Source organism: Bombus pyrosoma, linkage group LG5 (genome assembly GCF_014825855.1).
Source record: "Bombus pyrosoma isolate SC7728 linkage group LG5, ASM1482585v1, whole genome shotgun sequence".
Lineage (NCBI taxonomy): Eukaryota > Metazoa > Arthropoda > Insecta > Hymenoptera > Apidae > Bombus > Bombus pyrosoma.
Window position 1 is genome coordinate 5387694 of NC_057774.1, and position 1126972 is coordinate 6514665.

Below are 1126972 nucleotides of genomic sequence, written 5' to 3' on the forward strand. Positions count from 1 at the left end.
GTGAAGGGGCCGCCGCTGCCGCTGCCGCCGCCACCGCCGCCGCCTCCACCACCACCGCGGCAACGGTGCCAGCTTCCTGCTATCGGTGCAGGAAGGATGGCGCGCGGCGGCACGGTGCTACGGAGGGGCATGTGGGGTGGATGGATGGCGGGACACGGCGGAGGGGAAAGCAGCGCGAAAAAGCCTCGAGGCTAGCCGGGTGGCATGGCCTCGACTTCTCTCTTCAGAGACCTTCGAATCGTTTCCGCTCAAAGGCAAGACGCGCTCGGTTTCGTGGGTGCCTGCCTGCTGCTCGGACAACGCGTGTGGTCGACGCACTTTTCCTCAAAATACGTCCGGATAGAAACGGTTTTCCGCGCCTCGAAAAAAACCCTGGAAAATCGATCGATTCGTTCTACTACGTCTATACGTATCCGATACCGATCGTTATCCGATCGAAAGCGATCGAGTAATCCATTTTTCCAAACGATCGATCAGGCTTCCGACTCGTTGGTTGATTTACGTTTACATAGCTTCGAACGATCTCGAACGGAGAAACGTTGCTCGCGTCCCGGAATCGATTTGACGTATTAGAACAGACGCGACGTTACGACCGAAAAAGTTACGTACATATACCGCGAGCGTGCACGAACGCCTACTATCCATCAATTATTCTCCTTCGACAGTCGGTATATAGCCTGTTTCTATAAATCAAAGTTATCCGAGTGTTTACATTACTTTCTTGTTTCGCGATTACTAATGGCGCAATAAGAACATGTCGAACAAATCGACGATAAAATACTCTCGTCAGGGAGCTCGTCGTTGGTTCGCGATATCCAACAGCCGAGAGGAAGTTGTTGTCGGCTCGGCGCGAGCTGCACTTTCCTTTCTCGCGTTCGCGCGATCGTCGTTGCGCCAATCGAAAGTATAATAATTGCGAATCTCGCGACCCATGCGATTCTTCCCTCTCCTATGTAATCTTAGCTAATGTAGGAGAATTTGAGCATAGTTCGCGTACGAGGAACGTATCTTTATACTTAATACAACAGTAAATACGTGTACGATGCACGCGGTCGAACGTCCGATCTTTTATTCGCCGAGACTAGAATAAGTGGGTCGCACCATGCAAACTCCGGCCCGGAGTCGCTCATGCATCACGCCGCGCGAGTTAATGTCGCAAGCTCTGACTAACCGACGCGATTTTTCTTCGCGAAACTAGTCGCTCTATCGGCACTCGGTTATCAACGTGATACGTTGCAACACCGGGTACACCCACGCTTTGGTTCGAACCGACTCGTCGTCACGCGACCCAATCCGATGCGACGCGATGCAATTCGCTTCGGCTTGGTTTCGTTTCGCTAACGTTAAGAAAATTAGCAACATAGCGACACGCGTCGCTACTCTGCTCGTCGCGCTTCGAGATCCGATGGAAGAATATCAGAGAAACACGATGTGAAAGCGACCGATCGAAACGACGAGGAAAGCGAGACGAGACGAAACGTAGCACGATGTGCACAGTGCAATCACCTAACGAAAGGCGGAAAACAAAGAAAAGATCGAACGGCAAGGATGGGAACGAGAACGAAGAACGAGCCAAGTCGGGTTTACGACGTCCGACTTAAAACCGTCCGAGTGATTCATAGCGTTCACCGCGTACCGCGTCGCTTCAACGAGATCGTTTCCCATTGGGCGACCGGTTTTGGCAGCGGTCTACGATACACGTGTTTCCAATAAGCTTTTATCGACGAATAAATCAGTCGCGACTTTATCACGAGATTATGATGTTTACGCGCGTCGAATCGACCTCGCCGTCGTCGTGGTCGTCGTCGTTGTCGTTGTCGTCATTGTCGTCGTCTCATCTGTTGATCGTCCTGCTCGCTATCCGGCTGATCTTTCTTACGTCAATCGCTCTTCGTTCTCGCCATTCCCTTTTCCGATAACGTTATCCTTGATTGTTAATCGTCGTTGCTTCGTTTCCGACTCGAACGAGCGCAAAGTAGCGCTTTTTTTGCACAGCGAAAACACAGCACCAGGAAGTCCTCGTGCCGCGTTATCCTTCGCTGGACCGTTGGCTCGAGCCGATATGTATTTGGTGTTTAGCGACTCGCATCTTGAGTCGCGAACAAAGCGACAGCCAAACCGGCTAGCGAGAAAACGAAAACTCATGGTTGTCGGTGTTGTGCGAGTTGCGCACGCGAATCACGACCTCGAGAGCGTTCCACGAACGGGGATCGTTGTTCGCGAGAGGAAATGCCGAGTCGCGTTCAACTCAACCGCGAGATTCGAACTCAGGACCTTGGACTAACCATTGACCTCGATAGCTATACGCTACCTCGCGGTATGCAGCCAGCAGCCAGCAGCATCCTCTACCCGCAGCGCGATTCGTTCGCGTTCGATCTATCCTTCTCTTCTTTCGCCTCTCCCCCATATTATTTCTTTCCTCTTTTTATTTCATTTCTTTCTTTTCTGCCATCTTCCATCTATCGATTTTATTTCTGCAACAAAAGTAAACGATTCTTCTCTTTCAAAGAACCGTCCGCCTTCTCCTCCTCCTCCTCGTCCTCCTCCTCGTCCTCTTTCTCCTCGTCGATAACCGTGTACGTATCATCGGTCTCATCGGCCGATCCTCGCAAACTGACCCGCGCTACGTTTACGCCAAGTCCAATCGCGATCGTAATCCAGGAAAAAGAAACGGGAGCAACGATTTCAGTTCGTTGATCGAACCGATTACGTCGTAAATCACCTGTCTTATCTCGGGCCGATATTTCTTACCTGTGTACATAGTACATAATATGTACACCGATCGAGACGATTCTATTTTATCGTGATTCGAATTCCCGTTACAACGTGACGAAGGAAAAGCAGCAGCAGGATGTAAGTTGAGTCGAAGGTGAAACGCGACTAGTTACGTACACGTAACGATGATTTCGCATGCGACGTTTTATTTGTTCCCAAGATCAGACGCGGCTCCCCGTCTCCTTTTCTCTCTTCTTCGAGTCATTTACGATAGGAAGAAAAGCGTGAAAAACCGATAGATAATGGTTGCCGACGCCGATGCAACACACCATGAGTACGATTCGCGCGATGTAAACAGTAGAATATGGCTGTTGGCAAGCCTGTTCGCACGAGTGGGTGCAACGCCACCACAGACCTTGAGCGATTATTTTACCACTCGCAACTCGGTTCGGTCGATTCGTTTGGCTCCCTCTCTCTTTCCCTCTTTCTTCTTTCCATATGCGGGAGTCGAGGGAACAGAAAGAGAGAGAGAGAGAGAGAGAAAGAGAGAGACAGATCGTCGTGCATTTCGTTTTGGTTCTATACGATACCGTGTCGCTGTACGTTAAATAGCGTCGTAGCATACGCGTTACCTCGAGAAATATAAAACACAAATAAATATGTATGTCACAGCATACTTGTGAACGACCATCTATCTAGCAATCTAGTTTTCGATCCAAGTTGGAGGGGATTTGCAACGAGCGAAAAAAAGCAATCGCCGACTGCAATACGAAACGGCGAGATTCTTCGAAGACCCGGACGAATCATTATCAAGCCGACTAGCACGATATCAACGAAATAGAAAGGCGTTCGATGCTAATGCAACCGTGCAATGTTAATGATTGCTACATTACGACGTTCTTCATCCACCGACAAACAACTATTAATAATTTTACTGCGCGTTATTATCTACGGATTTGTATGCACGGCATAACGCGACGAGCATGATTTCGTCGAAACGAAAACTCGATTATACGCACGTAGATCTACGTAGAGAGAAGTCGTCGTCGACTGGATTGTACACGCGACTCGGAACGCGTGTCAATTCGGCATGCATATGTATGTGCATCGTGGCCGACTCGATTTGTCGCTGTGTATCGTACGAAAGAACGCATCTAGAACATACGAAGAAATGGGAAAGGAGAACGATCGAGCGATGATGATCGGGGGAAACGGGTCTTCGCGTTCGGCGAGATCGAAAACACCACGTCTTATTTTGTTTTTAAATATTTTTTTAATAAGTTCGATAAAAAAATTATATAAATCGGATACTTAATAACAAGGTGAAAGGTATTATAAACAAAGCGCTAAATACAAATGTACAGTTGTTATACATGTATAAAGTTAGTCATTAACTCAACTAAGTCCACTATCGTGTATGATGAAAACTTAAATCTACGACATACAGTTGATAGTTTGTTCTTAGACGCGTTCAGCGCCCCACGTTTCTCTCCACGGTATCCGTGCAAAATACATGGTATATCGTTTGTCCTTCGTTTACTGAAATCGACGAAAATGCACGAGCGCTTGAGACAGTGATTATTTTCTTACGAGCTACATACGTAATAGATAGTAACAAATATTCGATATACTAAAGAAACTGCGAAAAGGATAAAAAAAAAAAGAATAGAATAGAAACAATGAAATTAATTATCGAACTGTTAAAAAGGAAAAGAGAATGAAAAAGATAATAGCGACTAATGCTTGATACTCGTGAATTAATATAATAAAATGATCGTTATCGTTATCATTGACCCCACGTCTCTCATCATTACTCGTCGATTTCAAACGAATTTCCGATTAAATGCGATCGCTATAAACCTTCGTATAACATTTAATCTCGTGTAAAAATATCGGCCACGCTTTCTCGCTGTCATTTTCTCAAGTTTCTTTCGCATTACGTATATATACGTGTGTATACATACAAGGATACAACATCACTTCCCAACAATAATAACAATAACAGCAAGAACGACGACGACGACGATGACGACGACGACGACAGCAAAAAATAAATTTACTCTCGACCACGATCGTTATGGCCTTTGCGTCGTTCGTGCCGTTGTTTGCTGCGCGCGTATTTCGTTAACAATTTATCCTTTTGTTTTTGTCGTTTGCACATTTACAGAGCCACATACGCATAATATTGCACTTTGGTGTGTTTTCGTTTATTTCTATATATCTACGGGAATAAATTACAAACGCTCGTCGACGACTCGTATACGGTTGTGACTTTTTCGCCGTTCGTAACAAGCAGGGATGATCTTTTTCTCTCTATCATCGCGATACGGTTCACTGTCAACGATTTTTTTCGGTGCACGCGATCAAGTCACAGAACGCAATGTCGCCGGTCGCGTAACGCTAGTCATTCAGCAACGCGAATATTCGAGAAACTTTGTTGGCAGATGCGCGTGTTCGCGCTATTTCATTGCGGGTGCAAGAACAGAAAAGAAAACCAATTTGATCGAATGTCGGGAACGTGTGAAACGGCACGTAGACGTAACGAACCGAGATATACACGTAGGCTGAGTTCGATCAGTCAGCCATTTTAGGCGTATTTACGCACGCTTTGCGAACAAAATCTTACCTTCGCACAACATATGACACGAGGCACGACCCAGCCGTTGCGACTCAGCAAACCTTTTCTCTCTTCCTGCGATTCTCGTGATTCGCGTTTGGCTCGATCCCCCAACTTTTGAAAACTGATCGGTTACAGGACATATCTTTATGTCGAAAAATATTCTCACAGCCTATTGAATTACAGATCGGACAAGGCACGACGGACAAGGAAACAGGATAGGATAGGACAAACGAGTAGAATATGGGCAAAAGTGGTCGTTATACGTTATACTTTGGTCCTTCGTATTATACGCGCGTTTATCCTATTAGTCGTCGGGCTCAATGTGTAAAAAAAGTAATTCGCTCTTTCTTAATCCCTCCCCCCCCCCCATTTCCCTTTCCCCGACTATCCCAATGTTTTCGAATTCGAAAACGTGCACAGTACTATCAACATCCCTCCTTGATATTCGTGTCATCCGTTGCATCAACATATCAAACGATGTAGCGAACCTGGATATTGCCCAATGGCGAAGACAATGTTATCGCGGCAATGATTGGCAGTGTCAAGAAAATACGCATCGATATCACAACTTATTATTAGTAATATAATCGATCGAAGAATCGAAGATATAAAGACAAAGACACAAGATATCGTGTGTAAATTTATTCGTTTGGTAATTGTTTGATGCGCGTTGCTGAGCAAACCGATGCAGACTCGGTGTGAAAAAGATATTTTAATCGGCAGTGTAGTCATCAACAAGTCTTGGTACATTGGCGATTCGGTATGCGTTGGCCCGTTGAAAAGATTTGACGTAGATACAAGAGATCTAACGATTGCGTTTATATCGACAATCAAATTACTCGTTGAAAGCGTATTGATACCGCCGTGTTGCGTATCTCTAGAGGTAAATAGAAAATATGAGATCAAACGTTTTACGCGTATCGAGGATTCACGTTCGTTCTAACGGGTAGCGCTATGGTGTATACCGTGTGTGGTACCATTGATGAATCGAGGGAACCGAAGATACGAAGAAGACGGCACAGGTAACAAACGCGAATACAAGAAACGAAAATATAAAGCGATGAGAAAGAAAAATAAGACGAGAAGATGACGAATATTTAAATATTTAGTTGGAAAAATTGCACGCGTCTCACTTTGTATTTGTCGTTAACTGTACACTCGCGAACACTCTCCACATGCTCTCTGTTCCCTCTCTTCTGTTTTCTCTTCATACGCAGGGATGTGGGAAAAGACCCTGTTCTACCATTCGTTTATAGTAATGCCGTTCAGATGAAAATATAGTTCTTAAATCTAATATACTACACAAGAGATATACAAAAAAGACGAGTGCTGCATCTATGTCGCGTCGCGGCACATTCTCGAGATCGTCGAATTAGCCGCAGCCAGCCACCTCGTCTAAAACGTTCGTAGTATAGACGAGAAAGTAGAAACGATATAAGAAGGACCGTGCAGAGTATGCGGACAGTGCGCGTGAGACGAAGAGATTTCGGGACTTTGCACCGCTGAGCGATAGCTTCTCCATTCTCGTTCTTTCAAAACGTGACCCAGTCACTGCCTACACCGATAGTAGACAACATATCTGTAACATCCGGTGTGCAAGAAAACTCAAAGTGTGATCCGCTACTGGAACTGGCCGTTTCGAAAGTATCCAAATCGGTGGTTATCGTTTCCATGTCAAGATCTATCTTGAAATCCGATGGTTGTATCTGCAATAGATCCGTTAGCGAGTAAAGATCCGCCAAGCTCGGATTGTTGGCAGGTTCCTCGAGTTTGACGACCGTTGCGGCAATAGTCGCATCCCCTGAGTTGACGACAATGTTGTTACTGTTAGCATCCAGCGAGTCATCGTTCGACATCGCGTCGCTGACCATTGGGTTCGTCGACACTAGATTCGAAGTTTGAATCGCAGAAGGTGCGACGTTAGGAATGGTAGCGGTCCTGGTAACTATGGTCGAAGAACATTTTGACGACGTACGTTGAGTGCGCTCATTCAGCATCGCTGTCGTTTTGCCGATGTTACTCGTGCTACCGCTGGCAATACCGCCACCGATACTAGTGACAGACGTCGGAGGATTGGTTTCCATTTCCATTTTGATTTCCATATCCATGTCCATTTCTATTCCTATATCCATATCCTCGATCGATTCGTTCTTGACGAGGCTGGTCGCGGTTGTCGGCGTCGGAGCCGCTGTCGTCGTGTCCGATTCCTCTTTGGCCAAAGAGTTGGATCGACGTTCGAGGTGTGAGTGATGACGATGGTCGTGCTTGTGCTGCTGCTGCTGCTGTTGCTGCTGATGATGCTGGTGGCGATGATGATCGTCGTGGCAAGGCGTTCGAGTACGAAAACTTTTTTCCGAAAGTAAACTTATGTCATCGACGGATGTGGAAAAGCTAACGTTAGCTGGATTCGAGGCAGCAGGACCGACCGACGACAGCAATCGATCTTTCGGCTCGAACGTCGTTTCATAATCCATCTCGAAACTAGGTTCCCGTTTGATTTTCCCAACGGCAGCTGTAGTACCGTGTCTGATCGTAGTACGGCGCTCGGTATTTTCCATCGAGGCCGGAGCGGAGGATATGGCGGCAAGTCGGGAGGCGGTCGAACCGCACTCGAGAAAATTGTCTTCGTAAAAACTTGCCGATTCTGGAGAATCTGGCGTAACGCACGATGGACTGCTCGGTATTTTGGCGGTAACGATCGGAGGGGTGGGAGTATAGTCGAGAGAAGGTCTTTTGTCAAGCGCCAGTCTGACCTTCAAACGCGATACAGGTTTGGTACCGCTGGAGTGAGCTTGCAACCTCTTCACCATTGTACCAACCACTCCTGCGTTCGCGGTGCCGCTCGTCGTCTGCGTATTATTGTTGTTATCGTTACGCGTGTGATTCTTGCCCAGTATCGTTCCACCCATCGACGACGACGAGGAAACGCCAGCCCCTGCCGACTTTCGCGGCTTTTTGCTGCCTTCTTTTACTTTCGTACTTATAGAACCACCTCCGCCTCCCGTTGGTTTTGATGCTTTTTTCCTCGGTCTGTACTTGTAATCCGGATATTCCACCATGTGCAACTGTCGAAGTCTTTCCGCCTCCTCGATAAAAGGCCTTCTCTCCGCTTCGTCCAACGTCTTCCAACGTCTTCCTAGCCGTTTACTAATCTCCGCGTTGTGCATGTCGGGCTGAATCTCGCATATCTTTCTCCGCTCGATCTGTGACCAGACCATAAACGCGTTCATCGGTCTCTTAATATGATTAGGATTGTTCTTCTTCGTCTGAAACAGAAGAAGGAGAAAAGAAAATGATCAAAAGATCCTGGGAAAATTTCCCTAGGTATGTATTCGCTGTACGCCAGCCGTTGACCGTCTCGCGTACCAAGCCCCGTGCATTTCGAGTGGACGATGCTCGTAAATTCGTATATAAACGTATAAACGAAGACGTAAGTCGCGTTCGCGTATGCGCATCGTAGAAAGAGAGAGAGAGAGAGAGAAAGAGAGAGAGCAACGATCGCGTCCGTGTAGCGTGTAGCAAGTCCATGTGCGTTCTATACACTGGCGCAGCGATACCAATTTACATACCTCATTAAATGGTAAGCTAAGCGTCGAGAAGTAGATAACACGTAGCGTGCGCGAGCAATCTCTTGCCCATTATACTTTTAGATATTGCGTCGATTACTCGACACGCACTAGAGTGGAAATCGAAAGGGCAGAATGTAGGTTACGAAGGTGATGTGCGCGAGTACAACGACTCTGCTCGCGGTGGATAAGGATCACGTGATACACATCATAGGAACCCAACCGTTCCTCGATGTCTCTTCATTTTTTTCCTTTTCCTTAAAGTTAAACTATTACCGTAATCGGATATATTTATATTCCGAGAAATGTTCGTTAGCCCGTCGATACTTGTACACACGTTTACGATCGTTTGAACTCGAGCTTTCGACTAATAGTCCAACTCCTCGCCTATTTATAATATGGATGCATGTATGTGCGCGTCAATCGCGTTTATTGACGCTTTTACGTCGCGAATCACAAATGATCGGAATCGTGTCTCGATTCACGGCCGCAAAATTAAGAAATAGACCGTCTGCCTATTCAACTGCGAATTCCACACGGGTATTTCTTTACGTCTACCGTTTCTGTAAAAGCATCTGTATTCGCTTAACCTTTATCGTTCTCACCTTTAGCAAACACTTCAAGCGACGTCCCAAAATATATACATATACGCTTTCTTAGATTCTGCGAAGCGAAGAGCGCAAAATATTTTCGGAAATATTTTCGATGGAAATAACTTAGCGAATTTATCGAAAGGCGATCGTGACGAATGAAAAGGAAGAAAAAGATGTTATCGAGCGAAAGAGCACAGATAAATAAGGATGATGAAGGAAGCTGAAAAAATTCAACAAGTACCGCGAAGAAAAATTGAAACGAAATCCAAAGTCATCAGGAATAATAAACGAGAGGGAGAAAAATATATAATCTATTCCTCCGTTCGACGACGGTGTTTTGTTAGTATTTGAACGCTACAGAAATAAATAAGCATACCTACTTTTTTGTGTAAAAACGTTTAGAGGGAATAACCGTGCAACGATCAAACTAGCCACGCGCATGCAAACATTCTGCCTCTCCCCTCTTCGGGGAAAGGAAGAGAAGAATTAGAGAAAAGTGAAAAAAACACGTCGCCTCTTTGCAATTTGTAGAAGACGCGAGCATTAATCCACGATTCGCGACGACCTTTTACTCCTTGCTTCTTAAATCTATAACGAACGTTGTTCCTTCTATCTGTCGACGACACGTAACATGTAAAGTCGAATCGCAATTCTACGAATTGGAAATTAACGAAACAAGATACACGTTACTTTTTCCTTCTCCTTTTTCCCTTTCTCTCACTCTGGCACGTTGTTTCTACCGTGCTTATTGGTATAAAATCAGCCATCACAAATACTATCGTATATGTATATATATATATATTCGTTGGTATATCACCAGGAAACAGTGTTTCGACTATCGTTTTGTTATTGATAATATCCATCTACGGAAGACATTAACACGTACGGGACGACGAGACAAATAAAAACGTCGTGTTCGTACGCGTTCTTCGAGATATCGAAGTTTAAAACGAAGATTACATACCTGTGTGGCATCCGAATACGGTGTCGTCGAATTTTTATCCACAAGCAACGAACCAAACATAGGAATCCCGGAACTAGAGGGACTATCTTGCTGTTGCGGCACCATTTTTGTGCCGAGATTTACAGAAAATTTCGTTTATCACTTCACTTTCGGTCTCCGATGCTCAGAACGATACACTACACTTGGAAAAATTGCGATATCGATTCGTAGAAAATCGAACCTCCCGCGCCAAGAGTATTTTGCGTCTCGCGTCTCCTCGACCTTGAATCTTTCCCCGTGTTTACGACTGTATCCTTCTTCTGTACCTCGTTCGACCAGCTCTTTCTTTTCTTCTCTCCTCTTCCTTCGGCTTTTCCCCTCTTTTTCTCTCCTTTTTCTTTTACCACTACCGTATGTATCGCGGTGCTTCTCTTACCGCTGTTGCGATCACTGGCAGCAACGGCACTGTGCGCGACACTTCGGCGCTTGCTTCGGCGTAAATACGCGAGAGATAGTTTTAGATTTTAGCAGAGAAGCGGTAGACAGATGATCGCGCGAGATTGGCGGCAAACCGCGAATTCGCGACGCACGATAGCGACCACTCTTTCAGGCAGAATCGCAAACGTAAGCGTAGCAGCGGTTTTCCGTAACATTCGCACGCACGGGCCGCGGGCACGCGTTTCCTTTCTTCTCGATCGTCGGAGCCCGTGTGTCTGCGCGTCGGCCGTATTCGAGAAATACGATATGATTTCGATGCGATGCGCGTCTAAGCGCTACACGATGCGGCGCGACAACAAGAAAACAGTTATGTACTGCTATTCAACGCACTGCACACTCTACAAAACACGTATCAAAACACTACGCGTAGCAAGCAGTATGCTCTCGATCACGCGTTTTCTGTGTATGCGTAGAATGATCACGTTCATGCGCACATATACGATGATCCTCAAGATCCGATGGCTGCTCGTCGATCACGAGATGACATTATCGACCGACGTCGCAACGACGCTCGCCCGACGAGCGCTCATTCGCAACTAACTCGCCCTCGCGTCAGCGTTCTACCTCTATACTACGCTCAGCTGAGACGTACCACCTCCCTCCACTAACTCGCGTAAACACGCTGCCTTTCCACTTCCAGCCAGTCGCGATGCAGCCGCTCTTTTCTCCCTCTTTAACCCTGAAACCCTGTACGTTGCTCCCTTTTCTCTTTCTTCTTTCTTCCTTTCCCATCTCTATCCTTCCTCCTCCAACCATTTAAGCATATACTACACTAACCATACTACACACTCCTAAGCGTTTATACGTACGTGCATGTAACGCGCGCGCTTGTTTACGTACTCGTACGACGTAGCTGCACCAGACATAGATCTTTACTTCTTCCTTATCCATTTATTAACCTCCTACTATTTTTCGACTCCTTCGATCATCAAAACATCCATCGGGTCGATTGTATTAGAGTTATTTCTGTTTCTTGTTAATCGTCTTTCCCGTTCTCTACCTTGCCTTATCAGACCCAATCTTGGTACAAAATACAAGATCCGCGATCGTTTAATACGCGCTCGATCGTTGACCGCTATCGTATCGCTCGATATTCGAGTTTCTTCTAAACGCGTCTCCGTCGCCGCTATCTGCCGTTCTCCGGTATCCCGTGTATCGCGAAATGTCGCGATATCGTCTCAATCGTTTTGACCCGTCCGACTTTCGACGCGTCTTATCGCATCTGCGATCGTCTGCACGACGATCGATTAATTTTCATCTTCGATCTTGTCGCTCGTTATCGAAGAAACGCGTTGTTTACGTTGAATCAGGAGGAATAAAACCGATCGAACGTACGACATACGGTAGGGGTCTGTACGATGAAAAATACTCGGATCAAAAGTAAAGGTAAGTACGCGCACACTCGAGAGTAAAACTATCGGCGACTTGTACTCGACTTTTATTTCTCGCAAGTGGACGCTACTTTGAGAGCGACTATCCGAGTCACTTCAGATTGGGTAGTCATTCTCAAAGTAACTCGACGGTATAACTCGCGATAGTTTTGCTCTCAAATGGACGCGTACCTTGGGTAAGATACGGCGCGTATATTTGCGATCGCTGCGACCGCCATGTCGCGCCACGCCGCGTCGCATCGGTCCGATCGCAGGGATCGTGAGTCGCGGCGAAACCGTTGACCCATCATCCTCTCTCGTCAAGGACCAGAACGGAGAAGCGGAAAATGGAATCGAGCCAGAGAGCCGAAGAAACAAGCTTGGAGTCGTGCGCGCACGCGATCGATGGGAGCGGCTGTCGCCACTTAACCGGATGCTAGTCGCAGCTCAAGAATACTAATTGTTTCTTCTCGATGTATGTACGTACTCTCGATGTATGTATTTAGAAAAAGACAAATAGACGGGACAACACGAAACCCATAGGCCGTAATCGCAACGACGGCTATTTCGTTTCCGTTTCTCTGCTTCGCTCTTCTCCGCTTATCGATTACCGGTGTCGATGCCGATAAACGATACCGATATCTGCCGTTCGTACGCGACTATCCAAGCCAAGCCGAGTCAACCGGACGCTTTCGAACTGGGATTCAAAGAGGAAAGTAGCGGCCGCCTACTCGACCGCGAGTTATGCCTTGCGAAACTGTACGATGTACGACTATCGTACGGAACACCCGCGCTCTGCATTTCACCCGTCTGAGTCAGCGTAGCGCGCGACACGTTGCGCAATTCTCCTGCTTGCAGTGCTGTTTGGGACGATGGAGAATTATGGTGCGAAAGTAGGGGTGCGAAACAGCGTTTCTACGCGTATATCTCTATACGTACGTATATAGCAAGATCGTTGGAAATCTGCGCTCCTTATCGACCGATACTTCGCCTCGCCCGCATTCGTCTTTCGTGAGAACCGTAAGAAAAACGATCCGTCTTCGAAGGGTTCCAATGACCCATATACATACGCGTATATATGTATGCGTGTATACGTACGCGCATCCGAATGGTTTCAAAATACATGGTAAAGGTTAGGCGAGTAGATGCCGAGATGTGTAAGCATACACGCGTGCATCGAGGCGCAGGTCAACACTTCGCGTCTCGTCTTAAACATTCGACGACGCTTTGCTCGGAGGAAACGGCGGATCCGGTCGAACGAAACAACCAAACCAGCTGGTTTTCCTTCGTCCCGTGCTGTTCCTTTTTGCGCTTGTGTACATTCTATTCTCTATAGGAAAAACGTGCGATAAGGGGTGCGAGTTTTCCCTTTGGTCGCGAATACTTCGACCAATCGTTTTACTCCGCGACTGTTTGCGACTGAACCGACTCTACCTGGAAACGAATATCGGTCCAGCTGTCCAGCTGTCCAGCAGCTGTGCACTTCACCTGCCCCGTTTGTAGCTGTCTGAACTGTGCGCGTGCACTGTGCGTGCTGCGGACTATTCGGCCGTGCACCAATTTAACACGTCCAACTCGAATCACTTATCGAGGATTCGACTTTGTAAATTTACGCGTTTCCTTTAACTGGATACGTATTTCGGGACCAACGGAAAGAGGCGTTGTTGCTTACGCCAGCACTCCACATAACCTATTTTACTTCTCTTTTCTTCCTGCTCCTCGCTGTTGAGAGAACATCGGAAGGTGATTTCCAGACAAATTACACCGGTCACGGAGAAACGCGTTTTAAGGCACGGTTCACGGTACACGAGACGGGTCGAGAGACAACGATTTTACATGGTTACGTTTCCGGTTGTTTCGACCATCGTAATACACCCTTCATACGAACTTTACCTCCGGGAATCCATCTTGTTTGAAAACTTATTGAAACTAATTGAATCTTATATTTACCGAACGTACTTATCGAGCAGAAGTCAACGATACCAAGTTAATTAAATATAGGAATCTTCCTGTTGAAAAGTTATTACTCGAAAAAGATTGCAAAATCCCGCATGACCTTCTTCCTGCCTTATGCGTGCTAGATAGATCGCCCGTTTTTGTTGATACTACGAACGTAACTGGATATTGTTTCGTGGGAATGGAGAAGTAGGAGGGGTATTAGTTAGGTTATATGTACAAATATTTTTCTGGCAGCCGAAGGGCGGTCGGTAATCCTTATCGAAAATGTTATTTGACAAATCGATTCATATATTGACAATAAAGAGATATTCAGCTGCTTTGAACACGATATGTGTTAGATAAATAATAAAATTTATCGTTTAAATATCGTCTGAATTATCACGTTAAGGTAACTCACACGGTGGATGAAAAATTGCAAAATATTAAAGACTCCTGTTTCCCAAATGGATTCCGAAACTCAAAACAGTCGTACTTTATCTCAATTCATCGAGTGCTATCAGAAAATGAAAAGAAATTGAAAACAGAATGATTTTCAAAGGAAGAGTTCTTCCTTTCCTTCTCTAACCCCCTCTCTAGCAACTAGTTTCGTTTAACTTTTCCATGGATATTCGAACAAGGTCGTACCGTTAATCGAAACGCGACAGCCTTTTCTCTACCAATGTATTTTCCATTTCTCGTCAAGGTTGCAAAATAACTTCGATAGGCAAGTACGAACACAAAGAAGAGGATCGTTGAATCGGTCGGTGACTAGATAGACAAACACACGGGCAAGCGAGTAGGTAAGTAAATAGGTAGGTAGATAGATAAGTAGGTAGGTTGGTAGGTACGTAGGTTCGTAGGTAGGTAAGTTGTCAAGTAGGTAAACAAACACAAGCAGAAAGAAAGAAAATGATGGAATACTAGGCGCTACTGTGGATACGCGACGCGACAAACGATATCGAAGCTAAAGAGAAGTGGAGAGTCGCGCCTCGATTCTCAAACCGTGCACCTGCCTTGCGTTACCGCATGGTATTTATCTTTATCGTCCTTACCTTTTCCTTTCTTGAAACTAATCGGCCAAAGGATAAAAGTACATGGATGACTCGCAGCAACGAGACGAATTTCCCCGCGACTAACGAGTGTGCGATACGAGCCTTACCTGATGGGAAAGTTTGCGTTATCGGTTCGTTCGAAAGATCGAAAGAACAGGTGTGAAACAACGATGATACACCTGCGCGAATAACCGTACATCGGTTCTACTGTTATGCCTCGTGTCAAGGATTCTCCTGTTTTCGACGTAAATACATATGTTTTATTAATCTAATGCATTATTTATTCATGCAATTCGAGACGAAGAAAAAAAAATGGAGGAAATAGTAAAGTTCACATCTTTGCACATTTACTCCACGTTTGTCGTCGAGGACGACGACTACTACAACGACCGCGTCATGTCGATGCATTTGATACGTGACGCACTTCTTTTGTCTCACGCGACCGTTTTTCTATGACAAAACCGTAAACACCGGTTGTGCGATAGCACTTTTCGATGATGCGTTGTGATACGATATCGATACGCTTATTCACGGCGATTGTAAAAGTGGCCATGGATGTGGCTGCGGGTACCCGGATGAATAAAATCCTATATCCTTTCTCTCAAGAGTGTGTACTTTTTTAACTATACATAGCTATGTACATATATAAAATACGTATATACATATTACGTTTTAGAGAGTATACACGTATCCGAAACTATCTCCGCGATTTTTTAGCCAATTTCCTTCTTAACCAGCAGTATCTAGTAACGATAAGTCGAAACATCTGTGATTTTAATTATATACGTTTTCCTACGATCGATAAAGTAGAATACTTCGGGACAGTCGCAGTCGGCTAAACAGAACATCGTCGTTATCTTTCCTTCGCGTGTTTCATTCAATGCGGCTCATTTGAAAATAGGCCAACAGAAATAAAAGTAAAAGTCATACAACTCTTTTCAAACCCTTTTTTCGTTTACGTCGTGCATTGTCTTCAGATTTGCAAATCGACCGATCCAAAATCGTTTACGAATCAGCCGACACCATAGTACGGAATATATACAACGCATGGATACTATATATATATATTAGTGAATCATTTGCTTACTACTTAAGCGTAAAATTCTATTAAACGGGGAAGGTGTTTTAACTGTTTTAAATTTCACTGAATCTTCCTCTAACGAAACATTAATTTTCCTCTTCAGAGCAGATAACGGATAACGAATAACGTATAATCGATTTTCTTTGGAGCGGAACAGACCAAGTTGAAATTCTGTTAAAACGTTAACGCTCTTCGAGGCGAGAGTATCGTAATTTTTAAAAGGTGTACAGGTCGTTGGGTGCGAGCGTCGTTGCATGTGCACACGTGGAACACCACGTAATACGTAGTTCACGATACGTACGAATCTTTCTTTTCTCTTACCGACTAGATCGACTAGTTTGCTTCTCCAATCAATACGATTTAACTATTTTACCGCGTATTTTAAGTCCGCACAATCAGTGCCATCTGTAATCACTGATCTCTTTCGTTTGTCTCTGCAACTCATATACGTGTATACCTCGCTTCTTTTCTTCCCTTTTCTTTTCCTTCCCTTCCCTACCCGCCTTTCTTTTCAACCGCGTGCGCGATCACGTACGCTTGGTCGAGTACAAAAACAATAAATTTTAATTATAACGAGACAGGAATACGACAGAAATACAGCACGAATACACCAGCATGAACACGCGAGAAATATCAGGTCTCTCGAGAAAGAAGCTAACCCAACTTATAATATGCGATAGGTATAACGTAGATTGGGCATGAAGTTTAGAACCAAGTATGTACGATCAACTAATCGACGACCGTTTGCTTGTGAGTAACTCTCCTAACTTCGCCATCGACTGGTTTCCTCTCGATAGGGTTTGATCCTTGGAAAATCGTTAGATCGACTCTTCGTTCCCTGGAGAGAGACAGAGAGAGAGAGAGAGAGAGAGAGAGAGAGAGAGAGAATGACGAAGAGTGAGAGACTGGGGGACGGAAGTTATCATTTCGGAATTGGAAGTTGCTTCGTGGAGTATCTGATTTTGCGACTACTTGATTTTACAGGAAATCGAGGAATCCACGAATCGCCTGTCCTAAAGAAAACGTAAAAACGTGAGCGAATAATGGTGTATGGAGTACGCCTGTAATACCACTACCATTCTTACTGCAGTTGCAACAGCCTACAGGCTTTCTGTCATCTTGCTAAACAGATGTACATACTTACACGTATACTCCTGGCGCCAAATCGTCTCTATCCCGATGAAACGTTCGAAACCACATAAAGAACGTGATACATCGGGCAAACCGGGAAACAATCAGCCGAGGCAATTCTATCGAGGAAACTGTACTGAATTGAAGAGAACCATGAAAGAAATCTCTCTTCTTTTTATAAAGAGAGAGACAGAGAGAGATATGGGGGAGGGGGAGAGAGAGAAAGAAATGTTAACCTACAAAATTTGTACATCGCATGTTCGAACGAAATAATTTTTCCGATATATTTCAATTTAACTTCAACTTCTCTCGATTTCGAACGTTGAAATGAATCAAGCGAGTACACTGGCCGTATCGGATTGATTTCTAGTTTATGTCTCGACAAATATTCCATAAAACCGGGTGGGTTATTTCGTTTTAACGTCTAACGATATCGTTTCCTACGATATTTCGATTCGCACGAGAAGTGCAAATTCTTGAACCAAACGCGTCCTATAAAAAACGAATGAGAGACAGAGAGAGAGAAAGAGAGGGAAGAAGAATAGTGTTTGGAATTATAGGAAAAAGCCACGAGTAAGCGAAAAGGATTGATTTTTTTCCAATTTCTTATCTCCTCATTTTTTCCTTTCTTCTTTCTCTGTTTACTCGCTGTTTCTCTTCGGTTTACCTCTATTGGTGTTACTCGATCTTTCGTTTCATCTGAATTCTTCTCGTCGTGCTTCCAACTAACAAATTGATAACCAATAAATCAATCTCCAAAAGGAAACAGACATAGCCGCGCGCGCCACTGAAATTGATTTACGTAATCGGAAGTGATTAAAAGGTTACTTTAGCGAATGAATAAGATTTCTCCTTTTCTCTCCTCCTCTTTCTCTCTCGTATATTCTATTTCCGTTATTTCCACAGCTCGTCTACTCTTACCTCTCATTAGTTTGCAGTTTCGCGAAGATAAAGAATTCTCGATGTTGCAATATTCTGGACGATCCGTCGCGTCCTCGCTATAGCAGAGGGTGAGTCCTCTCGTTATACAGAAGCGGAGCACTGGGTGATTCCTGATAAAAAGATACGAAGAAAATATGGAATAAAATTTTTCCATAGACACTTCGCTTTGACAAATTTTCAAATTGGATTTTCTCGAAAACGAAGCGTCATATGACAAAATTATATTCTATACTTTCTTCCTATTTTTTGACAAGGAATCACCTCACGCTCGATACGTCCGTCAAACCGTACACGCAATTGATGATATACATGTAGTTAATTTATTCACTCTTTTATAACGCACAAGGTTCGTAACGATCATTTATCTAAAGTAAGCACCACCATTTCAGAGATATTATTAAAATGGACTACATATTGGGTGATTTGCATGCCGACCGACAATGGTAGACGGCGCCCTACGAAAGGGACGAATTATGTATAGACGCCGCAATAAACGGTAATAAGGTGATTCTTGAATTCCTGTAAATATGTATGTTGGATGGAAAAAGTGAAGGAGGAAGAAAGAAAGAAAAAGGAACAAGAAACAAACGCGAAAAGACGAATCAATATGAAAGTATTTCCGTTCTTTATCTTTGGATCCTCGCGATGCGAAAGGAATTGATCAAAACAGAGTGGATCGCAACAGCCGCTTCATCGCTGGAGATCCGAGGGTCGAATCGCGCGGCCGTTCTTTCTTTCACAAAGATTTCAGTTTCCATATAGAGTCTAACATGTGACAATATACAGTTACTCTACTCATATTCGTCTATCCTTTAAAGCAGAATAACTTTTTTCAGATTGAACCAAACGATTTGCATTAGTTCATTAGATATGCGTAAAAAAGATTTCGTAAAAATCGCCATTGACTGATTATTCGAGGCGTTAATAAAAATTTACAAAATACGTTTTGTAGATTTATCTCAGTTACCTGTACATGTTACATGTACTGTATATGTATACTGTATATCTGCTGAAAATTTCGTCGAAATCAGTCGACGTTGCTATGAGTTGCAAACGGTTAAAAATGGTAAAAATGGTCAGTTTTTCACGACCTTCGGCTTGTACATCTAAAGATTCTTACATCTTCCGATGCTTGTCGATTGTTTCTGTATCATCAATGTTTCACAATGATTTCGATGAAATTTTCAGCATGTATATAGGTAACTGGTATAGGTATATAAATCTGCGAAACATATTTCTTAAATATTCATGACAGGCTTAGACAAGAAAGCTGTAAAAATCGACATTTACTATTTTCTCCGCCATCCTAATTGCAATTTTCTCCAAATTTTTCTTCACCTAGTAAAGTAATAGTTTTAGTTTCTCGAAAAAGCTCTTCATTCGGTCCAATGTTGAAAAAGTTATACCGTTTTAAAGGATGGACAAAAAGGATAAGCGTAAGTAACGATATATTTATGGACATATATTACTGCGATCAAAAAGGAAAGGTTCTCGTAGATTGACCTAGTCGAGAAAAACGATCAAAGAATAATAGTTGCGCTTTGATACTTGTTCCTTTCCTCCTCTTTCGATTGTCATTTTAAACTTAAGATTAATCGAATCGATCAGACGCAGAAGGAAAGAGGAACGCGTTTACCATAGATTGCGAATATGACTGTACGAATGAGATTCTCGGTAAGCATATTTTTCGATAAATCGGCACCGATCTAGCAGCTGTCACTACTGCTTCACATTCAGATTTCTTCTTTTCCATAAAAGACTAATTACAGAATCGGACAATTAATATCTTCGTACGCACGCGACTTGAAACTAAAAACCGATCCGAATGATTGTTATCATAGCGAGACTTTCATAGGGTAGTAAACAGTAGCGGCAATAAAATGGTAAGCTTAATGGACGAAACTCGCTCCAGTTGTGTATTCCTCTACGTCCAAGGAGTTGTTATCGATGAATCAAACGTGACTAACGACCAACCAGATGGTATTTTCTTCCCTGATTTTCCTGTTTTCTTTCAAAAAGACTCGAATCGATTCATTGAACCTTTTACATTTATTTAACATTTTATATAGCATAATACGGTTATATGTCCAAAACGCGTATCGCAATATTCTTCGAACGCTATGAAACTTTTGCGAGTTTGGTACACGAGGCGATTCAACTTGTGATTTTTGCTTGTTCTGCTTGTTCTGAAAACAAAGGGGAGAAAAAAAAACCAAAGGAAGAAGGAAAAAATAAGAAACAGGAAGAAAGAAAGAGGACGAAGAAGAATGGTTGATTCGGCGATAGTAGTGCGCGCGGTTGAGTTCGCGTTACGCTCGTTGGTGGTTACCGGAACGATATACGAGAATCGAGGGTAGGAAGCTCGGACGGGGTAGTACACGGATCCGTTTGATTGGTCGAGGAAAGTCTTTAGGGGTACTATGGGGTGGGGATGGGGATGAAAATGGGGGATGAAACAAGCGCCGTAAAGCCGCGGACTTATATAAACCGTGAAGAGCAGAGTCGTATTCGCAGAGCGGGATTCTCCGTCGTCGAAGAAACAATCTAGCTAACGATCTATCTAAGAACGACTCTACCGGTGTTCGTTCGTTTATCGTATCCCGATAAGGTAAGTGCAACTACCTAGTGCAACGTTAGCTTCTTACTTTGTTCCTTCTTTTCTTCCCTTTTTTCTTCGATTGTTCGTTGATGTTAACACGAGATTAAATACGCGTGTCCGTTTTGTCAACTGATTCTGCATACTTCCCTTTGGCCTTTCTTACACTTGTACGCGGCGTAAACGAATCGCAAAGTATACGGAAATTTTTAAAGTTTTCAACAAAAGAGAAGAACGAACGAGTGTCCGAGTTATGTATTTTTGCGCGTGTAAATAACGAAATCGGATCAATCGGTATCGATACATAATATCAGACATATTATAGGAGAAATAAACGTGCGAATAACGAATTTCATCAGGAACCACAATCCTGATGATCATTCATTCTACGAATATTTTCTATCCATATAAATCTCGTAATCATTCCATTGTGGAAACGACGCGTTTCTAAACTGAAAAAATTGCCAACTCCGTTGCTTTTAAATAGAATACGGTTTCCTCCTTTTGTCATCCCCGTTTAACAAATTTTTCGCATTTATAATTCCTACTCTCCTTTTTCTGCTTCACTTACTTTCCTTCTTGTACCTCCACTGTCTCCGACCATTATCCAACCACTGTTTCTCTTCTTCAATGTCATTTCTCGGGTTTTCCTACCGTTCCATTTTTATGCACGCTTCGAATCGAACTCGAAATTAGAATAAGTACGTGAGCAAATTCGCTAAAACGAAACCTGCACGCTGCAATGATTATCGAAATAAACACACGGAGAAATATTCAGTTTCACATAATAAATTCTTTCGATGTTCGAATGAAAGTAATTCGCGACATGTCCGATCTACTCGTTTCACGATGCAAAAATTAAGCGGTACACCGACAGGTAATTTGACTTGTTGCTCCATTCTTTTCGTGACATCGAGCCATTGCATTCGCGATAAGCGTCTCTCCTTCTTTATAAAGAAATTAATAGACTGAAAAAAAGCAATCGAGTTTATGGCAAACGGGTATCGCGATATTTTCTCCAATTCACAGCTGTTCGATTTATCATTTACTTTCAAATAGCAATCTATACGATATTTCCACTTCTCGAATCTTAGTTGGATAAGGAAAACGATACGCGCAGCTGTTCTTCGTGGTTGAATTTTCATGGCTGATCGAACGCGATTCACCCTGTTGCGAGTGTACCGCGTTGCTTAGTCGTCGGAGAACGGAAAACGGAAAGAGGAAAGCGGAAAGCGGAAAATGAAAAGCTGAAATCGGAATACGGGATATAAAAAACAGAATTGCGAAATACGGGGCATGAAAGGTGGTAAAAAAACAGAACAAACGAAAGAGACAAAAGTAATTGCTACAATTCTTTTAATTTCTCGTTATCTGCACATCCCTTTATCTCGCTTCTTTTTTGATTTTCATTTTTCTCGAAGTCCAATATTTTGTTTCGATTTTTCCCCGCTTAAACAAGTTCCAATACGATGGATGGGATAGTCCTTTTAGAATCCCACAGAGAATTGTGATATTTAAACATTTGAAAATGTTTGTGTGTTCGAGTATCGAGTTGTTCTTAACGAATGTAAGTACACGCGTGAAAACGTATCGTCAACATCAATTATCGGAAGCGCTGAATCCAATTATCCTGTGTTACGGCCATTCGGCACGCTGAAAGCAACTCGTGATTGCCTTCCAATAAAATACTAATTGAACGAACATCGATACTAAGAGAAATTGGAAAGCGTCGCTGTAATCTGAAGCGTGCCATAAACTTTCGGGTATTCGTTTCAATGAAAATACAATTTCCTTGTACCTTACAAGCTTCGAATAATCCCAATCACTGCTTACAATATTATTTTAAGAACAAAAGACACACATATGTGTACATATATGTAACGTTTCGCAAATGAACCTTTTTACTGTCTGTTGAAAATCGTAAGAATACAATGCAAAGATCTGGTCGAAAAGTTTGCCACGATCGCTCTTTCCTTCCTAGAATTCCTTCTTAGATTGTGGCTTGAATAGTTTGTTAGTCGCTATAGTCGCGGAGTGCGCCTACCTTTCCCTCTCCGGTAGTTTGGAAAAAGAAAAATAGTAATGACTAAGGACTTTGCGTTTTCTCTTCTCTTTCTCTTTCTTCTTTCTTTTCCTTATTTTTCCTTTAGTTTATATTCATCGGCACGTATCGACGTTCCAACTGGAGTTATAACTGGAGTTCCAACTCGAAAAACGTATATTTTGATCAATTTCATCCTGATCGTTTCTTAACATGCACATATATGCAACGGTGCGTTGAATGAATCAATTAATATTACAATGAAACCACTTTACTTTCAGATTTGAAAAAATTTCGAGGATGCATCAAAGGATGGTATCGTTCTACATACTGTTGGTGGTTGCGGTTCTTTTCGTATCTTCAAACCTCTCGACGAATGCCGCGCCGTAAGTCTCTCATCTCTGGCAATCAATTTATTCATTTTTTCCTACAAATTTGCTTGGTCGATCGATCTTTCGTAGTATCGCTAGTCGAAATATATTGAGACGAAAACGGATGTATGATACGGCACGGAACTACGCTAGACAAGATGAGACGAGATGAAACGAAAGATACTGCAAAATGCGCGATTCATAGCAGGACAATATAGATAGGAACATGAATAAGCACAGTCGTATTATGTGTCTAAGAAACAGAGAAAAAGAGATATGCATACACAAGGTGAACGAAAGACGCATCTGGCAGTGTCAGAAAGTTTAACCCAGTTTCATTTGACGAGGTGTCGTTTAATGAGAGGAAACGGTTCTTCCGTCTATGTAAAAGTAAAGAGACTGCCATTGTTATGTCTTTCTGTTCCACTGTTACAGAGTATCGCGTATGCGTGTATAACCCAGAATGGAAAAGTTATAAATTCGATAGTTAAACGTCGTTAAATGAAATGAGAATGCCGCGAACAATTTCAGCGAAAAAAACTTGGCCGTGTACCCAATGAAAATTATTGTTAGCATTATGCAAAGTAAAGCTCTCAATGTTTCGCAACTAGGCGCAAATGCTTTTGTTAAAAGACATTGACACTTTTACATTATAGACAACAAGGTTACTGGGAGGAAGATCCGGAAGCTCTAATGGAAATAATTAGTCGGCTTGGTCACACCATGATACGTAATCCAGAGCTTGAAAAGTGAGTGAAAAATAACCATTTTTACAAAGTTAATACCAGTGCAATACATATATATTTGGCATTTATTGTAAAAGTTTCGCACTCTAATCACTATCCCTGGTTTCTTTTTACAGTAACAAACGGGGACTGGACTTAGGTTTGAGTCGTGGATTCAGCGGGTCTCAAGCTGCAAAACATTTGATGGGATTAGCAGCGGCGAATTACGCCGGAGGACCTGGCCGACGACGTCGTTCCGAACAACCCTAGATTCAAAAACGTACTGGTTCGCTTGATCAATCTCATTTCGACTTTAAGCTCTAACGTCATAAATGTTTACTTGCACGGGCTCGTTCGTTCGTTCGTTCGTTCGTTCTTTCGTTCCTTTTCTTACCTTTGCCCCTGTTGTAAGGTGATCCTGCAATCCGACAAATTTTGGCTGCTTTAGCCCTTATCAATTAGTGGATCAATCTTGAGTCAAATCGATTTCTCTTTTAAATTGTCGTTCGCGCGTGCAATCAATCATTTCTATCTCAGATCTCTCGCATATACGCGGTATACTGAAGATTTTTGTCCATGAAACATATTGTTGCTTCTTTTTTCTCCGTTTCTTTCTTCTTTAAAATTTAAAACATCGAGACAGTTAAATGTCAGTTACATTCTAGTCATTGTTCTAGTCATAAAGTTATTCCATTCATATTTACGTACCAGAGTGCGTATTCCTGCGTTTACAAGCATATATACCAACATGTGAAAAGAATAGTAAAATAATACGACAAACCTACCCATCGGCGATACGATATACATATAACACAATCAAGCGTTAAAATAGAAACCAACAATAATTATTGGAAACGCACAAGTTTAAATGGTCAACTATGAATTCTTTAATTTATCTTTCAATCTATTAATTTTCGATCGTACCACTTATAGATTCGCTTAGACCGACATCTGTCGTCATTAAAATTTGATATCTATGTAACGACAGTTTCATCCGTTAAATTGTAGCCGATCGTGCATCTATTTTGCATTCATAAACTGATATCGATACCTGTCGTACATGCAGCTTCAATACTTGTACATTGTGTCTATTTCGTTTCCAACTAATTACATACATCATATTGTATTTTCGAACGAATGCTATTCGACTATTAGCGTATCAAACGCTGTTTTATGTAAAATTAACGAAAATAAATCCAATACATATACCTTTCGTTTTTACATTACCTTTGCTATTATCTTTTCCTTATCCTTCCTCTTCTCTCTTTTCCCTTCTTTCTTTTATCATAAACAAAAGAATGCAAGGATTCCGTTAAATCAACCGGAAAAACTAGTGCAGAAAGTAGACAAATAAAGTTTACTAGGATCTTGAAACATTGCTATAGCAGTTACCTCGCACTCATTTTATCCAAAATATCCCCCTTCCTGATAACGCATTTCCCGCCATTTCGATACACGTGTCGAGAACATAAGTATATTACACCATGACTGAGAATATCAAGATATCTTTTTTAATGAATACAAGCTTTAGACTTTTATGGGTCTATAAGCCACATTAACACTATATCAATAATATAACAACAATATCAAGGCGTAAAAATAGTGAGCTTAGAACTAAAAATCCGAGTGATTGCACAATTTGTAATACTAGATCTTAACCTAATGCTCAGTCTTAGTTTTAAATCTAGCTTCATGTTACATCAAGAGTGTTGAATATTAACAATATAACAGCAATATCAAGGTATAAAAATAGTTAACTTAGAACTAAAAATTCGAATAATTGCACAATCTGTAATATTTAATCTTAATCTAGTACTCAGTCCTAATCATTAATCTAGCGTTCTCTCTTTAGTCTTTTTAATGTACATCTAGCTTCAGACTTATGTATTAGAAAATATCAGTACAATGGTAAGGTTTCAGTTTAAAGCTTAGTAAAATCTTTGATGTCTCTGAGTTTTAATGTAATTATTCTCGTTACATGGTGATATATGAAGCTTCTACAAATTTGTCTATATGTTTGATGCTCTGTATCTTGGGTTCTTTAAGAAATATGTGGATTCTGTAGAGCAGAGTCCATCAGTTCTTTCTGTGATTTTGTATAAATGTTTATCTTTTATACCTGTGTAGAAAGCAGGCCCACGAGGCGCAAATTATTTCTTTGATATGAGCGCTATATTCACATGTTGGATCTTGTAATATGCCAATCTTTGTCAAGGAGGCTGTCAGATTGTAGTGATACACTCTAGCTCTATTTACCCAAGTCGGTATTTTCTATTTACCCTAACCTGTGCCTTTTGATTTGTAGGTTGATGTTCTGATATAGTTATTGCAGAATGTAATTTTATCAATGCACCAATTAGATGACAGTATGGGCTCAAATCATTCCTCCAGAGCATGCCTTGCAAATATGCATATACATGTACATATCATAAAATCACGCAGAATTTCTTCCATCAGTACCGACTGAACAAAATATAGATTAGAAATGGAGTCACACTATCTCCTATTAATGGGCAAAGAATATGATGAGTTGTCACTTATAGATAAATATGAATATCTTATGACTACCATCATCTCATAACTACAACTATTTCAGGAAGTAACTCCAGAAAAAAATCCCACAAAAACCAGGAATTCTATCAAATAGTAGGACTCTAAATGCAGCAGAGAGGTCAGGAAGAGAAAAGCATCCTTTATAAAATAGACACACACTCTTCGTAATAAATTGGATCAACTAAAAAAACAAGATGTAGTAACCAGAAAATTTCTCTTTATTTCTAAAAAGAAATAAAGAAAGACAGGGCTTCAGGGACTTTACAATAAATCACGATACCGGATTATATAATCGTGGTCTAAAATGTCGAAAAACGATTCATATGATGTATCAATGATACGAGCGCGCTCTAGTGTTTATATGTCATGCGATCTTTATGATGGAATACATAGAAATCAGAACGAAGTACTGATACTGCTGATATTTCTACTTGTACCCATACGCGCATTTAAAGAAACTGTGCGCTGTTACAAGAAACTCTCTACTTATGTACGTAATTATGTATTTACCAATTAGAAGACATCGCGCGCGTTTCCGCCAAGCAGTTGATTCCTATATTTCATCTTTGTATATCACTCATGTCTTTCAGTAACGTTGTTTTCCTTTCTTCGTTCTTCTATACGTGCACAGTGCACGCACAAGTATCTTTTATCTATCATACGATATACGTATCATTTTTTCTTACATATCATAGATATATACAGAGCTAATGATAACAACAAACGGGACAAATGTCAACGAAATAAGATGAGTGTTCGCGTATCGATTTTTATTTTGATACTCACTCTCACTATCAGTTTTATACTGTTAGCTCCACAAAATTCCGTACGACAGGTGATATTTGTAAGTATATGTATTGTTTTCCAATATACACTTTTTGTAATACAGTAATTGACATACCTTTCTCTTATGATTATTAATCTGTTAATGACTTGGCAGGTTTTTCGACATGGAGATCGTACTCCTACTGAAAGTTACCCAAATGATCCGTATCGGGATTATAAATGGCAAGGGGGCTGGGGAGCTTTAACCAAGGTTTAACAAATTTCAAATCTGTTTTTTATAAATCGATAACCGTTTATTATTATTTATTATCATAAGTGGAATGTTATTGAAAATGCATGCTACCCAATGCATCAATATCACATAAATAAGTTTTCAATGTACACAAACATTATACATAATCATATAATTATTCGATCTCATGCACAGGAAGGTATGGTACGAATGTACAATATTGGTCAGTGGATTCGTAATGAATACGACTCAATAATTGGCAACAAGTATGAGAGTGGTTTGTCTTTGACGCAAAGTACTTACGCGGATCGGTGCATAATGTCTGCTCAATGTTTACTAGCTGCTTTATATCCACCAAACACAGAGGAAATATTTGTGCCAGGATTAATGTGGTATCCTGTTCCTGTTCATTCCACTCCTAGACATTTGGATAAGGTATACGTATCGTACGCCAGCAAAATGCTTTCGATATTAAAACAGCTAGAGAGAGGAAGAAAGATAAAACAACAATCACAATTTTCAGACGATCGTAGTTAAGGCTCCCTGTCCACGATTAGAGAAAGCTTTGAGAGAAGCATACGCAAATGAATCTAAACGTCCAGAATCTCCATCAGCCGAATATTTTCAAGAACTTTCCAATTATACCGCAAAAAATATCTCGACAATCACCGATGTTGAATTTTTGTACAATATTTTGGAAATCGAGGAACGTAATGGCTTAAAATTACCCGAATGGACAAACAAATACTACAATCGGCATATGCGTGAAATTGCAGCCCGTAGCTTAGCTATATTTACAAGCAATACATTACAACAACGACTTCGAGGAGGTACACATATATGAATATCTATATCTTATAACAATTATGATCAAGAAACCATTCTTATCTTATTGTAGTTATTCGCCTATATAAATAATATTTTTTAGGCCCATTACTGAAAGAAATTTTGGAGCGTTTACACGCTTTTAATGATGGTCAAGATACAAGACGAACGTATCTTTATTCTGCTCATGACATAACTCTTGTTAATTTATTAAGAACCATGGGATTCACGAATGAATACTTTAAACCTGATTACGGCTCGACGCTTATTTTCGAACTGCATGTTGCATCCAATTCTGCGGACACAGAACTGAAGGTATTATATATTTCCTACTGAAAAGAATCATTTCTAATCCACTTAATATTTGTTTCGTCTAATTTATTTTCATATTTTCTTCCTTCCTCTTTTTTATTTTTTCTTTTTATTCTTTTATAGTTAATGTATCTAAATGATACAGAAAAAATGACATTGTATCATATGAATATACCAAAGTGTGGCACCCCTTGTCGACTAAAAACCTTAATTAAATTATGGAAGGACGTGCTTCCTGAGAACTGGGATGATGAATGTCTGCTCTTATGAGTCTCTCCCATTAATACACAAAATATATATCTATCTATCTACAATTGATTATACTTGACAATTTATCTTGCAAGAAAGAAACCAAAATTCTCGATTTTCATATATAGTCCGTGATAGTGATAACGCATATAGTCGTAAAACAAAGTATACTGTATCATACGAATCAATTCTAATTCGAGCGAAGCTGGTTAAGATTACTAAATTGGCATAAAATCGTTTAACCAGGATGTGTCCGCGTTGCTTATGCAACGAATGACACTGAATGTTTTGCATGTCTCGTTACGCAATACGAGAACGATTATTTCAAGCACTCTTTCCGTTGAATTCAAATACTCAAATGGAAGATATGCGTGAATGCGTCAATTAAATGGCATCGAGATCGTACCGTATCGACCGATATACCTAGTAACCCTAGTATGTAAGTAATTACTTTTTTATTTCATGTACATATGCATACGTATCATTGAACGGTCGAATCTTCCCTACCTACTGTTCATTAATCACAATTATTTAACATATGTACGTCTACATACTATTTTACAAATAAATAAATGGACTCACAATATTTTTATATTAATATTCAATTTGTATATATGTACATATAATCCCATTGTTCTATTTATATATATGTATGTGATACGATATTATTTTTTACCAAATATCGCTGTTGGTATTATATTAAATCGAAAAATAATTCACAACAATGAAATGTTAACAATTATTTGAACACAATGATTCGGAAAATAAATTATTATTAATTATTTGACTAGCAATGAAATTACATTATCTTACATTAGCTTTTTTCTTTTTTATCTATAATTGTTTTCTTTTTTTATGGATAGATAAGTAAGAGGATAAGTAATCGAATAGATATACACGTATGTATATATGTATGTATGTATGTATGTAATGTATCATAGATGGAATATGACCGACCTCGACTAACAGTGACGCGTAACAGTGCGCTCATTTCAAGATAAAGCTAAACACATGCGTGACTCTTAATGTAGACAGTATGCGTATCTTTTACTTAGTACGTAACTTTACAGAAATACATACGTAAATCATTCATTGGAATGGAGAAGGATTCCTTACTTCTATAAAAGAGAAAGGCTCCAAATATCGTACACTTTTAAATTCATTGGACGATACCTACTTGAAATGTTTTAATAAATGTCTATATATATTTATACCTATATTTTAATAAGTACCTATTTTAAATATAAATTATTCTTTCAATTGTATTTGAAATTTTCGATTGATAGTCTCCATATTATTTGCTCATCTTCATTTATATAATATATTCTCAATTTAATTAATTTCTAATGATTCAGGATAATTTGATCCATTGAAATTGGCTACTCTCAACTATACACACACACACACATATATATATATACATATATACACATATATATATATTCAATAGATTTAATTATATATAATAATCATTGTAAATATTTGTATAACCTACTTCCCATTTATCAAATCTATGTATTTATTGACAATACTCTGTCGAAAAAGAAACATTTACCAAAAGAAAAGGACAAAGGTGCCACATATAAAAAATAGGAAAAGGAGAAAGAGAGAAAGATAGAAATATGTAAGAAAGAAAAAAGGATGAAAGAATAGAAAGGAACGCAGAGAAAAGAGAGGGATAATAAACTAGAGTACTAGAGAATGGAAGGAGGTATATAGTGACTGTGATGATATGCGCAGTCGCGGTATCGATATAGAATTGTTCGCGACGTGGTCTGTTGAGTAGTCGCGCGTAATCGCCGGTTGTTTTCTTACAATTAACGTGTTCGAGCGATACACATTTCCTGTTTCGATCGATCATTTCGTGCTTCAGAAATAGAATTAAATTGTCAAGTTTTTCGAGATTAAATTTTTTGTAGAATACTTAATTCGTTGACAAGCAGTATTCTAGTTACGTTCCAACACATACGTATAAATTACATATGGGCTGGTAAACGTCGTGCTGTCGTGCCGTATGATAGTGTCAGTGTTGAGCACGCCTGTCATTATTTGTGTGTTTTATTGAAATCAGAACAGGAGGTTAGATTTATTTCATGTTATTTTCTCAAATTTTCATCATTCTTTCACCTTTCCTTATTTATTTTCATTATAAGTATATATACGATACATATAATATCTACTTAAATTATTCAAAATAGTAGAGAAGAAGAGGGATATTCGTAATTGTTGTGTTAAAGTTGTGAATCAACATCAAATCTGTATTAAGATTATGATTTTGTTTGGCAAAGAAAAAACGATCGAAGTCATATGAACATAACATTCTTTAGTCATACGTGACTTTTTACAATAATGACTGTAATATATTGTTATATTTGCAGAACCATCTTTTGACTAATATACGAAATGTTTAGCTGGTTAAGCCGAGTAGAAAGCGGAAAACAGGATCTCTTTGAAAATGTTGCTGATGGCCTTAAAAAAATATACAAGTCTAAATTATTGCCACTTGAGCAGCATTACCAATTTCAAGATTTTCATTCGCCTCAACTTGATGATCCGGATTTTGATGCAAAACCCATGATCCTTTTGGTGGGTCAATACTCTACTGGAAAAACTACTTTCATCAAGTATTTGCTAGAACGAGACTTTCCTGGAATAAGAATCGGACCTGAACCAACAACAGATCGCTTCATTGCAGTTATGTACAATGAGAATGAACGTGTGATCCCTGGAAATGCTTTAGTTGTTGATCCAAACAAGCAGTTTCGTCCTCTTTCCAAATTTGGGAATGCTTTTCTTAATAGATTTCAATGTTCTACTGTTGCGTCTCCTGTTCTGAAAGGCATATCTATAGTCGATACACCTGGTATCCTATCAGGCGAGAAACAAAGGGTATGGATCTCTGCAAACTTCTATTTGCAAATCAAGCTTGTATATTTAATTAAAAAACCAGTTTTTCTCATGTTAGGTTGACAGAGGTTATGATTTTACTGGTGTTATGGAATGGTTTGCTGAACGGGTAGACAGGATCATTCTACTGTTTGACGCACATAAGCTTGACATCTCTGATGAATTCAGAAGATTAATTGAAGCATTACGCGGTCATGATGATAAAATTAGAATTGTACTCAATAAAGCTGATATGATCGATCATCAACAACTCATGAGAGTATACGGAGCATTGATGTGGTCCTTGGGAAAAGTTTTACAAACTCCTGAAGTAGCTAGGGTATATATTGGTTCATTTTGGGATCAGCCTTTAAGATATGATGTAAATAAACGGTGAGTTGTTTTTATTTTCCCATATTTTTACTTTATACGAATACTACATTATCTGTTATGTTATTGCAACATAAGCATTTTTTACTTATTATACAAAGCCATTATATGGTTTACACTTTGTGTTATAAAAACTTGTATAGCTTTGTATCTTTCATCATTTCACATCTTTTTCTTTCCTTTCTTTTTAGGCTATTTGAAGACGAGGAACAAGATTTATTCAAAGATATGCAATCGTTACCTAGAAACGCGGCACTTAGAAAGCTCAACGACTTGATTAAACGTGCACGGTTAGCAAAGGTAAGGAAACAAAAATTACAGCCTATTGATTACCGCACCCTATTACTAATCGATCGATATCGGCTGTACTGTTTCAACAAACGATAAAATCTAACGATATGTTGACTTATAGGTGCATGCTTATATAATCAGTGCTTTAAGAAAAGATATGCCTAGTGTATTCGGTAAAGATACCAAAAAGAAAGAACTTATCAAAAATTTGGGCCAAATTTATGATCAAATACAAAGGGAACAACAAATTTCACCTGGTGACTTTCCAGATTTAAAAAAGATGCAAGAGTCCTTAGCTCACCATGATTTTAGTAAATTTAACACTTTGAAGCCTAAACTCTTAGAAGTGGTTGATAATATGCTGGTTAAAGATATTGCCCAACTCATGAGTATGATCCCTCATGAAGAAATCGGTACAACATCAGATTCACTCGTTAAAGGTATCTTTCCATATTTATGTCTTTTGTCTTTGTTACTCACAAAAATATATACCGGACTAGAAGACAAATAGATAAACGTTTATAATCTATTTATTAATTTTTTAAGTTCGTGTGATCTAATTATTTTTCAGTAAATAAACGATTTTCTGAAACCATTCCATTCAGTACAACCAAACGTTAACTTCGATGCTCAGAAAACAGGGATGAATGGGACTATTATTTTCTTGACTTTTTATATTTATTCATCATATTTTTTTATCTTCCACATACCATTTTAGAAGAAAATAAGATTCTATGAAAATCAAATTTTCCTTCCTTTCGTTGTCTTTTTTGATATTCAAATATGATACAAATTTACGAAGTTGCATGATATTTTGTATGATAGGCGGTGCATTCGAAGGCGTGGAAGATCAAGTGAGTCCATTCGGATATAAACGAGGTGAGGGTATCGATGCTGGCGCAGGTGAACCAGAATGGATTGTCAATAAGGAAAGATATAAATACAATTTAATGTTTGAAAAACTCGGTCCATGTGATGGAAAAATTACCGGAGCAGGTAAATTCTTATTACATGTAATGTATTAACTCTTATGCTTAAAACTCAACTAGACTTTCTTCCGATTATATGACGCTTTTGTTTTATGCAAAATAGTTAAAGCTTAAAGCAATATAAATTATTTTCGTACTATATGATATTCTTACCTTTTTCTTATTTTCTATTATTAATAATATCCATTTGGAATCACATTTTCAGCGGCAAAATCGGAAATGGTAAAATCAAAATTACCAAACAATGTACTTGGCAGAATTTGGAAGTTATCCGATATCGACAAAGATGGATTTTTGGACTCCGAAGAATTTGCTTTAGCAATGCATCTGATTCATGTAAAACTCGAAGGTTACGACCTACCTGCAGAATTACCAGATCATTTGGTACCACCTTCGAAGCGAGATACATAATTTAGCTTCAGTATTGTATTCATCTTTTGTGTCAGTTTATCAATATGTTTGATGTACATATGTTTGGTACATATTTGATGCGCACATTATACGACTATATTTATTAATTCGCTAACACAGCATCGCCAAACACATCAATCAATGTTGCTATAATATATTTCTTAAATATTCGAAAGAGTACGCGATATTCACGTATTTTATTTCAATAAAATACGTTATCTTTATATCACATTCAGGTATGCATGATTTTTGTCTAATTAAAATGTGAAAGTGTCAGAGACAAAATCAAAAAATACCGACAGTTTTTATTATAGAAAGGAAAAAGTAACATAACAAATCGGTTTTCTTTAATTTATAATACAAGTTATCTTTCACAAATTGCCTATTCGGTATTCTCAAAGTATACTACGTACCCTTTCGAGCTAAGCTTTCTGTGTTTAAAACACTTAGACTTTTAATAATCTTTTAAATCTAAATTATATTTATATTCTTCTTTTACCTCCTTTAATGTCACGTCAAAAATTAACGTTAGGTTACTACGCAATAAAACATTACAATAATTTGGATATATTCAACAAACTACATATAAACACTCAACGAGTGAACGAACGAACGAATGAATGAATGAATGTGTATTTGTACACTTGTGTGTAATATATTTCTCTCCTGTTCGAATACAGTTGTTGATAACAATATTATTGTTATTGTTATTATTACTATTGTTATTATCATTATCTTTAAAAAAAAGTGCTTAAGTTCATTGCCGCTCTATATATATATTACATATAATAACATATATTATATATAATATATAAATAATCAACTTTAATTTTCTAAATCTAAATATAGAACAGGAAAAATGTATAAGAATACAGATTATGTATTTCCTAATCATATAGCTACGCGTACAAGAAGTACGCGATAAAGCAAATGCAATATTTATTTAACAAACATGTTAATCTGTAATCAAACACAAATTCGAGTACTATTCTATAGTGTAAACACAAAGTTCCATGAAAAGGAAGCGTGAGATATGTAACAATGAAACATACATACCTAGAAAAATGTATAATATTGAATCATTTTATATACGTTCCGACGTTTCACTTATTCTTTACTTGTGCAATATATGCTTTTGGTCAAAATTACAGATTTTAATATAAATGTAATATTATTATGTGCAATCGAATAATAATATAAATATGTTATATTTTTAAAAAGAGAAAGTATTTAAATAAATTTTTTAATAGATCATATTTAAGTAATTTGACGGTGTAACATGAGAAGTAGTCATATTTCGAGAAATTAAATAATGTTCTTTGTTAGCACTGCCACCGCGTTTAATGCATCTTTTTCTGTAGTATTTAAAAGAAATATTCTCATCCGATATCTTTCTTGTACTTTACGACAAAATGATATTAATGGAAAGAAAATTATTTTTTATAATATTCTGCATGACAAAATAAATATGTATAATCGACTAAAACTATCCGAAGCGTTCTTTTCTGAATAATATATGTATATGGGAAAGTAAACATTACGGTGACTAACAACGAGAAATGCATTAAATAAAATAATATTATTTTTCACGAAACATAATTAATATGATGACTACCCATTGCTTATATGTACTTATATATTCCTGACCAGTTCAAGAATTCACCTTATAGTCCGAAAAATTTGATTTTTAAATTTTTTCATGAAAGATTAGTTTCACCGTATCACCGCTAGGTGATTACAGTGATATATGGTCCACAGACTAAACGATTTTTAAATTTGTTTATAACTTATAACTGTAGTAGTAACAGTTGTGTGATATTTAGTCTGATTGACAGATCGAAGTACGCGATAAGTTGTAATTGCAATGACTCATTAATAAACAAATGAATTACATTAAATTAATTAAAAATAAATTACACATTAAACATTATAATATTATGTAACAATATACATTATTTATTGTTATATTAATATACAACTATATATGTATATATATATATATATATACATCATAACATAACTTTATTTTTGCAAAAGTGATTTAGAAGAATAACTAACTCATAATTGCTTGTTTCTTTAATGTACAAATAGTGTAACATGATAAATTAACCTCTATTCTTTTACTTGACTTTTACGTATACAGGTTGACAAATATGTAGGTAATCCCATTTAGACGGCCCATTCAGTATTTAGTAACAATATTTTTGATAAATAAATTCTTATAAGATAGGTATCTAGAGCAGTACATAATTATATTTTGTAAATAATGTATATTATACAAAAAATAATTGCTTTAAAATAAAATGCATCAGTAGATTCAACTACATATTAATATGTAACAACAATTATTAATAGATATATATTATTAAAGAATCAAAAAGATTAAACCTAAACAAAATGTTTGAATCTTTTATCCACATAAAAAAGTAAATGTATAAAAAAGATATTAATTATCTTTTTCATAATTTGAAAAGAAAAAACACAACTTGACTAAATTTTGTTAATATTAGGAGAAGAAAATGAACACTTCATATGTAAATAGAAACTTAGTTAATAATTATTTCTTCTTCATAACTATAAATTTACTTCCTTTGAAAGTTTCAAAATATGTACAATTACGTCATCTATTGTCTTTCGTGTTAAAAGAGATTTTACCATATTATCTTCTATAACAACCATAAATAAACACTTTATGTTTTCCCTTAATCTTTCATCAAAAGGTAATCTACATTCTGATGTTAATGGTTCATGCCCACATCGTCTAATTACAGCTTGTACAATATCTTCAATAGGGGCATCAGGCCAACCAAAGAGCTGTAAAATACATACATATAAACATGTATTAAATAATATTTGATGTAATACAATTGTTATAGTTACAAATACTATTATTGCGATTTATACCTGAAGAGTATCATCATCAATTAATATTTTCAAAAGATCAGCTATGGCTTTTAACAATTCTTCAGTGGAAAATTGAGTAGACTCTCCTTTCTTTGTTTTCTCTGCAGCAACTGTTGCAATATTATATAATTGTATTTGTAAATTCTTTTTTTCGACTTCATCCATTACTTCTTCTAATAGATCACGGTGTTTTGCTTTAATATGCCTCATTAAACAATCTTGACGTATAAAAACTCTATTACATTCAACACAAGATTGTGGTGGTTCTCGTCTATGAGTATTTAAATGAGCTTGTAAGGAAGATTTTGTAGAAAAAGCTTTTGTACATTTGTCACATTTATATGCTGTAACAAAGAGAATATTGTTTAATTAAAGTTCACAAAAATTATAATGTCAAAATTATAACGATTCTGTTACCTTTAACTCCTGTATGAAGTACTACATGTTTAACAAGATCTTCTTTTCTTATAAATTTCTTTTCACACATTTGACATGCAAATGGGGTGGCTCCTTCATGAACAAATTTTTTGTGAACATTTAACCGAGCTTTTCTACTAAATGCTTTCCCACATACCTCACAGTAAAAACCATTTTCACCAGTGTGATGAAATATATGTGCTCTTAATTGAGCAGCCTGAATAAATGATTTAGAGCAATATTGACAAACATGAGGTTTTTCGCCAGTATGAGTTCTTTGGTGACGATTTAAAGTTTCCCGAGCAGCAAACTTTTTTTGACACTAAAATAATTCGAAAATCAATTAATATATTGTATAAAATTAATTAATATAGTACCTACAATATAAATTAAAGTTTTAATTATACAAAGTACAACATTGTAAATTGTACATAATCTGTAATAAAAACTTACACTAATTTTCCTGTATATAGTGCTTGCTTGTAATAGAAAAATTATATGAAGAGATTAACATTACAAATCTACTGAAATTTGTACAGAGTGGGGCATTTAAAACAGGTCACCTGAATAACTTGCTTTTTTTGAAGATAGAAGAAAATGCATTAGGTTAGACTTACTTGGTATGGAGGGACTTATAATCTGATATTACTAATTTTTCTACAGCTGGAGGCATCAAGGAGATACAAAGATCAACGCCGATTTTTTAAATGGAATAGTATGGTTTCTTATTTACGCGAGAGTGGCATCAGTCGACAAATACTTCTTGTATTCTTCTTATATCTTTGTATATTTTGCGAATACTTCACGTTAACAAATTTCACCCGTTCCACATTTTACTTGATAAACAATTAAGTGAAAATGATTTTCAAAAACGTGAATGGGGCTTACGAAAACTACAAGGCGATGAAATGTTCTTGAGTAAAATTTTGTTTACAGATGAGACCACATTTACAAACCACAAAGGAGTTAACTATCACAACATGCACTACTGATCAGTTGATAATCCACGATGCCTGAAAAAAGTGGACAAACAGAGATCTTGATCTATAAACGTCTGGTACGACCTTTTTCATAGTAAAATAATTGGTTCATATTTTATTGATGGCACGCTAAATAGTCGTAAATATGAGAGAATTTCAGAAAACGTTTTGCCAGAATTGTTAAAAGACATTTCACTGTATATATGACAATTCATGTGGTTCCAATAAGGCGGATGTTCTGCTTACTCAGCATGAAATGTTATAGAATTTCCGAACAGAAAATTTGGAGATCGTTGGATTAGTCAATCAGAAAGTAACAAATGGCTGGCAAGACCTGACACCTCTAGATCTTTATTTCTGGAGAAAATTAAAGGAAGAAGTGTGCCATAAAAAACCAACAATCAAACTTGGGATGCAAGAACATATAAAAAGAACCTGCTCTATAATAGATACAAATGAAATTTGTCAGGCAGTACCATCAGTATTACAATGTTTTAGGCTATGTATCCATGATCAATTGTCATTTTAAACACTTGTACTAGCATTAAGTATGTATATAACATGTGGCATGTAAATCAGTGAAGTATTCGAAGAGTGCTCTGAGACAATCTATTTTCTATTGCAGTTGACCTTGGGTAACCTTGAATGACCTTCATAATACTCTACCAAATTATAAATAAGGAACCATACCACTGCATTTAAAAAAACAGAGTTGATCTTCATATCTCCTTGATGCCTCCACCTATAGAAAAATTAGTACTATCAGATTATGAGCCTCTTGATACCAAGTTCAGCTTAATGCATTTTCTTCTATCTTCGCAAACAAGCAAGTTATTCAGGTGACCTGCTTATAAATGCCCCACTCTGTATAATAAGATAATATCAATCACAAAAGAAACGTAACTTGTTAAAATTGAATTTCATTCAAAACTTACATATTGACATTCAAATGGTTTTTCTCCTGTATGTACACGTCTATGTTTCTTTAATGCAAGAGAAGATAGAAAAGACTTTGGGCATAAATCGCATTGAACTGGTCGTTCTCCTGTATGTACACGTTCGTGAATTAACAATTGTTGGTTAGTAAAAAATTCCTTAGGACAATATCTACAAGGCTTTTTTTGTCTTTGAGGAGTTCCAGCATGAGTTCGTAAATGTTCACGTAAATTATCCTTCCGTGTGAAAATTTTTTGGCAAACCTATTAACATATACAATTAGCCTCGAACTTTGTTTTGCTAATTAAATATTATATATAAAACTTACTTGACAACTATATGTATTAAGAATATTTCCATGACATCCAGATTGCATTATATGACGATTTAAATGATACATTCGTGAAAAATAAGTATCGCAAGGCTCACATCTAAAACATTTTAAATTATACTATTTAATGAAATATTCGTCCTAATAGTAAATGCACAGTTACCTGAAAATTTTTTTATCAGCATGAGTAGTATAACGATGTTTGTTTAGTGACTTTTTATCACGAAATGATTGTCCACAATCTTTGCAGGTACACGAATCACACTGCCAATGAATTACCACAATGTGTCTTTCTAAGGATGATTTCTTTTTAAATGATAGGTTACAGTGTTGACATTTAAATTCACCACCACTGTGCGCAGTGCTTAAATCTTCAGCACAGCAATGACATTGTGTATCAGGTACAGGTATAATTATTGGCTTATCATTATAATTTTTTTGATTATTGGAACTGTCATCTGAAATGATCATTTTCCTTGTCTAGTTTTTTCTTTGAAATATGTTTGACAAAATTCTATATAATATATACCTTCCATATTGGAATTATTAATATAGTCTGGATTATTATCTTTCTCTTCATCATCTGACTCATAATTCTCAAGACTCCTTAACTGCAAAATGTTGGAATCATCTTCTTCTCTACATATGTCTAAATGTTCCTTTAGCATCTATCGAAATAAGTAATTTTGTCAAAACGTATTGCAAATTACATTTTACAATTAAGCAATTTTGAATATTTCTACTATTAATAATAATGTCAAAATAAAGTTAAAATCTTACATCTTGCGATTGAAAGATACGATGACATGTAACACATTCATAATCTGTTATAATTTGTATAATTTGACCGTCATGAGCAATAACTGAAAAGCATAATAAAAAAAAGGCTATAATAAATAAAAAAAAAGAATGTAACGCAAAAACAACAAATCTATTACAAAATGAACAAAAGCCATGTGTAAATATATAAAATCAGAAAGTAAAAAATTATCTCTACTTTGTATACCTGTTGTGTCAGTGGATTCTCCTTGTTCAGCAGACATTATAATAGTTTCTTGTACGTTTTCTGGATCTATAAAAATCACACATCAATGTTATAGTAACTATTAAAAATTTCTGTACATCATAGACTATATATTACAATCACCAAATAAATTTTCCAGCGCTGTATCTTCTAAGAACACTGCATCCTCAACTTTCACGATTTCTATAACAGAAATGACGCGTATCATATGCTACGTACTAACTAACATACGAAGTACATTATTTTCATTGGAGAAGTACGGATACCTACCCATTATTTCTTCCATCACTTTTATTCTTGATAATTGGACCACAAGGCAATTGTTTGCGTTATTCGTAAATTAAATATTTTCCTGCAATTGTAGTTCACGATTAAGAACTGAATATATAAATTACAGCATTTCTTTAGCACCTGTATTCACATTAATTTAACAGTAGTAATTTTGATTAAAAATTATTGAGAAGGAGCAGAAAAATACAATCGAAATTGTTGACAATCTTTCAATTACTTTTACACTACAAGCTTCTTAGTCACTTCTACCTGCCCCTGAAGAAATAATCCCTTTAAGCCCAAACGCACATCAAAATGGCCTATGTCAAGGGGCACACAGTGTATATTTTTAATTAACATACTTCCTATAGTTATTCGTAAATCCAAGTTAACAGTAGTTTTAACATATACTTATGTTTCTTTGAAAGTGAAATTAATTTATTATTTATTTAACGAAAATGAAAAGAGAATAATTACTGCATAATATTTAAAGATAGATAATTATCAAATACCCGATGCGGTTAACGTTATTGAAAGTAAAATAATTATTAAATTAAATATCGATTAAATAAAATGTACGTACAAATTTTATATGTATATATATATATGTAATGACTTATCTACTTATTATCTACTTGACATAATTTCTTAAATTTAGTATCGTGATGCCAGAGGTGATACTTATTCGTTGTCGATCGATGATTGGTGAATTTAAATATTTTTTTTTTCTATGTAACAAATCGCGTACGTCGAGAAATCATAGAATTGAGTCTTACTCGTATTGATAATAATTATATTTTATATATATTTAAGTACAAAAATTCAACAATGTATTTGTATTGGCATGTATTTTTATGTTGTAAATTATTACATTGTGATTTATTTCTTAGGCAGTATTGCATTATACATTAGGGAAAATATGTTTTGTGTTATACAAAAAATTTTAATAATATATATAATAAGTAAATGTCAAACACTGAATTGTCACAATATTAATGAACTTTAGGTTTCGCAGATTTAACCTTTTTTAGTTTCTTAAGGCCATTGATATTTGACTTTAACAAATTCCAATATGCTTGTTGGAACTTATTTACGTCCTTAGAATGTATCTGAAATGTAAAATATATTTCATTAATGATGATAGGTTTCATTAATTACAATTAAAATAATAAATATTACATTATAAAGTACACAATACATACAACAGTAGAAATCTTTTTGGATCTTAATGTAGCTCTTACTAAACAAAGAAATTCAGTTGGTGTTGGTAACGCAGGCCTACCTTCTCTTGGTACTGGTTTGTTGTGTCCATTAACTGAGAGGACAGCATTTTACAAATAAAAATTTTACTTTTCAATTATGTTTATAAAATAACAATACAAATACTTACATCTTTTAATAGTAAGTACTACAGAACCAGAAAGTCGAGATTTATCGAAAAGTCGTGTTAATTCCACTAAAAACTAAAATTAAAGTTAATATAAAACCCTTTCAAACTAATATATATAATGTTTTATAGATAAAAGATTACCGTATCATTTTCTAGTAGAACCATTTTGGTAATTTCAACATATGTTTTTAAGGTTTGTCAAATGTAGTAATGTAACACGTTTATGCTGTCAGTATTCGATCATTCGGTCTGTCTAAACGACAACGACAATGATATAACAAACTTAATATAATGGAGAATTTACATGTTAACGACGAAATGCCCCTAACTTCGCACAATTAAATGTATGGTCTGTTATTAAAAATTTGTAACACTTTATATATTTTTATGAATGCTTTCAGAATAGGAAGATTAATTCTATATATTGTAATTAATTCATTATATCGGTATTAAATACTCCCTTTTAAAAATTTATATAATAAAAGAAATGTCGTAATGAAATGTAACACACCTTTGATTTGTAGAAATTGCACTTTTCTTGAGTCAAGTCTTTGGTATTTATAAAAATTTGTTTTTACGTGAATGAAAATTATTAGAAATATTCCGGCAAAATGAATAATACCAGTATACATGTACAAATTTATGAAAGCGTCAAATGTATTTATGAAAAGAATAATAGTGTAGATGCAAGTAATCTGAATCACTTAATTTCTTGTTTGAATGCCACACAAATTGAAATCAATGATTTTTTAACTAGCCTCGTTGAGAAACAAGACAGTTCTGTTGATACAGGAAGTAAATGGAAAAAGTCAATAAGAATAAAAAATTTTTTAGTTGGAAGCCTGTAGGAACTAATAATCTTATTCTTGTCAGTTTTAGATCGGCTAGCGTCAGAAAGCGATTCGGATTTCGAAGACGAAGTTGAAGTTAACCCTAAAAAATCTAAACTGACGGACTAATAATTTTGTAAGATTTCCTTGATATTGTAAAATTTATATAGATTTAAACGTTATATTTTTTGCATTAATCGTTATCCTATAATGTATCGTCACAACATTATGTGTGCTCACAAACAAAAACTTGTAATGGTTAGGAACAATAATCTGAAAATAACTAAACATTGTTAATAAAGAGTGGTAAAAAAATATATTTTTTATTATGTAAATTTATCACAATATATGATAGTTACAAAGTAGTTATAACTTTTCCATCTTTAATTATGTTAATTAATTGGAATTTTATTACAGGTAGAACATGACTACCATACTCACAAATGAAGCAAAACTACGCTATGTAATAGAATGGTTTCAAGAATGGTCTGAAATGCAAAGAAATGATTTCCTGGATATACTTATTGAAGAATGTGGGCCTGTGGGTCTTGTTCATGGATTGGTATCTAGGATGGAAAATTTAGGAAATGACGAAGACCTTATATATGACAGACCAACTCTGTTTCGATGTCGTGTAAAACTCTTTCGAGAATGGAGTTATAATTGGTCTCGGCAGGAAAAAGATTTTTTGCTTCTATCAATCAAAAGTGCTGATGCTGCATTTGCACAAAAATATGATGAAAAGCTATTAACATTAATACGTGATGAACATGAAAAACAATATGGCAGGATGGAAACATAAACAAACAACTTGGAGCATATAATCTTCTTTAATATTGTAGAAGAGGTTTATACTTCTATAATGTCTAAGAATAGGAAAAAATGAAAAAATATATGATAAAAATACAGTACAATACAGTTTGATATTTATATTTGATGTACATTTTGGTATAATGCATAATGAATGCATTATTATATATAAATTGATATATTTTCAATATTTTGTAATAGGTTTATAATAGTTTATACCATAGAATTTAAGATTCATATATACATTCCATAATTATTTTGAAATATTTATTTTCTGAACATACTTTTTCTTTTCTTTATTTACAAGCATATAATTTTTTTTATAATGATATACAAATGTAATATTTACAAATAATAAAAAAATTTATAAAAATATATGAAAAAAATTATAAAAAGTATTATTTTGGAAGTGTATAATATTTTATCCCTATAATAAGAGATGTCAATTTGTCAAATATTATTTATTATTAGTAATGTATTTAATAATAAATTCTTTTAACTTTATTATTATATTCTCTTTTACGATTATATTATACATTTACTTAATATAATCATGATTAAGTTATTGAAAATTAAATACATATATATCTTATGTTTTAATTGCAAAATAAAAAATGAAAAAATCATTCAAAATATAAATGTTTTTGTATATTATTTTAAAAACATTTATGTAATACTTAGAATCTCAACTTTTGTATTTAATACTTAGAAATAATCATTTAAAAGGATTTATAAAAGATTTATTTTTTAAATATTTAATAGGAAACGTACATAAAATATCTTATTTTAATAAAAAAGCGAAATGGAGAAATATCGCACGTTTACTTGCTCTTATAGATTACCCTAAAATTATTTTGGTTCTTGCTGGAGCCATTTTATACATATTGCTTTAATAGCATTTCGACCAAGCCTATCTGATTCCTTCAAAATTTTTCTTATATCTTGTGCTCTTGAATATTTCACAGCTAATAGGTAGGCAGCTTTTAATTGCTTGCATTCAATATATGCATTTATCTGAAAACAGAAGGATGAAAAAACTTTGTTGCAAAAGATCGGAAATCCATTTGTGTATGCAATTTTTGGTCTTACCTTAAGTTCTATGTCAGTTATTAATTTAATAAGATTATAAATATCATTTTTTAAAAGTGAGTTAGTTTCACCATGTTGATGAGTTAATAACAACTTCACACAGTGAGTCAGTACATAATCTGATATAATATATGAATTTGCAATCCCAGACGTATGACAACATTTAATTAATTGTTCTATTGCGGAAATATTGTTTTTCATTGCCAAAATGTGTCCAGTTAGAGAATACACTTTTTGCTGTGGTAAATTGTAATCTAAAATAATAACATCACTTAGATAAAAAAGTAAAGTTACAAAGTATTTAGACTATATACAAATCAAAAAGAGACCTTGAATTATTCTAAATGCTATGCCAAATCCTTCCTCAATATTCCGTCCACAAAGAATGGCTAAAACAGCCAAGTCAATCTTTTGTTGTTGATCACCAAATAATGTTGGTATTTCTAGATTAGAAGAATTATTAGAGTCTTTTTTTGGAAACATGCTTAAAAAGTGAATAGGAGCTCTTCCCTCTTTTTCACAATTTGCTAGAAACTTTGTAATTTCCATTTGTCTGGAAATTGAATTTATATGTTTATCTATCTCTGATGGTTCCATTTCCATTGTTAGAATTCCTTGATTGCTATGCATGGAGCTCGTACTTCGTTTTCTTTTACGACTTAAAATTTCAATTTGCAACTCAGATTCCAAATGTTTTTGGGCGTCAAATAAGAAATTAATTTTAGCATTTAAATCTGAATAGTTGCTTACATCGTTAAGATAAAAGCGGATACAAGTCATTGCAGCACGTATAAAATCTTTCATAAAAAGTTGCAAATGATATAAAATATTCAAGTATTGTCTTTTTTCTAAACTATGACAAATATATATTAAATATTTCTTCCAAATTAATAAATTCGGATCCTTGTTCATCATTGCTTCATGAAGTTTGTCAATACTTCCATTTCTTAAACAATATAAGTAAATTGCATTGAAAAATAAATCGGGTTCCAAGTTGTTTTCTAAAGTAAAAATAAGACATTTATCAAATTCCTCGTGTTTTAAAAAGAACTCTAAAATTGAGTTATAACTTCCATAAGTTAATAAATAATAAATGCTTTCATGATAACAAATATTTTGTACCGTTACAGATGTATTTTTAATATCAAGCTGTCTTTGATTAGCGATTTTAAAGCTTCCAAAATTATTTAACATTTCTTGCGAGGTATTGAACTTATATTGATGAGGATGCTGTACATATTGCTTGTATATGCTTAAATTATCCAATATTTGTAGGATTTCTGTAAGTAATGGCGGATCTTTCAATGGACGATTTTTTGAAAATTCTATCTTCTTTGTGCTTAATTCATCCACTTTAATTTCTTTGTTTTTATTAGTTTCATTTATTAGCTTCTGAGTTCCATTTTTGCTCAAAATTTCTGATTCTTCTGGATATGATAGAATTACCCAATCATCAAAATTCTCAGGCTGTACTTTATCAAGACAGTGGAAAAATTTGTCTCGTGCTTGATTAAAATATCCCATTTTTAAACATGCTTTACCCCAAGTTGCCCAAACTCCTTGTGTATCTAAACATTCTAAACCTGCTTTAGTGCTTACATCTAAAGCAAGAGTCCACTGTTCTTTTTTAATTAAAAGATCTCTCAACCTTCTTAGGGTGTGATCATGTAGACTATCAGAAGGTATTAAATGTAAACAATCAAATTGGACAAGACTTGCAATTAGATCTACTTGCGATAGAAAACGATCACAATGAGCTAGTCCCGTATTGAGACCAAGCTTGGCACATTTAACTTTTGCAGCTACTAATAAGGAACGTATCATTTTAATAATAACTGTGTGATCAACTTCAGGATTTACTCTACCACCACTAACAGGTTGTAGAAGACGTTTCATTTCGTCACAACAATCTAATAGAAAACTATAAATATCCATTTTGTTACATATCCTTACATGAAAGCCTTATGAAATAAATGAAATAATATTTAAAAGTTATTATTACCTAGCATATGTTTGATGTTCGGAATGCAAATTCAGAATAGCTAAACATAAAGAAATGTTTGGGGCATATTCAAATGAAAATTCTTCTCTGATAGTATCATTGTGTTTCTGGTCTCTTGTTAATCGCCAATAATCAAATATTTCACTACTTGGAGTGGACTCTGTTCCTTGAAAAGTGTGCATTTGTAATGCGGTCTGTCGTTTACAGTCGTTACATACGCGAACAAGTACAGAGGGTGGATAACCAGATACTTGCATGCGATGTTGAGAGCATGTTGCACAAATAACTCGGCCACATCTACGACAATGATGTCGTCTATTAAACATTGAAAATATAACATTTTTGCAGCAACTACATTTCCTGGCCTATTAAACAAAAAACATTTAGAACAATCTTAAATGTTACAAACTAATAAGATAGTAATGTTAAAAAAGAAATGTATGTGATTTTACATACCTTATCATTAGGTATCCATTCTTCTTTGGTAGGAACTACTATAGGCATAACAAACTCAATGTTCTCTATTTCTGAAGCAGAATGTTGTACATTTTTTGGCTTGTTTTCAATAGAATCACATTGTAGAGATACACGGCAATCCAATGACTTTTGAGCATAGAATCTTATAATTTTGTCAAAGCTACTTCTTGGGATATCTGTTTGATTTAATTTGTTTTGAATTCTACTTAATATTCTTTGAATACTTTCAAATTTACAATTCATCAGCAATTGTTCTAACATTAATAACGGTTCCTTGATAAGATGAATATATAATGGTCTCTCTTGAACATTTAACATACTTAAAATGTCAATTCCTAGTAGAGTTCGTCTATATTTTATAGTTTCTGTTGCTTTACAATACTGTAATAAATAATTGCAAATAAATCTTAATGAGTCAATAGACTCTAATTTTTTTAAGACAATCTTGCAAAGTTTAATTGACTGATCCAAAGGTAATGCCTGAAAAAACTAGAAAGAACAATATACTTTATTAAAAGCTGAAAATTATTATTTACAATATTAATTTTAGAGTATCTTTTAATATACCTTTAAAGTTTGTTTAAAATTTTGAGATTCATTTTTTAAAAAACCAATTAAAAAATCTTGTGTTACAGAAGGATGTATTTCTAAAGAAAATGCTTGACATTCCATCCATTCCAAACACAATTCAAATTTATCTGCATTGATTAGTGATTTGATAATTTGTAATGGGTCAACTTTTTCTGTACAATAAGCAATATTATACGAAATTTCGTTGGATTTAATTATACAATATGGAAGCATTTTATGAAAAATTAGCACTCTGTGCAAGATTTCATTCAATTGTAACTTACAATGTATAGGTAATTTGTAGTTATCTACATGATATACTGTATGAAGTAATGCATTTTCACAAATATTTATATGCCACTTGTTGATATTATACAATACTGTCTGGCTTAATATATATATATCTTTAATTTGATATAAATATTGCAATATCACCGTATTGAATGTATCTTTTTTTTTCGAAATTATGTGACTGAGAATTTTATCTCGGAAACATTGCAATTCACTGCTTAAAGCAATATGAGTTGGTAAAGCATTTATAAGTCTCAAACAAGCATCCAATTCATCTTCCTTTAACATAAGTTCAAAATGAGACCACAATTTTTGTATTGATATCGCCTCGGATATGGCTGCAAGAGTTTGATTATTTTCAAATAATAATTTCAATTCCTTCGTCCAATATGACGTTAAAAGATTTTCAAGACATGCAGTGCGTTTCAAGTTATCACAACTATTTCTTAAAATAGTAGGATTTTCATTATTTATCCTTTGTAAAAGATACGAAACGACCCAATACTGGCCTTCTAAGTATTGTAATAAACTTGGTCTTATATTATGATTTTTCCAGGTAGTGTTATACTGATTAATTTGTTTATAATTATATGAATTAGAATAATTTGAATATTTCAATATTACATTGTATGAGTAGGAAAGTGGCATATACTGTACAACTATATCTTCATTAAAAGATTTAAAATAATCATTTATTGAAAATAATTTGTTACTGTTATTACTTATCTGTAAATCATTTTTCGAATTCTGAGAAATGAAAGTTTGATATTGTTCTACAATTTTTGGAAGTAACATTATCTTTTGTTTTTCTATACTTTGAGTAGACTTCTCACATGAGTAATAATTTAGATATTCATGAAAAGCATTAGTTAAATCTTCATCCAATGAGTCTGAGTTATAGACCTAAAAATATAAATATCAATAAAAAACTGCATAAACATATAAGTATTTTTAATAAGTCATACAGAAAAAACAGCTTACTTGTATACGAGGTGACCCTAAAAATTCATTAGCCATTACAAAAATTATCCTTGGATCATGGGTAATGTCCAAATCTTGCCAAGCTGGTTCATTAAGTTCTTCAACTTGTATAAAAAATTTATTATCTAACATTATGTTATTTAATAATTTTGACCTAAGTGCAGCAATTGTTACTAAACCCAAATCACCAATTAAATAACCAACTGACATTAATGAAATTGCATGCTGTAAGTTGTTAAAAGGAGGACGATTTCCCCAAATAGTTAAAGCAGTATGTAGAAACATCAGATTCCATGTATTCAAAAGAAATGCTAATGTTTCATTACCCACAGATAATTCACTCAAATCTAAACTTGCAAGACGAGACGTTTTCTTTAATACATTTTGAATTTCAGAATAGTTTAAAATAGTTTTACAAGCATCAGGATCCAAACGGGATTGATTCACGTTTAAATTTTGCAAAATTTGCAACATTTCTGTTAATATCTCTGAAACACATTGATTTGGTCTTTGAAGCTTGTAATTTAAATCCTATAAATTAAGATACTATTATTATTTGGTTATTTAAATTTGTTATACAATTCTCTGAAAATTTTTTATACACACCGACTTAGATGAAGCTTTGTTCAAAACAATACATCCATTTTCCTTACTAATAACAGTATAACTTGTATCTTCTTGATAAGAAAGTTTAGGGCAAGTATTTGTAAGGATACTATACGACAAATTAACTTGTAAATCATGTGCAATTGCTTCAAGTTTTTGTGGCTCAATTTTAAGTTCAAATATTTGGTAACCAAAATAATAATGTAATGGAATTTTGAATAAATCAGAAACTGTAGATATTCTATGTTCAGTTGGAATAATTGAATGTAAAAGTTGTAAGTGAGAGCACATATTTTGCATATATTTCCGAGATCCGCAAGCAACTGTTACTATTTTGCTAAGTATTTTTAAACCAGGCAAATAATTACTATCTTTTAATATTTGATTAATTGTATCTTTATTAGTCTGCGATTCTTTAAATTCATGATGATTAATCATAATATCAGTCCAAAAGTTTTCCTTTTCTTTACATTCCTTTATGCATAATGCAATTCTTGCATCACAGAGTATATCTTCTACAGAAGCCACATTTTTCTTTTCATATAACAATTGACAAAATTTATGAAAGAAGTATACATATTCAGTATTATCAAATGTTTTACACAATTTTAAGTATTTCACTGCAATTTCACAAAGATTCTGTGAAATTGGGTAAGTTTGACTCATTGTTAAAGCCAAATCTAGCGCACATATTGCTAATATTTCATTATTGGTGAGAATTTCCATAGATAATAATCGCAAATTCATTTCTTGAGATACCAAAAAAGTTTCAAATTGACTAGTTTGTCTAGAGGATTTTATACCCTCTTGTGTAACTAGCCTTATATTCTACAAAAATATTATTGTAAGATTAATTACTATTAATTATTATTCTTATAAATTATATTAATTAATTGTTACTGTGTACCTCTAGTGTAGAAAATTGTGAGTTCTCTGGAGATTGATCATTATTTTTCAATGTATTTGCTTGTTTACATACATTTTCCCTAAGTGTACGTAATGCTTTGGAAAACTGCACTTCCCCAGTTAGCTGGGTATTCTTCATATTGCATGTCTTAAAAATCAAAACATATTAATATAGGCATTAATTAAATATGTTATTCCAAAACGTATTTTCTATATGGTTGTTACTGAATGTTTCTGTTTTATCATTACCATTGCATAAAGTTGAGTATTAATACTTTATTAATTGCTATTATTACAATCTTTTTTACTAATCTCTTTCTATGCAGATCAATTTACGAGATAAAAAAGTATTCGAGATTGCCTCTGATAATAAAGATTATGATGAACAAAGTGAAAATGAAATGATACAGCCTAAAGAATTAAGAAATTTAAACCTTTACATAGAAGATGAAAATAGATACAGACCACTACATTCATATGTAGACAGTTATAACAAACATGAAACCATAAATAAAATACAGCATACAAATATGTATTTCCATTTAAAATCAAAAACATGGGAGAACTCTAATATAGGGGAAGATGATGCACCATTTATTGCTGGTTTTAAGGAAAATCTTGATAAAGTAATTACTACTAGTTTATCATTAGATAATGATAAGAATGTAGCTTTATTAATATTTACTTTCAGATTATAAAAGACAGGAATTCAAAATTTGCAAAATAATTCTTCTTTTTCAAAGATAACTAATGTTGCTGCTAATATCAATAAGAATAAAAGATCAGTTTCTGCAAACATATTTGAAGAAGATCCTAGATATGCTGATAGTACAGAACCAGGAGAAGAAGCCTATGACTATGATCAGTTCAAAAAAGAATATGAAGGACAAATTGAAAAATATATGAATTCTAACAAAACTTTGAACTTTACTGATGAGGGAAAACTAGAAGAACATCCTAAAGAGATATTACAAAAATTAGTTGATTTCAAAAATTGTACGAACCTAACTGGAACATTTTATATTAAACCACTAAATTGTTTAATGTACAATTATGAACAACAAAAAGATAAACGTATTGTTAAAAGAACATTACGCAAAATAGGTCTAACTATTAAAGTTTGGTTTTTGATTTATGTATGTGTTGCAGTTCCTTGTTGGTGCCATAGAGGTAAATTATATTATTAAAGATTTCATAAAATAAAAATAGCTTTAAATACATGCCAGTGCATTGTTCTATAGGATGGTGCTGTTGGTGTTTCCATTTTAAATTTTGTTTCCCAAAAAAGAGAATATTATTTGCAAAGCAATATTATGCAAGTAATCCTCCTGGTATATTCAGACAAATTCAAAGAAATGAAGAAGAAGAAAAAGGACCGACTAAATATGAGCCTACTGAGTTTGAAGAAGACATGTATAAAAAATTAGAAGCTGCAATAAAAAACATATAAACATATAAATAAATTATATTAATAAAGTTACCTCTATGATATCTTGTGCTTTTGCATAATCATTTTTCCATAAACATCTAATAATTAAACTTTCTTTTGTTGCTAGCATAAAGTTCACAAATGATGGTTTATGGATGATGTCTTTAGTTGTTATATCATCTGTTGTTAATACTAAACTATTAGAACGTTTTCGCCATTTAGTATTATGTACTAGTTCTGATTCAGAACTATTACTAGATCTTGTCACTGCTCCTTCTGAAATATTACCTTCTTGATAAAAAAATATCTTTTCTTTGGAACAATCGGAAGGTAACTTTTCACCTAATAAAGATTTAGGTTTAAATTTGGATAAATAACTTTTATTTTCATAATTCATGTTAATATTTTTAGTAAATTCCGAAGTTGTATAAAGTTCAAATCTCCATTTAGCATTTGTTATTGCTGCATTGATAGAAGCAATATTGTTCTGAATTTGTTCTTTTTCTTCTATAGATTCTTCTGTGCATGCAGTTTCTGTTATTGAGATAATATCCTCTAAGTGGAATAATATATCTCTCACAGCATATTTGTTACAAATAAAACCTCCTAGATGTTGTTTCATCCACTTACTTTCGAATTTTAATTGCTCATGGGATTTATTTATATAGCCTTTGTCATAATTTTTTTGTGTATGACCAAAGTCTTCATATCGCAAAAAAAGTAAACAAAATATATTTTCTATTACTTGTATTCGTAGATTAAGCGGAAATAACATTTTTATATAATGATCCATATCAAAAAAATACTTTGATATAATAGATTGCTTTGCATCATAACTATTACACAATAAGACACCTTTCAAAGCACTTAAAATGCTACAATATGCTATGAAAACATTTTCAGATTCGCAAACATCTTTTAATAAATCTTTTACTTTTTCATAGTTTTGTTCATCTATATCTGTTGTCATTTTTAGTACTAAAAGACTATCAAAATGTTGTAAAAGATTGAATATCTGCTGTATAGAAAGCTTTTGCTGAAAGTCAGTTGTCTCTGTTATCTCATCATGATATATGTTAACTGTTTTAACATCTTCTCTTCTGCAGTTTAGGATATATTTCAAAATTTTTACATTTTTCCACAGTACATTTTGTAATTCATTCAATGTGGGATCACATAATACATCAAAATTACATTTATGTATTAAAAATTCAATTGAATTACATATGAAATCATAATCTTTCTTACCATTATTTAAAAATATTTCTTCTTGCGAATACTCATGCAAAATTTTAAATAACAAAACTGGCCAAAATGCTTTTAATAATGTACAGGATAGTATTAATGAAACATCATTATATCGTTCATTTATCATTAAAATATAACACATGTCCTAAAAAAATATTGATATTACATACAAATATTTTATAATATCTTATATAGTAATTTATATCCTGTTACTTACCAAAATGTCTATGATCCAATGTAATTTATTATTACTTATTCTTTCTATAAGATTATTCTTATTTAGAATAGGGGCAGAAGCAGAAGGAAAATGAAATAATATTTTCTGAATTTTCAATACATGATTCAAATTGTTATTAGGTTTGGAATGTATATAAAATTCACTAAGAAAAGTACACCATTTTTTTAAAAAGTGATGATCTGTTCTTGAATACAATGCAAATTCAATATCTTGAATATTTTTAGTTTTCAACATCATAGGAAAAAGCCATTTTGACAATGTAGGATCATTAAATTCAACAATATTCATTTTTGAAATAATACATAATATACATCCAAAATAATTGTCATTGTCTGATTTCTGTTTAGATAATTCAAATTCCATCAATTCTTTTATCAGCAAAAAATACAAATTTTGTATATTATAAATAATATTAACTGATGACTTAGGATAAATCAACAATAATTCGTTAAGAATCCAACATGTAATAAATGGATTATCACAAACATTTTGTTTCAAAAGTATAAAATATCCATTCTGTATTTTCTCAAAATCTTCTGAACTTCTTTGTTCTAAACTATTTTTATAGAATGCTAGTAATTCCTGTAAAATGCATAATATAAAATAAATTATGAATATAATTGAAATAAAATATATAAATGAATTTGTATAAATTAATTCAATTTTAAAATACCTGTTGTAAATGTATTGTCAAATTTTTGTACAATTGCAAAGCATATATCATTTGAACATAACTTTGTGGCTTTTCTACATATTTAGTATCTAAAGCTATATTGTTAAGAAGTTTATGCAATAATATATAACTTATCCATTGATATTGATTCTCATTCTGAGAATGACTGTAAAAGTATATAATACAAAAGTCATTATTTATTTTAAATGATTTAAAAAAATATTTTAAATAGTTTTATGTATATACATATAATGTATATGATAAATAAAACATTTTTAATATATAAAATTTCATTATATATACTTACATTAAATTTGTAATTAGAGTTTTTGATTCGACAAAATCTTCAATATCATTGTTACATTGTGAAAAAAAAGATTTGTTATTATTTCTCCGGTAAATAATAAGAGACGTATACCATAATTTTGATAAAATGTATTTATTTATCTCCAATGTCCTTGTTTCTCTTGACATGTTTTTAAAATTTACTTACTATAAAAAATAACCATAGTGCACAAAATATTTCAGTTATACGTTACATATTGACAATACCATTAAACTTTACTTTAGAGGCTAAAGTAAAATTACTGACTTTTCTTTTGCAAGCTTATAATTTTTTATGTATAGAATCCCAAAAAACAAGTTTTACAGCGAGGACTCCATTAATCCAAAGGTTATGATTAAGTTGTCAAACTGAGCATTTTTAAGGTATTTTACATGTTACTTTGACGCCATATTGCTCCTATTCATCATCTGATTGGTCCGCACCAACCATATAAATAAACGTTATACGACATTATATTAGATAATTTATATTAAATAAACATTATATGACTGTGATCCGCACAGATGAGCATTGGACTGAATTTCACCGAAAATTAGTTTGTACGAGGCTGAATCATGATCATATAAACAGGTATCGACACTTGCTAGAGAAAATCGTCCAAAAATTGAATCGTGAAAAATCAACATGGAAGACAAGGAGGTTTTCATTTTACGCATGCGTGACATGCTAGAATGTTTAGACAAATAAGATACAATTACAGATACTGTACTCATCTCCGTCTGTCTCGCAAGAATGCGGACCTTTGAAGAATGTTGACCTTTCATGTTGATTTTTCACAACTAGACACGACTCGATTTTTAAACGATTTTCCCTAATGAATGTCAAGACTTGTTCATATGATCGTGGACTAGACACAACTCAATCTCCGAGCGGATTTTCCTGGCAAGTGTCGCGACCTGTTTATATGATCGTGCTTCGGATTATATGATTTATGCTACACTTGTATGTTTCTACGGTACTTTAAATTAATGGTTAATATTCATTTTTAGGTGATTTTCTTATAATGAATAAAAAGAATATATACAATGAATAAGATTATTAGAACATTAGTGAAAGATTCAATGATACTCCATAAATGGACTATTTTATCAAATTTTAGTAGAATGTCAAGCCACGGTAATGAAGTTTCTAGTCCTCTTTTTACAATCTTTATATATCATGTATACATATCATATGTTTTATAGATGTTTCAATTGTTAAAAATTTAATGACAAATAATGAGATTTTGGACAATGAAAACATTATGAGAAATATTGAAGAAAATGGTAAAAACATGGATACAAAAACTGCTGTTAGAACTATAGATATTTTATATCAAAAGTTCAATAGAAATAAAAAATTAAATCAGACGGACTTCACAAATTCCAAAGGATTTGGAAATATTTGTAAAGTGATACTCAAAGATGTTAGATCTTTAAGCAGATATGATACTATAAACATTTTACGATGTTTACTATTTTTTAATGTTTCGGCTAACAGTGTATTAATTCAAACATTGCTTCAAATGATACGTGTTTCCTTGAATGATTTCACAGTTGGACAGATAATGATTCTATATAGTATGTTATACAATATGGAAAAATCATTTCTGTCCGAATCTTTACTTCGTGCATTACCTTATGCTTTTAAACAGCAAGCTCAAATTGAACTTAATTCAGATAGTACTAATTTGTTTCAAGCCCTTAACTTCTGTTCTGTGATAAATAATTTAACTGTAAAAAGGCATATTCTTCGAATTTTACAGAGAAATAAAAACAAAATAAATTTAAATAATGTAATGCCAATTTTTAATGCAATATATAGTTTACCAAATTTGTGTCTACCTTCTACACAACTTCTACATTATGTACAATATATGATATTGATTAATTGTAATAGATTAAATTTCAATGAAATCGAGCATTTACTTCATTGCATTTCTAAAAAAGTTCTAAATTCGTAAGTGTTATATAATTAAAATTACTTATATCATACAAATATTTATATTATTTGTAACTTTTTTTTTTTCTAGAGAAAAGAAGTTCTATAATGAAGCATTAATAGATAAATTATGTTCTACTGCGTCAATTAGCAATACTACTTTCCAACAAAACTTAATCATCTTACAGCATTTAAATGATATACGCTTTAGTAATATTCCTTTGTTAAATTGTCTAATGGAAAAATATCTTGAAAATACAAATATTTTAGAAAGATATTCCATTAATATACATACATTTATCAAAGGCTTTATTATTGCTGATTATATACCACATAATTGGGAAACTGTAGGCAGAAAATTACAAAATCTTATTATCACTATAGATTGTTCAATACCTAACACAGTGTCTACTGCTTTCCATTTAGTTTCACTAAATTTTTATTGTCCGGAATTAATAGAAAAGTCTTTCATATTATATAATTTTTTTTGTGAAAAAAATTCATTTCTTTTTGTAAAAGATATTACATTATCTGTGTTAAAATTATATTGGTGTGTAAAACAGCTTTATCCTGAATATAATGGATTTGTGCCAGATGAAAGCAAATTAAATGAAATTAAAATTGAACGTGACAGTAGTGAAATATCTTATTTAATAGATAGTTTAAAAGAAGCTGTTGGAGGTACTGAATACATAAAAAGTGGTTTAAGAACAAAATTCGGCGAATTTGTTGGTAAACATATTTGTGAATAATCATAACCAAACATTAACAGCAATGATTTGCAGCTTTAAATCTTTGATTTTTATTATTTTAGATTACGTTGTTGTCATACAACCAGATGGCTCTTTTATGAATACTAATAATTATGATAATATTACATTTGTTGAAGAACTAGCATCGCTAACAGAATGTAGCAAGTAAGAAATAATTTTGAAGTAGTGTAATAATTATTCCATTAATCCAAAAATAATGTTTATTTAAATTTACAGAATTCTCTTTTTCGCTTTCCCAATAGAGGCATATTCTATTAATAAAAGAAATTTATTATCTACAGTGAAGATACAATTAAAAATAATAGAAACATTACCAGGTTTCCACTCCTTTGTTATAAATCCATACCTCTGGGAGAAGTTCTCTGATAAAGAAAAAGTGTTACATCTTCAGAAAGTCATACAATTGAAACAGTACAATTCAAAATGATAGTAGTTCATAAATTGTTTATAAAAAATAAATATAATTTAATAAATATAAAAAATTGTAAAAATAAGAAACAAAATCATTTTTCATACTCCATGTATTATGGTATTTTTGTTATATGATTAAGATAAATATATTTGTTTTAATAATATATTTAACATATTTTAATACACAGGGTGAGGCACCTAAAACAGGCTGCTTAAATATCTTGGCTGTTATTGATGACAGAAAAAAACATGTCTGACCAAACTTGCATGGTAGATTTTTGATAAGTGGATCTGTAGAGGGTCTATGGGTCTACCTATCAAAGAACTATTTACATCAAATTATGTGTCTCTAAACACCATGCAAGTTTGATGTGAGATATTTTTTTCTATCATCAATAAAAGTGGAAATATTCAAATGACCTATCCAAAGATGTTAATATTATTAAAACTAGGACTTTCCAAAAGTTTAAAGAAATATTTACAATGAATTCTTCATTTATGTAACAATTTATTTATATGAAAATATTTATAATATCAACAATTAAAATGTATAATTTCAGAATCATATATTTCATAATATATTTCTACAAAATTTGTATTATAAATCAAATAATTTATGTAGTACTAATTTTAATGTATTGATGAACTTTTGTATAGATGAATATTTTTGCATAGGGATAATGTAAATATAAGTAACATATATATCGAAGATAATAGTTATTAATGTATAAATAATGTATTTCATGACATGTTTCTCTCCTATAATTGTTGATAAGTTATATAAATGTAAGTTGCTATTGTTATTATGAAAGACATATTTTGATAAACACACAAATAATGCTTTTAAACATAGACAATATATTGATAACAGAATAATTAAAATGTAAAATAGCACCCAGTAGCACCATTTTCTGAATAAAAAACAATTATTAATATCACTGATTTAGACCAAATAATTTCAAAGCATTGAAAGCAGTAGCTAAGGCAACCTCTTCTGGAGCAATTTGCATAAATGCTGCTACCATTTCTACTATTGCTGGTAAGGCACATGGTTCATTACGTTGAAAAGTACAGTAACGATGAAGAAATGTCATGGATCGTTCAGTTAGAGCATCTTTAACATGTACAGGTAATTTGCTAGCTCTAGTATTAGGATACATGAATGGAGCATCTGTTTCTACTAATATTCTGTCTAGAGGTGCAAGTCTTTTTTCCAACAGTTGTCTTATTCCGCTATCAGATTTGTCTTTGCATAAATATCCTGTAATTCCTAGATAAAAACCATGGTCTAAATAAATTTGTGCTTCCTTCGCAGTTCCGATAAATGAATGGATTAAAACTGGTGGTAAACAATTTTTATAGTGATTCAGAACTTCTAGAACATCTGTCTGAGCACCTCTTTCATGTATTACAAGTGGCTTAGCTAATTGACATGCAAGTTCTACTTGTTTATGAAATACAGCACGTTGTGTTTCAGGATCAGAAAAATCACGACTATAATCTAAGCCACATTCTCCTACTGCTACACATTCAGGATTATTAGCTATGCTTTCAAGTTCTTGCAAAGTATCAGGATTTTCCCATGATTTTGCATCATGAGGGTGCACACCAGCAGTAGAATAAAGAGTACCAGGATATATCCTAGTTAATCTTAGTGCCTCTTTACTAGAACGAATACTTGCACCTGTTACCATAATCTTTTGTACCCCTGCATCCTTTGCTCTTTGAATTACGCTATCTAAATCTCTGCTGTATTTTTTATTAGTAAGATTGGCACCAACATCAACTATGATATAATTCTCATAACATTGTGTCATAGCTGAGGAAATAGCTTTTTCCTCTGCATTTGATGCAGTAGTATTTTCAGCCATTCCTCAATATTTAACTGCAATATCTGAAATAAAAAATAATAATAATTATTGAAAATGTATATTGTTCATTGTGAAAAATATATCAGTATAAACATAAAGAATTAAAAAAGGTGACAATATTTATCAAATTTTATTACATTTAGTTATTATTGAAATAATGATACAAAGAAAACAATGTATATATGATAGATGATTAAATTACTTAACCATAGTAATTTGAGAAATAAATATAATATGTACTCATGAATTTATACTAAATATTATAATATAGATATTTTTGTAGATACTAACAACAAGATACAATATGCATTTGTTGCCAACCAGTTAAAACTGCTTTCAATTAATCTGAGATGTCAAAATCCGTATTCTTATAAATGATGTAAATGATCATTTGAGATATATGACTATATATATGTATACATATAAAGATATTTTATCAATAAATTCGTAGTGCTTTCTTCTTGCTAAATATTTTTTGGAACTAATACAAAAGCATTACACATGCACGGCACTTGATCATATAACGATACACAATGTTGTCTTGCACGCTATACTACACAACCAATTCTTTCAATAAGTTGATTTAATCAAACACATAGGCTTTTGGTACTGTCGAATCGTACAAGCTGTTACTGTAACAAAGCACTATATGTGTCAATCTCCCCAAGAGACTGTTCTATAATTCATTTTATTATATATATAATACTTATTAAATATAATATATTTAACTTTTTATAGAAAAGTAAAGACATCAATTCCCGTTAAAAGATTGTAATTTAAGATTTACTATTTATATAAATTATATATTATTTATATAGTACATTGAAATTATAGAATAATTTCAATACTTTCACCTTATATAAACTGAATTGGTTAATTTCATATCATAATTGTTACAAGAAAGAATATAGCCTAAAATCATATTACTCAATATACGCGGGAAATATAATTATCATGAAGGTAACAATCTTATGAAACATTTTTATTATTGTTTAACGATGTAAATTAGTAAAATAATTTATTATCGGAATATTAATCTATCATAATAACACTCAATATAATATCTATTTTACTTTCAATTTTGTTTTAATCTTAAAAACATTATATACAACATGTAAACACAATTATTTATTAGGTTATTTTTTTTACAGAAAAGGAAAACAAGACGTCAACTTCTGGCTGAAAAAGAAGCTATTGCTAAAAGCTTAGTTGATAAAGCAAACTCTGTCAAAAATCCCTTAGAGTCCTTAAATTTCTTTCATAAATATATGACAAAGGATAATCAAACTATTGAACTCTCTTGCATGAAAGCCATAGATGCACAACCTAAATGTATTCTTTGGATTTTTGATATTATGGAACGTAATATGAAATCTCTGTATGAACAAAGTGATTGGGGTTGGGATTCAGTCGCCAAACAAAAACAATTAACAGAGCCAACAGCTTGGTATTTAGTAGCAACTTCCAATGAGAAATTTGTTGGATTTTCCCATTTTCGTTTTGATATAGATTATAGGGAAGAAGTACTGTATTGGTATGTAGATCTTGTACATATATTTATAATTTACAGAAGATGACAACTTTTATTTTGTAATTTTTTTTTATAATTGTTTTTCAGTTATGAAATGCAGTTGGAATCCACAGTACGACGAAAAGGACTTGGCCATTTTATGATGTCTGCTCTTGAAGCTATGGCATCAGAAAACAAGATGCGTAAAGTAGTTCTAACTGTACTTAAACTTAACCCATCAGCTATGCAGTTTTTCTATTCCCTTGGGTAAGTAAGATATAATTTATAAATATATAGATATAATTTTATTGAGATATAGAAACTAATAACTATACAACAGAAAATTAATATAAGGAAAATAGATTTTTACACCTTTAACTTTATTACAGAATTTTTAATACTTAGAATGTACATACATACAGATGTATAAAATTACATTTTCTAAAGTAATAGTACGACTAGCATGGAGATGTAATATCTTATAAAAACCCACATTTTATTTTTCAGTATAACTGCAAGAATATGTTTCTGTATTTTTGTATTCATATTTATAACAATATGAATAATAATAATAATAACAATGATAATCAATAGTAATATCAATTAAATATCTACCATAATGAACAAAATTGCAAAAAATATTTTATATTTTTTTCTGTTGAATATCATAATTAAATATCTTTCTTGATAAAAAGTAGATCACAGTAAGAAATAATATCTTATGTAAAAGAGGATTTATATATGTGCCTTATATAAGTTATAGTTTTCGTATTTCATAACAATACGGAATTAAAAGCATATAAAAATAACAGTATCCACTAAATTGTAATTGTAAATCATTTTTTCCAACTGATATTGTTACAGCTACAAGATGGATAAAACCAGTCCACCAGCATCTGATCAATTGGATTATATCATTTTGAGTAAGGCCGTTGATAGTGGAACAATGAGCAGAAATCTTAATTCTTTTCAATGAGTCTAAGTGATCATTAAATTCTACGTTTAAGATTGTGTCTTGTGAAATAAGATTGGTAATATTTGGTGTGGACATAAATTAACAATAGGCGATTTCAACGATGGTCCTACATTATGGAATGTAAGTGGAGCTTTACTAATAACCCAATCATCTATATAATTAAGAAACTTTGTTAAATCAACTTCTACGGATTCGGAAACATTAAAATAACGCAAATAAGAATTATCATTCCAACACATGTCTAAAGCTGCTTGATGTAAAACCATTCCAATACCTTTACCAGCTCCTTCTGGGATAGGAAATACTCGAAAGTTAACAACGCTTAGATCCGCAGGAAAATCGTAACGAAGTGGCGAGAAATACGCATTTAAATTAAAAGGTAAAGAATTATGTGGATGCATTGCAATTATAGGGTGTAATAGTTCTTCTGATGCTAAATGGCCATATAATGAGAGTACACCTGATGGGTGATTTGTTGGTGGTGTTGAAGATATACAAAAGGACTTCTTTTTTTCGAGAACAAACGTGAATATATGATTTGTTAACAAGTTATCAGTTATACCTTGTCCAAGTCCTCTGTTATCATCTTGAAGTAATCGTCTATCCTGCATAATCTGTATAAAAATATTATATATATACAGTGTGTATATATTATATATTCTTACATGAGTGAACAATATATTAGATACATACTTCAATTTGCCCAGGTGCCATAGAACTTACACCTAATGGTTGTGCTGTTACAACTGTTAGTCGAAGCTTCTTATCTTCTATGTATGTACTTGACGCCATCGGATAATAGTTTCCTTGTGTAGGAAGTTTTGGAAATCTTTGACGCTTAATCATCTAAATAATAATCATCCTCTTAAACATATTTACTAGTGATGATGGAATATTTTAGATATTTTTACTTACATTAAGGCCATTTAGATCTGTATAGAATTGGTCTCCTGAAGCTATATCTGTACTTAGTCTCATAGCAAGTTCATAATTTTGCGTTTCTGATATGTTAATTTCATTATGAACACGTAAACCAAGTCCATCAGTACCAGGGGAGTTGTATAATATACAAGTATGACGTACATGTGCAAATTCTACAAATACTTTAGATACAATGGGTCCAGTTATTAAGTGTATAATACATTTATTGTCCATATATACTAAATCTGGTTCTGATTTATCAGGTAAGAATAAATAAGCTCCACTTTTATCTTTACCAGAACCTCTGGTACCATATTTAACAAATTCTAAATGAACAGGTACTGTTATATTACTGACTCTTAAAGCTTTCAGAAGACCTGATTTTCCAAAAGATGCAGATAATTCTGGTCGTTGTGTAATTGAAAATTCTTGTGCATTTGGTATTACTTGAATTTGATTAAAACCTGGTATTTTTGGAAGGTTTATATCTGTATTAAAAACAGTTATGTTCGCAACATGCACTTCCCTGCATACAATAAATAGTAAAAAGTTGAATTGCAAAAATAAATATTTAATAATTCAAAAAATGAAATTACGTACGGTGGAAACGATGATTTCGACAAAGCGTGAATTACGTATGTTGTAATACCAAATCCAGGTACAGTAACCAAGAATGATAACTCATATCTAGCAACAGTTAGTGCAGCTGGTCCAATCCAAATTGGAGAAATCTGACATTGTACTGGTTGACCCATACGGTCAGTAACTTTAACAAATGGAGTGGATACGACCAATGTCTGTACTTTTGTTCTTTGTCTTGGAATAGAATTATAAAGAATAACCTTTTTTAAAGGATTTTCCTCCCTTAATATTAGAACATGTTTGTCTCCTACACTGGTATGGCGCAATCTAAAGCATTAAAACATGAGTTTTTTACAATTATTATTTTATTTATTTTTAAAAATTATTATTTTTTATAAAATATTCATAAATTTTTCTCAAACCTAGATTCATCAAGTGAAATATATACAGCATCTACATTAACAGAAGATTCTTGTGGAGTTTTTAATAAATGAACCACTGATTGTTGTAATACATGCGCAGAATTATTCAAGGCCATTATCATCTTCTTAGCATAATCTATAACAACTTCATCTCTGGCAGTTCCAGTAATACCATCATGATGTTGAAACAAAGAATGCCACATTCTTGCCTTGCTTAAACGTTGTGCAAGAGTACCTTCCACTAAATTGTCATTACCTTTAGTCCAAGCAGTAGTAGTTAATATTTCCGATGCCCTTAGTAAACTCAATAATACACGATCTAATCGTTTGTGAAAAGGCCTAAAATGTATTTAATAAACATGTTGTTGATAGTTTATTATGATTAATTTTAATTTGAGTGTACCTTGATGTATAATATCCGCTCCAATAATGATCATCTCTGTCGGAATATGTGAAGAAATCGCCAGATAAAGTAGGAAATTCGTTTAAAGTATGTTTTTCCCTGATCGCATCAAAGTAGTCGCTTAACGTTCCAAATTTAATTTGAACGTTCATTTGTGAGTTTTGATTCATATAATCAAAAAGTTTTTGATAATTATTAAACTGAGCATCCCACTCAGTAAAATGAGTATACCTAAAATCATCTCCCAATGGTACTAATACCACATCAGTTTTAAAAAGCTGAGATTTTTTACGGTACTGATCCAGTAAGAGAGCAGCTCTTTCTGCAATATTTGATTTAGTTATGGCTCTTGGAGCTATTTTCCATGGACAACTTAGTCCAAAATTTTGTAGTCTATAAAAATCAAATTGACAACATATTTTTGGATCTGGGCCACAAGTGTGTGGCACATCATAACTATAAAATGGCATTACATGTGTAAAGATTTCTGTTGATCCATCATTATCCCATAATTGTCTCCAACGAAATTCTAATTGTTTTCGTTTAGCTAATCTTTTTTTAACTGAATAATGAACTCTTTGTATCAGTACATTTTCCAATCCTGCCTTTTTCAACAGATATGGCATAGTTGGAGAAAGACCAAATGGATCAATAGCCCAACCTGAATTTGGTATATAATCTAGATTATATTTTAACCATTGATGACCCTCTGTAAGTTGTGTAAGCTGAGACATCCAATGAGAAACAGATTCATCTGGCATAACCCAACCTCCTGATACAATTTCTAATTGACCATCATGAATCAAACGTTTAACTAAATTATGAGTTATCTTAGACTGACTTTCCCACCAAAGTTGAAAGAATGATATCTCTGCCCAAATAAATTTACGTCTTCTGTCTTCTGCCAATTTTGTTACCATATTATTTAATATATTTTGTGTTTGAAATGCATAGTATTTCTCAAAGGTACTAAGCCAACCAGGATCATTATGAGAATGTGGAACAACAAATACTTTCAGCTTTCTATTTGGATGCCATTGTTTCTCATCATATGTGATATCCCATCCTTGTTTCCAAACTCCACCATCCACATTATCAAACTCTAATTGTCTATACATCTCTAACATTTGAATGTCAACTTCAGGAATTTTCTGTATGTTAAAATTGCATTTAAGTACTTTTCCTAAATGGGAAGAACTAGATGACATAGGTTGATCAGGACGATTTATAGAATGATCTATAGGTACAAAATGTTTTGCTTCAGCCACTTCCCTTAAAGCATTCATAACTTCATGATGCTTATTGAAATCTTTTTCTAACTTTGCTAATCTATTCTCAAAGTGTAGCCATTGATTCTGAGAATATAAAACAATAAGTTAGTTTTGTTTATTATATATAAATTATAATCTATGGATATTTATTGAATAACTTACATCATTAACAGAAAGTTTAGACCCTTGTCCAGGTGGAAAAAGTGTTAAATCCATTATTAAATATATCATAACGCAGCAGGCAAGAATTAAGCCTGCACTGATGATTGCTAGTGTTTTCCTAGTCCTCATTTTGACACATTTATTTATTTAAATATACCGTTGTTCTCAGATGAACTAAGCTATCAATAACATTTAAAGATTAAATCTATCTGGTTTCGAAAAGAAATATAACTTTTTTTAGTACAAAAATTAGATCTTAACCTTATATGTATGTTTATTTCAAAAATTACATATTTATTTTATTTCATTAAGAAACTAGATATTTTTATTTAAAAAGAAAAAATTGAAGAAATATAAAATTCTGTTCATTCATATAATATAACACATCGGCATTACATTAACTATTATTATTACATTTCTTCAAGATTACACTGTATGGTCTGTATATGACCTCTTGCAACTACCGCCGTCGCCATATGTTTGTATGTAGTCAAGTATACACATATGAAAAAAAGGTTAGACTATTATACGGTCTAAGGCATAAGATAAAGTACAAAGAATATATGTAGTACATATAGGATAATATACGTTTACATTATACGTATGCTAATAAGCTATAAACAGTAGATGTGTATTTAAATTTCTTTTAGTTTCAGTTTTTCATATTCAAAGCATACTTAAATGTACATTTACCACTTACCGTTTATCAATCATTCCTGATTTAACTTTCTTATATTCTTTTGTGGGAAAAGCATAAAAAAAGGTAATTATTTAATTATAAATGAGATATTACGAAAAGTATTCAAAATGAAAAATCGAATTTGTTATCGATAATATTAATAAGCATATTGAATATCGATATATTGAATACGAAGGTCGACGTTTCTCTAGATTTATAGTAATTCATGCTTCTTTTTATTCATCAAATATGGCATCCTAAAATGCAAAACATGACTCAATAAAATCGAAGCAGAATAAGCAAGTTGTTACTGACTTAATAATATACATGATTTTGCATTGTACAGTGCGCTCTTTCGTAGGCTGCATCTATTTGTGCTTCTTGTGTTCGTAATAGTAAGACAGTTTAAGTGACAATGAACAAGAATCTCACAGATATTTGTATTTACAAAAGTATAGAAGATGTTCAATCTAAGAAATTTATATACAATAAGTTGTTGCCTTATGCAGATGAAGTAGAGACAGAAACACAGGTTTTATTAGCCGAAATTAAAGCAAATTTAGGGCGTGCTGTTATGTTTAATGAAATATGGCCAGGCTGCTATGTATGGGTTAATAAATTAGGCCAGTGAGTATATTTATTTATATTATTACATTATTTGAAAGAAAGACAATAATTACATTTTAATTATACTGCTTATTTTAGAAAATATATTTGTAATTTGGATTCATGAATATTTTTTCTAGTTATATAAACATGTATGGATTTAACTTCAGCAAAGAAGATCACATCTTGCTTATAAAGTTATTATATGAACTGGTTACAGTTTCAGAAATGCCTACAGCTTCTACATTTCAGTGTCTTGTTGCATTACTAGTGTTGTTAAAGTAAGATGATTTAACTTTTATGCATAACATTATATAGGATTATCATTTGTTATAAGAAATGAATTTCACATGTTTTAATATATATTTACAGAAAGAAGAAATTTATATCTCCTGATGAATTGGAACTGCCATGGCGACCTCTTTATAATATGATTCTTCGTATAATGAAAGCAAAAGAAAATCGTCCTGAAATGTACCATATTTGTCATCTTTTTGAAAATACAACAGAATCACTTATTATATATGCAAAAGTTTATTTTCCTGTAAGTGAATATTTTTCTTAAGTAAATTAACAAAAGAATGAAAATTAATCTTTTATAATAGTTAAGTGCAACACAGGAGATATTAGATGAATTAAGACCAACTTTATGCCTCACTGATGTCATAAAAATGTCTGAAAGTATACAACTATTACGGTGGTTTTTACCAGTACAATTGCCTCCAAAATACCATTCAATTGGATATCAACTATGGTTTGAAGAATTTATGAAAATATGGGAAATATGTCACAATGCACCAACATGGGAAAATAAAATGATGGACTTAATGGCAGCAGTAGCTAATTATAACATTGGATATATTAATTGGGAACCTTATATACCATTGATGTTCACTAGATTTATACGGTGCTTAAAATTACCAGTATCATATAATAAAATACAAAGACATCATGAAATAGATGCAAGTTCTATAACAATATGGATAGTAGCAGTTCTGGTAAAATTTTATTGAAAATTAAAGAGTATATTTAAATAAAATATCATTTCATATATTGTATAATGTTTCTAGGGAAATGGTTCAAGTGCTCAAACATATCTTGATAAGTTTTTAAAAACGATAGAAACATATTTTCATCCTGCTAATAATGGTTACTGGTTGAGTATATTAAAAGAGATTCTTATGAAGCTTTCATTTTATTTTATTTCGCGTTTGCACAAGTGAGAATCAATAACAAGTTTTAAAATTAATTTTTATAAGTATTTATAAATTTATAATGTATGTCTTATTTATATTATAGAGAAAGGTATGCTGAGCCAACTTGGGAAACTCCCATTCCTGAAGAGTATAAATTAACTGATAGTCATGTTGATGCATTTGTCAAAAGTATGTTGCCAGTAACTATGGCATCAATATTTAATAAATTAAGTGTTAATCATGCATCACAAGCTTTACAATATCTTGCTACTATGAGGCCCAATTTGGTTATTCCATATGTTTTGGATAGAGTGTCTTCTACATTGGATTCTCTCACAATAGAATCATATAAATTGATTGCTACATTAAATTGTATGGAAGCTATAGCTAGGCCAATGGCAGAAGGGTCTAAAAATGTAAATACAGGTGTGGATTATGCTTTCCTGGCTACTTTCTGATATGATTTACTATTTTACATTTTTATGAATTATAAATTTCTTTTGCAGACTATACATACCCAGAAGGACCAAGACATATTTTACCACTACTTTCTCTGCTTCTATCTAGCATTGATCCAAATAATCCAGAAAAGTGCTTTTTAGCTTTCCGTCTTATCTCAGTTTATGCCTGTTTCATACCTATTGTGGATACTTCTAAACCAATCACAACAATAGATGAAGAAAATAGATTAGATTATGAAACAGCGTCTGGATTTGAAGATTTTGTTTTACAATTTTTGGACAAGATATTTTCTTTCATAGATCACAGTTCTCTAGAATTAGTTAGATTAGAAAATTCTGCTGGTGGCGAGAAAAGTAAATTAGAAAAGGTCACAGAAACCGTTCTGTATAATGTGTGCATGATCCTGTTAATGTATATTAATGATGCAATATTTAAAAAGGCTTTAGATAAATTATGCACATTTATAACTGAACGTACACTCGAAATTAAAGTTGCTGGGCAGTTGGCAGCTGGTTTGTGTCGAGTATTTGCCCAAGTTAATGGCAAAGAAACTTTGAGAACATTATTGCCTGTACTTTCACAAACTATCTTAGATATCACGGGCGAAAGTAATGATATTATTAAGGAAGAACATGTGGATGATCGTCTTTTATATGCAATGTTGCTTTTATCTGCAACTGTTACTACAACAGGGAACAATTTACTACCTTATATAGATACACTCACAACAGTTCTTGACCGTGTAGTGATTTTAAACTCTAGAGAAGGAAACAATTTAGCTTGTACATTATTAAGATCAGTCCTTCATTCATTATCTACTATGGTACCATATCACTTTACATCTACTGATGAAATAAAGTACTGGGGTCAAGTTCTGGATATTAATAGCTTAGATGTCAAATGGTACATTCCTGATGAGAAAGAAATGGCTGCAATAAATCGAATATTTTTAAGATATCTTATTCCTGAAACAAGTAAATTAAAGACATATTGTAAACGCTTGACCACATTAAGGAGGTTAACTATTGATCACTTCTATATAATATTTAATGATAATATTCATTAAGAATAGGTGAAATAAAATTATTATATGATTTTAGAGAAGAGTTACTGACTAGCTTAAATATTGTAAGCAGCATTATTGAAGGTTGTGAATCTGTTTTACCTATATATGAAGGAAAACCATTAGATTTAGTGAAATCGTCTTTAAAATGGCAACCTTTCAGGCCAACACTTGGCCTGAAACATGAAATATTAATGCCTAATGGTAGTAACGTTAAACGTTACATTGGAACACTTATGTATAAATTGCAAAGTATAATACTTGAAAATACAGAGGGTGATACAAAAAGTTTATTTGTTTTGATAAAGGTATCTGTTTAAATATACTATTTAGAATAATAAGTTAATAAAGAATATTAAACACATTATAAAATTCTTTTATTCTAGATTTGGGGCTATCTCTTATTAGGACCTGCATCTGTTTCAACTAATGTTTTAAATTATAGAAATATAAAAAGAGCACACAGAATGATGAAGGATATGTTAGTAAGAAAAAAGGGAATAATGGGATCCTTTGTATTACTATGTGCAGAAGTTCAACACAAAACTCGATCATATTTACAGTTTTTTAATTTAACTGAAGCTCATAGAAAAATAATGTTAAAATTATTTAGATTGGCTACTAGTAGGTACTCTGACGTGCGATGTCAAGCTCAACGCGTCCTTTTTCGGGCTTTCCATCATTTGACGTTGTCATCTAGAATCATTATTCCAAAATTACTTGAAATATTGAGGGCGGATCCGGAAGCAGATCATGATGCGTATAAGGTATGGACGACAATAATCATAACAAACAACGTTTAATACAATTTTTTTTAATACTTCATTTTATCTTACATAGGGAGCTCTGAATATTTTAATTGATTCTCAAGAAACAATTATCGAACATGATTGGAATAAACTGAGAGATTTATGGACAACTTTGGTACTTTCTAAACCATGTGAGAAATTATCTATAATTCGCTTGAAAGAAGATGTTGTGAAATATATAAGTAAACAATTTACAACGATCGCTATTACGTCTGAAATACCGAATACATGTTTGGAAATTGCAACAGCTTTATGGAAGACTAGTCCTGAACCTACTTTACCTCAGCCCACAGAGGATGAAATTGTGGAAGGTTCAAAAATTGCACAAGCATTTAATGAAAATAATTTGGCATCTTATAATGGTTTAATAAATGATCTCTTAAATGCCCTTTTGGAAAAAAATTTACATTGGCGACATCGTTTAATGGCAATAGACTTTATTCGACATTTAGTTCACCCAGAACAAATTTATCCACCAAAAGTAGTTCGTTACTTTGTAGGAGCATTAATACACGATTCATTAAGTGAAAGAAATATTGCTCTTCGTGTAGTTATATGTATGTTGCAACAACAAAAAAGAGAACATCCAAAGGTAAAGTACTTATTTAAAGAAAAAATTTATTTTGCAAATAATTTTGGTATAATTTAAACACAAATTTTTTAATTTCAAGATAACTATTGATCCACCAACATCACCAGAACAAAATGAATCATCAGAAAATCAATCTGTGAAGTTCAAACGAGGGCAAAGACCAGACAATGCTTGGCTCCAATATAATTTCGAAACTCGGCCCTTGACTGCAGAGCAATGGGATGAACCCAGATTTATTCATAAGCCATATCTAGGATATTACACATGGCCAAAAAAAATTGAAATGTATGCGCCGACACCTCAACAACCATGTCTAGATCCAAATGTACGAAAATTAACAGATCATGAAAAAGAAATCGATCTCTTTTTTAACGATTTGCAAAATATAAAAAAACTCATAAAATTTTATAGTCTTGAAACAAAAAAGGACAATGACAAATTCAATTATTATAAATATCGTCTTTTTAAAGCCCTTTTTCGTAATCATGGGATAGTATTCCTAAAAAATTTTCTGCCACATTTACATGAGTTGGTGAAGGATAAACAAGAAAGTAGTCAAAGGTGTGCAGCCGAGATTATTGCGGGAATCATTAAGGGTTCAAAACATTGGCCATTTAATATGGTTTGTGAAATGTGGGATTCTTTATTACCAATTATAAAACTTGCCTTAATTAATATGACACCAGAAACTCTTGAGGACTGGGTCCTTTGTTTTTCCACAGCTCAACAATGTAGAGATCCAAATAGACAATACTGGTTACTGGAGCATTTGATGGAAGAAATTTTTGTTAGCGAATCAGAATCGTCTTTTATTGAATCGGGACGATTGTTTATTTTACAAACGACTCTTACTGAACAACTATGGCGGGTTTTGGAGTTATTACAACGTTTGTTGAAACGGGTAGAAGATAGATTATTAGCAAATCCATTTGAAAACGTGAGAGAACGGTTAAGTTCTGTTTTAGTAACGGTGTTCACAAGTTTAAGGACTTCAAACAATCAGTCAGCACCGCAAATACAAGATTTCTTAAATAAAATAGTGCCAAAATTACAACCTCTTGTAGATGAAAATGCAACGAAATTCAACAATGATGTAAAAGATCTGCCTGCACATGTATCTATTGTTAAATCGAACGATCTAAAAGAAATAGGAATAAATGAAGAAGAGAAAGAAAGAGCGATTCGATTACTTAAGACAATTTGTAAATGGATTGTAGATATGAATCGTCCATGGTATGGTTTACCGCCAGAATTGTATCAAATATTTCCAATCATCTATCAGATGGAAAATTGCGAAACAGACGAAGAATTGAAACAGTCTTGTACATCTGCTTTAACAATATATGCACAAGCATTCACATTGCCATGTAATATGCCAGTAGCTTTAGAAGCAGTAGAAAAAATGTCAAAGCATGTATCTTGGTGGACAAGATCTGCTTGTTTGGACTTCCTTCAAGCTTGGGTATTTTACAACATGTGTACATTTTTAAGTAATCCATCATGGGTCAATTCTGTTAAAGATATAGTTTTACGTTTATTAGAAGATGAACGAGTTGAAGTAAGAAAAAATGCTGGCGAAGTACTTAGCGGATTAGTGCATTGTATGTTTATACCCAAATTAGAATCTTTATTGGTAAATATATTTGAAATATTTTTATGATAATTATTACCAGCAGTTATATTTATAGATTTTTTCTAATTTTTCAGGATGAATTCAAGAAAAAAGCAAACATTAAATTATGTAAAAAAGAAGCTTTGAATAGTAATAAGGAAGGAACAAAAAAGAATCTAAAAGCTGATGCTTTACGTATTCGTCATGCAGCTATAATAGGAATGTGTGCATTTGTACAAGCTCATCCATATGATATACCAAAATATGTTCCTCCAATTTTTGAACATCTTCGTGCTCATATGAATGATCCACAACCTATACCAGTTAGTATCCAAAATAAATTTGAAACATGATACAATAATTCATTAAATAATAAAATTCCTCTGAGTTACAGATGACAATTAAAGAGACTTTGGATGATTTTAAAAGAACTCATAATGGATGGAGGGGTGTGGAGGAGTATATGCAACATTTCACAGAAGAACAATTATCTGTATTGCAAGATTTAATAATGCCACCATCCTATTATGCCTAACAGAAAGTTAACATTTTTATTATATAGTAAAGAATTTTTTAGTAATAATAATATAAAAGTCGTGTACATGATATTTAACAAAAAATGTATTGGTATTTCGCTGTGAAAATATACAAAATATAATATAAAATATACAAAAGAAGCCATACTTGTTTATTTAAGACTATCTAAGTGTTAATACAGTTTTAATATGAATTATTATACATAAGGTATATATGTTTCTGCTAAAACAACAAATTTGAATATTTTAATTAAGCTAGATATTAAATAAATGATAATTTACGAAGTTTCATGCAATAAATAGTAAACGCCACTATAATTTAGAAAGTTTAACTTATTGAAATTATTACTGACTACCTCTCAAATTAAATGTTTGTAAACTATTTTATGTTTATACCTTAATTAATATTTTTATTTTTATCGATATGAAACAAAAAAGTAAATGTTATATCATGTAATAATGACTATATGTTCTTTAAGTCTAAAAAATATTTACGCTAAATATAAAGTTTTTCTAGAGAATAGGTTAGACTACTAAAATAGGCTTGAGGTTTTATGGAAAATTCTAGTACGTATATATGATATGATAAAACTCATTTAGATATCTAGTAACTTATTCTTTTAATTCGATTCATTTATATGTAATGGATAAATCTGAAAAAATATACGTCATATACTTGTTTGCAACTTTTTTGAAATTTCAATTTTAAATTTTTCTAGACATGACATAGCATTTCTGATTAGACAATCGTTTCTAAGTATTTGAAGTGGATAAAGAATTTTCAGTAGCTATCTGATAGCAGTTGTATCGCCATGAATCGAATAGTGATATTTGGAGCTACAGGAAATACCGGACTATGTGCTTTAAATAGCGCTGTAAATAAGGGTATAGTCTTATCTACTATTTACCATTTAACTTTGTAATCTATTCTTTCATATATATTAGAAAGAGATTTTAATTATCGAAAATGTAATAAAGATATAAAATATTTTATAGACAGGTAATATCGTTATGATCAATCACTGTATTTGGTTTTGTTTATACTCTCGTTCCGGTATATTCGCGAACGATGATTTTAATAAAAAATATGAAATAGCCAGAAAGGTTTTTGTAAAAATCTTAGACAAAGTACAAGCATATAGTATTTGAAAAATGCAAGTTATGCGCAAAACTAATTTTATTTTGATTATCTTAAAAAATTTAGGATTAAATATAAGAGCATTTGTAAGAGATGAAAGCAAAGTACCAACAAATTTAAAAGATAAAATTGAAATAGTCGTTGGAGATGTTACTAATGCAGAAGAAGTTTCAAATGCAATATCTAATAGGGATGCAGTGGTTGTTGTGCTTGGCACACGGAATGATTTAAGTAAATATTCAATTTTATATGAAATATTAATTTTTCAGCCTACAATATGAGCTTAATATCCATTGCAAATTTTCATTTAGGTCCAACTACAGTATTGTCCAATGGTATGAAAAATATAATAGATGCTATGAAAGTACACAATGTAGAAATAGTATCTGTTTGTTTATCTGGTAAATTTTGCTTAATCTTTTTACTTACAACACATATTGATAATTTTCATGTATTGTTAATTAATATTTTGTTTCTTGCAGCATTTTTGTTTTACAAACCTGAAGCAGTGCCTGATATATTTAAAGATGTAAATGCAGATCACCAGCGAATGTTCGACCTTCTTAAAGAAAGTAAATTAAAATGGATTGCAATATTACCACCCCATTTTACAAGTATGTCATTATTTGTAATTTTGAAGAAATTATTGACATATATTTCATAATTACAGACAATCATTTGTATATATATTTTGTCTATTTGCAGATGTACAAAGATTAAAATATGTAGTAAAGCATGATGAGTCTCCTGGTCGGACTATTTCCATACATGATTTAGGAGATTTTCTTATTGAAAGTCTTCAACAACCAGAACATTATCAGAAAGTTTGTGGTATTGCTAACATTGCATAATATAACAAAAAGTACATTTTGTAATGTGGTCAGAATTAAAAAATATTTTGGAGAATATTTTCGGCTTTTAGTCATATAAAAAAATAAATAGGTAATATGAAAAGGCACCTTCTAATTTGTACAAAATGTATTACATTGAAAGTATGCAGCTACTGAAAAATATTTGTGATTTTAAATATCTATTGGAATGGTTATAATTTCTTGTAAAATATAAGGATGTGTGCATGAGAAGTGTTTCTGTATTTAAAAGCAATTAAAAAAATAATTTTTTAGATAAATAAATAAATAATATACATTTGTGGAATATAAAAGAATCTTGAAAAAAATAAAACTGTTACTGTGATGATAATCTTTTTACCATATGTGTTCTGTGTGTTAAGATACCTAGATCATAAAACTTTGGCATCTGAAAGTTTGGCATTGGAGGTGGTGGTGGACCACAATATTGCGTACTTTTTTCTTTAAGCTTTGCTTTAGTAAATGCTGCACTAGAATATACAACATCATTGATGCCTGATGCTTTAAATGGATCACAGGTTTTATATCCATTTTTTAGGTAAAAAAGTTCTTGGCCTTTAGTTATTAAATATACATTTTTAATTCCTTTCTTTGCTACATGTTCCTCAGCTCCACGTAGTAGTCTAGATCCTAAACCCTGAGATCTACGCTGGTAGTCAATTATCACTAAGACATGAAATAGAAAATTAAATTTGGTTCTTGTTTGTACACTTTCATATTTTTCTCTTTGTTAAACTAATTATACTTACCTGATTGTATAAAACAACTATGACGTAATCGTGGTATTAAAGATATTTTACAATGACCAAGGACTCTGTCCTCTTTGTCTATTAGTATAAGACATGTGGGAAATTCATCGCATGATACATTCAGAAATTTTAACCTATTTTACATTGAAGTTCATTTAATTATTAAATAGGACTTTGTTTAAATTAAGTATTATGATATACCGTGCAGTTTCACTTCTTGGCCATTCAGAATTCAGTAATGTACAACAGTCTGGAATTAGGTCTGGTCTTTTATGAAGTGGTACTATTCTATATTCCTTTTCAATAGCAGTCATATCTTTTCTGTAATAATGAATCATGATAATATAATTTTTGTGCCATTTAATTTAACTTTCTTAGGTTCGAAATATTTCAAAAAGTAGAATAGTAAAAGATTTGCATTATTTTTGTGATAACAGTTATTAATAGAAATATTAAAAGGAACTGAAAAAATTAAAAGATTGTAATAAGATAATGGTAATGAAAAGCATATAGAAATAGATTTCGCGATAATATTACGTAAAGTATCTATTTTTATAGCTATAATCATGACAATAATTTTCATATTTTCGGGGAAAGGAATTAAAAATAACTTGTCATGAAATATCGAAAGTAAAATTTCTTCATATTATAGAAGAAGTAACGTTACAATAAAAATTATTGTTTTATTTTTATATAAATTATGACGTAAAGATATCGGAGAAGAATCCATTAAGCAACTAGAAAGGTTAAATAATACATATTTCATATTAATATACGAGACAAAATTTGTTCGAGTAAAACGGACGGATGGTCGGAGATTGGGATCTATCTGACTGATTGACTCCTTTAGAGGGAAAAGCGTGCAACAACCTGTGATTGACAGGTATCGAAAAATAGAAGGTAACATATGTGAACAAGTGTAATAAATAGCTTGGTGCAGATGTCCTTACCGTATTTTTCTAACTGGATGATGAGAACTTGACACACAAGTTTAAAGGTCACTGTGCTTCACCTATATGTATCCCGTGTGGAAATAGCTTTGAGATTAATATCATCTTGAGCCAAGAATGATACTTCTCTTGAACATATCCCCACTGTTACATAAAATTTTCGTAGCACCCAGTGGTATTATAGAGTACATCACCTCATTTCAAGTCATTCTTCCACTAATACGTCTTTTATCTAATAATCATATCTTTACTTGTTAATCTTAATAGAAAGGAATTTTATACTATATATAAAATATCTGGGAAATACCTGTACTATTTTTAATTTCCAATTACATATTTTATTTTTTTACAAAAAGTTTTGTAGTCTATTTTTTATTTTGTAAATTGTAATGTGATACATTATTAGAATGTTAGATAAGAAAAATTTCATTTTTTATTTGCTTTTTTATTTTATTTATTTTGCTTATTTATTTTATTTCTCTGTATAAAGTATCTCACTGGGACATGTCCATGACCCATTCTCTTTCGAACGCGAGTCTCCTTTTTTGCATTTGACCCATTTTTTTAAATAGCCTCTGTTCTACATATATATGTGAACAATGTCCTGCATTCTTTATTTCGACAGTGATGGTCAATAATTGTTTCTGAATAATACGATTTTAAGAAATTACAGAAAAAGTAATTCTTTTGCATTTATCACTCACGAAAAGAAACAAAATAAGTGTTCATGGAAATTACTATGTATGTATTTCTCATTTCTTACTTGTCATTATTTTGAATTTTAAATCTCAGGATTAATGAGATTTGAGAACCATTGTTGATCCCGTTAATTGTTTACTTGTATCATTCCTGTGTTTCTAATATCTTATTTTTAGTATTTAAATCAAATAAATAATGGTATTCATACAGATTATTTAGAAATATTTATAATTACAAGTAATAATATTGCGCATAAACTCCATTAACGGAAATGAGACGTACAAGCAATAGTACATTATATCAGTTGTGTGTATGAAACAAATATTTTAAATATTTAACAAACATATAATTCATAACATAAAAATGTTGTCTGCAAGACCTCCTGTAACAGGTAATAACATACGGAAATAAAGTTTATTAATACAGTTAATATAATAAACTTGTTTATGTTGTTCCTAACCTCCTACTTTTTATTTCATACAATTAATAGAAAATCCTTTGGGACTTTCTTGGCATGATAGTGCATGGATTCCTGTATTAAATCCAAACAATATAATGGATTACTTTTCTGAAAGAAGTAATCCTTTTTATGACAGAACATGTAATAATGAAATTGTCAAAATGCAGCGTTTAAGTCCTGATCAGTTACAGTAAGTAATATGAGTAAAAGCATTGTTTAAATGTAAAATATTAATAATCAAATATTTATTTTTAGAAATATGACTGGCCTTGAATATATTCTTTTACACGTTCAAGCACCTATTTTGTATGTGATCAGGAAGCAACACCGCCATACTCCTACTTTAGCAGCACCACTTGCAGACTATTATATCATTGCAGGTGTTGTGTATCAAGCTCCTGATTTGGCATCGGTTGTGAGCTCTAGATTGGTACTTAAAATTTATTAAAAATGAGTATTATCAGGACATATTGTTAATTTATGGAACTTTGTTTTATAGTTATCTACAGTACATCACTTACAATCCGCTTTTGAAGAAGCTAGTTCATGTTCAAGATATCATCCTAGTAAAGGCTACTACTGGGATTTCAAAAATGGGAAAGCTATGGCAGCAAAGAAAGAAACACCTGTTCGTGAAGAACCAAGTTCTTTATTTCAGCGACAAAGGGTGGATATGTTACTTGCTGAACTTACGCGGAAATTCCCATTGCCTATTCCAAAGCCAGTGCACCAAGCTATAGAACCTTGTAAATACTTATTTTAGTAGTTTCTTTTGAAGTATTTTAAGCATCAAAGTAAAATTAATTTGTTAATCTTTTAGCAATGGAAATTAAACAAGAAGTAAAAACAGAAAAGAAGGACATGAAACCACCACCAGAAAAGAAACCAAAAGTTAATTAATAAGGGCTTATAATGGTTTAATAAGAATATAAAACCAATAATGTTCTATGTTTATATTGTATTTTATCTCAATTTTTATTTTATGAAATAGGTATTTAGCATTATTAATTATATCTTTTTCGTTAAGTAAGAAGTGTGATGAACTGGTGTGCATGTGAATATATTTTGGCAAACTACTGAATTTGTATGAAATTAAAAATAAAAAATAGAAAATATTTGTCACTTGGTAGTATTTTATTTTTTCCTGCACCATGGACAATCTGGATTATCCACTTCTTCTTCTACATTTATTTTCATCCGTGGAGTCTCTTTCTTCTTAATCTTCCCTTTTTTATTAAATTTGCGACAAAAGGTAGAATCTGGACATTTAATTGTTTCTTTCTCGGATGATGGATGACGAAAAAATCCTTGATGTTTATTTGCTCGCATTAACCAAAAATATCTTGATGTAGCAAATGATCTGATCTATAAAATTACTGTGTTGTTGTAACTATTGAATGAAATTGAGAAGTATTTTGTTACAAACTTTCATATTAATTTGTATAATCGATTTAATATGATGCATTACGTTAAATTTTCAGTTAAGGAAATGGTTATGAAAATATTTTAGAACCTCAAAATGATATTAATAAAATATACTAGTGTTTCAACTATTTTTTAGAGTTTCATTTGTAATTTTCTATTACGAAGAAGAATGGCACGTAAGGTAAAAAATGATATGTGACGGAAATACGTGTCCTGAGAAATACGTAGATGAAAAATTTTTCGGACAGGGTACCTGTGATTCTGACAAAGATGAATTTATAAAAAATTTGAAACACGAAAAGTGCAAAATAATTCAGTTAGTTCGTCGACAAATGCGTAAATTTTATGATACTCAAGTAACATTAAATATCAATGAAAATATTTAATTTGGGATTTACGCTCGTGTATCTTAGAGGAATAGTATGATTTTTTTTTCCCCAGTACAACGCATCTTCAATATCAAATGGATGGCAAACAAGATACATGCAAGAATCGCCAAATATGTCATATATAGTAAAGCGCGAAATGGATATAACAGAAGATAAAAATAAAGAAGCAACTGATGTACCGGGAAGGAGTACAATGTCAGATGATCAAGCATTGTGTTTGCGTACCTTGGGAAAAATTCGAAAAAAAATTTGTATGACAGTTTTAATTGCTGGAATCATCATACTGATGACAGTGATTTACGGCATTTATTTCCGCGCTTATCTTTGCAATAATGGGAAATCTTGCATCACATCCCTTCAGTACACTCACGTTAAAAATGCATTATTTTAAATATGCACGACAAACACGAGAGATTAAGATAAATCGTTGGAGAAGATAATGGATATTGTTGCGATTGTGGGTAAATTTCTCAATAAAATAAGCAAACCATCTAAGACTTGACACAAAATATATTAAACTTGGAATAATACACCATGTGTAGCGTTTAGTTAGTATGCAACTAGTCTTGACGATTTCTAGATTTTTTTTTCAGTTCCATAGATTTTTCAATGATGAGACATTTGACTTGTAAGCAGTGTAACACGTCGTCATGTTCGTACTATGCCATTCCTTCGTGCAATGTACACCAACTCGACGAGGAGACTAGTTGCAGTTCGTTTGACGTTCATCCTCGGTACCCAACATAACAATTATACGGTACGATTGTTTTTTAGGCTTCGAAATATCGGTCCTCTTGATATGTTTCGCTCATTCGTTCTCTCAGATACTTTTTACACACAACTTTCTGGACCGGGTATAGAGTTGGCGATAATGATCTCTTTCATTAAATTACGATCAGCTTTAAAACTAATAGGTTCCCAAGACTTTGTAGAGAATGGATTCAACTATAAAAAGAAAAAGAAAAAAGAAATGAAAAAAAGAAGGGAAAATGATTTACAAATTACATTAAAATTATTAATTATTACTAATACTATTATATAGTACTACTCACGCTGCATCTGTTACTTTGAAGTCCTTGCTTATGAATATCGTACGGTGCAAACAGCGTATCTGGTCGTACAGGTAAAAATAATTGTGGTTCGCGTTTTATCTTTTCCTGGTCTAAAATCAAACTCACAACATTATCCTATCCATACATTATGCATATTATGCGTACATTATAACAGAAATAAAAGCGGATAAACTTTTACCTTGTGGCGACTGTATGATATCTGGTTGATTGTTGAGTGCGTAGTCAGTGACCTGTTTCAACGTGTATTCGACAAAATAAGTATGATCCCCGTGTGTAACATCAAGCATCGAATTATTCCTCGAATCCGGAGGAGTAATTATCGGTTGTTTCATGTAAGGCTCAATATGAACCGGAGAAGTGGTACCTCTGCGTCGGTACATCATCAACATTACTAAAAGTGCAGTAATGCCAAAAGCCATTAAGCAACCGATAAGAAGTAGAATAAGTGGAACCATGCTTACTCCGCTATCTAAAACAACGAATTACCAATAACATTTGATACATTCGATATATGATATTTCTTTATCCTTTTGAATTGCTAGGAAACGCTGAAATTATCTGATAATTTTTTCAAGTACAATTTCTTACCCGTGTGCTTATCGGAGTCCCTTAGCATTATATCCTCCAACAGACTCACTTCGCTTCTTCCTTTCGCGTTTACGGCATAAGTAACGAGATAAAAATGTGTAGCCGGTAGAAGATCCGCTACAGCAATTCTAAATACTGGTACGTCTGCGGACACACTGGATGCATTCACTCTTAAATTACCAGTAAGAACTTCGTACGCCTCTAATCGAAACTCTTGCCTTAATCCACCATCGTATCCCGGCACACATTCCACTTCCAGAATCTCGGAACTTTGATTCAAGGATGCTTTTATCGTACAATTGTTCAGAGGATTTGGTTTCACTGGGAATGTAAATCAAATTGGTTTCTTGTCTGTACGATACAGACATCTGTTATGAGTTATTTATACATAGAAGTTACCTGCTGGAATGATTTGATAGATACAAGGCGCTTCCTGCTTTCCTATTATGTTTCTACCCCAACACGTTAGAGCTCCGTAATCTCTTTCAGACACTGGCGTGTAAACAAGTTCGCTCATTGTTCCGTTATTACCATCGAATTTCGCTGGTGCAACTTCGAAATTCTCGCCGCTATTGTTGAACTCCCAGACGAATTCTACCTCGTTGGGATCAGCGTCCACCTCGCATCGAACTTTTACCGATTCTTCTAACGATGCTCCGATGATGGATACCTCTTTCGCTTTGCACACTGGTGCGACTAAACATTAGAATCGAAAAGATTGAAAAGGAGAACAATTATAGTGAAATCATTTATCAATTATCTTTTATAATATTTATAGTTTGAACATATAGTTTTTTTAAAACTTACATTGTACTCGTAAAGTTACTACTGGACTGGTAGTTTCACCTCGGTCATTACTAGCAAGACACGTGTAATTCCCGGCGTTGTCTCGACCTATCTTTTGCAGCACGAGACTCTGAGTACTCATGATTATTCCAGCTGAATAATTTTGCGTTAACACCGCATCCTATGATTATTTAATAATATTATTAATTATTCTTACAATAAATGCTTACAATAAATGCTTATTAATAACTGGTATTACAACAAGTAAGTAGATAATATAACGAGTAAGATACTTACGTTGTGTCTCCACGTAATTTTATGGTGTTCTGGGTTAGCCCGAACTTTGCACTCGAAATATACATCGTCACCCTCCTTTATTTTTTCTGCATTTAGGGTACTACCCAAGTGTAATTGTACTTTAGGTGGAACTGTGAAATAAATATGAAATTCTTATCTGAACATAATTACCACAAATTTCGGAGTACTCACAAACTACGTTTAATTGAAAGAAATCTTCTAGATACGCGTCTGGCAGTGATGGGTTCTCTCCTCGACACTTGAGGATTTTCCCGTGATCGTCAGGAATCGGTGAAAACATGAGCGTACTTAAGACCACGGAAGTATTACCACCATCGATCACCTGAATGATTAAAACTTTCATAAATAAAAATATCATGACATTAATTACAAATTTGTAGCAAAATCATCGACATATACTTTGCCATTGTGATAAATGGCGTTTCCTTCCATCCAGGTAATTCGTGCTCGAGGATGCGACCCTGTTGTCTCACACGTGATGGAGTAGTCTTTCTCCGTTTCTAGCATCGTCGGTTTTAATAAAATTTTCACCGACAGTGGTTTTACTGAAACGATAAAATGTCAATATACTATGTAAAATTAATACTTTTTATGATACAAATTTTGAATACCTACGATAAACATCTAGGAGAATAGTCTTTTCTAATGGAGGTATGAGATTTGTGCTCCAGGCTCGACATTTGTAAGTTGTGTTACGATGTTCCCTTCTCAATTGAGGTACTGTTAATTTACTGACGACTAAGTTCTTTCCAATTTCCTCCAACTTACTGTCCACTTCTTTCTCGTTGACCAACCAACTAACCACCGGTGTCGGTTTGCCTATGTTTAGAAAACGAATTAGAGTTGATCTTCAACAAATTTAATACCATATTTTTAGTACTAAATAATCAACAAAATAAGAATTACCTCCTCTTACTTCGCAAGATAGACCAAACTCGACGCCTACTTGAAGTGGACCTGCGGTATTACCCACAACCACACCAGAGCTGTCGTAAATTAAAAGCTGATAAGGTGGAACTGAAAATAATTTCGAAATAATTCCAAGAACTTTGAAGATATCCTCACGAACGTTAAACGCCTTTTCTATGTTATACACACGAATTCTTACCTATTACGGTGAGGTTCACTTGAAAATTCTTCGTGGGCGAATTTTTGAAATCTACTCTACACCGGTAAATCCCTTCATCGTCCAGTTGAACCGCTTCCAGAGAAAGAGTAGCTGGTTTCGTCACGGTAACGAAGTAAGCTCTCGGGCCAACCACGGTGCTGTCCGACCAATTCAGAGCTTTGTTAAATGCTCTTCCTCGCACGTCGAAACTGAAAAAGTCAACCGTTTCAATATACCTTTCGAATTAAACGAAGTTCATTATTTCAAATGAATTTTCTAACTAAATCGTCTTTTAACAGAAATAATACCTGTAAATCGGTTTTACGGCGTCATCGCGAAACCAAAGCACCATGTATACGCGATCTTCACGTGTGGACGGTTCAATGTCACAAGGCAATCTAGCGGTGCGTCCAAGAACGGCACTAACTTCAAAAGTTGCGACTGAAAAGAAGATAAATATAGAATTATATTCTTATTTGGTTTCTCGAGAATACATAGCAAATATATAGATTGAATTTTTCGATGGTACCTCGTTAATTGTTTGTTGAATAATTGTAAATTTACTGAAATTTAATGTAAACGGTTGCGATCACTTATGAATTAACGATTCCAGAATATCTATGTACATTATTATTATGTAGCAAATAGTACAAGTAAATATGTCAGACATGTGGCTAATCAATGTACACGAAATCTACTGAAGGCACGGCAATCTTAAGTATTTGGGACAAATACCTAGCGTCCCTACGTTCTAAGCTATTTCATATTGCTGGAGATCGACTTAAGTAGATGCGACCTATAGTTAGTTGGCCAGACATATACTACCGACCAATCTTGCATACATCAACAACTTACATAAAATGTTTTCTTTGCGAAACTCTTTTTTCTACTCTAAAAATAATAAAAAAGAAATAATACCATAGGATCATTCATCTGTTTCTTCAAACTTATAAATTCTGTCATAGAATTTTCTATTCTTCTTCATGAGTATTACCCATTCCACTATTCCACTGCACAGCATAACTTCAATTATAACATTAACAACGTACCTAAATCATCGTCCTTATCCCAGTTCCCGGTGGCGTTCACGTACACGACTACAGCAAGTATGTAGCCGCTGATGATGAGCTTGATCGCGATATCAGCGAGCGCCCCTATCGCCATCCCAAGAGGGAACGGTTTAAGGGGTGAGTTCGGTACATTCAGATCCGCTTTTTGCATAATGTCGCCCCGTACCGGCCTGTCCTGTGGATCTCCTTTATTATCATTCCACGTCGAGAGGTAGACGGCCTCCTCCCACCTCCTCCGTTTCGTGTGCGATGCCCTCGACGAACGTACGATGTCTCGACTCTCTTCTTCTCTCCCTCCTCCTTTTTCACGCTATCTCTCTCTTTCTGGAGTAGTGACAAAGGGACAGGGCGCAGGACACGCTCACCGATTAATTCTGCCGCCGTAGGAACTTTTCGGCCGATTTTCCTCTGCCCGTTCTCTGCTTAAAGCGTACATCGAGAACGGATTGTTCGTAATTCCAATGAATTCCGTATTGACCAGCGATATGGAGATACTTTCGCGTTAGTCTCGTCGTCTTGATCGCATTCTTCTTTTGTTGTCGAATCAAATCAATCTGAATATAAGATACAGCCTTCGTTTTGAGTTAGCTCGATTCATTTGCTTACATCGATTCTCAGGAGGTTGGAGAGCGTGAGAAGACTGCAATTCAAAACCCCGACGAGTCTCGATGGGTGGCAGTTTAGTAGGTCGTAGTACAAACGTGTTTAAAATTATTGTCGATTCACGAGCGTAGAAGCGCCGGCTGTTATTAAACCACCGATGAGCTTCGACAATGGCGATAACGATTAGGAGGACACTTTTATGCTTCTCTTACACCCTCGTATGCTCCCACAGAAATCACCGCTTTCAAGGGTGAACAGTGGGTATAATATATCTTGCACACTCGTCAAGATTTCACGATGGAAGCCTTTGACCGCACTTCGAGAAGGAATTCGTACTCGTTCTACATTCTTCCCCCGTATATAGCACCTTGCTGGAGCTTCGATCATCAGTTTCCCGATTTTCGTCAAGGAAAAAAATGAACGCACAGGGAGGATATTCGACGAATCACCTTTCGCGAACTTTTACGCGAGCACCATTCTCTTGCACTGTTTCGCGAACTGACTGGAAGAAACGTTTGTCCGTTTCGGATAACGTGAAAGCTTTCTCGACATTTGGAGGGTTGTTCTCTGATAAGGAAAGAGACAGTAAGATAGGGAGCAAGACGAGAGAGAGAGAGAGAGAGAGAGAGAGAAAGAGAGAGCCGGCCAGCGGTGCTTCCTCGTAACCGCGTCGTTGCAATGGACACGCTTTGCAGGCGTCGCTAACCCGACGACGATGAGCGCCGATCGATTTTCGTAAAGTCAGTCTGATCTCGCTTCGTGTTTCGACGCTCTCGATTCCCGCACGATATATAACCCCTGTGTGTAGCCTGTTCCGCGCAACGCACACACGCGATAGCCTGCGAATAGCAACGAACCTTCACGACGAGTCGCAACCCCTTCTTTCTATGTAGAAAACGATACGAAAGCTACGTTCAGGGATGTTCATCGAGTTCGAATAACAGTTGGACCATCACGTGATCGGAAAGACCCTTTGATCCTCACGACGATCTTCAGAAAACCAAGGGTTTTTTTTATTATTGATTTAACGTTTTTGTGTGTGAATCCAAACAATATGGTTGTTAACGATATGTCGAATGATCGATATATTTTTGGTACTTCTCGATGAGATACATGAGAGTTTATAGACATTTTGACAATTTTCGTTTAGAAACATTTCGATGTATTGGATAGATTTAAGTAGATATAGCTCTGTTTAGTCAGACGATGAAATAGATCGATAAATTTAGAAATAAAGTATTTTACCTTCTTTGGATATTCACCTATCTTCGTACTCTTTACCCGAAATATACTATGTTCTGAAATATAAAAGATTTCGCCCCGTGTTCGAGGAACTCCACGGGTGGTGGGAAGTGAGAAACTCTCTCCTGTTAATAATGACATTATATTTGAAATAGTAATGTTTACAACATACAATTGCGACGTTACTACAGTATTTTTTTGTCATTTTCTTTTTCTTCCTTTAAGATAATTGATAATGTTCTCGCAAAAAGAAAAAAAAAAGAACGGTCACACGCATTTCGTCTCACGATTCATTCACGGTCGTAACGTGTTTTACAATTGCGTCTATTCTTTCCCTTTCGCTCCCTCTCTCGCACTCGTTCGCCCTTTCTCTCTCTCTCTCTCTCTCTCTCTCTCTCTCTTGCATCCTTCAACTCTTTCGTCGGGGAATGCACGGATTTTGCGAGCCGGGATCCACGTCTAATCGCATGTACTAACGTGTCGAAAAATAAACGGCGAAATTGTACAGTAAATGGATGTTCGGTGTTTCCTTTTTTCTTTCATTTTTTTTTCGTTTTTCCAAGTTTCCTTCGAAGGGGTAGGAGGTGGAGGCAATGGACAATAGTAACCGAGCAACAGGACCGGAAATTAATTTCATTAGTATATTGTCATATTGGTGTCTGCTTTATGTCTAAAACGTTCTCCAGAAGATGGGCGAAACCGGCCCATCGGAAATCTTGGGTCACACGGACTACATAACTCTCCTTTTTTCCTCTCTCGCGTGTTTTTAGCTGATTGCTAGCTGCCACTTCACGCTCGTTCACCTTAACAATAAGCAATAAGAACAGGACTTAGCCAGTCGTCAAACGCCACGTGTTCGATCTGCCTTTCCCTTTCCCTCTTTCTTTTATATTCACTCTATATGCGTGTGTTTTTTTCGATTTTTCCCTTTTTTATTACGCTTTTTCTTTCCTCTTGCCCCTAGCAACGACTACGAGTAGTCTCTCTCTCGCTATATTAAACGTACTGTGACCTATGGACTATGGCACTTGGTGCAACTAGTTCGGATTTCTTGGATACTGCTTATACGTGTAAGGTACTTAATTATTATCATTATTGTTAGTTATTTATATATATTTGTATTTATATATATATAATTTTTATATTTATATATATATATATTTATATGACACATGATAATTCGTGCGTTTCATTATGATACAGGCGTGCGCAAGGCGATACAGTCAATTTACTTTGCGATTTTCTTTTTTTAATCAGACACTTTTTACTACAAAGTATTTTTAATCTTTATAAATCTTATCTTTAACACTTATTATTTCAAACTATTGTTTAAGTTTGCATTTCTTCCGTTTCTTTCAATGAGAAATTGAAAACAACGATTGGAAGAAAGAATAGATCAAGAGTAGATCCTGTTCGAGGATGATTTAGCGTCGCAACGCACAGACGTTTTTGATTTGGTAAAAATACCTTGGCTGCATCGCCTTGGACAAGAGAGTCGATCAAATTCAATTATCGAATTAATATCTTTTATATCTGCTTACGAGCTAAGGGATCTATTATACAGTTGAATAATACAGTTGTTGTCGCCGCGCGAACATTATAGAACGCAGGAAAAGATCGAGTGCGGGTGCGAGTTTTTATATTTGAAAAGGAAATGATCGTGCGTACGCTGTCTTCCTCTCTCCTCACTTCTAGAATTCGAGTCGACATTTCGATCACTAAATTTATTACGTCTACATGCTATACAGTCCGTCGGTTTCGCCTAGAAGAAAAAGAAAGAACGATTCTCTTCTATGTCTATAGGCCATTGCTTGCTTTTCTGTGTTCTTTTCGTTCAAATTAATAATTAAATAATATCATTGTATACCTTCTTTATGTATCCAAAAACAAAATTCATTCTTTCAATTCCTGTGCAGACGTTTCTCTTATGAATTTCCGCATTCCTGTGCATGTATGAGTACCTTGAACGTACAAATACATCGTTTAGCACCGGTCCTTACTTTCTTTCTTTAATCTTTTATCGTGTGAAACGGAAAATAGTCAAGACAAATCCACACACATTTAATACTTTTACAATACGCATAACGTCGTATTGCTTCCTCCGCTCCAATGCATTGGCACTACGTGCGGAATCGTGTCGCTTTAATTTAATTTCGATTAATATCTTCAGCATAGAGTCGTTTCTAGATACATCGACTTAAATTACCTCTTCTTTCCTCCTTTTACTATATCCTTTGATCATTTTGTGTGTCGCGGCAACGTATTAGATTTGACGATCTTACAACTAGTAAACGCGAATTATGTGAAAAAAATTAGTTCGGTTTATTTGTTCATACAAAAAAGTCTCATTGAATACTCATTTAACATCTTATCCCTTCTACCAGTATTGTTGCCGCGTTTACTTTTTCTTCGCGGTATTTCTCTTATGCAACGTTAAAGCGTGGAAATCGAGCTTACTTAGCTAAGAAACAACGAATCGTTTGAACGCGCGTCTCTTTCTCTCTTGTCTACTTAGAAAAGTATCTTCAAGGAGCAAAGTTCCTCGTCTTACGGCTTGTATATCGATATAATAATAATAATATCGATAATAATAATAATAATGATAATAATAATAATGATAATAATAATAATAATTGTTATTCGCCGCTTTTTTCGAACGATATTGTATATACTTAAGTAAGATAATTACGCGTGACATATTTACAAATTGAACTTATTGTACATTTTCACGATCGACGTCTCGTGAAAAATAGATGTTCTCTTCATCTTCGCTTATAAAATCCTTTCTTCTCCCCATCCTGATATCTTGTCTTTCTTCGCTAACTTGCACGCGGTGCAACTCTGAGCGTTTGTCATTTCTCTTCTTTCTCGCGCATTACTTTCTGTTGCCTAAATTTAGCCTCATCATCGTTTCAATACGAATCGTGCAAGTCGTAAAACGCTCTCGTCTATAAGACACTATTATTATAATACCAGCCCTACCATGTATCGATATACAGCGAACGTGATCATCGAATCAAGGAATATACAGTTCGTTCGGTTCGGAAGCACTGAACGCTCTATGCATCGAGAACGCGGCGATCCATTTCGACCGCGATCGATAACAAGTAGACCCGAGAATACAAAAACGATTAACTTATCAATTATCATTTCCACGTATCGGCGTGTTGTACTATATGAAAATACAATATAAGGCTGCGCTTATGCGTTTCACCCGCGAAATCGCAACTTAATCTCCTGTTTGCCGCTTCTTAAACCTTCATCGATTTCAGTGTACCGAATAACAGAGATAATGATATTAACAATATCGTTTAAATTATCGTGCACTTCTATTGTATTTCTTACTGTGTTCTTTTTACAGAGATCAAATTTCAAAAATATTCTTATTCCATTATATATTCTTTTTTTTTTTTTTACAGAGGATCGCAGCGTTTGATCGAAATAAGATATAACTGACATAGGGAAACGAAAAAAGAAGAGATACATTGGATCCGATGGAGGTTTAATGCAATAAACGATACACATCTGTTAATAAAACTGCGTGTTTTCACCGAAACTTCTCTGAATGATATTTGAGCTGCATGAAAAATTCACCCCGGCACAACTTTCCGTTGTAAGATATCGGTATCGATTATACGTAATATTTGTTAAGGGTATATATCTGTTAGATACCGCTGTATGTATACTATAAGAGCTTTTTTAGGTGTACGTTTCTTTAAGGCCATGGCATCTGTAAATCTTCCTTTGTATTACGTAAAAGTGAGAACTATTTTCAAAAAAGTTCGGGATTATTTTAGTCTCGCAAAATTGTCTGTCTCTGTCACTTATGTACTTACAATTCTAATGTATAGTCTTAATCATAACCATTTCCATCCGTGAACAAGCATAGCATTACGCAATCGTATACCTACGAACAATACACAGTTTAACAATTTCCTTCCCTCTTTTCATAGTCCGTGAACGAAATTGCACAAAAAGTTAATGGATATAATTTATATTGTACGTGACAATGTAATTCTTATATGATTCATTGGAAATTCTAAGGAAAAATAAAAATAAAATACGAAAACATGTTTTTTTCCGGTTGGGATATCATTGGATCTGTTCGATTTCGTAAGTTTGAGGCTATTGAAAATTTGCATTCTCCTCGAAAGGTTTCATTTGCGCTTTTACATGATATTGCTGCAAGTGCAACAAAACAAAAAAAGCCAACAATAATTATCAGTATCGATCATAATAAGGATACGAAAAAAAATAAAATAAAAATTACAATTGGTAATAATATATTTTTTTATAATAGTATAATCAATGGTGTTTATATATATATATATATATATATATATATATATATATATATATATGTATATATATATATATATTTATTTATATAATGGGCAAATTAATATTTACAGAATACGTTGTGGCATTAGCTTTTGCGGGTTCATGTTTCACTCTGGTTCTCTTTTCTTTTTATTCTTTCTTCCCTTCTGCTTTGCACAGTTTTATTTATTTATATCTATATATCTCTACATATAGCTTTTCTCCCTGCCGCAAAAACGAAACCGAGAGAACTATGGCAACTAACGTAATTAATGGCAAGTTTTTTGCTGTTCGAAAGATCAGAGTAAAACGTTTCGGTGGATAGTGTACACATGGAATGAAACGACGAGAAAAGAAATAGAGATATTACGAAATAATGCAAAATGAACAAAAAAGGCAAAATAAAAAAACAAGGAAAACAAGAATTGATAAATAAAATGCGCATTAACGTAAGACGACTTAATAATAAAGAAAAAAAAACAAGTTAAAAACACTTTACATTCACAATTGGATAATTCGACAAACAAACATATCGCATAATATACAATAATAAATGAAATTAAAAAGTAATACAATGTAGCACTATTGCAGATTCTCTTTTCATGAATATTCACAGGAAGAATTTTGTATAAGTGCCAATTTTTTTTCAAGCTCTAAATGCTTTATCGAATGCATATGTGTACATATTCGACGTTAAATTTCATTACTCCTTTTTCCTTTCCTCTCTTTTACTCCTTTTTTAATACCAAAGTTTTACAGTACTTCAATGATTTTCTCAGACAACAGAATAAATAAATTCTTCTTTGGAATTTTTCTCTCTTTCTTTTCATATCCAGTGAAGATCGCCTGTTTTTATATTACGAAAGTTACAAAAAATTCAAACATAACAGAGATTTCTATTGCTGATCTCAAATCTTACATTCTAAACATCCAACAACAAGAAACAGAAGAAACATTTGAATCGTGCTGCAGCCGAGCAGTGAATCGTTCGACGATTCTTTTTCGCTCTTTTTGTATTTTCCCCCTTTGTTTTGGAAGTTTCACGTTTGTGCAAAGACATTGTGTAATATTCGTTTTTTCTCTCTTTTCTTTAAATTTTTCTTTATAGATTTAATCTCTCGTGTAACTCTGGACGTGCCTATGACATTTCAAAAATAGCCGGTATGGAAGCCACAGAATCGTTCCACGAGGTTAGCATTTAGGAAAGTAAAATCGTTCGTTGCACGTTTAAAAACGCGTTCCAAACGGCTGCTGCGCAAATCAATGTTTAGAATAAGAATATTATAATTCAACATACTTTGAAACTGTGAGAGGATAGAAAAATCACAGAAAAACGCTCGTTCCTCCTTGAATAATCGAACAATAATAATAATGTCCATGAGAGTCGGTGTTATGAAACTCACAAAAAGGGCACATACATAAAGAGGTCGCCAGTTCTGCTTTTATAATCCAATATTCATTTCTTGTAAATATATAAACACATATTTAACATTTCGTAAATAATACTCGAGATAGTACTAAAAAAACGATCGACAAATAAATTTTGATAAATATATTACAGCATAGAGAGCGTACAAGAAAATTTCGGTTTCCGTTTGATGATGTTCAAGTGTTATAGATTTTTTACTTTTTTTCTTTTCTATTCTTTGTCTTTGTTTTGTAAGGAAATTTTCTTTTTTCTGTAGTTCCTCTCCAAGTTTCAAATATCATTACAAAAAGAATTCATATCTTCCAGATAAATGTTTCTTTTAAACAAAACAACTGAGCATAAAGACTATCACTCAAAAAGAAAAAAAGAAAAAAAACCGTAAAAAGTTTGCGTCCTAATGTGCACATATGAAAAATGCCTTTGACATACGCCCTTAATATTTTCAGTGAACATATCATGTTAGACATTATATATAGTTATACTATGTATAGTATGACACTGAGGTGTATAATACTACAGACCTTAGGTCAGTAAGTTCAAAGGCAATTCTCATGTACCATTATCCATTTTCTACCAAATGATATACAAAAGTACTACATAGGACTGCTGACTTGTAAAATTTTGTTGCGGAAACAAAATTTTACCGCATTGGTTTTGGATATTTTGCCTACTTATTTTAATATAGTATCATTTGAATAAATGGATGTGGTTGCGTCTAAAATTATCGCTAATAGGCGCTTTTTGTTCATTTCCTTCGTACAAGAGCCAATAGCCCTTGAAATACAATTATAGTAATATGATTAGATTTTACCGCTAACATAATATTAAAAAAATCGGATTACTTTAAAAATTCGAGATTACTTTTTTTTTTAAACTGTTCCTTGGACAGTATATCGCTTTTTTTTTTTACTTTTCTCCATAAACTTTTCCTTTTCTTTTTTTTCACTGGTATACATCAATGCACATTATGTAAATTCTTTTAAATTTACTTTTTAAATATAGTATCGTCTTATTATGCACTTTTCCCATCGGGCAACTTAGAGCCATCACTATTCACAATATGGATAGTAGAATTGAAGAACTGTATATGTGTATTATGAGGTACACTTACATTGCAAAAAAGATTCTTAGAATTGTACAGGTCTTTCAGTTTCATTTTGATTATTCCAGTTGTGAATTTTACATATCACATTTTTTAGACATCCGTTTCAGTATGTCATCATTGATCTTCGTTTTGCTTGCGCTCTCCTGCCATGCCTCAAAATTTGTACCACAGATTTATCAAAGACGCACTTGTCTTATCATTTAATTATTGTAACTGCTTCTAATTGCTCTTCCAATTTTTATCTTCAAGCTAGCTGACTTCATTCAGCATGACCAACAATTCCATCGTTATGAATACACCATATGCACTTCTTCATGTTTTTCTCTGTTTTAATGCACTAGCGTGTTAAGTTTCATTCGATCGTGAGTGAGAAATCTTGTAGTGGGTCTTCCTCACAACTTATATGAGGTCAAAGTGTTTTTGTTCAAGTAGCAAGTCATTTATTTAATGCTACTGTCTATTCGCGTTTATTAACGATACGATTATACACAATTTACATCCGCGACACTGTGTTTTATCGTAAGCTTAGAGAATTATTCCTTTTTATCAATGCTGTCGCATTGCACGAACTTTTTCATTGTTTAAACAGTTTTCTTTAAATATCGTCACGATTGTCACGTGTCTTTTTCCTAACGGCGTATACACATACGTTTTTTCTTATTTCCATCTTTTTACACAAATCCACTGCACTTTCTTTGCTTTATATACGAAGTTAAGAATTAAAGAAACTTAATGGAAAGAGTCACATCAAAAGTTTATAGCATGTCTTCGGTTGATTAACATTTAACCACAGTACTTTTTTTTGTTACACGTTTAAATAAATTTGATGTTATCTAATTAATAGATTTGCTTACATAAGAAATCCATTGTCACTTATTTTTCTTGATCATTGACGTCTTTTTCCTTTTTCGTTGCGGAGTTCTTTATTAAGTAATCACAAGAAATATTATTTTTATCTTGTGAAATTGCTTTCAACAAAGAGCAATGAAAAAAGCAAAAAAGAAGTTTCCTAACAATTTTCCTTCCTCCAAATAAAACTTGTGTTGCATCAGATAAAGTTGTTCCTCTGTATCTGACCAAACACAAATATCAATTAACGTATATCTCTTTATATTAAGATATATATCGGAACATAGAGTACTAATTTTTCATAAAAAATATACTATCTCTCCATAATAATGACGATGATGATAATGATAACAGTATGGTTCAACGAACTTTCACTTATATACTCACGAATATAATATTACAAAATAATGAAAATGGATGTGGCAATTTTAATCACCGCGATGATGGTGAAAATGAAGCGAATAACGACAATGACGATGACAATAATAATAATAATGATGATAATGAAATTATCATTAATTGGAATACGTTAACAATAACGGTAGCTTTACAAAATAACAATCACAATGAGGGATGCAAAGGAACAAGTGTCATAATAAAGAACTCAGCAACAAACTACTCCTTGTTTGCAATGCATAAGACTTACAGACTCAATGTTGATTGTTTTATTTAGTTTATGTTAGTTCCTAGTTGACCATAAGTGTATGTGACTCCATTGGTGCCGCACTATCGTATAACGTGTCTGTATCTTGTGTAGGTTCACCCTGAAGTTGACATTGATTACTCAATGTTCCAGCACCACAGTCACAGAAGAATCTGAAAACATAAGTCAATTACCAATCTGTTACATGCAAAAACTTTATGGTACTGCAACATATTTAACATTATAAATTTCTTTTAGTGGATATTAATATTAACAATGATACTTACCGGTCATGTCTAATGAATTCTACGTCATGTCCAGCGTGACAGGTTTTTATGCAGTTTACACAAATTGCATTACGATCTGTTGTATTGCATGTTTGGCAACGATAGAAATCATGCATAGGGAAAGAGGTATATGACGAAATTTTGTATAAACATTGGCCGTTTCCGACCGCTTTTTCAACTGCATCTTGATTATTAAATATTTTATTGCCTGAAAAAATAAAAATCAATGACCATCTGTTCTTTTCATATGATTTAATACTATACATGTAAAAAGAAATATGTTAACCTCTAGTTGTTGGTTGTACTCCACTTGCTAAACATAGACCGCCGAATCTGTTATTGAAAATTTGATTAAATTCCAACGTAGCAGTTGCATTGTTCGTTATTTCGACACCGGCTGCCAATCCATCGAAAATTCGGTTTCTCCTTAAGACAGGATGGGATTGTGTGGAAATAAGCACTCCTGCTTGAGCGTTACGAAATATATCATTTTCTTCAAGGACACCTGCGTCGCAAAATGAAATACATGATTATTTTAATTAGAGAAATTTACTAAAATTAAAAATAAATATAAAATTTACCTTTGCCACCATTAAATATACAAATTCCACCATCTCGCCCATCGAATATTTTGTTTCTTTTTAATGTAGGATTACTATCTGTTTTAATCCAAACTCCAGCCATTGCATTATCAAAAATTTCATTTTGTTCGAGTAAACCTAATCCACTATTATACACAAGAACGCCACCATTTTGTCCACCCCATATTTTATTCCCGCGTATTACTGGATTACTTCCAGTCCTAATATTACAAGACAATTAATATAGAGAAATAAGAAAACATAATATTTGTTTCGTGATACAATATCTTACCTTATTTGTACTCCTGAATACAAATGATTGAAAATATCATTGTCTTCTAGTTTTCCATGTCCATTATCATAAAAATAAACTCCAACTTGTTTTCCGCTATGAATACGATTTCTTCTTAATACCGGCGTCGATCCTGTAGTTATCCAAACACCTGCTAATGTATTTGCATATACTTCATTCTCTTCGATTAAACCTTGTCCCTTTTCATGCACGTATATACCACCATGTTGACCATGATGTATTTTATTATGTCTAACAATAGGATCCGAATTTGTTCTGATTTGTATACCAGCTAATGCGTTACCATAAATATTATTGTGTTCGATCAAGCCTCTTCCTTCTCCAAATATATATACTCCACCTTGATGACCATTATAAATTTCATTTCTACGAATAGTGGGATTCGAATTGGAGGTAATCCAAACACCGGCGAAATTATTCGAGTGAATTTTGTTATCGATAAATTGCCCTAAACCATTCTCATGAACATAAATTCCACCCGTCTGACCATGGTGTATTTCACAATGCACAACCGTTGGGTTAGCACCAGCTTTTACTTCAAAACCTGCTATTCGATTATTATGGATATCGTTAGCCTCGAAATACCCGAGACCATTATCAAACGTAAAGATTCCGACATCCCTTCCGTGATGAATATGATTTCTTCGCATAATTGGATTTGCATAATTCTTCACCCAGATTCCTGCTAATGCATTTCTGGAAATTTCATTGTCCTCGTAAGTTCCTTGTGCATAATCAGTGACATAGAGTCCAACATTTTCACAATCCGATATGTCACAATTCTTCACTACAGGATTCGCTCCTACCCCTGACACGCAAACAGCCGCTCCAACTAAAAAATCGGAGAATCAATAGTAAACTTAAAAATAAATAAATCTAGAATTCAATAAACAAATTATTTTACAATCTAGACGTATTACTTACCAACACTCGAACTCCTAATAATACAATGATCAACCGTGGGACTGCAATTTTCACCAACTTCTAAACAATAATGTTTATGATGCGGCACTGTGCTAGTAACATCTGGGGTAAATTTTAATGTAAGGTGGCCGGCATAAGCTCGTTTTGCTCCTTCTACAAACATAACTGTAGATTCACTTTCTCGTTCTAATATAACAGATTCTGCCACATTTCCGGGTGCTGCTCCGATTAATGCAACGTCGCTGTCGATTACAAGAAATTCGCCTCTATATATTCCAGCATGTAAGAAAACTAGATGTTGGGGTGCTTCTTCTGTTACCTGGGAATTGTTTCCACAACAATTCCCTTGGCCACTTGTAGTTGTGCTATTATTTGATGAGGGGCCACTATTGCTTCTATATTCATCTACATAATCTAATGCTCCCTGAACTGTATTAAAGTATGGCAAATTCCGACCTTTAAACTTCAAATCTTGAAATCCTGGTCTAACATGTACTCCTCTATATAGTTGTCTAAAGCTTTCTTTCCATGGGTTTGGATAGTCTGATTCATCCGGAGAAACAAATTCAAACTTACAAGGTGCAGGATTAAATAATGGTAAATCATATTCATAGACTTGCTGGTAGAGGGACTTCCATAGTTCAGTGTCATTTGCAATTGTTTGAAAACGTTTGCAAACCTGGGAAACTCTACATAGATCTTGTTCCATTAGATAATTAAATATAGTAAGCAACACTTCATCTGGTAACTCATACTGAAGATAATGCGCTGCAGTATTTGTATTTGTACCTGCAAAATAATGAAAGATTTTAAAAGATTCTTTCATTAAAGTAACATCTAAGATGACATTTAATTACTAGAAAACATACCATCTGTGGATAATGAACAAGTCCGCCTAGGTCGTTTTCTTGCTGGTAGAGAAGAAGAACCAAGAGTGGCTCCTATACTACTGCCACCTGAAGGAGGTAGGGCAGAACTGGTACCAGGAGCAGGATCTGGATGAGGTGGACTTTTACGTCTTAGATCATATGGGGATGAGTGAGAGTGTGACGGGGAAGGTGATGGTGCTGCAACACCAGACACGCTGGGTGACGATCCTCTTCCACCACTTCCACCACCACCTCCACCACCTCCTCCTCCTCCTCCCCCTCCACCACCAACTCCACCCCCAGGAGGTATCTGATTTGATGCTGAACATGGCAAGTCGCATGGCTCGGCTGGAAACCAACAATGTTACAACTACTAATATTGCTATATTTAATATTTTAATACATATATTACATACCAAGTGTTTATCAAATTTATAATTAATTTAAAATAAATGAAAGAATAATCGTATATTTTATATTACACAGATAATAATCACAGTCATATTAATTTGTTCTGCTTTATGGATGCATATTTATTTTGAATCTTTTAATCATAATTGATTTAAACATGTTTTGACATCTATATACATTGACAAATTTACATTAAAATCATAATTAATTATTAGAAACATAGAGTGACACTAATATATGAATTACTATTTAATTGACAAGTTTGATTACAAAGGATAAATTTAAGGAATGATATGTAGGAGAGGAAGTAATAAATAGAAATAAAAAACACGAATAATTTATGAAAGACATTATTGTAAATCTTGGAACATATATCATTTTCTATGTTCAATGTATACATGTAACTAATTTTATTTATTATTTACTATATATAGTCCCTGTCTATTGGCACTATATATAACTAATTAATCAACCATATTTTAGGACAGAAGTATTATTATTATTATATTCAGAAAATAATAGCAACATCTGCAATTATGTATTAAGAGTACACAATGTGGTTTGGGAAAGTAGAACATTATACTAATTTAACAGATCTATGGTTAGTATAATATCAGATTGAAAGATGCCTGACCTTATGCCTTGATATTACAGAGAGATTATCGAAATCACAGAAGCATCGGTTGTAAGTTTCGTACAGCTGAACGTTTAATAAATGAGAATTATAAAAAAAAAGGGGAGTGGGGTGAGAGGAATAGACTTTGAGCCGACATTCCAGAGTAAAAATTGACGATCGTGAAGTACGCGATATCATGATCGATGTTAGTAAAAAGAAGGGTGGTGATAAAATTGGCGAGCGTATGTTGATTTTGGGTAAACGTCAATGAGGCATCGGTTCTACGTTTTTCGGCCATCCCGAGTCTGAGAAAATCGTGTGAGAAGACGTGTGGGCAGTGGGTTTGACGGAGTTGTCGTTCGTCCTAATCTCTAAAGTGGGAATAGAATTGATGAGAAGGATTGAAGTTTGAATTCGTAGCATGCGGAATCGTTTGAATGATTAACCAGGGAATATCGAAGTAGGTGAAGGCAAAGAAGTCTTTCGTCGAGACAGGTGAGCAGTGAACCGAGCTCCGGATGCAGAGTTCTCTTACCCGAGGTGGTTCTTGAAGGCAGAGGAATTCTGTTTGCACCTTTTCTTCGGGATCTTCGCACGTAATTGCGCGACGATGTGAACGACGCACTTGGCATTTTTATCGTGCTTCCCGGAAAATTATGCGAGAAACGGTAAAACAACTAAACACTAAACAATGGCGACACTTCCACCGAGCCCAGCGGCCATCTTCTCATTGACGGTAGGACTGCCGACTGGTGCCAGACCGCCAATCGGATGAATTTCTGTTCTCCCCTCTTTCCTCGCCGACCTCCCTCCTACCAAAGCGATCCTTCTCTCTTGCCTTCTACCCCTTACCGATTCCCTCTTCTGCAATGGATCGCGACACAAGCAACCAACATCAGTATGGAGTTATGGAGACCATGGGCCGAAATACCGATTTATCCTGCATAACCGCAATTCTATCATGTTTCGTTTTATCGGTGATGTATGTCGCGAGTCTCTATGTATGGAATTCTCCGTACAGTAGGTATGTATGCCGATTAACAACCGGATAAACGTTAATCTTTAAATGTCCATTTTGTTGAACTGTGTATTCTCTCTCTATCGGTCCTTTAACAGTGAACCACAGGAAACCACGAACAAAGTGTAACTGTATTCACGTCGGCCGAGAACATGAATATGTCTACTCTTTGATTCTCCCATTCACGCAGTCGCTTTTCTGGACAAGAATCGAATCTGCAGCGCCTCTATTGGCCAACTTTTTCTTTCGATTTCTTCTATAATTGGCGCGTCATTTCAAATCGACTGTGTCAAATCACTATATCGATAACTATTTACTGCCAATAATATTGATTTCAAATGTTTAACTATATATTTTTCAAACATTGGAAATTTTATTATAGTTTCGCTTGACATTAAAATCCTAATTCTTTTCGGAGAATTTACTGTTAATCGAAAGTTTTAATTAAAAAGTAATACTTTAAGAAAAAGCGCAAAATCAATAAAACACTAGTGCAACTTTTTTTATTGCAGGGAACATCCTACTGTAATAAAAAAAAGATTTTTTAGCGTTTTTATTATGTCCCTTATATCTCCTGCTTTGTTGTATTTTGGAATAAATGAAAAAGTATTTCAAAAGGTAATTGCATACAATGAAATAATTAATTATATAGTAAAGTCCATATTGTAATTTACAACTTTTAGGCAACAATTTGGGAGTTATTGGGTCTGCGATGGCCTGGTTTAATTCAAGCAATTGTGATACCATTATTATTAACAATGATACTATTTCTAGGGCCAATATGTGTACAAGGTTTCAATGGACTTTGGAGACTATATACTGGTTAGTATCTTGGAATGATTATATAAGGGCCTAAATATTTAAATCAAATAACTTGATAATTATGAAAGATTACTTTATAAATATATATTTAATGATTTTAGAGCCTATGTATTGGCTTGGGAGTGTACGAACAATAATATGGTGGAGAAATCTAGTAGTTGCTCCTTTAGCTGAAGAATGGACATTTAGAGCATGTATGTTACCATTGCTTTTGCAATGTTTTACACCAACTACTGCCATATTTGTATGTCCTTTATTTTTTGGTGTTGCTCATTTTCATCATGTAGTAGACAGGGTGAAAGCAGGCATGAATCTGAAACATGCCCTTTTTATATCTTGTAAGTACTTTCATTTAATTTCAATTTAATCCAAGTATACTATTAAATTTGTCATAATATATTTTTGATGTAGGTTTCCAATTTGCGTTTACGACACTGTTTGGTGCATATGCTGCCTTTCTTTTTGCTAAAACAGGTGTAGTATTTTGACCAACTATTTTTTATTTAATTTTATGTCTTTTTATTTAAAGACAATTTATAACTTTTTACAGGACATTTAGCAGCGCCGTTTACGGCACATTCTTTTTGTAATCATATGGGATGTCCTGATCTTTCTGAAGTTGTTGCAGTTAAAGATCCTTTAAAAAGAGCTGGATTGTTTTCTTTGTTTGTAATTGGATTAGTAGCCTGGTGCTTTTTATTGACACCAATGACAAATCCAAGATTATTTTATAATAATTTATTTTGGCATAAAAATTTTATATGAGTGTGATTTATTTGCAACAATGTCACTAATGTTATGTAAAATTTTTATAAAAAAAACTAGTCTAACTTGAACTGATATCGTTTTAAGAATTTATATTGCATGATATTTTTTAAGAAGTATTTGTTACTTAACAAAATGTATCTCATACAAGTTGACGAGACTGTTTTGCAAATTACATAATAGATATAATTACATATAAGTGCAATTTTATCAAACACAGACGTACTTTTACAAGTTAGAAGCTAATCAAATTCGTGTAATACAAGATTTTTTAGTTCTAATTTTTGTGAACATGTTTTGTATAATGTAATTATTATGCAAGAAAGTTACCATAGGCAACTTAATCATGCAATATAGAACTAATATAAAATCACCGTAGTGCCTCAAATTTAATTCAATTTACATAGTTATAATCATGAATGCCAATAGAACTTTAGGCAAAGTTCTTTAAATAAAAATGTTAATAAAATATTGTATAGTTAAAAGGATATGACATTGTTACAATAAACAGTGTGTTATTTTGAACTGACAAAAATATTGTTATTTCCATAAAAATATATCTTTTTGGAAATGTTTTCTGATATAATGTACAAGTATGAAAAAGTTTTTATTTTAAATTTACTTAACTGTTTTCTACTTACATATACAGAAACATATTTACATTAATATAAGAACTAGCAATACATACATTTACTGTTTATTTAAATCACAGAAATAACAGATAACAGTATTACAATATTTGCCATAAATGTGTATAAGTATTTATATAGTAAAGAAATACAAGGAAATATATAAAAGTTTATATATTGAGATAACATTCTTTTATTCGGAAAACCATTTTAGAACTCATGTGTATGTCATAAATGTGATCAAAAACAAATGTGTATTTGATCTTGTACATTTTGATGCATACATTTTAGTTATAATTTATTGTTGATAAAATTTGATATTTGATATACTTTGAATATATTTAAAGAACTGAATTTATAACATGAATGAATTCATTCTTTTTATAACATAGTAACATAAAATATACAATCGTAAAATCCTTAAATTACTTTAGAACGAAATTACAAATTGTATTTTGTATAATATTAGATCATTTATTGAAGAACAATATGTAATGTAAAATTTCAAGTGATGCAAAGAAAATGCATATTATTGTTCCTTATTTTAACTAATATATCTATTTATAATTATTAAAATTGTTATATTAGGAACTGTGATTGTAAATATTCTTTTGTCAATGATTCGAAATAAAGAAAATCATTTCTAAATATAAAAAATCAGTTCTTAAAGTTTCTATAAAATACATTTTTCTATATTACCTTCATACTTGACTAGGTCCAGGTGTTGCATCAGTACTTTGTGATTGATTAAGAAATAGTACATTGCTAGTTTTTATACTTGGACCTGTAGATATAAGTGATGGACATGGACTAATACATGGCGTCGAGGAATGGCTGTTACTTAAATCACATTGATCTAATAATTTCCAAAGTTCTTCTGGTGTGGGACCACCAGAGACATCTACAATCAACATGTTTGGTATTATAATTGATATTATTTTATTCATTAAAAAAGAAAAAAATAAGAATATTACTTTGAGTAGAAGAGAAAGATGGTTCTAAAGCTGTTGTAAGGTCCCACATTTGAATGGTACCATTGGAATGACCAGTGAATATAAAACGCCTGGGTCTTGAACCCATACGGCTGGATCCTTCACATTCATGCACATAAAAGGAGCTTATAATACTACCATCTACTGATTTGATTACACAGACTCTCTTTCCATTTGACGCTAAGCGTACAAACAATTGATCTGTCTCAGGTACAACTTTTTGAACAAAGACTTGTTCATCATCTTGTTCACCAAATGGTCCTAAGGTTTGAGGTGAAGTAATTAACTTTTGCTTATTAATAACATTACAATAATTTTTCATATAATAACATACCAAAGTCATTTCCAGCATTATAACTAATGCAAGATTCAATTGCTTCTAAAGATACAATTTTAAAACTAGCTTCTGGTGTTGAACCAGGTTGAGTAGAAATCATTCCTCGGAACCTCGTTACCGCCCAACTTCTAACATGGTTATATTCTGAACAAACGGATACTAAATATTTTTCTGACAACGTTACCTACAATATAATTTATTATATATGTAGAGAATTTATAAATTCACTTTAATAGAAGTAAATACGATACATACTTTCGTTACACTACTTTGATGTACAGTAAATGTTTGAAACAGTTGTGGGCCATGTCCAACAGTTTCAGGATGTTGGACAATAACTCGAACACTGCCAGATTTTGTACCATATGCAATTTCAATCCAATTACCACAGACAGCTGTATAAAAAAATTATAAAATTACAGTATTCTACACTATTCTACACTATTTCTTTTTAAAATATTAAAATCTTTTAATGTAACTACATGTCTTAATATAAAATGTAAATGACACGATACCGACATTACATATATTGAAAACTGTAGTAATGAAAGAAGATACATTTATAATATATGTTATATTCGTTAATTAATATGTTCATTTTCGTTAATAATTGACCTATGTACATATTACATGCGTTATAACATGATGATTAAGAAAGAATAAATGTTCATAAACAGTCATTTCGAATGTTTTTTAACTATATTATTTATATTTTAATAAAATTTTATGTATATATACTAGAAAAAACGATAAGTATACAAATATTTACAATGCATATAACGAAATTATAATTATGATGTATGTAATAAATAAAATAATATTGATATGCATTTGGAATTGTTTAAAACAAAGGATAACTATGCAAGCAGAGGTATATGTTGTTTATTCCCTTTCCTTCCCCTCTCAGATGCCGCTATAAATATATTATTATGTCACTTGACATGTAATAAAGTAAAAAAAAGATAAAAGTGTTAATAAGTACAACTGGATGCATAAGGATAGCGGGGTGTGTAGTCTAAGACAAAAATAATTATTAGTGCTTTAAATGTATTTTTGACAGTAGTTGATTGGATATATATTACTATTTCTTTTTGTATGTTCTAATTTAAAGTAATATAAATAAAAGCTACTTCTTTGATGTATGTAAATATAGGATTTTACATAAAGGATTTTAATTAAAAGTGCTATTAAAAGCAATATATGAATATGAATTTGTGCATTGATTTGATACAAAATGATATACTATATCTGGAGAGGAAGGGTATGAATACTAGTATTCAAAGTAATGTGTTATGTTCAATATAAAATGTAGAGAAATATGTATATGTCAATTTGAACTATGGCTTGAATGTGAAAATATTGTAGAACATTGTCATATCGACCCATACTTGCCTTGTGCTATATATCCAGTTGTACGAAATCATGAAGCAAAGAATGTAATAATAAACTCTTATTAATATTCAAATACAGCATTGAACTTTGTAATAAAAAATAGGATACTTGTACTTGAATAAATATGACACTTATTGATGTAAGTAAAAGAAAAATTAGACTTTCTATTACAAAGAACAAATACATAATGAAATTTGTGATTAGAATTAATTAATGATATATAAATAATAAAAAAAGTTGTACAATGATTAAAGAATGTAAAAAAAATATATTATGAAAGTGACGTTTGTTATTACATTCCTCAATATACAAGCAGATTAATAATTAAATTTTAGTCCACTTATTTGTACGTCACTGGAAAAGACATTTCTGTAATAGAGATACTGTAATATTCAATATTACGAACCATAAATTAATTATCATTTACCTACAACTTTTATATTTAACTATTTACCAGTATAATATTGCAATATGAAAAATGAATATTAAAACTTACATGTTTTTGGTGTTAAATATACAGATATGGCAGTAATGGGATCATAGTTTGGATCGCGGTATAATTCAGTTACAAGTAAGTCATTGTCCTTCATTCTTAAAGGAAACTTTTCCATGTCTGAAAATTAATTGTCTATTCAGTGATAATTATAAAATCTATTTTGTTTTAAAAGTATTATAATTTTTTATTACCAATATAATAAATAGATCCATTGTTGCAGCCTAATAGAAGAAACGAACCAGCTGTGTCAAATGACAAAATAGGTACTACATCTTGTATTTGCCAATGATGTGTCATAGCATGCCATACACCGATTTTGTCAGTAGGAGATAGAGCAACTAATTGGCTCCCAATAAAAAATAAATATTCCACACGAACATTTAGATTAAATGTACCAATATTCTTCATTCCATTTGCTGAAATACTCCATAATCTGACCTGATTTCCATAAGAAATCGCAACCATTTTAACATCGCCACTGGTACTTAATTTTGATGTTATTGCCACTCTTTCAATTACTGATTCAATGTGAGGACTAGTAAATGCATGTTGCCAACCAGATGAGTCTTTAAGTCGATAACATGTTATAAAATGAGCATAAGCAATTACAATCCAATTATGATGTGCTTTTATGATCTGAACTCTTAAGGGATCAACCCATGATGAAACTATATAAAAAAATATGTTGTAATACTATTTTTTTACTAGAATCACAAATAAAATAATTATATGTTTACCTTGTTGAGGCCCAAATACTAAACTTATATCATTTTTATACAATTTATTTAAATCTGCTGAATTATTCCTAACATGTCTTAAATCTAGAGATGATGTACGTGAATGTGGTAAGCCTTTTTGTTGGATTCTATAATCTAATGAAGAATTTCGCATATGACTATTAAGTACTCCTTTATGGTTTTGTTGTCCTAAAGTAAATGTGTATTAGATATTTGCAGTAATTAATAAATAAATAAAATTAATGAATATATGTTTTGTACCATTATTATTGTGGCTATTAGAAGTTCCAGGAGTTGTAATTTGGGAGGTAGATGGTACATCCGCTCTGGAATTCGTATTATTGGCAGGACTTCTGCCATGAACAGACACATCTCCTACATTTGATGCAACAGTAGTAGGTTCTTGCAATGGTATACCTTTCCAATTATAATATATAAAATCTAAGTACAATTGCATTTTATATATATTTTTCTTAATTAAAGATGGTTGATTAATCTTACTTGGTGGTGGTAAATAACCATAAAATAAAACATCTCCACAAGAAGACTGAGTTAAATCTTCGCATAGCATTAATCTCTTAACCAATGGAGTAATACCATAATATTCAGCTTCGTGTCTCAATGTTCGAAGATCTACATTCTTTAAATCAATATCCTTTGTACGAAGATAATTTAATATAATAGAAAATAATTTTGGATCTCTATCTATAAATAATGCACCAATTTCATCTCTGTGACTGGCAATTCTGTTACTTAATAAAGCTGTAAAAAATGAATCTGGAACCCATGTTAGCGTCTGCTTTGATGTTGAAAACCTAGATAATGAATAATTTCAGATAATTACGAAAATATCTTAAAAAGTATCACTTTCTAAATTTTATAATAGCATTTAGTTGTCGATTAACAATTACAAAAGATTATATATTTATCATACTATGCCTGAAGGTAAGTAAACGCTTTTGTTTGTACCTTGTTCCACCAACGTTCAAATGTACAATATCACTAAGTCCAAAAGAAGGTGGTACAGCCATCATTATAAATGATTCAAACTTTTATTTTGATGTTGCATGTCTTATTTTAATATTTCTAAAACGAAAAAAGAATTACATTCTACTTTCAATAGGTTATGAACAAGAGAATAACTTCAACTTATGGTTAGCTCCACAGTTGCACAGTGAGTGTCGCTTTAATGAAACCCATATAAGCACAGAGAGGTACCTATCTACACATACAGATGTGTATGTGTGGTATTGGTTTAAATTAAAATCACTGTAACACAAAATTACCTTAGCATGTGTTACAAAATAAAAATTTTATAATTTATACATCAATTAATAGCAAAGTAAACAGTGATAATAAATTGTTCACAATTGGAAACATTTAATTGATTTATAATTATTATAATTTATAATTATATTTTAAATAATTTTAAAAATGAAATTTATTTTTAATTAAGACATTCATAAAACAGGATAGAACAAATTTTTCATTTTGTACTTTTTTTGTTAAAATATTTGAATTATTGAAATATAGTTATTAATGATATTATAAATAATTAAATAATGTATCGTAATGGTATTTTTACTAATACGATATTTTATTTAATAATAGTAGCTTTAGTCGTATAACATATACAAAATTTTCACTAAGAATATAATTTTATTTATAATTATTAACGAATATTATCTTAAATATGTTTTCTATTTACCAATTTAATTAGACTATTTGAATAGATAACATTTGTGCGCGCTTCTATATAGAAAAATCGGGCGCTTCTATTGGTGCAAAATATTGCGAATTCAAATCGGGCGTTCCTATTGACGCAGAATAGTGCAAACTCAAATGGAGCATTTCTATTGGCGTAAAATGTTGCGTCACTCGCAATTCATAGGAGCAATTCTATTGCTGAAATTTGTGGAGTAAAGATTGCGGTAGTACTCGTCGTTATTAGTACTTTCATTTCGACTTTATCATTATTTTTACACTCCCGCCTGCTTCATTTAAATAGTACGTTCTTATTTAATTACTTATTAATTATTATTTGAATAAAATTAAGTGGTTTTGCGAAACTTTCCCTGTACTTTTATCGTTGACTGCATATCTGACGATTAGAGTCATCGATAGTTCATATTACCGGCCTTTGAAATAGAATTTGGGTTCTATTATTGCTTTATTTTATTATAATTTGTTCTATTATTATAAATTTTTGGTTTCATCATACATTTATTTGAAATTGTTGGTTTTCTTTATTGGGTACAGATGGTTACAGATCACTAGTAAATGGCAAAGAATAGGGGTTTACGGATGAGATAATGGACGCCACAGATATTAATTAATTAATAATTGGTCGATTTCTAATGCAAACTTGGTAATGATTGAACTATTACAATAAGCTAAACGTATGTACACGTTTATTTTCCCTTTTATTGGATCAAAGATAATCGATATTTGCTACATAATTGCTATATAACTTACAATTGATATTTAATGACATTATTTTATAAATAGTTGTATAATTTGTTGAAAATATTAAAACAAAAGAAAAAGTGATTATAGAAATGATTTCTTAAAAATATTTCGGGTATATAGATCATCATTAATAATCGGATATATCATTAAGTAATTAATGTTTTTATATCAATGTATGGCAAATTATACGAATCATTTAATTATTATTAGAAGATAGTCTATCGTAATGTTATTATATTTTTATATATTTGTACGAGAAAAACAGTTTACTGTTTTCCGAATAAAATTTGCTCAGACACGTTTCGGTGCGATATATATATATATATACTATAATCACTTCAGTCATGTTTAGTTAAGAAAGTTCAATTTATCACAAGCATTGTCAAATCTCCATAAAGTACAACGTAATATATTAGTAAAAGCCATATTTCAAACTCTGATAACGAACATTCACAATTGAATTTTTCTTGTAGAATTGGTTTCATATTTTAGAATAGTAATAAATATTTGGAAATATGTTAGAAAATATTTTACAATGCATAAACAGTGTTTGTAATATTGCACGTATATTCCATTTTCTTGTATATGTAATATGTATATGGAATACCTGCTTATTGATAAAAAATAAATAATCAATATATGGTATATAAGTTTCGAGAAGCAACAGTATTTCGTAAACAAATGTTCAGCCTCCTTCTCTGCTTCCTTGCTAACACAACTTTTTTTCAGAGAATGTCTGTGACCGCGCGCAATGCGGTTGGTAGAGTCAGTGTTAGCTGCAAAATAACATTTGTAGAAAGTCAGTGTGTTCGCCGATTGTTACTTAACTACGGACGTGTTAATAGTCCTCTTTTTTCTTTTTTTTATACATCTTTTTAAACATTCGCTTTCAGTAGTAGAGTCGCAGGTTTCGCAAGGGGATACAGCCTCTCCTGGAACTCAATAATATAAGTATTCCTGTATACTGTGTTCTAATTAATTTTACTATTCGTATTTTAATTGAACTACTATTAATTTCTATTGATATAAAATTTTAAAGTTTCAATATTGAAATACACAATAAAAATGTTTATCATACTTCATCTTTTCATTATTTAGTATTTCATTATTTCAAATTGTTTGATCTTCGCTTAGTTTTCATAATAAATTAGTCATGAAAAGAAATTATTCATACATATGTATTATTTATATATAATAATTCATATTTTGTTAAAGGTTTATTACTCCTTCCTCTTTTTCCTGTTTCCTGAAAAGAACCTAGTAGAGCTTCAAAAGCCAAAAATGTAAGTAATTTTCTATCTATACTTAATTTTATTCCTTGTTATTTAAATTTGTTATTCTTGAATTGAATATCGTCATTATAATTTTAATAGAGATTAATATTCCACTATTTCAAATTTTTCAGATAATTAACATTTTCCTTCAGAACAAATTATAATATTCCATGTTTAGTTACAGTTTTCTTCCATGGCATTGCATGGCTCCTTCTTGATGACGATCTACACAATGACCTTCCCTACGTCATAGTCTACCATCGATGATTACGTTCTTTACATCATATCGTAAGTCGCATGCATTTTTGTTCCTCCGGTCACTCAATCATGTCGTAGGACAAAAGGTCTGAACCGACACGGGTGATTCGTTGTAATTTACGTAGAATTTTTTGCGCGTACAGTGACTGCGGATATTTGTTATATCCGTGAGTAGTAACATTTTTTCTATGTATTATTTATTAGTTCAGGATAGGTCTTCTTGCATATCGCGTTTTTTTTTATATCAATTACATGATACTGACAAATTTTATATTAATAATATCGATAATAGTACTAACTGATATAAACGATATTATATTAATAATTAATTTGAATATTTGTGATTGAAGATATATTCACTATAATTATTTTTAAAGCCGGAATGTCTATTTACTGAGAATTGCAATAAGTTAATTAAATATTTCGTAGTAATAAAGTCGCATACCCTCCGACTTCGTTGCATCAAAAATTGCAATTATTACATATCTAATGATAATGATAATAATAAGTCATTTTTATTTCACCTCCTGTTTTCTAATGACATTATTTCAAAGGATTTAATTGTTTGCCCTTCATTTTCGAGTTTGGCTATTGATTCAAAATATAAATATAGAGATATTAAAGTTCAATGCTGCCGTCAAAAATGTATTGAATTTTATGTGCAAGAAGAAGTTTCGCGACAGGCAAATTTTGGAATCAAAGCAACAAGTTCTGAACACTGCTTTCGTACTTTCGAAAATGTGCTTTGATGAAGGGATTGCCTTAGGTTGTTTGCATTAATATTTAATTTTGAGTCAATTATTAAATAAATTTCTTACTCAGTATCAGTTTGTTTCTTTTGTAATGTAATTTCAATAATTTATAGTGTCAATTATTTGAATGAATCATATTGCATTGATCTTATTTATGCTATTTTCTATAAATAAATTCAATATTAGTATTTCGGTAAATTATTAAATTAATAATCTAGACTATATAGGGATAGTAATAGAGATAAAGTTTGAAAATGCAAAATAAAGAAAGATTAGCCCGTTAAATACAAATTAGATGCACTAATACGCTTTTTAGTTAGGATTTTCAGGTTTAACCCCTTCCGTATTCAATGCCAGGATCTCACTCACGTGCCCAGGTGCTACTTGGGTGAGAGAAAGGCAATGAGTACGATGACCATTGATTTTATAATGATTTGTAAGCGACTAACGATGAGTTAGCGTATCGTGCACGACGTATTTTCTACATAGTGTGTGTGGTTAGGCTGTGGAATTGCGTCGTTTTGGTACTTCTCCCATTTACTATAGATCTAAATAATAAAAAATCACAACCTGTAAAAACAAAGATTATTTATCGAATACAGAGAATCAGAGATATTAGTATCACTAATTTATTGTTAAATTATAATAAATGGTACCATATTTCGTACCATCTAGAATTTCTTTGAAAAATAAACATACTCTCTAAATTAGAAATATTTGTAATTAAAATTGAGATTAACTTTTATCGCGTTGTACGCAATGGTCGCTAGCCTTCGTCAGTCGATTTCAGGAAAATGGTACGTAACATTAGAGTGTGCTTGTTGTATGCCAAACTCGGGTGTCGGAGGCGTCCCGGGACGTCTCTCTAGTGTAGGCCTTTGCGCCCGGGTTATGTGTGAGAACCGTGGAGTGAATGTGTTGGCGTGCTTGTTTTGCTATCTTTTTTAATCTTAAATATAGGTTTCCGGGTAGGATAGGTAGTATATTTTCTGGTATGATTGTTTACTATAAGTAGGTAGGGCCGGGCAGGTTGGCACAGTCTCTCGTCGGGTAGGCGCGTTTTCGCGTGTCCAACCTGTTTCAGGAAATTTCATTCGAAAAATCGACGGTGAAGCTGGCACGAATGGAACATGCCATCGTCTCTGCCCATCGATTATATGGGCTTTGCCCATCGATTTTTTGAATTTCGCGGTCGTGATCGCGATTGGGTTTCGACACGAACGTTAACATTGCTCGAGCATGCACATGCGAACGGACAGCGATCTCTATATGATCGTTGTTCATCCATGTGTATTTGGATCAGCTTTCGCGATTTATGTTTTTATTTCACCTTTGTACGTTATTTTTTGGTTTGCGATTTAGAAAGTCTCGAGCTTAGATGTAAGTTTCAGCGGGCATCGCGCCCGAAGAAAGAAGAGGCTACGAGCCGAAGAGGCCCGGCAAATTGCCATGCAAGAGGGCAACTACTAATGGCTTTTCATCTTCTGGATCATCCAGAGGATGGAAAGTCATTCTCGTTACTACTTTGTCACTGTACTCGCTTTTAGTATTTGTAGTAGTATTAGTTGTGATTTGTTTGTTTGCCGACGTACATGTCGGCCCATCGTCATATTGGGCTAATCGTGATTTTTCAATTAGCGTTGCGAGTGAGTAAATAAGGTTTGAATTAGAGTTGCGAATTCAAATTTCGCGTTAACAGTTAGAGTTGCGAACCCAAATTTCGCGTTTAACAATTAGAGTTGCGAGAAAATACTCACTTCGGTTTGGATTAGCGTTGCGATGAAAAGACGACCGCGTTTGCTTTAGTGTTGCAAGTTATAAGATGTCGCGATTGTACTCAATATTTTCTATTGTGAATAATTATAAGAATTTATTAAAGAATAGAATTTAAATTTGTCGCGTTTTGTTTTATTTTAAATTGAATTCAAATGATGTTAATTTTGAATTAATTTTGTAGCGTTGCGATTTGGGATCATCGCGCATAATTGAAGTAGTTTTTTTTCATTTATAAATAGTAACTTTACATTAGATTCATTTTAAGAATTAGCGTTGCGTTGATGAATGATCGTGTTCCTATGCGTAGTGTTGCGTCTATGAAATGCCCAAACTTCTTCCACTGAGATTGTGGAAACCTGTTCCTGTTCCTGGATCACCTGATGCAACGAAGACAGTTGCAAAAAGGTGATCAAGCATCGGCAGCTTCGAATGTAGCTGCACTTCGACATTTCGATATTAGCGTTGCGTATGTTGAAGTATGAGTGCATACATTAGTATTTATTAGTGTTGCGTGAATGATTAAAACATCCTACTGCGGTGTATGCTCCCACGAAGTTTTCATTTTTTCTTTCTTTTTTTCTTCTTTTTTTTTGTCACTAACAAATTAAATAGCATTGCAAATATCATAAAGCACTCCTCACAATTTATTTCGAGAAATTTCTATTTTATGATTATGAATTTAGTAAATTAGTGTTGCGAAATAGAAAAATATTTTCCACTCGCGATATGTTCGGGATTCTATCGAGTGGATCGCCCTTCTGGCTATTGGATTTATTTCTTTTTCAGCATCCCTCTGGACGTTTGTTAATGGAAATACTGTTGAACAATATATCTGTTCGATATCGATGAATTTTTTTAATTTGTTGTTGCGTTATTTAAAATTATTATAAATGATCTTATTTCATAATTATATATATATTGTATATTAAGAAAAATGAGAGTTGATATATCAATATGTTTGAATTATATGATGTAAAAATTTCACCGGATCAGAAAACAAATTCTTACTCTTACATAATTATAATCGTCGTGAGGCGACGTTCTACATTGCAAAGGGCGTGAAAAATACTCTGATTTTTTCCGAAGTCGGTATTTCAGAACGCGAAACACGAAGACTCATTTAATATCGCGTTTATATTGTTTTTAGTCAATGATGGTATACATATCACTACTATACTGGATCGATAACGTCGCATGCGATACGAAAATGGTATAGGAAATCAGGTGATTCCTAAAACATGAGACACGAAAAAGCATTAAACGTCACATCTATTCTGTATCTTATCGATACATATATATGTGCGTTTATTTATTATCCATGGTACTTTCATGGTTATCAATAGAAGTTTATGATGTTTCATATTCAGAAATTTCTAACTTTTTGTGTAAGATGGCGTGATATTCGTATTTTAAAACCGGGAATACAAATTGCAGATTTTAATTTTAAATTATATCACGAGGTATAAGAAAAATATACTCAGCATTCTTAGCTACATTCTGCATATCATAATTACGATTATGTGTCGTCCTTTATATTATTTCATCGAAATTATACATATGTACTGAAACTTTTGCGAGGACCGGAATTTGACTTGTAAAAGGAGGGAGAGAAAAAAGAAAAGGAAGAACATTACATCGAATATAGAAGGAAAATCATATACAGTAGTTTTAACAAAGTTGCATATTTTCATAACTACAGTTATCTCTCCACGCGGTAAGCTGTTCCGCCACTCCCAGTGAAAAGAAGTTACACGAAGTACCTAACTATCATAAAGTTTCAATCACTGTGAATTGTCACGATCCTCCCATTGCAGTAGGATAACTATCATTTATGTTTTCGATCGATTTTGCGTTAGACTGCAGCGACATTTTTTGCGATTTTTTGTCGTCTCATTTGTCCAAGCGACTCGTGCTAGAAGTCGTGCTAGAACTCGTGCTAGAACTCGTGCTAGAACTCGTGCTAGAATAAATCTGTTTTATCGTAAGTCATACGATTTGGCAAAGAAACAAGACCGTTTGAAATTCGCATCGAGCCATGGAAATGAGTGATCAACAATTCTCTGGTAAAGAGTACGATGAATTGATTAAACCAATCATGATAACCGCAAAAATAATTTCCATCTGGCCATTGGAGGAGGACAGTAGCAAGGGAACAATATTACTTAGAAGATTCCACTTGTTCTGTATGTTTTTTCTGGTAAGTGCTGCAATACATCGATGTATTATTTAACAAAGGTATTAGGATGCAATAAAATCAAACAGTAAATGTAAGCTCTGATCAAGTAGAATTAACTTCGAGTTAAATGGAAGTCTCGGCGCTATTTATATTCTCGAGATTTAAAGTGGAGAATTAGTTAGTTGATAATTTATTAATTTGTTCGTAGCGAAATTTGGAAAAATGTTTAAAAATAATGTTCTTTTTATAGAATTAGGATTTTATTAAACAATTTATATCTAGCTTGTTTCTTTTGTAAGATTGCTTTTCCAAACAATCTTTCAACGGTAAATGGTTTCAAGTGGTTTTTATAGATTCTGTAGTATTTTATTTCTTCTTATTGAAAAAAAAAGCTTTTTGCGAGTTAACGTTGGTGAACGTTATGTCGTTAAATACCTTCCATATTGACTAATCTCGAATTCATCCCGTTCATTACTGTATCTGATGTTCAAGTAGAATTATCGATTAATCTTTACTTTTAATCTTCAAAACGCTACGAACTTTCCGAATAACCCAATACTTCACCAGAATTAAGAGAATGGTATTGAGAGATTGAATTTTCAGGCGGTAGTGATGTCCATCGCGGTGACAGCCGACGTAGTTCACAATATAGATGACTTGAATGAAGCGACCGAATGCGCACTGATTTGTACAGCATTTTACCTCTGTGTAGTCCGTTTGCTAGTGTACTCGCTCCATCAGAAGGACATGCTCTACGTGGTGAAGACGATGAAAGAGGATTGGATCTTGTCTTCTCACGAAGATCGAACAATTTTAGCGAAGAAAACGATGTTTGCCTTTCGTCTCGCGAAATATTTTATCAGTACCGTGGCTATGACGATTGTACTGTTCATGTGTATCCCGTTTTTAGAGGTATGCGTTTGAATTCAATTGGAGAATTTTAGTTTGAAAATGTCTGAACTCAATGACAGAATTTTAAAACTTGAAAATGTTTTACTTAAACTGCTCATGGATAAATTGTATGCTTATGCAAATTCATATTTTTATGAATATAATTAAGGAAATGGAACTTGAGCACAAATTTGTTTCACTTGCTGAATATTATAACGTGTACTATATATATTATTAATTTCTGTCTACCGGCTACGAAATAAGATTGATTTACAGATAGATAGATCGTTCACACTCTCATTCAACCTAAAAATACACTAGATTCACATCTGTGTAATTTTACATATAACGATAACGTTCGATGAAACATTAAATAATAATAATAAGCACAATTCTGTTGCAGATTTACGCGTTTGGTAGCAACGAAAGGGTACTTCCGTTTCGAGGCTATTTTTTTATTAATCATACCATATCACCGGTGTTTGAGTGCCTTTATTTCTTTAACGTAACAGCGGGTGGCTTTGGCGGAAGTATGATTGCCGGTGCTACCAGTTTCAATCTGGTGGTAATAATGCACGGTTCGGGCAAGTTTGCAGTTTTGCGGAAAAGGCTGGAGGCTCTCAGTGGAGAAGATCCTAATTCTACCGCTATCATGAGCAATTACGTGATTCGTCACCAGAAAGCGATAGAGTGGGCGTCACTTGTCCTATCACGAATTTGCACTTTAATTTGTTGGATGTATGATGTTGTTGCACGGTAGATAGAGCAATATCAGTTGCTATTATTCTGAACTATATTAAATTACAATTTATACTAGATTACGAATGTTTAAATGGGCAAATGCCCATTTTCATGAATATAATTAATGAAATGAAATCTAAATAAAGATTTGTTTCATATATTAACATTTATTTTCTATATTTTTTATAAATTTGCATATTATGTGTATTTAAATTTCTCATAAATGCATAAACATTATCAGTCTATATATTTATCTATAATCATCGTTGTAATAATATCTATTGAGTTTTTTTTTAGTAATTCTGTCGCAGACATTTTTCTAGACGATCAATTACCAATAAGATATACTGCTCTACGTTCGCGTGGAATAATCTGTTCGCAGGTACGCAGATGCACTGGAAAGGATCATAAATGTTCTGGCTTTGGGGCAATTCGTCATTAGCACCGGCCTGATCTGCTTCGCGGGATTCCAGATTACCTCGGTGCGTCCGCTCGATGCTCACGAGTCAAGTCATCGTCGATAAAAAGTGACCTTTCTAGATGATGAAGGACAAGGGTCGCCTGATGAAATATTCGACCTTCTTGAACTCGGCCATTCTTGAGCTGTTCATGTTCAGCTTCAGTGGAAATGGCTTGATCGACGAGGTGATTTTAAAAATTACACTCGCTTTCATAAAAGAAGCTGTTTGACAAATTTTATTGAAAATTCAGAAGAATTTCAAGAATTTAAATTATAAAGTCGTATTGAAATGATCGCTGATCAATGATAATATAGAGCGGAGCAGTGGGTGACTCCGCTTATGGCAGTGGATGGATCGGCAGTAGATTCAGCCAGAATCTTCAGATCATGATGATGCGCGCGAGGATTCCCAGCAAAATCACCGCGGCAAAGTTCTATGCCATGTCCTTGGAGAGCTTCTCAATGGTGAATAAAAATTTTTTGAAGGATCCGCGTTATTTATTATGAGAAAGAGATGGTCGTTTCGCTCGAGCACCCGAAGCTTTTTCTTATGGAATCTTGTCTGTTTTGCAGGTTCTGAGTACGTCGTTCTCATACTTCACGGTCCTTACAGCCACCGAAGGCGATTAATGGTCTCACCAATGAACGTAGATGTTTGTACGACAAGCTTTACGATTGTAGACGGCGTCCCATGATGACTCAACTTACAGAGAATATAAGTACTTTAGTCGTTCCACTAGCCTAAAAATATCCGTGTAAAACAAAGTGTCGACGGAAAGTTCGTGTTTTCTTTCTCGTTCTTAAGATCGATGGATATCTTCTGGTGTAGATCGCATCCAAAGACAATTGGAATCGAGATAGAAATTCTTACAATAAACTAAGAAACAGAGAATTTTTAACGATAAATGATTTAATACTAATCGATGGAATATTTCCTTTCATGATCATTGCTAAAAACGTCTTTTCTTATTTATTACATCTTTCTTCAAGAAGAAGACCTATTTCCTTTTTCTCACAAGATCAGAGGGTGTAGTACAACGCGTACAGGTTGAACAAATTAGACGCGCCTACTACTCATGCTTATAATCTAACACGATATTTACTTAAGCGTGTTTATCAAACATCCGGCTTATTATGAGTATATATGTACGTATCGCGAGACACGCTACATTTACTAGACCACGTGTGGTTCCTTAATTACCTCAAGTAGTACCGATCTATCTCAAGAAGTTTACAAACGTTGAAGATTACGATCGAATAACCAAGCTGTTTCAGGAGAGAATAATAGAATTATAATCAAAATAAGCGTTAATCCAGGGTATCTACTATAGAGGGCAGTAATCCTTCGTTATTTTCAATAACTCGCAACAATTTGCGAGCAAGGATACGACAAGAAAATGCTGCATCACTTAAACCACAGCAGCGGAGTGTCCGCAGGAGTTTAGGCAAAATGTTACGAGTTCGGCCGAGTTCTCTCTCTGGGTGGGGTAAACCATCGGCGGCGTATGGTCTTGGAAGCGACTCGAGGGTATTTTCATCGCACCCGGCCAGTGCACGTACAGCTCCTTTCGACTTCTCTTCTCCGTGTGCATCGTCATTCGGTCGTTTAACGTGACGGTACAAAATGTAACGTGGCCGATCTTTCGACGTTGCGTCGTCTGTTGGACGGTTTCGCTCGATCGCTCTTGCTTGGATGTACCACGGATACAAGCCACTTAACTACGATGGGAGCCAGCTGATGCTAATTATTGTTGTCCACGCGATGGCAATATGGCGAACATCAAGGTGGCAGTTCGTGTAAGACCGATCTCTGCCAGGTGAGTATTAGATCGGATTAATCGCATGATAAAAAGAAATATCAGAAAATATTTGTAACTGTAATTGAAGTTAATCACAGATTCGAACAGACTGGATCTGTATGCGACAGAGTGAAGCGTTTTTGAAAATCGAACGAAACTGTAAGGTAGGAAGGTGCTTTGACTAATGAAAAATATTAGCTGAAAATTCTACGTTGCGAGTTGCTTTTGCCACTAAACTCATTTCTGTTGGTAAGATGTAAATGTATTTTAAGGAATAGGCGAAAAAATCGACGGAGGCCACGTTATCTCTTTCGCCATGTTCCCGATATGCACATGTTTCTTTGGAACTTAAGGTCAAGGTTTACTGTTTCCTTACACACCGCAATTTCATTTTTGTAAATTCAATTTTCTTTCGTCCCACGGTTTTACGAGGAACGTTCGGCAATGGACGGGTGTCTGTTTGGAAGGCAAACAGAAACAAGCGTCTCGGCAATAATTACATATTTCGAGACGGCCGTAGCGAGAAACGAACGGGGACAGAAATCTGGAGGCAGATTTATAGGGATACGCGGTGCGCCTTTGAGTCGCTACTTATGAACTCGTTTCTATACTTAGAAGACGAGGCCAGGACGCGAAAGTAAGACAAACTAACAATTGCTCTCGGCTAGGAAACGTAATAAGCTTGGCCGAAGACAATGAAATTAGGGTCATTGACAAACTATTGTAAATATATTTTTAAAAGCTTCTGAACTTATTTATTTTTCGACCATCCAGAATAGATAAATAAATTAACATGCTATTATAATGGCAGAGGTGTAAAGTTAACGACATTATAATTAACTCTATCATAGTCTTCGAGTTTTTATGTCCCAATTCTGTTATCGAATTAAACATTTTTAATGTTTCATAAGAAAAAGCGAGGAATTGTACACGTTAACAAGGACTCTTATGTGTTTTCCTCAAATTAATTTAAAATATGATTAGGTCGAAAATGATCGAAAAGATATAGTTTAAAAAGTATGAAGGATGTAGATTAAAAAGAAGCTCCTCGATAATTCAACATAGAACCGAATAAAGTATAATAAAGCTTCCACCTTTGCAGCCAGTAAGACCACTGCGAAGAGTGTCGTCGCTGGGTTTATTTAAAGCAGCAAATTTCCTAAGGAAGCCCTTGCCGATCCGGGGGATGTTCTCGCGATAAAGGATCGACCGATCCGTGAAGTGACGTACGAGCAGCACGATACACCGATGACACACGGCCAGACAGTTTAACGACTTGAAACAGGAATAGCGAGAGAGAAAGAGAGGAGCATCCGTTCGAGAATAACACTTGAAGCGACGCCTTCTCGCAACGGAAGAGGACCAAGAGGATAATAACAAACGGATTGCTGCTATTCGCGTACGCTGCCTTGGTTCATTCAAGATCTCCTCTCTTCATCGAGGTTTCCTTGAACCGAGCCATATGTGTTCTTGGTCGCTTTTTGCGTTGATCAGAACGAGTAACGGTCTTCCCTTGAGCGTGTACGCTTGTACGCTTCATTCAGAGCTGTTTGGTCGGCCATTTTGTTCGACGATGAAAGGGCTATCCACGAACGGATGGATCGGCGGGTTGGATCTCTGTCACGAGCTTCCTGCGAATCGACGATTGATGGAATTGATCGATGCGAATGTGAAGTGGCCCTGTATTGAACCGAGTTGAATAGAGTTCCGGAATTATTGACTGGATCGATGATACGATTGTCGAGGATCGAATATTTTTTATTTGTTCGGAATTGATTTGTTTATTGAGTTTGTGTAGGAAAAACATATGATTAGGTTCGTTTTAATTGCAAGGTGAAAGTAGTGAAACAAAAGTTGAAATGTAGAATTCTTATAGAATTGTGCAAAAGCATTTGATGAAGCACTAATTTTCAATATTTTTGTAAATTTGTTCACGCTATGTCTTAATTTGTTTAATTTGATGATAATTTAAAATGTATAGATAATTTAAGTCACGTACAGACTTACTGAAAAATCACGACAACAATTCGTACCTACTTTATTCGTAGGTACAAAGATTGCACAGGATCTAGATAGATCAATTTCGGCGGAACAAACCTGGAAATCATTTCTGATCTTCACGAATAACTCGTACGAGCTAAAGCGTTTTACCGAACAGGTAGTAGGTATTAATTTCGCAAAAACGCGGATACGGGGCACGAAATCGTGACGATTAGAGAGCGAACAGGGCCATGATAGGATCACGCAAGGACCGGGGTTAAAGTACCTTTAACTTTACTGCTTTCTCTGCTCGAATGCGTCACACGCACGCGAGATACCCACGTGTGTACAATCGTCGCTCTTCCAGTAGATTCAAAATTAAAACAGTGTTACACTGATTAATCCAGTGATACACAGGACTGCATACTGTATTCCACGTTGTTAGATAACTTTTTCGACAATTTCCACATTGATTGATTATTACGAGGAAAGTTCAGAGGCTACAAAGTCATAAAAAAAATCTCAACCAGGAAATGATAACAAGGTGTGTATATTAAGGAAGGTTCTACTCTAATAAATATATCTAAAGAAAGAATAGAATAGAATACAAAAAGAATACTAACGCAAAAACTAAAAATATAGTTGTAGTAATAAATGAAAGAACGAAAGGTTTTCGAAAAATCAACTCTTGCAATGAAAAAGGCAATGTAGAAACGTTAAAATAGAGTTTCTGAAATTAAAAAAGGTAGCGCAGGAACTCTCAAAAAATCATTTCAGAAATAAAAGAAAGTAACGTAAAAAGGTCTAAAAATGGTGTGTTCCAGAAATAAAAACGGTACTGCAAGAACACCAAAGTTATTAATATAACTATCATGGAGGCTCCTGTTACTACTTATCTGGCGTTACGTTAAACGTTACACCACAGGACACCAAAACAGGAAACCAAAATCTCATTTGAACGTGGTTCGAATCGGTTGCCCTCGTATCCAGTATACCTTTGGACTGGCTGGAAATCCACAAACGAAAATCATCGATAACATTACCAGACGCGTTTTTCCGATAGATCTTCCGCAGTAGGATCTGATAATCCCACGAGGAAGTTGCTCGAATGTCTCTGGAAATTCCGAATCTGGCCTGGAAGAACGGAAGTTTGTGACAGTTAACTTGGTGTTATCGGTTTCCCCTTCCAAGATCTTTTTTCACGAATTAGCAATCCCATCTGCTCGACCTGCCGAGCGATTCGAATGGAACTACGTCGCCGAATCGAAAAACCATTCGTGGTATAATCGGACAGGGATCGTTGTTTCGCGGCGAGGATTAAATTGCAGGAATTGCCCGATGTTGGTAAGACAGGCTGAACGATCCGTTAATGGACCGTGCTTTGATCGATCGATGACGAAATCGAGCGCCTCAAGGAAACCGGAAACGCTAATGGAAAATAGCGGAAGGGTCGGACCACCGATAGGAATTCGAGAGAATTTTGGAACACGCTCGAATACAAAAGCGATTCGTGTAAATGGTATATGCATCGATGAGTCGATTTCGACTCAGGGAACGTGGAAAAATGTTTTTACGAAGCACGCAGGAGAAAGAATCTTTGTGCCTCTCTGTTCGATAAAATGAATAAAAAATGAATTTGTGGCTTTTGTACAGAAGCCTACAAGTTCTTTGTCGTTTTTCATTTCTGTTTTTCGTAGCAAGCGAAGTAAAACGTGACATTTTTTCTTTCATACAGAGAGCTGAATTTAACTGGATCAGAGGTGGTTGTTCATACGGAGTCGAACGGGATTTCCTTAACAAACGTGAAGGTATCTTCGAGCAAAGCTGGAGATAGTCGCGAAAGAACACGGAAATATGGTTTCGATTACTGCTTCGATTCGTCGAATCCAGAGGCACAGAGTTTCGCGGACCAGGCAAGGATTTACCAGACGCTTGGCCAAACCGTCTTGGACGCTCTTTTCACTGGCTATAATTCCTGTCTGGTGGCGTACGGGCAGAGCGCGTCAGGAAAAACCTACACCGTGATGGGAACCAAGGTATCCTACTATTTCTTGGTTTTTAAAAGATTTCATCCGCGAAGAATTATAGCATGACAATTGTTGAACTTTATGACTTCTGAATGTGTTACATTATGTATGTATCCTATGATTCTTTTGCAAATATTCGTGTGATATCATGTGCACCAAATCTCACAGTCCTCAGTTATTCGTTACCCACAAAAATATTCCCTCTTATAATATAGGTCAATTGAATTATTTTTGGGATAACCCGCGTCACGGCACGTTTACTCGCTTAGAATCCAAGAGGAAACGGCAAATCGGCAAACGATCAAAGGGTAACGCGCATAATTCGGAACGAGGTAACGATTTCCGTGGTAGGTCAGCCTCTAATTGGCGGGCAACGGAGAGAGGCGTTCTTTTTTCCGGTTTCTCCGGCAAATTTCGACCGGTAAATTGAAACTGTTTTTGCTCGGACGGCGCTTAATTAAATTGCCCTGTGGCTCCGTAGCCGATCGCGGCTACATTATAGGAGGGACGAGGAGAGGGACAACGACCGAGCGATTTTTTTAAAAGCGAAGCACGTGTTGCGGTTATACGTCGAGCACGTTCAGTTTCAATTATGGGAACGGAGTCGTTCGATCGCTCCGGGACATTTCGATGACCGATAGAGTTAACGATACGTAATTTTTCCGTGCGATTTCGGTGCATTCGTTTTTGAGAAACGGAACAAAGAGCACAACGGTTAACGACGTTTCCATTTTTTCGTCCGTAGGAAGATCCTGGACTCACGCCGCGTCTCTGCGAAGGAATTTTCGCTAGGATCGAGGAGGAAAGGAAAAACGAGAGGAACTATGGTGTTTCTGTCAGGTAACCAGAATGGAAGATAACTCGTTTTATCTCTTCCGAGTGATAGGAGAAAAACATGATAAGTACATTTCTGTTGATTTTTTGTTTTTAATATCACTTTATGATTAAATTTGTCAGATTCGAAGATGTAAAAGAGTCATCTTCTAAAAGTAGCTGGTAGGTTGACAAAGGATCCTATTTTATCTGTCAATTTGAAAGAAAACAATTTTATAATATTCAATCTCTTGTTGAAAGCGATGAATCCTATAAATATTCACATTCACATATTCGTTTGTATCACGTAAAATATTCTACGATCCAATTACTCGGCTTACGGAGCAAACACGTGAATTTTACTCGAAGCCAACTGAACGTAGATGCGAAGCAGCGTGGCGATAACGCGCATCCGGATTGATAAGTGTGGGAATCTTGCCATTCGCGGCGTCTTTTCGCGAAACGAGGCGCATCGACGAGCTATACGCCAATAGACGATCAAGACATTGGCGGTTGTCGGTCAAGGTCCAGCTGTCGGGTCAATTTTCTTCGTCATTTTCGCACGATAAAGTTGTTTCGTGTCGATGGTCGTCTTAATTTCCATTCGCCTCTTCCCAGTCAAGTCAATGATTAGATGGATTGACAAGTTGAAAATGTAATCCCTCTGTTGTGTGTCTTGTTCGCATTTCAGCGATTATAGGGTTTCAAGAATCCATTTCTAAATCGTTATCGACGAGCGCTTGTGTCGTACTATGTCGTACTATACTGGAATGAAAAGTTTATCGTCCTCTTCGTTATACTTTTTTTCTTGGCTTCCAGTTTGCCGAAGCAACCGGCGTTGGTTAATTGAAAATGGTAATCGCAGGTCTTTCCGTTCAGGAAGAGGTAAAGTTGGGAAGAGGAATCTTTGATTTTAAATAACACTAGCCGAGACCTGACTTTATCTTGAACTGTGGAATAGTTTTCTTCGAACACTGTTGTAACAGCATAAGTTCTAGTTCTGAGGAAACTCTTAATAGAATCTGTTCTGGAGATAATAGCTTCCACCTTATGCAATTGATTCTCCTTTTGACCTTTTTGTTAGATTGTAACTGTTATCTTGCAATGTATTTTAATGCGTCATTATCAATATTGTCACTATCTGTTTATTTCCTTTTGCTTTACAAGATAGATTTTGGTATCACAATGTCGAACTGTTAAAGAAATCTTTTTCGATGGTTTTATATTGTAAAAATGAAAGAGTCATCGAATAACTGGAAATTTAGGTGTCGCTAGACAAAATTGTCTTTAATCAGTGAACAAACATCGAAGTAAAGAGGTCGCGTCCAGTAGCTGTGAAAATATTATACGTCGTCGGGATGGCTAGGGGTGGTTTGACGCCGTTGGAAGGGGGTAGGTAAACGTGTAAGTCGAGTTTAGGAGTCGTGAGGTTCGCGAGCGCCGTGTTGGCCTGGATGTGTCTTGTAAGCTCAGTGCCCCGTGACTCGCAATCGTAGGCGGACGTATAAGCATTGCTCTACCTGGGTAAGAATCTTTTCTCTTGTAGAGCACCGTTCCAATATTCGTTCGCACTTTCATCCCATGACAACATTTCGCTCGCTGATCAATTTAACTTCTTCAGTTTTGCCCAAGTATCGCACGATAAATGGGGGAAGAACGTAGAAATTCAATAGTGTTTTGGTTATTGAAATTTTTGGAAGGATTCTTCCGACAATATTCAAATTACTACCCTCTAAAGTTCCATTTCCATCATTTTATTAACTTTTTTTTATATTAACTTCATTTCTAGATATTATAAATATCTTATAAAACTCTTAAGATATTGTAGATTAAAAATTTTATTGTCAATGAATAATTAATTCTCAATAGTAAATAGTGTCCGATAGTAGAATGTAAAACGCGAGATCTTGTTATTTAAATATACTGCATTAATTTAAGATACCTTAAAGTAAGAAGCGGAAGACTTTTAAAGAAATAGACACGTTCCATGTGTACAAATTTTCCCTCGTTATGGATCCACGGCCGATCTTCGATTCACACTTTCCCTCGTAAACACCGCTTTATTCCTGTATTAAACGTTCGCCGGATTGCCTTGAGCTTGGTGTAAAAATAAAAAGCAGAGGAGTTTCGTTGCGCTGGAACACTCGTAAAAATTGTATTTACCGTTCACGAGAAATATCGATTGCCATTTCCTCTGTGTTTCTTTTTTTTGTTTCTCTTTTCGTTCTGTTTTTCCTCCTCTCTATCTCTTTTTGGTCGTTTCATCGGTGAACGAAGGAAAACGCACGGTTGCCGCGTACCAGTCGTTCCACGCAAGTTTTATCGGCACTTTGAAATTCGTACGTGTAACCGAAACGAGGATGGATCCGCGGAAAATTGTTCCATTGCTCGTGGTTTTTTGGACCGTGTAAAACCAACTGCAAGACCACCATAAAATTCCCCTTGGAAACACGTTGCTCCGAATTTAACGTGTCTTCGTAAATCACTTTGTCGCTGTCCCATTTCTTGTTTGATACCGAATCTTGTCGATGATATTATTTATTACGAAGTGATAAATAAAAATAATAAACGAATTACCGTGATATAAAGTAATTGTTGTATAATGGAAATCTTCGAAATTATTGACAAATAACTGTCGTCAGACGGTTCTGACATTCTCCGAGGACAACGTCGTGTTCGAATAGATCTGCATTTGTAACTCGAGCACTTTTCAGGGGAAAATCGTCTTTCCAGGGGAATAGAGAACGACGAAGGAAAGCTCCATGCCAGCAACGTATCTGTTCGTTGTATTTCTCTGCATGGATTTTTTCGCTCACGTGCACGAAGAATCGCGAGAAAGTTCGCTTGATGTATTGCCGGATAAGCGAATCGGTCAGCTCGAGCGGCGTTTCCTCTTTTGGGCCGCCTCTCTGTCAGTTCGCGACGTAAAATCGTTAAGTGGGTCGACGAAGAAAGTTCCGTATCTACGTGTTCCCTTTTGAACCGTGAATGAAATTCGTGACAACTCTGTGTGCCGACCATTGAAGGATAATTCTACGTCCCTAGAACGTTTTGAATTACATATTCCGAGCTATGTCGTTTTTATATTTTCACCAAACGTTTTAACTATTGTATATTTACCAGTTATTGTATCGTGAGCTACTGTACACAGGTACATAATTACGCTGTTACGTAACTATTAAAATTTCCATCCCTAAAAAGTTGATGACAATTCGTCGATTTTTCGTTACTTTGAACAATATTCTAACATTGACACCATTTTATTTTCAAGTCAAATAAATATTTTCCTCCGAGAGATCCTACGTCGATCGACATCGACGACCGATTCTTTCCCGCGCAGCGTCGATCTAAAAAGAAAGTGTCGTCCCCGGAAGCATTCCAAAGAAACAACGTTTTTATCATTGAGGAGTGTCTTTAAGCTGTTCATCATCTATATCTGGGATCGTGAATCATCCTTTGTTCCGTATTGACCGGTCGGGAAAAAGAAACGACAGATTTACGCACGTCCAGTAGAATCGGCCGGCATCCCCGCGACCGAATACTATAAATCCGCGTTTATACGATCACCGGCAGTTATTAAAAGTGCCACGGAAATTCGTAGCTCGCCTAGGTGAAAATATGCGTTGTGTCGCTACTGTTCCGGTTGTTACGATTTGGTACGATAAAGCTACCGACATCGTCCATTTATGTTTCCTTGCCGCGAGTCGAACCGAAAATACAGCCTCGTCATGACGGATTTAGGGATAGAAATTTTTTAAAACGTTAACACAGTCACCGATCCGCCATTCTCATTCGTTGTGTTTATCCTAGTAGTGCTAATGGCGATGCCTTCTGAAAAATATTTCGCGCACCCTTTAAATTAAAGCGCATCTAAAAGCTCGCAAGGACTGCGTTCGTGTAAAAAATTCGCGCTAATGGACCGACTCATAAAATATACATTTTTACGGGAGAGTTTTCGAACGTCCTGTGGTTTTAGGGTTCTTTACGATTAAAGGATTTACATTTGGCTATGGTGATGGGTCTGTACGTGAAGAATTTGATAGACTGAGTCGTGAAAGATTCGTATACATATAAATATTTTCTTTCAAGCTTTTAATCTTTATGGGGCTTCGGTCTTGATTTTCTACATTTATTTCGTTCTCGTGAGATAAAGTAGTAAGAAATAGGAAGTTGGAAGTAAAGAGAGGATTCGCGTCGAATTCGGGGCTGTTCGTGTCATCGAATATTAGCAACAATGTCTTGGTATATCACGGCTTCGTAATCTCGTGAACTCGAACGATAAAACGCGATGGCATTCTATTATTCTCTTCTATTTGTTTCTATTCGTACATCAGACTCAAAAGCTGGCGTTGTACACAATGCGTATAACAAAATGGCTGAATTTTGCCATGTAACTTGACCGTCCAAATGATAAACCAAAAATTTATCTCTAATTTACGATATTCAAATCGAAGAAACGTTTCCGCGCTTCCAATTGTTGGCGATATTAATACGTTTTCTGCTAAACTCCACCCTCTTTTGATCCATTTAACGTTCAAGATTCAATATATCCAAGTTCATCGCTTTCAGTTCAAAGTACCATCACTTTGTCTCATAAAAGTCTCCTCTTTTTTCGTCGTCGCTTTTCGCAAGAGGATGGGACAACTTCCCGGTCAAAGCGGTTGCCATTTTCGAGTCGCGACTGTCCATTAAAACGCGAGCTCCTCTGACGCAATTAAAGCCAATCTCGCGTTGCTTAATAACGCGAATAATAGAATGTTGCCGCTTTTACGCTCGAAACTGAGCCATTCGCCCGGGAAGGACAGTCGTTTTGCGAGCTTCCTTGGCTCCTTACGTGACTAACTTCTCGCCCAGTGAATCATTTTCAACCGTGCTGCACTTGGAAAACGGGCTTTTTACGATTGCACGCTGCTGCGTGTCGCGAATTACACCGTGAACGTCGAGAACGGTGTATAAACGAATTTACGAGCTTCCTGTGGCTGTCTTAATTCTCTCTTATGCATCTGAAACACAAAAGGACGAGACTTTGTGCGTTACGGTAACGTTTACACGGACTATCGCAATGACGGCTGTAGAAGGTACAAGGAAAAGAATAACTGTCGCCGATAACGACGGTATCACCAAGTTTTGGAAATATTTTTCAAAAGGTGACGACCATGATGAAGCAGAACGTAAAAGTTTATATCGGTAAAGAGATAAAAATGAAAATAATATAGGAAAAAGTTTATGAGAAAGAAGTTCAGAGTGTAGAGGAGTAGAGAACAAGTAAGAAAAATTCGGAAGAAATGAGGAGAAAATAGAGACGATGGAGGAAGAGAGAAAGGAACAGAACGATGGAGAAAAGGAAGTTTGTCGATAGCCTGGTGAACCAGGGAACTAAAATGAATCACAAGCACGGGAAGTGCAGGACGATAGGAAAATAAACTGCATTGGCAGAAAAACTAAAAGGGGAACCACAGTAAGCAGAATTAGCAGTGATCAGATTGTTACCGGGTAGAATCAAGAAAGAGACGTACGCAAGTTCGAATATTCATAATGCGAACATGAATTTTCGCGTGTTTCTATCCACGTGTTATGTTTCTATAGAGAATATAGGAAAGTCCTGGAAAAGTAGAAAACTTGTAAAGTTTTTCTAAAACAGAGGAAGTGACTTTGAGCATCACCTTACACCGTTGCTTAACGCAGAAGGAAAGAAACGAAAGTAACTCCTCAAGTTCCATAAATCTCAGCTTGCATAACAGTTATTTGGTCTATTGACTGGTAAAAAAATGGCTGATAGAGGAAAGTTGGCTATAACAACGGGCTTAAAGAACATCAGCCTTCTGGCAGTCGGGCCAAAGAGGAAAGCACGAAACATTTATTCATTAATCAGCGGGCAAAAGCCGATTTTTCGCGAATATTTCCGCGAATATTTCTGCGGATATCTCCGCGAATATCTCCGCGAATATCTCCGCGAATATTTCCACGATTGTTTCGTGCGATCGGCTTCCACGTTGCGCGTCTAATAAACACGCAGGGAATATGCACGCGCCCCCGGATCGATATTCAGGTTTTGTTGTGCAATTAATTATACCTATTAGCGAATCGTACTCTCGTCAATAAACGCGCCAGCACGATCCCGGGCATAATTTAATTTACGATCTAACAGCGATCCCACCCTGTTACAATTGACACGTTTCGGTAATAAACGCGGTACTGGCTAATGTCGCGCGAAAATTGTCGCACTTTCACGCACAATCGTTAATTCGCGCTTGATTTCCTCGACTCAGGGTGAATTCGCGATGAGGGGAAATTCGGTCGGGCCGTGTCCATAATATTCTTCTTTTTGCGCCGTGTATCAACTTCTTCTTTTGGAACGATTTTCAAAATGTCGAGGGACGGGTTAAGGTTAATTTGAAACTGACGACACACTAAGTGCGTCACCTATGTTCTTCTCCGATACGAACTAACGATCGATTTATAATAAAATCAGGGAAGGTAGGTGTTTCACTTATAGAAATATAAAATTTAAAGAACTTGAGATGTTTATACGATATAAACATTTATTAACGTACACTATCACTTGGTCTTTAATGGTTTAATTTCATTATGAGAAGAAATCGTTGCACTTTTCCAAATAGATTTCATTCACGTTCGAACGTTAAAATATTGGACGAAAAGATGGAAGCGTAACATATACATAAAGTTCATAGGGCCGAGTCAAAGAGAAGCTGGGGGTCGGAAATCAAAGTATCGGCTACATCGTCGTTTACGCGACATTTTCATTTTCGCCAATTATCAGGCGGCCGGGCAATCAATTTGCACGGTGAACGTTCGTTCGCCGGCCCCATGGTGATACGGCCGTACAGAAATGTTCCGACGGCCGGTGTGCTGGATGATTCGTTGGCCGTCAATTGATCAGGAACCATCGTCATTAGGCATCGGGCGTTTAACGTGATTAAGTCGCCGAATTCGTACGCGATAGCATGCCGTGCCGCTCTTCCCATCCGCAATGAAACGGTAACCGATCAAAAGCTCCGCATTACTTATGGCTGATTGATCGATAGAACACTCTCCCTCCTCTCTGTTTCGCCCTGCCGCTCGCTACCGCTTCTCTCTCTTTCTCTCTCTCTCTCTTTCTCATATCTACGTCGTCTGTTCCTTACTCTTTCCCGTTTCAGTCCCCCCCTGCAAGCCTCGCAAAAGCTTTAATTCGACTACGACCACACTCTCTATTCCCAGTCATTACGATCTCGGTCTGGATCGCAAATTCAATTCGACCTGCATTTCGCAGTTTCTGTTTGTCGACCGGTTGCGTCGTTTCGCCGTTTTACGCCCACCTGCTGCAGAGTGTTAGTTATGTCCGGTTTAAAAGCTATCGTAAACTGTGTACACATGGAATCTTCTTAGCTCTGAATTGTCGTAGAACCAAGTGGCTGGAGCAGAGTAAACTAGGACTTTGGCGGAGGAGCTGTACTCAAACATTCTCCATTGTAACATTTTTCCTTCGGACTGTAGCAACGTTGTTGAAACGTACCTAATCTCGTTCTTAGAAGATTTGATTTTAAGATACGATGTACAGAGGCTATAAAATGTATTTGAGTGTCTTTTTATCAAGCTCCACATTTCATTTTCGTAGTATCAAATTTTGGTAATCGTATGAAAGTATTACCGAATCATTCGAAGACTTTTGAAAGTAAAATTCTTCGGTAGATTCAGTAGAATCTCAAAATTGTGCATAACCGTGGTATTGCAAAAGTTTGCTACCAGCCTTGGAAAATATTTAGAAAAATATCAAGTTCCCAATGAACGGTGCTCGGCGAACCTTCTTATTCTCGTTGGGATGGAAAATTGCAACAGTTCGCGGATTTCTGAGCTCTCACGCTGATTCGCGGTCGTGCTCCCAGTGACCCAGTAATCGGGGGTCGATATTCACCGGAGCGGGTGTCTAACGGTGTCTAATGTTACAAGGAATCGCGTGAACGCCGCCGCGTGTGTCTCCGTTCGAATTCGAGGCTTTCGCGCAACCGAGGGTGGTGTGGGTCGACGACTCGTTAAACGTCGCGTGATTACGAAGAATCTGTGGATCCCGGCCGATGAAGCAATCAGCCGGTTGAATTTAAAGAAACGTTATCCAGGGGAATTCCTTCGACCGACTGGGTTCTTCCGAATTATTCGAATTTGAAATTCAAAAAAGAACTCGTTGAGCAAAGGGTGCCAAAAGATCAAGTCCAGTATGGCTATGTATGAGATTTAAAAGTCAGAGCTCGGTCTTTGCATCGAGTCGGCCTGGAAGGAAGGAGCATTTTCTCAATTAGACGGGACTCTCGTTTACATTACGATTAATCAACATATTCGTTGTTTTATTAAAATCTTAGAGTCTAGAGATAGTCATAGTCTGGAGAGAAATCTTCCTATATTCTTGACATTGTACGAATAGATAGAAGATGGATCGATTCTTATTTCGACATCATTCGCCGGCGTAATATCCGGCAAACACGAGAGCTAGCTTTCGTTTCCTCTGCACCCGCCGACATCGGTGAAAACGAGAGCCACTCGACAACTTTAAAGCCTCTGACGAACGACTTCCTCAGGTTTTCGCCTGAATTTCGTTAATTAACACAAATCAATTGATCCTTTCTGTTTGCTTCAAGATTTACAATTATCAGAATCGATTTTTTTTAGTAAACATAATTGGATGATACGAATTGTCGTTAATTTATATAATTTATTAGATTAAAAGCATAGATGTTGTTTGTACATATGTTAATATCGTTCATTGGTATTTTAATTACTCTGAAAGAACGAAAAAGGATAAGCTTCTCAGCGAATTGTTTTTTGAATCAGCTTCGCTCTTTGATTTCGTTTTTTCTCAGTGGAGATTAGAATACTCTCGGACACGAGTAAATTTAGTACGACTAGATCTGAGTCATCTGTGCTTAATTCTAAAACAGAAAAGCTGATGCACGATAGATTTGACCTACTGTACCTGGACGAAAGCTCCTAACCTTTCCGGAAGGCCAAAAAATGGCACAAACTTCTCAGTAGAAAAATTCCCAAATTCTCGTAAAATGTATTTACCGCTTTTTTATTTATATCTGTCGATCTTTCCTTCGACTCGATTTACACGTTTCTCTTCTCTTTCTGTCCTTTTTTCTGATTTCCTGTTAAACATATTGACTCGTCAACGGCGTGTTTAACTAGAATTATTTCGTAGATAAACGTGTCTGAAGAAAAACAGAATGCAACAGATCACGGGTTAAACGTTGAACGGACAAAGGTAGCCGGTTATCTTGGCGAAACTTTAAATAGCTTTTTCGCTCGGCTCCGCGGGAGTCGACGACGCCGATAAAAACAACCGAGTTTCGCGAAGCTACTGGTTTACTCTTTTAAGGGCCGAGCCAGTTTTCTTCTTATTGGCTTGCTCCTGCGAATTTCGAGATCGTAAATGCAAATAACTTACAATCGGAGCATTCGATCGTTATTCGAAAATCGAATTTACAGCTGTGTTCCTTCGCTACGATAACCTTATTCTACAAAACTTTCTTTCGAAGTATGAAATAAAGGATCACGAACAAGAAAATTACTCTGTTATTCCGACTACGAAACACAGAACGAGTAATCGTCGTGGAAAAATTAGTTGTTAATCGAGTAGTCCTTTAATAAAAATGATTATATCATATTCATCCTTAAAGATGAAATATTTCTATCCAAAAACACTCTAAGACTGTATCTATTCGAGCCAAGAAACGAAACTAAATAGATAACTATGCGAGTACACGGTCCGTGTGACCCAAGCACGATCGTGTGAACCGTGAAAGTTAGGAGAAGATCCCGGTAAATTTAGATGCACCTCTTCGTTCTTGTTGCTCCTCGTCGTTTCTCATCTTGCACGCGTGCGAACCAGCGCAAAAGGCTTAGGTGGAACGGTTTTTGAGGTCAAGGAAAGCAACGTGAACAGGCTGATTCTAGGAGTCCGTTCGATTTTCTAATTTCCGGAAGCGTGTTGGTCAGCCATGCCATGGCGGCTCGCGAACTCATTCATACGGTGAACGATGGGCCACGGTTATTCACGGGTATTCCAAGCATTCCTGAATACTTGCAGCGGCTAGAAGTCAGACCACCGACGACCCTATTTACTTGGAGTCCAATTCCACGCCCGGCCCGTGGTCTACGGATGGGATACGTGACGTCAAAAGAGCCGAATCCTTTAGGTCAGCTCAACGATGAGAATTTCAGACGGTTCCGCAGGAAATTCGAAACAGTTTCAATTTTTCAACGCCTGTTCCGCTGATTTTCCGACCTGCAAGCTTTGATTAGTCGACGAACGATATCGGGATCCTGTGAAACCGTGTTTCAACTTTTTCTAACAGAAATATTTTCATCGGTGCCTGTTCTTGCTCTTTGACCGCTTTACACGTGGAACTTTCGTATCGACATTTTACGTTTATTCGATGTGTTAATCATGATGTAGATATTTCCAAGAGCCGTGGGGAATAGATGCACGCTTTTCTACTGTTCAACGATTTGTTGCAAATACAATTAAACTGCATGTGGCCAATTAAAATGCAGATATCCGAGGATAACTTTAGCGATTCAAGATCACGTAGAGATGTCGGGTTTCGGAGGTTGGATTGCTTGCCGCGAGAGTTTAAGTGAAATAGTCCAACACCGCGTTACTTTAATCCTGAAATACTTCAGCTCTTCCTTTATTATTTAAATCTTGAGAAATTAAAAAAGTCAGAAAACACAGACATGCGTACAAAGTATCCTGTCGAAAAACTAAGCAATAGTGAAAAGATACAAAAGGTGTGGGACGAGATTCAGGAGTGGAAAGTGTTTCTGAAACTCCGATCGCTGTTAAGCGGATTTACGATGGCACGTGCGGACGTTTCACGAGCACAGTGGTGCAGATAATGACGTTAAGAGGATCCGGGAGCTTGCGGTGGCCTGGCTGCGAGCACCGTTCGGACGAAAAGTATGCGTCGTGCTGGTTGTGCACCCGATAAATTTGCCCGACCTTCCCGGGGTCCCCGGCGGATTTTCTTGCGCGCCTACAATTCGAAATCGTACTGTTTAGATGGTCGTTGAATATTCACGTGTCCAGTTTAGTGAATCGTATTATCGAGCGTGTTACGTGGAGTTTATCTCTTTGATATTCGGCGTGTGTCGCGTGCGGGTCATTCCCGATTACACCAGACACTGGTTACTTGTTGAATATCTATGGCTAATGCGATACGCCGTTGTCGACGATATGGAATTATTTATTGGTTAACCGCGACAGCTCTTTTCATGGATTTTCGTGTTGGACGGAGCAAGGCAAACGTGACACGTTGTTTGCCATATATCATTGGAATTGTTATTATATATTCTGCTGATAGACGACAAAGTAGACTCCATCAATTTGCTATTGTGGTTCTGAATGAAGAGGAGAAAATCGAGGAGGAAGAAGGAGACAAGAGGATGTATGAATGAAGGGGAAGAAAAGGAACATGTGTTTTGTACTAGAGCTGCTAGTGGACTCATCAATAAAGTAGCACACCAGGCTCTTAAACGTCGGGTAGTAAAGGTTAGGTCAGAAGAGCTATTTGTATGGAGGGGATTGTTGGACGAGGACTTTGGAAAATTCTCTTGGTGTGAATTGTTTTGGTAGAAAGTTTAGAAGCTATTATTCTATTGTCTATACGTTTAAAATAGATAGCTGTTAGGCTTAGGTTTACGATAGTGAGAAAGATATTTTTTAAATGTGGCGTTGCAGTTGGTATTTTAGAGATATTTCAGACTGGAATGTTGATTTGGAAGGGTGAATGTGTAAAATCGTCGCAAATCGATCGGATTCAACGTCGAGGGCGAATCCATCAGCGGCGTCCTGAAATGAATGCAATCAATCAAACGCGATAGTTGGAGCGTAACGCTGGCTGAATTCTGTTTCAGTTACTTGGAGATATATAACGAGAAGGTGAGGGATCTTTTGAAGCCGTCCTCGAGCACGAGCGGATTGAGAGTTCGCGAGCATCCTCGACTCGGCCCTTATGTTCAAGGTACCGCCAATCGAACATTCTATTCGCTTCGAATTCCTACAACTTCGATGATTGTTATCTAAAATAATTGTTGTCACGGAGATTTCCTGCCACTTGACTCGTTCCTTCAGCATTTGACAAGCTTTTCTAAGGATATTTATTACTGTCAATTTTATATAATTCGAGTTTTCAATTTTTAATATTTTTCTCTTCAAATGTATGGAACTCCTTATCACCCGCTCATCTATCCATTCTTTCGTCTTTCAAGTTTCCAAATTTGTAATTCTTCTTCTCAATGATTTCCGTAACAGGACTGACCCATCACGCGGTTCGCACGCTGGGGTCGTTGATGTCCTATGTGGAGGAGGGAACGAAAGCCCGGAAGACAGCATCGACGTTGCAAAATCCTAGTAGCAGTCGCAGCCATGCTCTGTTGACGATCGCCGTTGCAGAGGAATCGCAGTGTGTCGGTAACAGCGTCTGTTCGAGGAAGAAAGAGATCTCGCCACGCGGTGGTAGCAAATTACGGTTGGTCGATCTGGCGGGCAGCGAGAGCGCGGCCACGTGCAGCGGCGTACATCGACTGAAAGTGAGTCACTTCCTAAAAATAATATCGTTGGCGCGAACGAACGAACCGATCGATAGAGCTTTTTGAGCAGGTAGAAATCGGAAAGCTACATGATCGGGATTTCCCTTTCGGATGATTCGATCGTATAGGATGCTTTTATCTTCGGCGAATCGGAATTCGATGAATTGAAATGTGGAAAAAGAATCGAATCGATGAAATAATCTATTTTTTGTTCAGATGGATTCAGGCAATTTAAAAAAAATCACTTTACCAGCGTAAATCTGTTATTTACCTGACTTGAAATGTACTCCCGAATTCCTATACTGATCCTCGTTAATCAAGTCGTGCGAGTTTAAGTACATAAGTCCAATAAGTGATCAATCTGAACGAAGCTTTACGTAATCAAGATACAGTTCTAGTGGTTTTATCCGACTGATCGTATCAACAAGAACGAAATAAAAAAGCAGTGCGTGACACGTGTCTTTGCAGGAGGGCGCGAATATAAACAAGAGTCTAGTGGCTCTAGGGAACGTAATATCAGCCCTTGCGGAGAGAGGCACGACCGGAAGTGGTTCGGGCAGGAGGTTCATCCCTTATAGAGATTCTTCGCTTACTTGGCTGTTGAAGGACGCACTTGGCGGAAATGCCACTACCATTATGCTCGCCAGTAAGTGTCTTCCCTTTGATCTTCCCTTCTTCTGCTCTCACTTTTCCTCACCCTCCCGATATCCATAGCCTTCGAGCTATCCCTCCTTATATCTCTTTTCCTCTTACTTCTGCTTCATTCTTCCCCTCGTTCGTTCGTATTTATTTTTATTAGACGACTCTTCCGTTGTGTATTCAGTTAAACGATGATTTACACGTTGAACGAACAGCTTTCTTTCCACTTTGATTCGCTAATCCGTTTATACCGTTCGTTCCAGATTCACTCCTCCAGATTTCGTCCCGTTCTATTCGAAACGCAGTTACTGCTCCTCCTACTGCATTTCACTCCTGTTCCCGAGGCCCGGTCGTACCAGGATCGCGATATTTAATTTGGGAAGACGACTCAGCTTCCAGGACGCGACAAAAAAAATTGGCCGACGCTCTCCATCCTCTCCTTATCTTCTCAGTCTCCGTTACCACCCACTCACCCAGTCCTTTCCCACCCTTGTCACTACTTAACTCCAGCTTTCCATAAATTCCAGTTAATTGCCAGAGGAGAATTATTATCGCGAGCCTCTGATTCATGAAATTATCCCGGCGATACCGGAGTCCGGACTCGGCCCGGATGGTAATTGGTTTAAATGCTTTTCCAGGCGAGCTAAGGCGCGGAGATTAAAATTCGATAACCGGTGCGAAAGCGTACTGACGGGAATCGGTAAATACGAAATCCTTTAAGCTTGTCAAAGTCGCAGTTCCGCACTGCTCTTTGAACGTTTCACTCCTGTTGGCTGACGTTGAAATGTCCACTCGATGGAACGAAATGCAACAATTCTAGCGCGTAGATTACTTGTAGATAGACCTATACTATTAGTATAGTAAAAAGTTTCTCTCTCCCAAAAGTTTCTATCGTTTTACAAGGAAATAACAGATTCATAACATTTTTTGTTTTATATCATTCTATCGAATTATTATATATTATATATTTCCACTCGTAGTAATAGAACAAAATGGATCATGCATAATTCAATAAAGTAACATAAAACAAAAAATATTGTGCACCTATTATTCCTTTATAAAACGAAAGAAACGTTTGGGACAACCTAATACTTGCATACATATTATCACGGCACACTTTCACCAGTTTCGATCGGTTTTTCGTTTAAAAGAAAGTCAGCGATAAGTCTTTTTCGGTAGTGGCTGGTAGCAACGAAAGTCGGTATTTTTGTTGAAAAACGAAGTTTCGGTAGTAACTCTTGTAAATAGGTCGACCGTAAGTCTTCTAGAATTTGAGTCTTGTAGTTAAATGTGGCATGTAGAGGAATTACGGTACAGAATGGGAAACTCTTTTTGCGTGGCCATCCGTACAAAGGGTGAGTTGTACATTAGGGCAGACCGAGTCTTTCGTAAATCTGACCATAGATCTGGAACGTAGAATAAAATATTGGTTGACCGCGTGTAGCCTGGGAAAAGAGCGCAGATCTCTTGATTTATTTTATAACAAAATACTTTACTGATCGAATCGAATCGGAAGAGCGCGACTATTGCCTTGTCACGGATCAACTCTTTATCTCGTCAAACAGTTTCGAGATTCAGTTCCACCCAATTGAAAAATATTTTTGTTTCACAATTTCCAGTTTATCGACATGGAAAAATTTCTTTTTTTTTTTTGATATTCATACATGACAAGTGCACTGACGGTTGAACCTGGAAAATACCGATCCCCCTGCTTGTCCGGTCATTGTTTCGCTCTACCACGATTTTCGACCCGCCCTTCGCTAAAGCAACATTTTACTCTTTCTCTTTTCGGTTAAACGGGCAAATGAGAATTTATCTGGTGAAACAATAACGGTGATCACCTCTTCTTCGAATTATTCCAATATTTCCGGATGACTGGAAATTCATCTAATGCATCCAACGTGGTATATAATCGCTGGAATCCAGATGGAAAAACGATCGACTAATTAGCACGGTCGGCTCGATACCACCTAAACGGAAGAATCGGCAAATATTCGTAGGCCGGCCGCGATGCGTATAATTAATCGTGGCGAAATATTCCAAACCGATGATCATCGACGTCCAATTGAATTGCTAATAGCATTCGGGGCTTATTATCGTGTCGATGGTGGAGGGGAGAAGGACGTTTAATATTCAGTGTCTGCATTAATGGTTGACCGCGGATATAGTATACGATAGACGTTCGAACGGGCCCTTTTTCTCCCATGACACCTGATCGAATTTAAAATTCCGTTGAAACGTGACGTTTTTCATTTCGCGCAAGACCTGCCTCGAATGATGGAAAACGGAGGAAAATTTGCCTGCCTCTTTTTTCGAGGGCGTCACTTTGCGCTTCAGACCAACGGCTAAAACAAATTTATTCGATCGATTCCACCCTGAAATTCGATTAATCGGTGTTGCAGCGGATTGGATGATAAGGGAAAACAATTTTTGATGACATTTTACCCCGTGGGACTAGTCGCTGCGATTAATTATAAGAGAAAAATAGCGAGGGATTATACGGTGGCAAATCAAAAACCCGACGATAGATGAATGAACACGTACGCGATGCTGTACAGGTGTTGATTACAGCGAGCTTTATCTTCTGTGCTTGATTTTTAGCGATCTCGCCAGCAAGCGGAAGTTACAACGAGACCGCGCACACGCTGCGATTCGCGCAGAGGGCGCAAAGCGTGGTCAATCGGCCGGTGGTCAACGAGGATCCCGTGGCGAGAATTATCCGCGAGTTGAGAGCTGAGGTGGCCCGATTAAAGTCTTTATTGTTAGAAAAGGCAAGTTGAATTTATAACGTACGATGAATGAAAAATTGCGAAGTGATTTGAAAGATTCGAATACATATTAGAGACGCATTTTTCTTGTTATCATTTTGTTTATACCCAAAGAATATTTTGAAGAAAGTTTGATGGAGGAAAGCTTGGACATCCTGTACGTATTAGACGGTGAATTTTTCAAAGCACTCTCACGCATCTCGTAGTTGATCGTACATCTGAAAATTCATCGGAACTGATTTTCTATTTTGATGACATTTGTCCACGTTATATATGTAGATGAGATAATAGAGATAAATGCGAACTGTATGAAAGAAATTTCCATTTCCATCGATCATACGAGCGAACAATTTTCCCCAAATTGACTTCGGAATTCAATCGTTTCTCGGTAGATCGACGATGCCGTTTCTCCACATTATACCGGTATGTGTGTTCATAAACAAACGGCAATAACAGTATTTTTCGTGGCATGAATATTAATAGGAACCGGAGCAAATAGAAAAATAAATTCACAGTTACCGAAGACGAGGAGAGGAAGGGGATAAAATCAGTGGAGGGGGCGGGGGGATCGGGGTTTTATTTATAACCGAAATCGATTCGCCATTACGGGAAATCTCGCGTTGCCCAGGAGTCCAGGATCTGGTTCACGAAGCAATGAGGATAAATCGACCAAGTTTATTATCGAGCCCCAAAGCGAACATAAACTCGTATCGTCGAATCGTCATTACGCAAATGAAATGCATGAATCGTTTATTTGATACTCATTGACCGGTCGCCCGATCCTTCCTGTGGATTGGTCGAACGATTGCTGATAAAATACAGTTCGCAGGTGCGTGCGTTTAACGAGTGATCCGCATTTCCATTTCGCCTATCCGGCATGAGTAGATTTTACAATATCCTTCGATCATGCTATGCGTTATGTAATCGGTCATTAATTAGCCTCATCGAATTTCCCTCGGTCGTTATGATCGCCGTTATTCCTGCCAGTCATCGATTTTCCTCGATTCGTTTCGGACGCGTAATTATCTTAATCAATCCCTCGCGCGTGATTTCGTGGTAACAGTTTCAAAATGACACCTGCCAATCATATATTATTCTGGGGACAGGAATTTCCTCTGATTGTTTATTGGATCTGATTGAGAGTGATTGCGATTTATTGAATTATACCTATGTATGTGGAAGAACCGTGTACTTAAGAATAGAATATGTGAATGAAAGGTATTTGGCAATTGTGGGTTTTCGATGCACGTTGTTCATTATTATGATGAGCAAGAATTTTCTGTGTGATTGCTTATTGCGAGTAATTGAGTTTCAAATTCCAGAGATTTATGTGTTTATGCACTTGAGTCTGAGTATGCGTGCTTAAATATAAAAGAGAGAAGCGCATGGGCACTGAAAGATTTGAATGAACGTCGTTGCCTAACATTCCAACGTTATATTTTCGTCGTAAAAAATCATATTTTACAGAACGAAGAAGCAGCTACGAACGCGTTGTGTTGTTGCCAGAAGAATCGACCAAACTGCAATACGAATACAGATCGATCATCAAAAGAAGCCGAGGCAGAATCAACTGAACGATCCAGCCGGCAAAATTCGGGAGAAAAATCCCAAGAGGAGGAAGCAATAGTAGCTGGATCGAGAATAGAAGAAGAAAAAAGACTGAAGAGCGTCGTTTCAGTTCGAAGATCCAATTCCAGCGACAGCGTTACCACGTACGAGGTCGGTTCGTCCAAAAAGAAATTCGGTTCGCTAGAATTTTTGGCGACGAGCGATCGCTTCAACCGAGCAAAGGTGACGGAGTTGAACGACGAAGAAGACGAAGTGAGCGAGATCCATGAGTCCGTGTTCGTCGACATCCCCACATTGGTTGCGGTTTTGATCAAGCCGGATAACAATCTGCAAGAATCTTCGGTTCAGATCGAGGAGATTTGTTCGGACGAGGTTGTGGAAGAAGAATCGATCGATGTGGATTTCGAGGCGGCTAACGACGATCACGAAGCGTTCGGCGAGTTTGAGAAACTGGACAGTATCGATCACGATGATAGAAGCAGCTCTGTGAACTCGTGTCACACTTTTGGGGACATCGAAGCGGAGGCTTATCAAAATTCCGAAAGTCATCAAGTAAAATCAGCTTCGAAACCTAAGCAAAAGCCAAAGTTTCGTAAGCAGGACTCGGTGCACGTGTTTCCAACCTCTGTTCTTTCCAATCTACACACGTTGAAGAAATTTGGTTCGGTGGAGACGATCCAGAAGAATAGAGATCCTGTATTCTCGTTGGAAAGATCTCATACAAATTTAGAGAAACGTTGTACAGTACCTGATAGAGTGAAGAAATTAAACAATATCCGGGAGATCGATGATCAGAAAATATCGAATAGAGGTAACTGGTCCAAAGAGCAACTTCAACGAAAAGGTAGCAACGATTCGGATAAGAGTCTAAAAGAATCCAACAACCAACCTGGATCGAAGATAAAAAACTACGCGAGGAAGCCTAGTTTGGAGAATCTGAAGAGAAAGACTAGCAAGGATAGCAGTTCGAGTAGTTCGAAAGACGAACAGATTCTGATTTCGAGTCTGACCCGAGATAAACTATTGCGTAGAAAGAATTCGTTAGATCAAGAGCCTTCCATCAGGAGCCACACGCCTATTCAAAGAGTCAAACGCGCTGAAATCGTGGCGGCAGTTACGGAGAGACTGTACTCGAGTAGAAAAAACGTGGAGGATGTTCCAGGGATGCGGTCTCCTCCAGATACAGGCGAGGTAAAGTCTGTGGCCAAGTTGAAGCTGCAGGAGATCTCGAGGAAGATGCTGGGTAAACGTAGACGAGTCTGCGTGGATACTCAGACGGACTGCTCGAGGACTATTCGCATGAAGGACACTGCGTCTCTTACAGAAACGCCACGGATAGTCTGTCAGGATGTTGCAGTTCTAACAGATTATCACCAAGACAGCGAATACGTTTTGGGTCAAAAGACACCTGTTTTGAGAGTGAAAGAGACTGCTACTTCGACGGAGAAACCTAAGACGAACATTGTCAGATGTAAAGACGTGGGAAGTTTGGCGAACGATCTCGAAGAATACGATTACGAAATTCACTCTCCGCGCAATGACTCTGGAATTCTTTCGGACGACACTCAAAATTACGCGGAGAGCAATTTAAGTAGCACAGAGGTGTCTGATCTATGTCAAGAAGCTGACAGAAGAGTGGCATACGCAGAAAGTTCGACGAATACGAGTACGTTCTCTTCTTGTCGTAGCTTTGCGGTACAGACACCGCGACCGGAAGTCTTTGGTCAATCATTACCACAGAACAAAGCTCCTGCCTGCGCAAGACGATGTTGCAACTCCATCAAAGATTCTCAAAGTCATTCATCGATTAATAATTCTGAGAAAAGTGTAATTTCCATTTCACTACCGGATACCATCAACATTACCATCGAAACCATGAATACCGTAGATTCTAGGATTGCTGTGCCGGACAACGAGGCATCGCAACAAAATGCGAAACGTTCTACGAAGGATGAGGAAGCACAAACCAACGAATGGAACGGTCTTCGTAACGAGATCTTCTGTTCGAAGGATCAGACCACATCGACGCCTAGCCAAATCGATAGCAGGGTATTCCGAATCGAGAACATCTTTCAGGACCCTAACAACGCGGCCAAGTATTCGAGAACAGATCCGAATCGAATGCAGGGGACGAGGATAAGGAATTCCATTACTTTCAGGAATTCCCTAGGGACATCGTACGTGCCCCAGTCGAAGAAGCACGAGCCCTCTCCGAGAGAAGTTCACGCTGAAGGATTTATCAGGGATGGATTAATCACGGAGGCGTTTATCAACCGGAAGCGCAGTTTTAATTTGGAAAGAACACCTAGTTCGGCCGTTTACCAGGATCCTTGGAGGAACTGGCAAGTTCCTGTGTCTTTGGTTAACACGATCCATCCGATAGATTCTTCGAAGGGTTTGGGAGTTATCCCATCTTCTTGGCAACCGGAAGTCAGCGAAATTCCGCTGGTCGAACAAAGTTTGTCGCATAGAAACTACGTTGAGGAATCACAGGTGGATTTTGAGATGGATAATATCGAAGAGATCCCGAAGATGAAGTCTCCTTTTTGTAATATTAAATTAAATAATAATATGGATCATGAACATGGTTTCTCAGATGATAGTTTGGACTATAACGAGAATAACGTATGTAGCGAGTCGATGATACTAAAAAGCGAACAGATGGTTGAACAGCGTGAGAATTTTTGTCCACCTGACGTAGTAGCGCATACTAAAAAGGATTGTTCAAAATCTATCGAAGACAAGAACGAATCTATTAACGATTTCGACGACAATCAAGTGGAATTCCCTAAGAAGAATCTTACAGAGTCAACAGAAGCTATTAATATACACGATTACAAATTTTTGATCTTGGGTAGGCCTTGTTATAACTATGAAGAAGCCAATGACGAATCTAATATTTACTTGAATCATGTGAAAAGTTCGGGGAAGAAGAAAGTATCCTTCTCCAACTCCAACGTCCTTGAAAAGAAGTTAACTTGTGAACCATCAGGAACCTTGAAGTCTATCATTAAAAAGAGAATGAAGAAAAACATGTCCGAAGTTCTAAACTCGGTACATTCCTCCAACGATGAAACTGACGATTCTCAGCAAGAGGAAAGGATCAATTTAACCTTGGAAAGCGAACGGAAAGGTGAGTCTGCGAGTTCAGAAGAAGACAAAGAAGATCAGGATTCGGTGAAATTCGAGGGAAATTCGAAGCAGAATCGCAAGAAGGTCAAGTTCTCCGTGGAAGAATCATCGGAGAACACGTGCAGTGAGTCGGACAGCTACGAGAATGTGGAGGAGGAGGAGGAGGAGGAGGAGGAGGAGGAGAACGACGAAGACGACGATGACAACGACGACAACGACGAGACAGAAAAGATTCTGCTCGATCGTGCGGGCAAGAACGTTCTTGAAGAGTATCTGAGCGAGGCGGTGACCTTCATGCGAAATCTGAACTCTATCAGCGAGTACGTGAACGGGACGAGCATGCTCGAGAGGTGAGGAACAATCGCGAAGAGAAACATTCTCGGCCCCGAGTCTTTGATAGGTCGAGAGTCTTCTCGAGAACTTCTGACGGTGCTTTAGATCCTCTCTTGACTCTGCTGGTTTCGATTTTTAGATTAAAGAACCTGCAACGATTGTTTTTGTAGGATTGCGTGCGTGGATTATTTATAAAATATATTTTTATTTCATTCGGTTTATTAATTAGATACCCGTGATACAGTTCTGATTTAATAAAGAAACATTGTATTTTTATCTACATTTAGATCGAACTCTATTTAGATTCAGTTCTTTAGATGGGATATTATAAAATGCAAATTATGTATCATATTTCAATATTATTGCATAATTTGACATTAATGGAAATATTATTTAATTATGGAAATATGGAAGTATCATTAATACAAATTATACATGATATTTCAATGTTGTATTATACAGTCTAAAGTTAATGGAAATATTCTAAATAAATAAATCGATCAATTTTTTTTCAAGAAATCCCTTGTCATGGACATCTGTGGGTTGTGGGCGAGGTGGACAACGAGGTGGTCGCCGACGGAGCTATCTCTCCTCCTGGAATCGCGATTACTCCGAATTCGTAGGTCGTGAGGTCAATCCAAAGAACGACGATGACTATCTAAGAGAGGACGATGATACAATAATGTGCACGGATTCTTACGAGAGGTGTATGAAGGGCATCCAGAGGTTGGAGGACTGCATTCGGAGAGTCGACAAGCACAACGAGCTGCTTAGGAAAAAATATGGCATTAATTGCGAATCTGCTGGCGCTAGACTGGATCTAGCGAGTCCTAGCACAGAGCCTCGCGCGTCGAAGGCGAACGATGATTTCGAGATTCTTCGTGAAAAGGAAAGTCCCTTGGGAAGGGGTTCCAGTGTTGTAGAACAGAAAGAAGAAGACGATTTGGAGAAGAAAATCTTCAATCAGTTGATGAATGTCGCCAATTCCATCCGTTACGGAAATTCTAATAAACTTCAATCTCGTTTACTCGCTTCATCCGAATCTAACTCGAGGAGTCCTAGCTGTGGCTCGAAATTTCGTGAGAAATATCGTTACGCTATGAAAGAACCATTCTGCGGGGATGTTAAAGGAAATTTCAGTTTGGAAGAGACTTCGGACGATCGCAAAGATCTCACCACGTACGAAATAACAGGGAATCTATCCGTTGAAAAGACTTGTTCCGCCGAACAGAAGAACGATGACTTGGACTCTATTATGGAAGAAGATTTCTTACCTCTGAGAAGATTTAATCGTTCCTCTTGGTCAACTGATTTAGATCGTCCAACATTTAGGACAGATAGACAGGACGATTCGAGCAAGTACAGTTTTCTTTCGAAATACAAAGTAAACGATTCAAGGACCTCTGATACCACTGACTCTTTGGGGAAAATGTACAATATAAGGGGAAGCTTCCCCAAGCAACGAGTGTTGACCGACAGCGCGCGGAAAAGATTTCAAGAAACGGACGATTATTCGCGAAGAACCAGGGACGGATGTTGCAGGGTGTGCGCGTGTTCGAAAGATCACTCGGATATCGAGAGTATGCCTGGCGAAATCATGCATCTCAGGGATAAATTGAAATATCCCGGAAGTCCCAGGGCAAGATTTCTGGAGCTTCTTCGGGAGAGGCGACGAATAGTCGAGTGCAGCCGTGGCACGAGTGCCTCTTGAACGCGCCTTCCCTAGTCGTCCCTTTTCAACTGTAAAATGTATTTTTCTATTGTAACGCGTCGTCACAATGTCGACGACGACGTCCTCTTTGTAAATAATAGATTTCAGAACCTTTTGTAACGTTTGTCACCGCACCCACGACGAAATTTAACTTATTTATCTTCTGAGTATTCTATTAAGATCGTGTAATTCGCCCCTGTTCGTAATATTAAATTACTTTCTTTATGATTCTTCTTCTCTTCTCCTGTGGTAAGCCAAAGATTAAGATGGTGATTCATACGTGCATGACAGGCTCATATGTATGAAAATCATCATAGTGGCGTAAATCAAGATTTTAAGAATTGTAATTTAATTTCTTCAGATTTATAATTTATCAAGTTATAATCCGATTATATGCCGCGATACATCCTTATAATTTGAAAAGATAAAATAAATTTTTTATAACGATAATCCTAGATAATTACATAGTGAACTGATTTACAGCCATTATGATCCTACACTTTCTATATGTGGCAGAGTTCACGAATTTTGGTTAAGATGGGGTGTTAAGGAATAATCTCTCTGGAAACGTTCCCTTTAGCTTCCAGCATAATTCGAGGGTATTACGAAATACTGATGCGATTAAATGCTGATACGTGTGGAACTCGAAATTAGGGGATAATTACTCTGAAACTCGTGAACTTTGCGATAATCGAACAAAGTTTTCAAATGAATCCATTGTTTTATCTTAATATCCTTCCTTTTTTCTTTTTCCATGTTGAATCACAGAACAACAATATTTTTATTTTCGTTTCACCGATCAATCTGGCAGAAATCGACGCGCGTTCGTCAATGTTTTAACGACGATTTCGTGGTCCAGAAGGTTCGCGACACGAGCTGTGAGTGAATTACAGCTGACACAAACCGTGTTTCGCGCTTTGTTTGGTCAAAGAGCTGACGCACGTGTTGCCTCGATCCCAAGGAACATGGAAACGGATATCGATGGCATAATCGCGACAGTAATGATCGCGCTTTTCCATCCAGAAATACCAGCATCGACGACAAATTTTGCATTTTTTTCTTCGATATTGTTACAAGATTGACGCACGGCACGATTTTCGCTGGCGAAGCTACAATAGGCGAGAAAAGAAAACGTAAACTTATAAGAATCGACGAGGATAGAATTTTGATGCAGTTACACCGAGGCCGTGCCTTTTTGTCGAATATCCTCTCGTGTATGTTCGCAAACAGGCATCGTTACGCTTGCATCAGCACTGTAGAGAAATACGACGCACCAAACGCGGAACACGTGCCAATTTTCACTCTTTTTCTTCTTCGGTGCTTCTGTATACACCGTTTCAGACAGGGTAAAGAAGCAGGAAAGGCAATATTAACTAGGGGCGAAAAGGGTTAATTTGTTTGTGGATCGTTGATTAATTCTTTGAACGATTATTGCTATACACATTCTACTCTTCATGATGTAATTCAGCAATTCTGAATTAAAATATTAACCCTCGTTGAGCGGGCGTTGAACAACTGTCGTGATATTTTATCAAATACGATGAACGTGTTCTAAAATGTCCTCCAGCGGAAGCGAATTTCATATTCATTAGGAATTCCTTGGAACTTTTATAAGGCGAATGGTGTTAGAACTCTGAAAATAATACAATTAAATGATGTGGAGTCGAACTACAAATTTACCGATGTGAGAATGTAACACGATACACGCGAGTTATATACCAACCACCGGTAGATACAATTATTAGTGCAGATAAGGGAAATTAGGTTAGTATATCAATTCTAGTAACAGTTTGAGTGCATGTCGCAAAGAGGTGGTGACTCTGTTATCTGAGCTCTTCTAGGTCGCTAGAATTTCAATATCCAACCACCGTTTTCCAAACGGTGTCGCATTCTAGCGATCCAAAGTTATTAGGCTGACGTGATCATCGTGAAACGAAAGAGGCTCCGTTATTGCGGTGCTAACTCGCAAAGACTTTGCTCCGCTTACTAATGTTTGTAAACTGAAATTATCGCGTAAAAGGTTTCACGATTAGACAATAGATAGCGACGTGTCAGTGAGCGCAGCCGAGTTCGTTTCAACACGTGACGAGATTCGAGAGAAGCCATAAGGCTGCCGTCTGTAAGAATCATCTATGATAAACATCATTATATATATAGCCAAATTCCATTTGTTTTGCATAATCACTTAATTCGTTACCTTTGACAATTATGGAACTGTTACATTTTATAGACAGTCTGATTTCTTTTTTCTGAAATAAATTATTCGTCGTATTGTTATACATATAAATTATAGCATTAACTGAAAAGATAAGCAAAGTATCTTTTGTAGGAATTTTAACGTTATCTTGAGAAGAGTATCGCGGGAAATAGATGAGATATTTAATAAAGAAAATTCGAAGACGAAATAATTTCGTTCGTTATCAGTCTCTTTGAGTATTATCGGTTCAGTCGGGGTTATCTGTAAACTGAGGGCTAGTTACCATCACGATTCATGATCGCCAGTTGATTTTGGTACGTCGAGGAGTACGTTTCTCTCTGAACTTAACAAAAATTGCAACAAGAGTTTCGAGACGTTTAACCATGGTTCGTTACTATTTCTTCACCGGAATCCGGAGTCAAAGTTCGTCGATTTATCCGTGCACATTTGTTCTCACGCGTTTCATTACGCGACTCGTGCAATTTATTTCTTCGAAACGACAACAAACGATCGATTGGTTGGCGTTTGATCGTGGTGGTATCGCGAGTGGAATATTAATAACGAGCTGTATTATCGACAAAAAAGAAAAGGGAAATCATCGCGGAATTATGACAATCACGAGACTTTCAGCTCTCTTCTCGTGGAAAAGAGGTCGAAGGTTGCGACGATAAAGCACATTACCGCGATTACACGACGCTTCCCGATCGAATAAATAACTCGAACAATCGGCGAACGTGCAGTCAATTTTTGGCACATGTCAGTCCGCTTTCAATCTGACGATCATGAGGGATTTGAATCGAAAGTCTAACGGAGAGGACCATAGCAACGGTCAAGATTTCGATTTGATCGCGGAAAGTAGAAACAACGATATCGACTCATCGACGCTTTACGTAATTATCGTTATAATGTCATGATCATTTGGCAATTATCGTGATAAGAATCGTCGAATGTTGTATTAGCTTTATTCGAGTCGACACGGCTCGGAACACGAGGTGGAATTCGGATACCATTGGGATGAAAACGTGATGTCACCAAACGATCATCTCGGTGATCTTGTCTTTAAAAGACAAGACAAGATCGTGTTTGCCCGCGATATCTTTTCTTTTGGTGCACGGTTTCAATCGATTCGAATGGGTTAGCTCCAAAAAGAACCGAAAAGTCTCGAATCGTGTGCGTTTTTGTCTACAGAACAACGAGGACATGCTCGATCCATACTGCGTCGAGGAAAATCCCCAAAAGATTACTTTCGAGGACATCACTTCTGCTGCGTTCAAAATCAAATGTGGAATCGTCAACACTCCTTGCGTGGTATGACCTGAAATTTGAAAATGTCATATTTCTATATAAAATGTTTATTAGTCTTATCACCATACTCGAATCTTTATGTCACAATATCAAATGAATTCTTCTTTTCCTATTATTTCGTAATTCATATTCACATGACAAATATCTCTCCAACTCAAATTATATTCAATTTTCAGTATAATGACAATTGAGAAGCTTTTCTGAAAAAGAGCTTCTATATCTATATAATAATTATGAATGCTCTATAGATTATTTATAAATTATTTATGGATCATTTATAATTATTATGAATTATCTTCCAGAACTATTAAAATTATCAATCGAAACATAGCTAATATTAAGAAAGTGGAGCCAAATTTTCCAACGCAATTTGTTCAATTCATCGTTTCGTCTCATGGATACTTTGCCAGAAAGTTTCCCGATTTAACACGAAAGAAGGAAAAAATTAAAATATTTCCTATTTGTTGCCAGAAATCGCGCCTGTCAGATGCGATGGGTATCGATTTGTATTTGAAGAAAGACTTCCTCCAAACAACTGGAAGTTTCAAGGAACGTGGCGCGAGGTATGCTCTGGTGATGCTGACCGAGGAACAGAAGAAGATCGGCGTGATCTCGGCCTCACTGGGAAATCATGCACTCGCTCTCTCTTATCACGGGTACAAGCTTAATATACCAGTGACCGTAGTGATGCCGGTGCTGGCACCGATCATGAAGATCGCCGCTTGTCGTCAATACGGTGCGAATGTAATCGTCGATGGTCTGGATATGGGTGAGGCAAAGGGTATAGCGCTGCGACAGGCGAAAGAGAATGGGCTGACGTATATAAATGGGTAAAGGCATATTCTACTTGCGATGATAGCAGTTTGCTGCTAGTTTCATTCGCGGATAACGTGAAATAAAAAGAATATTCGACACGTGTTATTGATGAACCTATAGTGAATAGAAAATGTCTTTTGCTTGTTTCTTTTTTACACGAAAGCGATGTCTAACATCTTTCTCTTACGATATTAAAAAAATCTATTTTGCCGGATTAGCATGTATTCAGATATTTTTCTTTGTTAGCGACAATTTTGAAAATAAGAAAATCGTCTATTACAAGAGCTGGCCATGCAGTAGGGAAGACAAGAGTGTCTCGTTTATATTATTTCAGGTACGATCACCCAGATATTATGGCAGGACAAGGAACTCTAGGTCTTGAGATTGTGGAGCAGGTACCCGACATAGATGCAGTGGTTGTTCCCATCGGAGGAGGTGGTTTGATCGCGGGGGTAGCTCTGGCCGTGAAAACTCTCCAACCAAATGTAGAGATCATCGTGAGTTATCATGGGAATTAAACGAACTTTCAAGCTCGTTCATCCTCTTTTTAACACTTCTTTTTCCACATCGACGAGTATGAAACGTATTTTCGACGTAAACCAATATCGTTTTTCTGTCGGGTTTCAGGGCGTTGAGTCGGAAAGATGTCCCAGTTTCTATAAGGCCCGAAAGGCAGATCGACCTACCTACACTCGTATAGATTCGACTTTGGCCGATGGCCTTGCTGTCCCTAAGGTTGGATACAACGCTTTTGCCACCGCGAATCCGTTGATCGATAAATTGGTCGTGGTGAAGGAAGAGTGGATAGCAATCGCGATCCTGAAGCTGGTCGAGAACGAGAAATGTATCGTCGAGGGTGCTGGAGCGACCGGCCTTGCTGCCATTTTGGCTGGTCAGCTGGAAGAACTAAAAGGCAAAAGGTCGTTTGATGTTGCACATAGTTAATTCAAGAACGAAAGCGTTTCCACCTTCCTGTCGCGTTTCCTATATCTCTTCGATTTCCTTCCTTCAATTTAATTTCAAGCTATAATTCTTTAACATTTCTTCTTAATTTATCAGTGAAAAATATAGTTGATTAAACTAAAAAAAAATCTCTCGCAAATTCGATAATTTCAACAATAACCATAACATTCACTTTGCTTTTCTTTTCTAGAGTGGTGTTGCTTCTATGCGGAGGAAATATCGACACAACGATCCTAGGTAGGTGTTTGGAGCGTGGACTAGCAGCGGAAGGCCGGCTTTTGAAGTTTACAGTGACTGTGTCCGATCGACCGGGCGGAATCGCAGAGCTCTGTAGAATGCTGGCCAGCATCGGTGTCTCGATAAAGGACATCATGCACGAGCGGGCTTGGATTATGTCGGACATCTTCAGCGTGGACGTGAAAGTGGTCTGCGAGACAAGAGACCGAGATCACGCGGAACAATTGAAGAACATGTTGCATCAAAATTATCAGCGGGTTGTGTTCGGCACTAGTGACATGTCCGCTCTGAACTTACCTTAGAGAATGTAACATGTCGTTCTAAATTCGAACTTCCTGCGATCGTCAAATGACGTCAAAGAAAAGGATTCAACACGATTTTGAGTATTACGTAATACCCGTGAAGCTTCTTCATTTCTCTGAGCGAAATAATCTTTTTCTTTTTTATAGGACAGAGAGACGCACTATTTATACGAATATCGAAATACCTATCTCATTGTTTGTAGTTCAGATACAGTTCGAATCCTTGTATATGTCATACTGAACTAGGTTCTGGTCACGAAACAGAGGAAACCGCGAACGTTCCGCATCGATTTCCATTGTACGCTCGAATTATTGTCCCATATTCCTGACTGCGAGGGAAGTTTCTACGCATCGATAAAGACACGACAGCTATGGTTGCTCCAAAAAGCGAGCTGCTCGCGTTACAAACGAGCAACCCCTCTGCGTAATTTGCATCTGAAGAAGGGTGGTTCGATGGCTCGAAATTCGAGAGCAGCCTCTACGCAACACGCGTCACACCGAGGCGTAAACGTACACTCGCGAAATTTATTACTGTTGCCATGCTTTCGCGTTGGTTTGAGAGAGAGAGAGAGAGAGAGAGAGAGTGAGTGAGTGAGTGAGAGAGAGAGAGAGAGAGAGAGAGAAGTGATGAAAAGGAACAAAATTCCACCCTTCTGCTCATTCGCTGCTTTCGTCGCGTTTTATGTCGGGGATACGTGTTGCTACCGCCACCGTATGGATACGATTGGATTTTTGCGTAAGAGGAGGATCGTAAAGCGTTCGTTTACGAGCTCAATAACGACGCAACCCCTTATTGCGAGATGACTGGCTGTTTGACAACTTGCAGCTGCTCGTTTTCGGCGAACTGCGCATTATTCTAATCGTAAGGAATGTGAAGTGCAAAAATTGGATGGAGTTGGTGGGTGAGAAGATCATTTGTACTATAAAAAATATAATATTCGAAATACTACATGGTGTATTGCTATGACTAATAATAAAATGCGTAAATTACGTATTCATCATCTTCGAGGCCAAATAGAAAATGAAATATTCCTGTATGCAAAGTTTTTCACACACGCTTCGTTGAAAAATGCGTATAAATTAGATTACTGTTCCGTAAATGTGAATATTACTCGCGATAACTGTGCTTTAACATAGCTTTTGTTAAAAGTGAACGATGAACAATTTACAAGTAAATTTCCAATAAGTTTGTTTCAGGCATTCGCTGATAACTTTTTGGACTCCAGTATATTGATCGTAATGTAGCTCGAACCAGGGATTATACAACCACTGTCTTTTATCGACTGAATATACACATTTCCACCTTTAAATAAAGTTGTATTCCGTTTCCTAACGACGACTCGCTTGGAATTCTTGTCTCTCAAGCTTACAAGCTCCGACTTTCTCTTAAAGCAACCAATTTCATTATTTCTTCTTATCCTAAGTCAATTTCAGTCTGTTCACGAGAGAAGGGAGAATGAATTCTTCGAAGGAAGTTCACGATGTCACGATAATATTACTCTACTCTGATGATATTACGGTACTCTGCTGCTTAAAGATGGGAATGTTAATATTTTCCGCCGAATCGGGTCAATTTTAAGAAGCAGAAAGATGAATTTTTTGAAGAAAAAAGATGTTAAGATAATTTATGACGATCTTAATATTTTTCAGCGAGTCGAATCAATTTTAAGGAATAGAAAGAGGGACGAATTTTTGATAAAATATTCACAATATCGCAATAAATATTACTGTACTCTAACGATATTACACCATTCTTCTTCTTACAGGGAGGGAATGTTAATATTTTTTCTGGAAGTCGGGTCAATTTCAACGCGGTCGCGTCGAATAAAAAATGAGTCGGGGCAGACTGGCAAAATAAATTTCGCGCGGACCGCGTGTTTTCGCGTTTCTGCTGGAAGCATTTCCATGAGGCACGCGGCTGTCAGGGGATTAATGCATCTTTACGCCGGGGCGACTGCTCGGTTTCGTCGCGTTACACGCTCGAATAATATATCGCACGCGTTACACTGGAGGTATTCCCGTGTCTGGTTTCAAAAGACTCGACTTCTTTTCCTCTTCTGAAGCTTCTTTTCAATGACGGTTGACAATACACGACGATGTGTCACCTTTCTAATATCGGACTGCTGCGGATGAGTTATGATATGTGAACCAGCCAAAGAGGGAAGTAGCGAACAGCCTTCGTCGGCAGTGAAAGATCCGCGGATCCGCTTCTTTTTCTTCATCTTTCCGCGTATCTCGTTTCAGACAGTGGAAAAAAAGGAAGAAAGGAAAAAGAGGAAAACTGGAACATCATTGTGCTACCGAGAATGCTGGTTTCGTGGCTACTGAAGCATTGTGAGATTGTTAGAAAGGAAATGAAGAGATGCGAATTTTTTTAATTCGCCAGCAAACTCATTACTTTGATTAGTAAATTTTTCAACTAGATTAATGACATACGTACATTTAATACTAACTACTTTTGTTTTTGTTTCAGGTTAATGTTGAAATAAGAAATACACATAAATGTAAAGAAGTGAGGATAGTGGAGAAAGAACAGTTCTAAGGCGGTATAAACTACTTGAAAGTGGAAGTTGAAGTTGCCTGTCAGACGCTCGACTCTACGCTTCCCTTATGGACACTAAACATACTTCCAGCTAGCCAATATCGCAACAGAGTTACCGTGATAGTTTATAACTCGAGACATCTACAGACCATCCAACAGCCTTGGTGAAACTTATACTCTCGTCTTTCACGTTGGTTCAATCCCTCCCAGGTAAACAATATTTTCAACTCATAAATCTATATTCTGCAAATACAACTACCTTTCCAAGGGAGTTGAAGAAGTTCAATCACGCGATTCTACTGACACCAATTCTTATCCTTTTGCTGCTGCTCCGTCCGTAAACCTTAAAGCATTGACCAAGCGCAACTTTCTCCATTTCTTGCTTCAGTTTGGCACCTTCCGACCGAGATTGAATTTACATCGAACGGGGGAGCGCGGATTAAGCGCGGGCAAAGTTCCGCCGAATTTTTTTTCTAACCCACCCACGCCCGTTCGTTGCTCGCGCTCTTTTTCCCAGTTTTTTCAATGCTGAGGAGGGGAGAAGCTACGAATGAAACGAAAATGAGAAAGAGAGGAAAGGGTCGTGGGCAAGGGAGACAGAGATAGCGAAAGTGGCGGCGACCTGAATTTACAGCATTTAATATCGGCAAAATGAAGTACGAGCACGGCGGAGAGCGGGCAAGGAGCCGCCATTTTGTGGCATCGATAAATCCATTTTATTGCTCTGGCTTGTAGGTAGGCGGTCTGACTACGGTTACCGGTAGCCTGTGCCTACTCTTATGTCTTCTCAGTGTATAACAAACACTGAATAAAAACCAATGCGAGGGCCAGCAACCCGCGCAGTCGACCCCTCTTTTCGCGGTGCACCGAGAGGACCAACTTTTTTGTTATTTATTCGCTACCCTCGCGTTCGTCCCCCCTCGTACATACCCGTGTTTTGTGGCCATGGCGTCCCCAATTGAGTACTAGCACCTCTTTTTTGCGCTTCATGCAGTGTAACCGGAAGCGTTTTGTTTCTTTTGGGAGAAGAGGATTTTTATGATGATTGCGATTGGTTTAAGGTACCAGTCATACTCTAGAGAATCGAAGCGTTCATGATAAAAATGATACATGCCGTCTCCTTTTAGGAAAGTAAAAGAATACCGATAGTATTTTTAATGCCTGTTCAATACATTTTAATTTTTCACAATCGCTGTCAACATTCAGCGGATGGACTGTATCTAATTAAATCGTGCACTTCATGATCGATATTGTTTTTATAAAACTCGTGAATGCCCATTCTGCAATCAGTCAAAACGGAAATTAATTTTCATATCGACTCCTATCATGTCTGGCCACTAGTATACGTCGTTGTCACTTGAAAAAGCTCGAACCCTTCTTCGATCGTACTATGCTGCTTTAAAAAAGAAATTTAATTTTAGGCTAATCGTGTCGAAATTTCAAAGTCGTTATCGTGAAATACGAAAGAAAGAGGAACTAGAAAAGAGAGAAGCAAGGGTAAAAAGAGAGATTAATCGAAGTTACCAAGGGCAGACAGTAAAACAAGGCGATTAGAGCGCTGCGAAACAGGTATCGACGAATCGTCGGTGAATTTTTCGGAATTAGTCGGAGGGAAACGGTTGTCGGTAGGGGAAGGATTTTCGAGAACGGTGCAGGGCCAGAGTTTTCCAAGATGAAAGTTAATTCCGCTGGATAATCCAGCTTGGACGCACGGGGGTGGGGCCGGGCGTAACGAGGGCGAAGAAAGATCTGTCACCCCTCCTCGTTCCTTTTTCAGCTAAATCTTGCGAGCCGGATCGAGAAGTTCGTCGAATTTATGAGATTTCGGGTTTCGAAGCGCAGCTAGTCCGAGGGGAAAGAGGTCGACGGAATGGAAGGGGGAAGGGGGTTGGAGCTCGGCGAAGGGATTAACTTTGTCGAGCCATTTTGTCGACCGCGAGCGGGCTTTGTGACCAAGGGAAGACACATTCCCAGCAATTAGCTAACCCCGCCTCTATGTCCGTCTGTATGCCGGTGATGTACTGGGTGTTTCTAAAATCGCTGGCCAAACCTTTGGGAAATGTACCCTATTTATCTTGGCGGAGAGTTGGAAGACCTTCGTTCGTATCGAAATCAGCGTTGCAATGTCTCGTTCTTTGGTTTAACGAAGATTTACCGAAGTAGTTGGGAAGCTGTAAAAAATTCCTGAAAATCGATAGATAAGAGAATAAGTAGACGAAAGTCAATTCTCTATAAGACAGGTACGTAATTGGTCTTTGTTCGGCGATTGACTGATCGAAGGCTTTCAGACAGAGGTCGTTAAACGTCCTCGAGTTCTAGCAAGCCTAAGCCACATCAGAGAAAGGTTTTCCAAGCGAACTTGTCAGACGTTGTAGCGAAACTTTGTCGCAAATAACTTGGTTTGGGTGGCGTCTTCTCGAGTCGCCAAGTCCATAAGACTTTTTTCATCCCCTGAACAGAATATTCCGCCGAAATTTAGTCATTTACTTCAGAAACATTCTACGTAAAGGGAGTATGAGGCGTGAGTAAAAAGGGGCGAGGAAAGTGTCGGGACAAAAAGAACGTTTACAAGGGTGGATCAGCCGGTGCAGATTAATCGATCCGTATATCGAGGCTCTGACCTTTTAAGAAGTCTAGAAAAAAGGCATCGTTCCCTACGGCGTCCCTTGGTGAAAACTAAGAAAGTATATATCAAGGATCTTGTATAAAAATGTGTAGAATTGTTCTGGTTGAACGACCCTGCGTAAAAAGAGTACAAACACGTCTCTTCGTCGGAGATTTAAGCAAAGATCTATTCAAGTACGGGTATAAGTCGGTTCAACGCAGAAGGACGAGGCGATAGGAAGAAAAAGAAGGACGAAAGGGCCCCGTGGAAGTTACTTATTAGTTTTTAAGCCGCTTGCATCCCCGTGGAATTAACGAGGAGCAAATAAATCCCGGTGGAAAGGGACAGATTTCGTCGAACGAAGTCCTGCTCCCCTTAAAAGCACGATAATTAACGCGCAGCCTCGTGTTTTCTCCAGCTTACCGGATCTATCGTTTTGAACAACGAATTACGTAGCACTCGTCAGATCCGTCTGAATCATTTGAGCAGTAAAGTTAATGAAAATACACCGCGAGCGGGTGACGTAGCGCCCTGAAATTGAACAACCAAGATCGAAGGTTAAATAAAGCCATTGTTCGAAAGTTCTTTAATTAATAGGACGTTAAGGAGCGGTCGATAAAACGGTTACCGAAATGTCAAATCGGGGAAACTTTCTCGAAGCGATAGGGAAAAGGTCGAAGAAAGGAAAGAAGAATCGTAGAGAGAAAGTTGGTTGGATCACGGAGACCCTAACCTAGACCTAACCCAGACCTAGAAAGAGATTTCGGCGTGGAATGGCAGAGAGCTACAAGAAGGGAGTCGCTTTACCTTTGTACTTTCGTTAATTAAACCACTACCACCACCCCTCTGTTCCAGCCGTTCAACCTTAATTTCGAAATAGGTTACGAGCAGCGGACCGTGCCTTTTCACCGCTCTGGAAACAATCAGCGACCCTTAAAGCTCGATAGCATCAATTTCACCAAGAGAAATTTTGCCAGAAAAAGGAATGAACCGTGTCGTGAAGTGCCATTTATTCGGTTAATCTGCGAACAGGGATCTCTCATTCGTTCTATGGGAATTGCACGAAGTTTCCTTACTGCGCTAATAATTTCTCTAGAAACAAAACTTAATCTTCTATTTTTTACGACTATAATAATATATGTGATCAGTAACAGTAGTGCACTTCAGCACTATATATCACATTATCCATACGCATATAAATCCCTTTAATTAGCGAGAAGGCCGCGAAAGAGTTAAACTCGTAATTTACCACCGTGCGGTGCTCCATACATCATTACAAAATTCTGAGCCACCCTAGTATCAAGTAACCACTGCAACCTATCCAACAGTAACTGGTGGAAATTATTTTCATCCTTTCACCAATCCAATCGGCGTCCCACAGTGAAAAAGGGGGAGAAAAAGGAGGAAATGCGCACGCGGTTCATTCCAGATTGGAGGCGGAATATTTGCTGAGAGTCGTGGCACGCGTCGAGCACTCCGTCCTCTGAAACAGTTTATTCGCTTTATTCCTCCGAATTACAGCTAGCTGGGAGATACGATGTCCGACTCGTGCCCTCGGGTACGAGAGAGTCGGTTCCTTCTCAGGAGTCGAGCGGCTCGCTGATTTGCGAAATTTATTTGTTGGAAAGTTTGCTCGTTAAAAGCACACGTACACGGCCAGCCTTCGCGTTATCAGCCTCTTTCACCTTCTCCCGCGTTGAAACAATGCTCGTAACGGTAGCGGCGCGGCCGGCAGATAAGGTACGCGCGTTTTTTCCACCAGTTCGCCCGCCATTCGCATTTCTCTCGGTTTTTCCATCCTCCGTGTTCCACTGCCTAGTTTGCGCGCGGGCGCGTGTGTGTGAGATGTACAACGGGAATGTTTTTTACGCGTTTTTTCCCCTCGCTGTACATTATCAAATTGGTATTTATCTTTACGATTCTTCGCAATACACACCCCTTGCGGAACCGTTCTTCCGTAATGTATATTGTTCGCTCTCTTTTCCCGTGAATTCAATGCGTTCTCATTGATCGCCGCTGGAATTTTCTCCACTTCTCCATCCACCGTTTTTTCTTCGTCCTTTCGGATGAACATCGTCGTTAGCCGTTCGTTTTGTGAAACTTTTTTTTGTCTCTCAATCTAAGCGGCTGTTACGGTTCTTCGTTTGATACTTTTGCACTCTCTTTGTATACCTTTTTAGTCATAAAGATGTGGTTTTTTACCTTTCCTCATCTAATTCTTTTTTGTTTATTGTAGTTGGTCCCTGCAACTCCTTTATCCGTAAAATTAATTTCCTTGGGTCGGGGAAGTGGTATTTCTTGCTCTCGAAAATGGTGGTGAGATTGTCTGGAGCTACATTGTTTTTGCACCTTGGTTCAAAGACTCGCTCTTTACTATTTTAGTATCTTTCAGATGTTTCGCGATTCCCATTTCAGTTATAATTTTCTAACATTTAAATACAAAGAGGTCATCAAAAGGGAGAACTGTTAAACATCAGAAATTGAATGCGCGATTTTTTACAACAGCCATCTCCAATTTCTATTTCATCTTTTCAAACAAGTTTCCTGTTACTGTTTTCTGCCTTTATATCTCTTCAAGCAAGCTTTCTGCCAAGCTAAATTCCTCACATTCGTACAAAGTATATCGCCACTTTTCAACTTGTAATCATATCCTTACTGCGGATGCTAAAAATTTTTCATATCCGTTTCTAGGAGAATCTCGGGGAAAAATTCTGTCTTGACTTCGTTGAAAAGAATCTTAGGCGAGGGATCGCAATTCACCGGCGCTAAGTCCGTCAAATGAAGCGCAATTTGTAACGGGGAAGGAAGAGCTGGTGCCAGTTTGTTTTCGCTCGCCCCGTCCGCTCTAAATCTTCATTTATCCTCGGTTTCAGAGGGAGTCAGCCAGGCTTTAGGCGCGGCATAATTAGTAAGTTCTTTCAACGTTGGCCAGGCATTGATCAACTCGCTCGAGATTAAATTTTCGAATGGTCCCCTATCGATCTTTCCTAATTACGCGAGAGCTGACTCGTCTCAAGGTCAACGGCCAGCATCGAACAAAGAGGAAACACTTTCTCAAAGAAGAAGAAGCCGATGGACAACGATGTCTACGGATCGTACGGAACAATTAAACGACGGGAGAACAGGGCGATTATATTTCCTCGTTAGCACGACTCGATGGCTACCAATTTGCATTTATACGACATTATTTACTCTCGATTCTGGCTTGATCTCTTTGAGAAATCTCGAACGTTTGTTCGAGAAAAGGCGACGCTTAATCGAAAGAAGAGGCTGCTGAAAATTAGCGGTAGAGAGAAAGAAGCAGGAGAAAAGGAATGGAGAAAAGACAAGGAAAAGGAAGGAAAAGGCTGGAAGGGAACAAGATGAGACACTCGTTGTCTACCAATATTATCGCCGGTCATTATTGAAAATCGCTTCTGTTTTATGATATCGCGCCGGGCGTAATGGCCGCCACCACCACCAAGATCCAAGGAATTGCCAATCTTATCTGCAACGTATTAATGCCTCCTGGAAATTGCTTTCGTCGAGATCACCGTTTTCTAGCCTCTCGTTGCACGAATTTCTCTCTTCCTTCGAGCGCTTGTCCCTCTCTGTGTCGAGTCACAATCTTTTACAAACTAATGAACTATTTCCGAACAATTCAATCGCTTTCCGTAGCACCGTTTACATTATCTTTATAAGAATTATATTTCAAGCAGAACGGTTGGTCGCTGAACGAATTCTCAATGTTGGATCCAGCGATCTTACTATACACCAGGCAACGAACTTGCCTCGCGAAAGAAAAGTCCAGGCATCCGGGGCTTGTTAAACGGGTTGGCTGGTATCCTCGAGACCGCCACTCGCAATCGTCTCACATATCATTCATTTATTCCAGTCTGGCGCCAAAAGAACGAACACGAGATCGCGTCGAGTTCCTCGAAGAGGAAACGGGCACCGCACCGTGGGGAAAAACGCGAAACGCGAAACGCGAAGAATCAAGAGAAAGATTCTCCTCTCGTCGTTGTTACTTTTTGTCTATTCTTTTCTCTTTGTTTGAAAACTTACACACACACACACATCCGAGTTAGCTTTTCTGTTTTCCACGACGAAAATCTCGAGGAAACGGGTCGTATGACAGCCGAGGAGGAAAAAAACAAACCGGGTATCGTATTCGGAAAATGTAAGTCGCGGACGATGCAGTTCCATCGAGCAAGCTTTTTTACGACTCGTTCAATTTTCCGAGATACTCGTTGACAAAAGTCTGCCCTTGTCAGACTTGTCCCTTCGGTGACCCAGTCTTTCAATCAAAACTTTCCCTCGAACATCCTTTCATCCTTCCTATTTCTTCTTGTTACATCGCGGACCTCCAACGTAGAGAAATGAAACACCTTTGAGAAACCCTGTCTTTCGAAACTGACCTCGACTTGTGATACACTCCGTGCACGAGTTTCGCTCATCTTTTCCAGGAGCTCGCTTTTCATCCTTCCTCTCGATTTAGAGATTAAGATGGACGTTTTTAAAGACGGATGCTTGTAGACCCGAAGATTGTTTTTATGGTGTGTTTTACCGTAGTGTTGTGTTTCTTTTTTGCACGTTCGTATTATTAGAAGTGACTTCACCAATACGAATTTATGTAGCGCGTAACATTTTTCAGATCCTATAAAATTTTAAGGTCACTGTGGACGAAATAATGACGGACAAAATATTTCAGAAATGAAGATTTGAAAACTTGAAAATTAAATTTTCACTTTACTGGTTATAATAGGTTAACGTATTAATAAAAACACCTAATACTTTTTCGATCACAATTTTTCTATTTAAGTAGAACTCAGCAGATTCTCCTACTTTCTCACAATAATTTCCAGTAGCAGGGAATTTTTATAAGCCGAAAAATATTTGGGAAACGTGACGTGTCAGTGGAGGGAACAGGCAAAGGCACGTGTGACGAAGCTGACGAGGGTGTCGAAAGTAAACGACGGGATTCGCGACGTGACTCCGGCGAGCACATTAGAATAACGTCCCCTGTACCCAAGCTGCTACTAATTACGCGGAATTTGTATTAATGCGGACGTTAGCATTCCACCATGGCCATCCTGGTTTCCGTTGCCACTGTGGCCGTTGGTTACGTGTCGTCGGGCCTCGTTCCCTCGTCATCATCGTTGTCGACGTTGTTGTTGTCACTATTCTATGTCAACAACACCGATACAAACGGCCTGGTTCGATGGTGGCTCGTCAAGAGACGGATAGCCGGTGGTTTTAACTGCTTGCAGGTGTCCTGTTTGGATGGTAAATCGTTTCGCTCGTTTACTTCCGCAGAGCTGTTTTCGTGATTCTTTCAACCTAAATAATTCTTTGATGTCTCTGAGAAGATATATTAATCGGTTGAATTCTATTTCACGATGACATTCTGTTACTAGATATAATTACAGATATAATTACAGTTGATACTTTATCGAGCGAAATGCTTTATTAAATGCTGGGAACCTCCTGAAGATTGAGAAGTTGTGTGGACATCCACAGAGTGTGCAGTTTTTAGCGATTAGGATATAATATGAAGAACTCAGAAGAAAGGTAATACCAGTGATAAAAGTTGGAGAAGATTGTGGATAAAGTAAACTTTAACAGTGAAATCTCTATGCTTCTGAATATCCAAATACTTTTTCCATATATAGCTTATGAAAGTTTGAGAATCCGTAACACAACTGTCTAGGTAATAATACCAGAATACAGGGTTGTTGGACTGGATGATCGAAGCAGTCCTGTTTATAAGTCGTATATGACGGAAGGAACGTGGTAGGAAAACACGGGGACAAAACGCCGTTGGTCCAAAGACCGGCTGGCATTCGTTAATGAGCGGCGTTGTTACCACTTGCTTTGAGCAATCCACGCGGCCAGGTGTGTCTGTCCGCGATCGAGGTCGTACGATTCGCAGAAAACAATCACGCTCGGTTTGAAACGACTTAGGCGTCGAAACGCGACCGGAAAACGTCTACTTGAACGGCTGAAACGGCCGATCGATATCTCGAAAAAGGTATTTCGAATTTCCGAAGACGGCCTCTTTGCTCTCCGTTCGACCTACATTCGTTTGTTCTTACGATCCCTTTGTTGCAACGCTGTGTGTAAGAAGAAAAGCTGCGATTCGAGAGAGCAAGCTTTGGTTTTTTAAGGGATATCCTGGAATATTTAGAAAGACGAATGCTAAGATATTGCGAGTGGCCTCGTTGACAGTGCCATGGTACCTTAGATGAATAATTTCGAGAAGAATTTAATGGAACGAAAATACCTTTAACATTATCTCTTCTAGTACAGAGAACAGGTTTTAATATTGCTGGCTCAAGAAATAATTATATTCGGTCTTTTCCTTTTGTGTCTTGTATATTTTGCATTTTTAATAATTGGAAGAATAGCTTTACTACTTTTTCATACGAATATTTACATTTACAATATTCACAATGATAATACGGTTTTCGTAGCACGGTATAATAATTCTGAAGTAATAACAATACAAGAATTGTACTATTCCCAAAAGATTTAACACGTTCCGTGTTATACAACGAATAAATGAATCAAACGTGAATAGGCGAAAGGAAAACTAAATAAATAATACAGAACTATATCTGAACTAGTAAAACAGGAGCATCATTTTATAACTAGTATTTCAATTGTTCTCCATCGGAGAAGGTAGAAAACGTTTGCCTAGTTTCATGAGTGACGCTATGGTTGATAATAATTCAACAGATCCGCGCGACAAGTCCGAAGATGTCGTGATACTGAAATATGCAGAAATGTTGGAGAGAAACATCGATCCGATGTTCGGTTTGAGAGGCACCGAATGTTGGGCGGCATACATCGGAAGAACCATTCGACTTTCCAAATGACTGGTGCAATCGACCTTGCAAATGGCAACGATAGCCATCCAATCTCGGTCGACACTCTCGAGAGTTGCAAAGTGGATGGTTACGAGAGCCGAAGGACATCGCACGTGTACGTTTCCGGCGACTGTTTCGATCGAGCTCCAGCTACTTCCTTCGAGTACACGCGCGACACGACGAATCAATAAACAAATCCTCTTACGAAGGAATTTCACGGTGAGAAATTTACGAAAATTGTAACTGTAACTATTGCCTTATCCCAAAGAAAACTATTCATAGGCAATATAAGTAAAATAAAACGAAGAATAAAATTACCTTTGATTTTAAAACCGAATAAACAATACATAACCACAATTGGGGCTGTTAATATGTAAACATCGTACAAAGTACATATAAAATATAACGTACAATCGCAGGAACATCGTGGATCACTGAAAACAGTTTTATCAAAATTTATCAGTCTTATCTTATACCAGTCTTTAACTTCTACAAGTTCTATTCTTATACAACTTCAATTTTATCAGGATTTTGCAGTGAATTAGTGTGAAAGTCGATTGCATGGAAAACTCGAAGGGGATAGCGAAACGATGGTAAACAGCCTTGAGCGACACGTTTACGAGAGGCTGGGCGATTATTTAACAAACCAGTCCGCGAGGACTGTATCTCACCGTTCGCAGGCCGGCACCAGCCGCGATCCTAATTAAGAGGAATGCCAGACTCACAATCCGTTTTTACGTCTTTGTGCGAGCGCAATTGTCGGCCTAGAAGGTATTATCTTTAACGAGGAATTGCGTCCAGCTCAATGATACGTCGTGGAATCTCCTCGCTACCGGGCAGTTGACGATGTTCGCGAACGCTAATCGCGCTATTAGTCAACGTGAATCTTGACCTCCGCCTTAATTAAACTTCCCGTTTCTTTCGTTTACGGACAAAATCCTCTTGTGAACGATTTCACGAGAAACACCGTGAGATGCTTCTGTCATTCGAAGAGTCGAATTCGGTAATTTTTTCTAGTTACTTTAGAAATTCTATGAGATATTTTCTGTTTTCTCAGGGACGAACGTCTCTCAGGGACGTGCCGTAATTACAATACAATAATCACAGCGTAGATATCCATACGATTTGATCCACGCTACAAATTTCTCCCAGTTTCTATACCATATATGAGATAAAAATAAATCGCGAAGGAACTGGAAGAACTAACTTCACTTACTTCCAGCACCATCCATAGAAATCAACTTATAGATATTTAAGAGCAATCCGTTTCCACTTACATCCAGGGATACCAACTCTTCCCTCTGCAAACAGAAGGCTTACACGAAGAACAAGCAGACGATCGGGGATCGTTTAGGCGTCCTTAATACGCAGATAATTCGCCGGGGGATCGAACACGACGGAACACGGACGCGTTATAATTCACGGTGTCCTTTCCGTGGTTAACACCGCGGTCTAGCCCGGAAACGGGACGTGTTCTCCTACCATCGAGAGGGGTAGCGACCGAGAGAAATTATTAGCCTAATCGCAGGGATTGATGGCGCGACTAGTAATGGGTCGGCTGAGCGACCGGCTTTCGAGCTTCCGCATCACGTTCCTGTCACTCGGCTCCACGGTGATTATGGAGATGACATTAACGTCCCCGAAGGGACAGTTACGTCTGCTGCTTCCGGCGGAGGGACGGTGACGCGTCGATTTTGCGAGCGCGATCAACGACACCTCTCTTCCTCCTCCTACTTCCTCTCTGCTAGATCTTGCGAGGAAGCGCGAAACTTTCGTCGAGTTCTACCATGAGTTTCTGTTATTGAATGAGATTTAATCACGGAGTCGCGTACGCGACGCCTGAGACGCTGCAACTCCCTCTTGGAAGGAGAACTGCTATGCTTGTAATGCGAAATCGATGACGGAAGGAAGTTTTCGACGCGCAGGATTGATCATCGTGGGATATTGTTTTGGGATTTTGGTTTCGGAAGGAAGATTATCGTGTTATAAATATGTATGTGGAATTTTTAGGCGGCTTCAGGTAAACTTGGCAAGCGAAGATTTGCGAGGAAAAAATCTGATTTATCGGAATATACTTTACTTGATGAGGATTTTTTGTAAGCATTTACTTCGAAGATCGTTAAAGGCGGATATTATTTATGATTTTGTAGGGTTCTATATCTCTGTCATTAAAATATTTGAAAACTTGGGAGTCTAGTAAACGAATTGTTTGTTACGGCTGCTTTCGGAAGATCAATAATATCGTCAATATTTCAAGGTTCTCAACGAAAATGCGGTTTATGAATAAATATTGGCCATATCGTATCGTATCATACATATCTATCCTTTTAGTTGAGAATCTTGAAATATTGTCGATATCTACATATCGATAGCAATATAACAGATATAACAGATTACGAAAAATTTCGTTCTAGCAAATTAATATCCAAGCTTTTTCTAACGAAAGCAAGATTTGTTTGAATTTCTGCACGCAGCCTCTATTCGTGGAACGAACTTTCATTGTGCGTAAAGTGCAAGAGCATGGTCGAAAAAAGCGAGAAGGAAATGGCCAGACAGGCTGGTCATGGCGACGGAAAAAATTGCGCGACGGCTTTGAAGCGACGCCATCGTTATCCGGACAGTAGCGGGCCATAATTTAATGGCAGCCGATGAACGTCGCTAATAGGTAGTTTCTTTTTTGCCGGGACCGTGTCGCGGCCGAGGATGGGTGTCGCGCGCGAGCGCGCGCCCGCCGGAAGAGAATCAATTACGAGCTTTTAGTCTCGTTAGTTCGCGCGTCGAGGTGACACGACGACGTGTCATCTTTCCTTTTAAAGATAGAAAGGCTATTAATAAATGTCACGCGTAGATAAAGTCGTCCACCTAGCGAACAACCAGCTAGATCCTCGCACACGCCACGCTCTTTCCCGTTAAAAATATTATTTAACACCTGCTGGGAATATTTTTAACCCGTGCCCTGTTAACCATCAACCTTCCTTCTATTTCCTTTTCTCTAAAAGAAAAAGTCAACTTTGAAATCGAAAACGCGAATCGTATAATATCACAGGAACTAGACGGAAACGTTTTTAATGGCGACCACGTGTGAAAGACGAGCAGATTCAGCAATAAGTCAACATGCAAGGGTGGTATACCGGTTGAAATAAATAAATTAACGTTGCACAGGAGAACGAAAATATCTGCTTCGAAACAGAGGATTAATAATCCTGTCGTTCTACCGGAAAGAGGGACGTAGGAGAGTAAGAAGGGAAAAGATAGAAGAAAATTTAAGAATAAGAAGAAAGTAGAAAATGAGGAGAAGATGAAGAAGGAAGGAGAAAGCCTGGTAGAGTGGTAAGGATGGTGAGGAAAGGAGAAGGCGTGATCCAGAGTCTCTGGAAGATGATGCACGAGCTTGCGGGGATGACAGCCGCATCCGGTACTATCCGGGACACACGGAGAAATGCATTTTCTCGGGGTTTATTTAACTGCGCCGCGCCAGACGATAGAGCGTCGCCACTGTTTCCCAGCTAATGCTTCTTACCCAGCTTTCTCCATAGCTTTTCTTTCTTTCTCTTTTGCTTCGATTCACCGTTCACTGTTCCGTCAGAGTTTGAACAGAGCAAAATACCGCACCGCGAGAGGATGACGCACTGGCAGTTGAAATTGTCAGATATAGTATTAAAATTAGAGAGAAAAGGCAACTGTTATTTTAAAAAAAAAAAAAAAAACAGTTGTTAAAATGAAAGCACAAACCGTCGCGAAACACTTATGCTCCAAATTTATAGTTGAACAAACAAAAAGATCGTTACACATACATGTGTACGTATAAGTATTCAGACATTGTGTTCTGGGAAATGTAATTCAGCGTTTCACCGACATCGCACCTATCTTCATTAAACGGCTAATAACGCTCCCGATACGTCGTCAACCCTGTCGAGGCTCTCCATAAATCTTTCACCGTTGCATGGACGATTTTCCGCGAAGCCTCGTAAACACGTGATCCGAGGGAGGAATCGCGTGGCGATTTAATTGCGAGGCGGCGTTACACGACGAGCCGTCGACAGGGCCCTCTCTAAGCTCGTTTATTTCTGGCCACGGTGCTGGTTACTCGCATGTTAAATGTTCTGTCTGCGTTCGAGGATCGGTGCGGCATCGTCGTGTCAGCGGCGTTCACTGGCTGATTCGTTCGATTAACGTCGGGGATGGCAACGTCTGTTTCGCGGCACGATCAAAGCGGTTCGTAGATCCTGTCTGACGACGACGACGACGACGACGCGACCGCGTCTTTTCTCTGTTGCATCTGGACCATTTGCCCGGTCGTTTCGGTGGCCGGTTTTTCGGTTCTCGTTCCCAGAGGATGGACGCGGGTGCACGTGTTTAATAAGGCCGGGAACAAATTGACGCGAGTAAATCAAACGAGCCAACGCGGCTATTTGTTTTTCGGAATCGTTCCGCTCGTTGGATGGAAAGGGAGGAAGAAGGAGGAGTGGTTCTCGGATGAGCACAGTAACCTGTTTGTCTGACGGGAATGCTGATGGGGTCAGAGGAATATTTAAAGCTTGACAAATGTACCGCTTTAATCCTGGCGGGATGGTTAGCGGTTAATATAGACTTCCATAGCTCTGACCGTTTTGACGACTCGATTAAACACCTGATGACATCGATGTAATTAATATATTTCTCTAGAAACCAAATAATTAGCCTTTTGAAGATCGAATTTTTTCAAGTTATGTAGGAAAATTTTTTAGAAACACACCTTTTTTTAGTCTTCTTTTGTAAAAAGGGTATAGTACAACTAAACCTTCAGATCAGAATTTCACCGACGATGAATACTGTGGCTATGATAACGATTGCCACATCAGTTACAGCATCTACGTATTAACTAATTAGGTCGAAGTAGATTAAATCTCGTATCATATAGTAGTACTTTTATACGATTTTAAAAACATGATACTCGTTTGAAAAACGTTTCATTGGCAAATGAGGTTACGTGCCAGTACTTTTTCGTATGTACATTTATCGTTTAACGAATTTAGTTACGTAAAGCATGAAAGGATTAATCAATAAAATCTCCCAATTTCGCTTCCATAGCACATGTCTCAAATAACATCTGAGTTTTATCATCTATTCTATAACCATTATAACTGCCTTGTATAAACTCCAATTAAGAGCAACAATTTCTCATTATCAGGTATACATATAATTCTAAAAATATCGAACCGACGAATTAAAATAATCGGAAACCATGATCGAGGTTCGACGAGAGACGAACATCAGGTTGGATTTGTTTTTCTTTTTTTTTTTCGGTGTCGCGAATTGGGACGTTGTTAACGTTGTCGAAGACTTAATTGCTCGTTGGAGAATTCCTTTGAACTTGTACGTGAGCTGGGCTCATTGTGCGCGTGTTCGTCGCCAGTACACGCCGCGGCGTGCGTCCCTTTCATAAAATTCGTCACGTTCCGGTTTATTACGATTCAATCTCGGGGAAACGCCGGTGCTCTTCGCGACGACAAAAGACGCAGCTCGAGCCGCATGCGAGCAGACGGATCGGGGAAATTCGCGACTCGTTCCCCGTTCGCTACGTGACGAAATAAACGCGTCCGCCTCTGCATCGGGTTCGTTTTATGCCTGCTTGTTTCTCGTAGTCTGCACGATGACGTTCAATTGTGAATTAACATTTCGAGAGCCAGAATGAAAAGACGTTTAGAACACGTGAATCCTCTGCATAATTTTTGCGTTGAATCGGCGAAAGAAACGGCAGAAGAGCGCATAAGAGCACATAAGAGCGCATAAGAGTTCTCGTGAAAGAGAATTTTATACGATTAAAATATGTAGAACGTTTGGGTTAAGCATTAAAGGTGGCCATTGTTACCATTATGCTCTTTAGAATTCGTTTCTACCATTTTTAATGTTATAAAATGACGTTCTTTTAAATAAAACTTCAACCACACGTACTTTCTTCAAAACTTCATGTATTTAACGAAAATTAATTTTATAGAGGGAATTTCATGCATTCATCCCGTCGTTTAATTAGTTTCAATTTTATTTTTTCAACGGCTTCTGACGATTTTGTTTGAATTTAATCTTTGGTAGAAAAATCGGCTGAATATTCTGATTATTCGTATCGACTGGAGAGCGAAATTCAAATATTTCTCTTGTAATACTTGGTGATATTTGACGTCCAAATTGGTTTTGCAATTAAATTTTAACGAATGAACCGCAGATCTGATTAAACGACACGTAAAGTATAAATTATTAAAAAACTGGAGAAGATATTTTTTCTCGAGATATTGAAGCAAGAACAGTTGTACAAAGAGAATATATAGTAGATTAAGAATAAAAGGAAGGACAGTTCCTTTTGGATAGGGACACGTGTTTGCGATGCAGCGGACCAAGAACGTCAGAAATGGATCGTTCGCAGAGGGAAATCGCTTTTTAACGGCTTCGAAACGTCGAAGACGCGAACAAATAATGTGCGAAGCGACGAGATCTGTGGAAGATGGCGCTCGCCACGGAAGCGACCTGAGAACGAAGACAACCGGAAGCCCATCTGTTCGCTCTATTTCTCTGCGTAATGACGCGTTGATGGCTCGATATCGCGCCATACTGTCGTAAAATGTTCCCAGTGACGTTTAATTTTCTCGTTGACAACCAACAAAATATAACTTAGGTAGGTAAACGAAACTTCAATAGTAGAATATCGTGAAATTTTCTACAGAATTCTCGAACTAAATATGTTTCCTCTCGAGAAGAAAACCAAAAAATTAGAAGAACAGATACTCGTACATTTCGAATTGATCGAAACACCGAAGTTGGTCTACTTGAAAACGTTGATTTATGTACCGAGTGTGTTGTTTGCTTTCCAGCACGAAATCACGTTGAAGTTTCGTGTTGGTGGATAATCATCGACCGATTAGAGTGTTGTTAAATGATGAATCGCACAAAACCACAATGAAACATCAATATTCCGCGCAAATATTTTGAAAAGAGCAGGATTTCTTTTGTAAAGCTGAGATTCACGATTATCTCGCTCGTAGACGTGTCAAAGCGATCACACGATGAATTATGCAAATTCATGAGCATTTGCAATAACACTGGCGCCGAGACGACGATGTATACAGGATTATTCAAAATAAATATTACATTTTAGATAGAAGTAGTTTCCTTGGAAGATGGTTTGCTATACAGCTTCGTCTTTTCAACTTTTTACAATTAAATCTCTTTCAGACAGCCTTATTAAATTAGCAATTTTAATCATGGATACGCCATGCTATCTTTCATGCGCCTGATAATAAAATTATGACCTCGTTGAAAATCTTTCAACAGCTCAAACTTTTGTTAATATTCTGACGAGTTGAATTGTACGGGACACGTGTCAACTGGACGGAGATTGAGGTTTCCGAAAATCAAAGCAAACCTTGCGAACCAAACTGAATCCCGTTCCAGCGATCCAGATCGATCGTTGGGATCGCAACACGGCCGACACGTCGGTCGACGAAATTTACTATTCGCTGATCGGGAGAGGTTAAACCTTCATCGAGTCATATCTCGTCTCAGGATTTGGCCGGGCGTTCGTTCGTCCCTGCTCGCTGTCGTTGTAACTTGCAACGAGCTGTCGTGCTGCCGCGACCCGGAACTGGCCAACACAATGTCGGCCCCGCTCACTGCAATTTACTGCTGATGGCAGGTAATTCCGACGGCTGATAATCGCGGCAGCATCCGGCGACCGACTGATCCGCACAATAAATACGGATACCTGGCCAGTCGGTGATTAATGATCGCCAAACGTTGGTTCACCTACGAATTTCCAATATTTGCGACTTTCTTGAATCGTTCGAATCTTCGCATTATGAGGACCCTCGTAATTGTCTCCATTGCGATCATCTGCATAGCCTTTCTCTTTGTTCAGGTAAGAATATAGTACATAATTCTCGTAATTCTCGTAGTTGGTGTCTTTGTTTTTGAAGATGATAGGAGAAGAAAATATTATAAGAAAAAGGCTAGTGAATTTACCAGTCTCGCTCAGTTAATATTGTAACGGGTACTATACTTTAGATGTTTTATATATATTTGGGTATTACGTGCATTATATATAGCTTTGCATCTTTAAATTTCCTATAAATACACGAAAATGATAGTTATCGTAGATTTAGATGTCGTACGATGTACATCCACGGAGTCCAATCGTAATAAAAGTACATTTCCAGCATTTTCGTGTTCACGTAGGTACCATAGAGATACGATAACGTTCTACGCGAACGTGAATGCAACATTTGTTTGTTATCGTTCTATAAGAACTGAAGACATTTTTAGCTTATAGAAAATTGGCTCTCTTCTTAACAGACCGAAGCAGTTCCCCAATTGCAAATTGTGGATTTGATGAACAAATTCGGTGGCCAGGACTCGCTGCTTCGCACCATGACGTCTCTGATGAGTTTGTACACGAGGCTGACTCAAGAGTTTGAGACACTGATCAGACAAGGGAAAAGCGTCAACCAAGCCATTCCAGAGCTAATAAAACTGCTACCAAGTATGATGTCGTAAATTTCATGTCGGCCGGCTCGTATCGTGTCAACCTTGGCCTCTACGTAGATTCGATGCAATAAAAAGTAGAAACGCGGAGAAAGTGAATTTTTTTATTCGATAACCGCGAATGGAAGATGAAGTGGTTGGTTCAGACGTGGCTGACCTCGGTCGCCGGGAAAGATAGCGAAAATTAAAATTTCAAGGTGAGCATGGAGTTGGAGTTGTAAATTAATGCGGCGCGAATCCAGTGGTAGAGCAGGAGGAAGGATGATGCTTGACTATCTTTATGAACGGTTATCGAAGTGGTCTCGAGCGGAATCGGCGTGTTGATTGGATGGGAGCTCGATCAAACGACGCGACTCCTCGAGACTCCACGTGGTGCGCGCCCTGTGTTCGCGATCGAGATCGCGACCGCTTTGCGTACAGTCGGCTGAAGAGTTCCTTCCACTTCCACTTTCACTCTGGCGATATGTCTAGAACCTCTTGCGTCAGATACGGAAATATATATTTCAGAAAATATTGAAGTATCCAATTTTAGTATTTATCACTTGCAGGATGAAATCATGGTACTTGAGTCGGGAACTTAAATTGAAGATTTACGTCAACACGATGAAATTAAGCAATTTAACTTGCTCGAGTTCGATCTTCAACTAAGGAATAATTTACAGGAATCGACATTTACTATTCCACATTTATATTTCGAAGTCCTCTTGGTTACTCGTTTCTTTTTTATATGCTCAAACCAGTGTATACAAATTCAGCTGTGAAGCGATTTACAAATACGGCCGTGTCTGTGTTATCGCGTATCGCAAATTGCGCGCGGATAATCGAAGGGACTGGATCTCTGACGAATTCTAGCGAAAATTTTACGATGTCGGAAAAGCGAGCCGCGAAATCAATTTAGCGAAACAGCGGCTGCGTGTCGGATAAAATAGCGACGACGGATCTCCCGGGAAATTTAGAACTCGACCCTTCCAACCCCTTGCGTTCCTATTTTTCCCGGGGTTGACGCGAATCGAACAACACGGACATTGAACTTCGCCGCGGTTCAACGACTAGTTTCGTCGACTGTACCACGCGTAACCAGGTGCAACGCGACGCTCAGACGTTCTGGAGCACCTACCACTCGGCCGCGACTGCGGAGGGTAGGTAAGAGGGTAGGTTGCAATCCCCGTCGCGTAGTCTGCCACTCTCAATGCCGCGCTGGTAATAACGAACTCTGAGCAAAAAAAAAAACGTCAGCGAGTTTTCGCGGGGAACGTTCCTTCCTTAATTCGACGATGCTATTGTGGATACTAGACGGGTTTGGAAACGTGGTACAGGGGGTAAATCTTTTATACCGGGGTGGAGGGATTTATTGGAGTAGATAATAGGGAATATGAATGTTGCTTACCATTTGTTTGTTATCCGTTTAGTTTGGCAAGCGAGTAGCGTTTAACGTTAACGTACAAATTTTCTTCGCGCTTTTTAATAACCTTCAATAACAGTTAGATTAATACAAATTAAATACGGTTAACAAAGTGTACGAAATATGCGTAGAATTCCATAATAGAAGTGATACGCTCATAATTTCTTCAATAATATCTTAACAAGCAAGTTTTTATATAACTGGAGAAAAATTCTTGAAAAATTTGAAATCAACAAAATGATTTCCTAATTTCACGTGGACTACGTTATATTTCAAAAAGGTGCTTAATATCGACGTCAAAGAGTGATCGAACAATAAAATGAAATCAAGAAATTTGCTTCTTGACACAATTCCATTAAACCAAATAATTTCCCTAGAACGAATTAGATTATGTTTCCACGAAAGTTGCACATTAGCTTTCAGATTTAAACCAAAGCTACTCTGGGTACAAATATCTAAGATATTTCTGAGTCTGCGTCTGCAAATCCTAATATTCCAACAATTCGATTCACGACCATGTAACGATACTTAGAAGCTACGCAATTTAAACAAACGACTCGGTTCCTTCGGTGGAGGATCAGGAACGAGGAGATGGTATAGGGAATGGGAAACGCGTCGCAGGTGCAGTCTGCGAGCAAGGACGAGGACGGTGGTTACAGGCGGATGGGAGCGGGCACGATGTTAAGCTCAAGGGTGGAAGAAACCTCGTACGGAGGGGGTAAGCGAAGTCTCGTTAAAAATACACGCGTGACAAGATCCTTTACACGGCGCGACTTGGTCGCGTGCTGCAGCCGGAGAGGCTGTTTTATGGCCCAGCACTCGTTAGTAATTGAATACTTCGCCGAGGAGGAAACGCGCCGGCCGACATTGTTGTTCGTGGCTTCTGTCTCGCGCTATTCGCTCAGCCACGCTAAACGCGACGATACTCGCACCTGCTCGATGTTCTACCATCGCTTTTACAAGGAGATTTCTGGAGAAAGCGTGCTATGTCTACTTTCCTATGTGCTAACTTGCTTGTAGACTTTCTTTGAAAGCAAATTGTAGAAAGTGGTGAATTAGTAAACTTCTTAAACTTTGCGCTGACATTGACAGGATAAAAAGTCTTTGCCAAGGTTCATAAAGACTGAGTTTTGTTTGTGAGTCCTTTGAGAGGAAATTCCTTTGTTGTATAGCTTATGACGCTATACGGTGCTAGCTGTAGGTGCAAAACTTTTGTCTAATACATGTACCAATTTCTATGCTTGTATTGAATCTATCCGAAATGATCGAACAGATTTGTTTTTTGTTCAAAAACAGTTTTCCCAAAGACAAACAACATTCGAGGCATTGTTTCATTGATATAAAATACCTGGTTTGGTTTACGCTTAGAGTCTTTCTGCCTTTTCCCTGAGTGAAATTTAATGGAATTATAGTAAAGTCATCAGTATCAGTGAAATTGTCAAAGTAGTTAATACATACGAAGTTAAAATACAAAATGTACCTTTTTCATTACTCCGACGGCAGAAGAAGAAGAAGAAGAACGTTTTCGCGTTTCAGGGAAACATTAGGCTCGGTTTCGAGCGTGGAAATTCGATAAGGGCAGCCCGCCTGACCGGCCAATAATTCTGCGGCGATGCTTTTGCACAGACTTCCGGCGAGTCGCGATATATCAGTCCGGCCGAGGCAAGCCGGAACCGGAAACCGTCAATCATAGGACTAAGTTAACGCGGAGTCCGCTCTACTCGCTCAGAGAACCGCCGCGCTATATCGTAACGCGAACTATTTTATGGACCCTTCTCCATCTCCCTTCTACCACCCACTCTACCTGGTTCCTCCTTCCGTGTCGAGCCGCCTTTCCTCTCATTCCCAAACGTATACACTCACGTATACCCACAAGCCATCGTCATCCCCCTAAAATATACTTTCGAACATGGAGCATCGATTTTTTCATAAATAACCGCCCACCTGGCTACCCCTAGCCGGTAAATCTCTCAATCTGGCTATCCTCATCCCTAAACTGCGTCTGGTTAATTCCATCGGACCGCTGTAAGCCTGGATATTGGGGCGGAATCTTCCCGGAGCAACGTGTCTCCGCTTCTAACGGCCTATGTTACGGTTCTTTGATGTACAGCCCAGAATTTTTATATCGGTTATGGTTGGCAATATGTAAGAACGTTTCCAGGGATAGAATATGGGTTGAAGATTGGCTAAACTGGGTAGGAGGGTTATAAATGTGTTGGAGTCGACGAATATGGTTAACACACTCATTGTTACGAAACTATAAAAATTATTTATTATCATGCGACATACGGTAATATTAGGTAATGAAAAGCTGACACCAACGTGTTAGGTATTGAGAAGAAACAGGGTACGAGTAATAACCAATGAATATAAACCTACAATATTACAATATTCTAAATAAAAAGAGAGAAACATCGTGGAAGAATTGAAAAAGTAATATATGATGGATTCGAAGAAGAAAAGTGACGTTGATTTTTTGATATCTGAACGAAACGAAGGTGAAAGAGCGTTGATTACGGAGGAATATTCGTGGGAAATTGAAGAAGTTGGCGCGTGGTAGACCTGGGTTTGATCTATCAAGGAACGTGGCCTGAATAATTGCGCCGATGGGCTCGGTTTTCCTTCGCAGGCTGAAAACGGGCCGTGCTATTTTCTTGCTCATAAAGGTCGAAATTTTACGGAGCGTTTTACGCCCGGTCATTAGCGAAATCGGTGCGGCGGTAGCTTACGTTCTCGCTTTTACGGGCAACCCTTCCGCCTCGGCCACACTGAGAAAATAAAACCAGGGCGTCTCGTAGCCGTTTCACTTTTAATAGAAACTCGGTCCGTTCATCGTCCGAACGAAGAATATAAAAAGGGAAGTGAAAAAAGGGGTAGGAAGTGCGCGTATAACGTAGTATCTATAGGTTGTCGATACTGTGTTGCACGCTTAGAGCGTCGTTGACGTAAATAGAGTGCGGAGATCGTAAGTTAAATACGATCGAGCCTACTCGAAGGCCCGTCTCGAGAGAATGGACCTTGCACGTGACGGCTGTTCGTTCTAGCAACCATAGAACCTTACAACTTCGCCTAAGCTTTCTTTTAACGCGTCTTGTTTTTCTTGGAAAAACAGTATTTTCTTTTAATTCCTCAATTTCAACTTTAGTTTAAAAAAGTTGCAGTGTAGTACAATTTCGACGCTAAATAAAACTATAGTTGGATGTATTAAAATAGTTCCGAAGCATAAAAATATAATATATGGTAACACGATATAGGATAAGATAATTCAATGACTTGTAACGCTGGAGTTATTAATAATAATTGGACATATGTAATGTTCTATATTTTTCCACATTAGAAAGTTCATTTTCCCATTTGTCTTTATTTCATATCTCTGCATTTTGAAATCCTAGTGGTCTTGATTGTGACATTTGAACTTCGTGTCAACAATTTGCTATAAACAATCACAGGAAATTCCTATTCTTACAATAGTTTACCAAAATGAGCACGTATGTTCGAACAAAATACCAAGTTTCGTTTCCACGTGGCGGATCCGTGACAAATTTGTAGCGACATCGCGTCGGTACGTGGATGAGAATGAAAAAACCCATCCGGGTACCGGTCTATCCAGGATGGCTTCTTGAAAAACGGTGATCCCCGGATTCGATCCGGCGGTATTCAATCGGATACCATCTCTGTCGCTAATCCCACTTTTGATGGAAACAAAATTGGTCGGTGCGGTGCGGCGTGCCGGGGCCCGGGGGCCGATACAATATTCGCGTTAGGACGTAAAGCGTCGTTTCCAAGTGTTCCCTCGGCTGAAATATTGCGACGCGTCGCGCATACGCGATGCCCCCTTGCGTATTATGTAGATACCACTGAACTGGAAATAGCAATAACGACCGCTGGATCGGTGACATTTCTGCCTTTTCCCCTCGTCCAACCCCCTCGCAGCTCTGGCTTTATACCCTCTATCTGCCAGCTCGTGTATGTGTTTATTTTTTTCTTCTTTTTTATATCATTTTTCAGTTCACAATGGGTTCAGGTTCGCGACAGAAGGTTAGCCGAAGCGTCCAGCCTCGTCACGAGTCTCCTCGTATTTTTTCCGGGTCACGTGAGTTACGAGGCTCGGCCGCGAAACAGTGGTTAAAGGCGGCGGACTCTAATTCTTCCTGGGCGGACGTTAACAGCCCTGAAAGGATAACCACGTAGCAACGGTACGTGATACAAGATACCGGTGCTGGCTATCTATAATTCATGTAATCAATTGGCGAAACGAAACGATAACTTAGCCGCGGTCCGCCATTCGCTTTTACGACCGTTTCATCCTGCCAGGGACACACTTCCGTGATGGTCGTCGGTTGTAACGTTTATCGGCCAAGCCATGACTCCTCCGGCTAACCGGGACGATCCCAAGAAATTAATAGTTCACGGGATAGAATCCTTCGATGTCGGTTTAATTACTTACTCGCGGTAAACGATCCTGATTCGATTTGACGGTTTTCAAACGGTGGTTGAGATATTGACACAGGGGGATTGTGGCGTTCGTGGATTACACCGGACCCGAGATACCCAGTCTGCTTGGCCTATGTCGTCTTTGGGTTAATAAGATTCGTGGTTGAGATAACTCTGAATTATGATGGATTTGGGTTCCGCAATCGTGATTGCTCGGCTTCCTAATTAGATTAGGCGACCTTAGATTTCAGAATGACAGAGAATAATTGATAAGAGATTCCTTCGCTTATAAAAATCCCGTTTTATTCTTTTGAAGGTAAATTTTCATTCATCGGACTCGTATTTATCAATGCGAGGATAATTGAGAAGACAACTTTTTTAACGAAGAATGTTCTGCAGGAATGATAGATTGATAACAGATTAATATGCTAAGCATTTATAATTTACACTATGTAGCATATTTGGTATTCATAGGATAGTATGCTTCTTCGAAAATCGATGCGTAGTACTTGGTGAAAATTCTCTTGCTAGACATTCCATTATCAAAATATTCTTCCTCCACTATCTACGATCTTCTCCCTATTATAGGTATTCTAAATCAATTCTCTCGCCGTCGATATCACCCGAAAAAGCAAAGGAAATTTCAGGAACCTGCCGCGTTACCTTTTACACCTTCCCTTATTTATCCAGGAAAGTCGATCAAAATCATTGCTTACATTTCGAGCAGGCGGTCGAAACCACGGTTTTCTCATCAAACAAACAGATAAATAAGATTCGCGGATCGGAGGGTGAAGAGGCTGACCCGTGGCAGCGCAACGGAGGGAGCGACGGCCCAAACTTCCAAGGGGAGAACGCAAGCGAGAACGCGTGGCCCGCAAAAACGATCTCTCGAGGGTAAGAAGGTACAAAGGCTGACTAGATGAAGCGCACGGGTATCTAATTCCGGTATCACGGGGGGAAGGAAGGAGCCGGTGTACTGCGAAGGTTCGCCAGATGACTTTCGAGACTCCTTCGCCTCGGTTCTTCCTCATCATCGTAAAGTTTATGCCACGCCGTGTTGTATACGCTCGGCTGCGCTATTACAGCCGAAGGGTGAAGGCGGCAGAGGCTGGTGGCCGCTTCGAGCAACGGCAACAGCAGCGAAAGGAGAAAGGGGTTGAAACGGGAGGATGGAAAGGGTGGCTCTGGTGTGGTAGTCTGCGAGGCGGGCACGTACAGCTTTCGAGGCGGTACGAGACGCAATTTCAGCCGGCTCTTTATGGACCATCACAGACGACGACTAAACTTCGGAGGTGGCCATCTTCCTCCTACAATGTTAACTATATTCCCCTCTAGCGGAGAGACGAAGAGGAACGGGGGCAAAGGAAAGGAAGGGTGAAGTCGACGGTGGTGATGGTCGTAGGCACGGAAAAATTAGCAGGAAATTCGAGACGACCGGGATGAAACGTAGAATACAATATCCTCGTGGCCGCGAATAGGAAAACAATAGGCAGCCTCGAGCTCGAGACCGGTATAATCTTATTACCCGGTAAAATTACGCGGAAATCCTGCTTGCTTCGAGCGAAGAAACCAACCGAGTTCACGGACGAACATCCTCTTCGTTTCAACTCTCTTCGTTTCACCCTTACGTCCCTTTCACCTGGCTGCCCTCTGTCTGTTTCGAGTCGTCTTCTCACCTTCTTTTCTTCTTATGCGTCCTCTTTGCCTCGCATGGAAAAACGTTTTGCTTTCCAGGAATTCGCCTCTTCGCCAAGGCGGATCTCCACCGGTGGCTCGCGTGCGTTAACTCACGCAATTTCGACGCGCGATTTCGGCGAAAGCGAATGTGGCCGGTATTGTTGCCGTTCCCAGGATACCCAACCACCGTACGAGCTGGAAAAAAGGTAACCGTATTTGCATGAAAATATGTGCAGCCGTTTCGAGTTCTCTGAAATTTCTATGGACGGTGAATGAACCTGCCAGCCTATACCAGTGCAGGAAGCACGCGGAAGGGAAATAGGTGTGGCCGCGAGTTCGATTCGCTTTTGCTAACGAGACACGCGTTATTTGATCTTCAAACGTGTCGTCGTTTGACGGGACACAATTTCAGTGACACGAACAGCGGAATAAATTTTTTGTAAGTATAGCGTGTCCGTGAATTTCTCATGGCGATATCAGTGACTTAAAGCTGCGTAGAATAATTTTGTTAAACAAGGCGAGTTATTAGTTTTTGAGCGACGTTATCCGGTTCTAGCAGAGGAATATCAAAGAAGGAATAAATATAGACGGACGTTTTATCGTAATTAAATAGCAATTTAGAAGTCCGGTAATTCCGCCACGAGTTCCTAGTGGTCTAATTGATGAACGTTGATAGTCTTGACTAGTTTGCACAAGCGTACTCGAGGAGGCAGCTGATAGTTTCGAATGCCTGCTAGTAATTCAGTGGATGAAAAGACGGTTCGGTTTATATATCTTGCACGTACACGCGATCTCACGAATTAAATGTAATTTTACCCTGCTCCTTTTGCATCGCGTGCGTAAACAGCGAAACTTTATCGTTCGTTTGGTTTAACTGTATATTTGCTTCGGACTTTCCTTTTCTACCAACTTGCTCTGTTTGAATCGACCGAGTAAGCTCGCGAATTTCGCGCGTCTATTCAACGGAATTTCAAAGTAAATAAGCCGAGTTATCTCGGATAGAGGGAACCGCGTAAGTATTATGTATGTAAGTGAAGTTACGAACTTTGGGAGCGATCGTTCGGGAATCTGTTCCTTTAGAAGGATACAGTAAAAAAGTACTTAAAAGGTGTCATAAATTAGATAGCTTTAGGTACCACGTTGTACAAAAAAAAAAAAAAAAAAAAAAGGGAAATGAAAGTTCAGTAGTAAATTTTACAAATTACGAATTTTTTGATTATCATATTTAACGTGAGATTGCAAAATTGTGGGCAAGAAGTCTATAACTTACAACTTGTAACTTGTAAATTCATTAATATTACTATAATTGGTAAATCGTTGTGCAAGAGGTCGATATTGTTCAAACTTAACATATATGCATTTCTTGTTAGAATTTTTACATTTATAATTACCTTTATTTCCACATTTTTACCATTACGGGACGAAAGTTTTAACGTGTTTTTAATTAGGATTTAGTTCAAACAGGGCTTCCAGTGAGTTTAATCGCGAAGAAATTCCTCGTAGTTTTGTTTTTTAAGGTCAGTTTCGAAGTTTCACAGATCGACTTTAAAAGGTTGTACGGAAGGGGAAAGGCTTCTCTAGTCACGAAATTTTGCGAAGCTGGAGAGCCATAGGTCGTCTGGACGCGACCTAATAAACTCGTTGGTTTCACGGGTGAAACCGGTCGAAGTTCGATGAACGACACTCGAAGTGGAGTCAGCCGGAAAACGAGCTTTCAACGGGCTAGCCGTGGTGTCGTTCGAAAAGAAGAGTAAAAAAGGAAAAAAGAAGAACGATCGGGGGTCGACCATAGTACTCGTGATGAAAAAACAGCGTCGCGATCTTCCTTTATCGTAAATCCTCCGATCGAGACGTGCTCAAGTGGTCATCTTGAGCGATCCGAGGCCGAATCACTGAAAAACGGGGTCAATAATGTGAAAACGGCCGGGTTCCCGGCGTTCGTTGTAAATTCGACGTGGAAGTCGCGAGTTGACGCCTTGTATATATCGATTATCCGTTTAGCTGGCCACTGCAATGCACCAGTCGCTTTCTACGCCCGAACCCTCGTCAATTTGCATTTCACGATCTTCCACACTGAATGATAACCGCGTGCGATTTACATTCTGCCTAGACTCTGTTTTCTCGGTCCTTTTCTTCTGTTACTTGCGCTACACGTTGTTACTTGTTACTCGGATTATCTCGTGCGTTCTACAGATCGTACTTTATTCGCTGCGAATATTTAAACATAAACAATTCCTTTTTCCTTTTTCGACTATCTCTCTCTCTAGAACTAAGCTTTTTTTCTTCCTAACGTTGATATTCTCATTGATAACGTTGATATCGCGTTAAGTACGCACCGACGGCCATAAATATCGAGATATTTACTCATTGCCTAATACTTATGAAAAATTCCCAAAAGACGAAATCTTAGATGTGAAAATCCAAGCAGCTTCATGTTATATTGTGTGTACAGAAACTCTAAGGATCTTCAGGACAAGGAGGCAAGCTGTACACGATGATGCGAATCGCGAATTCGCATTTGCATGAATTCCATAGCGAAACAGTTTCGGCTGGACTAATATCGCAGCGAGCCAGTAGAAAGTTCCCTTGCTGGTCAGACGCGCTCGATGCTGTGGTAAACGGAGGTACTCGGATTCGTTGTTGTTAGTACGGGGATTGAAGCCATCGGGGTTTGGCGGATCGCCCGTTATTGCAGCGGTGAAGTTTCGGTCCAGATAGCTCTCTCGAACCAGGTAGCATCCGAAATTACGAAAGCATTACCGTAGACAATTTGGAAAGCAACGTGTGCACCGCGGCTTATTTAACGTACCTGCGGAAATTAATCCTCCTTCTACTTGCTTATCGTCTATAAGTAGAATCGGTGAATTCGATTTTCATCGTACATTAGAATTGTTCGTAGAAGAGAATGGAGTTGTGGTCACGTGTCATACTCAAACGAGTCTTCTGGGACGATTTACCAGAACGTTAAATATATTCCTTGTGAATGAACGGCTTGCATTAAGTGGAGAGAAGATTCTCGAGAGGTTAAATCGGCACAAGATACGTATTACGTTCAAACAAGCAATGGATTACGGGGAAAAATATTTGAGAAAGTCACAGCTATTTTTCCACGGTAATTCTTCGAGTTTGAGTTGAAGTCTGAGCTCGCTTAGCGTTAGATGTTCCTTTGATAGTATTAGTAGATTTTCCAGTTCATGTTATGCTAATTTCACGCGACGTCAACCTTATAACACGATCATGAGCGGAATGGCATCATCGTACATTATGGTTCTATCGGATAATCTTACCAATCGTCATCGAACGACACTCAATATGTAATAGTGTTATTGGAATGAAAGAGGACCTGAATATAGAAGGAACGAGAAATACGGAAATCGATCGGATCAGAGGAAAGAGCTGGATGTTTCTGGTCGGTAGTAGTGGTAGCCACGATGTCGAGTAATCGACGTGAATTTGAAAGTTTCGAGGGAAGAGTATGTCCCGTCAGAAGAAACCGCTTCTCAGGAAGTTCATCGATATTCGCCCGCTTTCTGCCGTGTTTTCCTGCATTCGTCGATTTTATGGGGAACCTCTGTCGATCATATATCGTTCGGTAATATACCTACAGCAAGCGATTTAGGCGTCAATATTCGAACGTTCCGAAAACTGTGGGCCACTCAGAGATCGAAATCCTCGATAACTTCTTTGAAGTCGAAATGGAATGGATCAGAGAGCAAATGGGAAAAAAGTGGAGTAGAATCCCATTAGTGTACCAAAGGTTGATATATAATATATAATACATAAAAGGATATAAGTCAAAGTGTCCTTGAACGAAAATAAAATCAAGTCCTTGATCTTTTCTCTAAACTGATGATTACATATGGTGTGCGAAAATATGAGAAGCGTAACTTTAGGTCAGATGGATCAGGAATGTGAACTGCCATGTTGAAACAGCAGACGAAGTTTCATTGAACAAGAAACGATGGAATTACGGAAAAAACAGGGAAACAAATAAAAGGGATGGAGAAAGGTGATGGAGGGCCGAGGGTACAGCCGTGTTTCGCCCGCGCGGCGGGGGAAACAATAAATGGCTGCGCTTATAACGAGCGCGATACGGCCGAACATCGCTGCAGGTTGGAATCATAAATCCATGGGGGATTAGTAAATATGCCTACCGGGCGGTGCGTGTTCGTTTCGAACCAATGGAAGGAGCACAGTGTTGCGTAGAGTTTGTTGGAATTTAGCGGGCAAAAAGGCAGAGATTAAACCGGGGATCGACCATCCTCTGGACTGTTGCTTAACTTGCCCGCTTTAAAAATGACGTTAGAGGCGGTTTATGGCCGGCGAAAGGGCTCAGGACCCCTTTGTTCCGACTCGATGGACGATTATGCATTGATCTGTCACGCAAACTGTTCGTACTCGTCGAAATATTCTTCGTTGCGATCAATTGGCGAATCATTTTGTAAAGATATAGGAGGGATTCGGAAATACAAAAGTTTACTTTATTCACACACAACAGCTATACATATATATTACACACTGAAGACCTCGAAAACCTACTCGCACGCACGCTTGTTGTCAACCGTCTCCTCCAGATGCTTCTAACGACTGCCAATCGTTTTTTGTCCCAACTAAGGCCTGGACGGACGCCTTCTGACGCTTACACACACATTCACATGTACAGCGTAAATGTATCATCTTCCTAACACGTTTCCTGATTAAGTATTTAAATGAAAGAAACATGATATATGTAGTACTGGTATTGTCTGTAAAAATTACAATGAATTTTGAAAACGGATCGTGAATAGTGTCTGAGCTCAAAGATGAAGTAGCTGGCTATAGGAATGCAAATTAGCGCTGCTACAGGCCAGAGTAAATTATCTTCTGAGATATTTTATTCTTTTCTATCCTTTGATGTTTAACATCCCGGCATTAAATTATATTTGTCTACACATTTTTTGATTCGACATTATATTTCCGATTGCTACATTTGTACTATTGTATTTGTAATATTGTCACAGACAAATATCGACATCAGGTTGTCTTCATAATAAAATCTAGTTTCTTTCTTTGTAATTTCTAAATACAAATTACATATAATGTTTCGATATTTTACGTCAGACGTAATATCGTTGCAGCAGCGAACGGCGAACGATCACTTAAGTAACTACCAGAAGAATCATAAAGCCAGGGATGAACGAAAGAATAATGAAAGTAATCCGACACACTCCACAAATCGTCTTCCAAATCTTGCGACGAGGAAATTCGTTGAAACGTGGGGAGAAAGGTAGATAAACAATTGGGAAAGGAGGGTTGGAGATCGAAGCTCGGCCCTCCCTCGTCCTTGGCATTAACTCTCATCGGGCGGACTCTGTATATATATAGCGGCAGGGCCACGTCGAGGGGCGGATGTATCCCACTTCCAAGGTCGTTTGCACAGGAAAACGTCGTAGTTGATGTTAATTCACGACGTCAACCCCCGGTGGATCATCAAGCCCATTAGTCGCGCAGCCTGGCGAACCTCCTGGCATGGAAATGGTCTGTTTACAGGATAACGGTTCACTGCGTTTAATTTAGCAGGTTCTCCTCGCCCAACGGAGACGACGACGTTGACAGCGTCGCATTCGAATCTCATCCTCAAAGCGGAATACCGAAGCATGCGGTTCCGAGTGATTACACGCCAGCCTGACTCTTCTTTGCCAGACCTTTCCTCACGAGAAGAAAGTGAAGGAGCTTTCATCGACTTTGGCGCGCACTCAATTATAGATATAGAGCCGACTAACTTTTGATATCTGCTGCTGTATATTTCGTATAGCACCGACACGTTGGATTACGTGAAGTTTCGGATAACGAGTGGAAAATTTCAACTACCTTGGAGTAACGTTATATCCGAATCATAAGGAGTTTGAAATAGTATACCAGTTCAATTTCCTGCCCCTTTCGATTCTTACAGAAATGTGTTGGCGTATTTCGCTCAAAGAGTCGAAAATCTTGGAATTTTAAATAAACTCTGCTCGATACTATCAGAATATCCTACGGAAAAAGAAAGATATCGACTATTTTATCGCTTTAGTCTTGAGCAGTAGCCCTATCTTTCTTCATTTACTTACCTTTACCTGAAAATGTCAGATACAAGAGCAAATATCGTGGAGCAAGAGGCGCTAGACCACAAGGAAAGATAATAGCGCATGAAGATGTCCAGGAAGAGGAAGAAAGGAGAACCGAAAGGGGTGTGCAGGAAGGCACAGCCTTTGACTAGGCAAATGAGCAGCCTCTCATGACGGTCTCTGTCAAACAAAAGAAGAGAGGAGTCAGTGTCTGCGGGTGCAACCCTTACGACGAAACTAGCTCCGTCTCCTCTACCCGTTGAAACCCTTTGCCTCGCTAAAGATGAAAGATGCATGCCAGGACCGCTTTACTCTCGCCTTCTGTAGGCGTCTGCGTTTCGGTGGGGTCCCGATGCTCGGATGCGAGCCTCCAGCCACTTAGCGATACGATCGTTCATAACGGGGCTGGGATTCGACGCTTAAATGGATCAGGAAAGCGACATAGAGCTCTGTTTACCGGCCCTTTCATTCTACCACCGTCTGATATCCATTCTCGAGGATATATTTCCCTTTTGGTGTTCAAGACAAAGGCTCCAGATCTTTGACTTTCGGAAAGAGTAAACAAGTATTGTCTGTTGAGACTGCTGTTTAAGATTGGAACTTTTGGAAATTCGTTTACTGAATTAAAATTATGAAATATTTCGTCGCTTAAATGAGACTCAAGTAAAATCGTTATTTATCATAAAATGTGTTTGCACCATATTTCTGCAGTAAGTGTAAGAGACGTTGATAGAGATTTTATAGTGTACATTTCAATCCTGGTATTCCTCTAGCACGACTGGAGAACGTCACGGGGATCGATACGCGTCTTATACGGAAAGGATCTCGAGGCAATGCGATATTAATGCAACTGGGCCGCAATAAGATTCAAACGATCCGTGCTCCCGTCCCGATGATGGAAGCCGTAGCGTCAGCGTTCCATTGTTATTTCCTTCGCGCGGTGATTTCGACTTTATCGCGGCTAACGCGGACGAAGCTGCTCTTAACCGGAACATTTACGGCCTGTGTTTTCGCTCCGTATTCGAACGTCTCTTCCATGTGCTATGAAAGACGCATCAAAACTGCCGAATGAAATATTTCGATCTTTCCCTGAGTCTGATAGCCGTTGGATGAAGATCTATCGTTCGATATTCCGTCAACGATGTTCGTCTACAGGATTGTTTTCCAACGAATTGATGTTTGATAGTTTGCAAGCATAGAGACTGTGACAAAGTTTATACCGAACTTCAGGGAAATGTAGCGCTCATCGAAATAAGCAAAAATGTTTTAATAATGGATCCGAATATCGTTAGGAAACTACGGAGTTAGAAACTACGGTACGTATTTCTTACCCCTCTGTCAGACTCGGAATAAAACGAACCACAATGAGAGGCTAGGTCACCTTGGTGAAAGGTTACCACGAGCATCGGATTTCTAATTAGAAACTGAAAGCATGGACAGAAGGAAGCTCTATTCTTCGAGGTATCGGCTGTTTATGGCCGACGAACAAGGAAGGAAATGGTCGGGAAACGAGCTATGAAACGGTGCTTAATAAAACGCTCGTAAGAATTCCGACAAATAAGATGCCTCGTAGGTTGGAGCCCCTGGCAGCAATGTCGGCCTCGTCGAGATGTCTTCCAGCTAACTAGATGAACGTTCAATCCAGGATGATCAAAGCAACACTAGCTTGGTATTTACGAGTGCTCCTCCATTGGTGACTTTGACGTAACGTTCCTCCCTGATTCCAGTTAACTTACGCTCTAACGCGCACACGTTCGGAAACGCGGTGTTAAACCCTCTACAGTCTTTGTGGACTTTCTAACGACAAGGTTGCTGAGATAAACACCTTACACCGTATCGTCCCTTCTTCTCGCTATATCTATACAGAAGAAGCACGCCAATTTATTTTCTACTTCCTCGCCCTACGCTTCGCAAAGACTCTGAAATTTCCCAAGTACGCTTTGACCAAAGAGCGTGGCGGCGGGATACAAATATTCGAACACTTTCGGCAGCTCGTGTACATCAGACTTTAAACGATCGATTCTCCACGATACAGTTAGTGGACATCGATCGATCGAAGGAACGTGGTAATACACGAAGGACGGAAGACGCGACGGAAATTCCGAAAAGCTGATGATTCCTTAGGTGAAGCAGGGAGGCGAAGGAAGTCGGTGGTTCGTGGAAGACACAGTTAATGAAGTAGGACGGGAAAACGAACGGCTGTTCCGGCAAGCTGCCTTTCCCGTAGACTAGATTTCGCGACAATGAGCACTTCACGGAATCCCCCTCGACTCGAATAATAGCGCCTCTCGAATGCAACGTGTATACACAGTTGGCTGGCCGGTTCCTTACGGAGGACGATCCCGAGCGCGCGCGGGATCTCCAATTAGAGCAACTTCACCGCGGAGAGAATCGCTAACGAGCTTTGACCGAGAAAACCAGGCCGTATCGATTCCGCGGCAAACTCGACAAGATTTACGGCCGGCACGCTTGCCTTTGAGACTCGCTCGCGGTTACCACAATTGACGTTCCCTCTTGCTCCATCTTTCTCTTTCTCTTTTCCCTTCTTTCGATCTCCTTTGGTACCAACGAAATTATCCAGAGAACCGTTGTGCGTACTGGTCCAGCTTGATTTCTCTTTGAAGTGGAAAATTTAGGAATTTTCCAATCGCTCATCCGAATCTCCTGCCTTTGAACAGAAAAGGATTCTTTAAGGATTCTTTGGAGACGTCTGTTCTTATACTTTAAGTATTCCTATACCTTTGAGAATATTAATTCTTCGTGTTAGAAAATATGTACGGAATATTCTCAGCACAGGTGTCGAAAAGATTGTAACAATACCGTTAGTTTCCATGTACCATTAGTCTCGAAAAGATTGAGAAAAGATCACAGCCGGGATAAAACTATGTTTGTCGATTACAAATACGATCTTTAGTCATCGAAGTCGCCGGGACAACCTTTAGACATAAACGAGAAGAAATTACAGAAGCTGTGGAGGTTGAGCAATATTCTTGGAGCAGGGGCAGAGATTTCTCAAAGGTAGCAATATCGAGCAACCTTTGAACCATACTGGATACCCGTTCGGTACTTCGTTCATTATGGTACGCGCGATCGAACACGATCGGTACCTTTCAGTGGCTTCGTACTCAATAAGCGAGCGGCTGCATAGCTCGGAGCAAAAGTTGCAATTCTGAAAACGACGCGAGCCCCTCGTACGGATTCCGGATTCGATGTATGCGTTCCCGTGGCTTCAGGTTCGGTATAGTACACGTCGATAAGCCAGTAATAAGATACCATTGCCAGCGATGCTCGTCTAGAACATGACTTTAAGGGCTGTCTACGCCCTTCCCCTTCCACCCGCTTTCTTTTCCCAAGGATACGCCTTATGCGTGTGCTCGCTCGTCGTTGCGCGAGGACTCGTTGACTCGTAAGATGCCACGAGGAGAGGCGAGCTGACAGTGTGTCGAGCTGATGCGCCGTTGTGTCGGAGAACCCGCCGGAGATAATAACTTCATACGATGCGCTGGTGGTCCATGCTACGTACGAGCTGTACAACAGAGCGAAATCGACGTAAGCAAAGCCACGGAACAAAGCGTCCGCCAGGCAGACGCAGCCTCTGATCGCAAGGTACCTGATTACCCTTGTAATTAACGACTCTGACTCGAGGCAATTATTTTATATCACCTAAACGAGCAAAAAGGAACTGACGAGAATAGCGTATTTCACATCGAAATCGATGGCTTTGAGTTAGGTTTGAATTTTGAATTTGGAACTCGATGCGAGATGTTTTTTAAAGGAACATTCAGAGTGCTTCTATAGTTACGAGATCTATTTGATATTTTAGGATGGAAAGTTTCTACTATTTCTCATTTTTGGATATGACTACGGTTCATCTTCCATATCTCTTAGGTTCGACCGATTCCCGTTCTACATCCTCGATACCTTGCAGTAAGATAACCTATTCCTCCGAATCTGTAGTCCATCCATCCTCTAAAAGTCTTCCTGTTTCTCTTCTCGGAATCAGTGGGCCACGCGTGAAGGAGCCTCGCCCTTTATTTCTTCGAATCAACGACCCACGTTCCAGCGAGTCGATCAAAGATCCACCCGACGTAGAAGCATTTCTCAATATCCTTTTTCGTATACTTATCCTTCCTCTTTCCAAACGTGGCCTTGTGAAATCTTCTGATCCACGTGACCTATACATTTCGGAACAACGAACAGGGATGAGCTTTCCTTTAAGATTAACAGTGTTAGCTACGTTAGAGAAGTTATGTCGTACAGGTTGTTACGAAATAATATCTAAATATTTGAAATTGGACGTAGGAAAGCAAAGATGACAATAGCTTCGTAGTGATACGTTGAAATGATACTTATAAATAGAAGATCTCAGGATGAGCAGAATATCGCCCAAGTCGCGAGGTGATTGCCCGCGAGAGATTACGATAGCCGATCATTACGTTACATAAAAATGTCCCGGCGGCTCGCGGAATAATCACACGCCTCGAATTTTCTCGGCCCGATCGGCACAAATTTCCCTGGAAAAAGATACGATCGCAACCGATCGGTGACAGGTAAACGTGGGTGAGCACGGCTGACGCGTGTAGGTGCACGCGTGCATGTGCACCGCCGAGGCATGCAGCGATCGTGTAATAAGATATTACGAGAGCAAAGCCACGAGAGGCCGACGGGCATAACCGGAGAACGAGCCTGGTGGTCTCTGCCGATTCTACGTTGCTTCTCGTGCCCATGGAAACCCTGTCTTCTGTCATCTATAGCTACGATACCTTGCGAACATTCGTGTCTCTTCTAGAATTATATATCCTGTTTAATAATCGTTAGGTGTCTTTATTCGAAGTATCTTGGTTAATTAGCCCGGTTTCATCCAAAGTTTCAGCGAAGTTCGTACAACGAGTACTTGTTCTGTTGTAATTTGTCAGATTCGTTAATGAACTCGTGGGTCTTGGGAGGAAACGAAGATGGTGGTGACAGATGAGAAAGTTTCGATTTTGTCTATCTGGAATACCGAGAGTCTATTGATTTATCTTTGTTAAGAATTCGAAACTTGGATATTAGAATTTTGAGTTTAACCCCATTATCTCACGGCGAGCCAATTATCTTTATTCAATACCAGTTTGAACGCACAATGAATTAACTTCAAAGATCATCATTCATCGTTCCCCTCGTACATCGAATAAACACGTAAACACACTGTCAACTTACGATAGTCAACCAACCTAATTAATACCTAGTATCTTCTCTCAACAAGCAACTCCATGATCCCTTTAAACGTCAGTCACGATTCTCCCATCATCCCGAGTCAACGCCGTAAATACGGTAGCCTATGTAACAGCGTCGGATCGTTTGGACAATCTGCATAAGACAGTCGATCGGGGTGGCGCGGAAGGACTCGCGTGAGAACCTCTGCAGGACGCGGAGGATGCGGCACGTCGCCGTGGCGGACAACTGGATGGATGGACGGGACTTGGCTCGGTCGGCTCACTCGCAGCGAGGCGAAGGGTATTATTAGGACCGGGGCCGAACGTAATGACTTAATACTACGAGGCTGCCCTATGCTGGAAACCGTCTGCCTATGCTGCCTCGGGAACGACTCTCGAGTCTCTTCGGGCTAACTTCGAGTCAGCCTCGCGAGTCTACGTTTGTAGATCCATCGGTTTTCTCGGCGAGATTATTGCTTTATCGAACGGAGATTTCGAACGGAGATTGAGTATAATAACTGGCGTTAGGCGGCGTGTATGCTAAATATTAACTTTCTGCCGGAGATGAAACGGTAGCAGATCCGGAGGATCGTAAATATCGAGGGTAGGAATTTAATAATGTTCTTTCTTGATCGGCAGGATCAAGTTCGAGTGCGGTGTGTGAGTGTAGCGCGAGGGAGGATAGCGAGAGCCTAGTGGTTGGTGCTTCTATCCATATCAGGTATAATAGACGCATAGTTCATAGAAAATAGAATGTTGGAAGCTGAGTTTACAGGCTCGTGAAAGCTAGATCGAGCTGAATATAAAGTGCAATACAGATGTTCTTTACTTGTAATAGAAAATGTTCCTTCTTCTCGCGTCTTTAAATAATGTAGGAATCTTTGGAAAGTCGAATCTGTAGAGAGTCGAGGTTACAAGGGATCATAAGACGGAAAATATTTCAAGCCCTTCTTCATCCAATACTCAGGGTAGAACGTATCACCCTAGAGATCGGTTTAAGTCGCGATCCATCCCGTTCTTCCTTTGAAGCGGTCATAGCTCTCGGGAACTCTCGCGATATTCTTCCCATTTCTGCCTCGTGCTTCTAGTCAGCACGTTTTTACGTTCGCCTCGCTTCCTTCGTACCTTCTCAGTTCGGTAAAAACATAGAAAACCGCGAGATGGAGGATGCCATCCCCAGGGACCCTTTATTGGAAAATATTTCTCTGGTTTCCCTTGTACTGTTGGCAAGTTGCGCGCTTGCCGCGTAACGATGGGAAAATTACAACTCTTGGACCATGGCATTCCTTCGCAAGTCTCTTTTCAGGCACCGTTACTAGTTGCGCGACGAGAAAACTAGCAGATTGGTACCTGGCGACAAATCCGCTTCCTCGAAACGCACCGTCCCGGCGTCTCGATTAATCACGAGATAATTACTGCAATTAGATGATTCTTCGTTCGCGTTATATTATTTGCTCGAAGCTACTCCATTTATATCTACGGTATAAGAAGATTAACAAAAAGTAGACAAATAGATACGGAACATAAACAAACAACCGGTAATATAAATAAACAAGTGGTGAATGTAAATAACTGAGAGGAGATGGTAAATACACGCACTGGAAATGCATTCTCGTGTATAATTACTGCTTCGCAAGTAGTTAAATTCTAATTAGCATGTCCTTCTTCTTGCATACATTTGTTAAGTATTCATTTGTTTCCCTGTTACATCTTTAATGTAAAGCGCAGCAGAAAGATTTATTTAGACAGACTATTCTACTTTACAAGGTTTTCGATTATAAGCTCGAGACTGCTTGCAGGAGGTCGCAAATGAATTTTTCTAATTCTTCAAAGATCCCTCGGAAGGGTGGCTCCCTTGTTCTTTTTCTTTCTTTCCGTGCAAAAGGATGACTGGTGGAGTAATTGCCTTAATCGTCCCGCTATCTGGAACACAGCGTCAGGCCATTAATAGCCTCGTCTTGAGAAACTGCTCGTGGAAATGGAGCATATTTTTACTCGACAATAAGATGCCCCTCTGCGCAGCGTTGCGTTAATAATGCACGTTCGCCTTACAAGAACACGTTTTACGAGATTTTCATCCGTTTCACAGTTTGCGACGCTGTCGAGGTATAAGAAACGAGAATTCAACGATACTTTGCGGTCGAGTAAAAACACGGACGACCCAAGAATGAAAAATTCGAAACGCTATTAGTCTTTGCTCGGCACGTTCCACGGATTTTCTGTAAATCAGAATCTCTTGCAGTATCTAGGAAAGTATCCTAATCGCGATATGGTTGGTGGTCGACCGGTTTTCGTGGAATTAGCATAATTACCGCGTCCACGATGGGAGGAATCGACGCGAAGACTAGCGAGGAGAAATTCGTGGCGGGGAACAGCTGTGAGGATGGGATCCTGAGGTATTTCAGAGGGTCAGGGTCCCAGTGTTGCAGACAAAGTCGTCAAAAGTCCAAACGAGCCTCTCGTTTATCCATCACAGCATCGTAGCTTCGGGCCAGCCAGGGAAACACGCTAATCGCGGACCTCTGTGACCCGCCATTTTAGCCCGTTCCCTACCTTTCTTCTTGCAAGCGAGCTATGCGCCTTTGAACAGATTCTACGTTTATTAAAAAATTTGTTTGTTTGTAAGGATTTTGTCAGCTTTCAACGTAGCTTTCGTGGTAACTGGATTTTTCTGGCGACTTTTTCGCCTCGAAACGATACATTTGGGAATAGAAGAAATCGGATCAGAAGATACGGACAATAGGAAGCGTTAATCCACATTATTTTACCATTCTCATCTCGTTTACCTGCCATTTTTCGCCACGTGCAACGCGTCAATATTCGTTTGATCCCCGAGAGCACTGCACGGAATAAAGAAGCGAAAAGTAAACCAGCTTTTGAACAGTGAAGCAACCTTCTCTGGAGTGTCGTTTGTTCGTTACCGGTGTCTTCTAAATCCAGGTTATGACGGACATAATCTAAGGGAAATTCGACGCGTGCTACCGCGAGTACGTCCTTCGTTCGACTTTATCGTCCCTCGACTTCCCATCGATTTCCCTTTTGCCCTCTCGACTCGAGAGAGGAATTGAAATCTTTACACCGTCCCTGTTCGACGTGATTCGAAATAGCGCTCGTTTCTACAGATAAATATATACGATTCACGAGGAAAAGGACGGTGGGTCGTCCGACGGTTGTCAAAAGTCTGAAGAATAAGAGGAACGATGGCTGTTAAGTCGAGTCGCACGACCAGAACGGCCAGAGAAATACGTGGAAGCAATTTCGTGCGGCGCTTCAATAATTATAGTTTGCAGCGCGTAAATCACTTCGCCGAAAGCGTGCTGGCCGGGACGAGTGGCGGTGGCGTCAGGCCGCGCGATCTTTGCTCGAACTAACTGGCCTCCTGGAACGGAAGGCCTTCATCGTTCCGCGGCCGGCTCCGTTAATGTCTTTATTATGGGCGACGATGCCCGCTGTCGGCGAATAAAACGATCTGGCCGTAAAACGGAGTAGAGGAAAGGAGAGAAACCAGTGAGATATAGCGCACCCCCGTTCCTAAGTAACAGGACATTTGCTGGTCTCGTACAAAACGCGATGACCGATCCAGATAGCCAGGGAAACGATCGGCTAGAGTCAAGCTAGATAATGTAGCCTGTAATTCGCCAAATTGGGTTATGAATAATTTTTAAGCAATATTTTTAAGCTATATTTGAAAACAGTCTATTTAACTCGTTATTAGCGACGTGATAAACAGTGAAACATATCGTGTACATTGACAGCTCGAGGACTATATTTTCTACTAGGATATAAGCTCTACGACCTTAAAGTTTGAACGAATTTCCTCCCGTAGTTGTAAGAACGAATATAGAATATAGCATAAGAGGGATTCCTGGTGACAGATTGATCTTGGTACATATACATATATATATATATGGAAATATTTGGTCAAGTTTTGAGAAGGTAAAGGAGGGAAAGGCGCGGGAACATGCAGGAAACGTAGAGTATTCGAGTCACAAATCACGTAGGATCGCGTCAGGGATTGAAGAGCAGTTGAAATTGGCTGACAATCGTCCGAAACGAGGTCATGGAAAAGCAATTGCCACTACGTGAACCGGATCTTGGAAATTCCCGCAAGTGGAAAGTTTGCAGCGGGGAAAATTGAGCTTCCACAAGGGAGAGAAATATTCGGGAATGGAATCGGTTCAAAGGTCGGCGATATACCGGAGAACCGTAGATAGTTTCACGAACGATTAATACACCTGCCGTCGGTGTCGGAGAAACGAGACTCTGTTAAACGCCAATCTATTCACCGGACCTTTGACCGACCCTTTTAATCTCCCTAACAATACGAGAACATGGTTTTCTTTGGCTTCTCCTAGAATAAATACACCCTATCTGCCCTTATCTCTGTTCCAGGATAAAAAAAGATACGGTCGATTCTCTTGCAGCGTAGACACGTTCGTTCTGCTCGTCGAACGGATTTATCGCCGGTTACGAAAGGGGTTAATTACCACGTACGAGATGCCAGTCCCTTTTTGGCTGGGGCGGCGAACAGGTAGTGGAAACGCGTTTTTTTTCGACATCCGCGCGCCAGGTGATATATGCCATTATTATCTGACAGTTAAGGCCATAATCACCGTGGCGCCAGGTAGGATCCGGTCTTTATACGTTCGTGTCCGATAGATACCGTAAATTATAACCACTGATCCTTCTAATCGTCGATCCTTGATTTTTATTTGGATAAAAAATTAGGTTACGACAGGTGCATCCGGATCTTCCAAAAGCGAAACGTCGTATTAGATACGTTTCATTAGATAAATTTTTTCGGTGAAAGAACAAGAAAGTGGAAAAAGAAAAGTCGATGCAAAACCAGCTGACACAATTTCTTCAACTTTTTTCAAGACTCTTCCGTTACGCAGCTTTTTCTCATTACGGTCCAATGTTCAACACGTTTGGAAATCTTACGACTTCTTGGCAAACATACCTCCGTCTGCAATAGGAATAATACTTTATTTGCCAATGTACTTAATAGTCGGGGTATCTATGCATGGTCTGCTCTACAAACTCGTTCCTCTCGAATAAAACACTCGACGCAAAAAGGTAACCGGTTCGTTAATTTTTCCAGGTTTCTTTAATGACCGAACGCAACGTCGACCGCACGTCGATGATCGCGAACGTTTGCCGAGGAACAATCGCCTAACGACTGGTTGGAAGCGTTAACAGAGCTAAACTTTTTCCACGCCAGTCGGGAAAAATACCATTCGGGATATTTGCCCGTTTCGTTCGTTTCGTTGCTCGTTAATGAGCTCGGTAACGTTGTTAATTTTAACGTGGAAATCTGTGTTACCTGTTGAATAAAAGGTTGCTCCGGTAATGAAGCCGATGATTAAAGCACGGTCTCCTATTTTCCACCGGTAATTACCGTATTGCCACGAAGAACAACCAGTTTTTCCCGGCTGCGTTCCCGCCCGCGTCAATTATGCTAGATTTACTTTGAACGTAATTGGGAGCCGCGCAGGATGATACACCCGCGATATCATTCGCTCCAAATCTTCTCGCGCGTACATCAGACGATGGTTTCATCTATTCTCACTTTCATAAATCTCTTTCAGGTGGAGATGGACGAAGCGACGTTCGCAGCTGAGACGATCGGGCGCAAATGCAAAAAATAACTAAATTACCAGAAGTGAAATATATTTTACGGTATTCAGAAGATAAGACACGCTTTTATCCGCTTTTATCTATGGGCGTCTGTACAAATATGAATTTGCATAAATATTCACAGTCCAGTTGTAGAATTTAAAACGGTCGGACTAAAAATAGCGTACCTAGAAATTTCTTCTTGCGAACATTCCAACGATCGATGATACTAGGTTGCTACGTAATAGTCCAGTAATCCTTCTTTCGAAACACGATTACAATTCGTGTAATACCACTTTCAGCGAAGATCATCGCGTTGAAGAAGATTTCGTTCCTCGACCGTAACCTTCACGCTTAAACCACCGACATCATCATCCATCTTCTGACCTCGTTTATCGATTCGCCACGTTGCAAATCTCGCCGAATCGCAACAAACTTGAGTTCTCCTGACGAATTCTAACCTCGTTTCACGAAGGTCTGCTTCGAGAAACCTATTTTGTTTCTCTTATTAGCGGGAACGCAATTTGGTCTACCTGGTCGCGCGCAGCTGTGCCCTTTCCTTCTGCGGTCGAGAAATTACGCGAGTTCCGTCAGTGCACGGATTCACCTGCTCGCTAATGACTCTATCGAGGCCAGACTGTTCTGATCGCGCCGTCTCCACACCTGTCTAGGCCGGTTTCTCCGGAAGTTCTACCTTCTGATTCGTAAGGGGTCTTCGAGTCACGTTAGATTATAGGTAACGGCATAGTAGCCGATGAGTTACCATTTCTTCGATGAGAAAACGAGGGTTGAAGATGATATCTATAATTGCGAGTTGATGAAAGAAGAGTTTTGAGTATTTAGAAAATAGAGTAATCCAGCTGATTACAATTGAGGTGGCTGTAAAAAATTAGGACGTCTATCGAGGTTGGTAAGTGAATAATGGGGATTTGATCTCAATCATTTGATTCCTGTAGGATTCATTTTCCTTCGTTACGAGAGTAGATATGGTACTTTCAATGTGTAATAAAAATTCGCTTACTCTACCCTTGTAATTATTTTTGAGAAGTTTGCTCTGTTCGTGAACTTTCGTTTAAAAGGAAGTCATGGACCAATTGTCACTTGATTAAATAGCACCAAGTAGAAAATGATAAATCCACGAATCAACTCGGATGGTTTCAACCTCGTCAATATCTCCAATAACTAAAATCAATTTAACTTTACGACTCTCAATGTCTGCGATTATTTTATATCATGTATACTACGAGATAGATAGAAATTAATGCGGCGGAATTGCATTAGCGAAGAATAAAATATCTGTACGGTCAATTTCCAGGATTCTCCGTCTGAACTTGGGCTGAATAGATATTCAGCGTATAGAGAGATGGTACTAACGCGGTGGTAGAGAGATTCAAGGTAGTTGCTCGCATGCCGTCTTAAGGACAGAAGAAGGAAGAACGCGGCCTCTGATGGCGTGACTCGTGGCCCGGCGTCGCGAGGAACGGGACCGAGGGAAAATTGGAAATGCGGCTAAAAAGAGGAAAAAGTTAAATTAAATACTTCGCAGTCGGTGGCGAGCGCAGACACGCGCTGCTGCATCGGCCCATCCTTTAACTCGGATTTTTCAATTTCCTCCGGGAACCGGCAGTTTCTTCTTCTTCGTCCTCCTCCGCTCCTTCTTTCGTTCCCTCAGTCACCGTTCCTCCGACCAACGTGTCTCGCCTTATCCACCGTCGGTGTTCGGCCGCTTTTACTTCCTCGCTCTTCTTTTTGGCCCTCGTCCCCGCGAACCGAGTCTCAATGTCACTCCGACGGTTCCCGGTGCCGCAGGCCGCACGATACCTCGAATATCTCGTAGCTTCTTTAAGGTAATCACTTGAGAAATTGCTCCCTTTGCGCGTCGCAGACCTCCCTCCTTCTACCCTTCTCTGCTTGATCCTGCCTTTTCTCGGATTCAATTTCTGCGATGTATCTAACTGGAGGAATCTTGTTCGACTAACGGATGACGGTTAAACGATGGGTTAAATTCTTTCAGCAGCGGTGAGTACCGCAGTTGGAAAGTTTTATCGTGAACGTGACACGTTTGGGAATTTATCGGTAGAAATTGGCGGGCGAAGGGTGAAGATTGGCGTATTGACAGCAGTAGTGGCATGTCTGTGATGATGAACAGATCGTCGCTATCCCCACCAGTTCTTGCAACTGATTTCGAGGAGCGATCTGTTATGGTAGCATTGTTGCAATTAGCAACTGCTTGTCGTCGATTTGACAGTTGGAAATTGATATTTGCGTAGGTAGGAATTGGTAGCTGACGATCCACGTTATGCCTGCACATGCACGTAATTGACTGCTCGATCCGTGATCTGAAATTAATTATCGAGATCTAAATCTCAATTTTTGAAAGAAGCGGTAGCTACCATCGAAGTTTATTCGTGCGATAAAAACCGTTACACTCCAGATTATCCAACGATTATTTTATCGGTTGCTTTCCGAATCTGTGAACCGTGGATTTTGCGATGCAGCTGTAGTCAGCGGAAGTTTCTTGCGTGGTGGGTCAATAACGTTGAAGTTGGCCCCTGAATTCGATATTAATCCAGCGTAAACCGGGAGCAGAAGTATTACGACGGAGTCGGGATGCTGGTCGACCGCTAAATGAAATCTCACGTGCATCTCGTATGAACATCGATACACGGTCTTCAGGGTGTTTATAATTGGCGGAAAGTTGGAAACAAGGGCTCTCGTCTGGCGCAACTTTTGATGAATTTAATTATAAAAAAGAGGCGAAACGAAGCTCGAGATTCTAGAGTGGCCTCTGGCCGCAACTTTCTTATCTTTTTCTGGTAACGCGTTGCAAGTATTCCGCTGCTACCTCAATGCCAGTTTTCAACTACAAACGGAGTCTAAATTAAACGAATATTCCGGCATTTAACACCGTAATATCAAAGCGAAGAGCTCCGATCGTGCAGCCGCCTTTTACGCGATTCGAACGAGAGGAGAGGATAGATCCACGAGGTCTTATGGATCCGAGATTCAGGAAACGGTGGAAAAGCGGAACGACAGGCAGACGCAGAGTGGCGTGAAATGGAAGTCAGAGCACAGACACGTCGGTATCATCGGTGTATAGCGGTCCTGTCAATCAGAGGTCTTAGACTATGGCCGCGACGCGCCAGCAATCTCTGTCGACCCTCGATATCTCGCGACTCCGCCGGAATAAAAGCCTGTTCTGAAAAGCCTCCGCGACATCGACAACCTGCCACCAGTTATTCGTTGTGGATTTCCCGGGTCAACGGACACGCTTCCGTCGTTCGATCCGCTCGAGATCGTGTCTGATCTTAGCGGTAAATATTTATTTCAGTGGCCGATCGAGTGGGACAACACCTGTCGATTGAAACTACATTGTAAAACGTACAATTCAAATATGTGAAATATTACGAGTAATGGGAAAAATCAGTAGACCCCAATTATATAAACTATTCGTCTCTAGGCAAGTTTGTGTAAACGGATAGTTATTATCGTAACCAGTACGTCGGAGCAATCAAACATGCATGTACATACATAGATTTTTATGAGAGTATACATTTCGATCTTTAAATGTTTGATCCGTCGGAACGACAGTTTATCAAAACGCGCATCAACTGCAACCACAGCCTTAGTCGTTTGTGATAACGATAGATTTTCGTCGATCCTATTTACACACTCGCATTCGATTTAAGTATTTGAAATTTCAGCAACGAACAAGAGTAAATAATAGAATAAAAAAAGGATTAAACAATTTTCCATGCACAAAGCTCTGCCGTTCCAAGAATAATCTCGTTGATCGAGTGGATAGATTCTATGCGGTTCTTCGTGGTCGTTCGATCTGGGTCGTCAAACTCCCTCATAGGCGTTTACCACCTTTGTAACACTTTTATACCCGGGAGGGTCTCTCACGCTGCCTTTGAACCCGCCAAGACGGGATAATTGCACGTGACAGCCTGTCGGCGTGGACGCGCGAACGCCTTTTTGCCCTCTTCTCCTCTTTCTGCTTCCCTTCCTGTGCACCGCGCACCTTTTGTTTCTACGCTCGTCTCTTTGTTATTCGCGGCGTGGTGTTCTGCGTTACAAGGCTGGTTTTGAATTAGCGCTCGCGCGAACGGCATTCTTCGACTTTCGCGCGGTTACAGCGAACAATAACGCCCGGGGAAATTGCTGAATCAACTTGTCGCGCGAACGTTTTTCATCGGACAACCGGAGGAATTTGTCGCTCCGGAGAAGGTGGCGATGGTTCCGCGTGGTGCAGCGAAATCTCCAGTGATCTGTTTTCTTTTAACAAGACCAGACGTTAATGTATTCGAGTTTTTATTCCCTTTATTCTTTCTCCCATTCTTCGCGAACAATGTCAGTGTGGAAAGTGGAATATTTTAAAGACAACGATGCGAGATTCGTTATTTACACGTAAGACGAGCGCCGGATTGATTCGAAGATTCGAAAGAGCATTTCTCCGATTTTCAAGCTGCTTCGTCGTTTCACTTTCGTTCGGTCCTTGCACGACTGATAGGTATTTACGATGGCTGCTCGATTTAATCACGATTTATGAGCACGACTCGACTGATGTACGGGCGAGCACGGATCTTCCAGTCACCCAGAAGGCGAACCGACCTTTGTCGTCGCCGACTTTTTTCGCGGTCGATACAACTCTGCCCGGCCGCCACTTTTTCCTTTGATCGCAGAGCCCTGAAACTCCGGCTCGATCGATTAAAACGACCTACAGAGTCAGGTGAAAGAGGGTTGGCTGATAATTACCGGGCCCTGATGATGGAAGTTCAGCTCGTTTGAAATCAATCGACGACAAGTACGATCTCCAGATGCATATTTGTATCTTAGAATACTCAAGACAATACTCTTATGACAATTCCTTTCGAATCTATCTGTCTAGCGTTTACAATTTTGATTTAACTTGTATCATCAAGTTAAGAGGTAATTTTGATTGAATATTTACAAATTGTCCAAGTGAGACCAAGACAAGAGTTTATGGAGAAGAATTTTTCTTCAATTTACTGATATTTATGAACCTTAGCCAACTTTCCGCCAAGAAGAGTAATACACCGTCGGCATCTTAACAGACTTCAATTATTGAAGGAAATAACAAATTTCCAACAAAATAGAGGTTCTAAAAAGCTAAGTTAAAGGACCTAACTATGAATCCCAGCGAAGAAGCATTAGCATGAAAACATCGTTGCTTTTATTAAGAATACGAAAACGCTGGCTCCTCTTGGCTCAAACTCAACCAATGACGTGGTCTGTGTATCCTTTTCTTCCGAAGAAACGGAAATATCGTAGATCATCGATGGCTAATCGAGCTGGTGCCGTTCCTCTCTGGGACGCGTGTGTATCGTTCGAAATAATAAGGGGAATAAACGACGTAATGTATGCACGCTCGCCGCAGGAGATCGACTTAATGCCTTGGTCAAGTTACTCGACCCACCTCCGCCATAAGACACCGTGGCTCGTTCGAACGCCATAACTCTTTTCCCGTAACCTGTCCGCCGTGTAATTGCCGACCTCTGAACACGAAGGAAACGCCGACGACTCCTTCGGAATCTTAAGATGTATTCAGCCAGGATGATTGGTTGGAAAACAAACTCGCCTCCGAGTTGACGATCTCGTAGTCCTCCTAATTTCCGTGGCTTGTTCGATCTCTAATGGTCGCCGACATCTGTAAAAGGAATTTTTAAATCGAGAAATATACGTTTATTAGATTTTCGTCAAAGAATAGTCCGAATATCCTATAATTTAAAATATATGGTACAATAAATTACGGCTACAAACTTGCTAAAACTTGTTATATTTTAAAATATACCACGAACGTTGGATCGGCTCCATCGTCGTAAGAATCCATTCATTTCGTCGAATTATTTCAAATTTAGATATTATATAGTATACATCTGACTCTTGGCGCCATTAATTGCCCAAGAATCACGCTTTGCCTGTAGAACACATACGTTGAAAGAGGCTATCGTTTCGAAGCGGTGGAACGACACGATCGCGCGATACCAAATGTACAGAACTTAACGTCTGGCCACGCGAACGTTCGTGCAGGAAACAAATACGCGCGGTCGCGTCGTATAATAGCGAGGAACACGCGCGATAGACATTGATATCGATACGTTAACGCGTACGGCTCGTTGTGGTCTCTATATTAACCTGATCGCAACGGTGACGCCTGTAATTCGCCTGGCACGATTCGCCTCGGTACTCTCGTATAATTCTTCCCGGCTGTTCGACGCGTCTCTCGTACGTTTACCGCGGCTCGTAAGAATTATTGCCGGGTATAGATCATCCATTCAACACGTCTGAGAATTTGTTTAGTTCATACCAGACTCTGAATGTAACCTTTTTCCACTAGAGCTGTGAAAAGTCTATATTACAAATCGGAGATTCTAAAGGAAGAACATGGTAGAACATATTTTATATATGCTTTACGGAGTTTTAAGAATTAGCATGTCGTTAATTCCATATTACCAAAACTGTTTTTACGTTTGATTCTGAGGCCAAATGTGCTTTTTTATTCTGTTTAAAATTTTCAAAGTATCGCTCGTTATAATATTCCAATATTGGAAGTTTTAAATTATATTGCTGGTCTTACTAATTATATTTTTGAATTCTGTAAGAAGATGACATAAACAGTTGCAAATTCCAAGGCGACTTTCTAGACACAATTATTTTATCTTGTGTTTCTTTACTTTTCAATTTATTGAATCGATTAGCAGGCGTTTTGAGCGACTTAAAATTTTTCCACAGTCGCTCCAAGTTTCCGTAATACAATGCAAAACTTGTCTTCGCACATTCCCTTCCTGCAAATACAAATCACGGCAATATTTCAGAGGCGGAAACTTTTCGCGATCGACACCCTTTAAAATTTAGTTTTGACGTAAATCCTGTGTGTTTCCTGCGGAAAAATGGAGCTCCGGAAGTCGCCGCCGTTCCGGCCGTGCGATAAATAAAAGAAAGTTCCATTGGTCGTTTCAATTTACAAGTTCTTAGCGGGCGAGCGGCGCCGAAGATGAAAGAAGCGAAACACGCTCGAATTTACGGGGAAGTCCCGAATAGATACGACCGTGCGATATTTCAATCGATAGACAACCGACCCGATTCCATTCTCGCGATTCCTCTCCTTTCGGTGCGTCTACGCGTGAACTTTTCCAATGTATTCTCCGGCGTCGTGATTGATTTCTTTCCGCTTGGAGAGATCGATTGCAGAAATCGCTTGGTATCGAACATCAAAATACTTCGAAGCGATTTGGAAGAAGAGGAAGAAATATGGTTGTGGTCTTGAACGGGACCGATTTGTGGAAAACTTGTTGAAGAAAGATCGTCTAGAAAGGTTAGTCGATTATTTAATACAACGGAAGATTCGTTCATAGCGTTGCTACACAAAATATTGAATTTTATGATCATAAACTGTGAGGCTAAATTGTATAGACTGTTTCTAAACAGAATTTAGTAGTAGCAAGGTGGATTAGGGGTTGGACCTACAGGTGGCTATATTCGCGTTCATATGTAAAACAAAGGATGAAGGTGGATATATAAGGCGTGTCAGTTTAAAATATAAATAGGTGTATGCGCGATACGAAGGTTCACCGAGTCGAAAAAGACGAAGATGCGAGGGTAGAGGGTTAATATGATTCGGGTATCGCGAGGGAAATTTCGTAAATGGAGGTATCCTGGCGGTTGAAGATCATTTATCTTTCTTTGCGTATTATACTTTTACTTTATCATCACTCCGCATTGTGAATTTCATTATTCTAAAAAACGATCGACATACATCGAATGTACATAGATCGAAAAAATGGTCGCTTAACAAACACAATGACTTTGCATTTCTATTTAAATTTATCAAATTTCATTCCACGAATCTTCGACTTCTTCGATTAGGTGTATTCTCGCCATTCTCATTCCATCATGTATTCTCATCATTCCATCATGAGAAAGAAACACCCTGTACGTAGGCGTACGCAACCGTATAATGTAGTCAAGCCGTCCACGTGAACCGGAGACACCATCTATCATCCTGATCTCATCCGGCGGCTTAGGCGACCCCGATACGTCATTTTCCAAATCTCGAGCCGGGACGCCTCGAGATTCACGGATCGACGCGGTTTCACGACATGGCAGCGGAAGTCGAGAGGGGTGAGGAGTCGGTGGTGAACGTGAAAAGCCAAAGGCGCACCGGTCGCGTAGGAAATAAAGCCGCATGGAGACGCACCGACGCATTTTTCCTAACCATCAAAAGCGACGCTTCTACCTTGTCTACGTCTTGGATCTCATCCTTCGGATAAATAGTCGCTACCCTCTTGAGATCGTCGTCTTACGAAATATTTGTGCGCTCCTTTGAAAAGGAAGAACGAGATTCGATGCATATTGTCTCGAATAACTTGTTCAATTTTTCCTATTCGTGCAACAAAATTTTTAGACTATCGGTATTATTTAATTACAGACAAATCACGATATTCCTACGAAAAGGGAAGGAACACTTTCGAAAGCGGTAGTTCTTCTTTCAAATGGACTTGGCTTGAGCGAAAGCCAGAAATCTGCCTTAAGAGTCGACTGGATGTATTTATCGATCTCGAGTTAGAACTCTGTTCTTAGCGTTTGAGTTTTAAATGTTTAAAGGCGAAGGAAGATTATCGATATCGAGATTCGTCTGCTTGTAGCTTGTAGCACGACTATTTTGATATTTACGGTACGGTGGTTTAATAACGCGACATAAAGCGACACGTAAGACCGTCTCGATGACGCTATCGAGTTCCCTTGGTTTCGCGACATGGTACACGAGGATGCGTACATGCGGATGGAACGCAAAGGCATCAATTAAAAAAGTCGTGTCGCATTATGCGGGGTTCGATGAAGAGGAACGTGAAAAGGAGGGCTGGAATGCTATTACACGATCTTTAATTGAACGACGTGCTTGCACCGAACACCAGGCTCTTGCAAGTCGCATGCAGTTTAACGTCTGTCTCGCCGTCGCGTCGTCGAGACGACGAGCCGACTATGATTATGACGTAATTGTGAAACTTTTCATAGAAAGTGAAATAACGAAGGGGTAAAAAAATGTTAAAAAAATATTCTTGAAAACCTCCGAATTTTCAAATCTTGTCTATACGAATTTTTTAATATTCCAACGTCAAATATTCAAGTTTCAAGTTTACAAGCTTTTAAATCTTCGATCCGCAAATTTTCAAGATCTAAAATTTTCTCTGAGAGATCCTAAATTTCACGCGAGCGTTCCTATCAAGCTTGAAATCGCCAGAAGCTTGCAGCGGCAGACGCGCATCAATCTTGGCTGTGGGGCTATAAACGTCGCAATTAAGGCAGTCATTACGGTTCCCTCGAAACCAGCCGAAGAACGCGTTCATCGATGACGCGAACATCGTTGGTAATAATCGCAGATCAGTTTCTCGGCCTGTCGAGATAGCACACGTGTGGATCGCGAATCGTCCAAGGGTTAAGTCACTGGAACCTGCAATCAGAGGGAATACGGTTCCCTCTCGAGGACGATTTGAGTAGGAGGGGACGGGAGATGGGAAAGGTGGCGACGTGGATGGCAAACGGAGAGGATGGGCAGACCCGGTACGAATGCGATTCAATACGAAATTGCAGCCCTCTCAAAATTCATGACGATTTATACGCATTGTATGCCGGATGCGGTGGGCGTGTGCGTTGCGCTCGCGGCCTCTCGCTCGACGCACGGTCATATATTAATTACGCCAGCCTCCCTATCGGTTCTGCTGCGCTTATCGACGTACATGCGTGAGTTTTGTTCGATAACGTGTTTTCTTCGTGTTTTTCAATAATTCATCGACATTTGATTCTACCTAATTGCCGACCTATACCGTACAGTGGCTACAAAAAGTATTGACACGTCGCACATACACATTCGTTATAGCATTTATATACCGATTAATCAAGTCCAGGTATTTTGCGTACCGAAAGGGTTAAAGGAAGCTGAGCTTAAAATATTTTCGATGCTATGATATAGAGATTCGTTGATAGCGATATCGATGATCAAAAGAACTGTATGATAATTGCTTTTCGACGGATGATTCGATATCGTAACTCCAGAATTGATCAGAAGTATTAATTATCGGCGTTGACCAAGAGCGAGACGAGAACCCGCCCCAGTGTGTCGAGACAGCGGCAATTCGTTGTCCGCGGGGCTAGTGAAAATTTCGGGGTCCTCGAGAGAAGCTCCACGCCTCCCGAAATTTCAAATTCGATTCCGCCTCCGGCGCGTTTTGCCATTGACTTACGGCCAGCTGCGTCACTCGGGGCGATCTATTCCCATAATTACAAACCGCGTCCCCGGACACATCCAATATTTATAGATATCGCGGGGCAGACTCGCGCGAGCCCGTGGAAACCGCCTCCAGCAGCTCCAACACGACATCCTCGGTAAACAAATAAATCTCTAACGAATTCGTTTCGGCACTATCTCCGAATTGCCTTCGAAGATTTCTAACGATCTCGATCTTCTGACATGACGTGATATCCTCTAATGTTAGCCTTTAAACCTAAACTCCTCCATCATTGTATTAAATTGAATTTGACGACGAATAGGATATTTCACTATAAATTCTGCAATTCCCAATGTGGCAACATACTATTGAAACAATATTCCCCGAAAGCTGGCTATTGCATATAATTCTTTTTTCTAAATAATTCTCTGGTTCGTATCATCCGCAACACTACATTTGGTTAAACTTCGTTTCGTGGCACACATAATTCGTGGTCTATTTTTTAATCGACCAAAGTCAACAGACGCCCAGGAAACTGTGCAACACGCACGAACTTTATAAAGACACAGGTTTTAAAGCAACAATCTGCACGCCTTAAAGCAAGTATTCTCGAATGCTATTCATCGTAAAGTATCGTGCCTTATAAAAAAAATCACAAATTCCAAGAACCCCAACATCAGGAACCCCAACTCAGATACTATACGCACGTAACAGCGTGTTTCACGCGTTTGTATGATTGTAACAACCGTCGAATCCGACCGCGACGCTGACGAAACGACGACGACGAGGGCGTCCCGACGTATAAATAAGCCAGATCTGTCAGTAGTCGGACCAAGAGGGACGCGTCACTGAACAAACTTTGGGCGTAACCGGACAGCGCGTATAAATTTCGCGTGTGCGTGAGCCGCGCTCTCTTTTCTCGGGGATTCGAAGGCGTGCAATGTGCGCGTATCGCGCGTACACGCGTGTACGCGCTCGCGAGGAGACGCGTATATTATAAGCGCGCCGGATGCGCGGATCGGGCGTGCTGTTGCGTGCAACGTGATTTAGTGACGGCCCCGGGGCCTGATGGATCATCCATTGAATGGTAATCTTCGTTCGAGCCCCGGGACCAGCTCCGAGGCTCGTCTTCGCCGACTCTTTCTCTTCGTCTCGTCGCTCCTTCGAGGGTCCCGATGACGTCGTCGAGTTTGCACGCCCGTGGAATGTTCTTTTGGAGAAATGGGCGGGGGTTTGATAGGAGTGGCGATCGTCAAGGTGTGTTTCAAGTGATTCTCTGGGTTTATCGAGGTGGTCTGAGGTTGGCGGTACGATAGAGATCGTCTTTCGACTAATTATTTGCGCCTTCGTTCGTTCGTAATTATTAGCATTGACGTAAAAGGAAAAAAGAATCAACTACGATCGAGGCATGGATCGATAAAATTCATAGTTATATATCCCAGAAGGACGAGACGATACTTCGTCTTCCACGAGCTTCAAGATTTCCCAAGAATGGTACTACGATCTGCGTGTTTCATAGACCAAACACTGCAGAATCGATCGCGGTGGATGGTCCAAGCTACAAGGCCGCGTCGCGCGTGTTCCATAAAACGTTCTCTAAATTGACAGGCGAGGCCTATCGCGTTCTGAACGGTTCTAGCGAAATTCCCTGTGTGGGTACATCACGAACAATGCTCTCCGAACAAAGGCTACGGGAGATGAATATCCAGCGCTACACGACGTGTGTACCACGCTATATAACCGAAGTCGGTGGCACGGCAGCGGGACGAACACAGATATCAGAAGAGTGTGGCTGGTCGAATGGCTAACAGGGCCGAACCGCGAACATATTCGTTTTCTATAAGGAGCATGGCGTTTGGCTAACAGGGTCTATCAGGTTGTGCCGATCAGTCGTTAGCGTTTATGTAGCAGTTGGCAGCCCGTTGCGAGCTACTTTCAAGGATGCTGCTTCTGCTGCAGGTGCTGCTTGCATCCCTTTTTCTTTATTTCTTTTCTTTATTTCCTTTCTTTTTCCTTTTTTCCTTTTTTTTCTTTTCCAGAGCTGCTTTACGTCTGCTCCTTTTTTTCTACCTCTTTTTTTCTTCCTCCCTTCTCGATCTTCTCTCTCTTCTTTCTTCGTCGTGCTCGTTCCTCGACGTGTTCTTATTCTCGTTCATACCGGAGTCGAGGAGGAACGAGTGTCAGAAAGCGACCGGAGGTGTGGGCCAGCCGATGAAAGATACCACCCGGTAATGGTTTATTTAAATCAGCCTAGTGGGTCTTCCATGTGGACCGACTCCGACGAAAAACCTTGTTAGGCCGGCGTCGCTCGTTTGATACGGAGACACCGACCGGTTAATTGACGCTGCGATCTCTCGATCGCTAAATCCACGATAGTCAGCCCGGTCTTCTTCCTTGAAATATAGCAGCCACCGTTGGAGTTAACTGATCTCTCGGATCGATGTCGATCGAGAGTAATTTTCTTCGAAACGATTGCTACATGTGACATTATATAAAACTCCCTCAGCATCGCAAGTGCTTTAAGAAAGATATCGCAAGTACTGTAAAATATACACTGGGTTATGTATAAATAAGCAAACTCAAGAGAAAGTGAAGAACAACGATTGATCGATAACATTCGCGAAAAAAGTATTACTTTATTAAAAGAAGGGCAACATAGGAAATAAAATAAATCCATTTGCTAGGGAAGATTTCAGTGCAGTAGGTGGTCCAAGACTCCACGAAGGAGCGCAGTGCATTATACGAAACATGAGAGCGATCGACATTTAGATAGTCGACTTCGCGCGATCGTCCCGAAGCACGGTGGAATACACATCGGATCGATGCATGCAAGCCGAATTCTCAAATTCGAGTTCTTCTTGCAGCAAACTCGCATTTGCAATTCTACCCATCGCGGTGCAAAATGGTCAGCGAAGTGAAATATCGATTCCCAATGCGAAGGACGTTCTCCTGGCCAGCCAGCGAGTCCCGCGAAATTTGATTTACGCGTAACAACGCGCGCGCATCGTGGCGCGGCCGTCACGAGATAAAGTATCGTACCCCACACACAGTCACGATGCAAACTCATTCCGTGCGAAAGTTGGCACCGATGTTCGACCGCGGAGCCGGTAAACTGTTATTCGCAGCTCTCGAAAAGAAACCACCCACTCATGGCCGGCGCGCGAAATCCTCGTCAACTCCAAACGACTAGCTCTCAAGTTTTCACGAGTTTCACCGTGGAAACGTTACCACGAAGACCCAAATCGACGTCACGATGACTCGAAGAAAACTCCCACGGGTGTCGGTGTTTTAAACGAAAACGTCTAACCGAGCCAAAAGCGTTTTGCCATTCATCATGCCGGAAACCGGAAGCTTTCCGTGTTCCCACTGGCCCTCTAATAACAACGATGGTAAATACGGCTGGAAATTACGCATCCGCGATTTCCACCACAGTCTAGTCTTCGTTGCTCTCTGCTTCAATCTCTTATTTCCCCCTTCACCGTCTTGCTACGAGAGAAGTCTCTCGATGAGTAATAGCCGCGCCAAATGCAGCGATTTCTCGCGCGTCATTAATAAACACGCAGCCGGGCCGCGACAAAGCCGCGATCTCTGTCCGCCCCCTCGAACCACGAACCAAAGTTACCGAAGCGCATGGGGGAATGAGCAATTAGGGACGGGTAACAGCGCGCGATTTACTACGATCATTTCTCGGATCTCTTGCCTCGTTGGAATCACGACTTGCGCGGAGCGAGAGGGTTGTTGGAGTTCGAAATGGCGCTAGATCTATTTTTGATGTGCATTTCATGAGACGTACAATAAGGACAAAAAGTACTGGCACACCGTTGTATTTATTATAACATTTGTACGACTATCTATAGTAATTAATCGAAGGCCACAAGTGAAAAACACGATAAGCTACATTCATGCATTTTATGCGTTTGAATAAAATTCAAAATATAATACAATTTCCATATTATCAACATCGCTGTAGCGGCGTCATCCAAACAGTAGTTGGAATTACCGTGTCGTCACGGAGCAACTACGTGGTCACGCAAGAGTATAAAAAGAAGGGGAAAATTAAAGAACAACGATGAATCGCAGTTGTGCGTCCCGGAGATCCGGGCGTCTCAGAATGAATTACGTGCCAACGAATTAATACCTCTTACACGAACAGCCGACTTGGCAGATCGAGAGATACGACACGTTCGCTGTACCTTACAAGACACGTGAGAGGATACTTTCTTGCTGACCAAAAGTGGGAATGGCCCGAGAACCGACGGCGCTCGTACAATTACCAAAAATTATTCGTCACGTCCGAATCATATATCGCACCACGGGAATTCGAAAAAAACCACTTAAAACGGCAGAAGGAATAATGGCAGGCAGCACGAGACACCCAAGAGCAGGCGATAATTTAGATCGCTTATCGAGATAGAAGACGAAGAGCATCGCGAAGGGAAAGGTGCGAACGCGTCGGAGAAAATGGAAGCCGAAGACCACGTGTCCGTCTGATTTCACGTATCAGTGAGACTTGCGGTCTCAGCCGTGGACACGAGTGTGTCCGATCTCGACCTGCGATACTGTCTGCGTTTTCAACGCGCTTCGTTCCGTGTACCGTTTTCATTCCATCGTGTACAGCCATCGTCTTATCTCGCGCGACCAATCGGTTTTCTTCAGCTCGAAACACCGATAAACCGGCCGAACGCTTTCAAAGGTGAATCTATTCCTCGGATACGTTCGACAGATGGAAAACAGTTATCGAGCTACTAGGGCCTGAGGTGTTTGTCCGAGATAGGGACGCCAGACGATGATATCTCGTGGTGTAACGTGGCTGGAATGGGGGATAGGATTGAAGTTTACTTGCGATCGTATCTCCGCAGCTGGTTATTCGTTTTTGTACTCGAATGTACAGTAAATTGCGTTGTTTGTAGTTACGGGCGAAGAAATTAATTTTGGCTAGAATAGTGTTATAATGTAATTGGCGTGAGTTTCTTTGCAAGAGAATCTGTATTTTAATCACACGGACCCCATCGGTCTACAAATAATTCGCCATAAGCAAAATTTACATGCTAAATGTGCAGCCCAGATAAGAAGCTCGATCGTAAAGCTCGATCGTTTGCTCGATGATAAAGAACGTGTCGTTGGTTAGAGACGTCAAGTTACCGAAAGATTTTTCCCGGCCGGCGTCGTTCTCCCGGCGGACGTTCGAAGTTATAGTTAGCCTCGTAGCCGGTTACGAGGAGAGTTCGCGTGGCGCGCCTAACTTCCGGGGAATCGTAACTTCGTTACCGTTTCGTAAGCAGGCCGGAGTTGTCTCGAATTAGTCAGCAACGTTCCACCCCCGTGGGATTGAATTAATTGCTTTTAAGAAGTTCGCCATGCGCGTCCCGTTAAAAAGGTCTGACATCCTCGCGTGAGACAGCTCGACGTTGCTTCAGTCGTCGTCGACGAGCGATTGATAAAGTTATCGTCATCAAAGCCGGCAGTTCATTCGATTCTATTCGCTTTTAAAGTTATCATTTCATAGAATCTTTTTCCGAAGAGATATTGGCTCGGATTTTTGCATAGCTTGGGAAATCTTCGAGTATGTTCGAGTTGGTGAATATAAACGGTAATGAGTTAACGGGTCGAGACGCGGAAAGAAGGGCGAGTCTCGCAGGATGGCAAGGAAGAAGAAACGGAGGCGGTGCGCTGTGTGTTTTGTCCCATAATTAGTCATTAGACGTGGAGCTTGCGAGAAACAAGAAGTTCGTGATGATGATGGCGGGGAACACGCTACGCTACAAGCAAATTGCTCCATTTAGAAGAAACAAACGAGTAACTATCTCCTGGAGAAGCAAGAAAACTACGTGTTCCTTAATCCTCTTATCGTCAAGTATTGATCAAACGTCACGTGCTTCAAACATTCTAGTTTAATAAGCGATTCTCGACGAATATTAACGAACGAGAACACGTTTTGTAAAATGCAGTTATTTTTCTTTTCTTTTTTTTTACAAGAAACTGGAGCAGCTTTGACGATTCCCTTAAGACACGGGGTTGAAATCGCCGGTGGAAATTAAATTTGGTCGGAAAGAGATGGCCAACTAACAGCAAAGACGAGATCTGGCTGACCGCCAGACACGTTGGTTCACGCTGAAAAATTACTGCGGCTATGACAGCTTTCTTTTATCGCTTCCTAAGCCGAATTGCTTTCTTTCTTTTCGATGGTGATCGATCGAGACTGCGAATATGGAGTGGCCGCGTCCCTCCAAGAAAGGAGCAGAATATTTACCAGCTTCTTTTCTCCGCTTTCCTGTCTATCCCGGACACATGGGCCCATTATTTGTTGCGAAAGCCTAGCCTTTTACTCCTCGTCGGCCCAACCTGTCTACTATCTTCTTTTCTCTCATTCGCGTTCCAGTTCTGTCGGAACTATCTATTTAACATTCATGAAAGACATCGTTAAATAAAGTTAAATAAATAAAGCTCTGTAACTGGACCGCGGCAAATCCTAAAATACTTGTAAAAGGTTTCGTCACAGTTAAACACTAATCCCACTCCATTCAACCTTCGTTCCTTTTCCGAGCCGTCTTTCACCTTTACTTTAAACAGTTCAACCAAATTTTCAACTACTCCTGAGGAAAGTTGCGACTTTTCCATCAATTCGTCGTCCATTCAATTCGAGGCGAGATGCACTTGCAGCGTATCAGATCCATTCTCGACCAGCTGCTTCGTCGTATCAAGATCAATGAAACTATACAAACTACTGGCCGACGAGGTTCTCAGAAAGATACCATCCCGTCCTCATCCCACTACCAACTCCCGAATCGGCCACTACTATCGCGTAGAGGGGTACGTTTGCTAGATTCGCTTGGACCCCAATCGGATACGAAAATCGTGGGATGCGGTCGGTAGCGGGTTGGAGTGGGGTCGTACAAAGCGTCAGGAACGATAAACGCGCCGGAAGAAGGGGTAGAGCAGGACCGAAGGATGGAGAACATGCGCGAGAAGGAGATTGATTAAAACGCTACCGGAGTTCGGCGTTTTCCTTTCACCACTGGTTCCGTTTGTCGGCGACGCTGGTTTCGCAGCCTCCTTCTTCGCTTATCTGTCAACACTTACGTTCGTCGATACCACCGAATAATGGCTACAAAGAGAAAGTAAGAGAGAGGGAGAGAGAGAGAGAGAGAGAGAGAGAGAAAGCAGGGGTTGGTCATTGGAGGTCAGCGAACCAACCCTGACAACAGAAGCTGGCCAGCGGCTAGATGAAAAAAGTTTCCGATCGAATCGAAAAGGCTTTATTATCGATCAGTATGGGGGCACCGCGGTCTTTCCAGAAGAAGTTTTCCCACCCCGGGACTCGTATGCGAGACCGTTTACCCTCTGTAGCCAACCACATGGCCGTTGCTCGCCGAGTCGAAGCGAACGGTGTCTTTGTTTCTGGAGACGGCCCCTGGCGGTTTCCAGATTTCCAACACTGTCGTTTGGAGTTTCCTAGTTGATGGCGAATTGATATTGTTCTTCGACCGAAGGATTGCGTCCCCGTACGTGAACTCTCGGACTCCAGACACCTAAGCGTGCTATCTTCCCCGCCCTACGCTTTGTCCCACTATACGCTATACACTTTTCAACAAGTATACCTCGGTACCAAGAGACCTTATCCGGTTCCTTCGACGAACTATAATACATCAACGCCGAAGCATCGATCAACAGCCGACAAAGGCGAGACCCTTTCCGTTAAAACGATAGCAGACTCGAAAATCTGGTCATCTCTGGTTCCTCAATTTTCCTTCACGTCCATCGAGGATCATCGATGAAAGGGATTCGCAAAAAAGGCAGCCATGGGGGACCATGAGCTTGGCCCTCGGGGAAAACATTCCGAGGTTAAAAGCACGATGAATAGGTCGACCGGCTAGAACTTTGTACATGAGACGGTTACAAAGTGGTCTCGCGAATGTTTGGGTAGTGGGGCGGAAGGGCGCGGCGGATCGCATATATGCTCATCTACTTGGCAGACCTCAGCGAGAGAAGCAGCCGCGCGAATGAACCGCAAGTAGTCGTGATCCGACAATGCGCAGACACGCGACAACGGGCCTCATTAACACCCCAGAAATGATTTCTTCTCTCTCTCTCTCTCTTTCTCTCTCTATATATATCCGTCTTACCTCTGGTTAATCTCTTCTGCAGAGCTCCCCCGGTTCTCTTCAGGCGTCTGCTCGTGCAGAAACGACGTTGGACCTTGTTGAATGTATATTTCTAGTAAATAATGTTGTTTATTTCCATCACTGTGTCCATATGCGAGTGCTCATCTGGCAAATGTACGTAGAGTTTGTATTTTGAGTTGAGTTGAGTTTGATTTCCTTCCCTCTATCTTCATCATCGCAGCAAAGGGTTTCGAGATCTGCGATTTTATTGGATGTTTCATAATCAATTAAAAAGAAGGAGGAAATTGTTTTACGGTTATTTACCGATTCGATTCGACCTTAAATAGAACAGGTGAGAACGAAATATATTCGTGCCATCCATTCCCATAATTTACCGCGCCAATTAAACCAAACTACCTAAAATACTTCCTTGCTCCCTCTCGATCCATTCGTCTTCTCGTGAAAGATCCTCGAAATCGTCCGTTCGAGAATTCGCTCCGGAGTCAACATCCACACCAATCGATACTCCTTTCATTTTTGTAATCGCTTTCGCAGTTTCCGTAATTCGGAACAAGCTTCTTTGTTTGTCTGCTGAATTAGCAGCGTCTGCTATTCGACGGCAGAGACAGCTCAATTTTCGTCCAAGCGCGAGGATGCTTTGGCGTCGAATAAAACAAGAACGGAGCGAGTGTCGAGCGAGCACGGCGGAGTTCGCCGTGAACTCGAGACGTAACCAAATACCAAGCTCTCGCTCTCCTCTTCTTCCGTTCTATGGGAGGGAGCAGCAATTTTCTTAATCCCAGTTGAGAGGCGGGAAAAGTGGAGCGGGATTTCCGCATCGCGAAAACCGCCAAGTCAGCTGATCAGACGGAGATGACTCTGAAATTGAAACGGCGTTCGACGATCGTCGGGCTAACGCCGCCGATCGCCCATCTGGCTTCCGGCCTATCTGCCCGATAAACTCTTATCTCTTGGTTCCGCTCCACGAGAATCACTCAGCTGCCAACCCGTTTTCCAATGAGATTTCTTAAATAATTTCGCAGCACGAACAAGAAAACGTGATTTTCCGATCGCTTCCGTGTTTCTTTCCCTGTCGGGGAAAATATTCAGCTTTGTAATCTCCTAACACGGCTTTACGATAGTATATTGCGTTCACTTACGGAAATAAAAATAAAATACACGATATATTTATAAAATTTTGCAAATATTCAAATATTTTCGTAAGCGACTTTCTCTTGTTTCTTCGTAATAACAACGCGTGAATTGATGTACCGTTTGAAGTGTGATAATGGAGCAATTATAAATAATAATAACGGAGGCGTCGATTGAGTTAAATGATTATTATATTGCGTGAATGAATGCAAATAGTCAAGCATGAAAACGGACAATCGGAACATGATCTCGATGGCAACGGACATATTTTCGTGTGTGTCTATCAACATTCCCGCGACGGGAACTGTGTCAAATATGTAGAGAAGCGAATGGACAGCGATCCAGGTCATCGACAGCTGTTCCCTTTGCGAGTCTAATATTCCAATCGACCGACCAGACAAATGAAACTGTCCTCGATCAGTAGTATAAGGCTTCAAGCTCAAAGGAATATCTACGATATCGAAGCCTACGGACGTGAATATCTCTTTCACTTTAACAAACTAACAAACCTGATCCTGACATCACTCGACCTAGTTGAACTTATTCATGCGTTCCTATCTTTTCGATCCATTGTACTTTCAAAGGAAGAATGTAGAACGCGTAAAAATTGTTCATAATCGAATTTAACGAATTACAAGGTGGCTTGATTGAAATATCCTTTTGACTGAAATTACCCTGCCTTATTTTACTCCCGTTTTAGTAGTTTGAGAACGCTCGAAATATCAAAGAAGGTTGATTATTGGTACAGCGGATGAGGAGAATGCGCGTGTAGAGCGCATGTAGTGTCAGTCAGAAAACGAGGGGCGCGTTGGAAAGTCCACGATCAAATATTCAACAGACGCTGAGCTGCAAAGTGCCAGAAACTCGTCCTGGTGGCGCTCTCCCTCGGGAGATCGTCAGGGAGAAGCGAAAATCCTGCCGGTCGTACCGCCAGCTCCAGCAGACCGACTGGTAGAAGAAATCTCTTCTACGTTTTGCTCTCTGTCCGTTCCTCTGATATCTTTAACCCCCGCCTCGTCTTTTGTTTTCGCTGTCCGAGTAAAATATTAAGACACGAGAGGAAGGGAGATGCGGAAGTTAACACGATGCCAGCCCGCGATTCGATTATCGAGATTGCTACGAGCCGCATGAGTTTGTGAATATCAATCTCACGAAACCGACCTCCCGTTCCATCCCACTGCTACCGTTTTCCTGTGGAAGTTTCACTTTTAATTCGCCTTCGTGACCATCCTGCGCGCTGTTACTCACCGCGACTGACATTTGATCCAATTTAACATAGCTGCAGTCCATGTACCGGGTGTTTCCAATCGAATTTCCTGTTCTTCGGACTGTAGTCAGTTGACTTGTATCGACTTGATGGGGTTACGTTAGTTTTCACGAAACAGATCTTTCGCTTGGAAAACTTTACGGTATCAAAGATTTCCATACGATAATTTTTCTTCGTGTTGAAAATTTTCCCTATAAGCTGTTTACAGGTCAAGAAACTATCTTTGTGTTTAATGGTCGCAATTTGTAGATATATATTCTTAATATCACTTCTCTGAAGAGCAAGAGAATCAATGTCACAAGACACAAGACATACAAGATTAAAATCAACAAGTCTCAGTACATTATCTTACACTAGCCGCGATGTAATTTTCTAGAAACACCCGCGTATTTTCACGTATTCGAGCGTGTTACATGGAAATCGTTCAGAGGGACGAGCGGAGGAAGACGAATAAAACGGTGGGACAGAGCGAGTAGCAAGAGAAAGAGAGAGTTATCGTGGTAGTGGAGATTAGCCTGTAGCCTCGACGGCTGAAAACGGACTCTGCTTTAAATCTTACATGAGGGACGTAATGTCAGGGAAATTCAGAGATGTGATCCATTAGCAACAGCGGCTCTTGGGCAAGGAAACGAGGGGGCGCGTGTCCCACGAGAAATAACCGTAATCGCTATTCCCCCACCGTATACCATCTTTCTCTCTCTGTCTCGCCTCTTCATGGTACATAGTAAGACGAAGACGGACGAACGTGCACGTTTTGCTTCTCCCGTTTACATATTCACGCGAAAGGGGGTGGTTTCTAGGGATGGACCGCGTAAGCTGCTGGCTACTTTCCGAACTGCGGTAAGTAGTGGCGCTGAAAGTGGCTTTCGAACCTCCTCTTTCCGCTGCGATGCATCTATCGACCGATAAATGTGTCTCCTCGAACCATCCCTCCGGCAGGAATTCTTGAAACAGAAAGGCTAAAACTTTGATCGAAGAAATAATTCGTAAATTCGTACTTTCCTCCGAATTGATCGGATAATATCAAATTTCTCAAATAATTATTATATTTCCAGTACTTTTGATTACAATTCTTCGGTTGAACGATGTCTATCGACGAAGGGGGAATCTCAAAGAGATTCTAATCATTGTAACTTATATCGCAGATCTCCGTAAAGGTTTTTTCTTTCTTTCGCTGTAGCGAATTCGAATTGGAGTTGAGAAATCAAATTAAGAAACGGAGCGATTGAAAACACGTGTCGTCACAGCAAAGAAACAAAGGAGGGAAATTCCCCTATTTTTATTTCCATAAACGAACGTCTAGTGGGTATTCTACCCTAAACTCGCGTTAGGCGAGAGATTACAAAGCCCAAGATCCTTTTATCGAAACGTACCTACGCTTAAGGTTTACGCTGGCACAAAGGCCATAACATTCCGCACGATATTCGCACAGTGGCGAATCTTGCACCCCAGTGAAGTCCTAGCTGACGACAAACACAGCAGCCAATCGTTTAATGCCTCTATACGCGTTTCCTTTGCGAGCGTTCATTTTTCGAGAACGGCAATCGCAATAGAATGCGGTTTGGAAATAAGAAAGGGATGCAGAGGGTATGGGGCACAAGGAGGAAAGAAAACCAGAGTGAGTGGCGAGAAGGAACGAGGAAGTCAGAGAGAGAGAGAGAGAGAGAGAGAGAGAGAGAGAGAAAGCGGGAAAGGAAGCGAGATCTTTCGCTTTATGAACGATCGGAATTTAAATTGCTTTTCCACCTACCAACCCCCTTTCTTCCGGCCTCTTCCTTCCTTCCTTGGCTACTGCTCTCTCGGGCTGGCGAAGTTTTCATTCCTTATAAATCCCAATACCCTTTGGTATCGGCCGCGAGAAAAAAGGAGGAGAGCAAAGTAGCAGTCGCGAATGGAATATGAAAATATTTGGCGGGGACCGGTGTGTTTTCCCGCTGCCTCTTTGTACCTCGCGGCTGCACGAACCTTGCTGCCGCTAAATTGTGCTCCTCCAGGGTTGGTTCCGCGTCGTTTCAGTCGAAGATCGTCGTCGTCGTTCGTAACGGAAACGACGTTTTCTCTCCAACTGTCGCCGATCCCATTCGCGACATCCTTTTTCCACAAATTGGAACAACCCATAAACGCATCGACCGTTTCGATAAATCCTCTGAACGGCTGTACGATGGAACAACCACAGCGGTGCGCTACGCTGGAAACGCTAAATCATCGTCAAAGGAACGAACGCCCGCGGCCACGCGATAACTCGAACCAGTACCGGTTTGACGTGGCCAAAAAGGAGAAGCGCGAAAGAACTGGCCGCGAACCGTGCAATTATAAACCGTTCGCGAATGTAACTTGCCACCGACAGAGCAACGTCTCTCTCGAACGGTTGGTGGTTACGGGGCGAGTAACGAAAGGACGAGGCTGGTTCTACCGTTTCGAAGCCTGGGGCACAGAATTCTCCGTTAGGAGACATCTGGTAGCCCGTAATGGCATTGGAAGCGGTTCGGAATTAGCGTAAAAATTATTCGTCACAGATCGACCGGTGTCTGTTTGTTTCCATACGGAGCGAGGGTTCGTCGTTTGGTTGAAGCGGCGCGCGACCAAACGCAACGCGACAAGAGGGGATGCTTTGTCGCTGGATAAACGCGGAATAAAGAGGCCTGTCCCCGAGAGAGACCCAGTTCCAGGATGTTTCGCCTACCTGCAGCTCACCGATACAATCAAAAGGAAATAGGCAGTAATACGTTGGTATACACGGAATCAGTGAGCAGAGTTTTTCGTCGGTATTAAATGCGGATGGCCAAACGACGAGGGGTGGATCCTGGTGAGGCTCAAGGAACCGTAAAGCGGTACTAATTTCTCGAGGTTTAAACCGATGGGCTCTCTGTCAGAGAGAAGCAAAAAGAGAGTGGCTCTGTATGGAGAGCGAAATGAGATTTTCTCTCGAAGGGAATGTCACCGTGTCCTTAAGATAAAGAACAAACCGGGCAAGGGAGCACCTGGCGAGCGAGAAGGCGAACACAGGGAATAAGAGGAAGAAGAAACCATAGGGTAGTGGAGGAGGACTGTCCTTCTCGCTTTGGCATCGAGCATGCTGCATCAAGCCGCTGGAAACGTCCTAATAAAATCAGTCGAATTAATCTAATCTGGACGGCGATCCCTCAGGCCTCTGACACAAAGGATCGCTGCCCTGAGCTAGGTAATTCAATATGATTCGACAAACAGTTTAACTGGGATTACGTCTAGTGTAACTGAGCGGAAGTAATTGGCCCTGACTCCTCTCTTTTCTACTCTTGTCCCCTTTTCTCGCTGGTGAAAACTCCCGACAACCTTTTCCTTCTCTTTCGAATCACTTTTTTAACCGATTGTGTGGCTCGCCTCGACTTTTGCCCTTTAATAGCGAATTAATGCAGCAACGAAAGTAAAATATTTTAACAAACGAACAGAGATCATAAACATATTCTCGGAGAGGTTTAGAAGATTTATGTGGCAGGAATGAACGAATACGAGGGGAAATACTCTCGTTCCTCGACAGTTCTGTCTATCGCGGATTACGGTAACCGAAATTTCCCTTCGCGTCTAGTAATCTCGAACAAATTCTCAACTAGAAGATTCACTCGATCGAGGCAAACAGGAAGTTCCGGTGAACGAAAATTTATTTGTGCGTGATCTGTCTTTAAGCCGAAGGGCGAGTCTCGAAGCGTTGCCCGCAAAGCCAACTAATAATCCGACTTGAATCTCTTGTTCGGGATTTTCCTCCATGCGATCTTCAAAACGAGAATCTGTTGACGGGTATTAGTTGGTGGGTCGAAAACATCTTAAACACTCCTCGCGACAAATCCTTACAATAAAAGAAAACCTGCAATAAGGATGAATCGCATTTCTCTAGCTCATTATGTTTCCACGATGAAATCTTTGAACTTTCTCCGAGTAATTATAACTTTATGCGTTGTATTCCTCGATAACAGTACGTAATTAATCGCATAATTATTAAGCTTCTAAATCCTGTACCTCGAATAATCGCAAAAAATTGTTCGGTGAGAGAGGTAACTACATTTCCTGAAACAAAACCGCCTGCGTGAGAATAGCCACTTGTCGGTTGTTCAAACTTTTCCTTACCAGGCAGCTACTGCCCTCTGAGAGCCAGCGGTCTCGTTATATTTCGCTCTAACGACCGCGAACTCTACCTGGACAAATATTTCTTCCTTTTTAACTGCCCTGGCTAACATACTTTTAGAGCGCAAAAAGAAGAGAAAGAGATTCGTCGATTAAAAATTATTTAAAGAGCCGATTTTCGTGGGCGTGAAGACGATCCGGGTCACAGTAAGAACCATTGTGAAACACCTTCGACTTCTTCGACTCGCGACCCTTCTCGTCCACGCCTCTTCTGTGTTTCACCGGTCAAATCTCCACCGGCGATCGATCGCCATTGTTTGCCGCATGCAAAGCATGATATCTTAACGAGAAACGCAGCCATTCTTTGCAAGCTTGTTCTCCAAACTCCGATACGATCCCAAGAACACGTTTCATGACATTTAAACCAGCCTTGCCAAAGGTAACACCTTATACCAGGAAACCTTAGGCAACCCGATGCTCGACATACATTTATATTGCCCAATTGCGAGCCATTTCGATCGGCAGAAAGTCACTTGTGCCCTCCATGGGTCGTTTCCATTCCGTCAATCCATCCTCGACCCTCTGTCAGACGAAAGGAGGATCGAACGACGCGAGAACACGCAATCTTGTCGACACGGAGCGATCAGCGGTCCCCGAGTCGAGCCAGGATCGCGCCGCTGTAAATCCTAATCTCACGACAGACTCCGTGCAGCTTGTTAATTAGACGTCCCGACGCTGCTTCGATAAATAACCAGGGCTCCAGGCTGGTAATAGGGAGAGGCCAGGCTTCCATAGATAGAAAGCGAAAGTAAATCGCGGAGCAAAAAAAAAAAGAAAGTTGAACTTGGTTATGGAACCTAACGCCGAACTTGTGGCCTATTCTTCAATCATATAATAGCTTTAGAAGAATAGGAACCAAATCTGCCAGTTTGAATAACATTAATTACACCTAATCTGGTTCGTGACAATGCACGCAAGTTTATACGTATTACACGTAACTTTTAAAATTATGATCTCCGCATCGTAAAACTTGTACCTTCGAATTTTCGTCCAAAACTATCGTATCACTTATAAAGAAAAAATCACAAGTTTGATGTATCCCGAAGCAACGTTCAACCAAGAAAAAGACTATCTGATCGAAAGAAGAACGAAGAACGCCAAAAAGTCGAAAGTATAGCAAACCGGAAGGCGAAGCGCGGTTTGCAGGTGGAGAAAAGTTTGAATAAAAGGTCGAAGGTGTGTAGCTGAAGCCGGCTGATTAACTTTTTCGCGTTTTTTAATCTCCGTAAATTATGTAGGAACCGGACGGTAGGTGTGCCTCGAGCGTTAAAGAGTGCGGTATACGCCGGCGGGTATACACCGGCCACCGAGTGCAGCTGAATTAGCAAGATCTATCTCGTTGGTCGGGGGAGTGGGTGGCAGATGCGCCTCCACCCTTTGACCCTGCTGGACGCGACACAGAGTTCAATTATATTTCTTTTCCTCAGCCCTTCCTCTGCTAAAAAAAGAAAAAAAAACCGGTTCTGTGCGAATCACCGTTGTGGAAAAATGTTTTCGAATTTTGCGGCGCGTACTTTGATTCGATATCGTCGATGTCTCTGTTTTTCGCACGCCTGACGGTTGTTGGAAAAAGGCAGACGGGTTCTTTGAAGCGATTTTGAGACCGTGCTGCTCTGTGACGCGATTGCACTTTATGAACTTCTATCGCGGGGGTTGTTTTGTTTTAATCAGAGGGTAGTTTTTAATATCGTGAAATTGTTGAAGCTTCGTAAGATATTGTGTTTTATTAACGTTGGTCTCTATGAGATTCTACAGAGATTAATATAAGGTTTACGTATAAAGAGGATACCAAGGGCTTAATAAAACCTCTTCAATTTACAGTCATCATAACTATGGAGCTAAACCATCCAAGAATGTCTCCGTCTGCCCCTTCAACGAGGACAAGCTCCAAAGATGTTCATCCAGAAAGATAAACAAGCCTATCCGTCTCGATAAGACAGGACGGTGTTCTCTTGTTTCTATCGTGCCATCGCTATTTCTAAGGGCCTTCTCAAGAGTAGAAGGACGCCGTAAGGCAGAGAGAAAAATAAGTCTCCTTGACTGGAAGAATAATATTCGGAACAACGCGTCACCATGGCTGTAATGGTCCTCGTCAAGCCTCTGTCGCCTTCATATTGGTATTTACACGTCTCGTGGGAGTACAGGAATTTTCTTTTCGCACGATGAAAATATTTCGTCTACCGTACATGTATATTTCAATCAAACTTCATTTTATCGTATATTTACTTCACGAAAAAATTACGCAGTGCTTCCAGAAGGAATTGCTCGCAATTCCTCTATGTACTTTAGTCTTTAATAATTAGATGGCAATGACGAGGTTAACTTCGGCAGAACAAAGACTAAAATGTCTCTCCAATTGCAAAGAGACCTGAAAGCAAATTTAGCCTCTACACTTTACTCATTTACTCTTTCCAATTATTTCTTCACCGCGGCGAAAGATCTAATTAAAATCCAGACAATAACTCGCCGCAACCCCTCCGGATCTCCGCGAACCGCACAACTATTTAGCTTCGCCAAACTGATGATCAAACCATCGGGCACACAGCAAATGCGAATCACCGGGATAATCTCGCCGATACGGTTTCCCCTCCTTAACGAATGATCGCACTGAACCGACGATATTATTTCCTCGTAGCATCGCGAATCGGTCGTCACCGGGCAATTCGGTGCGCCGGTGGATTCGACACAATCCAATAACGCGGGCCAGCCTCGTTTATCCTATTGCAATTACCCTTGCAAATGGCGGTGGTCGGTGTTCGCCCGACGCAGGAGCCGCGCACGAAGTTCCCGGACGGGGTTTCGCGATTATGAAAAAAGGAGCAGTCGGCTGGCTGTTATTAGTCGGTGGAATATATTCGGCGTAATAAGCCGCCGTGTTAGTTCTTTCTTATTTGAATTTACGCTCGTCATGGGAACTCGCGTAAAACTACGCGTAATGGAAGATGGCGCCGCTTCCGGCGGAGAGAAGCAACCACTAATGCAGTCGTTCATGGTGACCGACCAACTTGCATTTCCAGCAAGTCCATGACTCGTTTCAGAACTATCGTGGTTCCAGGTATTGCAAGTTAGCGGAAGTTATGCGTTCCTGGCCAAACTTATACTCGCAAACTAAGACACGGTGGATCATGAAAATTGATCGAGTCGATGGAGAGACGGTGGGCGTAGCGGTTTCGAGCTCTTCCCGGAATTGAGTGATAAAACTTGTGGCTCCCGGAAACGCGTAACTCGCGATACTTCTGCTGGACCAAGTACCGATCACGCAGCATGTACGATGTGAATTTCAGATGGATCTCGAGGCAGGAGTAGTTGATTTGTTGTTATGGAGCCTGGGTTGAGTAATCGTCGGGAAGAAGGCGCTGTTTACCGTACCGCTAACCAAGGAAGGAGTAAAACGAATCGTCTATAATCTGCTCCCTTTCCTTGATAGATTTACGCGCTACACGAAAATCTAAAGTAAATCTGCAGTGATATATTGATCGAACGAAGCAGCAATTTTTATCGATTACGAAAGAACAGTGTTTGAAAATGAAATTGCATGCGCTCAATTCGTGAGCTAGAAGGAGAACATTGGAGCAATTTCCAAGACAACGATCTAAATATCGTCGCAGCCTGTTTATTGCTCGCCTATTGTTCCTAGCGTTTCTTTCCATCGAGGACATCCGCGTAATTTCCACGTTGCTGCGCTATAATGAAGGCCGTATAGATGTAGCATGTCTTTCTATCGACGCGATATATGGGACTGGCGAGCTTGTAATTTCAGTCGCAATCCGTCCCCTGTCTGCCATTTACTTTTGCAAGCGAATCGTGAATCAAGACGACCACCGATGAAGCACGATTTTCTCGCTGGCTTGTTGCTACGGTTCACCGTTAGTCGACAAGCTGGACAAACTCGAGTGACTATGTAGATATTTCTTTTCCACTTCTTGTGACATATAGAATTATAGCGGACGCGTTTTATGACGAACTGTCGTTTTGACAAATATATCTGAGCAATGAAATATGTATATAAATTCTTATAAATATTATCCACGACAATTCGTCAGCGTTCACTGTAACTACAGCCTCGATCAACTCTCAAATGTCTTTTCAGGAACGTCGTCCTATTTTCGATTCTTTCAAGATACAGGCAACCTAACTAATTACCGAAATACTTACCTTCGTACCGCATGAACTTTGGCTAACCGTTCAAAGGTAAGTTGCTCTTTTTTCACAACGACCTTCCCGATATTTATATCGCTATGTTTACAGTGGATGCTGACGAATTGTCATTCAAACGTTCAAACACCGAAACGCATACATTCGTAAAAATCTATATATATATATTTGGTTGCTTCGACGTATTCAATTCGTTGAAGGACGCATCCAGTGTAATCATAGTTGAACCTTAATCCATTCTATAACCAACAGCCATAATCGTCGTGCCGCTGACAGATACCAGTTTCATCCTCACGTTCTCGCGTTCACAGAAACGAGTCCTGATGGTCACGAAAACCAAAGAGTGTTCCCGACAATCTCGTGGGTCGCGGAGGAACAAACGAGGATACGTGTTTGCTGATCCGAGCCACTCGAGCGTGACTGAAGCGCGGGGACATTGTGCGATTGTCGCGTTACAAAGACCAGACGAGAGCTTAAGGCTGCCTTAGAAACGAATCTAGCTTTGCCGGCATAAACAGTTGTGACAGATGCCAGGTTATGTAAACAGGCCCGACCGATTCTCGTGCATTGTGTCACCATGATCGGTCGGGGGGAACCGGCGTGTCATTGCTCGACCGTTTTTAACCGGGCCACAATGCCGGGATTTGCGAAATACGCGCTCAGGCCGAGCCTAGATCCGCTCCTCGATCGCTCGACCGAACCAAGTTCGATCTGTTCCTTGGCTTTTCCACTTGGTCGATCGCCGAACGTGACACGATCATTCGTGTTACAACGTTTAACACATATCAGTTTCTACGATCTCTCGAACGTCTTAAAGAGATCCTTTGAGACTTGAGATGGAGGAAGCTTTTGAAAGGTCTTGAATTTGGTTGAGAAAAGGGATCCGGTACGTGTTGAAATAAATAAACGTTACAGAGGCGAAACATGACATGGAGATAGAGCTTTCTTGATTTTCTGATTTTAACATCGCTCTATAATGAAACAGGGGAATTTTAGTACGACGCTACCGACAAGTTGTCAAAGTTTGATGCATGCCAAAGGTGTGATTATTAAGGCAAGTAATATCTCGATACGTAATGGTTCTCAGTTTAGTGCGGTATATATTTGTGTAACTATAGACTACTTCTATGATTATGCGGATTACAAGAAGAATACAACGCACAAAATTGAAGGATGTAAAATTCGAAGAACTCTCAATCCTCTACTTAAACGTTATTTCGCAACACGGAAGTGGAGACTTCTCCGGTGCACGCGGAAGAAGTAGTAATTCGAGCGCGATGTACTGCAGCAAGCAAAAAATTAATGGCACCAGCCGAGGGTGAGCGAAATGACGAGTTCGTGAGACTGATTTCAATTTGAAGGCAGCGGCAGTGCAATCGAATTCGTGGCATATGTTGCGCGTCGTTTACCTCCCAATTTCGCTGAACCACGCTCGATTATGGACATCTCAATGTTTCATATCTTGCGGTCGCCGGTTTTGCTGCAACGAACATCGAAAAAGAGAGAGGAAGGGACCGGTGATCGCAGAAAATTAGAGTGGCTTTCGAACAGGTTCTCCTTCGAGCTCGAATTTCAACAATGTTCCATTCGAAGCTCCAGGCTACCGAACGACCGGCCACCTGGCTTTCTGTTTCGCAAACCTTCGACCATGTTTGCGCATTCATCGTCGGCGTAAACATTCGTATCTGTAAACCTCCATTCATTAACCGTTTGCCGTATCGGCCAAGAAAATTGGTTGTTAACAAATCTTGTTGAACTGCACTCGCCATACGATCGCAAGCCGAAGGTTGACTTCTTTCGACGAATATTAAAATGAGGGAGATAACGCGGTTTTTCTTCGATTATAAAAAGTCAAAATTTCTAGCAGGTGTCGATTAAAAAGGTACCAAAGATCGTACGATAACCACACACTTTCTCCTACAACATCAAACAATTGGAGGGAGTACACACGTGAAACTCGATCACCGATGCATCTCCACTTTAACTACCAAAGAAACTACCAACATTGTTCGCGTTGACTCGTAACATCCTCCATACATCACCCAGGCCCTTTTCTACTGCCGCACAACCCAGTTACCCAACAAACACGATAAGAGATCAAGAACGAAGCCGGGGGCCGGAAGAATCCCCACGACCACACCTTGACTGCCTCTGAATGGCTTGGGGCCAGGCGTCCCGCTGTGATGTAACGAGGCACACGAGGCTGGCCCTGAAAATTAGCGTGATTTTCATGCTGCATCTCGTCGCGATACGCGAACGGACGTTCCAATTTGTTCGAGGCGAAGGGACTCGGGTCGGCAGCTGGACTCGGTACGAGCGGTGTAAGCGAGCGATAACGCCTCGCGTGGTTTCCCGTGAAGACGATTTACCACGTGGCGTTGGTGGATCGCGCTCGGAATCAAACGTTTCTTCCTCAAGAGGCTCGCGGGAGGCCATTCCGGGAACCGCGAGAGTCGCGATGCTATCGGTCCACCTACGTGGCCCACGGCCCACCGACACCTGCGAGAATTCGCACGGTAGGGATAGCTCCCGTATGTGTAATGTACATCGGGACCTGCTGCATATATGTATGTATGCATCACAGTTGCATATATGCATACGTGATCGCGAATAAGGATCGCTCTAGCGATGGGAACGAGGCGTCTTCTACGGATTCGGCTGTTTCGGTGAACCCTGTCGGTTTTTGCCACAGTTCTTCGAACTATATTCTCGATTTTCATATCTTTTCTTGCTGGATCTAAAGTACGCGATATTTTCTCGTTCTTATTACGTAAGTTTGATTATTCTGTGCAAAGCGCACACTTATATTGCCGGACGTTGAAGCTCGTATGACTGAAATAATTCTAGCTTGTTATGCTTATGAAGAAGTTGTTTATACTGGCCTGTATTTTTGGAACAGAGAAGAGTAAACCATGCGTTTCGCTTGTTACGTTCGCGTTTATTGTCTAGAAGCGTAGAAATGTGTAAATTTTGCGGCTTGCAAGAATTCCACGTATACGCGGAAGCGGAAAGTTTATCGAATTCCGTGGTGGTGAATGTCAAAGGGCTGGGATTCCAGGAGAGCATTCGCGAGGAAGCAGAGTCCAGCCCTCCGTGTCTTTAGAATCAGCTTCTCGATACAGGTCGGTGGATCTTCGATGCGTTCATTGTGTAGACAACAATGAGGCCGGGATCGCGACGGGCACGCTAGAGTGACGATGTTAATTAAAATTTCAGAATGTTTTCGAGCGCGGAAGCGGCTCGGAATTCATAACACGCCAGCGAAGCCGGTGGATGCGACGACTCTTCCTGGTGACAAAGGATCTTCACGGGCCGTGCTCTCTTCTCTCCTTCAACGAAAACGTATTTTCATTCGTAGACGATCCAGCTTCCCGCTCCTTGTTTCAGATGCACGCCATTGTCGTTAATCGTCGTTATTGCTTCCCGTGGTTGAGGTTGTTAAACGTTTTCGTTGAGAAGATTGGTGGCAGAAGAAGAATAGGAAGAATATCGTCGCCAATTATGGGCAAAAAACACGTAGCCCTTTCGAAAAGGGATCATCGAGACGATCGGGAATTGTCCGCGTTCACGGCCCTTTATCGACGTTCCCATTCTATCGTCTTTCAGCCCTTTAAAGGCGGTGACTTGCCACTCTCACCGCTACGGAAGACCTCGCTTTGTCGACAGGGCTGTACTTTATGGGGGAACGAGCAATCTGTCTTCATATTTACCAATTTCCTTCTTTTCCATCGTTCTATCAACTCTGCTGGTTATCGTGGAAGGTTATTCGCGGTGTCTTTAGGCGAAAGTCGCCGTACCCAATGACTTTGCGAACTTCGTAATTTAGGTTCACCACTTCGAGACACTTTCAGGAACCTCGGATCATCGCGACTTCTTCTTTGAAGAAGGGGAGTTCTCGATATCGGCGAATATTCGAGAAATTGCTTGCGTTCGAACAAAAGTTCCTCCGAGGTCGTGCTACTCTACGGTTTCGTGAATAGAGAATTCAATTCAATATATGATAGAAATTCTTTGACAAGAATTATATCCTGAAATTTCGTCAGCATATTGAAACTTTAATCGTCGAAGAAGCTAACCAATATTGACGAAGATTTCCCAAAGTCTCTATTCGCTCGAAAATAATAACTTAGATATTGAGTGATATTTTTCCAGTAGCTGAACACCCACGGGACCATGTGCACGAAACAACTCGACTACCGGAGACAGTCTTGTCAGAGTACGTTAGCCTCGAATACGTTGACCAACCAAAATCTTTAATTTCGTCTACTATGCGACGGGTAAGATGGAATATTTGAATTTTTGCTTACGAAGCAGCGAAGAAGGGCTCCTCGGAAGTTATGTACGGGTCTGTCGGACGCACCTTAACGCCCTCACCGGTTCGGCACCTCGAGCACAGCAGGTAGTCGATCCATCGTGGAAGATCGTAGGGAGAGATTTCGAGGCGAAAGAGGGAGGACTGGCCTGGTTCTCGCGTCGCAACGCAACGCCGAAAAGAGCGTGCATAATATGGGTCCGGCATTGTCCTCCGCGAATGGAAAGGCAGAGAGAGAAACGAAAGGAGGGAGTTAATCGTATTGAAAATTCGCGCCCCGTGTCCGACTCCTCCCCGACTGGTCACGCAGTGACGAATCCTGACCGTAAAATCGCGGAATCGTTCACGAATTTACCGTACCAAGGATCGTTCCTTCCTGCTTTTCACGGAAAACCCGACCGTGACGCATTTTTCTAGCCGCTTCTGCTCGTACCGATGCACGGTTTTGTTCATTTCCCAGCTGCAACGTCGTTTTCCCCCTTCACGCTCGTTTTATCCGATTCTCGTCGGCAGATGCCGAATTCCTAAATCGTAAATCGCCGACGAGATCGAAGTGCGACCAACAGACGCGATTGTAGACGGATATTCGTCTTTGGTATTGTAATCCGATGTATATTGCGAAGGTGTTGGATCGATTGAAAATGATGAGCTTTGCGAGGAATTTGCTCCTTTATGGATGTATCGATGTTCTTTGTGGGATTTCTGCATGCCAAAAAATTTCATCTCTGACACAAATATTATCGTCCACTAATATGATAGATAAGCAAAGGAGACCTATCATCATAGTCGACTCCGTACGACTAAAGCAGCGAGGACAATCGAACGAGGATTCGCGCAAATCGATCGATCAGATCCTTGCGATTTTTCCTTGTCGCGCTTAAGGACGAGCAGCCAGTCTACGAAGACCGGGAAATGTAGCGAGAATACGTGACCGGGCCACATCGAGAACTGGAAGAAATGGCGGCGCTCCTTCGCGAGATTGCCACTGGTTAAATTTCGAATTCGGCTACCGAACTCGCTACGTGGTTATCGCCGCTTCCAGCTGGTTGGATCGCGCCGCGGCTAGTCCACCCACGCCGTCTATTTAACAGTACCTACGCTTCACGTCCACCTTCTCCGGCGAATCGGGATAAAGGATTCTCGCCGAATTCAACGGATGGAGCTTAACGATACTCGATGCTTTACAGCGGATATTCGACCTACAACTTTCAATGGTTTTCGTTTAACTAGCCGCCTGTCGATATTTGCTCCGCACGCATCGGCTTCGCATTCTCCACAGTTCTGCTGCTTTCGTAAATCTATAGCCACGTGATTTCTTATTTCTATCCAGCTTCGGTGGATTCTCGATTGATTTAAAAGCAAATCTCCGAATTAATCTTTTATGATTCATTAATTACATGACAAACTGAAACTCTGTTTTATTTCAGTACTTTCTTTCGTTTTCACGTATAAAATATAATATATCATTATTTTACGCTGTGATTTAATTCGGTAGAAACGTGCCAAGATACGTTTCTTCCTTCATACACAAGTATGAAAACTTTCAACGTTAGGAACTTTCTGTACAATTTATCGATAAAGTAATTTATCGATAATTAAGTCAATCCGCGATCGCATTGTTGGAAAAGTGCTATCAAAAAAAATGCAATGATAGCGAGCATCACGGGAAATACACGAAGTACATCGTCATCGATGCAAGTCCTTCAGACTTGACGCGTATCAATCACAAACCATCACCGAAAAAAGCTTGGAGCGATGCGTTTCCACAAGACTCTCTCACGCGATCGTTTCCATTTGTTTTCCCCCAGCGTTTCGTTGGGATAGAAACGGAAATTCCTGCGTTCCGTCGACGAGGCACGCGTTTAAACGTGCGCCAATTGTACCGAACAATAAGTTGCATTTTCCAGTGCGCCGCGGGACCGCGATTCGGTGTTTGCCTTCCGCGGTACACGAGTTACACAGCGTTTCGCCATTTTCCCTCCATTGTGGCCAGCAAACTTTTCCACCAGCGAACAAATAACCGCCGCCGGTTTTTAATAACCGGTTGTTCGAGTTGTCGGAACAAAAGCTCGCTCTGAGTGTTAATTGGGCGGCGATATCGTAGTAAAAGACTAAAACGTTATGCTATCGTACATTTTTAAATTCTTATCTTTTTTCGACAGTTAACATCGAAAGTCGAAGGTAGAAACTTGTGATTTGAATTTTCGTAGAATTGTGACCTCGAATCTACTTTCGATGGAAAACGAAGAATCACGGAAGAGTCGAATGAGAATTATCTTGACTCGGAGGTCAAGAGTAAAAGTTTTCGCCAAGTTGTCCGATTTCAAGTTTCTTAAGGTCGCGGGCTCGGGTCCTATCGACGAGCAAGATGAATAATCGATGAAAAAATCGGAAATTGTAACCTTGGAATCACAAAGATAAAATGAATCGTCGCCAATATCCTGGCCTAGAACTGTAGCAGATCGCGAGCCAGACTTCGGTATTGATAAATGGCGAAGGAAAATACACGAGTCCTATTGGTGCCGTCCATCTTCGACCGATTCAAGGGAGGATAACCCAACGCAGGCGTAATTCGACAATTTAGCGGACGAGTACGGCTGTGTCTCACGACCGATGTTAATCAAACGCAGGTGGCAAATGGCATCGATCGCGGAAGGCCGATTCCCATGCTAAGGAAATTATTCCCTTGTATGGCAAATTCCATTAAGCGTCCCTTCGATTAGGCGCACGACGGATGGATCGATCAGCGCAAATATGCCGCGTAAACAAGCCACGGATTTGCTCCCAGGGAATCTCCAGAATCCCTTTGCGATGGACACGACCGGTTCGGCGAACTGACCGACCGACAGGATCGAATTTCTGCGTACAGTCGATTCGATCCACAAGACGGCTCTCTCCCATCTCGATTCGTTAGCTCTGCGGCTTTTCATTAACGTCGACAAGTCCTCTGCTGACTGTTTGCGGCTACCCCGTTCTGTTCGTCACTCCTCTGCCTTATTATCCGACGTACGAACGTTAATACGAAGATATTCCGTGATCTTCGTCGAGCTTGGCCGTTCTTTGACCGAAAGTATCTTCTTGAACGCGGTTCGCCTCCAAAAGCAATTCGATCATTTTTATACAGTTTACCTTTTCGTTCATTCGTCATCTACCCTCGAATTCCAGGAAGAATGCTACGGGAATTCGTAGGAGCGAGGACATCATCGTACCAAGAAGACGACAACGTTCACTACGTGACACGGTTCGTGACCAAAAGCTTTCGAGGTTCTCGTGTGTACACTTGATACCGCCAATCATGCTGATTGTCCTGATTGTATCCCTGAGCCGTTTGCTCGGCGTGGCCTACGCGCAATAATTATATTAGCTTTGATGGTAGGGACTTCGGCCCATCCCACATATCCTCCCAGGCTTGGTCGCGGTCCATCGGCCCTGACTGACTCATTAGCGATACTCTAGGCAAACAGAAGGGACGTGGATTGGCAGAATCAGGCCCCCAAATTTGTCGGGGGCCGGCAACAATCTGTGGTTACCTACGAAGGGACCTACGAGGATCAAAGACGCACCCCGTTTGTTCCTTTATAATGGCTCGTTTCGTATTCCAACGAGAATTTCCGCTACGCTTTTGACAGATAGTAGCCATCATGTCATCCGTCAGAGTTTGGAACTTTTGGAGCTAATTTCAAAATAGAATCTCAACAATGCGCTGTATTTTTCGACCAACTGGTACAGTATCTCTTTCTATCGCAACGCAAGATGGCAATTTTCTACCTTTCTGTGTTTCTCTGTACATTGCAAGAAGACGCTGAAGCGTGTCCATTCAAATTCTTGGGTGGCCATGGACCTCGCGATCTTTCGCACTCGTAGAATTTCCATTGTTCTACGCTAAATACTCTTCGTTCTCGTGTCAATTACTTCGATCCAAAAGCTCTCGAAAAATTCCTTCATTCCCACGATATTTCTTAACGCAAAGATCGTTCCAGCAGCTGACCAATCAGGAAGCATTCCCCACTAATCACTCGTTCACCTTGCTCCTATTCATAGAGGCGCGCATCTAACGAAGAATTCCTCCTGTTATCTCTAACACGCGTACACACGGCGTCCATAAACCAACGGCATCCGCGACAAGCTTTAAGCTTAACTCGCTTGTTCTCGCTTGTATCGGCGTATAGGTGCGTTACCTGGAGGATCATCGACGAGGCCGTGTCCTTAGATAAATGATAGGACACAGAGGCGGTGGCGTGCGCGTCCATAAGTTCTCCCCTTAACAGGAGAAGCTACTCGCGGGGCCGGATCGGCAACGGACGCGTCGATATGCGCCGTTTACAGGTGGACAATGCCGAATAATCAGCGAGCGTAATGGAGTGCGGCCAGCAGAACAAGAGGGGGAGGGACCGAGGTGAAAGGCCGATAGCGAGACTGTACACTGTACATTGTACACGCCGAACCTGTACAACCGGCCAATACACTGGCGTGCACACGCGTGAGGACCCGTTAGACGCGCACGGCATGTTATTACAACACGCAGCTCCTCTATCGTATCTCCAGTTCGCACGGCTCTTAGTCTCTAATCGCTGCTCTCGCATCTGCACCTCCGAGCCAGGAAGTGCGTCCATCTGGGACGCACCGTCTCCTCCCCTGCCATTACGTCCTCTCGCTTCGTCTCTGTACCTCAATCACACCCCTTAGATCCGAATTTTCGATCGTTATTGTCGGGGCAAGATGGCTACTGACTATGATTGACCGATTGAATTCGGCCGTTCGAAACGTGAACGTATTGCACGAATTTTTCAAGCTTCGATTTTTCGGCCAATATAATATAACTGTCCTGGGGCTTTTGAACGGAAATAATCGTAACGTCAGGCTTCACATTATTCACCATGATCATCGATATTTATTGAAAGCAACAACCTTCAATCCGGTCTGTTTCAGCTGTGCCTCTTCGTCGTTCCTCATTAACTGCTTTCCCATTCATTAGCCGCATAATAAATAGCTAAATAGGTGCTCGATATCTCGACGTCAATCGCGCAAAATTGTCCTCGATCAAGGCACTCGACGTTACCACGATATCTTTTTTAATTGGATTAATGAAATCCGAACGATTGAATCGGTACGTGAAGCTTTTGTAAACCACTCCGCACGAAATAAGACATAAATAAAACATTCGGACCCATTTAAATAATAACGACGATGGCAAACGTGAAATTAAAGATACTTTTAATAAGTTGCGCCGATTCACAACCTGGAGCGATCGAGCGAATCTTGGTTCCTCCTCGGCATCTGCACGCGATGCAGCAGCCTCTCCCTGCTGGGTGGGAAAGAATTACATTGGAATTCGACGATCGCCACCACGGCGCGGTCCGTTTTGTCCCACTCCGTGGCCACCACTTAATTTCCTCCTCCTTTTGCCCTTTCTTTTTTCTGCCGCCATTCTGGCCAGGCCACTTTTTCACCTCGAGACGCGGATCTTCTACGACCGTCCGCTGTCGCATTGTCCTTCGCTCGAGGAAACTTTAATTGGCCCAACGACAGATCGATTTGCCGGCATCGCTAACGAAATCGTTACTCCCACCGATTTCTATCGCGACAGTCGATCGATACGTCCTTCTTCTTCGCGGATACCCTCCGTTGGTTTTATTGCAACGCCACTGAAAACAATGGAGAGGACGTTTTTGCCGCGATCGTGAAAAATTGCTGGTGCTAATTTGTTGGTGCAAATTGTTGCTCGGGAATAGCAATGAAGCGAGGACACAAAGCGTAGGTACAAAGTGTTTCTTGTTTGAAAAAAAATGGGATGACTGTTTAATAGAGAGGAGAGAATTTTAAACGAGCTGTTCTTCGGTCGATTTACTCGCGAAGACAAGGCGACAGACGTGAAGTATTAACAGGAGTCGAGTTATCGGAAATCTTTGATACGATACAGAAAAGTCCCGGTAAATCAATCGGTAGATTGGCACAAAAGACAGGCGTTCCCGCTTTTACAGCCGACGGTGCAGCCCGGATAAAGCTTTAATACAGTAAACTGAATTAAATTCCCTCTCAGATTTATTTATTCCTTCCAGCTTCCTTCGAGACTTTTCTAACGATGATTGATCAACAGGGAAACGCGTCGTAAAAGAATCCCAATGTATCGATTCAGCGATGAAAGAAATACCTAGCAATTTAATCATGACGATCGTCTCATTTCAGTGCCAATGGAGAGTTTCAAAATATTTAATACAACACGTACAGTATGCGCGCAAAACCTTGCCAAGTGTAAGTGTTGAAAGGAACCAATCGAATATTTTTCTTATAAGATAAAGTACTCGTATTCGATGAACTTTGCAAGAGAAAAATTTCACAGGATGTTTCTATCCCAACAGAACCTGCTACAGAAGACACACTTCTTAAAACACATTTACTTTGAACGATCTTCGTTTCTGCTTACCAAGCGAGCAATCCGTGTTGGAACTTAAAGTTCAAATCTCAGGCTTGCCGATTCGTAAATTACGACGCACTCAAGTATGCTCGTATCTGGAATATTTTCCCATAACGTTGTTATTCCAATTCCATGTATTTCCACGTAGCTGGCATTCTTCGGCAAAATTCCAACGGTATTCGAGAAGCGGCGAGCTTGTTCTTTTTAATGTCGCGACTGTCGCTGGCATCGGAAGGTAGGACGACATCTTCCGCGGCCGGTTGCCGAGCGTTCGCGGCACGTCGCGCACATCGATAACGCGCGATCGCCAATATGAATTCCGGGACGATCGCGTCGTAGGAATTGCTGCTTCGTTCTCGGTGTATCCGTAAGCACGGAGACCACAGGTGGATACGATTCGGGGCGGGTTAAAGGCGGCGTGAATGGCTCGTTTGAGATTACTTCGCGTTAATTCGCTGTACGGAATGCTCCATCCCGTACGTGTTCCGATAATAAAATCGATCGCGACCTATTACCCGGCTACGAGTTTACGAAGCTGTGACGTGTATCGAACGTGGCTGATTCCAGCTCAGAGCTTAAGTGGATCAACGGTCAATTACGAAACATCCAGGCTTTGGAACCTTATAACGAACGAGTGTGAAAGATCTCGAGGAATTAGTATGGAAAGCTTCTAAAGATTCATCGGTTATTTGAACGCCAATAAATGACGTTTAATTACCACGAAAGACATTTTAAGATCAATGAATTTATCACGAAGCGGATTACACGCTTAATCGAATGAGAATACTTGCGCGGCCAACTGTAGTTCCATTTATGAGTACAAGTGTTACCGTGGAATCTCGGAGATACGTCCACCTGGATAAGAATTTTCTGACCATCGTAAGATATTCATTGAAATGGAATAAGTTTTACTCTAAACACTTCTTGGAATAACGAATAGTCGATGCGACAGATGCGTGTAAAGCTTCAAGCAGAACACCGTGTATATTGGAAAAGTCACGTTCTACAGATTGTTGTAATATGAAACAGGTGCGTTCTAAGGATTATCGTATACCGTTGTATACTATTCGTAAATATCGTATCGTATAACGTTACGCACGAGTGGAAGGTAAATCGGATTCACAAAAGATGCATAATCAAAGACTTAGGAATACACGCGGAGCGTAGAAAAAAAATTCGCCTGGAACGTTTTCCGCGCGAATCGACGTTACAGCAATTAGAAACGCTCAGGTAGATATCGGTTTCCGGGCCGTTTCTCGTTAGCAGTAAACAGGCAGGGTCGAGAGTCTAGGAGGAGGATCCATCAAACTCGGCCCTCGTCGAGACTCGTTCCTGCGTCCTCCTTTAATTAAGCGAATTAATTAAACGGAAAGCGGACCATAGTTTCGAAGGAGGCGGCAGCTCGCGAGGCTTCCTCGTTAGAATTTCGAAAGAGAGCCGACCTGTAAAGGAACAGCCAACGGCATCGGAAGAGTAAATTCGAAACGTTGGGCGCTTTGTATTCTCTGGAACGAACGCGGCAGAGGCATTGCGGGGAGGGCTACCGGGAGGGAGAAAAAATTTGCGATAAATAGGAGAAAGGCGAGGGAAATAGAGGGAACGAGACGATGGTCGTTCGAACGAAAACCGCAACAGGGCTCGTTTGAACGGCGCCCCATTAACGAGGGAACGAAGAGCGCGCTCCGCGAAGTCATCAGGAAACTCGTCCCGCGCGTGCCCTTTTAATTACCGCGTTCCGTTTCCGAGAAGCAGAAGCACGGCACGCGCATTTGCATTCGCCGGAAGAACTGTTTAGAAGTTACTCCGGCACATTGCACGGAAAATTCCGCCACGGTTATTTAATGAATAAAACGAGAAACACGAGGGGGGAGCGGGAGGTAACCCGCGAGCGAAGTCGCGGAACCAGCCGCGTCTTACAACGTTCAGACACCGTGGAGACGACCGGACGATGGAACAGAGGAGAACATAAGAAGAAAATGCTACGAAAATACCGGAGGAATCTGTTCAGTTACACAGACTAAGACGCGAGATTGCATTTTAATAGAAGTATTACCTAGAGCTGCCTGAACCTCGTCGTTCGCCTGTCCGCCCGGCTGGTAGCCGAACTTCTTCTCTAGTTGCTCTAGACGGAGCTTTGCGTTTTGTGGCTTCGTAGATCCCTAATAAAGCCAGGAGCGACAAAGTCGAGCGTAGATTGGCACACCGACGATCATTGAAACGCGGTAACGTGCCGCCGCGCTCCTCATTTAAAAACCGAGAAGAAAAGCTAGCAAGCAGCGCTGTAATCGACGCAGGAGATTTTGATTTTATACCACCGGTTTTAATAATATCATTGAACCGAAGCTTTCGTTACTCGCATTGAAAGCTTGGAGTCTATCTATCCTGCAGAAATCTGAAACGGTGGCGACTTGGAAAAAGGAAGAGAATCCTTTCGTAGTTGTTTTTAACGTTGGCGGAGTCGATGCGAGATATAAATTGTTATTCGTTTATTTCGCTTTACGTAACCATTCGCGAAATGTATGCAAACTTTGCATCCAGTCGTAGAACGTAATTAGAACGGGACGTGGTGGAGACTTACCTACGAAGATCTCCTGGAGGGTCACCAAGTCCCGAGCATTAGCGTGCCGCGCAGATTCGACAATTAGAGATACTTTTCCGCAGCATCGTAATTACGTTTGTTGCTGTGCTCGTTGGCCACCGTTCAAAACTGTATTCACCACTGAAAACTAGGTCTCAGTTAACCGTCCAAGCAACTCAACGTCATCATACCAGCAAAAAAAGAAACTCGTTTTCACTATCGCACGACGCTTCGTTTAATCACATATTCCTCGAATTCTTCGATCATGAGATTCGGGGAAATAACCAAGAACGGAGGAACGAGCGTGGCTAGAGCTAGAGAGAACGTTGGTTGATCCCAGACGATGATTAACTTGCACGGACTTGAAAAAGTTAACGAATCGCTGACTGCTGGGTTCGCGGAAAGAAATTCCTGTGTACTTAAGCGGCAACAATTCGGGCAGCCAGCAACTAATTCACGGGATTCGAAAGTTTATTTCGTGGTTGACTTAATTTCTGGCCGTTGCCTGCTAATTGCCAGGCCAACTTTTCCACCCGACGCGGGGGTGTCGCTGATCTCCCTCGTTTCCGTTCCACTGTTCCGCTTCCCGATTCGTTGCCGGACACGCGAGACTCGCGCACGCTTTCACGGGAAAACTTGGACGCGTGACTGCACGTAATGCCTCGAGTTTTTGGAAAACGCCTGACCAACCTTTTCCTCCGTTTCGAGGAACTCGAAGGTGATCACGCGATCACGCGTGATTTTCTTTGCAACTTCGGTCACTACCCCTTATACCGGTGCATGTATCCTGAAACCTTGTTTCGTTCCTGGATTGATCGTCCGAAGAATGCTTTTAGGCGATTTCTTTATCTTCTTCTCACTGTTTTATTAGGAATCATCGAAAAACCATGCTGGACAGGATCAGCTCTTAACGCATCCTCTAAACGATCGTCTCTTTTATATCCTGTTTCCGTTCTCTTCCCGCGCATCCTCGATACCAGAAACGTCCGCTCGAACTCGAAGCTCGGAAACTTTTCGCCAAATCGCGGAAGCTTTTGTCATCTAACGCGATACGTTTGAGCGCGTGTCGTAACTCTCGCGTTCCTCGTGAGAAGGGCGCACGAGCCATTTGCCGGTCTTTGTTGTTGGGGAAAATGTTTCAGCCGGAGCAGCGCGTGGAAAAGTTTGATCCGGTGCTCGGGGTGGGATCGTAAAACGACTTTCACCGTAGAATTTCGGTTTGTCAGATACGGAGAAAGGCTGGTGGAGAATAAGGAAGGGAACAGCTGGCGACTTACGGTCGGCGATTTCGCGTCACGGAGAGCTGATTTACTGGCGGCCGCTGTCTTCGGTTTGCAGCTCGCGGGGAAAAATTCCGCCGCGACGCGATACTCCGCTCCGCTGACCGGGAAGAGGAATGCGTTTGATTCGACCATGTCGCGTTTTATTACCTCCAGGCGAAAGATAACGGCGAGGCAAGAACCGGCCCGATCCTTGAAATTACATTTCCCGGAATCCGTCGCTGTATTCTTCCCGATGGTTGCAGGGTATTTTGGTGGTCAGTTGGAAGAATCGGTGGCGATCTATTCGATCCGTGACCGCTATGAGGGAAGATTCTCGAGCAGTCGGGTTTTTGACGTTTCCGTACGCCACGATCATCCTAGTCAAACACTCCATTCGCGTTCCTTTTATTCGTTCTTTTGAATTTACTTATAAATAAGTTATCCGTATTTTGTATTTAGATACATACGTTCATTCCCTTTCGTTCGCTCCTTCGTACGCACGACGATACTACTCGTATTTGCACTCATTTACTCAGTCGTTGTTATGTATACAAGTAGGCAATAATCTACGTTCACTTACGCGGCCGTTTACATTTATACGCGAGTACAAACGTACAAACGATCCATTTTATTACTAATTTCTATGTAATATTTCATTTAGTAATATTCACTACTGTTCTTTCACACGACCGCAATTTACTTTTCTCTGTTAATCATCAAACGTAATATAATTACGTACAGGATGCGGCCGAATAATATGTACAAGCGGCCACGAAGTGATTCCTTACGAAAAGATAAGAACAAAATATGGAGGAAAATTTGTTCATTGAAGGTTTAGTTTTCGAGATTTAAACATAAATTCAAACATCCAGTCGAATAACGAGACCATCGGTCGTCTTCGATAGAAAGGGACGCGTTCCTTCGACCGGAGAAATAGATGACCGGTTTTGTAACGTCGATTTGATCGGGTGCTCAGGCGTGCTTACTGGTGACCGGGGGTTGAAACGAGGCGAAGCAACGTAGGAATCGAGAAGGACGTCGAAACCGGCATACCGGAAATTGCTGCTCGGAAATCCAATTAACGAGCGTGCATCTTTTTCATCAGTCGATATATATCGGTCACATTGAAACGAACGCTTATGCTATTGGAAGCTGGTCGCTCCGATCCATGCAGGTCACAGAGCCATCCATGTAACTACTTTGGACTTACTTCCTTAACGTGCTCGATATGATCGTCTCGAACCGCTTTAATTATTTTATACAAGTTAATTCGCGTGACCGTAGTCGCATACCCTTTTCCAATTATCGATCAAGATCGTTTCGAAACTTTTTAATTATCCACCGATTGCTATTCGCTTGAAAAGCAGAAACTTGCAAATTTTCAATTTCAGAATATATATATAACTTTGACAGGAAAATCTTCGAAGGCATTGCAACGATATAATATTAAAATAATCATAAAAATTTGGTCACTGATTATTTGATTTCCCAGACGAATATTAATCCAACGTATCGTTTTCTTGGAAGAAATACATTTGTAAGTCTTTATGATAAAATCGTAAATTACTTCGATACGTAAGCATACGTATCGAATGACGGTGAAATATGATCGATCTTTCAAAGATTTTTCATCGATCTGTCCTAACTCACAGATCACAGCCTGCAACTATTCGTTCTCGCTCGGAGATTTGTCCTCTGCCATGTCGCCGCGTCTCGTTTATCCCGGTTTCACGTTCGTCCATCCGCATTCCTGTTCCAGGCATAGGCTGGAAACGGTAGCTCCGTGGAAGTTCCAGGAATCGGTGAGCCAGGCATTCCTGGACAGCTCACGGGGGTTCCGTTCCATCGGGTTCTATCGGGATAAACCGTATGCTGCGGGGGAGTGAAGCGGGTGGAGGGAGTGGAGAACGCGAGAATTCCTTCGACCATAGAAATTTTGCATTCCGAGGTCAGACCGCGCAATATCTAGTTCCGCGTTCGCTTCAAAATCGATTCCCTGCTGCTCCTCTCATCCAGCCGTAATGGTTCCTCTCCCCCAGTGTGTAAACTGAATCGAGTCGGTCGAATTTTCTTCACGGGGAAAGATTAAAAGATCTATAGAAGAACCATTACATGGTCGAATTAATTCGAAACGTATCTTTTCTTCCTTTATTCGCGAACAGAGGCAGGTTGGTCAGATTCGAGTTCGAGGAAAGCTCAAGGTCGTTGTAAGAAGATTCTTTCCAAGGGGAGAAAAATAAATTCTTCTCTTAGTCTCTGATTATGAAAACAATCCCTCTTCCGCCGAGCCATCCCCTGACGTGGCCGCAGTCACCGGCCGAATCAAGCCGAGGAGGGTTGAAATAATATTGACGCAGTGTTTTACCTTCCTCCGGATCGAGCCTTCGTTTCCTTCGAACCGCCGTAATAAAGAAAGATCGGCCCGGATGAAATCCGAACCGCGTCTAACGGCGGCGAGAATGCCACGCCATTAATAATCCCATTAAACCGATCAAACACTGCCGGAATAAATCAATAATGGACTTTTACCCGCGAACGAATAATATTTGCATCCCCGCTCTACTCGTGTTTTCCCTTTTTCTCCTTTATATCCTATCTCGCTGTTCGCCCCTGGCCAAGTCGTTTCGAAATTTGTAAACTCGTCGCCAACGACCTCGGTCATTTACAATTAGTTTGCAGTTTTTCGAAATTTTTGCCGAGTTTTACGAAGAAGCGTGCCATCGATGAAGTAAAAGCGAATCGTCGACGGGGATGGGGACGGATCCGAGATGGAAGAAACTGTTCCAGAAGCATTATCCCAAAGCAAAGCTCGTCAATCTCAAGATAACAACTCCCAATCGCCGGAGAATCGTCTCATCCCTCGATCTTAAGATCTCACGCAAACAAGAAAGTGCTCGACGGGTTCCCCAGCCAGCGCGGCGGCGCGTCTCGAGGAGGCACCGCAATCGATTGCGAGCCGATCGGATAATGTCGCTCGTTAGTCGCAATGGCTGTTTTATTGGCGTCATATCGATTCGAAAATAATGAACGCTCGCGGTTTTTACCCTGACCGATCATTCGACTATGGAAACTCACGGTTCAACCACCGTATCGACTCTGAACCTCGCTAATCGCAGAAATGAATTTTATAAAGTGCGATATCGAGTTCGTTAATCATCGATAACCGCTCAACTCGGCCCCACGGAATTCCAGTATCGTTGGAAACGTAACTACTGGCAAGGATTCGGCCATTACGTGATTTAGCAGCGGAAACGCGGTTGGCCGTGGGCCGAGAGGCTGCCGGGAACGCGCGACGAGAGCTTAAAGCTCTATCTCCAAGCGTCCAACGCGATACGTGCAGCATTTCCAACGAGCAGAAACTGGGCTTCCCATTTTATTCTCGCTCTTTCTTTTTCTTTTTTTTTTCATCTTTCGAAGGGACGAAGGAAACTTCGCATTTGCAGCATGAGTAATTTATTGTTATCCAGTGGCTCACGAGTGAACGTTTACCACAAAAAAATTGCATGTGTGTATGTGTCACGTGTTTTGTATAAAACAGTTTGAAATTTCAGTAGCATTGTAAAGAGAATAAAGAAAGAATTTGTTGATGGAATGGATAGAATTCGATGGTGCTTCGGCCGCGATTGCTGGGTCATTGTATAACAAATGGGAGAGAGTATATGGGTAATTAGGCAACGATGATTTATGATATAGATTGGGGAATTTTAATGCTTTCGAGGGAAATCGGTGGATGATCTTTGAAAACCGACTGAGTAATGTAAAACGGCGTGTGGTTTCGATAATGGATTTTACCGATATACATCAGGATGAATGTGGTTATTACGAATGGTTATTATGGAAGTGAGAATAAAATAAAGCTTATGCAGAGAGTTTTTGCAAAAATCGGTTAAAATTTATGTACGTATGGATTATTTTAAGCACGAACCTCGATAATGGTACGAAGCGAAGCTCGTTCTTCAGCAACCATTTCCTCGGAGCTTTTTTTTAAGCTGTGCCGAACAAACAGAGTGGCGAGATAACAGGTCGAACCGAACGATTTTCAACGTGGTTGGTGATTAATCGGATTTCGCGCGGCATGTCTGCGAAATTTGCCATGGCATTTATCAAATTCCACCTTTAAAAACGGATTTGTTACAGCGCGGCCGGCTCGTCGTCCTCGCGAAACTGGCATAATTCATCCCGTATATCGGACCGTGCTTAATTGCACGTAACGTGACCAGTTAACGATTTAATTACGGCATACCGATTCATCCAAAATGGACGCGTTTTCGATCCTCGGTCGAACTCGACGACGTTCGATCGATCATAGCGAGTAGACAAGAATGTACGATACAAAAGTCGAAACAATTATTGATAGCGATACACATTGGTTCGTCAAACATATAAATAAGATTCGAAGTCTATGATTAAATTGCGACTCTTCGTATCGAAATCGAAATCGAGGTGTATCCGCTCTGATCTCTTTCATTCCGACGTTTCTTCTTTTTTTTTTTTTTTTTTTGTTTCATCGAACCACCTGGCATCGCGATACGTTTCCAGAATCGCGGCAAGGCGATCTCGTTAAACCGAAATTTCCGGCTAATCGATTTACATCGATCGAAGAGGAGCCGAAGAATGGAGTAAGAACGGTAGAAAGCGTAGGACAGAGAAAGGACGAAGGCAGAGACACTGGAGAGTTAAGGAGGCGACGGAAAGTCGGGAAAATGGTAATAGACTCGATTACGCGAACGAGCTGAGTCGTACGGGACTCGATTCGACTTGGTCGCTTTGTTTCTTTGCATCATACGGTGTCGCGGTTTGCTGCCTGCAAGTAGATTTGTCGATGAAGTTTACGAATCGCTGATATAGAGTGACGCTTTGCGCAGTCATCCTGGGACTAAAAAGTTCAGACTGAGAATGTTCAGGAATGTTCGTTATGATTTAGTGATACACATACATTGTTCAAAATAATTATAGTATCGTTCTCCGTGTCACGTTGATTCTTTCATCTACTTCGGGTGAATACACAGTTTTTTCAAGATTATCCTCTTTAGTTTCTTTAATATCTTCAATACAATAGAAACGTTCATAGCTTCTCCTAATTATTTTAAGCGGTACATTTTTTATTCGAAATTTCTGCAACGTCTCTGCGTATTTCATCGATGCTTTTATACAGAAGGAAAGTTCAACAGCGAGGAAGTTGAGTTAATTTGCCATTCAGAGATAGTGGTAGATAAATAGATAAAGAGATAGGTGGATAGATAGATAGATAGATAGGGAGAGAGAGAGAGACAAGTTACCCCTTTTTTCCTTGGCTCGAGAGGACACGAGGGCTACGTTTATTTCCAGGCCGAGTCCGTCGGTCGAAAATTGGCGCAGGGCTTCCGGAATACTTCCTTCCGGCTTTAACGCGTTATTAAGCAGGAAATTTCTGCCTCTTTCTGCCAGCTTCGCGACATAATTCATTCCTCTTGGTTTCCCGTCGGCGGATTCGCGTAATATCTCTTCTCCGGCAACGATCCTTCGAAAGCTTTCGTTTAACAACGTTTCCCCTGACGTACCGCCAACGAGATACGTCGATCGCGGCGGGATCGACTCTTCAAACGACATTTGGCGTTTCGAATCAATTCCGATACTTGTCTCTCTCTCTCTCTCTATCCTTCTCTCTTTTTCTTCCTCGTCACGATAAAAGCTCCCTCGATACTTTGAAAGCGTAGCCGATCATTTAAATATTCATGCGAACGTGGAGGAGTCTTAAAGCGAGCGTAACCACCCATTGAAATAGGAAAATAGTTCCTTTGTACGCACAGACGCTGGCGAAGAAAACTGCGGACGAGTGCCAGTTCCTTTTTTACTTTGAGAAACGAATTCTACAGGGTGTCTCTGAGACAAACGATCGAAATTAAGTGTAACAGTGGGAATCCTATTATCGTTTATTTAAAATCCCTTCCGCAGTTTCTGCCAGTCCGTATACCTATCGCTATACTTTGAAAATCATCAGCTCTAAATAACGAGAAAAATAATGAAAATACAAACAAATAATATTAAAACCTCGGTAGAATGTTCGAATATTCTAAGATGCAAAATGAAGCAACCTATTACATTGAGATAATATCGGTGAAACCTGATTTCCGCTAAACATCCGCTTCGCATTCCTAGAAATTCGGGAAATATTTTGCAGGACACCGAAAAAGTCGGCGATCACCGAGTCTTGTCGCCGGCCATTTTCCGTGGAAAAAAGCAAATTTTCCGGTCTCTGGGCGCGCAAGCGTCTCTCTGTCCGCCGCGAAACATTATCGAGTGCGTCTCCACTCTACTCCGCTGCTGTGCGGCACGTACACAGAAGCGCACTCTCCGACAACCGGATCCGAGCGAGTCGAATTAAAAGAGGGATTCTTTTGAAACGAGCACGCCAGCTTTTACACTTCGATCCCCTTTTTGCGCGGCGAGGACGCGCGCGCGGAACCTGCGTCGCGTGAATACGAGAGCCACGGACGCAGTGGCGGAATAAAAAAAAAAAAGAAAAAAAAAAAGAAGAGGAAGAGAAAAGAGGAAAAAAGGTGAGCTCGTTTTATTCCGAAATCGAAGTAACCGCTGTCGCGAGGTCGCCATGACCTGCCCGCCTTTTTCCCCTCCGCTTCCCCCTTTTTTTTATGCCCCTCCGTTAAGGGTGTCCATGCCGGGAATCGTCTGAATAGATGGAACGAGGGAGTTCAGCTTTGTTTCGCTCGATAGAGAATGTTAGGGTTTGGGAATGGAGAATGGACAGCGTTAGGAGGCATGGCTGATTCTCGAATAATGTAACTTCCATTCTTTAGCCGGAGTTTTCATTCTTTATATATAAAAATACTTAAAACGAATGTCACGATATCTTTTACAAATGAAACATTCGTTTTCAGAAAACGTACGCTCGCTACAAATTTCCAAGTTTATAACGTTCGTCGAACACACGATTAAAATTATTAATTTCTATATCTACGGATAGCGGGAGATCAATACGGATGGAGTTAACCGTGATTTCTGCGCGACTCGAATGTAAATGCAGCACGAAGACTCGTTGCAAATCAGTGTCTAACAACTTCCGAGTTCTGCTCTATACCGTACACGTGTTAGGATCTGCTCGAAAACGGGACGATTGAAAAGCAAATATATTCCCGTATTACTCGGAGGAAACTTAAAGGACAAAGCATAAACTCACGAAACACGAGCTCCGTTTCTGAACCGATGGGTGTCAGACTGCGAGGAAGATAACTCGTAAAGCCGCACGGTTAAGAAAGACCTCGATTCTCTCAATTTTCGTCGGATGATCGTTCGCCTAAGTCGCTGACTCGTGAGAACAAGCTTCGGCAAACGTTCCGAGTTGAAAGCTTCCCCGCGGATCGCGGCCGCGCGAACAACGCGAACAACGCGAGGAGAGCGTGAAGGGGTTCAAACGAGGGGCGGAGGTTGCGGCCGACTTGGCGAACGGGTGCAAAGTTTACGAAGTTGCGCGGTCGTTAGTCGTAGGTCGGACTATCTCGCGCCGGGCTCGGAAAGATAAGGACTCGTGAACCGACGCGGATGAGCGAACTTCTACGCGGAAACTTGTCTCGAAACAGAGGCAACGTCTCCCCTAAACGGCACTTGCCGGTCACGGACGCAACGTGCAAAGTTGTCATTTGGCTAGCCGCATATTTGTTCGCCGACCGAGCGAAACATCGGCCTTGATAATCCTCGTCCTGTATCATCCTCGTGCCAAGCACCAGGAATTATCCGATCTTTATAGCAGCTCTCGTAGATGAGAGAGCATCTGTGGAACACGCGTCGTCTACGGTCCATGGTACAGAGACGTGACAATGCGCTAGATTTATAGAACTATCGGGAGACAAAGACGTCAAAGAGTGGCAAAGGTTGTCAGGAAACTGATTAAAAAGCGATTGGAGCGAGAACAAAACGTAATTAAAAGAGATTAGCAAACAGAGATGTTACGGGTCACTGTGCAAACATGTTGCACGTAATTATGCACCGGGCATTATTGCGGCACCGTTAGCTCTGCCAGGGCTTTTTGATTATATTTCCAGCGAGTATTTTCCTTGCACAAATACGCGTTATTTGTTCGACATTCGTTCGTTACGCGCAAACAATAAAGTCGGATCGGTTGTCGTACCGTCGTTGATATACGCGTTCAGTAATGGTAGAAGCCAATTAAAGCCGCTGCTGCGATTACCACCGTGTGTAAGCGATTTTTCCTTCTAATACGACGATGCAATACGCAGAGTCCAGGAGGAGTGGAATCGGGAATCAATCTTTCGTCGATTCCATCAGGATTTCCACGAGTTTTCGGGTCGTTTGACTTCAAAGGCGCAAAGGAATTGACAGAGTGCGGCTCGTAAATGATCCGTCGCGCACACGGAAGAAGAAAGACGCGGAATGGCGCTGGACAAACGTCAGGGATAGGTTCAGAGGGAGTGGATTCAGTCACGTAACGTCGCGTAAACGCATTCACGTGTTCGCGGGTTTGATTCTGTATGGATAGCTGCAGGTATCCGACCGCGTTTCCGTCCGTGAAGACGAAAGAGGGAAAAGGAGAGGAGAAACTAGGCCGAAGGGCGGATACGAGTATTGCGCTGGTCGCCACGGGGGTTTTCACGCGAGAATACCGCCACTGGATGACTTTGCGGAGACATCAGAGGACACGGCTCGCCTTTGTGGTCGAGGGTGTCTTAAGAAGCCGGTGCCGACAAACGTCGAACAATCGATGGAAAACGTTGGGAACCATTCTCGAGGCGATTCGTGGCACCAAATTGGACCACCGATCTTCTGAGAGGCCGCTTACAGGTGAAACGCACTTGTCAAGTTACGGAGTTAGAGTCCGCTGGTCGAGGTTTTTGAGGAGCATCGCACGGTACCGCCTCCAAGAATTTTAAATTGTTGCAAACACATAAAATATGACCCGAGTGAAACGCTTTAAGCTTATTTCAGTCTCTGATCTCATCTACGAATAAAATAGCAATAATTGAAAGTGACGTCCCTGCATGACGATTTTAAAAATACACACATATAATAAAAATATCAGTCTTTTTAACGGATTGCTCCAGGTGTATAAATATCTGTGGACAACAGTCTGTAACAATGATTTTAGTGCGGGCCGAGTATCTTTGGAATTTGTCCTAATTTTGCGGTGTGTATATCTTACGGTGTGTATATACAGTTTATAGATGTATTCGAAGCTCGAAGCTTTATGTCTCGTCCGATATTTCCCCTTTTCTCACCTTTCCTGTTTAACCGATAAAGCGTCGAGGAGACTGAGGAAAGAATCGATTTCCTGCTATTGCCATTAAGTAAAACGTCGAAAGAACGTTCGCGCTCCAATGGCACAGGTTTCAAGGAAGGATCCGGCGAAAGGATCTGAAAAGGACCAACCAGGTCGGCTCGTAAAAGGGAACAGTCATCGAGATTCGCCGGCGAAAAGTTGCCAAGACCAATTTCCCACGGACAACTTGCTCGGATATTCGGCGAATATTGATTGCGTGTCAGCCCTGAGGCATTTCGTGGCTAGTTTTGATTGCAGTCTCGCTCGAGCAACTTCTATCTTTTACCACGTTTCCACCTATAGAATATTCCCGTTACCTTCTCGCGAGAACAAAAGGGCTCAAACCTTCCGTTGATATTTTTAACCACGTCACTCGCACGTATTCGTCTCCGTGTGGAAATTTCAAAGGAAGAGCCGGTATCTCTCGAACGAAACAACGTGTCTCCAGAGGGTTTTTCCAACTGATTCGATCCGACAACGCTTTCTGCCCATTGGTCATGCGATAGTAACCGGACGTGTGACCAGAATACCACACGCCATACCTCTGCAGCCAGTTCCATTATATTTGCCGTAGCGGAAACGATACGCGTTCGAGAGGAGTGTAACGTTGCCGTGAGTGGTTTCGAGAGGCCTACTCCGTTCCGATCACCTTTCGCACGACCTTAAATTCACAACGCGATTTTCTCCGTCGGAACACGTGTGACTGCCTGGTAGTTAACTGTCGAGAGTCGCGTTAAAAGACAACGGGACACTCGACTATAGCTCGCTGCTCTTGACCATCGGAAATTTCTGTAATTTCGTTTCCGGTTTCTCATCGAGGATCTTCTCGAGAATCTGCTGGAGAATGCGCGTAACTACGCTGAAATTCAAACAACGAAACAATTGGAACGTCATCAAAGGCCTCTTTAACGAAGGTCGCGGACCCGGAAGATGAAAAGCTATGCCATCGCCGAAAGAGTCAGAGGGAAAACTCGTGAATGGAATTGAAAAGCCGCAGATGTACAAAGGACTCGGGTTATGGATCTATAAAGGGTGCGAAAGCTACGATCGTTTACGTTAGGGTGCAGCTTCTGCCGCGTTTCGGTCCTCGTTATCGCGTCATGATCGTCGTTTAAACGCGAGAAAGTAGCGGAGGACGGAAATTGGTCGGGCGTGCCGGAAACGACATTTTTGCGACACGAGAATCTTCGAGCAGCCAGCCGGCTAGCAGACGCTAGGAGAGGAAGTCCTTTTCGAGGATGGAGACGTCGCAGTGCAGAAAGTAGTGGTAGGACCAGCGTACAAGCTTCGGGGAAAATTGCCGCAGTAAGTTACATTCGTGTCCGTTACACGGCATCCCTTTTCTGTTACATTACCGTGACTTCCGACAGCTACGAGAGAGTAGGGGGGCCAGGGCGAAGTATCATAGAATCCGACGACAGTGTATACTTTCGATTCTATATGTCGGACGGAAACCTAAAAACCTTCTACGAAGGGTAGAAGCTTTCCTAATAATTTAGAATTCCTGAGCGTGTCCTTCGTAGAAATATCGGAATTCAAACGCATCGTGTTATTCGTTCTCGAAAGAAGATCAACATCTCCATAAAATGCCGTGGTGTCGGCACGACGAGAGACCCTCAGCGACGAAATAGAGAGCGATCAGGAAAAAATGTCGGGTTATCGGGCGGAAATTGGCCGTTAACCGCGTTCACTCGGCTAAGCTCTTGTTCGTTATCATCCGGGTCTCGCTGAAAGCACGGCGAAAAATAGCGGGGCAATTAGCTAATAAATAGTCAAGGTTGCGGGGGTGGATGCAGAGGCGAAGGGTGGAAATAACGACAGAACGTTCCAGCAACGTCGATGTTGGAGGTTATATCGTCCTGTTTGCCGACGCCGCGCCACTTCTATACGACGATGATAACGTTAAATAACTCGTTACGAGGTCTTGCGCGCGCGCTGGCTTCGACGATAATGCGACGGGGATCCGCGGAGGGGCTCGGAAAATCGCTTTGTATGGCTCGTTTCAGCTAACGCGCAGCTACGTGCCTGTCTGCATCGCGACGCCCCATAACTGTACATAATAGCGGCGGGGAATACGCGGGCTTCAATTAATATGGATATCGACGTTTCGCCGGAGTCACGATGACATTTCACCTCGGCCTCGATCTCGACCTCCGTGCGCCGACACGGCCTGTCCCTTTCCATTATCCCTCGCGTTCCACCGAGGACTCGGTTCAACGATATCGAACCGTCGATATACATACAGTGGCTCACGAAAGTATTTAAACGTTTGCAGAAGCCTTTTACAAATGTGTTGGGTACGCGTGTGAGTAATACGCAACCTTTTGAAATTTTATTAGCAGCGTTGAAGTGGTCACCAGTTCTAAGGAAACTCTACATCTGGTCTTTTTAGTTTTCTCAAGCACTGAAGCCATCGACAGCGTACAGACAAAAGACTGGGACGAAGGCAGACCATAAACAGTAGACGAGGGCTTCGGGGGTTTTCGGTTACAGGGTAACACTGCTAGCGTGCGGATCTGGACCAGCTCAAATTATATTCCTCAATTATATTAAAATATATTTTTTACCTTGCAATTTATCCCCGCGTTTCTCTGTTTATACATCTAATAACCTCAACAAGCAGCATAACGAGGGACACGTATCGTTATTACATCGGAAAGATTTGAAACGATGTATTATTAGAAACGACGAGATATTTGTCGCGAGCATACATTTTGCGAAGATCATCGAATATTTAGGCAGTTAATTATTCACCAGATTAGCAAGCCACAATGTTTAGGTATTAGTTACATAGCCACATAATCACTGTAGATTCTTGTCTCACTACGATGTTAATGAAATTTCAATAGAAAACCGACTCTGCGAGGAAGCAGAGAATTAAATAAATAAAGTAGATGCAAGTAGGTACATACTTTTCTAACTATACGCGCTTGACTAAAACGGAGTCTTCCCAAAGAATACATAAGTTTTAGCATCTCTTCGTAATTAATATTCAAGTTTATTCTGTAACGAGTAAAGCTGCGGGATTTCAATTGTTCCTTTGTGCAAATCGATTGAAGTCGTGAGAAATAAAAGACGGTTAGCGAAATGGGTTAGTTGTAACCGACGATGCGAAAAAACAACATAAACGGTCTTAATGCTTTTACAATTACATCGAATCGTCGTTGTTGCTCGTTCAAAGGCCCTTAATAATCCGGTCAGACATACGCATTTTCAATTTCACCGACACGGTTATTCATCTCTTCGCCTCTTCGCGTCATTTCCATACACGTGGACAGTTTTAATATTCCGGAAGAATATTATAACAAATAGGAACGCGGGATCCCTGGAAATATAAAAATTTCACCTTAGATCATGAAAATGACAATCTCTTCTGTTCTATCTTTTCTGTTCCGGGAAATTTAAAAGACAGAGGATATCGGACAAATGATCTTCGTTTAATAGGGCGATAATTCGAGCGTAATTCGTGTCGATGTGTCGCAAACGATCGAACATCGCGTGAAACACGAAGATCGAGATGGCAGCAAACTGATCGACCATTAAGCGCGACGAGATTGAATCTTCGAACGGTATCGGAGTTTTCACGCGTGCAAGAGAAGCGTGAAAGCTCGATTTCCAGCGCGAGTCACGAATAACTTCGTTATCAGCGTATGCAAACACCTCCATCGCGAACATTTAAATTCTCGGCGTATAAAGAATCGAAATTATGGTCATCTATTTCTGCCTGCTCCCCTCTACCGTGCTCGCCAATCGATGATTCACCGCTTAATATTTTACGGATAGATCGGAACAGTATAATAAAATATTTATTAATATTGGAAATTACAACCGCGAGAAGCTATTGGCATTTCCTGTGGTTTGTATCTTTTGGTAATTTCGAATGACATGCAGAAAGATTCAATCAGAGATTATTCTTCACTTTTGCGACGCTCGTCTCGTTCGCGTCTCCCAAGAGTTATCGATTCGACCGCAGCCGGAAGTTCCAAACTCCGTTCATTTACTGGCGTCCGATGATGTTTCGACAGTGTTCGTTGATCTCATAAAAGGCTAAACTTAGTCAAAGTCTTGTTTATAACGAAACATTCGATTACTATTTTCACTAAAAAAGAAAATATGGGAAGAAGAAGAAAGGTTCCTTCGATTTTTAACCTACGCAAAGCGCAATGTCAGACGGTCGGTCTCGTTCGAGTTCATCGAACTTGCCATCGAAAGAAGAAAAACACGGTTGCCGCGAAACGTCGGTTGACGAATAATCGGAGGCACTCGAAAGACGCGAAGAGTAGCACACGACGAGCGTTGGAACGGTTAGAAGTAGGAGAATAGAAATCGAAGAGGACAGAGAGAAAGGCAAGGGGCGAGGCTAGGGATCGATGAGGAATCGAGAGTACGGTGCATCCTCCGATTAATATTGACGTACTGGCTGCAGTATCTCTATATCTCTATTGAGTATTCAGGGTGAGGCGACGCGTTTGATTGGCGCCTCTGGGGTCATTTCGATGGATGAATGGTTCCTCTGTGTTCGACCCTTGTGTCGCCGTGGCTTGCCGAAGGGTTTTCGCGAAAAAAAATAAAATAAAATAAAAAAATAGAAAATAAAAAAAACAGAGAAGACGAAGAGAGGGATGGGCTGGCAGAGAAAGTGAAAGAGAGGGAGAGAAAAATTGGAATGGAGCGTAGATAGGAGAAAAATTGATTGGCCCTTCAGGACGCGCGCTGTCGCATTCGCGAACGAGGCCAGGTACGCGGTGCGTTCGCACTGTTTGTCCTGCGGGCATTCCTGCGTTCGACTAATTTTTCCCCTCCCTTTCACCGATTTCATCCGTCACGCCGTTCCTCTTACCCCTCCACCCTATTCGAGATCACGAAGAACCTCGGAAAAATGGGAAAAAGCCACGGGGAAATGGGAATTGGGAGCAGAATGTCGGTGAATATAGGACGCACCTGCATTGTCAGACGGGCCGCGTCGTAAAGCACGTCGCGCTGCCCGACGGAATATTTTGTCGGCGAGAAACAAAAAAGGGAAAAAATCGGAACGCCCCGCAACGGATCTTCTGGCTGTCGCAGCCGTGGACACGTTATTACCCGCGAAAATCGCGAAAAATTGCCAACAGAAGCATGGACGATCCGGTTTTGCGGAAATGTTGTTTTTATCCACATAACGAGCGTTCTCTTTATTCCCTCGCCCCCTCCCCGTTGTTCGGTCTCGATCGTCTTTAGGGAAAAGGGAGTAGTCGTTAGAGAGCGAGTCTCAGGTGCACCAGAGGAACAAGAACGCGTTTGGTGATTGTCGATGGGAAATATTCGGAAGAGCACCGGTTATCGCCGATCTTATCGATCGTCTATCTCGTTGAATCGCCTTTTCCAGATAAACCAGTGAGTTCGGCTGCTTTCGTACGGACCGCGAAAAAGTTCCTTTGTATAAAGTCTCTATCGAAACTGTGCCGCGTATCTAACGCTTATGCGTGTAGTAGCATACTTTAAAAATAGATGGTTAAATTTTGAAACGATACGGAAGCAAGGAAAGAGATGAGTATGATGCAGGTACGCGTGGTCGAGTCGAAACGCAAATGCTCGATCGGCAAAAGGATGAGCACCCTCTTTAACGAGGACAGGATTGCCTACGGTCCACGGGATAGCCAGGGGATGTAGGTAATTAGACATCCAGGTGTCCCCTGCTTCTTCGCCGCCCCACGAGCCAGGATCTTCGGCGCCCATTGTCTGTTTTCGCATTCACCGATTCGATCACGCTAGGCTAACTCCTCTAACGACCTGACGCGTCGTGTCATTAATGATTCGCCGAAATCGTTGATCTCCCGCTATTCCCACCGGCCGTGAGGGAGAACCGCAGGTGCGAAGACTCTCGAGTTTTTCCCCGCGTGACTCAACCGCAACTTTTTCTATGCGGCTTGTCGAACCGGTAACCGTGAATAAGCTGATCCTTTTGCATACCAGTTTGGGTACGAGTCCTCGGCAACGTTTAGACATCGCTGCTTCTATTTAGTCGGAAATTTCAGACAAAACGTTGTCGCCTTTCTATTCGTATAGAGTACGATGATGGTAGAAATATCTTTATCAGTACCGTTCCATTCGCTTATGAATTTCTTCTCTTGCGTTATTCTATATTTACCCCAGGACAGCGCCAAGATTATGACAGACGTAAAAGAGTACGAAGATTAGATAGAAGTAGATATTTTTATTCATCATCATCATTTATGAATTTCTGTCCTGATATCATTACAAAGGTAGACTTTTTCTACTCTCCCTTGCCAAAGAAGCTCCCCAATCTCCTACATAACACTATATCTGAGAGACTAATTTCCCAACCCTCGGTGAATACCACCCCGGAACCTTCCCATTGCTTGCCAGTTCCCTGAACAATTGAGTCGTCTTCTTTATATATCCCTGGTCGGCGTTAACGCAGCTTTGCAAACAGCATCCCACGAACAGTGGCCAATAACTTACCTTCCCCTCGGCATTCTGCGCGCGTCAAGAGAGCCATTCTCTTCCTTTTCATTTACCCCCGTCGCGATTTTTCCTTGGTGGCCAGGCGTCACTGGGGCCAGAACGACTGAAGGAAACCGGACAGAGGCCGCAATTTCTGACGACTACGCGATCACCGCAGGCTTCCGGCCGCGCTCGATTCACGCTTCGACAGCCACGTGGAAGGAGCGACGTGGAAGGGGCCTGGAGAGAACACACGGTCCCTCTCTGAGATCACAAACACTGGTCATTGTGGATAAACGACGAAAACACGTGGTTTCGGCTTCGTTGAGCTCGAGAGGTCGGAGCTCGTATCGATACAATGACTGGCGTCACGCTTCAGGGCTCTCATCGATGCACCGCTGACCGAATGATCCGACCGTGATTTACACGGTGTACGGTGTTTGCACTCTCGCGCTCTTATACTTGGAGCAAATGTTTTGTCTCGTTTCCTACGCGAGAAACTCCTTTCTCGCGACAGTTGCGTTCGAATTAGTGGCGATCTGTTCGAGAATTACATCGCGATACGATTAACCTACGACCGAGAAGAGGATATTGTTGCGCTATCTCGTTACAGAGAGAAGCGTTCAAGTGCCTTAATACGAATCGAACATCGAGCGATAAACGGCTAATTATAGTCTCTGGAAACCGCCTTCTCTCACGGAACCGTTTAACTTACGCGAGCTGTTATCGCTAGTTAGGGGCATTTTCGAGATATCAGAGTTTCGCGGGTTGGCCCAGACGCGGCTCGGTTTGCCCGTAACCGCACGAGAGGAGAAGAGAACCACCTTTGTGTCGGCAAGAAAGAAAGTTAATTCTTTTTATGTCGGCGACGACGTGTACACAAACCAGTTCTCGGTGGAGAGGAGGGCGATCGTCTAAGGCGTCGGCAGGACACCTGGTCCGTCCGATAATGGCGTCCCGCAGATTCGTCGCAGTCCTTGGATCTAGTTCTGTCTGGAAAGCCACGTCCACGGTACAATTATAAGCTTCCGCTTGGCCGACCATCCTTCCCCACTCTCTCGACCCACGTTCTTCTTAAATTTGCCTCCCTCGCGTTCTACCGCTTGTATTATCTACGCTGTCCCAGGAGCCTGGGCGGGGCTCTTGGACGATATAATCGTCACGGAGCAACGAATTTGTAGCTAGTCTAGTAGGAGCAGGATGAATTGAACCACTTTTGTAGCTCGCGACATTTTATACAAGCGGTTAGAGGAATAATGGACGTCGGTCTGACTGAAAACGACCGGTGACGGTTTTATCGAGACGAGAGAGACGTTCCTTTGTCCGGCGGATGCGACGACAGGCCGTTTCAGCGGGGAATTTTGCGATCCTTTCTTCGCCGATCGTCGCTGTAAGACTCTAGTGGCGCTTAATGGTCGAAAAGTGTGGAAACATTTGTCTGTTGAATACACGAACATCAGTATCCCTTTGAAAACCCTAAATGTTAATACAGTTGAGAGTTTCTTTAAAGTTGACGGAAAGAAGAAGACAGACAGACAGAAGACCGATAGCCTTCTCGTCTTTCCATAAATTCTCTTTCACCGATTCACCGTTAAAAGAGACATCGAGGGATGAGTGCGACGGTCGATGTCGGTGTCGAGGGCAAGGCCAAAGCCACGACCGTCTCTCGAATCGGCAAATCGAATCAGGAAGGCCGATTAATCGGACCGAGCGAACGTTAGCGGAGTCGAGTGTGTCTGCCCGGTCTTATTATTAATCTATGAATTAAGCTCCGTTTAATCTGCGGCAGGGTACGGCGAGCCCTTGGACGACTCTCGAACAAGGGCCATCCTCTTCTCCTCGTCTCCTTTGTACCTTCCGTTGTCGAGGCTCTCGGAGTCGCGGAACAGCATCTGGAGCCACTCGAACCCCTTTCGAATTATCCTCGAATCGGCCGTGTCAATGGAATCGCTCGGCCCTTTAAAGGGAGAGAATCTACCGCGAGAATCCAATTACGTAATATCGTGGCTGCGGTTCGCCGAAGAAGCATCCGTGATTCTCGATGACAGAGGACGAGCTACGGATGAAGTTGAAGGAGAAACAGGGAGAAAGAGGGTGAGAGAAAGAGAAGGAGGGGAGGTCCGAGAACCTCCGGTGAACAGCTTCAGCCTGGCATCCTTCCTACCTCGATGCAGTCTATGGGACAAGCCAGATGAGAATAACGCGCATCTCACGCTGTCCTGACTCCATCTGCCTACGTGGGTGCCGCGCCGTCTCCATCGTACGAGTGGAATCTCCACCGTTTCCCGAGGAAAATCGCTCGATCGTCGATACATAAACCAGCTTAAGATCTTGCTGTAAGATAGCTAATTCTGCGTTTATTACTACATTATGGGAATTTTCATTTTACAATAGCGAAATTAATTATCTAAAAAATTACCAGACGCCCTCTACGATTTAGAGTTACGAGTTTAAAAATTAACGGTACAACAGGTTTCGAGAAATTTTTATCCGTACGAAGATTTAGTCTCGATGGTCGATTTCGTTTATTCATTAGACGCGAAGAAGCTCTTACACGGAGTACGTGATACATTATACGAGTAGAGTGGAGTTTGGCCTTTTAGCAGAAAGTCGCCGATTTTTACGTAACGACGCGGGGCGATGCGGTCGAGGGTAGTTGCGCGTTATCGGCACCGTAACGCACCGTTCTCTCCGGCTAAAAGCACAATCGGCCATCCACGCCATCGTTGGCGCCCGTTATCGTAACATCGGAGGATTCTGCTCATCGTGTAACTTCGATATTGCGCGTGCCACGTTGCATGCCTGTGCCTCGAACGCCACCGACTTCTTCCTGACAAACTTCCCGGCAAAGTTCCAACAACTATTTCCCCATAAGGTTGTTTCGCGCGAAGAGAAATAGTTCGATGGAGGTATATGTTTTAGATGCGCGAGAGACCCTTCTCGAGAAAGTACGTCGTAGCACGAAATCAATCAAAGATCTCCGGGGAACTAGCGCGAATTTCCATAGAAAATTTTCCAACTCCCGATCGAGCCGTAGAATAGAATCCATCGACAGCGTGTGATCGCTAAAAGTGACTTCGATTTTTCCGTTAACTGTCGTCTATTTCACCCGATCAAAGATCGTTGGACCATTCCGTTGTACGAAAGAAGCTTGCCCCTTTAACAAGTTCGAAAAATCGTAAAGTAGATCTTGCGAGAATTTTCACGAAGTAGAACATGCCGGAGAAAGACGAAGCGCAAGAAGATACGGTAATTAAATCGATATCGAGAGTCTTTTATGCGATATCTTTGCAAGGACTGGTGCCGAAGGGTAACGAGAGCGATGCTTCGAATTACGAAAGAAGCGACGCACGAATCGCTACCAATGTTATCCTCTTTCACTCATGCTCCGCTTTCCTCCCCAATCCCTGTAAAGGCTTTTCTTCCAAAGCCTTCTAACCAGCCTCCGTCGCGGATCGCGCCGGTTTTGTTCGATGCAGCCTCGGACACGCGGGAATCTTGCGCGGGGGCTTCGCTCCGACGAATTAATTTCCTTTGTGAGCTCTCAAAGAGCTCGTACTGCGGTTGCTTTCGAGAACGACGAGGTGGGAGGGGTTGATCGCGGAAATCTCGGAAGAGGACGCGAGGGAGCGTAGAGGCCCGAAACGAACCCTCCGACAGACAGGTTGCACCGAATAACTTTTAAATACGATTAAGATTGCCGCTAAGAGGATGATATTCCATTGAAGTCTGCCTATCTTGCCGCGGCTTCTGTCGATCATCGTGCGTTGAAATCCGATGCGATGGACTGGAAGACGGAAACCAGTTCCCTTCTTTGGCTCGCGGTTCCGCTCAATGGAAGCTTTAAGCAGACCTTCCTTCCCCGGGTAGATAGGTCGGATGGCTTTCTTTGTCGTAGGTTTTCGGAACGATGCTTTAATTTGAGAATTGTGATGTGCAAGCTTTGCGGTACTCCGCTCGAGGGTTGTAACAGTATTTTGTATAATAGCGAGTATACGTTGTAGAGTCTCGCAGATTTTTAGACATCATCTTTTAACGAAGATCACGGATGGGTAATCTTTTGTAACATAGGTCGTACAATAAGTTCGTACCGTTCATTTCCCTCTTATCCTTAGAATTATTGAATGAATTATGAAAAATTCAAGTATGAATTATTCGAGATTGTGGACGTATGTTGTACCAATGAATGATTGCTGTTTTACATTATAACGGTTAATTATACCTGTTACTTAAGATTAACCTTTAGAGTGCTGAATACTCGGAGCCTATGCCATCCGTACGAACGGCACGCTGCCAGCGCTGACGATCGCTGTGGACTGAATACTTTTTCGCTATACTGAACTCTGTTGATTGACTATTCAAGGCGCAAATCCTAATAAGTTATAGTAATTCTTCAGCGCGAGATTAAATGATTCAAGAGCGTTATTTTTTAGTATTAATTATTTATTATAAACATTGAAATTTACAATAAACTAGAATTTGGATAGTAAACTAGAAAACAATAAACTAGAAAACTAAATTTAGAAAATATAATACAAGTTAATAATTCAATTGTGCATGAAAAATTTCAAAACAATTATCGATACATAATCCGACATCGCATTTTCTGTCGTTGCTTCTTCTATTTTTCACACAAACAACACATTTTCTTCTTGATAATTGTGTTGTGCCGCCACGATTATTCTACCAAATGTTCAAATTGGACAAATTGTGAATGCAAGGTATTAAATAAAAAAAAAAAAAAAAGAAAAGACAGTTTCTTCGAACGCGGCATTAACATTGAAATACATTTATATTTATCTCACACAAACGTAATAGTATTACTTCTGCGTAGGTGCTCGGAAAGATTGACAAACGCATATATCCGTCCTTAGTCCAGACCGATGGCTTTCGCCAGACGCATATATGCATCCATGGCACTCTAAGGGTTAAGAAACGTGGTTGTAGATTTTCTTAGAATAATCGTTGCTGTATCGATACGTCTCGTTTATAGATTTTTAACACACAAGAAACTTGATATCGTAAGATCGACCATCTTGCTCGTTCATCGTCCCGTTTTAATGAAACACATTGTAGCCACGTAAAGCGTACGAACCATTCGTTAGGCGAAAAGAAGTGTCTTGTCCATGAAGTTACTCATAGCCAGGGAACGTTACTTTCGCTTGAGAAGCTATCACCGCGGATATTCGAAATCCAGAAACCGAATTCCCCAGTGAAAAGGCTGGCCAAGATATATGATATCGAGGCATTCGTGTGATCCCTAGGCATTGGAATCGCGGTTGCCGATACGGGGGTTTGTACGATCCCCAACAGCGGGGAAGAAGCGTCCCCGGCATTGGAACTCGCGAACGAGAGGATGTTAGTGACGCGTGGCTACGTCACGGCGCGGCGAAATTGCTTAATTTACCATGGAACCCGGCGGCTACGGGGAGGACGAAAGGAGGAAGCGCGGAAATCGCGTCGAGAATGCGCCGCCGGCGAGCTTTAAAAAGCCTCGAATTGATATTGAGACGAAATTGGCCGAGGGAGAGAGAGACCGCGGCGAAATTACCCGCGCGAATCGTGCTTGATGGACTCGAGCTCGAAATTCGTCGACGATCAATTCTCCAGTGTGAAATTCATTTTTCCTACACAGGAAATAACGTTGGTAGAGAGTTCGGTGTATTTAATGTTTTCGAAAGGTGAAAAATTTTGTATTCGAGAATTCGTGGCCATTAACTGGACAAAAATCGTTCTCCGGATACGTGGCTGTTGCAATTTAGCCGATAAATTAATGATTTTGATTTAAAGACTAGTTTGTCCACTCATAAAGTAGGTATTTTTGTAAATACATATTACCATACACGGTACAACTACGTATTTAAAGGTTTAATATTACGAAGCTGTGTGGCAGAATTTTATTTCAAAAACGTAAATCGACGCAAAAGTATCCAACGAATGACGTTGTTCATTCGCTTTACGAAGATGTAGCGACTCGCAATTTCGAAACGATGGTTCACCGTGCGAATTGCTCGTTTCCAAAAAAAAAAAGAGAATGGAAAATCGTCCTCGACGATGTTGAAATCGGTAAAACAAAACATTCGCGAGAAGGACCGCGTTAACGGGGAATGTAACTCGTGGGAGTCGAATCCATTGAGTATCGATCTGTGGAAACGCTCGCGTGGAATAGATCGCGTCGCTGGAAGTCTGGCGGTCGCGGCGAAAGAGCGCGACGCGTTGAAATATTTCCCCGGAAGTTGGTACGGAAGCGTGGCACATACCTCTCCTTTGAGAAGCCGGGGGAACGTTCGTCGTCGTGCACGGTTTATTCGCTCGCAGTCAGCCCAGATATCGGGAAAGCATTACGCTCGATGGAAGGATCGCGATGCTCCGCTGCAAATTCATAATTCATCCACGGAGGAAACGACCGAAAACGTTCTTCCGTGTTTACGCGCCGCTTCCTGTTTTCTCGGAATTAAGATGTCTTCTAAGACACAGGCTTCGATCCGTTGGGAATTTTTCACTCTCTTACTACGATTTCCAATTGAACGAGATGAAACATTAACGAAGCTCGCCATTTTCGATGGATGCGCGATTTAGCGAGGAAAAATTCCGAGGGAAGTAAAATATCGAAGCACGAGTTCCGTCGCAACTTTCGGATCATGCGAAGGTATCCTGGCTTGGCGTTACGTACGGCGCCGACTTTCCACATCCGAATTTGACGTCTGTACCGTAGCGTGCTTTAGACCAGCGTCGATTCATCCGCCGCGCTTCGATTTCAGATATCGAGCAGTACATCGCTCTTCTGGATTTCTTCCGTACCGGAGTTTATCATCCATTTCAATATCTCTTCCAATCTTCCAACCAACAAGGATAAATTTTTATTTCTTTCTCTGTACGATCAGCTTGGACGCGAGCAATCCTCCAAACGAGTTCATCAAGCAGGTTAGAAGGTTGGATCGTAAAAATTCGTTGGGTCGATTTGCTTGAAAGCCATCGATCCCATCCGGTTTAAATACGAAGCTTTTGACCATCGTGTAAGGATAAAGCGTGCAGCTATCTTTTAACCCGACGGAATTTCTAAAAAGCGGCAAGAGAAAGCGCTCGTTAAAGAGCAACGAAACGTTAAGAACACGTTAGGACACTGGAAACGCTTGGTACGACCAATAAACCGCGATCCTGTCGATTGCAAGCGAGTGCGATGCGACGGGGCTATTGCGAAATCCACCACGGTACGATAATCGGCTGATATCAAAGGATCGTTCTGGTCTGTCGGGTCAGCTGCACCTGTATCGATACATATGCACCGGACAGCGGTCGAGTTTTGCGGTCGTTCATTACGCGTGAATCGATCCGCACTGAAATGCCACTCGAGAATGAGCATGAGCCACGCGTCTTTAATTAACGATCGTTTAAGGCTAACTGTGTTGTCGACAGATGGGAAACTAGATACCGTCCACAAACTGGAAATAGAATCTCTTCGAATATGATAAATAAAGTTTCTCCGTTGTAAAAATATTTCTTAGTAATCGATCATTTCTATTACAGCATCGTATACATCGTATTCCATAATATAGCCAGCGTATTGTTAAAAACTGATGGATGAAAGACTACCTTTCCAGTGTCGATATATCAAAATCGCGGAAATGGGCGAGAAAAAATCGACGTGTAAAAAGTCATCCACCCGGATGCACAGAATGAGACCTGGCAGGACCCTCAAGAAGGGAACTTGTTTTCAGCACGTTCACCCCTAACCACATCGACCGATCGAGCGAGTTCTTGCTCGTTAACGCACGACAGCCTTGCAAGAAAGGGTTATCGTTATTGTTAATTACCCGCTAGAGGTGGGGTAGAACATTTCCTTCGCTTCTGTGCACTCTGGCAACCTAACCTCAACCAAAATTAATTTCACCCAGTCTCTTATGTAAATTGGACTTTACAGTATTTATACTGTTACAGTATTCGATACGCCCTTTCCAAGGTTCAGAGATCACCCGGACGATTTTTCACGGCGCAGAGAAATTCGAAATATTCCTGGAAGCACGGGACGGATTGTTCGGAGGCTGGGCGTAAATTAGCGAGGCGTTGGCCGAGATTTTTTCCTCTTTTCCTCGACTCCTTTGTCCCAGAGCTGCAGCCATTCCCTTCTCTTTAGGTGGCCCTTCTTCCTGGTCGCTTTGTCGTTCAGGAGAACACGGCAGGTCCGTGCAACTCTACTAAAACGATTATCCTGTCGCGTTCGCGAGAGCAAACGAGGCCACAGCTCGAGCGAGAAGGGCTCCCTTTGATCGGCGCCTTAATGAAAGGATCGCCACGACGACGTCTCCGACCGGTGACCAAACTAGAGGGGAAACCCTCGGTTCCAAGGACCGAAAGACTGCCCATCGTAAAATAACACTCCCGACCTAACGACCTCTCGCCCTATCTCGCTTTCTTTTTTTTCTTCTTTCCTGCCCCGCCACGACTCGCGCCCTGTATCGCCCTTTCGAGAAGCCGAGCGCCTCGGTCAAAGGCCCATACCCACTGGATAATTCGATAATGCAGCCAGTGGGTGCGCGGCCACGCCATCCGAACAACCTTGGGAGTGGCGTGCAACGAGCTTTGATTCGAACGGTCTGAGATTACAGAGAGGAAAATTGGATACCGAATTCCGATGTGCAAGTAGTTTCCGATGCTGCAAGAAAATTAGCCGACCCGGTCAATTACTTCTATGGGAATAGAATCCGTAATCGTTCTGACTATCAATAGAAGCAGATTCGACGGAAGATGCGAATGATGACGGAAGTGACGGTGATCCGTTGGAAGGTTAACAAAGTTTCGTGTGATTCGAGCAACGTGCTCTCGAGCTGGAGACAAGGGCGTGCCGTTTGAAGCGCGGCCCTGACAAATTTCATAAACTCCTACTTAAAATCGTAATTATTATTAACCTCGTTAGGCGAAGGGCGCGGCGAAAATGAGAGACTTTCACGCAGCGAGGGAATAGTCCCCCGAAACGCGGCGTCGAAAAGAGAACCACGCCGTAGGAGGAGGTACGCGAGTGAACAGTTCGACGGGGTGTCTGGCGCGCGCGTTAAGCGATACATGTTCTCACCCTTTGCTTCTTTGTGCGGCGTGACAAAATTTAACGGGCCGCTCTTGTAAGCGCGCCATTAAACAGGAGGGGAGACTACCCCCCGTCGTCGCGACGAAAGCCGCCAATTTACGCTGTGCAGTAGCTACACAGGCCGCTGTTCGAAGGGACCGCCGTGGATGCGGGAAATCTTGCGGGACATAATGGAAAATACGACAGAGAAGGGGAGTTGTCGGCGCCTTTTGCCTCGATTCGGCGACCGGCTTTTCCCGGAAAATATTCCTCGCTGGAGATTCGCGCCCGTTTCTGACCGTCTGGCTGCTGCTTTCGTCCGAAACCGCAAGATCTAGCGCGCTCATAGCGCCGCGCTTCAAAGAATCATGGCCATCGAACAGGCTGAATCCATAGAAAGGTACAGGTTGGAAAATAACCAGGGATCGTGGATTAAAGCCACGAAAAACGACGCCGGGCAACGAGAGCAAAGCCAGGTGGCTTTGTGCGCTGGTGTGTCGACTGGAAGCCAGCCTCGGAAACGACGATACGTTCGAAGCTAATTATCGTCGGCTAATTAACGCGCATTACCGCCGCTGGCTGGCGTGCGGCAGCGTTCGTTATCGCCGGTGCGCAATCAAAAATTTGGGCCACGCCGACGGCCGATTGCCAGCCGGGAGATGTAAATTGCAGCTTCCGTCTCTCGTTATCGTCGCTGCGTAATGCTATCTGCTGTCTTTCTCTCTCTCTCGCTCTCTTTTTTATCCTTCTCCATCTTGTGCCCCTTGTTTTCCTTTCGTTCTTTGCTTTTTTTATTCCCTTTACTCTCGTTCCTTTTTCTGTCTGTTGTTCCCCCTTTTTTCGGTGGCACGTCCTGCCGCAATATTGCGTCGCGAGATTTATAACGACACGGCCAGAAAGGACGCGGAATCCAGTGCGAATCGACGGCTTCTGCGTCCGTGCATCGCGCGCCGTTCGCGATATCGATATGACAAATAAACGTACGAAATCTCCCGTTTCGAAGCTTTCCTACCGCTATATCGGGTTTAACCAGCACGGATACGGACCAGCGTATACTGCCTGCTACCAGACAAATCCGGCCCGGAACAGACGCGCACGGATTTCCTGCTCGATCGCTCGAGAACGATACGCTCGCGATCGTCCTGGAATTATACGCGTTAGCGCCACGGGATTTTGCGTCTATCGACCCTCGACGATGTCAACGACGATCACGGCGTAGACGCGCGAGTTTCGTTCGCGTAATTTGTATTGACCGATCGTTAAATCCTAATTGTACCTTACAAAGCACAGTTTTAATATACATCAAGTAGAAGTTATATCGTAGTAGGTATATTTTTATACTTTTTTTTTTTATCCACCATTGTACATAGAACGCTTCTTTAAAATATTTATTGGACGTTTCTTGGTGAAATTTTCTACTAAACGTTTCAGGGAAGCTTCTAAGCTTGCAAGCAGTCGCTTAATAGGTCGAACGCGCGCCTTCCAGCCGATTACTCGATTTTTCCGTGTCGAGGTGCCGCGATTGTCCCGCGTCGCCGCGAATTTTCCCCGCGATAATTAACGGAGCCCCGTACCGGGGAAATAAGCGATCGCGATCAATTACGATGCACGCTAACAGCGTAACCGATTTGAGGTTTCATTAACTCGAGTAAATTCGGCGCGCGTATTAAGCGCGCCTATACGCGCGCCACCCGTGTGCTTACCGCAGTTTCTGCCGGTTCTCCATTATTTCCGAGTGCTTCCAGCGGTAATTCCAGTCTGGAGAGAACGTTCGACTGCAATTATAAACGCGCCCAGCTGGATCGAATACGAATATGTCTGGGCTATCCCTGTTTAGGCCTAAACAATGAAAAGATCCTCTAATTTCGCGTAATTCGATTCTCCTTTGCCTTATTCCGTTTATAATCCTCCGTATTACTTCGTAGAAAAGTCTTCCACCGTAGAATAAGCCAATTGAAGGTCGCTCCATTCTGATTCGTTCCACTCTTCGTTAATTTCGTTAATTTCGTTATATAAATCGTGATCACGCGAATGCGAGGAAATATTATAAGGCAGAAGGTCAATAATCGAGTTCCTTTGCTTATAACCTACAATATCGCCCTAACCGTGAACGAAAGTAACCCAGAAGGATGTTAACCGAAATGCCGAGTTGTCGTATATTTTTCTCAGTGGCTGATACGGCCAGCCGAAAATACGATATGCGAAGATTTACGAGGCGGTGTTGGACTGTTTTATTAGACCCGTGTTTTTGTGTCAGCGGCCGTTGTCGATCACAATATCGGTCGTAATTATCGCCGGTGGCCGGCATTATCGAAACGTATGGTTCCAATGGTATTCGAAACCTGAAGGGACCGAGGCTCGAGCCGGCGCACGGTGAACGCGAAATTCGACGGGGGAATGGCAGTGCTCGGATATTGGCGAGTTCCTCTGCACGGCGAAATATTCTAACCGCTCGATGCCCGATCGAAATAATTCAGGGTAGACGAGGCAATAGCAGCAGCAGCTTTTAGTCGGAAAAGCTAGCATCGAGAGTGCGTTTCAACCGTTCTCTTGAAATTGTTGCGATACAGTACTCGATCAACAAAAATATCCGAGGAACGTTCCCGCTGATTAACTTTTATCTCTATAGTTTCTATTTGGATCTGCCTTTCCCTCGTTCTCATTTTTCTCGTTGACAGATTTTTTTTTCAATTTCTGATTCGAATGTAAAAAGTCTCTGATAAATATTAATGAAATTCTCGGATGGCCGTTGGCGGATTTATTTTGCCGCTGGATAAGCGTACGAATGAAACAAATTATCGACGGGCAAGCTGCTGCTTCGCAGCACGAATCTCGTTATTTTCGAACCTCTCCGGCTATTTATTGATATTGCTTTCGGATATGAAGCCATCAGCGGTAAAACTAATCGCTTTGTAACTATCCATATTGACAGTGTCCGCTTCAATTGCATCCGTAGAACCGCAGCTGCAAGGTTCTGCGATTATAATCCGGACATACTTTGCTACTCGCGATATCTTCGTAAGCCGCGAGAAGAATTGCACCAGGGAAACGAGTAGTCAGATTATAACTTCCGTTTACGTCGCTCCGTGTTTCGACGTCAAAACTAAGCTACCAGGCAGAAACGGGAACATAGCGAAATCGGGGCAACTTCGTTCCGCGGAAGTTACGTCCTCTAAAGACAGCGAAAACAATGGACGATAGCAGTTTGAAAAGCTGCTTAAAAGGAACTTTAATTAGCGGCAGCATCGGCAGGGAGATGGAAAAAATTTCAAACAGCCGACAGAAAGTATTTCGTGCACGCTGCCGATACTCGCCCGAAATACGTCCGCGACTATGCTCTCTCGTTCGAATGTTGCCAACCTTCGAAATAATCGTCGGCTGACGTCTATCGGCCGAGTTGATGTTAGAATTCGCGGCAAAATACGCGGAAAACTCGATATCGGATGAGTTCGTTTGTTCGACGAGAATGTTCGTTGTGTTTTATCCGCGAACTATACCGGTCCTCTTTTTTCGTTTTTTCATGCATCGGAAAATCTGCAATTTCTTTTCGATTCTTTTTCATTTCTAAAATAGCTATTATTCCCCGAAAGAGAGGAATCCTCGGAAACGGCGAAACCTTTGTCTAAAAACAGAGTAGAGGAATTAAAGAAATCGAATATAAAGGAGAAAGCGTGTTGCATGGATACGAATGTTGAATTTCGTGACAAAGCAGTGGGGTATCGCGGTAGACAGCGCCGACTCGGCGGCTGGAAAATTTAATTTTCAAGACTGTGAAGTCCTGGTAAGCGTGAAAAAAAATATGGCCTGGCAGGACGAGTAAAAACGAGGGGCCGCGATGTACGAGAAAGTAGCTGGCAATTTTCCGCCGTCGAAATACCAAAGACACGCGGCCTTCGTCGCCCCTTGCGCGTTCGGGAACTGCGCCGCTTCAAACGACCAGCTATAGATCTTTTAATATGACGCGACATAACCTCCTGATTGTGGCCCATCAATTTTTTATGTACTTCTCCCCACATGTTAACCAGCTATTTACCTCGAGATTCGAGGGTGGAGCACGCCTGGACGATTCCACGAATTTCCTCTTCCCTTTCGTTTTAGAGGGGGTGGTAGCCGAGCAGAACGAATCACGGGGAATTTTATGGATCGCCATCTGCTTTGTACGGTTTTCTTTCGTCTTGGAAACTAAGGATCGAGGCGGTAGAGTATATTGGCAGCGCGAGATGATCCCGTTTTTCTCCTCCTCGAATCAATTGCCGGGTCCCGAACATATTTATTAGAAACAATTATCGGAAAAGAAAACAACAGGGTGGAACTTTAGCTGCCTTATTACTTTGCTCGTTGTTCGTTAGTCAGCTTGAAAAATCGCGGAGAACGTAACGACCGGCCGTAAAATTTCGTTCGAGCCCCAGCGAACGTTCTCCTCCGAGGGTGAAACTTTCCGTTCGTTAGCCGGGGGTTAGCTGCGCGAAAGGATTTGTTCGTGGAGATCGGGACGCGCCGCTTGTAACGCTCTCCGCTAAGAGATCTACCCCGTGGAGAACGTAGTGGCGATCGTACGTTAATGCTTGCCGGGTGAACGGCTTCTAATCGACGATTTCACCCGCAAAAACTACCCCTACCGATTCCGTCTTGCCGCCATCCCTCGAAGAATCGCCGCGAGAGAAAACAAGCTTAACGTTATTTTACCCCGGCAACCGTTGTTCGTTTTTTGGCCGCTCCGATCGTCGATTTAATTTCCTTGGGGCCTGCTCGACCGGATTAAATCCTTTGAACTTTGTTGGCCAGCTCGCGACGACGTTTCGTTAATTACGCTTCGAATTCAATCGGTCTTCCGCCGAACGATCTCACAATCTCTCGAGGTAGACTTTCTTTCTTTTTTTTTAAGAAAAGAATTGTTTCCCTCTAACGAGCTGCTTTTTTTCTTGCGCGGAACATTCGCAACACTTGGAAATCGTCTTTCGATCGAGATAAGAACGATCGCGGCGATTCCGCGCTACCGGAAAACCGCTTTTTCCATCGAGCGGTATTATCGGGAATCGTAGCAGTAATTACGCTTCGATCGACGACGACCGCGATTACGAGCGGGAACGGGTAATGAAATATGCCGAGCGACCGAGGAAAACGTCCTCGAGACGACCAAGGAATCAACGCCTGTCCATCGAAAATTGATTTACCGTTGCACCTCCCCTCCGACTCGATAAAAATTCCGCGATGTCCGTTCGTGCCTCCAAGTAATTTCACAGGTGACTCGACTTCGCGGATAGGCAACGTTTCATCGTCGCTTGGTCGACGTCAGCCGTGAAATAGACGCAAATGGCGTTGCCTTCTGTTCGTTGACGCTGGAGCACGCGAAAATCGATTTCACCGGTGTATAACTTTGCTGGTCTCCAGATATTCAATCAAAGTGGATCACCCTATAGACAAGGGAATACGTACTCGAGCCCTCGAAATTTCATTTTTGCCCATAAATTCCTACACGTCCATGGGAGGGGGGAGAGGGGAGAGGCAGGAAAAGGAAGAAAGAATGCGAAGTTAAACACACACGCTCGATTCTCGAGAAACGCTGGTGTAGCCATGGCAGGTTTATTTCGGTCACGTTTCGACACAATCAAATGTGCAGTCTGCGTTGAGGCTACCAGTACAAAAACAGCAACCTCGCCAGTCACCACCCCCCAGCACCGTCAAATAGGAAAAACATCGTGGCTAGGATAAACTTTAGCGGAAGGGGAGTGAAAGGGCGGGGGTGGTAGACGGTCTTCAGACGCGCGAAAAATCCAGAGGCACGACCCGCGTTCGTTGAACGGCCAACCCTTAATCTGGGGAACGTTGGATCCGGGCGCGGGCAGAGATTCGACTTTTCGCGCGAAAGAAACTTTCGCAATACTCTGGTGCGTTTCTCTATTCCGGCGACGCCCTTTCTGCACGATCAAAATTTTCATTTCTCAACTTCTCCCTTGGTTCTAATTTTCCTCGATTCGCTAAACGAGTCAGCGCTTGCAAGAAGTCGTGCTTGTCTCTGCGCGTTGTAAGGTCGCCGACGCCGAGTGGAAAGGGATTCTGCAGCGGATATTTGTGATCGATCAAGCATAGAGAGGACAAGTTTAAAGAAAAAGGGACGACGTCGTTGCTTTCGCAACAGTTTCTTCGCGAACGTTCCTCCGCCGTCTTTTTCCTTTAACGAGGAAATTCTAGAAGTTGAGTAGGAAGTTACAAGAAACCGGGAGGAAAGAAGTTCCATCGAAACGAACCATTTCTCCATCCGCGTTTCTTCGATTTTTATAAATTTCTAATTTAGAAATCGACGACTCGGCTTCGTACAAACGAAGCAGCGGGAAGAACCGACAGCCGGTCCCACTAAATCTGATCTTCCTGGGCAACGACCACGTGGCACACGGTACGAGCAAGTTATTACGCACTCGAGCGACGCCAAGCCGGCTTCAATTCCGAAGGACGTGTCTAATGGTAAAGCCTCTTACGAGGAATAATTAAACACGGTCGGTCCGAGCGAACAAGCTTCGGAGTAAGATCGAAGCAACCGTCAAGCAAAACGCCAAAGCTTGGTTGCAAGGCGCATGGCCCTCCTCCTTTTAAGAGGATTTCTCCCATTATTGCCGACTGACCGAACGGTCGATCGAAAAACCGTCCGGCTGATACTACGGTCATTAAATATTCAAGCTGAACGCTGATAATTAATTTGCCGGTCTCGTGAATTCGTAATATCGAACGAACAGGTTCCCTGACTCCTTTCTAATATGCATAGCCCGTTGATGTGAAATTAATTTTCCCACGTGTCGTGCAGATTTTAAGCTGAAATCAATTTCGTGGAATATCTTCGATTTAGTGGGGAAAAAGCGTAACGATGTTTCTACAATAATAAAAGGAAGAAACCTAGGATATTTCAGCCAAGCGAAACGAAGGTGGAGCGGTATGAGAAAGTGGCGGAACTCGTTTAAACGTGGAGGAAGTCTCGAATCTCTTTCTGGCGAGGAGAAATTAAAACGTCGCGTCGCCGGGAGGAACCGACCGAGTCGGCAGACGCGACAAAAGAAAGAAACTGCGTCGGGAGGAGAGAGCCGCGTAGCGGAGTCAACATTAATTTGCGATCGACGTGCATAAATCTCCGTTAGGGCGCGCGTTTACGAACGCCGCGCCAAAGGGGGAGGCGAAACTCTGAAAAAAGAAGGGGCAGGGTAAAAAGAAGAAGGGTATACGGTGTTTACCTCATCAAATTCTCATCTGTCGGAATGTCGACGAGCAGAAAAGGAGGAACGAAGATCCGGCGGACGATCGACTCGTCCTGTTGGCGCAGAAAATTAACAAACAGGCGAAAAAGCGTGCGAAGGAAAGCAGGGAAGTGGAAGAAAGCGTCGGAGGAAGGAGAAACGCCGGATAGGAATCGAAAGGGGGCAGAATAAACGAATGAATCGACACTTTGGTAGACGAGTCGAAACGGTGGCGATAAATTACGAAATTCATCCGTCGACTACGCCCATGGCGGATACCTCCTGTTCAAGTGGCTTTGGCTGGCCATCGATCCGCGACGATCGGCGCGACGATGAATCTCTAGAAGCTGGTGGAAGCTATCGTTGTCTAGCACCAGTTTCGCTATTCTACAGTTGCAATGGAAAAATTCGTATATTGGAAATCGTCCGAGAAAAAGGAATACCTTCGCCTCTGTTTAATTCGTCGCGTTTTCCCTTAATTTGAAACGTACCCTTTTAAAGGTGAATTAACAATCTACGATTTACGCTTATACACTTTGAATGTATAAAGCGTGAAACATTTTTTGCTCGCTTGAAGACTCGAGCACAGTCGGAAAGTACGATGGACTATCCGGTCGCATTCCACCGCGCGAGTCCCAACGTGGACACGGTTTTCGAAATGTCCGAGGAAGTTGGTTCTCACGGTCGAGCAAAAGAGAGCATTGAAGAGGGCACGAAGGAAGGAGCCGATCTCGATAGACAAAGGAGCCATTCTCGATCGCTGTGACGTCGATAGGGGAGGAAGCTGGACGACTCGCGTCTTCCTCCGGAGAATAAAAGGCGCAGCACGTCGGAGATCGTCATAGCCAGTGAAAAATAAAGGGACACGGGCAAGAGTGTCCCTACAAGATAAATGAACCAGCTGGCGTCACGGGTGAAGGCTATGCGACCACTGAATACATTTCCTGTGCAGATATACAGGTAAACACACGTGACCACGATGGAGAACCGGCATTTTGAACGCGACGTTCCTCTTGGTGCATACTTAAACGTCGACGATTGCTATTTTCTCCCTTTCTTTCTACGAGAACGTCTCTGTTTCCGGATCGAGTACGTGATGTCATATATCTTACCAGCGGTAGTAGTTTAATTCAGCAGGTTAGACATTGAACGGACATTGAACTAGTGTCATTGGTCGAAACGGTAAATGTCATGTGTCTACCAAGAAGTCTATCCAACAATAAGAGAGCAAGACAGACGTGCAGCCCCTTATTTGCTCGATTTAAGGTACGAGTCAAAGGGTTGACACGGTAACATCCGATGGAACCGGCCTACGTCGCCAAGTCACACAAAACTTACCTTTCTATCACCGAAAGTCTAAAAGGGTATAAAAAAGAAGGGTGGAGAGGAACGTTTCCCCGTACCGCTATCGAATTACATCGCGATCGTACTCGTTAAACATCCCTTCGACCGGTCGAGCCCCTTATCCTTTCACGGTAACACTAATAATAATAACGACGGCCATAATAATAAGATCGTCGAGCTGCGTCACGAGGAGTCTTCCTGGATAACAACCCCCTTTCCATCTACCTGCGCCCCTCCTCTATCGAGCCCGCGAAACGAAGTTAAACGACAGGACCGAAACTCTCCAGTCGAGTGTCACGGGAATCGAGAGACGAGAGCGCGGAGGGACAGGTATCCTTGAGGGATGGGAACGACGCGAGCGACGAAGAAAAGAAAACAGAGCCAACAAGGAGGAAGGGAAGAGAGACGAGTGACAGGCAACGGGGTGCTCGTGTCTATCTTCATTAGAACGTTCGGTGCATTCATCGTGAGGAGCACGGAGCAGCCGGAGCGAACGAGAGAAAGGGAGAGAGGGCAAACTCTGATGGAACACACAAGAGAGAGAGAGAGAGAGAGAGAGAGAGAGGCAGAAGGAAAGGAAGGGTTAGGAGCTGGCAGGTTAAACCGCGTATATTGTATTCGAATTTCGTATTCCTATTCCGTTAACGCGCTGAATGCTCCGCGTACCTAAACGAACTCGTACGTGCATGTATAATTTTACGCGATTGTACCGGGCTGGGCGGCATTGTGCTCCGAGCTCGGCCCCCATTGTACCCCGAGGAGCTGTCTGTCAAAACTCATAGCGTCAACCGACGGTGCTACTATTAAAGACATTCATACCCTGGTTTTTACGCCGCGTGCCTCCCACCAGGCTAGACCGTAACGCCGCGCATATTCCACGAGAATAGAATATATTAACGGCTATGGCTTGTCCGTGGTTCGAGGGTACCGGCCAAAGGATCACCGGTACCTGCACAGCGCTTGGACGTTTCCGCGGAAGCGTAAACGTTTATTATAGGGAAGCGAGGCCCGTGTATCGCGACCGTGTTCCGGAAGCCGCCCCGTTTGGAAAACTTCCAGCTCGCGATGAACTGCACGACGATAGCTATCTGCCCGTTTATGGGCCAGAAAATGAATTTTTTCGGCAAACCCCTTCCCTCGATCGAGTTGATCGTGCATATTAATTTTTATTGGCTGGTCTCTAGATACCGATCGATGATGAAATGATTTCCAATTTCTAAAGTTGATCGCGAACGCGGCGAAACGTATTGATTAAATTTTTCGGCAACAACCGTGGTTCTTCTGGAGGGAAAAAACGAAAAGATCGATTATCAGAATACAGTTAATTCCGGCTTTAAAAAACTCTCGTCGTTTTGTACGAAGCTTGTTCAAGCAATTCTCTAATACAGTTCCGCACTCGCGATTCTCTTTAATTCTTTGATGCGTTTCATGCTTCAATATCTCTCTGTTATTATTTGGTCTCCAAATTATGAGCGTCATAACGCGTTAATCGAAAGCGTCCAGCATAAATCCGATCAGTTTCTTACACGATCGACTCACCTATGTCTATGTTGGAATCGCCAACGAGGCGATATTTGAATTAGAAATATAAGACACAGAATACAAGCTCTGTGGCCAAAACAATGTTTGGCCATGACTGTTTGGCCGGGCTTGGAGATACGGTGGCCATCCATTTTCCATGGACGCACATGTGGGACTGAAGACAATGTCTCCAAGGAGGAAAAAACCAATTGAACTCAGGCTACCAGCCATATCCGACAAGATTATTTCAGTATTGCTTTTTCGTTTCTTACTTGGACAAGACGTCGTTTTATCATACTTATCTTTCCATTATTATCGTCTATCTTATACATATTGTACTGTCTTTTTTTAGTTATGCGTTAATTATTTCTTGTGTTTTCTGCGTTATCAATATTTTTGACTAAAATTATTCCACGTAACACGGTGATATCGTGATACATACAGTCTATTTACAACCACAATTATCATTCTATTGCATCGTGTCTGGGATTAATGATCTTTGAGCAACGTCGCACCGTAACCGATATAAGCTTGTCAACGCCGGCTCATCTGCTCTCCAGACATTCTTTGCAAACTTAGTTTTTATACTGCAGTGCGTCATCTAAGAATTGGTGCTCGCCTTGTAGCTGAAACCCATCGCACGCTTTATGGCCAATATAACTGGCTTAATCTCGTAAATTTTTTTTTTATTATTTATTTAAATTTTACAATTTGTTCAGTAGGACATTTGGTAAAATATTATAGCTCAAATATACATAGCATGTGGATGGTTACCCCCAGCGGGGTACCATCTTCCTGTTTGTTAGGTTATATCCTTTGTGAGATCTGCTGGGTGTTTCCTTTTCAGTCTTCTTTCTATGCTTGTGTTGATCGTTTCCGCAGCCAGTCGGTTTGGGTGTGTTGATCTTGTAATTTCTTTTTTTATTGTTTGTTTTTAATTTTACAATTCGTCCAGTGGGACATTAGGTAAAATGTTGTAGCATGTGAAATCTCGTAAATGCTAACAATTTCTGCGACAAACTGAACTTTTTCTCCGACTCCTCAACTACCTTTAGGCGCTCTGCTCACACCGCTGTATGTAACTCCTAAAATCGCTTGCGTAATCTCCTGCGAATTAATCTTTTTCTCTTCTTGTTTCGCTACGTTTATCTTATACTTTATCAATACCTGTGTAATCGTGCGTTGTTCGTAACGAACAAATAATAGCGATAGAAAGAGAGGCGAAGTCACCTTTAGCTTTCGGTCGAGCCTGGCCCTCTATGGCGAATCCAATAACAGCGATCGCTTATTAACGATTCAGCAATTTCTTTAAGTGGTCGCACAGAATTATCGTTATTAGCGGTCGGTAGCTGAGCGCCGTTAAAAAAGGACACGGTGAACGATGGTGTTTCTCATGGCGCAGGTGTTATCCGCACCATTTCCGTTAACGATCGTGCCCGATGCTATTTTATTATTCGTAAAATATTTGTGGCGCATCCGTAGAGACGGCCGATGGTGGTGAGATGGCGAGGGTGGGTTGGGACGGAGGACGGTTGGCGTGTTAATTAATTTTTATCGCGAATACGTATCGCGCGAACGATTGGAATTCTCCATTGTACAAACGCGAGTGCGCGATTCCCGCCGATGTTACTCGAATAATAATAAAATTGGTCCTGCTTCATCGATCGGCAAAATGTAATTGCGAATAATTGCGAAAGAGCCGAAACCTTTGGCCGCGAACGAGCCGCTTGCTCGAAACCCCGTGACTAATTAAACATCGCGCCCCGCGAACGCGGAAATAAAATACAAGCCCGGAGAGACTTTAAAGCTTGCCTTTCTCTTTCGCTTTTCCGCTCTTTTTCCATCCCTCTTTGTTCCGTGGCCCGATCCGTTGTTATATTTTCAACGTTAATTCAATTAATTAACGAGGCACCGAAAACCAGAGAGAGAGAGAGAGAGAGAGCGAGCGAGTGAGAGAGAGAGAGAGAGCGAGCGAGTGAGAGAGAGAGAGAGAGGGAGAGGGAGAAAAAATAGAATTCGCCTGACAAGTAGCGTACTCGATCCCGCGAGCGGAGAAAAATCTCGGACAACGTATCGATACGAACCGGAACGACGACTGTAATTACTATGATTGAGCGGATGAAACAATCGACGGCCAGGCTCGGTAACGGCCAGGGCCAGAGAGATCGATAGCAATTTCGTGAAAAGGCAGGAAAAGCGTGGCCCTTTGTTCGACGTTCGTTGCGCAAGATCCGGGAAGCGTAACTTTTCCACCTTGTCCTGTCACCCTCGCCCGTGGTGGGAATACGTCGTGCGGCTCAGTTTTTTATTAGCTCCGTTGTGAAATAAATTAGGGGTGAAATTATAAAGCGGCTTCCTGCCACGTCGCGCCGCCCTCCACTGTTCCTTCGAACGTTCACCGACAACAGCAACGTACAGGCTTCCCGTGCTAGCTTTGCTGCGTTCCGGAGGGTGTAGCGAGGGAGGAAAGAAAAGAGGCGAAGACAGAAGGCGAAGGAGCACCCTCCGAGAATCTGAGCCCATCCATAAGGTTAACCTTCCACGCGATGCCGTAAAAAATCGTTTCCACCCCGCGAAACGATGGGGTGAGGTCGGCTTTTCGGGGCCAGATCAGTCCCGGCCGCGAGCAGAGAGGAAGACGGATACTTCCTCCCGCGTTGCCTGCATCCACCCCGCAGGACACCGGTTATACGTCAATGCCGACGTGCGAGGGCAGGACGAGGCGGGCAACACCCTTCGAAAAATCTCATTTCGCCTTCTACACGGGTTAACACCGAAAACACGTGCTGCCGACTTATGAACTTCCATTCTTAATGGTTCATGAAATTGCCTTATATTTCACGTCCGGCAAACGCGGACACAGAGCGGAACGAATTTCAGAGGGTTGCACCGGTGCGCAGTAGGCGACCGAGACGAACGGCCGAGCTGAAGAAATATTTAAATTTCGCCTTCGAACGTGGCCCACGCCTGTTCCAAGTTACGTCAAATATGTATTTAACCCCGTGACTCGCCCACATGAGGTGTGGTGTTTGCATTCGATTAAAAGCCGTCTATTTTTATCGCCCGATGGTGGAGCACCTTTGTGGATTCTTAGATGGATCGAAGTTGTACGTTGAACAATTTCCAAACACCTAATTTTTTACTCCGATGTAGCGATACATCTGGGGAAACGCGCAGATTGAATCTTTTTCCTCGGCGAATGGTTGTAGCGGCGGTCGAAAAATGGATTTCAATGGCGCAATAATTTCGACGGCCGGTTATCGGTGGCCGATCGGTCGGCTGCATCGAAAGATAATTCACGGCAAACTAATTTCACGAGTGCGCATGTATGACGGTGCATCCGAAAGGTCAATAAATAATGGCTAGATCGTATCGCCCGCGCCGGTTTATGAAGTGCCGTTTGTTTACCCGCTAAGCGTGTATGTCCAGATGAAATTCGAGCGTATCAGTTACCGGTGGACGCGGCCTCATTCCGACAGCCCGAATTATTTACCGCTCAATTTTTCCCGCCCTCGAGACCTTGTCGGAGTGGTGTAACGCTGGATCTATCCCATTCCGAAGATTTACCACGAAAACAGACCATTCGCTAGAATCGAAAGCCACGCCAAAGCGCATCCACGCTTCGTACAACCGTTCCAGATAGCTCGCGATTCGACGATACATCTTCTCCTGACGACGTATTGCTGATAATGATCAGCCGACGAAAAAACATCCAAACGTTTCCTGTGCTTAGTCGTTCGATTCTATAGAGATAAACTCGGCGGAGTATTCGATACGTGCCGCGATACAGCTTTCCCCACCTTCCCGTGGTATTTTCGTGTCGATCGAGCAGCTAGCACGCGTGACCGATTTTCAAGGGTCGGGAACGATATCGCGACCGTATTAAAACGCCAGGAGACCGGCAGGAGACCGGCAAGAGACCGGCAGGAGAACAGCTTATTAGTAAAAAGCATGACAAACGACTGGTGGTTTACCCCGGCTTAGCCTCGTGGACCAACCCCAGTAGGGTCGTAACCGGCATGCAACACGGTGCAACAGTGATATATGGCGATTTTTAGTCACGCCTTTATACAGATATAAATCCCTCCGGTTAACGTGTAGCTCCCCAGATTCCCGTAAGCACGCGGCTCCATATCATTGGCCTGGCCGCCGTCGCCAAGCGACGAGAGAAGTCGTTACGCGGTAAAGTCCCCCTTCGTGGACTGGAATTTTCACCGATTTATCGCGCCGATTAACTACTCTGGGCAAACCTGTTCGCCGTTGCTTTTTATCGACCGAAGACGGCTGAAGGCTTTGATACCATTCTCGTTGGAGAAAACGCGTGCTTCGCACATTAACGCGTTCGTTACGAAGTTACCGCTTTGCTATTTCGTATGTATTTCTTTCCATCGAGACAAACAAAATTGTATTTGTTCGTTGAAACGCGAGAAAACGGAAATATACTGGGCGCTCCATTAACGACTTTTGCACTCGTAAATCTCGGTGCAAAGTTTGCAGGGTTAACAGGCCGGAACGTGTAACTCGAACGTTGATGATACGCATCGGAGAGAGTTCGTCAGAGTACATAATTTTTCGCGACAGACCTTGAATCCGCCAGCGTTATAGTTCGGCCTAAACTTTCGCAAGCAACGCGGACAAGCACTACGAACTGTCCCACTTTGCAGCGAGATTCGAATTGCACGAAGCAAACCTCGTGTACCTTATCTGGCGCGACAGGATCCCCTTGCCGCGGCTAAGCTCATTAATCTTCAGGAACACGCGGTGGAAGGCAGCCGGAAGTCGGTGAAAACAACGGATCGTTGCCACGATCACTGCGCCACGATCTTCGGCCGCTAACAGGCTAATTCGCTAATCCACGAGGGCTCGTCCTCGATCATCATTATGCGCGATTTGTCGGATAGTCCCGAAGGAAGGTGGAAACGGGACCGTGCGAGGCAATGATGATTAATACGCTGCCTCTTCAAGCGGCGAGCTAATCCTCGCTGGAAATGGGGCCACGGACTTTAGAGTAGCGACACCGTTTGCGAATGCAACGAAGAGAGAAACACGAAAGGAGACAGAGAAAGGAGCAAAGAGTTAACGAGCAACCGTGACGGGTATTTGCGTGTCGAACGAAAACTTCAGGCCTACTAAGTGACGACCGGATGGGAACGACACTCCCCCGAATTTAAATACGGCTTAACATCTCTCCGGTGCTATTTATTGCGGCGCTTGGTGTCGATTTGCGACCGGCCAATTATGGCAACGCTAATGGATCTCGAGGTGGAACCGCTGTAAATCACGAAATTGAGCATCGTTCAGAGTTTGCGAGGGGGCGACCTGACTCGAAACGAACCTCCGAGCCGCGGGACCGCGATCGTAAAATCGTTGTACCTAATGGTCCCTCGTGACTCGAAAAGAACAGCCTTGATGGTCTGCGTCCTCGTGCAGGTGTACGACGTCGATTTTATGGCGCGTTCTCTGTGACCGTCATTAACGTTATGATTAATGTCTAATAATATGCTTAATAATTCACGTAAAGCGGGTGAAAAGGCATTGAGAGGCCAAGAACAGATAGAAATCGAAATCGCTTAAAAACGAGTCGAGAAAGTTACAGAGATTGCATCATCGACAGAAAGCCTCTCGATATCAAGTAGATGTATTACGAGCGTAACCTCTCCGAGATAAATCTTTTCCCGAGAAAATCTGGCATGTAATTTTGGAAAGCGAAACGAAGATCGTAGCTGCTTTAAAGAGAAACCCTCTTCGCGCTCGGCAATTTCGGAAGGATACACTAGACAAATTTTCTGGGAGCAAAGTCTATAACGTGCCTCTTTGAAAACACAGGCATTTAAGCGTGACGCTGTAACAAAAGTGTGGAAAGTGCAGCCCTTGACCGTGGGAGGTACTCTATTGAGCCATAACTTCGCATCAGGAGCCTGTCAACGTCCCGCCGTTTCACTTTCTTCCTCCATCCTGTACTTCGAACTACAGAGCGTTACGTGAACGCGAAACACTCACAACCTTGTCTTACAATTGCACGTTACCAACAGCGAAAATTATGACAAAGAGATACTTATCTGGGAGAAACGAGAAATCGATGGCTGACCCGAAGTTCTACTTCCATGGAAGTCGTCTCGGTCTACGGGTGGTAGGGAGGTAACGATGTCATGGTGTGTTTTCGAACGTTTCAGGTAGCTCTGTTCGCAACGATTTCCAAGCTCGTAATCACCGTACAATGCCCCGACACCGACTATAATGGACACGGTAGCGACTCCCCACTACGAGTGATTTAGGATCGCGGAATGAAACTAGCAAGGTTACGACGGTGCTGGCTATTTTACGGGCTGGGGGCCATAAACGACGCGCACCGATCATGCTACTTTCTTACCAGCGACAAAAGGAAAAACGCTTTGTCCTCCGAGCGAAAAAAAACTTCCGGCTGTGTCACGCTCTCACGAATTTTTGGGGAATTTTGTGTACATTTTGTGTACAACGGGTTGATATACAAACATCGTAGATCGCCCACGACAAGATCTCGAGTACACAGCTTCTATTTCTGCGACAAGGTGACTTAAGAGAAAATGATCTTTCTCGTAAATAATTTATATTTGTCCCACGATTTTCTCTCGCGCTATGTTGATTCAGAGCTATCGCAACTATATGGTTATGAACGACACAGACAAGAGCGATCCGTATCTCCATCAATTTGACGTGAAATGCTACAATTTACTGCTTGTAAATATCGGACAATATGTATTTCCTTAGCGTCGGGAATAATAGGATTAAAGAAAGGTGAATACCAGCTGGAAACACAACCGAGGTAATTTTAGCTTGCAGTCGAAACAATGTACGATCTTTGCTCGCTGGTCGTTTCTTTATTTTCCAGAGAAAATTGTAGAGTGAAATGGTTGGATATCGAATGGCGGAATAACCAACGGTGGAAAGTATCGGGGATAACGAAATTGATTCGCCTATAAAAGACGCGGATTTAATTTTAGTAGAATTCGTTGGCGTAATAGCGTGCGGATTTTAAGCGGCACGTGCACTTTGTCGGAGGCAACGGGGCGAGTTTCCGCCGCGATCGTACGCCAACTTCCTCCGCGATCGTCTCTGTTTCGTTGAATTAACGTTTATTAGTTTTCTCGTGAGCGGAACGCGAATTCCGCCGGTTATCGTTTGGCTTCGACTGCGCTAATCCGAAGGCAGGCACGCGATGCACGCGGCAACTATTCCGAAATTTCAGCAGCTTCCTTTAATCTTTCGTTTTATTTGAAAATCGTTCCCTACTCGGTTCCACTTCGCTTCCATCTCGCTTCCATCCTGCATCCGTACTTCGTACCATGGTTCCACGCTTTAATAACTTCGCAAGCTCGAAAACATCGAAGCGACGACAGCTCGAGGCCGAGTCCTTCCGCGAAAACAATTTCCTGGATCCCTCCGGTTACCAGATACCGCTATTCGGTTTCAAAATCAACGCTCGTTTTCGGAAGACGTAGAACGGCTTGGAAAAAGTTGGGATCCCTTGTGCATGTGTGTCCCTCGTCGTGTTTCGATCGCACGCTGTTCCCGCAGAAGCACGTGGCAACCAAAAATTATCCGGCGTTTCCTTTCAGATGATCTGTACCACGTGTTACAGGACTCCACCCGAGGAAATTAACGGCTATTAGCGTTTCCTGCGGTCCCTTCAACACTCTCCTGAATTACAACCTTGTGGATTCTATAAATCAAGGCCAAGCTGCCTGACGAACGATTACCTCACATTTTCTACCGTACGTTCCCTTCGAACGCGATCGAACTTTGGAAAAATTCGTCTTGTCCATGCGTTACATGCAGCTACGTAATACAAACCGTATAAACACAGAGTGCGCAAATTTCGCGACACGAAATTCGTTGACTCGAGCAGAGGCAACGGCAGCGGCATTATTTTACAGGCTGAACCGGGTGCGCGGGGTTTAAAATAGCCTGAGAGGTGGGCAAACACGAGAGCCGTTCGTTTCGTACAACTATGCAGCAATGCTTTATCGGATAGGATTGATATACGCGACGAGCGGCGTGCGCTCGCAGAAACAGGATAACCAATTCAATGAAGCCATATTTTATTAATGCTGCCGGAGAGAAAATACTAAATCCATACAGCGACCTCGTTTGAATCGCGAGCGCGCGCGTGCGAGAAGGGCCGGGATCGTGCGCCGATTATAAAAGGTTACAGGGGGGCGGGCAATCGGACGGGCAGAGGAGCGAATCGGCGCGGAACGCGAGCCGGCTGTTGGCGCGAAATCGCGCGGCAAAAGGGAAACGGCGATAAAGCGACGGTGACGCTTTTAATTCGAACCTCGAACGGTATTTGATTTAGCCTTTTACCGACCGAACGAATGCTCCATTGCGGCCGTATTATTTCACGTGGACGCGCGTACGCGTTGTAGTTTTTACCTGGGAGCAACCTTTGTCATTAGCTCGGTCGGCTAGCGATCTTTGTTCGCGAGCGATGCCGCGAAAATTTACTCGCATCGAGCTCCATTCTTCCAACTTTTACACCAGCACGCTACTCGATCACCGGCTCGATAAAGATTCACCGCCACCTCTGGTTGGTTAACGATCGGCGATGCTCGACCAACGCCGCTCTGATTATTTTACCATTTCGTGATCCAGTGCCAACTTTTGCGTCTCTTTTTTGCACCAGTTAATGAATTTGTAATAAACCACCGAGTTTTCCTTTAACAATTCAACTGACCGAACAACCTCGTGAACTCGTTTGCAAATCTGCAGTTTCATCCGCTGTAAAGCGCAATTGCGCCGTAACTTTTTAACCGAAACCCAGCAACACGAGCCGCGGCATAATTAAATTAACGAAAGCACCGGCTGCAGATGCGGAAGTTGCTTGCTCGCATTTATCCAGCCCGTTTCCGGGAGAATGATCGTCTCTCTTTACGACGACCACGTGTTACCACGAGGAGACGCCGTCTTTGGGAAGAATGTCCCGCGACGTTTCCTGGAGCGTGGCTCTCGTCTGAAGCTTCGGTGGCTGCCACCTGTCCCGGGATCCTTCGGCAACGAATTTTCGCTGACGAAACTAGGGCCAGAAGATCTGGAGATGGATACGGAAATTGGGGAGAATCTCAGACAGCCGGCGGAATATAGCGTCACGGGGCGCGCCACGTGCCGGATACGCGAAGAATACTCGCATGTTTATTCGCCTGACTATTACCCGAAAGTTGGAATATCGGTCAACCACGTTCCACGTTGCAGACAACTTTCAGTGTATTTTCCGAACTGAAATGTCGCGCGGAACCAATGGCGGAATACTATTGAAGCACGAAGATAGACGAAAGTAACAAGATTTCGAGGATAATGGCTCGAATGCTGATTCGAGTTTCCATGGCAGGGTGGTAGCCATTTGGTAGCTAATGTGATTTTAAATCTGGCGATCAGGGGTCTGCCGTTGATTCGTAACGAGAAAATAAAGTCCGAGCATCGAGGCGGATAATACGATTGCGACGGATTAAGGTGCTCTAGATTTTCATTGTGAGCGCTCGGTGAGAGTTAGGTTTCGCAGTAGCCTGCCACTATTTTGAGGACCTATTTGTGTATACACCGGATTTGGAACATTATAATCTTTTCTTATACAAATGGGATTAGGGTCGAGTTTCGAGGTAAGGATTTAGAGGAAAAGAAATCGTCGACAGATTGGACAGCTTAATTAATGCCGTCAGTCACCTGGCAAACGGGTGATTCACGTAGATTCGTCGTCCGATAGGTTGACCGGTTGAACGGGGAAACACGCGACACCTGCTTGAAAATAGCGCTTCGAGCGACGATTTTCTTTTTCCCATTTAGACGTACAAAGACACCAACCACATAGAAGACACCCCTCTGGAGCCGGGAAATATCGCAGGCGGGAAGAAGCGGCGACGTAACGCACGTGTTTCTTTGACCCTTGCGGTTCGCCAGCGCTCGAATGTTTTATAAGGACACCCGTCGATAAATTCACGCGGAACGCTGCCGCACTCCGCCTCTGGGCTCGATAAATTATCCCAGGGATGACAGAGACGTTATAATCCGAGGATGTAATAAAAAGACTGTTCTTGCCGCCGTTACTTAGCAATAATTCGCGTCCGGAAGGTCCATAGGGGCGAGAAGAAAGGGCTGTACCTTAGACAGAGACGGTACGATGAAAGCGGGTCAACCAGGCTGGAGAAAGATGGAGGAAGAAGGAGAGAGAAGACGAGGGTAACTAGCGCGGAACTCTGGAGAATGGAAAAAGGCGAGCAAGATGGAAGAAAAAAGCGAGACGAAGGAAAAAATAAGAGAGAAGGGAAAGGAAGTTTTAGGAGGAGGAGACGAGACAAGTCGCCACTGATGGAAGCGGCGGTGTCGGACAGATGTCGAGGAGAAGAACGCGCACAAAGCTGTGGACTACCGACAATGAAGAGCCGTCATGGATCCAGCCATACCAAAGAATCGGCGCATGATTTATCGAATCGTATTTGTAGGTAATACGGGAAAACACAATCGACCAGGGTTTCGTTCCACGATCTCCACGGAAAAGGAACCGAAGAGGTTCTCGGTGAACTATGTCGAGCCATTGTCGCGTCGTTCGGTGATTGACCACGGACGAACGTCTTCCCTTCGATTTTTGCATCAAATTCCCTTGGAATTCTTTTCGGCGCGATCCATAGACACCTTGGTGGGTTCTCGCGGAATAGTCGTTCTCTCGAGTTTACGTAAATCAGCGAATCGGAAAGGAAGATTAACTGTAGGAAATCATGAAATGTACAAAGTCGAGAGCAGTCGATGAACGGACGACTTGGTAATTGTTTAAAATAGCACGGGACTGTGAATTCGCCTCGGGGCGGCTCTAGAAAACTCTGATTGACTGTTAATCGCGTTTCGTCGCGATCGTCGAGCCACGGAAACGCCTGGGAAAACGAAATTCCCAGCCGACAGTCAATTATGAATCCGCGGCGCCGTTCAGACAACCGCGTAATCTCGTTGCGAAGATCGCGCTGATAAGAACGCGGATCGCGGCTGATTGACTCGCGCAATGCATCCTTGATGAGTCTAGACACTCTGCTTTATGCCTCCGGCTAGGCTCGTCGCCTCGAACCTAATTGAAACGGAATATATTAAACCGTACTTTCTTCTCCGAGTCGATCGCTCGATCCGTTCGAATCTTCGAGTGGTAACGCATTGTTCGTCGTGGTAGAAACATTTGGAAGAATTAATGGATCGTCGTTCGTTCGTCGTTGTTCAAAAATTCAAACGCAGCCTACACAGCTCCGCTTGCAGACTTATCCGGTTTATCGAAGAATTCGCGCAGCAATTTAGGAACGAAGGTATCGATGTCGTTAGGATAATATCGTTTGTTCTACGCGCGTTCCTAAGAGTCCTTAATGAGGCTGTGGCACGTCTGCCGTCTGGAGTCTCAGGTATCCGGCGCGGTGGATCGACAGCGCAAGTGGCACAAGTATGCAAACTATGCGGACGAAGTTCTCCGTCAGCGACGATACACGACCGTGTCGAACGTGTTCCTTTCGCTGCAGGGGCAAGAGGTGCTTTAATGAAATAGCCTCGTTAAATTCTCTGCCGTACACGAAACCGGTCACTGCCATTTTTTCGATCCAACCGCCTTCAACCTCTGTTAACGCTTCCGTTACCGACGTTTCCCTGCTTTCGGGGTGTTCTCGCTTGCGAGTAAACGTCCTAATGCGTTAGCAGAGCTTAGAGGAGGACTCGTTGTTTACCGTGAATGGGCCATTTTCGGCAGGATCCGGCGTTTCAGCGAGAGTAGCCGCTCGAAATAGAACAAATTCGAGCGATAAATACGGCCGCGTTTAAAGCCACGACAAAGTCGGTCACTCGACGAATGGCTTCGCCTCAACGATGTATAGGATGCCCTCCTTCGTGAAACAATAGCCGCGAGCAGACGACAGTATCTCACGATAACGGTAACGACAATAGCGATACGCTCTTGCTATCGAGATTGCTGCGTCACTGAGATGCTTCCGTCCTCGCTGACATCTGCTCCGATAATGACACCTATTGGCGAATCCGATGCCATCCACGTACATTCCAACATACTCCTCGAGATCTCATCCGACACATTCCTTTTCCGTCGAATACGCTCGGCGAAAGACGCGTCTATTTAATGCATCGACGCGAGACATTACAATCGCAAAACGATAATTTCCAGAAGGAGTTGCACGAGTCGAGATCGTACGTTACAGACGATTGTCTCGGTAGACAATGCTATCGTAGCTTAATATCGTGGCATTCGTTTCCTTCCTGCTGAGGGCAGGCCGAGAGACGACGAGACAGTGAGAATCCGGAGTAAACAGGGCGCAACGAGGTCGAAAACTTGGACCGAACTCCGACGAGGTCAGATATTAAAACAACTGCAGAGCCGGCGGGGTTAGGTAAACGGAAACTGTGACAGTTGCTTCCAAAAATATATGAAATTGCTGGCTCGGCTGCGAGGGCTGCTCGCGCGAATTATGCGGGGATTATTAAGTCGAAGAAGGCAGGCTCGTTGAATCAGAGCTGCCTGTTTTTTAGCCGGCGATCTCTTCAACCAACCCGTCTCCGAGATGGAGACGCGTCTGGGATTCAAGGGTTGGCGGTTGGAAGAAAGGCAGAGACTCCGCCCTCTTCGGGACATCCAATTTCTCAAAGAAGTTTACGGCCATGGAAACGAGGAAAATTGCCCGTTATATATTAAAGACGTCTTTAGAACGGTAAACAGAACGACTTCCTGCGGGAAGTTATGCGACAGTCCTTGCCGGAGGATTATCAGACGCGTCTAGGCTGGCTGCTCTTTGACGAAACGCCGTCGTCAACTCCGTCGTCGACGAGCCTTAGCCACGCGGTTTCCTTGCAACGCCGGTTCTCCGCCTAATTTTCTACCCTCGGGCCGCGTTTTGGCGGCCGGTTGCGACGCGACCAACTTTTCGGCAAAAGGATATGAGATATCCGGATGAAAGGAATCCCATCGAGTCTGCTCGTTCCCCCTTTCGTACTACCATTTTTCGCCGCGCCATCGAATCAGCTCATGGTGTTCCTTCGTCGCTGAAAGCGAGCTCCGAACGGCTCGTATCATGGCCAATTACAAAGTACAGGCGGATTATCGAAGAATAATAAGTTTGCACGAGTGACGACGATGTTGTTGTTCGATAGTTGGAGGGAAAATTAGGTGGCGGATAAAGTGGCCGCTCGAGGCTACTTGAACGCGAACGATATCGTTGCAACGCGGAAACGTCCACCGGTATATTCATGCTTCGAACTCTCGCTTTCTTTTTTACTCGCGCTTCCAAGTTTCCGAATTCCGAATCCTCGAGGAACGATACCCGGCCAAGGATACTCGACAAGTTCTCGAAAAGACGCGAGGGACCGATAAAAAGTCAGTCCGCGAGAAATTCAGAGCTGGCTAGAGACAACTTAAAGACTCTCGTTTTATAACGCCAAAAGGAACAGTTGGCGGTGCTGCAAGTGCTACTCCAGCCGAAGTTAAACGCTCGTCGAACGCGTTAATGGATGTTTTCGCGTTTTCTCGGCGACGACGAAGCAGCAGCAAGCTAACTGTTTTTCCATGATTTCTTCGTGGAGAACGCGCTCTCGCCTGGATGCTATTAACTTCGTCACGAACAGATCACTCTGGCACGCGAACGCTTTTCCACGTAGCGGGACGTTGATCGATCGCCCCTAAAATTCGCTGAACCGAACCAACGACCAACCTCTACTCGTTGCTCGCGAGATTTTCGCCACTTCGAATCGGTTAAACGCGTCTCGAGACTCGCGCGATTCTTCTCCTCTCCGAGACTCCGGTGGTCTATTCCTACGGATTTAAAATTTGAATAAAATCATCTCCCATCCACGGCTCGTGTACCCGATATTCTTCCGACGGAAGCAACTACCGAGAGCACGTATCTCGGATCAAAATATTAGCCGCGTTGAATAGGCCACGGTAGGCGGTGGCCGACAGAAGGAGGATCTCTCGTAATATCGAAGTCGTGTAGCACGCGCATAAAGACGGTGCTCGGTAGGTCGGGACGCGGCGGTGACGTTGGAGCCAGCGGCAGCCTGACTTGCTCCGGAAGAATCCACGTAAACGTGGATATAGAGCTATGGGAAGGGAGGAAGGGAGAAAATTGTAGAAGCACAGAGATATCGAGAAATCATCTTCCATCTCTGAACGCGACGTATGAGATTCAGAAGCGAGAGAAGGTCTAGAGACCTGGAATTTTATTTACTGGTGCTACAGGCGAGCCGCAGTTATCGCAATCTCCAATTCATAAAGCTCACACTACGCTTATTCCGGGTGTACTTTTCTCAATCTTTCCAAGAAGGTTTCACCATTCGGTTACCCATTAGGATAAGGTGGAATTATTCGAATCATCCGAACTTCGACGTTTCAAGAATCAACAGTTTGTACGCAGTAGCCAAGCTTGCTGCGTATTGCGAGACATTACGCGAAGACGAGAAAATATCGCGTAGCTTAGGTTGAGCGGGGAAAAAATATGACAAACGAGAAAACAACTGGAACGATCCTATCGTACTTTAACTTCAAATACAACGCCGTAGTTATTTTCGAAGAATTCCGGGCATTCCCGTGTAACTCGGCAATTAACTCGAGCAACGTGTGTAGGAGAAAACTCAGCGACGCGAGAACAAGGGTAAACCGAGGGAAGACACCTCGTAACGTCAGCCTGTCTGCCACGTAACCGCGATCAGTTGCAGCACGAGGCTGGCAATAAATCGTGCGGCAAAAACGAAGGGACGCAGTTTTCCCGACGCCACAGCCTGCTATCGGACCACGAGGATCGGATAGCATCGCGAAGAGAAACGCGTGCACGGGGAAACGACAGCGGACGATGCGTAATACGAATATAATAATTTATGGTGTATCGAGGTATCAGCGCAAGGTGTTGCCAGCGGCCCCTTCTTGCGCTGCCTGTTTCAACCCCCTTTCGCGTCGGCCAAAGCCTTGCTCCGCATTATCTACGCACTCCATACGTACAACCACGTTGAAACAGCTCGGGCTGGCGTGTCTGCGAGGAAACTAATGCGCCTCGCCGGCGAACCCGTCGTCCTGGCTGATTCGGGACACCGGACGGATTTTCCTCGGATGACGCGAAAATCTCGTGAGCCTGGCTTTTGAATCCTGCTGACGAAGATTAAGGACTTGAAAGTTGGAGATCGTCGACACAGACGCGCCGTTCGGGTATTATTGCGAATAGGTTGATACGTTAGTGGCAGATTTGGAGATCGCTTGAAAATTCGTCACAGATTACGAACGAATGGTAACAGTAGAAAAATATACGATAAACCGTGCGATCTACGGGACAAACGGCAGTTCCCGTGTTCCGTCCGATAGGAATCTCCTCAAAATTCTGACAGCGCGCGAAAAATTACAGGAATTTGAGCCGCGTATCGGCTGTGTCTTATCGACGAACAGGAGACACCCAGTACATCGAGGTATCAGGCGCACCGCGACATCGAGTACTGATCAATGCCAGGGGCGCGCGACAAGGCCAGATAGAACGGTGAAATATTATTTCTGCGCGACGAGAGGAACGCGGAGTGGAAAAAGAGGAGTCCGCCCGCGTGTTGCAGCGACGACGGTGAGCCAGAACGGTGCGTATAAAGAGAGAATTGCGACCGGTTGCACGTCGATGGAGCAACGGGGATCTCTCGAAACGTCGCGTATCGCGAATCGAGCTAATTATGCGTGCTAAATTTACGACGGCCCGTAAATCAACAAGAGACTGCATCGCGTATTACTTTCATCCACCGACTGTGTACGCGCACTTGGGTGTTCGCGCGCTCCGTGCAAAAAACGCGCCATAAATATCGTTAAAACGGAAGCTGGATAATTGTCTGCTACTCGTTCTCTTTTACGCGGAATCCTGTAAAGTTCTGTAATAAATTTTGCCTCGAGTGTCGCCCGGCCGTTACTTCTCGCGCCGCCAAACGTAAATTTGTAAGCTTTTCCTTTTATCAACGAAGGCGCCAAATGGATAAAATTAGGCAACGTTAAAAAAAGAAAGGCCTGACGCGTTATTCAACTCGCAACACGCGCACACTGACCGGTACATCCGGAATTTCGTTTTGGTCATAAAAATTTCATCAGCGCGCCGGTTCGCGCTGGTATCAGCGGGAACTTAGGCGCGAGCGTAACACGCGGCCGGAATTAATTTCTCGACCTCGGAATGGCTAATCTGCATATTACGAAATTAAAAAAATTCTCCACTCTAATTCACCCGCTGCGATGAATTCTAATTTGCGGATTCAAGCGAGCCGGCTTACCAGCCGTTTCTTTGCGCTACCGGAGAACTTGCTGATGAATCGTTTTCCGAGCGCGTGCTTTGTTTAATTCCCACCGTGTACAAAAGGGGCGATGTTTCGCGAGAAAGCCACCGCCCGCACCTTTTCCACGTTTCCCTCGTCGCTGGATCGCGCAGCTATTAACGCCAGCAACCCCGCAGATCCACCGTCGAACGGTTTGCTGCTTCGACTCGCGTTACATCCTCGTCAAACGTTCATCCTCCTGCCCCAACGAACCTTTGGCTCGCGTTAACCAGCGCAATTTGCTTCGTAATCTCCGGTCCGTTGATTTATAAGCGACCCACTGACGCGTGCGTATTGTCATATTCGCGGGGACGAAAGAAGGGACCGGGTAGGAGATTCGTTTTTCGAAAGCCTGGTTAATCCGCGTCCGTTTAATCCGTCGCAATTCCATATAGTTACATTTAGTCCGTATACACGTTACACCCTGTATATAGAAGGAGGGTAATAAGTTACATTGTGGATTTCGATCGGTTCTCTATTCGCTTCGAGGATCCTAGCGGAGCTGCGTTTGATGTGATTCGACCGTTCGGGGATTTGGGATCGCGCGCGACCAAGTAAGCCTCTGGAGCGAAATTGTCCGCTCGTAAAGCACGCGTTAATACATATTATTGGCATAGCCACCGCTTGTTCCTGCAGTGATTTGGAGCAACTAGGGATAGAGGATAATAGAGTTGGTGCGAAGAGGAAGGATCGATGGGAGAAGAATATTTAGCTTCTGAATGATAAAGAGAACGAATAGCTTGCGATGACTTTTTTGCAGAGCGTATTTCCATGCCGGTGAAGTTGTTGGTGATTTTTAATAAATTGTTACCACAAAGGAGAATACAGGGGAGAATGTGGCGGATGATACAACGATAAAACAGGAAGACTTATAAATGAGAAGTCCTCCGAGTACAATTTTCAAAGGATCCCACGACATGTTGCGTAAGTATGATCGACGAGAGTTGCATAAAAGATAGAATAAACAAGCGTTTCTCGTTTCCAGAGAAAAATATCCACGTAGAAAACCAGAGAAACGAGGAATAATCTGAAAATGTTAGAAGCGTGCAAACGAACGGACGATAATAACAACGCGATAGAGGAGCGTCCTTCGCTGCGATTTCGGCCGGTGACTTTTACCTTGCTTCCGTTTTAACGGTACCCATTGCCGGTTGTTTAATTAACTTAATTCCCAAATAATTCATATTTTCCAGTGGACAGGCGTGAGAGTAAAGGGGCGCGGGGAAAAGAAGAAAGAATCCTGCTCGTCGGACACGAGCGTACTCAGCTGAAAATTGGTTCGAAACCTGTTCGGAAGCTATGCCACCCACTGCTGCTCACTCTGTTTCTCTCCCCCCGTCTGTTAGCTCACGCAGGATTATCACGCGAGCGACCGAGCCGGCGAACGAACGAGCCGCGAAACTTTATTTGGTTTATTAGCCGCGTCGGTGTTTGCGCTTCTGCCTAGCGTCGAAATAGAGAACGCGCCTCCCGGAAGAGATATTTAATGCTTCACGCGCAAAATGGAACGCGGCTCGGATTATGCCGCGATTTAATCTGCGAATCAGGCGAGGAATTTTTTACGATACCTCGAGCGACCGCCCGTGTCGGGAACAGGCATCGCGATAACATCCACTGAAACCGTATGCAGATAATCATAAAGCGTTTCCCAACGTTTCCCGGTTGACACGCCATTTCGTGGATTATAAAGATTAAATATTTCGAACGTTATTGCGTTCGCGCCGAGCCGAGCCGAGTCGAGCCGTGCGCCACCACGCTATGAAAACGTTCGCTAGGATCGTCGATTCTCGTCGGTGGATCGACTCGATCCGTGCAATTTTTCGCTGAATGCATGCGAAAGCGTGTCTGCCCTGTCTATTACGATCGTTGGGATTATCGACGACGCGAAGGATTGAATTGGAAAGTTGAGAGAGCAATTCTAGATGGGTCTGAATCGCTTGGAAAGAGCTGTCCTGGAAACCTAGCGATCTGGTCGTTAACGCGGGAAAGAAAAGATCGACGTTAAGTTGCATCGCTTGATTCGACTCGCTCGTAGCCAGCGATCGACGATGAAACAACGAGTCTTTGAAGTCTTAGGGAGTAAGAAGGTCAGCCGCGTGGAAATACGGTCAGTCGAGGAGTCGGCCGGAAGTTCGGTGGCGCGGCAAGACATCGCAGCAGCAGAGTAGCGGATAAGAGGACAAGTTGGAGGAAGAAAAGGGAATTCATGACTAGTATCCATTCGCCGTGGAATAGGATATAGGTTGTCGAAAGGAATAGTTTGTGCGCTCGAATAGTAAGGAGAAGGAAGTGGAAGAAGATTCAGAGAGGAGGGTGCAACGAAACGTAGAACGCGGTCGTTTGACTTTCGCGGAATCGAGAGGAATAGAGAGCTCGGAGTTCTTTTGTCCTTTGTTCTGCTTCCAGTCGCTGAACGTTCTTACGAACGGGGTGTCCCTTTCTACGATTTGACAGTCTGTTGGAAATAATCGCCGATGCTGCTACAAAGAAATCAGATTGTCCACTTGTTTTTCATGTACTCGAATATTTCGCTTTATCGCATAAAGACAGTAAAATGGAGGAAACGTTGGAAGATAATTATTTCCTCTGACAGAAATGCCTTTTTAGAAATCTACAAAACGCATTTGTATTCCATCTTTTAAAAGAGATTTTCCGTAGCAAAGAGTGACAGCACGTTGATCGAATTATTGGGGGAATAGAAAGGTCGGGGGAAAGAAGAAAGCGAAACAGGGATCAAAGCGTCGAGGCTAAGGGGGTGAGCCGTCGGACGAGTGGCAATCGCAAGGAGAAAGAATGGCACTCGGTAGTTGGTCACAGAAAAACCCACGTATTTTTTCGTTCGCGAACAATGATCGCCTTAAACGATTCTCATCAGCGTTTTACAAGGTGAATATTCAAAAAAGCAGCCCTGTCGTCTTTGGGAAGACGGCTCCGCGGTTAAGAACTTGAAAGGCAGAGGATGGAAGACCCCGAGGGCGATGGTAATCCGTCAATGGGTATAGTGGCCAAAATCCACCGGAAAAGCGAACGTTTAGACGCGACGCATTGTGCGGTCGAGCGATGGGACAAATTTAGCGTGAAAATATGAAAACTCGCGGACGCTCTTGTGGTCGTTCGACAACGGAACCATCGAGTGGTCGACGTTCATTGATCGACAAATAGTCGATGTACGGGGTGTTCCGAAAGTGAGGATAAGAAATGTCGTTCGAGTCGACGTTGCTGTTCACTACGAATCGCTTATACCCAGGTACATATCCTGGTAGATTTACTCTAAGAAATACGAGAATATCGCACGAATATGCGATACGTACTCGAGCTTTCAAATTTTATAACGATTATTACGTTTCCAGATGAAGATGGAAAGCAGGAAACTTCGTATCGATACAGTCCACTTTCAAGACACCCTGTAGAAAGACGTAGCTAGGATCGAAACTCAGCGGAACAGCGGGAAGAAGTCCTTTGACTGATCCCCATCGCCTGTTAATGCGATTAGGCGAGTGCGTGCTCTTTGTGAATATGCGGATTTTCAGCTTTCCGCGTTCTCTCGCTTCTTCGATCCTGCTTCTGTCCCTCTCTCTATCGACCAGTGCAGTCACGTTTCGAGTTTAACGAACGCATCTACGTCTGACCGGTCACGGGGAAACACCTGAAACGACGACGTCGCTTCACTTGCCATAAGTCTGATTACGTCGTTGGAAAAATTAGCTGCACGGCCAGCAGAGCTGAACGATCGTTGTATTTGCGATTGCGCTAACCAGTACACAAAAATAGACGAACTTACTAATCCTGTCGGTGTAAAGCACAAAACGTTACGCGCCATTGAACCGCGTTCAACGAAAAATTGAGATTTATTGGAAACTATTTTGACGGTTGCAACGGTATCGATGGCGGAGAAGGAATTGAAACTGCCATCTTGACCTACTTGAACGGATAGTTTAGGTTTAATTGGAAAGTCACATGTACAAAAGGAGGCGAGCGTCCGCTTAATCCCCATTCTTCTTCGAGGCTTCGAACCAAAGGAACTCTTACTTAATAATCCTCCGCTGAATGACCCTTCTCTACCTCCTTTCCACCGTTCTTCCCCTCGTCGATCCCTTTCACGATGACCGTTTGCTTGCTCCGTTTCTTTTCTACCCTCGGCGATCGAGCATCAACCGTCCACGATTTCGCCTTGTTTCCCTCGCAGTTGTTTTCTTAATTACACGGAAGAAAGAAGAGGATCATTGGAAAGACGATTCCGTAGAGCAGGCTTAAAAGCCTGGCTCGAAGGAGGTCGTTTGGTAAGAGAACGAATTAATTAAATTCCCGTAGAAGTCATCGGAGGAGCGCTACCCCTGAAATTGGCCGGAACGGAAGCGTTCTCTTGGTTCGCCGCGTCGCGTTGTGCCGGCTCGACTCGGAGCCCGCCGGCGCTGTTACGACGACTGACTGGCAACCGAAAAAAATAAATAGCGATCGCGAAAGAAAACAAATGGACACGGTGAATCCATGCATAAACGTACGAATATGTGGGCGGTTGCTGTTGCCGGCCGATATATATTCACGGGCCAGGTAAAAGTTAATTAAAAAACGTAATGAAACGCCACGAGCGTATCGCCAGGGACCACCGATAATTACCTTCCTCTCCCCGTTGCCCCGGCATCCATTTCTCTCCCTTTTCACGTTGCCGTTCGTCGGTTGTTTCGTTTTCACGAATCGCCAGGTGATCGTGTTGCACCGATGGATGTCTTCATGCGTGGCGAGCACACGCTCTCACCCTGCGTGAAATATATCGATGTAAATAATAAACAAACGCACGGATGGCGCCTACGATAGCGCCGCATCCCCCGTTTCGCTAATTTTCCATTCTCATCTGCCACGCGTCCTACCGCCCCCGCGTAATTTACCGACCCGACTAACTACCCGCTGCCTCGACACTCGTTTCCATTCTCTCGAGCATGCATCGCACATCTCTACCCAAACCAGCCCTCGGTCGTTGCTCACCTGCCCCGCTCAGCTTTAACCCCCCCGTGCGTCGTTATATTTCCATCGTTCATTAACATTTCAGCCGGCATGAGAATCCATGCGACATCGATACGAACCGCGCGGCTGCCCGACACGCGTAATTCGATTTCCGTGCGACGCGAATAAAGTTTGTAGATGAAATAGACACTAACGAGGGTGCGGCTAATAGACGTTTCGAACGCGCCCCGCTCTGGGCCCGGTTATTCCGCGAATTTGTCCGATCCCCGTGGCCCTTCACCACCCCCTACAACCCTCTTTCAGCTGCACAACTGCGCTGTAAAATAATTTGTTGACCGTCTGTAAGTAAATATTTCACCTACACTCTGGTCGGTCAACGGCCACGGGGCTAACGAATATTCCGAAAAGCGACCACACTCTCGACGCGAGCCGCGTATCGCGCGAAAATAGAACGGAAAATTCAGCTGGTTTTGTTTGACGATGACGTACGCCCACCGCTGTGTTTCCACGCTTGATCCCCGCGTCGTGCGCGCGCCAAATCGAATCTCCGAAAGATTGTTCGAATCCCGAACCACGCTTAAGTGGATTGTCAAAGCGTAGCTAACGTTCGACGGTCTGCGAAGTTGGAAATTTGCGGCGGTTTAAGGTCGACGAATGCCGCATTCGATGAGAAGCGATCCGTCGTTTTAAACGTGTTAAACACTCGTTTCATCCGAACTTCTCTTTTCCAAAGAAAGCTTCTTCCTTTTCAAAGAAGAAACGAGCGAAAGAGTGTTGTTCATTTTGATGGCGCGTGGACGAGGTTCGCAATGGTCGTCTGCAACGACGATTTCCGTCGCGATTTCACGGTTTTGCCAAGTGGACGAGTCTCTACGGAGCGGTATTCCGACGCGTGTTTATCGCCGGAGGGTGGCTGAGTGAATTAACCCTCGGCGAAACGGTGGCGAGAACGGTCCTTGAAGTGGCGAGGCCGCTGCTCGAGCGGTGGCACAACGTTTTACGCGCTAGGACCGGCTTAATTAGAAAATGCTTGACCCTCGTAAAGTCTGGACCGAGCATCGGACGCGTTCCCCACCGTGAGACTGCCATCAACGCTTCCAGTAACACCGACCTACGCGGTCACCTCGTGTCTTTCTGCGAATATTATAATCCCCCTGGGGAAAAGGATGCTCTTACGCCTGCCATCGTCGTAATTTCTTTCCCTCCCGCTCGCTCGTGCACGTAAAGCGTTTGAATTCCTTCGTTAACGGTCGCTCGACCCTTTGCAAATTTCGTCTCTAAACGCTCAAGCCACACGGACGCGCGATACACCACGCTCTTCCGACCGTTTTCACCCGATGGTCGTGTCCGTTTCCTGTTTAGCGTTCGCACGGAATACGTCCTTGCAATTTGTACTAGACGTTGTTTGGCAATAGCCTGAAATGCAGGGTAGTTCTTATCAAGCGTTAATGCTCGTGAAATGCAAATATTCTCGTTGAACGTAGAAACGTATTGAGACGAAGCTTGCGTCCGACACTCGTACGTATTTCATCGTTTCGTTACACCGTAGAATATTCGATTGTTTGGAAAGTTCGTAGCTTCTTTCGCCAACTTGTATCGCATAACGAATCGTTCGAGCGAGTAGAATGGTAGTTGGATATAAAGAGAACGAAGGAGAAATATTTGGAGTTCAACGAGCGGAACGTTCAACTCTGCGTGTAACATTCATCGAGTATAGTAGTTTAACGTAATTCCTACAAAACTTATTCAAAAGTTATATGCAAGCGATCGTTTCGATCAACTTGGTACAAATTTTCTCAACATAATACTCGCTTAAAGATATGTGTGTATATATAACGCGATTAAACGAACAACTTGGACAAAAGGGGCAATTAAAGCGTACGTTTTATAGGTGAAACGGAGGCGAGGGTTCGTCAAAGAGACACTAGTTCTCGCGTAAGAACGACGTACCGTCGTCGGCATTGTTTCGAAGACGCGAAGGACGGAGTCGAGGCGGGAATCGCGTTCTCGTCGTAGTCTCGCGGAACAATGGCATCGATAACAGGCTGTACGCGACCGAGATAATGCGAACGACTCGCGGCAGAAGTTGTGAAGGGCGGACTCGTGCGCGAGACATCCAGTTAATTACGGAACTACGGGGACAAGTTTTCCCGTGGAACCGGCTAGGAATCCGTCAGCTGACGCCACGACAGATGTCCTCGTGCCAGCTCCGCTCCGTGCCCGCCCCCTTGCTGCTTTCGGTAATTCTGACAATTTAGCGATTGTGTACCGAGCATAATGGGGGCCCGGAGTTGGCTGGGACCCCACGAGCTGGGGGTGTGGCACGAGCCGCAACGATACACACGGAAAGAGGAAGAGAGAAGAAACGTCTCTCTCCTTATTGTGTTTAAAATCGCTCGTTCACGAAACTGCGCTTTTGTCCAGGCCAGGAAACGTGGGCGCGATTTGTCCTCCCTGACAAGATTATATTAATGCTCGTTATATTAAGGCAACTGTGCCCATTGAATCGAGGGACCGGGTTTGCCAAGACTATATTTGGGGAAAGCAGTGCTGGGAGATTTTGCGAGACGAGGGATAGGGTAATGGCGATCTTCTTTCAAGAGCAATCGTCCATAATCCAATGATCTACGAATGGAACTCGTATATACCTTAAACGCTCTTAAATCCTAGTTTAACGAACTTCTTACAGTGGCCGTAAGAGGTATCGGCTTTTCCAGAAGAAACTTGATCGTAAAGTTTTCCGAAAAGGGGATGGCGCGAGCTATCGTGTCACTGTCACGGGGGTTGGTTTCGTGTGTCGCGGTGATACTGGCAAAGCGTACGTTTACAAAACTCTATAGCCAGGTCCATTGTCACCGTCTCCATCGATCTTTAATCTCGCGCTGGAGCAAAACGTATCGATTGTACTATTGTCGTGCGACGGCCGAGCAAACGATCGATTCCACACCCTGCCAACAGTGCGAACGCCTCCCTTCACATTCGCATTCTTCTGCGTCCGTAGCATTTTCGGAGGGGCCACGGAAACGTGTCGCTAACTGTACTCCGGCATTATTAAGGACGCGTCCCGCGATGCCATTCCGTCGTTCGTTAGCAGCCAGACGCACCCTTCGTTCTACAGCGCCCTTTGTACGCCTTATGGCAATTTATCGGACCAGTCAATCCCCGGGCCTCAGGAATCTCCATTACGTGCCCCCCTGTAAATTACTCGATATCGCGATAAGGCGGTACGTCTTCCCCGCGTCGCGTCGCTTCCAGAAATATCGGCGATCGATCATCGTGAACTGATCGTCAGCCCTTTCATTAGCCCGCGGAATCCGACTTATCGCGTTAACGCAGCTGCCATCGGCGGCGTCGCTGCATTTCTTACACCCTCCCTCGCTCCCTTTCGCTCGAATTTTTCGTTTACCCACATTCCTTCCTCTGTTATCAGGCTCGTTCGGCTATACGGCTTCTCCTTTTTCCACGTTTCGCCGGTTTCCACGGGGCAATTAATCGAGCAAAGTCTTTTTTATTCGCGGTTATTTTTATTGGCACGCCACGCCGATTATACGAATGTGCCCCATTTTCCGGAATGGAAATAGGATGCCGTAAGTCTGACAAATTGTTCGAATCTCACAGCACCGCCGCATCGATTATTATTACCGTTGACCGTAAATAACGCGTTTCCCTATAAGTATATGAAATTAATAATTGTTTTTTTCCTGCCATCTCCGGCTAACGAGAAATCGCTTCATCGGAAAGCGATAACGAGCGAACGGTATTGCGCCAACTTTTCCATAATAATCGTTATCTAAGTAACTTAATCTAACAGCTATTGCCACTGTTACTGTATCGTTTGTGTAGAAAAGCTCGCAACAGATCGTCCGAGCAGTCTCGGCTAAGAGAAACAAACGGAAAAACGCCGAAGGTGTTTAAGACGCGCGAAAGCTGGCGCGACCACGTTTTTCAAGCGGTAGGTAAATTTAAAGAACCACGCCGGGATGCCTACGGTTTCTTCGATTATGTATGCCAAGTAGCTATAGTGTCGTACATACGGGACACGGCGTTGCGCGGCGAGCAGAGCCGTACTTCTCGAATCGCGTGTATATTTATGAACCGGAGGGCGTGTGCACGCGCCGCTGCAACGACGCCAGCCACCTTCTAAAAGAAAACAGTTATTCTGGAAGAGAGTCCGCGCACGATCCTGTTTACCGCTGTTTCCCGCGATGAAATATTTAGCGAAACATTTTCAGAAACAGCCGGTTTCGGCGTGCTGGAAATCTCGCGCCGCCGCAACCGAACATCTGACGTCGTTCGTATTCACTAGAAGCATCGCGAAAAATGGCTGGTTATTTCTTAGACTTTGCAGGTTGATGTAAGACGTACGAAGCAGCCGAAGCCCTTCGAAATCGTCGTTTCGTGGATGTTTACCCACCGCGTACCAGACTGCTAATTGAAAGAATTACGAAGCGTTTTTCAGCCGAATGAAATCGGCTCGTTGCTCACCGACGGGAACAAATTAGCCCATGCATCGGTGTTATCGTTGTGTACTTTTCGATTGCCGTAGGTATTACGGCCGTGGGCTGGGAAAACCATCGCCGGTTCTACAGCGTTTGGGTTATTAATAACTTGGCAAGTAAATGTTTACGCGACAAACAGCGAACTTTACGCCTGATTCCTGTGGAAAAGCGATACTACGAAAACAGATCGAATGGCGTGGCACGGTGGAAAAGTTCGGGGCATAGAGTGCAAGAGGGGATTGAGAGAATCGTGGATGAAACGTACGAATGGCAGGAAAAATATGGGATTTTAATTTGCGTTAACAATGCGTCATCGGCTGACAAATAATAACTCTATTAATTATGTGGCAGCGTGTCCTTTGGGTCCCGTATCTAACACGCTCGACTTGGCCGATAACGAGTTCAATGATATCGACGTCTCGTACCCGTTTCGTAACCGACCGTGTTGGTTTCGACATTACCGTTTCCCCGTGGATGGCGAATGCACGCGAGCGCGCGTAAATACACTGCTAGCAGCCCGGTCCTATTCGCGGATCGAATCTCCATTAATTTCGACGAGCCCCCGTTCCGCTGGAAGCCGCAACATTTTTCCGCTCTCTCGACGCTACGCCCCGCGGCTCAGTTAATTTTTTTTTTTTTTTTTTACCCGGCAACGAACGGCCGCTATTTTTCCGCCGCGAGATCATACGTTACCGAGAGGAACAGAAACGAACGGTAGAGGGAAAGGGCAAGAGAGAACATAGAAGAGAGGGAGCAGGACACACGATAATCAATCGATCGTTTGTCAGAATCGCCGGCAACGATATAATTGATTTCTATAGAAAAATGATTGGCGGATAATGAAGCCGCGTTCGATTGATCCGATGCAAATATAGCGTCGTCGATCGGCATTCGGTTAAATATATGCGGGCGTAATTCCTAGAAATGGGAACTGTGATTGATAATATATTTATTCGAACAATATCCGCGGTTAATTAGGTCATAATTAGTAATGATTGGATAACGGATTCTGGATAAATTTGATTACGCTACAACAATTTTGATTAGTAAACCGTCGATACGCGGCTACGATAATTGTTTGTTATGCGACGTCGACGGGGATCGATTTAAAAAAAGATTCTCTAACACGTCGTTATATCGTTCCAAAATTTGTACTATTTTCGCTCATCTCCACTATCTTTGCTAATTTTTCCTATTGCCCAAAATTGTCGATACACGCGATTCGATTACTAACGATCTACATTAACGAACACCAACGTACATCTCGATAAGCAGATTCGATTTTTTGCCAACTACGATCATTCGCCGAATTTTTCGTACAACGTGCCATTATCGTCAGCTAGTTATTCCGTCGTAAACGATGTCCGTGGCTGTACTGTCGGTTCAATTATGAGCCGTGCTACGGTTTCCAAATGACACTCTACGGTCCAGCCGCTTGTTGGCTCGAACGCGCGCGCCACCGCTCGCGCTCACCGATTCAATCTGCATTATAACCGGCTGTTCCGATATGCGAGGCTGTGTGCTCGATACCTGCCCGTATGAACTGCGGCTACAAATAGCAAACTACGGGGTTAAAGCGGCAGAACCGACACGTAGCAACCCCCGAACTCCGATACGGGCATTACGCGACACGGATTGCTAGAATCTTCGATCAATCGAGCCGGCGAGCTCGTCGAAGCGATTCGACGTTCCAGATACGTCCAGATTCTATGCACAAAGGCGCGTCGAAATAGAAATTTTCTGTCACTGAAGATCGATACGTTCGTTCCTACGATCGTCTCAGTTTCCTTCGACTTTTCTTCCTCCGGCATGAAATACGCTACGCTTAAATCCGCGATATTTTATCGTCGAGCGACAAATACGAAATTTTCGGACAACTTTCGACAAACCTCTTTGTCATCGTCCACCGAATCGTCGTCTTCGTTTAACGAAACTGCTGCCGGGTGTATAAAAAGAAACTCGGACTGTTTCGTTCCACGGAATCACGGCCAAAGAAAACGCGAAGCAGTCCGAGAAATAAACCGATGATCGAAACAAAGAGTCCGCGGGTCAGACAGTTTGCAGTTTCGAGACCGCGAGCAGCATCTGAAACGCATGGAGAAAGAAAGAGGAAAGACGATAAGCTCTGAATACGGTGGACGAGTATCCACGAGATGCGCGCGGCGCATCGAATTGAAACTGCGCTGCCAAATGGGACGCGAGTACAACGTGGGCCGCGTCTTGGCTCGCGGCGGACTCTGGTAAAAGCCAATAATCCTCGAGGCAATAGAAACCCTTCTGGATATCCCGGCGTATTACTAGGGTTCCGTTCTCCGCCGGCTTTCGTCGCGGCGGAACAATCGCGAGGCGCGCATGATTGCACGACTGTGTGGTTACTTGCGACAACTTTTATCGTCGCCGGTGAAAGTCTTCACCAGGAATAATCTGTACAGCGATGGAAAAATCACTTTGCATATTTTATTTTGAATACAGTGTCTATTGTCTTGGCGATGTTTGTCAGACGTAGAGATACCTCGTTAGAGACGATTGTTTCTGCCATCTTGATAAAGCGTTTAATTTCAATGGAAGGCTGGTGCTAGCTTGGCCCTCGGAGTATGTGTATCATCGAATTAAAAAAAAGAAGTAGTGGCTCGTTCCAAGTTACCGTACTTCCGCCAGAGAAACAAACAGATCGCATTACCGTTCGAAGCTGGAGAATGTTTCGGAGCGTTCTCATTTCTTCATCCGGAAAAGGAGTAGCGTCGCTTTCGTTCCAGCTTTCGGCCATTTGCATGTTCTCGCGACGTTCGAAAAAATATACGCGCCAATATTCGTATACGTTGGAGATATCGGCGAAAAGTTGCCAGAGCAGGCACAGCCGAGATGGCCAAGATCCCGAGATTCCGAGAAAATGGAACGGAAACGCGGGACGGATGAACGGCGGCTTATCGATCGGCGGAGTCCGTTAATAGTTTCGCGGGCTGGCTGTTCCTTTCATCCGCACAGAGAGAGCTGCAGAGTCTCTTTCTTTGTTTTACACGAGGCATAGAGTGCCTCGGAGGATGGCGATGATGCCGGAGGGTCGAGCAGAAGCGCACACAACCGCCACTTGTATCCATTACGGCTCGCGGAGTTATGAGGCCGACGTTTATTGGCTAACTTGTAACTCCTTGCAGCCAGTCTGAATTATTCCCCGGTCCTTGCAGAAGCCTCGTAAGTTTATTTCAATTTGGACCCGTCCCGTCTCCCCCTCGTCACGTTCCTCCTCGTCTCGAGCCCTGTCTTTCTTTCCTCCGTCGTTTCCGCTCCGAGATTTATTACGTAGCGGCAGCTACGAATTTTCACGAGGTCAATGCGAGCTCTGGCCAGAGAGAGAGAGAGAGAGAGAGAGAGAGAACGAAGCTAGAGAGAAAAGGGACAATGAAAAGAATATTATCTCGCGAGTCTTAATTCGTAACACCTTCAGGACTAGGCGGTGCTTTGAATCCAAACGTTCTCTGGCTGGCAGTGGAACACAGGCAGCGTCGCATCTCCTCGTAAAGTACGAGCTTAAAGCGAGTGGCGAAACAAAGAAGAGAATTTTTCTGGCCCGTGGATACACCGGAGGGACGTGGAAAGGAACGCGTAGACAAGAAGAAAATAAAGCAGAAGGTGTTAACGAAACGGGAACCGCTATTATTCCAGCTGGTGAATTTGTCTGCGTACCAGGTTTGTTTTCTCTGGTGGGACAGACAGCTATGCTCGTAGAGCTGTGATCGCATGGTAGTGCGTCGCGGATTCGAATCTCGTCGCCCACCCCTCGATTCTTACACGGGAATTTTTCTGGAAATCTCTCGAATATAGGCGAGCTGTAGGAGGACCCCCTCCTACCTTCGCATTTAGACGCAGTAAGTTATTAAACGGCCAGAATGATGACAGTCAGTATTATCTATTTCTTACAATGCTGTTCACTATTCCACCCGTGGAGGTGTTTTAGCCTGTAAAAATCCGGCACTACCTTGCGTCTTTCACGTGTCCTGCCGCGCAGAGAACTAAAGGTGTCTATGAAGATTTCCTCCACGAAAAAAAAAACTTTTTTTTGGCGACAGAAATACGAGGCTGTTCGCTCCTTTTGCGAACAACTTATGATGGTAAAGGAACGGGCAGAAAAGCAGAGAAGTGACGGTGGTCAGGTGGCCTAGGGCCGCGCTACCGACGCGCCCTCGGGCGATGACTAGGAGGGATGGTAGCTAGGGGCAATGGCCTCCCATAACGCCACAGTTAATCAGTTAGGTAGTTTACAGGATTGGCTCAGCGAGAGTGCACTGCCAGTAATTCGCGAGAGGTCTCGGGGCACTCCTGCCAAACGCGTAGATAGGCCATCGTAGGGTTTTAGTCGCTAAGAGTCCGACACTGCTCCGCTGTTTCCCCAGAATGCAGCAGAGTGTCCATGAGGATTTTTCCAGGTGCAAAAAAAAAAGTTTATCTTCTTTAGAAGCGCATGCTGTATCGTCTGCCTCGTTAACGAGACAGTGTCGCGCATCATCCTCCCTTTTCCTTTTGTCGAATTTGCCGAATTTACGTCGATCAGGGGAGCGGCATTGATCAAGAAACGTGGACATACCAGGTCGATGCGAGAATCTCGTCGACGCTTGTATTCCTTCTGACTTTTTCAACTCCTCGAACGAAAACCTTCGCCTCGCTAGGATTAGACGGTGCCTGGGACACGCGAGGTAAATTCGTTTCCAGACTCGCAGAGGTAATTACGCGATAATTAAACCAAGACAAAGAAAAATTCACGGCTATGAACGTGAAAGACAAGAACCGGAACGAGCTCGAACGTCACGTCGTCGAATGGAGAAACGTGAACTTCTATAACCTACTTTCCGTTGTCCATAGGAGATGTAAGAAATATAAGAGGTACCCGAGGAGGCCATTAATTTTGAAAGACATTATTAACCGCAAAATCGTTTAGAACGCTTTATACCTATCTTACGTTCAGGGAAGAACTCCCACGGGATCGTTACTTACTTCTCAAAGATAAATATCCCTTTACCGATTTATTTTTCATTCGAAACCCACGCCCGAAAGCGACGAATAATAAATTTATAATTGAAGCGGAGAAAAATGTTTTCCGAGATTCTTCCCTCCTCTCTCTCTCTCGCTCATTGCGCCAAGATATCTCCCGTGGCCGACAAAAATGTAAAGAAGTTCCTCGTCCATCCGACGATTCTTTGGCAAACGACTCGACAATAAAAACGGCAACAACGAAGCTCTTTCCACGGGAGAACTCGAGTAACATCAACGACTCTTTCTATCGTAGCAACTCTCCGGTGCGGCTTCTTCGCGGTCTTTAACCGCCGCGATATTTTCCACGGCGAAGTTTCGCCGGAGCAGCCACGACGAACTTTTCCCCGAGTATTTCCGCGAGCGGCAGAGCCGCGAGTGCCACAATTATACGGTTTCCCTGGGCATAAAGCTTCTCGAATGAAAGAGGCCCTCCACGTCGTATGTCGCGGTGTAAACAGTTTGCAAGCAACTTTTTCACGAACCAGCCCATTGTGTCCCGGATGTCTCGCGATTTCATCGTCCAGTCCTTAGAAAAATCAACTGAAAGCCGAGATCGACGCTAGAGAAGAAGAAAGAGACACGAGATTTCTCGATGAAAGACAAGGGAAGCGGGTGGCCGTCGGGCGACCGCATTCACAGAAATATCACGAAGTTTCGTAACAACTAGGGGTTGATTCTCCGCGTATCTTGGCGACGCAGTCGTGAACATGCGAGTTTATCGTTCGTTATTAGCAAATGTAGCGCGTAAAACGATGGTGCATCGAAAGGTTGATAAAAGAAGAAGAAAGGGGAGGGGCTGGGAAACGAAAGGAGACAGAAGAGACGAAGAGAAGACGAGAAACGAGTGAATGTGAAAGAGTCGTGAGTGAGAGCGGGGTGAGCCATGGATGAGGCTGATATCGGGTACGCCGAATTTTCGTTGTTTCCACTCCGCTAGTCATTGAAAAACTCGAGGAAGAAAGGAAAGTCTCGGCTCGAGATTCAATTATGCGCCGGAGAATAAAGGGAACATAAAGAAAGACAATCGCGTACATCCCTCGACAGAGAAGTCCGCCCATGACAAGATGACAACTCGCGTGTAATTTGTTTCTCGCGGAGTCAATCGTGCTTCCCTTTTTTCCATAAACTATCGTGCAGGCACACGCGTCAGGTAGTTTCTTAATACACGAGTAAGATCGCAGAAGTCCGTTTATTCTGTCCGGCGTTTCCCGGAGGGCGCATACTGAAACACGGACCGAGCATAACCGAGCACAGTGTACAGAACGTTTCTCGAAGAGTGGTCGGAGCTTAACCAGAGAAACGCACCACGTCAGATGATGCAGCTTTCGCTGATATCAATCAATTTCTTGTAAACGTTGCAAAATCATACAGCAAATAAGACGAAACTTACCATACGTGGTTTCTCCAGCAAACCTTCGTACACGAACGTACAACCGGGCTGTGATCGAACCTGTAGACCAGAGGAAAAGCACGGAAAAGGGAGACGTGACGCGGCCAATGGTCAGAAGATTGGCTGGGAAAAAAATGGCAATACCTCGGAGAAGAGCATTCATTCGGTATTTTATCACGCGGAGGCCGGTCGGTGGCGCAGCAGGCGCGCGATTCCAAGTCCTTGGGGAAGTATTCGGAGGGTTTGGCGGAGGAAATCAGTCGGGCAAGAAATTAAATATTACCCCGAGGAGCGAGGGTGAGCACCGCGAGTTTCGGTGATCGGGTCGCCGTGGAGGGAATTCCATGTCTCGAGTGCTAGCCACCAAAAGGAACGGTCTGGAAGGGGGAGCTTGATACCGCGATGTACGGGCTGTGTCACCGTATCCCACGGGTATCCAGGACAAATAACATCCTGACATGGACGCGGCAAACAAGAAACCGCTCTTCCCCCGTCCGGGCAACCCCGTGTCTCATCTTGGTCCCTTTAAAACGCACCTCGCTGCGTCTCTATTCGTTCGCCCGAGAGATATCGATTCGACACTCTCTCCCCTATGGTTTCACGTCGAAACGAGGCAGCTTCGTTTCGTGCCGGTTCATCCGGTTGTCCCGCGCCGAGAATCCAGCGTACGCAGTCGCCCTGTCAATGTGATCGATCGTCTTAACCGGTAGTTTTTGCTGCGACAATTTTCGTCGGAAATTAATAACACCCTGCCGGTGATTTATTCTACGCAACAGACTCGCGGCCGTGCGACCATTCCGCGCGAGACTCCATATTAATTATGCGCTTAATTAGGAAGCTTGATTAATCGCACGTCGCTGCAACAAGCCGGCGTAAGCGAGCAACAGCCGCGAAACGGGTTAGTTCGTCGGAGAAAATTCGCAAAGACACGCGCGACCGACGTGAATTTTGGGGACGAACGATGGCGGAATGGCGTGGAATCGAGCGGAAGGTGAAAGAGCCACGGCGAGAATGGTGCTAGAGCGGCGCGTTATCCGCACTTTACGGTTCCGTTGTCTGGCGGGTTTAACGGGCGGCTCAAAGCGCGGCCACGTTTAAGCCGGGCGACAGAGAGGATTCTAATTAAACCAGCCGCGCGGTCCTCCGTCTCCACCTGTGTAGTTGCAGTTATTGTTGTAATTATCGTCGACGCGTGCACTCGCAGCGTGGCTGTTGCCGCCGTTGTTACCGCTCTCGCTCCTCCCGTTGTTGTCGTTCTTGTTGTTGTTATTGTTTGTTGCGAAACTTCTCGATCTCGCCTTGGCTGCCGCGTTCATCCCTCGAGTCCCCGTGAGCTCGCGTTTATCGCGAGTTTCGGTCTACCACCAACTTCTCCTACGTATTCCGGTAACTGGGTTTGCCACGGCAGCTCTAGTATCGTCGCGCTTCTAACTATGCTCGAATCGAGTCGTCCACCATGTGTTCGTCCCTTTGGCGAACTGGTTCGTTAAACTTGCCATTTTTTTCGAGTCGCGCGTTATCCTAAGCTCGCTGTAGCGCGTATTACTACCGTGGCGATTCAAAGATTAATTCGAAAACGAAAGAAATATAAAAAATAGTAAAGTCACGTTTTTTGTTAAAACTTTCCTGTTCCAGAATTGCGAATGCCGAATGGCACCATAATGTCGCGTTATTCTATGCTCGCATCGTTTCGTATAACTCGTCAAGGAAATTTATCAAATCTCGAGAGGTATGAGATCCTTTTTAACAGGCGTCTATCGCGCAGCTCTGCGTAATACGGCGAGTTTACATACGCGCGGACGTAAGTAACACGGTTTCGCGGGTTTACAACGTGTTTAGCGCCGTTCCGTCGCGACTCAAAGCAAATGCAGTTGACGAGCTCTTTGTCCCGAGATTGTACGCGATGTCTCAGCTTCCTTCGTGGCCCGCGTTCTCTCGCTTCTTTCTTTGGTATGGCGCAAAAGCTCTTTGACACTGCACGCAAAGAACGTCTTTCGACGCGTTCAGTACCACAAGCATAGATAGAAAGCGATGAGGCGTAGATACAACCTCAAATACCCAAAAATATCGTTCCAGGGATTTTCGCGCCACGAGAATGTTCTATTCTGAAACCGGATTGCTCGTAACGACGCTCGATTCGTTCGGTTCCCCGTTGATAAAGTTTGAACCTACGTTAACACTTTCACACGAGCTTCGTAAAGCGTATTCGGACTTGTTCATCGCGTGTAAAGGGAATTTTGGCCGTTTCGGCGGTAAATGGTTGAGGCAAACAGCGATGTTATTGTGGTTGAATATCTGCTGCACGATGCGACGTGGACAATTGTCTAAGATCTTATTGTTGAACTCGTAAAGGTCTCTGCTCTGTAGCGAGAATTCCAACGCTAATAATCCACAGTTCTTGCAAGCACAGTGGCTGTGAAATTTACCAGGCACTAAACCAGCGTACCAACGACACTCATCCGGCGCAACTTTTACGGTTTTTGAAAAGAGATCGGGTCGAGGCAACAAAGGTAGCTCGTGAGGGAAATTGAACGCGGTTCGACACTGAAGAACAACCGGGAAATTAATCGCGCGATGCTCGAACCTCGTTTTATGGCGTAGTCTAAATCGGCAGCAGGGAATTGCGAGCGTGCCGCGCGACGCCGATCGCCGCCGACGCGACGCTAAAAACTTTATCGCCCGGCAGCACCGAACTGCATTAACTCCGTTCACCGAAAGCGTCGCTCTATATACAGCTTCATCGAATTCGGTGACGAATACCCAGGGGGAAAAGTAGCCCATCGGTGTCGGGGATACCAGCACTCGTCTCCGTTTTCTCTCTTTCGACCATCACCGCTACCCTAAACCAAATCCCTCGCACGACCGCTCTCCGCGTCTTTTTCCTATCTCTCTTCTTTTTCCTGTTTCTCACTTTTTCGCTCTTTCCGAACCGCTCTTGTTTTAAGCGTGAGAGTCGGAGCTGCGGTTCTGACCGAGCGAAAGTTTTCGTTACTGTTCCGCCGTACGATCGTTACACCGGCCGTGTAATAGAATTTGTTGGAGAAGTTGGCCGCGCGAAATGCCGTCTCGTAAAAAATCGAACTACGCTTACGGCGAGCCTCGGTAGCCAACGTTTCTCTCTCTTTTCCTTATCGTTTCCTGTGAAACTGCGTTCGCCGAGATCCGCCCGATCCGTTTCGAATAGTTTCGCGACCCGAGTATTCCTTGTTGTCGATAAATTGAACGGCCACTGTAATCCTTTGTTCGTTACTTTTCCCAACTGTTGGCCAATCTACGGATTTTCCTAAGAAAAAAGACCGGCGAGGAATCGTTCGTTGTTGCCAGAAACGGGATGATAGAATGATTTACAGAGATGTCGGCTTTAAACGGAGGAATTAGTGGGGGAAGGGTGTGCCGTCGTATACCCGCAACATCGATATTCTGGTTATTGTTACGATACGTTCTCCCGTCGCACATTTTCATATTTTATTCTATCAACGATATTAATAACTTCTAATTTAAGGGAAAACCAATTTCCACGAGAATTAATCTTTCATCCGTGGCGCGCCCTTTTATATCCACTCACCTCCTCTTTATGGGGGTGGCGTTGCCAGCCAATAAAATTAATCTCGTTCTATCGACTCCCAATATGAACAGGCTTTCAGAAGACCGAAACGGTCCTCATATTAAAATCCATCGTCAAAAAGAAAGTGATCTTCCTTTGAACGAATTCATCGTTGCGATAGAAAGACATTCCCACGACACGTGTCGGCGACACGGTGCGACCCGACCTGCCCATCGACCTGACAGTCAGTCACGTGGCTTGATTTTCATCAAAGTTTCGTCCTTGGCGCGAACACTGAGCACCCCCGCGGTGCCCAGCGGCGTTTTCTCTTGCAAGAGCGCGTCTACGCACCGCGGGATACCTTCGACACCCGCGTTCCTCGATTTCCGCAACGCAACTGACATTAAACGCGCTTCCTATTAGCGGCACTCGTAAATATTCACGCAGACCGGGGGCGAACGGTTATTAAAATCGCGGGATCAACGTTAAGGACATTAATCACGCGCGTGTAAACGTTGCCGGCAAGCGGGTAACTCGTAGGGGATGGGGCCAACTCACGGCTAATTTCTTTCTCCAGGGGCTGGTCATCGAGGGGAAACGACTCGCGCGTGTTTCGTGGGCGGGGTGACGTAACGATTGCTCTACGAGCTTTATCGACGATAGAAGGCCAGAGATAAAGGACAGACGAATCAATTAGGGGGAAAGTTGACGAGCTTTATATCGTTTCGCCGGAGAAGGGTGCAAAGTAGCCCGAGTGCTGTTGTCGCTGAAGGATTCCGTGTTTCGAGACTCGTAACGACGTGCATCGACGGTTACCGAAGTGGTACTTTGTTTCCTTCTCCGTCGATCAATCGAACAATTAAAACGACGAGACTCGGTCGGATCGTGTGGGGTTTAATAGTCCTATCTTTACGGAGTTAAGTATTTTTTTTTTTTTTTTTTTTTTAAGTAACCGTATTTCCACCGATGCTTCTCCTCGATGGAGGGTACTTCGCGGCTTTGTCTATATCACATTGCTCGGAGAATACGAACGTGAATAACCCTAGCGAAAGACGAGGAGGAACTGCAAAGTCTGGCTGGAAAGAGAATATAATACCGTGTTACAAATGCTCGGCAGATTCTCGCGTTCCTTCCCAGCGTGCTATTCTGCTCTTTGTGTTCCATCAATTTCGCTGCTCGGACCACACGCCATTAACTCCGAAATTTAAATGTACACGAACGTTTAAGCGCGACGCAAGTAGCATCGCTCGCGCTCTCGGCAACGAATCGCGAAATCCTTCTTAGGCGACGAGCTCGCGGAACTTTTTACATGACATCTGGCGAACGTAGACGCCGCAAGGAGAATTGTAGGCGGTAGTTGCTCGTGCAAGAGTCATAACGCGACATCTGGTTGGAATGAGCGAGATTCGAGCTCCGGGGGTGGATAAAGACGACGCGAAAGGAGGAAAGGGAGGTTAACGGCGGGGAGGGGGAGGAGTGGCGCGCGGTCTCGTCGAGAGAGTACGTAGTTTTTGGCGCATCTGCATCGGAGCACGAGACGGTTCACGCGACAAGAAGACGAAGAGAGTACCGACGACACCGAGACCGCATTATCCCGTGTGCAAGGCATTACGTTCTCGACGCCGGTACGTGTCGTACCACGAAAAACACTCTCTCTCTCTCTCTCTCTACCAACGACTAAGCCATGATTTTCGTGGTTTTACACGCCCTGCAGCGTTCCTCGCTCGCGTAATTCGTTTATCGTCGCGTGATGACGACGAAATAATCGCCTCGTAACGTATTCCTGCGTCGTTCGGCGTGGCAAGGAGCGTCAAAGGCGATGCTGTTTGAGGGCAGTTGGCCGAAACGCGCGCCGCTTTTTCGAACGCGAGAACCCGCACGTCGAGATTACGTCGTCTCGCGCGCGTCTCTTGCCACGGCGTTTAATCTCGCGGTCGAAAGAGGAAAATATCTCGATCGTTTATGCACGGATTGCTTTCGTCCGTTTCCTTCTTGCGCGACTACGCGGCCCAGACGCCGTCTGACAGCGGCAATTCCGTCGTCTCTGCGCACACAGAATTCCGTGGCCGGGGCAGATACGCGATGCGCTCACCGTCCTGGAAACCGAAAGAATGCGAAATGAACAGGGGATTCCGTTTATCTCTCAAATAATGTCATCCGCTCCGTGACCGTTTTTATCGAGTAACGCGCACGCGCTCTCCCCGCGCCGACCGTACCGTCTCGCGTCCCGATTCTGTCACGGGAAACGTTACCTTCTCCCGGGAACATTGAATCGAATCGGGTTTACGCTATGCGTCGGGACGTGTGTCGCTGGTTTTCAAAGTACCCAATCCCCCGCTCGAAGAAATTCGAATTTAATTCTACGCGCGAGTCGAACATTCGAGGACGAATCGCTTCTAATAACCACGCTTCGGCGCACCGGTTAAGAATCTCTCGAGGCGTCTGTCGCCGATTCTCGTGGAGAGTCTGCCGTAGAGATCGCTCGGATTTTTACGACGCTCGCCCCGAACAGATAACAACGTGACCGGAAACGCGGCATTTCGACTAATTCGAGCGAATGACGGAAAGCGAGATAACGGAAAATAGGAGAAAGGGTGGCTCGCTACGGACGCCACAACGGTGTGTGGGTGAGTTGCCAACTGTCGCTACACGGGGCCTCGTCGGGTAATCACGGGGCTAAACTTTCTCTATAAATCACGAAACGGTTCGCGGATGTGCCGTTTCTGCGGCAATGGACGGAAGAAGACGAACGGACTATGGCGGACGGGCAAGGACGCCAGTAGGGAATATAATGGATATTAATGTCGCTTCTATGCTGATTTCGCCTGTGGCCGTATACGCGCATCGCATCTTCCTCCGTTTTCGCGTCTCTTTGCTGCGAATTTCTGCATTCCCGAAGCATCGAATCCTGGTTTGCGGAGTATTCGTATCCTATCGTTTCCCCCGTTTTCTTCCGTTTCTCCGCTATTTTTCATGCATAATTCTGCTTTTCTGTGCTTCCTTTTTCGCTCGACTGAAAAGTAGCTTTCCTCCATTTTTTCATTTCTTCTCGCGGATTCTGTCTTCCGTCCTTTTCCTCTACATTGTCTCCTGATTTTTTCACCTCCGTTTGGAGACTCGTTCGATTCGAAGGCCACGGACTCTTCCTGGGAATCCTTCCGTCGGGCGAGCTCTCGCAGAATTATGGACCTCCGGTTCCGAGAAAAGCCAGCCATCGAGATTTAGGTGAGGCACCTTCCTAACTACGTGTCACTCGATCTGCACTCGGCGAGACGACGAAGCTGCGCGCGCTCCGCAACGCCGACTTCCGTTCTCCGGAAACGGAATTATCGAGGCCGCAATGACGTAGAATTTCAATTTCGACGTTTTAAACCGAACTTATCCCTGCCCATTTATTTCTCTTCTCGCGCCGGCTCTTCTTCCTCTCTGCTGTCTTCCGTCTAGGCGACGGGACGATAAATTTCGTTACCTTTGAAACTCGCCTGCCGCCGAGCTTTGTAGCCATCAAACGGTCTTTCATCGCGACGTAGAGCGTCCTCGCTGCACGGCCGCGCGATATCGTTCATCCCCAACGGTTTCCATTCGCTGGCCAAATTGTGGCCAATCCACGGCCATTCGTGCAGCGAATTAACCTCGGCAGCCTCGCGAGCGCCCTTAAACCGTTTCCGCAAACGCTCAACTTTGTTCCTTGGCGCTAAGCTCGCCCGAGTAATTTTATCGTTCGTCTGCCAGCCAGCTGGCCGGCTTCTGCTCTCCTCCTTCGTGACAACTAATTTATTTGGCCACGGGAGAAAGGAACCGGGGGAAACTGGGCAGGGACGGGAAAGGGACAGAGAGGGGAAACGTTGGATCGAAAGGTGGACTACCGCGAGAGAAAAGGATTGCTCCTCCCTCGCCCAAGGAATCGATCGAGCACTCTTCCAGATTTCGCTCCTCCGGAGCCGCTCTAGCCCGTTTTTGTTCCCTCTTTTTGCCCTTGTTCTCCCTCGATCCGTCGCGCCGCAGGAAATTTTCTACCCGCCAACCGGTTAGTTACAGCCTCCTCTTCTTCCAAGACGATTTCGTGGGATTACGTTATTCGAGTTTAAAGGACACACGGATTAAGCACAGTTCTTCCCGAACGTTGATCAGCGGTGAACCGGTGCGCCGGTTAATGTAAAGTATATTAATACCCAGGGGACGGACATCCAGGTGTATGTAGCCAGCAGGAACATCGCATGTACTTGCTAGTGAATCCTCGTTGGCGTCTGGTACACATGTTCCCAGCCACCTCCGCGATATTAATTTATCCGAAGTACAGCGGGCGAGAGTATCGGTGAAGCGCAACCATGTCGGAATTTACATTGACGCGGATTTAGTTAATATCGAACCTCGAAACGAGTTTAATTAAGGCCGGTGTATGCGTACGAGCGTGGATACGATGTCCCGGGACCAACAGTCGGGTGTGAAAAAGTGGAAAAGAGCCGTCGTCGAGTTTCGAGAACGTTCGGATGTTTGCGGAAAGAAGCGTAAAAAAGGTTTTTGGTAAACACGGCGCCGGTCCCTCAACGGGCATGCGATCGCGTTTAATCCGAATAAAAATATCATGGCGAATGCTGTCAAACAACGGGACATTTTTATTCGGATTAAGGGAAGAGCGAATGGAAGAGAGGACGGATGGTTTGCGAAACGTCGTGTAATAACATCCCCAAATAACGGTGGCCAAAGTTTGCCCGGACGCTTTTGTACCGGTCTGTACGCGCGACAACTTTCCTGAATTATTGTTTCGGTTTCGCGAGATAAGCCTTTGATAAACCGTCTCGTGATAAATGTTCCTTCGACAGCGTGGCGACGACGCGTATCGCCGAATCGTCGATCGGTCGAGAACGGTAATGCGGTTTTTTCCGCGGAAATTGAAAAGTTTTCTTCCACCACCTCCTCGCCGCCTTCAGGGGTGCCCGACCTGATAAAGATTTCGTTCGGTCGCGGCTCGAAGAACGCTTTGGGGCTCTGCCTCCGCGAGAGATGAGATATCAAAATTGTTTTAAAGTCTCGATCGAGTTGACGAGTGTCTGCGGAGGTTTGCGACGAGAAATCCTTTCGACGATATAAATTCGTCGCGCTATACAGTTCTCGTACCGATCGTTTCGAAAGAACCTCCATCTTTCGGGAAAAAATCCTGTCCCGATAGTGGGCGCTCGTTGTTTTTTATTTATTTTTTTATTTTTTTCGCTTTATTCGAAGCGTTTAGTTGCCTCAATATTCAATATTCAATAAATCAATATTTTACTTAGCCAACGCGTGTTCGCCCTACCATCGGCACGCAGTGTGCGAAAAATTGGGCTCTGTATCACGGATTACGTGTATGAGCCATCGCTGCGCCTCGCAACCACCACCACTCTCCTCTGTTTTCCGTCAAACTTTCCGATAACTAATTCCATTAACCTGGTATAACGAGGCTGTAACTCGGGATTCGAAGGTGTTTGTTGGAAGGGCCGATTCCGGCAAAAAGATCGATCCATCTCTCTGAAGAGGTGATTGATTCGACGTTGAAATCCAGTATCGCGGTACTTTACCTTAATTTTAATTTTTAAATCGTTGCGATCCATTTTCCAGTCAACACACACGCGGACCGTTTGATAAACCTCGAACGTGACGGAGAAGCACGCGAATTCCGATTTGAAATGGTAAAACGACGAGCGAGTCCACGGCCACTTTCTCCATCGACTGGGGCCGTCACTGGAACGAGTTTCTTCACGGCGATGTCCACTCTCGTAGCCCGAGTGTCTCTCGCGTTCTTCCCATCGTAAATTCGACGTGTCGCCGCAGGAACGCGACGGTTTTATCCACGTTCAGGCGAGAGACGAACTCGTATGCCCGCGATTCCCTTGGACTTTCACGCGCGAGGTGGCCGCGACGCGTGGGCGTCCAACAGTTTTACGTTTATGGCGTGGGAGCGCTTCTAATTGCCGAGCTTGCTACCGGAACGGCCAATTGGATCCGTAGAGCGGAAGTCGTAGCATCGAACGTCGGAAGAGGCGACCATAAACTGTAGTTTCTATGCAAACGACACGCGCAGTGTGTCACTAAGGGCGCCGTATCGACTTCGCTTGTCCCCCGACGTTTGTTCGTCGCGCGCGCGTGAACCAACGCCGAGAGAAATCCGATGAAAATTCGCGGCAATTAACGTTGAAAGTTTTCCACCAGATTCTCAACCAGGTCACCGAACACGGTCGGCCAAGTAATCGAACGGTCATCCCTCGAGTTGGTCATTGCGACAGCGTTTTCTAATCGACGACTGTTTGCTACGAAATCGACTTTTCCCGTTCTCTGTTGCAGCCGTTTTTCTTCTATTTTTTCCTTTTACGTCCATGTGAATTTCGCAGAATTATTGCAAATATTCCACGAGAGCGATCGGGGCGACGCTCGGACGAAGTGAAAGCTCGGCGATCAACAGGGTGGCTTCGGGGGAAACGCGTCCCGAGAGATCTCGAAGGGAGATGGTAAACGAAGGGAAATGGTGAACGAGGGGGAGGAACGAAGGGAAACAAAACAGCGGAGAAGAGCAGAGGAGAACGATCGACGAATTCGTAGGAACCTTTTAGTCCCGGCGGGCCACGCCAGAACAGATTATCCATCCATTATTTTGGGGTGCTTACCGAGGGAGCGCATCGCAGATCGAGAGAGGGTCGACTCGATGGAAAGATGTGGACGGTGAGCCGCGAAAATCCGTGCGGCGGCGCTAGAACGGTCAAGTTTTCGAAAGGACACGCGGCGGATAGATTTTAAACGCGCACGCCGCAGTCTCGTTATATTCCGGTGTGCTGCGCTCGATTCGTTTCCGTCGGTCGAAAGGATGTAATTAATATCGTCGCCCGGCTTTCGAATTTGCGACTGCGCGCAGTTCGTCTCGCTCTGGGCCGCTCGCCCTCTCGTTTCAGCCTGCGGCTTGCCTCCCTCTCGCTCTCTGTATCTCGCTCTGCCACCCTCCCGTGGGGGTGGCTCTCGTCGTCGAGGTTCGAGCCTCTCAGTCGTGCCGAGAACCCGCTTCGTTGCGGGATCACCTCCTCTCTCGGTGAGCTTACCTTTGGCATTCGTGTTCGCGAACACTTTCGTCGCGACAACAACCTCTCCGACCGGCCGATCGCGTGGCCCTCGACAGTTCGCTGGACTCGTGAATCTCCGGAAACCTCGTGTTCCGTTGTTGCATCGTTCGATTACGATCGCCGATAAACACGGTTTCGATTTCGTACCGCGAGACCCATCGCGCGACGAGATGTTCGAAATCCCGGGGACAGGTTCGACTCGCGTAATTTGACGTGACTTACGATCGAACCGTATCTGTCGTTCGTTCGTACCAGCGAACCAGAGACCTGTGCAGCGGCGTGGAAAGCGCGCCTGTTACCAAAACAGAGCGTAGTGGCCTGGAGTTCGTTAGGTGGGAACTCGACTGTGTCGATTTCGCGGATCCACGCCTCTCTGTTCCGGGTTAACGAAGACCGCCTGGCAAAGCGGTGGATAAAGCTAGCGGTGATCTTGCGCGACCTTTTTCCGACGGACGAGGAGCGAGCGCGGAAGAGAAAAAGTGACCGATCGATCCCAGTAATAAGGGAACTTTGCGTTGGGAGCGGTAGCGGCCCGGAGGGACGGTGGTGAATCCGTGGAAAAAGGATCTCGCCACCCTAAGGAGAAGAAAGTGGACGACCCTTCTTGGAGCTCGCGCTCCTTCCCCGTCTGCGAAACTCTTTTGAGGAGAAAGAACGATCCTCTCGGGAAACCGCTGAAGCGCATCGGAGAACCGTAAGAGACCGTTGTCGAAGAGACCGGGAGCGTCGAAGAGCAAACGAGTAGCTTCGCCTTTCTTCTTCCCCTTTTACCTTTAAGGGATCAAATCGCCTGGCCGTCCGTCGTCGTCGCCGATCTCTCGCGATTTTCGTCCTCGCTCGCAGCCGATCGTGGGGCCCGTCGAACGGTGAATTCGATCGATCCAGTTCGGATCGTTGAGATTTCGACGTACAACTCGCACGACATTCGAGGCACGCCGCACGTAGCGTACAGTGGGTAATTAAAGATACGATTAATGGCCCGACAATTAAATATAATTAACTCGAGCGACAGGATACGCGGTGTTCGGCTGCCAATTAGCGCATTAGCGCCTTATCGAACATCGACCGATCGTCTGGCCACGTTGCATCCTCTCGACGCAATAAAATCGCCGTAGTCGACGGACCAGCCTAGAGTTGGACGAACGGGCAAGAAGAAAGGGAAGGGATTGGCGAGAGGTTGCGAGATCTCCTTTCGATCAGCGGATCCAGTAGAACGACGATCGAGCTACCGCGTAACGAGGATCGATTAACGGGTCTAACCGCTGCACTCGTTTCTCTCGACCGTTGTCCCGTGTAAGAGCAACGACGATTCGTACGACCGTTCGATGATCAAGCTGGAGATCGTCGAGCCAAGATAGAAATCCTCGAGAATGAAACGCGTCTGATCCGCTGTGCAAAGTCGGCGAAGGTTTCCCGTTCCGAGACGAGGATGAAAGGAACGCGATGAGAATAGCGGAACGAGTTAGGCAAAGACCTTGAATCTTGGAGAAGTTCAAAGCGAAGGAACGAAGAGACACTTTCGTGGAATAAGCCGGATTACATGGTCGAGAATAGAGGGAAGGGAACCCGCTGTCCGTCGCTGGTTTTCCGTGGAAACGTCGGCAACCCTGAACTTGACGGTTGCACGCACGTTGCTCACCGAACGACACGTCGCGAGATCCTATAGAGAACGGACGAAAATCAGCCAAGGGGAAAAGTGGACACGCCAACTGTCACAGCGAAGAATGCTGGCAGCGCAATCGTGACAAACGGGGCTTCCGTCCAGGATCGAAAGGTAAGTCGCTGCGACGTATATGTACTTTATTAGCGGACAAGATTGGCTGTAGGCGCGCACCATAGCCACGCCGGGAGAAGAATCGGAAAAGGAAGGGGGAATGGGACGGGGAACAGACTCTCACGGGAAATGCCGGCGAAGCCCGAAGCAAAAATTTCTTTATGCGCTAGCTGGCTGACTTGGCGACCTTTCGCTCGTCTCCGAGGAATTTCTCGGTCTATTACTTTCTAACCCTCGACGACCGTCAGACTTTCCAGAGTATCGCCCCCGTAATAGCTGCGCGTTATTCTTTCCTTTAACCGGGGCCGTATCGCGAATTTCATCCTGCAACTTAACCATTCTCGCGTGTTCTTTGAAGTTGAACGAACTTCGTTGATTGCTCTTCGAAATTGCACGGCAGGTTAGTCTTTTCTCTTCTCTTTTATTTTATTTTTTCTTTTTTTTTTTTATTTCGAAATTAACAAGACACAAGGAGCGCTACGGTCATTCGACGATCGAGTATACACGTAGGACGTGATGCGAAACGGCGATGCACCGCGTATAACGTTTATAGGCAAGTAACCACCTAAGCGCTAACCGTGTCTAACGCAGCTTAACTTGGATGATCAAACGAAAACTTCCCGCGCTGCGAAGTTGCCGGTAATTAATAATTTCGAGAACATCAAACCAGGGAGTACTTTCGTATTTACAATATATCTCCGACTAATTCGTATTCCACGGGGACCGGGATTCTCTCTCGGTTATGGGTACTTTCCAGGAAATACGTTTGCGTTTCGCTCTTCAAACAGGTTTGATTTTCCCCGCTCCTCGCCTTGCACTTCGTCTTCCCACGCGACCAACTTATTCCCAAGAGAATTATTCTTAGCAAATTATTCCGTTTACTCGTATCGTTAAGCTCGAAGATCGCGAGAGGCTGATGCCTCTCGAATCAAGTTTAACGCCCCTGACCGATCTCCTGCGGCAACAGCGATTAATTATTTCGTCACCGATGTCGCTCTAAAGAGGTTATCGAATCTCCCTCGAGTACTTAGTAACTTTACGCTGGTGGCACGAGGAGGGTGGCTTTAGCCGGTCGTAAAGCCGTAGAGAGGCTCAGATTTTGCGAGTCGGTCTGGCAATTCCGGTGCACCTGCGTCCGTCGTGCAGCGCCGGGGGGCCAGACAGGGAAAAGACCAGATACCAGGCGCGCAAGAGAGAAACAGAGAGCAGAGAGGCAGAGAGGCAAAGACCACGAGGAAACGGTTCGAGCGCATTATTAAGGACCTCGTGTCTTCGCTCATTACGCCATCCGAGAAAACCGCGCCGTACGTTCTGGCTTATCTCCATTAGGCGGACCCGAATTACGTAGATATCGTATGGTTTAAGTGCGTGTGGACGAGCACCGATATAAATACTTGTCCGTCGCCGATGCGACCAGGTTCGCGGGACCCAGACCGTACGCGGAAACTTTGTAGAACTGTAGCGTGATAAGGGGCGACGATTAAAGACGTCTTTAAACGTATTTCGATCGGGCAACTTTAACGAGAACGGTCGCTCTGATTGCCGCCGGGGGAAACGTCGTGGAATTCGTTAAGGTATCTCGTAACGATCGCGTTCGAAAGATTCGGTATCCCCGTGATATTACGGTTGAACGACGCGACACTGAGCAACGCGACGAAATCAAATGGAAATACATCCTTTTCTCGATGAAAAGGAAGGAAGAAAGGGACGCGTGGCGAACGACGAGGGAACGCGTAGCTTTGCCAAAGAACTCGGTACTCGTTAGAGCGCTCGATAATTGTTTATCCGTGCGGCTGTCAGCGTGATGGCATGGCCGGCAACTGCAAAATAATTAATTAGAAGTCACCTAAAGCGCGTGCCGCGTTTCACGGCAGCCCGTTCGATTTGGATAATGCGTTTCCCGTCCCGTGATTCCGCCGTTGCTTTCCGCAAACCGTGCAATTTTTCGAGACATTCGACCGGCAGAAATTAATTTCGCGATAGACGTGACAGACACAAAGCGGTGTGCAGCTTGCGCCAGACTAATTAGCAGACAAACGATAATCGAACGCGATTTCACTCGTGTTTTGCGTATCGTCCTTATTTGCGGCACGTAATGCTACTATAAATTATTTGAATCCGGTACTCGGTTTTACACCTTCCAACGTAAACACTTACGTACGCATTGGCGTTAATTAACCGACACGTCCCATTTTCGTCGGATCTTTCTCGGAATCGATTCACACTTTCGAACGTATTTGCGTAACGCGCTCGTTAGTATTCGAATTTTCCCGCGCGGGTAAATAGGAGACAGCGACACCCACGCGAGTCCTTCGTACACGAGGGGAACGATCGCTTAAAATTCTGTAGTCGTGTAAAGAAGCATGTAAATAGGCCCGTCGCGTGTGACTTACTAATTCTCGGCTCACGGTTCCACCAAAAATTCCACTCTGTTGCGATATCGAACACGATCTCCCGACACTGCGCGTATTTTCCCTTCCTATTCGCTCACCTATTCGCTCTGGTCCCGTCGACACTAAATTCATCAAATTTTTCATCGTCGGCTTGCCACGGATTGCAGGGAAAATCTGAGAAATAAACGGTTTCCACTTAAGCGCGGCTATCCAAGTGTCCGCTGGTTGTTACTCGGCTCGCTCGGCCGTTGATCCGCCCCGAGGTCGCGGCAAGGTGTAAAGACGCTCTTAATCAAAAGCTTCCCACCTCCGATATTAGTCAACGTCACCCGAGCTTCCTACCGTTGCCGTCGTAATTTCATACTGCCTCCGTGGACTCTCCGCGAGTTCAAACGCTAAGTTACCGCATAAATCATTGCTTTATCGCGCATCCTTCTCGTTAACGGTTTTTTTAACGCGCCGTCGAAAGAAACGAATTAATTAGATATCCGCGTAACGGCGAATATAATGGGACACGCGGTGCTTCTGATCGCACTTCCATCCGCGCCGTTAAAGAAAATTCGCTTACGCAGGGAAAACGAGTCTCTTCGAGCTTCACGGGGAGATTTCACGGTAGCTCGCGTCCCCGAGACACGATAACGATCGCTATTCGAACGACACGCTATCGGGCTTCGATTTCAACCGGCAGAATAACCGAGCTCGCGGGAAACGCTGCTGGCGGAACGCCATGGTGAGCAAAATGAATATTGGCGGAATCGTGTATATGGCAATATCCACTAACGATATCCACTTGTAAGAGGTGGAAGTTAGGTCGCACGAACGAATTACGTTGAAAATTCCAGCTACCGCGTATCTGGCGAAGCGGCACCAAATTCCTTGACAGAGGAAATTCGCAAAAAGAGGATCGAAACGAGCGGACATTCGTTTGAAAAGAAGGAGAAAGGAAGGTAGAAAAACGAACAGGAAAGAAGTAATTTGGGGTGTTGATTTTCGATTTTGGACAGCGTGCAATTAAATATCCCGTGATGGAAAGCAGCGTGGCGTCTGCCATTAGTGGAGAACCAGTCGCGGGATATATCCGCTGGAACGGAGCGGCGAGCCAACGTACGAAAGGGAAGCCCGACGGAAAAATGGGAGGGAACGATGGCCCGGAAGCGACCCAGTTCTTGCTGCGTGGCGCGTCAGATAAATTGGATTCGAGCAGTTTTATCGTAAAACGTTCCTTCCCTGTTCTATCGACGGTGCCGCGATGGCCCGGTCATCACCGAGAAAACTTTAACTTCGGATCTCGAGGCTGGCTCGTCTGGTCGCGACAGCCTAGCAGCGATCTCCTTCGCCTCTCCGCTCCCTTCTCCTTTCCCCTTTACGAGTCAACTTTCCTCGCCTTTATTCTTCCTTTCCGCCATCGTTTTCCTCGCTCTTGGCGACTCGCCGACCACGTTCCTTCCATCTTTCTTTCTTCTATACACTCGGACGCGTTTCTTCGCAGACTCTCTTCCGTGGCCCGACTCGTGCGATCATTTCACGCCCCCGCTCTCCAATTCCAGCGACCAGTACAAATCGGCTGTCCTAATTCTCGCCACCGTTGATCGCGTTTCGTCTAACAAACCAAGACTTGCGAGCTTGTTTTCGAGCGACTCTCTACCGGCTTCGGATAAAATATCGTCGTGTTTATTTTCCACCGGTCGCGATCACGCGCGAGTTGGCCGCTATGATTCGCGCGTGTATATCGTGTTCGAAGGCGGCCGCCTGTCTTCTTATAAAATAGGAGGTCGAGCTGCGCTGCCGGCTGATTCTCGCTGGTAAAGGCCGCGCGTTAATCCAGCGCTAAGTATTATTTAGTGGCGGCGGCCGGTGACAAGTCGATTTAATTTATATCTCGCGCGGGGGCGGTCGCTCGCAGAAATACACGACGTCTCACCAAACATCCACGCGCGGCGAACGAACGTTTACGAGCTTGTCACGTCTCAAAGACGCCTTTGGAGGCGTTCCAACACCTCATCGTTCGGAGGTCGAAACCCTCGCTTTTATATCGCGATCGAGTCGGCAGACTCGAGGGAGAATCGGAAATTGTGCACGTCCCCCTGCGTTTAAATTATCCTTGATCATCTAGCGAAACGCCAGAGACAAGAAATACAGCGGCGTCTGTTTCGCGAATTTCGTTTCAAGCCCACCGTATTTTTCTCTTTCTTTTTATGAATTTTTCGGCTCGTAAGAAAAGGCCACTGCCGAACGCCGGAGAATCGGCAGCTGCCCCCAGACAGAACCTTGCGTTTACGGCGTTAGTTTTTGCGGGTCGATGGACGCGCCCGAACAGATCGCCGCACGCTTCCCGGTAATTATGCAAATAGCGTATCGATTACCGGTTAAATCGCGGACAAAAATAATGCGAAGCCGCGGTCGTCTCGTGGTCGCTTATCTCTTGATTCGTACCGAATCGACTGCAACGTTGCAGTCGGATACGCGGAATTCTTTAAACGTTGCGTTGGAAATTAGGCGACATTAGCGTGATTCGTGATACACCCGTGAACGTCGGCTGGAAACATAACGAAATGAAACACGTAGTTGCAACGGTTCGTTCTTCCTAACTTGCCGTTCGGGCAACGTGTAATTTTCGAGGCATGGAAATGTTTTATAATATTATGACATAGACAAAGGCAACGAGGGGTAAACTGAACGATCGAAACGGCGAAAAAGGTAGGTTCAACCTCCGCAATCAAACAACGATCACGCCCCTTAATGACCGAGTGACTGCTGTTACTCCTTCGTTCGTTTTGGGGGTGGTTCGTGGCACGGGGTTGAAACAGCTGCGAGTGACACCCCCCACTTGTACACATCTCGTCCTGCCGTTATTTTCTCTGTCTCTCTCGTTCTCCACAACCCTCTCTCCTCGTTTCTCTCTAACTTTTGCCGCTGTCAGAGCAACGCGAGACCCTAGCTCGCCGACACCGCTATGCATAATTGCTGCGTCCACCGCTATGCCTAACCCTCGCGGTAGAAATTTGCATTATCGGTGCCCCCCGTACTTGAGAGGGCGGGACGATGGATCCTCCGAGCAATCATTAAGAAATCAATCACACGCGGGCCGATTTTATCGCCACCATGAACGTCGTGTTCGCTGTAAACTCCGGCACTCTTCTTTTAAACGGGCTCGGATATTTTTATAGCCTCGTAAATCATGGTACGAAATTTCACGCGACCTTGACCTTGGAGTGGCTTAGTAAGCAACGGGAACCTTGCTCAGCTTCGATCGACTTTCAATCGAAAACGCAGCTTGCGTATTGCCCATTTCGATGGAAAATCTAAAGTTTCGCGTTGCTTCGAGGTAAACAACGTGAAACGACAATACGTTTTAACCCTTTCCACTGAGAATTTTATTTCAATTTCGTTGCCAGAAGCTCCCAACGCTTTTAAGTATTTCCTCTTTGTTGAGAATTGTGGATCTTGATGGCCGAAATAATGGTATAGGAACACTAAATTTACATTTGGAATTGATATTAAAATAATTATATATTTATTTGTTGGACGATTTCTACGATATTCATCGATACACATTTGCACGCGTCTCAGCACTTTTTTCCATGTTCGACTCTTAACTGACTGAACTGTTTACATTCATCTGTTTTCGAGACGCCACGCGCACACATACCTGCTAACCTAGTCCAGCACATAAAATTATACATATCTCAATAATTTTAAATTTACTTTAACTAAAGGAAGGACAATTTAAATAAATAAAGAAAGAAACAAATTCGCTTAAATACCAGTTTTATTTACACTATTGTTGTATTTTGTAATTTTTAAATGTATCATACGCTGAGGTTATTAGGTGTATAATGAGAGAGACGCGTGGATAAATTATAAGGTAGAAAAATATATTTTAAATACGCAAGTGAAAAGTACAAGGATGAAATAATAATATGAGCTGGTCCAGATCCGCACGGTAGCAATGTTACTCTATAACTGAAGAACCCCGAAGCCAACGTCGTCTGTCGACTGTTTATGGTCTGCCTTCGTCGCAGTCTTTTGTCTATACGCCGTCGATGGCTTCAGTGCTTTAGAAAGCTAAAAAGACCAGATGTAGAGTTTTCTTAAAAGTGGTGACCTTCAACATCATATATTTTGAAACAATTTCCAGGATGCAATCCTGGTTTTCACAAAAAAAAGCTGGGACTGAAAGAATGTCGGGTGGAACCCGACAATGGAGATCCTGAGATAAAAACTGATGTCGAGTCATACTCGACATAGGAGCGTACAGGGTTAATGAACAAGCAAACGACGGTCTGCGATAACGCGATACGGTTCTCGCGCAGCGATTTGCGTTACGGTTCACGTTGCACCGTTAGCTCGCTGACAAATCGCTAGCGAGCGGATGTATAGGAAACCGGATTTCGAAAAGAAGCGGAGTCACGATGTTCTGGGGGGAAGCAGCTTATTCGAAAGCAAGCAGCAGTTCCATGGACTGCGCCGAAAACTTTCGTAATACTCCAGCCAGTGCCGGACCGAGATTACGAACGTTATTTATTTCTCGTCTGTCCGTCCTTTGCAATCGGACCCCTCGAGATTTAAGTCGAAGACGTTCGGTCTCTCACCGTGGGACGGTCTTTGTTGGACGATCGAATGGCGGCCAAGGGATCGGAACGAGGGAAATTCAGAGCGATCGTGCCGGAAGCGCGAACACGAGCGTAGAAAGTAAAGATGAATTCTGCACGGCATCGTCGAACGCGATCGCGCAAAGACGATGGTATTTATGGAAATTGTTTCTGCGTATCGTATCATCCAAGCACTGGTTTCCTCGCCATTATGCTCGACACTTGTGAAAATTACTCGTTATCTCGATATATACCTCTGACTTTCTAGTTTTCCACTAAGAACGCGTGTCTTGTACTTCCGCGGCCATTTAATCCGCTGCTAACTCGACTTGCGACATCGGACCTCGTCTTGGACGATCGAGTTTCTTTCGCTCGACTCGAAATCACCAGTTGCTTCGACGGATCCAGCGTTTCCTCGGACTCTCGGACTCGAAAGAATCGAAAAACTTGCCTGTAGAAGCGCAACGCGACTAAGCACTTTGATCGGCGATAACAATAGTGTTTTCCCAAACAGGTCACGAAACCATTCGGAAGGGGTGAATTTTTATTTTAGCGGCCGAGCTCCCGCGCAACGCAGACGAAATCGAATTAAAAAGGAGTAATAACATTTGCCGCGGTCGTTAGGAGCAGTGCAAGGCCGACATCTGTCGCTCGATGGGGGTCCGGTGAAACGTGGAGCGCGTCGATATACCCATAGATTAGACGCCTACGTTACAGTGCCTCCCCCATAGTTGCGCGATATCGTGGAAGCTATGCAGTGGCACCGTAGGGTAGCGCGGTCGAACGAAATGAAACTGATATGTATGGAAATCACTCGCATCTCTATGTATGAGCTGGAAACGTTACGTTACCGTATATAATACACAATTTTATATGTTTACACGCGTGTGTGTGTCCAACCGGGCATCCGCTCTGTCATAGTCGACGTTTTAATCGATCGATAAAATCGACTGGCTGAGGGAAACGGGTCGTCTCGCCGAACACGGTAGCTGCAAGCCTTTCGCTGCCGCTAGATCAACAAGTTCATCCTCCGCTTATTTTCTCAGCTTTGGAAAAACACGGAAATAATACGGTTCTCGGTGTGACAAGTTGATTCGAAGATTTAGCAAGTTCAACACGGAATCGCGACAAGTTCCATGCTGCGGATTCGGGGCTACGAACCAAGGCGTTTTTGTTTCCGGAGAACTTTCTACGCTCTCTTGCGAGAAACATCGCCGCGAGAAGCGACCACGGTATTCGTTTCAACCTTTGCCACGGATTTTGAAAAATATTTGCTAGGCAAATTTGACCTTCGTCGAAAGGATCGATTTATCGAGCTGCATAAGCGAACGAGAAACGCAGAGAGACAGAGGAGCAGACCTCTGGGTGGGATTCGCCGATTGCCACGCCGGTCGTGTATGTACAAGCGGCGGGACGCGAACAATCGCGCACAAATCACCCGTAACCATCGCGCGCGTGGCCATCAACCATCCTGGCTTGCAAAGCCGCGATGGATCCTTGCATCGCGGATCTTTTGTCCGCGGACAATCCCGTCGATTCCCGGTCCCATGTACCCTCTCGGTAGCGTGTAAACGCGACAGGAGTGCCGCTTTCATCGCTCCAATTCGCGTGCTGGAATTTCAGTCTCTCGCCATAAATCAAACGCTGATTATTTCCGCGGCCGGTGTTCCGTGTGTGTTTTCGTTTTGCCGTGTGTATCCGCACGGCGTTCGCAAATCGCTTCGGTTAGGAGATTCGCGACTTTACGACGTTCCGTAAAACGCTTACGAGATCGTTCCTGTTATGCATGCGATATCCCTGTTTTCCTTACGACACTGTTGCGGTTCGATGGAATGGACGCGCGTATGCGTTCGCGGAATTCAACGTATCAACGGGTCTGTTTGTGCACCAACCGACAAAGATTTCTACGGACCAGTTTCGAAGTTGCGTAAGATTGTGCGAGTTACGTTGTTTGGTCACCTCCCGCCAAGAATCTGCAAACGGTCGACTGAAATCTAGAAGACGCGATAGCGTTATTTGCGTTACGATAGCTGCCGCAGCAGCTGAATATATATACATACTTCTAGCGTTACGTATAATGCGACTATTTAGCTCGCGTAATTAACCGAGTATGTAGGGGAAATCTGTCCGGCCCACTCCGCTCGCTTGTATACGTTTTGGGGTTACGGGGAAATGGACGAGGAACAGGAACGGAGCGGAAGAGGCGGCGGTCGAAAAAAAGCCGAAACAATTTCGTCGATCGAGCGTGTGTAACGTATTGCATGCGTTCCCATGCCTTTCCTGGTAGGATCGGTAAATAACTTTCCCGTTACTCTCGCTGCTTTAGGCAACTAACGAACGTGAAATTAACCGCGGCCACCCGGTAACCTGGGAAATAATCAAAGTAACGACGCTTGAATGCTCGAAATCGCATCGTCGTACGCCTCTTCCTCGTCGCCGACGTCCGTGGTATACACACGCTCGTCCAGACAGTAATTATCGACCTCGTCAAAGAGTCCCTTTAACGCGGTGGTACGCGCAATTAAGTGACATAAGCGACGCCGGCATCCCCGGGTCCTCGCGCTTCGGTCGATCCTCTTTTTAATCCCACCGAGTGGTCCTTCACGACGTATTAAGAGATATCAAAGCCGCTAAATGATTTCCCCTCTTCGCCACTGTCTTCCTACCCTCGAATTTTCGTATTTATCTTTGCAATTTTCCTTCTCTTTATCTTTCCTCTCGTTTCTCTCTTCCTCGCCTTTTTCTTTCATCGCGATCAGACGAATCCCGTCGTAAAAGAATATAAAAAAGAAAGGATATGCGGTCGGCTTGCCGAAATATCCCGGCATTCTTCTTGGTTTTACAGTCCCGAAACGACTATAATCTCGCGCAGATGTGTAAAACCGTCTATCCAAAGTAAACACTGGTAGGCAGTGGATCGATGTTTCGTCGACAGGCTGCGATATGCCTATCGAGGCGAGGCGACGCGTATTCGCCTCGCTCCGTAAATATTGCTCGTGAGCCAAACGATTACGAGTTATCGGTTAGACAGGTCGTGGTGTCGACTATCGCCGTCTCGACGCGACGGTTCCCGGTAGTCCAATCGTTTATCACAGTTGCTACACATGAGCGCAACTTTGTTATCGGAGTGCAAACGCGCGCGTGTCGCGATATCCGATCGTTCCTCGAGGTGTTACGCTCCCGTTGCATTCCGATCTGGCCGTGTCGCTTCGAGCCGATCGTCCACCATCCGACCAGGATGACGTAATCTCGGTCCGTGCGTTATCGGAACATCGGGTCAGAATTTGTTACGTTGAACTCTGCCCTCATCCATCGCTCTCTTTTCCCTCTGACCGGAGTTATTCGAGCGTGTCTCTTGTAACTTTCTTTTCCGATCTGTGGCGATTCGAATTACGGTTCGAGAACGAGTGCAATCGTTAGATAGTCGACGAAGGGAAACAGGATCAAAGTGGGAAGAATACGGTTCGCATCGAAACTGCTTCGTTACGAAGGCGTCGAGGCTGGCGAACCCCTCGACGCACTTTTCTTCTGGTCTGGCGAACAAACAGCTTAAATAAACGCACGTGATTGGATCCGATGTATGCGCATCTGGCTACTGAACGACAGGGGAAAGAACCCGCTTCTTTTTTTTTCTTCCTTCCCACCGGAGGAACACGCCCCGTTGGCCCGCTTTTTCCACCCCCTTCGAGTAGTCTGGAGTAGGCCACTCGGAAGCACGCGGCTTCTTTCATGCGCAAATTCGCTCACGGTGTGCCGCGACTCTCGGCATCCCCCTTTTAAAATTACTGCCGCCGACTGTGTCGCGCGATCACATTAGATTACCCATCCCTTCCGCGAGCGGCCACCCCTCTGTTGGCGCGGGCTCACAGCCGGGTCGTTTGTGCACCGAACAAGACCACTTTGTACATGGATACACGTAGTTGCTTCGAGTCGCGGCAGCCAGGTCGACGGAGGACAAAATTCTTCGATGCCCTCTGGCTCCTCGTTTCCTCTTCCTATTCCGAGGGGGCGCGATCGCAAATTAACGGAATACGAGCATTAGCGCAGATTGTCTTTATTTTTGCTGACGTCTGCCGCTTGGTTGAGGGGACTGCGACAAATTTACGAAACTTTGGACCGCGCTAAGCCGGATAATGGCTCTAGATTTTCGCCAAGATCGTAGGACCGACAGCGAAATTTTCCTCGATCGCGTCTCGGTCTTAATTTCGACTGGCAACTGCCACGTGACAAAGAATTTCGTCATTTTTCGAACGCGCGAAATCGCCGGTCTCTTGACGCGAAACATGCGCGCGAGGGTGACGCGTGTCGTTGACTGAAAGGCAGAATAACATTGGATTACCCATCCCCATCGTCGACGCCCTGCTGGCAGCCCCGTAGTTTTTACACCCTCTTCAACTCGCCAACCACCCCGGAGCACGCACCCCGGCGAACAAACGCGCGTCCTTCTTTCTTGTGGCGCGTCGTGGACGAACGCAGCAAAGGGAAAACAATCTTTGGCGGAAAACAGCGCGTCGAATAATTTATCGGTGGTGGGCCGAAGTTGCAGGGTGTACGAGCAGGGGCCACGACCATCTTGTTATCTATCACCCCGGATTCGCTCTGCTCTTTCTCCGTGCACCCTGTCTGCTACAGGCCTCTGCAAACCAACCGCCAGCGTATGTTCTCGGCCTGACAACTTGCTAGTTCCTGGTCCGAATTTTCCACGGAGAAAGTATTTCTTCTCGGTGCGCGGTGATTTTCGAAAACTTTGCAGGCGGCTCGGGTAACCCGCTACTTTTATGTTGGCGATCTATAGCGGGGAAAAAGTTGTCGGGCACCGAACGATAAGCAAAACGAAGAGAGTTGGTCCAGGATTTTAATTCGGCCGGTAAACGAATGGATTTGGTTTTCGCGCGAGCTAAAAACCACGTTCGTACGATTTTAATCCGAGTAAAAATTTGAGGACGTCGCGGAATTGGATTTGCTGTCGTTCTTCCAGTTGGCCGATGGCACATCGTTTCAGAGGCGGTCTGTAATCGATGTTGAAGGCGTGAAGTTACATAGCGCGGTCGACTAGCGGCATTAACTTTCCGCGTAGGGTTATTTACCACAAGAGTTTGTGAGTCAACGGGCGAAAGGGCGCGGAAAGAGAAACAGCGGGAACCGACGTAAACGGGAGAATAGAAGAGTGAAACGGCGATGGAAGATGAAACGAAACGGAAGATGGTGGAGAAAGACAGAGAATAGAAGGGTAGGTTGGTGTCGACGGTGTGCATTCCTCGATCTAGTTTCCTCTGGGGACTGGAAGGTAGGGTCGAGAGATATCGTGCAACAGAACTAATCAACGCGAGGCAAGAACGATTTCTCTCTCGTTCACCCCTGTCGTTTCGAATAAAAAATAGTTCCGACCGATAATATCGCTCTCGGGAAGATAGACTTTTTTCAGTTTCTCCCTCGGTTCTCGCCCCCTTCCTCCAACGGTCTGTTTATTCTTCCAACCCGATACGAGTAAGCTGCGAATTCCCCGAAGCACTGAAACGACTCGTCTTAAAGCCGCTCGAATATTTTCACCTTTCGGATTAACCTGTCCGAGAAAACGAAGATTCTCGAGGCTGGTTTCCCTCGCGAGATTAATTGGCCCCGTTGTCTGCCATCAGACGTCGTTCGTTCGCTCTCCGACGAACCCTCCACGCGCTGCATACCCTTAACCACATCGCTTTCGAAAGCAGGCTCCGCGATCAAAAGTTCCATCGCGTCGCGTTAACTAGGAAATTCGCTCAAAATGACGGCACGCGAATACGGGTCCAACTGGAAATCGATTTTTTATTGCCACTCGATCACCGTGTAGACGATTGAAGTGGGTCGCCGGGTCGAAACTTCCTGCTGGTTCTCTCCATCGGCCCTTCTCTCTCTCTCTCTCTCTCTCTCTTCTCTCCTATCCTTCCTATCCTTCTCGTCACTCGTTTAACTGACACATCGGCGTGCTTCTCTCGTTCACACGCTAATTCGTGACTCAGTCGGGCAATTAATCAAGTTCATTCGCATGGCGCTCGACTCTGCCGCTCCAGGTTTGGTTAAGTTCGTCGTTGCAACGGACGCGCAGTAACTCGACGATAACTTGGGCTCTCGTGGATGGAAGTGCCCCCAGGAACCAAGCAAAGCGTGCAAAACATCAAAAATGTTGCGTTCACGCGCGCTACTTCGCAGATACTTTGCCAGACAACTTCCTCTGCGTACTCGTACTTCCTCTCCGAGATCCTGTTTTTGCCACTTATTTATTTTCATTCTTAATTATAGCAGCTTTTTAAGCACGAAGCGCTTTCAAATCTTCCAGAAATTCATCTAATGGTAGACTTTTTAATCTTTCGGTTCAATTCAGGTTTGAAGGAGGGAAAAATCGAAGAGACGCGCGGCGTAAGAAGTTAATACGAGGATCGTGTAAACAGGGTCGTAAAGTTGTTTGCTCGTGAAGATCTCCGAAACGACGTAAGTCGAGAGGAACACATATACGTGGAACACGTTGAAATAAATCAATGTTCAAACGTATGTAAGAAGTCTGACGCTAGGATACAAATAAAAAGTATGTCGTACAGAAACCAGTAACGAACAGAAACAGTTGTGTCTGGCGCTACAAAGATGGAACGAAGAGGATGATTCGAGTTAGGCCGGGGAGCAAGGGCCACGAATTACGAGGGCATAGGTAGCGGTGGAGAGTATATGAATGACGTGGCTGATCTCTGACATCGGTAACGTAGCTTTAGAGACACTGCAGACATCAGCTGCTGTTTCTTAAACATCGTTCAACATGTCAGCGTGAACACGCGTTCCAGCACCCGTGCACGCGTTCCGAGAATTCGACGGACCTGCTACGCGACAGGCGACAGTCGATTAATCGATTCACCGTGACCTCCCACAACGTTTCTTCCGTTCGTTATCGACGTTTCACATTGGCTCGATTCAACCATCGACATTACTCCGATTCTCCTATTTTATCGTCGAAGCTGTAAGTATTCGAAGCTTCCTTTCGAATCTTCCATGAACTTTGCGCAATCAAGAAATCGATACTTCGGCACGATAACTTTGCCGTTCGAAAAATTAAGCTTTTCCCCGATAACTTTACATCTCGTTTTCCGCATCGAGGAATTTCCATGCTCTTGGACGAGTCTGTGGTGGAAAACGACGTTGATCGGTTTGATTAGGAATCGATGACCTAGCAACAGTTGGATACCTTTTTATCGCGAAAATTGTCGCAATGATGCGCAACACGGTGGTCGTTAAGATGATTCCCGTTAGTCGTCGTAATGCACGCATCCATTAACAGAACGATGCATATAATCGATGCTCCATCGAGGCTCGTTCGTATCGATGCGATGGCCAAGAGACGGGAAGTCGATAGCGACGAGCTCGTGACACGCCAGGTAATTTAATCGTTTAAAAAGTTTCTCCTCGATCTCGAAGGAATTTCCTCGCGGCTTTGACGTAGCGCCGTCGAGACCGCCCGAGCCTGTCTTCTTAAATATTTGTCGATAAATCGGGAGAAAAGGCTGACAGAAAATTTTCTGCGTTCCTCGTTGTTTCGAAACAGCCCGATACTCGGTCGCGACAACCGAGTTTACCAGATATTTTCACGCAAAGATACAAGTTTTACGAACGAGTCGACGGATCGATCGTCGTAATTATTTGGTAGAAGCTTTGACAAACAAACGAGCGTTCGTTGGGAGAAAAGCGAAGGAAAAGCGAACAACGAGCAACGACCGCGGCAAGTAAGTAACCCGTAACTCGGGTGAGAGTGAAAAAGTTGGAGCGCCGTTAAAAATAACGTGGTCCTTCCTGGCCTGGGTGCCCGGCAAAACTATTGCCGCTCTTCATTCTGAGATTCCACGGAAACCGATTGGTCGACGACTAAATATACCAAGCCGCCGCGAGTATAAATATTTATAAAATAGCGCTGGCAGATGCTGGCTGGTTTTAGTTACGGCACTGGACTCGCTTTCCACGCGTCTCTCGTATAGTTATTACCACTGGCCGCCCTTATATTGGACATGTCGTGGATCACGACCCGCGTCGCCAATTTCTCATTCACGGGCGAACGCGTAAACTACACGGAAAACCTCTACGGTGTATAGAAAGTAAACTCGAAGTTTGAAATATGAAAAGGGGGCGGAGATCCGCTATTCAATTTCATCGTGGTCTTTTTATCGAAGCGGCAACTTTCCCAAAACAACTTGTCCACTCTTGGTCGACTTAGTCCCGTTCTCGTAGACTCGATGCAACCTGAACGTCTGGGATAACCAGGAGAACAGCTATCTGTTAGCGTTACCGTTGTCGCCAGTGCCGTTGCTTTTGGAGGCTGTTTTATCGTGGGTGTGTGTACTCATTAATAATTTATGTTGGAGTAACCGTTACGTGTACCGGACGTGCCGTGTTCCGTCCTGACTTTACCCACGCAAATGCCGGAGCATCGGTGTACACGAATTTCAGATGAGAATTTCAACCGGCAGCCCGTAATTTTTCTTATCCAGCAAACGGAGGTTATAGTCGACGGCAGACGTGGCTTCCAGCTGGGAAGCCACGAATTTGTTGCACGAATTTCCGAATAATTCAGAGACCGTTCTTTGTTCCAGTTTCTTAGTTCGTTTTACTTTCGGCTCGTTTTGCCTTTAGTTTTACTTCGTCGTGATCCAAGATGTTCGATGATAAGTTTCGAGGCTTAGGTTCGCGATGACGAAGCACAAGTACGAAACTTGTACAACACACTTACACCGCCTATTTCTTGCTAATTCTCTAATCAGCGTGACTAATCTCTCCAGTAGGTTCTAACTGGTTTCACTACGATCTTTTTCTTTCAACTAAATGCTAGCTATCTTTCATCAACGAGCATCGCTTCATCGAAGGTCCGATCAATTTTCGTCGTAGCATGACGAACGAAGTTTTTAGACGAACGTATAATGCATTCCTCTGTGGTGTACTTTCCTTTCCAAAAAAACGTCGGTTTTTCCAGATTCCGTCGTTGAATTCCGCGAACGTTTCCGCGCGATTTATTCGCACGCGGTTTCACCGGACTTCCCAAGGCCTATATTTCATTTTTAATATCGCGCGTATGGTTTGCGGCGTTAAATTTCAACACCGGCCGACCACCGAGTGGTGAAATCGCCCTTCGGATCAACCCGATTCCCGATCGCTTTATCCGCCAGTCGATTCGTTCCAGCTCATTATCGATCGATACTTTCATCGCAACTGCGTGCTTCTTGTATTTTTTCCGCTTCTCTACTTCGGCACAGAAGCGATCCATCCCGTAAAAGAATGAGTCAATAATTACATAGGCAATGTGCGTAGTCACCTGTCACGCAACACAACGTTAAATTTCGTGGGAACGATAATTCGTAGGCGTGAAACGGGATAATCGCGTGTAATTAAGCCGTTTGCTTCTTAGCACGCTTTCTTCGACCATCGGTTCGTCGTTTCGGACACTCGTCAACGAACATTTGCGTTTCTCGATGAAACGAGCCCACCCGTTTATTTGGTTTGCTCGCGAACGTTACACCAAGTACGTAACGGTGTGTGTACTTACACGACAACGTGTACGCGTTGTTCACGTATATGCGTGGAGAATGTAACAGCCAACGTTTGCCCGGTGCTTCGAATAACGAGCTGGCAGCTGGTGCTGCACGGAATCGATAAACACCGCGGCGAAAAGTCGCGATTGCTACGCGAAAACGCGGGCGTCTGCGATTAAGGTGTAGGTGCGATGTCGTGAAAATCAGTGAATGGCCTTCGGCAGTGGCAGCGTGCGATTATGACGTAACGATTCCCCGGCAAAACACGCTGCAACTCGCTTCTTCGTTTCCGCCTTTCAATCGAACCGCTCGCAATAATTGCCGCCAGGTAATTTTCAGCGCGTCGATTTCCCTCGATCCGTGCAAGGAACAATGCAATTAATGACGACGAACAACGAAGCTGGATAGCGCGACTTTGTTGTTCCGCGAAATGTGTCACCGAGATGGCGAAGGTGAAAGATTCAGCAACTATCCGAGTCCATTGGAACGCTGATTTTCTTAATTAAAATCTCGAGACTGCCAAAGGCGCGAGATCCTTTCATTTTCAAGCTAGAAGCGAAGTTTTATCTCGTGAGAAACGGTAAATTGCCGTTTGCTTCGACACAACCGGGCCGGATTCGAGTGTTTGCGACTTTCCCTGATCGTAAATCCGCGAGAATCTGCTGCGGCACGGCAATCGGATGAAATTAATGCTCGACAGAATAATTCCCGTGAATTTTTTTTCTCTTTATGCTCGCCGCCCGGCGAACTTCCAACGCGAGGATCCTTTTTGTTCGAACTTAATCCCAGCACCGACCGGAGAAGGGAAGTTTTCTTCCTCCGGCTGCAGCCACCCCCGGTTGCAGAGAGAACCTTCGGAGACTTTAAATTTCGACTTCGCCAGCGCCAACGACCGAGAGTCGAGCGTTCAAACTTTTCATCCCTGAACCATTACTGGATTTCGAGCACAGTTTAATCTCGTCGTTTACGTGGAATAATCGCGAGACGCCTCGAGGATGTGCATTAAAAGTCATACTTCCCCCCCCTGGAATTCCTCATCCTTGCCAGTCTCCCTCGAGTGCTTCGCCGTTTACGATCCTTCGGCTCTGTGCGTAATTTGGCCAAGGCGAGGCAAAACATAACAATTTCGATATTTCGATAACACGTACGATACGCGATCACCGACTACATGAAACGATTCAGCGATGCTAATTTTCCCCGTGAGAAAATATCCGACGAACATGGATGCTCGATAGGAACACTTACGAGTTACCGTGCGAATTTCTGAAGTTACATCTCGGCAGCGCACGCCTACCGCGCAAACGCAACTAGCAGCAGACAGAGGCGATTTTACGTGACACAGAACCGCTCGTGTGACCAACGAATTCGAAATTGGCGAAACCAAAGCCGAATCGCGGCTCGAAGCTTTCGTCGTCTTCGTTTGCTAGTTTCCCATGTTGACGTAATAAGAACACGGGTGAACGATCGGGGAACGTCGAACGAAAAAAAGAAAAAAAAGAAAAAGAAACACGTGATTCGAGTAATCTCGTTATTTTCAGTCGAACGGCATCGCAGCGAACCACGGACGAACGAAAGTTATTTCGCCGGTTACGACGTCCGTGAAAACCAGACTCGGTTAAATGGAAGCGTAATTGACTATGAAAAACAGCATCCATGGAAAATCGAGTGGATCTCTGCGGGGCTGGCTCGGTGTCGATTCGGTTTCGCCCGCTACGTCAAAGAATCGCGTTCCATTTTCTCGATCACCGGATCGCCCCTCCCTCGAGCTTTCGAATTCCAGCAAGGAAATGGCGCGATATTCGATTATCCGTGGAAAATTCGGCGTGATTGCAAGCTGACCGGAACAATGGCAATATTTATCGAGGCGCGCGATACGCTGCAACGTTTACAACGATAACAACGGTGCATTGTGTTATAATAATACATGCTGATGCATAGACGAGAGATAATGAAGGGCGAAAACAAAGACTCGTTCTACTTTTTCAGAGCGATCTGTTGGACGTTACGACCCGCATGCCGACGTTCGTTCTCGTCCAAAATTATCGACTCGTTCGACCAGCCGCAAAATTCTCATCCGCGAATTATCCGCAAAGGTGGCGCGTATTGATATGACTCCCCGATGCGACACTGGGCGCAATTAATCTAATGCACGAACGAATATCGGCGTTGCGCGTCAACGATACGAGTGACAATGACCGGTCCGCGGAACGGATAAGCCTGCAACTGTACCGTTTGTACTTCCGTACGACCGCACCCTGGCCGATCGCTTTGTGAAAGCTATCCATACGCATCCGTGATCAAGGTATCAGCGACGATTTTATCCGACGAAAATCTATGCCGAGGACACGTTGCTCGATTCCCACTCGCCACCCATTCGCCCACTCACCCAGTGGCGTGCACGGCTAAGCCACCCAGTGCTGCCAGTAGCCGGCCACCCTTCTCTGTTCAACGAGTTTAATCGCGTCCTCTGGCGCGCAGAATCGTATAATTTTCATGGAACAGCTTCCGCGTTATTTGAACTACTTCAAGCCGCGTCACTGGTTGGCCTTTGTTCACTCGATACGGAAAATTCGATACTTTTGGCGATTGGAATCGAACGTTGGGAAAATTGCTCGCTGCCTTTACCCTGTCACCGTGGCGCGGCTAAATTGCTCTTCGATTAATAAAATATATGTCGACGAGTATTCGAGTCGGTGAAAAATTGGAGTGGCCGCGGTGAATATGGGCCGTAATATGTACGGCGTTTGACGTTTGCTCTAAGCTTGGCGATTTCTAGATTTCGCCGCGGTCGAGCAAGGAATCGATTTGTTATTAATTTTAACCGATATTTTCGATAACAATAGGAACAACGAGGCTCGTGCCAATTCCCAACCGCGCTGTTTGATTTTTCTCGTTGTTGTTTTAATCAAACTCAAACGTCGCTTTTTATAATGGAAAACAATTTCTTTTGGGACACCCGGCCGACGCTTTTTTCGTTAAAATTGCACGTAACTGATCCAGTCGACGGCTATATGTAAATCGTTCTTGTTTCAACATTTCGACATCGTTCGCTCGCACACTTTTCCATCGTCCGGGTACACCATAATCTCGTCTATAATTTCTCGTTTAGATTCTGCGTAACGTCGTCAAAATCTCTTTCTTCGTCGATCTTTACAACTATAGATAGATATCTGTCAGCGAACGAGTAATAAATTCACGATTATGAACAGCGTTTCGTCGAAACGGGGGGGTAAAATGTGCGGCGGTACGTTGCACGACTCCGCTCTCCCCATGAAATTAATTTCTATTTTGCTGATTGCAGCGGCACTAAAATGAGCCAAATTTGCCAAGCGTAGCCTGCGGCTGCGTCACGGCCTGCCTACAGACGAGTGGCGAGTTTGATTTTTATCAAGTGTATCGAGTACAAACGGAGAGCCCGAGGCAGCGAGCCACTGATCGTCCCTGTGCGGCTAATGGTTCCGCGTGCGAGCCAAAAGAGGACTCGCGACAGGATGTGGCTGCAGCCAGCGAAAAATCGCTGGGACCAGAATGAAATTGCCGAGTGCAACCTGCTACGAAGCCACCGCGTCGCATGAAAATCGAACGTTGTTCGTTCTGCCAATGTCGCAGATGCGTGCACTGTACACCGGCCTCGTATATGTATCGTATATTATAGATATGTGCGTTGCGTGTATATGAACATTTGGTCCAGGCAACAAAAAGGCAAGTCAAAAAACTCTCGAAGCGGAACAGGCTTCTAGCTGGGTCTCTCTGTTTTTGTTTCCTCGTTGGCCCGGAAAATTCAACGTGACACACTGAAACTCAGCGAACGCTCGCATTCCAAATACCGATCCCTGCAATCGGAAATAATGGACTTGCAAGCCTTTTTTCCCCCCAAGGATACGCGTTGTCTCGTTGTCTAAAAATCCTTCGACGCTTCGAGGGGAAATATGGAACGAGGATGAGAGACTGGGCGATAAAGAAAACTTTAATATCCGTCAAAATGCAGCGCGATAACATCGCGACCGGCGAAACGTTCCGATCGAATCAGACGCGGTCCGTTCGAACTGAAAGATGCGCGATATCGTGAAGCGAGGTTTTTCCTCGCGACGAGACAGAGATTTATTTCAAACGGACGACCGTACGGAGAGATTCGTTGGAGAATCGCGGCGAAATGAGAAGAAGCAAGATCGAGAGAAACGCGTTCCGTCCTCGAAGAAGAGGTTCCTTTAACGCGTTTTCTCCGGCTCCCGTCAACTTTATCGCTTCGAAGAATCGTAGGACCGTGTACGAGGACTCGATGCAGTCAAGGGAACACCTACGCTGCTATCCAATCTCGCGTTAGTGGATTCGGCTTGTTTCGCGCTGCGATATGTTTCGAGAAGAAGGAACATCTGGCAAATAAAGCTGGTTGTTGCGCGATTGTATCGCCTGCGGACCATCCTCTAGAATAAAGTAGACCGTTTAAACGCTTCCATTCGATCTTCCCTCTTTGAGCTTTCCTCTTTCGTTTCCACTTTGTAGCGTGGTAGCAAACTGTCCTAACGGTTGTTGAAATTTCGCAACAACGTCGCACCGTCACGCCCGTAAGCCGTCGAAATGCGAGACGCCTCGACCAAGTTGCAAAGAGTTTTGACACCTCGCAACTTCGCCACGATATCGCGCAAAGTTACAAGATGCTCTGGGGCATAACGAAATCTCACAATTGTGTACCACGTACACACGACGCGGTATGTCTCGACGTTGCAAACTACCCTAGGACAGTGTTAATCGTACGTTGACATCTATTTTCCTCGATGTACAGTTTATAGCTTTTCGATGCGATTCCATTCGCGGCTTCTAATTTCATTGGGAAGCCGATAGTAGATGCGCGTAGATCGAAAATCGGTCGATTTCACGCGGCTTTTAAATCATTCGCAGCGTCGTATCCGCTCGGGAAATCAGCAGCCGCCGGTGCTGCTTGTTTCTGCCGGGATTTTACGTATGTCGTAGTCGCTATCGGCGCTCGCACATCTCGAAAATCCGAACACGCGCAGGGCGCAACGGCACGGCGTTAACGCGGATATTAATGTAACCGTGTTCGTGCTTGCACGCCACTCGCGTCCCTATATAATATTCGGGACTGACAGTAAGTGCTAACTCGTCGCCATTTCCTCGGCACCGGCCGTGCGGCGAACGACCACTATTCTCGAGCTACGAGTTGCAACTTTCTCTCTTGCTCGCTCACAGTCGGTTCCGTCGCGTTTTCATCCGCGCCACGTCGTGTTTCCGGTATCGCAAAAAGAGAAAGAGCTGTCGCGACACCACCCGAAACACCACCGCGTTCGCTCTCTGGCGACACTAATTCTGTAACGAAACTGTTTGCACCTCCCTGCGAGCTTCCTTCCATCGCTGCCGCCAGTTACAACCTTGTCTCCGCGTAAATTTAGTCGTTCGTTCGTTTTGATAGTTCGGAATTGCCCTCTTTCCGAGTCGAGACGTCGCTCAAGTTACCACCTTCCCTCGGCCATTCTTATTCAGAAAGCGAAAAATTTATGTGAAATGGGAACAAAATTTTGCTCTCGCGAGATTCATCTATTTTGCGTTTGTAAAAATCGTGGACGAGTGAAATAGGCGCGTTCGCGTACGTCGCGAGTTCGTTTCATACTCGAGTTGCCGTATTCTCAATTATGTGAATTTTTCGTTTGCTTGGAACTCTGTCGCGTTGGCTTCATTTCGGTCAATTTTACGGGTCTTTCAGCGCGACGCTCGGCTCGAATCAGCGCGTGCACCCGGTTTAGCTGCAAAATTGAAATTAACGGTGGAAAAAGCTCGCATGAAAATGCGCCTGAAAAACGAGCAGCAGTCCGGTTCGAGTTTCGAACAGTGGCTCAGGAAAACGTAATTACGAGACGCATAACTGCACGCCACGCGACTTTCTCTCTCTCTCTCTCTCTCTCTCTCTCTTGCAGTAATCAGCCTTGTTCTTTTAATCCATTGGTCAAAGATTCGCTTCATCAGTCTCGCGTACCGCTGATAAGCCTTTGTTCCTTGCTCGCTGTGTTTTTGTACCTCGTTTCCGAGTCATTCCGCCGAAACGAACTAACTTTTCGTCTAATTGAAAACTCTCGCATTGGTGCGACGAGGCCGTTGTTTAACAGTTTTCCGTTCGCTTTCTGTGAAAACGGCCCGCGTTCAAAAGCGGCCATTGCGAATTTATTTTGGCAATCGACGCAGCGTGCATAGCGCGATGGTATAAAACGATGTAAAACGACCACCCGCGAGATTGCGAATGTTGCGACACAGAGACACGCGGTACTGTGGAAAAACCACAGGACCACGTTAACCGTCGAATCTTTCGTTTCCTTATCTCCGCCGTTTTCCGTCATTTTTCGCGGCACACGACGAGTCTTCGCAAACGATCGCTCGTACAACGAGAACTTCACCGAGTCCTGCTCTTGCCGTGATTTCACGAGATTCTCGGCTCGTCGAGTTCTTAAATGTTTGCGATAACGACGACGGTTCGAGCGTGGCGCGAACGAGACGCTGCCACAACGAGAGAGGTCAAAACGATATCGAGGCGCGATTTTCGCAGCGTCGACAGAAGTCGTACACGATCGTTGAACATGAGCTGCTTCGTAGCACACGATGAAACGAGACTTCCCGATACACTTCCTTAAGGAGTTTCGATTCTCCAGTGGCTTAACTCGCCTCTGCTCGCACGTGCCATGCTTACGGAATTCCTTTCGCGATTTTCGCGTTTCTGCAAAAAAAAAAAAAGGAAAAAAAGACATTGCCTCTTTGCCAACGTATAAGTTCGTAACAAGTGACAAACGCGCCAGGTTTTAGCAGAGTAACCAACTCGCTCGCGTCTTGCGGCCGTCGTAAGCTGTTAACGGTGGAACGACGGTCAAAAGAACTAATTTCCAGCAGGCTGAATGCATCTTTGTTTGGCGCGCGCGCGCGCGGTAGTTATGTTTTTGTAAATGGATTCTCTCGGTCCGCGGAAAGAATCGCAACACGCGCGAATAAATTCTCGACTGGCGGCTGACGCGGCCCGGTAACGAGACACGTTACACAGCGAAAGCAAGTTAGCCTTTTGTGCTCCGCGATGAGATTCATAAAATCTCGTCGTCCCTTTCGTTTCGCTGGTTTGATTACCGTCGAGGGATGTGCTCGCGAACCTCCGCGCGACTACTTTATTTGCACGTTGTTCGCGCTGCTATCGCGATGAGAGCTGGGAAAAAAGGGCGCAGGCACGCGGTGGGAGCGGGCGCGAGTATAAATCCGGACAACGACGTGAAACGGGCATAAATCTCCGGTTCAGAACAAAGACTTTCGGAGGCAGTGTTTGCACAGAGTCCGTTAGGCAAACTCAATGGCCGAACGCGAACGACGGCCAACGGACATTCGCGCTTTTTGTTCGTCCGTCCGTCTTCTTTCTGCCCTTCGTTCCCTTTTTTCTTCGGCCACGTCGTCGTTGTCCTTTGCCTTTTCTCGCGCATCTATCTGGCTTCACGAGCGCGGATATTATTTCCTCTCGTCTCTCCCCCGTCCCTCTCTCTTTTGCGTTCGTTCGACGCGGTTAACAGCGCGAAACGACGATTTCCAACAAAGCGTCTCGCATCGACAAACCTACTACCAAGAGCTTCTCCCTTTTTCTCTATCCACCGTCCTTCTCCCTTCGATCGCCAGTCTTTCCAGCCCAGCCTCTGCGATTCTTTTTTTCTCGCACTCGTTTCGCGACACAACCGTGGACGCACACGTGACGCACGCGGTAAAATGGGGTAAGGCGGTCGATTTAAGAACCACCCGAGCCGCCACTTGCCCGACAATGGGCTGTTTAGTATCCCCCTTCGTTGCAATTCGTCCTCTGTTGTTTGGTCGCGCCCCTCCAAATTGAATTGTCGTTTCTTCGAACGGAGAAGAGCACTTCATCCAGCTTCCACGAGCAATTCCCGGTCGATGGAAAGCCTATGCGTGGCTCTGTCTCGTGGTACTCGCTCTCGCGCCGTTTTCCAGCCCCGCGTCACCTACTCGCATTCCCTTATTCGTTCCATTTGGTTGCCTCGCGCGGAGGGCGGATAAAGCGACCGCTCCTTCAATTTGCAAACGAGGGTGTATCTCGAGGCGTTGCGCGCACCTCCAAGCCCAACAGGGCTGTATTCGACGGTTAATTTAGGTGTTGTGTTTCCTCGGGGAGTCGTCTACCACTGTCGACTTGTCTTCTCTTCCCCTAGGTCATTCCCATCCATACGTCGTTGAAAAATATCATCCACGATGGGGTACTGAGGTCGACGAGACCCTTAGCGCGTCGTGCGATACTTTCCAGCTTAGCCGCTACGTTCTTCTGCTTTTCTATTTCCACGGCCGCCGTCTGTTCGATTTGACGAGACTCTTGGGCGGAATTTAACCCGGCTATCTCGTCATCGTCCCGGCAAAATCCTCGCCTTGTTTCGTTCCGCGATGGATAAGCAGCGCGGCGAAATGACGAAGCGTCTGAAGCACTTATCGAAATGACGACGCGCGGATCGATCTTCTCGACACGCGTAAACATCGTCGAGTATCTGCAGCGCGATCTTTACGTCGACTCGTGTCGCGTATTATTCCAGCTCACCCTGTTCGCCTCTTAAGTGGCGCGTCCACACCACGGAGCTCACCCTCCTAAGGACTCGTCTCGTCGATCAAATGGAGTTGCGTCGGAAATGTCACGCTCATAATGCCACTCGACTTTGATTCGATCTGAACGCCAACGAAAACCACTTATACCTACTTTCCCTTCGTTACGGCCAATCTTACGTCCCAGGAAACGTACTTTTCGTCCTGTGGCAAGGATACGGTGAACGACGAGGCAAGACGTTTGATAAAAAGAAGAACGTTATACGTTTACTCCGATCCTGCAGAAATTGTTATCATCCCAAGATATCCGCGACGCGGTAGATCGTGCATTTCCTGATTTCCCGACAAAGCTGTGTTTATACGTGAAACGAGAGTAGAAGATCCAGACGAAGCCACCGCAGGGAGTAAACGTTAAAAGGGAACACGAAGCCCGATGAATAGCTCGGAAGTGGTTGTTCTGAAACTCACGGCACCGCTCTAATTTCAGGTCGGGATGTTGGAAAGGAAGACGCGAGAAACGGTGCCCGCGACCGAACTCTCAGCTCGACAATCGTGTACCGAATGAGTGTCGTCGCGGTGCGTACGTCGCATTGTACGAGCTCATTGTAGGAGCGCATTGTGCGCGAGTTTCTGTTGAGTTCTCTAATGACTCGGGACTGTCTCGCGACAGCTTTGGGTCCCGCCACCAACGACGCACTCACCGACCGTGATCCACTACCTTCAGACTCTCGCTGGCTCTCTGTTCAACCCCTTCTATGTTTATGCGTCTGTCTTAATGCGGCCGCGTAATGGCGGAGTTATGTTTTCGGCGGCCACACGCGAGACACCCTGGCGCGCGCCTCGAGGGTGTAGCTCTCGCTACCAACGAGCCACGAAATTCTCTAGCCGCTATTGTTACTTCGGCGAAAATTATCTTCTCAGAATTCTGCTCCGGTCTAGTCGCGTTTTCCTCTTTGCACCGTCAGACGTTCGTTATCATTGCGGTCGCTCGCGTCTCGCTGTTCCGTGAGACAAACGCGAGCTCCGGCTCGTAAACGTTTGTCACGGAGCCGAAGCGAACGCGTGCTTGCGTCAGGTAGACGAATAGCCCAGCAAACTGCTTCTACGACCGCGTTACCTACATTCTTCCTCGACATAATTAACGGCATTCGAGTATTTTTAGTGGCAGACGAGTCTATCGCAAAATTTTAACGCCGGAAAGCGCATGTCCGTTTCTCAGGCTTTGTATTATTCTTTCGCGATTAGCTGTTCCCCGCGGACGTTCGTTTTCGTCGCGTTGTCCCGGTTACGGCCCGATAAACCAGAGTTTCCACCGAGTTTGAATTAAAACTGTAACTTTCCATTTAAATTGCGCACGCGGCCAATCGCGCCGCGCTGAATTCCACTTCGCCACGGCTAAATTTGAAGCCGCCCTTGTCCCCGCCGCGGGCAACCCGCGTTATTTTGTCCGCCGTCCTCGTCGCGGATTATCACCAGTAATAATAATCAATTTCAACAGCGAGGCCCTCTCGGTCGGTCGGTCGCTCGGCTTTATTTGCCGCTCGTTGTCGGTCTGGCGACGCCTACGATAGAAAACGAGAGCGTTGCTCCGTGGCAGCTCGCAAATCTTTCGTTTCCGGCTCAACGCGTATCCAGTTAAACGACACCATCGCGGCACCGCGGACACGGAACGCTAACTCGTTCTGAATTATGCCCTGCGTGTGACACCGAACTCCGCGTCGTTTCGTCGCTCGCCTACGATCTTCGCCAAGCTACGAATATAGACTACGGAGATGTCGTCGAACGATCAAAATTTAACTGTACCGAATATCGTGTAACAAGCATCACGCGTGCACGTGACAAATGAATACGACGCAGGTTGCTTATAGCTACAAGAATTGCGCGCGAAGTTTAGATTTTGTTAAAACCAGAAGCTGAGGATCAACAGAGATTAAGATCGATTACTCGTCAGAAGATACATCAAGAAGCTACTCGTAATATCGTAATTTGAAAAAAAAAAAAAAACAAATATTAAGAACGCCTCGGATTGGAATAGGGAAATGTCCACGGTGTACGTGTCCCGTTATCAATCACGAGACTCGTTAAACATTGATAATCCATGGCAGTATTTCCCGGCGACCTAGATAATCGACGTCGAGTGGATTAAATTCAGATTAAGATCACCGCTTCCCACGGCAGCAATTATAAGGGTACGTATTCCTTTCGGATTATTCTTTTGCCGGTGTACCGCGATGCTCATTGTCCCGAGCATTAAAGAGAGTCTGGAAGAAGGAAGTGGCGCGATTTCAAGTTGGTCCCAGTTCGCGGAGAATGGCTGGCAGCGCTTAGCAACCGAGTAATTATTTTATAAATATTCCGCTCGTTAAGGCGATATCGGCGAACCGATTTCCTTTTCCCTTAAATAACTTTCCCCCGTTTTCTTTCTTTCTCGTTTCATCCTCGCTTTCTCCTTCGTCGATGAATCGCAGAAAAGATTGGCAAATCTGAAAAAATTGTATTATCGCGGTACTTCTTGCAGAAGCTAACGAACGAGTCGTCGCGGACTTCCTTCGTTTTCCGAACAAAACATGTGGTAGTTTCGTACAATGCAATTTACTCGATCGACAGTCGGCACGTTCCATAGAACGACGAGGCATATTTTCATGCAACGTAACGGCGCGTATTTCCTTGGATGCACGAGGAGGAATTAGAGCGCAGGATAAAGGCGATTCGACCGTTCGAAAGTGGATTAGAGCAGCGAGTAACGCTGAAACCAGAAGAGTCGACGGATGCGGGCGTATTATCCATAAAACACGAGAGGTCCGTAACACGGTGGAGATGTCGTAACGATACTTTACGCCTTTCAGTTCCGTACGCGAAATTCCTCGTTCCTGGGAAGTTTCGAGTTGGCGAGCTGGAGATTTCAATATCCTGCCCTTTGATACCCTTAAAACTCGCCACGTTCGGTCTCCAGATATCTCCAGGTACGATCCAATTCCCCGAATAGAGGGGTTGAAACGAATAGAGGTAGATACACCGCCTTCCTCTTCCTCCTTTTTCTACCTATATACCCAGATACCTGGCGAGTGCCAGCTACCTTATCGTCCCAGATACAGCTTTTGCCTTACCTATGAAACACCTGAATCCGCAATCAGAGATTTAGCTCGCGGTAAGAGGCATCGGGCCAGCATCGAGGACGCGACCGAATTTATTTCAGATTTAAATACGGCCACGCAAAGTACGGCGTTATTATTAAACAGATGGAGGGTAACGTACCTCGTGCACCGCCACACGGAATTATGCAACCAGACTCAGAGGTTCGAAGGATATAGGAAGACGCGTTAACGGAAATTCCAAAGGGAATTGGGGAATCGTTTGCTCGCGGCAGAGAGATCTTTCGTGTAGGTTCGAATGGCTCGACTCGATGCCGCGATCTCTCCGAAGGATTTTAGATTTGGGTCAAACATTCTCCCGCCGATTCATTTTCCCTTTTTCGTTGATTCCATCGGCATCGATACCTTTACAACGAATGTATCACGAATGCATCGGCCCAAGTCCGGTTTTCGTCGGTCGGTTACGACGATACATCCATTCCGTCGTCGAATCAACCGAAAAGATGTACCTTTACTGTTCGAGGATCATCGAGAATTTCACATCAAAGTGTTCCAACATTGAAAGCTCCAGCCGTTTCCATCGTTTAACCTCGATCCACTTTCGCCCGATGAAACGGTCCGCGAGGAAACGGAAAATCAGTAGCGAGAATCGAATGGGAATCCAGTGGATACGGCGGCAATGGCAGCAACGAAGGGCGAGAGAGGGTGGTGGTAGTTGGCCAGGGTTACCGGACGAGCTAACTTCGCCGTCGTTCTTGGGGGGAAGGAGGATAGTGGCACCCTTTGTCGGCCGGCGGCACATTGTTTCCAGTGGCCATAAATTGTCTCGCGACTCTCTCCGCTAGGCTCGAGCTTCCTTCCTTCTCACTCTTCGCTTAGAGAGGCCAGCATCTCTTTCTCTCTGATTTTCTTTACCGTCGTCTAGCTCGATCTACGACGCCGGCCAGGAGGGTGAAACTCGCGTTGCAACCCTCTTTCCACTAAAAGCGGTCTCTCCGTTTTACCTTGACCGTACTTGTTTACGCGACAAAACGCGAACGTCGCCGAGTAAAAACTTTCTTCGACGAAAACGCCCTCCGCTTTTAATCCGTTGCTCTTCCATTCCCCCGTCGCCGTTTCCTTCGAGTCTCTTTTTAACTCGTAACCTTCTCGATATCGGCCGCACTGTTTCCCGTATGCTCGTATCCTCGAGTTACGGCGTTCCATACACCGTCTAAATACTTCTACTACAAAACATCCCCCCATGGCAACATACATTGGCGCATGTTCGTATACATCGTCACGCCAGCCAAGGCTAACCTCGCGTTAGTCTCTCCGACGCCATTTCCTTCAGCTAGCGTCGTCCCTTAGGTGGCATCGCGGTTTCTGCCAACCTTCCATACACGGCTTTCTCCTCTTCGCCTGTTCGACGTAACGTCACTTCTTTTCACCCCCGGGGACCAACTTATCGACTTGGAAACAATATCTTTACCTACGGGAGATCTTCGTATCGCCACTATTTACGTTGCTTACCACCTAGAACGCGCCGTCGACGACGACTAGCTGCTTCTCTTTCTGTTCTCGCGCTCTGCGCTACGTCGACTCGTGTTCGTTCAAGTCACATTCGTACTATTTCACATCCAACTTTCTCTGTCCCTTATATCGTAAGGTAAACGTATTTAGTTGGATTATCCGATAAAATATCGAGTCACGGAAAGCGTGGAAGGGAAACGAAGCCATGAAGGATTGATAATTCATAGCTGTTCGCGAGCGAGGATCCTTATCTGGGATTTCCACGTTTTCAATAGCGAACAATACAGGCAGAAGGCTGTTTGCAGAGGCGCGTGCTTGTTGGGGACGGCGAATCGTGCGACTTAAATCCGGAAGGGTATTACGCGCGTGCTCTTCCCTTTCGTTCGCGTCCCACTCGACTTGCCACTCGAGGGAATCAGAGTCGCGAGATAACGCCTCCTCGTGCAGCTGTTGCCATAAGGGTTGCGTGAACGTCTCGGTCAAAGTTATCTCGCTATTAATTCGATCGGAGCCGCTATCTGCTGCTGTCTGCTCGCGTGGATCCCGATCATTTTTCAACCGGCGTTTCGTCGCTGAACGCTTCGATTCCGCTTGTAGAAATTGCTGGTCGGAAACGGTTTCGGAACGATCGCTCGACTGGCGACTGTCACCCTCGAAATTCGTTCGCTTCGATGCCAGGGAAATTTATCGAACTTTCGTCATTCGATTGGATGGCACGGTCGTTTCGTTTCTCCGCCGCGAATATAAGCTTCTCTTTTTTACGGTTAATCCCAGCCATATCGAACATTTTTGGCGTGCTTCTCCGTTAGAGAAAGGAAAAGACGAACGGGATGAAAAAGGGTGAATTCTTGTAGAAAACGAAAGACATTCTTTGCAGAAGAAATCGAAGTTGCATTCTCTGGTGCAGACAGACGCGCAAACTTTGGATTGGCCGTGATCCAGTCGCATGGTTTATTAGATCTCCCCGCGGGCCAGCCAATCGATGCATTTCGATATTGTAGCCGGAGATTTTATTTGTCTGCCTTTAGACGCTCATCCGTGTAACATCTTCCATCTTATCGAACCGGATTTGGCGGAAACAAGCTCCGACGTTCCACTGCACGATGGTCCAAGGAAAGCGTAGCGACTTTTCATTCTCGATAATCGCGAAAGTCGCGGAGAAAAATCGTAACGACGAATTCCCAGCTTCTGCTGCCTCTTCGGTCTCTTCACTCTTCCCGACTTTTTACCAAGATCACAACTATCCCCGATCGCTCTGTCTTCGTCACGCGAGCCCATCCCTTTGCTACGCTCCGCTTTCTCCTATAGCAACCCCTTCGCGTTCATTTCCTCACACGGGTGGCCGGATGCGGAACCACTCGGAAAGGCGATCCTAAATTTTCTGCCGGTCGGTGGGTTTCAAGGAGATGAAACCAAGCAGGACCCCGGCATAAGAGTCGAAGGACGACTCGGTGCGTAATCACAGACTCTGCCCTCGAAAGGGGTACACGAGCGTGAACGCATACAAAGAGGCAAGTCGACCGAACTTCCCGGACCGTGGGCTGTCTGCCTATGAGCCGTTACACGCTTATGGTCCCGCCGCGGATATGCAAAGTCGGGAAAGCCAAGCGGGGACGATCAAACGTGTGCGTGTAAATATTCATTTGGACGACAGAGAGAGAGAGGCGGAGAAAAAGAGAGAGAGAGAGAGAGGGCTGCGTGGTGAATACGCACGAGTTTAGCAGGGCAGAAGTTGGCCAAGGGAGGGTCGGCCGACGACCGAGGGCTTAGATTATACCGCGACAGAGTTTGGAACCGGCCGTATTGTCGGGGATCTCTGGGTACACAGAGATAATGTCGAAGCAACGAAGGGTTAGCGGTTGTCCTACATGGCGAACCGTGCGACGATGATCTCTAGCGACTCTCCGTGGAGGGTACACCGGTCGTCCTTCGATCCTTTCCCTGCCACGCAATCATCTTTCGACCCTCGGCGAGGATTTCACCCGCAACCCACTAATTGAAAGCTTCTACCACATCCGCGAAGAAAGAAAGAAGGACCGGTGTGTAGCTGAGTCTCGTTCGACCGACGTAATTGTTTCCCAGTAGCGAGGAAAGCGGCTTTTCCTTCTCGTCTGTTTTCCCCCGTTTCCTCTTTTCCTTCCTTCAACGACTTCTCAACAAAGACGTCAGCACGCCTCCGGTTGCAAAGCGAAAATCCGAGAGGGTGGCGAACGCCGGCAAAGCGTATCGGGAGCGTAAACTCTTCTTTAAATTTCCACTCTTTCTTGTATACTCTCTCCTTCCGCCGAGAGCGGCCAACCGCTTTGTTTCTCGCGGTACAAACGGTTCCGTTCAGAGAGCTGAAGAAATCGATATAACGACGCGTCCAGTGGGTCGTTGATTTTCCGCGTGAAAAAAAGAAAAAAAAGATAAGCGCGGAAAGGATAATCGAAGATTAACAGACAGCCCGAGATATCGTTTCCTCTTTTTTCTCTTTTCTGAATTCCACCGGATTTCTCCGCAAAGATTTTCGAAACTCGAGTTCGAAGCAAGTCGTCAACGGCGGAGAATAGACGGAATTTCATGGAGAATCCGAAGGAACGTTCTATCGGTCTTTGGGTGTTGAATGGAGAAAGAGAAGTTCTTCTATTCTTCGAACAGGTGACGTTACTTGCGCGAAAAATCCGCCGCGAAACTTTTTCCTCACCGCGGTGAAGGTACTTAAAGTCCCGTTAGATCGCGCGAGAACGACGTGGAAGTGAGTTTCAAGAAAGTTTTCTCGAATGACCTGCCACGTACACGATCTTTCTTGTGCACGCACGCGTGTGGCTATTGTACGCTGTGTTTGCCATTAGAAATGAAAGAGGGTAAAACGCGCCATAAATTTCCAGTCCGTTTCAACTTTAAGTCCTTGTCGAATAGGGGGGGAAATTTTATGCATTCCGCAGTCGAGTGCCTGTGCCACGTTCGCTGCAGGCAAAAGAAAATTCGCCGAGTCGAAGAAGAAGGCGAAACGTCACGTACCAAACCAGACGAAAAATCCCGAGGAAACTACTACTACCACTACTATTACTGAGCACCGAAAAACCGCACCGTATTTCTAATTTTGCCCTGTCTGAATTTCTAAATGGAACCGTGAAATACAACGTGGACAATGCTCGTATTCTCTCGCGCTTTCGTATCGCGGTTAAGCAGGAAGAGTCGCGCAGAGAGCAGCTTCGAAATTGGGAATCTGGAACGTGGTTGGTTAACTGACGTAGAATCGTGGAACGTTACAAAACCGCGCGACACTGTGCGAGTATGTACAAAGTATTGTTACACTATGAACAAATTGTAGCGGCCCATGACCGTAGAAAAAGTTTCAAGCTGAAACGAGAAGTTCAAAACTGAGATATCCATAATATTGTGCCTTGGAACACTAACGGTGTTTTGAGTTAAAAGGTCTAGAAGCAAAAAAACTTTGAGTAGGTTGTTATTGCTGTTTCTTGTAATCCTCAGCTGCGAGTGCAGCTGTGACTATGTACAAACTACTGCTACACGATGAACAAATTGTAGCGGCCCATGACCGTAGAAAAGGTTTCAAGTTGAAAGGGAAAATTCAAAACTGATCCATAATATTGTGCCTTGGAATACTAACGGTGTTTTGAGTTATAAAAACCAGAAGCAAAAGAACTTTGAATAGATTTTTGTTGTTGTTTCTTGTAATCTTCAGCTAGAGTTACACAAGAAGGTTAACTTTCTGTGGTAACATCCGTTGATGTAAATGTATGAACGCGCTCCCTATGAGATTATTATCCTTTCTTCGATTGGTATAGAAACATTGAGCGAGCAACGATCAAAACCGGCACACAATATCTCTGTATTTGTACTTACACTTATTTTAATACATCTGACAATTACAAATTGATCAACTCGTTACTTTATTAAATAAGCCTACACGTTACGATCGATTCAAAATCTTCGTGCTCGCGGAAACGCGTAAATGGTGATGGTCATGTGCGAGGGAAACGCGAGAAGAAGCGAAGAGCTGAAGGGACGGCCGTGCTACCTTCAAATGAAAACATCTCGCCCCCGTTTCATCGCGCTGCGCCGGGAGGAACGTGTCCCCGGGACACGGGATACTCGGGAAGGAAATTCCAGCGTCGACTCTCTTCTGTGTTGACGAGCACCGCGAATAGAAAGAGTGGAAGAGAACGAGGGCAAGAGACGTCCACGGGGCATGCAAGTTCGTGCAAAGTTGACTTAAAAAGTCAAAAGTAGAGAAGGGGAAAACGAAGCGAGCCAAGTGAACGAGGAAAAACGAGGAGCGGACGAGCGTACAGCCGCCGTCTCTATTGGAACAAACTCTTGTTATTCGAACAGAAACCGCTTCGAGCATGGTATATTCGATAAAATTCACGGCACTGTGCTTCGCTGTCGAAGCAATTACGCTCGCGCGTACTCTACGCGATCTTTCCCAAAGAAATCTCTTTTACTATTTCTCTATCCTCGTTGTTTCGAGTGTCCCCTCGATCGAACGGGAAACTTCAACGAGCATTTGTACGTAACGCGATTGTTATATTTTCTTCTCGTTTCTCTAGCAACAACGTTTCAACCGGCTGAGAAACTTGAGGCGACGTGGCGCGTCTACGCAGCTCGCAATTAAATCTCCACCGCGAACAATATCGCGCGAAGATAACGCCGTGACGTACGTCGCATGTTTTCGCCAAGTGTCGCGGCGCATTTACAACGCGTCGCGGTTACGAGCGATAAGCCGAGTTACGAGTTTCGAATGGATGGGCCCGTGTCTCTGCAGCCTCCGTTACCCACGATCTGCTAACCGAACCCGCGCTTATCAGCCAACTTGCGAATAATAAAGATACGCCGGTTCGCGCGGCGGTATCGCGTGTGTGCGTACCGCGTTCGTCGTGCTCTTGCCCCTGTTTGTCCTTGTTGAAAGCGATTACATCAAGGCTCTTAATTAATGCTCCTTTTACGAAACATTAACCACGTCTTTCAACGTTACACCGGTTCAAACCCCGTCACTCTCGAACGCTCCAAAGCTATCGAACGGAGGCGAAAGTGTGCCTGTCTAGGGATAAGATATCGCGATTCGAAAGATTCGAGGCGTAAACGCGTTCCCCTTTTCAACTACTCCCTCTGTTAAGGTTCGTGAAAACGGACCGTCTTTGGATATAGAATCCTTGTACTCGGCCTGCTCTCTGAGATCTCTTCGATATTGCAGAAACAAATTCCTCGATTTTGGTAGAAGGAGAGGAAAACGTATCCTGTTAGAGTATAGAAACGTTGGTGAAACTGATCAGGTGTCTTTCGTAATAAAGACAGACGCAGTCGGTGTTGAAAGAGGCTTGCAACGAGCGTGTTCGACTCTTGCATAATGCAGCGGCCTCGGTAATGCACATTTTAATTACGTTAGGTATGGAAGGTTGGGCCGTCAGCCGCTAGTATATAGAATGCGAACACTTCTGGTTTAACGGCTACGTATCCGCCCATTATCGGTCCAGCTACACGGAAAATCAAATTCGGATCCGCATTAGCCGGCTGACGAAGGTTGCGCGCGAAGAGAGACCTGACCTCGTATCCAACCCGGTCAATGTTCCATTGCACCCGGTTAGTTCCACTTTGTAATCGCGTAATCGAGTCAAGCACTGGGAAAAAGTCGCAACGTGGCGGTTCCAGCGGCGGGAAAGTCACACCGCCGGAAATTCTTAAAGGGGACAGAGCGGCCAAGCTTTCGTACACAGCCTCGAAATCATTTTGTCCAGAAATCTTCCGCCGCAATCCCGCTGTATTTTGTGCAAATTCCAGAATTCCCCAGCAAACACCAGGATTGGCGAAGTAATTAACCGCAGTTGAACGAAAAGTTTCGTCAAGTTCGGTAGAATGTAAAATCGATTCGCGCGTAAATGCCGCCGTTCCCAGGTAAACAGCGTCGGTTTACCCAATGCTAAGGCTGGCTTATAGCCGGCCGGATGAATAATTAAGCGATGGACCTCGTAATTCTTAACGCTAACCCTCGCAACCCTTTCTGTTCGTAGCTTTCGTGTGGCTCGCGGTAGCCGGAGTTTCGCCGCGGCGCACGATCAAATATTAAAATCTCGGCGGCGAAAGACCATGGCTTTTTACGACTTGGCCCGTGTCTAGACGCGAAAGGTTGTTTTCAGGAAGTCGACGTGGCCGATTCTCGCGTCTCCCTCTTTCCGTGGCGAACACACTTTAATTTCTATCCACCGATTTCACGATTGACATAAATTCCCGCTCCTCAGATAGATTTTCGCCCTTCCACGGAATCTCCCAGTGGGCGAGTTGTTCCGTGTTTAAATCGTTAAATTTCAACAGATAGAATCTCTTCAAAGCTGTGATCACGCTTGCCGTCGACCTCTCTCTCTCTCTCTCTCTCTCTCTCTGCCAGAAGCACGCAGACGAAACTATTTGGAAAGTTAGAAGAAACATGTGAAGCCAGATTATGGTCAGCTTAGCAAACTGTTTGATACGACGCTCTATCGCGCCTTAAAATAATTCCGATCCTCTTGCTGCATGTCCTTTTCTCCTTTTTCAATCCATCTTCGACGCGCGTTCTCTCTCGCCAAGCTGACTGCGAATGGTCGCGTTATGATAACGAAGCCACGCATCGAATCGTGAACGGAAGAGAGTACACGAGCCACGTGCACGCAACCATAACGGAGATTAGCCAAAGCGCGGAACGCGTTAACGCGGTGCACCTAAATCGAGGGTTTATCAAAATAATCATGCGTAGTGGTGAAATAATAACTGAACTGTGTTTCTTGCCACTGATCTGCAGAAATCTGAAATTCTCTTTAACATGCAAACTTACAGAAAATCTTTTACCGTGCCATGCATAGAAACTGGTCTATACAACTGAATCGACTATAACAAGCTTAATGTACATAAGTACACGAATAGTGCGTGACACGGGCACGTGACCATTAAGCAAGACGTTATCGTAATACCGCATTAGCGCATAATACCCAGTGCGGATATTATAATAAGCGGCCCTCAAGAATTCGCTCATTACACGTCCATAAATCTTCTGCCTTGTTTCGTTCGTTCAACAACCATTTCCTCGTATCCGTGTTACGTGCTGCGTTTTACCGGTTTAAACGCGTGGTAATACTCCAACTGTAGCGACATTTTCGTTAATCGCATTCGAGATACGAATTCGACTCGACATCCTGTCAATGACTCATCATTGGAAGTTGATCCTGGCTCTAAGCGGAGATGGTGAATTTAATGAACTGTAAGCCGTGCAAGGACTGTATATTTGAAGTTGCAGGAGTAGCCGGTTCCGCGTGTATCGAGCAAGTCCTACGGCAGAACCAGGCCGTTCATAGAGAGAAGTTAGCCCTCGTAATTCAGAGTTCACGAGGCATTAGCATTTAGTGGCAAACTGTGTACACTAAACACGGATATGGTTTCATCACCGACGCTGTCCGTGTTAGTATCAGTATTCCACGATTCATGAGATGAGCTATCGGAAGGTCGTTTATGGGCTGCCACAAGGAAGGCCGACCTTTGGTACGGCCGGTCTGCCTTGAGTAGCTGGATACAGCTGTTGTAGCGTCCTATCGGCGCATCAAATGCCGCGTTAGTTCTCTGAATTACTGTAACGGTAACTGGCTAACGCTCTCCCCGCTTTCTATCACCTATACGGTGTTCAATAACGAACACGTTCTCCTGACAGGCAGACATCCACGAGTGTTCTGTAGCTCTGGGCTTTGAAGCTTGACACGATTTCACCTTTACACGTTGCATGGTCTAAGAAACGAGAAACGCAAATTTAATATTCCAGCCAGGGCGTGAACTGTCCGATAAAGCGGCCGGAGCTGACAAGCCATTTCTTCGTTAACGTCCTTCGCGAAATTCTTGAAACAAGCGCGGACACCAAGTTCATCCCTTAAAACCAAATTAATCCGGATGGACAAGGATATTCGCTCGGGTCGCACAGCCTCGCAGATCCTCGCAATGGCAAACACACGGAGCCGCTATATCATCGGACGCGCGACACGTCAACACTTAGTCCCAAACTCTCGGTCTACGAAATGCGAGAACGTTTCCGGCGGATGACGTGTCTCGTTGCCGTGGAATATTGGACACGGAAGTGCAGCCAGCCGGTATTTCGCGAATTGCAAAGCCAACCTAGTCGGAAGTCAAGCTACAACTTACCCTTTCGCCACAATGCATTCTCTCGGAGCAGCTCGTAGCGTCGTTGCATTTTCGTCGGATTTTAGAATTCCCGTTTTCCTCGTTGCCATCCGCCGCTAATATCTCGAACATTGAAACGAATTTTCATCGAGTGGAAGCTGAGCGTTTCAAAATGCGCTACGTTTTCTTGGTCTATTCGGTGGAAACGAAGAATTACGTCGTCGTCGCGAAGAAGCCGAAGTTGCAACCCGTTCTAACTTACCGAAAGACGAGAGAACGTAGTCGAGATGCGTGCAACAGCGCCGTCGCTTGCTCCCGCCGATCTCTTTCCCTGTCCTACACGCTGCACCGTGATCCGGCGAGCGACAAAGCTCGCGTATCGCGTGATTCGAGGAACGAAGAGCGGTTCTCGGTCGTGAAACGTATGCCGCTACATGCGACGCTGAAGAATTCGCCGTCGAGAAGATTCCCAATTCTCTGGCGAATGCTTCCGGTTCGCGCAGAGAGGCAACCATGAAAATATTGCATGGCAACAAATAAGAACGTGCTTCTGACATTCGTAGAGTGTCCCGTGCTCGGTATCGAGCCTCCGTACATTTCCCTTGCAACGTCAAAGGCGACGAGTTTGACCTAGAAACAGAAGCTCCAGCTACTTGCCACTTAAAAAAAATTTGCCGAAATTGCTTCATCGACGACTCTCTCGACGGAACAATTGGCGAGTTTCCGCGCAAGTAACCTTTTGCCGGGTAATTGGATAAAAGTATCGTTCGACGTTCATCGGTTAGGAAACCGTACGCAAGATTTTACGAACGAACGATGCCCGATTGCGTGAGGAAACGGTTCGTTCTCAAACAGGAATACTCAATTAATCTAGCTACTCGAAACGAGACCGAAGGCCGACAAACTCTTTTCTCGAGCACAGAAACATTTTACGTGATACTAATTAGTTACGGGAAGTGGAAACCATTAAAGAGTATCGGTCGTGCCACTTGAAGAATTTCTTCGCTTAACGAAGCTTAATTAGTCACCTCATTATCCTGCCGCGCGTTCCACAGGCCTTAACTTCTTATAACGTTCTATTTTAAATTTATTTGCCGAACGGGAGAAGGCGCGACCAACCGTTCGGTTTCGGCCTGGGTGTTTTGGATCCGCCGCGACGTAACTTTCTACCGGGGACAAATTACCCGCCGAGCCTGTCGATCGTCGAGCAACCGAACATATTGCTTTCTAAATTTATCCGGTTGCGAGTGGATCTCTGTTAACGAGATCGCGTCGTAAGCCAAACATTCTTTTAACCGCCACTACATGCTGGGTAAACATTGTGTGGCATGGATCAAAGCGAGTCGGTCTATTATTTGCCGGATCGGTAAACTAACGCGACGTGGCGAAGGGTGCCATGTAGCCATCGATCATACTCGTAATCTCGTAGATGTAAGCGATCAGATGGTACGAACGTTTTAATTAAACTCAGCAAGTTGTCCGTCGAAGACAAATATAGGTGGCCCTGCGTTAATCGAGAACGTATCTCCATCATTCTCCCCCAAAACCATACGATAGTTTATCGGTTAAGCGTTTTTTCTCTGGCGTTTTAATCTTACGGAAAGCATCGGGATCGGCCTGGCAAGTCGAAATAGTCGATAAGGGGCGAAACGTTATCATCGATCGAATCTGTTAATCAAGATAATTGTCCGATAACCTACGCGAGGTTTTAGGCAATCTTTCGGCGCTGCACTTAGGAATAATTGCATTGTTGTATGTCGCGCCTCGTGGATAGGAGCCATGTTGGTTTTAGTGTCGATGCTGATGACGCTGGCCAAAGGGAGAAGGGGAGCCAGCAACCGGGCAGGGTTTCGAACGGCTGGCTGATCTGATTATGTTAATGCATAGCGGACTCTCGATTGATAATTGCATCGGGGATCGCGGATGCGGAGAGCTCGAATGCCATTCAGCCTACACTTCTCGTTCCCGGGAGTGATTATCTATGCTAAACGCTTGGCTCGTTAATCGTCATACGCTCGAAAGGACGGTCATGTGCGTGTGCTGCGTGGCTCTTTTTTTCGCTCGCAAACGTTCGATTCATCGGGGTGCCTGTCACAGCGGACAATCAGAGAGATCCCGCCTTTCGTTCCAATTTGTCGGCAGCCGGCGGCCCAGCTTTCGGACAAATAATCTGTCAGCACTTTGCGCACATGTCATAACCGATAGAGATCAGAACTCTAACGCGTGAGAAGTTACTGTCCTATTACTTACACCTTGTCGTTTGATCGTGCCTCAACGTCTCGCGCAACACCTGTCGTTCCAATTTGTCTAACGACGATCCGAGGGTGCAGTTTGATCCATGTTGATCCAACGCGCGTTTAACGAAGTTTTACGCGGTGGAATTTTTGCGGACAGAGGAAAGCGCAAATTCGGTGAACCCGAGCGAAGCAAAGTTGAACTTTTGTTCCCGTTTCAATGACAGTCGGCCATCCGCGACGTAATTGTGGTCAGGATTTCGGTGACGAATCGCGCGTTACGAACAAAAATGGCCGTGAACCGGACCGTGCTGTTAACGGGGAAAGAATTAAAAATAACGGTGACCTGGTTGGCTCGTGCGCTACCGGGACACACGCGAACGCCGCGTCTGTGCACGCGTGCCAATAAACGGCAGCTTTATTGTTCTGGAAATTAGGGGAATCACGAGTAATGCGGTCTTTTAATCGCACGCTGCATTGCGGAAAGTGCGCACCGGACTTTATCGTCGTTTTTACTACTCGCGCGACACCGGCCGCGAACTATAATTTAAATTTCAATCGGACTTCAGCGTCCGCAGAGCGGCGCGAATTACGAGACGCTTCGTAAAACAGGCAGTGGGACGGCGAAATATACCGATGTCGCCGTTAGTGGCGCCATAAACGCGGAAACTGCGCACTATCCCGTCCGAAAATTATAGTAATTGTCGCTAATTTGACTGTTTAATTAGTCAGCAACGCGACAGAAGTATGCGCCGGAATTTGTCAGGGTCTACACGCGTCCGGCCGTGATACGCTCGCGATCGTTCCTGGATGACGTGTACGCGCATCACCTCATCGTCCCCGCGATTATTTAAAATTCCAACGAAACTGCGATTGCTGCGCCGGTCATGCTTTAATCCGCGAAGCTTCCGCGTCGGGTCCATCCGCTGCGCGAGTTTGGAATTCCCGCGCAACCGATGATATTTCCGGTGCAACGGCTTAACTGCCGGAAGCCCGTCCGAACGAAACGTTTCTTCGAGCGCGTTTTCGACCAGAATCCAGGCCTTTTATCTTGCATTCACGGAAAAAAGAAAACTGTACATCGGTGAATGACGTCAGAGCGGACGTTGAAACGGACAGAGAAAATAGTATCGGAGCGACGCACCATATTACGTACCGCAGAGGCCATTTTTTCGCAGGGTGCAACTTGGTTACCTCGGTTGCATTAATTTACCCTTTGTACACAATTCTCTTTTCCTTTCTTCTTTTTAGCACGCTCGATCGGTCAATTTCGAATGCAAAAAACGCTGGTGAATCGAAGCAATCACTGGCCGACAATGTTTGCGCAGTTAGGCTGACTATGCGCATTGTTTTTGCGCTCTTTGTCTCGCTTGCTTTTCCCGTTCTTCTTTTTTATCTTTCCACGTACAGGCGAACGCGCGTTCGCGTGCACAAACCCCCCGCACACGGTCACTCTTTTTCTCTTTGTATCGTTCTAGTTTGGCCGGCCACCGTTTATTCTACTGTTACGGGCTGTTTAGCCGAATCAATCTCGCGGCAGCACGTGGCTCCACCGACGCCTCTCACCCCCCATCCCGACCCCCTGCTTCGGTCTCTGGCCGGGGGAGGAAATAATTAAAAGTTAGTGTTTACCAAACGAAAGCAATCGGTTGCCCATCAACGGTAACAACTGGATTCAATTATAAAACTAAACGCGCCACCGCTGCCGCTAGCATCGCCGCATGCTCCACCCCCGTCTGCTGACCGAATCGAAGGAAACTGAACGACGCGACGAATCGACGGATATTTCCATTACTGCAGGAGGTAAGTCGAGGGAAACCTGTTAGACTTTCGCGAGAAGACGCAATGGATTTCTGATCCATCGCCCAACCCTCTCCCTGCTCGTCCCATCGAACCTCTTTAATTGGAAATCCACGTGACAATGGCACGCCTTCGTCTTCGTCCACCTCCGTCTCTCGTCTTCATCCCCTTTGACTCTTCTTCCTTCGTTTTCTCATCCTTCTCGCGTATTCTTTCTGTGCGACTTCTTACTCTGATACTACTACCACCACCACCACCACCGCTTCCTTCATCTCCTCCTCCTCTTCATCCGTCACTTCTTTCTCTTCTTCCGCTCGGTCGAGAACGAGAACTCGACTTTTCTCTCGAGAGAGCAAAGTCCAAATCCGAGAATCTTCAACGACTGCGATCTCCGACGGCCATTTAGTCCGTCTCGACTCAATCTCTGGCCGTCGAAGATTACTGGAAAATTTCTCGTTTCGTTCTATCCGCGCGGCGTTAGGTAAACCCCTCCATGACGGCGTTGCTTTTCTTCCAAGGGTGAAAGTGTTAAGACGAGAACGAGGAAGAAAAGGAAGTCACATCGGGGAGACTTAATCTCCGTTCGATCGGGTAGATCTCTAATCTGCTTTCGAACAGTGATTCACGACTTGGAAAGGGCGTCGGCTAACTTAAACAAATTAATTGGAATGCCGCAATCGGCTTTTTCTTCTCTATAATCTCTCTTCTTGTCTTTTCTCTATCGAGCACTCGATGGCTTTTTGTCGTCGACCCGGGAACAAATATCATAGAAATCATCGGTTTTTCTCTGCTTGGTGGAATAACGCGTCCAAGTGGTTGGTGTGCTGAGGTCATCAGCGTAGATCGTTAATCTTGCTATGGAAAAGATTGCGACGATGCTGGTGGAGAGAAACGAGATTGGACTGCTCGTCAATAGACTGCGTGTCAACGATCCAACCGCGTTCTCCCAAAAATCTTGCGGGTCTGAATTAGGGTCGAGAGCGAAGGATCAAAGGACACGTCCAATTATTGGCTGTCGCAAACCTCGAGAGAGTAATGGCGTGAAAAGTGCGTAAATCTATCCCTTGTTCGAAATCTTTTCCTTCCTGATTGTTCGTCGGTATACAAACACGAAATCCAGACAGGAAAAGCGAAACTTTTGTCGTTTCCTTTTTTTTTTTTTTTGGCTGTAACGTACGTCCGAGAGAAAAACCGTTGATTAACCAAGAGAAAATTGAAATTGCGATGTTTCGATTTGTTTTCTCTCCACCTGTCGTGCCCGCATCACGCGAGTTTCGGGTTTTTACGATTCTCGTCTCTCGGTAAAGTTTGTTCAACTTTTTCACCGATGTAAACGGCACAGAGCGTTGGAAAATGCAAGAAAATAAAAGCGAAGAGAAATAAAGGAGAGCGAAAAGGAAGAAAATTTTTCCGAGAAAAAGACCGCAACGAAACTAGAACGTGGATACGTAATATTCCGGGATCGCGAAATAGAATGAAACGGAATAAAAATAAACGGCGACGGGGATTACAACGGAACGATACGCGGAGCCGATATTATGCGGTATTTAAAACTCGATTATTGAAACGCTCGCAGGCCGAAACAGCAAATCCATTTACCCGATTCCATCGGACACAATGTTTTTCGTACACACGGTCAAACAAATCGTTAGTTATAATTCGAACGGTTACGCCGCCGCGTGGTTTACATACCGATCGCAAACAGAATTCCGATTTGTAATGTTGGAACCGGATCGAACGATCGTCGGGTGCATCAAACGAACGTTTAGACTGTTGGAAAATCGCGTCGTGATGCGTTCTAACGAATGAAAACAGGTAACGCGGTTATTGTAACCAGGCTTCGGGCGAAAATATCAAACGGGCGTCGCTAACGGAACGGCGCAAATTTTCCATCTTTAAAGGGAATCTGTCCAATGCTTTGCGTACATACATACGCACGCTCGCTCGCACGCGTCCTGGTTTGTCAGATTCGAAGATAATTATAACAATGGTGGAATTCCCATTTCTACACCAATTCGTGGCTGTGAATGACAAATTACTTATTACCATCGCTTCCGTGTTTCCCCGTGATCATCGGCAACGACTAAATTGCGACCCAAATTCTCCGGCCGACTAATTGAAACGGCTTCCTTTGAAATTTACCGTCGAATTTCCTTTGCAGAATTTGCCCCGACTCACCTCCTGCTCCCGATAATATGACACGGACAAGGTAAACGTGAGCACAGCTCGATGCACGATCGGTAGCACATGCCACGCGACAAAGAACCGATAGTCGATCACAGCGTGTCGATAATGGACCGTGTATTTGTGTGCTCGGTAGAGCGAGAAAAGCGTGGGCGGCGAGGAGAATCGGGCCGGTTAAACCAAACAGCAGAGAAAGAAAAGGAAAAAGAAGGGAAGACGAATGAAGTACATTTCTAGTGGAATGTACTGTTTACGTACATCGTAACACGCTTTCGTGTTACCGACTTTGTACTTCGCCTCCCTCTTGCTACGCTCGAAATTCGGAATTTCACACTTCCGAGTATATTATTGTCTTTATTTATCGATATACGGCTGGGGTCTATTAATGTGCGTAACCTAACGCCTGCGAGGTTAGACAGCATATGCTTCTTACGATTGCAGTTATATTCAATTGAACAAAAAATCCAGAAAATACTTGGAGAAAGCGAAACTCTTGGAAATTGGGTATTTACCTTCCTAGAGATATTTGTCTTCCTAAAGCAAATGGCTTGGGATTTATCGATAATTTTCTGCCGGGTACGGGAGAAAGAATGGCACCGCGAGAACCAGTTTCGGGTCGAAACGTGGCCACGTGACGTCGTTATAAAAGTACGGGCCTTCAGGATGGAACAAAGATTTTCCTGGCACGTGTACTTCATGAAGAAGATCCTATCGCGTATTATACAAGAAATTGAGGCCTCGTGGTAAAGAACGGCCGTTGAGAGCTGCAGGTTCACGTGGCCCCGGCGACGAAATAACGAAAACGATCGATCAAGCACAGCTTCTCCGGTACGCTGGCTCTTTCGCAACTTCATGCGAAATATCGCAAAGTTGCAAAGACTGGCTATTACATTTGGCTTGATAAAAGTTTAAGAAAAAGGGAGTATCCTTTATATTTTCCCGATGGTATCGATGGCCGGCCCGATACCTCTGGGAGCAGTCGATACACAAAACGCTGCAAGTATTTTCACAGCTTCGCGATGTCGGACGTAGTATAGCTTTATTAAAGTAAGAATAAAAAGAGATCGTATCGCGTTCCCTGTTTCGTTTTCTTTCTCCTTTGGCCGCTTCTTTCATAAAGTCACGAAAGAAACTTTTCCAATCTCAACGTTACAAATACCAGGTTAAGCTACAATTGCTCTTCCTCTTTACGCAGACGGAATTGCCCGGGAAAAGGAAGTGCAACTAGATTTTTTAGTCCCTTGTACATTATCTCTTGTACGTACATTCCTTCTTGCATTCTCTTCTTGATACCTCTTTCAAAATTTTTCTTCTTTTTAAATGGAACGAACCGAATTCTAGGTTAGATTATTTAGAAAACGAAAATCCATTGTCTGGAAATCGGGATCGTTTTCACGTGCCACCTAAACAAAGCGAGATTTCATTCGAAAAGGATCAGAAGCGGGGGAAAAAGAACGATAAAGAGCAGCCTGGTGATCGATGGCCGTCGATTCAAGAATGCGTAGCATCCATAGCCGTTTCTTTTGAGGTGGCTCATTTCCTTCGCGAATTCTCTGTCGTTTTCTGCTCCGGCGAGTGGGCCGGGCTTGGGAATGTCGCTTAATTTTAGCGCCGCTAGAGAGAACGAATGGCGGTCTGTGATCTCTGCGGGACATATATTTTCAAGTCGACGGAACGCGTCGAGTGTGCGCCACTGAACCGCAACGCCACGCGTCTCCGATGTTATCGGTCTGGCCGCCGACTGGATATCATCGGAAAACTATAAAATTTACCTAGCACCGCTCAATTTTCCGTAGAATCCGCGAAACCACCGCGTAATTTATGCCATATGATTTATAACGTCTAGTTTACGAGTCAGTCCCGCCATTCTCGCGCTACCTCAAATCCTTTCAAACGACGGCTCGGAATGGAATCACGTGCGTTTGGCACGCCAAGAACGCTTAGACAAATATTCCACATAAAGCGGTATATGACACACGTTTTAGAACGTAAATGCTCGTTACCGCGATACGATGAATTGCCGGAGAATTGCGCCAAAAACAAACTTACCTCCGACGAGATCCTTTTCAACGAGATGTTCAAAGAATAAGTTTATTCGGTTAACGAAGTGTTTACGCAGCGTTCCACGTTGAATCGAGTTGTTAAGAAGGTCTTTGATTCGACGGCAACGTAGTCGGAAACGCAATTGTTATCCGGTTAGGTGGTAAACGGCGGAACAAGTTGAAGTAGCACGGCGTAAAGGGCGTCTCTGGTTGAGCGGGCTGAGAGAGACGCGACGAGAGTGTCGTTCGAGGCGGGCCGAAAAATTTGAATGCTCGTCGCAACAGCTGCACCGACGAGCGTCTGAAGGTGAGACAGAATGCCGAAAATGTTGGCCGCGTTAACGAGCACCCAGGGAGACGTCGACGACAAAACAATTCCGCGGGGAATGCGCCAGCCCTAACTTTATTTATCGGCCGGCCGAACGTAGCCGACGAGGATCTTGCGAGGCGTGTCCCGCGGACCGCGTATCAATCTCTCCGCCGCTGTCTTTGATCTGCTAAAATAGCCTGAGCCGTTGGCAGAGGTTTAACGCGCGGCGAGCACGGGGTCGACGGGGATTCAGCCGATTAAACCCGGCCACCACGAGAAACAGAAAAAAATACCTGAGACTCGCAAGCACCGTACGTTGAGAATACGAGCGAAGTGAGACGAAGAGGACTCCATTACAAAATTTAGAAGATCGTCTGCTCGAATGTTTATTAAGAGACAGAGTGTCGCAAGTCTGCTGTATAATCGACGACTATTGCTACCGAGGTAAGAATAATAAAAAAGAAGAATAAATAAGAAAAATCTGCGGTATAAATTATCGAGAAATAATTTTCCTCGTTTACCGATACACGGAGGATGGTTTATTTCGCGTGGTCGATCGAACAGCCTCTGATACCCTCGTAAGCCGCGAGCCAAAAGAATGAATCAGTCTATGACGAGGACAAAACCAAGAGGGGCGAAGAGGGCGCGGCCAAGGAAGAATAAGAAGAAAGGATCGAGCGTGTTCTCGGTAACCGGCTTAGGTCGATGCAATTTTCGCAAGGATCCATTAAGGAGCTGGCTGCAATTAGTGGGTGCCTTAACAAGGCCATTGTCGCCCAAACCCTTCGCTGTCTTCCGCCAGGATTCCCTCTCGGCCCTTCTATTCGGGGACCACGCGATTTTACTTGCGGATTTAATTTGCCTTTTTCGTAGACACCCCCACCCGAACGAAACGTCCGTCAAAGGGGTGGCTGTGGACGAGCTTTCAGCCGGGATCCAATGGGTAGGGTGGGTAGGGTTATCGGTCGAGCTATATCGAGTTTCATTAAGCGCATTGTGCGCCTGCTGGGGGTGGCTCGTCACACAGGGGTTGGAGGTGAATGTCGAAAAGGAACGGCGGGGGAAAAGGGCGTGGAAGGGTTGTCACGCCAACCAAATGACCTCTGCTGGGGGGGCCGAGGGGTGGAAAGACCCGATGCTCGTGGCAAGCGGTAATTTTCTCTGTTTACCCCATTGTTAACGTACCGTGGCCAGCCGTGTGCGACGGTGGCGCGATGTTGAATTAAAGGTATACCTGTGCAACGGTTGGGCCTGCATTTGCATGCGTTTACTCTAGCACCCTGCGTAAAGTGATCGTGCTAAGTCGATCGTGCAAATTCGAATTTATTAAATCGTCGTCTTTATATCGCAACGAATCTGTGTATATTCGAAAATGTTGTACCTATCTTCGTCGAATTTAAAATACAAGCAAATGGTGGTAACGAAGTAGAAATACGGAGTTGACGGTGAAGAGCGAATAGAAACGAGCAGAATATCGTAACGTGGCGATTCAGTTGACGAATCAGAGGCACGATCGTCGGAGCTGACGAACAAAGGGAACAAGCAGCGCGTGGCGATAGAGGTTTTTCAGAGATTTCAGAACGTTTGTATAAAGCAAAGCAGATGAATCGCGGAGCGCATCGTGGGAAGAAATCTCGGTAATGGGCAAGGAGAGTGAAGTACCTGCTGCGTTACTCTCAATGATGATGGATCTACTTATATCGTGCACCGCGTCCCAGAGTGGATCTCTGCTCCGTGTTAATGGGTGGTGCGCCGTGAATGCAACGTTCCTTCAGTCGTCGTGCGCTTAGCGAACGCGTATCGCTCTAATTGTGAACGATAGTGTACCGTCGTTTGCATCGCTCTGCTTGTCTACTTTGATAAATACCCCGGCAGATTCGCTGTATTAAATCGCGGAGCCACGATAACGATAATCGATATCAGCTTAGCACCGCTATTGCTAGATAAATAACGTAAGCGTTCCTCTTAATTAATTCTTAGCCATCTCGAACGCGGGACAAACATGCGATCGACCATTCCATTAACGAATAACCAGTGCACCTGGCGCGAATCACGCTAATAGGGAACGACGCCGCTAACAGAAAAACCCTCTGACGCGATTAAAATAAACTCCACCTAATTGTGACAGGTGTTCGTTAAACTGACGTCAAGTTCCGAGAGATTAAACATCATCGCGGCTGAATTAACAAGCGGCCTGACGCGATAAAAATGAATAACAACGGCCGCGAAACTGTACGAACGAGCGACATTCGCTGGTATACGCCGCGCTGGTTGATTGTATCAATTAGAACTCGCCCTGAGCTTCTTTATACAATTAATCTTAACGCAAAGTTACTACCGCAAAACGAGCAGCACGTAATTGTCCGAATGACGAGTGAACAGCTCGAGAGACAATTATACGGGCTCACTGGTGCCGCACCTGAAAATGTTGCTTTTTCCACGAATTAAACGCGACCGAGTCGAGATAAAGAACGACGCACGGCATGTATGCCATAAAGAGAGCGAGGAAATGCGGAACAGATTTTACGACTGTGCTCTATTATCCAGCTAGATAGAAGGTGAACGACACACCCACGCCGAGCACATTCCTCGGCGAGCTCAATTAAAATCGCGCTTGCTTTTCTCCCACAATGTAAAATCCAATTTTATTTCGCGATACAACAATTTCCACCGTAAATCCTTCTCCTTTCTGCTAAATGGACTTCTTGCGCGACAACCCTACGATTCGTTCGAATATATTTGCAAATGACCGGATAGCTGGGAAAAAGAGCCGACGACACGCACGTTTAGCTATCATGGAAGAACGCACCGCCATGCTGAGTCAGGATGTCTCTCGTGGCGATGGGAGCTGACCGCGGCTGGCGGCGTTAATGGATTTGACAAGATTGAATTATAGGCCGCTTCGTCGCCGGCAATACGCTCGAAAAGGGACCAGGCATCGGTTCGCACATATCGGCGGCCCATTCGAAAGTAATGGACCGATCCTGGAGGGGAAGATTCGGCGGACACGCGACCGCTGTCGATAATTGCTCGGTGTCGAAAATTCCACGTCGATATTTCGATGAAACGCGGAAAAGCGCTGGAACCCGAGGGGGGACTGTAATGTAACCAAGCACTTTATTGCCAGAGATTTCCTCCGTTCGAAAGGGATCGACTTTACGCGATCGCGATTCCCATCTCACTGGAATTTTTCAAGTTTCTCGGGTTGTCGAACCGAAATTTACGGAGTTGAAGCATCGCTTGAGAATACGTTTAGATATAAATCAAGTGATTCTCGACGCGCTATATTAGCTTGCTGCTTAATGGAGAAGAAATTATTTCTTAGGAGCATCTGGATCAAGATGAAACGCACCCAAGGAAATTAGAAGCTTTCTCGGTAATTAGGAAGGCCGCGTGCAATTTCTCAGAGAGACAGCAGGTAAAGGCACTTGCTTAAGAGAATGAGGGCCGAAGCACGACATTCAGTAGCAGTATTTCAGTTACTTTCATTAGAGTCTCGCCTCCGCGAAAGGCGTTGGGAGATCGGCCAGAAGGGAGGCACTCTGACCTCAATTGGCCTCAAACAATTTGCCTGTTGAATTAGTCTTGCCAGAGTTCTACTTGGTAAGGCCTCGATACCATATACGTGCATTTCGGCTGCATCCAGACCTCGCCGACGTAATTTTCCTATTGCATTAAATTCTCGAGTAACTCGTGTCGCCGTCGTCGCTGAATCGCCACACAGGTTGAACGAACGAAAATTATCGGCGCGTTGCATCTTAAACGAGGAAGTTAGCGTATCACGGCAGCCGACTTCCTCGCAATTCCCCGACAGAAAAGGAAAAACATCGTAGCAAATAAGATGATACTAGAAGCGTAATTGAATCGTCGTTGAAGACGCATCACGACAATGCCACCGGTGGAGATTGGCACCGTTAGCGCTGTATCGCTCCGCGGCATGCGGGTAGAAGCTTATTATTGTTTGATTAACAACCCCAGGAGTTTGTGATATTTCATAAGCAAGCAAAGGGTTGCGCAACGAGATTGGATGGCAAATGTACACACGTACATATACAGCCGCCAGCCTAAGCGCAACGCTAGACGTTTGCGAATTTCCATCCCTATTTCTCTCTTAACGTACGAGTACGCAAACGTAACGCATACCATCCCACCAAAGGTACACAGACTTCCGTCCTATTTTTGCCTGTATCATTGGCAATTTCCCGCGATTTACCACGTCCCTCTTTTCCCAACATTAATTTCGATCAAATTCGAACGAAACGAGGTTACGTTTCGACTATGGATTATAAACTTCGTTGCTGGAGTATAAATTTTCCTGTTGACTTCCTGCTCGCTACTTTTTTTCCTGAATACGCTTCGTGTAACGTATTAATCGATTTTTGTACGCCAACTAGTCGCAGTATAAACAAACGGTCAATGTTGTAACTAATTGTAAGTAGAAAATGTAAACGAATAAACATGAAAATGTCAATAAACAACTTCGAAAGGTAAACAAACAAAGCTTAGAATGGCAATTCTCGACTGTTGTCAAACCAATTCTACAATGTAAACAAACGGACAAACTCAAAATATGAGCAATCGAATTAAGATATGTGTAAATGAATCTTTCGAATTCGTAGTTGCAGTACACGAAATACGTAACGTCGGTCAGTATGTTACATGTCTGTGCATACAGCAGTGTAAAAGACTAAATGTAAAATCGTATGATAACGGCGGTTGCACGATGTGTATTAAATAAAATCTTTGAATCCCGTGCGAAAATTGAAACTAGAAACCGTGGAGTGGAAACCATAGCGTTGCCACTGCTTTAGGCGTTTTCCTTTTCAACGACTGTAAAGTTAAGCGAGATGTTACCGAGGTCTGGCGCTGGATTTCGCTGGTTGTTACTAGCTTCGCTCGAAAAGACCTCGTTTCCTAGCTACTTCGCTCTCGAACGTTTCTATATTCCTAGGAAAGTTGCGCCATACTTGAGCTCGCAAAAATCCTGCCAGTACACAGCTACCACGGCTGTTTCTTCGTGTTCCATCCGGCTTCAATACCATTTTCGAGAGTCCTCCACGATTTCTTTCCCTTCCTGGTCCGTTTCCATATCTAGGGCACTCCGTCGTGAATCGCGACAGTGCATCGACCTCGCAACATCAAACCCGTCACGAGGCTCGATCTCCCGTGTTTCTCTTCGGTCGAGCACGCAGACTCTTGAATCTTGGACATTAACGCTTGGCAATTTTGTCTCGCCACTTGACTACTTTTACGCGACGCTTAAAGAGTTTACACGCCGGTGTAACCTTAAAAGCCCTCAGTGTAAATCTTCACGTTCGCATTCCCGCGATACTGAATAATCCGTAAACGTCAGACCGTGACATTCTTACGGTTGCTTTCAATTTTGAACGCTCGTGTTCCAATACCCGTGGAGTTAACGTTGAGATAGGTACGAATAGATAATTGATAAAAGCTCCTCTAATCGCGTTGACGTTGCACGGTTTGTCGCAATAATTCACTTGCCAGAGGGGTTTGTAAATCACGGAGTACATTCGCGGAATGATACGGTTGAAGAAACCGAGTTCACAGATTTAGGGGAAGCACAGGTATTGTTAACCAACCGGTGGATACATTAATTCTACCTTCTTTCCCTTCAAACGAAACCATTGGTCCCTTTAGGGGAGTATGTTGACACGAATTAAATACCAGTGAGTGACCCGCGACACGGCCGTTTTCTCCACTTTGTGCCACGATCTGGACGCTTGGGAGCAGCGAATCGTTATTTTGCCAGTTTAACGAAATAATTATAAAAGCCTTTGAGGATGCTCACCGGCTACGAACACATAAAACCGTTGATAGACCTATACTCGAAAGTGATAAAATGCGATTCACTTGCATTTCTACAGCTTCGTTCTCATCCAGAAACCTTTAGATCGCACCAACGATAACAAGTTGTATACTTTCTGATTTTGTGACTGCAATAGAAATCAGGAATGAACGTCTCGTCATAAATGTATCGCGTATACGAGAAACAAAAATAGTTTTGACACATCGTTAACCGTTGACTGAGCACGCACGCCATGTAAAAGCTCATACGTATTGCGACTTATAAGAAGCAGATTGGCAACGAGCCAGAAACTATCCGGTCGATGGTTGCTTTCAAATTTATGTTTCTGTAATATCCGACATACTTTGGCTCTTACCCTGCGTTCGAATGGTCTTTTTGTTCGTTCGCAGACCACCCCAGGTAAATTGACGTTTCGCGAAAGAAAGTTGCACGACAAAGAACGACCGTGTTTCGTGGAACACGGATCGCGTTTACATTGTCGATGAAACAGCTATCGAGAATTTCCACTTAATCCTTTTACGCCACGTCGACGTCCGCCATCAATAAAATTACGAAGATTTTTCATAATATTCGACAGTGAAAAGTATAAACACCTGGCAAGTTTCTCCCTATCGACAAACGGAAATCTGAGAAATGGAGTTACACCGTTTCTCGATCTCGAGTCGTTAAATATCATTGGAAAAGTAGGTCGTGTCGCGAGAATAAGAAGAATCGTTTGCTTCTTAGAAAATAGAATTTCTGTGGAAAAGCCATATCGGTTCTCGAGAGGCAAAAGGTATATCGAATTCGCAGCGATAACGAGTCGTCGATAAAATAAATTTGACGTTACAATTTATCGATACGTTCTCGTCCTTTCGTCATTCCTTCCTCCTCTCTCGTTTCTTAACACAGGCTGAATACAGTCGACGCGAAATCCTTCACGGTGCCGCGAACTTCGGCAAAGAAGTACGCGGCTACATGCACACGATCGACTTCCTCATAATATTATAGAATCTCGAGGGCAGGTAACGAACCAAGTACTTGTCCCATAAGTAAATCAGTGTAACAAGCCGGTCTATCCACCGTTCGAGCGGAAGCTCGCAACGCTTCGAGCCGGAACGAAGAAACCTCGAACTTCTTTCATCACGCCTCAGCGAGTTCCTGCAATTCGATTTAAGGGTCGATCCCGTTTGAACCACGGCTCCGACGACAAACGAAATCTGGGCCGATGACGAATTTAGAATTTCAAGTGCCACACTGACTCTACAATCTGAATACTTATGACACCGCAGAGATTTTATAAGGTATTACGACCACGGTAAATAATGCTCTCTCGCTGTCGAATCAAGCTCTTGAAATGAAAAGCTGTACCATTTACGATCGACATCTGTGTCACCTCAAAAGGAAGCTAGAAATTCTAAACTAGAAACGATTCAAGATTAATCGCGAGATTAATCACATAGCCTCATGTAGCCTTTTGAAAAGTTTGCCAGGGCTGCAGGACGAGCTCGATAACCTTCGGAGTGATAAGAATAGAGCCACAGAGAAAATCGAAGGAAAGACGAAGGCGAGGTTGAAATAAAATGTGAGGCCATAACTATCCGGCTCCGTATATCTTTCGGCAACGTTATCTATCCCGGTGGTTAAGCCAGACGCAGACATAACGCCCTTCCTTGGTCGTTGGTCGGCTTAATCCGCAAATCCCAGGGACATGTCCCGATCCATTGGCCCGGATATCCTAGAACGGCGGTAAGTAAAGATCCGAACCCTTTCCCTCTTCCCTGTTGATATAACCTTGACTCGTCGCCTGGCGCCAGACTGCGAAAATAAGGTGATCGAGATCGGTGCGCCTTCGCTTGTAACCAAAGGACCATTTAAATCTATCGAGTTGAGTAATTTACGAAGACATCGCTTTGATCCAATTTCAAGGGGTGCATCCCGCGTGGATCTTTACCCTTTTAGCGCCACCGTTTAAGCGTTTGCGTCAAATTTATCAAAGGTTATTCGCCTGGTAGGAGCAGCACGAATGCTCTGTACGCTCGGGATCTATTTCGCGATCTAATTTAAGTCACCCCGTTGACTTCGCGTTACTTACGACCGTTAATAATTGCCGTTACAACGTCCAGAATAGATCATCACCGTTTTGTGAGGTAAAAGAATGCGACGCGACAACGCAACGAAATTTTCTGCCAAATCAGCGCTACATTTGATAGCGCTTGGTAGCGAAAAATATTTCAAGTTATATTTATTGAGATATGTGTAATTTTGTGTGCTACACTAGATCAGCCGCGTAATAATGACACGCATATGTGAGTATGAGTGTGTTGGAGTATGTGCGTGCACAGCGTCTCGTAAAACAGATGAATACAACTGTTCCGTTGGTAGTGTGGTATAGAAGATGGCGAGGCAAAGAGAATGTCGAGACGCGTGCAAACGTGTATCGACGAAGATCTTGTAAATCACATATTAAATAAGTCTGAAACTATTTTGATATCAATTGTAAGTGTAATCTAAGTATTCCTATACATTTATTTCGGCGATTAAGATCCACAATTCTCAACAATATTTGATACGAATTATCTGTTTCGTTCGGCGCTGCTTTGCGAGTCACTTGTACCTCTGAAGAGTACACCTATGTACGTAAACGTCGGGAAACTCGATTTGAAATGTAATTTCAATGACGGGGAACGCTTCCTCTTAAACGTCAGGAATACCTTATCAAGCAGGAGAACTGCTCCGACGAAACGACGGTTCTACAGTATATTCGACCTAATAACTTTCGATTGCGAATGCAAAAGACCTATAAGCACTCGTGGCATGTACTTACCGTAACCGAGCAAGTTTACCGCATGTGCGAAGTTTCTCGATCGATATTATCAGGAAACTTGTCGATGAAATTAATTGATGCTAATACCGTAAAGAGAGCCACGTCATGGTTATTAGCTGGAGAAGTCGCCCTAATGGCATACTTTGAAGCACTTGAACCGCCAGTCGCCGCGAGTAAGATATATTTTAGTCTCATTCCTCATTCCCTGTGCGTCGCATTCCGGCGAGCTAAGTACCCGGACAAAATCTAGCGAACGTTAGATCTAAGCCTGTCGTTAAGAAATCCCGATTTTCAACCCTCTACGATCGTTCTACCTACGTACCTACCAACCAGCTAACGGTTTTTCGTAAATGATCGGAGGAAGGAAAGAAAAGAAAATATTCACGAAAGAAACGAAATTCGAATCAGGTGATTAAGTGGCAGTTTAGACCGCTTTTACCGAACGATGTCATTTCTTTGCAACACCCGAGCTAATCTGCATAATAATATCGGCGGCGATTAAAAACGTCTACGTGTATCCGCAGGGGCTGTAAATTAATATTCCAGTGAACTTGAGCAAGTGGCTGGAAATACTCTCTCGGACGCAGCAAGAAACTCGCTAAGTCCCGAGGGTTTCATTAAGATATTTCGACCGAGCAAACGAGCCTTGCTTATTAGAGTTTTCGGCATTAATTAGTATACGACAGAGACGAACTTTGAGCGCCATTTGTTTCGCGTAACAGCCCCTCGTTACTTTTCGCTTCGAGTCGTGCAAACGCGTGTCATTATCCGCCATTACCAACGACTTTCTTCCCGACGTTAAAAAGCATACTTAACGAGCGTGACTTAACACCGTCGCCTTTCCTATACGATGCCCCTGTACACAGACGGAAATATTATCAGAGCAACGTTGAGTTTTGTTAAAACGAAAGCCTTCGGAAATCCTTGGAGTTTCTTCGAGCCAGAGCCGAGTTTAGTCAGTCGGCGAATCGATGGCTTTAATTAAGGAAACGTCTTACAACGGAATGGCTAGGTGTGGCTAGGTTAATACCCTAATGTATACGCCACCTACATATGCCTGTATTCATATTCGTACATGCACGCGACACGAGATTACACTCACAAAGGACGCCGCAGAACCGACGCATTTCGAGCTGTTCGCAATGCTCCTTACAGCAATCGACTTAGCAGGAATAGTGCTTTCCATCGTGGCATACTCCGCCGATTCGCGCTATCTACAACGGTAACCTCCTACAATCTCAATCGCGATGTAATCCTCCGAGCGTGAACGCGAAGCGGTAAGAAAAGGGAAATTCGGCAACGGAAAGGAAAAAAGAGAATAAACGGAGTTTTGTGAAATGAATTGCTTATCGACCAACACCTCGCGGTGGCCTATAAAAGTCAGCCAGGTCCTATCTACCCACCGTACAATCTCCCGTTGCCTGCAGGCTCTTACATCGGTTTTCGATCGTAAAACTATTCCGCGCTAGATTTCCTGATTTTATTTACGCTCCGTAAATTGAATCGTCCTTTTTTTTTTAGCAGGGACAAAGGATCGTGTAAATTCGTTTACATACGTACAGGTGAATCGCTGTGTATTTAGATCGATGGAAACACGACCATTCGCTGGCTGTCTAGCGACAGCAAGGTACGATTTTATCGAGTCTATCTACGTAGGAACATCGCCTTCAGTGACGTTATTCGACACTCAAATTCAGGTTTCCACGGAATCGAGTCCGAGAGCGATTTAATCGACATCGACGGCAGGCAGCCGATCAGGACGAAGCCAAGCAGCGAAATTGGCCTGCATCGGGGGCGATCAACAACAGTGCGTGAACGACGTTGTACACGCATTTGACACGCACACCAAGGGGTCCCGTGACGTGTCGTACCGCCTTGTTTCCCACGAGTCTGTCGGAGGAACGGGGGCAGCGTTTGAGGAAGGACGGAGAGATCCTGAGAGAAACACATCGAAAGAGAGAGAGAGAGAGAGAGAGAGAGTAATCCGCTTAGCTCGTCCGCACGCATGCTATGCAACGTCTCTCTTACATTAGAGAGAAGCACCACGAGAGTGCATGTAACATGACCGGAGATATCGAGGATGGAAATAGAGAAGTCCAGTGCGGCGGAAAATCGTGGAACATCGTGATTTGCACGCGTGTCATACGCCTCTCAGAGACGATGATTCATCCAGAATACAGAGCAAGCTAATTTCTAGAGATTACGACGCTTGGAACGATCTCGTCTGTGGATAATTACGATAATTGCTCTTAAAGGTGCGGTTTCTCTCTTTGCTGATTTTCAATCGGTGCGATGTAGCTACATATACGTACGTACATGCACAGTGTGTATCAAAGGAGGAGAAATGGTTACATTGGCTTCGTTCCAGTTGTCGCAATTTTGTATCGTACGCTGTCGGACTAGTTGCGAATTTTTTTTTTTTTTTTTTTTACCGTGTATTTAAGTCAAGGGAATGATGGCCAAAGGGTTTTCGAGGGGCCGCGTTATTAGTGGACTCAATATCCTGAATCCAGTCCGATACCTTCGGGGTATTCCACGCAGTTTGACGCCGGATATGAACGACCGATGTCACGTCACTGACAACGATAGATACGTTACAGGCCGTATTTCGACTATTTTGATATCTGTCAGTCGGCACGCCGGAGATCTGACACCTGTCGAAATTAATCGAGCATAGCGAACACGATCGATGAGAAATTTCTTCGAGTAGAAACGATTTCCAAAACGTGGTACACCGTGTGTTTTAACATTCAGCCTTGGCATACCAATTTTCCGATCGAATTTATGTATCCGTATCTCGGGAGGAAAGAAATATGATAGCATAACACCGGGTGAAGGTACACAAAGAAGCAAAATATCGAGCGAGCTACATCATACGCTATCAGTGATAGGTTAAGACTCACGTTCGGACCACATTGTTCAGGTGTTTGCTTCTGATAAGCTGGGTTATATGTTTGCAAATATGTATAAGCAAGAAGAACAATTTGTAATGAATCAAAGACAATTTCATCGTTTCTGTATTCAAATAACTCTACAACGTTGTTTCTAAATACATATCTCTCGGATTTGTCGCCATTGTCGTGGCGCTAGGTGCATTAAATCGTATTGTTCTTTTGTGCTATGTATATTTGACGTACAATACACAATCGCATCGTATAATACCGTATATAATTATTCCGTACTCATCTCAATAAAACAGACGTCTGGAAATCACGATGCATTACAGTATTACACGATACCACGAGCAATTACAAAGTGATCATCAAACACTGTATTATATTGTACGTAACTGTGCATCTACATGGCAGTACGCATGCGACGCACCTGCGATCCGTAGGAGAGAGTTGGTAGCAACGCGAGAACGCAGGAACTCGTGTTTTCCGTTCCGTCCATGTTGTATCCAACTGCTCACAAAGGTTACGATGAATCGTAAATACATTTATGCCGCTGCGTGCTCACACAACCGTTCAACCACGTTCGTTTATATACACGCACACTATCTAATGTTGCACAGTTCGGCTCCACGGGACACGGTATTCTAAACATACGGATCGCGTAAACATACTTCGACGTCTCAATTAAACTTAAGCTTCGCTACACGAGCGCGCGTCAATCGTGCACGATTTCGCTCGAAACCGTGGTGGAAGTAAGAGTCGCGAAAGTCGACTCGAAGCCCTTCGAGTTGTAATTCACGCCATCTCTCGACCTCAAAAATAACGATTCGTCGTTTAGTTCGATAATAGTTTCGCGCTTTCTACCAGCGTAGTCGCGTAATTAATTTAACAGATGGGAAATAAGTATGTGCGGTATATAAATAAGAGTGACCGCGACAAACGAGACGGATGGAGAGCATTCCATGGACGGCGTAGTGGTGTGGGGAATGAATAAACATCAACATTTCGGTGAGTTTTGTGATTTTATTGTTCGCAGCTTTTGTGCCACCATGATGCATATGGCGTCATGTTCGTTTCCGAACGTAGCTACTTTTATCTCACGATTCAATTCTATATCTGACCTATAAACCTATAATTAGACTTCGTGTGCACAATTGCACGTTAAAATAAACATGACTTTTTATCGTACATAATTGTACGTTTCTCATTTAGTTGTTTACCTTCCCTGGAAAATGGCTCTCTGGAAACAGTTCGATATTTATCCGTTTTCATTAAGTTGTATTAATTAATTTCCATCTGCAAGAGGAACGGGAGTAAAGGGAAGTGGCTGAAGAGAGAGAGATGGAGTTGATATCAAAGTTCAGGATTGCTATATTCTACTTCCCTTGTACCCAATGCGAAATCTATTTCGCTATAATTATGCAATACTACGATAGCGTATATATGTCGTTTAATTTCTCGTAAGAAACAGTCTTGGGTTTGACTCTCGAGCAAAGAATTAACATGAAAAATACAAATTACGTGTATATGTATATGTACATATACGTAACACCGACTGTGTATCCGATAAAAGTAATGGCGGTATTCCATTGAGCGTAATTCCGACGGTAAATACTAGGTGGGAAGTCAACGATTGCGTGATAGTCGTGATATCTGCCACTAGACTTTCATCCTCTGTTCGATGTACACGAAAACGAGCGCGGGTAATGGATCCATTCGTGGCATGTAATTCGAGTGTTTCGCATTATCCACTGCAAACTCGTGTTCGTGTACATCAGCACGAACTGCATTCGGTGCAATGGGCCGCAACGTGCAACACAGCCTGCGCCAATGCATTGATCTTGAATCGGTAAACTGACTGGAACTGGTCATGAATTCCCATGATTCCGCGTCGATACGTTTTATCGTACGTAGAAATTGTTTTCGCTAGCTAACGACCGTCCGTCATGAAATTTCTGTGCTCGTAAGAAAAGCCATAGGGTGAATACCGAAGGGGGCTGATTTGCATGAAAATGTTCCGTTCATGATAGCTCTATGACCCGTATGTAGAACGTATAAATGCGAAATTACGACCAACTATATTTTATGACCCAAAAAAAAAAAAAAAAAATTCCATAAAACTCGCTCACGTTTCTGTTATTGGATTATTTGATTTTTTAATTTGCAACGAACCACTGTATGAAATTTGTTCACGATATTTCAAAAAAATATCGATGGTCGATCTTAAAAACGTATAAAATTTCCATACGTTCTGATTGCATTCACATCGTGCAAATGAAGTTTATAATCGTAGTATAATTCGAAGTATATTTTTTTAAAACGGTAATTTCCCAACGTTCGATTCGATGTTTAGAAATTACATAGATATCTAAGGGATGGTAGCAATTACTCTGCGCAACTGTAATATGCCTTGTATGTATGTAATTGCTCCGGGAAGCTAGAAAGTGAATATGTCCGTGGACGTGTAACATTTAGAGATTACCTGGGTGGCCTTAATAATTGGCTAAAGGCATCTTATAACGCTATATGTTACGTATAATCGCTAAAACATTATTACTGGAAAGTGCTTAAAATATCAATTTTCCTTAACCTTCTCGTATCGAAGATTGATTAAATGTAAAAATTACACTTGCGTATAATGTATGCAAAGGTTAATGAAACATAATGAAACTCAAATTTAATTCCGTTTGAGATCTAACATGAAAAACCTAACGATAAAGTGTTTTTGATTAGAAAAGGCGGAAGAACTTGGTGAAATCGAAGGGCATTAAAGTCAGACTAAAGCGAAGCGTGGAAAATTAATCCCTTGCGCAATTGCGCCGTAAAATGGGTGGAGATTGCGTTTGTCTGTCGTAAGGGGAAGGTGCAAATCCGCGTGGGAGATGCTCGCAGGTTCGGAATCGCGCAACCGTGCTTTCGCTCACGCACGCGAACATAACGCACCCCTGGTCTCGCGCCGTCGTGGAATTTGCATATTTATGACTGTTTATAATGTATAATTGACGGGAATCCGCATACCATCGGGCTGAAGCTACTGGGCTGAAGGCTACACTGCCTTCTGCGAGCCGCCAAATCAGATTACCGGCTTTGCATTTTGGCTCGACCTCGGTCACCATCACCACCGACCGCGACCTTTCCCCGTCTCTCACTTCCTCTTTCTCTTGCTCTCCCTTTCATCCAAAACTCGGTCTCGCGACTAACGCATTTTTCCCCTGAATATTCTTCGGTCCCTGTTTGCCAATTGGCGCGAGGGCCAAACCACCGCTGATTTCTTTTTTTCTTTTTGCAACTTGGTCGCCGGTTGAGGGTGCAATTAAAACCGGCGCGGCGCGGCGCGTGCACGGAAGTGGTTAAGGTCTTGACAGAGCCAGGTCGCTTTTTCACCTGTCAAGTGCCTCATGGACAGACGTGAATTTTACAGCCGCGCAATTATGCAAGAAGAGGAACCGCGCGATGCCCAGCTGCCACTCGCGACTCGTCAACGCGCGCGAGCACAGCCTTCACGCTCTTAAACGTGATTATCGGGACGATGAATTATTCAGGAAGCTGTCGTATAATTGTTTGTTCTACCTCGTCGAGGCAAAAGACTCGTCGAAATCTTGGACGTTGCATCGTGTTAATTTATTTTCGACCTCGTGTTTCGTGAATGAAGATGTGGCTCTTTGTTGTTGCGCTGGTCAATCTTGATAATGTCCGTCCAATCCGGAGGTGGACGCACCTTCGTACTGTCCTCCAATCAGCTTATCCGGATAAAGCGTCGCGACAAGCGGCTCCGACAAATTCACGCGTGACGTTAGATCACCGTCCGACATCTCTTCTAACACAATTGCTCTTACCATTTCACGGTTTCCTGCGTTGCGGTTTAACTCTGGATTCTCTTTGACGTTTCTCGAGCGTTGCATTCTCCGTATTAGATCCTCGCGTGCCAGCAAAAAGCTTAATCCATCTGCAAAGGAATCTTTGTTTTTGCAACTTCGTTTTCAGCTCCATTCGCAGCGCTCGAGAATCCGGATAAAGCTGGTATCGTTCTTCGCGTGGAGCTCGCGAACCAAGCTTTAAAATACACGCGATTTCGCCATTGCTGACGCGAATTTCGCGAGTAGGAATCAAAGTTCCTCGTCTTATTTCACACTTACCAAGCGAACTACAGTACAAAAGTACTACGTCTCCTTTCGCTCGAGGCGCACAACGTTCTTGATAAAAGGTCGCAGCCAGCTAATTTTCTCGTTAACGAGAACGACTGTTTCGTACGCGTGACGAACGAGCTTACGCGCCGTTCTCTTTGCAATTTCTGCACTACGACCGCTGTAAAGTAGCTTACATCGTGTCCGCGCTCGAAAACTTTAGCTACGTAACCTCTGACATCACCTACTTTGCTAAAGCCTTTTCTGGCCAACCAATTTCTGCTACCTCATCCTCTACCGCGTTTCGCGGTCTCTTCCATTGCGCCACAGTTTGCCGGCAACCTGAAAAATTTGTGCACTCGTATCTGTAGCGCTTGTTCTGGCTTTTACAGCTAAAAGTGTTTACTTTTAGGCGAATATGTTTCCAGCGATACTTTCAAGTTTTCGCAACTACCTATCAAACACGGTGCCTAGATTTTGAATAATTTATCGTTGCAAATTTGGTGTTTGAAATTTTGTCTACCGAGGCTGAGATTTTCTTCGCGTGAAAATCCATCGCTCTGTGGGAATAAAATAAACGCTACGAGACTGAGATTGGTAGAACTACAACGGGTGCAAAATTGATAATTCAAATGCGTCAAGATGAAGAACGCGTTGTTGCCGAGTATTTCGTGCGATTCTCTCTATTCAAAGGTAGTAAAACGGATAATAAAATACAGAATGGCCAGAGGTAGTCGATGGTATAACAAATTTTCATGGCTAATGCCAGCACGTGCCCAAGAGTGTGTTAAAAGTGAGAGGTGTAAATTTCTACATCGAGAAACACGCATAAATGTAGAAGCATACAAAGAGGGGCGAATGAAATGGACGTGTACGTTATGCCGAGAACAAAACTTTTGACGGTCGAAATCGTTTAACAAACATTTCGCGATAATGGAATTTCATAGCCGATTCATCGTCAGTGCGTTGCAGCGGTGAATTTTTTTGTACTTTTGTTTCAATGAAAATTAATGGATAACGCGTACGATTCGACGATCCTGAAAATGAGCATAAATTTCACGACATTATACACGTAGCAACCGCCGCACGTTCCGCGGATGCAATTCACCGCATAGAATCGCGGCGTAAGCTTGTGCAATCGGAAAAAGCGTGCGTTAAAGAGGAAACGCGTGCGGAATGGCAACGAAAAAGGGGAAACATGCGAATTGAATAGCTGGCCGAAGCCATGCGTGATATAACGTGGCGACGAGGTCCGAACGGGACACGACAAATGGCTCGCCATTTGCGAAATAACGCATCGATAAACCTGCTGGCAAAACGAACGTCAGAATCGTTTCCTCTAGCCGTTTCAGCCTCGCCTCGGCTTCGAATTCGCCGTCGATTCATTTGAATAGGAGGGTGTGGTCACATCTTTCGAACAAGAAAATGCTCGGCATTTCGTATTCATCCATAAAGACCATGACTTCCCAATGAGAAGCGCTCTTTCCGGAAACGCTCTTGAACTTTCATCGATCGTCGACCCCTCGCCATTATGTGAACGATTTCCTCGAGTTTTGCTTTCTGCCAATAACTCCAATGGACCACCGAAAATTTCCCCAACCTTTTCCGGTGACATAGTCCGAGCCCACGTCGAGAAAATCCTTGCTTCTTCGCCCTTCTTCGCCCTTCTTTGTCCTTCTTCGCCATCTCCTCCCTCGCGGAAACGTTGAAATGTCAGAAAAATTTTCCAGCATAGCCCTCTTTGTTCCGAGAGGTCTTTGTCCAGCCAATGGAAATATTGGCCGCCAACCAAATTGCGTGGCTCTTCGTGTCGCATTCGGCAGAACGAAGGGAAGGAGTGGTACAGGGAATCGGAAGAGTGCTGCACGCTAGCGAATTTGAAAGAGAACGATGGAGGAAGAGAGGGTGGCAACGGGTGAGAGAGTCAGGCTGCGATACGGTGAGAAGGAAGAGAAGGGTGAAGGTTGCACGAGGTAGACATGGGCGTGCCAGGCACTGTTTGGTCTCCAGAGAGAATAGAGAGGGTGCAAGAGCGTCTGGTTGCCGGAGAGTGACTGGATAGATCGGCGTCAAAGAGGGAGGCTGATGTATATGCATGCTACTCCTGGGTCAACGGGATGGCCCGAATTACCATAAACACGCTAGATAGTAGGCTAACTGCCGCTGTACCTCTTCATCCTTGCCCATTCTCCACCCTCTCTGGCCGTCTACCTCTTTCGATTCATCAAACTCCGTCGCGAATTTCTGCACTCTCATTGTTTGCTATCGAGACAAGTTTCGCGTTTTCATAGCCTAGCACGCTGTTTATCCCTTTTACGACACGTTGCCCTCCATTGCGTACACCTTTTTCATTATCTCGCTAACTTCTAACAACATTTCCATTTCAATTTTGGAAAAGTTTCCGTTACATTTACCGAGACAGCAGTCACAGCATTTTAATGCTCGTGTTCGTCTCATCATCGACTCGTACCTATAGAAAAGTTAAATATTTATAAACGTACAACTCGCGAAATTGTCAGGTTATTACAGTCTCCAAATTACAGACTTCGATTAGATATTCTATCTGCCGAGCTTCACGATGATCCGACTTTCACACTGGCAGCCTCTATTTATCGACCTTTGCCGTAGCAGATTACAGGGATCTGTCTCCTTGGTGTTTCTCTCAGTATGCCGGGCAAGGGCAGCCTTTAGCGTGCCGTCAGCTTTATTCGTTCCACGGCCGCGTTTGATCGATTCTTCCGTTCGAAGTCTCAAACACCTAGTCCAAGTTGTTCTTTGAACCCTCTACTGACCTGTAATGGAAGAGAAGATCCGGTTCTTGGACCGTGGACTTTTTCATGTTTCGTGGCTGATATCCAACTTAATATTCGCGTCGTTTGCGTCGTCGCGTATTAAAGGCAGGATCAAGTGGCAAACGTCAGAAATGGAAAAGCTGTTTTACACGTAGAAGAAGGAAACTCTGACGGACGGGAAAATTCTATGAACGCAAATTCGAAAAAGTAGAGGATAAAACAACGTCCCAATGGACGCGTTGTTCGCGAAACGGTGCAACGAACTGAATCTGCATTGCATCTGGCCGCAAAGTTTATTAGTAGAACCGTCCGAAGTTGTCTGTTACTTTCACCTTGCAGTTGCACGTCGTTGCACGCACAAATCACCCGACGCCACACTCGATCGGTTACTTTCCCACAGGAATCACTCCCGACCGAACGCTCACGAAACTGATAACACGATTTGAGACTACTCGGAACCGCAGAGAATTCGTTCGTTCTCCACTTGGCAACTCTGGTTCTCTACGATACCAAGTTGCACGACGCGGTCACTTTTTTTTATCCCTTTACCCTTTACGATTTATTCGATCGAGTTCACGTAAATCTCGTGGACGAAAATGCCGAACGATATTATTAGCAATAATTCCGCGATATTATGGCGCTTCTTCGACAAAGCAATTAGCCCGAGGATCGATAAACGCTGTATCCGACGCGATGCCAGTGACTCGTATGTCATTCGAGCTTTTGTAGGCGGAAAAGATAGTCGCTTTGTAATTCGTATGGCCGTTGAACGCGTTTAATGCAGAGGAAGCAAAGCGAAACCATTAAAAGGGTAGTTGAAATGGCAGAGCAAACTTGCCAAACGTTCATTATCTATTCGCGAGTTGTTTCGATCCTACGTTGCCCAGAATTCGTTTCGCGGCGTCGTATTAAAAACGCATTCAAGATCCTTGGTGAATTTTTTCGTTTCGCCAATAACTAGTGACTAATTAAAGAGAGCGCAAGCAAGCAATCGTCTTTGAGTAGATCTTTTCCGCGTATCTCGAGAAAACGAAGACGGAAATTTCGCAAGGAAAAGTCCAAGGTCTCGACGGCGCTCTCGAATGTTAGTTCGACTCTTAGCGGAAAAGCGCGAGCAGCGAAGCGTGTAGAAAGCGTTTCAACGATGCCTGGCGTTCACCAGATTCTCGGCTGGGTCAGGAAGGGAACTCTAAGGAATGCAATTTTCCTCGGATGTACTTTGTGCTTTCCGTCGTTTCCACGATGAACTTTCTCGTCAAGGCCGATTACCAAGATACCGAGGCCACGATCGATATTGCGTTCGCGAAACGGCCACATTCCTGCACGGTCAATTTCGATGATCTATCGACCGGTCCTTGTCCTTAACAAATTTCATCCAGCTCCCTTATTTATTACCCGAATTCGCGAGCGAGAAGAACAGTTGATAGAAGAACGATTGACAACGTGAACAAACGTTCACGGTACACTTGTGCTTCAGTAGCCATGAATAGTCTTCTAAGCGATCTCTCGCGAATGTTCGGAATTGAAAACGGCGAGAATTTCATTCCACAGTCTCGTTTTATAAAATTTCACGTTCACGGACGTCTTCGATGGATTCCCAGAAGGACACTCGAATCGCGACATCTTGAATCGAATATTAAAGCAACGCGCGAATTTGGTATTATTTTTATCGAGAGATCAGGGTGTGTTTGCCGTCTCTTGTTTTCGCGCGAGAATTAGCGCGAAAGAAGATGCACTGCCGAGATGAAGTTATTATTGGTAGAATTATTTTAGATTAAAATAAGGGGATAAAAGCTCGGCTGGTGTAGGTAGGCCGGGGAAACGAGAGGAGTAAGCTTGAAAGACAGGAAACTCGGGAAAGCAGACAACGAGGAGGCGGACAAAGAGTCTGAGACAGAGCCTACCCGGATAAAACCGCGGCCCCCCTGCGCGTATTCTGCAGACGAGTACGACGAAGAACGAAAGACGGGAAAACGAAACGGCGTGCGACGGAAATCTGATATCCGCGGGGGTGGCAAGACTTTTTAAAGTTATTTAAATTAAATAGACTGTTGGGAAGGTGGAAAAGGCACGAGGGAGGGAGGAGAGAGGAAAAAAAGAAGAAACGAGAGCAAGGAAACGTGGAGGATGAGATAAGGGTTGATTGTAAAGAGGGTAAAGGTCGAGGCGAAGAGAGAAGAAACCCCGTCGGTATTGATAGCGACAACACCCCCGGATAAAATATAACGCGCGTCTCAGCGGAGGGAATTAAAAGGTGTTTCTGCCCCCTTTTAACGGCCTCGCCATCGTCCTCCGACTCGAATACGCAAAAAGCCAGACCCCTTCGAGGTCGATGCCGGAAGAGGGTGCTTCTTCCCATTGAACGCCGCTGTCTGCTATCTCGGTTCTCTGTTCAGTCTTCCAGGATGGAAGAGAACAACAGATAATAACTCCCTTTATACTTCTTAGCTGGTACATCCTCCGAAAACGCGAACACCCATCAACGTTCACGAAATTACGGTCTCTTTGGTTCTATTTCGATACTTGGCGAGTCGTGGCATTGTTCGGTCCGTAGATACCATACTTCAACCGTATTAGAAGTCAGGATTGATTTTCGCGAGACCCTTGTATCTCGCCCCGTACGATCCGTCGTACGTCCCTCGTGCGACTAATCGATTTCACCGCGTCCATTACACGCCGCTGGTGTACAGACTTCGTTTCGTACGCCTGGGATTCTCGAGCCGCCGACAGAGTTCGTAAACTGGTGTATGCTTAGCGATCCGAGTAACCTGATGGATCGATCATCCATTTCCACCCACTCCAGCCCTCTGTCGGCGTAAATAGGATGGTATTAAGTTCCCAATAAAAGTGGGAGCGATTCGAGAACGGCGTAATTTAACGTAGATCTCGAGCTGCTCTCTAGAGGCTAGGCCTCGCCCCAATCCGTAGAGTTCCTGTTACACCAAAGTTTCGGCGGCAATAATGGACGCTGCCAGCCCGAAACTTGGAGTATTGTTTTATCGCTTTTAATACTCACCCTTCAGATAACGCAGAGCAGGTACCTATCGCCTCGTCCGACTTCCATTTCCACAGCCCTTTCCGCTCTTCGACCTTGCCAACCTCGTTCTAACCCCCACCCTGTCTTTTTCTATGGCGCTGCTCCGCGATAAGTGATTTCGTATGCACGAAAGCGGCCCGAGGTTCCCTTAATTTTAACGCTCGTAAAACCCGACCCGTGAGTCACGATTGCTCCGACAAGCAGGCAATTTTTCGGACCGACTTCTTACACGTTACCCACTCGGCTTACTTGATGAGCAGTCGTTCGTGTACTAATTTTTCGCCAGACAATTTATTCCGTCTCTGCGGAGGTGTCGCGACTGTGTTCTAACAAAACTGATCGTTAAGACAATCAATGCGGGACGGAAGAGCGAAACAGTGACGCTTCCTCTGAGCTCCTTCGAATTCGAGCGAAGAAGTAATTAAAGTTGGCTTTCCTAATTAACGTTGCAGTATCCACCGTCGTTTCTCCGTAGCATCGTTCCTAATTGCGCATTGCAGCACACGGCTCGATATGAGCAACGGCCTGACGAGGAAGGCAAGTGAGACGAAACGAGGACAATAAATCAGGTGTAGCGATCAGCAGCGTGACGAAAACCAGTCGCTGTTATCGCAGATGCTAATCAAATAAGATCCACTGAAAGTGTCAAAGTACCATTGAAAATTGACCCCATTCCAGAGTAGCTGCACTGTGTGTTGGTAATCGCCGATAGAAAAGCCCATCGAGTAGCGCTTCTCGATGGAATCTCGCGTTTGATCGCGGACATAAAACAGTGGGTGGTGAATCCTCTCGTATTAATTGAAAAGCCGCGGTAGGGCGCAACAATGAAGGGACCGAACGCGGTCGGCGTTTCCGCATTACGCGGATAATATTTTGTCCGGAAGCGGCCGGGTGAACGTCACCGACGCTGCTGGCCGTTAATTTTCCCGAGTGTAGACCGAAAGGGCAAGTGCGAAACGTGTGTGTGGCCGAGAGGGCAAAGAGAATAGAAGAGAAGGAAGGACGAACGAACGAAAGGGGTGCAGGGGACCGGGGAAAGAGACGAGTCGGTAATTTATGGTAGAAGTTTTGATATACTGCGCATTTAGGGTAGAACTTTAAAATATTAAAATAGCTACGGCGATACGATAGAGGCTTGAACCGCGACGGGAGATTTATCATGCGCGGGAGATATCGTCGTGTATAAAGGTTGCGACACAACAGCAACACCCATCCCTCCGACTCTCGAACGCTGTCTCTGTTTCTCTAACAGTAGCCGACACCGCGACACTTTGCCGTACACTCACACCTACTACGTCTCCTCTATGCCCATGAATACATCGCTGGGTTTAGCTTGGTTCGAATGCGATTTCGCCCCCATCGTGCCTCGTCGCGGAGATTCATACACCCGTGTTACCCGATTCATCGACCCTCCTGCTAGCGCGTGATATTTTAGAGCCGAGGGGAACCCCGAAGCACGCCCGTTCCTTGACCGATACCACGATCGAGACGACCGATCTCCAACGAGAGACCTTCCGTTCATAAATTCACCAACCCGTGCCAAGATATACGCTTTATGAATATGCGTCGCCATAGTTCCTCGATAAGGAAAGGTCCCGAAAACGACGTTATCACGGTGCACGTCGTTGCGTCCTCAATGGTATTCTTTGCGTGACGTTTCTCGTGTCGGAGGGCAAACACAATGACCCACTATCGAACCGTATCGGAATTGCTCGCTCCAGTGAAAAAGATTCCCGGCCGATTAGTTGTCCGAATGATATAGAAAAGTTGCTATATAGTTAGCAACATGTCGCGATGAAAGAGTTCCTTCGAAGAAGAAAAGCCGTACACGACCCGATTACGGGCATTACGTAATCGATGATCATCGACGGGAGGTCATGAATCACGTGGCAAACGACGTGACCTACTGGCACGGTCTTGGTTATACGCGCAACCCTTGGTAGTGGATGGTACAAAAAAAAGCAGCACCCTCGAGGAACGTAACCCTACTTGGTGTAGGGTACGTGCGGGCTGAAAGTGCAACCCAGAACGACGACACCGCGCAGCATGTGGGGCCGCATATGGCGCGTGGCTTGCCATTGTTAAAGGCGCGGCTTACCTAACTGACTTTACGGTTGACCGTAGTTCCAGGGAGAATCCAAGCTGTCCTCCTGGGGCCCATGTGTGCAAGGTGTCCTGGAACGATTCATCGATAACTATCATTGGTCGCAACTCTCGTTACGTTTTTACCGCGTTCGTTCTACGCTGTCGGCAACGAGTTCGAAGAATGGATAAACACGTTTGATACTGAAATGCTTTCAATCGTTTCGCTGGAAGGGGCGCTTTAAAAAGTCGGATAATTTTTCGTCGTTACGTAACGTTACTAGTATCTGGGTTATCGGAGTAACTCTCCCCTCGAGAGGCACGTACGAAACGAACGCGTCGAACGGTCTTGTGATTTCGTTAATTAAATCGATTCATTTACCCGTGAATTCGTTATTATGCAACAATCTTCCCAGCAGCCTCGCCGGGCCAATTCGTAGAGAACGATCGTTACCCCGATTGTGTGGGGTGTTGGAACGTTGGAAGTCGGAGTTAAGAGAGAGCAGCTTCGCGAACAGTATTTACCGGCAAAGAAAATCGTGCTGCCGTTAGTTGCAGGGACGCGCGTCGGGAATTCCTCTTCGACTTAATTGCGTACCGTGCATCTCATCAGCGAGAAAGACGATGGATCCGACTCGGGGCGCTTGGGAAACTGTACCAGGAAATAAATTGCAGTTTTATCCAGCGATAGTTTTCATTTCTCGCGAATCACCGATCGCTCGGGCGAACAATGCGCAATTCGACGCGAAGCTTTTTAAAGTTATCTCCCCGATGGCGCGGAAGGCGACGCTGCCTGCCAGTTGGAAAGTATGAATACTAAGGGGTGTCTGTAATTCACGGGGAAGGACCAGCATAGCAATCAGCGATTCTCTCGAAAAGGAGGAGGAAACTAGGACGCGGGACATTTAAATTATGCATTCCTCCTGAAGAGGAGGAACTCGATAGCGGTGGGAGCGAGATGAGGTGAGGAATAGAAGGAGGCGGTGGTAGTTGGAGAATCGAGCACGCGGCAGCTAGAAATCGCGCTTGCATAACGGATAAGCCTGCGAATCGATATACGCGTCGCATTCCCTTTGCCTGAAACTCAACAGGCTCCGTGGAATCGCAGAAGCTCGAAGCGGGAACGCAGTCGAGTGCATCTTGTTGGTCGATTATCGGCTACGTAACCAGAGCGTATTTAACTCGTTACCGAATCCTCAAACCGCTGCGTGCTCCTCCGACGTACAAACAAGAGCGAGCGTTCGCCAGGAATGACGAGAAGAGGGGCTCGAATAATCTCGAACGCTCCACTTCGTTCTTCGGTTATTCTGCGCGGCTGTTTCCGTTAATTAAGAGCAGTACGTAGCTTGGCCGCTCGCGCTCCGTTGCCTCGCAGCGCAATCGCGTCTCTCCTGTTTCCGCCGTTGGATAAATAGGTGTCCACTTTCAGGCATTAGGAATTCCTCGATGTCCCTTGTAATTTAATCGCTGATACGATACGATGCAGGATGGTTACTCGATAAATACACGAATCACGTTTACGAACCGACGTAAAAGGCGGCGTTTGAGTAGAGGTAAAAACTTTAACACGATGGCGAAACGTCTATTTATCTACAACTGAAAATTCAACTTTCGTGTCGTGTATGCTCGAACTGTTCCCGTCTCTTGGCCTGACCGGCTCTGTTTTGATGGTTAATGCACTTAACTTCCGGATAATCAAACGAACATTGTTTGCCGAGTTACGAAACGCCGTACCATGCGAAATAGAGTTAGAAGCCGCACACTGTGTGCAACCGCGCATATCCTTTGGGACACCGAGAACTGGTCCATCCGACAAGCTGTACGTCAAGTACGTCACAGTCCGGACAACCGAGAGGCGGTGGGACTTGCGGGAACCTGAGGATATTTGAAAAGCGGTCCTAGGCGTCCCTCTTCTACGCCAAAGTTCCGACTTTCCTCCACCTCCTCGCGTCTTTTCTCTTCCGTTCGCTGTTTGTACTTTCGGCCGCTCGCTGGCTTTTCACCGACTGGCTTAACTCGCGTAAACCGAACGACGATAACTCGTTTAGAAAGGTCACTGTCACAGCGCACGCGTTACTCGCTGCTTTACGCGGCTTAATCGCTAGAGTTACGCTTGAAACCGCGTTGAGTGGTCGCTCGTAACTTACCGGAAGTTTGATGATACAATTTAGCGGTCGGATAAGTGGATTGTGGAGCGTTCCCTGTCGCTTCCTGGCGATTGGTTTCCTTTTGTATTGCAGAGATGCGTGACGTACGCGTGAAAATAAACGATATTTCATTTGGATTGAAAACTCGATGATCGTTCGAGCAAGAAAGAGAAACAATGAATGGGAGAGGGTGGGACAGGAAATATTTGCCAATATTATATAATGGGAAGATAGGAGGAGGAAGGAAAAAGGAAGTTAACGGGAGGAGGAAATGGAAAACGAGCTCGTTTATCGGTGTGAAAGGGAGCGCGGAATGGCGAGGACAGATTGAAACACGCGGTGGCTTTATGGAAAGCAATGGGAAGGATGTGTGTATCAAGCTGGTTATCGATAATCGAAATTATCCTGAATTATTATTAGTTTGTGAGTTGGAAGCGATGGTTCGATCTGTCCCTTCCACCGGATTCCATTAGATTATACGATACTGTTCCATCTAGTCGGTCAGGAACGGTCGTCTATTAGCTAAAATCCATTTTAGCCCAACGAAAAGCGAGCACGCATTGGCGCGCGCAGTGACGCGACCCAACTTACGAGCGAGTGGATTAACGGAGAAGTAGGTTGTCGGCGAAGTTTAGATTACGTCGAAGTTGGGCTCGAGCTACGTTAATTTGCGCCAAGCGACGATTACAATAACGTCGCTGATCTCTCGGGATTTCGGCCGGCAAGTTTCCGCGAAATATCGCGGGAGTACGAAGTGTTGCGGTCCGCGGCTGTTCGTAACTTGCGCGCTGTATGTCACTGACGCCTTTGCCAACTCAACGATTTCAGCTAGCTACCAGTTATCAGAAGTTGCCGCTCCGCCTCGATAACAATCTCGCTCTGTCGTCATTTACGAACCGAGTTCTCGATCGATGGAAATATTCCGCTCCCCGAAACATCCGTTCGTGCGGAATCGGTAACGCGAAACAAAGGAGGAATATAAAGCGGCGGAGCGTGGGTTGAAATTTTTGAAAAGCGTGTCTCGAAACGGTAATAACGGAGCACGGGCCTGTTTTATATTCCTTCCCATTGTTCCCGAGCGAAAGATGCGTTCCGCACGCCATATCACGGCAAATTCGTTCGGGCTCGTTCCGGCGGTGAACGGTATGGCCAATCCGACCGCGACCCTCGCCGGACGACAGTTTAATACGCATCAAATGGTCGAGATGCGCTGCATGGGGTAGTAGAATGAAAAAAAATAGGCGAAAGCATTCCCCTTGGTATATAAATCGCGATGGCGTGCAGGATGACGCGTACGTGCCGACTTTGCACGGAACGCGAGCCTCGATTGGCGTTTTGATTTGATCCCGAACGTGAATTGGGTTGAACTGGCTCGGGCTGGCGTATAACACGGGGACACGCGAACTCGTGGCGTCTCCGAGACGTTCGATGTCTTGGAAGGCGCCGCTGGCTCCGATCTAATGGAGACGTTTCCCAGTACGAGACTTGATTTACAATTCGATCGGACTTAGCAATAAGTTTCGTCAGCCGGTATTACCTGTCAGGTGTGTCAGCGGACCGATTGCCTCGACCGCTATTTTGTCGCACGATCGATCGTCCTAGCACCCCTAAACGAGCCGGTATACCTTCCCAGGTGGAGAACGGATGCCGTTGGCATCCAACAGGAACTCGATGCTTTTGCCACCGGCTAAACTTGTATCGATAATTCAGCGCCGGGAACTGTGTGGCTCGACTTTCACGTTAGCTTCCACTCAAGTTTCGCGAGGCTTGGAACAAGTACTTGTCGCGGCGGTTTGAACGGTATGGCCGACGGAAATTTACTTCGTTAGGAATTCGATTGGAACGTTCTTCGACGTTGAACGCGACGACGACGCTTCGATAAGTTGCATCGTCGGTCGATAAATTTTTGACCATCTCGAGCCGGGTGACATACGTAGCCTATGCGATATATCGAGACAAGTTGAAGTATTAACGAGACATTCTGCTACCTTGGATAAGGTCTAGACCATATTCTGGCCATGCTTTCAAGCTCTTATCCTCTCAAAATTCTGTTAAGTCGCCCATTAAAATGTTAGGAAGTACAAAGTTTGACAGCTAACCGACCTATTTTCACGATACTTTTGTTAATTCATTTAATGATCATACGATACAGCATGTGCAATGATTAAAGCACATTTATGATAGGATGAAATTGAACTAAAAAATTCCCAACGGAGCTGAGAATCGTTCCCGATGCAATTGACACTGCAATTACATAATTGTTAATACAATTGCACGAGTGAAACAGTATTTATAAGCTCTCGTTACTGCGATTTGCGTTGAAAATTCTACGTGTTGGGTATTGATATCCTCTCTCAAACTCTCCAAGCCACGATACGATAAAAAAAACAAAATGTCCTCGTAGTTATCGTTTCCATTTTCGTGGCAATTTTCGATTTCCCCTTCGATCTGCAACGATTTCCGTCGATTAAAATGCACGCCAACACGTCCAGGACCACCGAACGGAAATACGATCAACCTGATGGATTAGGTCGCTACCCAATCCAGCTAAACTCATTCCGTTCGAAATTCAAGCGCTGAAAGGAAAATTAAAATCTCTCTGCTAATTTGATTATCGTTCGACGAAATAAACGTACGCGTCCATACCTCTACGCTCTTGGCCAGTGATTTTGCTGCGAAAAACGTACCGTCGAAGTTACAAAATAATTGCTTTATACGAGCTACGGATATACACGATGTAGTACAGCTCTGCGGCTATCAAGATGAAAGAGGAACGAGGAGGACGAGAAACTCCTTTCGCAAAATTAATTCAGGATTAACATTGACCTCCCGAGTTTCGATCGGTGGTTGCGGCCGTGGTGGTGCCAGTGGTCACCGGGATATCAACTATGAAGCAGACCGCGATACAGAAGCAGCTTGGTTACCGTGCAGCGTGACCCCTGTCGTTGTACCGTGTCACGTGCACCTACCACACGTGGTTGGTGGCTTGTCAGTTCTGCGTTTGACAGCGTACACGTGCTAGCTTTTCTCGTGGATGTCTGTTAGCGTGAAGTACGATCACAGCGAGCGCGAGAACTTTCAACGTACTCCTGACTCCTTCGAATAATCCAGAATATCCCCGATTTACAAACGAATTGTTATGGAATTAAAGCGACAAAACTTCGATGTACTGACGTTTAATTGGTGCCTGTTACACGGAACGCTGACAATTCGCGTAGCCGTGGAGATGTTCCAAAATAATGTCGGATTTTCCCAAGGGACGGTGAGGTCTAAATGGTCGGTTTCGAGAGTAACGGAACAACGAAGGCAAAGTCAGGATGTCCCGATGGTTACAAATTTTTCAAGAGAGCCACGCAACGAAAGAGAATGGGAATTTCGGTGTGGTGTCGCGGCCCTAGTGATAAATCCTGGTGAAAGATGACCCTCGGTGCTCCTGGGACGAGGATTTCCTGGCGCGCGAAACCGAGTCCTCGTGCTGTCTAGCCTGAGGGGTGATGGCGTGGGGGTGGTGTCGTGGGCCAGCAGGGGAGGCTTTTGACTCTCTGCCAAGAGTCAGACTCTCGCCCTCTGCTCTTCTGGCATCCTGGCATCGCACGCATCGGGATTAGCGACGTACAGGGCCAGACTACGTTAGGATTTATGAGTGAAACTCCGCTTGACCGCGGCAAATGGTGGGAGGTAAAGAGAATGAAAAGGAAGGATGAAGGAGAGACCAGCGCGGATAGGGATCGTGGCTTCGCCGAGAGATGGAACCGGAGAACTCGTAAAATTTGGCATCTGGCACGGCTGCCTCTGCTTCTGCTTGCCTCTGTTCATTCCTACCAATGTACCTACTTCTTTCGCTCCGGTAGGCTCGGAATAGATTCCCCTCGGAATGGGTTAGCTCTCGCATCCTCCGCTTTTACGATTGGGAATCGGAGTTCCGGTGTTCCACGCTGTCTGAAGTCAAGTGGTCCTGGACGAACGTCTTTATAGACTTTCTTCTTTACCTCTTCCTTTTCTCTCCCTTTTATTTCGTTTGTATTTGGTGCTCTAGGAGACCCTTCTCGAGCATCCATACACCAACCGATTCGAATTAACATGCACACCCGAATGTTTTTCTGCTCGAACCCTGCTCTGCCCGTTTCAGCTCTTCCGTTTTCTATACTCGTAAGGTTTTCGAAATAACCGGACTGCATAACGCTCCTCGACGATGTTTCGCGACGAGCAGCCTCTACCGGAAAGATATCGGAGCTCTCGCGGAAAATTCTCGCGGAACTGGTTTCTCTTGAATTTCATCCTTTGCTTCTGCCTCTTTTTCGCTTTCGAATGTTCTTCACGGTGTCGGCTTAAATCGAGCCGCGGCCACTTCCATTCTGTCTCGCGCGAACTCGATCCTTTGACTCTTCTTCTACTTCGATTTCTCTCTTTTCCCGCTGAAAGCGACTTAAAGACTGCGCTGGAATCCAGAGAGGCGTTCTCGAGAGTCTTTGCTTGTAAATCGTAGCGGCGCATAATAGACAAGCGGCTACAAGTCGAAGCACGGCTCGTTTCACAGCGCTCCGATCGTGTTCGAGTATTTGAACCGCTTGTTTTACCTCGAAAGGCATATTACGATCTTCCGATACTCCGGTAATACGTGGCTAGTAACTTGTCGTACGAAGCAACAGAGGTCGGAGGTCCAAACGCTCGATCGCTCGATCGAGGCAGATTATTCCGCAACGTGACTGATTACTCGCCGATCGATCGATTTATCCAGCCACCGCGATTCGTTCGACTGAATTTTATCTTCCGCGTTTACGATATTCCTGGCCTCCAAGAGCCCTTCGATGTTCGTTAATGCCAGGCAAATTCCGGCAGTCGTATCTGGTTGCAACGTTGAAAAACGAGACGTTCGCGTTGCCACTGTGTTACGGTAGGGATAATTCGTTTAAAACGCCTTAACGAAGTGACTGCGACTATTAAGGCCGGTTTTAATCATCGACATTTGTATCGTCTATCTGTAAATAAGATCTTATCGTTGAAAAGATGATGACATTAATTGAAGATAAATTTTAGAAGCGTGGAATTATTCGCGACATCCGAATCACAACCGTCGATCTTCGTCCCGGAGCTAAATTTAATTTCGCTGTCTCGAGGATCGTCGATCAGGGGATAATTTAACGCGTTTGAAGACTCGTGGGCGGGGAGGTCGTTCGGTAAGATCGATGGCTCAGCGATGGACTGTCGGAGAGAGGATTCTAGAAAGCGTACAGGCCACGCTTATAACTTTGAAGTGTAAGATACACGCACGAAAGCGTATTTACCCTCGTCACCGTGTACAAACATTCGCATATAATTGTACGCCGCGCCACTCTGTCTGTCGCACGTATAAAGCGCGCGTTTACCTAGGTTTACGTTCGCGCGGATGTTCACTTACGCGCTAAGTGGCGAGACACGAGCATTCATGCCAATTAAATCCATTATGTGCGAATTCAGTGAACCATAAGTTACTCCATTTTCCTTCCATTTGCGGAGAAACTCTGTTGCCGCTTCCTAGAAACGAACAAGCATAGTCCCAACGCTGTAGCAAAGTAAAGAAGCCATTCACTTCGATCGTATCTTGGCCAACGATTCAAAATAGAATTACGAAGTTCGTTCGTTCTGGTATTAAGGAAGCAATGAAACCATCGATTCGAGATGTTTCGAGATCATGCCGAAGCGTTACGCTTCACATTGGCCCCAATTGGTCGTTCATTTACGACGGTGAACGACCAAAGGGCGTCTACTGCCGAGGAACGTAAACCACTTTATCGCGATCCTATGTATTTTCGCGAGCACTGCGAGATATCGCGTTTTAATCGAGTCTCCTAAATCTCGGAGGAGGATCATAAAACAGTTACGTCGCCATTAACCTCCGCGAATTTAAGGAAATTATCTTCGTTTAACGTGCATCTAACTGCGCTCATCACGATGGAAGCGATGTGAATATCCTCCTCTCCCTTATTTATCCGGCCAAGCCAATATATAAGCTGTTTCCCGAAGCTTCGCCCCGTTCCACGAGCCTTTGACACCGGGATCCAGATTAAATGGTTGTAGGGGCGGTTGATCGCGAGCCAAATACTTTCATCCGGCCGGCGTCGTGCAAACGTTGACGTTAATTACATCGAACAGCATGGTATCTTGGCGAAGATCGAAGCATTAAGCGCAAGTTTATCCATCGTCGCGTGATGCGAAAAAAGAGAGCACGGGGAACGTTCGTCTCTCGTGTTGGCGAGAGACCGGAGGGAAAGCGGAAGATGCGGAAACATCGGCACGGGACGTACGTAGCTCCGTAACCCGAGCACGGCTTCCTGGGAAATGGTCCGTGAGCCTTCCTCATGTATATCCCAGCGTGCACATACTCGCAAGCTCACCGACCACGTACAAGTCTCCACGGAGCGTCTTATAGCTCGTGTATCTTGCGTCGAGACTTGCCACATCGTCGACCGTGCAAACGTACTGCACACACTGGCGTAGACACTCACCGAACACCACCCTGAAGTAGTACGCGATTACACTCGCTGGTCTACTCTCTGCACTGTCTGTAAGCATACGGCTGTAGGCGCGCATAGGAATACACGAAGAAGTATCAAGGGACACGGCGTATTTATTCGATATGCAGTTATCGATGACTCCTGCCACCGGGGGATGCGGCTATCCAGGTTTCGCTGGAATCGGTATCCTTGGAATATCTTATAGGCAGCGAATAAAGGGATTGGAAGCTGGAAGTTTAATATTCTGACGAGTGATCGTGGCTCGGTATAGTGAGAGAACGAAGAACGGTTCCTTAACAATTCCAAGAGCCGGAAGCTCGGAAAGGGCAGACGAAAGGGTGAATTCCGTAATTTTGGAAGTCGGAGAGCCAAGAAGGTGGCGAACTGCTTGAGAAAGTTACAGTGGAAGAATCAAGTTGCTGGAGTGGCCGGCACAAAGGTATGCGCCGGCTCCTCAGCGGTCTGACGATGAGGTCCTCTCGATTCGAGGAGCAATTCTCGTGAAAGGGAAGAAGCTTAAGTAACGTCTAACTATAGTAAACGTTTCCGATGTGTTCTGTAGTTATAGCTGGGTCTCGGTCATCCCAACAACGATTATTAATTACACCAGACGGTGTCCAGCGACCAGCTGACCCGGATTACGTACATAGTCGCGAAATTACTTTCGGACGTAATATATTATATGCGGAGATATTCGGAGCCTCAACTAGAGGCAAATGGCGGTGTAAATATAGCAGGACGTAACGTTTATAAATCGTCGCAGTTTGGTCGTACCAACGCATTATCCGTTCCTCGTAAATTCATCAAGTCGAAACTTCTTCAAGGCTTCGTCAAGGCGTTGAATATCGATAGTCGAATTAATTAATGAAAATCGTACCACACGCGAATATTTCGATATTCCAGTAAGATTTCGTGCGGGCCGAGGTAGCCGGTTGTGCCGAGGAATCCCGACTGGTGCATGCGGTCACAATGTGCGACACAATACGCGTTATATTCTCCTGCTGGGACCGGGGTTTATTTGCACGCTGGCCTTGTTAGTTTTTCTGATCTGTTTTCTCGCGTACGGTCAGTCATTTCCGTCAGCGAGGGTCAAACTGAAGACGGAGCCAGTGTTCTGCACGTGTACACGTACGCAGAACGTGTTTCTCGGTGTACGTGAATCATCGTACCATTCTCTGGCTCTTCCATTCTCGCCCTCCCTCCCTCTCTCTCTCTCTCTCTCTCTCTCTCTCTCTCTCATTGCCGATGTATGCAAATCCTGTCTGCGAACTTGCTAAGTGCATGCGCAAGTGTATTAGGAAGACGATAAATTGTAGATCGAGTCAAGGAAGTGTTACGGAACTACGGGAAGTTCCGCGAAATTGAGTCAACCCTGGTATTCCGAATTTTACCGATAACCATCGTGGCGTCGATATCTTTGAGTACTTATCTATGTTGCGCCCTTCCTTGATAGCCGTTTGAACGGAAGAACGCGCCGTTTCAATGAAACGCGAACGACCGCGACACAGTTCGGAAGACCTGCGAAATCAATCGCTTCGTTAAAAAGCTAACGACAAACGCGAGCTCGATACCATTCCGCGAGACAAGGACCATCGGCCGTGGAACGCATTGTGTCAGAAGAACGGCTCGTAAATAGGACGAACGAGGTTGACAAAAATCTCGAGATAAAGTCACGAGAAACGACCATCCACTTCCATCGATTCCTCTACCATCGGCCAAGTACGAACGCTTTAACTTCTTCCTTTCGCGCCATTGTGCACGACGCTCTTTAAAAGTATTTTAGCGTCGTTCACCATCTACTATTGTCGTCTCGTACATACGTGCCACAGAGCCGGTGTGTACATGCCAGATATAACGGTCTGTCGCGTGTAAGTGCTATGTGCATGGAAGTCGCGCAACCGATTGAAACTTGCCGACTTTTCTCATCGGGTGGACGTTCAAACAGAAGCGAGCTTATCGTGGATATCGCAGAGAAAGTTTCGAACAGAGCCAGCTTTTCATCGTACACCCTATCGAGCATCGTGTTATCGCGATATCGACAGCCAGCGCTTTAAATTCCCGAAACGATGAACACCGGTTGCGATGGATCGACGTTTGCTCTGTAACACATCCGTTTTCCTTCTCGATGACCCGATCCGTTTTCGAACTCAACGAACGTTTCACCAGGGGATCCTCGCGCCAACGTTTTTTCACGTTTCGCGTACAGATTCGCGTGACAAGAAGGAGAAAGAAACGAGATAAAGCTAGAAGAGAGTCGGTAATTTACGTAAAGATGAACGTTTCAGTTAAAGCATATCACAAAGAGTGAGTGTGACGGAGAGAGAGAGCGAGAGAGAGAGAGAGAGAGAGACTGAGGGTCGAGGAAAGTAATTTGCGGAGGTTAGTAGGAAATCCGATTTACATTTAATGCGAGACGAAAATCCCGCGGACTCGAAACCAACGGACAATTAATGCGTTCCGCAGGTACGCGGAGGGAAAAGGATCGTTAAAGCGTGAAGCTTTCGCCCTCGAGAGAGCAAGAGGTACGCAACAGTAAATTTGCATCCATTTCGAAATACATGTCGGTCTGTCGGTTCGAAAGGGACGAATGGGGGAGAGGAAAGGGTGTCGGTGGATAGCGCGCGAAACCTCCCGCCTTTTAAGGGGAGACTACTCGGGGAATTGAGTAGAAAAGAGGGAGCGCTTAATCGGCTTTAATTGCAAACATCGCGGCGTTTCAGATTCCCGCGAGCATTTCACGGTTTTGAATCGTTGCGCCACGCTCTAGCTAACCCTCGTGTCTCCTTCCTCTTTTTTTCATGCTGCTGTTTTATTCGTTCGACAGCCGCGATCCGAGCGATGTCTACCTGCCGCGCCATTCTTTTTCCTCCCGATTTTTCTTTCTTTTCGTTTTCCAACAGACGAGCAGGCAGACGAATTGTCGCGCGATGTTTAAACTCATCCGCGATTCGTATTAATTCGTACGTCAAGGGACGCACGGGGATGAAATTTAATCAGAAGAGCATCGACCGACACGGCTATCGAAGAAAAAAGCTGCTTGAATTACGCGGAATTCAAAAATTCATCGTGGCACGCGTGTCCGAGCGCTCGTGCATCGACGACAGCTTCACGAAATATCTTACAAATAATTATTTTAACGTAGCGCTGCTTGTTACAACTGTAAATTTCACGTAACGATAAAATGGAGAAAACGCACGAAAATCTCGTGCACCGTGGAACGGGAACCGAGAAAGTTTCATTAACGTTGAAACGTAGTTTACGAGTGCCTAAGCGTTTTCACGACCGAAATGTGCTCGTGATAAAACACTTTTATTCGATTCGAACCTTTTAGCCTAAATTTCCAACGTTCGACGATCGAATTGGGGAATAGAGTTTGTAAGAAAAATACATTCGTACGTAGCAACTCGTAAACCAGTGAAAAGAGCTGGAAATTTCTTCGAATCGAGACTCGACATAGAGAGGAAGATAGGAAAGAAATTCTGTATTTTGCATGACAGAGAACCGAGACGCGAGGTCAAATTCGTCAGCGAAAACGCGAGTAGGAGAATTTTCTTGGACGAATAACGCAACGAACGTTTGTCTCGATTTAGTCTACTTATACGAGATACTGTAAAACGTGAATCGAACCACGTGTGGTGCCAAGAAAGCGGTAGGATGATGCGAGCGAAGAAGAAAAGGGAAGAAGAATAAGGGTGGAAGAACAGAACAGCATTCCACCTCTGCCCCTCCTGGGGGAAATCACATGCTTCCAGGTTTTATGAGTACTCCCACTTTGTTGGCGACCCACGGGAAAGTCTCTCCCCTATCTTACCCGAGACCCCACTTCCCCCCAACAACTCGTACACCGCCTTGCTTCTTCCCCGCGTTTTTCTTCCATCTCGTTTTCCCCGTGCCGTCTCTGTCTTCTCTCTATACGTTCTGGTGTTTGCGTTCTTTCTTCCTTCGCACTCGCTCGTCTCTCGCGGGAGTACGAATGCTTGATCCTTTGTCTTGCCGGATTATGTCGGCGATACGCTTCGATGTTTAAGACGATCTTTCTTCTGGCCCTCGCGAAGCAAGGGGGTTCTCGTAACCGCGACAACGTAAAGCCCGATCTTTAGGACTACTCCCCTAGGTGAGCGACTCTCGGTGTCATCAAAGCGGCGTGGTTTTATGCGAGAACCTCGAAACGATTCACTCTGTATCAGAGGCTTACGAGTAGAACGCTCGGCGGCTTTTACGTTCTCCTGCAGGCAAGAAGTTGGAGCGATGCTGAAATTAAAAATTCTTCCGACCCCGGACGGTATTAATAATTTCCAAGACGTAAGAACGCCGCGTTACCAGCAAGGATCCCGCTGTAGATTCTTCATCCGACTTTTAAAGAATATTGTCTGCGCAACTGAAGCTAAATACACGTTCGCCAGCGGCTTTATAAAGCAATAACACGACAGGTTAACTGGAGACGGTGATTAACGTTGCGATTAATCAGCTCGTTCGAACGCACGCGCCGATTACCAGGCCTTTTATCGAGCGACGCACGAAACACAGGCGTCACGAACCTGCACCCGTACGAGTCTCGTTGCGCGCATTTCGGGAACGTTCGATCGCGCGAACGATAAAAACTCACGCTGACGAATCGCCAACATTTCGTTTAATTTAATTTCAACGGAACTGAGTTGGCCGAACGCGAAATAAAACATTTCTCGCGCCGTTCTTATCGATTTTCCCGCTGATATTACGCGAGCAACATAGAGCATGTTCGGATACCGTGAAGACAGCTGGCGCAGCCCGGAGAAGGGCGGCGATAGAAAAGGGTGGAAAATGGAGACGGAGGCCACCTCGGTGGCATACCTACGTGTACCTACTCCATCTCCAGCGGGGCGTACAGACCGACGGCTAGAATATCGATTGACTACCGTATCCCGATAGATAGCGCGTTCCGGCTCTCCGACCGATTCCACTTCCTCACCCTCTTTCACCCTGCCTGCACGCTCTTTCAGGATTCTTGGGTTGCTCATGCATGTTGGTCGTTCACACCCTTGCGTCTCTGCCGCCCAAAGCCTTCGCCGTTCCGATGCTATTATCACCCTTCTCCAACCTTCTTTCTCCCGCTTGCATCTTCTTACGTACACCCGACTACGTTGCTACTGGAAGTTTGAAGCTTCACGCTCCGATGTATTGTATCCCGAAGAGGTGCTTTACGCGTCCTCTTCTTTTTTTCTAACCCCTCGTTCTCGTCTTTTTCGGCTGACTGGAAGCAAGCGCCAGCCCTTAGTCCGTTTACGCCATTCCTCTCGCAGGATCTCTGAAATCAAGCGGAACATTTTAACGCCGTTAGCTTTTCGAGCTTTCGCGCATTTTTCACCATTCCGTCTCGCATGATCGGCTCGTGCAAGTTCACGATGCCTGTCGAATTTTCCAGGTAATGGACAAAATACGTGGAAAGTAGAAAGGCAAATGTTGGCTTTTCCATAGACGTCGAGGATGGCTGGTAGAGACCATTCGACGAACACGGTTCAACTTAAGAACTTAAGTAATCGATCTCTGGGCCGGTAAGTGCAGCTACGTTGCTACGCTTTGAGGATGGGCCTGAAAGGAACGTTAATACGTGGGAACGTGTACATCGACCCTTTAATTTTCGAGGAAATTCGATCGCGCTCACTGGTCTCGCGAAATAATTCATTGTTTAACGATGTTTGCCCTCGCTTCCATCAGCGTGTTTTAATGAAAATTATACACGGCAAATATTTGAGAGGTGCGTTCATATTACAGTCCCTCTGACACATTAACGAGATATTTTTTAAGGGATGTTTTTCACCGAGCAACCGCACCCCACAACTTGTCAGCTTGCGCGCGTAAAATACGCCGCCCACCCTTTTGTACCGTACCCCGTGGAAAATCGTTTGTATATACACAGCATCCACGAGCGAAGTAGTTTACTAAAATGTCATCTGGCTTATCGAGTCACGCTTGTTCCGTGCGTCGCGATGTAACCCGCGCGAGAATCTCAATTCCGTCTACGTCGTAATCGTAATTTCGCGTTTTTTAACCTCCGCGAAACGCGACGTGACTCGCTAACCGTGGAACAAAACCGACGAGAATTCGTCTCTCGATAGAAAGTTTTCAAAGCGCTACGCGAATAGAAGCTGGCTGTGTTCCTTCGAGTAAAACCAAGCGGCCGCTTTTCATGCTACTTTCTAACCGTACGTTCGATCGACGAGTGTTTTATCTCGCGTCGTCGACAAGAATTTCAACCGCATTTTCCAACTTTCCTCCGCGAAATAACGGGTTACAAATGAACACGGACGGGTTATTGCGCGCGCTGGCTTCTCTTCGCATAGCGAACGTTTACGAGTTCGTCACCTTTTTCCGCGGACACATTTCCACGCAATGATATCAGGGCCACGACACGGTCGAGAATAAAGAGTTATAGCATATAAGTCTCGCCCGTATTTTTCGTTCGAAGAAGCAGGATATGCTTGGCTTGCACCGGTTGCGCCAGGATTATCGTTCGGACGTTTTCCGTCGGCGTAGTAGCGGCGGCCGATATCGGAAATACGATACGTGTCTTGGTTCTCAGAGAATTCCAGATCGAAAGTTGTTTCGCGCGAATGAAAGTCGCAGCTTCGATGCGAGAACGACAGACTTGGAATATCCAAAGATAGAGAGGAAAGGAATGCATATCGTTCTCGTCTGGCCGGAATTATCTTTAACGCTAGGAATATTCGGATGGAACCCGGTGAATTTACATGTTCTCTTTCGTACGATTCCTCTAAGGTTCGATCGCTTTCGAGTCTGATTTTTATACCCCTTTACCACTTGGCTGTCTCTTCGAACTTGAAACTCGAATCGGCGAGCTATTGGAAAAACTCGTTCGTTCGAAAATTACGATCTCCATCGCGTACATTCGCTCTCGCGGTGGCATTTTTCTCAGCTCGAATTCCAGCTTCGCCCGGCCGTGGTATTACGAATAAGCATCGAGAAGGAATGGTCGATGATCGGCATAAAACCACCAGCTTCGCTGAATTCCCTTGCTATGCGGGGGATTCGAACGACGGCCTTAAATTCGGCGAAGTGGTTCGAAGTCGATTGCGAAGGGTAAGTTTGGATCTCTGTTAAGAGGTGCAGAAACAGAGGTGTCATTTCGACGGAACGTCTTCGATAAACGTTCGAGGAATTAAGAGCGGTCGGACCAAGGATGAAAGTCTGACGGAGGTGCGAGGTGGCAAGGGGTGGGTGAGTCGTAGGGAGGATGGGACTGGTGAGCGTGCCTCGAATCGCTTATGATATTGTTCCTCCAACCCCGTAGTTCCGTTCGTTTCACCTTCTTCTCCATCGCAAAGTCTGCCCCGAGCTTCTGTTCTCTTTCTATCGTCGACTGGATAGGATTATCTCATAAACCGTGGCGCCTTTTTTCCTCTTATCGAATAATCAATGTCGCCTGCAGGCAGGGAACACGTTCGCCTGACTGGCATTTTCAAGCGGTACCGACGTGTACCGCTTCGATCATCATCCGATCTGCGAACTATATTATTCTCGTTCGAAGTTCTTGGTCGCTCGCCACAAATCATTTATCGTTTCATCCATCACGACGTCCAATCGCTAGTCTAGATCGACTTATCGAAGGACAGTGTCCCGAAACACCCGCGACTCATCCATCCCCGAATAGGCTTACATCATTCAACGCGCCTCCCTTAATCAGTACAAATGTACTGAGTGCGGCAATTTTTAATCGGCATGCATTATGTTCTGGCCGGTGGAGGCAAGTCTGAAAAACGAGACTTTACGCAGGGTTGACGCGTACAAACTTTGGCACTGTCAACTTCTCACCCTCGCGTCTTCTCTTCTCGCTTTGCCGTGGGCTTTCAAAATCACTGCGTGCATAAGTCATGCTGCTCAAAAACTTCCGCGTCACCCTTGCCGGCAAAGTACGCAGGAGGGTGAGGGCCACGATGGGTCGCGATAGAACAGAGCTCGTGATATATAGAGCGCGTGGAATTATTTATACAGACTGTTCCGCATCGAATCAAAGTCTATTCAGGATCCCCACTTTTCTGCAAATGATACGCATTTTTTCCCAGTTGCGATGTATCTTATACGAAAGTTCAACGGTGTAGGATATTTCCAGCCCCGAAGTTCAACGACTCTCTTCCCCTATGCTCTATCCCCTGAGCTCGCGCGAGGGCTGCGAATATAAATTAGGCGAGGAGAGAAAGCCGTATGTTTTAGACTACACGGAAACGTTAGCCGGCTTCGTGCGCCACGAAGGACGTATCCGGAACTGTAGCCTGTCAAACGGGTACGAATATTGAATTCACGTGGTAAGGTGGAAACGCGTTCTCGAGAAAAATTGCGTCGGACGGCGTGGAAGTTAATTTACGGTCTGATCCTCGTGCGAGTTCGAGCTTCGAATTGTAGTCGCGCGGCGCCAAACTAATCGACCGACACGTCCTTCTCCGCGTATCTATCGAACGAGCGAGGCCGGTTCTCTCTTTCTCCAACCCCTTTTGTCCGCCATCTAACTCCCTACCACCTTCCGTTGCGGTGTCAGTCGTGCGAGATGGTGCATAATCGATGAGTAACAAACAACTTCGCACTCTCGCGCGATATCGTCGCGCGGGGATTCTACTCGCCGTGTTACACTGTCTTCTTCATTCTCTCCCACGCACTTTTATCTCGTGTACGTTTCGACGTCAAGATTTCGATAAAAGGCGTAATTTCCATTAACTAGCGTAGCTTCTCCGACAGAGATCGCTGACATCGGATTTAATAAATCGAGTTCGGAGATGGTCGTCACCGAGCTGGTTCCCCTACAACAATCTCCTTCGCGAAAAAGAGGAGGAGCTGCGCGCCGAAGTTGCTGCACTAGACGCTCGTAAAATATAGTTGTTTGAAAGGGCAAAGGAAAAGCGAGGCTTCCTTTCATTTATGCGAACCCCTCGTGATAGCAATTAGTAATGGTAATGGCCAGGCACGTGATACCGGCGCATAATTAATCCTATTCGTTAACATAATTTTGCATGATAACCGTCTGGCCGCGAGTGCATCAGTCGGGCCGGATATCTCGAGCTAACTCGCTAGAAGTTATCTCGGACGAAGCGGTAAAAAATTATCATGTAAAACAACCCGCCAGCCTCGCCGGCTGCGAAACCTTTGAGGCTCGTAGCTCTTTAGATTCCCTGTTTCTTTTTCCTGTTTTCCCTGCATCCACGCCGTTTTGTTTTGCCACTGGTCAATTTTCTCTGGTCGTGGCCCGTGTGTGTTTCGTGGCTCGTTTGCTGGCCGTTCGACGAGAGACGTGTTGCATCGCGATTGCATTCGACAAAGAGCCATCGGTTGTCTTTCTCCACTGCGTCTCTGATAACGCCTTTGTGTCGTTCCAGCTCTGTTTCGGAGTTCTTCGGCCCGATAAACAATGTCTGCAAATGGGAAGCAAAAGGGACGAAAAATGTGTGATAGATCGTTACACGCGTGACGCACTCCGCGCCACAAACGTAGCAAAGACTCTGTTGAATATATGCATTATAACTCCGTATGGTAACTTCGTGGAAAGGAAAATCACCATCTATCGTGTTTTGAGGTTGTTACGTTTTAACACGCCGAGGCGTTATAAACGCGAGGAGTGGCGTTTTTGCGTTTGCTTCGAAGAAATCTCTCGTCCGTGTAACGAATGACTAAATTAAACCGAAGAGGGATGAAACAGGTATAACAAAGTATCGCGGTATCCTAAAGGTAAATTATTACTTTGCTATGCCGTGCGCACTAAATTATGCGAAATCGATTATCCACGATGCGGAGGATCCACGCGCGTAATCGTCCATAAACAAAACATCAGCTTTGCGTCCAGACGATTACGCGAATTTACATTAATTCGATGCCGTAATTTGACGCGGGAACAGGTTTCCACCGTGTGCATCCCATCATTTTCTACCATCGTCTTTCATAGCGTTCGGGAAGGTGGCGTTCCCAAGAAATCCACTAGAAGGAAACGTTGAAACAGTAGAACAGCGTGACGACGAGACGTTACGGATGAGAGCTACCTACGAAATGGCGTGGACCTCGTAACGACGAAATGGACGAAATGAAAAATCGTGACGCTATGCGGATACATCGAGCTGCGTTTATGTATTGAATCGCATCGGTGAAAGCACTGCGAGCAACCTGTCTGCAAGGAGGACGTCTGCGCGTCGCGACGTCGTGAAAGGACCTCTCGGGACGCATCAGTCCACGCGCGACGCAATGCCTGCCGATTGGTCGAAGGTCATGTAAATAAAAGTGTACGCTTAACTCGACCTTCGACAAGGCAAGGGGTGGCTTTACCAAAGGGGGAAATAACAGTGAAAGACGGGGGAGCAAGAGGGGCTGTAAGTTCGTTGCGAAAATGAAATTACCGCACCGTGAAAGCAGTGCTTTGCATGAAATCGGAGGAAGAGAGAGGATCTCAGACGAAAGAGAAGAGAAGAAAGGGAAGACGATGCGACAACATCGTCGGTTTTCTTCGTCCCTTTTCTCTCCCCTTCGCCTGTCCCTGGCCATTCTAGTCCCGTTGGCGTCGAATAAGTGAATTTTCGCATACTTTAGACTTTTTCAAGAGACACAGGATGCGGCACAGGTCGACGTTGTCTCCTCTCGTTACCATCGAACACCAGACGTCTGCCTTTCCTCTTTGTTCCCTCAGGATCGCGCCGATATAAATGTTTTCTGCTCGGCTGTTTGCCCTTCGAGCCGATGTTTGTCCTGCCAATCGCAGCCGCGTCCCTCTCCCCGTCACCGTTTTCCAGCTGGCAAATAAAGGTATTGCGAAACGTCGTTCGAGTCGCGCCCATATCGAAAGTCGAATTCGCAAACATGTTCGAGATAATGTCACGTGTAGATTGCCGAAGGATCTCGTGGGTCGACTGCGAGGATAATGCGACGAGAGTGAGAACTCCGATCGAGCAAGGACCCTCGGAAAGACACGGTCGGAAGGATGGTGTAATCGAGGGCGACTTTGCATTTTATATTTTCCAATTTGCAGCGAGTTGTCTGGGTCGTTCGAGAAGACGGCCTTTCCTGTCCTCCCCGCCTTATCCCAAGATCGCGATAACGGTCGCACCGGGAATGGTAGTTAGAGCCGCGAATAGAAAGCGAGAGTGAACGAGAGACACGCTCGAGCGAACGAGGAAAGAGGAAGAGAGTTTGTTAGTAAGTTTTATAGACAATCAGTCGACTCGTTAACTGGTAACTACGAGACCCCTTTCCGGCTGCGTTCCACCGTGTTATTTCCATTCGCCTCCTGCTGCCACTCTCCGCCTCCCTCCACCCCCGTCTTGCAGACGTTAGACAGGCCATTCTCGGCCTATTTGACGCTCCCCTTGTCCCGTGAGGGCAACCCTCTCCGATGCTCCGCGCACGAAACTTCCATCCAACTTCGCAACATTGTCGGCTATGCTAATGTCCCGGAATTACCATACCGCGACAACTATGCGAAACAAACAAGCGAAAAATTCTATTCCGAGTCGACGAGATATAAAACGGGGTGTCTAGTTGTTGCAGCGAAGTCGTGTACCGTATTCCCGATCGATCTTTTTCACTTCCACAGACCGAAAGATTTACAGAGGCTGCAGATAGCAACGCAAGCTTCTTCGTTCTAATTCTCCTTCTGATTTTCTTAACGAAACGACCAGTTTCACGGTGATAGATTTACCATCGAACCGGCGGACGATCCGACGATAGCAATTAATCGTGATTAGACGATAATACGCCGTCGTGACGCCGCAGATTCTTTTACCGTTGTCATCGTTCATTGTTCCGCCAAGGAACGGTCCATAATGATTTTTTTTTCTCTGTTTACCCCGCTTCTCGTCTGTTTTCGCCAAGATGAATCACACGAGGTCTCGTTCGTCGGATGGAAAAAAGGCACAAGCGAAGAGATGTTAGGAACAATATTCGGCGCAAATGGATACAAACGAGGTGATTGGCCCCAGCCAATCCATCACCGCGTGCCTCCTCGTTCCGCTCAACTTTTTCCCCTTCGCACCCTCTGCTTGCTAGAAGCTCGTTCTTGCTTTATCCCTCCTCCGCTCCCCGTCTCCCGCCCCTTTTCTTCTTCCCGTTCTTTCTTTCTCTCGGGGGAAGAAGGGTCGCGTGGCTCGAAATAAAACACATCCATCACCATCCGTATGCAGTGTCTGTCGATAAACAAGCCCTGAATAACGTTATGAAGCCGGCCTTTCTCTTTTTCCACGTTTCTATAATGTTCGATGGGCGAGCCACGGCTCGTATTTACGCGCCGCCGAAACAATGGGTCTCGGCCGCGGAATAGAAACGCGCTTATCGTTTTTTGATGCATTCGTCGTTAATGCACTTGCCGCGTAATTTCGCGCTCGCCTTGTGGTTTTGTTCGATGAAATTCACCCCTCGCCACGATCGGAATTGATTCGCGTTTCTCCGTCGCTCCACCCCCGTCTCTTTTTTACCTTTCGCCCTCTAGATGGTTGGATAAAAAGTGGCTGCACGGTAAACATCATCGTTTCCGTGGGATCGGGCGCCGTTGTTGCCGCAAAGGGACAGGTGGCATTTTCGACGAAACCATGAATTATGGGGCAACGAAACGCGAACCGTAACAACTTTACCTGGCAGTTAATGGTCGGTTTTACACGTGGTGCGTGACACTCGTGTCCGCGTTTACGCGCAGTTCGCGCGAATGATTTCTCTGCGTGGCCGTAGCCCCACTCTCCGGTGCGACCAAGCGCCACGTTTCACTTGCTACGGACCGGCCTCGTGAAACGGCGGAACGAAATAAAATTAACGAGGATGGATTTACGATGGCAGCTTCCCGTGGCCGTTTTTCAAACCGGGAAACGGTATCGGAGAGAACGGAATTGCGAGAAGTCCAAGTCGTAAGTCGTAACAGTTATAAAAGGCTGATTTCTTTCGTTGGTTTCACGATACTCCGTGATTAACGTGAGTGTTAACGGTGGAAGGTTTTTAAACAATGGACGAATCAAGATCGTCGTTAACAGGGAGAATATAACAGAATTCTAATTATTATCCGCGTCTCGCGTAGGCCACTCAGCCTTACCGCGGCGGAGCAAAAGTTTCCTTTAAACGGTGCGGGGTGAGTGGTGAATTTTTTATCCGCGGTCCGTTCCCGCTAAAGCAACAGTTACGATTAACTCCGCCGCAAAAGTTCATACGCGGGCCGCTTCACCTTTTGGGAGACACATTTCATGATAACGGCGCCGAGAAAAAATTCAAATTTAATTTGCCCCGACCGTTGTGCGAGAATTACGCGAGCCCCGGGTAAAAATTAATTCCACGGGAATTTCAGCTGCAAAGGGCGAAGAAAAAAGTACCCCTCTTGTTTCTAGTCTTTTTTTTATTTTTTCTAGTTTTTTTTTTTTTTTTTTTTTTGTACGCTATTCCAACCCGGAGGCGGGAATCCAGCCAGTTCGATTCTCCGACCGGCGAAGTCGGGATATTTCGCGTATCGCGGCCGTTATTCGCGGTTGATTTTCGATTAAAATTCCTCCGACACGTAGCGGGCTTCTGGTTGCGAATAATCTGGGTCGGTCCACGTGGGATCGTCCTTCTACCCTCCGTCCGCGGCATTGTTTGTTGTTACATTCTCGGCAACGCGAAATCGCGATAGGCGCGCGATACTCGCCGGTTGCCGCGATTTACGAGTGGCAAAACACGCGAACCGCATTGAAGTATTTCGATGCAAAGTATCAGATAGCGTGACAAATCGGCAAACCTGGATTTAAAAAACTCGCAACACCGTGAATCGATCGTGCAACGGCGATTGTAACTCTTGAAAACTGGCCGCGATAAGGATCCCGGCTACGCGTAAATCGCAACGAAACAAACACCAAATAAAGGTGAAGAAATCGTATAGACTGCACCGCGTTGGTTAAAGTACTCTCCATTTCTCTAACGAACAAGGACGGAAATTCATTTGTACGATCGGGAAATCTGCACCAAAAGGGATAAGAGCGTAGGACACGTTATTCAAGGACGGTGGATGTAAATTACGAATTCTCGGAACGGTCGTTTTACTCGATGAGAAGACCGAGCTCGATTCGGGGTTTGGTCGTACACTCTTTGCGTTCGCCAACTGTCGCAGATTCGGCAACGAGTTTACGTCCAGATGGACACGTGCCGACCGCCCTCGCATTGTAGTCGAAGAGAACGAGGACGACCACGTCGCAGTGGTCCGCGAATTTACCGTGATCCATATCCCTCGTGATACATTCTCCGCGTAGATGTGTAGCCCGCCTCCTGGTCGACGAACGGAAACGTTAACCACCGACGGTGTCTTTCTCTTCTCGAAATTCCCTCGGTTTCCTCGTTTATCCCCCTTTTACGTTCGCTGACAAGCCCCATCTTCTCCGTCTCGTTGCCCGTTGTCTCGCGGCAGTTGCCAGAGCAAGAGACGGCCTCTGGTATTTCAACGAGTACCCCTGGCAAGCATCGCATCTCATTTACATGCATTAAGGAATAGATCACTACCGCGAAGCGAAGCAGCGAAAGGAGGACAGAGACGACGCAAGAGCCACGACGATAGGCACGGCGAGTCGCGGGGGAAGTTTTGTTGCCTTGTAACCGTACGTTGCGCGCGTGTATACCAAGCCCCGGGGAATGCTCGAATGAAATTTATATCGAGAGAAATACGAATAATTTGTCGCGAGTTCCCTTTGAGTTTACTCGAATTCGCTCGTTTGTGTATGCACGCTTTCTTTCGAACGAGTTTCGAAAAACCGTACACCGTGTCGCTTTGCCTTCGCGTCGAAGAAACCAGGAAGCAACTGGGAAGTTTCGTAATAATCGACAGCCAGGGTTCGTGCGACGAACCAGCGGAGAAGCCGTCGCGCCTCGTCTTCAGTCGACTCTCGAGCACCGGGATAAATAAGATCGAATAATTTCTGGATTCGTGCTAGGCGGAGCGCGACAGAGACACGCTCGATAGAATCGGGGAGAGAAGCGTGCCCGGCGTAACGAAGTTAACGTACACACAGAGAATGACGAGGCAGGCAAATCGAGAGACAGACTCTTATTCCGAGAGGAGTCGAGCGGCAAGGAAGAAACTTGTTCCGGGCTACAGTCGGCTCTATTGTCGCGAATTGTGCCGTAAGACGACCGATTCTCGGCAAAGTGACTTCCATCGTTCCGTACAGCGAAGATCGGTAACGAGCTCTCTTGATTCCTTCGACAAAAGGAGCTCCTCCTTAGCCCGAAGACAAAACTTTCCTCTTTCCGTTCGCCTATTCCGCTCTCTGTGCCTGTATGCCCTTCCGTGCTCCGCGCCGACCGACTCGCGAAAGAAAGGTGCGAGTCTGCCTCTGCGTTTACGTAATTGCGAAAACAGCCTCGAACTAAGAAGTTTCCGTGCCGTTATAATTGGCCGATCGACCGAACCTCGAGATGCGAGAACCAGAGACAAAAAGGGGAAGGGTTGGATCGACGCAGGGAACAACGTGAAACGAACGAGGATGGGGAAGTTAAGGAACAGGGAATGAGAGTAGAAGGGGATGGTAGATGGTTGAAATTGCAGTTAAAACAGTGCGTGCAGACGCTGGCGTTCGATGCTCTGGCGCGGCGCAAGATACGACTACTCGTGCCGGGCACATCGTAAAGACATAGCCGTCGAGAGTGTACGTTTCGATTAAACTTCTCAGACGGCAGGAATTATCGCTGTCGCGCGATCGTCCTCGAATATAATTCGTACGTGATGGTTATACGTGTTCCTTTATGCGGCTAAGTTGGAGAACAAGCCACGGGCTAACGCACGATCTACCGGCACACTTTCAGCTATTACGACCCTAGTAATGGACACTGTCGATGAGGTAACGACCGTTCCATCGAGCTGCAGACAGCCGCGATTCTTCTCCGTGCGAGACATCAGACCGTAGTTGTACGCTATCGATCTTCTCCGTCTCTCTTACCTGACGTCGTTAATTTCTTCTAGTCCGATGTTCGCTGAACTACCGTCAGCCACGGAAAACTCGATTATAATCGTGTCTAGGATGGTGAAACGCGCCACACCTAGGATTCCCTGATATCTCCTATTTTCGAATTACCATTTTTATGGCACGATAACGTAGATCCTGCGGCGGAAGACTCCCTCGTGCATATGCATGAAGTTGAAAAGCGGAATCGTACTTAAGGGCACCGCGTTGTTCGATTTACGAGAATTATCGTTCGATCGTGATCTGTTTGCGCGCGCTACTTAAACGTCCCAGTAAACGAGTACAGATACTAGCGTGAGACCATCGAAGAGAAATCTTCTGCGGATTTTCAGCAGATATCGTTCGACGTCCATCTTACGAGAATTAGAATCCGTTCCGTTTATCGACTGGAACCAACTCGAAGTTCATTTCACCGAATCGTGTTTCGGGTCGTTCTTCTCTTCTACTGCATTCCGGGTAATCGTCACTGACTACGATGGATTCACAGCGGCGATACTTTCCCCTGTCTTTCCGTTTTTACGGCGTCGCGCTGTCTATCCTCGTGGAAAACGGAATAACGCCGGGAACAGAAGTCGATTCGATCGAAGACGTTACGGGAAAGCTAACAACGGTATATCGGCAGCGATTATGGTTCGCGTGGGACCGGTTCCATACGCGTTCCAGGACACTGGCGAGGACTGACCAACTCGCTCTTCATTCTAGAAACTTTTCAGAAGCTTGTTGGTTGCAAGAGAACCTAGAGAAGTCTAGATCGGATTTTAACGCTTACGTCTAATCTTTATCTCCAAGAAGCCAACCAAAGCGACACGCGACTCTTGGTTTCCTCGATTAGTCGGATCTTTAATGGCGATACACGGTCTGAATGGCGCTTGAAGATCATACTCGAGCTCGTGCACAGGCGCGTAAAACTCGACGGTTTACGCCGTTAATCGCGGTTTTACGCGAACTCGAATAGCCCTTGAAGAATAACACCGGTGGAACTGCTCTTCACGGTCGTGCGCGCTACTCTCTCTCTCTCTCTCTCTCTCTCTGTCTGTCTTTCTCTCTCTATCTGACATTCGTTGGCAGGGAGATCGTTTGTTAACGGCGCGTACGCTCCATAACCGGATAACCGGATTCGTACTGTTACGGTGTCGGCTTACGTCAGGAGGAAGATACTTACTTCGCGTCGGTAATAACGGCTGGCATAATAGATACTAGTTGCCGTTCACCTATCTGTATCCTGAATAGATCTCGTATAATGCCGGTCGGGTTGCTGCCGATACTACTCGGTTACCGTAAACCATAATAACTCGTAATGGTAAGGCGTGGGAGTGGCGTATATAGCGGTATCGAAGGGGGAATGCGCGAAACGAGAGAAGTTCGTAAAGCGGATGATGCGATGATAAAGGTGAAAAGAAAAGATCCCGATTCGAGGGGTTAGGTCCTAGGGTGAAAGAACCTCGAAAACGGTCTGAAAAAGGTATCCGAGGTACTTTCTTAGGACGTGGAGTCGGGCTTTTGCAGTTTTTTTTACGAAATTTGCATGCGATCTAGACACCTCCGTAACTGCGGAGGCAAGATATTCTGAATAAGGGATCGACTTGTTCGCGCGAAAAAAGGTCGAGATCTCGGTTCTAGGTGGACGCGTACGATCTCCACGTGGGATGCGATCCAGAACGATGAAATATTCAGGAAATTCTTTTCGCTTCTCGGTCGATCCGTGCATCGACGACCGATCGGGGAGATGTTAGGAGGATTTCGCCTAGTTCTCAGCACCAAGCAACTTGGAGTTACTTTCTAAAGTCGCGCAGCTGAATTAAAAAGGTGTATTGAAATTACAGACCCTCTGTGCTCATGCTCTTTTGTATGCAAACTGAAATGGCTATCGGGAAAAATAGCGCGTGGGGAACGTGCGAACGCAGGAAACCGGATTCGTTTGTTTTTGGAAAAAAAAGGCACGCGGCAGTTCATCGTGACGGAGTCACGGAAGCGCAAAGAGCAACATTTTTCGCTGTCCGCGGAACGGAGAGACGTGACGGTGCAACCTGAACGTGGCTAGACAAAAAAACACATGCGCACGCAGACACACGGGATTCCCGTCGAAATTTTCGTACCCCTAATTTATGGGTCTAACCCGGTTCCCTTTTGTCGTCGCCACCCCCTCGTGTACTCCGGCACGAGACTGCTCCCGTGGTGGCAGTTCCGTCGCCCTGGGGATTAAAATAACGCCGCGCGTGCCGAATCTGCCCGAGAATAACGCGGAAATAAAGAACGGCTGAATTAAAAATTAACGATCGGCTGTACGTCACGCATCGAAGGAATCCTGCGAATTAAATTTCCTTCCATTCTATCGACAAAGAGAGGACAGGGGTTGCCCTGTGCAACGCCTCGTACCGCGTCCAACCCCTAAAATAAATCGGTCTTCCCCGGTCCTTTCCTACTCCTTCCCCTTCCCTTTGCTCGAACGCGGACAATCTTTACCTGCCGAACGATCGAAACATCTGCAACGGAGGCACGAAAGAGGGCGGCCTTCCGCCGCGCCAATCGAACGATACACCTACGAGGCCAATTAAGACAGCCAATTTACGGAACTCCCTTAAAAGGGTAGTCGGTGGGATCGTTCGGCAGAACGTACGATTATCGCGGTGGAAAAACGCGCGGCCGGGCTTTTTATCCTGCGTGGCGCGGTTCGTTAGTCGTTTCCCGCCTTTAAGGGCTGTGAATAAAGCGAACGATAGGCCAGCAGCGTTACCTAAAATTTTCTTTCCATCCAGCCAGACGTGGGAGGAGGCGAACTCTTTAGGAAACCGGTGGGTTCTCGAGGGAGCTGGTTAAATTCAGCCACTCGCGGAAGGAGACTTTCATTGAGGTGAGCCAGCCAGTGGCCGTTACCGCGTCGGATTGCACGTAGATATGTATATGCAAACGGGCGAAGCTCGAACTGGCTGAAGCGGAATGCGCATATGAAATTTACAGCCACTATAACGCAGGAAATGCGCCCCCGGCCACCACCCTCGCTTCAGTCAGCCAGACCCAAGCCTACAACCGTTCCGACGTTTCTCCTTCGCCTCTCTGCGCCCCGACTTCTCTCCTTACATTCCATTCTCCGGTTCCGTATCTTTCCTTCTCTTGTCTCCGGCATCGTGCCCGGCGACGACGTCACATCCGTGGGATATTTCCCCACTGCCACGCACACGATCGTCATGAAAACGTCGAAAATTGGAGCGGAAGGAACCTGTCTAACTGGACCTTTAGATAACTTTACATTTTGCTGTAGCGTATAATCTCGTGTTCCGAGCGTACGTTTGCCAAATTACAATTGCGCGATAATCGTTTGCCATTCATCGATCGTACCGTCGGCGATTGCACTGTCCATTTGCGCAACTTCCGTGTTTTCGCAGTGCGTCGTCTGTATTTATTCTTCACAGTTCTGTAACTGAATTTTTCAAGCCGTCGGCTTTAAAATGCTGATTCCTCAGCGACATCGGAGGCGCGAGTTCAAGCGGTACAAATGATCCTTCGGCGACCAGTTGCCGTGGCCGACGCTCGTTTGAAATGCGAAATAGCAGTAGGAGATTTCCACAGTGCTAACGCGTCTATTCATTTTTCATTACGATCGCCTAACGTCACTGCTACGCCCTCGCACCTCATGTATATCTATCGTTTACGTAATTTGTTTATTTGCATTTCCATTTGTCCTATTTACGTTTGTGGCTAGTCCCAGCGTATATACAACGCAACGAATCAAAGGAAATTCTTTGTTCCTGTAATTATCGCAACATTGCCTCGCGACCAACCGATTTTACGATTTTACGACGTGTTCACCAGGCGTACGGCTGAGTCGAAAAAGCGGCACATGGACGAACAGACAAGCGCGGAGGATTTGAAGACTGGAAGGAGGGTGGTTGTAGGACGAAGGTCTCGGCACCTCGTAACCCGCGAGAAAGTCAATTGACTCCCGCGGGATTGAGGGATTTACGGTAAAGACAAGCAGAGTCGTAAAAGAGGCGAGGCAAGGAAAGGTGGTTGTCGCGTAGGCGGGCGGCGGCGTCGTAAAAGAAAGAAAACTTAATATCCTTCATGGTTGCCGTAGGCTCGACTATCGCGCTAAATCTCGAATCCGGTGCGCGACGAAATTCGTTTCTTTGTCGAGATGATGAACAAAGCGGGAAACAAGGGAGGACGAAAAATCAATTTCCCGGCGGTGCCGGTTGGAGCGTAATCTCGAGCCAAACGCGACGGCCTCGGCATATTGGTTTACGTAAAACGACGAGTCCTTCGCTGAACGGCGAGGAGGAAACGATACGCGTAAAATCCTAAACCTCTTAGCGGATGCAAGATGGTGGTCGCAGAGATCGAAAGGGGAGCGCGAGAGCTTTCGACAGAAATTTGATTTTCGGTATTTGCATTTGCGCGCCGCGTTCATGCCGCGTTGGTCACGGTTTCGCCTTGCTGTGGGATTTGTTTCTCGAGCTACGAGCGCTATTACGCGACGAGTGAACCGTGTTTTCTCGCAAATAGTTTAAAGTAAACGCGCGCTGTAACGCACCAACTCGAGAACGTTCGCCGCGTGCTTTGCCAGCCGGTCCCCTCTGCCTTTATTCCTCGTCTAAACACCGACTAAGCGTTTTCTCGTTTAATTTCGCGAAACTTCCCGACGGACGTGTAACGCTAGTGAGAGTAATTTTAATTCAAAGAATTAAGAATAATTTTTTAATACGACGAATACTCTGAATTTCTCTTGAAAACGTTTTGGCAACGGTTAACCGGATATTCTCCTTTATACCTGACGTGTTTCGAGCAGGAACAAAGGCGTGGACGAGCGCAGATTACTTCAATTCGGTCGGGAACGAATGCTGGCTGGACGGGAAGAGAGAATTCTCGGAAGAACGAAGATCTGGCGCACGACGGATCTCGTTCACGAGCTCCTCTTTCTTTTCCATTCCATGCTATTGGCTGGGTGTCGGTATTTTAACCGGCCGGCTCTAATCGTCGCGTCCGTCTGTCAGCACCTCGTAGAGAAAAGGTCAGCACGAGCTCACGAGCGCCACGATGATACGACGAAATCCGTCGCCTCGTGTCGTGCTCGGCTGAGTAACGAACTCCTCGTGACCGTGGCTGTCGTGGCGGAAGAAGCGGTCAGCTGTCTGTCAAAAATCGGCTTCCGCGAGCGTAAAAGCTACGAGAAGTGGCGGATCGTCGCGTCCTTGAATTAATGATGAACACGAGCTATTCGAGTTCCAGTCAGGTTGGCTAAAAGCTTTCTATTTTTTTCCCCTCGTCAAAGCTTCGCCCAACGCGGGGCGAATAAACGAACCCGGGAAAAATTTTGCGTCAGAGCGAACAACGACTCGGATGGAAGATACAGCAACGAACAGGAGCTCGCACGAGTAATTTCATCAGGGTCGCACGCAATGATCGTTCAGGGGTGCGTAAACGAGAACCAGGTCCTCGTGATAAATCGCGACCCATTACAGACGCATCGCGGGAAATATTCGACCAGTCGTAAATAAATAGCGCGCGACTTACGGGATCGGCGGGGCGTGTGCATATTACCAAGCAGAAATCGTATACCGAGGTCGATCGGCTCGTAAGATCTTGGCGAAATAGAATACCCTGCGCTTAAACCGCGTTTTATGGAACATGGAAGTTTTATACGCATCCCTTTATCGCAGGGCGAATAATTTCGTTGCTATATGTAGATCGGAATTACATCTGGATTCGTATTCCGTACACGGTCGGAGTTACATCGTCCGCCAAAGGAAAATAAACTTGAGCGTGAAATTTTTATTCCGTCGGCCTGGATCCGCTTCGTTTCGGCCAGCATCCGAGCCGATAGCCGCCTCCACTCGCGCTTCGGTTCTTGCGGTTCGTTCACCGAAATCGTATTATCCGGCGTGTCGGCCGCCCGATACATCTGGCTCACTTCGATTCACCGAATTGAAATATTCACAAACCGAAATGGATTCCACCGGTCGTTCTTTAATATCCTTTGATTCTAGATGGGGAACTGGCGCGAATTCGCGCGCCAGAGAGAGCCTGTATTTTTAGCACGGATTTAGTGGATGCGGCTACATTAGCGATCCGGCTGAGCCAGCCGAGCTTCGAGACCCGCTTTCGGTTTCATCGGTCCATTGACAGCTGGTTGACGAGGCGTTTCAGAGGGTGCTTCACCATCTAAATATAATGTCGCCGCGAACGTTCTGACAGCCCAGTGACACGCTCGCTGTAGATAGAGTCGAAAGTTAAGGGAGACGGAGGCTAACGTCTGCGGAGCCGATGGTCGGGCTAATGCGTTGTCAGATGTTGCATGCGCCTACGCTCCTGCCATTCCTCTCGCCGCGTCCATTTTTCTGCCGGTGGCGCGCGATTAATGCCACCGATTATGGAGGAAGAATAGCCCCTCGTGGCTTGGAAATTGATTCCCGACAGATGCTTCTGACTCTCGAATTAATTTCCACAGCCTTGTGTCAACGAAGAAACGACGGGGCTACGAACCCATTATCCGCGGCTCGTACGAGATTTATGCGCGGTAGATGATCGCGGCGATTGACAAGACGGGCGTCGTGACGTCGAACGAAGCAACGGGACGCGTCATCCTCGAATAATTTGTCAGAGTCGTGGCGATACTATAATTTCATCGCGTCTCGTCATTCGAGGACTTGAGTTGGCAATAATCGTTGGCTATTTGTCAACGAACGTCTCCTCCTCGTCGTTCTAACCTTCTTCTCTACTATTCGGCAGTGGAATTTTCACGGAAAAAGGCTTCGCGTCGCTGTAACGAGAAGAATCGGGGAAACTATCCGGGAACGTTAGCGTTTTACGGAACAAATAGCCTCGTTGGATAGAGTTTTTATCCTCGAGGGGCAAGTAGGTAGCGAGAAAACACGCGCGGAACGAACAAACGAACGAACGGAACATCTTGGATAAATTTTGCGGTCGGATAAATTTGAGCGTTTCGAAAGCATGTTACGCACGAGTTTGCCGGTAATCAGTTGAAGATGTAATTAAGGCTCGACTTCTGGAACCGTTCGAAGAAAGAGAAGGAAGGCAAAGCGCCGTTTCCGTTGGTGCTCTTGGTAATCGCATCAATCGTAATTGGCCGAGAGTTTAGCGCTTAAAGGTGGTCTGCCGCGTTCATAGACGTCTGGCTACGCGGCACGGAAAAGCCGATTTGTCGGTCAACCCTGGCGAGATCGATTCCGCAGCAAAGGAAGAAAAGTAATGCCGTAGGAAGGCGACTTTGCTAAAAGGGCCATGATCTTTCTCTCTTTCTCTCTTTATTCGCTGGTTCCAACTAGAAGTGTCTTATACGTGATTGGCTGCGTTATTTCCGAGCCATCTCGCTCCGAGCTCCTGTCCGGTCATGCGCTGCTGGATGTGTACAAGGAAAATTGGAAGAGCTTTCGAAAAGAAGCCAAACGGTTGTAGAATTCGCTCCGCTCGGAGCCAAGTCGCTCGCCCGCTCGTTGTACTCGCATCTTCTTCTTTCGCGATTTTTCAATTTCCTCGTATTTCTCGAATCGTACTTCTTCGATGTGTTTACCCTTCACCGACTCTTGCTCTCTCTCTCTCTCTCTCTCTCTCTCTCTCTCTCTCGCATTCTATACATGCCACTGTTTGCCGAAGTTGCGACGTCGAGGCAGAAACGGAGACGAAATGGGAAAGTTTGCGTGTTTATTCGCCTCACTTGTCCCGCCTAACGATTACAACTAGTAAATCGTTCGCAGTTACTATTTTACCGAGCATTCGCGCGATCTAGATAAGTGCATTAAAGTGACTGGCTGCAAGTAAATTACCGATTTCCGATAGACGCGTTTATCCCAAGTTTTAGTCCTCTTCAAACCACCACCCCTTCACCCTTTTACCGTGATCCTTGCAAACATCTATAGTCACATCTTATTGCATCCGTCCAACTATTTCCCCAGTTAGCTCCGACTCTGAAACACATTCCTTGGCTGCAGGTTTCCTAGCATCGGGATAACTCCGGTTTATCCAGGGAAATTGAAGTCGTTATATTCATCTCGTAATTCCATTTCGCTAACTGTTTGCCAGTACCGTGGTGAACGTTTATACGACTGCCTTGGAATTCCAATCATCGAAAGCGTGCTGCTTCATGTTCCGCTGTAATATACCGCGCATCCGGTTTTAGCGCACGAAAATTTTCGAGTTTCGCGTCCGTTGCAACGAGTGCTTGCGGACCTTGGTATTCGTGTGAACCGCGAACGAATTTCGGCCAACTCGGCGAAATCTTCTAAGAAGAAATAATCCAGGGATTCCTTTGACCTAGATTCCGTAGCTCCTCTCGGTGGATGGTCACGTATATCACGTCGATATGGTCAATTGGCACGCCTCGTCGAATTCCATTGTCTTCGGTGGCAGGCGAAGTTTCCTCGCGACTGTTACAACTCCCTTCCTACCCGTAGCTTTCAGCAGTGGTCGTAGTTTAGCCGGGTTTCTGGCGGAAACGTTTCGAGAATTCCCGGGGATTTTTCGTGGAACGTGAATCGCGGCTTTAAGTACAAAACGTCGATAATACCCCCGGTATGGCCACGCCGTCGTTCTACTTTTCTTTGCGTCCAACAAGAACGAAGAAAGAAAGAAAGAGGGAAAAAGGAGGAATAAAATTACTCGAACTCAAAGTCGAGGTTCTGCAAAGTAGACGGCGAAACTTCTTCTCCATCCACGCTGACATTTTCCGACGAACGAAAGTTTACTGTCTACTAGTCCCGCTTCTTGCGACGCCTCTAAACGATTTTAAACAGACAGAAAAACGTACAGATACCCACCTTTCGACATTTTACGCTACTTGTCTTCCGTCCGAGTAAACAGGACGTTTTAACCGAACGTTAATCCACCATCAGCCGTAACAGTACACTTTCCGCTTCTACGAATTGAATTCTCGCGCGGAGAGAATTAACGAAACGGAACTTGATAGGACATTCTTATCGTCGGATAAAATCTGAGCTATGCTTAGCAATTTCCGCGACGCGACCGTGAATTCGTCGGTCGCCAGACGTTCGATAACGATCTCGAGCACGCGTGAAACGTTTTTACTCGAGGCAGGTCGGATTTTAACACGGCACCACTGTCCGCTTACGAACTGGCTCGCGGAGGCTCGCGTTAGCCTTCGCGTTAGAAGAAACGTTTTTGCTGCCACTCGTTCCCTCGGGAAACCGACGGAGAAAGTTTCCTACCGTGCAACTGAGCGAGTGCTTGATTTAGAATGCAAGAAACACCTGTTAAGACGTCCCGTTAAAAATTAAACGCTGCAACCTAGTCGCATTTCTCGAGTCGAAACGTCAGTAGTTGAAAGAGAAAGATCGGCCTTGCTATAGATAGGTCAATAACTTGCTGAATCTTTTTCCATCGTGAGAATCGAACGAAGGAGATTGTTTGGCGAAGATTGAATTCCTTTGGTCCGGCTGATCAGCTTACTTGGAGAAACAGCAGAAGGAAAACGCGTTCCCGCGGTAGGATGAGCTTTCGACCATTGTTTCCTGCTCGGCCACCGGATGAACAGAGCAAATACGCGAGCTAATTTACAGCGATGTTTGCTCGAAAATTCGCGCTGCACCGCGAGCGGTTTGACGCGCGGTTGCTTCGCGGTCGTCGCTCTGAGGAATTTCTGCTCGTTTGCTTAAAAATTCCATTACTCCAGGTCGCTGTAGCCAGAATTCTCGAGGCCGCTTTGTTTGTTTTTATTAATTAAAATCAAACCGACCCCGTCTTCGTTCTCTAGACCCGATCAAATCGGTTCACGAGCTTCGTAAACGTTTACGTGATTTTAGGCAGCGGCCACGCCGAGCAAAATTGAATTTTCCGTTGCCAAGATAAATCGAAATTTCGAAATAATACACGACCGGGATGGTCCTGGGAACCGCACCAGACCACCGAAAATACAGACGATTCTATTAATTCGTTACGCGAAATCGTCCAATCCCGACAGCACGGCGCAAGTAGAAGACGACGAGGGAAAAGCGGAAAAACTCGGCGTGCCGATGCGGACGAGTCTTTTATTACTGCATGCATTTAAATACAAAGCATCTGCCGGTCGACAGCGGTGAGCTTACCACTTGCGTAGAATTCATCGGATGTAGCTGAAAGAAGCTCAGCGCGAGCCGTGTTGCGTGGATGCTCTTTGTGCAATTCGCGTGCCTCAACCCCGGCTGCGCCTCCAACCCACACGCCCCCCTTCTCTTCGTTCCCCCTTCGCTTCCTCTTCGTTCCTTTCTACGCGACGTCCCGACGTTATTTTTCTATCTTCTGTGTTTTATTTTTTTTTTTTTTTTTGCGGCTAAGTATTACGAGTAGGAAGAGTCGGAGGTGGAGCAGCACCGGAGGAACGGCCCAGGATCTCTCGTTACATAGGTAGAAACTCAAAGAAGCTGCAGTACAGGCGCGAGCCATCGAGCGTACGAGCGGGCGGAACGAGCACGGAATATTCCACGAGCGAAGGAACGCCTCGACGGGGATGATCCGCGTTAATAAAGATAAGAGTAACGCCGTGCCGGTTCGCTCGCACGGGGAGAACAGCGAAATTAAATGTTCGCCGGCCGCGTCTCGGATTCGTAACGAGCTGCTATTTTTTAATAGCGGGACGAAACACGGGCTACGACGCATTGCCGCGGAAACGAGCGTGGAAACTGTTGAACATCGCGGATTGAATTTCATCAAGAGGCCTTTCAGCCCCTTAGCTCCGAAGGTTTTCGTTGAATGGGGCTCGTTCCGGATTACTGTTATTATTTTTCGTTTATACGTAATTCGTATACGAACATACAAGCGACACGTTGAAGAACTTTTATATGGAGAAAAAAATATAGCGGAGAACGAGAGCTTCTCCTTAATATCTTTCTATTTTTACATTTCGTTGACTATTTTCTCGTTTCAACAGCGACATCGAATTTCGTTTCGCTATCCGTATCGAGCTTCCACTATCCTAGCGGAACGTTCGAGGAGACCAATCGCACTAATCCATTTCACCACTCGAGTGCTTACTCGAGCGAGCTTTCAAGTGTGCGCGCGAGCTAAGCCGAAGGTTATGGTATCTGTATCCCCGGTAATTCGATTGATAAGGCGCAACGGGTCGATTGTGCGAGTAACGAAGCTCGAAAATGCTCCACGCTTTGTCCCGTGTCTCCGTTTCGATCCTTTGAGGATCAGATCCTCGTTAGATCTCGTTCCTTTCACCACGTTGATAGCGCAAGATGGCGTAGTCGAGTTCGTACAACGCGCAAAAAAGCGAACTAATTACGAGCAGGGGAAAGGAAGATTAATCGACCGATTCGCGTAAGCGCGAACGTTTTAATCGCCGTCGGTGGAGATATCCGAGAACAAAATCATTTACCGCGATGCTGATCGAACCGCGTGAACGGGGAAAAAATAACGCTGACGGAGACACGAAATAAAAAGTAATTATCGACTGTGTCACTCTCGAGGCTCCGAGCCCTTCTCTCCTCTCTCTCTGCGCGGCCGATCGGTTAAAACGAGAATCTCGGTTGAATGAGATGAAAAGCTTGAGAAAAAGCCCCGGTATACGGCTGTTGCTACCCCCCCTCCTCCGCTTTGTCAGATATTTCGTCCGCTTCGAACCATCTGATTCCAGTATTTACTTTCGATTTAATTTTTACTTTCGATACCACGCAATCTTCCTATAACGTGCGTAGTATAAACTGTAGCTTGTTTCGCGTAGCAAGATCAACTTGTATCGTTTACCTGTAATTGTACCTGTAGAAAGAAACAGGTGACTCACATGGCGTCACACGGTAGCTACTTCCGCTAGAGGATGGAGAATTCCAGCATAGTCAGCGTTTAGATACGATCTGTAACGGATGTAATAGAATCACGTAGACGATTCGCCGTCGAACTTGAATACTCGTGGACGCGCATCCACGTCCCGAAGGTCGCTACAAAATAGAGTAACGCGACCCTCGCAAAACAGCTCGTAACGTAGTTAGCGCGGCAGAGTCAACCCATTTGCCGCCGCTAATAACCCTGCTCGACTGAAACGCGAGCTACCAGTCACAGGTACAGGTTAGCTCGTTCTACCTGCTGGTCTCGCGTGTTCTCACGTGCTTATCGCCCGTGCACCGCGCTGGCTATCTGATCCGCCTACTGGACCCTACCTCCGTTCTCCGATGTAGACGTCAGGCCCATCCGCTGCTATCTGACGGCTCGATGGAAGCTGGATCCATCGAATGGAGTCTACGAAGGTGTTTGACGAAGCTGTCGTAATTGGAGGGTCTCAGGTGTTACCGAGGTGTCCAGTTAATGAAACTTTCTTAGCACGTTGAACGAGAATTTTGTAAGATGCGAAGCAGAACGTGAGAGGATCCGAGAATTCAAGGTTAGAGAATTTTCACCCAACGGGACGTGGAAAAATATTTATGGGCGTGTTGCGTGAATTGCCTGTACAGCGTAGCTGCAATGGAAATGAAGGAAAGAGCTTGATAGAGTAGTGTTTGAACGCTTGTTAGCGAGCTACCGCGAGTCTACGAATCCACCTACTGCATTCCCCGTTTACCACGCATAAAGAGACACACGTGAGATGGTCGCGCTAATTACCAGCGCATAGATCACGACAAACCTCGCCGTGTTTCACTTGGCCGAGTAATAAGTTAATTAGGAACAACGCCGCAAGTCTCCAACTTTATATCGTTGCATCTAGCGCTTCTCGATAAGCTGGTCGTACCATTAGCTTGTATTCTGTACGGGGCAATAGTCGTGACTTTCGAAATACTCGAAACTTGCGCGACTTTGGGAGCGGTGCACGAAGACAGCGGACGAAGAACATTTTTCTTAAGCTATCGCGGCCACTAGCATCGATAATACTCCTCCGAATCGATAAGGCACTTCTAGCCTGCAGCTTATATGCGGCCGTTTTTCGACCATAACCGATAAGGCGAATCTTCCTCGACGAGGGGTAGATTACCTGAGGCAGAAGCAGGGAGAACTCGGTGGTCGTGCGAGTCGATAACGAAACGTCGCTCTCGACGTACGCGCGTTTTCCTAGGCGAAAGCGTAACCACGTTACGCCGTACGATACGCACGCTAATGGAGAAGCTAGAGCCGCGAATTCAACCGGAATGTCTCCGGTCATCCAACAGCCTTGCCGAGCGATAGCTTCGAGATACACTTAAGGCTTAATTGAATTCCGACCACCGGCAACTTCGGACTCCACCCTTGGACCGGTGCTTGCCTAAATCACATTGCCATTTACGGGCAGGATGGAGCGAGGAAAGAGGTAGCGAACTCCCACGATCGATGAATGAAATCGTCGTTCGCCGGAACCGTCGTATAACGAAGATCGACGATCCTCACTTTTCCTCCCCCTGGCTGGCGAACTTGCGCGACCAGACCGCGGCGAATAGAGGAGTTCCCTGTTCTCCGTCAGGCGTGGTTGGCCTCGTGATCGGTGCAATTTACAATGGTAGTCGAAAACGTACTAGAATTACCATCTTCCCTGGAGGAACGTGGGATTAGTTAAGATATTCGGTGGAACTGTCTGAAAGAGGGTGGTTGGTATTGTTCGTGGAAAATCGTGAAGCCTGAAACGGAATAGGCCAGCGAGTGGCTTATACAGTGAAAGACGTCTTGCTTTCGTCGTTTGCGACGTTCGTACAGAAACAATTTCCTCAAATTTCTTTTCGATGTCGCTTCGATCGATGGAAGAGTGTCATGCGGATATCGTTCCTCTTCATTCGATCTTCCCAATTCATCTACATGTACAGAGCCTCGAAGCTAACTTACGGAAGAATCTCAAAGTATTGAAAGGAGCTTTCGTCCGAACAGACAGTCGAGAAACCCTTTGAAACCCTGCAAGACTTTTTAATATCTCAAGGGGTGGCGATTTGTTGAAAGCGGCGCGAAAGGAGTCGCGGCCACCCACTCGCAGCTGTATCGAGATAAAGAGAAGTGGTCGCGGTTACTTCCGCTTTACCCGCGCGACTGTAAACCAGCGAGTAAACGTGTTGCTTTCATTGGCGCGATAAAAGGTTATACAACAAGCGGACCAGCGCGAAAAGGGGTGTCGGCATTGACTCCGGAGGAAAAGCACCGAGAGAGTTTCGCTCATTAGCGACGGCCGAGGAAAGAGAAGGTGAAAAGAGGTGAAAGGAGCGCGGCTGGCTTTTCTCGGCGTTGAATGCCGCGCGAAGGTGGCGCGAGTTAGAACGGCCGCGTCACCCTTCCAATCGATCTCGTGATTACTTATTAATTACAGAGCGAGAGCAACTAATCGTTCCGAAGATTCAAAGGGAAGCCCGGCACCGAAATTGGAAGTGGACGAGCGTTATTAGAAGATTCATTCTCGCGAGACCAGCCGGTGTGAGTCAGCAGGATATTTCAGGGACGAGGATAGTTTGCCAACGACATTCCGGTCTCACGCTCGGTTACCCTTCGACGATCTTGTCCGGCGCACAAGCGGACACTCTGTCGAAAACGAACGGCTCGGCGAACTTAATTAATTAACGCTTCCGCGATGCATCGTTTTAACGAGGCGCGTGTCGAAGATAAATTCACCAAGTTTCGTTGAAAGTGGCACGGTGGTTCACGGGCGCTGAAAGAACCCGGGGCTATTATCCTTGGTTTCACGCTGGTTCGCCTATTAATTTCGATTAGCCGGCTCGGTAGCTTCCATTCTCCGACAGGGGAACGTATCGTGGATCGATTTTTTTCTTCGTCCGTGCGTTCTTCGATTTTTATCGCGTTACGAATCGAGGCGTGGTTATGGTGTTCTCTCAACTGCAACTTTCCATCGTTGACCGATCATCGTTGGTCTATACTACGATAAACACGACGCATCCATGAAATGTAGGTATCTTCGGCAGCGAAACCACGCCACGGCCACGTTCTTCTTCCTCTTTTTCTACTTCTCTTAACGATGTTCAGCGAAAGAATAATACGAATCCCAGAAGGTTCCGCTTCACGATCCGCCTCCTCCTTTTCTCGTTATCCCCGCGGCTTTTCCCTTTTCCTTCACCGCCCCCCGTTTCTCGTTCGCGCGGCACAGACTCGATTGTGTTTTTCCTACAGCTGCCTCAGCCCGCCGAGAAACTGCCGGGTACTCTAATCGCGTTCCTCTGCAACGCCCTGTTTCACGTTCCATGCTCGATTATGCGAACGTCGCGTTTACGATTGCGGAAGATCCAAGTCCTGAGAAATTTTGTTCTCTTCCGCGCGGTGGTTTCCAAATGAGTCATCGTGTGTATGCGTGTGTATGTACATTCCGGTTTCTTAGTTCGCATAGGAAAAGAGGATCGAAGCTGTTTTTCAACGCGCGTCAAACGCGCGCGCTTCTAAATCTCACAAAGCGGCAACCGAAGGAACCGTCGCGAGACCAACGCGAGGTGTCTCTTCCGAACGATAGCAACGTCTTGCTATAAAATCCGAAGCATCCTGCAAATATATCGCAGCGTCTTTGACGGTTCGAGCAGAAGAGGAGCGTTTGGAAGCAGCGGCTTTTGAGCCGCCAGAATAAGAGGAACTCGCAGATTCTGACGTCGAGCGTGTTCACAGACTCGTCAAACGTTTTCTCGTCGCAGAATTTCCGCGTGACCTGTTTGCCTGTCTGCCCAGGAGGTCGCTCGCTTTGAATACAGCTTTCGGTGTACGCGACAGAAGAAATGGAAACAAAATGGAGACGAAATTTCATTTCGAGTAACGATAAACTCATTTCTTGCTTAGTTTTACGTCGTTGGCTAGTTTATCCCGCGGAGACGTCGTTGCGCCTTTCGTACCCTCGTCGAACCGTGACGTGATCGAGAGAGGAACAGCGAGATGCGTTGTAAAAGCAAAGCGAAGTGTTGGTTTACGTTCAGACAGTAAACACGGCTCGTCTTGGTCGAGACGAAGTTACACGTTACACGTTGCCGGGCGGAGGTGCCTAACAGAAACGAGCGAGTGCCATTCTTTGCGAGGCCATTTCGTTGCATGACACTCGCCCGCCGTGAAACAGCCTATCAAACGTTTTACGACACGGCCCTCTGCCGTCAGGCATTGGTGCAATTACGCGTGCACGGTTTTGTCACCAAGCCAAAAGTCGATCGGGACAAAAATTGAATGGCACGGAATCCCAGGCTCGCGTCGCTTTACGACGCCAGGTGAAATCGACGGGTAATTGATTCGCGAAAGCCGAAGGCCAGTATCGCGAAGCTTTTCATTCTACTCTTACACGCCTCGGCTGCGAGATTTTGGTTCCATTGAGAAGAGATTCCTTTCGTGAAATCTCTTCTTTCAGAGCGAGCCTCGCCGCTTGTATGAAATCTCGGGAAAAGGGGCGGGGGAATAATTGATTCGGGAATAGTTGATAAAAATAGCTCGACGCGAGAGCTTTTCACCGGTGGCAGAGCTCGATCCATTCAAATCGGCGCGGTAGCAGCGGCTGTAAAGATCCGATAGGGAACAGACAGCGGAGTCGAGGGAGATCCGATGTCCACGGAAGGCGGCGAGATGCAAGTCCGATAAGTGAGAGACGCTTAGGCGAAGCGAAACGAGGATTATCCAAAGTCCTCCGTTGAGTCCCGTGGGATGCTCGCCTCCACCTTCCCACCTTCGCTTAGGGCCGTCTAGACGAAACGTGGTAGCGCGGTGGAAAGGGTGAAAAGGAACGAGCTGACCAGTCGAGAAACCGGTGATCCACCGTCGACACCTACTCGCTCGTACCAACGAACGAACCAAGTGGACGAAAAGTGGCTCGGAGATTCTGAAACGTGAACGTTCGTTGGGCTCTCGCGTTCGGGGGAGCGACCACCGAAAGCCGGATCCGGAGAGAGAAACGTACCGAAGGGAAAATAGAGAAAGAGAGAACGAGTTTCCCTGATAGATTACGCCGATACACCGACGCTCGTCGATTCGTTCTCCGAATAGAGATTCTCGGTTCTTTTTATTTGTCCAGCCTGCGCTCGTTCAACGCCTCGCTAATCCCGCAGTTCGTTTCGGCCGGAGACCGGCCGAGGGACAGCTGGATCGGACTACGCATTTCCGCGGATTAATCCGTCTAGACGTTTCTTCCGATCGTGCCATTGTCTCTTGCAAATTTCATACCCGATTCGTCGATTATTTATTGAAACGGACAAGTGGAGGTGCACTCTTTCCATCAACCTCGAATCCTCCATACCCTAACACAGAACTGCGTGTATCATGCACCACCTATAGTGTTGCCACCAAACCACCGAAGTTTCCATTGTTTGGCAAATTCTCAGGAATGTTGTGAAATCGAGTAAATCCGGTATTAACAAACAAATAGAATATATAAACAAATAAACAAGAGATGAAAAATACAAACAGACGAAATATAAAATAAATATCTAAAGCAAACAGTGGATGCAGTGTCGCCGTACGTTACCCATTTCTTCCAACCACGAAGTTGAAGATACTTTGAATTTGGCGCGTGACGTATTAATTAAATCATCATCGATTCATCTATCGATCTCCCCCGCGATGAAATCAGATGCGGTACGTTATCGACAGGCGAAGCAAAGACGACGTCTCGAGAAGAAGCGATCGATGCCCTCGTTGTTACCCTGTCCGCTCTTTTCCGTGTTCTCGCTGTGTGCCACGATGTTCGCAGCTTTTTTCCACTCGCGGCGTATCCATACGCCGAACGGAGAAGAAACCACGCGAGAAACTAGCAGAGCTGATCCTGCTGAGGCAGCATCTGCACTCTCGCCGCGTGAGCACCGCTCCTGTTAGCGCGCTGCAACGATCGGCCTGAATTCACCACGTTGCAGATCGTCGAGTACAACCTCGAGATATCGTCGCGCCGCATCGAGTGTATCTCGTGGCCGCGACAACGACCCATCGCTGTAAAAACCCACGTCCGTCCCGTGTCGTTCGTATTGTTTTTCCAAGCAACTCGCGATAATAACAATAATGAAACGGCAGCAGATTGTAGTAATTAAGAAGCGGGTTTCTACTTTACGAAGCTGCGCTTCAGAAAATTACGGGTCTTTAAATCGGAATATACGCCGGTTCGCAAGAAGTATTTCAACACTTGCCGATTGAAAAGTTTTATGTCCGTGTTGTATATGATTATGGAGAACCGTGATTCGCGGTGATGCCAACTGGACCAAGTAAATGGTCGATGACGAACGATCGTTGACGTTTTAACGACCGCGTGGTGCGAGCGAGCGGGCCACTTTTTGCCGGAACAAAGCCGGTACTTTTCGCGGTAATTGGAATGAATGGAAAGGTCGATGAAGCGACGGGAGATCGCCGCGGTGATTCGAACGAGACGAAAAAGGAAGCGGGTCGTGACTCGATTTATAGATTCGAAGGGAGAGGTCGAGCGAAAAAAGCGGCTAAGATTCGCTTTAATTTCACCAGCTTCGAGAAACCGAATAATCGTCGCAACCAGCGAGACGGAGCTACGATCTCGATCGACCAATTAATTTCACGATGTATACCGACACGGCTGCGAGGTAGCCTCGACGACTCGGACTTCTTTCACCCGCGAAACACCTGTCCTCGAAAGCTGCAACGTGAGCCCCTATGATGAACGTAACGCGTTCGTTCTCGATTCGCTTTCGCTAAATTGTACGGCGAGATTCGACGCACATCGAACGCAGTCTTTGAATTTTGCAAAAAGCCTATCGCAAATCGATTATATCGCTCTCGTTTTGATGGAACGAATCAGAAAGTAATTCCATTAAGGTTCTTCACAGCCACGCGTTCATTTCGCAGGAGTTTCAGGCGCGATAAAAACGATATCACGACGGTTGAAAGCCAATCGGCGGTGATCGGGAGTCGTTCATTGACAGGCTTCTCGCTACTTTTCCCCTTCCAGACAAGCACAAGTGTTTCTTCTAAAGCTTAGCTTTGACAAGTTTTCGCCGAAGCTCGGAAATTTCTTCGTTTCTGAAACGCTGGCGTGAGTACAGCTTTTACTTTGTCCTGTTTATTTCAACCGAGAACAAACCCGAAGATACAAGACCTTTCAAGAGAAAGCTAAACGTACATTTTCCTCTATTTTATCCTTGAAAGCTTCTTGCACCGCCAATTTAGAAGTCCCGATATCGTTTCTTGGAAAAAGCTCGCGGGAATTTTACGCGAAGCATCGAAGAAACGGGGTCTACAATGTCATCCCGTGAAGCCGCCTAATATTTTGTCACGATCTCGTTTAATGGAAGTTTGGAAAAGGAATTAACCCGATTTCAAAGCCGCATATTCCGAGCCGAGGCAGTCTAAACGTCCACTAAACAAAACTCGTTTCCGAGTGGATGACGCGGCAACAACCAAAATCTACTTTCCATCGGCCTGTGCCCCTAACCGTCCCAGCTTTTTTCATCGAGTTAAGCCAATCTTCCGACTTTCAATTTTTCCTACACCGACAGCGAGAGAAGATATAGCGGAACACGGTACCGCGTTCCTGTCGATCAACCCGCAGCAACAGCTCGGAGTAGTTAGCCATATTGGCGCTAAGTCGAATCACATTAAGAATTTTCTAACGTTACAGTTTCTCGCTACGAGGTATAATGTCAGACGCGAGATGCATTTCGTACAATGTCTGCCGTTATTAAAACTTATATTAGAAGGTATCGGGCCATTAGCTAGCAGCGTATAGACCTCGAGCTTTTTGGCATTTGCCGAAAGCTCAGCGGAAGCCTCGAAAGCATCCAACCCATCGCTTTATCCAACCCACGATCCTCGCGACCGAAACAAGCGTCGAAGGAGCAGTGTAAATCGGCTGCAGTTGGTTGACAGGAGACGAGAGGGGTCCGTGAAAATATTCGTGGTCCTATTAATCTACAGAGAGTCGGTCGGTGGAGCGCGTCGCCGCGGTTTCGTACGCTGCCGCTCGAAAATAGGTTTCCAGCGAACCGATCCGATCGTTTAGGCAAACGGCGCGCGCGACCCGGGCCTCGTTAGTTCCGGAGAATTCGTCTTTCTTCCGCGCAATTACGAGCTCGCCTTGGAACGCGGGCTATTACAAAGCCGGCTCGTTTAATTCCCGCGGATAAATCACCAACAGCCCCGAACCAGCTCGTTTCTTTCGGCCGTTCGGCATTTCGAGTCCCACCGCGCAAGGAACGCGCTGCTGAAAGCCATTGTCTCTCGTTCGTGCGTTGGAGAACAGAGGACAGAGCGGTCGATGGTGGCACGCTCGCCAGCCATTGCTGAGAAAGTATATGGAGCGTAAGAGAAACGTAACTATTGGAGGTTTTATTGTAAATCGTACTACTTGGCACAACGTTCGATAAACTCTGGTGGCACGATCGGAACGACAGGTTCTCTGACCTCGTTCCAAAGTGTTTCGAATAAGCGACTGATCGCGTCAGACGTTCTCAGTTCGTTATTGGGCAAATCGGAAGGCAACTCGCAAGAGAATTCAATATTCTCTCAGTTGCTGCTAAAACTGCACGTCGTTTCGAAAATTCTTGGCATAAATTGTATCGATGAAAAAGAGGAACCAATCTTCGATCTCACCTATGCGATTTTCTGCCCTCGTCTAATTTCTGAGCACTTTTCTCAGTTTCCACCGATTGGATAACATCTGGAAATAGCGTGCAGTCGACACGATCCGCAAACATCTCTTTCCCTGTACGTTATCGAGCCGCGACAGCAAGTCGTTCCACGCTGTTTCGTTTTGTTTTACGTCGCGTACCAACACGGTTCGATGGTCGTCGACACGTTCGATCCTCGAAAACCGACGCGATTCGCCTCGTGACTTATCTCCTTTTAAGTTTGCTGCCGTGCCTTTGATTAATTAATTCCATTATCACGATCAAATCGTACGAAAGCGAGACGATTTTGAGAAATAATCGGAGGAAAAGAAAACAGGAAACGTTTTTCGGGCTACGAATCGTCCCAATGGAAGCAAAGGTGGAACACGGTCGATCGGTCACGGTATCGATGGATCGCCGGACGCACGAACTTTGGAGGAAGGCCGAGGAAATTTATTACCACGCAGATAGCGTCGCGCGGCCTGAGAAACGGATTTCCAATAATTTTCCGCAATCTCGTGGACGCTGGCAGGCAACGTCCGCGCCCGTGTCACGCGACCGACTCGATAGCTCGATTCCGTGAACGTGCACGCATTCGTCGAATCCGGGACGCTCGTCGATCGTAAAACCCTGATCGACGGTACGAACGGAGAAACTCGGCTCTTATGTCATTTCCAATAACTTGTCGGAAACGCGCGCGATACTGGATCTGGATATTTACACGTTGGAAGTTGTACACGACTGGACATTTGTACCGTGAAGAAAGAAACTTTCCGAGCCGGAATGCGTCTGTCCGGATATAACAAGGATCTGGCGAAGCGATATCGGCCAACTTGTTTCGAACTTTTGACGTGACCGTTCGGACCCTGTCCGTTCGTCGGTCGGACGAGCTTTTCGACGAATCATGGAAAATTGGGTTGGCCCGAGTTTCCATCCATCGAACGCATGTTGTGTTCTCCGCTTCGGGACTGGATTAACGTCAGAACCGAGCAACCCGTGCACTCGCTGCACTTCCGACGGCTGCCTGCAGCCGAATACGTATCGATGGAAACGTCGATCATCTTCTGTCTCGTTCCAAGTTACGCCCTCGGTATTTCGCGATGATGTATCCGAATTATTCCAAGGGATGGTGTTCAGATGCTTGGCAACTCGGGAAATTCAGCGAATTCTACTCGCGTTGTTTTCGTCGCGCTTTCGTTCATCCGTGGAAACGGAAATTACGCGGCATTAGTGCGGTATATCCCGATAAGCAAGAACCAAAGGAATGGAAAGCGAACGAAGCGATTACCAGTGGCGGTCGGCAGACACCTCGGTCGATTTTCCAGCGATATCGGTTATTGCGATAATAGTCGTCGCTAATCCATCGATTATCGTTAGCGTGGCAATAACATTACCGGTTTGACAATAATTTGATATATCACCATTGGCGTATCCCCCAGGGGTGGCCAGAGCTTCCGATTCTACGCGCGCCATCCCCCTTAACCGCTAACAGACGCTCGACTCGATTGCTCGATATCGATCGGCACCGCGTCAATATTACGCGCAAACAGGCTGCTCCGACTGTTGCCGAATTTATCTGCACGATTAATAAAGCGCTTAATCACGCGGCACCGATGCGATATTATTGCCGGAAAATTGTTTCGCGATGGTCGTACGGCAGCGGACAATCCAAAGAAGTCATCGCTAGGAACCGGTGCGAGAGAGGGTCGATGTCACGGCTCGATGAATCCTCGACGTTAGGACAACGTCCCATTATGTAATTACGTCGTTGCTCCGTGACATCAATGCGCTCATCGCGTAACAACGATTATTCGAAACCGACGACGTCGCGCGGCAGGAAAAATTGCCGGTCGATCGATCACGCGCATCGTTCTATATTTTTGGAAACTTGTTCTTGAACCCGATTTCCATAATTTCCCTTATTAACTCGCGCTTTCGTCGCCGAAACGTCCACGTGTTCGACGATCACGCACACGCGGTAACGTAAACTGCGTTGATAAATCTGGCGGCGAAGCCTCGGCGCTGCGATACGACGTAAAAAGCAAACCGAAGGAACATCGGCTTTGAATCTCGGTTTATCAAATTCCGGCGAATGGGAGTAGATCACGGCAGACAGATGCCGGTTTTCCGTCGGCTCGATCGGTAATAAACTCCGGCTCTCTTTGCTCGCGGAGAGTTACTGCGCAACAAGGATATCCGTAATTTATCGGCGACTTTTGCGTACACCGGTGAGATTTGCGATCTTCATAAATCCGGCGTGGAAACAACGGGGCGGAAGATGAACGCACAGATATGGAGTACGGGCGTGCACGGCCTAGCCGGTGCAGCATCGATAAAAATACCCGGATATCCGAAAGGCGAGTCGAAGATCGATGGCGCGGCGGCTAACGCGGCACGACCGTGTCATCTGTTTCGGTGATTGGTTGCGCGGCGAAGAAATTTCATCGGAAAGCGAGAAACGAGAACGACCGCTGGGTTCGACGCGATACGATATATCGAGCGGAGACAATGGGACTCTGCTCGCGTCGGGAGATCGCGCGGCGGGCATCCACGAGAGGACGGACGCAGGAAGAGCGTGATAGAGCGTCGTGGCGAGAGAATAATGCAACGATGGCGTGATAGAACAGCGACGACGACAACTGGGAAGCGGAGGGTTGTCCGGGACGGGCGGAGAATGGAAAAATTTCTTGGCCCCGCATTATCATAGAGATAGCGGGAAAATTCAGCTGGGAAATAATAAAAAAGAATTAGAATGGGTGCCAAGCGCATTTCCATAATTCGATGACGAGACCTCGGAGAAGCGCTCGCCGCGTGGTGCTCGGCTAGCCGACCGAGTCTCGGCGAAGCTAGCTAACGATGAATAATGTTTCCGAATGCGAGAACCGTGACGTTCCCGGGAAACATCGAATCGCTTGGAATCGTTGTTACGACGTACTTCGTGTCGTGGCGCCGTACAGCTTCGGACGATGCTTTATCGTCCAGTGGAATAAACCCTTCAACGTGGAAGAATCGCGGAATAAAAGATACGCTCGCTCGGAACACCGACAGGAAGATTGCAGCCAGCGATCGATGCATCTAACTTTCCACTTTGATAACCTATTAACTTCGACTGTGAATAGACGCGCCTTTGCAATCGCGAGAGGGAACATTTCTATGGAATACGGAAGAGGCACTCGTACGAGGTTGTAAAACAGAATAGACCGAACTGAGAGAGCGCAAACAGGTGAAAATTCCTGGGAAATAGGAAACGGGCGTGGAGGGATACTCGGCTGATAGGGGATCCTAGGAAATTAGATATCGAGGACAAAATGATCCTAGCTTCGGTGTCGAAGGTCGATTACGCCTAGGGTTACCCTCCGCGGATGGAAACCGCAAGCGAACAGATAGCTGCTGGGGGTCGGAATACGCTGACGATCGATCCTCCAACGACTCCTCGTGTCTCCGTAGAATCGCGTAGAATAGACGAACCACGCGTGTATATACTATATACACGAACCACCTACGAACCACCGTTGTCCGTTGCTCTCGAACAAAACCGATCTGACCGGCCAAATAAAATTCTCGCAACTCTACAACGATATTTTTTTCCCTTTTCTTTCTCGATGCGCCATTACCATCACCCTTCGTTCTACGCGCTCCGTAATGCACCTTTCGTGTCAAGCGAGGACCAGCGTCAAAGCGTCAAAGCGGCAAAGCAGGAGCGATCGAGTTCACGGTTCCATCGGCGAAAATCACGCTTTCCATCTTCTTCTCGCGTCGCGGCCCATTGTACACGGCAGAAAGGGCTCGCCATCGGCGTACGAGCCTACCTGCTTCCCTTGGGATCGAAGAGGATCGAGATATTTATTCGCGATCAATAGGCGATCCCTCGGCAGAAGGGTTCCCTGGTCAAGGTTCCAGGGTATATCGGTTAGTCGACACACGGCCGGATTCGACGGTCCGCGCGTCGAATATAATCGCCGGCCGGAATCTACAGGATCTCTGACTTCGGGAGTAAATAGTGAAAGCTCGAAAAGGCGAGGAAGGGTGGCGAGAGGAAGGGTGACGCGGACCGGTGAGAGCCCGTTAACCAAGAGACGACCTAGGAATACTATACGTGAGTCGAATCGCCGGATGAAGGGGATGAAAGGAGTTTCTCAGATAAAATCGGCACGTTCCACGGCAGGAACGAAGAAGGGCTCGAGGATCTCGTTACCCCTCGGCCGGCGACTCGCTCTCGAGATTCGGAAACGCTTCTTCGCCGAGACAGAGATGCTACAGACAGATACGCTGCGAGGGGACGAGGAACCGGCCGGAGCGATGGAACCAGTGGCCAGAGTCCCCGTTACCGGCTCCGCTCCCCCGGGAACATCTCCGATTCACGGCTGCGACCGCGCCGCGTCCGGTCACGTAACCAATTATTCAATAAATGGAATCCCGGCTCGCGGCCACCGAACCACCACCAACCACACCGAATTATTTCGGATACGTTTTGGATTATACACGACTAATTGCTGGTGCACCGTCGAGGCGTTGAATTTTCAATCGCGAATTTGAATCTCTCAGATTATGCATTACGTATAGTGGACAACGGAAGGGAGACAGTGGAAATTGAATAGACCGATTAATCGGAGCTGGAAAACGTGTGAAAAGAGAATAGGGGAGAAATAAGAACACCCCGATCTGTTCTCTGTCCAGGAAGTAACGATGGCCCGCCTATCGGGCCGTGTAACCAGTCGTTTAATAGCTACCGCACGCGGAAGCGTATTATACAGCGTTGTTGTGTATTATGCGAGAAGGTCCAGCGCAGAATACGCCAGCCTTTAAGCATTCAGAATTCCTGCACGAGGAGCGTGTATGCGCGTGTACGCCGCGCGCCTGACCGAACCGGCGAGCACGCGGAGGGTGGGCGATCGAAGAAGCAGCAAGAGGAACGGCGGGGAAAAAGAAAGGGAGAAAGATCTGCACGCTCGCGAGGAAGTACGTATATGTAGAGCCCGAGCTCGTTAAGCACCACCGACTTCCATAACATTCTTCCATGGATATTCCATAAAGGAGCGCGGCGTATCGGCTCCCTGCCGATGTTCCATGCCTGTACACCGCAAGACCAGCGTCTTGCACCCCCCATAGAAATCCATTCTGTCGCGGAAACCGCGTAAAAATCGTAACGAGCCACTTCCGTGGAATCTGTTGAGGACTTATTAACGACCGCGCGATAGTCGACGCGTTTATCTTCCGCTGTTGCGTAACCCGCTTGGAATCGTCGACTCTGTCGCGATTAGTACACGCACGCGTTTTACATTCGCACGAACGCGAATGGTAGATTTTTTGGCGGCCTACCCCGCACACCTGCCGCTAAATATGGCGGCGTGTACGCTGCGTGGAATGCGGCGGAATTCCACTCACCGGAGGCTGGAGAGTACGCTGCGGCCTCGAAGGCCACAAAAATGTCGCACGTCAAACGTTTTAAAGTTCGATTTGTCGGCCGAATCGCGGCTTTCACATCGTCGTTTCTGCTGTTATTTACAAGCGAACGTTCCATCGTTACCCGTACGCTTTGGCGCTTTTGTGCAACGCCACGTGCGTTTTTCATTCTTTCTTTGCGCTCGTTAGTCCGCACAAAGACAACTTTGCCGTCCGAATAACTTGGCTAACGTCATTCCCGTTATGGAGGTACGCGGAGCTTCCAAATGGCCAGATTTTTTTACCAAGGCAATTTTTCTACCTTTGTCCCGATGGGCATTGTCAATTCGCTCATCCGGCTACATCATCTTGGATCGATTAGTTAACTATCGGAAAAATTTCACGAGGCGTCTGCAACGAACGGTGCACCTTATTCTACGATCAATGGGAATAAAATGGACGTGGAAAGGGACGCATTAGCCTATCGGGTTTACCCATCCGCTTACCTGTCTCACGATTCCTGTTTCCTTCCTACCATTTCTTTCTCATTCGCCATGAATCTTCTAGTTTACGACCACGGAATATTCTAATGTAACGGTTAGCCTTCGCGTTAGAAAGTTTATTTGCATAGAAATTTCAAATGAAACGCCGACCACGAAGGCGCCGTTCCAACTCTCCTCAGACTACCGGCCATTTCCTTGAACAGAGCACAGACTTGTAGGCTGATTATTAGGTTTGTCACGACGCACGTCGTACGGAGCAGCGGTCGCTACCGATCGGATCAAAGACGCCAGGCGTCGCGCCCACAGGACAGACAGCCGGCTTCCACTCGTTTGATCTTCACCGGCTGCGAACGGAAGCGTGGCATCGTGTCGACAGGCGTGTCCCTGGCATACGCGTTGGTAAACTGACCGTCTCGTTGACTTCTCCCACGCCAAGTAACACGATCAGCACAGCGTGGCACGCGTCCACCGTGTTATTTCGACGAATCAAGAGGCCATGCGGATATTTTTCGGCTATGGTGTCGCCTGACCTCAAGAGCGCAACGAATCGCGTAACACGCTCTTCAAGCTCTCGTTGGAGGGTATCAACCGAAAAGTGTGTGACGAATGTTCCTACCATGATCGTACAATACCATTTTCGTCGAGTACGAGCGACAGTCAAAGAAAGCTACAACTATTTAACAAGAAATAAAGAAGCAATTGAAACGGTGGCAACCGTCGACGTATAATATCCGCGTAAAAGCTTGTGTACGACGTCAAATTATCGATAAACGATTTCCAGGATGTCGACGAATAGCGGGCAGAAAAAAAAAGTCAGGAAATATTTGCCAAGCCTCTCCCAATGGGCGAAACGTGGACGCGACGGCGTGCATGGCGTTTGAGCACGTTCGAGCGATTGGCGCGAACGATTCGGTCGGTGCCAGATTCGATTAGTCGGTGACAATGAGCGCTGATGATCCCGCGTCTCGACGCGAATTGTCCTGGCACAATGGAAACGACCTTAGTGGCATGGGTTCGCTCGCGTGGCAAGGGTCTGGCGAGGGTTGAAATCGGGGGATGGCAACGCCACGGCCAGCCAGACCCCCATAAAAATCCGCAGCATATGTCCCTAGGCTCGAGGACTTCCTAGCCGGCCCCATGAAACCATTGTGAATCCACCTGATCTCCGGGATTGCACCGACCATACGTTGCCTCCTAACTGCTCCCTCTCCCCCTTTGTCTCTCTTCCTCTCTCTCTCCCCGGGCATTGTCACTACAAATACGGCCGGATACGTGCACATGTGCTCGCATTATGCGCGCATAGGCGTGTGTGTACCGTGCGCATCGTGCGACGTATGTACACGCGCCACGTCCGCGGGGGCAACTGCGATTTTCCAATTACCGGTCGCCGTATGACAATCGGGAAATCAATTGGCCGGAATGGAGGAATTTTTGTTTTCATCGGCCGCGATTAAACCGACAAAATAACAGGACCGTCCTGTGAAGAGCGGTCCGTCGAGTGGCCGATTAAAAGCGGAAACGGGCTCGAATCGGCCATGATATTTTTTGCACACGTTGCGTGAAATTACCACGGCGAATGGCGTTTCCACTACGATACGGGAAAATACGAAAAAATATCGTCCGACGATCCGACTGGTATCATCGAGGCACCTCTCCAAAGGGCAGCTCCCATTATTATTCGCGCGTTTTACCACGCGATGCGACAAAAACAGATCTTGACTTTTTGCCAACGTATGACACGAAATTTGTCGCTAATAATGCGTACGCGATACCTTTTTAAAATTATTCATTGAACTTTCCACTGTTTTCTTAATAAGCCAATTTAGTGGCCACGCGATCTAAAATAATCCAAACCCCAAACATCTTTTTAACCTGCTTGTAAATTATAACGGCGGAAAAGTGTCTCGTATATCGGAGACCGGTAAAAAATCAGAGTTAGTTAGAGAATGGTAAGGCTAGACTTTTCTTCCTAAGCGAACGCAGTTACGTTTTTGCGATCGGTCTGGACGCATAGCGAGTATGGAGAGCAGCGTGCGTGTGCACGGAAAGGGGAAACAGATGTCCTTTCGCACATTAACATGCATGACCGTGCCGGACCGATACCCCACTCGATCAATTGGCATAATTAATTGCTGGCGGCCACGGAGCCCGGGGTCGGCATGAGAACAACGAGCAGCGATCGTTCGAGCGGCAATGGGATAAGCCGGCGAGGGGATGGGATAATCTGAAATCGAGAAAAAGGTACAGCTTCCACTTATTTCGAATCCACTGGTGTAACCAAATAATACTGCGCTCTAAAAAGATTGTCGTTACAATTAACGGCGCATCGACGGAGAAGCGTTCAGAAGATTTTCCGCTGTGTTTAAACGACCGCCTCACCCCTCAGCGAAGGGTAGCAGGTTGACTCTAAAAAAAGCTCCACAGCAATTTGTAACCGCGTCAGTCCGGTGGAACGTCCTGACAGCTATGTCGCAGCGCCGTAAAGACAAGTATCGTTTCGACAGCTGGATACTGGCATGTTCGTCGAGGGTGAGTCTCGTCTCTCCGCGAGAACATTACTCGCATATGGCGACCGCTTCGCGTCACCTGCCGTTCTATTCCGCGGAAATCACGTGCGGGTCGATCATTTGAATAATTGATCGGCCATTCAGAACGGCCGGAACGCGCGTTCATTGATTTCGCTTAATGTTCCTGTTCAGATTGCGGCGGTCGCTTCCTCGGTGCCTTCTAGAGAATAGCCGCGTCTATGTACGGGGGTGTGCCCCGTGAAACGAGAAATATATTGCCAACGCCGATCCAACGGAATGGAGGGGAGAGAAGGAAAGAAACGGGGTCCTCGTGAAACGAGCTCGTTATTAATACATTATCGCGGCACGGTTGCCCGCTCGTCCGCGTCCGTTCGCTCGTTTTTTATCCCGCTTGGGCGCGTACATATTTCACGGAGCGTGGAGTTAGCTAGACGAAGGTCCGTCCATGGCCAAGACGAAAAATAAAGGAAGCAAAGCGGCGAGTTACGCTCTTATAAAATTTTTAACGAGCCCGCCGCCACCGGCGGAAAGTTGGATTATAGGTAACTAAGCGAAGACAATGATGAATGGGCGAGGAATCGATGAGCGGAATATTAATAGTAATGCGAGTCCGCATTGCGGTCGCGCGAGGAAACTTTCCGCCGACAAAAGAATCTCCACGAACGCCGCTCTATCTTTCCGCACGCTATTATCGTCCCGCGTTTTTAATCGAACTCATCCTCGAATCGCCACTTCTCTTAATCGATTTGTCAGAGTTTGCCAACTTCGCGATGGCGGTTCTTAAATTCTGACGAAGGCGTTGAAGAGCGGTGCCGTCTGCTTGAAGAACAAGCGAATAGCGTTCGTTCGGCTACGTATTTTAACACGTTGGATCGTGCGTGGCGAAGTTAAAGTCAACACGACGATACACTGGAACGAACACTCTATGTTTAAGAAATGACGAGATTTATATTCGTGCGTGCTTGTTCCAACGAAGAGAAACGAGGAATTTTCCAAAATTACGAAAAAATACGATTCTGCTAGCAGTGCATTCGGCGTATTATTTGGGACGATAATAAACCACGACCGGTGGTGCACTCGAAAATTGCCACGAGTGCGACGAATTCGGGCATAAATTATGCTCATCTAGTGCAAATAACGGCGGCTAATAAAGAGGAATGGATCGAAAAGTGGGCTAATTGGCCCAGATCCGCGGCAAAGAATCATGACCCAATTTCCTTGGCCAGTCGGGCAAAAAGATACGTGTCCTTCGCGGTCGAATCGCAATCCCGCGGGCAACGACGCTCTATTCCAAGAGATATAATTTCCGAGAAATTACTTGGGACACGTAGAGTGACGCGCGAGTGTGTCAAAAGATCGCGTGGAAAAGCAGGACGAGCTTGAAATGTCTGCGGATGCAGAAATAGCCGGCCATCCAGCGAACGTCTCCGATGGCCAATGCATTATGACGTCTTTCGTTCGCTCGTAGAATATTCAATCGAGCCGGAACGTCATAGACGCCGTATTCGTCACGGCTTATGACGCACCGGATCAATGCAGGGCATAAATGGTCGAGTCGTGGAAGAAACGTGGTTCGAGCGATGTTTTTCGCGTAAACTTACACGTGATTTACGTCGAACACGGTAAAGTCGAGGCTGGGTTCGAACGAACCTTTACCTTTCCACGAAACGAACAGCATCGAACGAATATCAAAGTTCAAGCGGATAGAAATACGAATCTCGAGAAGTTCGACATTTACGCTTGCGATGAGCCAACTGGAAATACAGATGAAAGATCACGGGAGAAGATCACGCGGCCCTGACGAAGCGAGCAACTTAAACGTCCTTAAACGAGGATCAAAGGGAGCTTCCCTTGATGACAAAGTAGAGGCCAGATATGGTTAACGAGATTTCGAAGGTTTATTTGCGCGGGTTGCCTCGTTCCAAAGTTTTCGGCCATTTCGATGTAACGTAGTGGCATATTTCGAATCGACGAACACGAATCGAGGGAACGTGCAAGAGAAAAGGGGGAAGAACTTATCAAGAAAGAACTAAGAAGTCGCATGATCGCTGAGGGCGTAACGACTCTTAGTTTAGACGAGGGAAAAAGGGCGCGAAGAGGAGGAAAACCGAGAAACTTCGTGTCGCTGGAAGGGACGAACCGTCGGTTCCTCGACGTAACAGCGGACTGTGTTCTCGTTAACTGCACGCGATTCCTTTTCCTCGAATCGCCTATCTCTCCGAAATCGACGTTCACCACCGTTTCGCCTCTTTGGTTTCAGTTGGAGCTACCGCCGCTGGAATAATTGCCAGCTATTACCGCGAATCGCCGATAAACCCGGCTCGGAACCATAGAATCGAAGTTATTGCGGTTATCAGCGTTTTGCGAGGATTAAGGGCGACGACAATGAGAGAATGTCGATGTTACTGGGTTAGCGAGGCGTCGCATTTATTTGCACGTGGCGTTTATTTGCACGCCGCGCTCCGGGCAAACAGAGCAGGAACGCGACGAGAGACGAGACGATACCTTCTGCGCGACACGTTACACTCCGTATTTAGATATCGTTAGAACAAGTTGTCAGAACCAGTTCCTAAGATCCACGTAGGTGGGCCAGGAACGAGCGTACTGGCTCGAACCAGTGGTCCTAGAACGACGAACGCTTGGCAACACTGACTCAGCAGGTAGATTCGACAAAGTACCTTTTGTCTACGCTCGTGCGTTCGTCGTGTTCCTCGGAATCCTCTTCGCAGCGACTCTATCGCTTCGAGTATCCTCGTCGAACGAGATGCTTTCGAGAGATTCGTGCGAATTTTGCCGTGTTCCACTAATCGACCAAAGGAAAGAATGTACGAACGCCTAAACGCTTGGCCGAATGTTTCTCGTTAGTAGACGTGGAAGTAACATTCTTAGGTCGAAACATCTTTCTTATTGACAAGCGTCAAGAATTCTCGATTTCACGTGGAACAATGGCACTCCGTGTTCCTGTTGCCACGATGACAGGTCGGAAGACACGAAAGTAAAGGCGTTTGTCTATACGTTTCATCCGGACAATCGCGTGTGTCTTTTTTCCGCGCGATATCAAGAATCCGAGACATTGTCTGGCTCGTCGCACCACGTCGTAGGACGAGGATTAGCCGGTCTTTCTTACGGTTTTATACTTGCCACAGAAACCAACGTTCGTATCCAAGCTTCGGAGCTGCGACGCGATTTTATTGGCTCGGCGGCGGCGTGTTCCACACGGAAAAACAATCGAGTGCCACGCGCGGAAAACTTGGCTCGTCTTAACTGCCAAGAGCCAGCGCGCTTCCTCGCTGCTTTTACCCAGTCTCCGACTCCTGGCAGACACCTCTTTTGTTCCTCATTCCCGGAGATTCTTTTTCCGACAGTGCCCGACGCTTCGACAATAGAAATCGCGCGAGGTCGCGACCGCTAGGCCCTTTCTTCGATGTAGACGGTCCACGTCGCACTCTTTCAAAATCTGCTCCCGTTTCGTCGCGTTCCAGAATCTTTCCCTTTCCTTCTCTGTGTTTCTTTGTTTCCGCCGATGCAATCCGGTCAGTCAAACCGAGAGAAACCGTCGTCCTGTGTCGCGGTAATTTTGTCAAGCAGAAAATGGACATCGAAGGTTCTTTGACTTTACTCGTCTTTGGATTTCGTTCGCCGGATAAATGATAATAACTTAAGAGAGAAGCGGAACAAAGATTTAAGGGAACTTTGTGGACATAATAGAAGGAGGTTCTAATCTATTATTTCTGACTCCTTCTGACTGATCGGAAGCTGATCGAACAGCAAGGGAGGATTGATAGTGTGGCAAGTTATTAGGTCAGAACGAAAGTTCTAGCTGATTGGTTTTTGATGTTAACGGAAACGAGCTTGCGTGAATGAGAAGCAATTAATCATCGACATCGGCTTCCTGTTTTCCTGTAATATCGCTTTTTCACCGACTTTTTGGCTCCGCTTTGCCGAGAAAAAGTTCACCAACATCGCAAAGTACCTCCGCGCAAAGAAACATCAACTTTCGCTCTCCGAGATGCTGAGAATTAGTTGCCATTACTTTTCCATTTATCGCCGCGTCCTTTTCTCGTCGTATGTCGTATCGATTACTTTCAAACATAAAAATGTCTCCACGCATTGGCTTGCGATTTTCTTTACGCGTGACTCGATCAATGACGCGTGCAAAATCGAACGATAGCGGCCGGATGAAAGCGCCTGTGTTTTGAGAATATTCGCCACTCGTGACCACAGAAGTTTCGCAATATTGTAACGAAAAAGGGGTTAATCTCGCACGGAATGCGATTCACCTTCGTCACTCGCGAACAACCCAACGTATATTTAAAGTCTTTGAAAAATGCATCGTGTCTCCCGGGATACCTTTGTGTGGCTATATGTATGTCGGCAATTCTCGTGTTGCGATATTTACGCAAAATCCGATTACGACTGAAGTTCGCTTGTATATTCTTAGATGTTGCAGGTAGTCGTATTCTCGCCTGCTTTCTATGCGCCAGCTATTAAGAATATTCTTGGCAAACGATCGATCTTCGTAGAAAGTTCTGGACGAAAGGTCGGATGGAATATTAAAGTTTCATTACTGTTGTCGATCCGTTTCCGTTCTTAATCGCTGTTGATTACGGATGCATGAATCGCGATACGTGGAAAGGTTATCTATCACCCGCCGTATTCTCATCGGATCGATCCGATTCTCTTCTAAAATACCAGCCAGCTCGAAATAAAGTCGTATTCATACCGGAAACGTCAGACGAGTCGAACGAGTTGTCCGCCAATCTTGCAAGATGACACGTTTCGTTACGGTCGCGAGCAATGCCATTTCGGGAATCCAAGCGAGCACGCGATCGATCGACGACCGACAGCGCTATATCCAGGCGAGAGCCCCCGGGACCACCTACGCGCGATGCGGAAGATCGATGTATTCGCGTCTCGTCGCTTATTTATTTCTGACCTGGTCACTGCTTAAAGAAACATTAACGATATTTCGATACGGAAAGCCAGGCTGTGGTCGATTCTTCCAGTATACGAGGAATGCTCTGTCAGCCATCGGCTGGCAATTCCATTTTCCGCTACCTCGAAATCGATAAAACGTACGATGGAGCGTAGGGGAGCGCGACGAAACGACAGCAAATACCGGGAACAGGTCGGAATTGGTCGTTGAGAGACGAGAGGTCGCGCGTATTTTTGAGAGCGTCGCGTCAGGGCTATCGCTGACGGATATTCGAAATAACGGCGTCGCGGCCAGCCTCCACGGAGTACATTTGGCCGCGACACGGCCGCATCGTGTCGTGTGACGCGCTTTACTCGACGCGTTCTGCGGTCAGGCCGGAGCCTAGCGCGGCCATTGTTCCTGCCCTCGTACGTCGTCAAAGCTTGTCAGCTTAATTATAGGCGGGCCACCGCGGACGAGCCGTTGTTCCAACGCGCGACACGCATGACTCTCTCGTCATTGCGCGAACGATCTGCGATTGACGTGGCGCTCTCGCGATGAACATCGCGTCCGTCAAAATGCTTATTATTATTACGATTACTAGAAGGGCGACGCACGAATTAATCGGCACTCGGCCGCTGTGCTGGATCCGCATACGAGCGATCGACTCGCAGCGACGATAGCGTCGATTTCCGTCAGACCAGCGAGATCCGCGAGAATGACGCAACCAATCTTCCATGCGCGGCCGTTTATGGTTTCGAACGCTCGTTACAAAACGATGGAACAGGGCGTGACACACTTTGCCGGTTTCCAGACTTGCGAAAGTTTCTTTCGAAGTCGCGCCAATCCCGACGAGTCAATAGGCTCGAAGAAAAGCGCCTTTCGTCGGCGTGTGTACGGCCAGGCATCGGTGAATCTTATCAAGATCGGCCCCGCGACACTCAAAGGTACCGACTCAGAGGAACCACTCGGCGAAATGGTCGTTGGTCAAACAGAAGTCGACCCAGAAGAAGTCTGAAAAAGGGCCGAGTGGACTGGTTTAACCGGGTCACAGACCGACATTCGCTTCAACCGCAGCGCCATCCGACAACTTTCGAATCCAAAGTTTCCAATTCAACTCTGCCGTTAATTAACAGATCCTCTTCCGATTCCAAGACAAACGTCGCGTGTGCTTACCGTGAAAGTGGAGGAAACTGTAGGATGGACTAATGGCGCGAGAGTTGGAGCGGAACAAAGCCAGGAACGAGTGGGAACTGCGAGCGATGTACGGTGTGCCCCGCACCTGGCCCTTCCAGACGTTCTATTCAATCGCGAGAGCTCGCGGAAATACGCGGTGTGCGCGTGACTCGCCCGTGTTCGCGTGGCGGTGTACACGAGGCGCTGATACTTTGTCGTAGGGGACGGAGCAAAGAGGAGGCGCACAAACCGTTGTCTCCAGTTTTAAACGCCTCGCGGAGTATATTTAGCCGGCACTGTCACTGGCAAACGACGGTGTGCGCCTGATCCCGCTTTGGGAGACAACTCGCGACGTTGTTGGCTTGTCTCCGAGAACGCGTACGCTCCAGCGGGCTTCTCGCTTTCGTCGACTCCGAATCTTCGTTGTAGTTAATTCGATCGTGCTTGTTTAGACTCGTCCGATGTTTCGTCGTTTCATCGTTTCACCCGTTTACGATCCGCCGACGCGACAGCAAGGGATCACGGGAGTCGGGAAACAGACGGATGGACAACGTCGTGTTCCTCGGGACTATTACTTAATAGATCGTTCAGCTGGCAGTCGGAAAGCAGATACGTTTACAAATCGCCCCGTCGCACGGAACAGCGGTAATACATTATTCCCGATTCCCGGCCGACTGTCGTCGATCTCGCGGCACCCACGCAAATAGCTACGCCGCTGGACCAGTCGTTACAACGTTCATTACTAAATTGTACGACACGGTTAGGCGAGCAGCGCTCACGCTCGCGTCCACGCGCCCGCCCATCGTCGAACCTTGCCAGTCACCGAAATAGCACGAGTCAAGCTTCTGCGAGATACACGCGTAGAATGGAAAAACCTATCGCGGAAAAAGAACGTTCAGTGTCGCGTTTAATAGATTTGAAACTCTGTTTGATCTCGATCTTTGATGTTGTACGAGACAAGAATAATTTCGTGGATAATTAATTGGATCGTAAGACGAGCACTGTTATTAACAGAAGAACCATTATTACAATTACGAAAGCAACCGGAGCGATCGTGGAATATTTCGAATTCTAAAGAATTCCATTTCAAAATTATCGTCGCAGTGACAAAAGAACTCGTGTAAAATGTGCTGGCACGGAACAAGCTATTTAAGTCGATCGTCTCGAATATCTAAATTCGTGTAGATGTAGCTACCCGTGACACGACCGCGACAGCTGGACACTCGTATAACCAGCCGGCTCCTAGTTTCCACGTATCGTCATCGATCTTCGCCGAGATCGCGTCGCGGTGTTCCTCGGTTTGCCTGCGTGTCGGTGTGAGCGAGACGCGATCCTACAGATCGGTGGTGTGTACATTTGGATCGGTGACTGCGTCGCCGTAGCGTCGGTGATTTACGCGCGAAGCGGAGGAAATGAGCACACTCTGATCCACGGCGATTCCGTGTAGCTTTCTGCTTCACGTTCACGCGATAACGTTGTTCTCTCTGATAACGTAGAAGCAACAAGAATCCAGCGTATCGGATTCCAACTGGAAATCCTTCTTTCCATCGACGCATCGATCCAGTTGGGCTGAAATCTTCGATGCTCGGGCAACGAGGCGTCGCCGCTGGATCAAAGCTTCTCTTGCTTTTCACTTGCCACTGTACCACGTATCGAGAATGAGATCGATAAGAAATTACGTTAAGAGGTAGAGAGCTCACTGCGAAATTCGGCGACCGCTTCTCGCTGGTATTCACTTTTGAACGAGTTTGCAACAGCTCCCGAGATTACCCATATATCGTCGTTCCGCGTTGATCTCCGCGTTCATAAATCTACTTTAAGCCCGACGGAGGGACGTGCCCCGCGGTAATTTCGTTCCGGGTACGTCGTCGCGAACTGAGACGTCACGCCGCCGCGCCGACCTGGCAGCCTTTCCACGATGAGCTCGACTAACAGAGACGTCCCGATACGCTCGTCGGAACCATGAAAATTGCCCCGTTTACGAGTATGGTTCTCGGTGATCTCCTTTATTTTCTACCTGATGCTCACCGTAAAATCACCGGTCTATGGAGCAACGTATCAACTGTATCGTGCGAAAGAATGAAATGAAAGTTATGGCGGAGAACAAGATGAGAATGGAATATTTCTCAGCCAGGGATTAGACGTTTATCTCCTAGCATCTGATCCCGATTCGTTCGAAGAGTAGCGAGTTGTCGCGTTTCTGCATGACTCGTCGGATCTTGTCGCCGGACCATCTTCACGCCGTACATAGCGCGCCGAGAAAGAATCGCAAAACGAGATCATAGAACGTCGAGAACGCCGCGACCCATTCGACGGAACGACGAGACGTTAAACGAACGTAACATTGACTTATGCGCGTGGTCTTGCTGGAAGACGTGCGTCGCGATTCGTGTGCTCTTCGCCTAGCCTTGACGCGAATAAACGCGCGACTGGTATAGTTGTCGCTTCGTCCGACGAAGAAGCAACAGCAGGAAGAGCTGGCGATATTGTCGCGCGATTTGATCGACGAAAGGATCGATGGAAGGATGCATGGTGTATCCGTCGGCGCGATACAAAGCGCGCAATTGTAAACGTCTCGCGTAAGGTGTAATTTATTTGAAGATTAAGTCGCGAACGTTGAAAGCGCGTAACATCCGCGCTTCCCGCGCGAGCTCCATTATTCTCCGCACATCTTTCAATGGAAGTACGGAAGCTTGTCGCAAGGACCGAGCGCGACTATCACTGGTCCCGCTGACACGGCTACAAGCCATAGATCCGCGAAGGTGGACTACGGCGTGAAACGGAAGGAACTTTGATTTATGAACGGTAGCCGGTCACAGTGTGTACAAGTCCCGTCTAATCGCTACAATACCCGCTGGCTGTTGCCTCTGTGCGCCATTGGAAGATGACAAACGCCGACCGACAAACACGTCGAACGGAACACAGCCGTATGGAACGACGTCGTCCCCAGGACGGAATCATTAATCCTTCTAATTGCCACTCGGGGGCCACGCCGTGTTTTTCTTCGCGGTTCCGGTCTATCTTTTCCCTCCGCTATCGGTTTCTTTCGCTCGGGTCTCTTTCGACCCGCTCTAACCGCGGATTCGACGAGGACGAATGGTGTCGAGGAGGATGGGGGACGAAAACAAACCGTGGCTTCTTTTGACCGATTCGGGTGGAAGGGAGAATTAGGGAGAGCCAGGGATATATACTATATACCCGCAGCTTGGTAACACATTCGGTCGACAGATGTAGGATTGTTTATTTGATTAGCACGGCCATTAATCAGAAAGCCCGGAGCCACCCTGAAGCGGAGGTGCGTCCTATTAACGAGCTATAGGAGCGTCTGCCTTTCTCTTATTGCAACCAGAATACCAGGGGAGAGCGAGTGGAATCTACCCTGGCCCCGCCAGACAGATATGAAAATGCTTTTTACGTGAATCGTGCTTGGTTTCGAGCTTCCTCTCGATTACGCTCGCGTGATGTCTACGTCGTCGTTATAGGGGGGCAAGACACCCCTTATGGTATATTTATCGCGTTTCTCTGATAAATTAATACGCGGATGAAGATTGGATTGGATAGGAGAGCAGATAGCTGCTAACAATAACTGACGCTCTATAAGTGGAGCAAGTCTCGATTAAAAATCGATATCGTCGATAAAGTTAAATCAGCCGTCGCTCGTGTTTTTATTCGACTCGCATCCGTAAACGTTGGAAATGGAGACGCACGAGATTTCCAAACGAACGACGTTTCCAGATGTCAGGAAGCAATCGCGTTCCATTAAGTTTGAAGCGCGCGGGCAAACATTCGATCGGCTTTAATCCAGTTCGACGCATAAATTTAGCCGTTTCGGGGACGGCGGAAGCGAGTCGTTTTCTTCCGAAACTACGGCGCTCGTTTGCGAACAGAGACGGCGCGCACGGCTCGTTAAACGACAGCCCCTATATTTACACGACCTGATTCTCGACCAGCCACCACAAGATTCGACCGCAACGAATCCGAATCCGCCGGTTCGTCGGCGCGACGGGACGCTGCGGTTCGCGCGGAATTTTTTTCCGTCGGTGGTCGCGCCATCCAGACGAGAAATCGAAAATTCTACTGCACGGTTTCGTGCCACCGTGAAAATTACCAGCGTTCCTCGTTCCGCGGCTCGGCGCGGCCGCCAAAACTCGATTCGACATGTCCGAAACTGCGTCAGTGTTCGCTCGAGCCTGAAATTCAACGTTGTCTCTCGTTGCTTTAGCCATTGCTACCTCCCCTATGAAGTATGAATACATACTTGATAAAGATACGTCTTTTAACGTTTGAAAAGCTCGGTGTTTCTCTTACGGTCGCTTCGATGGAAGAAAGCGGTTGAAAAGAACGGCAGGAAACGCGACTAAGAAGCTCGCGGCCGACAATTCGAACGAGTTTAAACGGAATCCTCGAGACACGGAGCACGAGGGGTGGAAAAAGGTGGAAAACGCGGCAAGGGCCGGCGAAGTCTGCTAGCAGACATAAAGAACGGCGTAGCACGGTGGTTAATGAGTCGTCCAGTCGCTCTTCTTAGCTTTCTGTTCGCGTGGACACCGAACGAAAGCCCCGGGCTGCCCTTTGCGTCCCTTAAGACCAGAAATCTACCCCCTTGCCGGTATGAGAACCAACGGAATCGTGGACGAGGAAAGCAAGGAAAAAGACAGAGAGGCCGGTTCTGTGTCTGAGGCTTATATATCTGCCGGAACTAATTGTCCCATAATTCACTCTGTCCGGCAGTAACGTTGCTCTCTGCTTATCCGCCGCTGCTTCTTTCCTTTCTTCTCTATCTCCTTCTTCTTCTTCTTCTTCTTCTTCAGCTCCTCCTTCTTCTTCTTTTTTCGTCGCTACTGCTGTTGCCTCCTCTTTCTTCCTTGTTCTTTCTTTCGATTTCAGCATCCCCCGTGTACGCAGCAGACATTTGGCTTCTGCCTCGTTGTCTTCCCTCGCGCATCGCGGCTACACAGACACGGCCGTCTCTGTTTCCTGCTCGGTGTCTAGACCGATTATTCTTCTCGCGGATCTACGCTCGAGTCACCCGATTTTGTACTCGTCGAATTCGATACTCGATGACTTTTAATCCGTGTGAATATCCATCCATACACACGTGCTCTCAAGGCGTTAATTTGCAAGCGAATACCAGTGCCAGAAACCGTAATGCTTGAGGTGGAACAAGACGTTTCGAAAACTTTGTTTCGAAATTGATTTCGTTCCTTGTACCCTGCAAAGTCTTCAGCCACCAGTCCACAGGCGCGTCAGATTTCCCGTAAATTCGCCATTCGCTTCGGAAACGCTATCACGAGCCGTTACTTCCGTGAAGCTGGCCAGACGACCGACGCTAATGCACTTTTGCGGCTAACTGTGGCGCACAAGGCTCTTCCTTACCCAGGATGCCACTTCCTCTTCCTCCGAGCCACCCTCGGACAATCTAAGGAGAAGCGTGTCTGCTGTTCTCGCGGCGCGCCAACAGACTCGACTTTTCTCTCCGACGACCCGTACGATCGATCGGCTTACTCTACCGATTGACCAGTTTGTTTGCTTTCGTTAATTCGTCGAGCCACGTACGACCAGTAAAGCCTCGCCGAAAATGCAGAGCACGTTGACCGCGCGTGGCTTCTCATGACGAAAGCGCCACTTGACCGGTTCACGGATTAAATCGTTTCGCCGTCAACATCGGCTACTCGATTTCCGCGACGTTGCAACATCTTCAACTCGCGTGTATGATAAAAGTAACTTCAGAATCGCTGTAAAAGGTAGCAACGATGAAAAAATACGGCCTTAAGTCGTTAAAAATGCCAAAGTGGTCTCTACCTCTTGGAAACTTAATTTTCTGAAACACTTCGCCGCTAGGCAAACACGTCATTCCAAACAATACGGTGGAATAACTGACGAAGCGCGTTCACGAACGCTGTTGCTGGAAAGTGTGGCCAGTTCTACGTTCCGAGAGGTGCTCTTCCCTCACGGAAGGGGATTAAACTGGTGTCTCTGTTCCACCTGGGTCTCGTGCAGCCTGTCCTTGAAGACGAAGTCCGTGACTCAGTCGAGTTTCCGCGAAGTTCAACCGACGACCTTCCCCGATGGACGAGTTGTCCAGAAGTAGACGCGGCGGACAGATACTCATCGTTCATCCACGGCGTATGAATAACGTAGAAGTTTGCTCAGTGTGGAGGGAAGGCGGACGGGGATCGAGGAAAGGACGGAACTGAACGCGGGCCACGTAACTTTCATACATAAGTAAGCGAGACAGGACTATGAGGCCAGCGATCTCCGGCGGAGTTTTAGTTTGCGCTGCAGTATTTTCTACGGGAAAGTGGCAGACGCCCCTGTTCTTCGCCAGCGGTCTTAGCTCGACGCCGTCATCCGTGAAAATATCAAACACCGAGAGACGGAAATGCTCTGACACGGCCGTTCTTCCTTCTTGATCTTAATAACATTTTTCTACCGATCATAACCGCCATCTTTAGTGGAACGCTTCACCGTGATTGCACAGGCGATTCTTCTTCGCTTTGTCAGAAATATCCCAGAAACGAACGCCGCAGCTCTCTTCTATCCTGTCTAGAGCAGGCTGCATGATGCTGTTCCTCCGTGACTGTTGCACGCAACAGAAATGTAAACATCGGCCTAATATCGTACGAGCGCAGCCGTGTTCGCGTCGACGTATGCACATCGTGGCCTACCTGTCCACAGATAAGGCGCGTATATTCACCGTGAAGCGCGTACGTCTTCCTTCCGCGGAAAGAAGATCCTAGCGGCTCTAGCCAGCCAGCTTCTAAGGAGGACAATGGGATTAGCGTTCGTTCGCACTGTACCTCTCGTGTCCGTCCTTCGAGAAAGTCAAGAACGTCCGCTTCCAAGAGCTCGTACCTCAAGGTCTCTCGGTGTGTTTCTTTGAGAAACGTCTCCTACCTCATCTTCTTCCAGGATCTTCTTCCGAATGAATTTTTCATAACAAAGAATCACGTGCATCTTAATAACTTCTGTCGCTTTGTGTTAAGATCTTTTATTACGAAAGTTAAAGGAGTTGAAAGACAAACTATCCTCGTCGATTAATCATCCCTGCCCCCGCCCGCAGACGATTTACGTATCGTTACGGTTTCGGGTCCATTTATTTCACAAACTTTCCAGAGGAAATCTTACGCCGGGCCATAGAGCGCGATTAATCCGAGCACTCGTGTCACAAGTTCGTAGTCCACGTACATAGCAGACACGCATACGCACGTTCCGACAATACGCGTTGGTCCGTCGGGTTATTACAACGACGTAACACCGATATCTCCGCGGAATTTCAAACAACCCTAGGGCTCGATGCACGCTAGGTGCGAGCACCATGCTCGCGTACGTACGTCGACCGAGGCAAGAGGTTTCCTTTGAAAACAGAAGGAACAATCTCTAGTACCTAGTAATTCGTTATCACGCAATCTCGGATCTGTGGAAGCTGCGAATTCGTTGTCGTGGTTTCTCCAGTGGATGATACGTTGTAGCTGGAGATAGTAGAAAGAAGATTCTGTGTTTACGAACGGGGAATCTGCTCGGCGCGGCAAATAACAACGAGGAAGTTAGAGAAAAAGAGGAGGTGGAATGAAACTCGTTGACCCTTTATCGCGATAAGAGTCGGAAAAAGATGATTAGACGGGAAATTGGAAGTTGGTGGACGACGGAACGCGCGAAGTTTCTTCGGTTCGAAAGATGGAAAAGTCGCTGGTGTTATTTATAGCGAAATTTAGTCGCGGAATCTAGCTGCAGCTGCATACTACGGCAACGCAAGAATAATATCTTGATTTATTCCGACGACGCGATGGGTCTACGGCGCGAGCAAACCGAAGAAAAACGGAGGACCAGATGCCGGTTCGGAAAATCCTCGACTTTCCGCTACTTTTGTCGCAATAAACTTTTTCTCCAATCGACCGGCAACGGTGGGAGGATCGAGCGAACCGTAATTTTAGCCACAAATTTGTCTCGAGGTTGTCTGAAAATATGAATGCACGCGGTGGAAGCGTTTCAAGCGAAAATTGAAACATGTTTGTTCGATTAGGAGCATCCTCGATAAAATAGAAGAAAACGAAGTGACAAAAGATTCAGCGTGCACCACGAACTTTTATTCGAACCAGAAGCATCGACGTAAAACTCTCCTTATTCCTGACAGGGTACTTACTCAAAGCCCTCGAAGAATAGGAAGAAAGTCTGGAAATGGGATAGCCAAGGTGATAGGCGTTATTTCTCGATGTCGCAGATTAGACTGACAAAGTCGTCGAAATGCGAATAACTTCGTCTCTCTCACTGTCTCTTTGCTCGATAAGAAGCTTCCTTCGGTCTATCGAACGACCGCGCGATTTTATGCACGCGTTCTCGAGCCACTTGAAATTCCAAAGGAAACGAGTGAAAATTGCAAAAGAATAACTCGATTAATTGCTCGTCTCCTGTTATGTCCGAACAAACTTCTTCGCGATTGTTATTGCCACGGAACGTCTATCTCCGAGGTCGGAGAGGAAAGAAAACCTCGGAGACAAAGCTCGATGGAAAGAACAGGCTCTTGCACGTGCATCTTTAAATTTCCCTTCGCGTTCCGTCGACTACGAATGAACCTCCCATTTGCAAATACCGACTCTGCCGCCGATACAACGTCTTTCTGTTACGTCTCCTCCAGGTCGTTTGTTTTTTTTTTTTTTTTTCTTGCTCCTAGACAATGCAATGTCTCTCCTTTGACGAGTAGGAGGCGCGTCCTCGAGCCTGTACCAGGCAACGGTTTCCTCGATTTCGAATCGATGAACGGTAAACGGAATTTTCTGGTTTGGAAGAAAAGATTTGTGGCTCGTGTGGCGAAAACGCGTCGCAACGCCATCAAACTGCGAAACCGCTGTATCCGATTATTATCGTTCCAAGAGATACGAATGGAGACTAGTTGTGACACGGTAGCTATCGTGTTAGCCGTATCGGTGCGCCTCGAAGAAGGCTAAGTTGCCCGACTGGCCGGGGTCGGGGTCACTGACTGAAAGATAGACGTGGCCCGGAGCCACGCGACAACCATATACCCCGGTTCGTGTTTACCGTGTGTCCAAGTCTCGCACGCTCCTGTCGAGCGTGGCTAGCAAACCGCCCGCAGACTATGCTGAATTAACTAACGTTGCCTCTGATATTCCTGTCTGCGGAACTCTCGAGTACATACTCGTTGCCGACGTCGTGATCGAACGATGATTTGCTCATGGTCGAGTCCCTTACACATGCATTTTCCCGTGAATATTGTTACGGTAACGTTCCACGTTGCCTCAAGTGTTTGCAGATCTTCGCGAAACATTAATAAGCTTCGTGTTAATCCGTGACGATCGTTACGATAAATAACGCAACGGTGTTCTTTTATGTTTCAGGTAAGCGAAAGCGGAGATCTGACGAGTTCCGCTGCCAAGTACGTGTCGAGTAAGTAACTGTCGAAGACGCGACAAGCGAAAAGGCGCGAGAGCGTATTAAATTCGCGTGGGAGGACCAAACGGGTATCATGCAACAGACACCGGTTATTAATGGACCGCGTAACTGGTAGAACGCGATCGGTCGTACGGCGATCTATCGTACGATAGAAGGGAGAAACGAAGCGTGTAATTATTCCGACCAGCGATTCGTAGCGAGATCGCTAGCTCTCTAATGCTTTAATAAAGACAAGGCGTGACGTTCCCCTTGTCTCTGCCACGAGGAAACATCTTATTTTAGGAAACGATGCCATGTGGTAAACCGGTCGGCCCCCGGGATATCCCACTTATTCTCCTTCTGCATGAAGACATTAACACGCGAAACCGGTGATTACCAGACTAGACAGCCGGTGCTGAAACAGAAAGAACCAATCGGGGGATCGTGCAAACGCGACACCGATACTCGTCGCATTGCCGTTGATAATACCATTCGTCGTTGCATTGCGTGGCCCACGATCGACTAGGGTGTGCCTATGATCGGAACTCACGCAACACGGGTATTTATTAAAGCTACCCTTAGCCTCCACCCCCTTCTGCTCGCGTCGTTTCCTCGAAAAGCGAACAATTTCGATACCATGCTGTGGAAACCGTGACTCGGTTGAATCGTGTCTCCGAGCAAACTCTATGTGTTCGTCTCTTTTCATCTTCTTCGTGTTGCGCTGTATGTAGTTGAGTTAGCGGACGGTTCGCGTGCGTACGAGCACGGTATCGAGAGTAATTAAGCGATTATCTCATCCGGTGTAGACGCATCGCGCCGTAGCATCGCGTTCCAATTGCGGACAAAGACCAATAAAGGCTACGTTTTTGTTCCGGCCGTTCCTCCCGGTGCCGACCTACGCGATGCTTACTAGCCACGTTCGTCCGACTCTCTTTCTCTTTTTCTCTCTTACGCCTTCGCGTTTCACTCCGCCCTTATCTCCTCTCTCTCTTTCTGCGGTTCGGTTTATCCTTTCTATTTTCTACCCTGCACGACTGCTTTCAAACTAGACCTCTCTGCGGATTCTAATTCCTTTTTTACGCGGCTCCCTCCATGCGGACGAAGATAACGCCATGACCACGCTGCTGGCTGTAACGAATTACAACGCCGGAAAGAAATATTATTTCTGCCGCGGAAACGTCCATGCCGGAATTCCAATTACCGGCCAGCGTTATTATTGTATTTTACTAGGCTCGCGCGCGTTCCCCGGACCAAACTCGGACCTGAACCACGAAAATTCTCCAATTTTTCCTTCGACGACCGAAACGCCGCCGCTTCGTGCGTAAACATTCCCGATAGAATTAATATTCTGCGAAAAGTTTGTTTTCGAGAGCAGTCTGCGAAAGTAGACCTGCTTCGCGTACCCTTTCCTGGCAATTTTGCCCGCGAGATTCTCACACCCTCGTTGAAAAGTACATTAATTTCGGAATATGTTTTTTTTTTTTTTCGTCGTCTGAAAAAACAAAAATTCGCGGAGAACATTATCGTTGCACGAGCGTGCGTATTATTTCGATATTTACGCACGTAAAAAATGTTACACAGCTTGTCCGTAAACAGGGAGCAACGCAGCAACGCTGCGTTCCTATGTTTATCGCATTCTACACACTGCAACTCTTGGCGAGGATAAAGGGCGAGAGAGGATAACCCTCTTCGGGCGATTCTCGAAAATATGACACAGGACGCATAAATTTTCGCTAACCACCGTGCTCGAAACACAATTTCTCGTGGTTTATCGTTGCGGAAGAGCGACGCAAGAATACATCCAGTCCTATAGCTATCTAGCTCTTGCTATGTATACAAAGTCGGACGAGATAGGATCGGAATTTTTTCCGAAAAACAATGTGAAACGCGTTTTCACCGTAATTGTGGGTTAACCGGTCGCGTGCAAGTCCGTGCTCGAGATCGCTCGCAGCCATATCGTGTCGTTTAAGCGAGAGATACGTCTTCTAGCGATACCTCGGACAACGTAGGGTCTCGAGAAGCCCATTAAAATTTTTCTGACCGGACGCCGATGACGAGGCGTCCGTAGGACAAAGAAAAATCGGTATCGAAGACGAGGTGAAGCGTGGAACAACAGACGCTCTACTCTCGCCTCCTTTATCTCCGACATCTCGCTTCCGAGAGACTTTCTCCGCCTATTCGCGGCCTGGTGCTACCGATCCGTTGCTTTCGATCCGAGATACACTCCGACAAATTACAGCTTGCCCCGAGCTGCAGGCCAGGAACAGTCAACGTCGAACCTGATAATGTCATTATCGCGTTACGGCAATTCCCCGATTTTTACCTCGTCACGAAAACGATCGGTCATGGTCCCGGCTAGACGATGAACCTGGAAACTAGAATTTTCTCATTTCTCCGCGGTACCTCCTTTTGGACACGCCTACTTCTGGGATAACGTGTTACTTCTAACTGTTACCTTCTTTCAACATCGACCACTTTTCCTTTTGAGAAATTGGCTCTAAACACAAGGTTGCGTCGATTATCCCGTGGCAGACACGCTTGAAATCGCATAAACGCGCTCCACGGGATGTACAATATGATATAGAATTTTATTCGCAACACTTGCAAATTAACAGTTCTTTATTCCGACAAATTGTGTTGATTTGGACGCGCCTAGAGAACACAACAGCCAGCCAGAATTTTAGTGACAGCAAGTTTTTATTATTATTTATTTAAATTTTTACAATTTGTCCAGTAGGACATTTGGTAAAATATTATAGCTGTAAATTTAGCGACAGCAAGTGAAAATATTTTTCGTCTAGGCGCGTCACCTGCCCGAACTAACCGAGAAAGCGGAAAGCATCGGATCTGTCGGAAAGAATAGACGCGGGACCGAACGTAGGAAACACGAAACGCGCGGAACTTGCAGGAAGCGGGAAATCTCATCGATTAAATCTGTTCGTTATTAATCGAGCGTGCTGTGACTGGCTCGCTCGCTGGTCAATGTTCGGTCCGTTCGGAGCGTCCTTCCTGAAAGGAATCGGCGTATCCGTGTGAACTTCCTTCCGATCGTGTGCAGCAGCTCGTCAACGATAGAACGAGATCCGAGTAACGAAAGGTCGAACGCGTCCGCTGGTCGACGGCAGACAAGGAAAGAGCTGGCGAGGACAGCAGGTCGAAGAGAAAAGTCAGGCAACCGGGAAGAAACGACGACAGGGACGGTAGGACGAAGAGAGAAAGAGAAGCGAGATCTAGTACGCCCGCCATATGTCACGGGGTCCTTACGTAGGTATCCTGCACGGTATCTTATCTTCCGCTTATGGCCGCGAGAGTAATCCGAGCGGAAGACAAACGCGTACGAAATAAAATCCAGACCGGTTCGGACCAACGGAACGAGACTTCCTTACCTTCTGTTACCTCTTGGCCTGACGAGAAAAGGGAAACGTTGCCGTCCGTTTCGAAACTACCGCTTCCTAGTCGGAATTACGAGTCCCCGGCGCTCTGTCGACCCGATGACACTCGGATACTCGAAAGTCGTCCAGGAATTCCTCGGAAAGAAATCGCGGAACACGATCTTTCTGGAGTGAAAATACGTGCGGTCCTCTATCGATAAAGTTCACGTGTTATATGTTCGACCTGAACGCTGTCTCGTAACGTGTCTCCAAGTTTACTTACTCTTCACATTCACATTCTATTCTTTGATTTTCACTTCTTAGTTTACCGAATCGTTTACCATCTATTGCGAAGTTTAGAATTTCTACTAATTAAACCGTCGTGCATCACATACTAGATACTAGATACATATCGCACGACACCATCTAACCCGAATATCAAGCATTCTGTAAGTCGTGCAACGTGTGAACGTCTGAGTACCTTTCTCCCGAACTCTAGCTCCCAGCAACATCGTTCTCCAGGATAGTCCTCGACGATACAAATTATCGTGCTCCGTACAATTCTCACACGAACCAGGAATTACGAAGTAAAACGAGATCGAGCCAGGATAAACGAGACTTCTTGGAAGCGTCGCGTCGACCCAGGACCGGTTGAACCAATTCGTACAATCTCGGCCGCCAAATCTGAACCCGTGATAACCATACGCATCGTGTGGAATACGAAAACACGAAGAAACCTCTTCCCTAACTTCCGTTATGGGTTACGACACTTTTCAAAGAGCGAGACGCGTCTTTCCCTGGCCGGCTAACGAGAACAGGATGTTATCGGTGCATCTCATTAGCAGGAGCAGGCAGAGAAGAGTTGGTCTGGTTGTTGTTCGAAATTTGTGCAGCCGACACCTGTTCCTGTCAAGGAAGCCGTAGCTACGAACTTTCCACGCGTCGCTCGTTTCGCCTCCGCTCTCTCGGTTTCAAACCGCAGCCTGTCGAGGACAGTCGAGTAATTAGCGGGCCGAACAACTCGAGGAACACCAGGTCTTTAACGCGTGGCCGATCGATTACTACTCCGTGACCGTCACTTTCTCGGAGACCCGGTGAAAAACTGCCAGGTCTCCCGATGACGCTGCGGCAAACTACCCAAAACGTAGACAGAGTTACACGGAGCGAACAAACGTCCACTGAAATACGCTACCAATTCCATTGTAAGTCGTTGGATCTTCTTCTCGCTTTCCTCTCAACGATATTGGTTAAGGTTCGTATTTCGTCGCGGAACGATGCCGCAAAAGAAAACTGTCCGCTCCTTTGTACTCTTTCTCAAAGAAATCCTCATTGGGCGAATTATGCGTGAAACAGTGAGGCGTTGATATTGTATGAGAATGGCGATTGGTGAGTGGCTGGCTACGGAGGAGAGCGAAGGACAGTATCACGGTGGAGTGTCCTCGATGGAAGATTCTTTGGGAATCAACGAGTCGCACGTGCACGCGCGGCCAGTTCTCCTCGGTCGCCAATGACCAGGAAGAAAATTACAAATATCTGACCAGCAGGAACTCGGGAACGTGCTTCTCGCCCGAGCCGTGGCATTATCGTTGTCGGTGTGTATACTCGGTCGGTCGCCGTGGTTCGCACGTTTTGCCCAGAGACAACGGAGAAGCACACAGAGTGTTCGTATATTCGTACTCGCACGTGCGCCTTAGACGACGACGACGATGATTCCTTTTATTATATTTTTCCTCTCCCTGCGCTGTCCCAATCTTCCTCGCGCGTTTCATCTATCGTGGATCGACATGATATTAGATATGATTTAATTAAACGAACCATCGCACCGCCGAGAAAATTGGTAAGTTGCAGCGATGGTGTTTCTTCCAACGTTGCGACCTCGTTACCTGTCCGATTATACGAACAGCGAAATTGCCATCGGTCGAATGTTCTTCCCTCGTTTAGTGAGAGTTGCTTCGACTGTTCGCGCCAGGCATTTGTCTCGTCCGTTTTGAGACTGAATGCGCAACGAAATCGTTGGATTCCGTGGCGTCCCTCGATGAAAGAAACAGATGCGAAATTTATAATTACTCGGCAAACACGATAGGACGCGACATTATTTTAAACGCGAATAAAGCCATTGTGTCGCTCGGGTGTTTCAACTGGTTCGGGTAATGAGTAGGATGAGTTGGAGCTTCAGACCTGGAAATGACGGACCTATTGTTGGCGGATTGTTGGAGAAAACGTGCGCCAGATAACGGAGAAAAACTGGAAAGTTTCGTGCATCGGTGTGGTTCGTATGGAAAATCGAAAAACGGCGCGCAATCCGATCAAATCGAGTCTGTGCGACGTTGTCCGAACGGTCGATCGATTCGGTCGAAAACGAAATTCGGTGTATCCGAACTCGTGATTTCGGTGGACGTTCTAAAAGAGAGGCGAGCCGCCACGGTCCTCGTTCATTCGCCAACCATCCAGGTTATTCCAGGGATAATAACGGTCATAAAAAATAATAGGGTTCGAGGTGAATCCTCCAACAGTCCGGATGATATTTAGAGGATCTAATGATACCGAATTTATGGGCCAGGTGTGCCGCAATCCGACGCGATTTCAGCGCGAAACACCGTGCAGAGGTACGGTCAAAAAAATAAAGCTAACGTTTGATCGCGTTTGTTTCATCTTCCATTATATAAATCACAAGCGAGTCGCGTCGTCGTAATTCAGTCCCTTTCCCTCCGTGAAGTCTTACAGACGTGACAAAAACGGAATTGTTCGCGATGGATAAGCGGTCTGTCGGTCTTACAGCGCGTGTCCTCACGTACGCGACCGGCCAATTCTTTTCGTCAGGAACGTCGAGGAGGTTGATCCAAAACCCTCGAAGAAGAGAGTTCAGAATATTAATGGCGTGGCCCGTGAAGGGTGTAGCGCACGTACCGGACGAGTTATCGCCGAAAGAAAGCGGTCGTACGTGGAAAGGTAGACTTGCTAGAAACACGAATCTTCCGAGACAGGTAGACCGGATCTCGCTCGGTTCCTTATTCTTTCGCAGGGACACGGCGTCGGCTCGTCCGTCTCGGTGTCCAAACTTACCCTTCGCGGCGTATTTGTTTCTACTCTGCATCCGTCGATGAATGAATATCTCGAAAATCCCACGGTACTTGGGAGGAGTCGAGAAAGTTGTATTTATTGCGGAATAGACTGGCCTCCGGTAATCCTTTCATAAATAACGAACTATTTACGTAAGGTTTCCGGGAAGGTGAATGGACCGGCGAGTTTCAGATTATGGCCAGCCACGGTCTTCCACGACAATGGCTGCTCGTGTTTTCCGTTTCCTGGCCCGTTCGGCGTCCGCCTTTCCTCCGGACCCTCGTCCTGGCACGAGCTTCTCCTTCGCGCGTTCGCTTATAAGGTATACGCGGTGGCCGTGGATGTGCGCGAACGCGACCAAAGAGGGAACCTTTTACGGGCTTTACCGTGGCATAAAGCGTTCGAATAGACCGGCTTGACTCGAGAGTTTCTTCCGTTTGCTCGCGTTTGCACGGTCTCGCCAAGCTCCGTGTGCATGCGATTTTATCCACGCGCACTCGTTTGTCGAGATTCAGACGAGGCTGGAATTCGACGATTCGATTCGCAGAGCGAATTCGTTGCCGGAATATATGAAAACTGGGAAACCGATGGAAGATGGACTATTTTACCGGCTGACTCAGAACGAGTGTGATCGAAATCAAACCAGCACGAAAAAATATAGGGAAATACGTAGTTTTACGAGCGAAACAATAACATGCTGTTTTCCTTTCGTGTTTTTTCGTATTCCAAAGTACAATATATGGCGAGTTACGTTGCGTAACTACGATATCCAATTTTTTCCAACAACTTCCCATTACCCGTGAATATCATATTCGCGCGATTCGTTTTATCACGCAGGAGACCACGGTATCGGGCGCATAATAACGTTCGATCGGGAGAGTATTACGTTCGCATGAGATCGGGCTACATTCTGCCCGACGCAAACTCAATATTTACCGTCCGGTTCAGCCTGGTGACTTTGGTCGGCGCAGCGTCAAGCAGCACTCGAGGACTCTTTAATTAAGTTGGATCGCCGGGATGGACAATCAACATCGAGGTTCCCGCGGTTCTCCCGTTGCTATTATGAAATTTGCCGCGAAGCCCGGGAAACTAGGTTGGCGGAACCGACAGCAACAACAGCAAGAGAGAAAGAGAGAAAGAGAGGAAGAGAGAGGAAGAGAGAGGCAAATCCCATGCTGGCCGGAGAGGAATCGCGTAACAGCGTGTACGCGCGTGCGTTTCGACTTCGGCCTTGGGAACCAGTCCACGGTTTTGTCACGCCAGCTACTTCGTTTGTTCGCCGTTTCTCTTTGGTCAGGTGCGCGTCTGTCCTCTCCTTTTGTTCTTCCGCTTGCTCACTTTTCTTCCTTTTCTTCGCTACACATCCTCGCTGGTCGCCAACCATCTTCCACGCTGCCACTCAAACGATAACTTCTTCTGCAGTTGGAGAAATCCGCTTGTTGTCAATACTGGCACGAATTCTGGAAATGACTGACAGCAGGCGAACGAGAGAACGAACGGAAGCGTAATTCGGCCAACGGTTCGAATATCACGCCGACGATAATTATGCGCGGCAAGAGCTGGCTGCAGGCTCATAAGCGGCATGTATCGACGAAATTGACCGGGATTATTCGCATATCCCGGCATTTCCAGGCCGCGTCCAGATACGAGGATATTCGATCGAACGTGTCCGCTGTTCGAGCTTTCGTCGATGATAATTGTCTGGCGTTTCGCTCAGCTCTGCATTGCTCGTTACAACGATTCATTATCGAAGGAACATGGCCGCACGGTCATTCGACGAGAACCAGAGAAACGGTTCGCTCTCGAGGAAGAATTAAACGAAATAGAGTCGCTGCTTCTCCGGATAGAAGGATAGACGAGCGATAGATTAAACGATCGTTTAGCAAGCTGACGCGAGGTTCGGATGAAGGAAGCCGCCAGGGTGGCGGAGAGATACCCGAAAAGCCGGGATCCGATACGAGCCACGAAAGGTGACGGCCCGGCTGGAAGGTGCCAGGACCTCAAGCTGAGAGCATAATGAGCGACCGGCGAGTAATGAAGACCGCTCAATCTCCTCTCGGAGCCGCGTGCTGTCTCTTCAAAGAACATAGTCCCGTTCCCTTAACTCCGATCTCGACCGCTAATCCGTTTAATCTCCGGATAATTAATGACCGTAACGCTTTAATAATTCTTGGCCTCCTACGGCAAACGTGGTAAGCTACACCGTTTACGTCGAGTCCCGCGAATCCAATCCAGCAAGTAACGTGCTACGAGCTTCTTCGAATACGAATTAACGTTCGAACAAAGCTTGTCATAGCGGTCGACATTAATTTGCATTTTCTCGCAACTACATACAGAATAGTCAGCTTTCGATGTTTCCTCTACATCTGTTCTATGGCTGAAGAAGCTCGAGTTTTGGATGCAGGTGTTTTCAACGTTTCCTCCGGACACGACGCAAAGGGGACATCGAAGCAGGCCCCTGTCATCGTCCCAGGAAGCCGTTTACCGCTCACAGTTTACACAGGATTTTCGAACGAGACGGCTTTATCCATGTACAAGACGCGTTTACACCGACGCCGTTGTATGGGGACGTGTTTGTAGACGAGGACCCTGCCTAAATGCACTCCGAAATGTTTGCGCAGACTCTGTTGTGGTCTTTTACGATGAATTTCTGTATATGCAAATACGACAGCCCGCGTGGTAGCCGAATAAACGAGAGGCCCTGCGAGCCTCCTGGAACGAGAGCGTTATTTCCATCCGACCTGGACGACGCCAAGTCGTTTATTACGAGCCGAATCCGGCACTCTTGTTCGCGTTACGAAACGCTGATTCTTGATCGCTTTCGACGGATAACGAGGATTCGCCGTAGCATTTTGAAGCTAACGCAACTGTTCCTTGGCTATCAAAATGCAGATCGAGAAAACGACGAACAGACGTGTACATGTAAATGAACGATATCCCGATACGTGGCAAGGATACGCTTTCTCCTAGAATCGTTTAAAAGGTGAAATAATCAGACAGCGAAGGAAAAAATGTGCCAGTGAACGCAAAAGACAAGGAGCCTACTGGTAAAACAAAGTACACGTACGTGTAGACTGAAGGAGGTGCGCGTCTTTCGCGAGTCGACGTATTTCAACAATACAAATCTGAGGGAGTTAGAGCGAAGCGAATATAGGCATCGGAGTGGATCGAACGAGCCGGCATACCTGACCACCAATTATCTCCGCGTCTCACCCAACTGTTCGCCTCGCTGCCTCTTGTTTTTCGAACGTTTTAGCGGACCTCCACGGTCAAACACCGGCCTGCGAAGATAATTCAGATATCATCCCTTCGATATATCTGGCAATCCCGGTGAACGAGGATCGACCCGTCGACGGTCGAACGAGGGGATGCCTTAGGGGCTCGCGTGCCAACTGACGTCTCCCAAAGCGGACCAGATTATAAACTGGGGATCGCGGACCAACCCCGAGTGCGAGTAGGACCACTGCATCAGTAGCCTTGCTGGAAAAACAAAGAGGGAGGAGCATGGTGCGAGACCGAGCCTGAGATAAACAGGTTTTCCGTACGAAACTGGGAATTCCGAGACGAATTCGGGGCGACTGGAGAAAGAAGGCGAGCAAGATAAACGCGCGAGAGAGGCAGAAGGCCTCTTTTTCTTGCCAGGAGCCTCCGGTCCCAAACCCCGGAGCTACGGCCGAGGGATTAAAGCGTTAAGAGAGCACACCGATGCCAGTGACGGCGAGGCGCGAAGCCTCGCACGCTCGAATCGATCTTCAGGGATTTCTCCTGCGTGGCAGAGCTCCGGTGTCCTCGATCATGGGGACGAGACGGGCTCTCGAACTCGGATTCACCGAGTGGATGGGCTTCTTCACGGCCGATTAAGTAGCGACGCTCGTGTATCGAACGAGTCGGCGGAAAGCTTCGTGGAAATTTCAACGTTGATCGCAGCTTTCGAGTCGACAGATTCTTCACGCGCGTTTCCCATCCTGATGATTCTTGACGAAAAAATTTGCCAACTGTGATAGAATGAACAAGGAGGGAGGACACGGAAGGAAAAATTCCGCACTGCGTAAACGCTCGATCGTGGGAGCTCGTTTAAGCGAGGATTTAGTTGCTTGTTAGCTTTCTAAATAACGTGTGGCAAAGGTTTGAGCGAGAAGCGGCGCGCGGTAGGCGTGCAAGAACGATGGTCCAATTAAGGATGTGCTGCCGGTTACTTTCGGTTAATCCGAGTGAAGAGCGATCTCCGGACCGAAACTCTTAACTTCTAGAAAACTTTCCGGTTTCATCGCCCGGCGAAACTCTACCGCTTCTCCTCCCAGCCGCGAAAGCCACGAATTACCCACGGTCGTTCGGTGTGTACCCGCGGCAGAATCTCCTCGCGACGCCTGGCATCTTTAATTAAACGTAGCTTTAATCGTTACACCTTCGAGTTTCGTTACACCGTTGAGTCCAACAAAGTGCGCGACTATAAACGTTCTTTCGTTGCAAAGACTAGTCTGTGGCTACAGCGGATGCATAATTGGCGTTCTAACGAATAAGACGCGTCTGAATAGCACGCATTCATAGAAATCTATTACGTGATCAATTCTAGAAAAACTGAAACTAAATTTTATTCGTTGTCGTTGTCAGCGTCCTTTTTTTATTCAGTACGACGTCATCGCTTGAGATATACTTTCAAGACCTACCACCGATTCGTTGATCATTCATGTTTAGGACCTTGGTGGACGTATATAAACGTTCACTGGAAATCTCGTCATTGTTGGCTACATAGTCTGTACGTTCAATAAAAATACAATCGTGGAAGAATATATTTTCTTATCGCGTAAATTTAGAGCCGTGTGTGCGTATATGTCGCTGCTTTGACGTATCAAATTCGACAATACGTTGCATACGTTGGCTACAACCGTAGCCGAAACCGGGCCTCCAATAAATGCTGACGTTTCAGCTTCCAGCCTTCAGACTACCCTAAACTATAATACGTAGGCAGTAACAAGGGCCGCAAGTATTGTTGCACGGTCGACCATCGATTAGGCCTCCGGATACGACGTGCAACTGTGACGAAATCGTCTGGACTCGGTCAACCAGCTTGCCAGAAGACTCGCACATCCGAAAACGGATATGGAGCCAGCTAGTGACTGGCAAGCGTTACGAACTCACGGGAGTGCGGATGCGCGATTTCGTCTCGAAATCCAAAAGCATTGTTCTCCGTGTTCCGGCACCCCGTTGAGGCACTCATCGCGTCCAAAGCTCTCCAAGACGTCCTCCGGACTCTGACTGATGGATTTATGAATTTACGGTCACCCCGATCCACAGGGGGTTAATTGGTGGCAGCGTGAAGCGACCAGGTCGGAATCCAGAGAAGAAGAGGAAAGTGGAGACGCGGTGGTACAAGCGAGTCTCCTTTCGTTTCGCGAACAACCGGTCCTCGCGATAATTGCCGTCATGTCCTAAGCATCGTCAAGGTCGGTCCTGAAACCGGCTCGCCTTTCATGCCACCATCTCGCGTCGTTTTCCTGGCGGACCTTTCAGCTGGGTCATCGTAACCCTTTAACGACTCGTGATTATGATTCATTAACCGTTTCGTTCTCTCCGAATGGCTTCGCTCGGAGAATTAGATCTGACCGGGGCGGAGTTATAATTGCTCGTCCAACGTTTCGCCATCTGGACATGCCGAGTGTGACAGAAACGTTGTCGTTCGGATCTCTTTCTGCGAGAGATCGCGCGCGATCCAGTGAGAAACTAACACGAAAAACGGATTTATCGGAGGATTGAAATGCTCCTCGGAGGTTGTTGGCCATTACGAATTCGGAATTAATCGAACGAGTTGAGAACCGTTGAGAGATCTTCCTTCGAAAGATTGGATAACGAGATGCGTAAGTTTCTCCTCGTTGAAGCGGCGTTCACACCGAACGAACATGGAAGAACCGGTCCTCGCCGAAGTTCGTAGCGTTGGAAACGCGTGGAGAAAAAGCGACGGGGCCGTTTCTAGGTTGCAACGCCTAGCATTTCCATGTCGAGATAAGCTAATGAGACGTACGACGGTTAGAGGTAAACACGCTTCAAGTTTCCATTCCACGTAACGCGACTGCCGTTTCGGCTATTGGACCGCCGATAGCGACGCTCGTCGAAAACCGACTTATCGTCCATTCTGGTCTGGTTTTTTGCTCCTTCGTCTACCTAGCCCCGGGTAAATTTTTTAATTCGTCCGTTTTAGTCACGTGAAACGCTGGAACACTTAGTATACTTAGTATAAATAAAGGCAACAGAGTTTCAAGATACCGAGCTCTATGCCCTAAAAAAGATTAGATGGAAGAATTCGAGAGTGTACAACGGCAGTAGCGTTTCGCAAAATTCAGCGTACGAGCTGGAAATTTTCGGTTACATCACGTTCACGTCACAGCGTAACTCGAAATCCTGGAAATAAATCCGCCTGTTCATCACGAATCCAGCCCTTTTCAAGCCCGTTTCTACTTTTTTCAAGAGGCAGAACAATGGAAAAGCGAAGGAGCGGGTCTAAACGCGAGGCGGTGCATCGCATTTTTCTTGGTATATTTCCCGAGCGCGTGGCAACCGGACGTTTTGAAATTCATCACGAGAGCTACTTCATATAACGCGGCGGAATGAATTATGTCGCGGCGTATCTCGCCGCGGTATCTTCGTTTTTCTCCGGTCGTAATCCTGGCCGGGCGCACGTGCCGCTGAATTCGAGGTTTAAATTCGCGGCGACGTTTCGAGTATGCGACCGCGGAACGTACGAGCTGCCGGCGCGTATCTCGCCGTGAAATAATTTCGCCGACGTCGCACCAAACCTGCGCACGATCGCTTCGCGCGTTCCACGGATATATTAACGGCCACTTTGCGTCGCGCTGATTAACCACCAGTATTCCCAACTTTCCTTTCGACCGTTCGCGAATTAATCATCCGCCACTATCAACTGAATTCTAAGTATCCCGACGCGCTGAAATAGTTTTCGGTCATCGTATTTCGATTTTAGTCGTCGAGAAAGCGAATTGGAAAACGCGAACGACGGATTGTTCGGTTCCTGGAGATTGCTTTACGACGACCTGGTGAAAACGGAGATAGATCGGCGCTCTTCCATCGTCCAAGGCAGTAAACACGGTAATAAGCAAAGGTCGAGAAATTTACGTCGCGGCCGATTGCGTTTCCCTTGGACGTTCGAATGGAAACCGTTATCAGGCCAAACGAGTGGATAGCGAACACTGCGAACTCGATGGACAGTCTTCGCGTTTATCGTTGTTCGACTACGTACGCGCGGCGCTCCGCGGACTGACGACCCCTGCCAGCCGAAGGTATACGCAATTTATTCCCGGGCGATAAATCATCGTCCACCTACGTTCGTAATTTCTTTTTGGATCATAAATCAGTTGCGCCTCGGAACCCATACGGAGACGTTCGCGTAACCACCACTGTGCGTGTAGTCACGATGCGTGTAGGTACGATGCGCGTAGACGCGGCGAGCGAAGAACACGTGGAAGGAACAGCGGATACCGGTGCATCGGTTACACAACCTGTCCGCTTTTTGCCAGCACCGCGAATACTTGGGACGAAGAAAAATCGCAACTGTTTCGCGCGATGACCGTTTATTAACCCGTCAACCAGAGAAAATTCATGGAATCTGGCACGCTCTTCTAACGGATCTCATATCGCAGATGTCGGGAAGAGTGAATAGTTTATCTGGCATTTTTAAACAACAAAATCTACGACGATTCGAGTTACAAATGATATTACCGATCGAAGAAGATAAGGAAACAATCCCGAGGGGAGATACGATCTTTAGGTAGAATACGATTCTCATCGACGTTGACAAAGGGGTTAAAGAAGCCGCTCTATAAATGAGCGGGACGAATTACCAGAGGTATACCGCTCGTAACTCCATTAATATCAATTTTATTGTGGCGATCAGGGTAGCGCGTGCGCGGATCGTCATGAGTCAGGCTGTTTATAGCGACGATATTTTAATGACCCCTTCTCGTCTCGTTCACGAACACGACAAACAGTTGGGTCAGCGTTCCGGTTGACACGGTGCCGCCTTTGAAGATCGAACAGCATCGGGGAAAATCGTTTCGGCGTCGACACGGGTTCGGGACAGCACGGCTCTTTGTACCGGTGCTGTTTAATCTTATCGACGTTCCCGTTATCGTCTTTACACGATCTGGTACGATGTTCGTATCCAATGCTGTGGTAATCGCGTTCAAACGCAAACGTGGAATCGGTCGTGACTCTCCACGACGCGTCCCATGTTTACTTAAAAGCAGGTAACGATCATCGCTGGTAATCGAGAACGTTGATCACCTCGCTCGAGCAAACGCACGCGGTTGAACGAGGAGTTCGTCGACCGATAACGCGTCGATAAGTTTCACGACGAGTTTCGGAAGAAACCGTGGAAAGTCGGTGAAAAGCGCTGTCGAGTCGAACTCAGCGAGTATACATACTTCGTGGTTCGAGAGTTTCGTTGTTTCGGCTTTCCAGCACCGGCGAAAGAATGTCGTTCGAAGGTATTAGCGCTTTATCGCCGGTTTTTCCGACGAATTTCCGAGAGCAACGAACTTCACGATGCTCGACGCGGTTATCGCGTGTTTTTGTCGAAAGGTTCCTCTCTCCAGAGATACGACAAGTTCCTCGGTCTATTTGCCCGGCTAGATATACCGGCTATCTCGCGTGTTTTTGAGGAAGGTTAAACAAACTTCTGACGCCCGAAAACCGACGAAGATTACCCGTGTTTGTCGAACGATGCATCATCCCTTGCAAACAGACTGCGCAATCTTCCTTCACTATGGAATCCACTGGCGCGGCCAGTCCGAGGACCGTATTTGTTCGCGTTAAAACTCTTAACCAAAGCATCGATTTCGGTCCGTCTGTCGAGGTACGTTGATAACGCTCGAAAGTTTCCGCTGTCCTGGTCGTTTTCGCTAATTTTCGGAAGAGAAGGAATATTCCGCAAACCATCTCGTACACAAATACGAATCGTCCCGTTACGTTGCCGTGTCGAGAGAAGCATTGTCGTGCCTCGCGAAGCAAGACGAATCCTTGCCTACGACGCAACGTTCCTACCGACGATAAATCGCGGAACAGAGCACGGCAACGACCACTTACGGTACCACGGTTTCCGTCAAGCCGTGTCCACTTTCTCACGGAATGCATTAACGCCTTTGCAGCGACACGCGAAGACCCGTCGACGAGCATCCACTCGGCGTCACGGTGCACAAGCTCCAGAAGGATGTTTAGCAAACACTCGGAAAATTCGCTGCATCACCTTTCGGCTCGGCGTTTGGCAAACAAGCCTCGGTTGGAGCGCTTCCAGAAAAGTTGTCGCCGCTCGGCGTAGGCGCCGGCGTCCGCCCATCGAGCATCGTCGACGAATAATCTGCGCGAGTCTGTCCCGGCTCCGTGGAATCCGATCGCTATCCGCCTCTACCCGCTCTCCAAAGACCTTATTCGTTTCTTTCGCTTCTTTTTTTCGACCGATGACTCTTTCCATCAACGTCTGCGGTCGACGCGCGGCGGTTTAGGTACAGAGAGAATGCGCGCAACCCTCTGGCAAAACGCGGACCATTTACCAGCGAGCAGGTCGATGACGAGTACAATATCGCGAGTAATACGATAACCACAATGGACTATTTCGGCATCAACCTGTTTCGCAAAGCCCGTTTGAAGTTACCGACGCCAGGCGCCGGAGCCACTCTGCTCCCCTTTCGCAATCCACCGGCCCGAACGAAAGGATTTCTAAATACTCGTTGGCGGTATTTGCGGATGTCCGCCGATAGTCCCCGCTAGGCCTCGAAATACCGCTGCCTGGAAGCATGCAACCACCGTGAGAGTAACGAAGGGCGTATGAGGACAGGGGGTGCGATGAGGATAGGGAAAGAGGGAAAGAGAGAGGTCGGATGGAAAGGAGGAGCGAACAAACGACGGGACCTTCTCTCACGGGGCGCCTGCAATCCGATCCTCAAAGCCCATCGGGTAAATACGCCTACGCTGGTCAGGCGTAGGGGAGGGGGTTTGGAGAAGGAGCGTTTAATTAATTCCGTCCAATATGCCGGTACACCGCTGGAACATAGTCGGCAATTCCGGCTGCGTTTTCACGATACGTCCGCCTTGTTGCGTTTATATGCGCGTAGGAGCGCGTGGCTGAGTGTTTGGTCAAAGCAAGCCGCCGCCCCGGCTCTCTAACCGCGCTCGTACGCTACGAGATGATTAGGCATTCGTTTGATGGTTTCCGGAAAACTTGGGATCGCTGAATTAGGCGAGAACCTTGTACTTTATTCCGTTGAATCGACGTAAATCGCGATTGACAACAACAGGGGGAACGAGTGGTTGCGCCAACGACGCGAGTTTGATATTCCGAAGACGAGAGCTCGCAGTCCGGTCGTAGGAAGATCGCAGGTGTTCGCGGTAGGAAAAACGCTTAGCTGGCCGTGCTCCTGACCCATATCTTACGCGCGAGTTCCGTTTCTCTTTCACACGCCGCGCCATGCTCGCTATCTCGTTGTCAGTGTTACGATAAGCTACAGATGTTTCGTCAAAGAAACTTCTGATCCTCCCAAATCCTTCGCGAAAGCCTACGCGAACCCGAACTAGTAAGAGAGCTTACAGTGTCGCGCGGTGAATCGACACGCGATAGACGTTAAATACAAACTCGTGAAAAGGACAGACAGCAAAATCATCCGTATTGTCTCGAGCTAAACGCCCGCCAGTGCAAACAGCAACAACGCGCGTCACTTTACTCGACGACTTTGTTTCGTTACAGCCCCCGCGGAATTACCCCGACACGGAGAGTCCTGTCATTGAACCCGGTGAGCGGCTCGTCGGCGCATTGTGTCAGCCACGTCGACACGAAACAACCCCCGTGAAGGTAGCACGGGACGGCGGAGGGCACCACGGTACAGGCTCGTAGCGAAGGGCGTAAAACCACGGAGAGAAGCTGGACTCGTTGCGTGCACCCTCCTGCCTGCGTGGTGCAGCTTCTTTTTTTCCAGGCCGAGTCACCGTTGTGTTCACGCTGTAAAAGGACGACACCGATTTCCATCCTTGTCCGGTGTTGCATCGCCACTCCACCCCTTGGCGATCTCGCTTTCACCCTCGTGAAAGGAGTCTGCCACGCAGAATACGAAGAAAGAAGAGTCGCGGCCCGAAAGAGTGGGGGGGGTTGGTAGCGCAACGCGACGAGAGTAGGGAGACCAGGCATCGGATGGGGGTAGCTGGCAACGTGGTAGAGGAAGCTTTCGGTGGGAACGGTGGGGGCAGAAACGAAACGAAGCCTCCGAGCGGTCGGGCGAAACGGCGAGCAACAGTGTGCCGCGCGCCGCTGACAAGCGAGCGTAGTCGTTGAGAGTTTAGTGCGAGAGATAGCGCGAGAGATAGCGCGTGTCTTGACGAGTTGGAAGGTGTTGCAGGGTGGTGAGACTGGCGTGCAGGAACGTTTCGTGTTCGGTCACGCGGGTGCGTTCGAGCTTCCATGAACACATGTTCCGCAGCAACGTCGGAAGCGCAAGGGGACAGCTGACACCGGAGGATACGAGCTCGATCGTGCCCGTGGAAGTCTTCGGCTTGTGCGAAACGGTGTGAGGTTTCCCATGGTGGGTTCCGTGCGTACGCATACTCGACGTGTCTACGAGTGAGAGAAGGGAATGATCGACAGTGCGAGGAATAATAGTGTAACGTTGTCGACGACGGTGGTTCCGGCTGATCATCGTGCTCGTTGACAGCGTATGGCTCGCGATCGCTCGACCCCGTTGCTTCGTCTACCGTGCAGATTCGTAACGACGCTTCGGCACAAAGAGCCGCCGTCCGGCAACTTCTCCGCAAACGGAACGAGCGCACGATCGACGAGCAGGGACGGTCGTCGACGGGTGATTTCGAGGAAAGTGATCGTTGCCGTTGAGACACGCTTACGGTGCTTCAGTGATACGTGAGAGCAAGCGACAGAGTGATCGAAATTGGCGCACCGGATATATCATTTTGCGAGTAAAGAGAGATCGTTGTGTTTACTGTGATACGAGTGGTGCGCGGGGAAGCAAGCTACGAGAAGAAAGGGTGTCCGTATTTTCGAAGGAAATGCGCTGCTAGCAAATCGGCAAGGTGTCGCCCGAATTTTTGAGGTAGGCATCCTTCTCATTATTGCTCTTTGCAAGCTCGAAATAATAGGTGGTAAAAGCGACGGCAGAATATGAGAACGGACGGGGCTACGATTATTCGTGAAAACGTGCGTGAGTGGTACGGTAATTGCGTTGGCAAATGGACCGTATCGTCGAGCTTGAAAGCCCGTTACGCTGAAAACGTAGGTTTCCGAGGTGCGTGCAAATTACGATCGGTGTATATCGCGTCGGCACGTGGACCTCGACCGATACAGAGACCGCAAAGTTGCCACCGTTCCGTGAGATTTTTCTGCCGCAAGAGGATTACCCTGGATACCATTCTAAAAACCGGCTGTTCCGCCGGATATCATCCCGATCGTAAAAGCCTTACGATCGTGTTGGAGCACGGAGAGTGGCACTAGTCGTTCGGCAAATCGATTTTGGATTCGCAAGCGACCGTCGGATTCCCTCGATGTGAAAATTTTCGAATTTATCCGTCGCCGGGATCGTTGCGCGTTACGCAACGAGTACTTTATTTCAATTTAAAACGCTTCCATGCGAGCGTCTTTCTTTTAACGCTTGCGTCACAGCGACGCGGAGTTTCGTTGGCGTTCGCGAATCCGACGAGTTCGTAGCGCGAGCGTGGCATCTCGCTTGGATTCGCAGGACCGACATTTCTCCGCGGTTAACGTAAAACGATATCTCTGCGAGCTGCGGATCCAATTCAACGTGAGACGCGCGCGGACGATGGCGCACGAAAGGAAAAACCAGCGAAACGGTGAAAAGAGAGGCGGAAAGGTGGAGGATATAGAGAAAAATTCCGCGAGCGCGTGTCTCGTGGGTGGCAGAGAAAGGCAGAACTTAATGCAGCGAGCAAACAAATAAAGCATCTCCGACGGGGATTGAATAGAGTCGACGTGCCACGGAGATCGATATTCGCGACTCGCAGCGAAACGTCGAGCGAGATTAACACACGCTACCGCGGAAATACGCGTCGACGGTCCCGCGCACTCTTTCGCGCTTTTTCGCTGTCCTCTTCTCTTTTTTTTTTTTCTTTTTTCGTTTTTGTTCCTTCTCCGACGAATTAAATCGCCACCGTCGTCGGTTCGGTTCGGTTCGGTTCGGTTCTGCTTGTTCGGCCTTTTCAATGGCGAGGGCTCGTGTTCGTTCACCTGTTGGTTAATTTCCATCGAATCACGGGTATGTTTACTCTCGATTACCCAGCGTAATGGAGAATTTTCATCGCGATAATTAAGCGAATCGAGGGGCCAGGCAGCGCCGGAAATGCGCTCGTTCCATTTGCGAAATTACCGGAACCGTGACTGTCGGAACGAAGCACCAGCGTCGTGATACTTTTCGGACTGGCAACCGTTAAAACGTGCTCGCCGGTACGCTCGAAGAGGAACGTTTCCGCCGCGATACGATTTAAACGAGTTACGACGAACGACGCGAGTTGCTCTCTATGCGCGCGAGGTCATGCCACCGAACGAACGGAGATGAAATTAGAAATAATCTCGAGACTCCCACGAACTCGGTCAGGATCGGCTGGTGTAGCGAACGCGCCTGTCGCTGACAGTTATTAGGAACTTATGGGGCGAGAGTTCACGGTGAAAATTCGAGCCAGACCAGCACCGGGGGAGTTCGTTTTCTGTTCGAGACGCGGCACGGTTTATTTTGACTGCGCACCAAACCGCGTCTCGACCCTCTGCGAACGTCACTTTTTCTTCCCATCACTTTGCGCCCGTTTCTTCTTCGAATTTCGATCGTTCCTCTTTGCGCGTATGTCTTTTTCGAAAACGATCACGCGCCGATAATTAAAGGCAGAAAGAAAACTGTACGCGTATGTATTGTGAAAATCGTTCTAACGTTGCAAAGCTTAAATATTGATGGACATCAATGGGTCTCTAATTGCAGACAGGGTAGCTCGATTGGAATCAGATTTCCAAAGGCGATCGCAGTTGGAAAAGTTGCTGGTTTATATATACATACAGTAGAACAGACGATACCGCGCTAGCTAAAATCGAGCTGGAAATATAAACTCGTTTGTGTTCGTTGCGAAGCATCGTGTAGCGCGTTAACACTAGAACTACCGATAGTTAACAGGAAACTATTTCTACCAAAAACCAGTGAAAATGGTCTGGTCTTTAAAAAATACGTAATAATAGAATATTTGTATATTTATTGATTCATTACTTTCATTACAGAAGCAGTTCCATGTTACGTAGTACATTTTTGATATTATTAATCCATCTAGGACAATGGTCCCTAAACGAGGGTTGACACATTTATAAAATCGCAGAACCAGTCATTTCGACTGGTGTGGTATTTCTAGTGTCAGCGATCTAACGATCGATCTGGAATTTTTCTGATAACTGATATCATTATATTGAATGATACGAGGTAAAAATTTTAGAAACGTAATGAGAAATTGTACGAAACGAGGAAACCGTACAATTGGGGTTCGATCAACAGATCGCAAGACCCTTCTACACTTTGACAAGTACCAGTCGTGTTAACTGGTATTGGTATAAGTAGCCCTGATACAAAATTATTTTCAGTTTGATTACATAAAAAACAAAATAAAATTCGTTTTATTATTCTTTTAGTTATCGTCGCGAAAGTCATTAGATCATTGCGGGGAAAAATATAACACGAAGTAAGAATTTTAAAATAAAGTTCTAAAGTCAGTGAATTTGACTGTTGTGATAGTTCTAGCGTTAATCCGAGAGACCGATGTCCGCTCCAACATCTAAATCTCTCCGCCTTCGTTTTCCTGGCAAAATCGTGGGAAAGTTTCCGTTGCTTGGCGGAGAGAAGGCGCGTCATAATCGAGCGTCAAATTCGTTGAATAAATCCACGGTTGCGCGTAAATATTCCACGATGAACTCTGCTCGAAAAGACGAGCTGGTCGCGCTCTTGGCAGTGGATAGTCCACGGGATGGGCGGCAGATGGAAGCACATCACGGCCGGTGCACCATCGAACCACGCGGGTCGACTTTTCGCCCAGAGCCACACGTTCTCCTCGATGACGCAAACGACAAATACCGAAATACCACGACGATAGTCGTTATCGCTTAGTAACGTTTGAATTGTTCTTTTTCCCGATAATTGCCATTGAAACTCGTCGGTCTGATGCGTCACGCAGGAATGTTAATGTTTCCTCGTTTCTAGAGCAAATACCTAGCTAGATAACGGTCGGAAACTAAACGACTCAATTGACAATGCGGGGGAACGAACAGCGCTGGCCGAGTCTGCTGGAATTCCTCGTTTCCGATGATTCGGTAGAACAGCGTTGGTAAAAAATACGAGACGTTAACGAGCCACCAGTTAAAGGCTGATAAACCGACGTTCCAATTGCTAAACACTGCAACGAAGGTTCTCCGATCGTAAACTCGGTTTCAAGCGAAATCTTGCAGGGGTTACCGAACCGGCATGCAACGCACAGACGCCGGCGACACCTGCTCCCGCACCCTCGTGTCACCGAATACCTGATTAGCGGGGGAGGACTCTCTGGAAGTCGGTACCCTTGCCGGAGGGTCTTGGTTTAATAAAGCACCGCGCCGGTGAGAAACGCGAAACACGTGCGTGCAAAAGTTCTCCCCATGGAGCGTGTAACGACGTTCCACGGCCGAAAGAGGAAGGAAGGAAGGATGGAAGAAAGTTACGAGGGTGGTTACGAGGACGCACGAATGGAGGAGGGTGGCCGGGAGTAGTTTTAGATGTCCCGTTGCCTTCCCCTCTATCGCGATGCTTTAGTCGCAAGGGGCGAGGCGAACGATCCGCGCAGCTCGCTCGAATTTTCCAGCGGTGAAATTATACCGATAGATCCGCGTCAAATGGAAATACGATGGCGTTGGTTCGCGGGGCGCAATATCGGTAATGGGGCCAACGGTTTAACGACGGAGTTTGGCGAAAGTGGCCCGGGGTACGCCTTACTCCCTGGTCGCTCGCTAAACTTGGATATTGGAAAATTGAGTTAACTTATGCCAGAATAGAACTATTTTCTCCCGTTACCGTCTACGGCCATGATTTTCAGCCGTTCGTCCCCTAAATTCATTTCGCCGGATTCGTTTGATCGCGAGCGCTAAACGATATGTCCACGACGACGCAGAATGAAGCTTGCAATGGAGAAGGAAACGAAACGAAACGAGAGAGGTGGGAACCGACGACCCTCGTCGTATTTCGTTGCTTCGTATAACCGCTGACCGAAGAGGGTGCGAACTTTGTTTCTATGGCCCGCGAACAGGGGAGTTTCGCGACAGTTTCGAGGGCTGCGAGTTTCTGGCAGGCTGAACACCGGCGTTCCACGCTGGCGACACTCGTGACGAGAGTATCGATGCCGGTTGAGAGACGGGATGATCCTGCGAGATTGCCGACTGTCATTTTAACTCCCATCGCGCACCCTCTTCTGTCTTCGCGTGTCTACAAACACTCTCTGTCGCTGTATCATCGGCAAATCGATGGCGACTCGTCAAACTACAAATATTTAAAGAGCACTCGGCGCGCGGAATCGTCGATGACTACGCGTAATGCGTTTCATAAATTTATCCCCAAACTCGAGCGATCGATATCGATGATCTCGATGCGATCTCGCGGGAGAGAACGAACGATCGCTCTGCAGTGGGGATTCCTACCGATTTCTTGTTCCACGCTTTTTACGCCGTGTCGGTCGAAGACGATACGAAGAAAGAAATCGCTGGTATTAAATCGCGAAGACTTATAGGACACCGTGACAAACGTCGTTTACACGCGTCTTATTTACGACACGCGTCGTCTACTTGCGAATTCGCGCGAACGTGGATCGTTACGAGGGAAAATTATAGCGCGTAGGCGGCCCGCGTATTTCCCGATGCCCACAGATTTACGGATCGTTAAGTCTTACGAATTTACACGTTTCTTTCCCCCTGACCGCTATTTGCGGCCATGCCCAGATTTTATTGTACGTTGGGCGCCTACGCTCGCGCTTACGTTCGTGCTCGTTCACAGGCGCCGCTATCGATCTATCCCGTGGAGGATCGATGATATTTCTTATCTTCGAATACTGACAGACGGTATAATAAATAACAGGTATAGTTCTTTCTTCCTAGCTACGTACATGATTCAGAATATAATAGAATCCGTCCATTTTGAGATAAGCGGGGATCTTGGGTTTTTATTGTTTTTACTGCCACGAACTCGAAGAGGAAAATTTCCAAGACGGGAGAGAAGAGTCGACGCGGCGGAACGATCCTCGGGTACAAAGGAATCCAATGAAAAATTGCCTGGATGAGTTCGAAATATCCCATCGTCTGCAATTCGATGGGGTTGAAAGCGGAAGGTGAGGTATCCAAGAGAACGTACGATTTTCCTGGATATCCTTCGCCTCGATTCGACATCGGGTAACGTGTCTGGAAGAGGAGAGACGTTTGGTGGAACAAAGGGAGAAACTGTGCGTGAGACGGTACGCATCGCGGCAACGCGTAACTCCGACGGATCTTGGGAAATGTTACGAACGAGAGAGATCACCCGCCAGGGAATAGCGGTGGGCGCAGAGGTTATTTCTGGATTGCGAAAAACTTTTAATAGCTTTCTGATAGCTTATTGGCCTTATAAATACTTGGATACCTCGCGTCCTATCCGACTGTCGGCTCTTCTTCTCCTCGATCCGACGCTACTTTTTTCTCATCTCGTCCTCCATTGTGTGTCCACCTTTGCCCCGAGGAGACCTAAATCCCGAGGAAACTTGGATCCCCTGCAGAAGAAATTGTCGCCATTATTTATTTATTAGACGGGGCAGATCGCGCGCGATGCACCGCAGGTATTACACGCGTCTAGGAAGTGGAGCGGTGAAATATTACACGCCAGACACGCTCCTCGCAGTCAGGGTCGCTTTAAGCCTTTTCACGCGGCAGGTAATTTCGCGTCCGCACCTATTCAACCTCCTACCCCGTCGTAATCTGGTAAAAAGATTACGATCTTCTAACGGAGAATTAATGCCGGGGGAGAAAACGACGGAAGCGTTCCATCAAGAAGAACGAGGCATAAAGGTTGATTAGTTATTCGATTAGAGGAATTATCGGTGTTTCTGCCTTTCAACCGGTAGTTCCTCGGTACAAAACTTGCCTCGGCCTGGCAGCTTTCCCAACGACAGTTTCTCCCTTTCCTCTCTTCCTCTTAAAAGAGACACAATCCCGCGGAACAGTGACACTGAATTAAAACAAAAAAGAAAAGAAAAATAATACAAGGAAGCAAAAGAAAGGAAAAATAGTGCAGGTCAGGCGAGACAGAAACGAACCGGAGGATCATCGAGAGCAGCCGGTGTCGCGCGACCATTCAAGGGCGGAATTATTAAATTCGTCGGTGTCCCCTAATTAAAAGCGAACCACGGCCGATTCGGAATCGTACGAAAGTTAGGCGGACAGCAGCAAGTGGAAAGAGCAAGAGACAAAGGGAGAAAAAGAGAAGAAGCAGAGAAAGGGTTGGTCGTTGCACGCGCGCTGCCATCGCAGAAATAATCGAGTGCTGCAGGCGCAGCCGCGCCCTTCGCTCGACCCTTCGTTTCGTAAGCGCGCCGCCACCCTTCCTGCCGTCCGCGTCCACCTATAAATAACGTCCCTTACGCACGTTGCAGCAATTTTCTCGCGGAGATACCGCCGGAAACGATCCCGGCTGCATGCATAATCATAATGAGCGGGGCCCGGGCGAAAATTCGGCTGGAATAATTGCGCGTCCGGGCCGGTGCGCAAGGAACGCGACTGCCTCGTTATCAGATGATACGAAAAATGCTCTCGTGCGAGAGTCTGCCCTCTCGCAACTCGCTAATAGGCATTGTCAGGAGCCGTTCGTGCGGTTAAACATGGCCTCGGTACGCTGGAATCGCGCGCTGCCTCGATTCTAGCTTCGAAATCGCGGCAGAGTCGCGGTTAGACACGAGCAAAAACCGTCAGTGGAAAGTTGGACGTTCCGCGCCGGTAGTCGCGCGTTAACGCGCACTGGTAAATGGACAGAAAATGTGGAATTCGCGCGACAGGCGTTCCAGGCGTGGATCGATACGATTTTCGTTTATAGCGCGATAAATATTTATTACACGCCAGGTGTAGTTCGCTATGGGAACGTTTTGCGAGGACATAAAACGAACCTTACAGCGTGTGATCGAGCCTTTTGTAGCGCCTCGTGGCGTAGTCAGCCTCTAGTCGCTAAATAACAATTTTCGCGCGGATTAACTTCTTCGCTTGTTACCACATGTACTGTATATCTTGGTGTCGCACTCGTTCTTGTCAGTCTTGAAAAGTACCTGCTCGTTGCACTCGTCCCAGTTGCTCCATCTTAATTTCCATTCATTATACCAGCCCGATCTCGTTCGATCAAAATAAAGCCACTTAAGGTGCAAATTCATCAGCCATTATAGGCGATCGCATTATCATACGCGCGACCAGGCTCCTTGGCGACACAGAATGTCGCGCGAGATAATAAGCCGGTACACGGACGCGCCAACGCGAAAGGGTTTCATCGTTGGCAACTTGCTCTCGGCAATTATCGCCAATTTCGACCGTACCAGTCGCGCGCCAAGGAACACCTATTCCGATCTTTATTCGCGTGTATACAGCGAGCTTGCAGCATCTCGCGAACGTTCAGCCTGCGCGAGTCGCGTCGTTCGGTGTGGTCCGACCAGTTGAAGCCGGTAATCGGCGATCCTCGTATAAACGAGCCGCGAGAAAGAAGGGAAGAAAGAAGGAGACGCGCGTCGGTACAACGCCGCTGGGCCACGGGGAAGGGAAGATTAACATAGAGATGAGGTCGTCTTGAGTCTTTTCCGCGTGAGTTATGTTCCCGTGACCGTGCACCATGGCTACATGCGCAAGCCCGCTCTTTCTTTCTCCCTTTCTCGTGCGTGCATGACGTAGCAGAATTACGTTGCATTAAACATTGCGTCATAGAACACCGGAGCTCCTTTTATCGTCGTCGACTAAGAAGAAGCGCTCCGGGGGATGATATGTTTCGCTCGTTTCTCGCCAGCAACGCCAGACGTACCGATAACTCGGTTACCGTCCTCCGGGATTAATTGCCACTCCGGATTAGCTGCGCCGGCGAACGAAGAAAAGAATCGTCGAAACGGAACCATACTACGCGCTGAATTGGAGCGAGTCGCGAGCTCCTCGAACGATTTCACGGGACTGGGATTCGCGGAGCAAGTCGGTGGAAATTTCCCATCGGTCGAGCAGAGTTTCGAAAGAATCGCCAAGGATGGTAAATCCGGACCGCGTGCCTCGAAGCTCGGCGAAATGGATCTTCAGCGTGGGTCGAGCACGCCACGCGTCGTTCGCGAGGATAACAATTGATGGCAGACTCTGGACGCGAGAGAAAGCGAACAAATTGGGAACGCTGTGGGTGGAGGCTATCGTTCAAAAGCGTTCAGCTTTGGCCTTTATGGTCTCTCCGATGATATTCCGAATCCGTGGCTCTTTGTGCCGTCAAGAAGATACTTTTAAACCCGTAAGTGTTCTCATGGCAGAGAGAAAGGCGTATATAGATGGCTGAACGAGACGATAAAATCGACACCATCGTTGGCATTAGCGGCGTGCCGGCTGTTTGCAAACAGCAATAATCATCTTTGGTGACGTGTATCGGGTGCAGCTAGGGACTGCGTGTATCAGGAACAGGGAATGCGTGCGTTGGTAGAGTTTGTATCACTTAACCGCTGGCGGTGGATACGGGGCTCGGTAAGCGAAGCTAATGCTGAAATAATGCGACACTGGTCGGTGTTCGCGGCGCGTATGCCAACCGAAAACGCAAATGACAGTCCCCTGTCGACAGACTGCACGCCTACGCGAGCCGATTTCCGATCGTGCGCTGCGACGCTTTCCACAGCGTCAGGCCAACGCACCGTACGCGTTTCACGTTCTTTATTCTCAATTTCAGCGGCAGCCGTGCTAACTCGTGCGACGATTTAGTTACTTTATTGTTTGCAATTAAACGTTTGCTTGTTTTTCCTTTTAACCATCGACAGGAAATTATTCGTTCGTCACTCGAGACAGAAGAAACGTTAGGCGTTCTATCGCTTTCTCTTTCCTACCTTTTCCATTCTCGTTCGTTAACGAGCGTATTTTCGCAATTACCACGGAGACCAAACCCACTTGCAAACCGTTGTTTCGCTGGAGAACATCGAACGAGATTAACGCCGTTTCTGCGGTTCTCGGAGCAGAAAGTATTGGATTCCTGACCGCTGTAATTGTCTGTTGGAGCAGACATAAGCGAAGGAAGAAACGCGTCACTGAAACCGTACTTTACGCTCCGAGGTCCGTTCTCGTACTTTTTTCCCATTGCCTGCAGCTTATAGCAGTCGCGATGAACTTTGAAGCTCGTCGAATCGACGTTGCTCGTAAATGTTTCAAAGTTCTCTGCTCTCTCCGCTGGTAACGATGGATGCAGCGATGAAACGAAATACCGTGCCGGAGCCGGAGAGCGCAACGATAATAATTAACGCCCAAAGTTTCTGGCGTCGAATCGCGCGTCAAAATCTCGAGACGTTCCAAATTAATCTCGTCTACTTTCGCCGTCCCTGGAGAAACCTCGTCTCTCTCTCTCTCTCTCTCTCTCTCTCTGCTTCTTTCTTTCTTCCTTTTTTCACCAAAACTTGTTCGCGAAGCGCTAAATTATGGATCAATGAACGCGCAGGTATTTGTCTTCTCCATAGTCTCTTTTTTAAACGATTATACGAAAATTTTGGTAGTTAACAGTCTCGAAAATAAATTAACGCAATTTCAGCAACGTTGCGAGGTTGTATTTGATTGACAGTAATTGGTTATTTAAGCGATTGCTAGAACTCATTATCATTGGAACGAGCCGATGCCGTTTCATTCCCCAAACATTTTTATCTTCTCTATAAATTTCCAATCGAATCTCCGTTTCGTCGTTGAATTTTAACGATCGATTTTCTGAATCTTTCAAGATGCTTCGCGTTTAATCGATCATGGCGATTCGTTTCGTAAATGAAAGCTGTTCGTTGCCCAGCGAAGTACGTTAAACGAAGCCACGGTCGACTATAAATACGAGCCACGGCGACATTCGTTGCGGGAGAATGGTGAACGTGGTGAATTTCGGTGCAAGGACGGCAACGTTATGAAATTTCGCGCGACGCGGTTCACGAAATCTCGCCCCTTTCCACCGAATGTCCGCTATTTCGTATCGCGAGCGCCGTTCTTTTTCCACGCTACCGTTTCAGTCCCGTCACACCGCGAATATATTTTCCTGCGTGTCGCTCACCAACGCGTAAGGTTCGTCGGATTTTCATAATGAAATTACCATGCGTGTCAGTGGCGCGAAGACACGGTTTTACGTGCTCGTTTTGGGCCATGGCCAAGAGCGTGCAGCCAAAAGTCACTCAATTCTCGTCATTTCATCACGCAGACGTTAAAAAATGTCTGTTTGCAAAAGAGGGAGATCGTCGAGATCGTTTGGTTACGTTGTATAATTCCAAACGACGCGGTTTTGCCCACATTCTAATTTATACGCCAACATAATCTAGTTACAGAAACTTTCTCCACTACCTTTCAACGATCGTTCCGCTTCGAATTTTTTCACCGCGTAATCCTCTTATCGCTTCGACGCAGCGGTTTATAGTGACACTTAATTAACGTGATAATTACTTCTGGCCTGTTCCTGCTACTATGTACATGTATCGGTATTATTTATTCACTGGCCATCGCCATACTTCCAAATCGCGTTTCTCTCCGTCAAAATTAGCCACCGCTGGCTAGAATAGCCGCTGGTATATTCGTATTTATTAGCGTAGCGGGTGTCGGTACAGCGAGCGTGAGCCGGACTGTGCGCTTTTTTTCAGCAACGGCTACTCTCGAGCGCACAATTTCATTAGGACCGACGTCCACTTTCCTGTTTTTCGCGCATCATTTCTAATTCCAGGGCCCGGCCGAATTTTCAGCCGCGGCCCTGCTCCAGTCCAGCCTTGGACGCGTCGTTGTTCCAGACTATTTTGAGAAAGAGGTTGTCCCTCGTGGCTCCTAGACGCGACCGGCGAGATTTATCGCGCGAAATCGCGCCGTCCACTTCCAATTAACCCTCGAATAAATTTTTGCTTCAGCCTGACCTTTTTCCTCGTCAACGATGCTTCCCCTTCTGCCTCGAAATACAATGGATGACATATTGTTCTTTGCCGCGGTTCCATCGTTCGGACACCGAGTTCTCGATAATTCTATTTCACGGCTCGTAACTTGTCCCTAAATTTATCAAACTCGGTGGCAGATTTTTTCTTTTTTTTTTTCCTAGAATACAAAGACGAGGAAGAAGGTAGGGTGAGGGTGTTTGGCCGCTTTTACGCTGGTGGATATCAGACGGTGTTTTTCTATCTGCGAAAAGCCGCAATCCCATCGGGCCTCGTCGGCCGACGAATATTTAACGCGCGGAAGACGCGGTTTCCTGTTCGCCTGGAAAATACCGATAGGCTCCACGAGACGGTATTGTGCCGGTCTCCGCCATTCAATTTCCCCGTCTACCACCGCTCCCCTATCTTGCTTTTGTATATTTTGATCCGCAGGCCCTTCGTTGCGCGAAAAGCTGGTCGTGCAGTCGCTGGTAAACTACATCTCTCGCGACGTTCGGTTTCTTAGCAAATTGCGCAAGGTATTCTTCGTTCGAAACTACGGTGACGCAAATTTCGCCGACCACGATTTTAACCTCGCGCGGATACAACGGAGGAATTCGAAATTATTCGAAATTGTACGGCGTAATCGTATTTTCACGTCGAGATTCCATCGGTTGAGTTTCGGCGTTCGTGAAAACACGAGAACAGAATGCGATCCGTAGCACGGCGAGAAGCAGAGCTGGAAAAGCAGCGTGGCGACGCCGTAAGGGATTGTATCGGGCAGAATTAAATAAAAATCACGCGAACTGGAGATTTGGTGAACGCGGAACCGAGCCAGAAACGAGATGAGCGCTTCACGGCGCTCGCTTGGCTGCTCGTCCGCATTCTGCTCTGCATATGAATGAGAGGAGAACGGAGGTTGAGAGCGAGCAAGTGGATGTTGGAGAAACGGAGACGCACCGTGGGGTTCCAACGTCGCCAGCGTCGAGCTGGAATATCGGCCGAGCCAAGAAACGGAACGGAAGGAACGCTGCGTTTATTAAACTGAGCGCGGACGTGTTCCTCTTTTGCTTCCTCGACTTCATCCACCGACACGGCGCTCGCCCCCACTTCCCTCTATTCGATCCACCTCTCTCTACCCATTCTTTTGCCTCTAGCCTAGCTACGCCACGTGCAAAATACTGGCCCGACACGCTCTTCATCATCGATGCCTTTTTCTTTTCGCCGTTTTCGTCTCTCTCCCTCTTCTGGTTACACTTTCGAACGAGCCCTAACTTCCGTGCAAAGTCGTTTCCAGGCGAATGTCAACGACATCGTGCAGCCCCGGTCTGTTTCCACGCTGCTGTCTCCAACTTTGCTTTCGTACAAATCATCTAACCTCCCGAGGGTTTGTTTGGAAAGGGTTGCTGGATGTTTCTCTTTCAGTTTTCCTAAGCTGGCGACGAATCGAGTTAAACGTTCGAACGATCGTTAATCGAAATTTGCAGTATGACGGACGAAGGTTAATAGGTCCCCTGTTTTGCCGTGCCCTAATGGAGCATTTTTTTGCGTCTCCTTTTCGTGAGTCATTCCACTTGTCGACTCGAACGAGCTACCAACGGGCAAGTGTTCCTCGAACACGCAAAAGGCTTGAGAAGCATAGAGTTACGCCGCAGCCGGTGTCCACTTGAACAAGAACAGTCTCATTATACGAGAAACGGAGAACCTCGCTACATTGGACTTGGCGCGTGTTAAAAAATACGAAACTCATCGCACAAAGTACTGCCGCGTCGTGCCACCCACCCACGGAGTTTCCGGCAGGCTTTCACCGTCAGCGTATCGCTACGTCGATTAAAGAAAGTCAGAGTGCATGAGGGGAGGAATCAATCAGCGAAATCACGCGTTGGATGACGAATAGAGGCGGCGTCGTATCGGCGGATCGTCTATTCCGTCTCGATGATATACGCCGTGTATCCTCGGCTAGAACGTCGCGGCGTCGGTGCTTACGGGGAGGCCGAAACAATTAATCAAGAGAATACAATCGTGTGTGCCCGGACGAGGGAGGAGGAATGGGAGGTAGCGAGCAGACGAACCGCTGGCGTGACTGATTCATTATGAGACTGTAATTAAGTCCCTGTATTAGCATACCGACTAGATGGAGACCGTTTCACAACCAGTCGGCAGCGGCTGGAACGACTTGACCCAAAGGTGCTTCCTATGCTAACGAGATACCTCCCCCATGGGTCGGTGTATAGACGCGTGTGTGCGTTTGTGCATCGGTGCGTAGAAAAAATAACACGTTTACCCCGTTGGCGCACGAGTTGCACCGGTCAAGAGTTTCCTCTCTCTCTATTCTCTGGTCAGCGGCCATTAGAACCGGCTACCAGACGCGTATCTCTTAATTAGCCGGCGAAATCCACTCTCCGGCCGCCGTTGGGAGCCTGGCCCGTTATCAATTTAACCCTCGGCCGCGAACTTTCTCGGTCAACCGGCATTTCTCCTTTTTTTCTCTCTCTCTCTCTCTCTCTCTCTCTCTCTCAAGCCTGGAGTCTCCACCAGCCTCGTGCTCCGGTTCTCCTTGCTTCGCCTAGACCACCGTCGTAGCCACCGCCTGTTTTCCCTCGACGATACCCGTTGCTAACGAGTTTATCCGACCGACGGCCCAGCGTTGTCCCTTCCGTTCCGCAGCTTCTCTTCGACGCTTTCTTTTTTCCTTATCGTCCGTTCTTCGCTCTCCGTCTTCGTCTCTCGTTAGAAGAACGTCCGGTTCACGTACGTACGATCGCTGTTCCACCGAGTAACGAGATTTCCGCGAAGCGCACGTAGATTGTTTTCCGTGCGGGCGTTTTGCACGGCATTCCAAGGGTAGACAGGAGGAACGCCGAGGGTAACTCGGTTTCCAGGGTTCCGGGGAAAACGTTCGACCCGCGAACAACTCGGGCTCGGAGGAGAGAGAAAAAGTGAAAAAAGAGATCGATGCCGCGCTAGTTGGAAGCTACTCCTACACGCGAGAGGAAAAGAGGAAGAATAAATTACGAGAGGCGGCGCAGCCTTGGGGAGGAGATAAAGCTTCTCCCACGTGCCGATTAATAGTTCTGTCAATAAGATTAATCGAGCGTTGATTTTCCATGTGGTTTTCAGCACGCTGAGGTGGAGGATGGAGGAGCTGGAAACGCTGGAGAGCACGGAGTGCCCTGAGTGCCCCGGGCCACCCCCCGAGTTCCGGTTGCCGCCACCCCCTCGGCCACCCTTCCTCACCGACGGCACCTTTTGCTCGGAGGAGCCCCTCACCGAGATCGAAGATTGCGTCGCCATTCCGGTAAGTTCGATTCCTTCGATTATCCCTCCCGTTACTCCTACAACGTTTCGTGAATTCTCGCGAATTCTCCAATTGGCCAAAGCCGTTGTTCGATCATTGGCGAGCGATCGTGCGAAAACGTCGATGTAGGATTCTTATCCAGCTTCTTACGGAACTTCGTAGTTGAACCTGTAAAGGGACTGCCGCGTCGTCGCACATCACCACGTTCGTTAATTCTTGATGCAACTCGCTCCGTGCATTCATAACTCTGCTGTTTGATCTTGAAGTCTTAGGTTGGTTTGCTTCGGTCATCCATCTTTGAGAAAGTTGGCGTACCTTCGTCACCTTTCAAGTACTCCCCGGCGTAATCCACGCATCTGAAAGTATCTACTCGAATATTCCATTTTAACTTCCATTTTGTATCCTAACGGTGAACCGTCAAACACGAGCAAGGCAAAGTAATCTTCTCCACGAAAAGCCATAACCCAAGTCGATGGAACTAACCGGCGGGCACCGGAATCGGGAGTTTGATGAGTCCGGTGGAATAGAAATTCCTGAATAGGGCGGTCGAAATGGCGGAACAGGTGGCAGAAAAGAACCGGTGGAAGAAAGAGCATGGAGCCACGGTTTCTCGATTCATATCGAAAGGACGGGATTTTAAGGCGGGATAAATTCCGGAACTCCTTATCCGACGCCAGCAAATTGAATCGGGAACGTGCGGGGACAAAAACGAGATCTCCTGCTCTCCTCCTTTCTTCTTCGTTCGTCGTCGTGTAACTTCCTCCTCGTGAGAAATCATCTCTTGACAAAATATCCCTCTGGAATTCGGCTCTTGGCGATAGAAGTTCTTAAAAGAGAAAAACGACCGTTCCGACTGTACGATGTTTAAACGTTGAAATAAGAAAGGCAACTATTAACAGCGATCCGGGAACACGTATAGCAGTTCTAACTTTCCGTTCGGTTGGAAACGATTCGCAAGATGAGGAAAGAATTCCAATTAAAGTAGTTCGGCCAATATTCTCCACCCGTGCACCGTACAGGTAACTTTCGAATAAGTTGCGACGCGTAGTTTGCCGCAACCAGCCTTTACAATTCTCCGTGGATCCCGTAGACACCAAAAGGCTTCATTTTTCCTCTTTCACAGCAATAAATCTTGGCCAGCGGCTCGATTAATCCCCGTCGCTCGTTTTATTATCGCGCGACCATTCCTGAGGATTCTTCCGTCTTGAAGAAAATCGGAGAATCGGTACGTGATAGCACACGAGTGATACCGACCGCGGTTCGTTCCTACCAATTAAACGAATTCTCCCGGCTCTGGCTCTATACTTTTTAACGAGGTAACTCGTTATTAAAATATGCCCAAGTTTTACGACCTCCCGTAATCCCCGCACAAGCTCTCTAAAATTTCATTTATGCGAGAGACTCTAACGGAGCTTAGTGTACGCGTCGCTCTCGCTCGTTAAGCTTTATCGTCGAGCAAATCGGCCAGGCCGGCGACACGGAACGTTGGGAAAAGAGAACGCAAAGGAGAATCAAGGGTAGAGAAAGCAGAGTAGGATCATCGGGACGGATGTTAAAAGTGAGACCAGTCGGTTAGAGTAATCGGTTCGGGTTGCTGTTCCTCCGGTCTGTTGCTCCGGATCGAGAGGTAGCTCTCGCTTTGCTCTCTCGATGCACCAACAAAAGAGGGACGGACGATAGAACGACGCACTGTTTCTGTTATTGTCTTTAGCGGCCCGTTAAAAAACTGTATTTACCCGTGACAGGCGCCATCGGTCTGCCACCGCGCCTCCTCTTTTTCATCGTCTTCCCCATCCTCTTCCTCTCTAGACTTTTTTCCTCGCCGCGTGGCGAAGACCGGTGCGCTGGCCGGATAAAAACGGCGCGGGCCTATTAATAGAGAACACGTGTCTCGGCAGCGTCGTGAACTCGGGGACCCATTATCGCCCGACGATTTTACATCATTACGCGTAATTGGAGGATCTGCCGGCCGCGCCGCGCCTCGAGATTTATCTTCCGTTTCGTTTCGATTAAACGGCCTGCGGAATCTCGCGGGAATTTCCAGAGGGAAAAACCGGCGAGGCAGAGGACGGGGCACGGGGACGATGAGAAAGGATGCTGGTGCTGTGACGAACCGGGGAAAGGCGGGGAGAGGTACGATCGTTTTAATCGCGAATCGGTTCGCCCGTAAAATTCGCGTTATTTACAGCGGCGAACAGCGGCCATTTATAATTTCTAATTTCGCGCCGGCCGCGTTCTATTAAATCGCTTTAATATCGGGCCAGTGTCTTGCAGCGAGCGAGAGTTTAATCTAAAATAATTATTTAGCGGCACGAGGTAGGCGACCATCGGGTAAGCTACGCCAGCTTACGGTTGCCCTCCGCCGAACGAGACATCCGCTGCTGTGCTAGGGGCAGGGGGTTGCCAACGTTTCACAGTGCACATGCAAATCCCGCGAGTTTCGAAGGAAAGCCCCGCTCTGGTTTTTGCCACCTCTCGTCTGGCTTTACGGGGTGTTAAACGCATCGGGCGTCCTTAATTGAATTCTCGCGCTCCTCTCTATCCCCCTGCACACCCTCTCGCGCCAGCAGTAACTACCAAAATTGCAGTAAACATTTTGTCTGTCCTCCGACGCTCCTTGACCGAGCTCCTCCAGCTTTCATGACGCGACCTGGAAATTAGAACGACGAGAACCCTTTGTCTCTCGTTTCGCCACCGTCTTTGTCTTCCCCTGCGCGTTCCAACCCCTCTCAAGACGTTCGATCTGCGGGCGTGCACTGGGAGGCGTTGCCTTTTCAGTCCTCGGTTTTTAGCTACCAACGATCCGTCGATTTGTTCCGAGAATCATATTACCATTCTCCCTCTCGACGATTCTTGTCTGCCCCGGTTGATACCCGCGAACGAAATTACATCTTCCTACGCTTAATATCAAAGGATGCGTCTTGTAAGGGAAACTTCGAAGAAGCTTCGTTCGAGAAAAGGAGAGAAAGAAGTCGTCGTGCAGGGAATCGTCGTAAAGAGCGTAAGAGAATTGAAAAGACGGAGATACAGACGGAGAACGAGAACCGGATCACGATAATTAAAAAGCAGTTGGCGAATACAACTCCTGTAAGTCGTTTCGAGTTTATTACGCGATATTTAATAAGCCGCTTCGCTTCATGCTTTTAGCCGAGCGTTTCTTCGCCATCTTTCACCGATGGCTCCGACAGTCTTTTCTACTCTAACGAATATTTTCAGAATTAGTATCGTCTTCCTCTCGCGTGTTCGAGGACGACAATGGTTCTCTATACACGAGGAACCACCAGCTATCCAGCGTCCGCCTCTTTATCAACCACCGTCAAAAATTACGTTAACTCTCCGGTATAATGCGGCGGTATAGCGCGACCAATTGTACGACTGTGCGTTTGAATTATGAGTCGCGCCAGATCGCATCCGCCACCGTCTGTCTACGAAAAGCAATGCGTTTAAGGAGGCGCGGCTTCGAAACGCGCAAACGGAGAAAGTTGAGCTGGCCGTTGAACCAAGAAAAGGAAACGAGAAGAAACTGCTAGCCGCAGGTCGCGGCGAGATCGGGGTCGCTTCCCTTTCGGGTAACCTTCGATCGAGGAACGGCCGCATCGAGGGCGGAGGGTGAAAGGGGTGGAGCAGGGAGGGTGGAAAAGGGAAAAAGTCTTGGGTGATGGCGTTTTTGCATCGAGCGAGTCTCTTTATTACGCCTGGGAATCCGCTTTGTTTCTGGCGGTGTGCTGGGGGCGATAGGTGGGGACGAAGGGATGACAAAGAACAGCGTGGCAGTGGCGAGGCGGAAAAGCGAGAAAAGGGACGCGAAGAAAGATGAGAAGGAGGGGAAAGAATGCCCTCGTTCCCCTAGGCAGAAGTTTGCGCGGCGGCGAAGCACGCCGAGAGGACTAAAAAGTGAACCAGCCTGGAAAATGGGAAGAAAAGGGGTAGTTATTGCCGATTTCGCGGCGGCGGCGGCGGCGGCAGCGGAGGTGGGCTATCCTCCGGCTGGCGCTGTATCGTTGCTGCAGCTACGGTTAATTACAGCACGAGTGGAATTGGTTTCGTTTATCGGGCAGAGCTCGATGGAACGTATCGTCATTTCGAGCGTCCGGATAGCAAATCGATGCCAGACGTCGACGTTCTCCTCCTGGGTATCGACGGAGGACCCTCGTCCGGATTATCTCGAACCGATTGTGTCTCTTCCTCTTCTCTTTCGTCGATAGTCCGGATTTCCTGTCAGTCTGTCCGAGGACTCGTGGCCAGGGGTCCGGCCGATTTGGCTACTGCAATAACCGACGCTCGCTAACCAGAGCCTCTATACACCACGCTAATTTCCGCGATTATTTATCGAATTTGTTCGTTCCACCTGGACGACTGTTTCACCTTCTTATTTGCCGAATGATATCGAAATCCTGGAGCCGTCAAAGGGCAGATGTTACGCTGCGCGGTTATCAAATTGGAGCACGTGAAACGCTCATGAACATGGCCATTGAAAAATCACAATATCGTTGGAGATAGAATGGAGTCAGTAAAGCAGGAAGCGAAATCCTTTGATCGCAGCAAAGGTCTTCGGTCGTCGTCCCTTCTGGTCCGAAGATTCCATCGCACAGAGGATAAAACCTCGAGGCAGACAGTTACGCGCTTTGTTCCAGCGTATATACAAAGCACTGATTTATCCTGTTCGTTCCGCGGCGCACGTAATATTTTCCCGCTTCGTGTGTGCCCCTGCATATCGTTGTACCTAGGAATTCTTTAGCATACTCCTCTCCGCTTTTCAATCCATCCGCCATCCTCTGCGCTTCTTCTGCGAATAACGAACGTATCTCATCAAGATGTCACAACTAAATCCACCGCAAAGAGAAACACGTGATCCCGCAAGCTTTTCCACGTCTGATGGTCAAACGAAGCTAAAACACGAACAACGAGCAAGGGAATAGACCGTTGTGCCACGTAGGACAAACGTAAAAGTCACTTTTCTCCTGCTACCGGGCATTTATTTTTATCGTCGAGTATCCCCCGATCGTCGCGTAGCAAAGCAAAAGGTTTGATAAGCGAAGAAACGCGATAGTTGGAGAAATATCTCGGCGCAATAAATCCGGCTCTGCTGTAAGCCAGTTGGTTATTAAATGGCTATTAAACGGAAAGCGAGCAGATACCCGTGGCGCGAACTACGTGTTCGTTATCTCGGATTAGAGTCGATATTAAATGGCAAGTATCGCGTCCGTTTGGGCTGCGATCGAGCGTGACGTAATCAGCGAGCGTGTAAGCGCGTAAAGTACCGGTTGAAACGTCCGGTATGCGCGCGCACGTACGCGTATCCCGCGAGCGCGTTAAGTTTGCCCGGAAAATCGCGGTAAATCATCGACGTCGCTGCATACTGCGCGTAAATCACCGATTAATCCGCCACGGCCCACCGCGTTATCGGTCTCCTTGCTCGTTCGACGGTTTTCGCGTTCGAAATTTCGATCGATTTGCAAACGATAAGACGTACGAACGGAGGAGCGTTGGAGCAGAGTAGGTGAACGGTAGTTGCGGGTGAAGAAGCGTCGGAAGCCCGGGGCGGCTGTTTGCACGGTAGAACCGTAGAAACATCGAGGTAGAACCGACGAGAGGTTGCTGTAATGTGAGCGTCACGCGTCAAGTTAATCTTCTGTCGAGAGACGAGGAAGATGTACCGGGAGAGCTGGCTCGACAACGTGTTTAGATAGCGTTGTTGTTGTTTGTCTAGCTCGTTGGAAGGGAATACCTGTTTTTCGACGATAGGAGCTGGTCTTTCCGGGATTTCTCTAGGTACGAATCACGCAAGGATCGTGGCACGCTTAACGAACCGATAAACCTTCCCAGCACGAGACGAAAGCAATCGCGACAATTTTTTAAACAATCGGACAAACAATTTTTGTACAGTCACAGCTTTCTCGTTAACATCCTTGAATTATAGGAATCCGCAAGTACGAAGGATTTTCAGATAACTTAATGTCGGTAGAGCTATCTAAATACGATTTCAGCGCGTGAACTCGAGGTAAGTCGACGTTTAATGCGGTGTATATGGTAAAGCTGTGTGTCGAGCCTCTTATTCTTTCGTTAGGCGTAGGCGACGAAGAAGGGGATCGACGAGAGCCCTTAGCCGAGATTCTTCCCGACGGCTGATATCGCCTCGCGTCGTTAGCCCCATTATTATATCCGCGAATAACCGCGTTCCGCCCGATTCCATCGCTGTTCACGAGTTTTACTTCGACATAAAGGCCACCAATAACCGTCCCGACCGCCTAATAACATCGCCCCTTGTCCTTGAAAGGGCGCGATAAATCGACCGCGACAGCGACCACCCCCTTTTCCCACCAAGATAGAATCGTCTTGAACGATCGGTGAGTTTGGCAGAATAAACGCCGCATGATAGAACTTGCTTGTCTCGGTTCCAGAATAAAAGATATTCTACTTAAGAAGACGCGGTTCAAGTGGTCGTTTCTTACGGAACTGTTTAGTCTGCGGCAATGACTCTCGTAAAGGGACTCTGGAAAGTGTTACGCGATAATCTCGATGGAACTTGAAGAAGAGCTTACGAGATATTTAACTCTCGGAATATGAGAAATATAAACAAAAACGAACTCGAATACGAAGAAAATTTCTCGTTAAAAGAAATGAAAATTTCCTTCCCGTTAGAGAGAACTGCGTCTAAGACGTTTCGTAAAGATTTCTTTCGTTGCGTGTACCGTGTATAGCTTTAAGCTCGGCGGTTCTACCAGACAAGGCATAGAAACGCGGCGGTTCACAATAAAGATCGTGTTTCACACGAATGCTCGAACCATCTATAACTTTCTTGATTTCATTAAGATAAGAGGCAAATGGCGAGGGCTCAGCTTCGTTCATTGGAAGTACAATTTAACGCTAAAGAGTAGTAATGGAAGTAAAATACCGTGGTAAAACTTCCACGAGATTGTCGGATAATCTATAGATAGGAGAAGTTATCGCCATAAGCGACGTAGCATAGACTATGAGGCAAAATCCTTCTAAACTCGTGTCGAGTATCTACGGGATTTATAAATTACACGCTTTAAGGTCTCGTGCGTAGCGTGCTGCTGTACGATCGAAAGGGTAACGTTTCTCCGCATTCGTTGCTCGAGGAAAAAAAGAGGACATGGTTTTCCCATGTCAAATAAGGACCAAACAGTCGATTATAATTAGATCAAAGAAACAAGACGGAATCGTAGAAGACGCCAGACACGAGAAAAGTGTGCAGGCCTGCGTCGACTGCCTGTCGTCGCCTGGCGGCGTGTTTACACAGCACGCTTCCGTGGAAACGAGCACGTGAAAACTTTCTCGACCTTGTGAACGAACACGGGTCACGACCAACCCTTGGGAAAAATAATCACTTTTCGTTCCGTGCTTCCGCTTCGTTCGCTCGGCCGATAAAATGCAGAACGAAAAATTTCTCCTACACGTTTTACACGAACAATTTCCCCGCGACTGAACGCACGTCCTCCGGACGACGTGGAAATTTCCTCGAGAACTCGTTTCGCGTATCCATAATTCAGCGGAAAATAAGCAACGGGGTGTGCAGCGAGAGAATTTGCGGTCAGCGAGAGAATTCCGACGTTAACGGGGGTTCGTCGTCGTCGGATCGCTGGCAGTCCAAATGTTGACGAGGTTTACGGTTTCTGCAGTTTCGCGGGACGAGCCGTGTTTACGCGTATCCGGAATAATCAAGGGCTGGTCGGGGATCGTAACGAGGGTGTAGCGAAACCGCAGCCGCTAAGCCGTGCGCTCCACCGACCGACATGGACTCGGTTCGCGCGAACCAAACGACCCTTTGCACCCAGGATCCTCGTCCCTGGCGTCGTTAGTCGTCGCTTCGTACCAGGTCATGCGGAAAAATTTTGCGGGCTTCCACCCTTCGGAACTCTGCGGTCCATTAAAATCGCTCGCGTGCTAAGGAACCTCGTGTTTCGAACCGATTCCTTCTGCCCCCGTGCAAGAGCTTGTTAGGATTTGCTGATACGCATCCCGTGTTTACCAGTGTTTGCAGGGTCTGGTGGTGAAATTCACGCCGTCATTTATTGACGAAAGTGCGAAAGGTAGCCATTACGTGAAATTGGAAGAAAGGCCAATAAGATCACGCGCGTGGGTTTTTCCGGGAAGTATCTTGTTCAAGCCTGAAGGAAAGAGGATGAGAGAAGAATAAAATCCTTAATTGGAACGATAATTGTGAAACAAAAACGTTGACGGACTTCGCTATACGATAACGTAAATAAGAATGAGTTGTACGAGTATAGAGGTTTGAGAAAAGCAATGGAAGAAATTCGTTGTCTAGACACGTGTCTCTTAATCGCAGCTCCCGGGGAAAAGCGGGAGAGAACGGACAAAACGAGAGCACCGCGGAAGCGTGGCGCGCGTCAAAACGTGCCAAACGGAGTGAAACGCATTCCGAAGGGAAGAAGAAGAAGCTAGAAAAGAGGCGACGTTTCTGGGAATCTCCTGAATCTCGTGGAGAATGACGATGGTAATCGCGTCGCGCGAACGTCGTCTGCTTCTTTTTCCCGAATGCTCGAGAAATAAAAGCATTCGCAGCGCGCCAGAGTCAACTTCTTTCCGGAAGGATCGTCGTCGGTGAAAAACGATTACCTCGTTTTCTCGTGAAAGTAACCGCATTGGAATACTTTGATTACGCTTAACGCCACGCCGACTGTACTCGGTTGGTTCCGCGGTACTTACAGCGCATCGTTAACGATCCTGGCCCTAGGTTACGTCTAATGGCATCATTAACTCTTAATGAACACTTGCGCGAACTTTAATGACTAACGAGCTACCTCTCTGTCCCTAGAAATTTCTAGAAAACTTGGATTCCTTGGGCGTGACGATCGACCGAGCCAAACGCGAAATATCCCCCAGGAATGTTAAATCTAGGCTAAAAGAAACATTCTTGTCGTTGGAATAGGAACGGTAGGCTCCGTTAAATTCTTCTCAACCTTCGTTTAAGCGACGACGAAATTCGGAACGTCTCCAGCATGTGAAATCAGCGTCGATGATGTCACGTAGAATTCGGGGTTGAACGATAAAAGAAAAGAATACTGAGTCGTAACCCAACTGCTAACCTTCTTTATTACAAATTCACCACTTACAAACAATAGACTGACACTGAACCGGAGAAAGGGCTGCGCAAGAACTGCCCGAGCTGTATGAAGTCTCCGCTTATGTACATTTTGGTTTGAGGATGTTGAAGGGTTTGGTGTATGTTATGATGTGGCGAAGTATCCGAAGGTCGAGGGTCGATGTCTTATCTATGATGTAGACTAAGGTGGGTCACAGCTTCTGTATAGGCTATGACGATAGGATGGTGATGTGTCCAAGGGAGTCCGAACCTCGGAGTCTATGTTTTATCTCTGATTACTGTTCCTGAGCGGATGGCCTTCTTGAGCGTGTGACAATGACAGGGTCGAAGAAGGGCCCTTCATTAGCCAATAGCAGAGAGCGCAGCGTGGAACAATATCGTTTTGACTCGCACACAAGCGAGGTTCGTGTTTAATTTTCCAACCGGAAGCACGAACGCGTCCCACCGAATATGCCAGTCTCTTCTCTATCCCTGCTAATATCTAATTCCCAGAGGTTGCGGTAAACGAGACGATCGGAGAAAACAAGTGGCGAGGGCGACGACGAAAAGAGGATAAGGAGGAGCTTTGTCCCTCGAAATCCTCGAAAGTTCCGTTCACGCTCGAACGACGCCCAACTTCCTTCGTCACAGTCGGCAGAGACTAACGAGGGGCTGCTCGGTAACCGTACCAACGTTTCTCCAACGTCGAACGATTAATACGATCGAGCTTCGTTTCGAATCTTCCTATGAAAATATGAAATAAATTAGATAGAACATTCGCACGAGTCTGCTGAAATCTAAATCGACTCCGAACGGAATAACAACAATGATAGATGTTTTAATAAATTTTCTCAAGATTTTTGGAATTTTACACGTTGTAAGCGTTAACTAATTAACTGATAGTTAACGAGAGGACGATTCTATCGGATGTTAAAAAGGGGTGGAATATTAGTCAGCGATCAATTTTCTCACCGCGATGTTTCCATTCCTCGGGGCTTCGTTAAAGTCGTAGCCCGAGACTTTTTGTTTGAAATACAATTTCGCCACGTTGCAGACCGCCTCGGTTTCGTGCTTTAATCTCGCGGCTGCCGGCCGAGCATCAAACGAAAGGGCGGCTTAAACTTTAATACCGTTGATATTCACCGCGCTCGCTCCGTTTTCATTCGCGGTTCGGCCTTCGTGTCACCATGGCACAGATTCTCCGGCGGTTCAGTGCGAAAAAGGCCGCGGTTGCCCGGGAATTAATGTCGCGTCGAACTCCGTAAACGAGGCTACTTCGAAACTCCATGGAGAGTTCCGCCGCGGCGAGCACGAGACCGCGTCATCCATTCTCGGCTGAACGCGTTTCCTCCGGGGAAAGCGAGAGTTCCTTGAAAAGGGATCGTTTCCCAGGGCAAGGGTATCAAAGAGCTACGATTAGCGAGAAGCTGGGTTATTCCGGGCTTTTCCGGAGGGAAGCTTCATGACTCGAGGCAACAACGGGACCACAGGTGATATCGTTGATTCTGTTTCGCGGCTATATAAATTTAAATCGACCCTTCCAAACTACATTTTTCTTTCCTTTTCTTTCAATTTCTTGGTCCCGTGTCTTTGAATGGATAACCTCCTTTTCTTGCTTTAACGATGATAAAGTGGAAGCCCTTCTAGGCTGATGTTCGAATATGATGGATAGGAGAAAGAATCTTTTTCTCCTATCTTTGAACTGGTCGGGAATGATCTTGCTAAACGCGGCCAAACCAACGAGAAAAGAAAGAATCGAAATGTGCGGTGCAGGGGTGATGAAACGCGGGGAATAGCGGAGCCGTAGCTTCACCCCGTTCCGGTTCAGACATCGACATCGTCTGCCAGGGCTAGATTAAAGGGTGAATGTATACATTCGATGAGAATCGTGTCCCTGGTCGGCCTAACGATCCCTTTGGCGGCTGCTCGAATGTCACACACGGCGAACCTCGACGTGAACGACGCGGAGTCCACCCCTCGAATCGTCGCCGTTCGTGAAAAAGGAGGATCCGGCAGCGACAGCTACCGTTTCCTTCCTCGGATTACTTCATTATCGGGTGCCGCCCACCTACCCGTTCCAGCCGAGCAAAAAACTTTCTAATCCCGTCGACGACAAGAATTTCTCATCCGATATTCGATTCTTCTTCGAGCTGGACACGGCGACCGCCCCTTTCCAACGGAAAATCGCATCGTTCGTTCTGGATCTCGCGAGATTCCAACGTTCTAGTTTCCCTTGTCCCGTAAACTTTGAATAAATGGTAATTCGCCGTTCGCTCTGAAAGCTGAAAATCGCGAATTCGCGGTCGCGTGCACGCGTCGATTCAATATGCATCAGCAAACGCGCGGGATTCTTGTTAAGATCAATAATAGCCACTGGTTAACCGGTTGTGTAAGCCGCAGAGCTTCTGACTGATATTGACACAGGTAATACACCGTTTACTGGGTTAGTGGATCGATTGCGGTGTAAAGAGCGCGTCTGGTTAAGCGTTTCGGCACTTGAAAGTAAACGAATCCGGCGATATCGCGGGTCTACCGTCTACGAGAAACGGTTCACCCTGGGAAGGCACAGGGTGGGAGAAAATTACGCGTTGCGAGCAACGAACGTGAAAGCCTGTAACATTGTCCACAGGGATCAAAGCTAAAACCACGCGAACCCCTTTGTGAAAGGATGGCGCGCAAACAGTTTGGGTGGCTCTGGTTCTTCTGTTGCTGGACGAGCACCTTCTCGAAACGAACCATCGGATCGATTTCCGAGGATGACGAGACGAGTCTCGTCTTCTCGTCCTCGTCCTCGTCCTCGTCCTCGTTCTCGTCCTCTTCCTCTTTCTCTCGTTCCGCGGTAGATAAATTTCCATGGTGAACGGAGCTAGCAGAGATTGACGTTGAAACGATGAATCAGCGGGGACGAAATTTAAATAATGGCCACCCCGGCGGCCGACTGACGAGACAAGGAGGGGGTGAGAGAAAATGATGGCCGCGTATGCTGCCGGTTCACGGTGAGCAGCGCGAATCTTCCCGATAAAACTGACACATTTTAAATCATTATGAATTACGACTCGATTGTAAGATGGCAAAGGGAAATTTCTGAATGTATTTTACGGCTTAGAACGAGAGATCAGCTCGCGAAACGAATAATCGATACCCGAGATTAAATGAAAATTCCCTGGAAGCCACGCGTAATTTTCACGGGAGATTGGTTTTTCGAATAGTTTGATATGTCGGAGGGGTAACGAAGTCGAGGTGTCGCCATTGTGGGATTCATTTTTCGATCACGATCGAGGGTGTCACGGCGAAGAAAGGAAATTCTCGGCTTCGCCGTTTAATCCCGCGGTTCGAGGGAATATTATGTGCGACGCTCGAAATGAAACAGAATCCCCGATAAAAGGGAAATTGGAACTTTTCCTGGAGATCGATGGGCGTCGATCTTTCGCAAAGAAGCCGAACAAGCTTGTAAAAACGCGCTCGCCCCTCCTCCTTTTTCCCTTCTCGTCCCTTTCTGTTAACCTAGAAACCGGCGAATGGATTACACGAAAGAGTTGCCGCGAGATCGATGAGAAAAGAAGCGACCGAGAAAGGTGAAGCGCTCTATTTTTCACCAGGAAGATATTCGAATCTCGCGAACGAATATTCCATCCCACTCGAGAACGCGAGTTTGGCTAAACGCTTTCGCCGAGCTTTCATCGACTACAGACTATGGCTTTCGAGTCGCCGCTTCACCGACTTTCTTCTTTTTCCTACTTCGTGAGTCTACAACAAACGAGAAATTAACAGAAAGAGGAGAGATTGTAGGAGCGTGCATCTTCGCGAAGATTTCCATTTCCTGGCAAATAACATCGTTCAATTTACTGACTGTTCGGCTTTCTTCCCCTCCCTCTCTCTTTCTCTCTTTCTCTTTCTCCGTTCTTTCTCTCCCTCGATAACCTCATTCCGGCAGTCTACGAGAAGAAACGGACGCAAAGAGGAAGAGAGACTTTGCATGGAGAAGGTTCATTTGTCTTCGATTCCCGGTACGCACCTGTGAATAGAGACTTACCGCTCGTTATAGAGCTTACCGATACAGAAAGCCAGCCACGCACAGCAACAACCGCGTTTCCGGTAACTTCGTTGCTCGCGAGCAATCGTCTTTGACGAATTTCGCTAGAATTTCGACAAACGAAAGACCAGCTTCGTTTCGCCAGTTTATCATTCTCTGTCTGTTACGATTATTTTTATAGCGACGCGAGGGCAATGACGGGAAAACGAATGGACCATCCGATGAAAATGGAAGGAAAAGACGCGGTAAGAAACGGATGGTAACGATAGCATGGAAGATTTAATCGAGCCGGTCGAGATAACAACCACGGGCCGCGTTAAGACAGAGGTATAATTAATTCGCTTAGAGGCGGACTTATTTTCCCTTAGCGAGTAAATATTCCTCGAAATAAAGTGGGAAATATTAATGCAACGTTAGCCGATTCTCGGCTCTGGCTGACGTACGAGATAACGAGCTTTTTCCAAATGAAAATTTCATCCCACTCGAAGCCCGTGTCTTCCGTACGCAGCCGCTGACGCAGAATTCAATCTTTCGCTGCATTTTTCCAGCTACCCTGGAATCTCGGTCGAATAATATTTTTCCACAACAGCGAGCCGAATTCGTGACTTCGCTCTCATTCTCTGCGTCGCTATAAGCTACGAAAGCACGCGAAACTTGCTTTGCGAGAATAACGCGTTTGAACGATATAAGAAGGTTATCGCTCTTCTGTTCTCCTCGCGTCGAACCTAATAAAAATCGCTATCGATATCCGACGATGAGCTCGGCGAACTCGAGCGTCGGAACGTCGACTTTCTTTACCCCCTTTCTATCCTTCGAAACTCACGAACGTACACGCGATAGGATAGAAATGCTGGCAACCTCGATTCCAGAGGTTGAAACCTCCGAGGAAATGGAGAAAGGAGAAACATTGTTTACCGGTGGAACACAGAGCTAACTAAGTTGCCATCTTAAGGGAGCGACTTAATTGAAAGGAAAACCAGGTTGCCCGAGACGCCATCGTCGAGCAGCAAATTTTCATTCTCGTCGAGACAGCCGGCGGAAAAATCGGTCAAAGCCCGGAGGCGTGCGCGATAATTCCGACTGCTTCGGACGGCGGCGAGTCAGCCAGAGGCAACGGAGACAGGATTGTAAAAGGAGGCAGAAAGGGTGAGTGGGTTGCCGCGAAGCGTTCACCGAACCGGCACCGCAATTCGTTCCGTTTCGAATATCAAAAACAATTCGCCCCACGGGTGCCACGTGGCTCGTAGAAGGGTTAGTGGATCTTCCTAACTGTGACGAGATAGGGTGAGTAGATTTTAGCCGAAATATCTAACAGGGTAGAAGGCGAGGGTAGGCCGTCCTGGAGCGTCGCGCGTCCTGAATGAAACGGTAGGCGATATTAAAGCACGTCCGGAATGTTGCTCTCCGTGTCGTTAAACACTCCTACACGCAGCATCCCCCTGTCTTGTCTTCTCCATTCCGCGCTTTCATCCCCTATGATATTGCGCCATTTCGGGGGACCAGATATTATACGCTTGGAATTGCCGTTCCGCGAGCTCTTCCAAATAATGTGCCATCTAATGGCTGAAACGATCCGGGCGATAATGTCGAAGACTGGAACCATTCGAGTGTTGTTTCGTTGCTAATCGTGCATCTACTCGATTCGACGAAGGGTCGAAGAATCGACGAAAGTTCTCTCGTTTCGAACAAATTTCCCACCAATAAAGGAGATTCTCTGCTTAACGTAGAAATAGGCTGGTGAAGTATGGTTTTCAAAAGGGAACGGAGAGGCAAGATGTCGTAGACGTCGTCACGATCAACTGGAAAGTCGTCGTAAAGTCTGCGTGAAGTCGTCGTCTTCGAATTTCATTAACGGCGAAATGATTTACGAGACTCATCGACGCGTCGATATTAAACCCGCGTTCGGAATGTTGAGATACGCGTCGGTTAAACGCTGCTCCGGCACATAATCTTTGTCATCTGCCTCCCTCTGCGAACGTGTCGCCCCGGGTGTTTTCCAACCCCGACGGAGGCGAGGGTAAAGAAAAAATGGCAGCCCCTTGGTCGTCGATTGTTTCCAAAAGGAATTAAGAAGCTCAGACTCGATTCGACTTCGATATCCCTTCGAAACGTCGTTCATCCTCGCGTATCCACGATTTATTCATACGTTTCCCGAGTCGACTTCGGATATTTTAAAGATAAAACTGGCAGTCTTCGCGGGCCGCGTACCGAGAATCGACTCGAAACTCTGGTCCAGTGACAAGCACCGCGAAGAACGGGGGCATATTTATGGAAATATTCAGCAGCGACTGGATTCCATTTGTCATCGAGCATATCGACAGCGAACGTTCGTCGAACAGCTCGAAATAAATACGTTTTTATCAACGACCGTCAACGGGACGATCGACGTGCAAATAGTTGCTGGCGTTTGCGGCAAATCGAGCGAGAGGACGCAAATTAATCGAGGCGCGGCGCCTCGGCGAAAACAACGAGTCTCGTGGTCGTTTAACGTTCGTTCCCGGTTGAATCCGATCGAAGCGGCGGGCTCGCGCCAGTTGTATGACATTTCATTACGCGCATCAAATATTTATGAACTTCTTCCGTCGCTGGCGGAGAAAACAACGGTAGTAAAACGCGCGTTGTTTTATTGAGACGCGAAGAGAGTATCGTGGAAAGCGGTGTAACAGAGATGAAAGACGGAAAGAGAGAGAAAACGATGAGGCAGACGAAGAGAAGAAAGCGCACACGGATTTTACGCGTCTGTTGGTTCGGCTTTTTCTCGTCGCGACGAATCCGCAGAGATAAAAGGGGACGACAGGGGATGGAAGGAGGCTGGCAAATAAACAAGAGCGCTCCAAGTACCGACCTTTCGTTCCGGCCCGAGATAAAAAGGGTTTCTTCCGATCATTCGACCGCCTGGAAGCTACTCCACTCTCGCTTCTCGACCTTCGTCTCCCCTCGTCAACGATCCCTTGCTTCTTCTGCTTGTCGGCTAATCCGTCGACGAAAAACGACCGGTGTTTCCCGTGGATGCGTAAGCCGTGGAGACGCTCCTTTCCATCGGATTCAATTTCGATATTATCTATAATAAATAACGCTTTGGCAACGGCGATGTCGCATCGCGAAGATAGTAGGGTACGATGCGAGGAAATCATGGAAAACGATCGATTCATCCTCCTTGCAAATATTTTTTCTCGCAGCGTCGAGACAGTTGAAAATGTTTCGCAAGCAATTTTCTCTGCAAATTACTCGTCGGCGGAGGGACGAGACACGCGAGGCAACGACACACAGTCGGAACAATAGAGACGCGAGCGTGCCGCGTTCCCCGTGGATAAAAGGAGCGATCGATGTCGGACGGTGATTGGAAAACAATAAAGAAGAAACGGAATGGAAAAATAACGGGGAAATATTTGCTCGATAAATAGTCGGTCGGCAGCGGGCCGAAACAACGGAGAGCAGCCGTGTACGGGACGCTCGACGACCACCGGAACGAGAATCAACCTCGTGCTTGCGTGCAATCTTCGTCTCGAAGAGGGTAGAGCGTCGAGCTGATTGGAAAAGACCCGAGGCGTATACGAGCGAGACTGTTCTAGGATTGCCGCCGTCCTGCCAAGAATCTCTCGTCTCGTTTTCTGCTTTGCCCGGCTTTACAGAAGACACCGGTTGTTCTTTCTGAATTACGGACTACGTCGCGCAGTAGTATAGACCCGTCGGTGGGCAGACGAGAGCGGTAGCAATCAGTAGAATATGCCGCGAATATCCCAGACTTGGTTAGGCGAGACCATCGTCACGAAGAAAGAGCGCACAGAGGGGAAAAAACGGAACATCAGCGATTCAGCGGGGTGCGTTGGTCAGAATCGTTGCTCTAACGAGACGATTTTCAATGGGACAATTTCGGCCAGCGACACGGCAACAAATGCACGGTAAACGTGGCGATCGTGACCCTCCGGGACAACAGGAATCGGACGAGCCAGCTCGAGAGTCGCTCGACGCGATCGTTCCGGCTCGTAACGAATCGTTACGACGAATCGCGGGGACACGTAAACTCTTGGTAACGCGATGGCGTAACGCATGCAAATTCCTGAACAAATGCGTAATTAGCGTGTCCCAGTCGAATGGAGACGTGTTCCGGTGACGAGTGGCGACCAAGCCAGACCCCATTCGGGCTGTATACGGCCAGCAGATAGTTGTTAAATCAACGAGAGACGATTTTCGATTGACCGATCCAACCGGTGCCGCCGCGTCTGCTCTCGTCTCTCGCTATTGTTACGAACGTGCCGTTCATGCTAATGTTTCCCCTGCAAATCGAATGTTTTACAGACTCATGCATGTTCATACGCGCCAGGGGAACATCCACGCCCTTGTTATGCGCATATTTATTTCGTGGCGCTGAGATTTAGGGACCGAAGGGATGGCGGATGGCGTAATTCCGTGATAGTTACGTCGATGCGACACCTTTATAACGCGCTGGTCGATTTTTGCCAATCGTGGTACGATACCTCGATTCCCGTTGGAAATCGACGCGGGATCTGAAAAGCGATGTCGCGACGATGAACGAGACCAGCGTTCGAGTCCTTCCTCTTCCAGCGATGGTGGGAAAAGCTCGGTGAAACTACGATGTACGTTCATCGTAGCGTCGAACGGCGAATTATACGGGGCGCCGCGAATCCATTAATAACCGGAATCAAGTGAAATTCAAACTGGCCGCGTCCCGTTGCTGAATCACTCGCATGATAAATGAGGAGAAGCTTTTTGGAAAGTAGCGGTCGCTTTAAGCGGCGGGCATATACGTCACGTGAGGTGACATTAAAATATACGTTACACCGGCCACGAACGGTTATTTATATCCGGAATGAACTGCGCTTTTCGAATCTCTGGCCCCCTTTTTCCACCCTCGAACAGTGGACGATACGTGCACAGTCCGACGAACATAATATCCGCGCTCTCAACCAAAGAGATCGCATTACGCGATATCGATTCCACAAGGCCGAGAGAACCGAGAAACGCTTCCTCTCCTTCTACCTCCCTCTCTCCCTCTCTCTCTCTGTCTCCTTCTTTCCTTTCCTCTATGGCCCTTGCGAACCCTCAAACTCGCCCCTTTTGCCCTGTTGTTCGGCCTGGCTTCATTAACCACGGCACGCTAATTAATCGAGAGACTCTGGCGCGGAATCAAGATGGCACGAAACCGTTTGTGTCTGTTCTCTGTGTGCTGGCGCGGGGAGAGGCCGAAACTTCGATGGAAACGAAACCACCGAGGCGCCCTTGCGTCGCCGAATGATCTGATATTCCCCTTGACTCTACCTGCGACGCGCTCGAGACCGAACGATACCTCCTCGCTTTGATTTCCAGCGTTGATCGTCTCGCGTACATACGCTCGTCCCTCTGATAGCTTCCGAGCAGATCCGACCGGAGGGCAATCTGCAACAGGCACGTCTAATGGATATGTATGCGGACCTTTTAATTTCTATCGTGGGACCTCTATACTCATTCGCCAAACATTGCAGTTCGTCTGAGAAACGATCGCGCAACCGGTTTCCGTTGCTAAATTTCGCGTTCGATCCGTGGGAAACGACGAATCCGTGCGTAAAACAACGAGGCCCACGGTCGACAACGCGATGCAACGTCCGTGTGTCGCTATGCAAATTAAGCGTACCGAGTAATAACGTGCTCTCGCCGTTGTACGACCGCATTTACTGCTCGACAACGAAGGACATCATAAACTGGTAGTCATAAAGCAGGATGAACGTGTGCCGCTCAGGGCATATACCGACTTCCAAGAATCTCCAAGTAATTTTCGCCGTGGAAATGGAAGCGTTCGCTTAATTGCTTCGCTATCTGGTTGCGACATTTTCAATGTCCATCTGGCACGTTGTGCTACCTGTTAATTTCAAGCTACGTCCCGTATCAGAGTCAACGCTGAACCGCGATATCTGCGAATTACATGTGCGTGCACGCGTTGAATTCTTCGGCGTCTACGTACAACGAAACATGTTTTGCTCGTTCTAATCGTAAATTCTTCAAAGCCGCAGCGTAAATATTATCATTGAAAGTTACGAGTGCCACGAAGAACTCGTAAAATACGCTTTATCCTTTGAACGAAACACATACAAAGCGCTCTTACAGTCACCATGAACGATACTCGGCCAAGTAAACGCAGCAAGTTTGTAACTCTCTGTCACGTTCTCGTCATCGCGGCGCATTCCTGAACTGGCAGGATAGGTTCGCAGATAAGGCGCTGCTGTCTGTTCACGAGGCACCGAAACGTCTCGCGCATTTACGAGGAATTTCAAGGGACTCGGAAGAGGATAGAGGAAACGGACGACGTTGAGATCCATGCTAGTCGAAATCTACGATAACAACTCGAGAACACAGAGCTAAAGTAGTCCATAAACGAAGATGGAACTATATCATCGTCGGTGTATCGCGGTGTGTGTATGATGGAATTCTCTAATCGATCGATCGATGCTGTTACGTTTATTTCTTGTACAGTTAGCGCGAACGAATCAGCGACTAATCAGTTCCTCCTTTCATAAACATTTCGAAACTTTAGGAAATCTGGATCTAACGCGTGTTCTAGATCGACTGGAGAACATGAGAAATCTTAACGTTATGTTTCCCAATCGTGATGCTGTGTTCTGCTTGGCTATAGTTCGTGCAGCCTATCACACAGCGTTGCAAACCGCGGCCAGAGATTTCTTGGAGATAATCCGATAGCAAACTTTCGGGCCTAAACTCAAGAACCGTCTGAGAGCCTTGATTTCCTGAAGTATAATTCGACGAAGCGACCCTTCCCCCGAGTAGTTGTTTAAGCAGATTATGTCGGAGATTAGCGAGTTTACCATTCGACCGCCGAGTAGACGCAAATTTCCAAAAGTCTCATCTAGGGGAACAGTCCTGTTCCTGTTACACATCTGCGCCGCTCTTTCTTCCAAACGATAGTAAATAGCTAAACCGAAATTAATCGACATTATCGGGTATCGATGAGAGCTCTGGTGACTCACTTTCGCAAGAAGACTGGTCCGAGATGAGATCATCGGGGACCAGTCACCCTTAGCCCTGTTTCCGAGTTCGACAGCCGAGACGCGTTCCCAGCCCCCCGCGATACGATTCCATTGGAAACGTAAGGTCGTTATTGCATTTCGTAGGGCCACGCGCGCTACTATGCTCTAGGATTCCATTAATTGGATCTGGAGTCGGGTTACGGGTTCCTGTACCGGGCGATGCTGAATCAGAGCAATCGTAAGTAGCGTGTACAACGCGGAGGAAACGTATGGTTTCCCTGCGGGGAGGGTATCGTAACAGCCTGACAGCGGCTTACGTTCCATCCCGAGCCTAACGACGTTATGTGCAGCCTTTGTCCGCCATTTGATTACTCTTTTCCTCTTAGTTCTCAGAAGCTCGTAATTACTCGCCGCATTTTTTCGTACTAATTGGACGTCCAGCTTCCGACTTGATATAACCCTTGTTCTACTGTTTCTTCCCTATGGCTTGCACGTAGTTGCACAGAATGGAAGATCGTGGACGATCGGTTGTGGAACGCTTCCTATCACCGTACTTTCGTCACACAAAAGATGCGCGGGTTTATCGAATATTGCGGAGACGCACGTGTGCCGATCGCATGGACCTGGAAAACTTGGCGGCTGCGCGCTGCTATCCGTTAACAGAGATTCTATTTTGTATCTTTTGCACGATCCACAAGTTTCCCGTTTTCTGGATGGAAAGAGGAAAAGAGAGGCAGGTCCTTCGTTCTGTCTGACGGTTCGCAGTCTCACGGTTTTATCGAACAGGAAGGACGTCGCCTGCCTGCGGATTCTGCGTCAGTTTCCGATAAAAGTGAGTCGATCGTGAGGAGGGAAGAAACGCCTGGCCACCTTGGCTTTTCTCCTCTTATCGTCCCTGGACGTACGAACCCTTGGTACCGTCTCGACGTCGTAACGTAAAACACGAGCATTCGACGGACAATGTCTGGAAAGGGAGGCGCGTCCCGAAATCTCGGGAGGAAATCACGTTCTCAGTCAGACGATACATCATCTCCGTTGGCTTTATTTCCTCTGCGTGAGGAAAAACGCGACGCAGAGTGGTGGAGACCGGGTGTAGGGAATTCTCTAGCCGGCTGCTAAGCTCTCGGCTGAATCCATTAGCTGACGCCATTAATATCTCCGTAATGATGAGCGATGAGCCACCGCGAGAAGGAAGAGAATCGCGTAGTCGAGTCGCTTCTAAGTGCGTGGAAGGGATGGGGTGATTCTCGACAAAGAGCAACTTACATGCTCGCGCGCACGGCCAAACCGCGATCCTATCGAGACTCTCACACATACACTCATCAACGAAACCTTTGATAAATGCTGCTTCTCTTGGACCGCTGCCAAACAACACGTAGCACAATATTCCATCGCGCGTATACTCCCACTCTCGGCGAGGCAGTCTACTTATCGATGTACATCGAATCGCCACTGTTCCCGGGCTCCTATGTATATGGAAAACAAAATGGAACGACTCGTTTGCTCCGCACTGCTTTCGAGTCTCTTGAATTTCTTGGAACGATTTTAAGAAGGGAAATAGATTTTTCCAATTGCAAAGATTCGCAAGAGGACATCGTTTCGCCCGCGATCGTCTGACGATCGAGCGCATCGCTGGCGCGTCGCCAACCCCCGAAACATGCGCGATTCGAGTATAATACTGGGCGAGCGCGGAGCCATAGCGGGGGTAGCTTATCGATACGCATTAAATCCACGGTCCCAAAGCGACTAGTCGTTCTTTCCATTTATCCAGCATCCCTTTCCAGCCACGCGTCTCGCACCTCCAGGTCAATGAGTCTCGTACTCACAATACGCATCGATCGATTCGCGCGGATCTCGCGACAATGGCTACGAACCGTCGAAGAAAGCCGATAGAATGGCACAGGAAATCTGACCCCCGCCCCATCGCCATGGAAATTCCAACAAAAATCACTTTCCCTTTTCACCGGAGCTGCGCGTAAAACGCCGCCAGCCGACGCCCTGCTCTCTGCCTCCTCTTCGCGCAAACCAGGCACGTGTCACGTGTGTTTTCCAAGGGCCGCCCTCGTCTAGGCGCATCTCTCGCGGAGAATGTTAGACGACGTTACATGCGAATCTCGTGTTTTCCTAGCTGGATTCCCGCGCGCTAGATTTTCTCGTTGATTTCACTGCCGTTATTCGTGTGTCTAACGTTTGGCAGAGAAAAACAATGGTGCAACGTTTGAAGAATAAATCCGGTTTCCCGGCCGCTAATACGCCTTTTCCGCTATTACCGCATCCGCATAGTACGAGAAACGGTGTTTCGTCATACGGCGTTCGACCGTGTCGTGATTACACGCCGGTTTCGTAACTGGCCGAGTTGCTATCTTTGTCGAGGAAACGCTGACGACGTCCTGTTGATCGATCAGTATAGTTATTTGCAGTTCTATTGCAGAAACGGCTTTTTAATAATTTGAACGCTCATTAAAAAATCCATCGAGGCCAATGATCTGAACAACCATTTAAAAGCATCCAATAACTCTTCGAAATATCGTATCCACCCGAAAGTGAATGCAACTTCCAAAAAAGCTGTGTTCGCGTACAATCTTGTTGAAAGCGAGGGCATAAATCAATACCACTAAAGTTACTAGCAACGAAGTTCCTATAACTTTTAGCGATATCAATGATTCGTTGAAAGGGATCGGTCGATGTTGTACAGCTTTCAGAGCCGATACACGCTTTTAAGATGCTTCTAATGGCACGAACATTTCATCGCTATTATTCGCATTCACTCTACACTTTTCCCTAACACATCCTAAAATACAGTGAACGAAGATCGTAAATATTCATTACGAATTAAATTAATACCAGAACAATCATAAATCGCACGACTTACCTAACGAACGATCTGTTTTGTTTGCAGATGATCGATGCATCCTACCACACGAATCCATCGCTACAAAGCACTGCCCTAATCATCACCTGCGCGGTGGTGCTCCTCCTGATGGCAGCGATCGTGTCCGTCGTTTTCTGGAAGTGAGTACAAATACTAAAATTCGACGAGTTTACAAGTAATTCCGATGACGGTATGGAACGACGTACGACAGGATAGAAAATAACATAACGCTATGTCCGACGGCGTAAAACTCTTCAGGGTCGCGTCATGGAGGAGCTTGTGACTCCATAGTAATAAAGACTAGGTTTCATTCCGGCTGGACATCGTAACGTGTTCGAGGTTCGAGGTCGCTCGGGTTGTAACCATATTTCAAGGGTTCGAGTGGCCATTCAGAGGGTGAAGGAGGGACAAGAAAACGTCTGGTAGATAGCAGGAAGAAAAAAGGAAGAACGCGTCATTGACATTCTAGTGGCCATTAAATTAGCCAAAAATAGGTCATTTCGCTTCACTGCCTTCGCGTGTAAATGACATCGTTGCTTCGTTTACGAGCAATCTGCCAACCCTACTCCAGGCTCCCTGTCATTTGTCTCGTTTGTCACAGAAAGTTTGCCAACAGCTAATCAGATAGGCTTCGCGAATGCATAGTAAAAAGAATGTAAAATGTATGCAGGAAACGGAGCTAATTGCCATTCCAGTGAGCGTTGAATTATCGAACCATAGCTCGTTACCATCGTTAGAATTGCTTAATCGTGTTGTAACCGCAGCGGTTACGAAAAAATATACTTTTCGCAAATACTTTCGCAAATGTACCTGCCTTTATTTTACAACGGAACGTTAATTTTTTATCTGCTTCTGCGTTTAATCTTCGTACGAAAATGCTACTAAATCAGACTTAATATACTTGGATCTAATTAATAATACGACAGTCCAGTACTTTTAATAGCAACTGTAAGAACAGATTAGGTCGTGCGACGTGTGTCGACAACGACGGAATGCGATTTTTTAATATACGCCAGGTGTGATAAAATACACCTTACCATATTCGTTGACAGGAATCATCTTAGAATTGCAACAATGTCGAGAAAGTCAGATCACAAAGAAGCCTTTCCTCGACGAGACGGACAAAGGGCCAAAGAAGGTAAAGCGTACTTCAGGCAGTCCTAAATTAGCCAGAAATAGGGCATTGAAGGAATGGCGTGCGTCGAGACGGTGTTACGCGCCGGTAACGAGAGAACAACGTTACACTGATAATTTCCGACACGGTGCGGCGGCTGTACAGAATTCCCTCGCTTTTGTGCCCGCGTAAGCAAGTTGGCCGCAGATCCGCGCGACTATCGAGCCTCGTACAGGGAAGAAATATGCATTCACCGCAGAAACGCGGCTGCGAGATTTACAGGGCCCCACTTTACCTCCATTCGGACATTGTCTCTCGTTGCTTTATGCGGCAAGTCGTCCGCTCGACGTAGTAAAATATGAAATACGACTGGGAAAAAATGCTCGCAGAGATTGGGGTATTCTCTCGCAGCGGCGCGTAAGAAAGCAATTTTCAGGAATAAAGCGCGAAATTTTGTTTAGATCTAGCGTTTCTTATTTTAACCTTCCCGAACGATCTTGCTTTTATTACAAATACACGCGACTCTTATATCTCAAAATCATACGTAAAAATATAATAAGTCACATTTTCCCTATCTCAGACGATAGAAGAGCACTTTGAAAGTTTCAAGACGTTCCAATTCCATACCGAAGCCTTCGAATTAAATACGCTTGGTGTTTATTTGTGCCGCGTGTTTTCGAGACATTCACACGATTGAAAATAAAATCAGTCGAGGTATCGATCGATGAAAAAGCCGGAACGAAATGAGTTGCTTGGCAAAGAGGTACGACGACTAATTTCGCGTGCACCAGAAGAGTCGCCGGTAAAAAGACGCGGCGGGCGATGATGCCACGATCGATGAACTCTGGCCGAGAGATCGGCAACGGGCCAAGACGATTTTGGATCGGACAGAGGCCCGCATTCAGGATTCACCGGTGGCGTGTTGTATTTTTATCGACACAAACCTCTCGAAGGTCCACCGGTCGTGACAATGCCGGCCCTGTGTGCTTCGCTATTCGCGCGGTTATCGTAACGCACATTCGTTATCGCTAGCTCTCGGTGATATCTCTGTTGATAGTACTGGTATTTGTACTCCGTATTTTCCCCTTTTTCTCTTTTCTCCAGAAATTAACAGATTCTTCACGCGTCAAATTTTCCTGCATTCTCCGGAGTGTATTATTTGTTACGAGCAAGATGAACCGTTGCGTTTTAGACCGGGCTCGCGCGAGTGTTGAAACAACGTGCGTTGTATAAATGTGTATATCGTGGTATATCGAAGTGACGCACGTTCCTAGCGTGTAGGCTGCACCGTAGGACAGTATATTTCTACGACGAACGTCACGCGACGGACGTATCGCCGTTTCAACGCTCGTGTGGCCCCGGCCTTACTCGGCGATGTAGGTACAGCGGTGCAGCTTTTTATTCCACAAGGTTTTCGCGCTCGATCAACTGGACGTCCACGTGGATAATTTGTTTCCACGACATTCGAAAGCAACGTCCGTTTGCACAACCGAGTCTCTGTTGTATCCCGTTTTTTCAATTTATCGTAATAGCCGGCCATTATCGTAGCCCACAAGCGTGGTATCTCGAGTGTTACCGCTCCGCGACTCGCCGACTCTCGGCGTCGAGTTGCCGGACTTTGTGGGTGGTATCTTCCTCTACATTGTGCTTGGAGCAGCTTCTTCCCCTCGACTTGACGGCAAACGGCGTGTTCTGTCGCCTCGCAGCATTTCAGCTCACCCAACGCGCCGAACGACACGTGCATTTCCTCGTGTAATAAACCTTGCTATTCTACCTGGTGTCTCCAGAGTTAACGTATATTCTTCATCTCGTTTCTACCGAATATGTAAACGATAAAAATTCATTGGAGTTTCTTAATTGTTCCAAACAATTGATCCGCTAGTAAATGTACGTAACGCAAGAATAGATTTATAAAAAATGTATAAAAGGCACTCGAGCGATCGTACCGAATAACTTTAACCTTAACATCGATAAACTACAAACTGTCTTTTTTCGCCTCTATTCGATGCGCGACGTTATAAAAAGCATCCCTGTCCTGCACCGTACTTGAACTTTCACCATGTATGGACGTACTGCAGTAAAAGTAATCACGAGCCTGTGCCCATAAACCTGTAAACACGAGATTGCTTTGCCTTTTCTTCCCTGCAGCGTGAAAGTAAAACTCGCCTACTTTTCCACGCAGTAGGTCACCGTTTCCTTGATCGAAATCGCGCGTGTCTTTTTAATCACGATCTTGGATAGCCGGTGCACGAGTGTAGGAGCGTAAGAAGCGCAGGGACGGGAGAATGGAACGCTCTCGGCTTGTTCGTGTTCCAGGCAAACGCGGAGAACCAACACGACCACGCGTAGTTTGTATGCTAATCAGAGCCGTGTTCACTCCCATCTCCGCGTTCTCCCTTCTTCGTCCCATGAACGTTCGTTCCGTCCTCGCTGTCGTCGTCGTCGTTGCTCTTTCTCTACGCCGCTATGCTATTTCCTGCCTGACCCGATGCGTCGTCGCAGTCGTTCGGCCAATTCGCGATAATTCGACGCCGTTGTTTTAAACGGCCACGCGAACCGGACGATTCGTCGAGAACCGACTTTCTCCCGCTTTTAACCATCGAACCTATTCCATTCGCTGGCCGCGACAAATTGTAACTGATGTAACCGAGCCACGATATCAGTCGGTCAGCGTCGGCTGAGTTATTGCGGAGGCAATTATTCGATCGTGTTGTAGCTTGCAGTGGATCGAAGACAGTAGTAGTCGGTATTATTTATAGCGACAATTGGACAGAGGCTGATAGCAAAGGACGAAACGTGTCCCAAGTCGAATATCCTTTTCCTGGTAATAATGGAACATATTTCTGTCGTTAATTCTCAGGTGGATATTAAACGTGTTGGTTGGTTTAATAAAGAGACGAGTGATAAAATTGTAATAATCAGTGTATATTAAAATCACTGTAAGTAATCGTAATCGTCGCTCGTTCAATGCTCTTCTTCAACTCTACGTTTGCTATTCGACTTGCTATAATGACTCGTTATAGTGACTGTCCTAGAGAGCACGTTCGTCTCTTTCTATCGAAAGTTATTATAAAAAGTTCAAATGTAACTCCGGTTGACGATTACAAATAACAGCGATAATATTTTGTCCGTTCGTTTACCTTTGAACCTAGCAAACCAAAACAACGTTGGTATTCCAATGCACAAAAATAGGAGTCTCTCCCGATTCGAATCTTCTATCGACTCGTGTGCAGCTGCAATCCAAAAATGGCTTCTATCTAGACACGACGAGTTCGTTTCCATTTCCTCTGGCAATAAATATCTCGATGGATCGCAACTGGTGTAAATTTCGCAATAATAAAAATGTTGTACGCGCGACATAAATGTACCAATGATAGAAGAAACGAGCGCGTTACGTAACCGACGCAAGGCCGCGCGATAATTTTTATTCCGACGTCGTTGACCGATCCCACCCCTAGTCCCGACCGCTGTATCGGTCTCGCCTCACGCGGAAGCGCATTCCGGGGACGACCGCTCGAGGATATCGATACCCGCGGCCACGGAATAGTCCCTCTTTCCCTCGTTTATTTTCCTTATCCCAGCCTTGGAAGAGAAACGGCGTGGCAAGCTTTAAAATCTGAAAGAAATGCCTCCGTCGCGTCGAACTGAGCGAACGAGGGAAGGGGGATTAGGGGGTGGAGAAGAGATCCCGTAGTCTTTATTTAACCGGCAGTCTCCCGATGCTACGAGGTTCCTGGCAATACCTCTTCGCCTAATCTAACCTATATTTTTCAGTGTTTCGCCCGAGCAGCCGACTATCGGCCGCCTTTGCGCACCTTTTCTGCGGTAACTATCCCTTATGGAACGAAACTACGTCTAGACAGAACTCTGCTCGTAACGCCTCCATTTCGCGTAAACGCGCCGTTGCGTTCAATGCTCGCTGCGAAATCCTGGCGAAACCTCGCGCCAACCGGGCGGCCGTCTGAGGAAAAAAACACACCCCTATATAGCCATTAAGGGGTGATCCGACACTTAAAATCGGATCGAACTGCCTGATACGAGTCCCATGGAACTTTTTTCTAGCTGCCTTTCGATGTTACTTTCCTCCAACGACTTCTTTGTAAATCGATGATAATCGATTCCAATGGGATTCGAGTTATGATCTTCGACGAGGCTTTGAATCAGACGACGGTAATCCTATCACCGTACCTTTCCAGTCAATGGCTAATGTCCGCTTTCTTCGCCAAATCGGATCGTTAGAAGAAAATAGGATTTCAGAGGGTCGTTCGCGAGGCAGGAAAAAGCTTTTTCGGTGAAACGAAGCCCGCTTCCTCACGGCGTGCATACTCGTTAATTCGAATCTTCGATTGGCCGGGCAGAAATTGCACCCGTGGTAATAACGATAAACATCAGTGGGTTGTTCCGAGGTTGAATTGTCGCGCGAGCCAGTGGCGACGAACGCGATGCTGGAAGCCGGCGGAATGGAGAAAAAGGGGTAGAAAAAGACAGTCCAGGGAGCGGTCGGTTCAACGATATTTCTCAGTTGCGCGGTGGGAGGGTAGCATTACTTACGTTCCACTTGCCACGGCACAGATTCGAGAGACGATGTAAACGAGAAACAGGGAATCGCGAGAACGAGGAAACGGACGGGGGCCACTCGCTACTCTTTCCTCTATTTCCTCTTCCTTTTTCCTCCATCTTCCTACACCTTTTTGGCCCTCGCTTTGTCTCCGTAAGCCACATTCGGGTCACCGGCGCAACGCGCGCCGGTACGCTTTAACGATCTGCATTGCATGAGCACTTCGCTTTCTCCTGCCCTCCCTGTACAGTTCGTTTCTCCGACGAGGCGAGAAACTCTTCTCTTCCTTCTCTCGGATATTCTTGCGACCCACTGCACCCAACCCCCGCCGGCGTCGTCACAGTTTCGGCTTGTACACGATGCCTGACAAACAAGCCCCGGTTATTTCGCATGGCAAACAAGCGGTTACCGAATCCCTTTCCATTCCCGTTTTCGGTGGCGCGCGCGTTTATTTCGGGGAAATCCGATTACTCGCTCCATCGGGACGTACCGCGCTCGTTCTCGCCGGAATTCTCTCGCGAACCATATCGAAAAAGCGAGACGGACCTTTCCCGAAACGATACTGTAGCAAATTTATTAAAATCCCCTAACAAAATCTATGTCTCTTTCGCTTAAAAGATTGTTTTGCGCTGGCTGGTCTCTAGCTATTTGGGTCGCGAAGCATCCCCCTTTTCTTGTGCCTGTTTTTCGCCCAAATCCAAACGTTGCGTCGTTGCGACCGTACGAATGTCCCATGTCAGGAAAAAAATACGCTTGCCCCCAGGGACGCTGTAGGGGTTGATGCCAAGTCGCAGAGGGGATGCAGCACGCATACACTATACAACAGTCAGCAATTATGTAGAGTGGCCGGTGTCTGAACCGACTCGGTCTAGTTGGCCGCTGCATTCGCCGTGCACTTACTCGTCTTTGCTGTCGTCGATGGCCGACGATGGCGTCGTTGCTTGTTAACGTTGTGCCTCGGGTGTCTTGGAAACGTGCAGTCCTTTCCGCTTTTCTCTCTCTCTCTCGTTTCATCCTTCTCGATCGCAGAGGCAGAAGGACTCGAAGCTGGCTTCTGTTGCGAGCCAGAGACATTGGTAAGAAGTGCACGTGCAAGAAAATCGCGGGATGCACTTACGGATATTACCGGGGAACGCAGCCGGTGTAAGAAACGGGGCGAACGTCGCAAGACTCGTTGTTAAAGGGACCCGGTTGGCAAGAATTAAATCTTCTGGGAAACGTACGCGTTCGCGGTGTAAATCGTCGTGACGCGTTTTGCTGATTCTGCGTCACGTCTCGAAAATCTTTCTCCTCGAAGGTACCCGGGGGCATTCAGAGTAAATTAAAATGGAACATCGAGCTAATTGAAAGCGAGGAAATCGAGAAGGACGTACTTAAAGGGATGGACGATTTACTCATAACAGGACCGCTTAACAAAGATCCTGCTAAATGAGAGGCGTCGCTATTCCTCTCTCTTCGTTCCATGGAACACCGGCTGGTAATTAAGCGAAGACAAAAATCCTCGTCACCCACCACCGATTCAACCGTTTTTTCTTCTGTTTACCCGGGAATTATTTGCCGTTCCATCACTTTGGGTCGCGCTTTAAAGCTTGTTCTCTCTGCCGCCGCTCGTGTTTTCTCTACGCTTCCTCCGGTTTTTCACTTGCGTTTGTTTTGGTACGCGTGCCCGATATCGCTCGTAATCAAGGGCCCATTGTGAACGTTCTGCGGGGCCATTAGACGGACGTACACGAAGGTACGAAACGCGGCCAAGTCCGGTGCATATACGCGTAGCTGCACGGAACGCGTACATCACTCGATAATTTCGGCCGAGCCTTCCTCGACTTGGACGATGCCTCGTTCAGGGAACAGTGAATCATGCTCGTTGTTTCTGTATATGCAGAGCGGCGGATACCCGTGAGGGGGAAACGGTAGTCCATGGGTAATTTAACCCGTGCCAGCCCTGAATGGGTTATAATTGGTGATGACAGGCCGTCAGGAGAGGCAGCATTCAACGCGGCGAAAGTGTCGCCCTCGAGGATGAGCGCGTCGTGCCAGACGTCGGAGACACCCGCCGGATTTCTCTCTGTACGTGTGGGTGACGTCGATTCAACCGGGTACCGTGGAAGGTTACGATCCCTGAATGGCTTGTCAGTTTCTAGACGCGAGCTGTTCGCGGTGTAATCGCCTCTGATGAGATCTCTTCTCTCTCTCTCTCTCTCTCTTTCTCTCTCTCTTCCATCGTTTCTTCCCCTCTTCTTGCCTGCGATCCATCTTCATATTGCCCGAATCGAAAGTCTATTACGCTCCACTTTGTCGACGAGAAACAGAGGCTTTGAACGATGCACGGATAATTCGATTAGATTGGATGGTGGAGAGCCAATTCACGGAAGGTAGTGTTGAGAGGTAACCGTGACCCGAGTTATGAACGGATTCTGTTCCTGAAACGATGCACCTTATAGCAGCTGTTCGAGCTGTGGTGCATCGAGCACTTCCTCCGTTCCCTTTGTAACTGTAGACCTGGCCTACGGTCGGATTCCTCCATTGGTTAAGCGAGTAGACATAATTCCATTCTAGCAGTGATATGCTCGTGAACGCAGCATTCGAGAGAACAGTCAGGGTTTCTCATATCTGTGATCGAATACGTTTCAAGGATTGTAAATTATAACAGTTAAAAATTCATAATCTTGCACTCCTCTAAGAAGTACCTACGCGTAATGTTTAAACGCCAAGAATGATACAATCGATGGAATACGATTTTAACGCATTAATCGACGTAAACAACGAGGACAATGGGTCCGCGAATAGCGAACGAGAGTGAGAATCCCTGGAGCAGCGGAGGAAACACGCCGGACTACCATCGTTCTAATCCCATTCCATTGCAGCTTCGCAGCCTGGAATATTACCCTAACTAGCTATAATTACGTCATCGTCATTGTCTCCTCACATACATCGGCATTGAATGCTAGACAGCCGTTTCTCCACAAGCTCCGACCCCTTCGCGCAGGAGGCCGTCTCTCTGCTTTTCGATCCCTTGTTCCTCTCTCTCTCTCTCTCTCTTTCTCTCTCTGCCGGCCTGGTCTGGCTCATTTGCAAGGGCCAGCGAGGCTGTACGTGCATAAATGCCGCGCGGATTTCCACGGTGCGAGCCCCGTTTTCGACGGTTGCTGCCCGTTGCAGCCGAAATTGTAACCTCCGTCCTCTCTTTCGCTTGTTTATTCCGCGCACCTGTGACTCTTGCGGCGGAGCCGTTTCCACACACTCCATTCACCGGCTGAATGTGTGTAGCTGGCTCGTTACGTTTTCATTCGCGCACTCGACGCTTTCGCGCGGACGGTCGTTCACCCGGTGACTTTTTTTTTGTCCCCGGCTTTCACAGCTCGTAATTGGGGAAAGAAAATCGTCAACCGCCGCGCGGAACAGCCGACGAAAAAAGCGTCGAGTGTCGCGGAAAGGAGCTCTTCCTGCGAGAAAGCAATGGGAATGACGTGGCGGAACACGGAATCGTACATATGTAACCTACATACTTTAGATTATTATTTTACGTCGGCTCGTAACCGCGACTGCTGCTTTAAAAAAACCTCTGTTCTCACGTGTGAAATGTCACATGAATGAAAGGTACGAGATGTCAGATGTCAATGAACTACGATAGGTACGAACGATCATCGGATGTACTTAAGTTTCTACAGCCTTTGCATAAATTCCAAGCTAAACAGCTCTTGAGTCTTTCGATATTCGTTTAATCGTTTCCACGGTTAACGTCACTTTCTGCAACTGTGCTATTACTTATGAACGAAATTGTACGTATACCAGTAGCGGCAAGTGGAGCAACGTGGAATTCGGACTGATGCAGCGCGCGTTTCGATCAGATTCGAGGCCGTACCACAGGGACATCCATATGCATAGACGGGGCCAGGGATATCCGTGAAGGCGCCGATCGTCGACGGGCCAGGAAGCGCGGTTGGGATGCAGCTGCGCGTCGATGGTATTCGTCCGCTTGCATATCTGGCACGGAGTGCATGCTCGGATGGCGTGTAGCCTTGTGTTAATACAGAGACGGGATCTGAGCGCGCGTTAATATAAGCCGGTCGCACCGGCGTCGATTAGTTGGTGCATGCAGCGACGCACGGCCGCTCTAATGCGACGTTACGCCAGTTATGTTATGTCGAGTATGCGAACCGCACTCAGGGGAACGCTGCACCCGAGATGGAGCCCCATAGAGCGTTCTGATCTGCCTGCACCGCAGACTCTATGTGCTGCGGACAAGCACCGTGCGTCCAATACCAAACTGTATCGGGTGGTCCGACCGCCACGAAGGCTGCGCAATTGCATTTCGCGAATTATTGGCGTATCGCCGGCAATTTCGATCCTGCACTCTACTCCCCGTTCAGAATTCGAGGCCATTGGAGGAAACGTCGAGACAGAGGCGAGCCGGACCACCGTCTTCCGGCAGACCCGAATTCCTTTGGTTATCGAAGCAAACCTCGAGAAGGTCTCGGTTCCCTGCCAATTAGACAAGAATGGTTCGTATCGTCGGCTCGTATTGTCCTTGGCACGCCGACTATATCGTCTTCTTGATACCCTCTCGTAAAGGAATCCGTGGACGACGTACATGAAAGGAACGCCGGGATCGGAAACGTCTGAACGTTTATTCGTATTGTCCTGTATTTTGCCGATTGTTTCGATTGAAAATCAATTTGTAACCATATGTAAAAGCAACGAATGAACCCGTCGGTGCTTCATCAAGAGTATAGAGAACGCGTTCATGGATGTTTCCCGTTACACAAGTAGCTAGTAACGAGTTTATTCGATTTAGATTCGTAATATATAGGACGTTGATTAACGGTAGTTGCCGGCAGAAAATTGGCATTTGTCGCGCGCACGCGTTTACAGCGACCACAACTGCGCGACAAATGGAAATTTGACGGGAGTAGTTCTTTGGCAAGTTACTGATTGAATTAATACCGAGCGCCGGCTTCGAATGGAATTCGATTACATCGGCAGTTGCACCTCATCGTTGGTGATTGCGGCGTGGAAAACACTGGGTTCGATCGTGATCGCGCACGCCGTCGAAACCGTTTCTACGTCTTTCGTACGCTACCGAGCGAAAATTTTTCACGCGAGCAGCGCACGATAATGGGAAGGGAAAAAACAGGGCGAAGAAGGAAGCGACGAGTAAAGCGGAAAAAAGGGAAGAAATAGGAAAAACGGTAGAGAATTGGTGGAGTTTCATAAACAGAATTATGCTAACTACTCGCGGCAGCGAGGCGAGATAAGACGGAAAATCGAATTCAGACTGAGTTGAACCTTCTCGAGAAGACACTCGCAAGTTCTCGTTAATGCAGCGTTCCTCGTCTTCCAGCTATCGCGATGCTGCTGCCGCTTACTCGATTTCTCTCGTCTCTTGGAAAAATGAAAGGGACCGACGAGTCGAAGTAACACGATCGTTACGGCAACGCTGCAAACTAGTTTTCCTATCTAATATAGTTCCTTGTGCTGATAACTCTCGGCTGAAATTGTTTTCACTTTTTGGGTTAATAACTTGTTTCAACAGCGTCGGAAACGACAGGGTTTTCCAAGGTACTTGCGAGTACAAAGCAATTCCGGTTGGTCTTGAGAGGGTGACGATTCGCGCAGGAAAGCATAAAGATAGAAATCCTCCGGACGAATTAAAGACCGCGCGGACGGCAATACTGACGAGCCTCTTAATCTCTTCGTCGCTTAATTATTCCCTCACGTAGCAATAATGAGAAGCCGTGGCAGCGTACCTGACCTCGTTCAAAGGAGATCGTCATTTAGGCCGGTCGTCGGGTACCAAGCCAGAGAGAACAAACGAGATGGAAGATCATTTAGAGGTGATTTACCTCTGTTGCGGCGCGTCCAACTTACCCTCTGGTTACGGTCTATTTAGTAATCTCAAGAAATACAAGCGAGTGGAACGACGTTAAGAGAGAACAACCGACTCGCCTCGACGTTTGTTACTTAAATTAATTTCACGAATTTACATCAGTGGCGGGTAGAAGGAGACTGCGAAGTGGCGTCCGATTCGCGGAACTCTCATTTCGTCGTTGAGAGTACCTGCACGAAGATCGAATCGTGCATATTCTATGAACGTGAAAGTGGATTCGAAGCATGACAGCGCATTATTAAAAATTCTAATTAAACTATAAGCTGGATAAAGCAGCGCGACTCTGCCGCTTACATCGACAATGCGAGCGCTGTCTCGAGTTACGTCGACAGATCCAGCTTTAGCGTAGAATTGATAGATTCAAGGCGTACGAAAATTAAATTTCTACGTGGCGGAAAATAATCCTTACGTAGGAAATTGGTTGGTGAATTCTGCACCCTTTCGATTTCGCTTCTCCCTTCTATGTTCGTGATCCGTCGCGATGATATCTTCACGAGGTATCGGCATCCTGCGAGCCGAGAAAGAGAGAAGAAAGCCACGCAACGTAACGGGTCCGGTCGAGCATCCTGGCGCGAAATAAAATAAAACGGATATTAAAACTGGCGAGAGCTAATTTCCTCGCCTTCCCAACCATAATACCCGTTCTCCACCTATCGGAATACCCTCTTCCTCTTCTTTCTTTCGGCTTCTTTCTCCCGATTTTTTCCCTCTTATCGCGCCGCTAAGCCATCCATCGAACGAACGCCTTCTGAATATTCAGCGGAGACCGGAATGGCAGGAGGAGAGAAATATTCTCTGGTCGAAGGGACAGAACCGATGCGACCGAGAGAGAAGAGGAGGGACGAGGTGGTGCGGGACGAGCAAATCGAATTCGAGGCTCGAGCATGACGAGTGACAGGCCGCTGAACGTACGCTGCAGATGCGATTAAAGTCTGCCAACACGTCAACGTGATGCTCCTGAAATGCGAATTCCCTTCCAACCAACCGCTCGGCCCTTGACCCATATTCACGCAGACACGAAGATTGAATCGCTCTCGTGAAAATCCATCGAAGTCACCCGCTGATAAAAATCGACGTAGCCTCGTTGATATACGATATCTGGATTTTTATTAATTTTCATCCACGCGTCAAATATCGCCGCGACAACAATGCCGCAGCTGACAACGGTGCCGTCAGAATTCCCAGAAGAAACGGGCGATCGCGCGTGGGATAACATTAAAGCGAGCATCGAACGAGAAAAGATTTATCCGAGTAACGTTCTGTAATGTGATTTACTTCTCTTCGATCGTGCTGCCCTTGAAATTGCCGCGATTCCACTGAAATCTCTCTGTTTGTTACCGGACTGTCTTTCTTGTAAAACGTGTCTCATCGATCGACCGTACAAAATCAAGAGAAAAGATAAGCGAGAGAGGAAGAGTATGGGTGAGAGGAAGGGAAAGCCGAAAAGGAAACGGTCTGTTCATCCGACCGCAATCTCCGTTCCAAGGTAGGAGATCCGCGTTATCCTTCGAAATCGGAGGATGATGCTCCTTCGGGACGTAAACGGTAATCGGACACCGGGAAACGTATATGCTAGACGCCAGGACATCCGATACTACATCCATATAATATTGCCGATGCTTTTAGCCACGACAAACAGTGACCTCGTGCACCGTGCTCGTCGATCATCCCTTTCACGCGCCCCAACCCGCCCTGTAGATGAGAGAACATCATGGATATTTCGATTCTCTCGTTAGAACGGCGTTAATCTTGTCTCGAATATCTAAACAAAGATCAGCCTGTGGATTCTTTTAGCCTTAAAAGGTATCGTAGACCTGTCGGAGAGTCGATCGTTTCGAATTCGAAAGAACAACGGGAGAACAGTTGCAACAGCCCACTTGGTCAATCTTATCTGTCCGAAGATGCTTGAAGCGAAGTTAATGCCTTCCGTCAAAGGGGCCTCCACTTTATCCACGTGCCTATCTTCTGGTAATGCACAATGTGCCTGGTTATGCCAAGTGGGGGCCACTCGAGGGACATTCTACAACTGCAGAGACGTTTGACGTGACTGCACACCTTCCACGCGAATCCAAGTACCTTTGAGATCATTACGGCGCCATCCTCCGTCCTGATTCGACCCGCACTCGAGCTACAGCCTCATAGTCAGACGGCTGGTTAATCAAGCTCCATTTCACTTACTAACCCTCTTGCTACGCCGCTCCCTTAGTACCTCTTCCTGTTGGGCGGCAAACTCTCGCTCGCCTTCCCGTTTGCTAACTTCTCTGCATCTTCAATGACCCTCGCACCTGCCACCGCCTACCTATTGGACACATCGGCTTAGTCGCAAACCACCACGTTTATTGTTTGAAGATCGGACGATCCTTTAAAGATCGAATCGACGGTGAAATCAAGAAAGTACTAGGTTCGTTCTAAGAATTGTTCTATCGAGCTAGTTCTCTAACGTTCACGCTCTTTCTTTGGAGTCAGATTTAGAGCTGTGAATAAGCGTGACGCGTATCGAACTTGCTTAAAGTCGCTATAGAAGCGAAGGAAACACGCAGGCGTTAAGCGACTCGATGGAAGGACAATCCGCACGTTTTTCAACGGCTTTCCACCGGACGGTGGTGCGGAAGGCGCGAGTCGGTTGTATTTGTTCGGCGGCGGGCAGCAGCTCATTAGGTAAATCCCAAAAAAGCAGGGTAAACTCGGGCGGAGGAGCAGCACGACGAGAAGTACCTTAGCACACAAATTTATTCGTAAACTTTCGCAATTTAAATATCCGCGGTGTTTCAATCAAGCGGCGCCGCACGTTGCGGCACGTGCGCGTACACACCTACGCGCCTCTGTATACAGCCCTCGAGATTACTTTCTTGCCCCTTTAGACTTTCATCGACTCCTCACCTCCTGCTCGCCTCTCCTGGTCGGTGCTCGAGCACCAGCGGCAAGAGATTTTCGTGTCGGCGCGTTACGCCGTTAAATATTAAATGGCATCGCGAACCCATCGTCCCCTCGAGAACTTTTGCAACAGCTTCGGAACCAGCATCCCTTTCATATTTTCTATTCCTCCGCAGAATTCGAGCATTTCTCGCCCCTGTGCAGGCGAGCAGCTCGAGAAACGAAAGAACGCGATTCTCTTCGATGCCACCTTTGTCCCCGTGTTATCTACGATCGTCGGAGAAAACGGCGGCCCGGGTCGTTGCACGACGTATACCGTAGCCATAAAGGGTCGTCCATGCATGGACGATCCCATGGAGGGCAGTCGGAGACGCCGAGGACCCGGATCAGTTCGTGGACGATAACCAACGCGTGGGAGGTCACTTGACCGGACGGAAATAATGCCTCCACCATGGTAACCCTTCCTGATAAGCGTGTGTACCGTTCTACGACCGTCGCGATAGCGGCAAAACAATATCCCTGCTTGTACAACTTGGACATGGGGGTCGGATTTGGTTTTGCACGACGGTGTACGCGTACGTCGAGCCTCCAGAGATAAATCGTCGGGATTTATGTCTCTCCTGAAGGGACCATAAACTTTGAAGTCTGATATATCGTTTGCGTACGGAAGGATCTGGCACGTGTAATTAAGTTTTTGCACAGTGATACGTGTATCGCACGGACATTGATTTTTAAGTAATTCTCGGAACGAAAGGTCGTCTGGTTTGATTGAATTTCCTATGGACGCAGTGTCATTCGTACAAAACGTTCTGCGGTAGTCTAACTCGGAAAGGGTAGGCGGTACCCCGTATATCCACGAATAGCGGAGGAGCAACGATATTACCGACTGGGGAGAGGAATCCTGCAGGTTATGGAAGGTAAAAGGATATCGGTGGAGAGAGGCGGGGTATGGTAAGTCGTTTATCGAGTCGACAGGCTGGGGCTGGATGTATCTATGCGCATTGATATGCAAAATTTGTAGTTTCGAGAAGCTTACGAGAAACTGCAGCGGCGAGTAAACTTCAAAATCCTATGCGCTTGTCGGCGAGGGTCGCTACACCGAGCTCCCGAGCTCGGGTTTAACCGGTTCGTGCTTCCGGTTACCAGCTACCGTGTACGCATACCTTCGAACGTATAGCAATGATCGAGTGCCCTTCCACGTAAAAACGTGGTTCTAAATATTCTGTTATTTTTGCGAGCGTCGAAAGTACCGTAAATTGACTGGTCTCTAATAAAATTCTTCCTTCGCATTGCTCCTATCAGCCTCAATTTCCAAATCTGGTTGGTTCGATCAGGGATAGAGCGAGTCTTTACACGGCGAGCATCTCTTTGTCCATTCGTGGATCGGAGACGTCAGCGAGAGAATTATCGAACGAGTCTGCAATAATCACGCGTTCCTGGATACACGCGACGCGCAATATGGCGATAGAGCGAGCCGTGAAAGCATACAGAACGAAACGAAAGGCGCTATCCAGCTGCACGCGTCGGAACCAGATAGAAACATAGAAAAGGCAGTTAATTAGCTCGAGTTAAAAGCTCCGCTTAAACGACCTATTCACTGTTCGGTCGACAGAGAATTCGTTGGAGCTTGAAGCGCAGCTTTCCGAAGAAACAGACCGAGGATCGAGGCGAGAAAGAAGCTGATCGCCATTGAGACGCGTTTCAACGTCGCACGATCTCCTTACGCAACACGGAATCCCTTTATTTCAACCCTCTTTGTTTCACGCTTGTGCGCCGTCTACGTTTTCCTCCGGCTTCGATGCTTTCTTCTTCCTGCTAGCGCCTAGGAAACTAATCGCGAAGAAGCTTCTCCGGTAGAACCAAATGAAATCCATTTGAAGATGGCCGATGGAGCGTCGTTGAGAGGAAGCAGCAAAGAAATGGTAAAAGAAAATGGAACAGATTTCAGGCTTAATGGAAACTCGTTACACTATTTATGGAGAAATATAAAGAGCTGAGTGGAGCTAAAAGACAAAAGCCAGGGGCTGGATTTTGACCGCTCTATAGCCCACCGGAATTGATTAGAAACGCCGGAAATTTCATCTGTTTCTGTGGAAGCTGTTTCACGACGGGGAACTCCAGCTTGAAATTCAGCAGGACGAATCGCTGCGCGGCTCTTCGACATCCCCAAAGGGCAAATTCGAACTTTGTCTGTTTTATATGGGCTACTAATTAACGGGCTCCCTAGAATTTTCCAGAGCGAAAATTCGATAACTCTGATATCACGAACAATAGTGTCGAGGTACGTGGATTTTCGCAAATCATCATAGATAAAAGGAAAAAAGGGAGAAACGCAAACACGAGTTTGCGCGTGTCCAACACGATCACCGAGGGATGGGGGGAAAGCTCTTGGACGAATGCGTGCGCGTATACTCGAAGGGTCGACACTCCACAAAGCGCTTTATGGTCCGTTATACGACCGCAAGCTCGCGATACCGTGTTTAGCACGGGTACGGGATCACGAACACGACTAGCCTATTCCAGGTGCATTCAACGGGCCCAGTGTCTCTCATGCAATATGCGCTTTACGACTCGCCTTCTCTGTGATTCGTCGAACGACAGAGTCTTTGGAATGCCGTAATATTCCAAGAGGAGCACGCGATATCCTTGACAATTGTTCGAGTAATCCTACCGGCATAGAGATTTCCAGGACTTACTTCGAGTCCTACACACGCGAAACAAAATAGTCGTTGCGTATTGAACGTTATTTAACCACACGCCTGAAAGTAGAAAGCGAGGCGAGGGAAGTGGATGAATCCGTTTAGAAAGAGGACGTACGATTGAGAACCAAACTGCACGGGGTGCACCGGGTGCCATCGTTTCCACGTGCATCTAGTACGCAGCTTTCATCGGGAAACGAAGCAAGTGCCACAAGCGTGCAGCTATGCAACGAGAAGAGAGAGCTCACGGAGCGTGTTGGCGGTCTGCGTGCGTTAAGAGCATCGCTAAGTGCGGTCGCGCTATGGCTGACAGTCGACGGCATTAGGCAAATTGAAATCTTGCCGGCAGAGGAAGCAGAGGAATACCTAGTTTACGCTCGTCTTTCTGTCCAGACCCGGCTCGGCGTGAATCTGCCGCGATGGTTTCAGCTCCCGGACCGTGGACCGTGAAACACGAAGCACATCAAACCACGAACGTCCGCGAGGAACGTCTGCTCTGTTGCGGCTCGACCTCTGCATGCCACGAGTTCTCTCCGGAACCGGAAGGGAGGTCTCTCTCGCTCGCTCTCTGGGTTTCTCATTTAAACCGCCTTTGCCTCCTGTTTTACGACGTAACTGGCTCTTTGCCCGGGCTGGAATAATCTTTTAGGGCTCGACCACCTCTCGAACTAATTTTGTTTGCTCCCCCCCCTCCCCCCCGCCCCCACGTCTTTGCGACCTTCATTATACTACCCGGCTAGGTAACTATCCTGTCCCTTGAATTAAGACCAAAATCGTGGTCGTTTTTCGGGAAATGATACCTCCTCTACAGCTTTTACGAACAATAGAGAAAGCAAGGAACGACTTTCCCTCGTCTCTGATATTTGTTCGTTCGATCAACCTTCGGCCGCAAGGGAAAAAGATCGAGAAGTTCGATAATTAAATAGCTTTAAATACCTTTACCACCTATTTTCGCGTAATACATAGAGATATACTACGTTCTCGGTTCGGTCGAGCCATTCACCTCGACGACCTACTATTGAAAGTGCGCCACAAGTTGTTAACCTTAGTTGGTGGTTTAATTACACGGGCAAATATTATCGAACTGATAGAGTTAATTAGATAATTAAAACTTGAAGGGTAAACTACTTTGCCATGCGGCGTACCCACGCCAGCGTATACGTACCAGGGTCCATCCGTGAGACGACCCTCTGCTCGTATACGGGTGCACCTCGAAAGATGGAAGGCGAGATTGACGGCGCACCGCAAATCGAGCTTCTTTCACGTCCCACCATCCACCGAAGAACTTTCCGCAGAGACGTAGATGAAACCAAGATTTACCTGGTCACAGGCTGTGACAGAGGTATCCTTAACGAGGAATTCCTGGATCTTGTTCTTTTTTTACGAACGCTGGTAAATTTGTTTGCCTCTTTCTGGTTTATTTCACCAGCAGAGGAGATTTCGCTCTAATTCCAAGGACGTTTTATCATCCTCGGCGACATGTCGGTGGAAAGTTTACCTACGCCGCGAATATAGCCCAGATAAAATGAAATATCAGACAAACCCTCGAACTATATATTTTACAATGACGCGAATCGCTTCACGACCGAAAACAGTCGCAACAAACATCCGACTAATCTGGTACGCCGATGGTTAAACGTAACCCAAGGGAAGGAAGCAAACGCAAAAGCGAATCGATGAGAGCCAACCGAGTAGAATATCAACATAGCTTTTCAAAGTATGTCGACTGCCGCCGGTGTCCTCGATGTCGCTCGATTTTCAATCTGGTAGAAGCGAAGTGAAATCGTGATATTTCACTTGCTTCCGATTTTCGTCTATTCGATAACTCTATTCGCGTTTGATGAATCTTTTTCTCTTGCATGGACAGGATGAAACATTCGAGTTAACCTGAACATTTATGACACGGTGATCTACGAGTGATCGTGACCGTCAATGACACTGCCCAGTTACCTTCAAATTATCTCGACCATTCGACTCGACTTATACTATTAACGATTCGACTTGCAAGCAACGTCTGTTTACTCTCGCAGCTGCTATCGACTGTATTTCGCGTGTTATTAGATGTCCCCGTCATCGAATTGCATCTAGTCCTCGCAATAAATTGGTATACGAATCACATAGCATTAACGGTGGTTATTGGGTTTCTGTTGCAGACACAAGCGGAAAGTGCAGAACCTGTTACCTTGCAAGAGCGCAGCAGGAGCTGCAGCGGCCGCAGCCGCAGCCGCGGCCGGTGGTCGGAGTCGAGTGCTGGCTGACGGACAGTCACACGGTGGAACCGGCAGTGCGGGTGGCGCGGTGCTGTACGAGGACCTGCCGGAAGCGGTGACGCACTCGCAGCTGCATCACAGACAGAATCACCTGCCCAGTCATCACCCTAGCCAGGCGCCCACGATCGAGGTACGAAATCCCGATCAGCGACACAGCCTAAGGGAACGACAGCCGCAGCAGTTGCAGCGTGCGCGCGCCCCGGCGCCTCATCATCTCGACTATCTCGACTACCGGGACCCGAGGGCGATACTTCGCGTCCAGGACAAGCCCTCGAGGGCGGTCTTAGGCGGATATCGAACGCCACGAGCTCTGCTCGCCAAGTCCCAGGGTGTTCCACTTTCGATAGCCACGCACACGCCTTCCTCGCGATGCATCACCGCGACCAGTCCTCTCTTGCAAAACGGCAGTAACGTTCTTCGAAACAGTCACATGCTACTGGCCAGTCAGAACGCCCTGATCACCAGCCAACAGCCTCTGCCCCCTACTCCGACACCCGGTGTTCCTTGTATCTCAACTTGTTCCGACATCGAAGCGAACCTGACCAGCGAGAATTATCTGGCCAACAGTTGCGTATCATCTGGTCGACCGATAGATTCTCGTCTTCCCATCACACCGACCCACCGACCCAGACTCCAAACACCCTCGGATCGTTCTCAGACATCCGTCAATTCCTCCGGTCAGACGCAACCTGTTCAAAGACTCGTATCTCGGGATGACGCTTCGAACGGCAGAAGACCGTCCGTCGATTCCGAGGGATATTCGTACATCGATTTCAAAGACACGGAACTGGAGTCCACGAGGTACGATTCGAGAAGTCACTCGGAAACGATAAGCGCAGTCAAGGTGCCCAAGTTGCTCCGTTCGTCCTCGCCCAGGTCGAACTCGGTAGATTCGGACGGTTACTCGTACATCGTGGACTCTGGGTCTAGAAAAGCGCCGGGCACAGCCAGAAGGATCGTGGCCGAGGGCACGGAGGAGGAAGTGTGCCCGCTTTGCACTATGCAACAGATACACAACCTCCTGAGCAAGCCCGAGGACATCTATTTGAATGTACAGACCACGTGACACATGTCTTTCGCGAGCGACATCTTCTTATAGAGACTGCTCTGTCTCGGATGTCTGTCCCCGACTAGTTCCAAGCATTCTCGAACGTCCCGATCACGGGAACGAGAGACGATTTACATATCCCGTGATATCGTTGGCCACGATCGTTGGCCCCCGCGTTTTCCGTATAAACTCGTCGTAGGTACGTTCCATCTTAAGGTAGTCTAGTGTCTTTCCGGGTTCAGCGAACAGATACAAGTGACACGAGGCGTGTTCCTCCTAGACGAGCCACCGCCTCGACGTTCTTTCTTTCGTTTCCATTCGCGTTTTCGCGCCAGAGTACAGTCGTCCTTTTTCTTCCGTTATTTTGCATTCCACGAGCAAGAGAGCCGCCGGCCGTTCCGTTTCACGTAGATTTTTCCTATTTGTTTCGTTCACATTGGTCGGTCAAGCTCTCGTTCCTCTTGCTCGCTATCATCGGTGACGAGGCGAAGACACTAGCGCCGACTAGTCAGTATTTATTTTGTTACGCGACCGTGCTTGCACAATCTTGTTTAAAAATATGCTGTAGTGCGAATAAAAAAAGGGGGGGAGAGGTAGTATAAATTGCAAAGGGCCGAGAGGGAAGGATAGAAAGGAGAGCTTAAGGGATAAGAACTGAAGGCCTTACTATCCATCTTTGGTTGTGTGAGCACGGCGTCTAGATGCACTCCATGGTTGTAAATAGATTAGATCGTGCAACTGGCAAATTGTAAATAATATACACAGAGTGAGGCAGAGACTTACGCGACAGCGAGAAAGAGAAAGAGAAATCGTATATTAATATAAAATATTAAACAGATGGTGGAGAGTCCGTGAGTAACTGTGCACCCGTGTGAACGCAGTTATCGGACACGCTTGTGTTTCTCGTTTGTATAGACGTTCGGCAGACGATTATCGCGATTAATTATTATCGTCGCGCAGATTATTATTATTTATTGTCGTTACGTATTATTCAATTGCCGTAGCCGGTGTACGGTAAGCTGTGTCTTGTAAATAATTTCCGGAACGGGTTCGAGAAAGTAGAATTAAAGGGAGAGATAGAAAAACAGCGAGAAAATACGACAAACAGAGAAAGTTCTGTATATATTGAAGTACTGAGAAAAGGAGGAGAGTTTGAGAAAATAAAATTACTTTACTGAAAAATTTGACGAGGAGTGGTTATTGACCCGGTCCACAATCCCATCCCATCCCCCGCATCCCTCGTAACGCGCGCTGGATCTTGATCGATGGCGCGAATCGCTCGATAATTTACGGGAAAAGAGAAGAAAATCGATGCGGTACGCGAAAAATCTATGCTGGATTCTCGTGGCAGACTCGAAACGACGCGAATGTAATCCACGCGACAATAGAGACCGCCGGCTATGTCTAATGAAAAAGATATTTTCGCGCGCGGACCTATCGTCTCCCGACACAATACACGTGGACACGGAATAACCACTTCTGTGTTCAAACTTTTTCTAAAGAGAATGAAAAATGTACGTCCGGTTTCCCTTTTTTAGAGGAGGCCCGGTAGGAGGTGAAAGGCTTTCCCGCGTAGATAAAGACGCGCGTGAAGGAGGAGGATGGAGAAAGAAAAAGAACAAGACGGACAATGAAAAAGAGTGAGACGTCACGGACAGAAAATGGCAGACGGAAAGCAGAGAGGAAAAAAGGGGCCAAAGGAAAGCCGAAGAGAAATCAAGGGAAAGATTGACGAGTTACCATTGTGCCGCGTCACCGTTGCCTCTCCGACCGATTGCGCAATCTCGAACCTCTCTAATTTCGCAAATGGAGTCCGCGCCATGATCTCTCCCTTGAACGTAATTTAATTGTTCGAATACATCTTCCGTTTCCCCTTGTGGCGCCCGAATTTGGACAGTTCACCTTCGAAAGCTGTGCTTGTTTCTGCGCTACCTCCAACCGGTATCGAAACTTCAAGATTTCCTTTCCTTTCGAATTTCCAAGTTTCGATTCAAACGTAGACCGAGTGTCGAATAACAAAATAATTTGTGCGATCGACAATCGAACGACTTAATATCCACCTGTTCGCTAGTCGCGATCGATGTCGTGCCACGTCGTTAACCAACGAGGCCAGGGTTGTTGCAAGCTATCGAACGCAATGTTTCGATGTTCGCAAACTCGGATCTTTCGTTTCGAACGATTCTTCTATAAAAGAATCTCCCACGCTCTCGAAGCTAACTTAAATCATCCTCGAAAGCTTCGATCGTTCGCCCACCTCGAAACTGAACGATCTTTTTTCGTTAGACCGCGTCAGATAAGCCAATAAATATCCAATCTTGAGGCTGTTGGCCCTCGATTCTCTGTCCCACCTGTTGTTGGCTCAATTACGCCGCTCTAATCCATATCCTGGCACGTCGTTAGGCCACGAAACCGCGCTAGCATCGTAGCAATGACGATATAACGATGGCCAACGGGCAAAGGAGGGATTGAACTTAGGAAGCTAATGCAATTGTCACCGTAACTAACAATTAGCAGGTTACGGTAACGTTCCGTGACCACGACATCGCTATCATGTGTACATCCTGCCGTTACCTGATCAGAACGACGGTCGATCTTCATTTCGAGGAACACGCTTGCGCGAATGTTCGATCGAGATACACCAAGTTCAATCGTATCGAAGCATCGTATATTCGTATCGTTCGAATACTCGACGTACTTGTTCGCGAAATCAGATCGTTCGGCCATCGAAATAGTGCTAGATCGATCAAAATTAACGGACGTGTGGTCTCAAAATTTATGAGATTCGTTACGTTTATCGGGACAACGTGACGGAACGTCAGGAAATGGAAGTGGTCCGGTTCGTAGAATCGGCAGGCTGACCGATAGCGTCGTATTCTTCGAGTATATCCGGTAATTGGAAGAGATGCAGTAAATTAGTCGATTAGGGGAACGCGTTATCAGGATACAATGTGACGGCTAGGTGGATCAGACGCGCGATGAGCAGACACACGGAGAACGTGGGGCAGGTTAGGCGCGTTAGGGACAACCCATTAACCTCCGTGCTCCACGCTATTACGGTACGGACATATTGCTTCCTGCTGTTGGATACGATGGCTTAAGCCTCTATCTCAATCTCACTCAACGTTCGTCCTTCTCTTCCTCGTGGTTTTCTTTTGCGCCTCCGTAGCTTGATCTAGGCTTTCCGCTTTCACTCTTTATCTATAATGTTTCATCTCTTCGTAACCCTTTCGTTTCATCTCTTTTCCCTCCTCTTCTCCCCTCTGCCTCTTTTCCTCATTCCCTTTCGTTGTATATAGTAAAGGCATATAAGAGATTCCTTATATTACACGAATCATGCGGAAAGCAAATTTATGGCTATTATTCCACGAAAGTGTTTACCGTTCGCGCCGATACCATAGCCGATCGGCGAAACATCCAAATCGTTTCCACTTTGGAAATAATAACAGGCTATCCTTACAGGGGAAATTGAAAGCTGCCGGCTGAAATCGATTATCTTTTCGCTTTCGTTGAATCCACGCGAGTTTCCTCTTCTTCTTTTATTTCTTTCTTTTTTTTTTCGTATGTTCCTTCCCACAGAAGATTCTCGCAGCTTTAGGTAAATTCGAAACGGCGAGAGTTCCGCGAAATTTACGTGATTCAAGGAGGAATCGCTCGATTCGCGATGCGCCGCTATTAGAAAGAACCCTCGAGGTACATGGTGCGCCGGGGCCATGACTCGCTAAGGGCGACAATTACCTTCGTCCGGAGCCGCCGTTCTAAACGAGACGCCGGTAATCGAGTGATCCTCTTTCGGCGACGATAATATCGCCCCCCTGGAATCTGTATTCAGAGCAAAGAGCTTCGGGCGTTTGCTCTGCCCGTCTATCATCCGGCTGCATCTCGATCGCACCCAGGTTAAATGTAATCGCGATCTCGCAAGAGATCACGAGCCGATTCTTCGCACCTTCTGCTATGACTTTGCAAACTGTGTTAATGAAGATCAACTGCGAGGACGAATTTCGAATATGAAACAAAGAAGGTAGAAGTATTTTAAAGCAACTTGAACTACTTTCCACGTAGTTTGTTATCTCGTTCAACGGAGGAACCTTTCGTGCCTTTGTGGAAAAAGGTGAATAATCGAGTTATCGAGCAGTCAGAAAGGCAATCGAAAGAAAGTTGGAAGACGAAGGGCAAGACGCGTGATTAGACGAGATGCGAGTAGACAGACAGAAGGACCAAGGGAGAAACGCCCTCGAGTGCGCGGTATACGGCAGAAAAGGAAGCAAAAGTAATAGAGTGATCCTCTTTTGTGGCTGATATCGCCGCCCGCGGGACTTCAATTCGTTCGAGGGAAGCTCGCCGGTTTCGTTTGCCTTGGCTCCCTCGTGATTCCCTAGATTACCGGAGTAACTCGATTTCGGCGATTCGAGGTCACGGGGACGACGAATTCGTTCCGGATACCCGATCGCAGAACGTTCAACGCCTTCCATTTTCTTCGCGAAATTGCCAAGCAATTTTCGGGCTAACAGGCAACCAGGCGCTGCGTGAACGTTGTCAACCACTAATTTGCAATCTTCCACGCGTTCCGTGCACGAAACGTGGCACCGTAGATTGCAAAGAGACCAGCTCGACGACGACTACGTACATATAGTGGCGGAAAATCAGCTCCATCACATTTTATTAGGAAGTACTTGGAAAGTGCTTGAACCTCTTCACGCTATTGTCTTCTTCCGTCATCGTTGCGTTGTTACAAAGCAGCGCGATTTAACCCTTCCAACCACTCGACGTTCGTTCATGTCGGAACATCGTTCTTCTATCTCGTAAAAACTTGTAAAGAGAAGCTGGAAACTTTGCGAGCGAGAAATTTCACTTGGCAAAGTTACGTTTTCCCAATTTGTCGACCGAATACGTTATTCGATGCCTGTTAACGCGTACAGTTATCCCCTCATTAGGTAGAATTCATCGGTGCACGAATATCGGATCCCTGGAAGCTACCTATCGGGAGATCTCTGTTTCAGGATTTCAGTATCTACGTTTAATAGAAAGTAAAGATTAAATCATGCTATGCCATATCGATCAGCTCGTCACAGTCGCTCCGCCATTCTTACTCCTTGAATTCTTCGTCGAGTTGAGCGGATGATTCGAGGAATTAATTACTGATTCCAAGTTTCTTGAATTCATCGCAACTTTTCTACGTCGTTGCAAGGCAGGGCGATCAGATTATGTTTGCCCGACAAAGTAGTTGGAGAAATAAAATTAGCGTCCAATAAAACTGACGTCAGGATCGTTCTTTATTATTTGCCCAAGCCAGGATCTTCGTCGATTTAAGGATTAACTTACGACTCCTTCGCTTCCGCGTGGTTCGCACCGAGTCAGCGTTTCCTTGATCAGGACTCGCCCGAAGGTACAGCTTGCGTGGATGATCTCGAGGGTCTTTAAGGGCAAGAACGAGTTAATCGTCGAGCGGAAACGCAATGAAACCGTGTTACTGCTATTCTCCCTGGGACTCTTGTTTCTCCTTCAGATTATTACGCTCGTTTTAGTTCGCCATTCGAAGCAACCTTCAACATGTACCCAGCACATTGGCTAAATATCTTCGAGATCTACAGAAGTATATACGTCGATAGCAAGTGACAAGTATTCGTTAAAAAAATTTGCAAAACTTTGTAAAAAAACTTCACTGGTCTACTTCGACCATCGATGGTGCACGAATCGCTCGTTTCTCGATGCAACGGAATTTTCGTGACATGCATGTGATTTTCGTCGCGCGAAGAATCGTCCTCTCAACGCGCGCGCGTAATAGCTTTAAAAGCAAGCGAAAAACCTGGCAACGCGATAGGTTCTAATTATTTTTATTCGCTATTTTTCACGACAGATGTTGGACGTGAAGGACACCAACAGAGGCGTATTCGTGTGTAGCAGTCCTGGGCCTGATCCGTACACGTCGCAGGACCTCTACAATCCTGTTTACGAGGAGCTCAGTAACGGTAAGTAACACAACGAATGTAATTCCTCGGTTTCAATAGTTTGCGATATTCCAATTTCCGCATCTCCTATTGGTAAACGTCTTAACGTTCCGCGTATAAACGTCAATTACACGATCTCCTTCTAGATGAGACTCAACTGTGAAGACTTTGAGGAATTGCGCGCGATCTTCGGGCTCGATCCTGCTGAGGCAGAACGTAGGTAGAATTCGAGTGCACCGTGTCGCCATTAATCCACGATAGAGAGTTAAATCTGGGTGTTCTTTGCTGTTGGCTAACACTGAATTGCAAGCTTCTTCCAGCTCTTCTTCTTCTTTGCCTCTCGATTAATCGCGTTGTTTACCTTTCCTAACTCTCCAAGCTAAACCACGATTCCAAATATTGACGAGGGAAAACAAAGTTCACCCTCTATTCCTCTAACTTTCCGAGAGCTTTCCTCGTTGCTGCTCGTTGCCGAGAGAATTTTCTCTCTTCGCGTGACACGGTTGACGAAAGAACGCTCGATTTATTCGTCGCTATCATTTTTCTCTGCTCGCTTATCTCCCAATTAATTCGACGAACTGTCGGCGATGAAGTTAGCCGGGTCGGCGTCTAATCTCCGTCAGAACGGAATCGGAAGCTGTTCATCTTCTTCTCCGTGTATCTTGCTCCTTTCACGTGGCGAGTATCTTGATAGCCTGGTCCTCTGGGTGTCGCGCAAGGGATCCACACTACTCCACATCTATTCCTCCGTTCACCGCCCGACCTTCGGTGCAAGGAGATAAGCGTGACACGACCTCTGACTTATATTTCCCATTAGTCGGATAGCTAATTAGCATGGTGATGAGACTTTCGACGTTTGACGAGGACGGAGTAATCGAATACACTACATGCTGCGCGGCTCGATGCGCCTCGCTTCTAACTTATTGTACACTCACACACGAGCATACGCGATATTATGCGAGATCGTATTCCTGCGCTGCCTCGGAATAATTTGTCTTGGTTAACGTCACGCGGGGTGGTCTCTTATCTACGCGGATCCTTTTTCATTAAAAAGTTAGGTCGAATCTCATCGGAGACCTTGGCTGTTTTTGCACGGCACTCGAATCGCGCGAGCCGATGAAGGAACAGAATGCAACTGGCAGCTGTTGTTCGAAGGGAACGTATATTTTACGCTTTCGAAATGATTTCGCCCGACAACGAATACCACTTCGCTTCGCGGAATTCAAGTTTCATCCCCTGGGAAAATCCTAGTTTACTCGCTATCGCTTAAACCGATGATAAATACGCCAAGATATAAAATAACGGAGATTAAAAGTGCAACCGCAGTAATCCGTGAAGCATCCTCCAGTTTTTCCATCGTTTTCTCATCGTTTTGCTCTTTTTCCTCTGTGTAAATAAGGACGTTGTGTGCAGAACGAAGCGGAAGCGATACACCTCCTGTGTCTCGAGGGATCGTCAAACAGAAAACTGTAACGTTGATTAGAGCGAACCGATAAACTTTCGTTTAACGTTAAGCGTCTTCCCGTTCGTGCTCCGCTCGCGTTTTGCTTTTACGAACCGGCACCGAAATATCTCGCGATTCTTCGCGTTCCTTCGGCTCTCGCTTTGTACGTTTCACTCTTCTTATCGATAATCGTCAACCGTCAAGTTTATCGAACGTATTGCGCGCCTTCCTATATTGTTTCACATTTTTGCGCGAAATGCGCTGGACCGAACAAAAAAGGAACTAAAAGTGGAGAGAGAATCGAAACGTGAAATTGGATGGACCGTATATAATTGAAGAGATGAAAATACAAACTCGAATAGCGACGTAGCATTCTACCAGCTCGTTAGTTAAAACAGCTGTTTTGATTTTTAACCACCAAGCTACCCCTGGTTCCTTCATTTTTTAATGACCCCGATATAAACGACGGTTATTCTCGTTAGCGTCGAACTGATACCAAGTACACGCAACAATAGGATCGGTTAACAATCGCAGAGGTAACGCGGTTCAATTATCGAATGCAAAAGTAGAAACCGCGATCGACCGAATAACGGAAGAAAGAAAAACTTTGCGTCAAGCACGGCCATAAGAGAAGAAACAGAAATAGGCAACGTTTCGCGATTGTAAACACGGCAAGGTGTCGATCGCGTCGCATGCATCGTGTCTGCTAGATTGTGTTCCGACGACTAATGACGACAGCACGCTTTGCTTTCCGTGGAGACTTTCGCTTAACAATCGCCCCGTTACCTGCCATTCTCCCGGCAAACGTCTCTCCTCGCATTTAAATAAAACGACGGCCACGACAATGGCGGATCTTTCTAACTAATTAATTCTGACGCCGATTGCCCAGCTGAGTACTGAAAGCACGGCCGTCGATTCCACTTGATTTCCACGCCGGATGATCGTAACTTTGACACGCGAAAGAGATTGTCTGTTAATTAATTAACGAGGCGTCTAATTAATTATCGTGTTCATGCCACCGATACTTATGAATTATTCATTCGTTCCAGGGGACCATCCGGAAACGGACGAGGAGAGCGAGCTGAACGCACGGAATCGTCTTCATCATCATCACCGCCATCATCATCGGCCCTCGTCGTCGAAACCGGCGAGCGAGGACGAGTTCGCCGAGGACGAGCTTTCCGTGGGTGAACCGTCCGAGGCGAGGATGCTCACTTCCACGGGTCCGACCTGGGGCACCTGTCCGGCTGGTGGCAGGCCACCGCGAGAAAGACGAGGAAGGAGCCCCAGAAGTCTGGACAGGCATAGGAGAGACAAGAATCACGATGTTGGAGAGTTCCACGAGGGGATGCTGCTGGACGCGTTACTGCAGCTCTACCCTAGTGTCGCGGGTGAGCTTTTGCGAACTCAAATTGTGTATTGCTTGAGTGCAGCCTTCAGAGACGCAGCTAACGTTTGCAAATAATTTCAGGTGTAGCTGGCAACCGATCGAATAGCAATCAACGACAACAGTCCGTCCCATCGGTGGCCCACAGGTTACCATATTTCGTGCCGCCGATGCCAGCGACGCAGGCCCTCAGGGTTGAGGAGAACCCGTACGAGAGTGTGCCGGTGCTCGGCCCTCTCCATCACTATTCGAGCCAAAGCAGAAGCAACAAGGAGAGGTCTCGCAAGTTAAACGACAAGTACAAGTACTCGGCGCAATACGGGGCCGAGTATTACGGACTACAAAACCAGGACACCGCTGCCGTATACACGCAAGTAGGTGGCGAATACTCGGACACCTACTCGCAACCCACAGACCGTCTGTATAACGACGATAAGTACACGCAGCCGGTGTACTATGCGGCACGCGACAGCAACCAGATAACTTCCGGTAGGCTGTACCAAGGTCAACCGGACAGTAGTTTCGGCAGCGACAGTGGTTACAGTCATCATACTTCCGGTACCACCGGAACTACCGGCACGCGCAGCAGTAATTCAAGGACGAATCATAGGAAGGACAAGCATCGAAATTCTCATCATTCCCATCATTCCGCGGACTACATCGTGTCTTAATGTACGTGAAACGAAAGGCAAAGAGGAAGAAGTCTGCGAAGAAGAAGAAGAAGAAGAAGAAGTAGAGACAAAAAAAAAAGGGAAACTTAGATGGTAGTTCGATCGTCCGATCGAAACAAGCTTGTAACACTTCTCTAAAAGGTAGTGACCTTGTGTTTTCTTTCGCGTATTTATTTTGTAAATTGTTTTCTTCTTTTTGTTGTTTTTACTACGAACGAGAGTATTTTATTTTTCATACACGAGACGGCGTGTCATCTTTTTTTTTCTTTTCTCGTTGTTGCGCGTGATATAGAAAGTATTTTAATATTCTAAGAAACGTATCGTTGAGTATCCTAAGGAGTACTTTAATATTTTTGGTCTATTGTTGATCTGTCCCTTGATTTTTGGAAGTACATGGAAGAACTTTCGAACAACACGGAGGAGATATCAGCAGAGCAATAGCAGGAGACTATATAAACGCGACGATCATATTATAGGAAACAGGACACTAACGGAAACAGTGATCTCTTAGTGATTTAGTAAGACTATTTAACAAATTATTTGTAATCTAATGAGACTCAGGCTGGTACCAAAGCTACTAAGTAACTTCGACTTTTTAGCCTTCTAGTTTGTAATTTATACGAAAGTAGAGATGATTTTTAACATTGACGAATTTCGTGCGAGACGTGCGACTACCATCTTCTTTTTCAACGGCAGACGATTCTGCAAATTAGAATCGAAAGAAAGAAACGAGGCGAGTGATCCGATTTACTGCCGAACCGCAATATCGATATATAATACCGCGAACACTGCCCCCGATTAAAGGGATCAGCCACAACTGGTTTCATACGACTAATTTGATACGACGCGTTAGTAGTATAATTCGTCCCACGCGGGCACCTCCACACACATAACATCGCATCAGATTGTAAAATAGCATCTAACCAACACTTTCAAACGCGCACTTAGAGAGAAACAAAAGACTCGTAACGAGTGTCGTAGCCATACACGCACACTACAGTAGATTCACCAGAGTAACGTTAAACATTTAAGCGTACACTTAATCGAGTTGCAATTTTTCCTTCGTCAATTACCAAGTTACGATTACAAGTCGTACATCGGACAGTGTGAAACGCAGGAACACGTGGGCTTTTTGAACTCGGACGATCAAAGGGAGCACCTACTTTCGCAATGCCTGTACGAGGTCGCGACGCGTACTCAATCAGAAGGACCATTGGGAAGAAAAAGAAAGAGAAATAGAAAGAAAGAACGAGAGGTGGGTTTCGCGGAAGCCTTGATGCTTCTGCAAAGGGAATATATAGTGTTCCTTCTGCAAGCCCTTTCTAGCTCGTCCTACATTCTCAAAGCCGAATCCCGCGACGAAAGATAATCTGCAAGCCCAGAGACAACGGTTCGTCGTGTGTCGCGATGTATCCTTCTACGACGGATCAAACTGTGGTAGCCGGTCGTCTTTTGCATATAGATGTAAAAGGATTCTTTTCACGAAACCGAAATCGTATTTGAGGAAGCGCGCTCGCGGAAGGAACGAAAGAATACGCGTCGAGCTACGTTAATAATATTCTCCTTAGACTTGATCTCCTTTTGCTCTTTGCCCGTCACAAGAAACCATTATTTTTCCCTTCGTAATTTCTTATTAACGTTCGTTCGCGCGTCTTCTAGATTATACACGCGTATATCAGAATCGAGGCTCTTAACTGCCGGTAGTCGCACGATTTTCCGCTCGCGATGCACCTCGATCACGCTGACAGAGAGACAGACCAAGGTGAGACGGATAACCAAGGAACAGTGTTCTTATTAAGCTGTACAGGCACACGCTGGTACATATGCATATATACAGAGAAGCAAGCATAGGTATACATACTATAGGTGTAAGACAAACGAATAAACTATTCGCGAATGACCCCGTGTAAATACTATATGCGAGAAGCAGAGGGAGATGGAGAGAGAAAATAAAAGAGAGAAGCGTCCGGATCAGTTCGGTGTAGCATAGCTGTATCATATCGTTATCAAACTTTCTCACGTGTGCGTGCGTGTGTGACGTGTATGTGTGGCCGAACGGCGAGCAAAATATAGAAGAAGAAGAACGAAGATCGCAGAGAGAATCGATTTAATATATAAAAGTATATAATTTTTAAATTATTTATAACGAGCAGTGCGTCGTATATTGCCGAGGACAAGTTGCACGAGTACGAGGTGACGGTGACAAGAGTGAGCCGGCAAAATGCGAGAGCAAAGAGAGAAAGAACGAGATGAAACAATGGCGGAATCAAGCGATTCTTTTAGATTCTCGTCAATCTCCCTTCTGCTTCTTGATACTGTACACTCTTTAGATGCATGTAGGGCGAATACCTCACGACAAAAAAAAAAAAAGAAAGAAAGAAAAAGAAAAGAAAAGATCACTCTGTTGTAAATATAATTTTATATGTACAAGCCGAGAAATGAGGTGTGTGCTTAGCGAGCACGCTATTGGACACGTTCGCCCGGGGAGGAAGCTACCCTCTCGACTATCTCTGCGCTCTCGAAATCTATCTTCCCTTGTCTGTTCCGTAAGATCGTATAACCACTAACCACCTAACATACTTTGCCACAACTATACTTCACGTGATTCCCGTTTCTCCGTGCATTAATCTCCATTTGAATCTGGCGCAACAACAACAGGAAATTTAAAATTCTAATGACCTGATATTCGGTGGTATTCGGCCGTCCCTCTTTTCCACGCGATGTCAAAACCGCGAAAAACGCTGAACGATATCGATCCGCGAGAGCAGCAGCGATACGCGAGAGGGAACGAGTTCACGGGCGAAAATAAAGGTGAACTGTAGGTGGTGTTACACGTACTTATCGCGAGGGACGAAAGCGCGCGACCAGTCACGTACGATCAAAGATGCGTACAATCAAAGAGTGCAAAAGAGAGAGAGAGAGTCAGGGGAAAAGAGAAAGAAAGAAGGAAAGAAAGAAGGAAAGAAACGCGAAACGGCGAGTCACGTTTGATCGGTTCACGACGTGGAAACTCGCGTGAAAGCAAAAAGATGGGCGCGCACCACACAACTAGAAGAGGGACAAACGCTTTTTGTACGATTTTACGTCCATGTTAGTCAAACGTTTTTCAAGACCGTTTTTTATATATACAGTATATAAGTATATATACACGCGCGTGTACAGTAGGTACGACGAAACCTAATTTATTATCATTGTTCTTATTTAACGAGACAGGGATATGCCGTTTTATCCCGCCCTGCAATTCTATATTCGCTACCAAGTACTTTGTCGCAGTCGAAAGTGTTGTTATATTGACATTAACAAAGAGCGTGTAGAACGTATCGATTATTATTATTATTATTATTATTATTATTATTATTATTATTATTATTATTATTGGCATTATTATCGCTGTTGCGTATCGCGACCATAAGAAAAAGTGAGGACTGGGATAGTTTGACTTCGCTCTTTCGTTTCTTCGTCTCTTCTGAAAATTTCGTTGGCCGGCCAGCTAGTACGCGAGAACTAAGAAAAGCGGAAGTACTTATAGATATCTAAGGAAGAAGGGAGCGGAACGAACGAAAGAGCGGAAGATCTCTTTCCCTTTTTTAACGCGTATACGAGTCGCGAGATTATTAATTTATTGTTACGTTCGAACGGGAGAACGGAGGTGTCACGTTCCTCCCCTTCAATCTCGCTAATTTTAGCTGCGATTTAGCGATATAGGCAGAACGGAAGAAGAAGAAGACAGAGAAAAAAAAATCATAGGCACTAGAGTACCTCGAAAGATAACAAGTAGCACTCTTGAAAGTTAGCTTGCACGGACGTTCTCCTTTTCCATCGTGCCGCCTTGCAATTTAACGACGAGGAGGAAGCTCGGAGGGGTGAATCGGCGGGTGAATAGAAAAGGGCGAGAGATCGATCGTCCGAAGGGAGAGCAGATGAGACACGAAAGTCGGTGAATCGTGACGTGATCGTGTAAAAGAGCACGCGAAATCGGCCCGATCGATGGGGAGAACACCAGCTCGCAGAACAGGGTAACTAGCTCTAACATCTATCTCTTACATCACTTAAGAAAGAAAAAAAAAAAACTCTATCACACTCGTTCACCTTATGGTATCACAGGTTCACTCTAATCACGAATGTCGGCCAAGGCTAACTCGAAACACTATCACACCTTCGTACTAATAAACGATTTACTATTCAATTTCACTCCATGTCTATGTGATTTCACCCTATCCTTTGTTAGACGTCGTTCGAACGAAATATCGTATCGAATAACTTCATTGAATATCGTTGAACATAGGTGTAAGAAACGCCTGATGCTGATATTCAAATATTAATCGATCGGTGGAAACAAACGCTCGTAAGTAATGTATAGTAACGCCGAATGACAGAGATAACTCGATCGTAAGTTCAATTTTGCGCGCATATTTTCCATTAAGCATGCATCGGTTAGCATGAATGTAAATTTCATTGAGAAATCATTTGTCACGGTATAAACTTTTCATCATTCTCGACGCATTTACCATACAAAATTCCACGTTCGGCCGAGAACCACGCGACCGAAAATCCAATCAAAATTACATTGTTATCGGCTTCGAGATCGAGTTTCGAAATCGTCGAATGCTAGAGCGAAAATTACGCGTACGCGTGAAAGCTGCGGAGTGATTTTTCATCGGAAAAAAGATTCACCGCGATCTAATTCGATGTACGTTTCTGCGTATCATCCTCCCTCTCCCTCTCTTTCTCCCCTCTTCCTCTTCAAAAACAATCGAAGAAGAGATACGATTGCGACGAAAATGAAGCTAATTAGTTGCAGATGCACCCCAATTCCCAACGTTCGTCGGTGTACGCGCGATCGCGACAAACGGGACACAATAATTATAGCCGTATCGAAACGATTCTCGTTGCTTGCAGAAACTTTTTAGAAAACCTCGGTGTTCCAGGGTAATAATATTGTTTTTTATGTAAAAAGAGAAAATGACTTCTCGAGCAGGAGAAGAATCTTGGCGGAGATTTCCCTAAAGAAAGAAGCGCTTAAGGGGCTCTAAAGGGAATGAATTCGCCGTGAATTTTCATTGAGATTTCTTGCCATCAACTTCGAAGCAATGAAACATTATTAATTAAGGTAAGAGCGAAAGAAATTAATTATCGTTCCTTAAGACAACGGATGACGGGAAATCTCGCGGAGCTTCGGAAAATGAAACGTCCAGAGCTGAAGGTGCGAGAAACGGCCAGCTGGATGCAAACAAGAACCGCATGACTGAGCAATCGCGATGATCGATATTAATGAAAATCAGACGCGATGACGGAGTAGCGTGAACGTACTCGTACATAAAAGCTTGTTTTCTTCTTTCAACGCTTGGATTAATCATAACTTCGCGATATTTCTCAGCTTAAATTAAATTTTGCCAACGACACCAGAGCGTTTTGTTCTATCCTAAGCAGCTCTTTAATTAAATGGTTGGTAGTTCGTTGAGAAACGTTTCTATATAAATTAAACACGGTAAACTCTTCGAGCCTGATATCGAATACAAACAGTGTGGCAATTTCGTTTCCCCGATGTTCCGTTTTATTCCCTTCGTCCACAAGTAGAATTTTCTTCTCTTGATAAAATTTACTCCTTGGTCAATTCTTGGTACTTTGTACGAGTAAATACAAAAGGTCTAAAAACAATTCCACGAACCGTTTCAACAAAGCGGAAATAATTTCTTTAAGAAAACGAACGCGAGGATTCGTGGGAGATGTTGTTAACAGTCGTTGACGGAGGAAGAATCGAAAATAAGCTGGAATGGAAGGTTGAAAAGATACGATGTAAGATAGACACGAAGAAGGGCAGAAAAGAAAAATATTACCATCGGGATGGGGAGCGGAGATGAAATTAAGTGGTCGCGATTCTCCGAGAGGAAGAAGAGAGGGCAAAAAGAAAAACACAGAGAGGGAAATCTCCGGTTGAAGCGTATCTTTGCAGGCTTTCAGGGACGAAAGCTTCTCCAGGCGCGGATTGGGATGTCGCGCTAGAACAAATTTTCGTATGCAAGGGTTCTACGTCTTTAAAAATGCTCGGTCACCGTGGCCTAGTTTTGTCTTTCGTATTTTCGTTTTTCCTGCTTGGAAGATTAGAGACGTCGGTCCAGCGTTGGACAAACGAGGGTTGACCCGCAATTAACACGCGGCCTTCCTTCTCTACGTGTGTATATATCCAGTGAATGCGCGCATCTCCGCGTGTTGACCGTGGGAGTAAAGAGCGGACCGAGATGGACTCGCTGGAGCAGGTACGAAAAAAGAAAAGCCAGCGGTGACGCTAATTGCGCAATGGCCGAGTAGTAGCGACCCTTTAGAGCCGCTTTCTCGCGTACTAAGGAGCTAGCTGAAAAGGAAACTGACGAATGCAGATGCTTACAGACCACCTTGCGGTTCACTGTACTCGTTCTGGCCGTTTCAAGTGCCTCGCATAATGTAACCACCGGTGTAACGAAGCTTTCGTACACTTCCTCGCGATAATCACTGCTCGGCCGCACCACGGAGACGAAAACGCAGACTACGTTATCCTTGTTCCTTGTGTAACCGAATTTCCCGGAGATCCTGAAAGGCGACTGAAATCTTTAATCAACTAAAGAGACGTTTAGTTTGATACGAGAAACTTGGCGTTCGTTCTCGTTCGACGATTTTATCGACGCTTCGATTCTGAAAGGCGAGTCTCGCCGATCCATCGCTTTAAACGAATCAACGAGCAAATGTATAGCACGCGACACAACCACTGGCGTTTATATAACCAGATTCAGGGAGAAGAAGCATCAACAAGCAGGGGGAACTTGGATGAAACGCGGTGCAAGCGTGGTTTAATCCCCGGATTTCGGAACGTTTTAAATTCCAATTATAGATCGAGAGGGAAGCTCACGCGAACCACGTCGCTCGTATGTGTAAATATGCGCTTCGATTGTCCGGTTGGTCAATAAAATGCTGTATTCTGAATATATGTCTGGCAACGGGGGCCGATGTCACCCGGGTGGGAGGCACCGCTAATAATTAAATGCCGGCCGGATTGGTCCGAACGTTGTTTTAATCCTGTCATTACCCACAATGACGATAGTACCTATGCCGCGGTCATTCATTGAGGCGAGTCAATTACGGGAAAGCATTATCGAGTTTCGAAGGGTGTAAAACGGAAATAATGATATTTTGATCGCGACCGGCCTCCACGTGCTTTCCGATCGCACTCGCCGATGTAAACCCCTTTGTCAAAGTGACGAAGCAACAAAGAATGTGTGCACGGTCAAACGCACCGCTGATTTATGCACACCGACAAATATTCGTCAACGTAATTCGGCAACCGATCGAATCGATTGATTGATTTAATGAGAATTTCCTGCGAAATAAAGAAGTCTAGTTCGCGTCCTCTCGTTGATAAAACCGTTCAGCGGCGAGCATTATTTCGCTAAATTCCGTATGCGAGATAAATTCCCATCACGTTCACCGAAATAAATGTCCTTTCAGATCGTTGACAGTTAACGTAAAAACTGAGAACACGATAATTCTATCGATCACGAGTGAAACTATTTGAATGTAGAATTTCGTGGATAAAATATTGTGATATCCGTCGACGCGGCTTTCATCGCACTTCGCTGTTTCCCTCACAAACGAGACTCTTCTAGCGCACAGACCCTTGTTTTTATTGATATCGCGCGCAGATGATAATTAATAATAGTGCGATGCCTACCGGTGGTACGATCCGTATAAGGTACATTGGCCGTGATTTATGGGAGCGTAATGAAGCCTGTTCCCCACAGGAGACTCGAGAACCAAGAGGATATATGCGGTTGAAGACCTACCAGCAGGGATGCGAAGGAACGAACGAAGGAGGAACGCTGGAAGATACGTGCTTCCTCCTTAGGTGCAATAACGCGTGTCGGATTAAGGAGAGAGAACTCCATCTTTTAAAGATGCCTGACATTGTAAATCACGCATCGTGCATGTGTAACTACCCGCTTATTTTCCGGATGAAGGGAGACTAATGTGTCCAAAACGGCGCCTTTCTAAATTGTCCCTTACATGTACAACATTATGCTTAAAGACGCGTCGTTCAAATTAATTACGATTAAATACGAGAGTCGCATTCGTGAAATAAACTAGATGAAATTGAATTAAATGTTGGCGAGTGTCGCACAACCCTTTTTAGAGCAATAAAAGATACAACGACGAGATAGTACATAATAATTTAACGATAAAAATTCGTATTCGTCTTCTGGTCTGTATGGGATTGGTATCGAATTGTGCACGTAACACGAGGTGAGGCAGCGATGTTTTAAAGAAACGTTTCTCTCAAGAGAGAACAGTCGGAAGAAATTGGTTTGACGAAAATTTATGCAGGGTCGAATGGCCGGACACGACATCCACGAAGAAAGGTACGCCGTGCGGCTTGTTTTATATTCCGTGGTTGGATAGCACGCAGCTCCGCTCCTTCTTTTCTAGATGGCCCTTTTTAAAAATTTACAACGACGTTGTACAATCGACGTCCTTTCCCTTCGAATGATACCAGAAATAATACGATGTACATCTCGAAATACTATAAAACTTTCAATCGATGGGGATACGTCGGTTCGCTTCAGATATAAATCAAAAATGGGCGTTAAAAAATTAACAGGGCACGATGATCTCTAGCCTGACTTCCGGCAAATACGAGCACGAGTTTGCAAGCCGAACTTTCGGTATTCGTTCGCGAACCGAACAGTTAGGTAACGCGTTTCTTCGAGCATTAGCCAGCAAGAAAATTTACATCTTCAAAAACGAAAGGATCGCGCGATGGGCGTTCTCAACGATGCGGTACAAAGGTGATAAAAAAGTCATCTCAGGCGGCGTGTTCGCCAAACGAGTTGGTGAGAGATACTTTTTATAGAGTTGTTCCGCAATTTCCTCCGGACAAACTTGCCCGTAATGGACTGCATGCGTCATACTTATTCCGCATGAAATAACAATTAAACGCATTAATTAACAATAAACGAGGATTTCAGCACGTCGTGCATCGATAAACGCGGGCCGCTGGTACCAAGTTCCTCGAGACATAAAATCCAACCCGCCTATATAGAGTTCGGGCTACATGTCCCCCACGTCGCCACCAGAATCCGCCTGCAAAGAAACGAGTATTGTCGAATCCCTCGTAATAACATGGACCACTTTTAATGAGCGCAACTTCGCTGCACCGCGCAGGCCGATGATATTTATCGCGCTGGGAAATTCGTGTGTTTCTCTGATTGCGTGCACTTGTTTATTGTTACATTTTCACTGGCGGCTTTTCGTGTTTCGCTTCTTCTACCTAGATCCGTGCAATTTGAAAAAGAACGCTGTTGCCCGTTGCACCGGCAGCCTCGAAGATCTCGAACTAATTTTGTGGTGGCCAACTATTTTTAGACGACTATCAGGCTGAAGGTTGAAAAGACATTAAGTAAAATGGAAAATTACTCGCGTTCTTCGCGTCCGCGATTAAGCGTATTCTTTTCGTCCGAGCAGAAAGCCTTCGAGCTCGTTCTCGAATAATTATACCAGCCGCACCGCTAACCGGCCAAATTCTTCTTCGAGCGGGCGAGAAGGGTCGAAACCAAATTACCAAATTACCCGGTGAATTGCGCGCCAAGAAACACGAAATTGCCGGTCGAAAGAGGCGAATCGACACTCGCAACGAGAGAAATAACAGGCCGATGTGCCCGCTGGAAATAAAAGGGCCAACGCAACGGTCGTTTCAACTTCTCGATATCAATCTCGTTGACGAAGAGTGTAAGGGATAGCGGGGTGAAATAGGGATATCAACCACCAGATCAACGGCGTCGGCCAGTCTGTCGTTACGACAAAAACAAAAGGAAAAGATGTCGACGAAGTAACGCGCGTAGGAAACGGAAAGAGAAAGACTCGCGAGTGTTGAATTGGACACGGTCGCGAAACCATTCTGTACCTCCCGAACTACGCGACGCCCTCGTTATCGACGTCCCTATACGCAGAACTCATTTGCTTAATTGCCATGATTACCAGCAACGCCGACGTCGGAGAAGCCCGCTATGAGTTTCAGTAGAAGAAGGTGGCCACTACTTGGCCACTTTTCCAACCTATACGATACGTAATTCACGGAAACGAATATAGGTATAGTCGTAGTGCACAGACGTATGTAAGTGGTGCGACTACCCCGCAGACGTAACATTCGGGAATGCAAGGTACGATAGGACGGAGCCGACTACCTGGAGCCGCACGCACTAGTCCTGACTGGAGGGAGGACGCCCAGTGGAGGGTGAAATATAATCGGTCCGATGGAAAAAAAGAAGAAGAAGAAGGATCACGACATAGCGTTCAAGCCGTGGGATTCTTTGCTTTTTTACCTTGGCTTTGCTTTGAATGACGTGTCGGCTTTTTAAAATTACGAAAAAAAGAAAGTAAATCCTACGAAGCATTAAAGCGTAAATTATTTTGTACGATCGACCGCGATTAGAAGACACTGATCAGTTTACTGTGCTTATTGTTGCATTTGCTGAAAAGTTTTCACAGAAGATGTTATATAATTATTTCTTTAACCACCGCTACCTTTTCTTAAACTTTGCTCACTGATATTAAAAGTTATGTAGCTATTCCAGGTCTATAGACTACATTATGCACAGCCTGACTGAACCATAATATTCTCTGAGCGCTGTTTTACATCGATTTTCCGTCTCGAAATACATTTTCTTTATAAAGTAATTATAATTTAATATCCGCTGAATCGTATCAAACGAAATACCGTAAGTAAAATAGCTCTACGTTATCCGAGTGCGTAACAACATTAAATTCGAGCGTTGATACGTTTGTATAATTGCACGGGGCGAGCTTTGTACTAGAAAGTTGGGAGACAAAGGTTTTTCAATTGAGTACAGGCACCGCAAATCTCGTTTCGAAATAACCAAATAACGAACGAAACGATAATTAACAAAATACCATGGCGTAAGCTCATTGTTATCACGAAACGATTGTCAGTAAAACGTGATTCGACTAGTAACGCCGCAGAATGAAATAAAGAAATAATCGTTGCGGTTGATTATGTCGTCGCACGCGAGACGAAACTGCGGATTAATATACGTACGTAAAAATATACGCCTCGGTATAAAACTCGTCGTACTCAATAAAAATCTACTGATAATCGTCGATTGAAAACAAAATAATTTGCATAAAAAGTACAGGCAAACACAGCAGGTAGCAGTCAACTTTCTGGCTACCATTTGAAATCCGAAGGTAAACGATAAAATCGTGTCGTCACGTCGACAGCATAAAATAACACGATAAAAAGGCTGCAGCTATGTAAAAATAAATGTACACAGTAGGAAATAGAGCGACGAAAATAACCGAGGAAAATACAGGCGCTGGCTGAATTTATAGATCCGATGCAATTTTTTTTTTTTTTTTCAGGAAGCTTGATTCTATATTTAGTACATCTGGGGTAATTGAAAAAATCAACATGAAATATTAAACAAATAATCACAGATGGATGATCGAAGAAATAATTAAGATCGACTGTGTATGCTTCGATATATCGACCTTTATTACGTATTCATTATATTTTCACGGGAGGAATGATATCGCTAAAAAGTTGGCATTATCGTTATGAGTATCTTTCTGCATTAATCACGCACTCGTGGATATGCGATGGCCAAAGTGGACAGTCGTGAAACTGTTCCAATTGCTCTCTCGTTTATTATTCCATTAGGTACTACAATAGTCTTCCCGTTATAGCGTCAAGTTATGGGAGCTGCAAATTATTTACGGAGCAAATATACCCTTAACGTTCGCATATGCAGATTTACTGGATCTACTTCAGCTCATTACCGCATACGAAACACGGAACTCTCCTGCTTTGAATAAATAAGTGTGTTTGGCCACGATGCTGACCACGAAACGATCGTTAATAGTTTCTCGATATTTATAGCTCGAGCATGCACTTAAGCGAACTGTATTTCGATTTATGTATAAAAAATTTAATCCCGCTGTAGGTACAAATTGTGAAATACTTCCGGATTATCAGAGTCCAAAAACAGGCATTTGAATATGTCGTTGTAAAAATTTGGATAATATTCGCATGCTCGTTTACAGTCAGGTGCAAAGTTAATCTCCAATAACATAGGCTGCATCGTCTCTTCTTTCCATTCGAGGATCAAATCGATCGCGTATACAGCCCTACTTTGTGGGCTTTCCGCAATTCCTTTTGGTGGTTTTACCGCGACTGCAGCCTCGAAAACCTCTCTAAACATGTGCAAGATTTTTGGCTCGACACATCTCTTCCATGAAAAGTCGGGGTATTGCTTCTCCCATTCTAAGATAAAGTCCGCGCACTTTAAGTGACAAAGTGGTATGTCTCCTGAATAATTCATAACTGTAAAATGTTGTTCATACACGTCGAAATTATTTAAAGCGAATTCCTTATTCGCAAATCTTAAGAAGAAATTTTTGTAGACGAACACTTGCAGAGGTTGTACACATTTGAGCATTACTACGTATCGTATGTCGAACTTAACTTTTCCGATTTCCGGTCTGTCGTACAAAACGGGATTTGTAATATATTTTTGCACTATTTTCGGACCTGTGCTAGGCAATCGTAATATATGGAACAAATTTTTCGTAACGTGTGTATCTAATCCTCTAGCTAGATTCCAAGGTTTACAAATCCAATGATTATCTAAATTCATTGACTTCCTCCGTTCAAAGTATGCAACAAATTGCACTAATTCTACACTAAGGTTGTAAGTAGTTGGTAGCCAAACTGGATAAGTTTCGAGTGTATTGGGATTGAAGCATCTTTCACCTGCTTTCCTTCTACATATAATCGACAATAAATCTTTAACAGTTAGAACATCTTCAAATGGAAATTGGTTTACAAAAACGTACGGTGATTGTATACTTAATCTTTTATAGTCTTTGAAATGTGAGGTGTACCATAAAATATCTGCCTGATCTTCATCGGCCACAATTTCAAATGCAGGGTCATTTAGATATTCATTTACATATGTATATTGTGAAAAAACTTTTAATTTCGTACTTTTATCTCTTTCAAGAGATCTATAATCCAATTTTTCTGGTAGACTTTCACAAATATGACCTGCCAAAAAGTATTGTTCATCTGGTTCAATTTGCAAGAAGCTTTCTTCGATAAATGATATTTCTATCCAAGGTAACAGTAACGCTTTCTGTTTCCTTTGGTCTTTTGTTTGTCCTTCTATAAAATTTCTTGTAACTTCTTCTTCGTAATCAACATCCTTTATAGGAAACAAAAGTGTATAAGTAATACCATCTGGTAAATACAAGAAAGGCACTGTTCTAAAGTTGGGGTTATCACTATGATTTATTGCTGATCCTACTTCATCCATAATATACCAAACTGGCATTCTATCCTCTATGGAACCACTATTTATAGAAAAAGATTGATTGTACCTCCACATTTCATTTAATACAAATTCTATCTTTTCATTTTCTTCTGCATCTGTGTCAAAACCCATTAAGGAACACATACGATCTAATAGGTCTGGAATATTTGATAAATTTTGCCTTGCATTGTTAGCATCATATGTCCATGCATGATCTATTAAATAAATATTGTTTGGATCCTTAACAGCAATGCCTTCCTTACAACAAACAAAGAGCTTCCAAATAGGATCCTTTTGGCCCTTCTCATCATTATCGTAATCAATTCTCATTAATTGAAATATCAGACCTGAATCAAATATCTGGTACTGAAGTTTTTTAAATAAAACGTGCCAATATATTCTTGGTACCCCGGAAGATTCTAACTGAGGTTGGTGTGTTTGAAGAAAAGTATTAAATAATCCTACTCCGTCCATTGTATACAACTTAAATATAATCTGAAACATGGAAAATGCAGCCACATGATTCTGACACTTTATATCTGGACAAATTAACCTAGTTCTATAAAAATTATTACAGAAGCATATAATGTCAATGAAAATTTACCTAAATCCTCCAATCGATAACTATACATATATTAATTTTCGAAGCGAATATTTATATAAATTCTGAATCTTACAAAATCACGAAAATACTGTAAAAAATAACCTCTTCTTTCACATTGAAACAACATTTACATATGTATAAATATTATGATTGCAATGGTGCCTCTAATCATATTTTAGTATAAAATATTTGCATTTATTTTTTAATTGAATCGTTTACTTTTCATAACAACTTCGAATATATAGAAACATTCAATAATTACACGAAAAGAGCGCACAAAGATCGGACCGTCGCAATCCCCACTGTTGGTTTTACACCCATAGTTTACCGCGAAGCATTGCGGCTCGCCGCGATCGAATAGTGTAACATAATTCGTTGTTAAATATCGCAAAGATAATACAATTAGATACTAATTTAAAAGAGAAACATTTTTATTTTTGACCTTTTTAAAATTAATCTTTCGCTAACGTACTTGTGACATATTTCTGATTAAAATGAGACCAAACACGATATAATTTGAATTACATTTATTTATTAATTTGTAAAAATGTAACAAATGTGTTCACAAAAGTTTCATTGATCATAAATCAAAAATAAAAAATTTTGATTTCTGAGTTAAAGGTCTAGCGTGTTAAGATCTACCAAAGCTTGTGACTAAGTGGAATAGAATTGTTTCTACACCTGCATACTTGCAAAACTTGGCACCCAATTTTTGTGCAATTGTTTAATGTTTCTGCTAAAAATTATGAATGTAAGATTGCAATTGGTTATTGGATTCATAGGGAAATTTCATTTGAAGTAAGATATAGAGAATTTTGTTTTTCGTTAATACGTTGACATTCAAAAACGAGGTATATAAAATAGTAATGGCTGATTTCGTTCTTCCTGTTGGCGCTTAAAGTGTGTTGAATCTGAGCCGGCGTATTGAGAAGTGAGTTTTTCTTTGGCGGTTGGATTTGTATACATATAACCGTAGTGAGTATTTAGTATTATTTCTTATTAAGTATATTAATAATAATTAATTTTATTAATGGCTATGATTTAATTATTAACTTTCTATATTAACCTATCTTTGATTGAACTACTATATAACGTACTCCTAAATGAATCAATGATCCTAAAAAATTTAAATTGTTTGAATTGTTGAAAATAAGGACAATATGTGCGTGAAAGATTAATTATTTCTTCTATCTATAACAGGATAGCTCTTGTTTTGAACGACGACATAAGGTTTTTTGAAAAAAATGGTTAAATCACAACCAAAGGAAGATAAAAGTTTAACTTCCAAACACTTACTGAATGTACCAAAGGATGGATTTATACAAAAAAATAAAAATAAAAAATTTAAACAAATACCAACTGGGAAAGTTCCATTAATTAATGAATCAAAGAAGTCAAATAGTAACAATATGAAAAATAATATACCTCAGAAATCTCCAGAAAAGAATAAAGGACTGAGAAAGAAAGATATTGAAAAGCTACAAGAATCTTTAAAGAAACAAAGAAAAAATAAAAATTTTGGGGGGGTCAAAGAGGATGAGTCTATCAATGAAGGAATTGTATTACAGGATAGCATAATTGAAAATAGTGATGAGAGTGAATCATTTGATGATAATAAAAGTGAAGAGGAAAATATCTTACCAGATATTCTTGGCGCCAGTCTAGCAAATGACAGTGATGAGGATGATGAAGATTATGAGGAAGACAAAAAAGTACAAGTAAATAAAGGTGTAAAAATGTTTGATGGAATAAAATCAAATGACAGCATTGTTTCCAGTGAAGACAAGGATGATTCTATGACTGAGGATAGTGAGGATGATGATGATGATGATGATGATTATGACGACGATGATGATGATGAAGAAGAGGATGATACAGATGATACAGAAGATACAGAATCTGAGTATGGAAGAAAGACTGATGAATCTTCTTTGGGTTCTCTAAAAGTACTTCTGGGAGATAGTCTTTCTGAGGATGAAGATGATGAAGACTTTGCTGACTTTGATGAGAATAACGAAACTGATGATACAAGTGATGAAGAAGATGAAGAATTAAAGAATGAAGGATCAGATCTTCTAAAAACACTAATAGGTGACACTATTATTGAGGATGATAATGATGATGATGATTTTGTTGAACCAACTGAGAATGATGAAGATGATGATATAAGTGATGAAGAAGATGAAGAACAAGAAGAAGGAGAAGTAGAAGGAAATGGATCATTAAACTCTCATGAAGATAAGGATTCCTCTTTAAAAGACTTTGAAGAAAATGAACGAACAATTTTTGTTGGTAATCTCCCAAAAGATGTAACAAAGAAACAGTTACAGAAGTTATTTAAGCAGTTTGGGAAGATTGATGCTATTCGTTTAAGGGGTAAAATATCAAAATCCCTCAATATACCTAAACGAGTTGCAGCTATCACAAATGATTTACACCCAAAAGTGAAATCAGTTTATGCATATATTAGATTTGACTCTGAAGAATCTACTAAGAAAGCTTTGTCCATAAATGGAAGAAAATTTGAAGGAAATTATATAAGAGTAGACATGTCTTCGAAATCAAATGACAAATATGAAACAAAAAAAAGTGTATTCATAGGAAATTTACATTTTAGTAAGTATAATACTGGATAAAAGAAATAAAGATTAATTACGTGATTAACTAATATTATAAAAATGCTATAATTTTCAGATGTTGACGATGACTCAGTTAGGAATCATTTTAAGCGATGCGGTGAAATAGAATCTGTGAGAATAATCAGAGACAATCAGACTGGAGTGGGCAAAGGATTTGGATATGTTAACTTTAAAAGTGAAGATGCTGTTGCATTAGCATTAGAACTAGATGGCACCACAATTTTAAATAGAGAAGTTAGAGTAAAGCCAAGTATTGAGAAAGATAAAAGAACAAAAGGAAAGTGTGGAAAGAGATATTCTTCAGATAATAACCATAAATTTTCACATAAAAAGTTGAAAAATACTGTAGGCTCATCAGTAACAGTATGTAACATTATTCATTAAGAAATACTTGATGTATCTGTTAAGTTTTACTATTTAATAAAATATTAATTTACATTTTTCAGATTCGTAATAAAGAAAACGCTGTAAAAAGAATAACGAAAAAACAAAATTTTGAAAGAAAAGAAACTAGCCCACAACAACAAGGAAATAACTTTCAAGGGCAAAAATCTGATGTAAACAAAAAGAAAAGTAAAAACAAGTTTGACAAAAAGAAGAAACTTTTGGCTGAAAAACTTATGGCTAAACCTAAAAAGTCATCAAATTAAATAGCTGCATAAAAAGTATACTGCTAGCTTAAACATTTTCGTAACAATTCAATCTCAATTCATATATCTTATATACTAGCAACAATGATAAATTGCAACCTGTCATATCATTGTAAAGTAAGAAAAAACATGTAATCAAAAAGGTTTGGCATTTTTAAGACTGTTATCAGTATGTATTTCTCAAATGTAAAAGAGTAGAAACAAGTATTTAATGTTTAATAAAATATTTTTATGAATCTCTTTCTTTTATTAAATTTTTTACTTTAGAATGTAGTTGTGATGGCAAATTTTGTATATTACATAACGCGCATTTTACACAAAACCGTTTACCGAAATATATACTACATTCTAAACATACAGGTTTTTTGCAAAAATTACAATCAGCTCCTAATACTAAAACTTCTCCTTTGTTCGGTAAACTAAAAGGATCTTTCATAATATAACATTCTTCTAGATAACTTAATTGCCGCGCGAATGGTGCTTTGATACCCTTGAAATTAAATCGTTCCTCTAATGAACAACAAGAGCACCTAAATATTTCATTTACGATTTCTTTAGGATCTTGAACTGCTGATGTTAAACCTTGATTGTGTCCGATAATATTTGCTTCGTCCGTAGATGTACTAGCGACAGATTCCATCCTATAAAGTAACATTAATGGAAAATAATCTATAATTTTTCCTGACAATATATTTATTTTATAACCATAGAGTACAACTTAGTATATATATAAACATTAAATCGTATTTAACTTAAAAATATTCATTCTTTTTTATTAACAGAAACTTTCTGCAATTCCTGTGGCCACCAAATAGGTTTTGATATTCTTAATTTAGTATCTGATATAGTAAGAGATTGAGCATTCAAAGATTCAATAATTCGCATTAAACCTAATCCATACTGGTTTTCAATCCCTCTAAATTTACCTACTATATTGCCGGACTCATTAATAATTTTATCATCATACGAAAAAGATTTATTAGGAACTTCACTAAATAATAGAGGCATTAAACGTTTTCTTACAACACCAGTATGATGAGTACGAGCTGTAAGTTCCTGACCAATGTAACAACCTTTATGAAAACTAACACCATGCAAATAATCACAATTTACTTCTAGTGGCAAAGGTTTTCCTGGTGGTAAATCTTCTATACCTTCAGGAACACCAAGTTTATACCGAAATGCTTTGTAATTGAAGTCACTAGTAGAATGTAATGCATCTAAGTTCAAATGTCTTATTATCTTTTGTCTTTCAATTGTTGATTCTGCTAAAATTCTGATGCCTAGATCAGGAAGTCTAGGATCTTCATATATCATAATATTATCAACTACCTTGCTTCCTTTATTATTAAGAGTACCACATGGAAATATTAAACCTTCAAGTTTTTGTTTATTACTATCAGTATATTTCTTATTCATATATTGAGTAGGATCAAAGAATGCCCAAACATTTATATTATCTCCTAAATGATCTATATCAATTTTTTTTCTAACGCGATACATTTTTAGATGTCTCTGTAATGAATCTGCAGCTTGTGAGTCACATTCAATATAATATATATTATTTTCTTGGCTTCTATAGATAATAACATCGTACATTACTCTACCCTTGACATTTAGAAATAATGCATATAAATTTGCTGCCCCTTCTTCAAAATGCTTCATATCATTTGTAATTAATCCTTGTAAGAAACTTGAAGCTTCATTTCCTTTAACCCGCAATATACTCTTATTTTTTAGCTGTTCTAAGATTCCAGGTGAAGATTCTGAAGAATCCCATCTAATAAATTGCTTTTGCACCTTTCCAAGTTTATTCAGTTTGCACAATGGCAAAATAAATTTTTTGAGGTGTATGATCATTGTACCAAATATCACCAGAACAACAACCAAGCTTTGTACAAATTTGACCTTCACGAAAGAGAAAAATTCACACAACTAATATAACATTGTTTATCACATTCTAACCTTGAATTATATTTTTTATTTTTACTGAAGTAAGTATGGATAATCTTACGTTTTCATTTATTTATGTGATATTTCACACAACCTCTCTGCAAATATGCCGTTATAAAACTTTTGTCCAAATTTATTTTGGATATTTCGATTGCTTTGCAACTTCGATCCGTAATGAGTAAGAATTTGATATGGCAAAGCAAATGAGTAGGTAAAAGAAGAACTCTACAGTGTACCGCAGACTACACAGACTGGTTGCCTACTAGCGCTATCAGAAGCAATTGAATGAAATATCGAGTGATATTTCTGCAGATAACATAACATCAAAATTTTTAATTATTATTTACTGATTTTGACTACCTGTCTAATTTTGTTTTGAGAGTTTAGAAAACGAAGATCTTTTTGTAGCTAGTGACTATAACGATTGACTAAATATAATTTCTATATTTACTATAGCAAATCGCAAAGACAGTTAGAAACACTCCGATATTTCCGAAGTCGGTATTTCAGAGCACACACGATACGAGATCCTATAAGATGCCAAGTCTATTTTATGCCTTGATACATATCCAATCAAAATAGACTTTACACATTTTAAAAACCAATATTGTATATATGTTACAAGATTTAGGCAAAAATAAATAAGGAGCTGAATATACTAAAGCAATTTAAAATACCACTTTATGATATATGTTAAAAAAGTTCGTTTTATAATGCTTCTTATATCTGTTCTCGAAGTAACCGTATATGTATGTTGTATGTACAACAGCTCGTAATGAATCACATGCATAACTTGTTTCAACCATAAAAGATAAATTAATTACCTTATTCGAAGGGAGAACTGGAGCAGGTACTTTTAGGTATACAGTATTTGGAAAATGTAAAATCTGGATAAAGAAGATCCATAGGATTCTCCGGATTACGGTGTATCGATGTGGTGGAAGAAGGCAACGTATCGGCGAAGAAGGAAGGGAGAGTCAACGCGAGCACCATCCACGAGAAGACCGAGAAGGACGACGAGAACTCAAAGGCAATGAAATAGGAAAGGAAAAACGACGAAACAGTAAGGCCACGGTGTGTCTGTAGACGCGAAGGGAAAGGAAACCGAGTTGTGTGACGGGTTACCGCGCGACGTTGTCGGGGGGGAGAGATCTGCGCGCGCATTCCAAGCGCGCTACTTGTAAATAGTTCTATTCTCGGCAAGAGAGTGTAGCCGAGCCGAGAGTGTACGGTCGACACCAGTCGAGAAGCCAGCTGGGAAGTGAGGCTAACGTTGGAACGCCTCTATACAGAATTCGGAACGAATTTGTGCGAGTCCGATCAAAGCAACCAGTGTATCGCAAGTGCGTACACTAGGCCGAATCGAGTTTGCTTAAGAAGTCGCGAAATCCACTGGTATTGCTAGATTAAATATAATTCGCTATTCACCGAACGACGAATAATTTTAAGGTGTATTCGCGGTGATGTCAAGTGCCGCGAAATCATGATTTTCGCACCTTAGAACGAACTTTTCTTCTCGAAATCGAGTGTCTGGGGCTGAAGGTGCGTCGCGTTAAAGAACGTGTTGGTTTATAATTCGATATTTTTGACGTACGGTCGCCCGAGATCGGGAAAAATGTATTCCGATGGCCACGAGGTGGACGGCAGCTGGGTGCTGCGTGTTTATGTGACCGATCTTCAAGTGGAGAGGAGCTTACGAGTAAAAGGAGAATTGCACATCGGCGGTGTCATGCTCCGACTGGTTGAAGATCTCGGTGAGTCTTATCGCTTATTTTTTAATATCCCATAGAAACATCTCAGAGATCATTTTCTAATCGACTAAAGAGGGAAGCGCGCGGAAATTGAAAATTCAAATGATTGCTGACGATTAATTTGTGGCTTCTAATAGGTCAAATTGTCACGTGATAGCCTTAAGATTATCGTACGCAGGATCGTAGAGACGCTAGATCTCTGAAGGCGGTAACTTTTTATTAACGAAACATCGCTCCGTACTCCATTTCTGAAAATATCGAATCAACATGGTGTTAGGACGATCAATAGACCTTTAAGCGGCGGAATAGCAACAAGTTGCGGGATTATTAGCGTGTCGTTACGAGGACCGCGACTGCTCGAGATGTGGTCTCCCACCATCGAAGAGACGACTGAAGTGTGCACGGGAGTGGAAAAACTGGACGGCCGAACTAGTTTCGCCATGACGGCGGACGTATGGACGCGACCAGCGACTCCTTTATATGCTAAAGGAGCTCCCACAGCTCCGTAGAGAGACGGAAGACACGTGAGACCGGCAACCAATTTCTATGTCTGGCCGCACGTAAAACGAACACCGTACGGTCACTTTCGTCGTAGATAAGCATAACCTCGTCGGTGTCTTATTCCCTGATGAATCGTCGCAGGAAGAACAACTGATTCCACGAATACCTTGCTCTTCCTTTTATTCTTCAAAATTGTGTTTCATGGTCTACACGTTAATTTGTCAGAATCTTTAGGCAAAAATTCCTCATTTTGGATGATGCTACATGAGAACTACTGTCGCTCAATACTCCAGATAATTAACCAGGTTGAGAGTAGGATAGTTTCGGTCTCGACGAATTAACCAATTTCGATCAATTGAGCGTACCGTAACCCACGTATATACGCATGGCCGAATAGACGAGAGAATATATCGTAAGGCACATTGCAGTCTAGTTCCAGCTGCCCTAAAAAGATATCGTGCAATTTCTGTGCAAATTATCCGTGAAATTTAACAAGTGTTCGCCTTTATATGACCAATTTCATCGATAAACGCTCGATTATTGCTATCAGCTTATATCCGGACAACACATAACTTCGAATGAAATTGGCAATTGGCTGGAAGAATTTGTTCAGTAATGAAATTATCAGGCTATTGCTCGATGCTTCTCTTAATAGTTAAAATAACATCTACTCGTTAATTTATTTACTCAGCATCGTTTATACAACACAGTAATTTATACTTAAAGCCGATATCGGTTTCTCTTGTTCATTCGTTTAATGTTTATTGCAAACAAGAACAACCGCTGAGCGTATAAAATTTTGATACGCGTTAGTCCGTCTTCTATTAGCCATCAATGTATTTTCAACAGTGTCTTATGAAGACGACATTTCCGTCTCTCTTATCCCTTCGATCACGTGACAAAGAACGAGCCAAGCTTATTTTAACTTGCTGTTTCTTTCATCCGATTTTTCGAGCCGGCCTCTACTTCCACGTAGACGATCGTTTCTTCGGTCCCAAAAGGGATCTTCAACATTCTGCGCTCGTCCGGCCCTTTATCCCTTCATTAAATCTCGGCCTGCTATCCCTAACTAAGCTTTACGTCTTTTTTTATACCGACATTAAGTCAATCATCTTTCGTGATTTTAAGTTCAGATGTCCTTCAATTTACACTGAAGAGCGAGTTTTTAATTAGATTTTGTAGATATTAAGAATTGTTCTATGCATGCGCGCTTTTACGTGGTTTTTTAACTGTACCAAACAATCGAACGCTTTTTCTATAAAATCCGGCCACTTTGAAACGTGGCAAAAGACTACTTCCGGCAGGAGAAGATTTAAACTACGGTTTACTCGCTGCTTGTACGACAACGCGATAACTCGTATCTGAAAGATATGCCTCTCTGTGTGTAATGACGATAATTTCACATGAGTGCCGATATATCTACGCTTCGGTCAACCTAACTTTCCGCTCTGACAGGTATAGCATAGTTCATATCGATCGAAACAAAACATTTCGAGTTGTTCTTTCAATAGATGCATCCTTTTTCTTGGAACAGAGCGTCGATCCTTCGTCGATCGCACGTTTTCAGGTGCCGAAACCAAGATTCAACGGACAAGAGAAAAAGAAACAGGTAAAAAAAATCCGACAGCAAAAGCTTTTGTTAGGTGGGCCTTCCTTGCCCTTCCAGCTTGACAGGTTACCGTAGTTGTACAGGTGTTGGTCCAGCGCTTCCAGCAGCATCTTGCCAGTACCATGGCAAAACCTTATGTAAATATACCGGGTGTCCCGGGAGGAGACCAGATTCGAACTCATTGTACGGAATCACGTAGTGGAATACTTCGGCGCGGCAAAAGGTCGACATTCTTCGAGAGACCGAAGAGAAATGCACTGCGACGCTTGCATATACGCGACAACACGCTCGTTCGCCACTTAAACGGATGCGAGCGCTTATAAATGGCGCGTTTAAGCTCAATACAAATACATTGATGTATAAGTTACGAGATACTTCCCGTGGATATCTTACGATCACATCGGTCGACTGTTTAGAACCGGCATTAGAAAAAAATTCGGCTAAAATTTATATTCCCTCCCCGGAACGATCGCCATATATTTCCCTGGCGTTTCGGACAGCGAAGTAAGACACATGCTATACGTATTTTTTCCTCCCTCGAGAGATTTAGTGTACTCTGCATGTAGAATACCGCCATTGGAAAGCCACGACATTATGTTACATGGTAGTCAACTGTCACACGGCTGTGCGGTGACTTCTGCATTCCATTGAAACGAAAACGAGAGGATTAGCTTAGAAGTTGGATCGATATAACTTGAAAGAAAAGCGTCGCGCTGTTTATCCGAATAATTAACGTTCGTCGGATGGACACGTGCGTATACGCTAGCAAGGGAAAAGGGCGAAAAAACTGGAGGACTGGAAAGTACCGTACATCAGTAAGTCGATGACAAGACTACATTCTTCTTGCGTCGCTTCTTCGAAATCGAAAGAGACCCTACGGCGTTGCCACTGCAACCGTCATCTTGGGAGGCTACGATCCGATGAGTCGCTCGCTTAATTAACGAAACCGATAAGCGTCGACTTCATTATGAAGATTAAAGTCGTCTTGGAGCGGCCGATCCCACGGTCCGCTCAGATTACCATCGTTCTCACAGCTTTTACCTGTGACCATTTTTTCTCATGCAGTTGGAAGTTGCAAAGGGACGCGGCGGGAAGCCGGAAAAAATTTTTGGCGTACAATTCCTTAGCATTTTCGTTGGAGAATCGGTAAGGTTTAAGGTTGCAGAAAAGCAATCGCCGGCATGGCCGTGTAGAAGAAAGGTGACAGGCCCGCAGGTGCCAATGTTTATAGTTGGTTACGACACGTACCATTCTGTAGGAGTCCAGCCGGCAAGGTAGGAAGAAGAAAAACGCGAAGAGGTCGAAGAGGAGAGAGCGAGAGAGGGAGGCTGCTAACGCGTGGGCACACAAACGCCACTCTCTCAACGTAGATTTTTAGCGTTTACTCTGATCAACGACGAAGCCACGGAGGCAAAATCCGAACTGCGAGACTTATCCGAGAGCCACTTAACTCGAATTATCTGCTCGGCTTACGTGTACAGGTTCGGATTACCCGCTTCGTAATTTTATATTCCGGCTACCTCGTACGGTATAGTAGCACGGCCTTCTTACGAAATTGTGCCTGTCCGAGGAAAACCGACGAAGCATCATTCTGACGTGCGGAATCTCTATCTCGCGTTGGTGGTTTCTCCTTCAACTTTTTCATCGCGTGCGTGTATATTCGAACGTTGCATAATAGATTTTAACTGGCATTTGTCGATTTCTGAATTCTCATCAAGTCAATCCGAGTTTCTTGGAAACTGAAGAGACCCGGATGAGGTAATTTCTCTGCTAAACGGAGTCATCAAATCGTTAATTTTCTGTTTCGTTGGGTCGCAAGAATACTACGTTCCTGACCATTACACGATTTCGATAATAATGTTGTGGGACGTTAATATTACCACGTTGTAATGGTTAAATAAAGAAGATAAGTACAGACAGCCGTTTAATCTTATGTAATTGCGTTTCCTAATTGATTTACTTGGACTTTGCAATTTATCAATTTATTTCTTGATTTAATACAAAACAGGCGAAAGCAGCGGCAGTAGACGATGTGATATATATGTAACGAAAGGACAGGTTTCGGTAGGATCGTTCCTTGGCCGAATTCTCCTCGGTATGGTATCCTCGCCCTCGATATCGGTCATTTCTCTCTGCTCGTTCTCGTAGTTACCAGGTGCGAAAGAATCGGAGGCATTTATTGTAGTGCACCCGGACCGTTTCGCCATTTCGAGGCAAGGTCGCTCTTACGGTACTCGCACGAGGCGCGCAAGCTTCTTTTATCTTGGAAAGCCTTCGTACGATCGATGCCACCTTCGTTGGCCGATCGTGCCGTTAACACATCGTGCACAATTATTACCGTGCATCGTATGACCGATCATCCTACATTACCGTTTTATACGCGTACCTCCATATTATTCCAGTATACCGTACAATCTCTGACGATACGACTGTCGAAATCGTCTTTCATAAGACATTAATCGAGCCTTGAATGCTTACCATTTATTTTGTTCGTGAGAGATAGAAGTTTCCTCTATAACAACCTGATTACAATAGTAATCCATTCACAAATGCGCGCAAATGCGCTTCAAGTCTCAATCATGCTATAATAGGATGGTAAAATAACGAAGAACTAACGCTAAAGGCGAACTTCCAATGACGTAACGAATAATGGTGGATTACAATACTATACCATACCAGGGAAGAGAAGTTAACGTCTGACATTGCTTTCCTCGATTCCCATAGCTGTTCTATTCGCGCCAAGTAAGATAGTTTCTATGGATCTGCACGTACCTATGCAGAATAGTTTCTAACTGGTCTCTATCGCTATGTGTCATATCTATGTTACATTCTTTCACGAATGTACTCTGTGAAAATAAACTTTATCGTTTGCTATTTCCGACCCAATGACTTACCATATATCCTCAAAGTGTCCAAGTTATCTGTTTGGATATGGGAAGGAAGGAAATGCGAAAGATTCATCGCTTCTTGGATTCGTGATAATCTTATTTGTTGGTGATATAGGATCGGAGCGATACCACCAGGGCAAAACTCAGTCCTTCCTTGGAAGAGACTTAAGAAGATTAGCTACTTGCGGCTCTCTACACGGAATTAAAGGTCGCCGTATGGAAATTCTACTCTGACCGCGTTATCAATGAAACTTCAATACGCATATAGAGATTGTGGAAGACGATACGCTCAAGCGTGTGTATTTCTAACAATTTCTAGCTTTCCGACGATAACTTTTTCTTCTAGCCTTGATCTCCCTGCGAATGAGATTAACTAGCGAAAACACGATAAATGCTTTTGAATATTATCGATCATCCTTCGACCGTTACGTAGGTATGCCAATATGTTACACGTTGCTACTCGATTACTGGGCCTGTAATAAGTCGTTGCTGTGGGAATAATCACCGGTCGTGGCGTATCGAGGCGTATAGTCGAACAATTTCTGCTACTGCTCTTCTAAACGCTCATTGTAGAGGAACGAAATAATAGAAAGCAATGAAAATAAACTCGTTTGCAAGGAGACCATTTATCATGGAACACTTGCAGCAATTTCTGTCCGAGAAGCGCGGGCTATCTTTTTTAGACGCCTCTTTCCTTGCATCTGGTGACTCACGCCCGACTATGATACATACCTTATTCCAGTTTTAAGTAACACGACACTTACGGTGCAGTCCCCGGGAACAGGCCGCGATATCCGCACATTTCTCTCTGGTATGAATAATTCCCTAGGGCGTGAGCGAGTCAGTTTTTAGCGTTTTACAGTCGGACGAACGTGCTCGACGGGTTTTGTAATTGGCGGCAGGCTGAATCATCCGCGAAAGAGGAGTCCTTTTAAATAAATTGAGACCGAAGGATACACCGTGAACTCGTCGTCAACTAATTATTCGAGGAACTGAGACGACTCTTAGACAGACGTTACTCCAGAAAGATAATTGCGTCCAATGTAAAACAATTCCCCACAAAGAAACCAAACTTCTGCTCTGTTTGGTTTCCGAGCATCTTTGACTTGTAAATGAGCCACTTCGTAGCACAAGCCCCAACTCTTTCAGTTTTAAGCGAATGTTCCAGACGAAGTTCAATGTTAAGGATATAAGTTATGTAATGGCTTTTCGTCTGCGACTCGTTCTTTTCTGCAACGTCGCTGAATAATGTACTGAATGTATGTCTGCGAGACATTGTTATAAGGTAGTAAATCCTAATGGAAATTTCGCAAGTTCAATAGTACGAGCCATGGTTATGGTACGTCTAGCCGAGAAGGGTTTTCGATAGAATTTGTTCAGCAGCCAGTTGGCGATGCTCCAACAGAAACGACCGTAACGCAAAAAACTTGAGCCAGCACTGAGTCATCGGGCAGCTGTTGATTATCGAATATTTATCATTTTTCAGAATGTTGGAAAAGGTTTCATTATCTATGCGCTCATTGTAATATGTTACGAACATTCGGGGTTTTTATTAAAAATTGTTTCATGCGCGTGCTATAAGTGCGTGTTGCAACATTTGCTGTTATGGCAGATGGTCGAGCAAAGGATTGTTCGTAAACAACGGCAGAGGATAATTGTTGCATACGATACTTGTCTTAATCACAAGTAGTTAAGAGTGGAATTACAGTGCGAATATTGCGACTGTAATGTGAAAGTGGGAAAGACAGCTTGTGCAATAATCGCATAGCAAAGTTTATGTCTATAACACAATGTCTATGACATAACATTCGCCTCAGCATTGCGTCATCGGTACATCATAAATTTCTTACTGCATTCTTTTAAATTCTCGGCGAATCAATAGTTAAACTTTAACGAATGGAAGACTTTAAACTGACTGAACTGTTCGGTCAAACTTTATCGCGCGCAAAGGGTAGAAGTATGCGGAGAAGAAATAATGTCGGTAGCTGCCCCCGAAACGCGTTTTTTGGGATAAGATAACTGTTCCGTACTGTTTTCGAGACTCCAAGTGAATGGATTCTAAGCCATTGATATCATTTATTTTCGTGTCGCATAGTCTGAGTATTTTAGTTCACGTGACACAGAGTTCCACAAACTGATAAATCTATTTTAAGCTTTGTTCATATTGAAAATATCTCTATTTATTTTCATCGATTACTTTATGCGTTTCACGAAAGGTATTTTTCCTTGTCTGGAAAAAAGAACCGGAAATATATCACAGGAAGTCATTAAGGTATCTAGAGAATCGACTCGTTATTTATGCAGATGAAATAAGCGTTACATTTGACGCTGAGCAACTAGAGAATGATCATCTCTAAACAGAGGGAATAATTTAAAGCGATGATCAAGAGCTGACAAAAGAAATTAGAGGAGGAAGTTGTCGTTACTGATGAAAATCGACCGAAACCTTGGCTGAGTGACTTCATTATTGTGATTTGGCAGCACGAAGGACAGAACTTATAAGGCAATAAATCGGTTCAACGAATTCACGACGACCAAGAAAGAACTGATGCGTAAGCAGAGGAAGATGAAATTCCATATATGCCTTTACGGAAAGCGTGAAACAATCTTTTCCAATTTTGTCACATAATTTCGAAAATACTCACGACCTTTGTGTTACGTTTTATTCCGTTAACGTGATTGCTCGGACACGCCTCGAAGATCTACCTGTAACATAGTCAAGGTCATTTCTTTCCGGCAAGAAATGCCAAAGGAAATTTCCTTGTAGTCAGATGCAGCCTTGACTTGAATAATGATGATGAGATCAAATAGACCACACCTTTATTAATAGGACTTTAGCGAAGTCTAATATTTTAGAGAATGGTCCCTCCGATGTCTCAATGTGTAAGACCGTGATGTCATTTAAAAGCAAGCAGAAATATTCGTAATGGTTATTTCTGCAATGTTGCCAGCAATTTAGCTATGAGAAACGTCTATGAGGAATATCGTTAAAATAACTTTTCCTTTGAATTCTTTTCTATGCTTACGCATAGTTGGAGCAGAAACACGCGAGTATTTCATTCAGTTTATCTGTCCAGTGGGGTGCCAGCAGCAGGCTTTCGTGCGACCTTCTTCTCGGGACTGGTGCTCTCTTCTGATGGCGCCTCGAGCATGGTATCTCGAAAATAAAGCAAAGAAAAGCGTGGATCGTGAAGTCACTACGTCCGGTCGCGCAGAGAGAAAAAAAAAAGGCGAAACGAATACTTTATTGCACAGCAATACTAGCTTCTATCGGCTATTAAGTTATATCAGAAAGGTCGACCAATCTTTTCGCAGAAACGATTTCCCGCTGTACAGATTAACAAGAAGTGCTTCGATGAACGTAATCGGAGTGCAGCAGCCGTAAATACGCTCCACTGGTTTCAAACGACAATTCATTCGTGCCTAAGCTTCGGCGATTAATATTAAAATTGCGATTAATTCTCTTTAATGATTCAGCTGAGCGCGAAGAGTTGCGAAATCTTGCGTACAAAGAAGACAGCGTTAATCGCCACTGTGAATCTTCCGAGTACGAGTTATGTTTGTACTTTGCTGATGTATTAACAAAGCAAATTGTCGTGTTTTATTTTCGTGCCGTGCCGTGAAAAGTTATCGCGTGAAAAGTGAGCTACCCCGATGTCGAAGGGTCTTGATACGAGGAATCTCGGAACACCCGTTGTTTGGGTCCATTATCTCTATTTTTTTTACCCGTTCGGTGCTTAGACTCGCGCTCTTCCCAGCCGTAACGCCGAAAGAGTTCCAAGAAACACTTTTACGTCCTCATAAAAATTTTGATGTTCCTTCGAAACACCATCTTCACTGTTGCTCGCTACACTGTATTGTAAGCTTACTAGATTAGAAACTCGAGAAGAATATAATATTACGCGAATGTCTTTCTTTGTGTTTGGAAATCGATCTATTTAATATTCAATCGGATCTTCATTCTCGATATTCTTCTTAAAGCCATCTTTCCCATCCACTCAACTTTCTCGACGCTTCTTTCAGAAGTTACGTGCGTAATCATTCGTAATCCCGCGGTTCTCACTGAATCTTCGTTGTTTCATGGTCGTTGTCAGGATCCAAAAACTGGTATGGACTCTGTATTGTTCCTCTGTGGACATCTTCGAGGCGTTTCCACGAGGGGCCCCAACGGAGAGACGTGAAATGTCAGGCGTGGGCAGTAGCTGCCTTTTCGACGCGTGATTTCAGCTCCCTCGACGAAAGTGCGCACACATCTTTCCTACGGAACTATATAAGGCGAGCTTTCTCCGACTCGTTTTCGAAGTTGCGACTCCGTCGGTGACTTCACGTCGAATTTACGATACAATACGTGTGCCAGAAGCGATCTCAGGCATCGCGTTCATCGTTATCGAGCACACGATTACGAGAGTGAACGGAAATCTCGAGTGGCTGTTGATTGGCGCAAGGACGCAGAGCGTACAATTTGCAAAGGAACACGCACACGAACAGACTGTGTCGAGGCACGAACATGAGACGTGGAAAGTTGATTGGGAGCGCGAGGCCAATGAAATAACCGCCGACATCCCTATACCCTCGTGAATATTTCAGTAGTCGTCGTGTAGTCGTTTTCAGGATGCGACCGCCAGCAAATTGGGGCGGCTTAACGAACGAGGATGCAGGTGTTCTACAATTGGTCGCACTCGTCTCGTAGCCTTCCGAGAATCGAATACAACTAGGTTTTCTTACTTTTGGAAGCCCGCCATGCCTGGCGCCATGCTTCGTCTCGTCAGATTAAAATAACGTGAAATAAATTGTGTAAATCATCAAAAGAGGATACTTAATCAATGGAAAGATTGTTCGAAGAGAGTGCCAGCCTGTTCCGTTTGAAATTTATTCGTGCAAACGAACTGTTTCCGCGGCAGCAATAAACGGTGAGGTCTCGTTCGAGTCGCTTCGTTTTCCGATACGCATCCAGTGAAATATGTGAAATATATATCGATCCTGATGGAGTATAAGCCGGCTCTCGATCGTCCATTGGCGGCACAATTATAACGGATGTGCTCTCCATCGTGCATATTACGACCGACATTCGACACCCAGTCAAACATATCGACCGAATGGAGTCGCATATCGTGACACGCGTATTTGCGCACTCCGGAATCGTTCTGTTTTCCCCTATACGCCCTTTTCAGAGCCGAGAAACTTTTGTTTTCCAAGAGTTCGATCTGAAAGTTTCGAATAACTTCAAATATTTGTGTACGCGTACAGTTTGCGTTCCTTGAATGACGACTCTTGCTAACAGAATTCTTGTTATTATATTTCTTAATACGTATCACGCAATTAACCGAGGTAACAGGCTGTTCGTCTAAGACTAATTTGAATGCGTTCATTGTGTGGTTTTTCAAAGTTTACGCCGCGCGAAGGCAGCTCGTGATCGGACCCATGGGGATCTATGGATAGTAAAAAACGCGTGTAAGGTTAGAAAGTCACGTGTACTCCGGTTGATCGGTTTTATTCGACCTAGCAAATCCGCATGAACGGATCATTGTTTGTGTTTCCTCGGCAACGACGCGTTCTATGCTAAATATACGCGGCCGTTATCGTTGCTCGAGCGGTGATCGCGAATCGAATATCCAGATCGATGCCGAGCATTGCGACACTTCGTGGTCTGCTTCGATCCCTGTTGCTCGCTCGTGCGAGACGATATTTCAATTTCTTTCGTCGACTTCTCTGGCGGCGGGCAAAATATACGAACTTAATTTCGCTGGTTTTCGACACCGGTGGTCTGCCAGCCTCGAGAACCGGTCGATGTTTAACGCGACGAAGACCTACCGACCAGTCGATTATCCTGCCATGCGACCGAATCGGTCGAAATATTACATGCACTCGGCCGAATCCCATTAATGGCAGGAAGGACGATGATTCATGCGCACGCGGTTCCATCTTTCACCCTATTAGCTGCGTGTTTTTGACGCTTGTCATGGGTTTTGCCGCAGAATCGCATTGCCTAAATTGCATTGGCGATTAAGCCGGTACTCCGTGTACTCGAGCCCATAGCATCCCCCCATTTGCCTCGCCAGTCATAATCGGTACAGTGAAAGATAGAGTAAGCACGATTTTCAAACAACTGTGTTCTCTCGACGAGCGCGCTTATCATCTGTGGACAAAATTACGCGTATACAAATATTTCATGGGTTCTATACTTTCGTCAGACGATTATCTTTGCTTGGCGTTATCGTCTCCAAGAACTTCGGACCGCTCCCGAACTTGCGACCGGAGGCGCAAACCGAGCGCATGACTCAAACGTCCGTAATTTTGCACAGCATCCGCGCTTGTGCGTGGACGCACGCCTACCTACCTGCGGACACGGGAAGCCTGACCCCTTGGAGCGTCTTAAGGCTCAATAGGAAATAAAAGCGGTCGGTGACAGAGGAAGGCAAGGCATACGGGAAAGAGGAAGAGACAATGGTACATTGTGCGTCGACCAGCAGGAACACGCCGACCTGGTGTACGCATCGCATCCGTTTCTGATCCGGCGCACACGCGAGCTCGCGTAGAAGCAGACTCGACGCTACTCACAGTTTAAACATAGCACGTGACGTCAGTGATGCTTGCGATCCCGTCACATTTGGTTTCGTAACTCTTCGCTCGTCTGTTGGTCCACGCGTCGAAACATCCGCGAATCACACTCGACGAATCCGAACAGGATGTGTAGCAAACTTTTCTAACGACGGAAAGAATTATACAGCTTTGACGTTCTGGCTACGTAGAAAATTAAACCGATCAGCTTTATTTTTCGTAAACTTTTCAATTTTATGGACTTGCGTCTTCTGCATAATAATTTATTAACTAACAATATTAGTGGATCGACAGAGGACGAGATCGTACCGACGAATTCCTCAGAACCTTATTTCGTTAGAGAAATTAAACATTGTAACTATACTTTAACCTTTGACTTTCTTTCATGATACGAAAGGGATGATTTCACCTATTCCTGGTAACTCGTCTTCTTTTTTCGATGTGTGAGTCATTGACAGTGGCATCGGTCAAAGGTCGCTCCTATCTTCATGTTGTTTCTTTCGCCTGTTGTTGTGTTCCAAAAAAGTTTATCGATCTTGAGACGATCTTCACGCGAGATATAGAAGTAATCGACCTTTAGGATGAATGGCGTCATTGATTACGCGAGCGAGAACTTCTCTTGCTAAGCTCTTGGAAGTTACGCAACGGATGTACTTTGTCACGGAGCGATGCGTTTAGGCGGTGCATCCAGCTTGCGAAAATATCTGATGCTGAACAGCGTCGCGACAGCCTGGTCTTTTGTCACGTAGAACGCGTCAGTGACTCTCAAAGAATCTTTTCCCAAGTATTCTAGGATTTCTAGGTTAAAGTACAATGTCCATGGAGTTTGTCTTTAATCAACTTGCGTCGTAAGAACGTGTGACAGAATGATGAAACGAATACTGCGTTGCGCCAACAGCTGTTCGTCTAGTTAAGGAATTGCGAATGCAATTACACTGTCGTCGTAATTCGTAATGTTATTTCGATCTCTACGACGAACGGATAGAACAGAAGGAGATGTATCGAAAATTTGTAGAAGCCGTAAGTTTATTCGCCGATAATATCTGACGCGGCGAGTGCGGTAAAAGGTGTAATGAAATTCTGTCCGGAGGAGAGTCGGCAGCCGAGAAGGCACTTTGTATCGCGGGACATAAAGCAATCTCGTAGCTCGTACGATTTGAATACGACAGCCAGCCGCGAGATTCTTCGCCACGGCCTTGCTGCAGCTTTAGGTGCCTTACACGGACGAGGAGATATTCGCGCGGATGTTCGCTGTACGTCTTCGAAATCCACGTCGCAGAAGAGAGAAACAGACGCATCGGTAACGCGTGAATGCTTTGGAATATTTATTTTTCTCGAAAATACGCAACCGGACCTTGAAACACGTGGCAACTGGTATGGTTCGCCGAGGTTTCGACCGTGGCACAGATATTGCTTAAAAAGTTGCGCGTTCTTTTTTTAATCGAAATCAAAGTATCAGAGCCCCGTCACCCAGAGAATTTTACGATTCCGGTTTTGCCAACAATTCCGCGCACTTGCAATTTCCACGTTAAAGAGGGTACTTTTACCTGGTCCGTTTTCCGGTGTTTTTCATTCAAAAAATGCTTGCGCGCGAAGATGCCAACGTCGCGGGGAACAAAGTTTCTCCCTGCGTTGGCAATTTCGTTGAGTGCATACTCGTGTACTCATATGCGGCGATCGAGTCCGGTGCGAGATGCATGCTGCATTCCTAGCGTCTTGGCAATGCGCCCAAGTGCATACCTGGATTACAGCCGTTGATTTTACCTTTTTTTTCTTTCGCCCTATTCTTCCCCCTTTCTCGCAATCTCGCCGTTTATCTCGGCGCTGATACGATGCACGCGAAGTCGTTGCACCCTCCTTATGATTCGACTTTGAGTTCCATTCCTCGGCGAGGACTCGTTTCGCTTCGTCGATATTATTCGGTGCTCATTAATGTAAATCGTCCGACAACGATGAGTCGATACTTTCAGCTGTCGCAACGTCGCTTAATTATTCGAATTCGTTATGTTTGTTTGAAATCAAAACAAGTTCGGTTCGAAGCGTTGTAATTAAGACGCCATGGCGTGTCCAACGTTCCATTGCATCTTCGTTTGTTTATTCGCGTGGGCTATTTAAATACGTCTGCGTATCTGTCCACTCCATTCAGCTTTGCGTCACAGAGTTGAATAGCCATGGCAATTTTCGTATATCGCTAGGTCGATTCGATTTTAAACGTTCCAGTTACTAGCGGCAGATAATATACCACTTCTTAACGCTTTTGGACGATCTGAAAAGGTGTTATCAACTTGTATCAATATTATGCTTTACTTATATCGCGGCTTGTTCTTATCGCGCGGAATTCTTCCTATCATCAAAGTTGAAACCTTCGCTTAACACGCGCGTGATATTCGCCTTGCTAATTAGCGAAGTTGAACGAAAGTTTCGACGATCGTTTCAAGATCCATGTTCGCCCGTCTATTTTAATTCACATAACTGAAAATTACGATTATAAAATGTCGTTTGGGCTATTTGCAAAATAGCGATATATATGACAAGTACAAAGAACATGGAGCAAAGTTTGATCAGCCTCTAGACATCCATATTTATACGCAGGGACTACGTATAGAAGACCACATACGCGGGACCTGTCTGCCTATATAGCTGGAAACGCGTAGGCGAAACTTGCCTGTTGGTTTCCATTCACTCGAACGCCTTCGTGTCCATTCATGGTGTTTAGTATATAGTATGTCGACTCTTGTCACGCATACCACTTCATAACTTGATAGATTAGAGACCAAATTGGCTTCCAGTGTCTCTATCTTGTCGTTAGGAGACCGACAAAGAATCGATAGTCGGTGATAATGGACACGGGGAAAGATACGATCGTTACGATTCGATAGATGTAATCGGTCGTATTCAATTAAAGGAAACAGAAAATTAAGCAGGAAAATGATTAATTTATTTATAGCGTATCCTAGGCTACTTGTATCGTTCTAGCGTCCGGTGGCTGAACGTGTACAAAGCCCATTATATGAAATTATCGAAAGAACGTTACACGTCGGTGTATTTATAGAAGACGATAATTAAGTACTCTTTTACGAAAAAAGTCTGAATGGCGTATGAAAGGCTAACGGCTGACAGTGATACATAGCGAAGACAAGGAGGGTAATAATAGTCGATAAGTCACTGGAGTTACAGTCGATTGGCGCGATGTGTGCGCGTTGCATCATTGCAAGATCCCTGTCCATGTCCGTAAATTGCGATTTTCTCAGCCCACATGTGAAGGATTCGAGCGACACTGCGATCTACGTGCTCCGTTTCGTTCGCATCGGCCGCTTATTAGTTTCGTTTATTCCCATCTACATACACGTACGCGTGACCAATGTCCGCGTGTAAACGCTGCGCCGGTTCGCTGGCCGTTTTATTATTTACGGTGATTGATAACGCCGATATCGTTTATGTGCGCAGCTTATCTACCCACGCGAGACAACGATCCTCATGTGCCCTTGCAATGTTTCGTCGACGTCTTCATTGAAGTCCGACTCAGATATATTCATTCAAGTCATCCATCGCAAACATTTGCCGAGACACATTTTTTTCCTCGATAATCGAAAGAATTGGGTCCAAGGAGAAGATTCTCGAGATATCGCGGATAGAAAGATTCGAAGTACCGCCTCTAGGTAGGCCAACGTCCCTGGAATAACAACTACTTGAGATCCGACCTCCTTCTAGCGCGGTTCATTTACAGGTTTCTCGCGTAGGTCGTTCGAAGCGGCCGGCATCGGAAACGATAAACGTCCCGAAAGATTTACAGGAGCATGAACGTGCACGTGCGTAAATGCTCGTCTAAGTCTGTCGATGCTGGGTAATTACTCACGATCGATACCGGTACAACAAGCACGGCATGGAACGTTGCTGCTTCGGCGACCGTGCAGAAATCAGTTTGCCGTTCATCGCGATCGTGCCTCCGGAGCGACGTTCGGTCACGAGCTTTCGGAGTATCGAGATTCACGCTGCGTCAACCAGCCAGTTATCTGCGTAGTGACTCGCTTCGCAAATTATTCACGGCACGCGTATTTCCGATGCAACGCGTCAACGTGTTAAAGCAAGCACAATAATATATGCATGTATGATTCATAGAGATATAGATACGCGTTAGGATGAAGAGCGTGGCGACGTTGCGAGAACTGGAAATCGTCTCTTTCGCTTCGAGTTGCTTTCTCTCGCTGTGCAACAGTAGGAAATTAATGGAGCGCCGGAGCAAAGAGTGTTAAACATTCTCTGGAGACGGTGACACACGGCGTGCACTTAACATAGTCGCTACACGCGTTTGAGCGAAGCGTCGAGTTAGCAAGAAGCGCGTGGCTCGCGTATGAAAGGGTTCCATTCATCGCGATAGAGCGAAAGAATGCTAACGAGATTGTATAATTGCTGGGAGTGTGATATATCGATGCACCGCTACACGACGAAACCGGTGAGCTGTCTCACTCGTGAATACGACGCAAGAAAAATACGGAATCGCGAGTTACCACTGCTTCCGGAAGTCAGCAATCAACGCTCGCTATCTTAGCACCTCTTTTTTCCATCATACTTTGTTCCTGCAGGGAAAATATGTATTTCCTGCGAGAGTGTCGGGTAGGTATTGTTTGAAACAGATGTTTCATCTCGTGTGAATTTATAGTTCCTTGAATATCGAGTAGTTTGCTCCGTCCATTTCAAGCCGAGTAAGTAGATGCCTCGGTGACTTTACAGCATACATAATAAAATTCTTCTATCTTCGCGATAGTGAGTCAACATGGCCGCGGAACGTCGAACCTTTGACCAGACTCGCTGCCATTCGATCTATCGACTAACTTAGGTAGTTTTCACAACTTCCTCGCTATCTCCTTTCTCCCATTGTCTGCTACTGTCGAAAACAAGCAAGCTAACAGTAACAAGGAAAAAGGAAACAACCTCTTGGGGAAAACACGAGACGGCAGGTTCGCGCAGGCGACATAGCGCGGCTGCTGCTGCGATTCGCTTTCAACGCACCGGAAACGGTGTTACAGGGAAAGGGGAGACCTGACGTCAGCGGAAGTCGATGATATTCGCGAATGTGCAGAGTTAAGGATGTGCAGTTACGATAAGGCGACCGGAATCCTTGTAAAGCATGTACACGATGATACCAGCGCGAGGCACGACGCCAAGTTTCCTCTTTCGCGTTTTTCTATGCGCCAGCAGGAACGTTAATATGACTTTCACCCGTTTAACGGAAGCTGCAATCTTGAATATGCGAGAGATTTAATAGACACGTATGCCTAGCTCGCCAGGCACGCAGCTCATTTTTTCTCGCGACGATTATTCGTGGAATGCCCGATACGTGGCCTATCGTAAAGCTCCTGGCATTCTTTCGGCTTGACACGGAGCGTATCGAGCTTGTCGACTCGGTCGTAAAACTTTACATAAAGCCTGGCGAGACGATAACTTTTCGCCAGAGGTAGGGGAATACAACGTTTCGAGCTTTGGTTATCGCGACAGTCGGACTTCCATAAAACGTTATTCCTCCAAGGTCATTCCATGCGAAAATAAAGCAGTCCGACGTGGCGTGGCTTTTCCAGCCGATCGATCGGCTCGTTCGACTCCTCCCACGTTATTCCGATATTCGTGTGGAACCTCGCGTACAGAGACAGAACGTTCCTACGTCCACCAGCCACCCCTCCGAGGGACGACGACGAGTCGGTGAAAAAATTATAGACGTCTGCCGGTTTGCCGAGACTGTGGAAAAAGCTTCCAACGGTGTCCAGGCCAGGCTCGTGTTCGATCCGCGTGGCTCGAATCGAGCAGTTTCTTTCTTTTGTCGGCCGATCGGTCGAGTGTGGAGACGGTGGCGAAGATAAATTGCTTTCGAGCAGCTCAATCACCGGGAACGTGGCAAGAACCGACTTCTCTCCGCCAATATACACCAGAAATAGTTAATGCGTCGACAAGCTATATTTCTCCGCGTGTTTTCTCCCCTCGTTCCGCGAGAAACTGGGCCTCCGCCGCAGCCGCGAAATTAACCATCGTCGGGCATATGATTTATGAGACACCCTATAAGGGACTAAATTTACATTTATAAAAGAAACCTGGATAATTTCGAGTTTCTCAAACATACGACACGAGCATCCGTATCGAAATACTCGCGTAAGTTCGATCGATCGGTATCTCATACATTTATCGTTATTCAGGAATTGTCTCACTCGGCGCGATAATATAAGGCAAACGTGTTCGCTATTGATGAACGATCGTCTCACTTAACGGATGTCGTTCAGCGATATTTGCGACAATGATCATGCATTACGCATCCAGAATTCGTTCACGATGGAATGTAGGTGCGCAATAATCTGTTGTGCCAGTCAGCGCATAGTATTTTAGTCGCGTTTATATTTTACGAGGTCGATTCGACGAAACTGTATATACTCGCATGCATGTGTTTCCTAAAGACGCAAGTTGGGGGAACACGGTTTTACTGGCCATTGCGAAATGCAAATCCGTGGCGCCAGTTTACACGGTCGTCACTTAGCCGCGTTACGTCATCCGCCGCGACGTCCACTGAATTTTTCCTCTTCCTTTTATACCGATTTCCACTGTGTTCGCATTCCTTCTCGTTGTCCATACATGTCCCGATAATCCGCTTAATTACATTAATGGCTCACGCGTGCAAATTTTCACGTTGTTTTTTTGTATCACTCGATAAATGGCGGAATTAAATTCGGATGGAAGGCGTACTCCGATTCGTTTCACTCTAAACCAAGTAAGTCTCGATTCGCAGAAGCAGACTATTCCCGTGGCGTTTAACGTGCGTAGGACTGCGATACCTTGAACCGGAAACGTCGCAGGCATGTTGATTGCATGGAATATATCAATCCGATGGTCGCTGCGCGTCCATTCACGAGCGCACAAGCGCCACTCGCGTCCGGACATCATGATGCATCAGAGAGGCCGACGATACTCGCATCGAAAACGGATATCGCGGACAACTTAATTAGCCAGTCGACGTATGATTATCTGTATCCACCTAGCCAGTATTTTGCCTGCTTCTTTTTGATTTGCAAAAACTGAACGACCGGAGCGGTCTCATTATGGTCATTAAAATTCTTTGGACGAGTCCACTCAAGAATCATAAAATTTACCGGTTGCCTGATTAATATACCTGCATATAGGACACATATTACCATGTACAAAGTTCATATTATCGAAATGAGTTCGGCGCGTGTTTCTCGATAAAATTTCTGATCGGATGAGAAGACAGAAGTGAAAGTCGAGGTTGGATCGTACGAAAGAAATCTTCTTTAAGAGTAAACCACTATTGTTACGTCGCTGTTGTATTTCAAAAGTTCGCAAGGTCTCCCTCGGTGTGTGCAGCGTCGTTTCAAGAGGCATTCAGCGTCAAATTATCAGAGCGAGTCGGCGCTTTTCGATGCAACGGAGCGCAGCCAGTAGGGAACGACAGAGAGCAGATTCGTCTACAATGGCCCAGGGCGACGAAACAATCACCGCGTCCCCCAGTTCTTCGAGAAAGCGAGGAAGTCGCGCACAATGAAACAAAAAGAGGAATAACCTCTCTCGCGGCCGTACAACGTCGACGTCCCGGAAGTGCGAGCCGGTCGTGCCTCATTACCGCGTGCGTTTCCCGTGGAAAGACTAATTGCAACGCTCATCCCTCCTCCCTTCTCCATCACCCTCTTTCTCTCTCTCCTCTACGCTGCCTTCTGTGCCATCCCACAATCTCTCCTCGCTCTTTCCTCCTTCTATTCCTTAGTCGCCGTTTTCCGCTCATTTTCCCTTTCACCGAACGCGAACGGGAAGCGACGGAAACAAATCGTGCGTTCGTAACGAGGCCCCGTAGACGAAGGTCGACCAAGGATGAAATCGATTTGACTCGCGCGATCCTCCCCCGGAATTCTCGGTTCCGTCTGATTCTCGACCAACGAAAATGAAAGCCCGGCTCGCAGCACTGATTGGGGGAGAATACAAATGGCATGGTAACGAGAGAGTAGGCACGTTCCGGGTTATAAGATCCATGCGACGGCGGTTCCTTGGCCGATTGGTCAAGCATGCGAAAGAGACGCCGCCACGCTGGGTGCGAATACCTAGCCGATTCCAATAATAGTTTTCTCCAGCCTGCCCCCACTCTTCCACTCTTTCTGCAACCCCCTTTTGAACCTCTATAAATATCATCGCGTGACCCAGTTTTCTTTAGGGGGAAAGAACCAGAAATGTTGCCATAAACCAAAATGATCGTATGACGCCATTTTCAAACTGGCTAATACTGGAAGTATTATACATAGAAGCGAATACCGGGTTTCGCAAAGGTCGTTCTACCGAGATTCAATACACAGTTTTTAAACTCTGAAAGCTTAATAAAGCTATATGGTTGCTAGGAACGACGTATTCGGATAGGGTTGACGATTACTCGGATGGCTGACGAGACGCAAGGCGAGTCTGGTGACAGCGTGAAGTTTCCATTTCACCGATGACCTCTTCGGAACGCAATTTCCATAACTCGTCGGGACGAGTTTAGAGTGTAGACAGTACGATACGGTAGAATCGCACTTTTGTTTTTCCCAAACGAATTTTTAGGCGATTACGAACGCATCCGGAGATACCACACGAATTAAAATCCCACGACGTGGTGTCAGGCAAAGTTATTTCGATTCTGCCGGAAGTTCCACGTCCTCGATCCTTTCTCCGATCGACCATCGATCGTGACCGACACCTCAGGCATCACAATTTGCCGTGATGGCCCATTGTGTGTCCGGGAACTTGGTTGACGCTTTACACGCCAACGGGACTATCTTATTTCAACCGAATGATGGATAGAATCTGACATTCACCCCGTTATTCACTGGAATAATCGCATCGGCAGAAACGCATCGATCTAGCAAAGTTTGCAGCTATGATCGAGCCGCTAGTTTCAGGGGGTGGAAAGTTGGAAACGTTTATCCGTGGCGAATATTTCGTTCGCGATGGGCAACGATCTGTCTGGTCGACGAGCCAACGCGGGGTCGTTGTTCTGTCATTTATTGTGCTCCCTCTCGCTTCCTACTCCTCATTCTCCCTGTTCCACTCTGTCCTCTTCCTTCCTCTTTCTCTTTTTCTGTCCTCTCGCGTACTCTTCTCTCGTCACGCTCAACCGCTCCCTTCGGCTTCATCTATGTAATTGCGTGTGCAGCGTCACTCGCGAGATCGTTGTCGCCGGCGTTTTCGCTAGCGTTTCTTTTATTTCGTCTCCGAGTTGCGAACTACGTGTTTGCCAATGGAGAAACGGTCGCTACTCGAAGACGGGTACATCGAACTCGAAAACCGTCGAGTTCATATCGACGATTCGATAGAAACGAGGGCTTTGAGCAGCGTTTCACGGTGGTAAGGTAGTTCGTTTAACGAGCGATGCTTCTATCCGCGGCAACTCTTTTTCACCTTTCACCTCTGGTGAAATGCAGCGTGGGCAGTCGCGCATCTTCCGATTCCACGCTGCTCGGTACGAGAAAGTGAATTTTTCTTACTGGATAGCCACGTTCATGGGAACGTAGGTGGGGAATCGCGGAACGAGCATCGAACCTCCTCTATTATGTGCAAATAACGTAAATCGGCTTAACGCTGGTGAGAAAGCGGAAAGTGTTTCTGGAAATTAAGACGGAAAGATTCAATGATAAAATGTATAATTCGGAGATTGAAGAAGTTCATTGACGTTTCTGATCGAGCAGCCGATTTTTATCAACTCCAATGAACATGATCGTAAATCAACGGTCTGATTAAACACGATTGAAAAAGAGAACGATTTAATTTCGTCGATTGAATTCAAACGTCCGTGGCCCGTGTAGATTCTCCGGGCTAAAAAGTGGTTCAATTCGTTAGACACACCCGCATGTATCTGCTCGTGTTCGTGCAAAAGGTCAACGAAATCGATACATCCCAGCAGCGTTATCTGAAGTCACTTTTTCCTACCCTGTACACTGTTTCCACCTTTTTTCTCAGCCACGGATAGTGACCTTCTACGCTCGACGTTTATTGCTCGTTTTATGTATCGCTTCGTTATTTTTCAAGACAAAGGCCAACTACAAGTGCACTATCACACTTATTATCGCAAATTCTTCGAACTGCATGCACATCTATCTCTCCTACGAATAAATCAAAATCTTAAGATTGTTCGTTCCAAGATGTGTTACTTTATGTTGCTTATCCTTTGGAATCCGTGGGATCCGTCGGATCGCAAGTCCAATCGCTCGTCCTGCGGGACCAACGCGGCGTTATCGTATCGATCTCCGGATAGATACGAGATATCGAACGAAGGGAGTGCACTGTCCTGACCCGATTTTATCGTTACAGGCGGACAAAGACAGGGGGCCACCCACACTTATGAAATTCCAGCACAATCTTGCCTAGTATCGACGTTTAGCTCGCGGCTACCGTGGAAAATCGTTTGCTGAAGGTTTTTTGCAGCTCGCCTTGCAGCTCGCTCTAAAAGACTTATCACCTGGTAGAAAAACACCTTTTAAATATGTCAGTGGTCCTGCATTGACCGTAACGAATAAACGAACATGATATCGAAGAAACTTTTTAATAATAGGAAACGTCGAACATTGACGTTAACAAGATGTTATCTACGCGTTCACCTTCCAAGCGATTCTAAAGAATCATTCTTTCGCCTGTCACGTTCGCGTAGAGTCAACAGAGATGCCTGTTTCGTAACGAATCGTAACAGGTCTAGCGCTTCTGGTTATGAAACCACCGTGTATCATCCTCCCACTGTACTTTGTAGAACACGGAAGATTTATTAAACATAGAAAAACGAAGTAAAGTTTTATCAGAGGCAAATAAACGGGGAAAGAAGTGTGACATGCGCGACGAGACGAGACGGAACGGGTCGAAAGCACGACGTTGCGCTTGTAACGGAAACAGTTACGGCCTTGACTCGTTAATTAAATTCAGCATACATATTCATTCATTCGCTCGGAGGAAGTCCATACAGGTAGCGTCATCGTTGTGTTACCAGTTGCTAGTTTCGTTGGACGATCGGGTGGGAGGAGAGAAACGCGTTTGACGCGTGTCGTGCGTCACCAGGCGCTAACATGTTTTCGTATAAGCGACTTATAGTTTTCTGGTCGATGCCGAACGTCCATATAGGACGATTTCGTGCCGTTCTTCTAAAAACGGTGGACAATCCTAGACGCCACCCTTTTATGGCCGGGACAGGCGGTCACGCGTCGCTTGTTTCCCTTCTTATCGGGTCGGTCGCGGCCACGTTTTCCCAGAATAAAATATAAAACGATCGATCAACCACGACGGGAACATTTTTAACCAAACACCTGTTGCACGCGTCGCGACGACGGACTTATCCATGTGGAAGTTTCTTAACGACTGAAACTTCCCCGCTCTGTTGCTGAATTCTGTCGTTTAACTTATCAAGAGATTAGAGGATGACGAAGAATCTGCAACGAGGAGAAAACGAAGTGGAACGGATCTTCGTTTATCTGGTAGAAATCTAGGTCTTTTAGCAACACGAATGTTTAAACGCTAAATTCGCTGGTTTCGTTCCGCTAGAACGAAGAGCAGATTCGATGATTCTCTTTCAACGAGGTCACAGATAGACGGCTGATGGCAAAAGTGGATCGAAAAGGGGGACACAAGCGGTCGTTTAATAGACGATACGCATCTACGCGTGTACGTGCGCTGCGTGCGTAATTACGAGACCGCGTACACGCCCCCAGAAACGTCAGATAATGTTTAATCGCGCGAGTTATTTAAAGCTCCGAGCCACACTTGAAATTCGAGGCCTATTTAGGAGCGACGCCGTGCTCATCTTCCATGGGAGAGATGACTGCCTCTTGAGACACTACGCTGCCATTCTCGACACGCCACGGGCTGCATTATGCTGATCGCAACCTTGGTCATAGCGTACCAGTTGCGTGGTTTGAACCTGGTCTAATACTCTTAATGTTTAGCATCGTGGTGGCAACCAGTTATTCTTAGAAGTGATATTTGCGATCAAATATCGAAGTGAATGGCAGTGCCCGTATTATATCAACGTTTCCTCTTATGTACTTTCCTAATTTATCGCATGGTTGCGCAATAATTACGAGGAATAATCACGTGACTCAATTTTACTGTTTGCTACCGTCCTAATAAGAAAGGTCATCTAACCATACAAACGAATTAACCTCCATTGTTCCCGCGTAAAAAGTACGACATTTATTGCAACTTGTATGTTACCGCTCGGAAGGAGGACTCGTAACCCGCGGTAAGGCAACGGCGCGCATACACGCGGATAACTCTAAGATGGTCTAACAAGCGTTTCAAACATTCATTTTATTATATCACGATCTTTTTCTCACGAATCATCTAACTGTATCACTCCGAGTCGCGTGAAATGGTCGACCGATCGTTCGACGACCCCGGCTTGCTCATTGAATGTATAATTTCTAATTATCCGATGATCACGGAAAGAGACGCTTCCTTTGATGGTACTCGTCACGGGAAAAGGATTTGCACGCGCTTGCTTCGATACTCCCACCGTCGATTCTACGGCGTCGAGCGTTGGTGTTGCGTTACGGACGCCGATTCTGGATCGACGTGACGAACCATACAAACGGATTAAACTCAGTTAAAGGCGTCGGGTCTGAGTCAGTGCTTATTTTAGAACAATTAAGGGCCGGCGATAGCTCAGCCACGCCGCGAACCAACTCGTACATTAACCATGACGAAAGGTTTCAGCGTGACAACTGCACTTGGCGGCGTTTGTGGTCCCCACGCGGTTGCATAATTCCCGCGGCAACCGAGTCATTAAGTATTTCCAAGAGAATTCGAGCGACTCTCTGGTTCGGGAAAGTCGATTAACGGCGAGCACGAGACACAATCTGAACAACGAGTACTGGATTTAAATAGAACGCAACAGGTACAAGCCGGTCGATTTGCATATCTCTCACCTTCGTGCCGCATTGCGGACACCGTGCAGAGAAATAAATTCACGCCTGGACTGACCTGTATCTAATCTTTTGCCTTTACATGGTTTTTGATCACGATCGATTCCCTCCATTCTCTTTTAGCCTCTTTATACGATCATTCCGGTTTTGATCTTTCTTTCTTGTCCTCGAACATTAAATTTTACCAGACATCCAGTATGAAGCATGACTTGTGGCTTGAGATTAATTGTATCAACCGCCAGAGAGTTTCATTTGCCGGCAGATAAAATCGTAGACGAGGGCGGTTCTCGTTAACCAAATCCACAGGGAGGCGTCGGTGGCCTCCCCCAAGCGATAGCATTCGGAAGGATCGTTTCATAGTCCCATCGCTTTGATTTCACATTCATCGTTTCGAGATTCGTCGGCAAAAGAAGCGGCGCCACGCTTAATCGACCGAGGAATCAAAGGGGCGTCGGTACCAGGCTGGGAGTTGCTTCTGGCTCGGCTTGGTCTTGCAGTTTTCTGCGAGCTTGTCTTTGTGGTTCGCTCGAGGGTAACTCGACGATGCTCCAGCTCACCAAACAGAACTGCAGGGAGAAGCAGTCGCTAAAAACCGCAAAGGGGTTGCTCGACGAATCTATTCGCGCGCGTTGCAGGCACGGATTCGTTGCAATTATATGAAAATTCCTCATGAATGGGCACGATTCTCCCCCTGTAGATACGTTTTAAACGAATACTTGGTTTTACCTTTATAAATCAGATTGTACAATTTGTAAAACCACATCACGTATATAAAGTTAAATAAATCTGTAGCGCGAGTCTTTTCAAATGTCCCACGTGATAGACTGAATCCGCCCCTGAACTCGTACTCCAACGCTCGTCCTTGTTGACAGAGCCGGCACTACGCGTCCTTCTGGTCCTCTCTTTCTTCCCTCTCAATGGCCCACATTTCTTTGCACAATTGCAGAGGCACAGAGGGTGGCTGTGTTGCCTGGGTCCCCTTGGTTTTTCGCGCAGGAACTCGGCGGAAAAAAGGGGTGGAGGGTCCTTTCAGCGATGTACCGGGTCGCACAGCATTGTCACCGTCACCGCTCGGTTCTCGTGCTCCCATTATTATATCATAATATTATATCGTGACTTCCGTCGAGGATCGTTTGTTCCGCGAAAAGGGGTGTTATGTGTAGCCACGTGCACCGCGGGTTTTGTCCCCTTATTAAGCGTTCACCCCGGTGCTGCGCGCGCGCTATGAGCAGCGCTCTGCTCGCGTGTTCTCCTCCCTCGTCTACGTTTACATAGACCGCACGTGCTCCCAGTGCTTTTCAATATTTACATGTATATTAGAGCGGCGAGATAATCCTGTCGCTTAAGGAGCTCTAGTATTTTAAAAGAAAACAATTTTGGTCGTGATAAAGCTACGATCCACGCGCCGCTGAAAGGATTACGCTGGGGAAGCAGAGAGCGAAGATGAGTTCACCCATCGTCGAGGAATTATCGAGGACGCTTAACGAGGTGTACGTTACGGACACGTTGCACGTTACGGGTTACAACGAACTGTTTGGTCAGCTGTTGACACTGTTCTTTGTGTTCGGGATCAGTGTTGCGAACAGACGCGGCTTGATATGCAACGAGCGACGATAACAAGCACTCTATACGAGTCATGTACACAGGTATACGCGACGTAGGTACCTATACAATTCGATGTAATTATCGTTTCGTCACAGGTATTCGCTGTATCGAGTACGTCGAGGGAATCGTAAACTCGGCCCAGTTTTTTCGTTACACTTTTCATTGTCTAACGACCTCCTTTTAATCGTTTGCGAAAAAGCTGACAATGAAAAACTGCCCTTTAAAACTTAAACTCGACGCAATGTTAATCGTTAAACAGGAGGAAAACACGAACAACTTATTACCAATCTATGTTATGCTAATTCCATAAAGTGCACGACCCATTATTGATTCGATACTAAACGGCGAACAAATATAAAGCAATTAGGGGGGACTAAACGAGACCCGACACGAATTACCATGCTCCTACGCTGGTCGTCCTCGGTGTTTTATTAAATCGAGGGGGACACGGTCACGTATTTTTGAGCAAAAGCATTCCCCGGGGCGCCGCACCGCTCGTCCGTTTCGGCTACAGACGGCCACGGTGATAAATTTTCAGCTAAGAAGCGGCCTTAATGACAGTGACTCCGTTCGAGTGGCAATTTCGCCGTTCTCCGGCTCTTGGTCCGATGCCGAGGGAAACGTGCAATTGATTCGATCGAAGTACATTCCTCGAAGCAGGCACAAGTGCCGCGTGCAATATCAATGCGATCCCCGCCTAATTATTTAAATTACTCACAGCCTTATAGAATTCTTAATCAATCCATTTCAGACGTGTGCTCTTCCGTGATTGAGCCTCCTTTCGCCTGACGCGGTCCTCTTTGTATTTAAAATTCGGTTTAAGCGAACGTTTATCCACTCGACACGAGCATTCGTCGAAATTTTGTTGTATTTTCTGTTGTATTCTCTCGCCACTTTTCTCGCCATTGCCAAACGAGCTTGATTCGCAAACGAATAGGAATTTCGTAGATCGTTGGCAAGCCACATTTCAACGGAATCTCCTCGAAACACGCGCGTTTCTCCGGAATTATTCCGCTATGTTGGTTCTCGATTTACACTCGGCTGTATTTACTCGACGCTCCAAACGCGGCTCTACTGAAATAGATTCACTCACGACCGTCACGAGGAATGGTAGAAAAGCAGCCGGATTCTGTTCCCTCGTCGACGACTTCCTTCGCCCGATTACATTTCCACTGTTACCGTAAGCTGTCGATGATTATTTTTTAAATAACAGTTTAACTCGCCGTTTCTTTCCAGACTCGTACAATTTCAGTTCTACTTAGTTCATAAATTCTTCACGGTTCGATAAAAACAGTGTAGGCAGGAAGCAATTAAATACTATGAATTTAGAATTTTTTAATCTGTAATCTATGCCGGAAATAATGCAACAGAATTTTTAAACCACTTCCACGATTACCTAGTTGCCAACATCCGTCGCTGCGAGATATTTTCGATTCAAACGATTCATCCGAGAAATGGATTCGAACGTATCCTCGTACGATGCGCGTTTCCGGCCACTGGTACGAGCAATAAAGCGACCTGCAAGAGGTCGTTTTTCTCGTTAGTGTGTCACGGTGCCACTCCTAGCGGTACACCGCACACACACACACACACATCGGTTCTTCGTTGTTATGCAAAGAACATTTTCTTGTCGTCGAATCAGCGCGGTTTCTTCTCAACCAGAGATCCACGCTACATCGCTCTTCTTCCTGCATCGCGCTTTTACCGGTCTATCGTCATTCACGTGGCTCGAGATCACAGAATGTGCAGATATTACAGTTCCACAAGTGATTCGCTTTTTGAGAGAGATCGAGCTCCATTTTCCAACCTGATATTTCGCCAAGTGCATCGGCCGGTCGTTGCACCGTCCGTTGCACTTTTCACGGTTGAACTTCCAGGTGGAGCGTCTCGTCGTCGCTAAATGTCATTCGTAACGCATCCTTGCAAATGCTAGCGTAATATACGGTAACGTTGAATTCCGGGTCGTTGCCTCGGCGACAAATAATCGACAATATGCTCGCTCCGTTACCTACATGCAGTTCCAGCCATTTTAAGAATTACAGATTAATACATCTGAAAAAGAAGCTTTTTAAATCTTAAAATATCCGAATCTAAAAACATTATCAAGTTTTTAATATCTAAAGTGGTAGATATCCTAAACTGTTGGACGATAATGTAAAGTAGCGATCATTTGGTCTATCATTTTAGGCGTAAGTTTCTCATGTCCAAGTTGAACGTTTGGATAATGATAAAAATCAATGTTTGCCAGACTATTTCGTAGTCAAAAGTCCTCCTCTATGCTGTATCTAACAAATGATCGATTTGAACGAGAATTTTCAATATTCGTATTGTACGTTACACGGCCAGTGTATGATCATCTAATTGAATATTTTATATCGTGACAGACGTCAGTTAATATCTTGTAGTTACAGCTCGGCCACGATGGTGCTTGCACTTCGCGGTAGCCGTAATGAAAGACAATGCATACTAAACGCGTCGTAGGTAGCTGTACCGGCGTGTTGTAACATCGCTGCGAGTCACAAACAACTGGACGAGCGGAATGTGGCTCGCAGAGTTCGCAATTTCAAAGTCATTCCCTTCGGCGTTCTCCTCGGTCTTTTCTCTTTTAACGCGAGAAACTCGTTTTTTCGGAATGGTATTGCTTCTCGAGCTTCTTTGTTTCGTCACTTTCCGCGAGCGTTGAAAATCGCGTGGGTGGTGTCGAAGGTCCCAGAGATCTCGATAGGAGAGCAGCGTGGTCTCGCAGCGAGTCCTAAAATTCGCGAAATATTTATAGACCGCAGCTGCACAATCGCGTAGCTTTGTAGTCTCGTGAAAGCGAGCTTCCTCTCTTCGACCCCTTTATATTCGTATCTTCGTAGCTGATGCAACGTAACGGTGCGTAAAAACCGCGTGACACTTCGGGTCAACGCTGGAAAAGATCATCCCATTAACGGTACACCCGCGACGTCCTTTGAATTCGTCGCGTGCCTCGCGACAACTCTCTCGCATAGAAAAGAGATATGTAGTTAGCTCGTGTACTCGACGAGAAACCAGGCAACCTCTATGCACCATGCGAATTACGAAGATGACAAGAAACGAGTACTCGTTCACTTCTTTTCGGGCAACTGCAAACAGGAACTGTAAATTACCATGTAAATTTATAGCTCGGTTCGATTACGCTACGAAGAACGCCGACTCTTAAAAGCTTTTGCACGAGACGCAGACTCGTGACGAAAGAGAGCTCTAGGAGCTTGACATCGGTACATTGTTCTCGCTTTTAGCCTGCAGCAGCTGTAGTAAGAGACTGTTTCTTTCAGATGCAAAGACACCTTGTTGGACAACATAGTACACGCTTTTAGTGTCCACAAATCTTACAGAACGTCGTTTAAAAAATACAATCGAATACTGTTCAAGTCACACAATCAACTCAAAATTCACGAGCCTCTAGGGTCCGATTCACACCCTGGAGAAACGATACGCATGTCACGTAGCCGGTTCCACTTTCTCCAGCATGTGGTTGGTAATAGTCACTTTAAACGATGTTCAGACGGACAGCGGTACAGATTTTGGGGGTCCGGATCGTTAAATCAGGCAAACATGGAACGGAACAGCTGTGAAAATTTGTTTTTCAGGCAGGCAAGCGTACATGTGTGTCTGTCGCGCGTATTTCCCGAAGAGCAGCAAAAACGGACCGGTTTTCTTCGGTTTCAAGAGGCGGCGAGGGATGAACCCTTGAGCCAGCCGACACCCTTGTCGACGTCTTCCCGTATACAAGGGGTTGTGTCTCGGCTTCGGTACTCTCTCTCTCTCTCTCTCTCTCTCTTTTCTCTCCTCTTGGACACAAAGAATGGACACAAAAGGGACGGGGGTGCGAAGTCCGGGACGAATATCTTCGACTGCGCCTATCCGTGGATGCGAGTACACGTTTGCAAAGTTGTGTGCTGGATTCTCAAAGCTTCGTTGTAACCGCTCCTCGCGAGAGAAACACGAAGAAGGTTCCTTGTGCGAAAGCCACGACGAGTTCACGAGCGCGCACAACCGGCAATCGAAGGGAAAGAAGAGAAGAGGCCGGCCTACTCGACGTGCAAGAGGAAGAAGGGCGTGTGCTCGAATTGAGCCGTAGGTTTTTGCTCGCGTAGAAACAAATGTATGTACGAGGAAGCCTTTTGAAGCGAGAAAGACGCTCCAGCCTCCAGGGATCCTTTTATGTCGCACCCCATCGGCCGATTTTATCTCCGCAACAGTTGCTCCGGACACCCGAGGGAGCGTAATTAGTGGATCGCGACGGATACCTTGACTCTCGGCAATTATGGGGGCCTTCGACGTTACGGGGAATAATAGCATTTCAATTCACAATGGGTTGTAATAGCGGGACAGCGTCGGCAATACGGGATAGGGTAGAATCGAGCAATCTGTTTCGCTAAACTAGGCCATTCCGATTCAATAGAGCTATCCAAATCACCAATAATGTCTCGCGTGATTATCGTTTAGAGAAAATAGGGAAAGTCACGCGAGGATCGTAGAATATTCCAAGAATTACGACATGCAAATCCGATAACCGGTCTCCGTAATAATTCCACGGGACAATCACGTAAACAGGACGCGCGATGGGGCCCAACCACGTGGTCGTTAAGTCCGCTGTGCGTAAATCATCGAACGTGCACGAGGCCCGGATAGGAAGCGTCGTGAAACTCTGACGCACATGTCCCGGATACGGGGTCTGGGTATGACGTGGAAAGAAAAATACAGAAAGCTGGCGCGCGCGCTCGCTCGCTCGCTCGCTCGTTCGTTCGCCATGCCAAAGTATCGTGGCTCTAACGAGGATGAGGGTTTAAGGCTGCGGTCGGAGACTTGGGAAGTCGTACATTCGCGACCGCAAGAGAAATTAAATCTACCAAGTTATTGCGCGGAATGTTCCAAGTCGTCGTCTCGTACGAATGGCGAACGAACGACCGAGAACATCGAGTATTCTCGGACGAAAAAATAGAAGGAACGCGCGAACGGTGTTTCTATGTACAGTACTGTACAGCAACAATTTATAAGAATGAAAATTCTAGCAGGTTGCTGTAAATTTGTTTCAATTTCTCTTGTTGATTAGATCGGATCTTAAATAGATCCATATTCATGTACGGAGAACTTTTCCGCTGTTCCGTTGATCAATGTTCTGATAGATCAATTGAGAGGGGCCCATTATCGTTGCTCCGAATCTCCATCCGGAGAATAATCCCCCCGATATATTCCACCCCAACAAAACATTAGGGGTGTTTTCTGTTTCCGGAATCGCGAAACGGTCAAAGGGGCCGATGATAAAGGCAATAAACACGCGTGTCTACGACCGCCATCTCGTTGGATCTTCATTGATAAATTGAGGTTGGTTCGTCTCCCTTAAAGAAGCATTAAACAATCGACCCCCTCTGACCATCGGTTAAGCGAACATGTCCATCTTCGTAACGTCGTGAAATTAGCCATGACACGTCCAGATAAGAACGAACTAATTCTTCCAATGGTTTTTTCAATTTCCTATTTTGTTTTTTGTACGCAGATATCGCCATGGACTGGTCGGATCACGCGTTATGGTGGCCCGAGAGGAATCACTGGCTCACCAGAACGAGAAGCACTCTGGATCAGTATGGTGTTGCCGCGGACGCGCTTCTCCACTTCACACCGATGCACAAAACTCTGAGAGTACAGTTGCCGGACACGCGTTGCCTCGACTGCAAGGTCGACTTCTCCGTAAAGACGTTCAACGCCGTGATTAATCTGTGCAAGGAACTTGGTGAGTCTTTCCTCTAGGAATTCCTCAGAAATAGCCGACACCGTGGTCCTATAAGAAGATACGATTTAAAAATTCAAGATTCCATGCTTTCAAGATTTGAAACGACGACTTAGGTGTTTCTGAGTTGGTGGTTAATTGCCAGCGAGACGTGTAAATCGGTTTGAAATTCGAAACTTCGATGGTGTTAAACGGTCGCTAAGGTCGACCGTTTTAAAATGGAATTTCAGCACAGGCGGCCAGTTCGTACGACACCCAGCCGTGATGGTGCTAATTGATCCTGATAATGAAATAAAATTGTTAAATTCCCAGTCACGCGAAGGTCACGCCAGCCTTCGTGTCCGAGGCTGAGCAGGGTTGTTCTAACGAGCAGTTTTTTTAATCAAGGAAGTGGTTCGCCGCGATAATGAAGGCATTGTATCGCGCCGCCTTGCCTTACAGTTGGAAGAAGAATTCTGCCGAGAAAATATTCTTCTGTAGGGCGGCGCGGTAATTAATCGAGACGGTTTCGCAGTGTAACAAGCTCTCGCACCACGGGAAAACGACGCTCGATAAAAATTGCCAACTCGTGAAATTATTTATCCGCGTCACCGTGACGGGTATTACGTCTCGTTTCTTGTTTTTTGTCCACATAGTAGCGGACAGATGACCTCGCCGATAGCCTCGTGTCATACTCATAAATAGATATGGTAACGCGTGAGCTCTTACGTACTGACGTTATTTTCTCGTAATAGAATGAATTACATATGGTAAAAAGCGTATGCAAACCGTGTATCATCGCAAAATAAGAAATATATGGAAATTAAAACACCACCGGTTGTAGTTACACTTTCGAAAGATTTCGGCAACGCAATGTTTTTAAAATAAATGTTTCCTGTTGCAACATTTAGGTATCAGACATCCAGAAGAATTATCGTTTTGCAAACCGCTTGAGTCGAATCACTTGAAATATAATTTGAAAGATCTTCCGGCGAAGAAAAAGATCGAGAATCAGAAAAACGGCCATTGGAACGTCCCCGCGGACACGAACACGTTCATTCCAGTGAGTCAGAGTCCCAGAGGATCGACGGGCAGTCTGGACCAGAGCAGCCCTTTCATGTGCGCGCCGGTCACACCCAACAACAGAAATCACAGCACGCCGATCAGCTCGCCCGTCTCGGTAAGTACGAATCTCTATACCGATCCGCCAGTTGTGTGTATCGTGGATCTGGTCGATCGATAGGATCGGGAATATCAGAGAGAGCCGGACCGGACCTGTTATGGTAATAAATAATCCCCGATCGACCTGATTGCCACGGCTATGATTTATCGATATTGGCCTATCATTACCGCTTACGAAGTCGTTCATCTCAGAAAACTAATTTGCTTCTCGCGAGCGGCCCGTTTTTCCGGCCGGCGGTAGTCATTAGATGTATTTATTGCTCGGCTGCGAGCACGATCTCGCCTGTGCCAACGTACACTCACGTTTCGCTCTTTTGCCTGCGTTTCTTCCAGCAAACCGGTACCTGGAAGAGGAACAACAACTCGTCAGGTTTTGGTAGCACCGGATCGTTCAACGCGAACAATAGCACTATGAGTCTTGAGGTATTGAACGGTGGTCTGTCCGAGTCTCTAGCCCAGAGTCCGACCACGATCTCACCGGAGGTACGAGCAAAATTGATCAGGCCGAAGAACCTCGTGGAACGCGCCAGGATGAACGTAGCCTGGCTCGATTCGTCTTTGTCGATCATGGAACAGGGAATACGCGAATTCGACACCCTGAGGCTGAAATTCAAGTTCTATTCCTTCTACGATCTGAACCCGAAGACGGACGCTGTCAGGATCAACATGATTTACGAGCAGGCCAAATGGCAGCTGCTCGCCGAGGAAATCGACTGCACCGAAGAGGAAATGCTCATGTTCGCTGCGCTGCAGGTATTTTTCTTACCGGTTTGGGTCTAACGACGAAAACTGAGTCTTTTACTCTTTTCCGTTTGCGAGAATTTGCGTTCTAGCACCGTGACGACCAACCGCTGCGGAATTGTTTACGCGGCTAACGTTTTCACGATCCAAACATCCGGCGCTCGCCGACCGGATCGATCTATATATATCTAAGTCCAGAGACGGTCTTGGCGAGCGGCAGACTGAAATAGTTGACGATGACACGAGACATCGCAGCGGAGGATTCGTTTCTAAAATTGTGGAAAGATCGGCATATCGGGACATCTGAAAATAGAAACGCAGAAAGTAAGAAAAGTTTGCTCGACGATCGTACGGGACGTTTGCCCAATTAAAGACACTCGTCCGCCTTTACGATAAATCGCCTCCGCTCGGTTCTATCTTCCCATGCAAATCTCGTTTTCTTAAACTCGATTAACAAATCGAGAAAACGTTGCCATCATCGATCCGATACACGCCTACCGGTTTCTCCGATCATGCCGTCGTTATCGGTTATCGGATTAAGAAAGAGGAAACTCGTATCTAAGGTAGAAACGAGGTGGACATTGGCCACATTTGTATTCTGTGACGCAGGTGCAAGTGAATCTTCAGGCGAGCGTACCGCAGCCGAGTTACGACAGCAATGGCGCCTCCTCTCCGGTCGAGGACGACATTGACGCAGCCTTAACGGACCTTCAAGTCACTTTAGAGGGCAGTAATATTAGTAATGGCCCCAGCGACATCACTCAAGTGCCCGAGTTGTGCGACTACCTTCGCTTTTTGAAACCGAAGCGCTTCACCTTGAAGGCATTTAAGCGCTACTGGGTCACGTGCAGGGACCTTCAGCTGAGGCTATACAAGAGTCGGGAGGAGACGAATAGCACCGAGTCGCCTGCCCACGTGATCAATTTGCGTGGATGCGAGGTCACGCCCGATGTCCATCTCTCGCAAGGTCGTTACGGGATCAGGTTGGAGGTGCCCAGTGTCGAGGGCATGACCGAGATGTGGATCAGATGCGACAATGTGAGTACCACCCAGCCTCCGCCCTCGTCCACGCCGACGTTCGCATTTGAAATTTAATTAACCTGCAATTAGCAATCGTTAGATCAAGTGACTTTAGCGGCTTTACCGTCTCTGCGTGGGAATTACCGAGTTCTCTGTTGCTCGTTGCAGGAACAACAATATGCGAAATGGATGGCGGCGTGCAGATTAGCGGCGAAGGGGCGTTCTCTCGCAGATGCCTCTTACGAAAGCGAGGTAAACAGTATCACGGCTTTCTTGCAATTGCAAAGGCCCGCCCCTGCACCTGCGATCAATCCCAGCGCTCTTGATATTGTGCCCGAAGATTACGTCGCGCCAAGATTCGCAAAGAAGTTCAAAGGAAAGGTAAGTTACCTGTTTCTGTAATTGTTCTCTTCGGGAATTGATTTCTTTTTTCTATATTCGTAGCTGGTTCAGAGGATTTTGGAGGCACACGCTAACGTGAAAGATCTGCCTCTGATCGAGGCCAAATTGAACTACATTAAAGCGTGGCAATCTCTTCCCGAGTATGGGATCTCTCTGTTTGTAGTTAGATTCGCTGGAAAGAGTAAAGACGAACTGTTGGGGATCGCTAATAATAGGCTGATGCGAATGGAGCTGCACAGTGGTGATCACTTGAAAACTTGGAGATACAATACGATGAAGGTGAGCGGATCTATCTGTATATAACTGCTAAGGACCTGGTATCTGTAAAGGACTTTGTATTATCGGCATCTTATTTACACAGGCATGGAACGTAAACTGGGAAGTAAAACATATGATGGTTCAATTCGAGGAAGAGAATATTATCTTTGAGTGCCAGTCTGCAGACTGTAAAGTCGTTCACGAATTCATTGGAGGATATATATTCTTGTCGATGCGATCGAAAGAGGCGAATCAAACGTTGAACGAAGAGATGTTCCACAAACTAACCGGTGGATGGGTTTAGAAACCAGAGGAGAAGAAATATTTCATTCGATAAACCTGCGACACTAATCGAAGTGTTAAATTGTTTGTTATTCGTGAAAATGGAAACTCTGATCTGAGAAACAACGCCATATGTTGGCTGACATTTGTAAAAAATACTTACATCTATATCTAGACGTTTTATTATAGTACTTGTAAATAGAGAAATTGTATCGTCTGTATACAACTGCTGCTCTCGTGATGAGTGCATCTTTTATTTCACATAGGAAATGACTCGTTCTTGACGAATTAATCATTCGCTCGAAGTACGAAATAAAAAGGATGATTCATTGCAACCACGAGATAAAAAATCGTTTGTAAAGCAACACGCGCATAATAGCGAGTTATTTTATATTTTACAAATGAAACACGCACAAAATCGACCAGAGTAAACCACGCCTTCTGTACACGCGATGCTGTTGATCCAGGCCACGAACGAATTAATATTTTTACAAGGATAAGCATGCTATATTTGAGTTGCCCTCTAGACTCAACCTCACTAGATAATATTCTTTATGATTTTTTCGATCGCCCAGATCAATCTCTCTCAGGCAAAATATACGTGTAGTTTTAACATGAGGGGGTGCTATGCCGGGCGAGATTGACACAGATGCGAGGACATATTAAATCGTGTAAATTATTTGTTGTTTTAGTGTAAACTATATAAACTTGTACCGTTACTTATTACCTACTTATATTATGTCACGTTACCGAACGTGTAATCAAAAATTATAGTTTTGTATATTAATAGATGCTAGTTGTACAATAAACTTAATTATTATCATCCTCTTAGATTTATTCCCGATTTATATAGATCGCTATTCATGATATTATGCACTATTAAAACTGTGATATTCTTTATTAAAAGTATGCGTTATTAAAAACCATGTATATATCAACAATAATCAGCAATGTAAAAAAAAATGTATTATAAACATTCGTGTGTTCGTCGACGTTCGACGCACGAACGACGCTGGTTCATCCTTGTCGGTCCTATGTTTCTTCATTCAATGGCAGACAACTGTGTATCTTTTCCCGCATTGTCCGTAGCCTTTACGATGGTACCATGATTTTGATTCTCAGTATTTTTGAATGACGGTAATCCTCTTAGTACTACGGGTACGTTGCCACCCCCTGCAGCCCCTGCTCCAACTAAATTTCCTCCGCCACCGCAAGTCTGGTACAATGTAAATTATAAAAATAGTGGACGCATAATGTGTTGGAAATTTTATATTTGTTCCTTAATTTAAGATGAATCACCTGCGCGTGAATAGGCGGTGCTGAATGTACTAATCGGCCGGTAAGAGATCGAGGTTTCTCTTTTTTCGTGTATACCCATTCATGACCTAGAACCCTTTCTAGCGTTAGCCTCAAAGTAATGTCCGGTTCCAGAATGTGTTTCACGATGCTCTTTGCCAGTGCAGATACCGTTTCCCGCACTCGGGATCGAAACATCCAGTTCCTCGACATCTGATCCTTCAATAGTTTCTTTAGGTTCGAATCGTCGAAGGGCATGGAGGCGTTTAGCATGATAAATAGGATTATCCCAAGGGACCAGACGTCAGCCAGTTTTGGGTTGTAGGGGGTACCGGAAACAACTTCCGGTGCAGCGTATGCCGCAGAGCCACAATAAGTCTCGCTGAGAACGCGTCTACCTTCGTGATCAACGCAGAATCTCGCAAAACCAAAATCTGCAAGCTTGACATTGAACTTCCTGGATAACAGAATGTTCTCACATTTAAGGTCACGGTGGGCGATATTCTTCCCGTGGAGGTAGTGCAGACCGGAAGCCATTTGTCTGAACCAAAGCTTCGATTGTTGTTCCGGTACAACACCATTTCTTTTTACAAAATCCAGGAGGTCACCATTGTCCGCATAGCGCATGAATATGAAGACTCTTGGACCACGCTGCAATATACTATGCACCTGTAATTTTTTTTACCGAACGTTAAATAACGTATTGTTCCGTTAGTATTCTGGTCTTACTTGAATTATATGAGGATTTTCAATCTTTGTAAGGATTTCGAGTTCACGAGGAAAGAACTTGTTGAGGAAATCGAGCGGTGCTTTTTCTTTGTCGAATATCTTACAAGCTAATCGTAATTTCTTCGAGCTCGTTCCGTCCACATATTCCGCCAGGTGTACGGTCGCATACGAGCCCTAACATTTACAAAATTCCAGTTTGCCTCCGGGAATAATTATACGGTAATATAAAAAGAATTCGAGTTACAAAAAATAAAAAGTATAAAGAATATATACTCGTCCTACGAAAGAGATGAGAACGCGGGAACGTTTGAAGGAACGTACAAAGTTTAAAAAGAAACAGACGACACAATATTGCAGAGCAAAAAGCAGGTAGAGGGGAACTGGAAGAGGTTAACGAACAGGTGGGGAATAGAGGGTTAGGGATAAATAACCTGTCCGATTTTTTTGCCAATAAGATAGCCCCGCTGCTCAAGAGCGTTCACCTCCGAATTTCGGGGGCTGAGTTGCGTGGCCATGCCAGTGGATCTTCATTGGACTTCGGATCCTGATAACAGATAACTGGTTCTTCTTCTTCGTTACACACCTTTCGTCTCCTTTCGTTTCTTCGTACAGATAACTTACTTCCTTTTTATTCTGTATCGTGACAAGTTTCTCCAACTTCCCCCTTCGGGGCGCCTACCCGTATCTTCTTTGAACGTGATTCAATCAATTTTGTCGCCAGAGATGTTACAGTTCACACTCCGCAAGGAGCCGGAGCACGCCTCGCTGATTATCACGTCGATGAACCCGAGTCGGGGAACCGTTCTGTCATTTCAAATGGCTGTGTACACTAGAATTTTGAGCGTCGACACCAGCTTGTACCTGGTACGGAACGGGGCAGAGGAAAAGATCCGTGTCTCATTCGAACACAGCCATAATATTCAAAAACAACAAACGATCGATTCTCGAGAGCGATTTCGCCATGCCTACATTCGCTTTAAAAATATGTTCACGTCGCTTCTTATACACGTGGTATATTTTATAAAGATATTTTTTGCTTCTAACTTCGTTATATACATGCTCGATGTGAAATAAATCAATATTTGGATTTATTAATAATTTTTATTAAACGTTATCATACATTGCGTAAAAACGAATTACGCAGCCGGATCATCACCTTTAGTGGTACGCGTGTAAATTAGTTGCGCATGATGTTGTACAACTTGCTTAATAAGTCCTTTTTGTTGCAATTCAATCAATGCTCTCCTAGCAAGTGATCCACGAATTTTTAACCTTTCACTAACAATGGAGGGTGTGATCAATTTGTATTGTGGCACTTCCTTGAGTAGTTTTTCATATGTGCCTTTGTCAAACAACACCTGATTGTTTAACTTATCACGTACTTTTCCTTTGGACCACTTCTATAATAGACAAAATTAAGAAAAGATTTAGGTATCTATCTATATTCACTCTTTTAAACTTATTTTTTTATAAAATAGTATCAGTCTCATTAAATCAGCTTTTTACTTCCACCGTTCGTCAAGATTATAAGTTTGCATCATTTAACATATTTTACAAATTAATCCATGACTTAAAACAACTATCATACAAACCTTCTTCTTGGCTTTGCCACCAGATCCACCTTCCTTTTTCTTTTGTGTTTTTTGTGGCTGCTTCGAAGACCCTTTAGTATCCTTTTTCGGAGGCTAAAATACGAAACAAAATTAGATCAAATGTTCAGCGAGATATAAGTATTAAGAAACGATGTTGGTCGTTAATCAGGCTCATTAAATCAGCATTATACTATCACAAAAGCAATCAAGAATGAGTTTTCTCATCATAATGATTTATTAAAGCAACTATTAACTCTAAATATAGAATAAATAATGTACTTTACAACACTGTTCTTTCTTTCAATAATATTTCAAAGTGTCAACAAAACATAGGGTCAAGAGAAGAGGTTAGAACTACTATGTTTATGAAATCAAAACAAGTTCCCATTCTGTATAATGAACATAAATTAATTTCGATCCTTTGAAACTAATTAAACAATATACGAAGTAAACAAAATCGTCTTAGAATGAAATATTTTATTTGCACTGTATACAACCATGTGGATGAAAGCGCTCAGAAAGGTTATGCGTGTATTCATACATTATTCGTACAAAACTTTCCAATTAATTTTCAAAATGATAACACTGCACTATACAGAAATGGGGTCTTTAAAACATAGATGAAATTATTTTATGTAAGTACTATTAAAGTAGAAATAAGATTTTTCTCATAAGTACTCACCATGATGGCTGCCGACTCGGAAAGGAAAGGGAAGTGAATATATTGCCATCTTGAATGCGTATCTCATTTAGTGCCCCCTATTTTACTACGTTAGTCAATGTTACTTCAAAAATATTAGAAAATCTAAAAAGTGACTGAGTTATGGCTAGATAAATTAATCATTTTATTGAAATTAATTTTTTCATTGTAAAATTGTTAAGATAAATTCATGAGATATATCATACGTATTATAAGTGACATCGAATTTATGTCAAATCTATTCTGTATTTATTCAATGATTCTAACCACTACCATAGAGAATCAATAACTTCGCGTGTGGTATGAAAATGGTAAGAGTGTCAGATAATTCCCAAAACATGAAAAAGAAGTGAATATCAGGTCTACTCTGTCCTTAGTTAATGCTGTCGCTGTCAGTCACTGTCGTCGTCACTGACCACGACCACTGAGGAGTGGCTGTAACGTGTGAAGTATGGCGCCACGCCGTGTGTTTTTAAGTCCCGGTTTTTCATATCTTTGACCCGTTGACAAAATGTATTCGCGCTAAGAATACTTTTTGGTGTCATTTAATTAACAACGAACGTCCATTTGTATTTAGTTTTATATAAGAAGGTATTTTTTTCTTCTCTTAACGTTACCTTATGTGGGGTTAAGATACCTTTCATTGTTCGAAACTTAGTGTCAATCGTGTTTTTATTCTGTATATGTTACGTTACGTACATGTTACGTGCATCTTTATTATGTTACTGTATATGTGAATGTTAAATAAATACAATAGAACTCCATTTGTTAAGTGAAATTTTAGTTAATGACTGATTAACTGAATTTTTGTTGGTTGAATTTATTTATTTGACTTTGCACACCAATTACATGAACGGAGAAGAGTAAATAGTGGGTTTCATTGTTGAGCTGCTATTATATGAACTATAATCGTATAAACTGTTTATCCCCTGACAAGTTTTATACAGGTGAATGGAGTTTTATTGTACTCGGATGGAACAGCTGAATTGTCGACAACGTGGCAGTTCATCGTAAACAATATGTTTCATTTAGGAAGTCAGTTTCTGACATTATTAATATATGTGACGAATAGATAAGTGAGAGTATCGTTAATCAGCTGTATGTTGGTCCATGTATTGCCGACATATTTTTAATTTTATCGTGTGAATATTTTTGTTGAAGTGCAAAATTTGGTTGTATTTCGGTTTATAGAACATGAAATTATTGACTTTCTTTGTATATTATGATAGTTTTCGACGCCTAGAATTAAAAGATACTAGTTTTAATTTCAGGAATCTAGCGGTCCCAAAGTTACGTATACGTAAAGTTGAGCGTTTTAACATATTTTAAGTACGAGTTACTTTGACGCCATATTTACTTCTATCCATGATCCGTCCAATCATTGGAGTCGCTGGCTGTATACAAATGCACGTGGGTGACAGCCATTTTGCGGTGGGATTTTGAATCGTGAGTCTTGAATTAGGTTTGAATAATACAATAATAATATTCGGCGAAGTTCAGTTTATCGTTCATCTATGCAGGCCAATCAAATGATGGATAAAATGGTGACATACTAACCTGTAAAATATGCTAAAAATGCTCAGTTTCATATATATATAAATGTTGCACCACTGGATTTCTAAAGTTAAGACCTGCATTTTTGATTTCTATGTGTGGAAAACTATCAGATGTTAAAAAGAAAGTCAATAATTTTATGTTCCCTAAAACCAAAGTTAAGCTTAAGATTTTTTGTTTAAATGTTTCTGTTAAGATATAAATACAATTAATTAGGAAAAGGTTCATTTGAAAAAACATTTTTTCGAAAAGTATAATACAAAAGTTCATTTTATTAAAAAATGATTTTTTCTATTTTTAGGATAAGCTTCATTACTGCAAACAAGCTTGTACCAGAGAAAATGCTTCCACTTTCGCACAAAGATTCAAAGAATCTTGGCAGCAGGATAAAGGAGAAGCTGTTGGGATGGAAACGTTTAATATTCTCTGATAAAAATACCAGGAATTTATTTTTATTTCTTTTATTGAATTTATCCTTTGCCTGTGTTGAATTAATGTATGGAATATGGACAAACAGTTTGGGTTTAATATCAGACAGTTTCCACATGTTCTTTGATTGCACTGGTTTATTATTTGGCTTGGCTGCATCGGTTATTACAAAGTGGAGAGCAAACGAACGATACTCCTATGGCTATGTTAGAGCAGAAGTTCTGGGAGGATTTGTTAATGCTCTGCTTCTGTTCTTTATTGCTCTCTTCATTATGTCAGAAGCTGTGGAAAGAGCCATTGAGCCTCCAGAGATAAAACACGAAAGACTTCTGGTTGTGTCCATTATGGGATTAATAGTTAATTTAGTAGGAATGTATGTATTCCATCATGGTCATGGACACAGCCATGGAATGGGACATGGTCCCACTCATTCTCATGGAAGTCATGCACATTCTCACTCGAATCATAGCCACAGTCACGATCATCACGATGTTGAAATCGATCCATCGTTCAGTGGTACAAATTCTCAAATCATGAAAGGAGTTTTTTTGCATATCTTAGCAGACACTCTTGGATCTGTGGGTGTAATTATATCAGCAGTGCTGATGCGCTTGTTTGGCTGGTTTATAGCTGACCCAATTTGTTCCATGCTGATCTCAGTATTGATAGTTTTAAGTGTGCTTTCCCTGATGAAAGATTCATGGGAAATACTGATGCAAAGGCAACCAGCTGCATTGGACCACATTTTACCACAGTGTTATAACAAGGTGACTCAATTAGCTGGGGTATATAGTGTGCAAGATCCACATTTCTGGACACTGTGCTCAGATGTGTACGTCGGGTGCTTGAAATTGGAAGTTGCCAGAACAGTAGAGCCTAAATACGTTGTAGCACACACACAAATGATTTTCCAAGCAGCTGGAGTAAGGCATCTAACTGTTCAGTTAGATTATGCACCTATGTGATCTATGAAAAGCATGCATGTCATAAAGTGTTCTTACAAGTGCTCCAAGACTGTATCTATTTGTGGAGTTTGTCAAAAGCAAGCAAGAAATATTGCACTCATGCAAAATATTCTTGCCATTTTAAAATTATGCAGATATCTTGTTTTAAGCAACAGTGAATATCATCTTGGGTTACAGATTATTTAAAAAGTTTGTCGAAGTTAAAAGAAAAGAAAAAGAAAGAATAATAAAATTTCGCCACTCAGGATATCGATATTACTCTTAAGGAGACGCCAATTTTGTAAAATCAGCGCATTTGATTACTTGCATCCATCACGAACGAAAATCATTGACTTCATTTCTTTATAATTCTGTTGTAAATATAGATATTCGTTCATCCATAAATGCTAACAATGTACTTTTCCATCAAGTTGCCACTTATCTCTGTTTACAAGAATTTTAACTCTGTACTATCTATCGACCAAAAATCGCACGTCATGTTTTGTATTATCTACCGAAGTTTTTATATTAGGATGCATTTAAATGCATTTTGGAAGATCAAAGCTGCATTAAATTACATTTTTTTATCTTTACAGGGCTAATTTAAGCCATACCTGTAAAAATGTTTCTACGTCGTCTTTGCATTGATTTGTATAGAATTACTATTCACGGTAAAGTTTAAACATCATGGTCAATTGTGCGCAAATATAAGAACAGAAAAAAAGATCATATTCGCACATAATTACGGTGGCCATAACCATATACAGACAGCTACAGACAGCTAGTCACTACTATACAGGAAGTGTGAAATATATCTTATATAAATATAACTTTACAAAGTGTAATATAAATCGATATTCTTATGTCTAAACGAAGTTGTGCTTTCCTTATAATTTATCATATTTTTCGACATATTATCCGCGTTAAGTAGATTCATCCCATTCGTATTAAATATTTACGAATAGTTAACGTGCATAGTCAGTATATTTATATTGATGAAACATCATTTCTATAAATATCCCATAGACAAATTGCGAATAATATCAAAATACCTATAGCAATAGGAAGTTTCTTAAACGTTGAAAATGAAATTTTCTTCGTACATTTCATTTAATCGCCTACAATTGAAACGAAATGAAGCATCTTCATTTAGAAAGTTTCATATACCATATTTCGCATTCACGAAAAGCGTTAGCCATTTATTTTCATTAATGTTGTAATACGTCTTTGGAAAAGTGATTATTAAATTAGAATTAACGAGAGATTTGTAAGCATAAATTTTAAACATGACCAGGACATTCCATTATAGTCAAGGTATATTATTTGTATACTTGAGATTGTGATGATGTAAGCCAAAATATAGATACTGATAAAATGGAATGGAACCTCATAGAAATTAATAAGAATACTTAGTAAGAACGTAGAGGGGAATTTTTCTATCGAGTTTCTGTATTATACTGAAACGAACGCATTATTTGCAGCACTATTCGATGAAACTACCACGACGAGCTATGTAATTTCTGAAATGAAAGCCAACGTTGTTACGTTTTATTAACACAATTGTATAAACGAAAAATTTAGAAGAGAATATCTTCGACATGGGCAAAGTGTAAATAATAAAGAAAAATACTTTGATCTGTCTCGTTTACGATCCTTTTACTAGCAGAATCTTTTTGTATAAAATAGAGAACATCTTAATTTAACATAATTGAGGCCGTTAGAAATACCCATGAACAAGAGATATGGTGATTTCTATATAGGGAATAACGTTTCTAAGAAATTTTCAAACACATATTACATTTATTTGAAGGATATGTATACACATATAAATACATAAATATTTATAATAAAATCGCTGAAGCTGATTCCACACGATAAAACGATCTTGAATGCATTGGACAACGTGCGCGCGTATGGTGTCAGCTTCAGTGTCCCGCCGTTTGAATTAGTTTATTCCTTAAAACGGTCTCGCAAAATTTAACAGATCGTACCTTCGATAAGGATGCTTTCGTGTCTCGTGCGGTGTTTTATGTACATAGCAAACTATCAAAAATGAAAAACTGTATGGAACTCTCGTCCCTGCGAGGCTATACCTGGCTATCTAAAATGGACGATAAAAGGGAATCAAAAACTTCGGTTTCCTCGCTAACGGTACGAAAAATCGAGCGAACACCGTGGAACTGCTTTTCATGTAAAGCTGAACTGAATCCGATCGAACTTACTCGTTGATCTGTTTCACGTTAAACTCGTTTTTTTTTTCTTGCTTTTTATTATTATTGTTATTATTATTTTGTCGAAGGTATATGGCAGTATCGTGTTCTTTCCATAGTTTCTGCTCGGTATTGGCAAAGAGATGGCAGAAAATCACACGTTGCGTTCTAGTTCGGCGATCGGTGGATAAAAATCGTCGTATCGCGCTTATCCTAAAAAATAACGAACTCGTGATATAATAACGATAATCGCGAATTAAACTCTACGTTATGATTTGGCAGTTGTGTGTTTTTACTCGCAGAGATATATATTTTCTTGTTGTATTCTTTCTCGTTCTTCGTTTCCTTATTTTTATACAATAATAATAGCCATCGTTTTCTATTTAGCGTGTAATCGCATAATTCGAAATCCGAGGACGCCTCTTTCTCACTGGATACGTATTTTCTTTCTACCCGCTACTATAGAATATAATTTATAAAATTTCTTCAAGTCTCCAACAACGCGCCATCCGGTAAAGCCATTTCACTCTTGGATCGTCGATTGCAATTCAATCGATCGTAACATTTAATAATCGTGATCAGAATATACTAATAATCGTAGGAATAATAATAGTAATCGTAATAATGGCAATAATAATAATAATATATTACTCTGAATCATATTTTACAGTCCATCTAACAACAACGAACGTATCTAGTTGCAACAGCCTCTTTTTTATATCTTTTTTTTATTATTTGTTTTTAAATATTCTCTCGATAGTACGTATGCGTGTGTGTATACGTGTTGGTCTCGCGATAAATTTTTATCTCGTTTCCTTCTTCCACCCTTTTCCATTTCCTTACTCTCTCTCTCTCTCTCTCCCTCCCTCCCTCAAAAGAATACACTCTATCTCTTTTAAAACAAAGATCCTATCTCTACGATCTCGACATTTTTCTGCGTTTAACGGAGTATCTAGAATAACATTCGAGCGAACAATGCTATGATCTATGATCTATGCCGTTAGGAAAGTGATGATGCGCAGAAAAGGAAATCACAGTAAGACGAAAATCCACAAAGTGTCGGCTTCATTTCATTCTTCCCTCGTTCTCCATTTATTTCCTCCGTTGTATGAGTAGTCTTTTTATTCTACATGCCTCTTATGGCTAACATCGTCGATCTCGTATCTTCCTAAAACTACGCGCTTATATTCTCATCCTAGACATCCCCTTAGCCTCTCAATTTCTTCGATATCCGTTTCACCGGATCGCTCATGGATACTCAAGAATCACGCGCAATCAATATCTCTCCTTTCTACTTCGTACGTTTCCATTTTCTATACTTCGTTCATCTACAATCAAATTCCAATCGTTATTTTTCTATGGCCACGTTCTTCCGTGGCCAGACAATTAAGAAGCTTCCGTATCGTTGATAACCAAGGGTGTTCCGACAATTCTTCACTTTTTCTTGCTCTTGCTGCTCTTCTGCACCTTCGTGATCTTCAATCTACAGTTGGATCCACCGGTGTACACGACTTCCGCCCTTCCTCCTTCTTCTATCGCGGCAACCAAGGCCTTCACGGACTTTACGTGCACGTCTTTGGCGCTGATCTCCAACGAAGTTCCTGGGAACCGATCTCTTACGCATTTCCCGATACTGGAAGCCTGGGTCTCAGTCAAATCCACTCCGTCCAGGCAGAGCCAAGTCAAGTATTGAAGATGAGTCAGGATCGTCTGCACGAACACGTGCTCCATCTGCACCTTCTTCGCGCTGTCGGTCACGATCAATCCGTTCGCCTTTAGGAAGCTCAGGTTGCACAGTTTCAGGTATTTCGCGATCTGTCTCATCGTCTTCTCGCTGTCCTCCAAGGTAACTCGCCAGAAATTGATCCTCAAGGACTGTAGGTTCCTAAAGTGAGAGGAGAGGCAGGCGAAGAATTGCTGCAAGATCTTGTCGTCGATGAAGAGCAGAGATCCGCTGCTGCCTCCTATAGTGGATTTGTCCAACGAGAGGTCCAGCTCGCTGAGAGCGGTGAAGCCTGCGAGGAATGGCAATAGAAGGGGCCCTCGTAGCGCCAGACGATCGTTCACTGTCACCTGGAATCAGAAATAATGCTGTGCACCGTTTTGTTCACGACAATTCTCGTTCCTCTCTTTTTCGGTCTCTTTACAAGAGAAGACCGGGGCTGTCGAATAACGAAGACGAATGGGAATTTCGAGGGTCGTTGAACGAATTCTGATCAGTCGATTCTCATCGTAGGGTGAAAAAAGGAAGGAAAAATTTGGAGGAGCCGCCTCGAGGAAACGTCGTCTTCCGTGTGTCTACTTTTTCAAGATTTACGTAACGAATCGAAGAACGCAATATCGATCGTCGTAGTTGGCTTTACGACGTAACAGAATAGCCGAGACCAGTTCCCGGAGCAGCACGAATAATGTAGCGCGGTCAGGATGACCGCTGGCCAAACCACAAACGAATCATCGTCGGCCTCGAATTACGAATCGGCTGGTTCCACTGGACACGAGCGTCTCGAATGTGACGTTTCGCGTCGAATCCTCTGGCAACTCGATACGTCGGCTAGAATTCTCAGTTGAACGTAACGCGTCGTTACCCTCTTGTTCTGGTACACGCGATACGAGTATTAACACCGGAGTACCTCGAAGCACTTTGAGAATAACCGAGAGGAACAGCAGTTGCTTTCAGGTCATCCTTACAATGAGATATCGTAGTCTGCATTTCGATACGGTCCAATTAACCTCTCTATTTATGGCACAAAGCGAGAGAGGCCACTCGAAAGAGAAGATTCCTCGAGAAGAGAGAACCATCTCTCATTTCGAACGTCTAACCATCGGGGAATCAGTTTCGTCGACTCGTTAAAGACGGCCGATGATCTAATTCGTAGTTGCGAACTACGCGCAGAAGTCAGAAGTCCGAGCTGGATCCTTTTCATTACCCTGCGGGATGGTGGCCTGGAAAAGAGGATTACTTACTTGAAAACCGGCCAGCCTGAGGAATACAATCGCGGGGCAAGCAGGAGGCGGCGCGGCTCTCAGGAGTTCGGCCCCGGCGTCGTCCCGACGCCCTAATCTCGCCAAAGGACCCTCGTGGACGGCCAGATGTAGTCGGGCGTTGCAAAGACTTAGCTCGCGGACGCTCGTATATCTTAGCAGCTCAGAAAAAACTGCTAGGCTGTCGGATTCCTGCAACATCGATCGTATCTCTCATTTTCTTCATATCCTTCGGTTTGACAGTCCAAACGAAAAATTGAACTTCTATTTAAATGTTCTATTCAGATTGCTCAATCCGAAGAATCGAAGCTAAAGTCAGAGTCGAGACTAGGCTTCGCTATGATTACAATTTATCTTTGCCGAATCGTATCTATAATTCCAAACGACGTACGTGACACGACATCGTAAGACAAAGGGGTAATATCAATGGAATGTGGGAAATTTGCTCGCGATTCGCCCGAAGACTCTTTGATCCACCGATAGACAGCGGTTTCCATTATTAACGTAGGATGCTGAACGACGTTAGACGAGAAAGTGGTTTGTCTAAGAGCGTCGCGACGCCGAAATCGCTTGCGGTATTACGTAACCTCGGCAATAAGACGGGAACAAAGCGACGTGTGCAGACACGATGGCTTGCGAGATTACAGGATCGCGCGGGTTCGTCGCGCGGCGCAAGATGAAGCTCCGACGATAATACGAAAGTTAACAAGCTACGACTAATCTTCAAATCGGGTTTGCGATCGCGTCGCGTTGCTATTCGTCGTGTTACCAGTCGTTTGCTTCGGATAGCACGTACAATATGATCAACGAAAGATTGCAACGCGAAACACGAGACACCCTAGGGGCACGAGTGAAACGCGGAAGTGTAAAATCTCCAGTGTAACGATCTTCGTCGCTGTCGAGGACGTACGCGTGGGAAGTACATCCGGCTTTTCAAGATTCATATCGGAACGCGCCGTCTGGAAATAGCGTGACCCAATTAGACGACACAGTTTCGAACAGAGACGTCGTTAAGCTGCGCGAAACGACGTGCTGCATCAGATTGATTTGGAAATCGAACCTCTTCGGTTCGAACGGCCACGTTCTACTTTGCCACGGTTGTTCTCAATGTCGCGATAGAAAACTACGCGTGGAACGGAGCGTGTACCCTATATTCTGGCGCGCTGGCGATGATCCCTCGGGGAATCTCGCGTGGCTTGTGAAAAGCCAGCACGAAAGCAGCGAACAGCGTGGGAGCTTTGAGGGGAAATTACGTTTCGAATGGAGAGGAATCGTAGAACGATTGAAAGAACCAATATTTTATGGGAGATTTCGGGTCGAGAGTGGAGTTTGTTCGTTGTTTGGACGCGGTTCAATGGGGCTGAACGAATCGATACAGAAGAATATTTCATGAGAGTTAGTATGCCGCCTGAAATACTACGTACTCGTAGACGAGCTACGGTTTAAAAATGTTTACTCGATAATCGGCGCAACAAGTGTCGCTCGGTATTTTAATCGACCGCTTTTATTTCATCGGCCTTGCACCGAAATTAATCCGAAATTACCATCTACGGTGGTAAAAAAAATTGTGTCTTTATCCTTTACCACGAAACGTATTAACGGGAACGTTGGGTGCTTCCCGTTTCACGTCTCTTCGTTTTCTTGCGAAACGTTTTTGTAGTCTTGTGGTCGCTTTATTTGGTCGAATTACTCGATCGTTTTATTTCGTTCAAGGTTTCTCCGGGTTTAAGGCTGTTAAAATACACAAGAAACGTGAATTCGTACGTCTTTTGGAATTCTTCCGTCTCGCGCTCGATTCCAGAGGCATTCAGCTCTTTTTCCGCGCGAAATAATTTCACCGACAGATCGCGTGATTTACGAAGGTAGTTTTCGTGAGGAACGTTCGCTCGGCTTGAATAATGCTGGGAAAATTGGCCGAAATTACGACCAGCGCAGACCAACTGCCGGGAGAACGCGATTACACCTTGCTTCTCGGCCAATATAACGAACCTCCGCTACTTGTCGACACGCCGGAGAATTTTCTTCGTTAAGTACTTGCTAACGAAACAGGAATCCCTCAAGAACCAGTGGAAGCGATTAAACCGACTAAATTCTACGAATTTCCAACGTTTAAGCTTCTAAAAGACTCTTGTTCGGAATATATGGAAAACAAACGTCCAGAGATCAAAGTACAAAAGGCTTCCGGTCCACGAATTTAAAAACCGTCGAAATACCTTGAAACACAAAGTCACGAAGTAATCTCCTTCGCGTAGCGGAGCGAATCACTTCTCGTTTGCTTCGTACTTGGCATTATTAATATTCGACGGCTGTTTTGCGCGCTTTCGACGAGAAGTTGCGACTACCGAACACGGCCCGCGATCTCGTTCCGTCGGTGCAACTTTTGTCACGGACGTCATCGTGAAAATCACAACGAAAACGTTGGAGCCCGGGGGACGCGTTCATCGTGGAGAACGATGGTCGACGAGGTCGTGTTCGAAAATTGTTTTTCGTCCGCGGCATCGTTGATACCGTGCCATACATAAAACGCCGACGGTCCGGTCGAGTACGATGAAAAATACCAGAGTGGCCGCATAAATTCAATGAATCGGCTGCCGTGGCACGATTCTTTTTAAATGGAAATCATCCCGGATCGTGACAGGCCGAACAATAATGTCGCGGCGCACAGAGATGACAGAAGAGAATAGAGAGGAACGCTAGAGGGAGAAAGAGAGAGGACTTGAACGAGCTGCATTGTTTATAATCACCCTCGTGCGTTAAATTAAATCTGGCCGGGTTCGTTCCGCTTCATTGTTTCCGCGCGTGATATCATCCATCCACCGGTAGGATTTTACGGTTGTACAATTTATCCTGGATATTCTGCGAATTACGCGCTTCCCGAGATTCCCGCCCACATTTCATCCACGATCACCCCCTGTGCACGTTGCTGCGCACAGTTTACCCTCGTTACCAATGCGATTAAACGGCAGCGTTGCGCTATCGGTCCGCCGATAAACTCATTCGAAAACTGAGGACAGGGACGAGAAATCTAGGACGTTGGTTTTTATCGGCTGCAATTTCAAGACAAACTCGAGCTTGCCGTAGTTGCACGCTTTTATCTCTTCTGACGAGCGACGTTTGTCGAATATGAATATCGATTTGTACTCGATGTCGTAAAGTAAACCAAAGTCGCAGAAAGATAAGCCGCGAGGGTTGTTACGATTGATCTCCCGCCATGTTTTTCTCAGACGAGCTGTTCCCGTTACCGGGCAAATTCTCACGTTGTTTTGAATAAACGTTTCACAGGATCGCTTTGCATAATGGAACGAAGAGGAGCGAGATACGTCAGACGCGGCGGCATTTCCATGGAGATTTTCAACGAGCCCCATAGACGCTGGTCAGGATCGTGGAAAAGAATGTTGGAACGGAGGGAGTCGCGCTAGAATGGGATGCCGCGTAATTTATCGCGGGCAATATTACCGGCGACGTTGAGCGGTCTGGAAAACCTCGGGGCCCCTGCACACTCGTATTTTATGGCGTCTGAGAATCCCATATTTCGACTATACTCTTTATCTGGGTGAATTTAAACGAATTGTTTCTGGATCGAGTTGTTGCACGAGTTGAATGCAGCGAAATATCAGAAATTTCACGATGCCGTGATTCGATCAAAATTTAAGAACGATAGAGCACGAATGACATGGAAATTAGAAAATCAACAAGAATGTACTTGTCATCTTCCTCTTCTGTGATCTCCATTTGTAGAGAAATTTAACGTTGCTTTACTTATGTATCTCTCTTTACTTTAGCAACTCCAACTTGGAAACTTTGGAAAGTCGTAGAATGCGTGAAATATTCCGCAGTTGATTAACATTGGATTAGCGTGACCGACGCTGCGTATAAGGAAAAGGTTATAAATCATCCAAGCTCGGACCGCGTCACAGGTGGATAATAAATAAGAAGATGTTTGAGCGAGCGTTTCCGAGTAATGGCCAGGTCGTTCCACTCGGCCGGCAATGATCGATTTGTCCACTTAATGCGCCATTTCTCCTGTATTCTATTTCCCGGGGAAATTGGTTACGGAACGATGTAGCTGCGTCGGATGATGCAGCGATGCCAGTTTGCTGGCGAGTTTTGCCGGCAGATTTAAGTAAATTGAATCACACGGACGAGCGAACGGCAGCATTTTTAATAATGGAGAATCCATTTGGTCGCGTCGCGAATATATGTCTTGTTTGTCCGTCGAGTATTTTGCCTCGATATCGTTCGCTTTATTTCGCCAAAGGCGAAATCTCGTTCGTGTCTTCTTGCTTTTAAATAAATCACATTTTTCGTGATCGCGTCGAGACGCTTCGAGCGTTTCCAACGTCCGTACACCCCCGTGTGTGTTTGGACACGTACAGAAATTGATTTCAATACATTTTGTCTTCGAGGTATCAAAGACCTTGAGCCGATCGCTCCGATTCGTTTGTTCCACGCAATCATTAGTGGCCTTTCCGACGTGCAATTTGAATAAATTTGTCGCGAGGACGTTGTATTCGGAATAAAGAAGTAGCGGCTACGAACGTAAATCTCGCAGGGAACAACACGTCGCACGTTTCCTGCGGATAAACTCGTCTTATCGACGAGATGAATTTATCCTCGTTTTCTTCGTATCAATCCGGTTGCAGCCCAGGTTTGGATCCGCAAATTTATCGTGAAATACGAATAGAAGCGAATGTCAAATCCTAGACACCGCAAGATGTCTCGAGAAAGGACAAAGAAGCAATGAGAAGTCGAACGAGTAATCCCGAATTTTACGGTAATTCCGCGGTTGGTCTCTTTCAAATTCTTCTTCTCTTATGCTTCTTTTACGAGCTTCGTGTCATGTATGTGTGATACATATGTAGGTTCATCGTATTCCATACAGTATAGTGGTATAGATGGTTTTTACGATTGGTCATATCGCCATTCGAAATTTTCTACTTTTTCTCCCTCCATTTGCTCGTTCGACTTTTCACGATAAGAAGAGGACAGGAATCTCGGCTTTTTTACTTTCCTTCTCCTTCTTCTTTTGGTTTTACTATTGCGGCTTCTGGTACGCCTGCGACAAATAGAATGGCGGATGGCATTTTATAGGAGAAGACGGAAGGCAACGAAGAAAAGGAACAAAGGGAGCTCACGGTGGTTGAGTCTCGAATCGGTAGTAGAAACAGGCTTTAATGCTCAGTCAGTAGAAAAGGAGCGTCCCCTACCAGACGTCGCGTCGATCGGATAATTCCTACAAAGGGAACTTTACAGCGTATAATTCTTTCAGTCGTCTGACCAGATGGCCAAAGGCAGCTCGTGAATTTCATTATTGACGCAACCTGCGTAATGATAGGTTTCCAATTAAAGCGGAAAAGTTACTACGAGACTGAGTGAAACGACTCGGTGTTTCGTCAGTCCGCTGACAGCTGAGCTTTTCGTACAGTCAACATTATCGTCTATCGCGCGGCAAACATTCCGGTATCTTTGAGTCTGCGGTAAAAATGGAACGAATGTTCGTCGAATTCTTGTTCTATTTTAAACGTGGTGAATGTGGGTGTCGCGTTCCAGCGAGCTTCTACTTAAACGTTGCTTTCAGCGAGAACAACGAGTTCGTGTTTGAGGTGAACGTGATAAAATAGGTCATTCTGTATTATTCATGAAGACGTTTGAGACGGTCGAGGTACTTGGAAACATTAACTGCTTGCTAATTAGGGGAACGCGCTGCGCCCACAACTATCGACGATGAGCTCGTAAGCCATTTCCATCTTCACGTACGCTCGCATTAGTTAACGAAGTTCCAACCGAGGCTAAAGCAAACAGAATCCATTGTAAGTCGACGACGTGACGTTCTACGACGCGAGGCAACGACAAAAAGATCAACGATATTTCGCGTCGATGCGACGGCTTAGCTCTCTCTCCTTTCTGAAGAGGATCGAACTTCTCTTTCCACGTTGACTCCTCCCATAGCAATTAGTATGCGGACTAAACAATACCCAAGTCACTTATCCTTTATCTTCTCTACTTTCCTCGGTCGGCCGGTATCGCTGATAATTAATTACCCACTTTAGGATAATCCTCCGGCGCACCTGCTAGGATTATCTCGCGGTCGTGTTCTCTTTCGCCTCTGCCGCTTTTCGGTTGTCTTGTCCCTTTCGCGAGCCACTACTCCTACTCGTAGCAGAGACAATGGCTCGTCGCCAACAATGGCTTAGGCGGAGATAGAACCCCGGGAGAAGGTTAAGAGGTTCAATGGAAGGAACCGAGAGAGAAGTATTTATGTTATATACTCGGCAGATATATGTACACACATAGAAGGGATACCAAGTCGACTAGGTGCGACTAGATGAAGCGTTTTATGAAGCGAAAAGCGGAAAGGACGAAGACAAGGAGCAAGTTTCGCTCTTAATTGACGACCGCTTCTAATTAAACTTACCACTGCAACGCGCACGCTTCGTCTCAAGTAGAACGATCGACGTCCATCTCCGTGGAAGCATGGTGAAAGTAATTGCCATCGAAGACACCTGTTGTCGTGCCGAATTCGATGCATCACGTTTCTTATTGTTGAAACTTGCCAACGTTATTTCATCGGTTCAGGCTGATCGTTGCCGAATAATTCAGAGGGAACGAAGAAACGGCAATGGACGATGAAATTGCAGTAATCGACGTACAATTGCTGCGCGTGGCCAGTGGTTCTGGACGTTAATCAAAGCGCGGTGTGAAAATAATGCGCATCAGGGACACCTGTCGGTCGGTTCCCCGACCGCTAGCCGGTCGTTTCGAAATCTCGACGTCATAAATCTGATTAGGTGACGCGTTTAGGGAGTGCCCTGCGTGTAATCGTCTGTGGAACGTCCAATCTCGTTGGCGTTTCCGCTGGTTTGCGAGGGAAATCGTTCTGTTCGCCGGCGGTGGGGGAAAATCGACGAAAATTCGCGCATGAAAACGGTTGAATTTCCTGTTTGCGGAGCGCGTCGTTTCTCGTGCTCGTTTCCGCCCGACGGTTTCAAATCGTGTCGTTGCCTCGCGTCGAATATGGCTAGGACGTAGCACGAGCTGGCAAACTCGATGGAATTTCCAGCAGATCTGTCTTGCGGTGTCGTTAAAAATTCCAAAGAAGAGGAGCACGGGGATATGCGCAAATCCCTGTGACCTCGGTTCCATGGCTGGAAACCACAGACTTCTCGAGTGATTCTTTTTACGAGCCACCAAGTTACTGTTAGTAGACCCCGGATACCTCATCAGTTCCTTTTATGGATCCCGCTTTGTTCGTAATTCCGTCGAAACCTCGAAAACGTAACCGCAAAACTCCGTGGCCGTTCGTTTAGTATCGATCGCCTGATCCTTACTTTTTTCGTTTAATTTATTCTTTCAAGACGAAAGCACGCATGGAGAATGTGTAGAAGGATAAAGAACCATGAGTCGTAGAAAAACGAACGGACGTGTGAAATCCCATTCGATAATATTCGTAGCCATACTATTTGCAATTCTTAGGGAAGGACAATGTCTAATATTCTAATTTGGAATCGAAGTAAGTAATGGAATTCGTATTCTCGAAATCTCAATGACGCGATATAAGCTCACGGAACGCTGAAAATTTCACGGTTTCGAATTGCGCGTACACCTCGTTCTTAGCAGATCTTACGTTCACGTTGGTCGACCACGGGCAGATCGGTAAACCGGCAAAATTACATCGTTTCGATTTACTCGGAAGTCGGCTGGTATTTACGCGGAACGTTAGTTTCGATATAACGCGAAATCGAATTTTTCGCTTGTTGTGCTATCCGCCAGTTTAATACGGTAAGCAGTTTTCTGTGTTACTGCGTTATCAAAGCGGTAATCGGCGGGAATAAAAGAATGCTTTGCGGCATGCTCACGGCTGGTATTTCAGATTTAAGAAGGTTTGAGCGGCGCCGCGCATCGGCAGGGCTTACACGAACTTTTCAGACATTGTTATTGAGACGGCTAGTTGGAATTCTGCTCTCTCGTCGGACGCGGTGGTCGGGACCGTTATGCAACTTTGTGCTGCATAGCTACGGCCAGCTGCGGAGCAGCACCAGGATATTACCAGCTAGCACTTTCGGAATTGCAAGCCACCGACCAGGAAACGGGAAGCCTGCCGCTCGAACGATTCTTACTCGACGCCCCCACCCTTTATTTTTCCCCTCTTCAACTTTTATGGCTTTCCCCCGTGTCGGTTGCTCAACGAATACAAATCAGCGCCTTCTGTTCCTCGCGAATTATCGCCCTCTTGCCAATTTACCTTCCGCATGTGGATTTTCCGACTGTTACATCACTCGTTGGCTAGAAAGTATTTTAATATAAAATACACAGGTGCAAGCCGTACGAGCCTTTCCAAGATACGATGCATACAATTAATTTCCATAAATAACGATACTAATGTGCTTGTTAAATGTTCAAGACGACGATAGAAACACGCGTCGAAGCCCAAAATCGAATACAACGATATGTAGTTTAGATGTAGAATTGGTTGATGACATATTCGGTTATTAAAATATTATTCTATAAAATAAAAGAGTAACGTGACTTAACATGGTTTCTACCTGTGGTGTTGACGTGTAAAAATTATCAAACAACTTCTGCACGAACTTACCTCTATTCTGAAAGTCCAACCCTCGAGACTGAGCAGCTTAAGGGTGGTGTTCCTGGCGAGCGCGTGACACAGCAATCTGGAAGGATGATCGTCGAGGGCTAGCCGTGGACTGGCCAGATCCAAGAGCTGAAGACAAGGCGCTTCCGTCAATGCAAGAACCAATGGCATCACGTCCGCTGGTCTGGACGCACCAGCAGCCCTTAAAGCATCCAAATTGCGCGCTCTTCTGATGGTCTCCCCCAAGCAGCCCGCATCTAATCCGCCGAGCAAACACTTAGACACGTTCAAGGACCTCAGCTTGCAATTCGGTTCTCTGGGGAATTCGATAAATCATCGCCGATTAGGTGAATACTCGCGTAATTCTCGACTGGTCGACGTTGCCGTCGCTATTCGCTTTGCAATTCTATTTCAATAAATTAGTAGAGGGAAATTGATATTTGGAAAATGAAATTCTAACGAGCAAAATTTTAATGACAAGCGAAGGAATAGAGAAGAAAGCTGTAAGGAGAGTTGACGAAATGAATAAGAGGTTAAAAAGAGGCGGAGGAAATTGGTTACATAAAAAGGAAAGTGGATTCTCAGTGTCCTTATGACGCAATTGGATTGGATTCAAGTTCTAACGAGGATTCACTCGGGGGTTAATAGTATCGGTAATTGGAAGGATCGTGAACTCTCTACGATAGGAGAAATGGCGAATTAGCATAGGAAAAGTGGACCAATAATACGAGAGAGGGCTAACAGGGGTTTCCATTACGGCTGTGAGTTTGCCCATAACGGAACAAGAAATTAAACTCGAACGTCGATACAAATCTCTAGTTCGCAATCTCGTTTAAATCAGTGACCCACATTCCACGAATAACAACGTACGATCTACATTAACAAATAGCGCAGCGTAATTTGCACGGAATTATAACAGACCCTCTTTCCATGTTGCCTGTTTCGATATAGAGCCACAAACCGGAGAAGGAACTGTGAAACTGAAGAAGAAGGATTTAATCAAAGCAACTGACAAGCTCAGTAATTACGCAAGATCGATGATTACGCCGGTTGGTGGGGGTGGGTCCCCTTTATTAATCGAACACAGATAGACTTTTAATTAAATCTCGCTCGCGCTGGCTGGACGGATGAAGGAAAAAAAGAAAAGATCGGCAAGGAAATTAAGATTGTTAAAAAAATGGAGGTCTGAAGTAAATGCAATTACCGCCATAGGAAGCGAGATAACGCGGACCCGTCTGTGTTTAACGAGATCGATTCCGAGCAGCGTTGATTATTCGCCGGTACGCTTGTAAATTGAACAGTTCCCCGACAAATCAGATCATCCATTAACACGTGCTCGCAATCCTCCACGCAGATGTGTCTGACTAACCGATACGTCTCGTCACGTCGGATTTAATGCAATCGAGCCCACTAAAAGTTTCAGGCTCCGGCAATAACTTAATGAATCAGACTTATCGGCTCACAACAGTTGCACAAGGGTTGTACAAGAATTCCATTGTTTCTAGAGCGGTTCTCTCCGTCCACGTTCACGGTAACTTTCGTCCAGAAGAAACCTTACCACGCGTAGCAAGGGACTGCGTATACCTGCGTTTAATAGGGACAATTGAAGGAGCTCGATCGTTTGGATCGGTCGGGATCGCGTCTGGATTTAATAGTATCCACTCCTCGGAGGATATTTACTCGGGCTATTAGCGTGGTGGCATGGCTTGGTAGCGGCGTGCACAGCTAATGGCGCTCCTTTAATGGTATCCGGCACAAGTAAATTGCAGCGAGTGGGCTGGACGTATCTATCGCAGGAAAAATATAGCTTGCGAGCTGGTACGTGCCGGTCGTGCTTTGAATCGCCATCGAGAATAAACATTTTATTCGGACCGCTCACGGCGGATAAGCTACTCGGCCAATAAAAGTGATACTTTAAATCAAAGCGCGTATCGACCACCGTTTTTCTCTCGATTTCAACCGCTCGGTATCGTTCTCCGCTAGGAAACCTCGCACTCCGCCGCGAGAATAAACGGCCGCCAGGTAAGCAATGGATCACGGGCTACGCGACGTATTTCGGATATCGCGCCTCCTCGTGCGATTGATTTTCCTTTTGAGCGTTCCGTGTAACGCTTAAAACACCTTTGTAACCGCGAACGTAAAAATACTTGGATAAATGAATGGACAATGGAACACCGTGGTTTCTAAACGGTTGAAAGAGCTGTTTCGGGTATCGGCCTTTAGACTCTCCGCGTAATTTTCCTTTTGTACGTTCCATGTTCGAGACACACCTTTCTAATGAAAAGAAGAACGAAGGTAAAAATATTTGGATAAATCGATGGAAAGCGGAATGCGATTTTTAAACGGTTGCGCGGTCCGGAGAAATCCTTTACAAGTTAAAATGGAACACTCAGCGAATTACATTTACTCGAGTTTTCCAGTGATACGTTTTAGCTGAATGAAATCGCGAGTCCCGTGGAAATTCGAGGCAACGTGAAATAGTCACAGAGGAATTTCTCTAAACGAATAAAGAAACAGCAGAGAGTGAATGTGCAAAGAAAGCAGGAATCGATAGGTACACTTAGCTATTGTAAGTCGTAAACAAGTTAATTGCAGCAAGCTAGAACTTGCAGTCTTCCTGTAGTTCCCTTTCAACTGCACTCAAAGAAGATTGTCCGAAGTTACGGCACGGGCCGCGTATACCTGAGCAATCCGGATGCTTAACAACATTAACTGCACCGCGTCCCGCGCCATACTTCTCTACTTTTGCCTTTTCCTCCTTCTACCAGAGTTCCCATCAAACTCAGTTACCGTCGAAAATTTCGATCGAGCCAGATATTTGATTTAGAGCATAAATTTGTACAAGTTTTTAAACGATGTTTTTAATTTATCAACGGATTGTACGTGCTACCGCCGACTACGTTCAACTGCTATGTGTTTTAAAATAGCTCTTTTTATTTATGTATAGTCGGATCGGACACTTTTAATTGCATCGCCAGTCGAGGCGAAACACTGTTTCGCTTTACCATCTGGATTCTTCGAGTAGCCTTTTGACTCGCTCGCGTTCCCGTGCGTTACAACGAATTGGAAACACGGGTTGCGCACGCGAGTGGATTGCTTGGAACGCGTATGAATGGCTGGACGATGTTTTTAATTAAAAATACGGTGCGGCCCGTCAGATGCGAGTAAATTGGACTTAGCCGAGAAAAATATTTGCGAGATTATTTCCCCGCGTCGGTCTGACTCTTTGCCATTGAAAACGTGTTTCCGGTAAACCCTGCGACTCAGCGAGATACGCTGCTGGAAACGATCAAAGCGTGTCTTGCTCAGAAAATAGAAATATGCTCATAATATCAATGCAAATAGAAAATTGCTCGTAATATCATCGATAGTAATCGGCGTGAAATTTCAACGGAAATTCGAGGATGGACAAATTTCTCATTGGAACGAGTTTTAAGAGACTGGATAAAAATGTCAAACGTTGAAAGAGCGCGAAGGCGAGGCTAGATTCCGTGGCTGTTATGTGTTGTGTAAAAAGCCGATGAAACAAAGGGAGGGGACAAAGCAAAGGAACAGGGTGTAAGTTATTTTTCACGTTTCAGGGTTGACGCACGGAGATTCGTTCCTAAACGGAGAAACAATGAGCCTGAGGGCCGCGACGCAGCCGGTCGACTTCCGTTTCGCAGCGTGTTCCAACGCGCCACGTATCGCGCCGAAGCTCGCGCTCGTAAACGGATTCATAAAGGACGCGAGAGTGTGCTTTCTTCCTGGCTGCCTTTTCATCAACGGGCCACGGAACAAATGGTTCAGGCCACGGCCAATAGAGGAAAAGCACGAATGCCTGTCGCCGTTCCTTTTACGACGATTCTCGCACGACGTCTCTAGTTTCTACCTTGTTCCTCGTTTTACACTTTCGTTTTACGGCCGCCTTGAAATCTCAACAACGACACGCGTCAAATCAAAATGGATTCCAGCTGTTTTGTGTAATTGAACGTTCGAACCGTGTAATCGGTGTCTGTTTCCCTTCTCGCTCTCTCATTCGTGTTTTTTATATTTTTTAGATATTATATTTGACAAAACCACCGAAAAAAGAAAAGGAAATTACGAAATGAAATTCATAGGTGAATCCAAGCACGAGATTAAAAAGTATATGGCTGTTCGCTGTGTGTAACACGGCGGTTTCCCGCTGGCGTGCTCGATATTTGAAAAATTTTCGGTATCCGGTTTATATAACGTTGCGCAAGGAAAACTGGCAGCCGCGAGATTATTCGACGCGGTTATACCGAGAATTCGCATGAAATTTCCCCTCGCAGCTGGGTCGTCCGAATTATGATGTGAAACGTGGATGAAAGAATTCCATTGCAGGCTGTGTAATGGAAATACAGAGGCTGAAAAGGGGATTTGTCGAGGTCACATGTGTCTGAACAATGAACGGTCTCCAGGTGACGCGCAGGTGAGACCTGAAATTAACACCCAGCAGGACGAATGCTGCGGGCAGGTGACAGAATTTCATTCGAAAACTCTTTGGTGTCGATAAAACCCCATAGAATCTCCAGCGAGCGTAACACGCTAGACAACCTGTATGCTGATGGATTGTTTGCTCTGGCAAATATTGTTTTTAGTTTCGAGATATGTTGGTGAAAATGTAAAGCGACATTTATTCGAGAAATTTCAAGCGATATTTTCCGAAAGCTAGAGAGACCAGAGGTGGGAGGAACTTTCGCAATTTCAACGACCTTGCAAGAACGATGTTGACGCAATCTAACCCCGTCGCTCTTAAATTTCTCGCCTAACAATCGTCCATCCTGAAGGGGAGAGCACGGCCTTTGCGGAAACTTCCCAGCGGCAGTTCGTATAATTTCCTGAATGGCCACTCTCCTTCGTCTCTTTAATTTCCATAACTCATTTACCGGCTGCTCGAAAACCAAATCTCGAAAACTTTCCTCGAGGAACTCAGAGCAGCGGCTCGTACCACGGCCTACGAAGTTGCGAGACGTCTGGGGCCAACCCTAGCACTACCGGCGGTTTTTCGGTAAGTCGTAAATGAAAATTCTGGAGTTCGCAGTTTATTTCAATTTTCCTCTCGCCAGTATCAAACGTGAAGCAACCCTCTCTCGCAATTAAATAACTTAATCTTTTGCATACAGATTTATTCGACGAATCTCTAAATTTAATTAATCACCCCTCCGACATTTTCACCCTTTCCGAAACTTTAGATTAAACAGTTATTCCAGAAACGTCTATCTTTTCTACAATTTTTTAATTTGCTATAATTAAAAGAACATTTTCTTTTGATCACGAGTACTTCCAAGTTTGCTCGACGACTACCCAAGTTCTTGTTCCTTTAATTAATTGCTGACTAGCCCCTAAAACGTCCACCTATTAAATCACACGAAGATAGTCCTCACCTGATAGCGTTGAAGATCTCGTGGAAGCCAGTTCCTTGATGACTGCTAACGTCGCAGGTGGGTAACGGATGTAGCAGCGGTAAACGATGACAGAGCACGCTGTCGCTGTTCCTTTTGCTGCTCCCGTTGCTGTCCCTGTCCCTGTCGTTCTGCGGCAACGGTCCGTTTCCGGTAGCGGGCGCAGGACCAAGGCCAAGCCCAAGAGGAAGTCTCGGCAGTGTAGCGGGCCTTGTCAAACTGCCATAGGCTGCCAACGCGCCTCGGGGCAGCGACGAGTAGCAACGGTTTAGGGGTAGCGTGCCAAGGGTGCTGGACGCGCATCCGCTGCTTCCAGAACCGGAACCTGAACCTATACAATCACACGGATCTTCTTAACATGGATAGATCACTGAGATAAGATCGAACGACGATGCAAACTTGGTCGACAGCATCTTGAAAGAAAATATGTCAGGTCTAAGATCGGGTTAGTTGTAAGGTTGTCTGGGGCGTTTTCTACGATGTTGCTTCTACATTTCGGAAGGAAACGATTGCAGAACGGTGTGATGAAAGTAAACGAAGGTTCTAGCGTGAATATTTGTTATACATAAATAACAAATTAATTAAATAATATAAGGTAGAAATAATATCCGCACGCATTTCCAAGTTTGCTCGACAAGTACGATCTTCCGAGGAAGTTAATTTCAGGCTTGGAAAGGAAATAATTGTTGTGTTATAAACAACAATTTAACATCATATTGAAGTACTTTCGACGCTAGGGCAATAACGATGCTCGTCATGTGAAAACCATGGCTGGAAATCGCGACATGCTATGATTTGTACAAAGTGGCCGATGTTAAAGCAATTTGCAGATGAACAACGAGAAACGCTTTATCCTGTAAGGAAGCTCGTAAGATTCCACAGGGCAAGGTAAAGCCTTCCGACGTTTGCATTAGACGACAACCCGGGTAGCGGTGTCTTTAAGAGCGTTCAGCCGAGTTTACTGGCAGTAAAGCTTATGCCGCGTAGAATTAATATAAACGAAGTGTATAAGCGAGAAGGGAAACGTGGTCGGCTAGCGCGTTACCAGGCGGTTCGTAAAGTAAGCGACAGGCTCGGATCCGGACAGGAAGTGGTTACGAAGGGAACTCTATTAAGGGCCCTCCTCCTTCTCCGCATCGTGCTCCAACGCTCTGTAAGATAATGGCTTCAATGACGAACAATACGTCGCACGGTTGAACGCACTGCTAGATGAAACCGGGATGCAAGTGTGGCGTGAAGGCGAAAATTTACGGCAAGCTTCCAAAACATGCGTTCCAGGATTTGTATCCTTTAAGAAGATTCGCCCTTTGCTCGTTCAATTTTATATTCGCGTATCTTTCCCGATGTTCGTTCGCGAACGCGTCATTACTGTAAATTGCGTAGCGCGTGCGGTCGGCAATAAAAATATTTCAGTTTACAGGCGGACTGACTCTTGTTTTACGACAGCCTCGTCTCGTCCCCAGTTTACCTGTTTCTCCTTTCGTCGATCGTATTATCATGAATGCTAGAGAAACTTTATCGCGAAGAAGCTACGCAGCAGCTCGTGCTCAGAATAAAAAGTATAAAACATTTACGAGCTGGCTATAGGAGAACAATGTGTATTCCGGAAGAATTTATAAAGTCGATTGTTCGCGACGAGCGGGTCGTGCGTGATAAAATTTTACGCGAGCTCGCATTCTCCGCGTTGCATTTTTGAACACCCCAAAGCGATGATAAATACCGCAGTGATCGTAGGCTCTTTTACTTTCGTGCTTTCTGTAATAGCAAAAATTGGAATTAACATTAGGATGAAATATATGTCACAGGTATGAAAGGTAGGGAATGTTCTCCACTTCGCTCGACTCCACTACGATCCCTGGAACCGTTCAAACCCGCCAGAGGAACAAAGATGGGACGAATTTCAAGGGATAAAACCACGTCCGAGTCACAGATGCGATAATCTCATTATATCCGCGGGCATTTTCGAGAGCTGCTGGCGCGTGATAGCTTTAATTCGTCCCGGATTTGCAAGGAGTTACCAAACTCCTTTTCGGATGTGGTCTCGTAGAGGCGTACGTGGCAGTCACGAATCACTGGAAATTCGACGAGAGATCAGCCACCGATGAACTCTGCTTGGAATATTAATTCCTGTTCGGAACATCCACGTAGCGTGTTACCATGCCGTGACCTTTCGCCCTAAAACTTTTTCAGCGGTCCCTGTCGGTCGAAATTTGGTTCATCCTGGCGTGAGTTACGAAGGAAGGTTGTAGCGATATTTCCGTTGGCTTGAAGAGGCTCCTTTGGACGCGCGACGTGCGTCAGAGGAAAATGGAAAATGCCGCTTCGAGCCAGGAAATGAGACTCGCCGCTCGCCAACTTCTAGCTAGGAATTCCTGACTCTGTCTGCCCTCGTTACTCGGTCGTGTTCCGCGCAGGAACAATTAGCAACGACAGGACCGACGAGTAGCTCAAGGTAATAACCAACCGCGGAACGCCGATGGGATTCATTATTCTTTACGAGCTAGTGAGAGAAAAAGAGAGAGAGAGAGAGAGCGTTGTTTTAAAGCGTGATCATTCATACGGTTCTTCGAGGCAGCTGGTATCGCGGCAGCTTTCAGAGCAGCAAAGTGTGCGAGGTATAGATACTCTCAAAACGTTAGTTTCTTCGTAATGGAAAACTGGTTGGAAGTTGAAAGTGTCAATAGTAGACACGGTTTAACCGGTCGTACAATATTCTACGTAATTTTCGTTCCTCTTGAACCCACGTTCGACCCAGTGAGAATCGAAGCGTCGGTTCTTGCAGAAGAAAGGGGAAAAAAGCGAGACGACAGAAGATTTTTCGAATGGGTTCGCGTTTAGGTGAAAGACATCTTTTTGCCTCTTGACGAATCGTTTTAACGCGACGACAATCGCGTCGGTCGTATCGGGTCTGGTGTTTTTATCGCGAGACTCGACGACGAATTTACTTTGGCTCGCCCGCCATGGTAACCCGCGCAAAAACCATTTCCCGTTCTAAAGCGTCGTAATGGCCGTTTCCATCGACCATGGCACATTGGATAGAAACGTTCTCTCTCGTTCCAAACCGATTTAATTCCGCTTCGAATCTCCGAGGCGCGATCGAATCCGCTCGGATACTCATTTCTCCGAGTTCGTTTAACCCCCTTCTCACCCCGCAGAATTTGTTATTATTTCACGGAACGTGCGAAAGGGACCACGCTTTCTACTATTTCATTCTATACTCCTTTCCCTGTTTTAAATTTCGCTCCACTTTGTACAGGCTGTTTCAGCATACTTATTCTTTCGTCTTAGCTGATCTTTTAAAAACTTCGTCAAAAATACGAGACTCTTGGAAAAGCCCACCTTCTATAGGATCCTCGTGATCGATGCAGGAAGAAAAATAGACGAACCAGGATCCCGGAATGGGAACATTTGAATAATCGAACGCGAGGCAAAGAAACGACCGACCGCTCGGTTAAGTTTCACGTCGACCGCGTTTCCGCCGACTTTGTTCAAAGCCCGCCGTGACTCCTCGGCTCCGCCGTCTCCGGTTACGCTCGAGACGCGTGCACAAGCAGCGGACACGTAAAACGCGGTCGCGTGTCCGCCGTGGATTAATTACGTGCAGTAACCCGTTGGAAAGGCGGTTGGAACTACACGAGGATCAGCCTCTTCGAGAAGCTGAGAAATTTTCGGATACCGAAACTTTGCGTCACAATTGTTAACGTTCAAAATCGTGAAAAATCAGCTTGAGGCGTGTAGATTCTCGCGAGAAGAACTCGTGCACGTACCGTAACGCTATAGTTACACATTAGAATTAAATACAAATCGGTACGGAGATAGAGAGGAGGTTTTATTAGAAATACAAATGAAGGCGTATCGGTGCAACGTTTTGTTTTCATATCGCTCGATGAACGCAAAACGTTAATAACACGAAGTTTCGCCAAGATCAAGAAGTCGAGTATCGCGAGCAAACATCGGGCGCGGGGATGGAAGTGCGCGTGATGCAAACGCCTCGGTGTTGTTCTTCGATGATGTCGAGGAGCCCGTTAATAGTTCCGACCGGTGCGCTTCAAGTTCTTCGAGTTACCAACTGTTTATAGTAGGTGGTAGCCTGGCTGGATCGATCGGGAATTTATTACAGGCAGGGGCTTACGTTTTCGCGGTAAGGGTGCTTTATTAACCTTCGACGTACCGCGTAGCAATCGAGCATTGTAAATTTATCCAGAGTAAACTGGTTTTCGATCTTTGCTTGTAAATTTCCTACGATCGCGATTGACACGAAGTTAAACGATCGTACGATGCAGCTTCAACTTTGAAGGCGATGGTTTGCCTGTCGCAGAGGGGGAGATTAAGCATCGCGATAAGAGATCCGATTTCAAGTGGAGTAGCGTGCTTTTTGCACGCTGTTGGCCCTATTTCACTAAATAACCACTTAAGACAGATAATGGAGGCACACGCGCGTATTAAGGGCTTCCATTTGCTCGACGAAACTGGAGCTTGACCCATATTATCGAAGAACATTACGGGCTCTCGTTGCATCTAAATTCATTCGCGCTCGTGCTACGCTGAACAAGCGCAATGGCAAAGAGAATAATAAACCGCCGGCAGCATCTTTTCCCTTCACCCATCCGGGCGAATTTTATTCTTTTCCTCTTGGATTTCATTAAAGTCGAGAATAGCTCGCCGGCGTCACGAACAAACCAGGATAATTACGTAATTCGTTAAAAAGGACAAATAAAAGGAGGAAAAATAAGACGCAGAGACGAAGCTCGCCGATTCTACGGAGCGTGAGCGTCCGAAACATTCCGCGTTCGGCATCGATCGTACGCGTACGTGCATCTCTCGTTTCCTCGCGGCTTGGCGAGTTCTCAAACCTGGAAATAATCATTATCGGTGCGCGCTACTTACGTTGACCCAAATGTCAATCGACGACAACGAAGAGATTCATTCAATTTCCCCGGCCGATGAGCGTGCTCTGCGATGCAATTTCGTAGCGCGACAGCTCGTACTCCGAACGTGCAATTTACGTTTCATATTCTCCGCCAGCGAACCGGTTATACCGTCAGACGTAAACCGTTTTCCAGACTGCGCGTTTCCCGTCTACCTTTTAAAATTAGTCGAACGGGACTTCCCTAATTACGTTCAGACGAAAAAGTCAGCTCGCTGCGGTTAGTATCGGCGGAACGGAAGATCGGGCCGAGGTCGAGAATCGTGGATCGATGCTGTAGCCAATCGTGTAAAGGAAACGAACAGTCTGCGATGGCTACAGGGACCATGGTAGTTGCAACGATACTGGAATGCTTTGATGCTTTGTCTCGGTGCACGAAGTACGCTGACCTACAAATCAAATTTCGATTACTCTTTGAACAAGTTTCGGGAATCAATCGCATTTCGATTCGTCCATCGATCTAAAAAGTGGCTTTTATACAAATAAGTTTATTCCTCCTCGTAATCATAGTAATCCTCTTAGTACCTAGATACTTTGAATTTGTTTAAATATTTATTTCCATATAAATAACATTAACGATTCGTCCAAATAAAATCATGTATTTATACAAATAAAAATAATAATAAAATATCGTCTTCTGTTTATATCTCTTCCATCGACACATATAACAATGGTTTACATTTTCTATTTGTTTCTCCCAGATGAAAAATTTACCAAACATGTTCTTTGTTTTTGTTTTCTTTTTTCTTTATCGCACACCTACCTCTTCGTGCACTTTACAATAATTCTGTCCACGCTAATGGCTCTTTATTCCCGTATATAAAGCAAAGAAATAGCTAATAATAATATTTCTATCGAAGAAATATTTCTATATATACGTGAAAAGCTGAAGCGAGCTCGTTCATCCGTTCACGTGGTTATATCGTTTTTCTCGTTGCTTGCTATCGGCAGCTGAATCCAGCCGGGCAACCAGAAGCGGATTGATTAGAATCCCGTAACGGGAGCAAATAGGCGTGTTCAGCTGCGGGGCAGGCTTTATTGAGATCCGAGTGCCTGAAGAGAGATTGGAGGCCGCGTCGTGTAGACGTTCGCGCCGACGATACTCTCGTAGCTAGAGGAAAGGAAAACTGCGAGATTGTTGATACCGCGGATACGTAAGTGCAATTTTGAACGGAGGATACGGACAGAAATCTCGACAGGAACGAGGTTAATCGGGTCTAGAATCATAGTGAAAACGATCCAAGAGGTAGATAACTGATAAACCTGGTTGATATCGCGATGTTGAAATTGCAACCTGGAATTGTTCACTGTGATTCGCTGGTGGAAAATAATATTCGAACGTATTGTGACCTCACGCTGAGTTACACAACAGAGATTGGATTTTCATAATTATCTCTGGACTCCGGGAATAGAGTTACAGCGTATCATTTACCGAAGGTTTCTGATAGATACATATATATGATTATCGAAGATCGATCGGCCTTTGTAAAGGGATCCGAATGGGCAGATAGTCGTCGCATGAAAATCGAAATTGCATTACCGCAACTTGCAGCGTAGTATTTATCTCTGTATAACGTGTTTAGTTTTAGTAACCATGGGTTATTCTTTGCATGTTTCTCTATCGTGTAACGAGAATTCGTTGAACGTTCGTCGAAAATAATATTGCGCGAGATACCCTTTCGGGAATCCAGTTGGCGCAAGTAAAATAGGGAACCGTCGAAAAACAACGTCGCTTAGCGAACCGTTTTCAGTTGTTTCTCGTGTCACGCGTGTTTCCCCTTTCGACGGTTTTCTGTATCGTTCTCGAATCATCCGAAAGGAAACTTGAAAGGAAAGAGAAAGGAAAAGGGTAGAATCGATGAGTTCTCTGGAGAAACCGTCGAGCCGAAAGATTTGATTTGTCTACGACTCGGTTCATAGACACGGCGCCGTCGCCTCGAGAAAGATTGCTTTCGGGTCGACCTCGAAGCGGAAACGGAATCTTGAGGGACTGCTTTCAACCAGTCAGAAGTAAACTCGATCTTCCTGTTATTCGTTTAAAGAAAATAGGGAATGATCGAAGTTCCGAGTGTCCTCGAATTGCCGATAAAAAATTCCTCCAACAGTTCGAGCTACACCGGGAAAATATTCCTTACAATACAAACTCGACGAGAGCGGGACGAGCTTGGCAATTTGCAATGCACCGATTCAAGATCTACGGCCAGAAGAAACACAGCTACTTTAAACTGCCGCAATACCTTGAGCAGATCGATCGGCAATTTCGAGAAATCTCGTTTCTCCCTACGGCAAACGAGGACAGGGTGCTTCTGGGATGCTCGTTCTCGCCGAGAAATCGCCCCAGGTGTTTGTAATTGCCGGAGCTGCGAAGGAGCAACAACATGGTAACTGGAAGCCGCGTATACATGCCCAGCGTGTTTGCCGACACCGGTCGCGACGATAACATCAACCGCGAGACGACCGTTTGTCGGAGGCAACCAGACGAGATAGGTGCTGGGGATAGTTGTTCGAGAGACGAGAAATGGGCCCGCGAAAGCAGAGAACACGATTGTTCCAGAGTAAATGTTTGTTTTATACGCTTATTGCGGTATTGTGTACGTTGGGAAATTTTAGATAGAAGCGAATCACTGACAATGATCGAGTTTCTCAAAATAGCCGTTTCCCGTCATTTCATCTCTGTTACGATTCTAATCTCATTCTCGTTTCGTAAATCATCAAGACTTTTAACATTTTAAGAAATACCTTACACGCGAATTTAAGAGATTTGTCAGCGATAAAGAAAGCACCATCTAAGATGATTTAAAGGACGCAGCAGGGTTGAAATGAGAGATGCAAAGAAAACATAATTAATAATATTTGTGAAACGGCGGACGAAGATGAAATCTTGTGATCGTGAACGATTCACAAAGCTCTAAGAAGAAGTGTATTACTGTTTCGTGAAATCCTCTGGCCCTGTTCCTTACAACGAGATCTCGCGACAATGCAGTGAGAAATGTTGGGACGGGTCGCGATTTTAAAGGCGTCTGCGAAGTACTATCGTCAAGGGTATTCATGCATGCGCGCAAAGAGAGAAAGACGGAGCAGCAAAGTGAATGTGACGGAGGGATCGAAGATAAGGGAGCGAGGGTGGCAGCGAGAGAAAGACATTAAGAGGCTGTTAAGAGGGAAGGTTTGGACAGGGTGTAACAAAGGGCCAGAGAGGGTCTGGTCGGAGATGATTAATACGTTATTTGCGAGCGGAAATTCACTTGGAAAGTGTCGTTTGCACGGAGCTCCGTGTATAAACCGGTCTCGAGGACGACCGTTCATCTTCCTCGAGAGAAGACGAAGGGTTGTTATTATTCCTAGGAAAACGGGCCAGCGATTCGACGCTCGTTCAAACTGCCTGCGATTTTTTTCCTTCTCGTTTCTGCAAACAAACGACCGCGATCTAATCGAAGGAGGATTCGGTGAAACGATCACGATCCGATCGTAAAGTCTACTCCATCTCAATTGAAGGTTTACACGAGATTCGACGATTTACCGTAAGCCTGTTCCTAATCGACCCTCGATCGTTCAACTTCCCACTGATAATGTCCTTTCTCTCAGCCTTGTCTTCAAGAATACTCATTATTCTGTCGTTTTAATCGAATTGCAGATTACCAATCTCTAGAGAACCTCTATATCTTACATAATTCTTTGCGATTCCACTCGTGTTGTTTGCAAAAGAATCTGCCGGGATGGGGTAAGCGAGATCGATCGTCCGGATCACAGAGAGTTAAATAAGAGAACAAAACTAATTCCAACGCAAATTGGAATACTCGTTGTATTCGTTATCCGGGACAAATCTCCGTATAAGAAAACTCAGTTCGCTTTACAAATCGAAGGAACATCCCGGTGGACGATCCTTATGATTCCACGTATCCATGCTCGGTAACTTGGGTAAATGGTATGGTATAAAGTTGGAAAGGACTGAAGTTTCGTTCACCGGCTTTATGGAAAATGCCAAGAGAACTTTCGCGGTCCGATTTGCCCACTGCGGGCCGGAAACTGCTCTAATTCCAACTTTCTAATTCCGGCACCATAGCCGGTTAATGGTGTTCGTGGACAGTTCGTCGTCGGTTTACGTACTGCGGGCTTTCTACGATTTTATCTCTCCATCTTTACGAGTTGTAAACAAAGTTCCCGTGATTACTCCACTCCAAAATTATTGCAGTTTAATTGTTTATAAATTATCGATTCTTTTACACAACGGTATAAGCGAGTGAAACGAACTTGTGCAGTGAACCGAAAGTTACAATGCGCATGGTTGACATTCAAAGACCGTCTTTCTTGTACGATCAACGGGACGTACTTCGATTTTCGTATGAAGACGATGTCACAAATACCGTAGACTCTATATCATGGAATCTAAAACGAATAAATCGTTCAGTAATTGATATTATCTAAATTAGAAAATGAAAAATTATTCTACCAATGGTCGACTAATTATCAGTTCTTAATTTGGTCCACGACCATAGGTCCGCAGCTTCCCGTTTGATACCTCTAATTCGATATCACGCTGTATCGGCTTCTGTCTAAGTGCATGCGGATCGCAATAAATCTGGATGCAGCGTGCCAGCGCTATCATGCAGATTGGCTTTAATGGCGGCCGATAGTGAAGCGCGTTTAACGAAATGATGCGTATCAAAATTTAAAATAGCGATTTCCAGCGCCTTTTTCCTCGTGATCGATGAGATATGGACGAATCGGTCGATCAAACACGAGCACGTCGGACGTTACGAACCGTTCAGGCCGCGCGATCATTAATTCGGGTCGCCTTAAGCCCCGAGACTTCGTTGAGCTTACGCTCGTTGATTGAGTGACCAATGAACCGTACTCCGTCAACTTCCTAAGCTTCCAACCCGTTGATCAGCCCAGTCCGGAAATCCATCGCGTCGATGTACGCGCGAGTGTTCGCCGATACGATGACCTATGGATCCTTCTATGATTTCGTCCGATCGTTTGACGCACGAGTGCTTTGCTAGGTACGTGCGCGAGCTCCTCGATAGACGATAAATAATAGCCACGAATAACGATGCACCGTTACGGAACTATTATTAAAAGCTCGGCCATATCCGTGTATCAGAGGAGGACGCAGCTCGGCAACGATTTCTTTTTTATTATTTGAAGTTTCGTCGAGCCGGATACGATCCTTTCAGTTGGCTGAAGCTTGTGTAAACGGAGCGCCGTCGAATGTCGGAAATTAAAAGAGACAGAAATGAAACTCGTGTATTCCAAATAAATAAGCGTTGCTGGTATTTCTAGAATTTTTCAATTCACGATCCAGCCAAGCAGCGTTGGATGAAAACATAAAAAGGAAGAATCAGAACGTAAAGTAAACAAGAAGAAGAAGAAGAAAAAAGAAAGGAAATAAGAAGAAGAAATCAAAGAATGTGAAAGAAAAAAAAAATGAATAACGGCATAGTTTTACCCATACTGATTCCAGAGCTGGATGGATCCTCGTTCTTGGCTCCCCAGCTGCCAGCTAAATTCAACGCCAGCAAAGGCCTCTCCTTAAGCAGCTCGGCGACCGAGGCCAACCCTTCGCAGCCACAGCCTAAATGGGGCAAGTGCAGCGCTTGTACTTGAACGCAGCCACGAAGAGCATCGCAGACCCGGGACACTTGCTCGCCGGACAGATTCATGTCGAGGACCAGCCGTGCCAGGCTGGCTGACGCGTGACTCAGTCCACGGCAAAGGGCGTTCACCACGCACTCCAATCTGGAACACAGTCGATCGATGCCTCTGTTCGTTACAAACGCCTAAATCGTTCGTTTAAAGCCGTCGACCATAGGACGGTACACGGAAATTGGCCCCGAATCATTGGACATTTGGTTTAACCCGATTGCACGGCTCTGTTTGACCCGAGATCATTCTCATTTACTCGCGGACGTGGAAGCGTAGATTCGAATGGAACGAGTAGGTTTAAAGGGATTAAACAACCGCGTTACGGTTACTTGGTTTTGGAACACGATGGTAATCGACGGAGCATGTCGATGGTTCTTGGTTTTCCCGCGGCCACTTTCACCGTCTTATTCGCGAAAAACGTCGAGAACGCGGCACCGTGGCACGAGTTAAGGAAGCGTTGCAGTTTTCCTGCTAACGTTTCGCAAGCATTGCAGTTTCCTTCATCAGTGGCTGCTTGACATACTGCTACCAATACGGGCGACTGCAGTGTTTGCGAAATGTCAGCGAAGAAGCCGAAAATATGACCGTCGAAAGCGAGCGCTCCAGTTCTCTCAATTAAAACTCAACAAACTCCGTCGAATTTCTATGAAAAACGATTTTTTTTTACAACGGTACCTATACCTTTCGTAAGTTGTTAGCTGTTCGTAATTCTCGAGCGCAAACTTATGTAAATTTGCTCGAGTGGTGAAGTCGGCCGATAAAGGCGGCAACGGTGAATAGATTTATGCGCGTGTAATATTCGCCACTTGTGTCTATTCGCCATTATTTCGAGAGATTGGGGCGCGTACGTGTGCAACAGTTATGCAAAGCCTGGCCACGGTTACTTCCCCTCGGAGAATTGCAAACGAGTCTGGATTTCCTTCAGCATTACATGCTAGTCGGTAAGCTCGGTTAGGATTCTTACGGAGAACGATAAGCGATACGATCGGGACGACGTTTCTGTATCAGAAAGAAATTTTTATGCAGCGTTGCGCGCTCCATTCGAGGAACAGTCGAAACGATGGTGGAAAATAAACGAAGCAGATCGCTATAAATAACGTGACAGTTTTCGTTTACATATTCATGAACATTATTTGGCAAACAAAGCGACGCCTTCAATTACACGATATTCCAGGAATTAAAATAAAGTGGTCTGTGTTTTCCAAGTTAATTAAAATATCCAAGCCTGTTATTGTTCCGAGCCGATGTGATTTCATTCAACGATCAAACAAATCCGTGAATCGCTCGACGCGTGTCCTATATTAAAATACATAAAAAAAAAAAGGTAAAAAATAAACCGTGCAAACGATGAACAGGCATACTTCCGATGACCTCGTTTCTATCGTTAACAATTCACGCCCTCGCGAAATATCTCTACGCTTAATTTACTAACTCGAACTACCACCGCTGTATTCGCTGGTACAGAGCGCGTCTGACCAATCGTGTCTGCTATCACTCGCAGCCACTGATCGCTCGAAATATTCCGACAGCTGTCACTCATTCTCGCTACAGATAGCTTAGTTAATCTCGGTCGAGATTTTACGAAACGCGGTCTCTTCGTCAACGTCAGCCAAATCGTGATCGTCGAATTTTCAGCAACCTATCGACGGTTATATTCCTTATACGATTTTCTTGACGAAGATTTCTTCGGAGTTTAGAAAGCGTTCTTCTCTTAACAGCCCATTCAGTCTCGTTGAGACTGAACTCGTCCTGGAGGATTATTTACACACTGCGTTAACGCGGCTCGTAACGTGCTATCCACCAAGGAGGAAGATCGTGTCTGCATGTAACCGGCGCGAGCAGAAAATCTATCGTCTTAATGTAACTTGTCTATTTGATCGATCGAATTCTTCGAATAACTTCAACGTGGTTCTCGATAAACGAAACGATGCAGAAAACGATCAAAGAATTTTTCCCATGAATATTAATTCCTCGAACAGCCAGAACTTTTGGGAAGTTCGAAAACTCGTAGAATTCCATCCGCTATCGAGAAGATCGGCTACCGTTTTTCTAATGTTTGCTCGGTTCAATTGGATCAGACGAACGAGTGGAACAGCGTAGAATTCTCTAGAAACATCGAGAACGAAATTGCAGAGCAATCGAGAGAGCAGAACAAACCGTAAAGTACATTGCGCCCTCTTTCATGTCGCGACTCGTGTTTCTTTTTCCGGACGATTCCACTTCTGCTACAAGTCTCTGGGTATTTCTTCCATCCATCGATCGAAATCGGCGTCCTTTGCGGCGCGTTTGCCTGCTAGCGAGATTCTGACCGAATGTAGAGTACCTTTACTCGATATCATATTGAGCAGAGCGGTTCCGGCGGAAAAGAATAGAGCGAAGGCAAACGAACGGGTGGAAAAAGCGAGAAAAACATTCTCGATGCGCAACAATGAGTCTGTCGGGTCGAAAATGTTCCGCCTCCGGGCAAATAGCGGTTAAACGATGCCCTTCTCGTGCGCTTCGTCGCGTGTTTCAAGGATTTTTCTCCGGTATTGGTCCGGTTTAGACGACAGAGACGGCGCGGAGAGGAAGGCAAGTAATAAAGAACGCGACGGCGCGCAGAACACGTCAAAATTGGAAACAGCAATGAGCTCGGGGTAGAAGGGACGGCAAGAGGGTTGAAGGGTAAACCAAGTACGCAGAAGACTTTGTTTAGGAGTAGTCAGAGAAATTGTACGGGAGAGGGAGAACAGACGCAGGATTGAACAGGGAAAGAGGTTGGGAACGAGATTAAGAGACCTCGCAATTTGATTGTAGTCTGGAAATTGTAGCCAAGTTTTTCGTAAACGGATAGCGTCAAAGCGTTTCGCCGTGGAAATCCCGCTGCGAGAAAAATTATGAATCGTCATCTTGAGACAAACTCTTTCGAAAAGCCTTCGAAAAGTTTCAAAGCGCTGCGACAAAGGCAAAAGGAACAGAAGGAAGCGCCAAGGGGCCAGCTAGTGGAGTAGAGCATCTTCTGCTCACGGAACTCGCAGAAATATAGACTTTGAAAGAGACAGAGACAAGACTGGAACCGCGAACGAGAAGGGGACGAGAGACGAAAAAATGTTGAAGAAAGGAGGTTCCGAGGTAAGGAAAGTAGATAGAGTCGCTAGAGAGCGAAGAAACGCGAGAAAAGGAGAAATATAGAGGACTGGCCCGACGTTCGACTATGAAAACCATCCTCCTTAATTTTTCGCCACGGGTCACGAAGCCGCGCCTCTTCATGATCCTCGAACGATCTCCCCAAAAAAGAAGGAAAAATATCTCGAAGCCTCTCTCCTCTATTCTTGCCGCGGCACATTGTTCCGCCACTTTCTCGACTTTTTCTCCGCCACGACTTTATGCAGCCCCTCTCGACCGCCGCTCATTGTTACCCCGCTCTTCTTGTCACATTTGCGGGAGTGCGTTTGCTCGCGGGCTCGCGATCGTCGTGCTTTGAATATCGAATATCGGCCTTTTCGCCACGGGGCCACGCGTGAAAAACATCTGTGCTTCGTAGAAGAAGATCCTCGAGTTTCGTTGGTTCGAAGTTGTTTGCGGGAGGGCGTGCTAGAGAATTGAAAATTTCCCAAGAGTTACTCTTTAGAATAAAAATCTTGCTCGTCTTGCAGTAGCTGCGACGCTCAGTGCGCATCTGCGTCAAATTTATGTCTCGAGTTTCTCAGGTTTCAACGATTTCACTTTATAGAGAGACGACGAAAAGCGAAAACAATTTTACGCAGCTGGATTCGAATAGGCAGATTCGACGGATATTCGAGAATTATTGTTACGATCGAACGTAATTCTACAGCGCTTCCATCGCTTTTCACCGTGTAGTTTCTGTTCTTTTCCTTGCAAACATGCTAGAAAGCAGAGCATCTGACACGGCCAATGTAAACGTACGCGCGCACACACGAGCAACCAGAGCGGTTATGCAAATGGAGACTCGAAGCATCACCACCCTTCGCGTATATTCGTACTTTGCTCGCTGGGTAAACACGAGCTTTTTCCCACCCTCCGATCTCCAGGCTCCGAGCGAGGGTAAACGTCTTCTTTGCTATCATACGGAGCGAAGTAAACTTTTTAATTTACTTTCTGACCTTTGCGCCGTACGACCACGATCGATGAAAGAAATTTTGCAGAAACGATTCTGACGACCTTTCACGATCAAGCACGTACATCAATCCTCCATCGTCTATAGGATGTTCTTTGAAACTGTTAAGTATCGCACGTGCAAGGATATCGATGAAGATCCATAAAAGCATCCGAGTGTGCTTATAAAATGGCGTTTGTTATTAATAGCTCTAAATATTTCTCAGTCTGTCTTAGAAAACTATTTGCACCCGTCGAGACAGCTTCTCGCTCCGAGTTAAAAACTGATCTATTTGTTCGTCCATGTACACGTACTTTCCTCGGGGAAACTTTTTTAATCCACTTTCCGATATTGCTCGACGTTCGCGCAAACGGGCCAACGGTTTTTTCGCTGTCAGCTTAACGAATACTCCGGTACGGTTACCCTTCGACAACTTTCCGCGTGGTAACCTTCCTACGTTTCGCGCGCGTCTTCTTAAACCGTCTTTGAACTCGCGCAGCTTTAGGAACGCGAAGCGAAAGCCTCGTCTTTTGATTTTTAAACGTCTGAACAATCGTCAAACTCTCGCCGCGAAGACGGACACGTCGAGCACGTCCTGCGATTGCCATACATTTTGCAAGAAAATCGCACAGGGAGAGAATTAAAGAAATTTCTAACGGGAAATTAAACAGAGACTCACCTATCGTGAGCTGCTTCCTCCAGACAAGTTATAACCAACTCAAAGTCGTTCAGCTTCTTCTTGCTCAGGACGCTCTTTAAGTGTCCGGCCAACTTTTGCGCTTCATCCGCGGGGAACTCTTGGCCGAGAAGCGACGTGATTCTCACGAGTTTGACACTCTCATTTCCAGCTAGGGCTTCGAAAAAGTCGTCCAGGTATCTGGGATCGGAGCCTCTCTCCACTTGGAACACCACCTCGAGGGCCTCGAGGGTGCAAGCCGGACTCTCCAGGATTCTCGCCCATCCTTCGAGTTCCAAAGGCGAAGTGTGGACCAGCGGTGCTGGAGGTCTCTCGTTGGGCGCGGGACCAAATCCCGGCCCTGCACCGACCAATCTACACACGGCGGAAATGTTTCCATCCGAGGCACCGGCTGCTTTCAGCAACGAGAAAACTGCTCTGGGTGGTACCTCCAGCGGACACAATTGGTTTAATATTAAATGCGTCTTGGGTCCCAGTAGACCAGCCAAATGGCTGATGATTCCCGATGGCAATCCCTCCAACTCCCTTCGAAGAATATTGGCGTACTGAGCTACTGAGGTTAAGTAGTAAGCTGCCAGGAATTCGGCTACGGCCATGTGAATCGGTGTGTACAGGTCTGGTTTTCGTCGTTGCCCGAAGATCAGTCCTTTGGTCAGGAATCCCAGTCTGGTAACTTCTATACCTCCGCCTCTAGCTCTGAGTTCAGCCTCGGTATAGCAGCACCTGCCCTCCCTGAGCGCAGCTAAAGACACTTTTCCAAAATCCTCCAGTCGTTTTCTGCAATGACCTGGGATCTCCTCGTTGTAAGGTACCGGTGGATCGAGGCTCCTCTTCACGATACACTTGACGGCTGCTTGAACCAGCGCGCTGGTTTCCGTTGGTAAACTTCCAGAGTCCTGAGAAACGAGAGAGCAAGCTTTAAAGCGTCGACATTTTTACGAGCTCTCGGAGCTCTTGCGTTGCGTCGAGCACACAGACAACGCGAGATCGTTTTTATGGCGCCCGGTAACGAATCGGATCGGTTGCCCAACTACTCGTCCACGACTTTTCCGTGAACTTTAAACGTCCCCTTCACCTCTCTATGACTATCCTATCTTTTTTTTTTCTGACTTTATTCTGTTTCGATATATACCTGGTAGAGACAGCAGAGCATAATCCAACCGAGAGGATGCTGACCAAGCTGCTTGACGGCCTGTGGTTGTACGTTCAGCGCTTCGAGGAACTCGCAAGCCTTCTCTGCGATGTCGTTGTGAATGAAATACGCCACGCAGAGCCTCTCGACGTGCGGCCACTCCAGTCCAGCCAGATGGATCCTCCTTTGAACTAGCGGCGACAGTACACTGGAGTTGCTGGGCGAGCAAGTGACCAGGATCCTCGCGTCGGGGAACAAACGTCCCTCGAGAAGGTCTATAGCATCGCCTAGGGACGCTCTGCCCCCTACACACTCGTCGTATCCGTCAAGGATAAATAGCACACGGTCCTCCATTAAATGCAGCGTGCGCCATACTTGCGCGACCGCGTCGCCGATGGCTGCCGTCCTTGGGAATAATTCCCGAGCCAAGTAATTGAGCACAGGACTGCCTCGTAGTTCACGGAGGGGGACGATGAACGCCAGAGCCGGACTATCGCCTTGTATTGCCCACTGGTGAAGAAGGCGGAGGCAAAGGGTCGTTCTTCCGCTTCCGGGACCTCCTTCAATGGCCACACGGCGGGGCGCCTCTGATACCGTGCCATCGCTCAACTAAAACAGTGGATACAATTAATCGATCGAATATCCATATATTTCTGTTTTGACAAAATTCATTTGCTATTTTCCCTAGGTCCGACTAAGATTCAGTTAGGTTTGATGCTGCGCGACCGCTTAACCGAGACGTACATAACGCTCGATCGAGGACAAAATTCGTTTCTTCTGGATGTAATGAACGCAAGAAATTGCTTTTCTATCGGGTTCCTGTTGCAACGGTCGAATAGAATTGTATTTGACTTGCATCTGCTAAATGATAGATGTGGTTGAAGTTAGGAAAATTACAGATAGACGTGGTTCTGATTGAGAGAAACGGTCAATCCATCGAATAGGATTAGTGGTTCACGCGAGAGGTTCCAACTTCTAATTGGTAACCAGTTGGAAGTGGAGAAACCGAGGAGTATCCGAGAAACTGGTCACGAAGCTGCTAACTTTTCTTCTTACCATTGGTCCGCTTGTCTATCCTCGGCGTACGAACTTCCGGTATACAAACTGTTCGTGATTCGCCGTGCCTTTCATTTAGGCCGTCCACTTTAACTTCTATCTCTAACAGAGATAAAAGACAAACTTATCTGCCTGTGAGACTGATCTTCGGCTAAGTCTTCGACGATCGCCAAGCTGCCCTCCCCTTTTTTCCAGACACCTGGATGACGCTAACGAGACTTGGCGACTTTCAACTGCCACGTGGCACGATGTCCGACACGAATCGATAAAATGGAAAAGCAAATTTCCCATATAACGATAGAACTATTCTCTGCACGGCCTAGAAACGGATTTAATCAGCGTCTGACAAAATTGTTTTTCGCGCAGCTCTTTGTGCACGCGGCCATTGTTCCGGGGATGCGCGTGCCATGGCAATAAAGGGAGAAAGTCGTTTGTACCGTAATGCCGTAACAATTGCTAGTCTGCCGATCGATCACGCGATGAGCTACCCTTTGTAGGGCAGGAACTTGCTTACGGGACCGATTATCAGAGGACGGAATCGCGTGTTTCGAGTTCCATCATCGTGCATCGACTATCGATCAGAAATCTGTCCCGATTGTTTACCGATCTGACTCGATCGTTCATCGCTGTTTACGAGCTCGTTAACCCTGCCATTTGTGTTGCATTAAACTGTATCATTGTCACGTAATGTACTTGAAAGTTGTACGGAATAGTTTCGAAAAGTAGACAATATATCAATTTCCCAAAAGACAGAGAGATAGTTGCGAAAAGGTTTCGCATTATGGTTTAGTGCCACGCCCTCGTTATCGGTGAACGTCATCCCAGCTTGTCCTAGATTATAAAGGGCTCTATGATCATGGTACCCTGCTATGTAGCTCCTTCACCGCAGGAGGCTGTCGGCCCGAGCTATTATCCCGTGATTCTAGTCCCTTTACGGTCTGTTGCTTGAATCTTCCCATCCCTTTCGAAGTAGATCATACGATCTGCTGTATATTATTATTTGATGCCTCTCTCGTTTCAACGGATACTGTATCCCCGAGGCTGACTGTATTCTAATGCTCGCTTCAGCTGTTCAGTTTGAACGGGTGGCTAGGTCTACCCTGTGATTTCATCGAGCCTTCCACTTCTACTATTCCAGCAGAACGGTGTTCGACCGTAGCCTCCTTATCTCTACGGTCTTTATAGTCTCTCAGACCTCCCGTAGCCTGTTATTGCGAGTCCTCCATTGCCCAGGGTTTTGGGATTCTTGACTTGCCGTGCTTTATTGACCGGCTATTTCCATCAACGCCAGCGAACCTCGTGATTTCAACTCGTCTAATCTGTTTATTTAGACAGCTTGAGTATAGTTTGCCGCTTCTAATCGAGATAGTGTTGCATTCACTGATACTATAGCTCCGTTAGATCTTGTATTTTGTGCTCTGAATGTGACCACAGTTGGTGAACAAACAAATTCGAACTACAAACAAGAACACTTGCAATGTAGACGGACCATCGAAGAATGTAAATAAACAAATGTCGAATTTTGATTCAGGTGAAACAAAGTACTAGGTTGTTTGCTCTGGTACTTTCGTTGCAAATGTACAATCGTTCGCACGAAGTATAATTTTCTAAGATTATTGGGATATTTCTTCAACTACATCGTATTTTCAAAGCATTTCGAACTTCTTAGAGTTTTCCGTTATTGTTCTATGCCTAGTCAATGAAATTATAAGTTACACTAAAATCACTGTGTTTCGCTCGTTCTTGGCGATCGCGTGTCCGTAAATAAGCGTCGAGATGGTCTAGCAACAGTACTCTTCACTTGAACGAGCAAAAAGGAGACAACAGATGAAAGACGAAGGGAACAATATCTTCGTTTTACTGTTCCGAACGCTTGTCCCAGATGAAGATGCTATTGGTGAGAGTAGGCGTGTTTAGAGACGTCCGTGGCAAGCATCGAGACAAAGAAATTACTTCCAGCTGGCCGGATCGGAGAGCGTTCGTCGCTACGCTTGTCTCGGGCGCCCGGGAAAATGGAAATAATATTCCGACAGAGGAACGTTGAGGCCTGGAACGTCGGTGATCCGGAAAGACGTTCTTCAAGACGGCGCTTCGCGACGTAAACGCGCTCATTATGGCGCCGTGCATTCTTTGCACGCGGGCACGCGATAAATTCTACGCTTTAGTGGAATTTATCGACCCAATAATTCGTCCCTTTCATTGCTTACAGCAATGCTGACTCGATAAATTGAATTGAAGATTCTAAATCGGAAAAAGGAAGAATTCGATTCTCGTTAACTAAACGATTAGTCTTCAGCTTTTAATTTCGTTTCATTTCTTTCTACGTTTTTATACCGTGCTGTATTGAAGTAAAGAAAGAAACTCGCCGAACAGAGTGAGAAGAGCTTTAAAAGCTTGTCTCTTCAACGATCCGCTTGTTCTCCCTGGCACGTTTGTCGACTGTACGGCACGAATTCGTGTTTGGAGGGTATATCGGGCTTGCACAACCTTGACGTGGCCATGTGTCTGCCGTCACAGCCTGTTCTCGCGTCCTCGCGATACCGAGCCTCGAATGGCACGGTTACGAGGCTCATTTTTCCACGTGCACGTTTTCAGGTGACGTGGCGCATTGTTTGCGTTTCCTGGCTCCGTTACACGCTCGCGTTATCGACCTCTTCAACGTCGGATGCTGCGAAACGACACACAGAACTGTTTGCGAAAAGAGTAATTTCATCGTCAGAATGATCTATCGAGGCCGAGGTCGCGACGCTTTTCGTCTCGACTAGCTTACATCTTCTTCGTGAATTTTCTTCCTTTGGTATTCTTGCAGTAGCATTTTCGTTCGATGCCTCTATCGGCACGATATAATACGCGGTATTTACACAATGACAGTGAACGAGAAAGTAGAGGATTTATCACACCAAGGTGAGTGCATTACAGGCCGAAGTGAAATTTGAAAAATCGAGACTTCACGCGTGAGCTACGTCATTGAAGAACACGTGTCTCCGCGTATCTGCGACGTAACAACTTGCTTAGTTACAGATCGGTTCATACCCGAAGATTCTAACAATTCTGTAACGCGAAATTGCGAAAGCTTCGAATCTCTGATTGGCCGAGACGGTTACATTTATTAATTGCGACGCCTGACGAACGAAGCGAGCGTAACACACCTGCTCTCTCCTATCATATCCCGCTAGTTTTCTTCTCAATCCTGCGAAACAGCCGATCAATATCGTCTATTATCCGTACGTCGAACGAAAGTGCCATTCTGAAAACAGATCATAAAAGAGTCGCACGTGTCCCATTTAGACATCACGTTTTTCCAGCCACGCAGGTCGGCTCTGCGAAAGATCGAAACAGATAGAGTGACACTGAGATCTTTCGGTTCCACTCGAGTACGTACATATATCCGCTAGATAAGGAGATTCCGAGGCGGACGGATACATTGTGGCTTCGATAAATCTTTGGTTCGCGGTGCTGCCGGCAGATACTGCCGGTATTAAGGCCGGGAAGATTGAGATGTTAAGCGGATGGCTGAGTCGGTCGCCTCCGCTATTTCCACGTTGGATACGTTCTCGTGCCGTGTGTACAAGTTTCCTCGTAAATTGACAGGCTGGCTCCGGTGATCGATGCTTCGGCTGTCGTTCACGCCTACGACCGTGCCGCTTTGATTGCAGTTTGCCGAAAGCCCAAGGGGTCTTGTCGAAACGCCTGCAGGCGGAGACGTTGTATCGATTGAATTAAATATGGTGGAACAGTTCCGCTACTCTGAGAGTCTCGAGGTTTAACTCAAGTTGATTCAGCACGAGCGACGTTTAAAAGAAATTCGAGTTTTTCGTGCTGGAAATTATTTTGTTTGATTGAACGAACCAAGCGTGGGACGAGATCGAAGTACAGGCGAAATTAAAATGATCCATTGAAATCGAAGCTGGATCACTGAGCGTCCTTCGAGGCACAAAGGTAGGCGGTGGTCGCGCGCTTTGTCAGAAGTTATCAGCATCGTCTGGTTAAAAAGCCTTTCGAGAAATGTTAACGAAGCGAAGCTTGGCCATCTTATCGAGCCACGACAGAACAATACCTCGTTACGCCAGAATCGGACGAATGAGCGCGCGCTTCTTCAGGATTTTGCTCGCCGCATCTTCGAGGCGCGATTAAAACCTTCTTTATTCGAGAACCGAAGGAGCTATGCCTCTGCGACGATACTCTCGACTTGATTCGACTTCATGTTATTATCGGAAACGACGTCGGAAAATGTTCGAGTGGGCCACCGTCGTCGATTGTTCAACTTCTTCCGAGAACGTTTCACCTTATTCTCTGTCCCCCAGTTGGAAAACGCTTCTCGATGCTTCCAACTTGCAAGAAACGAGATTGTCTAATTTCTCTTTTCAGGCGGTTTCTTTAATTGCGTTGAAAATCTCGCTTCAGGAATGTTTCTTCCTCGATCTCACGCGAGCTTGCACTCTCTCTCTCTCTCTCTCTCTCTCTCTTGAAAATCCTTTTTATCATCTCCGTTTGCACTTGTCTGAGGAAAGCACTTTTTGCGCGGTAGGAATGTCCGAGATTCTTCTCTAATTGCCAGTCCTTTGCCCGTTTCACGATCAACGTTTACTCTGCCCTAGATTGCTCCGTCAAACACACAGTCTATTTTCAATCGATGTCTCGATAATATCTCGATGTTTCACTGCAGTACGATTACCTTCTCCATCGGATACTTGACTTCTAAATTCCGTGCAGAAGGGATTTTCGATGGTACGAGACAGGAACGAAGGCTCTTTGTTCGATTGTTCAAGAATTTCCTTGATCAGCAGGTGAAACGTATCGAAACTTCTTACGTGAAACGACGGCTTTGCCCGGAGAGAATTCATCTTTCATGGTAACAAACATCGACAGACATAGCACGGCGGTTCCCAGTCAATTCACGATGGTTCGTCGAAAATCCGGAAGGACGGCTCTCCTTCTGTTTCATCCTCTTCTTAGAGCGATTCAACCCGACCCCATCGCTTCGCTCGATCTTCCTCCGTTTTGTTTTTAGACGCAATCCGTGTCGCTCGCTCGAGACGGACACTAGAATGCAACATCGACTTGGATATCCGTGCCGGGCCGTGAACGAAGAAACTCGAAAAGAAACGGATTTCCTGGATCGGAGTGAAACGTCTGTCCTTTTTTCCTTTAATACCTATTTTGTCTGCCGTGCGATGGCGGAGTAGAAGTTAAAGAAACGTTTTCGATTTCTTTGATTTTTTTTATCTTAAACGCAGACTAAATGACAGAGTAGGAGCAAAAACAACGGTGTGGAAGTTTGCCGCGATTCGTCAAGGAAATTCGACAACGTGAAACTCAGACAGCGAGGGATGCGGATAAGCAACTTGGCTTTCACATATCGCGTAGTTACCGCGGAAAGTTTTACCGTTCGACGGAGAAAATCGTGGTTGCATCGCCGGCTGTCCGTGCAACTTGACTTTCGCAATTACGTAGTCGATATCATGCAAATGTACAGCGGGCGGCGGGACTACACTGTCGAATACGATTGACGTAGAATGTCATCGTCTCTGCATTCGGAAAACTTGCTCGCAACTCTACAAAAATGATATAGCCTGGCCGTGACACCTATACATTCCCTTGTTTCGAATACTTGATTTGAATTTTATTGAAATTTCCAAGCATCCCCAGCGAGAAAAAGATTAAAAGGTTAGAATCGCGCGAGAGCACGAACCGAGGCAGATAATTCAAGTTCTACGCGTTACAACGACAAACTTTCAGGTTTCTTCTTATCAGAAATTTCCTTCCAAGAGATTCCTCCGCTTCCTGTTTCCCCTTCCCGAACGTCCATCGCGGTAGAGTCCGCGAGAAGTTTTACGACCGACGTCAACAACCGGTACGTCGCGTCACCAGAGACGAAGTAGTTTCCGCGGGATGATTTATAGCACTCACCCTAACCGGGGCGAAGATCTGGTCGGGCTTGATGTTTTCGAGCCTGTGCTCCTGCTCGCCTTTGTGCAGCAGCTGCAGGTGCGGTTGAAAGTGCGCCGGACAAAGGGTGCCAAGTGGAAGAGGCGACGCCCATGCCGGCAAATGGGGTGGATCACGAGTGCCTAGCTCCCTGTAGAAGGACTTCAGGAATCTGCAAGTACCAAGTTCGCTGTGTTTAACCGGCCGACCACGTGGAAGAACGCCACTCCACGAATTTGCTTAATTCCGCAAGCATCACGGGCTAATGGAATGTTGGCACAACGCCGATGACCGTTTCGCGTCACCGTTGCATCGAATACAAATCAAACACGGTCGAATGTGATTCTTGAATTACATCGATCCCCGAGGGGACTGGAAGATGTTGATTTTGGTTGAATCGAAAGGGATTTCAAGCGTATCGCCTAACTATGGAGAAAAGCAGTCTTTTGAATAAATGCGAAACTTCATAGTTTCGTTTTTTTACTATAAACGATAAGCAGTAACTGTCTTCCCTCTAAAGTTAGTATATAGTTTATAGAGAGTGTTTATAGAGAGGAGTTGGAAAATTCAGGAAAGATTAACACGCTTCGGCTTAGCCTCGACGGGGTTTTATCATTTTATCGATTTGCCAGCCAAACCAGGGATAAGAAGCCGTCTGGCAGACTCATTTAATTCTACTTTAAACTCCTGGCCGACGGCAAACTGCATTCGAAAGCTGTCGCGCGTTCTTCTTGTTCAACTTTTTACAGCGTCCCACTAAAATTCCAATTAATTCGAGTTACGAGGCAGGACGCGGCGTTACAGTGGATCGCTTATCGGGTGACTGGTTAATTTCCCAGGCGACGAAACCGTAGTCGCGCTAAGTGGCAACTTCGCGTTGAATGATGCATTCGTTGTACTCAGGTAAGATTGATGATCTTACGCGGAGCCCATAGCAGGCTGATCAAGCGTGGAGAAAAGATTGGACAAGGATAGGGACGGGGATAGGGTTTTACTGCTTCCGGACCATTTCCCCCATAGGAAGAGTTTGCAATTTTATGGGCTCGCCCTGCTGGGACGCAGGTGGCCCCGTTCGATGACGATTATCTTCTTATTTATATTATTACCTATCCGTTTTATTGTTCGCGAGGATTGTAAATTTTTGTTTCGATCGGAGTTACGATTTAAAAATTGCGAAACGTCACTTAGATCCGACTGTAGTTCTCCTTATATTTCATTCATTTGCTTACTTATGAATCAACTGGAATAAATAAAGAATAAATATTCCACCTCGTTAGTGTATCCCAAGAATACGGAACATCTCGCAAAATTTCCTTGCAGAATCCAGCAGCCAGTGGTGAAATAAACATTTTTCACGTCTCGTTGGGCAGCAGAAGGTTAAACGATAGTGTGTCTCTGAGGAAAAAGAAGAAGAAGGAAAATAAAAAGCGAACTGACCTTAACAGTCTTCCCAGGGGATCCCTTTCCGGGGACGGCGGACCTCCGATTCCACTTCCGGCACCGAGTCTTCGCGAGGACGCACGTGCGCTCGATATGTATGCAGCCGGTGCAGGGGGCGGGCTACAGGGCGGACAACAAACGGGGCTGCTACCCCCTGGGGTCGAGAGGGTATAACTCCTCTCCAATTCCTGAAACAAAAGAAGAGAAAAGCCGCTTTAGTAGGCCCCTCCGACTGTTCGCCCCTTTTTTTCCTAGCTGACAGTGCCGTTTCAATATGGCGCCGTTTTATCACGCGTTTCTATTGCCTGCTACGCGCCGCAGAAACCACCAGCTCTGCGGACTATCCCGGATAAATAAATGTCATTGGAAATTTATCTCCCCTGGCGTCAATTTTTTCTTCTTTTTTACGAGTCTTTCTTGGCGAGCAAGGTCGAAGGCGTCTGGTTATCGTTGCTAGATTAAAGAGGATGTATAGCGTTCGTTATTGGAAATATCAGGAAGCAGCGAGGGTCAAGGGTGAGCGAAATTTCCCTCTCGAAAGCGGAAGACTAATGGCCGAAGCTTGCGAGCAAGCCCGAGCCAACACGTGGCTCATCGACGCTGACCGAACGCAATCGATTACCCAACTGCTGAATCATCGCTGGTGAAAGCGTCACGATTAACGATTTCAAGCATCGATTATTGTTAACAAACTGACAACCGCACAGGATGTGACGTTTCGTCGAATAAGGTTGGATAAATCGAGCCGAAACGCCGATGCAATCTCTGAACATGAATTACCGAATATATTATATTTTCAGTTATAGGAAATTGTTCAACTGTTCTTTGTGAATCAAAGAAAATGTAAAGTAGCGTCATGTATAAGTGTTTCGATAAAAGTGCTACACAGTTTTATTGAGAAACGAATTCATTAGGTGGAGTGGGAACGAACGATAATCGTCGATGTGTCCTGCGGCATACGTTGCCGCGTTCTTTATACGGAACGGTTTTGTTTCCGAGAGAAGTCGAGAAATCGTGCGGTCACGTCGGCGATCAACGTGAGAGTAAAAAAGAGCTTACGGTTAGCGATAGTGGCCGCCTTTCAATCGTAACGCTTCTCGTCGGCTACGTGACCGAAGATAAGTTGATCAGAACGGAGGAAAATCGAGAACGACGACCGACGTCCGTTTCGCTTTTTCCCGTTGCGGCTTTTATCCGGAGACCAATTTTCTTCTCGCACCGCAAAGATACGCCGTAACGCGCATTCCACCCCGTCGATTTTCCCCTTTCTTTCATCGCACCTTTTTTCGTCTTTCTTTCTTTTCTTGCCCGGACCTACTTCTACCGATATCGATTGGTAAACGCTCCTCGAAGAACGAACCACAAGGACAAAGTACAAGACAGATCCATCATCCAATTTGTTTTTTGTCCCACGTCACCAGACCACCCTCTCTCTCTCTCTCTCTCGCTCGTTCAGAACAACTTTTGATCTCGCCGATTTTTACCATAGAATAAGGTTACAACTCGCATTTATCTCTTTATTTATTTATTTACGTGTCCTACATAATATCAATAACGATTGGATGCGTTCCATACTATTAATTCTATAATTACGTGAATAATTCTAGATCGTTTAATGTTCTAATTGTAATATCAATTGATATAGTAATTTCAAACAGAGACACAGTCTTTATTCCATCGTTCGCAAAAGAAACGCAAAGTTTTAGCTATCGAGACAAATACACGAGTTGCGAATCGCCGGACGCGTTTCGTTGATGTACAACGCGATGTTATCATTTTCTCCGAGGGTCCGCGTACAAAGAGCGAGTAGCAGGATGAACCAAGAGGCAAGGAGTAGAAAGTGAATGATCAAACAGCCGAACAACTTTAGAAGATGCGCGTAGAACCATAGGAGCGCGTATGCATTTGTTTGGCCAAAGGGAAGTCGAACGACGAAACGATAAAAAAAGGACGATTTATCGAATCAGCATGGAACGTGTTCGTCTGATCGAATGGAAGAGGGCCGGGTCGACGAGGTTTAACTGTTTTGTCGCTGGTCTGGTTCGATCGTGGACTACTTTTCCGTCAGCTTGAACGAAGATATGGCACACGGCTGTTTCGCAGGTACCGATAAAAATGCGCATTGAGAGGGTCGCGAATCACCCGCGCAACTTTCGGGTCAAGCCCAAGCACCAGGATGCAATTACGGAGATAACGAACTGCATTCATGGCATTTCTATTAAAAAACTGTAAAGACTTTTAATTAAATGCACGCGAAAACGGAAGCTTGGTCGCAGCGTTGACGTTTATTCCCGCGTACAATTTTAACGAGTATTGCAGTATAGTGAAAACAATTAAAGTCGAATATTCTATTCAGATTAGATTTGCTCGATTATCCTCGAATCGAGGCTGATCAACGTTGATCGACGCCGTTTGGAAAGACTGCGCTAGCACGGGCTCGATAATTAAACCCTTTAATCGCATTATTCTTGGTTATTAATCCCGTTCAGTGTGGTAGCTTTCTATAACGACTTCCGTCGAGCCGCAACGTTGATCGATCAAACTAAATAATGGAGCTTTGTGGGATCTTTCCTCTGCAGTTTCGAACAGATTGGGTAATACGCTGGACGAATTTAATCCGTAAAAATCATTCTGCTATTTCTTTCCATTCTCTCGAGCTTTTTAATACAAGAAAAACACGGGTCTCCTGGAAGGATAAAATTCCAAGCGAGGTATTTTTGTTCCACTACGTAAATGTTTCCACTAGGTTCTTTGATTATCGGTTTGCAAGTCGATTGTCCCTTTTGCCGATTCACCGAGCCACACAGGCAGTTCGAACGATGTTCCGACTGTGTGTCGACTATTGCCTTCTCCTCGACTTTTTGTCGCATCTGCCGCACAACCGCAACTCGTCCCAAGCGGTCCGCTTCCTCCTGACCTCGATATCCCGCAGACTTTTCCTTTCGGACTTATCTCGAAAGCTCAGTTTATGCCAAGTCCGTGAATAATCCTCTGGAACTCGGCAACAACGTGAAAAATTGCGCTCCCCTTATTTACTTTACATCCCACGCTTGATCCGCGGCTCCTTTCTTGCCACGGAAATTCCATTAACTTTCCGACCTTCAGCTATGATCTTTGAAACGCCTCACGTATCGCACGTCATCCAGAATTCCCTCGCAAAAATTCCTCTTTTTCACGTTGGATTTTCTTCGTCTTCGCGAGTAAATATCGGCCGACTTGCGGAACGTCATCGGCAGATAACGCACGGTCTGTTCCAGAACAATGGCTCGAAAACTGTCTCGGCTGGAAGCTCCGCGACGCAGTCAGAACAGGCGAATGGTAAGAGGCGACGGGGTGAAGATCTTCGAGAAAGCCAGCGGCATTAATTCGAGGTAATTTCTGCTGCAGACGACAAAGGGCTTCCGTGCGTTCGTCGAAGACGCGCGTCACGTTGGTTGGGCGCGGACAAAGGGTTTCCCTTCGAGGATTACGGGAATCACGCGTCTTCGTGCTTGTTAACGGTATACCTTATACGGAGTGCTATACGTCGCAGGTAACTGCGGGGCAAATACGTCATTACGACGCTTCGGTTTCGAACGATGCCGCAGGAGAAACGCCGAGTGTTTCTGATGGAGCGCCCTCGATTGTCTTTGCCGAGGGACTTGCAGCAATTTACAATTAAAGTCGCGCCCGGGAAAACCGTTTCACTGCGACGTTCAACCATCTTCCAGTATCGAGAAACTCGACCCTGATGCTTGATGAATCTTCGAGCTTGGTGTTTCATGTACGTTCGCGAAACACGGGGCATTGACTCTACAGAGAAGATCTGGTTTGTGCCGTATCTTTTTGAATCACATGTTTTGTAATATCCTGTATAATACAAATTTGCAAGTACCGATCGTCACGATTACGCGGTGCTACCGATAAGTTCACGTTCAAACGATACTTTCGACGCGAGACTCGACGTTCAACGTTACGGTTTGGAAAGAAATTGCAGCAATTTGGGGAAGGTTTAAAATTGTCTGATATTTTACGAAGCCATCGGTGTAAATTGAATGAAGGCATCGGCTTCGCCGAAGGTTTGCTCGTTCATTCGCCCCGAGGGTGTATTAAGAGCTTTCTTCGCGGGGTTGCGAGCACGATCGCTTCGGGGAACGATTAAATCCTGGTCAGACTACGATGTCCCACCGTGTTTCGTAGATTAATTAATTTACGAGGAAGCCGAGTGTTCCAATAAAATTTAGGCAAACTTGAGTACGCTTGTATTAACTTTGACATCTCTAAAGTAAATAGTTACGTTACACAGAGTTCCTGATGTTATTTCGCGTTAGCCAGGGCAAACGTTGGTCAAGAGGTTATATCGCAAAATGGAAATTTTCTAAAGTCACGTTCGCCAAGTCGTGAATTTCGTTTATTTTACAAAATTGTTCCGCTTAAACGTTCGAATACGATTACAGGTGAAAATCGTTGGATAAAATCCTCGAGCCTTTGGAAAATCTATCGATTCATCTGCGACTTTCCTTGTTCGAAGAATGATTTTGCAATCGTCATTAATAACAGGCGTCTGCCGGCTGTTAATTTTTCATTTCCGGCTGCCAGGGGTTCCGGTCAAATAATAGCGTGCTTCGTGCCAGCTATTTCGTTCGTTGTCGACGCTCGGGAAATTGAATTACAACTGTAATTGTAATTTCAGTTGGTAATCCTGTTGAATGATTCGAAATCGCCACGCGATGAAATAAAGATCGCAGCCGGGTAATTAACAGCACTTTGAATGCGATCAATGCGACGAAATACCGACGATTAATCATCCTGAACAATTTAATATTCAATCCGGTAGTACGTAATCCTCGCTAAAAATTGCCTACCACGACAGACGAGCCCTCTTCAGGGGATTACGACGCGTATTAAACTATAAACGTTGCTTCAAATATCCACTTCATAAACCCTTCTTTGCTAATGACAGTATGAAAACGGTTATTACCTACGGTGGTAAAATTGCCCGTTTATTCGACCGAAAATTAAAGCTCTGTGCGTCTATTCGCCGTGCCATTTATCTACTAAACCAAACCGTCGTCCTTGTTTATCTATACCACTCCACTTTGCCGAGAATTACGTTCATCGAATCAACGATATACCGCATCGTTCCGGTATAGTTAAGTAATTAACCATTTTCTGGGAATATATTTTACGCGTGGAACAAAAGATGATTCTCGTTGCAAGGAGGAGAACAATGTGGTTTTGCGAAGCAGACACAATGCTGCGAGGAAAATTATGGCGGTGTACTATAACATGAATCACCTATTAAAGTCGTCGAGGATGGTAACAAAAGGGTAGTGGCGGGCAAGGGGAATCCAAGGGGGTTGAAATCGATGGACGAGCGCGTCAAGGGAACACGACGACCCGATCCCGAGGAATCTCTCTCCTCCTACGTGTTAAAGTTCCATCACCGGCGGAAGTTAATTTAATCCTGATCCAATTAAACCGGATATAACGCTAAGCCTGTTGGTGGGCGCAGTTGGCCGCGTGCAGTTAACGTGCCGATGCTGGCCGTGCCAGTTAACCACTGCGTAAATTGGAAATTGGCCTCGCCGTCCAATAAATATCGGATTAGCCAATAAATCGGACGGAAAACGACGATGCGTTATATCGCCGGGGTACAACGGGGGAGAAAAGGGATGAATTGACGTCGGTGCCGTTTCTGCGCGATGGGGGACCAATTTCATCTCCGAATTTCGCGCGTTGAATCGCGCGGTTTTAGCTTCCCTGATTTTAATAGGTCATCTGCTCTAGCAATATTGTCAGGCGATTGGCTACGGTAGAATTTTGCATAACACGTTTTCCAGCGTCGGACATTTGTGCAACGCGACGAAAAAATTGCGTGAATATCCATAAAACTGTTTCAGGTGGAATTTGTGTACGGTACCATAATAGAATATTCAGGCTTATCAACAGAACGGATAACCGACCCTTTAAAAGGTTTAATACGTGTCTGTTTCGAACATCACCGCCACGGTCGCGATGCTCGAGTATCGTTGCGCTGCTAATGAAATTTCAAGACGCGTGTATACGATAATATAATAGAACGTAAGATATAGAGAAAATTTTTCTACGAGTGTTTGAGTGCTTTTACCGAGTTATTCTATTCTCTGGCGTTGTACGAGATTCCATTGTATTCGGAGACGAGCGTAAAATGTTACGTATATGAAATTACGATTGAGAAAATCGAGTTTCGAGTAACCTACTTTCTAAAGGCAGCTTGCAAGAAGCATAGTATATAAATATTGCGATAAGAAGGTGCGAGAATCTGACGTGCTTCATAAAATTCCTTTTTCAATGGTTTCTGGATACCAGGCCGCGAACTCACAGATTTACAGACCGATAGAAAAAAGTAGCTCGATACGCGGGCTATTTATTATCTACGACGTTAGCATCGATTCTTTCGGCACGAAGGGGCAAGCAGGTCGTGTAACACACTTCCGGGATTTAAAGTATTTTTCAGAACGAATCTCGATTTACGCTGGGTCGTATCAGATTCGATTTATACAGCTGAGCGTCGAGCAGCCCTTGGTTATGGCCACGTTACGCAAAATCCGCGCGGATACGGCTACATCGGGAATATACCAGTCTGAAAGTTCTCTTCGAGCTTTATAAAGTTACTTATGAAGTAAGTTGTGTTTTTACGAGGGCAACACGACGCGACAACATTTGCTGCACGTAACCCTTGTACCAGACGTGCTACGTGCTCATTTTCTGTAACTGCACGTTGCCGAGTGTTTAGCCAAACGCCGTTAGCTTTAATTGCACACTCGAGATCAGTTTCTCAGTGATTGTAAATTACGGAGCTGATTTATTCTTCTTAATGGTTTCTTGCATCCAACTTCTGTAGCAAATGTTACATTACAAACGTTGCAAATAAGTATTCAGCTGTTTACAAAAATATTTGGACATTTATCATAGAAATTATGTACACTGTGCGTGTCGTATAAAACATTTTGATATTTCCTTCGCGCTGTCAATTCAAGTCATTTTCCGTATTGAGTCTGACTTTATCCGACTCTAATGACTTACGACTATATCGATGAAAGTTGAAACAGATCTGCAAGTGCTAAAAATTATTTACAAGGTGAATAATAATAATTGACTTTTGAATTTGAACGCTTTTGCGATCCCTACGAAGTATACACTTGCACTAAATATCATGTAACCTGTATACAAATTGTAATATCTGTTTCAAATTTCACCAATACGTCCGGGTCTCGTTACAGTGTCAAATGTAATTTGAAAATGTTTCGCATAGCACACGTAATATATTCATAAAAGATTCATAAAAGGTTTCTAGAAGTTCTCGAATACTTTCACGAGCTACCGTATGTGTTCCCAAAACGAATGCCATTCTTTCTACTAACGGTTTCTCGTAGTAAAATTCCTTGTTCGACAGTCGATCGATGGGCCTGGGATGTCTTTGTCGTCGGGTCTCGCGAATTGTTTCTCTAGCGCGAGCTTTCGTTCTGACGCATTTCTGCTCGCGTTCCTTCTCCATTCGTCAAACTGCACGTATGCACAGGTGATACGTGTATTCGTGCACGTTGGCAAGCAACTGGCGGATACGTGTATGTGATTTAGAAACACTGGTATTTATGCACTATCGAGACATCGAGCTGGCCAAGCAGCGAGCCATCCGAAAGAAACGGCATTTTTCAACGTCGCGGAAACAAATGAGCCGCGATACAGGCCCACCCACGTTCCCTACACTCGAAGTGGTCGTTCAAGCACGAAAAACACGACCCTTCGCTTCGCGATCAACGCTAACTTCGCACTAACGCGTTATTGACTGCGAAACGAGAATCGATTGCCTCTAATTTGTTTCCATTCGTCGAATAAATTCCACCATAGGAAAGAGATTAAGCTTATATTATTAGAAATTTTATCAGAAATTTCGCCACACACGAATCACAAATTACTCGTACGTGTAGTAAACATTTTAGAAACGAATTTACTCATTTAAATTTAGTGGAAATTTACAAACTATGAATCATTTTATTATCGCATTCGATGTAAAATCGTCGAATCATAAAGAGATCTATCGTAACCTGTAACTTGTTAATTCATTAATATTATTAATTAGTAAATTACCATGTGAGAGAGCCTGGGCAAGTGTTCCAAACCCTACAAACTACATCCAACAAGTACGACGTTGAAACTGCTTAGCGATAGAGTATCTCCGTCACACGGAATGCAAATTGCCTCCAAGTTTCGACAAATATCACGGTTAAGGTGTGAAAGTCTCTGAAAAATTGCTGATATCCTTAATAGTATAACTAGGCAAATGAAGGGAAAAATAGCGACTCTTCCGTAGGTTTTATCGCGAGCGTAACAATCATGTTACACACGAACGTAACTGCAAGCGTCGTTTACCTGCAACCGAATCCCTGTGCATTCCTCGATTCACGGGCCATTCAGTTGGCTCACATAATTTCGTAGCAGCTGAGCACACGGTCGTAAATATCGTTTAAAACGCCGCGGGAATCTATTCCTTTATCGGAAATTGGGACAAAGTCGTTGAAATAATTTTTCAGCGTAAGATACATCGCCGTTCCACTGATAAAATTGTCCCACATCTTTTCGAATTAAATATCCTCCGTGATGGAGATTCATCGTAGTGTCTTGGTACACGTCGTTGTTAATAGAAAATGCAAGAGGAACTGGATATCTTGGAATCAAAGAAACAACGACAGAGATTGCTTCTTCCTTCGTTTCTCGAGGAGCAAGTGCAAAGGAGACGGGGAGATGGCGAGGATGGCAGGAAAAAGGAGTAATTAAAGAAAGATCGCAGTTGAAATTATTACAGGACCATTCGATTAAGCGGCAACTCCTCCGTCCTCGGAGATGGAGTCTTCGAAATTAGCGTTAACGAGTACGACAATAAGACGATTTTAATTATATCGGAGAAAGGGTTGGGAGACGACGGCGTTCTCTTCGATTTCTCGCGATCAAGTAGTAGAGATAATAAAGTATCGTCCTTTCCTTCCTCGGGTTTTCTTTCTCCCATGAATTGTTCCAAGATTTACTGGCGCGATTCTTTCTTCTGGCGCAGCCTCGGTCTTTAATGAAGATCCGCTTTTCGCGCCGCCAGCGAAGGAACAGAGATTACGCGGAAAACGTACGGGATATTAATCGAGAATCGGACGCAAACAAACGATCGCAATTACGCGAAAATCGTGGAGCAAAGGCCGATAAGATCGCGGGCAACCAGTTCGGTCGTTATTCGTCGAAAAAAGTCGAAGGAACCAGAGGTCGATACTTGGTGCCACGGTTCGTACGCTTTCTCGAGGTATAAAGGAATTCCTGGTTTGCTTCCTTTCGATTAAATCACGCCGGAGCTGAGTGTAAATTTTGCCGAGCGTGCTCGTATAACTTTACAACTTTCATCGTGATATACGAAATTAATACGCGCTGAGAGAAAGAGAGAGAAAGAGAGCGAGAGAGATCCCTGTGCCGATTCGCGCTTCGGAATCGCAATGCAATAATCGCGAAAACAGGTCGTGCCGGCAATAAAGAGCGAACACGTACGGTCGACCGATTACCATTGATTGGTCGCAATTTACAAGGCAGTCGTGATTTTGAATAATAAAAATATTAGCAGAGAATCGGTGGAATCGCTCGTTGTCGATGCGATCTTCCCCTCCTTCTGTTTGCATCCCCCTGGAATAATGGCCCGTAAAGCGGTCGTATGACAAACACACCGATCGCTTCGCGATTTGATCGTCGTTATTATCGTAAATTTGCAACCGGCCGGTGCGAAGCGCCCGAAATTCGGAGGCCATTAAATAGTGGGCGTAAATCGGTCGCCTCTCGTCCCTCGTCATCGTGAAGCCTGTCGCGTTTCGCCGATATTTCGGCGCTCGTGAGTTCGACGTTCGGTACAGAGCATTGCCGGCCCTTTCTCCACACCTTGCCGCTCTCTAAATATTCATGAACAATCTTGCGGTAATCCGCCTCGTTGTGACGTGATTCGATGCATCCGAGACACGCGTAGGCGTTCGTCCTCGCGATTCGAAGCCCCGTCCAGCACCGTAATTGTCCGTGGGACGTGATCGAAAGACCAACGGTTACAGTTCCAAGACAACACGCTTTTCCACCTCACACTTTGATGCCGTACACAGGGATTTTTCAGTTTTTTTATTCTCTACATCATTTTTCCCTTCCTTTCGACGAAACGTGAAGAACTTTACACTCGTCGATTGCACTGTAAGAAAAGAAGCTACAACACACGGTACAACGAAGAGATTTTCCATTTGAAACGCGTTACATTTCCGCATTTCATTATAGTCAACTTGCCGGCTCCTTTACCATGCGTATAAAAGCTCATCTTTCTTCGAGCAAGTACCTACCCGCGTTCGATATTTACTTTTTACGAAAGCTCTTTCTCGCGCGCACCCATGTAATAACCCTTTGTAACCAGGTCACGGAATTTTCTCCGCCGCCACATCCTTCGACTACAACGGAGGCAAAGCTGTACATTACACCAGAGGAAAGGAGCTCCGTATTTTCCGCCAGACATCTTCTCGCGTGAATCTTACCCAAGGAGAAGCTAACCTAATGGACGAGCAAGCTAGAGCTCGCGAACCTGCAAGCACATTTTCACATACGTGGAAAACGCACTCTGCGTTCGCTTTATGCACCGGAGTATAACTTGACGCACGTAACCTTGATTTCTCTAAAGTTCTATGGCATCTTCTCCCTCTTTGCTTATTAAGAAGCACTTCGCAAAAGCTCGCGACGCATGAAAATGGATCTAGTTTGCCTGCGTAACCTGTTTGGCTTCAACTCGGTAGATGCACCATATTGTGTACTCTGTTGTACGTTATACAGGCGGGATGTCACAGTAGCAATGAGAAAGCGAATTAAACACGCGCGGAGTTCGAGCTTTGAAGAAGTATCTTCCGTGAGATTCGAAACTTTTGGCCGGAAGACATGCCGGAAAATCGGCAAACTTTCAGAAAGTTGAGCGCGTCGATGTACGAGCGACTATGACAACTTCCCAGAGATGTAAAGATCACGATGTTGCCGGAAAGTTGGTTCTCGATGAGTTTCAATGATTTTTAATTGCAATTGCACGTGGGAAATTTGTTACAACGAACAATTACAAAGAACAACTACGGCGGGAAAAGGGAAATATCGAGTTCGCACTTGTGCGAATCGTAAGCAAAGCTCACTTAGCCATCGACAACACGATTTTATCTTTCTTAATTTTTATACACATCTTGCACCTTTCAGGATATCAACAAAATTCCTTTTCGCTAGAAATTATTTTTACCTGGGTATTCTTTATCTTTTCTCTTTCACTCACAGACATGTATCTTTTCTCTGATAAAAATGTTGCTGTACAATTTATCTAATCGCTGACTAAAAATTATCGAAGTACTTTACAAGAGCTGTTCTTCGTACATTGTTCGTCCAGCTACGAAGAACGGGACGGAAGAGACGAAAAAATTGTATGCTGTTAGAGAAAGTCTGACAGCTGTTGTAATTGTCCAAGCTGGACCAAGCGCACATCAGTTACGAGCAGCACGGTTTATGCGATGCTTCCACGAGCGTAGCGGAGCTCTCTGAATTTCCTCGAAGATTCCTGGAGTTACGACTTCTCCGAGAAGCTTAATCCCCGAAGGAAAGCAAGTTGCGACGGTAAATACTGGGAGTGGTGTGCACCTTTCTCTCCCTATGCTTCGCACCGTTTTCTTTCCGACCGGCCCAGATACATAGAGGGGAAAAAAGTCTGACGAAGCTGGAAGTAACTTTCTGCGTATCCTTATCCTCCCGAGACGAGTCAGTTTTTCATCAAGACCTTTTAATAATTTTGTCTGTTTTAAACGAGATACGCGCAGCTAATGCGTTACTTGCATAATGCAAGCCGTATCGATTTTTCCATTTGCAGCGCAACGCCAAGGATTACGGAGCTTTACATCTTTGAAAATTTCCGTCAATTTACGCAGCCGGCGTTGTATTAATATCTGGAAAACTTGCGAACATTTTCGCAGCGTAATATTTATAAATTTGTATATATTTCTTGACTGAGACGAGATAAACGAAGCCGGATTTCACTCGGAGCTTGGTTGGACGCAAAGGGAAAAATGTCGAGCACGTGAAAAGCGGCATTTGGGTCGTCATCGGTCCATCGAACGTCCCCGTTCACGTATCCATCTCGTTTTCCGCGTCGATTTCCTTCCGTAACGCAAGGCGCGTATGAATCGAGGATATCTCTATGGTAATGATCTCGTTATATTTCCATGCATTCAGCTCGGCAATTCCTCGACATAGAAAATTTTTCGATTAATTAGTCACTGTGCCGTGCACCGTGAAAGCGAAAATTGCACTGGGACGGTGCCATCACCAATGGTCCGCATTTTTGCGAATAATTACTTGGAACGTATCGCTGGAAGGATCGCAACGTATTCAAAATTTCCGTACATCTGCAATTTCACCTTCTATTCGGCTGCCTGGTTATATTCCATATTAATTCGTTCGATTTCCATAAATTCCAACGTTGCTTCGATATAAGCAGAGCTTTAACGCCACCCGATACGCGCTTCGTAACTGCAAGGATCGTAGCAGCTCGACCGATGGCACTCGAACGGTGTTCGTGATTTTGCCAATTACCAAGAGTGACTCTAGCAACGTTTAACTATCGTGTAACTATCTATTAAAGCGGTCGAAGGTTCCGAACGCTTGGAAGATCACGGAGCTTCAGGAAAACGGAGCAGCGTTTCCTCGCAGCGCGTTACTTATCAAAGCTCGAAGGCTTTTTAAAAGCCACGAAAGGACCGGCGTACCGAGTGTTTGACGTCGGTCGTTTACCTCGTTACCACGTTTGCTCGGCTTGAAATGTCAAGAGGCTGCCAACTGATGGCTAGAACTCTACGCCACGTAGTATGCATACGTACGTGAGCAGTCTGGGTGACGACGTTCGTACAGCCGCGAGAGGTTCGCTGTTCTTTGGCTCACCTTCAGCAGTAGTTTTCTCTAGCAACGTTTCCAGAAACGTCGTTGGATCGACTCTTTCGACGACTAGGAACCTTCTCTCGTTTCTCTCCTCCTATCTCCGAACGAATGAGATTACGTCAGTCGAGTCGGTTTTATACCTTTCACGTTTTGAGTTTACAACAGTTTTAAACTTTTGATGAACTGACGCAACACTTGGACGCAGACTCCTATCGTCAGGATCAACGTTTATCATTTCGTTCCTCGTAATTCTTCCGGTAGAAATTCCCTCTTCGTCCGTGGATAAAACCGATTATGTACATAGTAAGTGTTTGCGGAAGAACAGGGACGTCATGCGGAGAGACTCTTCGATTATTAACGATCGCTTTAAGTAGATTCCTTTTTCAGCGGGGTCGCGGCAACTGTGATTGGTCGATGGTGAAAGCTCGAAAGGCTAACAAATCCTCTCGAAAGGGACTGAAAAGACGAGATTACAACGAACGAACCTGCACGAGTACGGTAATCGGCCGCATTGCGTTTATCGAATGGCTCTGTGGCACTGCAAACGCCAGGGAACAAAGGGAAATCAGACGACCCACGACAAACACCCGTGAGAGTTGTGAGCCAAAGATTAAACGAAACGGGAGCTAACTGAACTTCCTTCTTTGGTGGATTGATTGATCGTGAAGTCTTTGGAAAAACACCGGGTCGACAAATTTTAAAACGAATCCGAGACGATGATGTTTGATGAAACCATTAATTGCTTCAAAGCCACAAACTATCGCGCCTCTCCTTATTTACTTATTTATTGATTTATTTATTCATACAGGTAACAGCCTTTGGTTTAAGTATAATCAGCGTGAACCAACATATATCAACGTATAATAGAAATATGAAATTAATCAAACAAGATGCCAAAGAAAAGTGTGACTGGTGTGAGTGGGTTGGTGTGATTACACATACGATTAATATAATTATCAGAGGCATAGTTCGAGGAAATGAACGAGGTGACCGATTCGCGGGATACAAAATGGGTGTGTAACGGTCCCAGAAATTCCACAAATCACAGAGCCGATCACTCGAGTACCACAAACCTTTACAGTGTCTTCTCACCATGACGTTAAATAAAAAAATAGAACGAAATGAAGATGACATGCTCAGAAAGGAAAGAAAGACAAGAATAGATTTGGAAGATGATCGTCACTGATGACAGTAACGAAGAAGCGGCAGAACTTTCTAAACAGGTTCACACACGACGAATACAAACTCGATCTCTAACTAGTAATCTCGTCGCTATACTGTTGCGATCAGAGTGCCTTAACTCAATCTCTTTAAGAACAGTCTATACGGAAGATTTCGGGTACGTCGCTGGGATTTCCAACTTATGGCAAATAATTGGAAGGTAATACGGAGACAAGGAGTTTCTAAACCAAAGACTCGGTCAAATTGAGACTTCCAGTTACGTTGAAATTAAAGTGAAGCACGGGAACGTTACGTAAAAGGAACCAGATATCGGCTCTGCGGTCCGTACATAAATGGCAATATTATTGCGGAGCACTGCGGAAAAATATGAGTCCCGCGGATCGATAGCCAGTGTCCGCGTCTCGTATATCGAAATCGTAGACGCTGGTTCGCGGTCTTTCAGCTCCGCGTATCGATATCCCCGAGCACCGTTTTTTCGCTTCGATCAGCTTCGTGTTTGCGTTTCCGTTGCCCCGTGAGCCGTCAGGGTTTCAACTTTTTTCCAAAATTCCATTTCGCCTGATGCCTTCCAATTGTCCGAAAATCCCAGCGAACTACGGACGCGACATTTTCGTTCGAGTTCTTCCAACGTTCGCTATTTGCTTTCAAATTTCATCGGAGTCGACGAAACCACGACGCTGTGACTGAACAACGGTTAGAAAGTTCGCGCAGCTATCTTACTAATTCTCGCCGATCGTTGATAAAGGCCTGCAATTAATCGACGCTTTGCTGCCCGACCGACAAACTGGCTATTGATTCCGATGCTCCTATCGGTTCGGTGATTTCACACGTTGATTGTCGGTGTCCCTGATTTTCGTATTTCCGACTAAACACGAGTTTCAATCGCGCATTTTTCAAGGCAAAGAAACTTGGTTGTTCGAATCGCTTGTCAATTTTGATATTTGATATTGCTGGATCTAAAGCACGCGACATTTCGTCATTCTTCCGTTGCTACGTTAAAGATCAATGGCGTTTCATAACACACTACGAGCTTCATTATTCCGCGTAAAGTTCAAGATTGAATTTTAAGATCGCTGCCTCGCTGCAATTTCTGAAATCATTCGGTCGAACGATTTTCCTTTTACGACAAAGTTCTCGCGTTCGACGCCGTATTATTCCATCGAATGCGATATTGCCTTCGTAAAATCGAATTACAGCGATCGCGCGAACAACGAGGCGGAGCTCGTGACTCTGCAATCCCCGAGTCTACGTGATCGTACTTATGCAAGGGCGTTGTCAGCTTCCTGATTGCATCTCGTCTCGTCCAACAACGATACAAAGAGCGAATTAAACGCATTCTGTCGTCCCGCCACGTCGAATATCGTTTTTACCTTGTCGATGCGTTACGAGCTCCGACTAAACACACGTTGCATCTCGTGGCTACGAACCGAACGACACCTTATGCATTATTTATCGTGCATCTCCCGTTGCACGCTAAGGTGTTAAGTTTCTTCAACGTCCTCCCGTGCGTCCTCGTGACACGCTAGACGACTGTTATTGAAAATGGAAAACTGCTTGTCCTCGAATTCGAGGACGTTTCAATGCAACCATGTTCTTTATGTTCGAACAGCATAAAATCATATAAAAATATGTATCGATTAACTATCTGGCAAGATACATATACATCTTCATAAGTTGTTCTCTCCACGCGCAAAAGAATGACAGAGATATATACAAAAACTTAAATCTTAATAACGCACATTGACGACAGTCGTATTTAGAGAGTGGGCGGGGTGGTTTACACGGGTACTCAGCGAACGTTCGATTTTCCAACGGATTCTGTTTTAATCGAAAGAGGATGCAATCGCGAGGGATCGATTCACGCAGTGGATAGCGAACGTTTGGCGAATTTTTAATTCACTGTCGCCATCGAGTTGTTCCGGGATCTCATTTCAGATAACGAAACTTTCCGTCTTTGCGCGTACTCGTTTAAAGAACTTCACGACGATACTCCGTCTTCGAATTTTTCACCCCCACCCTGCCGCCGTAGTTTGACTGGAAAACTTTTCGATCGCCTTCCATGCTTTCAATCGTCCATTTTACGCCATTAAAACACCTAATAGAATCCATTCATCTTCGTCTGCCTGATTTTCCTTTTTACTTCTGTTTAGCAACGTGCCGTACGGAAACGCTTCGATGCTCGAACAATTTTCTTTGAAATATTTTCTTTTATTCATATATATATATCGGAGATGAAAGAACGTCGGGGCCTTTCTTTTGGAATTTTTGAGAAAATCCCCGATACTTTGGTCTAGATTTTTTATTATAACTGTACTTAAATAATAAAACTTAGAAGTAGTTGTTTATGATTCAATCCGATTATGTTTGCCCGAGATTTATGACAGATTTTTAGGCTTGGGCTAGAAGTGACACATCTGGTCGCTAAACGTAGCCAAGGTCACGGGATGGACGTTTCTGCCTAAAAGAGGTATGACGTAGTTGTATAGCTCTCCTTAAAAATAGAGTTGACCCAAGGGGTACAGAGAGGTACATAGAAAAATACACGAGTTCAGTTCGATTTGGACTGTTGACAAGTAAGTAGGCGCATTTGCTATCCTGTTGACCGTGTATTCGTTATTGAACCTAAGATTATTGTCATTAGCATCTCGAGTATCTAATCGTCACGGTTAATTGTCAAATTCTGTAATGGTCATATGATCACCTTGTGAATTTGTTGTTATATTCATTTGGTGACTAGGTAATCATTGCTATTATAATATGGTTCTTTAGCGAGAGCTTGTCGTTGTGTGGTGAAATTGTTTATTGCTGGTGAACTTTATTCTGTGATAATCGTATTTGTACCATTGGCTATCATCTGTATTGTATAATGGAAACATGGCTAATCCAAATGAAGGTTCGTTAAATGCCCCTAACCCCAATGCTAACTCGACATATATATTTATTGAGATATGTATAATTTTATGTGCTGGACCAGATTAGATGCGTAGTAAAAATACTTGCGAGTATGCGAGTATCAGTGTGTGTACTGACACACAGATGAATGTAAACTGTTCAGTCGGTTAACAGTCGGATATGGAAGAAAGTGGTGAGACGAGTGCAAGTGTGTATCGATGAATATCTTAGAAATCGCTCTACAAATAAATATATAATTATTCTAATATTAATTCCAAGCGTAAATTTAGTGTTCCTATACCATTATTTCGGCAATTAAGATCCACAATTCTCAACAATATTATTGTTAAATATTTCATTTACGATAGTTTTTGGTGTATTTTGACGAATATAAGGAAAGGATGATCAGGCAAAGTTTAGTTTAGCTTAGTTTAGGTGTCGCCGATGTTGTCGATAATTGGTATTGTAATCTGGAATTAAGTACCGGCACGAGTTGCTGGTTATGTAATTCCCTTAGCTAGTGTCTGTGAAATTCATTACTAGCTCGAATCTTACATCGTTCGTGAATCCCTAGAGGTTTGTAAAGGAACAACCAGTTGGGCTTTGGTCCAAAGTCGAAGACTCCAGTTTAGCGGCAACCAGGACCATCACGTATCTTAAACTTGCAAACTGGTACTCGGTTTCGCCAAATCGCGTACACACGTTACTTGTCTTACTTTCTGCAAACTAAATTTACACCGATACGACGAGCACGGTGTCTCATTTCTTCCACTTTGCTATCGAACGACTTCAAGTTCGAGAATTTTTTAGACAAACGGTGAAAATTATTTTCCCTATTGCAGGGATTAGTAGGCTCGATTCTCCTCGTAGAATATTCTCACGTTCGAGATCGACTTCTCCAATCGTCGATTTCGGGGATGGTAAATCAACTTCGTGGTTCCACGAACGTGGACACTTGATTCCGTGAAAGCATTACACGAGAAACTCGAATGTGTCACGACTAAGAAAAATACTCGCGCGGTAAACCAGTTGAAGTAAGATTTAAACCCTTGGAACAAGTTCGTACAAAGTTCTGCAAAGTTCTGCGTGTTATGCAACGATGTTCGAAATCAAACAATACATTAGAAACTTGAAAGTTTCAGCAAACACGCTAAATTCTCTATACCATATCCTTCCCTCGTCCCTTGCATTAAAAGTTCCCATTCGAAGCCAACATCAACCCCTTTTCCTTCTTCCTTTTATCGAAATCACAACGAGAAACATTCGAGCGAACAAAGTATCAGCACGGGGCTGATCTACGAGTTCGATACACTGTCTGCGTCGACCTAAGGTGGGTTGGTTCGCGTTGGATGACAAAACGCGCACACGCAGCAATATTTTCGGACCCATAACGAATGGAACGGTAGAGCCACCGCGCAATACCTGCCCCGTTCAACTTGATGGAACCCGATTGCCAGGCAAAACACTATTTCGAGCGAAACGACGACGAAACGGATCCCTGGAGCGGGTCACGGAGCGTTGAAGAGAGAGTGGGCCGGAAGAGGGATAGGAAAAACGAATCGAACCATTCGACGTTCCTCTCCCGGCTATACACTGACAAACCATTTCATCGAGTTATGCGGCTCCCAGCTCGCAATCGGAGTAAAACGTTCTGTCATGCGGCACTCGATAAGCTCGTACCTGTGAGCGCTATTTACGCTCGGCCTTTGCCGCTTTACGACACGTTTTTTTCTCTCTGGTTTGTTTAACAGCTCGTTTTCAATAGGGATTCGATGAGCGTAAGCGTTTTTCGTTCGCGTGAAATTGATCCTTTCGAACGGTAGTTTTGCTTTATGTAGAAAAGTTCGATGGTAGAGGGAATATATAACCGTTTAATTTAAGAAGATCTCGTGGGCGTTCAAAAGCGGGAATTACTTTGCAAAGTTTTCGTTCCTCTCGATTATCTGGAAAGTTATCAAGAGAAGCTATAGCGGTTACGACGAGTTTCGCCCGATAGTTCAAGTTTAGTCCGCGAAACGAATTAACGTTCGAGAGGCGTTCAGCGATTCGAAGTTGCGCGAACCACACGTTTAGACGGCACACTTCTGACAGCAATTAAAGCGCGCAACAATTTCCCTCGAATTAATCCGAATCGCAGCCTGCGTGAAAATCATTAATATCGCCGTGCCGGCAATCACCACTAATGAGATCGTGCGTCGCCCATCGTATTCTCACTGGTGGAAAATCTTCGTCTTTTTTTTTTTTGCAGCGTCGCGATGCTACTTCTGTCTATCCTTTTGCCATTGCTGTTCGCTATTTCCATTGTTGGACGTTTTTCACGTATTTGCTCTAACTCCTTTCTTCCGTTCGTTAGGTTCTTTTAATGCCGAATCTCTTTCCAATATCTTTTTGCTCTACATTCTTTGTTACGGAAATTCCTTCCTTCACCGTTCCTTTCCCTATTCTGTGTTTTATATTTTTGCAACTATTTATTTTAAATGTTTCATTACCTGATTTCTCCTATATCAACGATACGTATAATTAATAAACCAATGTACGATAGTTTGCTGTAGTTTGAGACAGAAACCTACGAAGATGGTCCAAATCTTTCGTATGAAAAGAAGCCGTGAGTATTATCGAATTGATCAGTGAAACCTCTTTATTTCGCGGAGGCTACTGTACTATTTCCAACACTGAAACATCTCTTCAAGTACTCGAGCCCGTTTCGACATCCGTACGTATAAATTTTCAGCCTGCTCCCTTCTCCTTCGCAATTCTTACGACTCTTACCTTGTCTTCGAGCGTTTTCAACGACTTTCCATCCTCTTCGTTCTTCCTTCTTTTGTCCCTGTCCCTCACCAGGCCATTCAGGCTCTTGTAAGACAACAGACGACACATGTCGTTGGTCAAGTCGGGCAGTCGGTTCTTGCAGTCGCCACACTGGAACTTCTGCTGCGGCATCTCGCACGGTGGTTCTCCGGCGACGTCGCCGCGGAAGACCGAAAGCTCTCGCGGCTTCTGCCACTCTTCGTCATTTTCCTCGTAACTAGCCGGGGCTCGAATTAACTTCGAGCGCCGGCCACTCACGTTTCCACGCAGATTACACGAATTTTCTTCTCCGCGCGTTCCCAAGCAACGATTATCGACGAAACAAATATCGTTCGTGTTTCTATCAGTCGTTAGTTGAACACGGTTCACACGAACGAAGCAATCGGTCGGCTCCTTCACGGCTTTAGTTTCTAAGAGTAACATTGAAATTATTGGAATTTGCTTGGTTGAAAGGGTACTTGGTACTTGGAAATGATCGAACAAAGTTTGACGCATTCTCCGCGAAGATGAAGAAAGTCCTGTGTGCATAGATCTTTAAAGACTCTACTCTTAAGACGATTTCCAAAGTTGAGCAAAGTTGCGGATCGTATCGTGTATAAGAGTAGTAGGAAAGTTTCGTGACATGGAGAAGGACGTACGATCCTTCAAGGGTGTCTCAATAGCGTCTTTTCGTCCGAGTGTCGCAGTTTAATTTTTTAATCAAAATCACAAAGATTTAGTAAATAAAGATAAGGTGAGAAAAGCGTATGCAGGCTAAAACGAATCGTCTCGCTAAAGCGTGGTATCCTATCTTGATCCGAAATTAATTATCTAAATGCACCTGTTTGAAAAGCGGGAAAGAGTAGAGAAAAAAGTAGAATTATTTCATAAAATCTAACTGTAGCGTTGCTGTTATATACTCTGAACGCGTGTAGCAAATTCCAGGACTCCGATTCTCCTGTAAAAGAGGACAGTAATAGCGAACCTTTCCAAATAGCAGTCAACGAAGAAGAAGAAGAAGAAGAATAAGAAACATGATCGTTGCAAGTCGCAGCATTACAGAACTCTCTTCTAAACGGAAGATTGCCACGACTCGCTCGAAGAACCGTTTCCAAACTCATGTTCGCTGAACTTTCTTCCGTGTTCTAGCCGAATAAAGCTGAAGCTGTCCGCAGGGGGACAGAAGATCTGTGGCGAGGAAGCAGGGAATTCAAAATGGAGAAACAGGTCCGAAGGATCGAGCAGACTTTCGATCTCGAGAAGAATGTCGTAACGAGTCGCGTATTAAGAGCGGCTGGTCATCATAGTTCGCTTCGAGAATACCGGAGCGAGCAACGCGTGAAATTGGGGCGATCGAAAGAAGCTGCTCCTTGGCACAGTTTCACGGGATCAGCGGACAGTTTCCACTTGGTTTTCACCACGGTACACAGACCCGTTTTCTTTCTGGCCTAGCTGCGCTTTCAGTGCCGCGTCCTCTGCCCTGGACATCTCCCTCTTCCGGTGGCCGAATGAAAAATGAAGCGGCCGCGTTTGTGCTGGTATTTTAAGAAATCGGGGACGCGATGCTCCGGGGAGCTTCGTTCGTTAACCGCGTCAAAGCTTCCGTGGAAACCGATGCAACGCAAACGAACCGAAAACGATCGGGCGATTATTTATCCACCGAGACGATTGTATCGCCTCGTTCTTTGTTTGTTTTATCGTGGATTGACAAATGGATAAGATACGGTGAGATACGCGTGGAAACACGACGACGAGAAAAATCGAACGACGATCGGTGAACGACTGGCGAGAGGCATCGAAGCTGGGACCGTCGTCGTTCTCGTCCCGAAACGTTTAAAAATATCCAAGAGGAAGGTGGACGAGGTCACTCGGACGAGACGACGCGCATAGCGTTAAAAAATCGACATTCCATTAGCTGCAACGAAGAATAGCGCGGAACGATCGTATCGTGAAGCTGCGACGTTCAATCGTTACTCGATTAAACGTTATTGTTGTACAGGCCTCTAACGAGCTGCTGATTTATTGATAATGTAATTCCACGATTAGCTGGCCTAATTACGTAAATAATTCATTCGGAACGTAGTAATCTCCTCCGTAGAATTAATTATCGATCTCTGACACGGACGCCTCGCTTACAGCCACTATTTTCTCCGTATCGCAAAATGTTTAATTGGTCGATTGTTTTCGCTATAAACTCGAAGGGTTCTCTATCGCGCAGCGATATTAACGCGATATTATAATGTGATGTTTCATGCGTTGTCGGCGCGATTTCAGTTACCAATGTTTCCACGTGGAACAGGTTTAGTTAGGAATAATTCTATGATTTGAACAACGATTCGAACGTAAATTGGTGGAACGAGGACATGTGACCGAAAATGCGGTACAGAGCTTGTGAAACGTTTCGACTTGGCTTCGCGATCATTTTACCGATTTAACGACGTCTAATTGCGAGTTGTTAAATATTTTACAACCACCAAACGTGCTACCTCTTGAACGTATGATTCTTACGTGCTTAGATCTCTGCACGAAATAAAGACAAGGCAATAAACGACCTATGTTTTACCGCACATGACGCCTAAGCCTCAGGCAACCAGATGTCCCAGTATCTGTTTCCACACTTCTTTCGCCGATTTTCTATTTTCTAGCAGATAATAAAAACACTTCTGTATTTCTCAAATGGTGAAAAACATTAACAAGTTTACCAAAAAAGAAAATAATGACGAATATAAATTATGCGCCCACTATACCGAGCTACCGCAAATTAAAGTGGAAGCGAGCCTAAATGGAGGTCATCGTCTCAGGGTGATAATCGTTGCCGCGGCAGCAATGGCTAATAAAGACGAAGCTTCGTCGTTGTTAGCGCGACGTGCACGTTGCAATACACAGAAACAAATAAAATACAGAAAATGGGAGGAGAACAGAACGATTCAGGCCACTCGCGACCCAATATTTATTACTCGTGAACAGTTGTACCTCGGTTAATTGAATACGTCCACGCTGATTTCTCGCCGGTTACGTTCCCCGTTTTCGCGAACCTGGCTCTCTTTGTTTCTTCTGCTCCCCTCGGAGTAAAGCCTCAAGCACCGTAATTGGATTTGCTGGCAATTAAGTGGCGGCCACCCCTCGAAGGGAGGCCAGTTTATGGTTTCTACAGGGTGGTCGCGAGAAGCGCGCAATTAATGTCGAATTAGCCCTAGGAGCAAGGCTCGATCTTTCTTCATATTGCTCGAGTATCGCGGCTCGAGTCTCTGTTCTTCGGAAGGGTCAGCGAAGGAAGTTATTCGAAAGGATTAATTGGTTTGCTTGTAACGAGGGCGAGTGAAGTGGAACGATAACGAGGGCCTTCTCCTGTGGTGTTTCGGGGAATCAAACATCGAGAATTCGAGATCAATTGACGAACCTGTCCCTTATTTATGATTTACGTTTTTTAATTTATGATTTTTTTTTAAATCAGGTACACAATTTTGGTGTTGACAGAAAATCGACGATAACGAAGGACAATTAATACTTTGAATAATTATTACGGTATAATTATATGATATAATATATATACACAAAATGTTTGCAATTTATGTAATTATTATATATTTACAATTGACTGCAAATGTTTATGCAAAATTAATCGTTTGATCAAGCCGAGCTGAAATTTGTTGCATTTAGTGAATATCATAACGATTACACTACTTTGGGTACTTTGTATACAGTGGCTATAAACAATATTTGCACATCGTTGTATAACGTTTAATGTAGCAATATAGTACGGCAATTAGATGGAACGCATCATGCGGTGGTACTTTCATTTTATTACGCCTGAAAATGTTATCATAAATGCAAGAAAAATTCGCAGCGTAATTATCAGCGACGATGAGAATTTCCTGGGAAATTGGACGAAGTTGCCGGTCTTCCAAAGAAAACACGACTTCATGGTTGGTTCCACGCGTGTCGAGGAAACGTTTCACAACGGCGCGCCGAGAAAAACGAAATTGAGCGCGTCACTGGCGAACAAGAGCGTCGGCAGCTGTCCCCGGAGGAAGAGAGCGTCCCGGCGGCAGCGTGTCAGGTATAATGCAATCTCTCGCCTTATCCACGCTTCTATGAGAATACGACGAGTCTAAGTTTATTAGAGGTGCTGCAGGTTCTCTGCCTCGGCGTAAGATAAAAGGATTCGCGCAAGGATGCTACCAAGTGCGAAAACTCTGATGATAAATCGTAAACCATGTTACGCAGATTCTACTATTGTACAATTATACTTGAACTTTATTCGCATACTTCATACCTTGTCGTCCATTACGTGTGTGTATATTATTGAAATTGTATAATTTTGTGTGCTAGACTAGATTGGCCGCGTAGTAGTGACACATGTATGCCAAATACGAGTGTGGAGAAGTATGTGTGTGCACGGCGTCTGGAAAAACAGATGAATGTAACTATTCCGTTGGCAGTGTGGTATGGAAGATGGCGAGACAAAGAGAGTGCTGAGACGAAGATGCTGGAAATTGTTTATTAAATAAATCTAAAACTATTTTAATATGAATTCCAAGTGTAACCTTAGTGTTCCTTTGATTTTATTTCGCCAATTAAGATCCACAATTCTCAACATATATCAAGACAAGGAAAAAAATACCATTGAGGGAAATATACTATCTGATCTCGGTATTGATGTACAAATTGAAGCAATCGATACTGTTTCACGGAGAAATGGTGACGGATAATACAATTGAACATGCGTTCAGAGACAGCAATCATAGTAAATATAAACGACGAGTTAATAAATTCCGGTAATCGTTGGGAGTGCCACCAGCTTGTGTCAACAAGGGATCGTCTATTGCTGCTCGATGCTGCTCTTGGGACTCGTAAAATGCCGAATGATTTAGTCTCCCTCGAGCCGTGAAACGGTACGCATTCAATCGACGCGACGTTATCACAGGAATTGCGGAAAATAAAGCTTGTATTCCTAAATTACATTCTATTCTCTGAGTCATTGAAATTTCACCTAGATTACAACGAGCATCTAAAACGGCACTCGCGAGATATTCGTTTCTAGAGCGGAATAACGTTAGCTAGGAGTCTGGCTTCAGGACGAGGTAAAACGAAGCGGGAGATTGTCGCGGAAAGAGGGGATTATTAGCATCTCAATAAGAAGGAGAAACTCCGTTTGACTGTAACAAGGCACATGAATGCTCGACTAATATCCGTCGCGGTTCACATAGCCGCACTATAATTCTGTCGCCAGAAATTGCTCGAGCAATGTCGTTACTCTCTTCTTGACCACAGTTCTAAATATACGGTATCCGGATTAAAATCATGGCTTTCCAGTGGTTTGCAGGGTGGAAGTAGAGAGACGGAAGTATGCTTATGATCATTTCATCGCATTATTCATTTACGAATCGTTTATGACAGTTAACTGTGGTTTCGTGTTCCGGACATCTAATGAAATGAATTTTAGATGAACAGATATCGATTTCGACTTTTTTACAGTTTGCAAATTCGTTTGGTTAAAATAGAACGATGGGTCTTTGTGTAGCTTGCTGAATTTGTTAAATTTCTCCTGTTTTCTTTTATCGCATTATTGTAGGTCTATTGAGAAAACCAGACAATCGAAGCACCCATTTGCCTGCTGGAAGCATCCACGTGAATTTCCGAACCGATCTCGTTCCCCGGAACACAATGAACCGATCGATAAACGAGGTGGTTGCCGCTATCGCGATAAATTCGCTTTTCCGTTTACGGTCGGGTCTCCAAGTTAGCTCGTAAATACGAGACACGAAAACTTATGTGCGAAAATTCAACTACCTGCAAAATAGAGTGTTCAACGAGCTCCCTCGACCTATTGCACCCGCACGCGCTCATGGCTAATTGACCAAATTATTGCCGGGAAACAGGCTTCCTCCCGATTCAAATTCCAAAGTCAAATCCAAGTTCGAATATAAATTGTCAGGATGAAAATTCAGATTTTCCAAAGCAAATGTAAATGTTATTCTGCATCGCACGTGTAAAACTTCGATTCGCTGCAATCCTCGGAGACAATTCCGAGAAACAATTCTTGGAATTTTCTAATTCCCAAGAGTATCTTTTGGAAGTAGGGTAATAACGCTTTTACCATAAGAGCATAAAGTTCCTAATTCACATGATTCCGAGTAGCATAATGATATTACCACGATAACAAATTTTATCTCGTCTTATTCCCTTTCCTGTCCGAGTCGCTTCATTTTCTTACGAAATATTTTCTCGCCCGGATAGAAATTATTACGAGCGAAAAGCTTACTCTATCGCGTACGTAAAAATGGCCGGAACTGCAGGAGTCTGAGTGGAGCGCGCGCGCCCGCTGATATCAGCGAACATCCCGCGATTACGGCGAAAATTCCCGCCGGAAGCTCTTCGCGGTGGACTTTTATCCGAGTTTCAAGGTAAGCTCGTGTTTACAGTACGCCGCTGGGAGCCGTACGAATAAATAGAAGAGGGGAAAAAGCCGAGTGAAACTCGGGAAAGCGGGATCCGGTCGTTTTCTGGACCGATTTCGCTTCGATGAGTTGCCGCTCGTCAACGTCAAAGCAAAGATCGTCGGGAGACACGTCGGCGAACAGCTGACGACCGATTTTACAGCACAGCCGCGTGACTCGTTAATTATCAGCAAACAAGCGATTAACGATTCCAAGCGTTCTTTGTCACGCGAACACGAGTACGCGTTCGTGATTTCAACAGGAAAGAAAGCGACCAGGGAAATGAGATTTTACTCGAGATCATAGTTTGTTTGTTTAGAAATTAAAACGGAGAAATGAAGTCGGAGATGAATTTTAATGAGAAAGTTTCTTTCTGTTGTTTCTCTTTTGCGTCGAGCACGCGGAACATTGCGGTGGAGGAGCGTTTTTCTTGAAATGATGTTTCCCTTTGCGCGCTAGGTTTTATGTTTTTAACCTACTGCGATGAACTCGAGCGAATTGATACAGAAAAATCAAATTAAACCGTAACTAGTATGGTAGATATTATTTCATCATGTAAATGAAAATATTCATAAATTTCCTCTTAAGCGAAAGATTGCGAACTCCAACAGATGTAACAACAATTCTGAGATTTGTATTACGTTTCCGAAGGGAATCTCCGATTTACAAACAAGTCAATTTGAGTAGCCATTTCGACGAAGAGATTACAGGCATTTGTATCGTAATAAACTTCCCTGCGGCTTCGTAATTACGTCAGTTCTTGTACTTCTTGCCGTGATCTTTAAGGCGGATTTCGTTGGAAGTCGTTGGAAAACGCTACCAGGAAACGATCGTACCGCGATTTCTTTATTTTTACGAAGCTTATAACCAACCGTCTACCCGCCAATGGTTTCAGCGAGGCTGCGTTCGATTTACCATGGCACGCTGATCAATGACGATTTTTCCGCGAAGAAATGGGTCGCGCGCGCGACTCGAGAAAACTCGACACTCGGCATTCACTGACGTAATCCCCGAAGTATGTTTAACCTCGTCGACTTGATCGTTCGCCGATTACACAATTTAAAATCCTCGATAAAGTTGGCATGACACTCTTCGGATCGAGAATGGCGAGAGAAATTTTTCAACGCCAGAACCGCTAAACCAGTCAAAACGAATCATTTTTGATAAAGTATAGCCGAATGTTGGTTAAAATTTGCAAACTTCGTCGTTGCAAGCAGAGAATTTTAGACGTTTAAAATCACAGTGACGAATTTGTGCACTGGCTGACATCAGCGTTGACTGAAATCGCAAGGTAAGATTTTTGCTTGTCGACTCGGGGGAATCGATACTTCAAGGGAGACAAAACCACATATTTCGTGCAACAGTACGACGCGGAAGCGATTCGGCAGACGATTTTATTTACGACGCTATTCCGCGGTCGTCCACCGAGAGGCGAAAGATTTTACTTACATTTTATGTAGGTCGTGCCGATTTCACCGTAATCGCCTTTAGATCGCTGATTTTATAGGGGCAGATCGCGGCCATCGCAATGAGTTCCCCTGTCCGTTCCCCTCCGACAACAAAATTTATTTCAGCGCAGCTAACGGCGAATAAAACGCTACAAGCCTGTTTCCCAATAAAATTCCCAATCGTCAATATAGTCGATTAACGCCATGTAAATTTTCCCACACGCTTGTTTAATCAAGGACCTCGCAATTTCCAAGTTCTGCGCGAGTAAAGAAGGACCATTTTTATTTTTCCAAACGAAGAGAGTTTGCTTCAAAAGTTTCAAATTTATTATTCAAACTAAAAAAGTACGAATTTGCGCGCCGACGAAACGTCCAATCAGCTGCAAAGCCTGTTTCACGAAAAGTCTCGTAAAGCGAGCTAACATTATCGGCAAGGATCAGCGAGCACGCGTTCAGTTTCCGCGATCCTCTCCATCCCGAACTTAATAATCTCCAGCCGATGGAAACGCGCGGCTTTCGCCGCAGGGTTTACGTTCTAGCGAGAATTTTCGGAAAAATTGAGGGCGTCGCTGCGCTCGTAATGCTACTCGTCGAACGCGGTTGCATTGTGCTCGTTTTATGCGCGGTGTCACGTGCGGATAAATGGACGCATTCTGAAATAAAAGTCGGCGTTCGTGTGGCCGAACGACGAGAAGCAGGCACGGAAACTGGGGAAAAATCGGGGATGCCACTCGTTGCTTGTATCTTTCGTATCTTTATTATTTCGAGCCTTTATTGTTGGAATTTCATGGGACCTGTTAGTTAGAGCGAAAAGGACGAACGTATTCGGACGAGAATTTATCACTCCTCGGGGACGACAGGCTAAAGCGGCCCAGGAAAGTATTTCACTGTCCAAACGGTGCGTCGCTAATGCTGATAAAATGAACGTACGAGCGTCGCGTCTTTCATATTTGATAGAAGATAGCGGTATCACGGTGTTATTAAACCATACCTCGGCAAGAAGCCGGCGCAAAACGTTGCTGAATAATTAACAAGGCTCGCCCGACTAACGAGAACTTGGACAGAAAATTGTGCGCCAGTTGTGCGGGCCACCTTTCCTCCCACCAACGACACCGAAATTCTCCGATGCAAGTCCTCGTTGCACTCGTTACAATTGCACCCTGGTGCATAATGCAAAGAGTCGGCTTGTTGTAAACTGCGTTTGGAACTAGTGACGCGACAAAGCGTTGTTGAATACCTATTTCTTCTTTTACTTTATTCGCTGAAACTTTGTGGAATTTAGTGGAAATTTATGCGCAAGTGGGATAGGTCGGCAGACGAACACTACGAATAGCAAGCAGATTTAGACGCTGGCAGACAGACCAAGAGTTGAACGAATTTAACTAGAACTAGAAGTGGAATAGGTCGACAGGTAAAGACCACGAGATGCAAGTAGATTCTGACGCTGGTAATCGGACAAGCACGGTACTGCACGTGAAATAAGGACGATATTTCCATACTCGTAATAAATGGCACGTTCGCCGGATAATTTAATATTATGTACTTTGATGTCTACGTTGATCGATCGATTCTTATTTAGATACGAATGTAGTAGAAAGTTGCAATGTAAACGGTGGTTGCACGAGACACGAAATACTTTCGATCTAGAAACCTTTCGATTCGAGCAAATACAATGCAAAAAACATGGACGAGTTGTAGACTCACATGGCTGATCAGACGACGCGAGAAGCACGGGAGAAACTCGTGTTAACGATAAATCTAGTTGCTGGTGTAGGAAGTCGTAAATCTCTTAGGCACACGGCGAAAGAAATGAAAATCATAGTTCGATACTTTCTACTCGATAGAGTTCCTCTTCGTTTAGATCCCGCCGGCTTCCTATTCACGCTCAGCTGCTTCGTTCTCCTACTCTCCTCGTCCACACTCCGCCGTAAATTCGATCAGAGTAGCGGCATAATTGCAGGATTGGATGCGCGCGCGCGCGCGCGCGTGTGGTTTTATCGCGCGAACGTTTCACGCGCTAAGAATCCTACTCGAAAATTCGACTAACGACGAGAAGCAAGTCTAAACGAAGCAGTCGACGCTGCAAATTAAATACATGGTCTGTGTAGAGGATACGGCCAAACAGGATTCGGAAGCTTTTACCGGATAGTCCAAACTTTGCTTGGCTAATTTGGAGAAGCGGGCTTGAAAAACCGATGAAAATTGGTTACGCGATGTCGGTGCGACGAGAGGATGGAAAATTTTGTTGTTGATCCACGAGGATAATCCAAAGGAGAGAGATTCTGTTTGTCTGGCGTAAATACAGTGACTCGTGAAAGTAGAAACCTATAATACGTTATGCGAAACATTTCGAGATTTCATTAGCGTTGTAACGAGTCCATTATTTTCTTAAGGTTTCAAACAAATTTGCCTACGTACAGGGAAGCTACGAAACATTTATTATAAATATAGATCTCAGATTGCAAGGATCGCAAAAGAATTTAAACAATCCATTAACCACTATATTAGCAAGTCTGGATGTTTGTTACCGCTACTCGGATTGTATACGAAGGTTGTTTCATTAAATATACAATTACGATAAATATATCCTGCAACGTTAAAATTTCTTTTATGGTAAGTGTTCAAATATTCTCGTGATCCATTGTAAGTAGACTCCAGAGGGTTTCGTGGCTGGAAGAGTGCCTAGAGTTAAGCTTAAGAGGATCTGTCCGCCCCGGGAGTAAAGAGTAGGCGTGTTCGTGTGGGTAGAATAAGGGAATATTTTCAGGAACCATCGGTCGACACGAGTTGCCGTGAAGAGGCTATTTGGTAAACTGACCAACCAAGTGTGCTTGTAATGCAACCGTGCGCAATTAGTGGCGCAATTGTTTGGCATGACTAAGCGTACGAGGAAAAGGAAAGACCACGAGAGCGTTAATTTTTGAATCGTTATCTATAACAGGTTGAGCAAACGTACAATCGTACGACAACGAGAAAAGTTTCCGATAAAAACGGCCGATCGTTGGAGGACACGTTCGCCGATACGCAGAGCGGATTCGACGGAATTTCGCCTTCGGGTTTCACAGAAAGGAAGCCACGGAATGCGTAACACGATCGTCGTCGGAGACTGGTTGCTTTTTCAACCGCATTTCACTTTCAAATACCTGGGATTCCTGAATCGCGCGAAACCAGTGACGTCTTTGACCAGTTCTCGGAAATCAAGTCGAAGTTTCCTATACGTTTGACCACCAAATGCTCTTAAAAATCCTCGGACCGGCTTCGATTCTCGGCCAACGCGATTTTCGCTCTGCCGTACGGGCATTCGAAATTCCCAATATTCTTCGGACCGTTCAACCACATCGAGGTGGTCGTGTAAGAAAGTGTAGGAAAATCGAGACTTCACAAGCACCAGGATATCCCAACGCGACTCAATTAACTATGAATCAGAATATTATTACGAGAAAACCTTCCAAATTGCACTATTACGACGCACAACTAGCTCACGTTCACTCTCCCACGATCTAGTGTTGCACTGCACCACGGTTCAACACAACGAAAAGACGTAGCACGGAAAGTCCTTCGACCTAACAACGGTCTGGCTGGCTCGAACACTGAATGCGCTTCGACGATAACCAGGCGTTAATCACGAGACGCAAACTCCGAACGAAGAACGACACAGATCGGCCTTGAAACTGTCGGAAGAACGCAGTAACCATTGGTCACGTGATAGGACGAAACGATCGCGGGAAAGAAATCGATTTCTCGCGAGGTACGTCAGGCTCTCGCGACGACGATGGACCCGGCTCCACGCTAACCTCGAATGTTGTCCAATGCCTCTCTCTCTCGGTCGGCGACTCGTACGCTGCCCGATACAATCTATTTACGAGTAAAAGCACTCGCGTTGCATGCCAACGCGCGACGGGCACTGGCGTGTGCCGCGGACACGAGCACCGGAGGGACAAGTTTTCGCCACGCACGTGTACCGAATCGAGACGATGACACATCGATGAATCATAGCGAGTCGCGATTTGATGGTTGTTGCTGAACATGTAATATTTGCAGATCGAATTCGTGGCAAGATCATGCTTCGTCTTCCGAGGAATTAATTAGGCGGATGAACATAGACGCTTGTAAGAAATGCTGTTCAATATGCAGGTGATTTTTTGGAGATACACGCGCAGATACTATAGAGAGATTTACGAGCGAATGTTAATATCTCGGGACTTGAATCGACGCATTAAAATCAATAAAAAGACGTCATATGCACGCATATATTTATAATAAAAAAGTATTCATCTTCCGGTGCAAATTCACTCTCTGAAACCATTGACACCAATTTAATGAATTTATTTAGTCAATTTATCGACCAGAATATATTAAATCCATTGAAATATATTAAATTATCGTTTTAATCAATTTATGAACCACCCTGTATAGCATGTTCCTCGAAATGGTCTAAATAAAACACGAAGGTATTCTTACGGTTGCTCCCTGCCAACAGACATTATTCTGGACTCGCGAGAGCGCACCTATGAAAATTCCACTTCGTAACATTAACGATACTCGAAATAAACCGTCTTCGTCCGTGCCATACAAACCCGAGCTCCGTGCACCCGGATACAAGACGAAGTGTACGCGATGAAATTTAAGAGAACGCCCGCCACGATGCACTTAGGATATCTTTCAATATTCTACGAACGTTCTTTCGGCGATGCAACGGGAGAACGTCGTGGAAAGCCATAGAGTAACCATGCACTCGCGCGAGGTACGCGCTCTGCTTGCGGTCGACTTTCCCGTACGCTCTTCAACGTCGAAGTTCACCGGTCTGAGACGTGGGCGAACCGCGCGGCGCCCACCTACGTGTCTCGTTCGCGACTTCCACTAACCTAGGCCAACGTTTGCTCGCGTCCTGAAGCTGGCCCCGCGTCGAAATGCCTTCTTCGAGCCGCACACGCAGCTTGCCCCGTCTCCGGACGATTTGTCCGTGTCGACGTCAGTCTCGTCGACGGGCGAAACGCTTCAACGACGACGTGCAGACCTCGCTGAAATATCGAGAGTACCCGCTGCTTCGATGCAAGTCGGGTTAATGAGCGTTTGGAATTTTGAGGTGAACGTTCGAGAGGATTTCTGAGATTTATGCCACGCGTTGCTTTAGGCTGTTTTGGTTAAGGTACGAATGGCGAGCGAGTGGAAACGCCGCGGCTGATTGACGAGATGCTTCGACGTTTCTCGTTTAGCTTCGATGTTTCTTCTTCAGCTTCGATACTTCCTGCTTAGCTTCGAGGAATTTTGTCAAGAATTATGTATCGTAACGTTGAATCCGTGAAATCTAATAAGGAACAGTCGGGACCAAAGTACATGGAAGTTGCTGAAAGGATGAGAACAAATTGCGATTCGTGGAGTGACGAGGGTCGGTTTTACTGCCGCAAATGTAAAAATATTTTTCTAGAAAATTCACTATGCATTTTATAATTTTCAGATCACTACAAATTGCTGTATACTCTTCTCGTTGCTTGTAATTAGAAAAATTCAATAATTATATCTTCTATCATATCGTAAAATTACATTAAACTGAGAAAGTTAACAAAAACGAATTTATCGTGTTTTCCTCTTATGATCTTCTTAATCTGCTTAATTCTCGCAACGAATGAAAATTTAGACATAGCACGCACGTTTCGACCGGCTTATTCCGGGATGATCCTTGCGAGAGGTGCAAATCGAGTGCGAACAAAGCCGCTTTCATTCAACGTTCGTCGCTCGCGGAAGCGCGTAAATTTATCTTGACGCGTCCCAGCGATGTTTATGCTTCTACGCAGTCGAAGCCCAGTTATTGACAGAAGTAGCGAGCATTTGTTCCCCTTTCGTTTTATTTTTCAACCCCTTCTCTTTTCTTTTTGTAAGAGCGAGGGAAAGAACTCGAGTACGTTTCGGAACGAGCAAACAGCAATAACGAGCCACGATGTATACACTCGGTTGCCTTTTTGCCCCAGCTTTGCAATGGATACCACTCCGAGCGTACGAAGACGTTTCTATTTTCGAGCACCGTCGCGTCAGTCCGTTTCCGCGACTGGCTGTGTTTTACTTGCTCGTGTTTCGCTTCTTTGACTCCATGCCGAATTATCGAGCACACAGGGAATCGTTATCGCCAATTACAGCTTGCGAACTTTTTTCGTGTTACTTTCGAGTTTAATTACGAAAGAATCGCAAAAAGTAACGAGAACGAGTGAATGTTAAACGTTCGAAGAAACTTGAGATGGAGCAAAAAGTCCAATATTTTAGGGGAAATTTCCTCATATTTTCCGATAAAGAGCTTAAATCGACCAGAAGGAAGAAGAATGCTTGTAATAATCTGAGAAATGTGCGATAAATGTAATATTATAATCACCCACGACGATATATATGAAGCTGAAGCTGTTCTTAGTGGAATTTTTAATGTCACAGACTCTGCCTACTTGTTCGTTTCCGCGAACTATTAAACAAGAATACGGCAGACAGTGGGAACAGCGTCTAGTTCTATTAAAAGCGACATTTTACAGCGGGCCACGTGATTCACAATGTTCCCGGAAATAAAGGTGATATGCAAATGCGGGAATAGCATAGTTATTCTCGCGCACGGCCGCGCCCCTTCCTTCCTCCTCCTCCTCTCTTCGTTACGTCGCGATAAATATTTCCGTGAATTCCACTAGAGAGTTCGTCGTGTGCACCGAATAAAGGGAGACGGGGGATTAAAGAAAAATATCGATTGAAGAAGATATGGGAAAAGAGCGAGGCGATGGATTCTAATCGCCAACTGTATGAACACCTCCTCGATTCTGTATCGTAGCAATTCCATATCCCAAAGCAAAAAGTACCTTCTTACAAGCGAAAGCTGTCGCGAAAACTTCCTATGTAAGCCATATAACACTTTCTACGTTTCGATTCGAATTTTCCAGCGATGCTCTTCCGATTTGCGTAACAGGATCCCGTTGAGAACGCGCGGCGATATGGCCGGGTACACGCGAGTCCCGGGGGACGAAAACCTGGCGACTTGCCTTTTTCGCTAGCGAAAACGCGTTATTGCACACGATGTACGCGTCAGTCGAAGAGATTCGCGTCGCGACGAACGAGCGTGTCTCTATTTGGTGCGACGCGTGAGCCGCAGATTCTATCAATTTTTGACCGGAGATGTTTGTGCCTCGGACGTGTTCAGACACAGGAGAAACGACACGAGATTTTTCAAAGATATTTTCTAGAGACGATTTTCCATGGTTGGCGTGTTCGTTCGCAAATTAAAGTCAAACCGAGCACGAAGAAGAATTCGACGGGAAAATTTTAGCATCTTGGAGGTGGAATTTTTATGAAGACGCTACCGCTTTCAAGACGCGGTCAAAACAATCTTCCTTATAAATAATCATTAGCCGAAGTTATGGTTCGTTAGGGGCGACGGTGGAAAGAAACAAAATCCAGCCACCCCTTGCAGTGGCGCATAATGCCTGGGAAGAGAAATAGCTTCACAGTGAGAGAGAAAGAGAGAGAGAGAACGATCTCGAATTTCATTAGCGAGTATCATCGTTTAGGCTGTCTCTAATCGACATCCTTTGACCTCGTATTTATGCAAATGAACCGTAAGGATGCCTTCCAGGCGGAAGAAAATTATCGATGGCTTCGTTTCCGCCGTTGGGAAATTATCTCGCCCACTGGATCATCGGGTTCGACGAACGCAATTTTCCTGCACGATGAATTTCCTATGCAGCCACCCTTTCTTTTCCTCGAAATAACAAAATCTAGTAGAGATCCTATTCGAGAAGTTATTTTTCAAAACACTCCACGAAAGAATTACGTCCGACTTTCTACGAATAAAGAAACCGACAAGAAAGAAAAGTTTAACAAAAGACTTGTCAAATACTAAAAAAGGATTTAATCGAAGAGTTTGCAGTTCCAACGTTTAAATTGTATTTTTATTGAAAGAGAAGGAGAGCAGCGTAAAGGTAACACGTTTCGAAAAGTAATTTGATTTCGATTGATTTTCTGTTACACTGCCGAGTTGCTGCTTTAATTCTCCAAATTTCACAATTTCAGTCAAAGGAATGCCCAGTCAATTATTACGAACAATCGCTTTGTATGTAATCCAGCCAACTTTATGAACGTAAGCACGTTGATCGCGTGATTGCTCGCTTGGTCGCCTAGTGTTCATGGCGTTGACTCGTTTGCGAGATGTTCGTTACGAAATTACGCGCGGTAGTAGTCGCAGCGGGCACCGGAAATCGCGTGGAACATGGCCGCGGTTTCTCACGTATGCGCGCGCGTTTCCAATTAAGCGTAAATCAATCCCGGTGTCGCCGTGTTCGTAATTGATATAACGTTCAGGAGCAACGTTATCGCGCGACCATTCGTACTTATCGGCCGCTGCCAATCACCACTTTCATCCGGGTCGTGTCACCTGTCCAGTTTTCTACAGGACCAGATTACAGGATCTTTCGACCTGGACGAGGAATATCTTCGACAATCGAGATTCCTATTTCTCCTTGTCGAGAGATTTATCACTTGAACAGATATCGATAGTAAATCACAGAATTGCTGGTTTCGCATTTGTGCTATATTTAAATGAAACGGAACTGGTAGCTCGAAAAGAATTTGTCGAATATTTCTATTTCGATCAACAGTCAGAGGAAAATTTCGCGTCGTGTTAAAAATTAAAAAGAAGCTAAAGCAACGTCGTGAGTTTCCACGCGAGACGAAAAAGAAAGACCCGCTCACCGTGGCGGTTAAATAGCGCGGCTTTAATTGTAAATTTAATCAACCGTCTGCGCTTGAAATTGGAATTAAAATTGATAAGCTTCTTTCTCCGAGTGCAATTGCGTTTTTCTCGAAAACCGTACGCTAGGAAAGGTCAGCAACGTGGAACGAGGAAACAATGAAGCGAGAACGGTGAAAATTAGGTTTCGTTAGGAAAAATGCTTCGACTCATTCCGGTTATTTCAATGTAATTTACTGCTAAAACAATTTTATGCTAACGTAGCTCCGGTGTAGATAGATGCTAGACGGTGATGTTTCGTTCGAACATCTTCGTTCTATCTGCAATGACGAAACGATCGATACACGCGACCATCGGTAACCATTATCACTGCAATCGATGTACGTATAGCTTGCTCTGTCGTCTATCGTACGAGATTACTGTTCAAACAACAGGTGGTTCTGAAAACGGCAATTAATCGAAGGAGGCTATAATTTACGCTCGTCGATAGGTTTTTGCTCTTCTTTGGCCTCTTACTTCGTGCCCTCGCGAGAACAAGAAAACGAAGGAAATTATTAATCATCTCTTCTTCGATTTTCGACGTTGTAACGATCGATCTTCCAAAATGAAGCATCAAAATGAAACGAATATCAAAGATGTGCAGCACGATATTTCTCGAGGTACCGTAGAGGAAACGGATACAGTGCGTCGCGTTAATTCCAGCAAAAGTCTCTAGCGAATAAATCTGTCAGCGAGTGAAATGGGCCAGAGGAAACGCGTTTCCTTTGAAATCTCCGAGACAGACACGAGGAGGGCGGCGAAAATTGTCAAACGATTCGGAATGGATCAGAATCGCGAGCAGCTACATACGAATCGATGTTGTATAACGAGATCGAGTTATATACCGGCCAGGCAAAAACAAGGCGAACACGACGTGGTTACTGGCAAACAGCCGTGAATTGAAATTCCAAACCGTCGGATCGTTACTCGCGTATTTCTAGCCATCGCGGCCTCCTCAAAATACATGAGCGTCGACGGTGTATAAAAGTTTAGAGAAACGCAAAGACCCGAGGAAAGGTTGTCTAGTGGATAAAACTATCGATACGTTACACACGTTACAGCCACGTGTCTAATATGGCGATGCTTCCCATTTTCCGCAGAGATAAGGAACCGTCTAGACGAGCCTACGTGAGACGTTCGATATCCTCCTGTCGAACTCCATTCTTTCCTCTATAATAATAATCGACCGCGTAAAACCTCGCGTACGTAAACGTAAATCGCGCGGTGCTTCCATTATTATGCGATAAGTGGATGTACGTGAAATTTGTCTATCTCTTCTCCTTATTTTCTTAGGACAGAACCGTTAAAATTCATCCACTTGTAACGGACATTTAAAATCGCCCACTGTATTAGCATATTCGATTTTCTTTCCATAGCAGAAACGAATAGCAATGGAGATGATGAAAAAGTCATTGATCGAAGACTTCCTTATAAACGAATCTTCGTCGAGAAAAGAATTAGATAACGCATGCTACATATTCTTAGTCAAAAGAAGCAAATGATGAGAAGAGGAAGAAGTTGAAGCAAACCCAATGGAAATGGAAAGAAAATCCGGAAGTCGAAGTCACGTAGGTAATCCGGGTTTGGTCCGATCATCAGGAAGCGAGCTAACCTGAGGTGTATTCTTGCAATCTGTGAACATAGCGGAGTAGGTTTCGGCGCGGACGACCGTAGGATTTCCCGTAGGAACATTATCATTTTAGCCGGCGGAGATTGCGGCTTGATTATCGATTCGAGGTGGCTCTCGTCAAGTAATCAAGCGTCGGTATTCGAGGTTGCTCTTTCCTTTCCGTTTTCGCTTGCTCTACCCGTCACGACTTCCGCCGCAACGCCAATTGCTCTAACGAAACGTAAATTCTCCTTTTGGCCCTCGTTTCTCCGGCATCCTTAGCTCGTTAGCCACGGTTGGAATTTCTGCGAGCCACGTCGTCATCGAGACTTGTTATATATCAATTGGCAATAAAAATTGCCACAACGTGACGAAGCTCCGAATATTATTTCATTTGGATGGATAACGAATGACGAAATTAAGGCAAATATATGTAACTTTAACACGAAGAATACGTGTTTCGATTAATATGTAAATGTATTTTATGTAGATACTTGTCAACTACGTTTTTACCGTCGATGAAGAAGTAGAACACACGGCCATAATTATTTCGTGGTTCAGTATCTGCAACAAGAACAACAGAGGAAGAAACAGCTATGGAGTGGGCGAGTGGAACGCAAGCTAAAGTTAGTGGAGTATTTCCAGCCAGAACACCGACCCAAAGCTCAAAGTATAGAGCCACGGTTCGAATGATAAATGGATTTTAATCAAACGCGTTCCTTCAACTGATCGATTCCTCGAAGGCAGCTTCGATCTGTCGCTTTAGCGCATCGTGTTCGCTGGGCTAATTAAATCTTGAGCTCGTTACACGGTCGTGAACCTCGACTCGTTCGAGAAATAGCGCGAATATGCGCGTACCTTCCTCGATGGACAAGATCCCTTCGATCAAAAAGGTTTCTCGATCTCGCAAGAGTTTTGAGGATGTCCGTTGGCTAACTAGGGAGATCGAGCGTGTTTATTAATTTATTTATTTGTTTATTCGCTTGTTTGTCCGTTCCAATGGATGGCAAATTGTACGGAAACCTTGGCGAGTTGCGAAGAAAGCAACTCCCTACAGGTCGTAGTGCAACTTCGTCGACGAGTAATATACTTTTAACTACGTCGTTTGCTCTGTAAAGGCAGCGTGCAAAAGAACAATGCCCTTTGCCGTGAAATTCTGTGCGCCGAGGATAAGAGGAAACGTACAAAACGTTAACAATGGGGGGAACAATAACGCGAACCACATACAGTAGCTCTTTAAGTTGATCTTTTGTAAATTTGTTTCAACATTCAAATGGCCTTTGCAAATCGCTGACAAAGAAGCTTTTTCGTTTGATAAGAAACTTTCCGGATAATAAACGCCAGCTAGTTAGCTTAAATCCTATCGTTATTGCCTTTTGACGATTCTCCGCTAAACGAATTAAATTTAATATTCTTTGCGATATATTTAATGAAACGTACGTATATATTTTAGACGAAATAAGTGACATCGGTCGGAATAGCTTGAACAACGTTTAAATATAACATAATGAACGAGAAATATATATAAATGAAACTTTATCAACGACAATAATCAGAATTACAAAATACGCGTTGAAGGCATGATGTGCTAAAACCTGAGACTCGTTAAAATTCCTGAGATCCACCGAAATGTCAGAAACTTCGAAAATTAAGGAGAGAAGCTAGACAGGTTGGCGGAAATGATTCTCGAGCTACGACCTTCAAAGGAATAGTGTAAAGAGGAGGTGAGCCACGTGGCTCGTTCTTCAAGGAGTTAATTACGTTTTGCTCGTTCTTCGTTAATCCAGTGGTCGTTCGCGTCCGAAATTTATTCCCACGGACTCAGCGGACGTTTCACGGAAGATGTTCGTTTTAATCCGTGTTTACGTTAATCTCGTGCGAACGAGCCTCCGCGTCCTTGTTTGTACGCGCGTTCATGTGTGTCGAAATAACAGCGAAGAAAATGATACTGCACGGGCTGGAATATCTCTCAGACGTCGCAGCGCTATCACGGGAATCATTCACGCGAAATTTTCAGCCTGATCGAGGAAAGTAGAACGAACGGGCGACGCAGAAATTCAAAGCCGTCCTATCTTAGAAGAAAGATCGATCTGACTTCGCTGTCTACGTTGACGCGACACTTTGCGAAAGATTAATGGTTTCGGAGATGGTTTGAGAGTTTTAGAGATGAAACGGTCTGCTGTTATATTTGAACGATCGGAACACTTTGCCGCGTCACATTGAGTTATGTAAATAGGTGTTCGAAATGTTAAATTTCAGATAGTTATATCGCGAAGAAACGAAGAAATAGAAGGAATACTAAATGAATAGCAATACACGTGATATATTCGTAAAATGTTTCTACAGGTGTACGAATACTTTCCCCAAGTACTTTATATGGCACATATTTCGTACGTCGTATATTTAAGGGGCCGCTAGATGAAACTTGGACGAAAGGATTCCCATATAACGCACGTGTCGAACATTTGCGATCACTTTGTTCCACGTGACACCCCATTTACTCTCCCGCGTTCCACCATCAAAAGAATTATACCCTCGTGACTTTTCCTTCGCCCTCGTATATCATTCCATATCTCGCCACATGCTTCGTAATTACTATGCAGGAACAGGGACTGAGAATTATATGACGAATTTAGTGACCGGATGCGAAAGATCGAAAATTTAGTGCAAATTTCGTCGATCGCTACGGTCCTCTAGTTTCGTTTCCCGCAACGTTAATTAATCGTGACTAATTCCCCTGAACGTGGCGTTCGCTGGTCGACAGATAAACCACATTTGTAAAATCGCGCGCGATTTGTGTTGGCGCGTATCCGGTACGGATTACCGACATCAAGATCGACCCAATTGATTGGCCATTCCTGCACCCATATGCGATCGCAGCACCTAATTGCGCTGAATATCGATACCGCTCGTTTCGCGAGGTCGCGGTCTTCTTACGGCCACATCCTCTGCGCGATCCAACTTAGAGCAGCTATTAACATAATTGCTTTCCACCAGCCGCAGAAGCACGGAACGTATTAGCAATTAGAACCTCGCGAAAATCTTCTGCGTTTCGAACGCGAAACGCGATTACCCGCGTGGCTTTTTCGAAAGAAACGTGTTAATGATCTCGTTAGGGATTGTGTCGATAAATGAAAAAAGTATCTTCCTTTTTAAAGGTAGAGGAAATCTAAGTGGATATTTCGTATTCAAATGGTACTCTTACGGAGGCGATTGGAATGGCCGCGAGAGCAAGCGTAATTAGAAAGCCGAGGCAAGATGCAACGAAGAAAGGACAGAGAAAGTGCAACCATCTTCGGTTAAAATTCATTCGGGACGATAATTCGAGGCAACAGGTTGGCAGCATTGATTTTTCGCCGTGGCCGTCGATGCCCGTGGCTTTCGGGGTCATTCTCGGCTCTGACTCGAGGTGACAGCCGAGCTACGTTTCAAGGCAGATCGAGGACATTCCGATGAACCGCAAATTATCGACTTTCTCATGCTATCCGCTAACTAACACGAAGCCAGCTTCGAGCCTGTCGAACTACTCGCGAACGAAATGTGTTAAAAGTTACACGATGGCACGAAATGTGTTTCTCGAAATTGCAACTGGATCACTGTTATTAGACGCGTGGGCACGGAGACACTTGCCGCCTATTACGGCCGAGCAGATCTCATTGAGATCAGCTTCCAGCTCCATTTCACGGGGCCGGCAATTGATTAGGTGAGTGGATCACGTGAGCTTGGCTTAAATAGGATGAGCCGCGGCCAATGGCGCGTGATAGAACAATTTTCTCGTTGTATTTGTGAATAGCATATCGAGAATGTTGAATTGTAATTTTCGTTAACGATAGATATAAAGTTAATCTGATATTTAGGCAATTTTCCAGAGCCATTTCAGAAATTCTCATTCGTATCTCGGTTAAGAAGAAAAACGGAGTTCTAGATTCTACGTCACAACATCGAGACAACACAGAGAGGAGACGGGACTCACCAGAAACTCTCCGCTGCCGAGGCTCTGCTGCGATCCATCGGGCGTGATGGCTAAATCGGCCACGATCGACGTGGAGAAGCTTCGCCTTGTCTGATGATGACACTTGTGCGGCCCGTTGATTCTCTGGGTCGCGTAGCTGGACACGTTGTTCTCGTTCAATTTCGATGTCCATATCTCTTCCTCCCTTTGCGGCGACTGGCTAATGGTTCGGTGCTTGGTGAACCTTGAGATCCTCTCCGTCTTCACCCAGTCGTGATTAGGTCGCGGCTGTCGAGTAATCGTCTGGAGAGATTTCATAGCGTTAAATCTCGAGAAACCATCCTCCATAGCCGCTGCCCACAGATGATCCGGAAGATCCTTGGACCCGCGTTGAGTTTCCACCGACTGACGATCCGACGAGGAACCCAAGCCCGATGTGGTCGGAGTGTTAGGAAAGAATCTTCGATAGGTGTCCTTCGAGTCCTCGATGTCAGTGGAATAAAAATCACCGTCCCGTGATTCCAGCGATCGATTGTTCTCGTGCAGGTTCAGCGACGACCCGATACCCGTCGACGTGGTCGAAGTGCGGAAGAACTTCGCCTCGTTCGCGGACGTCCATATCTCGTCCGTGATCGACGAATCGATACCAGTTGAAGTTGTGGGAGTTCTAGGGGTTGGAACCGACATTGTTTCGATATTTTGTCTAAGGACACTTGCGATGGAACCAAAAGACGCGTCATTCTACTCTTGGTTGCATCGCGATATGTCGCTGTGTAATACGACCCGCGATTGTAATATAAAATTGTACAATTAATTTCTGTACAACAACGAAACAGTTAGAGACCGAGGTCAGAATCCAGAACCTCTACCTGTAAGAGAGGTTCCTCTCCTTCCACAGCTCCTCGGGATTGGTGGTCGCGTGGCCCATGGCAGTATTCGTGAGAGTGGAATGATGATTGGCATAGGAACACCTCTGAGGGAAACCCATACCCTCGTCGAGACCAGCCGCCCAGAGTGACTCGAGGGGTAGGTCCTGGGTACCAACCGAGGTGCCCACACCCCTGTTGCCGCCCGTGCCCGCCCCGTGTTTCCCTCCGTTCGAGGGAAACACCCTTTCGGCACCCTGAAGGACGCAGCACATACTCGTGCCACTTCCTCCACCACCGCCGATGACGCCACCCTCCTCCGCCTCCGACCCCCTGGAACCAGAGCTTTGCAGGCAACCTATTGTGACCGAGCTTTTAAGCTGCTCGCAGGCCTCGACCCCTTTTTTACGGGGCTGACGACCTTTCCTCCGTTGGCCTCCCTCTGAACTACGCTGGCCTTGCCAGGCCTGATCTCTTCAGGGTCGACCCTTCATCCTTCCCTCTCTCCTTGTTCTCTTTCTTTGTCCTCTTTTCTTCTTCCTCTTCTATATTTTCCCCGACCTTTGGATTCTTTGTTTGCCTAATGGATGAAACGTCCAGTCACCCTCCTACTCGAATATCGCAGTTCTTCTTGACGTTGCTATTTTCAAGTGGACAGCAAGGTAGGCGGCACCGTATCTAATCGAATAAGAATATGATCGCGTCGTTGCAGAGATTTTTCACAAAACCGCGAGGCCCACACATAGGTGCAAACAGTACCGAACGAACATAAACAAGCGTCTACTTGAACCATTCTCTTTAATCATTCGAAACGAAACGACTATCTATGACACCTGGCATTCGCGGCTTTCTCATCTCGAAGTCTTCTCGTTTTCTTAGCGATCGAACACTAACGAAGAGTAACGAGACAGCCAATGACGTCTGACCGCGAACCGTTCCACCACTGAAACGGATCCGAATTTCCCGATCGATCGATGCGGCGGGCGCAAACGGTTCGTGCGAGCAAATTGAAAGCCGCGTAATTCGTTATTTACCGACGTTGTTGTCCGTTGCAATTGATCCGAACCGCGAGATGATTTATCGGTGTTCCCTGAGGCCCTATTCACCCGGTACACAGAGCCGACAACCGCGGCGACCAGTCTCCGCAAAGGATTTACGGCTGATGTGGCCGAGTCTCGGGCCACCAGGTCGAACTCTGGCTACCTGACTTCCACCGAGGGGTGGAGATGTTGATATGGCAAGGTGTTTGCAGTCTATTCGAGGGGAAACGGATCGACTGCTCTGGGGTTTGTTTTCACAATACTGTTTACGACTTTTCGGCCCCCTTTCTAAACCGGAGACGCCTCTGTTTTCCAAAATACAGTGGCTGACGAAAATATATCAGCGTTTGTCATCGAAAACTTTTACGTGTTTATTACGCGCGCGTGTATGTTGTATAAAATATTTCAAAATGTTTCAGAAAAGACATGCGTCTGCGGACGTTGGAAACATATACTACCTGTCTGAATCGAGCTTTCCTTACGAACTTTTTATCAATTTGGAACTTGACAATTTTCGAAAAACACGATACTTGGTCGCATAAATATCGTAAACGTCGTCAGAATGAACAGACACGGTGTATTATCTGTCTTTGGGAGCGTAATCGAACGGAATTGGTGATATATAGAGAGACCACGAAATTCGCTTTTACCGTGTCCGGTGCGGCTGATGAGGATTTACGAGGTAAAAATGACCGACGAACGAATAAGGAGCGGAGCAGGCTAGAAAACGAGAACTAATGGTCGATACTCGAAAAGTCGGATAATATCGCGGCGCCAGCATTAATAACGCGCTTACCAGCGTTACGCTGATAATTTGCCAAGCGTGTACGATCGCTCGTTCGTATTAGTATAAATTGCATCGCACGCGGAGCAGCGAACCGTTATCCCAGGCGAATTTGCATTTTGCTGGGTGTCGAGAACGACGAAGGAAACGTACACAGCAGCGTCGAGATTCGTCGCCGGCGATACCCTCTCGACTCGATCCGATTTTTGCATGCCGAACGCGCGTGTATTCTATACTCGCGCCGTGCTCGATACGCGAACGATTAGCGAATTATCGAGTCGTGCATCGGCGCACCGCGCGTGATTTGCATTCGATCGGGAAAACCGGCAGAACGAAAACCATTTAGGACGAGAAAGCGAGAAACCTTCGTTTAGAACGTTACGAGTCTCGTGAGCTTCGAAGGATGAAGAGATCTCTGTCTTTGGATAAACGAGATTTTAATTTATTTAATTACTTATTTATTCTTGACAGCAGGATCGGTCATGTCGATAATGCGCTGAATAAACGAGAGATCCGATGAAAAATGGACTCTGAATATTTTAGCTTTCTCTTAGTCTCTCGGGTTATAACGTACATCGAACAAACGCTCGACTCGTTCTTCGACGCTTGGATGAAAGGAACAGATTAAAGGGATGTGAATATTAAAATGGAAACGGTCTGGTCCAAAAATTCGGTCGCGAATCTCGGATCTACGCTGACCTATTTTATTAAGTCAGCTTTTCATGTACGATACTGAATACAGTTACGAATATACGAGGTGTACACGTACAGAAGAATATTAGATCGCTCGGTGATATAATCCTTTTTCATATACGAGTTGAGTCCCTTTCATCGATTTTTAGTGGAATTCCCGAAGGATCTGTGCAGTCCTAGCTTGATAACTTCGCGAGTTCTCCGACTCTCCGATACGCTGACTTCACGGTAAATTTTCCTCGGTCTTCTATCAAGGATACTTTTCATTCTCGGGTTTTCAATATCCGAAGAATCTTGAAAATGCGAACTGACTCGAATACACTGCTATTGTCAACTGTTCCCGGAGTGAAACGTATACGAATCTTGATACGCCGGAACCATGATTCGATCGCTATCCGAGGATCCCAGGAATCGTGTAGTATCGGTGATATCGGTGACGAAGAGGTAGGAATTTCCGATTGTACGAAGCACGCGATTTTTTGCTTTATGAAATGATGGAATCTCAGGAAGCTGCTGTTTTACATACGGTGATGTACGAAAGTATTCCAACACTTGTAGACACCCTTCATGTATAAAGTGTGTATAGTATTTCTGTTGCAGGAAACATGTTGAAACGTTACTGGGATTCTAGCGAAGCCGGATTATCACGATTATATTCATAGAGTTTGAAACAGATCTGAAAATTTGTTTGGAAATTAAAAGATACTTAGTACAAGCTCGTATTTCGCTGTGATCGTAAAAGTATTTGAACAGTCAATTTAGGACTTTCGGTTTAGTGCGAGGCAAGGGTAACGCGTGGACGGGGAGCTTTGTAGAAAAAGTGAAGTGTGAGGGGAAAAAGGAAAGGAAAGCGCGAAGTGACACGAAGAGAGGAAAATAAAGTGTGAACATACGAGGAGGAAATAAGGAAAAGTGAAAAGAAGACAAAACAAGGGAGATTTAGAAGTAAGAAAAACCAGTCAATTTATACATTGTATTATAACAATGTGTCGATATTCGGTAGGGCTGTCTTTAACGCTTATTATGTGCTTAAGATGCCTGCTCATGTGGTGTAATAATTTTTTATTAAATACATATTTCCGATAAATATCGTGTAACCTGTGTACATAAGTTTTCGGATTCGTTGGAAATGTTATCAATATGTTAGCGGCAACAACGTGTCTCAATTTCAAAATGTTTTACATTACACTCACACACACGTATATAATTATACGTAAAAGTTCTCTGCGATAAGTATTCAAATACTTTCGCGAGCCACTGTGTACTGTAATACATTCATCGAGGATTATCATTGAAATTTAAAAGATGTTCCAATTTTATTCATTTTCGTGTAAGTGGTCTCTATTCTCGGGGAATAATTTATTAACAGGCAACGTCCTATTGCGAGGGAAAAGAAGGTAAATCCTTGGAAGCGCAGCAAAGAAAAGAAGGAGAAGGCTTGAACGTTGAAGCATAGAATATGGTAAAGCACGACCTCGTTAAATATTTATAAAACCGTCGCGGGTTATAAGTAAAACGACGTATCGGATAACTCGTTTCCGCGAGCTGTGTAGCTGCTGGCTCACGCGTAAAGTCATGATTTCCATTTAATGTCCCATGAATATCGTCCCGTAACCACCGAGAGACCTGGCACGACCGCCATAGTGCCACACTGGAGATCCAGCTCTAACTTTTATCAGCCACGCGGCATGTAGATCACGCACGTATCCGTGTTACACGCAGACGTGTATTGTACGGCGTTTGGTCAACGAGATCGATGGGACTTCCATCGAGGATGTACATGGCCCTTTTAACGACCAGAGAAAACTGGATTTCTGATGTTAGTGGAAAGTATAGGGCGAATGAGAGTACGTATATACCGGGTGTTTCGCGTACGATAATCACTACCGTTCGGAAGAATTTCGATACTTTACTCAATTTGTAGCAACGGTATTCGAAACCTGTATTTAACCAAAGTCTACAAAACAATGATAAATTAATAATTCGAAGCACTGCTACCTTTCTTAGAATCACGAGAACATAGATTTAAACGAATTACCTACTAAAAGACACAGCAATAATATATCGTTCTATTTACCGTATGTGTTAGCGCATGTATTCACTGTTCAAACATCATTGGATATTTTAAGATCGGAAGATTTCTGTGATTAGAATTTCTTAGCTAAAATACATCTGATCAAATATAAGCAAATGTTTCGAATGGTGCTGTATCTTACGAAGGATTAGAAGAACAAATGTCACGAAAACAGTTCGTGACAATGAAAAAATGATAAACGATAGAGACGAATGAGAGTATCCTGCACAACCTCCTTACGTCACAACTGAATGTGTAACGTAATTGTATCGCATGTGCGAATACTTCTGAGCAGCGAGAGAAGTTTCCGGTCGGATAGTCTTTAAAAATTCACGATACTTGGCGATGAATGTTCCCGCGTCACTTAATCACAGCGTCGAGCGTCGTTGGTTGGCCGCGTTTTCAATTTCCACGAGCACCGTCCATTTATTTTTACCCCGTCGCTCCTCTCTCTAATCGTTCGCAAAATATGATCGATGCCACCTTGCCTGTCAAGCGGATGTCTGAAATATATCGGCATTTCCGTAGTAAAAAGTGGTGAATTATTTATAGAGCCAAAGGACCACAAACCGTCTCTCGAAAATCGGCTGTCAATTTCATCGGCAGCAATGGTGTTAATTAAAGAAGAGGGCAGAGCCGGGTCCAAATGACAAGACGTTGCGAAATATGGATTTGTAGATGCATATTTTATGTACAGGGTGAATCGCAAAAAGATACTACCATTCGTAAGCGTACTAACATGTGTAACGTTTAACTGGATTCAGTAAAATTAAAAGTCAATGTAATCAGATAGTGTTGGATTACACGTCGGGTGTAATAATTGCGAAGAAAACAAGCATTGCGGATTTATCTGTAATTTGGTAATTAAGATGCGTCTCGTTAAAAATGAGCAAATGTTTGGACGTGGAATCGTGGAAACCTCACGGGCAAAAAATCGACAGGAAATCACGAGCAACGAGACGAAGGCGCGCGGGTGCTCGTAATAAAGGCAATTTCTATGGAATTCCATAGATATAGCAGAGTGGAGCGAGCGTGACAGAGCCTCGGGTAATTTAAATCCTGAAAGTTCACCATGGGCTTCATGCATAATATTTCAAGAGAGGGGAAGATGTCGCGACGGGAGATACTCGTGGTTCTCTTGGAGTACGGAGACGTCCGGGCAAAAGGAATTGCACGAGGACCAGCTTTCTTGTCCTCTCCATTCCTACTCTTTCTCTATTTTTGTCTCTCTCTCTCTCTCTCTCTTTCTCTCGTGTTCGTTGTTTTAGCCAGCTTCCTGTTTCGTCGGCAACGAGGACATTTATTTTCGCGTTAGATCCGATGGAAACTCGTTGGTTGGCGGCGGCGTCGCGAAAAATACACTTGAATATTCCTCGCAGGTACTTTACCTGTTCTACCTACTGTCTCACTGTCTTTTATTTTCGCCGGCGCGACGTGTGCGTTCTCCACTCTCCAACGCAGCGCTTCTCTATGTAAACATTCGCTTTTAATTTTTATACCTTGTCGAGCTCGAAACCCAGGTGGCGATCGCGAGAGTACGACGAATGGAAATAATGTTTAACGTCTCTGGAAATGACGTGGATTTCCGAGGTTCAGGATTTCGCCCGAGTGTGAACACGTCCGGGAATATTGGGACGAATGCGCGAAGCCGCAGAAATTCACGGCGAGTCTCGCAGGTCCTAGCGGTGCGTTCGACCGTTTGAAAATGGTTTTTTGCCGACCCGTTTCGGTCGGAGCTCCTGCACGCGGCGACAATGCTGGAAAATTAAAGCTGGAAACGAGTCACGCGTCGAATACGTGTCGCTCGTTGACAGCGCGAGTAATATCCAGCTTCGTAGCGCGCCACGTGCCACGTGGGCGACTGAAATACATCGGGGACCTTGGAATTCTTGGCAAACACTTTGAAACACGATACGGAGGAATCTCTTAATAAATTACGGAAGCAGATTTTTCTGTTAGAAATGGAACGGAATAAAGGTAGCCGTAAGATAGAAACGCGACAGGGCCTTTTTCATGCAGTTTAATTCGTCCTAGTTGCAATTTATTTCGGGGTGAAATGTCTAGGTCGGGATACGCGCGTAATGGATGCAATTGAACCGCTTTAAATCGCTTTAATTGCTGGTATCACCAGCGGCTCTCCCGATATAATCACGCAGCCCTGACGTTTTCGAAATATACAGCTGATGAAATTGCGCCGGATACGAGCCACGCGGCCATTAAATTCTGGGGAAGAAAAGGGGGTGGGGAAACACAGTTCGATGTTCATCCCTACATGTGTTTAATTTAATACTAATCTTATTTTATCAAATAATTTCATTTTACACCCACGTTCTCTTTTCTTCTTTTTTTTCTGCTCTTTGACCGAATAATTTAACTATCTCTCGGAATATGTGGTACGACGTGAAACGCACTGTTAGAGTAGGTAAGGTATATTACAGTTTGAAGGAAATTGGTCGTGAAACTAAATTCCCATTTACGTGTCTCGATACTTTTGTTGGGCATCGATAGCATCGTGTCGTTTGCAGAGACAGTCGTAGAGAGAGAGAGAGAGAGCGCGTGACTCACGGAACGATGCCCGTAGGTGGAAGTGCTCCCGTAAGACCTTTATCGGGGCAATAGTCGGCCAACAACTCGCAGTTATCGTCAATTGCGGCGGTGAGCGGCGCTGATAGGGCTGGGAGAATCACGGGAAGCGGCGGAAGAAGGCGTTCAAGCCAGAAGAAAACCCGTAAAGGGGTAATGGCCGAGTCGTCGTGCCGTCGAACGATTTGTCTTCAATTACGGACAGGTGAGCAAACGTCGATAGGCTACTGCCATATTCTTCGTGAAACCGTAATAAACGCGAGGAAAAACAATAACGCTTCGTCATACTGGAAATAGAAACTACTATCGTGCTATGGAATAAGCATTCTCGATATCGTGTATGTTACACTGTATGTAACATGTGAGCAATTCTTCAGAGATTGTTTTAACATCTAAAAACAACGAGAAACATTCATTGGTTCACGAGATGTAACGACATTTGTATTTTATCATCTCGTAACTGATTATCTTCACAGGATATCATAAAAAGCGACTACTTCGCATTTACTCGCCTAACCGACGAGAACGCGAGAAAGTCATAACGAATCCATCTCTTGATTTCGATATCGCTCGAACGACTCAGGTTTAGTTTGCCGAAAATAACTGACAGATCTATAGAATTTTATAAAAAATACCTGTTCCGTTGGTTGGCAGCGAAACAACTGGAAAAATTTCAAATTTGCTTTTACTTCATGAAAGGTTTGCACGCTTTTTTTTATCGCGTAATAATGTATAATTCCGTCGGTTTTGCGTCCGAGGGCAGAATTATTATTTATATCGCTATGAACCTGACCTTAGTTTTACGACGCTGTCTCATCTTTAGCTGTTTTCTAACGCTACAAGTGGGAGGTCGTACTGCATTCGCGAGTAACGTCGTATCTTGTGCGTTAAACCTTACAATGTCGATTCCTTGTCAATTTTTCAAAATATCTCGTGTAATTTACATTTTTTGAATCGCACCATTATCCACGCCAAGCAGCGATTTAACCCGACGATCGGATAAAGGGACAATCGATTATTGAATTTTCATCGCGAAATCAAAGTTTCCTGGTTATTTGTAGATGTGGTGCGAAAGGGTGGGACAGTTCGATCTAATTCCCGTAGAATACACCGTTTGTTCGAATTTCAACCGCGACACCGATCGAAACACGAAATGTATGCGCGAAATCAACGCGACGGATATTTGCTCGTAGCGTAATTTCGCTGCAACAAACTGCAGCCCCTCTAGCCAAGTTACAAGTTACCAACTGCGTTACCGTTTCCGCCCGTACCGGGACCAGATAGCGCCGGCAATTGCCGATACAACTATTACAATATTCAAGTCGTGATAGTTACGGCGTTGCCACAAATTTCAGTTAATAGCTCTTCGTATAAAGGGCGAAAGAGAGATGGAGGCGGGAGAGTGGGTTAGGGAGAAGAGATTCTGCTATGTATCGTGGTTGTCACGCGCCACGTGTTGCTCTTTGAAAACGTCGCTGGTGGTATTCGCGAAACGAACAACGATGCACGCGCATAGTTAGAAACGACGATGAAAGGGAACGTGTGTTTCTTGGAAAAGTCACTCGATACTGTTTTCTTTCGTAACTAACGAACCAAAGTAAACTACTCGGTGAAATTATTCTCTAATAATGCAAGTAGTTAAAGAAAAGACCCGAAGATCTCGAAACAGGAAAGAGATATAAAAGATACGGAATTGCCTGATAAGAGAAGCACGAAAAATATGGTAAAGTTAAACGGACTAGATCATCGATCGTCTATTTTCAATGATCGATGACGACACGCAGAGGATAAACGCGAGTAGAGCTGGAAGATCGGTTTTACGGTCGGAAGGAAAGGCGAGCAACAGACCGAGAGTTATGGTTTTCGCGTTACCTTCGCCGGAATGCTTCGTCGTGCTATCGTTGTTCCTGAAGCGACTCGTAAAGTACAAGGTAGATCGGTGTACCTCGTCGCGATAACCGAGAACCCGGTAACGAGCGTGCTTGTCTTCTGTATCGTCCATTGTCGAGACGATCGTGTACATCCAGTTAATTGTCTTTCTCGAACTTCTTACTCCTTGGCTGTCGAAGTAACAATATTAATTTTCACAATATTAATAAAAACAGCGAGTTGTGGTGTTGTAAGCGAGGCAAGTGTCCGAATGATAATTTCGCTCATTCGCCAAAAAACTTACAGAAGTTGGAAGAATTGATAGTGGTACTCGAACCGGGCCACTCGAACCAGGTGGAAGGAATACGAGGAGCACCTTGTAAAATTCCAAGTAGTCCAAGCACTTTAATTGCATGCAGAAGTTGGCACTCGGTAAGTTTTGAGTAGCCTGGAAGAGCAATTACGTTCGGTTCGCGGGAAAGTGGCTTTTACTTTTAGCTGGATCGATAAAGCGCTCGACGACCTTTGTGCAACGATTAGTCGCAAGCGAGTAATCAATTAGCCATTTAACGTAGCGCAGGCTGGAAAGGTCGATGGCTAGAAAGATGATGGACAGGAGACGCGGCGGCGAGTATCTATAACAAACTCTTTGGAGAAACGTCACCTGGTGCTCGTAATTCGGGCATTATTCGGACACAAGGCTATACAAACAAGGAAAATATCGTACAGCAAGGGGGAACGCAACTGTCCAACGTATTTTTGGTCGCAATTTTCGTTCGTTCGACTCGACTCGACTCGACTCGGTTTTTTCCATTTCCTGAAAAATTGAAGCACGAATTCGGCGACATTGGATCCTATTCAATTTTTCACCAGGGCGAATATCGAAAATACGGCCGATCTCCTCGCAGCGGCATTGTTTTTCATTGTATGGCTGGCGCAGTTGTTTTTCCCCTGGCTGAAAAGCTCGCGGCGAAAACGAGTTTTCTCCGAGCGAGCGCAGCGATCTCGCAATTCTTATTACGGGGGCTCGTATTTCCCCTGTTGACGTTTCCTGTTATTCTTGCCATTTCCATAGATACCTAGCCGTGGCACAACCTTCCCTTTTAACCGTGCGATCTCGCTCCACCTTCGCGTCTTACGTATTCCTGTTTAAATTACACGGCGAGGAACCGTGCCACGTATTATTTTCTTTCAACGACGAGATTACTAAAATTGCGATTCCAAATTGTGTAATTCGAATACCTATCAGCCACGGGTTGGACGTTTTCCTGCAGTTGAATACTCAGAAAATTGAATACAAATATTGCGAAAACAAATTCATCGGAATTTTCTGCGTCGCTAAAGGGCCCTGTATATTACGTAAATATTTGCGCAGTAATTCAGAAATTGAATAAAGCTGGCCGATCTATCTTGTCGATGCTTTTTATTAAATTCTCTATATCGTGGCTTTTATCGGCGGGGAAAGCAGCACGGAAAACAAAAGAGAAAATAATTCAAAGCGCGCATGCAATTTTCTGGGGTGTAATGCGTCAGCGATAAATAATCGGAAATCCCTGTGTGTCATGGCTGCATCCTGGCAGCGGAGGCTACGTTTGCACTCGGTAAACCCGGCTGCACCTTTCGCGATCCAATTTTCCTCGTTTCGCCCCTTTCTACTTTCTTGTTTTCCTGCCTCGAATTTTCAGGCCAAATTCCGACGAGGAAACACGATCGTGTTCAGCCAGGAGATCCAAGGTCCGCGAGGATGTGATATCGAGAAGGAACGGGATTTATCAGACCTTGCCACCCCCCTTTTGTACCCCGGAACGTCGAAACGTGATCACAATGCGCGAACCGATGCTCCATTAGGATTAGAAGAAAATCGTGGATCAATCGAGGACGAAGCAATTGCGTTGAAAACGTTTCCACGCGATTACGTTTATCATCTGCAGTATGTAAAAATATAAGTAACCGATCCGAGAAAATAAGCCAACAAATCCAAAACTTGAATAAACTGTGGCGGCACACGAGCAGCTGATAAAAATGCTAACTACGACTTCCTCCCTTAAGGGGATGTCCTGAATTAGAATGTTCTGAAACAGCGTCTTTTTGTGCATTTTTTTTTAGAAGGGAAAGAAAGAAATGAAGTTATTGAATTTTGAGGACTGGTTTTATATATATTTAACGAATACAAAAAAATTTTTTTTAAAGTAAAGTAAAAATTGTAACAGTTTTCTAAGCCTATTTCATGGGCTGCAGTTTTCAATCGGCGGGAAAGATCCACCTCGTAATTCTTGAGCGAAACAAAAAACCAAAAAAGGATTAAATTATTATACATTTTTCTTCTCCATGAACTAAAAAAAAAAAAGGTAGAAAATAGTGTGAGATTAAAAATTTTGGCAGGTTTAAAGAAAAAAATGTGTTTTATAAAAAGAAAAAATAAACTTTAAAGTGCTACAACAATTATTTGAATAAACTTTTTGACGAACTTTTTTAGTTCATCGAGAAGAAAAATATATAATAATTTAATCCTTTTTTGGTTTTTGTTTCGCTCAAGAATTACGAGGTGGATGTTTTCCGCCGATTGAAAACTGCAGCCCATGAAATAGGCTTATAACTTTTTTTTACTTGAAAAAAAATTTGTTTATATTCGTTAAATCTACATAAAATCATACCTCAAAATTCAATAACTTCATTTCTTTCTTTCCCCTCTAAAAAAAATCACAAAAAGACGCTGTTTTAGAACATTCTAATTCAGGACACCGCCTTAAAGCATATAAGGGCAAAGAGGACCTCTTCTTCTCTTTGGCATTTTCATTTGGCGGTTCTCCACATCAGCAAATAGGAGTTAACAACCATGAAACGCTACCACTTTCTCAAACACTACTGAGGTTCGCCATACTTATGTCAAAATTGGCAATGCAACACAGGCTAAGTTGACTGACCCATGCCCTTCCCCTTTAGGAGAAGGGGCCGCTATAGAACAAATAGAAGACACGAGGAAATAGATTAATGTACAGCGTGAACAGGCATCTTAAACGCGTAATAAGTATTACAGATGGTGAAAATATTGAACGGAAGTTGCATCCCCAACTATGTCCCCAAGACGCGGTAATAATCGCAGGGATATTACATGCTAATTCGCAATTCCGCCGGCTCAATTAGCCACTAACGATCGCTAATTTTCTCTCAGCCAATTAGAATTCCGACGATCCCTGTTCCCTTTCCTCGTCGTGTTCCCTTGTCACGCCGCCGTTTACTGGCACATAATCACTCAACCGCTAGGATATCCATCCGCGGACCGGAGACGTAAGTAGATCAAAGTAGTTTCACGTCGCACGACTTCGGCCCGGGCGCAAGTTAAGACGTTGTTCACGAACCGAGGGAGCAACTCCGACGAAGATTGGTTTCGGTATAATCGCTTCGAAGGCAGTCAGACGTCGATCAGAACAGCTCGAATTACATAAAAGTTTCTTGGACCGACGCGAATTTCCCTATCAGCGTCGTCGTGTACTCCTAGAATACCTATTATGCGGCAGTTTCTTTTTTAAAGTCTTGTACAAGTATCGGTGTATTTAAGTACAACCTCTGAGTACATAGGTTGAATGATCGAAGATTTGTAAAAAAAAAAAAAAGAAAAGGAGAAAAACACACAGAATTAAACATTTCAATCTCCTCTACTTAAAAGTTCTACAATAGAATTCGTAGCAGCCGAATTCGAGTCTTTACCGAGGACAGCTGCCATTCTGTGTGTTCTCCACGAGAAACACCGTAAACTGGAAAATATAAACCTCTTTTATCGTCGTCATTTGCTTTTACAACCCGATTATACTGTTCCGTGTAATTGAGCTACCCAACCGGACAGTTTCTTCGTTACTCGGCCTAAGCATTTTATTCGCTGTCCACGTTGTCGTTGAAACAACCGATGCACTCGCTTTTTCAATCGAACAGATCGCAGTGATTAGTCGGCGTGACGCAACGGTTCAGCGGAACGTCTTTAAATCGCGCGTCTCGGACTTAGCGAATGATCGAGCTTACAAATCGGAAAGTAACGGTTACCAGGGCGTACGCGTTCATTCGGGAAGCTAGCGGCTCGTTAATCACTGGCTGTCACGTTGTTCGGAGACCGTGCTGTCGATTGCAGCTTGGCACGAATCTTGTTTTCGTTCGTGAAACGTGCACGCGCGTACGTAGCCCGCTTTGCTCGCGAACGCGACACTCGTAATTGGATACAGCGAGTCCTAAAAGAAGTCGTAAAAACTTCCCTCTTCTTGTTCCTCGACTCGTGGTTGTGACTGCTGCGAGCGGCGACCTGTCACGATACCAGCCAATCTCGAAACGGCGCGGAGAAATTTTAATCATTCTTTGACGGAGTTGCGAAAGTTTGTCGGAAGAATGGAATACAGCGGGAAGCGGCGCGATAAATCTTTCATCCTGTCGCTGCCGCGAACCCGCGAAACTTTAAATTCTCATTCGTCTGCGCGGATCCCTTCACTTACGACGACGAGCCAGGAACATTCGTGGGGGGAGTACGATGGAAACGCGTGCGTTTGATGTATAGCCCCAAGTTCGTGCCTTTGTTCTCTCCTTCGTTCTTTCCAACGCTAGTTACCGGATTCACGAGCCGTTCGACAGCTTCCTGAATTCCACTACGACCATGAATAATTTATGGTAGTTGGTAGAAAAAGCTAAGTGCGCGAAAATTCCACTTCCACTCGTAAATGTTCGATTATTAGTTTGGATATTTTCGATTAGACTCTGCTAAACGCGGTGGTCGATGAAGGTGTTTATATGTAAACGAAACGTGCCGTGTCGTTAATATCGTTCGTCGATATCAGCTGTAACAAAAGCGGAAGGCCGGGAGGATATAGTTTACTTAACTAGCTGTGAAATCTCTGCCGTGATACTGCGTCGAATGGTATCTCGCTAGTGACGTTATTAAAATGTTCCTCTAGACCTTATCCGACAACGAACGTATTGGGTTGTCCGAAAAGTTTCTTTCGTTTCATAAGATGATAATAGATGAACAGCAATTTCTGTTTTATATTATTTTATTGAATTAGGTATGATCCATTTCGTTCTTATTCTATTATTACGTTCGTGCATAATTCAATAAACTAATATAAAAGAGAAAACATCGTGCGTGTATTATTTCCTGATAAAACGAAAGAAACTTTTCAGACAACCTAATAATTAACTTACGGTTCGAGATTATCTGTTTTAAATCTTCATCGAGGGATTAGGAACCGAGGAATCATTTGGAATATGTTCGACGACGAGGAAACAACGTTATCCGAGGTTTATGTGTCATCTTCTGTACTTGTTTCCTTGCTGGAGGAGAACCTGGCACTATCCGACTCGGGTTCTAATAATTTTTCTCACGAGATATCCTAAAGATATCCTTCGATTTTATTTCTTAAAATAAAAGCATCATGAAACCACGGGCCCAACAAACGAATCGATCGTCGAACAGTTCGACGCCTTTGTGCCGACCAAGCGTCTTCCCGTTTAATGGAGTTGCTCGCGCTATCTATCACACGCCAAACGCAAGCGGTGCTTTATCTGACGCTCGAAAGGAAAAAAGCGAAAGAGAAGAGAAGTAAAAGAAAGAAAAGGAGGACGAGAGGAACGAACAATGGCCGGGAGCGGAGAGGTTCTCCGCGACGACAAGAACATAGATCCATAATGGGCCGAATCGAGTGTTCCGACTAGGTGGGGTCGCACAGATGGATTTCAGGGTAAAAAAGGCAAAAGGGCGAGCCGGCTGGTTTTTCATCGACCCGATACAACGGACAGCCGTACGCGATTTCCTGGACATTCCCGTGAGACTCGTGAAAACATCGAATACGACGCCTCTCTGTTGCGATAGGAATACAATAACGATTTCGTCCAACCGTCGTACGAGATTTCCCGATGAAAACGGGAAATTCGTTCTTCTTTCACCTGACTCGCGTTATAGTCATCGACGGCGGCTACGGTTACGGTGGATTCACATTCCCAACTATCAGAAGCGATTGAACGAGATACAAAGTCTTGTCGCGATTGTTGTTGAAAGGGATTGTCACTTTTCTTCCGATCTAATAAGAAAGAAAAATAAAAAACGACAGTACGAGATTCTTTTTGTTCGGCGGATTTTAAATTGCTCCTCCGTCGAAAAAGCAAGTAGATGTTTAGCTGGATCATCGAAGCCTCTCTGCAGCGTTTCTGGATTCGACAAACATCCAACACCGTTTTCAATCAGCGAGGCGCGTCAGGCATTTTAGCGCCAACGTATCCCACGTGGTAGTTGTTTTAATTTTTGCTTTTCCGATTAATCATCGAATGCAAACACGAGTCAGCACCGCGCGATCAACGGCTCGTGGTTATTACGATTTTCACTGGGCGCGACATTTTCTCGTGCGTGAAAACATTTCGCCTGTATATCGATAGAACCGCGTTATCGTGTTATTCTGCTATTATTCCAGCTGTTTAAAACGATATCGTTTGTTATCCACCGTGCGTGTAGCCGGCTCGGAAATAAAAGCGATGGCACGCGACGAGATCTTTCGTGGAATTCGTTGGGAACGCGGCCGGATATCACCGAACGAACCGCCATGGATTCGACAAGGCATGGAAAATGTATCCGTCCTTGTTCTGTGTGGGAAACAAAAAAAGGTTTGAAATTGCAGGTTTTTCATTTCCACCGGCTGACCAAGATAACACGTGACACAAATTTTTTGTATCCTTTGCCAAAACGGGAACTTCACTAGTGAAAAATGTTCTCTTTACACGCGACCGCAGCTTCGACCGGTGATAAATTAATCCGTGTACTCTGAATAAAAGCACCGGAGAGAAGCTGGTACCAGCGATACGCGAAACGGATCCTGGGCTCGACGCTGAATCCCTGCGAACGACGTTCGTCCTCGAAACTTTCGCCGAGCAACGAAATGAATTCATTTAGAACTCAATTACAGAAAAGTGGATTCGACCAATTTCAACTTTTTCATTTAAATTCCAATCTGTAAACGTTCACGCGTATCTTTCCTTTTTCCTCAAGTTATGGTTAGCTATTTGAACTGGGTCCAATCCACGACATTTTATGTCGATGTTTTAATTTTCCACATACATGTACAGGTTCTTGTAATTTCCATATAGCTTTCCAAGTTCGTTTCTTCAAAACTCGTATCTCGTTAGATCTCAAAATATTTCATACGGACACGGACGATATTCGACGATATTCAATCATCGATATCTGTTCGGAATTTTGAGTGGCCGTCCGTTTATGGCACGTACAGGGCCCATTCCCTTCTTCAGGAAATTCCGAATTGCGTGTCTTCCCCGAGCTGTAAACCTAACGACTCCGAGGTCAGGTAAAAAACGCCTGGAAAGGACCAGCCGGAAGGACACGATGGACAGACGAAAACCAACGGCTGGTAGGGAGAATCAGCAACGTAGAAGGACAGTTCATCATCAGACATCGTACCGTACGGTTGAAAGACTTCACTCCCAACAAGATCTTACCGCCGCCGTGCATCATATCACACGTTACGTTATACAACACAAGTTCAACACAGTGCTGGAGCACTCTAGCTCTATTTATATATTAAACCTCATCTACCTTGAGCGTTAATTCATTCGAGGTACGCGATATCGACCGATCGGTTTGACCTGACCGGTTGATAATTCGCAACAATATTCAATCGATGACGATATATTCGACTACTTTCTCCAACCTGTATCCCATATCCTGGATAGCTTGTATTCGCATGAGATTTGAATCTCGCAAAACCAATCTACACTCTTTGGCTTGGTTCGTGCGAAACGGTAAACGGGTCTCGTAATGAGAAGAACGATCTCGTGGTTGAACCGAATAGATGCTCAGTTCGCCAGGTAATCTCGAGGAACGACGTTTACCCTGGGAACTCACTGAGTAATGGTAGCCACGCGGACTGAGTTAGATTAGATGGAATATAGACCGAACGAGGCTCCATCTCCTTAGTGGATCATTTGTCCAAACTCGAAACTCCGAAATTCCTGGCAGCCAGGCGCTACGCCGGTTCCTTCTCTATTAGCTCTGTTACTTATCTATTCATCGTTAATTTTAATCGCTCGTTCCCCGTGGAATACACCGCGGCAGCTTGTTCCTGCTGCGAGTTGCGCGGACGAAAATTAATTGTCGCGAGTAGAATCTCCCTTTGGTATTCATCGTCAGCTTCGTTTCCTCGATAGTGTTCGTCCTCTCATTTACCGACTACCGTTCTGTACACCGTAAGGCGAAACCGTCGAACGATCGTCGTTATTGATATTAACGGGGTGATATCGATTAAGAAGAGGCTACAACGGCGAGGCAAGCCATAAATTATTAGTGAAACGATTTTGCTAAGGGATCTAGTGAAATACAACGGCGCGAGCATTGAAGCTTCGCCGATTATTCTTGCTCTGTATGTAGTAAAATATCTGCTCCATTAGCGGGATTATAAAGATACGAAAATCTTCGATCGACGTTGTAAATCACTGTGTGTTTTATACAAAGGAACTGGTTTGTCCGGCGATCTCGGTCGGCCTAGAAATCCGCCTCTTTCACTGTGCGAACGTTAGGTAGGTAAGAAAATTGGAGGATAAAAGAAAAAGACGTTGGGAGAAACGACTTGAGAAAAACCTTGCGAATCGACCGGTGACGTTCGATGCTTCGATTCGTTAAATTACATTACACTGCGAATTCCGCGCGAAGTAAGAAGCTTGCGCATGGAAATCCCTGGCGGATGAACGCTCGGCTTCCTTTTCCTCGTCGGCCATTGATTTCAATCGTACGATCGCCTAACGTCGACCGACATTCGTCGCCGTGCACCATGGAAAATTACTCGGAGGGAAAAGCCGAGCAGAACGTCTCCTGTTTAATACGCCTTCGATGTTGCTTCTCTAAGGAAAGTCTCGGCTTATCCGCAATAAAGTTTCTCAGCTAAGAACTGAGGCGGCCTCGCGACTCCATTTAATTTGCAACTCGACTGTTTTATCCAGCTCCGAGGAACGCGAATCGAATAACTGAAAAACGCGGGATTACCGTTCGCCGAGAAGAAGGTACTCCTCGTCTTATCACTGGCGCTCTCCTAACACCTTTCTTTCTATTTTTAACAGAACTACGATATTCGATGTAGGTTATGAACTCTAAATTATGCACGCGTTGCGTCGATACATTAGCAAACTTTAACGTGCAGTGGAATCGAAACGACCGTAGTTTCCGAATCGAGCAACGCAACAAATTCTTCGTCGAGACGGGGCCGCAACGTTATTGGGCGTCGGGTGCGGCGAATGGCCTCGCTGGTAATTAACAGGGTTACAAAGCAATTGACTAAAGCGCGCCGGCGGATGTGCATTTACTAAATGCATTCTACGCCCGATCTTGTCCGCTGCCACAGCGGTGGCAGCCGCGTCTGGCGTCTACCTAAAACTATGCATCCTGGAACGTTGTGCCTCCTGCTAAACCAGATTCCTGATACCACCAACCATCGATGTCCCCGCAAGAGACGTCTCGAATTTACCGTGCTGAGTTCAGCGATCGCGGCCGCGACCGTGCACAGCCTGTTTGCCACGCGCTTAAATATTAAGCGCGACACGCTCGAGCGTAGAACGCGTTAAAAGCGTTCTGTACAGCGAACACTTTGACGAATCAAAATATAGAACCGTTCGATCTCGGCGAATCGCTTAATAAACGATCAATGTCGTTGAGCGTTTGATCGATAGAAGTTTCACGACGAAGAGTCAGCTTGTATTCGACCACGTTAATTGAAATAGTCGTATCTGATCGAAAGATGGCTTGGAGGGAAATGACTTTTAGTATCTAACGATCAGATCGAATTCGTATACGTTGAAAATGTAAATTGTTGCACCTACGATTTCAATGCAGATGCGACTGTCTTGTTTAATATACGCGCGGATAAACTGTCTCTCTGCTATCTGGCAGCAACGACTCGATTTAAACGAAGGTGGCAGATACGCCCCTTTTCACAGTATCGCCGTTCCATGCAAAGGAAAAATGGCGATGCGATTTGTTCGACGATGGTCATAATCAACGAGGAAACCTGAGACACAAAGGACTGTGCGGCTTGAGCGCGCATTTAATTAATGTATTCGATACACAGAGTGCTATATGTACAAGTTGGATGCACGTTGGCGAAACAAAGGCGACAAAAGAGAGGCAGGAAAATGGTGTTTACAGAGCACAGTGAAAAATACCTGTCCGCTGAATACGGGTCGTCTCTACTTCGGTATTAACGAAATTATTGCACTACGAGCAGGATAGTATTTGCAAATTACTGGGTCGCTGGAGCTGGCGAATGAACCGACCTCGATCCAGCCGTGCGCTAAGGCCATGGATTAACAACTGCAAATCTGAATCTAACCTTATCTCCGAGTAAACTAAACAGGGAGTTATTCTCGTGGAGAAGACTTCGCTTATTCCATTAGCGGGACGCATAGATTACGCTGGCGCGACCTTTCGCGAAATCTATTCGACTGTTCGTAAAGTATTCGCAGCTATTGCGTGTATTAGGCAAATCATTTATAACAGATTTATTCCGAACGTAGAGTTACGTTACGTTAGCGTAGATACTCTGAAATTCGTGATACAATCGAAGTCAGGGAAGATCTATGGCTGAAGATAAGGGAGAAATAAAAAATAACAATGTTACGTGCGAGGCTTGATTTTGGAGAAAATCGAATTCGAAAATTCCTCGACTATATGTACCAGGCTAATTTTTGATCAAACATGATGAAATTTGATTTTGTCGTAAAACGGAGAAAGCTTTGTTCGACATTTCCGATTTATGTTCGCGCGTAGAATAATTTGTTGGTCGATTGTTTCGCTCGTGTCTAGTTAGGACTAAACAAATTCGCCATTCTCTTATCTCGAGCTATAAAGTTTCTCCGGCTTTACTCGTATCGTGAACTTAAAAGCACTGTGTATATCGTCGAGCAAAGGATTACTCGTCGAATAAAGCGATAATAACGTTCGAGTCGGAAACGCGTGAATACGCTCAGTTAGCGATATTGTAAATCGCCGGACGAGGGGTGCGCGCAAAAAGAAACGTACGTCTTCCCCGATGCAATTTCATCGGCGTGAGGCAAAAGCAGCGAGAGAAGCAAGGAGCGCTTCCTGCCGGATAATGGAATGGCTTGCCGATGTTATCGCGAGGAAGCGTGCAGCTGCTGAATTTACGAGATATCCTACGGTGGCGAAAATGCGAAAGCAACAGTTATCCCGGCTCGGTTGCCCCCGGGAGTTCTGGTCCACGTGAACGTAGAGGCTGCGGCGCGCCGTTTGGTGGAACAAGAACGAAGAAGGTTCGGATTATAGTAAGCCGCGATCGACCCCGCGGCGAACCAACCGCAAAAATACCGACCAGCTTTTAGGGGCCACACGGACCTCGCGACGAGAATCGATACGACCGGCTCTCGTAGCTCTTTGCGGCTTTGCGCCTCGCGGAACAGAAAATTCGCGTGGGATTCGTGGCCGAGGCGGACAGATGCGAGTATGGACGAGACGAGAATCGAATTGACCTGAGGCGGTCCGCTCGGGATCGGAATTCTTGCGATGACGATCGTTCCTGCCTACCTAGAGAAATTAAAAGCGGACGACGCGATGGTATGCCCGGCGAAAATCTACTGGAAGAGAGGCAAAATCGTCGTGGCACGAATATACGTATGTATTTACTCGGAATATATAGGGTGTCTCTGCAATTGTTATTCAATCGGATAAGGAATAATTCGTAGTGAAAACATACGCTGGAAATATAGAATAAATTTTTCGCCCGTGGGAAAATTTTATTCTGTATTTTCTACTTATTTTTCACGAGAAATCATCCACTACCGGATCGAATACAGATGGACAACCTGTGTATCTCTTGTACTAGATTTGAAGATCTTCCAGTGACCTGGATATAAAGATCTGAAGGAGCCACTGGATAGACGATATTTTTCACGTGTAGCAACGATAATTCCCGTTTCATCAGCATGCATATTCATCGTTCGTAGTCTCGATACTAGTCCAACGAGCAAGTTCCGTAGCGAAATGGCGCGTTTAAACGATCACCGGTAGCCCCGGAAAGAAAGAAGTCATTTTCTTTCTCTGTGTGTGATACTCCGTTCAAGAATTACGAGGCCGATATTCGAAGCACACGGAATTACCATTTGAATTGCAAAAAGCCGATATATAGAGGCGGCAGGCGCCAGGTAGAGCACGCGAGTGGTCGACTCGCATAAATTTGCAAATTGTTCGAGCGCCGTCACTGTACACAGACGGATCAGTTTCGCACTCGCGTTCGCACTCACGTTCGCGTTGCCAGCGCAAGAGTAATCCAGGAAACGATATGCGTTTCTACAGTTTCGCGTTACACACCGAGCCAAGCGGATTAACGTATCATTGTCCCGCGGCACCAGGCTCCCGGAACAGTTTCAAACTGCGCCGAGTATACATTCCATTCTCTTTCATGCTCTCTGCTACGAAGCTACGTCGGAGAGTTTCGATGCCCGTTCCATTTCGTCCCTACGCGTCCCCTTCTCCAGGTTTCTTGTCCACTGGGAGCAAAGGGTCCACGTAGTCGTCGTCGTCCTCTTCGTTGTCTAGTCGAAGTCCGACAAGTTTGGTCGAACGAAGTTTCCGATGGAATTTCGACGTTTCGCTAATAGGAGCCCCTACGGACCGCGTAGTTGCTCGTCAAAGCGATCCAACTCGTAATCGAGTTTCCCATTTGCGAAGAATCCAGACGCGAGGCTGTCTCTTTTCCACAGTTGCTTTTCCGTTCTTTCGCTCGAAAACTAGAAGAACACTGTAGCTGGTGATCGGTACGCCATGGAGAATTTAACTGATTTCTACTTACGGGGTTACACGCGAATGCTCGGAGAAATTAACGAGCCGGAATGACCAGAGAGCATCAAACCGCCATATAAATGTTGGAAAGCCCTACTACCGTTTCTCTGTTCACAGTAGTTCATCAATTATTTAACAGCGCGAAGAATAATTCGCGGCCAACGGAATATCTCAAAAGCTAATAGAGCCATGAATCCTCGATTATTCATGCAGCGCGTCCGCGGCTAATGCGGCGCGTTCGAAAAGTTACTTCATCGAGCAAACACAGCCACCATCGCCTTTGCTAACCCCGTAACAAGAGACGGACAAGAAAAATCCAGTTTTCGGGGAAATTTCGGACCGCTTTCGTCGAATGTTCCGTTAGCCCAATTCGAAACTTCTCCAATCGGGGAATCGGCTGGCTAGTACGTTCTTTCCAAGCTGCATCGAATGTTTACGCAACGAGCAACTCTGACTGAAACAAACAGGAAGTTCGCCTTTGGCTCTGAAATCAGCGTGCGCCGAGAAAGATGCATCATTTCGGAGCCGATCGCGTTTTATCCGAGACCATCCACGGATAAAACGTGAATTTCTTTGTGTACCGTGTATGTACGTGTTTACGTATCCTTCTATATAGCCCTCGCATACTCTTACTTAGTTTTGAATCGCGTTGGAAGCGCGCCTCTTACGGCAAGATAAAAGAAACAAGCTAAGTGTCACGCGGTAATCCAGACTAACGTCGAGTGCTAGCTAACAAGAGCTCCAGAGCTTTCTGCTTGCGTTCTCCTTCGATCTTCCGTTGACTTCTTCCCGACCTCTCCTTCTACGCGTCTTGGATCGTCTCGAGACGAAGAGGATCTTCTTGGAAATGCGTTTAAGACGGAAATTTCGGGGAAATTTTGTGTGACGAACGAATCGACTTCAATCGAGTTTTAGTTAAAATAATCGTCTGAAACAATGGAAAGAATGCGTATTGGCAACTGACAGAAAATTTCTCAAGGTGTTGAGAAATCAAGAGAGGGCAGGATCAAGCACAGACCCAGAAAATACCTAATTACCACGCCCGACGTCTAATATCGATAGACGCCGCGACGCTGCATTCTCACGCGCCATTAACCGGCAGAAAAGTTACGATACAAGCGGCCCTCGCGCCGTAATAACTCGTCGCTCTAACGAGCCGGCACTAACGCTTAAAAAGTGCATCGCGGCGCACTTTCTGAGAGGAAAAGTTCGCTTTCTACAAAGAAGTTTGCGAGGGCGGACTAACTAATGAAAGCAGAAGGACGAAACAGGACATCGAATGCGGTTAAACAATTAAGTGTCAGCGGAAAAGACACGAAAGATGCTTCGAAGATTTCGTGTATCGTCCAGGCTATTCCACATTCCTCGAACGAGAACACTAGAAGTGTTTCGGAATCTTCTACAAATTAATTGCGCAAGGTGCTTTCCGCCTGCTGCTTTTATTTTAATTAAATTTCAAATGTCACTTGTACAGACAACTTACAGATACAAAGAGTATCTTTCGTTCTCGAAAAGATGTCACCGCGATATTGGCACACCTTTATACATTCGTTTTCACACACGTTTCGGCATAAATCCTTATTAACCCTTGTCCGAGCGAGGCAGCTCTTCCCCTGCAAAAAGGAGATCGACGAGCATGTGCCAGCCGTAGATCAAGAACCGGCGCACTACTAATACAATGTCGACGTTATATCACGACGTATAGCCGACCGTGAGCAGAAGATTACATCGCCTCGTTGTCGTCAGGCCTCGTCTCTGATACGAGCATTTTCCGTGGAATATACGTAGATACGGGGATAATGCACGACCGAAGAACAGCCTGGTTGTCAATGTAAAGGAGTATAGAACATTTTAACGTGGAATTGTTTCCTGTCTCTAGAGGATGAAAGTATTTTTACACGTCCATGATACTAAAGTAACCGATACGATCCATCGAGATTTCAGGTTTGATGGACCGAAAGCGATAGATGGTGCGAGTCGATGTTTCAAAAATTGCAATTTACATAATCACGTATTTTATCTTATGAATATACTATACTATATTTTACGAAAACTAACAATGGACTGACTTACGTCACAATGACTCTCAGTTTTGCATCTTTCAAATTGCACCACGAATCCTTTATCGCTTGCTCGAGTGACCGCAAACTTCACGAAAAATTCCTGCCAGGTTACACGATCCTTTGGAAACTCTCTGCCTTTAGGACGTCCTACTCAACGTTTGCCCGTGGATAAAGTTTATCTTGGTACGTGGTGCCGTAACGAACTGGTTAGAAATTACTACTCGGAAAGTCGCCGGCGAACAATGTGCCGTTAATACTCGCCAATACCAACTCGTCGATCGGGTTCTTTGCTGCAAAGAAAAACTTGGCGACGAGCACGAAAGGGGTGGAAAATTCGCGACGAAAGTTTCAACTTTTCTTGGTTGAAGCAAGTTTCTCTTTTCGTTAATCGACGTTCGTACGACCGTTTCGAAGCTCGATCGTTTCAACGCGATATCGGTGGCGATCGGCAACGGCGAACGCTGCCATCGGTTGCCTGAAAATCACCTTTCTAGTTGGGAAAATGCGCGGGAAAGTTTCGCGCTCCGGCTAATCTCGGCCTTAATTGAATTTCTCGACTGGATTCGATTCGCGTCCAGCTACTTAATACTTGTGGAATTTCTCGGCCGAAAGAACGAGTAACCAGCAGCCTAGAAAATGAAACACGAAATGGAAAAATCGAAAGAATCGGCAGAAAAGGCGAGAAGCAGCGGGGGCTTTCGATTCGCGCGATATCAGGCTAAAGGCGTTAACCTCATCTTGCAGCTCGTTTAATAACAATTTCCTTTTCTTCTCTGGAACGATTCCACCCTTTAACGACGCACTTATATAGCAAACTCTTCGAAAGTTGCCCGGCGACTCCACGTCGAAGACCTTCCATGAATTACACGTTTCACGATCTCTTCTTTGCAAGTTGGAGCGCAACACGGTTGCTAACAGCGCGGTACTTTAGTTCCAACAGTGTTACGCGGAAACGGCGCAGTCGTTTCGACAAAAATTAAAGGCACAAAGTACTTGGGGGATATCCGCGAACGTAAAATAAATCTCCGTCGGTAAACAAGCAGCTAATCGCAAATAGACGACGGAACGCTCGTTTCTCCAGGGAAAAGCTCTTGAATCTCTTTCCGTAATGGTGTACAACAATCGGTGCTTTTCTATCCTCGGATAGAACGCGGACCTTTTAAGTGGCATTCGTCGAATGAGCGAAAATCGACGGCGCATCGTTCCGTCAGAGGATCCTGATACCAAGCAACGAATACGAGAGAGACCAAGAAAATATCAAAGATATTTGAACACTTACCATAGAACACTTTATACACGTATATGTTGATGAAAGGATATCGGAGACTTTCTTTTGGAATTTTCGGGAAGACCCCCAATACTTTAGTCTAGACTTTTCATTATAGTTATACTTGAATAATAAAACTTAGAAGTATGACAAGAGGCTTGGGCTCGAAGTGACACAACGGGTCGCTAAACGTAGCCACTGTCACGGGATGGACGTTTTTACGTGACAAAGGTACGGAGTAATTGTATAGCTCTCCTTAAAAATATAGTTGACCTGAGGGGTACGGAGAAGAGTATATAAGTGCAGTTCCACTTGGACTGAGGGACCTAGTTGAGTTCTACTTGTACTATGAACAAGTAAGTTGAGTTACACTTGAATTGTGGACAAGTAAGTTGAGTTACACTTGAATTGTGGACAAGTAAGTTGAGTTACACTTGAATTGTGGACAAGTAAGTTGAGTTACACTTGAACTGTGGACAAGTAAATTGAGTTACACTTGAATTGTGGACAAGTAAATTGAGTTACACTTGAATTGTGGACAAGTTGAGTTACACTTGAATTGTGGACAAGTAAGTTGAGTTACACTTGAATTGTGGACAAGTAAGTTCAGTTCGACTTAGACTTTGGAAGAAAACGCATTTGCTATCCCGTTGACCGTGGATTCGTTATTGAACCTAAGATCATTGTCATTAGCATCTCGAGTATCTAATGGCCACGGTTACTTGTCAAATTCTGCAATAATCATATTGGTACTCGTAAATATGATCTATATCGTATAACAACAATGGCTAATCCAAATGAAGATTTGGTACACGCCCCTAACACTAATGATAACTCGACATATAGTACGTGTTGTTATGTCCGGTGACTCTTTATGTTTGAGGCGGCCACCAGCTGTACACACAGAATTAAGCGAACCGCAATAATCCTAAGGAGCTGTCATAAAACGAGGCTTTCTGATTTATCGTTAAACCGTCAACTGACATAAAACATCTTCGAGTCGAGAGGTTCTTTGTGGTTATTGCTCCAACAGGTAAAAATTGAGGAAACGTGGGTTTTCCACTCGCAAGCGACGAGTGGTGGGGCGATCACCACCGAGTAAGAGTTTTCCTTTGCAACAACATCGTCACGGGACTTCACGAGATCTACGACTACAGATCAGTCGACATCTCTTGACTGATTCATCGATATTAGAACAGTCAACATCTCTTTACCGGGTTTACATCCGCCAATCAACACCAGCGTAACTATCTTTTTTACAAAGTTGTTGGAAATATATATTATATTATAACCTGTTAAACTCAGTGTTATACTCATTGAACCGTCCCTATTATCCTAATCGAAATAGGGGATCGATGTGTTCGTGGCGTCGATTATTCTAATCGTAACGGGAATTTACGACTCCCGTTGACGCGTTTCCTCGCGATCGCGTCTCTCCGCGACTGGTCGAATAAACGCGTGTTATATAAATTATTTTGAAATATCATTACCATTGCGATGAGGTTCGACTCTCGAGATTATTTATATCGATAACGTTTAAAGCTAATCTGACAATGTAGGTGAAAGTTGCAAGATATTTACTGCAATTTTTATCGTAAGCTTTTGTCGCGTTGGATCAAGAGACGAATAACACATAGGGATGAAAGCCGGAAGCCTGGCGGATAGAAACATTGCAGGATTTTATCATTTATACGAGTTCCAATAGGCGATCCGACTCTTGTATCGGCCGTGTTTCACAATTGACAAGCGACAATCGTGTTTCGCATTCACTGGTTGCGCCAAGCGTTCAATCTCGATTGCGAAAGAGCCGATTTCGCGAATTAGGGATGACACTGCTGGTGATTCGTGAGCGATCGCTACTGTGAACGGTGCAATTTCGTCGTCGCGACGTACTTTCCGCGGACGACTATCAATCGTATTTGATCAGCGTACCGTGAGCACGACAGTGTACTTCCCGTTGCGAGCATAATTATCGAGATTGATATCCATCGAAGCTTGCCGCTTGTGTTTGACGGAGCAGCTAGGGTTGAAGGGTATGCGCGTCGAAGATGAAGGTGCACGTAACCGCGATTCTAATATCGATTGCTTTGCCTTCCGGCGGTTACAGCAGATTGGAAAGCATCATTACGCAAATGATAGCCCGTAGGCGGTGGAGTTGGAAATTTAAAAACAGACGAACTTGGTTAATTCGATCGAGTAAATTCTGTTGGTATGTGAACCCATTAAAAGCATAATCGCAACATCCGTGGTTTCTGATTAATACGAATGTGTGTAGTTACAGTCGGCATAAATATTCGTTTACGTACCTATCGTACTCGGCGTGTTTGAGTACTGCAGAACTCCATTTATCTGAATCAGATTTTAGTTAATGCCCGATTAAATAAACTTTCTCTGGCAGAATCCACTTACATGTACAAACGAGAACTTGCACTATATGAACGGAACGCTGTAGTTAGCAGGCAGTATCGGAGGACTCAATTATATGAACTTTAATTATGTAGACTGTTTGTTCTCCGATAATTTCGTTTAAATTGCAGTTCTATTGTATAGATAAATCAACGAACGCGCGTATGTACATAAAATTGAAATTAAAAGTACAGTAATTAATACATATGACGTAACAATCAACGCCTTTCCTTTCTTTCTTGTCTTGGACATCGGACAAGAAATATGTAAGCTACATACAGATAAACAATGTACAAAATACAGATACGAATGGATTGCAGAAAGGCCGAGTGTCAAAATACATTAAATTTCTCCGGTAAATAGAATGCTTCCATTATGAGTTCTGATTTTCTTTTTATCGGAATCATTATGTCGACATTTTTGAACGCGAGACGAGCTAAGCAGCGTCGGTTCCAACGTTTTGTCGTGTTCGCAAGTAGAACGGCAGACAATGATACGTATACCTGTTCGCAACACGGCGCTGATATCAACGTCATTCGCGGCTGGAAGCAATTAAGAGCGACAAAGTCCTGCGTCGACGATACTACCGACGACAAATTGTTCTGGCAGTGGAACGCGTGGAATAACCGGTCCTTGCTAACGAAAAGTCGCGCAACTCAAATAGAGACGAACGAACCGAACAGAACGAAATGAAACAAAATGAAAAAAAGCTTGAATCGATCCGATCTGCGACGAACAGACGCGTATAAACGCTGAACGAAAAATAGCGGCGATTTACTAATCGCGAGTAAAGAAAATGACGCGACGGATCGAGACACAAAGATCGCTTTCGACGACTGAGACGTATATCGATGCTATTGCCAATCTGTCGTATTATCTGCGTAAAACGTTGAACCACTTGCCGCGTATCTCTAGCGAAAGTAAGTACAATTGCACGCGTCGATTCAATGCGGCCTCGAACGAGCTCGAAAATGCGGGGAAAATGTGTTATCGTGCCGAACGAGGCTAACGAACGCATCGTTTGTGCCCGCCGATTGTTTTAAACAGGCGCAATGAACCGACTGTATAGAAGAAAAAATACGATTAATTGCGCCACCAACCCGCTACAGTTTCATTCGTCCAGCCGCGTTATTGATTATCCGCTCCATAAATGAATTTATAGGGTCGGAGACAGGCAAAGTGGAAATCTGCAGCCATGTAAATCGAGTACGTCGAGAATATCCAAATTGCCCGAAATATGATGAAAATATTCCGGACGAGTTTTACTCGGTATAAACTTGAAAAATAGCGCCAGGAATATATGCTAAAACAATTACTTCGGCATGGTTTATAGCACGGGTTTACGGTACGGGTAATTATTATCCCAGCTATAAAGTTTCCATGCATCTCTCATAAACCTAACAATAACACCGAGATGCGAGATCCGAGGCGGAGACTAAAACAGTAATACGTTTTGTTTCTCCTGTTTCCTCTAATCTGAACGCTTTATTTGCACGACAGGTAAAGGTTCTTCTGGATGAGACTGCGCTCATAGACAGAGAAACACGGGTATTAGGCTAACGGCCAACGAGAACGCGAAAATCCATATGCAGACGCCGCGTAATATTCGATCGTAAATACCAGCGACGTATAGAGCGCGTTGGCTTAATTCGCTCAGAATGTTTATGGTCACGCGATATTCGACTGGGAATCCATTTGGTCACCGTTCTGACTGATCGACTTTATGCCCTGTTGCGAATGACAAACTGCCCAATGGGAAAAAATGAACCGCCGTCGAAAGAAATATGAATGGCTCTGACCGGTCAATCGAAAACGCGTTAATGAGTCTGAAAAATAGGATCACGTGGACGCATCGTCGATGTTTTTTTATGCAGCCTGCTGAAACGTGGGAAACACGAAAGAAAAAAAAGAACGAATGGACGCGTAGCACGTTGATCGTGTATTCGATGGTGGCGCCCGAGGCGATACATTCTACGTGATTACTCGTGAAAAACATACATAGCCGTTAAAATTGTCCGTTTCGGGATACAATATTTACGGGCTCATTTATTCATACATTTTCCCTATTCCTATATTTTCCAGCGATTTACGTTCCAAGATCGATCGTGTCCGATAGTATCATACAATAAGTTTGATTATTCTGTGCAAATGTAGTATCGTGAACAAATGGCCTAAGAAATATCGGTTGAACCATAAACAATGTCGCGAGAAAGTGCTGACAGGTTCATCGATGTGTCATCGGTTTCTCGGTCGAATAGTCACGCGGAAAAAAGACCTACGTCATCATGGCCACGGTCGGTTGCGGAAAAGTTGAGAAAGACAAAGGGATGTTTAAGGGAGAAAGACGAATTAACAGTCAGTGTGAGTTGAGAAATCAGAGTGTTGTCCGCGTCGTCAAAGGAAGTGTGGTCAGCGTTGTGAGAGACTGTGGTCCGCGCGAAAGAGAGCGTTGGAACCGTGGTGACGAGTGTGGTAAATTAACTATTTAATTGTCTTAGTTATGGCACATTACTGTATCTTGTTCGCGTTAAATAACCATCGTTCCCTGTTTAATCCACTTTAAATAAATAAATAATAAAATCCTACACAGAGACCGCATTTTAAGATGTTGGGATTTAGGTAGCTCGAACGCAACACAAATAGCGTACAGAAAGTTCACCCTTAGGGGTCTGAAAGACTGAAAAAGTTTGTCAGGGACGGGCAATCCGTTTCACAGACCAGGAGGCTGTATCTCAACGCGAGATTTTAATGGAATCGTTAATTCGATCGACCTCGAAGAGCCTTGGTCAATATTTACTGGCGCCGACCGGATATATCAATCCCTTTCTCTGTGCACGACAATGTCTCCTTCTTCGTCCCCTTCGCCCTTGATGCAACGTCCCAGCCGTTTTCTTGACGACACCTAGGTAAACTCGCGTTCCTTCATTCGTCCGCTGTCTTTGCTTATTTTCTTCGGAAATTTCGCGACAATCGATCATCGACGACCGAGAGACTCGTGCAAAAAGTAAACATAGAAATAGTCCAGTTCCGCAGCACCGTGGACCATTTTCGTGCGCGACCTCGATGGTCATTCGTGTTTTGCATACAGATCCAACGGTGTAAAAAGTAAGAGGGAAAGACAGAGCGGTACAGGCGACTGGGGACAATGTTTTCCCTAAAGAACACTCTGAATTCTGTCTCTTTGTTGAGATCGGTATCCATTTTGCAGGAGGCGGTATCCAAGGGCGGAAAGCGTTCGTTCTACCGCGATAACGCTGTCATCTTCCTTTATTTCGCGCGGCATTTTTTCTCTGTCTTGTTGGGTAAAGCAATAGAATATTTCGCGCGCGCTATTTATGCTCGCTGCACAATACACCGCTGCACAATCACACCCAAAGGTATTCTTTTGTCTCGATTTCTTGAGCCTCGTGTAAAGGCTTCTTTCGCGTGATCCGACAAAGCGAAGGATCCGTGCATCGTCCTCCGAATAAAAGGGCGCAATTGCAGAAGGATAACTAAAAGACGTCTTGCATTTCGAGTGACAGTGACACGAAAGACGCGAAATCCTTTTTATCGCAAACCCGTAAACACGTCCTTGACCTCTAAATTTATCTCGGACGCGCTGCAAAATAAACCATCGTGCATCTCCCACAGACCGCGATATTAGCCGAGAGGAGTCCATTCGAAGTGTGAATCGGCGGAAAAAGGAAACAAATCGCGCGAGTACAGGCTGGCAGCCGCGTAAATCAGACACCGACACGAATCGCGTCGGTTTAACGAATTTATTTCTAGCGGACGTGCAGGGGCGCGGCCGCCTGTCCGCGTGGCGAACGGAAGCTTATTCAAGGATTCGACGTTAAGCCGATTCGGGGACTCGTAATCTGACCAGCATCTCGGCCTCACCAATCCAACCGATCCGATCTAATTTTCGAACGTGTCTTCTCGTCCTCGTAATCTTGGGCCCAGACCGACCGATTATACACTCGGTACAAATTTATCGTTAGAAACGGCAACGACGACGACGACGATTGCGACGATTACAAGAAAGTGTTTCGATACCAGGCTGACTGAACGGATAACGAGGCTTCTTGTACAACACTGGCTAAACCCGCGTATCCATGAGCCGTAGGAATGTAGGTCAGGTACGCAAACTTCATACAATCGAACTCCCGCCGTTGCTTTCCTTCCGCCAATGTAAATATCAGCTCCATAACGGAGCTGGAAACTTTCGCATTAGCCCAGCCCAGCCAAGTTTGATCTTCCCGGGCTAACCGTTCGTTTATTTTCTTTGCCGATTCTCTGATTTCGTAATGGTTTGTTTTGCAGCTCTTGAATATATACGCGGTATATACGTAGTTGGAAAAAGGAAGAGCAATGTTCCAACATTGCGTTCAAACGTGTTCCTTGTTACCGTTTTTTCCCTGGAGAATGTAAAATATCGTGCAAAGTGTTAGAAAAAATTGGTAAATCCCGATTCGCGCAAGAGACGTGTCAGTGACACGCGGCTTAAAAAGCTCGGAATGGCTTGAGAATATAAATCCAAGCTCGCCGATGAAAAAATTTTAATTACAACACTGTTGTTTATTCGAGGCAAACAGGATGTGTGTTTTATATATCGGCCTTTATATCTTTCAGTTGCTACGAATTCAGCAGTTTTACTCGATATTTGCCAACCCGTAGGAATATAAACTTCGAATTCGCGTTATCGCGGCGCAAAAATAAACGCTATGGCGGAGATAAAAGAAGCACGCGAGTGGAAATGAAAATTTTCCAGCGGTGCTCGCCAGTTTTCGCGTATCCGTCAATGCTTTGCAATTAATCGATCGTACGAGTTTCGAACGTTTCGCCTCGATGGCCGTTCTTTCGGCTCTGCTTTTCTTTGATTTCTTCCTGCTCGCTCATTGCTATTCGCATCGACGCCCGGCGAGAAAACTTTGCTTCGAGACTTACGGTTTCGTTGCTTATCTCGAGCTCACGGCTCATCGAACTTGCTCCCTGAGAAATACTCCTCGTTCCCCGATTCACCCCTTTCGTTTGTTCTTCGCGAATCAATTTGGATACAAATGAAAACGAGGAAGAAACCGGTGAGACGAAACTTTCGCAAGAAACGAGAGAAGCGAGAGAAAATCTACACTGTCGTCTGGCGAAGTTTTAATTAAAAATTTCAGTCGATCGTTTTTCAAAGATGAATCGCTACCCGTCGGCCGCGAATATTCCGCGATATTCTGTGCAGCCTATTCGCTACGTAGAGGCTGCGCCACGGCCGGAAATTGCGATTTCATCATCCAATCCATGCAACGAGCGACACCGTTCCTCGTTTATCTAAGAACCGTTCTGCTTTGGCTTCGGATACACGCCATTCCATATTCCCTGTCAGCCGCGATGAACGCAATCGACTTATCTTCTGATAATTTGCCTTCTACATCTGAACGAAGATGAAACAAGGAATTCCGAGAATTTCGCTTTATTCCACGATCGAGTTCAATTGTAGCTTTCTGCACTCTCAACGACTATGATCGATCACATCCTACGATTTCTTCTTGTACTCGAGAAAGATGGAGAAATTGTACAAAACACGAACATGACGTTTAAACGTTGAAAATAAACGTAGAAACGTAGGAAGTTTGTAAAGGTGGTAGTGGAAAGCAATCAACTTTTCGAATGGAATCGATCCATTTCTGGTGGAAAGATGCGAACAGAGAGACGATACGCCGTGTTAACCGGGCAAAGACAGGCAGTTCAATTGGAAGTTTCGAAGAAAGTTTCGAGCGGAATCTGGAAAGCCGCGAAAGTTGAAAAGGTCGAAAAGCGGAGTTGATCGCGCGAGGATCGATGTGCAGGGCAAGGATCCGGGAAACCGGTGGGAAGACAATGGCGCTAGGAAAACAATGGGGTGCTTTCGGTAAGCTCCTCTCTGCCTCTGTCGGCGTATCGTCTGCGAGGGCCATTCACCGTGGCCAGTTTAACGCGCGGTTAATCGCATGCAATTAACTCGTTACTTGACCTTTTAATCAAATTTTACCATGGCCTGCCTCGATTTTCCAATTTCCTCGTCCCTCTCGCAACCCTTTCTTTACTATCTCTTTACGAAGTCGAAGCTCTGCACTCGCGCGAATACCTCCGCTCTTGGAATCTTTGTAATATCTGTCGAACGTGAAATTCCAATTACATTTTTCGGCAACACGGGCTGGATCACCGAAGGAACCGATCACATAAGATACCCACGGGGTATCCGTGATATTGAAATTCGTGAACGGAATATTTGCACGATCTAGTCGATATTTCGCGGTTTTCATAATACTCGTTCTCCGAGAAATTTCCAAGCTTCGTTACACCGCTGTTCGAACAACCGTGCAACTTTCCACCGAGACTGACAGATTTAATAAGGAACGAGTCGGTCGGTGACTCGAGAGAGAAGCAGATCTCGTCGGGGAATAAATCAAAGTCGCGAACAAAGTACGAAAGGATACGAAACGAGATCGTTGACCCGATCTCGCGTGATGGATACAGCCTGGGTGCTGCGTGATCCGTATATCTTCGAACGAGAGAAACTTCCGGTTCCGTTGAATGCGAAGATTTAACAAGTTCTCGAGTAGCCTCGGCGATGAACACACCTGGTTCTTTGGTCAGGAGTGAATCGTTACGAGCAGATTTAATTTATGGCTGGCAACTTTCGTGCCTTTGCTCCGGTGTCACCTACATCAAGAAAGGAAAGGGGAAAAAGAGGGAGGAGGGGAAGAAAGGCTGGAGGCGAACGTCGAATAAAAGTAATTACGGGACATTCTTTCCTTTCGAGGCGAGGATTTTCATTAGTTTCAAGGCGATCCTTTTTCCAAGAAGATTTCGAAAATCGTTTATTTTCTCTGACTTTCACCATGAATTCCTCTTCCATTCTCCTGCTCTGTTGCTTTAATACTCGTTGATAAGGGGAAAAAGGAAGAAGCAGGGCCAAAGTTTCACGGGATAAAGGTTTTAAAATAACTGCATTTCGTTAGAAGGTTATCAAATTGCCACTTATTAAGCGAAAGAACAGTGGGAGGAGCTTCGAGTTAATTTAATGGCACTCGGACAAATCCCTGGCGCGATTATCCGGTGATTACGAATTTCCTTAGAAATTCGGTTGTAATGCGATTTCGCTTGTACGAACCAACTTATATTCGGCTGCGCGAAAACCGTTGCCGCCGCGAGCCCGGGACGAATGGCCTGATTATCCCAGGCTCGTCACTAAGGATAAATCAAATTCAAAGTTTCACGAACACGGCCGGCCAACTTTTAACTGGCTTCGAAAGCGGAACGGCAGAAAGGGGAAAAATAAAATACAGAGAGAAGGAACGGAAGAGAAACGGCGGAAAGCAGAGGAGACAGGCATCGGGAGTCCAGTCGATTCGAAAGATTTAATGCAACATCGTCGATACGTTCGTAAATCTTGACCGTGTAACGGGAAAAACTCTGCAACGACTTCTACTGCTCCTGACTTACGATCGAGCCCCTCGTGGATCCTTGATCCTCGACGCGCTATCTCTCGACGAGAAACAGAATAAACGGCAACAAGATACGTCACTCGCGATTCGTTCACTGTTCGCACAATCCGACAACTTTATTACTATCGTACTCTGGAACTGTCACGATCAATTATCATCAGGTTGTTGGCCGCTTGTCACGATCACGATTCGTTCAATTCTTCTCACACGACACGCACGTCGGTACCGATAATTTCGATCGATCTGCCGATGTCGCGTTTACCGGCTAATGCAATTTTCTGTTCGCGCGCATCCTCGCTCGACCGTACGATCGCCGACTAATTAATCAAAAATTCCCCAAGCGTCGATTAATCTCGATCGAAACGGTACCACCTTCTTCCTGTCTCGATATCCTTCGACCTTGCCCTATCGACGACCATCGAGACCGCTTTAAACTTTTTAAGTGGAACAAGATTCTTTTTCAAATTTTGTTGAACCCTAGAAGGCTGGCCATTGTTTTCAGTTTGCTTTACCCGAGCTACTCGACGTTGGATACTTTTGTTCAATTCCGAACGAGGCTGGCTCTTTAAAAGATTAACTCTCACCCTAGAAGATTGTGCGTTTAATTTCAATGCGAGCCTTTCATCGCGAGGACACGATACCTGCGAGCCAAGGGACACCAGCGTCGCGGCGAACTTACGTTCTTTCCAATTAGTTTAACACTCGCTCCTGCTCGCGCACCACTTGCTCCAGCTTCGTCGATTAATCTTTTCAATCGGTGACACGGAAAGAATCACTTCTGACACGGATTCAAACGTGACTGGAAAAGAAAAAAAAATGTCTAGCTCGTCGACGATCGTGTTCTTTTCACGCGTACTTCGCCGCGACCTTGCGCCATGCACGTCGATCGATTAATTACACCAGGTTATCGGATTCTAGATTCGAGCGCAAATATCAATTCGGATAATGTCCTTAACCCTTGCGTTGTACTATCAACGAACAAAATCAAGCAGAATCGAATTCCAATATGGCCAATAATCACGTTGGTGTCATCGCGCGGTCGTCGTTTGAGCGAGCAAGATCGAGCTTCCGCTGAATGCCAACGATACCAAAATTCACGAACCTCGATTTTACAGCCCGTCCTTTTTTTTCAACTTCTTTTGGATCTATCGACACACTTTTTACGGTTCGACGAGGATCGTTCGATCGAGAAAGGATCGATGAAATATATAGACAAGAGTCGAGGTGCGATCGTGTGCTACGTTCCCGAAGAGAAACGATTCGGTGGATCGATCGATGGATCGCGATCTACGAGCGCCTTGGAAGGTCGCGTGACGCGTTCGCCGGGTCGCGGGTTGTACGTGGTCAGTTCAGCGTCGTGGAGCGCACTGAATCTAACAGCCCCACCCGCTACGAGGAAACTCGACGCCGGGCGTCGCGTAGATTCATCCCCATCGGTTGCCCGGAGCAACGCCGGCGTACGAGGGAAGCGACGCGACGCAAGCGTCCCAGACAACCCCGAAAGGCCCCAGACGACGCGCCGCAACCGGTGCGTACCGAACCACCGCCGGAGAAATCTTCGTCGCGTTCTTCCTTTCATCTTTTTACGATTCTTCTGCAGCCACACGCTGCGTCGCCTTTGACACAGGCCAACAGATACATACGTCTTTTAACCTATTAGCTTTGCTATCGCGACAATTTCATCTTTGTCGCCACGAACAAAGTCGAAGAGCAAAGTCAACCAGTACGAACATAAGCCGCCAGATTTTACCTCTGGTACCGCTTTTCTTGCTTATGATTGTTTAAAAATTACTTTTTATAGGAAGTTACGTGGGAACAGAGAATAATAGTAATGCGTCGCACTATAGTGTCCTATATTTGTCATTATAAACGCTTCTGCAACTTTATCTTCTGTATATCGAGATAAAATTAATAGAACGATACTTCCAAGAATTGAAACAGCTGGCTAAATCGAAAATCTTGAAACCTCCACTTTGCTGCTGCCATTTCTCAGCTTGACTGTTACCAAAGATACAAGTAGCCAAACAGGATATCCCGATTAAATATTTTCCAGCGATTGGACACGCGTGTCCTGTTGTCCATCAAGGGGAACGTTGTTTCACCCCGATCCTACCGCATTGACGCATCGAATCGGATGCGCGTGATTTCCCAGCAATGGCACGACGCTTGTATCCGGATTACGCGGCCATCTGGCATCAGATGAATCGTCGATTCTCCGACACAGGAAACCAACATCTTTCAGTCGCTCGCCCTTTATCGCCGCATTCTCGGCGCGTAATATCTACTCGGTCGACGTTCTTCGAGGGCTATTTAACTACAGGAGACCTGGAAATTCCTAGTCATTCGTTTCTGTCCAAAAAGCAGCTAAATAATTCGCCGACAAAAGATTCGGGCGTGCTCGACGAAATTTCTAGCCGAAACAATTTCCCTTCCGCCGGCAGACGGAAAACGTGATCGGGCAACGCCGAGACTTGCGGAGTTTCGCAGGGGGAGAGGACGAAGCACCGAAGGACAAACGGCTCGCGGACCGCCAGCGTCAGACGCGACGATATTAATGGAGACTCGAGTGCACTCGCGGCCTGCATGAGCTATGGGTCTGCCGGCGGCACCGACGGAACGAGCCTGTTGGCGTGTTTTGATGCACGACCGGCCGCAATTCAATTATCGATTTCTGACTTCGGTTCATTCGATTTGATCCCACCGAATCCAATCCAATCCCTGCGCTGGCTCGATGCCGTTGCTGTAGCTGGCAGGTGGTCCACGACTCGCTTCGTTCGAGGCATCCTCGCATCGATCATCGTGTCATCTCCGCTTCGTGCAGCCGCGGTTGTCTTTAATTGAGCGCTCCGATATCGAGAACTTCGCGTGTCGGAGGCGTCGCGTTCGCGTTTCTCTTATCTGAATTCGATCGGTCGGTGAGTGGAATTTTAAAAGCGAGAAAGAAACGATTTTATATGAGACGCGCGCGTACGTAGCACTGCTATCGAGAAGAAAGTAAGTCGATGCTCTGAGCGACGCTCTCGTTCCATCAATAATCGAACTTCCCTAAAGGATGATGACAGATATGGAAGATCACTCGTCAGCTTACGAAAGTCTAAGGAAGTCGTCGACAAACTTATTAGCCGTTATCTTTCACCGACATGTCGGTAAATCGATACAGTTCAGTTTCTTTCTGGTAATCTTGTATCTTCCTGTTTGATGACATTTCGGGTTCGGCTATCGTGTTTCGCGAATGAGTCTGTCGAAGGCTCTCCAGAAGATTGCAATTTCTCGCGGCTCCTGGTTTTACGTTCGAAAAATTCGTTTAACGAAGCTAGTTATTGCTTTGGGAGGGTGACAACGCCCTTTTACAGGCGTATCGCTGGTAATTCAAGGACTATCCCTCTGGATAAGGACAAATTTGAATTCAAACTAAAAACACGTTTATTGGAGGCAGGTGCGCCAGCGAGGAATACAAAGAGGGTGTTGAATGGGCCACTGGCGGTGTTAACTGATGACGCTCGAAGCAGGCAACGACGCTGAAAGGGCAGATATCGTTTCTCGTTAAGAATTTGTCCAACCCTCCTTTCTCCTACTCGCAGAATGTGCCTCTTCTTTCTCAAATTCACCCTAATGAAATTTGTTGTCTTAGTCATGCGCGCGTTTTGTCGACGAATTATGGAAAACAGCCGCGGCAAGTTTCTCTCTATTGTTCTTTAATGCCGTTTCTAAAGTACGCAGCGTCGAGTTTCTTAGAAAGCAACAAACTGGCGTAAATACAGGCGGCAGTTTTATAGCCGAAAGCGGTGTGTGTTAACGACGACTAAAGGGCTGAAGAAAGATGCTCGTTCTTGACAACTCCGTCGTTCATCGAACGATTAATATCGTTGCTGCCATCGTTAAACGACCAGAAAATAGCGTCGCAACGCGAGAGCGCGAGATTAGTTCGCTGGAACTTTGGCTAACGACGATAGCGATATCTGTCGACCGTAGCCGCTGCTGCATGAAAAACGGTTGATGCACGCCATTCGCAAACGTGTTATTATTTCTTGTTATACGAACCTCTGAAATGCCAAACTGATCAACTCCATCTTTTTTTGGTGTTCTTTGTCAATTTCACATTATTCCGACACGTAATTATCATCCGATGCCTCAAAAGTGAAATCTCATTTTCGAAGCAGATGAAAAGTATTATCGAATGCATCTACGTTCGTGCATTTTAACTGCGCGTTAATAGGAACTATTCGATACGATACGAAATACATCGTGTTGTGCTTCGTTTACGTTTGGAGATTCCGCGATCTCGCTGTTGCGAATTAATCCGATTACATGTACATCGTGAAAGTTGTCGTGTGCATCATGTCACATTGTCACATCTGAAACTTTGCAATGCGATTCAACTCCGACTAAACTGGCGTTCTCAAATTCATGACGTAGGCCGCTCAAAGTCGTAGTATTTTAGGAATTTGAAACTGATGCTGCACGCTGGAATTTGTCATATTTCGTTTGAAATACGACCGTTTCTCGTGTTTTTGAATTCTACGTGTCCTGGTGGATAGATCGATCGGCAATGAATGGGAAATTGTGTCTCTTTTTGCAAGCGATAAATCAGCGTAAATAAAATCGCGATGCATACAGGACAATAGACAATGGTACGGGATTCGTAGTTTTAGCTCGAACGATCGGGTAATTCGCGAAGAAACACGAGAGGCGAGTCAACGTTAAGAATCAACACGATAGCACGTCGAAATAAACATTACTCATTCGCCGTGATCGGCGAACCAGTGAAAGTTGAGTTTACATACTGCGCGAAGACAAATGACAGTGATTATACTATAATCGTCGTAATCAATCTGAACGCTACAGCCGACAGTATACGATACTTGATATTAAACGCGGAACGGCTGACGATCCAACTTCTGTAGCAATAAACGATGAATTGTTTCCCTGATGAGAAGCGCGTAATGAATCGCGCTAGTCGATCGAAACGGTGCTACGTGCCTTATCGAGAAAACGAAGAACAAGAATGGAAATCAGAGTCACGATTGCGGCCCACGGATACAGGGAAGAAAAATAAAAAGTAAGAAAATAGCATCTGATAGTGTACAACGAATGGATGAAACGTGGTGACTAGTTTGGCGCGAAATTCTCCAAGCGACGTGGAAACGAGAAGTCGAAACGGGAGGAAGAATCTTATTGCCTCGTCGTTCCAGTCCATTCCGGTCTTTAAATAGTTGCGTGACTCTGTTTCTTAATAACCTCGCGGTGTTTAAGTCGGCGACGGTAAAGAGACGAGAGAGACGATCGTCCGCTTTTCTGTATCAGATCGTATCAACCGATTGCTCGATGTGATACGAATATATTTTTGATTCTGTGACGTGTACATAGGTACATGCATATGGATACGCGTGGCATTGTTCCAGCTTGACAATTTTCAATTTCACGAGACTCGTCCGTGTTTAAATTGCTGGTCGATGCATCGTCGAAGGAGTGGCTCTGCGACAGCCTGGCAGGAAAATAACTTAGAGCGGTTCGCGCTAAATAACCCTGCTCCATCCCCTTATCTCTAACTCGTGACACACCCTATGAATACAAAACGTCCCATCTGAAAAACAGTTCGCTCGGCGAGATCCAGTAGGAGCGGCTCTTTCCTCCTTTCTGGTGAAAGGACACGGTACACGAGGCAACAGGAAAATAGCGAGAAGAAGAGGGAAAAAAGAAAGATAAAAATAAAGAAGAAGAAGGAGGAGGAGGTGGAGAATGGGAAGGAATATCCCGCATACTGGATCGTCCAACGTGAATTATACGGGCACAGGACGTAACGTTTACGCGCATGCCTACGTAAATACATCGTACAATTACCCGTGCAGCTCGCCACATGCACCTGTTCTTTATTTACCTGCAGGTAAGCCGTTTTTTGTCGGCATGACATCCGATCGTAATCTACAGCATCCGGCGAATACACCGGGAGATCGTTTCTTTCGTGATCGTGTTTCTATCTCTATCCTTCCTTCTTCCCTTCTCTCGTTCGCGCTGTCACGCCAGCAAAGTGGAATCGTTATTCCACGAATCGCTTTATCGTCAGGGATAACCAATAATTTCCGTTTTACTTCTATATGTTTGCCCGCAAAAGATTCAATCTCATCCACGATTTCCATAATTTCGCCATAATGCGTTGAATAATAGGCACGCTGTGCGCGAATCACGATGTCATTCGCAGAGATCGAGCACGTTCTTACGGTAAATGAAGCGAGAACGAAAATTCTGTTCAGATTTTGGGCAGTGTCGTTTCGTAAAAGTATCGATAAATATAATTTAAAATCTGTTTCTTTTTTTTTCAGGTTTAGCACTGATAATCCTTTCGAAACTACGCGTATACCAGAGTATCCTGTCTCGTTTATTTCCATCAAGAGCGGTAAATCAGTAAATTGATCGTTTCGAGTTAATCTGAATTGCGATTTTCTCTAAAACTCGATGGAGAGGAGCCTTATTTTCTGAGCCCTTCCGCGTCGAATCCTGCACCAATGGTCGATCAGCAATTTTCTGCAAACTTATGACGTTAACTGCCGCTTCGGAGAGCCAGCTTGTTCGCGATCTTAGCTTTAACTAGGCTAAACTTTCCAACTTATTGAAAGTTTACCATTCGTTAAATGGCTCGTGCCACGATTCAGACATTTCGTCATTGGTCTTTTGGTTTAACTCAGACGCGCCATCCTGCATGTGGGTGATTAATACATATGGGTGGGAAATAAACGATCAAAAGCTATAAAAAAAAAAAATACTACGTAGCGTGTGTTTCAATGGTTGCGAGGTTTTTTACGAATGGCAAAGAGTCCTTTGTCGATGAAACCAGAGAAACCGCGGTAATGAAAGGTAATGGATCCTCGTAAAAGAATGCGCGCCACGAGTGAACAGTGAAGTTTTTGCAAATGGTAATATTCGAAGCCGAGTGCTACTCCCAGGTTTTTCGTTTCGAACCACGGTGCACGCACAAAAAACAAGAAACTCGATAACGAAGATGGATGCGTTTAGAACTAAATGGTGCAGGCACCGTTGCCCATCGAAAGTTGACCGATCGATTTTCGATTATCCTCGTCACGTCTATGAAACAAGATACAGGAACTTTAAAACCCGAATCACTGTATTAAAAATTGTCCATCTTACGAAGATTTCGTAAGCTTTCTCGTGAAACTATCTTCCTTGAAATTATGTATAAACGAAGAAATTAATGGCTAATTTACGAATTGGATGATCTAACTGAAAGTTATCGAGAAAGCTGCCCCACGCAAGTAGGCAACCGCGCCTTAAACGCATCGGTGCGCGTACTGGTTGCATGCACACAGGGGCATTCAGAGGAATTTTCTTGGAAATTTGTATTATTTTAGCTACTAACCCCAAGTTCGTTGTTCCAAATTTCCGACTCTAGTTTTTCTTTAAACAGCCGAATATTCTGTGCGTCGCGCACAGACGATAAATTTCCCTGATACATACGCCGAGAACGAACTCTACTTTATTCTACATACTAAGTGTAAGCGACACTGCATGCAAAGAAGTCGAGAGAAGTTTTTAATTCACTCTTTTCGCCCACTCGTCTGTTTTTATTCTTGTTTAGAGTCTCTTCTGAGATATACGATATCTCAAACTCGGTAACATCCAGCTAGTTTTCTTACGATTCAAGATCGTCGGACGCAAACAGCGTCTGATATCAGAAGCGAAAACTGCTCGGACAAAAGCTAAGCTAGTGAGTTCGCGGCAGTTTAGATAGAAATCCATGGCGCGTTTTCGTCGAAAATGACGGTCACGGTGTGAAATTGTGGCCGACCTGGTGAGAAAAAAAGTGCATTACGGACACAAAGAGGATTTCGCGCGTTCCATGCCGTTTTACGTGGCTCGATAAGCGGAATGTGCGTCTGGAATTTTGCGCTACCGCTGTACACGTTTAATGGAACGAGAAGGAGAGCCGCATAAAGAGAGCAAACGATGGTATTTAATGGAGGAGACGCTACGAACGTAGTTGGAGCGTCCTGTGAAAACAAAAATAGCCGCGAGGTGAACAAATCGCGATCTCGAATGGAACGGACACCTACAAAGGAGCTACGATTTATTCGGAAGCACGCGTGACAAATTTTGTGGAAAAGTTATCCTTCCTTTCTGCTATACGTAGCTGTGCACAGAGCTGAAAGCTACAGCCGGTGTTCCCTCTGTTATTCTTGAGTCAAGTTTCGATATTAATGTCGCCGGCGGTAAATTTCCTTGCGCTATACTACGGACGAATGATACGGAACGCGTAAACTACATTATCGTAATGAAATGGAGTAGCTGAAAGGAGACGGTTCTCTTTGAATTCAGGAACGTCGGGGAATTTGTTTTCTCCTGTTCGCCATTTTTCACAAAGAATCGCTAGCGTCTGTCACCGGTGGCGCTTTCATAACCGGTAGAAAAAGTGTGGCCCCGTTTCCCTGGCAGGGAACTCGCAGGGACGTGGCATAACGACCAAGTAAAATTATTACGACCGTCTCCGATGGTATAAATAATAATGGAAGCTCGCTGCTTTAATTAAGAGAAATACATTTCACTCGCGTAATTGTCCGTATCCTACGAACCGTTTCGAAATAATAAACAGCAGCCCATGCTTGTGTATAATTATAACGACATTTAATACGTACGTAATTAGCGATACAGTTTATGCGCATAATTATCGATATTCCTCTGATGGATTTTCCATTCGCGATTCGGCAACGCATTTAAAAATCTGACGAAAACGCCTCTTCGTTTATTATATTGTATTTATGCTTGAAATCTGCCGTTAAAACTATCGTTTAAACTAATTAATCGCGCGTTCTTTATATCAAACATAGAATTAAAAGTTTGTTAGTTCGCATGTAGCAGATTAGATGTAATTAGGAATTGCGATAATTTTCCTAGAATTTTAACAAGGTTTCATTAATGCTTCTCGATATAACGAAGAGCCGAGCTAACAAACAGTGCGAATTCTTCCTAGTGTGTAAATAGCAGGCAATCTCGAAAGCAACGCTGCATGAACAGGAAAATCAACGGTCAACGTATAACGAGGAGAGTAAATAAAGCCTGTTCGAACGACTGTGCAACTTCCTCTGTCTTTCATCTTCTAGACACCCTCGAACGCTGTGCAGCTTCTACAACATCTTTACGACACCCCCGAGCATTTCCCTCGTAACATCTCCACGATCGCTTTACGAATCGTTTTCTTCCGCCATTCTGCTTCTTGAATCATCGAAAGCATCGTCGTAGAGCATACGCCTTACTTTTATTCTTCGTTCGATTAATGAAATCAAATAACGTTGGATCATCCCGCGGCGAATCAATTTTTTAACGTCGACGTCAGTATTTTGCTTTCAAATATAATCTATGCGCAATTAAGGGGAGTTTAAATCAACAAACTAATTAATTAATACACCGGCATTGGATACAATATGAACAACATTAAAGCGCAATTCGTAAATGAATATTACGATAATAATGATTAATTTTCACGTATATAACAACCACTGACATTGGCAGGGAAAAAGAAAGGAAAGAAAAAAACAGATCTGTGAAACGTAAGTACGAATGCTAAATAAATAGAATTATTAGAATAGAATTTGTTCTCGTGATAGAAATGAAGTTCCCTGGAAAAATTGATGAAACGGTTGCCCCTAGCAACACAGAAGGGAACAAGGAAAGGGAATCAGAATGGAGGTGGTGGTATTATTACCGTCGATTCAACGTCGCGGTCCGATCGTGACTGTGTCTGTCTAGACGCCATCTCGTCAGCTTCCCAGGGGAGCTGCTCAATATTTATCCGTCCATCGTCTTGGAACACGGTGAAATTCTCACGAAGACCGTCTCTCGTCGTCGAATCGTCGAAAACGTGAGATCAAGCGGAACGATCGACGTCTGTCCTCGTGACGAGATCGGTGGCGAGCAACGCGTCGCGTTCCTATACCTTTTGCAAATGTTTGCGGCCTGTGTCGACGACCAAACACGATTAATAGGATGCAGCAAGGGAGAGCGTAATGTTTCTGTTTGGAAAGTACGAAACATCGGTGCGTCCCGTCGTGGGAAATAGTACGGAAATTGTAAATGTTTGCTTAATATCGGAATCGAGGCACGGCAGAGGATCAACGAATAGGGAGATTCTGTCGGCGTTATTCGACGCGGGCGTAAATATTTGTCCGTACGTTACATCGGCTTTTTACGCTTGTAACACCGCCGCCCAGCCCGAGCACGGAAACGCCTGTGCAAATTTCCAGCCGTTCACTCCGCTAACCTATAATCCGTACAAAAGAGAGAACGCTTACGAGCTGATCGGATCGAAATAAAAACATCGATAATTCGTTGTTATCGCAGCACCGCAGCAAATAATCTCCCGAGGAATTAAGCGCGATGAGAATTTTCCAGCTGTATTTTTTGGGAGTATTTTACGATTAATCGCAAACGCGGTTTATTAAAAATACAACGCGCCACGCTTACGAAAACGAATAGATGCCGCGAATTCGAACACGTTTCGATTTCTTTCGCTATCCATTTTCGCCCGTGACCAAGTCCTAAATGTAAATTTCGACCGCGTCCTGACATCCTGGCTACGAGTCGAGAGTCGAAAGACAGAAGAGGATGAAAGAGGTGCGAGGGTATGAGACGATGTTAACGGGATTTAACGTTGGCGCCACGTGCCCGGAAATAATTCAACCACTTTCGAGCGGACAACCGGTGCTCGTACAAATCCGCATACGTCATTTCGACGCTTTCACGATGCCGCGCGTGCACGCGTGAATACAGCTACGCGATGATCCAGTCTATGCACCGGCTTGCACATCAGTTCGCCTATGATATACGATACAATGTCACGAGGTATGCAGCTACTGTTGGTGCTGTTGCCAGTCCCAGGGGCATACTAGTTTCGCTCCTGTCGCTGCTATGACCGTAGATTTGCACTCAGACTAAAGTGCAATGTGCGTGCGATCAACACGCGTGACCGTCTGCAATGCATCTAACACGTGGCATAATTGGAAATATCTACAAATGATCGGAGATCTTAGTGAAAAATTAAATAATCCTTCCGACGTATGTACGTGCGTACTTTCGAACAATGTTCAAAGTTATGAAAATCCTTGTATTTCTCGTTTGTTCGTGTATTAAGCACGTTTCACACCGCTTGTTTACGTGGCAACTTAACTACTTAACGCGCGCGAGAAGGTGCTAATTATTTCGTTCGAAGCAACGACGCGTATATCTGTCGCGTATATCTGCCGGTTTTTGCAATCAGCCTCGGCGGAACAAGCGAATGTTAGGGAATAACTTCCGACTTCCGTTGCACGTGACGCGAGCGTATTATCACCGGCACATAACTCTGCATCTCCGTGCATGCGAGGAGCGGCCGGCTTTTACCAGAAATTCCAGTACACGCGGTACAGATAAGCGTGATAATTCACCGTCGTCGGTACGAATCCTCTTTTCCCTTTTTTCCTCTGTTCGCTACGCCTGACGAAACCAGGAATTGCACGTAAACCGTGAATATTGCGCCGGTGCACCATCGCCAGACAAATGATATCCCCGCTACGATTTTTCTCCTGTTATTTGACCGTACTGCAAACGTCCGGAATAGTTTGGCCGGGATCATTTAAATTGGGCAAACGTACCAAAAATACCAGCCGAAAAATCATCTAATCGAACGATATTTAAAAGATTCTAATCGAAGCATAGTGACATATAACAAATTCTATAGGATGTTACGGAGAATCGAATTTTAAGCTGAAAAAATGTAATTTTTCACAAGATAAAAAATTCCAAGTAAAGGAAAATTACTAAGGAAAAAGGTATATTACTATAGCGTATATTATTAGAGCCCATATATATTTATAGGCAAATTCATGGAAAACAGTTCGGATCTGGTAATTACTCTTCATCCTCGCTGGAAAGAGAGCTTATTATTTTTGTAATATCTTCGCTCCATCGTACACGCAGTCTGTTGCATCTCGAAAGGTCGTTTTCACGCACGTTTCTCTCAAAACCAAACCAATTTTACGTAGCAATTTCCAAACGTTTCAACGTGACCTATTTCCATGGACACGGCGAAATGAAACGTAAACTCGGCTCGATTTCGCCGAGCCCTTCCGACAATCCCGTATGCCGATCATCGTTATTTAATGGAAATATGTAGCAAAACGAGGCGTACCAGGTCTCGCAAAGGCCTCTGATGAACAGCTGCTGGAGTATTGCGTTCTCATAGCAGCGCCACGTTAATATTATCATGGAAATGCATGTTAGCCGTTACGGTGACGAGCTTGCGATTCGCACACACCCTACAGAAACACGCATTTACCGTTGACCCAGCGCGCGTCATGATATTCCAGCCAATGAAATTGTCAAATAATCATCGACAATGCATGCGGAATGTTGTTCGCGTAACTGTATCTTGCGTCTTGCATTCTTCCACTCGTTAAAAAATACTCTCGGTATAATGGGAAGCGATTCCAGCCGTATATTGCGTTGCATTGTGCGTGCACGGTTATTGTCGATTTTGTTAACAAGAAACTTCAACGAACAGAGAATTTCCAGATGCTGAAGATCGACAGTTCGTTGCCTAGTTAATACTGAAACTATTAACTTGAAGCGATTGCCGGGATCATTATGGAATGATAAATGTTGGAACGTTAGTCTGTTAAGCATTGTAGTCCAGAAAAGGTGTATCAAGTGTTGTCGATCGTTCGAATCGGTCGAACAATCAAGATACCCGATAGCATACTTCACTGAACTGCGAATTATATACAACAGTTGTTTTATTTGCACGCTGAAATTCAGATAAAATGTTCTCTTGAACGAAAATATTATGAACTATGAAACGTTTGGTAGTTTGGAGAAGCCATTTCTGGGACAACGATATCGCATCATTGTGGCAATTTTGATCGTGTTAAGCGACACAAGAATTTTTCAGAGGCCTCGTATCCTGTTCCTTCGGCTTTCCTTCAATCTTCCTTGGATATCCTCTATCAAGATTACCGGACCCTAAGTTTCACAGGGGATGAGAGCACCTTTTTCTTGACATCGATGCGAACGCTTCTGACAACTGATTGATAGTGTATCGAAATAATCTTCGGCAGGAAATTACCTAGAGGCGAATAAATCGAACGCTGAGGCTCCGTTGACATTTATTAGTATCACCTACATCCCTCCTCGATATCGAGAAATTTTCCTTTACCTAAAAAACACAGCACTCTGAAGATTCTTCGAAATATACCGTCGGTTCGTATACAACGCGTGCAGCCCGAAGAAAATTTCACGTTACGGATAGCACGCGACTATTTTATGAAATTTCGCCAATTAAATATGTATTCACCATGGGAATCCTCGTAAAGCTTTCGTCGAGGAAGCTCATAGAGAGGTCTACCTCGAAGTAATTTCGCCCGATACGAATGGCAATAAAACACTTAGTTTCAATTGTGCTTGGTCACGAACGACGAACTCGTGTTTGCGGTTGGGCTAATTACAGAAACTAATTAATTTTACTCGAAGCTGTCGCTTCCAACAACCCTATAAAGTGTTGTGAGTAAATTCTACAACGCGGATATTAACCGAAAACGCTATCGATCGAGGGAAAAAAAATATTTCTTGTACCAAGTATTTTTACGAATCGGCGATTTTAACGTACGTTCGATCAAGAAGATCGACAAGTTCCCTCGAGTTGAGATACAATTTCGATGGAAATTCCGTGCTCGTTTGGTGTCTTCAATTAGGCTAGAGGAAAGTGGAGTCGCGACGTGACTCGATGGAAGCCAGAAAGTCGACATAAACCATGTCGGTTGCCAGTGTTGTTGCTTCGTAACAGGAGAGTCCAAGACGAGAGAAAGAGAGAGAGACAGAGCTATGGTAGAGACAGAGTTTCAAGCAGCACGAGCCACGAGCTAATTAAGTCTGGTCGAAACCACTGCCGCGGAAGCTTTATTAAGCTGCCGCCGGATGTTTGCTCGTAAATTCTACGAGCAAGCACGTTCCAATTTCCGAATTGGTTCGCGATGCGGCGCTTCGCGGATCAACGACGACTCGCCGGATATGCAACTGGTGTAAAGCCCTTTGCGTGATCACGACACCCCAACACGGATCCTTCGAGATTCATCGACCTCAAGAATCTTCAAGGAAAGAATCCAGAACCTTCGAAATTTCGTCTGTTTTTCTTTTTATTATTAGTCGAGAATACTGTTTCTCAACGGCCTCTTTCTATTTACGTCTGCGGTTCTTATTTGCAAAGTGCGTTGCAACGTGAAAACTTCGAAATCGTAAAAATAGAACTGATAAGGAACGGCCACGATGGATGAAGAAACAAAACTTTTATTCCTCGAGGTCGAGCCGTACTTTGGCTAAAATGTTGGTGACGTAAAAAAAAGAAGAAGGACAGAAGAATAATAAAGCAGGGGTTTAGTAAGAAAAAGGTTTATGGTAGCATTAGGCCACCGCAGAATCCCTTTTTCGTTTCCCGCAAATTTCATAGCTATCCATCAATCCGTTCAAATAGATTGGGATAGATGACCAAAACCCAATTTCCAAGGTTCGTGACCGAAGATTCGTTAGATTCCACTAAACTAGAACGTAACGCACGAAATATTTCGTACGATGAAACGGAGACTTCATGGTTAAATTTTTGAAGAAGCACGACGTGAATGCCAGTTTCTTTGGAGGCAATAGATAGACGAGTATGTACAGTTAGGTATATCTTTCGACTCCATATCATTTGTCCAACGGATCTTCAAATCTTTCTTCCATCGACTCCGGCTCCAGAATTTCCATAATACAGTAATACAAACTACTATCTTCTACGGCCGAGAATCATCGTATCGAATCGACCAGTGAGAATACAAATAGAAATAAAGGTACTAGATACCTCTTGCTGAAATTGTAACTCTAAGTTTGAAAAAATTAGAATCGGCTCTTGCGTCTCGCTGCGCGTCCATTCGAATTTTCTATAAATCGATCTTGTCATGATTTTAATCTCATATTATCTAAACTATATATATTACCACGATGGAAGCGCGCAGATAAGCTGGTAATTTCAAATGTCCTATTATTAGTAATATATAGTCTGAAATGTAATGGGTTTCTGCCCGTAAATAAATAAATAAATAAATAAATAAATAAACAACAATTTATAGAGCCATGCCTTGGACAGTCGGTCGATCCTTTTTTTAGCGCGATAACGTCGACGTCCTGCGGATTTTATGATTTACCGACACGCCCTAAATACGGTTCGCAATCTCCGTCATTGAGAAAAAAGCATCGGGGCCATAACAATGTTCAGCGAACGTGAAAAGCGCGAGAAAACCGAGGGAACGCGAAAAAAACTCGAGTCGAAAACGCGTGAAAGCAAAAGGACGAGACCAACGTGTCGTTAGCGCGATAACGATCGTAAAAACGTGGCGAATAACAGGACAGCCTGTTTTCCGAGATACTTTTGTTAGGCCGTCAACTTTCTCTATCGTCGTCCAGGAATTTAAGCGCATTCCCAAAAATTTCTCTGATCGTCGAACCGTCTGAGATCGTAACTACTTCCGCTCTTAACGTTACTATCGTCGTTGCATTTGAAATTCCAGTGCTTAATTCGATATTCTATTTGTCGGGGGAGCTTTTTCTCAAGTAATTGCACTGTTTACGCGTAGAGCATATTCCCTTAAAGGTTTCGCCAGCATTCACACGCAACAACAACAGACTAGCTGCTTTTATTTCGCGGTTTATGACATACTATGAAGATTAATGGTGGCCATTGTTTGCACCACGAGAGAGTTACCTCCTTGGTTTCTTCGGAAAAACGAGTAGAACAGAGGCAGCAGGCGAGAGTGAAAGATAGGATGTTAAGCTTAACTTTCTGGTCCCACAGTAGTGTAAAGAATGCGACAAACGACCTTTCGAGCAGCTGCACGTATATCTTACGGTCTCGAAGATTAAAGGACTTTCAAACAGGTTATTTCGATGACGTATATATCTACAATCTCTGTCGTTCTTTTCTCATTCTTTTTTTTTTTTTCTTTTTTTAACAGAGTCGAATTCCATGCGATTTTTATGCAATTTTGGAAAGCAATGGTCGATCGAAACTTAAAAAAGAACACGGTTGCGAAAAAATGTTGCCACGGTAAATAAATCAAACGGAAGCTGTCATCCGTGAGTTTCATAAATCAGCGATCTTTCAGACCTGGGAGCGCATCGGTGACGTAGAAAAACGGTAAATGGTACGAACGATGAAACCAAACGCTTCCGCGAATTTCCGACGCTACCTGTAAATCAACCTCTCCTTCTCGTGTCTATATAAGCTCTTGTCTACCAGAAACAGGTTTTTAATTTGCACGTGTACGAAGTGCTTGAGTACTAGGATACCTGCTGATCCTAGTATAAAACATGACAATTCGCCTGGATTCATCCAAAAATCTAATTGATTTACGAACAGCTGATTGAAGCTAATATATACGATAAATATATACAATAAGTTGACAGAAATTGTTTGCAAGAATTATAGAGGAAAAAATGAAATGTCCTAATCTAAATCTTTAAAACAGAAAATCAGCTGCGACTCGTGTCACGTGTCTTGCACGAATCGTTCGTTTTACAAGTAACGGAACACATCTTGCCGATTTTTGTCGGCGTAATTATTGAGAAAATGCAAAACTGTAAAAAATGTCGCTGTAAAGGATGAGATAAAGTTAGGTGGAAAGTTGAGCGATAAAATTCATCCTCTGAAAAGATTCTGCTCGAGAGATTCTGCTGGGGGCACTCGCAGCCACTAGCCAATCTCCCAGCTTATTCTCGCGATAAATACTAATTAACTCTATGCCCTACTCCGCCATACAATTCCCCAACCGCCAGATAAGAATTTTCCTTATTCCCTTCTTATAGACTCTTTATTCCCGGCTGCTTTCGCCGGGTCGCTGCGGGGGAAATTTAAGGCAGCGCAAAATCGCGTGCCCGCGCTTTTATTTCTGTCACTTTAATCCTCTTAAACCTCGGATAAATTAGAAACGAGAGATACACCGACTAAAAGCAGTATTTGCTCATCTACTTTTCCTGTAATAACCTTTCCCAGGGAAGGAACATATCGGCGTAAGTTTTGCTTGCCAACGCTTTACAAACGGGATCCTCGGAACATTTATTTCTGCTTTTAAATCTCGCTAGTCGTACTGTAAATTTTATTTCATTCGCATCATATAAACATTGGCATAGTGTAAGTTCTCCAATAAATAGGACAACGAATAAGCGTCGTAATACTTGTGGCCGACGATTATAATACTTACGAAAATGAGGATATTTTTCAATTAACGAAAATTACAATTAAGCGGAGTAAGATCGTCTAATACTTGTTACGTCCTCGAGTAAGTAGATTGCACCGAACCTCGCGAGTTTACCTAACTGCACGCGACCCGGCCGCAAAGTCCGTGTTCTAATAAACTTCGGAACGGAGCAAGTGTGCAGCCAAGTGTGCCAGCTGCACACAGACCGAGCTGGAATACACGAGGGACGAGCGCCACTTCAGGAAATTGCGAACCCTTTTTAAACTGGCTCTTTCATCGTCGCCGCGTTTTCCTTCTGATCCATTATCCTCCATGCATTATTCATTATTAAACAACTGCTTACTCCGTTCGGATAAAACGAAACGGCGCGGCGACTTGAAAAAAACGAGGAACGCGGTGACGACGGGGCAACTGGAGCCGAGCCACGAGAAAATATGTCGTCCTGCTCCCTTCTGCTCACCTTCCCATCTCCTCTCGCTCCTTCTGGTATAACGGATCGCCGCCGCCTTGAATTTAGATGAATTTGCGGTGTTCTCGGGCGGTCCTCGCATCTTTGGAAATTATTTAGAGCCTCGCACAGCCTGTTCGCCCAATGGAATATCCTTGTAACACGCATACGTACGCGTTCCTGTCACGAGATTTAAGAGTCGTCCTTATGTAAAGCCTCCAAGCCAAATTCACTGTCCGTTCCTCTTCCTTGGCGCGCTTCTTCATCGCCAAAATGGAGTTTTGATCGCCGTGAATGCGTACATTCTTTTCCTGGTTGCGTAAATCCTTCCTATTCGAAAGAAACTTATTTCCAGATCGAGGTGTTAGACATCGACTGACTCGTAGCTTGCATATGGCATGACGAAGAGGTAATGCGACAGATGTTCCAGACTACGTCATTCGTTTTCGTGCAATTCAACTATTAATCCGCTTCTTTTTATCCACCGTAATTTCCCTTAATGCGTTTGAGTTTAGACGTTCTTTGGATATTAGATTAAAGGGATTGCAGTAAAGTTTGAAAACACGATAAATGTTTTTCGCTCTCTACACTATCCAGGACCTGGTGGTTAAGATATCGTGCAACATCGTGGAAAGTTGAAAGTTTCTCCATGAACTCTTTCCTGAAAGAATAAGGAACCGTTTGGGCCGCATCGCAAGTTGCTGCTAAACTCCCGAGAACTCTAGTCTCTGCCGATGGGGTATTTAATTTTCCGGCGGACGAGCGGACTTTCCCTTCTCGTTTCCACCGGACCGCCAGCTCGCTCGATGAAAACCGATGCCGGAGGCATTGAAATCGTTCGACGACTCCCTTCGCTTAATCAGCTGAAGTTCAATAAAAGCACGGGCTGCCGGCGGCCGTCCCATGCAAAGTGGCCTGTTGTTTCGCGTGGACGCGTCCCTGGAAAATTTCGATCGAGTTCGCCGCGCGTTGCACACTCGAGACACGCTCCGCGCTTCGTTGCGGAAAATTTCATTTTCCACCGAGCAAAGCCCCCGGCCTTCTTCGTTCCCTTCGTTGCTGCTGCCGTGCAACGATCGCCGTAAAATATCGAAGAGCGGATCGCGGGAACATAAGTGGAAGGTGAAACGAGCTACCGAGTCGCATCATTCCGCTCTCGTCTCTTCTTCGATCGTTCATCCACCGACTGTTCGCGCTCTCGTCTTTTACGACGCCAAGTTGCACCAACGTACACGATAGCTCGAAAAAGTATTCGAACGTTTTTCACAACCTTTTATGAATGCATTATGCGTTATTCGAAACATTTTGAAATTTCATTAAAACCGTTATGAGACTCGACTATCGCGATTTTATACCGGTAAAGTTTGAAACAAATCCGAAAGCGTAGATAGAAACTACAAAATATTTAATGCAGGTATATATCTCGCAGAGATCGTAAAAGTGTTTGAACAGTCAATCATCCGTTATATTAAGGCCTCGTACTCTGTATTAAATTTTTACTAAACTTATGTTTACTGCGAATAACTTGTATATATATTTTCTGAATGGTTTTAAATTTTACCGGTATGATCATGATAGCCGTGTCTCATTACCGTGCTAACGAGATTCTAAAATGTTTCCTATATAGTTTTCTATGGTGAGTGTTCAAATAACTTTCTACCACTATGCGCTACCCTTCGAAAGTAGCCCAACTCTCATAGCTTCATGCAAAACTCTGGCCGAAGGCTGCCGCGAAATACGTCCCTCGGTGTAAAGTAAGAGAGCAGCGTGTACAAAGAACTTCCAAGAAACTTCGTTCCGTTCGATGCGCTTGGTATCGTGAAAATCGGTTTAGAATTTCATCGACTTCGCTGTTATCGATCCGCCTTACTTCCGGCCGTGGAAGCGCGCGCGATACAATCCGACTTGTAAAAGGTATTTAGATCGCTGCTCTGGCAATTCAAATATTCTTACGTTCACGACGTTATCTCTTACGTTTCAAATCGGAATTCGAGCAACGGAGTTTCAGCAAGACTTTTTAATGAAACACGTTCCGAGAGCCGGGCCAGGCCACCGAGAATAAACCCTCGAGAGACCCTTGATCGACGAGTTGGAAACGAGACGGACACCATATGGCGATTTCAGCCACGCACGTCCCCTCCTGGAAGGCTGGGCATTTTTTGGGGGATCGGCCGTCTCACGAGGAGGAAATCGACATCGCGTCAAACACGTGGCTAAGTTGATAATCTCGTTATAAACGGTCGGCAAACCCTGAAGCTTCTTACGAAAGTCTGATAAATTTGACCTGTTAAGGGTCAGCGGCGATGGGTGAACGTAACATTCTATTTGTAATTTTTTGTTTAATCCATCGATAACAAAGTCGATAGTTTATTAAAATGAGATCGTAGAATTGAAGCGAAACGAAAAATAGCGACGAAGGAAATATCGAGCGAATTCTTGGAATTCGATAATGTATCGAAGAATACGAGTTCGATGATCGATTGAAACACCAAGAAGTTGGACCACGAACAATACACATATATCGTCTATTGATAAATTGGGAGAAGCAACTTTGAGGTAGATCTATAGATCGTGGGACGCATACGTGTTTCGAATAAAATTTGTTAAAAAATGGCCAGAGGTTTAGCCGCTAAAACGCACACAGTATCGTTGCAAAGAGTACAATACTCGGAACCGAGAACGAGTTATATCGCGAGCGCAATTTCGAACGTTTGTGAAGCTGGAGAAAAATTTCTCGAGTTAGATCCACCCGAAGAAAAAGGGACAGGACGAGAGAGAAAGAAGGAATTCACTGTTCAGCCGATCGTGAATGTTGCACGAAAATTTGCTATACTTGCATGTACCTGCCGATAAAAGATTCCAGCTTACGCTGAGCTTGCTCCTGTCTTTTCTTATCCCGTTTATGAATGCCACCGATTTTATTGTCCCCTTTCTCACCCGCTTCGCTTTCGGAAACTGCAACAACGGAACGTCATGAATTTATGATTTCGTGTGAACGAAACTAAGTCACGCTGGTGATTACATCGATAAACTAAATATTCTTTGCACGTGACAGCTTCGATGGGAATTGGATTTCGATGTTAACGAAAGTAATTACGTAAATGTATGTCCAATAATTGAATTTTCAACGAGACCTGAAAATATTATAACCTAAATCCGGAATCGGCGAGAGTGAAACCACTGTTGATGCGATGAATATCGTAATTAAATTTAACGACGATGATGAAATCCTTGGAGAAACGTTCCAGCCGTTCTAAAAGCTTTGGCAACCGATGATTTCTGATAATTTTAATGGAATTCGGGTTACCCGAAGGTCGTCAGACCTCGTGTCATCAATCGCGCGAAAAGTATTCGCAATCGTTTCGAATATCATTCGACCTTGTTTCAAGGACAGACAATGTTATTCGAATATCATTCGAATTGATGCAGAACACACTGGTGTGCACGATAACTTATACGTTACATCGCGAAAGGGATTTCCAACACAGGTTAACAATAAAGTTATTCACGAGGCAAGCCAAGAGACTATTCAAAGGAATCTAGCTATATCAACGTCGGTAATCCCGCATAGTTATTGAGGTTACGATCACAGGATGTCAAAGTCGAGGATACGCTTCGTAACGTAGTTCCTATATCTGAGCCGCCGCCGCCGCCGCCGCCGCCGTCACAAACGCGCTCTCGTTTCTCGTAAGACCGATGCAAAAACGCTGTTATACGTTGAACTGGTTTCCAGAGATACACTGTCTTCCGATCTTCGTCTTCCTTTCGCCAGCCTCTGCCCATACCACCACTATACAAGGAAGATATGGAGAAACCACAGGTACTCGAAGAAGGAGGGAAAAAGAAGAAAGAAGTAGAGTGAGACGAGCAAATGGAAGAAAAGAGAGTGTAAGAGGGGACAGAGAGTCGTGAGAGATGAGGATAGAAATGCATGGTGCTCGACATTCCACGGACATCCTTCTTCCATCTTCGATATCTTTGAACTGCCTACTTTCCTTCTTATCCTAATTTTCCGCTTCTTGTCAGTCTATTTTACGAGAAATTATAGGCAGCTGTAAAAGTACAGAGAAATTTAGGTTTCTCGCTTCATCGAAAGTCTAGAATCTTTATCCTCTCTCTGGTAGATAGTGGAAGAAGGAAAAGATTACAGGTACATTGTAGCAGCAGAAGTGAAAAGAAGGGGGAAATACGAAGTTTCTAATTATCGATCAGGATTATCGCTAACAAAGTTTCGCAGGAATTAAAGTTACAGAACCAGGTCGGATTTATAACTGTCCCGTGTAATTAGCGTTTATGTAACTTTATCTCGGCTGTCAGATCCGAGAACGCGTCCTTTGCGTGCCAGCCAAGTTTCAGCTGATACGGGAACCTTCGGAGATCCGCCGGTATCTCGGAATGTCTGAAATTCGAAATAACGCCGGTGGAATGACGACGAAATTTCCAAAGGCAACACGGAGATCGCTGTGCAACGTACAGCAAAGTCGAGTGATTTATTAGAAACCGGAACATCTCACAAAAGCCGGGAAAATCGTGTACGTTTACGATAAACGTACTGTTTAATCCTCGCAAGATTTCGATGCTCAAACCGAATATGCATCCAGCGTATACAGAGATACGCACGTAGAGATACGGCGACATTTACCTACGTTCCCCATCAAACGGATTTCTATAATCATCCGGGATCTGTTTCGTACGAGTTCCAACTTGTCCCGGTCGATCCCTTCGTATAGATTCACCTCGATTGCTGGCGGATGAAGAGTTATCCAACGATCAGGAATACACTTGCCAGGAAGCCATAATTTCCACGAATATCCGAAATTGTGTCGACCTCGATCGTGTCGATCGGATCGTGGGCAAAGCCCAAAGTCACGTGGCATTTGGCCGCAACAAGCACCGCGTAATGCGAGGCAGACTAACCATAGGAACAGCCTAGCGAGGCTTTGGATACACCGTAAACACAGATGTTCGCGGAGGGTTACCTGGTGGCCAGAGAATTACGTATAGATCCCTCTATGTCTCGGCTAAGTCGTGTTCGATCATTGACGAACAACTGCAAGATAGATAGAGGAAGATGTTGAGGGGAGAAAACGTGAAAATTCAAATCAAAGTGCAGCTGCTTGCTATGTAATTCCCTACAGCCGAGCGCATCCCCTAAAGAATGTTACGCATAACGTTTGATTCAGATTGGAAGAAAAGCAACGGTATTTACAACATCGACGCAGGCAATCGCCAATAACAAACACCTTGACAATTTTTGAACGATGAAATCGTATTTCATAAGAAGACTCGTTATTTCCTGGCATAGAAGAACGATCGATTCTGGTGTCTACCGTGTCCCAACACAGGCTTGCAGGCATATCGCCGACGAGCAACCGGCAGAATTGTTGTCACTGCTCGGTTTATGACTCTAATAAACTATAGGAAACTGATATAACTCGACGATGGCCGTTTGTACTTTCATGTACGGGCCGGCTATCGACGATCAGGCAATTTATACCCTGGCTGTTCGTTACCCAGTCCGTACACGCGCCAACTCATAAGTCTTCTTCGTCCACAGAAATCGATACATCGTCGGGCAATATGAGAAGATCGTGTGTCTTAATATCGTAATATCGTGCAACAACGCCGTGTAATTCGCTACGAATCGATCGTTAAGGAACACGTCAAACGTCGAGGGTAGTCAAACATCGAGAAGTCACCGGTTTTACAAGTTTGCGCAACGTTTCGTCGCTTTCTCTCCCGATGACCGCCGTTAAAATTTTTCGTATTCCGTCATTCTCTGTTCTCTTCACGGAAACACCGTATCGAAGGAACTCTCTTGGACTGTTTTATCACGGCATCGGGGGCTTTCCCATTGAAATCCAATGAACCGACGCTTCGCTTCGAGACGTTCACTGTGCTTCCGAGCTCCGAGCCCACTCCAGGCACAGTGCAGGTGTCATCCCTTTGTCCCGGCCAGTCGATTTCTAAATAAGTCCGTGCCCTTTACCCCGAAGAGCTCTCCCGTTCGATTGCGCCACTCCGTTCTATCGTTCCTGCATCGGCAGAATGAGAAGCGACGCCAGCTTTTATTGTTTGATAATTCATTATTACGTACGAACTGTAATACGTTCAACTTTTCATCGGACAAGAAATACATAATTCATGCTTCCTCCATTTGCCGTTCCGTGAAAAGTCGTGAGAAAAGTTAGCTAACAGGTATTAAAAATATTATAATTCAAATATCCCACGCAATTCGCCCAATTCATTGTTTTGTTTTCCGGGAAAGTTCGGCGATTGTTAATGCGCATATATTTGATGTTAAACTATACTATTGTGCAGCTTGTTTTAATATATATATCGAATGGCTTATTTAAAAGTTCACCTGGCGTATTAGCTAGTAATAACGTTTTAATTATTTCATCGAGGGGAAAAACGGGACTCTCAAAGCAGTAGATTCTAGTACAGACGTTTTATGCGAGAGAACGGTGCCCGTAACATCCTTTACCTTCGTTTTTCAGGCTTTTCCTCGCCGTCATTCAAAATACAATCGTTATATATCCGAGCACGAGAAGCTTCCTCCATCGAGAAGGGGAAACGAGTTGAAAAATAAAGTATGATAAATTTCGCGAGAACAAGAGAACGCGCGTTTGTAGAACGCGAAGGGATTAAAGGTTTCCAGGGAAAATATAAATTTGATAATAGAACGTTTTATCGGGAGTTCAGCCGAATAATTTTAATTTTCTCCAATTGATCCGGGATAACGGGCGAAATATTTAAAGGGATTATCTATTATGCACGGTTAATGGCCTGGACGAGATTTTTTGTCCCGTGAAACATGAAATGTTTCAGTCGCGAGCAATTTATAATGAATTTCGCGTGGCATATTTCAACGTCCCTCTGAACTTCTACAGAGCCTTCAAAGTGCGAGTAATTTTCAAAGGAACTATGGCCAGATATAAAAAGAATTTGATAGTGAAAATCTTTTAGGATAATCCATACGCGCTATAGTATCGATAAAAATTAATCATCGGAATTTTATAAACATAAAATAACAAACGAAGCATTGTATGATGTAAGAGGTAATCGTTCGAAACGCACAGGTCCTCAACTTTCCACACCTGCTTCTCCTTTCACCCACGAAGAACGCCTCGATCCTCAACCGTGAATTCTTTCACGCTTCATTGGCATTCGATGTTTCACCTCCGAATGCCTGTCGACTCGCGATATTTGCGCTCCGCATTAGCACTCATATTCGCATGAAATTAGATACGCTGCTTTAGCTACATGGCAAAGGATTTCAGGCAATACAACGCTAAGTTTAGAATTCTCGCAAGTTCGATAGACTATGATTTAGTTATTCCCAATTGTTCGATCGAATATACATCGTGCAGGGAAACGAGGTAAACCGCGGTATCTCGATTAAGCGATCAATCCGTATTTTCATCGTGGAATAATAGTATCCTGTATGCTTTTTATGGTCATATCCCCGTCACCAATTAATTTGTACCGGGAATACGCGTGCACCTGCATACATAATTTTGGCGCAATGCATCAAAATCAAGCGAAGATTAATCGAGACGCACACTGTCAGAGACAGCAGCTGGTTTGTGTGTAGCACGTATCCTACCCGGATCGATAGTTTGTAGATCGATTTGTGTACGTTCGTCGCGATTCTGTAAGTCGTGAAAGCTTTCCCGGACTCGAAACAACGAATCAGCGTCCTGTCCCTGTGTGCAGTTGCAAACACGGTTTGTAAGGGCGTATGCACAATTTACAAAATATCGACGTTCGAAGCGAGAGCTCTGTGTGAAACGTGTACTATTCGCGAGCTGGTTTCGCTGGATAGATTTTTGGGAAAAATAGCTCAAAACGATACAGGACGAACTTTACAGACCACTGCAATCATTTCTATACTTTTACCGTGACCCATTGTTCGATTGGACGAAATTTTTCAAAAACAGTCGTGTGGAACTTGGATCGAACAAATCGAATCGCGGGTATAACGTCTGTTCGATCTTCTCCTTCGTTAAATCAAGATTTTACAAACGAAAGACGAAGAACTTACAGTTAATTCCATAAATATCTGTCTTTGCTTATCACATTGTCAAAATTACTAGTTAAAAATACCTGTTTCATTGATATAGATTACCCAGATATTTTAAGGATATCAGTGCATTATGAATTCTATATTAATTTGGGTAACTCCATGTCCTACGAGGATTATAATTATAAAAGTATCTATATCTGTACATAAGACATTACGCGATATAAATATGTGATTAATCAACGTAACGTCAAAGTAATATAACGGAACGTAAATGTTATAATAAATTCAATGATGTGCCAATACTTTTCGTGGTCATTGTAAATAAGCAAATTCCCCAGAGAGTCGATTCCATTTCCGAATCGTGCAACCGTGAAATTATTGAAAGCAAGGTTTTCCATTTATCGTAGATTGACACAACGAAGCCGCGGTTAGTCAAATTCTCATCGAACGTCCCTATATCCGTGCGATATCCGGCGTGCTCTGCGAATCGTCCTCGACTGGTAACAATCTAAACTCGGGGCGCGCATTACAGATACCGCGTGGGAATCATAGCAGAATTAATCGAGTCATAATTCGTACGGGGGTTGCCGGTGTGTATCGTCGTCTGGTCGCGAACAATGCAGCTGCATTCGAACCCCCAGATATGCATAGCTGGACGTAGCCAGCCTCATCGATATGTAAGCGTGCATGGACACGCGCGTACGTGCAGAAATGCATACGCACGCCGCCGTTGACGGGCGTACACGAACGTTTCCAGGCATACGGACGCGCGTCGATGTTCTCCAGCCGCCTCCTCGATCAGGAAAATTTACGAGCAAACGGTCACCCGACCTAATCCACGGCTCGAATATGACGAGCAGCCCCGTCGAGTTTACGTTCGCCGCGATATTTCCTCGTGAATTCGATCGACACACCCCTACCCGCAGACTACTTTCTCTCCCCGATGCGATGCCACCGTCGGGACCATTTATCGTCAATTTCGCGCCATTACCGCTCTACCCCCAGCCACCGCTCGTCTTGTCATTTAATTTCCCAAATCACTGTCTCCTGAAAATTTTCTCTTCGAGGTAACCAGGAATTTTCCCGTCGTCTGGCAATTTTCGTATAAATTCGATCAACCTGTTCTGTCTATTTTTTAGAGAAGCTTCTCTAGGGGCAAGCGAAGGGAAGAGGCGCTTAAGGCTCTTTCGTTTTCGTATTATGTTTTTCGCAGAAAATTTCCCGCGCCTTAGACGAAGTATAGTCGTAAAGTATGTATTTACGAATAATCCTACGTATAGACATAAGACCGTCTAAATAGGCTTATGTATATTCGCGTCTCGAAGCAGAATTAAGCAAAGTAACGTGAGTCTGAGCTCGCGGCTCGAATTGCTCGCTATTAGTTCCATGAAAATACATCCCGGTCTTTGCCTTTCTTCGTTGCGACGATATATACGCGCTTTTAATCACTGTTTTTATCCACTGTCTGAACAGTCCTGAATTTACTGCGATCCGCATTGTCCGTAAATCACTCGCTTACTTCGAATAATGGTAAAAGAAGGCGTTAAATGTGACTTCCGTCTGAACGACACGCGGGAGAACGAAATTATGGCTGGCGAGAACGAGAAATCGCTACCAGTAATGGCCGAGATTCTTCGTAACGGACCGATAAAAGAATACGAAGGCATTTTATCGGACGTTTGGCGATGACAGCACCGCGGGAGTTAATTGAGCTCGCGTATATACGAAATCTACGTTCGCTTATTACGTCCCGTGGCTAACGTCCTGAAAAATCTCTTATTAATCTGTCCCATTAACGCCTACCACTGTGAATGCTGCCTTAATGCGCCGTAAAATCCACGAAGTACGGTCGGTTCATGATTCGTTACGTCACGCGAAATTTCAACAGGCCCGGGGAAACATAAAATTACGCGAGCATATATACGAGGTGGCGAATAACCTCGTGCGACAGAGCATTATGTCAAAAGGTGAAATTTCGTCTGATTCGCCATGAAAAACGATTTACAACGGCGGACAAGTTGTTCGCTGAATAGAGGCGGGTGAAAATTAATTTACAGTGTCCTTGAGCAGGTCGCCGACGAGAAAAAAAGTAGCTCGGAGCCGAAACCTCGTTAAGGGCGAGCCTCGCGTTTTCTCTTCTCCGAGACGTACTAGCGCGCGTGCTACAATTTATTGCATCTTTCTTGCGCGTTAAAGCGTACTATGAACCGCATATCTAATGCTTGGTTCCCAGCACGGCTGAATCATAAATCGTACGGTCCTCTTCGTTCCTCTCGCGTCTTTCATGCACCACCAGTTTCTTACGCGGAGTCGTGTCTCGAGATCGTGCACCTTGAAGAGTAACCACGAGCAACGACTTCCACGGTCGCGATACGTACTACACCCTTCTGAACGATAATTTCCGTTATTCTTAGTTTCGCTCGTTTGGGGATGCGACATCCACGCACACGCCCGTTCATAAGCATATTAGTATAGTTTTGGAAAATGAGGTGAGCCTCCAGCAGGTAGATATTATCGGGAAATCATCAAAATCTCGAAGAATTATTATCTCGTTTAAAATTTCAGATTAAGATGCTGCGGCACGTGAAACCATGTACAGAAATATATGAAAATATTGCCAGTTTTAATAGCTGTAAGTAATTTTGATATTTTTTACATTTAATCACCTTATATAAGTTGTTTTCATATTATCATATTAAAATGATACTTTTAGTCACAAAGTGGTATCAGAAAACCAACGAAAATATCTTTACGTGTAAGCGAGATTGTACGTACACGATCATTAAAATCGTACTCGGTCCTTTCATACGGTTCATTAATGTTCAAAGCAAGATTTAATCGCGGTTAATTATTTTCTAGCGACATTTCCCAGTCGATAACGCGCAGCTTCCGAGGGCCGAATTAACGCAAAGGGATCCGCGCATTCGTGCAGATTTTACGTAATTAGAGACAGAGAGAAGACCAGAAACTCGCAACTATGTATTTTCTATTATATGGCGGTTTGCCAACCGTAACGCGGTCTGTTTACGCGATTCGGTCGAAATCGTGCGAGGCGAAATTTGTGAAGTTCGAAATCGGCGTTGCACGCCAGATTACACCGGTCAGCTAGTCGGCGCAAACGGAACACCGTTCGAAACGAGTAAAAGAGGCTTTACCCGTAATGACCGTTCCGCGTATACGCGATCGAGATAAAGAGCGAATCGAACGTATCTCGGTTAATTCCGACTTGTAATTATTGGAAGAACCACTGACTCAGCACGCGGAACACAATATATACAACCGATGCGAAATGGTAAATGTAATTATTGGTTTGCTGTCAACCGTATCTTTCCAGCGAAGCTTATCTCGTTTCGAATTAAAACGGCCGAGTTTACGCTACTGGAACGATCGAGATAGTTGTGAAACCGTGCCCGTGAAACATCGTTGATTCGTGAAAATCCACGACCTTTCTCTCTAGAACGCGAAACCGATTAAGATCCTGGAATCGATAAAGTCAATCGTGTACAGATACTATTAACGCTAGATCGTAATAAAGCTTACGTTTAACTACTCGACCGTGTCTCGAATCATACGCTGTAATTTATACTACGCGTGTATCACGTTATTGGAAACACACCTTACTTATGGCAGGGGAAGCTGGTCAAAGGTGCGAAACACCTTGCGCTATTTAATAGGTCTCGATATGCTATACTATACTACATCTATAGAAAAACAAAGAAGGAAGCGTAATAACGTTGGTTTGTTATCACTCACCGCTTTCACTGATTCGTAGTCTCTCTTTCTGAGCAGTTCCATCAGCCTCTGCCGCTCCATCTCCTCTTTCGTCACGTACACCTTGTTTTCCTTAAACCTGGCGTTCTGCACGTTCTCGTAATTGTCGCACAAAACATTATGAAAGCCGATCGGTCTCTGCTGACCGACATATTCGATGATCTTGCCGAACGAGTCACCAGCACTGTGCTCCACCGAATCTTTCGGTAAATCCTGCTTGAATTGAAGATTCTTCACTAACACTTCGTTCACTACCGAGCCACGGTCGTCGGTCTCCTTCAGGTTCGTTCGTTCTCCTTTCTCAGTGTCCCATTTTTCAGATATCTCGCTGGTTTCCTTAGCATCGTCCATTGTCCGATCCGACGTCTCGTTCGATCGAAGACACGCGTCTTCGACCTTGAACTTTGCCGCCTGCCTTTCACTCTCCAACTCGTCCACCGGGATAGTGGCAGTCGATAGATTGCTGTTCTCCCGCGTGTGACACGATTGGCTTCTGTCGGCCAGGTTCCCAGAATCGTAAGGGATCTCGAAGTCCTCGACGATCATGATCGGTTCCGTGACCTCCCGTTTTTCCTCTTGTTCGTTGCACTCTAACAAACCAGTTGCTGCGGATCGAGATTGCAGGTTCGTCGTCTTGATACCCTGAGGGGAGCCAGATGAGTGAAACGTGACGAACGTCCTGGCAGGTTCGTTTTGTTGGTCCCGCTTCGTGCACGTCACCGGTTCCTTCTTCTTCTCCGGAGGACCTCCTCTCGATCTACCGTTCGGCAGGCATTGCTGAATCTTCAGGCACTGACTCAATCCGATCTCCGGGTATCTGCAAACGGATGCTTCGCTCTTCTGATCGTCTTCCTCGATAGTCTCCAGGTGTTCGTACCGCAACTCACCGACCCGTTCGTAAACCTCCGCTTCTTCTTCTTCTTCCTCCTCCTCGTCGTCGTCCTCCTCCTCCTCGTCCGCCTCTCTCTCTTTTTCGTTTCGTTCGTCGAGCATAACCGCTTCTTTGGGAGGCGACTTGAGATCTGATCGACCGCCTGTTCCACCTTCGCCATAAGCAGAAACCTGCAAAGAAGGTCGCAGGATCGATTGGAGGTCATCCACGTGAATCACCTGAGGCTGCAGGCTGCGCTCGTAAATCTTCTCCACGTGATTCGGCGAAGAATAGTGCGATCTGTTCGGAGACTTTTCCAAAGGACTGTTGGCCGCCGATCTGCTCTTTGCCGAATTTTGCTCGTTCAACTGTTGCAACGCCGCGTACACGCGACTATTAGGTTTAAAAGTGGATTGAGGCGAATCGATCGGCGAATTCCTCGCCCGATCGTCCTTCGATTCCTGAGAACAAGGAATCTGATCCCTCCTCGGCACAACCGGTGGCTTTCTAGCTTCTGACTGCGCGATGCCGCTTTGAAGATTTCTCGGTTTCGTGACGCGAGATTCCTGCTGACCTTGAAGAGTCCGGACACGCGCACCAACGGCGCCGTAAATAGTTTCCTGCCTCGTCTGATCCACCTTGTTTTCTCTCTTATCTTGAAGATACCTAGAATCGGCCGATTCGCCGGCAATCCTCAGGGTATCTCGTGTGGGCCGATCGACGCTCCTCGAAACCTCCATCGATTTACAGGCAGCATCGGCTGGTTTATCACCGGCTCGCGGTGAATCGCTCGTGAGAGCCGGGCGCCTACTTTCTCCGTCCTTATTTGGCGAGATCGGCTCGCCTTGGTCACCAAGGTTGCTCGGGCCCTTCGAGATGTTGTTCCCTCCACAACCTCCTCTCGCTCTCTGGCCTGTCTCTTCCTTAACGAGCGCTCTCGTCGCGCCAATCGTGCTTTGATCGTGATTCTGTGATCGCTTAAACGACGCTTTCCTGCAGGGGATAACCGACGATGTGCCGCTGCTCGTCGCCGCCGCGTTCGTGCTCGTGATCGTCGCCGTTGTCGAACCACCGGTAGCTACGCCGCTTACTCCAGATATCCTGCTATGATCAGACTCGTTTCTGGTCTTTACCAAATTCGTCAGCCTGTTGTCGGCCGCGCTTCTGACGCGACAGTTCTTTTCGGCCTGGTAAATTTGCGACGATTCTCCTCCAATGCTATCCGCTTGACTGACTTCGTTGGTGGATTCTAATCGTCTGGATCTGAAGCTGGAACTCAGGGGTCCTCTTTGAGGAATTCTCGATCCGGTGGAAGGGCTGATGTCTCGCGATCTACCTATCACGCTGTTTGGCGCGCTGAAACCGTAATCTTGTTGCTTGCTTCGGTTCTTCAAGGCGAGGTACTCTTTATACGTGCCCCTACTCGTGTTCACGCCGACGTTCACTTTGTCCACCTTGCGTTCCAGTTTCTTGTCCGCGCGACTAAGGTCGTCGTAACTCGACGACGTTCCGTTCAACTTGTCCCTTCCTTCGTCTATCGATCTGGACCTCGAGTCTTGACGATATCTTCTCTGACTCTTTTGATCGGCGCTACTGTTCGATCTGGTCAGTGGTTTCTCTCGAGACACCGAGAAATTCTGACTCTGTGTCTGATTCAACCATTCGTCCACCCTCTTCTGAACTTCGCCTTTGCGAAACAGCACCTCTGGAACTCTGATTCGGCTGGTGTCCACGGTCACAGCCACCGGCGAAACGCACGAAGAGGAATTGTCCTCGGTCGGAGACGATGGAAGAACGTGTCTTACGGATTCCTTCTGCCTCTCCCGGGACCGCTGTCTCACTTGGGTCTGTTGGTTCACTTTCAGAACTGGTTGGGGTTTCTCCCGGCCCGGCGAACACTTGGGCTGCATCCTCGTCGCCAAGACTCTCGATTTTTCTTGCTGCTGTTTCTTCTGCTGATCCATCATGACAGCCTCGAAGTTCGACACGCTGATACTGCCGACGTCGCTCAAGTCCGACGATCTTCTGTAATCGAGATCCTCGTACTCGTCCAAGATGTTGTTCACCGATTGCGTGTCGATCGAGCTGATGCTCTTCGACTTGTTCCTGACTACGCTCTCGTCGCTGCTCGAGTAACCGTGGTTCTGCTGTTGCTGCTGTCGATCGTGACTCGGCGGTCGTTTTGCTCGTTCTTTCGGTTTCTGATTCTGATACTTCAACACGGCGTTCTCGTAGCGTTGCAGAGGATTCTCTAAACCCGTTTCGATCGCCTCGTTCCTGTTTCTCTTTAAAGCTGGTGATTGCTTGATCTGTCTATGCTGAGCTAATTCTCTCTGATTCAACATCGAACTCTTCTGTAGCATCGGGACGCTCGGTTCACCACCACGATACTCACCCTCTTGAACGATCTTCGGTTGAACTATCGAACGGAAAGTGGTGAAACTCTGCACGTTCCTCGAGCTTAGAGTCGGAGCGGTGGCTTCTTTCGTCAGCTCTCTCCGCGTGATATTCGATCGAACGCGGCGATGGTCAATGCCCGGTACCGTGCCATCCTCATCGGCGAATGGAATGTTACCGCCACCGGTTAAGGTCTTCAAGATTATTTCATCGTTCATTTTTCAGCGGTAATGCCAACGTACTCGCATTTTCGAATCTCCCAGGAAAAGTTCCTTTCTTCTTTCTGCCCTCCTGCAACGAACATTCCCGTCAAATTACTATGCATTACACGATACTTATACGCTGTTTAATATTTTCGCTGTAGACAGTGTACGAAATAACGTTAATTGCGTTATCCATGTAAATTAAGAATCGAAATTTTGCAACGCAATTACTCCACGGCGGATGATCCTTTTAATCCGAAGTGAAAGGGTTAAAGATGGAGAGAACGCGAATGGTAAATTGAAAGTGTTCGTTTGAAATTCCTTCCTGAAATTGATAATTCAAAGAGAGGAATGGTTTTTGAATATTTGATGATACGATGGCACGAAGACACAAGCTTCCATAAAACGGTTCTCCCATCGGCTTCCGGTTAAGCGGCAACCGCACGTTCTACCAATGGCGGAGTATCCGGTAGTTGACCGATATCCGGTCGGAATTAATTCGGTTTTCGGGCCTGGGGCGCATTAGATATTGTAATGGTCGGCCACGTGCTCGTGCGTCGAATCGTTAAAGACCATAACGGCCGCTTGGAATTCAATGTACCTGCTCAACTGTTGTACGCTGAATATTGACTATCGAGCAGTATATTTACGCTCGTCGCGTATATTTATATCATCGACATATCAAAAGATTAGGTCCACCTTATGAATTCACAAATACGCTTTTCGTAACATAAACGACTTGTTAATTGTTCCACGCATTCATTTCAGATATACCCGTTAATCGTTATCAAAACGGTTAGTCAGAAATTCTCCCATGGGGATAGTACAAACTAATTCCTAATTATAATTTAATTAACCATGGATTCCATTCGAGTTACACACTAGAATTGGTTAAACTCGTTTGTTTCTAAATTGCCTTTGTTTCGTCAGCATAAATTTCCAGCTGCTTATTTCTCAACGACTACCCGCTGATCGTTCCAAGAATTCCAGACAATTGCGGACAAGCAATTCCGACTACATCGATAGGATCACAGGGATAGTACGGAGCAAAGTCTCAAAAATTTCAGCGATAAATATCGAAACGTCAAGTCTTGCTCGCCATGGCAGATTAATTTCAATTCACGCGAGGGAATAGGATCACGAGCAGCGTAAATTGAATTAAACCGACGTCCCATCAAACGTATGTACTCCACACACCGTTCTAACGTTTCCCACGCGGCCTCGCCTCAAGGATCTCTCGGCTGGAGTTCTACTTTTAGATCTGTTCATCGAGATATCGGCCGTGGGCCACCGCGTCGCCGGGAGATTCGTGCGTAGAAATATGCCTTGTTCGCCCGTGGCCCCGTTCTCTCTCTGAAATTGACCCACAATTAAGACGTCGACCGCGTGCTGCCTCGAAAATCCAACCGAGAGATGCGATTAACAGTCTCTCTCTCTCTCTCTCTCTCTCTCTCTCTCTCTCCTTCTCTTTATCGCGTTAACCTGGACCGCTAAACGACCAACAAAATCATTTCTTGCGAGATAATGCGCGTACCTGGTGAATAAAAAGAACGAAAAACGGAAGAGAAAGAGAACGGAACGAAACAGAAGGTTCGTTGTAATTGTCATTTGGAAAAAATACATTCCAGCGGCGGCTGGAACGCGGCACTCTGAATGGCGGCGTTCCATCGTCGTCGCTGAAACGCGGAACGCTACCGCAAAAACCTATTTTTCAGATGCACTGACCCGGATCTTAAATCTACCTCTGAAACCGTTACTGCGATCGCGTTACGCGGCTAATAACCGCGACCATCCATACCGAGTACTCGTCTGTTGCAATTCTGTGATAGTTCGCCATTGGTATTCGTTATTAATAAAATTTTTCTCTTTCGTCCAGAGCACACGAATTGCGAGCTCGTAATCGAATGCACCAACTAAACTAGCGTGCCTCCGGTAAATTATATGAAATACGGCGGTACGGGTGAGAAATCGGCAAAGATTCGATTCGCGGCGCTGTAATGCTATGACGAACGGAATTAAAAATTCCAAGCGCGTTGCGCTGCGATTCAGCGATCCTAAGAGTGAAGCGCGTAACGAGATGCATCAAGGTGCTATGATTATCGCAAGATGATATTTTCATTTTTCAGACATATTTCCGTTTTGCTAATTGAAGTAGCTTAAGCGAAAACGGTACACGCTTTTCCAGCGAATATTAATTCACATTGAGAATGCGTAACGTAACGAAGAAGGATCTGGAAAGTTAAAAATATAATTAGTTGGATGAAAAAGAGAAACGAGAAGAAACCGCCACAAGTGGATGACATATGGCTTGTTCGATTCAGGTCCACCGGATCGGTGTAATTTGCGTCGCAATTGAAATCTAGCAGACTGAAACGGACCGGATCTCGATTGATGTCTGCCAGAATCAAAGAGTTAGCTGGGATTTAACACGATTCTCGGATCGTTGGCCGTGACTGGTTAGTATCGAAAGAAAAAGCTGCCGCCTCTAAAAAAACTCGAGGATTTCTGGTTACAGCAACTTTCCTTGGCATACATTTGCATGAATTTCATACCAATCGAGAACGTCAAATCAAACTAGACAATTTCGAAGTTTAAAAACTGACGCTCCAATGGAATTTTGACATGTGTACTCTCCTGGTTGGGATCGTAAAAAAGGAAAGAAAAATATCCTAATTAACATCCGATGTTCGTGAACGTCGAAATACCACACACGAACATTTCCACTGTCTCGTGCCGTACTCGTTCGCATCCAATCGACGAGACTCGAAGCCGATGAATCGAGTAGCGCGCACGATTCAGGGGGACCACACACGAGTCGACGCCTTGTGTTTTCTCTCGTGTGTGCCTCGGCGAGGAACGATCGCGCGTGAACGAATACTAATTATACGCGTGGACGATACACTTTCTTTGCACGGCTAACAGCTGATCTTTGCACTCGTTGTTAATTCGCATAACGCGATGCACACTTGTTACCATCGTGCAACGAGCTTACGCGATCGAGGCCGCGTGGGTTTGGAACACTTCTTTGCGTAGCTGCATGCACGCTTACCTACACGCCACCGTTTATGTCTTTCCTCTTGTCGTACAGTTGATCGTAATTATGGCAAGTTTCCGAAACAAGCTTGCCAAAAATAGTTGTGAGAATTCCAAATGACCAAACAGTATCCGAGATGTAATCGAAATAAATGGTAAAAAATAATGATAAATGACAGGGTAAAAAAGAAAGGAAAAGAAACGTCTCACTTAGAGAAAAAACAACTATGCCACGGGAATGCTTCTCGATTTATTCGCTTCCGGACCACCCGGATTGCATGGGGTGTAAATAAAGACACCCCTATCTATCGAGGAAGCGTTTTTTAACCGTTGTACTCATGCTGCTTCACGGACCTTTAGGTACTGGACCAGTGCCAATAGCAGCGGAACGTCTCCGAGAGAACAACGTATCTGCTCGATTCATCGACAACAACGTGGAAAGACTCGCGTGCCTTGTGAATGGAACGGGGCAGGAATGCGTGAAGAGCAACGTGGCCAACTCGACCGTGGCACCGATTTTCTAATGGGTTAATAATCGTTGCAAGCATCAATCGCGAAAACACTCGTAAGCGTTAGTTTGGCTCGTTAAACCAGCTCGTTCGAGTGGCTTGTGCACGATGCTTAAACCTTTTTGACCCGTCAATTGATCGCGCGACGAGACCTTTAATCTCGTTTCTGCTTCACCCTACGTTGCTCTCTCTTTCTTTCACGTTTCTACGTCTCTATCGTTTCCCCCAATGATTCTGAACGAGGAACTGTCTCGACTGTGAGACCTGAATGTATAAAACGCATTATGTGCAAATTCGATCGTGTCACGAAAGCTTTACGTAATTGCGTTGATTCGGTGACGCGATGACAGACAACTCGCAGTTGTACGTACATCGCACTTCCACTCGTAAATTTGATAACTGGATGAAAGGCTCGGCTTTTCATGCGTTAAAGCGTTTAATCGTACTACCAGTTCGATGTGAAAAGCTTGTCCCTTTTTACAGGCGCGACGTTTCGAGAGAACTTTTTGTAATAAAATTACAAGGAAGAAAAGGCAAAGGGAAAAACCATCGTAGTATCGGAGTATCGCGATTTCGTCGAACATGATAAACGAAGTTTTGGCACGTCGAGTGAAAATGAAGACTTCGCGCGTCTCAAAAAACCCGCAGATTGACTTCGCCATATCTGCATGATAATGTCAAACCATTAATCTTTCTAACAGATTGATGCTCACCTACATAACGTCAGATAATACAACTCCTCCGCGCCACTTAATCACACACGCATTTCTGCATACAGGGTGTTACTACAATTGTGCTGCAACTCGAGCAGAAAATATTTTAATCAACGTGTAAAAGATCATATGGAAATATAAAGTGAGAATTTCTTATCGGAAGGTTGCATTTACCCGAATGGTTTTAATTTTAGATAATCTTATATATAAGAAAGGAATAAGGTCACAGATGCACACGATTGGAGCATAAAGTAAAATGCGATGAAGTGTGAAATAAAGGACCGAGGAGACAGAGTGCATAACCTAATTCCGAACAAAACGTGACCCTAGTTGTTCGTTCACTCAGAAAGGATCTGTTAATGAAACACCCTGTAGATTGGCATCAAAGCACGAGCGGCCACGAGAGTCTATGATGATGGAAGAAGATTATATCCGCGTAATGGTAGATATTTTATCACTGCATAATTAAAATATATTAGCGGGAATTCTCTTTTCTGTCAGAATCGGTACAAAATTCTATGAGCTACGGGAATTGAAATTTTTCGTTCCGAATTTGTGAACGCTAGGGAAAGACACGTTTGGAATATCAATCATTTCACAAAGACCGGCGATGTAACCGAGGTACCATTATACCGAAGTACGTGATATGGATATTAATGGGAGGCAAAAAAATCTCGCCTCGAGGATATTAAAAATCGTAGCCATGGAAGATGAGCATCGAACGTTTCAATATTCCCTCTTTAATACATCTCGTTATAAAAGTTTCATTACATCTTTAGCATTTTTAATAGGGAACTCGATCCTCGCGAATATAGATACTGAACATTCAGAAGTACAGAACTGCGCCAGCTCATGAAATTATTCAAACACTTACCTCAGAAAGTTTTTATGAATATATCATGAACACGGTGCAAAATCTTTTGAAATTTAATTTGAAATGTAAATAAACAGATGCAGAATATAAGTATGCGATTCTAGGACCTAAATAAACGACCTTACAAAATTGAATTTCAAAGTTAGTACAAACACGTGAGCAAAAGACATGGGAGAGAAAATAGGGAGTGCCGTTCTCTGAACGCCATTTCTTGGAAAATCTAGGAAAGTGAGTTTCCAAGTTAAGGATGCCACCCAGATTCCTCGGAAAAAATCGGAATAGATGTATCGCTTCTAACCTTTCGTCCCTATTCTTCTCGATGGTATCTCAGTGGTTCTCGAGAGAACCTTCTGAAAACACTCGATGCCCTTTCACGAGCTCCTACCCTGCTTCTCCACCATGTTCCTAAGCCGATGGGCTATTCATGGCCCTGACAAGGCTAGCCTTTGAGGTGTATGACCTGTGCAACTGCACCGAGCGAACCACGCATAGAAATGCCCCGTGAAACGATCGCTATTTCTGTTCATATTGCGATGCTCCCTTTGATCGTTGCTTGCTATTTATCATATGCCGCGTGGTTACAGTGTAACGCGCGGGTTGCTGCAATTAAGAAAAAGATTCCATTCTCCTTTGAAAGAGCGCCCCCGCGATTGAATTTTGCGACACACCGTCCGTGGCCACCTCGCTCTATTAAGTCTTCCTTTCCCTATTCATCGTTAATGGCTTGCAAACCTCGGAAGTAGCGGATCCTTCACGGTCGCTGATTAACTCTTCGTGCCTGACTCGTGTACCCCGTGTTGTAAATCAATCAAGGCTCGAACGTTTGTAAATATTTATTGCCAATTGCAGCTTGCTTTTTCAGCCCTTTAAGTACGGTTACGTTTCCATAAATCGTTCCCTCGAAACGTAAAAATATGACAAGGATAAATACAATATCGTTACCCGTACGATACACGAAGATAAGCGGTCCACAAACTTTCTAAATTTTCTATAAAGTTTGTATTAAATTTACTTCAAATTCCTGCAGAATTTATTCTACGCTATCGCCGCGCATCTAAAGCTCGAATAAAATATTAATATTACTCGCTGACGGCAACCATATTCGAACGGTTAATGAAATCTTTAAGATTGTTCATAAAGTACGGAAATATGTTTTTAATAAACGATATTAGAGATGGAAGCCAGCTTTTTTTTTGTTTTGTTTTAAAGTCTTTAATGATAGCTGTAACAAGACGCACCCCTTGCGACTTTTTTTACTTTGAGCAAAGATTCTCTCCACGTGGGGCCTGATTCGTGGCCCGCAGATGTGGTCCCCAGGGGCCGTACTCTTGTCTTCTCTCTCTTCCTCCCCTCTTCTTCTATTTTTTCCCGGCCTTACAGAGAAGCGGGTCGTTTTTCTTTGCAAATAAACCACGTGCCCATTTCTGACAAGACAATGTGCGTTGCCAACTCGTGCGAGATATCGTACCACCGCGATGCGAAATGAGTTTTTTCTTTCGAGGAGCCTCGCTGTACGCGACTTATTTATATCCTTCGTTATTGCCCTAAATTTGGACCAGCTCCTCTGCCGCTTTGTGACGCGATTGGATGAGAAAAGAGCCAGCTTTACTCGTGAGAAATGTTTCGCAACGTTCGAAATGATGACCCCCGATCCACGACAGATGTTTAAAGCCAGAATTCAAAGGCATTCCACGCTCAGGGTGTAATCCCTATTTTCACAACTGTACGTGATACAGATCCTTGCGAGAAAAGTAGATTACGAATTTCCCATCGGTCGAAAGAATTATCAGTCTCGCAGAGGGAACTCATTGTAATCGATTAGAGTTCATTGGCACGTCCATAGGACTCCGTTGATTCGATTCAACGTCGTAACCATGCAAACTCCCGCCATCTGGCCGTGGAAAAAAATTTAATTTCGTCGAAATTAAGGAAGGAACGAAGTACAACGAGCTTTCGTAGGATTTCGTGCAGCTACAACGTTAACGAAGGCGTGATTCCACGATATTGGAGGCAATAGACGTCGTCGAGAACGCTCCCACAGACGTTCGATTCCTCGGAACGGAGCAGTCTGCCGGCTGCTCGTCTTTGATCTCGCTTTTGTACCGGATACACTCGTTACGAGGCGGCGCTCTCTCTTTTCAAAACCGGGCGACGCGACGCCGTGCCGGGCTGCAAGTGCATTCACACGAAGATAACCAACACGAACGAGCGGCGCGCGGCCATTCTCGTCGCATTGTTCGGCTCATTCGGAGACTGATAATCGCAGGGAATATGAATCGGCCCGTGGTGAATGTTCGTCGAGCTTTATCGTACGGCCACGCACGCTGTAGTGCTTTGACCGTTCGTTATTCGTGGCACGAGCTCCGGTTCATCCAGTAATTTCGCGTCAATCGTTATTTTTCCCGAATCCCTAATGACGCTGGTAATTCGAAAATTTATTCCGGGAATGAGGTTATCACAATACGAAAATGTTCCCGATTTATCTCCTGAAAACAATGCTCGAATAAACGTGCCAACGTTCGAACGAAACTTTCAAATCCGCACTATCTAAATTTACTGGATTTATTAATACAAAATATCGTAAAGTATCGTACACAGCGTTTCCAGTAATCGTAATACAATCGAGAAAAATAAATCAAAAATTATTAAATATTTTTCCATATAGAAATACATATTTTCAGAGACGAACCGTGTACACGAAACGCATGGACGTAAACATTTCTCGAAATCCATTATAGCCGTAATTAAGTGGGATAACGACCAAATGAATTTATCGACGCGATCATCGGCTTGTAAAATCGTTAAGTTTTAACATAGCATTCGTGTGACTATACGGTCGAGTGGTCGAAACGAAACAAAACCGAAAACGAACCCGCGATAAGTCATCACCGCGCCCATGAAACTTTCTTTGTTCGCATTTTACGCGTTAACCGGCTCCGCGTCTGCCGATCGTACGAGCGTAGTACACCCACGCTCGCCCCGTCATTCGATCTTCGTATCAAGCTAGAGGGGATTCTCTCTGCGTAGGATTCTGTGAATGATACCGTAGAGCGACGTGAAATTGTCGAGAACCGTGCATACTACGATGCCGCGCTGCCTGTATCTTTAATTACTGTGACGCTGTCGATTACTACTAATATATTACAATATCATATCAGGGAGCTGACGATTAACTCAGCAAACGCACGAATCTTTACTGCGGATATTCCGGCGAATATTCGTTCTTAATGAACGACTATCATTACCTACTACTTTCCTCGGATTTAAGAATCCATTTTTATATGTATCAACTTTAGTTAAAGTTCCATCAGTCGCTCTACACGAATCACAAACTTATCCATGAGATAAGAAAAAGAATACTGTTGCGAATTCTCGACTAAAGAGCAATCGGTCAGGTCAAACCGATCGGTCGATATCGCGTACCTCGAATGAATTAACGCTCATGGTGGAGGAGGTTTAATAGATCGAGTGTTAGTGTAATCTAGCACTGTATTTGTTGTATAGAAATAAAGTGTGATGTTATGAACACGGCGGTGGTAAGATCTTGTTAGGAGTGAAGTATTTCACCCGCATAGTACGATGTCTGATGATGAACTGTCCTTCTACGTTGCTGATTCTCCCTACCAGCCGTTGGGTTTCGTCTGTCCATCGTGCCTTTTCGGCTGGCCCTTTCCCGGGGTTTTTTATCTGACCTCGAAGTCATTATGTTTACTGTTAGGGGAGGACATGTGCTTCGGAATTTTCTAAAGAAGGGAATGGGCCTGTCCGTGTCATAAACGGACGGCCACTCAAAATTCCGAAGAAATACAAAGTATTCAAATTGGCGAATTACGACAATTCTAAAGAGACTCATAAATCGCGGGTGGCGAATCTACTTTCGAGTACGAGCATTATGCGAGCATGTGTAAAGGTATATAGAATGTACAGTACATACATACCTAGCGCGACGAATCCGCTGGGATCGGATCTCTCCTGCTGACTACTCCCGGTAATCGACTGTGGCTACGTTATCCTGGCAATTTCTGGCTGCGCTAGCACAGCGTAATTTCGTCGTAGCCGGCATTAACCGGTGGTGCACGTTGTCAGCCACTCGATGCCCTGCGCCATCGGTGATTCCTGATTGCACACCGAATGGGTCTCGCTATCAGTCCAGCGCCGCCAAGTCATCCGCTGATTTGTGACAACAGGTATGTACTACGCGACTCGACGCGTGATAGTCACGAGAGAATATCGTGATGCACTATCGGGCAAGGAAAGCAACTCGTAGAACACCAAAGTAAGAAACTTCAAACGAAGAGAGAAATATCACGCCTGCTCGTTCAACCGATAGATTCTCGCGTCTTCTTCGGTGAAAACTTTTGCACAGAGACGTTTCGATTCGAAAGGGAACAGTGCAAGAAACACAAGCGTCACACTTGAGACTCGCGAGACCTTACGCACCGTCGTTCGTACAATCACCAGACTACTTTTCCATCAAAGTACAACTTTTCATCGGGGTAACTTCGAGTCAGAATAGGACATTGGCTCGAGGTTTCGAGCACGTTCGTGTATGATCGTACCCCGAGTAAACACTGTGATTTAACCGGATAGAGATTCACCGTGCGCTGATTACATTCCTTTCGTGACGGGCCTCGCACAATCAATCACTGGCTTCTATTTCTGCCGGCGTCTCAACCGAGATACCAGCAGACCGCAAGCATCGTTCGTGGAACACTTCAGCCACTGTGTTATTTATCGGCGTGTCTTCCAGAATCTTTTCTTTCTGCCGGCGGACGCATCGATCGTGCAATTTAACGTCCCCGTGACGCTCTCCGCGTATAGATGATGTTTAACGATCGCCGGTACCATTTCTTTTTATCCGCTCGAAAGCACCGGTTTTTCGGCAACCACTGAAATATCGTCGCAATGTCTCGTAACTCTTTCTTTCCGGTGTTGTTCGTCGGACACGTCAGTCAACACGATTAATCACACGGTCGCCGAGTCGAACTTTTCACGGGCGTCTAATTGTGCAACCGGACTCACTATCAGTCCGACGCGACGGACTGACAGTTCAAACACTGTTATCAGTCGCGAGAACGAAGCAGTGCACGCAGCCTATCGCTCGATGCTATGCCGGAACGATGCGCCTTCTGTAAAACGATCGTCGAACATTAATCACCATGGTTTGGTGAGCGTGCCAGGCTTCCGGTTTTCGCGCCCCTTCCACCGTCTATCGGGCAAACCTGCGAAGATCGACGGGTATCGTTGGTTGTCGCAACTCGTTCGACCAAGAGATGCGTTCGCATTGAGAAACAGAAGAGGGCAATTCGTTACGGACGAGTAGCAGCCCGGAAGAGGATCGTAAAGAACGATATAATTTATCGATACGAAGCTACAAACTACAGTATGTACTTATTATAACCTAACGAGCAAGGGTCATTTTTTTTTATCTCTCAATGGACAGATAAAAAAGGAGACCTCGGTTAGGTATCAAGAGGCAATAAAATTGATGGTAATAAGCGACAGGGAAGAAAAAAAGGAGAAGGAAATTGGAGGAATATAAATTTTGACAGCGTTACGATAGAAAGGTCCCGGTGGAATGGACGAGGTTAAACTCGAGAGAGACAATGAATTTTGGATTATGTCGTGGCGCTGTTAAAAGACGACGAAGAGATTAAACAAGCTTAAGGAGCGGCAGACGAGTCGGATACCCTTCTTAAGAAATTACGTGAGAAAGATCTTGTAAGCGGGGTGTGATCTTAAGGGCATTAAAATAATTGTCTGCTACTGTCGACACTAGAGGGGCAAACTCGCATATTTCACCTCATAGCGACGCCGTGGAAATCCACTGTGGAAAACATGGCTCGTCACGGTAGCTGATGTATGCTCTCGTGTATTCCACGGGAAAGAAAACAGGAACACGGAAGGAGAAGTTGTTCAACGAAGAATGAAGGAGAACAAGCTGGAAGACGAAACGGAGCTGCGAACGCAACGCGACAACCGGAGACGCCTCGGGTCGAGGGAGTTTGAATAACGCGGCTGAAAAAAGCTGTCGGTGAATTAACGATGCTCGCAATTATGGATGAGAAAGGAATAATACTTTGTTTCAACGAACAATCACCTGCGCGATGTCACTAAGAAAACCGTACCACATATTATCTCCAGATTTTTCACAGATATATTTTTCTCAAAGGAATATCGCTCGCACAATTGAGGAAAAGATCTCTTGATTTTATCTCACTGCACTGATATCTCACGAAATTGGTCGGTGAGCCGATCTGTCGAAAATCGAGACGCAGGCGCGATGCACAACATCGATCCTCTCGATCGCGCTGGCGCGGCAAGACTGCCGCGTGGATCGGGATCGTGATCGAGGGACGACAAACAGGAGCGGAGCAACCGAGGGTCCGATTTCTCTAGGGCCCCGCCTTCGATGTGCCATAGCACGATACGCTACATTCGTATTTTTTGTTGAAATTGTATTGTTGAATTCTAGAGAAAGAATCAAGCTACGGATGTATAAAATATCGCAGCGTTACGATCAACAGTAGAAGATAATAATTCTTGCTCGAATTTCGAAAACCATATTCTCAAGGAAAACGTGCGAGTTTTATCGCAGAGTAGCTACAATTCTCGATATTATTTTTCTTCCGTGGCTCTTCATAAATCGTGGTTCGTGTCTTCAATTTTATAAACGTAGCTCGTACCCATAGGAAAGAAGATTCTTTCAGCCGACAAATACGAACGAAGAAAAGGAAGAAAATTTTCGTCCGACCATAGTCAGGGAAGACGAATGAGGTCGGGGTGAAAGCATCACGCAACACATCGCGCCCTGGCATCGTTCAATTAAATTAATGACACGTCACAATTCCATCCCTCTGCATCGATAGCATCGAAACAAAATAAAACTCAACCGACGCGCGCGACGTTTTAACGAAATTAAACTATCACCGCACGAGAACCGATAAGTCAACAATTCCCGAATGTCAACAGCGACTGTATCGTTGATCCCGCTGCATCGGTGAGAACTAAAAAACTGCACGCCACCGAATCCAAAAATAAAACGAACAAACTATCAAAGCTACCACTGGGTAAAACCAATTCTGAGATGAAGCGCCGTCCACGTTGCCCCAAAAATTCCACACAGTCGAAAATCAAGTTTGACCGGCGGTGGCCACGCGGCCTCGAGCCCCTCGATCGTGCGAGAAGAGTGACGAGCACGAGGAGCTCGTGACGAAACACCGAGTTCCCAGGTAGTCAGGCCAGGGAATGTGGCGAAGCTGGTTCCGATAGGAGACGGAGGTGCCCCAGCTGCGTACCACATGGGCACATACCTGCAGGTATGCGTGCACCAACACCAGCCATCAAGGTGCATACACAGTGACTCTTGTGAGCGTCTCCCTCATTAAGAAACTCGACTGGTCCACGGCGTGGACGATGTTTTTCGCACACGGACAAAGTTCAACGCACACCATCGAACGAAAACGCGTCGAAGGGCAACGAATAAGGTCTGACGGTACGAATCGAGTCCCACGTGGTTTCTCTTCTATTTAATCTCGAGATTCTTATTCGCGGTCGCGCCTCGAACGCGCTACCTGAATTTCAAGCTTTTTTGTTTCTTCTATATCTTTTTCCTTTTTTTTTTTTTTGTTTCTCTTCTTCTATTTCGTTTTTACGGCGAGGTATATCAGCAGGATTTGTTGGTTCATTTTCACTACGATGTTAAGTTACATGAGTGAAACGAACGATTACATCGCCAGCGGGCAACTGTACGTACATATGAGAAAAGGCGACTTCGCGGATTTATTAATGTATCGCGCGACGGAAGTTTGTAGAGTCGTATTACTCGAATGGGAGTCGCGCGTGCATATCGCACGTTTTTCACGTGAACTTGTGCCGCGCCTATTCACCGATATAAGCTTGTAGTTTATTCCGGCTCGTAGTAGCCGTACAACCGGCGCTTTTCCACCCGTGAATCGAATTATGAGCTCGCCACCGCTTGCATAATAGCCTTCACCGAGCTTTGTGCGCGAATTCGTTCAGTCCCTTAAATATTCGCGCTTCTTAATTAATTTCTTACCTCTGCTGATTTCAATTTCCCAAAAGACATCCGTCCAAAAATCTACGAATCTTGCATAAGGAATATCTTCGAAAATTTCATTTCCATCCCACGTAAAAAAAAAAAGAAAATCAAGAGAAAAATATATGTCGGAGATGAAAGGACATCGGGGCCTTTCTTTTGGAGTGATTAAGAAAATCTCCAATACTCTAGCCCGGACTTTTATTGTAGCTACCCTTAAGCAATAAAAATAGGAAATAGTTGTAAGACGCTAATTCGATTATGTGTACTCAGGGTTATGACGATGGCCTTGGGCTCGAGGTGACATAATGAGTCGCCGAACGTAGCGGCGGTCACGGGACGGACATGTAACAACAGAGGTATGGAATAATTATGCAACTCTCCTTAAAAACAAAGATTGACTCGAGAGGTGGGGAGAAGACTATATAAGGGCAAGTTCGTTGTCATCGATCTCTCGTTTGTCCGATTGCCGTCATTACCTGTAACCTCTTGTAATCATCACCTCGGAACTAATAACGATCAGCGAGAATACATAACCACGATGGTCAATTCGAGTGAAGGTTCATCAGACGCCCATACTTCAAATCCTTCTCCGACATATAAAACACCCTTGTTCAGTTTTTCGTTAGAGTTTGTCTCCATACAGAAAGAAACAGGAAGCAAGGAGTTCAACGAGAGAGACGTCACGCAAAAAAGGAAATTAATCTAAGGAAGAACTTTATACACGTTGCATCAACCTCTTTCACCTGTTTCCCGTCGGTAAACAGATTTTTACGATCGAGAAACTGGAAAGCATCGTTTCCCTGTATAAGCTAATATTTCCTGTGAGAGACCCGGCGGCGACGTCCGTAAAAAAGCTTAGATGTTCTTCATCCCAAGTAAATCGTGCAGCACGAGCTGCGAGCATGTTCGCTACGAGCACGGAATTGTTTACGAGGGAGTTTAAGGGTTGACGGGAAGGGTGGTGGCGCATTATGCCAGGGCAAACGACAAACCACCGAGAACGAGAAGTTTCCTCGTTCCTCGCCAGTATTTCCGTAAAACAAGCCTTCCGCGCGCGTAGCGTGCGTTCGCCTCTCGCTCTGTTGGTACCCAAGGACTCTGAGACTCGTCGTGCCGCCGTTGGAAACGCGAATCTTAGGAATTTGAGCGCGGGACGGTGCGAGATTAGGAACTAGTCAAAAGTTTACAGGTTTACCTACCAAAATTGACGCAACTTCCCAAGCGAGCTTTTAACTGCGAGCTTCAAGTTTGCGAATTAACACGTTACCTCTCCGCAAACACGACCTATGAAACTTTGTCTCGTGTCCGGCAACACTCGTGCAAATAAACGTCTTGAGGAGGGCCGCTTTCAGAGAAAACGTTGTTGCTTAAATATGCAAACCGATGCACGTTGTGAACGATACATAGAAAGGGCATTTGGAGTATGTACTAGAAAACAAAAAACAGAAAGACAAGAAAAAAGAACAGAGACGTTGAGACCGCCGGTGTCGATGCTTGAGAAAATTCTGAGCAAAACTTTCGCCATAGTCTCTCGCCATAACTTCTCTGAGAAAGGATTTCGTTTGTCTCGCGTTCTCATTGTAACGCTCAGGTTTCTCGCTGCGAAAGTTCTACGAACTCGCTACACCAATAGCTGGAAACTTCGCGCTACCTTTTTACTAATTAGGTAACAAAATATATTTCCTCCCTTGCCAACTGCAGACGTTGCAATGCTGTAGTCGTCGAAAGACGACTGTGAATCATGGGTGTCGTATTCCAGACAAAAGCGACTACATCGACGATGTGATTTCGTGGAGACAAACGCAGCCTCGAGCATAGAAACACGTCAAACAGCGTCAATTTTCAATAATCTTTTATCCATGCTTAGCATCGCTGTTTCAAAGGTTTCGACGTTTCAAAGTTTCGGATTAGGCACGATTCGAGGAATTCTTCGGTCAGACAGGGAGGATATAGTACATAGACTTTGCCAACACTGGCGAGAACGAGCCGATGTTGCGTGAATCGTGTTGTTCGCGGCGTTAATACAGAATCCACGTCGGCAGCTGCACACGACAATCTAGCTGCGTAGTTCGAGAGAACGTTAACTGGCCCATTGCGCGGCGCGTCGCGAATGCAAACGCGCTCGCCGAGAATTCTCGAACCGCGTTAAAGCACGCCGGAAGCCAGAGGAATGGGTCAACCGTAGCTAAAGTTGAGAATTTCGACTACCGCTTCGCCTCAAAAATAGTTATTATATTATAGAAAAATAGTTATTATATTATAAACGCTATGCGTTTATTCTACAAAGCGATCGCGAAAATTTTTCCGGGAAATCATACGCGATCGTCGACAAAAAACATCACCGATGTTATTAGTCTCTGGAAATTCCAGATTTTATTCCGCAAACGAAGGGAATCGTGTAACTAAATTACAGAAATGAAGGTAGAAAATTAGAAGTACGAATTAACAACTCCGAGGAACCATACCATTGCGAATTTTTCCGGATAATTATTCGAAAAGTTTCGCGATGCTGTTTCCAAAAAGCTACCTGATCCACTCGCCTATATTATCATCGAAACGTAAAATGTCGAGGAGCACTGACCATCGAAAACGTGTAATTTCTAGATAAATGTAGTTTCGCCCGTAAAATTACAGGGGACGGTTCAGTCAGTGACGTGTATTTTCTGCAACCGGTTTCCGGATGCGATTCCAAGCCTTTTCGGTCCACCGAGGGTCGCGTATTACCGCGACTGAAACGAACGGCCATCGTGAAACCTCGATGTTTGCTTGTCTCACGAACGTTTTAGCACTGCTGACCTCGAATCTTTACGTTGATCGACATCTTGGTGCAGCAGGTCGAATAGGAAAATAACTACGACCCATTAGATCCGCTACGTTTTTCCTTCCGTCTAGCAAACCGTTACGAGGTCGCGCAATTGCGTTTCGGTTTTATAGCTCGAATTTCAAGACTCGTCAAATATCTTCGTGTCATGTCGCTTGGAGAACGCGTTGCGGCCACTTTACCGCGTCACAGTGACACCGGTATCGCTTAATGTCTCGATACGACTGATGATTATACAGAACTGGTCTCTGTCGTATTCGTGGCAGGAAAAGACGCGAAGTCAAAGATTAGAGTGACTCGATGATAACGATGGAATTGAAGTAGGTGCGGTGTTCGTGTATTTAAAGTGGAGCAGAGGCGCAAAAAGCGCCGTTGAGCAGGAAACGAACGATGGAATTATTGCGAGCGGAAACTGCTCTTCGAGGCCAAACCTCCAGAGGTCGGGTTCGCTCTACAGCATACTTTAACGATACTTTACGATCCCCTTTCCGTTTCGTGATGGAACGTTTCGAAGACCACCGCGATAATTGTTCGGTTACCGAGAAGGAGAACAAGAAGAAACAGAGAATAACCGCGAGGTTGAACTAAATCGATAGACTGTTCATCAAGCGGTATAAATATTGTAACATTTATTTCTCTCGAGAGAGGAATGACCGTAAATGGCAGAGAAATGTAAACCAGTCTGGTGGAATTACCGGTTAAATTTCACAAAAGCCGCGTGTTCTCCATAGCCCACGGCAGGTAGCGCGTCGAATTCCTCCGTGGCGAACAACGATGAAGGAACGCCAATAAACTACAATCCCGCAATAAATAACTAACCGACGATATAGTTGATTTCCATGCAACTCCGTCGCGTTAACCAGCTTGCATTAGAGTTCGTTGAAACTATTCCCGGTACGGAAACCAAAAGGCAGAAAAGCGGCTAGCCAACGACTTTCCCCGACAGTTGTTTGGAAATTTCCTGTAGAAACCAAACGGATGGTGTTCAATACACGCGGATACATAAAGGCTGACGACCCTGTTGAAAATGGGGGTGCGTGTGCATACAGAGCAGAAACTCCTAAACTGCCTTAAATTCCTTGCCTTTGTCCCCTGTGTAGGCGGCTTTTCGAGTGGCTATATTTTAACGCAGGATCGGAACAATAAGCCGGTCGACGAGCAGAGAGCCCAGAAAAATTGCATGGTAAGGACGGGAGATGCAGGGGATGAAAAATCGGAATGTCAGAGAGAAGGAGAGAGGATACGGTAAGACAAAGACGCAGCAGGCCAGCCACTAAGGATATATTCATGGTGTTCCGCCTTTTGTCCCCGTGATCATATTGTGCGCTTGGATCCTGTACCGAACGGAGCACCAGATGTGCGCCATTGCACAGTCAATGCAACGTAGCGTTCATCGGCTCTGCTAATTTCGCGAATACGACCAGAGAACACGGGGGAACGTAGCTTTGCAATAGTAATCGCCATACAGCGTTCCAAATGAAGTTACATACTTATTCACGCTTATGTATGGAACGGTGTAAAATTAAATTTGGGGAGAATATATTGATGACAACAAGGGAAGAACATCTTCCTATACAATGGCTATATACTAGCGTCGTTTGTGAGATAGCAAGCCATCTTTCATCGGTCGTTTCTTCTCTCGTGTATAAAATAAAAATTATATCTAATTTCATAAATCATTCTACATACGTAGTAGAGAAATACGGTGGAAGCTCTTCTGCTTCTATAATTTTCTATCATTTGTGTAGAATCTTCTTGGAAGTTTATACGGATAATTATTTGTAAATTAAAAGTGAAACCAGTTTCGAGGGCGAAATGGACGTACAGTATGCGATGCATAGACACGCGGTTGCGTGCAAAGGAACGCCAAGTTGATACGGCCCTGTGCACGCTAGCCGCGTGTACTCGCGGTATTTATCATTCGAACGTGACTTACCTTTACGGACAACGACGCAGAGCAGGAGGTAACAGCCTCTGCGACTCATCCTGATGCGTTTCCGGGAGAAAGGGCCGAGAACAGGGGTTTATTGGTCACGGATACGATCCAATGTGTGCAAGCTCGACGATATCTCGATCTACAAACACACGGTGACCATTGTTAGAAAAGAAAATAACATCGGCGATCGGAGCGCCAACAAGTCGAGAACAGACGAGATTATTCGCATTCGAGCGAACATTTCGCAATGATTTCACTTGCAGAAACGGCATCTTTGATCAAAAGCAGAATAGAGTCAAGGCTAATTCGAGGCAACGAGTGACTCCGCTGCACCAGCTAAATGGTTACACTGTTGGATTTTTATGGTTAGGATTCAAGTCAGACAGATTTTTTTCTAGATTGCCGAGAGGATTGCTACGTAACGCAAATACAGAATATTACCTTTTATGCGTCGAGCTGTCAGTTGTGTCGCATTCGGAATGAAGTTCACGCAGATTCACTGTATCACAAACACGATGTCCCATCACGACGCGCGTACTTTACAAAATCATTGCTTTCACTAGTGACCACCAGAGCGCCAATATTGTTTTAGCCAATCAAATCGATTATATCATAGATGAAGTTCGTTTTAGATAAATCGACCAATTAACGTATTTTTCTCTGACAATTCAAAGTATCGTCGGGTGCCATCTTATTCTCAGTGTCATTTTCGTATTTATTGACATGTCGCGAGCCGCGATCTGAAGTAACATCACGATATCGTTTGTGGTTCGAATAAAATTAAAATGAACTTTGATTTGAATTTGGAACTTTACAAACTTCAGTGATCTTCGTGCTAGTGATAAAATATCTTTTTTGAAGCTGAGAATACATTCAAGGAGTATTACGTTATGTGTAACGAATAACGACAAACTTCATATTTTACACTGTACAACCATAGGTAAACCGTACAATCGCGGATATGCCACGCAACTGTGGATAAGCCGCATAGAAGGGTAAGTCAATTTAATTCTTTACTATTAAATGAAAAAACAATCGTCTCAAAAAGTTCTCTTTTACGAAACGGAAAGATACTATTGTCCTCTTAAAACAGCATGAAAACAAGGGATTCACTTCCATCTCAAAAGCTTTCTATCGTTTCAAAAATACCAACACCCATCGTTTCCGGTGACCCGAAATGGCAAATCCATCTGCCCTACACCACTAGGAATACCACGTTTATTTGTTTTTCTTTGGATGCTCGTCGAGTAGGCAGCTTCGCGGTAGCTTCCATTCCTAACCTCTAGGCGTTGCTCGATACTATCGAGAGGAACATAAATATTTAGCGTGTGCTCCATATGACACAGCTGGAAGGGAAGAAAATTCTCGAGACTTCACTATCATATAACACGTAACCTTGAACTGTGGATTACAGGAATCATAGCATTAATCATTTCGCTCTGTCCATGCAAGTGGCGGTAATGACCGATCTGTTCAAGAAATTGCTCCGCGTGAAACTCAATTGCAATGTTGATAGTATATATGAACGTATAGTTGGTTAAATTACATCTTCCAAAGCAAAGAGGAAAATGTTTTCACGTATCGTGTAGGCGAAAGTTATAACGAGAATATAATGCTCTTTCTCGCTGTCGAGTCAGCTGGACGCTCGTTAGAATAGCATTTAAATAAGGACACGGGTCCCGCGGTGATCAGGTATCGTGGTAATTGGTAGAAAAGCTGCCTGACCCGGAAGCCGCGATCTCTTATCTTGCTCGTCTTGACATTTCGAACGCCCCGTAAGCAGAAAATGCTTCACGAAAAGAAATGCATACGCCGCGCTTTGAGAGGGCCGACATGACGACCATTGTTCCGTTTTGCACACTCGTTGCCTCAAGCTCCTCTATGGTCAGTCGAGTATAGTCAATCTGGAGTAGCCCGAGGCTACCGAATTACAATGGAGAAAGAACCGCCTTTCTCCGGCCGTAGTCGGCCACAAACAGATATCCAAGTCGGGCACAGGTGCATGCAGATAACCGAACCTGTACAATGTGCAGCACACAACCGCTAGAACTTATGTAGTTCCCCTTTTCCCCCAGCCACACACGTCGTTATCTTAAAAGCGTACTCGTTGTACGGCCAAACTTCCAGGAATCTAAGAAATTTCAAGCGGTAGAATATAAAACAAGTCGATAGGGTGTAAAGCAATGTATTTTTTCTTTTTTTTTTTTTTTTGGCCAAATAAATCAACGCGTATTCTCATATACGTGTTTACGAGGCAAACGTGGCGTAAGTAGTAGTAACTTTACGGCAGAAAAATGTAATTAAGAAGTACTCGGAGACATGAACGAATAACAAAGAATTAATAAATTCATCTAGCGCCCGCGGGTGTATGGAGCCATGCGGGGGAACAATAAACAGGAGCATATTTGCGCGGAAAAATATTTGCAATGTAAATTTCGCGTGCGCAACGCTGTCCGCGGTAATATAGCTAAAAAATACGAGCTACGAGAAAAGTTGGACTAACAAAACGTGATGTTGAGCGCTTTTATTTTAAAGCAATACGCTGTAGGTGGTGGAGCGTTTTCCTCTTAACAAAAAATCGTTCTGTTTGTGCATGCACGTATTGGAAATTATTAACAATTGGCCCATATGCATTGAAAGATAAGTTGGTAATTATTTATTTGGGAAATATTCGGAGCAAGCTGGGAAAATGCAATTCAATTAAATATGAAAAAATGTATTGGGAACGTCATTTGGAAAGAATAGCCAATCAAATAAATAAAGGGCGAAACTCGATGAAATTTCACATTTTCATTCTGATGTATTTTGCATGACATATGTAATAAAATATTAACAGTTCGTCAATGATGACAGCGACGCATTGCACTTGGCGACTGGTTTACTCTACGGAAGTATCCTGTATCGGTTGTACCATTAAGCAAATATGATTCACAGACGAAATGAAGTTAAACGCGGTTGACGAACAATGTTGAAAGGATAACAACCGACGTCTGCTTTGTCGTTCGAATAACAATGTCCCCTTGTAAAATCCTGGTTATGTGGATGCGACGAGGAACGAAAATAAACGAGACCGAGGAATGGAGATCCTGTGTCGAGCGGACGTTGAGATGTGTGCAATGGTTCGATGTATGAAGGTGGTAGCCATGGCTACCTGTCGCCGAGAAATTGCACGTTTATGCAGATGTTCCAGACACCGGAAAAAAGAGCGACGTGGAAAGGATGCCGCGAATCGGAATGCGGCATGGTTTTATCGATTCCTTCCGACACCCGACAATCGACCAGTCCTGTCATGTAAAATGAAAACCACCCGACACCGGGTGAGGGAGGCAGCAGTAAAATATTTCTTTGCCTCCTCGCGATATCAAAGAACTCCTTTAAGTACGGATTTTAAAATACCTTTCGATATCGTTTGCTCTTTCGTACCTTTCCTTTCTCTTCTCTCTTCTTTTTCCTTTCTTTTTTCAGAAAAAAGTTAGCTAAACCGATAAAACGTAAGAGCTAATCGTAAAACAAGCACGAGACCTTTTTTATAGAAGTGCACACGAATGTAGTACGAAAATAGCATTTTGTTTTTCCTCTTTGTGTACAAGTATAATTGACTCAAATTAACACAAACGAGTTGCTGGTATTGTTCACCGATGCACGCCTACCGATTTGTTGTTCCGTGAAAAATTATCCGTTTAAAATAAAAAACAAAGAGGAGGCAGAGAGAGAGAGAGATATATAGAAAATGGTGAAGGATGAACAACGATAGGAACGGAGGGATGAGAAAATCAATCCGCGAACGCGACCGAATTGTCCTCTACCGAGCGTGATTAGCGCGCGGTTTAGCCCTTGGCATGGAACAGGCCAGATGAATCTCGCAACTAAAACACCCCCGACGTAACGAGCGTTTATTTTTATTCGCCGTGACTAAGCGCGATGCACCAGAAATACGTGTATTCTGTATGAATATTTACATTCCGCCGCCCCGTATAAATAGTACTCAGCGGAAAAAATGGGTTAAAATGGGATCACATCTCCCCGCAATAGATATCAACCGGAAATGTCCACAAATTCATTCTCCGTGTTCCGCATTGCGTATAACTCTTATCGAGCCTAGCAGGCCAAATCGTATATTTCTCCTTAGATCGGTGAATTTCGACGTGTTCACATTGAGAACAGCCTACTAATGGTTTAACACTGGTTTTCATTGCTCGGATGAACTTTGATCCCTTAGGGTTTGTTTCCTCTGAAAACGATACTGTTCGTTAGAACATACGTCGTATAGAGATCGATCGATGCCTACTTTGTATTTGTTATAATTTTGCAACGATTCCTGAGATTTCTTCAACTCGTCTATTACGTATTTCGTGTCCTCTGCTTCCATTTGGGAATTTATACTGTCGCCGTACGTGCTGACGCATATCATCGTATGGGACTCGTTCTTTTCGGATCTCAAACTAGCCTAAATAGGAAATTCATCGTGTACAAAGGAGAGACAGGATTTTATGAAATGTATTTCTATTACGTTCGATTGATCCGAGTTGGTAGGTTGATCAGGATATTCAGGTTTCTTGCAAGATAAATGAACCATCCCAAAGGGATAGATAAAGAAAAATGTCAGGTTGAGAAAAAATTCTGCTGTCCTATGGAGAAACATGTAGCATTAGAATCTAATTTCCAAATGTGAAAAGTGTTTGAATTAAACTTAGGCTTCTTTGACTCACCTATTGCAAATCCTGACAGACTTTTGACCAGTGTCGGGATGCACAGGTTGCCTATATCGATTAAACACGACGCTCTTTGATTTTAGATCCTTTTCCAAATATTTTCTCATCTTGTGTGTCTCTAATAGAGTGTCCAACCCCCAACGACTTACTACTGGTATGCATATGCCGATGATCCACTTAAAGAAACCTGATGAAAATTCTCGTTTGATTTTTGTAATCGAAAGATCAGATTGATCGTTTATAGTACCCAGTAACAGCAAAAGTAGCAGCAAAACGATCAAGACGAAGCAAACGAGCGTAATAACGTCAGGCCAAATTGAAGAAGGCTCGACTTCGCTGTGCGTTCGGTTTCGACTATTGATAAAAAGTGGGCCTGGAAAACCAGTAGTTTGATAATGTTCCTTTGACACAGGCCGACAATCTTTTTTGTCGTGGGCGTCGGACAAGCATGAGCATTTACAGTGTCCCACGCAAGAGCAACGATCCATTTTTCGTACTTTTATCTCCCTCCATGCTACTGGCTCGTCGTAACGATTCAAGAGTGTTACTGAAGATGAAAAAGAAACGATTAAAGGGAAAAGAAGGAATATATCTCTTTTTGCGATGATTTATTCATTTTGAACGAAAAAGATAATAAACCGTCAGAAAATTTCATAGACCAAGTCACGACATTTACCGGAGCAAGAGAATTCATTTAAGAGTCTGCCAGTGAGACTCAAAGCTACTTTACGATCACGATGGGACGAGATTGTCTTTGTCGCGCTCTCGGCGTTCAACCATGATACCGGAACTCCTTGTGGACAATCCGTAATCCGTGCTCGATAAGAGAACGAATAGGAGCCTTTGTTACTAATCAGCATCGTTATCACCGTGTAATTAATTGCGGTATTATCTACATGGACCTCGGTGAGTTGGACAGACGAGCTGAAATTTAATGAAAATTGTCTTCACCTTCATTAACCATGAAAATTAGTTTGCTCGCGCTAAGCTCGAGATATTTTAAAGGTAATGTGGCATTTGATACGATAGAAAATGGAGGCTATTGTCATTCCAAGAAAATCTATATCCAAGTGGAAATGTTTCTGGGTCGTGTTCGACGCAAAGATTCGATCATTTTTTAAAAAGTACTTGGGCAATAGGTGGCCAAAATTGCAGTGAAAACATATCCTAAAAGCGATCATCACCTCTGGAACTCACCCGACTTTGGGAAGGGCATTGTAGTCGTCCTTGAGTTCGATGTCGATCACAGACACGTGCAGCGAATGGTACTCCAGAGCGAGGAACTGGTGGCTTCCGGTTCCGTTCACCTTGTATTTGATGGCTTCTCTCGGCACCCGAGCGAAATTGCTCAAGAAGTAGCAACCAGCCCGCCCAGACTCCCGTGCTTCCTACCAGCACGTGACATTAGATCGAACGTGTACCTTTCGATAACACCCGACAGTTTACGGAAATGTTCCGGCACCTCGGGAAATATTCCACCCACCCTTCCGTTTCTAATCCTTTAATAAACGAGGCCGCTTACATTTATCGAAATCCATCGTAATGCATACGTTTCAAAAATGTATGTATGTCTCGTTAGTTCCGTTATAGCTCAAAAAACAATCTCGCGTGTAATACGTAACTATATCGGCTGAAATGTTTCGCGTAACGCGGATAGTTTCACATAACGTTTCACGTGCAATAATATGAATCATGTTTATTTAGACGAAATTACGCGTACTTGGTATGCGCAGTTGCTACAATGAATTCACTCTCGTGCTGTCTCGCAGCTCATATAGTGTTTTATGAACGAACGCATTAAATTCGTGCATAATAAATTACATTAGCGTAGCAAATAATACGATCTAAACTCCCCCTTATATGTCATAGTACAGTACATAACAGTGCATGTGAATTAGTCATTTGAAACAGTGCTGGTTAGATCTATTTCTCTTTTTCAACTCTGTAACAGTTTAGTTATACAACGATATTTGGATAGGACTGAAATAATAGGTACCCGAAGCATTCTAATTTTCGGTATGTTAATGAACTGGATGTGATGTATGTGTGTCATTTGTTAGATATCCAATCGAATATTTCACAGGTACTACAAAACAAACCAAGAATACGTAACGCTTGGGTATCTGTAAAATTGATATCGTAGCTCTTTACGTGACAAGTAACTAGGGGCTAGAATTATTGGTAGAAAATAAAACGACAGTGGACAGGTTAATATTAATATTGCTTCGTTTATTGCGCTTGTCATACGTACGATGTCGTGTCTCCAGTAGTCCAATGGTTGATTTTTCAAACAGGTTCCACTGACACGTTCACACCGACCCGGTTGAGCAACGAATGCAGTGAATCCCACACCAGCTTTATCACACTCGTTTGCATCCTCGTTGATCTTGTCTGCCTGCACCACTAGGTACTCGCTTGACCATCCTGCACAATTTAACCAGGACTTTCTCTCGTACATTCTAATAACTAACCTGTTCGGTCTTTTTTACGGTATTATTTTCAAAACCTTCAGCTTCTGAATACTTTGATCTTTTGCCAGAAAGCGTAGACGGTACCAGCAAGCGATCTCTCGTGGGATTCAAATTGTATTCGATGTTCGTAGTCGCTCTCACGTCGTTATAGGTAAAAGTCACCGTATTCTCTTTATTTCGATAGTGTTTATCGAAGGTACCCAATCTGATGAGATAAACGTCCTGTGTAGCGTGAATTTAATGACTCCAATATCTCAAACGTACTTCATCTCATTGTCGTTGATTAAATTTACCTTATGATCGAACCATTTGTCAAGTCTTTCCACAAAGTCGATCCATCAGACATAGCACGTTTCATGTAAATTTGAAGATGTATCTTATGGACTACTATAGGTTCTTCCAACTGATACACCGAGTACCTGAAAAATTTCTCACGTCATTTTACTCTTTTATTTCGACGAGAAGAGGCTAGGCGTCGAGGAAGAAAGAATATTTTGAAACGAACCATAGATCACTGAAACGTAGACAGTGGGCGGATTCTAAATATTTTAATGGATCTACGTTAGGAGGATGTCTGTGATCCGAGCAATCCTGGCCGCCCCGAATTTGCGGTTCTTTCAACCCATTTTCGCCAGACGATTTTCTTGTAGATTCCGTGTTTTTCGTCTCTCCTTCCTTCGCTGAAAATTCATCATGATTCCTCCATTTGATTCTATAATCTACATTCGAAGGTTGAATCTGCTCCTCTTCCGATAGCATAAGTAAATTCCTCTTGAAAGGCCACTTGCTCTTCGACTTTTTCTTATTCCTTTTGTTCTTCTCCCCCTTTCCCTTCTTCGTCTTCCTCTTTCGCTTTCCTCGACGTTTCTTCTTCAGATGCTTCGCATCCTTCTTTTTGCCACGATTCTCATGTTCCCGTTTCTGATTTGCCGAACGTGCATTACGTACAGCCGTATCCCTTTTTTCCTTTACACCCGATTTATTTCCGCAAACATCGTTGTCCTTTCTCGACGTCTTTTTCCCGTTCTCGAGATTCGATTCGAGGAATTGGTCATCGACGTTCTTACCCACGTTCTGCGGGAAAGATTCCTCCTTCGTTGGTGTTTCTTCTTGTATATTGGCCAAGTCGGCCGAGTTCTTATCAACCTCCAAATTCGTCTCGAATTCCTGTTCATTCGACCGATCTTCCCATTCGTTCGCCACCGGAGCATCTGCTGTACTCAGCAGATCCTTTTTATCACCCAACAATTTTCGATCATTCAGTTTGTCAGAACGTTTGAACGGTACCTCGCGTTTCAGGTCATCACCTCTTATTACAGAGTCAATTATTTCCTTTATTAAGTTACGATTCTCCCCTCTCGAGTTATCTTCAACCTCAGAGTATTCCGACTCATCGTTATCCTCCGAAGATTGTGTACCGTCTTTGATACGAGTTCCTTCTCCCATCACTACCACCGTCTCGGTAGTCGCTGTTCCTTGTTTGCTGTCCGGGGCCGAGAATTCTTTCAAACTCCAGAACGTACGATTGTCAGGAACTATGATAAACTTCTTCAAATGTATCAAAGTACGACCAGTCGTGTTGCTCGAATTCCCCGTATCGGCCACAAGTTTCTCCAACTTTCTCACAAAGTCCGAAATCGCCAACATATTCTTCTTCTCGATCGACTCCTTGCTATCTTCCTTGGCAACTATACCTTGGGGTAAATTCGGCGAAGCCTGAAGCGCTGATTCCGCCTCTAATTTTGTTTTTGGATATGACATCTGCGCCTCTATAACGGTTTCGTTGGAACTAGTGAGCTTCGTTGTCGTTGCTACCGTTGTTGTTGTCGTTGTCGTTGCCGATTCCGCTGCTATCACTATCGGTGGTTTTGGATAGGACATCTGCGCCTCTATCACTGTTTCATTGGAACTAGAAATGATCGTTGTCGTTTCTATCGCTGGTGACGTCACTGCTGACTTTGGCGTTTCTGTCGCTGGCTCTGTCGTATTCGAAGAATCGTCGATTTTAAGATCCTGAATACTGAGAACCGTATTTTTCACCATAGATCCTTGATATTTGTCAGGAACAATGGTAGTCTCGGCTAAATCAAACTTCAGCGTGGTACTATTCAGTACGTAACAGCCTACTTTCTCTACATCCGCGGCAGCGTCTGGATCCCCATTTTCGAAATTATTTTCTGGCAAATTAGACTGGTCTGAGGAAACCTGAGGCGAATCGTCCAGCAATTCATCGCTTATCTTCTTCGAATTGACTTCGTTCGAAATCAAGGCGACTCGATTTCGATCTTCCACGTTCAAAGACTCGTCTTGCTCAGCGCCAACGATCTTCTCGCGTTCCTCCACTTCAGTTTCCTTTGGAACGCACGTGGCTGATGCAAAGGATTCGGAATTCTTCTTCAAACGTTTAAGACTTCTCTTCCAGCTGCTGTTAATCTGCAACGATTGCTTCGACGATGTCGAGTCTTGTTTCGTTGCATCTTCGTTAGGTTCGATGGATTTCTTTTGCAAGTGGATCAGTCTTTGTCGGGGATCGTTTCTGTATCTGCCGGCATTTCGATTTCTAGCGCGCATCGTATCGAGAAAGTATTCTCTGGCTACCGATCGATCGTCGACTTGATCAAGAGGTGCGTTCAGAGACGATTCAACGTCATAACCGTTCGGCAAAAAATTAGCATTGTCTGTTCCATCGGAAGCGAGTGTGTCCGACGCGTCAATAAAAGAATTCGCTGACTCTAATGGAAATCGATTGCCGTAACTATTCGCTTTTCCATCGTAGATAAAGTCCTTCCTGAAAAATTCGGGCTCTGCGTTGAAACTGATGGACACCGGCCGACCGTACGCATCGCTCTCCAAATGAATTTTTCCAGTAAATGAAATATCAAAATCTTTCCCATGTCCGCCCTCCTCGTTTTCAGTTTCGGCGTTCTCCAAATTTTCTTCTTCCATGGATCTCATCTGACCTTCGGTTCTTAGATCCTTCGGATATCTATCGAATTCATTGAGCAAACTGGAGCTATCGCTCACCTGATTGTAAGAATTATCATTCTGCATATCGTCAGAAATCTTCGAATCATCGTCCGTTTCTTTTTCCAAAAGATCTCCCAATGCTGGATCTGAATCGTAATTTACACCTGCAGAACCTTCCACACTGTTATCGTCATCAGTCTGTTTTTCCTCCAAAAGTGTCCTGTCGTTTTCATCCATCTGTTCTCCGGGTAAGAAATAATCGTAATCACTCGACGACTCCTGCGAGGAAGGGAGCGATTGCTCCTTGTCGCCGCCTTTATTTTTCTTCTGCCGTTTCAACGCAGACCTCGTAGCATCTCGTTTCTTCGACTCCTTATGGTCTTTATCGCGAACCGATTTTAAACGCTTCCGGTGTTCAGACGCATCCTCGTCGGACTCGATATCCGAATTATCATCTTTGATAAAATTGTCTTCGTCCCGCTGAATCTTCTTCTGATCCTTGTTAGATCTGTGACCAGCCTTGCTCTTGCCGTTCTTTAGCCCCTGAACGGATAGCAAACGTCTGCCTCTTCGATTCGTTTCCGCCTCGCAAATGACGTTCTTTGTTCCACGATCCCCGACACGGCGGACTCTGCCTTTCATGCAAGGCGGCAGGATCCTTCCTAGAACGCCATCAGTTGCTGGATTCAGAGAATCTTCCCTCAAACTGTCTTCGTTCCTCGCGTTTTTATTCTTGCGCTGGCTGGAACTTTTACTGAAAAAAACACGGTCGTTGTTACTCTTCTGTTTGACAGTATACTCCAGTGATTCGGTCGTGACGAACCATGGATGATGGATCCATTTGATGTCAGACGAATCAAGAATTTCACTATCAGACGCAGGTTCCCTGTTTCTCCTTACGTCTCTAGAACGGTCTACATTCTCGTTTGCAATTTTCACTTCATTTTGTCCAGCTCGTGGATACTTCTTCGAGGACAGCCTATCCCTTATTCTTTTTCCAGCTTCACCCGGATCTTCGACTTGCACTTGTACGTAATTCCGCTGTTCACGAGAGAAGCTGCTAGTCAGACCTAACCTTTCCTTCACGACGTTCATGTTGGCCGCTTTGAATGAAAATTTCATCGCGGAATCCGCTCGCGTCGATCGCTTTTTCCCGCCGTGATCGATCGGATTATCTTTATATACTTTTCCGTCGAGCTTGTCTGTCTCGTGAAACGCCTCTAAATCCTGCTTTTTAATCATCGGAGCCGTAGTGCGTTTTACTTTCTTCTTTCGACCGTTTATCCACTTCTTTCTCATCTTCGACGACTCCACGTTCCGGGAGATCGACTGCAGATCGACGAATGCCGGTTGAGGTGTGGGCACAGAAAACATTGGCGTCTCGTCGGGGAAGGTTACTCCCTCGATGGAAACCTCTTTATGAAACTCAGCGTCTCCGGGTGAAGTTGGCGGCGCGCTTTCTGTGGGTTTGACCACAGGTCGAAATGTTTGGTCCGTGATTTTTGTCATCCCGACTGAACTGGTCGTTTCTTCGGTCGTATTTGTCGTCGTTGACTCCTTCAGCATGATCGTCGTGGTCTCATTGACTGTCGATGTCCTGTTAATCGTTGGTTTCAGCTGTTGAAATGCCTTTTCAATGTTTTTTTTTAGACCACCCAGTCTGTCGATTAATTTTGGAGACTTGGTGCCAGATTCGAGAGTTTCCGTAGAGATTGTACTTCGTAAAGATTCGGTAAGTGAGACCGTAGCAATTTTGAAAAGGTCTACCACGATCAACGCTTGTGTCAAGTCGGATGTTTCGCTTGTAAATGACGTAGGATTCAATAGCAGCATATCATCGTCGTTAGAGTCAATATTGTCAACGTACTCTGGCGCGAACATGTTGGATACAACTTGATTCTGTTCCTTCATCATGGATGAACCCATCGGTGGTGGGATCACAAGCTCGGGACTGGAAGTTGAACTCTTGTAATTGTCGAGCAACTGGTCAGGATTATTCGCAAACAGATTATCCTTTTGATTTGCTTGTACTAGTTCGTCTGATGCTTCGTCTTGAGAACCTACGTAAGAACCCTGATTCATGTCAAATTTATTGTTATAAGAAGAAGCTTTTTTGCTCAATTCATCCATTTTTTCATTCAGGATAGCTTGTACAATCTGCTTTCCATTGACAGTTTGGTCAATTTGTAGAGGCGATAGAGCATTTTTATTTTTATCGAGGTCATCTATTCTTTCATTGAGAATTATAGCCTCCGTTCGATCGGGAATTTCGTCAATTTTTTGATACGGAAGCGCATCGTCTACCTCTTCAATTTTATTTCCCCGTTCAGCAACGTCAGTTGAAATCATCTCTTTCTCATGCACAGGATTAACGCTCGTCGTATCGCCTTTTTTCTCTGTCAGAATTGGTTTTGATCCCATCGTATCCTCTTTAAGGACGTCGCTTATGCGACTGAATTTGTCCTCGATCTGTTTATCCACGCTATCCTGCTGACTAGTTTCGTCCCATGAAAACGAGTCGTCGCCCATCTTGTTCCCTTTTTTGCCCTTTCCATTTGTTATTTCTGACTTTTCATCGTTGGCCAATTTATCCGACCTTGATTTCCCGTCCGTGCCTCCCTTCAGGTCCCGGGCAACGTCTATATAGACTCGCACAACGTGACCGGGTTTCCGATTCGCCGTCGCGAGTTCTTTGTCATCATCGGCCTTTTTGCTTCTCTTTCGTCGACCTCGGCTCCGGGACAAGTCATTGAATCTCTTCGATCTGTACCGCGCTGACCGCCAGTTTTTCCAATTTCGGAGCTGTCTGCGCGATCGTCGGAAATTTGTCCTGCTCCCATAACCCGTAACATCCTGTTTCTTCAGCTTTTTTCCTTCCCGATGGTCGTAGCTATTTCTGCACGATAAGTCCTTCAAGGTTCTCTTCTGCGGAGTGTAATTTTTTATCCTTTCCTCTTTCGGATGCTTCTTTTCACGCGCAGAAATATCCTCCTTTCGCAAGGTGTTTCCACCTTTCGCGACCGTATTCGAAACCAGCTTTCGCCTGTCTCCAGCAAAAGTTTCGCTGCAACTTGCGTCCTTCTTGTTACCGTTAGATTGAAAGGATCCGGACCTCTCTCGTTTCTTGTTAAAAGTCCCGAGTCTGGTCTCTCGCGACGTGGATGTATTTCCCATTACTCTATTTAAATTACCCTTCCCGATTTCCTTCGTTCGAGCTGGCCACGCCACAGGAGACCCATTGCTATTCAATACACCTGTCGACAAATTTTTTAAAGGCTCGTTTAAATGCATAGAAGGTCGAATCGCGAGCGAATCGATTGTCGACGTAACGGGAAACATTTTGTTCCTCTTCTTGCCCGACTTCAGAGGCGGACCTTTATTTCCATACGAGGATTCTGCCCGGTATTTCTTTCGTTCAGTCTTCTCAACGTCCTTCCCGCCATTAACCTCCATCGACTGCATTTCCGGCAGCAATTTTTTTCTCCACTCGTACTTCGTCGAAAGGCGAAATTGTGATCCCGAACAAGCTTCGTCGTGTATCGAATTCACACATTTATTTGGCTCGTTCACGAATGGATTTTTCGAACGTTCCCCTTCCTCTCGCGATAGCTTTTTGGCTTCCGCCTTCGAGCTGATCGAGTGGAATTCGCGATTGCCTGTTCCCTTTCCATCGCGCGAAACCTCGCACTGGTTCCTTCTATCTTCGCTCGTGGATTCTGAATTTTTTATACCTGTCGTCGATCCACCGCGTTTCGAATTTCGCTCGCCCGCTACTCTTCCGCTTTTCGCCTCGAAGACTACGTTCGTCTGCGTCGACGCTCGATCTCGTTCAACGTCGACGCTCGACGCTACTTTATCTCTGCTTGGCGGCCTTCCAGCCACCATTTCCGGAGACAGGAACAAGCTCCACGTCGACGAAACTTCAGCTTGCTTTCCTTTGCATCTTTCTCTTGCAATCGACTCGGTCGCGCCAGAATTCAAAGCCTCGTTCTTCCTCGACTCGTGGGATTCCTCGTGACTCTTTGTTCCTTTATTTACACACGCCTCTTTCGATAAAACTTGATTGGATTTATGACAAGTTTCAGGTTCGAAAACATAGGATTTCGGTGTCTGGTTGGCAAACAGATTCGCGTGTAGCGTGGCCGATTTCTTCCCGGACCGAGCTTCATCCCCTTTGGCCTGGCTTCGTGCCACCGAATTATCGTTCGAACTCGAGCACTTGCTTCCCGTCCGTAACCTGTTGCAAGGTTTGTTTATAGTATGGTTGTAGTTTGACTTGGCCTTGCCATCCGAACTTTTGTTCCAGCCTCCGTACTGACGTCTGCCGCTTGCCTCCGAGTCGCAGGAGCAACAGAAACCCTGCAATCGTTTAGTATCGTTAGCTACGGTCGTTGAATATCCCTTGAAGAAAACAAGTCTAATATCCCTGCATCTTTACATTTAGTCGTCGATCATTGTTATTCGTGCATGAGAAACGTATAGTATCTTTCTCGAATTTTAAGAAAAATTCTGAAACTTTCCAAGTGAAATAAAGTTGTGAAATTGGCAGTTCAAAGTGTAGTCGACTGAGGCAATGAACAATTTGATTTTTCAATACAACAAGAACGAGTTTATCCGTAAAGTTTACCTGACTAAATGGGACAGGTTTTCCACGTATAAAGCTTCGACCACAAGTTGGCTGCTCGGAATCTACATCGCATCCCGTGTAATTCGGGCTCCGGTTGTTAATCACTTCTTCTCTCGCCTCTGCGTTAACAACCTTGTTCAAAGTCGCGCGATCAATACGACTGTCCGCGAGATCTTGCCGACTACTCTGCTGGTACCTCTACCAACAATGGCTAAAAAGCTCCGTAGAACGTTATGAAATTATTATTTATCATAATCTGATAAGAAATCTACAAGTACTTCGCGCGACACGATAAATTACCAGCAGAGTTATCAGCCGTGAACTACGTTATCTTTGCGTGGAAAATTAGGCTACTCAACTCTCCTGATACTCACACTTTGGAATTTCAATCCGTACAATTGTAACACGGTTTCTTGACGAACTTTGATCACGTAGGGATTTTGCAGTGGAATTTTTCTCATCGTTATGGGGTCCAGCACGTGATCGATTACTATGAATTTCTCTTCAATTTCAGTCTGATAACAGTATTCCGTTATTACAAAATGTTAATACGTAGTTCGTGATATCGTATAACAATTTAAATGTTTTAATTTTTTAGAACACAGCAGTAAAGAGAAGAAAGTTCTACTAAAAATGTAGTATCGTCAAAAATTGTACAAAGATCGATAAGCAGAACACCTTGCCGATATTGTTGAATCTCATGCTGATAACGATGTTCCTGATGCAGTTTGTTATCGTCCCTCGATCCTGTTCCTCGTCGTACCTACGTTTTCCACGAACGTGAACATCATCCCCTAACGTTCTACGAACGAAAACCAAGAATCGATTCTGCCAGTCGCTTGAAAAATCCATCGAACTCTACTCTAATTTTTCTATATTCTATTCTTTCCATCCCGATAACTATATTATGCAACATTCACATTAATTATGCAAAAGTCAAATGAAAACTTATTGTACTTCTCCTGTGTAAATGCGGAGCAACGAGAAACCGCGGCCCTGATCTCGATCGCCGGTCGATTCCATTCCTCCGAATCTTCGTCGATGTGTTCGCGACTTGTGAACCGAGACGGACAGTCAGGATTTCTTGACGGGTGAAACCGAGGAACGTATTCGAATTGCGACACATAGGAGGAGCGGGTCGTGCTCATTCTGGGATAAGAGACGAGTGTCATCTGCACAGATCGATCGCGAAATGAATAAAGGAATTTCCCGGACCAGACTTTGGTTATCTATTCTCGAAAGTGTATTCGGCAGTCGACGCGTTTATCGGATTACCCAAAGGATCAGGAGATGCCAGACAGCCAGTGACATGTTAGATTATCTGCCAGGGAACTCATCCTCGGCTACAGGCGCGCAGCCTCAAATTTCTCGTCATGTAAGAATTTTCCACGCGTGCAAGAATGAAACTGGATGGAAATTTCTTTCTACTTCTTTTTTTTTTCAAAATAGCGATATCTTCTGACAGTTTTCGATTCGGATCGATTATATTTTTCTTGGATGTTCCGTGGGGTTAGAAGCAGAGGAACGTCGAGACACTCGTCTGTTTCCCGATCGATAGGGAAATCGAACGTTAACGTCACTTTGTTCTATATTCAGGAAATCATTATACTTGTAAATACATTACAATCTCAGTTGTATATAAACCATATTTATTTGCCATATCAGCTATCAGCCATTTACATTTACAACGGTGTTTGAATAACGTGACTTTATGCTTTCGATTCGACGAGGGACATCCGAGCGCCATCGATGACAGCTCTTCTTCCTCTTACGATCCGTTAAACATCGTTGAACCAATAGAATTTTTCCTACGATCAAGATCATCGAGAAGACGCGCGTCGAACCGTCCCTCGAGTTGCTTAAGTACTGCTTAAGAATATCACAGATCGCGATTCTTGCGTAAACGCACTAAAATTGTAACAACCTTCGCTAGCCGTCGGCTCGCGACAATCGGATCTCCTTTTTGGAAATCCTTTTCGCGGCACGATTGGTTCTTTTCGCTCGAATGCGAACCATTGCGTCTCCGTTTCGACGACCAAGGGGAATTACGAGCACCACGACGAACAGCTCACCAATTTCTGTTTCACAAGCTCGTTGATAAAATCAAGTTACTCGGAAGCAATCGCTCGACGAGAGTAAACGAAACCTGTGTACCTACCGTACGAGTATTTTGTGCAAGGAACGTTTAGAAAGGGAAACGTGAAACGTGCGACGTTTCTCGAATTGTAAGGGAATCGTTGCAAATTCGTGGATATCTCTTATTTCTAAGGTGTTGATAAAAAAGTTCTCGAGATTCATAGGGATCAAAATGTGTAAGATAAGAAGATTGAAAGGAGAAAGTAGAGTTTCGTGTGTAGATGCTGTCGTCGATTCGCCGAGGGAAGAGTGAGCTGCTCGCCTGCAGCGACTAGACTCAACTGAAAGCCGAATTTCCATCGAGAACCGAGCGAAACGGTGTCACGAATAAAAAGCGAAGCGTTAATCGAAATTTGTGTCCGTACGGAGAAAAACCGAATGAAACAGGTGAATAGAAGCGCGCGCTAACCAGCTTGATCTCTCTAAGCCTTCGTAGAACCAGCGTAAGGCGATCTATCCGCGACGAGAGATTTTCCAGCCAATCTATTTTTGAAACGATACAACACGGACAGCTCCTTTACGCAAACTTCGTTTACCTTAAGTTAACTAAACTAAACCGAAAAGGATCATCAGGGGATACGTTATTTACAGGCTTTACAGACTAACAAGAGCGAAGACAATCGGTGCGCGAGAAACTAAACGATTCGCTTCGTAAATGTTTTCAGTTCGCGTTTTTTAACCCGTTTGCACGACACGGTCTGATCGGCGAGATTTCTCTCGCGAAGTATTTGCACTTCGCGTTCCATCGAGGCCTAGTCTCGATCCTCCGAGAGTCATTTTCAACTATGCTCGTTACTCGAGCGATTCTAGAAATTGTTCGTTAGCTTTTCTCGGTTTTTAATTCGAATAGAGACGCGAGTCAGAGATATAGCTCGCTTTTCCTAAAAAGTTGCGCGTTGATCACGTGTTCACGTGACTACAACGTGGCCGTATACTTTTATTCTTGTCTATCGAGAAACTCTGATCTCGCTAATAAACGGCATGCTTTGCTAATTCCATTAGCAAGCTTGCCGGTTCTCTACTCGCCTTGTCGCAAACTGAACGATCGAAGCGCTTTTTGTAAATTTACTTATTCTGCGTGTGTACGTGTACGTCTTTATTAGTTTCCTTTTTATTCGTATTTTGCTCGTGTGTATCACACTCTCGTCTGTTCCGCCGTACAATTTATTGCTTTCACTATAATAAATCTAAGGTCCTCTAAAGCGTCATAGGGAGAGATATTAACATTAATGGCGCGTTTAAACGAGATTACTTCGACGACCGTACCGAAGATCGACATCTCCTCGGTTGGCCGTTCCTTAGACTCTTAAAACGCTGTAACAAGCTTATCTATCGGACGATCCTCCGTCATCGCGAATCCCATCTTCCTAGCGCAATACTCGTCCATCTCTCGATGCATCCTTCCACTTTGATTCTTCGGTTTTCCGGATAGAATTCCTGCGAAATATCGATGCACGTAGTTGGCGACAAAACACTAATCAAGATAAAAATACGATATCTTGAAAGTATCGCTATTACCTGAACCGATTCCCTCCGACGCAAGATCGCTCGACAATTGCTGAAAAAATGATTAGCCCTTGTCGCTTAGAGTGTGTCCAACCACAGCACGCCATTTTCCGTATCGAATCCAAATGATCGAATATGTCGTAGATGAAATCTGTCGGTGAACGATTGTCCAAGCCTGATCATCACCATGTGGTACATTTGTTAGGGGGGTTCATTTTGGTTCCGATCGGGCAACGGAACGCATCCGCGAATGCTTGAGAGTTCATCATTATACCGTTGACTCTAAACACATTTTAATGGGTGGCATTTATTTCTCAACAACGTTAAATTCTTCGAGGTACGACTGAAGAGGAAGACGCTGGCTACCTTTCAGGCTGAGGTGTGTGATAATCGAGCTCAACGGAAAGAATGTAGGCCTCGGCAGTCATATTGGAACAGTAAGTCTGCAATATAATTCAAAAATAGGATTAGATTTCTACGATCGTCCATCTCGCATAGTTACAATTACACTAATTTCCATGCGTTTACGAGAAACTGTTAGATGTTGAAGAAATATGGAATATATAGAATGAATAATATTTAGCGCAATATATATGGCTACTTAGGCTCCTGAGCTCTACTCTTCTAATTATATTCATAAAGATAGGAATTCGTAAAGCGAGGGCGAAAATCTTAAAATGTGGATGAAAGGTGTCGTATGTTTACCTGGGCGGCGCTTATGAAGAAAAGCTGGCTCGGCCGAAGTCCCTCTAATCCGGGAAGACTTCGATCCTTCCCGTTCGTCAGGGTGTGCCAGGTTTTATAAGAAATTTGCAAGGCTCCGATATCAGCGACATTCTCGTTCCTCGTCACGTTCCAGTCGAACTGAAAAACCATTCGAACGAGTTCCACCCGACTTTCGATATGCTTGCTCGAAGAAAATATGTGAAAGAAAATATTCTCTACCTGTACAGCAACGTCGTTCCCATAAAACTGAACCTTCCTCCAGAAGCTTCTGGCATAAAGCCTCGCGACGCATTCGATCCTCGCTTCCAACCTCTTCCAAGACTCCGGCGTGATCCAGAGCCACTGATCGACGTTCATATCGGGATCCAATGGCAGTCGACGTCGATGGAGGTCGAAAGCGTGGAGAATCTCGTGACCGATCACCGATCCTAGAGTCGCGTGCGCTGCATACGCTGGCCCAGCATCCCAGGACCATGACCAAGCTGTCATCATCGCCAGTGGAATGCCTGAAATCGATGAATTCACTCGTCACAATTCTTTGGGCAAGCTTATAAAATGTTCAGAGATCCATTTTACCTATTGTGTTCGTCGAAGATTCGTAGTAAGCGGATACGCTATAGGGATGACGACGTCTGCAAAGATAAAATTAATTTTATCCCATTCTACTATCGATGGGTTTGCAGCAATAAGGAGACAGCCCCGATATCTAAAATCGTATTTATCGGAAAAGAAAGAGAGACATAGGTTTCCTGTTCAAGAATGTAGAGATTTAGTACTACGAATATTAGCTGACTACGACGAATGCACAGTACGTTGCAAAGCTACTCGATTTTGATCGATCGTGAATTAGTTTGCTTTTAAATAAATTTTGTCGCGTCAGATTACTAAGAAAGTGGTTACTCCACTTTTATTTTCCATCCTATTGTTAGGATGTTCGAAGTAAGAAAATGCTCACTTTTCGGTGACGTTCCTGCGCAAAACCTTGTCGTCCACGGTGCGAACCTGTCGAAATCGTTTCAACACGGTGTGGAAGAAATCCGCCGGATCGATCTCCACCTACCGGAAGTGATAGATGGCAGTCACGAAAAGCTGACGGAAGTATCGCTAGGAATACGCGCGCTTCGCATGCAAAGAAGCACGAGGAAGGCCTCACCTCGGCCATTTCGCGGGCCAGCAGGCTCTCATTGTGGAAACCAGGCCACACGTGAAATCTTCCCCGCAACGAGTTCAGCTTCAACAACGCCTGCGTCCTTGTCTCCTCGTCTAGCCAAGATTTCACCAAAATGCGCTCAGCTACTGTCTCTTTCACGCGTTCGAACAGCCCTCCCACCTGTTCGCGACACGACGCAATTTGTATCGCAACGTTTTCACCAAGACAAAGGACAGAGAAGAGAGAAAGAGCAACGAGAGTAGAATAGAGAGAAGCAGACGCTATTTTTCATCGCCTTACCTTGTTAGCTAGGTTTTCTAAATACTGCGGCGTGTACTGCTGCACATACAGAGCACCCACGATTTCGCTGAAGACATCCTTCGTCAGCTTGAAACAGGACAGCTCCCAGTCCTTGCTCCCGGTCACGTTCACGATGTCGTGCAGGGTGTCCGTCGCGTACAACAGCAACAGTCCATTGTGAATAATCCTTCGTAAGGAGGATTCACTCGTGAGTATTGTTTGCGCGTTTAAAACATCGCTTTCTATCTTCGTTTTATTCGATCCGCGACTTCGAAAATAGCTATAACTCTCGTACGAGTGTTCGTACGAAATAATAGCCTGTGAGGATATATATTTCAGCGCAAAAGAGAGGATAATGTCCTGGTGGCTATAATAATGAACAGCTGGCTCCGAAAGCATAACGAATTAGCGTTATCGATTCTATCGAACCTTGCCATGCCTCCGCCACAAACGCGAGCTCGTTTCGACAAATTCGAGGATACGTATCTCTTTCTTCCCTCCTTGAGCTACGTGCACGTGACAGTATTAACGGAACTTAATAATTTCGATCGAAGTGAAATCATCGTTCCCATTAGTAGAAACTCGGTTCTGGTTGATATAGAGCGAACAGAGTAGCGCAGATGGGCGGAATTTTCGCAACGAAGGGTAATGGACGAATTAGGCACCGATTTACGATGCATGCTCTCCACTGGTATCAAAATTTACGCTCGTACCACGTTTATTAACCGCATACGGTACGCTGGCGTGCACTGCGTACGAACTTCTCTGCTCATAAATGTTACGCCAGACGCTGATAGCGTTCTCCGCGCTAACAACCTTCGCGACATTTAACCTACGCTACGCTTCCATTTTCATCTGCTCCCCCCCTCCCTGAGCTCTCTACGAGATTAATTCTGGCGACGTTGCGACGGTTTAAGAGATGATTTGGAATATCATCTGGAAATTAACTGGCGCACACATTCCTACGAACTTGGAATAAAAGTTGCAAGTCAGATGTTGAAAATTCTAATTTCAAAGTAAACGATGAACGATCGTAATTCGCGAGGATTGATATTCAAAGCTGCGGCAAATGTGAAAAAAGCGTTCCGTATCCAAAGAACGCAACGAGTCCGAATATTAAGGACGATAGATGGACAGAAATTGGCGGTAGGATGCGAGCGTCTGGTTCTTTGTTGCGCGGAATACCTTCGGCAGTAATTATCGCGGTTTGCTGGCTGTATTCATCCTCCGGTTGTGTCTGTCTGTCTGCGAGAGATAATAGCGACGGACGAGCATAGGCTGCCAACTGTGGCGTTTCGGAATCCCGAGTGTTTGCTCCGCCAACCAGTCCGTTCTGCTGATATTACCGTAAACTGACAAAGTTCGAGTTTGATAATTTGTAGCTGGCCCGTGTCTTGCTCGTTACCCACTCGAGAAGAATGTGACAATCGACGAAGAAGCTACCCTCTTTAACTTTCCAAAACTAGTCGAATATTCGAAATAATTGTTCGCCTGTGGTGAGATATACAAAAGGCGAAACTATCAGACAGCTTGACGTTATAACGTGCTCCGGAATCTGTTGCTTCGAATGTGAGCTTTACATCCGGCCAGCAAAGAATTTCACCTTGGATTCGCTGGAAAGGCCGAATTCCACGTGTTCAACGACCGAATAACCCGAGTCAAGGTATCCGAACTTGATCCTCCGGCGAATACCGCATCCTGCTACCTCTTTTACAACCTGCAATTTTTTTCCTTCTCTCTCGATTCACTGAACAGCAAACATTGTCGTGGGAACTCGACCGAACCGAGTAGCCAATTTACCCATCGAACTTTCTGCTTTCTAATTAAATTCGATGCTTCGTCGATTTTCTTGTTCCTTAGCGTCGCTACCGTTTCCGATAGACGCTACGTAAGTCGAGTTACCGATCTATTTTACGAATGAAAAGAAAGTTACCACTTACCGACAGTTCCACACTCGAGCGTTTTACGCGATTAAAAGTTAAACCTTTCTAATCGTTCGAATAAGCTTCGCAGGAATCACTTAAGGGTAGAGAACATCGTGTTGCCGTTTAACTACGTTGGTGCGCGGCTGATACGCATGCATTATGCAAATTCATCGGCGGCCGCATCGTCAAAGCGAAGTCTGTCAACGTTTACGACGTTCCGCAATCGGTACGTGTAATCCAACCGGCATCCAGCGTGAAATTCAACCGAGCTTGCGAGAACTTCGTTTAATGTAATCAGTACGATTTGCAATAATCGAGGCTTCTCCAAGCCACTTCCAGCATGACTCGCTATATCCCCGCACATGGTTCAAACTATCCTAATAAAAACTGTCTACGACTGTGTAACTACCATGGGAATCAGTTTGTAGGAATTCGCGATCCACGAAACTCATCGCGTTGAAATTTCCTGTATTTCTTTGAATCTGCCGCTCCGCGCGAATATTCCGATGAATTGCCACAACGTTCTCTATACAAATTCCTCTTTCGATATGTTTTTTCTTTCTTTTTGTTTTTTATTCCACGTTGAAGCGAGAAATTATGGGAAGCAAAGTTTGCTAATTGACGCAACGAAAGGCGATTTAATCGCGTTTCGATTGCTGGTTGTTCCATAGCCTGTTTCGATTACCAACCGAACAAACACACATATCGACGTTCTGGCAATTTGTACGTGCGGCTGGATATATTAATCCCCCTGACGAAGAATCCTCGTGGCGATGAAGCTTTCGACCGAATCGGTGGATCGCGCGGTGAAGATCGTTTTTCTCAAACCCCTTGATACGAGGATTAAACGATTGGCGAAACACAATCGCGAAACCGCATCTGCGTGACCGACCACCATTTCAATTGGCTAGCTCAGCCGTTTTTGAAATTACCACTGTTAATAAAATCTCCAACGAGCGTATCGTTCCTCCTTCACGAATTATTTTACAGATTATTCATCGAAACAATAATGTTATTCACGTTCTTGCTGGCGAATTCAAAATCAACAAGCTCTTCTAACGTTTGCCCTCCGTTTAATGGATACTTCATTCGTGATCGAACGTATAAAATGTTAAGCAACTTGCAACAATTCCAATCGATCAGGCTGTCCGACGACAGCGGGAATTCGCAGCTCTCGATCCCAAAGGAGCAAGCTCGAAAACGAATGTATCGAAAGCGACGTAAATTTGAACGCGAAACGTTCTTCCGATCAGCCAGTTGTAGCTCGTTCAATTAATATTCATTCGTTATGCAATCCTCGGATCGGCAGACCGATATTTACACGCGATCATCAACTTCCGCAACATCGACCGCTCGTTATCGGCTTGTATTTCGAGCCAAAGATCAAAACAACGTTTACGTTGTATAACGTTATTTATGAGGAAAATCAAGGGAAACTGGGATAGCTGACAGTTGAGCTGTAACTTGCGCGTTCGTGAAATTATCATTAGCATACATTGAGTATTACCTTTGAATTTATTCCGCTCGTTGACGAACAAACAATAAACAGGGAAAGTGAAAACTACGTTTCAAACGAATGTTGTAATCGAACGAGTCCGCCTCGATAAACGAGTTTACGTCGAAAGGAGCCGCGGTATCGATAATTCATCCTATTTACGTCTGCTTTTACACTCGCCATAACAGTCCTGTTTAGCATCTATAGCACGGCGAATCGATTGGTTCGGCTAAAAAATATCCATACGGCTGCCATAAAGGAGAAAATCACGGGCAAAATGTGAATCTGGCGACGAAAAATGGTATGGCGATCGTAAAAATCACCGGTGCACCAACGATGCTCTCTGTCGTTATTTTTAATACCACGCCGGTAGTTTGGTTAATAAACAAGTCGCTATAATAATGGCGAGCGTGTTTTTATTCGTTTTTATTTTTCTTTTTTTGGATGCGTTGCTCTTTGCCGCGGTAAACGCGCGTGCAGCTGCAAAACGGTAAACGTGTTCGCGTGCATCCGATCCGCGAACCATTTGCCCTTGTTTTAATTAACGCAATCGATCGACGAGTATTTTTGTTGTACAGAACATGATCCTAACGAGCAGGATTTATTCCCCAGACGCGAAAGCGTGATTATACGGCTGCACCTAGAACCGTGAAATTGCAACTACAGCCACGGTGTTGTTATTTTCAATTTAGTTCATTTATTAGTCATTATGGGATCTATCAATCAACGTCCATGTGATTTATGGTATTTGTATTTCCTCTGCGTTTTCTCCATTTCAGATTCTACTGGCTCGCGTGTTTCATCGTTTACTATCTTAATACTAATTATGCATCTGTGAACCCTGTTATGTGAATGTGCAGTCGATCGCTTTGACTTCGACCGGTATGAAACCAACAGATGTCCTAACGTCTATGAACTGCAGCGTACATTTTCTGCGTTTAAGGTCAGAGGAATGAGGGCCACGTACGAAGACGCGATAGATAGAACACGAACATTCCGCAGTTCTACGATCGATTTTGTTCTACGATTTGTGTAATCAGCTGTTAAGCCAGAAATCATGCGCCGCAGAGGTGTTCGATTAAGGTTCGCGAGTTCCACACGGCCAGGGCCTTTAATATTCCATGGATCGGGCTTAATGTCGCGGAAAGACCAGCAGCAATCGAATTCGTACTTCCATGGAAGATACGAGCCTGCGAGATTACGCTTGCCGCTGCATCTTTTCGCGAACGCAATAAATTATTTTCCAACCTTTTCACGGGGGATTTAAATTCCGCCTTATCAAAGCGGCGAGACCGCGAGGTTACGAGAATTTATGGCAGCTGTTTCGTTCCACTGCGATACCGACATCACCTTTTTTCAAATTTCAACGCTGAAAATACCACGCCAGTCCGCGAAAAGTCCACCGCTTTGATTGCCAGGTGCTAGTTGCTCTCGGGGAAAGAAACTGATAATCCTCGAATTTCGCGCGAGTGGGAAATTCTGCCAGACTTTGCCAGACAATATATCGAGGCGTGAAGTGGCGCTTACCTTCGGGAAAAACGATTCAGCAGTTTCCCAAGGCTTCGGAAGTAACGCGGAGCGGTAACATAAACGTAGACCAGTTGATCGTCGTAGCCGTAAGCAGGACGTTCCCGATTGCGGCTGTGATTGTAAAGATCGGCAGTGGCAGCGCCTAAAGTGGCGTTCAGCAGCGTCCCCCACCTTATCTAACCCAGGAACCAAGCACATCATTTTTCCTCTGCAAAATTGCCGATGATATCGCGGCACGCGTTAACGTCTACTCACATAACCGAAACTTTCTTGCAGATACGACATGTTGAAAGGAACGTACACCCTCTGATCCACGTCCACCCAATTGTATAGATCCTTGTGCTTCGGATAGATCTGCAGGGTCGAAACAAAAACGTTATTCGATGGATGAAATGGCGTAAAAGGCAGCAGAATGATTCGAGAACATAGTCAAATTGGACGATGAACAAAGAGTGAATGCGATTATAAAGTAAATTGTCAAAGGGTCAAAGTGAAAAACGCTTCAAAGATATTTAGATAGCGATTCGTTATCGGGCTGTAAAAGATGTATCGACTCACCTTGCTGAGAGATAGACAGAACTGTAGCAGCAGATCGGTCTCCGAGGCGCGATCCTTCGGATCCATCGTCTTCGGTAGAAGGCCGTCAACGATCTTCTGAATCCTCCGCGACCTTTGCTCTTCCATTTTGTTCTGAAAGCAATCGTCCACTGCGTGAGATCATCCGATTAATAGACTTTAGATCGGCGTGCATTTAATCGGCCACACGTGTAAAATCTGCTCGCCCACTCAACGAGGATAAGCCCGTAGATTCGTCAAAAAGATTCGAGTGTTCCTGGCTAAAGGATCAGGATTGATGATCGTGAAAGGGAAACGACGAGATAGGCAGCCGGACAAATGCGTCATCCGTGACGGTGGAGAAAGATCGATGGTTTGAACGTTTGTGAAAAGACGGCAGACTGATACTTGGAACGGCGAATCTCGAAAGAACTTGAAAGTTTCATCGCAAAAACTAAACCGCGATTGTCTTCTAAGATGCAAATCCAAGATCCTTCTTTAAAGTTGGGACATCTCAGACGTTTATTACTTGCTTCCATGATAACGACGAACCAACTTTTCCAACGCGGCTTTTCTCGAGGGGAAGGCCGGAATTACTCGAGCGTAAATAATTTCGCGGGAGATCGATGAGCGCTTCCGGCACGACTCCGCTATCGGAGGGAACGCGTCAACGGGACGAAAAAAGAGAAATTGATCGAAGCTCACGTTGATAGGGCCATTCAAGACCGAGGGTGGCTGCTGGTTCTATCTTTGGCACGCATTTCGTTGGTATTTTTCCGCCCGAGGAAGGTTACAGCCCGTGCGCCGCGATTCGCCCCGGCGCCGGTTGTACTTCTCCGAATGTCCATGTATGTAGCGTAATGGTCTATCGTAACGACTATCGAGCAGCTTCTTTTTTCCTGCTTCATTTCCTTCTTCTCCCCCGGCGAGCAAAGTTTCACGCGTTCCCCCGAGAACTGGAACGGCGCTCGCCGAAATGTCTTCCGGTAGCCTTCGCCGGGCCATTCCCGCCATCGTCGACACTTTCGTCGAAATGGTTTCAGAGAAGAGGTGTATTTAATAGACCGCGATTTCTTGGAATTCTCTTTGGACGCCTCGATGATCTCCGTACACGATACCTAAATTTTACACGTATTCAAGACACGCGTTTAAAGTGAAATAATTTCCATTTGAATCGTCGGTCGGCTACAAGAGCGTAGATTTCGCTGTAGAATTATTAGATCCTCTACATTCTATCGGTTCTCTATTTCCGATATTTTAGCAAGTTCTCCATTAACGTTGTTCCCATTGAGACGAAGAACTACTTGAATCCTCATCGACGCTGGCGAGTAGCATCAGATCGGAGAACAAGACCAAGTTGATTGCTTGAAATCCTTTATGAACAGTTCACGGACTGTACAAGTCCCGTTATTATTAACGGTTCGACGAATTAAAAGGAACACCGTGAAGTCGATGGGCATCGTTATCGAAGTCGTTAGCGTGGCACAAAGCTGCGGCTTCCATTTCCTTTCGCGACAGTGTGTCATCACGTGCGATCCACCCTCTGCTTTCCCTCCCTCTCTCTCCGGCTCTTCAGCTTGTTCGGTCGGCGTGCCCACTTTCCATCCCTACGCCCCACAAAAATAACGCGACCCAATTTCTCCAAGTTTCCACGGGATCGAGTCATTGATTCCGTGGACGTGGGTTCGATGGGACGAGATTCTCGTCCGACTCCGTCTGTCCTCGAGTGTTCTCCAACGATCGTTCCCTATTCGCTGTGTTTCTCCTTCGGTAAATAAATGAAGTCACGGCGAAGAAGCTCGTCAGCCAAGCAGAGCCAGCGAATGGTATGGTAACTAAAGCAATATCCGTTGGTTCGTGTTTTATTCGCGCGGAACGAACGGCGGAATTGAAAGCGCGGCGGGGGATTCCGGCGAAGACCCAAGCCGAAAACCGGCGGATGAAACGGAGAAGCCGAGGCTACCCGAAGGAAAAATTCATCTAACAGAAAGCAGGAACGTCCCAATTGTGGGAAATTGGCGTTAGATATTCTGGAACCATTGGAAGTTCGGTCGTTTCCTTCGTCGGGGGAAATTTTAAGGAAAGAATTTTCTAAAGAATTTTTACCTTTGCTAAATTTAATAAAGTTTCTGAGGATTGGTGTGACAGAACTTGGTAGTTTGGTATCTTAGCTATAGCTAGCGTAAAGAGAAAGTAACAAGGGAGAAAGGAAAATGGACTGTAGCGATACAAAAAAAGGGTAGCTGCGATAGAGAGACGACGATTCTGCCTGGGGAATATTCGGGAAAAAAGTTCGAAACAGCGACGCCGAAATCGAAACGACGCCCAAGCGATCAGGACCGAATTAATGAGCTGGATTCGATTACTCGTCTCGATACCTGGCCAGATTTTTTTGTCCAGACCACGCGCTAAAGCGTCCTAGGGATTTTGAAAATTCAGCCCCAGGCTGCTCCGTGCTTCGGTGAATTTTTTTTTACAAAACCACGATTCGATTCTCTTCGTTAGTGAAAATTTCACTCAAATCGACCGAACGAAAGATAACTTGAAAAAATGATAATACCTGGAATTCCAAAGAAAACCTAATCTATTGTTTTAGATTAAATTCACGCTTAGTTTTGAAATTGAATTTATTTAAATTCTTTCTAGTTTCTACAGACTAAATTTATTTAAATTTATTCTACTCGACTAGTATCCTTGCATGTTACGCGTTACAACGCGCATGTCAAAAACAGGTACAGAAATAGTAATAACTCGTGGAGCAAGGAAGCGTTAATTAAGTAGACGCGTTGTCCAATTCTTTTAATAAACGTTTTAACGCTGCTGGGCTCGAGTAAATTAATAAGGTGAATCCGATAATTCCCGGCCAACGGTCGCGGTTTATTTGCACCGGTTAGAGCTTAACTACTTATATGTATTTTCAGGGTGACAGGGTAGCGCGGTGAAAAAGGTCCGACCGTCGCGTGGCGTTTTATTTCACAGGAGACCGTGCAAAACGCGGCCCGCAGATTAAGCGTCGGAATATAAAACGATGAAACGCGAATTTATTAAATCCGCGTTGCCGGCCAGTCTAACAAAACCAGTTACGAATGGCTGCTCGTCGTTTTCAGAAATTAAGCAAAATGATCCGTGTCCCTCCGCCGTCATCTGTCCAATTGCCAAAACAAAGAACTGTGATGAAAGTGGCCGGTGTAATTAATTTTTGGGACGTAAGAATATTTTTAACCGGCGAGAGGACGCGATTGAAATTTTGTCATTCTGACGCGAGCGCTGCTATAAGTAAACTAATCAAAATTATTCTTTATTGGAATTTTAAAATATCGAAGCTTAGGTGAGTCGCATAACCCAATCTTACTATGTATACGTGTCCTTTTCACTGTTCCACCGTACGAGACGAGATATTCTTCGAACAAAAGCCTTTTTCGCATGCAGATTATTAAAGATGTAGCACGACGTCGCATCGAGTCCCACAAGCGGAGCAACGAGGCCACCGACGAGCCCGGCAAAGTCATTAATTTAAATTTCAATTCGATTTCCATGTTACTCGTTCCCAGAAGCGACTAGGTCCGGCAAGAAATCGTACGGTCCAAACGAAGAACGGTGCAAAAGAGGGACGCGGATGACGTCGCCGTCCGCGTTCGTGATGATGCAAACGGTCACGGTGCATTTAGTCGAATTTCCAGCGTTAATTAAAGTGACGTAATCGTGGGACACGTGTCAGAGATGAAAGCGAGGAATCGGACATCGGGTCGGATATGGCTGGAAAATAAATTGAAGATGGATCGTGCTGAATGCTGCTTCTGTATGTTCTAATACTCCTCGAAGGATGGAAAATAGAGAGCCGCCTCGGCAAAGGCTGACACAGACCAACCATAATGTCCTTTTCACGAGTCAATTTCGTTTCGAGATACGAGTCGCCCGTAGGCGAAAGTCGAAGCCGCATATTACGTTCATTCGTTTGCTACGCATTTGTTACGCTTTAGATTAATGCACACACTTTTCCACAAAACGAGCATGGAACTACCGTGTTATTTGGATCTCAATCGCTGAAATAATGATATAAGAACACTAAACTTACACTTAGAATTTATATTAGAATAGTTATATACTTATTTGATAAACGATTTCAAAGATATTCATCGATACACACTTGCGCGCGTATCACCTTCTTTCATATCAGACTGTTAACTGAACGGTTTACATTCCTTTGTTTTTGCACACACATACTTCCACACACTGATATTCACATACAAGTGTCACTACTACGCAGCTAACCTAGTCTAGCACATGAAATTATACATATCTCAATATATCGTATTAATACTGTTCGCTAGTTTTGTTGTTTGCGTATGGCAATAACCGGCGGGAAAAAGATCGCGCTCCAAAGTAATTGTTTCAGTGAGATTGTTTAACGAGTTTAATATCACACTCGGAGTCTCTAGTCCCTCTATCAATTTTCCTAGTTCAAACATCATCCACCGCGTAACATTTACTTTCCATTCGTTTTCCGACAGTAGAGCGAAACCGTGTCATACGTAAAGTGGAGATTTGTCGAAAAGTCGCAGTCGTATTTACCGCGATAAATCGCCGGGAAAAACTGCTTACGCAGATTCATACCGGATACGAATGTTTTTAATCCGTAGGATATCAGTGGTTTGCGAGAGCAAACGAGGCGTCACGACCTCGCTATGCATTTGCCCGGATATTCAGCCACTTTGACCGCGGATCGATATTCTTTTGATTTCTCCTGATAATCAAGACACTGGCCCAGAAACGATCGATTCTAAAAACTTGGATCAAGAATGAAGCAAAATCATCGGCTAGAAACTAATCCTCGAGGATTACGGAGGCTCAGTCGTTCCGCTGAACCACTGCAGAAATGATAAAGGTATCTTACCGGAAGAATTCTGCATTTCCACGATGCACGACACATTTAATTACTGATAATTCGTCGTTCCGTAAACATTGGATTGCGGGAAATTTCATTAAAAGCTGGCACGCGCGCCGGCAGATGTTAAACGAAACCGCGCGTAACTCGCCAAGCTTCATTAATCAAAATCGCCGTAACGTTCGTACGTGGATGCATCGAGGAAGCTGGTCGTCGCGTTCGATGGATTAATTCCACTGGATCGTTGTGTCCGGTGAATCAATTCGACGGTAGATGATACGAATAAATATAGATACGCTGGGAAAATAACGAAGTCGTATCTGCTCTCGGAGGACGTTGCCGAAATTTATCGCGTTCGGTGGCAAAAAAATAAAACTTGGCAGATTAATTTTCAGCTCTCGGCCACTTTGCGATCTGCTCGTAAATTGCGAGGTGTGTTTCCTCGGAAAACGGAAGGTCCCTGGCGAGGTATCGCTGTTCGAATAACGTGCAATTTTTGAAGAGAAAATTCAGGCGCGAGAATACCCCGGGGAACGACTCGATATCGCCAAGTCAGAAAGCGTAACGATATTAATATTCATCGTGCGAATTAATATCAATGGCCACTACTCTGACCGGAATTCGAACGTGGCATTTATTAAATTTAATCGAACCCTTGTATCTGAATTAACGATCTCTCCGCCCGATGAAACGAGCGGCCAGAACGAGGACACTAAATATCGTTGCCGGTTACGTCTGCGCGTTTCGACATCGTGATATAACGAACAGCCGATCTCTCGTGTTTCTTTCCTCCTTCCGTTGCGAACCGGCCAGCTCGATACAAAATTTATACGCGTTAATTGTTGGATTTATCGAATTCTCTATGTAAATCAAACAGATTTAGTGTGTTTATATATACGTATACGCGCGAGCGCGCGCGTGTGTGTGTATTAATATTTATGGATGAAATTTAGTGGCCGGTTATCGTAAATTATATAAAGGGCCACAATAAAATCCGTAAATTATTTAAGACCCAGGAGGAGGATGTGCATACAAAGTAAAGCAAGTATCTGAAATATATGTGCTCGTAAAGATAGTCTATCTTTAATCAATAAACGAACCACTTTATACAATTTTTTAATCGTTTACGAAACGGACATTTCTCGTTTATGCAAATAAGTCCGAGGGTACCTATTAGAAGCTATAATAATTTCATTGATGTATCTGCAGGGTTATTACGCATATGTTTTATCGACCGTCGCAGGATTAATAATGGTCTAATGCTTTCTTGCTATATAAATAAGCAAGAAGCATAAAACATGGAAGGAAGAGTAAAACAGACCCTTGAACTCTCCCTTCTTCCATGATAAATCACGCACCTGAGAATCATCAATCCATCCGAAACTACCATCGGTATCCTACGAAGTTATACGGCATTGAAAAAGAGGTTTAGAAAATAAAGATGAAAGAAAGAAAAATAAAGACCGCGGAGAAGAAATATCGCAGAGAATGTCATGGAAAATTAAAAAGTAGTGTTGTCAACGGGCTAAGGAAAACGATGAACAACCTACAATCGGATCTACGAGGATCTGGAAACATCGGTATGGATTGGGGTATTTTCTTTCGGTTAGAAATCAATCTCGAATCGGTAAATTAATTTTCCAAAAGCAATCGGAGGGTATCTTGCTGCTCCAATCCCTAAGCATCCATCTTCTCGTCTCTTGTTCGATTCAAAGCGACAAATTAAGAAGAATGGTAGAAATAGCAGAAAAAAAAATAGGCTGGCGAACCGCTTCTCTTTCGAACTCGCTATGTACACCGAGTTTGATCTCCATTCGAGAATTTCGTACGAGTGGCCAGTTCGAGGGGATAGTTCGAGAGGATATCGGCGTAATTTCAACGGAAAGCTGCGATTTGCCGCGTGTACATGATAGCTGAAGCTAAATAGGCCAGCCAACGAGTCCGTCGGACTATTTATTCCATGGATGGACCTCTTTATTGCTATCTCGAGGAAATTTCATTCGATCGCGACGTTGCTTGTCTGGCGTCGGTGCTGCTTCGAACGATGCGCTTACACGAAATTTACCGATTCGTGGGAACAAAGGACGCTTGTCACTGCTGAAAAATTCGACCAGAACCGATAGAAAATTACAAAAACGATATAATCGTTTGTTAACGCCGACATATAGACTCTCGATGCTTCTATTCAGGTTCAATGGCTGATTAATGTCCCTAACTGCTTGTCATCAAAGACCGTGAAAAATGGGAACGATCCTCGAGCGGATTTGACTCGAGTTTGAACGACTTCGACATGGCAAAGTATCGTTCAATGGCGTGTTATCGTATGAATAGCTCGGCAGAACTGTTGTTTCTTTGAAAAACCGTACTTGCTCAAACAATAGCCTGAATAGATGAACGTTATAAACAGTTCGCGTATTGCTCGTGCTGCTAATTTCCAGTTCACGTTGAAGGCACCTGTCGCTAGTTAATTAAAGCTACCTGTTTCCGCGTTATAATTTCCCCAGTTTGGTTTTCTTCCGCGTGGCTCTTTCCTTCGAGTATATTTTCCGAAACAAGCTTCTCGAGCGCGCTGAAAGGGAAACATCTTTTTATGTATCCAACGAGCAGTTCTGGCCAGCCCCTACTTCATTTACGCGGCCGCTGAATTCGCAATTTCGTTACCACTTTCGGTCCTTGTTTAATTCCAGTTGCAGAAAAGAAAGAATTTATCTCGTTCGCCGACTGAACTAGGCCGAGAGTTAAATTTGTTTTGCCGTATACTGGTCCGTTCGTGATGCATTTTCGAGGAAAACTCGCGTCACGAGCTGCTCTACGTTTGTTCCTCAGCGCGCACCATTTGTCGGCCAACGTCGCCGGATGAATCAATTACGCAAATTAAATCCGACAGTTTCAGCCGCGCGACGGTGGATACGTTTCTCCGGAGGATGTCGTTCGATTTTCATGAGTCGCATTGATTGATTTCCACGCATTCTCGATCCGGTCGCCTGCAAATTCGTCGGCCAACCAGCTCCGTCGCGATCTATTTAAAACTTCCATCAAATTAATTAACTGGAAATTACCGTTGCTGCAACGCCGATCATCGTCGCACTGGCATCGTTAAAAATGCAAGGTTCCAAAGTTGAACGACCCCTTACCGTTGTAGACTCTTCAACCACGTCGTTTCTTGAATGAAAATCACAGCATCAAAATTAAAAGATCAATAAGAAGATGCTCGTTATGATCTTTAGTCTTCTATAGTTCTTGGACGAAAGGGTGTTAAAATGAGGAAAAACGAATAAGCGATAAAATGAAAATTGCGTTGCTTCTTTCCTGGAAGAATATTCGTAGAAACACGGTGGAACGAGAACGTGTCGAAGACAGCCAAAGTGAAAACGGTCAACGATTAACGCGACGCGGTAAACGGGACACGCGTTGTTTGCGCGTTGTTACGACGATTTCCAAGAAAATTGATCTTCTCTCGAATTTTCATCCTATCGACCTTGCTCCCTTTCCCTTGTTCTTTCCACTCTGTTCGCATCGGATTCTCTATGAGATTGTTTGCCGCCCTCGTGTAGGCTTTCTCGTTCCATGAGCGCCGCTCTTCATTTACTGATTCATATTGCGAAATCGAGCGGAAGACCTCCCTTGGATTGCAGTCTCGCAATCTCGCAGATCGTTCCACCTTCTCTCTTTCTCGCCTTCGCCTGTAATCATGGAACGCGCGTTTCCTTCATTTTTACCCGACTAACTTCATGGAAATGCAGCACCTTGCTAATACAGTCGGAAAAGTCTCTGTTCTCTCGCTGCAGATTACGACAACCGGTTCTCCGTGTCTGGTTTGCATCTTTTCTCACTGTCCGATTTCTTCGTCGTCGATGTCCTGCAGAGAGGATATTGTAGTTATTTCTAAAGCATCGTCGCATCGCGGACCGAACAGGATTCGAACAGGATATCTGGCACACTCCGGTGCGCCTCTAGACGCTATATCCTTTCAGTAAGGAACGCGTGAACGTTGTCGCGTCTATGGTTCCAGGACAATGCGACTCAAAATATCCGCGCAAAGATTTCTTAACGACCTATGAAAAATACGATTAACAAAGAGAATAATTTTACGCGAGAAAATAAATGGAAAATGTAGAGTAGAATTATTTGACACGGCGCTTCGTCCTCGATAAATTTACAAACTTGATTAGTATATGTCGTAAATTGCTGTTGTTGCTCTGTATAAAATAAGTTTGACAGAGAGAAACGCGTGACGATTTAGGAAACAGACTGGAAGCTAAAGCTCGACAGGATCGATGTAACGAGGTATAAATCGGCACGAAGTTATGCACCCTTCGAAAGAAGCGTAATTTTTTAAGGCTATGATTTAGTGCATTGATGCGCGAGACTGGGACGATCGTATTTCTGCGGTGTGGCGCGTCCTGAATTAAAGACACGGGGCTCGGCTTCATTCTACACAAAAGACATATATCTGAACGCGTTACACCGCGCCAACCTGTTCGTATGAAGGCTGCCGTACTGTGTGTTTTATTACGATATATTTTTCCGGACAGCGCAATAACTCTTGCGCGAATTTGTACGGCCGATCATCTCCCGGGAATCAGGTTGCCAGTAAAATTTTCTCCCAGCATCGGCGAATCTGCGTGTTACACGATCCGAGCTTACCGAGAAATGTTTGGCTTCTCTTTGTACAAACTGAGTGCAGTTAATTTGTGTGCGTTAATTTTAAGTTTGCCTCGGAGCTATAAAATCGTAGAAACTCGTGATTTTTCTGGCTTCGTTATTAAACGACACGGATGTTGGAAACCATGAGGAGTAAAAATTTGCAAGTTCTAATTAAAGGATGGTGACAGATCGCAAGCTCGGCTGTGATAACGAGTGAAATTGAAAAATATGACGTGCGAATATTACAAGCTCTAATTGAGAGTCGGGTAATAGTGGCAAGCACCAACTTTTACGTACTGCAAATTACGAGATACCGATATGACATTGAAAGAGAAAAAAAAAAAATACGGAAAAGAATTGCGAATAAAAGTAACAAGTTGAAGTGTTATCGGTGCAAGCAAAGGAATTGTAAAGTCTAACTAAAACACGATAGAACGTGATCAGTTGCATTTTTACATTCCATTACAGGAATTTTCAGAAACGTTCTTCCTCCGTCTGACATCCATACAAACGTAAACCGATCGTGAAACGACAAGGATAGCTTTCTCTGGCAGTATTAAGTATAATCTCGCGTGCATAACTATTCCAGGAGTCAAAAAGAAATGGGAACACACACGCTCGTACATGGAACTATAAAATCTACACTCAGTGGAAACGTACGATCGCGAAAGGATTTTTATTTCTTTGGTCGCTATCGACGTCAATGGAACGTACATTACTGCAGTCTCCTAAATACGGGCTTCTAAGTGGTCGCAATTTCAACTATTCTTTTCTCGCGACACGGTTAACTGACCGAAATCAACCGTTCGAATAGAATCGTCAGAGTCGCAAGCAAGACAACTGGAATCACGATTTGTCTTGACTAACCAAATCGATGTCGTATCCTACATTCAAACAACACAAATTTCAATGTTCGCCAGTTCGGTACGTCTGGAAGGAAATTCCGATCGATTTACGAGAGACGGGGAATTTTTCGAACGGAGAAATTGAAATTTATCTCGACGTCGCCGCGTCGTGTTCCCAGCACTGATTTATAGTCGCTTTCCCGGAAGGATGGAAACAAGCGAGTGAATTAGGACAAAATGCAGAGCGAGATCTCCTTGTTGTGGAACTAAGAACTTTCCAGCCGAGTTGCTCCTTGCCTCCTTTCCCTTCTCGTGTCAGTTTCCCGTTCTTCGTTCGACCAACTCTCCTCCGTACGGAGTTCCGTGTATCAAATACGATTTCAATGGAGGGTTCACGGTTCTTCGGCATTTCCCTGTGGGACGTTCGAATTTTTGTAGCACCGTCAACCTAAGGGGAAAGGTATACGACAAATCGTTCTGGAGAAAAGTTTCGGCAGCCTGGAGCGTGACGAAACGATGGATACATTTATTCGCCTGTCTCTGTAGGTCTTACGTTTCCTTAGAAATTGCCAGTCCAGTATAATTCATGAAAGCCTGACATTGGACAAAACGCTGTAACGGAATAAATATATGTAAGGTACTTGATACGAAACGACCTTGCTGCATATTTTACTGGCAGACAGGAGGGTTAGTTCCACACTCGATATCGCGTCCAGCCGTTCTGTTGAACTTTGTGCTTCGTTGAGATAAGTAGGGTACATCTCGCGGATGATTCATGGACCCTAGTTTCTGGGAAAGTCTGCTTGGCGCTCGCAAAGCAAAAGACGTCGTTGAACTTTCGGTCAACAATTTGAAATCGAGTCAGCTTACAGTACATTCATGAGTCGTTTCGATAGAGATGGTTGCCCCTAATGCGCTTCGAGTACCGTTCGAGAATTCGACGTTATCAGCGAGTCACTTTACTGGCCAAGTTCGACGAAGAAGTTGGCACGAATTACGCGCATAGTTCACCGCCGTGCACCATAACTGTCTCGCGATACAACACACTTAGCTTAGAATTAATTCCTGTGGTGGAACCGTAATACTACGAGTGATTTGCTAAGATCGCTTCCGGTGGTGTTGGAGTTCGGATACCGTGAAACCTATGCCAAGGCATAATGCCAAATAACGCTATAACGAAGCGAATTATTGCAGGCGCGAGAGGATGCTGCAAATTTTGACGTTTCGACGCCCACTCGATCGATGCCCGCGGAATTTTCTACCAAATTCGATTACATCTGCCGCATGAAAATTCCTATGACGTACTGCGCGATCGCTTGCATAACGATGAAACGTTCCGAATGACACGGCCTTCGTAAATGACGCTTTGACGAATATATTTTTCCAACGAAGGCTAACGCGATGATTTGGTTGAAATCCGCGCCCCATCAAGATATCCAAGCAATTTCTTTGAATTTATTCGAAAAGTATCCGGACGGAAGTTTCCGATTTTAGTCGCGTTCGTTCCGATAAACCAAAGTAGAACAGATCGTTTCGTCTTTCCAATTTCTCCTCGATTTCTTCCTCTCTCGTTCCATTAGCACGGTAACTCTGTTTCGCCGAAACAATCGTTACCTCGGGATAGATAACACGCGAAGTTTGAAGTTTCCAAACGTAATCTGATACTGATACAGCGTTCGTTCCTGTTGCGCTTACGAATCCGCCTGAAAACTATTTCCAGCAACGTCGATCGAACGGAAGTTCGTCTGGAATTAGAGGAAGGGGTTGTCTTTGGCAGGAAAAAAGCGGCTCGGTAAACGTAATTGCTCCAGGCGAAAACTTCGATGCAGTTTATCTTTGGCCGAGAAGCGATTTCGTTATCGGGTCGGCGCTCGTATTGACGGCTGCTTTTTCCATGCGGGCAAACTTGTTTCGAATTTGTAAATTCCCTTTCGGTACATCGGTTCGTCTCGCCAAAGACAATTAATCGCTCCAAGTTCTACGAATAAATCCTACGTCCTTGTGTTTACCAGCGCTCGTTTTTTAAGACTGCTGACACCTATGCCACGTTCGTGTCGACCAAATCATTCAGATCTTCACTGTTCGCTATTTGCAAAAGCCAGTAGCAAATATACCATCAATGAATATTTCTCATCACCTATTCATCCACTGCTTTCCAACACCCACCAGGATACAGCATAACGTTTCCCCTCGGAACCCTTACTTTCAACTCGCCCTTTGGATTTTCGCTCGTCACGCACTATTCACCCTCAAGAGATCCCATCCCCGACTACACTGTACACACACACACACACACACACACACAATGATCACGTATGTACGTCTCATAACGCTTGAAATATGCGCACACGTACTTGCACGGTTCTCAAGCGTCTTACAAATCCTCGCGACTCCACTCGCACGACATGACAGAGCTTTGTCGCGAATCATTTATAATCCTCCATCAACACTTGCCGAGCTTATGAATTCAAGCTTCTACTCTCGCGAATATTCTCGCGATCAATGAAACCAGCGAAACGGTTCCACGCAACAAATATCGTTTCGCTACGTTGGATATCGCGTTTCGATCCGATGATCTTCTTTCTTTTTATTTCTTTTATGTAAGTTCGCGTTTAAATAGCACGGTATAACGGAGTACTCGACTAGGCTGGATTTATACGACGGGACAGCCAACCTAATTAGGTTCCCGACGTTCGATCGATCATGCCAGGCCGCATACCATACCGCGAATACTTCTGGATCGGATCGGCACGGCGATCAGCGGTTAATATCGAGATTGAGATTTCGACAGCACTGACAAGTGGGTCACGTGTACCTGACGTCTCGAGTCGCAGGCTTCTTCGCCACGCATTTACATTCCACGGAAAATGAGAAAAATCTGCATCCCCGGTCAGGTTTTGTAAACTCCGTTGAGCGTCGATCTCGAGTATTGCAAGGTTACGTGTATGACTAGTTACGTGTTGACACGAATGTTGCCTCGTCTTCTCCTTTTTACATTTCCTAATCTTATTGCTATATCCTACAGCATAGTAGTACAGACAATTTTCTAGTCAATTCTAAACGATTCTGCAACAAATACAGAGATCGACACGCAAAAGTGTCGATCGAAATTCGTCGTTCAAGTTACCAACGAATATAAATCAACGCGTATTATGTGCTAATTCTTAGCGAATGGGACAAATCGATTAATTTTTTCGTAATACGAGAAGCATCGATAGGTAGAACAGCGGAACAACGGTTTCGTTGAACTAAATACGTTTCAGGAAACTCGACCAATACGTCAGTCTTCCGAATGCAACCATAATTTGTACTCATCCATTACATCGAAGCAGAGAAACCGCAAGACCGGTCGATCAGTCATCGTAGCGAAACGCTCGATTGCTCTACTCCTACCCCCGAGCAAACTAGAACCAGTTCCCAACATATTAATTGATATTCGAGAGGGGTTCCAAGTGCCTGGCCATGGTTCTCGAAGACGAGAGCTGGAATCCGGGTAGCACGAAATTAATAATAATTTCGATCGCATTGGCGCGAGTTTAATTCGTATTGATCGGCTGCGTCCCAATTTCAGAAGGGAAGGGGGTGCAATTATCCGCCTCTATATGTTCACTGGTAGCCCACGATAAAGGAAATCGAAACAACAACGCAGTATCGTACACGAGCTCGTTTATTCGTAACGTTTGTTTAGTAACGTTTTGCTGCGTTCTACTCCCGCAACGATCGAATCGCCATCGCGAGTAAATTTAGACGATGGAAAACGAATGACCGAGAGCACCTAACCGGCCACATTTCCGTTAAAATGCTGGAAGGTCGATGCTTCGTCGACCGAGATATAAAAGCGGATCGAATTAAAAAGACGAAGAACGCGAGGAAAAATGGCAGAGATTTCGTTTATTAGCAACGAGAATTTACGACGGTCGTGCCGTGGCCAAACTTGTTATCGAGTAATTCGGCAAAGTCGTAGAGCACGCAGACAACACGTCACGATCGTCCGGCCAAAACTGATAGCGTGATATATTGCTACCACGTTACGTCGCACGGCTACCAAAATACGAACGTAAACGCGAGCGAAATACTCGCGCACATTTTGAAAAAACCTGTCCTTTCGTACAGAGGGAGCAGACCCTGTTTCATCATTTTGCTGTCGAGTTTTGAGGAAATATTTTTTCCATGCCGTCGACTGAAACGCATCGGTATTTTATTTGATGAAAAATCATATGTTCCGTAGGTTCGCGTGTAAAGATCGGCGTAGCGAAGGAAATTTGCTCGGCTGTCAGGATACAATTACTCACGTACCTTGATCATGGTGTAAGCTCGGCTTTCCTCGTGGACCGCCCTCTTTCGCTGCTTCTCCATCATCGAGTACGCCTTGGCCCATCGTAATCGTTCTTCCTGTGACACGACACAGTAGATTCAGCTAATCGTCGATTATCTACGCTAGTGGTTACTAAAACTATCTTCCATGATACATCGAGTCCATAACGGGAGGAAACGTAAACGTGGCGCGTTAAATTAATCGCGATATTCCTGGCCAATTTGTTTCCAGAACAAATATTTCCTTTCGTTTAAACTATCCGACGTTCGACTTCGTGCTAGGAATACGTTGCAGCGGAATCGACGGTGGAAAATTCACGCAGAGTCGCGCTAAAAGGCGTAAACGCTCAACGAATCGGTGGAAATGAAGCCTCGGCAGTTGTTTTTCTCGTATCGCTTTTCTCTTCACTATTTACACACGGTGAGAAACATTAAACGCTTTAAACTCGAACCTCTTAAAATGGAACGGATTTCGCATTGCGCGGGGTTACGCGTCGTTGCCGTTTCAACGCCACGGCGGCAGCGCTTAATTGTCCGGCAAAAATTAGCTCAACTAATTTCACCCTTTTATCGTGCGCTTCCCAGTTTAACAGAGAGACGCGGACGTTTTTATTGGTTGAAATTGCGCAAACATCCGACAGCGGAATGCTTTGACAACTCTTTCTTAATTCCTGTTTCAAGTTTATCGATTCGTTCGTTAGCTTTATTCATCTTTTATATTTAGTTCGCTGATTCGCAATATCTTCGAAACACAGGATTCGTGTAAAAGCAATTATCGACAGCCACGTGTGCACGCCAACGTGTATTAAACACTTTGACTGCCACGCCGAAATCACACGTTTCGCTCAGAACACCACGGGAGTATTTTTATTATTCAAAGCATATAATGGCAAAATAATAATAAATTGATGATGTCAAACGACATTCTTCCCCAATGAACCTTTTGTCTTATTGATGGTCACGAGTGACCACCGTGGCGCCTTGGTAACTGTTAGAATTTAATCTTAAAGTTAAGAAATAAATCTGTGGAAGACACAATGTTTATGTTGAAATAATATTAGGTGATGTTTATTAAACAATATTACAGAATCGAATGTATTTAAAATATAAGTGAGTGATATGGATCGTTGACAGTTGGCTAGTTACTCTCAGACTGACTGTAGGTAATGACCCATGGCCCCTTAAAGATTTTCAACCCCACTCTCTATACAGTAGTGAGTATGACCTGTGTAAGTGTCCTGTTCAAATGCCTGTGTAGGTGTCTGTATGTGTAATATCGTTGTACTCCAACAGTAACAGTTGATAGCGACATATTATAACAAGGCTTCGTTTATTTCAACAAACCATTCTTATTCGTTATTTCGTCGTAAGCAAAACGTGCAGAATATATTGTTGAAACGCGTAGAAGATCTTAGTAAACGGTATTTGCTCATTGTATATACCAGGTTGTCCGAAAAGTTTCTTACGTTTTATAAAGAAATGCATAGCATTTTCCCTTTTATATTATTTTATTCAATTGTGTATGACCCACTTTGTTTTATTATTCCAAAATGGATCATACATAATTCATTAAAATAATATAAAACAAAACATGCTGTGCACCTACTAATTCCGTATAAAAAGAAAGAAACTTTTGGGACAACCTGGTATAATAGTAAGGTATGTGCACACTTCTAACTGTGCGACACGAAGAAAGAAGGGCAAGCGTACCTGGCACGAAAATTTTGCAGAGAGTGCCATAAAAAAATGTTAAACAGTTAGGATCAAAAATTGCTAAGAGTCGGACCAAAAAGATGACCATCTATTGTCCAGATTGTATCGATGAGCCACATTTATGTTTAAAGTGTTTTAACACAGTGCACCGTTAGATGCAACATTTCTTCTCTCTTTTTTTCTTATTGATGTTCTAATAAAAAGGTTTAATCGTTCAATAGGGCACTTTTTATTTCAAAGTATCTTCTACTTATCGGTTATATTCAAAATGCCCTAGCTGTCAATTTTCATTCAATTTTTACAATTTGTAAGAAGTTCAAGCGGTCCGGTCACCAATGAGCAACGTGGCAGTCAAAGTGTTAAAGAGACGAGACAAAGAAGTTCGTCTCTGTTGATCGGATAAGAAGCGTAAAACAAAGAGGCCCGAACGATATAATCGCGGTATCAATTAATCGATTTTGTTAATGATTCGTAACGCGGATGAAATACGTCGACCGCAACACGAACGTTCCATTAATCATGGAGATCGAGCCGGTAAATCAGTGACAGTGCAGGAAATAGTTACTAACGAGGTGTTTTAATGGCGCCGCTAGGAACGCGATAGATCGTTCGCAGGTACCATCTTTATGGATAATACATGATTCTGCACGCGGTAGAACGCTCTAAAACGTAAATAAATAAAACGAGCGAAAAGTAACGTTTCTAATTGTAAGCCTGGATATTCAATTTTCGGACGCAGCTCGCTTAAAAATGATTGATAAGCGAATTTCTTCAATTAGATGCCAGGTAAACTGATTAACTCGGCTCAAATAACTTTAACTCGTAGTATAATATAAACGAGATAGTCGCGGTTCTAAAAATTGAATTTTATTTATTACGATTCGCGCTGTCATCGATAGAGCCGTAATATTTTTCACTTAGAGCCGATTTCACTTTCCGGTCGCATAATCTGGATATGAAAATGTTTAGGGCAAACACGTTAACAGCGACTGCGACAAGACCAGTCGCGTATCATGCTCGTCGTAACAGTAATTCTACACAGTCGAATCGGACTCCGTGCATTATCATAATCGATATTTCGTTAGCATAATGAAACGATACTCTTGCTCGTTACGAAATGGAACGTCCGCATGAAACGCGACGCGGCACATCGATGTAATTTGCCCTCTGAAATGGCTACAATCGAAACAGGAACAGTCGCGCGATTAAAATTCTCCTCGCTTCCTGATACACGCGGTGTATCGTTTGTTTGTTTAAAGCAATTAATCGCATATGCAATTTCCCTCTACACGCATAACCTTTATCCGGTTATTGGCGTATTAAAAAACGATTAGAAACAGCGAAACAACTGTTCCCCGATCTGTCGTTTTATAATTTACCTTTTATGCGCCTCTTACGAGTACCCGTTAATTCCCGCGACTTCGACCAAACAGAATCAACGAACAGCATCAAACATGGTCAAACAAAATGGGAAAAAGCATATTTTTACGGATGTTCCAGTTACAATGGTTCGCGAAAATATTTGCACTTTTACCACAGAAAGCCTTTATCCACGTATTGTACATGTACGTACAAAACATTTTGTAGTTTCAGTATCATCGTAACGAGATACGACGCGATTAGATTGGTAAGATCAGAAAGCACTCTGAAAATGTATATAGAAATTTCAGTAATTTCAGTCGACGTTCATAACCATGCTAATAAGATAGAACAATGTTTCGTGTGACACGCGTAATATATTCACAAAAGACTTGTACGAGCGTTCAGACATCTTCGCGGGCTACTCAGTATCTTGCGCAAGAAACTTTTCTTAAAATATAAAGTACGGACAAGACGATACGTCGACGAGTAATCTCCAATTGCCAATCGTCCATCCAAACGTTGTCGCTCAAATCGCTGAAAACCGACGATTTTGAAACTCGCGACGATAAGCAAATAATATGAAGAGAGAAGAAATCATGGGTGGTGATGCAGAAGGCGCCGGATCGGAAGGTCAAGCTGTGCGGGAAAGATGGAAAATTAGGAAGATAGTTGTTCGATGTGAGCCGAGGACTTTGGCGGTCGGCCAACCAGCTCCGACTATTTCGACGTACACCTCGCCGGTTGAAATTCCTGGCTCCAGTCTGTCCTACTCTTCTGTCTGCCCTAGCAGCCGCGTCTAGCGTAGTCCGCGTATCTGGCATCCAGCTAACGGAGCTACACGAACCCCGGCCGACTTCCTCTTCGTTTCCAGCCTTCCGGCTTCCCGGTTCTGGCCGAGTTTCCGCACCCATTGCTCTCTTTGCTCCGCGATTTATGTTATTTTTCCAGCCACAGCTTATCGCCTCTCGTATCGCGCTCGCTTCGTTCGCGCTCCGCGAGACATTGACGGAATTATAGATAATCTGCTGGAAATTTCTGAACCTATGTTCGAGCTCGATCCTAACACTGCTACGTTCTTTCGGTAGTGTTCGACGTGGAATTCTACTTTTCTAACATTCAAAGATATCTCAAGTTTGAACAAAATATGGAAAGATTCGTCTTATACGATAGAAATTGGTTTTATTTGAAAGTTTTGTTTAAGAGGAAGAGCAAGATCGAAATATACAAATTCAACGAGGATTTTTCTTCTTCCTTCGGAAGAGAGCTATTCCAAGGTATCCGACCGATCTCGTAAAAGATAAAAGGAACGCATCGATCGAGCATCGATCTGCAAATATGCTACATTTACCACGTCGATCGAGAATCGAGCCATTATTCATCCACAACGAGCTCGTCACGAGCCGTAGCGTTTGATTGAAATTCAGCGTGCTGCTGGCTCCTTACCGATCGAAACTACGCCGATATTGAATTCGTGGCTCCAACATTATCGAACACGTGCTTCCAGCCTGGATTCATACGACAAGGATGATCTTAGCGATACAGATGTAAGCGTAACAAGGACTCGCAGAGATGGGACAAACTTTATGCCATCGTGAGAAGTTAATTACAAGTCGATTTCGTTTCATTCTCCGTGCTCAATCTACATAATACCATGTTCATACTTCGAATATTCGCGCAACCATTTCATTGTAAATCGTCAAGGATCGGTGGAAAATCTTGGCATACTTCCTACTAATATTAGCATAAAAGTAAGCTCAATGGAATATGTTTTCAGGTGGCTTTCGAATTGGACCAACATAATCGTCACAATTTTATTTAGCACGTGCTTGTGTAATCTACGCGTGTGTACATAAAAATCGTTTATGATAAATGTTCAGATACTTTCGCGAACCAGTGTACGACAGAATTGGACGAAACAAGATACCAAACTCGCACGAACGAAAGCGCGAGAAAGGAAAGAATACCAGAGTCCTGCGTTGATCTTTTTCGATGTGTCCGTCAGCCATTTTCTCTGCAACCGGTCTACTAACAGACAAGTTAAAGTGTCATCAGGGCTGGTACCCTTTCACGTCGAGGTTAAGTATTAAAATCCTCTCGGCCTTAAGCTCTTATCACAATCACAAGGAGATTCGTCAGACAAAAGAGTCGACGCGTTGAGATGGGAAGATCCAGCGGGAGCTGCGCCCCGATGCACCGTTTTATGCAGCGTGCCAAGCTTCCAACGAATGTCCGAACGCCCCTTTTTCAACGTCTCCCTAGGCTTTTATTAAAAAAGTCCTGTCAGCCACGGAAATTATCTGGCGGTTAATACGCCACCGTGCTTTAATTTATCATTCCGTAATTAATTCCCTGTGCGCGCGTTTTGTCCGACTAAGAATGGATATGACGTCCTTTGAAAGAGCGTTAACCAGAACGGAAATTCGACGAGAGAACCTTCTTCCCTACGAGCGACAAAACGAGGAATCTGCGCTTATGGTCTGCTGCTTTTAGGCTTTTCTCTATTTCCCAGAAAAATAGAGAATCGACAAGAGAGAACGAGTAAGAAAGACTCGTCGATCGAACATCACGATCTTGTTTAAGACGGTGAACAGCTGAAAACTACTCGAAAACCCTCGACTCAGCGAAGGAGCATCGAGAGACGCACTCGAAGCGTCTCGAGCCTCCGACTCCTCGTGCACGGACACCGTTTCCCGCAATATTCTCTCCATCCGTGCCACTCATACTTACACTTCACCTTTTACAAAAAGCAAGCATTTGTTTTCTAAAAGATTCTCTGCAACAATTAAGCGGGGGGATCTGCAGCTCTGGCATAAGTCAAAGTTACAGGAAACAATGCGAGGGGCGAGATCGGTATCGCGAAACTTTAACGAGAAACTTAATCACATCGGGCTGCCGATCAACCAGTTCTCTTTAATCTGAAAAGGGTCGTCCCTCTTCTGGTCCAATGAGCTTCGCCGCTGCAATTTCGTCCTCAGGCCTTGTAATTAGCATCCGAAATTCATGGGGTAATCCGATTCCGGCCAGGCCTCCGCCGTTGACGAAAATTTTCTCGTCAAATTGGCCGGCGCCTGCTTTCTTCGCGCCTCGTCTTCGAACATCGCGCGCTTTTCGTCAGCTCGCTGTACTCGGGTCTGTCTTCAAGGGGATAGGCCCGGAGGAAGATTTTCCACGCGACAAAACGAGAACTTACGGCCAACGCGTTTCTTTCTCGAGATCTTTTTCCAACGTCTTTTCTATAGCCTTTCTTCCACGAATACCCTCGACGAGTACGCCGACCGATAAATTCTGGTTTCGTAGCACTCGACGGAAGTTGCCGGAAGGGACCTACCAGTTTACCGAACACGATCATTGCGCGAGACGTGATGACGATGGGAAACAGTTGAAAGAACCGGCCGAATAATTAATGCCTGGCACGTTCTCCGACTTGGAACGCGGCTCGATACACGTGGCACAGGATCGAACTGCCATCGTTCTCAGAAGCTTTGCGAACTTTCGCAGACACCATCATACACCGGAACTTTTTCCTACCGTTAATTACAAATTAACTCACCAGAATTATTCGTAATCCCTGGCCTTGTCGCATAGAATATCGAGTATACTTAATATTCAGTTGATAGTTTTTAATATTGTGGGAGTGGAAGTACGACGCTTTAAGATGGACAAATTCATCTAATCTGCAGATTTAATATAGAAGTGATACGATGAAAAGGAAATCAGTTAATCATCGTTAGTTAGGTACATCGTTGAGAGCGTTCGTTTTAGTCACGCTACAGTTACTTTCAATTCACTAGCTCTTACCGTTGCGAAAAAGGGATCATCAGTGATCGATTTTGAACGTTGCTTTTTCGTAAAATCTCTATAGACTCGTACGGTTCACTCTGCTCGACACACGTGTTAGAAATTTTTATGGGTTGCTCGGCTCTTTTGAGATTCCAAGGTAAGTGCCCGTGTGCGATCCCTCACAGTCCGCTTACCAAGAGGCATCAGTGTCTTTCGCACTCCGTGGCCAAATCCTTTAAAAACGAGGTCTCTGTTGCTCGGCAATGCAACGTCGTATCGCTCGCCATTAGCAAACTATCTGCCGCATCCTCTGAACAATCATATCGTCGACACCTTACACACTCGTAGCCCGCACGTAGCTCGGCGACTTTGAGTAGCCTGCTATCGACTTTCCAAACACTCGCTCAAGCAACCTGCCGCGTATGCCAAAGCTTTCACTGAGCCGTCATAAATTATGATAAGGTTAAATAACGGCGGACTATCTGCCATCACATCGTCAGGAAAATACGTTGCCGTTAACGAACGTGTAACCAGTTCCACGTTCGATATAAAAAATACATACTGAAATTTGCAACCGCAGGTGCCGCGACTACACGATGTTAACGAGCTCATGTTTCGATAATTAATTTACAGACGATTAAGGAACACAGCTTTCGCGCGCTCATTCGAGAAGAAACAACGCGGGGGCTTGGATCCAGCCTTCGATCGATTTTCAAAGCCAAGCGCCATATGCACAGGCTTATGCTGTCAAATAGGCGATAGGCCTGGTATTAAACGGTTCCACCGTATAACGAAGACGTTTCTCCTGTATTTTTCACCTAAGCCTGTATTTTTCGCGAGCACGTCGACTAAAATAATAAAAGTGTCGCAGCCGATCTCGGGCACAAACAATCGCATTTTCCAAAACCTCGAAGAGGATTTCTGCTCGCGCCGGAACTCGCCACACATTTGCTTGAGGAATTAACCGACGTTCCTCCGCTTAATCGCGCAATCAATTAGCCCGACCGAGAAGTATTCGTCCCTGGAGTCTCGATAGCGCAAGCAGACGCGGCGATCCCGCTCGTTAATTTCCTGCGAAATCGATGGACGCCGCGAGATTAGGCAGATTACGCAGGGAAAATGTTGTTGCGCAGCTGAGAAAATGCAGGATGGGAATTGTGGTTGGCGTAATAGCGGCGAGAATCACGGAAAGATAGCGAAGCTTGTTATGGGAGGGAGATATAGAAAAATAAGTTGGATGGAACTCGTAGATAACGCAACGAGTATCGTGCGTAACTACGATCTCGACAATTTTTGGATCGGCTCTCGATAGCGTCTTTAGACTAAAACGTTCCTTTGGTTAATAAATTAATCAACCGATATTAATCGCCGAGCAGATTTTACGGGAATGCGTTGAAATTTACCAACATTCTAATTTATCGCGTAATATCGTCAGAGGAAAGCTTCCATGCACTAGAATTTACAATTAAGACTTATCTACGATCTTTGCAAGAAACAACGAGTTATCTACATCTGGTACTAAGAATTAAACAGCTACATCGCAGTACACGCTATAAATTATAACAACACTATGAACTGCAACACTCACCGGGTTCTCCGCGAAGAACGCGTCTTCTTGATGTTTCGTAGGCAGGTCCAAGAAGACGGACGACCTAGATCGATCGTAAAGATCCACATCGACAAAGAAGTCGAAGAGGGGGGCGCCGTTCACCCTCAATAGCCTCGAAACTAGAGGCGTAATATCGGCTGGTGCGATGCTCTTCGGGGGTAGATAGCCGCCGAGTTCGCGTAAAAGCTCGTAAACTGAAACAAGCGATCGTAAACAAGTTTTAACGAGGTTCGCGAAGCTGCAGCGTGTCGTAGAGTGGAATTCGTCGTGGGGACTCGGTGTCTCCGTAACAAAACGAACAGAGAAAAGAGGAGAAAATAGGAAGGAAAAAATAGACGCGACTAAAAAAACACGAGTTCCTGCGGAGGTTTCGTTTAAAAATCGATGCGTCGATTCGACGAGTACGTACAATGAGAACACCGGTATTCAGCGGAGAATCAAGTTCGAATCTCGATATATCGCTATGTCCTCCCTCCCTCCCTCTTTTTACGAGAGACTTTTCATCATCGACCTTCGTATCCCTTCTTTATCAACGTTACGCGGTCCAACATGGATGCAACGATAAACCATAAATGAAATCCCAGCACACGTCGCTTGACACGCGCGTGGTATCCGCGGTAAAGATCAACAGCGCCCTTATCGAGTTTAACGATCTTCGCTTAACGCGTCTCCACGAGAGAACCAACGACGACCTTCGGTTCACAGATACGCCGCTATCGAAAAGCTGTCAAGCTTCGGTGCAGTATTCCACGATCGTCGCACACCTTTGCAATCGTGCTATAAAAAGAGAGAACGTTTCTAAATCTCCGTGGATTATATCGTTGAAGGTTGGTTGCCACTTTATTAGTTCTTGCTTACCGCTTCCATCGGACTCTTATCGGTCGATTAACGTCGCGCTCGAATTCCTCGTTACGTACAGTATGGCGACGTACGACTCGAATTAACGCACGTCGGCCGAACGGAAGTCGGGTTCCAAGGGAATGAAAAAAGTGCCAGTAGCGTTAGGCTTGCGTGTGGCAAATGATACCGATCTCGGTATAATACAGCCGCTTATAATATCATTGGCACGATTAATCTGGCTGCGAGATCGCAATTCGTAATATAATTTATTTCGTAGCGTGCAAATCGAAAGGAACGTGTTTAGCGAAATCGTATTTCTCGTCCTGCGGTTTAACACCGTAAACTCAGGCTTCGATGCTACGTCCGCTGAAAATTCATTTCCATTTAAAGACATACGCTGCACGAGACCGATTCTATTCGTCCGAAGTCATCGCGACAAACGAGAGACTTCTGCTCTTAGCTCCGCCTTTTGCCAAAGATTCGTCCTTGTTCTCATTCGCCTCATATCTGTATTCTTCTTTCCTTTTCTTTTTATTATTATTATTATTATTATCTCGACGTTTCACATAGGGAAATTCTCGTACGTCCGAATGGCCGGTGGAGAATGTCGATCACAAACTCACCCCGTCTGTCTTCCTGGAGGAACCATGCGAAGCGCCATCAAGGGGCGGACCCGGGGCTCGGTGAATATATCCGAGCTCTCGAAATCTGCAAGTTCTCCGTTAAGTAAAGCTTCGCGTGATTTCAATCGCACCGAACAATCACGCGCGCACCCCTCTTACATATACGAAATCGACATCAAGCACCGCGTCCTCCAGCCACAGCCCCTCTCTGTCCCCAAGCCCCCGACCATTCGGTTACATCTATATCTTTGCATGACGCAAGCTGCACACGCCGGCCAGATTGCTTTCGATCGACGCCCGAAATTCCTCCCTTTGTTTTACACCCCGATACGTCCTCCAATCTCTTCCAGTCATTCATACTTTTCTCTGCTACGAAACAGTTCAACGTGTTCCGTTGTTACGCAACTTCTAATCTCTCAAGTGTTTCTTACTTTGCTACTTTGAATTTTTACATTCTGAAACCTATGGAATTGTGGCCATCCGCAATGCCGACCCTTTGAGAATGAGATTAATGTTGAGAATAATCGTATTTAGATAACGAGAAAGAGAATCTTGGTTATGTAAATGCAACCGAGAAATATAAATAAGGTCCTCTAAGAATAGAATGTAACAGAAATAAAATGAAACGAAATACGATTCCTATAAAAGGAGTATCGTAACCCAATATCGCCTGACAAATTTCAAATCGTTCTCCAGTAAGAAGCAAGAGACATTTTTATATCGAATTAGTTTCAAACGAAAGACACTTTGTTTCTTCCTTTGCATATCTAATTACAACTCCAATTTGCTGCCTATTTCTGCCAATGCTTTTTTCAAAATATTACGGACCCACGATATTAGCAGCATGTTCCCTGTCTGAAGCATTAGATTCAACTAGAATCAAACGTACTATAAACTATTATAATCCAAGTTACAGTACTACGCCAAAAGAATTTACTTATAATTCTCAATGAGAATTGATTGTAAATAGTCTACCAAATAAAAAAAAGATATGTTTCCTATCGTTGAAATAACTATAGATAGTTCTGTATATCGGAAGGATACTAGGAACAAGTATAACGTCTGTTATGCATCGTTCGTACAAGTGTCTGCTCAAGACTGTTGCTATTCACAACTATTCAGCTTTGAATACAACGTACCCTTTCCAATTCTCTCGTCCCAAACAAGCGTCGCTACAAACCATTCTAACACGGTACACTGTATCCAATTTCAACTTTGTATCAAGCATCGCTCTATTTAGTATCTTTTCTCCGCCCGCGTAAAATCCTTGAACAGATACCAAACTCATTTCCCTAATTCCTTCGGATGAAAATGGATCTTTGCTCGATCGGTTTGCATTTAATTGTGACGCGACGAATTCCGAGGGTGGATGGCGTCATTGCGGATGGACGACTGGAGGATCGTCGGCGTGAATTAAGCCGGTCGGGCATGGATAATTTCCAAGCCATAGCTGGCCGTATCTCGATTGAATTCCCATGCCGAGGAAATCGGGGAAGACTGTGGGTTGCGGAAATGGAACTTCCGGATTGTTTCCATCGTGCGGCGGACTCGGCGTTCCGTGGCTGCCGCGTTTTCGATTCGGCTGCCTCGCGACAACCAAGCTGAGTATACGTGCCACGATGTCTCGTTAAGATGCTTCTAATTACAACAGAACCCAGTGAGACCAACTGGCGACGTTGCGCAGCTGGAAATTATCTCGTTAACGGGACTCGCACGAGGAAGGGAAAAAGTGGCAACATTAGAACAACCTACGAACAACCTACGAATTTCTAAATTAATTTCATCGTACTTCGTCAACGTCGACGATGGAAAGCCGCTTTTCTCTGTCTTTCGACGTACAGAAGTCGTCGTCCGTATATTACAAACAGCGAGAAAGTTTGAATTATCGAAAACAAAGGTTGAAAGCAGGTCATAATGGAAGCATCGGTACTCCTGAGACTTTGTATGAAGCTTGAAAACTATTCTTAGTTCTGCAACATTATAACGCAGGAATATTCATTGGTTTTTGATATCGTTCGATCAATCTACGAAAGATAATGTATTTCCAATGTGCTTATATTATTTAGTTTCTTCTCTCCCTTGCTTAACTATTTTCTTAATTATTCCAAAGTAATCAACGTTACTAAACAGAAGGTAAACAGGCTTGAACAAACAACTAAATAAAAATTAAATTTCTCCTATGGTGAAGAGTAACGTGATCTATTAAAGCTCGTTCCCATAAAGAGGGAAACGCGCGAAATCGATCGTGCAGCTGAAAACGAGGAAAGCGCGAAAAAGGATCGCACACGTACACAGAGGCGCGCGTCTAGCTTCGAGCTTTGCGCTTCTCAACCTTTCCATTCAGTTCTCCGGCGACGAAGAGACGCGAACTTGCCGCTTTCAGTGAAAAGTGTGCTCTTCCGCGTCAAGAGCGACTTTGACGAACACTCTCGCCCGGTTGCTATACGAACGTACGCGAAACATTCCAGCCGTGTTGTCTCCCGTCGGTGAAATATTTCGTAGAAACTTGTGCGAAACCGCTCGATCCATCGTCGCGGATGAAATTACGCCCTTTTCATTCGTCCATCTTTCTTTCGTCGATCAAGAGGCGCTGAAACCTAAATACTCTGAACGACCGGATCGTGCTCGTTTCCAATGAGCCGAGAAAAGTCACGGCGGTGTCGACTGATCGAGATTGTCCTTGACACGATTCCGAGTCGAGCATTAACATCGCAGGGGGTTAAAAAAAGCTGCTCGTCGACTCTAACTCTCTAATGTACCTCGATGGCGTCTATATATAGAAGCACTTTGGTATCTTGCTTTTTCTTCGCTCTGTCACGCTGTCAGTATTTCGCGCCCAATGTTCCTACGCTTTTTCCATTTCCAGAAACTACATTTCTTATATAATTTACTTGAACATCGATGGGATTGAATATTTTCATACACCGTACGTTTCAATGAATCAGGTCCAGGTCCGGTTTCAGGTTGACCGCCGACGGTTTCGAAACTGACCTCGCATTAGCTAGATTTTGCAACTCTATTTCCAGAGCGTAATTAAACGAATACCATTAGTGAAATTATACAAGTCGTACAAGTAAATGGTAAATGATCGTGCGAGCGATCCCAGGATATATGGTTTCGTGTATGGAATGAATCCGTTCTCTGGCTGCGCCGTCAATTGCAGACAATCTGCTTGGAGAATAACTGGCTCTTGATATAATTCTCTATTCTGTATCGTGATACTCGTGGTAAATAAAGCAAATAAACGAAATATAGTTGAACGAAGGAGGAAAAATTCGTAACCGCGTGGAACATGACACGGTGGAATAAATAATAAAATAAATCGTGTGAAAAAGTTGCAGACTCGTTCAGCCAAGTTCGACGGATAGGAAGAATAGTTAGGATTGAATGCAACAGAACAAAGTTCGAATCGGAGCATAGTTTCCTCGCGACATCCAACACCGAATAGTTTCTCGACCAGGCGGACAAGTAAATCATCCTGCGGACGTAGCCCGAGGCCAAATTGCTCAACCTTGACACCCTTGGCGACTTTCGACTCGCGACGCGCTCGTTTTCGTCCTTTTCTTATTCGCCAGCGGCTATCCTGCCGCTAACTATGCCCGTGCTGCGATTAATCTTCCCTCGTTAATTGGGTAATGGATCGTCTATCGTGCGCATGGAACGCAGGGTACAGGTGGCAAACTAATAATCGATTTTTCGCGCTCCATCGTGCCGCGTATCCAGAACAGAGGAGACCACTAGATCGTCTGGCTCGGAATAATAACCGTGTCTGTCTTAAAATAGAAAACGTTTCCTTCGAAACAATACCGTCGACGTACTACTTTCGAAGTTTGTAGCTCTCGCTATGGCAACTACTGCAACAGTGGCGTAAAGGGGAACGTTGCCGCCTATACAAAGTACGATAGAATTTGGCCTGCGTATTGCGAAAGTATCGGAAACGTATGGAATACACGAGGCGAACTTTATTAACGCGAGCAAGAACCTTGACTGCGACCGCGAAAGACCCAAGTTCGAACTAATGGCAGCCTATTAGCCGCAATTGCTATAATGAGGCCATAGTTAAATCAACATCGAACGAACGGCGAACGTTTCTACGATGGAACTTGCTCCCTGAAAGTCCGCTACGATTACAAATTCTCCAAATAAGGAAATTTCTCTACTTGAACGTTCGAAACTCCGGCGAAAGTTCGTAGAGTATCAAAGCATGTTGCGAGCACTTGAGAATGAAATCCGTGGAGAGACGAAAGCAAGGAGGGGAAAGCTATCGTGTTACCGAGAGCCATTGTAACGTCCAAAGCAGAGGCTGCTCCTATTGCAAAGTGCAGAGAGAAGGGTGACGAAAGTCGTTGGCGATACTGGCGCCTGGCTACAATCGTATAGAAAAGAGCAGAGGAACCATACGACTGCCTCCTAAAATAATGTCGACAAAGGATGTGAAAGACATCTTCACGGAAGACGTTCGACTCTACCGATAATGCGAGTTCGCGCGAACACGAACATCGCGACCTTCCTTCGAAGAGGATCGAATGTCGAGCACGCGGTCGACGCGGAGACGAAAGTGGGTCACAGATCGTGACCCCCGTTGGCAAGACGCACGCGAACTCGTGTTTTCGCCTCGTCGTTCCCCTTGGCTCCACAGCATGCGTGTACGCCTTTTTTTCCTCGGGGTTCACCGTGTCGCCGTTATCGACGTCATACGCACGCGATCGGCTCCGCTGCGCAAAAACCACCGCCGTCTTTTCACCATCTTTGCATCGCGGCTGAGAGCTTGAAAAACTACCTCAAGGACCCATCGCGCAGCCAATGACGTCATGAGATGCGCATTCGTCCGCATAATTACGCATGGGGGGTGTTTCCAACCCCTTGAGCGATTAAGCGCGTCAACCACGTTTCGAGAGAACGCACGCCAGTACCTGACCGTTTAAAACGGTCGATGATTTTTACGCTCGTCCATCTCTAAAGAGTCTGGATAGTCTCGTAGCAAGGTTTTCGTTGGAAGGATTATAGTTATTGCTTTATTATTCCGCTCGATTTTATTATTCCTTCGAGCTGATAGATACGACTGCAGCCGTTACCGACGCGACTTCAGTTTTATGCTCTGAAAACTTCCAAGGTTCTGCAGAATTATTAAGACGGCCCGCGAGCGATATACTCGACGAAGCTCCGAACCGCTTTAGACGCACGGTTATTCCAAGAACGCGTTCACTGGATTTACGATTCATTTCCGCGAAACGAGCACGAGCTAATCATTCCACGTTGGAAAAAGTATTGAAAGCGTAGTGGAAGACGTTCGACGAACCAGTCTGGTTCCAGTAGTCGTTTCCGACTGTCGCGTGATCGATAGCCCGTCAACTATTTTTATCAATCGCTGCGGTATAAAAGGCAGTCGTCCAAGGTTGTGTTCGATACTACGGACTAATCATCGTTGTTTCCAACATCCGATAGTAGCGAGCAACCTGAAACGTTCTCCGTTCTCGGAGACTCGCAAACGAGCAGCGACCGCTCGCGTACACGTGCACACACGGGTACGCACACACGCACCAACCAACCAGGCGTAATATCCACTAATTGTCCCGCGATTAATTACGCGCCCGTCCGCACATGGCCAACTGCGACCAAGCTAATCCGCCGCTGACATTATTATCCGGCTGATTGTCAGCCACGTTACCGAGCTTCGTGCCGGTGTCGTTTCGATCGTCTCGATTAGAAGTCATTTACACGAGCAATTTTCACGACGATACCAGGCTCGATTGCACCGTGGCCGAGTCGAACGAATGGCTGTACGTTACAGGAGTTGAGTTATTTAACAGCGACGGCCGAATCAAGAGATCTAATCTACCAGCCACGGCTAGAAATTGATGTTAACCGGCAAAGCTCAAGCTACTTGGTCACGGAAAATAAAAAAGCTTGCGGTATTTCGTACGAATCGATAGCTTTTAGAAATCTATCCATCGTTCTCTGTTCGATATTAATAACCTCGTAATATCTTCGTTAAAACGCGTTTTAACGGTCGAAGAACGATAATGGAACGTGACGATCATCTTTCGCCTGGTCGTTTGTTTTCATCCGAAGAAAAATATGATCGGTTAAAACAAAGGCAGAACAAACAGGAATCCAGTGTATCTCTCGAAAGTTCGATAGATTCATATCAACGACGATCCACTGTATCTATATTAATTCGTGGCAGCCACTTTTCTTCCCAGCCCGTGTCCAACCATAAATAAGCACAGCCGAACGAATGAATTTCTTTTTACTTTTGAAAAAATCCCACACGATCCAGCGCATAAATCGCGGTCAGGCGGACGCGCCATCGATCAGAATTACCAAAAGCCACGGCGTCGAAGGGCTGGAAATCCCCGTGGCGAAGGGAAAAATTTGTTTCGACCGTTTCGCGCGCGATGTCACTGAAATGCAAATCGCGGGGCGATAAAAAGGCAGCGTGCTGACCGCCGACAAACTGTCCACCCCAAACGCCGCATACGCTCGGAGAATGCTCGCGCGCGGAGCATAATCCTCGAATCAACCCCGAAAACCAGCCGCGGGCGTCGCTAGAAAAAAAGGGATCGCCTCTGTACTGTTTCGCCGACAAGCTAATCGATCGCCATCACTTCCATTTCTATCACGCTGTACCTTTTTTTTCCCTACCTTCACCGTCTCTCTGTTTTTCCTCCTGCCGATGGCTTTTTTGCGCGAGTTTCAATTATGGTAAAGAATTTTTTGTCAGCGATCTCTGTCGACGCGTGGTCTGACGCCAGGTCCTCTGGAAACGAACCACAACCGAGCAGGCCGCAGCACTACAACCGCGGCCGGCACACGGCTGAAATTCTGGCGTTCAATTAAATCCGCGTTGACACGCGGTCAGAAATTAAAGCCGTACCTGGCCTCCAACGAAATATCGCGCTTCACGTCCCTGGCGTGATATATTTTTGCAATTTTCTGATAAGAAACGCGCAGTACGTTCGTGCATTGAGTAAAGCGCGGTTATTTATTCGTTTATGAGGAATTAAAAGATTTAAACAGCCGAACTAGATTTAGATTTCATTTTTTTAGTCACGTTCGTGAATATGAAACCGCATGAACATCCACACTATGCTAATAACTTACGGTTTTATATTTGCGGGGGATGGTTGTTTGAGTTGTTTAAATGACGAGATTACTTGGTTTCGAAACCGTCAAATATATTTGAAAATATTATAAATATAATTCAGAGTCGGCCGTAGATTGCTCGATACTGGTCGTTAAAGAACGCTCGATACCAACTGATTCGCTAAAGACTGCCTATTGATCGCTAATAAAATTCCTCAAGACTGAGACTGACAAACTGGTCATCTTACGATCGCGTTCGTTTATTTATACTCGTCAGTGGTTTTGGTCAGGAGTTTGTTTATTATTACATTATGTATATCCCAACGAGGTTGATACTCCGAGGCAAAGCAGCAACATGATTCGAATTGTCCTCTAGCTCATGTGCCGCTACATATTTTTCTGAGACTTTTCGAAAGACTAGGATTTTGTAACGTCGCGAACAATTTGTCGACTAGAGGGGCAACCACAAATAATTCACGGCGATCCAGTGAAACGGATGATCGTACGCGTACTCGTTTCAGAAGAACTCCCGAGCCGAGAGAGCAACGCGATTCATCGACAGCCGGCTTAACAGTCAATTAACGTCGAATGAACTCGATGCACCGCGGCGAGGATGGCGAACGAGTACATTTTTCCTACACAAAGCGAACCGCCGGCTTTTTGTTTCCCGCTTTAGACCAGCTCCACCAATTTCCAAGGTTCGCATTATCGCGGTGCACCGTGATGGCAACGGCCTTGAAGCGCGTTTCCATGGGATACACGAGACCGTAGCGAAACAGGCACCGTTTCGATCGTCGTTCCGAATAATCGGAGAAGAGCGACGACTTTCAGAACGAAACGAGGAGATGGAGAACAAACGGAAGCGAAAGTCCTTCATCCAAGTTTTCGCGATACGCGAGTACCGGTGGATAGGTAACGACATTTCCCTTGGTCTTTGTAGAAATCGCAGCTGTGATCGATTTCCAGCGGAAGGCCGGAAATGATCGGAGGGCCGTGTTTTTCAGGCAAACACGGTCGCGAAGGGTATCGGGCATCGATTATATAACCGCTATCGATCCAGCTTTAAGAAGCTAACGTAGAATTGAATGATAGGTCGCTAGGGGATTCCCGGGAAGAAGCACGTGGCCATACGTTCCACGTTGCATTATGAAACGATAAGAGGATTCTCTCTACCTCTGTTCATCTACCTCGCTCTTTCTTCCTTCGTTCTTCGATCGAAGCGATACGAGTACGGTTCCTAAAAGAGTCATGTCAATTTACCGTGGCTCACAATTCCATGAAGATTTGCAACGCGATCGCTCCACAAATCTGATTGAAATAAGTGTAGTGTAAACGAGCGAAATCAGTTTCGTCGGAGTTTAACAGCGGTCGCTGCAATCACGTTTTAATCAAATATTCTATGCTAGCGATTGAATCGATCGCGTTCAACGACTGCCGGTATATTTTCGAGCAAACAATCGGTGCTATGGGACAGGTTCCCAAAGCGTAGCCAACAGGTTCTCGTCACGTCGCTTTGCGTACGCATCTCGCGTCACGTCACAATTATCCCATTCTAACCAAGAACCTCTCTTCGCCCGTAAATAGCGCAAATGTGTATCGCAGAAACTATCGTTACCGAGATACCGTAGCGTATGAAAGAATCGTCTCTGGACCGTGGATGACCATTCTAGCGTTATGTTTCGCTTTGAAGCTCGTAAATACCAATACCATGAATCATACCGGAGCAAAAAGAAGTACTCTATTGTCGCGATCGCTTCGACAACAGCAACGATAGCGAGTATCGCCGTGATATTTCGACGAAACGGGGCTCCGTCGAATTCATCTCTGATTAATGCCGCTGGCCGACGATTTGGCGCCGATACTGATTGATTAATCGCACTGTCGGCCGTACGGTATCGGCTCCACCGTACCCGACATTGCCTTGCTTCTATTCTTAGGCCGCCTACATTGACTTTCTGGGTTAAAGCGTGCGGTCGTATCGCAGTGACGCGAGAGTCACGATCAACCTGCCTCTTCTCTTCTCTTCTCTTCTCCGAGTCGAATCGCCCACTTTTTACATCATCGAAAAGTTTTCGATTGATCCTCGTGACCCCGAGACTTTGGTCGGGAGATAAATTTTATTTGAAACTCGACCCTATTCCGTGCTTACAATTAATCCTTTCTTCGGAGAAATGAATTTCCTTTGGGAAAGAGGGAATCTGCTAGATTGGTGAAACTGCACGAAAATTTCAGCGTAAATAATAGCCAACCGCTTGGTCCATGGGAAACGCCCACTCGAAGATGTGGTAGCCGGAACCTTTAGTTTTACTAAATTCCTGTATCGTTAACAAAATAGATATAATTATCGCAGCCGGATATTCGTTGGTCTCGCTCGGTTTAGTAACATCGTGATAATTCGAAAGTTACATATCCAACGATCTACGTATACGTCTCGAGAATTATTTTACATCTTTGTTAGACGATCATACGATTATACGATTTTCTATACGATTTCAAGACCCATTCTGTTTTATCGTCGCGACATATCACCAAATAATTCAATTATAACAGTCGGATCGTTTCTAATTCCTTCGCTAGAATGTAAAACTCCATCGATAGTACAATCGTTCATTGTCCGATGTTGTTGAGGTTATTAGATGTATGAACATATGAATATATTTAAATACAGAAGTGTAAGTACAAGTAGGAATATCACTTGAGCTGGTCCCGATCCGCACGCTAGCAGTGTTGCCCTATAACTATATAAAACTATGTAAAATCCCGAAGCCATCGTCGCTTGTCTACTGTCTATGGTCTGCTTTCGTCCCAGTCTATTGTCTATACGCTGTCGATGGCTTCATTGCTTGAGAAAACTAAAAAGACCAGATGTAGAGTTTTCTTAGAGGTAGTGACCACTTCAACAGACGCAAAAAGATAAAGTCAATCCTGGAAAATCAACGAGATGTGGTCTTCTGTTTCACCATTGCAACGTATGACCAAATAATTCAATTATGACAGTCGGATCGTTCCTAATTCTTTCTGTAGAATTTGTAACTCCATCGATAGTACAATCATTCGTTGTCCGATGCAAAAGGATAAAGTCAATTCTGGAGAGTCGAGATTTGGTCTTCTGCTTCATCATTGTAACGTATGACCAAATAATTCAATTATGACAGTCGGATCGTTCCTAATTCTTTCTGTAGAATTTGTAACTCCATCGATAGTACAATCGTTCGTCGTCCGATGCAAAAGGATAAAGTCAATTTTGGAGAGTCAACGAGAGTCTTCGAGGCTCGCTACGGAATAGTCTCGCGCACGTTCTTCTTCGCTTATTCTCCACGCATCGCATTCCCGTAATTCGTTGCTCTCAGCACCGTTGCAACTCGCTACCACTGCTAACTCTGTCTTCCGTCACCGAGTTGTTTCTCCCTCAGACGTAACATCTTTCTCACCGCCGCATCATAATACGAGAAAAATGAAAACGCGAGGAAGCATTAGCGACCGCCATCGGAAAACGCCCTCTTCCCTTTCACGGCGATCCCTCGCCGCACCAGCCTTTCTCGCGCGAACCGTTCCGACGAATTCTTCGTTATTGTTTGAGCGACGGAGTCGCGCATGTCTCGCTGAATCCATTGTCGTCGACGAGTGAGCGAAAAATCGGACGAACCGCGACGTCTCTCGATCCTCTCCGCCGCCGCGAGTTTTAAAGACGCGCACCCGATTTAATGGAATTTAACAAACGCGGTCTGTCGTTCTGCACGCTTCTAGGTATCCTTTTGCCGGAGCACAATAGAGAAGGCACGACGTGTCGTCGCATTCGTATTTTATCGCCACTGTTTCGCTTTCAAGGTTTGACCAAGGATTGAGTAGTACGAGTCAATGATATCTAACGCTGGCAAGGTAATGGCATGGTTGTACCGTTTCATTCAGTTCGTTTGCACTTGGAACACGGTCGAACGTGTAATGTACACGTTTGCATTCATATTTTGTCACGATATTTTGTTTTTCGAACTTTGCATCAAGTTATACGAGTCAATGATATCGGACATCGTTGAATTAATAACATAGTTGTGCTGTTTCATTCAGTTTGTTTATATGCCGAACGTGGTGAAGAGGATACAACGTGCCAGTGAATTCGTATTTTGTTACGACATCTGCGCTTTTAGTTTGACAGAGGCGGACAGTAGTACAAGTCGACGATATCTGACATTGTCCAGTTAATAGCATAGTTATGTACTGTTTTATTGGGTTTGCTTTACTCTGAACACGGTGAAAGGGACACAACGTGTCACAGCATTCATATTTCGTTACAAACCTCTGATTATTAAAGTTCGACGTGGGATGAAGTACTCAATAACACGCAACACAGCGGAGTTAATATCATACGTAGTACGGTTTTATCGAGCTTCATCCATCGCTGAATCGGAAACGACGTCTCGTAAAACGAAATACGTAATTTAATACTGGTCGATTCTAGTTGCTATTAATTCTATATCTATACATAAAAAGAGTCGGCAAGAAGGAAGCGGTAGGAGTCAATAATATCCAGCGTCGATCGCTATCCAAGTGTCTACCGAAAGTTGCCATCGTAATCGCCCACATCTGCGATTCCAATTTCCCTGCTTATTCGTATCGCTTACGCTCGCTTCGTGGAAAAGGAACCCGGAGGCAAAAGCGAAACCTTCACGATCGTACAAATTTCTGACAAATAATATTTCTTACGATGCGAAACCAACAAACGTATCGTTGAACACGCACCTTTCTTACGATGGAAAGTCGAGAACGTTGCGGTACGAGCAAATAATTTCCGACGTCGTAGCACGCCATCATCGTGTTGCTCGATAAAGACGAACGTTTCGAGCGTCGTTTCGTCGGCGAGAAAGAAACTTCCGACGAGTGAAAATCGTCGTAGCCCGGGCGAACGGGAAACAAATCGCTGAGAAACGTTAACAAAACATTTATTCCACGAGGAAGCCTCGATGTGACGTAAATCGCGTAAAATATTCCCACCACGCCGTTCATAAATATTACGTAACGCGTTGCACGATACATCGGTGCATGCACACGCGTAACATTTACAGAATCGGCGACGGTCGTTCGAGTTCGATCCGTGATCGAAAATGCTCGTTTTATTGGCCGCGAGAGTTTCGTGATTCCCGTGCGTATGAATAATCGATCAGCGTCGAGCCGTGAAAGCTCGGCCTCGGGGATTCTCCGAAGAGAGAGAGAAAGAGAGAGAGAGAGGGAAAGGAAATAGAAGCGCGAGGAAAAGAGGCCAAAGAATGGAACATCTGTGTCGGCGATTGAATATATGAATGAACGTCGCGACAGATATATCATGGCTACGTTGCCGCACTACGTGTCGCGTACGATGCGGCACGAAACGCAACACGTGCACCTCTGCGCTAAAATTCATGACGTCTTCCTCCGTTCTTTCTCTGAGATTTAATAAGATCTTGCGACGCGGGCAAGCTCGCGATATCTTATATTTGCTACTGTAGTACCGTGGACAAATGGCCTAAGAAATATCGGCTGAACCATAAACAATGTTGAGGGGAAGCCTAAGTGCCGACAGGCTCATCAATGTGTCGTCGATCCTTCGGTCGAATAGTTACGCGGGAAAAAGGCCTATATGATCATGGCCATGGACGATTGCGGAACACGTACGTGGTGGGGCTATGAGAAAAGACAAAGGGATGCTTAAGGGAGGAAGACGAATTGACAGGCAGTGTGAATTGAGAAGTCAGAGTGTTGTGGAGGAGGGTGGTCCGCGTGAAAGAGAGCGTTGGGCCCGTGGTGACGAGAATTGTGAATTAACTATTTAGTTGTCTTAGTTATACTGTATTTAGTTCGCGTTAAATAACCATCGTTTCCTGTTTAATCCGTTCTAAATAAATAAATAAATCCTACACAGCCGTAATTGTATGGCGATTTGAAATTGCACAGAAGGCAATGCGGATGATACGCAGAGACGTATAAGACGTTCGAAACAAAATATCTCCGTGTAGGTTCCATTTAGTCGCGTTTATAAAAACCTTCATTTGCATAGGTAACTACCGACGATTTGTCGAAAGCACGTGATAGTTGTACGTACATGGCGAAAGATGGAAAGCCAGAAAGATGCGTGACGAGCGATCGTTCGCGTAAATGCGATTCAGCGACGCGGATACACGGCGCACCGGTTTCATTCTCATCGCGTGAGGACGTCGCGAGGGAAGATACGCGAATGTGACGCATCGTCCGCGGAAACGACGTCGTTCACATGGACGCAACGACGCCTCGGCGTTATTTCCGGTAACGACACTGCATTTGTCTGTCACGCGTATCTCTTTCAAATGGAAAGTCGCCTGTGCCGTCGCCGTATCGATCGACGCGTTCAGGATCCACTTACCGGGTGTAAAATTCACCGGTTTCTCCTTGAATTCCAAGCAACCGTTGTAAAACTGGCCCAGCTTCTCGAACACGCCCACCATATGGCCCGTCTTGTTCGCCAGCAGCTCTGAGAAATGTTAAAAAAGCGTTAATTATTAAATAGGTCGAATACGGGGCTGGAATTCGATCGATCGCTACGGGGCACTTTTCCGTAAATTCTCAGTATAATTTTCGTTGGGAAATGTAAGACGTTTAACGGTGCTGCTCTAGTTGAATGTTCATGTCCTAAAAGAGTCTTAACGTTGGGAAAATATTTTTACGCGTAGAGGTGAAACACGAAATTATACACATCGATAGCGATTCTTGTTTCTAAAGTTAACAAACTTTGTAATCCCGTAGAATGCTTCAAATTTTTATATCTCATCTCGTATTTATTTCACCGAGGGAAAAGGCACGATATTTTGAGGAAAAGTTCGATAGAAAATTGGAACAAAAATTCTTTCGTATTTTTCTCGAACTTAAGAAAAGGTTAAGAGAGAAGTGGAAGAATCGGTAGAGAAGATTGTAGGGTTAAGGGAAATACTAAATCGTAAATAAATTCCTCGAAATGTTTCAAACGCAGAGTGGAGTGAAACGATAGAAATGGTAGACAATCGTCCAGAAACGGAATATAGCATCGCGAATGAACCGAATGTTTCTCGAGTGCACGCGAACTCTTTGTACCGAAATATTTTTCGTCGCTGCAGATGCACCGTGGCACGAGCAAATATAAATCACGGATTCATTGCTCTATAAAAAGATCGACGCAAACCTCGACCGACACTCCGGCCGAATATACCACGACTTGGCCATTCAAAGTTCGAAAATGGCAAAGGTTCGCTTGGATATCGCTAAAAGCGATTGAGGAGGTTGTCTCCGCCGAAATAGATCGAACGAGGATTCGTTCCGTTTTAAAAGCCGGTGTTACAGTAGTCGGAGCAGTTAATAAAACTAAAGAAAAATAGAGTCGCTGTACGTTCGTGCTAAAAGCGTAAGTTCGCGTTCTAACGAAGACAGACGCACACCGAAAGGATTCGGAAATCTGGTAAGCTGACATTTATGGAGATAAATTTTCAGTATTATAGCAAGCTTTCCACCTATCGTTTTAATTAAAATCAACCGTCGATTCGAAATTCTTTCCTTTTCTTCGAATTCAACGATTTTTATACTCGCAATTTTATACTTCTGCAAATCGATTTATGATAGCATTTCAGCCCGACTACTAGTAAATCACCGAGAGCCGAACGTGGAACGGAGAAGAAAAGGAAGAAGAAAGGGGAACGATGGCGAGCGACGAGGCAAACGTTCGACTTCCACCGTTCGTCGAGGTCGTTCGACCAACGATCGTAGCTCGTATGTGGAGCATTGTGTCGAGTCATGGGACAACGTGCATGACACACTTCCGTGTGCACGTATATCGATTAACATGAAATATTTATAGTACGGCCAACCGAGTGGCCGATCCGGCCTTCCGTGAGGCCTTTGCTGACCTCCTACGGGACGTCCTCGACTTCCACGTCTTCTCTTCGTTCCCACTTTATTTCCACTTTATGAGCTTTTATTGCTTCGCGCTTTGCATTGCGCATATTCGCCGGCCAATCGTTACCGTCCTTACGATCCTTGGCCATTTTTCAACGCGTTTCTAAAAACTCCATCCATCTTTTCCGTTTCCACTTCTCCCTTCCTTTATTCTCTGTCTCGCGAGATTTTCCATGATCGAACAATGGACTTTGGCGGACGATAACGTCGTGAATCGAAGGAGGTGTCGCCATAGACGACCTTTCGCCTTACTTTTACGAATCGAATTTACGAGTCGTTTATTCCACGATTACTACCTTTTCACAGACTCGTATACGCTTTTTCCATCCCTTTGAAGACTACAATGGTTAAAACTTGACGACGATTGAATTTCTACAAGAAATAAGATGAAGATCCAAAGAAGCTTTCGATTGATAATTTCTTCGAAGCGTGTCAATTCCGCGAGAGATAAGACCGCGAATCGAGGAAAGCTTCGATTAATAATCTATGCGAAGACTCGTGACCGCGGCAACGTATATTGAAAATCGATATCGCGTCTACGTTCTTGCACTACACCCTCACACTCTGTGCCAGTCTACGCGGTCGTACAAGGAATTAGAATTTAATGCAATCAAGAGCGACGCCGTCCTGGGTATCCTGACGCGCTCAACAATTTAAGCGAAAGAAAAGCGCCGTTCCTCGTCGCTTTATCGACTATTTCGAATCGACTAAACTATAAAGCAGGAAACACCGAATAATGTCCCCTTGATCGATCATTATACACGACTAGGTATATACTCGATATTCAAAGGTTCTCCAGAGAACCGTGTTTAATCGGCCAGTTCGATTGTACGAGCCTAGTCGGTTGAATTTTCACGGCAATGAGATTCCACGCGAGATTCCACGAGCAACAGTTATTTCCATGGAATCGCGCATAACCGTGAGCTATCCGGGAAACACGGTAAAACTGCGTTCGTTAATTCCTTCTGTATCGATGCTTTCCATTCGAAGCAGACCGCGGTTTTAGGATCGTTGATTGCGCCAAGTGAAAATCAGAGAGCCACGAGAGGGGAAAAAAGAAACGGAAGGAAACTGGAGAACAAAACGGGCAGCCGCACGAAATAGGTGAATCGCTATCTGCAAGCTCGTTACACGCCGTTTCGAGATGAGTTTCGCAGCCACTCGTCGCGACTTCGCGATTCCAAAGTACCAGCGGAAGTCCGCGCCCGGTTCTTTCGTTTCCAACTCTGTGCACGCTCGCGCCCTCCGCCCCTCCCTCCTTTTGTCGTCACTTTCTCGTGCCGCGGTTCCGTCTAAATGGAAACTCGAAATTTCGGCCTGCTAACCACGCGTACAGAAGCCTGGCCAGCTTTTGTCGACACTCCCGAGATAGCCCGGACCTGTTTTCATTTTCTCCATTTCGCCCAACCCCTCGTTTTCTTCAATTCATCCTTCTCTCCTACCTCTTCGTGCTACCGCATTTTTGTTTCCCTACTCCATTCGTCCGCTATCCGTCCCTCTCTTGCGTGTTTCTAAAAATAAGAATAATAAGAAAAAAGAAGAATAAAAGAGGAGTAGGAAACGTTCAACCGCGTACGAGCTTCTATGAACGCACTACGAGGGCCAATCGCAACGTTTGCGTCCGCGGAAAGATTGCCACTTGCCAAGTTGGAAAAGTATGTCGGTGAAGTTGTCTTGGCGCGAACGAAACCAAAGTTTCGACGATTGAATTGTCGTTAAGACGTTGCTTAAAAACCGCTAAACGCGAACGTGAATATTCAATCTACGCCAGTGAAAAGGGACTGGAGAACAAAACGCGAGAACTCGAGTTCGCTGTAACTTTTTCTTTCCGGATGAATCGTGAAAGGTTTTGCGGAAGAAGTTTCCACGGCGATGGCAGTTTCCAGGCCATGCAACTTCCCGGCAAAGTCCACTGAATAGATTAAAACGCGACGTTTTAGGATCTTTGCGAAACATTTCTTTTTACGATTAAACGTTTGCTTTTCTTATTCCTTTCTTTTTTTCTTTCCCATTTTTTTCTTTTTTTTCGTTTGGCTTTTAAAATACATATTTACGAATAAAGGCACGAATCCAGGCGATGCACCGTCACAACCATGATGCAAATTACGATCACATAATACAGGATTTTTTACGAGCAATCCGGTTAGAACGTTAACAGAGGCTGCTGCGTAGTATTTCAGCGTAACATCCCGGTAATGCGCCCGGACATAATGGCCGGCCCGTAATGTATTCCATAAAAAAAAAAAGAGACATTAAAAGCCAGCTGAACGCAAACTTCCCTACACCGACCGAATAATCTTCCATCTCCTCTCTTTATGGATTTCTTTGATACTTAACAACCGCGTAATTAAGATCGCGATCGAAAATTATCTGCTATCGAGTTGAGCTTATAAAAGTCGATTGATCGTAAAAATTTTTTATAATCTCACAAAGCGTGCAATGTTGCGTATATTCTAGTTACAAATTCATTTTTAAATGCGATATCGTTCTTATTTCAGCTACTAGAAAAATCGCGAAACAAAAGTTTAAGCCGATGGTCTTAAAACTAGCCGCATTCTCATACTATTAGCTACATCTTTAAACGCTAGTAAACAGGAAGAAGCCTCGCGTTACAATACTTTCACAGCGCAGTTTCGCTTCGCTGCGGCAGCGTTCCGAAACGACCAAAGAAAAGCTGCAGCCCCGCGGAATTTCAATTTCTCGCTTTATTACGTTTCGTTGCCCTAAAATAACCAAGCGGAAATTCTATGGATTCACGGATCAAAAAAAAAAAAAAAAAGAAAAAAGAAAGAAAGAATATTCCATGGCCACACGCAGTCCTATTACCAACATTACAAAACGGTTTTGCCTTTTCTATCTCTTTCGATCTGCCTCTCCTCTGCCGGCCTATCTTTTCATGAACAAATTACGAAAACGATCAACGATGCATGCAATTGCCAGTGAATATTGCACGCAGTCAAACGACGGAGAATTACTCTGCCCAAACTCGTGCTCGATCGGATCCCATTGCCATTTTCAGCAGGATCGATAACAATTACATCCGCGCGTTAACAAACGGAAACACAAGACAGAGTATTCGACAGGGTGTCGAACTATTCCTTGACCAATCTCAGACACGCGTCGCGACAATTTGCGAAACGGCGAAGCGTTGGGATTCTCCGTGTCGATCGAACACGCAATTCCCAGTTTAGTAGCTCTCCTAGTTCCGTCACTAGATACAGGTATATTGGAAAATATATTGTTGGAAATTTTCGTTCGATGTTTTTATCGGACACCCGGACACTTGAGAAGAAAATTATAAGTTTCAGGAATTAAAGAATTCAAAGTTTCAGAAACGCAATTACGCTGGCAGCTGAGAGCTTGGAATCTCTCTTTGATTAAATCTATACCGAATTTACTATAGTAGTATAGTATCGATGGCAATATTCTTCAGCTGGAAAAATACTTTCTGAGAGTAACGCAATTCTAAGCTTTGGATTTTATAGAAAAATTCTTGGATTCTTGGACGATACGGAGCGACAATTCCAATTTCTAGGCTGTAGATATTACGCCACCGTGTATAGTGCGGATGTTCGTATCATCTCATAATGGAATCCTCGAAGATGCTTCGTATCATAGGGAATTAATTTTCTGCGTCGCACTGAACGAAAGAAAAACAAACAAAAGCGTCTATGTCGTGTTTCTGTAAACTAAACTCCGACTACGAAGTTACCGTTTCCTGACAGATACACCGATTTGGTTGCACAGTCCCGTTCGTGGTTTCCTCGGCTCTCATAATCGTTTTAGGGTAATCGGTGTCCCCGGGTTATTCGCTACGGGTGGTACAAATGTTCGCGGGTCGTACGAGGCGATTTATCGTGGAACTTGCAGCAGTTTGATCGCTTTAAATGGGGGCACCTTTTTCCGAATTACCAGTTCAAATTAATCGTTCGTACGTTTCCCGTAAGATCAGATTTCCACGTGCGTTCCACGTCCATTTCCTCGATTGAATCAATTCGAAAGTAACAGTGGTCGTTACCAATTACACGGATGAAAAACGCAAGAACGTTTTGGCGAACACACGAAAAACACGGATGAAAGTCGATACGGTGGCAAATTTTCGCGGCGCCAAATAGACGCGTATTCGAGAACGGTACGAAAGAATGGAGAATCTCGACAGAAGGCAATTTTCCTTGCGAAAGGTGGAGAAAGAGAGAGAGAGAGAGAGCTGAGAAAATTTATCGATGCAAACTATTAAGACTCGGCAGGGACGAGGCGAGTTTCAAGGACCATCGAACGAAAGGCTAATTAGAGGAGTTCTCTTCATTGCCCGGAGCTATGGCATCGAAACTGGCCTGTTTGCACCTCTAGCTCTGGTCGTTTCATCGTCTAAGAATAATTGATTCTCTCCTCGATGTCCCTTTCGAATCGAACGTTTATTTACCTTCCGAATTTTTTGCGCCAACGAAACGCCAGCCATGTTGTTACAGTACTCGGTCATCTAATTATAAACACTCAAAACTTTGAGAATTTTTCACTTTTATATCAAAGTAGAGGGAACCTGTGGCAATTCTAAAAGCAAAGTTTACCGAGATGATGCGTATGTTTCTACCTTTTGCCTTTTTGCAAGTTACGAGTTCCGTCGTTTTTAATACGCGCTGTATGCCATTCGTGCCATATATTTTCTGCCCTTGTTATTTTGCTAGACATTCTGAATTTCCATCTTCGAATCTTTGGATGACGCTATGATTAATACAGAAAAAATAAAAATAGAAAGAAGATAGAAAGAAAATCGCTAAACTTCGGACGTGTTCAACGAGGTTCGAGTAGAATTGCCAGATCACAGGAAATGTGAGGATATTCTTCTGGCCAGGGACAACGTCCGAAGAAAGATCGTACTGACAAAACTTCGCGTATCTGAATCATCTCGCGTACAAATAGAAGATAAACTGCGTAAAGCAGTGTCACAGTTTGCGACCATGAGGTTCCTTTCCTGACACTCAGCTACGAAAATAATCTTCATAAATAGCGTGGCGTATGTAGAGAAGCAAAAGAACTGTATTCAAAGCTCGCGCGCAGTGTCTCGACGTTTTTCACCAGCTTCTTTTTCCGTGCAACTTTCGATAAGGGGGATTTATGAAGTGCAGTTTGCCAGGAAATTCCCGTAACACCGAGTCGCCGTCGCTGCGGTCATAAACGGAACTTCCACGGAATATAGTCAGGCGCCGCTTAAGACCCTCTTGCGAGCCGCGTTCACGCGGATTACGATTAGCAGCGGAATTTCAGGCGACGACGATGTGCCACCGCGCGTCTCTACTTCCCCGATAACTTCAATTTGCATCCTCTTTCAACCGCCAACAGTCATCTAGGAGAATACTTCGCCGAGGGACGATGCTTAATTATTTGATACGTTGCTAACTTTTTCCGAGATATTTTGCGGAAAATTGACCCGCTTGTAACTACGTCGGTATGTCTGTGTTCGACTTTAGGTCACGCTTGCGATGTTGATGAATGGTACAATGGACAGGAATGAGAAATGAAGAGAGTTCTTGCGGATGAAATTGGTGATTCAGATTGTAGCACAGACATTGTTAGGTCAGTGAAACGGGGATAAAGAATATCCGACAGTGACGATGTTCGTAGTGATAAATATATCGCGCATGTTCGCGCAAATTTGTATTTTTACGAACATAGTTAAAAAAGTGAAACCTACGTAGAGGATTGTTTTATTTGTTCGATATCACAACGAGTACTATGTGTTTTTAATATTTCGTGTATTTTTTCGTATTATGTGCGTTCGAATGATTTTACGAAAAAAAAAAAAAAAAAGAAAGAACGACGCTCATTTGTAACTTCGTTCCGCACGATAAAAAGACCAATCTACGTCGCTTTTTTTATTATCGAATATATTTTTTCTGAATAAAATGCAGGAAAATTAACGCGTACCACAGCTAGCGTTTCATTAAACAATTTCTCCGAAAAATTTCCCGCTATAATATATAAAAGACCGAATTTTTTCAGGCGTTTGTCTCGGTAAGGGACTGGCTCACCGCGAGTACAATGCGATTACAGAGATAAAAACGTACATACGTAATGAACTGTGGGGGCAGGGGGAGGGGGCAGCTGCTTGAATTTGAATTCCAACCGTATCCTTAATGCCTAAGAGCGTCTGAAACACGCCACGTTCGTGCCACCGGCTTGTTCCAATTCGAGTCACCCTGTCGCGTCGTGTGTGCATACCGTGCACGGACGTTTGCGAATTCGTCGCGCGGAAAACGAGAAGAATACAGCGTCTCGTGGTCGAAACGCGTGGCCTACGACTTAACGCGAAAGTAACCGTGAAAAAGGTGCATTGAAAGAACCGTTCCTCGTCCTTTTCCACGAAATCTTGGTAACCGTACAACTGTCAAGGCTTCTTAAGATTTCGACAGAAAATTAGGGAAAAGCTGGCGCAGTAAAATTAAACGATCCATTCTCCTCCGCCTCCATGGAATCTTAGAATGATAATCGTAGGATTGCCGAGATTTAGAAAGAAAATTATAGAAAAGGTAGGAGAATATAGGGCGGTAAGATTTAACAAACTCCACTTTCGTCTACTTCTCGTAAAATCTCCGAGTATCTCGATGGCTAGATTCGAAAAATCTCGGAAGGAAAATCAAAGGAGAGTTCCATGGAATTAAATATGGACGACCCAATTTTTGCACAAGATTCACGGTGGCTCGCTGCGCGGGCCAAGAAACAAATAGAGGTCAATTTATTTTCGTGGGGCGAAGCAAGTACATAAACTGCAGGCGAAAATACCATGTCTAGACGAGGTCGAAATAGATCGAGCAGGCCGCAGTGATAAAGCTAATTTCACCGGAGCTCGAGAGATTATCGAATTTGTGGTCAGAGTGTGTTGCCGCGCGTCAGGCTGGATCCGCCGCGTGCAATACGAAACCAACTTTCTCGCTTAATCAGTGAGCTTCCCTTCGAGGGAAGGAAAACCGAACAGTTCTACCGTCGGTTCGTTTAAACTTTCCCAGCAGAGGCGAACAATCGCGAATTAACCGAACTGTATCTTACGAAGAACTCTAAGAGGTAACAGCTTTCTGGGAAAAAGAAGAATTACCGTTGGCTGGATATTTGGTTGAGACGCGACGTCGTCGTTAAGATTTTGCTATGCGATTCGGCAGGAATATATTTTTAATGGCGCAATCTATACGACCGGTTGCTTCGCGTTATTGGGAATATAAAGCTGCTACGTCGTCGCGTCTCACCAATGACGCATCGCTTCTCTGTACCGAGCATGATATTTCCAAGCCGCAAGATGAGTGGGCAGAGCTACATTTTTAATGGTACAATGCGCAGTCGGTCACTCGTCTGCATTGGGATTTAAAAATATAAATCTCGCAAATAGCGTGTCCTTAAAATCGCGACGACGTCGTGTAGCTCGTTTGTACCGAGCTTCGTATTTCCAAGACTCCGAACGATTTCATGGAATTAAATTATCGATTAAATTTTTAATAACGTAATGCAGGAAAAATTACGATTTACCTGTTATAAATACAGGCGTAGTGACAATATCGCGAAGAGGTGGCATCGTTTGTTCGCATCGGCCTTTAACAATATAAACCTCGCAAATCTACAACGTCATTCCTATGCATCAGGAAATCGCAGCTACGTCAGACGATTCATCTACGTCGAAGTCTATTTTTCGAAGCTTATTCACGTTGCACGATGTTGAAAGATCGTAAATCGAACGAACCACGAGCAATTTCGACTCTTAACTCGTCTGGCTTATAACGCGAACTTGACCCATTAAGCAGGTTGGATTAATCAAGTTTGTAACCCCCTTCTTTGTTCTTACGTAAATTTAGTAGCTAAGGCTTCGTCGCCGGGGTTCCGGAAACTAAGACGAACGACGCGTACGCGACCATCAGCCTATTTCGCACCGTCATAGGTTTCTATCGGTCGTACATTGAAAGACAAACAGGACACTAGATTGCTCTGTGCGTTTCTGTTATAATATAATTCGGCCATAAACGATTATCGATCTGAAACCGAGCATAAATGGAGCATATTGTTTGAACGAGATAGGGGCGAGCGAAAAATTACGCCGCGCACACCTGAAACATTCAAGCGGAAATCGATCGACCGAGACTCGCACAACGTGCACATACGGAAGACGATAACTTTCACGAGCTATAGATGTTTAAAGACGCGGCGATAAATACAAACCGGGCTTACGGGCTAGGCACCGAGCAATCGGAAATTCGAGACGTCTACCTTTCACAATCAGAATTTTGGGGATTGTTAACATATCACATTTTAAGGGACTAAGAAATCTCGAATCAAAGGAAAAACCTACGTCGTGATTGTAAAAATTGAACGATTGTCGGCATAGAAAAAAAGAGGTATAGTTGACCTATACTTTCAGCAACTTCCAAATACATTTTCAGATTTACACTTCATCGATATATAGTCGTGGCAACCGCGTCTCGTCACTGAGTTAATGAAATGTCAAAATCTTCTATATAACACACACATACACACACGGCATACATATACAAAAGAGTTTTCTATGATAAGCGTTCGGATACTTTGGCGAGCAATCCGATCTCGTGGAAACGCGTTCAAGAAGGAGAGTCTGCAAAAGAAAATCTGCTGGAAGAAAAAAAATAGCCTAAACGAATGCTCGGCTGGCATCGAGACTGATCCAACGTGATCCCTCGCAAGACGGATCGAGCGAAAAAGACGTGTTTCCAAGGCGAGAACAGGCAGCCAGGGAGATTTCAGTTGATGAGAAAATTCGAAAAAATCCTGGCGCCAAGCGGTCGTATCCCGAACAAAAGAGGAGTTGATTTTTAACCCTTTGCCAAACCCCTCGTTTCGTTTCGCTCTTCAGCGCGACAGTTTCTCCGCTTTTTGTTCGCCTCGCTTGAAAACGTCGGATAGTCCGAGATCCTTTTGGAGAAATAGGAACGATAAGTCACAGGGAACGATCGCGTGACGAGCGAGCAAATGCTCGGAGCACTCGTTTCTATTCCGAGCCGGAGACATTTTCCGGTCGAAAACAATTCCATAAATGCGAGGCGCCGTGATATGCTACGAACGAAAGATACACGACCCGCGATCCGTTTCCTCGCATTAATCTCCATTCGAGCACGTTCTCGCCAGCGTAACTACGACTCGAAAATTTACAAGCCCGAGTGAGTGGCGTTCGCGCGAAAAAAATGAGCAGGAGAAGCGATGAATTATTACGCGGCGTGTCCATGTGTTATTCTTTGAGCACGCCGCGTGTTTTTTCATAGACTTCGTCCCTGTAAATCTTCATTTCCGTTGACCCTTTTTTTCCCTTCCATTCGGAACGTAAAGGGGAAAGGTAGTCCTGCACGGGTTACGAAAACATGCGCCCCTTAAAGGGAACAAACCGATAACCGAAATGTTAACTTAACGACATGACAAGAACCCGTTTAAAACACTGGAACAAGCAATCTGTACATGTGTACATTATTGTACATACGCGCACGATCTTAATGAAGATGCTGCAACGAGAATAAATAGCTTCTTATCTATAATTATGATATCCGTTTTAATAAAAATCGCGACAACAAATATCTTCGCGATGATAATCCAAACTAGTTTGCAATTTGTTGATAATTCTAACGCTCGGTTTCCACTAAAATTATTACATCCAACGACGATTGAGATGGAAATAAACGTAGAAAGACAAAGTGGAACGTATCTCCGTAGGAGAAGAAGAGTGCGGAGAAGAATGCGAAGCAAAGGGGAAAAGAGCGAAGTTCTGGCTTAAATTTTTGAAAGAGTTCGACAAGTATCGTGCCTGCGGACTATTCGCCAACTTTCCAAGTAAAACAACGAGAAACAAAGTTACTTCGATTAAAAGACCAGCTGTTCGACGCGTGAAAGTGTTTAACCATGTTCGCGGTACGCTCCACGGTAGAAAGAAATCGCGATTGCTCGTTGGAAATAAAAAAAAAAAAGCGATCGGGTAAAGCGTGTCGCGAAACTGGATATCAAAATTTCAGAGAGTGACTGGTCATTATCCGGGGTGAATTTAGGAAAAAGCAACGAATCTGGCCAACTTTTTTCTCGGTTTCCGTGGGTTGGACACTTAGCGGCTTGTTTTTCAACTCCTACGTCAGCGTACCGTGACGTATGCACGTCCAGCTCTTTTAATCGCGTGTGACCTACATAGCCGCGGCTCGTCTTCTGTTTACTCGCATGTAGCCGCGGCGGGTATATCGGTATCTCTGGATAATTCGCGTGCCGATTAATTCCAATCGTCGCAAACCTCGTTGACATTTTTCGCTCTATACGTCCGCCGATTGATTTCAATTTGCAGCGACACGACCGCGTATCTCCGTGGCATTCTGATTCATTCGAGTCGACGAGCTATCCAACTACGTTTGCTCGATAATTCCCGTGAAAAAAATAGCCGACGAGCCCGATCAATCTCGGCTCGCTGAACCATTCGATTATCCTCGACGAGGAAGCCATAAGAAATAGGGTAGTGGAAGCAACAGATTACGAAAGGGATCGCCGCGGCTTGAAACGAGCGGCTATTCAAAGAAAACGCAGCAACGGAATTTTTAACGGCCACTTTTCGTCCACAGAGTCTAAGGACACGGGCCCGAGCTGATTAAGGTCGGCCAAGTGGATGAAAAGGAGGAACCGAGGGAAAGATAACTCCGGTAGTCACGATAAGACGGTGGAAAACGGACGATCACGCGTCTCGGACGGTGTTTCGATGCGAATTGATCGGTCGATCCAAGCTCGCGCAAACAGCGACACGTTCAAGGCTAAAACTTCCGTACTGAATGGCTCGCGAGCATTTGGTTAATTGAAAGTTGAAACGACGGCGGGAAATTTGGCCGCGGTTCTGAATCAATTATCCATGCCCCGTCGTGCTTCGAGTTTCCCAACGATGGAAAGCCCCGGCATCCTCTCTCGTTTTTTCTCGGATCGACGAGAAATTAATTCCAGCACTCGAAATTCGGTTCCATCGATTGCCTCGGTGTAACGAGCTCGGCCGAACGTCACGGATAACGACACTCCTCGGTGGAATTATTTTTATACGGGAAATATGTAAAAATACATTTATACGTGTAAAGTACATTTTAATCGCAGGCGAGAACTCGCGTAAATATTTGCTGCTTCAAATGAAACTTCCCCTGCGACTATCTTAGCCAGCGAATGGAGTTCCAAAGGTACCTTAATGGGAAAAAAACGAGCAACGAGGTTCACTCACTGTGAAGACGATCGTCGACCCTCGCCTGAAGCATGTTGAAGCTCGAGCTCGGCCGATACGGCTGCTGATCGCGAATGCCGCCGCACGCGAACTGATAAAAGTCCTTGCAAGGATCCACCCCCTTCTTCATGAACGCCACCATCCGCTTCGACGCTTCCTCGCAGGCTTTCGAGTCGCACAAGCCCTCCGGGCCATCCCTCTCCCTGATGCAGGCTTCGTCCTGGAATGGAAATTCTTTTCTTGTTTCTTTTCCTCGTCTTTCCTATCTTCCTTTCTTTTCTTTCTTTCTTTTTTTTTTTTTTTAATTGTACCGCCACTTGACAGGAGCGAAAAGCAATTCGAGTTAGCGTCAAGGCTAGTGTCAAAGATTAGACGGCATTACGAGGACAATTTTCCGTATCCCGAGACGGTAAATGAGGATACGAGAAACGACTGAAGAACAAAGTTTAAGGATTAACAAGAACATCTCGCCGAGAGGCAAAGGATATATTTAATCGTGTTATACGTTCAGACGTTTCATCGTAAAATTATTAACGCGTGGAGAGACGTCCTCGCGTTCTATTTCGCTAATTCGTTCGCGCCATGAACGTCTACTGTACTGGATCGTGAATGATCGAAGCAACGAATATTTTTTTCTGAAAGTTGATTCGATTCCTCGGCGTGTAAAGGTGAGCTGCTGGCTTCTTCCTCTTCTTGCCGGTTAACGCGTTGAAGTCGCGGAATATTTGCGAGCGAAATCTGGAATCATACGTCTTCCTCGAAAGAGACGAATGACGTGACACGAAGTTCGGGTCTCGCCGAAGATAAATAAGAAGAAAAGAGAAAGGGGAAGAAGGTGTGAAGAATCACTGGCGAGTTACGTCGCAAACCTATTCGACGAGTTGCTAAAAATTCGAGGACCTAACGAAAGGCCAGCCGTGGTTGCGCTCACGACTTTCATTGTCATCAATTGCTTTTCATCCGGACCGGATGGCCGTACGTCTTTTTGACAGAGACGGATGATCGTTCCGCCAATTGTGCCTTACTTCGCCAACAGACCGGATACGACCGAGTGAAATTAACGTCAACTCGACTCTCCAGAACTCTTCATTTATTTCCGTGAAAAACGGCATCTAAGCGTAAGAAATCGTTCGAAATCGAATCCCCCACTTGCGGTACTTTGATAACTTAATAGACAAGATCCGATATAAATTGAATCGATCAGAGGGAAGGGAAATCCGACAAGTGCAAGTTTCTTTATCTTTTTGATTTTCATATTATTTGCTAGTTAAAAACGTGTACTTTTCGTACAGTACGGAAAGAGGCATAACTTGTTGGAGGTGACGTAGCGACATGTAAATCGCCGTCGAAACATTTCACCCTTCAAGGAAACCTAATCTGCATCGTCCAATTTAGCCCCCGCGAACCTCGTAAACATCATAGAAGCCATGTTATCAGGCAGTTATCTGCTATCGAGCCGCCAAAATGGGGCAAGTACGATCTCGACCCTCGATAAATCCTTCTAGTATCACGACTTGTTTCACCACAACTCGTCGGCTTGTCTACTCTACGATTACCTCTGATTCCCTATATCGATGTATCTCTTATTAATGTATTCTCTGATTAATCGGAATTCCTCGAGATTAATCAGACATATTCGTCTTGGGCGATCCGATCCGGTTTGCCTGGCGCGACGTTTACTCGTCAAATTTCTCGATTCAGAGACACGAAGCTTGTGAAATTCTTCGCAAAGTCGTCCGCAAAATTTCGGATTCTTCAACGCACGCGAAATGGAAGGAACCGCCGAAGAAGATCGCGTTCCCCGTCGCAAGGGGAATACCCTCTCGACCGAAGGTTTCTTCGATACGAGGAGTCTCTTGATACGCGGGAAAAATGAATTCAGGATAAATAGAATGAAATTACGCTCGTAAGCTTTCAATTTATATTCCAGGCACGGCCTACCGCTCTCTATCTAAATCACATCTTGGAGAAGATGGCTGAGCTCGTTTCACCGTGCATTTACCTTGTCCCGACCTAACCCGCACGCACTCACCCCCGCTTAAGGAGCGAAATCGTAGCTACGACGAGCACGTTTCGTGGTTGAACCTCGGTTACACGTAAGAAAGCGTTCCAGATGCTACGGAATGCAAACGGAATTTTCGCCCGCCTTTGATGCCACGCGTCGATCCTCAACGTGAATTCTAAAGTTGTGTGTACGATATGCGTTTGCGACAAGGAATACGTTGTTCTCGTTAAACGTGTATTTCTCCTGCTTGTGATATTATGTTACAGCAACGTGGCACGAGGGATGTGCTCGCGCGACATTTGGTATATTTGCGTTTCGTCATAATCCATCGTCAACTATTTTTAAATTTCTCACTTTTCCTCCTCTCGTTACCGATTATTTCCTTTTTATGCAGTCGAATTTAAACTACCTCGTTAGAACCGAAAGGCTTCTCGTTTTCATCTGCTGTGATATTCATACGTGAATTTTAATTTTCCACAATTTAGTGATTTTTAATTCGCGTTTAATTCGAGTAACACGCGTTACGCGTAACCAAGCAGCACGTATCGACGTTAATGCAAAATGTTTCGAGAGGATGCCGAATACGCTGAATTATCCAACGGACTAAATACCGTGAAAGAACAGGTAGTATAGGGTACCTGTTTTAATCAGACACTTCTGACTGTAGCAACTTTCGAGTTGGAAGTTCGAAAAGGAATGAAAAGAGGAAAGTTGCAAATGCACCGGACGAAGGAAACTTGGAAGAGTGAAAGAAAATGGAGCAAAAGGATGAGGGATTTCCTCGTCGATTCGAGAGTCCGGATGGGAAAAAATAAAGGTCAGGAAGAAGGGCGAGACCTTGATCCAGCGTAGGGTTGACATTTGCCTCGAAACCTTAGCTCGTAGTATGGCTTCGTCGCGGTGCAGCACGTGCTGCTCTAACGACCCGGCTCGAACTTCCATCGGGAAAAGCATTCAACGACTCGAATCCATCATTTGTCGGCGACGCTGAATATTCGATGTCGAATAAATCATCCACAGGATTCTCCATATATCCACCACAACGACAACTACGGTCTTCTCGACGTTCTCGATTCTCGTTTACCTAATCCTCGTTACCTAGGATCGTGCAAACGTTTTCGAAAGTAAGCTGCACAATATATATCCTATATATTCCGACGGCGTATAATTCACATATTTGACTCCGAATTGAAACCAGTTTCATCTAATTAAGTCTCATATTTTTCATTTACCTAAGGTGCCACCACTTGCAAATCTTTTCAATTAGTTTAACGTTACAACTACGAATTCCAAGGATTATACTTCGACATCGCGTCTTGCAATTGGATTCTACAAGAAAATTGAACTATTTATACATCGTGGTCTGGTAATAACGAAGAACGCGGCTGTTGGCTTTTCGTTTCTATACGAACCAGAAAGAAGGTTTAATAAAAAGGCGAACAAAAATGAATACGCAATGGGATTAAGATAAACATTGTTAGTTAAGCTAGAGATATTTAAGCGAGATATTCCTAGCGTGGAACAGCTGTATATAAGGCAAATGTGTTAAGTTAGGGGAACGTCAGCGGTATATTACGTCGATATAATCAATCCTCTGGCTACGTCCGGAAAATTCGAGCGGCAATCTGCTTCGAGTCCCTCTAACTACCACCGCAGACGTAATTGCTGCAAACTTATTAACAGGCTAAAACCGAGCGAAGACACGGCGAAAAAGAACCGTTTAATTGGTCGTGGATTACCTGCAGGCTTTTCTTCTCCGTTTAATCCTCCAGAAACGGCGTTTAACGTCCGAAAGAAAATTTAACGATTATCGTACAACCGAGACTATTACGATATACGATATTTAATAAGATCTGGTGCTGGAGAACGATTCGAACGAACGCATCCGCCGACCATCGACCGCGCTTTAAATAAAATATAGCGTCAGCGAAAGGCGGCCTCGGTTCTGATAATTCCGCCGTAAAAGTGTCTGTAACGGGCGAAGGGATTTTTATACAGCTGGCCAGGCAAATTGAACCACTGTTTAATCGAAACGTATGTATTGCGCGCGCCACATCGAATTTCGTACTATTGGCGATAAACTAGCCTCCACGACGACTGCGTATAAATTCGTTTCTTGCTCGTCTATTTTGAAAGGAAAAGTCGGTGGAAATTCGCTTTCGAGTGAAAGTAAGCGCGAAATACTTTGCTGGTTTTTCCAACTTTTCGACGAAAGTGGAACGACAGGAATTTGACAAAAGAGAGACAAACTCCGAATGAGATGGAAGCAATTACGGGGCTTGACTTTGCGGCTGATCGATGTATCAAATCCGTTGAACAGAGTTCGAAATGCGATAGGTTTCCGATATATGTATGTATAACTGGAAATATGGATATTGGTATCGATTAATAGAAGTTTGTCGGGCATCTCGTAAATGAACGTTGATGACAGACTAACGCGTAACAGTCATTTCTGTCGGTGACAATGAAACCATAATTGATAACGTTATCCTGGAAATTTCGAGCGGCTGTTGATGATAAACTACTCTTCTTTCCTTTTCAGTCATCGCGTACATCACTCGTTTATCATTTCTTTTTTTCTTTTTTTATATTTAGAATTTCTCAAACAGCGAAACACGTCGTTCGAATAACTTTAAAGTTACAACGCCCCTTCGCACCGCGGTAATATCTCGCCGATAGAATTAATAAATTCTTGTCGAACAGACGGTCGTTCGAGGGAATCTATTTTTATATTCCACAGTTTATTCTCGCCTCTCCGCGAGACGATCGATCGATCGCGCGTTAACGATTACACCCCGGCCTTTAACCCCCTTTCGAATTTGCAAACAGCTCGTTTCGCGACCGAGCGTCCAAGCTGGCAAATATTTTTTCGCTCGCTGTCCGCGAACGTACATTAACTGCCATCAAAGTAGCAACTCCTGGAGGCAACGAATTCGCGAGCAAAATTAACGTTGTCCGTAAAAGCAGCGTAATCTCAATAAGCCAGCTCTGCTAACAATCAGTTGAAACTTGTAAACAGCTTCCTTCTATTAAAATCTTCTCGTTCATATTTCCTTGCGAAAGTATTTCAAACGCTCAGCTGCGAGTTGAAATATCCGACTCATCTCGATAGATCGTTTAGGGAAGAAGAAACGCGACGAATCTGTTCGATGGCGATCAACGTATAAACAGCTTGTCCAAGTGCATATTGAATTACGATCGCCGTATCCAAGGACCTTTAACTGAATTATAGCTTGCTTAATGTTAATTGAGAAGCCGCATAAGGATAACTGCGAACTGATACCAATTATACGGCCATTACTCATTCGAGAACAACAAGGGGTGCTACGCATTTAGCTCTGTTGAAGGTTTCCGGCAACGACCGTGTCAAATCCAATTGAGATTACATGCTCCGTGTATAATCGCGTTCTATGCTGTTGATAGCGACGGTTCGCATTCCAAGGCATCGCATTCAGATTCGAGATACTTCGTCGCAAAGACGCGAAAGAGCGAAGATTCTATGTTCCAGATTCCGATTTGTGTGCTGTGATCTCCGAGGGGCATACGTTTCAAAATATTTTCTGCATGATCGACGCGGTTATTGTATACACGTATATTATTTTATATATTCTACAGTAACATTTTCTGTAAATTACCTTTGACGAATATAGCGCGGATTTTTTCAATTTTAAATATACACAAAATTTAACCAAAACTCTCGTATTAGCCGAGGTGCCTTGAACTTTGTCATAATTTTGTCTTCTGCGAAATTTGAACAACGAACAAGCACGGCCAGGTATCGTGGAAGCGTTTAATCAAACTTTCCTTCGATTAAATAATTAAATGATTTCGTCATTATATCATCAAAACGTTTTCTACGAACGCTAATAGACTTTTCCGAGTATTTTCTTAGGCCCGGTCCATATTACCTCTGACGATCGAAGTTCTACAGTACATTCGAAATAGGACACTTTCTACCTGATATAGCTGATAGATGAAACCATGTTTTCTTTACACAGTTGATAAGCAAAACGGTATGTTGTTATTCCAATTATTTGCCTGTTACACGAGGATGAGCAATTTAAAACAGACCGAGCAACGCTACCCCGAGTTGAAGAAAGATGGAGAGACACCAGCGCGTCTCAATAAAACACGTCTAGAAAATATTCGATCTCGTTTACATCTGGAGAACGTCTCTTATATCGGAAGCGAATGGAGAGGAGAAAAACGCGAAGAATCAGCTAAAAGACGAAGTGCGACATTTTTCTCATTCCTTGGCGTGGCACGAGTTCGCGAAACCCTTCACGACAACTGATCGCCGAGATATATGGGCGAAATTTCCGTGGATAACCGCTCGTGTTTTGCTCGTGACGTCTCCAGCTTTGGCGACATGAAAGCGCGTGATATAACGCTTCACGGAAACACTGCCGGTGAGCACATAAACTCTCACGGTCTGACTCGCACGGACAAAACCTGTTACACCACGCTAACTAGCAAACAGCTTACAAATCGTCCTCCTTCATTGAGCCTAGACAGCAGCGAAGACAAATTTACAACGTACGTCGAAATTCGTGTGTTGCAGTTAAACGCGGAAATATCTTTACTTCATCGAAGTGATAGATCGTCGCGAGCCAATGTACATACGTGGTACGCGTATTATCGAACGTCACAATCTTTCAACAACCTATTGGATAACGCTATGACGTTCGGTTAGTTACGTGGATCGTTTTCACGTGAAAAATTGAGCCTCACAGAAGCCAAACTGATCGACTTCGATTTTTATAAATCCCTTCGTTTCGTTACGATCGATACTCGAATTGCTCACTCCTGTAAGTTTATCCGTCGCGAGACGACAGCGGCGAATTCCAAGGTAAAAAGTTTCCACGAAAGATGGTAAAATTAAAGACTGGATGAAAACTCGGATAGCGATCGTTCGATAAAATAAGCGAACCGATGCATCATGCAAAAGACCGGTGATAAAGGTACCGATATCCCAGCGATCGAAGCAGCCTATAGAACACGAGGCAAGACCGAGAAGCATCGGGTACATACGTCGCTTTATGATCCAACCTTCGTTTTACGAGAATACCAGCCGACGTCACGTTGCATCTCGTGGAAATATCGTTCGGAACGTCGATCGGTTTCTCCCGTGATTTCATTTTTCGGGAAAACGCGACACGTCGATGAAATTCTCTCGGCAACGTCTCGAAATTTCCACTTACTACCTTGTATGGCGCGTTTCTTTGTACCTCCTTGAGAGACGTTTAAACGCTGATTTATGCCTCTTCATCGCATTGAACCGCGTGGAAAAACATCAAGCTCGTCGTGCTACCTCGAGTTGCTCTTAATTCGCTGGCAAGGAAACAACGATGCAGAAAGCACCGCGATATTCCATTGAATAGGGGAGAGGTCTCGCGCGGAATGGTAAAAACAATGGCGCGGATTTGAAAAGATGGCTGTCACTCACCACCGGTACGCATTCACGCGGCTGCTCTCCCTCCGGCAGCGTGGTGATGAGGAAGAGGACAGGACTGGTGACGAGCAAACTGGTGACAAGCAGCATCGCGAACGTGAGCAACGCCTTGTGCACGGCCTTACTTCGACGAAGCCAGTAACACGGCACGCAGCATATCCAAGTACCCTGTTGCGCGGCTCTCTCGACATGTACCTGGACAACGAACACGTTGCTTCGATTAACAAGAAAGTTGTAGTTGCGGAGTTTCTTGCTCGTTGCGGACAGAATTGCGCTTTGGATTAAATAGAGTTCGATACGAGGCAACAGGGAGTAGAAGATGTGATATAAAAGTTAGAAAATGAAAGACTTTGGAGAAGAGACCGTTGGAGTACGTGAAATTGCGTTAACAAAAGATAGGTGAGAGCTTCTCTGCTGAATTCTTTTATTAGGACAGGAATCGTTTAAAAGGAAAACAGAGAAGGAATGGAAAAGAAATGTCGGGGAAATGGAATGTCAACACCATACTTGATTACCGTGAAACGACGGATAAGTGACTGAGTGAAAAAGGAGGATCAAACACGGCAGAGTGTCGTCATTTAACTTCCATGTTATAGATCCTGCTAATTTCTACCGCTCGTAAACCGAGCATATCACCAGCTACTCACAAACCAAACTGGTCAACTCCATTTTTCGTCAATTTTCTCCATTTCTTTACGTGCTACGACCAGTGTCCAATCTTCAAGAACCACGCGATTATTTTCAAAAAATTCGCTCGTAAGGAAACACAGTGTAAATAAAAATAAATTTCAAGCTAAATTTAAAGAAACCACGTTCACGTTTCTCTACCTTTCGATTGGTAAGGTTGAACAAAAAATCGTACGAAAAGTCGCGAAGAAAAATAATTACCATTGGCTCGTCTGGAAGGCCGGATCCCTCTTCCGTGCCAGGATTATTTCCGGTCCCAGGGGGACCGGTCGGCGCGGCCGTAGTCGCGCCGGGTCCGGTGCCCTGTGCGTGCACATGTGCGCCACCTCCGGCCCCAGGGGCGCACAAAGTGCGAGGACTCAGGGGTAGCCTCACGCTTGCCTCGCCACGGGATCTGCTCCCACCGCCACGGGCCCCGCGGCCCCCGTAACCCCGGCTCACCGTGCACAGAGCCACATTTGCCGGGTCCCGTGGAACTCCCTAGCTCTCTAAAGGCCGCCAATCTCGAACGATCGTTCGCGATCACCAAACTTGCTCAGTACCCACCCCGTCACCGATACTGGCCGAGTAGATCAGTCGATCAGCACCCACGAGTCTCTCTCCCACCTCTGCATATTTCTTCGTTTCCCGTCGATCTGCCGAAATAAGAAAATGGAATCTTTTATACGTATAACTATTAATATATCGTATGGTATTCTTATAGTACGTTGCGTAATATATTCAGTAACGAACAGACTGCGAATGTCTATGTATTTATGGGAAATTTAGAAAAAAATTCGTACAAATATAGATAACATATAAGTAGGATGGAAAAATGTGTAACTATGCAAAGATGGTTCCGTCTAGCAAATTTTTCTGCAATCTCACGATCTAGTATCGAATTACAGCAAATGTATTTGCAATGGCTTGTTAGGTATTGGTATTTGGAATAATCTTTGGAAAATAAATTTGATATTTGGGTGGATAGCGAATAACGTTCGAACGATAGAGAACTTTTGTCTATTTAATGGTCGGTTTAATCCTCTTTCGAACACCGTGTAAAGATCAGATTCAGGCCAGTAACCGCGACCAACTAAAGTACAGGGTTAAAAAGGAGCCGCCGATAAGAATGGCTTTGCCAAATGTGCTCTCGGTTATCTTGGACACCTTTGGTTGTCTCCCTGGCATTGCAATTGTCGGGCTGATCCAGATAACGCGCTCTTTTGTCTATGTAACACTCTCTAACTTTATCTCGCATTAACGCTATTGTTTAATACGTGTAATCTTATCGTTATCCTGTCTTGACGAAGAAGAATCGTCTCAACTTGCGCGAATTATTACGTACTAATTAGCACATAGATAGATGGAATTCAATCCTTCAATGTCAAAACGTCAAGCACAATGGACACGAACAGATTACTATAATCGAGCTAGTGAACAATTAATTGTCTCGGACGTCAAGTTGACGTGTGCACCTTCGTGACGAAACGTAGGTCTCTCTGAACTGAAATTTCTGTCACATTGATCATTCGGTTCGTTTCTTCAAGATTTTGTACTAAGCTCGATTAATCGCGGCGTTGATCTCGAAGATAAGATCGTTCAGCTAAGAATTCGATGGAGCAGAGTGCGTGACACGGAATCGTTTGCCCTGGAGAGTGTCGCAAGAACAGAATTATCCAGATTTTTCCATGCTTCTCTTTACGATGGAAATTCTTACGCAAAGCTGACTTAACTGCAAGCTGACATAAATGCAACGTTCTTGCGTTGGCAACAAGTCACGTGCGATTTATTTTCACATCAAAGTACGATCGTATCTAAACGACTCCCGATTATAATTCATTATAAGGGAATTATGTTCGTGTTTAGTGGTGCGTAACACTGTGACTCACTTTAAATGGGACAACAAATTTCAGAATAAGTCCTCTGCTCGAACATAGATGTAGATAAAGCAAGATTTATAAAAGCCAAGGTTACGCACGAATTAAGTCATTCTCCTATCGTAAGAAGCGATCTTAGGAGTCTACTAAATCGCCTTTATAGAATCCTCCGTTTAATCTGGATTACTTCCAAGTTGTTTGCACCGTGGGATTTCTAATTTATGCGCATTTCTTTGTCGCAGCGAAACGCACCGCTTCATCGACCGAACGCGAATCGAGAGCATTCTGGAAAAAAGAAAGGAAAAAAAAGAAAGAAAAAAGAGGGAATAAAGCGAACGAGTTAAACATCAAGATCCGCATGATAAGCTGCGACAATCTTAAAACGTCCACTTGCATGTACGCTTTGGTCACGACTAGACCGCCCTGCCTATCTCATTTATTTACAAGTAGCGTGATTGCCTTAACAATTCATTACGTTTCCTTCGTTGTTAACTTCTCAACTCTGAAATTTACATTCCAGTCGAAACACGGCCAATGACGAGACCAGCTGCTCGACAGCCAACCTTTGCATCGACGTTGTCCTGTCCAACAACCTTTTCTGCTTCCTAAATAATTCCATTGGTCGGGCCACGTGGCGAAGGTAAGAGGACAAATATACTGGGAAACTTTGGCTGATTTTTCTTCCTACCGTTCAAATTACAAACGATACGAAACTTTTAAGCTGGGACAATAAGAAATCTGCCGGATAACTCGATAAACTAGAGACTTTGCGTATAGTATTTCCCGCACGAACGCTGAAATTTTCTCAACATCGCGGAGCTGTCTCTCGTTCCGCGAATAAGAAATAAGGTTTTGTCGTTGACTGAAAGTTGCAGTCGTCTGATAAGAAAAGTATAAGCTGTCCGACGTAGAACCGACCCCATTCGCTAACCAACACTCTGCAACTCGCCAGAGACGAATCGGCCTTACGCGGGGACAGGCTGTATACGTTTGCTTCGCTCGATTGTTCGCAACTTTAATACGAAACATTCGATAGATCGTATCTATCGGGGGGGAAAGCAGGTGAAAGGTAGTTTGTGTTAGAGGTTTCGTGCACACGTATCATCGAGATGATTTCAAGAGTAGGTCGATCAGCAGTTGGTGGAGATTTGCCAGCCAGATCAACGTGTATCGAATAATTTGGAGCGGGGCTTACGCTAATATCGCGCGGCGCGATAAGGGATGGCCGATCGGTCGTCAGGATTTATGAAAATGACAGCAGACGCGTCGGCATAGTTTATTCATAGGAACGACAGCCACCGAGCTGATATATTCACCGATTATTTTTTGCATCGGGATAAAAATATTCAGGGCCGATGCGAGATCACATTTTCCAGTCAATGGAGTACGTGATCGAGGCCTCGGAACCGCGGCGAAAAGAAAAATGTAAACGAACCGGCCGAGCCGAATCGAGCGTGAAACGTAAATCCAGAAAAGAATGGAAAGCGCACTTCCGCTTCGCGTCGCTGTTTCTCTTTTCGTATTTCACGCGAGCATAGAGAACGACGGCTCTGTCTTCTTAAAGTTCGCCATCGAGTTACGAAGATCGACTACGCTTCGAATATCGCATCTTTCGAAACGTTGATTTTGACCAACTTTTGCGCGGCCACCCAGAAAACTTTTCCAACGGAAGTAGATTCGCTTCTACGCAGTTTCAACGAGAACGCACCGATCGGCGGGACCCATTTCGGATTGAAAAAGTTTCGGCGCACCCACGTCCTCCGGTTAATCGAACCGATGCAAAGTTTTCAGTATTTTTAGGCTCCAGCATTTTCGTATCGAACGTGCTCTACCTTACGTGCAAATAAATTCCAAGGTCGAATCCCTGACCGATCCATGTTCGCGAATTCCACCAACATTTCGATCGACACCGATCGCTTCTTCGAAGAAACGTACACGTAGAGAAGCTACAGCAATTGTGTAAAGCTTAATCAATATCTGCGGAGTACAATACATCGAGCAAGGTATCGTATCGGAACATGTGGTCGTTTCAAGGGTAACGTATTTCTCTATTTCGCGTAGGACGCGTCGTCAAACTGTGGCGAGTTTGATACACTATGAAACTACGAACGTCATACGGTGCTATTTTCGTAACATCAAACGTTACATGTAAACAATTACATAAAGTCGCCGAGGTTCAGCTCATTAACAAGGTCGTTAGTGGGTACAAACTGGTGCGAGCTTGCTGGTTCGTGTAACAATTTTTTCTCAACCTACCGCGCTAGCTTACTATTTAGAACGCTATTTATACGACGCTGTATAAGAAACAGAAGAAACGAACGTCTCAGTCAGCTCTCAACAACAACGATTAATCTGACATCTGAAATTTCCAATTGTAAATTTCTATCTCGAGGAGAATCTAAACGTTTACCAAGTAACGAACTTGGTTATTTATTTATCGCAATTTCGAAGATCCGAGTTTGCTCGTTAACAACCACGGAGAAAATCAACGAAACCGACCATCAATTTTTACTCTCGCCGTGTATCATTTCCATACTATCCTCTTTAAAACGGAGAAAGGGAAAAGAAAAAATGAAAACAATCGATCGTCTTACCTGTGTAAAATCCAGCAACGCGTCGACGAAGCTTCGACGAAGATTATTTCCTGGCGATTTCACTGGTTCGAATGCCACTTCCGGTTCACTGGACGTCCGCAGGAACGAATGACCGAAGCGCGGTTCGCGTATTTCTGCGTCTAGTCGTGGCGGGTACGGGATAACCGGAAGTCGAGAAAACGCGGCCCTGCTTTACGGCTGGGGGTAACACGCGGACTGTCGGACCAGACTCAACCTGCAACCACCGTGCCGCCTCTCTCTCTCTCTTCCTCTCCCACTCTTTCTCTCTCTCTCTCTCTCGCTTCGCCCACCACCTCCCCATTCTATTTCTCCCTCTCTATCTGCCTCTCGCCCCTTCTCTTTCTCGTCTAGCGTCCTTCTTCAATTTTATCGTTTTCTTCCTTCCATCTGCCTTTCGAAATCCTGTTCGTATTTTCTTCTTTCCTTTCTTCAATTCACCTGCTTCGTTCTCTCGCAACGAACGTCTTTCTCGCCCCATTTTCTCCTGCTTGTTTATTCCCTTGCCCTTTGTCTCCTCCCGTCTCTTATACAAATATTACCTTCTCTGTCTTTTCTTGCTGCTCCCCGTCTTGCTTCTGGCTTCGTCCACCCTCTCCTTCTCTCCAACATCCGCTATCAAAGCCCGGTCGCAACGCGCAAGCCCTCGATATTCAAACGTTGCGAGCGTGGTCTACGAGCCACTACGAAAGCTCCGAGTGCGTTCCTTTTGTTCGCCGTGGAAACTTTGTCAGCCCGGTAACGCGGCTCTAAATAATGGCTCTTTTTTCACCGAGTACACACCCGCTACGAATACGCTGCCACGGGGAAATTACTCCTTGCTTTTTGCCAACCCGGAATCGTTGTTGCCGCACGTTTATCCGCTTAATCTCACCGACAGTCGAGATCGATTAGAAGCTACACGAGCTTCGATCGCCAATTGATCGCGTTGGCTGTCGTTGGATATAGCAAGATAAGGGGTCAAAAGTGCCCTTGAAGCTGTCAAACTACGCACCATTCGATAGTTTAGGAAAAGAAAAGATCGTCAACTTGTCTTCGACCCTTAACCGGAAGGCTAGTTTACAGGGAAAATTCGCATTTTTCTTATTTTACCTATTTAATGGCATATAGGAATTGTGAAAAAATTCTAAGACACGTTGATGCGTGTCGAAGAATTCTTTTTGATTTTTTCGTTGCCTAATTTTTTAATGAATCATAAAGCATATGTTCAGAAAACATTTGCACAAGTATTTGCAAATTTTATTATTCGTAAAATTTGGCTCATAGATTATATTTCTTACTTTGCTCGATACTTTCTTTTCCTTTCTTGCGTTTGTTTCATATTAGTCGGTACGGATCGTTCAAGTCCTCCTCAGAAGTCATACTTTTATCTACGTATCAATAAAAAGAAAGTAAGTAACGAAATAAAAAGTAAATATTGTCTGTTACCTTTCACTGTTTCATAGGCTTGCCGCGAGCTTACGTCGTTTTAAACTATTACGAGCTGCTGTAATTGCTCGTTGCCTACTTTTCTCAACTTCTCCATTAAAGTCTGCATCAATAAAACAGTGATCAATGCAGCGACGTTTTATACCGACAGAATACACTTAAAAGAAAGTAAAGTAAAAAAAATGTCTACAAATAATGTGTCGTCATTTGTAGAATTAGCTGTCTCTCTCCCTCTCTTTCTCTTGCTTCCAAATCTCTTTCCAATCTTTTTCCAAAATCATTTAGCACTCAACCTCCCTCCTCGCTTGGTGCTTGAAATTTTGTCCAATTTTTTTGCAAACAAAATTTGTCATCGATAACTTAAACAAGCAATATAATAGGAAATTGAACATATTGAAAATATCGTAATTGCTCGAGCCGATGAGCCGGTCAGAATTTCCAAGGCTGCGGGAAATTTATGAAAAAACTCAGCAGCTCTCGGGTTATTTGTTTCTTTGTCAGAATGGCAACGCAAAGATTTTCGCCGATATGCTCTCTGAATCTGAAATGGTACGCTATATTGGACAAGTGTAACTTCAATTTCGCTCGAGTTTCATATCGCACATATTTGAAAATGATACATAGTTGATAAAATAAAAAAGTAGCTCTTCCTTCTACAGTCCATTAATTCACAAAGATCCATTTTTTAGTGATCGCTTCCGTAAAACGCCATAAACTATGAACAAACAGTGTACAACGTACAATGGCTCTCGGCATAAAACCTATCACTCGTGTCTGTACCAGCCACCGTTAGTGATAAAATAGCAAACGCTGCGGGCTGATATGCTACATATATGTAGCAGTTATCAGTGGCGCGAAAGAGGGTGAACAAGAGGGCACTGATATCAGCGAGCGCGAAGAGAAGCGAAAATAGAGGGCATCGATATCAGTGGCAAAGGTAGAATTGGTAGAAAAGCACAAGATGCATGCGCGGAACACGACCGTGCGCGGATCCGGTTCCTCGTATTGTCGCCATATTGATCTTTCTGGCTTCACTCGGCGGACGCTGGCCAACTTTGAAAATCCCCTCGATCTTTCATCCATCGTATCGACATTTTGACTTTCGACGATTCGATCGGATCGATCGCCGTTGCACGATAAAACAACGACGATATACGGGACGAAAGTAACTTCCGCTCTGAAAACCAAACCAAACGAAATGAAAAGCAACGAACCGCCGGTCAATTCACCAGCGATATACATTTTTCTGCAGAGAGTACGCACACGCACGGCCAACAGCGTGCGTGTGTATGTAGGTCGAGTTAATGAAACACCAACGAAATCTTATATTTCGCGTATCAATTTGCGCAGTACTCCTCTCTCCAACCGCGCGACCGTTTATTATCCTGATCCTGCCGGACGAGTGGCAGTCGCGTATCCCTGAGTTTATGCGGTGAAACGAATGACATGCTCGAAACTGTGGTAAATGCTTCCATTTGTACGGAAGCAACGGCTCGAGAAACGAGTACATCGTTATTTCGAATATTCCATCGCGAATAATTGTTGTTACGAAATTGCTCTCGATATGCTCCTGTAACTGACGTTTCAACCGTCCAGCCTTGAACCCGATCGGAATAGGTCGAGCTGTAAAGTGATTTGATCATTATATATACATATAATCTCTGAACATACGCGTGTTACGTAGAATCTCTGTAAGTACGTGAGATGTGTTAAACACAAATGTTTAACACATTTACCTACGAACACAAAGCATCTAGCGCAATTTGATCGAAAGATTTTTCCTTCTATTTTCCATGATACCATTCACCAACGTTTCTCCGTTGTTCATTCTTTGTAGATTTCTCGCCGTAACTGGGATCAATTTGTCTACTCTTAATGCGAAACAGGGAATATGTACGTACGTGTTGCAGATACTTATCTATTAACGAGATCCTGGTCACACGAGAGTTCCACGTTTATCTGTGATAAATAGCTTTCAAAATATGACTAGAAACATGTAATTTAATCGTGCTGAGATCTCAAGATTGAACAGACTCGCGTTTAAAGTCACTTAGACCGGCATCAATTTTCATCAATTTTCAATTACTATCGTTTTATTAATACAAACTAATAATAGCTACCTGTTACTCTTGTCGATATCTTCCAACCGTATCACACTTGCGTGAAATAAGATCAGAGGGCAGAATTAGGTTAAAGAGGGCCTCGTTTAAGATATATGTTATAAATGTGCAATAATTTAAAAGTAGCCAAATACGTATGGCCGGTAGCGTACATTAACAACCGTCTACCGAGGAAAATATACTGCCACCTTCTATACCCAGAACGTTGTTATAATCACGATATCGCGGTATTGCAATTTCGTGACGTTGAAGCATTATTACATCATGACGTTTCGACTTATATCACTGGAATGATGTAAAGTCTTTATTAATTCAGGGGCTTGAAGTTTTCGAATATTTCTCCGCGTCTAGGCGAGCAGACTCGTACGACCGGAGCATTAATCGCGGAAGGGCTCGGTTGAATTTATGAAGCCGCGTAAATAACGTTTTAACAATGCCGACCCAATTATGCAAATTGGCAGTGCTCACGATCCGTTCTCGGAGCAGTTAATTACGCGGATCGATGGCAATCTGTCAAGCCTTGTGACTGGGAACGCGCGAGCCATTTTACTCGTTGCTTACAAAAAAAAAAAAAAAAAAGTAATAAAAAGCAACCGACGTGACGCGGCGTAACGCGAGGAAGAAAAAAAGCCGCATTAACCAGCGGACCTGTCCGCGTCGCTAGAAACATTCGGATCTAGACTTCTAAACAATGGTTCCACGTCGTCAGAACTTCGTCGTTTCTACCGTTAATTGGAGCACGGCGAGTTAACTGAAAATTATTTTTAGGTCAAGACTGAGTCGTGTTTAACTATCGATTTGAAAAAAGCAAAAAAGGAAGGTGAGAAAGAGAAGGGAAAAAATGGTCGATGTTATCGCCATCGTCTTGGCGTCAACCAGCCGAAACAATCCATTAAAATATTCCATCTGGAACCAAATTCGGCGACGTTTTACAATCGTCGTCATCGTTCTCCTTTGGTCGTTCTACTTTTCTTCTTTTTTTTTTTTTTTTCGACGTTATTAGTGGAAACGTTCGTCGAGTTATCGATTGGATAGCTGTTTAGAGAGAAGGGGAAATTGATTTTGGCGAAAACAGAAGGAACGCTCGGTCAAACGGTGATTTTCAGATAGACAAGTCGAAACGAGAAATCGCCGTGTCATTATTTTATGGTTCTTGCTATTTTACTCTGTTCGCCATTCATTGGTGAACGAAACTCGATTAAAAGCAGAACTCGAGATAGCTTGTTCTTTTTGCCGCGAAGAATCGTTGTCGGAATGAGACAAAGGCACAACCGATAAATGGCTCGTGATATTTCGTTCTTGATGCAGCTTTGTGCACGGCTGATCCGTTTTTCGGCGGCCGATCGCTTTGTATTTTCTCTTTGTATTTTCGCATTGGTTCAATAAAATACATTAAACGCGTTACGAACGGAGCGCGACGTATGGAAGTTTTAATTTCGTTACAGGGCACGTCGCTGCTTTCAGATTTTCCCGCCTGTTTCTATATTATTCCCTCTACGATGCAAATTTCCTCACCTTTCCCGGACAACCTGCTTGTATTCAGCGCTGTACCCGGATCAGGGAAGCCAAGTACCATTCCATTAGAAATTAAAAGTCGTACGCGATTTCATTGCATACTGCACCCCAAACACCAAGTCGAGATTTTTCCCCTTTACTTACGCTTTTGTGCCATTACATATTTACATCTTTGTACTTTTATATCGATACCATACAAGAAATTCTGATTTTCCTAAGACCGATGACTTTAGGAAACCATTGAACATTTCTTCCATCGTTCAGGAGATTTAGGGTTTTTCTTGCTGGCTTTCTGTTCCCGTTATGCGTTGTCCGATTCAGAGTACTTTACAAAGCCTATCGCTGGATAAAATCCACGAAAATTCTCGTGTATATCATCGAAGAGTCAAAGTACACGCCATATCAGAGATCGACGTTTGCTTCGCAAAGATCACTCCTTTTCAAATCGATCACCGCCCTTGCGAATTCGGCAAATATTTGGACACCCAATTTGTCTCGTGCGAAATGTCTCACGACAATTTTTTGGACAAGTCGTCACTCACTTTCTTGTGTTCACGTCACTCGCATCGTTACTTTCAAACAACTCACTTCTCCACTGTCAAACTTGCCTCATCGTGTTCAACCTTCGAAAATAAGACAGACATTCTCTACCATCCATATACCTTCATACTGCGATGGTGATTGCAGTTAGATTTTCGCCTTGACCTAACTGACCTTGCAGTTAGATTTTCACGTCCATTTTCAAATTCCTTGCACGCCGCTTCGCCGATGCAATCTTCGTTTTCCCCAATATTAACGTGCCTAACAAGAAATTTGTTCTTCAAGCGCACTCCAAGCGCTATTTTTCGAAAAAGTCGTAATATCAAAGAGCTGTTCGATAAGATGGAAAACGCAGATCTGGTTGCGCGTGTTTGCAGTATATGCAGTACGTAAAATCAATTTTCTAAATTCCGTAACACCGTCGAAATCCAGTGTAAGTTTAAGTATTTGTTCTAACAAAATAATATAAAGGAAAGTCGGAGTTATTTCGACGACGATACAAACTATTACAAACTCGCAGTGTATCCCGTGTAATTGTTGTATTAAAGTTTAAATGTTTCGTGTTAATCAAAGCGTGTCTCGTTCATCTAAAATTACTATCCTTGCCGACTTAACGGGTCGTAGAGAACTTTAGCGCGAAACTTCGTCGATAGAAATTGTAACGGAGATTTACGACCTCCGTCGACTACGTCACACTGCGGACTTGTCTCGTCGCGGTGCGTTAAACAGCGCTTAAAATAATATTATTCTTTGTACGCGCCGTCACTTTCTTCTCCATAAATTTGTATTTACGTACCAAGCTACGTAGAGTTCTTTCCTGAGGAACACGCTACCACGATCTTTCTTTTTTTAAATCCTTCTCCTTTATTCACGCACCAATCTTATTATTTATAGCCTTTTCACACAATTTGCAATGCTTGTTTCACCAGCATTCGCTCCATCTATTTACTCGTTCCACTTATTCCTTCACATTTGTTCTCCTCGCTTTCACCAATTTTCCGGCGGATATTTGTCTAGTGGATGTGACCTGTGTAGTCGCCTTGGTAGTAGTAACACACAGTGTTTTACGTATTTTGGTGCGTGTTGATTTTCACCTAATATTTTTCAACAGCTGCAAAACTGTAGTTGGTAATTTCAACTATTTTTGTGTATTCTGTGTTTTCTATATCGATGTCCCTCGTCTACCATACTGCATCGAGCATCATTCTCAATAATTTCGATCGTGCAGTTTTAATTTCCTCTCGTAGCTGCACTCCAGATGTGCGCTCGATATCCACATTGGTTTAATCATCGTTGTGTCCTCAGATATCGTCATTTTATTTATTATCTTCGGTTTCGATTTCCCGCTGATTAGCCGATACAGTTTCTAATCTATCCAGTACAATTCCTAAGCGTTTCGCTTCTCTTGTCTATGGTACGATTGTTTGCTCTTTTGTATTGGATCACCTATAAGTTGGTTCACGTATCATCAGATGAAAATAAAAAATTACCTGCTAATTGGCAATCGATCAATGACGAATTTTCTTGTATTTTTTTTTATAATTCGCTGTCTTTTTCTGTGAAGTTTTCTATTCCAATTTTTTCAAACTCCGATAGTATACAACCATTCGCATTGTTTCGAACTTTACTTTGAGAAAAATCATTTTAATTATGGGATTATCCATTGTACGTACACCGCGTATTTATTCTCGCCGATTTAACGCGAAACATATATTTGTACTTTTCTATGGATTAATTGTAATTTTCTTTTGTATCGTCGATCAATGCAGTAGCTTTATTTTATGCGTTAAATTTCCTACTATGGGGGACAGCAGCAATGAGCCATATAAACAAAATAGAAACATTACAAGCAAAAATTCTTGGAACAATAGTAAACGCCCCATGGTACGTTAGAAATGAGGATATTCGGAAGGACCTGGCAATACCAACGGTCAAGGAGGAGATTACCAGATGCGCGGAAAAGTACAGAGAAAAAATAACAACACACCCAAACCGGCTGGCTGCGGAAACGATTAACACAAGCATAGAAAGAAGACTGATAAGGAAACACCCAGCAGATCTCACAAAGGATATAGCCTAACAAACACGAAGATGGTATCCCGCTGGGGGTAACCATCCACAAGCTATGTATATTTAAGCTATAATATTTTACCAAATGTCCTACTGGACAAATTGTAAAATTTAAATAAACAATAAAAAAAGAACATTTCGTACTGTAGCGGAATCGTTGCCGATGTCGAGGATTATGGGATCTTCTGCAAGGAGTTTTTGAATTGCACGTTCAAGTATCGTGGAATTATCTTCAAAGAAGAAAACAAAGAATCTTCAAAGCATGGAATTCCTTATTTCTTTAGATGATCGTGAATACGCATGACACGTGTCTATGCATTAGATTGTCCGAAATATTTCTGTCGTTTTATAAGGAAATAATAGAGCACAATGATTTTTCTTTTATATTAGTTTATTGAATTATGCACGGACATAATAATAGAAATAGAACGAATACCTAATTCAATAAAATAATATAAAACAGACATTGCTGTTCATCTATTATCACCGATAATGAAACGAAAGAAACTTTTCAGACAATCTACTTGCGATACGATCTACTTATTGTTTCCTCGATTCTCGCTAATTGAGAAAGTAACAGGACACTGTTGGAACAAGTTTGCCGGGAGTGGACCTCGACGATGGATTATGCACGCGCGTGGACGTCACTGGCATTGGCTGAAGGCCGAGAGAAACTTGAAATTGATGGAAACCGTACGTTTGAAAAGAAACAATTTTAACTGAAATCCGAAGCTTTGCTACGTCGATACGAGATATTGTACTTAGTTCTGATGCAATTAGAATCTGTTCTTCTCCTTCAGTCAACGTTATCTTGTACGGTGTTTCTCTTGATTCGATAGTTTCTTGAAAACTGAAAGAAAATTCCTTCGTAGATCGACAGAGAACAGAAGAATCGATCGTAACGTTTTGCTGGCTGATTCAAGTCTTCGTGATAAGAATAAAAATAAAGAGAAACGAAGCGAGGAAGAGTCACGATTATCCAGAAATCGTTCAACTTGGATGAGGAGGCGGCGACGTGAATGGATCGCGGGTACAGCATATAAAAACGATGCAGGCCAAAAAATAAAGATTTTATTCATTCACGTACCTACATCACGTACAGAATAAGATTAATTAAATTCACTTCAACTATATAATATGTATATTTCTGTTGATGTTCTTCCTCAGTGTTTATGCGCAAGTTTCGAACTCTCTGATCTCTACGTATCTAGAGTATCTACACGTCTTTTATCATTTCTTTTTTTCATATACTTTTTTTTTGTTTTTTGATTTCTATATAATATTCTTCTCTTTTCTATCCTCTCGTTTAACCTGCGCGTCGTCTTCCTTCGCGTTCGCAAGGTCGGAAATCCTAAAATTCTTCGGGCAAACGTTTATGTGCAGTGCGGCGAGCACCGGCCAAGTTGACATTGTATTACGACGTCATTATATAGTACAGCGGGTGCATGTTTCCTGTGGATAATTCGCTCGTTGTTAATTAACAGCTGTGCCTTCCACTTTGGTTTACTCTTTGGATTAGTCTCATTCTACGATCGTTACTGAATTACACGTTTCTTAAATAAAACAAGAGGCTCCTTTATATACGAGCACACACAGAGATCGTGTAAATATATAGAACTTTTCTCGAGGAAGACTCTGTGGCGAGATTGGGAGTGGAAACGTGAACGCACGCAATCCCAATCGCGCCATCGAATCTAACTTCTCATTGATATACATACGTAGATCTGAAACAATCTTACAATTATCCCCTAGCCGACAAGAGGCGTCGGTGTAGTTAATAGTAACGAAACTTGCAAGAGTTTCCTTGATTGGTAATCAATCGTCGGCCGATCGTATAATACTGATGGATGTCCCTGGCGACGAGACTTTTTTGTTTTTCCCTCGTAAAGTCACGAAACGTGTGCCGATCTGGAGGGAGCGACACACGTGCGAAATAATCTCTTGTTCGTCTTACAAAAAGCACATGGCATAATGGAGAAATCACAAAACAGTATCAGCGAATACATAAGCAAACCGGCCAATCGCCTCTTAAAAAGTAGAACACCGTTTCACTTGGAACGTTCTCAGAGAAATACAATCGAACGCGATATAATAAATTAAGAAGAGCGTGCGACTAAGTGGATCGATTGCGTGCTTCGAATCAAACTGGTCCATGCGTGCGAACGTCGAACCGGCATTGTGTTCTTCTGTTTCTACGTATCGTTAAGAATTTTCTATACTAACGAGAAAGTCTCGAATTTCGACTCGCTACTGATATATATTTATATAATGTATCTCTTTCCGCGGTCGTTCTTCGCGCGGTTGTTCCTTGTCTGGCGAATTATCGATAAATTTTGTAAAAAATTATCCTTATTATCGGAAGTACGCTGTGCGTCGTGTGAAGGATTCGACACTCGTGGATATGTAAGTTCAAGAGTGAATAAGTTACAGATAAGTACGCTTCGCGCGAATACTTGTTAGAGACAGAAATGTCTGACGATCGGAATAGGAAATTTGTAGATGTAGTAACATCCTTAAGCGCGCTAAAATCTTACCGATAAAAAGAACAGTCTGACGGGGTCGTTCATAAAAAAATTAGATCCAAGAAACGAAATGTTACGTAACCCTCTGTTCAAAGTTCTGCATGCAGATCGAGTAATTTAAAGCTTGAGTCGCTTAACCGGTGTAATGTTTCGTTTCTTGAGAGATTCGTGTATATATAGTCGAAGATCTAACAATTTACGATTAGATATATCATCCAAAATATTCGTATCCTTCGAGAAACTTTCGAAATGTTTCTGAAATGCTTTCGAAAAAATCTTACAGGGAAAATCGCAAACGTTGACACGCGTGGACCGTCATTGTTCCTGTCTGCTCGTTTCCATGTTTCGTAATTCCTCCCAACTCGACACGCGCTAAAACACAGTTACGAATTCAATAGTTAATTGGTAATAAATGGATACGGACGGGCTCGTCGAGTTGCGAGGTCAATTCCGAATGATTATTGTTCCCAATTGAGACTCTTTGGCATAGCGTTCTTAAGTTTGAGAATATCTTTCGTATATCAATACTGTTCGATATTTTGTTCAATATCTTGTTCAATATTCTGTTTGATAGTTTGCTCGATATTTTGTTCGATATTCAATGCTTCTTGCTTCTTTGCGCTAGCGAAAGGACATGCCTCGTGGAATGAAACTGAAATCGTCGGTTTCCCTAGCCGTCGAACTTCGTTTAGTCTCCTCGAATGCTCACGCAGCAGTGATTACTCGGAAATGAACAATAAACGTAATTTAGATAGATGTCAACTTCATAATTTCTAGATTAGTTTTTAATGTTGAATGAATCGTGTCAAATAAGATATCGACGAGAGATCATCGAAAGAAGTCGAACACGATATCGATAAACGCGCATGTTGTTCGCCTCTAATAAATACTATAATTAATCACAAAGATAAAAACAACGATGATAAAATTATTCAGGCATAAATAATACACGATATCACAATATCACAACAAGAAAAATTACTCAGGCATAAATAATACACGATATCACAGGGATGCTCGCAAGAAACGTAGCTGTTCAAACTTAAAATTCGAACGTAACTTGGCAATATCAGAGATTAAAATTGTCCATATACGAAGCTTCTTCGTACAAGTAATCAACGAACGATTAAGAAAACACAGCGTGGTTGCGCTCGAATTTTGCTCCATTGGCTGTACAAATGAGATCCTTAAATAATAAGACTAGTCGCGTGAACATCTCTCGATATGAACGTATCTAGGGTCCTCAGGATCGTCGTTACATGGCTGACGATCGCTCCTCGTGAGCCTTCTTCACGATCGCCAATTTCGAGTGCGGATCCGCCGCCGGAAGCCCAGTGTAAGGGGGCTCTCTGGTGCCATGCAGCATCAGGGTCCATTCTTTGAACCAACCGTGTTGCGGAGTTTGAGTATTGAAGCTCACCTGAAAGAAATTTAGCTTTATCGACTGTTTAAAATACATCAACGTTTATAATTTTATTACCATTAATTAACTGAAACTTATTAACTGAAATTTTCATTTCGATACCTCCAACAACCAACTGCCTTGAGGATACTCTCCCCAGGTGTGAGTCGTCATGAAAGGCCATTTCGTAAAGCCATCTCTGTGATCGTCGTCGTTTATCCTTCGGCTAAGGATCATCGATCTGAAACCGGTCTCTCCGTTAACTGTGACATTTCAGCTGGAAATCTTAGAACCATCTTAGGACAAAACGATCAACAGCCTGCACGAAACTGGTCGACTTACCTAGTCCCCATGGGAGAAGTTAGGAACAACTCCAGATCACCTCGGCGTGTGGCGTTCACGGAAATGACGGCCTGCACGTGTTCCAGATAGTTGACGGCGTACTCGGTGCCGGCGCAGGCATCAGTCTTTATTTTCAACAGAATCGATCGATCGCTTGTCACTTCCCTGAAAAGGAAATTGACGGGCGTTCGTCGTCGAACTAGCGAAGGAGCTTAAACGCTACAGCAAATTCCTTGGGGAAAGGTTATCGAGGGAAACGTGTCCCGATCAGAAACGTCGATGCAAGAAAAACGCGCTAAACAGAAAAATAACATTAATCGCGTGTACACTAAAGTAGTGACAGAGTGTAGCAGAATGTAACGCTCTACAGGAGGAAATCGAGGAAGCCAAAATCGATACCTCGGTCATCCACGAATCATAATTTAGTAAGTGTTCACTGTTCGATCTACATGGTGTTTGACTCTCGTGCAGGGAAATAGAAAAGGACAAGGCATTCCTCCCCTCTTAGTTACGAACCCCTGAGGCGGAATCGATAGCAGCACGAAAATACTCACTGACTCTCGAGCACCGAACCAGCCTCGCAGTGATACCGTGGCGGCACAGTTTTCCAATTTTTCGCTAAAGCGACCATCGCGCCAGCATCCAATACACCGTAACCGAAAAGATGATTGAATTCGAGACCAACTCCATTCATCGTCCAATGGAATCTTCCCTTGGCATCGAACAGCGAATTCCTCTTCGACGTTAGGACCGTCAAGTGTTGTACGTCACGCCAGGTCAACTGCGGACTGAAATTAGAATCAATGGTTCATTGTATGCTTCTCTTTTACATAATTATATTCGATTCTATGAAATTTATTAAAAACTCTTTGATCTTCCATCGACAGATTCGTAACACTAATACGCTTATCGAAATTGAACAAAAGAGAATCACACGTTCAATTAAATACGAATAAGCTGAACTGACTTGATCCGATTAATTATCGAGCGCGCTGTTGTAGGAAATTCTTTGGAACTCGTTCGGTAAAAATGTCTGTACCAAGTTTATAGAAAGGAAGAGAAACATTTTCGGTACATTTGCCGAGGAACCAATATTTGCAAAGGAATCGATATTTGCCGGTATCAGTGGACGATCAAAGGAATTGCAACAAGAAAACACAGGGCTCAGAAAGCACGCGAGTATCGAAGAGACAGCGTGGTGCATTAAACCTCGGCCTTTCAACGTCACATCCTCTGTTACTAGGTCACGTTTCACCGACTGTGTTCGACGAAACACGGTGCCCCCATTAGCACAGCTTTTGCTCTCCGTAAGCTGCTGCTCTGTTTTTCAATTTTCACGACTCCCAACGACCAGCGCTCGGTTTGAATCGCGGCCCAATTACCCCTTTGAATAAGTTGGAATTTATCCTCGCTGTCGTTTCCAACAATCGTTTCTCGAAATTATCCTTTCCTTTTTAGTTGCTCTTATCGACTCGTGATTTTTCAGTAGAACGGATCAACCATATTTGGTCCGAAATTTTCAAGAAATATAATACAACAAGATCTCGTCTAAATCTCGTACATGGAGATGTACGATAGCTATAATTCTGTAGAAAATTCTCTAGAGATCTGTAATAGGGCAATTACATCAATTTTTATCGATCGCGATGCTAAATATTTCATATCAAACACGATACCTACGCAACGTCGTTTACGTCACAATTTGCAGTATCGTTCGTTACTGAACGAACGATAAAACTGTAAGCTGCATCGTATTTCAGGCAGAGAGTACTTGCCGTTTTTTAGTGCTTTCGGATCACTCTCACGCCGATGCGGCTACAAAAAGTCTCAAAGCGTATAGCGTGATAATTTGCAGCTGAATGGCTCTCTCCTAAATTGCTGTTTATTACGGGTGTTGCAGTGCAACGATAATATCATGAGACCATCGAGCCTTTAGAAATAATAAATTATTCCTTAAATCATCTTATCTTTCTTCATTTCGTTAGATCATTTCATTTCTTGCCGCGTTTGTACAATATCGATTTCACCTCAAGTATCAGAACCAACTTCTCTTATCTTTAATCGATTTCCGTTTTTACCGTACTTTTTCCTCCCTGTTTTATACTTTTAGTTTTGCAATCTACTTCTGTTTTTCTTTCATTCTCTTTTACTATACCTTTTACCTCTTCCATCGTTGTTTGACATCGGTTATTATTTTTTTTTTTTTTACCCTTCCATGCTTTCCTTTATATCACGCCCTTTTACCACCTTTTTCATATCTTCTTTTACTCCACGCACTTTTTATCTCTCTTCTGCCGTTTAACCTTCATATTTCCTTCGACCCTTTTCCTGCTTTCTTTCCGCCGCCATAAATTTCTTGTCATATTTTTTACACATCCTTCACGTCGAGTATTTTCGATCTCTCGCACGATTGCACGACGGTTGAACTTTAACGCGAGTCACTATCATGGTACAAATTATAATAATATTATTTATTATATATAGCGTATAATATTATAATAATATTAATATTATTTGTTTTTCTCGTGCTTTGTCGCTGCTCGTGCTCTCGAAATTTATACGACGTATATCATAATTTATTCGTATGTTGCATAGCAATTTTGCTCTCTGCTTGTGAATTCTCTTTATACGCGTATAACAGAGTCACAATGGTAGATACAAATTAACGTTATTGCTAATTATCTCCCCACGTCATCATTGATAGAGAAGTATCTTCGGTATTTAACACCCATGGGTCAGCGCTCGCGTCGATGGCTATCGAAATTGCTAATTCACATCACTTTATCGTCGATATTCGTGTAAAATTTATTTGCTCGACAGCGCGGTTAATCATACATTTACCCTATTTCCCTTAATAGAAAAACGAGTATCGCGAAAATACCGAGCCCGTATCGTTCTCGTTCAGCCGTAAGCGCCTATCTATTTCCGTTCGCCAGAGGAAATTTGAATATGCAAATTAGACGTTAAATATAAACGAGCAGAAAATGTTTTGCAATTAAGTTTCGATCAATAATTCTATATTTATTCCTAAAACATCGATCGAGCTTACCAATTACTGTAAGTAATGCAAGTACTGCAAGTACTGTACTAATGTAAACGTAAAGTACAAGCTCGAGAATGCTCGAGAATTGAATCGTGAAATCATCGAGAAAACGCTAATTACCAAAAATTAATCTTGTCGTTACAATGTCTCGTTATAAACACTTGCATAAATCACACGCCGCAGAAATCATTGCAGGTTCTTTTATTCGTAATTTTCTGACTGAATTACTTAATATCAAAGATAAGGAAAAAGTATTTTCGAACAGCAATGTATATGCGAATTTAAAAACTTATATCATACGATTGTTAATGAACGAAAAGCAAGTTATCTGGTGGTACTAGTTGCAACCTTGTTGCAAGCTCTGTAAGATACGTAAGAATATATATCACTGTCCATATCATATCACTGTAAGAATATATAATACACAGGACAATCTTTGGCGGGAGGAGATCAAAGAATTCTTCGACATAATATTAAAATTGACTGGCGCACTTACTTGGCTTCGAGGGCGAGTGCAAACACTCCCGCAGCCTCGGGTGCAGCGGCTGAGGTTCCGCTGTGCGTCGTCGTGCATTTGCCGTAAAGGTCAGTGGTGGCCTGGGAAAAAGAAAAGGAAAATACGTCTAAATGCAATTGCAAGTCAGTAACCGCTCTCTCTCTCTCTCTCTCTTTCTTTTTCTCATTTACCGGCTGAAATTAGAACGTACTTTAACTGTTATTTGCATTTTAATGACCCTACAGCACGTTTTAATTGTAATTACGTTTTCAAAGCGTCCTCTGTATTCACGTAGGTAGTTTGTCATGCGCCTGTTACCCGAAAGATTTTAAGTGGCGGAATTTTGAATGCTCTTTTAGCGGGTTTTCTTCTCGACGCTCGGCTCGTTGTTCACAATGCGGCGTAATATTTTTACGTTTCAAAGCGAGACGGGAGCACATGAGAACGTTGAATCGCGTACGAGCTAATCCGAGTATCGTACACTGCCATTATATGGGAATAGTTTCTACTCGAAACGATCGTAAAAAACGTGGATCGTTTTCTCGTAGGAAAGGAATTAGACGTTCTATTTCCAAACGTTGTAATTTCCTCGAGTGCAATCGCCCGTGTTCCGCGTATATCGAGAAAGTTTCCACGTTCAAAGTTCGCGTCCGATAGCGCGCATAACCGCGATAAAGTTGCTATAAACATCCGCCAGTAATCGTTTCAGCGAACCTCCGCTTAAGACTAAGCGCATCCTTATTTGGTGGAGTAATTAAAAAATCGACCATTTCTTAATAATCGCGCCGGTTCTGGCAATTTCTTGTAAGAACTGAAATTTTATAAAACGTTTTTACAAGCGTGCGAAATACCTTCGCGAGCTACGGTGAATTGTTTAAAATACAGCGATACAATTTGGAAGGAGAAGAAGAAAAAAGTAAATGTGAAAAGGATCGATTGGATCGAAATAAAAAAGTAATCCCTTTCTTTCACTTAACACGCAAACGATCGGCATTGGAGTAAATCTTATTTGAAAGTGGTCTGTGTAATCCGTACCATGGGCGTCCACCCCCCGTTTTCTCTCCTTTATTTTCCCCTTCGCTCAACCGTGAAATTTTCGTGGAACAGAGAGAGTGCAGGAAATCCGAGCGGACCGTGTTCATCCATAAAATCCCGACTATCGAGCGCAAAAACGTTCAGGAACGAGGGCAAAATCTATTCAGGAACATGCTCGCCGCTGATATGGGCGTTGTGAACGAAACGACGTAACACGTTGTTAACAACCAGTTTATACAAGATTATCGAAAACAGAGTCTTGTTATCGTGGAACTCGCGTTTTGTCCTCGACCATGTCAGCGTAAACTTCCTTCGTTAACTTTCGTGTTTAAATATCGATTTCTCTCGAGTGCGCTTCATGAAGTGGTTGACAACATCAAACAGTATATTCTATTTGACTCAACGGTACATTCGTTTCTCGAATCACATCTGTTCACTTCTTCTGCCTCTTTCCGTGCCTTTCATCGTTATGAAATGACGAGCTCGTTCGACCTTCCTGCTTCATAAATTCGAACGATCGATACATTTCTCCATTTGATTTCACAATATACTCGATCCTCGAATCACACCTGTTCGCTCCTTCTACCATTCTATGTGCCTTGTTGTTACGGGATGACTGCTTTTCACGAGGATCGTTTTCGTTGAACCAATAAAATAAAGGAACCACGAATAACTGCGGCAATCCCTCTTTTCACGCGAGGAAGCTTCCATATCAGAGGATCTATCGACGATGAGCGTCCATAAAGCCGCGATATAAAGTTTACGAGCAGATCAGAGAAGCTTTCATGAGCTAAGAACAGGAATTTCTCGTCCACGTTAATCCCTGGCGATGAAAGCGATCTTCTCGCGAGTCACGCTTCCGCCAACAGCTTTTCTTTCAGCTGACATGTGCAAGAAGGCGAAGATATGGTTTAATATTGCATCTTGTTCGAGACGTTTCGCATATCGATCCAACGTCTCTGGAGGATAGTGTGTGTCCATGTCTCTCGTATCGAATACCTATTCTCTCGTCCCAATTCCTAGAATACGTCAACTAGTCGCAAAAGCCCAGGTTGATCTATAATTTTCGAACATCCCATAAGCAGGATATCTCAGATTGAACGAGCGCAAAGTGTTTCGACACGACTAACCATCAGACTAACCATCTAATCTCGTCTTTGCTGCACGAATAATAAGGACCGTGCCGGGGCAAAATTTCATTCCAGTTCGCCATCATCTTCCCTCTTCCCGTCGCTGTTCCTCGCCTCTGAAAGTAGGTAACCATCTAGGAGTTTTATACGATAGTTACTCTGGAGAGTACTTTCAAATTGTGTATGCACTTAGGGCTAGCTTGGAGAATTCTTACTTTAAGATAGACGATGGAAAAACTTGCACGTTTTCTTATATGTTCTATAAGCAATTCTTCGTTCGCTGAAGCGAGTGATAAAACTGTAAAACAACACGCCTTCGCGCTCAGATGCAGTGTTCGCTTCACGATAAACACTTCCGCCGCCAACTGATGATAATTTTTCTCTCAAATGGATATCTACCACACAGAAAGATCCACGTAGAGTTAACTGGAAATTAAATTCAACCTTCGCACGCCTTTACGCACCAACGACATTTTTCCTGCTTTTTAAACGAAGACGCCTCTATTTACCAGAGGATACGTCGCGCTCCTGCTGAGCAACCGCGAGTTCCTTCTATTTCCTCAGCCAGCATTTCGCCCATATTATTTCAGCAGGATGCTCCTCAATTCCCTAGACTAGCGTGATCTACTGCTGCGTTAAAAGTGGCCCACGCTAAGCACCGTAATAACGCTGGAAAAATGCAGCGCAGGAGTTGTAGCAGGTAATTCCCTCTGATCCTGCTATGATACATTCATAAACTTCTTATCTTAACTTCCTTCCACTTGATAGGTAAAACGAACCGGTTTTGTCGAGCCGTGGAATAAAATTTCGGCGAGAGCCTTCTTACGATATGACTTATACCCTTTATCGTGCGCCGAGTGAACTGTAAAAAATTGACGAGCTTTCTCTTCGTGTGTGCTTACGCCTACACGTTGCTCGACGGCATTTTATACCTCACTATGCGATATTATACCTCCTACCTAGATCTTTATCCCAATTTAACAGCTCCTTCTTTCGATTCGCCAGTTCGTTTTTTCGTCCATCTCGCGAGCACGAACAAGAAGGATCGTATTACGATCATCGATGGTTGTTGATATTTCGCAGCCGAAATACGATATTCGTCCTCGGTCAATTTATCTATTTCTTAGAAAATCGGCTGCGACCAAGGTCCGGTTTCGTCGACTTTCTTCTTCGTTTTTTTCTTCTCTTTTTTTAAATCTTATCGCTCAGCATCATTCGCTGAAAGGAAGGTTCATGAAATCGGAAGACGTAGATATATATATATATATATATCGGGTGACCTGAGACCAAGGTAACACGAACTGCCACTGTTATCCACTCTAATTAGAGAGTGGCCTTTGTCTGATCATTAACTAACAAACCGGTAACAAAGCAATTTTCCAAGTAGGTGCAAGCTATAGTACGTCGAAAAATAAAAATCTCTGCAACTGTTTCTTCGTACAATGAATACTTTCAACGTTGTTTCGTCTTGTTCGTTTGTGCGTTGATTTACTACACGAGGGAACATATTGATATAATAAACCAAGTGTGAGAATTGTAAGATATATTTGATAAGAAAATATAGAAAGAAACGCGGAAAATGTTTGCGAGAAGTTAACATGGTTCATTCAAGTCGCACGTACCAGCGGAGCAGCAAGATTCTTGGCTCGTGTTCACAAAATTAACTTATTTTTGCTTGAGTCCTCGCGTATTTCCCCCGCGAAGCTGGAATTCTTTCTGCCGTGTTCCAGATACTTGCGAAATTGCGTTATCGTAACTTCGGCCGCAACTCGAATAGCAAATTCCACAAACATAGCTTGTAACTTCGTATATGACGAGGCGGTGGCACGTTGCAAACATTTCGCAAAAATATCGAAGATTCTAAGGAAACTTTATATCAGAAGGCTGTCGAAAATTAATCGAAAGTTTAACACACTTCAAAGGATTAATACAAACTTTCTACAACTAAATTGTTAAAAAGGATATTAAACGTCGAGGAAAGAATATAAAGGAAAGTCGAATCTTCTAATTTTCTACAACGAATCAACGAATTCCCTAATACTTAAACCGATAATCCTCGAATCTCTTCAAAGTTCTCGTCTTATCCTGTGATTCTTATCCTAAGTCTATAAGACTTTCAAAATTCATAAATATTTGGAAAGTTGGAGGCATTAACGTCGTCTAAAGACCCTCCGTAATCCCAGTTCTATACATATTTCCCATAAAATACCCCAGTTCTATATATATTTCCCATAAAGTACCCCAGTTCTATACGTATATCCCATAAAATTGTTAGAGCCCTCGAATCTCACGAATCCATTAAAAATCCCCTAAAATTCCGAGCAAGCTCGCAGAGTCTGTGATACGTTTCATGCCACTTACTACTCCAATATTGGGATCCTTAGCGCCGTTGCTGAACGTCGAGGCCAAAGTGCTCGAACAGCTCTCATCGTAATGAGCGTTTTGCCCGTCGTTGATGGCGCTGTTAATACTAATAGTCCACATACTCGCTGCATAACCATCGCAATTGCAGTCGTCCTCTTCACCGCCGTCACCGGAAGCCCACACGTAAATGTTACCTAATCCTCTTCGACCCTGTGAAGCAGGTATATCCAGTTTATCAAACATTAAACGTGTAAAATCTCTGTTAACTTGTAGACAATTTAAATTCTCATTTAAATTACGCTCAAGTTGTTTCGCCAAAATTATAATGACTCGGTTCTATTACTCCTCGTTACGCGGTTTTTAGAGTTAAAATTTACTGAAAAGGTCAGCGAATAAAAGTTAGTTCCATACTTCCATCGGCTACCATATCTTGACACGCGTGCAAGACTAATTCCACAGCGTTACAAATTGTTTAACAGAAGGGGAAGAAAGATGCTAATTTTTGGGACATCCTGTTACGTCTTTTTCATTTTTCTTCGCAGATCTAATTCTTTTTTCTGTCCGGGGCTTGACAAATATCTTGCGAGTAAAATTGCCATACGTTCCATTTCCGTGAGAACTACGATGGAGTTTCTCGATTTATTGGAATTTAAGAGACCAGTAATATTTCTTCTTAGAAGTATTTCTGAAATATAACGAAGATCGAAGATCGTAGCGCAGAAACGCGTACACTTGGAGTTTATTTCTCGGTCGACAGCTACGTCCCCGAAGAACTTCCGCTGTCAATTGACTGGCAACGCGGCGTAACAATCTGTCACCAATCGAGTGAGCGACGACTGGTTGTTAAGCGGAAATTCCGAAACGGGAGACGTGGTCCCTGAAATATCCGTGAACAGAGCGGATCTTGACACTTGTCGATTAATGCTTCTGTCGTTCTCGGCGAAAGATCATCATAGCGTGACGTAATTGAAAAATGGAAGTTGCCGAGCAATTGGAAAAGTTCGATGGAAATTAATTAAGAATCGACGAGCGTGCCTTTTAATACGCGCTTCCTCGTTCGATATTATTTGAAAACACGAGAAGAGCAAACTAATTCGCAACAACGGGACGAGCGCAACGCAAATAAACATACGAGATTCGGTGAAATGAATTACTCGGCTAATTAGTAGTAGTCACGATAAACAGTTACGCGTCGATCGACGTTCCAGCTTCCAACGAGTCCTCGAACATCTCGTTCCGATTCTCGTAATTGCATTCCAAATCTAATGATCACCGCGAGCCATCGGCAGCAATAAATACGAATCCAGCTGCTTTTCTTCGAATCTGTCTAATCCTTGCCTCTAAATTACACAGTTAAAATTATCGTGATCGAGAAAAGTGATCGTGAGCTACGTCCGTGGCTTTTACACGAATCGATTTCATTATCTCGGTAATTAAGTCTACTCGACTACGCCGTCTTTTGGATGAAAATTATCGACGCTTTCATTCGCAATGACGTGGACACTGATTGGATTCGAAGCAATTATTGGCTACTCGTTCGTGGTTTATGGGAATTGCGGAAGCTCGAACAAGTCGGGTTTTCTCGGAAAAATCGAAGCACGTCTTGCGTGTTCTCCCTTCAGAGCTCGAAACACGTACTTATTACATGCTTGACAAATCCAATTCCACCTACGACGTGTACAACACGACGTTCGTTCGAAAATTCTTTTGGAATCTCGATAACTTTGCCTGTAAGATAAATAATTCTGCCTTTATCCTGTATGCTACCCACGATACAAATTTAAAATAGGACGATGATCTTGATAAAGAGATCGTGAAAAAGATGGGAACATCGCGAGTACGTTCTGTCGAGGAAAACTTTAATTACTCGATGTTGTTAACGCTATACGCGAAAGGATGTATTCATGAGCTTTCACGCAGAACGATCGATGGAGTCGAAGGATACTTTGTTTACAGACGGCTTGAAAGCACCGCCGAGCGACTTCCGTTGACGCGACGACCGTCAGAAATTCACCGCGCAATTACAAAGTTAATTAGGACACCGTTTCTCCAAAGACGAAGTTGGCGAATTAACTTTATTACCTCTTGACCTTTCTTCCCATGGAAAAACAAATTCTCTCGGTTAAAGACGCAAGACGAAGAGAGAGCGAGAAAGATTTGGTAATTAAAAGAAACTTCGGTAGAAGTTGCATAGGAACTGCGTTCAAACTTATTATAACTCGTGAAATATTGAAAATTGTGACAGGCCGAGCAACGATAAAAATTATGCAATTAAATCGTCGTATAAAATTGTTAGGAGAGTGAACAGTGAGAGGAAAACATGATAAGTAAATTAAACGTGGGAAATATAAATAGCGACAGAGGGTGGAAATGCTAAGCATAAAAAAAATATGAAGGAAGATATGAAAGCTGAAATGTCGTAACGTTTTTAGCGAGAACACGGAAATCTCTGGGAGCACGGTACACGCGTATCCTGGAAATTGCCGTATGTGCTGTTACAGTACGTGATTCGAACTACAGAGGAAGCAACTTTGACAAAAGGGAGACACATATTCTTTACGAGAACAAATTTCACGGTGGAATTATCGTTAAATGAGAAACGTCGTAGAAACGTCTCGTAAATACTATGGCTTGCGTAAATTACATAAACCATAGCTTAAACTTAAACACGTCATATATGCTTGTAAAATGCAGAAGCACTAAAGGTTGAACTTAGTCCCTCGAGTTTTGCCCACAAAAGATTACTAGAATTCCAGAGTAAATCTATTAGGCACTTTAAGCCGTGTGGCTGAATCAATTTCGACTCGTGCAGATATTTCACGTTTATTACTTTCCAAGTTACATTTCCTCTGCTATTGTTCTGTCCAACTATATGAATGATTTTATCTCTTGTCTCAGTTTTTATAAGTACAATTATTTATCATACAGAGATAAAAGCTTTTTCAATCGACTCTTCCCTTCATTCAATAAAATAAAATATTCACTGTGCGAGAGTTAAATGAGATTAAGCAGAAATAATATAAAATGAAAGTTGTGTGCGATGCAACATTATTGAAAATATTAATAAAGCGTGTTATTGTTTTATTAATTTACAAAAAAATATGTTGCGACAGCAGATGCATCGTAAAAGCTTATTACACAGATCGGAGGTAGAAAAAGAGTTCCTATAATTCGAACGAAACATTTCATCGTATAGTGATGAAAAAGAAAATTCAATTTCATAAAATTTCAGAAAATTATAGAATCCAGATGGGAGACAAAATAGTAAAGAATTAAATTGGATCGATTTTTGAAATTTCTTTCCGTCAATGCAATGGAAGTTCAGTAAAATTTAATAACGCGAATTGAAAAATAAATTGCAAACGGAATATCGCAATTTTCGTCCTCAAAAAATAGCAACGGATTAAATTGAATCGATCTTTGAAATTCCTTTTCGTGAATGCAATGGAAGTTCAGTAAAATTTAATAACGCGAATTGGCTGAAAAATAAATTGCAAACGAAATATCGCAACTTTCGTTCCCAAAAAATAGCAACGGATTAAATTGAATCGATCTTTGAAATTCCTTTTCGTGAATGCAATGGAAGTTCAGTAAAATTTAATAACGCGAATTGACTGAAAAATAAATTACAAATAAAATATTGCAATTTTCGTACACAAACTAAAACTTTTAGGCGACAAGTTCGCAAAAGGGATCTTCGTTACAACAGTTGCAATCGAAGTAACTGTAACATGATTTTCAGCGTATTCAGCCGACAAAGAAAGTTCAGTTGTTCAACTAACGACGACAAAACACATTAACTTCACCGTGGAAACCGATCCTGGTTTAATACCATTTGCCAACGTCTCGTTTTGTACTCGAAACTAGCAACTAGATAACACTCGCCCCCACGAGATACAATATCAGAAACAGATTGCGTATCATAGAAACGAATCACGGCAATCGAAATTCCTCTGTGCTCTGTTTGAATCGCGATACGTCACTGAAATATGGATGACACGTATCGCTGGTAGAACGGCTGTCGCGGTGTGTTTATCAACGTAAAAATTACATTTCGCTGTTTCCATAAAAGTTTCAAATGGAGCACGCTGAAGTCCCCTCTCATGAGAAATCAGAACGCTATGCGGTGATGGGTCGCGTAAAGGTCACCACGGTTTTAACGTCAACCGTAGAATGCAATCCAAAATCAACTTCAAACCAACGTCGAACAGTAAACGTGTCGAAACGACATCGAGCAGATCAATAATTTATTATGTTTGAACAGAATTTCATCGGTGATACCAAACGGTTTTACCAATGATGTGATCATTCTTTACCAAAACCTCATCGATAACGCAAATTTGTATATTCCATGGTGACGCGAATTCATACAGCGATGAGCGATGTGATCGCATGATGATTGCAGAGGAAAAATATAGAAATTGAAAACAGATACGATTTATCGTTGTTCTGTTTTCTTTTATGTGCTTTTACACTCTGTGTCCCGACGATTCAAATTTCTTTAAAATTTATTTTGCAACATAAAACGACAGATCTATTCAACCAGAAACTTTTCCATATTTCTCTATATTCTATGGTTACAGAGTTTGGAAGATGGCGATATATAATCGAGCAAGTTTCAAGGTACGAGGGTTAATCTCTCTCTCTCTCTCTCTGTCTCTCTCAGGACGTTAAGAAGATCCTATGGGTGATGTAGAAGAGGGTAAAAAATGTGATACTAATACGCACCTCGTTAACGCCGCGTACGATGGCCCTCATCGTCGCATTTCGCGGTCCGTCCACGGTCTTTCCGTCGTCCGTCGGTCCCCATGAGGCGCTATAAATGTCTATGAGGTCAGGTTCGTGTCCCATGCTGTTAGCTTCGATCAGGTCGGTCATATAAGGCTGATCCAACATTCGGATCCCGGCGACTTTCGAGTCGTAAGCTACGCCCACACCGCAAACGCCGTTGTCCCGGGCTGCTGCCACCTCGCCGGCGCATCTGGTTCCGTGGCTTTCAAGAAAAACAACACCTTAATTAGATCCACCGTGTCTACGTGACAGGGAAAATGTTTTTACTACAGATTCTCCGTGATGGGAATCTGGGTGTCGATTATCGGATGATTAACAGCGATTAGAGCGTGTAAATCGAATTGAAGAGACTCGATTAGTTCGTGGATCTGGATTATCAAAGTTGGTGGAAACGTTAGAGCGAGGAATTTCATAGAGGGGAAAACGAACTGTCGTTTTCTTCCCTTCGAATCATCTACACGGTAGTTCTCCTTCAGTTGTTCGTTGCTTGTGCAACGCTGAAGGCAATAAATTGGTGAAGAAACAAGGCGGCTGAAATGAAAACAAACGATGCACGATATTTGAAAAGTTCTTTCCCCGTTCATTCGTCGCAATCATGAATAACGTATCGCCACGAAACGGATACAATCCTCTTAAATGAGAATTTATGAGCGATCGCGTCACAAGCGTACGTCGCGTCGCGAACTCAAAAAGAGTCAAAGGAACGCCATAGTCGATACCTGAAAGAACGTTTAATGAAAATTTTATTGCGGCAAATTTGCCGCTGGAAAATTACCAAGAACGTTTACCGCTTAATAAGCTGCTTTTATTGCTCTGTACGTCAGGTTGAAACAGCTGCGAACTGAACAAGCGCATCTGGTGCCAGAGGTACCGCAAATGGGCCACGACAAATACGGTTTTATTATACAATCCATAGCCAAGACGATCTACAATTGCCTGTGATAACATGCCACTGCCGTTTATAACCCTTGCATTTCCTAATTAAAACAAAATTAAATGAATATTCCCTATTCCATGGTATCCCTTCGATTCGAGCTATACAGCGATATTCATTCGAATCAAATTAATTCACATTTCAAAGGTTAAACGATCATTTGTCGTGTGACGTCTTCGCCATTAAATCTCAGCCAAGCGGGCTAAATTACACCCAAAGTAATTAACGAAAGGACGAGTGGAACAACAGGTCACGACGATCTTTGAATATACTGTGCGATCAAACTAAAAAGCAGGGAAGCTAAGACACGGCTATTTATCATAGAAATTAATCAAGCAAAATTCAAATTCATAATTAATAATAATTACAGGGAACAGACAGCGTTCGTTAGAAGTTTGATGACATTCGAAATTTTAGCAGGCTCATCTTCTCACGAGATTCTCGATTCTAAATACAAAAATTTTAAGGATGCAGTACGTTCCTTAACTTACATTCTATCTTTGATTTTCTCTTCTAAAAGTCCATCTATCGTGAACACGGGCGGAAATACAAAACGTCTGATCAAATATCCCTCAAAGCAATACCGCGTGACTATCAGTTTCGCTGACGACAAACGGATAAAGCATGCGAAACGATATTGCATCGGGTAAGTGGAGGTGCAAACGAAGCGTTCAGAAGACAGAAAGCGAACTGCTGAAAGCTTCGCGCGTACCACGATACAGCGGAGATATTGGCAAAGACGTGGAATCTCGCGATTCTCGAGTCCACGTCGCGACGCAAACGTTCCAACGAATTTTATCGTTCGCTTTATCACGCCCACTCGATTCTCTTTCGTCACGTTCCTGAAAGCTTTAGCGTCCAGCTTTATTACAGCGTTCTGATTGAGTCAATAAAATCGAGTAGTGCACGTCATAAAGAGAATATGAACGACTTTGTCGCAGACGTATCAACGTCCGAATCGAACCGATCACCGTGAAACGCCCGTCTCATTTTCCATCAAGCTTTTCACACACACACACACACAGAGTAAGAACGATGAATTACGTTAAGACGAGGTCGTGGTGTAATGCCACATCGGATTGACAAATTCTTCGTAGAAGCGGTGCAGAAAGCGTTTTAATCAATTCCTCGTTATTCGCTGAATAAACTCGTTTCCTTCGATTAAACGAAGAATCGAATTATAGATACGCTCGCTGAATATACGAAACGAAGCGTGATTCGTTAAATTCTTCGCTCCGTTAGAAAATTTAGTGAACCATTAATAGAATTGTAGACGATTGTCTAGAATCTCTTTCTTGATAAACTTGTTCGAACAGAGATCCATGTTTCTCTGTCGAAACATGCAATGCGGAAAGGTTAAAGGGGAAAGATTCGACAGGGAGATATTTGAGAAACGAAAAATGTTTCATCTCGAAGGACGAGTACCGATGGAAAATAGGCAACTCGTATGATAAATTCCCTTACTGAGATACTTTAAAGAACACTGGGCGAGAAACGCTTCGAGTAGAACCGTTCGCTCGTCGTATTAGGCTTTTCACGGTATTTATTCGAGGTAGAAAGCTCTTGTCAACGGCAGGAACTCGCAGAAATTGCTGGAAAAAGATTGCGTAAGCCATCGCAGGAAATAAATGATGGGTTCATGGGAACATTTTTACGTAAGAGATACGACCGCTCGACAGCTGTGCTACGGAAATTATGGAAAATAATTCTCCAAGTGAAATTAAAATAACCAGTGGAATTGGAAAAGAAATACATTAGTCTCCCTCGTCGTGATATAGAAGATTTTCGCGCGAAGCTACGCGATCAGTTTCTTTCCACCGTTTCACCGGATCCTCCTATGGACTTTAAATGTAAAACCGAAGAAAGGGCTGTTCTTTTCGACTCGCTAACCGAAAACTCCATTTCTCAGTATCGAATAAAAAGTTTCATCGATTTGTCCCGGCTGCAACATCGATATCCTGTTCCTTGCTTTCTTCTCGGTGAGCAGTGTCACCTTCAATCACCGTGGAAAAACAACATAGAGTTGAAATAAAAACTCGAAACAATTTCCCAACGTTAATAACCATCTACCCCAGCGTCCACGCTAATTGATACCCGGTAAAATCATTAATTACGCGATCGTGCCGAGCTTTCGCGTTTCTCTCAAGTTATTATTAACCAAGGCCAACCCCTTTCTAATCTCGTTAGTAAAAATAGCCGGTTGTACCTTATATAGCAAATATTTAATCCTGTAAACTTCGTTAAAATTCCACTCTGTAGATTGCAGCTGCACGGTAATACGGGTTTTGCATCATTTTACTCACCTATTGAACCAATCATCGGTATATCGTGGATACGGATAAGGATCGTTACTGCTGAAGTCGTAAGAAGCTTTGGCGTTCTAAAACATACGAATGATTTTTCTTTAGTTTCGTCGAATCTTCCAACGAAAATGGTATCCTATTTCCTGATTACAAGGAGAATTCTAGGAATTTGAAATTGATAGGAGATCGACATCCTACGGATTTCCATCCTACGCGAATTCTTTTTTCTCTTTTTAAGAGGATGAAATAAAAATACGTTATGACAACAATCCGATTGGTACGTATAACACGCCAGGGAATCGGTATTGGCCTGAGTAGCGATATTCTTTAAGATGAACGTTTCCTGGAGCTTTTCCAATGGATGAAAAGGTGAAGGAAATACGCTTATTTGTTCTTTCGTAACGTAACTTTTACGTGACCGCACTGCTGAAAGTTTCATTTTTCTAATTTCTATTTGTTATTTCTATTTACTTACTGCGCATTGTAAAAATTACACTCTGGTGTTATCGACTGGAAATTATCCTTTTCTTGCTGTCATCCATGTTGTCGATCAGATCATAACATTATTTTATTTTATCTGACTCAGAATCGAATTCTTGTTCTCCAGGTTGATAAGCAGGAGTTCTTTTAACATTGTCATTGCAATGTTCTTCGTGTCAGCTTTTCCTTTCACATGCGCCTCTTGCAAGCTATGCCACTTCTGTCATGATAAAAATATTACTAATATTTCATCGGTAATCTCCTCGTTGTTCTTCATAAATATCACGTTGTCAAGGGAATTTTTCGCGCATAAAATATTTCGCAAATTTGTATAACGATAAATCAAAATAAATCTCCGACAAAAATGACTAGACTTGTTGGCTTCGTTAATTAATAGAACACAGAACCCACCGACATAATTTGCGCAGCATGGGAATTCTTTCCTATTAATTTTACACCCCATAAATTCCTCGTATCCACAGAACGTCGCTCGACTATTAATCTTCGTCTTGAAAACTGCCCCTTCAGTTCATCCCTTAGTTCTTCCCAATCCCCTCCCATGTTTCTCCTTTCGTTTCACGGCCATATCACCTCATTTTTTCCCCCTAATTGAACGGCACTGACAAAAATTCCAGAATCTTTAAATGTTTTAGTATAACGGCCCAACTTAATACTGACAAATTCATTGCCCTTCCTGTCATAAAAAGAACTCGAGCAAACTTTATTAAATTCGCTCCATCGAATTCCTTCTTTCTTATCTACGAATTTATCCCCCGACGACGTTGAACGACGCGGTGAACATTGTATCAGGATGAAATGGTAATTAGTTTGCCGGTTTTTATGCTGGAAAATTCCGTCCTTTGTCATTTAACGTCCAGCCAACTTTCTTCCCTTATTGTCTTCTCCTTCATAAAGTTGATTATGAGCCTCTGTGACACGTGGGTGTTGCATTGTCTATCCGTCTTTCAGCCTCCGATCTTTGGAAGAACCCTGAGAAACTTCACCCATTATCTTTTCCCCCTTCACATGTCCACCACATCTCTGCTGTTTTTATTCATGAAACGTTTCCACTGACTCTTCGCTTTAACTATATTCGACATCAACTCGACATCCCAGTACATAGGTTGAGCCTTCGTCGTCGCCGCGAAACAAAATAATTCTACGTCGCTGTTATCCAAAGTACATCTGCCAAGTATTTGTTGTAATTTCCGAGCGCGAATTCTTCAACTTCTCCTTCAGCATCATTCGACACACGTTATAGTCCTCTTTAACTAACCGCTTTTAACGCGCTGACTTTCTTGTTCCTGCAAGACATCAAGTAGATCTCGAGGAGCTAGGTAAGCTACGTGATCTGAATCGAACGTACCAGAGACTTTCTTCACTTGGAAACTCGTGGCCGAGACAGCTCGTAAAACAGACTGTTCTTTCGCGAATAATGGAAATTATGTCCCTCCTCTGTCTTTGTTTATTCTCCGTAACACGTAAGTCGTTGCCTTCGACGGTCAATCTTTCAACTTCCAAGGCAACGACGTTTTTCTAGAGGCGCGTACTCGCCAGCAAATATGCTCGCTATCGATGCTTTCAAGATTCTTGTAAATGCTTCGTAATAAGACAGAGTTGTTGGTATCAGAAGGATATTTCAATCCAGTCAAGCAATTTCTTCAGATCTCGTTGCGAATAATTTCCAAACGATCTACGTTTGAAAACAGACTGTCTAACATTCGTCATTAGTAGCGTGGCAAACGGTGAAATATATCGAGTACGTTGAAGATCCAGCGGCTGTAACTTTCTACGAGGATAGAATTTCCATTCGTTGAAACGATAGAAGTTGATATTCTCTCGATTGTAATATATCACCGTAGTAATAATTGCATTTTAACTAACAAATCGCAACAGCCGAAAAATGAAAACGTTCGAAGCGTTTGTAATTGTCCCTGGTGGATCTGAAAAAGCGTTGTCCACGCCGTGCGATACGTTTCCCTGTGATTTTCCATTGGGTCGGGTTTCATTTCCCAGGACAAAGACCGCTGGTAAAGACACCTCGTCGCGTTGATTAACGACGTTATACCAGGGAACAATGGCCGTCTGCTCGAGTAGATCCTGGGTAGGACATCAGTGCGACGACTGCCACAAAATGGACGCTCCGCAGATTTTTCGTCGTGATAAAATGGTTACGAACTCGATTTGAATTTCAACGCGTGCGATTCAGTATATGCTAATGTACCTTATGAATGTGTTGCGGTTACAATAGAACGCCACCGAGATGTGGCAGCAAACGCGTTGAAGGAAACAGAATGATCTTCCACGCAATTTTTCAACCTCTCAGACATCGACTTTATAACGAATTTCTATGTGTTCCGAGTATTTGCTTGAACCACGGTTACGTATAATAATCATCATACTTTCTTCTTTTACGTGTAATGATCGTACTTACGTAGTTGTATTTTAGATCCGGATGCATGTAGTCGACCCCTGGAACAAAAATAAAGAATCGACGTTTTCAAAATAGAATACGTAATCCGATAGACCAAGGAATGGAAACACTGGAGATACTTCGAGATTACGCCAAGTCCATTAAAAGTTTCCGCGGGCTAATCATTCGAAGAGAGCTTTAAGCCCGAGTTCCGTGTAAAGATGAAGCTTCTCTTGCAACACGACTGACCTTTTACTTTATGATTTCATCAGCGTATTCTCCAACGTTAGATATTTACATATCATGTTTGAAGGAAACGACTGAAATACTTTGTAGTCTTATAACGCGGAGTTAGTATTCCATAGTCTTATAACACGGGATTAAAGCAGGTTCCACTGAACGTTAAAACTTATTAATTAATATAACGAATCGAGCGTGGAGCAGAGGTATGGGGTTGGAACATGGAAGAAAGGCTAGATAGGATAAAAAGAGGGTACGTGAAATGGATCTTAGGTTTAGATAGGACAACACCAAACTATATACTGACAAAAGAAGAAATCAAGGAAAAAGCATTAAAAAGAGCAGCAAGGTACGAGGAGAGAACCCTGGAATGGGAAAAGGAGCTGGTAAAAGAGTGCATAAAGGAAAGAGAGAGAAACTGGGGAAATGGCCAGGAAGGGAAAAGAGCAAGAAAGAGAAAGAAGGAACTAGACGAGGTGAAAAATGGAGGGACACAGAGGGAAGCAGGAGAAGAGCAAGAAAGTTAGACAGGAGACCAAATTGTAGAAGAAAGAAGGAAGAGAGAAAGAGAAGAGAGGAGGAAAATGATAAGGGAATCCAGATATAACAGATACTACAGAAACATAACCAAAGGTGAGATACCAAAGTACTTGGAAGGGAGGATGAAGTGGAAGGACAGGAAAATTATAGCCAGATTCAGGTGTGGAAACGAGACCAAAGTGAGGGAACACTGGAAAGAGGAGGAAGAAAAAAGGTGCAGATTATGTGGAAGGGAAGAAGAGGACCTGAGACATGTAATAGAAGAATGTGAAATACCGGGAGGACCAAAAGACATGGAAAAAGCACTGAATGAGATTGGAGAAGGACTAAAAGAATTAAAAGCAATAATAGAGAAGAGAAGGGCAAGGGCGATACAAGACGAGGAGGAAGGACAAGAAGGTAGCATAGCAAGGAGGCAAAAGACCAAAGGACAATAATGTGTAGTCATAAGTTGCAATAGTTTGTAGTCGTTAGTTTTAGCGACTAGAGATAAGAATGTGCTAAGGAGTGCAATACAATAAATGCAAGAAATGTAATCGAAAGTTCGTCCAAAGCCGAAAGGCACGGACTAAAATAAATAATAAATAATATAACGAATCATCGTGAACCATTCAGATTGCTTCGAACTTTGCCGAGACTCGTAGTCGAGTCTCGATACGTTGCTAATCAAATTTCCAAATTTTTCGTATAATTCACATGATATAGATATTTGTAGAAAAATATGTATATTCAAGTATCGAAAAGTTTCATGAAGTATCATAGATTTAACATACACGAGATATAATTGGAGTTTTTACGACTGTTTACTCGCGAACCATGAAATTCCTGATCGTTAATCTTCTGAATCCACGAAACAACGCTTTATTCGCCGAATATTATACAATTCACTTTATTCGAACAGATTGCCGGAAGATTACAGCGAAATGATCAAAGTCAACCAAATAATGGAGCAATTTGTTTATCTAAAGTATCAACGAGTTTCGTGCGGCGTTAAACTCGTAATATTGCGTGATCGACAACGCTAACGGCGGGATATTATCGCTATGTTTGCCGAACGATGACTGTCGGGCAAAATCGATAGAACCGAGGTAAAGCCGTAAAAGGCTAAAATCTTTAACAAGCTGTATCACGAGATATCCCAGATTACAGTTTAACAGAGACGATGTCGAGGCTCTGGACTTAATAAACGATCGAGATTGGCCATCAGTTACACGACGCTTTTCTATCAGGAACTATCGATTGCTATTTACAGAATGGGAATTCTTCTTTCATAGCGAAAAATCCTCTTTCTTCAGAAAAAGCAACAAAATACTCGAGCATTTCTAATTTCGATACATATTCAATTCTTATGAAACATTTAAATGAAATATTCTCTCTACTACTGTAACGTCTAATTACATCGTAAAAGAATTATACTTAATTCAGTCATGAAGTTATGAACGTGATGACAAAAGTTTTTATAGCATCGTTTAATTTTCATTGGACGATAAGCAGAGATATGAATTATTTTTTGTGACATTAGTTTAACTATGTTGTGAGTCTAGTCTCTGACTACCAGCAAATGCATTATTATCTTAGGTGAAGTCGATGAGTGAAGTTATGACTGGCTCAATTGCTATATCACGATCAGAAAAGCGATCTGGCGAAATTGTTATTTACCACGAGACGAAGTTCCTATTTTTAGAACGTTCAGTCAATACATCAATTGCCAGTGTAAATCCAACTTTTATTTGAACGTAGCGACTTCGATATATGATCCAATAACGGCCGCGCTAAAAAAAGGAAATAAAAAGAAAGAAAGCAAGAAATCGTTGAAAAGGAACAAAAAAACAAAAATCCATAGGCAAACGACGAAAATGCATATCTGTTCGTTCAATGTTTGCGAGTGGAGCACTGTTGCGATATCGAGCAACAACAAATAGTTTGCACAGAATCCAATCGGATATCAAGCTGGTCCATCCTGGTACATCCTTATTTATTCAAAAACGATAACTCGTAGTGAATCGGTTTCCAAAAATTGTTTACCGCAATGTAAAGAATAAAAAAGTCACGAGATGTCGAGTTTCGTGATTTTATAACCGAACAGAGCGATAGGATCATCACAGAATATATCGTCACAGAACTGGGCTTGCTACATCGACACTAGCTATCGGCTATCACTGAAAATCCCTCGCCTCCGTATGAAACAATGTACGATACGTATGATTCAATCAATCCACGAAGTCCAAATACAGGTTTCTCTTCGTGTTTCGTTCGCGTACATTAATTAATATGCATGTAGTATCGTGGAAAAGGGCCTAAGAGATATCTAGTGAACCACATACAATGTCGCGAGAGCCGAGGCTCGTATTTACAAAAATCGTATAGTTTTGTAAAAAAAGGCCTACGTGGCCTTGGCCACGAGCGGTCGCGCAACACGTGCGTGGTGGGTCTACGGAAAAACAAAAGATATGCGAGAGCAGTCAGTTTTGAATTTGGAAGTCGGAGAGTTTTAATCGAGAAGTCGGAGAGTGCGAGTTGCGTTGTAGGGTCTGCGTGAAAGAGAACGTTGGATCCGTTCGTTTTTCTACCATCGTTTTTCTGTCTATATCTGTACGATCCATTCATTATAAATAAATCACAAATATCAGGATATAATAACAATATATTCCATAGACGATATTACATGCATGTTGCTAAAGCAATTACATTGTTATCGTGTTTATGGAAATAGACTAAGAGAATTCACAAAAAAGATTTGCTACCCAGTTATCTCCTATTCTGCACGATACCGGTGAAGACTATTTTCCACAAAAGATTAGAAACGAAGATTAGAGTATACGAGGAAACAGTGTATAACGATAATTAATGAAGCTATGTCGCGATAGCACCAGTAACTGATTACCTAGTAATGCTAGCCGACATGCAATTAATACAACTAACCTCGGGAATACAAGACATTCATGCGTCGCGTAATTTAAGTTAAAACGTTTTCTGTTAATGAGATTTCCAAATGCCACGGGTAAAATTATGCCCGTTAAATCGCGCCAAATCGTCCTGCGTATCCGTATCTACATGACCTAGAAAATACGTATAATATGTATATGTAAAATAATGATAATCCGCTTCCGTGATTTAAACTACACCGTGATATCGCAAACGCTGAATTTCTATGCCAGTGTGAAAATCCAGTAGTACATCTAAAGTGATATCTAAATAGTTTTAGCAAGGAAATTTAGTTCGAAGCATTTAGCATTTAATGTGAAGGAAATATAATCGATAAGAGAAATAGAAAGACTGACAAAACTGCAGCCGGAAAGAACGCTACAAAATGCTGCAAAATGTAATACAGTGCAATAGAGAAATCCCCGCAACAAAGGCGAGAACCAAAGGGACGAAACGATCAGCAAACACAGTAGCAGTAAGAGTCAGCGATAAGAAGATGAAATTAATAAATGGTACTATTATGCCATTATCCAAATAGTTTAAAATAGATAAATCCAAGTAGAATCTCACCATCGTCCATGATAGCTGTGGTAACGTTTTTTCCAGTAACACCCTGAGCCCAGGCTGCCTTCACGTTCAAGTCTAATTTCGCTTTGCCACCGTTTTGTCCAGTGTTCTTCAAGTACCATTGATATTGGAAGAACGGATCCGACGGATCTCTATTGCCAGGATTCATCTGACTCATTTGGTACGGTGGCACGAGATTATCCACGCTGAGAGGTTTATAGCCTCTCTTCACCCTCTTGAATCCGGGTTGTTGCACCGCTGTGTGCACCTAAAACATTTATTCGAATCCACCCTTACACCAACGCGAGAACTCCAACCCCTCGAAAATGCCAAGTAGTTAATTTCTCTTTTACGAGCTTCGTCGAATGATTAATGGACGAGATCATAAATAGTCAGGATGGTCAATAGGAAAAGGGTAAAATAGCGATAAAATGGTAACGGGAACGTCAAATATTTCCCCTCGGTGGAAACCAAACGTTTTTTTAAGAAGGATAAACTATAGCAAGAGGAATGCGTCTAAAGACAGATTTCGCTTGACATTTCCAGTTCTATGACCCGAAGCAAACAATGAGAAAATAATGGCTGTTTGGTTAGAGTTTCTCGCGTTCTCAGAATCGAGTAAAAAGGTCGAGTAAAATCGGAAAACGGATATAGTAAGATGGAAATTTAGAAAAGTATCATGAAAAACGGAACGTTCTCTGCGAAGTGATCGATGACAATATCGCGGCCGCACTCCACGCGATTGAACAATCGTAATTTACCCGATCAATCTGTTCCCTATCCAATTATATCCTCCATCTCGCTGGAAGTTACGTATTCATTTACATTTATATCGGTAGTCCGGACGAGGCTTTTCAAACCGAGTTCCACGTATCCTCCCACGAGCCAAAGAATACGTTCCTTTGGACTTTTCAAAGCGACCTCCCGTCAAAGCTATTATTCAAAATGCTACATTGATTTTTCTAAAAGACGATAACAATCGTTTATCGATGAAATTTACGACGAACGATTAAAGGGACGCTTTGAGAGTGAAATTTCATCCTTGCGATGCAGCTCCGTGCGAATAATAAATGTGATATAACGATGGAACGAAAATTCTATGAAAAAAAACGATAAAAACCCGATGTATTTCAAGGAATCACTTACCAACGGATCCACTTTCAACCTTCTCATGTGAGGTACAGATCTCTTGTTCCTTGCGTGTGGTAGGGCTTTATGAACGAAGTGATATTCCGTTTGGCTGCCCAATATCTACACAGACAGGAGAACAGCAATTTATATTCGCTGCCACTTCGTTTCGTGTCACTGGTACACGTTGCCTCGATCCAATTCTTGCAAGATAATTGAAGACAATTTTTATTCGATTACGCGATAAACATTCACCGACACGTAATAAGAAAGCAGTTCCTGTTGTTCAATCGAATGATCATCTCTCGGAAAAATGGAAGTGACAAACAACTAGAGGAGAAACAGCGAGACAGTTGGTTGGTTAAGGGTGACTTGGCAAGCTCGTTACCGTCTTTCCATCATCTTGGAAGAAACAAAAGGATTCTAAGTGGCCGGACGAAGTCAAATTCACCCGTTGCTTCGCAAAAATTGCTCGATATATCTTAATCTAGACCGGATGCGCGAGCAGGAGAATCCTTTCGAAACCTCGATTCGCTTAGGATATTGGAGCACGTAGGTAAATAACGTGATCTGATCGAATTATGCGGAAGCGAGTTAACGTCGAGCCATCGTTTCGACGACCCATTCGAGCCAATTACGGACAGATTAAGTCACCTCGATTACGGTACGGTCTGTTATCGGATTTATAAATTATTTATCCCTCCCGATCGTTAATTCGTCTGTTTCAGCTGATTGGAAAGAGGAAACGATGGAACACGGAGAGAGGAAGGAAGAAGGAGAATAGAGGAAAAGAAATATCGGAGAGAAGAATAGAGAAAAGAAGAAAGGGAGAACGGTAAAGAATGAAAATGTAGAAACTATAGGAAGGAGAAAGCAGAGAAGTATCCTTTCCTGTTGATTCCAGGACTCAATGGCTTATACGTTATCTGAGCTTTTCACAAAAATTACCTATTAAAACGCTTTTTAAATTTGAAAGAATACTTATATGTTTTTTGATGAAACGTTTACAAAGAGAATAACTAATGCCCGATATCCTCTGAAATCGAGAAATTATACACGTTCGCTCCGATCCAATAATACTAGTTCTCACGGGACACGCGACACACCTTGCATTTAAATCACTCGTTTGCTAACAATTTTATCAGGATCAAGGAAGAATAAAGTAAAATTTCAATCGCATTTTAATCCTCCTAGTTTTCTATTAAAATAATCTTCGTCCATATACTCGAGAAATCCAGTCGTTGTTCGAGAATTCGATATAAAGAATTGCCATGGTAAAGTTGAGAACTTTGACAAGAAGGAAAAGATTACAACGAGAGGCTAACACGTGGACGACATCGATGGAAGCCTGCACGTGCCCATATCACAGGATATCTCATTATTGATGATATTGGAATCCTCGTACTTATAGGTATCTTGAGTCGACGTATCTTATTCCATTCCATATCCCATTCCTGATACACAGCCACCTTCCAATGCTACTTATCCGTGTACAAGTTCGATTCTAACTCAAGGACTAGTAAAATTTTCTGCAAAAACCATCGACGAATTTCTCTCCGCATGATGCTAATGAAAAACTACAAACTACTTGGAAGCTTTAAAAAGTATTAGGTTGCCGGAAAAGTTTCTTTCGTTTCATAAGGTGATAATAGATGAACAACAATTTCTGTTTTATATTATTTTATTTCGCTTCGTTGTATTTCTATTATTACGTTCGTGCATAATTCAATAAACTAATATAAAACAAAAAACATTGTGCGTCTATTATTTCCTTATAAAACGACAGAAACTTTTCGGACAACCTAATATCACTTACTAAACATGTATTGTTATGAAAAAACAAAATTGTTTATGTAATTTTCCATCCTTAGCATTTGAGATTTACCTTTGACGATTTCGATGTTCTTCCAACGCACGACTATATTAAGAGAATAGAAAAAGGGAAAAAAGGACAGAGAAGAAGAATATTTCGAATTGTGATTGTTTTTGAAATCTAGCGTGAAATTTAGCTTTAGAAACTACAACAGCTACTGTAACGAATATTAGCTGATAACCTAGAATAAGATCCTAGTCGTGACAATTTAATACGATCCACGTTATGAAAATTCTTCGTTAATCGCATTATACGAGTCATCTTCCATTTTCAAGCTTCAAAGAGATTCTTTCTTTTTTTTTTCTTTCATCCAGACAGCGAAATCCCAGTTTTCTCTGTGGTATGAGGAAAGGAACAGACGAGGGATATATTTTTTTAACAGACTGGAAGAAATTAATAGGGTGGAGAGATGAATGGAATGGCAGATCGATCGAGCAATAGAGTCTGGTAACTTTTTCGGTAAAAGGAAGGTGAACCGCGACGAAGAGAAACCAGACGCGGGAAGTGTCTTATCATCCAGTTTTCGGCTCACGATATTCAATTTCCATGCGTGTGTCGCGTCATGGTTACCCTGCGACCAAAAACGACCCTTTGAAATAACAACAGCGCGAGCGATGCCCCGCAACAGTCGATATCGAACCGAGCTACTTCGTTAATTACGCGGTTCCTCGGCAACTTTCAACGCTTTACCGCCGTTTGTTAAATTTCCTCGAATATCGACAGGTGAAGATACAACGAAGCAACGTTGATTAGCGATGCACTAACTTCCCGGTAGGATACTTGTCGCGAAGTTACTTACAACGTGAAAGCGTTGATTCGTATCGAAGAGGAGATCAAAGGCGATTGTCGCTCGATACCACGAATTTGTAAGATAAATAACGCGGTAAATGGAAGAAACTTCTGTATGTAAGTGCGATCACCAGCCGAGGCAATATCGAGACAAATCTGTTATCCGAGAAACGTGGCGGTTGCCGCGAATTCCAATATCAGGAGGCGCGAATACACGTAGGACGTCAACGAGAGGTTGCTGGAAAAGAATTTTCTCATTTTGACGCCGATTCTCGTGCATCGTTGCTTCTGTCCCGAACGCTATGAAACCATGTTTTCAATGAAACAGGATATGATGCTTTTATAAAAGGAGAGATTTAGGTAAGTCGCAACAACGAGAAGCTAAATCACATCCTTTCAAACTCCGATGTTTCAATGCGAATTTGATCGTAACAAAGTTCTGTTTTTTCATATTCGTTTGAAACATTTTGGTGTTCCTTTTCACTTTTTCTTTCACAGAGAATTTTATTTTGGATTTAAATTTGTTATCTCTTTGAAATTTATTGGGAATTTATTTCCATACAAAGTTTCTGGAGAAAAAGCAACTTCGTTTGAGTCCGCTCGTTGCAGATGGATAGGTTCAACACGTGCAGCACCGAGAGATTAGAATTCTATAGCGATGCAGCGCCTTTGAAATACTCCGTGACGATGAAGCTCTCTACGAACGTACAATGACGCTTCTAACGTTCTAATGGAGAAACATATTGCGTGCATCCCAGATTTTCGTCGACCCTATGTTATTTAATCAAGCTGCACTTCTGACGAAACAGAACCCGCCAGATGACCGATCAATCTGCGTGGACTTTATTTGGGTCAACGAATCTACCTGTTCCATTAAATGTTCCATTTTTACCATCGTAAGGGAATTAAAGCGCAATATTTCCTTAAATACATTTGTCAAATTTCTTTACATTTTACATTAGAACTATCCAATTTAATTTTCTACTTCTACTATTTTTTTTAACAATGAAAAGGAAAAAAGCAGATACTTGATCATCGACTTCCCTTATTCAATAAAAAGATCTTAGATTTATAATCGATGCAGAATATTTTCCAGCTTCCATGTAGATCTTCAGTCTTGTTTTAAAATATAGTTAACAATAATCGAGTCTCGCTGCGATGCTAATAAAATTTCAAAATGGTCCGTCTGATACACGTAATACGTTAATAAAAAAAGTAAAACTTTAATACATCACTGTACTTATATCACGTATTTAGATACGCTATAGCGTTCAAAAGGATCGTCTATACTCTAATGCAGAAGAAAAGAAGGAAATAGACGATAAAGTAGGATTCTGATAGAAATAGACGTTTTATCTCGAGAGACATAGCACTATAATGTAGAACTAGTCGCATCTTAATCGAGTTTAGCATGGGCTACACGTGTCACGTAATCTAATTAGCAAACGTGCACCAAGTGCGTAACATCGAACACAACATTACGTTATTATACATACGTTCACCGGATAAACCTTTCCCTTCAGCCACGGCTATCGCATATAGATACGATTTATCGAGCCGACGCGACGTTGTATTGGAAGCGTGCGTCGGTGAAGCTCGTGCGGTCGGCCCGAGCGAAGAAGTATGGAAGCCAGCCGCTTTAATTTTCCCTACGGTTTATCGGAAACGTGGAAGCTTTTACACGACGTCGCGTCGCGTGAAACATCGTTACAAGCGTGCAAAGGTTAAACAGAAGGAAAAAATTGAAAGCCCGTGAAAACGTTTTCCCACTTAATCCAGTTATAGATAGATAGATAGATAGATAGAGTCGAAAAATCAATTTAACCGCCAGCAATGCATAAACTACCTTTAAAACTATCGAGAGAAAAAAAATAAACAAAAAACATCTGGAGAAATATAAGCAAAGTTCTGCAAAGCTCCCACCTTCGGTCACTGACAACTTCAATAGACACTATACGAGAAAGGTTTCTTTGAAAATGTAGCGGATACAATGTACTTGCATTACGCAACTTCAGATAAGAGAACCAAGAAAAATGTTAATGTATACGTCTCTCGAAACTCACAGTGGCAGAACACTGTTGTTAAAGGACATACTGTAACCTCGATCTTCCATTTCCTACACAATTCTGGTACCATTCGTGACACATACGTATATTACATAGATATATATTAACAAAGTTACAGTAGAAAAGAGAGGGAGGAAGGAAAGTCCGCATAAACGATGTATGGTTAAGGAAGCGTGATGAACGTGTCTTGTTTAACATTACGATGTGTGCACAACTCTTACCGTGAAACACGTATACAACGCGAAACGTTTTCGGATTACTGGTGCATGAATAAAGTAAGTTTTCGATGCACTCATCATCTCCAATCGTCTGTTTGACCTTACAAATTTAACTGCTGCGTGGGCGTTTTTGGTTATATCGCACATGCTAGACATAATTAAAAAATTACCCTTAAAATGCACTTTTCGTCAGAAGAACGAAAATTGTTTCCAAAATCGAGCTATTAAGTTTTAACAACGAAAAGTGTCGCGCCAAGTTTCTACCATCAGGAAGAGAAGAATATTCCGACGAATAGAATTTCGGGAAATTTATATAAATTTGTATATACAAGTGGGAAATAGTTTTCTATTTAAAAAGGAAGAGGATATTCCAACGCCTCGAATTTCGAGAAATTCTATTTCGAAGTTAGGAGAAATCGAATGAAGAGAGAGAGAAACGAATATTTTCTTCTATTTGTAGAATGTAGAATTTGAAACATAAATATGAAATCGAAGGTGTACAGAAGTGGAAATTACGTAGTAAGATATTTTCGAAGAAAAATTCCAATGCAAGCACGCGAGAAATTGGCCGAAAAATTAACAATCGGAAGCTTTAACATTTTCTCTTCTGTAACAATAATATTCTCTCGTTTTTTTAATATTCATAAAACGAAAACGATTTTACTTGTATCACGTAACTAATTAAGTGAACGGAACAAGAAAATAAACAGAATGATATTAAAATAAAAGGTCAAGCTATTAAAATCAAAATAAATATTCCATTCCATCAGCAAGGTAATTATTCTTTGATCAAAGTTCACGCATAAAGAGCTAGAATCAGTTTGTTCGGCAAACTTGCATTTCTTCGGCAACGTTACCTTCGTAAATTAACTGGCTCATAATTTTCGTTTGCTCGTTAAGAGTCTCATCTTCTCAATCCCAACGAAAGTTCGTATGATTCCGGACACGAGAGGATACTCGTTACGTATTTCGTAAGTTTATTTCCTATCCTTCCCGTGGAAACGTTCAATCGCGCGCAAAGTATAATTTAATTAACAACTTCTGTTGCAAAAATAACCATTGTAACGACCTATCGCTTGAAAGATAGTCGTATTCGACGCGAGATACGTATTTGCAAAATATGACTGATTTCATCGTAAATTGGACCAACGATCTTCGCATTGGCCAATTAGTAAACCAGATGCACGGTGTACGTAACTATGGAGATTAAAATGAATCGATTTAGCGTAATCATTCATCGTTGCATACGGGTAGTCACGACCAACCTTAAAGTCACCTTAAAGTATTGCATTACGTACAGAAATAAATTTAAACTGTAATTCGGAATACTTTCATTGCTGGCTTACGCTTACGTATAACTAGACTGCGGATCTTTATGCAAATTCGTACTTTTATGAATACGATTAAAGGACTGGAATACATTTCGTTTTCATCGTCTAATGAGAAAAGTACTACGAAATGCGAAATACAAAGTTTAATATACTTGGATTTAATTAATTGATACTGAAACGTTATAATAAATACAATAGCGTGGTAGAACTTCTTATAGCCAGTGTAGCTGCACGAATATCCTTGAACAATCGTTTATTTAAATAACAAAAACGATCAATGTCTTAGATTATATTTAACAATGTAGCCGATTGACAAAGCGATATGACGTTCGTTTACAGTTGTCAAAGTGTGTTAACAAACATTTTCTATTAACGAAGAGGACGATATAGTTGGTCGCAATGTTTCTATCGAAGTTTCCCTCGGCCTGAGAACACGATTGCGTAAACGTATAGAAGATTGCCAGAGTTTGTGAACCGCGTTAAGTATAAAAGTTTTCCTTCTCCGTATCCGTTTTCTTCAGACTGTGACAACGAGAAACAAGAAAGATGAATAAGGCTTCCGCCCTTTTCATATTTTTCCAAGGGTTTCGCTCGAGTTTTGCAACGATAAATCGAAAGGTTACCGGCGTTACCGCAACATTCCAATCGATCGACCTATTTAACATGATTATTCCATGCGGCTTCTCTCGACTAATCTTTTTATTATTCGCGGGAGGGAAACTATCGCGTCTTCGTAAAGTTCCCTTGCTCTATGGAATTCGCTTTAAAAGGTATTCATAAGATGTTACGCAACGATCTATCAATACGTGACCCGAAAGCCTTTCGCTCGCTACTCCCTTTTTATTCCCTTCGCGACGATGAAAATCCGTCGTTACCAACGATGACAGTTCTAATCGGTGGCCGATGGAGGCGATCGATCAGCGTGATAATCCAGCGTGTACGTCACTGGACGATTAATCGTGTGAGACGGTCGGGAAACCCGACGATCAGATAAAACAACGTCACAGACCGTTGTAAATATGGCGTTCAAGAAGAAATCGATTCTCTGGAAACCGGATAAATTACATTACCTACACGACTACGGACCAACCATCATCGTATTCACCAATCTTTGTCGATTGATTTTCTAGCCAATTGACTTTTACGACCCTCCACGTTGCTTGACGAACCCGCGACAAAATTTCCGATCGGCTGACTTTCAAAACCATTTAGAACTTCTATTTCACCGACTGTTCTACCAAGCAACTAACTACCCTTCGGTTAAGAAGATCATTCACCGATTGCTAGATGGCTAGATCGTAGACTGAACGGTATCTTAACACTTTACCGATCGATAGCCTATTAATTGGCTTTTTTCGCCGACAATTTTTCTCATTATTTGAGCAGTAATTTGTTATTTAGTACTAAGGTACCTTGCTCAGTTGCGTTGCTTTGTAAGCTGCCACAGTTTTATACCAATTTGAAAAACTTACCGTTCGCGATGAACGAAAAGAATGGTATCGGAGAGTCTAAACCGAAACAGAGCCGGCGCCAGGGAGAATCTGCGCCTGAGATACCGGTCGGACGTGCGTATGCTGTCGAATCGCTAACGATCGGTAAAATGTTAACGAACGTCTTACCGCGTAGGACGACAGACAAATCTGATAATGTATTAGGTCGTTCGAAAAGTTTCTTTCGTTTCATAAGATGATAATAGATGCACATTTTTTGTTTTATATTGTTTTATCGAATTACGTATGATCCATTTTGTTCTATCAAAATAACGGTCACAACGTTCGACAGATTAGCTTTCATGTTTGTATAAAGATGCATCGTTGTAAAAGACGTGTCTGTAAAGGAAAGACACTTTTCGGACAAGCTAATATTAAACGCAGGCGAAAACGTACGCGACAAGACGTATAAGATTACGCGGTGTCGTGAAATGTGAAATGGCGGCATTAACAAACATAACACGTTATAACGAACTATTAATTAAGACGTGTAAATCTAAATCTGCCGCGTTTCAAGATACATGCAATTTCTCTAGGTCAACTTCTCGTGTTTCCTTTAACCGGTCTTTAAATATATGGAGGGTTGAAGATTATCATGCAGTAAGGCAAGATGTTGAGAATTTAGGTTTAGCCGCGTACTCTGACTCTTTGAAGTATCGTAGCTCTAATTCTGTAATAAAATACGTAACATAATACAATACATAAAAATATAACGAATTTTTTACAATGATAAAGGCGGAACGCTGTTTTATCAAAAATTACAATGGTCTGGTTCACAGCGTTGTGATTTTCAGCCTTCCGCATTTACTTATAAAATTTAAAAAATGTTTCTTTAATCGAAGCATCATAGACAATGTTGGCCCAAACTTCTCACATAAAATCTCTTCTATTCTAACCGATTCAATACTGGAAAGTTTCACGTTAAAAATAAGCGTAACGAATGTTTGAATTATCCTCGATTATCGAAGATATAAAATACATCGCAATGCAGTGAGCTGCTGCCTATACAGACCGCGAGAAATGCCTGGAAGCTCCGATATTTTGTTACTGCTCGTTAGCAGAAACAATTCTCGTTAGCTTCGGCCATCTACTAAAACAAAACAGAATTATTCTTATTGACGATAATAAACGATAGCGTACGTTGAATAAAGTGTTACAAGGTACGAACTGGGGCATAATTATCGGTGAACCGGTAACGAAACGAAGGAGTGGACTTTTCCAAGAGAAAGAAGAGCCAGTAACTTTCGTCCGACGAACCCAATAAAAGGAAATAACCTCTGGACGTCACACCGAGCTACGACTAAAGCAATTTATCCGACAAGATAGACCCTTCCTCCAACGTTCCGATTAGAACTTGTACCCTCGAGTAGCGTTTCGCAAGAACCAACGAAAATTTCAAGCCTGCCCTCGCCGTCTTGTTAGTCGTTGGTTTTCCCCCGCGAGCACTTTTCTCCTATTTTAATAGAACTTGGAGCAACATTTCTATCGTCGTAAAACGCCAGAAACGAAGGTTCTCCCCTTGTTTGAACCTCGCAAGAATATCTTTATCGTTACTCAATTTCATGGTTGTAATTACAGACTGCGGGCAAACTTCGTGGCGAAAAGGTTTTCTTATCGTCGAACCAATTAATTACTCTAACGTACATATCCGCTTTTTAATTGTCTGGCCTGTTACGCGCGTACCGTTAACATCCGGCAGGAATTTTTAGTTAAACTACCCTCGGAAGCGAGAAAATTCTCGGAAATTCATTCAACGAGATCGCAGGGTCTGAATTGAATTCACGAATACACGTGTCCCTTTGACGAGCGCAAAATGAAACATCGTTTAACGAATATTAATAAAATTAGTTTTCCAAAAAGGAAAAACATCTTAATCTTTTGGTTCAGTCGTTGTTTGTAGCAACGAAATGGGAAAGATTCGTCTGACGAGGGAATATTTCATTCGCAAAATTTCTACCGTTTATAAATACTCATAAATGGAAATTATAGTCCTTTATTCGCTGTCATTCGTCTTCGTCGAAAATATATATCGTTTTTCTCGTAAACGGGCGCTCTTTATCGTGTAATGAAAGCAAAATAGTTAGGGGAAATACTAGCTATATTGGACAATGCCTACGCAACGTTTACAACGTAGGCGTTGGATCACGCCGCGTCGCTTTCACTGTTGCGCTGTCTGACCATAAACTGATGTTTTCACTTCGATTAAAGCAAATTAGAGATCCAGCTACGCTAGCCAATTAATTGACACTTCGCTGGATATGCTAAGAATAGATAAATCTAAATAAATCTATGACGATGCGAGTATCTTTTTCATGTTGAAATTTCGAGGAATTATTTCCATAATCATTGAAACATGAGAAAATAAGTGAATGGACGCGGTGCTAGATGAAACTCTTCCTCTTGCTACAAGACCGCTCTGCGAGCAAAATTAATCTTATCGTTAGTACGTATCCTACGTGTTTATGACGTCGACCAACTGTTTCGAACACGTTTCCGCGATAATGCGGGTGGTTGTTCGTGACAACGGGCCACGAAATCAATGCCTCTGCTAGATTCGACATACCTGCGGTGAATGAATATCGGTCGTTCATGCGGCCAATTGATAACGATTTCGCATCGATATAAATCAACAGTGAACTGGAGCAAGGATAAACGGGACCAGCAAAGACTTTTTCAACGATTAAACCAACAATACGTATCAAGAAAGTCAAAAAACGAATTTTATCCGATTAGTCAACGATCATATCGATATGTTGAAGATTTAAAAGAAGATATATGTATATATGTATGAGCCTCTCTGAAGCTAAACAGATCAATTCAAATGAAAATTTAGAAAACAGCGTTTATAACATCATCGCTTTTTTGTATTTTCCAATTTACGTAATTGATGAACGTGGCTTCTCAACGACCCATGTAATAATAACATTCCTCTGTGTGTTTATTCTCTCATTAAAATTTAAATCGGAAACAGCGAGAATATCGACGCTAAATATGCTTGTTTATATCGTTCGACAACTTTATTACTTGCAAATTGTACGTTCGGTATGTATATACATATGTGTATATATATATCTAAGGGGTAGTTCGACTGGAACCTAAACGATAACATATAAATACAGTGACGTTCTTTTTAAACATTTTTTTTATTTCTGAGCAAACTTATCGATCGTCCAAGAGAAATTTCATTCTTATCCTAGCATGTTCACCCTATCCACGCTCCGAACAACACTCCTTCACCCCAGATAAGCAATTTCCTTACCACGGTCGTGTACGTGCTACATTCGACGATATATGTCAGTGTCAAGAACTCGTGCTTTTGTGGCCTAGCATTATTGCGTGGTAATTATATCGTGGAAATTATTTCACGATCAATTCCATCGTTCCATCGATTCTAATACTATCTCACTAAAGAACGATACTCGGCGTAATCGTATTTATTCCAACCAAAGTAAATTCATACTCTGTTCATAGATTCATTGGAAACAAATAACTCACGTATCTTGTATTAAAATATAAACAACAAGGTTTCTTCGTCTCTCTCATAATATCGTTATGATAGAAACGACTATTTTTACCAGCAAAGGTCGAGAAACTTACCGGTCCAAGATTGAAAAATCCATTTCTAGCTGCCACACGATCGGCAACATGTCTTTCCGCAGGTTGCCTCATCTTTACGAGAAACGTGTTCGTAAACACCTCTGCACTGCTGCCGGCGCATAGGAGCGCGATCATCGCGAGTAACATCGTGACAGACCGGTGGGGTACGCTGATAAATCTCGCACTGTATCGGGCACTGTACTCGGTGTACGCGATGGTACTGCGATTTTCGAGCTGTCAACCACCTCCACGGAAGGGGAAGCCGATGCCTTTTTCTCGGTGGTAGTAGCGACGCTGGTGGCGTTACCAACAACGTTCGTATCACTGGTGGTGAGGACGTCGGCAGGAGTGGTGGTAGAATCGTGTGAGTCGACGTATGAGCTCGCCGAATCGAGGGCAACAATGCAAATGACACGTGTTCTTCCCATGCTCGTCGCTGGCCGACTAGCTTGCTGCCGTTTCTCGATCGAACCGCTCGACCAATCAGGAACAGGTATGCGCGGCAGTGCAACTTCTGATTCGTCGAACACGTATGGTGGGGATGGGCGATAACGTGCGCGAAAATAAAGCGCGTAGAACAAATTGAAATATCACATATTCAAATATTTGAATATTCAATGCGTTTAAATTTGCTCGTATTATAGGAAAGAATTTATTACTGATCATAAAATTGTTTCACGTGCGTGAGTGGAAACACCGCGATGTGCTCGAATCTGACGTCACGTGTGTATCGATTAAACACACGTTCGAGTAATGGCGCTCGACCACTAAACATGCGCTATAACAGTTGCTCTTAAATATTTACGTGATCTATTATTATTTTTTCTTATAGCAGACTTATGTAAATTCTTTACTTTGTTCGTAATTGTTTATAGATATTTACTTAAATCTTTCGATAACCACGTTAACGCTATTGCTTTTGAACATACTTGGTTTCGCGCGATTTCCTAAGTGGTAGAAGCTTTTACCAGACATTTCTAAATATTGTATCTTTCAGAAATAACAATTTATTTGAATGTTTTAATAGTTGTGGATTCGTTAAAAGAATTCCTATAGCATAAAGTTTAAGTAGAAAATTTCGAAACTACAAATTTTTTATCAATTTTTTAACAATAATATGTAAATAGATTGTACTGAATGTGCTACTTTTAGTAGTATATACTCAACTGTATCAGGCGATGGAATAACACTACATAATGTACACTTACATGAAAGATAAATAAAAATACTTTTATAGACAGGTTTACAAAACGATTTGGCATTTATTCTGAGTTCTTAAACTTATTCTGTAAAACTAGTACACATTACAATATATGTTACAATCAAATAAATATATCTTTTAACATACCCGTAGTATTTTAACATGACAAGTATTATTTACCATCCGTGTTCTCTGCAGGGTGATACTAATTTCTTTAAGAATAACCTAAGATTATTAATGCGATTAGGTAATTTTTAAAAAAATCTTTCTGTATTAAAAAAAACTTTTTTTATTTAATAGCTCTATATTTATGTGCAGTTGGAATCACAGAGGAATGAACAATAGGCACAATAATTGTATATAGAACAATATGGTATTACGACATAGTGAGAGGTACTTTCATTGACTCCTGTAGTTAAAGAATACCAGTCTTTCACCTTTTCACAGACTTTTCTTCTGGATTTTCTGATATAGTACCAATTGATCTCCTATTCGTATGTCGTAATTTTCTCTTTGCTTCGAGTCTCATCTTTGCCTCTAGCCGTTTTCTTTCTATTTCTTCTGGAGTACATCGTACTGGCTGAGACTCTTTCATGCTAGATAAATTGCTAGTAGATTTGTATTTAACAATACAATTGCCACCTTCTTTTTCGTTTAATCTGTTAAGTTCATGCGCATTTTCCATACCATTAATCGATGGAATATTATTATTTTTATATGGGTTTTGACCTTTTACAATTGATGATGAAGTACTTACTGATGTAGTTGAATATGAACGGACTTTTGATGCGTTTTTATTTTGATAAGAACATAGATCTGATAGACATTTCGTTTTAAAGAATTTTCTGTTTTCTAAGGAATTTTTACTAGGAAAAGAATTTTGTATTACTTTTTCATCAGTTATAGTCTCAACTTCGTCTACTAAATCATCTGTAAAAAGCTTACTTTTACAAGGGGTTACTAATTTCGTAGCAAAATTACTTGGCATTTTTTTATTAATTATTGGATTAGAAATAAGTTTGAATGCTTTCTTGGAGTGATTTGTATTATGGCTTGAATTTGAGGGATTAAAGTCATATTCTGATAATCTAGACAATAATTTATCATCTTCTATGCAAGTTGCCAAACAGTCGTCAAAGGAATCATCTGGAAAATCTAACATACTCTTATCTTGCAATGTTTGTTTTCCATGTGATACATTTGTAACATTATTCCTGACATTCTTTGAATTAAACGTTGAAACATTTATGGTAGAATTCGTTTTACTTGAATTATTTGAATATGTTTTTAAATGTCCATTTGTACTAGTTAAAGAAGTTCTAGAAATATTAAAACTTTCGGAGCATTCACTAGACGTATTAGATGTGATTAAACAGTAAGTCTTCTTTTCAGGGGTAGAAGACACTTCTTTTTTCTCATTTATTGTAGATAATTCTATTATTTCATTCTTTTTATTTTTACCTAAGTTCAATTTTTGTTCAATTTCTTGACTACATTTTACCATTGAATCATCAATTGAATCATCAAATAAATCTGCATAACTTGCAGGGTTTTTGTTATTACTATTAATAGCAATAGAATCCATTTTTGGTTTACAATCCATTATCATATCGTCACTACTATTGCTATCCAATTCTATTACTAGCGTGCTGCTAGTTTCAAAGTTTGTATTATCTTCATTTTCAATATTATGATTATCACAATTTTGTTGCATGCTTTTCATCTTTTCGCTTAAAGCTTTCAATTCTGCTGTCAGTTTTCCAATATTTTCTATATTTTCCATTTTCATTTGCTTCCTTTTAAGTGGCTTTTGCAGTAATGGAGAATTAGAGTTCCGTTTCTTTTGCAACTGTTTGGTTCTTTTTGGTGTTTCAATGAGACTGTTTGATGGTGCTTGTTTGTCACAAGAACTTTTAGTACTAGATGTCTGCCAATCCCAAGCAATTTCATTACCTCCATCTTGAGTACAAGGTATTGAAGTTGGACTACACCGATAATATAATTCAGGAGAATCTTCTACATCATATATTACATAATCCTTTTTTTCAATTGGTGTGTTATAACCACAGATTCGTGAATCATAAGAATGTTGAGGCGAATTATTTCCTATATCAACCTTCATACTTTGTTTAAGTGAACCTATAACTCATAATTTACATTATTAAAAGTTAATTAATTATATTTATAGAAATAATATTAATTAATTACCTTCTTGTACATTGTTAGTTTTACAATTTTCTTGTTGTACACTACATTTTTTTTTTGAGTTTTTATATTTATTCATTATTTTTACAAAACTAAAATATAAAATAGAATAGCAAATTAACTAAATCTGTCAATGCTATCAAATGCTAATATCTTTATACTTATTTAAGAGTATAAATATTCGAGTTTTTATGTTTTTCTTTTTTAATTTTTGCGTAGACAGTATTTGTTTTTGTTCTATATACTTTAAATTTAACAAAATCACAATAAAACTAACAAAATATAACAACTAACAAACTCCACAATTCTCTAACCTTACTTCAACCTTTCTCATACTAAGTGAAAGTAGTCACTAACAGCCTATTAATGTATTCCACTATCACAATTTATTACTCCAAGATAAATTCATAAAATATCAAGATCACAACCTTAATTTTTGTAAATAATTATAACAAGTACTTTTCATGATTTATAAAAGACAAAACAATAACGGGCCACGGTTATTTGATCTTAAATGATAAATTTAAATTTCCCGCAAAAATTAATGTAATGTCAAACTTCAAATGATAATACTGAAAAATATATACTTCCTTCAATAAATGCCAATAGTTTACATCTCTAGGATAGTATCCATGAGAAAGTTTCTGAAAGTATCAATGTCAAATATATAATTATACGATAATGTTAAAAGAAAGTTGAAATAATTTAAGGAAATTTATTCTGGGCTTATAAAATAAAAATACAAGATGAAGCTTGAATTATACAACGATATAGTGGCAACAATTCGAAAATTTCGAGGTTTATCAAAGGATTGTAGGGATGTTTTAAAAGAGAAGTATAGCGAGTAAGATTATTTTTGGCAAAATCAATTCTTATTTATTATTCACTGTAATAAAGCATTAATTTTTCTTTTATTTAGTATTCCAATACATACATTATACAGTATATTATCTTTAGAAGTACAACACAGAATGAAAATTAATCATAACAAGTTATTTGGTAATAATAAAAACTATTATGATACGTACGTATATTTTTCATTATGTTTTTAATATGCTGAATTATATACACTGTCATTATTAAGTAATTTAAATAATAGTTACATAGAAGCTGTACAAAATGGAGAACCTGTTGGAATTTTATTGAAAATGGCAAAGGATATTGGTGCACCACCTGCATTATTAGCCAGAAATGTTCTTGAAAAACATTGTGGAAAAGATGAATCTAATGGTAATTTATATATGATTTGAAATACCTTACAATAATATGTAATTTTTCTTGAATTGTAAAAGATAACATATTTTTAGTTTCCCGAAATGAAGTTAGTAAACTATTTAAGGATACTACTCTCATACAGGACAAAGATCTTGCATATGAAGTCTATTTGGTAATAAATTTAAAATAGCTAATAAATTAACTAACTTAAGAAATAATTGTACTGTATAATAATTAGATAATGTTTTACAGTGTATATTATATGACAATTTGTATGGCCCTATATCAGATGCTGTGGGAACGTACGTATTATGCCATTAAGTGTATAAATTAGTCAGTTGTGCATAATCTTATAAATTAAATTTGTAGTTCTGTAGGTCAGGAATATGAATTAAAGTTGCAGAACTATTTAATAGAACGAAATCTTGCATTTCGTAATGAGAAGCATTTAAGATCAAGGGGATATGATAAAACTCCAGACTTCAAGCTTGAAGTACCAATTGCAGTAAATGGTTTTGTAATTAACTGGATAGAATCTAAGGCAAGATTTGTAAATACGGAAATACATCAGAAATATATCAAAGAACAATTTTTAAGCTACTGGAACAGATTTGGTCCAGGACTTGTAATTTATTGGTTTGGATTCTTAGACAATCTAAATGAACCTAACGAAAAAAGATTTATCATCATGGATCATTTCCCAGAAGACATTACATACATGGATCCTACTTGTATTAAATCTACAACTTCGTAATCATAATGGGCGTAATTTTTTAAATTTTAATAATGCTAATATTATATGATACTGGTACTTATCGTATGATAATAAGAATTACTGTTAAATATAAATAGATACTTTCGTTAATGTCAACTTCTGATATTTTAAAGTTATTTAAAAAATGTTCCAACAAGTAGGCGTCACGTTTTTCCTCTTTCCTTTATAACTAAACTACGGTTAATAATATTAAAGATCACAATTACAGTAGTAAAGCACATGGTATATCGCGCAAGCGAGCTAATACGTTTATTTATATATCGAGCTGCATCTGGCCATAGGCGCCGCTACTGTCGCGATTTCAAAGCCAGTATGCAGTGTCTCGAACAGCTTTCAAGTGCTTACTAATATAGCACAACAAAAAACCCAAAGAAATAAATATCAAAACGTTTTATACTTGTGAATCGGTCTGTAATACAAGAATAATAAAACGTCACATGCCTGATAAACACAACGTAATAACAAACCCAATAATATTGTAAATGAACATTTCAAAACTAGAAAATATTAATTGCGCAAATTAAATCTTCAAGATGCAGTTCGATAACACCTGTCATTATTGAGAGTCATTGCACAACCAAAATTAGACGAAAATTACCACGTGAATCTCGTTCTTCCTCACTGTACTTGATTCCAAGAAACGTGAGACCGGAAAGATCGAGGTAATGTTTTGAAACTTCGCCAATAAAATCATTTAAATGATCAAATTGCACAAAAATTTGTGACTGTGCATTAACAATTTTGTTATTACATAAAAATTTTTTCGAATTAAGTTCGCAAAATAATTATCTACATCCAATTTCATAATAGTGATGTTACTTGTTAAATGATTTTTAGTCATTTGATAAAAAAGCAGTACTCTTAATTTTAATAGCAATAAAAAGATGAGTAAATAAATACAAATAAACAAACACTGACATTGAAAGTTAAATGCAAAATTATCATGTGTCCTTGAAATATGATAACATTGATAAGTTATCCAAAAAAAAATACTTTTGTGGTAAATTTCAAATCATAACAACTGTCAGTGATCATCTGCACTTATTGTGACACGTAACCTTGACCTATTTCACCCTCGTTCTAGATTTTCATAGTTCAAGGACACTTCGTATACATGCGTCGAATTGATTTCCATTTACAAATAAATTTGAAAAATTCTATAAACGCAATCGGATTCGATTTCCCAGCAATTTTCTTTTGAAAAAAGACGCAAAGCACCAATGATAGCTTTACGCTAATCTTATCGAGAAAAATCACGATTATTACATTTCTGTTAATTCTTTAAACATCTTACTCATCAATGATCTTTTTGATGCTAAATATATATTCTTCATTTTCCATACAATATTCGCATGTGTAAAATTATAAGATTATCTATTTGTATAGTATCGTGATATATTTAATAATAGGATGGCTGAGAAAGTAACGAAGAATCAAAAATTGCATGAACAGTCAATGAAAACCGCAATACAATCTCAACTCTCCAAAATAAAAAAGGAGGTGAAGTAACCAATCCTTCAAAGTTGCTGTTTAATACTTATAATTTAGAAAATTAACGGGCATTGATTGAATAAATCAAATTTCGACATCTCTATAGGAAGAAGAAGAATTATGGATATCAGGGGAAGAATTGTATACGGAGGGTAGCAGTGACGAAGAAGAGTACGAAGCGCAATTACGATCGCGCCACAAAATCAATAGCAATCAATCATCACGCACCTCTTCGGCTAATCCTAGTGTCGAACGACGAGGTCATTCACCTGTTCCATGTGAGATCAAGTCGAAATCAGACAATTCTATGGGTGCTCGTAAGGATAATATTACTGAAAATCAATTTATGCTGAAATTTGTATCGCAATATGACAAAACCTCGTCGAAAGATTCGAGTCGAACGCCGTCAATGGAATCTCCAAGATCCGATCGTCTTCCTACAACGGAAACATCTATGAGTTCAGTTACAAAAGATTTTTCTGAACTTTCAACCACGGAAGACCGAATAGAAAATATGGAAATTTCATGGAAAGCAAACAAAGGTACCTTCGTCTTACCTAACTCTAGTAACGATATAAAAAAAGAGACAAACAAATGCTGACATATTGAGAAAGTTGCATTTTCATTGTTATATTCTTATTAATTCGTTCCAAAAGTGTTTATTCTGTTCACTATGTTCTATATACTTACGTAAACTATTTAACCTGAAATAATTCCTTAAATATTCGATTTGATGTTGCTTCCACTGCACATCTCAACATTTTTCGCTATGTACTTCGTTACATACATACATAAGATTCGGTAAAACAAATTGTACTTAATTAGAGTTGTTACATAACAATGAAGAATTGTTCGGAAGTGAATGGGATGATGACATTAATATTTCAAATATTGCTGCGCAAGATGAATGTATACGAAAAGAAATTTTAGAAGTGGAAAATCTTGATAACGTTATACACGTAATGAACGATAAAGTAAAAGTAAATTGCTTGTTATTGTAAGATGAAACACCGATCATTTTTTTAACACTGTAAGCGAAAATGTTTTAATCATACTGCAGAAAGCAATCGAAGAAACTGTATTGTATCAATATGAAAATCGAAAACGGCTAGAAAAAATGTTAGAATCGAATCCGTCTGAAACTGGTAAATTAGCAGAAAATACGCGGCAGTTCTTTTACTTATGTCCCAAATATACAACCCTAAATACAGGTATGACAATAAAGTTATAATGCGCGAAAGAATTCCATAATAATATATTAATCAAGAGATTATTGGATATTTTAAATAGTATATATTTTATATCTATATATCTAATATTATTTTTATTTACATAATTAAAAAGTCTAACAAAAAAATTGTATTTTAAAAAATTGCAAAAGCTAGAATTTCGTAAATGTAACGACTCGAACATATTGACCGAGACGAATAATTATGAACGGCGACTATCTCAAAATAAAGATGGTATAAATCTTTTAAATCTTGATAGCAAAGTAAGTTATATTAATAATCGTACTGTATGAGAATTACAATTTTTCATTTATTTTTCTCAAACTTTATCTCTTACCGGAAAGGATAAATGGGAGTTTATTGATTCAACTTATTATGTTGAAAATATAAATGATGTAATAGAAGATTCTAGTAGTAATCCATATATGATGAATGCAGAGATGAAAGAAATGTTATTAAAATTGAATAAAAGAGTGAGTTAGAAGAAGTTCAAATTAATCAAAACATTATTTTAAAGTAATAAATTTTTCAGGAAAATTTATCTAATAAACAAGCATCTCTAAAAGAAAATGACAGTATATTTGATATAAATAATGCAATTTCGACATTTGATAATATATCAACAATAGAAAGTGTGCAGGATATTTATAATGATCTTATAGATGAAGTAATAAAGGAAACTCAAATTATTAATACATCATCAGCTGTAAATGTCGCTGAAAACGAATTAAACATGTAAAATGGATCATTTCTCTAAATTTATATAATTAACTTCATACTGTTACAACTTTGTCAAAGTGTATTAAGTAATAGATATATTATTTACAATATATATGAAATATTTTTTTATGAAATTTCTGTACATTATTCGAAATATACAGGATACATAATATTTAGTTTGCGGTGCCTATTCATACTACATAATTGAGGAATTTAAAATTATAAATTTCTATAAACTCTCTATGGTTAAAATACAGCTATTAATATTTTTTGATTATGTAATACTTTTAACAAAACAAAAAATTCTCCTGAAATAACAATTTTCTTTTACTGAACACAATATGTATTAATTCTTTTGTACAATTATTTCCTATACAAGCTATCTTTCATTAAATTTTATCTTTTTTCCTGTTTTTATCTGATATTGTGTATTTATCATAACTTTTTGTTGGGTCAAAAGGTTCCCATCGACTGGCAGGAAATATATGTTTATTTCTTTCATACCAAGATCTGAAATCATAACATAACATAATCAAATATAATTAATCATATACATACAAACATCACAAATAATGTTAAAATAAATAGTACCTAAGTAATACTTTTCCAGCATGAGATTCTTCTGTTTCAACAGAAGCATCATGCATAACACGGATATCATCATGAACATCAAATGTAAAAAGAGGCCCACTCTTTCCCCTTGCCTAGCAAAAGAATCGACTAATAATTTTTCATTTTAACAATATCACACATAGGTATATGAACATGGCTTTCTTATACTACATTTACCTTTGTTACTATAAAATCATAAAATGTATAATGATGTGGCAAAATAAGATCTTCTTTGACATACATTAATTGATCAGCCATGACTGTTTTAAGTTCACTGAATTCACGTCTTAAAACTTCTAAACATCTCTGAAGAAGTTGATAAATGGAATTACCTGCCAACAGTGCGAACTAATAACAATTAGTATACAATTATTCTTTTAATAAATTTAAAAAATATTATAGTTGTAATAATTAAACCTTTACCTTTTTTCATAATAACACTTCTTCTGTGTCCAGAACCATCCCAATAACTGAAAGTAATTTCAATCTCTTCTTCTTTTAATGCATTTTGTTTTCTAGCCCACTCTTGTCTTAATTCTTCCCTTAATCTGTTCTCTTCTTCTTCTCTTTCTCTATCAGGCAGAAAACTTGTATCTACATCTGGATTTTTTTTTATTTTTTTTATTACTGGTCCAATATCATTATCTTTTAATGTTTCTGCTTTTGATTCTACCTCCTCTTCAGAAAGTTCTACTTCATCTTCATCTAAATTAAACGACAAAGCTTGTATTTGTTTCTTCTGCTTATTTTTTTCAGCTTGCTTTGCAGCTAGGGCTCTTTCTTTTTCTTGTTCCTTCTCACGTTCCTTTTGTGCTAATTTCCTTTCACGTTCTTTTACAATATTCTCTTGTTTTGCTTTCATTTCATTTAAGGTGACTAAACCAATAGTAGAGGTTTTCAACTGTTGTTCAACTGCATTGTAATGAGTTGCAAATTTATTTTCTATGTTATGAATCTTTAGGTCATCTTCTATTTTCTTTTTCCTTAATTCTATTTCTTGTTGAGCAATTTCTCTTTTTTTCATCAATTGCATTGCTCGGCCAGCTTCGCTGGCTGCTCCTTTATAGTGTGCCATATTTTCTAATGTATGTGAGAGAAATATTTTTCAAAAGTCTTGTTACTTAACACTGTTAAGAGCTGTAAAAAAGCACCATATTACATACACATCCTTTATATTAACTAAATCATCGCTAACTTTTACTAAGATTGATTTCTACATGAAAAAACGAGAGATTGGGGTTAGGTATAAGAATATATAACAAATATATTTCAACTATATGTGACAAATGTACTTTTAATATTTACAACTCGTTAAAAGGAGTGTCTGCTTTAAGAAGAAAAACTATTTTTATTACACGGTAAGTTTCTTAGTAATAAAAAGTATGTAACTTACCAAATTTTCTTATTCATTAGAAATATTATTAGTTGTAATTCATGTATATTTTATAACGTAAATATTTCTCACTAACATAAAAAATATACAATCACAACATCATCCACACACTTCCAGATTCTGACTTGAACTCATGGACATAGACTATCGACTATACAGAACACGGTGTAATGTATATTATGGAATATGAAATATGGAACTTCGTGTCTCTCTACTAACAAGGCACAGAATTTACATAGTACAGATGTAATATGCAATGCTTTTTCGTATCCCACGTTTTGAAGGTTACTCGTTCATATACATTTATATCTGATACAACTATGTTTTTAAGTTTAAAGTCGATGTTACAAGTTGTACAATAAGTTTGTGTATACCTCGTTTGATACGAAATCTATACAATATATAGTCTGTGACCAAATTGTCTATATAATATATAACGTTTCCATAACGTATACAAAAAATGTGTCTTGACAGGTTTATTATTACATACTAAGGATTTGCATTATTTTAAAATCGAAAAATAATTAATTAATCATGCCGGCAGTAATCGTCGGTCCTCCTCAACGTAGCGAACAAATGTGGCGAGCATTAAAAGCTCACATTACAAGGGAAAGACAACGGAAGAAACAAGGTAACCTTCTTTTCAGGAAATTGCCATTAGATTTTCACTTTTACTCTAATTTTTTATTTTAAATGTATAGAACAGGAAGCAGATGCAGAAGAAGAACGGTTAAGGAAAGAAAGAGAACGGCAACAAAAACAAGATGTAATGACTTTAGGTGAAACTAGAGAACAGATATCAAATCTAGAAAATGAGCTTTCACAATTAAAAGATGAAAAGCATCAATTATTCTTGCAACTGAAGAAAGTTTTAAATGAAGATGATAATAGAAGACGGCAATTAATCAAAGAAACAAGGTTTATATCATATTTCTTAAAATATATTGGAATCAAACGGTATCAAATGGTATATTGATTTACATTTAATGATACATCATAATTGATTATTTTTGTTATACAGTGTATGTTCTGAAGTTTTAACAGCAGTAGGAGGATACCCTGGAGCAGGCCCTAGAGTAGTTCATCCACAATTGTTTCTTCCTTTACCAAGAAGCAATAGTCCACTTTACAAAGTAGCTGTAGGTGCACCAACACATACTTTATTACCAACTGTAAGTATATCAAATTTATTTATTTATAAAAAATTAACTTATTTATAGATCTTTTTTCCTAGGGGCCATTAAAGAGGACACATAGTCCATCACCACCTCCAACAGCCTCCCCATATCATGCTGGTTACGGATACAAACCAACACCTTCAATACCAAACTATAATCCTCCACCTTCCAGTAAGTATATAAAAAAACAGAAGTTACAAATACAAAAAGAAATATGAAAAAAAGAGAAAAGGGAGTATTAAACGTAGATGTTTGTGCCTGTATAGAATCTGAGGAAGCAGCTAGGAGATCTGGCGATTCCCGAGCTGTTCTCTGGAACAGTGAGTGAATAAACCTTCTTTAATTTCCATGCTCTTTCTTTACAAAGCCATCAACAACAACGTTCACATTTCTGATCCTCAATTTTGGTTATTATGCATTTTCTTACAGAAAACAATCAATACTCCGCCTCCAATTTTTATTCAGCCCCTACTGGTCAAAGTGTTTATAGCTATTCTGCATCAACATCGCAACCGTCCCGCGAACCTGAACCAACTAAATCGGTATATCTCTCAGGCAACAGAGCAACATTGTCGACACATCAGTCTGGTATATAAAAGTTTTTTTATTGATCTAAAATTATACAAATTAATAAAATCCCTACAATACTATTCTTTTATTAGCATATGTTACAAGTTTGCATTCATTGGACCATAAAGGTGCCTATGCAGAAGATAAATTTTATTTAAGGCCAAGTAGTCATGTTACTGTTCATGGTGGGGCTATTCCAATTCAGCAACCTCCACAGGTATCTCTTTATATTTAAGTATTATATTTTCATAATAATGCAACATCTTTACGAAAAATTTGATAACAGGGTGCTAAAACGGGAGGAATTACATCAGGATATCCAGTAAGACCACCGCAACCACCACCAGCTCCATATCCACCACCACCACCAGGTACATATGTTAGCGCCTCTGGTGCTAATGTTCCTGGACGATTGTTATATACCCAACCTGGAGCTCGTTATATCCAGAGAGAAGTTTAGAGTATGACTGATCACAGATACTTTTGAGACAAATTGAGGTAACTGATTGTATTATTTATATGTTTCACAATCATCAGCCTTGACGCATGAAGCGTAATGACAAATAAACTCCGGGCAAAACAATGTCGCTGCTAAATGCGAACGTCGAATAAAGACGAATTTGAATTTTCCGACTCTCCTCCGACCAGTATAAATAAACGGACGTGATCGCGAGCGAAACAGTATCTATCAGTTAGCAACCAGTTATCAATCAGTTATCAGTTAGTTGCGCGAAACAGTATCTTCAGTATCTACCGAGTTACGCGATAAGCATTAACGAGTATTTATTCGCGATTTCATTTTGCGATTTATACTTTGTACTAACGACTCAGTAATTATAAGCTGTACATTAATTTATCATTTTAAATATATTCAACGGTTTCAACAACGAGCAATCTCGTTCATTAAACTTCACATACCAACTATCCTCTACACATAAACCTCTAAACACCATACAATATTATTGAAAAATATTTGAAAATGGGTGTATTTATCAATTTCATAAAAATATTGTAAAAAGAAATATTTTATATATTGTTACCTAAACGCTATAGTACGTGTAAAATGTATAGTTACAAGATCTATAGATATATTCTAGACAGTAGGTGCAACATTTTTATTTATATATATATTTTATTTTATATTATAAATGATTTTGCAGATTACAATAAAAAATATTCAGTTATACAGCAAATGAATATTAGTCGTAATTTTGTAAAATTATAAAAAAAAAGTATAGTCATCATGCTTTCTAAATATAGAATTCAAATGAAAATGCGTTATGTTATCATAACAAAATAATATACATTATTAACGAAACTCAAACATTTGTAACAAAAAGTATGTTTCAAATAAAATAAAGTAGATAGAAGTTTAATTCTTCCAATGATATATCTTTAATATGTAGAATACTAAACATTTTATATTTTATAGTTACTTACTAATAATAACAGTCTGTTTGTGTAGTCTGTCATGTTATGGTTCAAAGTTTAACTCCTAATATATTTTCGTTTTGCCTGTGCCTCGCTGTGTACAAATGATTGCGAAGGTCAAATATATCACATACTGTAATGTTACATAATTTACAAGGAATTTGAGTAATTCCAGTTTTCCTTGGATCTCTATAATATTAAAAAGGAATATAAAATAATTGGGAAATATCACTTAAACTTAATAGATGTTCCACTAATTTACTTACTCAGTTGCCAATAATCGTAAATCTTTTATATGTTCTATAATTTCATGTATTTCATTTGCTTCTTCCAATTCTAATGCATTATGGAGTCTGTATATGCTATTAGTGATCATGGATTGTTTATTAGGCCGAAGCAACAGCTTTTCATTATACAAGTTCCATCTATCAAAATTATTAATTAATTCTGTAACTTGAATCTTTCTTTCTTTCTCAATTAAGTTCAACAATGCATCTTTTATTCTATTCTGACAGATAATAATTTCTTCCATATTGTTTTTGCTATTAAATTGTTGATTAATTTGCATTCCAATATTCATCCAATGACGTAGTCTATTTATCTGATAAACAAATGAGGAAACTAAACAAATATACTTAAACAAGAAAAAATATTTAAAACAATAGGAATTGCTCTTACAAATTGTAAATCATCTATAGTAATTTCGGTGTCAAAATAAAGTTCTATATCGTGTTCCGGATAAATACTATTCTTTTTAATAGGATCAAAACCTAATCCACATAATGCGCCAACATAGGAGGTTCCAAAATTATTGCGTCGCAATTCCATATAAGGCGTAAAAATCAATACAATTAAGGCAGTTAAACCAGGAATACGCGGCATTAATGTTGTATTATATAATGTTAAATTTTGACCACGTGCACTTTGAGAAATGGATGCTGCTACTAAAAGTCGTTGAGAAGAATCTTCAGGATCGGTGTCCAAAAGAACAGAATTCACCGAATTCATCGCCATTTTCACAGTTTTATCTCTACCAGCCCTAATAAGATGAATTAAATCAATTTCTAGTGGTGAAAATGGACCTCGTAATTTTTCTGATGTGTTACATTCTGCAACTGCAGGAGGATCTGGATAGATATTGGTCATATCGTCTTGATCATACTGTAACTTTTCATAATAATAACATTGTTCATCCGACATATCTGATTGTTGCAATCTTAAATTATGATTAAAACGTGACAAATAATTTTCCTCTTTTTTTATTGCAAGTGTTTTTTCAAGAAGACACTGATTTACACTAATTTCGTCTTCTTCATATTTATGAATTAAGTCAATCACAACAACGCTATTGACAACAGAATAAATTTCTCCAAAAAGTAAACCAGGTTTATTAATTAATGTCCAGAATAGATCACATGCAGCCTGTGACCAATCTTCACTGAAATTATGCGCTACAGATGGTCGAATGTTTGCTAATTTGCATTCAAACGCTAACGCAGGAATATCAAAAATATCGCTATCATTCTCCAAACGTTTTAAATCGTGCAATCGACATTCACTTGAATAACCATGATCTATAAAAAATAGTCGTACTAATATTTCTGGTAATGATACATGACCTTCCACTACTGCCCGAAGATATATTTTGCGATTGTTTTCTTCATATGGAGCAATTACAATTGTGCCAATTTCCGGAGCCATTTTGAATGTTTCAAATTGATGTTGCATTTGTTCAATAGCTGATTCTATTTTAATCAGTCTTTTTGTAATTATAGAATTACGTTGTTGAGCCCAAAAACAACCAGGATTTTTAACCTGAAAATTTAAGTTATAGATTAACTTTGTATTTTGTAATTTGGCTAGAAATACGTACGTTTTGTATAATTAGAGGAATACGAGTTATTCGCAAACCCGGTAATTCAGGTTTAATTTTGTCCTTTAACACACTTTTAGGAGTAAAATAGGATTTTTGCTTTAAATTCATCTCATTTGCTCGTTGCAGAGCCATATCTTCATGTAAAATTGGTATCTCTATGGGAATATTGCAATGTCTCATTCTGATTGCTTTATAAATAAATGGAGATATTCCTCTTGATACATCTTTATGTTGTTTTTCAGACATTCCTTGAATGAACTGAACGTAAACGCGAGAAGAATTGTCAAAAGATACATTTATTTTTCCAGTAGACATCTTCAAATTCTCCTTGAAGATATCCTGAATTCTGCGAGCATATAATAGTCCAGGTTGTTTCAAAGGCCAACCTTGTAAATATACTGTCCTCAAGGGATCTAAACCACCTAGTAATTTTATTCCAGCATGTTCATTCAATTTAGTTTCTGATGCTGGTACGTTATTGATAAAGTAATTCGGATAAAATGCACCAGCAATTACGATTTTTAAAATAAATGGTCGTTCTCCTTCTGTCCAAACAACTTTATTAACACCAGCACTTTCTTGTATACCTAATTTTTCTAATCTACGCGTTAATTCTGTTACCAGTGCTTTAACTTCGCGCAACACTCTGATTTGTACAAAATTTCTCATTGCCCACTTTCTTTCTTCTACATCACTATTTAATCGACGATTAACTTTTTCGGCAATCCATACCTTATATACATTCATGAAAGTTACACAGTCACTGCAAGAATTAGCTGCCCAATTAAGTCTGACATTGAAGGCTAACAGTTTTTGTTGAAATGGATTATTAAGCATATCTTTAACAGACAAAGCAGCTGCGATAATTATTGTATCTTTTAAAACACTAAAAACATGGCCTAACATAATTAATTTCGATACATGGATATTTAGTGGTAGATTAGCCATAACTCGACCGAGATCTGTTAATTCTCCATCAAAAGGTTGTATTTCATTGACCTTATTTAGCAATGCTCCTGTTTCCTTTAATAATAGTATTGTGTTTTCTAAATTTCTAAGATCAGGTGGATCAAGAGAAAGTGCTAAAATAGCTTTAGGTTCTCCCATGTCTAACAACTTTGATTTGAGGACTAGATTTTCTAATGGAGCTCGTAATATTTCAGGTGACACTTCTTGAGGCAAAACATTCTATAAATTTTATAAAGTTTGAAGCATATTTTATATTAACATTGTTACGTTTTTAAAAAGGTTTTTTGACAGAAATTACCTCATAAAATGTTTGTGGTACTAATCTATATACTCTACCATCCATTACTCGACCTGTGCGACCTGCTCTTTGTTCGCAATTTGCTTTACTCGCCCATTTTAACTCTAAGCACGAAAAATTCGTATGTGGATCCGTAATAAGATGTTTTATTAAACAGAAATCAATTACTGAAAAAAATATAAAGTTAAACATTGCTTTATATACAAACTTTCTTTTATTGTAGTTTAACAAACCATATTTTACATCAGGAACAGTAATACTGCTTTCAGCAATATTTGTAGATAAGATAAGACGACGATAGCCATGGGGTGGTTTTTGAAAAATCCTCTGTTGTTCTTCACTTGTAATTGAGGAATGTAATATCACTATATCCCATTTACTCTGTTCATGTTTTGGCAAACACAACAAATTATTAATTTCCTCAATCTCGTTAATTCCAGGTAAAAATATGAGAATCACATGTCTTTCATAAAGATTCGTTTCTGAATCATACTTTGCATCATCAGCTTTCATGTCTACATCATCAAGAACTTTTATAAGATTAACACAAAATTCCAACATTTTGTTTGTAATACATGGTTTGGTAGCAGAAACTTCAGGTATCTGTAACAAAGTAGAAATATAATGCAATAAATACATCCAAATACATTAAATTTTAAATATTTTCATTTCAAATATTAACATGAAATATTTACCAGTCCTAATGTAACCATTTGACAAAGATAATAGATACCAACATTAAAAAATGTTTTCTTTGGAATGTCAATAATAGGGGCAGGAACAAGTTTATTTCCCACGGGTGAAGAAAAATATTTAGCAAATCTCTCTACATCAAATGTAGCAGACATCAAAATAACTTTTACTGAACGTGAATTAGTATATAGTAGCTTTCGAACAACAAGGAGAAGAAAATCCATATCTTCATTCCTTTCATGAACTTCATCAAGTATGACATGTGTATAGTCCAACATGTTTTTGCTATTTACCAATTTATGTAAAAGAACCCCAGCAGTACAATATGTTAGGCGTGTATCTTTACTTGTGTGGTTTATCAGACCTACTTGATATCCAATAAGGGTACCTATTGGCCACTGTCTTTCTTGGCTGACACGTTTTGCAATGCTTATAGCAGCAATTCTTCTAGGCTGCGTAACTACGAAATAAAATTATATATATATTGTAAGAATTCTATTTAAGTATCTATTTAAGAGTTCAACTAAATTATTGCAAGCACATAAAATTACCTATAATATTACAATGAAGTCTTTTTTTATAACAGGAATCTAAAATAAATTGTGGTACTTGTGTAGTTTTGCCACAACCAGTTGGCCCTTGAATTACTACAACTGAATTAGTTTCAATCATAGATACTATCTGATCTCTTTTACTATTAACTACTAAATTAGGATTTGCATGATAAACAAATTGATATGTTTTGTAAATGTTTAATGTTTGTTCATTTTGCATATCTTCCATGACGTATGTACCTACTGATATATTTTCAAGACCACTTTTATCATTTGTATTATGATAACTTGCAGCCTAAAAATATATTGAGTTAAATAAAGTTCCTAATAATGTTCAAATTACAAATTACTATACCCGCAAAAGTTCTTCTTCTTCTTTTTGTACATATTCTGCTATATAATCTGTCCCTTTCTCTTCCCTTTGAGGATTTGTATCTTCTAAAAATACATTTTTAGATGGTAGTCGTTTTTTCCGGCTTGTTGGGCCAGGTAATACCACCGGTCCTTCATAAAAATTAGATAATTTACATGTATCCATCTTATATAAAAGATACCTAAAACAGTAAATATTTATATTTATTTTTAATTAATCTATACAAATACAATTCATACAACTGTTAAAATATATCTTGTGCTTCATTTTAATACCTTACAGTTTACACGTTTTTCAATAACCTTTAACAATGCCCTATCTTTTCTGTTAGTCAATAAATGTGCCCTAACACCAAGTTCGTAGTTCGTAAACATTAGCGTAATATATATAATACCACAGGCGAGATGATATAAGATACTCTGTAATAATAACATATCAGTGGGTATAAGTCTGGATAATGATAATACACAAGTAAGTCAGGACCGATGAATTATTATCATTTTAATATAACAATCGAAATATTGTTATATTTTTCATCTATCAAATGTACGTAAATTTGATGCGATTTTAAGATATATTCATTCTCTTAACTTTCGTAAATTAATAATAAAATAGAAGGCTAGGGGTTCAGATTTTTATTCCTACGTCCCTATAAAACATAACGGTCCTTTTTCAGATGTTCTTGGAGAACTGGAAGTTTGACAAGTAGATAGTATAGATGTATATTAAGGTATGTAATATAACTCAAGTATTTTATGTTCTCAAAATAATTCCTTATAATTATATATCAATTAATATATTATACAGAAAATTATTATAACGTTTCTATCCTGTTAATAAGCGCATTTATCTTAAGTAATAAAATAAATACAGTCCTGCCGTGATAACTGACTGCGGGTCGGGTCCGGTTTATTGACTTAATGAAGAAGGATCTATGTCAGGAATTTTGCCTTGATAACCTCAGTTAATGAGTATGAAAATCTAATACTCAATCCAAAATATCAAGATTCTAATGTGTTAATACGTCTGTCAGGATTTAAGACGAGTAAGATTAAAAGGTCTACATATTAATAACACTGAAGCTCGTTTATAAAAGTTGTTGACCCGGAAAAAGTAGTGGGGGTAACAGTGGTCTATTAGCAAAGTAAAACTGTAAACTAAATTTAAACATCAATTATATATTACTGCAATTGTTATACTAGCTATAAATAAGTCTTTTACACATTTTTTTTTACAGTTAACTGTTTTTCATTTTCTACCTGCCAAATAGTGTTTGCAGCCTATCCCCAATTTACAAACCGTCGTGTTAATGTAGATGATATCTGGTAATATGAAGAATACAAACAATTACTCTCAATATGGACACAAAACAAAAAGTATACATTTACATAAAATGTCTAGAACTGTAGAAAAAGAAGAGACAATGGACTTGTATGTAGCTTTATGTTATAATTTGTTCAGAAGTTTATAACATTTTTTTCTAATTTTTTAAATATATTCATACAGAAATTGGTGGCTTTTACTTGGAATCATTGTAATACTTACAGCAGGGACAAGATTTTACAAAGTTACAGAACCACAGCATGTTTGGTAAGAACTTAGAGAAGAACATTAATAAATTATATTTATGTCTGACTTATGGGAAATATTGGATATTTTAGTTGGGATGAAACTCATTTTGGTAAAATGGGAAGCTGGTACATAAACAGAACATTTTTCTTTGATGTTCATCCACCTCTTGGGAAAGTAAGTGGCATATATGTAAGTTTTTATTTATGATAACATATTAAAACTCTATATTATTATCTTTCAGATGTTAATAGCATTATCTGGATATTTAACTGGATATGATGGAACATTTCCCTTTGAAAAACCTGGAGATAAGTTTGAAAATGTTAAATATGTTGGTATGAGAATTGTAAGTGCATTTTAATATTTATTATATTAAAATATTGAGCAATACTTTATAAATATGTTCTATATGTTCCAGTTTTGTACATTTTTAGGTGCAACGATAGTTCCTCTATCATATCTCATTGTATGGGATTTAACAAAATCTATTCAAGCAGCTGCATTTTCTGCACTATTTATTTTATTCGGTATACATATTATATTTATAATACTTTTTCCATATGATAAAATAAGTATATTGCTAAATAATTCATGTGTTTCAGATGTGGGATTATTGACATTAAATCAATACATTTTGTTGGACCCTATATTATTATGTTTTATGATGTGTGCAACTTGGGGAATGGCTCATACAGGTTCTCTTCGTGATGAATCATTTACATGGAAATGGTGGGGTTGGTTATCATTCACAGGAATTTCTCTTGCTTGTACAATTAGTGTAAAATTTGTTGGTTTGTTTGTTGTTTTATTAGTTGGATTTAACACTGCTTTTGAATTATGGAGAGAATTAGGAGACCTCACAAAATCTATGGTAAGCTTCTTATATATATCAATCGTTTAAAGTTAACAAATCAATTTCACTCCTACACCTTTACAGATAAATGTAGGGAAACATTTGTTAGCTCGGTGTATTTGTCTCATCTTTATCCCGATATTATTGTACATGTTGTTCTTTTACATTCATCTTACCGTATTAAATAAAAGGTAAACGATTTATTTATTGTATATCTACACGTTTTTAATGGATATAATAATAATTTGAAATATTTCAGTGGAAGTGGAGATGGATTTTATAGTTCCGAGTTTCAATCCTTATTAGAAGGAAATTCTTTATACAATGCAACAATGCCACGACAATTAGCTTATGGAGCTACAATCACATTGAAAAATCATAGAACTGGTGGAGGATATTTACATTCTCATTGGCACCTTTATCCAGAAGGCATAGGAGCTAGACAACAACAAGTATTAATCTTGTTACTTTATACATATATTTTGACAATACATTTTGATAAAATATTAATACATTTTTTCCATCAGATTACAACTTATTCGCATAAAGATGATAATAATTTATGGTTAGTAAAAAAATTTGATACTGACGATATATCGTCGGAGCCAGAACTAGTAAAACATGGTGATCTTATACGCTTAGAACATGTTATTACCCATCGAAATTTGCATTCGCATAAAGAGATTGCTCCCGTTTCTAAGAAACACTATCAAGTTACGGGATATGGCGAAGTAAGTCTATCTTTTTATAATCTTAATTATTATTACTTTTAATTATTCAGTTACTTTTATTTTTATTCTTAGAATGGTACTGGTGATGCTAACGATATATGGAAGATTTTAATAGGAAACGGCAAAGATGGCGATGTAGTTGAAACCGTAACGAGTAAATTAAAATTTGTACATTATTTACACCATTGCGTTTTAACATGCAGCGGTAAAACATTGCCAAAGTGGTTAGTTATGAAGTTCTATATGTTTTCGAATGAAAAAGGAAAATGGAGAAACGTTCTATGGAAATTATAATTTTTTAGGGCGTATAACCAACAAGAAGTTTCCTGTAATCCAAACATGAGAGATAAGAATGCATTGTGGAACATAGAAGACAATAATTATGCTAAATGTTAGTGTCTAATAATTATGAATATATATATATAATTAATTATATATATTATATAAATAAATTATATAAATAATGATATATATATATTTTACTAATTAATAATCTTTTTTACAGTACCAAATGTTAGTTTTCAAGTATATGCACCTGGATTCTTAGATAGGTTTCTAGAGTCACATGCAGTAATGTTGCAAGGAAATTCTGACTTGAAAATTAAGGAAGGGGAAGTGTCATCGCGTCCTTGGCAGTGGCCTATTAATTACAGGGTAGGTTACATTGTTATAAGTAACGGGGAAATATAATTAAGTCATAATTATATTGCAGGGTCAATTTTTTTCTGGGAACAGTTTGAGGATATATTTACTAGGCAATCCAATCATATGGTGGGGCAATATTATATTTTTAATACTTTTTATCATATTATACGTCCATGCTTGCGTGAGACAACAACGCGATTGCGTAGAAACTCCTGCTGTCCTTAAACAAAGGGATAAAATATTAAATGCAGGAAAATGGCTTTTTATTGGTTGGCTCTTGCATTATGTACCATTCTGGGCAATGAGTAGAGTTTTATACTTCCATCATTATTTCCCAGCTCTGTTGTACAGTTCAATGTTAACTGGAACCACTTTAAATTATATTATCGAAAATTTACTTATTTTGTTTCCAAATAAAGTTGGAAATGTTATATATCACACAATAGTGGGGATTGTTGTTTCAAGTAGCATATACAGGTTAGTACAATGCAATTGAATAACGAATATTTAATGGAGCAGTTATATATATTATTTATTCATATTATTATAGCTTCTACTTGTTTTCTCCATTGGCTTATGGAATGGTTGGTCCCTCTTCACTAGACTCTGACAGTCCAATGCATTCTTTAAGATGGATGGATACTTGGGAATTTTAATGAAGACTGTTTAAAAGTGTTTTAATATTTTTAAATTCACGAAAGAGTAATATAAAATGGTAAAACCAGTACTTATATTAACAAAACATAAGAAATATATGACTTGTACATATCAATACATTTTTATACGTATATGTATAAATATAAAAAATGCTTTATAAAGCTTGTTTAATTTTTTCTCTCAATTTTTATTTTTCTAAATATTTTTTTATTAAAGAATAACTACATCCCAATAAAACGATTTTATAAAAGGAAAAATATTACGCTACCATGATAAAAAAGGAATGCTGTATAAACACCCACGATGTCTGTTTTAAAAGATTTGGAGTGAGCGTGGTTCGCTCAGCTGATCGACCCACGTGCTGGAGCTGCGCCGTTGCCCGTCTCAATTCTCTATTAAGCGTCTGATTAAGGGGAATCATGGTTCACTGAGAATTCTCTCTTTATCTTTGGGTATTATTTAGTTTAGTAAAATCACCGGGTCACGTCGAGTCACTCGATGCATTGAGTCACCATTTATACCAAGTTCCCTTGTTGCAAGCGCATTTAACCGATGAATGGTAGCGCGTATCTTTCTGCAGTAAACGATCAATAAACAGCTCCCGGGGATTTTCAGTCTGTTGAGCGGCCACGAACGCACTCTCACGTGAGATCAGGGATAGCTGTCAAAGCGACCACGTGTTCTTACGAATATCCGGTACGTGTTATCGTGTTTATGTGTTCGTGTGAAACCGCATGACTAATCTTACCGATGATCGACCACCAGAAATATACAACGACCGACGAGTCTAGTGAAGTTTTAGCTTCACCACCAAGACTCTTGTTTCTTCCTAGATCCACGACATTAGACTATAAAAATCGCGCGAAATTAAAAGCATCTGGCTCGTGCGCGTGTGTATGTGTGCACGCGTCTGTGCCTGTGTGTGTGTATGTAGGCATTCGAAAATCTTATTATAATAGTGTCAAGTGATACGTATCGAATTTGATCGGCCAGTAACGTAGTTAGTCGTTGTTCTACTAACGTTGTCGAAAATATTCGATTGGCGACGACGGTGAACTCGCGCGCTAATTTCGATCATCTGGTAAATTCGTCTGTGGACGAACAGATTTAAAATGAATTGTTTAGGGACACTTGTTGCTGTACCGAGGAAAGATAAACAGCTTGAACTTTATCCATCTTGACTTACCAGCCGCAGCCGGCAGCGTTTCGACCCTTCTGAAACGTAATCTATCCCATTCCCGTGTGGATTATGTGTGGAACGTTACGAACATGTGTAACTACGTTAATCGGATGTAAACGTGTAGGCGTGTTGACACGCAAGCAAAGTTAACACGTGTCGCTATATGTATATATTTTAAACTGCTATGTTATTCTCACATTACCGATTTATTTTAAATTCGTTCATAACGTTTATTTTCAGAGATTTAAATCAGTTAGATATAACGTGCCAATCGAGTTCACAAAGCATGATAATTAATCTCTGCTTTTCATTGTTTTTTAACGACCACTTAACAGCTTTCCGTGAATTATTCCTTAGGCCGTATATGTAGATATTAAGTGATTCTAATTGAAATACAATCCTTAAGTTATTCGTATAGAATCGAATATCGGTTTGCGCATCCATCGTAACGCGTTCACTGAAAAGTAATTCGAATGCATTATAAAAGTGATCTCGCGAACGAATCGACAATTAACTATCGAAGACAAATTGGTGAGCGGTCGCGTTATAGAAAATCAATTTTTCATACATTATTTAACAGACTCGTTCGATTATCACAATACTTGGCTAATTTATTTCAAGTAGTATACGAAGCATTCGAACGGCTGTATCTCTCAATTACTATTCGTATCTCGCAACGATTTTCTTAATAATTCTCTGGTACTAGTTCATAAGTCACCAGATAATATTCGCACTATGTTTTTTTCATTATCGTATTATCGTTTAATTCATATTATATCTTCTATATCTACGATAAATCTTGCTTTCAATTTCTGCGCTTCCGATGAATATATTCGAATTAAAGATTACTTATTAAAGTATTTCTACCGAATTTAAACAATTCGTATTATTCGAGATTAAAATTTCTACGACGACGAGTTTCAATCCGATAGAAACGCTATTCTGTATCGCGGCACGGAAGCGCAGTCAAATAAGCAATCGCGTCTTGCAAGCGCAGGAAGCGCGGGAATTGGCAATGGTATTTGACCTACTTGGTCACGCGTATCACACGTATCGCACGAATCTTCTTCAACGTCTGAAACGAGCCTCGTAAAAATCAACAGCCAAGGTATAGTTCATGTTATTCCATTTCCTGCTCGCGAATTATCACGAATTGGAATATTTCCTCATTTATATCGCGACTGATTACTGGCCACGCGTAATCTTATCCACTCTATTATCTTTAATCTGATTCTCTAAAATCGCAACTCCATCTTTTAATACACTCGCTCTTCCAATTAAATAATAAATTCTAATCGATACGTATATAATTTTTTCCGCACAGGTTTTTAGAGCAGCATAACTTCTCCGATCAGTCGAAGAAGTAGCTTGTTATGAGGCGAATAGCAGGATCTATAATATGCGAGATATCGTACTAGTCATTTCGTTTGCATGGATCTTCGCGATACAACGATGTCTGTGCAGCAAATTGGAACGGGTTGCTCATCGACCCAACAATGTTCTCGACGACTATTACGCCTATCGTCACATCTCCATTATCCACTTCAATGTTCCAGATTGCACGGTGGCTGCAGGATTCAAGTAAACTTAGAATAGCGCGAAAAGCATCGAGCCTCGGCTATTACTTTGTTCTATATGAAAAATGAATGAACGTTGTTTATTTCTTCTTTTAGGTTCACTGTAAAAGAAGAAAAGACTGGGGGAATAGGTAGATGCTCAGCTCGAAATGTTTCCGTGTATCTGAAGTCCGGTAGCTTACCGTTTGTGAGGCCGGATGGATCAAAGATCGCGGCGAAACTTATGAAAGGAAGACGCCGATATTATTCGTTAGACATGGAAAGCAACGGGGATGAATGTATGCTAAAAATCGATGCACCCGCACCAGGCGATTGGTATGCTATTGCGTTTCGATCTTGGAGCGACCCTGATAACGGAAAGATCACGCAACAAGGTTGATCATCCAAAAAAAGATAAAATATAACGATTAATTGACGTCGACACGACGATAACAGTTGAAAATACGTATTGTTATTTCCAGGACTTGGAGCATCATGCGATACAGTGTTGGACGCGGAATTGCTTTTAGAATCTGCCTCTATAGTCTTGCCAATGGATCCGAAATACGAGTACGAAGTGCATATGAACGGAAGCTTGGACTCGGCTGTGATGCAGTTGTTAATACCCGATGAATTCGTGGATTCTAGTTTGTCATTAAAGTCGACTTGCGGTGAAGAATGCAGGATCGCGGTCCACGTGACTGCGGAGGATCATCTCACGGGAATGATAATGAATACTACAAACGCCACGGTATTCTTCAAACCCTATTCGGACGCGTTTCACTATGTTACCCTCCAGTTGCTCTCCGGAGAGAGCTCTAACGTGTCCTTACAGTTGCTCGACAATTCTCCCGCTCGCGATTTGGATCAAGTGAAGTCGGTGGATTTGATGAGGAAGTCCTTGCCTGACTTTTTCCTCTTCGATTACGAGCACCTGCGGGGAAATGGTACAAAACCATCGGCGTTTAATTTAACCTCAGACACATTGTCCGTCCTCAGCTTCGAAATCGGTCGAGTGTACGATGTCGGTGGAACTCTGACTCTAAGTTTGAAACTAGTTGACGCGAAAGACAAGGAGAAGAAGAACGTCGTCGTGGTCGCGTGCATCTCATTAGGTAAGCAACTGAAAGTCGAATAATCGAAGAGGGATATAGTCGTTAAAAGAAATTCTGATTTACCAGGTTATTACTCGAATATCACTGCTGGCGGAGGCTGCACTCGAATGGAGAACACGACAGCTGCAGACATTTACGTAAACTATACAAGACCAGCCACTCTTCACATTCCATTCCCAGAGCCAGGAATCTGGCATATAAGTCTGAGAGCATTTTGCGTAGAAGAAAATTGCCATTGTATAGCAACTTGTCTGAATGGGACCGCCTGCGAGGACTGTGACTGCATGATCCCTTGTAACACCAGAGTAGAGAGTCGTATCTCTTCGTTACCTTGCATCGAAGGTCGCTGCAACTCTCGCGGGAAATGCATGCATTACATGAGCGGCGGTTTCGTGTTCGCCGCGTGTCATTGTTCCGGCGCTTACAGAGGCTTCGATTGTGCGGATGACACTTATGTTCTCGGCAATAGCGACGTAATAATCCGCGTACTATTGCTAACGTTCAGCAACCTGGCATTTATTGGTTCCGTTTATGTGGCCGTGCGTAGGGAATATTTTACGGAGGCGATAGTTTACGCCGCAGTGATGTTTTTCTCGACGTTCTATCATGCCTGCGAAGCTGGAGAGGATGTGTACAGCGTATGCATCATGAGACTGAGCGTTTTACAGTTCTGTGACTTCTTCAACGCCCTTCTGTCCATTTGGGTGACGTTGGTGGCAATGGCTTCGTTTGGACCAAAGCTCACTGCTTTTTGTCAAATAACTGGTGCTGTTATTCTGGCCATGAGTGCCGAAATGGATCGTACAGCTCTCTGGGTGTTTCTTCTGCCAGCCATAACAGGTTCTGCACTGATCGGTCTGTCTTGGGGCATGAGATGCAAAAGAAGGGGTACGGTTCGTTATCCATCGCGTCCTTACAGGTGAGTAGAATGTTTTAAGAAATTTATAAAGGAGATTAACTTTAAGTGAAATTTGTTTTCATTTACAGAAGCATTTATTTTCCGGCTGGTCTCCTTCTAGTCTCCCTCGGTCTTGTTTGTTACGCCTTTCTGCAGACAAGAAAGAATTACTATATTGTGCACAGTATGTGGCACGTGTGCGTCGCTATAGGAGCCATACTCCTTCTACCGAAGCGACAGTACATGAAATGATCGTTATATAAAAATGTTGTCTTATATTTACCAAGTGAAAGTTATTGAAAAGTGTTATTGTCTGGAAAAGAAAATCTCGTTGCCAATTTAACGAAAGAATCAGGTACAAAAAGATATTTGTAGCAATCGAAAGTGCTCGTAGACGACGGTACATCGAGCATATTATTGTAATTACCAGAGATCTTATTCTTGTAAAAATCAGATAATGTTTATAAGATAGGTAACTATTCAGCTATTGAATGTACGTTATGAAACAATACGAAATTCACGACAATGTTAATTGCTTCAATGTTGTCTATCGTTATATTTGCATAATTAAGAAGCTCCAAACATGTTTTTATATCACGATTAAGATACGTTCCATAATAGGATTATTGAAACGACGTTAGGTTTGATTGCTTGTGTTTGTTGAATTTATTAATGTCAACTAAATTACATAGCTTTAACAATGCGTTTAACGAAGATTTATGTATTTTGCTAAGGACCAAAGAACTTCTAGGATACGTACATATAATTACATGTACAGAGTATAACAGAGAATGTCCAATATTTTTTCTGTAAAAGCGAAACTGCACTTTACTAACGTGAATATATCATAGTGCTGTATAATCTGTAATTAAGAACGAATTCCTCGAGAACTATCTTGGGGGCTTAAGTTCCAATTCGAATATCGACGGTTCGATATTTCACGTTAATTTTACAAAGTTCATTTTAATTCTCTTAGGAATCAACACCTCGCACGTGACTCATACATTTTAATGGAAAAATTCTATATTTATATACGCTCTAAAAGATTATTTTATCTACATCGAAGATTGTAGAACCTTTAAAATAGTGTACAACGTTGTACATCGTGTTCACACTGAAAAATAACAGATCGTTACGCTATGTAATTACATACGGTCCTGTTTGCCTTACACGAGGATTGTGTAAAGAATAAGTGTCTATGTCGAAGGAAAGTCGTCGCGTTACACGCCAAACTGCGCGAACTAGCGACTTCGTCATATTACGCGGGAACAATTTCACTTTTCTCGGTTCGCATGTGTATAAGATCGAATAAACGTAAAAGGAAATTGTTGCAATTTGTTCCGTTTTTATTTGTTAAAAGATACCTGCGACTAATTTCATTTACGAATAATATTTCAATTGCATCATGAGGAACTGATCGTATTTATGATAAATGACTACTCGATTACGTAAATGAAACCGTATAATATAATATACGGTTTATCATATGGCGCTAATGTATTCTTCGTTACTATCCTGTTCAACTTTACCTAAAGACGACTACATTTCCATACGATCCATTACGCTTCAATGTCCGAGAATCGTAGCAGGATATTTTACCGCGTAATCAGAAATTTTCACTCTTAGCGATTACAACGTCCCAGTTCCTGTGGGCGTCGTGGTTCCTGTATTAACTGCCGCGACCGTGGTAACTACGTTCGATAATAAAGACAGTATCGTTTCCATGGAAAATCCGCAATGTGAATAAGTCCGCGAACAATTTCGACCGGCTCTCCCTGCTTCCACCGCTTCCTGTATCGCGGTTCCTTCCATGGCCGTTCGGAAAATCTGATTCGTCGTGATCGTATCGATCACGCGATCGAACGACGAGGCCTTCTCATCGTCGCTTAACTTATTGGCCTCTTTCACCGACGAGGAGGCCTGTTGCGAATAAGTACAGACGGCTCGTTGCATGCAGGATGTCGTGTCGATACCGTGACGGGCCAGAACGTCGTCCATTCTTGTCATGATTTGAGCGAAGCCGCTCTCTTCGCCTACGATAAAGACGATTATTTTGTATTAAAGAGAAATTCATGGTTTTTCTTATTTTCCTTTCTTTTAAATAAAGCTTTAAGTAATTTACTTCTTGCATAATGGCCGTAAGTGCCAGAAAGAATGTAGAGTAGTTTAGGTATGATGAGGATGGAACCTATTCCTATGATGGCGCCCAAGAACAATCCTCCCAAGTCTATCTTTGTCGGTGCATACGTCGATACTCCGTAACCCTGTGTCGATGTCTATGTTACTTAAATATCGATGAACATTCCGTGAGGATAAGATTCAACGAAAATTGCTTACGCTTCCTGTGCTACCAAGGTTCGTGAAACCAAATCGAGGTTCTTGGCTGCGATCCGTAATATCCACGTCGTTGTCCACGTCACTCCGCTTTGTTGATGTCTCACTGCGTAGCCTTGGCTCGGAAGGCATAGCTATCTGATCCTGGGACTTTGCGTTCTTTTCCAGATAGATCATGGAACTCGGTATGAACCTGTTTACGATTTGTCTCGTTCAGTCGTGAAAATTATTACTCGAAGAAAAATGAAGAGATGAAAAACTCGAAGCGAGCTTGGAAAAGCCGTTTGTGTAAGAAACGTCTTTTCTTCGTATAATCACTTCAGAACTCAGGAAGAATCTTACCCTCCATCGTCAAACTTGGGGTTGCCTTCGACGATCGCCGCCAAAGATAACAAGAACAGGACAGGATTCCGAAAATTAAACGACATCTGCAACAAAAAGATTTCAAACAAGATATTATTCACAGTGAACATTTTCTTTCGCGAATTCGCTACTTCTACGAAGCATACCTCCATGGAACGCGAAAAATAAATTAGTCCTCGTGGGTGTATCGTATCGTTTGGCTCTGAAGAAACTGGGGAACACCAACATTGTCCCTGGCATATATAGTCATGCACCTACTCCGAATCGTCACGACATGACAAACCATGGACATAATTGGAGCCGGTGGTTTCGCTTTCATTGTTAGATTTCCATGGGACGTTATCACGGTCCGTGACCCGCTCGTCTCTTCTGAAGAAGCAGCGATACGCTAAACTGTCGCTGCGAATCACTCGCGACGGCATTGTTGTCGAGCCCGAAATAATTCATCTTTCGCAAGATCGATAAGGATCTGTTAACGCGTTCACCCACCTCTTCCTAGGTCCATGACGATTTCTTTAGAAACAACCAACTGCGCGATGTTACATTGCGGAAAATGAGACGTTGTTTATCGTAATCGTTGTTGTAATAAGACCATGTTGGTACATAGATTTTATTTCAGTTAATCAAAGTCCGTGACAACGATTGACATAATCCAGCAGCAATTTCGTAAGTGAAATGGGAAAGGGCATTTCGTGATATTTTGTTCACAAGAAGGCTGCAGAAACTTCGTGAAATTGAAACGCCATATGCAGGTTTCGCGACCATGCGTTCGTCGTCTACCTGATTTTAAGACGAGGAATTCGTTCTGCAGGTTGCTCTGGAAAATTCACGAAAGTCGAGACTCGTATGCGTGCACTGACAAACCTCACATATGAATGCACACATAAATTAAACAAGTATTGCCAGTGTCTCTCAATCGTTATCCTGCTGCGTTTCGTTTTAATTTTAATAAAACAACGCTCGACCGACGAAAATATTTCTGTACGCGTGTGAAGCGTTGTATCGTACAGGGTATGAGGAATATCCTTAAACTAGACTGGCCTTAGCGAAAATAACGAAACACGAGGGAATATGTAATTACGAAACGTGGACTCACGCGAATTTGCGGAATTAGGCGTGACGATGAGCGGCGTAACAGCTGCGGCGACGTTGTTTCGGTACAGTAATTTAACCAGAATTCTCTCTTAGGTTCGTTAATTCCGCTCGTCGGAATAGAGTTTCCTACTTGTCAAGAGTGGGCTGACTTCTGTACAAAAACTGCCAGCAGAGATCAAGGATTCCTCACACGTATTCCTGTCTTCGTTCCAATTAGTCGATTTACCAGCCACCATAGATTTGTCGTAAATATAACAAAAATTCAATTAGCTGTAGCAGCACCTGATTTAACAAATCAATTTTTTTTTTTTTTTTTAGTAAAACAATAAAAATCATGAGAAATTCGTTCAAATACTACGTTATATTATTATCGCTATGTTGTTTGCTACACCTTTCTGAACCGAAGGATAACGTTAATGGAAAGGCAAAAACTTCGAGGACACACGGTAAGGTATTTGGAAAGCATCCAAATGGTGGGCTGATCTCTTTCGATTCGGAACAAGAAGAATTTCGTGTAAGTTTCAGAAAATTCGGGTAATTGTTAACTTTCACTCGATCCAGATAAAAAGTCTTCTTATTTGTAATAATAATAATTGTTACAGATTGATTGGTCTGTGACTGTTCCTTTCCTTTCGATACCGCTCGAGCATAAAATAGGGGAGAATGGTGAATTTCCATCGTTGTTCAACGTTAACACGAAAAGCCTTGGGATTGTCGGATTAATGGCCACCCTGTTTAGCGTAGTTTCGCCATTATTCTCGAAAGCGCATCCACAGTATAATTATCGTAAGTAAATGATACTATAATTCTCTATATTCATTAATAGTTTTTTCTTCTCTTATCGTATACGATGTTAGGCTCGGCGGATAATGGACAATGGTTACATATAGGGAATACTATTAATGAAATGATGTTCGGCAACGATTACGTGATTCCGTGCATGCAACGTATCGTTTGTTCGATCGTTTCAGTAGCCGCGAATTCGGAGAATCCAACGAGTACAGATAAAATAATCGATGGATTATCAAGGTAAGATTGAAAAGAGAACACTCAGAAACTTGATATTACGAGGATGTTTTAAATTGATTTATCAACAGTCACAGCTGGTTCAAAGATGTTACAAATGGTACGATCATTCAAGATGCTGTGATTACCGGACGAAAGGGAAATCATAATTGCGCTTACATTTATAAGGATTGTTTAATAACGCCGAAGCTTTTAAGAACCGTGATGGACGAGCTTGGGATAATGTAATGATGTAACGCATACTTTCTATTACTGGACAAATACAGAAGGGAATATTTTTGCACAAAATTGAAGGAACATCGGCTTTTCACACTTCAAAGTCACACTTTACCACGCTCAAGGAAATACGTTATTATCTCGCGCGAAATATTTTCGCGTGCACTGCTGCGTGATCCAGTCATAATCACCGTCGCTTTAGACTTTCACTTTTCGTTAACTATTGTATGAAATGCTTAACGACTCTTCTGCGACAAATTAACGTATTTACGTGGTCCGCCGTCTTCGCAATCATATTATTTCAACTAGGACGCGAATACAATACAAAGATAGTTGAATAGATGTCCATTTTATACTATTGCACTTAAACGCAGATACACGGGTTTTATTTTTAGTCTGGTGTGATTTCTTGTGTAAAATTGCGTGGTTATAGCTGCGGACTAGCGGTCGTTTCACTTTCATCTCGAAGTTTCCTTCGTAACTAGCGAGTTCGGGGAATAAAACGGCAACAACAAACTCGCCGTATCTGCGGAACCCGACGCTTTGGCAAGATCGTGCGGCGATTGTTCCGTTTTATCGAAACATTCCGTCTCCACATTATGATCCAATAAGAATTTAACAGCTTGTATGTTATTATGTAGCGCTGCGAAATGCAAGGGTGTCCTGCCAGAAAAATCCTTCTGCGAGAGGTCTGCGTTCGCTAATTGATACGACGTTAAACGCTTCACGTTTCCGACGGCTGCAGCGGCACACATTTTCTCCCCTATTATATATGCGCTTCCGTGTAAGTGTGCACCATTATGTATTAGAATATTAATGATCTGGAAAATCGAAATGGAAATATGACATGAAATGGAATAAATGCGAAATACAAGGTTCGAATGATATTATACCTCGTGATGATCGAATTCTATCGCGTCGGTAAGTGGTGTACGGTTAAATCGATCTTTGATGTGAACGTTCGCACCCATTCGTAAAAGACAGTGGACAACATTTAAATCACCTTCGCAGCAAGCAATATGCAATGCCGTGCGACCATCTGCATTTTGTTGCGATATATCTGCACCCTAGTTGAAAAGTATAAATTACTTTGAAAAAAATCGTATGGATCGTATCGTATGAATGGCTTAATTACACATACTTACGTATCCTTTCAAGATTTCGAGTTTCACGACATCACGGCTCCTCACGGCAGCGTTCAACATCGCAGGGAAAAGAATCGATCCCAATTCTTGACGTTCCGCCGTTGAAGAAAGTCTCAAAGATCTTGCAACTGCCTCCACAAGATCTATATCCTCGAGATACGGCGGTCGTTGAGCAGTTAATTCTCCGCGGAGATTCGTTTGCATCATTTGACGCTTCGTTTGTAAATCCCATTCTTTCTTCGATAATACGTAAGCGAGTTTAGTCAACGTAGCTTCTGGTGTCATATCAGAACCTGATATTACACCTGAAAATTTTTAAACTTTTGCATTTAGATCTGCTGGAATTTTTGAATCGCGAATTTCTAACATAATTTTAAGTGTACCAGCTTCCTCGAGAAGTTTTCCAGGTGCGTATGAATTCTTAACGCAGCCTGTCGCGCATTGTGTAATATTGACGATGATGACCCCGCGTTTTGTAGCTGCGGACAATTCTTTAATTATATCCTCTCGGTTCGTGGGCACGTTCCCTGCTCCATAGGACTGTAGCACCACACCTTCGATCGGGGGCTGTAGAAACGTCCTTACCAAGTGCGTAGTCATACTTGGAAATATCCGTAGCAATCCAACATTTCTGTTCAAGGACGCGTATACGTGAAACTTTTCCAACGTAAATGGTCGGAATATTGCCCGATAATCCACTGCAATGCACATACATATATGTACATTACAGTGACGCTGATAAAACGGCACATATTAAAGACATTCTTAAACTACAATCGTACACGTTATGTATGCTAATACAGCTTCTCTTTAACTACATTTTCCGTATTGCAACAGTAGTTTGTAACGAAGTTTAACACGTGCATGTCGCAATAAATTAACATATACGAACACGTTATTTTATATGATAATGCTAATGTAACTACTAGTTTCCAAATATAGATTCCTGATAAAAATCTTTGAACGTCATAGAATTGTAATATCATCTGGTACCTATTACGCTATCATTGAATGTATCGATTTGCATTTAGAGTTCCATTTAACGGACAAAAGAATATCTCGTGGAAGAAGATTGCACGAAACGAGCAAAACCACAGTCAATTAAGGGAATTGCATCCTGTAATTGGGTCAACTGCTAACCTTCTATCGTGATGTTGGCCTTAGCCAACGGTGGAAAATTTGGTGAATCGAACGCCTCGAACGAAGTGGCCGATATTTTACAGGTACGATTTCCTCTCATCAAGTTTGTTCCAAAGTATACGCATACTTCTGGTATGTTGTAATTTGCAGCTATTATTAGGGATGACAGGAAGTTATCCAAACCGTCGCTTCTGCTGTCGAAAATTGGGACTTGAGAGCCAGTTAAAATAACTATTTTGCCCAAAGATTCGAGCATAAAAGATAGAGCAGATGCCGTGTAACTTAACGTGTCTGTGCCATGTAGAATTACGAATCCGTCGAAACGTTCGTAAGCTTGCTAGAACAGCAAATATCGTGTTGAGTTTAAAGCTTATTTAATTAGTTAGTTAGTTAGTTAGTTAGTTATTTCTCTTTCGGAACTCTTTGTCTACAGATTACAATAAAATAAAACGTATTTCTAGAAGTATCCGGTATTTAAAGCATTTATTTCCGAAAGAAAAAATATTAGCAATATTTCAAGCACTTTAATCAGCGTAGTTGCGGTATCGGAAAAATCTCTACGCTATGTTCTAGCTTTATTTACATGTGTTCATGTTTCTTTCATTTTTTTGCATACATTCCCGAAACAGATCCTATGAATAGATATGTATATACCTGATTAAACCATACATATAGCACTTCCAAGTATGTATACTTGCATAGTAGAAGTTACCTTGATATCATGGGCAATACGAATCCAATCGTCCATTGTCATGTTACTAGAATCACAGAGTGGCGAATATTCCAATACGTTATAAATGACACGTTTGCTGTCTGTCGCAGTCATTCTTTAAAGAAAAACCAAATAAAAATAAATACCTATTAGTTGGTCAGGTACCGTTACGAATTTATCAGGATTATTAACTTCTTCTTTGTTTTCAATCATCAGATCGATTATGCACTTACGGAAGCACAAGCGGTCCCATCAATCCGAATCGTTTTTCCGCGTATTCTCGGTCGTACATGTGTGGATAATTTCGCAGTTTTTTCACGAAAGCGTTCGCTTTAGGTACGAGAACTATAGTAAGATAATAAATCGTATTATCTTCACAGTTTTAACGACAACCATTTCAATCACAATTTCACGTGAAAGAGAAAGAGAAACGTATTACCTCCATCTTCATTTCTAATCATTCCAATGGTACCGCCGGTATAAAGAACGAGCACACGACTTTCACGGACACTTTCAATGGCCAAAGAACCAGAACTATTGTTTCTAAGGTGCTCCATCCTCTTTTCTTGTGATTACCAACGTGATTCTGCAACTGTGACGTACACAGCAATGTGTAGATACATGCATATGGCAACAAACTTGACCCCCTATAGGGTTATCTCCATCAATTCTTGAAACCCATGGTTCAATGTTTTGTGTTATCAATGATCTCCACCGATGTATTGTAATTCAACCCGATACCGAATTATCGGAATAGGAAAAGTATAATCTTTTTTAATCTTTTATTATACTGTTAGAATACTGTTACCTTAGTCGGGTAATACCTTAAGGAGAACACCTTAATCGGATTATCGACAATCGTGCAATCAAAACGATATCAAACGCAACCATATTTGACCAATAATTTTTAACTAAACTAAAGAAATATGTAATATGTGATGAATAATAAAATAACCTGACTCTACAATGTCTTATTGCCATAAAGGTATAAAAATAGAGTGCGTGAACGAGCTGAAAAAGTGATACAAGAATAGAGAATGAACATTGCATAGAGACCTCTTATGGCTTTTGTATAATAACGCATACACATTCGTATAGTAAATATGTAAGTATAACACCGATCAGATTAGACAAAACCCTCTATGCAGCTTTATCTTTTTATTTCCATACTGCATCCACTTACACAGTCACGTATGACTCGCGTACTCTGTCTTTATATTTCTATGCTTATTAGACTCTATTTATTCTGTTTTATTCGCACTGCCTACTTCCCAGTTTTACCCTTGATACACTCACGGCAGAGTAAACAGAAGTCTAGGTCACCTCTTCGAATGTATGTCCACGCACCATCTGGGTATCACTTACTGTGTTTGAAATTGATTCCACCGTGGGCGCTCTATGTGTCACGATAGAATGTTACTGTGACACTACGAAGTTTCTGTAAGGAGTGATTTGTTATATAATTTTTAGCGATTATACGCAGATCGAGGTCTCAATACATGTAATACTTTCTCAACCGATATAAAATATGGAGGTTATTCAAGATATAAAACAGAAACCGCTGAGGATTAGTTCATTCAAAGTACGCATTTTTCACGGTCAAGAGTGTAGAATTTGAAAGATTGCTTGAAATTGGAAAGATGCATTTAATGCATGAACGTGACAGCTTTATGTTATATTAAAATAAATTTCATCGTCGATTATTATACTGTCTACAATCTATCTAGCATAAATAATTTTTATTTAATCCAACTCAATACGCGTGTTTTAGATAATGCCAGTTACACATTCTTGGATTCACAACATTGCATCATGTTACACTTGGTAATTTCTGTTCGTAATCTTCGACTCATAGAAAATTATGTATTACTTGTACATAATTTTCCTAACAAACACTGATACTATCGTGTAGTAAATTCTAAGAAGTACAAACAAATTCTATGAATTATTATAAGCTATTTTTTTACATTGGTTTATTTTTTTCACAATTAATTTGTATAAACAATTACCGTTTATGTGTATAAGTATAATCCAATAATGCATCATCTTAAATTTACTTTTGTATTGACATTTGCTAAACATTTAAGCTTCTTAACAATCTTCAAGTTTCGGATTTAGTATTCTAAAAAATGCAATTTTTTAAATGTAAACTTTTAAAATAACAAATAGTTTACAAACGGAATACCTTTGACTCCATTAACTGATTAAAACGTAGCTTAACTATATCGTACGTAACCAGAAGTAAAGATCCACAAAGAGTACTCATTAAGTTAGCAGTTAAACCTCTATAAAAACCAATTGGACCATCTTTTTCTATGATAGTAGTAATCTGACGGAGTATTGAATAGTCGTACTCAGTAAACGAAACTTTAAAACTAAACTTTAAAATTCCCATTAAAATTGTTTTAGAATTTTTTACCGACCACGTGTCGCACTGGCACGAAACTTCTCGGACCACGCCCACTCCAAAGCATTTTTTGTCTAGACGTTGTGTCGAAGGGATAGGACACAATTGTCGCGATCCAAGAAGATAATTGAGCAAGGGCCAAGGACATAAAGAATGGTGCGTTCATTGTGTCATGATCTGTTGCATAATTGTTCAAATATGTTCGTTTACCAGTTACATAAAGACCAAAGTAAATGGATCTACAAAATGCATTTAAAATATTTCATTCACATCACCACGCTATGAGATTATAAATAAATTTTTATTGTCACGATATCTATTTGTACGTTGTCCTTTCATCTATCGTCAAACACTTATTTGGAGATAGAATCAAAAGTAATCGTAGGTTGAGTTTTGTAAAATACAGGGCACCTAGTGTATAATGTAAGAAATAAAGAATCAAGTTGAAATATTTAAATGTATAAATTCGTTCAATAGACGGTCAATACTTTTGAGACTGATTAATCAATTGATACAATTATTGTTAAATACTCCAAACCTGTATAAAGATAGCCCGCAAACCGAGACAGACAGTCCTTGATATAATCCTTTTAAACCGTCGTTTTTGTAAATTTTGCATACGCAGTCACTGAATCCGTAAAACTCCCTCTTAACTATCTTGTTGTCGCCAACATCTACGGTTATTCGAGTATTGCAGAAATGAAGGGGGTAGAGAACTGCACAGGAAGTTAAACCGACGGCACCGCCAGTCATGAATGGCAAAACGATGTGACTGTAATTCTTCGATTCAATCATCTATGTAACACTATTTGATGTTTACGCGCGTAAATTTCAGAATTATATTTAAAAAAGTATTCTTATTAATAATCTATCGGACAAACTTTTTGGAATATTCCGTAGTATATATTGTAAAAGGAAAAATTAATTGCTTGGGCTGGAAAATATCGACAAATATTGAGAACATTTCCGCGCCAAAGAGACAGGAACCCCTGTTCCTTAGGTATTCTAATGAGTGCATTTAAAACGCCAGAGTATGCGGATCGTTTCGCATGTCCTATTTGATGGCTACTCGCCTGTGTCTGTAAAATCGACTTAACCCTTTCAACCGGCGCGATCATAGTTCTAAATATGATCGCCAAAATCCCGGAGATGATGAAAGAAGATCCAAAATCAACGGCACCACCGAGTAACCGAGTATCTAATACATTGAGTAATTTAACGTCAATAGAATCAGATTGTGTTGCGCATTTGGCTTGATTCGCCATTAGTACTATTTTAATAAAAATATTTGTTAACCTATCTTCCTTGTAAAATCATATTGTTTAACATAATATCGGCTTGTTCTACTATACATAATAAGTTGTTCAAATATATGTACATATATTGGACGAACTTCATTCGATCAACCTTTAATAGCATATTAATGACAGTTTATATGTATGTAGTATGTATACATCATGTACATATCGACCAGTAATAAGATGTGCAAATAATACAGTTGTGATAAGCGACCAATCATTTGCAAAATGATTGTTATTTTGTTGTATCACTTATATCGTAAAGTATATCGAGTTACGAATGAATATAACGCAATGTACTTCTGATAGAAGATGGTCACGTTCAATATGGTTCGAAGTGACATAAAAGAGAGACTCGAAGCTTATAGACGTCGTAAACGAAGGGAAGAAATGATAGAGTCTATTAAGAATGTGATAAAAACCGTCCTACCGTGGAATGGAAATAAATCAGGTGAAGATTCTTCGGTGGCAGCACCGTTAAAATCCGATATCAAGGTAAGGTTATGTTACGTGTGACACATGTAAGATACTGTAAATGTTATGACAGTGACTATGACTCTCCATCCAGCTATGGATGCTCTTTTATACGGTGTGAATAATATTGAAGGATATTATAATAAATACATTTGTTACATAAGAAAAAATATTTATTGTAAAATTTATACAATAAATCAGTATGATTAAGGATGAAAAGCTTGCAGGATGACCAGGATGCGGAAAGTACCTGTTCAGATGACAGTGTAGACCAATCACAATGTACAGTGCTAAGAACAGTGACATATCTACTGTATTTTCTTTTATGGGGTACCTTGTATATAATTGCGATTCAATATGAATTTGGAGCAGTATATTTTATTTTGTCTACATTAATATTTATTTGTCTAAATACTCGATCTAAACCAAAAAAGTCAGGTGAACTTAGTGCCTATTCTGTATTTAATCCAAACTGCAAAGCTATCGAAGGAACACTTGATGCTTCTCAATTTGAGAGAGAAATAAGATATGGTATAGGAAACATACATTAATTTAAAGTTGTAGGACATTTAAATTGATAAATTAGATTTATCACAGGTAAAAAATAATACATATTTTGTACTAACTTGTATGTGTATAAATGTTTGCGTCTATGTAATTCATAATGATATGCAAATGAAAAATAGGAACTCCAAAATAAAAAATTAAGCTAAGTATATGGTAAAAGTGTCAAAAAACGTCAATGATAATTATTAAATGTTACCACAGTCATTTCAAAAGACAATTCCATATCTAATGTTTTGTACTTTTATATTTTTTCTATCGATCTTGTAAAAGTTGTATAGCATTTTCATAACACTTTACCACTTCGTTCATGTACATTATGATTTTGTTTGAAGGCTCATGATTCGATCTAAAAAGTTTTGACCAATCAGTTCTGGATTGATTTTGCTTATCAGGACATAGAAGAATTCTATCCAAATCCATCAGTAAATCATTTAGTATCCTTGTGTCAAGTGTGCTGTAACAAAAAAAGAATAGATTCTCTGGATTTCTGAAATGTTGTAATTTGTAGCATGTAAACATAAGAATTTTATGTAACTTGTAAAAATTACATACTTGATGTTGTCAACTGTATCAATCTTTTTATTACAAATTTTAATGCTAGTTAACAATTTATCCAAGGTTTGCTGTACCTTCTCTAAAAAAAGTAATTTTATTTAATATTATAAAAGTCAAAGCAAGTATGGTATATAGTATGTAATATAATATGCAATGTATTTTGTACCTTTAACATCCAACAATTCAGTATTGTTTATAGATTTTAATACGTCAAGGGCAGTGTTATTAAAATAACTAGGGTTCCATTTTATTATTAAAGATTCAGAGAACTTCCAAATAGTTTGACCAACTATTTGTGCTAAAATTATTTTACGCAATTCCCTCTCATGATGATTTTCATTGCATGTGATATTATTATTCTAAAAATATATGGAAAAGACAAGCAATGAAGATTGTCTATTATATAAATATTTATAATTATTTCTATTGTTTACCATATAAGAGAGTACTGCATGAGGTATGTCTAAAGCTAGCCGGGAAGTTGTAACATTGTAAAATGTGTTGTTTGAGGACAATAACTGATTGTCATAAGAAAACCAGTTTTTTACAATGCTAGCAGATTCTAGAACCATAAACTGTACAATATCTGATCCAGATACAATAAAGTGGCCTTTACCTGTAATTAATTGAAATGCGTGTTTAAAATTGATAACCACTAACTTTCCTATGATAACAAACCTTGTAAAGCTTGATGGTCTACTAAAATATAAGCCACAATCTTGTGAGGCAGAAAGCTGGACAATATTTCTGGACAAGGATTTGAAGATGCGGAGAATAAACAAAAAATAATAGATCTACGAGGTTTCCACGTGTATTCTTCTTGAATTTGATTGAAAATTTTTGCCAATTCTAAAGCGATCCCGACGCCTTCACCGCTAGCAGATAAAACTACGTACCTATCTGAACATTTACAGTAAGTAAAGTAATACGATTTATGTTAAAAATAATGCAAAAAAAATAACTTACCAGGCTCTCTGGCTCCTCTAGTGGTTGCCACGATGTACGACTGATATTTGACGACCTTTTCAATAAGCGATAAATTCGATAGAATATTATTCACTCGATGTATATCATTTTCCTTTAAATTGAAGGAATCCCATTTCCTGTTTTATAAATATTTTAAGATAGTATAAAAGTCGGATATTAAGATTAAAAACAATGAATAAACGTACATTTCAAAATCAGGATCAAGAGGCGCCCTTTCTAGTTGCTCGAGCACGAAACGTTGGAGATACTCCGTACTTTCTAGCCCGTTTCCCGCTAATTCAAGGCGCTTCTTTTCCGCACGAAATTCTATAGCTCTTTGCGTGGCAAAACGGCCAAGTAAAAATCCACCCAATAAAGCAAGAAATCCGATCGAAAATATCAACGAAAAGCACATACGTTTTGTCACAAACTCGCTGGACTCACTAAGCCCACGAGCCATTTGAAAGCTAAGAACCCGCTGCATATTGAATATTGAATACACTTTTAAATAATTTAACAACTGATAGCAGTCATACTTTGTAACAGCCCTTTTTCACGCGAATTACCGAATAAACAATCGAATTTGAAGAAATATTAATAAACAGAAACCATCACTTTTCATTAAATAATGTAAGGGATCATTAGGAATACCATTGATACATAAGTTCATTCAAAACTTATCAAATAAAAGAGTATCAATTTTTTATGTAAAACACTGCTATGAAATAATTGTTATTAACTAAGATATCGTGAAGATGATAGTAGTTTTAAGCGCGTGAAGTTCATTTTACAGTAAAATATGTGTAAAGATATCTTTCAATCAGACTGAGTGTTCACACAATGCAAATTTTCATGACTGGTCTTCCGTTGTCTCCGGTAGACCACTTACTTCAACACTGCGTGGGATAACACTGATATATTTGTCAGTCCGTCTCGTCGGCTTTCCACCTCTCTGCCAACGCTTCGATTATTATATCCTCAATAGACATGTGCGAATGAAATCGAAAGCGACACCCTCACAAGTTCATAATCATAAAATATTTATGTTGTATATTCATCACTGGGCATTTGTATTGGCAAAAACATATTTTTTGTAGTACTGTACATGCAATAAAAAAATTTCGTTAAAAAGATATGCTGAAAATGTTTTATGGTTACTAATAAATTTTTAATTACTTCCATTAAATTAATTGGTATCAGTTTTACGATATTTTATCGAAACGTTCACACACATTTAATATTAATATTAATGGAGAAAAGCCCTCGTAAAAATATTTTAGAATAATTACTTTCTTTGTTAAAATTATTAAAATGAAATAAATTTCGTAGATGATATTTATAATCGTAACACCATGTAAATGTTTCGCGATGTTTGCGTGGAGCAACTTATTTCGGGCAATAATATGATGACGGTGTTTCGCTTATAAATAGTTTTCTATGTATTACATTTACGTGCAAGGTTGTTTTAACTATAGATGTGCTGTTTCAAACTCAAACTACACAAAAGTATTTATCCAGATGTTACATTCCTCTATTCGCCTTAAAGAAAGAAAGAATTGTAGTAAACCACTTATAGATTTCGTTGAAAATTGTTCAAGTGATCCATATACTATTTTATACCTTTCCCCTTACGCGGAAACTTTCGTCAAGAATGATATCCTCTTTAATATGCAACTTTTTTATGCAATTATTCTTATTTTATGAAAAACAAATTTGCAACTTTACTTTATTGTAGATCTTTTATTATTAATACATGTCAATAATTAAATAAAAATTCATGAAATGAAAAGAATTATTAGTGGAATCTGTACAACGAAACAAATCTTGGTTTTATGTCAAAAACCTAAAAATAAATTTTTAACAGAAAAATTTGTAGAGATTTGGTTCTTTATTTTAATATCTAATTAATATGAATAATTGAAGAAAAAAGGAGAGGAATAATTTAGAAATAAATAATTATTATAAATAAGCACGAACCAATAGCTTTTTTTATAATGATTTAAAAAAATACTATAAATCTATTGAAAAAGAATACACTTGTAACGTTAATGTAAAGCATTACAAGTTTGAGATATATAGGTATATTTCATTCGAAGATTCCAAATTATTAACTCATATGAATCACTATAAACTCGTTGCCCATGAAAATCGTCATTGTTTGTTTGTAACGCCACTTACGATTCGATTTACAAGAAAAGAAATGAAGTAAAATGGAACAATACAAAATTTGTAATTCTTTGTATAAAAACATGATATAAAAAATTATCAATTTTATTAAAAAGGATTATTATCTTTTTATTTTTATCTATTTTCTTATATAATCGGAATCTCTATACCGGAAATCCTGTCAAAATTTAATTTGTTCAGAAAGAGACACGAGGATACGAAACGTGATTAATTCCATATTTTCATAGTCCCATTTTCCATTTCCTTAGCATTCGCGAATAAAGTTTGAGGTTTATTGAAGATGTGAGTATTAATAAGTAATATTATTAATTATACTAAACGTTATTCGTGAAACTTATATTATTTTCAAATTTATACTTATATTACTTAATACATTAATTTAGAGAAAAAATATGTCAATGTTAGATTTAAAAATAACGTGTTCATATAAAACTGTAAATATGGGACGCTCATACAAAAAATGTAAAGTACGTAGAGGCATGTTATTTTACCATTTGGTGCAATCTCGTAAAAACAATTTATGGAGAAAAATAAAATATCCAAATAAATGTGACAAAATTAACAAAGCATTGTTGAAGGTATACGTAGTAAGTATAATTGAATAAATATGGGCATTAAAAAATAATAAAAAATAAAATTGCAGGACCGTACGTTAAATAATACACGTAGTGAGAAGGTTAAAAGACAACCAAATAACTCTAAAGTACCATGTAGAATAATATCAGTAGTATCTTTGGAAACAGTTAAAAACCTATGTGTTCCTAGAATGGAAGATTGGAAAGAGGTCTTTGGCTATTAAATATTTATCATTTTATATTGATTTTAAATAGTTATGCATGACTACATACTTTTTTACACTGAAGGAAAATGTAGCAATCTATGATCCTTGGAGAAGCACTGAGGATAGAAATATTATACGAAGCTTAGTAGGAGGCACAAAAGCAGAAAAGAAGCAATTTAGATTAGCTGAACGACAAAGAATCCAAAGTCTTGAAAAAAGAGGTATATTGAATTCAAATCAAAAAACCAGCTTTGTAAGTTCATTTTTATGTTTATAAAAATGTTTTATCTTTTTATTAGAAATGTATGAATATTATTTAATGTTTTTTTTATTAGATATATAAAACATCAAAGAAAGTTGTAGATATTACACAAGTTGTGGATGATTTGAAAAGATTATACCTAAATAATTTAAAAAATATTGATATTAGTACACTGGAGAATATTGATATTAAGAAACTATCTATAAGCAACATTGATAAAAAGAACACTTCTGTGGGGAAAGATGATAAGGCAGGAGTCATAGAACAGGTAAAACAAACATTATATCAAATATAAGAAAGATTACATTAAAATAAATGCAAAATATTTTCCAGGAATTAGTACAAAAATTCAAAAAATTGATGCTTTATCACTTCACAAAATAAATTTTTTAAAGCTGGCAAACTAAGAGAATTTTGTAAGTCACGTTTTCCTAAGACTTTTTAAGATTATAAAATACTATGAGATAGGTATATATTTTATATTGTTCTTTTATTATTTCAATTAGATTTAAGAAAGTGCATATTTCCTGAGACACCCTTTATATAAAAATTGCCTTAATTATAAAATTTACATTCACCATATTTGTGTATTTTACTGTATGTATGATACACATATGTACACTTTGGGAACTGAAATATGATATTGCAACAACTAAACATTTGATATTGATTTTGTAATAATACTGCATAATTAAATGTGTAATAATATGTTAATAAAAAGAATGATAACAAACTATAATAGTATTATTTATGTTTACTTTACATTGTTCTGTTTTCTTTTCATTTAAATGAATTTTTCTTTGTTTTACATAACTGAATTTAAAATAATTCAACTGTTATAGATGTAACAGGGATATGTAGATATTTCATATTTCATACAATTTCGCTACAGTATAATCTCATTAATTTTGACGTGTAATATCTTAGATTAATCTCTAAAAACCGATATAAGAAATAAAGTAAAATACACATACCTAACTATACATTTTATCCTATAATACTCGTCCAAAATGTTTATAAGACATAATTTACTTCAACGTTCCGTGCTTCAATTATTATTTCCCAATAATTCTGCTAACAACCACGAAGATGCTTCCTTGTGATGTTGTTTTATATGGTTTCTCAGATATCTTTTCTGGCCAAATTTCATACCGCATTTACAGTCGAAAGGTTTTTCTTCGTTATGTATCGCACGATGTCGTACAACTTCTCCTTTGACGGAAAACGTTTTACCGCAGATTTCGCAGGCAAAAGCTTTGATACCTGTATGTGTAGTTTCATGATGAGTTAGCCTCTGCCTGCTTCTAAAATGTTTTCCACAATATGAACATTTATGAGGTTTGTAATCCGTATGTACACGATTGTGAATGTAAATTGAATTCAGAGTTCGAAACATTTTTGGGCAATGTTCGCATGCGTATGGACGTTCACCGGTATGAATCCTTCGATGATCATCTTTCGCTCCTTTATTAGCAAACGCGCGACCACAAATGTCGCAAGCATATTTTTTTAATCCTTCGTGAACGTCTCGTATATGTCTAGCTAGGTCTTGTTCGATACGATAGGATTTTCCGCATAAATCACATTTACATGGCCGTTTATCAAAATGGACACGAATATGACGTAGAAATCCCCGTTTTGTAAATATGACCTTTTTACATGTTTCACATTTGTAAGAGACACGATCGTTAATTATTTGTTTTGCTTTATTTACAAGTTCTGTCTCATCCGAATTTTGAATCGGGTTGACATCGGAATGTCTGTTTATGTGCTTTTTTAATTCACACTTCTTTGTGAAATTTCTCTTGCATAAATTGCAAGTGTAACACGGAGGCTTTTCAACGTCTTGATTAAAAGATTTTTCATTATTCTTGTCTTTCTTTTTCACCTTGTTTGTGTATTCCGAAGTTTCATTTTCTGTGACATCTTTTAATTTATTGTAATTACTACCATGCATTGATATGTGAACCTCAAAATCCTTATCTTTACCATGATACACTAGCTTACAATACTGACAATAATGCATTTGAGCTTCATGCTCGCTGTTCATATGATCTATAAGGTACTTCATATTTACGAAAACAATATCACATTGAGCGCACTGGATGTATTCTACCTCTTCAACGTTTGTACTTTCGCTTTCGGCCGTCGATATTTGTATAACAGGATCAGATTCGGTCTTCCACCTGCAAAATAAACATTCCGATATCATGTCACCGAATGCGAAGTTTTATGCAAATTCTTGCTGTGACTCTTCAAGTAACGTTCTTAACTGAACTTTGCATTGCATACGGGACAAATTTAGGACCCTTGATTATTATGAATACGTTTATGACGACTAATACAGCCTCTACTACGAAATTGTTTGCCACAGACATCGCAAGAATAAGGTTTCTGCTTGGTATGGATGAAAGTATGGTTATCTAATTCTTGTTTTCTCTTAAACCTTTGACTGCATAAGGAGCATTCATGCGGAAGAACTTTTGAATGGAATGATTTGTGAACGTGCAGAGATGCCCTCTGTTTGAACGACTTCCCACAAATTTCGCATATATAGGGTCTTTCTCCTGTATGAGTTCTTCTGTGCTCATCTCGCGAAGCTTTAGAGGCCAAACATCGACCGCATATATCGCAAGGAAATTTCTTTATTCTCGCGTGAACATCATGCACGTGTCTGTTCAAACCAGATGCTGAACGAAAACCTTTTTCGCAAACGTGGCACGTATACGGTTTTACTCCAGTATGAATATTTAGATGAATTAGAAAATTATACGAGGTTGAAAGTATTTTCTTACAATGATCACATTTATAGTACGTAAATCCATTGACCATTATTTTCGAATGAGCTAATTCAATTCGTTGTTCCAAAGTTCGTTTTGACGAAACGTCTTTTTTATATTTTTTAGAAGCAATTCCCAAGTTTCTTTGAGATTCTGTTCTTTGGTTTTTGTTAATATTAATATCAGTCTCTGACAATACTTGTATTCCGGCACCATTATTTTGGTGTTCCGTATGTTCATTATTAGACAAATTGCTTGGCTCGTGTTTTACATCGATTTCAGTCATTTGATACTTACACCTGAAAAGAGATTTTTCTCTATTATTTCATAGGAACCGCGAACTTATGATTAACTTTCTTATGATTAACTAAATAGCGTTTCTGTCGGAACGAGAGATTGCATTCTGTGCATTGCCACGGCTTATCATCGAAGTGAATTAAACGATGACGCTTTAGCTCGTATTTTATACGGAACCGTCGATCGCATATGTCGCATGCGTGTGGCTTTTCACCTGTATGTTTCTTTACATGCAACATGAGTAATGGTCTCGTTCGAAAGTTCTGATCGCAATAATTACATTTAAAAGGAAACACATCTGAATGAGTGCGATTATGTACAAATAGAGAAGCCTTTTGCTTGAATGATTTTCCACAAATATTACAAATATATGGTCGTTCACCAGTATGAATACGTTTATGATCTTCCGCGCTACGTTTTGTCGAAAACATTCGATCGCATATGTCACATGGAAAATTTTTTATGCCTGCATGCGTATCTCGTAAATGTCTCGCTAGTCCTTGATTTATACGAAACTGTTTGCCACAAAGATGACAAGTATATGGTCGCTCTCCAGTATGTATACGCACATGCCAGAAGAACGTATACGGCGAATAAAGATTTTTACCACATTCGTTACAATGATAATAAACTTTCCCATCGATTTCCATTTTGGCGCGCATAACCATTTCTCGATCGGCACATTTTAATTTTTTGTCCTTCTTTCTGGTAAACTCTGAATGCGATTCCAACAAATGTAGTTCGAGCAATTTTTTTTGTTTGACTGTATAATCGCAATATATGCATGGATACGTTTCAACTTTATTTTTTTTATATTTTTGAAACAATCTTAAATCTTTTCGATTTTCGTTTTTCATATCTTTATCTTCTGTTTCATCTACATCTTTCGCATTTGATATAGTGCGTTCAGTGAAGCTGCCAGTTTTACATTGGAGTATATGTCGGGATAAGTGGTATTTTCTTTCAAAAATTCGTCGACAGTGTTTGCACGTATATTGATTTTTTATTTCTCTCAAAGAAGGTAGCATTACTTTCACCATTTCTGCCATGTTTAAATCTGTATTGTAATAACTTTCAAATGAATGATCACTATCATCATTAATTTTCTCTTTTATACTTTCTTTAGAATTCGTCTTATGGAATGCTTGCTGCCATGAGCAATATGTTGTGAAGGATTTCTTCTGAAGTAGACCAAACCTGGAAAAATAATAAATGTACCAGATTTGAATGCTTTCTGTCTATTGGTAAATTCAAATATCTGTGTAGAGCAAAATGATAAGATCGCATATTAGCATGCTCGTAAAGTTTCAATATGTCTGCTTTTAATATGATTATTCAAGTAACGTTTCTGTCGAAAAGCGAGTCCACACTCCACACAAACGAAAGGTTTAGTTTCAGAGTGAATTAGCTTATGTCTAACGAGTTCCGATTTTACTCGAAATCTTTTCGAACACACGTCGCAACCATAATTTTTCTCTCCTGTGTGAGTGGTCACATGCGCTAACATTTCTTGTCTTCTACGAAATTTTTTATTACAATAAGAGCAAGGATGTGGAAATTCATCCGTGTGTAATTTACTATGAATATATAAGGAAGCTTTAGATTTAAATGTCTTTCCGCATGAATCACATACATAGGGTCTTTCTCCTGTATGCGTTCGACGGTGGTCTTCTCTCGTAGCTTTCGATGCGAAAGATCTACCACATATATCGCACGTAAAATTTTTTAGTTTTGCGTGTACGTCCTTTAAATGCCTAGAAAGACCACCAGAGTCCCTAAATTGCTTTCCACACACGTGACAAGTAAACGGTCTTTCATCTGTATGTATCCTCATGTGTCTGAGAAAAGAATCTTTTAACTTAAAACATTTTCCGCATTCGACGCATTGGTAAGATTCTTGAACATCAATGATAGCTTTATTCTTTATATGTTCGCAAGGATCTTTTGAATCTTTTGAATTATTAGAACAAATTTTACATCTTCCTTTCACTTTTTTACTTCCATTTTTTGCATTTGAAGAATCTGTTGGTTTGTACGTCTCGTCATCTAGTTTTAATTTTTCGATACTATCTGAATTATAGATTTGAGAAACCTCCTCCTTTATAGTAACATCATTGTCTTGTAGTTGGTTAGACATTATAGTAGGTTGATCAAGTGTCGAATTCATGACGGTAATCCACACCGAATCGCAATCTCCATTGTCTGTAGGCTTTCTTTCTTGTAGCTGGAACTTTTTTCTGTATGGCTTCCGAAATACATTCTGCATATCTAGGAACACCTTAAACGGTGTTCGCATACTACCGGACCTGCAAAACAGTCAATACTTGACTCCGAATTTGCAGTTATACGACATAGGAGATTGTTCTTGTTCAATCCAATAATCAATGGCACTTGAGAAAAATAAGATTATTTTTCTTGACAATCCTTAATCTCACAGTCATACATCATTTTCTCAGGACGTTTGCATAGACCACTTGCAATAGTCTTTGTGTACAACAATATATAAATGCTTTGATCGAAAGAAATCACAGTAATCCTTGTTCCATATTCCAAATTGAAATAGTCAATATGTAAAGTAATTTTCGAAACATTGCTTCGTTCCATATTCATTATTAAAATTAATTTTATGAAAATTTTAAGTACTGAGTGTAACATTATTTATATTGGGCATATTTTCTGCACGTTCAATTACACATGTTGCATAGCTCCAATAGTTGCATAGTCTTTCTATAGCTCGTTTTAAATAAAGGAAGTCATTACCTGTCTGAATCATTAACAGCTGAATTCCCAGAGACTTCATCCTTTACAGTTTCTTGCTGCTGATGCTATACATAATTAAAAGAACTATTTAAGGCATATGCACAGATAAAAACTATTTGTGCTGTTCTTATACTTACAGCTGATTCCGTTACATTAGGTGCAGATGTTGTATCCTGTGTAGATGTTTCTAATCCTTCTATATCCTGTGAAATTAATACAGATTTAAAAACAATTGCTGGAATAACTAAGTCTTTGTATATACCTGTTTTTCTTGCAAAGCATCTTGCATCTCTAATAATCTTCTTTCTGCATTCAGACATCCTTCTAATAGTTCATGCCATGCTAATAATGTAGCAGCACAATGGTAACATAATTGTAATGGAAGTGTATCATTTTCAGATACCTATGAAAAATAATTTATGTGACATTCTATATGTATAAATAAAAATAATAAGGAATAAAAAATAAATACATACACATATTGGTAAATATTTGTGTATTTTATTACATAAGTCATGTTGTAGACCTTCTCCTTCAAATATTGGGATTAAATGATCATTGACATTTGCACATATTCTACATAAATTAGACCATGAAAATTGTACATCAGATTGTTCTACTGTTGATTGCTCATTTGAAGCTTCTATCACATTTTGTTGCTCATCTTGAACATCTGTTACTACGAAAAACCCTCCTTCCTCACTCTGTAATTCAGTATGTGTATTTACATTAACCATGTCTTTTACTGTTTGAATTAAAATTGAATGTTCTCCGCATGATTCCAATATAACAGAACTCTCAGAGTCCATTGTACCTAGAATGTTAAATATAAAAGTTTGATAGGGCTGTTGTGACCTCTCTGTTATGAATGCAATATTGATTTTATAAAGATTCTGAGATAAAGAATATACTCACAAAAAAAATATTTTTATAAAAATATAAATGCAGTATTTTTTTTTTTCACTTTACATACACGAATCAGAAATTGTAACTGAATCTTCGTTTGTGTTAGAATTTCATTTTCTTCCAAATACCACAAACACTATATTTATTAAAGCATCTGATACGTCATTCTTTAACAATTCAAATCCATTATTCTTCTGTTCTCGACCATTTAGGCAGGTGAAATATTTATAGAATATTTTTAGTTAGTAAGCATCATCATAAATGTTTACAAAGTTTCGGTTCTTTACGTGTCATTTTCGCGCCGATTAATTTCGTTGCACAATCGAAGAAAAAGTAAAGAATATCTTTATCTGTATGTAACATATATAATTAATTAATATAAGGCTATTTTAATTATATTTTACTTTGCAATTCTAATAATTTCTCAAGTTTCGCGTAACTTTCTCCGACATGATGAGACGAGCAAATTGTTATGAATAAACCGATGGAAAGTATTATTCCGTCATAATAATCACTACTTTAATTTCTAGATAAAACATGGAGGATTAATTCCTGGGGAAAAATGTTCAATTTTCAACGCCAGCTAGCGATGGGACCATCGAACTAAGAAGAGCGCTTTAATCCTGATTTAAATTTCCGTATAAATTATATATTTAATTAAGGTACATTATATGTAAGAGCATGGAATTCATATCCCGATTCATTACATTTTATTTTAAATACTTGAATTTGAAGATAATTTTACAATGCGAAAATATGTTTGCTTGTAGGTACATACAATCGATGCCTTTCGGTACGATTTAAATTTTTAAGACTTAAGAAGGCTGCATAGTACTCGGTTATATAACAATCAACAATAGATTTTTAACAATAATAAATATTTGCTTAGTTGCAATTTATTTTGTATACCGACGTTTCGATGCTGTTATATTCCCGAGTAACGATTGCATTATTTATATTCGGTGATTATAATAAAATAGTTATACATAGCGATTGTTTTCTTACAATATTTTATTTATAGTAAATGCAGTAAGCTGACTAGTAAATTTTACAAATCACAGGTAGGAAGGGAGTGTTGCATACGCAACACGGAGGTATGTAATAACAATTTCCTTTTTTATATATACATCTGCTAATTTCACCGTTCCCGACGACTTTTACTATTGTTTAAATTCAACATCCCTCTTTAATTAAAGTTTACAAGTAATTACGCTCTGAACTTTTTAACAAACTTACTGCATAAGATTCAAAGACAAATGTCATTAATTGGAAAGAAAAAATTTTTGATATTTTACGCATGAATTGATATCTATATCTTCTTCAAAAACTTTTCAGTCACGCACTGTATTACAACATAATAAATATTTCGCATTTACGAATACAGAAAGCATTTGGCATAACAGATTGTGAACATTTAAGTACAAGAACGATACGTTAAGTATATGTATATATTTGCTAATATAATTATAAGCTTCCTAACATTTCGTGCCTTCCCTCGATCTGTGTAAATGTAACTTCGATATACTCTCCGTTTGCTAGGATTGTATACTTATCGCTAGCCGCTTTACGAAATCAAAAAACATTTAAAACATACATGAACACTATAAAGTTATTTTTTTCATGTTTTTTCATTCAAACAATCGTGACTAATATTAATCTTAAAAAATAAGTGAAATTGTTGTGCATTTTTATTTTACACGACTGACGTTTCAAACACATAAAGCACGTCTATTTAAATAAAACTGCTGACAATATAAAAAATACATTACGGTTGTAAAGAAAAGATATGTTTACAAAATAATGGCAGTACGTACCACTTCTTGTGATAATCTTGACTTACGATATCAATGTTTTATACATTTAGGATGGACGCAAATAACGGACATTGAACCGATATGCTAGAGTATTTTTTTGCAAAACATCCCGCTTATATTATGACACAAGGTGTAGATATAAATTCGGGCAATGAAACGTGATGTGTAGCGTGTATATAAAAAAATAATATTGTATGAATTAAAAAATAATGTCTCTTCAGTTGATATAAATACATATATTAATTGTTCGAATTAACAATAGATATCTATACGAAATATTTCTACTAAACTTATGCAAATAACGCATACGTTACACTATAAATGAAAGTTAATGCGAAAAGTGTGAAATTCAACGGGACAAAACGAAATGAATATGGTCAACACGCATTTAGAACCACATTTTTAAGCCTACTCGTTGTATGTTTAGGTGGATGCGTTAAACTTCAAAACATAAACTGATAACGTACCGTTTAACTGATTATAACGTGTCCGGCTACGAATACAATTATGCAATAACAATATTCTTCGCTGCTACAATGAACAATAGCTTTCTTTGTGCTTAGTAAGGGATAACATTAAGACTTTCGTCTCATGTGAGATCAACCCACTGCGATAACATGTTATACATAACATTGAATGCCATTGAGTAAAAGATACTGCGCTCAACTGATACTTATGCCGTCATATGCGATTATATCACAGCAAATGAGTTGAATATATGTGTACCAGGATTTCCTATTTTGATTTAATAACGCAACTGGAAAGATACAATTTTGTTCCGTTTTTTTTTCGCGTGCAATGGTAGAAAGCTTGTAAAATGCAAATGACATTATATTTCTTGGAAGAATAAGCTGTAAATCCTTGTTTAAATACTGACGGCATTATATGGATGGATAAGACCTATACGATTTTAATCTAATGGATTGGTACCTGCCAATCGTGTCGCCCAACATTTCCCATTTTTCATTTAGTAACCACAATCATAAAAGCTGTGGCACATGTCTCTTTCAAACTGAATGCATGTAACTTAATATTATCAGGCGTATTACCGAGTCACGACTAAAAATCATTGTACAATTAGGTGTATACTGTACATATACATGTATACCGTATATGTACTATTTCTATACAAATATGTCTGTATCTTATAACGAGCCTAGTTTTAATTTATTAATCATTTGTTCTTATTGCACTTTGAAAAATTGATCTCGAAAAAATTCTTAAACCGATTTTCTTTCCTAAGCTATATACTCGCAAAAATTCAATTCGTTGAATGTTTGTATGTAATTTTTTTAACTACTATATTTTACGTCTATCTCTAGATCTTTTATGGACGAATTTAGACTGTCGAACAAAATGCTAAATAAGATTACAATGAAAAACACATGCTAATTTTTTATGCGTCTGCCTTCAACTTGGCTAGACAGAAGGAGGCATCTAATATAAGCTGATACAAATAAATATGTTTATTTTAATTGAAAAAAAATATAATTTAGATAGGAACATCTTTGATAAAATTGTTAAGAATGATAGTTAATTATTAAGATACCGTCTAAATTTCTGATAAAAGATATATATTTTAATTAAATGAAATTAAGTGTTAAATCGATCTGTATAAAGTTATATATTCAAATGATTAATATATAATGGTAAAATAAGCATGTCAAACTGAATATTTTTGTAAAAGTTGTAAAAGATTATTCACGATCAATAAATTTGATATTTTATTTTAAGAAGTAAACATTAATTGCCTGTTACGTAGGCCGATAACGTGAACGTCCTTAAAATTTATTAATTGAATTATTTATTCTTTAAAATTTCTGTTGTATCTTAAAACGATTCAATTTTAATTGGCCACGTGTTTTATACGATAAAACTCGCAAAACCTAAATCCGTGAGCGTTTCCTTTATTTTAAGATCATTCCCTATCTAGCTTCGAATCTTTGATGCTAAAGACTAGTTTTAAGGTAAAATTGTTATGTAAGAATATGAAATCGATTAGAGAGGCCAAGAAAACTTCTTCAAGAAGGTTCGGGATATTATTCGTTGGAAGTATCGTATAACGGACTTTTTCTTTCTTCTACTTTATAATAGGTAAGCGAATATTAAAGCACTTTTCAAGCGTACCCAAAATATTAGTTTTATGATGATTTTCTGTGCTATATTTATATGGGAAACGTTAAGATTATATATACGTGGATGATTGTCCACTTGTACTGGGAAGTCCTAGAGTAGCCGTACATAGTACTTTTAACGAACAGACGTATCTATAACAAATATTCACACATTGTACAGCTAGGTACGCGCAGCTTTTATAGGCCTAGTAATTGATGACTGATTACATTTGCATTGTTCGCTAGTTGCAGCGTTAGAATATACGCGAGACGTAATGTGGGGTAAAGAACCCAATAAATTAGGACCAGGTAGACTTCCTGCGAAACCGCTTCTTCCCAAAAAACTGTGAGCGCACTTGTATAGCCTCGTTTGTAGAATTAATATATCATCGAGATCTTGTTCGCTATTTAATAATTAGATTGCACGTTAGACAGTATCGCATATTAATAATTAACGATATAAATGAGATAAAAGAAACTAACTACGAACTTACCTTGCCGCGACTAAAAACTTTTGGAAAAGTCGATTCGGAACAGTACGTGGACGGTCAACTGTATCCGCGTAAAGATCTGTCTCTCGATTGTATAAATGTAAAAAGTCTGAGAGTTGTTTAGCCGTGACAGCAGCACGATCTTTATCACTCAATTTACTACTTGGTAACTATATAGAGAGAAGTAATTGAATTATAATATATAAAATTCTAAGCAATATACTTACACGACGTACCGTAAAAAAAAATGGGGTCCTTAAATTACTAGCCGACTGTTGAAGAAATTTCATCACAAGATCGCAGCATGTTGGATCCGCATTAGGCTGTGATATTTTACGTAATATATGTCCTAAGTATAAACCGAAGGCCTTCCTAGCTTCTCCAGGACTGAAAAATTTCGTTAATTATGTAATACATTATGAGTTTGCAAACTCTACGATATCGATCATATATATAACTTGATGATCATATAGCCAACCTAAGTTTATTTCCTTCGTGCATAGATTGCACCACCTGGCTCTTATACTTATGTTTATCTATATCGATATTCTCTTTACTACTACCACGATCTAAGCTTTGTTTGTGCCCTTTTACCAAAGCTCTCTCATATCTTTCGTATCTATAATGTATATAGGAATTGTATATTATTATTTAACGATAGGTTTCTGAATTTTTTATTATTTTCACAAAAATACCTAGACAATCTGTCCAATGTAACCTCGGGAATGATAAAGTCAGTAGTACGACTAGCAGCGGGAAATAATTGTTCGTGTAACATTAAATTATGATTCGTATTAATTTGATGTGGAACTCTGCCTGGACCCAAAGGATCCGAAGCTATTGGTATACCCGTGGTTGGATCTGAAGATACAAAATAATATTTAATGCGATATTAATCAAAATAAAACTCATAAAAATATTGCTTTCAAATATTTACCTAAATATTGTGAGTACATCTCCCACGATTTTGGACTAGGAAATATGCGAACGAATCCTCCTCGTCGATCGAATTGAGCTTTCGCCGATGCTACTATTCGTTGCTGTTCGGACGTTAATCCTGATTTATTGATATTGCTTTTACTGCTGTTCTTTTTTCTTTGTGATAATGTTTCGGCTGAATGTACTCTCCTACACTGTAACCAAATAAAATCCTCGATTGATGACTCATAACACTCGAATATTCAGTCAAGAACTCACGATATAGAACTTACGTTAACTATTCTTTTAGTAGAAGTCACTGTGGATCGGTTCAGGTGCGTGCTTTGCGGTCGTAACATTGGATCGATCGCAGGTATACCAACCAGAGTAAGTAAATCGGCTATCAAAGCCGATTTCAATCTAACATCGAGCGGAGAATCGCATCCCAATGATGGCGTTAAATTCACTTCCAGTAACCATGGTTTCAACGTGTCATCGATTAAAATATCAAATCCAAATAGTTCTAGAACAGCAATAAACAATATTTATTGGAATGTCCTAGTCTATATCCTATTTTATATTCGACGAAGTAATAATTACCGAAACAAGCTTCCGGATGTTTGACAAATTGCTTGACTCCGCTGACGATTCCAGAGGCAGTCGCAAGAATCGATTTTATGATAATATCCTCTATGCGTTGCATCAGCAATTCCGTGTCTTGTCCCATTGAACGTAGATGTCTGAGTAACGCCGACAAAGTCCACTTATGGCCTACATCCTCCGCATCTGGATCTTCGCTCCTACAAGACGATTTAGAATAACGGAGTAATTCTCGTTCAGGCGGGATGTCTACAGTGGTGAAAACGGTTCTGCTTACTTTACGTAATCCACGTGGAATTTGTTGATGCTATAGTTGCACAAATGCATGCAGGGGTTCCAGATATACTGGTTGCCACCGTCGTACTTCACCGTGGCGAATCTCACTAAGCCCTCCTCGTACAGGTAGATCAACAGTGGATCGTAATTCGTCACGGCTACGTACAGCCGTAAGTCACATTTGTGCCCGTCGACTAGAAGCGGATTATTTATGTACTGCGCAACGATCACAGATTCGTCCGTAAGAATCTTTTCAGGCTGCAAGTACAGAACGTGCACGAAAATCAATTCTTCCATATATACGTATGTAGACAATATATTATGCATAGTAAATATACGGAAAGAAAGGTAACTACGCCTTTATTCTCAAAGTTGATTCTACGATGAAATAGAGTATGTAATGACGCTTGGTAATAGGAGCCTTCTTATCACAATATTTTAAGTACGACGGTGTGCGAAAACAAGCATGCGGGTGCAGGCCACGTTATCTATATTCAGAGCTAGAAATTATGATGCTCACGCTGTTAACAATATAAATGCCACGTCCGCGGGAACTGGCTTTTGGCTTGACAATCCAGGGCCCGCGGTACCTGAAATGCGCCGTAAGTAATTCCCTCGATTCGCTAGGCAGCAGAAACGTTTGCGGTATAAAGTCCAGATTCCGTAGACCCTTGCTGCGTTGCATCGCTTCTATGTTCTTGTACAGTCGATCCTTGCGGGTTATCTCGTACGACCTACGACAGAGATTAAAAAAAATTGATTTAATTCGTACAGCTAAACAACTAATCGTAACGGCTAATAAGGAAGCAGCTCTACTCTGTAATTTAGTAATTTGTATAAACCAAATGAATCAACTCAAGCTCTATGAAAATCAAATCGCTTTGTGAAACGCTATGCTATAAATTCATAGTCAACTAACATTCCTAGCGACAAAATTTTGCATTTTTTAGTATGAAACCTATACCTTTTCTTCTTTTCCAATAAATACAGTTTAAATATTGGATAAAATATTATGCTTCCTTATTGCTGCACAGCCTCCGATTCTTTTTGATCGACGATGCAGTTATTATTTTCAGCAACGCATCCCATGATAAATATACAATGTGTTTCTTTATTCTCGACAAAGCTTGATTTATTCCATCGAGTGATCCAGAACTGTTCGAGTTCCCTGGAGCTGTGTGTTTATTTTCCCGCCCAAACGCCGATCAGTTTTACGTACCTTGGGAAATGGTTCACTTTCTGGTGGGGCATTAAATTCCGTAAAATGTCCGGCTTCGGGTGATTCCCCATCCACAGTATGTTAAAATCCATCTCGTTCATAGGAACCTGGAAAAATGTATACCAATGAACACTTTAATCCACACCTTTTACGACAATCATTTTTTTCCCCCCCTATTTTACGATCCTATGTACGAGAAACATCACCGGAAACGAATGGCAAAACTTCTTTCTTCTGTTTCGTAAACACTTCTCGAATTAAATTTAACGAAACGTGGAAGCATTTCCTACGATCACGCTGGCATTTTTAATATTCGTTCCGCATTGTCATTCGCACGTATTCTCATCGTCGACCTTGCGGTCACTTTTCGTAGGGACAATATGCGTGCATCTACGTGGATAAAATACTAATTACCATGGTGTATATGACGACGTGATAAGAGCGAGTCACGGTTACGGTAGTATTCGAGAGACCATGGTCTTTGTTATAATCGTACTTTCGTTTTTATTTTTTACTCGGCTTATTTTTCCTTCGCTCGAGATGGATGCGATTAACATGCCCATCTACGGACGATATAACAGTAACTGAAAAGAACGAATTAAGCGTCTTTCTGCCAGGAAGAGGTGATTCGTCGATGTAAGATAGGAAAGAACGGAGAAAGAAGAAGAAAAGGAAAACATAAAAGTACCGATTTTAAGATTACTACAGCTATTCATTTTTTAGTTTATGAAACGAATCGTATTATGTAAATTTTCCTCGCGTGATTCATCGCCAGTTAAAGAGAAGAGGATAGACACCCAAGACAATTTAGCCAGGTTTGCGAATTTCCAACGTTCATTCTAAGCGATAGGACACCGACGAGATAAAAATGCTATTATTTCTAAATATCAGCGATATTCGTTTTTCACGGCTGTAAATCCACATGTGAATACCCAAATGAATCACCGGTGTTTTCCGTGTTGTAGCTGGAAACTTTACCCCGTCGAATCGCGTCTCTAAATTTTAATCATTCTCCAAATAATGAGTCAATCGAGTAGAATATTCCTCAACGATAATCGTCGCTATCTTTCGACACGGCGAACGATCGAACAACTTCCTGGTCTTTCCGGCACAATTGCGTTGCATCGTGTGAAAATGAGTAAATTAAACGTACACGTGTCGGGACGGCAACCTGTCCGAATTGGAGCAGTGCCTAGACTTTTTACGACAGTAATTCATGCAAATAAGTGGAATCTCAGCGACAGCCTTGCGCATTACCATCGTGACTTGGCAATGGCGGTTAATGGGATGACTTCCTTTTAAAACGGTCAGGTATACACACATATAGGGTGTATCATTGATTTTCACGTAGTAGAAAGTTTCGCACCGGTATTCGCACAGTCTACGTGCAATGTCATGGCGCCACGCTCATTTGCGTATGATGACCTAAGCTCAATAAGAAACATCGACGATCGCGAACACGTGATCTAACACAAATGTAGATCATATCAATTGACTCTAATGAAGATCGACCTCATCGTAATTCGATACCATCCTCTTCGAGTCGTTCTCTAACCGCGAGCCCGGGTTCCAATAAAGTTTGACGCAATCGTTGCTGCCATAAAATCCTCGGACACGCCAATCCCTCGATCGTTTGCCAATCGTCGACGCAATGAAAAAAGGTAAAACGTTTGACGCGCCACTCGTGTAAAATGTAAGGCTATATAGGTCATTGCGGACGCGCGTTCTGACGAACTCAATATGCCCGAGCAATCAGAAATTCTAACGAGCATCGACCATCGGACGTATCACACGTTATAACGTACATCCACCGTAACCGTAGTCCAATGCTAAGGGCAACTGCTCCAGATTTAGCGATGCACAAGGATCGAGCAAGAGATAAGAGGATAAGACGATCATTAATTATATTCGCACGATTCCAAGTTAGATCACGGATACAGACACAAATTACAAAGTCCGCTAGGAAGAATACAAAGAAGGGTTTGGATAGGCTTCCCTATAGACTACGTGACCATAGTCACGTCGGTCAGACTCATTGACTTTTCATTTATCGACGCTGTCTCTACGTCTTTACTCTTTTATCGCGGTATAATGAATTTGCTTTCGTATTACGAACGCAGAGGAAATAGGATCGTTAAGCGACCGAAACACTCTGCATGCGAAGCATTCCACGGTGAATCCTCTCCTCTCGCGATATGTGATGTTTGAAACGCGACACCGAAAATACATCGTCGAACTTGAGTTAAACGCTCGGTGCCGATGAACCCCATAACGTTCCGCGAACAAAGCCACTGGAACTTTTATAAAGACCGCAGCTCACCGGTGTATCCTTCGGTGAACGAAAAAGTCGCTGTCGAATGAAAACGTGTGCAGTGTGTCTAGCAAAGGAAACGATCAGCCAGGAACAAACTCGAGGCGTTCAACGCGAATGGTACCTCTCAAGGACCGTATTCTCCTCTCGATTCGAAGGTCTCTGTCCCCAGTCACCGAGAGAGTCTCGGTTTCAATAACGTCCATTCCGATTGATGTCGAGGATCTATCGGAAGGAACCGTCGACTTGTAAGGCAATCGTGAACAATGCGGAAATTTAGGAAATCCGCCGGTCAGGGACGTGGTGGTACACGTTGTATACGTCTTCTACGAGGCGTCGGGTGGTGGACATTGAGGACCGGTTAGCTTTTCAGTCACGGACCTTCCGAGGCGACGCGTGACCCTCAAACCTTATCCCACCAGATCTGCCCGTGTCCTCACCTGTTGTCCGCCATAATCGCTGCACGAATATACCCGACGATGAAATATACCGAGAGCCTGGGGATCATTATACTACCGTCTCACCGCCGCCGTTTATGATTCTCGTGAACCGTCCTCCGCTTCCCTCTAGTTCCTTTTTTTTTCTTCCTCTTTTCATCTTCTCGCATCTCTTCGACATTGTTTCCCCTCGATGCCGGCCTCGAGGCTATCCTGTTTTTAGGCCCCGACCAGGCCAGGCCTAGACGACAATTTTAGAATTGTCGGCCGACACGTTGATGGGCTTCGGCTTCGCGAACTTGAAACGTCGAACGAGCAGATTGGCAAATTAATTTGCACCGAGAAAATAACGCAGATATATTAGAATAGTACGACGATAATAGAGCTCTGATGCGGTACAACCTTCTTTATACCGTTGGTGCTCGACTTGGAGTATACGAATTCGTAGCCGAGTTCCAATTACTCTGAACCGAGACTTTGAGCGTAAATTCAGTTATACGACGAAATTGTTTTTGTTGATGGTGATCTAGAAACAACCGCGCAACTTCAACTTTTTCAACGTCAGCTTCTATTAGTCGAACTATGCAGCAAGAAGAACCGGAGGAGATAGTTGCAGAAGCTCTATGTATCATCGAAATTACTCGGCTATCTCGACCGATTTGTTCTGTATCTGCTGGAATAAATACTCTACATCTAATCGTACGAAATTAGTCAAGTTATCGTGCCGATGACTAACACATATAATTCCTACTGGCAACGATTCGAAGCGAGAGTGGCACGAGTCGAGAGCAACATTCTTCGCTCCTGACTTTGCTCGTTTTTTTGCTGCCTCGTCATCAAGAGAATCTTGAGTGGTCCGATGGCGATCTGCGTCGCGGGATACCCTGTTGACGAGTGTCGCAATCACGCGAGAAAAATGAGGTCCATGGACTACAAGGCGAAACGTAATTGGCCCAGGGAAAAATTCAGTCGGTTCGCCATACGGAAACACTTTGTGACGTCGACGTGGAGAGCGTTTAAACCGCCGCGTCAGGCGTTTAAGGAGACGTTAATTAGAACGAAGCGACGAAGAGACGAGCGAGCTCGTTGTAGACACCGTTGCGTCGTCTTTCATCCTGTCTTCCTCCTTTTTCTCTAACTGCTCCCGAAGCGTGCGAGGTTTGCTTTCACCTCGTATCGATCGGCCACGATCCCTCGTAATTGCTCGAGAACCATGAACGCGACACCGTAAACTACTCCGGTTTTACGGCGCAGATCTTTTCGGACCAGCGAATCGATCAATACGGAGTGGAAAGAAGACGAGCGCGAGTCGGTGAAATTAAAGCGAGAACCGCCAAATTTGGCAAAAAGGCTAGAGAAATTGAACGAATTTCTAATGTTTCTTGGAATCAAATTTTCTTTAAAGAACAAAGCCTTTTCTTATGATCTTCTACAAATGCGTAAACACTCGTAGTTTACTTCTAATTTTCTGTGACGAACCTGAATAAGAATATATTTGCAAATTATAATTGTCCATAATTCTAGTGTCAGACTAGAGCTCAATTCTAATATCGAAGGGACTTTGAGGTAAAAGAAGGAAACCGTGTTTACGCCTTAAATAGATGTCATTGATGTTGATTTACGAGTTCGTAGACGATGACTAATCAATGGCTACGACGTTAACATCGAAGGTGAGAAGATTCATCTGGAAGATTCTATTAAACCGACCGACGAAAGGTATTGAAACAGAAGATGGGACGAACGTGTGCAACAAGAAGACAACATTCGGTCGCGCTTTACCTCGTCGCTTTAACGTGTCGCTTTTACGTGAGCCACATATTGCGTTACCGATCAAGGATAACGAGCTTATACGTAGTTCGAGGAGAGAGAGAGAGAGAGAGAGAGAGACGTTGGAATTATCGTCTCTTCTCGTCTTTCTCATTTCCATTTGAAAGAATCGTATAATGTAAACGCTTTATTGGAAGATCGAGAAAAACTGATTAGGATTTTCCAGCCTCAGTCCGCTGCCTCACTCCTGGAGAATCAGGTACCTAAGTAAATTCAGGGGAATAACAGAGTATAGAGAACGCAAAAAGACACGAGAAACTTCGGTCCCTTCGAGAATGTAAACAGACGAAAATAGAGTGGAAGCTCGCGAGGGCCAGAAAGACCTCGCTGCCAAATCCCGAAATAGTCGAATAATTCTCGAGCTTTTGAGCCCTGGTATATCGAGATGCCCTATAACCTCGATATGCCAAAAATATTTCAATGGCACCTGAGTTTTCCAGGCCAGAATAATACTCAGTCGACAACGGTCCTCAGATTCGCGAGGTACCACCGACCTCGTGCTTTTCAGCTTCGAGATAAATTTTTAAGATAAACTTTTGTTCCATTCGGTTAACGTAGCTTCAAGGGGTTTAACATTTGGTTTTCAACGATTCGAAAGGCGTTCGAAGGCGCTTCAAATGTAAATAACTTCTCTCTTTGCGTAATTTATACCGTGAAGCTACCAAAGTTGCAGTATCATGTAGATGGTATCATTGTCTCGGTTATTGCGAAGAAAAGGCAAGAATGTGTTTTCAGGCACACGTATTACAGCTGATAAGCAATTGATACAGATCGATTAAATTACGAGACGATGTTCTGGAGCTTCGGTGACATGGACACGCGTGTAATGCTTTGAGAGGAGCGTACGGGACGAGACCGCCCGATGACCCCGCAACGCAGAGGCGAATGACTGACAATTAACGCGCTTACCAACCGCCAACTATGAATCGTTAATCGCTACGAATTCGCAAACTATCGACGCGAAGAATAAAAAAGAAAATCCTCTCTTTCTCCATAAATGACTACAAATAAATATCCTCTCTCTTCTCTGTCTACAAGTAGAGATCAAACGCTTACAGAAACCTTCTACTACCATATTACGAATGACGTGCAAAATATTTTGAATTTTCAAATTTCACCGATATAGTCACGATAGCCGTATTTCATAACGGTGCTAATGAAATTTCAAATTATTTCCAATAACACACATAACACATACATAAGACTTTTCTGGAAGTGTCTTAACACATCTTACGAGTCACTCATCAATTTCAATTGATGAAATCCAACAGGTCAAAGGTTCTACGCATACGACTCCCCAGAGAGGTTCGAAGAGGTTCGAAGAGGGTCAGAACAGCGAAACGACGTGCTTCTCTCCAGGAAACTGGTGTTTTTCACGATAACGTGTAGCATATCGGAGCGCGTAATGCTGACCGTCACGAGATATCCTGTAATCGCGGTTCGGAGTGTCGGTAAATAAATAAAGTAGCATATTTTAAGGCAACTCTCGGACGATGGGGAACCGGAGAGCTAGCGGCTCGGCCACTCGGCCCCAGAATGGACGAGAGAGAAGCGTATCGTTGCGCCGTGAGCATGGTGTGGGCAAGCGGAAAGCCGGACGACGAGGTCGCGAGCCGAGCCGAGCCGAGTCCGTCTCAGCCATCAGACGCATGCGATTTCGTGGCGGCGGTAGTCTAGCACGAGCCGCCGCTCAGGAGACACCCGTAGGGGACTTGCTTGTTTCAAGGTAGGCACCTGACGCCACGTTTCTTTTCTCTTTCTTTCTTCTTTTCTCTTTCTTTTTCTCTTCTTCTGTAATTTCTCCGTAATCGCTCGTTGATCCTTCCAATTATTAACTCGTCAAATAGTCTCCGTCTCGTTTATCCGCTATCATCCTCGGGCGTGATTTTCAGTTTGTTTCGCGGAAATTAAAGGTCCATTTTCACGATGCATCATGGAAGCGAGGGATAAACAAAGAATTACGATCGATACTTCGCAGCTCGGACCTATCTACCTGCTATCTTCCTCGAATTATGGTATTTCGAGGGCGATGAGCACGCTTGCGCTGTCCGATACCGTTGCGAGCAAGACGTTCCGCTCTTTTGCTCGTCTTCCTTTTATCATTTTTTATCCGACTTTTTACTCATCCTGGTATCCGGTTAAGTTTGGGTTCGGTTTGAAGCCAGGTAAAGGAATTAAGAGAATTACCGAGAAGCATCGTTAATCGAAGGAAAGGGCAACCTATGCCGGAAAGTTTTTGAAGCTGCCTTTAGAAGCCTCGTGCACGCGCTTGTTCGATTCTTCACTGAATTCATTTGAATCGGTTGAATCGGGAAATGGGAATAGGTTCATCGAGGTTTCGATCGAAAGACATTCGTTTAAAGAGAACGCGCGACTTATCTTTTTCCTGATACAAGAGAGTCGAGTTTGGTCAGAAAGAAAGGTCCGTTGCTGAAAGAGTTTGAAAGTTTTGTTTGGATCGTAGAATCCTCGTTGACGTAGCGACACGTGGGTCGCATACAGTCGAGTAAGGCCCACTATTCACGAAGCATCGCTTCATAGACGCGTATTAGACACGTTGATGCTAACAGTACGTTTCGATGGAACAGCGGTCACTGTAAAGTAACGTGCACCTGTCCACGATACAGCGAATCGTTTTCGTCATGACGACTGATGTTAACATTGCCAACAGCGAGGCATACGTTGCAGCTGTAAACGAATGTAGTGATATGGGATGAAAGCATTTTCCACATCGCCTGACATTTTAATAACGAGACAAAGTGCAACTTCCTGTACGCTTCGTAGACTGAACACAGAACCGGCGTAAACGTATCGTCACGTTTAATAAACTACGCTTACGCTTCTATGAAGCGACGCTTTGTGGATAGTGGACCTAATAACTGCTCAATTAGTAACGCATGTAACTATGTCTCGACAGATCGAAGAACGTTGTATCGAAAGATAAAATACAGATAAGCGAAGATCGTAGTTGTTAATTAACCGAATCGATCAAGTAAATTTTTAATTACATAGGTACATAGTTTGAAGCGATGTAGAAACACGAGCACCGAGTGTCAAGCGTCTTAATACCGTTACTAGAAAGTAGCTTCGATTGCTTGCAAGTAGAATGAACGAAAAAAAAAAAAAATGGTCCAGTGAAAGTGTCGCAGTAGTGTGTCGGATTCGGTTGTGTTTGCCTTTATGTAACCGAACGTGTGAACGACTCACGGTGTCCGCCGCTGTTTTGCATATTGTACGGATTTCAATGTCCGCTGCGGCACGTGCATCACGCGGATTTCTAAGTCCAAATGCTCTCGCGGTTTCGCTTCTATGAACCGATTCAAAACATACTCAGGGTTTTATTAACATAACACGCGACCCGCGACGCAGTAAGAAAGATGAGATAGGATTGGATTTCAATAATTCAACTTCACCAGCTATTATCCAATCGCTATCGATCGCGATTTACATACATTTCCAGCCTATCTTTCTATCTTTCTATCTCCAGCCTAACAACATCTTTTTGCTCTATCTGCGCGAATAGGTCTAGGTCAGACAACAGCTAGGTCTAGGTCAAGTTTAAGCACGGTGTAACAGCAATTTTCACTTTCGATCTTCTTTCGTTGAATTCATTTTATTTCTCTGTCAACCGGTTATTTTCTTTCTTATAGTACGCGATATTCTGTTTTATTATCTGTTTCATGATCGTGTTAAAATAGTTATTTCGTATATTGTACGTTACGCTCCCTTTGATCTTACACGCACGAGCACGCAGATGGTTATCTGTGGCTGCTAGCGAAATTGCATTACAGTACACGAGGCGTTAGTTAATTAAGAAGAGGTCGCGCAAAACCTCGCTACTCGCGGACCGTTCTCCAACGATGTTTTCGCAATTATACCGCGCATCGATGCCACCTTTCTGTCACTCTCGCAACAGATCCTCGATACTTGGCTACGCGAGCGTCGTTTATGCATGGAATAGAAATCGATGGAAATAAGCGTGTATTAGTGCGATAAAAACAGGAAAAAGATAATCACACGACACAGTCGACGTATCACACAGGCTATAGAAATTATTTTATCGTCGATCTACTTACTACCACGAGTTTTGCGAGTTAAAACTTGGAAATCGAATTTGGATTAAACTAGTGTTCTATGTTATGCAACGTAGAAAAAAATATGACGATTCGAATGATTTATAACGGATGCCCAATAAATTATAGATTCAAACAATTTAGTCAATTACGGTTCTTTTTACGCAACCGAGAGATGACGTAGGATCAGTTAGGTAATGAATTAACGTTTTTCCTTTTATCGAAATGGAAAAAATCAATGACACATGACAGAGGCTTGAAAGTATACATATAATAACAGGGTAATGATTTATTGATAAAGAGAAAATGTATGTATGTAGCGTATCTTGCGTCGCAACATCGTTAGAATGAGACACGTTTTGAGCACGTTTCCTACTTTTCCCCGATTGATATATCGTGACATGTAGAATCATGAAGGAGAGACGAGCACGTGTAGTCTGCATATAAACGCACATTGCGTCGAACTTGGCAAGCTTAACGGAAATGTAAAATATTTTTCTTTTTTGTTAACAGATTAAAAATTCATAAAGGATTATTTCTGTTTTAATATTTAAAGATCACTTTTTAAAATGTGCAGCTACAGATCTGTTTCTCAATTTTTTAAATGTCAAGGCTTCCCTTTTTTTTTTGTCACGAGATTATTGCGTTTAAAACACATTTTTTCTTCAATGGCCTCCCCAAATTTTCTTACTGATTCCTTTCATTCGAATACAAAATTAGAAAATCATAAATCAGAGTAAAGTTACTTTCGTATTCGTTTGTTCCTTAAAGAAAAAAATAGAACAGCGTAGAAATGTCCTTTGTATTTGCAATAATATTCAGATTTATGAAAAGATACAAAATTTATTAATGAATACTTCTCGAACTCAGAATGATAATTTTAATAGACAGTAGTAAAACAATGCGGGGAAAAAGCATCGGCGCATTCTGTCACGAAAGTTCGCAAGGATAACTATTTTTATTTACTGATAATTATATAGGAAAGTTGTTTATATATAATATCCCTTTACAGTAACATTTTTCTTGATAATATAATTTTAATGTCCATAGTACTGCATAGGAACTCGTATAAAAACGAAACCGTGTTTCAAATGGAGTTAACCTCAAAATCATAACATTAATTTTATTTTTCCAACTGATCAGGGATACATAACTTTCTTTACTCAAAATCTAACAAAGATAACTTTTCATATCATGTACGCACATTTCTTTATAATTAAGTTTACTTGATTCTCTAATTCTTATAATATACTCTGCAAACATACTTCAATACATAATATAATATACAACACCAAAAGTGAAATTAATGAAAATCCCCAAAATTAATACTAAATGTAGTAAATACTATTGTGATTACATATATTATCATTACAGTATATTGACTGATATATCAAATATTACAGTGAATGAACAAGAGAAGATGCCTGGCCACCGTCAGCCTAAGTCCCTAGAGAGACTTAGTTTGGGACGTGTGTGTCAACAACTCGACGGGACGTGCCGCAGGCTGCAGGTGCTTTCACAAAAATTATCTGCTGCACAAGTATTGGCATACGCAAAGCAGACCATTAGACCTTACTACATAAATGCCTTGCCAGCACGTTTGAGGTCTCAAGTTATCGAAGGAACTTCAAAAATGTTATATGGGCCTGCATCAGACGGAACAACTTTAATTGCTGGCCCAGCCCCTTTATACTTATTAGCCCTTCTTCTTGGACACGATATAAAACAGTTGAGAGTGAATCTCTGCTGTTACTATGGATGCAGCCATCAGACATCGTTGCTAAAGCTACTTGCATCAGAAGGAATTGGACTTGAATCTTTAGAGCTGGCTCGTTCAGCTTTATTAAGATTAGACTGCAAATTATTAAGATGTGCTCTCTTAAATATGAAGAATCTGATGAGTTTAACTTTACGTAATATAGCCAGTGATGTAGTGCTTCAAGTAGTGGGAAAAGCTTGTCCAAAACTTGTACACCTGGATGTAGCTTGTTCCAGACAAGTAACAGATGTAGGATTGAAGCAATTACTGTTACAAGTAGAACTTAGAGACAAGGTGCCCCATACTGCGATGCAAGAACCTACTAGTTGGTCCCGTTTGAAAACACTGCTTTCAAAATTGAAAATGAGAAATTCTAAATCAGAGAAAAAGGAGAAGCAAGGAGTACTTTTGGAATACTACGAAAACAGGAACTTTCTCTGTGATACGCTCAGAGTACTTAATGTTGCTAACACTGCTGTAACTAGTACAGGAGTACTTCTGGCTTTGGTACATGTTCCACAGTTGGAATCTCTAGCAGAATATAGCCATATGGGAAGAGTAATGGAAGTTATGAACAAAGGACTCATTGGATTTAAAACTCCATTTAGTCTAACTCAAGCAAGAAGTTGCAGAACAACACCAGTTCGTTTAGAACTTTTAGCGCAGGCATGCCCAAGAGTTGAGAAATTACATATTTCAGAGCCTCATCATCCTCCTGAGGCTTTGAGATTATTTCCCTATGTCACTTCCTTGAGTGTGCACAGTATACCATCTCAAAGAGAATGGTTGGATGGTTTTTACGATTATCTTCGCACTAATGGTCACAATCTACGCGAACTTAATTTGAGAATAACGCAAAACGAAAATCCTATTCAAGTTGATTTAAAAGAAGTTTTTAGTAATTGTTCTAATCTTAGAACATTTACTAATGATGGATCAAACATAATTTGGACAGAAGGTGCTGACCCTCCTCCACTGAAATACTTGAAGAAAATACAATTAGGCCGTATAGTAAGTGCTGTTGCTATTACAAAACTTCTTTCATTAGCACCAGAGTTAACAGCACTACATGTTCATAGTTGTTTTGATCTCACTAATGAACACTTGGAAAAGTTATTAAGTATATCGAACAAACACAGAAATCCAAGAAAGTCTGATAAGTGTGAAAATAGTTTAGTACAAAACCTAACATGTTTTTACATATACGAGGCCAGTAAGGTATCTGCAACTACTGTGCTGAATATGTTTAAAAACTGTAAAAGACTGAGAAAGATTGGAAACTTGGCAAATTGGGGTTTGGATTGTGAAGGCGTAAGGATGTTAAGAACAACATTAACTCACACAAATTTGGATGTGGATTTATGTCCAGGAGCTCATTGGTTTTGTGGTAATTGTATCCAATAACAGATTTTTTCAAACTTCTATGTAATAAAAACAGCTTTTTAAAAATCCTGTCCATGACATAATCGGCTGCTGTTTAAATCTGTTATACTTTAATAGACTGTAAAATTGTCAGTATTAAAAATAATGTTAATAAATATAAGAAAATTTATATTTGGAAAAACGCAAATATACGTTTATTATGTAATTAAACAAATATAAACATAATCGCAACTGGTAACAGTAATTGGTCGTCTTAGCATCTTATAACAAATATATTTTTGCTTCGTTTAATAAATTCAGATTTGATTTTGTATGATTATATACTTTGTTACGATTATAAATACTAAAATAATATTCAACAATAACATACTAAATATTGAATAAAAAAACTATACTACTATCTCACGTTGCAGTAACTTACTTTATAATAATAAGATTAACAAATAAATCAAAATATATGATATGAAATATATGATTTCTTATACTATAAAATATAACTATATTATGTATTCAGTTAAAAAAGTTCCATTAAAGAAAGTAATGCCAGTAAATAAGTGACATGATAAAATATATAAAAAAAAATAAATAAATAAAATGTATTTGTCTTAAGTATAAGTTGTACTACTACTTTCGAATCGTATATTAATAATTACATAAAAATTTCGAAAAAAAGAAAGAGAAAAATTGATTTGTGTTGAATGATCCGATATATTTCGAACTTAGTACATACGTATCAAATTGCAATAAAAGATTTTTGACAAAAATATTTCGATTATCTTTACTTACCTCTGTTAAACCGTGTGATTGCAGCAAGAGATTAATGAGTTTAGTGTCCGTTTGAAAAATTTTGTAGGTCATATGCAATGTTTTCGCGGGTGGTTCTTCCGGGGAACTTGCTAATGCAGAGCATCTAGAGAATAATAAAAAATAACACAGATTATATACTCTGCAATAAATATTACATATTATATACAAAAAATGCAATATAAAGAGGTTTTTGACTCACTTGAAACGCAAAATAGACTTGTTACCACTTGGTCCACTTAATAACCATTCGTTGTGTTGCGGAATTTCGTCTTTCGTTGTGCTGCAAAGTATTTCACAAACTATTGCACACAGCGTAACTTAACAAATGTACTCCGTTTAGCAATTTAGCGCGCGACAATCAAAATATTTGAAACCGCGGATACCGGAATTCTCAAAAATTTCATTCTTGCAATGCAGCGCCATCAAAGTTATCGGACGTCGGTAAAAAAGAAACCATATGATTTACATGTATATTTCGATACGTTTAAAATTTTTTATATTCCAATCTGATTTTCCGCAAACTATATTAACGGATATTTTAGTACGTTCTTTCACAATTATTTATTTCGTTCGAAAATAATTCGCTCTTAGTTAAAGATATTTAATCATTATACACGATGTTTTGAAAAAAATTTACGTCTTTTCTAATAAAACGAAATTTCAGCATTTAGATAACTTACCTTTCCATCGTCTCCAATTTGTGCGGCTTATGTACAAGAGGCTCCAAGGTCTCCTCGCTGCTGTTCGATAATTGTGACATACCGGAAAGGCTGGAAGATGACATTAATTCTTTCGGTCGTTTCCCTTCCAGTTTTCCAGTGGTATTGGTCTTCATTTGAGACAGCATAGTTTATCTGCAATGTTACAATAACGATCTGTTTCATTCTCAATCGTAAACTTGGCGAGGGTAAAATTGAATAGAAAACTTTCTCGACGACGCGTCGCAGCGGATAATGTCAGTCTCGTTAGTGACATGTAAAAAGATAACGTGCTTAGCGTTAACGATAGAGCACTAGCGTAGCCATAGTTTGCGGTTTTCTCATTGTTTCGTTCAGAGGGATTAGCAAACGTGTTACCACCGCGTATTGACAGAAACGTCGATAACTTGCATTGAAACGAGTACGAAAGCCAACGGGACAAACTTTTACGGTCTGGCGTTAGCTAACATTCAATAAGTCGGCGGAATAAATAGACATACGAGTCGAAAGGGCGACTGTGGTGCACATAGAAGTATGAATAGTTTATTAACCTTATTCTGTAAGATTTATCGGAGGAATAAGCTTATCGTACGAAATAGGCTCGTGCAGGCTGATCCTAACGCGACAACGTGAAAGATTGTTCTTTAGTATGTAGACTGTCACGCGAATTTTATATATTTTGTCCCGAAAGCCGCAACACATTGAGATATGCTGCAGCATAACATTCTACAGGATATTATAGATATTATGTTTGCGCGCTTTCTTCTCGACAATGTTATCCGTGTCATTCACATTGTTCAGAATTTGTTAATCTATTTAGTTTCTTTTTACCATTCTGGAAAATTTAGTAACGTACGTCACCGATAACCACCGTGACAGTAGACAAGTTAATAAAGAATTACGCATATTATATCGATCCGTGTATAGTTTCGTGCTTATAGACAAACGATCGATTTTTCAGTGCTGCGTTATCCTGCATTTTGCTCTTCTGCCGCTGGAATGTTAATGGGCAACAAATATAACCGCGACGTGGTTGCACCTTGAATCTTGCCAGACTTACTAAGTTTATATAGGTAATCGGATCAAGGTGCGCTATGAAAGAAAATTAAAAACTAAACGACTCGAGCGTATTGGACGTTGCGACTATTTGGCAAGTTGCATGACTTGGATCTTATTCTCGTAATTACGCCACGGAAATAACGTGTGTTCGAAGACCACGTCGAAGATATTCTAAATAGCATTGACGTTACATGTCTGAAATGTCGAACGCCACACCGACCGGTCCGATTGATCTTTCTTCGAATATAAAATACGTCCACCGTTTTATAAACGAGCTTGTTTATTATTTAACGAGCCCAGACGTTTCTTTGGATAATCCCCGCCTTTTTGCTTCTCTTCATTCTACTTCCGAACAGTTTGTAGCAGAATGATACAAGAACGTTCAAAATCGTTTTATTATGCGACCGTGACCTTGAGGAATCTCGAGTTTGCGAGTCGTTGAACTCGTTTCGAAACCGGTTGTAATTACGCCGGGTAAAAAGTGTAAATGAGATAAAAAATGAAATTGTTCTTAAAATCTTCTGCACGACGCTCTATATTAAATTATTTTCTTTCAGCAAGTTTTAGCTATTTCCAACTTTTTCTTTTTATTTCTCCGCTTTAAAAGTCTCTGTAAGAATTCAATAATGCAGCAAAAAAGAAACAAGGATAACAATATTTTAAGAAGGGCGTTATCATTAAATAGATATTTTTTTAAACGTGTACAGTGTACACGTTTGTTTCGTGCATTACGCACGCACGACATGTTGCCATTAGAAGCACGCACGTACTCGTAGGTGCTTACCGAAAAAAGCAGAATTTATCGTGTGGTTACGGTACCCCTTGCTATTAACCGGAATGAAAAGCAGGTGACAGAGGAATGGCCGGTGCATGAGTCACTATCATGATTTTCGTGATCGTTGTGATATGCATAACAACGAGGGCGGGGTTATATTCGTATGCAGGTTCGTTTATTTCGTTCGAATTAACAGAGATCATTTACGTAAAAGCATCCCCGCATTTGCTTATTTTTGGCAAGATCAGTATGATTATGAAATTCGATTTCAATGATTACAACCCGAATTAAATTGAACTTTTTAAATCTTTATCTCCAGACTCTCTAACTTCAGATTCCATACAAAGGTGGTAAATGTATTACATGCAACTTCCGATTCATCATGTAGAAGCAGAATCAGCGATAAGAAGAGCCAGAAGATTTGTCGATCCGTTGCCAAAAGTTCACTTGTCGCGTAGCAAGTGCAACGGACGCGAGAAAAAAGAAAATGTGATATTTGCAGCCAAGAATTCGATAAGTGTCGAACAACAGCGAATATCGTTCAACGAGGACAAAACAAAAGCGTCGGGCTGGATTTGACAGATGTCAAAATTTCTAGTCTTTTCACACGACATCTTTAACGCGGTAACACTCGTGAAGCAAAAATTAGCAATAAACGAAGACTATCGATCATCGAGCCCAGAGAAATTATTCACGACATCCTATCGAGAGACAATGTGAGAACATGCGCGCGTACCAATGCCAGAGATGGAAACGCAACGAGAATGGACGAACTTGCAATTACTCCAGAACCCATTAGGAAACGTGCCAGGATTGGTAACAAGTGCGATGCGCAGACTGTGGTTCCGACGTCGTTTTCGATCGCAAGAATCGCATCCTTACCGGTCGAAATCATCTTGCAAATATTCTCCTATCTCTCCTGCAAGGAGCTTTACGCCGTTAGTCAAGTGTCCGTGCTCTTCAACCGGCTCGCTTATGACCCGTTTCTATGGCGAACTTACGAGGTACGATAATCGACCTAATCCTTTCTAAACACAGTAATATATAAGCTACGCTGGTATATACATATGCACGGCTGCGCTAACGCTATAACGAGGAACTGAATAATCTAGCCATAAAAATAAAAGTGCAATAAGTAAAAGTGTAGATCTCTTCTAGATAGCTTAGTCTCTTTCCATGCTAGTACTCCATGCAATTATACGTATGTATGTATGTATTATTTATTGTAGCGTAGGTTATCATTTATTATAATTTGTCAACTATACGCTGTATATTGCTGGCTGGTTTACACTTTCTTCTACCTTATTTTTATTTCTTTCCTATCCTCAAAGACTAATTAGCTTAAGTTCATACAGCTAATTGAGTTTACATTTACCTATATGCTTAATCTTACGTTTACTTTATTAAATTTACGTTCACTTAGCTTATATAACTAATAGTGGGCACGTATGTTATAGAACACTTATCTGCAGAATGCTTATTTACTATACTTACTTCTTGTATTTATTCAAAATATTATGAAGCAATAACCATCTGTGTTAACTCATATATTATATGACTTAGATTTGCATCTATTTGATACTATATGCGTATACTATAAGCAAATGTGTGTCCAGTGTTATTCCGTGCCCCTGAATTTATTTCACTCATTTCTGTACAATGCTCTTATTTTCATTGTTTCTTGCGTGCAGTAAAATAGTCTTCTGGCATCATCTTCACTTTGTACTGCCAATATCTCTTCCACTGTTTCTTTTTCCTATAAATGCACTGCTCTTATTTGTTCATACAAAGGGCATTCTAATAATATTTGCTCTACGTTTTATACTCTGTCCGTGTTGCACAATGCGCATATTTCCTGCTTCTTTATTGTTTGATTGTATTCTCTTCTTCCTTGTGTGATATATTCTCTTTCCCAGTTATTGGTTCCCTATATTTCCAATAGTTCCCTATTGCGTGATATATATTCTTTGGTATTCTGATTTAATCAAAGACATTCGCGTTTGTATCCCTTCGGATACTTTCTCATCCGTTTTTAGACACTTTATCCCTAAAAAGCATGGGGCACAGAAGAAGTTTAAGGAACGCGAGAAGGTTAAAAGTCGGAGAGTTCACTAAAAGAAACCTACGAATGGAAAGAAGCATTTGTTCGATTTCTGCTTTTTATTCTTAGATTTCTATCTTTATTCGTAGGTGACAAGCAACGAACAAGACACGGCCGAGGTGATCAAGGAGCTGAAAAGGATGCCGCTGCTGAAGAAGTTCAGCATAAGCGTGAGACCAGATTGCGACGAGATCCTGCGGCAACTCTCGCTGACGAACAAAAACTTGGAGGAACTGCACATTTCTAATTGCACAGGTTCTATTCGGTCTATGCATCGTCGTCAGATTTTCTCTCCTAATTAAGTTTCTTTCTCCTTTCTTCTTCCGACGTGGTCTAGTATTGACAGAGCCGGGAAGAGACAGAGAACCTTTGGCTCGAGTTCAAAAAACTCTGCCCGACTGAAATCTTTTTACCTCGTTTTTCATCCCTTTTCCTCTTCCTTCTTCTCTATTTTTCCTCTTATTTCTTCTCGTTTCTCGTCAAATATGCCGAGTTCGCCGTTCTAAAAAACGGCAAACACGATAAAAGAGAAATATACAAACGTAAAATGGAATCAAGGAGAGAGAGAGAGAGAGAGAGAGAAAATAGTTTGGCCACTCGTCAAACAAGAAACAGAGCGCGGTCCTCTGTTGTTACCATTTCCTAATGGTGCATCACTTCTTCGCTCTTCTTTCGCCGCGTTTCTCTCTGCGAAACTTTGCTTTCATACCTCTTTTGTCGTGCATTTCGTTGGCCCTTTTTATACGTCTTCGTGCGCCAACAATGCCGCCACGCAGTCACAAAGGGGCAGAAAATTTCTATCGATTTGCAGGGTGCTCGTGTATGATTCACGGATAGGATGCGCCGTTTGACCTGGCAACCGTGTTTACCACGGCTTTGACGCAATTAGTATTCCGAACACGTTCCGTTGCATTCGCCTGCAGTGCAGGAAAAAGAAGGAACTCGAAACTATCATTTAAATCGCACTCTTCCATTTTTTCCTCCATTGAGGCGCGTTAAATTCCCCCGATCAATAGGAGCGATTGACTCGAAGTCATCATTGTCGGAAGATCTGCATGAATTCCTCTCACGAGCGAAGCAATACAGAATGCAATTCACGTTTTTCGCAATCAGTTTCTTTCAACATTCCATCCACTACCACCACCAGCACACCGCTCGTATTTTATTTGCGATACCGCGACGATAAGTTTCTAGGCAACAACATAAACGCGACAGTATTTGCATTCAATTTTAATGGTTAACGATGCCGGGTGCGAAAATACAGCCAGTTCGTTTTGCATACATCTCCATACTGACGTACGAACAAACGAACGAACGAACGAACAACTTCCGCGAGAAAATTAGCAGAAAAAATGCACAGTGGAGTACTTTATCCAAGGAGGCTGGTAAAAGTCTATTTATAGGCAATAAAACGTATTTATTTCATAGAATTTCCTAGAATTCCCTCTATTCTCTATTTTACGACAGTTCTACAAATAGTTTCCATCGTATAAAACACAAAATCCAAATTAAAATAAAGGAATTTGGATCAGCTAACATAAGCTAAACTCGTATAGATCAATTACGGTCTAACAGTACCAATTGAGGATCAACGATATTCGCTGTACATCGTACGATAGAGCGTGCTACAACGAAAAAGAATCCGTCCGGTTGTCAAAATCGCGATAACGTCGCTATCTTTGAATCGATGATAAAGCAAAAGAAATATTCTGCTGCAGGTTCCACGTCGAAATTGTACCTACGCTCGGGATACCTGATCCGCATACTGGAGAGGTGCCGTAATTTGCACACGATCAATATACTAGGCAGCAGATTCCGCGGCCAGAAGTTCTATCAACTGCTGGGCGACATGGGGCCGCAGCTGAGGTCTGTCTACGCGCCAGCCACGAAATCCCAGTTCTACACGTTCATCAAGTTCGCGAAACAGATCAGCGAGACCGATCGCTTGACAATCGCCTCCATGTTCTACATCAACACGAAAAGTTGGGCGCCCTTGTACTACTTTGTCACGAAAGGAGCGGATCGGGTTTGCACGGCTCTGATCAGCTATCTTCACAACGACATCCTGCTGAGCGACGCGAATCGATCGATTCATAAACTCTCTATCACCGAGCGTAGAAACACCTGACTAACGAGAATAGTTTTAGATCGAATCTATCGTTCTGTGCCACGAATCGTACGTTCGAGCAACGATACACGATGGAACGATAAAGATACGATAAAGTGAGAGAATACGTACACGTGATTTTGCGATATTCGCCAGCGAATATAATAAGCGTCGCGTCGTTGTATCGTACAAATACATGTGTACATAAATGTACTTTTGTGTTCTGTTTTATAGATTTTCTTTCACTTTAATCGTTCTTACGATCTAGAGCTGCAGAGTAATCGCGAGGCGATCTATGTGGGTCGATCCGTACGCGAATACTAGCCGACACGAGTGCAAGCTTCCGTGAGCTTTAAACGGGAAATCAAATGGAAAGCCTGGGGCGGTAATACGAGGCTAATGAGTTCTGAATGACGGGCTAGACGTTTTGTCAATAATAACACGACTCGCTTAATTCGAACCAATTACAACGAGAGCAAAGTAAAAATTCAGGTGAACGTGTCACGCGAAAAAAAAAGAGAGCTCCCTCGACGATGCTTATCTCGGGGAAAGAACAAGTCGTCGCTAATAAATCTCGACAGATCGAACGAGTGCCTGCTGAATGAATGACTCCCAAGCGGCGACTCTGAAGCGAAGGAAAAAATATTCCGTTCTCGTTCAGGCGTGTTTCTGTAGTTCCGAGCCTATTCAATTAAGTGGATTGTTAACGGCGCGAGAAGCTCGATTAATGGGCGTCGTTAATCTCAATTTTCGACGGGTAATTAAAATCAAACTTTCGCGAAATTCGCGAGACACGCGATCGACCACGGCTAGCTCGTCGATCGATTTTCATTACGCAAACGGGATAACAAGTTCCGCTAAAATGTTGGCGATCTTGGTTCGTCGACCCGCACGCTTCCTGTTCTATAATCATTTGCATAGAGCCAGCTAGCATGTCCGCTAATAGTCACGGTTTATCGGACGAGTGTTCGCGCGTTCGACAATAATATTTTACAGGTAATTTGCGGATGTTCCGGCACGTTTTCACGACGAGAGCTAGGAAACACGCGGCTCCTGCGGGTAGCAATTTCTTAACAGTAACGACCGTGAACGTAGACTTCCGTTTATTAACAGCAACCAGCCGAGCTATTTTTGCAAACTCAACTTACGCGAAACGAACGATTAAATGTCCCATTATTATACGATTTTTTGTTTCCTCGAGCGAGAGGATGATTCGTGAAACAAGAATTATTTTGAATATTTTTGTTTCCATATCCTGTATCTGGGTCAAAGTTAATTATCTGGTTTCTTTCTTAATTTAATTTCCATTCAACTACGGTCGTCTTGCTCTGTAATTTGCTAAGTAACAACATTAGTGAATTGGTAAACGACAAACTGTATATAGGTTACACCGCACTTCTGTTGCTCGATTCTACGTCCAATTTGATAAGAACGCTTAGCTATATCTCTGTCTCAGTAAAAGTAAACGTTAATATTGTATTATCAAAAATAACTCGCTTATTATTAATAATTGCGAGGTATCAAAAAGTCTGATACTAGTCAATTTAGCTTATTCGTGATTCTAGCGTAAAATTACCTCTTGAATGGGCAAACGGTCCAGAGGGAAGCGAGAGGGCCGAGTGCCTTGTTGAAAGAGAGAGAGAAAAAGAAAAAGCTCGTACAGTAAAATTAAATCTGTACGATTCTGCGCGATAAATTGATCTCATTGTGAAACGCGGTGTATTCCGAGCAAAAGTACGTAACAACTGACCAGCTAAATGAACTGCGGTTGAGTCTTTACCCGCCTCGCGCTTGCTGTAACGCTTGCCTCGCATTCAGAAACGAGAACAGAGAAAAGGCAGACGTATCGATTGGGCTGGTTTTCGATTTCCGGCGTGCACACGGGAACGCGAATGGCACGCGTATTGTTCGCATACAGAGGATCGCGGATCAGGAAGTGGTCTCGTTCGTTAAAACGCATACGACTTTCCTTGACTTTTCTCCGGCTATTCACGCAACCGTGCACGCATCGAAATCGTTAACGAGCCGCGAACAGTTATGAACAGCCGATGTTTACGTAAGTCGGAGCACGCGGAATCCTCCGTTTCGTTTCGCACCAAAAAGAAGATCAAGTCGGCGAAACGAACGTGAAAATTCGAATTATCACGAAACACGCTAACAGTCAATTAGAAATTCTAATCCGCCGCTCTTATATTTATTAAATGATAAAATAAGCCACGCAAGTTTACAACAGATAATACGATGTACGCGTGTACGATAGCCGCATCGTACACGCGTACACGTATCTCTCCTCGTACGGTAGTTGATACGAGACTGCCAGAATAAGATATTACCGTGAATCGTATCGATGGTCATCGATAACAGATCTCTATATCGAGTTTCGAATGATCGTGATACGATTAATTACTATTCCTTTCTCGTACTAAGGTACTAACTCTCGTTTGCCCATACAACGATTAAAGTGTGCTAGTATTAAGTTAAATTATGTCACAATAAAGATGTGCCTTCGAAGATACGTCTATTCGAACCTTTTCTTCTTCCCACCCGTCGAGCTTATGTGCAAATTTTAAGCCAGACCTTTCGAAGCCTGCTGTATCCTTGAAGTTATTTATTATGTTCGGTACTTTGAATATCCTATCTCTACTCGACCTATGGTAGAAATCTCTGTATAATACATACGCCGTTAATCTGACGGTCTTTTTCATTCGAAGGTCCTTGCGCTCCAATAAATTCGGATCGGCCAAGATCCCGCAATGCCACCTTTCGGGATAAAGTAAATAGGGGAGGAAGTGTAGGTCGAGCATAGCGCACTTTCCAACATTCGAATCGATAAAGGCGTGACCCAAAAATGTACCTTCCCGAAGGAAAATGGGTAACGCGTGTTTAAACGTTGCACGAATGACGCAATTAGCGAGCAATTAAATTGCAAGGTGCGCGTTCGTACTTTACTTGGTAATGAACGCGATAACACCGAGGGCAGACACGCCTGTCCAACGTACGAGTTCAAATGAACGTGGAAAGTCGAGCTTGCGTTTGACATTAGTAGAAAACCGGCGTCATATTTCTGTACCGCGTCTGAATTATGCGAAAAGAAAAAACGAGTTTTGCATATTTTTGCAGCATAGCCTGTCGGTTTCGCTGTTCGCCAGGTCTGCAGTGCGCCTTGGCTGCTCGTCGAAAGCTTGTCGGTTCGACTCGAGAAAAAGTAAGCCGCGCCGAGATACGGTAACCTTCGCCATATAACGACATCTGGAATTAACCCTTTCGAAATTAACGGGACTACGTCCCAAGGTAACTTTCGCGAAGATACCTGTACACTACCGTTCAAAAGTATCCGCACGCCTGCCTTTGACAAGACGCGTTTTAATTACAAATACGAAGGATAAAAATATTCGTCGTAGTTGCTCGCAATAAAACGTTTATCACGCGACTAAGCTGATTTTTAAAAGCTAATACGTGATAATAAAAATATGTTTGTAATCGTGGAATCTTGTAGGACTATTGGGTCGCCCGGAAAGTTCATTCCGATTTACATTTCCGTTCGTTTACTGAGTTATATAGGTGCCATTTTGTTGCTCAAAATTTCCCCATCTTTCACGCAACTTGAATATTCCATGCTTGCAGAACCTCTCAGGTTTTTCGGTGAGAAACTTCTCAACCTGATCTCTCACCAAATTCCTTAAAAATCGGAACGAACTTTCCGGACAACCCGATATTTTGGTACCTCGAGCGGGTTCAAATATCAAACTATGACTTCTATTAATATTTTAATACCAGATATTTCATATTAGTAATATCATTGATTCTCCGGCGGATTACGAGTTACTGGTTGGGATTCGCAAAGCCAGAGATTTTCCCAAATTTCTGTCAATCTGCTTAACCAGGCACTCGCAGCATGGAAACTTCGGCCGATTTTGTTACACACAACCTCGTTGTATCTTACATATGTAGAAGCTGGCAAGCTGAGAAGTTTGTTTATAGCCTTGCTATTGAAATTCGACGATTGTTTGCTTTTTCAATCGAAGCGCGACGAGATCGTTGTATGAAAAAGTGAAACACGCGATGCCTAACTAGGATACGATACGTGAATGAAAAAAAAAAGTATTCCTTCAAATCACGTAACGAGATGGAATTATAGTAAAAGCGATTACGCGATTCACTGATCATTCTTTGAAACAGAATCTTCATTGAGTGGATGTAATTACATCTAAAATGTAGTAGGCGAGGAAGGATTAGCTGTGGGCATTGGTTGGTCGAGCTGCAGATGCTTGCGGGAAGCAAAATTAATCAAATCAGCGAATGTCGTGCCGCGCTGCTATTAAATCGACGTTTTACAGGCTGATCAATCGGATCAGGTTCTTTAAAGATGGCTAGCCAGCCGGAACGATCGGTTCCACGATTTCCAAGGATCGAACTGGCAATCATTTCCGGCACGATATGTTCCTGTAAAAATGGCGACGATTCTGGATTGGAAGGCAGGGCTCGTTGTAAAGAACCTACGATCTAACCAGCCGCGATTCTATCGTAATTTCGAACGACTATTATGCGAATCATCGATTTCCTATGGCTCGGTATAGATAGGAGCAATCGAAGCCTTTGACGCTTTTTGCCAAAGCTACTATGCACTGGCCAATCTGTCGATCATTATTTGCGACGATAAAATCCAGATGCCTGGAATTTTTTTATAATATTTTTCAATAGCTTCTTTCCTTTGTCATCTTCCCTTTGTACCAGCTTTACGTCGAACATATCGATTCAATTTTTCCACTGCTATCGGTTGACTGCCTTAGAAGCCACCTCTTGAAAGAATTCATTAGTACATAAGTACGCGAATAATATTGGATTCTCAAAAGAAAAAAAGAGAAGAACAAATGATTTAGTCGGATGACTCTGTCCGCCAGATAATTCCAAATTGCCAGGTGAATTTAAAAAACAGTGTTCGCGATATCGCCCTTTTTCCCGCTTCTCGTTTATGCAGTCGATCGATGCGCCTTCCGACCGGCTCAACTAGTTCTCAAAAGCCACGCATTCGAAAGAACATGGGACAAATATGAACGGTGCAGCGAAAAATCGTAAAATACTATCGAACAGAATCGCTTTCATTGCAGCATTAATGGATCGATTACGAAAATGACTGGATCTCGCCGCGTATAAAGGAGAGAAAAAACGCAGGCGTAAGAAAAAGCAATTGACGATTCAATATCGAAGCTTTCATCGCGTCGTTCATGCGATAATTACCTTCCAATAAAAGAAGATATCGAAGAGTTGCTTCCTATTTGCTCTGCAATTTATCTTATCTATCTGACAAATTAATTAGCCGACTGGCAAAGCGTGAAAACCAACAGAAGAAGAAAGTGTTTCTACCTTGATACGTTTGATCGGCACCTTTCACAACGGCACTTCGAACAGCACACTATCGATCACACGCGAAATAGAGGAGTATCACGATCGTAAGACGTCACACAGGTAGCCGGTTTCAAGCTTGCGGGTTATCTATGCAAATGCGATGCATCCTGAGTGATCACGGCAAGTCGCACGATATAGACATAGTTCTCCCACTCATTCACGAGACCGCCAACAGGTATTTCCGATGGCTCCTTGGTCGAATAACAGAGTGGCTTGCAAACCCGGAACCGTGTAAACGGCCTTTGCCGGTCGGCTCCTTGCTGTTTCGGCCACCGACTGGTCCGGAAGTAACCAACGGTACCCTGTTTCGTTGTATCATCGATCCGGGGACATCGTAAAACTATGCTTTTCACGCTGGGCAATTAACTGTACACCCTGTACCGTTCCTCTCTATATGAATTTTGCTAACCCCAACCTAACCCGAATTGAAAAGCTGTGAATCGCTAGCGGTACAAGGCTACTGCTATTTATTATATTTCATATAATGAGTGTTGTAGCAACTTAGTTATACCTTTTCGAGTCACGAAGAGACATCGTGACAGAGGACAAAGTTACATACGAATTAATTAAGGATGAGAGTTTCCGATAGACGATAGAATGACGCCTCTAGAAGTCTTCAAATTTTAATTTACACCGATTTTTAGCTCGTCAATCGAGGAGAAGCAGGTATTCGAAAGTATCCTTGTAACGTGATTATCCTCCATCGATCGTCTGCGTTAGGCAGACGAAGAGGAACGTAAGTGTCACCGACTCATAAACGATAGAAAAACCAAGGGGGTCTAACAAACATCCCGCAGGCCATCGAAACAACAACAAAGAGAGTGTTCCAATGTTAGAAAAAAATAACAGCATGGCCATCTCTGAGCTAGACCCCGGCGACAGTTTCTCCATAGGACCCAAACCCAGTATATGAACCTTCCTATTTAGCTCTCGACATTCTCTGTTATAACACTATGAGACGTCATTCTGTCGGATTCGTGCAATAAATTTTGCAGCTATGTCTAAAGTTCATTCCTTCATCTTATTTATGAAACGTTCGAACTGCGACGCGAAGAGATCACCGGTGATGTGTCGATTTCTTGATTTCTTGTGTCTCTTACGTGACATAGGGATTGAAATTTGATCGATTCGAAAAGCCTTCTCTAGGTAAACAGAGGATTAACTTATCAGTCAGCGAAAAGCTTCTATAAATAGAAGGAGAACGCAGTTCTTCGAATAAAAACGTCATTTTGCCAACAGCTTTGTTCACCTTGCGTAGCTACTGAAACGATGTTTAGAACACGCAGAGTCGTAGTTGGAACGTGTTTGAATCGGAAGAGAATGTTGTCCTTTTTTTCCCTCGCAAACCAAGTGTTTTCTGCTTTTTATGCCAGCGGGTGATGCCTGATATTTTTAAGTCTAACGACCTACGAAGTTCGTGTGTGTAGTGGCGAATGTTACTGAGGTACGTGTCGTCGTTTTTCGTGATTAACCGACTGAATTTCTGACACTGCCTCGCCATGCGTACACGACGTCACACGATCATGACGTGCATTCTTCCCTTTCTTTCGCGTTCCTTACATGAATTATTCCTCTACGGATACCTTGAATCACAAAGACGATCGTATCGATCGTTTGATAAAAATTATTTCGCAGACATACCGCTCGAACGTACACAGACGTAGAAAGAAACGGACCAAGGTCCATATCGGAATTGATCGTGTCGGTGTGCCGTGTCAGATATATCTACACGATTAAATTACAGAAATCGAAATAGCCATCGGAATAATTCCATACTTTTCAAAATATGGAAACAAAATCGTTGTTCTCGATAATTTATGCATTTACGCTGGTTACGTATCTAGACGATGAATCTAAGAAATTCATAAAGAGCGGAACTAAATCAGCCTCGCGTCTTCCGAGACAATATCCGTGGATGATATACACGAAACGAACGAATTAAATTAGCAAAATTAGCACGAACAGAAAACGACTACATATATCTACATATATCTCCATAGTTCGTGCGATAACCATCTTCGGAAGTAACTTTCTTCTCATTATCCTCGCTGGATCATATCTAATTGCGAGCGTGGAACGGGTTCGCGTGGAAATGCAAGAAAAAGTAAATTAACTTATCGCGACGAAAGGAAAAATAAAAGTGAACCCTCTTTCTCTCTCGTTCTCTCGTCTTTCGCGTCAGAGAATCAGTGCCAAAAAGAAATCTTTAATCGTTCCAAACTGCTCGTTATGCCTTCTGTTTCTATGCTAGCTACGTTATTGAAATTCAGTTTACATCAACTAGGTGGAACGCGTTACGCCACTTGTACGTTCTCGCAAGCCATGATTAAGAGAAATCATGCTCCCTATTACCCTATAGAATAGCCGCTCTCTATATAAACGAAAAACTCTGCATGCTATCGTTAAAATGCGCTTAAAACGGCATCGTCTTGGCCCAATAAACGATAACAAATCCAAGTTTTCCAGAAAACTATATACTTGTACGTCAGCATCGTTAAACCTTATATACGATACATAAAATACGTACATAGAATGCAGGTATATCTTGAATTCTATGAAGAATTCTTAACGTACGCTTTGGAAATTTACAAATCTAACTGCTTAACTGAGGAAGAAAGGCACGGTAAACCGGGTTCCCTTAAGTATTTAAGGCAAAGGTAAACGAGGTGCCGTGCTGCTTCAGGCCAATTTACTTTTGTCACTGCGAAATCTTGGCAGAACAACTAGCTGCAGTGATATACGTCAAAGTAGCGGAAATTTTCCATCGTCTTCCGTCTACGAGTAAATCGTTCAAAAGCTAGCCGCAATTGTTTCCTTTCGATTTGATATAGAAATGCAAACGGTTTCGGCATTCAACTTTTTGCGCAATAAAAATCTTTGTAGGACAATCGACTAGCGGTTGTAATACGATTTCGTAATGCAATGAAACTTTTTAAAACTCTCGCCCTCTGCCTCTCTCTTTAAGAATTTCGTTCCCTTCCCTTTTCCATCCTTTTCCTTTAGCGATGAAATCAACGCGGAAAAATAATTGTCACGTTATCGATATCCGTATTCTTTGGGTCATTCAATTTCAGCCATTGTCTCTTTCGATGGCTGCAAAATTTCTGAAGTTTAAGATACGAAAGAATTAAAGGTTTTGCAGCAACAAAGAAGGAAGCTGCAATATGTAAATTTTATTTATCGGAATAGAAAGAAAGGTAAAGTATACGATACACTTTGCATCCGGAAGTGCAGAAATTTACTACTAGAAGTATTAGATAAGCCATGAATTACGTAGCGCGTTTAAAAAAGTGGTTTGTTTTTTATTGATTTCACGTTGGTTTTATTGGTTTACTGAAATTACTGGAGAATGGAGCTGCCTTCTGCAATTGCAACAATCCCTTCAATTGTTATCGATATGCGACAGAACGGATCTCTTTCATGCAACACGATTTCCATCAACTCGCAGTTACACAAATAACAAGCGAAATGAAACCTTGTTGCGCGCAAACGATCGTTTCGCGACGTTTCGCTTCAATTAGAATCGCTTAACTGCACGAACAGAGATTAGCCTATCCCCTAACGGCGAATATTCGCCAAGATTCGCTAAGAATCAGCGTCAGACGCCTGACTCGACACGCGTTTGTCGTTTCAATCGGTTGTAAACGTAACCGACGGCGGTTTCGCGAAGGGTTTCCTCGCGGCGAACCTTCTTGGATACACTCAATTGTGTCAGTCGTTTTCTGACAACCAAAAAGAGGGAAAAGAACGTGATAGAACATTAGTAAAACGTTGCCTCGGTAATACGGAGTTTCACCATTCCGAATTATGTTCTTTCTGTTCTGGTTACGACGCCGACACGATTTTCTCTTTTAACTATTGCACACTAGCGATTCAAGATAGGACTGCTGCCAGTGTGTACATCTCATCTTAATCATATTTCTTACGCTATTAATGCAACACGATAGAAACGGCACGCGCACTACAGATTTAAAAGCACGTCAGACAAAGTACGGGTATAAAGACTCGATGCGTCACTGTCTTGGGGAAAGATTTTTCTTCGAATCGAGATTTCAGTTTATATTTATTTGATGTATGATAGTTTAGAAGGATTTTCATGTATACATCCTTCTTTTATACAAGACCCTCGAATTTGATAAATGCGTTTCATTTATTTCCGCCATTTAATAATTCAACGTTATTGCTATGTTTCAAAAATCTAGTTATTCGTTTCAGGAGTAAATAGACTATAATTTATTTACAGGACGATCGTTAATAAGTTCCAGGTAGAAATTCATCGCCTTATTTCGACAAAATTTACGAAAATTATTAAAAGAAACTCATGTGATAGGACGAAAATAGATCGGCGTAAAAATAAACGATACTTTCGGACAGGGAAAAGGAAAGAAGCGGGTATCGTTGTTTGAAGTTTGAACATTACATATCGTAATGTTTAATGTCGGCATTGCATATAGTAAGGTGAAGAATTATTCTGCAGCTCCAAAAATCCCCAAGATGGCCAAAAATCAAAAATTCATTGAAAACTAAGAACGCTCGTTATCCTATTTGCTATTTGTTCGATTTAATATCGTCGGTCCACTTAACAATATGTAATGATACGAAACGAAGAGAGACTTATGTCAAAATAAACAGGATCGGACGAAAACAAAAAATATAAAACCGACCAATGGTCCATAAACTCAGCTGAGAGGAAAAAGGATGCTTGTCACCCTGGCAGACGACGTGCTGGCCGCGTGCTCGACAAACACTATAAGATACGTGTATTTAAAAATATTGTATGACAGTACTCACTAGCATTCGTAAGGACGGCTACTTTTCGATGAACTTCCGTATGAATAACACATTACTATCAACGATTCACTTCAAATTATATCGGGATAAAGAGAAAACTTCGACAAACCGCAGCCATACCGTATGGCAGCACGACGAAGACTGCCTCTATCAACCGAAACACGAACTAATGTAAGTACATGCTCGAACAGAAGTTTCCACCTGATCGAAAAGTGTAGCCCCGCCTTTCGACCTGCCTGTACTTAAGGACTAGACATAGAATTTTGGTATATAATGTAATAGCGGAAATGTAATGATCTATAATATTGATTAATATTGGTCATTTGCTATATCATAACAATGAAAATGAAATTACTACAAATTTTCTATGCTTATGAAATATTATTTATTTTAAAAAATCTAGCTATGTATAAATAAGTGGTCAGTCTGTAACAATTTTTTATGACAGATCATTTCGCTCTTTTGGCATATTTGTCTTCTAATTCATGCAGTTTAGAATCAAGTTCTGCCATGGAATATGTCTGAAATGTTTTTTTATAATAAGTAGTTTTTGGAAATTAAATTATATGACTTAAAAGATATCACTTACCCTTTTCCTGACTGGTTTAAATGTTCCTTTAAGGTTGTTCATATCTTCTGCTTTCTGCAAACAATAATTAATGTTGGAGAATCAATAACGCTGAACGTTAAATCGAATTTAATAATATTTCATTAAACTTTTACCCAAAGATCCTTGTATTCGGGAGATATGCCCTCTAAGTATAATATTCGATCTTCGATATTTTTTAGTCTTTCATATACATCTTTGGGAACAGGTCGATTTATTCCAAGAATTTTTTCGGTGGTTGAGATTCTTTCATCCAACACGGACGAGTAATTATTATTTGTTTGAGTCGGTCCCGACATCGTAGCTTTATGTAAAGCATGTTGATCGACTGTTTGAGGTCCCCATGCATTCAGTACTCTATGTACTATAAAAATTTATGTTTAAATATTTCATCATTTATGTGTACAAGGATTACTACCTTAATCTACCTTTAACGTGACTTTTAGAATCTTTTCTCCTAATAAGAATGGCATCTACTCTCGCACATGAATTATCATTCTCATCATTTTGATCCCTACAATATAATATCGTTAAATTACAACTATCGTAAATCGTTTAGTATTACGTGTTTTTTCGTGAATGTCTTATTGACTAACCTTTGACAACAAAATTCTTGTACATTAACAATGTTTACTTGTTGACGTTTTCTTTCAATGAAAGATGATATTCTGTGATTCAGTTCAGCCGGGGTAGCACGAATCTGAACAAGATTTGGATCAATTATTACATCACCCTCTTCTTTTTCTACTTCTTCGCCATCATATTCTATTACAGTTTCTACTGTGTCATTTACTACTGTAATATTTCCCGATTCTTCTACATCAATCACATCATGAACTACACAAAAAACATAGCCACAAAATGGGTTAATGGTTGTAAAATCATAAAACTATGATTAACGATTTGTTAATATTCACATATATTTACTATAAAATCTTTTTCAAATTTTTTACCATTCTACAAAATATTACATGAATATAATATATATTAATTTTATATAACTGAATAGATACATTTAATTAATTAATTAATTAATTAATTGTACTCAATGATTTCTATATGTTACAATTCTCTGTCTTTCTATAAAATTAAGATATCGCATAAAAATATTATTTACTATTTGACCAGGTACACTCCTTATTTTCTTTCCATTGAACTTCTTGAGTATCATATACCTCTTTCTTCCAAATTGGAACTGATGCTTTCAATGAATTAATAGCATATTCAATAGCTTTTAATGATTCTTCCCTATGAGGAGAAGAAATAGCAATTACTACGCTTGCTTTGGATACTGGTACCTCCCCTAGGCGATGATATATAGCAATATGATAAACGTTCCATTTAGAACGAATTTTTGAACATATGTTTTTCATTTCTTTTAAAGCCATTGGTTCGTATGCTTCATACTCCAATCTTAAAACCTTGAAGTCATAAGTATATGAGTAAACATATCTTTACATTTGTAATTACAATTTCAATAGATAAATACCTTCTTATTATCAAAATTGTCACGAGTAATGCCAACAAAACTTGACACAGCCCCACAATTAGGAGCTGTTACTAAATCAATTATGTGTCCAACATTTAACTCTTCTTGTTGCAATTTGACGATATCTTTTGCGGTACTCATTCTAACCTAAAAATACCGCATTCATATTTTAAGACATTTTATTATTAATTCATAATGACGTATTAGCTGATTATCATATTAGAAACAAGACAAACCTCCACTAAGCGGTGGAATAACAGCAACTTCGTCTTTTTCTGAAAGTACTAGTGTTGTATCCGAAGCAACAAATTCTTCGTTCACTGCTAAGATTGATGTATCACGAATGCTTTCTAATTTAAATTGGCTTATTATTTTATCTAATAAGTTAACGTATGATAATTTTTGAGGAACGGTAATATAACATTCTTTTTTCCCCGTTAACTCTCTTGCTTTGGCAAAAAAATAAACCTTCACTTGTATTTCAGCAACACTGTCATCCATTACGAAGTACATGCACACAATAGCAGCGCAAACTCACAAAATACTTCAACATTTTTATCGCAAAACATATAATTATCCAGATATCGAATCAAGTTATGTAATTAAATAATCATTCAAAGATAATAGGTCCGTTATCTGAAACTCAGAACAAGGTTATATTTTTCTTGAACTGCATCATCTTGGACTACATTAATCAAACTAATGTCCATGTGTGTTGTGGAAAACATATTAACAAATTTTAATAATAAAATTAATAAAAGATTACGAATAAAAGTAAACAAACATCTAAACTGATATTGTTAAATGTTTTAATACTTCTTATAATAAATTACACACTTGACTGCGCTATAAGCATATAGTCTAAGCCATTCACTTTTAAGCGGTAGAATATAAAATAATTGAATTTGTAATTGTAGTCAAAATAAAAGCATATTTACGAATGCGAATTATCATTTTCGATATAAAAAAAAATGATATGACTCCCAAGTACACTATGCTTATATATATATATATTACAACTTCCAAAAAATTTGATAGAACGAAGGTATTCTATAGATCGACTTCAAGTACCTTGTATGATATTAAGGTCAACCGAGAAATGAGGTCAACGTAGCAAGGAATCGTACTGTTCCGCTTGCATAATATTCGATGCACAAAACCTAATACATATATTTGTTGGATTATTTCTACAACTCATATTTAGGGAATATGTTAATCAAGGATTACTTATTTTGTTGAATATTTTGTAAAAATTGTAATAATCTAAATATAATTGAGAGTTTCAGAATATGTGGAAATCTAATCTGCTAGTTATTAGAGATGAGAAACTTTATAGGATGCAGAAGTAGCTATTTTATAAGTAATGTATTAACAGCGGTGACGATGTGTCAGTAAGCAATAACCTTGGATAAGCATTTAAATGTATGCATCGCGCGTGCAGCACAATGTGCGCGCACGCTTAAGTATAGATGGACAGCCTGCTAACCCAAAGTCTAAAAGAGTGCAGGGATCTAGCTCATTCACTCGAGTTGCTGTGGAACAAGGACAATACATTAAAGGAACTTATTCCTTTAACAGTTAAGTAACGCTCCTAAGACTTACTTAAGCGTCACAATCGAAAATCACATAACATGATAAACCGGTTATAGCAATAGTTATACATATGTTTATTTAGAGATGCTACCTCATCCGAACGCTGGATATGTGACGTAATAAAGGGAAAAATTCCATGAGTGTTACTTAACGTGATCAGTTCTAAAGGATCAAACTTTTCAATTTTGGGGTAGAAAAATTATTATTGAAATTCTTTAATCAGTTTTTAGTAATTAACGTAATGAATAATGCAACCAAAAGAAATACACAATTAGATTCGCGCTTGGTAATGTAATTATGCATATAACAACGTAACTATTGTAATGTGTATTTCACGTAGAAGTTTAGAATGATTTAGTAGCGAAACATACGGTGTGTCGTATGAGAGAGAAGTGCAATCGAGCGAGGTCGTACAGTGATTATATATTGAGTAACGCTACTAGTGCTACTAGTCCCATCGCTCGAAAAATTCATGACAACATATGTGTTACATGCACCTACATAATTGGATCGGAGGGACAGTTGTGAGAGTCATACACGCGAACACAACAACCAACGTGTTCGCTCCTTCAGTTAAAGCAAATAGAAGAAGCCGAACAGGAGTATCACGAGAGACAGACAAATTTCATTTCATTTCATTTCTGATGATATAACAGATGATATAAAGATCCCGAAATGCAATCGTGTGCGCGCGTGTCCTAACGTAGTTTTGATTATCAGGTGAAGGTTTAAATAGTAGCCAGGAGCCACCTCGTGGCTTAAGAACAACATTTTCAAAGGAAGAAGAATACCGCGATTCACGAATTGTCGCTCTTGTCGTTTCAACGATGAGCTGATTCACAACTAGTAACAGCATTGCGACACGCGACTATGACTGAAAGCGTCTGTGTATATAGCATTGTTCACTCATGGATTTATACCATTAGTTTGTAATGCGAAATAAATTTTTATCTACGTATTTACGTATCGTCTGATATCGCTGCAACTTTGAACTTTGCCTCTCTTGATAATGAATCGTTTTAGTTGAAAAGAAAAAAGGGGATATGTATTTTTGGAAAGCAATTTTTTAAGGGGAATCGTTTTAGATACGATTTACAGTGTGCCAGCAATGCCGTTTCAGTCACATGTGCACGCAATCGGTATTAGAAAACAATACCCACGAGTTTCAACGATGACTGCATTGTTTCTGCCCATTGCAAAAAATCTATTATGGTATAATAGACGTTATTTTGATCATGCATATTGATAATATAATAACATTGTCAGTCTCTTCTGTTTTAATATATGTCGATAAAATATCGTGATTTTTTTTAAATTATTAATGTGGAATAATAACAAGAACAGTGATATTTTTTAATCGATTATTTTTGCAAATTATTTACTCAAATCTCTACCGCGAAATTTAAAATAACATGAATTATATTTTTGAACACGCAATTCATTACAAACCCATAGGGCACACTATCTTCGTTGTTTTCTTAGATAAGACTCTGAAAAGTACCTCTTTCTTCAGACCTTAACTATATTAACGGATAAGAATATTATTAACGAACAGATGCACGTACATTACGTACACGTGTACGTGATATATCCTATGATTTCACTTTCAAAGAAAAATGGCTGTTTCCCTTTCGACTGACTAGATGTAACGGATGCCATTATTTCCATATCTCAAAGTCAATGGCTGTTTCGACGAACAGAAAGTTAGTTTCGAAGGTATGCGACGGTATACATCGAATTCAATTCATCATCAAAATTCATAAATATTCTCAATAATTAATCCATATTTGAATAATAAATCGAATCATCATGCGATACCATACTAGTATCTACATTCGTTGATAAAAATTGATCTAAACATCATGCATGATCGTGATAAGCGACTATGATCGTAGTTTTGAAATCATCGCTAGGAAATCAAATGCATCTTATTCACTTGCACATGAACTATGATGTCATACTGCAGTGCGCACCAACAAGATTAACGTCCTTGACAGGAAAAATATTTTTATGATATAGACGGTTTTCTCTTAATAGGAACAATATCTTTTAAAATAGCGGATTAAATACATGAAATTCAAATTAGTACCGTTTACGACATCCTCGCATTACTTATAGATACATACGATAAATGCAACATGCCACGGTAAGTCGCAACTGTAACTGTATGATGGTTAGCAGTAAAATCAATCGATAGCGATTCGTTCAGCTAACTCTGATTCACGGTAGATCGGTCGTGATACGTATTAGAAACCATTAACTCGCTTGCGACGAAATGTTAAATCGGTCAGATGAGTTTATAAAGGTGGGAAAGAAATGCAATAAATTATGTAATATAATGTTAGATTGTTATTATCAACAGAAAAAACGAAGTTAAATCAACGAGACTACCCTTTGAAATTAATAAAAAGTATAAAGTGAGAGACGAGCGTATAAATGCGTGTTTGTCGTAACGATGGAATTTTTGGTTAAAAGATGGAAGAGTATATGCATGAATGCATAAGGGCCCGAAATAAGACGCCCCTGGTGTACATTGAACAGTACGTTCCTGCAGAACGGAGCCCGCGAGGGCTAGTTAGAAGAAGAGAGTCTAACTGGTGATCCGAAGTGGTACAAGAGCGAGGGAGACAGAGAGAGCGAGAGAGGAACGCGAGGGCCGAGGCACACACCATCGAGTATCAACCAGCTGGTTGGCAAGGCAGCCGCGAGCAGTCGCCAGTGAGACGCGGTACCCCGCGAGGGCTTTCGTCGTTTGTTCGTTCGTCTATACGTGTGTCTATATGTCCGTCATCTCCCTTCCGCTTAAACCTATCGTGGTCGTGCGTACGTTCATTCGTTCGTCCGGTCCGTGTGTGGTGCGTCTCCCTTCGCTTGCTTTGAACGACACTTGCCACCGGTCGCGACTATCGTCTCTGTGTCAAAGTACATCTCTCTCTTACTCTACCTCTCTCTCCTCGTTTCTCTTGGCGTGCCCGACCGAAAAGACAAGATGGCTGCCGACTCAGGAATGGAGACGTGTCCCTCCCCGGAGATTGCAGACTCCAGGAAGCGGCCGCTTGATTGTGACGCGGAAAATGGCGCGACGAAGAGGTCTCATTATGGATCAGGTATTTTAATTGCGCGTTGTCAATCATTTTTATCGACTGTCGCGGTCTAAGCTTCCCTACGCACCTTCACCAATCTTCCTATACATACGATAAAGTACACTCACAATGATTTTCTCTCTCCTTCTCTCTCTTTCTCTCGCTCTCTCTTTTTTTCACTGTTCTCTCTCTTGCCTGCGATGCTCTTTACTCTCTCGCACGCCTTTGACAATCTTGTCGCTGGTGCTGCTGTTGACATAGCGATCGCTCGCTACGACCGTTCCCTTTCGTTTCCCACTTCGAAGCCTGGCGAACGTGTACACGGAGGCGAGAACGCGAACACGGTGCACCGCACAGCGGTTCGCGCATCCTCTCGTGCCACGTCTCCTTCTCTTTTTCCGTCTCTCATCTCCCCTATTTTCCCTATTTCTTCGCTATTTCCTTGCCTCGTATCGTAAGCGCCAATTCACGCAACACCTGTAACGGTGTTTTTACGCGTTGACGGTCATTTTATTATCGTCAACGTCACCATTGTCATTGTCGTTTTCGTCTTCGTTGTCGCCTCTCCCCTCCACCCTCCCCCCTATCACCGTAATCGTCAACATTGTCCTTATTTTCCTGTTCGTCTTCCTTATCGTTTTTGTCGTCGTCGACGTTGTCGTTGTGGCTGTCTCTGCTGTCATTGTGGCCGTCATCGTCGTCATTATTCCTGCGTGGGCTGTTGTGCCTGTGAACGTCGTTAATGGAGAATCGCTGCTGCGGTGGCTGTCGATCACGGTCCGTGACTCTGCAACTTCGTCCCTGTCGCGCCCGTTTCATCGGACGTGCAACCGCTAAGTTCGCGGCAAGACTCGCTGGAAGTGACCTACACCTTGTTCCATCCGTACGCATATTGTGTACCTTTTCTCTGGCGTATTCTCGTAGTGCAGTGCCGCCGTTGTCGCGAAAGCGGCGTACTAAGGAACGCGCCTGCTACCCGTTGAGTGGCAGTTACTAGGATGTGGCGTATCGGTGAGTTGTCAGGCACACCGTTCCGCTGCCGAGGTTGCGGGTCAAGGTCGATGCGAACCGAGTGAGCGCACAGGGCTTCCATCTGTCAAACAGCTGTTTGCCTTCAACGCATCAAAACTTTGTGTCTTTCCGCATTGCACTTCCCTATCCTTCGTCCACCGATTACCCGACACTTTTTCGTGACTCGTGCTGCGTGCTCGTTGATTTGGTCTCCCTGCGCTCGCGTGCCCGTGAGTACGCATGATTTCGCGTTCCACCGATTTAGGAACCAATCAAAAGTCACAAGTTTGAACGCCAATCACAGAATAATTTGTTAGTTTGGTGAAAAACGTTTCAAAGTCGCACGAGAGCTACCTTTAGCTTTCAAGTTCAATATTGATGTTTCACTTTCGTTCAATTTATCTTTTAATGAATTAGAAATTACTGTGATTTCCGTAAAAAAATTTGAAGTGCTTTCAATGTGTATATGTTTTGTAAAGACTGTGTTAAATTTGTATTTTTTTCTAACTGTTTATGCTATTGTAATAAATATCATTTCTTACTGAATTCAATGTTTTGAAAATTGTAACTTTTCACCTTTTGTACTCTGTTACGTACTAATTTATAATTCATGTGTCTTCATATCATCTGTCGTCCGATTAATGTAATAATTTCTTTTTTTTTTTATTTTATAGGAGGAGATGGAACATATCACCTCAAAGTATTGGTCCCTGGCGTGGCTGCTGGAGCAATCATTGGGAAAGGAGGGGATACGATTGCCCAATTACAAAAAGATACAGGAGCCAGGGTCAAGATGTCTAAATCCCACGATTTCTACCCAGGTAGACTGAAAATATTCCCTTATACTGTATTTGTTAGTACAAGGTGGTATGACAGTCTTTGCATACAATTTTATGCGATGTACAGGAACAACAGAAAGAGTGTGTTTAATTACGGGTAGTTTAGAAGCTATAATGGCAGTTATGGACTTTATTATGGATAAAATTCGTGAGAAACCGGATCTCACATTAAAGACAACCGTTGACTTTGAATCAGGGAAGACTACTGCAGAGAGGGACAAACAGGTAAAAAGCTTTGTTTACATACATATATGCTTTTTATGTATGCTTAGTATACCAGAATATTTATACACGTACATTTGTCAGATGTTAAACAAATATTGTGTTATTGAATTTGTTTTTGTTAATAGTGACCTACTTATTAATTGCTTTCATATTAATTAGAAATGCACAACCAAAAGTGCTCTTATCATATATCTATTGATTGCAATAAGGAAAGCTAACATTTTTTTATTTACATGTAATGTTTAATATAATATTTTAGGTAAAAATTTTGGTACCTAACAGCACTGCAGGCATGATAATAGGTAAAGCTGGAAATTACATTAAACAAATAAAAGAAGAATGTGGCTCGTATGTTCAAATAAGTCAGAAGGCAAAAGATGTGTCCTTGCAAGAAAGATGTATAACGGTAATTGGAGAGAAAGAGAATAACCGTAACGCATTAATGATGATATTAGCGAAAGTGGCAGATGATCCGCATAGTGGAACATGTCCAAATGTTAGTTATGCCGATGTTAGTGGTCCTGTAGCTAATTACAATCCCACAGGCAGTCCTTATGCTCAAGCACCTACAAGCACTCCCACGTATACTTCTACGGCTGGCATCAATACAGGTAAGATTTCTAGTAACATAAAAAACGTGTAATATAGTTACAGGATTAAGGTATGATAGTTAATAAATTGTGACTTACGTTTGTTCACAGTGAGTCTCTTGAATGGTGCTGGATTAAGCTTGAACTTGAATTTAGGAGCTGCAATTACAGCAGGTACAGCACCAGTGACAACGCAATTGTTGGAACATATAAAATTAAATTTACGAACGGCAGGTTTTTCGGAACCTGCTGCTAGCGAAATTTTGTCTGCTATCGCTACACTTGCTAAATATAATCTTCTCGGAATGGGAATCGGGATGCCTTCTAGTATGGGTTACCTTGGAAATCCCATGGATAGCACTACAACAGCAAATGGTTCGAATAACAATGGCGGCGTATTTGGGCCAATTGGAACAGTTCCTGCTCTTGGATCTACGTCCCCCACACCACGTAATACACTTGACAGATACGAGCCTTTTGATCCATTCAGACAAAACAACACAGCTGCCAGTGCTATTCATCTAAACAACAATTCGTTTGGCCTTGGCACTAACCAGTTATCACTTGTAAGTAAGAGTCCTACACAGGTAGACGCCAACAACAAGGAGACCAAGAAAGTAGACATAGAAATTGCAGAGGTTATAGTGGGAGCTATTCTGGGACCCGGTGGTCGTGCCCTCATTGAGATTCAGCACCTAAGTGGCGCCAACATACAAATCTCTAAGAAGGGCATGTTCGCTCCTGGTACCAGGAACCGCATAGTGACTATCACGGGTTATCCTAATGCAATCGGCACTGCTCAATATTTAATTGAGCAGAGGATCAGTGAAGAGGAAGCAAAACGAGCACGTCAGAATGCCCTCGCCAATATGATCCATTGATTTCAAGTACAGCACTTTTGTTCATCCCCATTATTGAGCTCCGTTATTCATCTTTTCACATCTTGAGGTGATGCTGCGGTAGCTCTCTCTTCCCTTCTTGAAACACTCGTCCACTACCACCTACCACCCGTTGTCATCTATCGCTACATCACTATAGCGCTTGCATTGTCACATCACTGTTCATGCATCCATCATGATTCGTCAACATTTATCTATCTTTTAAGATTATTATGATATATAAATATTATATGTTAAATGATAACTACTACAATTGTTCTGTGATACACCACGTTACGGGACTTTATCACAAATAATACACGTACCACATCAGAGTTACATAATATATCTAGTTGTATGGTATAGGATATTGAAAGAAGGCATGATGAAATTATGATTACATTAGAAACGAAATGGCACAACTTGGCCATAGTTGTTCTTGGAAGGTCAAGACGACAATGTTACATGGGTAATTGTTTCGTTTCATAAAAATAAATCTATTTTTTTTTTTTGTATAGGAGCATAATCTTAGTACTAATATGAAAGATATTTTTAGTTAGAACGTCATACAGAACTCACAAATTGAATGACTTCGATCTGAGGAATTAGTATTTTGATGTGTATCGTGCAGATCAAATTATATTCATTTCCATAAAATGATGTTGCAAATTATTGTATTGAACTGTTCCTTGAGCTATGAAATGATTAGGCCGATTGAATGATTAACATGCTATATGAGCAAGTTTTCTTGAGTACAGAGTAATACCTTGGCAAAACCAAAGATCTTACATATGTAAAGCAGAAATAACTTGGCTGGAGGATAAATATACATACAAAGGGAGAGCTATTCTATGTATAAACATATATTTATATATTTACAATGCTGGCTGGTCCAGTTAAATGAATAACATAATACTTTATTGCCAAGTTTTATTCTGAATCCCAAAGTCTTTATTTCTCAAAATCTTCATCAAATTATATCTTATAGTATTTAGATTAATGTACCCAGAAGTATATAAACATCAAGTCTCATTCTTCCTTACTCATACCTTAGGAACAGAGGATTCATTATACTAGGATGCTAAGATAAGAATTACTCGATTCATCGCTGAATCAAAAAGATCCTCTCATGTAATATTCTGGTATGGTTGACACGCGTTGTACATTAAAACTTTTGTCTAATTATTTTTAGTTTCAAGGTATATCAGTTGAATACAATTTGAGTTAATGATATATATTTCATGACACTTTGCAAAGCAAAAGCTGTGACATAGAAATTTGTTTTTGTCATTCCTTTATATTATAGCAGCATGAGTATAATTATTTTTGTCATGTAGAGATATTTATATTTATATACATTTGTTTTCAATAGTTTAATCGTGAAATATTTTTTGAGCAAAATATTCCATTCGTTAGTGCTTTCAATTCTTTTCTATGCAATGATTAATGTATTCTGATGAAAATACAGCAAATTAAGGTTTCTACATACATGCATACATACATATATACATACATACATACATACGTACGTACAGTTTTACGTAAAAAGTGTCTGTCGTGGTCAGCAGTCATGTCATACATCCTTGGGTTCTGTATGATACTGCTTTATGTGGAATTCTATTTAAGACAACCAAATCTTTGACAGATTTTTAACAACTGCACTTTGACACTGAATCAAATCTTTAGATAGGGAATGGATTTTAGCTAGAAACTTCGTTTATGTTGATAATAATTATCAATATTATAAACAAAAGAGCAAACAGCTTATATTTCATTGCTAGATAAGAAAGAGGATACAGCATCTACTAATAACAGACGTTTCAAATCATTGTTTTTTGGGGGGGGGTAGGTATTAGGAAAGGGTGATATAAGGGATAGGCAGTAATCAATAATGGGTTTAGTTAAAGTATCTGAAAAAGTTAACTGTAGCGTCAAATGAAATATATAAGTGTACATGAGTACAATTCATAGCTGGAGACGCTGGCTCACCGCTCTTTAAAAATAACTTGTATATTCATAAATATCGCATAACATGAGTAATAATATATTACACACAGAGAGAAAAAGAGTAAATATATATATTATATATTATATTATATATATAATATATATATGTATATAAAAGATGCATCTATATATACATGAAAAGTTCGAATTAGATTATTAAATAAAAGAGAATTCATATTATCTAAAATATAAATGACATATATGTGTATATTTATATGTATATATGTATACACATATATATTCTATATATATATACATATATAAATATAATATATAAAAGATATAATATAAGTAATGAAATGATATTATAAACATTGTTGACAAAATATTTGCGTCCGCGTACGTAAAACATGATTTTATGTTTATTCATAAATTGTATGTGAACTATTGATTAAACTTCACTGTGTTGCCCAAATACATTGAGAAAGAAGTCACAGATACGATAAAAATGCAAACTATCGTTAGATTGCTGTAGATAGATCTATTTGAAAAAAAAAAACTTTAATAGAACATGTTACGAACGTCACGTGTACCATTAACTTAATTTATAAATCATTTTATTTTAATATAGCCATTGTGCTATTAATATTAGTGGCAGCATAATATTTCTCTATTGCATCCGTATATGCAGTACTTTTTCTTCGCTAATTATACGTATCATCACATTAGATCTATCATTGGCGGTTTCTTAATTTTATCCTATCGTCACTTTCTCTCTATCTCTATTTTATAATTCACACTTTTTCTGACTGCCGGTAGGCAGGTGTGTTCCAATTGATTTGGACAGGCCAAGATTTTCAAAGGAAAACAGATTTTATACCATTTTCATTTACACACATCGATTCGTACTTTTGTCATTTATGATTCTCATACGATTATTCGTACTAACGTACTATCTAAATCTAGTATTGCAGTGAACTTGTACAAGTAGACGAAGGAAACAAATTTTTCATTCGATTTTCGTCACAAGAATGTTGATATATTTTGTGCTTGTTACAAGTAACATCGATATTATTACAGTGAAGTGAAATAGACTTTTGTCACATAGAATATTTCTTCTGTAACTTTTCTTTTTCTTTTTTTTTTTCCTTTTTTTATGTGTAGCATATATAAGCAACAAAACACGATGGATGATTGTATTCTGGTTATCACGTTTAAAAAAAACGAAAACATGCTTCTTGATCATTTGAATAATCCATTACTAAAATTACAATGTTTCTAATATTATCGGTTACATCGGAGAATAATCCTTATAAAGGTTCCTTATGTCATTTCCTGTAATCGAAATCAAACAGCAATTATCATTTTCCGATTGGAACAGAGTCCGTACGTATGTCAAACTTGTAATATGCACATTAACGAAAAGAAACGGAAGGAGATGTAGGAAGAATAAGAACGTGTAAGTAAATCTCTTTCAAGTAAATCTCTATGACAAACAACTTGTAGGTAGCACGGGATAATTAGATTAGGTTACGGTTTTTCTCAGTAAACACATTCCTTAGTAGAACAGATTATGTATAAGAAGGATAGCTGTGGTTGAATTGAATGAAAGAGAGAAAAGAAGGGAAAATAATTGGGTGAGAGGGAGATAGATGTTTATCAGCTGCCAGTACGTGAAAATTGCCACGATACGTTGATGTATGTAGTGTGTAAAATCATAGAATTTATTTGTGCAGGGAAAAGTAGCTCGATGGCGAATAACGATTCATCAGCAAGGAGAAACGAGATGACGGATCAGTTTTATTCTACATGATAAAAAGATGATGTCGATGTTAAATGTTCAATTCTATGAGGATCGCATGTCGCAATATCCATTTTCCAATGTTATCGCTTGGAACGTTTGATAAGAAAGGAAAAAAAAAAAAGAACTAACTCACTCTCCTTGCAGCATCGGTAAGAAACGAAGCGGTAAACATATTACAAGTTATAGTGATCAGCCAGTTTACTATTAGTATTTCCTTTAGCGGTTTATATACATCTCTCTGTACAATATTAGTATTTTATAAATATCGTAAATGTTACGGGGCTACGGTTCGCATGTGTTCATCGGTTTAGAAGACGTATAACGTAATAGGGAAAGAAATTAAAATCGTTCGATACATTGAATCGTAACTGTTAACGATCGATGCAGAAAATTCCATAGAGATGAACGTCCAACGGGGAAGAACGATCGTTCCTATACGTTTCTTCTGGATTGTTTCACGTTTACAGATACCTTTCTAGGGTTCACCTTTATACCGTTGCATATTATTGCGTTAAATTTTATTGTTCGCGTGTTGGACGATTGTTGCTTGAAATAACGATACGAAAATACCTCCATGCAATGTGGCAAAAAGAAAAAAAAAAAAAAAAGAAAGAACAGTATTGGTTGGCCAGTCTATGTTACCTACGAGTTGTTTAACGAGAGGACGTCGTTAGAGTAATTAAGCCGGCAGTCGCCACACATTTAGGAGAATCTTATTTCATATGACGCTTTGTTTTGTACAGTTTGAGATATATTTCATCCGATCATTCTCTAGGTAATGAAAAAAAAAAAAAAAGTTAATGATAATAAACATGGTAAACCACGGCGCCAGAGAATGGTTGTTGAGCGCCGTGGATAGTTGTACACGATTACTAAGTATAGATGTGTAGGTAGTGTCTTAAATCTCTTGTAAAAGTCGTCATTACAGGTTCAACGTTTTAATCAATAATCGATCGATAAAAGGACAAAAAAAAAAATATTTACAGAAATGGATAAAAAATGTATAATTATACTCTCGCACGTGGAGACGTAGTGTAGTAATCAGGGAAACTGTAGGAATTGCATTGACCCGCCTCAATTCTAATATGAATTATTGTTACAGTAATTATAACTGAATTTGACACACGTCGCCACGATGGTGTGGCTTGCGTGTCACGTTACTTGGCTGTGTGTGCTAGGCTACATTGTAATTCATGTTCCATCATCCATCACTCCACTCGCACAGACTCCATTTACCTGTACAGAACGGAAATAAATAGCGGAGGGGGGAGGGGGAGGGGGGGACAAATAAATTAAAAAGGGGGGATTAAAGGAAGAGAGTAACGATGATTTATCATTAAATACATATGTAAATTAATATTCCGATAACGAATGAAAGGGAAAGAAGGAAGGAACGAAAGATGGAACGAGGGATCGGTACATATTTGATAGCAGAGAAAACAAAAACGAGAAAATTCTTTCGCACGACATTTACACACTCCACCCAATCACTTTAGTGCCATATTGATATCCCATCAGCCACACTTGTTGACGTTTTGACGGTAGAACGTGTTGTTAAAGATGTGTATATTCTGCGATTATGCAGGCTGTTTTGAATAAAGTCGGAATACGTTTATTTCTCATTACGCATATATTAAATCGTTACAAAGTATTATGAAACACACCTGTATATGCTTATTTAGTTTCTGCAGTGTACAAAGAATCGTTTTACAGCTGTCGAGGGATTTTAATGTTGATTATCACGATGACGAGATAGAGCTTATATATATATATATATATATATCTATACAATATATATATGCGTATATATTGTGTCGATCTATACGTATTGATTGAAAACTCTAAGTTCGAACTTCTTATTTTATAAAATAATATATGCATATTGTACGAGGAATTACAAATTTTGTAAAAAATGCAACAGTTTCTTGAACAGCAGCAATGCGTTTCGTTTGGAAATTGTTCTTGTTGTTGTCAAATCAGAGAGAAAGCTGACTTTCTTTTCTCCTATTGTCGGTCTGCACTTGATGTTAGATTCGATACGTTCGGTGTTGAAACGAGTAGAACAAAAGTGAAGAGTTATCGGACGAAAAAAGTCCTTTGTACAAGATATTTTCGTAGCACAAATCGCTTTTCTTTCCAGTCTTTCGAGCCATTGTTTGTAAAGAAGAAACGTTGCATTTGCACTCCTTAAGAATGTTATATTCTCGGAAGGTTCTTTTACTGCCACTTTTCGCGATCGTTCGCCATAATCAAAGGTTCAAACGATAGAGCAAATTAACAATAGTCGAGGGGAAGTATAAAGGATTGATGTAAAATGTAACGTTACATTAAGAAGTATTAATACGGTAAGAGGATACGATAATAGATGTCGAAGAATTGGTAAAAAAATGAAACGGCGAGGATGAAGAAATAATAATGATAATAATCGATTGCATTGCATTGATCGACAATATAGCAAAATTAATTATTTATAGATAGAGAGAACAAAGATTAACGAGCTTTATCAACAATTGATGACATAAACGAATTGTCTTAACTTGTTCTTCGTCGGATGTTTCCATTTTAAACGCTGTTGTACGTGAAATTTTTAACTGCTGTGTACTGCACAACATTTGAACAACATCTGCAACGTAGATTGGTTCACTGGATAGTTTTCTTTTTTCTTTCCTTTTTTCATTTTCGTTGAAGCTTCGCTTTTTGTTTTTTCTCTTTCTCTTTCTTCTTCTTTCTTTTATTGTTTCAATTCGCCGAACTTAAAATTTCACGATACACCTGCATTGCAATTCCCTTAAACGAGCAGAATAAGGAAAGAGTATAGAACACACACACACAAAAAAAAAAAAAGAAAACAATACAAAGCGGATAAAAAGAAAATAACAAAGTGGCTGTAAATATTTTATATATATAAAAAGAAAAAGATATATATAGAGAAAGAGAGAGATCTATCTATTATAGGGGTACGCGTGGAATTAAACGAAAAGAGGCTTTTATTTTTGTCTAAAAAATAAAAGATGGACGATAATCGAATATAGCGAGACGAGAATTATAATTGGACAAGTTCAAAGAAAAGATAAAATATCCTGACATTAGTCGATTCTAGTGCATAGTATTTACCGATAAAGTATTAAATATCGCGCCCATCGACACGTAATACAAATTTCGATCGTTCAGCCCGCACTGTGTCTTCTTCTGCGTAAATCGAGCAGATGCTAAATTCGCAGATCTCCGATATCGTCGTACAATTGAAAGATACGCCACTTACGAAGCGAAGCAAAAAGGCAAAAGAAGAAAAAGGAAAGGAACAAAAGAAAAGTGAAGCTTTCTCTCCGCGTACATAGAAAAAGAAAAGAACAGAATGAGACGAGCCTCGTTAGTGTATTCAAAATAGCAATGCATACCGATAACTAAATCTCTAAAAAAAAAAAAAAAAAAAAAAAAAAAAAAAAAAAAAAAAAAAAAAAAAAAAAAAAAAAAAAAAAAAAAAAAAAAAAAAGAAGAAGAATCTTCTCATCGCGGATGGCCGAATGTCTGAGAAATAGAGAAGAAAAGAAAAAAAAAATATATGATTCAGAATATCTAGACGCAGAGCGAATAGAACCGAGGAAGAATTTATTCGACAGATAAACTATTTAAAGAATGAGTAGAAGAAAAAAGATATAAATAACTAAATAAAGGATAAAGAGAAAAAGAGCGAACAGTGGGGGGGGGGGAACTTAATAAGAGAGCATATTTAAACGACTAGAAGATTCGTTAACGTGTAATTAAGAGGGTTGTACAAATGTGTATGTAATGTTATTTTATTGGAGGTGAGACTTAGAGTTAGACTGTTAATACACGGTATATTATTTTGGGTAAGCATATGTAAAGAAACAGATTAAAAAAAAAAAAAATAACGAAGAATAATAACGAAGAACTTGGATGAGAATCGTTATTGTTGAGGTAGAAGTAGCACATAGCAGCTCGGGGATTATAATGATGATGAGGATGAAGAAAAAAAAAACTATTAAGTACCTTGTTGAATATAAGTAGATTAATAATCGCTAAGTCGCGAAGAAAAAAAAAAAATAGTGCACCGCGATGGTGCATGTGTGCACATTCATGTTCATTAACGACTTGTTGTCATTATACACACACGCACACGTATACATACATACATACGTACATACATTACATACACACAGAGAGACACACATACCCATATACATATATGCATACACGTACAGAGGAACATCGTACACTTGTATAACGCGAAATGTTGCATGCCTATACACGCAAAAGAAAGATTTAAACAAAACGAAAAAAAAAATATGAAAATATATAATAGAGGGTTTCACGCGAAACGCAGTGCCGCGCGTTGTGCTTTACCTTTCTAAGGATCGTATCCGAATTACGATGCCGGTTACATTAGATGAAATAAATAGCATTATCTTCCACGAATATTTCGAATTTCAAGAGCAGCTGGCTGCGAAAGAGGTACCATAGTAGAGATTCGTTCGTCACTGATGGAACACGATCACAAGTATTGTACCTTACATTCCTTTGGCTATAAAGTAATAGTAAGAACACGACGACCGTGTGCCTCGTGCGTTTCATATATCGCGATCACCGAGAAATAAACGAGATAGATGGGCGAGGCGGAAGCTGGGGAAAAGAGAAGAAGAAAATACGGCTAAATTCGGCATTCGATCGATCGATGATAATCAAAAAAAAAAAAAAAAAAAAAAAGAAGGAAGAAAAGAAAGATCCATTTCGATTCGATACGTGGCGCGCTTTGATCGACTTTAATTTAATTGACGCACGTATTACACGGTCGATCATACGTTTTGTTTCGTTTTTTTTTCTTGTTTGTTCATTTCGTCAGGATATATATTAAAAAGAGGAAACGGTGCATAAAAAGAGCAGCGAACGAAATTGTATTTTTTAATATATATCTGTATGTATATATGTATATGTATATATTGCGAGAACTCGCCTGCTAGAAAAAGGGTATTGCGGTTCAGCTTCGAAAGTTCGCGACAAACTATAGTTAAATCTAACTATCGCAAGAAAAAGAGAGAATCTCTATTATTATTATTATTATTATTATTATTATTATTATTATTATTATGAAAGAGTATAGCGTGTTCTCTTGAGATGAAAGATTATATATATATACACCTGTGTATATGTATAGACATATATATATATATACATATATATACATACCGATTGGCGAGTAAAACTCTCTGAACGGATAAGAAAAAAAAAAAAAAGAAGAAGAAGAAGAAGATAAGAGAAACTATAATAGGGCTGTTAATTATTGAGAATCATCTAAGCGATATATTAGAAAAGGGATATGCACGTGTTTGGATACGTGTGTCGATGCGCATCGATTGTCCGTGAAAATGGATCGTATAAATCAACGATCCATTTGTAACATTGTTCTGTCACGGTCTTTTTCCAAGAAAAAGAGACGAAAGTATACAAGCAAACGAAAATAATAGGGGAATATCGCGTGGTAGCTCTGCATAAGATAGTTCGGAAAAGAACGACAGGAAACTAAGCATACGATAAGACACTTGTCCCTTGTGTTTTACGACTCCCTTCAAAACAAACGATTGTTATATTGTATCGAGCACAAAAAGCTGCGTTACTTTTTTCTATAATGTTACGTTCAATTGTATTTTCGCGAGAGGAAACGATTCTTTAACTTCGATTCTCACCTCGGATTTGAACGTTTTAAAAACGCTCCGCTTTTTCGACGTTTTACCGAACGAGAAGCGATTTCGCATTTTCGATCTCGTTACGCCGATATAAACGAGTTAATTTGAAAACTGAACGAGCAAGCGAAAGTTGCGCCGATTAATCGTCGAGCTTTTCTCCACTCGAGTCGATAGAGAGGAGTGTTTTTCCTTGTTTTCCCTATCGACGCGACGAGAATCCACTCGACATTCTTTTTTAATATTCTCCAATATTCTTGTCGATATTCCTTTCGATATCCAAAGAAATGATTTTAATCTGACGATTAACGTGATTATTCGAGGCAAAATTCGAACGACCAATCAACAATCGGGAAAAATCAAAATGAATCCGAGATGTGCGGATCGATAAACGCGACGACAAGCGAGCATGCATCACACGGCTTGTAAGCCTGAACACGAGAAAGAAGACAAAAATAGGTCTTTGTTTTTTTGATCGACGACGCGAAAATGATTACGTTTTTATTTGATAATTTTTGCTTGTTATTAAAAGTTTACGTAGGGTATACCCGAAACCGTGACCTCTTGGGCACCACACTATGATTGTTATTGATGAAGTATATATTATACTATATATACATATATATATATTTTATATATGTATATATAATTAGTTCACAGCATTTGAATTTACTCTAAATAATTACTTTACACTCTAATCACATTTATTTGCATCCATAAATTGTTATTCTTTCATCATCAGAGTTATTCCATTGAATGTTAAATAATTATAAATATTAAACATAATATATTAACTATTTTCACTCATGAGAAAGCATCGTTACCTGTATGACAAGTGACCATAAGAGCATAATAAACAATCGCTCATTAAATGCATTCTGTTGTTCTTCATTTCATGACCTGGCCACACACGTTCCATCCATCTACTCCATCGATCCATCCATCTGTCCATTCAGTGTCGCTGTATGATCGTCATACGCATTCTCTTGTCGTTTTTTTTTTTCTATCTCTTTCATTCACCAAAGACTGTTTCTCCGAGTATATATCGCAGAATCTTCTACCGTAAAGGAAGAAAAAAAAAAAAGAAAAAAAAGAAACGTTCCTCGTCGATGGAACGTCTTTTCTTTTCCTCTTTCTCTCTTTATCTATTTACCGTTTCGTTTCCGATAACGGTGTCCAAATGAATCCTGTGCAATTGTAATTTTGTCGAAATTAGGAAGGTTCCCAATCGATTGATCGCGACACGTTCGTACTTTATTCGCGCGTCCCCCGTCTGACCGGACACGGTCCCGCTCCACTTATGACTTACGACGAAGCCTTCCAAATTTTGATAGAAAGCTCACGAGAGATGAAAACACGCACTTCATTAAGTGGTAGCATGCGTACCTGTAAATACGATAATGTACAATTTACAATTTTACGCGTCTAGTCTGTAAGTTCTTTTATATGTACATACACGAACGGGAGAAACAGGAAAAACAAATGCGTTTGTATATGCGATGTCAAGTTCACGTGCATGTCTTGCCTCTGGTTTACTCCCGCGTTTCGTCACGGTGAACCGCGCGTTAAACCGGAGGAACGTGCGAGTAATTCCGTAGGTAGGATATTTTCGAAGGATATATCGAACGACGAAGAAGCGCAGACATACCGTTACACTCGGATTAATATTTAATGTTATCGTCGTTCTATTGTACTCGTTCTAGCTATGTGCCGGTTCTATCGCGAACTTTGTTGTTGCTGTTGTTCTTGTTAAACGTATCTCACGTTCGGAATAGCATATCATTCGGAATATATATGGCACTAAAGGAACCGACGAGATCGGTTACCGTTGCATTTCGTCAGCGTACAAAATTCGGCGTACAAAACAGAGAAACCCGTGCTGTTCTAACTAGTCAGTATAGATAAGGGAATGTATTTTTTTACACCATTGATTTGTAATAAAGATATTGAAAACGAAAGAAAATTAATCCAGTTCAGACAGAGGAGATACGAGAGCGCTTGTGTTATTCGAAAAAAAAAAAAAAAAAAAAAAAAAAAGAAAAGAAAAGGAGAACAAAGCGATATCGATGAAACCTTTGTGAAGCGGATCGACGTTTTTCCTTTTAGTTTCACGCTTCTAGCTGTTGCTCAGTTATTTTGCTAAACTCTGTTTCAGTTTTAAATTTCCGTCTACCGATTACGTTTGGAGTAACTCGCGGTGGGACGATTCGATCGTGATTATGCGAAATATCTTCTGTTGCCGGGTAAGTTGTGTATCCTATTTTTCCCCTCCCCCTTTCGTTTTCTTTGTATTCATCCCCTTTTTCTTTTCTCTGTTTGTTTTTGTTTTAGAGCGCGGTGATTTCATTGCGTTAATAAACATCAACCATACTGGCTACAGTCAAAACGTATTTTTTATTCGAATGATAAGTGCACATTCACAAATGTATTTATAGTTTGTTGACAGCGTTTTTTTCGTTTTTTAGCTTCGCATCTACAAATTAATATACATACACTATGACACAGAATTTATTATTCCTCATAAGCAGTGAACGTACATAATTCATTTTCACTTACAAAATATCTATGCGTATCGTACCGGTGATTCTTTTCTTACTTAAGTTTTCATTAAGTATCGTTTGCATCCGTTATTATAATACATACACGCATTTGCTCCTACAAAGTTTCTTCACGCATCCTTTTACAAATGTGTACGCTGCTCTACCTAACTAAACTCTACTTAGGACCATCAGTAAAATGAACTCCTAATCTGGTTCGACCATTATTGCCCTTAGTTTGTCCGACTATACAGTGATACTATGTTGCGCACTTCCCTTCTTTTTCCTGTTAATTTGCTTGTAAAACAAATGTTCACTGATTCGTTATTACCGTTAGTATTCTAATTATTATTATAATTATCATTATTATTACGTACTTTCCTGCTTCGGGCTCTCACATGTTCGCGAACAAGCTAATAGTGAAAAAGCGCTAAAAGTATAGTTATCGGCCTCCCGAATTAAAAAGAAAAAGTACCAGTCCCCAGAGAAATGGAGAATTCATTTCTACCGCATCGAACACGAAAAAGATCATCGTTGGATGCAATAATATTTGTACACTAACTTCGCGAATTTTCCTCCTGCGTTACCTCGAGCCAAATAATGTAGCTCGATGGTTTTTTTCTCTTTCTCTCTAAACATTTTTCATAAAAATTATCCATTTCTCTTGCTGCGATATTTTATTATTACAAGAGTAACAAATATCACGAGAGTTACAAAGAAAAGTTAGGCTCTCTTCCTCGCTATCGCGATACTTCGTTAATGTCCACTAGCATCTTACGTCGCATTGATCGAAGTGTTCCATGATACATGCCTCGATAATAGAGAGATCGACGAAGAAGTAAAAATCTTTTTTGTGCGATTACGCTCGAAGGGCACCACTTGTTTGCATCCTTTCCTTATGCGTGCTCTATAAACTTTGTAATATATGACATGCGATATATTCGTCGACACGGTATGAACAGCCATCTCGAAAATATGGCTGAAACGGTTTTCCGCATGTGACATTCCAATTTTTGTTGTATAAAAATTATATACATATGTTATTATCTAATCACACGTTTGCATAATGCACATATCTAAATACCAAGTGTATGTTGCGTCTTTCTCCTCCTTTACGTTAGAATATAAATTATAAACTATCTCTATGTACGTGATAGACGGTTGCATGACAGAAGCATGCAAACAAACGTTCCCCCAACCCCCTCCCGTTCTTACATAATACGGTATTCTCTTAAACACTGCGAATTACCAACTTTATGCCATCGTACGATTTCTTTATAAATCAAGGATAATTTTTACTTCCGTAGAAAGTAATGGCAAGAAGGAACCCGGCAATAAGGAACAATGCCGAAGTTATTGTTTGTCACGCGATTCTGTTTCGCCTTGTTCGACTTTTGTTCGTGTGACCGTTGTTGTACAGTAAACGTATCGTCTGTGTATAAAACTACAAAATATATGAAAGTTATACAATATAGGTGATACAATAAAAAATGTATCTCTATATAAAGATTACACTTTGCAGGAAAATATAGCGTAAAGTTCCAAAGGGTGCTCAATATTGAAACGTAAAAATATCCTACGAAATTTCTATTTAATTATTGTTTTCTATCAATTTGATAGAGTTGAGTAAAAAATCATTTTTGAATGATTTTAAAATGTAATTTCTTTCCCATGGAATGCTGAAAAGAACGATTCTATCTTAATAATAATACACACGTGACGAGCTTGTGCGACATATTAAAATCGAGCACACCTTCCTATTTTTTAACATTAAAAAAATATGTAAAATCGAAATTACCTCATCTCTACTATTTGAAAATGTTCACTTATGGACTGACATAGTACGGAGCAAAATGAAACATACTCAAGGTAAAGCTTTAGAAAAAGGAATTTGATTTGTACTTTTCATTCCTCGATATTATTACGGAGTTTGAGCAGATTGCATTCCCTTATTACACGTTTCCTCTTTATTTCTTTGTTTATTCAATGTGTATGTATGTGAGTATGTGTACCTGCGATGTTAAATCTGCTACTTTATACTCGGTAAAGAATTTCAAGTTATATTTAATATTATTTAATAGCAACACTTCTCCTTAATCTAAGTAAGCTAAAAGTAACTAAAAAATTACATTATTGTAAGTGTATAAAAAGTAAACTTTTGATTTCAGACAACAGAACCTATTTTTAATAGGTCAGTACGTTTTACAAAGTAATTGTAAGTACTGTAAGAAGACGAATTTTGTTAATTTTGATTCCGTGTATATAGAAACCAATGAAAAAATATAACAAAAATAAAAACAGGCCAACATTCTTATCCTCTGATTAAGTACAGAAATGGTACAGTGCGTTTTTTCATCCGAAAAAGATATCATATCACGGAATTCGGTTTTACAAACAACTGAAAATCATCATAGAGTTCGATACTCTACGTTACACTGTTTACCATTTCGGTACCTAAAGGTAGTTCATAAGTGATAAAAGGTGTATACCTCTACTAAACAAAAGAATTTAATCCTAAAAAACGGTTAAAAAATAGTTGTATTCGCAAATTTCAATTCGCTAATTTACAACGTATGGTATTAAAAATTAATTAATATACAACACTAAGGCGTATATTATTATCATTTTAACATAATTATATGCTAATATCTTTTTTAAAAATCAAGTTGCATCACCTTTTGCCACTACAGAACTACAACATATTGGACCACTCCCTTCCTATTTCTAATAAATTAGAAGAGGAAGAGGGTGGTCTGCCTTGCTTGCTACTTGGTTGCCTCTGGTGGGCAATCAGGCTGATTGTTTGGATGAGCAGCGGTAAAGGCTGGGTGATTCTCTAAATGACGATCTACCCTTAAAATCGTTGGGAAAGGTCGTAGGTCAACGAGAAACCTCCTTGCATTAAATATCTGTGGTATTAAGCAACAGTCTGCTAATGTGATTTCATCACCTACGCAGTACTTCCCTGCACTGGATGACAATAATTTTTCTACAGCTGAAACATAATAATCTTGGTCACATCTATGCCAATGTACAGGTGAGCTCAAACTTTTTTTCCTATTTCTTAACATACCTGTTAAACCTCTAGTAATCCAGTGTTGTGCCCATTCCTTCTTGCGTTCTTCTCCAACATAAATCAACACGACTAAATTTTGCAAGGGCTGTATACCACTAGCAATAACCTCGCAAATTTCTCTGACTCTTGCTCGTTTAACTGGATCTGCAGGCATTAAAGGTCGGTGTGGTCTGGTTTCTTCCAGGTATTGCAAGATATTTAACTAGAATAAAAAATTTTCGATACTTAGTACATTGTCATTGTATAACAAAGAAATATGCATAAATGTTTATATACTTGTAGCAGCATATGAGCTAGAGGATAATTCGAATTATGTTGTTGTTTTGCCTCGCAGTATCAACATCATTAGGACATACATGATGTAATAATAAATAAATTTACAGATAATACTTACAGATTCTATTAATGTGTGATTGTCAATATGAAGTGCAGGCACCTGCTCCATTGGATTGATCTCACGGAATTCATTAGAATGTTGTTCTCCACCACTTTTTATCAAGCTAACTGGTTTTATGTCATAGGGGATTTCTTTTAAATTCAATGCTGTTAAAAAGTACATGTGACTGCTTGTATAAATACGAAAAATTTACTTATCTTAAGAAAAAAAAAAAAAATGCTTTTTTAGTTACCAATTCGTACTCTCCACGAGCAAGAACTCCGCCAATATGAGTAGAGTACTGGCTAAAAGTGAAAAAAGGAATTAAATTAAAATAATGTATACTCCGATACATTTTGCGATGTTTACTGATTTCAAGCGGCACGTTGATGAAGGTCTATATTGGTTCACCTGAGACCGGCCGAGTAAAAGCAGATTCAAATCAAGAACATTTCTTTCTTACGGTGAGAAATTGTTAATGATTCAAATAATAGAGGAAAAATTAAATTCTAACAACGCAGATTTCGTACGGACTTTTGTTCGCTGCTTGAACCGCAATGATCTCATCGCAAATAAAAGGGTTGATAATAAAAGCAAGAGCTCTATATAACAATGTCGGATTGAATGCATTAGAATGTTAATATGCTTACCTTTCCCATGACGGACATCTCGTCGGGCTTTGATGGACGGATTCGCCTACTTAATGATCTCTGCCCGATTACTCGAGACGACGCTGTGACTCGCGAATCTCTTCGAAATTATTCGGTATCCGTTCAACGCGCGAAATTACTCCTCCCTCCCCTTTTATTCGATTGCCAGACATCCCATTCCACTGTCTCATTCCAGTCTGGGGTTCACACAACCAATCACATCCCACTTTCCGATAGGAACCAGTGCTGTACGATAGGAAAAACCTTCAAGGTTGACGTATCCATAAATTCATACAGATTTATATGTATGCTAAGCATCGTTTCACATCCTAACTATTTTAGTAGAAATTATTTTATTTTAATCTGTATATACAAACATATAGTTCGTGATTTTCCAATTATCGCTTTGCTTAATCGCTTTGTATCTAATGTAAAATATATTAATAATTAAAAACGTATTTATATTTTTATATCTTCGCTAATAAAGGTGAAGGTAAACAGTGACGCGTTTAATAATTAGAAATTATAATTTTGTTTCGATATCGTATGCCTATCTACTACATATATGTATATTAATAAGAATACAAAGATTAAGACATAGGAATGGAAATTTACTCCAATGTAAAAGCATGAGAATTGTCCATAATAATGAAATAAAAGATTTTAGATAATTCCTTTTTTTACAGCTTATTTTTGTAATAGTTTTTAATTTTTATACTTATTTTAACGATATTCGTGATTTTTGTTGAATAACAATTGTTCAAATATAGAATATAGGAAGTAATAAAATTACATGGAAATATCTTATATTGTTATAAAGTTGAAATTTAATAATATCGTAAATATTGATGTAATTAAAAGTTAAATTAAATTTTTACAAGAATTAAAGTATAGAATATGTCGATTTGTAACAATTCCGATTCCTGCTTATGCTGTGCGTTTACAATCCATTTTCGTGTTTCATAATGATAATTTATATAACATAGTAGGATGTTAATAATATGATCGTAAAATTTAAATATCGAAAAATATTATACAATTATATTATACAATTATTATACAATTATTATATACAAATTTACTTTTAAAAATAACGTTTTATAGGATTACTTATTCTTACTAAAACAATTGTATATACGTGACTTTCGAAGAAAGGCTATATATAATAAGAGGTTAGACGACGACAGTTACTCATAAAGTAAGGTTTCACTTTTTTAGATTAAGTTCGCTATATTTTCGAATAATTTCATTTCTTTTATATATAACCATAATTATTACAGACGCTAAAATATGTTGAAGTACTTTCTATACAAAATAAAGAAAGCACTACCAACTGAAAGGGCTACGCGAATTCGAACACTTCTCGCCACAGTATATGCATTTTCTGCATGGAATTTGATTATACTTACATTCTATTATTCGATTCAGAACGAAATACCTAATACTCCAGAATCCAGTACGTATTACAAATTTAACAATTTCAATTATATTTTCAACGTACATTGCTGCACACATATACTACATTCAATAAATTTGAAATCTTTGCAGAAGAAAAATTCGTGAAGAAAATGAAAGCGGCAAATATAGACGTAGAATTTATACAACTCCCATCAATTTATCTGGGTACTTCTAAAGATGAAATTGAAACGGATGCTGTGGCAACATAGAACTTTAAGATGTTATTAATTTTAAGCTAGAATAAAATGAATTTACAAAAGCGTTTTTACTAAATTCAATTTATTAACAGATATATTCATAAACGCAGTTTATTCACATTACATTTATTCAATTCCTCTCATTCACATTACAGAAAATCATTGATAATATACAAATACTTTTAATTAAGGAAGAGATTGTCGCAAGGCAACTGCTCCGGAAGTTTCTGGATTTAATTCCTTTAATCTTTGTTCCATCTCACATAACAAAGCTGACCTAAAAGATAATATTATTAATAATTTATGTGATACATTATATAAAAAATCATTTTGTATGAAAAACATAAAACTCATCAGACCTGTATTCTTCGTAACGCATGACTACCTCTTCTAATTCTTGTTTATATAATCTAGTAAGCATAGCATTAAAGCAATCAAGTTCCGGTAAACGAAAAAGTTCCCATCGCAATTTACGATCTAATGCTACCGATGCCCTACTGTATACGTATAACCAATGAGGTATTTCTTCATTAAGGTAAGGGTTAGCTGGAACTAAAACACTGTGAGAGTGAAAATGTGTGTGGCGTGGAGGTGATACAACGCGCACTGCTTGTATCTCATGAGGATAACATGGATGTTCGTATTGTGCTTGCCGTGTAATATGGCTACAAATAATATAATTTTATATAGGAATTATAATACGTATTTTGAATTTTGAATTATCACAGAACTTACTTAACGTAATAAACACCATATTCAGGCGATTCAATTCTTTCCCAGCCTGTAGGTAAGCCTTCTTTTTCAAGAGGATGAGACCAATGAGTAGTTTTTGTGTTATGATCTATATAGTACTTTCGACCTCTGAGAGTGAAATCCACAGACCATCCAGGAGGTAAAGGAAGTTCTTCTTGCTGTTCATTCCTAGAACTTGATCTTTCTGAATGGCAACGACTATATCTTAAAAACATAAATGTAAACAACATGTCACACTTTGACAATTTTAGGAATGCTAAGTATAATACTTTTCTACCCTGTATTGTGACGATATGCAGAATGATTATAGTCGTCATAACCTGAATCAATGTCAAATGGCTTATAAGGCATCTGTGGTGTTTGAACACGATCTAAATGATATTCAGATCCAGCATACTGATTAACATAAGTATGAGATATAGCAGGTGAGAGTCCAGAATGATACATTGGAGTTGCAGTACGAGACGACATCCCATCCCTTGTACTAGTATTGACAGAAAGACTGGCAAATCTAAAGGAATATGTTGCATTTTGGTTTTAAATATAATTTGATTATATATTTTGAAACATAAATTACCTTTGAGCTAAATCTGGGACAGAACTATTGGGAGTATACTTCCCTTCGTGACTTCCTAAACCTACTGCACTCATTGTTGTCTTAGTATTTCCAAACTTTTGTACCATGCTGGGTTGTTGTGGGATAGACTACATAAAAATTAGTGTTTATTTGTCTACAAAAATATAACATACACAATTGCTATTTACCATGGATGTAGGAATAGTTGGATGATTATTGCGATTCCTTGTCCTTCTATTTGGTTCTGTCGTCCATACATTAATAACTAAAAGTGAAATAATAATTATAAAAAATAAACAAACTGTATTTTGTCATTAAAAATGGTACAGTGGCAATGAAACAGTTAAAAAGTACAAACATTAAAAAAAAACACAGAATCTTATCAATGCTATAAAAAAGTTTGTCTTTTTACAAACTATTTGTAACACAATAGTAATGACAACTTACTTGGCATTTCAGGCGGAGTTTCTTTTTTAACATATTTACCAACAACTCCCTCTTTAATTGTTCTTAAATCCTTATTTTTTCGAGATAACATAATGGGAATAAATATTTGATCGAACGAGAAATAGATAAATTTTCGGTATTTATAACCTACAGATACGATATTATATTCATAAAACTAATGGAAGTGTATTTCGAGCATATAACTGTGCGCTCAAAAATAAAAAATCCATTTTACACGTTCGTACAAATTTGTTTTAATAGTGACTTGGGATAGGCAAAACTAAATCGCGTACTTGACATATAAATGTATGTCTTTTCCTTCACATTACGAACGTTCATAAAAACCGAGTGCATTGACAGCGTGTTAGATATATCAATGATTTAGACGTTAAATTTCCTTTCATTTCTTTTTGTTACCAATTAGTTCTTTGTTAACTTCGTTAAAAATTGTAAAAATTTTAAAAAATATTAATTGTATTTTAATAGTTCCAAAATTATTTACAGCAGTCGATCTTGTTTATCCGTTAACAAATTGTCAGTATGACATATTTTTAAAATATGAATTTTTTCTTTAGAAACTAAGAGTCAATTGAATTTCATAGATCAATAAGCTAGTAACAATAAAACTAATATGTAATTCATTTAATAAATAACTTAAAAATTTCTTTTCCTATTTGTATAGATATATAATACACAATTAGTGTGAAAATTGTGTACTATGGCTTTTCCTTTCTTATTCTACCTCTCTATGTACTATATTTTATTTTTATTTAAAAATAATTTATTTCCATAACCTATCTCAATGTGTCAATACTATATTATGCAACAAAATAACTTAGTCAAGTAATCATTTGTTTACAAGATTGATACTATACATTTTTTACTATATAAGCTATGTATATATATATAATAAAGTAATATATTCTTTTAACTTTATTGCATCATCATTATATTTTTACAGATATCTTTTTTCAGCTGAAATTTTTGTCATATTGTGAAATAAACTTTTACCCTATTTTCGACGTCAACCGAAAATACTTTTAACTGCTTTAATAAAACACACCTTTGTAAATGATTGATAAATGTTAAAGATTAAGATATTTAAACGTATCTGGTAAAATTTTGGCAATATCTTCATTATTGTTTAAAAATAATAGAATGTGTCTTTTGTTTATGGTATCTTGTATTTCTTTTTATAATGTCTCGTAGTAATTTTTTATTTTTCAAGCTAGAAAAAAAAACATTCGGTTACATTAGAACATTCTATTCATGTATCTTCAAGCAACAGCTAATTTTAGAGTATAAATAATTATTAATCTTATTCAAGTACTGCACTTATATTTATTATACGAATAGCTAACCATTCTTACGTATAATATGACAAGGATAAATTAATCAACTTTCATTTATGTTACTCTTTTTACATTCTAAAATCAACTGTACAACTGTTATGTTCCTAACAGTGATTAATATGAGTATCTGAAGTATATACCTATTAAGTCTATTTACAATGAAATCATATCTGCTATAATTCGGACTAATCGTATATATTGAGGTTGTTCATTTGTAATTTGCACGAGGAAAGAAAACTAATATAATCGCTAATGATTGCGTTGTAACGATAAATATGTATGATAGACTATCACAGTGTAGCTCGCGTTTGTAATCGTAGGATCTCCTATTGTTCTAATTTTTTGATTATATTTGTTTTTTTCTGCCGCAAAGTATGGAAGTACTTATTTGCAATGGTTTTGTATCCAATTTTTGTAATTATGCTGTCATACAAATGCAGTTTTTACGATATAAAAAAATATTAATATATCGTTAGAATTCCTTATTGTAGTATATTTGGAAATGTACTAAAAACTAAGTTAGCCCAAACATAATAATTATTAGAATTCTTTATTACTGTCGGAAAGATAGATGAAATGCTTGCATATCTAAAAAGAAACAAAAAAAAGAAAGAAAAAAAAAGGAAGAAAGAAAAAAGAAAATAGGCCACGACAAAATATTTTAGTAATCTATGGTGTTACTGATGTTTAATCAAGCAGCGCTTAAGAAAATTAGAGAGTAGAAATAAATTAGACATTCGTTTAATAAAGTGTCTATTTATGCGTATAGAACTCTTATGAATTTATCCGTATTGTTTTTTTCGAGTCACATTACAGCATTTACAATAATTATTTATTTCAATTTATTTTTGAACTAATTTTCATGAAGTGGAGATAAACAGTGTATAATGTAAACAAAGTATGCTATGAGATGAGGTAAAACATATTTGACATAAAAAGAATGGAAAATAAAACATAACAAATATGTTTGATGTGTTTCTCAGCTACTTCATGAAAATATGAGCAAGCTGTCACTCATTTGTTAACCATCTATTTATTAAGAGCTACTATTGTTTATTATTATTATGCAATGGTAAGAAACTTTAAAAACGATCCCACGTCTTTGCGGTGGCCTGTGGGAGCACAGCTCCGAATAAATCTTATGCATTGTATCTCTATTATTTATTATATTTATAAGCAATGGATATTTTGGTACAATTAAATTTTTTTATTGTATACTTGCCCCTCGCATCTTTATTTTTTTTTATTTATTTTTTATTTAAAAAACAACATATATTTTTTACGTTTTTTGTTTCAATGAATTGAACCTTATTATTCAATAATATTATTTCCGATATGCGACGAGCATATCGTCACGCCTCTCTTTCTTTGAAAAAATTTATTCCGTTTGCTGCGGGCATGCAGTCAGCACAATGTTAGTATTTGTAGCACATCGGTCTGTACGTTACACGTATTTACCACGGTTCGGTGTATTCGTGTGTGTGTAAATGTGTAATTTGTATCATCAATAGTACTATATTTTTATAATATATTGTATTATATATATATTTATATATATTTATATATTTACCTAATTTTATTATGTTTTGTTATAGTTATCATTATCATTAATACGAATATATGATACATTTCAAACAACGTCCCTGCTGGCTCTGCTGGAGGTGAGAATCAGAGTAAGGTGGGTCAGTCATGAGAGGACATTAGCCATTTAGAAACTGAAGCAAATGTCACATGCAAAAATCAATATTATAACAATATATTTTATCTATTTGAATTTACATCTTGATCGTCTCCTCCCACCGAGCGCAGCTACACTTTAGTTCAGAAGGGACTAATAAAATATTGCCGTATTATGTGCTAACACTGAGTACATTGTACAACTTAAATCATTGCTATTAAAGAAAAAGGAAAAAAGAAAAGTAGAAATTAATGTACACAATAAAAATATTAGAACTCATCAATCATTGCATCGAAGAAGAATAAAATTGTGATTACTGATTCTTTCATTTTTCTTTTCTCCACTTCGCCTGTTAGGCTAGTAACTAATGAAAGAAATTACGTCAAGAATGCCATTGTGAGACACTTTGCTCCACTAACAACAGTAATTTTTGCATGTAGTGTATGGACAATCGACGTAAACTAAGGGCTAATGATTGAATAATTTGGGAGTGAATTCCCACCTGTAATAATAATACGTTTATTGAATGTTATATATATTTATGCACTTAGAATATGAAATTACTTAATGGATATAGTTAGTTACCAGCTCAAGGGCGGGCTCGTGTCGTAGGTGTTGTTGTGGCAGGAACTGGATTGTTGAAGGTAGCAGTAAGCGCATTACGTCGTTCTACCTCCAATTCAGTCAGTTTTCTCCACAATTCGTCCCTTTCCTTTTCTCTCTTCTTTTCTCTGACATTATAAAATATTTCTATAGATTATGTAAAAAGCTACCGACGAGTTTTTATTTAGTTGTTTTTCGGAAAGAACTAAACATCTTTTAATAATTATTTCATTATTTTCGTAAAATGTAACACTACTTACTTTTGCCTTTCAGACTTATAGCTGGCAGTAAGTTCATCGAAGAGCTTGCTATTCATTTCCATAAATGTTTTTAAAACGTTATAAACAAGGGCTACGATCGTCTGATTCCAATGTTCCTTGCTAATTCTATACAATGCCGGGAACATAATTCCCATTATTACATGATTGTTTTCTTCAATTAGAGACATTATATATTCATTATTCCAAAAGTACAGTGCTCTTTCTGCAACCTATCGATAAAGGAATTTTGTTGGTAAAAATATTTTAATGATACTTTTGTGTTCTAAATTATCCTGTAAAATATCTCTCAAATACCTGAAAGTGTGGCGAAGAGACACAACGTGCAATTTGCCTGAATAAGGGTTCTTGTATTTTAACAAATTGGCTAGGTTCTATCACGTCCAAGATCTCTTCAATTTCACCAAGGAACATTACCTCCTTCTGGCTACATGTTTTAGGCCAGAATTTCAGGAGGCCTCGTATAACAGGCTCTGTTAGGGTTGCATCCTTTTCAAGAAATTGTACCACACAATAAGCTAACTGTGCATGATATAACGATAAGCACTTTACTTTATGTAGTGGTAACAGCACCTGTAACAAAATAACAAAACATAAATCACACTGTAAAATACATTTTCAATGTATATTAATCTACTCTCATTATATAATCATCTTTCTTATTTTTATTCTTTTTACCTTAACTAAGAACTGTTTGTGCTCAACTTTTAAAGGAAGAGCAAAACCATTTATAATGCTACCCAAAATTTCAAGAAGTTCACCAACTCCATTGAAATGCTCAGTTTCATATACAAACCTATAAGAATAAGCAGTTAAAGGAGAAATGTATTTTATATGTGCATATCATATATTGCATGAATTTTGTTACTTTATTCAGATACCTCAAGAAAATGTTACTGATTTGTTTGCGTATAAAGGCTCTAAGACCAAGGAACTTCCCATAAATACGATGCAAAACAGTTTTCAAAAAATCCCTTTCCCTAGGATCCTCAGAATCAAATAACTCCAATAACTACAAACAGATAACAAATATACTATTGAATCAATTAATCTATTATTAACAATAAGTGTTAAATATAGAAATATTATATGTTATAAGTTGCAAATTTTATACCTGTAAAACAAATTTTTGGTCAATAACTTTTTTGCCAATCGTAGGTTGAAAATCTGAAGATTCAAGGAAGCGTAAAAAGAATTCATAAACCAATTGCAAATGAGGCCAACTCGCCTCCAATGTTGGGTCATCCTCTTCTGGATCAAAATCGGGAGTTTCACTAGGTGGTAATGTGCGAAACAGATTTGCAGAAATCTTCAACAAACGTATTATTATATCGAAAATATTCTACGAATTAAATGACAGGCATAAACATTATTCTTATACTATATTTACCATTTTAATGATTTCGGGATATACAGGCTCTGTAAGGACGCCTCGACCAGCTGTGATGTATTCGACTAATTCATTGAGTGTACTACGTTTAATTTCTTTGCCTTTAAGATCCGCCATCGGATCCATAAAATCAAAAGTCACACAACATTGCCGGAGTTTTCGGATAAACAGTTCTTCCTGTTCCGACGGTGTAACATCTGTAACATTTCAATAATCCCATTTAAATTCAATGCAATACACATCTTTTTATAAAAATTTTCTAACTTGTATGTATATCGCTATAAGTACCCTACTAAATTAAGCTCCATCGTAACTTACGATCATTAGTGTCGTTATTACATAATTCGTAATATTAATAACTCGATATATCAGCTATGAAGAACATCGATCCTAATGTAGTAGGATGAGCAAACCGTGAAGTGTTACTTCTGGTTCGTTTATGGACTGCAGTAACATCTTTGAAATTGGTTTCGAACACCGTTAGTAATAAATTCATTCTATCAAATGGATCTACATGCCTGATGAACAAAGAGATATCTAACTGAGCATTTTTACTCCTTTCTCTTTTCTTTAAATAAATATATCTCCTTCTTTCTTCTAAATTTCGATAGTTTAACTTTCGATGGTGAAGGATTTATCATGAAGTACGAAAGTGAAGCAAAGGTTCTTACTAAAAAGTAAAAAAAAAAGGAATTTGGAATGAGGCAAATAGAAAAAATAATTATCTTTTGGTATTTATTGAATACGTTTTTTTGCTTATAAACATGTGATCATAGACTTCTTTCTTGTTATTGTACCGGCGAATTGTTCGATATCTCAGTTGAGGTTATACATGTCAAGTGAGGTTATGGTATAAACGACACGCGCGCGCCATGCGGCGCATATGTAGTCGAATGTTGGCAGCACTGTAAGCAGAATATAATAGTCTTTTAGAAGTGTTCAAGCGTCACAGTGATTTTTCCATCGTCTTTAAGCGTTAGATGTCTTTATTTTTCTTTTTCTATAAATGCAATGAAGTACAATTCTTCTACGTTGCCACATTTTTAATTATAATCTCGATGAATCGCAGTCACATGACAACATATATATATATAGAACATGTTTTCCAAATATTTCAAGAGAAAGTAGACCGATCAAATTTGTTTATCTGTTACTCATATTAGATTTTCTGTTTTGTGTTTGATGCCTCACTGGCGTCAGTTCTAATCGTTAATTACCCGTCCGTTGATTTAAACGACTCTTGCTAATTTACTCTGCCTTGAGAATTCGTTTGCCTTGTGCACAAGTCAACGTTTATTTTTAAAGTGTCTACAACGTCTTATTACCGATAAAACGAATATCTTCGTTTAAAAACTGTCGGAAAATACGTACAATGGTTCATGAGTACAGTTGGCAACCTAACCGTGTATAATGGCACGTAGCAAAAATTCAAGTCAACCTTTTTCATAATATTTTCCATAATCTTTTCTTAGCCATCATTAGTAATCCGACTCACGAAACTATTATATTTCATTTTACATTTTAGATATGTAGGCGCCACGAAAGTGGAAGTTCGTTTCACTTAAACGTAGCAGTGAGTTCTGACCTAATTTATACTCTTGCATAATTGATACGCGATCGTGATGTCAGATGCCGGCAAGAGAACATACATAAATCGATATTCAAAGGAGAATCAATGAAAAAAAGACAGCTATATACAGGAAGGCAATGCATGATTTCCACCGAAGATTGGTGAAATCATATATCGAGAGACGACGAAACGACGTCAGATCGCAGCCGTGCTTTATTGAAAATTTTTAGCGAGAAAATAGCTGCCGCGGTATAAATTACTGAGTTCTATTAGCGTGTCTACTCGAGGGAGAGAGAGAGAGAGAGAGAGAGAGAGAGTTGAAAGTTCTCCAGCATGTTAGATGGAGATTTCATTCATCGGAGCGATAGAAAAGGGGAACAAGAGGAAGAGCGCAAAAGACTACTGCCTTTCCTCGGTGTCCTCTTTTTCTTCTCATCCGTCAACCCCACTCTCTGGCCATTTCTCAGTTCCTATTTCTTTTTGCTCGTAAGGTATTGATTTACCTAGGTGGTGAACTTTAAACTCGCATCACCACTCGTTCCCTCATTCATCTTGCGGCCTTTGATGGTAATGCAAGGAAAATTGCGCTCGTCGCGACAAATTAGGTAATGAATCTTCTCTATGAGCTGCCATTTTCTATTTTTGCCACTGAAAGGACAAAAATTATCTTATGATCCGTGAATGGGATTAAAATGTGCAAAACGGTAAATTCGTATGTCCTCGCGAAGCATTTTACACGTGTGTCTGCATTTGTACGTGCCTTACGTTGGATTTGAATTACAGGTTAGGTTAGAATTCGTAACTCAGGAATCTGTAAGGTATATCGGATAGACAATTAAAACGATTAACAATCATATATAATCGATAACGTGCAAATGTATATATCTGTAGCTTTTCAAACCGTAGATTGCGCTATCGGGTAAGATAATTAACGTAGAAGGCCGTGACGTTAAACCAATGTCGCTATTTGCTTGTTAAAGCGAGCTTCCGTGATGTGATACTCTATAACTGTTTATTATAATGCGAAATCTACGATCTTTGAAACGAATCAATAGCAACGTGTTTTATCAATGTGTAGATAAAACAATCGATTTCCAGATACTTGATTATATCAAGCAACCTTTTCCTTTAATCTTTCTATTCGCTAAAATAATAACTATTCGCCGATATACAATCCAATATCGCTTCGTCATATCGTATCCTATTGTATTTCTCTCAATTATATTGTTTTCTTTTGAATTAGCCATGCACTGGTGCAACAAATCAATCAGAAAGTTCCCATTGAGCGTAAAAAACCATTTGGCCTGCACTTTATATTCTATCAGCCGCCGATCGCTTCACGCTCGATCCTCGCGTCAAGAAGATCTCGCCAAGTAATTGAAAATGATCCGGATCATCTGGAGGCGGAATGAATTAACGCGAGCTGCTAGCCGACTCGATGGAAAAACGTGGATAGTGGATGGTAAAAAGCAGTCGAGAAAAAGGGAAAGAACAAAAGGGAGGATGAAAGGGAAGAAAAGAAAGAGCGGAGGATAAAAGGAGTGAAAGGAACGGGAGTAAAATCTTAGCGGCTGATAAAGTTGAAAGGATGCTCGAAGGTGAATGCAAGGAATTACAAGACCGTACGTTCTTGCATAAAAGTCGTGTGTGCACTGTGCACGCACGATCGCGAGTATGACGCGCGGTCGGCCGTGTAGCAAGTCATTAATAAAACGTTCTCCTGGCGAAGATCGTTTTAATCGGTAATCGGGAAACGGCCGGCGTGACGTCTCCGTTACACCAGCTCTTATTTAATAACGCTACTCTCTTCAATTACGCTGGCCTGTGCCGATCGTCTCGATTTTACCAGTTTATGTAATTGCACCGTACGATACGCGTACGAAGGAAAGAGCACGAAGACGTAAAGTACGTGAGCGCACGACGGATGAATGAAATTTCGAGGCAACGATTTTTGGCCGCGATCATGAACGTTGGTATATCGCTAAAGCGGCCGGTAAAAATAGCCGATAGGTGGCTCCCGGCGTACCACGATCCACGAGCTTCGTTCGAATATTACCAGACGCTATAATCGATTGCAATAGGAAACTCGTTTTTCGCGTCTCCCAGTGAAGAAGAAAAAAGAGGGAGCACACATAAACCGTTGAGAAGTCACACGGATCAACCTCGTAAGTTGGAAAGTACAGAGTAACGATAAAGTTACGAACACTGTCTTCCACATTCACTTTAGAAACTTGCCATTCTTTCGAATTCTATTTATTTCTACTTTTAATTACTTCTTGCGATAGGCAAACTTATGGGAGTTGGAAAAATCGATAAAAAGTGGAGTTGGTCAGTTTGACCGATCTAGAAGCTCGTATACAGCGAGGTAAATGGAATATTCGCAAAGAGTTTGAGTCAAGGGTGTTCCGTACCAAATATCTACATATTTTAAAGGAAATTCTCTGCCGAATCGATGGTGATAATTGCATAGCTGCATTTTACTCGAGACACCGAAGCGCACCGAGTCGAAACGACGATTTCGTAATTCACGGACGCAGCCCGTGCGTAACAGATGGCCTTTATCGCGGCGGATAAAAAGAGACACATGATGCGATCTATCGATAAAGATGTAGATGTCATCTGGCGATGAATTTAGTTGGAAGCACCGATCGAAAGTATATAGAGTATACCATCGGACTGGGAACGCGGATACGCGTGAAATGCGCCACCATCAATTGCGATCTACTTATTGCGAACGCGTCGTGTGTAAAGTATAGGTGAAATCGCCAGCTGAATATTCCAGCTATGCGACCTTGCCAATGCGCTTAAGCGACGCGGATGGTAATCGCGCGAGCGCGACCGATGTTTTCGGTATGGCGAAAAACGACCACGAAAACATCGAGGGAGAATTAGATTGGGGCAAAGGCGATCCATTGATTCGAGGTTCGATCGCGTTGTGAATCGACCTTCCATTGATAAAATTTGAAAACACCTTTAGATACAAACGCGTGACGCGACTGTCGACTAAAACTGTCTTTCTTTCCCTCTTGTTTGTCGCTATTTTCACCAGCGATTGAGATTTCGACGTCGACGTGTTTCGATGGTAAAAAAGTGCCAGAAGAGGAAGGTGAGAGAGGAAGAGGAGAGGGAGGATGGGAACTCGATGAACAAGGTTTGTTTGGTTTATTTGCAGATCGGCGAACGAGTCACGAAGCAATAATCGTTGTTTTCTTTATGCAATCGGATAGCCTCGATAATTTCGTATATTTCGATACGCGGCCACGGCACGAGGAGAGTCTCGATTATTTCGCTTCATTTATTTTCGGTCTGCCGGCAAACATCGTCCATTCTCCATTGGCAGGCATTCTCGACGTAATTAAAAACAGGAAACTTTTCTAGAGCGCGATGAAACACGTCGACTGTCGCGGCTATTGGCAGCACCGGCGAAAATAATCGGAAGCGCCTCTCCGTTCTAGCTTTGTCGTTCGTCCAACTTCAATCACGATTAATTGGTTTTGCTTTATCGATGCGTCGCCCGTACATAATAATTATCCTCGGGGAATGGACCACGTTGTCGTGGGCCTAAGTAACTTTGCTTTCTACCAGACTACGCCGCGTGGCCTCGATGAATTTATCGAATTATGCGATTCTCCCTCTCCTTCTGCCGCTTTATTTCTCTTGTCCTCTCTGTCTTGCACGCGCAAACGCGTCGGTGTAGCACGCGAAAGGCACACGCTTCTAACGTAATGCAAAGGAGAAGAGGAGGACGTCCGGTTGTTGCCAAAAGGTAGCACGCGCCAGGAGCGGAAGATGAAGGAAGGAAATCATCGTCGAGATGGCCGAACGTCATTCGCGAATGACGACACCCGTGCCTCTTTTCTCGGACATTCGGAGAATTGACACTGTGCCCGGAATCGGCGGCTTGCGACTCGTCCAAAACATAATTAGGATTTCGCTAGCGCGCCACGACGATGTCTGTGGCACGCGCTGTGCCGTGTCGCATGTCGGAAGTGCGATCTTATTATCCGTTATTAGCAGAGATCGAGTTTGCATCACGCGAATCAGGGTCGCGGGCTCTGTGTTTCGATCAAATGCAACGGAAACGTCCAGCGCTGTCACGTTTTTGAGCGGCCGCCTTTTCATTTTCGTTGTCATCGTTGACGTAAGGACAGAAGTTTCATTCTGACGTAATCTGACCGTTACGTTTATTCGCACGGATAATAGGATGCATGACGAATGACGAGCGGGGAAATGTTAGCGAAAACGACGAAGAAGACGAGGAGCATGAAAGAGACTTGTAGCGGAAAACGAGCGAAGCAGAAAATAGAAAAATGTATATGCTTGATGTCAGAAAGCTGCAAAGTTAGAATTATGCGTGGTCAGCGACGAATCACGTACACGATCATCTACCGATCTAGCGTGTACGTATTTATAATTTCATTCATAACACGAGGTGCACTTTCACGTACTCTGCCGACCGTAGTCGTAACGTTCGTGGCCTTGTAGCATGAATGTTGCTTTTACGACTACATTCGCCCACCGCATGATTCTTTGACGCAACGAAAGAACGTCGAAACGAGTATCGCAGCGATCTGGCTACGCTTTATTCCTCCTTTCCTCGTGAAAAATTACAGTCAGGCTACGACGCTCCAATTATCAATTTACGAAACCAAAGACGATCGTTGAAATACGAATGCCGAATTACATTGTCGATTCGACGCCGATCGTTTATACACTGTGTGTCACATTGAGAAAGAAAAGCCGAGGAAAGGAGAACGAAGCGGTGCCGGAATCGTGTCACGTACATCTGGTTCTTTCTCCGCTACCACCTCAACCGTGGCTTGCTCAAAGTTCACCAGCTACAGGAACAAAGACCATCGTAGGTCACGGAACGAAGAAAATAGAGAAGAAGGCTAAAGAAATACCGGAAACGATCCACCTGCTCGATTCTCGCGTTCTTCCCTTTAACGATTGTCGCTGAACGATCGGTGGTGTTACGAACCGGAAGCGAATGTTTTCAAACAAGGGGAAACGCGAATTTACCTAACTCGAATCAACGTGGGCTAAACGATCTCGGATTACGAGGGTTTGTTTAAGGGCCATTTAATATTGCTCGCTTAAACGCACCACCTGGAGAAACTTTCACGGGCACGTTCAAGCTATTATAATTCCGTTGGCCAATTCACGGACGTGACACGGAAAATACAGGTCGAAACTGCTGTACAAAATAACGGATGTGACTCGAAGCACGGTAACGATATTTTATCTTTTAATACCAAGCGGTTAGCGGTGTATTTGACGTTACAAAAACTATGTCGGGAGGAGCACGAAGACTTCGTTTCGCGAGGAGGTACGTGGTAAAGGGGTGGAGCATGGCGAAGTACGAACGTTCTCGGATCAGATGTCGAGGTAAAGCGGCAAAGTGTCGCGAACAGCGACGATCGAGAGGAAGGTGGGCGCGAAAAACAGAAGACAATCTCGTGGCGTCGTTTTAATATTCTCGAAGAGCGAAGAAGAAAGAGGAAATGGACGAAGAGGTGGCGTGAAATCAGAGGACGGATGATCGCAGGTCTGAAATCGAGGACGAAGCGAGAGGCAAACGAGTAATTCGTGGTTTAGTTAGGGTTTCGGGGATGGGGGTGGAAAGCGAGCTCGAACGCTTCGAATAAAGGAAGAAGACCGGAGCAAGAAGGACAAAAAGGGATGGCCGGAAAAGAGAGGGTAGAGCGTTCGTGTGCATACTAGGAAGGAAGGAAGAGAGAGGGTGGTACTGGTAGAGAAGAGAAGGTAAAGGAGAGCGTTCGAGGCAGCCGGTCGCCGGCATTCCGGATCAATACTCCCACCGCCGTCACTTCTCTGGGGGTTCGTCGGGTGGCCCGGCTCTTTCTCCTTCTCTCCCTTTACCTTTCACCCTCGACCCTCTTCTTCCATGTCGCCCTCTCATCCTCCCGTTTTCCGCTTCTACTTCCAGCGAACGCGTATAGGTATCGGTGAATCTGCTTCGATTCTCTATCTTTCCTCCCTCTCCTTACCATCTTTCCGGCATTTTTATATCTGATTTTTCTCGCGTCACCTGCTGATCAATTTATACCGTATACATCCTATACACGTTGCATCGTGTTTTCCTTCAATTTCCTCCTCCACTGATTTCTTGACAAATATTGGGAACGATACAGGGTGGTACAGAAGGAACACGAATGGAACAGGAATCTGAGAGAACTGTGAAAAGCAAGGAAACCGGTTCTCGTATAAATCTGAAATTTTGCACGTTGCTCTTGCATCACCTTGTACTCGCACCTCGGTGCAGAGGCAGAGACGATTCACGCGTGTTCGCGGTAGGTGATGTCTCACAATCGGCTCTGTGTCTGCTAATCGTTGAGAATTAATAGGAAATTCGATCCTTCGACGGCACTGTCACGAGGAGAATCGCTGCGCAAAGTGATTCCGGTACGCGAGAATGCGCCGACCGGACTCCACGCGTGCCGTTACGTAATTCTCATTAGCAGAACGAGACGACGTAACGCGAGACTGTATCTGAGATCGCGCAGGAAGGTCGACGTTCCGATGATGTCACCGAGGTGCCCTGCGCTCGGTACGCCACACGCTCCACGATCGATTCCGCGATTCAACCCTCCAACGCCAGGATCTGGCTTTGCCGGCACTTTATTGCTTCGGCACAGTTAACTCCTGTCTCGTTTACGCGATACGTGACCTCCCGTATCGCGGGCCGATGCCAAGCAAACAATTTTTCCAGCCGGTTTTGCGAGTCTCTCTGTTTGGTGAACCGTTCCAGGGCCAATAGGGTTTAGGTGGATTTTATCGGCGATCGCCGATCTCGGTGGGCATCGAGTCTCTAACTACTCTCAGCAACTCCCCCCCCCCCCCGGTAAATTGTCTTTATCGCTTGTAAATTCTATTCGATCTCGATATATGGAGGTCAGAGTTCGCCAGCCTGTTTCCAATCTAGCCAGACTCCAATGATATCGGAAGAAGAGTGAGCGCGATTAATCGCAAATAAGCTTCGATATATCCTGTTACGTTCATCTCTGTTATCGTCAAGCTCATTAACTTCAGGCTTTTCATCCGGTTCGTAAACCACGTGAGAGATAAACTGTGAAACAAAATGGTTTATAACGATGGAAAAGTCGAGACTGAGAGAGAGAAAGAACGGGAGTAATTCTGCATAAAGGATGAAGTTTAAAAAGCGGCCGGTTAACTGGAAGAAGTTGAAGTAAGCGGGCAACGTTGGTGAAAGAGGGTGACGCGTCAAAACATGAGACGCTTTCACATGAGACACCGTCTGTGGTTCCCTTTTTCTCGAAGATGGCCGCGACGCGAGCAGAATCTCTGACCTTCTTTAATTAGGAAAGCAACGACAAAGTTAACGGGCGAGAGTTAACGAGGCCTGCGACCACGACGAACTCCGAGAAACGGGATCGAGGAACGTGGCGCGCAACGAGACCGTGTCTCGGATGACTCTATTAAAATTCTCTTCTATCAACGCTTCTCCTTCTGCTGTTCCCTCCTGCGCTCTCTTTTTCCTCGAGGAAAATTAACCATCGTCTATGACATCGTAAAACGTGGCACGTAATTTGTCGGTCGTAACGATCGAAAGGTCTCATTGTCATTCGATATCGAATACTATCTACGTACTTTCGATAATTGTTCGTCATTACGATGATATCATAACGAAGGAACGTCGAACACGGTCGTCACCTCGTTTCCCGTTAACGAGCGTCGCTTTTTCGCTCGTTCGACCGTCATACATATTAATTTCGTTCGTGGACTAAAAGTTTCCAGAATACCGTTTAATTAGCACGAAGAGCTTCGGACTTATTTTTAACAAAATTGATAAAAGTAATCGTTCCGCATCGAGTTTCATTGAAATTCCTGGATGATTAAGGGAGGCGACTTTGCTCGAGCGACCCTTGTTCACCGACCCGTTTACCCGGGACCGAGGCACTCGAAATTACCATGTTGATTCAACGATGGAACGTGCCTGGCAGAAGACACTTTCGGATGATACACCGATTTACAGCGAATAAAACTTTATCGGTCAGTGTTATCGTTGCGCCGCGAGAGAAATTGCGGAGAGTTAGGGGAGGATCGATCGATGTTTTCTCCACGCAACTTATTTTTACTCGAAAGAGAGTTTACTTTTTCACACTTTGCTTTCGTCCACCTTCTGCTCTCGTATTCCTCTCGTAGAGGTAATAATATCGACGAGAATCAAGGTGATCGTTTTAAGCGGCTCGATCCGTGTATTTCTGTATCCCTCGTCGGTGTTATTCTTCGAAGAACGGTCAACCGCGATAATCGTATTTGCTGCATAATCGTAAAGGTGTAATGTCCTCTGTCCGGATCGTAGCGAGTCGAAGGGAACTTCCCCGCTGAAAGGATGTCCCTTTTGCTTTCGTAACGCGCGCGCGTCACTGTTAAGACGTTGCTCTCTTTCTCGCTGGTTACGTAATCCTTCGAACACGCCAAAACATTACGAAACAGACACAGAATGAAAGTCGTCGAAATTTCTGTTTGCGTTCTTATTCGAAAATATTTTCGACTATCCTGAACGTAAATCTTACTTTCGCGGTGAAATTTGGTTTCGGAGTGTGAGATACAAGTCGCAGTTTAACAGAACCTGCTTATTTACTAACGTCTGACGTTTTACTCTGTCGCGAACATGGTAATTTGAGATTCTACGCTGGAACCATTGACCTCTCACCACATACAGTGCAGCATTCGTAGAGACATTCCGAGCAAGGTACGAGGAGACTAATTAGCGTGCGCCGGAACATTAGGGGCTTTAGGATTCGACACTCTTGAACGATTTAACTGATTTTACTATGGTACGCGACACCGATACAGATAATTAAAATTTCCTCGTCTGGTATCCTCCGAAACAAACATTCGCGTTCGTGTAGATGCCAAGTAGATAGCGGTTTAACTACGGTAATTGAATTAACGATGGTATCGCGTAATCAGCGAGTATCAGCCTTTTATCGTGCTAGCTACAGCGAAATAGCTTATTTCCTTGGAGATTTTCCGATTTTTCGCTGAGATAATAAAACAACCAATGTCTTGTTATCGACACGTTATCGCTCCTCGTGATTGGTAACAATCCCGTTTATCGAGGCATCCATAAGATTTTTTATTATTTTCGCGATATACGGCCCTCTGGATATTCGATCTAAAAAACAGTTTGTAACTTTGAAATGTTTGCGTGTTCTCTTTGTGCCGATGTCCATTAAGAAAAAGGGTATCAAAGTCAACGTTAAAATCTGAAGCTCGAGTATCGAGCTGATCGATTTGCTAATTGGATCATTAAACGTGGTAAACTGTCGCGTTAAACTCGATCGAAGCTACGTTTCCTCCATTGAATTTTTACCATCACGCTGAAGAAACGGACCCTTGACCGCGTGGTTGGTCCCATCGACTCTTTCCAAGTCGAGCGTGTTGCGCGGCCAATAGATTTGGATGGAATCCAATCTTTGATTAAGGAAAAGGGTCTCGATCCTCTGTGTGAATAGCTGTGTTTCACAGATGGACTGCTTCCAACGCCAAGGATGCTACAATGGATCGTGATTACGGAAGAAGCGGACCATCGGATGCGCAACTCGATTTCACGTAGCGAATTTGCGCGTGTGAGATGCACGCTCGCGATACACACACGTTCCACTTTTAATTCGATCGATAATAAAAAAGGAAAAAGAGGAAAATATGTATCGAGTTAGGTCCTCGAGTTGGATTCGCTTTAATCAGCGTCGATCGTCGACAAACATCTTGAAAACGGTCGGCGTGTTTGATGTCTACAACGATCGACATCTCGGCGCACAATTGTATTCCCCTGTAATGTATTCAATGAACTCGTTTCGTGTTCCAATTACTCACCACCGTCGTACCGCCGTATCTACATTTGCACAGCTTTGGTCAACCTCTCGTGTTCGCTCTAATACCAATTAAATCCATTGCCAATTTTTTCGATGTAAAACTCGGTTTAAAGGTATCCAGGCTACAGAAAAGAATGTATAGAACTTTCTGAAACCTTCAGCAGTTCGAGAATACAAGTTTCGTGCAAGGACACCGCGAAGAAACACCTTGCCGCTAGGCATCGAGCGCCCCCTAACCAGAGGAAGGAATTTACGAGATGGAGGAACGTAAATCGATCGCGCATACTCGTAAACCATCGCCACGATCTATCGGATGATCTTTCCGTCTATTATTTCGCTTACTTTAATTCGGTTTCAGATGCGGATCGGTTCATCACCGCGGATGAAGCCGTGTTTAATCCTCGAATAGACAAAGGCTCGATAAATCGTTCGAGGGCAGTGATTTATTTCTCAATTTTGCGATCGGTGGCGCGCGTTCAGCGGTAATTTACGACGACTGGAAAAAGGAAAGCGGCGTTTACCGGGCAATTCGTATTCGAGGATACTTAACGAGACTCGATGATTTTCCACCGTGAATCACGCGTGTCGTTAATCGCGCCAAGGAACATAATTAGCAACCCACATCCCGCCTTTGTTCGACGCGATCGGCGAACAGATGCTTAATTGCTTTTCTCTTCTTTGCGCTCTTAAACTACGCCGTGCTCTTTCGAGGAACTTATTTTTTAATCGTGCGCGGCGTACCGAGAGAAACAAAAGCGACGAAATGTAGAACTCAAGGCAATCGTGATGCCGAGACAGCGATAAATTCGCCTACCAAACAAAACACTTAATTCCCGATTGCAAATGGGCAATGCTCGTTACGTAATTGCCAAGATGACGATAATTTCATAAACGATAAACAAAATCAACGGTTGAACGCTTGGGAGCAAACAAGGAATTCAACTTGTTGATGATACAGCCCATCGAGTTCCCAGGCAAACACTCATGAAAGAGGCGGAGGGCAAAAATTGAAGGTAAAGTGTACGCGGTTTCCAACCGTTCCAACCACTTGGGGATTAAATCGACTTCTACGTCGTGGATGTTCTCTCACCCTGTCCTCCCGATACGATATTTTTGCTGACGATTGCGTACAAACACGAACACGGATTCTGCCGATGCCGTGGCGGGCTGCTGCTCTTGCAATTGCAGCCGCATACTCCAACTCGACCAACAACTGTTGGATATCGGCTTGACCTCGACAATGACTCACGGGTCATGGTACTGACCGTTTCTCTTTCACCTAGGACTTTCTTTCCGCTTCTTCTGCATAACGAACGATACTTATGCACGTCTCAGCCCCACGAAACTCTTGTATCGATCACGGCTACTCGACGTTGCAATCCAAGTATCCGTTGCATGTACGTACATGATTCTATACGTATCCTAGGCCCTAGAGTCATTGACTCCGTGATAATTTTCAATGACCTTTATCTATTTTTATGGCGCGGAGCTCTATGGTTTACAGACGATGCGTGTTCCGTCGAACGAAACGTCTGAAAACCGAAATGTACATATATCCGTATATTCGGTTGCTTTCAAGTATAAACATCGTCGCAATACACATCCGCTATAACCATAACTTAACGCGCATCCTATTTCTATTCCATCCAATGGTAGGAGTTCTTAGGAGCGCGCCGGAATCGAGAAGCTTTTAGGCTTGATCAATCGCTGCGAGTAGATGAATAAAAATACCGAAAGAGTAAACTTGAGCGCCATGGCCATGAGCAACGATTGTTCGTGAATCATTGTACGTGTTTGCTTTTCTAACTATAAATACGGATACATGGATCGTGACCTCGTTCTTTCCTTAATTCTCAAACACACTCGACCAACGCTCGGTCTCTCGCGACGCGTCGATGGTATCAATCAACCGAAGATTCCGCATTTCCGCAGAAAGTATTTGTGTACGAAAGCTTATGAATAACAACGATAAAGAGTGGTTAACGTCACGCGAGATAGCTCGACAAATGAATAAAGTAAGTCGATCTATAGAAGGAAGGTACTAAGACCACGACTTCTGATGCTTGCAATGTCAAGTCAGCTCACGTTGAAGAATTTCCTTTAAACCGAACAGTTCGCTAAAAAGAATTTTTATATAGATACAATATGCGTTGTAAAGACGTTTTGAAATTTCATTAGCATCATGGCAAGACACAATCATCGTGATTACATCGATAAAGATTGAAACCAATCTGGAAATGTATGTACAAGTTATAAGACGTTTACCGTGAATATATATTTGATCGAAAATTAGAACGAATAGCCATCTATAGGGTAAACGTTAAAGACGGCCCTACTGAATACCGAGGTGAGATATATACTCACAGCAAATATCTCGTACATCATCCACGTACATTTTCAGATTCGTTCGAAACTTTACGAGCATAATCAAGATCGCCGGGATCCCATTACAATGTTAATATAACACGTACAGTACGTATAGTACATACACAAGGGGTTTGTATAAGTGTGCAAATATTTTCATGAGTCAGAGTATATGTTGGAGGCAATTATTCACAGTATACGCGAACGTTTTACTGAAAATGAGCGAGATATTTTCAATAAATGTGTTGCAACTTCCGTAAACCTTTCTAAATTCGTTTCCAACTTTACCGCTATAATCGCGATAGACGCGTTTCGTTACGTTACCGATGGAATTACAAAACGTTTCCTATAATACCGCATTACGGTTTCTACGAGCGTTCCAATACCGAGCTGCTACTTCTATATCACGTCTGTTTTCAATAAATTTCCATTTAAAAAAGAACAAATAAATATGTGTATATATGTTGCAGTGGAATCGCTAAATCGAAATAGCCGACACACAACAAACTCTGTTCCCTCGCAGGTACAAAAACGTGCATAGAATGTCGAACGAATCGAGACCAATTAGCGGAATGGCAAAGAATGTTAAGCGCCGCGACACCATTCGTCGCCTCTCTATTCATGTGTTCTCCCCGTCCATGCACTCGCCGCCGCTTTTCGCGCGATATTCCCTCTCCCACGTCACCGTTATTAGCGGCAGCCTGTTTTCTCCCTTTTAACGACTCCCGTCAATGTCAATGCCAGAAACGCGTACCGCGAGATTCTCTCTTCGAGTTTGTTTACGATCAGGAGGAGAGAGAGGGAGAGAGAGAGAGAGAGAGATGGAGAGAAAAAAAAGAGGTGGACAAAAGACGAAAAAGATGGATGCATATGCCACTCTATTAACATAATTATTGCGAAAACCTTGGAGATACATACTATCCTCGCGTAAACTCGACGCAAATCGAGGCGGTTTGCCGACAGCGAGCGTGTCGTGGGCATCGATCGATGAATGGTGTTCTCGCGACCATAGTGGCGCTCGCCTCGAAAACCGTACATTTTTCACCGGAAACGGGTTAACTCTTTGACGGTGCAATAAGGCGATGAATAATTCAGAGCGAACGATTTAGAAGATAATTTGTCTTATTATTCTTAAGGTCTGCTGCGTTTCTGATATCAGATTTCTTCGAATCAAACTCGAAGATAATTGTTAGAAATACGAATTTACTTTAGCGTTGAAGCACGTAAATTTGAAATATTTGTCTCGTTTAACTCGTCGACGGTGTAATTAAATTACTATAGAATGTGAAACGAACAATTTAGAAAATAATTATGTAACTCGCTATTCTTAACTCTGCCGCGGTCCTCGAGTTGTTTATGTCTTAATCTTACTTTAGCTTCAACCTTAGTTTCGATCCTGCTTGAAACGAGAAATCACGCGTATAAATAACAGGTCTTTCGTGTTTTGCTCAAATTTAGGACAATTTTCTAGCGATGAACGTACGGTACGCTTGAAAATGGCTCAAAAGAACCAGCGGCGCGTTAAAACGCGCTTTCCACCGAAATGGAAATACCGATCGTATAATAAGCAGATTGAGCGGATGGTGAGCTTGCTCCAGATATTCTGCAACGAGGTTTAAAGGAATTCGGCATTTATGAAGAGCAACGTGCGAGGAAGCGGAGTCATCGACGTACGAAACGAGTTCGAAAGGATTGTATGAAATTCATGGGCGTGTTTTATGTTCCGAGATTAAGAGGTGGGGGACAAACGGACGAGAATTCGAGAACGTTTCGCGTTCGTGGTACAACAGCCTCTTAATCGAATAACAGGTGTTCGAAATGGCCTCACCAGGACTGGTTTACGTCGATACTTCGTATCGTCCGAATCTCGATGCACGCCAACTCTTGCGCATCTGTTTGACACGTAAAAAAAAAGAGGGGTTATAAATATAGTGGCTTCGCGTTCATTCCCGCTCCTAGGAGAAGTTAAAAGTTGCTCGGCGTATAATTCACGCGGTAGCTTTAAGTGGTGATATTTTAGAAACAGTACCCGATATTTATTACGTTGCCATTTTGAATTTTTCGCCTGAGATATGTCTATAAATACGTAGGCATTTATTTTCGAGTTACCATATGATGATTACAGGCAGAGGATGTAATAATTACAACTTTGCTAACTTCCTGATTTTTACGTTACTTAGTGGCGAAAAGAGGGCACTTTAATATACCGTGGCTAAAAAGACATAATTAAGAGGCGCAACCTACCCGGTCCGAGGATGTAAGTTCTTTAGCGATGGATATGAAGTTATATGAGAGAAATTAACGGCATACGGTAACGGATTTTAAAATTGTTTTCATATATATAGAAATAAACACAATTAACATGGAATTTTTCTAGCGTACAGCACATACCGCAGCATATTCCCGCTCATGGTTCCCTTTGCCGTGTTTTTTCCTTTTTTCTATTCTATTTTCCTATTTCAATAGAAGAAGCCATTCCATTAGTCGCGGTGATACAATACTCTTCAAGGAATTTTAACATATCATCGTCATTAATATCTGCGTACGAAGTAAAAAGGCAAAGAAAAAAAGAAGAAAAACAACTATAGTAAACAACTTGGTAAGGAGCAGACAGTAAACGACAGGAAAAGACACGCCTACGACAATTAAAGGCTTAAACGCATCATTCTAATGTGACCATTAAAAGAGTCATACCACCATCTTCTTTCCTTGTAATGATCGTTGAATCTAAGCGATTCGAGCATTGCTTGCGCTACAGGAGACAAACAAGGGGAAGAAACAGAACATAGAAAAAAAAACAAGATAAAAGATTAGAGAAAAAGAGGGAGAGAGAGAGGGGGAGAGGGGAGAAGAAGGCGGATACAAGCAAATAAAATCCGCGTTAAGACAGTAAGCAAACGAACGGCGTTTGCGGTGTAAATGCGGCTTAAAGATCGACGCCGCACGAAACAAGCTCGCCCACTCTCATCGGGCGGAAAACTGCGCTATCATCCTTCTACACCACAATGATCTTGACAGTGACCGTAGCGATCAATGGCGCCGTCAATTAGGCGAATCGCGTACTCGGGTTTATGGCTCGGTGGCCAACGTATCGAGGATGTCGAGCCACGCGTTATCCTGGAAATTTGACGACCACTCGCGATGTCCATGTAACATCGTTCACGCGCTTCTTTCATTCTACTTTGCGTCTCAGTTCGAAAACTGGATATGACCAACTGAGAACTACGCGCAGGAATAATAATAATAATAAATAATAATAATAATAATAAATAAATAATAATAAACCTGAAAAAAGAAATAGTTTATCATAGCGATGTATCATATCCATTATATGCATCCGAAGAAAATAAATAGCGAAAAGTTATCATAAGAAAGAAAATAATGTATAGATTAGATAAAATTCTAATTCTCTAAAAATGTGTTATCATTGTCTAATTTATCTTCAACTTTACTATAAAGTTTCACCAACAAAAACCAATAGCTTCCCGAGATTCGTCTATTTACTTTATTGTATTCATATGCAAATCGTGACTGTGTTACGTTCTGGAGAAAGGAGAGATTAAATTATGCGATTCAAAATAAATAATGACTACACCGGCATTCAATAACTACGATACTACGAAGAGACAGGCGAAAGAATTTCCGGGAGAGAATAAAATCATAGTAATCTTTGTACACACGATATGACAAGATCGATCTAAGGAACATCTTCTTGTATTATAAAACGCTTTTCGAGAACTGAAATATTTGTTCACGGAGCATCGTTCCAGGGGAACGCGTCGCTTTATAATATCGTTGAACTAGCTTGGTTGCCTTCGCGAACGCGAACCCTTTTATCTCTTTGAAGCTGGTCGGGTTAGAGAGCAGGCCCCGCTTAATGCAATAACGTTAATGCATCACCAGACGATTTTTATTTCGTCCGCACAAAGCAGGCCGGCCTTGAAGCGCGGCCGGAAACAAGGTGGATCGGTGTTATTGCAAATCTCCGAGCAGTGAATCGCGTTAAAGAGAAGGATGGAGTAAAAAACAACTAAAGCTCATCGATAATCGTTGAACATAGCACTCTAACAAATAGATTTCCAACGTTAAAGGTTTCGTTTGTTGTCGAACGACTCTCGAATCGAATTTCTCGCTAAATTCTACTATCGTTAGGACCAGGGTAGAAAATAAGTAGTTAAAGTAAGTTAAAGTCGAATCGAACGGGATAAACGGAAGGGATGGGGAGGGAGGTGCAAGACCCGTGAGAACCCTCCAGGAAACCGGAAGTGTACGAAATTAGTCCAATTTCGTGCGCGACAAGTGGAAAAACGTCGGCCACTGGCAGTGGCGACTCCACTCTCGAGGGCACACGCGTGCCGCAACGGGAATCCGCTAGGTGACTCGCGTGTGTATTCATCGCTTAAACCCCGATTAGCCTGCTAGAGGGCCTAATAACGAGTAATACCCTAGTCGCGTCATCGAGTTTAAACAGATTTCGCAACAGCTAGCGATCTCTTATGCACATACGTTCGGACTGACTTGACTGCCTGTTTGGCTGCTGATTCCCCTTTAAAACCTAACCAAATGTTCTAACATAGGCGAATTACCATTTCTACGAAAATCAATTCGTTCCTCAATCTACTAAATTGTTTCTCGTTTCCTTGCTTTTAGACGAAATTGGTTCACGGTCACCGAGAATGTTCAAAGTTTAAGGAAGATCGTTTGAAATGGACAAACGACTCTCTCTCTCTCTCTCTCTCTCTAGCGATATATATATATATATATAGATGGCGTAAGGAAGTGGTAAGGAGAACGAACAGCTTGTTTTCTACTCGTCGATAAATCTGCGGCTTCTTATCTATCAGCAGAAGATTACAGCGATCGTCCGGCGATGTTGTAACAGCTAACAGCCAATGATATATTGGACGAACGAACATTGCTAGACATTTCTTCAATGACGAGTGTACCATGTGATCTAAACATACGACGACACGTTCCTCGAACGTCATCACTTCGACCCGTGATCCTCGGGCACATTGGTCGCACAGTGTTGTCAAATTCAACCTCGAGGAACTTACGCATTGGTAAATATTATTTACGCGCATAAGTAGTACGTTCGGTTTAATAAGACAGAGCTGCTGCACGAGCCGAGCTGTCATTGTAAATAAATTATACATAAATCAATGAACGAATCCACTCTCGTCCCGTTGCTTTATCTCAAATGGAATCAAAGGACTCGTAAAGCTGTTTCCTGATACACAAAGAATATTTAGACACGGCTGACTCGCAATTATGAATCGTAATAATGCTAAATTAAATAAACATTTGTTGTACAGAGCCTAGAGAAGTTTTTCTAAAGGTCGTGTACTTTGATCGAAGGATGTAGAAGGTTTCAACGAGATCTTTTAATCAATCGAGGCTGATTTAATTTAGTCGAGAGTTTCGAGATCGGAAACACGGTAAAAGTTTCCCTGTCGTTTGTACCTTAACGATTAAAACTTCAAAATACTTGGGCTGCTGAGCAACGCAAACTCGTAGGCTGACACACCGGCCGCACACCTACGTGTTTCTAAATAAGTCTTATTCGTAGGTTGGCTGCACCGTGGAAGCGAAACTTATATCTTCCTCGATCTATCCGTCCGCCAAACCATTCTTGCTCGTATTATTATCTAAACGCGAATCTTCACCGCCAGCGAAGAAAACAACTCTCGTAACGTTGCGAACCGTAAGCATTGTATATTAACCGTGTACTATTTTCGTAAGACTACACCTACCTACGAATGAAAAATAATCAATCATGGTAGCCGCCCATCGCACTTTTCATCATTGAGGAGCAGCTACGGGTGAGCACTCGGCGACACCCTGCAGGATGCTGCAGCTGAAAATCCTCTCAAGCACTGCAATCGCCGGCAGGAGTTCCCCCCGAGTATGTAACCGGTCCCAAACACATTTGCCCGCTTTGGTCTTACGCCACAGACTATACTCTATGCAGCACATAAATCCCGCATGAAACCGGGCTTTACCATGGCTACGACCCTAGTGCCAAGGTATTACGATTCACCGCGTACTACTAGACCGTGTCTACGGTGACACGTACATCTTTGAATTAGTAAAAACCATTAGTTTGTTTACAAGACGTATCAAAGTTATTGATGTAGTTATTGGATGAATGGATATTGGTTAGATTCACGTCGATTCATCGCAACTATATTACATATATCTTGATTCTTGTTTAACCGAAAGTTACTCTTCCGTGTAACATGTGGCACCGCTTGTGTCGATACGTAAACGCACGTATACACACGATACTCGAGTGAAAAACACGTGCATATAGGTTATGTACGCGGTACGCGAGAAAGAGACGATGAGAGAAACCGAGCGTAGAAGTAAAGAGACAGGAACAAGTGTAAAGAGAAGGAGAGAAGCAAAGAAGACAGTAAGCTAGTGAACGAGCAACAGAGAAAGAGAGACTATAAGGACTACTGCCGTTTTATTGGCAGAGGTGAACGACACTGCCTACTGCAAGGTGGATGCCTGTATTTCGCATAACCGCTCGTCGTTGGAACGTGCTATGAGTTTATGGGTCACTACGTACTGTTTTCAAGCACCTTCTTACGAAAATAGTATGAATTCGTTGAATCGAAAATATGTTGACATCGAAAAGTCGCCAATGTTTGCCTTTATTATGCTTTGTTGTTGTGCCTCGTAGTTAAAAAAAAAAAAAAAACATCATTACATCATCTAATATCGATATTTCTTGTAAAAATAATAATCGATAAAATAAATGTTCTCGCGTTACAAGCATGCTCAAGACGATAACAATTACCAAATAGCTGACTTACATTAAAACACGCACACGTTGTATACACCTCTTAATTTCAATGCATACACATACCCCTATGGGATTACCACATAAACGTGCAGCAACCTTTTTGAAAATTAAGAATTCATTTCACGTACAACTTCTAACTGCAAAAGATTGTACAGGTTATGTAAGAGCAATTCGAAGAACGAACAACAGAGGGGAACGGCCTGATCAACAAGAGTGGATTCTGAATTTAAGAACCTGATTTCGTTAACATTTGCTTAACGACATACCAATCAACAAGATGAAACATCAGAGCGAGCAATAACAATATATGACGTACAGTAACACGCACATAACGTGACAGAGATTTATAAAAACAGTGTATGTAAAAATACATACATATGTACATACATTTAAATTTTAGTTTTTAATTCATGTAGAATTATGTGACTGCTTCCTAAACTCAATAATGAGCAATATTTGCAATTAAATTTTTCAGAAAATCGCCTCTGTAAAACAAAAAATTTATCCATATTTTGCGTTATGGTCATCGGCAGTTATACACGAAATTTATATTGCAGGAAAATCGGTCGAGTAACGTGAACTGACCTCTGCTTTGCCGCTCCTCATCGATTTTCTGAACATACGTCAATACGAAGTACGCCAGACACGTATTCATGGAATTAAATACTACCTTCTTTTTCAATAGTCGATAAATAGAAATTTCTGTCAGTTTGTATAGCAGCCATGTTAAATATGTAAGGAATGAGAAATAAGATATTTTCGGTACAAACGTGCTTATCTCTAAATATTTTGAGGTTAGCTTCGGTAATTTTACGTTATCTTTATATCAAGCAATCTAATGTATAATATGCGAAAGCAATGTAAACTGCGTATTACTTAATGCTTTATCTCACATTGAATATTAAATATTAATATTGTATTGTGTTATGTTCAATGTATTTCTACAAAATTTGTATCAACTATGAAGAATTCATTTGATACACTCATTTAATTATTTGATCATACAATTAGTAAAGAGAAATGTGAGAATTATATAAAAAAGAATTTAAAAAAGATTAAAATGAAATGTATCTCAGAAATGTATATGTTGAAATCATTAATGCATCACCTGGTAACTTTGTTTACCACACCAGGGTAAAATTCCATTTCATCTGTATATTATGATTGCTCAATAAAATTACAAATATATTGCCAATTGTATAACTTCAAAAATGTTTGACCCTCGTACTTAATAAGTAGATGTATCATTATAATAATCATACTGTAAATACAATTATGTTAAATGTACTATATACAGCACATATTACTTCCAAAAATTATAAAATAACATGATCAAAGACAGTATGTATTTCACATTCTCACATCTTAAAGTCATTGAAGATAGATTCGCTTAGTTGTAGCATAAGAAAGCTTATATTAAATCAGACACAACATATTCGTATTATTATGTAATATCTCTGTATAATGGATCCACTGAATAATTCATTTCTATATAGATGTTATAATATTATAGCTCATACTAACTACAACATCAACGATGTTCACATAAAGCAATAAATTTAATAGTAATTCCATGTACTTTAAGTGGTTACAAGAACATATTATAAGAATAAGATAATTTTCTTGCTTCGTCTGAACTTGCTTTATATCTTTAAACTTAGATGAGTATCCAGAAAACTTTAAATGTAAATTCACAACATTACATTATACTCTAGAGATATTACTCAAATAAATTATGATGAAAAAGATTGTGAGTGTTTCCAATAGTTCTTATATTCACGTGTCCCAGTAGTATCTATGTAATATTATGACAAGAATGTGAATGCAAGGAAAGTCCAAGGGAGTAAATAAAGTATAGAATATCTGAACTAACCTTTGAGCTGCGGTAATTGCTGTAACTCAACATCTTGAGAGTTACGATAACGAGATGAACCCTGTGATTTTTTGGATTTCTTCTTAAGAGATCTCTTGGCAAAGGGATCTATCCGGTCCACAAAAGTCGCTGACGACATGTTGGGATTAGCAGAGGCACTATGAGAGCTGGAGGGAAGTGAAATGCTGGAGGCACTTTCGTGCCTCGGCTGCACTTTTTCGGCGTTGGACGCGACTAAAGAAGATTGCATCCACCCTGAGGAGGTCGCATTCCGTGTCGAAGAAGATGAACTCACTACACACACAAGGAGAAAGCAACACTACACGATTACGAAGCGCACGTGGTGTACTTGAACACGGTAACCTACTGGTTCAGAGGTTCCTGAAGCAGAGAGGGGTGAAAATTGATAGTAATGCGCGCATAGCACGAGGAGTTTTTCCGCGTAACAGAACTGAACGTGTTTTAATCGGAGGATGTTTGTCAAACGACGAGATCCATCAAGTTCACAGTTCGATAAAAATTCGTTGAACAATTGCCAGAGGTGGTTCTTGTATCGGTCGAGAAAAGGGGCGCGATCGCTTGTTAGGCGTTGTCACACGCGAACGCACGCCCCGTCGTACGTCGAATCTCCCACCTACACTGTGCAACACACAAGCGGCACCGTGTCTTTTTCTTGATCGTATGTGGATTATGCGTTACCTGAAACCACGACCGGCCGTTTGGTCTGTGGTTCACTTGTTCGATTTTTCTCCGTTCGAACAAATATTTGATTCACGCCACCGGGAGACTGTGGAACGGCTGGCAGGCTTACCGTACCGTGCCTGCGTGTCGGATACCAAGTCGTGAAACAAGCACCGTTACGAAATAGCTCGTAACTCCTTTAGAAGCGGTGTTTCGCCGCGTGAAATCTATTCCACAGAATTATCTTCCTTCCGCACGCGGTAGCCGCACTCCGCTCGCGCAGCTAAACGCACACACTCACTTAAACGCTTCGATGAGGGACACTGAGGCTCGAACAGCACTCGGCCGCCATCAGCTGCTCGGACCGACGAGCTTCTTTCATTTTTGCCGGAACGACCGACAGACCGTCAGGCGCTAAGTCCTGCCGAGACCTCTTCCAACATTGTACCTTTTATTACGCGTACACAAGATACTATAATTTCGGCATCTACCGCACGTAAAATTTAAATTAAAAAGAAAAAAGGATCCTTCCACCGTCGCCCTCTTCACTTATTGAAAACCCGTCAAGAGGTGCCTTGTGTGCCTGAAAATAGTAATGTGCACTCGACAATCATCGGCCGGAGATTCCCGATCAAACACGAACATCCACGATCACCCTAGGTCGCGCCACTTTACAAATCTTTACCGTTTTCCCATTGCGCCATTGCTTTTTCGCTAGAAACATTTCAATTTGTATTTAAACAGTCGTCGTATCATTAACATTGTTTTAAACTTTCGATTAAACGTTATACGTATTTTTATTTAATGTTCTTTTACTGCTGTTTATCGTTAATGTAGCATATCTTTTAGTCAATTGCTTTCGTTTCTATGAACTTGCCTTAATAAAACCTGTTAAAGCTTATAGCTTTATACATCTACATTACGTAGTTGGTACTTTTATATAGGAAAAATAATATAGAAGATAAAAACTGATAAAAGCTTACGAATTTGCTCTTAAAATTCTCTAATATACTGCATTATATATTGTACAATGTTAATATCCATATATATATACATATATATATAACTTTTATAGCTTTTAGAATGCATGCTTTCATTTTCTGAAATCATTTTTCTGTGTTGACATAAAATCATTTTTATACTCTTTGTAACATATTCCTTGATATATATTGTATCAGATATATGTATAGATACACATGATATTACCGATCTACCGTCAAATGACGTTCCATACCTAATGATAGTTTACAAACTTTATTATTAAGAAGCGTCATTACGTTATAAAAACAAAGTGCTTCCATAAACAGCGTATTTGTTATTCAGAATAACATATTTCGAAATCGATAACATAATTACAAAATTATGTTATTATACCGCATGGATTGTAGTTCGAGTTCTTGAAATCTAACCTTAAAATGTTCATAAAGCGTGTTTGTTGATGTATATTTTGAAATTTGAAAAAGGTGATAAATATTATAAATATTGCTTTCATATCTATTTCTTCATGTGCTCGATACCAAAGGCAAATGCTTTAAATTCCTTTACTCGATGTCCTGGATTATATTGTGGAAGGGAATTACTGCCTGATGGCAACTGGAGTGACTGTGGTGCATGTCCTCGAGGGTTCAGGGCAAACGCCACTTCGATATGTGTTTCTTGCGAAGACGAACCAATGCTCTATGATTGGTTCTATTTAGGATTTGTGGCACTACTGGTATTATTATTACATTGGGTTTGCATTGATATAATATCTATGAGACGTACTATACCAAAAAAAGTGTTTGCGTTACATTTGTCTGCTCTAGTAGAAGTTGTTTCTGCATCTGTGATTACTTTACAAGTAACCGATCCTGTAGGTAGTTTTTCAATTAGATCATGTAGAATTACAAAACTCTCAGACTGGTACACATTGTTTCACAATCCTAGCCCAAATTATGAAGAAACTCTGCATTGTACACAGGAAGCTGTTTATCCGTTGTTAGTAATTACATAATTATTCTATTTAATTATTCAATTTAGCTTTTTTTTGTCTGAAAAATTAATTAATTTTTCAATCCTTAGGTACACAATGGTGTTTATTTTTTATGCTTTAGGAACAGCTATAATGTTAATAATAAGGCCAATTATAGCCAAGAAATTCTTACCAAAGAAAGGAAAATTTACAATTTATGCTGCTCTTTATTTCTATCCCATTTTAGCTTTATTACATGCAGTTGGCGGTGGTATAATATGTAAGTGAAGCAATTTTCATTGTAAGGGTAATACCTTCCCCATATTTTATTAACTCTTATTTTTACAGATTATTCATTCCCATATATAACTATAACACTGTCTATACTATTTAATGCAGCACATTTTTCATTTAAATTAAATCAGGTAATGGTCTCTGTATATTGTTCATATTTACGTATGTTTAAATACTAAATATGTTTTATAAATGTTTCATGAAACTCTATCTTTCTTTCAGTCAATGAAAGCATTGTTGTTGAGCTGTGTATCAGATATAAAAAATGTAATAATTATTTTAAGTCATTGGATGTTATATGGATACGGTTTAGTAGCTGCCGCAACTTTCCGAGATCTCGGCATTCATCCAGCATTGATTGCTTTAGTTCCTTTACCTGCATTGTTTTATATTATTACTGTAAGATTCACAGATCCGCATAAACTTCATATAGAATAAATACAATTATAAAACCTATTATTAACATAATTATAATAAGTCGTTCCTTTATAAACAATAACTAATTGATTGTAGAATACTATATTTTCAATGGATCACATTTAATTATATTTTTCATAAAAGCAGTACATAATTACTTATAATAAATGTCATTACATAAAGATCATAAGTAAGGGATTGTTATCGATCATTTGTAGACCTTCTTTCTCTCGTACCTAATTTTGTGGAACAAACGTTAAAACAACTGTACTCTTGCCCGATATGGGAACTTTGTTAGAAGGTAGTTTTGTTCTGTAAAAAAGTAAACTTCATAAAAAACGGTTGTTTATCACAATATTATAAAAGAAATTGTTGATGTTCTATGAAAAACAAATAAAAATAAATTAAGTGATTGATGATAGTGAAATAACATTACTTTATTGTGTCGCTGTCTTGCGCGTAATTAGGACTGTGTGCGACAATATTAACTTCGTCAGAAATCTGTGGTATTGTAGAAAAATCCACTACTGTAGGTTCTTCTGCTGATTGATACGCTACTAAGTATCCTGGATTGCCACTCTTTAACCTAGACATTTATTCAGTTTTAATATTCTTTTAATGAAGAACAAGAAAGAAAAATTGATTCAATTTTCGACAATGATAGTTAAATTAATATTTTATATTATCAGTTATTAACTGGTGGTTAGTCAAAATTGCTATTATTTACAATTAATTTTACAAAACGCAGGCCTCATGCAATATGTTAGTAAGACGACTCACCAGTTCCTGCGTTGCATAGAAGGAAGCGTGGAACAGGGCAAATTGATCTTTGGTTAGTAAATTATACAGTACAATTTGTGTCAATAGTGTGGGGTGTATGAGTTATTTGGAGTTTAAGTGTAGCATCAAAGGATAATTGAAATGATTTATAGCAATTGTGAATTAAGTTGATTGAACTTTCTTTGATATAGATTAATACTGCAATTACTGTTTTATCCTTCAAAGGTTCTATACCATCCATTAATTTTCTGATACTATCCTCTTTTGTTTTAAGATTATACTTAATGTGTAAATGGATAAACATACAATACTGAAATAAGTGAAAATGCTATTACATTACCTTGTATAAACAAATACACTTCCATTGACAGTTTTAAGCATTGTCTCTCCATGAAGAAATGTTAAGCTTTGTCGCGCTTTACATAAAGTCGCAAAGGCGTCTTTTGCAGATAAAGTATCGTTCAATTTTAATACAGGTGTTCCAGGTAAAAGTAATGTCATAAGTGTTAAACTGTCTGCTATATCTGCAGGCATTCTTTCTCTCAAACTGAGGTTTCTACCATTAATCTAGAATGTAATATGATAATATAATATATATTTTAGAGTATACATCTTGTGGATACTTACATCCCAAGCAGGCCAGGAAGTGAAATTAAGCCAGTGGGAAAAGCCACGCTGTAAAGTCGTGGCATCTATATTGCTATCTGCAGTTGTAAGAAATTGTGAATTTTGTGGAAGATCAATCAGCCTTTTCTTCTCATTATAAACTTGTAGAATGTCAGTTCCAATATCATCTTGGAGGGCAAAGAACCTGGACAAACATTTTGTTATGGAACTTTGCTTGAAAGAAAGACTGAATATGCATGATACTACTGTAATGATTAAAGATAATTAACCCTTTATTGTCTGTTTCATTATGAACTCTTTCTTGCCATTTTGCTAGAACAACACCATTTTCTGGCCGATCTCTTGTATAGGCATGCACTAATGAATCATAGTTATCTGCCTCAGTAGGTATAGTGCTCCTAAATTCGTCATGAAGATCTGGATCCGCAGTTAAATATTGAGTATTAGCTAAACGGAATCCACTGATCCCTAATTTTAACCAATGACTCAAAATATCCTAAGCATTAAAAATTAAGTATTATCAAATTAATTTTTTACATCTATTTTTTAATCAGCATATAAGAGAAGCAATGACAAAATAACTTACTGAAAATTCTGTAACTACTACTGGATTATTGTAATTTAATTCAGGTTGTGTTATTTTGAAATGATGAAGGTAATATTGTTCTCTTTGTTCATTCCACTCCCATGCTGATCCACCATGTACACTTAGCTAAAAAAATTCGTATTATAGAAATACTACAAAGATACAAGGCAATTTTAACTTGAAAAAAGATATAACTAACCCAATTATTAGGTGGAGTACGTTTACCATCGGTAGTTATTTTTGCATCTGCCCAAATGTAGTAAGATGAGAATGGTTCTTCTCTCTCTATGGAGCGTTTGAACCATGGATGTTCAGTTGATGTATGACTTGGATCTAATTCTAAAATGATATATTGTTCTTTGTTTTTGGCAGCTTTTACAATAGCCTCCAGATCACTTGTAGTTCCTAATTCTGGTTTAATGTTTTTGAAGTCTTCTGTTCCCCCTATAATTTAAAATGCAATATATTAATATCTGTTGCCATACTAGGGTAGAAAACTACCTGTAAGAGCTGTTGTATATGTACCTGTTGAACTTTCTTTAATCGTGGAAGCTAGAGAAATTGCATCTATATTTTGTGTTTTCAAAATATCTAACAAAGATTCTATGCCTTTCAAATCATGAGTGCTTGTTTCAACAGGATCTAATTGTACAATAGCACTCTTCTCCCACCATTCTTTGGGTTTTGGTGCCGCACATTTTGGTGCCATTACCACAATAGCTATAGCACCAGCTAACATGGCAACCCAAAGTGACCAGAAAGCAATGAATAAAAACCATCTTAATTTAATCCAGAATGGGTCATTAGCAAATTTCATGAGTTCCTCTTTTCCCATTCCAGAAAGAGTTTGTTTAACTGTCTCAATATCGATTTTGGTATCTCCATTTTCAGAAATAAATTTTACCTATTCAAAATAACCATATGTTATATATAAAATCAACAGACATTTAATGCATGTATTTCTCTCAAATGTTAATGAATCACAATTATTTCCACAGGTAATTTCATGATCTATCTTTCCTCTTCATGATGGTATGATGCAATAGTAAAAGATTCTTACTTTCGAATAACAAATGTAATACAATGTCGAAGAAATATAGAATACGTAAAAACATGTGATAATAAAATTTGAAAATCATTCGAAAGCAGATCAATTGACTTATTATCGAACAAAAAAAACTTCCAATCAAGATAAAAATAGTAATTAGCTATTAATTATATTCGAATAAAATAGAATAATAAAACAATAATGGTGATAAAAAGGAGATAGATATCTTTAAGTACAAATAGAGGTATCTTTTATTGATCGTATAAAGATTAGACGTGACTTCCAAAAATGTGCTCGTTAACATACCTCGGTTGTATCTTTCACAGGAGAGATTTTACTCTCGTCTTTAAGCATCTTTTCGTGGACCCCATCGTCGGTATCGTTTTCATTACTTGGTTTTCCCATATTTTCAATTTTATCTTGTACACTTTCGTCCTCGTCCGGCAACGCCTTGTATGTGGCGACAACTGCCGTTTCTTTCGCGTTCCCGTTAGCTTCGATATTATCTAAATTCAACCTCCCACTCTCCATTATCACTATCGCACAGTACCAAGGACGTTAAACGATCTTATATGGCGGGGATGTGTGAAAATCTTCTCTCTTAATGAATTTTCGGTGGATTTTCGACTCCGTGAGGTTCAAGAACGACTGCACAGACGCTTTTTACCCCATAGAGATATCTAGTTGGTTCTTACTCTCCTTTTGCCCCTGCTCGTATTTACTTATACTACCACAAGCATAAGGTATAAAGTAAAATCAGGGACGACCTTCGTCCCTCAAAGTTACCGTGACTTTACTAAGTATTTTAGAACAATATTTGAGATGTATAATACGTTTTACAAATTAAAGAATATCCAGAATTTTCTAATGTACTAAACAAATATCCTTTATTTAGATTGTAATACTTCGGTGGAGATTTATGTTTATGCATCGTACTAAAAAATGTTAGTAAAATAAAAAAAAATTAAAAAGAAAAATTTGATTAAAAATTAAGACATCCCTTCAAAAAACTTATGATTAAAAAAATATTATTTTGTAGATAAAGTTACTAAAGAATTTTAATTAAAAGTTAGTTTGCATAGGGTTCTTTACTGCCATAATCCAGAACTGATTTAATTCTCCCCTTTCGATCAGACGTTCCAACGACGAATAGGATACTTGGGTTGAAAAATAGCGCGAAAGATATTTCGCTGATTATTTACACCTTTTGTATAACAAACAAATTTATTAGAAATTTTAATATTACAGTCGAAAAATGTTTAGAAAATATTTTCAGATGTAAATAATATATAAAGTTTTCTATATATCCATATATAAGAATGATAAATAGTACTGTATACATGATCTTCTTAACATTTCTCATATTTAACATTTAAAGGTTTTAGAAGTATTTTGATCTGTGTCATTCTGCTTAACAGCAGCTTTGTTAACGTAAGCAAGGAATTAAACGATTATCTTATATCTTGATAGCCCGAAAAAATATCTTTATGGACACATCGATTTTTTATTTATTGACTTATTCAATAACATCCGATTGGAAATCCTGAAAAGTGTTATTCGTATTATTTTGGTGTCTGGAAAGTTTACGGAAACAACGAAGTGTTAAGGTGGTTACATAATTTGAGATACCGATTCTAGGGTGAACAAAATTCATAATTTCTGTTCAAATACTTACTGTATTTGTTATATTTATAGTAGTATTGTAGCATGGTTTCGATGAAAAACAGCAGTGAAATAAAATAGATAAAATAAACACTACTATCAACAATGCCCATAAAAACCAAAACATACACAAGCGAATATTCATACACATTGGATCGATTCGGTAGTATCTAAAATCATCGCTTGTTGATCCTAAAAAATAGTCTTTTTATAAGCCTTTTAATAATATTTTTTGTAATTCTATAAATTTTAATTGTAATTTAACACTGATAAATATCTTTTACATATTTTTTCAAATTCGCGCGAGTTATCGACCGAATCTAGGTTCGATATCTTAATTTATAAACTTCCGGTCTCGAAATGTATGTTGCATATAACATACGGATGCGCAAGCACATGCCTTATGATTGGTCCAATTTAAATTTCAGATTTCGTACGAACATTGTTCGCTGTCATTTTACAGTTAGTTTGCGTGAATATTTTCCATTTCGTGAATAGTGATGCCAAACCTGTGTCTTGTAATCTTTCTTTAGATCCGCCGAAATATACAGCCTCGTATGTTGATGCACCGCAGGAAAGGTGAGTAGTATCTGTTGATTCCATTGTTATAAATTCCTTCTGATTCGCTTCGTACTCTTCACTATCCCAAAAACCGACTAACGGATTTCTCGCATCATTACTTTTTTCGCTGCACGTTCGTTTACTTCCCGATATGATAGGAATATTTATGTTTACACAAGTGGGGCGCGATTTAGGCTGACCGTTAACGATCGATGTTATAAAACAACGATTCTGCGACATTCTGTTCCCGATAAATATAGACACAACGAGATAACAATTGAATGGTGAAATTTCTTTTGCCGCCCCTATTATTGTTTGCCTTTCGTTCTTATCTTACGGGAGATACGTTAGACTTGATTCAACATATTTGCGTCCGTTCGAAGCCCTGTCGCCCTGATTAACAGGGAATCGGTACATATTGATAAATCGAGTGACAGATATGTATATATAAATATATCCAACTAATTATAAACGCACTGTTTGTGACCACGAATTTAACAAACGATATATTTTCTCTGTTTACAAGGCAACGAATTGTTTGACAATTTCTTATATTTCTTATATGTATTTTGTCTTACTTCACACTCGTTTCTTCACACACATTTACGTATTGTAAACAACGATGATATTAAACTCATGCCGTTGCTATAATTATACCAGCAAGAGTACGGTTCTACTCGTGATTTTAATACAGATACAACTGGCTTTTAAATGAGACATTCACTTGGGACCATTGCTTAGCTTATTATGAGTCATTCAACACATTCGTTGCTTCACGAACGTATTTGAATAGTGGGAGTATTTGTGTTGTCATTAATATAAATTATAGCAGCACTTCATAACCATAATGTTAACATCTGAGGACAATGCCTCTCATGACAAAAATAGACTTTCTATTTATAGGATATACTTATATACTAATTCATATAAAGCAGGGTGAATTGAACATACATTTGCTGTTACTTTAAACAAAACCTCTTATTAATATAGGAACGCTTAAGTACTAATTATAATCGCTTTATACAAGTTCATAACTAAAATTTTTATTCTACAAAATTTGGCTCAATGAAACGTTAAAATATTCAATAACACTACTGCGATGCTTATACTTGTTATTAACCATGTTACTGAAGAGGAAATAACGGCAGAATTTTTCTCTGTTGTACTTTCAGGAGTCGAAGGAGTTGTACTGGTTCCTCCGGCTTCTGTAGATGATTCACAATTGCATATATCCTCAGCTTTCAGAACAAATGCTGCATTTGCCGTGAGTATAACATTTTGTGCCGAAATATTTGACCTAAAAAGTTGAATTAAATATTCCGAGTTATCCTCGCGAATTCGGCAGTTAATCCCTTTTGATATAAGACATACGCTTACGTAATGTTAACTGCATTACTGGATGCGATAACAATTTCTACCGGATCGTTTAAGTTCGGATACATCGACGTTAGATTAACTGTTTCTTGTCGTAGACCCAAGTTAATAACAATGATATATGTAGGATTGTTTGCTAAAGATCTAATAAAAAATAATATTAGATACTTATTGAATATGTAATGTAATGTATTAGATATAATATATATATAAAAATAAATAAATAAATATATATAAATATATATATATTTAATATAATATTAATATAATATATAATATATATTTATTTAATATAAATATATATATATATAAATATATATATATTTATTTATTTATTTATTTTTGATATTTTATAATTTTATAATTTTGAATATTACATCTATGTATGTCATTGTATTACAAACCTTTTAAAGACAAATATACGGTCATTGTTTAAGGTTGCAAATTCATAATTTCCATGAGTGAATACTTTATCTTTTCTAAGAGTAGCAAGTGATTTATATGTCTTCAAATTGCTCTGTGAACTTTTTAGCTGTGCTTTGACGTTTCTTCCTGTATAATCTGGATGAACAGGAAGATATGTAATTTTATTAGATGAAAATCCTGCTGATGTACTAGAGTCCCATTGCATTGGTGTTCTTGCAGGATCTCTGGAATAATTTCCTAATATTTCCTTTGGCCTCGAACAACCCATAGGGTCGATTGTTTCATTCCATGACATCTTCCTGTCTAACATTCCAATCTCTTCTCCATAGTAAGTATATGCTTGACCAGGTAACAGTAGACTAAGCATATGAAGTCCATCGACGCGATTCAATCCAATTCTTGAGGCTGCTCTTGAAGTATCATGATTGGAAAGCTAGAATTAGAAGAACAGACGTATCTACTTAAATTTTGGGCAAACAATGGGAGATGATCATAGCAATATATGTGCTCTTACCACCCAATTTGTGTCTGTTTTGTTTGGAAGTTTCTTAAACCAGTCTTCCAGTACATTTTTAATATGTTCAGCAGTGCTTGTATTCTGGACAGAAGTAATAAACCGGAAATTAAAGGGTGGAATTCCATTGTGCGTAGCATTACCATAAAGCGATATCAACACTTCATCAGAGTCATAAGACTCTGCAATTAATAATCTGTGAATTAACAGTTATAATATAGTATAAATACTATAGAATAAGTTAAAGCCAAGTTTGTGATATTTCTATACATACTTTGAAGGAGCATTATTCTCTTTTACCCAATTATCAATATATGAACGAAACTTGTATACAAGATCTGTGCTCTCTGGCAGACCAGATGTGTAGGCTCCATTCCCTATAACAGGCTCGTCTTTTAAATCCTTATCCTCATAAAGATACGACACTGCGCCGATTCGAAAACCATCAACTTTTCTCTTCAGCCAAAAGTTGAACACATCCTGAAATATGTAAATAAGGTTTTAAGCATATATTAACTTCTTATTGAATTACAAAATACAATATTATCATAATGCAAATACTTTACCAATAATTCTTGTATCACATTTTTATTTCTCAAATTGAGGTCAGGTTGAGATTTGTGAAATTTATGGTAATACCATTGCTGCCTTGTATCGTGCCACGTCCATGCTGATCCCTCTTTGTCACTATAGGTGCTTATCTAAATCAAAAGAGAGCGTTAGCAGGCATTTGCCAAAATTGTTTCAAGGATTATGAATAATTATCAACCCAGTTATTAGGTGGTATCTTGTTGCCATTTTGATCTTTGGAACTGTTTGCCCAAATGTAGTAGTCACTGTATCGCTCGTCATTTTGACTTGACAGCAGAAACCATTTATGTTGATCGCTTGAATGATTTGGTACTATGTCCAAAATGACCTTCAGGTCTGGAATAGTTTATGTCACTCAAAAGACTGATACATATTCAATGAAAAAGATGTCACTAATGCGTCAAGCACATACCACGTTTATGTGCTTGTTGTACGAACTCGTCAAAGAACTGGAGATTACCAAACAGTGGATTTATCTCGGTATAATTAGAAATATCGTATCCAGAATCTTTCAGTGGTGATGAGTAGATAGGGTTCAGCCAAATTGCGTCGACTCCAAGCTCTTGTAAATAATCCAGCCGGTTGGTTATACCTGTGTAACATTTGATATTTATTTCAGTAACTATGAATTAAAAATGTGAATTAAAAGTTAGAGATATGACATTAAAGTTAAATATTTCTAACATATCGCGTCCAAAATTTAGACAAATATTCTCACCACGTGTTTTTTATTTACGTATACTCCGTAGAAAGATGTTGTTGTCAAAGTCACGTCATCGTGTTTCCCATAAATACAGCGCGGTCAATCAATTGAAAAATTATTCCCATCGAGCGATAAATTGATTCTGCGTTATCAATGGCACACGGGAAATCTGAAGTAACTTCGGTTGGTACCTTGACCAACAAGCGATAAACGAGCTCTGCCGTAACACAACTTCGAACGCGAAGCTAATTTTTCACTCGTTTAGCATTTACGATACGCTGCCTATAGCTTTAAAAATAGATTTACGAGGCTATGAAATTTCACGACCATTGTACAGGCCTTATATTACATTTATCTAAATTTTCATTTTTACATGCGTAACTAGTTTTGTATATCTCAAATTGAACGAGAGCGAACATTCGTATAGAAGCTGCCCCGTTTACAATTCAAAACGGAAAATTTTCAAACGCAAAATCCCACTATGAATAACAGTTATTTTCACTACGAATTTCGATAACGATACCACGAAATTATTATCTCTTACTTTCGTTACATGCACCCACTATCGAACACGACACTTTTCGGTTTATCGAATTTACCATTTATTTCGTATTTACGATATCCGCGACGACTAGAAACTACATATTTATGCAAGTTCGTATTTTTACCAACAAAACTAGCCATAGTTTCGTTTTACTAAATATTACAACGAGTATTCTACTTTCCGTAACATTTTATACACACTTTGCCGCGTTTCGTGTATCTCCGATATGCGTAAATACTCGGAAACCGCAACGATCAAACACACCTGTAGATTCCAATTTCCGGTTCATAACGTACCCTTCAAGTCACCCTCGCCATCTCCATCGCTATCCTGAAATCCTCTCGGCCAGATTTGATAGACCAAAGCGGTTTCCCACCATTGTTTGTCCACCAACTGGGAGCTCGTCGATCCCACGGCCAGGAGCCCGAAAACCAACAGTAGAATTCCACGGAATTGACGCATTTCGTCAATCGATGTACAAAACTCGACTCTCGACCCGCGATTTCGTCCTGTTATATATATTTTTGGCAGAAACCAGGTTATCGCTTTATCTACCGCTATCGCGATGATTCCGGTGTCCTTATCTCGCTTATTCCTTGCTCCATATATACTGAAAACGCGTCATTGTTTACGTTAAGAATAGAGAATAGAGATGTTCCTTTAATTCCTGTCGTTGCCCGTGGCGGATCACCGATCGCGATAGTAGTTTTTGTTTGAACAAAGAAAGAGGAAAATCTAGTACCGATTAATATCGAGAAAAGGGGTGTAATTGTAAATTGTGTCGGCCATAACAAGATAAATATTAGGATATTTGGCGTGTCTAGACAAGATATGATATTTAATACAAAGCCAATGTATTTCTTCCCGCTTTCTTATTGGGTCATCTCGTAAGCGAAGAGTAAGAGTTGGGCATTAAAATTGAAAACAGTGGGAACGTCACTTATTTAAGATAGCAGCGATCGTTTAGTAAAAGTGGGGCAACGCGTTCGTCTTAAGAAGCTTTGCTTTAACACGGGAAACCGTATTGAAACTAGCGAATGATACTATTTTTCCCGCACTCGTGATTTTAAACGTTTTTCACCGCATCTGTGATTATTATTCCTGATCAGAGATTTAATCGAGCGAACTTGCAACGAGCCGAAGCTGCATCGTTTTCACCGTAGCAAATTCATACAGCGAAACATATTTTCTGCAGCGATTTTATCTGCCTCAGGTATTTTCCTAAACGTCGCAACTTTCCTATTTTACGCGGAAACTTCCTATGCAAAGACCAGTTTCCAACACCCGACATAATGGCGCTGTGGAACCTGATCGACCGATGACACTCTACGAGATGCTGCGTTTTTCGCCAAGTAAAATAATATCTTTCGGTATTCCAGACTCTAGCGTTTGTCCTAAGCACGTCTTACGAGAGTTCAAACGATCAGATAAATACAGCATCGATCGCTTCGCGAATAACGGGACGAAGATCACACGGCAGAAGTACGATAGGTCTATCTATTTGTTAATCTTGGAATTTTCACGTCAGTCCGTGTTTAAAAGATATCTCGATACACGACTTACCTTGTCGAAAAAGAAGCCGACTTACCTTCTAAATATTATTGCTGGATATATTAAGATGTATCGGCTCAGAAGATACGTTACTTTTGAATAATAAACGATCCATCGTTTGCTGGAAATGCAAATCACTCGATCGCTCACCGACAGCCTGAAATATCTCACGTTGTTCCTCGTATTCCACTTTTCTTTCTTCTCTGTTTGCTTTAGCGCGCGCCACGTCCGCTCGAAATCGTACGTTTGGCGTAACTAAATTTCATCGGTTCGCGCTTAATTAAAATTCCGCCTGCGACACGTGAAAACACGACGCGGCGCTGTTTTAATTCGCTCGTGGTAACATAAAGAGGCGAGGCCATGGCATTTTCGCCATACGAAAAATATACCACCTCCTTTCCCTGCTCGTATTTCAACGAGAGCCACCTGCTCTAACGACGCGATTCTCGCCTCGCGGTAATTCATTCTCGCGGTTAACCCGTTTGGCTGCGCTCGAACGGATCTCTCGAACGTTCACCTGACCAACCCTACCTCGGAATGCCTTATTGCGTCGCGTAACTCATCGCCTAAGCCTCTTACGAACCCCAATTTCGTATCACGTAGCTATGGATGATTTATTCGTCTCGTTTTATACGCACCAGTTATTGTAAATTGCAAGATAATCGATGCCATCCGAAATACCCTCTATAATTCGGCTGAGAGCACGCTATTGGTTAAGCTACTAGGGTAGGCGAACGTTTGGTTATTTATCGTGCCGACGCGAATTATTGGAACACGCTGCAACAAGCAATCGATAACGCGGCAAGTTGGATTATCCGATCCTTCTCGCGATCGTTCTATCGTATTTGAACGATCGTATTTGGAAGATTGCGGCGGAAAAGAGCACGATGGCTCGTGTTCGCTATTTCTTACACGCAGCTACACAGGCTTTTGTTTCTTAACGTTGTTAATCTTGTTAACGTTGCTCGTCGTAATGACCTTATCCCTCGCTTTTACGCAAAGAATTTGTCGATTTATCAGTTATCCTTTGCACTCGTATGTCGGGCGTGACTCTTCAGTTGCACGTTCCTTTGTGAAACGCGCGAAAGGAAATTGTTTCGAGATATATCCTACACTTAAAAATTAGAAAATACGATAATAGCGCGAATAAAACTGGCATTTAAGTGAATTTCTTTCTTCCTTTGTTTATTTAAATTGTCTTATTCTTTAGTTCAAGTAAATTTCAGATAAAACACTTAGAAACGTTGGGAGCTGCTGGTAACGGAATTGAAATAAAATTCGGAGTGCAAAGGGTTGAAAGACTTGCGCGCATCGAACTCGATGGGTCGTTTACATTTTCAACCAATTTTCGCATTAAAATTCTGCACGTTAGTCAGTAAAATAAAGCGTCAGTAAATTGGAGAATTACCGAAAAACGTACTTATCGTGCTTTTTTTCCCGGAACCAGTCGTTAGTCACTCATCGTGCAACTCATCCGTCTCTGGTCATCGCGTAGCTGTTACGAATCGACGAATCGATGTTATCACAGGTAGAATAATAAATTTGTATAAATCCTAAAGTTTGTTCGTACTGTCGCAGTTACGTACCTTGCGCCGAGTTTCCCGATATTTTACATGTATTGCATTCGGTTTTCCATTCCCAATGGCATTCGATTGCACGTTGCAGCTCGTGGACCACCAGCGGACCAGCTTTTGGGTAATCAGGGGGCGGTGTAATTCGAGAAACGGTGGAAAGTTGTGTTCTCGGCGGAGAACACAATGACAAGACCATCCTCTGTGCCCATTCAGATCTGTCCGTCCGTTCGTGTATAGCGCGGTATCGTTCGTTTCTCGACGTCGGAAAGAGAGAAGACTAACTGTGTACAATTTGCATAGTGCCAGATAACCCAGCAGTCGATCGAATTCTTCTCTTTGCTTTTCACGTATACGCCCACAGACGGACGAATAAATTCTTTCTCGATGAAACCAGCGAAGGACGGATTAATTCTTATTCGTAAGTTCGTCCCTTCTACTTGTAAATTTCTTACTTCGACCAATATTTCCGGCGAACAGGAAGAACGTCTGTCGTTCGAATCGATGTTTGCCTGGGCTGAACGAATTATTGTGACTTTGGTAGGGGAAACGCGAGGAATTTCGACAGCCAAGGACGGTCATTCCGGTTGTTGAATTTGTTGTGTTGGCGCCTGGCTTCAATGCCACCTGATGATAAAATCCGCAATCGCTTAGTTGCCAACACAATACTTTCAATATCGTTTCGATATATAATTCGAAATCGATTAAGTCTACAAAGAAAAGAAAAACGTGGAGTGGAGTTACGATAGTCGAGAGAATCGAAATGCGTCTTTCCGAGCAGATAATTCGTTTCTTCAATAATACTAATCACGCATCTATATAATCACAAATGAAAAATCTCGCGAGAAGTGGGAATTTGTTACCGATTTGGCTTCTCAGAGGCTCGTATTTCCTTTGAATGCTTCTTTTACCTCGGATACAAACCAATCTACTTTCTTTCTTTCGTTTCTTGTACAAGCCAATATACTCCGTTAAAACGGACATAATTTTTCGGTTTAATTTAAGCTGTTAAAAGATCGAGGAAGGATTCCGAAAGACTCACGATGTTGACAAAATATTTAACCGCGACTCAGCGAGATGGAAAAGTTTCCCGAAAGGTTTCGTTGTTCGTGCGAGCGAACCTGTATAATTCGCGAAATCAGTTTCCTTTATGCACGTGTAATACATTCGTCGCGTGTCTCGCGTCTCGGGCACGTTCTTCCGGAGAAATGAAGTTTGCCAATTACGTGGATTCTGGCTTTCAGGGAACGGTGATCGAGCAGCCTGAGCAAAGCAACTAAATTATTTCGATACGGAATATCGCGTGGTTCGTCATAGCGACAGAGAATGCACGACGAAAACAGCTAATCGCGTGTAATTGCGTTATTAAATTTATTTCAGGGATTAATTCGCCTCCTATCGAAGTATTTCAAGCGCGAAACGCTGTTATCTGTTTTGTTGGTTTCTCGGGCTGGCATCAGACGATATCTCTCCGCCCTGACTCGCCTCTAATTAAAAAAGGCAATTGCTCGCGGTTTATTTACGTTTAGACGTAGCCGCTGCTTTCCTCGAACTCGGTCGAGTATTTACGCGGTAGCGGAAAAACGCTATTCGCGAACGAATTTCAAAATGAAACGCGTCGTTCCGAAGGACGGAAGTGAATTACGGGAAATTGAATGGTCACGGAGGCAGGCGCTCTACCTAAATTATCCTCGTTATCAGTGGTGAACGCTATTAACGAACGCATTATTCCGACGAACGTAATGAAAGCCGATCAAGTATTCGTACACATCGGCGAAACTTGTTAAGCGACGAAAATTAATTTTCATGGCGATGGCTACTCGCGATGAAAACTCGGCACGACTTTTTCGAAACGTTTACGGTTCGCCTTCGATCGAGAAGAACCGGGCCGCGGCTTTTTACCGGAATCGAATGCATCGAAACGCAGAGCAGAGCAGGAAAATAGATTGGTTTTTGGTTCGTTCGGCGGAATTTATTCGTCTGGATTTTCCGTGTCTCGTAAAACTCACCGATGACACGACGAAGATAACGTCGAACCGGTGTTCAAGGAATGTTAGTCGTATTAGCCGCGAATAATTCAACGCGTCACGTTCGCTTATCTCTTTATTTATTCATAACAAGTCATCGAAAAACATATCACAAACGCGTTGCACAATTTTCAGGGAATTCTTTGTAAAGAAAGAAACGAGAGCGGTGTATTCTCCGGCCGAAAATGAGATCGAACATCGCGATATCTGGCGCGGTATTCGTGCAACACAGGAAACTACTTAACGATAAAACGAGCAAGTTCTCGGAGCGAGCCTCGTTACCGCCGCGCCACGCCATCGAGTCTCCTTGTTATTTATCGCGTAGACCATTTTGCGGCCATAATAGGTGAACCGTGTCAGTCTCGCGTCGACACCTCTAAAACCACCCTATATATTATATCAGCGAGGATTCAGCAGCGAGTAAGACCCATTGTTCCCGGAGACACAATAGGACCATTTCCAAGCCAATCAAGCATTTCTGCAAAACAATTAGTACTTTCGCGTTTGCACAACAGCCGGTTAATTTGTAAGCCGCGATGTACACGCCGCGATTATCGATTAATCCCTTTCACGGACGATCGTTCTCTCCCCTCCACTCTTTCCCGTTTTTTTTCCCCTCTTTTTCCCTTTCTTCTCACATTTTTCTCCGCCACGACAGCCGGAAGTCGTTTCAACGACGGAGCAGAAAATTTTCTCTTCTCCATTTGTTCCGAAACGATGGAACATTCTTGACGGAACGGCGTTCGTTTTAAGACAGTAATAACGCTTTTTCGTCGACTTGGCCGAATTTCGCGTATGGCGAACGAGTAAAGCGGATGGCGATGTAAACGACGTGGGAGGATAAGGTGGTCGTAAGACAGAGTGATAAACGGCGACGAAAGGTCTTAAGTTTACGAACCATTACGATCCATTAAAGTTTCACGGCGATCAGACTCCGGCATGAAAATTATTAAACAGTATTAGGCCACGTCGTTCCTGGAACGGGTCACTTAGCGGTGTCCGTAAACGTCCATTAAAGTTCAAGGTGTCGGTTAATGATTCAACGAATCCATCGGTCGGTCGGTGGGTTAGCGCAGGGGTTGGCGCGCTCGGTCGATTCGTTGCGAAAGTTTCTCACGGTTTATCGAGGCTCTGGGATTATTCGTGAAAGTTGAACGACCAACTGGACTATCAGGATCTCGTGAGGTAATTAAGCTTTGGTGGGCAGGAGCGTTTGCAAGGGGACATGGTCCGAGCCTGAACGTATCGGAATCAATCGCTGCGCCGATGTAAATAACATTTAATGTCTGTATATTTTGCACTTTCGACTCAGTTACAATTAATTGATTTCTTAGTCGATCGCGTAATGCTGTTTCGGCACGCGTGATCCGCTTGCGGTCGAGCAACGAGATCGACCACCGACTACGACGAAGAAAGAGTCTTTCATCGCGTACACGTAGAACGAGTTCTTTCTAAAATATCTCTTTGGCTTTGTATCTTCAGTTTGTGTGACTTCACGCGAGTTTCTTAGGATTCTTCGCCTAACGATTAACCTTTCCTTCAGTCTCCTCGATTTTTCCAGAGGAATATTTCTTCGTTGCGTCGAAGGCAAGCGGCTTCCGTCGCTTTCTCTCTCTCTCTCTCTCTCTCTCTCTTTCTCTCTCTTCCTTTCTCTCCCTCTCTCGCACTCTTCCTCTCGCTCACATTCTAACTGCTCGTTCTCGCAACGAGCTTCTTTGGCTCGATTCTTTTTAGTTTTCTTTTTCTTATCTGTTTTGTTTTTCCTCAGGGGTTCTCAACGAGATCGTACATCAACAATTAACACGTTGTTCGTCCCTTCGTCGTTTGCGCGTCGTTCAAGGAGGGGGAGGGCAGACAAACGAATCCTCGAACAGTTCACCACGTTCGTTCGATCGAAGCGCGTAGAGCACTTGAATGGCCGCAAGCGACGAACGACGAATCCACAGTATATAATAATGCCAATAATAATGAGCGTAAGCATAAAACGGCTTAACGTCTTACAACGATTTATGAAGGAACCGGACCCCGGCTCTTTCTTGCTCTCCTGTACAATAGGAATTATACATAGAAGACGGAACATAAAGCTTTATCGCTTCTCATAGTAGAAGAACGAAGCGGAAAGATCGATACTTTCGCATAATGGGACACCGGGTACTTCCAGGCTGCTGGTTATCTTTCAGACCTATCTCAAGTCGATTTCCTCCTACAGATATAGAATTTTTTTCGGCGCACAGATACACCGTTTTGCATCTTTATCGAGTCTTTGTTCGCCAATGATTTTATCTCCAGTTAGTCCCATTTGGATAGACGAGCTCGACGTTAGAGAGGCGGTTACGAGGGTCGCGATCCTCAAAGTAAACGTATCGGGACGAAGAATTAAATTGATATGACTTTACTGTAGGTCGGTTGCTTTGGAAATTCCAATATACTCGTTCGTAATAGATTCGAAGGCCACACGACGGACAGACGATGAGTTGCCTTTCCTTCATCCTCTGACTTTTACGTCGTTTGCTAACCGAAAACAAGTATCTCTATACGAAATGTAATACAAATCGACGATATTTCGCGAGCAAATCTACCTTCGTTGATACGAGACTCATCGATCAAACAAGCCAATTTGATAAAAGTTTTTCAATAAAATCCCGGTGTTTAATGGCGAAGACAATTGTGACGTGGAATTGGCCAACGACGTGTTTAATCTCGAGATTGCTCTTCCGTAAAACGTTTATCGTGTTTTTCATCCGTGACCTTCGTCTATATCTTGTTCTGCGAATTTGTTGGCCGAAAGGGTCAAAATAAGTTGGGCGTAGTAACGACGAGCGCGACGCTTTGTTCATTACCGTACATCGCGTTATCTCGTTGTACGAGTGGGTTAATTGCTCGAGCCTCCTTGGGGAGGTATCGGCGGCAATACGATTACGCGATAAGTCTCGACCTTCCCGCCAGGCGTGACTGCCTGCTCTAGGTTGGTTAAACAGTTTCTCGATTCAAGCGATATACAATCGTGCGAACGCTTTTACGAGCGCAACGTAAACGTAATCGCATTTCGTTGTATGGCGCAAAGGTTGCGGATAACGTAAGTTCGTGCGTGACGTATCGAAACGCGGCGAACGCACAGTTACTTGGAATCAGATGGAACAAAGCGACAGGAACGAAAGGGATTAGGAAACGGATGGGATTAGGAAGAGGGAAGGGAAATGCTAGCGAAAAGATACGAAAGGGAAATAAATAAAAGGGCAAGAAGGAACAGGAGTAGCAATCGTATAGATTCGTATAGATTCAACAACGATTCGAAGCAACATCGTGGCAGATCGATCGCCTTCGATCAGAGGAACGAGAGGATTGGAAAAAAGAAACGGGATAAAAAGGGCGACAAAGATGGATAGAGTGGAAAGAACAGCGGAGAATCCGTGTGAAATGTCTCAGGGCACGGAGAATGTTTCCTCGTTTCTGCGGTGTTCGCTATGTTTAACCGTAAACTTCTTTTTTCTTCTTTTTCATATTTTTTCTCTCCTTTTCCTCTTTTACGTTACATTCAACTTCTCGATTTTATTACATTTTTTTTTTTCTTTTTAAATCTTCGCTATGGGCTTAAGTTCTAGTCGGAATTCTTACGCGCTAACGGGACGTGTGCCGTCCACCGTGGATCTTACGATTAGCAATCGATCGAACAGCGAGAATTATTCGAGGCCTCTGAACGACCTGCGAGGAAACGGTCAACGAAACGACGAACTTGAATATCGCCGATGCGAGCAAACGGACGAACCGTTCGCTCCAACTAAAAATCATATGCTTTACAGGTGCTCTATACTCTACTAACCGGTGCTCGTAAATATATTTCGACGATGGTCGAAAGAGAGGAACTAAAATAGTCGAAGAAACAACCGGCGACGATAGTCGTACGGTTGTCGAACGAACGATCTCCTTCGATCTCGCATCGATGACACTCGTAAATCTCATAAAATCAGCAATCTTCATCTTCTATTTACAACATGGCTAATTATAAGGTATCGATACTCTCTACACTCGTCCTAATCATCGGACAGATGTCCCTGATGCCAAGGAAGAAGAAGGTTTTACTTGTTTTTATTATTTGTTTAATTCTCCCGATCGCATTAACGCACCTATCGTTAAGTTGTTAGGCAATAACGCAACAATACATATATACATCGTTTATAATGTCTACTGGCGAGCAGTATTTTGTGTTGTATTACGCTTATACGGTAGAAAACTCAGATTCAATGTGCATCCACCTCTCCATTTCGTTCCGCACGCTTTTCTTCCTCCATTAGCGCGAGTGCCGCTCTCCGAGAATATCACCCCTCGTTCTCCACCTCCACTCTTTTCCGCTATCTACTTTACAAAGTTTTCATATCTTACGGTACAACTTTAGTTCTCGAAATGTTTCTAAGGAACACGGCCCGACCGCCCTCTTATAACTCTTTTCTTATTTATATCGGCATCGCGAACGAAGAAGCGAGTCCTCTCTCTATCGGGTCGCCGTTGTTTTTTCGCTCGTCGAATCTCATTTTTTTTTTTTTTTTTTCGTTCTTTGCCTTTCTTTTCTTTTAGCGCGAGGACGCCGGGCCGTTGGATAACGCGCGACATCCTCGATTCGTTCATCGAGGACGATACTATCGCGCGACGCGAGTCCAAATGGTCCTACATATACTTTTATGTTTGATTAATAACGCATCGTTTTATGTTTCTTTGGTGTCTCTACGAGAGTCGTGCAAGCGGTGAGTAAAGACGTCGATTTAAAGACAAACGTTGATCGATAGATCAAAGAGCAGGGATCTCGTGTATATACGTAGATATATAGATAGGAATACATTTCTTTTTTTTTTTTTTTGTTTTAGTTATAACCTATAGCGTGTATAGTACTTTAGAGAATGAGAGATAAAAGTGTACAAGTATAATAGTTTTTCGTGGGAGTAAAATCGAATAGAAATCTCGATACGTTTAGTGGGTATAGTAAGTTTAGTACGTTTAGCTTTATTTGTAGAAGAGACATGGCCAGCCCCGATACACCGATATATCTCGTCAAGGAGAAACGTTTCGATTAAAAGAAAATACGAGCGATTCGACGAGCTGCGGGAACGAAAGTTACGTTTTTATTTCTCACGCCAGTTCGTCGGTTCGTTTCGCGAGTCTCCGATTTGCGCGTGAATCGTCGCAACGATAAACGATAGTCGTTCGATTTACTCGCACTGTCGTCAAATTGCTGCGCGTTTCGCGCACAGACGACGACTCGCCGAACATTCGCTTTCGAATTGTTTGGTCCGAATGGAAGGTTCTCTCTGTAGAACGTTGGTCGTTTCGCGTATGCAGTTGACTAATCAACGGACGAAAGTCGAAACTAGCATATACCGAAGAAACTATAGAGACAATATCGCGTTCAATAGACGATTCTTCTGTTCGAGTTTGCAATTACATGCTGGTCCAGACTGTGCGTATAACCGTGAAGTTTGATTCTTTGGATTAATTGATCGATGCAGATACCTTGTTTCAGTGATAATTTGCACAACAACCGAATCATAACCAGAAACCAACTGGCTACCACTGGTCCGCGCGATTTGATTTTTTTATTTTTAATCGAACTTAGTTTACCCACGTTTACGCTAACTATAAAATCGACTAGCTATGTTTTAGTTAATTTTTCGTTTGAAAATCACAGCAATTGAAGATGTTAGAAGTGAAAATAGATAATCAGTGGTAGCTATCGATGTTAAATCAGCCTACTAACGCAGCCACATGATTCTACGTGATTGTCATAAAGAAACAACGAAATTGTTGTTAAAGATACGCAACTCTGGATAATATACGCGTATATATATATATATACATACATAGATACGTAGAATTGATAGTGACCAGAAGAACGGAATCATCGGGACCGTTTTCGATACGACTGAAAGTGATAAGTGAAGAAATGGAAATTGGTCTGAAGAATTCGATTTGATATATTCGGATAAAAGGACGAAAATTCGTTCCGCGAGTCTTTTCAAGTCTTATATATATCTCAAGAATCTGCATCTACCGGTTTTGGTTCCTTTGTTTTCGATAACAACTAAATCCTACCGATCGATACTTCGTACGTAATCTAGAAATGCCAATTTCTAAACTAAAACCCTGCTAATTTCTATCCAACTAATCGTCGCGATCGTTCAACACCTTTGTATAGAAAATACAAAACGTATAAACACGTTGGCTCGCCGCCTAACAAAGTATCTTTTATTACGAAAGTATTCGATTTAATCAACCTACGCGACAACATTGTTCGCTCGATGCGTTTCTAGTTGTTCTAATTCGTTTAAGTCGAGCCAGCGATGGCCGATCGCCTCGGGGAGGCTCTTTTTGTTTCGCATTCTTTTTCTCCGCAGATACGCGGTTCGTATAACCGGTACAGAGTACCTGGTACAAAGTAAAAGAGGGAAAATGGGAAAGAAATCGGCGTCAAAGGAGACGTCGGTTCCGACGAGCATCGAATCACGCGAATTCGAGCTATCAATTTTGCTCGACCCGCGATGTCTCTCATCCCATGCGACGTATTTGCAATCAATGTTACTCGCTCGAAGGTATCTGAAAACCTTTGCAATATCAGCGGCAAATTTTAGCGAGTTTCTCTCGACTCTATGCAATTCCACAGAGGGTTTTCGTTATCGATTCGCGACGTCGACGGGAGCTGGGGCTGGCCATGAGAAAACGACGTTCTTAAATTCCAACAAATAGAGAATGTCCATCAAAGAGCAAAGCACATTTTCCGCTCGCTGTCGTTCGATTCTAAGTATCTACTTAAACAGGAAACATCGGTAGGCATGATTAAATGGAAAATCCTCGAGTGCCGCGAGCGAGTATTATAATTTCCATTACTTTCGGTTTACGAGGTTTTGCCCGGTGGTCTGTTTGCATTTTGTTTGCCGGGCTGTTCGTTTCCGTTCGAGCGGAATGGCCTGGATCGTTTATTTTATCGCGAGTTCAATTAAGAAATTAGTTGTCCGAGTTTCCAATTTGTTTCAGTGCGATACAATTCGGTGAAAGAAACGCTGGAATTTTGGCCAGACGATAGGAGCACGGCACTCGGCAACGTTCCCTTTAATCAGCGTTCGACCTAATTCTAACGAGTGAAAAATACTTATCCGCGAGCTGTCGTTCGACAACGACACGAATTTCAAAATATTCCATCGGGTGAAAAAAGGTAGAAACTAATCGTTCGGTCCAGTGATCACGCGTCAGCCGCGTGATGCAACGAAATTTGTCGATGAGAATCAAACTTGTTCGTTCGCAAGGTTGGGGACGCTTCGCGACGATGCTCCTAATAGAAGAGAAAGAGGGGGAAAAACAAGGGAAGAAATGTAAAACGAGGATGAAGATAGTGCCGCTTCAAAAACGACGCTCGGCGAATAAAACGAGCGAATTCGAACGACCGTCCGTGGCATAAACACGCGGCCATTGAATTCGTTTTGTTGCAAGTCCGCTTAACAGGATTGAAAGGATCTTGCACGAGAGACTGGATGATTGGAGTAATTGGAATAAATGCACGAAGAAGAGAGATCGTCCGTTTCCATAAATTCTCGCCGATAACGCTGCTGGACGTGTCGATCGTCGAGGTACGCGTAGCACTTTTGATTGCGTCTGATCAATCGCTTCCATTTTCTCCGTGTGCGACTCGGTGCAACTGGCTGCAACGTCTATAAAACACCCTATCGATCTTCCCATGTACTTGCGCCACGAAATTCTGTATCCTGTGAATTTCAAGCGAGCTTCCGGCTCGTGTGAATTTCAATCGCCAGTGATGAATCGCATCCGATCGCGAGAAAAACGGCGCGACGCGACCTGCAGGAGACGTCGTTCCTCGAAGGGAGCGAAGGAGGTTTAGAGTTACGATAGAACGATTCCGTTTGTAATGGTACATACGAGCGAAAAGTTAAGCATCGAACGTTACACGTTAGTAAAATGGCTATGTTAGCGAGCAACGGACAGCCGTTTAGACGGCCAAGTTGCTCTCCGAAAGCAAATTGAAAGGTGAATCAGGTACTTAGTAGCAGAACGTATTTTCACGCGCATACCGTTTCCAGACGATGAAACGCACGGTCGCGACGAAGCACCTCGTTCAGAACAGAAATCGACGAGTTTTCTTCTTCTTTTCTCTCTCTTTCTCTCTCTCTCTCTCTCTCTCTCTCTCTTTCTTTCTTGTTGGTTGACGACGACGTTTCCCTTGCGATCGAAAGGCTTCGATAATTTTCTCTTGTATCGGTGACGATCGTTCGTCCAGCAGTCGAGCCTCGAGAACCTGGCAACTCTTCGGATCCCATTTACGGTTTATCACTTCAACGCTTTGCTATTGAGTGTCGTCTACATACGTCCTACTGTATGTGTATACTTATACATGTATATGTGTATATATATATATATATATATGTATATCTGTATATGTATGTATATATATTAAATCTCTTTGAACGGTTCTCTTATTAAAATATCTATATCGTATGTATACATACACTATATACTTCTTTTCTCCTTTATACACACATATGTATATCTGTGATCTTTTTGGCTGACATCACGGCCGTGTGTGGTCGCTTATACGATGCTTTCGCAGATTTTGCTTCTTCTGGTTTAAAAATTTGCTTCACCCTACTAACATCAATTTCCCTTCCACCCGAACCCACCTCCGGAGCGAAATGGAGTGAAATAAAACGCGAGGCCCTCGGCTGGGTTGTGTAAACGGTTATACGGCGTACACTGGAAGGTAGTACTCCGCGTAATTGGCTAAGGTTCACGAGGGATCGCGTGTTTTTTAACTCCGCTAGCGTCGTTTGCAGGCAGATCGAAGGGAAGAAACTCGACGGAGACTCCAACTTTCACATCGTGTTCCTTTGATTGATTCATTTTTTTGTTCTCCCTCTCGCGGACCATCAGGAATCACCGAAATCGATTTAGAGCAAATCTACGCGCGTGGCATTCGATCAATCGACAACTGTACACGGAATGTCGTACTATGCTTCGTCGAGATCGTTCCTCCATCGTTTCCCAACTGCGACCGAGTAGCTACGTACGAAGTTCAGATTTCCGGGTAAGTTTCTACGAAGAATTTTTTAAGAAACGAACCGTGAAAGATTTCCTAGACCTAGAGCCGAAGCGTACAAAAGATCCTCTTAATTTGAAAACAAATATCCCGATTAAAGATCAAATACACGTTGGTAGACTCGTTTCACAACGAAAACGGTTATTCTTGCGAGAGAAGGCTATTTCTTCGCAAGAGCTACTTCTTGCTCCTTCACGCGATAAGTTGGCAAGTGTAATTGGCTCGGATAACATCTCGAGCCTCGTCAAAGAAACTAATTCATCGTAGCCTTCGCTACCAGGATAATGGAAACATCGAAGAAGAATGATAGCTTCGATTTTCTTATGTGCGTTTGGTATTCGTTCGTCGAGCACCAACCATGTGTCTGCGACACTTCGTATAAACTGTACTGCTAGAGTAAATGCTGTTCCAGCGGTAACAGTGTGCGTGTATTTTCCTTTGAATTTCCTTTCGACGTCGAGTTATTTGAAGCAGCCTTCCTACGACCATCGAGTGACTCAGAAGCTATCTTCAAACGACCTTCGATTGATCTCACGGTGAAATTCTTTCTTCGCAGGAGAAGCATCGAAGAAACGCGATGAAGATTTCAAAATCGAACATTCTATCAAGCGTACCGTACAAGATTATATAACACGATTTTTAGAATTAACGACCTCCAAGTCCCAGACTCTGTTTCTGCGGTAGATTCGGTTTGCTTCCATCTGCGACTCGACGCAAAAGGAAACGCGGTAGCACGGTGCGGATTGACGGAGTGTTCTGGCCGGAATTCCGGGTCGTCGGAGTTCCGCTTGACCATCCGGTGAATCTTTCCACGACTCTTCCGCGTCTTTTTACTCTGGCGCGCGCGCGTTCAAGCCGTAGCCGCGTTTTCTCTTGCGTTTTTCTGCCTGCAAACGACTTGGTATTCGCACGAATTGATTCGCTCCCCGTGAAAATTCGGTTCTCCTACGTTCTGCGTCTATCGAGAGATTCTTCCCAGGTACACTGCCCTTGTTTCATCATGTCCTCGGACGAAAAGGGAAGCACGCCTATCCCTCGTACATCGTTTTGGAAATCGTTTAAAGGCTCTTTCGCAATCCGCTCGTAAATAACGAACACGATCACAATTCCTTTACGACTGGCCTCTTTTATCATTTTTCTGTTAATTACGCGCGATTCTAGGGAGATAAGGCTCGTTCGACGATCTGAGCGTGAATCATTCATCAGCTATGTCTGCAAGTTTTAACGACCTTGATAATTTTTGTCGTTCCTCGGAGATTAATAGACGGCAGAATTCTCTGCTATATTTAATCCACGACGGAAAGGCGAGAGTCAAGGACACGTCGATGAGAATCCGTATCGCGAGACTGATTCGTATCGCGGACGTGTTCTCCTCGATTACCTCGGTGCTCGGTGAAAATAATACAGTAATACTTTAGTCAGTTACAACCTTTGCAGTGTTAGTTAAATCTCTACGTAACTATAGGTTTTTAGACGAGTGGCCGTTAAGGACACGTTCAACTACAATAGATTCAGCCACGTGTCGGCCGGTCAATGTTTCGCTAAAATTAATCGAACAGTTGTTCTCACTGAGAACGTTTAATAAGTCACTGTGATTTTTCGAGTATCCGACGGATATCCGATATCAATGTCGAACCTCGAGCACACGGTCTCAGAAACTCACAATTGCTCGTATCGATGCGGCTGTTTTTAACGCGTGCTCGCTTTTCTTCTTCGTATGCTTCTATTTTTTTTTTCTTTTTTCTTTTCCTTTTACATCGTACGTGCTCTACGTCGTTCTACTAATGTCCGTTCAATTGTTTTAACGTTACTCGACGCGTCAGGTGTTGAAGCGACCCTCGATCAAAGGCAGTGAACACCAATGAAAATTTCGACATTCGAACGAAGGCCGCCGTACACCGTGCACGCGTCTTTCATTATGTTTGTCGCACTACCTAATTTAATTCTTAATAAATAGCAAACATGTTTCATCGTGGTAACGATCTAAGCAATCGTTGCGGCGAGCTGGCTTATTATCGAGATCGCGCATCTATTACTTTCTATCTCTCCTTTTATTTTCCGTTCGAGAGTCACGGCTCGATTTGTTGCGAATAGGCAAAACCACGGTCGAAACGAAATACTCCATCGGCGTATTGGCTAAATCGACAAATACGTTCGATGTAACGCGATTAAACAGGATGTTCGTTTAAAAGGGATCTTGCCAGCGTCCGAGGGATTCTAATCTCGAACGTTTGTCTTCCTATTCGAAGAATCTTTCCCCTTCGCGAGGGAGTCGGTGAATAATTTGCGCTTCCACTGTACATTGCCTTGCTCTCGCCGCGGCTATATATCTTCAACTTATTTATCTACGTGTAGTATTCCTGCGTGAGGTCGCGATTCGGACTTTTCTCATGCAAATCGATTCCGATCTACGACTTCCTTCGATATAACGGAACTCTACGGCCGCCCGGAAAACTTATCGCGACCGCGGGATCGCGACAGAATCGATGAGCGTTCGGAAAGGAGCATCGTATGATAATATACGTTTATATAAAATTAGCGACATCGTTCTCTGGCGAAAGAGGAATGGCAATACAATCCGCTACTAAAATACCATAGAAACCTGTGTTCCATCAAGGACTAAATAAATACGCTATTTATACGTACGTGTGTCTGTGTATATAATATATGTATATAATATATCCTTCTCTGATTTTTGTTATCTTGCATTCTATTTGATAAGAGCCGTGAACGTACGAGCCACGGCCGGAGACTAGAACGCGTTCCTTTCGTACGTTTTATTACGTTAAATTACGTTTAAGGCAAACTCACTTTACTTCCTCGCACACGTAAGCTTCTCCTTTGTCCATCTCGTATATCCTCCCTTCTCCTCTTCTACTCACTTTTCTCTTCTACTTCTTCCCTTTCCTGTGATTAACTGCTTTCGTTTCTTTCCCAATTATTCGCTCCTTCTCACACATACTCGCGCTCTCCCTTTCTCACGCTCATTCTCTCAGGTACCTACGCACATGCACGCATTCGATAACGCCACGCGATCACGTTCGTTGTTGTTCATCCCGTGTGTGGGAGGGTGAAAGCTACCAGTGATTTTCCGGCGCACAGTTCAGACAGTTCGTTCGCCAGCGAAATCGCACCCTTTCGATTCCACTTCCCTTTTGTCCTGAAAGTAGCAATGATAAATCAGTTAGATAAAGAATTCCTCTCTTGGGCACCCGTCAACTCCTTATATTCTCTTTCCTTCCTGCAAAGTAGAATTCGTTTGGTTCCGATCTCGCGTGCACGAAGCCGAATTCCATTCCTCGCTGTTTAGTAGACCGGCGCGGCTCTGACGCTATATTTAAGCTCTTAGACCGAGACCGTGCCAAGTATGGTAAGAATGATAGAATTTCCGAGCTACGGCAGAACTAGAAATCTACCTGAACTCGTTCGCGGTGACAGTGCTAGCAGTTTGCCAATTTCTTATACTATATCACTATTTCTCGCTCATATCGTAGGACTTCGAGTTCCGATAGGCAGATTCGATCGATAGGAGTTCCGTTAATCGGGCATTAGCTACGATTTCGTTCTACTCTGATAGAGTTCTACCGCGCTGCATTGACAGTTGGAAAGAGTTCAAGGAATGCGTTCTGATTCATTGTGACGGATTAAGCTGCAATTTTACATGTACTTTTGATTGTACTGTTTGACTGGCCAAAAATCTACCGATCGTGTTCTCTCACGACATGAAATTCCAGTTATTTTTGCAACTGCGTCTAATAGCTAAATGCTCCTTGTCTTCTTATCTCCAGCAAAAAAAAAAAAAAAAGAAAAATAAGAAAAAGTACAAAAAGGAACCATTGTAACGACGTAACGTATTTGTAGCATTGTAATAACAAGGAACGATTGGTTTCGTTAATGTTCGAAGGGAATCTGTGCACGTTATACTTGCCGAGAGAACGTTTCGTTGAGCACACGTCTTGGCGGACGCGACGAGTTTAAGATACACGCGGAGCGGTTGTAGGCCGATGTTTGCGAGCGTTGAACGGGCTCCTTTTAGAAGCCCTCGATGTAGCCGTAGGCCTCGAGGATCGACATAATGAGGTAGAACACCCAGAGGAAAAAAAGGACCAGCGACGTAACGAGCTTCGGTACGAAAGGTCCGCCGAGTTCGCCGCCAATGTTCTTCGTCCGCCTCAGTAGCAGAATCAGGATTACCAGGCAAGCTTCCGTGCAGAACAACGTCACGCAGAAGGCTAAACTGTTGCAAAGATTATTATTCTTCCTTTATTAATATCTTTCGCTAATACTTTATGTATAAACCTATCTGTAATTTATTTCTATTGGGATTGTAACAGAATTGGGATTATTCGTGCGAATTCACGAAGAGGCAAACGGTTCGCTCGAGCAAAGTTCGTACAACAAGAGTTCGTGGATCTTCTTCGCGGCGATTTTTCGTAATATTTCACGAGCATTCGTAACGATATTCTACGATAGGAGTTCATTTTTAAACAAGTGGAATCAATGGGCGAGACGCCGGTTAATGGGACGCGAATTAAAATTTCGTTCCGATATACTGTAAATGTATTTTACATTTGATACGATTGTCGTTGCGTCGATCGAATTTATTTGAGCTTCACGCGAATAGAAAATAATCGATAATCGGAGAAATTAGGGAGCTTCTACTGTACGAACTGTCCCGTTATACGAGCTGTTTGTTCTCTAGCGAATAAGTGGAGTTTGAAAATATAAACGGGAACAATAGACGCGTCTCATAACAAACGCGAAGTGTATTCTCGACGTGGGTGACGTCGAATAAACCGGAAATCTCGCTGTATTTCGCTGTGGAAAATCGCTATAAAGAGTGACACATTGATAAAGAGAAATAAATCATAGTCTCTTTATGTCAAACGCGCGGTACCCGGAGTCATGTTATCAGATAATGGATGCAAAGTCGAATCGATCGATACCCGAAACGCAAAAACGATCGAGAACATTATAACGCCATCTGTGCACACACCGTGCAACTACAATCCTTTGGTGCCGTTTGTTCGCGTCGCATCTGTTGCCATTCGAATGATTTATGGCTTAACAACGGATCGATGTTGAACAATTTCGATTGAAAAAAAAAAAGTCAATTTATTCTTAGATCGATCGTTTCACCGTTCATCCGGATAACTGACCGTTGCTGCATCTAGGTACATGTTTGTTTTCACGACGCGATTCGATTCCACGCCCGTGAAATATTCCCTGCGAAACGTTGGCCTGGGCGGGTTCGAGTTTCGCGGAGAGATGAGCTCCAATAAGATTCGTGATACGTTTTACCTCGCCTTGGAAATTCATGCGAGGCAGGTTCCGCTATCGGCAGCCTAGCTCTGGCAGGCGAGAAAATTGGGCGCAGCTAGAGAAACGTAGCGTCTTACTCGGGGGAATGCATGATTACGACCATGAGTTACGGTTTGTGGTAAGATCTAGCCGCGCAGCTTGTATTCTGTAAACCACCGCTCACGCGCGACCTAGAATATCTTGTATTTTTAATAAGACTTCAATATTCGATGTAGGTAACGAACATTGCACATGCATTTTGCAAATACTACATTGGCATACTATTTTTGGACAAAGAATATCAAGATAAATTCCTATTCCTATATCTAGCCGGTGATTATTTATCTTCCTGCACTTTTGAAACACACAGAGTTACCGCCCTGAGACTTTTGAACGGGGTTATACATTTTCCCTATCGAACAGTCTGTGAGTGTTTCGTTTCTTAGACGGGATACCGTATTTTGTAATTCGAGAGAATCATAGCCCATGGGAAAAATTGATACGAAATCGTACCGCTTCGGTCATCTACGCGGTTGCTGTCGGGTTAAGAGCAATTTAGATTCGATTTTAAATCGTCAGATAAATTAACCTCTAAAACTGTGAACGTTCTTACCGAACCCTCAAACCATAAACCTGGCTCTTTCACGTCCGATGCATTTTTCAGTAGGTGATATATTCCTGCGAGAACGTTTACGTAACATCTTCGAACGCACCGAATCATAAAACTTTTGCCAAATATATTCTTCCAGGCGAGGGGAAAACAGGTCTCCTATCTACTACCTTTCGCGAGAAACTCAATCCGGTCGAAATAATTCGAGATAACGAGATATCCACCTTTGCAGTTTGAAGGTTGGAACGTAATTGACGAGAATACGATTTTATTTATTGAAAGTCCAAGTTCTGTTCAATGGCATCTACGCGCGTCGATGTGATGATTGACAATGGTTAGCGATAGAACGAGTTCCGTTACGGATTTCCAAAAAGAGATGTCGAACGGGGCCGGTATTTCGAAATGCGGAAATTTATGCCTGGACGGCTCTTTACAGAATCGGGCGTCACCCGCGTTCCGATATTTCACGTCGTCGGTAATATCCGTATCGCGTATTACGTCCTACACAATATTGCTGCCGATACGTCACGGATAACAATTTTCTAGACCAGGACGCTGTCACCGGTGTTGGTCGCGATTCAGTACATAAATCGACGATGCACCGCGGCGCTGGCCAAGTTTCTCTTCCAATCTCGGACCAAATTTCTTGAGAGCGTTTCCACCGTACGAGATCGTAAATGGCAAACGACACTCTGTTATCTGGCTTATGTCCTCGTGTTTTACCTGATATTGTTTCATTTCACGTCATCCGCTCTTATCCGGTGCCCGTAGCAGCATCGACGCGTCGCGATACAGATGACTATCTCGGACTGCAAGCCGCGTTTCCAACGTTCCACGAAACAATCTCCGAATCGAGATTCATTTTAGGGTCTGAAAGCCATTCGGCTGGTTTTTTACGACCGGACTGCAGATGCTGGTCGGAAGACATCCGCATTACGAAAACTATACCAGCTGCGACTGAAACTATTGTATTTCGTCGTTCTACGTATATCATATAGGCTTTGTGTCACCATGTAAGCACTTGTACGTGAAATCGATTAAGCTTCGACGTGTAAAGTGACGTGAACGTTTTCCACCGAGCCAATATATCGTACAGATCGAGGACAGCGGGAAAAACATAGAACGTTAGAGAATCGAACGTGCATTCGTTTGGATCGTCGTAAACGAAACGATTTCCTCGGTGCCGTTCTCCATCGAAACTGCCCAATCTCGAAAGTTCGTATTGTTTTCGCAAGTTTCGTTACGATAGATCGATCTCGTCAAACCTGTTCTCTCGTGCTTCCAGGCGAAAGTTCGGAAAGAGCATGTCGAGTTCAACGAGGCTGCTCGCAGCGAAATTTTCACGTATCGAATCGTTCGCGAATCAACGTAGCGAGACGTCGTCACCACCTTTTCGTTCCTTTATATTCGAACGCGTTACGATATTTTGAAAAAAAATACGATTAAATTCGATAAACACAGACTGTTTCAAAATCGATAATCAGCATAGGAATTTTTGTTCTTGGTCGGTGACATAGTTATTTCCTTTGAAACAACCTGTACAAATGGGATATCGAGAAACAAGAATGAATCGATACTGACTTGCCCGGTTCTACCAAAAACTTTTCACCGTGCAAGGCATGGTAAATGGCTGCGATGCTCCATGCAATGCCGATCCCCAGGAAGACGTTCACCGCGTTACTTCCGGTCACGTTGCCCACGCTCGCATCGGCGTACTTGTCCTGGCAGGCGGCCACCTTGCTCGCGAACGTGTCTGCAATAAAGTCATACGCTTAGATTTTTCTTCTCTGTGTATCGCGTTCTTCTGTTTTCTTTTTATTACTCCCTCGTTCTCCCTTTTAACCTCTTCTTCCATATAGTTTATCGATTTCCAACGATTTCCGCTTACACAGACCACGCAATACGACGCGTAGACAGTTGTTTTTACTTTGATTTGTCGCGGATATAGGAAATGGGGAGGAGGTGATGCAGAAACGTGTGTCGTATGTTGAAACGAAACTCGGCGAAACTCGTGGCGCACCGCGATTTGCGGCAAAATCTTGACACAGCAAAACTATACAAAAGCTTGACTACGGTTAGTTGCTCGTTTCGTTATAAAATCAACTTTGAACGTCGTATCGTGACCTACCTAGTGGCTCACGAAATATCTGAACAGTTTCAAAAATATTTTGCAATTACTATATGTGTTATACGAGACATTTTCAAATGTCTATAGTACCGTAATGAGATCCAAGTGTCCTGCGTATACATACATTTTCAGATTCGTCAAAATTTTCACCAATTGCGACAGTTGTATCTGGTGTCAGTATTCATGAAATTTCAAACTGCTTATAAAATATACATAAAATACTTTCGCGAACCAGCGTACATGGAATATCGATATAGCGAGCGTGTAACTCGATCAATCGTTTCATAATATGCGTGACACGGATGTTCCGTAAAAAGTTACGACCACCGAGTCGTCAAGTCGACGACTCACAGAATGGTAGCCTCGTTAGGATAGAGTTTCGTGCGCGAGACAAAGATCGAGGTTTATATAGCAATGTACGCTGTACGTGTGTCTGCCGGAGGTTAGGAAATAATCGTATTTCCGGTCTCCGGAAGTCTTTCGTGGAAGCAGAAATTTCGAACAACTTTACGCGTAACTCTTCGACCCTCCGCTTTCGGTAAACGTCGTTAAACCATCGACGAACACCGAGAAAAATTTCTCGTAAATTTCGTTCCCAGCTTTCTCAACTATCTAATAAATACCCGTGTACTTCTGCTAGCTTCCGGAAACCTAACCTGCACAATGGTTTCGAGCAAAGTCGTTCGAGTTAGCTTACTTATCGAGAGTTATGCAGAGCGTACACGTTCCCAAAAAGCGGATATCCGGAGCAAGCAACGGCGTTTAATCGGGAATATGTTTCGCCATATGCGTCGCCGCTACTTTCGTCAGTTCTTGTTATTGGCCGTTGCACGGGTTCTATCGCGACGAGAACAACACCGTGTACACGGATGCGCGAACCAGCTGACGTGAATGGCCGAAGGCGTACTTACGGATTCATATGTATATATGTATGCGTTCGGATTAAATCCTGTGCAGCCTGTGCACCGACTCATTTCAGCTACTCTTTAACCGACTATGTACATATATAGCAGGGGCTTTTCGCCTGGAAACTTTGACGCATTGGATATCGCGTATTTGGTTGGTTCCCGATGCTCAATACACGTTGCTAAGTTTGTAAAAGATAGAAACGTAAAGAATTAGCGACGATCGTAAGTTTGGTTTCAAGATGAATCTGTTAATTGGTAAGCTGAGGTTTTTCAGACTCTAGCAATTTCTACTTTCATGGGAATTTCGAAAATAAATAAAAATGATTTTCTATCTTTTGAATCCTTCCTTTCCCTGAACGTTAAATGTGGGTTAATTGGGAAAGTTAAATTCAGAAAGATCGATCGTTAAGAGTAGATACGCGCATACGTGTTTGGGTTATACATATAGGGTGAAAGCGAAAGAGGGTCCGGTTGTTTCTTCTTTAATTAAAACACCTTGCTAGGCGTACCTTCGAGAACTTTCATGCCAGCAGCACGGTTATCTCGGCTATCGCCGACTCGATTATCGCGCTAATTTGCATATATTTCGCGACTTTTAGGATCGCCATCTATTTCTACTTTGTAATTGAAAAATTCTCCGGAGAACCGCATCCTCTTCCACTCGTTCAATTTATGCGCGGAGGAAAATTAAGAAAATATACGATCGTACATGGCGCGTAGATACCGTTACAATTTTTATGATTTTCTCGGTATTTGTAAGATGCGTTTCCAGCCGTGGGAAAATTCGGAATTGTAGCGTTTTCGAATCATTTGCCGCAGGATCGTGCACGATAGCGATTTTTCCCTGTAAGACAGTCATGGATAGGAAATTAACGGGACGTTATGGCGACGACGTGTCCCTCCATTCGACGAATCTCCTATTCGCGCAGATTGCGTGCTGGCTATTCGAATCAATTACACGGCCATTCGAACATTTCTAGGAATGTGCACGATTCGATATCGAGAAAATTTGTATAATTCACGGCTCGAGGATTATTTGGGTAACTATCGGCTTTCCAAGCGACGCGTTCCGTACTTTTACGAGCTCCGGGGAAACTTCCTCGCTTGGTAAAATCTCATCAATATTTATGCCCTGGTTACATGCCTCGTCCGAGTCAAGCTTCCTCGCATCCTCGCCACAATCTCCGTAGATCGGAATTCTTCCTTATTGTCCTTTCCTCTCGAGAAAGATATCGGAGCTTCTGCTCGTGGAACATCCTAGCAATGGTGTTACGTCGCTGAACCGACGTCCATCGATAAGTTTCCAACACCGTTATGACCAAACTGGCGTTCGTTGCTTGGAACGCCGAGCTTTCCCCTCGCTTTCGTGAATAAGGATCCGAAGGAATGTTATTCGAAGATGCTGTAAGGAAACTTTCGAGGATCGATGTTGGTTCTAGCGGAGACTTGAAATCGTACTTGATGTATCTTGTTTCTTTTCATCCTCCAGTCGCCTATTGTTACATCCGTCCATTGTATCGCTTATTGTAGGACGCATCTTCGCGAAGAATTGACGAGAAGAATACGTATCTACCGGTTCCTACGTTTAACGCTACAACTATCAGGTCAAGAGATAAACAACTCGGTGTCGTGAGAAAAATTTTGTACGTTAAAAATGCTGCATTCTTGGAGATTCGAACGATATCCCTTTTTTTGTAAAATATGCTAACACAAGGTTTCTGCTTCTCTTACGTTCTCTACTTCTTCGTACGCTTTCCATATGATTTCCGTCGTACGAGCTTTGTCATCTTGTATTACGTTGTCCCAAAAGATTCTTTCGTTTCGCGAGGAAATAACGCGCTACATTTTTCCTTTTATATTACGTTCTGTTATTTATATCTTGTTCTATTACCACAAAATGGATCATACATAATTCACTGAAATGCTATTAAAAAAAGTGTCTTTCTTTGGCAAACGTGTTTTTTACAACAGTGCGCTTTCATACAAATGTGAAACCAAGTCTGTGAAATGTCGCGGTGTTTATCTCAACAGAACAGAATGGATCGTACGTAATTCGACAAAATAATATAAAAGAAAAATCGTCGTGCGTCTATTATTTCCTCATGAAACGAAAGAAACTTTTCGGACAACCTAATATAAAATGAAAAATGTCGCGCAACTATTGTTTTTCTCTCTACAAAACGAAAGAAAGTTTTAGGACAAGTTAATATTATTTAGTTTAAGAGCATCTACGTTTTAAATTGAATCGTAAAGAAGGACAAAAGCTATTGCAGAATGACCATAGATAAGGAGTAGAAGCTACAGAATAATTGCACGGGAAGATCGGGCAGAACAGTACGCGTTGTCTATCGATCTGCTCCTCGAGCGCTCTTCAAACAACGTCGCCTTAAAAATCTCGCAGATTGGACCGTCGAAGACGTAAAAATACGCGCTTAATTTGCCAATGAACGGGATAGCCAGGCTATAGAGACGTCTTGATAACTCGGCTGGCAAGGATGTCTGATAATGGAAATGCGAGAAGCTTGTTCCTTCTCCTTGTTCGATCGAGGACGTGCAACCAGGACCGACGATTGATCGAAGCTAGCGAATCGTTACGTTCGTTTCCGCGTTGCCTCTGTATAAAATTCGATAGCCTCGATTTGCTTGCTTTGCTTCGATTCAGTAGCTGGTAGGTGATGGTAGTAGGCGATCAAGAGCGACTATAAATTCGAAGCTAAATAGAAGTTGTCGAAATGCAACGGTCGAATTATGGATATTAGGAGTCTTTAATAAACGTTATTACGTTCGGCATTGGCAAATTATTCTCCAACGAATGAAATATGTACAGTTAACGTCGGTGTTTAAATAATGTGAAAGCCGGAGCTGGAATCCTCGATTTAACGAAATCGTTGTTATTACGTGATGCAATTACAACGAATATTTACGCACACTGCCTGTGCACACTGCGTTTGTCCATTCCGGTATTCCCCGGAACGTAGCATCGAAACGAAGCTTGTTACACGGTGTAATGTAGTCGTTGAATCTTTTCTTCCGGACGAAATGTCTTTCTGAAGACATAGCATCGTTCGAGGAACGAACAATTTTCACACGATAACGTGAAAAGGTTCATCCAATCTATCGGGTGAGAGGCATCGGGGACAGCGAGGGAGTGGCGCGACCTCGAGCTACGAGCATTGTTCGAGCTCACAAAGGCTAGATGCGATAAATTATCAGCGAGCACGGGTCTGCCGCATATCACCTCATATAGTAACCCCGTAAAATCCAGTCTGAATACGGGACAGGCCAGCAAAGGCGGAGCCGCGCAGGCTGTCACGATTGTTTGATAAATTCCCGTTACCAGTAATAATCATTTACCGATTTGCGATCTGCAATCTGCGTTAATCACGTCCTTTCGCCTCCGATCGACTAATTGAATCTTTCTGAAAAATTTATTTTCATTACTCCAGATGAGAAGCGAGAAGAAACATAGTTATGGTCTGCGATGATAAACGATGTTCCACGTAGGGCCAGTGATATTTCGCGCCGGATTCCGTATTTTTCGCGATTTAGAGCTCTGTAAACTCTGGTTAATCGTAGCAGTAGCGCACGTAGCATCAACGAACAGGCGAATGGAGATTAAAAGAAATAACGAAGCCCGGTGGTCTAAGGGCGAATTTCACGGGTTCATCGACGAGAATAAACGTCTCCGGTGTCGACCTCGGTATGTTTTCCACGTTAAGGTCGGCTACCCCACGGAAATGAATAAAATTGTGCTGGTAACGCATTGTCGCGTGAAAACCATGGCCAGCGGTGTGCAAACGCGTTTATCACCGGTCTGTGTGCGTTGGGGTATGCATGTCAACAAGCATCCATCCCTGTTACACGCGTATGATTATCGGAATAAATCAGTCCCCTGTGCTTTTATTCAGCTACAGTGTACGTCCATTTGCATTTCCGTGGTCCACCGTTGGCTCGGTCGTCGCAATTATGCTCGTCTGCTGTTCGTAACGTCGCGTACAGTTTCGTTGCGTTTCGTTGAACGACGCGGAAAAAGAGGCTTACGGTAGGAGATGCGACACACGTTCGCGAGGAAAAGTAAATTTAGGCCAGAGTTCTCTTCAAAGGTACGGTGGCGTTTTAAACACGTTTAGCTTCTCGGCGAGGTATACAATTTTCCGACGATGCTTTAAAAATATCGCGAGCCATTCATATCGGAAAATACGAGCGTCGTTGTAATTTTCAGATGTTGCGCAATTAGAGGCGAACCGGGCGTTAGATTCAATGGCCGAACGCGAGGATTCCAGCTTAACGCCTTTTATCATCGGACAATACGAACGGACAACACGACATATTATACTCTGCGCACGTTATTTTCTTTTATCAATTTGGAACGGGCCATTGTTAGCGATAATCGCCTGGGACGATTGCCATTAGCATACGAGGCAACGATATATCACGCGACGCGGTTTATTTTATCCGAGCTTCGCGTTCGTTTCAAAACACACGATATTCATCGATCTCTGTTCTCTTATCGGTCGCATACGATGGTGTTGGAGCGACGTTCGTGCATTCACGACGAGGAAAATTTACGGTTGCGTCAAGACGATGTGCTTGACACACGTCTGCGTTCAGAAATATAGACGCGTCGTACACGCGGCTTCGGCGCGCTTGTTAAAAAGCATCTCCTCTCTTGCGAAAGAAATTTCCGGACGGGCTTTCCGACGAACAAACGAGCCTTGAAAAGGCAAAAAATTTCGAAAGAAACGGCAGTCGTTTGAAAAGCGGTGAAAGAGACCTGCTTATCGCGGCTTTTCTCCGTTACGGGCACAATAAGCTGATACTTGATTTTATTCAAAAGGGACCGCGCAGCACTGAAAAAGGCTGTCTTGACCGCGCCGTTACAAATTTCGCAGGGCTTCTCTTCCACCGCGCTGTCGACGAATAAACGCGTTCAAGCAAGCCCGTCTCTCAATGGCCTCCTTCCTTTGAATAGCGGAAATTCATTCGGATAAACGGCCCACGAAATTAACTTTACCATCTTTAATTAAAAAATTCACGAGCCATTTACTTTTCTTGTTTCGATTCTTCAGCCTCGTTTTTCTTATTTCCACGTTGATAATCTCGCTCTTTCTATCTCGACGCGGGTAAGCCTCCTTTTTCTCTTATCTCAATTTCAAGCCTTGTCTTTCTTTTATCCACGTCACGACGTTCCTAACTATTTCTCCTCTGTAGTTTCTATATGTTATGAAAGAAGCTCGTATATTCGAGTCGTGTGTCGTTCGAGAACGAACTTCGTTGCCAATTATCGTCGAACCTAGAACAAAAGATTCACCGACGGTTGTTTAAACGTATTATTTTATCGTACGACGTTTCGACAGTTGCGAGATTACGCCATTTAAATTTCAAAGACACTCCATTGTATTCGTAGACTAATGGCTCGAACTCGTGAAAATTGTATCGAACACAGGCCGTTTCTCTTTCCCGTTTAGTTTCCAGATCTCGAAAGTCCCCTCGAGTAACGTAGCCGAACAATTCCCCTCGTGACTTTCTTCCACTAGGAGTCCGACCATCGTTCCACTGGAATCGCGAAAGGAGACCGTATTTCGTCCACGCCAGACGAAACGTCCCGCAAAGTGACACCATCTCTTGCAAGATTTATCGCGGGGTTCGAATGGATCCAGTCGACGTCGTTCCCCGGCTTTCATCTCGACATCGGTCCGTCCAGAATTCCGGACAAAAAGCAACCGGACAAAGAGGGCTCTGAGCTCCAGTAAAGTACTTCCTCCAATCCATAGTGATAAATGTGTCGTGCAAATCGCCTGTTTCAAGGCGTTGCCATTAATTTACCCCACGTGGGCGAGCCGGGTCGTTTGTATCCACTCCTAAGCTTTTTATCGTTCTTTCATAGGCTTTTTCAGGAGCCCTTAAAAAATTCTGAAATGGTTATCGAAGTCTCTACCGCGTTCTACGATCAGTTTTTCAGCCGCGCGTTTAAAAGTGTTTGCCCGTGGAAAATAGAGATTCCCTTTCAGGACATTCAACAGTGAAACTTCCTCTCGGAGTATAAGCGACTAAAGTTACCCGAGTAGGTAAAATTATCTCGAAACAAGATTAGAGAAAAACTTCATCAACGAATCGAGCAATTCTTCGTGCAGATGTTAAGAGGAAGTCAAAAGCTTTCTTTGTTCCCTCCAACATCGCACATTTCCAAAGTTATTCTGCATAACGCTTGTAAATTCTATCCTTCGAGATCTTTTTCACCGAGTTACCAAGGACGAAGGATCGTTAGCGGCAGAGGTAATCTCTTAATTGTCCTCGCGTTTCTGTATTCAGCATCGGGGGTGTCCTTGAAGTGGCGCATACTTTTCACGCGTAAAACAGCCAGCCCGCAATTACCGCTAATTGCGTCCCATTCTCTCTCTCTCTTTTTCTTGCTCGTCATTGAAAAAGAACTTATAGCTAGTCAGGAGTTCGTCACGTAGAAAATTCGTTGAAAATTGTCGTGGACTGTGAGCGTGATATCCTTGTTCCGTGGTGTTTTTCCACGGAAATGGCGGTCGCGCTCGACTTACCGGGAATGCTGGTACCAAGAGCGACGAAAACCACCGCGGTAACCGAGTCCTTGATTCCCAGGGTGCAGCCGAAGTAGGATGCGACGTCTCCGATTACCGCCGTCACCACACCGATTCCGAATATGCTGATGACAAAGCACAGGTAACCACCGGCGATATCTGAAAACCGATACAGTCCAGTTTCAGTAAATTGCATACCTGCTGCACGTGGAAACCTATCGAATTGTCGGGACAATTATTTTCGCGAGGATTACAAATGCGTGTCGCGTACGTCGGAAAGATTATAGCGAGGCAAGAAAATTCGTACTGTTCGAAGAGAACGACATTTCGTTATTATTTGATACGCCAGAGCTTCGTTTATGTATGCGAATTTGTTACTTCAGTTAGTTAACAGTTAATTGGTATTCATATGGAAGCGATTCTACATGCAAAAATAAGAAAAATTGCTTCTTCTTATTCTTGTTATCTTATCTCCGGAATATCGATTATTACCTTCCTTCATTCGGCATTTAAATCGAATGGTTTCATAAATAATTCACGAAGAATTATTTTATTAAACAACAAGCAAGAATCTTGACGTAGTCCATGTTTAATAATACAGACGCGAGCAGAAACACAAGTTTCGTAACTCGAAATTTCCAGTTAACACACGGGCAGCTGATGGCTTTTCAAACTTTTCTATTTCGAAAAATATTGTACTTTTCTTTACGACTTATCTTTGCACGTAGAATCATCGCTTGATTGGTACCATGACTTCGAAGACAGTCTGTACGTATAATAGGAGTTCGTTGATTCTCCCAATTATCTGTGATTTGCGTCCAGATAAATAGATTTCGATTAATCTCATGGCCAGGATCTGGAAATATGGTAAATCAGTTTTATCTAACGATTTCTGATAATTTACATAATCGAACATTGAGTCACTTTCGCGTGTAAAAGGAAGAAAATATGGTTTGCCTTACGTTTACAGAAAGACTTAATAGCCTGTATTGCCGAAAAGAAAGTAAAAACCTGAAGCAGCAAATAATTAAAGAAACGTGTAAATAGAGAAATAAATATGAATGTTATGTACCGGTAGTTAACGCGCTGACGGCGCTAGTACCGCGACACCTTAAACGTAAAATATACGTGAAAAATTCTCCCAAGCTGAAATTACTACGGTTATTTGTATTCGCCTGTTGGAACAATCTTTGTTGCACGGAATATACATCATAGTTTCGTAATTAAGTCAGATTAGCCGAGAAAGACGTCGCACGTTCTTGTTACTGATATTAACGAGGGAGAAGCAACGGAGTCGTTTGAATTAAATAACGCGCCGACGTTTGTTTGCACGAAGCGTTGGCACACAGGCACGATTAAAGCGTTAATTAAGCTCGTCGGACGGTGGTGTATATTTTTCTCTTCAGAGTCCTTTCCATTTTGATTAAACGTTCGTATCACAAGGCGCATAAGCCGGTCACACGATTAATTTCTTTTCGCGATTCATCTTCCTTTCTAACGTCTCGGCTCTATGACATCCAAGATTCGTATTACATATTCGTCGTTTAATATTGAATTAGATACAAAATTAGATCGTTCGAGGGAATCGACGTTCGAAACAAGATTCGCAAACGCGTGCAATGCACGTCGTGTTTACCGGAGAACGGTAGCAAGCGATCTTCGACACGATGCGACACCGATGTGTCTTAACTTTGATCAGCGTACTGGAAACCGTGGCTGTGTTTGCTAATCAGCATAAGCCCTTCAAGTTCATGCTAAGTAAACGCGAGGGGATTAAGGATACCCAGTTATCTCAACGCCTGAGAATGATGTTCAGCTACTCGTATCTTGCCTGGAGAATAGATCGCTCGACGATGCTTAATTGGTGAAGTTTCGCAACGATGCTGCTCCGTATTATTTGTCTCCGTATTAGCTGTATGAAAAACGTAGATATTTATCGATCCCAATGGTGGCGTTTTTATTAATTTTTCACGACACATCTAGCATTCTTCGTCTGGCCGTGAAACCAGTTTATCCTGCATCGAGCGAAGGATTTGGAACACGAGGTCGGACCGAGCTTCAATCATGTGGTCGAAGAGTTTCGCGAAGTTTCACGTACGGCTAGCCGCACTTTCATCGAGGCGATGGATCACTTGGATTTCCATTTGCTCGTCGTGGCGAATTATTTGTTCCCGACATTCCTGCCGGAGAATTGTAGCCTTGACGGTTCGCCGATCGATATAGATGAATTCCGCGAGGCAAATGGAATCGTCGTGTTACCAGCGCAATTTCCATTCCACACGTTCGTTTGTATTCGCGTACCCGTTCTTTCTCCTCCGTGTTCTTTTTCCTTTTTCCTGCCAAGGGGATTAATTCGTCGAACGACAACGCGGGGCTGTTTACGTTCGATTAATGCGTATCGGCTTTTTTCCACATACTTTCTCAACAACTCGAGCCGTCTCGTGATTCTCATTGCCAGCGTCAAAGGAATTCCTCGAATTCGCTAGCTCCTGCTCTGTTTTTCCGAACGATGAAGTTGCGATAAAGGAAATTAGAACAGTTGGTTAATGAGTTGCTCGAGAGAGTGCCTTTGAATTAAGCAAAGCCGACGAACAGAGCTACAAGGAAACTGTTGAACAGCAAGAGACGAGAGTCTCTGGCGTTTCGGTAAATTCCAAACTGTCCCGACGACAAGCGGAGGCTTAACTCTTGAACTTTAATAGAAGCGAGTTGCACGGCCGACGCGCACGCGCTAACGTTGCACCAGATGCACACTCGTAGACGCGCAAGTTTCCCGAGTCCTATTAGACCGAACAATGAGCTTTTTGTGTAAGCTTGTCATCGATGTCAAACGTCCTGATCGTTAGAGAGTGGTTTATCGTGGCGAGGATCGCTTACCAGGCGACGCGGGATTAGGATTGAGATCGAGCGACTCGTGTAACCGTCAGGATTACGACAGCAATCCTTCCGCTGTAAATGCGTCTCGGCACGTCGAAGACGTCTTCACCTTAATCCTTCTCATAGCGGAACCTTGGTCTCCTTGGTTCACCGAAATCGTACGATTTCAGCTAGTTTCGTTCGTAACAGGGGAACAGGGAAAATTTCGCATTATCATCATCGAACGACGATCACCAAACCTGACCGTTTACTTTATTGTTTACTTGAAAAGTCAAAGAGTCGCAGATAATCGGGGGCATTTTACTAAAAAGCTTTCCAGAATTCCGCAATCTCTTTGAATCTGCAAAAACTCTGTAGGATTTGGAAATTTTGCTAGGAGGATAAGCGCGTCTTTAGATCGAAAGGAGCTTTCTCTGAGATTCGCAAGATCTTTATAGAACCGGAATATTTCACAAGAATCTACAGACGATTCGCTAGAGTTTGACAATTTTACTAGAGCTGTCCTACGTCGGACGGCCGTTTTATGGGAATTCGTGAAATCCTTTCTAAAACTAGGATTCTTTTTTATTAGGATTAGGCAAACAGAAATCTACCGGAATTGGAAATCTCACTGGAAGGATAATTCTAGATCGTAAAAACTTTTCATTGCAGTTGGAATTTTTCGCTGGAATCTACAGAGATTCTTTAGGGTCCACAAATTTTGCTAGAGGTATGAGATCGCAAGATTGGAATCTATAGAAATTCCATAGAGAGCAGAAATTTAACTAGAACGTGTAAGAATATTCTACATCATGGAAATTCTCGTTACAAACCGTGAAAATTCCCCAGACAATGGAAAACAAGAGGAATTATGGTACAAGTTAATACGTGTTCGAGAAGATCGAGGATCGCGTTCACGCGTTTGATTACTTTTGGGAGATCGTTGAACGGAGCAGTCCGAGACGGATGGAATTGCCGGAGATCCGTGGAATTTTATTTCGCTCGACGAAAGTCTGGCTTCTCTCATCGTCTACGTTTCTAAAGTTCGTAAACAGGGTCGGTTAACCGCCACTGTTCTGGAATTTGTATCTGACGTCTGATCCTCTCGTAGATCCTCGAAATCCACCGACCCACGAAGGAACTTTCCTGCAGGATTTCCAAAGTTCGTAACGACTGTAGTTCGCTCAACCACGTGCGAATGCCTGCAGCACCGAAACTGTTCGAACAGGCCACGTACTCAACGAAGCAATTAATTTTCTTCTTTTTTTTTTTGAGCAATAGCCATAGACGACGGTGATCGATTCCGTCGACGCGAGTTACGTGCTTTTATCTCAGCATCCAGCAGCATTTAATCTATCGACCCGGGTTCTACTTTAGTCAGAAACTTGTGTAATCGCAAAATTAATAATTAAATAAGAGCGAAACGATTTTCATTCTTGCGAGTATACGCGTAATTGTCGATAGAAACGAAACGTCGTATTAAGAAATAGAAGAGCCACAAGTAAAGAAATTATTACGTGCAAGAGGTGGAAGATTCGATCGACGAATTAACTCGTCTTCCGGTTAATAGGTTGACTGGCGACAAATTGCTCGATATCGATAACAAAACTCAAACGATTTTGAGAACACACTGAGACGACACACGCTATTTTATTCGCCCATACCCGAATATGGTTAACGCTTCGACGGCTCTCACGCGTCACCGTTTTCCCAATAGACCCGCTTCCTACCGTTATTGGCTTGTACTTCCACCCTTACAACCCTCTTTCTGTCACGCTTCTGAAAACTACCTGAGGAAATAATGGTACTACGGATATGATGATAGATGAGAGCACATGTCGCGTCATGTAGCCAGAATGGTTCCTTGAATTCAATTTCGAAATGTTTCTGTTGAGACACTCTTATCGTCGGACCAAAGTCACGAAGATAAAATCCTGCTGGAAGAAATTTCCAGTAGTCAGTTTCCATCATGATCGGCACACGGAGCGGTTTCAGCAACGTGGTTTGCCAATAAATCAAGCCGCAGGTTGACCATCGACGCAGCCAATACTCGGGGAGACCAAGGATCGATATAGCCACGAGTCGACCTGAGAACGGCGTAAATGAGATCAACTAACACGCGTGGTGGATCATCGATAACATAAATCATCTTACCGCGTACAGGACTTTTCCCGATCGATCGACCGGAGGGGCGCTGATTCCATCGCGGCAACATCGATCGTCTCTCGATTTAAAATTCATGGCACGTGGTTGTTGTTTGCGGTCGCTTGACGTTAATATCCATTTAATATCCTCCGCGACAGAAACGACAATATTGCTGCAAGCTAACTGCACGTAATGACGTACAAATATATTTTACGAGTTAACATCGTCGAATATTGGATCTACGATGTGTCTATCAAAATTAGCGTCCAACTTTATAAATTGAGCCTTGATAAACCGAGACAGATACATAGACGAAACGTGTTACATTACTTAACAAGTATTTTACATCCGATTAACCATACTTCGATAACAAATAGCAAGTCTGAAAATAAAAAGGCCACGGTACGCGACAAACGGTTCTATCGATTGAAATGATCCGTTTCGATTTCATAGAAGTACTCGTCGTAGAGATGAAAACTTATCATGAACGTGACGCGGCTGAAAGAAGTTCGATGGATTATCTCGTTCGTATTGCAATAATCACTTCTCACGCTGTAATAAAACTCACGGTAACTCGATTTAGCTTAATTGCCAATAAACCTACCTTCGTGTCAGATAATCGATCGTGAAACGTGGTTTCGAAAGGTGAAACGTGCATCATCGTAGGTGTTAATTCGGCAGGGCCATTTCATCGGCCGGTTCACGCCTATCTTCCGATTAAAATTATTCGTTGGCGAGGACTCAGCCGACCTTGTACAACGTACATCGACGGCCAATTTACCTAACTCTCTGTTGCGTGTAGGCGACGAGCGAGTCACCCCTTTGGTCATCCCATGAATTACACCATATTATCCGTAGTAAATTCACCGAAGCGCAATGCGGCTCCTGCGTTCCCGCAGTTCCGCTTTGTGACGCCAGAGCCGCAATTTACCCGCCGTGCTAACGGAACGCCAACGATCGAAACGCGATAGTCGATCTTTTCTCGCGATCGATCGGAAATTGAACGGCTCGCACGGATTTTTCTCTGCGGCTGTATTGGATGTGGAGATCGACGTTCGAGATTATCGAGAGGTTCGCTCGACGGATGCCGCTTCGCAATGTATTTGCACGAGAATCTGGTTTTAAAATAAAACGATCTCTTTCATTTTGCGTACGTGGGAAGGCTATATATGAGAAAGATACGATAAGATACGTGTTACGTCCGGTGACTCTTTACGTTCGAAGCGGCCACCAGCTGTGCACATAGAATTAAGCGGATCGCAATAATCCTATGGAACTGCCATAAGACGAGGTTTTTTTATTTACCGTTAAGGGCACCAAGTGGCATAAAACATCTTCGAGTCAAGAAGTTCCTTATGGTTATTGTTCCATCAGGTAAAAATAGGGGAAACGTGGGTTTTCTCATGTTTCCCAAGATTCCACCCACAAGCGACCAGTGGTGGGTCGATACCCCCCAACAAGAGTTTTTTCTTTGCAATAGCATCGTCACCGGACTTCACTGGATCTACGACTATAGAACAGTCAACATCTCATTACGAAGTTTTCACTATTTAACCATTCACCTACTTAACTTATAGCTTACGCACTAGCGTAACTATCTTCTTTACAAGGTTGTTGGGAATATATACTATCTTTGAACTGTTGATCAACTGTCCTGTTACTAATTAAATCACCTCTACTAGCCTAATCGAAATAGGAGATTGATCTGTTCGTGGCGTTGATTGTCTAATCGTAACGGGAATTTACGACTCCCGTTGACGCGCTTCCTCGCGATCGCGTCTCTCCGCGACTAGTCGAATAAACAATATGCATTTTTCTTTTTTTACAGACGAGCAGCTTGAAACCTTGAAATTTGGTTGATTAATCGCGCGTTATCAAGATTGTCCTTTTGTTTGATTCTCCAAGCAAACGCGCGCTTCCTCGTTCTTTTCGTAACTTTAAACATGTTACTCATCGTTGTGAAATATTCCCAAAAATGTTATCGCTGAAAGTTTTCAAGCAACAAATTTTCATCACCACGAAAACACAGCTGATTCGATGAAAGTCTCGCGTATACTTGACGAAAACTCGGACCTCTTATTTCTGTTCCATCCAATTTATCCACCCAGTTATGGCATTTCCCACCTCATTTGAAAATTTCGTACCGCGGCGTAGTAGAAAGGAAATTCCGGTTAAAGACGAAACCACTTGGATTTTTCTCTTTGTGGGTATGTCGAACTTGGAACGATTCGTGGGACGTGTTTATGGTTCGCTCGGTTTGTAGAATCGAATCACTGGTATGCTTAGCAGCTGCAGTCTCGTTAGTTTTGTTCGCCGAACGTGACCCGATTACATCGTATAGATTATACTGAGCACACGTGGCACAAATTCCAATGCACTGTGGAAACACGATCCAACCGTGATACTCTCCGGTCCAGCTCTCTGCATTTCGACTGAACTATTCCTCGTTTCTTTATTCCTCGTTCTTCTCTTTCCTCCATTACTCTTCACGTTCGGCCGTTCCATTCTTCCGATTGTTGGAGGTTGACCGGAACTTGACGAAATGGAAGCTTCAAAATGGTTGGAAGATTTCTTCGCGCTTTGTGTCAAGGTTGCTCGTAGACTCTGGACTTAAATTAGAAGCCAGCAATGAAAGAATTTCGATCGTCTCGTTCTCCGGAAAATTCTTCGTCGTATTCGGACATCAGCTGTAAACGAGTATCTCGAGGAAACGAAGAGACACGATGAATCCATAGTGGAAGGATTTTTTCGTGGTGTCTTGAAGATTTGGTAGATGCTGAGTTTGTACCAAGCCACGGCGTGTAGTCTTTCAACGTGTAGCTTCTCACGGTTTGGTAAAATTGTTTCGCAGATTTGATCCGGGCTGTATGTTTCCCCGCGGCGCAGCAAACAGCGACCAAGTGTCTGGCAAACACGCGGCGAGCACGATTTGCTCAAGTCGGCAAATATGAGTCGTTAGGTTTAATGAGATCGACTCCGCAGTTCGAGGTTGAAAGATGCGCGCGTTACGCGGGTCTATCGCGTGGTAGAACAACGCGCAGAATCACGTTCATCGAAACGAATGTGCTCGTTGTCTTGGTAAATAATAAATCGTTGCGCTATCTTAAGGAAAAACAATGGCTACCGGCTTTCATATAGTTGGGAGAATTTTTTCTCCCTCGCGATATCATAGCAGATGGCAACTTCGATCCGGCGGATGAGATTGAACTTGCATGTTCCACGAAGTTTCTTGCGAACGACTTGCGAAACTCTCTTTCGCCATAAATCTCCGACACGGGAATTATTATTCGAAAAAGATCGCGCGTCACGCGTGTCGTAATAAATCTTGGACAAAATTCGCAAAGAATCACGAGGGAGGCGCGTTCATCGGAATTTCAAGAAAAAGAAGAAGAGAACTCGTCGTGCATATGGCTCGTGACTCTGAAAACGTTCATCCAGCATGGTGTAAAATATCGAAACCGACGAAAAACGCTTGAATAGGAGACGTTGAGCTTTGGAGCGAAGGTTTAATTAAGCGAAATAAAGGTCGGAGAAACGAGTGGTTCGCAGATTCGACGCGTCAGCAATATTTTATCGAAGCGTATCGCGCGCGGTATGACACAGACGCGATTTTTGACTTTATTCCCATTCCTCGAGGGAGAAAGCCTCGTGTTTCTATCATGCACCGAAGCATTCAACGCGACGTTGATTTATAGGCGAAACTCGCCGCTCACTGTGGTTCACTGTTAGCTAAAGAACGGGAATAAACAAAGTCAAGCGCCGCGCCGGCAGCTTGATACAGTACTTTCGAGAGCTTTTGCCAATTCAGCAGGCTTTTGCGTCGTTGTCCGATTGTGCCCGGCAAAATAAAGCGCATTCTTTTTTCCTCCTTGCGGTCTTTTCGCTCCGCCTTCTCCTCTTTTCCCTTGGACGTTCGTTCTTTAGCCGGGCTTCTCGCCGTTCCTTTTTTCATCCCCCTTTTCCAGACCCTCGGACACGCCAGGTTGCTCCGGAGACAATGTATTATTCACCTTCGCATACAACCTTCTTGGCCGTGTACCGCGACAGTCCTTTTCTCTTCGTTAATCCGGAGATCGATCCGGCGCGCGAAAAGATGCGTCGCGGACCTTCCCCCGAGAATTCCAGCGGAAAATCTTTTCGCGCCATTCGAATCCCTTTCAGCCTTTAAGCGACCAATTTCGAACACAATCCGACTGTAACGTCGAAGACGAGAGCAGGGGATTCTTTTCAATTTCCTCGTCCGCTCGAATATTCCTCCCTGGCGTATATATCCATTTTCCATTTCCACTGCGAAGCAAATAACGAAAATTCAAGATACAGCTTCCACGGTGTATCGTGGTTATTCCAGAAGTTCATTCTGGCAATCAGTTATGTAGAAGCGCGCAGAGTACCGCCATTCGCGTAGTTTCGTAACTTCCGGATTCCAGTTCGATGCCCATGGAACAACGATTCGGAAGGCTGGTTTACGGTTAAATCGCGAGAATAGAACAAAGAAACGGACTGTGCGCCATCCTGTTCCACTTAATACGATTTTTACAGCGTTCCAGTAGTATAGGAACGTTTGGTGTCAGACACCACGACGAGCCCTTCTCTCACACACGATACGTATTCTTGGAGCGCTGGTCGCGCTTATCCAAGCATTTTCGATGCAGAACGTCGCGAGGCCGTGAAAGTTTCGCGGGGAAGCCGGGCGCGAAAAGAAATTTCGGTGAAACTTCCAAGGGAACTTGCGAAGGTAGAAGTTAATGGCTTAACGAGAGTCAAGGCGTTAGACGTCACTGGAAAACGGATAAAGTTGCTCGATAGGAAAGTACAAGGGTGTCGCAGCGAGATAGCGAGCAACCTCATTTTCCACTTTCCGGATATTTGCATCTAAAAGTCGCTGAAACGATGAAATCACAGATTCTGCGACTGACTCGATTTCGCCACGGAACCAGACGGACTCGACGACTTTCTCTCTATTTTATCATCCTTTAATACGCGCTCTATCTACAGTGCTGTGTGCGAACGAACGATTTTTATAGAATTCTCCGTTTATAAAATATTAGCGCGATACGAAGACTGCGTGTTACCAAAATTGTTTCTCTGTTTGAATTTGCAGCGTGTTCTTTCACACCACCGCTCCCTTTGAAGCTTTGAGAATATTTCTACAGTGTAGCCTAGATATTGTTATAATATAACGATATCAAAGGTACCAGGAATTTTGGTTGTTTCGGTATCGGATATCGGAGTTATCCTCTTTTTCGAATAGAAATTTCGTCGTTGTGTACGTTTGTTCGCGTCACGCTATGGCGGTATCGTGACGAATTTCCGCGATGAACAATATCAGGAGCATGATATCCACGTAAGCTTGATAATAGTTATTGTGACAGTAGTGGACGCAATAACGTTGGCAGAATAGTAGGGTGTGTCAGTATGTTGGTCAGTGCTTGGAATTCGATGTCCTGTATGGAATACAGACAGAGGAGTTCGCGTGAATTGTACAGAGTCTCGAACGATGCGACGCGACGTAAACGCCGGGCTAATTGCATGGTACACAATAGAACTCCGCTCTCTCTCTCTCTCTCTAACTCTCTCTTCGTTTGATTTTCACTTCCTCCCACGTTGTGCTGCATTCTGTGCAGAATCTGATAGGAAGTCGGTCATCCCGGGCATCGAGCCTTTAAATAATATCCACGGGGCAATCAATCATTTATCTCGCTAACGAAGCAAACAGCGATGTTCGTGTTTTTCGTGTCAGACTGCAATTTTGGAAAAACCAATTGATCGAAGTTGATCGAGCGTCGAATGGCAGACGAGAGAGGATCGTTGCAAGTGGAAAAGCCGAGGAGTTTTTAATCTTCTACCTACTTGTAGGATTAGCGAAGGACCCTCTGTGAGATTAATAAGAAAATCTCCGGCAAAAAGTCGTTCGTTTACTTTGCAAATCAGACGAGTAGCGTGTTCTAGCCACTTGAGAGGATTAAGCGTTTAATCGAAATGTAGCTAATCTTTGGTTTTTCTTTTTTTCGAAAAGAAAAAACAGCATTTTTCGTTCGTGTCTCTATAATCGTCCAAATTTTCTTTTTCCTTTTTTAACACCTTGTGCCTTGTGAAAAAATTTACCACGGTCGTCACGATATTCGTTTCTACGTTTGTACACGATAAAAATCGTAGCATTCGTTCTGGCTGCCTTATCACGTCGTACCTTCGCGCGTTTATTCTGCTATCGCGACATCCTGGGGAGAAAGGGATCGCATACGTTGCGGGCAACGTTTCTAGGGTGCTCCTGGCCTATTTCTCCTTCGCTGCTACAGGCAATGCTATCCGATCCTTTCAGCCACTCGTTGAAAGATTCACGATAAAACGTGTGACTGACGTACCGACCTATCTGATGCGTTATTCGTCTCGTGTTTTCAACGCGGGATACATTTCAGATAACGTTGTTCCCTACCTTGGTGGATTTTCTAACCAGCGAAAAAGAGCAGGAAAGAAAGGAGGATGCAAAGAGGAAGAAAAACTGAAAAGTCAAGTGAATCTGGTTTAATTTACAGTCGAAGCTGAAACGTTTTAGAGAGAGCGAAATTACGTAGAAAAGTCATCGTTTCAGCCGACGATGAATTTCTTTTTCTCAACAAACGGTGTTCCATTCTTCTTTCACTTTATTCTCAGTTCATTCTGCGAAGTACGCGTCTCGTTCGTTTTTACGGAGAAAATAAAAATACCGTATCCCGATGAATGACAACGCGAAAGAGAATTTACCGTCTCGTACACGGATCGTTACCGTTCCAGCCATTTTCGTGGCATTATTCGTTGCCATTACCCAGTCTATTCTCGTTGAACGCGGCGAAATTCAATTTCTTCCCTTTCCTTGTGCCCGTGTTACGCGATAAACAGCTAAGTAATAACGTTCGGAAACACGAGAAGATGCAGCCATGTACACTGCTATACGGCGTCTTAAAACTTTTTTCCCCCTTCCAGTTATTTCGTTTCTGCTTCCCAGAGTGGGATCACGCGACTCGTGAAAGCCAAAGACAGTAGCCTCGCCCCTCTTTATACTCCAGCAGCCTCGGTAATTGATAAAATTACTTTCGTTCGATGTTAAGACGCTCTAAGAAAAATTATTCGCAGAAACGCAAGGGAAATTATTACAATATGCGCGAGCGTATCCATTCTCTAAGAACGCGGAATCGCAGACAGGCATCTCCTCGTTAAACATAAAACGACAAGAATAAAATGATATCTAACGATGAAATAGGAAGTGGAGAATAATTGAACTGTACGAGACAACGTCGCTCGACAAGATTCTTTCAAACTCCTCCACGATTATTCCTCTACGATTCACTTCTTCGTTTCTCAATCATATCGCAGTCATAAACGTCTCGTACGTACAGCGTACATTCTCGCTGAGCGTATTACGATGTTTCGCATAAAGTTCTCGTTGGTAAAACGTTGGAATACTTTCGCGAGCCGCTGTATGCAGACGCAGAGTGAACTGGCTTGTTTGCGTTCGCGAACGAACGTTTCGCAATCGACATTAATATAAAGGAAAGAAGATCGGTTGCGCTGGGAAACCGCAACCGGAATAAATTAAACTGCTTCGTCCGACCGTTCAGGGCCGCGGATCGTAATCGCGCGGATATTTTTCTCAATTAAAAGCGTAATTCCGTTTGCCGGTGAAGTTTCCGAGCGGGCCAGCCGGCGGGATGCGTTTACTGTAAAAATGAACACCGGTTAGCAATGTCGATCGATATCCGGCAGCCTGCCGGGATTGCGAGGCCTGCGGAAATTACCTGCGGAAATTTCATTTCACCGGGTTAGGCTCTAATACCGGTCGAGAGCTATTGCTCTGTGTATACTAGATAGTAATACCGAGATATGCTAGACGTATGCTCATACTACTACTACTTAACGCGTTCGTCCAACTTTTTATCCGGCAAACTTTTCAACATCGCCGATTTTTTATGCCTACGCCGAAGGACACTCGTGATAGATCATTATGCGTTTTCGATGTTGTCGTTCAAACAAATCATGATTTTGTATTAACGTTGGCTGGAATTCCCGCTAGAAGATAATTCCAGTTTCTCTCTATTTCGAATTAACAAACTAGAGAGGGTTCGTGTACGGGGGGCTTGATCATGATGGATCGTTCCCGGTTGACCATATTTTCGTTCAGCAGCGGTTACAAGATAATTAACGCCCCGATCGTCCATGACCAATGCTCTGGATTTTCCCAACACCGATGACAGATAGCTGGAAATATTCGTGAAAAGGGGCGTTGAGTCTTGATTCGACGTTAAATCCTAATTTACGGTGATGCGGCACATATTGCGTAGTCGTGGAATATCGCGCGAACGTTCTTACTGGCAGGCCATTCTTGCAACACGAGTCGGCCGCCGTGCGCAAGCTAGTCTTGAGAGTGAGTTTAAGCTGGAATGCGGGTTATCTGACTTACCTTCCTTCCCCTATTTCTAGCCAGGTTTATGATCCACTGGTTTATCATAAGCCAGCCTGGAACGGCTCTAATGAAGTCCAACGCGAGAGGCGAATAACAGGCAGTCAGCTATTTCGCAATTTACCGCCTCAGGAAACGGAAGCTGGCAATCGTCGCGAGTCATCTTTACGATTCGACAGTTGTTCCTTCGACGATTACCAATTTGACGAAAGGTCGACCAATTTGACGAAGGGATTATCATCTTTAGAATCAGAATCGGTATCTTTCTTCTTTTCTTTTTCTTAGCACCTTACTATCTATTTTACTATTCTAATTCGCGTATTTATCTTATGACGATTACGAGACACTAGTGGGTTTGTCTTCTATCTTTCTTCTTATTTACAGGGAACTCTAACTCGTTCTTCGACGACGATGGCTAAACGTTTGAAATGCAACGAAAAGAAAGAAAGATGAAGAAACGTTCCTGTCTTCGACAATAGCAAAATAGACAGGAGGTCTGAACTAAGAAGAGCGGGCTATAGCTGCAGCAAATTTTTCAACGGAGTGATCACTGCCTCGAAAGAAAAGGTTGGAAGAGCAACTTTCGCCTGCTTACACGTACCTTAAGAACCTTTATAAGTCCATTAATATAAGTTTACGATACGTTTTATACATATTACAGGAGCACGTGCACGTTCCATCGACCGCGTATATTGCTTTACGTGACACACTGTTCCATAAGACCCTCGGGTGCCATCGGTTTTAGTTTACGAAGCGAGCCAGCCCGTAGCGAGGATCACGGTTTTTTCCTTACCGTGTTCTCGATATAACTTCTCGGCCAACTCTCCATTGGACAGCTGTTAAACAGATCGTGTATCTTTGCATATTTAACGGTGAAATATCGATGCAACGTCGAGCAATACCACAGAAGAAATAGAACATTTAATAAGCGATGTAATGAGTTTCCTTCGTCTGGCTTTATACGTCTCGGAGCGTCGAATTGGAAAGGGACGCGTATCAAATCTTTTGCATCGCCTCTACGCACATATATTTGAAATAATCTCTCGAATAACAGGGCAGGCTGTGTAGTTGACAGGAATTATGCATAATTTACTCGAACAGGTTTACTCGACCGCGCACGTTTGCTACTTGTGAACTCTTTGATGCCAGCTTTATCCAGCTGTGTTCCACTTTCTTTTGACAGACTTTTATCTCTTTATTTTTCCGCGTTATACCTTGTTTTTTACCTCGTTTATGAAACGAAGGAGTTTGTTGTTTATTTTCGACGATTCTTAATTTCTCATTTTGTAATTATCGGCACGAATAAACGAAGCGAAGTAAAATATAATTATCCAAGGAAGAATTGAGAGAAGAATTCAAAGAACATTTCGGAGAAGATACTTGGAGTCTGTAATACTCCAAGGAGCATCTCCAAAAGCCGCAACGTCGGATCCGCGGTATTTACAATTCCACGAGGTCTCGGCGAAGACAGGTTCTTGTTGTTCGTTCCTCGATTATAATTATGAACGTACTTACACGCGGCTGGAGGGTATTTGCATCGCGAATTATTCCGCAGAACAGGAGGATGCGAAAGCGCGACAGAGGAGTAACGCGAATCCAAACGGATCCGTAATTTGTTTTTCGTCGGTGGAAATTAGAATTTCATTACGGCTTGGTCACAGCTGCAGCCATTTTGTAGATACACGCGCACGTATCACGTGGAAACTTTTTGCAATCAAATTTTGGGACGTCCTCACATTCGCGTAATCCGCGACTGACATAAAAATCACGTAATTTACGTTCTTTTTCCGAGCCAACTCCACCACCAAGCAACTTCCATTTACTTGTACAATTTTTTATACTCTTTTCATGTGCTCTTGCGTCTGTTGCATCCCTTCTCTCCTTCTTATCGTTTCATAATATCTTAATTAATTTAAGATTAATTTAATTATGCCAATTGTTTCACTGAAATGTAGCCTGTGTAGGCTGACTATGCAGGAGGCGGATTTACACTGCTTTCGTATTTTCTAAACCATGTTTATATGATCATTATTCGTGTATATGTATACGTAATTTGGCTATGGCCTATTAACAAATGATATGATAATATTAATGGTACGTTAGTTTAAGAAGAATCGCGTTATATCTCATCAGTCTCGTAAGTATCGAAGTAACCAACACGATAACGCAACAGTTTAACGTATGTTCCGTGTTTTTCTCAGATAAATGTTCCTGTACTTATTGCAAGAGATTGTCCGTATGCCGTGTCTGGCTTGTAAACGTTCGAAATAATTTTGCGTGGCAGAATGAAGAGAGAGAGAGAGGGCAAAATATCTGGCGAGTAGACAATGAAAGCCCACAAAATCTCCCCGGAGTAGCGATCCCTTCTACCGGATAATATCATCGTGTCGAGCTTCACATTGTGGAGAGACTCTTGCCGACGTTCACCGAAGACTTTCTTGCTAGTTAGGAGATACTTACTGTGAGTTAAAGCTCATCACAGTCTCAGAGACATCGCCTATTATCCGATCTCAAATTTACTTCGCCATTTTTCCACCACTTATACTCCTCGGATCAATTTCGCATTCTCTCTTGGTTTCTCAAAGCACATTCTAAATTTCCTATTTTCACATAATCTTACCTATGCAAATTTATGGTTTTATTAACGTAGCCGGAGCAACGGTACGTAGGCAGAGACTTCATCCATCAAAAAATAACATCACCGGACTACGGATTTTTATGCAAATTCATATTCTCGTAGACGCAAACAGAGAAAATTGAGTCTAAAGAGTGAGAGAGTCGCTTAATTCTCCGAATATCGGAAGTCTACTTTAGAAATATTATTATGGCTATATTATAGTATCATTAAAATTTTTCATAAATGCGTTATTTCGGAATCGTAGAAACCTTTTAAACAGTTAGAGAATTTTGTACAGACCCGTGGGGATTGAAACTCCGCACCATTGCCCGATTCCTATGTTTACCTCGCCACGAAGTTTCCTTAATCGTTGTTTCTACCACTGAAAGAAGTTATTTTTATAGAAAGCGGCTTCCGCTATTGCGATGCTTTCCTCCACTTCGTTTTATCGACTTTTTTCAAGGATTGTAGCGTTATTTCTTTAGAAAGTGTTTTTTTTTTTTTATTTTATACATATCGAGGGATTTGCAGAAAGCAATCTCCTGATTTTTCGAAGGTTGTCGAGCACATTCTCTCTTTCAGCCGGTTGTTTCGTGCAACTCTATCTCCGGTGATTGATGGTCCCGTCAACCCGTGATCTATCGCGTTAATCACGAGATACCCCGTTACGGTTTCATTCTTTTTTTTTCCCTAACAGTCATTAAACGGATCGCTGGCATTATATCGAAGGATCTCGTCGGTGTCTTAATCTTCTCGCTGCCGTTTTGATTTATCGTCTCCCTTTATCTACCATCGTCCTTCTAACCAACGAATGATCGAATTACTTTCTTCTCTTTCGATCAAACACATTATTTAGCCACCAAAGTGGATAGCTGTAACACTTCTTAAATCATTACGAACAAACGACAATGATACGCTGTTCTTGCAATTACCGTAAACTCGAACCCAAACTACCATTTTCAAAGCTTACATTTATACCGCGAAATCTTCTTTATTTGTAGATAGAATTTCTGAGTCGTCGAATTCCAGGATTAATAGGATAAAAATTGTATCTTATTACTCGACCAATGGAACATAAGAAAATCTATGAAAGTCACATGGCTCAAGTTAGAAGCTCGATTACCTCTAACTTGTATAATTATACACTGGATTATTTGCATGTGCAATTATATTATTTCTTCTACGAGACTCTGCCAAACCAATTTTTACTATATTAATTAATGTCAGCCAGCTCTTTTTCCAGTTTTAATAATACTCGTTTCTTTCTATTTCTATCCTTTCGACTTTATCATACGCATACGGGTCGTACAATGACCTGTACTGTCGGGGTCTTCGTCAAAGAAAACGCGGGCGCAAAGACCAAACCGTAAAGGGTACGATATTTCTGTCGATAATTGTCAGGAGCGCGGCCCGTGTGCATGTGCTCTCTATTTCGTGTTCGTTTGATGAAACGGGCTAAGGTACATCAGCCATTCGTTTCATTCGAGATTACGTCCTTGGACATTTTCTAGGACACTGCAGCAGCCCGCTTTCCCGCGCCAATGATCTTCACGCGGCGAGGAGCTTTCTCTCCCCTCGTTACGATCCGCGGCTATCTTGATCGTCATCCTTATCTCTGCGGAGATCTGCCACGATTCGATCGACAAACGCTGCTCGAGACAACGAGAATGCTTGAAAGAGGCGATATAGCGACGCTTGCGACAATTTCTTGAAATAAATCCATAGAATCGATCGAGGATGGAATGGAAACTGCCGGAACGTAAGTTAGAAACGAGTCGTAACAGCTCCCTTTCACATGCAGATAATTCTTCTACTAATTTTAATTTATTTTTAATTTAGAAATCACGCCTCCATTAATTTCTCAAATTCAACGCACACGCACGGGATTAATATCGAATTCTCAAGAAAGAAATGGCTCGTTTCCCATTGGGGAAGGTTAACTTCTAAGGATTGTTTTAAGGATTAAGGTAATAACCTTGACGATTCATAAACGTCGCCGTCGAGATTCATCCACGTTTCGCAATTTTAATCAACAGAGATAAACAATATCGAATGTTTTGAGTGATCGCGATTCGATGGCCACGGATTGTAGTTAAATTGGCGTGATCAACGCAGAGGTAGACAACGATAATGCTCAACGATAGCCAGGTCCGTGATCAGCTCGTGC

General features: G+C 42.8%; 66 protein-coding genes and 2 long non-coding RNA genes across 169 annotated transcripts in view; 34 read left to right on the top strand and 34 right to left on the bottom strand.

The window, feature by feature from the left end:
• Positions 1 to 3965: 3965 nt before the first annotated feature.
• LOC122567728 (hybrid signal transduction histidine kinase B-like) lies at positions 3966 to 11513 on the bottom strand. Its single transcript, XM_043726645.1, has 2 exons — positions 10459 to 11513; positions 3966 to 8601 (listed from the first exon to the last, which is right to left on the bottom strand). Exons 1-2 carry the CDS (start codon positions 10561 to 10563, stop codon positions 6868 to 6870), a joined length of 1839 nt encoding a protein of 612 aa, XP_043582580.1. The 5' UTR covers positions 10564 to 11513; the 3' UTR covers positions 3966 to 6867.
• Positions 11514 to 20945: 9432 nt separating this feature from the next.
• Positions 20946 to 25390, top strand: LOC122567300 (diuretic hormone class 2). The gene is made up of 4 exons (XM_043725661.1): positions 20946 to 21057; positions 23368 to 23472; positions 24114 to 24206; positions 24320 to 25390. The coding sequence occupies exons 2-4, from the start codon at positions 23387 to 23389 to the stop codon at positions 24450 to 24452; spliced, it is 312 nt and encodes a 103-aa protein (XP_043581596.1). The 5' UTR covers positions 20946 to 21057; positions 23368 to 23386; the 3' UTR covers positions 24453 to 25390.
• Positions 25391 to 27483: 2093 nt separating this feature from the next.
• Positions 27484 to 29160, top strand: LOC122567876 (lysosomal acid phosphatase-like). Its single transcript, XM_043727003.1, has 6 exons — positions 27484 to 27579; positions 27676 to 27771; positions 27949 to 28188; positions 28277 to 28583; positions 28682 to 28893; positions 29014 to 29160. Exons 1-6 carry the CDS (start codon positions 27484 to 27486, stop codon positions 29158 to 29160), a joined length of 1098 nt encoding a protein of 365 aa, XP_043582938.1.
• On the top strand, positions 28770 to 35700 carry LOC122567297 (EH domain-containing protein 3). 3 transcript variants are annotated; one of them, XM_043725654.1, is made up of 7 exons: positions 28770 to 28893; positions 31518 to 32028; positions 32105 to 32418; positions 32607 to 32715; positions 32828 to 33146; positions 33532 to 33702; positions 33901 to 35700. In XM_043725654.1, the coding sequence occupies exons 2-7, from the start codon at positions 31543 to 31545 to the stop codon at positions 34104 to 34106; spliced, it is 1605 nt and encodes a 534-aa protein (XP_043581589.1). In that variant the 5' UTR covers positions 28770 to 28893; positions 31518 to 31542; the 3' UTR covers positions 34107 to 35700. The 3 variants fall into 3 exon arrangements, with proteins under 3 accessions (XP_043581589.1, XP_043581588.1, XP_043581587.1); XM_043725653.1 differs by lacking the exon at positions 28770 to 28893 and adding an exon at positions 29167 to 29578; XM_043725652.1 differs by lacking the exon at positions 28770 to 28893 and adding an exon at positions 30885 to 31218.
• Positions 35701 to 36641: 941 nt separating this feature from the next.
• Positions 36642 to 41570, bottom strand: LOC122567296 (zinc finger protein 25-like). 6 transcript variants are annotated; one of them, XM_043725650.1, is made up of 12 exons: positions 41552 to 41570; positions 40969 to 41050; positions 40822 to 40881; positions 40681 to 40746; positions 40455 to 40537; positions 40204 to 40342; positions 39838 to 40132; positions 39672 to 39774; positions 39343 to 39606; positions 37428 to 37749; positions 37011 to 37354; positions 36642 to 36920 (listed from the first exon to the last, which is right to left on the bottom strand). In XM_043725650.1, exons 2-12 carry the CDS (start codon positions 40982 to 40984, stop codon positions 36681 to 36683), a joined length of 1932 nt encoding a protein of 643 aa, XP_043581585.1. In that variant the 5' UTR covers positions 40985 to 41050; positions 41552 to 41570; the 3' UTR covers positions 36642 to 36680. The 6 variants fall into 6 exon arrangements, with proteins under 6 accessions (XP_043581585.1, XP_043581583.1, XP_043581582.1 ...); XM_043725648.1 differs by lacking the exon at positions 41552 to 41570 and adding an exon at positions 41239 to 41372; XM_043725647.1 differs by lacking the exon at positions 41552 to 41570 and adding an exon at positions 41207 to 41372.
• Positions 37882 to 40034, top strand: LOC122567301. The gene is made up of 3 exons (XM_043725662.1): positions 37882 to 38484; positions 38673 to 39246; positions 39925 to 40034. Exons 1-2 carry the CDS (start codon positions 38437 to 38439, stop codon positions 38934 to 38936), a joined length of 312 nt encoding a protein of 103 aa, XP_043581597.1. The 5' UTR covers positions 37882 to 38436; the 3' UTR covers positions 38937 to 39246; positions 39925 to 40034.
• On the top strand, positions 41525 to 44102 carry LOC122567298 (uncharacterized protein C14orf119). 3 transcript variants are annotated; one of them, XM_043725656.1, is made up of 3 exons: positions 41525 to 41543; positions 43232 to 43324; positions 43606 to 44102. In XM_043725656.1, the coding sequence occupies exon 3, from the start codon at positions 43613 to 43615 to the stop codon at positions 43988 to 43990; it is 378 nt and encodes a 125-aa protein (XP_043581591.1). In that variant the 5' UTR covers positions 41525 to 41543; positions 43232 to 43324; positions 43606 to 43612; the 3' UTR covers positions 43991 to 44102. The 3 variants fall into 3 exon arrangements, with proteins under 3 accessions (XP_043581591.1, XP_043581590.1, XP_043581592.1); XM_043725655.1 differs by lacking the exon at positions 41525 to 41543 and adding an exon at positions 43105 to 43153; XM_043725657.1 differs by lacking the exons at positions 41525 to 41543; positions 43232 to 43324 and adding an exon at positions 43340 to 43494.
• Positions 41745 to 43011, bottom strand: LOC122567299 (signal recognition particle 14 kDa protein). Of its 2 annotated transcripts, XM_043725660.1 has the most exons (5): positions 42870 to 43011; positions 42500 to 42611; positions 42359 to 42431; positions 42171 to 42283; positions 41745 to 42077 (listed from the first exon to the last, which is right to left on the bottom strand). In XM_043725660.1, exons 2-5 carry the CDS (start codon positions 42521 to 42523, stop codon positions 41961 to 41963), a joined length of 327 nt encoding a protein of 108 aa, XP_043581595.1. In that variant the 5' UTR covers positions 42524 to 42611; positions 42870 to 43011; the 3' UTR covers positions 41745 to 41960. The 2 variants fall into 2 exon arrangements, with proteins under 2 accessions (XP_043581595.1, XP_043581593.1); XM_043725658.1 differs by lacking the exon at positions 42870 to 43011 and having other exon boundaries at positions 42500 to 42655.
• Positions 44103 to 44716: 614 nt separating the features above from the next.
• LOC122567770 lies at positions 44717 to 55221 on the bottom strand. 3 transcript variants are annotated; one of them, XM_043726743.1, is made up of 14 exons: positions 55101 to 55221; positions 54816 to 55000; positions 54509 to 54674; positions 53815 to 54417; positions 52402 to 53742; positions 50922 to 51068; positions 50015 to 50842; positions 49409 to 49939; positions 48134 to 49330; positions 47546 to 48055; positions 47090 to 47454; positions 45417 to 47008; positions 45088 to 45341; positions 44717 to 45012 (listed from the first exon to the last, which is right to left on the bottom strand). In XM_043726743.1, exons 2-14 carry the CDS (start codon positions 54980 to 54982, stop codon positions 44848 to 44850), a joined length of 7866 nt encoding a protein of 2621 aa, XP_043582678.1. In that variant the 5' UTR covers positions 54983 to 55000; positions 55101 to 55221; the 3' UTR covers positions 44717 to 44847. The 3 variants fall into 3 exon arrangements, with proteins under 3 accessions (XP_043582678.1, XP_043582677.1, XP_043582679.1); XM_043726742.1 differs by having other exon boundaries at positions 54816 to 55197; XM_043726744.1 differs by lacking the exons at positions 44717 to 45012; positions 45088 to 45341 and having other exon boundaries at positions 45896 to 46088; positions 46210 to 47008; positions 54816 to 55201.
• LOC122567786 lies at positions 51075 to 51758 on the top strand. Its single transcript, XM_043726771.1, has one exon. The coding sequence runs from the start codon at positions 51241 to 51243 to the stop codon at positions 51616 to 51618; it is 378 nt and encodes a 125-aa protein (XP_043582706.1). The 5' UTR covers positions 51075 to 51240; the 3' UTR covers positions 51619 to 51758.
• Positions 55222 to 55555: 334 nt separating the features above from the next.
• LOC122567777 lies at positions 55556 to 58050 on the top strand. Its single transcript, XM_043726758.1, has 6 exons — positions 55556 to 55736; positions 55844 to 55970; positions 56039 to 56792; positions 56866 to 57506; positions 57589 to 57691; positions 57764 to 58050. Exons 2-6 carry the CDS (start codon positions 55880 to 55882, stop codon positions 57972 to 57974), a joined length of 1800 nt encoding a protein of 599 aa, XP_043582693.1. The 5' UTR covers positions 55556 to 55736; positions 55844 to 55879; the 3' UTR covers positions 57975 to 58050.
• Positions 58051 to 58566: 516 nt separating this feature from the next.
• LOC122567778 (3'-5' ssDNA/RNA exonuclease TatD) lies at positions 58567 to 60262 on the bottom strand. The gene is made up of 2 exons (XM_043726759.1): positions 60121 to 60262; positions 58567 to 59852 (listed from the first exon to the last, which is right to left on the bottom strand). Exon 2 carries the CDS (start codon positions 59827 to 59829, stop codon positions 58894 to 58896), a length of 936 nt encoding a protein of 311 aa, XP_043582694.1. The 5' UTR covers positions 59830 to 59852; positions 60121 to 60262; the 3' UTR covers positions 58567 to 58893.
• Positions 60263 to 60655: 393 nt separating this feature from the next.
• LOC122567782 (N-alpha-acetyltransferase 40) lies at positions 60656 to 62549 on the top strand. The gene is made up of 4 exons (XM_043726764.1): positions 60656 to 60789; positions 60981 to 61363; positions 61448 to 61606; positions 62204 to 62549. The coding sequence occupies exons 1-4, from the start codon at positions 60784 to 60786 to the stop codon at positions 62313 to 62315; spliced, it is 660 nt and encodes a 219-aa protein (XP_043582699.1). The 5' UTR covers positions 60656 to 60783; the 3' UTR covers positions 62316 to 62549.
• LOC122567772 (alpha-mannosidase 2) lies at positions 61699 to 66347 on the bottom strand. Its single transcript, XM_043726747.1, has 7 exons — positions 66077 to 66347; positions 64644 to 65998; positions 64241 to 64579; positions 63837 to 64145; positions 63231 to 63762; positions 63009 to 63161; positions 61699 to 62929 (listed from the first exon to the last, which is right to left on the bottom strand). The coding sequence occupies exons 1-7, from the start codon at positions 66203 to 66205 to the stop codon at positions 62342 to 62344; spliced, it is 3405 nt and encodes a 1134-aa protein (XP_043582682.1). The 5' UTR covers positions 66206 to 66347; the 3' UTR covers positions 61699 to 62341.
• Positions 66348 to 66708: 361 nt separating this feature from the next.
• On the top strand, positions 66709 to 73764 carry LOC122567771 (proteasome activator complex subunit 4-like). Of its 2 annotated transcripts, XM_043726745.1 has the most exons (14): positions 66709 to 66839; positions 67102 to 67382; positions 67502 to 67642; positions 67734 to 67905; positions 67967 to 68359; positions 68432 to 68580; positions 68661 to 68983; positions 69064 to 70036; positions 70120 to 70390; positions 70469 to 70849; positions 70923 to 71483; positions 71563 to 73116; positions 73191 to 73418; positions 73490 to 73764. In XM_043726745.1, the coding sequence occupies exons 2-14, from the start codon at positions 67171 to 67173 to the stop codon at positions 73628 to 73630; spliced, it is 5499 nt and encodes a 1832-aa protein (XP_043582680.1). In that variant the 5' UTR covers positions 66709 to 66839; positions 67102 to 67170; the 3' UTR covers positions 73631 to 73764. The 2 variants fall into 2 exon arrangements, with proteins under 2 accessions (XP_043582680.1, XP_043582681.1); XM_043726746.1 differs by lacking the exon at positions 66709 to 66839 and having other exon boundaries at positions 67261 to 67382; positions 67461 to 67642.
• Positions 73765 to 73818: 54 nt separating this feature from the next.
• LOC122567783 (flavin reductase (NADPH)) lies at positions 73819 to 75969 on the top strand. 2 transcript variants are annotated; one of them, XM_043726767.1, is made up of 6 exons: positions 73819 to 73839; positions 74351 to 74516; positions 74836 to 75000; positions 75081 to 75170; positions 75252 to 75383; positions 75475 to 75969. In XM_043726767.1, exons 2-6 carry the CDS (start codon positions 74444 to 74446, stop codon positions 75618 to 75620), a joined length of 606 nt encoding a protein of 201 aa, XP_043582702.1. In that variant the 5' UTR covers positions 73819 to 73839; positions 74351 to 74443; the 3' UTR covers positions 75621 to 75969. The 2 variants fall into 2 exon arrangements, with proteins under 2 accessions (XP_043582702.1, XP_043582701.1); XM_043726766.1 differs by lacking the exon at positions 73819 to 73839 and adding an exon at positions 73914 to 74198.
• On the bottom strand, positions 75950 to 77583 carry LOC122567784 (N-alpha-acetyltransferase 80). Of its 2 annotated transcripts, none has more exons than XM_043726769.1 (4): positions 77390 to 77583; positions 76589 to 76708; positions 76388 to 76521; positions 75950 to 76304 (listed from the first exon to the last, which is right to left on the bottom strand). In XM_043726769.1, exons 1-4 carry the CDS (start codon positions 77440 to 77442, stop codon positions 75955 to 75957), a joined length of 657 nt encoding a protein of 218 aa, XP_043582704.1. In that variant the 5' UTR covers positions 77443 to 77583; the 3' UTR covers positions 75950 to 75954. The 2 variants fall into 2 exon arrangements, with proteins under 2 accessions (XP_043582704.1, XP_043582703.1); XM_043726768.1 differs by having other exon boundaries at positions 77338 to 77507.
• LOC122567781 (mediator of RNA polymerase II transcription subunit 6) lies at positions 76968 to 79618 on the top strand. Of its 3 annotated transcripts, none has more exons than XM_043726763.1 (5): positions 76968 to 77287; positions 78527 to 78686; positions 78752 to 78926; positions 78996 to 79242; positions 79317 to 79618. In XM_043726763.1, exons 2-5 carry the CDS (start codon positions 78592 to 78594, stop codon positions 79394 to 79396), a joined length of 597 nt encoding a protein of 198 aa, XP_043582698.1. In that variant the 5' UTR covers positions 76968 to 77287; positions 78527 to 78591; the 3' UTR covers positions 79397 to 79618. The 3 variants fall into 3 exon arrangements, with proteins under 3 accessions (XP_043582698.1, XP_043582696.1, XP_043582697.1); XM_043726761.1 differs by lacking the exon at positions 76968 to 77287 and adding an exon at positions 78286 to 78427; XM_043726762.1 differs by lacking the exon at positions 76968 to 77287 and adding an exon at positions 78286 to 78427 and having other exon boundaries at positions 78752 to 78911.
• A 234-nt stretch (positions 79619 to 79852) lies between these two features.
• Positions 79853 to 80718, top strand: LOC122567785. Its single transcript, XM_043726770.1, has 2 exons — positions 79853 to 80277; positions 80363 to 80718. The coding sequence occupies exons 1-2, from the start codon at positions 80110 to 80112 to the stop codon at positions 80699 to 80701; spliced, it is 507 nt and encodes a 168-aa protein (XP_043582705.1). The 5' UTR covers positions 79853 to 80109; the 3' UTR covers positions 80702 to 80718.
• Positions 80719 to 80802: 84 nt separating this feature from the next.
• Positions 80803 to 87086, bottom strand: LOC122567775 (hemicentin-2-like). Its single transcript, XM_043726755.1, has 14 exons — positions 85233 to 87086; positions 84492 to 84624; positions 84184 to 84392; positions 83982 to 84092; positions 83691 to 83894; positions 83475 to 83620; positions 83247 to 83397; positions 83055 to 83185; positions 82779 to 82938; positions 82371 to 82667; positions 81972 to 82292; positions 81562 to 81852; positions 81363 to 81472; positions 80803 to 81255 (listed from the first exon to the last, which is right to left on the bottom strand). Exons 1-14 carry the CDS (start codon positions 85402 to 85404, stop codon positions 81142 to 81144), a joined length of 2550 nt encoding a protein of 849 aa, XP_043582690.1. The 5' UTR covers positions 85405 to 87086; the 3' UTR covers positions 80803 to 81141.
• A 138-nt stretch (positions 87087 to 87224) lies between these two features.
• LOC122567774 (F-box only protein 11) lies at positions 87225 to 100113 on the bottom strand. Of its 8 annotated transcripts, XR_006316892.1 has the most exons (10): positions 99981 to 100113; positions 98419 to 98766; positions 97550 to 98338; positions 96605 to 97457; positions 96313 to 96533; positions 96018 to 96236; positions 95732 to 95939; positions 95448 to 95617; positions 90935 to 91005; positions 87225 to 90864 (listed from the first exon to the last, which is right to left on the bottom strand). XR_006316892.1 is itself a non-coding variant. In XM_043726754.1 (9 exons), the coding sequence occupies exons 1-8, from the start codon at positions 100075 to 100077 to the stop codon at positions 95488 to 95490; spliced, it is 2865 nt and encodes a 954-aa protein (XP_043582689.1). In that variant the 5' UTR covers positions 100078 to 100113; the 3' UTR covers positions 87225 to 91005; positions 95448 to 95487. The 8 variants fall into 8 exon arrangements, 5 of the variants coding, with proteins under 5 accessions (XP_043582689.1, XP_043582686.1, XP_043582685.1 ...); XR_006316890.1 differs by having other exon boundaries at positions 90935 to 95617; XR_006316891.1 differs by having other exon boundaries at positions 87225 to 88860; positions 88966 to 95617.
• Positions 100114 to 100300: 187 nt separating this feature from the next.
• On the top strand, positions 100301 to 102538 carry LOC122567779 (CAAX prenyl protease 2). The gene is made up of 6 exons (XM_043726760.1): positions 100301 to 100469; positions 100976 to 101081; positions 101147 to 101285; positions 101387 to 101623; positions 101697 to 101759; positions 101836 to 102538. Exons 1-6 carry the CDS (start codon positions 100315 to 100317, stop codon positions 102048 to 102050), a joined length of 915 nt encoding a protein of 304 aa, XP_043582695.1. The 5' UTR covers positions 100301 to 100314; the 3' UTR covers positions 102051 to 102538.
• A 318-nt stretch (positions 102539 to 102856) lies between these two features.
• LOC122567776 (SH3KBP1-binding protein 1) lies at positions 102857 to 107819 on the bottom strand. Of its 2 annotated transcripts, XM_043726756.1 has the most exons (11): positions 107603 to 107819; positions 107135 to 107448; positions 106895 to 107050; positions 106634 to 106822; positions 106088 to 106564; positions 105897 to 106013; positions 105401 to 105406; positions 104264 to 104403; positions 104006 to 104192; positions 103654 to 103932; positions 102857 to 103580 (listed from the first exon to the last, which is right to left on the bottom strand). In XM_043726756.1, the coding sequence occupies exons 1-11, from the start codon at positions 107665 to 107667 to the stop codon at positions 103381 to 103383; spliced, it is 2130 nt and encodes a 709-aa protein (XP_043582691.1). In that variant the 5' UTR covers positions 107668 to 107819; the 3' UTR covers positions 102857 to 103380. The 2 variants fall into 2 exon arrangements, with proteins under 2 accessions (XP_043582691.1, XP_043582692.1); XM_043726757.1 differs by lacking the exon at positions 105401 to 105406.
• Positions 107820 to 114869: 7050 nt separating this feature from the next.
• On the top strand, positions 114870 to 118246 carry LOC122567996 (odorant receptor 13a-like). 3 transcript variants are annotated; one of them, XM_043727230.1, is made up of 7 exons: positions 114870 to 115359; positions 115942 to 116250; positions 116633 to 116985; positions 117353 to 117452; positions 117511 to 117615; positions 117746 to 117895; positions 118004 to 118246. In XM_043727230.1, exons 1-7 carry the CDS (start codon positions 115198 to 115200, stop codon positions 118058 to 118060), a joined length of 1236 nt encoding a protein of 411 aa, XP_043583165.1. In that variant the 5' UTR covers positions 114870 to 115197; the 3' UTR covers positions 118061 to 118246. The 3 variants fall into 3 exon arrangements, with proteins under 3 accessions (XP_043583165.1, XP_043583166.1, XP_043583167.1); XM_043727231.1 differs by having other exon boundaries at positions 116633 to 116967; XM_043727232.1 differs by having other exon boundaries at positions 116633 to 116919.
• Positions 118247 to 122839: 4593 nt separating this feature from the next.
• LOC122567877 (kinesin-related protein 4-like) lies at positions 122840 to 147486 on the top strand. Its single transcript, XM_043727004.1, has 9 exons — positions 122840 to 122856; positions 122945 to 123245; positions 123982 to 124076; positions 135963 to 136069; positions 136360 to 136637; positions 137106 to 137283; positions 139878 to 140047; positions 141512 to 145095; positions 145595 to 147486. Exons 1-9 carry the CDS (start codon positions 122840 to 122842, stop codon positions 146787 to 146789), a joined length of 5925 nt encoding a protein of 1974 aa, XP_043582939.1. The 3' UTR covers positions 146790 to 147486.
• Positions 147487 to 149288: 1802 nt separating this feature from the next.
• On the top strand, positions 149289 to 153610 carry LOC122567944 (L-threonine ammonia-lyase). Of its 2 annotated transcripts, none has more exons than XM_043727130.1 (6): positions 149289 to 149372; positions 150175 to 150294; positions 150763 to 151121; positions 151442 to 151604; positions 151735 to 152027; positions 152261 to 153558. In XM_043727130.1, the coding sequence occupies exons 1-6, from the start codon at positions 149370 to 149372 to the stop codon at positions 152607 to 152609; spliced, it is 1287 nt and encodes a 428-aa protein (XP_043583065.1). In that variant the 5' UTR covers positions 149289 to 149369; the 3' UTR covers positions 152610 to 153558. The 2 variants fall into 2 exon arrangements, with proteins under 2 accessions (XP_043583065.1, XP_043583064.1); XM_043727129.1 differs by lacking the exon at positions 149289 to 149372 and adding an exon at positions 149716 to 149876 and having other exon boundaries at positions 152261 to 153610.
• A 165203-nt stretch (positions 153611 to 318813) lies between these two features.
• On the top strand, positions 318814 to 549428 carry LOC122567424. 6 transcript variants are annotated; one of them, XM_043725902.1, is made up of 8 exons: positions 318814 to 320645; positions 476687 to 478037; positions 492211 to 492388; positions 515368 to 515480; positions 534626 to 534872; positions 541645 to 541756; positions 544229 to 544570; positions 544651 to 549428. In XM_043725902.1, the coding sequence occupies exons 3-8, from the start codon at positions 492227 to 492229 to the stop codon at positions 545235 to 545237; spliced, it is 1563 nt and encodes a 520-aa protein (XP_043581837.1). In that variant the 5' UTR covers positions 318814 to 320645; positions 476687 to 478037; positions 492211 to 492226; the 3' UTR covers positions 545238 to 549428. The 6 variants fall into 6 exon arrangements, with proteins under 6 accessions (XP_043581837.1, XP_043581842.1, XP_043581838.1 ...); XM_043725903.1 differs by lacking the exon at positions 318814 to 320645 and adding an exon at positions 379000 to 379594; XM_043725904.1 differs by lacking the exon at positions 318814 to 320645 and adding an exon at positions 404748 to 404793.
• Positions 549429 to 556750: 7322 nt separating this feature from the next.
• LOC122567797 (tubulin--tyrosine ligase-like protein 12) lies at positions 556751 to 559831 on the bottom strand. 2 transcript variants are annotated; one of them, XM_043726806.1, is made up of 2 exons: positions 559194 to 559831; positions 556751 to 559084 (listed from the first exon to the last, which is right to left on the bottom strand). In XM_043726806.1, exon 2 carries the CDS (start codon positions 559061 to 559063, stop codon positions 557207 to 557209), a length of 1857 nt encoding a protein of 618 aa, XP_043582741.1. In that variant the 5' UTR covers positions 559064 to 559084; positions 559194 to 559831; the 3' UTR covers positions 556751 to 557206. The 2 variants fall into 2 exon arrangements, with proteins under 2 accessions (XP_043582741.1, XP_043582743.1); XM_043726808.1 differs by having other exon boundaries at positions 559456 to 559519.
• Positions 559832 to 559979: 148 nt separating this feature from the next.
• On the top strand, positions 559980 to 562718 carry LOC122567796 (RNA-binding protein 34-like). Of its 2 annotated transcripts, none has more exons than XM_043726805.1 (4): positions 559980 to 560124; positions 560394 to 561809; positions 561888 to 562195; positions 562279 to 562718. In XM_043726805.1, exons 2-4 carry the CDS (start codon positions 560438 to 560440, stop codon positions 562480 to 562482), a joined length of 1884 nt encoding a protein of 627 aa, XP_043582740.1. In that variant the 5' UTR covers positions 559980 to 560124; positions 560394 to 560437; the 3' UTR covers positions 562483 to 562718. The 2 variants fall into 2 exon arrangements, with proteins under 2 accessions (XP_043582740.1, XP_043582739.1); XM_043726804.1 differs by having other exon boundaries at positions 560045 to 560168.
• On the bottom strand, positions 562712 to 565499 carry LOC122567818 (cysteine-rich DPF motif domain-containing protein 1). 2 transcript variants are annotated; one of them, XM_043726853.1, is made up of 2 exons: positions 565260 to 565499; positions 562712 to 563123 (listed from the first exon to the last, which is right to left on the bottom strand). In XM_043726853.1, exon 2 carries the CDS (start codon positions 563120 to 563122, stop codon positions 562712 to 562714), a length of 411 nt encoding a protein of 136 aa, XP_043582788.1. In that variant the 5' UTR covers position 563123; positions 565260 to 565499. The 2 variants fall into 2 exon arrangements, with proteins under 2 accessions (XP_043582788.1, XP_043582789.1); XM_043726854.1 differs by lacking the exon at positions 565260 to 565499 and adding an exon at positions 564090 to 564227.
• Positions 563158 to 564726, bottom strand: LOC122567804 (putative transferase CAF17 homolog, mitochondrial). 2 transcript variants are annotated; one of them, XM_043726827.1, is made up of 2 exons: positions 564497 to 564726; positions 563158 to 564417 (listed from the first exon to the last, which is right to left on the bottom strand). In XM_043726827.1, exon 2 carries the CDS (start codon positions 564340 to 564342, stop codon positions 563245 to 563247), a length of 1098 nt encoding a protein of 365 aa, XP_043582762.1. In that variant the 5' UTR covers positions 564343 to 564417; positions 564497 to 564726; the 3' UTR covers positions 563158 to 563244. The 2 variants fall into 2 exon arrangements, with proteins under 2 accessions (XP_043582762.1, XP_043582761.1); XM_043726826.1 differs by having other exon boundaries at positions 563158 to 564390; positions 564497 to 564715.
• Positions 565500 to 565665: 166 nt separating the features above from the next.
• On the top strand, positions 565666 to 602709 carry LOC122567794 (unc-112-related protein-like). The gene is made up of 8 exons (XM_043726795.1): positions 565666 to 566189; positions 597792 to 598025; positions 598913 to 599181; positions 599517 to 599936; positions 600534 to 600962; positions 601113 to 601325; positions 601389 to 601625; positions 601708 to 602709. Exons 1-8 carry the CDS (start codon positions 566051 to 566053, stop codon positions 601906 to 601908), a joined length of 2142 nt encoding a protein of 713 aa, XP_043582730.1. The 5' UTR covers positions 565666 to 566050; the 3' UTR covers positions 601909 to 602709.
• Positions 602710 to 602765: 56 nt separating this feature from the next.
• On the bottom strand, positions 602766 to 604861 carry LOC122567808 (testis-specific serine/threonine-protein kinase 1). Of its 3 annotated transcripts, none has more exons than XM_043726838.1 (4): positions 604533 to 604861; positions 604343 to 604455; positions 603186 to 603851; positions 602766 to 603102 (listed from the first exon to the last, which is right to left on the bottom strand). In XM_043726838.1, the coding sequence occupies exons 2-4, from the start codon at positions 604424 to 604426 to the stop codon at positions 602929 to 602931; spliced, it is 924 nt and encodes a 307-aa protein (XP_043582773.1). In that variant the 5' UTR covers positions 604427 to 604455; positions 604533 to 604861; the 3' UTR covers positions 602766 to 602928. The 3 variants fall into 3 exon arrangements, with proteins under 3 accessions (XP_043582773.1, XP_043582775.1, XP_043582772.1); XM_043726840.1 differs by adding an exon at positions 603912 to 604085 and having other exon boundaries at positions 604343 to 604861; XM_043726837.1 differs by having other exon boundaries at positions 604343 to 604861.
• A 131-nt stretch (positions 604862 to 604992) lies between these two features.
• Positions 604993 to 606250, bottom strand: LOC122567819 (40S ribosomal protein S25). Its single transcript, XM_043726855.1, has 3 exons — positions 606186 to 606250; positions 605504 to 605596; positions 604993 to 605311 (listed from the first exon to the last, which is right to left on the bottom strand). Exons 1-3 carry the CDS (start codon positions 606186 to 606188, stop codon positions 605048 to 605050), a joined length of 360 nt encoding a protein of 119 aa, XP_043582790.1. The 5' UTR covers positions 606189 to 606250; the 3' UTR covers positions 604993 to 605047.
• Positions 606251 to 606289: 39 nt separating this feature from the next.
• On the top strand, positions 606290 to 610765 carry LOC122567806 (zinc transporter 7). 3 transcript variants are annotated; one of them, XM_043726832.1, is made up of 3 exons: positions 606290 to 606514; positions 606581 to 606794; positions 608059 to 610765. In XM_043726832.1, the coding sequence occupies exon 3, from the start codon at positions 608099 to 608101 to the stop codon at positions 609149 to 609151; it is 1053 nt and encodes a 350-aa protein (XP_043582767.1). In that variant the 5' UTR covers positions 606290 to 606514; positions 606581 to 606794; positions 608059 to 608098; the 3' UTR covers positions 609152 to 610765. The 3 variants fall into 3 exon arrangements, with proteins under 3 accessions (XP_043582767.1, XP_043582768.1, XP_043582769.1); XM_043726833.1 differs by adding an exon at positions 607475 to 607649 and having other exon boundaries at positions 606403 to 606794; XM_043726834.1 differs by lacking the exons at positions 606290 to 606514; positions 606581 to 606794 and adding an exon at positions 606816 to 607150.
• A 145-nt stretch (positions 610766 to 610910) lies between these two features.
• On the bottom strand, positions 610911 to 775625 carry LOC122567787. Of its 6 annotated transcripts, none has more exons than XM_043726776.1 (12): positions 775448 to 775625; positions 773258 to 774448; positions 760702 to 764278; positions 653237 to 653427; positions 651782 to 651971; positions 644816 to 645424; positions 643666 to 644579; positions 638694 to 638983; positions 628300 to 628648; positions 622916 to 623228; positions 614305 to 614514; positions 610911 to 613413 (listed from the first exon to the last, which is right to left on the bottom strand). In XM_043726776.1, the coding sequence occupies exons 3-12, from the start codon at positions 764203 to 764205 to the stop codon at positions 612775 to 612777; spliced, it is 7209 nt and encodes a 2402-aa protein (XP_043582711.1). In that variant the 5' UTR covers positions 764206 to 764278; positions 773258 to 774448; positions 775448 to 775625; the 3' UTR covers positions 610911 to 612774. The 6 variants fall into 6 exon arrangements, with proteins under 6 accessions (XP_043582711.1, XP_043582712.1, XP_043582707.1 ...); XM_043726777.1 differs by having other exon boundaries at positions 638700 to 638983; positions 775420 to 775625; XM_043726772.1 differs by having other exon boundaries at positions 775420 to 775625.
• A 22933-nt stretch (positions 775626 to 798558) lies between these two features.
• On the bottom strand, positions 798559 to 871954 carry LOC122567791 (neprilysin-1). 2 transcript variants are annotated; one of them, XM_043726787.1, is made up of 19 exons: positions 871699 to 871954; positions 867450 to 867883; positions 866556 to 866756; positions 859105 to 859324; positions 846313 to 846420; positions 831373 to 831587; positions 822912 to 823007; positions 808242 to 808373; positions 807939 to 808037; positions 807681 to 807859; positions 802734 to 802920; positions 802437 to 802613; positions 802239 to 802339; positions 801860 to 801915; positions 801503 to 801789; positions 801263 to 801421; positions 800924 to 801000; positions 800570 to 800839; positions 798559 to 800488 (listed from the first exon to the last, which is right to left on the bottom strand). In XM_043726787.1, exons 2-18 carry the CDS (start codon positions 867450 to 867452, stop codon positions 800740 to 800742), a joined length of 2397 nt encoding a protein of 798 aa, XP_043582722.1. In that variant the 5' UTR covers positions 867453 to 867883; positions 871699 to 871954; the 3' UTR covers positions 798559 to 800488; positions 800570 to 800739. The 2 variants fall into 2 exon arrangements, with proteins under 2 accessions (XP_043582722.1, XP_043582724.1); XM_043726789.1 differs by lacking the exon at positions 822912 to 823007.
• Positions 871955 to 880440: 8486 nt separating this feature from the next.
• On the bottom strand, positions 880441 to 919851 carry LOC122567793 (neuroendocrine convertase 2-like). Its single transcript, XM_043726794.1, is given in 13 exon segments — positions 880441 to 883331; positions 883437 to 883554; positions 883656 to 883820; positions 884210 to 884443; positions 887195 to 887295; positions 891721 to 891933; positions 896452 to 896716; positions 899752 to 899828; positions 902666 to 902703; positions 906920 to 907184; positions 908063 to 908167; positions 919409 to 919597; positions 919600 to 919851. Coding segments are annotated over 13 exon segments (2172 nt in total). The 5' UTR covers positions 919837 to 919851; the 3' UTR covers positions 880441 to 883166.
• Positions 919852 to 920650: 799 nt separating this feature from the next.
• On the bottom strand, positions 920651 to 923234 carry LOC122567799. Of its 2 annotated transcripts, XM_043726816.1 has the most exons (3): positions 922818 to 923234; positions 921367 to 922748; positions 921135 to 921268 (listed from the first exon to the last, which is right to left on the bottom strand). In XM_043726816.1, the coding sequence occupies exons 1-3, from the start codon at positions 922891 to 922893 to the stop codon at positions 921233 to 921235; spliced, it is 1494 nt and encodes a 497-aa protein (XP_043582751.1). In that variant the 5' UTR covers positions 922894 to 923234; the 3' UTR covers positions 921135 to 921232. The 2 variants fall into 2 exon arrangements, with proteins under 2 accessions (XP_043582750.1, XP_043582751.1); XM_043726815.1 differs by having other exon boundaries at positions 920651 to 922748.
• A 179-nt stretch (positions 923235 to 923413) lies between these two features.
• LOC122567809 (CDAN1-interacting nuclease 1) lies at positions 923414 to 924900 on the top strand. The gene is made up of 6 exons (XM_043726841.1): positions 923414 to 923658; positions 923734 to 923838; positions 923914 to 924044; positions 924122 to 924201; positions 924282 to 924331; positions 924399 to 924900. Exons 1-6 carry the CDS (start codon positions 923561 to 923563, stop codon positions 924781 to 924783), a joined length of 849 nt encoding a protein of 282 aa, XP_043582776.1. The 5' UTR covers positions 923414 to 923560; the 3' UTR covers positions 924784 to 924900.
• A 176-nt stretch (positions 924901 to 925076) lies between these two features.
• LOC122567816 (myb-like protein V) lies at positions 925077 to 928594 on the top strand. 3 transcript variants are annotated; one of them, XM_043726849.1, is made up of 4 exons: positions 925077 to 925466; positions 926214 to 926304; positions 926402 to 926837; positions 928057 to 928594. In XM_043726849.1, exons 2-4 carry the CDS (start codon positions 926215 to 926217, stop codon positions 928068 to 928070), a joined length of 540 nt encoding a protein of 179 aa, XP_043582784.1. In that variant the 5' UTR covers positions 925077 to 925466; position 926214; the 3' UTR covers positions 928071 to 928594. The 3 variants fall into 3 exon arrangements, 2 of the variants coding, with proteins under 2 accessions (XP_043582784.1, XP_043582785.1); XR_006316894.1 differs by having other exon boundaries at positions 925084 to 925466; positions 926402 to 927997; XM_043726850.1 differs by having other exon boundaries at positions 925246 to 925259; positions 925338 to 925466; positions 926402 to 928594.
• LOC122567807 (protein FAM50 homolog) lies at positions 928341 to 930593 on the bottom strand. 2 transcript variants are annotated; one of them, XM_043726836.1, is made up of 5 exons: positions 930469 to 930593; positions 929280 to 929993; positions 929034 to 929188; positions 928836 to 928948; positions 928341 to 928754 (listed from the first exon to the last, which is right to left on the bottom strand). In XM_043726836.1, exons 2-5 carry the CDS (start codon positions 929929 to 929931, stop codon positions 928634 to 928636), a joined length of 1041 nt encoding a protein of 346 aa, XP_043582771.1. In that variant the 5' UTR covers positions 929932 to 929993; positions 930469 to 930593; the 3' UTR covers positions 928341 to 928633. The 2 variants fall into 2 exon arrangements, with proteins under 2 accessions (XP_043582771.1, XP_043582770.1); XM_043726835.1 differs by lacking the exon at positions 930469 to 930593 and adding an exon at positions 930250 to 930454.
• A 42-nt stretch (positions 930594 to 930635) lies between these two features.
• LOC122567805 (G protein pathway suppressor 2) lies at positions 930636 to 932884 on the top strand. 3 transcript variants are annotated; one of them, XM_043726828.1, is made up of 8 exons: positions 930636 to 930880; positions 930951 to 931167; positions 931271 to 931421; positions 931484 to 931598; positions 931694 to 931747; positions 931857 to 932015; positions 932090 to 932214; positions 932284 to 932884. In XM_043726828.1, exons 1-8 carry the CDS (start codon positions 930784 to 930786, stop codon positions 932455 to 932457), a joined length of 1092 nt encoding a protein of 363 aa, XP_043582763.1. In that variant the 5' UTR covers positions 930636 to 930783; the 3' UTR covers positions 932458 to 932884. The 3 variants fall into 3 exon arrangements, with proteins under 3 accessions (XP_043582763.1, XP_043582764.1, XP_043582766.1); XM_043726831.1 differs by having other exon boundaries at positions 930739 to 930880; positions 930956 to 931167; XM_043726829.1 differs by lacking the exon at positions 931694 to 931747.
• Positions 932386 to 942820, top strand: LOC122567792 (protein O-mannosyl-transferase 2). Of its 4 annotated transcripts, none has more exons than XM_043726791.1 (16): positions 938715 to 938737; positions 938868 to 938921; positions 939429 to 939622; positions 939698 to 939781; positions 939853 to 939937; positions 940005 to 940109; positions 940182 to 940290; positions 940366 to 940634; positions 940701 to 940807; positions 940876 to 941068; positions 941144 to 941347; positions 941420 to 941571; positions 941650 to 941738; positions 941853 to 942001; positions 942060 to 942469; positions 942543 to 942820. In XM_043726791.1, the coding sequence occupies exons 3-16, from the start codon at positions 939507 to 939509 to the stop codon at positions 942646 to 942648; spliced, it is 2178 nt and encodes a 725-aa protein (XP_043582726.1). In that variant the 5' UTR covers positions 938715 to 938737; positions 938868 to 938921; positions 939429 to 939506; the 3' UTR covers positions 942649 to 942820. The 4 variants fall into 4 exon arrangements, with proteins under 4 accessions (XP_043582728.1, XP_043582726.1, XP_043582725.1 ...); XM_043726792.1 differs by lacking the exon at positions 938715 to 938737 and adding an exon at positions 939065 to 939335 and having other exon boundaries at positions 938888 to 938921; XM_043726793.1 differs by lacking the exons at positions 938715 to 938737; positions 938868 to 938921 and adding an exon at positions 932386 to 932495.
• On the bottom strand, positions 933022 to 943268 carry LOC122567789 (probable ATP-dependent RNA helicase spindle-E). Of its 2 annotated transcripts, XM_043726780.1 has the most exons (11): positions 943127 to 943268; positions 942918 to 943052; positions 938174 to 938372; positions 937816 to 938113; positions 937267 to 937724; positions 936805 to 937174; positions 936572 to 936738; positions 935302 to 936492; positions 934107 to 935243; positions 933695 to 934029; positions 933022 to 933617 (listed from the first exon to the last, which is right to left on the bottom strand). In XM_043726780.1, the coding sequence occupies exons 3-11, from the start codon at positions 938354 to 938356 to the stop codon at positions 933479 to 933481; spliced, it is 4278 nt and encodes a 1425-aa protein (XP_043582715.1). In that variant the 5' UTR covers positions 938357 to 938372; positions 942918 to 943052; positions 943127 to 943268; the 3' UTR covers positions 933022 to 933478. The 2 variants fall into 2 exon arrangements, with proteins under 2 accessions (XP_043582715.1, XP_043582714.1); XM_043726779.1 differs by lacking the exons at positions 942918 to 943052; positions 943127 to 943268 and adding an exon at positions 938467 to 938610.
• LOC122567795 (transmembrane protein 8B) lies at positions 943209 to 948732 on the top strand. 7 transcript variants are annotated; one of them, XM_043726799.1, is made up of 7 exons: positions 943355 to 943575; positions 943755 to 944937; positions 945154 to 945410; positions 945503 to 945780; positions 945868 to 946500; positions 946567 to 947419; positions 947488 to 948732. In XM_043726799.1, exons 3-7 carry the CDS (start codon positions 945229 to 945231, stop codon positions 947648 to 947650), a joined length of 2109 nt encoding a protein of 702 aa, XP_043582734.1. In that variant the 5' UTR covers positions 943355 to 943575; positions 943755 to 944937; positions 945154 to 945228; the 3' UTR covers positions 947651 to 948732. The 7 variants fall into 7 exon arrangements, with proteins under 7 accessions (XP_043582737.1, XP_043582734.1, XP_043582735.1 ...); XM_043726800.1 differs by having other exon boundaries at positions 943775 to 944937; XM_043726802.1 differs by lacking the exons at positions 943355 to 943575; positions 943755 to 944937 and adding an exon at positions 943209 to 943345.
• LOC122567810 lies at positions 948041 to 950383 on the bottom strand. Its single transcript, XM_043726842.1, has 5 exons — positions 950242 to 950383; positions 950075 to 950160; positions 949736 to 949925; positions 949521 to 949662; positions 948041 to 949431 (listed from the first exon to the last, which is right to left on the bottom strand). Exons 1-5 carry the CDS (start codon positions 950245 to 950247, stop codon positions 949028 to 949030), a joined length of 828 nt encoding a protein of 275 aa, XP_043582777.1. The 5' UTR covers positions 950248 to 950383; the 3' UTR covers positions 948041 to 949027.
• Positions 950384 to 951314: 931 nt separating this feature from the next.
• On the top strand, positions 951315 to 952511 carry LOC122567815. Its single transcript, XM_043726848.1, has 5 exons — positions 951315 to 951435; positions 951509 to 951704; positions 951793 to 951976; positions 952048 to 952219; positions 952288 to 952511. Exons 2-5 carry the CDS (start codon positions 951525 to 951527, stop codon positions 952442 to 952444), a joined length of 693 nt encoding a protein of 230 aa, XP_043582783.1. The 5' UTR covers positions 951315 to 951435; positions 951509 to 951524; the 3' UTR covers positions 952445 to 952511.
• A 198-nt stretch (positions 952512 to 952709) lies between these two features.
• On the bottom strand, positions 952710 to 959818 carry LOC122567798 (L-asparaginase-like). 6 transcript variants are annotated; one of them, XM_043726813.1, is made up of 9 exons: positions 959565 to 959818; positions 955869 to 956021; positions 955663 to 955774; positions 955430 to 955544; positions 954718 to 955054; positions 953961 to 954275; positions 953578 to 953882; positions 953326 to 953499; positions 952710 to 953253 (listed from the first exon to the last, which is right to left on the bottom strand). In XM_043726813.1, exons 2-9 carry the CDS (start codon positions 955984 to 955986, stop codon positions 952891 to 952893), a joined length of 1839 nt encoding a protein of 612 aa, XP_043582748.1. In that variant the 5' UTR covers positions 955987 to 956021; positions 959565 to 959818; the 3' UTR covers positions 952710 to 952890. The 6 variants fall into 6 exon arrangements, with proteins under 6 accessions (XP_043582748.1, XP_043582744.1, XP_043582747.1 ...); XM_043726809.1 differs by having other exon boundaries at positions 955869 to 956867; XM_043726812.1 differs by lacking the exon at positions 959565 to 959818 and adding an exon at positions 956795 to 956867.
• On the top strand, positions 957019 to 958337 carry LOC122567820. The gene is made up of 2 exons (XR_006316895.1): positions 957019 to 957253; positions 957839 to 958337. It is a non-coding gene; the product is annotated as an uncharacterized LOC122567820 (long non-coding RNA).
• LOC122567817 lies at positions 958703 to 960324 on the top strand. The gene is made up of 3 exons (XM_043726852.1): positions 958703 to 959030; positions 959444 to 959629; positions 959836 to 960324. Exons 1-3 carry the CDS (start codon positions 958965 to 958967, stop codon positions 960157 to 960159), a joined length of 576 nt encoding a protein of 191 aa, XP_043582787.1. The 5' UTR covers positions 958703 to 958964; the 3' UTR covers positions 960160 to 960324.
• A 77-nt stretch (positions 960325 to 960401) lies between these two features.
• LOC122567803 (transferrin receptor protein 1) lies at positions 960402 to 962722 on the bottom strand. The gene is made up of 7 exons (XM_043726825.1): positions 961903 to 962722; positions 961697 to 961833; positions 961409 to 961630; positions 961165 to 961346; positions 960897 to 961089; positions 960728 to 960809; positions 960402 to 960629 (listed from the first exon to the last, which is right to left on the bottom strand). The coding sequence occupies exons 1-7, from the start codon at positions 962178 to 962180 to the stop codon at positions 960428 to 960430; spliced, it is 1296 nt and encodes a 431-aa protein (XP_043582760.1). The 5' UTR covers positions 962181 to 962722; the 3' UTR covers positions 960402 to 960427.
• LOC122567801 (putative zinc finger protein 735) lies at positions 962661 to 972525 on the bottom strand. 6 transcript variants are annotated; one of them, XR_006316893.1, is made up of 7 exons: positions 971679 to 972525; positions 971240 to 971577; positions 971026 to 971166; positions 970901 to 970966; positions 970764 to 970828; positions 965901 to 967112; positions 962661 to 962795 (listed from the first exon to the last, which is right to left on the bottom strand). XR_006316893.1 is itself a non-coding variant. In XM_043726820.1 (7 exons), exons 2-7 carry the CDS (start codon positions 971570 to 971572, stop codon positions 967989 to 967991), a joined length of 1539 nt encoding a protein of 512 aa, XP_043582755.1. In that variant the 5' UTR covers positions 971573 to 971577; positions 971679 to 972525; the 3' UTR covers positions 967135 to 967988. The 6 variants fall into 6 exon arrangements, 5 of the variants coding, with proteins under 5 accessions (XP_043582753.1, XP_043582755.1, XP_043582752.1 ...); XM_043726820.1 differs by lacking the exons at positions 962661 to 962795; positions 965901 to 967112 and adding exons at positions 967135 to 968005; positions 968284 to 969200; XM_043726822.1 differs by lacking the exons at positions 962661 to 962795; positions 965901 to 967112 and adding exons at positions 968992 to 969200; positions 969637 to 970309.
• LOC122567813 lies at positions 962997 to 965563 on the top strand. 4 transcript variants are annotated; one of them, XM_043726845.1, is made up of 6 exons: positions 962997 to 964470; positions 964527 to 964667; positions 964747 to 964917; positions 965000 to 965194; positions 965260 to 965342; positions 965433 to 965563. In XM_043726845.1, the coding sequence occupies exons 1-5, from the start codon at positions 964276 to 964278 to the stop codon at positions 965308 to 965310; spliced, it is 753 nt and encodes a 250-aa protein (XP_043582780.1). In that variant the 5' UTR covers positions 962997 to 964275; the 3' UTR covers positions 965311 to 965342; positions 965433 to 965563. The 4 variants fall into 4 exon arrangements, with proteins under 4 accessions (XP_043582780.1, XP_043582781.1, XP_043582779.1 ...); XM_043726846.1 differs by lacking the exon at positions 965433 to 965563 and having other exon boundaries at positions 962997 to 964165; positions 964267 to 964470; positions 965260 to 965397; XM_043726844.1 differs by lacking the exon at positions 965433 to 965563 and having other exon boundaries at positions 965260 to 965397.
• Positions 972526 to 972662: 137 nt separating the features above from the next.
• Positions 972663 to 1008807, bottom strand: LOC122567790 (tubulin polyglutamylase TTLL5). 6 transcript variants are annotated; one of them, XM_043726785.1, is made up of 16 exons: positions 1008636 to 1008806; positions 992379 to 992552; positions 991898 to 991978; positions 991678 to 991801; positions 979102 to 979208; positions 978403 to 978616; positions 977884 to 978140; positions 977607 to 977806; positions 977300 to 977529; positions 977026 to 977221; positions 976784 to 976949; positions 976567 to 976707; positions 976316 to 976475; positions 976092 to 976258; positions 975826 to 976001; positions 972663 to 975750 (listed from the first exon to the last, which is right to left on the bottom strand). In XM_043726785.1, exons 2-16 carry the CDS (start codon positions 992543 to 992545, stop codon positions 975734 to 975736), a joined length of 2403 nt encoding a protein of 800 aa, XP_043582720.1. In that variant the 5' UTR covers positions 992546 to 992552; positions 1008636 to 1008806; the 3' UTR covers positions 972663 to 975733. The 6 variants fall into 6 exon arrangements, with proteins under 6 accessions (XP_043582720.1, XP_043582717.1, XP_043582716.1 ...); XM_043726782.1 differs by having other exon boundaries at positions 972663 to 976001; positions 992379 to 992573; positions 1008636 to 1008807; XM_043726781.1 differs by having other exon boundaries at positions 972663 to 976001; positions 1008636 to 1008804.
• Positions 985264 to 991655, top strand: LOC122567802. Of its 2 annotated transcripts, none has more exons than XM_043726823.1 (2): positions 985264 to 985402; positions 989153 to 991655. In XM_043726823.1, exon 2 carries the CDS (start codon positions 989170 to 989172, stop codon positions 990910 to 990912), a length of 1743 nt encoding a protein of 580 aa, XP_043582758.1. In that variant the 5' UTR covers positions 985264 to 985402; positions 989153 to 989169; the 3' UTR covers positions 990913 to 991655. The 2 variants fall into 2 exon arrangements, with proteins under 2 accessions (XP_043582758.1, XP_043582759.1); XM_043726824.1 differs by lacking the exon at positions 985264 to 985402 and adding an exon at positions 986805 to 988729.
• Positions 993787 to 1000998, top strand: LOC122567811. Its single transcript, XM_043726843.1, has 3 exons — positions 993787 to 995234; positions 996421 to 996586; positions 998050 to 1000998. Exons 1-3 carry the CDS (start codon positions 994995 to 994997, stop codon positions 998457 to 998459), a joined length of 816 nt encoding a protein of 271 aa, XP_043582778.1. The 5' UTR covers positions 993787 to 994994; the 3' UTR covers positions 998460 to 1000998.
• A 189-nt stretch (positions 1008808 to 1008996) lies between the features above and the next one.
• Positions 1008997 to 1015674, bottom strand: LOC122567749 (molybdopterin synthase catalytic subunit). 2 transcript variants are annotated; one of them, XM_043726684.1, is made up of 9 exons: positions 1015536 to 1015674; positions 1010968 to 1011367; positions 1010732 to 1010878; positions 1010360 to 1010663; positions 1009839 to 1010079; positions 1009671 to 1009756; positions 1009359 to 1009606; positions 1009225 to 1009278; positions 1008997 to 1009156 (listed from the first exon to the last, which is right to left on the bottom strand). In XM_043726684.1, exons 3-9 carry the CDS (start codon positions 1010870 to 1010872, stop codon positions 1009085 to 1009087), a joined length of 1146 nt encoding a protein of 381 aa, XP_043582619.1. In that variant the 5' UTR covers positions 1010873 to 1010878; positions 1010968 to 1011367; positions 1015536 to 1015674; the 3' UTR covers positions 1008997 to 1009084. The 2 variants fall into 2 exon arrangements, with proteins under 2 accessions (XP_043582619.1, XP_043582620.1); XM_043726685.1 differs by lacking the exon at positions 1015536 to 1015674 and adding an exon at positions 1011803 to 1011918.
• LOC122567747 (RNA-binding protein Nova-1) lies at positions 1014837 to 1033238 on the top strand. 5 transcript variants are annotated; one of them, XR_006316874.1, is made up of 7 exons: positions 1014837 to 1015431; positions 1017093 to 1017239; positions 1017325 to 1017482; positions 1017742 to 1018093; positions 1018184 to 1018638; positions 1030556 to 1030643; positions 1030732 to 1033238. XR_006316874.1 is itself a non-coding variant. In XM_043726680.1 (6 exons), exons 1-6 carry the CDS (start codon positions 1015314 to 1015316, stop codon positions 1030559 to 1030561), a joined length of 1236 nt encoding a protein of 411 aa, XP_043582615.1. In that variant the 5' UTR covers positions 1014837 to 1015313; the 3' UTR covers positions 1030562 to 1033238. The 5 variants fall into 5 exon arrangements, 4 of the variants coding, with proteins under 4 accessions (XP_043582615.1, XP_043582614.1, XP_043582611.1 ...); XM_043726680.1 differs by having other exon boundaries at positions 1030556 to 1033238; XM_043726679.1 differs by lacking the exons at positions 1030556 to 1030643; positions 1030732 to 1033238 and adding an exon at positions 1018709 to 1018850.
• LOC122567751 (probable maleylacetoacetate isomerase 2) lies at positions 1022023 to 1035222 on the bottom strand. Its single transcript, XM_043726688.1, has 5 exons — positions 1035040 to 1035222; positions 1034643 to 1034694; positions 1034408 to 1034556; positions 1034011 to 1034215; positions 1022023 to 1033932 (listed from the first exon to the last, which is right to left on the bottom strand). Exons 1-5 carry the CDS (start codon positions 1035055 to 1035057, stop codon positions 1033703 to 1033705), a joined length of 654 nt encoding a protein of 217 aa, XP_043582623.1. The 5' UTR covers positions 1035058 to 1035222; the 3' UTR covers positions 1022023 to 1033702.
• A 1537-nt stretch (positions 1035223 to 1036759) lies between these two features.
• Positions 1036760 to 1040408, bottom strand: LOC122567748 (scaffold protein salvador-like). Of its 3 annotated transcripts, none has more exons than XM_043726683.1 (7): positions 1038472 to 1040408; positions 1038213 to 1038289; positions 1038025 to 1038132; positions 1037725 to 1037958; positions 1037430 to 1037651; positions 1037054 to 1037359; positions 1036760 to 1036971 (listed from the first exon to the last, which is right to left on the bottom strand). In XM_043726683.1, the coding sequence occupies exons 1-7, from the start codon at positions 1038502 to 1038504 to the stop codon at positions 1036881 to 1036883; spliced, it is 1071 nt and encodes a 356-aa protein (XP_043582618.1). In that variant the 5' UTR covers positions 1038505 to 1040408; the 3' UTR covers positions 1036760 to 1036880. The 3 variants fall into 3 exon arrangements, with proteins under 3 accessions (XP_043582618.1, XP_043582617.1, XP_043582616.1); XM_043726682.1 differs by having other exon boundaries at positions 1037430 to 1037645; positions 1038025 to 1038152; XM_043726681.1 differs by having other exon boundaries at positions 1038025 to 1038152.
• Positions 1040409 to 1041563: 1155 nt separating this feature from the next.
• On the bottom strand, positions 1041564 to 1067488 carry LOC122567746 (serine/threonine-protein phosphatase 2A 56 kDa regulatory subunit epsilon isoform-like). Of its 2 annotated transcripts, XM_043726674.1 has the most exons (10): positions 1066624 to 1067488; positions 1066257 to 1066550; positions 1043773 to 1043969; positions 1043497 to 1043691; positions 1043264 to 1043394; positions 1043061 to 1043178; positions 1042680 to 1042955; positions 1042365 to 1042594; positions 1042087 to 1042232; positions 1041564 to 1042003 (listed from the first exon to the last, which is right to left on the bottom strand). In XM_043726674.1, coding segments are annotated over exons 1-9 (1584 nt in total). In that variant the 5' UTR covers positions 1066625 to 1067488; the 3' UTR covers positions 1041564 to 1042003; positions 1042087 to 1042090. The 2 variants fall into 2 exon arrangements, with proteins under 2 accessions (XP_043582609.1, XP_043582610.1); XM_043726675.1 differs by lacking the exons at positions 1066257 to 1066550; positions 1066624 to 1067488 and adding an exon at positions 1063326 to 1063365.
• On the top strand, positions 1057628 to 1065578 carry LOC122567752. 9 transcript variants are annotated; one of them, XR_006316882.1, is made up of 4 exons: positions 1057628 to 1059658; positions 1059753 to 1059829; positions 1059950 to 1063276; positions 1063356 to 1065578. It is a non-coding gene; the product is annotated as an uncharacterized LOC122567752 (long non-coding RNA). The 9 variants fall into 9 exon arrangements; XR_006316878.1 differs by having other exon boundaries at positions 1057628 to 1063010; positions 1063142 to 1063276; XR_006316883.1 differs by having other exon boundaries at positions 1057628 to 1062850; positions 1063142 to 1063276.
• A 189-nt stretch (positions 1067489 to 1067677) lies between the features above and the next one.
• LOC122567750 (JNK1/MAPK8-associated membrane protein) lies at positions 1067678 to 1069638 on the top strand. Its single transcript, XM_043726687.1, has 4 exons — positions 1067678 to 1068914; positions 1068999 to 1069168; positions 1069237 to 1069313; positions 1069405 to 1069638. The coding sequence occupies exons 1-4, from the start codon at positions 1068376 to 1068378 to the stop codon at positions 1069618 to 1069620; spliced, it is 1002 nt and encodes a 333-aa protein (XP_043582622.1). The 5' UTR covers positions 1067678 to 1068375; the 3' UTR covers positions 1069621 to 1069638.
• Positions 1069639 to 1069704: 66 nt separating this feature from the next.
• On the bottom strand, positions 1069705 to 1073300 carry LOC122567745 (neutral and basic amino acid transport protein rBAT). Its single transcript, XM_043726673.1, has 9 exons — positions 1072947 to 1073300; positions 1072118 to 1072496; positions 1071792 to 1072036; positions 1071593 to 1071718; positions 1071276 to 1071502; positions 1071007 to 1071190; positions 1070720 to 1070946; positions 1070036 to 1070185; positions 1069705 to 1069911 (listed from the first exon to the last, which is right to left on the bottom strand). The coding sequence occupies exons 1-9, from the start codon at positions 1073169 to 1073171 to the stop codon at positions 1069836 to 1069838; spliced, it is 1839 nt and encodes a 612-aa protein (XP_043582608.1). The 5' UTR covers positions 1073172 to 1073300; the 3' UTR covers positions 1069705 to 1069835.
• Positions 1073301 to 1073991: 691 nt separating this feature from the next.
• On the bottom strand, positions 1073992 to 1075670 carry LOC122567718. The gene is made up of 3 exons (XM_043726607.1): positions 1074812 to 1075670; positions 1074316 to 1074494; positions 1073992 to 1074183 (listed from the first exon to the last, which is right to left on the bottom strand). Exons 1-3 carry the CDS (start codon positions 1075101 to 1075103, stop codon positions 1074157 to 1074159), a joined length of 498 nt encoding a protein of 165 aa, XP_043582542.1. The 5' UTR covers positions 1075104 to 1075670; the 3' UTR covers positions 1073992 to 1074156.
• A 220-nt stretch (positions 1075671 to 1075890) lies between these two features.
• LOC122567709 (maltase A3-like) lies at positions 1075891 to 1081041 on the bottom strand. The gene is made up of 10 exons (XM_043726589.1): positions 1080604 to 1081041; positions 1079312 to 1079625; positions 1078181 to 1078360; positions 1077947 to 1078104; positions 1077744 to 1077878; positions 1077452 to 1077657; positions 1077178 to 1077373; positions 1076642 to 1077096; positions 1076241 to 1076381; positions 1075891 to 1076160 (listed from the first exon to the last, which is right to left on the bottom strand). The coding sequence occupies exons 2-10, from the start codon at positions 1079475 to 1079477 to the stop codon at positions 1075926 to 1075928; spliced, it is 1872 nt and encodes a 623-aa protein (XP_043582524.1). The 5' UTR covers positions 1079478 to 1079625; positions 1080604 to 1081041; the 3' UTR covers positions 1075891 to 1075925.
• A 4396-nt stretch (positions 1081042 to 1085437) lies between these two features.
• Positions 1085438 to 1126972, bottom strand: part of LOC122567707 (sodium/calcium exchanger 3) — a 121681-nt gene continuing 80146 nt past the window's right edge. For 3 of the 4 annotated variants that reach the window (XM_043726585.1, XM_043726584.1, XM_043726582.1), the window contains 4 exons: positions 1108754 to 1108912; positions 1100748 to 1100919; positions 1097184 to 1097492; positions 1085438 to 1096415 (listed from right to left, as the gene is read on the bottom strand). In XM_043726585.1, coding sequence (XP_043582520.1) covers positions 1097288 to 1097492; positions 1100748 to 1100919; positions 1108754 to 1108912 — 536 coding nt within the window. In that variant the 3' untranslated portion in view covers positions 1085438 to 1096415; positions 1097184 to 1097287. Of the gene's footprint in view, positions 1096416 to 1097183; positions 1097493 to 1100747; positions 1100920 to 1108753; positions 1108913 to 1108938; positions 1109610 to 1126972 lie in introns of those variants that run through there. The other variant, XM_043726586.1, reaches the window with a different exon arrangement.

What these genes read in the sequence shown, in the direction of transcription:
- LOC122567728 (XM_043726645.1), bottom strand. Translation starts at nt 10,563, where the DNA reads ATGGTGCCGCAACAGCAAGATAGTCCCTCTAGTTCCGGGATTCCTATG. An exon ending in CGTATTCGGATGCCACACAG is followed by an intron (nt 8,602 to 10,458) that starts GTATGTAATCTT and finishes CTTCTGTTTCAG; the next exon opens with ACGAAGAAGAACAATCCTAA.
- LOC122567300 (XM_043725661.1), top strand. Translation starts at nt 23,387, where the DNA reads ATGCATCAAAGGATGGTATCGTTCTACATACTGTTGGTGGTTGCGGTT. An exon ending in CTCTCGACGAATGCCGCGCC is followed by an intron (nt 23,473 to 24,113) that starts GTAAGTCTCTCA and finishes TTTACATTATAG; the next exon opens with ACAACAAGGTTACTGGGAGG. An exon ending in CGTAATCCAGAGCTTGAAAA is followed by an intron (nt 24,207 to 24,319) that starts GTGAGTGAAAAA and finishes TTCTTTTTACAG; the next exon opens with TAACAAACGGGGACTGGACT.
- LOC122567876 (XM_043727003.1), top strand. Translation starts at nt 27,484, where the DNA reads ATGAGTGTTCGCGTATCGATTTTTATTTTGATACTCACTCTCACTATC. An exon ending in GCTGGGGAGCTTTAACCAAG is followed by an intron (nt 27,772 to 27,948) that starts GTTTAACAAATT and finishes TCTCATGCACAG; the next exon opens with GAAGGTATGGTACGAATGTA. An exon ending in CTGCGGACACAGAACTGAAG is followed by an intron (nt 28,894 to 29,013) that starts GTATTATATATT and finishes ATTCTTTTATAG; the next exon opens with TTAATGTATCTAAATGATAC.
- LOC122567297 (XM_043725654.1), top strand. Translation starts at nt 31,543, where the DNA reads ATGTTTAGCTGGTTAAGCCGAGTAGAAAGCGGAAAACAGGATCTCTTT. An exon ending in TATCAGGCGAGAAACAAAGG is followed by an intron (nt 32,029 to 32,104) that starts GTATGGATCTCT and finishes TTCTCATGTTAG; the next exon opens with GTTGACAGAGGTTATGATTT. An exon ending in AACGTGCACGGTTAGCAAAG is followed by an intron (nt 32,716 to 32,827) that starts GTAAGGAAACAA and finishes GTTGACTTATAG; the next exon opens with GTGCATGCTTATATAATCAG.
- LOC122567301 (XM_043725662.1), top strand. Translation starts at nt 38,437, where the DNA reads ATGCCTGAAAAAAGTGGACAAACAGAGATCTTGATCTATAAACGTCTG. An exon ending in TCTTGATCTATAAACGTCTG is followed by an intron (nt 38,485 to 38,672) that starts GTACGACCTTTT and finishes GAAATGTTATAG; the next exon opens with AATTTCCGAACAGAAAATTT.
- LOC122567296 (XM_043725650.1), bottom strand. An exon ending in TTAATACATATAGTTGTCAA is followed by an intron (nt 39,607 to 39,671) that starts GTAAGTTTTATA and finishes ATATGTTAATAG; the next exon opens with GTTTGCCAAAAAATTTTCAC. An exon ending in AACCATTTGAATGTCAATAT is followed by an intron (nt 37,750 to 39,342) that starts GTAAGTTTTGAA and finishes GAATTATTTTAG; the next exon opens with TGTCAAAAAAAGTTTGCTGC.
- LOC122567299 (XM_043725660.1), bottom strand. Translation starts at nt 42,523, where the DNA reads ATGGTTCTACTAGAAAATGATACG. An exon ending in TTCTACTAGAAAATGATACG is followed by an intron (nt 42,432 to 42,499) that starts GTAATCTTTTAT and finishes CTTTAATTTTAG; the next exon opens with TTTTTAGTGGAATTAACACG. An exon ending in CCAAAAAGATTTCTACTGTT is followed by an intron (nt 42,078 to 42,170) that starts GTATGTATTGTG and finishes TTTACATTTCAG; the next exon opens with ATACATTCTAAGGACGTAAA.
- LOC122567298 (XM_043725656.1), top strand. Translation starts at nt 43,613, where the DNA reads ATGACTACCATACTCACAAATGAAGCAAAACTACGCTATGTAATAGAA.
- LOC122567786 (XM_043726771.1), top strand. Translation starts at nt 51,241, where the DNA reads ATGCAGATCAATTTACGAGATAAAAAAGTATTCGAGATTGCCTCTGAT.
- LOC122567770 (XM_043726743.1), bottom strand. Translation starts at nt 54,982, where the DNA reads ATGTCAAGAGAAACAAGGACATTGGAGATAAATAAATACATTTTATCA. An exon ending in ACTCTAATTACAAATTTAAT is followed by an intron (nt 54,675 to 54,815) that starts GTAAGTATATAT and finishes ATACTTTTACAG; the next exon opens with TCATTCTCAGAATGAGAATC. An exon ending in CACAATTTTCTACACTAGAG is followed by an intron (nt 50,843 to 50,921) that starts GTACACAGTAAC and finishes ATATTTTTGTAG; the next exon opens with AATATAAGGCTAGTTACACA.
- LOC122567777 (XM_043726758.1), top strand. Translation starts at nt 55,880, where the DNA reads ATGAATAAGATTATTAGAACATTAGTGAAAGATTCAATGATACTCCAT. An exon ending in TAGTAGAATGTCAAGCCACG is followed by an intron (nt 55,971 to 56,038) that starts GTAATGAAGTTT and finishes TATGTTTTATAG; the next exon opens with ATGTTTCAATTGTTAAAAAT. An exon ending in AAAATTCGGCGAATTTGTTG is followed by an intron (nt 57,507 to 57,588) that starts GTAAACATATTT and finishes TTATTATTTTAG; the next exon opens with ATTACGTTGTTGTCATACAA.
- LOC122567778 (XM_043726759.1), bottom strand. Translation starts at nt 59,829, where the DNA reads ATGGCTGAAAATACTACTGCATCAAATGCAGAGGAAAAAGCTATTTCC.
- LOC122567782 (XM_043726764.1), top strand. An exon ending in AGGGAAGAAGTACTGTATTG is followed by an intron (nt 61,364 to 61,447) that starts GTATGTAGATCT and finishes ATTGTTTTTCAG; the next exon opens with TTATGAAATGCAGTTGGAAT. An exon ending in CAGTTTTTCTATTCCCTTGG is followed by an intron (nt 61,607 to 62,203) that starts GTAAGTAAGATA and finishes ATATTGTTACAG; the next exon opens with CTACAAGATGGATAAAACCA.
- LOC122567772 (XM_043726747.1), bottom strand. Translation starts at nt 66,205, where the DNA reads ATGAGGACTAGGAAAACACTAGCAATCATCAGTGCAGGCTTAATTCTT. An exon ending in ATTTCACTTGATGAATCTAG is followed by an intron (nt 64,146 to 64,240) that starts GTTTGAGAAAAA and finishes TTAATGCTTTAG; the next exon opens with ATTGCGCCATACCAGTGTAG. An exon ending in TCGAAATCATCGTTTCCACC is followed by an intron (nt 63,763 to 63,836) that starts GTACGTAATTTC and finishes TATTGTATGCAG; the next exon opens with GGAAGTGCATGTTGCGAACA.
- LOC122567771 (XM_043726745.1), top strand. Translation starts at nt 67,171, where the DNA reads ATGAACAAGAATCTCACAGATATTTGTATTTACAAAAGTATAGAAGAT. An exon ending in TATGGATAGTAGCAGTTCTG is followed by an intron (nt 68,360 to 68,431) that starts GTAAAATTTTAT and finishes TAATGTTTCTAG; the next exon opens with GGAAATGGTTCAAGTGCTCA. An exon ending in CAGATCATGATGCGTATAAG is followed by an intron (nt 70,850 to 70,922) that starts GTATGGACGACA and finishes TATCTTACATAG; the next exon opens with GGAGCTCTGAATATTTTAAT.
- LOC122567783 (XM_043726767.1), top strand. Translation starts at nt 74,444, where the DNA reads ATGAATCGAATAGTGATATTTGGAGCTACAGGAAATACCGGACTATGT. An exon ending in AAATAGCGCTGTAAATAAGG is followed by an intron (nt 74,517 to 74,835) that starts GTATAGTCTTAT and finishes TAAAAAATTTAG; the next exon opens with GATTAAATATAAGAGCATTT. An exon ending in ATTACCACCCCATTTTACAA is followed by an intron (nt 75,384 to 75,474) that starts GTATGTCATTAT and finishes GTCTATTTGCAG; the next exon opens with ATGTACAAAGATTAAAATAT.
- LOC122567784 (XM_043726769.1), bottom strand. Translation starts at nt 77,442, where the DNA reads ATGATATTAATCTCAAAGCTATTTCCACACGGGATACATATAGGTGAA. An exon ending in ATACATATAGGTGAAGCACA is followed by an intron (nt 76,709 to 77,389) that starts GTGACCTTTAAA and finishes TCATTATTACAG; the next exon opens with AAAAGATATGACTGCTATTG. An exon ending in CCAAGAAGTGAAACTGCACG is followed by an intron (nt 76,522 to 76,588) that starts GTATATCATAAT and finishes AATGTAAAATAG; the next exon opens with GTTAAAATTTCTGAATGTAT.
- LOC122567781 (XM_043726761.1), top strand. Translation starts at nt 78,400, where the DNA reads ATGTTGTCTGCAAGACCTCCTGTAACAG. An exon ending in CGGTTGTGAGCTCTAGATTG is followed by an intron (nt 78,927 to 78,995) that starts GTACTTAAAATT and finishes TTTGTTTTATAG; the next exon opens with TTATCTACAGTACATCACTT. An exon ending in GCACCAAGCTATAGAACCTT is followed by an intron (nt 79,243 to 79,316) that starts GTAAATACTTAT and finishes TTAATCTTTTAG; the next exon opens with CAATGGAAATTAAACAAGAA.
- LOC122567785 (XM_043726770.1), top strand. Translation starts at nt 80,110, where the DNA reads ATGATATGTGACGGAAATACGTGTCCTGAGAAATACGTAGATGAAAAA. An exon ending in GTAAATTTTATGATACTCAA is followed by an intron (nt 80,278 to 80,362) that starts GTAACATTAAAT and finishes TTTTTTCCCCAG; the next exon opens with TACAACGCATCTTCAATATC.
- LOC122567775 (XM_043726755.1), bottom strand. Translation starts at nt 85,404, where the DNA reads ATGCAAAAAGCGGATCTGAATGTACCGAACTCACCCCTTAAACCGTTC. An exon ending in GCCGTAAAACCGATTTACAG is followed by an intron (nt 84,393 to 84,491) that starts GTATTATTTCTG and finishes TGACTTTTTCAG; the next exon opens with TTTCGACGTGCGAGGAAGAG. An exon ending in CCATTTATCACAATGGCAAA is followed by an intron (nt 83,398 to 83,474) that starts GTATATGTCGAT and finishes TTAATCATTCAG; the next exon opens with GTGATCGATGGTGGTAATAC.
- LOC122567774 (XM_043726754.1), bottom strand. Translation starts at nt 100,077, where the DNA reads ATGCCAAGTGCGTCGTTCACATCGTCGCGCAATTACGTGCGAAGATCC. An exon ending in TATTAGGAGTTCGAGTGTTG is followed by an intron (nt 97,458 to 97,549) that starts GTAAGTAATACG and finishes CCGATTTTTTAG; the next exon opens with TTGGAGCGGCTGTTTGCGTG. An exon ending in TATTCAGGAGTACAAATAAG is followed by an intron (nt 96,534 to 96,604) that starts GTAAGATATTGT and finishes TTGTAATATTAG; the next exon opens with GACTGGAAGTAATCCAGTAA.
- LOC122567779 (XM_043726760.1), top strand. Translation starts at nt 100,315, where the DNA reads ATGGATCGCGACACAAGCAACCAACATCAGTATGGAGTTATGGAGACC. An exon ending in ACATGCCCTTTTTATATCTT is followed by an intron (nt 101,624 to 101,696) that starts GTAAGTACTTTC and finishes TTTTTGATGTAG; the next exon opens with GTTTCCAATTTGCGTTTACG. An exon ending in CTTTCTTTTTGCTAAAACAG is followed by an intron (nt 101,760 to 101,835) that starts GTGTAGTATTTT and finishes AACTTTTTACAG; the next exon opens with GACATTTAGCAGCGCCGTTT.
- LOC122567776 (XM_043726756.1), bottom strand. Translation starts at nt 107,667, where the DNA reads ATGATGGCTGTACCACCTTCTTTTGGACTTAGTGATATTGTACATTTG. An exon ending in AGTATTTGGGCCTCAACAAG is followed by an intron (nt 106,565 to 106,633) that starts GTAAACATATAA and finishes TTTTTTATATAG; the next exon opens with TTTCATCATGGGTTGATCCC. An exon ending in TAATGCTGGAAATGACTTTG is followed by an intron (nt 103,933 to 104,005) that starts GTATGTTATTAT and finishes CTCAAACCTTAG; the next exon opens with GACCATTTGGTGAACAAGAT.
- LOC122567996 (XM_043727230.1), top strand. Translation starts at nt 115,198, where the DNA reads ATGGAAATGAGTGATCAACAATTCTCTGGTAAAGAGTACGATGAATTG. An exon ending in TGTGTATCCCGTTTTTAGAG is followed by an intron (nt 116,251 to 116,632) that starts GTATGCGTTTGA and finishes ATTCTGTTGCAG; the next exon opens with ATTTACGCGTTTGGTAGCAA. An exon ending in GAAATGGCTTGATCGACGAG is followed by an intron (nt 117,616 to 117,745) that starts GTGATTTTAAAA and finishes ATGATAATATAG; the next exon opens with AGCGGAGCAGTGGGTGACTC.
- LOC122567877 (XM_043727004.1), top strand. An exon ending in ACACCGTGATGGGAACCAAG is followed by an intron (nt 123,246 to 123,981) that starts GTATCCTACTAT and finishes TTTCGTCCGTAG; the next exon opens with GAAGATCCTGGACTCACGCC. An exon ending in CACTACCATTATGCTCGCCA is followed by an intron (nt 137,284 to 139,877) that starts GTAAGTGTCTTC and finishes CTTGATTTTTAG; the next exon opens with CGATCTCGCCAGCAAGCGGA.
- LOC122567944 (XM_043727129.1), top strand. Translation starts at nt 149,769, where the DNA reads ATGAGGGATTTGAATCGAAAGTCTAACGGAGAGGACCATAGCAACGGT. An exon ending in TCGTCAACACTCCTTGCGTG is followed by an intron (nt 150,295 to 150,762) that starts GTATGACCTGAA and finishes ATTTGTTGCCAG; the next exon opens with AAATCGCGCCTGTCAGATGC. An exon ending in GAAGAACTAAAAGGCAAAAG is followed by an intron (nt 152,028 to 152,260) that starts GTCGTTTGATGT and finishes TTTCTTTTCTAG; the next exon opens with AGTGGTGTTGCTTCTATGCG.
- LOC122567424 (XM_043725902.1), top strand. Translation starts at nt 492,227, where the DNA reads ATGGAGGAGCTGGAAACGCTGGAGAGCACGGAGTGCCCTGAGTGCCCC. An exon ending in GTGTCCGTCGTTTTCTGGAA is followed by an intron (nt 515,481 to 534,625) that starts GTGAGTACAAAT and finishes TTTCTGTTGCAG; the next exon opens with ACACAAGCGGAAAGTGCAGA. An exon ending in GCTCTACCCTAGTGTCGCGG is followed by an intron (nt 544,571 to 544,650) that starts GTGAGCTTTTGC and finishes AAATAATTTCAG; the next exon opens with GTGTAGCTGGCAACCGATCG.
- LOC122567797 (XM_043726806.1), bottom strand. Translation starts at nt 559,063, where the DNA reads ATGGACGGAGTAGGATTATTTAATACTTTTCTTCAAACACACCAACCT.
- LOC122567796 (XM_043726805.1), top strand. Translation starts at nt 560,438, where the DNA reads ATGGTTAAATCACAACCAAAGGAAGATAAAAGTTTAACTTCCAAACAC. An exon ending in CATAGGAAATTTACATTTTA is followed by an intron (nt 561,810 to 561,887) that starts GTAAGTATAATA and finishes TATAATTTTCAG; the next exon opens with ATGTTGACGATGACTCAGTT. An exon ending in CTGTAGGCTCATCAGTAACA is followed by an intron (nt 562,196 to 562,278) that starts GTATGTAACATT and finishes TACATTTTTCAG; the next exon opens with ATTCGTAATAAAGAAAACGC.
- LOC122567818 (XM_043726853.1), bottom strand. Translation starts at nt 563,122, where the DNA reads ATGGAATCTGTCGCTAGTACATCTACGGACGAAGCAAATATTATCGGA.
- LOC122567804 (XM_043726827.1), bottom strand. Translation starts at nt 564,342, where the DNA reads ATGATCATACACCTCAAAAAATTTATTTTGCCATTGTGCAAACTGAAT.
- LOC122567794 (XM_043726795.1), top strand. Translation starts at nt 566,051, where the DNA reads ATGTATTCCGATGGCCACGAGGTGGACGGCAGCTGGGTGCTGCGTGTT. An exon ending in TCATGTTCGCTGCGCTGCAG is followed by an intron (nt 599,937 to 600,533) that starts GTATTTTTCTTA and finishes TCTGTGACGCAG; the next exon opens with GTGCAAGTGAATCTTCAGGC. An exon ending in GGAGATACAATACGATGAAG is followed by an intron (nt 601,626 to 601,707) that starts GTGAGCGGATCT and finishes TTATTTACACAG; the next exon opens with GCATGGAACGTAAACTGGGA.
- LOC122567808 (XM_043726840.1), bottom strand. Translation starts at nt 604,426, where the DNA reads ATGGCCACGCAACTCAGCCCCCGAAATTCGGAGGTGAACGCTCTTGAG. An exon ending in AAAATCCTCATATAATTCAA is followed by an intron (nt 603,852 to 603,911) that starts GTAAGACCAGAA and finishes AAAAAATTACAG; the next exon opens with GTGCATAGTATATTGCAGCG. An exon ending in CACCGCCTATTCACGCGCAG is followed by an intron (nt 603,103 to 603,185) that starts GTGATTCATCTT and finishes ACATTGTACCAG; the next exon opens with ACTTGCGGTGGCGGAGGAAA.
- LOC122567819 (XM_043726855.1), bottom strand. An exon ending in GTGGCAAAGCCAAGAAGAAG is followed by an intron (nt 605,312 to 605,503) that starts GTTTGTATGATA and finishes TGTCTATTATAG; the next exon opens with AAGTGGTCCAAAGGAAAAGT.
- LOC122567806 (XM_043726832.1), top strand. Translation starts at nt 608,099, where the DNA reads ATGCTTCCACTTTCGCACAAAGATTCAAAGAATCTTGGCAGCAGGATA.
- LOC122567787 (XM_043726776.1), bottom strand. Translation starts at nt 764,205, where the DNA reads ATGAACGATGAAATAATCTTGAAGACCTTAACCGGTGGCGGTAACATT. An exon ending in ACTACGAATCAGTGAAAGCG is followed by an intron (nt 653,428 to 760,701) that starts GTGAGTGATAAC and finishes CTTTTGTTTCAG; the next exon opens with GAATTGGAGAGGAGTTATAC. An exon ending in TCAGGCTGGCCGGTTTTCAA is followed by an intron (nt 613,414 to 614,304) that starts GTAAGTAATCCT and finishes TTCTGATTCCAG; the next exon opens with GTGACAGTGAACGATCGTCT.
- LOC122567791 (XM_043726787.1), bottom strand. An exon ending in GAGCTTACACCATGATCAAG is followed by an intron (nt 808,374 to 822,911) that starts GTACGTGAGTAA and finishes GATTGCTTTCAG; the next exon opens with AACAAAATGGAAGAGCAAAG. An exon ending in TCTTCATAAGCGCCGCCCAG is followed by an intron (nt 801,001 to 801,262) that starts GTAAACATACGA and finishes ATTATATTGCAG; the next exon opens with ACTTACTGTTCCAATATGAC.
- LOC122567799 (XM_043726815.1), bottom strand. Translation starts at nt 922,893, where the DNA reads ATGAATAAATATAAAAACTCAAAAAAAAAATGTAGTGTACAACAAGAA. An exon ending in AACTAACAATGTACAAGAAG is followed by an intron (nt 922,749 to 922,817) that starts GTAATTAATTAA and finishes TATGAGTTATAG; the next exon opens with GTTCACTTAAACAAAGTATG.
- LOC122567809 (XM_043726841.1), top strand. Translation starts at nt 923,561, where the DNA reads ATGAAGCTTGAATTATACAACGATATAGTGGCAACAATTCGAAAATTT. An exon ending in AATAAAAACTATTATGATAC is followed by an intron (nt 923,839 to 923,913) that starts GTACGTATATTT and finishes TTTAAATAATAG; the next exon opens with TTACATAGAAGCTGTACAAA. An exon ending in TTGCATATGAAGTCTATTTG is followed by an intron (nt 924,202 to 924,281) that starts GTAATAAATTTA and finishes AATGTTTTACAG; the next exon opens with TGTATATTATATGACAATTT.
- LOC122567816 (XM_043726850.1), top strand. Translation starts at nt 926,215, where the DNA reads ATGGCTGAGAAAGTAACGAAGAATCAAAAATTGCATGAACAGTCAATG. An exon ending in TCTCCAAAATAAAAAAGGAG is followed by an intron (nt 926,305 to 926,401) that starts GTGAAGTAACCA and finishes ACATCTCTATAG; the next exon opens with GAAGAAGAAGAATTATGGAT.
- LOC122567807 (XM_043726836.1), bottom strand. Translation starts at nt 929,931, where the DNA reads ATGGCACACTATAAAGGAGCAGCCAGCGAAGCTGGCCGAGCAATGCAA. An exon ending in AAGTGTTATTATGAAAAAAG is followed by an intron (nt 929,189 to 929,279) that starts GTAAAGGTTTAA and finishes CACTGTTGGCAG; the next exon opens with GTAATTCCATTTATCAACTT. An exon ending in GCTGGAAAAGTATTACTTAG is followed by an intron (nt 928,755 to 928,835) that starts GTACTATTTATT and finishes TTATGATTTCAG; the next exon opens with ATCTTGGTATGAAAGAAATA.
- LOC122567805 (XM_043726828.1), top strand. Translation starts at nt 930,784, where the DNA reads ATGCCGGCAGTAATCGTCGGTCCTCCTCAACGTAGCGAACAAATGTGG. An exon ending in CCGAGCTGTTCTCTGGAACA is followed by an intron (nt 931,748 to 931,856) that starts GTGAGTGAATAA and finishes ATTTTCTTACAG; the next exon opens with AAAACAATCAATACTCCGCC. An exon ending in CAATTCAGCAACCTCCACAG is followed by an intron (nt 932,215 to 932,283) that starts GTATCTCTTTAT and finishes ATTTGATAACAG; the next exon opens with GGTGCTAAAACGGGAGGAAT.
- LOC122567789 (XM_043726780.1), bottom strand. Translation starts at nt 938,356, where the DNA reads ATGGATACATGTAAATTATCTAATTTTTATGAAGGACCGGTGGTATTA. An exon ending in AAGAAGAAGAACTTTTGCGG is followed by an intron (nt 938,114 to 938,173) that starts GTATAGTAATTT and finishes ATATATTTTTAG; the next exon opens with GCTGCAAGTTATCATAATAC. An exon ending in TACCACAAACATTTTATGAG is followed by an intron (nt 936,493 to 936,571) that starts GTAATTTCTGTC and finishes TAAAATTTATAG; the next exon opens with AATGTTTTGCCTCAAGAAGT.
- LOC122567792 (XM_043726793.1), top strand. Translation starts at nt 939,507, where the DNA reads ATGATATCTGGTAATATGAAGAATACAAACAATTACTCTCAATATGGA. An exon ending in ACAGAACCACAGCATGTTTG is followed by an intron (nt 939,782 to 939,852) that starts GTAAGAACTTAG and finishes TGGATATTTTAG; the next exon opens with TTGGGATGAAACTCATTTTG. An exon ending in GTTTCAAGTAGCATATACAG is followed by an intron (nt 942,470 to 942,542) that starts GTTAGTACAATG and finishes ATATTATTATAG; the next exon opens with CTTCTACTTGTTTTCTCCAT.
- LOC122567795 (XM_043726802.1), top strand. Translation starts at nt 945,229, where the DNA reads ATGCGAGATATCGTACTAGTCATTTCGTTTGCATGGATCTTCGCGATA. An exon ending in CGGAAAGATCACGCAACAAG is followed by an intron (nt 945,781 to 945,867) that starts GTTGATCATCCA and finishes TGTTATTTCCAG; the next exon opens with GACTTGGAGCATCATGCGAT. An exon ending in TATCCATCGCGTCCTTACAG is followed by an intron (nt 947,420 to 947,487) that starts GTGAGTAGAATG and finishes TTTCATTTACAG; the next exon opens with AAGCATTTATTTTCCGGCTG.
- LOC122567810 (XM_043726842.1), bottom strand. An exon ending in ACCTTGGTAGCACAGGAAGC is followed by an intron (nt 949,663 to 949,735) that starts GTAAGCAATTTT and finishes ACATCGACACAG; the next exon opens with GGTTACGGAGTATCGACGTA. An exon ending in TTACGGCCATTATGCAAGAA is followed by an intron (nt 949,432 to 949,520) that starts GTAAATTACTTA and finishes TCTTTATCGTAG; the next exon opens with GCGAAGAGAGCGGCTTCGCT.
- LOC122567815 (XM_043726848.1), top strand. Translation starts at nt 951,525, where the DNA reads ATGAGAAATTCGTTCAAATACTACGTTATATTATTATCGCTATGTTGT. An exon ending in CGGAACAAGAAGAATTTCGT is followed by an intron (nt 951,705 to 951,792) that starts GTAAGTTTCAGA and finishes TAATTGTTACAG; the next exon opens with ATTGATTGGTCTGTGACTGT. An exon ending in ATAATCGATGGATTATCAAG is followed by an intron (nt 952,220 to 952,287) that starts GTAAGATTGAAA and finishes ATTTATCAACAG; the next exon opens with TCACAGCTGGTTCAAAGATG.
- LOC122567798 (XM_043726813.1), bottom strand. Translation starts at nt 955,986, where the DNA reads ATGGAGCACCTTAGAAACAATAGTTCTGGTTCTTTGGCCATTGAAAGT. An exon ending in AAAACTTCTCGAGGAAGCTG is followed by an intron (nt 953,883 to 953,960) that starts GTACACTTAAAA and finishes AAAAATTTTCAG; the next exon opens with GTGTAATATCAGGTTCTGAT. An exon ending in TCGAAATCTTGAAAGGATAC is followed by an intron (nt 953,500 to 953,577) that starts GTAAGTATGTGT and finishes CTTTTCAACTAG; the next exon opens with GGTGCAGATATATCGCAACA.
- LOC122567817 (XM_043726852.1), top strand. Translation starts at nt 958,965, where the DNA reads ATGATCGCCAAAATCCCGGAGATGATGAAAGAAGATCCAAAATCAACG. An exon ending in CGGCACCACCGAGTAACCGA is followed by an intron (nt 959,031 to 959,443) that starts GTATCTAATACA and finishes TACTTCTGATAG; the next exon opens with AAGATGGTCACGTTCAATAT. An exon ending in CGTTAAAATCCGATATCAAG is followed by an intron (nt 959,630 to 959,835) that starts GTAAGGTTATGT and finishes AAAAGCTTGCAG; the next exon opens with GATGACCAGGATGCGGAAAG.
- LOC122567803 (XM_043726825.1), bottom strand. Translation starts at nt 962,180, where the DNA reads ATGCAGCGGGTTCTTAGCTTTCAAATGGCTCGTGGGCTTAGTGAGTCC. An exon ending in TAGAGGAGCCAGAGAGCCTG is followed by an intron (nt 961,631 to 961,696) that starts GTAAGTTATTTT and finishes GTAAATGTTCAG; the next exon opens with ATAGGTACGTAGTTTTATCT. An exon ending in GATACAGTTGACAACATCAA is followed by an intron (nt 960,630 to 960,727) that starts GTATGTAATTTT and finishes TTTTTGTTACAG; the next exon opens with CACACTTGACACAAGGATAC.
- LOC122567813 (XM_043726845.1), top strand. Translation starts at nt 964,276, where the DNA reads ATGTCAATGTTAGATTTAAAAATAACGTGTTCATATAAAACTGTAAAT. An exon ending in GAATGGAAGATTGGAAAGAG is followed by an intron (nt 964,668 to 964,746) that starts GTCTTTGGCTAT and finishes TTTACACTGAAG; the next exon opens with GAAAATGTAGCAATCTATGA. An exon ending in CAAATCAAAAAACCAGCTTT is followed by an intron (nt 964,918 to 964,999) that starts GTAAGTTCATTT and finishes TTTTTTTATTAG; the next exon opens with ATATATAAAACATCAAAGAA.
- LOC122567801 (XM_043726817.1), bottom strand. Translation starts at nt 971,572, where the DNA reads ATGGACTCTGAGAGTTCTGTTATATTGGAATCATGCGGAGAACATTCA. An exon ending in ACAAATATTTACCAATATGT is followed by an intron (nt 971,167 to 971,239) that starts GTATGTATTTAT and finishes TATTTTTCATAG; the next exon opens with GTATCTGAAAATGATACACT. An exon ending in ATGCTTTGCAAGAAAAACAG is followed by an intron (nt 970,967 to 971,025) that starts GTATATACAAAG and finishes TTAATTTCACAG; the next exon opens with GATATAGAAGGATTAGAAAC.
- LOC122567802 (XM_043726823.1), top strand. Translation starts at nt 989,170, where the DNA reads ATGCCTGGCCACCGTCAGCCTAAGTCCCTAGAGAGACTTAGTTTGGGA.
- LOC122567790 (XM_043726782.1), bottom strand. Translation starts at nt 992,545, where the DNA reads ATGCTGTCTCAAATGAAGACCAATACCACTGGAAAACTGGAAGGGAAA. An exon ending in TTCCACGTGGATTACGTAAA is followed by an intron (nt 977,807 to 977,883) that starts GTAAGCAGAACC and finishes ATCGTCTTGTAG; the next exon opens with GAGCGAAGATCCAGATGCGG. An exon ending in ACATTGGACAGATTGTCTAG is followed by an intron (nt 976,708 to 976,783) that starts GTATTTTTGTGA and finishes TATACATTATAG; the next exon opens with ATACGAAAGATATGAGAGAG.
- LOC122567811 (XM_043726843.1), top strand. Translation starts at nt 994,995, where the DNA reads ATGGACGAACTTGCAATTACTCCAGAACCCATTAGGAAACGTGCCAGG. An exon ending in TTCTATGGCGAACTTACGAG is followed by an intron (nt 995,235 to 996,420) that starts GTACGATAATCG and finishes CTTTATTCGTAG; the next exon opens with GTGACAAGCAACGAACAAGA. An exon ending in GCACATTTCTAATTGCACAG is followed by an intron (nt 996,587 to 998,049) that starts GTTCTATTCGGT and finishes ATTCTGCTGCAG; the next exon opens with GTTCCACGTCGAAATTGTAC.
- LOC122567749 (XM_043726684.1), bottom strand. Translation starts at nt 1,010,872, where the DNA reads ATGAGTACCGCAAAAGATATCGTCAAATTGCAACAAGAAGAGTTAAAT. An exon ending in ACAATTTTGATAATAAGAAG is followed by an intron (nt 1,010,664 to 1,010,731) that starts GTATTTATCTAT and finishes TATGACTTCAAG; the next exon opens with GTTTTAAGATTGGAGTATGA. An exon ending in CCGAATACAAGGATCTTTGG is followed by an intron (nt 1,009,279 to 1,009,358) that starts GTAAAAGTTTAA and finishes TATTGTTTGCAG; the next exon opens with AAAGCAGAAGATATGAACAA.
- LOC122567747 (XM_043726676.1), top strand. Translation starts at nt 1,015,314, where the DNA reads ATGGCTGCCGACTCAGGAATGGAGACGTGTCCCTCCCCGGAGATTGCA. An exon ending in ATCCCACGATTTCTACCCAG is followed by an intron (nt 1,017,240 to 1,017,324) that starts GTAGACTGAAAA and finishes TGCGATGTACAG; the next exon opens with GAACAACAGAAAGAGTGTGT. An exon ending in TACGGCTGGCATCAATACAG is followed by an intron (nt 1,018,094 to 1,018,183) that starts GTAAGATTTCTA and finishes GTTTGTTCACAG; the next exon opens with TGAGTCTCTTGAATGGTGCT.
- LOC122567751 (XM_043726688.1), bottom strand. An exon ending in ATCACACATTAATAGAATCT is followed by an intron (nt 1,034,216 to 1,034,407) that starts GTAAGTATTATC and finishes TTTTTATTCTAG; the next exon opens with TTAAATATCTTGCAATACCT. An exon ending in GATTACTAGAGGTTTAACAG is followed by an intron (nt 1,033,933 to 1,034,010) that starts GTATGTTAAGAA and finishes ATTATGTTTCAG; the next exon opens with CTGTAGAAAAATTATTGTCA.
- LOC122567748 (XM_043726681.1), bottom strand. Translation starts at nt 1,038,562, where the DNA reads ATGTTATCTCGAAAAAATAAGGATTTAAGAACAATTAAAGAGGGAGTT. An exon ending in GTCCCAGATTTAGCTCAAAG is followed by an intron (nt 1,037,959 to 1,038,024) that starts GTAATTTATGTT and finishes ATATTCCTTTAG; the next exon opens with ATTTGCCAGTCTTTCTGTCA. An exon ending in ATGCGTTACGAAGAATACAG is followed by an intron (nt 1,036,972 to 1,037,053) that starts GTCTGATGAGTT and finishes ATTATCTTTTAG; the next exon opens with GTCAGCTTTGTTATGTGAGA.
- LOC122567746 (XM_043726674.1), bottom strand. An exon ending in ACCAAAAATTTGTTTTACAG is followed by an intron (nt 1,043,395 to 1,043,496) that starts GTATAAAATTTG and finishes ATCTGTTTGTAG; the next exon opens with TTATTGGAGTTATTTGATTC. An exon ending in TATAAGTCTGAAAGGCAAAA is followed by an intron (nt 1,042,233 to 1,042,364) that starts GTAAGTAGTGTT and finishes TTATAATGTCAG; the next exon opens with AGAAAAGAAGAGAGAAAAGG.
- LOC122567750 (XM_043726687.1), top strand. Translation starts at nt 1,068,376, where the DNA reads ATGTATATTTTGAAATTTGAAAAAGGTGATAAATATTATAAATATTGC. An exon ending in CAGGAAGCTGTTTATCCGTT is followed by an intron (nt 1,068,915 to 1,068,998) that starts GTTAGTAATTAC and finishes TTCAATCCTTAG; the next exon opens with GTACACAATGGTGTTTATTT. An exon ending in TTTCATTTAAATTAAATCAG is followed by an intron (nt 1,069,314 to 1,069,404) that starts GTAATGGTCTCT and finishes TCTTTCTTTCAG; the next exon opens with TCAATGAAAGCATTGTTGTT.
- LOC122567745 (XM_043726673.1), bottom strand. Translation starts at nt 1,073,171, where the DNA reads ATGGAGAGTGGGAGGTTGAATTTAGATAATATCGAAGCTAACGGGAAC. An exon ending in GTACTCCACCTAATAATTGG is followed by an intron (nt 1,071,719 to 1,071,791) that starts GTTAGTTATATC and finishes GAATTTTTTTAG; the next exon opens with CTAAGTGTACATGGTGGATC. An exon ending in TAGTAGTTACAGAATTTTCA is followed by an intron (nt 1,071,503 to 1,071,592) that starts GTAAGTTATTTT and finishes TTTAATGCTTAG; the next exon opens with GATATTTTGAGTCATTGGTT.
- LOC122567718 (XM_043726607.1), bottom strand. Translation starts at nt 1,075,103, where the DNA reads ATGTCGCAGAATCGTTGTTTTATAACATCGATCGTTAACGGTCAGCCT. An exon ending in AGAAAGATTACAAGACACAG is followed by an intron (nt 1,074,495 to 1,074,811) that starts GTTTGGCATCAC and finishes ACTATTTTTTAG; the next exon opens with GATCAACAAGCGATGATTTT. An exon ending in CTATAAATATAACAAATACA is followed by an intron (nt 1,074,184 to 1,074,315) that starts GTAAGTATTTGA and finishes AACACTTTTCAG; the next exon opens with GATTTCCAATCGGATGTTAT.
- LOC122567709 (XM_043726589.1), bottom strand. Translation starts at nt 1,079,477, where the DNA reads ATGCGTCAATTCCGTGGAATTCTACTGTTGGTTTTCGGGCTCCTGGCC. An exon ending in ACAACAAGCACATAAACGTG is followed by an intron (nt 1,078,105 to 1,078,180) that starts GTATGTGCTTGA and finishes AAACTATTCCAG; the next exon opens with ACCTGAAGGTCATTTTGGAC. An exon ending in CGTATATTTGTCTTTAAAAG is followed by an intron (nt 1,076,382 to 1,076,641) that starts GTTTGTAATACA and finishes ATTTTTTATTAG; the next exon opens with ATCTTTAGCAAACAATCCTA.